We start from the raw sequence: 1,003,614 nt of genomic DNA on the forward strand, positions 1-1,003,614 counted from the left end.
GAGTTTTGAGTTGTTCAGAGTGAAGCACATGGTGCCATGGCTGCTCTTGATTGGACTGAGAAAGAGGAAAAGAATGAGGATCAACAGCAGCAAGAATGTGCATTGGAAGGAGCTGCATAGGGCCAGCAGAGAAGGGAAGAACAGAGTGATTGAGGTTGCAGAGAAGGGAAGAACAGAGTGGTTGAGGTTGCAGAGAAGGGAAGAACAGAGTGGTTGAGTTTGCAGAAGGCACTATTCACCTGACAGGGTCTGCAGAGACTCAGTTTCCTCAACCAGTGCTTCTGAAGACTAAGATTGTCACGTCAGGTGGTCAAAGACATCTGCAGCCTCCTAGAAGAAGCCCTGCTGTCTGCTGGCCCTGGTCGCTAAGCATTACCAGTGACTGTGAAAGTCAACACTGCCCTTAATTTTTTTGCTTCTGTCTCCTTTCAGGCCATTACCGGAAACATAGTCGGCTGCACATAAATGCATATGGCAAGTGAGGGACAGATTATATGCCAGGGCTGGGAGGAATATAAGCTGCCTTTGTGATGACAGTAGCCAGTATAAGCTGGCACTCGGATTTGCGTCTCTGGCTGGCTTCCCACAAGTGCAGAGTGCCATCAACTGCACTCATGTGACAATCCAAATACCGCCAGATCAACCCGGAGCATTCATCAACTGCAAGGGATTTTATTCAATTAATCTTCAGCTGGTGTGCAACCACAAGTAAAGGTTCATGCATGTCTGCGCCAGATTCCCATGGAGCTGCCATGATACTTTCATACTGCGGCAATCCAACATCTCCAACATGTTTAGACCTAGAAACAGCCTTAAATGGTGGCTGATAGGTGACAAAGAATGACCCTGTCAGACCCTGGCTGATGCTAACTCTGAGGAACCCCACCGATTAACACCAGGAGTGCTACACCGCGAGCCATATGACAACCAGGTATGTCATCGAGCAAGCCATCGTCATGCTGAAGTTGTGTTTCAGGTGCCTGCACAGGTCTGGAAGCGCCCTTCAGTACTCACCAGAGATGATCACGAGGATAATATGGTCTGCTGTGTGCTGCACAACATAGCACAGCAATTGGACTGGAGGTCCAGGAGAAAGACGGCACTCAGGACTCCTCATCTGATGAGGTTGACAATGGTGAGGAGAAAGTTGGGGGTCCCCAACGTAAGGCCAGCCAATCACATTGCTGGTTGAGGAGACAGGGATGCCCTGATAGCTCAAAGGTCCGATGTAGACTCTCCACAGCTGTCCCAGCCACCACTTGCTGCTTTTGTTCACTTGTGCTGTGCCAGTCACAAGATGATACCCAATCTAGTATAAAGAGTAGTTCAGAAATAGGAGGCATCAGACAGGGGAGAAATACAAGTTAGGCACTTTACAGTCTTCTGGACTCAACATCAAGTTCAACAATTTCAAATCATAACCTCTGCCCTATTGTTTTTCTTTGTTTCTGTTTTTGCTCTTTCTCACAGCAGCTGGTGATTCTGCCATCTCCATTTACACCCCAGCTAGACTCATCTTTTGTTTCTTAAATTGTCCCATTACCATCTCCTTTTGCCTTGCATCATCATCCATTTTGCCTTCCATCCTATCATAGAGCTTTTGTTCTTTCCTCCCATCCCCTTTCTCTGCTCCACACGTGCTTAAAAACCTGTTATATCTCTAACTTTTTACAGTTCTGACAAAGGGTCATCGACCTGAAATGTTACCTTGTTTCTCTCTCCACAGAGGCTGCCTGATCTGAGTATTTCCAGCACTTTCTGTTTTTATTTCAGATTCCAGCATCCGCAGTATTTTGATTTATGATATATTAAATTTTGTTGTTTAAAACCACCCATGCCAGAATCACGCAGAAGTTATTGTTGCAGGACTAACAACCTTTTGTTGCACCCGTATCTACAGGAAGAAATTCATTTTCATTGGCATCCTTGGGTGGGCACAAGTAGTATCAAGAGATTGACTGGTTCCGACCTGAGGAAGAGGGGGAATAATTTGTTGTGACCGAGTTATAAACGATAGCTAACTCCACAAGTAAAATAAATAAGAATCATGTGTGCACAGGGGAATTTATGTTTTACAATCCACACATAAGTGGAAAAATCATTAGGGTCATGCATCCCTTTGATTGAGGAAACAGAAAACCTAGAACAGCTAGGGGAGTTGGTTGATGACAAAGAAAAGCATTTAAAAAAGTAAAATTGGAACACTGTCGTTGTGCTCTGGTAAGGACAGCAAATTATAAAACTAAAGAAACAATTAGAAGCAAATAGCGATTGCATCAAAAATGTGAAAACCCAATTAGACCAAAAGACCCAAAGATCAAATGCATCAAAAATATGAAAAAGCAATTAGAACAAAAATCAAATAAAACATGACTTTAACCGTGTCAGTAGATTATCTTCAATCAACATAACAAAAAAACAGATTATCTGGTCGCATTGCTGTTTGTGGGAGCTTGCTTGTGCGCAAATTGGCTGCCACGTTTGCACATTACAACAGTGACTACACTCCAAAAGTATTTCATTGGTTGTAAAGCACTTTGAGACGTTCGGTGGTCGTGAAAGGCGATATATAAATTGAAGTCTTTCTTTTCTTCCTTTCAAGCTGAAGATGCAAGGATATCCAAAAAATGAGGAGCATGTAAAGCCGAGCAAAAAGAGCAGGAATAAAATATGGGAGAAAAAGGTAGATTAATTAACCAGTGCCTTTAGTGGGGTCCTTAAACAACAACAGGGGAGCCGACATAGCGCTGGAGACATGACAGACCATACACACTGTCAAAAGGAAATGTAGAAGCTGGAGGAAAGTTTAAAGCAAAAGAAAGAAATGATGCATGTCATAACTGCCAACCTCATTTACCTGCAAGATAGCGAGAGCAGTGATTCTTCATGGGAAGAGGTAAACGCTAGTAAATTAGCAGAGGCTGTTAGCCAGTCTGAAGACAACCGAGACAGGGAGCGGGAGGACCAGGATCCAGAACCAGTGCCTCCTGACATACACCAAACACCCGAAGTGGTGATGAGACCCATACAGATAATAAAAAAGGATGCAGCAAGCATTGACGTGGGGTTCCTTAACATTCTCTGGGCGTCCCAATGTGAAAGTGTGTGTGAATGTGCCATCATCATCATAGGCAGTCCCTCGAAGCAAGGATGACTTGATTCCACGCCGAAAACGGATGAGTTCATAGGTGTTTCAATGAAGAACCTAATATTCCGTATCCCGAGCTAGATCTTGAAGGGTGGAAGATGCCTGTGCGTGGATTTTTTTTAACGTGTGTTGGCCGTTGCACACCAGCCACCACACGGGCTTGACAGAGCTAGGTCTTGGTCCAGTGGCAAGGATTAACCAAGACGACTGGAGACCAGCTCTGCTGCACGGACCTAGTGCGCACACATATCGCAGTGTGGGCTGGCCCGTGCTGCCCCTGGGCCCTCGCCTCTTTTGGGCCCCGATCACATCCCTCTACGAACTCTTGTCGCTTCTTCGCCCCAACCTCGCCGCTCCTGCTGTACCTGCCCGCACTGCAGTCAGTCGTCGCCCTCCTGCAGCAGCACGTGCTGCTCCCTGCAGTGATATGTCGCCGCACGTTGCTCCCTCTAATGGCCCCGGCCTGCTGATGGTCTTGTAGGCCGGGACTGCGCCTATTTCCGAGCCGGGCCGCTGTATGTTGCTCCCTCTAATGGCTCCGGCCTGCTGATGGTTTTGCTGAGGGAGCAGCGTGTGAATGTGTAGAAGTTTACTGACCTGCAAAAGTTTAACAGAGCTGAAAGCAGTTTGTAATGTTGGTCTTTGTGTTGGAAATATTTTAAGCATTTTAATGTCTTTTCTACAAGCGTATGCTGTTTTAAGTTTGTTTGTTGTTTTCTCTGTGTATGTATATACATGTGTTTTGTTTTTGAGATACTTTGAGTCAAGTTTTTGATTTTGAACTGATTTGAACTATGTGAACGTTCCTTGGGCTCGCGACCAGGGAATATACATAAAAAATTGGCACTTTGAGTTCATAAACCATTATAGGGATTAATATTTTTAAGGTGCATTTAAGTGTGAATATGGTTATTGAGTATATTCATTTCAATTTAAGATTGTGCACCCAGAATTGGGGAAAACTTTGTGATTTACATTTTAAGTTAAAGATGCTGGTGTGGATTGATTTTGACTGAAGTTTACTTGTGCATCTATGAAAAGCAGAGGGAGTTTGTTTCTAAAAAAAATGTAAGATGCAGCCTTGAAGAACTACAAGTTACAGTTGCTGGTAGTAAATCAAGTTAAATATCTTCAAAGCAACTTGTTTTAATTGGATTACAGCTAAAAATTGTTATTGCTTTCTGCAGTTTAAATTAAAGACACGTGCTCCTGTTTTCAATCAATTTGACTATTTACAAAGCATTGTTTTTTTAATCTGGTTACTGCAAGTCTGAGATCTGCTATTCTGATTGACTCCTCCCCCAGCACCTAAGATTTTGACAAGAAGTAATGAGAAATTGTAAATTGGGTTGAGAGAAAAAACACTAAATTAATCTATGATGGAATAAAGAAGAAGAAAGGGAACAATTCTCTCCTTTTTCTACTATTACAAGCTGCAGGAGCTCTTTTGTTTTCAGTGTGCTCACTTCAAAATCCTGTGTGAATGTTTCAGAGCCCACAAGCTGTGGGAAACACACTGTTAACTCTTTTGTTTAAGAATGTTACAAAGATCTTGTTTAGATTGTGAAGACTAATATTTTCTTCAGTTATGTTCATATTTTGCAGTCATTTGGAAAGGCGCTTGAAGAAAGAACAAAAGGAAAGATGACCTAACTTACTACTTTTTTTGTAAGCATGTGCTATTTTGATAATTTTATCTCTTCTCTATTGTATTTATAAGATATTGGTCTGAATTAAATTGAAATTATTGAGGTTAACTAGCCTATTAAATTGTGAAAACTAGACTTACACTAGTGAGTTATTGTAATTATGTAGAGGTCTCTAATTCCAGACACGAGGCTGTCACATTTATAAAATTAGCAGTATTGAATTTCTTAAATGTTTAATGATTTGAAGTGGATAAGAAGTTAATGTTGAGTGTAATTGATGTGATTTGGTGCCTCCAAATGTTGGGACATTTGATGTGATTCTACTTGTTTAATAATCTTGGTTGTATTGGAATGTGATAGCTGTTAGTAAACTGACAGAACCCTGAGATCTTGTGATTGACTGTGGTCAGTAAAAACAGTGACCAAAGAAAAAGAATGATCTCCTGTTAGCTCTATGATAACAATCTTGAGGTTGCACACCTTTTAAAAAATGCTAAATGCTTTAAAAACAATTGGAGGTTGAAATTTGGAACCGCTGATTTTGAGGCAATGTCACCGGCTGAGAGCATTTTTAACAGGAGGCGTTAGGCACAGCCCCGAAACACGAAATTCAGTTTTGCCGCCTAAAAAGTGGATTGCAGCATAAAATCATGGCTTTGCTCACTTACCTGGAGGCACTTAGCGGCGTTGAGTGGGCCTTTAAGCGGGGCCTCAACATCCGGGTGTTAGGCAGCATTTGGAGCTGCACCACAGACATAATGGCACCACTTGGATTCCATTGGGGCATTGATTGGGTGCCTCAACACCTCGTGGTTATATTCACTTCCTACTCTCTCACTCTGACGATGGCAGATCTAGCAGCAGCAGCTCATCAGCATGACCATCGGTTCTTAGACACCGCCCTGGATACATTCTTTGATGTCCTGAAGAGGCGGCAGGTGTTGCTCAGGACAGAGGCTGGGAGGAGGCCACAACCGCCAACTCACAGGGCGATATGGAGGGAAATCTCAGAAGGAGTTTCTGTGAGTGACACAGTGGCCAGACAGCCATTCAACGTCGAAAAAGTGGAACGAGATGATGTGCCTGGTGAGGGTGAGTGTCTTATATGTGAAACGTCAACATGCTATGCTCTGAGTTCAATGTGCACTCTCTGTTCAATGTAGTGTTTCGAAATCTATGCTCTATGTGGGTGAGGCCAGATACAAGGTTCCCATTTGAAGCCTCACCAATTGCAAGGACCTGCATACACTGTTAACCTTGCTACTCGGTTATGCAGACCCACCCCTGATGTTGTTAACTCCTCAATCTTCATATGCGTCTCGAAGACGGTAGCCTCCCCGTTACTGTTAGATCCTGGCCCCCTAATTCAAGCATTGCCTGAAGGAGTGCTGTTAGCGGTACTGTGGAAGAAGTCAGCTGCTGGAATCAATGATTGCTGGTTGTTGTTGCTAAACTTCCAGAAGGAGTGCTGCATAGGTGCATGCAAAGTAAGGACTGTGTGTTTTGAAAAATCACTGAGTGTCAATTCAATACAGCAATGGAACAACGTCCACCAAAAATGAAGAATTTTTTGCATGAGGAAGTGGAGACACTAGTGAATGTCATTGAGCAGAGATGGCAGGAGCGGATACAAGCAACAGAGATCGCACAAAAGTGACATCCAAAGAAATGAAGAAATGCTGGAACCTAGTTGCAGAAGATTACTGCGCAGTGGTGCATACCAGGAAATCTGGAAGCCAGTGTAAAAAGAAATGGCACGACCTTGGTTAAATAGTTAGTGTAAGTAATATTTTCCTTTTTCAATGGAATCGCAATTGTAAATGTGACCATCTGTATATGTCCTACCCTGCAGAAAGACGCACTCTGTAAAAAGATATATTTTAATCTTTGCAAAATAAGTTGGCCCACAACAAAACGGAAAGTACTCAAACAGGAGGAGGTGTCCTGTTTATAAATACAATGTAACACCACTGTATTACTGTATATACTCAACTTAGATACACACCTTGACCACAGGGGGTGAACTTGTGGGAGACATAGAAACATAGAAACATAGAAAATAGGTGCAGGAGTAGGCCATTCGGCCCTTCGAGCCTGCACCGCCATTCAATGAGTTCATGGCTGAACATGCAACTTCAGTACCCCATTCATGTTTTCTCACCATACCCCTTGATTCCCCGAGTAGTAAGGACTACATCTAACTCCTTTTTGAATATATTTAGTGAATTGGCCTCAACAACTTTCTGTGGTAGAGAATTTCACAGGTTCACCACTCTCTGGGTGAAGAAGTTTCTCCTCATCTCGGTCCTAAATGGCTTACCCCTTATCCTTAGACTGTGACCCCTAGTTCTGGACTTCCCCAACATTGGGAACATTCTTCCTGCATCTAACCTGTCTAAACCCGTCAGAATTTTAAACGTTTCTATGAGATCCCCTCTCATTCTTCTGAACTCCAGTGAATACAAGCCCAGTTGATCCAGTCTTTCTTGATATGTCAGTCCCGTCATCCCGGGAATCAGTCTGGTGAACCTTCGCTGCACTCCCTCAATAGCAAGAATGTCCTTCCTCAAGTTAGGAGACCAAAACTGTACACTATACTCCAGATGTGGCCTCACCAAGGCCCTGTACAACTGTAGTAACACCTCCCTGCCCCTGTACTCAAATCCCCTCGCTATGAAGGCCAACATGCCATTTGCTTTCTTAACTGCCTGCTGTACCTGCATGCCAACCTTCAATGACTGATGTACCATGACACCCAGGTCTCGTTGCATATCCCCTTTTCCTAATCTGTCACCATTCAGATTATAGTCTGTCTCTCTGTTTTTACCACCAAAGTGGATAACCTCACATTTATCCACATTATACTTTATCTGCAATGCATTTGCCCACTCACCTAACCTATCCAAGTCATTCTACAGTTTCATAGCATCCTCCTCGCAGCTCACACTGCCATCCAACTTAGTATCATCCGCAAATTTGGAGATACTACATTTAATCCCCTCGTCTAAATCATTAATGTACAATGTAAACAGCTGGGGCCCCAGCACAGATCCTTGTGGTACCCCACTAGTCACATAAGAACATAAGAACATAAGAATTAGGAACAGGAGTAGGCCATCTAGCCCTTCGAGACTGCTCCGCCATTCAATAAGATCATGGCTGATCTGGTCGTGGACTCAGCTCCACTTACCCGCCCTCTCCCCATAACCCTTAATTCCCTTATTGGTTAAAAATCTATCTATCTTTGACTTGAAAACATTCAATGAGCTAGCCTCAACTGCTTCCTTGGGCAGAGAATTCCACAGATTCACAACCCTCTGGGAGAAGAAATTCCTTCTCAACTCGGTTTTAAATTGGCTCCTCCGTATTTTGAGGCTGTGCCCCCTAGTTCTAGTCTCCCCCACCAATGGAAACAACCTCTCTGTCTATCCCTTTCATGATTTTAAATGTTTCTATAAGATCACCCCTCATCCTTCTGAACTCCAAGGAGTAAAGACCCAGTCTACTCAATCTATCATCATAAGGTAACCCCTTCATTTCTCGAATCAGCCTAGTAGAAACATAGAAACATAGAAAATAGGTGCAGGAGTAGGCCATTCGGCCCTTCTAGCCTGCACCGCCATTCAATGAGTTCATGGCTGAACATTCAACTTCAGTACCCCATTCCTGCTTTCTCGCCATACCCCTTGATCCCCCTAGTATTAAGGACCTCATCTACAGTGAATCGTCTCTGTACCCCTTCCAAAGCTAGTATATCCTTCCTTAAGTAAGGTGACCAAAACTGCACGCAGTACTCCAGGTGCGGCCTTACCAATACCTTATATAGTTGCAGCAACACCTCCCTGCTTTTGTACTCCATCCCTTTCGCAATGAAGACCAACATTCCATTTGCCTTCCTGATTACCTGCTGCACCTGCAAACTAACCTTTTGGGATTCATGCACAAGGACCCCCAGGTCCCTCTGCACCACAGCATGTTGTAATTTCTCCCCATTCAAATAATATTCCCTTTTACTGTTTTTTTTCCCAAGGTGGATGACCTCACACTTTCCGACATTGTATTCCATCTGCCAAACCTTAGCCCATTCGCTTAATCTATCCAAATCTCCTTGCAGCCTCTCTGAGTCCTCTACACAACCCGCTTTCCCACTAATCTTAGTGTCATCTGCAAATTTTGTTGCACTACACTCTGTCCCCTCCTCTAGGTCATCTATGTATATTGTAAACAGTTGTGGTCCCAGCACTGATCCCTGTGGCACACCACTAACCACTGATTTCCAACCCGAAAAGGACACATTTATCCCGACTCTCTGCTTTCTGTTCGCCAGCCAATTCTCTATCCATGCTAATACATTTCCTCTGAATCTTTATCTTTATCTTCTGCAGTAACCTTTTGTGTGGCACCTTATCGAATACCTTTTGGAAATCTAAATACATCACATCCATCGGTACACCTCTATCCACCATGCTCGTTATATCCTCAAAGAATTCCAGTAAGTTAGTTAAACATGATTTCCCTTTCATGAATCCATGCTGCGTCTGCTTGATTGCACTAATCCTATCCAGATGTTCCGCTATTTCTTCCTTAATGATAGTTTCAAGCATTTTCCCCACTACAGATGTTAAACTAACCGGCCTATCGTTACCTGCCTTTTGCCTACCCCCTTTTTTAAACAGAGGCGTTACATTAGCTGCTTTCCAATCCGCTGGTACCTCCCCAGAGTCCAGAGAATTTTGGTAGATTATAACGAATGCATCTGCTATAACTTCCGCCATCTCTTTTAATACCCTGGGATGCATTTCATCAGGACCAGGGGACTAGTCTACCTTCAGTCCCATTAGTCTGTCCAGCACTACCTCCCTAGTGATAGTGATCATCTCAAGGTCCTCCCTTCCCACATTCCTATGACCAGCAATTTTTGGCATGGTTTTTGTGTCTTCCACTGTGAAGACGGAAGCAAAATAATTGTTTAAGGTCTCAGCCATTTCCACATTTCCCATTATTAAATCCCCCTTTTCATCTTCTAAGGGACCAACATTTACTTCAGTCACTCTTTTCCGTTTTATATATCTGTAAAAGCTTTTACTATCTGTTTTTATGTTTTGCGCAAGTTTACCTTCGTAATCTATCTTCCCTTTCTTTATTGCTTTTTTAGTCATTCTTTGCTGTTGCTTAAAATCTTCCCAATCCTCTAGTTTCCCACTAACCTTGGCCACCTTATACGCATTGGTCTTTGATTTGATACTTTCCTTTATTTCCTTAGTTATCTACGGCTGGTTATCTCTTCTCTTGCCGCCCTTCTTTTTCACTGGAATATATTTTTGTTGCGCATTATGAAAGAGCTCCTTAAAAGTCCTCCACTGTTCCTCAATTGTGCCACCGTTTAATCCTTGTTTCCAGTCTACTTTAGCCAACTCTGCCCTCATCCCACTGTAGTCCCCTTTGTTTAAGCATAGTACGCTCATTTCTGACACAACTTCCTCATCCTCAATCTGTATTACAAATGTAACCATATTGTGATCACTCATTCCAAGAGGATCTTTTATGAGGAGATCGTTTATTTTTCCTGTCTCGTTACACAGGACCAGATCCAAAATGGCTTGCTCCCTTGTAGGCTCTGTTACATACTGTTCTAAGAAACAATCCCATATGCATTCTATTAATTCCTCCTCCAGGCTACCCCCTGCGATTTGATTTGACCAATCGATATGTAGGTTAAAATCCCCCATAACTACTGCCGTTCCTTTTTCACATGCCTCCATTATTCCCTTGATTATTGCCCGCCCCACCATGAAATTATTATTTGGGGGCCTATAAACTACGCCGACCAGTGACTTTTTCCCCTTACTGTCTCTAATCTCCACCCACAATGATTCAACATTTTGTTCATTGGAGCCAATATCATCCCTCACAACTGCCCTGATATCATCCCTTATTAACAGAGCTACCCCACCTCCCTTCCCTTCCTGCCTATCTTTCCGAATCGTCAGATACCCCTGTACGTTTAATTCCCAGTCCTGGCCACCTTGCAACCATGTCTCTGTAATGGCCACCAAATCATACCCATTTATAATTTGTGCCGTCAACTCATTTACTTTATTTCTAATGCTGCGTGCATTTAGGTAGAGTGTTTTCATCCTAGTTTTTAAACCATGATTTTTAGTTTTTACCCCTCCTGCAGCCCTTTTATATTCAGTGGCCCTTTTTGTTTCTTGCCTTTGGTTTCTCTGCCCTCCACTTTTACTCATCTCTTTTCTGTCTTTTGTTTTTGTCTCCTTTTTGTTTCCCTCTGTCTCCCTGTATTGGTTCCCATCCCCCTGCCATATTAGTTTAACTCCTCACCAACAGCACTAGCAAACACTCCCCCTAGGACATTGGTTCCGTTCCTGCCCAAGTGCAGACCGTCCAGTTTGTACTGGTCCCACCTCCCCCAGAACCTGTTCCAATGCCCCATGAATTTGAATCCCTCCCTGCTGCACCACTGCTCAAGCCACGTATTCACCTGTGCTATCCTGCGATTCCTACTCTGACTAGCACGTGGCACTGGTAGCAATCCCGAGATTACTACTTTTGAGGTCCTACTTTTTAATTTACCTCCTAGCTCCTTAAATTCGTCTCATAGGACCTTATCCCTTTTTTTACCTATGTCGTTGGTACCAATGTGCACCACGACAACTGGCTGTTCTCCCTCCCTTTTCAGAATGTCCTGCACTCGCTCGGAGACATCCTTGACCTTTGCACCAGGGAGGCAACATACCATCCTGGAGTCTCGATTGTGGCCGCAGAAACGCCTATCTATTCCCCTTATGATTGAATCCCCTATCATTATCGCTCTCCCACTCTTTAAAAAAAAATTTTTTTATGCCCTCCTGTACAACAGAGCCAGCCACGGTGCCATGAACTTGGCTGCTGTTGCTCTCCCCTAATGAGTCATCTCCCTCAACAGCACTCAAAACAGTGTATCTGTTTTGCAGGGGGATGACCAGATGGGACCCCTGCACTACCTTCTTTGTACTATTCTTCCTTCTGGTCTTCCATTCCCTAGCTGGCTGTGGATCCTTCTCATGCGGTAAGACCAACTCACTACATGTGCCACTTATGTCATTCTCAGCATCGTGGATGCTCCAGAGTGAATCCACCCTCAGCTCCAATTCCGCAACGCGGTCCATCAGGAGATGGAGCTGGATACACTTCTTACACATGTAGTCGTAAGGGACACCGGAAGCGTTCCTGAATTCCCACATGGCACAGGAGGAGCATATCACGTGACCGATCTCTCCTGCCATGCCTTAACCCTTAGATACCCTTAAATTGGTAATAACAATGTTACAGTTTACTTACTGATATAAAAATAAAAAGAAAATCTACTCACCAATCACCAGCCAATCACTTACCCCATTGGCTGTGACGTCACCTTTTGATTCCTTTCTACTTCTTTTTTGCTTTCTCTCCCGCTGTAGCTGCACCGGTACGTCTTTCACTGCCTGCCAGTCTGAAAAGTACCCATTTACTCCTACTCTTTGCTTCCTGTCTGCCAACCAGTTCTCAATCCACGTCAGCACACTACCCCCAATCCCATGTGCTTTAACTTTGCACATTAATCTCTTGTGTGGGACCTTGTCGAAAGCCTTCTGAAAGTATAAATATACCACATCAACTGGTTCTCTCTTGTCCACTCTACTGGAAACATTCTCAAAAAATTCCAGAAGATTTGTCAAGCATGATTTCCCTTTCACAAATCCATGCTGACTTGAACCTATCATGTCACCTCTTTCCAAATGCGCTGCTATGACATCCTTAATAATTGATTCCATCATTTTACCCACTACCGATGTCAGGCTGACCGGCCTATAATTCCCTGTTTTCTCTCTCCCTCCTTTTTTAAAAAGTGGGGTTACATTGGCTACCCTCCACTCCATAGGAACTGATCCAGAGTCAATGGAATGTTGGAAAATGACTGTCAATGCATCCGCTATTTCCAAGGCCACCTCCTTAAGTACTCTGGGATGCAGTCCATCAGGCCCTGGGGATTTATCGGCCTTCAATCCCATCAATTTCCCCAACACAATTTCCCGACTAATAAGGATTTCCCTCAGTTCCTCCTTCTTACTAGACCCTCTGACCCCTTTCATATCCGGAAGGTTGTTTGTGTCCTCCTTAGTGAATACCGAACCAAAGTACTTGTTCAATTGGTCTGCCATTTCTTTGTTCCCCGTTATGACTTCCCCTGATTCTGACTGCATGGGACCTATGTTTGTCTTTGCTAACCTTTTTCTCTTGACATATCTATAGAAGCTTTTGCAGTCCGTCTTAATGTTCCCTGCAAGCTTCCTCTCGTACTCTATTTTCCCTGCCCTAATCAAACCCTTTGTCCTCCTCTGCTGAGTGCTAAATTTCTCCCAGTCCCCGGTTCGCTGCTATTTCTGACCAATTTGTATGCCACTTCCTTGGCTTTAATACTATCCCTGATTTCCCTTGATAGCCACGGTTGAGCCACCTTCCCTTTTTTATTTTTGCCCCAGACAGGGATGTACAATTGTTGTAGTTCACCCATGCGGTCTCTAAATGTCTGCCATTGCCCATCCACTGTCAACCCCTTAAGTATCATTCGCCAATCTATCCTAGCCAATTCACGCCTCATACCTTCAAAGTTACCCTTCTTTAAGTTCTGGACCATGGTCTCTGACTTAACTGTTTCATTCTCCATCCTAATGTATTATTGTCACTCTTCCCCAAGGGGCCTCGCACAACGAGATTGCTAATTAATCCTCTCTCATTACACAACACCCAATCTAAGATGGCCTCCTCCCTAGTTGGTTCCTCGACATATTGGTCTCGAAAACCATCCCTTATGCACTCCAGGAAATCCTCCTCACCGTATTGCTTCCAGTTTGGTTAGCCCAATCTATATGCATATTAAAGTCACCCATGATAACTGCTGCACCTTTATTGCATGCACCCCTAATTTCCTGTTTGATGCCCTCCCCAACATCACTACTACTGTTTGTAGGTCTGTGCACAACTCCCACTAACGTTTTTTGCCCTTTGGTGTTCTGCAGCTCTACCCATATAGATTCCACATCATCCAAGCTAATGTCCTTCCTAACTATTGCATTAATCTCCTCTTTAACCAGCAATGCTACCCCACCTCCTTTTCCTTTAATTCTATCCTTCCTGAATGTTGAATACCCTTAGATGTTGAGTTCCCAGCCCTGATCATCCTGGAGCCACGTCTCTGTAATCCCAATCACATCATATCTGTTAACATCTATTTGCACAGTTAATTCATCCACTTTATTACGGATATTCCTTGCATTAAGACACAAAGCCTTCAAGCTTGATTTTTTAACACCCTTTGTCCTTTTAGAATTATGATGTAGTGTGGCCCTTTTTGTTTCTTGCCTTTGTTTACTCGGCCTTCCACTATTGCTTTTTACCTTTCTACCATCTGTTTCTGACTCCATATTACTTCGCCCTGTCTCGCTGCATAGGTTCCTCCTTACCTGATCACACAGGTATATAAAGGGAGGTCCCACGCAGGGTCATCACTTCTGGAGTCCTGCAATAAAGAGTTAAGGTAACAGAGTGGCCTTGTCCCTGGAATGTGCCTCGTGTGGTTTCATGCTGTAGAGTAAGGACTTTACATTGGCGACGAGAAACGGGAATTCACGACCCACGAGAATGACCACCGGTAGCACAGAGGAACGGTACTGTGTTGGGAAAGACTGGGACGATTTTGTCGAGAGGCTTCAGCAAAGCTTCGTTACTAAAGACTGGCTGGGGGATGCAACGGCCGACAAGTGACGGGCTCATCTCCTGACCAGCTGCGGGCCAAAGACTTATGCGCTCATGAAGGACTTACTGGCACCCAAATAGCCGTCGGACAAAACCTTTGAAGAACTTAGCAAATTAATCGGGGAGCACCTCAAACCAGCAAGCAGCATACACATGGCTCGACACAGATTCTACACCCACTGGCGTTATGAAGGACAGAGCATACCGGACTTTGTAGCAGACCTCCGGCGTTTGGCCAGCCTCTATAAGTTCACAGACACCTGGGAGATGCTAAGGGACTTCTTTATCGAGGATATCGGTCATGCGGGAATTTTTTGCAAGTTAATTGAGACCAAGGACTTGACCTTGGAAGCGGCAGCGTTGTTAGCTCAAACTTTCATGGCGGGGGAGGGAGAGACGAAAATGATTTACGCGCGCAATTCTGCCTCTAACACGGCGATGGATCAGGGAGTGAACATCATCAATGCTACTCAGAGCTCTGCAGGCAGGCAGGGACAGTCTGACATTTACCAGGCAGCAATAGACCCCAGAGCAGGACCTCAACAGAGACAATGACAGGCTGAACAGACGTTCACGCCATCACAGTGGACAATGCGGCCCGGGATGGGGCCACTGACACCCACTAATAGGATACTTAAGAGCAGTCAAAGAGACAGTCAGTGCGGAATTCCTGGCCATAGTCCCTTTGTCCACAACAATGGAAACTTTAATTCATGCTGGAGGTGTGGGGGAAAACACTCAGCCAGATCTTGTAGATTCGAACAGTTTGTCTGCAGAAACAGCAATCTCAGTGGCCATTTAGCTCGAATGTGCAGAAAACCTGCAACCAGACTAATATATGAGGCAGATGGACCAGAAGAGGGTTCTGTGAGGCAGGATGACTTTTGGGGCAAATCGATGGACGCCGAGGTTCAGCGGGTCCATGTGGCGAATATTCACAGTTCATACACCAAAACGCCACCAATGATGATGAGGGTTTTGTTGAACGGTGTCCCAGTACGCATGGAGCTGGACACTGGGGCCAGCCAGTCACTCATGGGCGTTCAGCAATTTGAGAAGCTATGACCACTCAAAGCCAGTAGATCCAAATTAGAATGTATTGAGACACAATTAAGGACTTACACCAAAGAAGTCATTCTGGTGCTATGCAGTGCAATGATGGCTGTCACACACAATGGGTTAGTGAACCAGCTGCCACTCTGGATTGTCCCGGGCAATGGTCCCGCACTGTTGGGGAGGAGCTGGTTAGCCGAGATGAACTGGAAATGGGGGGATGTTCACGCAATGTCCTCGGTGGAGCGAAGTTCGTGCTCACAAGTCCTACAACAATTCGAGTCACTATTCCAACCTGGCGTCGGGACTTTCAAAGGCACTAAAATAGTGATACACATCACCCCTGGACGCCAGGCCAGTGCACCACAAAGCCAGAGCGGTGCCGTATGTAATGCGGGAAAAAATCGAGAGCGAATTGGACCGGCTGTTGCGAGAGGGCATCAATTCGCCTGTTGAATTCAGCGACTGGGCGAGCTCCATCGTTCCCGTTCTAAAAGCGGATGGCTCTGTCAGGATCTGTGGCGACTACAATGCCACCATCAATCAGGTGTCCCTACAAGACCAATACCCGCTCCCAAGAGCGGAGGACCTCTTCGCCACGCTGGCAAGTGACAAGCTGTTCACCAAGTTGGACCTCACTTCAGCCTATATGACCCAGGAACTGGCCAACGAATCTAAACTACTGACCACCATCACCATGCACAAGGGACTGTTTGCGTATAACAGGTGCCCATTTGGCATTCGATCAGCGGCCGCAATTTTTCAACGTAACGTGGAAAGCCTGCTTAAATCGTATTCCAGGACGACATCCTCATCACGGGTCGAGACACCGAGGAACACCTCCACAACCTGGAGGAGGTGCTACGCCGACTGGACCGGGTAGGCCTGTGACTCAAGAAGTCTAAATGCATGTTCTTAGCTCCTGAGGTTGAGTTTCTGGGCAGGAGGGTTGCTGCAGATGGGATTCGGCCCACTGTATCCAAAACAGAGGCGATTCAACGAGCACCCAGGCCCTGCAACACATTGGAGCTGCGTTCATTCCTTGGACTGTTGAACTATTTCGGGAACTTTTGCCGAACTTAAGCACGTTGTTGGAGCCGCTACACGTGCTCATGCGTAAGGGTTTCTATTGGTTTTGGGGGGACTGTCAGTAATGTGCTTTTTTGTTCAAACAAGTTGTTGACCCTGTACGACCCATGTAAATGTTTAGTTCTGACATGTGATGCATCGTCCTGTGGGGTTGGGTGCGTGTTACAGCAGGGTAATGCTGAGGGTCAGCTACAACCTATGGCTTATGCCTCCAGGTCACTCTCTCAAGCAGAACGGGGATATGGGATTGTCGAGAAGGAAGCGCTTGCATGTGTCTATGGTGTAAAAAAAATGCATCAGTACCTCTTCGGTAGGAAGTTTGAATTAGAGACGGATCACAAGTCACTCACATCCCTGTTGTCAGACAGCAAGGCTGTCAATGCCAACGCATCAGCTCACATACAGCGGTGGGCTCTCATGCTAGCTGCTTATGACTAATCCATCCGGCAACGGCCCGGCACTGAAAACTGCGCTGACGCACTCAGCAGGCTCCCACTGGCCACCACCGAGGGGACAGCTGAGAAAAGCGCTGAGATGGTCATGGCTGTCGATGCCTTTGACAGTGCAGGCTCCCCCGTCACAGCCTGCCAGATCAAAATCTGGACAAACAGAGATCCCCTCCTATCCTTGATTAAGAAATGTGTCCTGACTGGGGATTGGCCGCCTACGCACGGAGCATGCCCTGACGAGGTCAGACCGTTCCACAGACGGATGGATGAGCTCTCCATCCAAGCCGACTGCCTACTATGGGACAGCTGGGTAGTCATGCCCCAGAAGGGCAGGGAGGCATTCATCAGGGAACTCCACAGCGAGCACCCAGGCATTGTGATGATGAAGGCCATTGCCCGATCACACGTTTGGTGGCCTGGAATTGATTCAGACCTGGAACACTGTTCGCGGTTGTGCAACCTGTGCCCAGCTGGGTAATGCCCCCAGGGAGGCCCCGCTCAACCTGTGGCCCTGGCTCACCAAGCCATGGTCACGCATTCACGTTGACTATGCGGGCCCGTTCATGAGGAAGATGTTCTTCATTGTAGTAGATGCATACTCAAAATGGATTGAATGCATCATCCTGAATTCATGTACGTCATCCACCACCGTGGAAAGCCTACGTGCAATCTTTGCAATCCATGGCTTCACGAGCTATGAATTCCGGGAGTTTATGTCGGGCAATGGCATCAACCACGTCATGACTACGCCGTTCAAGCCGGCCTCCAATGGCCAGGCAGAACGGGCAGTCCAAATCATTAAGCAATGTATGCTCAGGATTCAAGGACCCTCCCTGCAATGCCGCCTATTGCGCCTCCTGCTGGTTTATAGATCCCGTCCGCACTCGCTCAGGGGGGGCCCGCAGAGCGACTCATGAAACGGACACTCAAAACTCGGTTGTCCCTCATCCACCCAGTCCTGACCGACATAGTTGAGGGCAAGCGCAAGTCACAAAACGAGTATCCTGACTGTAATTCAAGGGGGAGATGTATAGAAGTAAATGATCCTGTATTTATCCTCAATCACGCCATGGGGCCCAAATGGCTTGAGGGTACTGTAATTGGCAAAGAGGGGAATAGGGTCATCGTGGTAAAACTCAACAATGGCCAGATATGCCGTAAGCATCTGGACCAAGTAAAAAAAAGGTTCAGCATTGACACGGAGGAACCTGAAGAAGACCATGAGATGGAGCTCACAACACCGCCAGTGAACGAGCAACAAGAGCAATCAGAAGAATGCACAGTCCCTGCGGTCAGCCCGGACAGGCCGGAATCACCACAGGTGACAGACACTCACGTCAGTGTCCAACAACCAGAGCCCCAACTGCGGCGCTCCATGAGGGAGCATAGACCACCTGAAAGACTAAACCTATGATCCCAGTAGGGGAAGGTGATGTCATGTTTGTAACTACAATGTAATACCACTGTATTACTGTATACACTCAACCTAGATGCACACCTTGACCACAAGGGGTGAATTTGTGAGAGACACTCCTTACCTGATCACACAGGTACATAAAGGGAGGTCCCAAGCAGGGTCATCACTTCTGGGGTCCTGTAATAAAGAGTTAAGGTCACAGAGTGGCCTTGTCCCTGGAATGTGCCTCGTGTGGTTTCATGCTGTAGAGTAAGGACTTTACAGGAGGCGTGCCAAATCTGCATCCACTGACATCCTTGGAACAGAGGGTCGCTGCTTTGATGAGTCGTACCTGCAGAAAAACAATCAGTACAGCACAAGCTGGGCCCAAACGCGAGGAAGAGGGTAAGTCCTGAAAATGCATTGTGGCCCTTCAAATCAATCTGCTGCCTGGCCTGCTATGTGTGAGACTACTCATGCCACCCAACCTGCCCCCTCCTGTGCTACTAACCATTTGACTGTTCTGTTATATTTTGCAGAAGATGATGCCAATCCTGAAGATCCTGAAGATACAGAAAAAGAACCAGAAGAACCAGATGCGGATGATCCAGACCAAGGGTGGGTGCAGGAGTTCACTGAAATGTCTTCAGGGGAGACTTTTGAACTTAATATATATCAGTCCACATTAACGGACATCAGTTTTTCAAACAGTTGCATAGGTTCTGGTCCGACATTCGATGGTTTCACAGATTCCAAGGTTGTGGGTCCCAGTGGTGGTGGTGGTGTAATGCAGCATTTTACACCCAGTGCCCCACCGTCCCAGATTGCCCCTCCCACTGGAGTGGTGCCACGAGGCAGACCCAGGCCGAGCAGAAGGAGAATCGAAACAGGCTCTCCTGAGAAGCAGCGTGCAACAGATGTGGGTCAGATTGTGGCATTGGGTGTGGAGACCAACGGCCTTACCCGATCACTCGTGGGCAGCGTCAGTGCGGTGGGTGATGAGGTAACGGCACTGTCGGTAGAAATAGGAGTAATGACACGGAAAATGAGGGAGGGAATGTCAGAGGGAGTGCAAGTGACGGCACAGGCCCTCGTGGAGGTAGCTGCTGCAATAAGGGCACACAGCCTGGCCAATCAAATGACACCCCCATGAAGAAGTGAACATTCACTGAGATGTGGATGAGGGATGGTTGCAGCCTTTCTTTGCTGCTGTTGTTCTTGTTTTTGATGTTACTGTAGTAACTTTTTTCAAATTGAAATTGTTTTGTAAGTTTTGTAACTTTACAACTTATAAGTGATCTTAGAGTTTTTAAGTGATCTTAGCGTGTAAGATTGAAATTACTTTTTAACTTTTGTAATGTTACAAGTTTATAAGTGATCTTAAAGTTTTTAGGTGATCTTAAAGAGTCATATTAAAGTAAAGTTTGATACAACAATTATTTTATTACACTACGTGCAGTACATTGTGAACTTTTCAATAAAATATATTTACATTAAAACTGAATCATGTTCCATTAACACAACACAACATCGGAAGAACTCCAAAATATAAACATGTCCATGCGGAACAGTTGTCACTGGGCCCTCAGACATCAGTAATTGAATCGCTCACGGAGGAGCTGCTGGTGCAGAGCTCGAGCAATCATTAAAGGAGCATGATGGACGGCCCTCCTCCGACCTTGTGCTCCGGCATCAGGCACTTGCATGGTTTCCTGATCATCGTCATCATCCTGATCCTGCTCTTCCAAATTACTATCATCAGGCACTCTCACCTCATACTGGGTCTGCTTCTTCCACTACCAGCTGCTGGTACCTCATGATGGCTAAGTTATGCAGCATGCAGCACACAACAGTGAAGTAACCGACAATCTCAGGGGAGTATTGCAAGTGGCCTCCGGAATGGTCCAGGCATAGGAAACACTGTTTCAAGATGCCAATGGTCCTCTTTATGATGCTGCATGTCGCAATGTGCGCCATGTTGTATTGATGGTCAGCTTCCGTCCGGTTTACGCATAGGGGCATCATGAGCCAGGTGGCGAGGCCGTACCTTTGCCTCCCAGTAGCCAGCTCTGCCCTTCTGCCTGCTCCTCAAAAATGTCAGATATAATGCTGTCATGTAGGATCAACGCATCATAGGTGCTGCCAGGGTATCTTGCATCGACTGACATGATGAGCTGCATGTTGTCACACATGAGCTGCACATTAATGGAGTGGAAACCTTTTCTATTCCTGAATTGCTTGGCATCCTTCACAGGTGCTCGCAAGGCGATGTGGGTACAATCAATGCAGCCCTGTACCTTTGGGAAGCCAGCAATCTTTGAGAAGCCCACAGCCCTGTCATGCATTCTTGTCCAGTCATTGGGAACTTGATGAAGTCATTCCTCCACGCATACAGTGCAGCCGTGACCTGGTGAACGTAGGCATGTATTGCACATTGAGAGATGGCGCACACATCTCCAGTTGTAGCTTGAAATAATCCCGAGGCATAGAAGGAAAGTGCAGCTGTAACCTTCACTTCAACAGACAAGGCAGTCGGCGTTCTGCTTCTTGGCTATAAATCTGCTCTCAGCATATCACAGATCTCAACTTCTCTGGGGAAACGCAGCCTTTTGACACAATCAGCCTCGCTCATGACCAGGTATGAACGCCTGACTTGATATTGCCGACGTGGGTAAGGCATCCTGCCCATCAGCCTATGGGCTATGACGTTCCTGGTGCGGTGAGCTCTAATCAATTCTCTCCTATGTAGCGAATTGATGGAGAACCATTGCATAATCCGTGGCGTTGATAATGCAGCACCCATACTTGAAGTAAAAATTAAACTTTCAAAGGTGTATGCTGGCTGGCTGTCTGGCTCTCCCTCCCTCCTGGTGTTTTTCAGGCCTCCCCTGTCCCTTGGCCGAAAGATCGCAGCTCGGTTTGTTGCCTGCGTGCTGGGGCTCTGCTCTGTACACGGGCTCTGTGGATGTCTCCCTCTCTCCCCGTGTTTTTCAGGCCTCCCCTGGCTGAACGGCTAAAAGATCGCAGCTCACTTTTCTGCGGCCGGGCTCTGTGGATGTCGCCCTCCCTCCCGGTGATTTTCAGGCCGTCCCTATCCCCTGGCCGAACGGCCGAAAGATCGCAGCTCGGTTTGCTGCCTGTGTGCTGGGGCTCTGCTCTGTGGCCGGGCTCTTTAGACGTTGCCCTCCCTGTGTTTTTCAGGCCGCCCCTATCCTCTGACCAAATGGCCGAAAGATCGCAACTCGACGCCTGCTGCCGCTGCTTTGATGGAGAGATAGGAAAATTTAATTTTTTACTTATTGATTTATTTATAATTTATTATTGACGATGGCTCTTTATTGGTAAAATTGAAGTGTTTAATGCTTTGGAAAATCCCCTAACTTCCCTCCCCGTCGCCATCTCTGGCTACCTGCGCCTAATTCTAAAGTGTACACAAGGTTTTTCTGAGCATTCAAAAGTCGACACTCCGTTCTAAGTTAGCTTGGAGTAACTTTTCGCTGCCAAAACTTGCAAAACAGGCATAAGTGGCTGTTAATGTCCCCCTTTTTAAAAAAAACTGAACTGAAATGAAACTAAACTAACTCACTAGAACTGGAGCAAACTAAATGCCGAGAATTGCGATTTCTAAGATAGTCCAAACTAAACTAGTTGCTCCAAAAAAAAGGAGCAACTCCACCCGAAACTTGGGCCCATACTCTCTGCATTCAACTTGTCCAGCCCTCTCATTATCTTATATGTTTCGATAAGATCACCTCTCATTCTTCTGAACTCCAATGAGTATAGACCCAACCTATTTAACCCATTTTCATAAGTCAACCCCCTCATCTCCGGAATCAACTTAGTGAACCTTCTCTGAACAGCCTCCAATGCAAGTATATCCTTCCTTAAATACGGAGACCAAAACTGTATGCAGTACTCTAGGTGTGGCCTCACCAATACCCTGTATAGTTGGAGCAGAACTTCTCTGCTTTTATACTCCATCCCCCTTGCAATAAAGGCCAACATTCCATTTGCCTTCCTGATTACTTGCTGTACCTGTATACTAATTTTTTTGTTTCATGCACAATGACCCCAAGTCCCTCTGTACTGAAGCACTTTGCAATTTAAATTATAATCTGCTTTTCTATTTTTTCTGCCAAAGTGGATAACCTCACATTTTCCTACATTATACTCCATCTGTCAAATTTTTGCCCACTCACTTAGCCTGTCTATATCCCTTTGCAGATTTTTTGTCTCCTCCTCACAATTTGCTTTTCCACCCATCTTTGTATCATCAGCAAGCTTGGAGCAGATGAGAACTGGAGGAGGGACTTTGAATTCCAGGACCTGACTCCGTAGGAGGAACGCGTCTCGGCCATGATGGGCATTCAAGTTGGTTCCATGGTGGTGGGTGAGGCCGACCTCTTGGAGACAGCGACACTATGTTGAGTTCCTTTGCAGCATCTGGCAGGCCATTTAGGCCTGACACCACAATCCTTCAGCTCTTTGAGACTTTGAGAATGAGACTGCTATTCTCAAATGCCTTTGCTGATTCTGACCCTCCCCCCTGCAGGTAACCACTCTTTCTGGCTTTGTGATTTCAGATGATGACTTTCAGGGGGTGACGGTGGAGAGGATGAGAAGGCAGAGGATACATCTCTGGAGTCCTCACAGAGCGGGGCCAACATCTTTTTGTCGGAAGGCGTGGTCGGGGAGATAGAGGTGGGTGATGCTCCGGGATGCAGTGGCCTGCAGCAACTCCTCTGGGAAGGGGAGATCAGAGGGCCAGCTCCCCGGAGGGTCAGTGCATGCCAGAGTGATGCTCAGCAGCACACTGATGATGAGGCCGATTTAGAGGATCCCGCAAGACAGCCATTGCAAATGCACAGTGATCTGCTGGGTGTTTTGTCAAGGGTGCCTGAGAGTGTCGATGCACTTGCTTTGAGTGTGGTGGAGGCCGCCTCAATGATTGTATTTGTGTCTCAGCAGCCCATCGAGCCGATTCTTGATAGACACTGTTATATATGTGGACTTGTATTTACTCTGTACAGCCACCAGAGGGCTCATCCCCTGGAGTCCCAAGGGATCCCATAATCCCTTTGGAGCACAGGTATTTCAGGAGGCCTCACAGGTTGGAGAGGCACCCTGGAGACCTGCAATAAAAGACTATGGTCACACTTCACTTTGAGCTCACAGTGTTCAGTCTGACTCTTTCTCTATACAAAATAACCGGCGACAAAATACAGATAGCAAACGCAAGGATGCAGAGAACAGTGAGCATCCTGAGAAATTCTCGGAGGGAGATGATTGGGAAACTTTTGTGGATCAACTTGATCAATACTCCATGGCCAACGAGCTAGATGGGGAAGAGAGCGCTGCCAAACGAAGGGCGATCCTCCTCACCGTCTGTGGGGAACCAACGTATGGCCTCATGAAGAATCTGCTCACTCCACCGAAACCCACGGAGAAATCGTACGACGATTTGTGCACACTGGTCTGAGGCATTTGAACCTGAAGGAAAGCGTTCTGATGGCGAAGTACCGGTTCTACACCTACAAAAGGTCTGAAGGCCAGGAAGTGGCGAGTTATGTCGCCGAGCTAAGACTCCTTGCAGGACATTGCGAATTTGAAGGACATTTGGAGCACATGCTCAGAGACATTTTCGTACTTGGCATTGGCCACGAAACCATACTTCGCAAACTATTGACTGTAGAGAACCCAACCTTGAGTAAGGCCATAGCGATAGCCCAGGCGTTCATTGCCGCCAGTGACAATACGAAGCAAATCTCTCAGCACACAAGTGCTGCTACAAGTACTGTGAACAAAGTGATGTTGTTTTTAGAATTGTAACGTACAGGGCAGGTCACACATGCCTGCAGCTGCACGTCCGCAGATGACTCAGAGTCCACCATCAAGGGTGATGAATGCAAGGCCATTAACACCTTGTTGGCGCTGCGGGGGTGATCAACTTTTCCATTCATGCCAATTCAAAGAGTACGTTTGCAGGGGCTGTGGAATGGTGGGACACATCCAACGAGTGTGCAGGCGAGGTGAAAATCCTGTTAAACCTGCAAACCACCATGTTGCAGAGGAGGACAGATCCACGGAGGATCACGATGAACAAGAGCCACAGATAGAAGAGGCAGAGGTACATGGGGTGCACACATTCACCACGAATTGTCCCCCGATAAAGCTGAATGTTGAACTAAATGGACTCCCAGTGTCAATGGAGCTGGACACGGGCACGAGCCACTCCATTATGGGCAAAAAGACTTTCGAAAGGTTGTGGTGCAATAAGGCCTCAGGGCCAGTCTTAACTCCAGTTCGCACTTCACTAAGAACTTACACTAAAGAACTGATTCCTGTAATCGGCAGTGCTACCGTAAAGGTCTCCTACGATGGAGCGGTGCACAATCTACCACTCTGGGTGGTACCGGACGATGGTCCCACGCTGCTCGGCAGGAGCTGGCTGGGAAAGATAAGCTGGAACTGGGACGACGTCCGAGCGCTATCGCCTGCTGAAGTCACTTCATGTGCCCAGGGCTTAAACAAATTTCCTTCGCTGTTCGAACCAAGCATCGGGAAATTCCAAGATGCAAAAGTGCAGATCCACCTAATTCTGGGGGCGCGACCCATCCATCACAAGGCGAGAGCAGTACCGTACACGATGAGAGAAAGGGGAGAGATCAAGCTGGACCGGCTACAAAGAGAGGGCATCATTTCACCGATCAAGTTCAGCGAGTGGGTCAGTCCTATTGTCTCAGTCCTCAAGGGAGATGGCACCGTCAGAATCTGTGGCAATTACAAAGTAACTATCAATCGTTTCTCCCTGCAGGACCAATACCCACTACCAAAGGCCAATGACCTCTTTGCAATGCTGGCGGGAGGAAAGACGTTCATGAAGTTAGGGCTGACATCAGCCTACATGACACAGGAACTGGAGTTATCATTGAAGGCCCTCACCTGCATCAACACGCACAAAGGTCATTTTGTTTATAACAGGTGCCCATTTGGAATCCGATCAGCGGCGGTGATATTCCAGAGAAACATGGAAAGTTTACTGAAGTCAGTCCCGCACACCGCGGTCTTCCAGGACGACATCTTGGTCACAGGTCGGAACACAGTCGAGCACCTGCGGAACCTGGAGAAGGTTCTTAGTTGACTCACCCGCGTGGGGCTCAGGTTAAAACGCTCGAAGTGCGTTTTCCTGGCTCCTGAAATGGAGTTCTTGGGAAGGAGGATTGCGGCGGACAGCAACAGGCCCACCAACACAAAGACGGATGCAATCAAGAATGCATCAAGGCCACAGAATGTGACGGAGCTGCGGTCGTTTTTGAGACTCTTGAACTACTTTGGTAACTTCTTACCGGGTCTCAGTACCCTGCTAGAATCACTACATGTCTTACTACGAAAAGGGGGTGAATGGGTTTAAACATAGAAACATAGAAAATAGGTGCAGAAGTAGGCCATTCAGCCCTTTGCACCACCATTCAATAAGATCATGGCTGATCATCCACCTCAGTACCCCTTCCCTGCTTTCTCTCCCTACCCCTTGATCCCTTTAGCCATGAGGGCCATATCTAACTCCCTCTTGAATATATCCAATGAACTGGCATCAACAATTCTCTGCGGTTGGAAATTCCACAGGTTAACAACTCTCTGAGTGAAGAAGTTTCTCCTCATTTCAGTCCTAAATGGCTTACCCCTTTTCCTTAGTCTGTCTCCCCTTGTTCTGGACTTCCCCAACATCGGGAACATTCTTCCTGCATCTAATTTGTCCAGTCCTGTCAGAATTTTCTATGTTTCTATGAGATCCCCTCTCATCCTTCTAAACTCCAGTGAATAAAGGCCCAGTCGATCCAGTCTCTCCTCATGTCAGTCCAGCCAGCCCAGGAATCAGTCTGGTGAACCTGCGCTGCACTCCCTCAATAGCAAGAACGTCCTTCCTCAGATTAGGAGACCAAGATTGAACACAATATTCCAGGTGAGGCCTCACCAAGGCCCTATACAACTGCAGTAAGACCTCCTTGCTCCTATACTCAAAATCCCCTTGCTATGAAGGCCAACATACCATTTACCTTTTTCACCGCCCGCTGTACCTGCATGCCAACTTTCAATGACTGATGTACCATGACACCCAGGTCTCGTTGCACCTCCCCTTTTCCTAATCTGCCACCATTCAGATAATATTCTACCTTTGTATCCCAAAGTGGATAACCTCATATTTATCCATATTATACTGCATCTGCCATACATTTGCCCACTCACCTAACCTGTCCAAGTCACTCTGAAGCCTCTTAGCGTCCTCCTCACAGCTCACCCAGTTTAGTGTCATCTGCAAACTTGGAGATATTACACTCAATTCCGTCATCCAAATCATTAATGTATATTGTAAATATCTGGTGTCCCAGCACTGAGCCCTGTGGCACCCCACTAGTCACTGCCTGCCATTCTGAAAAGAACCCGTTTATCCCGACTCTCTGCTTCCTTTCTGCCAACCAGTTCTCTATCCACATCAATACATTACTCCCAATACCATGAGCTTTAATTTTGCACACCAATCTCTTATGTGGAAACTTGTGTGCAAAAGCCAAGAAAATGCCTTTGTAAAAGCGAGAAAGTTATTAAGCTCAAACAAATTGCTTGTGTTATATGATTCATGTAAGCGTTGGTACTAGCATGTGATGCATCGTCATATGGCGTCGGTGTGTATTGCAACAAGCTAATGATTTTGGGAAATTGCAACTGGTTGCTTATGCATCCAGGAGTCTGTCTAAGGCTGAGATAGCCTACAACATGATCGAAAAAGAAGTGTTAGCGTGTGTCTATGGTTAAAGAAAATGCATTAATACCAGTTTCGGCTAAAATTCGAATTGGAAACTGACCATAAGTCACTTATATCCCTGTGTTCCGACAGTAAAGGGATGAATACGAACGCATCGGCCCGCATCCAGAGATGGGCGCTCACGTTGTCCGCATACAACTACGCCATCCACCACAGGCCAGGCACAGAAAACTGCTCTCAGTAGGCTGCCATTGCCCACCACGGGGGTGGAAATGGCGCAGCCCGCAGATCTAGCCATGGTTATGGAAGCATTTGAGAGTGAGGAATCACCCATCACTGCCTGGCAGATCAAAACCTGGACAAGCCAGGACCCCTTATTATCTCTAGTTAAAAGCTGTGTGCTTCACGGGAGCTGGTCCAGTGTCCCAGTGGAAATGCAGGAAGTGATAAAGCCATTCCAGCAGCGCAAAGATGAAATGTCTATACAGGCAGACTGCCTACTGTGGGGTAATCGGGTAGTGGTCCCCAAGAAGGGCAGAGACACCTTCATCAATGACCTCCACAGTACCCACCCAGGCATTGTAATGATGAAAGCGATAGGCAGATCCCATGTGTGGTGGCCCGGTATCAATGCGTTCACAGATGTAATACATGCTCGCAGTTAAGCAATGTACCCAGGGAGGCGCCACTAAGTTTATGGTCTTGGCTCTCCAAACCGTGGTCTAGGGTACACGTCGACTATGCAGGCCTGTTCTTGGATAAAATGTTCCTTGTGGTTGTAGACACATACTCCAAGTGGATTGAATGTGAGAAAATGTCGGCGAGCACGTCCGCTGCCACTACTGAAAGCCTGCGGGCCATGTTTGCCACTCACGGCTTACCCGATGTCCTGGTGAGCGACAACGGGCCATGTTTTACTAGTGCTGAATTCAAAGAATTCATGACACGTAATGGGATCAAACATGTCACATCTGCCCCGTTTAAACCAGCGTCTAATGGTCAGGCAGAGAGAGCAGTGCAAACCATCAAGCAAGGCTTGAAGAGGGTAACTGAAGGCTCACTGCAGACTCGCCTATCCCGAGTCCTGCTTAGTTACCGCACGAGATCCCACTCACTCACTGGGATCCCAGCTGCTGAACTGCTCATGAAAAGAGCACTTAAGACAAGATTCTCGTTAGTTCACCCTGATCTACATGAACAGATAGCGAGCAGGCGGCTTCAACAAAGTGCATACCATGATTGCGCAAATGTGTCACGCAAGATTGAAATCAATGATCCTGTATTTGTATTAAATTATGGACAAAGTCCCAAGTAGCTTCCCGGCACTGTCATGGCCAAAGAGGGGAGCAGGGTGTTTTGGGTCAAGCTTTCAAATGGACTCATTCACCGGAAACACTTGGACCAAATCAAACTCAGATTCACGGTCTATCCTGAGCAACCCACCTTGGACCCAACCTTTTTTGATCCCCCAACATACACAGCAGTGGCAACCGACACCACGGTTGACCACGAAGCAGAACCCATCATCCACAGCAGCCCTGCAGGGCCCAACACACCAGGCAGCCCAGCAAGGCCAGCTGCACAACAGCCCAGCGAGGGCCCAACAAATGATTCAACAACACGAGCTTTCACACCGAGACGATCAACCAGGGCAAGAAGGGCCCCAGATCAATTCACATTGCAAATAGATACACTGTTGACTTTGCAGGGGTGTGTTGTTATTTATGTAGACTTGTATTTACTCTGTACAGCCACCAGAGGGCTCATCCCCTGGAGTCCCAAGGAATCCCATAATCCCTTGGGAGAACAGGTATTTAAGGAGGCTTCACAGGTTGGAGAGGCACTCTGGAGACCTGCAATAAAAGACTACGGTCACACTTCACTTTGAGCTCACAGTCTGATTCTTTCTCCATACCCAACAGATACCAATGGATGTTGGATGCTTCAAGTGAACATGGGGTCCCAGACATGTTAACATGGGCTATGGCTGACGTGGCAGTCGCCATTGAGCAGCAGACCGACACTATGGTAGGCCTGCAGACTGCCATGTCGTCAGTGCGTGGTGGCATCAATCAGCTCTGTAGTGTGCTGCAGTAGTAGGCTACCCTGATGCAGAGCTAACTTGAATCCGCGCAGGCACTGACTGCTGCCATCGTGTCTGGGGCCCCATCAGTTGCACGGGGAACTAACATTGGTGAAGCACTGCATCAATCTGTGCTCAGCCAGATAGCTCCAGATGCTGTGGCTCTGCCCCCGATGTCTGGCCTGTCAAAACATGATGTCCTCTCTCCGAACTATATCATTCTGCCCTTGCCCCTGCCATTCTCTGCAACCCATCCACCACAGAGTGCAGCTGCCCATGTTGAGGTGATGCAGTCCACAGCCGGGCCTTCCACAGTCTGAGCTGGTGTGGAATGTCCTGCTAGGTCATCAGCTGTGGCAGTGGCGTCAACACAACGACCTTCTACCAGCCTTGCTGCAGGCTCTGAGACCCCATTGAGGAGGAGCAGTAGGTCTGGGAGGGCGAGAAGGGAAGGGGTCAGAAAGCACTAAGAAAGAGCTGGTAAATATCTGTGTGCTAGTGGCGAGAAATGGTAACCTTGCACGAATATGAACTAATGTACATAGTTGCACTTGGATGAGCCAATAAAGAATTGTCAGATAGTGGCCAGAGATGGTTACCTTGTTCGAACATGAACTCATGTCAATAGTTTCACTTCATTGAGCCATTAAAGAATTGTGTGATTCTGGCCATAGATGCTGTCCTTGTTCCATTATGAAGTAATGTGAATAGTTGCACGTGAATGTGGGTGATAATGTTTCAAGGGATGTGGTTTCAATTATTTTTTGCTGTGGATGATGACGTCCTTTAGTGCTTCTTTACAGCACACTATGGTTTTGTTTGTAAATAAAAATTAATTTAATTTGTCACAATCGTGTCTTGCCATTTATATGCACAGAGGCTTGGAGGGTGGGGCGCGATGTCTTCAGCAGATGGCCAGGTAAATAGGCTGACCAGGTGAGGCGGGGCCCGCAATGTCACACGCGTACAATCAATGGCCCCCTGAACCATGGGGAAGCCCGCTATCCTGGCGAAGCCACGGGAGCGCTCATCCAGTCTTCCCTGGACATGCTGAACTTGATGTAATCCATTCATTTGCTATAGAAAGCTTCGGTAACCTGGCAAATGAAGCAATGTACTGCAAACTGCGAGATGCTGCATATATCGCCTACAGGAGACTGCAAGGAGCCGGTAGCATAGAACTTGAGGGTTACTGTCACTTTCACTGCCACTGACAGCGAGGTCCTGGTGCCGATGTCAGCTGCCAGGTATGTCAGCAGGAGGTGGCAGAGCTCCATCACCACCTCTTTGCGGAACCTCAGCCTTTTGAGGCATTGGTCCTCAAGACATCTCAAGGTAAGAATGATGCATATGGTAAACCCTGTGACTGTACGGCTTCCTGCCCTTCCTGTCTGGGGTCTCTCCTCTGGCGAGCATCTACATTTGGCACAAGCCGTCTCTGCAGCCGGCGCCTTTAAATTCCTTGCCGCCGGACGACATGGTGTGCAACCACTGCCCCTATAAGTTTGCAGATGTAAAAGCGATATGCTAGTTGCAAATGTATCTGACGTTGAACCCACCAATGTCTCCGAGATGCTGGTACTGAAGTTTAGGAGTCAGTAGCCACAGGACGCCAGCACCTTCGAACAGTGCGAGCAGCCAATGCAGCACGGATCGCGAGCTCTCTGGGCCAGCTGCAACTCCCTTTAAATAACGCCCCGGATTCGTTTCCCCACCTTGTGCATGCCAACCTTTTCAGGTGTCGTCGCCGCCAGCCGGCAAGTGAAGTGGCAAAAGTGAATTTGGCGAGACCAGTGCCAAGGAGGCATTGCACATGAGGTGATTATCATGATTTCCATGGCGTTAGTCTGTGGGACTTTAATTTTTATGCCCTTGAAAAAGGACAACTGAATTTCCCATCAGGTGGCACCCACACCTAATGCCACTGGCCAGCCATTCACACCCCATTGCTGTCTCACTCAGGTGGTATCAGCTGCCAGTAGCAAGCGAATTTCAACCCCTTGGAGTTTAAATTGGATAAAAAATGCTGTCTTCCCGAATGAGAATGTTTTATTTAAAGTTATTAATGATGCTACTAATGATTTTTGCTGGTTTAATGGATTTTCAATTCCTCTGGATGAAACAAAAGTTTTATAGCATCTTTGTGCAAGTTTCAAATGTACAAATTTGGCCTAGAAATTTGGTAGCACCACAAATTTTTGAAATGTTGAAAAGGTAGCAGCAGGAGCTAATGATTCTAAGCTTCCACTAAATTGGCTGTTAGCGCTCCAAGAAAGAACTCGAGTGCTAAATCAAGCACTAATAACCTCAGTAGGGCGCTACAGGGGCACTACCAGCAGAGCAATAAAGAATTTCAGGTGCAATGCAATCAGGAATGGTCCTTCACACTGGCTCCCACAAGCTCTTAAAGGGGAGGGTCCATTATTGTGCAGATCCTCATTATCAACATTGCTGGCTGTGAAGGTGATCTGTAAGCAACTGAATCTGTTAATTCTCATGGCTGATCCCAGTGAGAGAGCTCACCGTTTCAGTGACCGGGAAAGGCGGGCAGTGCTGTTCCCGGCCACTGGAAGGAGACACTTGCCCCAGGTCTTCAGAGCAATGTGGAGGGATGTGGCCCAGAATGTCTCGACCAATAGTGTGGTTGTGAGGAGTCTGACACAGTGCCACAAGAAATTCAAATACCTGACTTAGGTGGTCAGGGTGAGTAGATGTTTCAACAGGTCCTACATATCTGCATCTGAACCTCAGTCTGTACACAAACCACCATCGCCCCAGCACTCACCCACCCACATCTAACCTACCCCCTAACAGTAGCTAAGCTGTTGGATGGAGTATAAATCAAGAAATAGCGGAGGCTTGTAATAAAGGAACGGCAATAATCATGGGTGATTTTACCCTTCATATTGATTGGACAAAGCAAGTTGGCCAGGGCAGCTTTGAGGAGGAGTTCGTAGAGTGTATCTGGGATAGTTTCCTTGAACAGTAGCTTGTGGAGCCAACCAGGGAGCAGGCTATCTTAGATCCAGTACTGTGTAATGAGGCAGGATTAATAAATGATCTCGTAGTAAAAGATCCTCTAGGAATGAGTGATCATAATATGGTTGAATTTCAAATTCAGTTGGAGGGTGAGAAAGTTGGTTCTTAAACCAGGGTCCTAAGCTTAAATAAAGGAGACTACACAGGTATAAGGGCAGAGTTGGCTAAAGTGGACTGGGAAAATACACTAAAGTATGGGACGGTTGATGAGCAGTGACAGACATTTAAGGAGATATTTCATAACTCGCAACAAAAATATATCCCAATGAGAAGGAAAGACTGTAAGAGAAGGGAAAACCATCCGTGGCTAACTAAGTGGCTAACCAATAGTACAAAATAATGTTAAGATGTCTAATAATATTAAAAAGAAAAATTTAAAAGCATTGTATCTGAATGCACGAAGCATCTGTAATAAGGTAGATGAATTAACAGCACAAATAGATGTAAACGGATACTATATAGTTGCAATTACGGAGACATGGTTGCAGGTTGACCAGGGTTGGGAACTGAATATCCAAGGATATTTCATATTTAGGATGGACAGGCAAAAAGTAAGAGAGGGTGGTGTGGTGTTGTTAGTAAAGGATGAAATCAGAATAGTGAGAAAGGATATTGGCTCAGAAAATCAAGATGTAGAATCAGTCTGGGTGGAGCTAAGGAGCACCAAGGGGCAGAAAACATCGGTGGGCTTTGTCTATAGGCCTCCAAACAATAGTTGTAGTGTAGGGGACGGCATCAAACTAGAGAAATTAGAGATGCATGTAGCAAGGGTACTACAGTAATCATAGTGACTTTAATCTACATATAGACTGGCCAAACCAAATTAGTAATAATACTGTGGCAGATGAATTCCTAGAGTGTGTATGAGATGGTTTTTTAGACCACTTTGTTGAGGAGCCTACTAGGAAACAGGCTATCCGAGATTGGGTATTGTGTAATGAGAAGCGGTTAATTAAGAGTCTTGTTGTGCGGGGTCTTTTAGGGAAAAGACATGATTGAATTCTTTATTAAGATGGAAAGTGAAGTAGTCCAATCCAAAACTAGGGTCCTAAATCTAAACAAAGGGAACTACGAAGATATGAGGAATGAATTGGCTATGATAGATTGGGAAGATTCATTAAAAGGCATAACAGTGGATAGGCAATGGCTAATATTTAAGGAATGGATGCATGAATTGCAACAGTTATACATTCCTTTCTGGTGTAAAAGCACAAAAGGAAAAGTGGTCCAACCATGGCTAACAAAAGAAATTAAGGATAGTATTAGATCCAAAGAGGAGTTATACAAAGTTGCCAGAAAAAGTAGCAAACCTGAGGATTGGGAGCAGTTTAGAATTCAGCAAAAAAGGACCAAGAGATTGACTGAGGGGAAAAATAGAGTCTGAGCGTAAAGTTGCAAGGAACATAAAAAACGACTGCAAAAGTTTCTACAAGATCGTAAAAAGAAAAAGATTAGTGAAGACAAATGTGGGTCCTTTACAGACAGAAATGGGAGAATTTGTAATGGGGAACAAGGAAATGACAGAACAATTAAATAAATACTTCGGTTCTGTCTTCACGGAAGAGGACACAAATAACGTCCCAGAAATGCTAGGGAACCAAGGGTCGAGTGAGCAAGAAGAATTAAAGGAAATGATTATTAGTAAGAAAATAGTGCTGGAGAAACTAATGGGACTGAAGGCCGATAAATCCCCAGGGCCTGATGATCTGCATCCCAGAGTACTAAAAGAGGTAGCCATGGAAATAGTAGATGCATTGGTTGTCATCTTCCAAAATTATATAGATTATGGAACAGTTCCTGCGGATTGGAAGATGGTAAATGTAACCCCACTATTTAAAAAAGGAGGGAGAAAAAAATGGGGAACTACAGACCGGTTAGCCTAACATCAGTAATAGGGAAAATGCTAGAGTCTATTATAAAGGATGTGATAACGGCACACTTATCAATGGAATTAAACAAAGTCAATATGGATTTACGAAAGGAAAATCATGTTTGACAAACCTATTGGAGTTTTTTGAGGATGTAACTGATAGAATAGATAAGGGAGAACCAGTGGATGTAGTGTATTTGGATTTTCAGAAGGCCTTTGATAAAGTCCCACATAAGAGGTTAAAGCACATAGGATTGGGGGTAATGTATTGGCATGGATTGAAAATTGGTTAACTGACAGGAAACAGCGAGTAGGAATAAACGGGTCTTTTTTGGGGTGGCAGGCAGTAACTAGTGGGGTACCACAGGGATCAGTGCTTGGGCCCCAGCTATTCACAATATATATAAATGATTTGGATGAGGGAATCAAATGTAATATTCCCAAGTTTTCTGACGACACAAAACTAGGTGGGATTGTGAGTTGTGAGGAGGATGCAAAGAAGCTGCAAGGCGATTTAGATAGGTTGAGTGAGTGGGCAAACACATGGCAGATGCAGTATAATGTGGATAAATGTGAAGTTATCCACTTTGGTAGGAAATACGTAAGGACAAATTATTATTTAAATTGTGATGGCTTGGGAAGTGTCGATGTACAGAGAGACCTAAGTATCCTAATATACCAGTCATTGAAAGCAAACATGCAGGCGCAGCAAGCAGTTCGGAAGGCAAATGGTATGTTGGCCTTCATTGCAAGAGGATTTGAGTACAGGAGCAAGGATGTCTTACTACAGTTATACAGGGCCTTGGTGAGACCACATCTGGAGTATTGTGTGCAATTTTGGTCTCCTTACCTAAGAAAGGATATACTGGCAATAGAGGGAGTGCAGCAAAGGTTCATCAGTCTGGTTCCTGGGATGGCAGGACTGTTGTATGAGGAGAGATTGGGTCTGTATTCACTAGAGTTTCGAAGAATAAGAGGGGATCTCATTGAAACATATAAAATTCTGACTGGGTTAGATAGAATGGATGCAGGGAGGATGTTTCCCCTTGCTGGGAAGTCTAGAATAAGGGGTCACAGTCTCAGGGTACAGGGTAGGAAATTTAGCATCGAGATGAAGAGAAATGTTTTCACTCAGAGGGTGGTGAACCTGTGGAATTCTCTACCACAGAAGGCTGTGGAGGCCAAGTCACTGAATATATTTAAAAGGGTGATAGATAGATTTCTAGAAACAAAAGGCATCAAGGGGCATGAGGAAAAAAGTGGAAATATGGTGTTGAGATAGAGGATCAGCCATGATCATATTGAATGGTGATGCAGACTCGAAGGGCCGAATGTATACTACTGCTCCTATTTTCTATGTTTCTATGTTTCTAAGGAAATAAGGGAGAGTATCAAATTGAAAACAAAGGCATACAATGTGGCCAAGACTAGTGGGAGCTAGAGGATTAGGACATTTTTAAAAGCCAGCAGAGAACGACTAAAAAAATGATTGAGAGAGAAGATAGATTATGAAAGTAAACTAGCACAAAATACAAAAACAGATAGTAAGAGTTTCTAAGGTACATAAAAAGGAAAAGAGTGGCTAAAGTAAATATTGGTCCCCTGGACGATGAGACTGGGGAATTAATAATGGAGAACAGGGAAATGGCAGAGATGTTGAAGAAATATTTTGTATTGATCTTCACAGTAGAAGACACTAAAAATATCCCAATAGTGGATAATCAAGGGGCTATAGGTAGGGAGGAACTTAATACAATCACTATCACTAATGAAGTAGTACTAGGTAAAATAATGGAACTAAAGGCGAACATGTCCCCTGGATCTGATGCCTTACAACCTGGAGTCTTAAGAGAACTGGCTGCAGAGATAATGGATGCATTGGTTGTAATTTACCAAATTCCCTGGATTCTGGGACGGTCTCAGCAGATTCGAAAACCGCAAATGTAACACCTCTACTTAAAAAAGGAGGCAGACAAAAAGCAGGAAACTATAAACCAGTTAGCCTAACATCTGTGGTTGGGAAAATGCTGGAGTTCATTATTAAGGAAGCAGTAGCGGGACATTTGGAAAAGCATGATTCAATCAAGCAGAGTCAACATGGTTTTATGAAAGGGAAATCATGTTTGACAAATTTTCTGGAGTTCTTTGAGGATGTAACAAGCAGAGTGAGGAGGACAGAAAAAAGTAATCAGGAAGGCAAATGGAATGTTGGTTTTTTTTGCAAGGAGGATAGAGTATAAAAGCAGAGAAGTCCTGCTACAATTGTACAGGGTATTGATGAGGCCACACCTAGAGTACTGCGTGCAATTTTGGTCTCCGTATTTAAGTAAGGATATACTTGCATTGGAGGCTGTTCAGAGAAGGTTCACTAGGTTGATTCCGGAGATGCAGGGTTTGATTTATGAGGATAGGTTGAGTAGGTTGGGCCTATACACATTGGAGTTCAGAAGAATGGGAGGTGATCTTATTGAAACTTATAAGATAATGAGGGGGCTCGATAAGGTGGATGCAGAGAGGATATTTCCACTAATAGGGGAAACTAAAACTAGGGGACATAGCCTTAGAATAAGGGGCTGCCTATTTAATACTGAGATGAGGAGAAATTTCTTCTCTCAGAGGATTGTAAATCTATGGAATTCTCTGCCCTAGAGAGCTATGGAGGCTGGGTCATTGAATATATTTGAGGTGGAGATAGACAGATTTTTGAGCGATAAGGGAGTAAAGGGTTATGGGGAGCGGGCAGGGAAGTGGAGCTGAGTCCATGATCAGATCAGCCATGATCTTATTGAATGGCGGAACAGGCTCAAGAGACCAAATGGCCTACTCCTGTTCCTATTTCTTATGTTTTTATGTTCTTATATTCTTACGTACTCACATCTCATGCCTTGCCTACAATTATAGCTATTTAACTATGGCACGCACATCTCCCAAACAGAGAGCTGCACTCTCACTCACACACATTCGTTTCTCTTGCAGGCCAAGATGGCCCACAATAGGAGGGAGCAGCAGAGAGCAGCCGGGGGTAATGCGTAGCTCCAGCAGCTTACAGGAGCAAGTGCTGCGACTCATTGGGCACTAGCTGGTGGCCGCTGTGGCCAGTGGTGACATCGACACTCAGCTGAGTACTGAAGGGCTTCTCGCAAATGGTCAAGGCAGCGGAACCGTTGCTTGAGCACTCCTATGGTCTGCTCAATGATGTTCCTGGTGGCAGATGGCTGTCATTATATGAGCACTGGGCAGGAGTGTTGGGGTTGCAGAGCGGAGTTATGAGCCAGGTCGAGAGTAGATAGCCAACCGCAATCTTGATGTGGAGGCTGGAACAGAGCTGGCGCAGGATGAAGGCATCGTGGTTGCTGCCAGGGTAGCGGGCATTGACGGTGAGGATTCTGCATGTGTGGTCGCACACCAACTGCACATTAAGCGAGTTGGCTTTGAGGTTCGGGAATACTCAGGATTGTTATGCGGTGCCCGCAAAGCGACGTGGGTGCAGTGAATGGCACCCTGCACCATCATCATCATAGGCAGTCCCTCGAAATTGAGGAAGACTTGTTTCCACTCTAAAGGTGAGTTCTCAGGTGGCTGTACAGTCCAATGCGGGAATTACCGTCTCTGTAACAGGTGGGGCAGACAGTGGTTGAAGGAAAGGGTGGGTGGGGAGCCTGGTTTGCCGTACGCTCCTTCCGCTGTCTGCGCTTTGTTTCTGCATGCTCTCAGCAACGAGACTCGAGGTGTTCAGCGCCCTCCCGGATGCTCTTCCTCCACTTTGGGCGGTCCTGGGCCAGGGAGTCCCAGGTGTCGGTGGGGATATTACAATTTATCAAGGAGGCTTTGAGGGTGTGCTGGAAGTGTTTTCACTGTCCACCTGGGGTCGTTGCCGTGTAGGAGTTATGAGAAGAGCACTTGGGGAGTCTCGTGTCGGGCATGCGGACGATGTGACCCGCCCAATGGAGCTGGTTGTGTGGTCAGTGCTTTGAAGCTGGGAATGTTGGCCTTAACGGGAACACTGACGTTGGTGCGATTATCCTCTCAGTGGATTTGCAGGATCTTGCGGAGGCAGCGCTGGTGGTACTTCTCCAGCGCTTTGAGGGGTCTGCTGTATATGGTCCACGTCTCTGAGCAATATAGGAGGGCAGGTATCACTACTGCCTTGTAGACCATAATCTTGGTGCCAGATTTGAGGTCCTGGTCTTCAGGCGACTGAAGGTTGCGCTGACACACTGGAGTCTGTGTTGGACCTTGTCATCGATGTCTGCCCTTGTTGATAATAAACTCCCGATGTGTGTAAAATGGCACACGTTGTCCAAGGCCGAGCCGTGGATTTTGATGACCGGGGGGTGCAGTGCTGTGTGACGGGGTCAGGTTGGTGGAGGATCTCTGTCTTATGGATGTTTAGCATAAGGCCCATGCTTTCGTACACCTCAGTGAAGGTGTTGATGATGGCTTGGAGTTCGGCCTCTGAGTGTGCGCAGACGCAAGCGTCGGCTGTCATGTATCTCACACTACTGTATATAACTGTATCTTACCATGCTATACATGACTGTAACTAGATATGACCTGTCACCACAAGCATACTTTACCACCAGGGGTGCACTTGCAGGAGATACGGCATACCTGTCCCACACAGGTATATAAAGGCAGGCCTCAGACAAGTGTAGCACTCAAGAGCTGTGAAATAAAGGTGCAGGTCCAGAGTGACCTTGACTTCAGCATGTGCCTCGTGTAAGTCTGTACTGCAGGGTCAGGACTTTACAGTGGCGACGAGTTACGGGATCACAGAATCCACAGAATGGCTACCAACGGCTCAGACGAGAAATACAATGCTGGAGACAATTGGGAGGGCTTTATAGAAAGGCTCCAGCAAAGCTTTGTAACCAAAGACTGGTTGGGCGACGATATGGCAGACAAGAGAAGAGCCCACCTCTTGACCAGCTGTGGCTCGAAAACATACGCCTTAATGAAGGACCTGCTGGCACCCGAGAAACCAGCAAGCAAGTCGTTTGAGGAGTTGAGCACACTGGTGAGAGACCACCTGAAGCCAGCGAGCAGCCTACACATGGCCAGATGCAGGTTCTACAACTACAGATGCTGTGTGGGCCAGAGCATACCCAACTTTGTGGCAGAACTTCGGAGGCTGGCTAGTTTATGTGAGTTCTCCGATGAACTAAGGAGAGAAGTACTGAGAGACTTTTTTATTGAAGGAATAGACCACGCAGGCATATTCCGAAAGCGTATAGAGACCAAGAACTTGACCCTAGAGAAAGCAGCACTGGTCGCACAGACATTCTTGGCAGGAGAAGAAGAAACGAGGTTGATCTATACTGCGGGTACGACAACTAACGAAACATCGGAACAAGGGGTTCACAGCGTGAAACAAGCCGCTACCCCCATACACAGACAAAGGCAGGAGAGCAGGCCTTCAACAGCAGACCGTGGCGCCAGAAGCTATCAAGGGCCACATGAACGGCCGTTCACACCTCATCAACCCACAATGCGAGCAATCAACTACAAACTGAGAGAAGCTCAAGAGAGATCAGCCAGACGCAGCTCATCCTTCGGAAACAATGGAAGCGGTCTGTGCTGGAGATGCGGGGGAAGGCACTCAACAAGGAGGTGTCGAATTCAGCATGCTGTTTGCAGAAACTGCAACTATACAGGGCATCTGGCTCGCATGTGCAGAAAAACAGCAGTTCGGCTGGTATACGAATTGGAAGGGTCGGAAAGCGGACCAGAAGACGATGGGGACAGTGCCCGGGACGCCGAGGTACAGCGGGTCAAGACGATCAATGTCCGCTGTTCTTACAAGATGCCTCCAATAATGATGAGGGTCCTACTCAACGGGATATCCGTCAACATGGAACTGGACACGGGAGCTAGTCAATCTCTCATGAGTGTCCAACAATTTGAACAGCTGTGGTCGCACAAAAGCAACAGACCAAAACTCACAAGGATCGACACCAAACTAAGGACCTATACCAAAGAAATCGTCCCAGTCCTTGGCAGCGCCATGCTCTCAGTCACACACAAAGAGACGGTGAACCGACTTCCCCTGTGGATTGTCCCCGGAGATCTCCCAGCACTGTTGGGGAGAAGCTGGCTGGCAATACTAAATTGGAAATGGGATGATGTTCACGCCATGTCGTCAGAGGAATGGACCTCCTGCTCAACAGTTCTAAATCGTTTTGAACATCTCTTTCAGCCAGATGTGGGCAGCTTCAAAGGGGCTAAAGTTAAAATCTACATCACACAGGATGCCAGACCAGTCCATCACAAGGCTAGAGCTGTGCCTTATGTGATGAGGGAAAAGATTGAACACGAACTGGACTGGCTTCTGCGGGAAGGCATTATCTCACCGTGGAATTTAGCGACTGGGCAAGTCCCATCGTCCCCGTCATGAAGCCTGATGGATCCGTACGAATCTGTGGGGATCAGAAGTCTACCATAAACAGAGTCTCCCTACAGGACCAATACCTGCTGCCCAGAGCGGAGGACCTATTTGCCATGTTGGCTGGAGGAAAATTTTTCTCGAAACTAGATCTCACATCTGCGTATATGACGCAAGAACTGACCGAAGAGTCTAAGCCATTCACCACCATCGAGGCCTTTTTATGTACAATCGATGCCTATTCGGCATCAGGTTGGCAGCTGCTATATTCCAGCGCAACATGGAGAGTCTGCTCAAGTCCATTCCGGGGGCGGTTGTGTTTCAAGACGACATACTTATCACGGGCAGGGACACCGGCTCCCATCTCCGCAATTTGGAGGAACTACTAAGTCAATTGGATCGGGTAGGCCTAAGAGTTAAGAAATCCAAGTGTCTGTTTCTCGCGCCCGAGGTTGAAATTTTGGGCAGAAGGATTGCCGCTGATGGAATCCGCCCAACAGAATCCAAAACCGAAGCAATTCGTCTAGCACCCAGGCCCCGGAATTTCTCGGGCTACTCAATTACTTTGGGAACTTTATGCAGAACTTGAGCACGCTGCAGGAGCCCCTCCACGTGCTACTCAGAAAGGGGTGCGATTGGTTTTGGGGGGACGCCCAAGAACGCGCCTTCAATAAGGCACGCAACCTTCTATGTTCCAATAGTGTTTAGCCTTTTTTGACCCAGGTAAAAAGCTAGTTCTTACATGTGATGCGTCAGCCTATGGGATCGGGTGCATTTTACAGCATGTCAATGATGCGGGTAAATTACAACCCATTGCTTATGCCCCCAGGTCACTTACGCGGGCGGAGCACGGGTACAGTATGGTTGAGAAGGAGGCGCTCGCGTGCGTGTACGATGTCAAAAAGGTGCACCAATACTTTTTCAGGGCCAAGTTCTCGTTCGAAACCGACCACAAAGCCCTCACATCCCTGCTATCTGAGTGCAAGGCAATAAACGGCAACGCCTCGGCGCGCATTCAGCGGTGGGCACTCATGCTGGCGTCTTACGACTACACAATAAGGCACAGACAACTGTGCCGACGTGCTTAGCAGGCTACCCCTGACGACCATGGAAGGGTCCGACGAACAGGACTGTGAGATGGTCATGGCAATCAATGCCTTCGAATCCACAGGTTCACCCATGACGGCTCGCCAAATCAGAGCCTGGACGGCCAGCGAGCCCACATTATCCTTAGTCAAAAGATGTTTTTTAACTGGTGACTGGGCAGAGGCTCGCGATGCCTGCCCTGAGGAGATCAAACCTTTCCATAGGCGCATGCATGACCTATCACTACAGGCAGACTGTCTGATGTGGGGCAGCCAAGTAGCTATGCCCTTGCGAGGCAGAGAGGCGTTTGTCTGGGAGCTTCACCGCGAGCACCCGGGGATCGTCCTTATGAAGGCCATAGCCAGATCCCATGTCTAGTGGCCTGGCATTGACGCAGACTTGGAGCTCTGCGTCTGGCGGTGCACCATTTGTGCCCAAATCAGTAATTCCCCAAGGAGGCCCCCCTAAGCCCCTGGCCCTGGCCCACCAAACCGTGTTCGCGGGTGCATGTAGACTATGCAGGCCCATTCATGGGCAAAATGTTATCCTCGTAGTCGTCGATGCATTTTCAAAGTGGATCGAGTGCACCATTTTAAGCTCGAGCACCACCTCCACCACTGTGGAGAGCCTTAGAACCATGTTTGCAATGCACGGAATTCCTGACATATTGGTCAGTGATAATGGTCCGTGCTTCACCAGCGCAGAATTTCAAGATTTTATAGCTGACCACGGCATAAATCACGTTTAGACGGCACCGTTCAAGCCAGCCTCCAATGGCCAGGTGGAACGAGCAGTGCAAATCATTAAGCAAGGCAAGCTAAAAATCCAAGGTCCCACGCTGCAGAGCCACCTGTCGCGACTGCTGCTGGCATACAGATCTCGTCCGCATTCGTTGACTGGGGTTCCCCCCAATGCAACTATTGATGAAACGGACCTTAAAGACTCAGCTCTCGTTAATCCTCCCAGACATGCATGAAATTGTTGAGGCAAAGCACCGGAAGCTAACTGAGTACCATGACCGAAATTCGAGGGGGAGGTGGAATGAGATAGGGGACAAAGTGTTTGTGCTAAACTATGGCAGGGGTCCCAAATGGCTTGCAGGGACAGTAACAGGCAAAGAAGGAAACAGGCTACTAGTTGTACAAATGGACAATGGCCAAACCTGCCGGAGGCATGTAGACCAAGTAAAAAGTAGATTCACCAACAATACTGAGGAACCAGAGGCAGACTATAATGTGGAACTCACACCACACAGAGGGTGGACAGACAGAGGGAACAACCTGAGGAAAGGGCAGTCTCAGCAGACATCCCAGGCGAGATACCAGCAATCATACTGAATGAAACAGACAGCCCAGACGAGATACCAGCAATCACACCGAAAGAAAAACAGGCACCAAGGCAAACAACTGAACCACAACTAAGACGCTCCAAGCGAGAGCATAGACCACTTGAGAGACTGAATCTATAAAGACAATAAGACCTTGGGGAGGGTGATGTCATGTATCTCACACTACTGTATATAACTGTATCTTACCATGCTATACATGACTGTAACTAGATATGACCTGTAACCACAAGCATACTTTACCACCAGGGGTGCACTTGCAGGAGACACTGCATATCTGTCCCACATAGGTATATAAAGGCAGGTCTCAGGCAAGTGTAGCACTTGAGAGCTGTGAAATAAAGGTGCAGGTCCAGAGTGACCTTGACTTCAGCATGTGCCTCGTGTAAGTCTGTACTGCAGGGTCAGGACTTTACATTGACCGCATATTGTAGTTCGATGATAGAGGATGGAACGACCTTGGATCTAGCCTGGAGGCAGCGAAGGTTGAACAGATTCTCTGTGGTTCTATTGTTTAGTTCCACTCCAGCAGGGAGCTTGTTGATAGTGAGGAGGAGCATTGCAGCAAGGAAAATCGAGAAGAGCATTGGTGTGATGACGCAGCCCTGCTTGACCCAGGTCCCGAAGTGGATTTGGGTCTGTGGTGGATGCATTGTGCAGGATCACGACTTGCATGTCATCGTAGAGCAGGCGGAGGATGGTGACAAACGTTTGGGGTCAGCCAAAGCGGAGAAGGACGCTCCCTAGTCCCTCACAGTTGACAGTGTCAAAGGTCTTTGTGAGGTCAAAGAAGGCCATGTACAAGGGTTGGTGCTGTTCCCTGCATTTTTCTTGTAGTTGTCGCGCTGTGAAGATCATGTCCGTTGTACCCCTTAGTGGATGGAATCCGCATTGTGACTCTGGGAGGAGCTCTTCAGCCACAGGAAGAAGACGGTTGAGGAGGATTCTTGCGATGACTTTCCCAGTGGCCGACAGCAGGGAGATTCCTCTGTAGTTGCCGCAGTCGGACTTTCCCCTTTTTGAAGATAGTCACGATCCTGGCTCTCCTTCTTCCAGATAAGAGAGATGAGCCTGCACCATGGGGAAGCCCGCTATCCTGGCAAAGCCACATGCATGCTCATGCTGCTTCTGTCTGGTGATGGGTAAGGAAATATAGTCACTGCCCCTTCTGTAGAGAGCCTCTGTGACCTTGCGAATGGAGCAATGCACGGTGAACTGCGATATGTTAGATATGTCTCCTGTTGCAGACTGGAAAGATCCGCTGGCATAAAAATTGAGGGCAAGGGTGACCTTGACTGGCACTGAAAGAGCTGTGGTCACCCTGGTCTGAGGCTGGAGGTCTGGTTGCAGAAGATGGCAAAGCTCTGAGAATATGTCCTTAGTGAAGCGGAGCCTTCTAAGACTCTGTTCCTCAGTAAAATTGATGCAGGAGAAGTGCTCCCGGAATACCCTGGGAGGGGAAGGCTTCCTGTTGAGAGCCCTGTTGCCCTCTTCCCTCTGGCCATGTTAAGCAATCTTTATCTCTGACTCCGCTGCCTCTGACGTTGAAGCTGGAGGGCAAGGTCAAGTGTCAGTACAGCCTCATTATCGTAAGGAAATGTTGCACTTTTAAATCTCACCTGAATGATACTCAATAATTTTATGAGGTAGAAGACTCCTGAAACTGAAAAGACACTTAGGGGCCAAAATTTCCCTCCACCCGAAACGGGGTGCACGCACACCATTTCTACTGTTTTTACCACCATGGTGGTTGAAGTGGCCTTTGGCTTTATTTTTCAGGCAGACCGGAAGTCATTCTTAATGGGGGCGGAAGTGGGGTGGTGAATACACTAGAGGGGTGGAGGTTGGGGTAGTGGGGAGTAGCCGCCGCTGTCAGTCATCAGCGTAGCGCTGATAACGTCATCACGGCGCCGCATCACCATGGCTCGCCCTTCATTTAAGGGGAGAGCCTGCGCGATTTCTAAAGTTCGGTCAACTGGGCCACCAAGGAGGGTTTCGGCCAGTGGCCTGGCACCCAAGAGTGGGTGCTAGGCTGCCCGTTGGCAGCACGGCCAAACCCGGGGGCATAAGTGTCGGTCTGACATGGCAGTTGGCCGAAAAAAAACATGGTGGCAGCAGTAGTGCATCTGCCCCTTTAATGGGAGCCGCACCTCACTGCACCGTCGGGAAAAGCAGATTTTGGCACCATCCGGCGGGAAGAAGATTTTCACGGTGGAATTTCGCCATCAGGGGGCACATAGAAACATAGAAACATAGAAAATAGGTGTAGGAGTAGGCCATTCGGCCCTTCGAGCCTGCACCGCCATTCAATAAGATTATGGCTGATCATTCCCTCAGTACCCCTTTCCTGCTTTTTCTGCATACCCCTTGATCTCTTTAGCCGTAAGGGCCATATCTAATTCCCTCTTGAATATATCCAATGAACTGGCATCAACAACTCTCTGCGGTAGGGAATTCCACAGGTTAACAACTCTCTGAGTGAAGAAGTTTCTCCTCATCTCAGTCCTAAATGGCCTACCCCTTATCCTAAGACTATGTCCCCTGGTTCTGGACTTCCCCAACATCGGGAACATTCTTCTCGCATCTAACATGTCCAGTCCCGTCAGAATCTTACACGTTTCTATGAGATCCTCTCTCATCCTTCTAAACTCCAGTGAATAAAGGCCCAGTCGATCCAGTCTCTCCTCATATGTCAGTCCAGCCATCCCTGGAATCAGTCAGGTGAACCTTCGCTGCACTCCCTCAATAGCAAGAACATCCTTCCTCAGATTGGGAGACCAAAACTGAACATACTATTCCAGGTGAGGCCTCACCAAGGCCCTGTACAACTGCAGTAAGACCTCCCTGCTCCTATATTCAAGTCCCTAGCTATGAAGGCCAACATACTATTTGCTTCTTCACCGCCTGCTGTACCTGCATGCCAACTTTCAATGACTGATGAACTATGACACCCAAGTCTCGTTGCACTTCCCCTTTTCCTAATCTGCCACCATTCAGATAATATTCAGCCTTCGTGTTTTTGCCCCCAAAATGGATAACCTCACATTTATCCACATTATACTGCATCTGCCATGCATTTGCCCACGAACCTAACCTGTCCAAGTCACCCTGCAGCCTCTTAGCATCCTCCTCACAGCTCACACCACCACCCAGTTTACTGTCATCTGCAAAGTTGGAGATCTTACACTCAATTCCTTCATCTAAATCGTTAAATGTATATTGTAAAGAGCTGGGGTCCCAGCACTGAGCCCCGCGGCACTCCACTAGTCACTGCCTGCCATTCTGAAAAGGACCCATTTATCCCGACTCTCTGCTTCCTGTCTGCCAACCAGTTCTCTATCCACGTCAGTACATTACCCCCAATATCATGTGTTTGATTTTGCACACCAATCTCTTGTGCGGGACCTTGTCAAAAACCTTTTGAAAGTCCAAATACACCACATCCACTGGTTCTCCCTTGTCCACTCTGCTCGTTACATCCTCAAAAAATTCCAAAAGATTCGTCAAGCATGATTTCCCTTTCATAAATCCATGCTGACTTGAACCGAACCTGTCACTGCTTTCCAAATGCGCTGCTATTTCATCTTTAATGATTGATTCCAACATTTTCCCCACTATTGATGTCAGCCTAACTGGTCTACAATTACCCGTTTTCTCTCTCCCACCTTTTTTAAAAAGTGGTGTTATATTAGTTACCCTCCAGTCCATAGGAACTGATCCAGAGTCGATAGACTGTTGGAAAATGACCATCAATGCATCCACTATTTCTAGGGCCACTTCCTTAAGTACTCTGAGATGTAGACTATCAGGCCCCGGGAAATTATCAGCCTTCAATCCCATCGATTTCCGTAACACAATTTCCTGCCTAATAATGATACCCTTCAGTTCCTCCTTCTCACTTGACCCATTGACCCCCTAGTACATTCGGAAGGTTATTTGTGTCTTCCTTCGTGAAGACAGAACCGAAGTATTTGTTCAATTGGTCTGCCATTTCTTTGTTCCCCATTATAAATTCACCTGAATCCGACTGCAAGGGACCTACGTTTGTCTTCACTAATCTTTTTCTCTTCACATATTTATAGAAGTTTTTGTAGTCACTTTTTATGTTCCCTGCAAGCTTCCTCTCGTACTCTATTTCCCCCCTCTTAATTAAAACCTTAGTCCTCCTTTGTTGAATTCTAAATTTCTCCCAATCCTCAGGTTTGTTGCTTTTTCTAGCCAATTTATATGACTCTTCCTTGGTTTTAATATGATCCTTAATTTCCCTTGTTAGCCACGGTTGAGCCACCTTCCCTGTTTTATTTTTATTCCAGACAGGGATGTACAATTGCTGAAGTTCATTCATGTGATCTTTAAATGTTTGCCATTGCTTATCCACTGTCAACCCTTTAAGTATCCTTTGCCAGTCTAGTCTAGCCAATTCACACCTCATACCATCGAAGTTACCTTTCCTTAAGTTCAGGACCCTAATTTCCGAATTAACTGTGTCACTCTCCATCTTAATAAAGAATTCTACCATATTATGGTCACTCTTCACTCTTCCCCAAGGGGCCTCGCACGACCAGATTGCTCATTAGTCCCTTCTCATTACACATCACCCAGTCTAAGATGGCCAGCTCTCTAATTGGTTCCTTGACATATTGGTCTCGAAAACCATCCCTAACACACTCGAGGAAATCCTACTCCACCGCATTGCTGCTAGTTTGGTTAGCGCAATCAATATGTAGATTAACGTCGCCCTTGATTACTGCTGTACCTTTATTGCACATATCCTTTATTTCTTGTTTGTTGCTGTCCCCAACCTCACTACTACTGTTTGGTGGCCTGTACATAACTCCCACTAGCATTTTCTGCCCTTTGGTATTCCGTAGCTCCACCCATACCGACTCCACATCATCCAAGCTAATGTCCTTCCTTACAATTGCATTAATTTCCTCTTTAACCAGCAACGCCACCCCGCCTCCTTTTCTTTTCTGTCTATCCTTCCTAAATGCTGAATACCCATGGATGTTGAGTTCCCAGCCTTGGTCACCCTGGAGCCATGTCTCCGTGATGCCAATCACATATTATCTGTTAACTGCTATCTGCGCAGTTAATTCGTCCACCTTATTCCAAATACTCCTCACATTGAGGCACAGAGCCTTCAGGCTTCTCTTTTTTAACACACTTTGATCCTTTAGAATTTTGCTGTAAAGTGGCCCTTTTTGTTTTTTGCCTTAGGTTTCTCTGCCCTCCACTTTTACTACTCTTCTTTCTATCTTTTGCTTCTGCCTCCATTTTATTTCCCTCTGTCTCCCTGCATAGGTTCCCATCCCCCTGCCATGTTAGTTTAACTCCTCCCCAACAGCACTAGCAAACACTCCCCCTAGGACATTGGTTCCCATCCTGCCCAGGTGCAGACCGTCCAGTTTTTTACTGGTCCTACCTCCCCCAGAACCGGTTCCAATGTCCCAGGACTTTGAATCCCTCCCTGCTGCATCAGTCCTCAAGCCATGTATTCATCTGAGCTATCATGCGCTTCCTACTCTGACTCACACGTGGCACTGGTAGCAATCCTGAGATTACTACTTTTGAGGTCTTACTATTTAATTTAACTCCTAGCTCCCGAAATTAGTCCTGTAGGACCTCATCCCGTTTTTTACCTATATTGTTGGTACCTATATGCACCACGACAACTGGCTGTTCACCCTCCCTTTTCAGAATGTCCTGCACCCGCTCCGAGATATCCAGATTAGGAAAAGGGGAGATGCAACGAGACCTGGGTGTCATGGTACATCAGTCATTGAAGGTTGGCATGCAAGTACACCAGGCGGTTAACAAGGCAAATGACATGTTGGCCTTCATAGCGAGGGGATTTGAGTATAGGGGCAGGGATGTGTTACTCCAGTTGTACAGGGCCTTTGTGAGGCCACACCGGGAGTATTGTGTACAGTTTTGGTCTCCTAACTTGAGGAAGGACATTCTTGCTATTGAGGGAGTGCAGCGAAGGTTCACCAGACTGATTCCCGGGATGGCGGGACTGACATATCAAGAAAGACTGGATCAACTGGGCTTGTAGTCACTGGAGTTCAGAAGAATGAGAGGGAATCTCATAGAAAGGTTTAAAATTCTGACGGGTTTCGACAGGTTAGATGCAGGAAGAATGTTCCCAATGTTGGGGAGGTCCAGAACCAGGGGACACAGTCTAAGGATAAGGGGTAAGCCATTTAGGACCGAGATGAGGAGAAACTTCTTCACCCAGAGAGTGGTGAACCTGTGGAATTCTCTACCACAGAAAGTTGTTGAGGCCAATTCACTAAATATATTCAAAAAGGAGTTAGATGTAGTCCTTACTACTAGGGGGATCAAGGGGGATGGCAAGAAAGCAGGAATGGGGTACTGAAGTTGCACGTTCAGCCATGAACTCATTGAATGGCGGTGCAGGCTCGAAGGGCCGAATGGCCTACTCCTGCACCTATTTTCTATGTTTCTATGTTTCTATGTTGACCCTTGCACCAGGGAGGCAACATACCATCCTGGAGTCTCGGTTGTGGCCACAGAAAAACCTATCTAGTCCCCTTAAAAACGAATCCTCTATCACTATAGCTCTCCCACTCTTTTTCTTGCCCTCCTGTGCAGCAGAGTCACCCACGGTGCCATGAACCTGGCTGCTGCTGCTCTCCCCTGATGAGTCATCCCCCTCAACAGTATTCAAAGCAGTGTATCTGTTTTGCAGGGGGATGACTGCAGAGGACCGCAAGCGGATACAATTCCCGCACATGTAGTCGTCAGGGACACCGGAAGTGTCCCTGACTTCCCACATAAGTACAGGAGGAGCATAACACCTGTCCGAGCTCTCCTGCCATGACTTAACCCCTAGATAAACTTAAATTGGCAACAACAATGCTAAATGTTACTTAAGAGGCGGGAGTCGAGAGAGGCAGCGGCCTATAAAAGGCTCAGCAGTCCGGGGAGCGTCGAGAGAGGCGGGAGTCGAGAGAGGCAGCGGCCTATAAAAGGCTCAGCCGTCCGGGGAGCGTCGAGAGAGGCGGGAGTCGAGAGAGGCAGCGGCCTATAAAAGGCTCAGCAGTCCGGGGAGCGTCGAGAGAGGCAGGAGTCGAGAGAGGCAGCGGCCTATAAAAGGCTCAGCAGTCTGGGGAGCGTCGAGAGAGGCGGGAGTCGAGAGAGGCAGCGGCCTATAAAAGGCTCAGCAGTCCGGGGAGCGTCGAGAGAGGCGGGAGTCCAGAGAGGCAGCGGCCTATAAAAGGCTCAGCAGTCCGGGGAGCGTCGAGAGAGGCGGGAGTCCAGAGAGGCGTACTTGTGCAGCTCCAGCTGAGAGAAGTCAAAAAAGAAGTAGAAATAAATCAAAAGGTGACGTCACAGCCAACGTGGTAAGTGATTGGCTGCTGATTGGTGAGTAGTTTTTCTTTTTCTTTATTAGTCAGTAACTTTTAACATTGTTGTCGGCAATTTAAGTGTATCTAAGGGTTAAGTCATGGCAGGACAGCTCGGTCATGTGATATGCTCCTCCTGTACCATGTGGGAACACGGGGACAATACCAGTGTCCCTGACGACTACATGTGCGGGAAGTGTGTCCACCTCCGGCTACTGACGGTCCGCGTTGCGGAGTTGGAGCTGAAGGTGGATTCACTCTGGAGCATCCACGATGCTGAGAATGACGTGAGTATCACGTGTAGCGAGTTGGTCTTACCGCAGGAGAAGGGTCCACAGCCAGCGAGGGAATGGAAGACCAGCAGGAAGAGTAGTGCAAGGAAGGTAGTGCAGGGGTCCCCTGTGGTCATCCCACTGCAAAACAGATACACTGCTTTGAGTGCTGTTGAGGGGGATGACTCATCAGGAGCAGGCAGCAGCAGCCAAGTTCATGGCACCGTGGCTGGCTCTGTTGCACAGGAGGGCAGGAAAAAGAGTGGGCAAGCGATAGTGATAGGGGATTCAATTGTAAGGGGAATAGATAGGCGTTTCTGCGGCCGCAACCGAGACTCCAGGATGGTATGTTGCCTCCCTGGTGCAAGGGTCAAGGATGTCTCGGAGCGGGTGCAGGACATTCTAAAAAGGGAGGGAGAACAGCCAGTTGTCGTGGTGCACGTTGGTACCAATGACATAGTTAAAAATGGGATGAGTTCCTACGAAATGAATTTAAGGAGCTAGGAGCTAAATTAAAAAGTAGGACCTCAAAAGTAGTAATCTCGGGATTGCTACCAGTGCCACGTGCTAGTCAGAGTAGGAATCGCAGGATAGCTCAGATGAATACGTGGCTTGAGCAATGGTGCAGCAGGGAGGGATTCAAATTCCTGGGGCATTGGAACCGGTTCTGGGGGAGGTGGGACCAGTACAATCCGGACGGTCTGCACCTGGGCAGAATCGGAACCAATGTCCTCGGGGGAGTGTTTGCTAGTGCTGTTGGGGAGGAGTTAAACTAATATGGCAGGGGGATGGGAACCAATGCAGGGAGATAGAGGGAAACAAAAAGGAGGCAAAAACAAAAGACAGAAAGGAGATGAGGAAAAGTGGAGGGTAGAGAAACCCAAGGCAAAGAACAAAAAGGGCCATTGTACAGCAAAATTCTTAAAGGACAGAGGGTGTTAAAAAAACAAGCCTAAAGGCTTTGTGTCTTAATGCAAGGAGTATCCGCAATAAGGTGGATGAATTAACTGTGCAAATAGATGTTAACAAATATGATGTGATTGGGATTACGGAGACGTGGCTCCAGGATGAGCAGGGCTGGGAACTCAACATCCAGGGGTATTCAACATTCAGGAAGGATAGAATAAAAGGAAAAGGAGGTGGGGTAGCATTGCTGGTTAAGGAGGAGATTAAGGCAATAGTTAGGAAGGACATTAGCTTGGATGATGTGGAATCTATATGGGTAGAGCTGCAGAACACCAAAGGGCAAAAAACGTTAGTGGGAGTTGTGTACAGACCTCCAAACAGTAGTAGTGATGTTGGGGAGGGCATCAAACATGAAATTAGGGGTGCGTGCAATAAAGGTGCAGCAGTTATAATGGGTGACTTTAATATGCACATAGATTGGGCTAACCAAACTGGAAGCAATACGGTGGAGGAGGATTTTCTGGAGTGCATAAGGGATGGTTTTTTAGACCAATATGTCGAGGAACCAACTAGCGGGGAGGCCATCTTAGACTGGGTGTTATGTAATGAGAGAGGATTAATTAACAATCTCATTGTGCGAGGCCCCTTGGGGAAGAGTGACCATAATATGGTGGAATTCTGCATTGGGATGGAGAATGAAACAGTTAATTCAGAGACCATGGTCCAGAACTTAAAGAAGGCTAACTTTGAAGGTATGAGGCGTGAATTGGCTGGGATGGATTGGCAAATGATACTTAAGGGGTTGACTGTGGATGGGCAATGGCAGATATTTAGAGACCGCATGGATGAACTACAACAATTGTACATTCCTGTCTGGCATAAAAATAAAAAAGGGAAGGTGGCTCAACCGTGGCTATCAAGGGAAATCAGGGATAGTATTAAAGCCAAGGAAGTGGCATACAAATTGGCCAGAAATAGCAGCGAACCTGGGGACTGGGAGAAATTTAGAACTCAGCAGAGGAGGACAAAGGGTTTGATTAGGGCAGGGAAAATGGAGTATGAGAAGAAGCTTGCAGGGAACATTAAGACGGATTGCAAAAGTTTCTATAGATATGTAAAGAGAAAAAGGTTAGTAAAGACAAACGTAGGTCCCCTGCAGTCAGAATCAGGGGAAGTCATAACGGGGAACAAAGAAATGGCGGACCAATTGAACAAGTACTTTGGTTCGGTAGTCACGAAGGAGGACACGAACAACCTTCCGGTTATAAAAGGGGTCGGGGGGTCTAGTAAGGAGGAGGAACTGAGGGAAATCCTTATTAGCCGGGAAATTGTGTTGGGGAAATTGATGGGATTGAAGGCCGATAAATCCCCAGGGCCTGATGGACTGCATCCCAGAGTACTTAAGGAGGTGGCCTTGGAAATAGTGGATGCGTTGACAGTCATTTTCCAACATTCCATTGACTCTGGATCAGTTCCTATGGAGTGGAGGGTAGCCAATGTAACCCCACTTTTTAAAAAAGGAGGGAGAGAGAAAACAGGGAATTATAGACCGGTCAGCCTGACATCGGTAGTGGGTAAAATGATGGAATCAATTATTAAGGATGTCATAGCAGTGCATTTGGAAAGAGGTGACATGATAGGTCCAAGTCAGCATGGATTTGTGAAAGGGAAATCATGCTTGACAAATCTTCTGGAATTTTTTGAGGATGTTTCCAGTAGAGTGGATAAGGGAGAACCAGTTGATGTGGTATATTTGGACTTTCAGAAGGCGTTCGACAAGGTCCCACACAAGAGATTGATGTGCAAAGTTAGAGCACATGGGATTGGGGGTAGTGTACTGACATGGATTGAGAACTGGTTGTCAGACAGGAAGCAAAGAGTAGGAGTAAATGGGTACTTTTCAGAATGGCAGGCAGTGACTAGTGGGGTACCGCAAGGTTCTGTGCTGGGGCCCCAGCTGTTTACACTGTACATTAATGATTAAGATGAGGGGATTAAATGTAGTATCTCCAAATTTGCGGATGACACTAAGTTGGGTGGCATTGTGAGCTGCGAGGAGGATGCTGTGAGGCTGCAGAGCGACTTGGATAGGTTAGGTGAGTGGGCAAATGCATGGCAGATGAAGTATAATGTGGATAAATGTGAGGTTATCCACTTTGGTGGTAAAAACAGAGAGACAGACTATTATCTGAATGGTGACAGATTAGGAAAAGGGGAGGTGCAAAGAGACCTGGGTGTCATGGTACATCAGTCATTGAAGGTTGGCATGCAGGTGCAGCAGGCGGTTAAGAAAGCAAATGGCATGTTGGCCTTCATAGCAAGGGGATTTGAGTACAGGGACAGGGAGGTGTTGCTACAGTTGTACAGGGCATTGGTGAGGCCACACCTGGAGTATTGTGTACAGTTTTGGTCTCCTAACCTGAGGAAGGACATTCTTGCTATTGAGGGAGTACAGCGAAGGTTCACCAGACTGATTCTCGGGATGGCGGGACTGACCTATCAAGAAAGACTGGATCAACTGGGCTTGTATTCACTGGAGTTCAGAAGAATGAGAGGGGACCTCATAGAAACGTTTAAAATTCTGACGGGGTTAGACAGGTTAGATGCAGGAAGAATGTTCCCAATGTTGGGGAAGTCCAGAACCAGAGGTCACAGTCTAAGGATAAGGGGGAAGCCATTTAGGACCGAGATGTGGACGAACTTCTTCACCCAGAGAGTGGTGAACCTGTGGAATTCTCTACCACAGAAAGTTGTTGAGGCCAATTCACTAAATATATTCAAAAAGGAGTTAGATGAGGTCCTTACTACTAGGGGGATCAAGGGGTATGGCGAGAAAGCAGGAATGGGGTACTGAAGTTGAATGTTCAGCCATGAACTCATTGAATGGCGGTGCAGGCTAGAAGGGCCGAATGGCCTACTCCTGCACCTATTTTCTATGTTTCTATGTTTCTATGTTAATGATAAAGAAAAGAAGTAAGACAAACTACTCACCAATCACCAGCCAATCACTTACCCCCTTGGCTGTGACGTCACCTTTTGATTTCTTTCTACTTCTTTTTTGCCTGCTGCAGCTGCACCAGCTGGCCGCTTGTAGGCCTCCCGACTGATGGGCCGCTTGTAGGCCTCCCGACTGATGGGCCGCTTGTAGGCCTCCCGACTGATGGGCCGCTTGTAGGCCTCCCGACTGATGGGCCGCTTGTAGGCCTCCCGACTGATGGGCCGCTTGTAGGCCTCCCGACTGATGGGCCTCTTGTAGGCCTCCCGACTGATGGGCCTCTTGTAGGCCTCCCGACTGATGGGCCTCTTGTAGGCCTCCCGACTGATGGGCCGCTTGTAGGCCTCCCGACTGATGGGCCTCTTGTAGGCCCCCCGACTCTGCTGCTCCGCCTCTGCGACACGGCGGTTCTGTGATGATACACTTAGCATGGATCGGCAGCAGTGGAGCGGTGGGAGTGGGGGGGAGCGGGTCACTACCCGGGATACCGCAGGAGCGGAATTTTGATAATGATGGCCATTACACGAAAAGTTGGCAGCCATTGCAGTCTGCAGCATGGCTGCCGAATCCTGGTGTTAAGCAGCCTTAAGGGAAGGGGCAATTTCGGCCCCATAAATCGCTGAAAACAGCTGTTTGTCTATCTCACCCTGACAAGGCAGCATTCTTTGCCGACTACAAATAAATCAGATGTTGACGCCTTCAAATACCGCTCTTATAGCAGCCATCGGACTGCATATCACCTCCTCTTCCTACCGTTGTTGATGACAGGTGCTGAGGCAGGGGGCGAGGGGGAATTTCTGATCTGGGGCGGTCATGGGGCACTGCGCACCAGATGACATCACGATCAACTGGGCGCTAGAGACCGAGGTGGTATTTGTTAGCGTCAGCGCAAAATCTCATGGGGAGTTCGCGGGCGTCGGTGAATTTGCCATGCCCGCTCGGGATCACTTAATGTCCAGTTACCACCCCCAACAGGCGCTAACGGGAGGCGCAAACCAATTTTCCACTAATTTGCGCCCCATTTAGAGCCTCGGCAGGGCTGAAAAAGATGTTTCTGGGTGTCAAACGGGGCTTCCAAATTTAGTGCCTGGGTGGAAGTTTCGGCAATGGTTTTGCGGCGGTGCGAAAACATACTGCTCCGCCTTCTGTTTTGACCATCAGGGTGACTTCAAACGTTATGCAAGGCTGTGCTAGCACCCCGGGTGGAACCTTCGTTGATTACGCCTGCTTTTGCGTCCGCCCCGGGACCTGACCAATAAACCCAGGGTGCAGCGGGCGCAATTGGCGCCATATTTAAAGGGAAGCTGGAGAAGCTTATATCGCAGTTGTCAGTGACTGTCACGTCACCGCCATTTCCCTGTTCTCCATTATTAATTCCCCAGTCTCATCCTCCAGGTGACCAACATTTACTTTAGCCACTCTTTTCCATTTTATGTACCTGTTTCAGCTAATCCTATCTGGTGAATGTGAGCTCCTCCATGGTAGCTCAGAGATAATGCAACACATTGCTATTAAGAACTAGTTGATTTATTAACAAAGGTTTAACAATTACACTACACATTACCAGTTCATCCACTAGGCTCACAACTGCATACCTCATCATGGATAACCTAGACCCAACTGACTGGGGTTTTATTGAGTCTTGTGAACATCACGTGACTGGCTAAGCTCTCCAAACCTGTGAGCATACTTACAGGAGCATACATTACAATGTGAAGAGAAGTCATTTCTGGAGATGCTTGGAACCAAATGAATGGAATCTCACTGAGCTAGACAAAGGAAGAGAGGCTGGTGTGGTGGACCAGGTCAAAGGCTGCAGAGAGGTCAAGGAGATTAGGAAGGATAATGTGCCATGGTCAAAGTCATAGAAGATGTGATTTGTGTGGTGTATGAAATGATACAATGAACTCCGTACTGTGAGCCAGTGACTAGGTGTAATCTGGTCAGTCTTTAATGGCTTCCAGAAGTGAAGATACAAAGGTGAAGTTCAGGTTACCGGGCCCAGCACAAGTGTACCTATGACCCTAGGACCTCCGACGGTAGTGCCCCTGGTGGTGGGCATACATTAAGTACATACATTACATGTTGTTACTTTGGTTAGGGCTTTGGTACTATGATGGGGCGGGGGAAAGGAAGGGGGGGGGGAGGTGTAGTAGCACAGGCAGCTGAATGGATGGTCCCAATCTTGGAGAGAAAGAAGTCCATGAGTAACACACTTGTTGGAGGTGAGGGTGAAAGAGGCAGTGAAGAGGGGTTTAAAGAGACATTTGGTAGTGCAAAAAAGAGGCTGGGGATTAGTTTTGCTCTCCAGGATGATTCAAGTCAGTCAGATTCAAGTTCGTTACGGATAAGGACAAAGATAGGCCTGGAATAAAAGTCCCAAATTGGGGAAAAGCTAATTTTGCTAAGTTAAGGCGTGATTTGGCCACGGTGGACTGGAAACAGCTACTTGTGGGTAAATCAGTGTCGGAACAGTGGGAGGCATTCAAGGAGGAGATTCATAAGGCTCAGGCCAAATATGTACTCTAAAGAAAAAGGCTGGGAATAACAATTCTCAAGCCCCCTGGATGTCTAGGGACTTACAGGGGAGGATAAAGAAAAAAAGGGAAGCTTATGTCATCTACCAATGACTAAATACTAAAGAATCTTTGGCGGAATATAAAAAGTTAAGAGGTAAAATTAAAAGGATATTAGGAATGCTAAGAAAGAGCATGAAAAATTCTTGGCTAGTAAAATTAAGGAAAGCCCAAAGATGTTCTATGAATATATTAAGAGCAAGAGGGTAACTAAAGAAAGGGTAGGGCCTATTAGAGACCATGAGGGTAATCTTTGTGAGGAGGCGGAAGATGTTGGTAAGTTTCTTAACGAATACTTTGCGTATGTTTTCACAAAGGAAAGAGGCAATGCAGATACTGCTATCGAGGGGGAGTGTGAAATTCTGGATGAAATAAACATAGTCAGAGAGGAGGTATTAAGGGGTTTAGCAGCTTTGAAAGTAGATAAGTCCCAGGCCCGGATAAAATGCATCCCAGGCTGTTGAGTGAAGTAAAAGAGGAAATAGCAGAGGCCTTGACCATCATTTTCCAGTCCTCTTTGGATTTGGGCATGGTGCCGGAGGACTGCTAATGTGGTACCCTTGTTTAAGAAGGAAGAAAGGGATAGGCTGAGTAATTACAGGCCTGTCAGCCTAACCTCAGTGGTGGGAAAATTAGTGGAAAAAATCCTGAAAGACAGGATAAATCTACATTTGGAAGGACAAGGATTAATTAGAGACAGTTATCATGAATTTGTTAAGGGAAGATCATGTTTGACTAACCTGATTGAATTTTTCGAGGAGGTAACCAAGAGGGTCGATGAGGGTAGTGCGTACGATGTAGTGTATATGGATTTTAGCAAAGCTTTTGATAAGGTCCCACATGGTAGACTGGTCATGAAGGTTAAAGCCCATGGGATCCAGGGCAAAGTGGCAAGTTGGATCCAAAATTAGCTTGGAGGTAGGAAACAAAGGGTAATGGTTGATGGATGTTTTTGTGACTGGAAGGATGTTTCCAGTGGGGTTCTGCAGGGCTCAGTACTGGGTCCCTTGCTTTTTATGGTATATATCAATGATTTAGATTTGAATAAAGGGAGTATAATTAAGAAGTTTGCAGATGATACTAAAATTGGCTGTGTGGTTGATAATGAAGAAGAAATTCATGGACTGCAGGAGGAAATCAATCGACTGGTCAGGTGGGTAGAGCAATGGCAAATGGAATTTAAATCAGAGAAGTGTGAGGACTAATAAGGACAGGTGTAGGGTGTGGTCTCGGTGGTCAGGCTCACTTCTGACCTTCTGAGCGGTTCGAATCGCTCCCACTCCTTGGGTTCTAGACTTTGGATTTATTTGGGGATGTGACAAAGTGTAAGAGACAACTGATTTTGGTGCAAGAAACTTCGATTTTATTAACGTAAAGAAAGTACAATGTCAAAACATACAATCACTAGAATAAGGGACACTTTATCACATGTTCAAAAGGGGTTACAGAATATAATACACCTCCCATCTCCCAATGCTTAACTCTGACTAGGTTGAACTCCAGGGCAAACAGGGATTATGCTCACCAATCCTTTTATTGTCAGTTAACGATGGTTCGCAGTTTCGGGGTTCGCTGGATTCTGTAGGTTCTGCTTGCCGAACCTCGAACGTCATGGAAGACTTCTTACTGCGTAGTCTTCAGTTGGGTGGTGTCCACTGATGCGGGAGGGCGCATATTGGATTTTATGGGGTGAGTACCCACTTTCTTCTGTCAGCAGTAGGTTTTAAAGTTCTTTTAGGTAATGTTTCACCTGTTGGTAGCTAGGAACAGATTGTGGAGTGGAAACTTTCGAATCTTCGGTTTCTTCTTGAGGAGTTTCGATCTTAGAGTTTGTCGATCGTGGTGATTCGATGTTACCACGTTGACTGTGGTCAGTTGTGGCCGCGATGATGATGTCCGAAGTTACTGGGAACTGCTTTTCTCTGCCTTGGTGATATTCTTCCTTCTTCGGTAGCAGAGCAGTGTGGCCCAGGAGTGTCGTCGAGGCTGAAGATGTTGATGTTCAGAGAGCTGCGTAGAAGGCTGTGTAACAAACTCTCTGGAAGGCTCCTTAAAGCTGCGGTTCTTAAACCCGTAAAAACAGGGCCCAATTATACTTTGGGAGTCGTTCTAATCTGCGCGCCAAATCAACCCCGATTCTTTGCCTTAATTTTAGTGGGCTTGATATTTCTTTGTCATATTTTGGCAGGCTTGTTAATGATAATTCATTTCAGATGTGCCGATCGATTGGATTAGTTTTCGATTTGGGAGATTGAGTTTTGGTATTTACATTGTCTGCCTAGGCCTGGGTTTTCCATGCGGACTGGATGGGCTGTTAACATTATGCATGCGCTGGATGGGTTTCATGCTTAGAGCTATAGCTGGCTATCTCTGGGTCGATTGTTGCTATGTTAATGTCTCCTGGGGAGAAGGGTTTGAGTTTACACAATTCTCCAGACAATTTGTTTAGCTTCAATACCCCAAACAGCTTCAATACCCAAAAACTGGCTTTTATAGAGGCTAGTTGTCCCTCAGTTTTGCAGTCCTTTTCCACACGGACCCAATATTAACTTTAAAATCCCAAATTTGGTTAAAACTCATAAGTCTTTCCACATGCATTTTAGGATCCCAAACTTTCTGCTTGATAGCCCAAATCGAATTTCCTTTCCAATGAGTCCAAACACTGAGGGGGTTTTCCACGAATTTTGCAATCTTACAAAGGGTATACACATTAATCGGTAGGCCACTTAATAGTGTAGATGAACAAAGGGAATGCTTGTGCTCAGATCCCTGAAAGTAGCAGGCCAGGTGGATAAGGTGGTTAAAAAGGCATACAGAATGCTTTCCTTTATTGGCCAAGGCATAGAATGCAAGAGCAGGAGGTTATGCTTAAATTGTATAATACTTAGGCCACAGCTGGAGTACTGCATGCAGTTCTGGTCGCCTTATTATAAGAAGGACATGATTGCACTGGAGAGTGTGCAGAGGAGATTTACTAGGATGTTGTCTGGAATGGAGAATCTTAGCTATGAGGACAGATTGGATAGGCTGGGTTTGTTCTCATTGGAACAGAGGAGGTTGAGAGGAGACCACATTGAGGTGTTCAAAATTTTGAGGGGCCTGGATGTAGTAGATAGCAAGGGCATATTTCACTTAGTGGAGGGGTCTATTATGAGGGGGCATAGTTTTAAGGTGGTTGGTGGAAGGTTCAGAGGGGATTTGAGGGGGGCTTCTTCATGCAGAGGGTTGTAGGGGTTTGGAGCTCACTGCCTGGAAGGGTGGTGGATGCAGAAACACTCATCACATTTAAAAGGTGCTTGGATAGACAGTACACGGATGACGCTTGCATCTGCACATATACAGAGGCTGAACTCCAGGACATAGTCGACGTATTTACTGAGGCGTACGAAAGCATGGGCCTTACGCTAAGCATCCGTAAGACAAAGGTTCTCCACCAGCCTGTACTTGCCACACAGCACTGTCCCCCAGTCATCAAGATCCACGGCGCGGCCCTCGACAATATGGACCACTTCTCATACCTCATGAGCCTCTTATCAACAAGAGCAGACATTGATGACGAGATTCAACACCGCCTCCAATGCACCAGTGCAGCATTCAGCCTCCTGAGGAAAACAGCATTTGAAGACCAGGCCCTCAAAACTGCCACCAAGCTTATGGTCTACAGGGCTGTAGTAATACCCGCCCTCCTGTATGGCTCAGAGACATGGGCCATATACAGTAGACACCTCAAGTTGCTGGAGAAATACCACCAACGATGTCTCCGCAAGAACCTACTAATCCCCTGGGAGGACAGACACACCAACATTAGCGCCTCGACCAGGCTAACATCCCCAGCATTGAAGCACTGACCACACTTGATCAGCTCCACTGGGCAGGCCACATTGTTCGCATGCCAGACACGAGACTCCCAAAGCAAGCGCTCTACTCGGAACTCCTTCACGACAAATAAGCCAAGGCAGCGGAAATGTTACAAGGACACCCTCAAAGCCTCCCTGATAAAGTGCAACATCCCCACTGACGCCTGGGAATCCCTGGCCAAAGACTGCCCTGAGTGGAGGAAGTGCATCCAGGAGAGCGCTGAGCACCTCGAGTCTCATCGCCGAAAGCATACGGAAATCAGGCGCAGGCAGCGGAAGGAATGTGTGGCAAACCAGTCCCACCCACCCCTTCCCTCAACAACTATCTGTTCCACCTGTGACAGAGTCTGTGGTTCTCGTATTGGACTGTTCAGCCACCAAAGAACTAATTTTAAGAGTGGAAGCAAGTTTTCTTCGATTCCGAGGGACTGCCTATGATGATAATGATGAGGGAATGGGCACTTAAAGTGCCGTAACCTGCAGGGTTACTGACCTAGAGCTGGTAATTGGGATTAGACTGGATAACCTCTTGTTGGCTGGCGCAGATATGATGGTAAGTACTGCAGGGAATCGGATACGGCCAGGGTGATCTGCTGACTAGTTTTGATCGCCTGGATGGGTTGGAGAGGAATTTTCCAGATTTTCTTTCCCCAATTGGCCTGGGGTTTTATCTGTTTTTTGCCTCTCCCAGGAGATCACATGGCTCCAGTTGGGGTGGAGTGTAGAATGTTTCAGTATAAGAGGTTTCATAGTTGTGTGGGGTGGACTAATTGGGCTGAGTGCTCTTTACCTTTCCATCATTTTTCATAGGTTTATATGTAGCTTTCAGGGCTGCTGACCAAGGGCCGTGCGGCTCTTTGTCGGCCCGCACGGATACGATGGGCCGAAATGGCTGTAAATTTAGGGCTAGACTTTCCACTTCACATCGCCCACATATTGCCCATATATCGCCCAAAATGGCCGCCTATTGCCCATTTTGAGCAAAAAATAGAAAGTCAGGCTGGAAAATTAAGCCCCCAAGTTTCAGCTCATATCGCTGAGCTGATCGCTGAGGTGATCGCCCGCACATCGCCAAGTGGAACTTTCGACACATCGCCGGCACATCGCCGGGCTGATCGCTCGCCGAGAATGTCGCTGCATAATAGTTGCTTTTCCCAGGCCTTCCTCTCGGAACTGGACACTATTGATGCCATTTTAAATTTCGGAGGAGGCAGCAAAAAAACACAAGCTTATATATTGTGAGTTATTTAAGGGTCTTTGAAAGATCAATACACTCACATTTATAGTTATATTTAATTGTACTAATAATAGCTTAGCAGATTAGGCATTTTCTTTTACTAAAAGTGCATTTATAGCAACTGAAAATAATTATTGATAGTGATGCTTTCTCCGCCATTATTCGTAACTGTTCACACGCTGCTTTCTGAAAGGATGAATCGAAGAGATGGCAGAGTAATGCGGAGACAGAGGAGACAGAGGAGACAGAGGAGGCGAACGTACAACCAACGAAGGTACAACGAAAAGCAATCTTACCTCAACTTATCTGAAAACGCGTGTCTTAGGAGGATGTGCTTCCGGAAGGAAGTCATTGATGAGATTTGCTATCTCATCAAGGGGGAACCTGCAGGCTTCCAGCACCATCAGGACCGCACTTCCCATTGAGGTTAAGGTTACTGCGGCATTATCCTTCTACGCATCGGGCTCCTTTCAGGCTTCAGCTGGCGACAGCTGTGGTATCTCTCAGCACGCCACACACTGCTGCATTCGGCAGGTGACTGAAGCCCTTTATGTTCACAGGATGGACTTTATAAATTTCCCTATGACCAGGGAGGCACAGACCGCGAGAGCTCTGGGTTTCTTGACTTCCCCAAGGTGCAGGGAGCAATAGACTGCACGCACATCGTCCTGAAAGCCCCTTTACAGAACGCAGAGGTATTTCATAACAGAAAGGGATTCCACTCCCTGAATGTGCAGCTTGTTGTCGACCACAACCAAATAATTATGACAGTAAATGCTACATTTCCTGGCAGCATCCATTATGCGTACATCCTGCGTGAGAGTGCAATCCCTGACCTGTTTGTCAATCAGCCAGAAGGTCACGGTTGGATGTTGGGGGATAAAGGATTGGGCCTTGCCAGCTGGCTGATGACCCCACTGCGTAATCCCATCATTGAAGCCGATAAACGTTACAACGAAAGCCACATAGGTACACGCAACATCATCGAAAAGACAATTGGAGTCCTAAAGCAGTGCTTCAGATGCCTGGAGCACGCTGGTGGTGGGCTACAGTACCACCCTGACCAGCTCGCTGAGTTTATTGTGGTGTGTTGCAAGTTGCATAACCTAGCTATAAGGAGAGGACTACAAATGCCAGATGGGGTTGCAGGTCCACCTCCAGAAGGAGGGGAGACGGAAGAGCCAGATGGTGAGGAACAAGAGGAGGAGGAGGAGGAGGAAGAGGAGGCTGGTGAGGACCTCTGGGGGGACACTCAGCCTGGCAATGTAGCCATGGTCCCACCACCGCCCCCCGCCCATAGAAGACCAGTGTTTCGTGGGAGTTGCGTGGCTGCAAAGCTGTTGCGTCAGCAGCTCATAAATGAACGCTTTGCATGAGCTTACATTGGGGGCAGTCACAGTTACAGTTACGGTTAAACAAAAGTTACATTTGCGTTGAGTTATGTTTTAGCCTTGCCTGCACTGCCCTGGCCTGTCCATTGTTGTACAACATTTGCATTAATGCTTAGCTTAACTAAATTTAATAATGTTATTATAAGAATGCACAATAATTATTAAATTCAGTAAAAAATTTATTGCAAACAAAAGAATTATTAAAATTTCTTTGACAACACGTCCCGCCCCTCCCCCCCCCCACCCCCACAACTATGAACACACATTAACAGTAAAAATTTAACACTTTAACATTAACACTAAACATGAACAGAATAAAATAACATGCAAAAACACCCCTCTCTACCTGCGGCCACGTTTTCCTCCAGGTCCTGTACCCACCCCCGTGTCTTAGCACCACTCACCCGTCTTGTTCCCCGCAGACCAAGACGCGCCGGCGTGAAGCGGGCACCCGAAAGACTTCTTGCTGTGGTGGAGGTGTTGGAGTGGAAGACGCAGCTGGTGGTTTGTCTTCCGAGTCAGAAGGAAGTGTATCCTCCGTGCTAGCTTCAGTACTCGGGGTTATACTTGGATCCAACACGACACCTTGGGGTGCAGCGCCGTGTTCAGCTAGCAGTGCATGCCGAAGGGCATTTGTTGCAGCGGTCTGCTCACGCACCCCTTCCAGAGTCCGCCGTGCTATCCCCAGGGCTCGACTTGCACAGCAGATACCTGTGAAAAGTCACGCGCGAACTGAGTGAACCCCTGGAGAAGCTCGCGACCTATTGGGACTGTCTCCGAGCACAGGGAGATCAAGCTCTCCAACTGATCGTCCGAGGGAGGCGATTGCTGACCTCGCTGACCCGGCCTCCATGGGGTCAGTGTGCGCAATATAATGCGCCTTGGCGTTGCCGGCTGCACGCCGCTTGGTCCCGGTGCCTCTTCAGTCTCAAAGGAAATGACCGCCGGTACATCCCCCTCAACATTTTTCTTCTGCAGCTGCTGGTGCTCCTCCTCCTCCTCCTCCTCTTCCTCCTCGAGCTCAGTGGTGGTGGTGGTGGTGTCGTGCTCCTCCTCCTGTTCACCAGGTGCTGGTGCAGGTGGTGGTTGCAACTCGACCATCGTCTCAGGTTGACATTAAAAGCACATTTGAGCTTATTACAGAGCTTATTAGAACGGTGCACATTAACGAGAAACGTTACATATCAATACTTGGATTTCACTGCCCCAGAAAGCTGTAGCGGCTGCATCCCCTGCTCTTATTGCTTCTTATGCACAAAGGCTGCATGCATGACATGACATGACATGTTATCATTCGTATATTGCATATTGCATTATAATTACAGGACATTACATTATTTTTGATATGTCTTGGATAAGGAGTCAGACTAGATATTGCAAGCTCAAAGTAAGTGTGACCGGAGTCCTTTATTATAGATCTCAGAGTGCCTCTCCAGCCTGTGAGGCCTCTTTATATATAGGTGCTCCCAAGGGATTGTGGGATCTAGCTATTGCTTTCATCATTACAGTCCCTGGGTGGGTACTGTGGAGATCATTAATGAAAGTGTCCCTGCCATTTTTTGACACCACTACCCGATTACCCCATGGGAGGCAGTCTGCCTGTATAGACATTTCATCGTTGCGCCGCTGGTATGACTTTATTTCTTCCTGCATCTCTAACGGGACATGAGACCAAATCCCATGGAGCACACAGTTTTTTAATAAGACTGGCTTGTCCAGGTTCTAATCTGTCGGGCGGTAACAGGTGATTGCTCACTCTCGAATGCTTCCATTGCCATAACTAAATCTGCGGGCTGTGCCATCTCCACCCCTATGGTGGGCAATGGTAGCCTACTGGTAGCCAGTTTTCTGTGCCTGGCCTGTGGCGGATGGTGTAGTTGTATGCAGACAACGTGAGTGCCCATCTCTGGATGCGGGCCGATGCATTCGTATTTATCCCCTTATTTTCAGAAAAGAGGGATATCAGTGGCTTATGGTCGGTTTCCAATTCAAATTTGAGCCCGAACAGATATCGATGCCTTTTCTTTACCCCGTAAATACACGCTAATACTTCTTTTTTGATCATACTGTAGGCCCTCTTCACCTTCAACAGACTTCTGGATGCCTAAGCAACCGGTTGCAATTTCCCAAATTCATTAGCTTGTTGCAATACACACCGAACTCCGTATGACAACGCATCACATACTAGTACCAAACGCTTACATGGATCGTACAACACAAGCAATTTGTTTGAACATAACAGCTTCCTAGCTTTCTTAAAGGCATTTTCTTTGCTTTTACCCCATACCCATTCATTTCCTTTACGCAGTTAAGAGTGCAGGGGTTCTAAGAATGTGCTAAGACCCGGTAAGAAGTTACCAAAGTAGTTCAGGAGTCCTAGAAACGACCGCAGCTCCGTCACGTTCTGTGGTCTTGGTGCATTTTTGATTGCCTCCATCTTCGAATCGGTGGGCCTGATGCCGTCCGCCGCGATTCTTCTCCCCAGGAACTCCACTTCAGGTGCCAGGAAAACGCACTTCGAGCATTTTAGCCTGAGTCCCACACGATTAAGCCGACTAAGAACCTCCTCCAGGTTCTGCAGGTGCTCGACGGTGTCACGACCTGTAACCAAGATGTCGTCCTGGAAGACCACAGTGCGCGGGACCGACTTCAGCAAGCTTTCCATGTTCCTCTGGAATATCGCCGCGGCCGATTGAATCCCAAATGGGCATCTGTTGTAAACGAAAAGACCTTTGTGCGTGTTGATGCAGGTGAGGCCTTTTGAAGATTCCTCCAGCTCTTGCGTCACGTAGGCCGAGGGCAATCCAGCTTCGTGAACGTTTCCCCTCATGCCAGCTTCGCAAATAGGTCGTCTGCCTTTGGTAGTGGGTATTGATCCTACAGTGAGAAATGATTGATAGTTACTTTGTAATCACCACAGATTCTGACGGAGCCATCTCCCTTGAGGACTGAAACAATTGGACTGGCCCATTCATTGAATTCGATCGGCAAAATGATGCCCTCTCGTTGCAGCCTGTCCAGCTCGATCTCCACCCTCTCTCTCATCATGTAAGGTACCGCTCTCGCCTTGTGATGGATGGGTCACGCCTCCGGAATCAAATGGAGCTGCACTATTGCTCCTTAGAACTTCCCGTTGCCTGGTTTGAACAGCGAGGGGAACTTGCTTAGGACCTGGGCACATGAGTTGGCGTCGATGGACGAAAGCACTCGGACGTCATCCCAGTTCCAGCATATCTTTCCCAGCTAGCTCCTGCCAAACACCGTGGGACCATCGTCCGGTACCACCCAGAGTGGTAAATCATGCACCGCTCCATCGTAGGAGACCTTTACGGTAGCGCTGCCAATTACGGGAATCAGTTCCTTTGTGTACGTTCTAAGTTTGGTATGAATGGGAGTCAGGACTGGCCTTGAAGCCTTGTTGCACCACAACTTATCGAACGTCTTTTTAGTCATTATGGACTGACTTGCGCCCGTGTCCAGCTCCATGGACACCGGGAGTCCACTTAATTCAACCTTCAGCATTATCGGGGACACTTTGTGGTAAATCTGTGCACCCCATATACCTCTGCCTCCTCAGTCTGAGGCTCTGGTTCATCATGATCCACCGTGGATCTGTTCTCCTCTGCAACATGGTGGTTTGCAGGATTAGCAGCGTTTGCAGCTCACCTGCACATATGTTGGAGGTGTCCCATTGTTCCACAGCCCTTGCAAACGTATCCTTTGAAGCAGCATGAATGGAACTGATGATCACTCCCGCAGCGCCTACAAGGTGTTAATTGCCTTGTATTCACCACCCTTGATGGCGGACTCTGAGTCATCTGCGGACGTGCAGCTACAAGCATGTGAGTCCTGCCATGTACATTTCGATTCGAAAACAATGTTACTTTGTTCACAGTACTTGCAACAGCACTAGTGTGCTGGAAAATTTGTTTTGTATTGTAACTGGTGGTGATAAATGCCTGGGCTAGCGCTATGACTTTATTCAAGGTTGGGGTCTCTACAGTCAAAAGTATTATTTCATGGCCAATACCAAGTACAAAGAAGTCCCTGAGCATATGCTCCAAGTGTCCTTCAAATTCGCAATGTCCTGCAAGGCGCCTTAGCTCGGCAACGTAGCTCGCCACTTCCTGGCCTTCAGACTTCTTGTATGGGTAGAACCGATACCTCACCATCAGAACGCTTTCCTTCAGGTTTAGATGTTCCCGGCCCAGTGTGCACAACTCATTGTACGACTTGTCTGTGGGTTTTGCTGGAGCAAGCAGGTTTTTCATGAGGCCATACATTGGTGCCCTGAAAACGGTGAGGAGGATCGCCCTTTGTTTGGCAGCGTTCCCTTCTCCTTCCAGCTTGTTGGCCACGAAGTATTGGTCAAGTCGCTCCACGAAGGTTTCCCAATCATCTCCCTCCAAAAATTTCTCCAGGATGCCCACGGTTCTCTGCATTGTTGCATTGGAGCTCGTCATCTGTATCTCATCGCTAGTTGTTATGTCTTGGATAAGGAGTCAGACTAGATACTGCAAGCTCAAAGTAAGTGTGACCATAGTCCTTTATTACAAATCTCAGAGTGCCTCTCCAGCCTGTGAGGCCTCCTTATATACAGGTGCTCCCAAGGGATTGTGGGATCCTTTAGACTCCAGGGGATAAGCCCTCTGGTGGTTAGACATGGTAATTATGGGTTTACATATATAACAACTTTTTAATACTGTTTGACACATTACTCACGAAATGCATAGCTGGGCTCCGCCAGACCGCGGGTTGTGGCCAAACGGCTTTCATGGCCCACCATCGCAGCTGCACGCTCCTCGAGGTCCAACAAAGGTTGGAGCTGAGCAGAGTGCCCCCTGGTGCACCTCTGATCAGCACGATTGTTAGATATCTTCTTCTGCAAACGAGAAAAGAGCATAGCATAAGCTAATTGACTAGGTAGTATCATGGAGTCACAACAGTTTAAAACGTTACATGACGCATATACATCTCTCTATACTGCAGCAGCCAGAGAGACTTCCATCCTATCAAACACTCCCAGGACAGGTATAGCACAGGTTAAATACAGATTAAAGCTCCCTCTACACTGTCCCATCAAACACTCCCAGGGCAGGAACAGCACAGGTTAGATACAGAGTAAAGCTCCCTCCACACTGTCCCATCAAACACTCCCATGGCAGGTACAGCACGGGGTTAGATACAGAGTAAAGCTCCTTCTACATAGTCCCAGGTTCAGAGCCCTGTCCGGATCTTAACATGGAATTTATGTAATACATTTATGAATAACAAACTTAAATTCAATCCAGGAGATTCATTATTATAATTAAAATTTGCATCAGTACAATATAAAATGCAACTTACTCTTGCTGCAGCTACCAAGCTGTTTGAGCGTTTCCGGCACTGGTCCGACTCCCTCGCCTCATGGGATGCCAAGGACACCACGGCAGCGATCTCCGCCCAGATTTTCCGATACACACCGAGTAAATTGACCCCACCGGGAATGTACTTCATCGACGAGGGCCTCATTGGCCTCGTCACTAAAGGTTTTTGCCCTCTTCCTCTCCCCCTCAGCATCATGATGCATTTCAGACATTACTTTAAACTATTATAATATTTTATAAAGTTTAAATTGCCTGCTCTGTTCTCTTTTCTGCTCTTCTCTGTCTTCTCTGCCACACTGCCTTCTCAGTCTCTCCTCTCTCTCTCTCTCTTCCCCTCTCTGTGCCTTCTGCGCATGTGTGGATGACCCCTGACCTCCCGAAATGCGGGAAAACCAATCACCAAGAAAAAAGAAATCGCATGCGCAGAAGGACGTTGCTAGGGAAGCTTTTGCCTTCCACATCGCTGGCCGTTCAGTGGGCGCACGTCACATCGCTGACCTTTTGCATCGCCCATTTCACATCACTGGCCTATCGGCGAGAGGAAAATTGCCATCCAAAAAATGGGCGATATTCCAGCGATTGGTGAGGCTGAGACATGGAACATCACTGAAGTTGCTGAGTGCAGGTGGAAGGTGGAAGGATATTTCAGTGAGAAACTCGGGGTGTAGCTTGAGGGTGGTAGTCAATGAAGATCTTTTAAGATAAGGTGAAAGTCGTGGAACAAGGTGAGGTGCTCAAAGGAGGAGAAAGTAACAGAGCAGTAGGGGGAGAGACCAAGGTGTGACTTGGTGATATGGGACACACCACCACTGCAGTGTTTTGGGCGGAGCAGGTAGTGGAAAATATCAATGGCGGGCAAGCTTCATTAAAGCAGAAGGTGTCACCACCCATGGGCCAAGTTTCAGTCAAAGCCATGATATCAAATCAATCATCCACAAGTGCCTTGTTTGAGAGTGAACAGACATTCTGAAGGGAAATGCGGAGAAGTGGCGATGATTGTTGATTTGTTTCAGAATCTGAAAGGACAGTGGTGGGTGGGCAAGACAAGATGGAAGTTGACAAGGCTAGCCCCCAAGAGGCATACTGGGTGTGAAGATTCTCAAGAAAGAGGATGGGGCAGTTGGAGTCACTGCATTTAAGGAGGCAGTAATGAGTGAGAGGCACAGAGGGTAACCATGAACTTATCTGAAGGAAATTCAAGCCTGCGAAAGTGGTAGGAGAGTAGGAAGGCAGAGCAGTTGTGATGGGTTGGGGAGCAAAGTACCCAAGAGGAGAGAAACGAAAGGTGGCATGACTGGGTGACAGGAAAGGGAGGAGACAGGAGGTAAGAGCTCAAGAGGGGCCAAGAGACAAAAAAAGGAGATAGAAGTAATGGGCTCAGGTTATGAGTGGAAGCAAAATGCACATGTGAATGGGCACAGAGGTTACATTGGCATGGCAGAGAGTAGGAAAGACATGTCCTGGTCATAAATAGAGTAAGAGAGAGTCCACAGTAAGGTGCTGTGGTGGGATGACGTTGAATTGTAGACAGAGTAGAGAATCGATGAACCAATGTTAATGTTTGGAGATAGGGAGTGAATCCAGGATCTGTTTGAGGGGGACGCTGCTGAAGGTTATCCAGTGGAAAATAGCTGAGGAAGAGTGGAGAGGTGGCCATCAGCTAGCAGAAGGTGATCCAGGGGACCACTGGAGGTGTATAGTGACATCTGGTGTTAGCAGTGCGCACCAGCAATTCACATATATCAGCAGAAAGCAGAGGAGGAGCAGTGCATGTTAAACCCAAGGACCAAGAGCAGTGAAGTCCACAGAGCCAGGGGAAGGTGAAAGGTAGAACCAGTGTCAATTCAGACTGTTCGCAACCTTATTTGACCCCGAGATGAGCTTCCGACCACATATCCACACCATTGCTAAGACCGCCTATTTCCACGTCAGGAACATCGCCCGACTCTGCCCTTGCCTCAGCTCTTCTGTTGCTGAAACCCTCATCCACGCCTTTGTCGCCTCCAGACTTGACTATTCCAACGCACTCCTGGCTGGCCTCCCACGTTCTAACCTCCGTAAACTTGAGGTCATCCAAAACTATGCTACCCATATCCTAACTCACACCAAGTCCTGTTTATCCTTCACCCCTGTGATAACTGACCTACATTGGCTCCCGATTAAGCAATACCTTGATTTTAAAATTCTCATTCTTGTTTTCAAATCCCTCGATGGCCATGCCCCTCCCTATCTCTGTAATTTCATCCAGCCCCACACCCCTCCAAGATACCTGCGTTCCTCCAATCCTGGCCTCTTGAGCATCCCTGATTTTAATTGCTTCACCATTGGTGGCCGTGCCTTCAACTGCTAAGGCCCTAATCTCTGGAACTCCTTCCCTCTAACTCTCTTTCCTCCTTTAAGATGCTCCTTAAAACCTACCTCTTTGACCAGGTTTTTGATCATCTTCCCTAATATGTGGCTTGGTCTGAAATTTTGTTTTATAATACTTCTGTGAAGCATCTTGTGACATTTTACCATGTTAAAGGTGCTATATAAATGCATGTTGTTGTTGAGGGAACTGGTCCAAGGAACAGCGGTAAGGAGGTGACGATACACAAGATCAAGGCAGCAGTCACAGCTTGAGGAGTCGGTTCAGCCCAATCCAGTGAAGTGTGACGGGTGAGTGGAGTCAGCAACCACAGAAAACAGCAATCCAGAAATCATTCAAAAGCAAGAGAGTAGAATCCAGTGCAGGTTGGAAACCAGCATGAACTGAGCAGAACATAGCAGTCCTGAAGGCATAGGAATCCGGGAAATCAAATGTGAACGGAGTTCCAATCGTTGAATAGAGCAGAGTAAAAACACAGATACGTACCTATTGAAAGTTTTCACTGCAATGGAACTGAATATCAGGCGCTGTGCATAACAGGCAGCCGATCCTATAGTGCCTGTTTTGCGCCACCACCGAGATGAATTTCTAGGCCTATGAAATTGGTTTAAACCCATTTTGGGGCACAGAATGTCCATCCTCCCCTGAATAATTTAAATAGAATAGGTGGGCTGCCAGTGCTATTCGCGCTGTTTATTGGCAGCTCATCTAATGTGGGTGGGCATCAATATAGTGTGTTTCTGACACAATTTGAAGGCAGCCTGCACCTCTTAAAGGGAAGGTGCACTTTTGCTGCAGGCAACTATAACTGACAATTGCTGAAAATTGTAGGCAGTGGACAAGTTGCAAGCATCCCCCAGTTTTCTGACACTGCGTTGGAGGTATTGGTGGAGCAGGTTGTGAGGTGGTGAAACACCTTCTTTTCACAGGTAGCAGGAAGATATCCAGGCAAGTTTCCTGACATGAGTGGGCAAAGGTGGCAGAGCAGGTAAGCACCAGAATCATTGCCCCTAGGATACGGTTGCAATGCAGAAAAAAGTTCAATGCCCTCATAAGACTAGCTAGGTAAGCCTCCAAACTCATATTTTTCATTACTCTCTGCTTAGTCTTGCACCATTAGTTGCTCCAGCACTTACCACCCTTCCCTCCGCAATTCCCATCATTCTCCTCATTCACTGCAGCACTCTGCACGTATTACTCTCCTCACTGTTACTTTCCTCACCTATTGACATCTGCCACCTTCTATACATCAGCAACACTATTCTACTTTGACATGTGCATCCTGCGGAAGAGGAACTGTCACTCGACCTTACATGTGCAGACACCAGCTCAGTGATGGCCACCGGGTGTAGTTCGGAGGGTAGGCTAGTGGGGTCTGCACATGGAGATCCACCCAACATTAGTGCACAGGAGCAAGAGCAGGAATTAGGATAGCCCAGGAACTGCCTAAATCTGTTGCAGGGCAACCCCATACATAAGAAGACTGATGACAATCCATAGGGACCTTCTAAGTGCACTGGGCAGCCTGCGAGCAAGCTTGCACACAGTGTCAGAAAGCATGAACGAGTCTAGTTCCAACCTGGGTGCTGGCTTCGTACATGGCATGCAGACAATCATGGAGCCAGTGGTCAGCTCCATCGGACACTCTATTGAGCACTGCAGGGGGTTGACAATGATGGGGTCTCTGGTGACAGCTCTTACAGCTTCAATGGAAGTTCGGACTATTGCCATTTTGGCTCCAAGGTCCAACAACTCCTCTGGCTTACAAAGCAAGCAGCCTGCAGCCAAGTATTCAATGACCAGAGCTCCTCGAGGTCGCCCACCATAAACATCTGAAGTGCCCTGAGTGGAAGATCAGCTTCCTTTCATTCCCAAACATAGGCACCAGAGAACTATCTGGTAGGAGCACCAGAATAGGTACACAAGCACACAAGACAGGCACTAGGGGTTTGCACAAGGGTGATCTGTAGATTTACATGATCTATGTAGATAGTTGTCAAATCAAGACTGTACTATTTTGGAAAAGAAAAATACTGCAGATGCTGGACAACTGAAATAAAACAGAAAATGCTGGAAATTCGCAGCAGGTCAGGCAGCATCTGTGGAGAGAGAAAGGGGCTGAAATTGCCCCTTTCCTTAAGGCCTGTTAACAGCGGAAATCGGTGGCCACACTGCGGAGTGCAATGGCCGCCGAATTTTCGTGTAATGGCTGCCATAATCAAAATTCTGCTCCTGCGGTATCCCGGCGGTGAACCGCGCCCCACCCCCACCCCCACACTGCTCCGCTGCTGCCAATCTGTCCTAAGTGCGTTATCAGCGTGCATACCGCCAATGTTCCCCCCACTGACGGCGGAATTTCACCAAGAAAATCTTCCTCCCACTAGCCAGTGCCAAAAGCTGCTTTTTTCAGATGGTCCAATTTGAGGCTGTGGCCTACTAAAATGTCTGTGCGGCTCCCATTAAAGCGGAGGACGCACAGCCGCTGCCGCCATGTTTTTTATTGTCGGCCGACTGCCATGTCAGACTGACAATTATGCCCACGGGTTTAGCCGGGCTGCCAACAGGCCGCCTGGAACCCCCTCTTGGGTGCCAGGCCACTGGTCTGGCCGAAATCCTCCCTGGTGGCCCAGTGGACCGAACTTTAAAAATCGTTCAGGCTCTCCCCATTAAGTGAAGGGGAGAGCTGTGGTGACGCAGCGCCGTGATGATGTCATCAGCACTACGGGTATGCGGCGGTAAGAACACTACAGGGGCGGAAGTTCCGCCCCCATAGTATGCTTACCGCCGCATATCCGCCCCCATTATGACCAACTTCCGGTCCGTCGGAAAAAAAAAGCCAAAGAGTGGAATTTTGCTCAAGAGGCCATCTCATCCACTGCGCCGGTGAAAATACTAGAAACGGGGTGCTCGTGTCTCATTTCTAGTGGTGAGTAATTTCAGTTTTAATGTTTCAGGTCATTGACCTTTCATCATAAAAAGTTAGAGATGTAACAGGTTTTAAGCAAGAGCAGAGGCAGGAAAAGGGAGAGGGGAGAAACCATAGAAACATAGGCCCTAAGTTTCCACATGATTTGCTCCTGATTTTTAGGAGCAACTGGTGTAGAACGGAGTATCTTAGAAATCGGAATTCTCCACATTTAGTTTTCTGCAGTTCTAGTCAGGTAGAACAGTTTCACTTTGGAACAGAATTTTTTTTTCAAAAGGGGGCGTGTTCGGCCACTGACGCCTGATTTCAAAGTTTCCACAGTGAAAACGTACTCCAAACTAACTTAGAATGGAGTAAGTGAAGATTTTTGTACGCTTGAAAAAACCTTGTCTACACTTTAAAAAATCAGGCGCAGGTTACAAATTAGGCGTCGGGAACGAGGTGGGGGGGAGGGGAGGGGGTGGAAGGGAAGTCATTAAATTCTACAATCAATCCTTAGTTATACTTATAAAATATTATACAAATAAATCCAACCTGAATAAAAATTTATAAGCAAAGAAAAGATTAAATAAACCATGTTCCTACCTGTGTGAAAGTGCCTTTCAGGCAGCGGTGTGGCGTCAGTGTCTCGATGGCAGCGGCAGCAAGCAGCCTTCGAGCTGAGCTGCAGTGCTTGAGGCAGCGGTGTGGCATCAGTTTCTTGTCTCAACGGCAGCGGCAGGCAGCGAGCAGCCTTCGAGCTGAGCTGCGGTGCTTGAGGCAGGCCTTCATTCCCCGCGAAGATGCAGCACCCGGATGGACTTGAGGCCATTCGGCCATGGGATTGCAGCGGCGTCAGTGGCTGGCCGGGAGCCGAAGAATGAACACAGGACACACGCAGCTGCAGATTTAAAATTCTTTAGGCCGTTCGGCCACGCTTATGAGGCGGCATCAGTGGCTCGAAGGCAGCCGAAGAATCCGGAGCGGACGTGAGGCCATTCGGCCATGGGATTGCAGCGGCGTCAGTGGCTGGTCGGGAGCCGAAGAAAGAACAGCAGCAGCTTCGAGCTGTGAGGGGGACAGACTGAGGCCATTTGGACAGGGAGAGCCAGCCACATCGACATCTTTATATTTAAATTTGCAGAATGGGTGCTGCATTGTCAACACCACATATCATGCAATGGTTTGCTTCCTCATGCAATAAATTCTTTGTTCTTGGTGGACGTTGATCCATTGCAAAGTTGAATTGGCACTTTTATTTCTCCAAACACACAGTCCTTAATTTGCAGGCACCGGTTCTGCAAGTTTAGCAGTGAAAAACTGAACTCACTGATTTCAGCAGGTGATTTATTCAGCAGTGCTGCTAAAAACACTCCCTCACACACAGAAATATCAAGAAAATTAAAATACAAGCCTTTGCAGGGGTCCAAGAAACAAATCTTCACTTTTTCTGCAGTACTTTTAAAAATGGCCGAGTGCCAATGTTTACTTCAGACTGCGCAAACGCTCCAACGCGCACGCGCAGGGTTGCCGGCACCAAGAAGCCTTATTTCAATTGTACCCGCCCCCTCCTACTTACAAAATCGGCACGAGTGGTAGGCTCCGCCCCCTGTGCGCCGCACCAAGCAGACATCGAGCTCCAAGGAGCTCGAGAATACCGCACTTTTTATCCGGCGCCGTTTTCGGCGCGAGAAACAGGCGCTCAGCTCTGAGGTGCGCCTTTTTCGCTGCGTGTGGAAACTTGGGGCAATAGAAACATAGAAAATAGGTGCAGGAGTAGGCCACTCGGCCCTTCGAGCCTGCACCACCATTCAATATGATCATGGCTCATCATGCAACTTCAGTACCCCATTCCTGCTTTCTCTCCATACCCCTTGATCCCTCTAGCCATAAGAGCCAGATCTAACTCCCTTTTGAATATATCAAACAAATTGGCCTCAACAACTTTCTGTGGTAGAGAATTCCACAGGTTCACAATTCTCTGAGTGAAGAAGTTTCTCCTCATCTCGGTCCTAAATGGCTTACTCCTTATCCTTAGACTGTTACTCCTGGTTCTGGACTTCCCCAACACCGGGAACATTTTTCCTGCATCTAACCTGTCCAATCCCGTCAGAATTTTATATGTTTCAATGAGATCCCATCTCATTCTTCTAAACTCCAGTGAATATAAGCCTAGTCGATCCAGTCTTTCTTCATATGTCAGTCCTGCCATCCCGGGAATCAGTCTGGTGAACCTTCGCTGCACTGCCTCAATAGCAAGAACGTCCTTCCTCAGATTAGGAGACCAAAACTGTACATAATATTCAAAGTGTGGCCTCACCAAGGCCCTGTACAACTGCAGTAAGACCTCTCTGCTCCTAAACTCAAATCCCCTAGCTATGAAGGCCAACATGCCATTTGCCTTCTTCACCGCCTGCTGTAGCTGCATGTCAACTTTCAATGACTGATGTACCATGACACCAAGGTCTCATTGCAACTCCCCTTTTCCTAATCTGTCACCATTCAGATAATATTCCGTCTCCCTGTTTTTGCCACCAAAGTGGATAACCTCACATTTATCTACATTATACTGCATCTGCCATGCATTTGCCCACTCACCTAACCTGTCCAAGTCACCCTACAGCCTCTTAGTATCCTCCTCACAGTTGACACCGCCACCTAGCTTTTGTCATCTGCAAACTTGGAGATATTACATTCAATTCCTATGTCCAAATCATTAATGTATATTGTAAATAGCTGGGGTCCCAGCACTGAGCCCTCCGGCACTCCACTAGTCACTGCCTGCCATTCTGAAAAGGACCCGTTTATCCCGACTCTCTGCTTCCTGTCTGCCAACCAGTTCTCTATCCACGTCAGTACATTACCCCCAATACTATGCGCTTTGATTTTGCACACCAATCTCTTGTGTGGGACCTTGTGAAAAGCCTTTTGAAAGTCCAAATACACCACATCCACTGGTTCTCCCTTGTTCACTCTACTAGTAACATCCTCAAAAAATTCCAGAAGATTTGTCAAGCATGATTTCCCTTTCATAAATCCAGGTTGACTTGGACCGATCCTGTTACTGCTTTCCAAATGCGCTGCTATTTCATCTTTAATAATTGATTCCAATATTTTCCCCACTACTGATGTCAGGCTAACTGGTCTATAATTACCCGTTTTCTCTCTCCCTCCTTTTTAAAAAATTGGTGTTACATTAGCTACCCTCCAATCCATAGGAACTGATCCAGAGTCGATAGACTCTTGGAAAATGATCACAAATGCATCCACTATTTCTAGGGCCATTTCCTTAAGTACTCTGGGATGCAGACTATCATGAAAGGGGGATTTATCAGCCTTCAATCCCATCGATTTCCCTAACACAATTTCCTGACTAATAACGATTTCCTTCAGTTTCTCCTTCTCGCTAGACCCCCGGTCCCCTAGTATTTCCGGAAGATTATTTGCGTCTTCCTTCAAGAAGACAGAACCAAAGTATTTCTTCAATCGGTCTGCCATTTCTTTGTTCCCCATCATAAATTCACCTGATTCTGACTGCAAGGGACCTACGTTTGTCTTCACTAATCTTTTTTTCTTCACATATCTATAGAGGCTTTTGCGTCTGTTTTTATGTTCCCAGCAAGCTTCCTCTCATACTCTATTTTCCCCCTCCTAATTAAACCCTTTGTCCTCCTCTGCTGAATTCTAAATTTCTCCCAGTCCTCAGGTTTGCTGCTTTTTCTGGCCAATTTATATGTCTCTTCCTTGGATTTAACACTATCCCTAATTTCCCTTGTTAGCCACGGTTGAGCCACCTTCCCCTTTTTATTTTTATGCCAGACAGGGATGTACAATTGTTGTAGTTCATCCATGTGATCTTTAATTGACTGCCATTGCCTATCCACCGTCAGCCCTTTAAGTGTCATTCGCCAGTCTATCCGAGCCAATTCACGCCTCATACCATCGAAGTTACCTTTCCTTAAGTCCAGGACCCTAGTCTCTGAATTAACTGCGTCACTCCCCATCTTAATAAAGAATTCTATCATATTATGGTCACTCTTCCCAAGGGGCCTCGCACAACAAGATTGCTAATTATTCCTTTCTCGACGTTCAGAGGCTGCAGGGTGACTTGGACAGATTAGGTGAGTGGGGAAATGCATGGCAGATGCGGTATAATGTGGATAAATATGAGGTTATCCACTTTGGTGGCAAAAACACGAAGGAAGAATATTATCTGAATGGCGGCAGATTATGAAAAGTGGAGGTGCAACGAGACCTGGGTGTCATGGTTCATCAGTCATTGAAAGTTGGCATGCAGCTACAGCAGGTGGTGAAGAAGGCAAATGGTATGTTGGCCTTCATAGCTAGGAGATTTGAATATAGGAGCAGGGAGGTCTTACTGCAGTTGTACAGAGCCTTGGTGAGGCCTCACCTGGAATATTGTGTTCAGTTTTGGTCTCCTAATCTGAGGAAGGACATTCTTGCTATTGAGGGAGTGCAGCGAAGGTTCACCAGACTGATTCCCGGGATGGCTGGACTGACATATGAGGAAAGACTGGATCAACTGGGCCTTTATACACTGGAGTTTAGAAGGATGAGAGGGGATCTCATAGAAATATATAAGATTCTGATGGGACTGGACAGGTTAGATGCGGAAAGAATGTTCCCGATGTTGGGGCAGTCCAGAACCGGGGACAGAGTCTTAGGATAAGGGGTAGGCCATTTAGGACTGAGATGAGGAGAAACTTCTTCACTCAGAGAGTTGATAACCTGTGGAATTCCCTACTGCAGAGAGTTATTGATGCCAGTTCATTGGATATATTCAAGAGGGAGTTAGATATGGCCCTTACGGCTAAAGGGATCAAGGGGTATGGAGAGAAAGCAGGAAAGAGGTACTGAGGGAATGTTCAGCCATGATCTTATTGAATGGTGGTGCAGGCTCGAAGGGCCGAATTGCCTACTCCTGCACCTATTTTCTATGTTTCTGTGTTTCTATGTTACACATCACCCAGTATAGGATGGCCAGACCTCTAGTTGGTTCCTCATATTGGTCTAGAAAACCATCCTAATATACTCCAGGAAATCCTCCTCCGCCGTACTGCTACCAGTTTGGTTAGCCCAATCTATATCTAGATTACAGTCGCCCATGATAACTGCTGTACCTTTATTGCAAGCATCCCTAATTTCTTGTTTGATGCTGTCCCCAACCTCACTAGTACTGTTGGTGATCTGTACACAACTTCCACTAGCGTTTTCTACCCTTTGGTATTCCGCAGCTCTACCCATACAGATTCCACATCATCCAAACTAATGTCCTTCCTTACTATTGCGTTAATTTCCTCTTTAACCAGCAACGCCACCCCACCTCTTTTTCCTTTCTGTCTATCCTGAATGTTGAATACCCCTGGATGTTGAGTTCCCAGCCTTGGTCACCCTGGAGCCATGTCTCTATAATCCCAATTATATCATATTCGTTAATAGCTGCCTGCGTAGTTAATTCGTCCACCTTATTCTGAATACTCCTCGCATTGAGGCACAGAGCCTTCAGGCTTATCTTTTTAACACACTTTGTCCCTTTAGACTTTTGCTGTAGTGTGGCCCTTTTTGATTTTTGCCGTGGGTTTTTTTGCCCTCCACTTTTACTTTTCTTCTTTCTATCTTTTGCTTCTGCCCCCATTTTACTTCCCTCTGTCTCCCTGCATAGATTCCCATTCCCCTGCCATATTAGTTTAACCCCTCTCCAACAGCACTAGCAAACCCCTAGGACATTGGTTCTGGTCCTGCTGGGGGTGCAGACCATCCAGTTTGTACTGGTCCCACCTCCCCCAGAACTGGTTCCAATGTCCCAGGAATTTGAATCTCTCCCTCCTTCACCACTCCTCAAGCCACATATTCATCTGAGCTATCCTGTGATTCCTACTCTGACTAGCACGTGGCACTGGTAGCAATCCAGACAAATGGGATGATGGTGCAAGGCAAAAAGAAATGATTATGTGACAAGTAAAGGAACAAACGATGGGTCTAGAAAGGGTTAAATGGGAATAGCAAAATTATCACCAGCTGCATTCCGAGAAAATGGGGGGACTAATATGGAAAGAAGTGACATGATTTTGAAAAATGTAGATGAAAGAAGAAAGAAAAAATGTGTCTTTACACAGCACTTTTCACGACTCAGCACATCCCAAAGCGTTTACAGCCAATGAAGTACGTTTGGAAGTGTAGTCATTGTGTAATGTAGGGAAACACAGCAGCCAATTTGCACACAGAGATACGCAGAGTGACCTTGGTGTCCAGAGACACTACTCCTTAAAGGTGGCACGGCAAGTTGATAAGGTGGTTAAAAAAGCATATGGGTTACTGTGGATTATAAACAGAGGCAAAGAATACAAAGCAAAGAGATCATGCTCGAACTTTATAAATCACTGGTTAGGGCTCAGCTGGAGTATTGTGGACAGTTCTGGGCACCACACTTCAGGAAAGATGTGAAGGTACAGGTTTACCAGGATGTTACCAGGGATGAGGGAATTCAGTTATGAGGAGAGGTTGGAAAAGTTAGGACTGTTCTCCTTGGAACAGAGAAGGTTTAAGGTGACCTAATAGAGGTTTTCAAGATGATTAGGAGTTTTTATATAGTGGATCGAGAAAAGCTATTCCCTGTGAGAGTGGGTCAATGATGAGAGGTCACAGATTCAAAATCAATGGCAAAAGATTGAGGGGGGAGATGAGGAGAATTTGTTAACTCAGAGAGTTGTCGGGATCTGGCGTGCTCTACCTGAAAAGGTGAGGGAAGCTGATTCTGTAAATAATTTTAATAGGGAATTGGACAGGTACTTGAGGATGAGGAATTTACGGACAAAAAGTGGGGATGGGGACTAAGCATGACTGCTCTTTCAAAGAGCCAGCATAGCAACGATGGTCCAAATGACTGTATGTTTCGATGATTCTATGATTTTATGAAAGATGGCACCTCTGACAGAGCAGCACTCCCTCAGTACTGGACTGGAGTGTCAGCCTAGATTGAGAAGGAGCCAGAAGCATAAAGGTTTACAGCCATGTGACCTTAACTGCCACAGGCAGTGCATGCCCTGGTATTAAGCTCCAATTCTTGCTCCAAATGGTGGAATAGGAAAACCTTGCACACTGCTCCTGTGAGATGTTCTGTTCCTGAATACATGGATCATTTAATGCCTCCGTGCCCTTCCCTTCTTTGCCCTCTTCTTGTAGCTAGTGAAGGTCTTCACTTGCCTTCCTTGCTGCTGCTCCCCTCCTGATTTGGGAATCTCAAGGGTAAGACATTCCCATGTTATCATTTACTAACAAGCAAATCCTGAGAAAGGGTTCAGGAACTTCACAAACTCTCTCTTCCAAAGTATTTCACATCCAACTTGTAGCCTAAAGTTTGGCTTAAAAGTATAACAAAATCTAAGGGCTAGAAATTGCGTCGTGTCCCATTTGGGGTGATAACTTTTCAGGGAGTGCAAAAGTATCGGCGGGTGATAAAGATTTGATTCTGCTGGAACTTCTGGTTTAGCACTCCAAGAGGGAAGTGGAGCGCTAAATCAAGCACTACCACTTCCCTTAGAGCAGTAAAGGGAGTGAGGGGGGCAGTATGGGCAGAGCAGTGAGCAATGTTCGGGGTAGCGCTACAATCTTTACAGCCTCCTTCCCTCCCTTAAAGGGAAGGGCCAATGCTGCGTTGAATGAATCTTCAGGCTATGTTTGTTGGGCACTGGCATCTGCGCTACGCACATAGCAGTCCCAAGCACTCTATGGGCTCAAGTTTTGGACTCCCGCTAGAACAGCGCACATCGGAGAGGCCCGCCTAATTTGTCGAACAAAAATTGCGCCGAATACTTACCTCGCGATTCTCCGATATCTGTAGGCCCGTTTCCGGCTCGGCACGGCGAAGCAAGGGCTGATGGGGGCGGAGCTACACCCCTGCGCCAAAACCAGTGCTGGCAGCTGTGCGCGTGCGCAGTGGAGGCTGTGCGCGTGCGCAGTAGCTCCTGGACCTCCCAGTGCGTCCTGTCTCCGGGCGACGACCCTATCCCAGGCCAAAGGGACGTCGCCCCTATCTCGGGCCGAGTGGCCTGATAGCCCCTTACCTCGTTGGCGGTGGGGCTCACCCGGCATCCCCTGGAGGTGGGCCCTGCCCGAAGTCCTCAGCGGCGGCCCGGCTTCTCGGTGTGGGTGTCGGCCCATTCAGCCTCCCCCCACCTCCCTCCCGTTCAGCACCCCCTCCCCCGTTCAGCTCCCCCCTCCCCCTTCTCCACCCCCTCCCCCTCCTCCCCATTCCCTCCCCCTCCCCTTCCCGTTCAGCCCTTCCCCCACCTCCTGTTCAGCCTTTCCCCTCCTCCTCCCCCTCCTCTCCCCCCTCCTCCTCCTCCTACCCCTCCCCTCTCCTCTCCCCCTCCCTCCCTCTTCTCCACCCCCTCCCTACCCCTTCCTCCTCCTATCTCCCTCTCCTCTCCCTCCCTTCCTCCCCCTTCCTCTACCCACTCCTCTCTCCCCTCCTCCCCCTCCTCTCTCCTCCTTCCCCTCCACCCTCCTCTCCCCCTCCCCCTCTCCTCCCTCCCCCTCCTTTTCCCCCCTCCTCTCCCCCCTCACCCCTCCTCTCCCCCTCCCTCCTCCACCTCCTTCAACGCCTCCTTCCCCCTCCTTCCCTCTCCCTCTCTCCTCCCCTCCCCCCCCCTCTCTCTGACAGAAACACAGAGAGACACTGACAAAGACAGAGAGAGAGAGAGAGAGATACACTGGTGGGGGGTTGTGGGGGGGGCATCCCAGCACACTGTTGGAGAGCTCCCGGTGCTGCAGTAGGTGAGTAGAAACTTAGGGCTAGACTTTCCACTTCACATCGCCCATTTACGGCCCATATATGTCCCAAAACGGACCTCTATCGCCCATTTTGAGCAAAAAGTGGAAACTAGGCCCAAAATATCGCCCGAAAAATAGGTGCCTAAGTTTCTATTTTGATCGCCGAGAAGATCGCCGAAATTATAGCCCACACAAGGCCCATCCCAAGTTTCAGCATCTAGCATGCACTTCGCTGGGCCGATGCAAGGCCCAAAAGAGTGCTGAGAAATAGTTGCTTTTTCTGGGCCTAAGAGAAGGAAAACGGGCACTACGGATGCCATTTTGACTTCAATGAAAGGGTAGAGGATTAGTTGTGATTTAACTAGAGAGCAGTTGTACTCAGAATATTGGGACAGGGAAAATAATAGGTATTATTACATTATTTTTAGTAAATATAAAATAATTTATTATGTTTTATATATTGAATCTATTAAATAGCTTTTACATAGTGAAGTTATTTACTGATATCGTTGGGGCCTATCAAACTGACTGCTATACAGTATAGAGAGTACAGAGAGTGTAGAGTACAGTGATTAGATATTGTTGAGAGATTATTAAAATTAGACATCAGCACGCTATACACTGCTGCATTTGACAGGTGACTGACGCTCTTTATGCTCGTGGAGGGGCTTCATAAGCTTCACAATGACCAGGGAGGCACAGACCGAGAGTACTTTTCGGTTTCCATAGAATAGCAGACTTCCCCAAGGTGCAGGGAGCAATATATTGTACGCACATTACCCTCAAAGCACCCTTAAAGAACGCGGAGGTCTTTCGTAACAGAAAGGGGTTCCACTCGCTAAATGTGAACATTCAGATGTTGATTTACAGTTAGGGTTAATCAAAAGTTTCAATTGCGTGGGGTGTCCTTGTTGTCTTGCCTGCACTGGCCTATCATCAGAATTTATGCTTATTTTATCAAGTTTAGTGTTATTAAAGTGTTACTAAAGTACTCGTATATTAAAAGAATAAACAAATATGGAATAACATCTGTATAGTTGATAACTAATGTAACTAAGAGAGAAGACACACACGTTGAATTAAATAAAAAAATTTTTATTAACAAATACAAAAAAAAAATTTGGTAAACTATCCCTCCAACCCCCCGCCCCCCGCACCAACCCACCCTTCCCTCAAATACACAAAATCTTAACAATTAACAATTAACAATTAACCAATAACAACTAGCAAAACTAACAAAACAGGAATAAGAACAATTGAACAAGTGAACAAACTTTGTGAAAAAACGCCCCCCTCCCTACCTGCAGCCACTGTTCCCTCCAGGTCCAGCCCACCCTGTGTTCGCACCCCACTCGCCCATTTTGGTCTATGCAGACCGACACCAAGATGTTGTGCAGAGTGGGATGGCAAGACTTCCTGCCGTGGTGGAACTGACGGAGCGGAAGTGGAAGCCTGAAGCTCCACTTCCGAATCAGGAGGTACTGTGTCCTCCGTACTCACTTGCGTGCTCGGGGTCTCACTACAAGCAGATACGACACCTTGGGGTGCAGCGCCATGTCCAGCCAGCAACGCATGCCGTAGGGCATTAATTGCGGCTGTCTGCTGCCGAATGGCCTCCAAGATCTCCCTTGTAGTCTGTGCCTGCTCGGAAGTTCGTGCAGAACTCACTCCAGGATGCTGGAAACTGGCTCCAGTTCACGGAGAACTGGCTCCAGTTCGCAGAGAATCCCGCGAAACCTTTGATAAGGCCACGACCAATCGCGACCGTCCCCCTGTATAGGGATATCAAACTCTCTGTCTGGCCCTCCATGGTAGGCGATTGCTCACCAAGCTGACCGGACCTCCGTGGGGTTCGCATTTGCAAAATGACGTGCCTTGGCATCACCACCTGCACACCACTTGGTCCCGGTGCTTCTTCCATCTCAATCGCGATGGCCGCAGGTTAGAAACATAGAAAATAGGTGCAGGAGTAGGCCATTCGGCCCTTCTAGCCTGCACCGCCATTCAATGAGTTCATGGCTGAACATGCAACTTCAGTACCCCATTCCTGCTTTCTCACCATACACCTTGATTCCCCTAGTAGTAAGGACTTCATCTAACTCCTTTTTGAATATATTTAGTGAATTGGCCTCAACAACTTTCTGTGGTAGAGAATTCCACAGGTTCACCACTCACTGGGTGAAGAAATTCCTCCTCGTCTCGGTCCTAAATGGCTTCCCCCTTATCCTTAGACTGTGTCCCCTGGTTCTGGACTTCCCCAACATTGAGAACATTCTTCCTGCATCTAACCTGTCTAACCCCGTCAGAATTTTAAACGTTTCTATGAGGTCCCCTCTCATTCTTCTGAACTCCAGTGAATACAAGCCCAGTTGATCCAGTCTTTCTTGATAGGTCAGTCCCGCCATCCCGGGAATCAGTCTGGTGAACCTTTGCTGCACTCCCTCAATAGCAAGAATGTCCTTCCTCAGGTTAGGAGACCAAAACTGTACACAATACTCCAGGTGTGGCCTCACCAAGGCCCTGTACAATTGTAGCAACACCTCCCTGCCCTTGTACTCAAATCCCCTCGCTATGAAGGCCAACATGCCATTTGCTTTCTTAACCGCCTGCTGTACCTGCATGCCAACCTTCAATGACTGATGTACCATGACACCCAGGTCTCTTTGCACCTGCCCTTTTCCTAATCTGTCACCATTCAGATAATAGTCTGTCTCTCTGTTTTTACCACCAAAGTGGATAACCTCACATTTATCCACATTATACTTCATCTGCCATGCATTTGCCCACTCACCTAACCTATCCAGGTTGTTCCCCCTCCACAAAAAAAATCTCTTCCTCCTCCTCCTCTTCCTCCTGCAAACTGTTGGAGGGATCTAGATTTGCAGATGTCTCGGCTACCGAGCATTGCTCAACGGACACTTGACCTTAGAAAAATGAATGAAATTTCTAAACAACTCATAACAATACATATCAATATATATCAATATTTCAATATCAATATCAATATCAATATTTCAATAACCCAAAAAATTGCAATACTTTTGAAAACCACATATGCACAAGGGTTCATCAGGGTTAACATGGCCTCATTCATAGATCAAGACTACATCGAAATTATTGAATTGTAATTGCATAACATTACATGGGTAACTACGATATTTTTCGTATGTATTTAGTAATGTTTGACACATTGCACATTTCCCATTACTCACGAGACTCAAGGGTGGGCTCAGCCACACCACGGGTCGTGACCAAACAGCTTTTAAACCCCACCAAGGCCACCGCAAGCTCCTCGTATGCATTAAGAGTGTGGACCGTCGCGGAGTCACCACCCGTCCTCCTTTGCTCTGCACGGTTGATGCTTATCTTTTTCTGTAAATGATAATTTAACATTGCATGGCATAAGCTACTGTACTTGACAATAAACATTGAAGACTGACAGATTTCAATGTTCAATTATTACATAACATTGCAGTGCATATGAATAGTTTTTATTATTCTAATTATAAACAGCAAGTAAATAATGCATATGTATGATTTTAAATATGACCTTTAAATATGTTTTAAATATTAAGATGCAACTTACTCTGGTAGCTGCATATGAATAATTTTTAATACTATAACATGCAACTTACTATTAAAAAATCCCACACATGCGCACACTAGTGTTGCTAGGGAAGCTTTTTTTGACTTTGGTCTCACTTCGTCTTTTTTTGGGCGATCGTGAGATCGCCGAAAAATCAGATCGCCCAATTGACATCGCCGGGGTAAGGCTGAGTGGAAAATCGCAAAAAAAAATGGACCTTGTTCCAGTGAACAGCACGGACGTTACATCCCACATCACTAGTGTGCACATGTGTGGGATTTCTTTGGGGGTTGTTTTTTTTTGCCGCGTTTGGAGAGTTCATGGGTCATCGCACATGCTGAGAAGCATAGGGAGGGTCGGAGAGAGTGGGAGGCAGAGAGAGAAGAGAGGAGGAGAGAAGCAGTGAGGAAGAAATATTCGATAATTTGAGAAATTTATCAAAAATCTGTATTACATTTGATTGTATTGCTAGCTATTTTCGATTAGCTATCTGTTAACTTTGTTAAATCTGTTAATAATCATCAACGGAACCACAAAAAGCAAGGGAGATGGAGAGGCAAAGGGCAAAAACCTTTAGTGAGGAGGCCAACGAGGCCCTTGTAAACGTGGTCTCCACAAGATGGGATAAAGCCCATTTTTGGGGGCCTTAGCCACCTAGTGGAAAGTCTAGCCCTTAATTTTTTATTTATTGATTGATTTTTTTATTATTTTTTAAATTTTTAATTTTAATTTTTTTTGATTGATTTATTGGTTGATTTATTGATTAATTTATCATTTATTATTGATGATGGCTGTTTATTTGTAAAAGTGAAGTGTTTAATGTTTGTAAACCCCCCTTGCCCATCCCCTGCATCTCTCGTTCCATACGCCTGATTTATAAGTGTAGGCAAGGTTTTTCTGAGCTTACAAAAATCTACACTTACTCCATTCTAAGTTAGTTTGGAGTAACTTTTCACTACCTAAACTTGCAAAGCAGGCGTAAGTAGCTGGACACGCCCCCTTTTGAAAAAAAAATCTGTTCTACAATGAAACTATTCTAACTCACTAGAACTGGAGCAAACTAAATGTCGAGCATTGCAATTTCTAAGACGCTCCACTCTAAACTAGTTGCTTCAAAAAAATAGGAGTAACTCAGGCCGAAACCTGAGCCCTAAGAGTGTGTAGGGCTGAGCAATTGCAGGGGCAAAAGAAAGCAGGAGGCACCAGAATGGGGAGTTAAATAAATTTTGCCCTACCTGACCACCATTGCAGTGTCAGAAGGTGTGGGTTCAAGTCCCACTTCAGGGACTTGAGCACATAAATCTAGGCTGACACTCCAGTGCAGTACTGAGGGAGCGCTGTACTGTCAGAGGTACCATCTTTTGGATGAAACGTTAAACCGAGGTCCCATCTGCTCTCTCAGGTGGATGTAAAAGATCCCATGGCACTATTTCGAAGAAGAGTAGAGGAGTTATCCTCCGTGTCCTGGCCAATATTTATGCCTCAATCAACATAACAAAAACAGATTATCTGGTCATTATCACATTGCTGTTTGTGGGAGCTTGCTGTGCGCAGATTGGCTGCCGCGTTTCCCATATTATAACAGTGACTACACTCCAAAGGTACCTCATTGGCTGTAAAGCTCTTTGAGACTTCTGGTGGTCATGAAAGGCGCTATATAAATTCAAGTCTTTCTTTCTTTCTTTCACTGCCTTTAAATATCATTCCCAAGCGGCCTGCCAAGGTGCTAACGCCTCCTGCAGCTGCCGTTGTTGACGGCCGGCGATGCTGCAGGGGGCAGAAGCGAATATTACATCCAGGGTGGTAACAAGATGCTGTGCACCAGATGATGTCACGATCTACGGGGCGCAAGAGATCGAGGTGGTAAGTATTAGTGCCAGTGCTAACTCGCCAGGGAAGTTCGCGGGTGTCAGTGAATTTGCCGCGACGGGTCAGTAACCCCTGAGCACCCCGTTACCACTCCTCCCCCGTAGGCACTAACAGGAGTCTCCCCTTTCATGACTGACCAGAGACTTCCCTTAATGGGGGTAAAGGTCATTTAAAATAGCACTTGTGAAAGCTGCCCTGCTGTAATTTGCTGGGCAAGTCTAGGAAGTGACAACTCAGGTGCATATAGACACCACTTTTTCTAAAGTATCCTGATGTGAGCATATTGCAGGTTAAACCTCCCTTATCCAGGACTCCCTTACCCGGCACCATCGCTCGTCCGGCATGATTTTGGTGGCCAGGGGCGCATGCGCAGTACGCGGCCAACCTCCACCCCGATTTTGGGCCCGCCGACACTCAGCCGGCCGAGGGCCCAGTGACACTTCTGACCCGCCCGGAGCACCAAACTCCTCTCCCCCTCCCCGACCTCGGGCCGCCTCCCCCTACCTCCCACCCCTCCCCCTCTCTTCATGCCAATTTTTAGGCAATCCTATTTATAGATGTTTGTGTAACAGATGCTAAACATAATGGCCCAGATTTTGTGGTCCGCAGCAAATGATTGGTCCTCGCCACTCACTACATTTAGACTTTCTCATGGACTTTCTGGACTTGTGCGGAGGAAACCCGTAATTCAAGTGAGCGGGTCGGAATCTGCGTTCTCAACTCAATCGTGCCATTTAATTTTGACTTCCGAGTTTTGCGTCTTCACGCTGCGCAGCGGGTGTGATGTGTACCCGCATGACGCAATCGCAGGTGTATTTAAAGGGACAGTGCTCTAATGTAAATTGGAGGTGTTCAGGATGGATGGTGGACATAGAACAAGGGCACCACTCAGATTTATTGATGCCTCGCTGAAATTACTGGTGGGTGCAGTCAGGAGCAGGAGAGACATACTTTTCCCAAGAAATGAGAAGATGAAACTGCTGCTCTCACCAAGAAGGATTGGCTGGGAGTAGCTGAGGAGGTATAGCATCAGGAGCATTGTGCCCAGGTCATGGATGTAACGTGGAAAACGGTTTAATGACCTAACCAGGTCAGGAAAAGCGAGTATATTTTCTGATTTAAATACTTCCTGTGCTTTAAGCCCCTGCCCCCTTTCACTCTGTCCTGCTAAGTGGTCGCAATACATTGCTCCTCACACCCACTTAACTTTGAGCAGCACCCAGCCTTTACTTTCTATGCACTACATCACCTTCCCATTTATCCATCCACCTTGGACACTGTAAGATTATACATTTTACAGAAGGCACAGAAAGAGGCCACGATCTAAAACCGGATTAAAGTGAGTTAATGCAATCTTTTGGGAAGAACTGGACAAAGGGAGAAAAAGGGCACCAGCCTGGGGCAGGTGGTGACTCACCACCAATTAAGGACAATCTCTGCGGTCGAGAAACCAGACTGGGTTTGTGCATGAAAACAATGTGGTTGTTACATTTTAATAAAACTAACTGAAGAGGCCCTGAACTGATTGGCAAGAGGGGGGAAAACAAATCTCTCTGGAGACTCCAATTCTGCAAAGAACTAGAACAACAAAGGGACCCCACCAGGTGTACATTTTTGGAGAATGTGGTACTTAAGATGAGGAGTTATCTTTTGCTTTGTAGACTCTGTGTGCAAATTGGGGACAGCCAGGTCCATCATTGCAGTCAGTCAAACAAGATCACCACAAACATAGAAACATAGAAAATAGCTGCAGGAGTAGGCCATTCGGCCCTTCGAGCTTACACCACCATTCGATAAGATCATGGCTGATCATTTACCTCAGTACCCCTTTCCTGCTTTCTCTCTACCCCTTGATCCCCTTAACCATAATGGCCATATCTAACTCTCTCTTGAATATATCCAATGAACTGGCAACAACAAACAATGTATCAATCCAAACTCATTATCAGAAACCGCAGCGCAGTGTGGGATTATTCAGAACATGGATATAAATATGCAAGCTAGAAGCAGCTCAGAAGTGGATGGTACAGAAGCGAAGCGAAGTACGGAAAGGACACAGAAGGACCAGAACTGAAGAGGAAACAACCGGTCAAAGAACCATTGACCAAGAACCTACAATCCATGATTACAGCTACGAACTGGGCAAGTGATTGGCTCTGGTTGGGGTGGAGTGTAGAATGTTTCAGTATAAGAGGTGTCACAGTTGTGTGAGGCAGACTGGTTGGGCTGGGTGCTCTTTGCCTTTCCGTCATTGTTCATAGGTTTATATGTAAACTTTAGGGCTGCTGACCACAGGCCGTGCGGTTCTTTGTCGGCCAGCGTGGACACGATGGGCCGAAATGTCCTCCTCCTGTGCTGTAAATTTCTGTTTTTATGTATGTCTTCAGTCAATTCTCTCAGAAGTCTAGTTCTGTAGTTTTTAGTTCGTTTTTGCTTAATAAAACTGACAACTGGATTAAGCCTAAATGTTGTGCCATGTGTGGAATTCTCTGCCCAAGGAAGCATTTGAGGCTAGCTCATTGAATGTATTCAAGTCACAGATAGATAGATTTTTAACCAATAAAGGAATTAAGGGTTACGGGGAGCGGGCGGGTAAGTGGAGCTGAGTCCACGGCCAGATCAGCCATGATCTTGTTGAATGGCAGAGCAGGCTCGAAGGGCTAGATGGCCTACTCCTGTTCCTAATTCTTATGTTCTTATGTTCTTATGTTCAACTCTCTGAGGCACACTGCATTAGAAGGCTGCACTTCCGAAAAGAGATGGTCTCAGATATATGGCAGCTCATAGAAGCAGACTTACAGTCTACCAATGGCAACAGGACTGCACTGCCCATCGAGGTGAAGGTGACTGCGGCACTTGCTTTCTATGCCTCAGCTCCTTTCGGGCGTCAGCGGGGGACATATGCCCCATCTCACAGCACGCTACACATTGCAGCATTCGCCAGGTGACTACTACACTGTACGCACACAGGATGGACTTCATAAACTTCCCAATGACCAAGAAGGCACAGAATGAGAGGGCTATAGATTTTGGATGATTTGCTGGCTTCCCCAAGGTTCAGGGTTCCATTGACTATACACACATCGCCCTGCGAGCACCTTTACTCAATCCAGAGATTTACCGAAACCAAAAGGATTCCACTCTATGAACATACAGATCGTCTGCGACCATACTTAGCGCATCATGGCAGTCAATACCCAATATCCAGGGAGCATCCATAATGCTTTCATCTTGCATGAGAGCAGTGTCTCACTCATGTTCCAGCGTCAACCACAAGACCAGAGCTGGATGCTGGGGGAAAAAGGTAACGGCCTCGCCACCTAGCTCATGACCCCCTTCCGAAACCCTCGGACAGAAGCCGAGCATCACTATAATGAGCGCCATGCAGCCACACGCAACATCGTCGAACAGACAATTGGAGTGCTCAAGCAGCACTTCTGATGCCTGGACCACTCTGGAAGCTGCCCACAATACTCCCCTCAGCAGGTCTCTGAGTTCATTGTGGTGTGCTGCATGCTACACAACTTAGCCATCATGAGGGGACAGGATTTTCCAATGGGGACTGCAGGACCACCTCAGGAGAAAGGGGAGGAGGAGGAAGAGGAGGAAGGGGTCAAGGAGGAGGATGAGGAGGACGACGAGAAAAAGGAGCCTGGCGAGCAACCCATGCCACCAACACCCCCACCCCCACCACAGGGAAGGCCACGTTGGAGCTTTCGCCACTGCAAGAGCCTTACATCAGCAGCTCATAATTCAACACTTTGCTTGAAGAGTGAAAGGAACGTTTGACCATTGCCTGGCCACTCTATCCCACCATGTTGACTATTCCCACTCTTATTCTGTAAAATAGACACTACACAGGAATGGTCAAGGTGAACAAAATAATTTAATAAACATTGTAAACTTGTTAAACATGATTCTCAAACTTAAATAAAATGTTTTAAACATTGAACTTGAACTTGAACCGAATTTGTAAATTTTTAAAACTTTCATAAAATAACAACAAAACAACAACCTCTGCACCGACTGTGTTTTACCACCGGGTCTTCCCCACCCCCCCCCCCATCACCCTAACCCTTCTCCCTCACATCATGACCCTACCCAAGGTGGCGCCAAGAGTTCATGCAGCAAGGTGGCCAGAATCCTGCTGTATTGGGGTGAGAGACAATGGAGATACCATGTGGGGATCAACTGGAGAATCTCGGGGTATGGAAGGCGCAGCTTCTGAGTGGCGAGCCTCTTGCTTGGCGTTGCCAGTCACAGGTGATGTGGCTCTGGGTGTGACACTGGGGACTGCAGCTTCACTGATGGAGGCCATCAGTAGCACATAGGCATTCACAGCCTCGGTGGTTTGGCGGCTCGAACGGACAATCTGCGACCCGACCTCTGCGGTGGTCGCAGAGAGTGTCGCGATGCTTGCGGGAATCCTACCCAATACCTCGAGGAGTTGTCGGGTGAGCTGGACGCTCTTCCTGGACAGTCCCACCATGTCCAGTTGTGCGTCTGCCTGTCTGTCAGCAGTCCGACTTTGCTGACTCACCCTCCGGAGAGACGGCATTCAGGTTTCAACCCCGGAAGTGTGTTGCTGCACGCAACTAGTACTCGGGGCCTTGGATGGCTCAAAGCCCGGGAATATTTCATCCTTGACGAGATGTTGACCAGTGGAAAAAGTGGTGTCGAGTGCATTGGCACCCCCCCCGCCCCACTCCCAACCCCCGGAGTAGGCTGTTCCGTCCGCTCCTCTCCCTCAAGTTCCTGCTCCTTCTCCTCCTTCTCCTCCAACCCCACCTGAAGGCCTGAGGTGGAGGTTTCCAGTGAAGGATTTGGCATCTGCGACTGCTCATCTGGAAATAGAAAACAACAGATGAGTGGTTAGCAGCAGGGGAGGGGGCAGGGTGACATGAGTAAGGTCACATAGCACAGGCTTATTTGAAGGACCGCCGCTGCTCCATTATATGTAGGCCAGGGACACTGCATCACATTGCCCCAACCCTAGTCCACAGACACTACATCACATTGCCCCAACCCAGACTGGGGAGTGTGCAGGACTTATCCTCACTATCAAACAGTGGGTCAGCACCCCCATGGGCAGTTGCTCCCCCCGAGGCACCAATCAGACCTGCTACTCGCTCCTCGAGGTCTGTTAAGGTCATAAGAACATAAGAATTAGGAACAGGAGTAGGCCATCTAGCCCCTCGAGCCTGCTCCGCCATTCAACAAGATCATGGCTGATCTGGCCGTGGACTCAGCTCCACTTACCCGCCCGCTCCCCGTAACCCTTAATTCCTTTATTGGTTAAAAAATTCCCTTATTGGTCATGGTTCGGTGTGGACCACCACCTGTCCGCTGCCGCTCGCGGTGGTTGTGGGACTTCTTTCCCTGCAAAGATTAAATTGGGAATAGTTACCAGAGGGTCTATCTGCTCTTGTGGCTCACACAGATAGCCATCAAAGCAATTATACCATACTGTGTGCATGTAATGCAGTCCTCTGTTTAATGGTCCTGGAAGTTGCATGTAGTTCATGAGGAAGACCTCGAAGTACATAAACATCTTTTAAGATCTCAGAAAGCAATCTTAATAATGTGTAAAGATCATTCATGGCAAATAGGGTGCAACACAGCATGAGAACAAATACTGCGTCAGATTTAGAATTTAAGTAATGAAGGAGTGCATCAATAAAAAAATTGTACTTACTCTAACAACCCTGCAATGATCATTAAATCTCTTGCGGCACTGTGTAGGGGTCCTTCGGACAGTGTCGACAGAGGAGACCTCCTCAGCTATTCTGCTCCAAATGTTTCTAAAAACTGCTGGGAGGGGTCTATTTGCACCCCTCCTGTTCAATTCGGCCCATCTTCATTCTACTGCACTAACAAGGGCCTCGTTCCCCTCTGGGCTATACTTTCTGGCTCTCTGTCTACTATCATCAGCCTCCATTGTGAATCAAATTGTAAAATGGCTGATTCAGCCCTGGGTGTACTGCACATGCACGGGTGCTCCCTGCCTGCATTAGCATTTGCGATCGACAGCTGACTAGAAGCACGGGAAGAAGAAAAAAAAAAATTGTGCATGCACAGAAGATCCGATTTTTTTTTGGGGTCGCAACCTTCCAGCTCCGGCACAAATTCTGTTGCTAACACTAATGATCTTCACCATTTGCCGAAAGTTGCGCGCTCTGGCGAGCAACGGTAACCCAGCGGTTAAAAAAAATGTATCTCCGCAATTATCGCCCGAAAACGGGCAAAATCGCTAAAACCCGAAAATCCAGCCCTAGGTCTTTTATTGAAATCTTCATATTACACAAAAACCAGTATGAAAATGACTGAGGTACCCACACTAAACAAACCCAGTGCATGCTCTCTGCTTGTGTGAAACACAATCCAAAACTAGTGTCTCTCCTCAAACAGATTTCTCTCACATCTCTGATACAAAATTAGGCCTTTGAGCTCTATGTTCCATACATAGTATCAATGTTACATGCAAATAATTAACATACAGATGATGTAGACTAAACGACCATTGGCCTGAAATCACATCTAAATGCTTCATGAATTACTGTACACAAACTGGTGATCAGCAGGAGTTTCTTCGATTCCATGCATAGTATCACTGGCACATACTGCGTCAGATTTATAATTTAAGTAATGAAGGAGTGCATCAATAAAAATTGTACTTACTGTAACAACCCTCGCAGGTCGTGGCGGCCCTGACCTGCGAGAGACCATCAGCGGCAGGTCGGGGCCATAAAAGGAGTGGCGAGGTCCAGCCATGGGCAGCGTGGCGGCATACCACTTCAAGGTACAGCGCGAGCTGGTGCAGGAGGGCGACGGCAGCGAAGAGGGACATCATCAAGGTCCAAGTCAGTGATTGGAGCGTGGGCAGGTACAGCAGGAGCGGCGAGGTCGGGGCGAAGGAGCGGCGAGAGAATGTAGAGGGATGTGATCGGGGCCTGGGAGAGGCACGAGTTCGGGGCCAGAAGAGGCGAGGACCCAGGGGCAGCACGGACCAGCCCACACTGCGATATGTGTGCGCACTAGGTCCGTGTAGCAGGGCAGGTCTCCAGTCATCTTGGTTAATCCTTGCCACTGGGCCAAGACCTAGCTCTGTCAAGCCCGTGTGGTGGCTGGTGTGCAACGGTCACCACACGTTAAAAAAAATCCACGCACAGGCATCTTCCACCCTTCAAGATGTAGTTCGTGACCTGGAATATTAGGTCCTTCTCTGTCTACTACCATCAACTTCCATTGTGAATTAAATTGTAAAATGGCTGATTCATCCCTGGGTATGCTGCACATGCGCAGGCGCTCCCTGCCTGCATTAGCGTTTGCGATCGACAGCTGACCAGAAGCGCAGAAAGAAGAAAAAAAAATTATGCGTGCACAGAAGGTCGGATTTTTTTTTGAACTCATCCCTTTTTGGCGTGGAAGCAAGTTTCGAGGGACTGTCTATGACGACACATAATTAACATACAGATGATGTAGACTGAATGACCCATTGTCCTGAAATCAGGTCTCACTGCCACAATCCACCCTTGCCATGAAATACTGTAAACACACAAGTGATCAGATTGACACATTTGAATGGCTGAGTCCATATTGTCTAGCATCATGTGTTGTGAGACATCTCCTGCTTTGATCCAAACTTCAATCAGAAAGCTGCTTCAACATTTAACCCAGCATGTGTCATGTCCAGATTGCACTGAAAGTGAAGCATTTCAGAAATATGGGCTTTCACTCCCACAATTCACACCTCACAAGTGAGCACGAGCAGACACTGGTGGCAAGGACAGCTATGGAGAGCCCACGTCGGGTTGGCGGGGAGTGGGGGGGGCACAATCCTCTCCAAGCACTGCTCAGCTGGACACAGTTGCTGAACCCTGGGGGCCATTGTGCCAGAGGTGCATCAACAACTTAGCCAGGTACTGACAGACATGCCACGCGCACACTCTCTACAATAGCGGAGAGGATGGAGGAGTCCAACTCAATCACTAATGGATTGGTGGCGCAGGGAATTGCGAGAATGTCTGCCATGGATAGAGTGGCCATCTCCATGGAGCTTCAAGCACGGCTCTCAAATGAGTTCATGCAGGCCATGATCGTGGCTGTGCAGACTTTGGATACCAACTGTCTGCCGTCTTAAATAGGATGGCAGATAGTTTATCAATGGCCTTACAACACATCACTGATCTTCACAAATCTGATCTGCAGCAGAGTGGTAGGGGTGATATGGCACTGGCTCAGGAGTGGTATGTGGAAGTGGAAACTCCACTCAAAGCGCTCTCAATTCCCACCCAATGCCCCTTCCCAACCAATGCCCCCCAACCCCCCCCCCCACCACCACCCCACCCGCCCCCTCAGCGAGGTCTCCTTGTAATGCAGCACGGAGCTGATCGAGCATGGTCAGTGATTGCATGCTGGGGATGTTGGCCTGAGTGAGAACACTGATGTTGGTGCGTCTATCCTGCCAATGAATTTGCAGGATCTTGCAGAGGCAGCGTTGGTGGTACTTCTCCAGTGTTTTGAGGTGCCTCATGTATACAGTCCATGTCTCTGAGCTATATAGGAGGGCAGATAGCACCACTGCTCTTTAGACCATGAGCTTGATGCCGAGTTTGAGGTCCTGGTCTTCAAACACTCTCTTCCTCTGACGACCGAAGGCTGCGCTGGCGCACTGAAGGCGGTGTTGGACCTCGTCATCGATGTCTGCCCTTGTTGATAGTAGGCTCCCGTGGTATGGAAAATGGTCCACGTTGTCCAAGGCCATGTCGTGGATTTTGATAACATGAGGGCAGTGCTGTGTGGCGGGGGCAGGTTGGTAGAGGACCTTCGTGTTACGGATGTTTAGCGTAAGGCCCATGCTCTCGTACGCCTCGGTGAATGTGAAGGCTTGGAGTTTGGCATCCGAGTGAGCGCAGACGCATCGTCTGCACACTGTAATTCAATGACGGAGGATGGGACGACCTTGGATCTGGCCTGGAGGCGGCGGAGGTTGAACAGATTCCCGTTTGTTCTGTAGATTAGCTCCACTCCAGTGGGGTGCTTTGTGAAAGTGAGATGGAGCATTGCAGCAAGGACGATCGAGAAGAGCATTGGTGTGATGACACAGCCCTGCTTGACCCCGGTCTGAACGTGAAATGGGTCTGTGATGGATCCGTTGGTCAGAATCATGGCTTGCATGTCATCGTGGAGCAGGCGGAGGATGGCGGAGGGCATCCCTGGCACCCCAGGCAGCAAGGTAAGTGGCTGGTCTGGCAATGGTTGCCCATCTTCATCCTCCTTCTCTTCCTCCTGCTCCTCCATATACTCCTTGTCCTTCTTGTGGACGTCTCTCCTTTGCAGGTGCTGATCCCACTACAGCAAATCATTGCATGCTGTTGTGCTGTCAGACACAGCCAAGGTGCCTCCCGCCCTGATCTTGTCAATTAGAAATACTCAATAGTTGAAAAATGCTGTATCCACACATATTTTCCAGAGGTAATTTAGCCAGCATCTGTAATATGAGGTTTTATTCAGATGGGACAATGACAAGTTTAAGTACCCGCCTGAACAGCTGAGCAAACTTGCCTCCATTTGCCAGACCAGTTTCTCGGGCCCTGGAAAATCCATGCTGCTCAAGTTAAATTTGGAGCCAAGTTAAAAACAATTTTAAAATACCTCACTGACATCTCCAAAGGACATTAGGTATGCCAATAAGTACCCGCCCGCATCCAAGTATTAAATCCCTGACTTCAGCAAGTAGGTTTCTCGTTGGCATCCAAACGCACCTCTGTTAAACCCGCAAGTAGGTGCAGTGGAGCCGGGTTGTGCTCTCGCTCTACAAATCAATCATTTTTACCCCCCACCCGCTCCCAACCCAGCCAATCTTGGGGTTAAAACTCCCCCCACAGAGTCTAAACCAGGAAGTGTAAGTTATAATATTTAATTCAATGCCTAATCATAGAAACATAGAAACATTGAAATTTTCAGCGCAGAAGGAGGTCATTCCGGCCCATCATGTCCATGGCGGCCGACAAAGAGCCACACGGCCCTTGGTCAGCAGCCCTAAAGGTTACATATAAACCCATGAACAATGAACAATGACAGAAAAGCAAAGAGCACACAGCCTAACCAATCCGCCTCACCACAACTGCGACATCCCTTATACTAAAACATTCTGCACTCCACCCCAACCAGAGCCATGTGATCTCCAGGGAGAGGCAAAAACCAGATAAAAGCCCAGGCCAATTTATGGAGAAAAAATGTACAGAAAGCCAAATAAAGAGAGAGAAAGAAAGATGGCATTAAGAGTGAGAGACATAAAAGAGACAGAAAGAAAAAGTAAAAAACATTATTTACATTTTAAAATTTTTTTAAATCTCCAACAATAATTAAAATATGGAGGAATGAGACACCACACTTTTAAATGTAGATTTTCAGGGCCAGGTTGTTTGGCAGTAATTAAGACTTGTCACGGTGTTAAAAATTCACTTACACTTGGATGGACAAGTTCCAGTGAGTTTAGTGGGTATCTAGCGGGCAAATACAGAAAGTCCACGCCCTTCATGGGTTTCAATGTCAAGTTTCTTGGTGAGATACCGATAAAACGCAGCTTCTGGAGGAGGAGGGCAATTCGGACAGCAACTTCCTGATTTCTGCGTTTAACTGCGCATGTGCAGTCGCCAGAAGTTGCTGTCCAACTTACTCCTCAATAATGGTGGGCGCTGATAACCTCACCATTATTTTTACTGTAAAATATGGGCCAATATTTTCCCACTATTACAACTGCAAAAGGAATCTCAGGGAAGAAGTGAGAAGTGATGCCAAGAAGAAGAATGAACAGAAAAGAATAAAAATACCCAATCAAAATTTCCTGGAAATATTCAGCAGAAAAGAACATAGTACCATATTTTCTTAATTGCGAGAGACTAGGGACTATGGAGGAGCAAGGATCTCACACACAGCACTCCAGCTTTGAGCAGAGGATCAACACTGCAAGAGAGATCCTCTACCCACAGGAGCCACTGCCCAAAGAAGATTCATGGCCTCATATCAGTGGTCAAAAGCCAACTCCTACCAATTATACCATTAGCCTCACACACTTCTCAATGCACGACCCCCCCCCATCCCCCACCCCGTCCTTCAATCACTCACCTAATAACAATCTGTACCAAACACGAGGCACACCTCCCATTCCTAGTTTCACCTCACACCCTTGGAGGAGACAATGCTGGCCATTCTTGACAGGGTCATGGCTGAGCCCTTGGCCAGCGGTGGAGTTGAAAGAATACACGATGCTGGTATCCTCAAACATTATCTTCCTTCTCACATGCACCTGTTGCTTTCCCACAATCCCCTCACTACAATTCCACCCCTGTACCTCCTTCATTTCACACACCCAAGAAATGCAGCCTGCCCAGCCTATGGTATACCAAGAAGATGTGCTATGTGGGAACTCAGGGACGCTTCCAGTGTCCCTGACGACTACATATGCAGGAAGTGTTATGGCACTGGAGCTGCGCATGGATTCACTCTGGAGCATCCGTGATGTTGAGGATATTGTGAATAACACGTTTAGTGAGTTGGTTACACCACAGGCAAAGGTTACAAAGGCAGAGAGGGAATGGGTGCCCAGCAGGAAGAACAGTGGAAGGAAGGTAGTGCAGGGGCCCCCTGTGGTCATCCCCCTGCAAAACAGATACACCGTTTTGGATATTGTTGGGGGATAGAGGGGATGACTCATCAGGGGAGGGCAGCAGCAGCCAAGTTCATGGCACCATGCACAGGAGGGCAAGAAAAAAGAGTGGGAGAGCTATAGTGGTAGGGGATTCTATTGTAAGGGGAATAGATAGGCATTTCTGCAGTTGCAACCGGAACTCCAGGATGGTATGTTGCCTCACTGGTGCAAGGGTCAAGGATGTCTTGGAGCGGCTGCAGGACATTTTGGAGGGGGAGGGTGAATAGCCAGTTGTCGTGGTGCATAGAGGTACCAACGATATAGGTAAAAAACGGGATGAGATCCTACAAGCTGAATTTAGGGAGCTAGGAGTTAAATTAAAAAGCAGGACCTCAAAGGTAGTAATCTCAGGATTGCAACCAATGCCACGTGCCAGTCAGAGTAGAAATAGCAGGATAGCTCAGATGAATGTGTGGCTTGAGGAGTGGTGTAGGAGGGAGGGATTCAAATTCCTGGGAGATTGAAACTGGTTCTGGGGAGGTGGGACCAGTACAAACCAGATGGTTATAAAAACATTGATTAAAAATGTACATATTGCATAAGCTTATACAAATGTGTCTAAATACTCAGGTGCATAAATTGTGAAATAAGTTGGCCAGTAGCAAGTGCCAAGTTTGAGGTTTGAAACTTCCAACTAACACAACCCACTGGTGGAACAATGACTAACAAATGAGAATTATTAACCTGATTTTGATTTTTAAAATTACAGCAGTACTATTGTATTTCTGTGAATGAAGAATTTTATCAAAAGCACATCTAATATCAAATGATAAAACAACAAAAGGGCAGGACCAGAACCAATGTCCTAGGGGGAGTGTTTGCTAGTGCTGTTGGGGAGGAGTTAAACTAATACGACAGGGGGATGGGAACCTATGCAGGGAGACAGAGGGAAGTAAAATGGGGACAGAAGCAGAAGATAGAAAGAAGGAAAGTAAAAGTGGAGGGCAGAGAAACTCAAGGCAAAAATCAAAAAGGGCCACATTACAGCAAAATTCTAAAGGGACAAAGTGTGTTAAAAAGACACGCTTGAAGGCTCTGTGCCTCAATGCGAGGTGTATTCATAATAATTGCGCAGGCAGCTATTAACGAATATGATATAATTGGGGTTACGGAGACATGGCTTCAGGGTGACCAAGGCTGGGAACTCAACATCCCGGGGTATTCAACATTCAGGAAGGATAGACAGAAAGGAAAAGGAGGTGGGGTAGCGTTGCTGATTAAAGAGGAAATTAACACAATAGTAAGGAAGGACATTAGCTTGGATGATATGGAATCTGTATGGGTAGAGCTGCAGAATACCAAAGGGCAGAAAACGATAGTGGGAGTTGTGTACAGACCACCAAACAGTGGTAGTGAGGTTGGCGACAGCATCAAACAAGAAATTAGGGATGCGTGCAATAAAGGTATAGCAGTTATCATGGGCGACTTTAATCTACATATAGATTGAGCAAACCAAACTCATAGCAATACGGTGGAGGAGGATTTCCTGGAATGTATTGGGGATGGTTTTCTAGACCAATATGTCGAGAAACCAACTAGAGGGCTGGCCATCCTCGACTGCATGATGTGTAATGAGAAAGGACTAATTAGCAATCTTGTTATGCGAGGCCCCTTGGGGAAGAGTGACCATAATATGGTAGATTTTTTATTAAGATGGAGAGTGACACACATTAATTCAGAGACTAGGGTTCTGAACTTAAGGAAAGGTAACTTTGATGGTATGAGATGTGAATTGGCTAGAATAGATTGGCGAATGATACATAAAGGGTTGACGGTGGATAGGCAATGGCAGACATTTAAATATCACATGGATGAACTTCATCAATTGTACATTCCTGTCTGGAGCAAAAATAAAACGGGGAAGGTAGCTCAACCGTGGCTAACAAGGGAAATTAGGGATAGTGTTGAATCCAAGGAAGAGGCATATAAATTGGCCAGAAAAAGCAGCAAACCTGAGGACTGGGAGAAATTTAGAATCCAGCAGAGGAGGACAAAGTGTTTAATTAGGAGGGGGAAAATAGAGTATGCGAGGAAGCTTGCTGGGAACATAAAAACTGACTGCAAAAGCTTCTATAGATATGTGAAGAGAAAGAGATTAGTGACGACAAACGTAGGTCACTTGTGGTCAGAAACAGGTGAATTTACAATGGTGAACAGAGAAATGAGAGACCAATTGAACAAATACTTTGGTTCTGTCTTCATGAAGGAAGACACAAATAACCTTCCAGAAATACTAGGGTAGAGAGGATCTAGCGAGAAGGAAGAACTGAAGGAAATCCTTATTAGTCAGGAAATTGTGTTCGGTAAATTGATGGGAATGAAGGCCGAGATCCCCAGGGCCTGATAGTCTGCATCCCAGAGTATTTAAGGAAGTGGCCCAGGAAATAGTGGATGCATTGGTGATCATTTTGCAACATCTATCGACTCTGGATCAGGTCCTATGGACTGGAGGGTAGCTAATGTAACACCACTTTTTTAAAAAGGAGGGAGCGAGAAAACAGGGAATTATAGGCCGGTTGGCCTGACATCGGTAGTGAGGAAAATATTGGAATCAATTATTAAAGATGAAATAGCAGCATATTTGAAAAGCAGTGACAGTATCGGTCCAAGTCAGCATGGATTTATGAAGGGGAAATCATGTTTGACAAATCTTCTGGAATTTTTTGAGGATGTAACTAGTAGAGTGAACAAGGGAGAACCAGTGAATGTGGTGTATTTGGACTTTCAAAAGGCTTTTGACAAGGTCCCACACAAGAGATTGGTGTGCAAAATTAAAGTACATGGTATTGGGGGTAATGTATTGACATGGATAGAGAACTGGTTGGCAGACAGGAAGCAGAGTCGGGATAAACGGGTCCTTTACAGAATGGCAGGCAGTGATGTGGGGTGCTGCAGGGCTCAGTGCTGGGAGTCCAGCTATTTACAATATACATCAATGATTTAGATGAAGGAATTGAGTGTAATATCTCCAAGTTTGCAGATGACACTAAGCTGGGTGGTGGTGTGAGCTGCAAGGAGGATGATAAGAGGCTGATAAGAGGCTGCAGACTTGGACAGGTTAGGTGAGTGGGCAAATACACGGCAGATGCAGTATAATGTGGATAAATGTGAGGTTATCCACTTTCGTGGCAAAAACGTGAATGCAGAATATTATCTGACTGACAGCAGGTTAGGAAAAGGGGAGGTGCAACGAGACCTGGGTGTCATGGTACATCAGTCATTGAAAGTTGGCATGCAGGTACAGCAGGCGGTGAAGGCGGCAAATGGCATGTTGGCCTTCATAGCTAGGGGTTTTGAGTATAGGAGCAGGGAGGTCTTACTGCAGTTGTACAGGGCCTTGGTGAGGCCTCACCTGGAATATTGTGTTTAGCTTTGGTCTCCTAATCTGAGGAAGGACGTTCTTGCTATTGAGGGAGTGCAGTGAAGGTTCACCAGACTGATTCCCGAGATGGCAGGATTGACATATGAGGAGAGACTGCATCGACTGGGCCTGTATTCACTAAAATTTCTAAGAATGAGTGGGGATCTCATAGAAACATATACAATTCTGACGGGACTGGACAGTTTAGATGCAGAAAGAATGTTCCCGATGTTGGGTAAGTCCAGAACCAGGGGTCACAGTCTAAGGATAAGGAGTAGGCCATTAAGGACCGAGATGAGGAGGAACTTCTTCACTCAGAGAGTTGTGAACCTGTGGAATTCTCTACCGTAGAGAGTTGTTGATGCCAGTTTGTTAGATATATTCAAGAGGGAGTTAGATATGGCCCTTACGGCTAAAGCGATCAAAGGGTATGGAGAGAAAGCAGGAAAGGAGTACGGAAGTGAATGATCAGCCATGATCTTATCGAATGGTGGTGCAGGCTCGAAGGGCCGAATGGCCTGCTCCTGCACCTATTTTCTATGTTTCTATGTTTCTATGTAAGAGGGAGAGGAGAGTGAAGAGGAAGAAGAAGAAGAAACACCATCACTCAATTTCACACTCCCAGCGACCAGCTCCTCAAGGTCAACCAGCAAGGCCTTTTGCAGTGTCCCCCACTGAAAATCAACAGCCTTCCACTAGCCATGTGCTGCAGCCACTGGGGGAGCACTGTGTGACATCAGTAGGATCGGCAAAGACACACACAAGACAGTCAATAAGTCATAAGTGTGATGAGTTGATTTGTTGATGCCATATTGGATGGATAGATGTCAAAAGTCAGATTCTAAGGTTTGCTTTGTGTGGCTTTTATTTCAGCATTGTGGCCAAGAGGATGCTGTGATGTTCAGTAACAGAGGGAAGACAAGGTATGGGACAAATGTTGAAAGGGGAATTGGGGTTGTAGTCACTGGTACCACAGGGGGATGATTCCATCCCGCATATCCCAGCCAGAAAGGGGCTCTCTGGGTTGCATCTTACCTTCTGCATCTTACCTTCTGCATCTTCCTCTTCTGCATCTTCCTCTTCCCTCTGCGAGCAGACGCTGGAAATCTGAAATAAAAGCAGAAACTGCTAGAAACACTTAGTAGGGCAGGCAGCATCTCAACCGGAGAGTTTCAGTCTGTTTTTCTCTCTCCACGGATGCTGCCTGACCTGCTGAGTATTTCCAGCATTTTCTGTCTTCTCAGAGGCCTTCCGTTACCATCCGAGGACTTGCAAGTATCCAGCAGCATTCCTACATTCCCTGCATACTTAAGAAACTTTAAACGTATTGCACCAAGCCATTGCTTGAATAAAATTTTTAAAAATACAGTCCAAAATCTTAAATGAAAATCTACCTGAAAGATGTGTGTGCCCTTTAAGAAGTGCTGACAGCATCTCTGCTAGTCTGCTGAATGCTCAATTTTCAGAGCGGGTTTCGGACCCAGCGCTGAGCTTCGCGTTAAGGTCGAAGTTTGCAGATGCGATGTCAAGTCTGCATTGCACGCCGATTGATGTTATGCTGTCTTCATTTACTTCTCCAGGGCCAGTGCTGCTATCAGCACTAAGGCCCTCACCAAACTGGTGGCCACCGAGTCACACGCCAGAGAAAGGCGCTGGAGTGGCGGCTGCCGTTTTTCACCAGAATAGCACCGCAAACGGTGGCGGTAAGTAGCCCAATTTCTGGGCCACAGATATTTTCCAGTCGTTGAGGATTAAAGAACAAGGGGCCATAGATAAAAGATTACATGTAAGAGTTGTGCCTTTCTGATAGTTAAGCCTTTGTAAACTCATAGTATTAATTATACCAAAATCTCTTCTAGGGAACATTGGTACAAAACTCCCAATATTACAGGGATACTGGGTAGACCTTTGTCCTTATGTTTCATACAGTTGCTTTGTTAAAAATTTTAGCCAAATGTAATAAATGCCTGGTTCATATAGCCTCCTTCTGAAGTGTCCAAGCTCACAATCCATGTTACTGTGGGTGGTAATACAGGAGATGTATGCCATTTTGTATATTTAGGATGTGCTACAAGTGCAGAAAATAAATTGTTGAAAATACAGCAGCATTTCAGCAAACTAAAGAAGTGATTTCCTTTACTTTACAATAACATCAAAGATTTTGTTCAACTATATTGATAGAGTTAGATGATTATTGAGGTGTTTTGTCGTAGATTTTTTTCTCCAACACCAAGTGTAAATTAAAATTACATCAAAAAAAACTTTTATAAGTAATATGCTGCTGGACTGAACCAGAGTTATAAGTGGAATACCAGTACAGCCAGCTGGGGGAGACACCAGCCATCCATTTAAACTCAGGTCTTGCTTCATTGTCAATTACAATAAGTGTCCATATATCAGATTTGACAATGGTCATGCAGACCCCCCATCATACATCCTTCCACCTGGTATTTTTACCTCTATAATTTCTCCATAAACGTGTATAACCATAAACGCAAAGATAATGTACACAAACAGTATAGCTGGTTTCCAACTTTTTCTTTCGTTTTGTCCTTGCATGTACACAGGAAAAATTGTGATTTAAAGTTATTACAGAATATTTCTAATTTATCTATAACTTACTTATCATTTTACAACTGACAAGATTCAAATATCATTCCACAAAAAAGATCCAAGGGCCTCGGTATTAACGGGGAGACGGGATCGGAGCGGGGGGCTGATAATAGGGGGCGGTGAATGTGTGACATCGTGGAAAGTGTGGGAATGTCCGATTTCAACAGTGATGCTTCATTATAATTTAACTTCCAGACTTCGTGTCTCCACTGCATGTGAGTGGGTGTGATACAGACCTGCATGGTGCAATTTCACCTAGGCTATTTATAGGTCTAGTTCAGAGATAAAATGGAGGAGCAGGTTTGCAGGGTTTGATACAGAAAAATCAAAGATGAATTGAGAAATAACTGTGAGAAGAGAAAAGACGGCACTCAGATTCTCAAATGTGTCTCTGGATGTGCTGTTGGGGGCAGTAAGGAGCAGGAGGGAGGTGCTATTTCCACCAAGTGGTAAAAAGGCCTTGCTAGTGGTGCCAGAGGAAGTGAGCAGCAGGAGTGTCACATCTAGTTCATGGATTCAGTGCTGCAAACGGTTCAATGACCTGACCAGGAAAGGTAAGCATAAGGCTATACTCTCCCAGATCCTGCACTACAGCCCCTCTCACTCAAGTCTCGTCAGTCCTACTCCATTCACACTAATCCTCACCCGCACAACACTCTAATCACAACCAATCAGACAGACTCAATTCAACTCCTTTCACTCTCAATCCCTTGGCACGCTCATCTCCGGTCATTGCGAGTGACCACAATCCTTATATCATCACATACGACCCCAACCACTCCCATCACACGTCCTGCAATGGCATCATTAGCACAATCTTCAAAGTTATGCCTTTCATAGTCCTCATGCATGTGCCTGACTCTTACCTTCACCATTTGCAATGCATAAGCCGTATCCTAACTCGCATCAAGTCCCGTTCACCCATCACCCCTGTGCTCACTGACCTATATTGGTTCCCGGACAGCAAAGCATTAATTTTTAAAATGATCATCCTTGTTTACAAATCCGTCCATGGCCTCACCCCTCCCTATCTCTGTAACCTCTTCCAGCCCTAAAACTCTCTGAGATCTCTGCACTCCTCCAATTCTGGCGTCCTGTGCATCCCTGGTTTTAATCACTTCACCATTGGTGGCCGCGCCTTTAACTGTCTGGGCCCTAAGCTCTGGAATTCCTTCTCCAAACCTCTCCGCCTAGCTACCTCTCTCTCCTCCTTTAAGATGTTCCTTAAAACCTATCTCTTTGACCAAGCTATTGGTCACCTGTCCTAATACCTCCTTATATGGCTCAGTGTCAAATTTTATTTGATAACACTTCTGGAAGCACCTTGGGATGTTTTATTATGTTAAACATGCTATATAAATGCAAGTTTTTTGTTATTGTATTCCTCAGAAACACTATAGGTATGTCGTGCCACCCTTGCTGGAGAAGAGAGCACAACATGCCAGGGAGAGGGCAGGGACCAATGGAGGACCTCAAGAGATTGTTGTGATTTCACTGTGAAGGGTTAATAGTGTTAGTGCGAAATTGCTGTGCTTTAGAAAATGTACTGAATGACAGGATGAGATAAGCAATTGCGAAATTACATGCCAATGTAAGCGATGAAGAAAAGAAAGATTGGGGCACAAAATGAGGGAGCCAGGGTGACGACTTCGTATGGAGGAAAGATGGGAAGGTGATAGTCCCGGCTTGTATTTGACAAATGCTCATGGAACTACACCACGGCATCAGTCATGTCGGATGGAGCGTCATGATAACAAACATAACTGGGTATTGGTGGTGGCCAGGAATGGGACGGGACATAGCTAAGTACTGTCAGCAATGTGTCACGGTGTGTCCAGCACAACCCAGGAAAGGCCGTTAAGGTTAGAATGGCTCACCAACCATGACCAAGGGGGCCGTGGGAGTGTATACAGATAGACTTCACGGGACCTTTACCATCCTCAAGGGGCAAGAAATACAGTCTAGTAATAATAGATCAGTTTACGCGGTGGGTAGAAGCGTTCGCCACACGAAACTGCCCCGCAATCACGGTGGCCCGAATATTGGCAGAGGAAGTAATCCCACGATGGGGCGTCCCTATTCAAATCGATTCCGACCAGGGGACCCATTTTACTGAACAAATAATGAAGGAGGTGTGTGCTACGTTGGGTATTAGACAGAAGTTTCATATCCCCTACCACCCGCAAAGCTCTGGGATAGTAGAACGTATGAACAGGACACTTAAAACAGTCCTAGCAAAGGCCATCCAAGAGACGGGACAAGCTTGGGCGGATTTATTACCCACAATCTTGATGAGGCAAAGGGCAATTCCTAACCGAGTGACGGGATTAACTCCATATGAGTTGATGTCAGGCAGGGCGATGCGCCTGCCGGAAGGAATCATAACTGGGGGATCCGACGTAGGACCCCTGAGGGATCGGATTAGAAAGTACGTCTTGGAACTGAGTAAGCAACTTAAGGAATTGAGGAAGGAAGTAAGGGAACGGCAAGCAGGCAGGGATGAACAGAAGGAATTGGAGGACCAGGGAGAGGTCCCATAGGTAGGCGTAAAGGTAATGGTAAAATGTCTGCCAGGACGAACGGGGTTTGCTCCCTGTTGGTCTGGCCCATTTGAAGTCCTAATTAGTGGAGATACGTGCGCCTGCATAGATATGGGTGGGGTTGGCCGATGGAAACATTGGTCGCAGCTCAAAGAATATGAATCCAAATGAACAAAACAAATAACCCTGCCTTCATGCACATTCTAGGAAACTGAAAGCGGACGCATCAGCAGAAAGCGCCGGAAGAAATAAAGACGATCCAAGATGAATGTGTTATACAATTTTATGTGCAGTTTGCTTTTTTGTGTAATTGTAATATGTAGCCTAGGGAGGACTCAGGCCAGAGTACCCCCAAGGACCAAGAGAGAGTTACATGTGAACACCTTTTTGTACATGTCATATACCTATGCCAAGAAAGCCAACGTTACCAGCTGTTGGGTCTGTGCCCATGTACCCACATGCTCGGAGGAAGGAATCCCCCGACAATTTAGTGATAATGAGATGGCCAGCTGGATGTTGCAGTTCGAACAGGATCCACACACATTGGCTCTTATTCCATAGAGGCAGACGGCAGCACCATAATAAAACTTAAAAGTCATGGGTATAATCCAGAACAGTGTAGTGGGTGGAGACGGTCAACCTATAATGATTTCTATCTACCACCATTCCTGAGAACAAGGTGTAAGAAGGGATAGGGAGGGGGGCTATGTCTCACAAGGCAGGGACGACCTGAAGATCCTATTGTGGGGTACAGTAACTGCACATATAGCCTTACCTTACCTGCCAAAGTGGGTAGGGTGACACTCCTGTCCTTAAACGGAAATGGTGACTTTTCGGTCCAATGGGACCCCCCGGCGATAAATAAGTATACGCCCTACAACGGGACTCATTTTGTGTGCGGTCACAGGGCCTACCCCTGGTTGCCCCGAGAATGGACGGGTTCTTGTTATCTGGCTTATATCGTACCCTACATGTATCACCTGTGTTCTCTGAAGGACCTCCACCGGAGAGCCAGACGAGTCATCACGGAGACTGAAAGATTCTGGGCCATTGCGTTTCCCTGGTATGGAACGGGTAAATTGGCAAGGGAATCCATTAACATCCTGGAACAGGTGGCCAACGATACAGCTGAAGGCCTAGTTAAGGTTAATGCAGAGATGGAAGCCCTCCGCACAGTAGCTCTGCAAAATCAGATGGCCCTTGACTATGTGTTGGCAGAAAAAGGGGGAACCTGTGCGCTGATCGGGGCCGAATGTTGTACATACATCCCGGATAGCTCGGAAGAAATTACAAATCTGGCAGAACATATCCAAGAAGAGGTTAAAAAGCTTAAGCAATCGCCAGCCTCCATGTTGTGGACTGGTTCTCAGGGTGGTTAGGATCTATGGGAATGTCACTAATCCAAGGTCTGGTTACCTTTGTGGTGGTGGTAATAATGCTGTATTGCCTATGTATGTTACATAAATGTTGTATAAGCAATGTCATCTTTACTATCGAGCAGACCTGTAACCCAACCACCCTCAAACTACGAGAACCTGGCAGTGTCTCAGAAGGTGGCGTACACACGCCCAAAGCACCGATATGATGAGGTTTTATGAGCAGCAGAATGAGGTGCGACAGGAGATGGGAACCTGGACCCCGGAGTGGAGACCCCGGGACTCAGGAATCGGCACATCACATCACCAATTTCTGCATAAAGACTGGGTATACGTTGGCCTCGAATTATGTATATGAAAAATTTCAGCCAAATGAGGGATTGAAGGGTTAATAGTGTTAGTACGAAATTGCTGTGCTTTAGAAACTGTACTGAATGACAAGATGAGATTAACAATTGCGAAAAGTTCACGAGACACTGAGCAACATAGAAACCAACCACACACCAGACGCTGGCCGAAGATAAGGAAGTGAGCCGGACAAACACGACTGTAGAAATTGTTGTGTAGGTACCTTTTAAAATGCCAGAAGATCAGGTCATGTAGAAGCAGTGACATGTTACCTTTGCGGTTTAAATACTCATTTTGTGTAACCCCAAATTGAGTTGTTGCCTGGTTGAGGGACCTACATGCAACTCCCCTGGTACCTTGTATTAATAAACTGTGTGTGTTTTCAACTCTCTAACGTAGTCTCGGAGTAGATTTATTTCTACTTCGGGGTTTCCCCCAACAACTGGCAGAGAGGCTGACAACATTGTTTCATACCCACATCTCCCACAAAGCAACTTCACTATCAGTGGACCTCAGAATATTGGCAAATCTGATGAAGAGTTTCATATGCAGGTTAAAATTCTCAAAGTGCCATTATATTATATGATCCCTTGTTGCTCTCCTCCAGTGCCATGACGTAAAGATCAAGAGCGCCTAATGGGAGAGGACAAAAACTCCTCAGAGGAGCTGACACTTGCTGAGGGTCCACTGTCACAGAACACAAGTGTTGCAGGCACTAGCGCAGATCCGAGCAACTCGGTAGATCCACACTGCCCCTGCACAACTGCAGGAGGAGCAGTCAGTGGCAGCGATTGCACAGGCTCCAAAACCCAGAGGTCGTTGGCCAAGAGCATCTCAGGACACTGGCTTCCACCATCACTAGTGAAGCCACAGGGACAAGTGTTAGGCTTAAGAAGAGAAATAATCTATAGATCACAGAGGGTTAATACGTGGGTGTCACATTTATTTTTTGTTAAGGCAATTCATTTGATCACTATTAAAAAAATGTCACTCACACCAGTCCACCATCTCCCATGATTGAATGTAGACTTCACAGTGAGATTTTCATTTAATGGGTGTGGAAGATGGAGAATCTCACAAGTTGAGGGATGTTGGACTAGTGCATTGAGGGTTACAGGACTGCTTGTTTGAGGAGGTGTGGTTGGTGGGAGTTCAATGGTGCAGTTGACATTGGTCAAACTGAATCTATGTGATATTAAAGCATCCCTTACATCACAGGCAGCAAGATGTTCTGGTGGCCATGTGTCTGGGTTCCCATTTTCTATATTATCACAGTTCTCCTCATCCAATGAGGATACATGAGTGCCTTCTTCATCCTGAACCTCCAGACCTCTTGTCTGCGTTTTGTAGGACACAGCATGCAACAATGATCTGTGACGCCCTGGCTGGTGAATACTGTAGAGAACCTCTAGACCTGTCAACGCACCTGAATTTTAACTTCAGCATTCTATGGCTTGCTCGATAGCGCATCACGTGGTGATGGGGCTGGTGTTGGACCTCTCCGGCGGTTGAGTGGAAGGGATCCTCAGAGGTATCAGGAGCCATGGTTGAAGGAGGTATCCCTTGTCCCCAATCAGCCGTCCTGTCAGGTTAGTCCCAGGTATTCGACTGCCACAGTATGAAAGCATCATGGCAGCTCCCAGGGAATCGCGCGCAGACCTGCATGAAGCTCTTTTTATAGTTGTTTATGAGCTCAACGGTGATTGAATGAAATCCCTTGTGGTTCATAAATGTTCCGCTGGTCGGGGTGCTCTGATTGCCGTGTGCTTGCAATCTTTGGCACCCCGTAGTTGTGGGAAGCCTGCCGGAGATGCGAACCCCAGTGCTAGCTCTGTCTGACTGCTTTCATCACAGGGAAACATTATATATCTGTGGGCCCTGAAAAATAATCCATCCATCACCTGCATGATACATTTGCGAGCTGTCGACTGCAACATCCTTGATATTTCTCCTGTTGCAGCCAGAAGCAACAACAACAGCAACAACTTGTATTTATATAGTGCCTTTAATATAGTAAAACGTCCCAAGGTAGCTGAAGGCATAGCCACCAATGGTTGCACGATTAAAATCAGTGATGCTTCAGATGCATTAATTGGAGGAACGCAGATATCTTGGAGGGTTGTGAGGCTGGAGGAGATTACTGAGATAAGGAGGGATTTGAAAACAAGGATGAGAATTATAAAATTGAGGTATTGCCTAACCAGAAGCCAATGTAGCTCAGCAAGGACAGGGCCGATGGGTGAACGGGACTTGGTGCGAGTTAGGACATGGGCCGCAGAATTTTGGACACCTCAAGTTTAGAGGGTAGAGCATGGGAGAAATTCAGGGCGGTGATTGCTTTAACTGCCACTGGCATGGCATAGCCGCCAGATCCAGCTGGCAGGTGGTCATCCTCTAGGAGGCTTCAGTGGTCAGCGACCAACCGCCGTGTCATCCAAAGCTTCCTGAAGCACTGCTCCTCTGACAAGTCAAGGATTCAGAGCTCTGCCTGTACACCCTGGGTGGGTGTGGACATGTGCGAGCACGGGCCTTATTTTGTTGCTTTTCTGCTACCCACCTGCAGCTCCCTCCTCAGCTTGCTCAGAGGTACAAAGGTTTAGGGAGGGAATTCCAGAGCTTAGGGCCCAGGCAGCTCAAGGCACAGCCACCAAAGGTGGAGCGATTAAAATCAGGGTTGCATAAGAGGCCAGAATTGGAGGAGCAGAGAGATCTTGGTGAGTTGTAGGGCTGGAGGAGGTTACAGAGATAGGGAGGGGTGAGGCCACTGGGGGATTTTAAAACAAGTATCATCATTTTAAAATCAAGGTGTTGCCAGACCGGGAGCCAATGTAGGTCAGCAAGCGTAGTGGTGATGGTTGAACGGGACTTGGTGCAATTTAGAACATAAGAACATAAGAATTAGGAACAGGAGTAGGCCATCTTGCCCCTCGAGCCTGCTCCGCCATTCAACAAGATCATGGCTGATCTGGCTCAGCTCCACTTACCCGCCTGCTCCCGTAACCCTTAATTCCCTTATTGGTTAAAAATCTATCTATCTGTGACTTGAATACATTCAATGAGCTAGCCTCAACTGCTTCCTTGGGCAGAGAATTCCACAGATTCACAACCCTCTGGGAGAAGAAATTCCTTCTCAACTCGGTTTTAAATTGGCTCCCCCGTATTTTGAGGCTGTGCCCCCTAGTTCTAGTCTCCCCGACCAGTGGAAACAATCTCTCTGCCTCTATCTTGTCTATCCCTTTCATTATTTTAAATGTTTCTATAAGATCACCCCTCGTCCTTCTGAACTCCAACGAGTAAAGACCCAGTCTACTCAATCTATCATCATAAGGTAACCCCCTCATCTCCGGAATCAGCCTAGTGAATCGTCTCTGTACCCCCTCCAAAGCCAGTATATCCTTCCTTAAGTAAGGTGACCAAAACTGCACGCAGTACTCCAGGTGCGGCCTCACCAATACCCTATACAGTTGCAGCAGGACCTGCCTGCTTTTGTACTCCATCCCTCTCGCAATGAAGGCCAACATTCCATTCGCCTTCCTGATTACCTGCTGCACCTGCAAACTAACTTTTTGGGATTCATGCACAAGGACCCCCAGGTCCCTCTGCACCTCAGCATGTTGTAATTTCTCCCCATTCAAATAATATTCCCTTATACTGTTTTTTATTCCAAGGTGGATGACCTCACACTTTCCGACATTGTATTGCATTTGCCAAACCTTAGCCCATTCGCTTAACCTATCCAAATCTCTTTGTAGCCTCTCTGTGTCCTCTACACAACCCGCTTTCCCACTAATCTTTGTTTCGTCTGCAAATTTTGTTACACTACACTCTGTCCCCTCTTCCAGGTCATCTATGTATATTGTAAACAGTTGTGGTCCCAGCACCGATCCCTGTGGCACACCACTTACCACCGATTTCCAACCTGAAAAGGACCCATTTATCCCGACTCTCTGCTTTCTGTTCGCCAGCCAATTCTCTATCCATGCTAATAAGTTCCTCTGACTCCGCATACCTGTATCTGCTGCAGTAACCTTTTGTGTGGCACCTTATTGAATGCCTTTTGGAAATCTAAATACATCACATCCATCGGTACACCTCTATCCACCATGCTCGTTATATCCTCAAAGAATTCCAGTAAATTAGTTAAACATGATTTCCCCTTCATGAATCCATGTTGCGTCTGCTTGATTGCACTATTCCTATCTAGATGTCCCGCTATTTCTTCCTTAATGATAGTTTCAAGCATTTTCCCCACTACAGATGTTAAACTAACTGGCCTATAGTTACCTGCCTTTTGTCTGCCCCCTTTTTTAAACAGAGGCGTTACATTAGCTGCTTTCCAATCCGCTGGTACCTCCCCAGAGTCCAGAGAATTTTGGTAGATTATAACGAATGCATCTGCTATAACTTCCGCCATCTCTTTTAATACCCTGGGATGCATTTCATCAGGACCAGGGGACTTGTCTACCTTCAGTCCCATTAGCCTGTCCAGCACTACCCCCCTAGTGATAGTGATTGTCTCAAGGTCCTCCCTTCCCACATTCCTGTGACCAGCAATTTTTGGCATGGTTTTTGTGTCTTCCACTCTGAAGACCGAAGCAAAATAATTGTTTAAGGTCTCAGCCATTTCCACATTTCCCATTATTAAATCCCCCTTCTCATCTTCTAAGGGACCAACATTTACTTTCGTCACTCTTTTCTGTTTTATATATCTGTAAAAGCTTTTACTGTTTTTATGTTTTGCGCAAGTTTACTTTCATAATCTATCTTTCCTTTCTTTATTGCTTTTTTAGTCATTCTTTGCTGTTGTTTAAAATTTTCCCAATCTTCTAGTTTCCCACTAACCTTGGCCACCTTATATGCATTGGTCTTTAATTTGATACTCTCCTTTATTTCCTTGGTTATCCACGGCTGGTTATCGCTTCTCTTACCGCCCTTCTTTTTCACTGGAATATATTTTTGTTGCGCACTATGAAAGAGCTCCTTAAAAGTCCTCCACTGTTCCTCAATTGTGCCGCCGTTTAGTCTGTGTTTCCAGTCTACTTTAGCCAACTCTGCCCTCATCCCACTGTAGTCCCCTTTGTTTAAGCATAGTAAGCTCATTTCTGACACAACTTCCTCACCCTCAATCTGTATTACAAATTCAACCATACTGTGATCACTCATTCCGAGAGGATCTTTTACTTGGAGATCGTTTATTTTTCCTGTCTCATTACACAGGACCAGATCTAAGATAGCTTGCTCCCTTGTAGGTTCTGTAACATACTGTTCTAAGAAACAATCCCGTATGCATTCTATGAATTCCTCCTCCAGGCTACCCCGTGCGATTTGATTTGACCAATCGATATGTAGGTTAAAATCCCCCATGACTACTGCCGTTCCTTTTTCACATGCCTCCATTATTCCCTTGATTATTGCCCACCCCACCGCGAAGTTATTATTTGGGGGCCTATAAACTACGCCCACCAGTGACTTTTTCCCCTTACTATCTCTAATCTCCACCCACAATGATTCAACATTTTGTTCATTCGAGCCAATATCGTCTCTCACAACTGCCCTGATATCATCCTTTATTAATAGAGCTACCCCACCTCCTTTCCCTTCTTGTCTATCTTTCTGAATCATCAGATACCCCTGTATGTTTAATTCCCAGTCTTGGCCACCCTGCAACCACGTTTCTGTAATGGCCACCAAATCATACCCATTTGTAATGATTTGTGCTGTCAACTCATTTACTTTATTTCGAATGCTGCGTGCGTTTAGGTCGAGTGTTTTAATCCTAGTTTTTAAACCATGATTTTTAGTTTTGACCCCTCCTGCAGCCCCTTTATATTCAGTGGCCCTTTTTGTTTTTTGCCTTGGGTTTCTCTGCCCTCCACTTTTACTAATCTCCTTTCTGTCTTTTGCTTTTGTCTCCTTTTTGTTTCCCTCTGTCTCCCTGCATTGGTTCCCATCCCCCTGCCGTTTAAGTTTAACTCCTCCCCAACAGCACGAGCAAACACTCCCCTTTGGACAATGGTTCCGGTCCTGCCCAGGTGCAGACCGTCCGGTTTGTACTGGTCCCACCGCCCCCAGAACCGGTTCCAATGCCCCAGGAATTTGAATCCCTCCCTACTGCACCACTGCTCAAGCCACGTATTCATCTGAGCTATCCTGCAATTCCTACTCTGACTAGCACGTGGCACTAGAAGTAATCCCGAGATTACTACTTTTGAGGTCCTACGTTTTAATTTAGCTCCTAGCTCCTTAAATTCGTCTCGTAGGACCTCATTCCTTTTTTTACCTATATCGTTGGTACCAATGCGCACCACGACAACTGGCTGTTCACCCTCCCTTTTCAAAATGTCCTATACCCGCTCCGAGACATCCTTGACCCTTGCACCAGAGAGGCAACATACCATCCTGGAGTCTCGGTTGCGGCCGCAGAAACGCCTATCTATTCCCCTTACAATCGAATCCCCTATCACTATCACTCTCCCACTCTTTTTCCTGCCCTCCTGTGCAGCAGAGCCAGCCACGGTGCCATAAACTTGGCTGCTGCTGCCCTCCCCTGATGAGTCATCCCCCTCAACAGTACTCAAAACGGTGTATCTGTTTTGCAGGGGGATGACTGCAGGGGACCCCTGCACTACGTTCCTTGCACTGCTCTTCCTGCTTGTCTTCCATTCCCTAACTGGCTGTGGACTCTTCACCTGCGGTAAGACCAACTCGCTACACATGCTACTCACGTCATTCTCAGCATCGTGGATACGGTTAGCAGAGTATTGGATGGGTTCAACGTTATGGAGGGTGGAAGATGGGAGGTTGGCCAAGAGGGCATTGGAATAGTGAAGGTATCAAAGGCATGGATGAGGATTTCAGCAGCAGATGAGCTGAGGCAGAGGCGGAGATGGGTGATAGAAACATAGAAACATAGAAAATAGCAGTAGTATGCCATTCGGCCCTTTGAGTCTGCACCGCCATTCAATATGATCATGGCTGATCCTCTATTTCAACACCATATTCCCATTTTTTCTCCATATCCCTTGATGCCTTTTGTATCTAGAAATCTATCTATCTCCCTCTTAAATATATTCAGTGACTTGGCCTCTACAGCCTTCTGTGGTAGAGAATTCCACAGGTTCACCACCCTCTGAGTGAAAACATTTCTCCTCATCTCTGTCTTAAATTTCCTATCCAGTATCCTGAGACTGTGACCCCTTGTTCTACACTTTCCAGCCAGGGTAAACATCCTCCCCGCATCCAGTCTATCCAACCCAGTCAGAATTTTATAAGTTTCAATGAGATCCCTCTCATTCTTGTAAACTCTAGTGAATACAGGCCTAATCGACCCAATCTCTCCTCACACGACAGTCCTGCCATCCCAGGAATCAGTCTGGTGAACCTTCGCTACACTCCCTCTATGGCAAGTATATCCTTTCGTAGGTAAGGAGACCAAAACTGCACACAATACTCCAGGTGAAGTCTCACCAAGGCCCTGTATATCTGTAGTAAGACATCCTTGCTCCTGTACTCAAATCCTCTTGCAATGAAGGCCAACATACCATTTGCCTTCCTAACTGCTTGCTGCACCTGCATGTTTGCTTTCAATGCCAGGGACACCCAGGTCCCTCTGTACATCGACATTTCCCAAGCCATCACCATTTAAATAATACTTTGTCCTTATATTACGGAGGTGGAAGTAGGCGGTCTTGGTGATGGAGTGGATGTGTGATCGGAAGCTCATCTCAGGGTCAAATTATACGCCAAGGTTGCAAATGGTCTGGTTCAGCCTCCAACAATTGCCAGGGAGAAGGATGGAGTTGGTGGCTAAGGAAGAGCGTTTGTGGCGGGGTCTGAAGACAATTGCTTCGAGCTTTCCAATATTTATTTGGAGGAAATTGCTGTTCATTCAGGATGGATATCGGATAAGCAGTGTGAGAGATCTGAGACAGTGGTGGGATCAAGAGACGTGGTGGTGAGATAGAGCTGGATGTTGTTAGTGTACATGTGGAACCTGATATGTTTTCAGATGATGTTGCCAAGGGGAAACATGTAGATGAGAAATAGGAGGAGCCAAGGATACCTCCTTTGGGGAATCCAGAGGTAACGGTATGGAAGCGGGAAGAATCATAGAATTATATAAATTTACAGCACAGGAGGCGGCCATTTCGGCCCATCGTGTCCGCTCCGGCCGACCAAGAGCTATCCAGATTTCAGCTCTTGTTCCGTAGCCCTGTAGGTTACAGCACTTCAAGTGCACATCAGGTATTTTTCTGTCAGGGTTTCTGTTACTACCACCCTTTCAGTTCCAGACCCCCACTACCCACTGGGTGGAGAAATTTCCCCTCATATCTCCTCTAAACCTCGCCCCAATTACTTTAAATCTATGCCCCCTGGTTGTTGACCCCTCTGCCAAGAGAAACATGTCCTTCCTATCCACTCTACCAGGCCTGTCATAATTTTATACACCTCAATCACGTCTCCCCTCAGTCTCCTCTGTTCTAAAGAAAACAGACTTTCAATCTTCAATCTTTCCTCATCGACAAAATTCTCCAGTCCAGGCAATATTTTTGTAAATATCCTCTGCACCCTTTCCAGTGCAATCACATCTTTCCTGTAATGTGATGACCAGAACTGCACACAGTACTCCAGAGAAGCCATTCAGGTGACTGACTACGATTGAATAGTTCAGAATGGAGCGAAGCGAGGGCAGTCCCAACCAATTGGAGGATGGAGGAAAGGTGTCGGAGGAGGATGGTGTGGTCAACCTTGTCAAAGGCTGTAGATAGGTGGAGAAGATGAGGAGGGATAGCTTACTGTGGTCACAGTCACATAGGATGTCAGTTGTGACATTGATAAGGGCTGTTTCAGTACTGTGGTAGGAACAGAAACCTGATTGGAGAGGTTCAAACATGGAGGTGACAACACTATCTAGGACTTTGGAGAGGAAAGCGAGGTTTGAGATGGTGCCATACTTTGCAAAGACAGAGAGCTCAAGGTTGGGTTTTTTGAGGAAGGGGGTGATTGTTGTGTATCTGTAAAGCATGCACTCCCATATTCCGCCACCAGGGAGCTCATCCCCTGAAGTCCCAAGGGATCCCAGCATCCCTTGGGAGCACTGTATATAAGCCGGCCCCTAAGGCCTATTCCAGACTCTGGAGTGTCTTATTAAAGACTGAGGTTACTTTAACCTCCCTGTGTGCAGCCTCATCTGTGTTAGGAACACAATAACTGGCGATGAGAATACGAATCCAACGCAAAGATGCAGCAAACTGTGGGCATCCTGGAGAAGTTCTCGGAGGGTGAGGACTGGGAAGCCTATGTCGAATGGCTAGACCAGTACTTTGTAGCCAACGAGCTGGACGGAGAAGGAAGCGCTGAAAAAAGGAGAGCGGTCCTCCTCACAGCCTGCAGGGCACCGACCTACAGCCTCATGAAGAATCTTCTGGCTCTGGTGAAACCCACAGGTAAATTGTATGAGGAGCTGTGTACGCTGGTTCAGGAGCATTTTAACCCGAGGGAGAGCGTGCTGATGGCGAGGTATCGATTCTATATGTGCCAGCGATCTGAAGGTCAGGAAGTGGCGAGCTACATCACCGAGCAAAGGCGACTTGCAGGACAATGTGAGTTTGGTGGCTACCTGGAGCAAATGCTCAGAGACTTTTTTGTACAGGACATTGGCTACGAGACCATCCTTCGAAAACTTTTGACTGTAGAGACACCGACCCTCAGTAAGGCCATTGCGATAGCACAGGCGTTTATGTCCATCAGTGATACCACCAAACAAATCTCTCAGCACACAAGTGTTCTAGCAATGTTCATAAATTAACTGGAACTGTGTTTGCGAGCAGAAATGTACAGGGCAGAACCCATGAGTCTGCAACTGCCAGCAGGACCCAGGTGACCCAGATGAGTCAGAGTCCCCAACAAAAGATGAATGCAAGGCAATTCACACCTTGTTGGCGTTGTGGAGGCTTCCATTCAGCCTATTCATGCCGCTTCAAAGGGTATTTTGCAAGAGCTGTGGAACAATGGGGCACCTCCAATGAGCTTGCAAACGAGCTGCAAGCTCTGCAAAACCACGTGGCAGAGGAAGATCGGTCCATGGTTGATCAAAGCAATTTCGAGCCTTAGAGATAGGAGGCAGATGCTGAAGTACACGGGGTGCACACATTTTCGATAAAATGTCCATCTATAGTGCTAAACATAAAATTGAATGGCTTACCCGTAGCCATGGAACTGGACACTGGTGCTAGCCAATCCATCATGAGTAAAAAGATGTTTGAGAGATTGTGGTGCAACAAGGCATTCAGACCAGCCCTGAGCCCCATCCACATGAAACTGAGAACGTACATCAAAGAGCTTATCACTGTCCTGGGCAGCGCCATGGTCAAGGTCACCTACGAGGGCACGGTGCACGAACTGCCACTCTGGATTGTCCCAGGCGATGGCCCCACACAGCCTGGAAGGAGCTGGCTGGGCAAAATCCGCTGGAACTGGGATGACATCCGAGCGCTATCACATGTCGATGAGGTCTCATGTACCCAGGTTCTTAACAAATTTCCTTCCCTTTTTGAGCCAGGCATTGGAAACTTTTCCGGGGCGAAGATGCGGATCCACTTGGTCCCAGAGGCACAACCCATTCACCACAAGGCGCGAGCAGTACCTCATATGATGATGGAGAGAGTGGAACTCAAGCTGGACAGGCTGCAACATGAGGGCATCATCTTCCCAGTGGAATTCAGCGAGTGGGCTAGCCCGATTGTTCCATTACTCAAAAGTGATGGCATGGTCAGGATTTGCAGCGATTATAAAGTAACTATTAATCATTTCTCGCTACAGGACCAATACCCACTACCTAAGGCAGACGACCTATTTGCGACACTGGCAGGAGGCAAGACATTCACCAAGCTTGACCTGACTTCGGCCTACATGACGCAGGAGCTGGAGGAGTCTTCGAAGGGCCTCACCTGCATCAACACGAACAAGGGACTGTTCATCTACAACAGATGCCCGTTTGGAATTCGGTCGGCTGCAGCAATCTTCCAGAGAAACATGGAGAGCCTACTCAAGTCGGTACCACACACGGTGGTCTTTCAGGACAACATATTGGTCATGGGTCGGGACACCGCCGAGCACCTACAAAACCTGGAATAGGTCCTCCAGCGACTGGATCGCGTAGGGCTGCGGTTGAAGAGGTCGAAATGCGTCTTCATGGCAACAGAAGTGGAGTTTTTGGGGCGAAAGATCATGGCGGACGGCATTCAGCCCACAGATGCCAAACAGAGGCTATCAGGAATGCACCCAGGCCACAGAATGTCCCGGAGCTGCGGTCATTCCTGGGACTCCTCAACTATTTTGGTAACTTCCTACCGGGGTTAAGCACCCTTTTAGAGCCCCGACATGTGTTATTGCGCAAAGGTGAGAACTGGGTATGGGGAAAAAAACAAGTAATTGCTTTTGAGTGAGCCAGAAACATTTTACGCTCCAACAAACTGCTTGTACTGTACAACCCGTGTAAAAGACTTGTACTAGCATGTGACGCATCGTCGTATGGAGTCGGGTGTGTATTACAACAAGCTAACGTTGTGGGGAAGTTGCAACCTGTCACCTATGTTTCCAGGAGCTTGTCTAAGGCTGAGAGGGCCTACAGCATGATTGAGAAAGAGGCATTAGCATGTGTGTTCGGGGTAAAGAAAATGCATCAGTACCTGTTTGGTCTCAAATTTGAGCTGGAAACCGATCACAAGCCCCTCACATCCCTGTTTGCTGAAAACAAGAGGATAAATATTAATGCCTCAGCCCGCATGCAAAGGTAGGCACTCGCGCTATCAGCGTATAACTATACCATCCGCCACAGGCCAGGCACCGAGAACTGTGCAGATGCTCTCAGTCAGCTACCATTGCCCACAACGGGGATGGAAATGGGTGCAGCCTGCAAACTTGTTGATGGTGGCGCAGTCCACAGACTTGTTGATGTTCATGGAAGCGTTTGAAAATGATAAATCACCTGTCACAGCCTGCCAGATTGGGACTTGGACCAGCCACGATCCTCTGCTGTCCCTAGTAAAAAACTGTGTACTGCATAGGAGCTGGGCCAGCATCCCCGTTGAAATGCAAGAGCCAATCAAGCCGTTCCAGCGGCAAAAGGACGAGCTCTCCATTCAGGCAGATTGCCTGTTGTGGGGTAACTGCGTAGTGCTACCAAAAAAGGGCAGGGAGACGTTTCATCTCGGATCTCCACAGCACACACCCGGGTATAGTAATGATGAAAGCAATAGGCAGATCCCACATGTGGTGGCCCGGTATCGACTCTGTCTTAGAGTCCTGTGTACGGCAATGCAGCGTATGTGCTCAGTTGAGCAACGCGCCCAGAGAGGCACCACTAAGTTTGTGGTCCTGGCCCTCCAGACCATGGTCGAGGATCCATGTCGACTATGTGAGCCTGTTTCTCGGTAAAATGTTCCTGATGGTGTTGGATGCTTTTTCAAAATGGATTGAATGTGAAATAATGTCGGGAAGCACCGCCACTGCCACCATTGAAAGCCTGAGGGCCATGTTTGCCACCCACGGCCTGCCTGACATACTGGTCAGTGAAAATGGGCCATGTTTCACCAGTGCCGAATTTAAAGAATTCATGACCTGCAATGGGATCAAACATGTCACCTCGGCCCCGTTTAAACCAGCCTCCAATGGGCAGGCAGAGCGGGCAGTATAAACCATCAAACAGAGCCTTCAACGAGTCACAGAAGGCTCACTCCAAACCCGCCTGTCCTGAGTACTGCTCAGCTACCGCACGAGACCCCACTCGCTCACAGGGGTGCCCCCGGCTGAGCTACTCATGAAAAGGACACTTAAAATCAGACTCTCGCTGGTTCACCCCAACCTGCATGATCAGGTAGAGAGCAAGCGGCAGCAACAAAATGTAAACAATGGTCAACCACTGCGTCACGGGAAATTGATCTGAATGACCCTGTGTATGTGCTAAACTATGAACATGGTCCCAAGTGGATCGTGGGCACGGTGATAGCTAAAGAAGGGAATAGGGTGTTTGTAGTCAAACTAGACAATGGACAAATTTGCAGAAAGCACCTGGACCAAACGAGGCTGCGGTTCACAGACTGCCCTGAACAACCCACACCCAAAGGATCAACGACACTACGCCGGACCAGGAAATCAAACCCATCACGCCCAACAGCCCAGCAAGGCCAGGCTCACCTAGCAGCCCTGCAGGGCCAACAACACACCAGCCCAGCGAGGGCACAGCCAACGCAACAGAACAGACATTTGTACCGAGGCGGTCCACCAGGGAAAGAAAGGCTCCCGACCGCCTCACCTTGTAAATAGTTTTCACTTTGACTTTGGAGGGGGAGTGATGTTGTGTATCTGTAAAGTATGCACTCTCATGTTCCACCACCAGGGAGCTCATCCTCTGAAGTCCCAAGGGATCCCAGCATTCCTTGGGAGCAATGTATATAAGCCGGCCCCTAAGGCCTGTTCCTCACTCTGGAGTGTCTTATTAAAGACCGAGGTCACTGTTACTTTAACCTCCCTGTATGCAGCCTCATCTGTGTTAGGAACACAATAGTGATGATGACAGATTTGAAAGAGGGGGGAAAGTACCCGAGCAAAGTGAACCATTTACACATCAGCAAACACGGGGGCCAGGAAGGGAAGTTGGATGGTCAGCAGTTTGGTGGGAATAGGGTCAACGGAGGAGGAGGTGGGTCTCAGGGACAAGATGAGATCAGAGAAGACATAAAGGGAGATAGGAGAGAAACTAGAGAAAGATGCAAATTCAGGGCCAGGTAATGGGGAAGCATGGCTTGATGAGCGAGGGGGAGCGCAACAGCAGAGGCAGCTAAACGAATCTTAGTGATAAAGAAGTCCATGAGCTCCCCGCAATGCAGTAATGGCAGCACCCACAATGGAGGTCCCTTGACAACTCTAGTGTCTCCAAATTACTATCTGAAGCCAAGGACTGCAACCAAACTGTATCCCACAATGAACTGCGGAAGCACCTGTGAGGCAGCAGCTTTCACATGCAAAGTTACGTATCGCAATAAACAGCCTGCTAATCCCGTATCCATTTCCCTGGTGACTGTGTTAACGCATGACAAACTATGCGCTACTACTTAAAATGTATTTAGGGGTCCTTATTGCATCATCAGATCCTAATTTAAATATGCTGATCACTTTCCCGCCTCTCCATAGTGGGTAAACACGTCGGACCCGCTGTGAAAAATTGCGGCGCCGATTATCATATTTTAATACCTCCCCCAACCCTCTTCCAGCCATCAGGGGTTAATATAGAGGCAGTGGCCACTGCTGAGTTAACTGATCCCCATAAGGGGGGCTGGTGTTCTTGGGTTAGGCAGCAGAAAATCAGCCATGGTTCTTGCTCCAGATCACCATCTGGTTAGCCCTCTTGAAAGTGCACATGTGGAAATCAGATGAGAGCACGATCAGCTTTAGCAATAATACTCCCATGATAGATAATCCTGCTAACAATCACTGTCCAGACTCTCATTTGATAATAGCCATGTTTCAGAAAGGCTTCAGGAAAGGACGAGGACAGGGAGAAAACTGATGTATGAAGGAGGGCACAAAGCTGAGTGCGACTGGTGGAGTATGCTGGCCAGCCACACAATAGTGTCCGTGGGCACCAAATGGATACGCAATTCAGCTCGTGCAATATCAGGTCCTCCTAGCCACACAAAAATAATTTTAATGTTTACCTTCTGAGGCCTCTTCTGCTGTTCCACCAGGTTTTACTGAGCAGAATGTCCAAGGTGAAGCCTTCGCCCAGTAGGCAATTAAAATGGCACTGGGATCTTATGTTTATTATAGATTAAGGAGGCTTCTGCCTGATTCAGACAGGACCCTCGGCCATCCAGTGGAAGGCCCTGGAGAAAAGGACAGCGCTTTACTATGTCAAAGGCACTATATAAATGCAAGTTGCTGTTATAAGTCCACAGCTCCTTCTGAACTCTGCTACTGCCTTTTTACCACGGGGAGGAGCAAATTAAAATCTCACCCGTGCAATCCCCATCTGATTGGTTGTTTATAAAATTTGAGCCAATCAAATGGTCTGGTGCCTGAAGTGATGAGCAGGAAGTGCATGTATCGAGAGTAGAGTGACAGAGGCATATTAGACTCAAGTCCTTTTACTGTAGCAATTCTGCTTCATTGCCTTCTACTTAATGACAGTTATTCCCCATGCAAGTCCACAACTTTAAAACATTTTGGAATAAATAAAACTTTATTCACAAGATAAACAATCCATTATTACTTTACAAGTGCAAGTTTACATTAAAATACTTGGCTCAAGCCAAACATCCATTCTACCTGGCACTTTATGTAGTATTGCAGCTTGTATATACTGAACCAGGAAAGGTACTGTAAACTGCTAAACAACCTGAAGCATTTCTCAGAAAATCTAAAAGTCTAATTCACATGACACAATTGTCAAAAATATCCGCAAAATGAAAATAAACTGCTAACTGTTTTGGAGCAGTTCCTATGTTTTCAGTAGGTATATAATTAGGCATGTGCGACATTTTAGCAAGTGACTTGTTAACTGGCATGATAAGTCACAAACAAAAACTTGCACAGGTGAGCATTTATTGAAAGCTCCCTTCTGTCTGGGTCCAGGAAACAATTTATGGTCTGAGGAGGAATTGTTCCCTGTTGACTTTGAATGGAGGAGAGGACAAGTTCCAGCCATCACACACAGTAGCCATGGGGCCAACTTAATACCAACCAGATGGAGTTAATGTAAATACTGAAGTAGAATTAGAACCATTGGAGCCCCACCATCATGAGGCCTCGTGGTGATTAGCTCCTTCATGCTTAAAAGTGTAAAGTACTCAAAAAACAGTTCTGAAGGAAAGAAAGGTAACCTTTTAATAAACAATCAAAAACAGAGTAATTAGCATTGTTATAAATAAGCACAGAAACACTTGAGTAACTTTGTCCACTGCAGTCAATGGTTTAATTGGTACAAACAGCTTGACGCACTGTACCAGCATGTAGCATTATTATAAACACAGGCTATTCATTATGCTATGGCTTTGTGGAGCATGTCTGAGCTGTTGCAAGCCACATTTGAGTGAAAAACATCCTTTTGCGGACCAGAATCAAACACTTCATATCTTGCCAATTAACACTCTGACCACGTTTTCCTTATCCCAATGCTTTTGAAAATTTCCGCAAACACAGAAATAACAGACATTCAAAAAACTAGATATTCTTAGGTGACTGTCATCTAATTTGCCATGATTACTAAACCGCTGTCATCTTATTTTAACTGTAACATTGAAGGCATTTACATTTGTAAACCCAAGTTTTCCAATCATATTAAAAGGAGTTTTAGAAATCATCGTATTGCTTCTATATAGTATTTGCACTCTGCTTAAAACCGCCATTCAACTGTGTTGCTTGTAACATTCACAAAAGCACCAAGCTCATAGAAAAACATCATGTAAACCTTGAATCACTTGGCGTTTCTTATCTTCACAGTTCTAAGTCCTGCAAAAGCAAATGTAATGAAATAACTTCATCAGTAACTTTACAGTTCATCGCTCTCCATCACGTTGTGTTTGGTTGGGCACTGCGAGCTGTCCACTGATGGGAAGGCAGATTTAAAGTCAAGTCCTTGGCCAGTTAGAGCTGCATATCGACTGCTTGAAGGCCGAACTTTCTTTATTGGCTGTGTAACCTGCAGGTGCCACTGAGCTATAACAAAGAGAGTCAGTCTGAGGCTCTGCATTGTGATGGAGAACTTTGTGATGAGATGACATTCTAGATGGGGCTAGTTTATAACATGACCACAGATGAAACAAAAGCTTCAGCTAGCAATCAACATTGTTTAATGCAGAAATAAATATATTTTATATGTGTAGTAATTATTACCACTCATTTAGATGTATTATACAGCAGTAATTAAAATAGGACTTCAATTATCTTATTCTCTGGGTAGCTTCTAATGAACTGCTACTGAAGCCTCACCAGTAGAATGGTGCAGCATTAGTCACATCCCACATCCCAGCTCCAGAAATAGTGTGATTTAATGTAATAATATTTGCTTGATAAATTCACTGCAATTCACCAATTAGGCTTCTGAACCTTCTCTTTTATCACATAGATTTTTAATTACTGCTATTGTGCAAATCAAAGGCGTAAGGGATAATTTTACGAATGAACACTCCCAATGGGGAGGCCCACCTGCTGGCCATGTATATTGGGAAATCATGGGCATCATTCCTACAATTTCCCCTAAGTATGGCTGGTAGATGAAGCTCCCCACTGACAGTGGGCAATCATAAAATGGTCAGAGGTTATTCTGTTGCCAGTAGGGGTAATTGGGTCTGGGAGGAAAGCACATGGCTGCTAAAGGGGTTTGGAAAGAAGTTTATGAGAGATTGTCTTAGAGACACTGAAGGGAAACTTTTTGATTGTCTCAAGTTTCCCAGGAACCAATTAACATGTTTTGTCGGACAGGGAGTTATATATAATGAACAAGCATTATTAGGTGCAATACGTTTTTACATATACTAGCAGATCTGCATTGTCATTAATCAAAATGAGTTAAATACACTGTTTTATAATGATAGTCGTATTATAGCATGTAACGCACAATGTATTTCTCTGTTGCTAAAGTGGAAGCTTTGTTTAATGCAGCCTCTCTCTCTTCAGATGCAAAATCCAAATGGCTGAAGACAAGGATTTCCTGAGGCCAATTCTAAATTTGTGATTGGCTAATACTCCTTGCTCTGGGTCAGGAGAAACCAGCATGTGCATCTTTTAAAAATATTTTTGATATTTTGCATTTTAATTTCTGAAGTAGGCTGGACTCAAAAATTTTTTTTTATATGGATATTGATAGTGGATCCTTCATGGGAATACTTATGGACAAAAATGTTGAAATAAATAGATTAAATAAATCTCTCAACTCGCTGAAGGTAGATGAAGAAATAACAGTTATACAGTTACAGTTATACAGGATACAGTTAGCAACATCGGGCTAAAAATTCGGGTGTTTAGCAATAGACATTACTGGCATAAAATGGTGCCCGCCGCTCTTCCACCAGCTAATGGCGGATCTCGCGGCATGCGTCATTTTGCGAGGATTGGCAGCGCTCTGACAAAAGCATTGGCTCTGGAAATGTAAATGTGGAGAGGGTGATGTAACACACCGACATAACTTTACCTCAGTGAACTTGGACCTTAGCGCTGAGCTCAGCGCTGGGTTCTAAGCATGCTATGAAAACCCAGCATTCAGCAGACTGACAGGGGCTCTGTCAGCACCATTTAAAGGGACACACACATCTTTCAGGTAAGTTTGCATTTAAACTTTTGGACTTTTTTTTAGTTTATTGAAGTAGTGGCTTGTTATAATACATGTTAAAAGTGTTTTAAGTGTGTAGGGAGTGCTGCTGGACGCTTGCAAGCCCTAGGATGGTAAAGAAAGACCTTGGATGGTAAAGGAAGGCCTCTGAGAAAACATAAAATGCTGCAAGCACTCAATAGGTCAGGCAGCAATCGTGGAGAGAGAAACAGAGCTCACATCTCAGGTCAAGATGCTGCCTGATCTGCTGAATATTTTCAGTAATTTATGCTTTTATTTCAGATCTACAGCATCTGCTCACAGAGGGAAGAGGAAGTGGCTGAAGAGAAAAAGGCAGAAGAGGAGGAAGTAGAAAAGGAAAAAGTAGAAGAGGAAGAAACAGAAGGAAGGCTGCAACCCAGATGACCCCTTTCTGGCCAGGATATCCAGAATCAAATCATTTGCCTGCTGTACCAGTGACCACAACCCCAATTCCCGTTTCAACATTAGTCCCACACTCTGTTACTGACTATCACAGCGTCCTCTTGGCCACAATGCTGAAATAGACGCCACCAAAAAGCAAATGTTCCATTCCAACATTATACATCTATCCATCCAATATGGCATCAAGAAATCAACCATCACCCTCATGCATTCCCTTACTGTCTTTGTGTGTGCCTTTGCCTATCCTACTGATGTCACGCAGTGCTACCCCAGTGGCTGCAGCATGGCCGGGGGAAGGCTGCTGATTTTCAGTATGGAACATTGCAATCATCATCATCATAGGCAGTCCCTCAGAATCGAGGAAGACTTGCTTCCACTCTTAAAAATGAGTCCTTAGGTGGCTGAACAGTCCAATACGAGAACCACAGTCCCTGTCACAAATGGGACAGATAGTCACTGAGGGAAAGGGTGGGTGGGACAGGTTTGCTGCACGCTCTTTCCGCTGCCTGCACTTGATTTCTGCATGCTCTCGGCGATGGGACGCGAGGTGCTCAGTGCCCTCCCGGATGCACTTTCTCCTTCTTGGTAGGAAATGGCCTTGCTGGTCAACCTTGAGGAGCTGGTGGCTGGGAGTGTGAAATCGAGTGATGGTGTCTCTTCTTCTTCTTCTCTCCTCTCCCTCTTCTTGTTCAACCACTGGCTAGGCAGGCTGCATTTCTTGGGCGTGTAAAATGAGGAAGACACCAGGGTGGAGTTAAGGTGAGGAGAGGGCAGGAAAACAAGAGGTGCATGTGAGAGGGAAGATAATGTATGAGAATACCAGCATCTTATCTCCTTTCAGCACCGCTGTTGGCCAAGGGCTCAGCCATGCGCCGGCCAAGAATGGCTAGCACTGTCTCCTCCAATGGGGTACGGTGAAGCTAGGAATGGGAGGTGTGCCTCATCATTGGTGCAGATTGTTGGTATGTGAATGATGGGAGGGGGGCGGAGTCATGCATTGGGAACTGTGTGAGGCTTGTGATGCAGTTGGTAGGAGACGGCTTTTGAAGATGCATTCACTGATCTTGACCACTGGTCTGAGGTCATGAAGCTTCTTTGGGCACTGGAACCAGGTGGTGGGGCAACACCGTTGACAGTGATGACCTCAGTGATCTGGTCCCACATCATTCCTTCTTGAAGACCTCCTGGCCCTTGTGGGTAGAGGACATCTCTTAAAAGAAAAGAAAGAAAGACTTATATTTACATATTGCTTTTCGCGACCACCAGATGTCCCAAAGCGTTTTACAGCCAATGAAGTAATTTTGAAGTCTGGTCACTGTTGTAATGTAGGAATTGCTGTAATGTAGCAATTGCAGTTTGGACCCTCTGCACAAAGTGAGAGTGCTGCATGTGAAGTCCTGGGTGCCCCTTCCCTGGCTTGCTGAGCGATTTGTGTTAGTGCTGAGGCAGTTTGTCCATTTTTCTTTAGGTGCGAAAGAGTTTTACGAGCTGAAGAATCCCATGTTCTTGTAATAGAAGCATAGAACATAGAAACATAGAAATTTACACAACAGAAGGAGGCCATTTTAGCCCATCATGTCTGCACTGGCCGACCTGAACATTACATATAAACCTATGAACAATGAACAATGACGAACAGGTAAACAGCATCTGGCCTAACCAGTCCACCCTACACAACTGCGATATCCCATGTATCGCAACATTTTACACTCCACCCCACCCGGAGCCATGCGATCTCCTCGGAGAGGCAAAAAAATAGCTAAAAACCAGGCCAATTGGGGAAAAAATCTGGGAAGATTTCTCTCCGATACATCCAGGCAATCGAAACTAATCCAGGAGATCACTCTGACCGTATTAGATTCTCGGAATATTTACCATTATATCTGCACCAGCCAACAAGAGGTTATCCAGTCTAATCCTACTTACCAGCTCTCAGTTGATAACCCTGCAGTTACAGCACATCAAGTGCTCATCCAAGCACTCTTTAAATGTGGTGAGGGTTTCTGCATCCACCACCCTTCCAGGCAGTGAGTTCCAGACCCCCACAACCCTCTGCGTGAAGAAGAATCCGCTCAAATCCCCTCTAAACCTTCCACCAACCACCTTAAATCTATGCCCCCTCGTAATTGACCCCTCCACCAAGGGAAATAGGCCCTTGCTATCCACTATATCCAGGCCCCTCAAAATTTTAGTCACCTCAATGATATCTCCCCTCAGCCTCTGCTGTTCCAAGGAGAACAAACCCAGCCTATCCAATCTGTCCTCATAACTAAGATTCTCCACTCCAGGCAGCACCCTCATAAATCTCCTCTGCACCCTCTTCAGTGCAATCATCTCCTTCCTATAATACGGCGACCAGAACTGCATGCAGTACTCCAGCTGTGACCTAACCAGTGTTTTATACAATTTAAGCATAACCTCCCTGCTCTTATATTCTATGCCTCGGCCAATAAAGGCAAGCATTCCACCTTATCCACTTGGCCTGCTACTTTCAGGGACCTGTGGACAAGCATTCCAAGGTCCCGTTGTTCATCTACACTTCTAAGTGGCCTACTGTTTAATGTGTATACCCTTTCCTTATTAGTCCTCCCCGTGCATTACCTCACACTTCTCCGATTAAATTCCATTTGCCATTGTTCTGCCCACCTGACCAGTAGATTGATATCCTCCTGCAGTCCATGACTTTCCTCTTTATTGTCAACCACACAGCCAATTTTAGTGTCATCTGCAAACTTCTTAATCATACCACCTATATTCAAATGTATACCACAAAAAACAAGGGACCCAGTACTGAGCCCTGCGGAACCCCACTGAAAATATCCTTCCAGTCACAAAAACATCCATCAACCATTACCCTGTGCTTCCTACCTCTAAGCCAATTTTGGATCCAACTTGCCACTTTGCCTTGGATCCCATGGCTTTTACTGTCGTGACCAGTCTGCCATGTGGGTCCTTATCAAAAGCTTTGCTAAAGTCCATATACACTATATCGTACGCATTACCCTCAACGACCCTCCTGGTTACCTTCTCGAAAAATTAAATCCAGTTAGTCAAACGTGATCTTCCCTTAACCTATCCATGCTGGCTGTCCCTAATTGATCCTTGCCTTTCTAAATGTAGATTTATTGTGTCCTTCAGAACGTTTTCCAATAATTTACCTACCACTGAGATTAGGCTGACAGGCCTGTAATTACTCGGCCTACCCCTTTCTCACTTCTTAAACAAGGGTACCACATTAGCAGTCCTCCAGTCCTCCGGTACCATACCTAAATCCAAAGAGGACTGAAAAATGATGGTCAAGGCATTTCCTCTTTTGCTTCATTCAACAGCCTGGGATGCATTTCTTCCGGGCCTGGGAACTTATCCACTTTCAAAGCTGCTAATCCCCTTAATACCTCCTCTCTCACTATGTTTATTTCTTCCATAATTTCACACTCCTCCTCGATAGCAGTATCTGCATTGCCCCTTTCCTTTGTGAAAACAGACACAAAGTATTCATTGAGAACCATACCCACATTTTCTGACTCCACACACAGATTACCCTCATGGTCTTTAATAGGCCCTACCCTTTATTTAGTTATCCTCTTGATCTTAAGCAGCTCGAGCCTGGAGCTATTACTGGTCCTATCAAAAGGACAACATGAGAAATTAAAAAGTAATAAAACCATGACATCACAAGGATAGAGGATGGTGATTGGTTCTTCCATATTAATTGAATCACTGGACAGGGAATGAATCTTAAAGAAAGCTAAAAACTGATTAAATTTGATTCAATTGCTGATTTTCTAATTTTAACTTAATTTATAATTATGGTATATATTAGTTAATTTTGTTTAATTATAACTATTCTTTATTATACAGATTTTACTATTGTATACTCCTTATTGTATTGTTTACAATGTAATTTTAATTTTTTTTTTTAGTTTGTGTCTATCTGTATGCGCATTTTGGCTGCCACTTCAGACCCAAGCCTTTAACCTCTTTTTACACTTCCTTCTCATGCTTTTTCTCTCTTTCCCTCAATGGTCAATATCTAACATGTTGTAAAATTGTTCTGAAGTACATTAGGACTTTTACTACATTAAAGGCGGTATATGAAATAAGCTTCCCTTTATTTCTTTATCCTCCCTGTAAGTCCCTAGACATCCAGGGGCTCTAGAATTGTTATTCCCGCCCTTTTTCTTTAAGGGCACATGTTTGGCCTGAGCCCTCCGGATCTCCTCCTTGAATGCCTCCCACTGTTCCGACACTGATTTACCTTCAAGTAGCTGTTTCCAGTCCACTGTGGCCAACTTAGCAAAGTTTGCTTTTCCCCAAATTGGAACTTTGATTCCTGGTTTATCCTTATCCTTATCCATAACTACCTTGAATGTGACTGAATTATGGTCATTGGCACCCACTGATACCCCTTCCACCTGCCCAGCTTCATTCCCCAAAACTAAATCCAGAACCGCCCCCTCCCATGTTGGGCTTGTTACATACTGATTAAAAAAGTTCTCTTGAATGCACTTTAGGAATTCCACACCCTCTATAACCATCACACTATATTTTTCCCAATCAATATTAGGATAGTTGAAATCCCCTACTATTATTGCCCTATGGTTTTTGGACTTCACGGAAATGTGCTTACATATTTGCTCCTCTATCTCCCTCCCACGTTTGGGGGTCTATAATACACGCCCAGCAGTGCAATGTTAATTATTTTTCAGAAGGCAGTTAAGCAGTAAGTGCTGAAAACTGCATATTTTTACATCAATTTTATTTTTATCATTTATCATTTCAGAAGGCATTGCCCTTTTAAGAAAATGACAATGCATTGCCTTTTTAAGATCCCACAATACATTGCAAATGACAGCCTTGCTTTCAGAGGCTGTTGAAAGTTGCATTGGTGCTTGTGGATGCCACATTGGGGCCTGATGCCGGGACGAACACCACCAGGAGGGCATTACATGGTGAGTTTAGTGCTGGGCTAATAATCATTAGTCCCCTGCACCAATTTTTCAGTTCTACCAGCGCCACCATTTTCGGTGACTGTTAATCCGTTTTGATATTTTTGTAACCCCAATGATCCTGATAGTCCTCAGGTCTTTTACATTGTAGAACATAGAGGGTGCAAGGCTTAGAAAGTGTGGCCCCAATATTGGGCCATAAATTGCGGCCTCTCCAGGTGTGTATGATGTGCATGCACACCCGAAGAGGCCCTGCAAGTTCCAGGTTTAGGCGTGCACTGCACATGTGCCTATACCCAGCACTTGCGATCTGTCAAAATTTCTTTTGACAGATTGCATGAATCCCTGGGAGAAGGGCCTTCGCGATTTGGGCTATTTGCCCAACTCCTGCCCAGCGAATATCCTTAAAACTCTTACGCCTGGACGGATCTCAGAGAGCTTACTGTGACTGTTGCGGAGGTAGCGTCACAGATTGTCAATGTGACTCGGGAATCCAGTGAGGCCCATTGCCTACACACAGAGGCTGGTGACCTCGAGCAGCGACAGTGGCGTTCCAGAGTGGGTGGCGCGTGCACTTGATCATGTCGCAGACTCGGGTGCATCGCAGACACAAGCTATGCTTCAGCTTGGTCAAGTGATGCAGTCAATGTCTGCTACCATACTCTCTGCATTCCCCACTGTCCAACAGGGAAGGGATGGTGCTGAAGCAGACTAGCAGGTTGTGGAGACACATCGTGCTCCAGATGCTGAGCCCCATCGGAGTCAGAGGAAATGGGAGGTGCAGTCCTTCGCTTCCACTAATGAATTGCCAATCATGCACCATACACAGTTGGCACCCCAGCCACCAGTGACTGCTCCTGCCGATGATGAGGTGCAGCAGTCCACAATCGGGCTTTCCAGTCCAAGAGCTGGTCCAAGGCATCCTCTGACGCCGTCTGCATTGTCTGGCCCACCCAACACAGCAGCCCTCTAGCAGCCTTGCTGTAGGCACTGAGGCCTCATTGAAGAGGAGCAGCAGGCATGCGAGAGGGTTGAAAGAAAGCAGGAGGAAAAGTATGGCTAAAAGCCATTAAGGCCTGGCACAAGTTGGTGCTCATGGATGTATGTAGAATTGTAAAAATTGTACATAGTTGTCTGATAACAATTGACTCATCTTGAATTGTCTTGCTGCAGGAAGCAGTTTACTGTTTATTTACATTGTGTTCACTATAGAAAGCAGTTTTGTGTTTATTTAACCATTGTATAGTTTTTTGGGGGGAGGGAACATTGTTAATTATTCATGTCTATAACAATGTTTGTTTGATCTTTGCCATTGGTGTCTTGTGTCAAATTGCAGAATTATGTGTAGATTAGCTAGCATGGTGGCATAGAGAAGTGAGTCAATGTTGCAACCCCACCTTTCCCATTCAAGCAAACTGGTCAATGATGAGCTGCCGACGTAAGGCTTTTGCTGCGGCCACATCTCCACCCTGTCTCCCCTGTGGTTGTGGTCTCACTGCAATGGGTTCCTCGCCAGGCTCCTCTTCCTTGTCTTCCTCCTCCTCCTGAGGTGGTCCCCACTGGCAATGCCTGGCCCCTCATGATGGCTACGTTATGTAGCATGCAGCACATTACAATTAACTCGGAGTATTGAAAGCTGCCTCCAGAGCAGTCCAGGCATCAGAAGTGTCTGTTCAATGATGTTGCGGGTGGCTGCATGGCTCTCATTATAGCTCTGCTCGGCTTCTGTGGTGGGGTTCTGAAGGGGGTCATGAGCCAGGTGGCCAGGCTGTATCCTTTGTTCCCGATCAGCCAGTTCTGGCCTTGTCTTTGTTGCTGAAACATTCGTGAGACACTGCTTTCACACAAAATGAAAGCATCATGTGTGTTCCCTGGATAGTGGGCATTCACTGTGAGGATGCGGTGTGTGTGGTCGCAGACGAGCTGTACGTTTAGGGAGTGGTATCCCTTTTGGTTTCTGAAGACTTCTGTATTGTGTAATGGTGCTCGCAAGGTGATGTGTGTGCAGTCAATGGTATCTTGAGCCTTGGGGAAGCCAGCAAATCGTTCAAAGCCTAGAGCCCTCTCATTCTGGCTGTCCCTGCTCATTGGGAACTTTATGAAGTCCATTCTGCATGCATACAGTGCCCTTGTAACCTGGCGAATGCAGCAATGTGCAGCACGCTGAGAGATGCAGCATATGTCCCTTGCTGCTGCCTAGAAGGAGCTGGAGGCACAGTCACCTTCACCTCGACGGGCAGCACAGTCTTGTTGGCGCTGGTAGGCTGTAGATCTGCCTGTAGGATCGGGATATCTCTGTCAGCATTCCTTTTCTGAAGCGCAGCCTTCTAACACACTGTGCCTCAGAGATGTGGAGGTATGAGCGATGTTCCCTGTAAACCTGTGGAGGGTAGGGCCTCCTCCTCATACGTCTGCGACCTCTTCGAATCCATGGCCCAACATGGTCAAGAACCCTTCTTCCAGCTTGAAGCTGCCTGCCAATAGAAACCAGCATGATACACTGGCGAACTAATATTGCCCCCATTGAAATCTCACACTGACCAAGTAAGCAAAGTGTCCTGGCACATAAAACTGCCGTTCACAACTTGCAGCCTCACACAGCGTTCTGCACGCAACCGTAGCAGTCACTGACAACTGCAATATAAGATCCTCCCTTTAAATATGCCACCAGTAGTGTCTGCTGCATCCTGGGACTGCATGTTTTTTCAGGCTTTTTCTGGGTTAGTCGTTAAATAAGGCGTTAAGGCCGAAAGTTCCATCCAGGGTGCTAGTGCAGCCTTGCACGACAATTGATGTCATAGTCACGCTGAAAACGGAACGGAGGACGGTACGAAACAAAAAGCTGAATCTTCCAGCCTGGCACTAATTCCTGGACGTCCGGCATCACACCCAGAAATAGCATTTAACACCCCACCGGGGCGCTAAACGAGGTGCAAAATAGCCAACAATCCAGCCCATAAAGTTTTTTTTAAAATGTCTGAAACATTTAATTTCCATTCATTTTAAATAAGTATGATTTTTTTTTAATTTATGTATTATGTTTTATTTGTTTTTGGTGGTATTCCCATTCATAGTAATGGGAGCTCCGTGCAAACGGAACTCACCATAACTTATCAATGGGAATATTACATTTTCATTGGTGGTCCAGGCCCACATGATCACAGGGTGTGCATACGCTCCTGGGATGCATGGGCTTCTGCGCTGGGTTGCGCATCTAGGGGACGGAGCAGAAGTATTTGTTCCTCTGGGACCACCAGGTGTTTTCGTAATTTTATTTGTGGTCGGAGGCATCCGCCTGTGGGAAGCCTCTGACCGCATTTTCTGGCCCATTATCTCCAATGCGTATTCAGTGCAGGGAGGAGGAGTTATGGAAGGGAATCCGTAAGTATGGATTTCCCGAAACGTCTGCAGTTTTTAACTGCAGGACACCTTTAACTTTTTTCTGCAGCTATCCCGCCCGATAACCAGCCTAATTGTGGGGTTGATTGACAGGCTGTACTGGGGGGAGAGCCTGCAGCAGAAGGACGCAGCAGAGAAGCAGGTAGGGAGAGATCACTGTCAGGGGTTCAGTGGGGGGAAATTGGAAGAGATTGTGGGGAGAGTGGGGGAGATATGGTGGTCGAGGGGTCCGATTGCGGGGGATGGGGGGGGGAAAGCAGATGGTGGTTGGGTGGGTACAACGTGGTCGAGAAGGAGCAAGTGGTGGTCTGATCATGGGGGAGGGGGGAGATGGTGGTCGGGGGGAGCAGATGGTAATAGGGTGAGTTTACAGGTAGGCCTTTTGGGCCTGAAGGAAACACTCCTGCTCCTTCAGGGCCACAAGCAGTGCTGTGAAGGCACTTACCTCATGGATGCAGAACTGTTCGCCTCCTTTTACCTGCTGGGTTTCTCAAAGCCTGGGAAACCCAGTCGATGTGAGTTAAAAATAGAATGGAGACACTGTTAAAAGGTTTCAACGACCTGCCTCCATTAAAATTGGAAGTGAGGGGGTTCGAGCAGGTTGGGATGCTGTTTCAGATTTTTTAAATTTTTTAATCTCCTACTCGAAAAAAACCCACCCATTTTTGGAGGTTAAAATTACCCCCTGTAAGCCGGTCATGGTCAATAAATTGCTATCAATAACAAAAACTTGGTCAGTGTCTTATGCATCTCCCCAGTTTCAGCAATGTGTTGTACATTAGCGTACATTCTGAGGCTGAACTCCAGGATATAGTTGATGTATTCACCGAGGCATATGAAAGCATGGGCCTTACGCTTAACATCCGTAAGACAAAGGTCCTCCACCAGCCTGTCCTCAACGCACAGCACTGCCCCCCAGTCATCAAGATTCACGCCACGGCCCTCGACAACGTGGACCACTTCCCATACCTCGGGAGCCTTTTATCAACCAAGGCAGATATTGATGCAGAGATTCAACATCGCCTCCAGTGCAGCCTTTGGCCGCTGAGGAAGAGAGTGTTTGAAGACCAGGCCCTCAAATCTACCACCAAGCTCATGGTCTACAGGGCTGTAGTAATACCCGCTTTCCTGTATGGCTCAGAGACATGGACGATGTATAGAAGACACCTACGATGTCTCCGCAAGATTTTGCAAATACTTTGGGAGGATAGGCACACCAACATCAGTGTCCTCGCCCAGGCTAACATCCCCAGTATTGAAGCACTGACCACACTCGATCAGCTTCGCTGGGCAGGCTACATAGTTTGCATGCCAGACACGAGACTCCCAAAGCAAGCGCTCTACTCGGAACTCCTTCATAGCAAACGAGCCAAAGGTGGGCAGCGGAAACGTTACAAGGACACCCTCAAAGCCTCCCTGATAAAGTGTGACATCCCCACTGACACCTGGGAGTTCCTGGCCGAAAACCGCCCTAGGTGGAGAAAATGCATCCGGGAGGGCGTTGAGCTCTTCGAATCTTAACACTGCGAGCGTGAAGAGGTTAGGCGCAGGCAGCGGAAGGAGCGTGCGGCAAATCAGTCCCAGCACCCCCTTCCCCCAACAAATGTCTGTCCCACCTGTGACAGGGTCTGTTCAGCCACCAAAGCACTCACTTTGGGAGTGGAAGCAAGTCTTCCTCGATTCCGACAGACTGCCTATGATGATGATGATGAGACTCAGAAGATGCGCAAGCCTTAAATGCAGCTGAAATTTTTGCCCACAGAGTGACAATGGGCTGAATTTTAACTCTCAAAAACGGGTGGGTTAGGGTCGTGTCAGAGGTTAAAATGCAAAAAATTGTAAACAGGAACCCAACCCACCTCGAATGCACACACTTCCTGTTTAAACGGAGGCAGGGTGACAGGTGGGCGACCAATCCGCTCGGGAGAGGTGTATTGGTCATTTAAATACTGTAACGAGGCTGCGTGCCTTCATTTCAACATTCATTCTATTTTTAACTCATGTTGGCCGGGTTTATCAGGCCTCGGGAAACGTGGCAGGTAAAGGGAAGGACTGAATCCATGAGTTGAGTGTCTTTACAGCACTGCTTGAGTGCCAGGAGAAACAGGAGTGTTTCCACCCATCCCAACAAGTTACCCAGTAAACCCCATCCTGTGACCAGATCCCCAATCTGACCACCATCAAACCCCCCTCCCCCCCAGCACCATAGGAATCCCCCCGACCACCATCGAACCCCACCCCCTCCCCAGCACCATAGGAATTCCCCCAAACACCATCGAACCCCCCCTGCCCCAGCACCATAGGAATCCCCCCGACCACCATCGAACCCCCCCCCCCACAGCACCATAGGAATCCCCCCGACCACCATCGAACCCCCCCCTCTACAGCACCATAGGAATCCCCCCAAACACCATCGAACCCCCCCCTGCCCCAGCACCATAGGAATCCCCCCGACCACCATCGAACCCCCCCCACAGCACCATAGGAATCCCCCCGACCACCATCGAACCCCCGACTGATGGTCAGTGATAGAAAAAAAGGTAAGGAGTGATGGGACTGTTGGTGAGTGGGGAGGTGTGGTTGAGGTTACTTGTATCCGATCACGTAGGGACTGTCTACGTTGTAGCTTGCCTTCCTCTTCCTGTTCCTCTTCTTCCTGTTTCTCCATTTCCTGTTGCATTTCCTCCTCCTGCTCCACAACTTCTCACCCAATAGGCGGTGGCAAGTGCTAGTCCTTCAAAATGGCCAGGTAGTGCAGTATGCAGCATACTACCACAAATCTTGATAGCCGCTCAGCTGAGTACTGTAGGGCTCCTCCAGAGAGGTCCAGGCAGCGGATGGTGTGCTCCTATAACGTTCCTTGAACCAGCATGGCTCTCACTATAGGCCTGCTGTGCTCATGTGTGTGGGTTCCGGACTGGAGTCATGAGTCATATGAGTGGATAACTCGTCGTCCAGTAGCCAGCCTTTGGCTTGCTGTGGTGGGTCAAATACAGGTGGCACAGAGGACTGCCACAGAATAAAGAAATCATGAATGCTACCAGGGTAATGGACATTCACCTGCATGATGTGCTGCCTTTGGTCACACACCAGCTGCACATTGAGGGCGTGGAATCCCTTTCAGTTCAGGAAAATGGCAGAATTCACATGAGACACACGCAAAACAATATGCTTGCAGTCAATGACTCCCTGGGGAAGCCTGCAATCTGTGCAAACCCTCATACTCGCTCTGCCTGCTTGTCTCTGGCAAGAGGGAATGAGATTAAACTATCTCTCTGTGTATAGAGAACTTGAGTGATGTCCCTTACGCAGCAGTCACTGCAAACTGTGAGTTGTTGCTTATGTCTCCAGCAGCAGCCTGGAAGGAGCCAGATGCATAAAAGTTAAGAGCCACAGTCACCTTGATATCCACAAAAAAATGCAGTCCTTGTCCTGTTTTAAGGTTGAAGTTGTGGCTGCAGCAGTTGGCAGATTTCAGTCACTAAGATTGAGACCATCTGATCAGCTGCCTCTATTGCATACCTCCCTTCCCATAGCCCACCAATCCAAAATTCCCCAAGGTTCTCCCACTGCCCTAACCCTGGCCTCACATCTTTCTCTAGTTTCTCTCTTATCTCCCCTCATGCCCTCTCTGAGCTCACCTTGTCCCTTAGACTTATGTTCCACTCCCTCAACTCTATTCCCACTAAACTACTGACTACCCAACTTCCCTTCCTGCCCCCATATTAGCTGATATATTTAACAGTTCTCTCTCCCAGGTACTATCCCCCTCCCCTTCAAATCTGCCATCATCATCCCCTTCTCAAAAAAGACACACTTGACCCCTCTGAACTTGAAAACTACCATGCCATCATTAACTTTCTTTCCTCTCCAAAAACCTTGAACATGTTGTCACCTCCTAATGGCAACTGGTGGGTTTTACAAGGAGAATCCTGGTAAGCATTTTTTAGCATAGGATTGTGGCAGTAATCCACATAGCCCCAATTTACGGCACAAAACGGCCTGAAATGGACAATTTCTGTATGGAAAATGCAGCTTCCGAACATCCCAGAAGGTTCCTTACTGTGATCCTAGACTTAATATCCCTGTATCCCCGTACTAACTGGATTTTATCCAGTTTGTTTTTAAACCTGGTATGTCATTCTGTTCCACCACTCCCACTGGTAATCTGTTTCACAATTCTATCACCCTCTTATTAAGAAAAAGTTACTTACATTTCCTATTTTCCTTTGACACCTTTAACTATCCCGTGTTCCCTAGTCCTTGAAGCATGTGCCTGACAGAAGAACTATCCTGATCGAGTTTCTCTGTATCTCTTAAAAGTTTTAAATACCTCTATCAAGGTACCTCTGATCCTCTGCTTCTTATGAGAACAATGTCCCCGAGTGGATAATTTTTCCTCATAACTTAGCCCATCATGAAAGCCTTGGAGCCTTCCTCTGGTTTCCCTCCGTAAACTCTAGTTGTCTTTTTCAATCAGCAAACCGGTAGCGGCTTCACCGCTGCTATTTCAGGGCATACACATTTATGCCAGTGACTGTCTGGCATTTGGCATGTTCAGGGTACGTAATGGAATCCCTTAGGATATTCTCCAAGAACACCTTCAAGCCCCCATGAGTATCCTCAGAGATGAGGCCAATGATGGATTTATCATCCCCATGGTGAGCCAGGAGCAGATGGCAGGTTTGGTTATTCCTTATATTATCTTGGGGGATTTTACGGTGACTCAGCATGTACTTTGCCAAGACCCTTGCCTCCTTTACCTCTACTGGACATATTACCACAACAATCTGAGTTCTATAATGAACTCTACTTCTTTCTTGTAATATGACCAAACTGAACGCGGTATTCCAGATGCAGTTTTACCAAGGCCAACTACAACTTCAACATCATCTTCTTAGCTTTTAAGACATACCCTGAGTTATATATCCCAAAAATGTGATTTCTTGACTGCATTAATATTCTGGTCACCCAGTCACAGCATCAAGCACTCTTAGCTCAGCTGAAGCAAGAGCCAGATGCTCTAACAACATACCTTAGCCTCACCATAACATGGGTATCCTGACAGCACCAGCTATTGTCCACATGCCACAACAGTTGTACTGTTGTCCTGTTTTGGTGAGTCAGGCAACTAGTGTCAACTTGTGCAAATTTTGGGCATGGTTGTGATATGATATTCTCCAAGAAAACCTTCAAGACCCCATGAGTTTAATAGAAATGTGCAGTGCATTAATAAACATTGAAAAGGGACCTACAAAATATGGGAATGCCACCTTTACTTCCATTAGTTTCAGTGAGTATTCACACCTGACTTGAACCATTTTGAATGATAAAGGCATTGTCAGTGTTCTGCAAATAAGCCAATCACTCATTCTCTTGACATCATCGGACCTCAAGTTGAGTGTAGAAGATTAAGTGGTGATCTACTTGAGGTGGTTAAGATGATTAAGATGATTGAGTAGATGGAGAGAAACTATTTCCTCTGGTGGGGGAGTTCAGAACAAGGGACCGCAACCTTAAAATTAGAGCTAAGCCATTTGGGATGATGTCAGGAAGCACATTCTCACACAAAGAGAAATGTGGAACTCTCTCCCTCGAAAAGCTGTTGAGGTTGGGGGTCCATTGAAATTTTCAAGACTGAGCTTTATAGATTTTTATTAGGGGTTACGGAATGAAGGCGGGCTGATGGAGTTAAGGTACAGATTAGCCATGACCTAATTGAATGGCAGGATGGGCTCAAGGGGCTGAATGGCCTACTCCTGCTCCTATGTTCCTATACATATGAAAAGTGCCTATGCCTGGTTCTGGCCATCCAGCAGTAGGTCCTTCTGAAGTTGACGTTGAACAGATCAGGAGCAGGTTGGTAAAGTTTCCCCACCATTGTACGGGTGCTATTGCCCTGTTTCTGTCCAACAATGCCAATGGAAATCTACATCAATAATTGTTAAGCAATGAACACTCAGATACACACTAACCATATAAATCCAGTCTGGCTGTACAGGACACTATTCCTGCTTCGTTTTTTGCAGACACAGTATACCAACCAGCATCCTCCTTCTTGGTTGGCTGAATCAGGAGACAGATGTACCCTGTGGTATCTTGGTGCATGCTGGGTAAGACAAATGGCATAAATTTAATTAGGCACATATAAAAAGAAACTGGAAGACAAATAAGTGAATCATACTAGTATTCTTTGGCAATGTACTTCATGTTAAACAATTTAAATCCTCAAATAGGTAACTTAATTGTACTTTCAGCTGTAACATTAAGTTAATTATATCTTAGAATTTTTTTACCAAGATGCAAGGGTGTTACCAACTGAGCCACAGCTGACACTGTAGTATATTTAAAAGCACATTGCAACTAGTTTTGCCAAGACTGAATTTGAATTTTATTCACAGAAATACTTCAGTGCAACTGACGAATGCAACAATCTGAAACAAAGTGATATCCTACACAAGGTACCGCCTCAAACTTACTCCAGGAGAAGGAGATATTTCAGGCATTGACTTAGTTTGGGGTTATATGAGGCCACAGTTGGAAGCTCTGAATGATTTTTACAGAGTCTATGCTCTTCAGGTGTATTTACACCACAAGTTTAGTGATAGAGATTGCTTGGCTCTGGAGCAGAATGGAGAGAAATTCTTCGAGGGGGTAATCTCACACCGTTTTGGTTTGACAATGCATTGAGTGTATAACCATGGGATCCAAAGTGCTCAGGGGCTCCTTTGAACCTCCTGGACACTATTTAAATCTACCCTGTGAAATATTCTTACGACATCACTAAGAAGCACATTACACACAAGATGGCTCCACAGAAAACTGTCATCATGTGATCTTGCCACATGATCATTTATTATTTACATCAGTAGTTGCAGTACATCAGTAGTCCACTAGAAGTCCACGAGGGGGAGCTATATTACACTTCTCCCTCCTTATTGAAGAAGTAATCATAACAAAATAATCATCATACATAACTTGCATGGTATACACAACAAAAGATGGACTTATTTTTCCATATTTACAAATCAATTTAACCATTGTTTTGAAGAGATATCTTCGCCCTCGAACAGAACTTTCTAAACTTAGTGTCGAACTTAGATTCATTCTAGGCTGATCCTGAGGAAAATTTTCCTCCAAGGGATGAACTTTCTATAACTTCAGACTGTTTGTCTGCCTGACTCGGACTCAAGACATAAATTCTGACATTCTCTTGGACATGTTTCTAGTACATCTGATGTAGGATTTGCTACTGGTACTCTACTTGTAACAAGACTATCTGACTAATCAGAAATAATCGAATCCTTCCAACTTTCAACTCCTTCCATATCTGTGGGTAAAATATGATCAGTGTGACAAACCTAACCTGTCCATGATCAAACATCTTGACCAAATATGTGCTGGGGTCACATATCTTCGCTACTCTTCCTGGTAACCACTTTAACCATTTATGGTGATGGTTCTTCACTCTCACCTTCTGATTCAATTTCACACTTCTCTTTTGTACTCTAACTCTATCATGACTCTCTTTCTTTCTTAATTGTTTCTCTTCTACTGACTGTGCCAAGTTTGGCTTTAACAACCATAACCTGGTTCGTGGCTGTCGTTTGAGAAATAACTCTGCTGGTGTTCTACCAGTAGTTGTATGAGGAGTATTACGATAATTAATCAGAACATTTGCTAGTTTGTGCTTCAATAACAACTGCTGTTTCTTTGAACTTAAATCCAACCTTTGCTTGATGAGGGCACGTTTTACAATTTGTATTGTATGCTCTGCTGCACCATTTGAAGCAGGGTGGTATGGTGGAACTTTGGTATGTTTCACACCATTTTTGTTCATGAACTGTGCAAATTCCTCTGAACAAAATTGCGGCCCATTATCAGACACAACTTCTCAAATTGTTGAGTGTTTTACTTGTTGTTATTTTCTGCATTGGGAACACCTCTACCCTATTTGAATGACTATCAATCACAATGAACAATTGCTGTCCTTCGAGCTCAGCAAATCTACATGTAATCTTTGCCACAACCTGGGAGGCCATTTCCATGGCTGTAATGGTACTGTTGGCGGTTTCTTGCTCACCGATTGACATGTCACTGACTAATGATGTACTCTATGGAGACGAAATTCAGGGTCCGGATAAGGTCCTTACCGCCATATTGCGACGGCCATGCGGCGGAATCGAGTGGCCGCCACATTGCAGTCGATTGGCTGCCATGATCAAAATTCACCTCAAGGATTTTTAAGGCACTCCCCACTTCCGCCTCGCTGCTGCCGACTGCCGCAAACGCGTCATCAAAGCACGCACTGCTGATCTCCCGCAGCTCCAGCACCTTCCGCCCCAAATTTACCTGCAAAAGTCCTTGATCCGCCATGCGGTGTGGTGTCCCCGGCAGCTTTTTCTGTTGGTGCACCATGTTATGTGCAGCGGCAGCCCTTCAAGGTGAGGGCGCACTGCCGCGGCCACCATGTATTTTTTTTTGCCGGCCGACTTCCCTATCAGCCGGACAATTATGGCCCGGGGTTCGGTCCCCTCTTGGGTACCAGGCCGCTGGCCCAGCCGAAACCCTCCCTGGTGGCCCAGTGGCCGAATCTAAAAATTTGCTGCTTCTCTCCCCTTTGATGAACTGATGTCACCACCACTCCACCGCTGACTGACAGTGGCAAGCACTTGGTCCTGCCCCAACTTCCGCCCCTCACCAGCACTTACCGCCGCACACCAGCACTTACCGCCGCACTTCCGCCCCAATTATGACCGACTTCCGGTCTTCTCGAAAAAAAAGACAAAGACCTGAATATGGAGCAAGAGTCAACCTCTTCTGAGACAACAGTAAAAACACTTTAAAAATCTTAAGTACGCCAGCTTTCTGGCGGGCCTGAATTTTGGCCCCGATACCTTTATCTAAACCTGGCCACCTTAAGTAACTGCGTGCAAAACTCTTGGTCAAGCACATTCCCTGGTGCTGGTCATGAAGATCTCCAAACAATTTTGACTTGAACTTACTGGGAATAACTACTCTTGCACTCCACATGATACAATCTTTATCCACTGACAATTCATTCTTACGAACGAAGTATGGATGAATATCTTCCTCTGATACCGGGTTTGGCCAGCCATTTGCTATCTACTCATACACCTTTGACATAACTGGGTCATGTTTGGTTGCTCTGCCAATCTCTTCAGCTGTGACTGTACATTCATCAATGTATGAAAAATAGAACACTTCTTCCCTATTGGGTGTAACTTGTGATGGAGATAGCAACCTAAACATAGCATCAGCATTATTACATCTACCTTAGAGATAATGTTCTCAGTTTCTAGCCTATTGAATTCTTGCTCAACTTTCTCCTTGAATGCATATGGTACGGGATGTGGCTTGCAGTAAACTGCTCTTGCATCCTTCTGCACTCTGACACTCTCCTTGGATCGGACTGACTGTTTCGCAGAACACCTTCACCCACGGCATCGTCTCCGCAAACTTCCGGGTAATTTCCTGCGAGTCGGTAGCATCTCCCCTCCACTGGGTGAAAATTGTCTGCCGTTCCATTAGCGCCACCCAGAGGAGCTAACAGGGCTATAAAAAGGGGCACCATCGGAGCAGGCCAGGGAGTGGAAGGAACAGCGTGGCGGCCTGGCCCAGCAGTCTGCATGACCCCCGGTTTATGAACACCATTGGGGCAGGCTGGGGAGCAGAAGGAACAGCGTGGTGGCATACCACTCCAGGAAGCAGCACGTGCTGGAGCAGGAGAACAATGGCAGCGAAGAAGGCGACTAGATTGGACGTCACCAAGATCCAGGACGACGATTGGAGTATGGACATGTTCAGCAGGAGCGGCAAGGTCGGGGCGAAGGAGCGGCGAGAGATTGCAGAGAGATGTGATCGGGGCCCAGGAGAGGCGTGTGTTCGGGGCCTAGAAGAAGCGTGAGCCCAGGGGCAGCACGGGCCAGCCCACATTGCAATATGTGTGTGCACTAGGTCCGTGCAGCAGAGCTGGTCTCCAGTCGACCTGGAATATTAGGTCCTTCATTGTAACACCTGTGAATTTTTTGGCGTGGAAGCAGGTCATCCTCGATTCAAGGGACCGCCAATGATGAAAAACGGGCAATTTTGTCCCTTAAATTTCAAACTGTTTGGAGAGAGCTTTCTCTGAGCTTGCAGCCAGACAGGAGCCAAGTGATATAAGCAGGATTCTGCTTGCCTGGACCCTGAACTGCAGCTGCCAGTCTCAGGCTGACACCTGCAGTATAAATTTATCATAGGGAAATACAATAAGGATAACTTTCTAAGGCCTAGAAATTGGCCTTGTTAGCGCCTCCTGTTATCACCTCCAGGGGGCGATAACAGGGTGCTAATCGGATTGCGACCAGGCACGGTGATAACATCGACTCCTGCCCTATTCGCCGGGCGTTTTGTGGTGGCAGTATGGCATTGCGCCCGGATCTCCTTCACCTGGAGATCATGATGTCATCGCCGTGCGCATCGCCCCAGTAGTGCCCCGGACCCAAACTTGCGTTCCACCCCCTGCAGCATCGCTAGACAAAAACACCAGCAGCTGCAGGATGCGTCCATTGGGAGGCCGGGCGCTTCGGGGGCTATACTTAAAAGCAAGGTGGCCGAGAAAAGTAAAAAAAAAATTACCTTCTCTCTTGCAGGTTTTTTTGTGGGTTTCTGCCCACGATCGATCAGCCCGGCACTCTGCTTGATTGGGTGGAATCGCGGCTGCCGTCGTGCAGAAGGTGTTTTTTTCCCTTTGCAGAGCCTGCAGCAATGGCCTTTCCCTTTAAGGGAGGGAAGGAGCCTATCAACGTGGCAGCGCTGCATGGCATAGTGTGTAGCACTGCTGAACTCACCGACCCGCCTGCTGACCATTGCGCTACAAGAAGGAAGTGGAGCACCTGATTTAGTGCTCCACTTTCTTCCTGGAGCACGACCAGCGAATTTGTTAAAAGCTTGAAAACTTTAGTGCCTGGCGCTAATGTTTCAAACTTTTAGCAGGTGCTCCCGAATTTGACTTTAGGGACCTGAAGGGAAGTCATGTCCACTAGGACCTTATCAGAAATTCAGGTGGGACCAAAATGGTCATGAAATCATGTGCCACATATGCCCAAATTTACAACATGCAGTCCTGATAGGTATGGTTCCTCGTGGGAGTGCTAAGTCATATTTTTACCAAACAACAGCCTGTTACATTAATAGCAGTTATGGTCAGAATATACACTGTAGCCTGGACGCACCTTATTCTTTCCCTGTTGGAAGTGATCGTCTCATTGTCTTTCTTCCAGAAGATTATGGGAGGTGGCATGCCCATCACTCTGCACTCTATTCTTACTGGATGGCCCTCTGCCACTCCTGTGTTCTGCAGTTTCTCGATAAACACAGGTGCCTTCGTAATTTCTTTTGCTGCAACACGAAACCAAACAAATGGAAACAGAAGAATAAAACAAGTATTTTAGAACATTAGCTTTGACTGTTCTGTCTCCCCACCTTGTTTTTGCTGCAGAAACTAACTGCTGCCTCATGTTGTCATGGTTCTTCCTCACATGGACTAATGTTGTAATTTTTTTCAGTTGTGTTAACAAATTTAAATTTACCATATTTTAAAAATCAATTAAAACTAATAGAAAGAGGCTGTAGCACAAGTGACCAAAAGGAGGACTGCATGGGGACAGAGATATAACTTTTGAAATGGAAAACAGGCAACTAGTTAGAATCTATTGAATGTTTCAAGGGAGACTAGAATACCAGGAAAGTCAATTGGGGACATGCAATGTGTAAATAAAACAAGGAAAAATCTTTTACATTTGCAGTATCTGATATAATCATCGAATCATAGAAGTTTACAGCACGGTAGGAGGCCATTTTAGTCCATCGTGTCCTCGCCAGCCAACAAGAGGCTATCCAGCCTAATCCCACTTTCCAGCTCCAGGTCCGTAAGCCTGCAGGTCACGGCATTTCAAGTGCACATCCAAGAACTTTTTAAATGTGGTGAGGGTTTCTGCCTCTACCACCCTTTCAGGCAGTGAGTTCCAGACCCCCACAACCCTCCGCTAGAAGAAATTTCCCCTCAAATCCCCTCTAAATCTTCTACCAATTACTTTAAATTTATGCCCCCTGGTTGTTGACCCCTCTGCTAAGGGAAATAGGCCCTTTTTATCCACTATATCTATGCCCCTCATAAATTTATACACCTGAATGAGGTCTCCCCTCGGCCTCCTCTGTTCCAAGGAAAACAAACCCAGCCTATCCAAACTGTCCTCCTAACTAAGATTCTCCACTCCCAGCAACATCCTCGTAAATCTCTTCTGTACCCTCTCCAGCGCAATCACATCCTTCCTGTAATGTGGTGACCAGAATTGCACGCATTACTTCAACTGTGGCCTAACCAGTGTTTTATACAGTTCAAGCATAACCCATCTGCTCTTATATTCTATGCCTTGGCTAGTAAAGGCAAGTATTCCGTATGCCTTCTTAACCACCTTATCCATCTGGCTTGCTAGCTTCAGGGATCAATGGACATGCACTCCCAGGTCTCTTTGTTCCTCTACACTTCTCAATGTCCTACCATTTAATGTGTATTCCCTTTCCTTGTTAACCCTCTCCAAATGCATTACCTCACACTTCACTGAATTAAATTCCATTTGCCACTGTTCTGCCCACCTGACCAGTTGATTGATATCTTCCTGAAGTCCGCAGCTTTCTTCTTCATTATCAACCACACAGCCTATTTTAGTGTCATCTCCAACTTCTTAATCATATCCCTATATTCAAGTCTAGATCATTGATATATACCACAAAAAGCAAGGGACCTAGTACTGAGCCCTGCGGAACCCCACTGAAACATCCTTCCAGTCACAAAAACATCCATCAACTATTACCCTATGCTTCCTGCTTCTGAGCCAATTTTGGATCCAACTTGCCACTTTGCCCTGGATCCCATGGGCTTTTACTTTCGTGACCAGTCTGCCATGTGGGACCTTATCATAAGCTTTGCTAAAATCCATATACACTACATCATACACACTGCCCTCATCGACCCTCCTGCTAACCTCCTCGAAAAATTTAATCCTGTTAGTCAGACACGACCTTCCATTAACAAATCCGTACTGGTTGTCCCTGATTAATCCGTGTCTTTCTAAATATAGATTTATCCTGTCCTTCAGGAATTTTTCCAATAATGTTCCCACAACTGAGGTTAGGCTTACTAGCAGTTATGCTATGCTATTTTCTGTAGCTAGGAGGGAGTAGATTTGCAATGCAATATGTTAATCAACATAAAAATATTCTAAACTCAACAATTTTGTTGTTGGATCTGTGTTCATGAGCGAGGGACAGGTCTGACTAATAGAAAGCAATATTACACTACATAATACAAAGGCCCTGAAATTCCGGCCTCCCCGGATCCGTACGGAGTTTCTATGGACCCGGGAAGGCATCGGTAAAGCCAGTTTTCAGCGCACAGTGCGTATGCGCTGAAAACCGGCTTTCCCGATCTGTCAAGCTGGAGCTTGATAGACCCTCCATATCACTGGAGCGAGGACATTTGCACGGGCAAGATTGCGGGATTTACCCATATCTTGCCCAGCAAATGTCCTCAAAATTCTTGCGCCTAATAAAAGCAGGCGCATAGCCTACTTTTACAGGCATAAGAGTTTAAAAACATACAAAAATATAATTTAATTAAATTTAAAAAGCACATATTATTTTTTAAAACCCTGCCCACTATGATACATTTATTTTTAACCATAATTAAAAAAGATGTTTTAAAACTCGGAATTTTTTTTTTATTAACTTTAATTTTGATTATTTTTAATTATGTGAGGTGTGTTTTTTATTTTTTATTACATGTGTTTAGTGTCTTTGTTTTTTTTTTCTCATTAATAGCAATGAGAACTCGTAGATACGGAGTTCTCATTGCTATTAATGAGAAAGCTGTGGAATACAGCACCTGATTAGCTGAGCAGTCACACTTGACTGCACCTTCTGCGTCCGAACCTGGAGAACGGGAGCGCGCTTCACAGCACGGGAAGAGAAGGCCTCTCCAACGGAATCACAGGCTCCCCCCGGACCCACCAGGTAAATTCGTAGAAATATTTCAGGTCGGAGGCAATTACCCGCGGGAAGCCACCGGCCGCAATTTCAGGGCCATTATATAATAGGGCTGAAAACCGGCTTTTCCGATGTCTTCCTGGGTCTGTAGAAACTTCGTACAGACCCAGGGAGGCTGCGATTTCTGGGCCAATATAAAGCAGTATTACACTATATAATATAAAGCAATATTGCACGATATAATATAATATAAAGCAATATTATATATAGCATATCATCTATGTTTTTCTCATAATACATCAATAAAGCCCAAATTTATTAGGATTTCAGATTGCACAACAGAAAAAAACCTTCAAATCTGCTGGGTTGCACAAAGTTCCTTGAAAGCCTTCATGAGATTGATGGAGAACAGAACAGGGAGCTGGGCCAAACCCAAGATTCACATTCAATGGAAAATAACACCTACACTCAAAAATTACTAGATTTTGGAAAAGGTGGGTGTTTTATCCAGGTTTAGTGCTTTAAGGATGAATTAACCTTTTAATACAAAGGGAAAATTTCTACATTGGCAGGAATCCAGTGTCAAAGAGGAAGTCACTGAGTTACATTCCAATAAAGAAAACATAGGTATGACGAAAAGCAGGTTAAGAAAAGCTGATTTTTAAGGGGCTGGGAATAGAACTTGGAAAAATAAAATGGGAATCAATATTGGCAAACAACGATGTAGAACAACAATGGGAAACATTTAAAACGGTGTTCAACAGAGTGCAAGAAAAATATATTCCGTTAAAAGGAAAGAACAAACTAATACTAATGAGACTTGATGGATGAATAAAGACATAAGGCAACAATTGAGGGTAAGGAAAGAGGCATACATTAAGTAATAGACAGCAGGGGAGTGCAAGATTAAAAGAGAATACAAAGAGATTAGGAGAGAAGTCAAAAGAAATTTAGGAAGGCAAAGAGGAACAATGAAATTAAATTATCAAGGAACATAAAAAATAGTAAAATATTTTACAGGCACATAAATAAAAAAGGAAGGTTGGTTTGGGAATAGGGCCATTAAGGGGTAGACAGGATAATACCACAGGCAGTGATAAGAGATGGCAGAAATATTAAATCATTATTTTGCTTTGGTATTTACCAGGGAGATAGAACAGTGAACATGACATTGGATAATGAAATTAGTAATGAGATAAGTGCATATAAAATAAAAAAGGGGATATATTAAATAAACTAATCAAACTCAAAGAGGATAAAAACCCTTGATCCGAATGGATTGCATCCACGCATTTTAAAAGAATCTAGGGAAGAGGTAGCATATTTAATAATTTGTTAAGAAAAAGGTGTAATGCCAGAGGACTGGTGGTACCTAATGTAATACCTATATTTAAGACGGGGGATAGAACATGTCCAGGGAATTATAGACCAATCAGCTTAACATCGCTGGTAGGAAAAATAATGGAATCCCTACTAAAGGAAAGAATAGAACATCTAGAAACAAAAAATATAATGAATAGTGAGCATGGATTTCAAAAGGGAATGTCTTGCTTGACCAACCTTATTGAAATTTTTGAAGAGGTAACAGAGTATAGAATACTAATACAGTAGATGTAACTTATCTAGATTTTCAATGGCCTTCGATAAGGTATCCCATAATAAACTGATGAACAAGGTCAGAGAATGTGGAGTCAGGGGACAAATAGCAGAATGGATAGCTAGCTGGCTTCAAGATACAAAGCAGAGAGTGGGCGTAAAGGGTAACTATTCACTGCAGAAGGTGGGTAGTGGTGTTTCACAAGGATCAGTGCTGGGACCACTGTTGTTCACAATTTATATTAATGATTTAGACTTTAGAATCAAAGCACAATTTCTAAATTTGCGGATGACACAAATTGGGGGGGATAGTCAATACTGAGGAGGACTGCAACAAATTACAGGAGGACATTACTAAATTTGCAGAATGGTCAAATAATTGGCAAATGAAGATCAACACAGATAAATGTGAGATATTACATTTTGGTAGGAAGAATAGGGAGGTCACTTATTACTTGGAGAGTGCGAGTCTAGGTGGGGTAGAGGAACAAAGGAATCTCGGAGTACAAATACAACAATCACTAAAAGTTATGCAACAGGTTAGCAAGGCCATAAAAATAGCAAACCAAGCACTAGGGTTTATTTCTAGAGGTATAGAATTGAAAAGCAGGGAAGTTATGCTAAACCTGTATTGAACCTTGGATAGACAACACTTTAGAGTACTACGTACAGTTCTTGCACCATATTATAAAAATGATATAGAGACATTGGAGAGGATGCAAAGAAGATTTACAAGGATGATACCAGAAATGCAAGGGTATACATATCAGGAAAGGATAAACAGGCTGAGTCTCTCTTTTCTCTTGAAAAAAGAAGGCTGAGGGTAACCTTTAAAATTATGAAAAGTTTTGATAGAGTGGATACAGAGAGAATGTTTCCACTTGTGGGGACGAGAATAACTAGAGGCCATAAATATAAGATAGTTATTATGAAATCCAATAGGGAATTCAGAAGAAACTTCTTTACCCAAAGAATGGTGAGAATGTGGAACTCACTACCACAGGGAGTGGTTGAAGCGAATAGTATGGCTGCATTTAAAGGGAGGCTAGAGGGAATAGAGAGTTACACTGATAAATTTAGATGAGGAGAGACGGGAGGAGGCACGACTGCAGCATAAATGTCGGCATGGACTGGTTGGGCCAAATGGCCTGTTTCTGTGCCGTGTAACCTATGTAAAGTCATTCAAATTATTACAATATGAGCAGGTGAAAGCACACATCCTTGTGTCCAATTTGTGAAAGGGATTGAGGAGAACAATTTGCTTCTGAAGCTGCTTGCTGGGGTAATTTTCCAACTTTGAAGCGGGAGGTGTGTGTGGGGGTGAGGGGGCTGGTACCTTGTCTACTGGTAGCGTAAAATTGGAAAGTTACATCTTAGACTGGAAATAAACCCCAGGCATTACAATTGGTGCTGCTATTAACACATGTTGAATCCAATTTTCCTTCTCGTTTTGCCTAAGTGCAAATCTTATTTGTTGGCTCAGGAAATTACCAAGGCCCTGATATTCCCCGGTGCTATGTACCTCTTTGAAGAGGCTTATGCCCAAAAGCAGGGAGGAAAGTATACCACCACTGCAGGCCTCTCAATTGTAACAGTGGGGAGCTTCTAAGCTTTCTGGCTGCTGTCCAAAAACAGTCAGAAGGCCGCAAATCCTGATGATCCTCCTTGCTGGACCTGCAGAAAATAACTTTCCTTTTTGGTGGCAGGAGGATATTGTTAGCAGCCTTGTCTAATATCCTCTAACCTGAGGGAGCTATGCATAATTTGCAATGGGTGGTGCTGCATTTAATAAATGACAAATTAAAACGAACTGGAAAGATCAACTGAACATTCGGGCCTGCCCCAAACAGTCATAGTGGAACCAAAAGCCCTCCACTCATCAGCAACCACATAATCTCCCGGAAGAAGCAATAAACTCGATAAAAAAACATGGGCCATTTCAGGAAAAAAAATCTGGGAAATTCCTCTTTGACCCCCAAAGGCGATCAAAACAAGTTCCAAAAGATCAGTGACCTTGAGACATATTACCCAATGCCCGACCTACCTTTTGTTTGCAATGATATCAGCCTTAGTCAGGAACTCATCCAGCTCCCTTTAGAACACTTGCAGCAAATCCACACTCACTGCAAGAGACGGCAACTTGTTCCAAAGATCGAAGACCCTCTGCGAAGTGATAATCCTCCTGAATCTAACCTAGTCCTACGCTTACGTAATATATACAGAAATTCCCTATTCTCCTTAACGTATCTAGTTCAAATAGTCTATCCACATGGACACCGTCTAGACTCTTCATTATCTTAAAAACCTCATTCAAATCTCCCCGAAGACTATGTTTTAAAAAGACTCACCTCTCTAAGCCCCCACCAGGTGGAGTCCCAAGAAAATTAGGTGGGAGGTATAGTGATATGATTTCTGTCTCATTAGCATTATATTTGCATTCTTGCGTTCATTTCACACCGTCCACGGGGAAACCCACAGAAGTTTGCGTGAAGAACCAAAAGGCTGGGACTCAGTGTAATGGGTCTCCATTCCCGTTTGTCTCTGCTTTGTTCCCAGAAAATAAACATACATGGGCACAAGGCAAAGGAAAATCAGCCTGATTAAGCCTGAGTAATTGTATGGATGCTGTAGGACACACAATTTATCTGGCTTTATCCTATTCCCGGCATGAATTGGCAGGTCAGTATTCTGGTGCTGAATTCATGTGATAAGAGTTGTTTAATTTTTAAGTGCCAGATTAATTGCTATTTAAATTGAGTTTGCAAAGTCTTGCAGTGCTCTTAGCATGTATGTTGCAGTGAGAATACTGATTTGTGACCAGAGTTGCAGCAGTAGCTTTGAACTATTCTCCCACTCCCTCTATGCTCACCCTGGTAATGATTTCCAACATGGCCTCTTCAAATGGGGTAAGGGTTTTTTAAACTTTGTTTCCTCAAGCAGTGAATGGTCATTCATGTAGGTGTGCTATCTTGTGCTATAAGTAGAAGAGCAACTTTAATAAATGGAAGTGCATGGAGCTCTGAGAATATTGGGGAGTGGGCTCTCTTCCAATTATTCACTGTCTAAATTAACTTTTTCAATTGTTGATGATTGCAATCTTGCAGCAACCTACTCATTCACAACCAAACTTCTGCATCAACTTGTCTCAGTCACAGCACTCTCATCTATGTGTCAGAAAGTTGTAGGTTCAACACCTCCTATAGGCCTGAGCACATTGACCCAGAATGCCAACCCTACTGTCTTTCCACTTCAGGATCTAGCTGATTCTTAAATGAACCAGTGTCCTGGCCTCAGTCACCCTTCCTGCCATTCCATTCCAGCTGTTGATTGCCCTCTGTGTGTCGAAATACTTCTTGATGTCTGGTCCAAACTTGCCCTTCACAACCTAAACGTGGACCCTGGTGTATCTAACATTTTGTTCTAGGTTTACCTTTTAGTATTTCATATACTTCTATGAGGTCCCAGCAGAGATAGTTGAGTAGTGATCTAATTGAGGTGTTCAAAATGATAAAGAGATTTGATAAGCTAGATACAGAGAAACCACTTCCTCTGATTGGGAAATCCAGAACAACGGGGCACAATCTTATCATTAGAACTGGGTCATTTAGGAATTAAATCAGGAAACTTTTTTTCACACAAAGGGTAGTGGAAATCTAAAACTAGCTCCTCTAAAAGGCTGTGGATGCTGGGCCAAGTAACAATTTCAAGACTGAGATAAATAGATTATTCTAGGTAAGGGTAACAAGGCATATAGATCAAAATCAGCTAAATGGAATTGAAGCATAGAGCAGCCAAGAGTTAAAGTTGACCCTGTGCCATTAGATGCCTGAGGATTCAAGCACTGATGCAGCATTATTCATCAATACTGTGTCAACCTCTACTGAGAATTTGCAGTCCAAATCATAGGAGGTAACCACTTCTTGTCTACAGAGGCCTGGGGATTGGCTTGAAAAGACCTGGCTTGCAGGCTTCATGCTGTTTGCTGCCACAAAAATCCCTTGTCATTGGCAAAGGACAGCCAGTAGCATGGAGGAGAGACACATGGAACTTGACTTTTCAGGTTGATGTCCAATCCGTCCCTCCCAGCCAGCCATACAGATGACTGCAAAAGAGGCAGGTCCGGGACAGGAGCAGCCAGCCAGCACAGACACAGGGACATCGCAATGCCAGCAGAAACATGGCAATCATCACAGGTGAGTCACAAGGTCTCTACTGAGGTGCAACAGCTTGCCATCATACTTGTTTCTCCCACTGCGATGTCACATAGAAGGAGCACAAGATTAGAAAGTAGACAACACACCATACACTAATACCAAGAGCAACCATCTGTGAAGTAAACACTGATGGAGGGGTATACATGTAGAGGTAGGGAAATAAACTGGTTATACCTTTCCTGGAATATTTGATATTGTGAAAAGAAGGGTCATATGGCAGGGGGTTGGACACCTGGATGTAGTATTAGAAAGGAGAAACAAAAGGCACAAAGGATTGGGAGAAACGGATAGCACTAAAGCAAGAAATACTATGGTATTATATGGGGTCAGACTAAGAGAGAATACAGGATGGTCTAAGATTGTTTTACAGTGTATGTATGTGAACACACGAATCACAGTAAACAAGGTTGGTGAGCTGCAGGCACAAATAGCCACATGGGGATATGTTGTCATGACCATAATGGAGACCTGGCTCAAAAAAGGGCAAGATTGGGTATTATATTTTCTTGGATATAGGGTGTTCAGGAAAAATATGGAAGTAAAATAGGAGGTGGTGTGGCAGTATTGATTAAGGGGAATGTTACAGTGCTGGAGACAGAGGATGTCTTTGAGGGGTCAAGGACAGAATCTATTTGGTTAGGGTTAAGAAATAATAGAGATGCCAATACATTACTAGGTGTATTCTATAGGCCACCAACCAGTGCAAAAAATATAGAGGTGCAAATCTGCAGAAGAATTGCACAGAGATGCAAGAACTATAGAGTAGTAATAATGGGGGATTTCAACCATCCTAATATAGACTGGGATAATAATAGTGTAAAGGGCAGAGAGGGGGAAGATTTCATGAAGTGTGTTCAGGAGAACTTCCTTGATCAGTGTTTCCAGCCCAACAAGGAAGGAGGCATTGGTGGATCTGGTTCTGGGGAATGAGGTAGGTCAAGTGGAGCAAGTATCAGTAGGTCAACATTTAGGGAACAGTGATCACAGTATCATAAGGTTTAGATTATCTATGGAAAAGGACAGGGAGCAATCTAGAGTAAAAATGCTTGAAGGCAAATTTTAGTGTGATGAGAATGGACCTGGCCCAGGTAAATTGGAATCAAAGATTGGCAGGCACAACTGTATTAGAACAATGGGCTGCCTTTAAAGAGGGAATAGTTCAGGTACAGTCAAGGTACATTCCCACTAGAGGGAAAGGAAGGGCAACTAAAGTCAAAGCTCCCTGGATGACAAAAGAGATAAAGAGTAAGATGAAGCAGAAAAAGAGCGTGTATGACAGATGTCATGTCGAGAATACATCTGAGAATCAGGCTAAATATAGAAAGTTCAGAGGGGAAGTGAAAAAGGAAAGAAGAGGGGCAAAGAGAGGGTATGAGAATAAAATGACATCTAACATAAAAGATAATCCAAAAGTCTTCTATCGGCATATAAATAGTAAACGGGTAGTAAGAGGAGGGGTGGAGCCAATTAGGGACCAAAAAAGAGAACTACACATGGAGGCAGAGGGAATGGCTGAGGTACTAAATGAGTACTTTGCATCTGCCTTCACCAAGGAGGAAGATGCTGCCATAGACATAGTAAAGGAGGAGGTAGAGGAGATACTGGATGGGATAAGAATGAAGAAAGATGAGGTACTAGAAAAGCTCACTGTGCATAAAATAGAGAAGTCACCAGGACGGATGGGAGGCACCCTAAGACGCTGAGGGAAGTGAAGGAAGAAATCGCGGTGGTACTGGCCATAATCTTCCAATCCTCCTTAAAAATGGGGATGGTGCCAGAGGACTAGTGTGGATTAATTAAGGAAAGCCAGCACGGATTTGTGAAAGGCAAATCGTGTTTAACCAACTTGATCGATTTTTTTGATGAGGGAACAGAGAGGGTTGATGAGGGCAATGCAGTTGTTATGGTGTACATGGATTTCCAAAAGGTGTTCGACAAAATGCCACATAATAGGCATGCCAGCAAAGTTGAAGCCAATGGAATAAAAGGGACAGTGGCAGCGTAGATACGAAATTTGCTAAGTTTCAGGAAACAGAATAGTGGTGAATGGTTGTTTTTCAGACTGGAGGAAGGTATACAGTGGTATTCCCCAGGGGTCGGTACTAGGACCACTGCTTTTCTTGATAATATATTAATGACTAGGATATGGGTGTACAGGACACAATTTCAAAATTTGCAGGTGACGAAAAACTTGGAAGTGAGGACAATAGTGATAGACTTCAAGAGGACATAGACAGGCTGGTGGAATGGGTGGACACATGGCAGATGAAATTTAATGCAGAAAGAATGAGGAAAGGAAATATAAACTAAAGGGTACAATCCTAAAAGGGGTGCATGAACAGAGAGACCTAGGGGTATATGTGCACAAATCATTGAAGGTGGATGGCAGGTTGAGAAGGAAGTTATAAAAGCTTACGGGATCCTGGGCTTCATGAATAGAGGTATAGAGTACAAAAGAGTGGAAATGATGATGAACCTGTATAAAATACTGGTTTGGGCTCAACTGGAGTATTGTGTCCAATTCTGGGCACTGAACTTTAAGAAGGATGTGAAGGCCTTAGAGAGGGTGCAGAAAAGATTAACAAGAATGGTTCCAGGGATGAGGGACTTCAGTTACATGGTTATACTGGAGAAGCAAAGAGTAATGGTTGATGGGTGTTTTTGTGACTGGATGTTTTCAGTGGGGTTCCGCAGGGCTCAGTACTATGACCCTTGCATTTTGTGATATACATCAATGATCTAGACTGGAATATGGGAGTCTCGTGTCTGGCATGCGAACTGTGTGGCCTGCCCAGCAGAGCTGATCAAGTGTTGTCAATGCTTCAATGCTGGGGATGTTGGCTTGGTCGAGAACACTAATGTTGGTGCGTCTGTCCTCCCAGGGGATTTGTAGGATCTTGCGGAGACATCATGGTGGTATTTCTCCAGCGACTTGAGGTGTCTACTGTACATGGTCCATGTTTCTGAACCATACAGGAGGGCGGGTATTATTACAGTCCTGTAGGTCATGAGCTTGATGACAGTTTTGACGGCCTGGTCTTCAAACACTCTTTTCCTCAGGCGGAACTCCTTCACGGCAAATGAGCCAAAGCTGGGCAGCAGAAACGATACAAGGACAAACTCAAGGTCTCCCTGACACCTGGGAGTCCCTGGCCAAAGGCCGCCCTAAGTGGAGAAAGTGCCTCTGGGAGGGCACTGAGCACCTCGAGTCTCGTCGCCAAGAGCAGGCAGAAATCAAGTGCAGGCTGCGGAAAGAGCATGTGGCAAACCAGTCCCACCCACCCCTTCCCTCAACGACTATCTGTCCCACCTGTGGCAGAGACTGTGGTTCTTGTATTGGAATGTACAGCCACCTAAGAACTCATGTTAAGAGTGGAAGCAAGTCTTCCTCAATTCCGAGGGACTGCCTATGATGATGAGACTGGAATATAGGGGGTATGATTAAGAAGTTTGCAGATGATACTAAAATTAGCTGTGTGGTTGATAATGAAGAAGAAAGCTGCGGACTTCAGGAAGATGTCAATCAACTGGTCAAACGGGCAGAACAGTGGCAAATGGAATTTAATCCAGAGAAGTGTGAGGTAATGCATTTTGGGAGGGCCAACAAGGAAAGGGAATACACATTAAATGGTAGGACATTGAGAAGTGTAGAGGAACAAAGGGACCTTGGAGAACATGTCCACAGATCCTTGAAAGTAGCAGGCCAGGTAGATAAGGTGGTTACGAAGGCATACGGAAAGCTTGCCTTTGTTAGCCAAGGCATAGAATACAAGAGCAGAGGGCTTATGCTTGAACTGTATAAAACACTGGTTAGGCCACAGCTGGAGTACTGCGTGCAGTTCTGGTCACCACATTACAGGAAGGACGTGATTGCACTGGAGAGGGTACAGAGGAGATTTATGAGGATGTTGCTGGGAGTGGAGAATCTAAGCTATGAGGACAGATTGGATAGGCTAGATTTGTTTTCATTGGAACAGAGGAGGCTGAGGAGAGATGTCATTGAGGTGTATAAACTGAATATAGTGGATAGAAAGGGCCTATTTCCCTTAGCAGAGGGGTCAATAACCAAGGGGCATAAATTTAAAGTAATTGGTAGGTTTAAAGGGGATTTGGGGAAATTTCTTCATGCAGATGGTTCTGGGGGTCTGGAACTCACTGCCTGAAAAGATGAAAGAGGCAGAAACCACCACCACAATTTAAAAAGAACTTGGATGTGCACCTGAAGTGCCATAACCTGCAGGGTTACGGACCTAGAGCTGGAAAGTGGGATTAAGCTGGATAACCTCTTGTTGGCCGGCATGGACACGATGGGCTGAAATGGCCTCCTTCCATGCTGTAAATTTCTATGATTCTATGAATCTGGTGTTGTTTTGTCATATATCTTACATGGTTACTGCTTGTACTATTACAAGGTGTGCCACCAGAGGGCACAGCAGTGGGAGACTTGTAGGTTACCTGTATAGGTGTTCCAGGCCTAGTATAAAAGGCAGGACACCATGTGTGATCCTCACTCTGGAGTTACATTAAATGGACTAAGGTCACTACAGTTAAAGTACAACACATTGTTTCGTGGAGTCATTATCAGAGCATTTGAAGACATAACAATTGGCGACGAGATTAAGGATCTTCACACGAAAGTGGCTAACTTTGGTACGTTGCAGCAGTTCGCCAATGGTGATGATTGGGACGCCTTTGTGGAGAGACTCGACCGTTTCTTCACAGCAAAGGACCTGGCAGGCGACAATCCGGCCACACTGGCTGATAAGCGCAGAGCTATCCTGCTAACCAGTTGTGGGCCCACAGTCTATGGTTCGTCAGGGACTTGCTGGCACCAGCGAAGACAATGACCAAGACGTACGAGGAGCTTGTAACGCTGATCCAAGAACAATTCAAGCACAAACAGAGCATCCTCACAGCCAGACACTGGTTTTATACACACCGATGGGCCGAAGGCCAGGAAATCGCGAAATATGCTGCAGACCTGCGGAGGCTAACGGCACCGTGTGATTTCGGCGACCACCTCATCGAAGCGCTGTGGGATATCTTTGTCATCGGAATCAGCCATGAGGGCCTTCTTCATAAGCTACTATCACAGTCACACAGCAGAAGGCCATCTCTGTGAGCCAAGCATTCATGACCTCGACCCTGCGGCTCTAGGCGGATGACTCATCAGCAGGACTCAAAACCGGCAAGTACTGTGCACAGAGTGGCACCTTTTAGAGGCTGGACTGTAGAACGTGAATTTTCTCAGGGGAGAGAGAACAGGCCTCTGAGTCGCTTAACTTAGAGTCCGCCGAGGGGAGCTAATCGAGTAGCACCATGTTGGCGTTGCGGAGGGAATCACAGGGCTCACCAGTGTCATTTTAAAGACTATGTGTGTAAAGGCTGCAGCACAAAGGCCCACCTCTTGCGAATGTGTAAAATAAATATGACTCTGTGCTGATAAAGAGTCTGCAGATGGCCATGAATCCAGCGCGGATTATAAAGCGATGGTCAAAGAGGCAGCTTAGCTCCATGATGAGGTATATAGCATGTTTACCTGCACCACAGAATGTCCCCCTTGAGGATGGAAGTCGAGATAAATGGCATTCCAGTCTTCATGGAATTGGACACGAAGGCGAGCCAGTCAGTAATGAATCAAGAAGCCTTTGAGAGGCTATGGGACAATCAAGAATGACCCAAATTGGTCCCAGTTCAGGCAAAGCTGTGTACCTACACCAATGAACCTATCCCAGTCATTGGTGGTGCGGATGTAAAGGTACTCCATGATGGCGCGGTGCACAAGTTACTCCTGTGGATTGTTGCAGGTGATGGACCAACGCTACACGGAAGAAGGTGGATGGAGAAAATCCATTGGAGCTGGGAAGATTTCATCCCTCCAGCTATCGACGTCCTCCGCGCTCAGAGGCAAAACAAGCCCTCAACTGAGGTTGGATTGGCACCAGAGAACAGAACAGCACAACTTCCGAGGCACAGACCACTCAGCACGACTGCAGATCCATCGTCCAGCCCCTCTGACTGTATGGGGCCTCCTCTAAGAATGACAGAATTTTGCAGCACAGAGTAGAAAGAGATGTTTCTAGGAAAAGTAGAGCAGATCACCAACTGACCTGTCGAGATAGTGGAAGCGCTGCTTCAACATCTTGATTGTATGTTCCACTATAATTAAGGTGGCTACATGATCTTCATTGTACTTTCTCTCTGCCTTGCTCTCGGGGTTCCTGATTTGGCTCCCCAGCAGCCAAATCTCCAGTCTGCACCTACATTATCCTGCTGTGGTGGCTTGAGACCAACTAGATGTTGAGGGAATGGAATCTTTTGTAATTTTATATGCCATGGGATTATTGTTAGGCACCTTGATGGCTTAGTACATATACAATTCCAATTACTTGTTAGAAGCACTGGGCCATCTCCAAGGGAAAAGTGACATTTCTATTTCCATACAAATAAGGCTGCAGTGACTTGCTTGATGGATCTGACTAATCTAGCTCCAATTGGGATCGAAGTAACAACAACTTGCATTTGTATAGCACCTTTAACGTAGTAAAATGTCCCAAAGCACTTCATCGGAGAATTATCAGATAGAATTTAACACCAAGCAAAATGAGGGATTAGGACAGATGTTCAAAAGCTTCCCATAGACAGTGGCATAAAATCTGACTGTAGTGCTGACTTTCATCACCATAGGCAGGATGCAGTTTGTAGATCAGGTTCCAGTAGACAGCACAACTCAGTGATTGACTGGCTGCTGAAGCACAGGCGATCATTGCAGGTCTCTTAAGACATTCCCAAGTAGTTGTGCCTGGGTCGGAAACTGTAATCTCTGGACCGCCTGCGGATGGACACCTGTGGTGCAAGCACTCTCCGTCCTCAAATTCCAGAGCAGCCATTAGCAAGCCCAATGGAATTCCTGAGCACTGTGCTTTCAGCTGCCAACTAGAATGCTGCTGTTGAAGATAGAAACATAGAAAAATAGGTGCAGGAGTAGGCCATTCGGCCCTTCGAGCCTGCACCACCATTCAATAAGAGCATGGCTGATCATTCACCTCAGTACCCCTTTCCTGCTTTCTCTACATACCCCTTGATCCCTTTAGCCATAAGGACCATATCCAACTTCCTCTTGAATATATCCAACGAACTGACATCAACAACTCTCTGCGGAAGAGAATTCCACAGGTTAACAACTCTCTGAGTGAAGAAGTTTCTCCTCATCTCGGTCCTAAATGGCTTACCCCTTATCCTTAGACTATGATCTCTGGTTCTGGACTTCCCCAACATCGGGAAGATTCTTCCTGCCACTAATCGATCAAGTCCCGTCAGAATTTTATATGTTTCTATGAGATTCCCTCTCATTCTTCTAGACTCCAGTGAATACAGGCCCAGTCAATCCAGTCTCTCCTCATATGTCAGTCCTGCCATCCCGGGAATCAGTCTGGTGAACCTTCGCTGCACTCCCTCAATAGCAATAACATCCTTCCTCAGATTAGGAGACCAAAACTGAACGCAATATTCCAGGTGAGGCCTCACCAAGGCCCTGTACAGCTGCAGCAAGACTGCTCTGCTCCTATACTCAAACCCCCTAGCTATGAAGGCCAACATGCCATTTGCCTTCTTCACCGCCTGCTGCACCTGCATGCCAGCTTTCAATAACTGATGTACTCTGACACCTAGGTCTCGTTGCACCTCCCCTTTTCTTAATCTGCCGCCATTCAGATAATATTGTGTCTTCGCGTTTTTGCCTCCAAAGAGGATAACCTCACATTAATCCACATTATACTGCATCTGCCATACATTTGCCCACTCACCTAACCTGTCCAAGTCACCCTGCAGCCTCTTTGCGTCCTCCTCACAGCTCACATTTCCACCCAGCTTAGTGTCATCTGCAAACTTGGAGATATTATACTCAATTCCTTCATCTAAATCATTGATGTATATTGTAAATAGCTGTGGTTCCAGCACTGAGCTTTGCGGCACCCCACTAGTCACTGTCTGCCATTCTGAAAAGGACTCATTTATCCCAACTCTCTGCTTCCTGTCTGCCAACCAGTTCTCTATCCACGTCAATACATTACCCCCAATACCATGCGCTTTAATTTTGCACACCAATCTCTTGTGTGGGACCTTCTCAAAAGCCTTTTGAAAGTCCAAATACATCACATCCACTGGTTCTCCCTTGTCCACTCCACTAATTACATCCTCAAAAAATTCTAGAAGATTTGTCAAGCATGATTTCCCTTTCATAAATCCATGATGACTTGGACCGAACCTGTCACTGCGCTGCTATTTCATCTTTAATAATGGATTCCACATTTTCCCACTACTGATGTCAGGTTAACCAGTCTATAATTACCTGTTTTCTCTCTCCCTCCTTTTCTAAAAAGTGGTGTTACATTAGCTACATTCCAGTCCATAAGAACTGATCCAGAGTCGATAGACAGTTGCAAAATGATCACTAATGCATCCACTATTTCTAGGGCCACTTCCTTAAGTACTCTGGGATGCAGACTATCAGGCCCTGGGAATTTATCGGCCTTCAATCCCATCAATTTCCCTAACATAATTTCCTGACTAATAAGGATTTCCTTCAGTTCCTCCTTCTCGCTAGACCCTCGGTCCCCTAGTATTTCTGGAAGGTTATTTGTGTCTTCCTTCGTGAAGACAGAATCAAAGTATTTGTTCAACTGGTCTGCCATTTCTTTGTTCCCCATTATAACTTCACCTGATTCTGACTGCAAGGGACATACGTTTGTCTTCACTAATCTTTTTCTCTTCGCATATCAATAGAAGCTTTTGCAGTCCATTTTTATGTTCCCAGCAAGCTTACTCTCAATCTCTATTTTCCCCCTCCTAATTAAACCCTTTGTCCTCTTCTGCTGAATTATAAATTTCTCCCAGTCCTCAGGTTTGCTGCTTTTTCTGGCCAATTTATATGCCTCTTCCTTGGAATTAACACTATCCCTAATTTCCCTTGTTAGCCACGGTTGAGCCACCTTCCCCGTTTTATTTTTACTCCAGACAGAGATGTATAATTGTTGAAGTTCATCCATGTGATCTTTAAATATTTGCCATTGCCTATCCACCGTCAACCCTTTAAATATCATTCATCAGTCTATTCTAGCCAATTCACGTCTCATACCATCGAAGTTACCTTTCCTTAAGTTCAGGACCCTAGTCTCTGAATTAACTATGTCACTCTCCATCTTAATAAAGAATTCTACCATATTATGGTCACTCTTCCCCAAGGGGCCACGCACAACAAGATTGCTAATTAGTCCTTTCTCGTTATACATCACCCAGTCTAGGATGGCCAGCCCTCTAGTTGGTTCCTCGACATATTGGTTTAGAAAACCATTCCTAATACATGCCAGGAAATCCTCCTCCACTGTACTGCTATGAGTTTGGTTAGCCCAATCTATATGTAGATTAAAGTCGCCCATGATCGCTGCTGTAGCTTTATTGCACGCATCCCTAATTTCTTGTTTGATGCTGTCCCCAACCTCACGACTACTGTTTGGTGGTCTGTACACAACTCCCACTAACATTTTCTGCCCTTTGGTATTCCGCAGCTCTACCCATACAGATTCCACATCATCCAAGCTAATGTCTTTCCGTACTATAGCATAAATTTCTTCTCTAACCAGCAATGCTTCCCACCTCCTTTTTCTTTTTGTCTATCCTTCTTGAATGTTGAATGCTCCTGGATGTTGAGTTCCTAGCCTTGGTCACCCTGGAGCCATGTCTCCGTAATCCCAATTATATCATATTTGTTAATTAACTCTGCTAGTTAATTCATCCACCTTATTTCGAATACTCCTCGCATTGAGGCACGGAGCCTTTAGGCTTGTCTTTTTAACACACTTTGTCCCTTTAGACTTTTGCTGTAATGTGGCCCTTTTTGATTTTTGCCTTGGGTTTCTGTGCCCACCACTTTTACTTTTCTTCTTTCTATCTTTCACTTCTGCCCCCATTTTACTTCCCTCTATCTCCCTGCATAGGTTCCCATCTCCCTGCCATATTAGTTTAACCCCTCCTCAACAGCACTAGCAAACACTCCCCCTAGGACATTGGTTCCGGTCCTGCCCAGGTGCAGACCGATCGGTTTGTACTGGTCCCACCTCCCTCAGAACCTGTTCCAATGTCCCAGGAATTTAAATCCCTCGCTCCTGCACCACTCCTCAAGCCACGTATTCATCTGTGCTATCCTGCAATTCCTACTCTGACTAGCACGTGGCACTGGTAGCAATCCTGAGATTAGCACCTTTGAGGTCCTGCTTTTTAATTTAACTCCTAGCTCCCTAAATTCAGTTTGTCGAACCTCATCCCGTTTTTTACCTATATTGTTGGTACCTATATGCACCACGATAACTGGCTGTTCGCCTTCCCCCTCCAAAATGTTCCACAGCCGCTCCGAGACATCCTTGATCTTGCACCAGGGAGGCAACATATCATCCTGGAGTCTCGATTGCAGCTGCAGAAACGCCTATCTATTCCCCTTACAATAGAATCTCCTGCTACTATAGCTCTCCCACTCTTTTTCCTGCCCTCCTGTGCAGCAGAGCCACCCATGGTGGCATGAACTTGGCTCCTGCTGCCTTCCCCTGATGAGTCATCCCCCCCAACAGTTCCCAAAATGGTGTCTCTGTTTTGGAGGGGGATGACCACAGAGGACCCCTGCACTACCTTCGTTCCACTGCTCTTCCTGATGGTCACCCATTCCTTATCTGCCTTAGTAACCTTTGCCTGCGGTGTGACCAACTCACTAAATGTGCTATTCACGACATCCTCAGCATCGCGGATGCTCCAGAGTGAATCCATGCGCAGCTCCAGTATCTGTCAGGAACTGCAGCAGGATACACTTCCTGCACATGTGCATCAATGGAATACCAAATTAATTTTGTGGCACTAATGAGGCCTCTAGAACAGCCTCTAAATCATAAAAAAGTTCTCTGTGTAATCGGGAGTTCAGCGCTGGGCCTACATTCCTGATTTCATGGGACTCTCGCAATCTGAGTGGGGCAGTAACTTGACAAATGTGACATCAGAAAACCAGCTCTTAGGTGCCAAACTGAGCCTGAAGTGAACTCCAATCTCATTCCACTCCAGTATCAGGTCAGGCCTTAGGTCCAGGTGCAGGCAACATTTAAACTATAACTGTAGCATCAGTAGAAAGTGGTTTTGAATTGAGACTACAGCTGTAGCATGAATATCCTAAAATATAAATGAAATACAACAAAAAATTACTCTTCAAAAAATTTGGCATCGCACAACTATTGAACGTCTGCATACTAATACATTTTTATCATTTATAATGATACGGGTATAAATAAGACCAAAATAACAGATACCAGGAGTGATTGCAAGACACTTTGGGGGAGAAATTGCATAACCCTCAAAAATGGCCGTGGGGATTGCGGTACATGATTAACCCACGCCCGTTCACTGCATTGCAGGCAGCAAGATAAACTTGTGCTTCCTGCTGCCTTACATGGTTGCTACATGCAGCCAGTGCTACCAGCGCTGTTCATTGGCTGCATGCATCAGCAGGGGGATGACTTAAAGGCAGCCTGCACCTCTTAAAGGGGAGGTGCATTATGGATATAGGAAGTGGTCGGAGTCATTTCAAAACTGAATCTGTGCTCTGATACTTTGAGCAATGGCTGAACATGCGAGAGAGCGTGCATCAAGGTTTTCTGACACTGCACTGGAGGTCTTGGTGGAAAAGGCGGAAAGGTTTATCCACAACAGGATGGAAGACCCTCCAGATGTATGCATAGGTAGCAGTGGGAAGAAGTAGCATACAGGAAGAAGTTTGATGATCTCATATAAATTGTCAGGATCAGTGATTTCATCTTCAAATGGCATTTCCTACCAACTGCACCACTAGCCTCATTCACTGCTCAATTCACTACACTCACCCCCCTACCAACAATGTCTATCAATCAGAATACAACCCTACAATTCATATGATATACCTCATCCTCACACACTTAGCATTGTTGCAAGCCTCCCAAAACTCACAGCTCACACATACTGGCAGCTATTCAATCACAGCCACATCACCTAAATATATTACACGACACTCACTGACACACTTCCCTCTTTCTTGCATGAGAAGTTGGCGCATAACAGCAAGCAGCAGCAAAGTACTGGAAGAGGACAAGAGTGCCTGAAATTTTTAATGGAGGAGTCAGTGCTGGCCATCATGGGAAGGGGCATCACTGAGGCCATGGCCACTGATTGGGCTGAAGCGATCGATGATGAGGGTATCTGCATACCTAATTCTCCTTCTCTCATCCCACTTCTCCCTCATCCCGCAATCTCACCTGTCTTAGAAGCTGCAAATTGTGTAAGCACGCACTTCTAACTTTGTCCTCCGCCCTCACCACAACCCAACCTTTGTCCCATTTTCATTTCAAATTCCCAAGAACTGGAGCCTTCCCAGTCAGTGAAGGAAAAGTAAGATGAGAGTGAAGATGTAGAGACACCATCACTCGATCTTACAGTCACGAGCTCAGATACTGATACTGTGTATATTTTAGAGACTAGGACAGGGGAGAGATCTGCATGTGGTAAGACACCAGGCACAAGTGCGCAGGAAACAGGGCGGGGGGATAGGATAGTGCAGGTGCCAGCTTGCTGGAGAGCAAGCTCACCCAGTAGTTCTGCTGCAGATGACTCAGATCAGACCAGGCTAGAGAAGAAAGCTATGGGTGTAATAACCAAATGCTTGGTGAACTGGAAAGCCTCCCAGAAAGCTTGTGCTCAATGTCAAGGAGCATGGAGGATTCCACCACCAACTTGGCACAGGGCCTTGCGCAGAGCTTGGAGCCCATCCTTTCCAACATGGAAGGGGTGATCACCTCCATCAGCACACCTGTGGAACCCACCATGATGTATCACCTGATGGCCAATGTCACAGCTTCCATTGCAGCAGTGCACTGCAAAGTGCGAGACATTGCTTATATATCCAGAAGCTGCCTGGAAGAAACCAGATACATACAAGTTATAAAGCCACAGTCACATTGACAGCCACAGGCAATGGGGTCCTTGCCCCACTTTGAAGTTGCAGTTGTGGCTGCAGCAGTTGGCAGATTTGTCAAGACCTCGTTACTGAAACAAAGATGTCTCAAGCATTGGTCCTCGCTGAAATTGAGGTAAGAGAATTATTCCCAAAAGACCCTGTATAAAACTGTATAAAACACTGGTTAGGCCACAGCTGGAATACTGTGTGCAGTTCTGGTCACCACATTACAGGAAAGATGTGATTGCACTGGAAAGGATGCAAAGGAAATTTACAAGAATGTTGCATGGACTGGAGAATTTTGACTATGAGGAAAGACTTGAGATGCTGGGTCTGTTTTCTTTGGAACAGAGGAGGCTGAGGGGAGACCTGATTGAGGTGTATAAAATTATGAGGGGCCTGGATAGAGTGGCTAGGAAGGACCTGCTTCCCTTGGCAGAGGGGTCAACAATCAGGGGGCATAGTTTTAAAGTAAATGGGGGGAGGTTTAGAGGAGATATGAGGAGAAATTTCTTCACCCAGAGGGCGGTGGAGGTCTGGAACTCACTGCCTGAAAGGGTGATAGAGTCAGTAACCCTCACCACATTTAAAAAATACTTGGATGTGCACTTAAAGTTCAGTAACCTACAGGGCTACAAACCAAGAGCTGAAAAGTGGGATTAGGCTGGATAGCTCTAGTTCGGCAGGTACGGACATGATGGGTTGAAATGGCCTCCTTCTGTGCTGTAAATTTCTATGATTCTACGATCCTACGACCCTTGGCCTCTCACTGAAAGCTCTTCTCACCCTCCTCCCTCTTCTAGCAGCTTGTCCTTCTCTGCATAGCCTCTGTTCATTCTCCCAGTTATGCTCAATTCTAAGAGGAAGGCCTACCAGGGCAGCCATGTCTGGAGGTAACATGTTTCAGAACAAGCTTTTAACTCAACAAAAAAGTGCTTCAGCACCAGCCAGACCACTCCCTGAGGACTATTGAACTTTAGGTAGGTATAGGAAAGATCCAGAAATGCATATAATTGCACCAGCAGCGAGAACAAATAATCTAGCAACTAACCTGAAGGAGTTCATGATCCCTTTAGGTAGTGCTGATGGAGGTCCTTCATGCTGTTTAGCGCCCGTTCAGCTGTGGGAGGTTAAGACTGGAGCGTGACAGCACTGGCGCAAGTCATAATCTGCCTGCTCTACATGCTGCCGGTGGTCGTTAGTTTCGTGTGTGCAAACCCCTTTAGCAAGATGGAGTCCACCGCCCTTCCCATCAGAAGTGTGCATGGGCATCCCGGATGCAATTTTTGACCATTAGGAGGCTGCGCAGCATCTAAAATACGGGCCCCAACAGAGCCCGATTTCTTCCCCCCTATCATCACTAAATAATTGCTGGGCAGAAACTTCATAGGCAAGCTGGTTTATACAATAATTATAGATAACTTAGAAACTTTCCTTTTCGTCTCAGCTGTATCATAATGAAGAGGGATGCCTTACCTACAACAGACAGATCCAAACTAAATGAATTTTGTCCCGCTTTATTTGTTGCAATGCATGTGTAAGTCCCCGCGTCTTTTGCTGTAAGATGATCAATCAAGAGGGAGTGAATTCCATTTTCTCGCACCAGCATCTTGTGGTTACCATCTGGCGAGATACGTTTACCATTCAGTAGCCACATAAGGTCCGGGTTTGGCAGCCCACTCACCTGAAGAAAAAGGGAATGTGTTTAAAATAGTGAAAATCTCTTGAATGTAGAAATGCTGTGTCTGCGCAAAGTACAGAGAAACCCACCTCTAATTTTCTGACACACTAAGTTAAGCTTTTCAGATAGATATCCTTGCAATACACACACCTTGTAATGAATACTGGAATATATATTAGGAGCTCACATTCACCAGATAGGATTAGCCGAAACAGGTACATAAAACGGAAAAGAGTGGCTAAAGTAAATGTTGGTCCCCTGGAGGATGAGACTGGGGAATTAATAATGGAGAACAGGGAAATGGCAAAGATGTTGAAGAAATATTTTGTATCGGTCTTCACAGTAGAAGACACTAAAAACATCCCAATAGTGGATAATCAAGGGGCTCGAGGTGGGGAGGAACCACGATCACTAATGAAGTAGTACTAGGTAAAAGGCATACAAGTCCCCTGGATGTGATGGCTTATATTCTAGGATCTTAAGAGAAGTGGCTGCAGAGATAGCGGATGCATTGGTTGTAATCTACCAAAATTCCCTAGATTCTGAGGCGATCCCAGCAGATTAAAAAACCACAAATGTAAAGCCCCTATTTAAAAAAGGAGGCAGACAGAAAGCAGGAAACTATAGACCAGTTAGCCTAACATTTGTCATTGGGAAAATGCTGGAGTCCATTATTAAGGAAGCAGTAGCAGGACATTGAGAAAAGCATGATTCAATCAAGCAGACTCAGCATGGATTTATGAAAGGGAAAACATGTTTGACAAATTTGCTGGAGTTCTTTGAGGATGTAACGAGCAGGGTGGATAAGGTGGAACCAGTGGATGTGGTGTATTTGGATTTCCAGAAGGCATTCGATAAGGTGCCACATAAGAGGTTACTGCATAAGATAAAAGCTCACGGGGTTGGGGATAATATATTAGCATGGATAGAGAATTGGCTAACAGAAAATAGAGAGTCGGGATAAATGGGTCATTTTCCGGTTGGCAAACAGTGACTAGTGGGGTGCCGCAAGGATCGGTGCTGGGTCCTCAACTATTACAATCTATATTAATGACTTGGATGAAGGGACTGAGGGTAATGTAGCCAAGTTTGCTGATGATACAAAGATGGGTGGGAAAGCAAATTGTGAGGACACAAAAAAATCTGCAAAGGGATATAGACAGGCTAAGTGAGTGGGCAAAAATTTGGCAGATGGAGTATAATGTGGGAAAATGTGAGGTTATCCATTTTGGCAGAAATAATAAAAAAGCAAATTATAATTTAAATGGAGAAAAAGTGCTGCAGTATGGAGAGACCTGGGCCCTTGTGCATGAATCACAAAAAGTTAGTATGCAGATACAGCAAGTAATCCGAAGGCAAATGGAATGCTGGCCTTTATTGAAAGGGGGATAGAGGATAAAAGCAAAGATCATCATCATAGGCAGTTCCTCGGAATCAAGGAAGACTTGCTTCCACTCTTAGCATGAGTTTTTAGGTGGCTGTACAGTCCAATACGAGAACCACAGTCTCTGTCAAAGGTGGGACAGACAGTGGTTGAAGGAAAGGGTGGGCGGGAGTCTGGTTTGCCGCACACTCTGTCCGCTGCCTGCGCTTGATTTCTGCATGACGAGACTCGAGAAGTTCAGCGCCCTCCCGGATGCACTTCCTCCACTTGGGAGTCCCTGGCCCAAGACCGCCCTAAGTGTCAGTGGGGATGTTGCACTTTATCAGGGAGGCTTTGAGGGTGTTCTTGTAACGTTTCCACTGCCCACCTTTGGCTCGTTTGCCGTGGACAAATTCCGAGTAGAGCGCTTGCTTTGGGAGTCTCGTGTCTGGCATGCAAATTATGTTGCCTGCCCAGCGGAGCTGATCAAGTGTGGTCAGTGCTTCAATGCTGGGGATGTTGACCTGGTCGAGGACACTAATGTTGGTGCGTCTGTCCTCTCAGGGGATTTGTAGGATCTTGCGGAGACATCGTTGATGGTATTTCTCCAGCGACTTGAGGTGTCTACTATACATGGTCCACGTCTCTGAGCCATACAGGAGGATGGGTATTACTACTGCCCTGTAGACCATGAGCTTGGTGACAGTTTAGAGGGCCTGGTCTTCAAACACTCTTTTCCTCAGGCGGCCGAAGGCTGCACTGGCGCACTGGAGGCGGTGTTGGATCTCGTTGGCAATGCCTGCTCTTGTTGATAGGAGGCTCCGAGATAAGGGAAGTGGTCCACATTGATCAGGGCCACACCGTGGACCTTGATGACTGGGGGGGCAATGCTGTGCGGTGAGGATAGGCTTTAACTTACGGATGTTTAGCGTAAGGCCCATGCTTTCGTACGCCTCAGTAAATACATCGACTATGTCCTGGAGTTCAGCCTCTGTGTGTGCACAAACGCAGGCGTCGCCCGTGTACTGTAGCTCGACAACAGAGGTTGGGGTGGTCTTGCATCTGACCTGCAGAGAAGTCCTGCTCCAACTGTACAGGATATTGGTGAGGCCACACCTGGAATACTGCGTACAGTTTTAGTCTCCATATTTAAGGAAGTATATACTTGCATTAGAGGCTGTTCAGAGATGAGGGTGTTGACTTTTGAGGATAGGTTGAGTAGGTTGGGCCTATATACATTGGAGTTCAGAAGAATGAGAGGTGATCTTATTGAAACTTATAAGATAGCAAGGACCTATTTCCATTGGTGGAGGGGTCAATTACAAGGGGGCATAGTTTTAAGGTGGTTGGTGGAAGGTTCAGAGAGGATTTGAGGCGGTGGCTTCTTCACACAGAGGGTTGTAGGTGTCTGGAACTCACTGCCTGGAAGAGTGGTGGATGCAGAAACCCTCACCACATGTAAAAGGTGCTTGGATGGCACTTAAAGTGCCGTAACCTGCAGGGTTACGGACCTCGAGCTGGTAATTGGGATTAGACTGGATAACCTCTTGTTGGCTGGCACAGATGCGATGGTAATTACTGTAGGGAATAGAATACGGCCAGGGTGATCTCCTGGACTAGTTTCGATCAACTGGATGGGTCGGAGAGGAATTTTCCCAGGTTTTTTTTCCCTAAATTGGCCTGGGTTTTTATCTGTTTTTTGCCTCTCCCAGAGATCACATGGCTCCTGTTGGGGTGGAATGTACAATGTTTGTGTAAGGGGTGCCACAATTGAATGGGGCGGACTAGTTGCGCTGGGTGCTCTTTACCTTTCCGCCATTGTTCATTGTTTATAGGTTTATATGTAACCTTCAGGGCTGCTGACCGAGGGCCATGCGGCTCTTTGTCGGCCGGCGCAGCACGATGGGCCAAAATGGCCTCCTCCTGCGCTGTAAATTTCTATGTTTCTATAATGAGGGGGCTCAACAAGATGGATGCAGAGAAGATATTTCCACTCATAGGGGAAACAAAAAGTAGGGGACATAGTCTTAGATGAGTAGATGAGGAGAAATTTCTTCTCTCAGAGGGTTGTAAATCTGTGGAATTCTCTGCCCCAGAGAGCTGTGGAGGCTGAGTCATTGAATATGTTTAAGGCGGAGATTGACAGATTTTTGAGTGATAAGGGAGTAAAGCGTTAAGGGGAGCAGCAGGGAAGTGGAGCTGAGTCCATGATCAGATCAGCCATGATCTTATTGAATGACGGTGCAGGCTCGAGGGGCCAAATTGCCTACTCCTGCTGCTATTTCTTATGTTCTTATGAAACACATTACCATATTTGAGAGTCTCGAAATCAAACTACTGAGAAAGCTACATCCATCTGTAGGGTGTCAGTTTTCCCAAATGGATTGCAGTCTCTCATGGCTGTGCTGGTGGAACTTATCCAGCAAAAACATAGTTTACCAAAGCGCCTGACCCACCTGATACTGTTTTCCTCAATCTGACCCATCTGATACTGTTTTCCTCAATCTGACCCATCTGATACTGTGGTCCTCAATCTGACCCATCTGATACTGTGGTCCTCAATCTGACCCATCTGATACGGTGGTCCTCAATCTGACCCATCTGATACTGTGGTCCTCAATCTGATCCAGCTGACGTACAAAGTTTCCGCTATGGCCCTCGGGAGGGATCTGCCCTGAGAAATCTGGAGTGGTTCTACACTGCTAGAGCTCAAGAATACAATTTTCCTCTCAACCTTTTGGGAAAAATGCGGTCACAACACTGTAGTTAAAAGGGCCTTAGTACAACTGGAAACTGTTGTAGGAAATAGAAATATCCAGTGATATATCTTACGAAAATAAAATAATTTAAAAAAATCACAAAGAGAGGAGGTGGGTGGCAAGGAACATACTTCTGGCACCAGGGTATAATGATAGCTGAAGTCAGTAACTGAAAGTCTCCTCATTCTATTAATGTAAGGGTGCTATATGAAATACATTCAACCACTTCCTATTGGGTGGGGACTACAGCACAAGACATTTCAGTTTGCAAATAATTGCCACTAATTAGCTATCAAGAGATTATGGGGTAGAAATTCATCTCCGCCCAAAACAGGGCGCACCTACTGCTTTTTGTCGGTCATTACCACCGCCCCCATTGGATTGAAATTCAGCATTTTTGCTGAAAAAATGGAGCGGAGCGGTATTGTTTGGCGGGAATCGGCAGTTTGCAGCAGTGTGGGTGCACAGTGGCGTTTGGACCACGAAATTCATCTGCTGATTTTCTGCTAATGAGTCAGCTGCTCCCTGGCTTTCTTAAAGGGCAGGGTTTACAGCTAGGCCCTGAGCAGGGAAGCCATTTGACTGAAGTCCACGGCTAATGCACCAGTAGCAATGAAGGCCACCAGATTTTCCAACGCTGAACTGGAGACCCTCATGGAGGCTGTGGAGGGAAAGAGGTGCGTCCGATACAGGCAGACTGACTCGCGATGTGTTCACGAATGCCTGATGAGAGATTGCTGAGGAGGTCTCCAGGGCCTCCATTCATAACCGGACCGCGACCCAATGCCGCAAAAGGCGGAACGACTTCATACGCCTGTTGAAAGTGAATACATGTTCCCCAACTCCTGATCTTCCATCTGCAGGCCTCTCCTTCACCTTCTCTTATTTCCCACCTTCACTTTATAGTCACTGAAGCAGCATTTGATTGTTGAGACCTGTATTTCATAGAATCATAGAATCGTAGAGGTTTACAGCACGGAAGGAGGCCATTTCGGCCCATCGTGTCCACGCTAGCCAACAAGAGGCTATCCAGCCTAATCCCACTTTCCAGCTCTAGGTCCGGAACCCTGCAGGTTACGGCACTTCAGGTGCATATCCAAGTACTTTTTAAATGTGGTGAGAGTTTCTGCCTCTACCACCCTTTCAGGCAGTGAGTTCCAGACCCCCACAACTCTCTGTGCAAAGAAATTTCCCCTCAAATCCCCTCTAAACCTTCTACCAATTACTTTAAATTCATGCCCCCTCGTTGTTGAGTCTTCTGCTAAGGGAAATAGGTTCTTTCTTTCCACTATAATTTTGTACACCTCAATGAGGTCTCCCCTCAGCCTCCTCTGTTCCAATGAAAACAAACCCAGCCTATCCAATCTATCCTCATAACTTAGATTCTCCACTCCCGGCAACATCCTCATAAATCTCCTCTGTACCCTCTCCAGTGTAATCACATTCTTCCTGTAATGCTGTGACCAGAACTGCACGCTGTATTCTAGCTGTGGCCTAACCAGTGTTTTATACAGTTCAAGCATAATGTCCCTGGTCTTATATTTTATGCCTTGGCTAATAAAGGCAAGCATTCCGTATGCCTTCTTAACACCTTATCTACCTGGTCTGATACTTTCAAGGATCTGTGGACCTGCACTCCAAGGTCCCTTTGTTCCTCTACACTTCTCAGTATCCTATCATTAATGTGTATTCCCTTACCTTGTTAGCCCTCCCAAATGCATTATCTCACACTTCTCTGGATTAAATTCCATTTGCCACAGTTCTTCCCACTTGACCAGTTGATTGATATAATTCTGCAGTCTATAGCTTTCCTCTTCATTATCAACCACACAGCCAATTTTAGTATCATCTGCAAACCTCTTAATCATACCCCCTATATTCAAGACTAGATCATTGATGTATATCACAAAAAGCAAGGGCCCTAGTACTGAGCCTGTGGAACCCCACTGGAAACATCCTTCTAGTCACAAAAACACCCATCACTCTGAGCCAATTTTGGATCCAACTTGCCACTTTGCCCTGAATCCCATGAGTTTTTACTTTTATGACCAGTCTGCCATGTGGGACCTTATCAAAAGTTTTTCTAAAATCCATATATACTACATCATACACTTTGCCTTCATCGACCCTCCTGTTAACCTCCTCAAAAAATGTAATCAAGTTAGTCAGACACGACCTTCCCTTAACAAATCCGTGCTGACTGTCCTTGATTAATCTGTGTCTTTCTAAATGAAGATTTATCCTGCCATTCATGATTTTTCCAAAGATTTTCCCACCACTGAGGTTAGGATGACTGGCCTGTAATTACTCGGTCTTTCCCTTTCTCCCTTCTTAAACAAAGGTACCACACTAGCAGTCCTCCAGTCCTCTGGCATCACATCCGGCATGGCAACGCTCGATTCCCGCAATTTAGGAGGTCAAGGGTGATCATGACATGCGCAAAAGAGGAGACGGGGGAGAGGGAGCTCAGAGGCATTGAAAGCGTGTGTGGCTGTGGTGTGTGCTTATCTGGCTATTGTGGGAGGCACGAGGGACATTCACCAGCAGCAAAAAACATAGTTGGCACCAAGTTTTTGTCCAACAAATAAGATATAACATGGAAGAGATGGTGGAGGCCTTGGAGTTGGTAGCCAGGAACACTGGTGGCAGAGGGCTCCCAGTGGTCCCGGAGCGCGGCACTACACCCCAAGGTGCCACACCCCCATTGCCAACCACACGAGAGCCAGCAGCAACATCTTGATTCTGGCTCGGAGCATGTTCCCACCTCGGGACTGTCCTCTCCCGTATCCATCCAAGCAGCGGTTCGCGGGCCGTCACCACCTCCCACCGCACCCCCCACCCCCCCCCCCGCCCGCCGAATGAAGCATCGCCTGAGGAGCTCCTCGGCCAAGCGGCTTGGAGTCAGGAGGGGAAGGAGAAGGGGTAGAGGTGAGGATGAGAAGCGGAGGCGGGGCAGGGGTGGGGGGAAGGGTTTGTTTGTATAGAAATACTGATAATTTCAAACTAATGTTTGGTTTAAATGTTTTTTATTTAACAAAACCTTATAGCGCATTGGCTCACATAGCTGCACCATTACACGCTGGTGATTCCTTATCAAAGGGTATAATGACACTTCAATCAACTTAAACTTGAACTGCCCCCAGGTGATGCCCACCATTGATGTATCACCTGCACACCCAGCAGTGTGTCAGCCTTGTAAATAACATCAACGTTCTTTCAGACAAAGCGATCATTGATGAGCTGCTGAAGTAAGGCTCTTGCAGCTATCATCCGACCATGGGCCCTTTCATGCGGTCTACAGGGGGGGCGGGGGCATGGGTTCAGTGTCAGCCTGATTGTCTGGGCCGATGTCAGCGTCTGCTTCCTCGTCCTCCTCTTCCTCTCTCTGGTAGGTGGACTGTCAGACTCATCAGGCAATTCTTATCCCCTCCTGATAGCCAAGTTGTTCAGCATGGAGCACACCACCACAAATTGAGCTACCTGCTCAGGCTGGTATTGGAGCTCGCTTCCATCTAAAGTGTTGCTTCAGCACATCAATGGTTTTCTCCACGATATTGCGAGTTGCTCTGTGGCTCTCGTTGTGTCGCCTCTCGGCTTTGATGTGAGTGTCACGCAGGGGGTCATCAGCCAGGTGGCGAGGTCATATCCTTTGTCACCAAGCATTCAGCATTGACCTTGTGGCTGATTGTTAAACAAATCAGATAAAGTGCTCTCACGCAGGATGTGAGCATCATGGATGCTGCCCGGAAATTGAGCATTCACTGCCAGTATGATTTGCTGGTGGTCAACAACCAGTTGGACATTCAGGGAATGGAATCCCTTGCGGTTCCTGAAAATATCTGCATCCTGAAAAGGTGCTCGCATCGCGATATGCGTGCAGTCTATTGCTCCCTGCACCTTGGGGAAGTTTGCAATTCTGGAGAATCCTACAGCCCTCTCACTCTGTGCCTCCCTGGTCATAGGGAAGCTGATCAAGTCCCTCCTCCGTGCGTACAGGGCTTCAGTAACCTGCCTAATGCAGTGACGTGTGGCATGCTGAGACAGACCGCAAATGTTTCCAGATGTGGCCTGAAAAGAACCCGAGGCGTAGAACGACAGTGCCGCGGTGACTTTGACCTCGACGGACAGTGCAGTACTGATGGTGCTGGCAGGCTGCAGATCTGCCTTTATCAGCTGGCATACCTCAGTGATAACCTCTTTGTGGAATCGCAGTCTCCGAAGGCAGGTGGTGTCGGGCAAGTCGAGGTAAGAACGCTTCGCCTTGTACTTGTGGGGGGGTGTAAGGTCTGGTCCTCCTCATCAGTCTGTCATTTCTTACATTAGGCACATAATGCAGTGCAGCGTTCCTTCGGCGATGTCGAGTCTGCTGCATGTAATTGGTCACCAAGAGAGGGTGAGAAAGGACAGGCCCCATTGCAGCAGCTCTCTGTTTTCCACCGACTGGTCACAAACAAGTAATGTCCCGATGAAGACACCTCTTCAATTCCAATTGGTCACTGTACGGTCAAGTTGTTTTTAAGAGATGTTCACATCACCTCCAACGACCTGCAGAGTACATCCGAACTCCGCCGAGGTTGAAGCACAGCAGCCTTTTAAAGGATGTGACATGTGATCTACAACATGGCGTCCATAACGCTGTGATTAGTTCTGGTTAGTTCCACTGTTTGTGGGCAGTTTTTTGGGCGAGCGATATTGTGGGCGATATGTGTGGTGAAATTGATGCTGGGCAAGCTCATGGCTGCTAGTTTCAATAAATATGGTCTTGACGACAAAAAAAAAAGGGTGGGCGTTAATATTGAATCTAGGCATTAAATAAGTGCGGAAAGTAAAGCTGCACGATATTATGGGCGTTGATTTCACCCATTCTGCTGATTCTACCCAAAAAAATTGGGCGGGCGGTAATATTTTTTCCCGGCGTTAAGCACACAGGGAAAGTAACGCTCGGCGATAAGTTTCCTAAAAATGCCCGCCAGTTTCGATTTTGTGCCAAAATGGGTGATATCTGGGCGTTATTTGTCATTTCAGCAGTAAAATGGGTGTCAAGTGGGCGTTAAGCATGGGGGTTCTAGCCCATGGTCTCTAATAGGCCCTACCCTTTCTTTAGTTATCCTCTTATTCTTAATATACTTATAAAACATCTTTGTGACTTGCCAATAATTTGTTGTGTTCTCTCTTGCTTTCCTAATATCCTTTTTAATTTATATATATGTTTGCGTTCTTGCAATGGGGGCTCCCTTTCATGTCACAGTTACAGCTGCATGTCATGGACACACACTTCTGCCCTCATTGCTGAGGCCTCATGACTCTGCTACTCAGCATGCCTTCTTTGTTTTGCAGTCGAAGATTGCTCACAACCGAGTGGAGCAACAGAGGACTGAATGGTGATGAGGCAGATATACATACAGCAGCTCACTCCATTGGAAGGAAGGGTCCAGACGCTAGTGGGCCCACATGTTGCCTTCCCTATGGCCACCTGCCATGCCGATCCTGCTCGAGGCAGCATGGGTAAGTGAAGGCCTTCCTTTAATGCCATCTCTCCATGAAAGCGCCAGCGCCAGCGCCAACCGTGCGTTTGCTTATGATAGTGTGCAAGTTGCAGCCTGCATGAGTCAATGCCCTACCTCCCCCTCACAGCAGCTCTTGTGTCATTTATGCTTGCCGAATGTGAGCCAAGGCCAGGGACATAGTACTGATGCAAGTGGGATGGTAAACCAGGACGACAGCCTTGAGGGCACTGGCAGCTGAAGCCAGGGAGAGGCTCATGATGACATTGGGAGGCCAAGCCAGGAAGACAGGCTGGAGGGCAGTGACAGCCGTGGCCATTAAGAGGCTGATGATGATATTGGGAGCCAAATCCTGGACGAGAGCCAAGAGGGCACTGACAGCCATGGCCATGCTGACCCTAAAGACCACTGGGAGCGCTAGCCTGGACAACACTCTGGAGCCCAGTGCATATGTTGGCACAATGTCCAATGAGGCGGAGGAAGAGGGGGACACTGCTGGCAGCACCGTGTCACTGCTTTCTACAGTTATTCATGCCAGCTCAGATACCGGGAGTACACGTTTGGATCAGTTACAGATAGCAGAGGGGTCTGCACTGGGTGTTGCATGGGGCCTAGTGGGCTGCAGCATGGTGAGGGGCAAAGGGAACCTCGGGTGCCATCTCTCCGGGGGGGCGAATGCGCACGCAAGGTCTGCCGAAGAGGACTCAGATGAGCCCATCGATGTTGGGGCTTATGAAAGAAGGGTGGAAGCCATGCAGATCCAGATGTTGGGGGCAGTGGCAAGGGTGCCGAAGAGGCTGTCGGAAGTGGTCAGGAGCGTGGAGGAGTCCGCCTCCCGCATTGTGGACAGCTCTGCACACACTATGGAGCCCATCATTGCCAGTGTGCAGACGATGGTGGACTCCCAGAGTGACCGTGTGGATCCAGCTGTGGTGCCATGACTCCTTGGGGATGTGGCAGCTGTCATTACAGCACAGCTGCAAGGGAATGAGCGTATCGGTGCTGCTTTGGACAGGATGGCCGCGACCCTGTAAGCTCAGAATGTTCATGCACTCTAGGCAACAAGCCACGGAGCGTCTTACTGCTGTCCTCTCTGGTGGCTTCGGGACTGTATCTGCTCTCATGCAGTCTCAACTGAATGCCACGCGAGATCGGACTGTTGCCATCGTGGCTGGATCCACCACGGTCCCCGGGTGACCTTCCGGTGTCGCGCCACATCACCGATCTGTGCTCCCTCAGATTCGTGGTGATGGTGATGTGCTGCCCCCGGGTAATGGCGCAGGCTCCTCGGACCAGGATGATGATGATGTACTCTCTCAGGCTCACACCATCCCTGACTCCAGACCCTTCACTCTGCCATCGACTAGAAGCATGGACTCGCCCAAGCCAAGGCCGACTGAATGCACCGAGGGTGCTGACCAGTCTGCAGCAGGCCCTTTCAGGACCCAAGCTGGCCGAGGGCATGCAAGAAGGACATCAGCAGCTTCTACACATGAAATACAGCAGCTTTCCCAGACCCATGAGGCAGCCACAGGGGAGACACTGCGGCATAGTACCAGAATAGGCTTGCGTAAAAGGGTATTAAGGAGATGCGTAAGGGTGAGAAATGACTGTTATGTTTTTTGCACCTTTCTTTATTTTGTTATAAATCTTTATTTTGTGTTCCCATATTTGTGCAGGGGTATCATTTCACTGTGGGCAATGATGTGTGAAAGGGATCATTGGGATGGTCATGGAAATGCAAAGATGAAGGGTGAAGTGGCCATTAAATCTTTGGAAACGAGCAGTAATGAGACGGGTCTGCACTTCCCATTGCAGGGTTTGGATGGTCGATGACCCGCATCCTGGTCCTAGTCCTCCTACTGCGCCTCTTCCTGGTCCTTCTCCTCCTGGTCCGTCTCCTCCTACTGCGCCTCCTGCTCTGGTGCTATTGATGGCTCGTCCTCCAATGGTTGTGCCCTCATGATTGCCAGGTTGTGAAGCATGCCGCAGACGACCACGAATAGGGAGACCTGCTCAGGCGAGTACTGCAACACTCCACCAGAGCGGTCCAGGCAATGGAACCTCTGCTTAAAGATCCCGATGCAGCGCTCAATTAGGTACCTGATGGCTGAATGAATGTTGTTGTTGGCATGCTGCACAGCAGTCCTGGGGTTGCGAAGGAAAGTCAGCAGCCAAGTGCACAGTGGGTAGCCCTTGTCACCAAGCAGCCACCCACAATTTTGGTTTGGCCCAGCAAACACGCCGGTCACTCCGGTCTGCCGCAGGATGAAGGCATCGTGGCTGCTGCCAGTATACCTGGCATCCACTGTCGCACACCAGCTGCACGTTGAGGAAGTGGAATCCCTTTCGGTTGATGAACATCTCCGCATTGGTTTGTGGCGCCCTCAATGCGACGTGGGTGCAGTCTATGGCGCACTGAACCCTGGGGAAGCCCGCAATGCACACAAATCCGGTCTGCCACTCCATCTGCTCATCGGGAAAGAAATGTATTCGCCCTTTCTCTTATAGCGAGTAACTGTCATTTGACGGATGGAGCGATGGACGGAGAACTGAGAAGTGTTCGAAATGTCTGCAGTGGCAGATTGGAAAGAGCCAGTGGCATCGAACTTTAGTGCTATGGTCACTTTGGTTGCGATGATCAGAGCTATCCTCAGCCTTGTCTGAGGCTGCAGATCTGGCCACAGGAAATTGCACAGCTCCCTGGTGATGTCCTTCCAGAATCTAAGCCTGCGGAGACATTGGTCATCGTAAGGGCCATGAAGGAAAACTGCTGCCTGGGATAGGGGCGGGAAGCGGAGCGGAGCAGGAAGGCACTCGGGGCCAGGAGAGAGTCAGCGGGGGAGGGAGCAGACAGACCGGCAAGCCCTTCGGCCAGAGAGGTTGTTGTGCAGCAATTAAAACTTACCACACCGTTAAAAGGATACTTGACTATAATGGTCAAAATCCTAACATTTTGTGGTGAGTTTAATCTGCATCTACAATGTTAATACAGGAACTTCACGTTGTTCAATACAATTCAATAAGTGAGTTGCCATTTTTGGGATGCCTCTCCTGGCCCCGAGTGCCTTCCTGGTCCGCTCCGCTCCCCGCCCCTAGTCCAGGCCGAAGGACTTGCCAGTCAGTCTGCTCCCTCCCCCACCAACCTTCTCTTGGTCCCAAGTGCCTTCCCGGTCCGCCCTGCTTCCTGCCCCTAGACCAGGCCGAATGGCCTCCGATATACATACCTGGGGGAGGGAGCGCTTCTCTGTAAACCCTGTAGAATAGAAATTTTAAAATGCGCACTTACCTTAAGCCGCTGCACCCGCTTAAGATCCCGGTCCTGGTCTGGAGGCCTCTCGATTTTCAACTCGGAGCTGTACTGTGCATGCGTGTCCATTGCAGCGACGTCAAAACGTAAGTTTTTTTCCCCGCGCATGAGCAGAAAGCCCGGCTGCGTTTTTCGGTGCAGACAGCAGGCTCCACCCCTCGAGGCGACTGGCCATGCTCCGTGGCTCCGGATTGCAGTATAAAGATCGGGGAACGTTTGGACGTGTTTTTCTGGCGTATTTCTGTACCTAAAAACCCAGCGTAACTCTGGCAAAATGGCAGAAAACAAGCTTGGGCAAAATTGAGCACTATATTTTGGCTTTTTATTTACATCACATGATAGATTTTTCAGTGGTTATAAGCTCCTCAAGTTGGTTGACTGATGCCTGCTGCACTAAACTGCAATGTAAATATTAATGTTATGTTTTTTTACTGATCATCCATCTTTCACTCTCAGACAAACTCCTGAATTATACAAGACAGTTGAGAAATAGTTATCAAAAAATGATCAGAGCAAAACAAATTTAAATGTGAATCTCTTAAACTTGAAAAGAGCTGCCAATCACACATACATACAAGACCTATAAGATGCTTGTATTTTAATATTTGAAACAGGTTTTTAACCCACATGTGCTGAGAGAAAGAAACAAATATCACAATACATTGTAGACAAAAATGTTTCAATTTCTCATACTTCTGCAGTTTGTACCTTGCAATCCAATCGGCAGATTTGTCCTTCGTGAGCTATCATGTTACCAGGCGCCTGAAGAAAATGGGGGCAGAAAAACCGCTCCTGTACAGGTTCTTCACCTTCTGACACACGAGATCTTGTCCTGTTATTCAATATATTACAAACTGCATTACTGTGCACAATTAGACATTATTCACCTGATTTCTTATCAGTAAAATGCAAGCAGTGACATTTGCTGTCAAACTTAATAAATGCACTGATAGAATACTGGTCTAGTTCCAAAAAAATTTTTTGTCATAAGTAGTTATTTTTGAATTGCTAGGCTATTGTGAAATTGATTTAATAACTTAAATTAACTTGAACATTATCTATGTTTACTTCCTATTTATTGTTCATCCTTTCACCAATCTGAATTCTTCCTTGAATTATGTATCTCGGCTTCTAATTCTAACTAGTTATTCATCCAGACCAGCAGTGGGGTTAAAGGAGCGCCCGAATACAGCATGAGACCAGACCAGCAGCGGGGTTAAAGGAGCGCTCGAATACAGCATGAGACTAGACCAGCAGCGGGGTTAAAGGAGCGCCCGAAAACATCATGAGACCAGACCAGCAGTGGGGTTAAAGGAGCGCCCGAATACAGCATGAGACCAGACCAGCAGCGGGGTTAAAGGAGCGCTCGAAAACAGCATGAGACCAGACCAGCAGCGGGGTTAAAGGAGCGCCCGAAAACATCATCAGACCAGACCAGCAGTGGGGTTAAAGGAGCGCCCGAATACAGCATGAGACCAGACCAGCAGCGGGGTTAAAGGAGCGCTCGAAAACAGCATGAGACCAGACCAGCAGCGGGGTTAAAGGAGCGCCCGAATACAGCATGAGACCAGACCAGCAGTGGGGTTAAAGGAGCGCCCGAATACAGCATGAGACCAGACCAGCAGTGGGGTTAAAGGAGCGAGCTCAGAGCTGGGAGCAGCGCCAACGGACCTGTGAGGGGAGAGAAGTAAAAACAAATCAAAGTGTGATGTCACAGGAAAGCAGACAAGTGATTGGTTGGTCAGTATTTCTCTCTCTTTGTTTCTAAACTTGGACATTGGTTTAAATTAAGAGCCGAGATTAAATACTGAACATTCAAAACTTGAAAACTTAATTAATTAAATAAAATACTTTAGAGATGACAGGGCAGGTGCTGTGTTCCAGCTGCAGCATGTGGGAGCTGCTGGAGGACACCAGTGCAATCCACAGCGACCACATCTGCAGTAAGTGTTGGCGGTTCGAGTAACTTCAGCTCCGAGTTGATGAGCTGGAGTCCGAGCTTCAGACACTGTGATACATTAGGAAGGGGGAGAGTTACCTGGACGCTGTGTTCCAGGTGGCAGTCGCACCCCTTAGCTTAAATAATTCAAATTTGGTCCGTGGTCAGGAACATGAGGGTGTGACTATGAGTGAGGCAGATATGGAGACTCAGGATGTAGTGAACAAGGAGTCTCAGACCTTACTCTTGTCCAACAGATATGAGATTCTAACTCATTATGTGGACAAGAGCAGGGACTGCAAGGAGGATGAGAAAACTGACCACAGCACCGTGGTGCAGGGGCTATTCAAGTTAGGGGAATAAAAAGAAATGTGGTAATGATAGGGGATAGTATAGTTAGGAGGATAGATACTGTTCTCTGCAGCCGAGAGCGTGAGTCCCAAAAGCAGTGTTGTCAGGGTTAAGGACATCTCCTATGGGGTGGAGAACTTGGAGTGGGAGGGGAAAGATCCAGTTGTCGTAGTCCACGTACGTACCAATGAAATAGGTAGGACAAAGAAAGAGGTTCTGCTGAGGGATTATGAGCAGCTGGGGCTAAATGAAAAAGCAGAACCACAAAGGTAATAATCTCTGGATTACTAACGGAGCCATGACAAATTTGCATTGGGTAAATAAGATAAGAGAGAGAAACGTGAGGCTCAAAGATTGGCGTGGGAGAAATGGGTTTCAATTCATGCGGCATTAGTACCAGTACTGGGATAAGAGGGAGCTGTTCCGTCAAGAAGTAATATCAGTTTGGATGGAGATAAGAAATAATAAAGGAAAGAAGTCACTGGTGGAAGTAGTCTATAGGCCCCCTAACAGTAGTTACACTGCAGGACAGAGTATAAATCAAGAAATAATGGAGGTTTGTAAGACAGGTACTGCAATAATCATGGGCAAGTTTAATCTTCATATTGATTGGACAAATCAAATTGGCAAAGGTAGCCTTGAGGAAGAGTTCATAGAGTGTATTCGGGATGTTTTTTGGAACAATACGTTGTGGAACCAACCAGGGAGCAAACTATTTTAGATCAGGTAATGTGTAAAGAGTCTGGATTAATTAATAATCTCATAGTAAAGGATCCTCTTGGGAAGAGTGATCATAGCATGGTAGAATTTCAAATTCAGTTTGAGGGTGAGAAAGCTAGTTCTTAAACTAGTGTCCTGAATTTAAATAAGGGCAATTACAAAGGTATGAAGGCAGAGTTGGCTAAAGTGGACTGGGAAAATAGATTAAAGGGTAAGACAGTAGATAAGCAGTGGCAAACATTTAACGAGATATTCATAACTCTCAGCAAAGATATATTTCAGTGAGCAAGAAAGACTCTCAGAGAAGGATGAACCATCCATGGCTAACAAAGGAAGTAAAGGATGGTATCAAATCGAAAACGAAGGCACACAATGTTGCGAAGAATAGTGGAAGACCAGAGGATTGGGAAATGCTTAGAAACCAAAGGACGACTAAGAAAATAATAGAGAAGATAGCTTATGAGAGTAAACTAGTAAGAAATATAAATACATACAGTAAGCGTTTCTACAGGTATATAAAAAGGAAGAGAGTAGTTAGAAACCCTAAGAGGATTGAGACTGGGGAATTAATAATGGGAAACAAGGAAATGGCAGAGACTTTGAACAAATATTTTGTATCAGTCTTCACAGTGGAAGACACTAAAAGCATCCCAATAACTGATAATCAAGGGGTTATTGGGAGGGGGAGGAACTTAAAACAATCACTATCACTAGAGAAAAAATACTAGGCAAACTAATGGGACTAAAGGTGGACAAGTCCCTGGACCTGATGCCCTGCATTCTAGGGTCTTAAAAGAAGTGGCTGCAGAGATAGTGGATGCATTGGTTGTAATCTACCAAAATTCCCTGGCTTCTAGAGAGGTCCCAGAGGATTGGCACACCAAAAATGTAACGCCCCCATTTAAGAAAGGAGGGAGTCAGAAGACAGGAAAATGTAGACCAGTTAGCCGAACATCTATCATTGGGAAAATGCTGGAGTCCATTAAGAAGGAAGCAGCAGCAGGACATTTAGAAAATCCTAATAGTCAAGCAGAGTCAGCATGGTTTTATGAAAGGGAAATCATGTTTGACAAATTTGCTGGAGTTCTTTGAGGATGTAATGAGCAGGGTGGATAAAGCGGAAACAGTAGATGTCGTGTATTTGGATTTCCAGAAGGCATTCGATAAGGTGCCACATAAAAGGTTACTGCACAAGATAAGAGCTCATGGTATTGGGGTAATATATTGGCTAACTAACAGAAAACAGAGAGTCAGAATAAATGGGTCATTTGCAGGTTGGAAAACTAACTAATGGGGTGCCACAGGGATCAATGCTGAGGCCTCAACTATTTACAATTTATATTAATGACTTGGATGAAGGGACCAAGTGTAAGGTCACCATATTTGCTGATGATACAAAGATAGATGGGAAAGTAAGTTGTGAGGAGGATGCAAAGAATCTGCAAAGGGATATAAAAGCAATGTGAGTGGGTAAAAATGTGGCAGATGGAGTTTAATGTGGGAAAATGTGAGGTTATCCACTTTGGTAGGAACAATAAAAAAGCAAATTATTATTTAAATGGGGAGAGATTACAAAATGTTGAGGTGCAGAGTGATCTGGGGGTCCTTGTACATGAAACTCAAAAAGTTAACAAGCAGGTACAGCAAGTAATTAGGAAGGCAAATGGAATGTTGGCCTTTATTGCAAGGGGGATGGCGTATAAAAGTAGGGAAGTCCTGCTATAACTGTACAGGGTGTTGGTGAGATAACACCTGGAGTACTGTGTACAATTTTGATCTCCTTATTTAAGGAGGGATATTGGAGGCAGTTCAGACAAGGTTCAAGAGGTTGATTCCTGAGATGAAGGGGTTGGCTTATGAAGAAAGGTTGAGCAGGTTGGGCCTATACTCATTGGAGTTTAGAAGATTGAGAGGTGATCTTATTGAGACGTATCAGATTCTGAGGAGGCTGGACAGGGTAGATGCAGAGAGGATGTTTCCCCGCATGGGGAAATCTAGAACTATAGAGCATAGTTTCAGAATAAGGGGTCGCCCATTTAAAACGGAAATGAGGAGGAATTTCTTCTCTCAGGACGTCGTGAATCTTTAGAATTCTCTACCCCAGAGAGCTATGGAGGCCAGATCATTGATTTAAGGTGGAGATAAACAGATTTTTGAATGATAAGGGAGTCGAGGGTTATGAGGAGCGGGAAGGGAAGTGGAGTTGAGGCCAAGATCAGATCAGCCATGATCTTATTGAATGGCAGAGCAGGCTCGAGGGGCCAAATGGCCTTCTCCTGCTCCTATTTCTTATGTTCTTACGTTCTTTGTTGGTACTGTTCTATGAGAAGGTTTACCCATACCTTCACATAGAAACCTAGAAACATAGAAAATAGGTGCAGGAGTAGGCCATTCGGCCCTTTGAGCCTGCACCGCCATTCAATGAGTTCATGGCTGAACATGCAACTTCAGTATCCCATTCCTGCTTTCTCGGCATACCCCTTGATCCTCCAACTAGTAAGGACTACATCTGACTCCTTTTTGAATATATTTAGTGAATTGGCCTCAACAGCTTTCTGTGGTAGAGAATTCCACAGGTTCACAACTCTCTGGGTGAAGAAGTTTCTCCTCATCTCGGTCCTAAATGGCTTACCCCTTATCCTTAGACTGTGATCCCTTGTTCTGGACTTCCCCAACATTGGGAACATTCTTCCTGCATCTAACCTGTCTAAACCCATCAGAATTTTAAACGTTTCTATGAGGTCCCCTCTCATTCTTCTGAACTCCAGTGAATACAAGCCCAGTTGATCCAGTCTTTCTTGATATGTCAGTCCCGCCATCCCGGGAATCAGTCTGATCAACCTTCACTGCACTCCCTCAATAGCAAGAATGTCCTTCCTCAAGTTAGGAGACCAAAACTGTACACAATATTCCAGGTGTGGCCTCACCAAGGCCCTGTACAACTGTAGTAACACCTCCCTGCCCCTGTACTCAAATCCCCTCGCTATGAAGGCCAACATGCCATGTGCTTTCTTAACATCCTGCTGTACCTGCATGCCAACCTTCAATGACTGATGTACCATGACACCCAGGTCTCGTTGCACCTCCCCTTTTCCTAATCTGTCACCATTCAGATAATAGTCTGTCTCTATGTTTTTACCACCAAAGTGGATAACCTCACATTTATCCACATTATACTTCATCTGCTATGCATTTGCCCACTCACCTAACCTATCCAAGTCACTCTGCAGCCTCATAGCATCCTCCTCGCAGCTCACACTGCCACCCAACTTAGTGTCATCCGCAAATTTGGAGATACTACATTTAATCCCTTCGTCTAAATCATTAATGTACAATGTAACAGCTGGGGCCCCAGCAGAGAACCTTGCGGTACTCCACTAGTCACTGCCTGCCATTCTGAAAAGTACCCATTTACTCCTACTCTTTGCTTCCTATCTGCCAACCAGTTCTCAATCCACATCAGCACACTACCCCCAATCTCATGTGCTTTAACTTTGCACATTAATCTCTTGTATGGGACCTTGTCGAAAGCCTTCTGAAAGTCCAAATACACCACATCAACTGGTTCTCCCTTGTCCACTCTACTGGAAACATCCTCAAAAAATTCCAGAAGATTTGTCAAGCATGATTTCCCTTTCAGAAATCCATGCTGACTTGGACCTATCATGTCACCTCTTTCCAAATGTGCTGCTATGACATCCTTAATAATTGATTCCATCATTTTACCCACTAAAAATGTCAGGCTGACCAGTCTATAATTCCCTGTTTTCTCTCTCCCTCCTTTTTTAAAAAGTGGGGTTACATTGGCTACCCTCCACTCCATAGGAACTGATCCAAAGTCTATGGAATGTTGGAAAATGACTGTCAATGCATCCGCTATTTCCAAGGCCACCTCCTTACGTACTCTGGGATGCAGTCCATCAGGCCCTGGGGATTTATCGGCCTTCAATCCCATCAATTTCCCCAACACAATTTCCTGACTAATAAGGATTTCCATCAGTTCCTCCTTCTTACTAGACCCTCTGACCCCTTTTATATCCGGAAGATTGTTTGTGTCCTCCTTAGTGAATACCGAACCAAAGCACTTGTTCAATTGGTCTGCCATTTCTTTGTTCCCCGTTATGACTTCCCCTGATTCTGACTGCAGGGGACCTACGTTTGTCTTTTACTAACCTTTTTCTCTTGACATATCTATAGAAGCTTTTGCCTGCAAGCTTCCTCTCGTACTCTATTTTCCCTGCCCTAATCAAACCCTTTGTCCTCCTCTGCTGAGTTCTAAATTTCTCCCAGTCCCCGGGTTCACTGCTATTTCTGGCCAATTTGTATGCCACTTCCTTAGCTTTAATACTATCCCTGATTTCTCTTGATAGCCACGGTTGAGCCACATTCCCTTTTTTATTTTTACGCCAGACCAGGGATGTACAATTGTTGTAGTTCATCCATGCAGTCTCTAAATGCCTGCCATTGCCCATCCACTGTTAACCCCTTAAGTATCATTTGCCAATCTATCCTAGCCAATTCACGCCTCATACCTTCAAAGTTACCCTGCTTTAAGTTCTGGACCATGGTCTCTGAATTAACTGTTTCATTCTACATCCTAATGTAGAATTCCACCATATTATGGTCACTCTTCCCCAAGGGGCCTCGCACAACGAGATTGCAAATTAATCCTCTCTCATTACACAACACCCAGTCTAAGATGGCCTCCCCCCTCGATGGTTCCTCGACATATTGGTCTAGAAAACCATCCCTTATGCACTCCAGGAAATCCTCCTCCACCGTATTGCTTCCAGTTTGGTTAGCCCAATCTATATGCATATTAAAGTCACCCATGATAACTGCTGCACCTTTATTGCATGCACCCCTAATTTCCTGTTTGATGCCCTCCCCAACATCACTACTACAGTTTGGAGGTCTGTACACAACTCCCACCAACGTTTTTTGCCCTTTGGTGTTCTGCAGCTCTACCCATATAGATTCCACATCATCCAAGCTAATGTCCTTCCTAACTATTGCCTTAATCTCCTCCTTAACCAACAATGCTACCCCACCTCCTTTTCCTTTTATTCTATCCTTCCTGAATGTTGAATACCTTTGGATGTTGCGTTCCCAGCCCTGATCATCCTGGAGCCATGTGTCTGTAATCCCAATCACATCATATCTGTTAACATCATTTGCACAGTTAATTCATCCACCTTATTACGGATACTCCTTGCATTAAGACACAAAGCCTTCAGGCTTGTTTTTTTAACACCCTTTGAACTTTTAGAATTATGATGTAGTGTGGCCCTTTTTGCTTCTTGCCTTTGTTTACTCGGCCTTCCACTATTGCTTTTTACCTTTCTACCATCTGTTTCTGACTCCATATTACTTCACCCTGTCTCACTGCATAGGTTCCCATCCCCCTGTCATATTAGTTTAAACTCTCCCGAACTGCATTAGCAAATGTTACCCCCAGGACATCAGTTCCAGTCCTGCCCAAGTGCAGACCATCCCTTTTGTACAGGTCCCACTTCCCCCAGAACTGGTTCCAATGTCCCAGAAATTTGAATCCCTCCCTCTTGCACCACTGCTAGATTATTGATGTTATTCAGCAAGGGTAGAACCTGCATTAGAAAATAATTGTGGCAAGATCATTGGGGAAAAGAAACAAACATATTTAAAAACCTGAGATGAATGACTGAGGATAAAGGAGTTATAGTTTGACTTTAAGTGCCTTGCATTCACATATCTTCAGCACATTGACCAAATGAAAGCTTCTGCGTTTGATATAAGTCAGGGGATAGATTGTTACCGTATGTTTCTCCATGTCAATGCAGTTGATCACACTTGAGGAACGGAACAGTTTACTGCAAAAAATTGTTGCTATCTATCTAACTGATTCTCCAAAGTCCTTGAACATGTTGTCACCTCCCAAATCCGTGCCTATCTTTCCCAGAACTCCATGTTTGAATCCCTCCAATTAGGTTTGGGTCCCTGCCACAGTTCCGAAACGACTCTCCTCAAAGTCACAAATGACATCCTTTGTGACTGTGACAAAAGGAAAACTATCCCTCCTTGTCCTTCTCGACCTGTCTGCAGACTTTGACACGGTTGACCACCCCATCCTCCTCCAACGCCTCTCCACCGTCATCCAGCTGGGTGGAACTGCACTCGCCTGGTTCCATTCTTATCTATCTAATCAATTGATCTATAGTTCCCTGCACATGTTCTATCTCCTTTCTTAAATATATGTATTATGTCGGCTATCCACCAGTCCTCTGGCACCATACCTTTTTTTAATGAATTATTAAATATGTGTAGTAATGCCTCTGCTATCTCTTCCCTAGGTTCTTTTGAAGTTTGTCGATGTAAACCATCCAGACCAAGGTTTTTTTCCTCTTTGGGTTTGATTAGTTTATTTAGTATATCTCCTCTTTTCATTTTAAATGCTTTTATTTAATTACTGATCTCATGATCCAATGTCATACCCATCTGTAGTATCTCCCTGGTAAATACTGAAGCAAAGTAATTATTTAATATCTTTGCCACCTCTCTATCGCTGCCTGTGGCATTATCCTGTCCATTCCTTAGTGGCCCTATTCCCATATTTTATTTATGTGCCTGTAAAATATTTTACTATTTTGTTTTATGTTCCTTTATAATTTAATGTCATAGTTCTTCTTTGCCTTCCTAATTTTTTTTGACTTCTCTCCTAATCTCTTCATATTCTCCCTTATCATGCTCGCCCCTGCTGAACATTTACTTAATATATGCCTCTTTCCTTACCCTCAATTTTTCTCTTATGGCCTTATTCATCCATGGTGTTCCATTGATGCTTTTTTTTTGCAGAATATATTTTTCCTGCACTCTGTTGGACACCATTTTAAATGTTTCCCATTATTGTTCTATGTCATTGTTTGCCAATATTGATGCCCATTTTACTTTCCCAAGTTCTATTCTCAGCCCCTCAAAATCAGCTTTTCTCTAATCTATTACCCTGGTCTTTGTCATACTTATGTCCTTCTCAATTATTATCTTAAAGAGTATTATATTATGGTCACTATTGCCTGGATGTTCCCCTGCTTTAACTTCTCTTATTGCTCTTGTTCATTCCCCCATTCGTAGATCCAATAGTGAATCCTCCCTTTTTGGGCTTTTTACATATTGGGTTGGAAAGGAGTCCTGTACAAATTGTAGAAACTCCATTCCCTTGTCCCCTTTACCTATCTCTTCTGTCCAATTAATATTGGGGTGGTTGAAATTCACCATGATCATTATTCTATGTTTTTTACTCATTTCCCTCGTATGTTTGCATAGTTTGCTAGATTATGTGCAATGTTCATGTCAGCTTTGAGGTCAATCAAAAGCCAATAGTAACCTTGACTAGTTACTGACACCAGGGCTAAAAGGGTTAAATTAAGAGTGATGTTTGCATCAACTAGGCTTGTAATCACTTGAATATAAAATATTAAGCAGTGATCTAATTGAGGTGTTTAAGATAATTGAAGGAGTTCATAGAGTAGAAAGAGAGAAACGATGTCCTCTGGTGGGGAAGTCCAGAACAGGGGACGAGAACCTTAGAATTAGAACTAGGCTGTTCAGGGGTGATATCAGGAAGAACTTCTTCACACAAAGAGTAGTGAAAATCTGGATCTCTCCCCCACAAAAAACTATTCAGGTAGGTCAATTAAAAATTTCTAAATTGAGATTAACAGATTTTTGTTGAGTAAGGGTACTGAGGGATATGGAAACAAGGTAGGTAAATGGTGTTGGATACAGATCAATCATGATCTAATTGAATAGCTCAGGAGGCTGAATGGCCTACACCTGTTCCTGTGTTCCACCATGTGTGCATGTATTTACATTATTTGAAGGAGCTGCTCCTCAGATTTTGGTTAGAGCACGCGGTGTCCACCGGTACGCTCGCGGCCTTCCGCGAGAGGTGGGCGCCGGAGGGACTGGAGTGCATCATCACCCTCGGCAAACAATTTTTAATTTGATTTTATGTTTTAAAGTTTAATTTGTTTTAATTGCCCGTGTTTTTAGTGTCCCCCCTCCCCTTTTATAGGGGGCACTTGGAAAAAAAAATTTGATTTTAGTGCCCAAAAAAAACAACAACAAAAAAATACAAAAAAAAAAACAAAAAAAAAAAGGAAAAGAAGAGGGCAGTTATAAGTGTCTAGAGTGTCCCCCAGATCGGGGGGCACTTGATTTAACTGTTTAATTTGTTCTCCAATCAAAAGAGTTGTGCATGTATTTACATTATTTGAAGGAGCTGCTCTTCAAATTTTGGTTGGAGCACGCAGTGTCCACCGGTACGCTCGTGGCCTTCCACGAGAGGTGGGCGCCGGTGGGACTGGAGTACATCATCACCCTCAGCAACCAAATTCTAATTTGATTAAAGGTTTTCATTAAAGTTTTAAATTGTTAATTTGTGGGTTCTAGTGCCCTTGTCAAAATGGGGCATTTGATTTAAGTATCAACAAAATAGTTGTAGAATGGCGTACCACCTTGCGGTCCGGAGGAGGCGGGGGTCCCCAATGGAGGGCTCTCTAAGTGGGAATCCTCCCTTTATCTATTGGGAATTTGGCCTGGAGGGTGGTGCACGAGGCAATCCCATGTAATAGGTTTTTAAGTCGGTTCATGGACTCCCAGGCCACCTGCAATTTCTGCGGTCTGGAAGAGTCCGTGTTCCATGTTTATGTTGAATGTGCGAGGTTGCCGCCCCTGTTCCAATATTGGAAGGGGCTGCTCCTCAAATTCTGGTTGCACTTCAGTCCCATGCTCCTGATCTTTGGGCATCCTGTGCAGAGGGGAGTGGGCAGGTTGGAAGGCCTCCTCGTGGGACTGCTCCTTGGCATGGCGAAGGTGGCATTAACAAGTCCAGGCAGCGGGCGGTCGAGGGGGTCATTCAGCCCGACTGCCTGCCTCTCTTCCGTGGTTACGTTCGCGCCAGGGTGTCCCTGGAGATGGAGCACATGGTGTCCACTGGTAACCAAATTCGAATGTTATTTAAGGTTTTTCGTTAAAGTTTTACATTGTTAATTTGTTGGTTCCAGTGCCCTTACAAAAAGGTGGCATTTGACTTACATTTCAGCTAAAAATAGTTGTGGAGCTATTATTTGGAAATTTGTGGGTTCGAGTGTCCTTGCCAAAAGGGGGCTCTTGATTTAAAGTTCTACTTAAAATAGTTGTGCGTGTATTTGCATTATTTGAAGGGCTGCTCCTCAAATCTGATTGCACTTCAGTCTCACACTCCTGATCTTTGGGCATCCTGTGGGGAGGGGAGCGGGCAGGTCGGAAGGCCTCCTCGTAGGACTGCTCCTGGGCATGGCCAAGGTGACCATTAACCGGTCCAGGCTGCGGGCAACTGAGGTGGTTGTTCAGCCCGACTGCCTGCCTCTGTTCCGTGGTTAAGTTCGCGCCAGGGTGTCCCTGGAGATGGAGCACGCGGTGTCCACTGGTACACTCGCGGCCTTCCAGTAGAGGTGGGCGCCGGAGGGACTGGAGTGCATCATCACCCCCGGAACCAAATTTTAAATTGACCATAGATTTTTCGAAAGTTTAATTTGTCGGTTCTAGTGCGTTATTAAGGGGGGCACTTGATTTAAAGTTTACATTAAAATAGTTGTGCACGTATTTGCATATTCAAACTATAGTGCGGTTGAAGTTAACTGGATCCACCTTTAATGCCTTTATTGCTGTTTTTGTGAATACAGTAAGAAATTCTTGCCACAATATTAAAACCATGTTGAAAACTGAGGGCCATTGTCCAAACTGACTGCATTTGTCATTGCATGTAGCAGTCAGGATCCTAATGTTGGTAGATTATTGACAAGTTACCGATAGCGAAAAAGTGTCTCACTTTATGTGTAAGGAAATGTAAATCCCAAAGATTGGAAAACAACAGGCTCGACTCTAAGACAAACTTACCTTTGGCTCTGAACTGATGGTACTATACGTCCACGTATTGGAGTATTCTGTAGCATGAGATGACCAGACGAACTGATTCTTCCCTATGTAACAGAGAACATATTAATACATTCACAATAGGTTCTGGTCAGAGAATGATTTCATTAAAAATGAATTGAAACAAATGTGCAGTCCACACCGTAACATTCAGTGCAGAACACTATTTCACCCAGAATAGCCTGTAGCTATGTTCTAACCTGCAGCACTTTCCCTCACATTATGTGATGTACTGACTGACTACAGCATGGCTCTGAATTTCCAGAGTTCTCCCACTGTAGCATTGGTGGAAATCCTGGAGAAGTAGCATAAATGGACGATCTTAGTAGTTTACACTGTTTCTCAAGGGGTCCCACTGATCTCCCACTGGAGAAACGCCATGAAAGTTCTAAGCACACATCATGCGTCTCTTGGGCTGCTTTATCACTCAAAGATAGGAACATTGGGCCCAACATTGCCCAAGCTGTTTTTTTGGCCCACTGACCTGAAGCGCGCCAACTTTGCGCGCTGGAAAGGATGCCAGAAAAAAGGGGCCCCATCCTGGCTGCTCTTCGGAGTCCCCGGAGTCGTGGCGTGGCGTGCAGTCTATGGGGGGGGGGGAGGGAAAGGGGGCGGAGCAACAGGCCAGTGCAGAAAGCACTGTCGGCACATGCGCGCATGCTCAGTGAGGGCTGCACGCATGCTCCTGCCCTCCCAGCGCGTTCTGTGGGCTGTGAGCAGGACCCGATGCTCTCAGCCCCTATCCCCAGCCGAAGGGACACCCGATCTCGCTGCACCCTATCCCCGGCCGAGTGGCCTCCCGCACCGGCCAGCCGGCCCACTGAGTTCCTGGACAAGGTAGGACTTCGGTTCTATTTTTTATTTAGTGGCTGTGCTTGAGACTTTTGATTGGGGGGGAGGAGGAGGAGAGATTTTGGAGGGGGAGGGAAAGAGTGTATTGGGGGAGGGGAGAAAGAGTGTTTTGGGGTTGGCAGTGGGGGGGGCGGGGAGAGAAAAAATGTTTTGTATACCAGCATCTCTCTCTCCCTCTCTGGCTACCACCCCCTCCGCCCTCCCCCACCACCGCCCCCCCATCCCCCACCGCCCCACCTGCTAGCAGCTCGCATTTCTCCGATTGGATTTACTACATTTTTATTAGTATTTTAATTGTTTGAGCTTTTCCTTGCAATGTTTGGTGCTTGGTTATTGAGGTCCTCTCCAGTTCCCTTCCCTCCCCTATCCATAGTCTAATGTCTGCCAAATGTGCGCTGCTTTTTCTTCACTGCCCACAGGTTTTTCAGAGCTAGCCACATACACTGACCTAAGTCGATTTGGAGTAGGTTTTTGCTGGTTAAAGTGGCATATATGGCCGAAACTGGCGTAAGTGTCTGGGAACGACCCCTTTTGAAAAAAAAACTGACCTAAAAAAAAATCGTATCTAACTGACATATTCTGGAGCAATTTTTGGGGGGAAAATAGCATTTTTTAAACTTACGCCAGAAAAAACAACTTACTCCAAAAAAATTGATGCAAGTCATGGCCAAAATTGGGCCCATAGAAACAGGAGTAGGCCATTTAGCCCCTCGAGCCTGTTCCACCATTCAATGAAATCATGGCTGATCTGTGACATAACTTCATATACCTGCCTTTGCCTCATATCTCTTAATATCCCTGGTTAACAGATGTCTATCAATCTCAGATTTAAAATTAACAATTGACCCAGTATCCACTGCCGTTTGCAGAAGAGTTCCAAACTTCAACCACCCTTTGCCTGTAGAAGTATTTCCTAACTTTACTCCTGACTGGCCTAGCTTTAATTTTTGGCAATGTCCCCTTGTCCTAGATTCCCCAACCAGCGGATATAGTTTCTCTCTATCTATGCTATCAGTTCCCCTAATATCTTGAAAACTTTGATCAAATAACTCCTTAATCATGTAAATTCTAGGGAATACAGTTTGTGTAATCCTTGTAGTTTAACCCTTGCAGTTCAGATATCATTCTAGTAAACCTGTGCTGCATTTCCCCAAGGCCAATATATTCTTCCTAAAGTGTGGTGCCCAGAATTGAACACAGTACTCCAGGTGTGCCCTAACCAAGGCTTTGTAAAGCTGTACTATGACTTCTAACCCCTTCAATTCTAGTCCTCTATATATAAAGGCCAGCATTCCATTAATCTTTTCGATTATTTTTTGTACCTGTCCATAACATTTTAAGGATCTATGTACCTGGATCCCTAAGTCTCTCTGGATCTCCACTGTTTCTAGCTTTTCACGTTTAAAAAGTACTCTGATCTATCCTTTTTAGATCCAAAGTGGATGACCACTTGCCTATACTGTACTGAAATCTATTTGCCAAAGTTTTGCCCATTCACTTAATCTAGTAACATCTCTTAGTAATTTTATTCTTCTATCTACACTGCTTACAATGCTGCTTATCTTTGTGCTATTGGCAAACTTGGATATACGGCTCTGTATCCCGTCATCCAAGTTATTAATAAATACAATGAATAGTTGAGGCCCCAACACAGATCCCTTTTTGTAGCTCTTACTATCTTTATTGTAAACGTTTGCTGTTCTTCGTATCTCTCCCAGGATCTGTGCTGTTTTTGCATTCTTGTATGCTTTTTCTTTTAGTTTTTATGTTGTTTCTTACCTCCTTAGTCATCCATCTCTGTTTTTTTTGGCATGTAAAGCTCTTTTCCCTTAGGGGTATAAACTGGTTCAACATCACATTAATTTTTTTTTGCATACCCCCATTGATCTTCTGTCATTTTATCCAGTAACAGATTTGCCCAGTTTACTGTGGACAGTCTCTGTCTCATCCCATTGAAGTCAGCCTTACCTAAATCTAAAATCTTAGTTGTTGTTCCGCATTTCTCCCTTTCAAACATAACGTTGAACTCAATCATATTATGATCGCTATTAAATAAATGTTCATGCACCATTGGGCTGTTAACTAAATCTAGCTCATTATTAAATCTAATATGGCCAGCCCCCTTGTTATTTTGGGAAAGAATTGCACTTAAGCCTCAAAGTATTATTTGTTTATGACATACAGCATCAAGTAACAGAATCTTCAGCTACTGCCAGAGGAACTCCAGATATAAGAGTGTGTTTAAGAACAAACTATATGTTTAGTACATGTCAGAGCAGAATAACACTTCACTATCTCTCTCTCTCTTCTCTCTTTAGAGAACAGTCCAGGTCTTCCCCATCCCTCATCCCCAGCATGAGAGGAGCCACAACTGCACATTCTCATAGTTCAGTACCTCAGGAACATTACACAGCACAAGCACACTAAAAGGACAGTTTTGGAGTAGTTGGAATATTTCCATGATATTCCAACAGCATATCTGGGAACAGTTCTGAGGGCCAAATTGACCTGTCAGTTAAGCTGACATGGAAACTCATGAAACAAATTGATTGTACAGTAGTATGTAATAAAATGTAGCTTCCAGGACCTTTGTGAATTGTAACCAAACTATGCATCCCACTGAAAGGGATAGGCTGGAAAGCATTTACTGTCTATTGATCACATAAATGACAATAACAGAGATGGAAACATCCTGTTACTCTAAACACACTCTACAGTCACATCAGGGTCAGCAAATCACACAACCTCAGAGGTACAACTATACAAAGGGTACATGATAATGAGGGAACAGAAATATAGGACACCTCCCCCCACTCCCCCCCACCTGCTGTACTTTACTATTTGACCATGAACAATGCAAGATTTCTATTCCAAAAAACATATGTATCTTAGAATTCAAAACTGGCTTTCACTGATATAGATCGCAATGCAAACAGATGATGAGTTGAGAAATCATACATTCTAGTTGAAGATTTTGGTGCTCACCTGGGGATTTGCTGCCATAACTGTGTAGTTTCCGTCATCATCATTAGTGGTTGATTCAATGTACAACGAACACACACCATCACCTTCTCGCTTCATCTTAAAATGTTCATTCTTCTTGGAAATCTGATTACCATCTTTAAACCAGTATACCTCAGGTTATAAAGTATGAGAACTAGTTATTGTAACTGGTTGTGAATGGCTTTTTTGCAGAAAGTGTATATACACATAATATAAATGATGAAATATTTAGACAATAATGACTAACTGCAGCAAGCATTGTGGGAGCTGGATCCCACAATAATGATGATAACATTAAATATCACAGATAATGAACAGCTTACTTTTGGCACTGGTATCCCCACAAGTTTGCAGCTGATTGTTACTGGTGATCCTTCAACCACTCGGAAATGTTTGAGTTTCTTGTCAAAGATTGGTGCGATGCACTTCCCTGTAGGAATATCCTCATGTTCTATTTCGTCATCAGATTCATCCACAGGAGTTCTCTCCAAGCGAAATTCAATTTCATTCATAAGCCTTTGTTCAAAGCTGGACACCTTGTATTCCTAGAAACAGAGATTTCCTGTATACATTAACACCCTGAAACACTTATTATATGGATGCAAGTGAGGTATAAGGCAGAATTTTGGGATGAAGAACTGCAGTAAAATCCAGGCTGTTGGGAGAAAAGCAATAGGATTCGTGGTTAAGGCGCCAGAGCAAGAAAGATTGCATGCTAAGTGCTGAGGAGGCCGACACAGTAACAAACTGACCCCAATTTTAAAGGTACAAAGTAGAACTATGTGCAACGGAGAACCTAGAACAGCTGGTAGAGCAGAAACAGAAACTATATGCCAGGGCAGACATGGCAACTCCAGATAGGTATACACTGGTTACACAATAAATCTACTTATTGCCAGTGTATTCTTAATTCATGAAAACAATCTGTCAGTTATTTATATATTTAAGATAACTGAACATGTACCTTACAGCTTTTGCATAAATTTGTTACATATAAAAAATGAAATAAAATATTGGCATTAACTGACAAACTGAAATATAAGTTCAGATTTGCCAAGGATCTCGGTTGGCTGCTGTATCTTCTCTTTACTTTACAAATAAAAGGAAGCAAATGAAAAAGCAACTAAGAGACTAACAATGAACAACAAACAGCCAAACTCGCATTAAGCTGCAAATATTGAAAGCTTAAAGCATGCCATGCATATTCTATTATCTCTGTTCAGATGTTTGCAAAGAAGCACAGAATGTTGGCTGGAACTGCCTGACTGTGTTATTCATTGCAAAACCATAAAGTTAGATTTCAAATCATATGTCTGAGTTTCAAAAAAGTTCATACATGTAGACAACTTGGTCGAAATGAGTTATAAAGTAGAGTTTGAACATAAGAACATAAGAACATAAGAAATAGGAGCAGGAGTAGGCCATACGGCCCCTCGAGCCTGCTCTACCATTTAATACGATCATGGCTGATCTGATCATGGACTGAGGTCCACTTCCCTGCCCGCTCCCCATAACCCCTTATTCCCTTGTCGGTTAAGAAACTGTCTATCTCTGTCTTAAGTTTATTCAATGACCCAGCTTCCACAGCTCTTTGAGGCAGCGAATTCCACAGATTTACAACCCTCTGAGAGAAGAAATTCCTCCTCCTCTCTGTTTTAAATGGGCGGCCCCTTATTCTAAGATCATGCCCCCTAGTTCAAGTCTCCCCTATCAGTGGAAACATCCTCTCTGCATCCACCTTGTTAAGCCCCCCATAATCTTATACATTTCGATAAAATCACCTCTCATTCTTCTGAATTCCAATGAGTAGAGGCCCAACCTACTCAACCTTTCCTCCGAAGTCAACCCTCTCATCTCCGGAATCAACCTAAGTCAATCAAAGCAAGTATATCCTTTCTTAAATACTGTACGCAGTATTCCAGGTATGGCCTCACCAATACATTGTATAATTGTAGCAAGACTTCCCTGTTTTTATACTCCATCCGCTTTGCAATAAAGGCCAAAATTTCATTGGCCTTCCTGATCACTTGCTGTACCTGCATACTAACCCTTTGTGTTTCATGCACCAGGATCCCCAGATCCCGCTGTACTGCAGCATTTTGCAATTTTTCTCCATTTAAATAATAACTTGCATAACCTCATACTTTCCAACATTATACTCCATCTGCCAAATTTTTGCCCACTCACTTAGCCTGTCTATGTCCTTTTGCAGTTTTTTGTGTCCTCCTCACACATTGCTTTGTATCATCAGCAAACATGGCTACGTTACACTCGGTCCCTTCTTCCAAGTCATTAATATCGATTGTAAATAGTTGGGGTCCCAGCACTGATCCCTGCAGCACCCCACTAGTTACTGATTGCCAACCCAAGAATGAACCATTTATCCTGACTCTCTGTTTTCTGTTAGTTAGCCAATCCTCTATCCATGCTAATATATTACCCCCAACCTCGTGAACTTTTATCTTGTGCAGTAACCTTTTATGTGGCATCTTGTCAAATGCCTTCTGGAAGTCCAAATACACCACATTCACTGGTTTCCCTTTATCCACCCTGTTCATTACATCCTCAAAGAATTCCAGCAAATTTGTCAAACATGACTTCCCCTTCATAAATCCATGCTGACTCTGCCTGACTGAATTATGTTTTTCCAAATGTCCTGTTACTGCTTCTTTAATAATGGACTCCAACATTTTCCCAACCACAGATGTTAGGCTAACTGGTCTATACTTTCCTGCTTTTTGTCTGCCTCCTTTTTTAAATAGAGGCGTTACATTTGCAGTTTTCCAATCTGCTGGGATCTCCCCAGAATCCAGGGAATTTTGGTAAATTACAACCAATGCATCCACAATCCCTGCCACTACTTCTCTTAAGACCATAGGATGCAAGCCATCAGGTCCAGGGGATTTATCCGCCTTTAGTCCCATTATCTTACAGAGTACCACCTCCTTAGTGACTGTGATTGTGTTAAGTTCCTCCCACCCTATAGCCCCTTGACTATCCACTGTTGGGATATTTTTCATGTCCTCTACAGTAAAGACTGATACAAAATATTTGTTCACAGTTTCTGCTATCTCCATGTTCCCCATTACTAATTCCCTGGTCTCATCCTCTGAGTGACCAACATTTACTTTAGCCACTCTTTTCCTTTTTATATACCTATAGAAACTCTTGCTATCTGTTTTTATATTTTGTGCTGGTTTACTTTCATAAGGCTCTATCTTTGTTTTCTTAATCATGTTTTTAGTCATTCTTTGCTGGCTTTTAAAAGCTTCCCAATCTTCTGTCCTCCCACTAGTTTTGGCCACTTTATATGCCCTTGTTTTTAATTGGATACCATCCTTTATTTCTTTAGTTAGCCATGGATGGCTATCTTTTCTTTTACACCCTTTCCTCCTCACTGGAATATATTTTTTTTGAGAGTTGTGAAATAGCTCCTTAAATGTACACCACTGTTCATCAACCAATCTACACTTTAATCTATTTTCCTAGTCCACTTTTAGCCAATTCTGCCCTCATACCTTCATAGGCTCCTTTATTTAAGCTCAGTACGCTGGTTAGAAATCCAACTTTCTCACCCTCCATCTGAATTTGAAATTCAACCAGGAATTTCATGGTTGATTACCTTGATCACTCATTCCAAGGGGATCCTTTACTAGGAGATTGTTTATTAATCCTGTCTCATTACTAAGATAGCCTGCCCCCTGATTGGTTCCGTTACATACTGCTCAAGGAACCCGTCGCTTATGCACTCTATGAACTCTTCCTCAAGGCTACACTGACCAATTTGATTTGTCCAATCAATATGGAGGTTAAAATCACCCATGTTTATTGCTGTTCCCTTTTTACAAGCCCCCACTATTTCTTGGTTTATACTCCAACCAATAGAGTTGCTACTGTTAGGGGGCCTATAGACTACGCCCACCAGTGACTTTTTCCCCTTATTTTTCCTTATTTGCACCCAAACTGTTTCAACATCCTGATCATTTGAGCCAATGTCATTTCTCACTATTGCAGTGATTCCATCCTTTATCAACAGAGCTATCCCACCAAATAGTCACCAAGAAATCCAATAGGGAATTCAGAAGAAACTTCTTTACCCAGAGAGTGGTGAGAATGTGGAACTCGCTACCACAGGGAATGGTTGAAGTGAATAGTATAGATGCATTTAAGAGGCGGTTAAATAAGTATACGAGGGAGAAGTGAATATAGGGTTATGCTAATAGAGTTGGATGAGGAAAGACAGTAGGAGACTCGAGTGGAGCATAAATATCGGCATGGACTGGTTGCGCCAAATGGCCTGTTTCTATGCCGTATATCCTACGTAATTCTATGTAAAACATGATTTGCCCTTAACAAAGCCATGCTGGTTCTCCTTTATTAGTCCAAACTTGTTCAAGTGGCTGTTAATTTTCTCCCAGATTATTGTTTCTAAAACTTTCACCACCACTGGCATTAAACTGACTGTCTTGTAATTGCCAGGTTTATCCCTCTCCACTTTTTTGAAAAAGGGCGTAACATTTTGCAATCTTCTAGTCCTTTGGCACCACACCGTATCTAAGGAGGATTGGAATATTATGGCCAGCAGCTCCGTAATTTCTACCCTCATTTCCTTCAACCACCTCAACAATCTTGTCTGCGAAAGGCAGCAACACAAGAACCATTATGTTGAAAGATAAAAACTTACCTGCATGTTGTGATAGTGTTTTAATAATGCTTTTGCTTAACTGTTATATGATAAAAGTAACCAAAATGCGTATAAGCTTAGCTAACTATTTTTTAGCAAAGCATGATGGTAATCTGAGTCAATATTTTTAAGTGTGGAAACAGTTTGTTAGAGCTAGGCTCTCAAGGCCAGAATATTAATTAGACACGAAATAAAACTAAAGTCTACAACACATTTCTTATCGTGAAAGTTACAAACCAAAACTAAATAATACGAGATTGTCTGTGTAAAAGTTCTCAGAGAAAAAATGGTTCCTTCTGCAAAAGGGAGGATAGCAAGATAACGCTAAACTGTGCTATAGAAGGTCAAAGACGGCAGTCTTAGAATGAGATGTATTGTAAGGCTTAACACAGCTGCAGGCTCTCAGAGCATTTGAAGGGGAGGAAAAAGATATGAGAAGCAGCTATTGAATCCCAAAGGCAGCGAGAACACAGAGGAAGACTGGAGGAGAATTACATTCAACAGAACACAGCAAGAGACAGCGCCACAATCACTCAGTGGGCTTCCGTTGAGATCTCAAGGAACAGACTGTCTACCACCTTGTTAAGTATTATTTCTTTGTACTGGAAGTAAACCATTTAATAAAATCTTATGCTTATTTACAATATACCTGTACCCAGCATGTTTTTTTTTGTGGTCACAGACTTAAGTCTCTTCTGACAGTTCTTATAGATCTTATAATGTTCCATGGAATATTTGAGTATCTCAAACTTTGCTTGTTCCTTTCTCTACATCTGTTTCTTTTTCTTTCTTTTCCAACAATTCTAAAGGGTTTATTTGTCTTTCAGTTACCAGTTCTGACAAGTTTTACTTCAATGGCAAGCTGCTTACAGATCTGCTGTGCATTTCCAGAATTTTTTCTATCTCCAAAATTCTAATCCTGTTCCCGGACAGATATTTGTCCAGCTTAATTTTTGAAGGGTTTAATAAACGTTGGGGCAGAATTTGCAGTCAGTATGATGGTGCACTCTCATAATACAGCGTCATACCGCCTTTGAAATTGACCGCACGTCCACATGCGCATGCGCTAAATCCCAAACTTGCGATCTGTCAAGTTCCGACTCGACAGATCATCCGCTGTGACTGTCAAATCCTCATTTCTGGCAAGAGGTTGGGCTAATTGTCCACCAACTGTGCAGCTATTACACTGGAAAATGTTAAGACTGGTGCAAACAGGCATAGGAACCTGTTAGCACAGCATAAGGGGAGGGGGGATGAGAAAAATATACGATAATTAAAAACAAACACATTGAAGTACCGTGTATCAACCTTCCAGGCAGCTGTAAAGGCTCGGTTTGAGAGATGAGCTGTTTTAATCTTTTTTTAAATTTTGCAGAGTCTACCAGTAAATAAAGTATACCTTGTGCTTTTGCACTTGGCAAATAAATATTCACACCGTTTAATTTAACATTTGATTGATCAGAGATTTCTATTTCCTGATTGGCTAGTGAAAGGAGCACCGCCCCATGTGATCCCAAGTTCGCTTACGCACATCAGTGGACCACTATGCTACTCACAACTGAGCAGCATTTAAGAGCAAGTATTCGTTTGGGGCCTCGCACCAGGTAAGTGCGGATTTTATTCGGAGGTTGGCAGCATACTCCGTAGCTATGCCATCAACCACAATTTCAGAGCTAATGTATCCTTTATCTGTCCCACATGTAAGCTATTCTTGAAACCAAGCCAGCTCATCTCAAAATCTAATCTGAAATCTTGCTTGTGTTCGTCAAGTTTAAACTGTGTCCTCAAGTTCCCCAAGCGACTTCATAAAGAAGGAAAATGATAAATAGAGCATAAGTGGGAGAATAGGAGTGCTGCACAAAGCTATGATTAAATAGGTTGGTTTTGAAAAAGTGGTTAAATTTGGAGAAAGAGGAAGTGAGGTGGAGAGGCTTGAGGACAGTTACAGAGAGTAGGGCCTCTGCCATCAGTGGTGCAATGGAGGAAGTGGGGTGGATGCACAAGGGGCAGAAGTTAGAGGAACAAAAGGCCCTGGATGGGAAATAAGTGTGCATGAGGTCGCAGAGGTAGGGTGGCATAGGACTATGAAAGAAAAAAAAGATGGATGGATTAGATGGATGGGATTTGTAAATAAAAATGAGGATTTTGAAATCAATGTATTGGGGGCATAGAGAGCCAGTGTAGATTAGTGAAGCTTGAGATTAGGATGATAGGTAACTACAGTATTGTATTGTTTAATTTATCTGTTAGTGGTAGGATTATTATACTGGACAATTCTCTGGTTAGTGTTAGGATAAAACTTTCATGGTTCATTTAGAACTGATGTAAAGAAAAGGTTTTTTGGGAAAACAACAAGCAGTTCAGGAAACAGCCATCTAAATCTAGCAGGCATAAAGAAATTAAATAGCAAAAAAGCATGCAACATTTAACTAACGGCTGCTGAGGGGGCTCAGGCAAGCAACACTGCAATCTCAGGATTGAAGGCTCTCCAAAGATTTAATCTCCAAAAGACAGCTTCATTTTTCATGACCATGAACTGAAGCTTTACAGAGCTGGCATATTGATTCCTCATGCAATATGCCCTAACACCACATCTAGTAATATAAAACAGAAAAGAATGATGAGAAACGACGCTGAAACAAAGAAGAAATAGTAAAACGTGGCTTTAGACTTAACCTGTTGTTGACCAAGACTGTTGCGAGTTGATTCTATCAGATATTTAAAGTCCTGCAGGCGTAAAAAGAGTTTAATAAATGTCTGATTTTAAATGCTATGAATTTTAGTGAAATAAAGAAGCTAGCCCTTGGATCATGGGGAACCTTCATTCGGAATCTGTAGATAAGAAAGAACAATAGATGGATACACAGAAGGGGTGGATGGTAGATGGATAGAGTGTATTGGATAGATGAATAGATAGCTGTATGGAATGGAGGGATAGATGGATGTGGATGTACTGGATGCTAAATGGGTAAATTGGATGGATGGGTTGAAAGATTGGATAGATGGGTGGATAGATTAGATGGATTTGGGGGATAAATAGGTTGATGGATGGATGACAGGATTTGATGCATGGATGTATTGGATGGAAGGATGGACTATATGGATGGGGTAGGTGGATGGAAGGGTGGGATTGGATGGACTGAATGGATGGCTTAAATAGATGGGTGGATTGAATAGATGGGCATCATCCAAAGTTAACAATTACCCGGTCCCGATGGACATCACCCAAAGGGTGACTTGGATAGATAGCTTGAGAAGATGGACCAAAGGATGGATGGTGTCTTAGATAGATGGATTGATCGATGGATTTGAAGGATGGCTGTGATGGATAGATTGTATGGATGCCTTGAACAGATGGATGAATGGCTTGGATGGATTAATTGGATAGATGAATGGATGGCTATCATTTTATAAATTTATGGAAAGCATCCTATCATATTGTTATGTTCCAGATTAATAACCAAAAGATACTGTCTGGATGTATAGTGCACTGATCTAGTTAGATCCTTCCATGCTAAGCTTGAGCAATGTGATGCAAGTGATAGCTAATCATCATATATTCAGACTATATAATTTAAACAAAGCATTCAAAGACAACTTTCGAATAGAAACAAATCCAATATGTCTTAGATCTAGACTCCAACTTCACACTCAGGGTTATTAGAGGCTTTCTGTGGGATGCCCAACCTGTTAATGCCTAGTCATTTCATACAAAAAGCAGGTGGTTGTGTATGGCAATCTCTGTGCACACTGCATGGTGAGGTCAAACATTATGGTGCTTCATCTCATATGGTGCAGATTAGATTTGTATGCAATGAATAGATGTTAAATATTTTAATACACTCATGTCCATCTAATTAATTTAGTAGTTTGCTGATGATTTGTTAAATGTTAATTGCAGCAATTGAGTATTTTCAAATGGAATCAATTCAAATAATATTGATCAGCAAACAAAGGAGGGACAACGAAAGAAAAACTGAAAAGGGGTGTTGTACCTGTGAGGCTGCAATATCCTCTACCTCATCAAAATTAAAGATTGAAGGAGAATTAGGTCCAAGAAATCTGCGGGCCATTTTATCCTCAAAAGTTATTCGCTATCGAAGGGAAGCAGGTGATTAGACAATAGTTTTATAGCAATAAGCAGATCGCAGAATACTTGATCAGAATGAATGAAGTATCACTTCCAGAACATATCTTGAGTATTAGTGTAATCTTATGATGATCCTCGAAAGTGACAACTCCAAACACAGCAAACAATGTCAAATTGAACAACATCCTCTGCTGTAACTATTTTCTCATGGCAATAGGCCTATAGTAACCCACTATAGCAGTACTTAGTAGATCCTTGGAAGTAAATTCAGTGATGCTGAATTTCTTGTCTCACAGAATCACTTGATGGGGCTGCAAGGTGCAGAATGGGCCATATAATGTTGAAGCACACTGCCATTGAGCAAGACTCTGTTCCAGGAATGCAGCATCACTGAATTTACACTAATACTTCTTTAAAAATCAAAAAGTCACACCATCATGTTTGTGTTTTATGATGTAAGTAGGGAAGCAAAGGAATTACATTTGTAAATATTCCCTGGGGGTAACTTCTAATGTTGGGTAGTTAAGACATTACTCTGTTGGTGCAAAAGGATATTTCACAAAATATTAACGAAGCTGGGATTTTAATTATATTTTCAGTTTCAATGCAGCAAAAAATTCTTCAACGCTTTCTGCACAGAAAGCTCTTACCTGCTGGCCAGTCTGGAAAACATCATCTCTGAAGCGTAACTTCCTGTCTAAGTCATGTATTACAGCATCCTTGCTATCATGTATTTCATCGTTGGTGGATGTTCGAGGGGATTTGCGCACTTTTTTCAGGACACCTTGTGGAGGGCTGCATTATTAAATAAAAAGTGTCACTTTGTAACATTTGTACATTTAAATAGTCAATATTCTTTAATTTGTAACACACCTAGATATAATATATTCCAAGATAAATTATTAATTTGGTACCAGTTGGCAACAGGATGGTGCAGTCGGTCAACACATTGCTTCTGGAGCCTGAGTTCAATCCAGCCCAAGTGATAACCCATCTCTACCAATTGTTGGAAACCTATGTGAAATTAGTTTGGGTAATCTTAAGTGGTTTTAGGAAGGGTGTGAAGGCCTTAGAGAGGGTGCAGAAAAGATTTACAAGTTTGGTTCCAGGGAGAGGGACTTCAGCTACATGGATGGACTGGAGAAGCTGGGGTTGTTCTCATTCGAGCAGAGAAGGTTGAGAGGAGATCTGATAGAGGTGTTCAAAATCATGAGGGATCTAGACAGAGTAAATAGAGAGAAACTGTTCCCATTGGCAGAAGGGTCAAGAATGTTTTTACGCAGCAAGTAGTTATGATCTGGAATTCACTGCCTGAAAGGGCGGTAGAGGCAGATTCAATTGCGGCTTTCAAAAGGAGTTGGATAAGTACCTGAAGGAAAAAAAGTTGCAGTGCTAAGGGGAAAGGGCGGGTCAGTGGGACTAGCTGAAGAGCAGCGTTGGAGGTGCGTGGAGAGGCGTGAGTTCCGGGGTCGGCGAGAGGCCTATAAAGGCCCAACGCAGCGGCAGTCGGGAGCAGCGTCGGAGGTGCGTGGAGAGGCGTGAGTTCCGGGGTCGGCGAGAGGCCTATAAAGGCCCAACGCGGCGGCAGTCGGGAGCAGCATCGGAGGTGCGTGGAGAGGCATGAGTTCCGAGGTCGGCGAGAGGCCTATAAAGGCCCAACGCGGCGGCAGTCGGGAGCAGCGTGTGGAGGTGCGTGGAGAGGCTTGTGCAGTACAGGGAGAAGGCAGAAAAGAAGTAGAAAGAAACAGAAAGGTGACATCACAGCCAAGGGGGTAAGTGATTGGCTGATGATTGGTGAGTAGTTTTTCTTTTTTCTCTTCTATAACAGTGAGTAAACTTTAGCATTGTTGTTGCTTATCAAAGGGTTAAGTCATGGCAGGACAGCTCGGTCACGTGTTATGCTCCTCCTGTACCATGTGGGAACTCAGGGACGACTCCAGTGTCCCTGACGACTACGTGTGCGGGAAGTGTATCCGCCTCCAGCTCCTGACGGACCGCGTTGCGGAGTTGGAGCTGAGAGTGGATTCACTCTCGAGCATCCACGATGCTGAGAATGACGTGAGTAGCACGTGTAGCGAGTTGGTCGTACCGCAGGTAAAGGGTCCACAACGAGATAGGGAATGGAAGACCAGCAGGAAGAGCAGCGCAAGGAAGGTAGTGCAGGGGTCCCCTGTGGTCATCCCCCTGCAAAACAGATACACTGCTTTGGGTACTGTTGGGGGGGATGACTCATCAGGGGAGGGCAGCAGCAGCCAAGTTCATGGCACCGTGGCTGGCTCTGTTGCACAGGAGGGCAGGAAAAAGAGTGGGAGAGCGATAGTGATAGGGGATTCAATTGTAAGGGGAATAGATAGGCATTTCTGCTGCCGCAACCGAGACTCCAGGATGGTATGTTGCCTCCCTGGTGCAAGGGTCAAGGATGTCTCGGAGTGGGTGCAGGACATTCTAAAAAGGGAGGGAGAACAGCCAGTTGTCGTAGTGCACATTGGTACCAATGACATAGGTAAAAAAAGGGATGAGGTCCTACAAAATGAATTTAAGGAGCTCGGAGCTAAATTAAAAAGTAGGACCTCAAAAGTAGTAATCTCGGGATTGCAACCAGTGCCACGTGCTAGTCAGAGTAGGAATCGCAGGATAGCACAGATGAATACGTGGCTTGAGCAGTGGTACAGCAGGGAGGGATTCAAATTCCTGGGGCATTGGAACCGGTTCTGGGGGAGGTGGGACCAGTACAAACCGGACGGTCTGCACCTGGGCAGGACCGGAACCAATGTCCTAGGGGGAGTGTTTGCTAGTGCTGTTGGGGAGGAGTTAAACTAATATGGCAGGGGGATGGGAACCAATGCAGGGAGACAGAGGGAAACAAAAAGGAGACAAAAGCAAAAGACAGAAAGGAGATGAAGAAAAGTGGAGGGCAGAGAAACCCAAGGCAAAGAACAAAAAGGGCCACTGTACAGCAAAATTCTAAAAGGACAAAGGGTGTTAAAAAAACAAGCCTGAAGTCTTTGTGTCTTAATGCAAGGAGTATCCGTAATAAGCTGGATGAATTAACTGTGCAAATAGATGTTAACAAATATGATGTGATTGGGATTATAGAGACATGGCTCCAGGATGATCAGGGCTGGGAACTCAACATCCAGGGATATTCAACATTCAGGAAGGATAGAATAAAAGGAAAAGGAGGTGGGGTAGCATTGCTGGTTAAGGAGGAGATTAATGCAATAGTTCGGAAGGACATTAGCTTGGATGATGCGGAATCTATATGGGTAGAGCTGCAGAACACCAAAGGGCAAAAAACGTTAGTGGGAGTTGTGTACAGACCTCCAAACAGTAGTAGTGATGTTGGGGAGGGCATCAAACAGGAAATTAGGGGTGCATGTAATAAAGGTGCAGCAGTTATAATGGGTGACTTTAATATGCACATAGATTGGGCTAGCCAAACTGGAAGCAATACGGTGGAGGAGGATTTCCTGGAGTGCATAAGGGATGGTTTTCTATACCAATATGTCGAGGAACCAACTAGGGGGGAGGCCATCTTAGACTGGGTGTTGTGTAATGAGAGAGGATTAATTAGCAATCTCGTTGTGCAAGGCCCCTTGGGGAAGAGTGACCATAATATGGTGGAATTCTGTATTAGGATGGAGAATGAAACAGTTAATTCAGAGACCATGGTCCAGAATTTAAAGATGGGTAACTTTGAAGGTACGAGGCGTGAATTGGCTAGGATAGATTGGCGAATGATACTTAAGGGGTTGACTGTGGATGGGCAATGGCAGACATTTAGAGACCGCATGAATGAACTACAACAATTGTACATTCCTGTCTGGGGCAAAAATAAAAAAGGGAAGGTGGCTCAACCGTGGCTATCAAGGGAAATCAGGGATAGTATTAAAGCCAAGGAAGTGGCACACAAATTGGCCAGAAATAGCAGCGAACCCGGAGACTGGGAGAAATTTAGAACTCAGCAGAGGAGGACAAAGGGTTTGATTAAGGCAGGGAAAATGGAGTACGCGAAGAAGCTTGCAGGGAACATTAAGACGGATTGCAAAAGTTTCCATAGAAATGTCAAGAGAAAAAGGTTAGTAAAGACAAATGTAGGTCCCCTGCAGTCAGAATCAGGGGAAGTCATAACTGGGAACAAAGAAATGGCGGACCAATTCAACAAGTACTTTGGTTCGGTATTCACTAAGGAGGACACAAACAACCTTCCGGATATAAAAGTGATCAGAGGGAAAATTGATGGGATTGAAGGCCGATAAATCCCCAGGGCCTGATGGACTGCATCCCAGAGTACTTAAGGAGGTGGCCTTGGAAATAGCGGATGCATTGACAGTCATTTTCCAACATTCCATTGACTCTGGATCAGTTCCTATCGAGTGGAGGGTAGCCAATGTAATCCCACTTTTTAAAAAAGGAGGGAGAGAGAAAACAGGGAATTATAGACCGGTCAGCCTGACATCGGTAGTGGGTAAAATGATGGAATCAATTATTAAGGATGTCATAGCAGCGCATTTGGAAAGAGGTGACATGATAGGTCCAAGTCAGCATGGATTTCTGAAAGGGAAATCATGCTTGACAAATCTTCTGGAATTTTTTGAGGATGTTTCCAGTACAGTGGACAAGGGAGAACCAGTTGATGTGGTGTATTTGGACTTTCAGAAGGCTTTCGACAAGGTCCCACACAAGAGATTAATGTGCAAAGTTAAAGCACATGGGATTGGGGGTAAGTGTGCTGACATGGTTGTCAGACAGGAAGCAAAGAGTAGGAGTAAATAGGGACTTTTCAGAATGGCAGGCAGTGACTAGTGGGGTACCTCAAGGTTCTGTGCTGGGGCTCAAGCTGTTTTCACTGTACATTAATGATTTGGACGAGGGGATTAAATGTAGTATCTCCAAATTTGCGGATGACACTAAGTTGGGTGGCAGTGTGAGCTGCGAGGAGGATGCTATGAGGTTGCAGAGCGACTTGGATAGGTTACGTGAGTGGGCAAATGCATGGCAGATGCAGTATAATGTGGATAAATGTGAGGTTATTCACTTTGGTGGTAAAAACAGAGAGACAGACTATTATCTGAATGGTGACAGATTAGGAAAAGGGGAGGTGCAACGAGACCTGGGTGTCATGGTACATCAGTCATTGAAGGTTGGCATGCAGGTACAGCAGGCGGTTAAGAAAGCAAATGACATGTTGGCCTTCATAGCGAGAGGATTTGAGTACAGGAGCAGGGAGGTGTTGCTACAGTTTTACAGGGCCTTGGTGAGGCCACACCTGGAGGAAGGACATTCTTGCTATTGAGGGAGTGCAGCGAAGATTCACCAGGCTGATTCCCGGGATGGCGGGACCGACCTATCAAGAAAGACTGGATCAACTGGGCTTGTATTCACTGGAGTTCAGAAGAATGAGAGGGGACCTCATAGAAACGTTTAAAATTCTGATGGGTTTCGACAGGTTAGATGCAGGAAGAATGTTCCCAATGTTGGGGAAGTCCAGAACCAGGGGTCACAGTCTAAGGATAAGGGGTAAGCCATTTAGGACTGAGATGAGGAGAAACTTCTTCACCCAGAGAGTGGTGAACCTGTGGAATTCTCTGCCACAGAAAGTAGTTGAGGCCAATTCACTAAATATATTCAAAAAGGAGTTAGATGAAGTCCTTACTACTCGGAGGATCAAGGGGTATGGCGAGAAAGCAGGAAAGCAGGTACTGAAGCTGCATGTTCAGCCATGAACTCATTGAATGGCGGTGCAGGCTAGAAGGGCCGAATGGCCTATTCCTGCACCTATTTTCTATGTTTCTATGTAAGTGTTCTTGCAGAGAGCCGGCACAGGCTCGACCAGCCAAATGGCCTCCTTCTGCGCTGTCACCATTCTATGATTCTATGGTTCCCAGTGTATGTTGTCACTTCACGAAATTGCCCACAATTATCAAAGATTAGCAATCTTACTCAGAACGGCCATACTGATAGTTATATTGGCTGCAGAAAAGTCAACACTGATCCCACAGGATGTTGCTATTTTTTGGTTGAGGCCAGATAACTTTATTCTGCATCTAATCTGGAACTAGAAATTGGAATATTGTTTCACTCACCACCAATCACAAATCACTCACCACCTTGACACAGGCTTAGCACTTACCATTAAGCAGAATTTAGGTCTGTTCTAAACTATGTGATTCATTTCATTGGATTATTAATCTATAAATTTGCATCAATATAAAACAACAGTTAAACATGTTAGTGAAGGTATCTTTTATTAGATAGTGGATATACCTCACCCGCAACCTCTACCATCTAGAAGGACAAGGGCAGCAGGCGCATGGGAACACCACCACCTCCATGTTCCCCTCTAAGTCACACACCATCTGGACTTGGAAATATATCGTCGTCCCTTAATCGTCGTTGGGTCAAAATCCTGGAACTCCCTCCCTAACAGCAATGTGGGAGTACCTTCACCAAAAAGACTGCAGCAATTCAAGAAGGCGGTTCACCATCATCTTCTCAAGGGCAATTAGGGATGGGCAATAAATGCTGGCCTTGCCAGCAATGCGCACATCCCATGAACAAATTAAAAAAAAGTAACAGTAAAAGGTATCTATGATCTTACTTGGTAACCATTATATGTGGGTGTAATCAGACAATAAAGTCAAATACTCAAACATAATAAAATTGTTTTGTGGTTTATGGTATGATTAGTAACTTCGGAATCCTAGTACTTTGAGGGACAAATCTGGGATAGCGGGTGAGGAGGGGCAGGAATTCGGGGTGGAGCCCATTTCCTGGGTTTCTGTTCGTTCAGGCTGTCCACAAAGACAAATTCTGATTGGCGCGCCCCTCCCCCTCTGTCCTGATGTTGTGACATGCTCCCCACAACTAGCAGAATGTTGGGATCCCCCACAAATCTCCTGCACGGCCAGCAGTATTGTCTGCATGGAGCAGGCATGCAGGCGGTACGAAGCCGTAAGTAGGGCCCACCATTCTGTTTCCAAACAGTAATCGACCCAAGATCAGACAGGCAGAGCCACAAAGGGGGGCATTTTAATAAAATTTCTTTCACTTTAACCAGACTGGTTAGTGCTTCCCAGGGCCTGATAGTCTGCATCCCAGAGTACTTAAGGAAGTGGCCCTAGAAATAGTGGATGCATTGGTGATCATTTTCCAACAGTCTATCGACTCTGGATCAATTCCTATGGACTGCAGGGTAGCTAATGTAACATCACTTTTTAAAAAAGGAGGGAGAGAAAACAGGGAATTATAGACCGGTTAGCCTGACATCAGTAGTGGGGAAAATTCTTATTAAAGAAGAAATAGCAGCGCATTTGGAAAGCTGTGACAAGATTAGTCCAAGTCAGCATGGATTTATGAAAGGGAAATCATGCTTGACAAATCTTCTAGAATTTTTTGAGGATGTAACTAATAGAGTGGACAAGGGAGAAGCAGTGGATGTGGTGTATTTGGACTTTCAAAAAGGAGTTTTACAGGGCCTTGGTGAGGCCTCACCTGGAATATTGTGTTCATTTTGATCTCCTAATCAGAGGAAGTACGTTCTTGCTATTGAGGGAGTGCAGCAAAGGTTCATCAAACTGATTCCCGGGGTGGCAGGACTGACATATGAGAAGAGACTGGATCAACTGGGCCTGTATTCACTGGAGTTTAGAAGAATGAGAGGGGATCTCATGGAAACATATAAAATTCTGATTGGACTGGACAGTTTAGATGTAGGAAGAATGTTCCCGATGTTGGGGAAGTCCAGAACCAGGGGTCACAGTCTAATGATAAAGGGATAAGCCATTTAGGACTGAGATGAGGAGAAACTTTTTCTCTCAGAGTTGTTAACCTGTGGAATTCTCTACCACAGAGAGTTGTTGATGCCAGTTCATTAGATATATTCAAGAGGGAGTTAGATACAGCCCTTACGGCTAAAGGGATCAAGGGGTATGGAGAGAAAGCAGGAAAGGGGTACTGAGGTGAATGATCAGCCATGATCTTATTGAATGGTGGTGCAGGCTCGAAGGGCCGAATGGCCTACTCCTGCACCTATTTTCTATGTTTCTATTTTTCTATGTTTCCTTGACAAGGTGCCATTCCAAAATCCTGCTCGAACCCCGGGACAGGGACCCTACTAGCGCTGTCAATGGTGCAGCTCTTATGTTTAAATTATCCAAATCCTTGGGATTGGGGCAAAGCCAGTGAGGGCTCACTGGCCGGCTGAAGTCTCACCCCGCACATCACCAGGACGGGAATGTCCAGGCTAGTAACGCTCTTGAAAAATTCTTATGTTAATCATCAAAGTGTTGGAGGAACGTTAGTGCTGGGGAATAGAACTCTTCTCATTTCAGGCACCCAGTGTTACTATTAAGCACTGCCAGGTCAGGTACAGCATGGCCAGGTGCAGAGTAAAGCTCCTCCGGCTGCACAAGTGTGACAAGCTTCCTGTTTTCCCAGACCTGTCGCACCTTCAAGTGCATCAGCCAATTAGTTCTAGTTTCATGACGATTTGACTTCAATTGAAAAGGGTTCAAATCATTTCATGCAGAACTCTTACAGTCAGCAGACAGGTTATGTCCACCCCATCGGTCTGGGCTTGATTCAAACTTCGGACTCAGTGGAAAGAATTAGGCCTGGATTTTGAGGTGGGTGTATATTTGGTGGGGCAGAATGCCCCCCAGCCCCTTGACCCTGGTTAAATTTCTTGGCCTTGCAGTAATTTGATCGCAGAAGGTGACTATCGATCTCTGCTGAGGAGCTGCACCAGACTAGGGCGGAGACTTGCTGGAGCAGGCCTTGGGGGCAGAAGAAAAAATACAACCTCCAAACTGCCTAAAAAAAACTCCGTTTTTTTTTGTTGTCAAACTTTTTTCGTTGTTGTTGATGGGACATGCGCACAACTGTACTCAGAGTGCTTTCACAGGATCTGTATGTGAATCCCAAAAGCCCCTTCCACCGACCAGTGAAAACTGACCCTGGGCCCTAACAAGTGGCAGATGTTGGTGGGCATATTTTAGGCTGCTGGACTCATCCATTGAGAAAGCGAGGAAGGTAGGCGAGAGAATAACAGAGCACATCCTCAATCGGGTCTATGTCCACTCTCACGCCTGCCCCAGATTCACCAAAAAATCAGGGTGACAGGTGGAAAATCTACGGCCCAAAATTCAGTACCGCTGGAAACTGGTGCTCCCCCCACCTTTTTGTGGCCATTAGCGCCAACTTTTTTTCGTGGCTGGGCCACCCCATATTTAGCTGCAAAAGTGAACAAATGGGTTCCAGCCCTAAGGAACCCTTCCAAAGTGGATTTTTCAACGGTGTGGCTATCTTCATTTGAGCGTGATCACCACTGAGAAATTCAGCATGCAGGTAACGGTTTCTAATGAGTCAGCTGCTCCCTGGCCTTTTTAAAGGACAGGGTTTGCAGCAAAGCCCTGAGGGGGGAAGGAGGTTGGAAGGATGGCTGGTGTAAGAGGTGCAAGGAGAGCCAATAGGTTCACTGATATGGAGCTGGAGACACTGATAAACAGTGTGGAGGGCAGAAGAAGAATACTGTTTCCTGACGTGGGGAGACCTGACAGACAGGCAGTACATAATGCATGGAGGGAGATTGCAGGGGAGGTGTCCATAAATGTAAGGACGCACCCTCCCAGGAGGATGCTGGTCAGTCTGCACCCGTCCCTTCAGGGTGGTGATGGGTCGATGCCTCCTAGCTCTGGGGCGACGGGGATCCTCCTCCTCCTCCTGCACCTCCTCTTCCTCCTCCTCCTCAGGTGTTACTGCTGGCTCGACCTCCAGCGGCTGTCCCCTCATGATGGCCAGTTTGTGCAGCATGCAGCAGACCACGACGATTATGGAGACCCATTGAGGACAGTATTGCAAGGTACCGCCAGAACGGTCCAGGCACCGGAATCTCTGCTTAAGGATGCCTATATACTGCTCGGTGATGCACCTGGTGGCACAATGAGCATCATTGTATGCATGCTCTCCCCCCAGCAACCAAATTTTAATTTGATTTTGTATGTTTTAAAGTCTAATTTATTTTAAATGCCGGTTTTAGTGTCCCCCTCCCCTTTTATAGGGGGCACTTGAAAAATTATGATTTTAGTGCCCAAAAAAACCAAAACAAACCCCACAAAAATCACCAAAATAAACAAAAGAAAACAAAAAAAAGGGCATGTGAAAAGTGTTTGGAGTGTCCCCCAGATCGGGGGGCATTTGATTTAATGTTTAATTTTGTTAACCCCAAGAGTTGTATGCATGCTCTGGCGCTGTCCTGGGATACAGAGGAGTGAGCAGCAGAGGAGTGAGCAGCTAAGTGTACAGGGGATATCCCTTGTTCCTAAGCAGCCAACCACAATCCTGATTCGGGCCGGTGAAGACAGCGGGCACACTGGTCCGGCGCAGAATGAATGAATCATGGCTGCTGCCTCCCTTGCCCGCTGCCTGTCTGCATGGTGCTGACAGTGACGCTTTCTGTTGTGTGCCGCCCTGCTTCTGACCAGGTGTTGCCCTCCCAACACTCCTCCCATCCTCAGGGTAAATCCTGCGAAGCAGGTCTCTGCAGCCCACAGGACTCCACAAAAGAATCAGACCTGAAAGTTGTACAAAAGTACAGGGGTATGTGGAAACTTCTGAGCAGCACTCAGCAGGTTTAATGGAGCCAAAACAATTAATAAAACTATATCAAAAGATAAATACCGCGCTGCTGAAAAATGAAATAAAAACACTAATATTTAATAAAACTATATCAAAAGATAAATACTGTGGATGCATGCTGGAAAATGAAATAAAAACAATAATGAGTAATAAAACTTTTTACCTACCAAAGGGCCCCAGCGGTGTCGCGTTCGAGCACCGCATCGACAACCTCGCGGGAGCACCGCCGGGAAAAGTCCTACCTTATCCTCGGCTAATTTCGCTGTGGTAGTCCCTTTCCAGTAGCCCGCACGCTGCAGAGCTCACCGCTGGGAACCCTCCTTTACCGTGGCTTCACCGCACCGTTTCTGGCGGAAGTGAACACCGCTGAAATCCTCCCCGAGCTGAATATGGCTCGAGGAGGGAAAAGTACCCGACTGCGGTGGATCTGCCGCCCAAACCCGGCGGTAGCCGTCCCTTCGGGGACGGTGAATTTTGGGCCCCTAGCCTCCAGTGTCTAACCCATTGCACCACCTAGTTCCCTTTCATAGTAGGTTTAAAGGAAAGAGTTTTAATTTTCCATGCCGAAATCTCCCCACACCTCACTGCCACAGTAATGAAACATATTTTGTAACTGATACTTACATTGCTGGAGCACTCCTGGGAAGACCCATGGCATTGGTAGATGGTGCAGAAGGCAATGATGGTAATACAGAGCTGAGGAAAGCCACTGGGTTCTGAACTGGACTAGGACAGGAGCTGCCAGCATTAATGAAAGTTGGCGATACAACCCGAGGTTGAGAATTTGGTAGAGGAGAAACAGCGGAAGAAATGGCTCGTCCAATTGCACTTGTGGTGGGGTAACTGTGTGAGAGTGGGGATGGCAAACTCCTACTGGGATATATAACAGGGTACTGCAACGCTGATGTGAGTGGATATCCAAAGTAATTTTCTTCACCATATTGCTTCTCTGTCTTTTGAGACACTGTGCTCAGCATAGGCAGAGGAGAAAGTGAGGGGGAGTAACTTCTGACAGCAGCTGGCATAACATTCTGAGCAGCAATGAACTGCTTTGGCCGGGCATAATTAAATGCCTGGGGTAGGGTGTTTTTTGGTGTTGGTGACTTGCTAGATGGGGATGGCTCCACAGACAGATGAGGAGCAGAATTGACAACATTCATGGTGGATGGAGAGGCAGGCGGAAGGGAGGTGAGCAAGGATGAGGACTGCGATGGCGACTGCTGTAGGATCGATTCTTGCTGTTGTTCAAGTAGGACCTGGTTGTGTAGTTGTTGCAACTGGACGAGATCACTGCACATAGAACAGGAGAAAAAACAAACAAACATGCCAATGAGTTAATTCTAAGTACAAATAGCTGCAATGGATGAAGATGTGTAGATTAACAGGAAGCTTTAAGCATTTTGATCAAACTGAGTGATTGGATGTTACATAAACATTTGATCCACATGTCACAAAGACCCTTTTGAGAGATTGAAAGATAAATCAAATAGCCAGATTTAAGTTGACTTCGAACATGCTTCGTTAATTCCAACATAAACCAATTTATGATCACTCTAGGGCAATCTCTGACCCTGTTTTCGGACAGGACAGTAGCAGACTGAAAATCCAGGTACAGCACTTACTGCCTCGTTCACAATGACATCAAACCTGCTATGATTTTGTAGCAGTTGGGAATCAGGTAAGCAGTGCTCCCGCCAAAAACAGACACGAGCCGACTTAATTATGTAAATTGGGGCCCTATACCAGATGTAGGCCCCCAATGCAACCATGGCATTCCACTGAGCAGAGCATGCACTCCGAACCAGCAGTCCTTAAAGGGTCTGTCGCAGTCCACTTCAAAAATGGGGGGAAAAAAGCTGTGCCACTGATATCTGTAGGGCCAAGAGGAACACTCCACCCTGCCCGCAAAAATCTTCCCACTCATTAACGATCCCTCCATTCCACTCCGCTCCATCCCCCATCCTACCTCCCAGGATTTCCTCCTACCCCCCCTCACATTAACATCCCACTTCTGATTTGAAGCTACTGGATTTACCACTCACCCCACCGCCAGCCCCCCCTCCCCCCCGCCCTTCGCCCCCTGCACCCCCACTCCAAACTGGTCAGCTGCTGACAGCATCTTTCAGCACCAGCAGCTCACCGATATTACTGTAATGAGTGCCAACCATGAAAATGGTTTGAGAATCTCACGGGTGCTATCAGACAGGCAGTGCGATCACGACACTCAACACCTGACCAATGTGCATCCAAACCAAAACTCAAGTTCATTGTTTCACATCATTTGTGTTTACGGTGGTCCGCTTTCCATGCTTTGCAAACAGTTCGAGGTCCGTGGCAAAATTCTCACACTGTCTGAAGGTTGTTTCTGCTATGGCTGCAATGGTTTGTTTACTGAATTCTATCTGTTTATCTTCCCCAACCTCCTGGACAAAGACACCCAACAGTGTAGTGAACGGCAGCACGAAGCCTCTGGCTCTGAGCGGCCCGCTGCCCGTCCCGTAAACTTTGTGTTACTGCCAATATAACCAATGATTTCCACAGCCAGTCAACAACTCAACTAGATAGTTAGCAAGGTCTTGAAATGGCAACTGACAACTGTATACGATTCATGAATACATCACAACTCAGATTGAAGAGATTCAGAAAAGGAGAGAAAGGGTTGATGTTTCACATAACTGACAAAGGCTCTATGCCCAAAATGTTAACTGCCTCTTCACTTTGCAGGTACAGGCCGCTCCGCTGGGCAGGTCACATTGTCCGCATGCCAGACACCAGACTCCCAAAGCAAGCGCTCTACTCGGAACTCTTTCACGGCAAACGAGCCAAAGGTGGGCAGAAACGTTACAAGGACACCCTCAAAGCCTCCCTGATAAAGTGCGACATCCCCACTGACACCTGGGAGTCCCTGGCCAAAGACCGCCCTGAGTGGAGGAAGTGCATCCGGGAGGGCGCTGAGCACCTCAAGTCTCATCGTCGAGAGCATGCAGAAATCAAACGCAGGCAGCGGAAAGAGCGTGCGGCAAACCAATCCCACCCACCCCTTCCCTCAACAACTATCTGTCCCACCTGTGACAGGGACTGTGGTTCTCGTATTGGACTGTTCAGCCACCTAAGGACTCATTTTAAGAGTGGCAGCGTTTTCCTCGATTCCGAGGGACTGCCAATGATGAGGATGACTGGCCACTTGCACATCCCCAATTTTAAACATTCCACCAAGGCCCTAAATTCTGGAATTCCCTGTCTAAGATTCTCTGCCTCTCTACCTTCTCTCGTCCTTTAAGACTCTCCTTAAATACTACCTCTTTGACCAAGTTTTTGGTCATCTGTCCTAATTTCTCCTTCTGTGAAGCACCTTGGGTCGTTTTACCACATTAAAGGTGCTATATAAATACAAGTTGTTGTTATTGGCAAACCTTCTGTGTATTTCCAGCACTTTCTATCCAAGGTGTAGCTGCAATGTTCAATGGATGGCCAACTTCATTTAGTTGGAGAACCTCTGTGAAGAAAATATCTCCCTGCCTTGGCTATGTTACTCTCGAATATAACTGAACAAATGTTGAACATATCAAACGAAAGGACAAGTCCAGGATTTACCCTTCAATCAGTTACATTAATACAGCCTCACATAAAACAGATTCGAAGAAAAATAAACCACAGTTTGTAAACAAGAGTTTTCAATTAGGATTCAGTCCAAATATCTGACACCACACAATTTACACTGAACTAGTAAACTTAGTTCTTTCATTTTTATGACAGTGTCCAGATTCCAAAAGTCTCTGGGGTAGAAATTTCCCCCGCCCAATACGGGGCACACGCACCCCGTTTCAATGATTTTTACCGCAGCTGTGGTTAAGGTTGCCTCTTGAGCGAAATTCCGCTCTTTGTTGCTTTTTTAAAATTCGGATCCGGAACTCGCTCTTAACGGGGGTGGTGACTACACGAGAGGGGCAGACACGTGGCAGTGGTAACACCTGAGGGGTGGAAGTTGGGGGCAGTGCGGAGTGACCACCGCGATGATGTCATCACGGCGCTGCGTCACCACGGTTCTCACCTTCGCTTAAAGGGGAGAGCCTTCGCAATTTTAAAACTTCGGTCCACTGGGCCATGAGGGAGGGTTTCGCCCAAGAGGGGGTGCCAGACTGCCTGTTGGAGGCCTGACCGAATCTGGGGGCATAATTGTCGGGCCGACATGGCAGTCAGCCCACAAAAAAAAACATGGCCGCAGCAGCAGTGCGTCCTTTCCTTTAAGGAAAGCCACACCTTTGTTGCAGAATGTCGCAGCCTTATTGGACCACCAGGAAAAAACAGGTTTTGACACCGCCAAGTGGACCGAAGATTTATAACCAACTTGCTGGCCGATTTTTAAAAAAACGACAAAGAGCTGAATATCGACCAAGAGTCGACCTAATCCTATCCAGCAGTGAAAACACTTAGAAAACGGTAAGTGCGGCAGGTTTCTGGCGGGCCTCAATTTCGGTCCCAATGACTTTAATGTAGAAAACATCGCAAGGAGCTTCACAGAGACATAATCAAAAAAATAGAATTAGGTCTAGTTCAGATCTTACAAAGGTTTTATGGGGAAAAGAAGCAACTGGCAAAAATCAAGCAAAGGCAAACAAATGTGGGGGCAGGAAACAATGTTTGCGGGTAAGTAACAAATCCCCTGTTCAAAGTCAGGTGAAGTGGAGCCTTTTTTGCAAAAGGTGGGTGCAAAGAGGGTTAAAAACCCTGCCCATTACAGTAAATTTATTTAAAACCATAATTTAAAAAAAACATTTAAAAATCTAATTAATTTTTTTTAATGACATTAATAACTTTAATTTAAATTAATCTTAAATATGTAATGTATATTTTCAATTTTTTATTAGTGTTTTGGTGTTTGGGGGCTGCTTCTCAATCATAATAATGGGAACTCCTACTTACAGCGTTCCCATTATGATGAATGAGAAAATACTGTACCGTGATTGGTTGCCCAGAGCCAAGTGACTGCAGCTGCAACTTATGTCCGTTCAGACGTGCACGTGCTCCAATGCACATGGAGAGGACGCCTCAGGACCGGGATTTCTCGTGGGTGAAGCAGGAAGAAGTATGTGCGCATTTTTTTTCCCTTTTTCAGTCGTTCGCCCACGGGAGGACCTCAACCGGGATTTCTAGGCCATTGAAATCAATGTATAAAAAGCGAAACATAGAAACATAGAATATAGGTGTAGGAGTAGGCCATTCGGCCCTTCGAGCCTGCACCACCATTCAATAAGATCATGGCTGATCATTCCCTCAGTACCCCTTTCCTACTTTCTCTCCATACCCCTTGATCTCTTTAGCCGTAAGGGCCATATCTAACTCCCTCTTGAATATATGCATTGCACTGGCATCAACAATTCTCTGCGCCATGGATTTCCACAGGTTAACAACTCTCTGAGTGAAGAAGTTTCTCCTCATCTCAGTCCTAAATGGCCTACCCCTTATCCTAAGACTATGACCCCTGGTTCAGGACTTCCCCAACATCAGGAACATTCTTCCCGCATCTAACTTGTTCCGTCCTGTCAGAATCTTATACATTTCTGTGAGATCCCCGCTCATACTTCTAAACTCTAGTGAATAAAGGCCCAGTTGATCCAGTCTCTCCTCATACGTCAGTCCAGCCATCCCTGGAATCAGTCTGGTGAACCTTCACTGCATTCCCTCAATAGCAAGAATGTCCTTCCTCCGATTGGGAGACCAAAACTGAACACAATATTCCAGGTGAGGCCTCACCAAGACCTTGTACAACTGCAGTAAGACCTTCCTGCTCCTATACATAAATCCCCTAGCTATGAAGGTCAACAAACCATTTTTGCCTTCTTCACCACCTGCTGTACCTGCATGCCAACTTTCAATGACTGATGAACCATGACACCCAGGTCTCGTTGCACCTCCCCTTTTCATAATCTGCCGCCATTCAGATAATATTCTGCCTTCTTGTTTTTGTCCCCAAAATGGAGAACCTCACATTTATCCACATTATACTGCATCTGCCATGCATTTGCCCACTCACCTAACCTGTCCAAGTCACCCTGCAGTCTCTTAACGTCCTCCTCACAGCTCACACCGCCACCCAGTTTAGTGTCATCTGCAAACTTGGAGATATTACACTCAATTCCTTCATCTAAATCGTTAATGTATATTGTAAAGAGCTGGGGTCCCAGCACTGAGCCCTGCGGCACTCCACTAGTCACTGCCTGCCATTCTGAAAAGGGCCCGTTTATCCCGACTCTCTGCTTCTGTCTGCCAACCAGTTCTCTATCCACGTCAGTACATTACCCTCAATACCATATGCTTTCATTTTGCACACCAATCTCTTGTGCGGGACCTTGTCAAAAGCCTTTTGAAAGTTCAAATACACCACATCCACTGGTTCTCCCTTGTCCACTCTGCTAGTAACATCCTCAAAAAATTAGAGAAGATTTGTCAAGCATGATTTCCCTTTCATAAATCCATGCTGACTTGGACCAATCCTGTCACTGCTTTCCAAATGCGCTGCTAATTCATCCTTAATGATTGATTCCATTCCCCACTACTGATGTCCGGCTAACCGGTCTATAATTACCTGTTTTCTCTCTCCCTTCTTTTTTAAAAAGTGGTATTACATTAGCTACCCTCCAGTCCATAGGGACTGATCCAGAGTCGATAGAATGTTAGAAAATGATCACCAATGCATCCACTATTTCTAGGGCCACTTCCTTAAGTACTCTGAGATGCAGACTATCAGGCCCCAGGGATTTATCGGCCTTTAATCCCATCAATTTCCCTAACACAATTTCCCGCCTAATAAGGATATCCTTCAGTTCCTCCTTCTCATTAGACCCACTATCCCCTAGTACATTCGGAAGGTTATTTGTGTCTTCCTTTGTGAAGACAGAACCGAAATATTTGTTCAGTTGGTCTGCCATTTCTTTGTTCCCCATTATAAATTCACCTGAATCTGACTGCAAGGGACCTACGTTTGTCTTCACTAATCTTTTTCTCTTCACATATTTATAACGCTTTTGCAGTCAGTTTTTATGTTCCCTGCAAGCTTCCTCTCGTACTCTATTTTCCCCCTCTTAACTAAACCCTTAGTCCTCCTCTATTGAATTCTAAATTTCTCCCAATCCTCAGGTTTGTTGCTTTTTCTAGCCAATTTATATGCCTCTTCCTTAGTTTTAACACTATCCTTAATGTCCCTTGTTAGCCATGGTTGAGCCACCTTCCCCGTTTTATTTTTACTCCAGACAGGGATGTACAATTGCTGAAGTTCATCCATGTGATCTTTAAATGTTTGCCATTGCTTATCCACCGTCAACCCTTTAAGTGTCCTTTGCCAGTCTATTCTAGCCAATTCACACCTCATACCATCGAAGTTACCTTTCCTTAAGTTCAGGACCCTAGTTTCCGAATTAATTGTGACACTTTCCATCTTAATAAAGAATTCTACCATATTATGGTCACTCCTCCCCAAGGGGCCTCGCACAACAAGATTGCTAATTAGTCCTTTCTCATTACACATCACCCAGTCTAGGATGGCCAGCTCTCTAGTTGGTTCCTCGACATATTGGTCGAGAAAACCATCCCTAATACACTCCAGGAAATCCTCCTCTACCATAGTGCTACCAGTTTGGTTAGCACAATCTGTATGTAGATTAAAGTTGCCCATCATAACTGCTGTACCTTTATTGCACACATCCCTTATTTCTTGTTTGATGCTGTCCCCAACCTCACTACTACTGTTTGGTGGTCTGTACACATCTCCCACTAGCGTTTTCTGCCCTTTGGTATTCCGCAGCTCCACCCATACCGATTCCACATCATCCAGGCTAATGCCCCTCCTTACTATTGCATTAATTTCCTCTTTAATCAGCAACGCCACCCCGCCTCCTTTTCCTCTCTGTCTATCCTTCCTAAATATTGAATACCCCTTGATGTTGAGTTCCCAGCCTTGGTCACCCTGGAGCCATGTCTCCATGATGCCAATTACGTCATATCCGTTAACTGCTATCTGCGCAATTAATTCGTCCACCTTATCCCGAATACTCCTCGCATTGAGGCACAGAGCCTTCAGGCTTGTCTTTTTAACACTTTACCCCTTTAGAATTTTGTTGCAATGTGGCACTTTTTGTTTTTGATTGGGGTATACAGAGGGAGAAATGTATCATATATCAAAAACTTTAAAAAATATTATATTAAAAATCTGCAATTTTTAAATGTTCTTCTGCGGGAATGAGACTTCAGACTTATAAAATTAGTTTTTCAGGGTCAGAAAGGTTGTTCAGCAATAATTATGACTTTGTATGATGTTAAAAATTCAGTAATTCTTGATTGAACAAGGCTTAACATTTTCATTGGCTTTTACAGCGAGAATAGTGTGTAAATCATTAGAGTTTAAGACAAATCACTGATTCTGTGTTGACTGCATCTGTGAAGACTGCAGCAACTCATCCTGTGAAGCAACTGGGTCTCACTAACAGCAACTTTCAGATTTACGAGTATAATTGCGCATGTGAGGATGCCAGATGTTGCTGTCAGTTTTACACAGTAATGACGACGAACGCTGACAGTTTTGCCGTCATTACAACCACAAATTCAGGGCCACTGGCCATTGACCAAGTTTTTATGAAGAAAAGAAAACGTTCATAAAAATGTCAAAACAAAATTCTAACAAAAACGAGTAGCAAAAATATTTTGTAAAACTACAAATTAAAAAACAAGGTGTGATGGTGCTCTTAAAGAGCACCATCACACATGGAGTTTCATTTAACCTCATTCTAGATGGGCAATGGAAACATACAGCAGAATTCTTTAATTAGCAAGCAGGATATCATGTTCTGATTAATTTAAATGTATTAGAATATTTAAATGAAGTTATTGCATATTTTGGGCAGAAGTCACTTCAGGCAAAAAGCCCAAAGGTTGCACGCAGTGGAAAAGTGGGACAAATCTTGTGATAAGAACATCGGTGAGCATATCACAAGGTTTTTTTCAGCCCTGATAAGCCATTCTGCTCAACACCAGCAGACACGGAGACTGTTTAGTACTTAACAACACTTAATACCAAACAATAAATATGAGAATGTTAAAAATGCTTGACCTGCCAAATCTACAATACAGGAGAGGTCAGTAAATGAGAGTGATGAGTAATTGGTACTAAAGAGAGTGAGAAGGGATTAGTACTGTAGGGGGCTTGTGAATGAGAATGAGGAGTCATTATTACTGGAGGGGCCTGGTGAATGAGAGGGAGAAGGGATTAGTACTGCTGGATTCTGGTGAATGAGAGTGAGGAGGGATTAGTACTGCTGGGTTCTGGTGAATGACAGTAAGGAGGGATTAGTACTGGAGGGGCCTGGTGAATGAGAGTGAGGAATGTAGAAACATAGAAACATAGAAACATAGAAAATAGGTGCAGGAGTAGGCCATTCGGCCCTTCGAGCCTGCACCACCATTCAATAAGATCATGGCCCCTTTCCTGCTTTCTCTCCATACCCCTTGATCCCTAACTCCCTCTTGAATATATCCAATGAACTGGCATCAACAATTCTCTGCGACAGGGAATTCCACAGGTTAACAACTCTCTGAGTGAAGAAATTTCTCCTCATCTCAGTCCTAAATGGCCTACCCCTTAGCCCAAGACTGTGTCCCCTGGTTCTGGACTTCCCCAACATTGGGAACATTCTTCCCGTATCTAACCTGTCCCGTCCCGTCAGAATCTTAAACATTTCTGTGAGATCCCCTCTCATCCTTCTAAACTTCAGTGTATAAAGGCCCAGTTGATCCAGTCTCTCCTCATATGTCAGACCCGACATCCCTGGAATCAGTCTGGTGAACCTTCGCTGCACTCCCTCAATAGCAAGAACGTCCTTCCTCAGATTAGGAGACCAAAACTGAACACAATATTCCAGGTGAGGCCTCACCAACGCCCTGTACAACTGCAGTAAGACCTCCTGCTCCTATACTCAAATCCCCTAGCTATGAAGGCCAACATGCCATTTGCCTTCTTCACCGCCTGCTGTACCTGCATGCCAACCTTCAATGAGGAGGGATTAGTACTGGTGAGTTCTGGTGAATGAGAGTGAGAAGGGATTAGTACTGAAGGGTTCTGGCGAATGAGCGTGAGGAGGGATTTGTACTGGAGGGTTCTGGTGAATGAGAGTGAGAAGGGATTAGTACTGAAGGGTTCTGGCGAATGAGCGTGAGGAGGGATTCGTACTGGAGGTTCTGGTGAATGAGAGTGAGGAGGGAATATACTGGACGGGCCTGGTGAATGAGAATGAAGATGTATTAGTATTGGAGATGGCTGGTTGGTGGTAGAGTAATGATGCAAGACCATCAGATTCTTTCAATTAACAAATAACATGTTGATTTCCCCACAACCAGGTTACTTTAGTGATCAAAAGAGAAGATATATGACCTAAACAACAATGGCACTAGCCCTTTTAATATTGAGATTCATAATATCACAGGGTAAATTCTACAAATATTTCAGACATGTGCCTTGTCGGCCTAGAGTATGTGTAAGGGAATAATTGCCCCAAATGTTCCGTCCATTCTCAAAATATCCTCATTAGAATATCCCCAAAAATGGCCAGTATGTGCAAATCAAAAATCTCAGGTTAAAAATGTTAAATAAGGAAAGCAAAACACTCAATTTTGTTGTATTTTCAGCTTCTCAGACTCAGCCCCTTGTATTAAATAATTCAGCTAACGATGAGTGCAAAGAGCCGGTCATTTACAAAAGGGAAACAAAACTAACATCTGTCTTTTATATCACCTGTGAAAATACTGCTGCTGATCATGCTGTTTTCTTGAGTTCAATAAAAGAAATGCTAATCTTTACTGTGGATAACAGTTCAATGTTTGTGCTGATCAATCACTGAGACTGGAGTAGTTCTGTTGGGCAAATAGAAATATCAGAAAGCTCCAACTGAAACATCACCTGCTATTTTATGTTTTCACTGTTCTTCCAACTATACGCTTCCATTATTAATACTAGCTTACACAGCCCACCATACCTGCAGCTCAAATAATAAACAAGCCTAGATTTGCTGATGTTAATATCAGCGTAACTGGATTATTGCTGGTATTAAAGTAACCTAGGCCACAGACACATCTGGGTGTTGTGCCCTAACTGGATGGGAAGGTGGGGAAAGAGCACAATGCAATTAACAGTGTGGAATAGTCGTGACCTCAGGAAAATAAAACTCGGTGACAGAATTGCAAGTATAAATGTTCTAATAACAATGACTTATATGATTTAACAGTTACAAAATGATAGTCTTCATGTAAATATTGAATCCCTCTTTACTGAACTGATCTTGGCCACTCCAAGTAGAGCAGGCTATTTGGATTCAGGTCAACAAATTACATTTTCCCACTAAAGTTTAGCATAGTAAACATTATCGTATATCAGAAAACAAATATGCAAAGGTAAATATGTAATGAATTGTTATTTAAAATGTTTAGTAAAATATTATACCAAGTGATTTATGAATTTAAGAAATTGTTCATAGATTCTCCTCCTTCTCCCTCATGCTGTGTAAGAATCCCAATGTGCAATATCCAGTTAGTCCACTTTTGAGAACAATTGAGAACGACCAGAAAATGGGCTCAAAATTGGCCAGGAATTGCTCCGTTTTTTTTTTGAGCAACTTGATTTTTCTGGAGTATCTTCAAAATCCCCATTCTGCACATTCAATTTGCGCCAGTGTAAGTGAGTTAGTTAGGATTTTTTTTAGTTTAGTATTTTTTCAAAAGGGGGCGTTACCAGCAACTTATGCCTGTTTTGGCCATTTAGGCCACTTTGGACAACTAATAGTTGTTCCAAACTAACTTAGGCCAGCGCACACAGAAAACCCTTGCGGAGAGTTAAGGAATCAGCGCAGGTAGGTACATCTGAGACCATTTACATAGAAACATAGAAACATAGAAAATAGGTGCAGGAGTAGGCCATTCGGCCCTTCTAGCCTGCACCGCCATTCAATGAGTTCATGGCTGAACATTCAACTTCAGTACCCCATTCCTGCTTTCTCACCATACCCCTTGATCCCCCTAGCAGTAAGGACCTCATCCAACTCCTTTTTGAATATATTTAGTGAATTGGCCTCAACAACTTTCTGTGGTAGAGAATTCCACAGGTTCACCACTCTCTGGGTGAAGAAGTTCCTCCGCATCTCGGTCCTAAATGGCTTACCCCTTATCCTTAGACTGTGACCCCTGGTTCTGGACTTCCCCAACATTGGGAACATTCTTCCTGCATCTAACCTGTCTAACCCCGTCAGAATTTTATATGTTTCTATGAGGTCCCCTCTCATTCTTCTGAACTCCAGTGAATACAAGCCCAGTTGATCCAGTCTTTCTTGATAGGTCAGTCCCGCCATCCCGGGAATCAGTCTGGTGAACCTTCGCTGCACTCCCTCAATAGCAAGAATGTCCTTCCTCAGGTTAGGAGACCAAAACTGTACACAATACTCCAGGTGTGGCCTCACCAATGCCCTGTACAACTGTAGCAACACCTCCCTGCCCCTGTACTCAAATCCCCTTGCTATGAAGGCCAACATGCCATTTGCTTTCTTAACCGCCTGCTGCACCTGCATGCCAACCTTCAATGACTGATGTACCATGACACCCAGGTCTCTTTGCACCTCCCCTTTTCCTAATCTGTCACCATTCAGATAATAGTCTGTCTCTCTGTTTTTACCACCAAAGTGGATAACCTCACATTTATCCACATTATACTTCATTTGCCATGCATTTGCCCACTCACCTAACCTATCCAAGTCGCTCTGCAGCCTCACAGCATCCTCCTCGCAGCTCACACTGCCACCCAACTTAGTGTCATCCGCAAATTTGGAGATACTACATTTAATCCCCTCACCTCATCTAAATCATTTGGCCAGAGATGGGGTGGGAAGGGAAGCAGAGAGGACTTTGCAAAGCACTAAACAAAGCAACATTCAAGAAGCATAAAAACGGCAATTAGGGATGGGCAATAAATGCTGGCCTTTCCAGCGATGCCCACATCCTAGGAACGAATAAAAAAAAGTAGAAAAACTATGGTGGGTGTGGCCACAATTTCCTGATACCTGCCAATGGGCAAGGCTCATGGCTGGGAACACAATTTGTCTTGGTGTCTCGACAGATAACAACCAATCAATCCTGGAAAGAGGTGAGACAAGCAGTTTGAAGGTTGTGCTGTAAACTTGTTAATTTCCATTAAAAATAATGATATATTTAAAACAATTATGAAAAAATTGACTTTTTTAAGCAGTTTAGTACCATGTCCATTTTACAAAGAGAATACATTCTGGGAAATGTATTCAAGAAGAAATAAAAAATAAAACTATGTTCTACCTTCCTATCAAAACTCGGCCCAGGAAGTCAGCGGGCAGGCCGGTGCAGGAGGCTACTCGGTCGGGGATAGGTGTGGGACGACCGGGAGAGCACAGACCGCTGACATCCAAGCAGAAAATGATTTCTAAGATAAACTGCCAACCTGCCAAAGGAGACATGGAACCTCTAGTTCCACTGGGTATTTCACTGACTCTCTCTCTGACTGACTCTCTTACACTCTCTCTGACTCTCTGATGAACTCTCTCTCTCTCTCTCTCTCTGACTCTCTGACTGATTCTCTCTCTCTCTCTCTCTGACTCTCTGACTGACTCGCTCCGACTCGCGCTCTCTGACTCTCTCTCTGACTATTCCAGCGAACGTAGTTCTAGCCCAGCGCATGTCGTGAGGCCACTTGGCCTGGGATAGGGCGGCAGCACGCACACAAAGGCTGGGGGCAGGAGCTACTGCGCATGCGCGAAACCTCCAGTACACATGCGGAGAGCTGCCAGCACTGTTTTTTGTGCAGGGCCCTAGCTCCGCCCCTTAATCGACAGACCACGCTGCACCAAGCCATGGGAGAGGCCACAGAGCGGCCAGAATCCGGAGACATCTTTTCGGCGCCGCAAAGTCGGTGCATCTCTGGTGAATGCGCCAAAAAAATGGGTGGGCCAATTTTGAGCCCATTAACAGATGAGTTCTGGAATTCTCCTCACCACTACAATAAACTTACATTTCCCAGAATGTATTCTCTTTGTAAAATGGACATGGTACTAAACTGCTTAAAAAAGTCAATTTTTTCATAATTGTTTTAAATATATCATTATTTTTAATGGAAATTAACAAGTTTACAGCACAACCTTCAAACTGCTTGTCTCACCTCTTTCCAGGATTGATTGGTTGTTATCTGTCGAGACACCAAGACAAATTGTGTTCCCAGCCATGAGCCTTGCCCATTGGCAGGTATCAGGAAATTGTGGCCACACCCACCATAGTTTTTCTACTTTTTTTTATTCGTTCCTAGGATGTGGGCATCGCTGGAAAGGCCAGCATTTATTGCCCATCCCTAATTGCCGTTGAGAAGGTGGTGGTGAGCCGCCTTCTGAAACCGCTGCAGTCCTTGTGATAAAGGTACTCCCACAGTGATGTTACGGAGTGAGTTCCAGGATTTTGATCCAACGACAATGAAGGAATGACGATATATTTCTAAGTCAGGATTGTGTGTGACTTGGAGGGAAACTTGGAGGTGATGGTGCTCCCATGCGCTTGCTGCCCTTGTCCTTCTAGGTGGTCGAGGTCATGGGATTCTGAGGTGCTGTCGAAGAAGGCTTGGCGAGTTTCTGCAGTGCATCTTGTAGATGGTACATACTGCAGCCACGGTGCACCGGTGGTGGAGGGAGTTAATGTTTAAGGTGATGGAAAGAGTGCGATTCAAGTGGGCTGCTTTGTCCTGGATTGTCCCCGAGCTTCTTGAGTGATGTTGGAGCTGCACTCATTCAGGCAAGTGGAGAGTATTCCATCACACTCCTGACTTGTGCCTTGTAGATGGTGGAAAGGCTTTGGGGAATCAGGAGGTGAGACACTCGCCGCAGAATACCCGCTCTTATAGCCACAGTATTATGTGGCTGATCTAGTTAAGTTTCTGGTTAATGGTAACCCCCAGGATGTTGATGTTTCAGGAATTCAGTGATGGTAATGCCATTGAATTTCAAGGGGTGGTGATTAGACACTTTTTTGTTGGAGATAGTAACTGTCTGGCACTTGTGTGATGCAAATGTTACTTGCCAATTATCAGCCCCAGCCTGAGTGTCGTCCAGATGTTGCTCCGAGCGGGCATAGACTGCTGCATTATCTGAGGAGATGCAAATGGAACTGAACACTGTGCAATTATCAGCGTAAGACAACCTCCACCAACCTGACCCCGCCACACAGCACTGCCCCCGGTCATCAAAATCCATGGCGCAGCCTTGGGTAACGTGGACCATTTTCCATACCTTGGGAGCCTACTATCAGCAAGGGCAGACATCGATAACAAGGTCCAATACTGCCTCCAGTGCGCCAGCACAGCCTTAGGTTGCCGGAGGAAGAGAGTGTTTGAAGACCAGGACCTCAAATCTGGCATTAAGCTTATGGTCTACAGGGCAGTAGTGATACCCGTCCTCCTATACGGCTCAGAGACATGGACTATATACAGCAGACACCTCAAAGTGCTGGAGAAGTATCACCAACCTGCCTTCGCAAGATCCTGCAAATCCACTGGGAGGATAGATGCACCAACGTCAATGTTCTCGCTCAGGCCAACATCCCCAGCTTCGAAGCACTGACCACACTCGAGCAGCTCCATTGGGCGGGCTACATCGTCCACATGCCCGACACGAGACTCCCTAAGCAAGCGCTCTACTCGGAACTCTTACATGGCAAGTGAGCCCCAGGTGGGCAGAGAGAATGTTTCAAGGATACCGTCAAAGCCTCCTTGATAAAGAGCAACATCCCCACTGTCACCTGGGAATCCCTGGTCAAAGACCTCCCAAAGTGGAGGAAGAGCATCCGGGAGGGTGCTGAGCACCTCGTGTCTCGTCGGCGAGAACATGCAGAAATCAAGCGCAGGCAGCGGAAGGAGCTTGAGGCAAACCACGCTCCCCACCCACCCTTTCCTTCAACCACTGTCTGTCCCATCTGTGACTGAGACTGTAATTCCCGTACTGGACTTTACACCCACCTGAGAACTCACTTTTAGAATGGAAGCAGGTCTTCCTCGATTTCGAGGGACTGCCTATAATGAAGACATCCCCACTTCTGACCTTATGATGGAGGGAAGGTCATTGATGAAGCAGCTGAAGATGGTTGGGCCGAGGACACTGCCCTGAGCAACTCCTACAGCGATGTCCTGGGGCTGAGATGATTGGCCTCCAACAAACATAACCATGAATGGAATGGAATTTATTTCAATGGATAGAAAACGGCTGGGTATACATCCATGATTTCTCGATAGGCACTCCTAGCTGGGGAGACTGTCTGCCGGGCACATTTCTTGTAAAATCAGACCTGTGATGTTAAGTGATTGTTTTAGTCAAACTTCACTGAGCTAGTATTTTGATTTTGTGTCACAAGTCCATACAAATCTGAATATGTTGTAATACCTGCTACCGATTGCTGAATGGTATGAACCACCTGTTACCGTAGATTCTGTATGTCAGGCTGCATTAATACCATAAAAGAACTGAATAAGGCAGATATGTGATGGTAGTGAGAGAGAATAAATCTTACAGGAATCAGGCCTTTTTAAAATAATTGTTCACTGTTGCAATCTAAAAGATTTTGGTTAAACTAGACTCTGCGGCAATTAATAATAATAGGAATCATACATTTGAAACACAAATTTCATCAGGTTACAAAGAAAGGAAGCTGGAATATTAAACAATGTGATTCGCTCTTTGTAACATCTTTTTATCCGACAAGATTTATTAGTACAACTGCTGTAAAAATCAATGTACAATCTGATCAGTATACAATAACTTTACTAACCTCCGTGCACAATAATTGCAATCCTTAGTTTCAAAAGAAGCTGAGTTAAAAGTTGAAATCAACAAATAGACACAATTATTTAGAATCTCTCTAAACAGAACATTGAGCTTCCTTTCTTTGTAACCTGATGAAATTTGTGTTTCAAATGTATGGTTCCTATTATTATTAATTGCTGCAGAGTCTAGTTTAACCAAAACCTTTTAGATTGCAACAGTGAACAATTATTTTAAAAAGGCCAGATTCCTGTAAGATTTACCTAAATGCTACTCTATTTTGTAGCTGTCACTATTACAGCTTCAAATGAGTTGCTGACCTGTGTGTGTAACTGAAATACAATACTCTTCCCATATGGCCTTCTTTGTGTCAGACCATTAAGATCACTTTTAAATGGTTCTCCCAAGTACAAGTAAATAATTTCTCACTCCAAACAAAAATATTCTTTCTTTAAACTGATAGGCCACTAATTGACATTGCAGATCTGCATCCACAAGAATAATGCCCCGGAAATTGCGGTCGGAGGCTTCCTGCGGGCAATTGCCTCCGACCTGAAACATTTCTACGAATTTACCTGGTGATTCAGGAAAAACCTGCGATTCCATTGGGGAGGCCTTCTCTTCCCGCGCTGCGAAGCGCGCTCCCGTCCTCCAGGTTCCCACACAGAAGTGTGACTGCTCAGCCAATCAGGTACTGTATTCCACAGCCTTCCCATTAATAGCAATGAGAACTCCGTATCTACGAGTTCTCATTGCTACTAATGGAAAAAAAAACACTCTAAACACATATAATAAAAAATAAAAAACAGACCTCACATAATTAAAATTAATTGAAATTAAAGTTAATAAATGCCTCCAATTTTTTTTAAAGTTTTGTAATTCGGGTTAAAAATAAATTTACCTTAGTGGGCAGAGTTTTTAACACTAAAATGTTTATTTAATTTAATTATATTTGTGTATGCTTTTAAACACTTACTCCTGTAAAAGTAGGCTATGCGCCTGCTTTTTCAGGCGCAAGAATTTTGAGGGCATTTGCTGGGCAAGATATGGGTAAATACCGCAATCTTGCCCAAGCAAATATCCTCACTCCCGAGATCGTTGACCAAATGCCAGATGCCCCGCTGCCCAGTTATCAGCTCGCACTTGGTGAAAGACGGGACCAACAGTCTATCCTTAACCTACGAGATTTAAGGATAGAGAAGAAAATAAGATGAATTCTTGTCAAATCAGGTTCAGAAAGAGAAATGAAGAGGGGAAGAAAGATTGGATGAAGAGGGAGAGCGAACGGAGACAGAAAGGAAAAGTAAGAAAAACATTGAAAAAATTTAACTTTTAGACATATCTGCGAACAATTTACTCGCTGCAGGAATGGGACTCCACAGGTTCAGTTGTTTCCTTTCTGGGCTGGCGAGATTGGATGGCTTTTCAGGCACGTAAATCTTGTCATTAAAAGAGTCCTTTCTGTGGCAAGTTTCATTTGTTTCACAAGCGATTTCTTGAAACTCATGGGAAAGTGGACAGCAAGCTCCGGTTTTTGCGAGGCTAACAGCGGATCGGCGCAAATTTCCCAGCAATTTGTGGCGATTTACAACTCATGGTATATCTCTTCCTCATCACACATTTCTGGGTTATTTACACACCAATAATTTTCCGAGCAAATTCTGAGGCATAGACAGCACAAGAATGTAACCAAACAGCAGAACTCCTACTGCTTCTATTCTGGATATACAAAAAGTCCCCCAACGTATTTACATACATGAATTAAAATAAATTTCACATCAACAGATTATCAAGTACTTTGCAAGAATAGTGACAAAAAGAGTGAAGAATATGAAGGCTAATCTATATGAGAGATTGCTAGAGACTGAATCCTTCAGGGAAAGCTGTTTTTTCACCCAGTTCTATTTTTCAATCAATTTTTTGTTGATGAGTTAACACTATAATATGTCTGCAGTCAGCTGTAGTCCTATAACAACTAGCATTTATATAGTTCCCTAACATAGGCACTTTTCCCCTTACGCCTCTGTGAAGTGCTTACAGTGTTTCTATATGTTAAAGGCACTACATAACTACAAGTTGATGCTGTAGGAACACAGCTAACTGTAGATGTACATGCTCCACAGCATAAACAGCCCCAAGTTTCAGGAACCAGTGCTAGTGCATACCCATGAAAAAGGAGGCATATGGTTGTACTATCAGGATACGGCAGCGAGTTTTAGAAATATAAATACAGGGAGCTGGCTGTTGCATTTACTCCCTGTGGGTCTCCATATAAAAGCAAAGTTCTGCATGCCTACTGAGACATGCTGCAGTCTAAATACAAAACCGCATAGATCACAGTCCTGAAGCTGGCTGCAGTAGAAGCACAAAAGAGCCTTAAGACCATAGAAAATCTTGGTCATTCAACCAAGAAAACATGGCAGCCAATTTGCACACAGCAAGTTTCCACAAACAGCAATGTGATAATGACCAGATAATCTGTTTAGTGATGTTGATTGAGAGATAAATATTGGCCAGGACACCGGGGATAACTCCTCTGCTCTTCTTCAAAATAGTGACATGGGATCTTTAACATCCACTGAGAGAGAAGATGGGGCCTCGGTTTAACATCTCATCCGAAAGAGAGCACCTCCAACAGTGCAGTAGTGGGACTTGAACCCACAGCATTCTGACTCAAGAGGTGAGAGTGGTATCAACTGAGCCATGGCTGACAGAAACATTTCTCAGTGTACCACATCCCTCTAGTCCCAAACATTCTCAGTGTACCACATCCTTCTAGTACTCAAACTTTCACATTGATGCTCATCCTTCTAGTACCTGAACATTCCCATGTCAGCATCCAACTGTATTTTGACAGGCCTCAACGTTTTTGTTTCTTCTACCCTGTTGAGTGAGATTATTCGAATTAACATTCTAAGGTTACCTCATGACTGCTATTTAATATTTTCTACAGTTCAAGGAAGTGCCCCATTAACTGCCTTCTTTCTAAACTGTTGTGCATAAACTTACCTAATGTTTCCTCACAGCTCACCCTTTACCCTTGAATAAGACTTATTGCCCATTCCCAGTGCCTATATGTCTTTTTTGTGTAATGTTAAACCTTAGCATAGCTTACTCAAGTGTTACTCCCAATTGTTGGCTGTATAAGAATAATTTCACAAAAATCCACTGCTGGCATGGAGCCTTGCTGGCAGTGCCCAAAGGTCAGGACCTCAGAGCTACAGTGTTATAGTCCAACCTCAAACTCACAATCATATCCACTCCTCCATGGGATCCTCACAAAATTGTCCCGGTATTTCAGCAGTGTATTCACTTTCTTAATTGTTTAGCCACATTGTCTAGATATTAAAAGTGATCAGTCTACTGTCACTCCCAGATCCCCTTCCAGGTCTATTTATGTTAATTCAATTTCATTTGTTTATTGTATATTTGTAGTACACATTTGTTGATCAATGTGCATGACTCTACCGAGAAATTGCCTAAGAAGGACAATTTGTAGTGGCTTTTTTTAAGTTAAGTTATTTGCTATGCAGGTATTCCTTCAGCCTAACCTTTAAGAATAGTTTATCTTGTTTGACTTGTTACTGATTTTAGGCTAATGGGCTGCAGTTACCCAAGTTAGATTTGTCATCCTTTTTTAAAAGAGGCACTATATGTGCTGCAGAACCTTACTGAGAGTCCCACATTGCAACTATATTCCCACTGTAAAAGACAATCTTACAATAATGTCACACAACACAGTACTGTAGTCTGTATGAATGGTCCACACACCGTGTTAACATTTCTTCATGTTTGCTTATAAATATTGCCTCTTATGAAAAGAATGAACATAGATCAAGAAAATATTTCCAAATGCACTAATTATGCCCGCTCGTGAAATGCAATAATTCACGCGCGTGGTGATGTGCCCTAAGAAACAGAGAACTGTAAAAGTTCTTGACTGGCTGTTGCCATCTAGACACACAAAATGTTCTCTTATTTCCCAATGACTAATATTTGTCAATGACCCTGAGGATAACCTTCTGGAACACATTATCCTTTGTCAGCTGAAAGCCCAAAAGGTAATTCTTTGGTTTCTGGATCTGAGAATATAGTGTCCACTCTTTACATTAAAAATATACCCATTTACAAATGGACATTTGACTACCTTACAGAAAATCAAATAAATATTAAAGGCAAATACTTTTGGTCCATGAAGGAGTTTTAAAGTAAAAATCTAAACCTTTCCTTACATATCCTAACCAAAGGAAAGACACTTAATGACAGACAATTCTCACACATAATGTAATAAAAATTAATGAACAAGTTATTGAAACAACTCTTAACTACTCACCTTTCCTTTTGATAGCCCTTACAAAGAGATTTGAGCTAATCAGTGAAGTGATACACAACTATTTCATAACCTGGTGCTCAGTATAGGGTCAACGTATGAAAATACAAACAGTGTGAACCACTGCAAAAGCTGCTGAACTGAAAGATTCTGAACGGTGCCTCCACCGCTCCAGTACTGTTTTCTTAGCTGCTCTGCACCAATGTTGGGATCCGAGCAGTAACTTCAAAATAAAAGCACAGACGCCTACAATAAAAGTCCCAAAAGGAGCTCTTATTTTTCTTCTGTACAATTCTTATATACTATTATACACAGCAAGCAAACACCGTGTAACTCTATTGCAGAATTTATTAGAAACAACGTTTACCAGAAAAGTAATCTATTTGTTTGATAAAATTTGTAGGTATGTGAATTATTAGAACATTAAAGGGTTAATTCTGAAGGAATGTTTACTTTTTTAAGTGTCCAATATGCTGCTATTACTACAGAATGCTTTAGCTTGAGTTTTTAGATTTTGAAATTGAATATATCTCCAAGCATAAGTTTTGCTGACAATGAGGGTCATAAAAATTAAAGCTCAGAAAGAGGCCAGTTGTGCCTGTGTCCTTGCTAGCTTTGGAACTCTGCTATTTCCTCTAATTCCATTTTCACAGCGTTTCCTATATCCGCATATATTCTTCCCAAATACTTATCCAATCTCTTTTAAACAAAGTTAAAATCTCTGCATCAACAGATACTTATGGTAAAATATTCCATATCCTAATGATATTCTGAAAAAATCTTTCTAACTACTTTGTGCTTCAAGGCATAATTCGCAGTCTTGTTACCAATTCACCAAGTAGAAGTTATTTATACTCTCAAACTGTTTCATAATTTTGAAAAGAACCTAAGAACACAAGAAATAGGAACAGGAGTCGGCCATTTGGCCCCTTGAGCCTGCTCCGCCATTCAATAAGATCGTGGCTGATCTGATCTTGGCCTCAACTCCATTTCCCTGCAAGCTCTCCAAAACCTTTGACTCCCTTATAATTCAAAAATCTGTCTATCTCCACCTTAAATATATTTAATGACACAGCCTCCACAGCTCTTTGGGGTAGAGAATTCCAAAGATTCATGACCCTCTGAGAGAAGAAATTCCTCCTCATTTCCGTTTTAAATGGGCGACCTCTTATTCTGCAACTATGCCCCCTAGTTTTAGATTCCCCCACGAGGGGAAACATTCTCTCTGCATCTACCCTGTCAAGCCTCCTCAGAATTGTATATGTTTCAATAAGATCAACTCTCATTCTTCTAAATTCCAATGAGTCGAGGCCCAACCTTTCTTCATAAGATAACCCCTTTATCTCAGGAATCAACTTCGTGAACATTCTCTGAACTGCCTCCAATGCAAGTATATCCCTCCTTAAATAAGGAGACCAAAACTGTACACCGTGCTCCAAGTGTGGTCTCACCAATGCCCTGTACAGTTGTAGCAGGACTTCCCTACTTTTATACTCTATCCCCCTTGCAATAAAGGACAACATTCCATTTGCCTTCCTAAATACTTGCTGTACCTGCATGCTAACCTTTTGTGTTTCATGTATAAGGACCCCCAGATTCCTCTGTACCTCAGCATTTTGTAATCTCTCCCCATTTAAATAATAATTAGCTTTTTTATTTTTCCTAACAAAGTATATAACCTCACATTTTCCCACATTATATTCCATCTGCCAACTTTTTGCCCACTCACTTAGCCTATCTATAGTCCTTTTCAGATTCTTTGCGTCCTCCTCACAACTTGCTTTCCCACCTATCTTTGTATCATCAGCAAATTTGGCTACCTTACACTCGATCCCTTCATCCAAGTCATTAATATAGATTGTGAGGCCCCAGCACTGATCCCTGTGGCAGCCGACTAGTTACTGTTTGCCAACCTGAAAATGACCCATTTATCCCGATTCTCTGTTTTCTGTTAGTTAGCCAATCCTCTATCCATGCTAATATATTACCCCCAACCCCATGAGCTCTTATCTTGTGCAGTAACCTTTTATGTGGCACCTTATCAAATGCATTCTGGAAATCTAAACATATGACATCTACTGGTTCCCTTTTATCTTAAAACCTTTTATAGTTCTAACTTTTTCCAGTTCAGACAAAAGATCATCGACCTGAGACATTAACTCAGTTTCTCTCTCCACAGATGCTGCCTGATCTGCTGAATATTTCCAGAATATTTTGTTTTTATTTCAGATTTCCAGCATCCGCAGTATTTTGCTTTTGTGTAAATGATTTTGAAAGTAACTTTGCCACACAATTAAGGCAAAATCACATAAATTTAATGGAGGCCAAAAATAAAATTCAGTAGTGTGTTTAATTTGTTCTAATGTTTTAAGTGCTCTGCTTAATGCATTTGTGTAAATTCCTGCCTGTGCTACTTTAGTGCAGACGTTAATTCATTTATTTTAAATTGCTAATTAATGCCACTAAAATAGCACAGACAGGAATTTATGTAAGTGTGTCTAAAAATGTAACATTTGGGGGATCCCATGATCCAGCAGTCCCAGTAGCAATTTTCCTGTGAGCGCTGTTCCTTGCTGGGGGCACTGGATTGCGGAATCACCCCTATGTATATTTTGCTTCTTACACTAGCACCGAGTTTCATCTAAATAATCTAGTTTAGTGCTTTAGTGTTTCACATCCTGAGGCTCCTGCTAATACCCAGGATGGTCAGCTTCAAAGGTTTATTATTCAAATCTTTAATGCAATTTGCAGAAAAAATTCCCATTAACATTTATCCCAACTGATTTCTCTAAACCACAGTGCTAGGTATTAAATTGCGGCTCTGTATAAAACATTCCTTTCAGCAACTTCTTACCAAATTGCATCTAAAGCAATTGGGGAGTGGGGACAGAGAATAAAGGGAATGTCTTATATTAGATCCCCCTCTCGCCCAGTTCCACATCTCAGAATTGTCCCAATGATTCCTAATTGTTGATATATCTTTATGCCTATGAAGGCCTGTGTTTTACTTCAATAGCACATTTATATTTAGAGGCACCTGGGGACGGTTGATTAAAACTGTGAGTCTGTGACAGGCTAATTTGCTAAACTGATGGTTACCACATCTTTTCATGTTTTCTGGAAAAATTACACAAACTACTCTACTTTATATTTATGGCTCAAAGAGACCAATACAATACTTCATTGGATTACATACCTGGCTTGCTAATACTGAAACATCAGGCTATATGTTTATAATTTTTCATGTAGTAAATTAAGCAAGTGTAGATTAAAAGGCCACATGGGTGGCTGGCAGTGTGACAACGTGCATTGACGTGTCAAAACAATGGCTGTTCAATTCTGTTACCTAAACTGAAATCCAGCCCAAATAGAGGTTAACAATTGAAAATCATGATATTGTTAGGGCTGAATTTTAATGGGGAAGGCGGGTTGGGACGCGGTGGTGGGGTGGGGGAGATGGCTCCAATGTGGTCGGGAGAGCTGGGAGAACGGGTTTCCCGCAGGTCATGCTGAATTTAATGGCAGGCTCTGGTTTGCATGGGGGCCCTCCATTTCTGGCTCTGGGCGGGGAGGCCTGCGGCACTCGACAGCACAAATAAGGGAGGGAGGGCTTGCATGGGAGCCAGGGGTGGGCAGAGAAGCAAGGAATGGGTTGCGACCAGCACGGGGTTGGGACTGGGGGGGAGGACATCACTAAGGATGGGGGGGTGGGTGAGTGCGAGGATGTCGGTGGCCGGCGAAGGATCGGTGGGGGGCGGGGAGAGGAGTGCAAGAGGATCGGTGGCCGGGAGCAACATGATGGGACGGAGGTGGGGAATTGGAGATCCAAGAGGGGTGCTGAAGGCCTCATGGCGGGGGCGGGGGGGGGGGGTCTCCGATTACGGGGGTTGGGTTACTTTCAAAACGGAGGTTAAAGCAGTCTTCCAGCAAAATTAAAATAATTAAATCCACGACCCACCTCCTGGCACTGGAAGTGGGCAGATTGATGGCACGTTTAGGTCGGGATTCAATTTTTAACACTTTAACTACTCACATGCTCTCAACCCATTTGTTTTTTTAGGTTATAATTCTCCCCTTAGTGTTTCACTCCGAGATGTTACTGGCTGTTTTTTAAATATCAGGTCCACAACTCTCCAGGAAATGAGGCCCACTATAATGATTAGTCAGGCTGGCAACACAGTCTGCTATCTGTGAGCTTCCAGTTGCTGCCACTTCAATTTTCCTTCTCTCTCCAACTTCAGTACTGAATACTGGTGAGGTTAACTCTGGGGAGTACAGCCAGAGCCATGTCCACGAAACCACGGGTGGCTCAGCTATACGGGGAAAGGAGGAAGATTGGGAAAGCAATAGTGATAGGGGATTCAATAGTTAGGGGAACAGACAGGCGTTTCTGAGGTCGCAGACATGATTCCAGGATGGTATGTTGCCTCCCTGGTGCCAGGGTCAAGGATGTCACTGAGCGGCTGCAGAACATTCTGAGGGGGGAGGGCGATCAATAAGTGGTCGCATAGTGGTATCAACAACGTAGATAGAAAGAGGGATGAGGTCCCGCAGACAGATTTCAGGGAGCTAGGAAAGAGATTAAAAAGGAAGACCTCAAATGTCATATTCTCCAGATTACTCCCGGTGCCATGAGTGAATGAGTATAGAAATAGGAGAATAGAGCAGATGAATGCGTAGCTGGAGAAATGGTACAGGAGAGAGGGCTTTAGATTCCTGGGACATTGGGACGAGTTCTGGGGGAGGTGGGACCTGTACAGGGCGGATGGGTTGCACCTCAACAGAGCCGGGACCAGTATCCTCGTGGGGGTGGGGGGCCGCGGGGGGGGGGGGGGGGGGGTTGCAATTGCTGCGGGGGAGGGTTTAAACTCATTTGGCAGGGGCTGGGCACCAGGATGTAGCATTAGAATTAAGAAGCAAGGTACACAAAGGATTGGGAGAGACAGATAGTACATTGTAAGTATTAGGTGAGGTCAGACTAAGATAGAATACAAGAAGGTCTAAGATAGGTTTACAGTGCATGTGTGTAAAGGCACAACATGGTAAATAAGGTTGGTGAGTTGCAGGCACAAATAGCCACATGGGGTAACGGAGACCTGGCTCAAAAAGGGCAGGATTGGGTACTAAATACTCCTGGATATGGGTGTTCAGGAAAGATAGGGAAGGAAAGAAAGAAAGCAGATGGGATGGCAGTTTTGATTAAGGGGAATATCACAGTGCTAGAGACAGAGGATGTAAAGGACATAATCTATTTAGTTAGAGTTAAGAAACAATAGAGGCACCATTACACTACTAGGTGTGTTCCATTGGCCACCAACTAATGGGAAGGATATAGAGGAGCAAATTTGCAGGGAAGTTAGAGAGGTGCAAGAACTATAGAGTAGTGATAATGGAGGACTTTAATTATCCTAAGATAGACTGAGATAGTAATAGTATAAAGGGTAGAGAGGGGGAATAATTTCTGGTGTGTTCAGGAGAGCTTTCTTGATCGGTAGATTTTGGCCCAACGAGGAAGGAGGCATTGCTGGATCTGGTTCTGGGGAGTGTGATGGGTCAAGTGGAGCAAGTGTCAGTCAGAGAACATTTAGAGAACAGTGGTCATAGTATCATAAGGTTTAGATTAGCTATGGAAAAGGACAAGGAGCAATCTAGAGTAAAAATACCTAATTGGAGGAAGGCAAATTTCAGTGTGTTGAGAATGGACCTGGCCTGGGTAAATTGGAATCAAAGATTGGCAGACAAAACTGTAACTGAACAATGAGATGTTTTGGGTACAGTCGAGGTACATTGCCATGAGAGAAAAGGAAGGGCAACCAAAGCCAGAACTCTCTGAATAATGAAAGATATAGAGTAAGATGACGTAGAGAAAGGGGGAATATGACAGATGTCAGGTTGAGAATACAAGTGAGGTGATAGTGTAGATAAGTTCAAAGTAAACCTTAATGCACGTGATAGTTACATAGGGCCCAAGTTTCGGCCTCAGTTGCTCCTGATTTTTTGGAGCAACTGGTGTAGAACGGAGTATCTTAGAAATTCAAATTCTTGGCATTTAGTTTGCTCCAGTTCTAGTCAGTTAGAACAGTTTCACTTTGGAACAGAATTCTTTTTTCAAAAGGGGGCGGTCCGGCCACTTACGCCTGTTTTCAAAGTTTCAGCAGTGAAAACTTACTCCAAACTAACTTAGAATGGAGTAAGTGAAGATTTTTGTACGCTCGAAAAAACCTTGTCTACACTTTAGAAAATCAGGCGTGGGTTACAAATCAGGAGTAGGGAATGGTGGAGGGGGGGCGTTTAAAGGGAAGTTTACAAACATTAAACACTTCAATTTTACAAATAAAGAGCCATCATCAATAATAAATGATAAAAACATCAATAAATCAACCAATAAATCAATCAAAAAAAATTAATAAGAAATAATTTTTTTTTTAATCAATAAATAAACCATTTTCTACTTACCGACTGCAGCACCAGGAGCCCTCCAACAGCGTGCTGGGATGCCCCACCCAGTGTGTCTCTGTCAGTGTCTCTATCTCTCTGTCTGTCTGTCTGTGTGTGTCTCTCACTCTCTGTCTGTCAGTGTCTGTGTTTCTGACAGCGAGGGGAGGGGGAGGAGGGGGGTGGAGGCAGAGGGGGAGGGAGGGAAGGGGAAGAGGGGGAAGGAGATGGGAAGGGGGGGGAGGAGGAGAAGGGGACGAGGGGAGGAGAAGGGGAAGGGTGGGAGGAGATGGGGAAGAGGGGGCAGGAAAAGGGGAAGGGGGAAGAGGGGGCAGGAAAAGGGGAAGGGGGGAGGAGAAGGGGAAGGGGGGGAGGAGAAGGGGAAGGGGGGAGGAGAAGGGGAAGGGGGGAAGAGAAGGGGAAGGGGAGGAGAAGGGAAAGGGGAGGAGAAGGGGAAGGGGGAGGAGAAGGGGAAGGGGGGGAGGAGAAGGGGAAGGGGGGGGAAAGGAGAGGGGGCGGGAAAGGAGAAGGGGGCGGGAAAGGACAAGGGGGGGGAAGGACAAGGGGGGGGAAAGGAGAAGGGGGGGAAAGGAGAAGGGGGGGAAGGAGAAGAGGGGGGGAAGAAGAAGGGGGGGGAAGGGGAAGGAGAAGGGGGAGGGAGGCTGAACGGGCCGGGCCCAGCCGGGCCCAAGACTTCGGGCAGGGCCCGTCCCCAGCACCAGATTTACAGGTCGGTGGCATTGGGTCGGGTTGGATCCGGGGTCCGGGTCCGGGTCCGGGAGCGCGGGTCGGGCGGAGCGCGGGTCAGGGTCGGGAGCGCGGGTCAGGACGGGGGGGGGCAGAGGGAGGTCGGGTCGGGTCGGGTCTGGTCTGGGGGGGCGGTCGGGAGCACGGGTCGGGTCGGGTCGGGGGGGGGGAGGAGGGAGGTCGGGTTCGTTCGGGTAGGGGGGGAGGGACGGAGCACGGGTCAGGTCGGGTCGGTTCGGTTCGGGTCAGGGGGGCAGAGAGAGGTCGGGTCGGTTCGTGTCGGGGGCGGGGGGAGGGAGGTCAGGTTGGGTCCGGTCCGGGTGAGGGGGGGGGGGGGGGCGGTCGGGAGCGCGGGTCGGGTCAGGGGGGTGGTGGGAGGGAGGTCGGTTCGGTTCGGTTTGGGTCGGGGGGACGGAGAGGGAGGTCAGGTCGGGTGGGGGTTGGGGGAGCGCGGGTCGGGTCCAGTCCAGGGGTCGGGTCGGGTCTGGTCTGGGGGCAGGGAGCGGGAGTCGAGTCGGGTCGGGAGGAAGCAGGAGCTGGGCGTGGGAGGAGCCTTATGCATGCAGCCCCAGTGAGGCATTCGGCCAGGGCTAGGGGCTGCGTGCTTCGGGCTCCTCCCACACAGTTTTGGGCGCCTGGAGCTACTGCACATGCGCGCTGACTGTAGCGCGCATGTGCAGAGGTCCCGGCACTGTTTTCAGTGCAGGGACCTGGCTCCGCCCCGCACAGCTCGTGCTGCGCCGCGCCCGGCTCCAGAGGACCTGCAGGGAGCCGGAGAATCTGTAAGTTTTTTTTAGGCGCACTTTGTGGTGCAAAAAATGAGCGTCCAGGTCGGGACTGCGCCGTTCTAGGCGCGGCCCAAAACTTGGGTCCATAGATGCTAAACATGAAGATGAACTAGGTAGGAAGCAAACAAGAATTACAGGGCTAGATTTTCCGGTCCTTTGTGTTCCAGGTTTCTCCCCGGAGCGGCATGAAAGGCAGCGTTCAGGTCTCCTGCGCCCATTCACAATCCTCCGGTCCGTTTTTGTGGCAGCGGTCAGCAGCACTGCTTGGAAGAGCTGTGCCACATGTGCAATGCCTCTCATTGTGATACCATCCGAGTTTTGAGTCGAACCCAACCCGTACACCTGGAATCGTACCTCGCAATGACCGCCTGGGAAATCAGTATGGTCCAACCATGCCGACGACGGTGGCATGGGCAATGTTTTGGGAATGATTTTGTGCGATCTCTTTAAGATTTTCTCCCCCCTCCAAGGTCTCTCTAGGAGCGCTCATGGCCCGGCTCTTTAGTTTGTGAGTTTCCCATTTTTGCACCTCGAAAGGTGCACAATGCCTCACTTCGCGCTGCGCCCCCTGACGCAGGGCCCTGATGGCAAAAATTCCTTACCAAAGCACAGACTATTCCCGGCTGGTAACTTTCCCACCTCACCTCTGCTTCACACCGAAAACGGAAAAGCCTAAAATCCAGCCCAATAACTTTAAGAAATTAGATGGGCGACCTTTACATTGCTTTTATGTAAATGCAAGGAGTGTTAGAAGCAAATTGTAATTGAAATCCTCTGCAGTGTTGGTGAATTTAGACATATTGGCCCTGAAATTCCGGCCTCCCCGGGTCCGTACAGAGTTCCTACGGACCCGGGAAGACATCGGAAATGCTGGTTTCCAGAGCACAATGCGCATGCGCTGGAAACCAGCATTTTCGATCTGTCAAGTTTCTGGCTTGACAGATGGCCGCACCCCTGGGCTCGCTGACCGACATTGGCTTCTGGTTAAACAACGCCTCCATTTCAAAATTCTCAAAATTGTTTACAAATCCCTCCATGCCCTCGCCCCTCCGTATTTCTGTAATCTCTTTCAGCCTTACAACCCCACGAGATGCCTGCACTCCTCAAATTCTGCCCTCTTGAGCATCCCTGATTATAACTGCTCAGCCATTGGTGGCCGTGCCTTCAGCTGCCTGGGCCCTAAGCTCTGGAACTCCCTGCCTAAACCTCTCCGCCTCTCTACCTCTCTTTGCTCTTTTAAGACGCTCCTTAAAACCTACCTCCTTCACCAAACTTTTGGTCATCTGCTTTAATTTCTTCTTGTGTGGCTCTGTGTCACATTTATTTGTTTTGACTTATAACACTGCTGTGGAGCGTCTTGGGAAGTTTTACTACGTTAAAGCCGCTATATAAATAAAAGTTGTTGTTGTTGTAATTGTGTCCTTGTACAAGACCTTAGTCTGGCCGCACTTGGAATACTTTGTCCAGTTTTGGTTTCCTCACATCGTGGGCGATATTGAGGCTCTGGAAAGGGTGCAGAAGAGGACCACAAAACTAATTCCAAGTCTAAAGCATCTTAGTTATCAAGATAAGCTAAAAGAGTTGGGACTCTATACCTTAGAGCAGTGTAGACTTAGGGGAAATATGATTGTGGTTTATAGGCAGATAAATCCCCTGCACCTGATGGCTTGCATCCTAGGGTCTTAAGAGAAGTAGCTGCAGGGATTGTGGATGCATTGGTTGTAATTTACCAAAATTTCCTGGATTCTGGGGAGGTCCCAGCAGATTGGAAAACTGCAAATGTAACGCCTCTATGTAAAAAAGAAGGCAGACAAAAAGCAGGAAACTATAGACCAGTTAGCCTAACATCTATGGTTGGGAAAATGTTGGACTCCATTATTAAAGAAGCAGTAGCAGGACATTTGGAAAAGCATAATTTGGTCAGGCAGAGTCAGCGTGGATTTATGAAGGGGAAGTCATGTTTGACAAATTTGCTGGAGTTCTTTAAGGATGTAACGAACAGGGTGGATAAAGGCGAACCAGTGGATGTGGTGTATTTGGACTTACAGAAGGCATTTGAGAAGGTGCCACATAAAAAGTTACTGCACAAGATAAAAGTTCACAGGTTGGGGATAATATATTAGCATGAATAGAGGATTGGCTAACTAACAGAGAACAGAGAGTCGGGATAAATGGTTCATTCTCTGATTGGCAACCAGTAACTAGTGGGGTGTCGCAGGGATCAGTGCTGGGACCCCAACTATTTACAATCTATATTAATGACTTGGAAGAAGGGTCTGAGTGTAAGGTAGCCAAGTTTGCTGACGATACAAAGATGGGAGGAAAAGCAATGTGTGAGGAGGACACAAAAAATCTGCAAAAGGACATGGACAGGCTAAGTGAGTGGGCAAACATTTGGCAGATGGAGTATAATGTTGGAAACTTTGGCAGAAAAAAATCAAAGAGCAAGTTATTATTTAAATGGAGAAAGATTGCAAAGTGCCGTAGTACAGCAGGACCTGGGGGTACTTGTACATGAAACACAAAAGGATAGTATGGAATTACAGCAAGTGATCAGAAAGGCCAATAGTATCTTGGCCTTTATTGCAAAAGGGATGGAGTATAAAAGCAAGGAAGTCTTGCTACAGCTATACAGGTATTGGTGAGGCCACACCTGGAATACTGTGTGCAGTTTTGGTTTCCATATTTATGAAAGGATATACTTGCTTTGGAGGCAGTTCAGAGAAGGTTCATGATGTTGATTATGGATATGAGGGGTTTGACTTATGAGGAAAGGTTGAGTAGGTAGGGCCTCTACTCATTGGAATTCAGAAGAATGAGAGGTGATCTTATTGAAACATATAAGATTATAAGGGGGCTTGACAAGGTGGATTCAGAGAGGATGTTTCCACTGATGGAGGAGACTAGAACTAGAGGGCATGATCTTAGAATAATGGGCCGCCCATTTAAAACTGAGATGAGGAGGAATTTCTTCTATCAGAGGGTTGTAAATCTGTGGAATTCGCTGCCTCAGAGAACTGTGGAAGCTGGGACACTGAATAAATTTAAGACAGAGATAGACAGTTTCTTAAATGATAAGGGGATAATTGATTATGGGGAGCGGGCAGGGAAGTGGAGCTGAGTCCATGATCAGATCAGCCATGATCTTATTGAATGGCGGAGCAGGCTCGAGGGGCCGTATGGCCTACTCCTATTCCTATTTCTTATGTTCTTATAAGATAATGAAGGGAATAGACGGTGTTCCAGCTGACAGTTTATTTCAATTAAATAGTTTAGGCAGGAGCAGGGGTTATAAATTTGAGTTGTATAAGGCTAGATCTAGGTTAGATGTCAGATGTTAGATGTGGTTCTTTTCCAGAGAATAAAAGACCTCTGGAACAAGCTGCCGTTTCATGTGGTGGATGCTGATTCGCTGAATTCTTTCAAGTGAAAGCTGGATTTGTTTTTGGCTGTGCCAGAACTCACCTCTTACAGAAGTTAGGTACTGTAGGAAATTTAATGGCCAGAGTGATCTACTGGACTAGTTTTGACTACCTAGATGGGTCGTAGAGGAATTTCTAGATTTTTTTTTCCAAAATTGGCCTGGGTTTTTTAATCTGATTATTTGCCTTTCCCAGGAGATCACATGGTTTCGGGTGGGGTGGAGTGTATAAATTGTGATACACAAGGTATTGCAATTGTGTGGGACAGGCTCAATGGACCAGATGGTCTTTACCTGTCCGTCATTGTTCGTATGTTCGTAGAACCAGGCTGAAAATAGAAAGTTCAGAGGGGAAGTGAAATAGAATAAAGAGGGGCAAAGAGAATATATTGGCAAGTATTATAAAAGGGAATACAAAAGTCTTCTATAGGCATGTAGGGCCCAACATTGCCCAAGTTGTTTTTTCAGCACACTGACCTGAAGCGCGCTGACTTTGCACGCTGGAAAGAGAGCCAGAAAAAAGGGGCCCGACCCTGGCCGCTCTTCGGAGTCCCCGGAGTTTGTGGCATGGTGTGCAGTCTGAAGGGAGTGGGCAGAGCAACAGGCTAGTGCAGAAAGCACTGCCGGCACCTGCGCGCATGCTCAGTAAGGGCTGCGCGCATGCTCCTGCCCTCCCAGCACGTCCTGCACCCCAACCCCTGTGACATCGCGGCCAGCAGCTCGCATTTCTCCAGTTGGATTTACTTCATTTTTATTAGTATTTTAATTGTTTGAGCTTTTCCTTGCAATGTTTGGTGCTTGGTTGTTGAGGTCCTCCCCTGTTCCCTTCCCTCCCTTATACCTACCCTAATGTTTGCTGAATGTGCGTTGCTTTTTCTTCACTGCCCGCAAGGTTTTTCAGAGCTAGCCACATACACTGACCTATGTCGATTTGGAGTAAGTTTTTGCTGGCTAAAGTGGCATATATGGCCGAAACTGGCGTAAGTGTCTGGGAACGTCCCCTTTTGAAAAAAAAACTGACCTAAAAAAAATCGTACCTAACAGACTTGCTCTGGAGCAAATCTTGGGGGGAAAATAGCATTTTTTAACTTACGCCAGGAAAAACAACTTACTCCAAAAAAATTGATGCAAGTCATGGCCAGAATTGGGCCCATTAATAGTAAACAGGCAGTAAGAGGAGTGTGGGGCTGAACACGGACCAAAAAGGAGAGCTATGCATAGAGGCAGAGGGTATGGCTGAGATACCAAGGAAGAAGATGCTGCCAAACTCATAGTGATAGAGGAAGCAGAGATACTGGATGGTCTAAAAATTGATAAAGAGGAGGTACTAGAAAGGTTGACTGTAATTAAGTCACCAGAACCAGATGGGATGCATCCTAAGATACTGAAAGAAGAAAAGGTGGAAATTGTGGAGGTACTGGTCATAATCTTCTTATGCTCCTTAGATACAGGGAGTGGTGCCAGAGGACTGGAGAATGCAAATGTTATACCCTTGTTCAATAAAGGGTGTAAGGATAAACCCAGCAACTACAGGCCAGTCAGTTTAACCTCGGTGGTGGGAAGCTTTTAGAAACTATAATTCAGGAAAAAATTAACAGTCACTTGGACAAGTGTGAATTAATTAAGGAAAGCCAGCATGGATTTGTTAAAGGCAAATCGTGTTTAACTAACTTGATTGAATTTTTTGATGCGATAACAGAGAGGGTTGATGAGGGCAATGTGGTTGATGAGATGTACATTGACTTCCAAAAGGTGTTTGATAAAGTACCACATAATAGGCTTGCCAGCAAAGTTGAAGCCCATGGTGTCATGTATGCAAACTCTTTGTATTCACTATGTAACTATGTAACTATGTACGGTGTACCACCTGAGGGTACTGCTGTTGGAGGCCCCAGGTGTTACCTGCCCAGGTGTGCAGGGACATATAAAAGGCGGTCAGCCATGCTTCCCCTCACTTTACAGTCATATTAAATGGACTGAAGTCACACAGCTCTTACTCACAGTACCAAGCCTCGTGGAGTTATTCGATGGTAATTGCAGACATAACAACTGGCGACGAGTTACAGATCAGGAGCTTTTACGCAGTCATGGCTACCGTTGGTGTTTTAGAAAAGTATGCAGAGGGTGAAGATTGGGAAGCCTTTATCGAGCAGCTTGACCAGCACTTCATGGCCAACAACCTGGACGGCAAGGCACTGGAAGGAAAACGCAGGGCAATTCTTTTGACCAGCTGCGGGTCCACGGTCTACGGCCTCATCAGGGATCTGCTTGCGGCAGTGAAACCAACAGAGAAGTCATACGCAGAGCTGCACACGCTGATTCGGGAACACCCCAAACCAATGGAGAGCATCCTAACGGCCAGGTATCGCTTCTACACACACCGCCGCCCGGAGGGCCAGGACATGGTGAAGTATGTCGCCGACTTAAGACGCTCGCGGGACCGCGTGAATTCGCGGGATTTTTGAACGATGTGTTGCGAGACGCTTTTATGATGGGCATAGACCACGATGATATCCTTCGCAAGCTACTGGCTGTCGAAACCGTTGACCTGAAGAAGGCCATCACCATAAGCCAGGCGTTCATGTCCTCGAGTCGCGATACCATAAAGATGACTTCCTACGTAAAATAACGCCGATTGCAGGCAGAACTGTTGAACTAATAAGAACTGGTCAGAGCAGAGCCTACATGCCTGCTGCTGCTAGGCCACCAAAGGGTGTAAATGCAAAATCATTAACACAATGCTGGTGTTGCGGGGGTAATCATGGGGCCCATCAATGTCGATTTAAAGACTACGCGTGCAAAAGCTGCAGAACAAGGGGCTACCTCCAGCGAATGTGCAAACATACTGCGACTCACCACATAGCAGTAGAGTTGGCATAAGAGTCCCGATCCAGCTTGGATCACAAAGGACAAGCCATAGAGGCAACTCAGCTCGAGAGAGCAGTGTGCGGGGTGCACACCTTCTCCACAAAAAGTCCTCCCATGATGATAAAAGTCAAATTAAATGGCGATCCTGTATCCATGGAGCTGGACACGGGGGCGAGTCAGTCAATTATGAGCCAGAAGGCATTTAAAAGACTGTGGGGCAACAACAAAGCACAAAGACCCAAGCTGAGCCCGATTCAGATAAAGCTGCACACTTACACCAAGGAACTGATACCAGTTATTGGCAGACCAAGCGTCCCTTTGCAGGCACTGGTTATGAGGCCTGGAGTGCAGACCAAGCGCTGTGGGCATTCTGCGTCTCGGGGTCATCAAGGCACGCCAGCTTAGCAGTGATGCGCTGACCGTATAGGGCTCTTTTAGCTGGGTCTTTGATTTGGCCGGCATTGACTTTTTTTGCGACACTGCTTCTGCTACCGTCGCCGCTTTGGGGCTATGTTGATGTTGATAATGGAACGGATTAGGTGGTGGTCCGTCCAGCAGTCGTTGGCTCCTGTCATAGCGCAGGTGATGTGCACATCCTTGCGATCCCTGGCTCAGACAATGACATAGTCGAGCAGGTGCCAGTGTTTGGAGTGAGGGTGTTGCCACGATGCCTTGTACTTGTCCCTCTGGTGGAACAAGGTGTTGGTGATGACAAGGTCACGTCCTAGACATTTTGTCAGGAGCAGGGTACCGCTGGAATTGGTTTTCCCTATCCCTTCTCTGTCGATCTTGCCTCCCCAGAGGGCTGTTTTCTTGCTGACCCTGGCATTGAAGTCACCGAGGAGGATCAGTTTGTCGTCTGCAGGGACGCGGGACAGGTATTTTTCGAAGCTGGAGTAAAAACCCTCTGTCACATAGAAACATAGAAAATAGGTGTAGGAGTAGGCCTTCGAGACTGCACCACCATTCAGTAAGATCATGGCTGATCATTCCCTCAGTATCCCTTTCCTGCTTTCTCTCCATACCCCTTGATCCCCTTAGCTGTAAGGGCCATATCTAACTCCCTCTTGAATATATCCAATGAACTGGCATCAACAACTCTCTGCGGCAGGGAATTCCACAGGTTAACAACTCTCTGAGTGAAGAGGTTTCTCCTCATTTCAGTCCTAAATGGCCTACACCTTATCCTAAGACTGTGTCCCCTGGTTCTGGAATTCCCCAACATCGGGAACATTCTACCCGCATCTAACCTGTCCCTTCCCGTCAGAATCTTATATGTTTATATGAGATCCCCTGTCATCCTTCTAAACTCCAATGTATAAAGGCCCAGTTGATCCAGTCTCTCCTCATATGTCAGTCCTGCCATCCTGGGAATCAGTCTGGTGAACCTTCGCTGCACTCCCTCAATAGCAAGAATGTTCTTCCTCAGATTAGGAGACCAAAACTGAATACAATATTCCAGGTGAGGCCTCACCAAGGCCCTGTACAACTGCAGTAAGACTTCCCTGCTCCTATATTCAAATCCCCTAGCTTTGAAGGCCAATATGTCGAGGAACCAACAAGGGGGGAGGCCATCTTAGACTGGGTGTTGTGTAATGAGAGAGGATTAATTAGCAATCTCGTTGTGCGAGGCCCCTTGGGGAAGAGTGACCATAATATTGTGGAATTCTACATGAGGATAGAGAATGAAACAGTTAATTCAGAAACCATGGTCCAGAACTTAAAGAAGGATAAGTTTGAAGGTATGAGGCGTGAATTGGCTAGGATAGATTGGCGAATGATGCTTAAGGGGTTGACTGTGGATGGACAATGGCAGACATTTAGAAACCGCATAGATGCACTACAACAATTGTATATCCCTGTCTGGCGTAAAAATAAAAAAGGGAAGGTGGCTCAACCGTGGCTATCAAGGGAAATCAGGGATAGTATTAAAGCCAAGGAAGTGGCATACAAATTGACCAGAAATAGCAGTGAACCCGGGGACTGGGAGAAATTTAGAACTCAGAGGAGGACAAAGGATTTGATTAGGGCAGGGAAAATAGAGTACGAGAGGAAGCTTGCAGGGAACATTAAAATGGACTGCAAAAGCTTCTATAGATATGTAAAGAGAAAAAGGTTAGTAAAGACAAATGTAGGTCCCCTGCTGTCAGAATCAGGGGAAGTCATAATAGGGAACAAAGAAATGGCAGACCAATTAAACAAGTACTTTGGTTCGGTATTCACGAAAGAGGACACAAACAACCTTCCGGATATAAAAGGGGTCAGAGAGTCCAGTAAGAAGGAGGAACTGAGGGAAATCCTTATTTGTCGGGAAAAATGTGTTGGGGAAATTGATGGGATTGAAGGCCGATAAATCCCCAGGGCCTGATAGCCTGCATCCCAGAGTACTTAAGGAGGTGGCCTTGGAAATAGCAGGTGCATTGACAGTCATTTTCCAACATTCTATAGACTATGGATCAGTTCCTATGGAGTGGAGGGCAGCCAATGTAACCCCACTTTTTAAAAAACGAGGGAGAGAGAAAACGGAATTATAGACCGGTCAGCCTGACATCGGTAGTGGGTAAAATGATGGAATCAATTATTAAGGATGTCATAGCAGCGCATTTGGAAAGAGGTGAAAGGGAAATCAGGCTTGACAAATTTTCTGGAATTTTTTGAGGATGTTTCCAGTAGAGTGGACAAGGGAGAACCAGTTGATGTGGTGTATTTGGACTTTCAGAAGCCTTTCGACAAGGTCCCACACAAGAGATTAATGTGCAAAATTAAAGCACATGGGATTGGGGATAGTGTGCTGATGTGGATTGAGAACTGGTTGGCAGACAGGAAGCAAAGAGTAGGAGTAAATGGGTACTTTTCAGAATGGCAGGCAGTGACTAATGGGGTACCGCAAGGTTCTGTGCTGGGGCCCCAGCTGTTTACATTGTACATTAATGATTTAGACGAGTGGATTAAATGTAGTATCTCCAAATTTGCAGATGACACTAAGTTGGGTGGCAGTGTGAGCTGCGAGGAGGATGCTATGAGGCTGCAGAGTGACTTGGATAGGTTAGGTGAGTGGGCAAATGCATGGCAGATGAAGTATAATGTGGATAAATGTGAGGTTATCCACTTTGGTGGTAAAAACAGAGAGACAGACTATTATCTGAATGGTGACAGATTAGGAAAAGGGGATGTGCAACGAGACCTGGGTGTCATGGTACATCAGTCATTGAAGGTTGGCATACAGGTACAGCAGGCGGTTAAGAAAGCAAATGGCATGTTGGCCTTCATAGCGAGGGGATTTGAGTACAGGGACAGGGAGGTGTTGCGACAGTTGTACAGGGCCTTGGTGAGGCCACACCTGGAGTATTGTGTACAGTTTTGGTCTCGTAACTTGAGGAAGGACATTCTTGCTATTGAGGGAGTGCAGCAAAGGTTCACCAGACTGATTCCCTGGATGGCGGGACTGACATATCAAGAAAAACTGGATCAACTGGGCTTGTATTCACTGGAGTTCAGAAGAATGAGAGGGGATCTCATAGAAACGTTTAACATTCTGACGGGTTTAGATAGGTTAGATGCAGGAAGAATGTTCCCAATGTTGGGGAAGTCCAGAACCAGGGGTCACAGTATAAGGATAAGGGGTAAGCCATTTAGAACTGAGATGAGGAGAAACTTCTTCACCCAGAGAGTGGTGAACCTGTGGAATTCTCTACCACTGAAAGTTGTTGAGGCCAATTCACTAAATATATTCAAAAAGGAGTTAGATGTAGTCCTTACTACTAGGGGAATCAAGGGGTATGGCGAGAAAGCAGGAATGGGGTACTGAAGTTGCATGTTCAGCCATGAACTCATTGAATGGCGGTGCAGGCTGGAAGGGCCGAATGGCCTACTCCTGCACCTATTTTCTATGTTTCTATACCATTTGCTTTCTTCACCGCCTGCTGTACCTGTATGCCAACTTTCAATGACTGATGAACCATGACACCTAGGTCTCGTTGCACCTCCCCTTTTCTTAATCTGCCGCCATTCAGATAATATTGTGTCTTCGCGTTTTTGCCTCCAAAGAGGATAACCTCACATTTATCCACATTATACTGCATCTGCCATGCATTTGCCCACTCACCTAACCTGTCCAAGTCACCCTGCAGCCTCCTAGTGTCCCCCTCACAGCTCACACCGTCACCCAGTTTAGTGTCATCTGCAAACTTGGAGATATTACACTCAATTCCTTCATCCAAATCATTGATGTATATTGTAAATAGCTGGGGTCCCAGCACTGAGCCCTGCGGCACTCCACTAGTCACTGCCTGCCTTTCTGAAAAGGACCCATTTATCCCGACTTTCTGCTTCCTGCCTGCCAACCAGTTCTCTATCCACGTCAGTATATTATCCCCAATACCATGTGCTTTGATTTTGCACACCAATCTCTTGTGTGGGACCTTGTCAAAAGCCTTTTGAAAGTCCAAATACACCACATCCACTGGTTCTCCCTTGTCCTCTCTACTAATTACATCCTCAAAAAATCCCAGAAGATTTGTCAAGCATGATTTCCCTTTCATAAATCCATGCTGACTTGGACCGATCCTGTCACTGCTTTCTTAATGCGCTGCTATTTCATCTTTAATAATTGATTGCAACATTTTCCCCACTACTGATGTCAGGCTAACCGGTCTATAATTAGCCGCTTTCTCTCTCCCTCCCTTATTAAAAAGTGGTGTTACATTAGCTACCCTCCAGTCATTAGGTACTGATCCAGAGTCGATAGACTGTTGGAAAATGATCACCAATGAATCCACTATTTCTGGGGCCACTTCCTTAAGTACTCTGGGATGCAGACTATCAGGCCTGGGGATTTATCGGCCTTCAATCCCATCAATTTCCCTAACACAATTTCCCACCTAATAAGGATATCCTTCAGTTCCTCCTTCTCACTAGACTCTCGTACTTCCAGAAGGTTATTTGTGTCTTCCTTCATGAAGACAGAACCAAAGTATATGTTCAATTGGTCTGCCATTTCTTTGTTCCCCATTATAAATTCACCTGAATCCGACTGCAAGGGACCTACATTTGTCTTCACTAATCTTTTTTCTCTTCACATATCTATAGAAGTTTTTGCAGTCAATTTTTATATTTCCGGCAAGCTTCTTCTCATACTCTATTTTCCCCCTCTTAATTAAACCCTTTGTCTTCCTCTGCTGAATTCTAAATTTCTCCCAGTCCTCAGGTTTGTTGCTTTTTCTGGTCAATTTATATGCCTCTTCCTTGGATTTAACACTATCCTTAATTTCCCTTGTTATCCACGGTTGAGCCACCTTCCCCGTTTTATTTTTACTCCAGACAGTGATGTACAATTGCTGAAGTTCATCCATGTGATCTTTAAATGTTTGCCATTGCCTATCCACCATCAACCCTTTAAGTATCATTTGCCAGTCTATTCTAGCCAATTCACGCCTCAAACCATCAAAGTTACCTTTCTTTAAGTTCAGGACCCTAGTTTCTGAATTAACTGTGTCACTCTCCATCTTAATAAAGAATTCTACCACATCGAGTTTTGGGGCATACGCACTGATGACTGTGGCGCATTGATTCCTGGATAGGGTGAGTCGGAGAATCATGAGATGCTCGTTAACCCCACAGGGGGAGTCTTTGAGGTAGCTGAACAGCTCCAATTTGATGGCGAAACCGACTCTGTGGAGGCGACGTTCTTCCTCTGGTTTCCCTTTCCAGAAGAAGATGTAATCTCCACCTTGTTCCTTGAGCTGGCCTTCCCCTGCCCACTGGGTCTCGCATAGGGTGACAATGTCAACATCGAAGCGTCTAAGTTCCTGGGCAACTATGGCAGTACGGCATTCCGGCCTGTTGCTGTCGGAGTTGTCCATGAGGGTCCTGACGTTCCAGGTCCTGACCTTTATGTTAGAAGAGTGGAAGATGCCTGTGCGTGAGTTCTTTTAATGTGGGATGGACATTGCACACCGGCCACCACACGGGCTTAGCTGAGCAAGGTCTTGGTCCAGTGGTATGGGGGTCTGAGACGACTGGAGACCAGGCACTGTTGTGTGAGCCTCGTTGCTTATGGCGAGATGCAGGTCGTAAGTTCGGCGCTGAGTAATGCCCTTCGGTGAGATGGTAGGTGATCCGAAGTTTGACTGGGGGCAGGCATTGGGAAGGTCAATGGTCCATTTTTTGGGGTGAAGGTCAGGGTGTTCAGAGTGGAAGGAGATCAGAGTGGAACGTGGTCAACTCAGCTGCACCACCAGCGGCTATTGGGCCTCCTCCCCTCCAATGGCAACTGGGCCTCTTCTCCTCCATTGACGACCTGGCCTCTTCTCCTCAAGCACTGGGTATGACGTGCATATCTGCATCAAGCCCAACACGAAGTCTGTCTATTGTAAGGCAGGGCCAGTCCCCTATGCGTTGAGGAAGAGCAATTGGAGCTCAGAGAGAATGGAGTGCTAGTAAAAACTGACACTCGATTGTGGTGGTGCCCAAAGCAGACAAAGCTGTACACTTGTGTGGTGACTACACAGTCACTATCAACCACGCATGTTAACAATGAGTGCCCGTTGCCTATATCGCAAAGTTTGTATGCAGCACTTTCTGGGTCAAAGGTTTTCTTTAAGCTTGAACTGTCGCACTCTTACGCTCAGCTGAATGTTGACGAAGAGAATCAACAGTATCTCACCATCAACACACAGAAGGGACTGTACACCAAGCTGCTGTATGGTATAAAGTCCTCCCCCAAAATCTTCCAGGCTCCGATGGATAAGATTTTGCAAGGAATTCCAAAATGTTTATGCAATCAAGATGATGAGCTGATCGCAACAAGCAGTGAGAAAGAAAATCTAGACATGTTAGAGATAGTGCTTCAAAGGTCACAATGTCAAATTGAAAAGGAGTAAATCTGCTTTTGTGCAGCCCGAGATTGTGTACCTTAGTCTGAAAGTTGGTGCAAACGGCTTGCAACCAGTGAAGGAAAAGGTTATTGCTGCCATCAATGCTCCAAAGCCACAGAACGTGTCTGAGTTAAGATCTTTGTTCGGAATGGTTCAGTACTATGTATGTTTCTTAGCTGACTTAACGACCATGTTTGCTCCATTGCACGAGGTCCTCAAGAAGGATGTCCAGTGGAAGTGACCTAAAGTGCAACAGGAAGCTTAGGATGCTTGTAAGAGAAGTCTGTGATGCTTCCAGCTACGGTGTGGGAGCTGTCATAAGCCATGTAATGGATGACGGCCAAGAGAAACCAATCATGTTTGCATCGCGAACCCTCACAAAGAGCGAAATAAACTACATGCAAATTGAAAATGAAGCACTCGCCAGTGTTTGCAATCAAGAAATTCCAACATTTCCTGATCGGCAGAACGTTTACCCTTATAACCGATCACAAACCACTCCTAGCAATATTGGGGCCCAAATCTGCCATCTCTGCAATGGCCGCATCAAGAATGTGTTGTTGTCACAATATGACTACACGATTGAATATCGCACTTCAAAGCAAAACACAATCGCAGATGCCTTGTCCAGGTTGCCACATGAGGACTCGTGTGTTGGGATTGAAGGTGTGATTTTCATGCTAGGTGCAGTTAACAAAGACTTTCCCAGGAGTGCAACTGAGTGTGTAGATGAGACTCAAAAGGACTCAGTATTGAAAAAAGTGCATGAAAATGGGTGGATTGATCAGTATATGGACACTGAATTGAAGCCATCATCATCATAGGCGGTCCCTCGAAATGAGGATGACGTGCTTCCACGCCAAAAACGGATGAGTTCACAGGTGTTTCAATCATATTCCGGATCCCAAACTACATCTTGAAGGATGGAAGAAGCCTGTGCTGGGATTTTTTTTAACGTGTGGTGGCCGTTGCACACCAGCCGCCACACGGGCTTGACAGAGCTAGGTCTTGGTCCAGTGGCAAGGATTACCCAAGATGACTGGAGACTGGAGACCAGCTCTGCTGCACAGACCTAGTGCGCACACATATCGCAGCGTGGGCTGGTCCATGCTGCCCCTGGGCCCTCGACTCCCCTGGGCCCGAACTCATGCCTCTCCTGGGCCCTGATCGCATCCCTCTACAAACTCGCCACTCCTGCTGTACCTGCCCACACTGCAGACAGCTGTCGTCCTCCTGCAGCAGCACGCGCTGCCCCCTACAGTGGTATGCCGCCGCACACTGCTCCCTCTAATGGCCCCGGCCTGCTGATGGTCTTGCAGGCTGGGACCGTGCCGATTTCTGGGCCTCACTATTGCTACGGTCGATAAAAGAGCACAGATCGGGGTGGGGGGGTTGAAGTTAGGGCCTTTCTGCTCTGTGTGGCTCAGTACCTGGCAATACAGAGGTCAGGCGCTGCACGGGCTGCTGCAACACTGGCAGCATCAAATGCCAGCTTCTCGGATACATCACCGAAGTGTCAAGGTGGCAAAAGTGGAGTATATAAGGCGCAAACTCAGATTAAAGGAGGTGAGAGTGAGGTTAGAGGAGCACCTGGAGTGTTCGTGCACACTACTACAATCTAATTCAGAGTACAGAGAACATGAAGATGTGAGGTGAAAATAAGCTATGCAAGGACTTGCAATGGAGTGCATGGACATACATCTCTTTCATTTCATGCCAGAAACCTATTTGCCAAAGGTGCTTTTTTTTTGACTGTTATTTCCCTTTGCCCTCAAAACTGTTTTCCCAGCAAATTGAAAATGACAAAAAGACTGACTTAACTCTGAAGCAATAAAGAGGAACAGGGTGGAATGGGACTGCTCGGTGAACGGATGGGAGGCATCTTGTTTTTTTTTATAAATATATGTACATATAAAAAACATTTTTAAATAAAAAGGCATTGGAACGAGTGGGAAGAATTCCTGAAATGCTGCTGGGAAAACATGGTTCCAAGTAAATGGAGGATATATAATGAAGAACTTTTAAAATGGTGCTGTTTATTAATAGGCCATGTCTCCCCAAGGCCTCAGAAACTTAAACAAAGGAGAGGCACGGACCTTGCGAGAGGCCCCCGCTGGTACTTTCTTTTCCACAATTGAAGCCATTCCATAACTGTCATACTGAATTGTCTGGTTGAATCAGTGGGGAAACAGAGTGATAGTACCTATTTCTTTGAGAGATAGAAATCTGGACGAACTTCATACTGAACATCCAGAGATCGTCAATATGAAATTAATTGCAAGAAACTTTGTTAACTGGCCTAGATTAGATAGTGATCTTGAATCACTTGTCAGCAAAAGCAACGTTTGTCAAAATTGCAGAAACAAATCACCTAAATTTCCACTACAACCCTGGTCATGGCCAAATAAACATTTTCAAAGAGAACATGTAGACTTGTGTGAGAAAGCAAATTATTATTTCCTGGTACTTGTAGACAGTCACACAAAGTGGATTGAAATGAAACACAACTGAACATACCATACCATCACTGTTATATATGTATACTTGTATTTACTTTGTACAGCTACCAGAGGGCTCATCCCCTGGAGTCCCAAGGAATCCCATAATCCCTTGGGAGCACAGGTATTTAAGGAGGCTTCACAGGTTGGAGAGGCACTCTGGAGACCTGCAATAAAAGACTAAGGTCACACTTTACCTTGCGTTCACAGTGTTCAGCCTGACTCTTTCTCCATACACAACAACTGGCGACGAGATACAGATAGCGAACCCAAAGATGCAGACAACACTGGCCATCCTGGAGAAATTCTAGGAGGGAGATGATTGGGAAACGTTTGTGGAGCGACTTGACCAATACTTCGTGGCCAACGAGCTAGATGGGGAAGAGAGCGCTGCCAAACATAGAGTGATCCTCCTCACTGTCTGTGGGGCACCAACGTATGGCCTCATGAAGAATCTGTTCACTCCAGCGAAACCCACGGAGAAATCATACGACGATTTGTGTACACTGGTCCGAGAGCATTTGAAACCGAAGCAAAGCGTTCTGATAGTGAGGTGCCGGTTCTACACCTACAAAAGATCTGAAGGCCAGGAAATGGCGAGTTATGTTGCCGAGCTAAGACGCCTTGCAGGACATTGCGAATTTGAAGGACATTTGGAGCACATGCTCAGAGACTTTTTCGTACTTGGCATTGGCCACGAAACCATACTTCGCAAACTTTTGACTGTAGAGACCCCAACCTTGAGTCAGGCCATAGCGATAGCCCAGGCGTTCATTGCCACCAGTGACAATACAAAGCAAATCTCTCAGCACACAAGTGCTGCTACAAGTACTGTGAACAAAGTGATGTTGTTTTTGAAGCGCAACGTACAGGGTGGGTCACACATACCTGCAGCTGCACGTCCGCAGATGTCTTAGAGTCCACCATCAAGGGTGATGAATGCAAGGCCATTAACACCTTGTTGGCGCTGCGGAGGTGATCATCGTTTCCATTCATGTCGATTCAAAGAGTACATTTGCAAGGGCTGTGGAACAATGGGACACCTCCAACGAGTGTGCAGGCAAGCTGCAAAGCCTGTTAAACCTGCAAACCATCATGTTGCAGAGGAGGACAGATCCATGGAGGATCACGACGAACCAGAGCCTCAGATCGAGGAGACAGAGGTACATGGGGTGCACACATTCACCACGAATTGTCCCCCGATAATTCTGAATGTTGAACTAAATGGACTCCCGGTGTCAATGGAGCTGGACATGGGCGCGAGCCAGTCCATCATGGGCAAAAAGACTTTCAAAAAGTTGTGGTGCAACAAGGCCTCAAGGCCAGTCTTAACTCCAGTTCACACGAAACTAAGAACTTACACGAAAGAATAGATTCCTGTAATCGGCAGTGCTACCGTAAAGGTCTCCTACGATGGAGTGGTGCACAAGCTACCACTCTGGGTGATACCGGGCGATGGTCCCACGCTGCTCGGCAGGAGCTGGCTGGGAAAGATACGCTGGAACTGGGACGATGTCCGAGCACTATCGCCCGCTGATGACACTTCATGTGCCCAGGTCTTAAACAAATTTCCTTCGCTGTTCAAAACAGTCATCGGGAAATTCCAAGGAGTAAAAGTGCAGATCCACCTAATTCCGGGGGTGCGACCCATCCAGCACAAGGCAAGAGCAGTACCGTACATGATGAGAGAAAGGGTAGAGATTGAGCTAGACCTGCTGCAAAGAGAGGGCATCATTTCCCCAATCGAGTTCAGCAAGTGGGCCAGTCCTATCATCCCAATCCTCAAGGGAAACGGCACCATCCGAATCTGTGGCGATTACAAAGTAACTATCAGTCGTTTCTCCCTGCAGGACCAATACCCACTACCAAAGGCCGATGACCTCTTTGCAATGTTGGCGAAAGGAAAGACGTTCACGAAGCTGAATCTGACTTCAGCCTACATGACACAGGAACTGAAGAAATCATCGAAGGCCCTCACCTGCATCAACATGAACAAAGGTCTTTTTGTTTATAACGGATGCCAGTTTGGAATCCGATCAGCGGTGGCGATATTCCAGAGAAACATGGAAGGCTTACTGAAGTTGGTCCCACACACTGTGGTCTTCCAGGATGACATCTTGGTCACAGGTCGGAAGACAGTCGAGCATCTGCAGAACCTGGAGAAGGTTCTTAGTCGACTCAACTGCGTGGGGCTCAGGTTAAAACACTCGAAGTGCGTTTTCCTGGCACTTGAAGTAGAGTTCCTGGGAAGGAGGATTGCGGCAGACAGCATCTGGCCCACCAACGCGAAGACAGAGGCAATCAAGAACGCACTGAGGCACAGAACGTGACGGAGCTGCGGTCGTTTCTGGGACTCCTGAACTACTTTGGTCTCAGCACACTGTTAGAACCACTACATGTCTTACTACGAAAAGGGGACGAATGGGTTTGGGGCAAAAGCCAAGAAAATGCCTTTGTAAAAGCGAGAAAATTGTTATGCTCAAACAAATTGCTTGTGTTGTAGGTTCCATGTAAGCGTTTGGTACTAGCATGCGATGTGTCGTCATATGGCGTCGGGTATGTATTGCAACAAGCTAATGATTTCGGGAAACTGCAACCGGTTGCTTATGCAGCCAGGAGTCTGTCTACGGCTGAGAGAGCCTACAGCATGATTGAAAAAGAAGTGTTAGCATGTGTCTATGGGATAAAGAAAATGCATCAATACCTGTTTGGGCTAAAATTCGAATTGGAAACTGACCATAAGCCACTTATATCCCTGTTTTACGAGAGTAAAGGGATAAATACCAACGCATCGGCCCTCATCCAGAGATGGGCGCTCACATTGTCCGCATACAACTATGCCATCCGCCACAGGCCAGGCACAGAAAACTGCGCCGATGCTCTCAGTAGGCTGCCATTGCCCACCACGGGGGTGGAAATGTCGCAGCTCGCAGATCTAGCCATGGTTCTGGAAGCATTTGAGAGTGAGCAATCACCCGTCACTGCCTGGCAGATCAAAACCTGGACAAGCCAGGACCTCTTATTATCTCCAGTCAAAAGCAGTGGGCTTCATGGGAGCTAGTCCAGTGTCCCAGTGGAAATGCAGGAAGAGACAAAGCCGTTCCAGCAGCGCAAAGATGAAATGTCTATACAGGCAGACTGCCTTCTGTGGGGAAATCGAGTAGTGGTCCCCAAGAAGGGCAGAGACACCTTCACCTTCATCAATGACCTCCACAGTACCCACTTAGGCATCGTAATGATGAAAGCGATAGCCAGATCTCACCTGTGGTGGCCCGGTATTGATGCGGACTTAGAGTCCTGCGTTCACAGATGTAATACATGCTCGCAGTTATGTAATGTACCCAGGGAGGCGGCGCTTAAGTTTATGGTCTTGGCCCTCCAAACCGTGGTCTAGGGTACATGTCAACTATGCAGGCCCGTTCTTGGGTAAAATGTTCCTTGTGGTTGAAAACGCATAATCCAAGTGGATTGAATGTGAGAAAATGTCGGCTAGCACGTCCGTTGCCACCACTGAAAGCTTGCGGGCCATGTTTGTCACACACGGTCTACCCGATGTCCTGGTGAGCGACAATGGGCCATGTTTTACCAGTGCTGATTTCAAAGAATTCATGACCCGTAATGGGATCAAACATGTCACATCTGCCCCATTTAAACCAGCGTCCAATGGTCAGGCAGAGAGAGCAGTGCAAACCATCAAGCAAGGCTTGAACAGGGTAACTGAAGGCTCACTGCAGACTCGCCTATCCTGAGTCCTGCTTAGCTACCGCACGAGACCCCACTCACTCACTGGGATCCCACCTGCTGAACTGCTCATGAAAAGAGCATTTAAGACAAGGCTCTCGTTAGTTCACCCTGATCTACATGAACAAGGGCATACCATGATAGCGCAAGTGTGTCACGCGAGATTGAAATCAATGATCCTGTATCTGTATTAAATTATGGACAAGGTCCCAAGTGGCTTCCCGGCATTGTCGTGGCCAAAGAGGGGAGCAGGGTGTTTCAAGTCCAACTTTCAAATGGACTCATTTACCGGAAACATTTGGACCAAATCAAACTCAGATTCACGGTCTATCCTGAGCAACCCACCTTGGACCCGACCTTTTTTGATCCCCCAACATACACACCAGTGGCAACCGGCACCACGGTTGACCACGGAGCAGAACCCATCATCCACAGCAGCCCAGCAGGGCCCAACACACCAGGCAGCCCAGCAAGGCCAGCTGAACAGCAGCCCAGCGAGGACCCAACAAATGATTCAACAACACCAGCTTTCACACCAAGACGATCAACCAGGGCAAGAAGGGCCCCAGCTCGACTCACATTGTAAATAGTTACAGTATTGACTTTGGGGGGGGGGGTGGATTGTTGTTATATATGTATAATTATATTTCCTCTGTATAGCCACCAGAGGGCTCATCCCCTGGAGTCCCAAGGGATCCCATAATCCCTTGGGAGCACAGGTATTTAAGGAGGCTTCACAGGTTGGAGAGGCACTCTGGAGACCTGCAATAAAAGACTAAGGTCACACTTTACTTTCAGCTCACAGTGTTCAGTCTGACTCTTTCTCCATACACAACAATCATCATCATCATCATCATAGGCAGTCCCTCGGAATCGAGGAAAACTTGCTTCCACTCCCAAAGTGAGTTCTTTGATGGCTGAACAGTCCGATACGAGAGCCACAGACCCTGTTACAGGTGGGACAGACATTCGTCGGGGGAAGGGGTCGGTGGGGCTGGTTTGCCACGCATTCCTTCCGCTGCCTGCACTTGGCCTCTTCATGCTCTTTGCGTTGAGACTCGAAGAGCTCAACACCCTCCTGAATGTACTTTCTCCACCTCGGGCGGTCTTCGGCCAGGGTCTCCCAGGTGTCAGTGGTGATGTCGCACTTTACCAGGAAGGCTTTGATGGTGTCCTTATAATGTTTCCGCTGTCCTCCTTTGGCTCATTTACCATGAAGGAGCTCCACATAAAGCATTTGCTTAGGAAGTCTCGTATCTGGCATGCAAACTATGTGGCCTGCCCAGCAAAGCTGATCGAGTGTGGTCGGTGCTTCAATACTGGGGAGGTTAGCCTGGTCGAGGACACTGATGTTGGTGCGCCTGTCCTCCCAGGGGATTTGCAGGATCTTGCGGAGACGTCGTTTGGTGATATATCTCCAGCGACTTGAGGTGCCTTCTATATATACCATAGATGAGTTGAGGTCTATCTTTGCAACTCATGGCTTACCTGAAGAGTTTGTTTCTGACAATGGCCCTCAGTTCCATTCTGCACTAATCCAAGAATTCATGCAACGGAAAATATCAAACATACTCGCGTTCCACCATATCATCCAGCTTCAAACGGAGCAGCCGAAAGGTCAATCAGAATAGTGAAAGAAGCTCTCAAAAAGCAAGTGTTGCAGGGTTGTTCGAGACTCAGCAGGAAGCAACGTTTGGGAGATGTCTTGATGAAGTACACAACTATTCCACACACTACAATGGACATACCCCAGCAGAACTCTTGATGAAGAGGAAATTGAGAACACAATTGTTCAACTAAATGGCCTGAAGAGTTGAACAGAAAGGGGTAGAAATTGGGGTTGTTTGCACCTTTCATTAGCACCCTCCGACCTTTCTGCTGGGCACCATGCCGCAAACAACTCCCGCGAAATTCCACGGGAGTTTAGCAGTGGCGGTACCGGTAGAGCCCCCACCGCTGTAACACCGATGATGACGACATCACCGCGCAGCGACCCATTTTTGCCCCAGAGCAAAAACTCAGGATCGTCCCCAGAAGCTGCGCCGGCAATGCCAGCGACAGATTCGGGGGGTGCGTACGTGGCAGCCGGCCGCTTACGGCGCGCTAGTTAAAGGGAAGGTGGTGTGCGCATAAATAAAAAATCTGCCAACTTACCTGTCGCGGCCCTTTGCCTCCTTGAACGTAGGGTCCGTGCCGCGATCTGACAGCTCAGCACTCATAGAAACATAGAAACATAGAAAATAGGTGCAGGAGTAGGCCATTCAGCCCTTCTAGCCTGCACCGCCATTCAATGAGTTCATGGCTGAACATGAAACTTCAGTACCCCCTTCCTGCTTTCTCGCCATAACCCTTGATCCCCCGAGTAGTAAGGACTTCATCTAACTCCCTTTTGAATATATTTAGTGAATTGGCCTCAACTACTTTCTGTGGTAGAGAATTCCACAGGTTCACCACTCTCTGGGTGAAGAAGTTTCTCCTCATCTCGGTCCTAAATGGCTTACCCCTTATCCTCAGACTGTGACCCCTGGTTCTGGACTTCCCCAACATTGGGAACATTCTTCCTGCATCTAACCTGTCTAAACCCGTCAGAATTTTAAACGTTTCTATGAGGTCCCCTCTCATTCTTCTGAACTCCAGTGAATACAAGCCCAGTTGATCCAGTCTTTCTTGATAGGTCAGTCCCGCCATCCTGGGAATCAGTCTGGTGAATCTTCGCTGCACTCCCTCAATAGCAAGAATGTCCTTCCTCAAGTTAGGAGACCAAAACTGTACACAATACTCCAGGTGTGGCCTCACCAAGGCCCTGTACAACTGTAGCAACACCTCCCTGCCCCTGTACTCAAATCCCCTCGCTATGAAGGCCAACATGCCATTTGCTTTCTTAACCGTCTGCTGTACCTGCATGCTAACTCAGCTTGAGTGCTGGGCTGATAACATGGCATCCCACTCCCTGGTGCTCCAGGTAGGGTCCCTCAGAGTCTGCAGCTTGGCCCTCCCTTTTAATGAAGGGGAGGGACCCCTTCTACTTGTGTAGCGCTGCACCCCACTCCCTCTGCCTCCGCCTCCTTCGCGCCTCAGAGAGGAAGTGGAGCGCATTTTTTTGCACTCCATTACTCCACTTCCTCCCGGGGGTGGTAACCTCAATTTCACAAGCAGGGCGGGACTTCCACACCTAGCGCAGGAACTCCCACCTCGCAGATATTACTGCCCCCAAATGGGGCGCTACCTAATTTCCTGGCCAAATTGTTGAGTCAGAAATGTTATTATGACACCAATCAGAAAGATCGCAGTTTCAAACAAAACGAGTGTGTTCATGTTCTCAATCCCCCGGGCAATTCGAGATTACACAAATGGGATGTAGAAACCATTGTAGCAATTGGTGACAAAATCCTAAGTGTTCATGTCGATCAAATGATCTCTGCTACAGATGAACCAAGACATGATCGTGAACCACTTGATCAATAACACAAACTCAGTTTGACTCAGTTCAGACTTCAGTAACTGAAGTAACAGGTTCAAACAAGTCTGAGATAGAAACAGGGTCATCTTTGAGTTCAGAACCTAAACAAAACAGCCCAAAAATAGGTTCAACACCAAAACCTTCTGGAAGGAGTTCAGAAGGCTCTGCAAACCTGTTATTAAACTGGATTTGTAGTTCAATTAAAATAAAAAAGCCAAGAGTTTTTGTTATGTGGTACATGTAATGCTGGGAAAGGTGGGACCATAGTTATGTTGTATTTGAGAAGGGAATACATACATACATCGCGCCCTCGCATTCCTGTCATGGTAGTCGCATTGTGACTGACGCCTGCTCTCAACAATTTCTTTCATAGTGGGGTGTATAACGGATAATCTGATTTTGAGCGTCCTTTTCATTAGCAGCTCTGCGGGTGGAACCCCTGTGAGTGAGTGTGGTCGGGATCTATTGGCCAACAGGAGGCGTGATAAGCGGCTTTGTAGGGAACCCTCTTGGATTCTGAGCATTCCCTGTTTGATTATCTGCACTGCTCGTTCCGCCTGGCTGTTTGAGGCCGGCTTAAACGGTGCCGTTCTGACATGGTTGCTTCCATTGCCTGCCATGAAGTCCTGGAATTCAGTGCTTGTGAAGCACGGGCCATTGTCGTTGCCCAAGACATCCGGTAGACCATGGGCGGCGAACATTGCCCATAGACTTTCTACCTTGGCAGAGGATGTGCTTGAATTTAAAATGGCACACTCAATCCATTTGGAGTAGGCATCTACTACAACCAAAAATATTTTTCCCATGAAAGGACCTGCGTAGTCTGGGCTATCAGAGCCGCCGCTTCCAAGGTCAAGTCTTTGGTCTCAATCAGTTTCCTGAAAACCCCAGCATGCCCGATGCCCTCAATAAAAAAGTCTCACAGCATCTCCGCTCTGCATGCATCTGTGAACTTATATAGGCTCGCCAGTCGCCGGAGATCTGCCACAAAGTCAGGAACGCTTTGCCCTTCTTGCCGCCGGTGCGTGTAAAAGCTGTGTCTTGCCATGTGCATGCTGCTTGTCAGTTTAAGGTGTTCCCCAATCAACTTACTGAGCTCTTCGAATGTCTTGTCCACTGGCTTCGCTGGCGCTCGAAGGTCCTTCATCAGGGAGTATGTTCTGAATCCACAAACTGTCAGGAGATGAGACCTGCGTTTGTCGGCCGAATCCTGTCCCAATCATTCCTTAGTGACAAAACTTTGCTTTGTCTCTCAATAAAGTTGTCCCAATCATCACCAACACAGTACCTCTCTTCTGTGCTGCTAGTGGCAATGCTCACGTGGTTTAAATCCCAGTTTCTCGTCGCCAATAATATGTCCTTACTATACAGTATAAATGCACACGAGGCCCATACTTGAGAGAAGGTCACTCTGTGACCAGTTACCTTTATTACCAATACCTCAAGTGATGAAGATGGGTGGAGCTTCCCCTTTTATACCTGAAAGTCCAGGTTAGGAGTGTCTCCCACAAGTTCACTCCCTTATGGTCAATGTTCTCAAGGTGTACAACTTAGGTCAGCTTATACATGGGTTACAATGATAGTTGAATACATGACATCCTTCATTTGTTCTACCCACATATATTACACTGTCAATTAATGTTTTTATGACAGAACAGGTATGGGACAAAGACTGAACTGTAACAACCCCAGAGTGGATTTTTCCACAAATAAAATGGTTGATTTTGACAGTCTTTTTGTTTGTTTGCTAACATAAGATTGCAGACAATTTTTGACTTGCTATCCCCTACCACTAACCGCACCCCCCCCTCCCCGAACCCCTCCCACCTCACCCTACTCCCAGTTTACACACAAAATGGGCACTGGTGGAACCAAAATGAAATTACGGCTATTTGCGCCAACGTACCACTGTATTGATGTTCGTTCTGATTCTTGAGTGGACTTGCATCTTGTTGGCCAGAGCTCCAGTCTGAAATGGGGGGAGCCTCAAGTATTAATGTAAAATAGGGTTCGTGACATCGCTACGGCTTTGGCGCAGCATTCTACCTATGTGAGGACTGATAGTTCCTGCTCCCATCCACCAACCATGGTACAAGTTGGGAGTTGGACATTTCCAGTGATATTTAAGGGAATCCTAAAGTGCTCTTTTGGAGATATTTTTCTGACAGTTAATTGTGGGTTTTCCATCTTATTGAATTTGAAATAATATGTAGTTGCCGTTCTAGATTAAATGCCTCTTCCCCTTAAGGCTGCTGCCTTAGGGCCTTGACATGTAATCTCAACACCTAATTTTCCACCTCCAAATTGGTGAGCTGCCTATGGGGAGTTCCTTTCGCTCGACAATCGCATTAAAATAAGGCCAACCACAAAAATTGATGGTGTCCCGTGCCGATTCATCCAGACGGTGGCCGTGCTTGCCTCATTTACCCATTTACCCATTTACTGTTCACATGAAAACTATGTCCCTTTAAATATTTTTTATTATTGATATTACCAAGGATCAATACCACCAGGATGATCACTGTATGATGTCTCCTGCCTCTTTCCCCAGAGGTGTCTGACCACCATCTTGTATGTCTCCTCGGTAGGGATGAAGCATTAAACTCACAGATCTACTTCATCCTAATGCTTTTAATTTCTTAGTTATGTGGTGGGACTGGTGTGAACATTGAACATCTTCTCCAATTGTTTATTCATTTCAGTCTTAAAATAAACTGCTGCCTATCTAGTGCCAGGTCAGTACAACACAATGGCAGCAGAAGCCCCCAGATTCATGGCCCTAGTTTGACAGGGAAATGTTACAACACCATGTAAAAAAATTATATCTCGCAGAACTGTGGTAACTTTGATTTAGCTTACTTAATTCAGTATTATTGATGTATTTTTCATGCTGACCAGATTGGAACAAATTTACATTTTGAAAATGAAGAAATTCCAAGAGCAAAAATACTAAATTCTGAATCATTTTTGATGCCGCTTCATTCAGCCTATTTGCACCATTGGCTAAGGAAATGAGCAGGCTAGCTTCTCTCTGGACATTGTGTCCAGCTCGACAGACGTTAGAAAGTGTAGAAGGAGTTAATTTTCCCTCTTGGTGAGGCAGTATCCTGCATCTGCTCAGTATCTCCACTGGCTGAGACTGGGAGCTCACCACATGAGCAATCACAGCTCCTTGGTCCAGTAGTTTAATGCACCATGGACTGCCTGAAGGATATATAAACCATAACAAACTGTCCAAACAGTTTCAGTCGGTAATTCATTCACTGTCATACTTGTTAGCTCTATATGGTCACATCTCATTGTGCCAGATAATTGGGAAAACTATGTTTAGATCATTTCGTGCAGTCATGCCTCCGGCAAACCCCATTACACTTTTATATAGTGCAATATGTAAAAAAAAACCTTGGGGACAGAACAGATGTTTATGGACAAAATTTTACTCAGTGGTAGCACTCTGTCTTCTGAGGCAAAAGATTGTGAGTATGTCCTGCTCCAGGGACATAATCTAGTACTTAATGCAGTACTGAAGGAGTGCTGTACTGTTAGAGATGCCGTCTTTCAGACAAGACTTTAAATATCACAGGTTGAACTTAAAGATCCCACAGCACTTTTTGAAGAAAAGCAGCAGAGTTCTCTTAGGAACAGGAGTAGGGAATTCAGCCCCTCAAGCCTGCACCACCATTCAGTTAGATTCAGGTTGACCTGTACCTCAATTCCTTTTAACTCAACTCCTTTTACCTCAACTCCTTTTACCTGCCTTAGTTCCATATCCCTTGATAGCCTTATCTAACAAAAACTCGATTGATCTCAGTCTTGAAAGCTCCAATTATCTAAACATAGTGAGAGAGGAAATATCACAGGGGGTTTAGCATCTTTGAAAGTAGATAAATTACCAGGCCCGAATGAAATGTGTCCGATGCTGTTAAGAGAAGCAAGGAAGGAAATACCGGAGGCTCTGACCATCATTTTCCAATCCACTCTGGCTACAGATGTAGTGTCGGAAGACTGGAGGACTGCTAATGTTGTACCATTGTTTAAAAAGGGAGAAAGGGATAGATCAAGTAATTATAGGCCTAACCTTGGTAGTGGGCAAATTATTGGAAAAAATTCTGAGACAGAGTATAAATTGTCATTTAGAAAGGTACGGATTAATCAAGGACAGTCAGCATGGATTTGTTAATTGAAGGTCATGTCTGACTAACTTAACTGAATATTTTTGAAGAGGTAACAAGGAGGATCGATGAGGGTAGTGCATTTGATGTAGTCTATATGGATTTTAGCAAGGCGTTTGAGAAGGTCCCACATGGCAGACTAGTCAGAAAAGTAAAAAGCTAGCTCTACCTCACCACCACTTCTCTCAACCCCTCCACTGTCTCTACATTGTCAGACTGCTTATCTGATATCCAGTATTGGATGAGCAGAAATTTCCTCCAATTATATATTGGGAAGATCGAAGCCATTGTCTTCAGTCCCCGCCACAAATCCCATTCCCTAGCTACTGACTCCATCCCTGTCCAGAGCATCTGTCTGAGGCTGAACCAGACTGTTCGCAAACTTGGTGCCATATTTGCCCTGAAATGAGCTGTCGACCACATATCCGCACCTTAATTAAGATCGCCTATTTCCATTTCCGTAACATCGCCCATTTCAGCACCTGCCTCAGCTCGTTTGCTGCTGAAACACACATCCATGCCTTTGTTACTTCTAGACTTGGCTATTCCCATGCGCCAGGCTGGCTTCCCACGTTATACCCTACGTAAACTTGAGGTCATCTATAACTCTGCTGCCTGTGTCCTAACTCACACCAAGTCCCGTTCACCCCTGTGCTCGCTGACGTACATTGGCTGCCGATTAAGTAATGTGGCAATTTTTAAATTCTCATCCTTGCTTTAAAATCCCTCAATAAGAACATAAGAACATGAGAAATAGGAGCAGGAGTAGGCCATTTGGCCCCTTGTGCTTGCTCCATCATTCAGTAAGTCCACGGCTGATCTGATCTTGGCCTCAACTCCAATTCCCTGCCTGCTCCCGATAACCCTGGACTCCCTTATCATTCAAAAATCTGTCTATCTCCACCTTAAATATATTCAAAGACCCAGCCTCCACAGCTCTCTGAGGTAGAGAATTCCAAAGATTCACGACCTTCTCAGAGAAGAAATTCCTCCTCATTTCCGTTTTAAATGGGCAACCCCTTATTCTTAAACTATGCACCCTAGTTCTAGATTCCCCCACTCGGGAAAACATCCTCTCTGCATCTACCCTGTTAAGCTCCCTCAGAATCTTATACGTTTCAATAAGATCACCTCTCAGTCTTCTAAACTCCAATGAGTAAAGACCCAACCTGCTCAACCTTTCTTCACATGACAACCACTTCATCTCAGGAATCAACCTCATGTACATTCTCTGAACTGCCTCCAATGCAAGTAAATTCCTCCTTAAATAAGGAGGCCAAAACTGTACACAGTACTCCAGCTGTGGTCTTACCAATGCCACATATAGTTGTAGCAGGACTTCCCTACTTTATATTCCATCCCCCTTGCAATAAAGGCCAACACCCCATTTGCCTTCCTGATTACTTGCTGTACCTGCATGCTAACTTTTTGTGTTTCATGTACAAAGACCCCAAGATCCCTATGTACCACAGCATTGTATAATCTCTCCCCATTTAAGTAATAACTTGCTTTTTTATTTTTCCTACCAAAATGGATAACATCACATTTTCCCACATTATACTCTATCTGCCAAATTTTTGCCCATTCACTTAGCCTATCTATAGCCCTTTGTAGATTCTTTGCATCCTCCTTACAACTTGTTTTCCCACGTATCTTTGTATCATCAGAACATTTGGCTACATTACACTCGGTCCCTTCATCCAAGTCATTAATATAAAGTGTAAATAGTTGAGGCCCCAGTACTGATCCCTGTGACACCCCACTAGTTACAGCTTGCCAACCTGAAAATGACCCATTTATCCCAACTCTCTGCTTTCTGTTAGTTAGCCATTCCTCTATTCATGCTAATATATTACCTCCAACCCCGTGAGCTCTTCTCTTGTGCAGTAACCTTTTATGTGGCATCTTATCGAATGCTTTTTGGAAATCCAAATACATCACATCGACTGATTCCCCTTTATCCATCCTGCTCATTACATCCTCAAAGAACTCGAGCAAATTTGTCAAACATAATTGCCCTTTCATAAAACCAGGCTGACTCTGCTTGATTGCATTATGATTTTCTACATGCCCTGCTGCTACTTCCTTAATGATGAATTCCAGCATTTGCCCAATGACAGATGTTAGGCTAACTGGTTTATATTTTCCTGCTTTCTGTCTCCAGAATCCAGGGAATTACAAACAATGCATCCACTATCTCTGCAGCCACCTCTTTTAAGACACTAGGATTCAGGCCATCAGATCCAGAGGACTTGGCCACCTTTTGTCCCATTAATTTGCCTAGTACTTTTGCTCTAGTGATTTTGATTGTTTTAAGTCCCCACCACCAATAGCCCCTTGATTATCAATTATTGCTATGTTTTTAATGTCTTCTAAAGTGAAGAACGATACAAAATATTTGTTCAAAGTCTCCGCCATTTCCATGTTTCCCATTATTAATTCCCCAGTCTCATCGTCTAGGGGGCTAATGTTTACTTTAGCTACTCGCTTCCTTTTTATATACCTGTAGAAGCTTACTGTCTGTTGTTATATTTTTTGCTGATTTACTCTCATAAGCTATCTTCTCTCTCTATCATTTTTTTTAGACATTCTTTGCTGGTTTCTAAAAATGTTCCAATCCTCTGGCCTTCCACTGTTCTTCACAACATTGCATGCCTTTGTTTTCAATTTGAGACCATCCTTTACTTCCTCAGTTAGCAATGAATGGTTCATCCTTCTCTTAGAGTCTTTCTTTCTCACTGGAATATAAAGCTTTGCTGAGAGTTATGAAATAATTCCTTAAATGTTTGCCACTGCTTTTCTACAGTCTTATCCTTCAATATATTTTCCCAGTCCACTTTAACCAACAGTGCCTTTATACCTTTGTAATTACCTTTATTTAAGTTCAGGACTAGTTTGAGACCAAGCTTTCTCACCCTCAAACTGAATTTGAAATTCTATCATACTATGATAACTCTTTCAAGAGGATCCTTCACTATGAGATCATTCATTTATCCAACTCATTGCACATTACCAGATCTAAAATAGTCTGCTCCTGAGTTGGTTCCACAACGTATTGTTCCAAGAATTGTTCCATGTTCCCGATGATGGGGAAGTCCAGAACCAGGGACACAGTCTTAGGATAAGGGGTAGGCCGTTTAGGACTGAGATGAGGAGAAACTTCTTCACTCAGAGAGTTGTTAACCTGTGGAATTACCTACCGCAGAGAGTTGTTGATGCCAGTTCATTGGATATATTCAAGAGGGAGTTAGATATGACCCTTACGGCTAAAGGGATCAAGGGGTATGGAGAGAAAGCAGGAAAGGGGTACTGAGGGAATGATCAGCCATGATCTTATTGAATGATGGTGCAGACTCGAAGGGCCGAATGGCCTACTCCTGCACCTATTTTCTATGTTTCTATGTAAAATTTGACACCAAGCCCTATTAGGAGAAATTAGGGCAGCTGACCAAAAGCTTGGTCAAAGAGGTAGGCTTTAAAAAGCCTCTTAAAAAAGGAAAGAGAGGTAGAGAGACCAAAACTGAACACAATATTCCAGGTGAGGCCTCACTAAGGCCCTGTACAACTGCAGTAAGACCTCCCTGCTCCTATACTCAAATCCCCTAACTATGAAGGCCAACATACCATTTGCCTTCCTCACCGCCTGCTGTACCTGCATGCCAACTTTCAATGACTGAAATTTTATTTCATAATGCTCGTGCGAAGCGCTTTGGGACATTTTACTATGTTAAAGGCGCTATATAAAATGAGTTGTTGTTTTTGTTGATTCTAGGCATTCACTGATTTAATTATGGCCGTCGCAAGGGCACTACAACTGCCATAGGTGCTCCTGGGCTGGGGTAAGGGTAAACATCTGATCATTATTGAGTGTACATGTGTGAATGATGGATGAGGGCAGGATTTAACTGGGCTGTGATGCTCAACGACTGGATGGAAAATCGTGGGCTATCCATCTGTGAGTTTCTGAAAACATACTTCCGGCGGTTGATGGGAAAATTTACCCATTAGTCAAAATGAAAATCTAAAAAATGTTTTGTACAGTTCACAGTGCACTTGTCTGCTGCAGTACAAATTGTCCCAGTCATTTTTTTTCTGTTCAGAACTTGAAATCTTTTCTGACACAAGAGCTAAATGAGGTAAGATGCAAATGTGCAGGCAAAAAAATGAAGGGATAAGACATGAGACAAAGGTCCAAGCAAACTGTTTTTTCTTATGGTGGCATCTGGGCATAGTTTTAGAGCCTGAAAGTATTCATGGATATTCCAGAAGCTGCACCCGTATGAAAATTCCCAAATATGGTGATAATGGCGTGTGAAACTGAAGCAGCCTCCACGTCGTGTAATTAAAACATTGGATAATGAACCAAGCTCTGTAAGTAAATCCTGAATAAGTGGTGTTCACAGCATTGATGCTGTATTTCTGCATCCTTCTATGGAATGCATTAAGTCAGACAGCAGTTGGACTGATGCTCAAACCTTGCTTCTGTGGAAAAGCTTTTTATCACCGAAGTGTGTCTTCAATGGAGGAAGAATTCTGCTTTTAGTAAATATGTTTATAAAAAACGTGCTCTTAATTTCACTTTAAATAGCAAACAGCAGATACCAGTACAATTAAGGGTATACAGAGCATAATGTGCAATGGGTTATTTTTAAGAGTACACTGTTCTATGTTACAATTGTTGTTTAAGAGATCTTGAGCTTAATGAACTCTGAATACATTTTCAAGTCATTGCTCAGCTCCTCATTGTTTATCATTGATGGAACAAGATAAACTGCTGTGCTGAAACAGCTAACAGCTAGTTTAGATGCAGGGGCTGATTCTAAGACCCTCCCACAGTGGTTGATATGTATGTAATAACTCGATAGACTGAATACTGTAAACTAACACAGGTACAAACCTGGCTCTGCTTTATTAGGGCCCAAAGTGATTACATTACATGATGGCTTGCCTTTTATACCTGGGCTGCACACACATGCGTACAGCCCAACGACCTTCGACAGTCGCGCCACCTGGTGGCTAGTAATCCCAAGCATACATACATGACAATATCCCCCTTTAAGATATTAGTAACAGTCTTTTTACAAATTGAGATTCTCCGGGGCTTACTGCTCCTGAGTTAATCATCTCAGTTCAACTCCAGGCTTGGGTGAGTGTTCTGTGTCTGTCATGACTGGGGGCTGAGTAGCTGTGGATGTGCTGGATGATATGACTGTACACTCTATCCACTTAGAATATGCATCCACCACAACTAAAAACATCTTTCCCAGGAAGGGACCTACAAAGTCGATGTGGATACTGGACCATGGTTTAGATGGCAAGACCACAGGCTCAGCGACGATTCTGCTGGTGCTTTACTTAGCTGCATACAAGTGTTGCACTGATGCACACATGATTCCAGATCAGAGTCAATTCCAGACCACATTACATGAAACCTGGCAATGGCTTTCATCATGACAATACCGGGATGAATGCTATATAGGTCATGTACAAATTTCTCTCTGCCTTTCTTCGGCATAACAACACGATTACCCCTCAGTAAACAATCTGACTGAATGGATAGTTCGTCTTTGCGATGGTTGTAAGGTTCGGTCTCATCACCCATTTGCTTGGATATGGCAGACCAATCACCAATAAGGACCCAACGTTTCACAACCGATAATAACGGGTCCTGGCCGATGCAGGTCTTAACTTGTTGAGCCGTGACAGGGGTTCCTTCACTTTCAAAAGCATCCATGACCATCAGTAGGTCTGCACGTTGTGGCGTCTCCACTCTGGTTTGGGCAACGGCAGACGGCTCAGTGCATCGGCACAATTCTCGGTGCCAGGTCTATGGCAAATGACATAATCATAGGCAGATAATGTCAGCGCCCACCTCTGGATGCAGGACGATGCATTGGTATTGATACCTTTGTTTTCCGCAAACAATGAAATGAATGGCTTGTGATCTGTTTCCAGTTCAAACCAAAGACCAAACAGGTACTGGTACATCTTTTTAACCCCATACACACAGGCTAATGCTTTTTTTTCTACCATGCTGTAGGCTCTTTCCACCTTTGACAAACTTTTAGAGTCATACGCAACAGATTATAGTTTACCCGACTCATTAGCTTGTTGGAGTACGCAACCAACACCATATGACGAAGCATCACAGGCCAATACTAGATGTTTACATGGATCATAATGTATCAGCAGCTTGTTAGAGCAAAGCAGATTAGTAGCTTTCTCAAAAGCTCTGTCTTGAGACGCACCCCAAACCCAGTTGTTGCCTTTTCTTAGCAGCATGTGCAGTGGCTCTAATAAAGTTCTCAATCCAGGTAGGAAATTATCAAAGTAGTTGAGTAGACCAAGGAACGAACGCAGCTCCGTCACATTCTGAGGCTTGGATGCATTTTTGATGGTGGGCTGTACGCACGTGTGTGCAGCCCAGGTATAAAAGGCAAGCCATCATGAAATGTAATCACTTTGGGCCCTAATAAAGCAGAGCCAGGTTTGTACCTGTGTTAGTTTACAGATTTCAGTCTATCGAGTTATTATATACATAACAGTGGTGATGGGACAGCTGCTCCTCATCTGCAATGTGAACCATGAGGCACTGAGCTCTCCTTCCCCTAGTTCACAAAATTAGGTTATTTAATGATTAGAAAGTGACCCACACATATACATTATACGAGATGCAGGGATTGCACCAAATTGGGGGTGGGACACCTACAGGAAACAAGCCAAGTATGGAAGCACAAATTCTTCTGGCCTTTGGAAAGGTTGGAAAGAATTTCCTAAATATTCGCCTGCCTTTCCAAAAGCAAGTACCATGTAAAACAACAATTTGTATTTATATAGCACCTTTAATCCTAAGGTGGTTCACAGGAGTATTATGAGATAAAAAATTTGACCCTGGGCTGTATAAGTAGAAATTAGCACAGGTGATCAAAAGCTTGGTCAAAGAGGTATGTTTTAAGGAGTGTCTTGAAAGAGGAAAGAGAGATAGAGGGGGAGAGGGTTAGGCAGAGCTTGGGGCCTAGGCAACAGAAAGCACGCCCACCAATGGTTGAGCGATTATGATCAAGAATGCTCAAGGGCAGAATTGAGGAGCACAGACATCTCAAATGGTTGTGGGGCTGGAGGATATTACAGAAATAGAGAGGGGCGAGGCCATGGAGGGATTAGAAAATAAGGATGAGAATCTTGAAATCGAGGTGTTAGTTAACCAGAAGTCAACATAGGTCAGCGAGCACAGGTTCTTTGTTCTCTCTCCCCAAGGTCTGTATGGATGGACGTCCCCCCCACCCCCACCTCATTGCTATCTTGTGACTTCTCCCCTTCTCCCGCACCACCCCCCCCCCCCCGCCGCCCCCAACTCATTGCAGTCTTGTGACTTCTCCCTTTCTCCCCCCCACCCACTCATTGCAGTCTTGTGCCTAGTGCAGAAGCCTTCGGATTGCTACCTCCTTCCCCAGGCTCAGTGCAGAAGCCTTCCGATCGGCACCTCCCTCCCCCCCGCCCCCCGGGCTTGTTTTCCGCCGAGCCTCGAGCCTCTGTGTCTGGGCGAGGGGCCGATTCTAACGGCCGACGCTACAACCTCCCTCCAGCCCTGATCTTGGAAAATTGAGCTCATGGTCTGGTGCCTGCTGAGCACATCATGCCTCTTTTCATACCATAACACCTCAACCAGAAAATACTTTATTTGAAACACTTTAGAAAGAAATGTACATTAATGAGCAAAAAAATAACCCCCACATTTTTAGTTAAAGATATTAACAAAAACTTTAGAAATACAAAAAAAGTCTAATAAAAACAACACAAAGGTACAATTAACATAAAATAAATACAAAAAATGTTTCCATTTAAGAGCTTCTTCGCCCATGGAGTTTTCCTTGCTCTCATTCAAATGAGTGCACAAAGGAAAAAGAGCAAACCTAGTGCAAATCCTGTAGAATCGTGCTAAATTCACCTTCATCAAATTTGGGGTCTAAGGCTAAGGTACAAGATAGGTGCAAGCGCCCTAACATACAAAATATAGCAGGCCGCAGAATTACAGCCCAGAAAAAAGTTGACTCAGGGCCTGCTTTCCCAATTCTGTGATCCCCAGCTAACATTCTCCTTGCACACACAAGTATAAAATGTGCCTGATAGATTCCATCTGATGTACCCCGTAAACAAGTACATGTACCCTACTTTTAATTAGCATCAGTCACAGTGAAATCTGGGTGTTGTGCCTGAAAAAACAAGGGCTCTTTTAAAATAAAGCCTTCTTGTGTGGAAATAAGATTTCTTGATATTTTGAACAACTGAACCCATAAAACAAATGATGTTCAGAAGAGTACACAGCAGCGTTTGTAGTCTAATTATACTTTAAATGGGGCAAAGCTGAATGATGTGGAAAAGCAGCGGGATTTGGGGATTCTAGTTCATAAGACATTAAAAGCAGAACCTCGAGTGGATAAGGCCATTAAAAAAGCTAATGGAATTCTGGGTTTTATTGCAAGAGGTATAAAATATAAAAGTCAAGATGTAATGGTGAATCTATACAAAACTTTAGTAAAACTTCTATTGGAGTCTGTGCGTAGTTTTGGGCTCCAGGCCATGAGAAGAATGTTGAGGTAACAGATGTGTGCAGGACTCCTTCCTGACCCTGTGTGTAAAAAATCCAACAAGAGATGGTGCACTGCTGGATCTAGTAATGGAAAATGAACCAGAATAGATAAGACAAATAAGCATAGGGGTGCACCTAGGTAATAGCGATCACAACATAATAAGATTCAAGATGAAGATTGAGAAAGACATAAGTAAGACAAATACCAAAATAATAAATTAAAAAAATGCTGATTTTAAGGAGATAAGAAAGGAACTAGGAAAAATAAATAATAAAAATGTACTGACAAACAAAGAAACATAGAAATGTAGAAATATAGAAAATAGTTGCAGGAGTAGGCCATTTGGTCCTTCGAGCCTGCACCGCCATTCAATACAATCATGGCTGATCATGCATTTCAGTACCCCATTCCTGCTTTCTCTCCATACCCCTTGATCCCTTTAGCTGTGAGGACCACATCTAACTCCCTTTTGAATATATCTAAAGAATTGGCCGCAACAACTTTTTGTGGTAGAGAATTCCACATGCCCACAAAGAAATAGAACACCAGAGGGAAACATTTAAAACAATGATCAATATAGTCCAGGAAAATTGTAGCCCCACTAAAAAGCAAATACAAACTAACCAGTAATGACACACAATAAATGAATAAAGAAATAAGGGCAACATTGAAACTAAAGTAAAAGGCATACACAAAGTAGATAGACAACAAAGGAGAGGATGACATAACAGAATACAGAAAGGTTAGGAAAGAAGTCAAAAACCAATTAGGAAGGCAAAGAGAAACTATGACATTAAATTATAAGCAATATAAAAAATAAATGGTTAAGGATTCAACAGACACAAGTAACAGAAAAAAAATCAGGATAGGGGTGCACACGATAAACTCACGGGTAATGACAGCGAAATGCCAGAAATATTAAATAATTACTTAGCCTTGGTGTTTATCAGGGAGAATATCGCGTTAGGGATAGTGTTATGGTTAAAGTTTGATACAAGAATAATTTTATTTTAAGTGAACTGTTTGTTAAAGTTTTGAATAAAATATATTTAACATTAAATCTGAATAATTTTCATTATTTGTTCCATTATTAACACAGCAGGCAGGACAGGTTCTTTGTTCTCTCTCCCAGAGGTCTGTATGGATGGACTCCCCCCCACCCCCCCACCTACGCCACCTCCCCCCCACCCCCCACCCCGCCCTTGTCATAGGTAGAAAGAGGGATGAGGTCCTACAGGCAGAATTTAGGGAGCTAGGAGAAAAATTAAAGGGTAGGACCTCAAAGGTAGTAATCTCTGGGTTACTACTGGTGCCGTGTGCTAATGAGTACAAGAATAGAAGGGTAGAGAGGATGAACGCGTGGCTGGAGAGTTGGTGCAGGAGGGAGGGCTTTAAATTCCTGAGGCATTTGGGCCACTTCTAGGGGAGATGGGACCTGTACAAACCAGACGAGTTGTATCTCAACAGTGCCGGGACCAATATCCTTGCGGGGAATTTTGCTAGTGCTGTTGGGGAGAGTTTAAACTAGCTTGAAAGGGGGATGGTAACCTGAAAACAAATTCAATAGGGAAGGAAGTAAAGCTGAAATTGGATAGCAAGAATGTGGAAAGTGAATCTGTAAGACACAGGAAACAATGGTTAGTAAGTAGTAATCAAGGAGGTCTTCCTGTGCTAAATGGTATATACTTCAATGCAAGGAGTGTAGCAAATAAGGCGGATGAGCTGAGAGCACAGGTAGATACTTGGAGTATGACATTATAGCCATTACAGAGACATGGTTGAAAGAGGGGCAGGTTTGGCAGCTCAATATTCCTGGTTACAGGATTTTTAGACAGGACAGAGAGGGGGGTAAAAAGGGGGGGGGGGTATTGATTAAAATAAACTATTGAAGCTATGAGGAGGGATCATCAAATGAGGTCATATGGGTCGAACTGAAAAATAAAAAAGGGGTGATCATACTGTTGGGTGTGTATTATAGACCCCCAAACAGTGGGAGGGAGAGAGAAAAGCAAATATGTAGGCAAATTTCTGTGAAGTCTAAAAACCATAGAGTAGTAATAGTAGGGGATTTCAACGATCCTAATATTGATTGGGACAAATATAATGTGAAGGGTATAGAAAGTGCAGAATTCCTAAAATGCATTCAAGAGAATATTTTTCAGTCCGTATGTAACAAGCCCAACATGAGGGGGCGGTTCTTGATTTAGTTTTGGGGAATGCATCTGGGCAGGTGGAAGGGGTATCAATGGGAGAGCACTTGGGTGCTAGTGACCATAATTCAGTCAGATTCAAGGTAGTTATGGATAAGGACAAGGATAGACCAGGAATAAAAGTCCCAAATTGGGGAAAAGCTAACTTTGCTAAGTTGAGAAGTGATTTGGCCACAGTGGACTGGAAACAGCTACTTGAAGGTAAATCAGTGTTGGAACACTGGGAGATATTCAAGGATCCGGAGGGCTCAGGTCAAACATGTGCCCTTAAAGAGAAAGGGTGGGAATAACAATTCTAGAGTGCTCTGGATGTCTAGGGACTTACAAGGGAGGATAAAGAAAAAAAGAGAAGCTTAAGTCATATACCGACAGCTAAATACTATTGAATCTTTGGAGGTATATAGAAGGTTAAGAGGTGAAATGAAAAAGCATATTAGGAATGCTAAGAGAGAACATGAAAAATTCTTGGCAAGTAAAATTAAGGAGAACCCAAAGATGTTCTATGAATATATTAAGAGCAAGAGGATAACTAAAGAAAGGGTAGGGCCTATTAGAGACCATGAGGGTAATCTATGTGTGGAGGCAGAAGATGTGGATTAGGTTCTTAATGAATACTTTGCGCCTGTTTTCACAAAGGAAAGGGGCAATGCAGATACTGCTATCGAGGAGGAGTGTGAAATTCTAGATGAAATAAACATAGTGAGAGAGGAAGTATTAAGGGGTTTAGCAGCTTTGAAAATGGATGAGTCCCCATGCCCAGATGAAATACATCCCAGGCTGTTGACTGAAGCAAAACAGGAAATAGTAGAAGTCTTGCCCATCATTTTTCAGTCCTCTTTGGATTCAGGCATGGTGCCAGAGGATTGGAGGACTGCTAATGCGGCACCTTTGTTTAAGAAGGGAGTAAGGGATAGGCTGAGTAATTACAGGTCTGTCAGTCAACCTCAGTGGTGGGAAAATTATTGGAAAAAATCCTGAAGGACAGGATAAACCTACATTTAAAAAGGCAAGAATTAATCAGGGACAGTCAGCATGGATTTGTTAAGGGAAGATCGTGTTTGACTAAACTGATAGAAGTTTTCGAGGAGGTAACCAGGATGGTCTATGAGGGTAGTGTGTACGATGTAGTGTATATGGACTTTAGCAAAGTTTTTGATAAAGTCCCACATGGCAGACTGGTCATGACGTTTAAAGCCCATGGGAACCAGGGCAAAGTTGGATCCAATATTGGCTTAGAGGTAGGAAGCAAAGGTAATGGTTGATCGATGTTTTTGTGACTGGAAGGATGTTTTCAGTGGGGTTCCGCAGGGCTCAGTACTGAATCCCTTGCTTTTCTGGTATACATCAATGATCTAGAACTGAATATAGGGAGTATGATTAAGAAGTTTGCAGATGACACTAAAATTGGCTGTGTGGCTAATAATGAAGAGGAAAGTCATGGACTACAGGAGGATATCAATCTACTAGTCAGGTGGGCACAACAGTGGCAAATGGAATTCAATCCATATAAGTGCGAGCAGCAGGAGTCCAGGGACAGCGGAGCCTCCAGCTCCTGAACGACCGCATTGCGGAACTAGAGCTGCGGGTTCACTCTAGAGCATACACGATGCTGAGAATGATGTGAATAGCACACTTAGTGAGTGGATCTTACCGCAGGTAAAGGGTCCACAGCCAGATAGGGAATGGAAGACCAACAGGAAGAGCAGTGCAAGGAAGATAGTGCAGGGATCCTCTGCGGTCATCCCCCTGCAAAACAGATACACTGCCTTGGGTACTGTTGAGGGGGATGACTCATCAGGGGAGAGCAGCAGCAGCCAGGTTCATAGCACCGTGGCTGGCTCTGCTGCACAGGAGGGCAGGAAAATGTGTGGCAGAGCGATAGTAATAGGGGATTCGATTGGAAGCAGAATAGATAGGCGTTTCTACGGCTGCAACCGAGACTCCAGGATGGTATGTTGTCTCCCTGGTGCAAGGGTCAAGGATGTCTCGGAGCGGGTGCAGGACATTCTGAAAAGGGAGGGTGAACAGCCAGTTGTCATGGTGCATATAGGTACCAACGATATAGGTAAAAAACGGGTTGAGGTCCTACGAGACGAATTTAGGGAGCTAGGAGTTAAATTAAAAAGTAGGACCACAAAAGTAGTAATCTCGGGATTGCTACCAGTGCCACGTGCGAGTCAGAGTAGGAATCGCAGGATAGCTCAGATGAATACGTGGCTTGAGCAGTGGTGCAGAAGGGAGGAATTCAAATTCCTGGGGCATTGGAACCGGTTCTGGGGGAGGTGGGACGAGTACAAACCGGACGGTCGGCACCTGGGCAGGACCAGAACCAATGACCTAGGGGGAGTGTTTGCTAGTGCTGTTGGGGAGGAGTTAAACTAATATGGCAGGGGGATGGGAACCGATGCAGGGAGTCAGAGGGAAATAAAATGGAGGCAGAAGCAAAAGATAGAAAGGAGAATAGTAAAAGTGGAGGGCAGAGAAACCCAAGGCAAAAAACAAAAAGGGCCACATTACAGCAAAATTCTAAAGTGGCAAAGTGTGTTAAAAAGACAAGCCTGAAGGCTCTGTGCCTCAATGCGAGGAGTAATCAGAATAAGGTGGACGAATTAACTGCGCAGATGGCAGTTAACGGGTACGATGTAATTGGCATCACAGAGACATGGCTCCAGGGTGACCAAGGCTGGGAACTCAACATCCAGGAGTATTCAGCATTTAGGAAGGATAGACAGAAAGGAAAAGGAGGCGGAGTGGCGTTGCTGGTTAAAGAGGAAATTAATGCAATAGTAAGGAAGGACATTAGCCTGGATGATGTGGAATCGGTATGGGTAGAGCTGCGGAATTCCAAAGGCAGAAAACGCTAGTGGGAGTTGTGTACAGACCACCAAATAGTAGTAGTGAGGTTGGGGACAGCATCAAACAAGAAATAAAGGATGTGTGCAATAAAGGTACAGCAGTTATGATGGGCAACTTTAATCTACATATTGATTGGGCTAACCAAACTGGTAGCAATGCGGTGGAGGAGGATTTCCTGGAGTGTACTAGGGATGGTTTTCTAGACCAATATGTCGAGGAACCAACTGGAGAGCTGGCCATCCTAGACTGGGTGATGTGTAATGAGAAGGGGCTAATTAGCAATCTTGTTCTCCGAGGCCGCTTGGGGAAGAGTGACCATAATATGGTAGAATGTTTATTAAGATGGAGCGTGACACAGTTAATTCGAAAACTTAAGGAAAGGTAACTTCGACGGTATGAGGTGTGAATTGGCTAGAATAGACTGGCAAAGGATACTGAAAGGGTTGACAGTGGATAAGCAATGGTAAACATTTAAAGATCACATGGATGAACTTCAGCAATTGTACATCCCTGTCTGGAGTAAAAATAAAACGGGGAAGGTGGCTCAACCGTGGCTAATAAGGGAAATTAAGGATAGTGTTAAAGCCAAGGAAGAGGCATATAATTTGGCCAGAAAAAGCAGCAAACCTGAGGACTGGGAGAAATTTAGAATTCAACAGAGGAAGACTAAGGGTTTAATGAAGAGGGGGAAAATAGAGTACGAGAGGAAGCTTGCAGGGAACATAAAAACTGACTGCAAAAGCTTCTATAAATATGTGAAGAGAAAAAGATTAGTGAAGCCAAACGTAGGTCCCTTGCAGTCAGATTCAGGTGAATTTATAATGGGGAACAAAGAAATGTCAGACCAATTGAACAAATACTTCGGTTCTGCCTTCACGAAGGAAGACACAAATAACCTTCCGAATGTACTAGGGGTCAATGGGTCTAGTGAGAAGGAGGAACTGAAGGGTATCATTATTAGGTGGGAAATTGTGTTCGGGAAATTGATAGGATTGAAGGCCGATAAATCCTTGGGGCCTGATAGTCTGCATCCCAGAGTACTTGAGGAAGTGGCCCTAGAAATAGTGGATGCATTGGTGGTCATTTTCCAACAGTCTATCGACTCTGGATCAGTTCCTATGGACTGGAGGGTAGCTAATGTAACACCACTTTTTAAAAAAGGAGGGAGAGAGAAAGTGGGTAATTATAGAATGGTTAGCCTGACATCAGTAGTGGGGAAAATGTTGGAATCAATTATTAAGGATGAAATTGCAGCGTATTTGGAAAGCAGTGGCAGGATCGGACCAAGTCAGCATGGATTTATGAAAGGGAAGTCATGCTTGCCGAATCTTCTGGAATTTTTTGAGGATGTAACCAACAGAGAGGATAAGGGAGAACCAGTGGATGTGGTGTATTTGGACTTTCAAAAGGCTTTAGGCAAGGTCCCGCACAAGAGATTGGTGTGCAAAATCGAAGCGCATGGTATTGGGGGTAATGTACTGATGTGGATAGAGAACTAGTTGTCAGACAGGAAGCAGAGAGTCAGGATAAACGGGTCCTTTTCAGAATGGTAGGCAGTGACTAGTGGAGTGCCGCAGGGCTCAGTGCTGGGACCCCAGCTCTTTACAATATACATTAACGATTTAGATGAAGGAATTTAGATGTGGCCCTTACGGTTAAGGGGATCAAGGGGTATGGAGAGAAAGCAGGAAAGGAGTACTGAGGGAATGATCAGCCACGATCTTATTGAATGGCGGTGCAGGCTCGAAGGCAAGAATGGCCTACTCCTGCACCTATTTTCTATGTTTCTATGTTTCTAAGTGTGAGGTAATGCATTTGGGGAGGTCTAACAAGGCAAGGGAATACACATTAAATGGTAGGACACTGAAAAGTGAACAGTTTTTCAGAGCACAGATTGGACTTAAAGGGCTAAACTACCATTATTGTGCAAATCACCCAAAAATGAGCCTTATTTCCAGCGTTGGCGTTTATTATGGGTTTTGAGATCGCCCCAACCCCCTTCTCAATCTTCCTCGCTGCCATGCTCCATCTCATAGTCAACAAGCTCCCCGCTGGAGTGGAACTAAACTACAGAACCAGTGGCAACCTGTTCAACCTTCGCCATCTCCAGGCCAGGTCCTAGACCACCCCAACCTCTGTCGTTGAGCTACATTATGCAGATGACGCCTGCGTCTGCGCACATACAGAGGCTGAACTCCAGGACATAGTCGATGTATTTACTGAGGTGTATGAAAGCATGGGCCTTTCACTAAACATCAGTAAGACAAAGGTCCTCCACCAGCCTGTCCTCACTGCACAGCACTGACCCCCAGTTATCAAGATCCATGGCGCGGCCCTGGACAACGTGGACCACTTCCCTTATCTCGAGAGCCTATCAACAAGAGCAGGCATTGACGACGAGATCCAACACCGCCTCCAGTGCACCAGTGCAGCCTTCAGCCACCTGAGGAAAAGAATGTTTGAAGACCAGGCCCTCAAAACTGTCACCAAGCTCATGGTCTACAGGCTGTAGTAATACCCGCCCTCCTGTATGGTTCAGAAACATGGACCATGTACAGTAGACACCTCAAGTCGCTGGAGAAATACCATCAACGATGTCTCTGCAAGATCCTGCAAATCCCCTGGGAGGACAGACGCATCAACGTTAGCCTCCTCAATCAGGCCAAATCCCCAGCATTGAAGCACTGACCACACTTGATCAGCTCTGCTGGGCAGGCCACATAGTTCGCATGCCAGACATGAGACTCCCAAAGCAAGCCTTCTAATTGGAACTTCTTCACGGCAAACGAGCCAAGGGTCCGTAGCAGAAACGTTACAAGGACACCCTCAAAGCCTCCCTGATAAAGTGCAACATCCCCACTGACACCTGGGAGTCCCTGGCCAAAGACCGCCCTAAGTGGTGGAAGTGCATCTGGGAGGGCGTGGAGCACCTCGAGTCTCGTCGTAGAGAGCATGCAGAAATCAAGTGCAGGCTGCGGAAAGAGCATGTGGTAAACAAGTCCCACCTACCCTTTCCCTTAATGATTATCTGTCCCACCTGTGACAGAGACTGTGGTTCTTGTATTGGACTGTACAGCCACCTAAGAACTCATGTTTAGAGTGGAAGCAAGTCTTCCTCGATCCCGAGGGACTGCCTATTATGATATCACTGGATTGTCGCCCATTTTCAAACTCCCCCTCGTTTCCACTTTATAAAATGGGCGTTAGCAGGAGCGATGTGAAATGGGCGTTAGCGGTATTTTTTTTTCTTCTGTCGTAAAATGTCGACGTCCATAGCAACACCATAGCAACAATTAAGTATGGAAGAACTCCACAAGACTGAGTACTGTGAGCTAAAACTGATGTGACCTTAGTCTCTTTAATACAACTCCAGAGTGCTTATGCTGCATGGCAGACAACCTTTTATACTCCCTTGCATGAGGTGTACAGGTGACTCTTGGGTCTCAAACAGTTGCGCCCTCTGGTGGCAAGTCTTACACAGTTACAATGTTTATATACATAACATTACTGCCCCCCAAAGTCTTTGATACAAATTATTTACAAGTTGAGACGATCTGGGGCCCTACACTCCCTGGTTGATTGTCTGAGTTCAAACTCTGGTATGGGTGAGTTGGTCGGACCATTGCTGCACTGTGGCACAGCTGGTCTGACAGGACTGTTGGGAATGGTGGGTTCATCCTCTTGATTGACAGCGAGGTCGATTGCTGGTTGGGTGTGTGTTGGTGGATCGATGATGGTGATGTCTCTTCAGGTTGTTCTTGGTTGTCGGTGAACCGCAGTTTGATCTGATCCAAATGCTTTCTGCATGTTTGTCCATTCAATAGTTTGACTATAAACACTCTATTCCCCTCCTTGGCCAAGACAGTGCCAGTGACCCATTTAGGACCATGACCGTAATTAAGGACAAACACAGGGTCGTTAACATCAATGTCACGTGAAACAGCCGCGCGATCGTGGTACATATTTTGCCGGTGACGCCAGGTTTCCACATGATCATTTAGATCCGGGTGGACTAGGGAGAGCCTGATTTTGAATACTCTCCTTATTAACAATTCTGCAGGGGAAACCCCAATGAGCGAGTGGGGTCGCGTCCGGCAGCTGAGCAGAACCCGAGGTAAGTGGGTCTGCAAGGAGCCTGACGTCATACATTTCAAGCTTTGCTTGATAGTTTGGACTGCCTGTTCCGCTTGACCGTTGGCTTAAATGGGGCAGACCTGACATGCTTGATGCCATTGCGGGTCATAAACTTGTTGAATTCCGAGCTGGTGAAACACGGTCCATTGTCACTGACAAGGACTTTGGGCAAGCCATGGTGGTGAACATAGCCCGGAGGCTTTCAATGGTGGCAGTGGGTGTGCTAGATGACATTATTACACATTCAATCCATTTAAAGTAAGCGTCCACTACTACTAAATATTTCCGAGAAAGGGGCCAGCAAAATCTACGTGGATCCTGGACCACAGTTTGGAGAGCCATGACCACAGACTCAATGGAGCCTCCGTTGGTGCATTGCTCAATTGTGAGCACGTGTTGCATTGGTGTAATTCCGAGTCAATGCCGGGCCACTAAACATGCGACCTGGCTATAGCCTTCATCATGACTATGCCTGGGTAGGTATTGTGTAGGTCGTGTATAAACGTTGTCCTGCCTTTTTTTGGTAAAACCATGCAATTACCCCATAAGAAACAATCCGACTAGATGGACATTTCATCTTTGCGTCGGTGAAACGGCTTCATTTCATTTTGCATTTCCCCGGGAACAGCCGACCAGCTTCCATTGAGGACGCAACTTTTTACAAGTGGTAGCACAGGACCCTGGCTGGTCCAGGTCCTGATCTGGCGAGCAGTGATGGGTGACCCCTCGCTCTCAAAAGCATTCATGACCAGAAGTCTGCGGGCTGCGCCATTTCCACCCCAGTAGTGGACAATAGTAGCCTATTGATGGCATCAGCACAGTTCCCGTGCCTGGTCTGTGGCGGATAACATAGTTACAGGCGAACAATGTTAGTGCCCATCTTTGGATGCGGGACGAAGCATTGGTGTTTATACCTTTGCTTTCTGAAAACAGCGAAATGAGCGGTTTGTGGTCGGTTTCAAACCAAACCGAAGACCAAATAGGTATTGGTGCATTTTCTTAATCCCATATACACATGCTAACGCCTCTTTCTCGACCACACTGTAGGCTTTTTCAGCCTTAGACAGACTTCTAGATGCGTATGCAACCAGTTGAAGGTTGCCCGATACATTGGTTTGCTGTAACACACAGCCGACGCTGTACGAAGATTCATCATAAGCTAGCACTAATCGTTCACATGGATCATACAGTATAAGTAACTTATTAGAACAAAGTAGGTTTCTGGCCTAATCAAAGGCTGTCTCTTGAGATTTATCCCAAACCCAGTCGTCACCCTTACATAGCAACATGTGCAACGGTTCCAGCAAAGTGCTTAACCCGGGTAGAAAGTTACCAAAATAGTTGAGGAATCCCAGGAACGAACGCAGCTCCATCACATTCTATGGTCTGGGTGTATTCTTGATGGCCTCTGTCTTTGAGTCCATGGGTCTTATGTTGTCTGCCGCAATCATTCTCCCCCAAAATTCGACCTCTGGCGCCAGGGAATCATACTTGGAGCCTTTCAGCCTGAGTCCCACCCTGTCTAGTCAACTTAGAACCTCTTCCAGGCTGTGCAGGTGTTTGGTGGTGTCACGACCGGTGATCAGGATATCGTCTTGAAACACAACGCTGCGCGGAACCAATTTCAGCAGACTCTCCATGTTTCTCTGGAAAATGGCAGCAGCCGAGCGAATCCCAAAAGGGCACCTGTGGTATATAAACAGTCCTTTGTGCGTGTTGATGCACGTCAATCTTTTCGAGTATTCAGCCAGCTCCTGTGTCATGTTGGCGGAGATTAGGGTTAACTTGGTGAACGACTTTCTCCCGCCCGCTAATGTTGCAAACAGGTCATCTGCCTTGAGTAGCGGGTACTGGGCTTGTAACGAGACTCAGTTACTTTGTAGTCTCCACAGATTCTGACCGGGCCATCGCTTTTCAACACTGGAACAATCGGACTGGCCCACACGTTGAACTCGACTGGCGATATGATTCCCTCTCGTTGAAGTCTGTCCAGTTCGATTTCGACTTTCTCCCTTATTGTATGTGGAACCGCTCGAGCCTTGTGATGAACGGGCCTTACATCGGGGACTAGATGGATCTGCACCTTGGCACCTGTGAAGTTGCCAATGCCTGGTTCAAATAGCGACGGAAACTTGCTCAGCACTTGGGTGCTCGAGGCATCATCCACCGAAGATAGTGCTTTGATGTCGTCCCAGTTCCATCGAATCTTTCCCAGCCAGCTTCTGCCGAATAGTGTTAAGCCATCGCCTGGTACAATCCACAGTGATAAATCATGCAAAGCTCCATCGTACGATATCTTAACTGCCGCACTGCCAATGACTGGTATGAGTTCTTTGGTATAGGTGCGCAACTTTGTCTGAATCGGGCTCAATTTAAACCTTTGTGCCTTGTTGCCCCACAGTTTCTCAAAAGCCTTCTGGCTCATAATTGACTGACTCGTCCCCGTATTCAATTCCATTGATATTGGAATACCGTTCAATTTGACTTTCAGCATGATAGGAGGGCTCTTGGTGGTGAAGGTGTGTACCCCAAACACTTCTTCCTCAGGTTGAGTTGCCTCTCGTTTGTTTTGCGTGATCCGCGCCGGATCGATCATCCTCTGCCGACTCTGCCATGTGGTGAGTCGTAGCACTCTTACACATTCACTGGAGGTGCCCCATTGTTTCGCAGCCTTTGCACACGTAGTGCTTGAATCAACATTGATGGGCTCGATGATTACCCCCACAGCGCCAACATGGTGCTAATGGATTTGCATTCACGCCCGATGGCAGACTCTAAGTCATCCTAGGTCTTGCAGCTGCAGACGTGTAGGCCCTGCCATATGCAGTTCTGCCTGCTAGCAACGTTATTTTATGCACAGTACTTGCCGGTGAGCTTCAATGCTGGGAAGATATCTGTCTGGTATTATCGCTCATGGATATGAATGCCTGGGCTATCGTGATGGCCTTGCTTAGGTCGAGGGATTCGGCGGACAGCAGCTTGCGAAGAATGACCTCGTGGCCGATGTCAAGCACAAAATAGTCCCGCAGCATTTCCCCCAAAAATCCAGAAAATTCGCAAGTTCCCACAAGGTGTCTCAGGTCGGTGACATAACTCACCATGTCCTGGCCCTCGGAGCAGTGGTGCGTGTAGAAGCGATACCTGGCCATTAAGACGCTCTCCTTCGGCTTTAGATGGTTCTGAACCAGCGTATACAACTCTGTATATGTCGTCTCCACTGGTTTCTCCGGTGCTAGCAGATTCTTGATGAGGCCGTATATTGTGGACCCACACACGGTGAGGAGAATCGCCCTGCGCTTGATCGCTTTATCATCCCCATCCAGCTCATTGGCCACGAAGTACTGGTCGAGACGCTCAACGAAAGCTTCCCAATCATTATCCTCTACAAATCTCTCTAAAATACCAACGGCAGCCATGACCACGTGAAAGTTCGTAATCTGTTACTTGTCGCCAATTGTTAAGTATGGAAGAACTCCACAAAACTGAGTACTGTGAGCTAAAACTGATGTGACCTCAGTCTCTTTAATACAACTCCAGAGTGCCTAAGCAGCATGGCAGACAAGCTTTTATACTCCCTTACACGAGGTGTGCAGGTGACCCTTGGGCCTCCAACAGTTGTGCCCTCTGGTGGCAAGTCTTACACAGTTATAATGTTTACATACATAACAGCAACAGTCTTTTCCCACATTTTAGGTGGTCAGGGGTCATCAATGCATGTGCAGAAGAGGAGAGAGTGAGAGAGAGAGCAGTGAGGAAGAGAAAGCTTGTGTGGATTTGTTGAGCAGGTGTTTGTGGTTTGTTTGGCTGTTGTGGGAGTTTGGAACCATTTTTCTGAGGCGTAATCACAAAAAATTGTACTATTTAGTTTTGTGAGACAGAAATATCTGTCACAAAAAAAAAAATTAAAATGGAAGGCATGGAGGAGGCGAGAAAGCATGACGTGTTGGAGGAGGCTGGTGAGGGCGGTGAGGTTGGAGAGGAATTGGAGATGGGAGGACAAAAAAGAGTGAGAAGATTCTCGGACGAGGCAAATGCTGCCCTCCTGCAGGAGGTGGAGTCAGGTTGGGGTCAATTGACCCGGGGTAGGTGTCTACATAGAAACATAGAAACATAGAAAATACGTTCAGGAGTAGGCCATTCAACCCTTCGAGCCTGCACCACCATTCAATAAGATCATGGCTGATCATCACCTCAGTACCCCTTTCCTGCTTTCTCTCCATAGCCCTCGATCCCTTTAGCCATAAGAGCCATATCTAACTCCCTCTTGAATATATCCAACGAACTGGCATCAACAATAAAACCCCGAAGGTTTACCAGAAGATTTAGGCCGAGATCGCTGAGGTGGTCTCGTCGGTGACGCACGAGGTGCTTGAGGGAAACCAGTGCCACAAGCGCTGGAACGACCTTGTCGGCTCTAGCAGAGTAAGTATTACATTTATTTACATTTACTGATATATTTATATAATTGGAATTGCAAGTGTAATCAGTAAATAAATTCAGATCTGATGTATTGCAGTTAGACCGGTAATGTTTTACTCAAATCCTACATTTATGGTGTACATCTTTAGGTTAATAATGATAATAATAATAATTATAACATCTGTTGGTTATGTGTTGTATCAGTATCTGTGACAATAACTAGCAATGATGTTATGCCATGTCATGTTGTTGTTACCTTTTGCAGAAGAAGCTTTCGAAGAATAGGGTCGAGCAGCGGGGCACGGTTGGCGACCCACCAGCGATGTGTGAGCTGACCGACATTGAGGAGCGGGAACTGGTACTAGTGGGGAACCACACCCGGTCGGACACGCGTGCAGCAGCAGAATATGATGTTATGCCACGTGAGTAATGTATACACAATTGCATGATGTAAAGTCAATAGATGTCACACCCACTCATATCCGTACAATATATGATCGATGATTGATGAAAGTGTTATGTAATTAATGATGGGCACATGAAAATCATTGTAATGCAGAATTTGGTTATGTTCATTAAATGTGATGTCTGTGATTATTTTGATAGCGGGAGTGCTTTTGTCGTGCATATGCTGTGTGTGGCAGTTGAAATCACCCTGTGACGCTAGCACCCACTTCTCCTCTAATTGCCTCTTTTATGTTTTGTAGCTCAGCCAAGAGCGCAGTCACTGCCAAAAGCACCGAGGCGAGGTGATGATCCTGCGGCGGCGACTGCGGTGGATCGTGCTTCTGGTGCTGAGTAGCCCCAAATTTCGCCCGTTGAGCTGCAGATTGGCCTCTCCACTGACGACAGTGAAGAGTTGGAGGAGCCTGCAGCAACAAGCTCCATATCAAGCACACCTATTACATTTAGTGCTCCTGCGGCCATGTCCTCCTCCACCATGGAGGTAGCGGGCACCCCAAGTGTCTCCATGCTAGTGCCGACCCTGCGAAGGTTGGTTCAACGTAGCAGGACTGCTCCACGATCGGCAGATCTCAGCGGGGACATGGTACATTTGTCCAGGAGGAGTGTTAACATAGGTCAGCAGATCCTCCAGACAATGGGGGGCATATCCCAACAGCTGGTCACCATATGCACAAACATGACCGAGTACATGCCGCAGATGGCGGTGGCCCTGGAGATGATAGCCAGGAACTCTGGTGCCAGAGGGCTACCAGTGTTCCCCAAAGTGCCGCACCCCCATTGCCAATGACGCATGCAAGCCAGGAGGAAGCTGTTGCTTCTGGCTCGGAGGATGTTACCTCCTCGGGAACGTCCTCTCCAGCATCCGGCCAACCAGCGGATCTGCCGTCATCCTCTCCAATGAAGCAGCGTCTGAGACGCACTATGGCAAGGCGGCTTAGAGTCGGGAGAGGAAGGGGAAGGGGTAGAGGTGGGGAGAAGATGTGGAGCGGAAAGAAAAATGAGGTGCATGGCCACAGGGGTTGGAGTTGTGACAGTATTGTTCTTGCTTTTGTTGCTAGTTAATAAATGTTGGGAGGTTTGGAGGGAGGTACTTTGTTGTATTTACATTTGTGTTATTTGTGTTATTAGTTTTATTGGAAATCTTAAAAATTTAATAAATGTTATAAATGTTGTAAATTTGTTGTGGGTTGGGGTGTTTTTTAGAGTTATAATTATGAATTAATACAAATGTTATCAATAATTTTTTTTTCATTTAACATAACATTGGTGCGCATTTTCTCAGATAGCTGTAACGTTAAACACTGGTGATTCCTTAACATGAAAGAGGATAATGAAACGTTACTTGAATCAACTTTAACTTTAACTGTCACCAAGGTAGTGCACACCATTCATGTATGAGCTGCAGACACAGCAGTCTTGCAGCTTTGTAAATACCACCAATGTTATTTCAAGCAAAGCACTCATTTATGAGCTGCTGACGTAAGAGTCCTGCAGCTATGCAGCCACCACATGCCGTTTCCTGCAGTCTAGAGGGGAGTGGGGGCATGTTTTCATCATCAGCCTGATTGTCTGCCCCGAGGTCATCATCCATCTCCTCGTCCTCCTCTTCCTCAGTCTGCCACCTCTTTGATTGGGCACATAATGCTCTTCAATATACCTTCTGCCATCTCTAGTCTGCAGCATGTGCGCGGTCATCAAGACAGGCTGAGAAATTACAGGCCCCATTACAATAACTATCAGTATTAGACCTATTGTTCACAAATAATAAATTTACCTACTAAAACAAATAAAATATATTCAATTCGCCCACAGTATGATAAGATGTTTGTTCAGATTTTCAAATCACCTTAAAATAACTCCAGATTACATCAAAACGCCCCAAAGTTGAAGCAGCCTTTTATATGAAAAGTCCTCCGATTTACAAAATGGTGTCCATACCGCTGGGTTAAGGTCAGGTGAGTGCAGCTTTTTCTCAGCGTTTGTTTCGGCGAGTGATATTTTTGGCGATATGTGTGCCGAAAGTAAAGCTCGGCGATATTATGGGCGTTAGTTTCCATTTTTCTGACGTTTACAGCAAAAAAAAGGGCAGGCAGTATTATTTATTCTTGGCATTAACTATATGCTGAAAGTAACACTGGGCAATAATTGAGCGATACATGGGCGTAAGTTTCCATTTCTTTGCTAAATGGGCGCTATACCTCATCTCAGTGTTAAAATGGACATTAAGTGGGCAGTAGCAATGAAAAACTTATGGAACGTCTAGCCCAAAGAGTGGTTATTTTGGGAATTTGGAAAGAGTGGGAATACAGGAAAGGAGTTCAGCTTTTTGCCCACAATAGTTGTAGTGCTTTGTGTTACAGATAGATATTTAATTTCATTACCAATTACTTAATCCAGATCAATTAAGAAGTCAAGGAACTAAACTGTAAACGAACTTTCTTAAATTCAAATTTAATTACATTTAATTGAATAGAACATTTGAATATAGGGAGTATGATTAAGAAATTTGCAGATGACACTAAAATTGGTTGTGTGGTTGATAAGGATGAGGAAAGTCATGGGCTACAGGAGGATTTCAATCTACTGGTCAGGTGGGTAGAGCAGTGGCAAATGGAATTCAATTCAGAGAAGTGTGAGGTGATGAACTTTGGGAGGGCTAATAAGGAAAGGGTATACACATTAAACGGTAGGCAACTTAATAGTGTAGATGAACAAAGGGACCTTGGAATGCTTGTCCACATATCCCTGAAAGTATTAGGCCAGGTGGATAAGATGGTTAAGAAGGCATATGGAATGCTTGCCTTTATTGGCCGAGGCATAGAATATAAGGTCAGGGAGGTTATGCTTAAATTGTATAATACACTGGTTAGGCCACAGCTGGAGTACTACGTGCAGTTCTGGTCGCCTTATTATAGGAAGGACGTGATTGCACTGAAGAGGGTGCAAAGGAGATTCTTAGCTCGATGGATAATCTTAGCTATGAGGACAGATTGGATAGGCTTGGTTTGTTCTCATTGGATCAGAGGAGGTTGAGAGGAGACTTCATTGAGGTGTATAACATTTTGAGAGGCCTGGATGTAGTGGATAGCAAGGACCTATTTCCCTTGGTGGAGGGGTTAATTACGAGGGTGCATAGCTTTAAGGTGGTTGGTGGAAGGTGTAGAGGGGATTTGAGGGGAAGCCTCTTCATGCAGAGGGTTGTCGGGATCTGGAACTCGCTGCCTGGAAAGGTGGTAGAGGCAGAAACCCTCACCACATTTAAAAGGTGCTTGGATAGGCATTTGAAGTGCTGGCAATTGGGATTTTGTTGGCCGGTGCAGAGGGGTGAGTACTGCAGGGAATTGAACCAGTTTCGATTGCCTGGATGGGTCAGAGAAGAATTTTCCCAGATTTTTTTTTCCCTAAATTGGCCTGAGTTTTTAATCTGGTTTTTGCCTCTCCCAGGAAATTACATAGCTCTGATTGGGATGGAGTGTAGAATGTTTCAGAATAAGGGGTGTCGCAGTTGTGTGAGGTGGATTGGTTGGGCTGGGTGCTCTTTGCCTTTCCGCCATTTTTCATTGTTCATAGATTTATATGTAACCTTCAGGGCTGCTGACCGAGGGCCATGCAGCTCTTTGTCGGCCGGCGTGGACACGATGGGCCGAAATGGCCTCCTTCTGTGCTGTAGATGTCTATGTTTCTAACCTTGGTTAGACCACATTTGGAATACTGTGAATAGTTCTGTGGGCTGAAATTGCCCCGTGTTGGGTTTGGGGCGGTCAATTTGAATTAGATGGTTTTTTTGTGCCAGCGCAGGAAGCGCAGGCCCAGGCGCAGATTTGGCTTCTGAGGAAAAGAAATGTTGTTGCGCTAACAGAGCATTCGCGTGGCGCTCACGGGGCGCAACACGCAGCGCCGCGCTCGGTACATCAGCACGGCACTCTGCAGCCTCTTTAGTGGCACCCACTGGGCCACCAGGGAGGGTGACGACCGGGCCAGCGGCCTGCCACTCAAGAACGGGTGCCGGTCTGCATGTTGGTGGACCGGCCACACTAGTGGCTGCCATTGTCGGGCCGGCTCAAAAGTCGTCCAACAGAAAAAAGATGGCGGCCGCCACGCTACCACCTCCCCTTTAAGCTCAGCCGGGGCGCCACAGCCTCCACAGCTTCTCGCACTGAGAAGCTATCGATGACATTGCCCCATGCTGACCTCGCATCCTGCGGGGCAATAGCACCCGAAGGGCGCAAAGGAGTCGGAGTGGGGCAATAAGGGGCCATGCATGCGCTGCACCAGTGTGCTAATTGCGGGGTGCAGCTTAAACCACTTTTCACCGCCGGAACCCCGGAGACATTTCCAGGGAGGGGCTTAGATACAAGATTAAATGTATGAGATTTAGGACAGAGAGCAAGAGAAATGTTTTTACACAGAGGGCTGTAGAGCTGCGTATGCGCCACCATAGTTAGTGATTGAAGCAAAGTCCTTGCCAACATTTAAGAGTAAATTAGATAGTTAGTTGAAGGAAAATGGGGATAAAGAGATATGGGAACATAGTGAGCACATGAGATTAGTATACCGCTCATATGAAGGATGAACATCAACATGGAGTGGTTGGGCCAAATGTCTTGTAATTTCTACATAACTCTATGATGAATGAAATCAAATATTTCAACAGTGCTGGAAACCTCTCTCATGTATGGAGAAAAATCTCCCCTGCCATGTAATAAACCAGCAAAGCGTCTGGAGGAGCAGTGCATCTTGGACAGCAACTTCCAGCATCCGCACATGCGCAGTTAAATGCGGAAACCAGAAAGTTGCTGTCCAAGATGCACTGCTCCTCCAGACGCTTTGCTGCACCAGCACCTCGTCGAGAGACTCGGCATTGAAACACGTGAAGGGTTTAAAGTTGCTTATTCACTAGATACCCAGTGAACGCGCCAGAAAAAGTTGGAGCCTGTCCATTCAAGTGTAAGTGAATTCTTAATGGCATGATAAGTCTTAATTATTACCAAACAACCTCTCTGGCACTGAGCATTTACTTTTACAAGATTTTAATTATTGTTGGAGATTTTAAAAAATATTAAAAATATAAATAAAACATTTTTCATTTTACTTTTTCTTTCAGACTCTTTTATCTCTCTCTCTTAATTCCAAGCTTTCTTTCCTCTCTTTAGTTGGCTTTCTGTACATGATTCTACAATGAATGGCATATTCTAACCTACACTTCCTGGTTTAGACTCCGGGGGAATTTTCACACCAAAAAGCAGGTGGGCTGGGGTTGAGTGTGAAGTTAAAGTGTTAAAAATCTGAATCCCGACCAGAACCCGCCCACATGCGGTTTTAACGGAGGCGGGATGCGGTGGTGGGGGGGTGGTGAAGGCAGGTTACCAATTTAAATATTATAATGAGGCTGCCGCGCCTCAGATTTAACCTACATTTTTAAATTTAACTGTTGCTCATCGAGTTTCGCAGGCCTCGGGTAACTCGAGAGCTAATGGAAGGCGAGGTCTACTGGATCCAGGAGGTAAGTGTAAAGGCACCTACCCCCGCGATCGGAAACCCCCCATGAGGCCTCCGATCCTCCCCCCCCCGATCGCCTTCCCGTCCTCCCGCCAACCCCGCATCCTGATCTGGCTGGCTGTGAGTGGGAAACAGAGCTTTCAAATACAAATCAGCCCCTGCTGTTGAATTCGGCAGGACCTGCAGGAAACCCGTTCTCCCGGGTTTCCCGACCATATCCGAGCACCGCGCTCTCCCCCCCCCTCCCGCCCCCCCCGGGCTCTCCCAAACCACCTCCCAATTAAAATTCCAGCCTGCGTAGCTTAGTAAGGATTCTTCAATCTCGTTGGTTGAAGAGATACGCTGTTGCTTATCCTGTTCACACAGGTCCCAGATCCCCTGTAGAGGGCGCCACGCTGAAATGGCTCTCTAATTACTGTAAATTGATATGCAAAAGTCTGTGAGCAGCTGACTGCAAAATCCGGGCCATTGACTTCTATAAACTACACATTGACTTGGAAACAATGTCTCCAAACCAGAGGTGAACCTGGGCACCTCTCACTCTCAGTTCATTCAGTGCTGAGTAAATGCACCCTTGCAGCCGACCTCTAGGTAGAGGTATCAGTTAGAATACATTTACACACCAGTTTCGTTGTAATGCTAAAGTCGGTGTGTATACAAAGACTTTTCTAAGTGATATTGCTACGAATGAAACTGGAGTAGTGGAAGTGAATCCCCCAGTGAATTCACAGGGGAACTACAGACCCCAGACTCCCGTGTAAGCAAGAACTTCAGCAGTTCAGGTCAGAAGTGCAGAGCTGTGCTTGCCATTGTCTATGACATTTAACATTTTTACTAACTCAATTTCAAATCAATTTACAAGCTAGAATGCTGACAAATTAAAAATCTTATTTCACGAATATGTCAGTCAGTTACAAAAAATCTGAGGACGTGAGAAAGACAAAAGGATTAAAACTGATTCCGACACCAAGTACAGATCAGGTTTGCAAGATCCAGTAAGCTATTCAATGGTCCAACAATCCCAGCCGGAGCCTCACCAAACAGGGGCATGAGTTGGAGTACCTGTGGTGGAGTGGCATAGCCCTAACTCTGACCCACACTCACGCCAAGCGAAATGCTGTGCTGAGTATTGACATCGCTGAATTTATTCTAATGGAAATTGGCTCTCCAAACCTAAAGCCAACTCAGGAGCAATCACTCCCAGGTCACTTTGTGCAGTGTAAATGCATCTTTAAATTAATCCAAGATATAGAAAATGTGTAAAATATAACTTAAACAAAACTCAAGGGAGCCCTTCCCAGAAAATGTCAAGACAAAGCATCATCATCATAGACAGTCCCTCAAAATCGAGGAAGACTTGCTTCCACTCTAAAAGTGAGTTCTCAGGTGACTGTACAGTCCAATACAGGAATTACAGTCTCTGTCACAGGTGGGACAGACAGTGGTTGATAGAAAGTGTGGGTGGGTAGCCTGGTTTGCAGCACACTCCTTCCGCTGCTTGCGCTTGTTTTCTGCATGTTCTCGACAATGAGACTCGAGGTACTCAGTGCCCTCCCGGATGCTCTTCCTTCACTTAGGACAGTCTTTGTCCAGGAACTCCCAGGTGTCGGTGGGGATGTTGCACTTTATCAAGGGGGCTTTGAAGGTGTCCTTGAAATGTTTCCTCTGCTCACCTGGGGCTCGCTTGCTGTGTAGGAGTTCCGAGTAGACTGCTTGCTTTGGGAGTCTCATGTCAGGCATGCGGACAATGTGGCCCGCCCAACGGAGCTGGTCGAGTGTGGTCAGTGGCCGAATTCCAAGTCATGGTCAACATCTTAACGGAGGCGTACAAAAGCATGGGCCTTACACTAAAATTCCATAAGACAAAGGTCCTCCACCAAACTGGCCCCGCCTCACAACACTGCCCCCCGGTCATCATAATCCACGGCGCTGCCTTGGACAACATGGATCATTTTCCAAACCCGGGAGCCTACTATCAGCAAAGGCAGCTATCGATGACGAGATCCAACACTGCCTCCAGTGCGCCAGTGCAGCCTTCGGCCACCTGAGGAAAAGAGTGTTTGAAGACCAGACCTTCAAAATTGCCACCAAGCTCATGGTCTACAGGGCTGTAGTAATACCCGCCCTCCTGTATGGCTCAGAGTCATGGACCATGTACAGCAGACACCTCAAGTCGCTTGAGAGATACCACCAACGATGTCTCCACAAGATCCTACAAATCCCCTGGGAGGACAGACGCACCAACATCAGCGTCCTCGGCCAGGTCAACATCCCCAGCATTGAATCACTGACCACACTTGATCAGCTCCACTGGGGGCAGGCCACATTGTTCACATGCCTGACACAAGACTCCCAAAGCAAGCGCTCTATTCGGAACTCCTTCACGGCAAATGAGCCAAAGTTGGACAGAGGAAACGTTACAAGGAGACCCTCAAAGCCTCCCTGATAAAGTGCAACATCCCCACTGACACCTGGGAGTCCCTGGCCAAAGACTAAATGGAGGAAGTGCATCCGGGAGGGCGCTGAGCATCTCGGGTCTCATCGCCGAGAGCATGCAGAAATCAAGCGCAGACAATGGAAAGAGCGTGCAGCAAACCAGTCTCACCTACCCCTTCCCTCAACGACTATCTGCCTCCCCTGTGACAGGGACTGTGGTTCTTGTATTGGACAGTTCAGCCACCTAAGAACTCATTTTAAGAGTGGAAGCAAGTCCTCATTGATTCCGAGGGACTGTCTATGATGATGATGAGTGATACCCGCCTTCCTATATGGCTCAGAGACGTGGACCATATACAGTAGACATCTCAAAGCGTTGGAGAAGTACCACCAGCGCTGCCTCTGCGAGATCCTGCAAATCCACTGGGAGGATAGACACACCAACGTCAGTGTTCCCAATCAGGCCAACATCCCCAGCATCGAAGCACTCGACAAAGCACAGGAAAGTTAAGCCAATATAATTTGATTTTTGGCAGTCAACCAGCAAAGGAAGTCCAACGCACCTAGACCATGCTATACGTACATTAATCCATTCAACACAAATCACTTCAAGACAAACTAATCCCCATGAGGAATGTACATTGCTGAACTCTGTACAGTGGCTAATTGTTGTTTAGTACATTTTAATAGACTATTCAGTTGGGCTGTGGCAAAATTTTCTAAACTACTCAGGTTGTTCGGGCAATTTTGTATCGAAGATTTTGAATCCCAAATATGAGAGCTACTGCAAAGTAAAGATTTTATAAAAATTAGGGAAGTAAAAATTAATTCTATCACAAACAGATCAAATGCATGACATCCATAGAACGATGAAGGCATGGCCTTCTCAAATGAAGATGATTTCAATAACAGTCAAATGTAATATATTTGCATGGATAGAGGATTGGCTAACTAGCAGAAAACAGAGAGTCGGGATAAATGGTTCATTCTCAGGTTGGCAACCTGTAACTAGTGGGGTGCCGCAGGGATCAGTGCTGGGACCTCAATTATTTACAATCTATATTAACAACTTGGAAGAAGGGACTTGAGTGTAAAGTAGCCAAGTTTGCTGATGACACAAATATGGGATGAAAAGCAATGTGTGAGGAGGACACAAAAAATCTGCAAAAGGAATAGACAGGCTAAGTGAGTGGGCAACAATTTGGCAGATGGAGTATAATGTTGGAAAGTGTGAGGTCATGCACTTTGGCAGAAAAAATCAAAGTGCAAGTTATTATTTAAATGGAGAAAGATTGCAAAGTGCCGCAATACAGCGGGACCTGGGGGTACTTGTGCATGAAACACAAAAGGATAGTATACTATCCTTTTGTGATCAAGAAAGCCAATGGAATCTTGCCTTTATTGCAAAGGGATGGAGTATAAAAGTAGGGAAGTCTTGCTACAGCTGTACAGAGTATTGGTGAGACCACACATGTCGTTTTGGTTTCCATATTTACGAATGGTGGGCATTGGTGTCAGGATTGCAGGGGTCGGTGTCAGGATTGCAGGGGTCGGGATTGATCGGGTCTGGGGAGGGAATAGGTGGTGGGACCACTGAGAGGATGAAAGCTGATAACTGGAAGGCTCTGCAGTTTAGGCCTGAAAGGGTGGGCAGAGGCACAAGCCAAGGCACTGAATACAGGTTTAACCCCAAGTACAGAGGAGGATATTCAAGGGGGAAAGTTTTACAAAAAAAAGTAGTTCAAAGCAGCAGAAATTGAAGGCAAGTCCAGTGTGCATCCAAATCAGTGCATTTGTTTATTGGCTCTACTGCATGCACATCAAACATCCCAGATCCTGTTTGGTCCACATGATAGTTTCCTGCTGTATTTTAAAATTAATTTATTTCACTGAAAGAAAATCTCTGAAACAACTTAAAGTGAAATAAAGCTAAAAAAAAAATGAAAGAAATTAGATGCAATGAACCCAAAGTTATTACAACTTCCTCATGTGTGAAATAGATCTTCAATCGAGCTGATCCCATAACTGTGGCCACCATGATTCTTCTGGGTGAGCATAGGGGCAGTAATTGAGCTACAGCATGTGCGGAGGCCCAACACATATAATGGGGAAAGGCCAACTTAAAAACATTAAGCTCCAGGAAAATAATAAAGCTCAAGCCCCAGATCTCTGAGAGACAAAACTTATTTGGATGAATTTTATATAAACCATGGTTAGCTGTTTAAACTTATTTAAGATATAAAATTATTCATGTTTTTATGTGTTTGTTACATTAATATTTTTATTCTTCAGGTGTTTATATGTGCTGGATGAGGAACCAACATGATGACTGAATGAGTTAAATTATGCTTTTATTACATGGAATCCAACCAGCATTTTGGGGATCACATTCTGCAACTCGGTTTGTCTTGCTATGGAAATCCGCCTTGTCCTCAATATACCAAAGGGCTGTTAATCTCTAAAATCAGGGCCAGTGTTTAGTTAGGAGTCATGAGGATAGGAGCAGGGAGATACAAAGGGACTTAGACAGACTTAGTGAGGAGGCAAAACTACGCCAAAGTAAGTTCAATGTGGAATCATCCACTTTGGGTCAGAGAAAGACAAACCGGAATACTTTTTTTAATGGGGAAGGATTAGGAGCTGTAAAGGAACAAAGGGATTTAGGTGTACATGTGCACAGATCACTAAAATCTAGTCAACAGGTACAAAAAGTAATCAAAAAGGCTAATGGAATGTTGGTCTTTATCCCAAGTGGCTTGGATTACGCAGGGGAGCAGGTTATGCTTCAGTTATGCAGAACCTTAGTTAGACCCCATCTGGAGGATTGCATTTAGTTCTGGGCACCACATCACAGGAAGGATATAATGCTCTTGGAGGGGACACAGCACAGATTCACTAGAATAATACCAGGGCTTAAAGGGTTAAATTATGAGGACAGGTTGCATAAACTTGGATTGTGTTCGCTTCAGTTTAGAAGGGTGATCTAATCAAGATGTTTAAAATGATGAAAGGAGTCAATAAGGTAGATAGAGAGAAACTATTCCCTTTGATTGGGGAATCCAGAACAAGTGAGCAAAAATCTTAAAATCAGAGCTAGACCATTTAGGAGGGAAATCATGAAGCAAATTTTTTACACAAAAAGGCAGTGGAAATCTGGAACTCTCTCCCTTAAAAGACTGAATCTTAGGTCAATTGACATTTTTAAGACTGAGATCGATAGATTTTTTCTTAGAAACATAGAAACATAGAAAATAGGTGCAGGAGTAGGCCATTCAGCCCTTCGAGCCTGTACCGCCATTCAATGAGTTCATGGCTGAACATGTACTTCAGTATCCCATTCCTGCTTTCTCGCCATACCCCTTGATCCCCCTAGTAGTAAGGACTATATCTAACTCCTTTTTGAATATATTTAGTGAATTGGCCTCAACAACTTTCTGTGGTAGAGAATTCCACAGGTTCACCACTCTCTGGGTGAAGAAGTTTCTCCTCATCTCGGTCCTAAATGGCTTACCCCTTATCATTAGACTGTGACCCCTGGTTCTGGACTTCCCCCAACATTGGGAACATTCTTCCTGCATCTAACCTGTCTAAACCCATCAGAATTTTAAACGTTTCTATGAGATCCCCTCTCATTCTTCTGAACTCCAGTGAATACAAGCCCAGTTGATCCAGTCTTTCTTGATATGTCAGTCCCGCCATCCTGGGAATCAGTCTGGTGAACCTTCGCTGCACTCCCTCAATAGCAAGAATGTCCTTCCTCAAGTTAGGAGACCAAAACTGTACACAGTACTCCAGGTGTGGCCTCACCAAGGCCCTGTACAACTGTAGTAACACCTCCTTGCCCCTGTACTCAAATCCCCTCGCTATGAAGGCCAACATGCCATTTGCTTTCTTAACCACCTGCTGTACCTGCATGCCAACCTTCAATGACTGATGTACCATGACACCCAGGTCTTGTTGCACCTCCCCTTTTCCTAATCTGTCACCATTCAGATAATAGTCTGTCTCTGTTTTTAACCACCAAAGTGGATAACCTCACATTTATCCACATTATACTTCATCTGCTATGCATTTGCCCACTCACCTAACCTATCCAAGTCTCTCTGCAGCTTCATAGCATCCTCCTCACAGCTCACACTGCCACCCAACTTAGTGTCATCCGCAAACTTGGAGATACTACATTTAATCCCCTCGTCTAAATCATTAATGTACAATGTAAACAGCTGGGGCCCCAGCACAGAACCTTGCGGTACCCCACTAGTCACATCCTGCCATTCTGAAAAGTACCCATTTACTCCTACTCTTTACTTTCTGTCTACCAACCAGTTCTCAATCCACGTCAGCACACTACCCCCAATCCCATGTGCTTTAACTTTGCACATTAATCTCTTGTGTGGGACCTTGTCGAAAGCCTTCTGAAAGTCCAAATACACCACATCAACTGGTTCTCCCTTGTCCACTCTACTGGAAACATCCTCAAAATATTCCACAAGATTTGTCAAGCATGATTTTCCTTTCACAAATCCATGCTGACTTGAACCTATCATGTCACCTCTTTCCAAATGCGCTGCTGTGACATCCTTAATAATTGATTCCATCATTTTACCCACTACCGATGTCAGGCTGACCGGTCTATAATTCCCTGTTTTCTCTCTCCCTTCTTTTTTAAAAAGTGGGGTTACATTGGCTACTCTCCACTCCATAGGAACTGATCCAAAGTCTATGGAATGTTGGAAAATGACTGTCAATGCATCCGCTATTTCCAAGGCCACCTCCTTAAGTACTCTGGGATGCAGTCCATCAGGCCCTGGGGATTTATCGGCCTTCAATCCCATCAATTTCCCCAACACAATTTCCCGACTAATAAGGATTTCCCTCAGTTCCTCCTTCTTACTAGACCCTCTGACCCCTTTCATATCCAGAAGGTTGTTTGTGTCCTCCTTAGTGAATACCGAACCAAAGTACTTGTTCAATTGGTCTGCCATTTCTTTGTTCCCCGTTATGACTTCCCCTGATTCTGACTGCAGAGGACCTACGTTTGTCTTTACTAACCTTTTTCTCTTTATATATCTATAGAAACTTTTGCAGTCCGTCTTAATGTTCCCTGCAAGCTTCCTCTCGTACTCGTAGGTAAGGGTATCAAAAGATATGGAGCAAAGGTGGGTTGAGGTACAGATCAGTCATGTTCTAATTGAATGGTGGAACAGCCTGGAGAGGTTTAATGGCCTACTCCTGTTCCTATCTTCCTATGTTCCTATGTTTGTTCGCTCTGCTCAATTGGTAGTACTCTTGTTGTTGAGTCAGGAAGTTGTGGGTTCAAGCCAAATTTGAATACACAAATTAGGCAGGCACTTAAGTGTAGTAATGAGTGGGGCGCTGCACTGTCAGAGGTGCCGACCTTCCAATGAGCTGTTAAACGAAGAGATTGTCTACCTGTTTTGGATGTTAGAGATCCCATGGTAACACTTGAAGAAGTGCAAGAGATTTACCTTCGCCAGCATCCTCCTACAAACAATGTATCCAGAACGTAGCTTAACTGGTCATTCATCTCACTTGTGTTTGTGGGAGAGGCGCGAGTTCGGGACCCAGAAGAGGCGAGGGCCTGGGGCAACACGGGCCAGCCCACACTGTGATATGTGTGCGCACTAGGTCCGTGCAGCAGAGCTGGTCTCTAGTCGTCTTGGTTAATCCTTGCCACTGGACCAAGACCTAGCTCTGTCAAGCCCATGTGGTGGCTGGTGTGCAACGGCCACTATACGTTAAAAAAAATCCACGCACAGGCACCTTCCACCCTTGAAGGTTTAGTTCGGGACCTGGAATCTTAGGTCCTTCATTGAAACACCTGTGAACTTTTTGATGTGAAATTAAGTCATCCTTGATTTGAGGGACGGCCTATGATGATGATGGTTTGTGGGATCTTGCTATGTGCAAATTAGTTGCTGTGCATGTTAAGTAACAGTCCCTACAAATCAAATTCTTTGTCAGGTAATCCCTGGCACCCAGCAGTAAAACAATGTGAGTAGTGAGAATGGTGCACAGACAGGTCTGAAAAGTTGTAACCCTGATTTTCTGACTCGTGCTGCCTGGGAGCACATTCCCTAACAACTGGAACTGTGAAACTGACAATTGTATGTGAAATGCTTTGAGATTTAATTTTATGTAATATGATACGGCGCCATATATAAATACAAATCTTTCTTTAGACAATAATGAAATAAGGAACTGTATCTTCCTTTACAGTGTAAATACTGTATCCATTTCTAGGCAGATTATAATTTCACATAAAATGCAGTTGGTGAGTCATTGGGGACCTGTCATTGACAGATTTGAAATGATTTATTGCGAGGTTTTTGCTTAAATGAGCATGATGACCTGAGATGTGAACTACATAACAAAGCCCACATTATCGCAGCTTCACAACTTTTTCAAACAACTTCATTCTGAACCAGTTTGGGTGTATTTGAACTGAATGTCAGGTCACCTAGTTAATGTGACCCTAGAGGAACGGGTTTGGGAAGTTATGGCTATCCTTCAATGTGTAAGTTAAGCCACATTCCTTTGGATAACAAGCTCCAATGTTGGTGGAAAAAGAAACAGAAACACTACCAGCTATACAGCAGAACATTTCATATCATTACATATAAGGTACAGACGTTAATGATCACTGCTCAACCTCAAACAGTAGAAATTGTTTCCTCAACCGATGCTGAATCAGATGAATAAAGAAAACTGCAATTTCATCTTACATTGCCTGATGAATCTATAAAATACGCATATTATTAAATAACTTTCATTGCACTACCACAATCTATTTATTATTTTTTCTTCCCCTTAGATCCTCCCAGACCATGTACCAAAAGGGCCAGTGTATGATCTGTTCGCTGATGATTCAACTGAAACTGAGAAAGCAACATGGTGAACAACAGGTGAAAGATTACATCCTCCTGCTCCATGGTAACTGACAAACTATGCTATCTGGCTGCTATTCATGAAAGAACTTGAATGATTGAATCAATGAAACCTTCCAAGTTATAAAGACCTTTTTAAACCTGAACGAAAAAGTAGATAAATGAAACTACTACAGAGAGAGAATTTTACAAACACATGCTCTGGGCATAGACACCCACCCACCAGGAGTGTGTATCATGAATTTGTGGGCAGACTCCCCACACTCTTGCATCAACAGAAAACTGTGGGGACTCAGCCTGGAATTTGTGGATGTGTGCTCCCAGTAGGCAGGAGAAAGCCAGCTAAAATCCAACAAACTCATTTCAGAGTTATTGGACAGTACAAAGGATCAATGCAGCTCATTCAGTGTGTGCAAATCAATGAAATATTGAAAAGAAGAAACTTAACTCCTTTCAAGGGAGCTGTTTAAATTGGATCCTGCCGCTCAGGTTTAACTTTGACACTACGGGGGCAATTTTGAACCTCTGGCCAAAACAGGCGTGAAGTTGGTGAAGTGGCCGTGTTTGAAAGCTGAAGGTTCGGATGCTACCGGTGAGCTGATAGATGCTCTGGTGCAACTCGTCAATTGTGTGAGGGCCCAAAATCAGATGGCACTTGTGGTGACCTGACTGCTAGATCAAACCTGGAGAGCAGGAGAGCCAATCCTGAAGGGGGTTGAGCATGGGTGAGCAGCGGCCCACAGTATTTTTGTACAGCCAGGAGCAGCACTTCTGCTCCTCCTGCCCCCACAAACACACTCTCAAGAAATAATTTTGGCCCTTTTTTGAGTGGCCAGCAGTGGTCCTTTTAAAGACACATGCTCCACCTGTTTCTACCTGCCAATTGCAAACGAGGACCTAGAACAGCTTCCCATTAGAACCAGGTGATCATGCTGCACCCATTTACAGGTCCGCCTGAAAATTGCATCAGGCTGACCTTGGACATCAATGGGGGGGGGGGGGGGGCCGAGGTGCCCCCTTCACAATTTCCAACAGTCGGCTTCCTGTTTATTGGGTGCAAAACAAATGCTTGGCAGTTTAAAATCACCCACTATCTCTTATTAATTCTCCAATTCCAACTGATCACATCAGCAATTCAATGCAGCTTTATCAGCTGAGAGCTTGACTGATACTTTAATCCTATATATGACAGAATCATAGCCCCCTCAAGACTCAAAACAGGAATATTTATTAATTGTATTTGTTTTGAATATGGTTTTAGAATAGACAGAAAAATGTGCTTTAAAATTGACCAGATAGCTGTGGCTGAGACATAGGAGCCAATAATGTTGCCTAAATGCCTCAGCACTGGGGCTGTGCAGGTGTGACATACGTTTGTGCACAAATAAACTGATCTCACTGAACAATACAACATTGGCCTATTAGTGGTGCTTCAAATGCTTCATTTTTGTCACCTCATACCTGGGGTACCTTCCCCATGACAGACAACTGCCTAGTATGCAACGGGCATCCAGTAGCCAGTCTAGTCCTAGCTTGGTAGTGGTCCCTTTAACTCAGTCACAAGACATAAGAGGCCAGACTTTCCTCTTTTAGCACTATTACTGCCAGAATGCCTATTTAGACAATCTACATTTTCCTCTGACAATTTATGAGCATAACTTCAAGTGCAAGTTTGGACAGATCTAAGGAGTAGTAGGAGAGGAGAGGAAATTTGAATGCAAATGAAATTTAAAGAGATGAAGTCAATTTAAAGAGATGGAGTGACTGCCCTCTCAGGCACATTAAAAAAATACCATGGCACTATTTGAAGAGAAGTAAAGGAGTTCTTCCTGGTATCCTGGCCAATAATTAATTAAAAATAGATTGTCTGGTCATTTATTTCATTGCTGTTTGTGGGAGCTTGGAGGCAAATTGAGTGCCATGTTTCCTACATTACCTGTACTTCAAAGGTATTTAATTCACTGTAAAGGATTTGGGATGTCCTGAGGTTATGAAAGATGCTACATAAATGCAAGTTCTTCTTCTTTAATTAAACATCACCCACAAAAGGGAGACAAAATTCAGAAAGCCTTTGGAGAACTTCAGAATGTTGCACAATCCATTAACAGCCTTTTCTAAGACTGAAAGCACAGGAGACTAAGAAGACATGGCAAAAATGAAGGGTAAGGATGAACCTGGGTGCACACATGCATTTTTCAAACCAATGACAGAGTAGTGCAGCACCCAGCTCCCTGTTTGATGAAAGTCGGAATGTCTCTAACTAGCACTTCAGCTCAAGGACTCTGAGCTGGAGTGTCTCAATGCAGAGACATTTCCTGCAGATGTGGCAATCTGGGACAATCTCACTGTCCACATACTCCCAGAGTAGTCACACCTCAGAGGAAATCACAAGCCCAGAAAGGGGAGAATGTGACTGTCAGTGAACAGTACAGGAGGAACAAATAGGAGATAGAACAGGAGATAGACACTGGGCTTGTCCAACAAGTAACTGTGAGGATAATCATAGAGTCATAAAACAGTACAGTAAAGAAGAGGCCATTCAGCCCATCGAATATGCACTGGCTCTTTCGAAGAGCTATCTAGCTAGTCCTACTCCCCTGCTTTTACCCCATATCCTTCAAGTATTTATCCAATTCCCTTTTGAAGGCTACTACTGAATCTGTACCCACTACCCGATCAGGCAGTGCATTCCAAAACCTAACCACTCATTGCATAAAAAAGTTTCTCCTCATGTTGCCTCTGGTTCTTTTAACAATCACCTTAAATCTGTGCCCTCTGGTTATCAGCCCTTCAGCCATTGGAAACTCTTTGACCTAAAAATTGGGTACTGCCCCATTTAAACATAAGAACAGAAGGATTAGGAGCAGAAGTAGGCCATGCGGACCCTCGAAGCTGCTCTGCCATTGTGAGATTATGACTGATCTTCTATCTCAACTCCACTTTCCTGCACTATCCCCATATCCCTTGATTCCCTTAATATCCAAAAATCTATCGATCTCTGTCTTGAATATACTCAATGACTGAGTCTCCACAGCCCTCCGGGGTAGAGAATTCCAAAGATTCACCACCCTCTGAGTGAAGAAGTTTCTCCTCAACTCTGTCCTAAATGGCCAACCCCTTATTCTGAGACTGTGACCCCCTGGTTCTAGACTCCCCAGCCAGAGGAAACATCCTCCTTGCATCTACCCTGTGAAGCCCTGTAAGACTTTTGTCTGTTTCAATGAAATCATCTCATTCTTCTAAACTCTAGAGAATATAGGCCTAATCTACTCAATCTCTCCTCATAGAACAATCCCCCCATCCCAGAAATCAATTGTACTCCCTCAATAGCAAGTATATCCTTCCTGAGGAAAGGAGACCAAAATTGTACACAGTACTCTAGGTGCGGTCTCACCAGGCCCTATATAATTGCAGTAAGACGTCTTTACTCTTATACTCAAATCCTCTTGCAATAAAGAACATTCCATTTGCTTTCTTAATTGCTTGCTGTACCTGCATGTTAACTTTCAGTGATCCATTTACAAGGACACCCAGGTCCCTCTGAACACCAACATTTCCCAATCTCTCACCATTTAAAAAATACTCTGCTTTTCTATTTTTCCTACCAAAGTGGATAACTTCACATTTCTCCATATTATATTCCATTTGCCATGTTCTTGCCCACTCACTTACCCTGTCTATATCCCCTTGAAGTCTCTTTGCATCCTCCTCACAACTTACATTCCCACCTAGCTTTGTATCATCAGCAAACCTGGATATATTACATTTGGTCGCCTCATCCAAATTATTGATAAAGATTGTGAATAGCTGAGGCCCCAAGCACCGATCCTTGTTACTAGTTACACTTGTTACAGCCTGCCAACGTGAAAATGACCCTTTTATTCCAACGTTCTTTCCTGTTCATTAACCAATCCTCAATCCATGCTAGTATATTACTCCCAATCCCATGAGCCCTAATTTTGTTCAATAACCTCTTGTGTGGTACCTTATCAAATGCCTTCTGAAAATCCATATACACCACATCCACTGGTTTCCCCTTATCTATTCTGCTAGTTACAACCTCAAAAAACTCTCAAAGATTTGCCAAACATCATTTCCCTTTAAAAATCCGTGTTGACTCTGCCCAATCCTATTATTATTTTCTAAGTGCTCTAAGTTATCACGTCCTTAATAATAGATTCTAGCATTTTCTAGCATTTTCCCTACTACTGATTTCAGGCTAACTGGTCTGTAGTTCCCCGTTTTCTCTCTCCCTCCTTTCTTAAATAGCCTCCTTGAGGCTATGGTGGGACATGGACAAGGCTCACGTCCGCGTCTTCTGTCAAGAGTACGCGAGGGGGTCGACCAAGAGGCCGGTGGCCAGGGTCGGGCGCCTAGAAAAAGAGGTGCACGACCTGGAGTCCCGTCTCGGTCAAGTCGTCGAGGACCCGGCCCTGCAGACGGTGTACGAAGCGAAGAAGGCCGCGCTAAAGGACCTGCAGCTCGTCGGGTCCCAAGGCGTGTTCGTGAGGTCGCGGATCCGGTTCCTGCGGGATCTGGACCGCGGCTCCCCCTTCTTCTACTCGCTGGAAAAAAGACAGAGTGTCTGTAAGCAGCTCTTGACGCTGCTGAACGACAACGGCTCTCTCGTCTCGGATCCGGAGGGTGTCAACAACAGGGCTCATGAATATTATGGGGCTCTGTTCTCTCCGGAGCCATCCAGCGAGAAAGCGCGTAGAGTTTTGTGGGAGGACCTGCCGAAGGTCAGCCCAGAGGGCGCCGACCGTGGAGTTCCACAGGGCATTCTGGGACGTCCTGGGGGGCGACTACGCGCGGGTTCTGGGGGAAAGTCTGGCGACCGGGGAGATGCCCCTCTCTTGGCGCAGGGCAGTCATCATCCTGCTGCCTAAGAAGGGCGATCTCTGCCTCCTTAAGAACTGGAGCCCGGTCTCCCTCCTCAGCACGGACTACACATCTTCGCCAGGGCGATGTCTGCTCGCCTTGGCGCCGTGCTGGACCACATGATCCACCCCGACCAGTCCGACACGGTCCCGGGCCGGACAATCCACGATAACATCCATCTGGTCCGGGACCTCATCCATCATTCCCAGGAGGCTGGTCTGTCGGTCGCCTTCCTATCTCTCGACCAAGAGAAGGCATTCGACAGGGTGGATCATGACTATCTGTTCGGAACTCTGCGCACTTTCGGGTTCGGGACGCATTTCGTCGCCCGGATCCAACTTTTGTACGCTGCCACGGAGTATCTGATTAAGGTTAACGGGTCATTGACGGCGCCTCTTCGCTTTAGGAGAGGGGTGCGCCAGGGATGCCCCATGTCCGGCCAGTTATATACCATCTGCGTGGAGCCTTTCCTGTGCCTCCTGCGGACGAGGTTGACGGGACTGGCTCTGCAAGGGCCGGGCGTGGAGGTCGTCCTCTCGGCTTACGCCGATGACGTGCTCCTCGCGGTAGAGGATCCCGCTGACCTGCGGCGGATGCGTGAGTGCCAGGAGATTTACTCGGCCGCATCCTCTGCCAGGATCAACTGGGAGAAATGTTCCGGACTCCTGGTGGACTCCCTGCCGGAGGAGCTCAGGCCTTTTGCCTGGAACACGACCCATCTCCTCTATCTGGGAGTCTACCTTAGCCCCGACGAGGGAGCCTGGCCGGCGAACTGGCAGGAGCTGGAGGCCAAGGTCGCCGCTCGCCTAGGGCGCTGGAGAGGACTGCTCCGAGTGCTGTCCTACAGGGGTCGAGCGCTAGTCATAAACCAGCTGGTGGCCGCCATGTTGTGGTACCAGTTAGTCATTTTGACCCCTCCCCCTGCGTTTGTCACCAAGATACAGAAGAAGCTGGTGGACTTCTTCTGGAACAACAGGAAGCACTGGGTCTCTGCTGCGGTCTTCAGTCTCCCGCTTGGGGAGGGCGGTCAGTCGTTGGTGTGCGTCAGCGCCCAGCTTGCGACTTTCCGTCTTCAGACCCTGCAGAGATACCTTTACGTCGAGCCCCCTCCCAGGTGGCGTGTGCTGGCGACGTATTTCTTCCGCCAGCAGCACGACCTCAACTACGACACGCAGCTCCTGGGGGGGCGCCAGGACCGCCTTCCAGGAGCTGCCTGTCTTTTACAAGGAACTCATCAGGGTCTGGAACAAAGTCTCCACCAAGCGCAGCTCTCCACCGGCTGGAGTGGCGGCTGTCCTGCAGGAGCCGCTACTCAGGAATCCGTACCTCCACGACCGAGGTTTTAGATGGCGGTCGGATGAGAGGGCTGTGGCTGGTGAGGTGACCAGGGTCAGAGACCTGCTCGATGGCGGAGGAGCGGGCTGGATGGCGCCAGACACGCTGGCGCAGCGCCTAAATTCTGCCAACGTCCGGCGCGCAGCCAATGCGATCGAGTCGCTAAATACAGCTCTGGGCCCCGCCTCCATTAGCTGTGTCGAGGAGGCTCAAGCGCGTGGGGAAATCCCGTCCGAACTGACCCCCGTCCGGACGGAATTCCTCATCGGCGCCAAACCCCGGAACCTCCCTCGAGAGCCGGCGCCTCACAACTTGAGCCGCCTCAAGGAAATCCCCTCCGTGCCTTTCAATTCCGCACGGAGGGGTTTCCTGTACGGGCTGCTCCTGCACACCCTCAACTTTGCCATCCTCACCTGCCGTCCGGACACGCCATGGCGTACCATCTTGCCGTCCGGAGGAGGCGGGGGTCCCCGATGGAGGGCACTCTACGCGGGAGTCCTCCCACTATTTATTGGGGACTTGGCCTGGAGGGTGGTGCACGGAGCAGTGCCATGCAATAAATTTTTAAGCCGGTTCACGGGATCCCAGGCCGCCTGCAATTTCTGCGGTCTGGAAGAGTCCGTGTTCCATGTTTTTATTGAATGCACGAGGTTGCAGCCTCTGTTTTATTATTTAAAGGGGCTGCTCCAGAAATTCTGGCTGCACTTCAGTCCCACACTCCTGATCTTTGGGCACCCTGTGCGGAGGGGAGCGGGCAGGTCCGAGGGCCTCCTCGTAGGACTGCTCCTGGGCATGGCCAAGGGGGCCATCAGCTGGTCCAGGCAGTGGGTGGTCGAGGGGGTCGTTCAGCCTGACTGCCTGCCTCTCTTCCGCGCGTGCATCCGCGCCAGGGTGTCCTTGGAGATGGAGCACGCGGTGTCCACCGGTACGCTCACGGCCTTCCGCGAGAGGTGGGCATCGGAGGGACTGGAGTGCATCGTTACCCCCGGCAACCAAATTTTAATTTGATTTTATGTTTTAAAGTTTCATTTGTTTTAATTGCCGGTGTTTTTAGTGTCCCCCTCCCCTTTTATAGGGGGCACTTGGAGAAAAAAAATATGATTTTAGTGCCCAAAAAAAAACTAAAAAAAAAACACGCAAAAAACCCCCCAAAAAAACCCAAAAAAGGGCCTTGAAAATGTTTGGCGTGTCCCCCAGATCGGGGGGACACAATTTAATGATTTAATGTTTTAGTTTCCTCCCAAAAAGAGTTCTGTGGACAAGAGTGGAGCTGTTGGAGGCGTGGCCTGATCATTTGGAGCCTGGAGCAGTGAAGGAAGGAGCTCCCTGCTGTAGCTCCTGCCTGAAGGCCTGGAGAGAACCCTGAGACCAGCCCAGGAAGAGGAGGAAGGGGCTTACTTCATTACAATCCATCCAGAGGGAGAGGAGGAGAGCAGAAAATTCAACAACTTTATTACTTCTACAGAGAGTTGGAGAGAGGGAGAAAGAACAACAACCTGTGTGGAAGGAGGGAGACTCTACAACATTCTACAGGTGGGTGTACTGGTGCATTCCCCTAAAGACATTGTTTTATTTGTGGGGGGAGAAAAGAAGATTTCTTCGAGGCCCGGAACATCGCGGGGGGTGTGTGTGTGTGGAAGTGTGTGTGGGGGTCTTGCTTACAGCTAGGCCCCACACACCACTGAAGCACCCCTCCCCTTTGCCTAGCCTGGGATAGCTGGAGCTACCTGGCTGAAGACTTAGTAATCATCGTTGGGAGTGTGTGCCTGGGTGGCTTCAGCTGCCCCAGGTGAAGACATCTTCTCCCCCCACCCGAAGACCATCCTATAAGACTGTGTCTTGTTTTTCCATCATCTGGGGAGTGCACCCCAGAAAAACACCCACCCATCGCTGTGAGGGGAGACCTGCCCTCACAGTTTCCCTCTTTCCCACCCCCCCATCTCTCTCTCTCTCTCTCTGTCACTCTCTCTGTCTCTCCCCTCTCTCTCTGAGAACCCCTTTCCTGCTTAATCAAAATTAAATTAAGACAACTGAGCAGAGGGAGCAAGGCCCCTCCCCAATCGTTAACTAGGGGAGAGGTGTGCCCCACTAAGAGCTCCCTCTGCTCAAACACCAACGAGGCCAATTTAAGACCATTAAGGCCTGTGACTTTGGGGTGGGTGTAGCCCTTAAAGGGACCCCGTCATGGCGACCCCATGCACGCCGGTGGCAGGGCCAGTGAAGACGTACGCGCAGGTGGCGTCCACATCCACAGTGCCTCCTGCGCCTCCTGCTGCCCTGCCACCATTTAAACTAATTACAAAAAAACACGAGGTCAAGAGCTACACTCACCCCACAATGAGCATTGAGGAGTGCGTGCGGGCGATGGCTGGGGTAGTCGGCCCCTCGGCCATTTTCGCAGCCTCCAAAATGTCTGGGAAGGCGGTGTTCTTCCTGGGGTCGGAGCGGGCGGTATCCCTGGCCCTTGAAAAGGGGCTCACGGTGGGCGGGACGTTCCTGCTGGTGGACCCTCTCGAGGCCACCGCGCAGAGGGTCATCCTTTCCAATGTCCCGCCCTTTGTTCCCGCTGAGCTCCTCCTCCCTCACCTACACCAACTGGGGGAGGTAAGGTCAGGGATTAACCCCATACCACTTGGCCTCAGAGAGAACAGCCTGCGCCACGTGTTCTCCTTCCGGCTGGCGCGGGAGGAGACGTTCGCAAGAACTGCCCCGCCTCCAAGGCCGCCAAACCACCGAAGGCGTCCAAGGCTGGCGCCGCCGCCACCCCTCACCCTAGTTGCGTCCGCGTACCGGGAGCTGTAGGTGCGCGGGCATCGTCGGAGGCCTTTGTTTTCACGGCCTCCGGTGGGGGGGAGGGAGAGCGTCCGGTCGGAAAGAAGGCGCGGAGGAAAGCGAAACATCTCGAGGCAGGTCCCCTCAGTGCGCCAGACAGTCTGATCACCGCGCTCAGCCCAACCCTGTCACCGGCGAGCGCGGGGTGCCCTGAGCCCGTGCCCGAGCCCTTGACCAATACCGCAGAGGGGCTTGGACGCGGGCAAGAAAAGAAAAAGGGGGGAGTGGAGCGGGAGGCCTTGGCAGACATGGAGGTCTCCCTGCTTCCGCGCCCCCCCAGGAACAAAAGGAGGCACAGCTCCAATGAGGCGGAGGGGGAACAACATCCCTCCGCGGAAGAGTCGGTGCCCGCCGCGTGTCCCGCATCCCCCACCAGCGCCGTAGGCGAGAGGAATCTGTCCCCGGGGAGGGTGGGACAGTCGAGGCTGCCCAGACTCTGCCTCCCGGGGATGGCGTGGAAGATCTGCCTGTCATGGGGGGCGTGGGGCCAGAGGAAGAATGCGTTGCCGCCGGGTCGAGCGTCCCGGGGACTGAGGCGGGCGGGGCCGAAAAGGCCGAACCTGAGCCCGCCCAGCAATTAACCAACTTCCCCCGGGAGTCGCTCAGCCCGGAAGAAATACAAAGTGTAAACAATTTTAATGATTCTGTACACGCTGGGCCGGGGGGTGACGGTGGGGAGAGGGAAGAACACCAACCCTCGCCCCCTACTGGGGGACTTGGAGGACCTGGAGAATTTCTTTGACCAGGTCACTCCGGTTTCCCCGGTTCCTGGGGCGGAGGAGGAACCCCTTCCGCTGTCGCTTCCTGACCCAGCACCGCTTTTAAAAGAGCCCAGTGGGGACTCCTCTGCCGACGATCCTGGGGGTGGGATCGGGGCAGAGCCAGGGTCGGATGTAGCGGCCGGGCCGTTTGTCGTACCTCGTGCGGTCGACGGGCCGGCTGCTGGTGGCGACCTCCCGGAGGGGGACGGGGACTCGGTGGAGGACGGGGGAGAAGATCTAGAGTCCATCGCCAGTGAGGCGGTGGATCTCCTCGTGCCCGCCGTTGAGTCCCCCCTCATTCCTGTAAAGGAACTCCGGGACTTTTTGGTCCAGAGCCAGGGTCGCCGCAACCGAACCCATCTGGTCCTGGAAAAATGGTCCGAGCCGGGGCTGCTCATCGCGTCCGTCCGCGCCGCCGCTAAAACCATGGCCGCGGGCGGGCCCTTATCAAAGGAGCAAGGCCTTGAGCTGCGCCGGCTCAAAAGGTTCCTCGCTGTGCTGCTGAGGGAGTGGAGGTCAACAAACGACTCCACCCCCCCCCACAATAGGTTAGGTAGAGGTTGCACTATGCTTTTGTCATGAAGATAACCATAGCCAGCCTCAACATCAACGGCGGCAAAGAGGCACGCCCTAGATTTAACAATTTTTCGCTCCTGCGGGAGGGGAAATATGCGGTGTGCTTCCTGCAAGAAACCCACACCGTTCCGGGAGACGAAGCCACGTGGCTCCTGGAATGGCAAGGAGAGGTCCACATGAGGCACCTCACTGCCACTTCTTGTGGGGTGGCCATCTTGTTGGCCCCGCATTTTCAGCCGGAGATTTTGGGGGTCGAGGAGCCCGTGCCAGGCTGCTTGCTGCACGTCACGGTTCATCTGGGGGACGTGCCGCTCCATCGCGTGAACGTGTACGCCCCTCAGCCCGGCCCGCAGCAAACGCGCTTCATCGAAGAAGTGTCCGCTCTTCTTGGCTCCGTCGACGTCGGCGACAGCATTGTCCTCGGGGGGGTTTTTAACTGCACCCTCGAGGCGAGGGACCACTCCGGTGCCCCGCAGAGCATGACGGCGATCGAAAAGTTGAGGGACCTGGTCGGGTCCTTCGACTTGGTGGACGTCTGGCGAAATCTCCACCCCGACTCCAGCGCCTTTACTTGGGTGAGGCCTGGAGTAGGATGGTCCAGAATCGACCACCTTTACGTGTCTCGGGCGTACGTTTCCTGCGTCCCGGCGGCCTCCATGCGGCCGGTGCCGTGTTCGGACCACCACCTGGTGTGGGCGGAGCTCGCTTTGCTCCGCGCGGGGACGGGGTCCGCGTTCTGGCATTTTAACAACCTGCTGCTGGAGGACGTGCGGTTCCAGGACTCGTTCCGTCGATTCTGGTCCGACTGGAGAAGGAAGCAGGGGGGCTTCCCCTCCTTGAGGCTATGGTGGCACGTGGGCAAGGCTCATGTCCGCGTCTTCTGTCAAGAGTACGCGAGGGGGTCGACCAAGACGCGGGCGACCAGGGTCGGGCGCCTAGAAAAAGAGGTGCTCGACCTGGAGACCCGTCTCGGTCAAGTCGTCGAGGACCCGGCCCTGTGGACGGTGTACGAAGCGAAGAAGGCCGTGCTGAAGGACCTGCAGTTCATCGGGTCCCGAGGCGCATTCGTGAGGTCGCGGATCCGGTTCCTGCGGGATCTGGACTGCGGCTCCCCCTTCTTCTACTCGGTGGAAAAAAGACAGAGTGTTCGTAAGCAGCTCTTGACGCTGCTTGCCGACGACGGCTCTCTCGTCTCAGATCTGGAGGGCGTCAACAACAGGGCCCGTGAATATTACGGGGCTCTGTTCTCTCCGGAGCCGTCCAGCGAGGAAGCGTGTAGAGTTTTCTGGGAGGACCTGCCGAAGGTCAGCCCGGAGGGCGCCGAACATCTGGAAGATCCGTTAAGCCTGGCGGAGCTGACCGGTGCCCTCGACCGGCTCTCGAGGGGAAAAGCCCCGGGGCTGGACGGGCTGACCGTGGAGTTCCACAGGGCGTTCTGGGACGTCCTGGGAGGCGACTACGCGCGGGTCCTGGGGGAAAGTCTGGCGACCGGGGAGATGCCCCTCTCTTGGCGCAGGGCAGTCATCGTCCTGCTGCCTAAGAAGGGTGATCTCCGCCTCCTTAAGAACTGGCGCCCAGTCTCCCTCCTCAGCACGGACTACAAAATCTTCGCCAGGGCGATGTCTGCTCGCCTTGGCGCCGTGCTGGACCACATGATCCACCCCGACCAGTCCTACACGGTCCCGGGCCAGACAATCCACGATAACATCCATCTGATCCGGGACCTCATCCATCATTTCCAGGAGGCTGGTCTGTCGGTCGCCTTCCTATCTCTCGATCAAGAGAAGGCGTTCGACAGGGTGGATCACGACTATCTGTTCGGGACTCTGCGCGCTTTCGGGTTCGGGACTCATTTCGTCGCCCGGATCCGACTTTTGTACACCGCCGCGGAGTGTCTGATTAAGGTTAATGGGTCCTTGATGGCGCCCCTTCGCTTTGGGAGTGGGGTGCGCCAGGGATGCCCCATGTCCGGCCAGTTATATGCTGTTTGCGTGGAGCCTTTCCTGCGCCTCCTGCGGACGAGGTTGACGGGACTGGCTCTGCAAGGGCCGGGCTTGGAGGTCGTCCTCTCGGCTTACGCCGATGACGTGCTCCTCGCGGTAGAGGATCCCGCTGACCTGCGGAGGATGCGTGAGTGCCAGGAGATTTACTCGGCCGCATCCTCCGCCAGGATCAACTGGGAGAAATGTTCCGGACGCCTGGTGGGTCAGTGGCGGGTGGACTCCCTGCCGGAGGAGCTCAGGCCTTTTGCCTGGAGCACGACCCATCTCCTCTATCTGGGAGTCTACCTTAGCCCCGACGAGGAAGCCTGGCTGGCGAACTGGCAAGAGCTGGAGGCCAAGGTCGCCGCTCGCCTAGGGCGCTGGACAGGACTGCTCCAAGTGCTGTCCTACAGGGGACGAGCGCTAGTCATAAACCAGCTGGTGGCCGCCATGCTGTGGTACCTTGCTGGTCACTTTGACCCCTCCCCCTGCATTTGTCACCAAGATACAGAGGAAGCTGGTGAACTTCTTCTGGAACAACAGGAAGCACTGGGTCTCTGCCGCGGTCTTGAGTCTCCCGCTTGGGGAGGGCGGTCAGTCGTTGGTGTGCGTCAGCGCCCAGCTCGCGACTTTCCGTCTTCAGACCCTGCAGAGATACCTTTACGTCGAGCCCCCTCCTAGGTGGCGTGTCGGTGGCGACGTATTTCTTCTGCCAGCAGCACGGCCTCAACTACGACACGCAGCTCCTGTTTGTGAGTGTGGGGGGGCGTCAGGACCGCCGTCCAGGGGCTGCCTGTCTTTTACAAGGAACTCACCAGGGTCTGGAACAAAGTCTCCACCAAGCGCAGCTCTCCACCGGCTGGAGTGGCGGCTGTCCTGCAGGAGCCGCTGCTCGGGAATCCGTACCTCCACGACCGAGGTTTTAGGTGGCAGTCGGACGAGAGGGCTGTGGCTGGTGAGGTGACCAGGGTCAGGGACCTGCTCGATGGTGGAGGAGCGGGCTGGATGGCGCCAGACACGCTGGCGCGGCGCCTAAATACGGCCGACATCCGCCGCGCGGCCGATGCCATCGAGTAGCTAAAAACAGCTCTTGGCCCTGACTCCGTTTGGTGCATCGAGGAGGCTCAAGCATGTGGGGAGATCCCGTCTGAACTGACCCCCGTCCGGACGGAATTCCTCATCGGCGCCAAACCCCGGAACCTCCCTCGGGAGCCGGCGCCTCACAACTTGAGCGCCTCGGGGAAATCCCCTCCGTGCCTTTCAGTTCCGCACGGAGGGGTTTCCTGTACGGGCTGCTTCTGCACACTCTCAACTTTGCCATCCTCGTCTGCCGTCCGGACACGCCATGGCGTACCATCTTGCCGTCCGGAGGATGCAGGGGTCCCCGATGGAGGGCACTCTACACGGGAGTCCTCCCAATATTTATCGGGGACTTGGCCTGGAGGGTGGTGCACGGAGCAGTGCCGTGCAATAAATTTTTATGCCAGTTCACGGGCTCCCAGGCCGCCGACAATTTCTGCGGTCTGGAAGAGTCCGTGTTCCATGTTTTTACCGAATGCACGAGGTTGCAGCCCCTGTTTTATTATTTAAAGGGGCTGCTCCTGAAATTCTGGCTGCACTTCAGTCCCACACTCCTGATCTTTGGGCACCCTGTGCGGAGGGGAGTGCATAGGTCCGAGGGCCTCCTCGTAGGACTGCTCCTGGGCACGGCAAGAGCGCCATCAGCCGGTCCAGGGAGTGGGCGGTCGAGCGGGTCGTTCAGCCTGACTGCCTGCCTCTCTTCCGCGCGTACATCCATGCCAGGGTGTCCTTGGTGATGGAGCACGCGGTGTCCACCGGCATGCTCGCGGCCTTCCGCGAGAGGTGGGCACCGGAGGGACTGGAGTGCATCGTTACCCCCGGCAACCAAATTTTAATTTGATTTTATTTATTTTACAGTTTGATTTGTTTTAATTGCCAGTTTTAGTGTCCCCCCTCCCCTTTTATAGGGGGCACTTGTAGAATTAATGATTTTATGGCCCAACAACTTTTTTTTTTAAAAGTCAAAAAAAAAGTCCAAAAAAATCAAACAAAAAAACAAAAACAAAAGGGCAGTTTGAAAAATGTTTGGAGTGTCCCCCAGATTGGGGGGCATTTGATTTAATGTTTATTTCGTTGTCCAACCAAAAAGAGTTCTGTGGACAACCACTCCAACATCCCTTTGTTCATCTGCACTTCTAAGTGCCTACCACTTAATGTATATACCCTTTCCTTATTAGCCCTCCCCAAATTGCCTCACACTTCTCCAAATTAAATTCCATTTGCCCACCTGACCAATAGATTGACATGCACCTGCAGTGCATGACTTTCCTCATCATTATCAACAACACAGCCAATTTTAGTGTCATCTGCAAACTTCTTATTCATACTCCCTATATTCAAATGTTCTATTTAATTAAATGTAATTAAATTTAAATTTAAGTAAGTTTGATTGCAGTTTAGTTTCTTGACTTCTTAATTGATCTGGATTAAGTAATTGGGTAATGAAATTAAATATCTACCTGTAACACAAAGCACTACAAATAGCGTAGGAAAAAAGCTGAACTCCTTCTCTGTATTCCCACTTTTTCCAAATTCCCAAATAAGCCACTCTTTAAATCCAATCTGTGCTCTGAAAAACTGTTCACTTTTATAATCTTAAGAGCTACACCCAATTTACAAATGTTGGCTCAGCTCCCCTATTCCCTGTGATTAACACCTATTCAAGACTAACACTTACAGCTGACTGACAATTAACTGCCACTGGCAGGCAACTACTGTTAACTACAATTTAAAGTTCTAGATTTAAATCAAAATGTTATACTAAGTTTCACTTTTTACAGCTTCTAATTACCCAATACTTACCAGAAGTTCCCACAATTTCCAAATTCCCAAATAAACCACTCCATAAGGGCAGACCACTCTGTGCTCTGTGTTTGAGGGCGGTAACACTCGCAAGACACGAAACTTTGCACCGGGCGCAGAAGTCTCGACCCACGCGATAATTTGAGATTACTGCCCCCAAAAGGAAGTGGAGCACTAATCAAGTGCTCCAATTCCTTCCTTTCTGGGGAGGAGAAGGGCACACGGCTCAGCAGTGCCGCATAGCGCTGTCGCATACGAGGGGCTCTTTCCTGAATTAAAGGGAAGGGCCCAAGCTGCATACTCTGCATAATAGGAACCTGCCTACCTGGACCACTGGGGAGCAGGGGTGCCACGCGATCAGCCCGGTGCTCAAACAGAGTGCCGGGCTGACCAATCGCGCCCCCGACCCCGCGACCAAAGTGGCACCTGAGCGGGAAGTGAAACGGGAGTTTTTTTTTCAGAAGCAGCCAGCCACCTCCTCTTTCAATTTCTCCCTGGTAGTGGCCAGCAGCCGGGTATGCGTCCCCTGAAGCTGTCGCTGTTATTGCCCGGTGCAGCTTCAGGGGCGAAGCCCAATTTAGGTGCCGGGGCGCTAACGGGACGATATGTACGGCGATGACGTCACGATCTCCGGGCATACTGTACTGTTGCCGCTAAACTCCCGTAGAGTTTAGCATGAGTCATTAGCGGCGCCGCACCCAGCTGCCAAGTCATTTGCGCCTCGTTAGTGCCCACCCCCCCCCCCCCCACCCCCGGAGATTCAATAATGAGGGGGAGAGCTAGCTTCCTCTGCAATAACAATCAAGAGATCCAAAAGGTATGTTGCCACCCGGTGCCAGGTAAGAGAGATCTCAATGTGGCTGGAAATTAATTTGCAAAGGGAGGGTGAAGATACCAGTTGTCATTATCCATGTCGGCACGAAGGACACAGGGAGAAGGAAAGCTACAAAGCGAGGTGGGAAAGTAAGCTGTGAGGAGAGCGGAATCGGAGGCGGGTCAGCTGTCAAAATAGAAATAATTGACTGCGGGTCGGGAGCCCGTTGCCTCCACGCTAGTCTCCCATGTGTCAGACCTGTCAATACTTAACAAACCCAACACCAAGCGGTGGGGGAGGCAATTTAGAGGTTGCTAAAAGCCAATTAAACAGCATTTTGCCCTGTACTTACTATTTACCCAGCTTTTTCACGAGGTTCATGGAGTTCGGGGATCACGTTAGGTAAGTAGGTCAGATGTTCCATCAGTATCCATTCTTCTGAATAGCTGACAGCTGAAAATGTGGTATAAAAGCTACCATTTCACAGCTGTTCACTTTCCAATCTCAGAAGCTGGAGGCTCCAGGATTTGGAAGACACATTTGAGCTTTATGCAGGTTGGAATTGTTTGCAATGAACTCTCTATCCACTGTCACTTCATTGGAACAACCTCTCTCACCATTGACAGATCGCTTCTGTCATCTCAACCTCACCTGCCATTTATTCCATCAGCATCATTGAAAAAGTCTCAACTTGGTCCTCAGAATCCCACCACGATCAGCCCCAACACCAGCATCACCAGGCACACCAGCAGCACCAGGCACATCAGCAAAAACAAGCTTCTCTGTAATCAACTGATGCTGCACAGGACACAGGGCATCAGCACCTGACCACATTGCTGCCCGGGAGGCCAGGGATGGCCTCACCATGGCCAGATTTATTTCAGTTGACACTGTACACCCTGGCTGCCATATGATGTGCCAGGTTGGCACCATCCCACACCAGCTCCATAAATTATCCCTGAAATGCCCTAGTCATTCCTTTCACACTCATCACCATTGCGGGGGTACTGTTATGTCTCACCATTCACTGCCACTCACTAAGCCACTTCCAAAGGTGTTCACAGATCTGTCCAAGAAGGCAAAGTGTTGAAAATAAATATTTCAATGTTTGACAGCACATTAACAGAAACTTTACATGAACATTGCATAGAACACCCAAGTACCCTTGTGTGTTATTCGTTGGTATGCTTGCACTAGGATGAGGGTGAGTGTGAGGGGTGGCTAGTGAGATGGGGATGTGATAATGTAGATTGAGAGAGAGTGATGGATGGAGGTGCAAGGTAAGTTGGTGTGAGTAGGGATTTGCAGGAGTAGGATAGGGAAGACAGAGTGATGGGGATGTGCTGAGTGGCACAGCAGGATAAGGTTGAGTGTAGCTTTGCAATAATGCTTTATGATCTAATGAGATAATTGAAAGGTTTACACCACTTTAGCCAGGTCCTCCTGACATCCCTCTTGTGCCCTCCTGTGCAATGTTTGACCAGGCTGCTTTAGTCTCCTGGGAAGGTCCCTCCCACCCATTGCAAGGGAAAAGAAACTCCCTGTGTGCTGCGACTCCCTCCAGAAGCATATGGAGGGAGTCACAGGTGACCCTGGGTGCAGCCGTGCACATTTGTGCAGTGCTTGTCACTGTTTGCAGCACCTCAATGCTGTAGAACACTGACAGCGCAACTGTCAAAATCAATGTGGATATGGACCCTTTAAGGAAATTGGCTGATGACATAACATCAAATGACATCATCAGACCCACTTCTGTTTAATTGGCTGGGAACCTCGTTAGGCAAGCCCAATCAAGATAAAATCATTTGTAGAGACTGGGATCGAATTGGTCGAGCGGGCCAGGACCTTGCCCCAGACCTAGGCCACCTTGTTCCGGACCCAGTATCAAAAGAGTCTGCAAGGGAATATAGACCTGGTTATGTGAATGGGCAAGAAGGTGGCAGATGGAGTATAATGTGGGGAAATGTGAGGTTATTCTCTTTGGTAGGAAGAATAGAAAAACTGATTTTTTTTTTAAATGGTGAAAAACTATTAAATGTTGGTGTTCAGAGGGATTTGGGTGTCCTTGTACATGATGCACAGAAAGTTAACATGCAGGTACAGCAAACAATTAAGAAGGAAAATGGTATCTTGGCCTTTTATTGCAAGGGGGTTGGAGAACAAGGGTAAGGAAGTCTTGCTGCAATTGTACAGGAATTTGGTGAGAAAACACCTAGAGTACAGTGTACAGTTTTGGTCTCCGTACATAAGGAAGGATATACTTGCCTTAGACGGGGTGCAACAAAGGTTCACTAGGGTGATTCCTGGGTTGAGAGAATTGTCCTATGAGGAGAGATTGAGTAGAATGGACCTATTCTCCATAGTTTATAAGAATGAGAGGTGATTTAATTGAACCATATGGGTTTGACAGGATAGATATTGAGAGGCTGTTTCCAACGGCTGCACAGTCTAGAACTAGGGGATATAGTCTCAAGATAAGGGGTCGCCATTTAGGACTGAGTTCCCAATAGTGGATAATCAAGGGGCTATAGGTGAGGAGGAGCTTAATACAATCACTATCACTAATGAAGTAGTATTAGGCAAAATAATGGGACTAAAGGTAGACAAGTCCCCTGGACCTGATGCTTTACATCCTAAGATCTTGAGAAGTGGCTGCAGAGATAGTGGATGTATTGGTTGTAATCTACCAAAATTTCCTGGAATCTAGGGCGGTCACAGCAGATTGGAAAACCGCAAATGTAATGCCTCCATTTAACAAAGGAGGCAGATGAAAATCAGGAACTATAGATCAGTTAGCCTAACATCTGTCGTTGGGGAAAATGCTGGAGCCCATATTTAAGGAAGTAGTAGTGGGACATTTGGAAAAGCATAATTCAATCAAGCAGAGTCAGCATGGTTTTATGAAAGGGAAATCATGTTTAACAAATTTGCTGGAGTTCTTTGAGGATGTAACGAGCAGAGTGGATAGGGGGGAACCAGTGGATGTGATGTATTTAGATTTCCAGAAGGCATTCGATAAAGTGCCACATAAGAGGTTACTGCACAAGATAAAAGCTCACAGGGATAGGGATAATATATTAGCATGGATAGAGGATTGGTTAACTAAAAGAAACCAGAGAGTCGGGATAAATGGGTCATTTTCCAGTTGGCAAACAGTGCCTAATGGGGTGCCGCGGGGATCGGTGCTGGGTCCTCAACTATTTACAATCTATATTAATGACTTGGATGAATGGACTGAGTGTAATGTAGCCAAGTTTGCTGATGATACAAAGATGGGTAAGAAAGCAAATTGTGAGGAGGACACAAAAAATCTGCAAAGGGATATAGACAGGCTAAATGAGTGGGTAAAAATTTGGCAGATAGAGTATAATGTGGGAAAATGTGAGGTTATCCACTTTGGCAGAAATAATAGAAAATCAAATTATAACTTAAATGGAGAAAAATTGCAAAGTGCTACAGTTCAGAGAGACCTGGGGGTCCTTGTGCATGAAACACAAAAAGTTATTATGCAGGTACAGCAAGTAATCAGGAAGGCAAATGGAATGCTAGCCTTTATTGCAAGGAGGATAGAGTATAAAAACAGAGAAGTCCTGCTACAGGGTATTGGTGAGGCCACACCTGGAGTACTGTGTACAGTTTTGGTCTCCGTATTTAAGGAAGGATATATTTGCATTGGGGGCAGTTCAGAGAAGGTTCATTAGATTGATTCCGGAGATGAGGGGGTTGACTTATGAGGATAGGTTGAGCAGGTTGGGCCTATACACTTTGGAGTTCAGAAGAATGAGAGGTGATCGTATTGAAACGTTTAAGATAATGAGGGGGCTCGACAAGGTGGATGTAGAGAGGATATTTCCACTCATAGAGGAAACTAAACCTAGGGGACATCGTCTTGGAATAAGGGGCCGCCCATTTAAAACTGAGATGAGGAGAAATTTCTTCTCTCAGAGGGTTGTAAATCTATGGAATTCTCTGCCCCAGAGAGCTGTGGAGACTGGGACATTGAATATATTTAAGGCGGAGATAGTCAGATTTTTGAGCGATAAGGGAGTAAAGGGTTATGGGAAGCAGGCCGGGAAGTGGAGCTGAGTCCATGGTCAGATCAGCCATGATCTTATTGAATGGCGGAGCAGGCACGAGGGGCCAAATGGCCTACTCCTGCTCCTATTTCTTATGTTCTTATGAGATGAGGAGAAATATTTTCACTCAAAGGGTTGTGAATCTATGGAGTTCTCTATTCCAGAGGACTGTGGATGCTCAGTCATTGGGTATATTCAAAGCTGAGATCAACAGATTTTTGGACTCTAAGGGAATCAAGGGATATGGGGATTGGTGAGTAAAGTTGAGGTCAAAGCACAACCACGATCTTATTGAATGATGGAACAGGCTTGAAGGGCCATATGGCTTACTCCTGCTCCTATTTCTTATATTCTAAAAGGGAGGAGGCCCTGCTGAGGGAGTATCAGGAGTTATCAGCTAAATTAAAAAGCAGGACCTCAAGGCTGGTTATCTCAGGATTATTACCCGAGCTACATTCTAATTGGCATAGGGATTAACAGATCAAAAAGGTGAAAAAGTAGCTAATGGAGTGGTGTGGGAAGGAGGCGTCCCATTTCATGGGACACTGGCACCAGTACTGGGACAGAAGAAAGCTATACCATTTGCACCGTGAAAGGAATTGACGGTGTAGACAGAGAGAATTTTTTTCCGCTGCTGACAGAGCAGTGAGAGGCATTCAAGGAGGAGATTCTGAGGGTACAGAGCAAGTATGATGCCTTAAAAAAAGGGTGGGGCGAACAAATCTAGAGCCCCCTGTATGTCAAGGGACACACAGGGTAAGGTAAACCAAAAAAGGGAAGCTTATGACAGAGAACTCAACACTGCAGAGACTCTAGAAGAGTATAAGAAGTGCAGGGGTGCAATTAAAAAAGATATCAGGAAAGCAAAGAGAGAGCATGAAAAAAGATTAGCAAGTAAAATCAGGGAAAACCCAAAGATGTTTTATAAATATATTAAGAGCAAGAGGTTAACAAGAGAAAGTCTGGGGCCTATTAGAGATCACAAAGGAAATCTGTGTGTGGAGGCAGAAGATGTGGGTATGATTCTTAATGAATATTATGCACCTGTTTTCGCAAAGGAGAGGGATGAGATAGATTAGACGAGATAAACATAATGAGAGAGGAAGTATTAATGGGCTGCAGCTTTGAAAGTGGATAAATCCCCAGGCCCGGATGAAAGTATCCCAGGCTGTTAAGAGAAGCAAAAGAGGAAATAGCAGAGGCTCTGACTATAATTTTCCAGTCCTCTCTGGCTACACGTGTGGTGCCAGAGGATTGGAGGACTGCTAATGTTGTACCTTTGTTTATAAAGTGAGAAAGGGATAGACCAAGTAATTACAGGCCAGTCAGCCTAACCTCAGTGGTGGGAAAATTATTGGAAAAAGTCCTGTCGGACAGGATAAATCTTCATTTGGAAAGACATGGATTAATCAAGGACAGTCAGCATGGATTTGTTAAGGGAAGGTTGTGTCTGACTAACTTGATTGAATTTTTCTAGGAGGTAACCAGGAGAGTCGATGAGGGCAGTGCGTATGATATCGCGTATATGGATTTTAGCAAAGCTTTTGATAAGGTCCCGCATGGCAGACTTGTCACAAAAGTAAAGGCCCATGGGATCCAGAGCAAGTTGGCAAGTTGGATCCAAAATTGGCTCAGAGGCAGGAGGCAAAGGTAATAGCTGATGGGTGTTTTTGTGACTGGAAGACTGTATCCAGTGGGGTTCCGCAGGGCTCATTGCTGGGTCCCTTGCTTTTTGTGGTATATCAATGACTTGGACTTGAATGTTGGGGTTATGATTAAGAAGTTTGCAGATGACACTAAAATAGGCTGTGTGGTTGATAATGAAGAAGAAAGCTGTGGATTGTAGGAAGATATCAATGTACTGGTCAGGTGGCTGAACATTGGCAAATGGAATTCAATCCAGATAAGTGTGAGGTAATGCATTTGGGGACGTCTAACAAGGCAAGGGAATACACATTAAATGGTATGACACTGAAAAGTGTAGAGGAACAAAGGGACCTTGGAGTGCAGGTCCACTGATCCCTAAAGGTAGCAGGTCAGGTAGATAAGGTGGTTAAGAAGGCATATGGAATACTGGCCTTTATTAGTCAAGGCATGGTTTACAAGAGTAAGAAGATTATGCTTCAACTGTATAAAACACTGGTTAGCCGCAGCTGGAGTATTGTGTGCAGTTCTGGTCACCACATTACAGGAAAGATGTGATTGCGCTGGAAAGGGTGCAGAGGAAATTTACAAGAATGTTGCCTGGACTGGAGAATTTTGGTTATGAGGAAAGATTATAGATGCTGGATCTGTTTTCTTTGCAACAGAGGAGGCTGAGGGGAGACCTGATTGAGGTGTATAAAATTATGAGGGGCCGGGGTAGAGTGGATAGGAAGGACCTGCTTCCCTTGGCAGAGGGGTCAACAACCAGGGCATATAGATTTAAAGTAATTGGGGGAAGGTTTAGAGGAGATATGAGGACAAATGTCTTCACCCAGAGGGTAGTGGGGGTCAGGAATTCATTGCCTGAAATGGTGGTAGAAGCAGAAACCCTCATCACATTTAAAAAATACTTGGATATGCAGTTAAAGTGCCATAACCTACAGGGCTACAGACCCAGAGCTGGAAAGTGGGATTAGACTGGATAGCTCTTGGTCGGCCGGCGCGGACACGATGGGCCGAAATGGCCTCCTTCCGTGCTGTAAATCTCTATGATTCTATGATTCTACGGTAGAGGCTTCCCTCTTGGAGTGCTAAACCAGACGTTCCTGACAGCCACAAATCTTTTTCACCCGGCGATACATTTGTGCTCCCGCTAAAGTTATCGCCCCAAATGGGACACTACGCAATTTCGAGCCTTAGGTTCTGCCACTTCAGATTTCAGAGGGGACAACATCACTTCTGCTGACTTCTAAAAACTGGATGTTAAAAAAAGTAAAAACAAATGTCTTTATGATATGAGGCTTGTGGGCACATTGAAGTGTTATTATTTTAAAGTCTATCAAGAAAAAAAGAAAGAGAATCTGTGCAAGGGTAGGAGGATCATGATTTGAATAGCTGACCAATCTTTGTTCACAAGCTTATCATTTAATGTATTTATCAGCAAGGTTAGAAATTAGCTAATAAATCCCGTGCAAAAGTTCTGGAGTTCTCCAGACAGCTGGGCTCACACTAATGCGGAGATAGTCTATTGAAACAGTCGGGATAGTCTGACAAAGACTGAATACCATCCTTTCAGCAATAAACAAATAAATACGAATCGTTACTTAATTGCTGTATGAAAGTACATAATTAATCTGGGCATATGGCACAGTAAATGTCAAACAATAAAGGGTTCTTTTCAAATACGACAGCAGTCCTTCACGTAAATCCATTCATTCTAAACAACACAGGATAAATTTATCAAACAAATACAAAATGCACAATAATAAAACAGCTCATCAACTTATAACACTAATGAAAACAATATTGACAGTCATGTGCTGTAAAGGAGGTTTCTACTTCAGGTAACAAATGGTTCCTCTAGGTTAATCAAGGGGGCATAGACTCAGCAATATCAGAGCAGTGAAGGGAGAAGCTAGAAGGTTTTTTTTTTCCACACAAGGTTATTAGACCCCATGATGCTTTACCAAGTGGCTACTATGTGTCAGCTGTGGCTCAGTTGGATGCACCCTCACCTCTGAGTCAGAAGGTCGTAGGTTCGAGGGCTCAATTTTCCTTTTTGGCGCCCAGGATTAACAGCCGATTCTTTTGTGCTCGATTGTGCCGGAAAAAAAAGTTGCAACTTTCGACAAAGTCAAATTTCATTTTGACACCTCGGGACCCGAAGTTAAGTCTGGGGGTGGAGCTTCAAGTGCGCGCCCAAAAGTCTTTGAGCATGCACCGGGGAAAAAAAACATGTGTCTGCACATCCACAGTAAGCTTCCTGGTCTGGATCAAAGAGCTTGTGAAAACCCATTCGGATCGGAGCTGGATCTGGACATTTAAATTTTAGCTGCAAAAGATGGATCCAAGGGAAGGGGAAGGGGAAGGGGAAGGGGAAGGGGAAGGGGGACAGGCCAAGAGATTTCTAGCACAAGAAATTGAGCCCCTGGTAGATATAATTGAGAGGAGATGGGATGTGCTTAAGAACAAAGGGAAAATGGGACAAATTAAACTAAAACCCTCTCTACGAGCAAAACTTTGGGACCAAGTTGCAGAAGAGTTTAATGCAGTGGCCATGACCCCAAGAAGCAGCACACAGATCAAAAAGAAGTGGCAGGACCTTGGCCAAGCAGTTACTGTAAGTAATATTTTTATTTATGCACTGCAATTACATTTGTAAATATGACTAAAATGTGTGCGTGTGTGTGTGTGTGTGTGTGTGTGGCCACCACAGCAAGCAGAAAGACCCTCTCTTAAAAAGTTCTATTTTCACCTTTGCAGAGGAAGGTGTCACAGATCAGCCGAGAAAGGTCAAAAATTGGAGGAGGTGCGCCAAGTAGGCTGCAACTAACAGCCGTGGAACAGAGGATCACTGATATGATTAAATCTCGCAAGAGAAGATCAACCACCAATGTGGATGCTAGGCCCAGATTACCGAGAGAGGGTAAGCCCTGCAAATTGCACAGTCTGGGTTTGCTAAAAGTTAAATACTGTATGGGCTAGCTATGCTTCGATTAATGAGCTGTTTTCGGTCAGCTGCACTTCAATTTATCCAACGTGTCATCATCGTGGTCTTTGAAAAGAGCCTGCGCTGTGTGACCCGCGTACTCATGTCACCCTGCCCCTCCTCTGCTGCTAACCATTCATCTGCTCTGTTATCTCTTGCAGATGTTGCGCATCAGGGAGAGACAGAAGCTGAAGCAGAAAGAGAGGCAGTGCATGATCAGGAAGCCGTTAGTCCAGATATTCTTCATCAAGATCAGGACAAGAATGAGCTGGAGAATGAAGGGCAGCAGGAAGGCCAATACTGAGATGTTTACATTGGAATTGGACCCCTGAGGGCACCAATCCCTTTGCTGAGTGATACAATCGATGCGACATTTCATGGTGTACAGTCTGAGGCTGCGGGTCCCAGTGGGTTGCAACTAGCCACACCTGGGAGATAGCCGAGGAGGGTGGGAAGGAGAGCTCAACCTGAAATGCAGGATGCAGGGGACATAGGACAATTCATGGGAATGAGTGAGGAGAGCATTGAGCTAAAATATCGATCCTGGAGACCATGGGTGGGGTGAGGGGAGAACAGCGAGACTGTCAATAGAAGTAGCAACACTGTCTGGAGGAATGGGAGCACTGTCGGGACAGATGAGGGAGGGGATGTTGGAGATTAGGGAGGGAGTGTCGGAGGCAGCTGATGCACTGTCGAGACAAATGAGTGAGGGGATGTCGGAGATTAGGGAAGGAATGCCAGAGGTAGCTGCTGCAATAAGGGGATACACCTCAGGTGGTACGCCACAGGTTGATCCGCAGGCTGAGGGAGAATCCGAAGAGGAACCCAGGCCTTCCATAATGTGCTAGTCTGCTAGGTCTGTCCCTGTCCAACCCCACCAACAACAAATGTGCCTTCGCACAGAAAACAGAAAAAACCTTGGGGTCAGGAGGAGGAAGTAGAAGCCTGCGACGACGGGCACGGGTCGGGGTAGAGGAAACAATAGGGGCAAGATGGGCACACAGCGCTATGGTCTTTGAATAAGGAGGAGAGATGGCTGTAGCTAGAGTTTGTTTTTTTGTTTGTTTGTTGCTGCTACTTGTTGCTTTCTTCATTGAAAAGTTTAAAGTTTGATACAAATTTCTTTATTTTATAAACCTAATTCATTTTTAAATTTAACCAGAACCCTGTACATTATTTTTGAATTAAAGCAATATAAAGAAACACAACATTACATACATTATTATGTACATTGTTTTTTCACACTAACAGGTGCAAACAGTCAACACTGTCGAGCCGCTTAGCCTTAAGGCAGCAAAGCGATCACGGATTAGCCGCTGACGCAAGTCTCTAGCTATGGCTATAAGTGCACGAGGCCGCCTTCTCTGTCATCGTCCTACAGATTGAAGTGGTAGCATTGGTTCGTCCTCTTCCTCCTGCTGCTGATCCTCCTCCTCCTCCTCATCCTTATTGTCAGTGTCCTCCACCCTCATCCTCTTCTTCCCTCAGGAGGATCTTCAATGTCCAGTGCCTGTCCCGTCATGATGGCCAAGTTGTGAAGCATGCAGCACATGACAGTAAACTGACCGACCTGGTGAGGGGCATACTGCAGATAGCTTCCAGAGTAGTCCAGATGTCAGAAACGCTGCTTCAGTATGCCCATTGTCTGCTCTATGATGCTCTGTGTCGGTATGTGCGACATATTGTACGAACACTCTGGCTCAGTGTAGGGATTGTGTAGGTGGGGTCATAAGCCAGGTGGAGAGCCCATACCCTTTGTCCCCGAGCAACCAGCTGTGCCCTTCTGGCAGCTCCTGAAACATTGCAGATATTACGCTGCCATGTAAGATGAAAGCATCATGGATGTTTGCCATCCACTGCCATGATCCAATGCATATCGTCGCAGACGAGCTGGAATTTTAGGGAGTTGTCATGTACTAGCCACCAGAATGGCGCCACTTTTGGAGGTCATTGGGCTGTGCGCATGTGTATAAAAGGCCAGCCAGCTTGTAATGTGATCACTTTGGGCCCCAATAAAGTAGAGCCAGGTTGGTACCTGTTCGGAGTTTACAGTATTCAGTCTATTGAGTTATTGCATACACAATATTTGGTGACAAGGTAACAAGAAACTTCGCATGCAAAAATGAGCACAACTGGAATTCTGGAGCGATTCATGGAGGGAGAAGATTGGGCAGACTCTGTAGCCCGCTTGAACCAGTACTTCATTACCAACAAAATGGAGAAAGAGGCAGACGCAGTTCGGCACCAGGCGGTCCTCCTCACGGTTTGCGGTTCGAAAATCTATGGACACATAAAGAATCTCCTCTTGCCTGCAAGTCCAACGGACAAGGACTATGAAACATTGTGTGCTCTGGTACGTGACCATCTCAAACCAGATGAAGGCATCATCTCAAGATATCGATTCTATATGCACATTCATTCTGAGGGCCAGGATGTATCGGAATTCATTGCTGACCTAAGACATTTAGCTGGGCCGTGTAAGTTCGAAACTGCATTGACAGATATGCTGCGGAACTTCTTTGTAATCGGCATTAGCCACGAGTTGATCCTGCGTAAGCTACTGGTGGCAGAGACGCTTGATTTGAGCAAGGCCATCACGATTGCCCAATCATGCATGACGATAGACCAAAGCTTAAAGCAGATATCATAGAAAAAATCAAATGGAACTGAAACGAGATCAAATCGTTGTCGGAGGAGGAGGATACTCCATGTGCTCAAGTGCTAAGCAAGTTCCCCTCGCTGTTTGAATCAGGTATCGGCAATTTCACAGGAGCCAAGGTGCAGATCTACGTGGACTCGGATGCAAGATCCATCCATCATAAAGCTCGGGCGGCTCCGTACATGATGAGGGAGAAAGTCGAAATTGAACTGGACAGACTCCAGCGTGAAGGGATTGTATCACCGGTTGAATTTAAAGAATGGGCCAGCCCATTGTACCCCTGTTGAAAAGTGATGGCACTGTCAGGATTTGTGGAGACTACAAGATTACAATCAACCGAGTTTCGAAACAGGATCAATACCCGTTACCGAAGGCTGATGACCTGTTTGCAACGCTAGCCGGGGGGAGGTCGTTCACAAAACTGGATCTGACATCGGCCTACATGACACAGGAGCTGGTCGACATGTCGAAGAAAATTACGTGCATCAACACTCATAAAGGACTGTTTATTTACAACAGATGCCCTTTTGGAATTCGCTTGGCTGCAGCCATATTTCAGAGGAACATGGAGAGTCTACTGAAGTCCGTCCCCAGAACCGTCGTGTTCCAAGCTGACATACTGGTTGCAGGTCGTGACTCCACCGAACATCTGAACAACCTGGAAGAGGTTCTACATCGTCTGGACTCAGACTGAAACGCTCAAAGTGCGTCTTCATGGCACCGGATGTTGAATTCCTGGGGAGGAAAATTGTTGCTGACGGTATCAGGCCAACGGACTCAAAAACTAAGGCCATCAAAAATGCACCCAAACCTCAGAATGTGATGGAGCTGCATTCGTTCCTGGGTCTACTCAACTACTTCGGTAATTTCTTACCTAGATTGAGCACCTTATTAGAGCCACTGCACATGCTGCCAAGAAAAGGTGATACTGGGTTTGGGGTGCGTCTCAAGATAGAGCTTTTGAGAAAGCTACTAATCTGTTTTGCTCTAACAAGCTGCTGGTACATTATGATCCGTGTAGGCGTCTAGTATTGGCCTGTGATGCTTCGTCATATGGAGTTGGTTGCGTGCTCCAACAAGCTAATGAGTCAGGCAAATTACAACCTGTTGCATATGCTTCAAAAAGTTTGTCAAAGGTGGAAAGAGCCTACAGCATGGCAGAGAAAGAAGCATTAGCCTGTGTGTATGGAGTTAAAAAGATGCATCAGTACCTGTTTGGTCTTTGGTTTGAACTGGAAACAGATCACAAGCCATTCGTTTCATTGTTTTCAGAAAACCAATGCATCTTCCCGCATCCAGAGGTGGGCACTGACATTATCTGCCTATGGTTATGTCATTCGCCATAGACCTGGCACTGAGAATTGTGCCGATGCATTGAGCCGTCTGCCGTTGCCCACACCAGAGGTAGAAACGCCACAACCGGCAGACCTACTGTTAGTCATGGATACTTTTGAAAGTGAAGGAACCCCTGTCACGGCCCAACAAGTTAAGACCTGGATCAGCCAGGACCCGATAGTATCGGTTGTGAAATGTTGTATCCTTAGTGGTGATTGGTCTGTCATACCCAAGTAGACCAATCAAGGAGACCAAACCTTACATTGGTCGCAAAGACGAACTATCCATTCAACCAGATTGTATACTGTGGGGTAATCGTGTTGTTATGCCCAAGAAAGGCAGAGAGAAATTTGTGCATGATCTATATAGCATGCATCCCGGTAATTGACTCTTGTCTGGAATCATGTGTGCATCAGTGCAACACTTGCAGCCAGCTTAGTAAAGCACCAAGGGAATCGCCGCTGAGTCTGTGGTCGCGGATATCTAAACCATGGTCCAGGATCCACATCGACTTTGCAGGTCCCTTCCTGGGAAAGATGTTCTTAGTTGTGGTGGATGCTTATTCCAAGTGGATAGAGTGTACAATCATGTCATTAGCACATCCACAGCTACCATTGGGAACCTTTGTGTCATGGTCTGCCCGACATCATTGTAAGCGACAACGGATCTGGCTTCACCAGTATGGAGTTTCAAGAGTTCCTGAAACTCAATGGTATCGAACATGTGAGGTCAGCACCATTCAAACCCACATCCAATGGACAAGCAGAGCGTGCGGTCCAAACCATCAAGCAGAGTATGAAACGTGTAACTCAAGGTTCACTGCAAACTCGCTTGTCGCACATATTGCTTAGTTACAGGACAAGACCCCATACGCTTACCGGGGTCTCCCCTGCTGAACTATTGATGGAGAGGTCTCAAGGCCAGACTCTCTCTTGTCCACTCTGACTTGAATAATCGTGTCGAATACAGATGTCAAAGTCAGTAAAGGTATTATGATCGTGCTACTGTGTCATGTGACATTTCTATCAATAATCCTGTGTATGTATTGAATTATGGTCAAGGTCCCAAATGGATCGCCGGTACTGTTACGTCCAAGGAGGGTAACAGAGTGTTTATCGTTAATGGGCAGATATGCAGGAAACATGTCGATCAGATAAAGCTGCAGCACACGGATGAACTGCAACAGTCTGAGGAAGACACAATCAGTGACCAACCAACCTACCCTCAGTCATCAGAGGACTCCGCTGTCACCAATGAATCTGGACTTTCAATCACTGACCTGGTCAATGAATCTGGACTTTCAATCCCTGACGTGGTCATTGCCACTCCCATCAGATCGGCTACCCAGCCCCCAGTCATAACAGACTCAGAACGCTCGCCCAAGGCTGGAGTTGAACTGAAACGTTCAACTCGGGAGTGGAAAGCCCCGGACCATCTCAATTTGTAAAAGGACCGTTACTAATATCTTAAAGGGGGATACTGCCATGTATGTATGCTTGGGTTTACTAGCCACCAGGTGGCACCACTGTCAGAGGGCATTGGGCTGTGCGCACGTGTGTGTGGCCCAGGTATAAAAGGCCAGCCACTTTGGGCCCTAATAAAGTAGACCCAGGTTTGTACCTGTTCGGAGTTTACAGTATTCAGTCTATTGAGTTATTGCATACACAACAGGAGTGGAACCCTTTCCTGTTGCGATCAACCTCGAAGTCGTCCAAAGGTGCTCTCAAGGCAATGTGTGTACAGTCAATCGCATCCTGTACCTTGGGGAAGCCAGCAATTCTGGAGAACCCCACAGCCCTATCTCGCATTACCTGCATGGTCATAGGGAAATTGATGAACTGGTCCCTTTTGGCATACAGTGTAGCAGTCACCTGTCGAATGCAACAATGGGTGGCATGCTGCAAGATGCAACATATGTCTCTAGTTGATGCTTGACATGAGCCAGAAGCAGAGAAGGCAAGTGTTGCAGTGACCTGGACTTCCAGAGGTAGGGCGGTCCTCCTACCACTTTGTGGCTGTATGTCTGCCCTGATTAGCAGGCAGATTTCTGTGGTGACCTCCTTTCTAAATCGCAGCCTATGAATACAGTCTGCCTCACTCAGGTGTAAGTATGAGAACCTCTCCCTGTAGATTCAATCAAGGGATGGCATTCTCCCCATCAATCCCCGAGCTATCTGGTTTCTCCAATGTTGGCGTTGTATTATCCATCACCTCTGCATGGCATGCATGCAAAATGACCTTATGAAATGAGGCATAGTCAGAATTGCACCCATAATTATTGGGGTAGAAATTGCGATGTCCCGGGTCCATGCGAAGTTTCTACGGATCTGGGAAGGCATCGAAAAAGCCGGTTTTCAGCGCACAATGCGCATGTGCTGAAAAATGGCTTTTCCGATCTGTCAAGCTGGAGCTTGACAGATCATCTGCAGATCGGTAGCGAGAACATTTTTACGGGCAAGATTGCGGTATTTACCCATATCTTGTCCGGCAAATGTCCTCAAAACTCTTGTGCCTGATAGAAGCAGGCACATAGCCTACTTTTACAGGCGCAAGAGTTTAAAAACCCATCAAAAACATGATGAAAATAAAATTTAAAAAAACATATTTATGTTAAAACCCTGCCCACTCAGGTAATGTTATTTTAAACCCTAACCCTAACTTTTTTTTTAAATCGGCAATTTTTTTTCTTTAAAAAACATGTATAACAACTTTAATTTCTATTAGTGTATTGTGTGAGGTGTTTTTTTTAAAGTTTTATGTAGTGTTTGTGCGTTTTGGGGTTTTTCTCATTCATAGTAATACGAGATTCGTAACTTACGAATCTCTTATTACTATGAATGAGAAAATACTTACCTATGATTGGGTGTCCAGGCCCACGTGACTCCTGCGGACGTCCCGACATGAACGCGCTGCAACGCGCAGTCACAAGAAGCGTCCGGACCGGGATCTCGACCGGGCCTCGCAGCTTAAGATAAGTGCGCATTTTATTTCTATTCTACAGTGCTTTGCCCGCGGGAAATCCTCAAGAGGAATTTCTGGGCCATTATTGTTATTATTGTTATTATTGTTATTGTGAGACAGTTCTTACTGAAGCACTTACACCTTTGCTGGGTGACACCCTAGTAGAACGGACCACACCCTGGTCTGCGAATGCGCAATACTAGGCTCTGTCTCTATGGAGTCGCGACTCACAGTGATTTATAGCACTCTAATGATAACTTTGTGCGAAATGTGTATGTTTGCTGCTGTGCACAAAACTATAGTGCCAACTCCGATGCTCACTGGGCTCGAGGCACAGGTCGGAGTGCCGGCCGGCAGGATCGCTCCCTCGGCTGGCCAGAAACACAGGAGATCGCCGCTCAGCTTGGGGTGGGGGGGGGGGGGCGGTGGGGGTGGAATCCAAGCGCTGAGCTTGTATCTGGCCGAGGGAGCGATCCTGCCACCAACCAGCCAGCACTCCTCCGACCCGTGCCTGGAGCCCCGTGAGCAGAGATTCTGTGGTGGGGTGGAGTCATGATTTCTAACATTCTGTGGGAAAAATTGACTTTCCGAGTTATTTGTGTTTTACATTGTCTTCTTCACGCTCCAAAAATTCATAAATATGCTCAGCGCCGATTTGTTTAAGTTAACTCTGATGACATTCTGAAAAAATCTTTCTAACTTCTTTGTGCTTCTAGGGATAATTCACAGTTTTGTTACCAATTCACCAAGTAGCAGTTATTTGTCCTCTCAAAATGTTTCATAATTTTGAAAAGAACATAAAAACATAAGAACAAAAGAAATAGGAGCATGTTTAGGCCATTTGGCCCCTCGAGCCTGCTCCGCCATTCAACAAGATCATGGCTGATCTGATCCTGGCCTCATTCCACTTCCCTGCCTGCTCCCCATAACCCTTGACTCCCTTATAATTCAAACATCTGTATCTCCACCTTAAATATATTCAATGACCTAGCCTCCACAGCTCTCTGGGGCAGAGAATTCCGAAGTTTCACGACCCTCTGAGAGAAGAAATTCCTCTTCATTTCTGTTTTCAATGGGCATCCCCTTATTCTGAAACAATGCCCCCTAATTCTAGATTCCCCCACGAGGGGAAACATCCTCTCTGCATCTACCCTGTCAAGCCCCGTTAGAATCTTATATGTTTCAATAAGATCACCTCTCATTCTTCCAAACTCGAATGAGTATCGGCCCAACCTGCTCAACCTTTCTCAATAAGACAACCCCCTCATCTCAGGAATCAACCTCATGAACCCTCTCTGAACTGCCTCCAATGCAAGTATATCCCTCCTTAAATAAGGAGACCAAAACTGTACGCAGTACTCTAAGTGTGGTCTTACCAATGCCCTGTACAGTTGTAGCAGAACTTCCGACTTTTATACTTCATTCCCCTTACAATAAAGGCCAGCATTTGCCTTCCTGATTACTTGCTGTAGCTGCATGCTGACTTTTTGCGTTTCATGTACAAGAATCCCCAGATCCCTCTGTAGTACAGCATGTTCTAATAGCTCCCCATTTAAATAATAATTTGCTTTTTTATTTCTCCTACCAAAGTGGATAACCTCACATCTGCCAAATTATTTGCGTCCTCCTCACAACTTGCTTTCCCACCTATCTTTGTATCATCAGTAAACTTGGCTACATTACACTTGGTCCCTTCATCCAGTCATTAATATAAATTGTAAATAGTTGAGGCCCCAGCACTGATCCCTGTGGCACCCCACTAGTTACAGTTTGCCAGCCTGAAATGACCCATTTATCCTGACTCTCTGTTTTCTGTTATTTAGTCAATCCTCTGTCCATGCTAATATATTATCCCCAACCACGTGAGCTTCTTTCTTGTGCAGTAACCTTTTGTGTGGCATCTTATTGAATGCTTTCTGGAAATCCAAATATACGACATCAACTGGTTCTCCTTTATCCACTCTGACCTTGCTGTGCACACATTGGCTGCTGTGTTTTCCTACAACAGTGACTGCTCTTCAAAAAAGTACTTAATTGGCTTAATTAGATGGCAGATGGGACCTCGATTTAATGTCTCATCCTTAAGGCAGCATCTCCAACAGTGTTGTACTCCCTCAGTACTGCACTAGAGTGGGGCTTGAAACCTGAGCCTTGTGACTCAGGCAAGAGTGCTACCACTGAAACACAGTATACCCCTTCCCTGCATCCCACCATTGCTGTCAATCATTGAACTCCTACTCTTTGGAATTCTCTTCCTGAACCCCTCTGCCTTAAACCCGCTTTAAAAGCCTCCTCAAAATGCATTTCTTCATCCACGCTTTTAGTCACCCCTTCTAACATCTACCTTTCTGGTCCTTGATCAATTTCCTTATGCCTATATGTGAAGCCCTTTGGGACATTTTTATATTATAAGACCAAGAAAAATGCACGTTGCTATTTTTAAAAAGAGAATTGGATAAATATTTGTCAAGGAAGAATAGAAAAGAACACAGGGAAATGAGATTAGAGTGGATAACTACAGTTGAAGAGCTAGCACTGGACAGGCATTGGGCTGAATGGTCCCTTTTGTGCTAAAATTTGTATTACATAACTTTAATTTGACTGCCATTTCAAAGGATTGAATACTCTCTGAACCTCTGTTCTTGGAGATTTCAGGAAATGGGAGTCTCAACATGTCAAAGAATTCACTTCTTAAGCCTCTATGAAGTCCCCTGACCACGTTATACCCTTAAAAAGACAGTTAAACTATTATTACTGATGACAGAAGTACTTCTGTATTTTTTGAATGGGATACTGTTGTACAAAATGGTCCACGGATATTATCATTTCACCTCACAGTTCTGACTTCCTTACTTACTATGTGCCCTAACAAATTTTATAAAGGAAACTGTGTTTCTTCATACCATGCATCAGGCAAAGCATTTCAGCTGTGCTATCAGCTGAAATCACTCCCAGGGTAGGTATAAATACAGATATAAATATGTAACCATATGGTACAGTTTTATGATTTAAAATAACTATTTCAGTTGCTGTCACTAAATTTCTGAATATTTTCAATCAACCTGAAAAGTTTTTAACTAAGTTCCAAAGATTATTTTCTTATGCTTCAACTAGGCTATAAAAATAAAGCTTAAAAAAGCAAATTCTCTAATATGTAATAGAATATTTATCCCTTTCGAGGGAAGCATGCTAGATGAGAGTGCAGGTTTCTGGATCTGTCTGTGGATTACAGAGAGAGACATACATTTATATAACACCTTTCATGATCTCAGATCAAGTCAAAGCTTTTTACAGCTAATGAAGCACTTTTTGAAGCATAGTCACTGTTGTAATGTAGGAAACGTGGCAACTAATTTGCGCACTGCAAGGTCCCACAATCAGTAATGTGATAATGACCAGATAATCTGTTACAACCTTATCACAACCTCACAACTCCCATCTAGCGAGGCTCTATATTCTATATATAGCTCTATATATCCTATTCATTGCACATCACCGTACGGCTGAATTTAAAAATAAAGGACATATATATAATTATAAATATATAATTCTGTGATCTATTAATAGTGTTATATATTCCATTTTTATTACTGTGTTCCATTTCAAGCACTTTTAATTTTCAGTACTACATATTACATTGAAATTACATAGAATTTACAGCACAGAAACAAGCCACTCTAGGCCGGTGTTTATGCTCCACACGAACCTTCTCCCACCCGTCTTCATCTAACTCCATCAGCATATCATAGAAACATAGAAACATAGAAAATAGGTGCAGGAGTAGGCCATTCGGCCCTTCGAGCCTGCACCGCCATTCAATGAGTTCATGGCTGAACATGCAACTTCAGTACCCCATTCCTGCTTTCTCACCATACCCCTTGATCCCCCTAGTAGTAAGGACTTCATCTAACTCCTTTTTGAATATATTTAGTGAATTGGCCTCAACAACTTTCTGTGGTAGAGAATTCCACGGGTTCACCACTCTTTGGGTGTTCCTTTCCCCCTCATGTGCTTTTCTCGCTTCCCCTTAAATGCATCTATGCTATTCACCTCAACTACTCCTTGTGGGTGCGCGGGGCTACCTGCTCTCGGGAAATTGTCCAGGAGTTTGTAGCCCGGGCTGCTGCGCAACCGGCAATGACGTCATTGCCGTGCGCACCAACTCCTCAGTGCCCCGCAGGGGAAATTGCCCCGCAAGGCTGCTACCGCCATCCTATTTGTTGTGCCGACTCTCGGGTCGGCTCAAGCAACACATCACTAGCATGGTTCAGTCCACCATCGTGCAGCCCCACACTCTATTTTGGGTGCCGGGCTGCAGGCCCGGTCTCATGCTGCCCTGGTGGCCTAGTGGAGACCATCAGAGGCCTTGCAAAGTGCGCAGAGGCCCTCCCCTTTAAGCGAAGGGGAGGGGCGTTGATGCGCCTCAGTGCTACACGGAGCATCAGTGTAGCGCTGCAGTACTCGCCCCAGTAGCGCCTTGTAACCTGCCCCTAAAGGAAGTGGAGCGCGCGAGATTGTGCTCCACTTCCTTTGAGGGGCGGTAAGCCCAATTCAGCAGCAGATGCTGGATTTCAGCGCAGGGCACAGGAAGTCCCCGCCCCAGCAGGTTACCGCCCCCAGTCGGGGCACAGGGCAATTTCGTCCCTATTTTCTCAACGTTTACCCTAGCAAGCCCCTTCATAATTTTAAACAAATATATTAGGTGACCCCTCAGCCTTCCCTTTTCTACAGAAGAGTCCCAGCCTGTTCAGCTTGTTCTGATAAATATAAGCTCTCAGTTCACAGTCATAATTTGGGGCAAAAATATCAACTCCAAACCCAGGCTTTGGATACAGGTTGAGGTCTTCAAGTAAAAACTTCAATGAAGGCATTGAAAGACATAAAAGACAATTCAATGGATTAATTAAATCATGTTATTTTGAAAATGTATTTTTTTATTTTGCTGAAATCCTTATTTCAGGCATTAGGAGCTTCAGTTAGTAGGCATTAATAAAGGCATTTAAAACACAAAAGGAAATTGATAAATGTTGTATATATTATTGTGAATTAGGATGGGAACAGGGAAAGCGAATGGAGAGAGAGAGAGGAGAAATGGTGAAGGGGAGGGAGCAACAGAGGGAATGAAGGGGGTCAACGGCACTGGGCCAGTGGCCAGTGAGGGGAGGACAAAACAAGGAGGGGGGAAAGCGGTGACTGGAAGATGGTTGAGTAACGAGAGGGGAGGTGGATAGGAGGATCAGAAGGGAGGAGAGGAAGAGGAGGGAGATCGGCGAGGAGGAGAAGGGAAAATGGAAAGTGTGGGGTGGCTTTAGGCTAAAGTCAACTTTCCTCAGTGGGAAAAGGAAAGCTGAACTGGGACAGGTCCCAGTTCTATCTCTGTGAGATGGGAGGAGAGACGATATGAAGGGTGCATTTTTGGTTGAGGGTGCCAAGTTCAGAATTTGCTTCAAATTGCGTAGGGTTGAGTTGTTCTAAGTGGGAGTGGGGGAGGCAAGCTTTAGTTCAGGGGAAGGGGGTCAATATGTTCTTAGAGGGGGAAAAGGGAAGGCAGAGTTTGTGCTCAGTGGGGCTGGGGTAAGGCCAAACTTTTCTTTGGTGGTAGGCCATTCAGCCTCTCAAGCCTGTTCTGCCATTCAATTAGATCATCGCTGATCTGTATCTTAACTCCATCTTGGTTCTGTAATCCTTAATACCATTGCCTAACAAAATATATCAATCACAGTTTTGAAATATGCAATTGACCCTCAGTCTTAACAGCTTTTTGGGGAGGGAATTCCAGATCTACACTACTCTTTTGTGAAGAAGTGCTTCCTGACATCACCACTGAACAGCCAAGCTCTAATTTTAAAGTTATTCCCGTGTGCTGGACTTCCCTACCAGAGGAAATAGGTTCTCTCTATCTACACTATTAACTCCTTTAATCATCATAAACAACTCAATTATATTACCCTATAATCTTCTATACTCAAGCCTAGTTTATGCAATCTTCCTCATAATTAAACCCTTTTAAACAAGTACCATTCTGGTCAATCTGCGCTGCATTTCCTCCAAGGCCAATATATCCTTCCTGAGGTGTGGTGCCTAAAATTGAATGTAGTACTCTAACTGGGATCTAACCGGACACTTATATATCTGTAACATAACTTCATTCACATGAGTGTCAGCTTGAGCACAGCAATCTAGGCTGACTCCAGTGCAGTACTGAGGGAGCACTACACTGTTGAGGTGCCATCTTTCAGATGAGACGTTAAACCGAGGCCCCGTCTGTTCTCTCAGGTGGACGTAAGAGACCCAAGAGACTATTTTGAAGAAGAGCAGGGGAGTCCTCCCCGGTGTCCTGGCCAATAATTATCCTTCAATCAACATCAATAAAACAGATTTTCTGATCGTTATCACATTGCTGTTTGTGGGAGCTTGCTGTACACAAATTTGCTGCCGTGTTTCTTACATTACAGCAGTGACTACATTTCAAAAGTACTTCATTGGCTGTAAAGTGCTTTTGGAAGTCCAGTGGTCATAGAAGGCACTACATAAATGCACACTTTCTTCTTTCTTTCCTTTGTATTCCAGCCCCCTTTAGATAAAGGCCAAAAGTCCATTAGCCTTTTAAATAATTTTTTGGTACCTGTCCACTAGCTTTTAATGATTTTTGTAATTAGATCCCTAAATCTCTCTGTTCCACAGTTCCTAAATTCCCATCTTTAGAAAATATTTTGATTTACCTTTCTTGTGTCCAAAGTGGATGACCTCTCACTTCCCCACATTGAACGCTATCTGTCACAGTTTTGCCCACTCACTTAATCTATCAATGTCGCTTTGCATCTTTTTGCTCCCATCTACACTATTTACTAACTTGGTGTCATCAGCAAACTTGGATATACATCTCTCTATTACTTCGTCTAAGTTAGTTTTGAGTATAGTGAGAAGCTGAGGCCCCAGTACAGATCTTTGGGGACACCACTAGTCACATCAGTACATATCAATTATCCCTACTCTCTGTCACCTACTTCCTGACCAAATCCCGAGCCATATCAATAGATTGCCTCCAATCCCATGTGCTCTCATTGTTAACAGTCTCTTATGTCATCCTCATAGGCAGTCCCTTGGAATCGAGGAAGACTTGCTTCCACTCCCAAAGTGAGTTCTTTGGTGGCTGAACAGTGTGGAACTGTATTGAATGCCTTAATGGAATAGCATCCATATACACTCCCTTATTTACCATGTTAGTTACCTCTTCAGAATATTCAACTAGGTCAACAAGGGAAGTGAAAGGTAGTATAAAACGAAAAGATAAGGCTTACCCTTTACAAATCCATGCTGGCTCTCTGATCAGCTCATATTTGTCTAAGTGCTCAGTCACTCTGTCCCTACTAACAGATTCTAGTAACTTCCCACAACAGACATTAAACTAATAGGCCTATAATTTCCTTATTTATCACTTCTGCCCTTTTTAAATAATGGAGTGGCATTGGCAATTTTCCAATCCCACAGGACAATTCCTGAATCGAGAGAATTTTGGAAGATTATGACTGGAGCATCTACAATTTCCGCACCTACTTATTTTAATATCCTGGGGTGGAAACCATCAGGCCCTGGAGATTTATCTATCTTCAGTCTCAGTATTTTCCCCATTACCATTGTTTAACATATTATATCGAGTTAGTTCCTCCCCTTGATTTATTTGTATTTTTCTTGTATCTGGCATTTTATTCTCATCCTCTACTCTGAAGGCCAATGTAAAGTTATGTATTTAGCAAGTCGGCAATTTCCCGATTTTCAATTACAATCATCACCTGGGGCCCACATTGCTCTTAGTCATGCTCTTTCTCTTAATGTACTTATAAAAACCTTTAATGTTGTCCTTGATATTTCTCACAAGCTTTTTCTCGTATTCCCTTTTTGCAGCTCTTACTACTTCCTTTGTATCCGTTTTCTGTTCTTTATATCTCTTCCAGTCTGCAGGATCTTTTCTGTTATTTGCCTTCGTATAAGCCCTTTCTTTTAGTTTTATACTATCTCGCACTCTCTTGTTGACCAAGGTTGTTTCAAGTAGATCTCTTGCCCTTTAGGGGTATGTACAGGTCTTATATTTACAAACATACTTCTTTGAACACCTCCCACTGTTCATCCATAGTTTTATCCATTAATAGTTCTGTCCAGTCCACTGTGGTCAATTTCGGCCTCGTCCCTCTAAAGTCTGCCTTAACTAAATTTAAAACCTAGATTTGTGATTCACCCAATCCCTCTCAAACCTCGTATTGACTTCAATCATATTATGGTCACTGTTAGCTAGGTGTTCCCTTGCCGTTAGTTTATTGACTAATTCAGGCTCATTACTCATTACTAAATATAAGATGGCCTCTTCTCTTGTTGATTCAAGAAAACAGTCTAGTATACATATAAGAAATTCACTGCCTTTGGGACTTGAGCTGACGGGTGAGAAGCAAATGGAAAAATGAACTGATTGGAGTAACAAAGTCGGGACAAGTACTTGAGTAAAACAACTACTGCTGCAGTCAAATGACAATCAGCTATTACTGCCTACATTGCTCACACAAGCTCCAGCGCAGCCTAATCTGCTAATGGAAATCCGCACCTGCCCTGTGCGTATTGGCTTCTATTCCCACCTGTCAAAGCTCTGCCTCCTCTCATTGGTACACTAGTGCTGCCCATAATGCTACTTTGTATTTTCTCCCAGTTTGCTCGTAGCAGTGGCCGGGAGATCTATCCTTAATTCCGGGAGACTCCCGGACAATCCAGTAGGGATGTAAACACTATCAAGTAGTGCTGTAGAATCTGAAACCCCCACCTGATGGGACAGGCAGTGATTCAGTTTAACATCTCATTCAAAAGAGGGCATCTTCAATAGTACTGTGCTCCCTCAATCTTGCACTGGATTGTCAAGTAGGTATTCACATACTCTTTTTATCTCGTATATGCCTTTTAGTTCTTCAGTTTCTCTTACCATGGCTCCTATTGTCTTAAGCTACTATTACTTCTTCCACTTTAACCATCTCCTGTTGTCCACTTAAGTATTTTACAACTCATTCTATTTATTTACGTGTGTGTTTTTCCCTCCCACTTGCCTTGTGCTGTTCTATTTTAAGAGCTGTTCATCTGTCACATTTTCCAGTTCTGCCAGACCTGAAATATTGACCTGTCTGTTACCTTCACAGATGCTGCCTGACTTTCCAGCTGTATTTTGTTTTTGATCCAACAATAACAACAGCTTGCTTTTATATAGCACCTTTAACATAGATAAATGACCCAAGAAATTTCCACTTCACTAAGGCATAATCAAAAAAAATGGATGCAAGTCAAAGAAGGAGATATTAGGAAGGTGACCAAAAGGTTGGTCAAAGAGCTGGGTTGTAGGGCTGGAAGTTATAAAATAGGGAGGGGATGAAGGGATTTAAACATAAGGATATGAATTTTAAATTTGAAGCAGTGGAGAACTGGCAGTCAATGATAGTGAGTGAGGACATGGGTGATGGGTTAACGAGACTTGGTGTGAATTAGGATATGGTATCAGAGCTTTGAATGGACAGAAATTTACAGATGGTGGAAGATGGAGCCAGGAAAGCATTAGAATAGTCAAATCTAGAGATAACAATGGCATGGAAGATGATTTGAGCACTGGATGGATTGAGCTATAGGCAAATGGGGATGATGTTACTCTTAGTGATGGAGAGAATATGGGATCGGAAACTCAGCTCAGGCACAAATAGGCCAGCGAAGTTTTAAACAGTTTGGTTCAGTCTGAGACAGTGGCTGGGAAGGGGAATGGAATTGATGGCTAGTGTACGGAATTTGTGGTGGGGGTTGAAGACAATGGCTCATTCAGGGGTGCAGCGGAAGTATGTAGTGGCCTGGTTTGTTAGCAGTGTGTGTCAGCAATTCTGTTATACCAACAGAGGAGTGAGGAGCAATGCGAATTTAACCCAAGACAGAATGCAGTGAAGTCCATTCGGCCAGAGAAAGGTGAACGGTAAATCGAAGTGATCAATTCAGACAAGAGAGCTGGTCTGAGGAACAACTGTAGGGAGTTGAAGCGCACACAAAATTGAAAGCAGCAGCAGGCGCTTGAGGAACTGGTCCAACATAGTCCAGCAAACGGTGACAGATGAGCTTTGAAGGACAAGTGAAGCAGAGCAAAGTCAGCGGCCATGGGAAGCAAGCAGATAGCAGCAAAGCAGAGATCATTCAGCAACATGGGAGCAGAATCCAGAGCAGAATGGGAACCAATAGTATTCGCCACTGGCAGAACCATCTCTGCCCTGAAATTTGTATGAAGGCGATGAAGATATCTCCTCCTAAGACGTGTGTTTGGGTGAACACAGGTGACAAGGCTGCCTCAGGTGTTCTATGATCCTCCTCTTTATCCTCCAAAAGAAGAAAATAGACAGCTATGCTCAACAAGATGCCCATCTTCAGTGGTTGTGACAAGTTAATTTGTGACTGAAAAGCCACAGATGAAAAATAGGCATCTGCATCTCAATCCAAGAAATGCAAAACTTAGACCACACCTAAAAGCAGCTGCAAATGGCAGAAAAATATAATACAAAAAAGCCGAATTAACAATGTATTGCAGCAAAACAAGTTTCCACTGTTAATAGTCGCACTCTCTTTTAAGATTATAATGGCCAAAATGGCTGAAATTGTCTTCAAATGCAGCACCCGTTTTAAATCAGCACTAAATCACTTTAGCGCATTCCAGGTGTTAAACATGAAAAATTGAGCCAGGCGGCCACTAATATAATTTTTAAGTCCTTCAAAAGGAGACCACATGAAAAGTGCAATCACTCTGGGCAGTGGAAAGGCAGCCTGGCTGCTGAATGGCAGTCTGTGAATCAGATAAACAACAATCCTAAGGAATGCTCGTCTGATTTTGCAACCCTAACTCACTCAATCAGTCAACTATACCCTACACTCCAAATCGCATAATCAGCACTCAAGTCTCCAGCAATGGTAACTTTCATACTCTTTGTTGCTTTTCATGCAAAATGAATGTATTATTCAAACCAAACCACAAAGGAAATGCTCTTTACAAAGGACAATGGAGTTTATTTAGTAATCTTGCATTACTAGGAGGTGAGCCCAATGAGACAGGAGTGTAGATCAGAAAATTGGGTTACAATGCCACGCTCCAATTTCCAACTCATGTTGTCATCCAGCTCTTCAACTGGAGCTATTAATGCTAATATCACTGCCTTGCCCTTTCCCTATATCCTTTTTTATGATATGGGCCTCATTTGGGGGTCTGTGTCTGGATCATGGTAAATTGCTTTCAAATTGAGTTTAACTGCAGTCATCGTACAAAGGGGACGCATGGCGGCACTTTAACTTTTGTATGGGGGGGTCGTTGGGGACCTACTGCTCCCCAAACTGGCAGCAAGAATTCGGACAGAGCAACCTCTCCCTGACTGCCACATATTCCAACATATTATAACAGAAACAGCAGCAGAGATCACCAGTGTTTGTGATCCTGCTGTGAGTGCTGGGATTACTGAACCACAGGTCTTCAGGTCCAAATTCTGCAAGTGTGAATGGCTAGAATGTGGAATTCAGCTGTTGTCATTGCAGAGTCCATACATTTCTTTTTAAAGTGATTAGACAGTTAGTTGAAAAAGGGGAAGGCTAACGGATATGGGGACCAAGCAGGAGAGTCAAATTGTATGAGCTGGCTCATGTGGAGAAAAACACTGGTGCTAACTAATGGGCTGAATGTTCTATTTCTGTGCTGAAACATGCTTTGATTCTGAGTTTTATTAGTGGAACAAGACATTCCTTGCTCCAGTCCTCCTCCGCTGACAGCATGAATTCTGTCATGAGATTTATAACCTTAAAATATGCATCCCAATGTTTCAGCATTGTTGAGTGTTACAAGCTTGACAGAGCTAGGCTTTTATCCAGTGGCAAGGATTACCCAGGACGACTGGAGACCTGCTCTGCTGCACGGACCATATTGCGCACACATATCGCAGTGTGGGCAGGCCTGTGCTGCCCCTGGGCCCTCGGCTCTTCTGGGCCCCGTACCCCATTTGCCGCACCTCCGCCATGATCTCTCGCCGCTCCACCACCAAAACAAATTCGCCACACCTCCGCCACAATCTCTCACTGCTCCTCCGCCATGATCTCTCGCCGCGCCTCCGCCACAAAACATTCGCCACACCTCCTCCACGATCTCTCACCACACCTCACCAAACATTTGCCGCACCTCCGCCGCAATCACTCGCCAAATCTCAGCCACAATCCCTCACCGCTCCTCCACCCCGATCATTCGTCAAACCTTCGCCACGATCTCTTGCCGCTCATTAGATACAGAGCAAAGCTCCCCCTATACTGTCCCATCAAACTCTCCCAGGGCAGGTTCAACACGGGGTTAGATACAGAGTAAAGCTCCTTCTACACTGTCCCATCAACTACTCCCAGGGCAGATATAGCATGGGGTTAGATACAGAGTAAAGCTCCCTCGACACTGTCCCCATACATCAATCAGGGCACTGTCTGCCCTCAAACACACACACTGTTTTTGACTCCAGTCAAAACATCATAATAATTCTACAGGTCTGCCTTCGTTAATAAAGTACTCACAGTTTTGGTTTGGCAAATACTGGTGGGGGTTCCTTTGTGGGTGAAACTAGCCCCGTTGCCCAAGTATACTGTCCATTTGTTGTGTCATGTCCCTCCTCAAATAAAGGCTCACTTCCTGTGTCTTCTTCGGGCAATTTGAAATGCACTCGCAGCCCAGCTTTAGGCTTGTGATCGTGGTGGTTCACAAGAACGCCCTCCAGTTTGGGTTTTAAGTGGGCAGTGGGTCGTGATGGGGTTTTGTCCGGCTGGACGGGTTCATTAGCCTCAGTAGCCTCAACTGTCACAAAGCTTGAAGCATTCCGACTAGCAGCACTATTATCTTCAGTTCCTGTGAAAAGGTCATCAAACAGGATTGAGGAATTGCAGTCAGTTTACTGCATAAGAAATATTAATGCAGTTGTTTTTTTTACAGTTTGAGAGCCAAATTTTTAAAGTGTGCTTCTGGTCCTACCCACTAGGAGCGCATCACAGGAAATTATGGGCATGCTCCCTACAATTTTCCAATTGTGCATGGAAAATCACAAGGATCACGCCAGCAATATATGCTCCTGCAGGCAGGGTCACCATTAGGAATAGGATTTTTAAAAATCTGCTCTTAGGTATCATCTTAAATAATTTAACTAAGCATTAAATTTACAAAAAATAATAGAAATAATGTTAAAGAAAGAACTTTAACAGGTTTCAGCGACCCCCACTGACTAGGCCTGATCTCTTCCTGTTGTCGGGGTAGGAAGTGTACTGTAGCCAAATTTGCTGACGATACAAAGATAGGTGGGAAAGCAAGGTGTGAGGAGGACACAAAGGAGCCGAAATTGCCCCTTTCCTTAAGGCCTCTTACCACCGGAAATTGGTGGCCACACTGTGGAGTGCAATGGCCACAGATTTTTCGTGGAATGGCTGCCATTTTGAAAATTCCACTCCCCCCAATACTGCTCCACTGCTGCCAATCTGTCCTAATTACATCATCAGATCGCGCACCGCAGAAGTTCCTCCCCGATGGCACAATTCCGTCGAAAAATCTTTCTGCCGCCGCTCGGTGCCACCAACAACTTTTTCTGCCAGTGCACTGTGCTTGGAGTGTACTCAAAAAAGCGGTGCAGCTGCCATTAAAGGGGAGGACCTACTAGCGTGGCCGCCATATTTTTTTTGTCAGCCGACTGCCAGGTCAGGCTGACCATTATGCCCCTGGGTTCAGTCGGGCTGCCAACAGGCAGCCTGGCACCCCCGGTCTCTTGGGTACCAGGCCGCTGGCCCGGCTGAAACCCTCCCTGCTGGCCCAGTAGACTGAATTTAAATAATCGTACTGATCTCTCCTTTAAGTGAAGGGGAGAGACATGGTGATGTGGCACTGTAATGACTGACAGCGGCAGACATTCCGCTTGCCAGCCCCCCAACTTCCACCCCTCTAATGTGCGAAAGTCTGTTCATCACCGCCTCCATTGCAACCGACTTCCGGTCCACTGAAAAAAAAGGCCAAAGAGCGGATTTTCGCTCAAAAGGCCACCGCATCAACCGCGCCAGTAAAAACCGACGAAACACGGTAGGTACGTCCCGTTTCCAGCGGGGGCAATTTCGGACCCAAAGAGTCTGCAAAGGGATACAGAGAGGTTAAGTGAGTGAGCAAAAATTTGGCAGATGGAGTATAATGTGGGAAACTGTGAGGTTATCCACTTTGATAGGAAGTATAGAAAAGCAGAATGTTATTTAAACGGAGAGAGACTACAAAATGCTATGGTACAGAGGGATCTGGGTATCCTCGTACATGAAGCACAAAAAGTTAGCATGCAGGTACAGCGAGTAATTAGGAAGGCAAATGGAATGTTGGCCTTTATTTCAAGGGGGATGGAGTATAAAACTAAGGAAGTCTTACTACAACTGTACAAGGCATTGGTGAGACCACATCTAGAGTACTGCATGCAGTTTTGGTCTCCTTATTTAAGGAGGGATATACTTGGATTGGAAGCTGTTCAGAGAAGGTTCACTCGGTTGATTCCTGAGATGAAGGGGTTGTCTTATGAGGAAAGGTTGAGCAGGTTGGGCATGTACTCACTGGAGTTTAGAAGAATGAGAGGTGATCTTATTGAAACATATAAGATTCTGAGGGGGCTTGACAAGGCAGATGCTGAGAGGATGTTTCTCCTTGTGGGGGACTCTAGAACCTATGGGCATAGTTTCAGAATAAGGGGTCACCCATTTCAGACAGAAATGAGGAGGAATTTCTTCTCTCAGAGGGTTGTGAATCTTTGGAATTCTCTACCCCAGAGAGCTGTGGAGGCTGGGTCATTGAATATATTCAAGGCTGAGATAGACAGATTCTTGAACTATAGGGGTGTCAAGGGTTATGAAGAACAGGTAGGAAAGTGGGGTTGAGGTCAAGATCAGATCGCCATGATCGTATTGAATGGCGGAGCAGGCTCGAGAGGCTGTATGGCCGACTCCTGCTCCTAATTCTTATATTTCTTATCACTGTTGCCTAATCCCATGGGCCTGTGGCTTGTCCTGAAACAGTTTGAAAAAAATTAGTATCTTTATTTATTTTAATTTGAAGCACAAAAACAATAACATAGTAATGTAATGTTAAGTGAAGATTGAAGACCTACCGCAGACAGTGAGGTGAGCAGTGCTCGACATGGTGCCATACTTGTTGCTAGCTGTACAAGTAAATGTCCCAGAGTCTTCAGGGAAAGCCTCAGCAATTACCAGGGTGCAGATTTCCTCTAAAAAGATTCAAAGATACTTTACAGCCAATCCTCAAGTATGTATTCATATGACATGTCACAGTGAATCCCACCAGTCACGATGTTCTGCTTTGTACGGCCTCTTCCCAGAAATCATATTAGAATTAACCATGCTTCTTTTACACATTGAAATATGAACATCTAAATAGGCCATAGTCTGTGCTACATGTCAGTTCAGGTCAAGTGCAGGCACGTTTTTAAATAACTTATCATGTGGACTGCTATATCTAATGGAAGTAGTGGATAAATTGGAGTATTTTCTAAATGGTGAGAAACTATAAACTATGGAGGAGCAAATAGATTTGAAAGTCCAAGTAATCATTTGAAGCTAATGGAAAGGTACAAAAAGAAATCAAAAAGGCTAACGGAATGGTGGCCTTTATCTCAAGGGACTGGAATTCAAAGGGGTGAAATTTATGCTTCTGTTTCACAGTACCATGGTCAGACCTCATCTGGAGTATTGAGTTTAGCACTGGGAGAAACACCACAGGAAGAATGTATTTGTCTTGGAGCAGGTGCAGCGCAGATTCATTTGAATGATACACGGCTCAAAGAATTAAATTATGAGGACTGGATGCATAAACATGGGCCGTGATTTTGCTCACCTCAGCGGGTCCAGGGTGGGCAACATCAGTGGCGAAGTGCCGACCCGATTGCTGTCTCCATCCAGCTCTGTGAAATGAATATCCCCTGATGGGGCTTGTTAAGCCTGCCCAGCGCGTTTCCCGGACAATTCGAGGAAGCGGGTCTGCTGATGTCATTTGATGACATGTCATCAGCCGGTTTCCTAAAAGGGACCAACTTTCTTTTGACATGTGTGCTGTTGAGGTGCTGCAAACACTGACAAACACTGCACAAAGGTACAGGGCTGCACCCAGGTTCTCCCATGACTTCCTCCATATGCTTATGGAGGGAATCACAGCACACAGGGAGGTCCTCTCCCCTTCCCATGGGAGGAAGAGACCTCCCCAGGAGATCAACACAGCCTGGTTGAACATTGCAGAGGAGGGTACACGCAGTGATGTGGTCAGGAGGACCTGGATGCTGTGCCACAAACGTTCCAATGATCTCAGAAGATCATGAAATGTTAGTACTCAACCTCATTCTGCTGTGCCTCCCATCACTCTGCCTTAACTACCCTACTCCTGCACATACTTACTCACACCAACTTACTTTGCACCTGCACCCATTCCTCTCTATCTACATTATCACATCACCATCTCACTTGCCACCCCTTACATTCACCCTCATCCTAGTGCAATCATACCAACTAGCAATACACAAGGGCAGGCACTTGGGTGTTTTATGCAATGTTCATGTAAAGTTTCTGTTAATGTGCTGTCAAACTTTGAAACTTTTATTTTCAACACTTTGCCTTCTTGGACAGATTTGTGTGCACCTTTGAAAGTGCAGTGAATGGTGAAACATAACAGCAATGGTGATGTGTGTGAAAGGAATGGCTTTGGAATTGTAGGAATGCTTTATGTTGTTGGTGTGGGGTGGTACCAATCTGGCGCATCATGTGGCAGTCAGCATGTACAGCGCCAAGTAAAGTAAATCTGGCCATAGTGAGGCCATCCCTGGCCTTCCAGGCAGCAATGTGGTCAGGTGCTGATGCCCTCTGTCCTGTGCAGCATCAGTTGAAGGTCGGTGTTGTTGTTGGTGTTGCTGGTGTTGTAGCTTATCTTGGTGGGATTCTGAGGACCAAGGTGAGAAAGTATAAAGGGCACCCATGCTGATGGAATAAATGGCAGCTGAAGTAGAGATGACAGAAGCAATCTGTCAATGGTGAGAGAGGTAATGAAGTAAAACTGGATGGTGACATGTATAAAGACTTGCAGCATGGTGCATCTGTTGTGGAAATGCAGTGAGGAAGAGCTTGTGGCTGAGGGATGATATCTGTAAGGTGGGAGATTTTACTTTACATTTGAAGCTGTCAACTCAACAGCTGATTCAATGACCACTGAACTCCCTCCTCAGCTTGACAGACATGGTTCACGACCAGTGTGGACCCCATGGGGGAGCTATCAAATGCAAAAGGTAAGCTGAAAATCATTCTTATGTGACTCTAAACAAGCCACTAATTACCTGAATTGCGTCGCCCGCCGTTGCCTTTCCGGTCTGCTCAGTGCTGACAGACCCGACATCGGGAAAGGTTTGTTGGAGCGAGTTGGCAGCGGGTTCCCGACCCACTGTCAAAGATATCAAATTTCCCAACCAACCCGCCACCGATCCCGCCCGCTGACCACCACTCCCCCACCCCACCCCCCAACCCCCCACTCCCTGGAAAATTCTGGCCATGGTTTCTATTCCCTTGAGTATAGAAGATTCAGGGGTGATCTCATCAAAGTGGTTAAAATGTTAAAAGGATTTGCACAGGTAGATATGGAGAAACCATTTCCTCTGGTGGGAGAATTAAGAACGAGGGGACATAATCTTAAAATTAGGGCCAGGCCATTTAGGAGGGAAATCAGGAAGCACTTTTACACACACAGGGTAGTATGAATCTGGAATTCTCGGCTCCAAAAGGCTGTGGATGCTGGGATTATTTTTTAAATGCGGGTATCAAGGAATATGGAGCTAAGGCGGATAAATGGGGTTGAGGTGTAGATCAGCTATAATTGAGTTGAATGGTAGAGCAAGATCAAGGAGCTGAATGACCTACTCATCTTCCTCTATCCTTAAGGAACATGTGTGCTTGTTGACTATACATAGATAAATGAACATCTTAATTACACATCTCATTTATTGCCATTTGCTTCGTGACTGATAGTACAAAGTTGCATCCTAGTTTCTTCATATTTATCAACTAAAATAACGTAATCGGGTAATAAGCATTTGATACTAACAATTACATTTTTTGTGTTTAGTAATAAACAAACTAGGTAACACCCTGAAGGGCTGTTAGGGAATGTGATCATTCAGTTAATCCCTGAACTATATGTTTCTTCCAGATGTTTTAGTTATGTTACGACAGTCATAAACCATTTTATAAATCCTGTAATCTACAGGGACAGTACGTAATGTTCAGGGAGAATGTGTGATCGATTTGCAGTAAGCCATCATCACATTTGCAAAAAAGGTCACAATTCTTTGCCTCTGGAGTTTCCTATAAAGTACCCAGCTGAAGTTAGAATGCATTTGTGATAGTTTCTTTGGAGACACCTCTACTAAAATTAGAGGTGGTTAATTCTGCCCCTGCCCATGATTCAGCGGTTATATACACTGCATCCTGTGACACAGACCCACACAGATTAGGAAGGTTCCAAATTTGACTCCTGATCTGTTGGGTTGGTGGATGTCAGTTAGAATTGGCCTCAGAGTCCAGATCAAGACAAGCAAAACTTGGCAAGAGCTTCTGTTGCTGATCACTGTCCAGCAGGCTCTGGACCATAGATGAGTACAGTATGATGGCTCAAACGACATGCAGCGGCTGAAATTGTCCTGTTTTGCGTCTCCCGTTAGCCCCTCTGGGGGGCATTAATGGGGCGCGAAACTATTTTCGCCCAGGGGTGGGGGGTGGGGGCACTAACGGCTACCGTGAAATTGCGCAGGAGTTAGCGGAGGCGCTGCCACGACAGCACCGCACCCCGCCGGTAGTGCCCCGGGTCACCGCGCAACCGCCGATTACGTCATTGTTGTACACGGTGAGCCCTTTCGGCACGCGACATTGCGCTCCACTTCCTGTGAGGGCAGTAACTGGAATTCTGTGGCCTGGGAAGGACTTCCTGCGACTCGGTTACTGCCTCGAAACAGGACACTTGGGAATTTTGCTACCGCACTGTCCAGATCTACAATGTAAGCAAAGGATCCTTGAGAGGGCATGCACCACTTTGGGAACTGTAGCTCAGTGTAAGTCCTTGGCTTGAACAGAGGAATAAGGGAAGAAAATCCAACATGACAAAAGAGTCACAAATTATTTTTTCAGATTCAGGCATATTTTGAAAAAAAAGATAGCGTTTCAGCCATTTAGCCATTTCTCATTATTCAAAATATTAATCTGTTGTTATCTATCTACCACAGTTCAGCCCCACCAGTCATCAAAATCCATGACGCGGCCTTGGACAACGTGGACCATTTTCCATAACTCTGGAGTCGACTATCAGCAAGGGCAGACATCGATGACGAGGTCCAACACCACCTCCAGTGCGCCAGCGCAGCCTTCGGTCGGCTGAGGAAGAGAGTGTTCGAAGACCAGGACCACAAATCTGGCACCAAGCTTATAGTCTACAGGGCAGTTGTGATACCCGCCGTCCTATATGGCTCAGAGACGTGGACCATATACAGTAGACACCTCACAGTGCTGGAGAAGTACCACCAGCGTTGCCTCCGCAAGATCCTGCAAATCCACTGGGAGGATAGTCGCACCAACATCAGTATTCTCGCTAAGGGCAACATCCCCAGCATCGAAGCACTGACCACACTCAACCAGCTCCGTTGGGTGGGCCACATTGTCCGCATGCTTAACACGAGACTCCCAAAGCAAGTGCTCTACTCGGAACTCCTACACGGCAAGCGAGCCGCAGGTGGGGAGAGGAAACATTTCAAGGACACCGTCAAAGCCTCCTTGATAAAATGCAACATCTCTGCTGGCACCTGGGAATTCCTGGCCCAGGACCACCCTAAGTAAGGAGGAGCATCCGGGAGGGTGTTCAGACCTCGAGTCTCGTCGCCGAGAGCATACAGAAAACAAGCGCAGACAGTGGAAAGAGCGTGCAGCAAACCAGACTCCCCACCCACCCTTTTCTTCAGCCACTGTCTGTCCCACCTGTGACAGAGACTGTAACTCCCATATTGGACTATACAGTCACCTGAAATCTCGCTTTTAGAGAGGAAGCAAGTCTTCCTCAATTTCGTGGGACTGCCTATGATGATGATAACAGTTGAGCTAATGAAAATTTTATATTGTAAAGTCTAAGGGGTCAAAATTCGGTTGCTACCGCCAGCTGATGCCGTCTGAGTGAGGCAGCAATGGGGTATGAAAGGCTGACCGGTGGTGTTAGGCGTGGGTGCCACCTGATGGGAAATTCAGTTGTCCTTTTTCAAGAGCGTTAAAATTAAAAGTCTCACTGGTTAACGCCATGGAAATCATGACATCACCTTGTGTGCAATGCCTCCTTGGCACCGGTCTCGCCAAATTCATTTTTGCCAACTCACTTACCGGCTGGCGGCAATGACGCCTGAAAAAGTTGCCGTAGACAAGGCAGGGAAATGAATCTGGGGCGTTATTTAAAGGGAGTTACAGCCGGCCCAGAGTGCTCGAGGATTAATTAGCAATCTCGTTGTGCGAGGCCCCTTGGGGAAGAGTGACCATAATATGGTGGAATTCTGCATTAGGATGGAGAATGAAACAGTTAATTCAGAGACCATGGTCCAGAACTTAAAGAAGGGTAACTTTGAAGGTGTGAGGCTAGGATAGATTGGCGAATGATACTTAAGGGGTTGACAGTGGATGGGCAATGGCAGACATTTAGAGACCGCATGGATGAACTACAGCAATTGTACATCCCTGTCTGGCGTAAAAATAAAAAAGGCTCAACCGTGGCTATCAAGGGAAATCAGGGATAGTATTAAAGCCAAGAAAGTGGCATACAAATTGGCCAGAAATAGCAGCGAACCCGGGGACTGGGAAAAATTTAGAACTCAGCAGAGGAGGACAAAGGGTTTGATTAGGGCAGGGGAAATAGAGTACGAGAGGAAGCTTGCAGGGAACATTAAGATGGACTGCAAAAGCTTCTATAGATATGTAAAGAGAAAAAGGTTAGTAAAGACAAACGTAGGTCCCCTGCAGTCAGAATCAGGGGAAGTCATAACGGGGAACAAAGAAATGGCAGACCAATTGAACAAGTACTTTGGTTCGGTATTCACTAAGGAGGACACAAACAACCTTCCGGATATAAAAGGGGTCAGAGGGTGTGGTAAGAAGGAGGAACTGAGGGAAATCCTTATTAGTCGGGAAATTGTGTTGGGGAAATTGATGGGATTGAAGGCCAATAAATCCCCAGGGCCTGATGGACTGCATCCCAGAGTACTTAAGGAGGTGACCTTGGAAATAGCGGATGCATTGACAGTCATTTTCCAACATTCCATAGACTCTGGATCAGTTTCGATAGAGTGGAGGGTAGCCAATATAACCCCACTTTTAAAAAAAGGAGGGAGAGAGAAAACAGGGAATTATAGACCGGTCAGCCTGACATCGGTAGTGGGTAAAATGATGGAATCAATTATTAAGGATGTCATAGCAGCGCATTTGGAAAGAGGTGACATGATAAGTCCAAGTCAACATGGATTTGTGAAAGGGAAATCATGCTTGACAAATCTTGTGGAATTTTTTGAGGATGTTTCCAGTAGAGTGGACAAGGGAGAACCAGTTGATGTGGTGTATTTGGACTTTCAGAAGGCTTTTCCACACAAGAGAATAATGTGCAAAGTTAAAGCACATGGGATTGGGGGTAGTGTGCTGATGTGGATTGAGAACTGGTTGTCAGACAGGAAGCAAAGAGTAGGAGTAAATGGGTACTTTTCAGAATGGCAGGCAGTGACTAGTGGGGTACCGCAAGGTTCTGTGCTGGGGCCCCAGCTGTTTACATTGTACATTAATGATTTAGACGAGGGGATTAAATGTAGTATCTCCAAATTTGCGGATGACACTAAGTTGGGTGGCAGTGTGAGCTGCGAGGAGGATGCTATGAGGCTGCAGAGAGACTTGGATAGGTTAGGTGAATGGGCAAATGCATGGCAGATGAAGTATAATGTGGATAAATGTGAGGTTATCCACTTTGGTGGTAAAAACAGAGAGACAGACTATTATCTGAATGGTGACAGATTCGGAAAAGGGGAGGTGCAACGGGACGTGGGTGTCATGGTACATCAGTCATTGAAAGTTGGCATGCAGATACAGCAGGCAGTTAAGAAAGCAAGTGGCATGTTGGCCCTCATAGCGAGGGGATTTGAGTACAGGGGCAGGGAGGGTTACTACAGTTGTACAGGGCCTTGGTGAGGCCACACCTGGAGTATTGTGTACAGTTCTGATCCCCTAACTTGAGAAAGGATGTTGTTGCTATTGAGGGAGTGCAGCGAAGGTTCACCAGACTGATTCCCGGGATGGCAGGACTGACATATCAAGAAAGACTATATCAACTGGGCTTGTATTCACTGGAGTTCAGAAGAATGAGAGGGGATCTCATAGAAACGTTTAAAATTTTGACGGGTTTAGACAGGTTAGATGCAGGAAGAATGTTCCCAATGTTGGGGAAGTCCAGAACCAGGGGTCACAGTCTAATGATAAGGGGTAAGCCATTTAGGACCGAGATGAGGAGAAACTTCTTCACCCAGAGAGTGGTGAACCTGTGGAATTCTCTACCACAGAAAGTTGTTGAGGCCAATTCACTAAATATATTAAAAAATGAGTTAGATGTAGTCCTTACTACTAGGGGGATCAAGGGGTATGGCGAGAAAGCAGGAATGGGGTACTGAAGTTGCATGTTCAGCCATGAACTCATTGAATGGCGGTGCAGGCTCGAAGGGCCGAATGGCCTACTCCTGCACCTATTTTCTATGTTTCTATGTTTCTATGTGCTACGTTGGCTGCTCGCAAAGTTCAAAGGTGCTGGTGTCCTGTGGCTACTGACTGCTAAGCGGTATGGTGTCGCGTATATGGATTTTAACAAAGCTTTTGAGAAGGTCCCACATGGCAGACTGGTCACAAAAGTAAAAGCCCATGGAATCCAGGGCAAAGTGTCAAGTCGGATCCAAAATTGGCTCAGAGGCAGGAAGCAAAGGGTAATGGTTGATGGGTGTTTTTGTGACTGGATGTTTCCAGTGGAGTTCCGCAGGGCTCAGTACTAGATCCCTTGCTTTTTGTGATATACATCAATGATCTAAACTTGAATCTAGGGTTATGATTAAGAAGTTCGCAGATGATACTAAAATCGGCTGAGTGGTTGATAATGAAGAAAAAAGCTGCGGACTGCAGGAAGATATCAATCAACTGATCAGGTGGGCAGAACAGTGCAAATGGAATTTAATCCAGAGAAGTATGAGGTAATGTATTTTTGGAGGGTCAACAAGGAAAGGGAATACACATTGAATGGTAGGATACTGAGAAGTATAGAGGACCAAAGGGACCTTGGAGTGCTTGTCCACAGATCCCTGAATGTAACAGGCCAGGGAGATAAGGTGGTTAAGAAGGCATACGGAATGCTTGCCTTTATTAGCCGAGGCATAGAATACAAGAGTAGGGGGGTTATGCTTGAACTGTATAATACACTGGTTAGGCCACAGCTGGAGTACTGTGTGCAGTTCTGGTCACCGCATTACAGGAAGGACGTGATTGCACTGAAGCGGGTACAGAGGAGATTTACGAGGATGTTGCTGGGAGTGGAGAATCTAAGCTATGAGGACAGATTTGATGGGCTAGATTTGTTTTCATTGGAACAGAGGTGGCTGAGGGGAGACCTATTGAGGTGTATAAAATTATGAGGGGCCTCGATATAGTGGATAGAAAGGGTCTATTTCCTTTAACAGAGGAGCCAACAACTAGGAGGCATAAATTTAAAGTAATTGGTAGAAGGTTTAGAGGGGATTTGAGGGGAAATTTCTTCATGCAGAGGTTTGTGGGGGCCTGGAACTCGCTGCCTGAAAGGGTGGTAGAGGCAGAAACCCTCACCACATTTATAAAGTACTTGGATGTGCACCTGAAGTGCCGTAACCTGCAGGGTTCCGGACCTAGAGCTGGAAAGTGGGATTAGGCTGGATAGTCTCCTGTTGGCCAGCATGCACACGATGGGCCGACATGGCCTCCTGCCGTGCTGTAAACGTCTATGATTCTATGATTCTAAGATTCAGTACTAGCATCTCAGAGACATTGTTGCCTTCAACATCGGATACATTTGCAACTAACATATCGCTTTTACCTCTACAAGGCTATGGGGGCAGTGATTGCACACCATGTCGTCCCGTGGCAAGAAATTTAAAGGCGCCGGCTGCAGAGACGGCTTATGGCAAGTGTGGATGCTCACCAGAGGAGAGGCCCCAGATGGCTGGGCAGGAGGCCGTACAGTCACAGGGTTTGCCATACGCACTATCCTAAGAGGTGGTGATGGAGCTCTGCCAGCTCCTGCAGACATACCTGGCAGCTGACATCGGCATCAGGACCTCGCTGTCAGTGGCAGTGAAAGTGACAGTAACCCTCAAGTTCTATGCTACCGGCTGCTTCCAGTCTCCTGTAGGTGATATATGCAACATGTAGCAGTTTGCAGTACATTGCTGTATTCGTCAGGTTGTTGACACTCTCTACAGCAAATGAATGGACTACATCAAGTTCAGCATGTCCAGGGAAGACTGGATGAGCGCTCCCGTGGCTTCGTCAGGATAGCGGGCTTCCCCATGGTTCAGGGGGCCATTGATTGTACGCATGTGACATTGCGGGCCCCGCCTCACCTGGTCAGCCTATTTACCTGGCCATCTGCTGAAGACATCGCGCCCCACCCTCCAAGTCTCTGTGCAAATAAATGGCAAGACAAGATTGTGACAAATACAATTCATTTTTATTTACAAACAAAACCATAGTGTGCTGTAAAGAAGCACTAAAGGACATCAACATCCACAGCAAAAAATAATTGAAACAACACCCTTGCAACGTTATCTCCCACATCCACGTGCAACTATTCACATTACTTCATAATGGAACAAGGACAGCATCTCTGGACAGCATCACACAATTCTTTAATGGCTCATCCAACTGCAACTATTGACATGAGTTCATGTTCGAGCAAGGTAACCATCTCTGGCTACTATCAGACAATTCTTTCTTAGCTCATTCAAGTACAACTATGTACATTAGTTCATAATCAAACAAGATCACCATTTCTCGCCACTAGCACACATATATTTAGTGGCTCTTTCTCAGTGCTTTCCCACCCCTTCCCTTCTCGCCCTCCCAGACCTACCGCTCCTCCTCAATGGGGTCTCAGAGCCTGCAGCAAGGCTGGTAGAAGGTCACTGTGTTGGCGCCGCTGCCACAGCTGATGACCTAGCAGGACGTTCCGCACCAGCTCGGACTGTGGAAGGCCCGGCTGTGGACTGCATCACCTCAACATGGGCAGCTGCACTCTGTGGTGGATGGGTTGCAGAGAGCGACAGGGGCAAGGGCAGAATGATATCGTCCGGAGAGAGGACATCATGTTCCGACAGGCCCGGCACCTGGGGCAGTGGATCAGCATTTGGAGCTGTCTGGCTGAGCACAGATTGATGCAGTGCTTCGCCAAAGTTAGATCCCCGTGTAACTGATGGGGCCCCAGACACGATGGCAGCAGTCAGTGCCTGCGCGGATTCAAGTTAGCTCTGCATCAGGGTAGACTGCGACTGCAGCACACCACAGAGCTGATTGATGCCAGCACGCACTGATGACATGACAGATTGCAGGCCTACCATATCGTCGACCTCCTGCTCAATGGCGACAGCCATGTCAGCCATAGCCCGTGCCACCATGTATGGGACCCCATGGTCACTTGAAGCATCAACACCCATTGGTATCTATTAAGGATCGGCTCGATCGGCTGCTGAGACACAAATGTAATCATTGAGGCGGCCTCCACCACACTCAAAGCAAGTGCATCGACACTCTCAGGCACCCTTGACAAAACACCCAGCAGATCACTGTGCATCTGCAATGACTGTCTTGCGGGATCCTGTAAGTCGGCCTCATCGTCAGCGTGCTGCTGAGCATCACTCTAGCGCTCATTCACCCTCCGGGGAGCTGGCCCTCTGATCTCCCCTTCCCAGAGACGTTGCTGCAGGCCACTGTGTCCCGGAGCATCGCCCACCTACATCTCCCCAACCACGCCTTCTGACAAGAAGCTGCTGGCCCCGCTCTGTGAGGACGGTGGATCCTCTGTCACATCCAGAGAGGCCGTCTGAGTCATCATCTGAAAGCACAAAGCCAGAAAGAGTGGCTACTTGCAGGGGAGAGGGCCAGGATCAGAAAAGGCATTTGAGAATGACAGTCTCATGGAAAGAGCTGAAGGTTTGTGGTGTCAGGCCTAAGTGGCCTGCTGGATCCTGCAAAGGAACTCAATATACCGCCACTGTCCCGAGGAAGTCGGCCTCACCCAACACTATGGCACCAATTTGAACGCCCATCAGGGCCGAGACTCGTTCTTCCAACAGAGTCAGGTCCTGGAGTTCAGAGTCCCCTCCGCTAATCCTCATCTGCTCCCTACGGCTGTGGGCGAGTTTCTCCTGTAAGATTAAAGAGAACGTCTGAGTTAGAGCCCTTCTATCAGTGTGTCCCAAGTGCCTTACATAGTTCAGGAGATGTTACTGTATGAGAGTCTTCACAGCTTAGGGTAACTTGCATTCGCTGTGTGGACTTGCTGTGGCAATGCTTGAATTAGGGGGCCAGGACCTAACAGTAACGGGGAGGCTACCGGCTTTGAGACACATATGAAGATTGAGGAGTTAACAACATCAGGGGTGGGTCTGCATAACCGAGTAGCAAGGTTAACAGTGTATGCAGGTCCTTGCAATTGGTGAGGCTTCAAATGGGAACCTTGTATCTGGCCTCACCCACATAGAGCATGGATTCCGAAACACTACATTGAACAGAGAGTGCACATTGAACTCAGAGCATAGCATGTTGACGTTTCACATATAAGACACTCACCCTCACCAGGCATGTCATCTCGTTCCACTTTTTCGGCATTGAATGGCTGTCTGGCCACTGTGTCACTCACAGAAACTCCTCCTGAGATTTCCCTCCATATCGCCCTGTGAGTTGGCGGTTGTGGCCTCCTCCCAGCCTCTGTCCTGAGCAACACCTGCCGCCTCTTCAGGACATCAAAGAATGCATTCAGGGCGGTGTCTAAGAACCGATGGTCATGCTGATGAGCTGCTGCTGCTAGATCTGCCATCGTCAGAGTGAGAGAGTAGGAAGTGAATATAACCACGAGGTGTTGATGCGTTCAGTCATGGAATCCAGGTGGTGCCACTATGGCTGTGGTGCTAAATGCTGCCTAACACCCGGATGTTGAGGCCCCGCTTAACGGCCCGCTCAACGCCACTTACGCCTCCAGGTAAGTGAGCAATGCCATGATTTTATGCTGCAATCCACTTTTCAGGCGGCAAAACTGAATTTCGCATTTCACGGCTGCGCCTAAAGCCTGGCGGCAAAAATCCTTTCAGCTGGTGACACCGCCTCAAAATCGGTGGTACCGAATTTCAAACCCTAAGTTATTCTCTGTGGATTTTTTCGCTATGTACTTTGAATCAATGCCTCATTAAGCCTTAATAATTGCATTCCTAGGATGTGGGCGTCGCTGACACGGCCAGCATTTATTGCCCATTCCTAATTGCCCTCGAGAAGATGGTGGTGAGCTGCCATAATGTAAAATCCATTATGCACTTAACCAGCAATAGACTGTGCTACTGGAAAATTATTTTCCAAAATGATAGATTTGTTACTGAAAAATCTCGTGTAGTTTATCAGCAAAGTGGTTTGTATTATCGTCGACCTACGTCTCATTTGCTATTCCCACCGCTGCACCACTGGCGGGCATTCCTTCAGTCACTATTTTACCCTTCCTCAGGAATTTCATCCCTTAGCATCTCTGCCTTATCCACTTCCTCCCTTTAAGAGTCTCCAAAAGACCCTTCCCTTTGACTGCATTCACCCATCCATGGCCGCATGCTCCCTCTTACTTCATATCCATTTGCATTCCAAAAGTTCTCTTTGCACATGAAGTGTGTGACAGATAGAAATAGCTCAATCTTCCCCAGTTATTTGCGCCGTTTTCTTGACCTAAATTAAAATATCCAAAATACCCAAAGATTGTGCGCCAGTGTAACTCAGTTAGTTACGATTTTTTAGGTTAACTTTTTTTTACCTCAATGGGGGCGTAACTTGCCACCCGCGCCAATTCTGGCCATTTAAACAAGTTTGGCCAGCTCCATTTTACTCCAATTTTTCTTAGGACAGCATATGTAATTTCTGTGGAAAAACCTTCTGGGCAGTTAAGAAAATTGGTGCAGGTAAGGCATTCAGTACAGCAGATGCACTTCCACGGCCTGGACAGCAGCAGCAGAGAGGGAAGAGAGAGTAGGAGAGAGTGGAGGAGGCCTTTCAGCTAGAGTTAGGAGCAGGTACCTGCCTTGGTGGCCCTTCAGCCAGGGATAGTAGCGGGTACCGGGAGGGAGGAGGCCCTTCGGCCAGGGATAGTAGCAGGTATCAGCACCGGGAGGTCCTTCGGCCAGGGATAGTAGCAGGTACCAGCATCGGGAGACCTTTCGTTCGGGGCTAGTAGCAGATACCGGCACTGGCATTAGGGGGGTGGTGGGGAGGAGGGGGAGATAGACTTTGGTATAAACACTTTAATAATTTAATGGTGGTAAGTTGCTACAATGTGTAAGGTGCTTGTGCAGGTTGCTGTGAGGTGCCCAGAATGTGTTGTATGTGTCATTTTACAACCTCAGCCCGCAGTGTGTCCCTGGTTACCCTGGCAACCCAATCTTTTTGGCGCAGATCTTAAGCTCCACCCCCAAAGCTAAAGAACAGGCTAGGCGGCACCAAAATCAACAATTCAAACGGGGAAACTTGGATGATTTTCTTTGGCGTAGTTGGGCCCCAAAAAACGGGCGTAACTCTTCAAGTATGCCAAAAAACAGCTTTGGGGAAAATTGAGCCCATAATATGCATGCATGGTAGAAAAGGCATTTTTCAATAGTGAGCCCATAGCACTTCCGTTCGGAACAGTTTATCCAAATACACTACAATATAGCACAACCATGTGCACCAGCGGTATTTAAGAACAGAAGAAATTGACTCTCAGAATACAAATGGTATGGGGACATTTTGACATTAAGGAATTTTACATGGTACCCAAACATCTTTTGGTGCATTTCCTTTGCACTATGTTACATTTAGACCATTTTTAAGACCAACTACAAGTTATTTGCCAAAGAATATACAGTTTATTACTTTCACAGGACTATCATGCATATTTGTAGTTTGTAATCTGGTAAATTCGGTGAGACAAAGCTCGCAACATGGAGTCTCACTTGACGGGAGCATGGATCAGAGATTCGGGTGCAGAGGACAATGCCCTGATTTTTTAGTCATTAATTTTAATGACCGGGTATGTAGGAATTCAAGACCAGCAACTCAGCATCCGAGTCTCTTATCTGCAACTTCTTTTGCAGAGCCCAGAGCCTTCTCTCACAGAACCTGCCTTCATAAGTCAGAAAAAGCAGAAAAACCTCATACAGCCAAGCCATACTGGAGCCAGATGTGGTCATTTCTTTAACACATGGGTCTGAAAACTATTACCATAATGTGAGACATTTGGCTGTGCTCCAACATGTGAAATGAATTTTGCTAATGCAAACCTAATAGAATGGGATGTCTTTGAACTATAGACTGATTGTATGAGACATTTATTTCATCAGTTCATCAGGATAGAAAATTCAACAATGGCATCAATAAATTGGATGTTCCTTAAACTAGTCAGAGTTTTTGTGAATCAAATGAAATATTTAATTAGTAATCATTCTGAAAAGCGGAACACAAATAGGGGAACACAGCCAGTAGAATATGTTAACATAGTTTTAGTCCACTGCTACTCTGAATCTTTCTTTCCTATTCTTTCCTGAAATGCTTTAACAAAAATGGGCCAAAATCGCTTGTTAAGGCCTTGTCAAAGGTTGATCAAAGTCATACAGGGGAAAGAAACATGACAGAAAATGAAATTCTGAATTTCAAGTCAAATTTGTAAGTTAGCCTACAGTTATAATACATCAGAGTCTAGGATGGGTAGCTGTACAATGTCAAACACAGCTGGTAACACCCAAGTTATACTGCAGGACAGACTCGTGGCTGGGATTCTCACTTAGCTTGCTGAAAGAGAGAGCTCTACTTACAGCATGTGAGGAGTTCTGTTCCCTTGGTGAAAATTTTCTCAGAAGCACGGGCAGCACTGTTTGTTTTCTCATAACAAGAAAAAGACTTAGGAGTAAATTTTCCACTTGTGGTGTCCTTGTTGGAGCCTCACCTGCTGGGAACACACATCAGGAAATCGTGCCAGTCCAGCCCACAATTTCTAGATGGAGCTGTGTGTGTACAATTTCCTTACAAATACCCTTTAATTATAAGTTTATAAAGTACTTAGGATGTCAAACGAACCAACTGAGCACTTTTAAATCCAGCTATGTAACTGACCAGAGTTATATTGCAACTATGCTAAGCTAAACCAGTGTGAAACAGTCTCTCATTTGTCTTCAGTGTACTTGAGAATTAATCTGCACCTTTATACTGCCAGTTTTTGCATAAACATGCATCCAAAGCCAACACAGAAGTGGCAGTATAACTTGCAGCCTTAGTTATATAAAGAAAGCATCAGCACAGGTAGTACTAATTTTAAATGGTGTAATGGTGTACAATAACAATATAAAATGTACATAATTCAGATCTGTTACATAAAATTACACAGAACCAAAGTAATTTAATGGCAATACTTTATTACGCACATAGTTTTTTATCTGCAATACCTTGTAACGGTTCAATTCTCTAAAGGAAAGGACTAAATGAAGTAATTCCACCAAAGGTATCAGATTAGTGATAAAATGCAGCAATGTCATTGGGTATGGATTGATCGCACCAATGTGACAGCATTTCTAAACTCACAAGAACATAAGAAATAGGAGCTGGAGTAGGCCATTTGGCCCTCTAAGCCTGCTCCACCATTCAACAAGATCATGGCTGATCTTCTACCTCAACTCCACCTTCCCACACTATTCCCATATCCCTTCATTCCCTTAGCTCCCAAAAATTTATCGACCTTTATCTTGAATAATCTCAATGACTGAGTTCTCTAAGGTAAAGAATTCCAAAGATTCATGAACCTTTGGGTGAAGAAATTTCTCCTCACCTCAGTCCTAAATGGCCTAACCCTTATTCTGAGACTGTGACCCCTAGTTCTAGATTCCCCAGCCAGGTGGAAACATTTTCCCAGCATTAGCCCTGTCAAGCTGCATAAGAATTTTATGTTTCAATTAGATCACCTCATATTCTTCTAAACTCTAGGGAATGTAGGACTAGTCTACTCAATCTCTCCTCACAGGACAATCCACTCATCCCAGGAACCAGTCTAGTGAATCTTCGTTGCACTCCCTCTAAAGCAAGTATGTCTTTAGAATTCAGCAAAAAAGGACCAAGAGATTGATTAAGAGGGGAAAAATAGAGTATGAGAGTAAACTTGCAAGGAACATAAAAACCGACTGCAAAAGTTTCTACAAATACGTAAAAAGAAAAAGAGTAGTGAAGACAAATGTAGGTCCTTTACAGTCAGAAACGGGAGAATTTGTAATGGGGAATAAGGAAATGGCAGAACAATTAAATAAATACTTTGATTCTGTCTTCACGGAAGAGGACACAAATAACATCCCAGAAATGCTAGGGAACCAAGGGTCGAGTGAGCAAGAGGAAGGAAAGGAAATGATTATTAGTAAGAAAATAGTGCTGGAGAAACTAATGGAACTGAAGGCAGATAAATCCCCAGGGCCTGATGATCTGCATCCCAGAGTACTAAAAGAGATAGCCAAGGAAATAGTAGATGCATTGGTTGTCATCTTCCAAAATTTTACAGATTATGGAACAATTCCTGCAGATTGGAGGGTGGCAAATGTAACCCCACTATTTAAAAAAGGAGGGAGAGAGAAAACCGGGAACTACAGACTGGTTAGCCTGACATCAGTAGTAGGGAAAATGCTGGAGTCTATTATAAAGGATATGATAAAGGCATACTTAAATAATATCAACGGGATTAAACAAAGTCAACATGGATTTATGAAAGGAAAACCTACTGGAGTTTTTTGAGGATGTAACTGATAGGCTAGATAAGGTAGAACCAGTGGATGTAGTGTATTTGGATTTTCAGAAGGCCTTTGATAAAGTCCCACATAAGAGGTTAGTGTGCAAAATGAAAGCACATAGAATTGAGGGTGATGTATTGGCATGGATTGAAAATTGGTTAACTGACAGTAAACAGAGAGTAGGAATAAACAGGTCTTTTTTGGGGTGGCGGGCAGTGATTAGTGGAGTACCAAAGGGATCAGTGCTTGGGCCCCAGCTATTCACAATATATGTAAATGATTTGGATGAAGGAACCAAATGAAATATTTCCAAGTTTGCTGATGACACAAAACTAGGTGAGATTGTGAGTTGTGAGGAGGATGCAAAGATGCTGCAAGGCGATTTAGATAGGTTGAGTGAGTGGACAAACACATGGCAGATACAGTATAACGTGGATAAATGTGAAGTTATAGAAACATGGAAACATAAAATAGGTGCAGGCCCATCCAGCCTGCTCCACCATTCAATACTGATCATCACCTCAGTACACCTTTCCTGCTTTCTCTCCATACCCCTTGATCCCTTTAGCCGTAAGGGCCATATCTAACTCCCTCTTGAATATATCCAACGAACTGGCATCAACAACTCTCTGCGGTAGAGAATTCCACAGGTTAATAACTATTTGAGTGAAGAGGTTTCTCCTCATCTCGGTCCTAAATGGCTTACCCCTTATCCTTACACTGTGTCCCCTGGTTCTGGACTTGCCCAATATCGGGAACATTCTTCCTGCATCTAACCTGTCTAGTCCCATCAGTATTTTATGTTTCTATGAGATCCCCTCTCATCCTTCTAAACTCCAATGAATACAGGCCCAGTCGATCCAGTCTTTCTTCATATGTCAGTCCTGCCATCCCGGGAATCAGTCTGGTGAACCTTCGCTGCACTCCCTCAATAGCAAGAATGTCCTTCCTCAGATTAGGAGACCAAAACTGTACACAATATTCCAGATGAGGCCTCACCAAGTCCCTGTACAACTGCAGTAAGACCTCCCTGCTCCTATACTCAAATCGCCTAGCTATGATGGCCAATATGCCATTTGCCTTCTTCACGGCCTGCTGTACCTGCATGCCAACTTTCAATGACTGATGTACCATGACACCCAGATCATGTTGAACCTCCTCTTTTCCTAATCTTCCGCCATTCAGATAAGGAGCGGGAGTCAGGGGAGTCGGAGGCCTATAAATGGCCCGATATTCGAGGAGGCGGGAGATCGAGGAGTGGGAGTCCGGGAAGTCGGAAGCATATAAAAGGCCTGAGAGTTGAGGAGGCGGGAGATCGAGGAGCGAGAGTCCGGGGAGTCGGAAGCCTATAAAAGGCCCGAGAGTTGAGGAGACGGGAGATTGAGGAGCGCGAGTCCAGGGAGTCGGAGGCCTATAAAAGGCCCAAGAGACAAGGAGGTGAGATATCGAGGAACGGGAGTCCGGGGAGTCAGAGGCCGATAAAAGGCCCGAGAGTCAACAAGGCGGGAGATTGAGGAGTGGGATTGCGGGGAGTCGGAGGCCTATAAAAGGCCCGAGTGTCGTCAAGGAGCCAGCTGCAGCAGGGGCAGAAGGAAAACAAAGAAGTAGAAAAATATCTACAGGTGACGTCACAGCCAAGAGGGTAAGTGATTGGCTGGTGATTGGTGAGTAGTTTTTCTTTTTCTTTTCCTTTATCAGTAGGTAACCATTATCATTGTTGTTGCCAAGTTAAGTTAATCTCAGGGTTAAGTCATGGCAGGAGAGCTCAGACACGTGTCATGCTCCTCCTAAGCTATGTGCTAACTCAAGGACACTTCCAGTGTCCTGACAACTACATTTGCGGGAAGTGTATCCTGCTGCAGCTCCTGACAGACCACATTGTGGCACTGGAGCTGCGAGTGGATTCACTCTGGAGCATCCGTGATGCTGAGGATGTCATGGATAGCACATTCAGTGAGTTGGTCATACCGCAGGTAAAGGTTACACAGATAGATAGGGAATGGGTGACCAACAGGAAGCGCAGTGGAAGGAAGGTAGTGCAGGGGTCCCCTATGGGCATCCCCTCCAAAACAGATACACCGTTTTGGGTAATGTTGGGGGCGATGATTCATCAGGGAAGGGCAGCAGCCAAGTTCATGGCACCGTGGATGGCTCTGCTGCACAGGAGGGTAGGAAAAAGTGTGGGAGAGCTATAGTGGTAGGGGATTCTATCATAAGGGGAATAGATAGACATTTCTGCGGCCGCAATGGAGACTCCAGGATGGTATATTGAATCCCTGGTGCAAGGGTCAAGGATATCTCGGAGCGACTGCAGGACATTTTGGAGGGGGAGGGTGAACAGCCAGTTGTCGTGGTGCACATAGGTACCAACGATATACGTAACAAACGGGATGAGGTCCTACAAGCCGAATTTAGGGAGCTAGGAGTTAAATTAAAAAGGTAGTAATCTCAGGATTGTTACCAGTGCCACGTGCTAGTCAGAATAGGAATTACAGGGTAGCTCAGATGAATAGGTGGCTTGAGCCGTGGTGCAGAAGGGAGGGATTCAAATTCCTGGGACATTGGAACCGGTTCTGGGGGAGGTAGGACCAGTACAAACCGGACGGTCTGCACCTGGGCAGGACCGGAACCAATGTCCTAGGGGGAGTGTTTGCTCATGCTAATGGGGAGGGGTTAAACTAATATGGCAGGGGGATGGGAACCTATGCAGGGAGACAGAGGGAACTTGAATGGGGTCAGAAGCAAAAGATAGAAAGAAGAAAAGTAAAAGTGGAGGGCAGAGAAACCCAAGGCAAAAATCAAAAGGGGCCACATTACAGCCAAATTCTAAAGGGGCAAAGTGTGTTAAAAAGACAAGCCTGAAGGCTCTGTGCCTCAACGCGAGGAGGATTCGTAATAAGGTGGACGAATTAACTCCGCAGGCAGCAATTAATGAATATGATCTAATTGGCATCATTGAGACATGGCTCCAGGGTGACCAAGGCTGGGAACTCAACATCCAAGCGTATTCAATGTTCAGGAAGGATAGACAGAAAGGAAAAGGAGGTGGGGTAGCATTGCTGGTTAAAGAGGAAATTAATGCAATAGTAAGGAAGGACATTAGCTTGGATGATGTGGAATCTGTATGGGTGGAGCTGCGGAATGCCAAAGGGCAGAATACGCTAGTGGGAGTTGTGTACAGATCCCCAAACAGTAGTAGTGAGGTTGGGGACAGCATCAAACAAGAAATTGGGATGCGTGCAATAAAGGTACAACAGTTATCATGGGCGACTTTAATCTACATATAGATTGGGCTAACCAAACTGGTAGCAATATGGTGGAGGAGGAATTCCTGGAGTGTATTAGGGATGGTTTTCTAGACTAATATGTCGAGGAACCAACTAGAGAGCTGGCCATCCTAGACTGGGTGATGTGTAATGAGAAAGGACTAATTAGCAATCTTGTTGTGCGAGGCCCCTTGGGGAACAGTGACCATAATATGGTAGAATTAATCATTAAGATGGAGAGTGACACAGTTAATTCAGAGACCAGGGTCCTGAACTTAAGGAAAGGGAACTTCAGAGGTATGAGACGTGAATTGGCTAGAATAGACTGGCGAAACTTAAAAGGTTGATGGTGGATAGGCAATGGCAAACATTTAAAGATCACATAGATGAATTTCAACAATTGTACATCCCTGTCTGGAGTAAAAATAAAATGGGGAAGGTGGCTCAACCATGGCTAATAAGGGAAATTAAGGATAGTGTTAAATCCAAGGAAGAGGCATATAAATAGGCCAGGAAAAGCAGCAAACCCTAGGACTGGGAGAAAATTAGAATTCAGCAGAGGAGGACAAAGGGTTTAATTAGGAGGGAGAAAATAGAGTATGAGAGGAAGCTTGCTAGGAACATAAAAACTGACTGCAAAAGCTTCTATAGATATGTGAAGAGAAAAAGATTAGTGAAGACAAATGTAGGTCCCTTGCAGTCAGATTCAGGTGAATTTATAATGGGGAACAAAGAAATGGCAGACCAGTTGAACAAATACTTTGGTTCTGTCTTCACGAAGCAAGACACAAATAACCTTCCTCAAATACTAGGGGACCGAGGGTGTAGTGAGAAGGGGGAACTGAAGGAAATGCTTATTGGACAGGAAATTGTGTTGGGGAAGTTGATGGGATTGAAGGCCGATAAATCCCCGGGGATGGATAGTCTGCATCCCAGAGTACTTAAGGAAGTGCTCTAGAAATAGTGGATGTATTGGCGATCATTTTCCAACAATCTATCGACTCTGGATCAGTTCCTATAGACTGGAGGGTAGCTAATGTAACACTACTTTTAAACAAGGAGGGAGAGAGAAAATGGATAATTATAGACCAGTTAGCCTGACATCAGTAGTGGGGAAAATTTTGGAATCAATTATTAAAGATGAAATAGCAGCGCATTGGAAAGCAGTGACAGGATCGGTCCAAGTCAGCATGGATTTATGAAAGGGAAATCATGCTTGACAAATCTTCTGGAATTTTTTGAGGATGTAACTAGTAGAGTGGACAAGGGAGAACCAGTGACTGTGGTGTATTTGGACTTTCAAAAGGCTTTTGACAAGGTCCCATACAAGAGATTGGTGTGGAAAATTAAGGCACATGGTATTGGGGGTAATGTACTAACGTGGATAGAGAACTGGTTGGCAGACAGGAAGCAGAGAGTCGGGATAAACGGGTCCTTTTCAGAATGGCAGACAGTGACTAGTGGGATAGAAACATAGAAACATAGAAAATAGGTGCAGGAGTAGGCCATTCGGCCCTTCAAGCCTGCACCGTCATTCAATGAGTTCATGGCTGAACATGCAACTTCAGTACCCCATTCCTGCTTTCTCGCCATACCTCTTGATCCCCCTAGTAGTAAGGACTACATCTAACTCATTTTTGAATATATTTAGTGAATTGGCCTCAACAACTTTCTGTGGTAGAGAATTCCACAGGTTCACCACTCTCTGGGTGAAGAAGTTTCTCCTCATCTCGGTCCTAAATGGTTTACCCCTTATCCTTAGACTGTATCCCCTGGTTCTGGACTTCCCCAACATTGGGAACATTCTTCCTGCATCTAACCTGTCTAAACCCGTCAGAATTTTAAATGTTTCTATGAGATCCCCTCTCATTCTTCTGAACTCCAGTGAATACAAGCCCAGCTGATCCAGTCTTTCTTGATATGTCAGTCTTTCCATCCCGGGAATCAGTCTGGTGAACCTTCGCTGCACTTCCTCAATAGCAAGAATGTCCTTCCTCAAGTTAGGAGACCAGAACTGTACACAATACTCCAGGTGTGGCCTCACCAAGGCCCTGTACAACTGTAGCAACACCTCCCTGCCCCTGTACTCAAATCCCCTCGCTATGAAGGCCAACGTGCCATTTGCTTTCTTAACCGCCTGCTGTACCTGCATGCCAATCTTCAATGACTGATGTACCATGACACTCAGGTCTTGTTGCACCTCCACTTTTCCTAATCTGTCACCATTCAGATAATAATCTATCTCTCTGTTTTTACCACCAAAGTGGATAACCTCACATTTATCCACATTATACTTCATCTGCCATGCATTTGCCCACTCACCTAACCTATCCAAGTCACTCTGCAGCCTCATAGCATCCTCCTCGCATCTCACACTGCCACCCAACTTCGTGTCATCCACAAATTTGGAAATACTACATTTAATCCCCTCGTCTAAATCATTAATGTACAATGTAAACAGCTGGGGCCCCAGCACAGAATCTTGCGGTACCCCACTAGTCACTGCCTGCCATTCTGAAAAGTACCCATTTACTCCTACTCTTTGTTTCCTGTCTGCCAACCAGTTCTCAATCCACGTCAGCACACTACCCCCAATCCCATGTGCTTTAACTTTGCACATTAATCTCTTGTGTGGGACCTTGCCGCAGGGCTCAGTGCTGGGACCCCAGCTATTTACAGTATACGTCAATGATTTAGATTAAACAATTGAGTGTAATATCTCCAAGTTTGCAGATGACACTACATTGGGTCGCGGTGTGAGCTGTAAGGAGGACGCTAAAAGGATGCAGGGTGACTTGGACAGGTTAGGTGAGTGGGCAAACGCATGGCAGATGCAATATAATGTGGATAAATTTGGTGGCAAAAACACGAAGGCAGAATATTATCTGAATGGTGGCAGGTCAGGAAAAGGGGAGGTGCAACGAGACCTGGGTGTCATGGTACATCAGTCATTGAAAGTTGGCATGCAGGTACAGCAGGCTGTGAAGAAGGCAAATGGCATGTTGGCCTTCATAGCTCGGGGATTTGAGTATAGGAGCAGGAAGGTCTTACTGCAGTTGCACAGGGCCTTGGTGAGGCCTCATCTGGAATATTGTGTTCAGTTTTGGTCTCCTAATCTGAGGAAGGACGTTCTTGCTATGAGGGAGTGCAGCGAAGGTTCACCAGACTGATGATGGCAGAACTGACATATGAGGAGAGACTGGATCGACTGGGCTTGTATTCACTGGAGTTTAGAAGGATGAGAGGGGATCTCAGAGAAACATATAAAATTCTGACTGAACTGGACAGGTTAGATGCAGGAAGAATGTTCCCGATATTGGGGAAGTCCAGAACCAGGGGACACAATGTAAGGATAAGGGGTAAGCCATTTAGGACTGCGATGAGGAGAAACTTCTTCACTTAGAGAGTTGTTAACCTGTGGAATTCCCTACCGCAGAGAGTTGTTGATGTCAGTTCAAAAGGGAGTTAGATACGGCTAAAGGGATCAAGGGGTATGGAGAGAAAGCAGGAAAGGGGTACTGAGGTGAATGATCAGCCATGATCTTATTGAATGGTGGTGCAGGCTCGAAGGGCCGAATGGCCTACTCCTGCACCTATTTTCTATGTTTCTATATTTCTCTGTTTCTAATATTCTGCCCTTGTGTTTTTGCCACCAAAGTGGATAACCTCACATTTATCCACATTATACTGCATCTGCCATGCATTTGCCCACTCATCTTACCTTTCCAAATCATCCTGCATCCTCTTAGCATCTTCCTTTCAGCTCACACCGCCACCCAGCTTAGTGTCATCTGCAAACTTGAAGATATTACACTCAATTGTTTCATCTAAATCATTGACGTATTTGTAAATAGCTGGGGTCCCAGCACTGAGCCCTGCGACATCCCACTAGTCACTGCCTGCCATTCTGAAAAGGACCCGTTTATCCCAACTCTCTGCTTCCTGTCTGCCAACCAGTTCTCTATCCATGTTAGTACATTACCTCCAATACCATGTGCTTTAATTTTCCACACCAATCTCTTGTATGGGACATTGTCAAAAGCCTTTTGAAAGTCCAAATACACCATATCCACTGGTTCTCCCTTGTCCACTCTACTAGTTACATCCTCAAAAAATATGAGAAGATTTGTCAAGCATGATTTCCCTTTCATCAATCCATGCTGACTTGGACCGATCCTGTCACTGCTTTCCAAATGCGCTGCTATTTCATCTTTAATAATTGATTCCAACATTTTCCCCACTACTGATGTCAGGCTAACTGGTCTATAATTACCTGTTTTCTCTCTTCCTCCTTTTTTAAAAGTAGTGTTACATTAGCTACCCTCCAGCCCATAGGAACTGATCCCGAATCGATAGACTGTTGGAAAATGATCACCAATACATCCACTATTTCTAGGGCCACTTCCTTAAGTACTCTGGGATGCAGACTATCAGTCCCCAGGGATTTTTCGGCCTTCAATCCTATCAATTTCCCTAACACAAATTCCTGACTAATAAGGATTTCCTTCAGTTCCTCCTTCTCGCTAGACCCTCTGCCCCCTAATATTTCCGGAAGGTTATTTGTGTCTTCCTTAGTGAAGACTGAACCAAAGTATTTGTTCAATTGATCTGCCATTTCTTTGTTCCCCGTTATAAATTCATCTGATTCTGACTGCAAGGGACCTACATTTGTCTTCACTAATCTTTTTCTCTTCACATATCTATAGAAGCATTTGCAGTTAGTTTTTATGTTACCAGAAAGCTTCCTCTCATACTCTATTTTCTCCCTTCTAATTAAACCCTTTGTCCTCCTCTGCTGAATTATAAATTTCTCCCAGTCCTCAGGTTTGCTGCTTTTCCTGGCCAATTTATATCCCTCTTCCTTGGATTTAACACTATCCTTAATTTCCCTTGTTAGCCATGGTTGAGCCACCTTCCCCATTTTATTTTTACTCCAGACAGGGATGTACAATTGTTGAAGTTCATCCATGTGATCTTTAAATGTTTGCCATTGCCTATCCACCGTCAACCCTTTAAGTATCATTCGCCAGTCTATTCTAGCCAGTTCACCCCTCATACCATCAAAGTTACCTTTCCCTAAGTTCAGGACCCTAGTCTCTGAATTAACTGTTTCACTCTCCATCTTAATAAAGAACTCTATCATATTATGGTCACTCTTTCCCAAGGGGCCTCGCAAAACAAGATTGCTAATTAGTCCTTTCTCATTACACATCACCCAGTCTAGGATGGCCAGCCTTCTAGTTGGTTCCTCGACATATTGGTCGAGATAACCATCCCTAATAACCTCCAGGAAATCCTCCTCCATCGTATTGCTACCAGTTTGGTTTGCCCAATCTGTATGTAGTTTAAAGTCACCCATGATAACTGCTGTACCCTTATTGCATGCATCCCTAATTGCTTGTTTGATGCTGTCCCCAACCTCACTACTACTGTTTGGTGGTCTGTACACAACTCCCACTAACGTTTTCTGCCCTTTGCTATTCCGCAGCTCTACCCATACAGATTCCACATCATCCAGGCTAATGTCCTTCCTAACTATTGCGTTAATTTCCTCTTTAACCAGCAAAGCTACGCCTCCTACTTTTCCTTTCTGTCTTTCCATCCTGAATGTATCCACTTTGGTAGGAAAAACATAAGGACAAAGTATTATTTAAATGGTGATGGCTTGGGAAATGTCAATGTACAGAGGGACCTGGGTGTCCTTGTACATCAGTCATTGAAAGCAAACATGCAGATGCAGCAAGGAGTTAGAAAGGCAACTGGTATGTTGGCCTTCATTGCAAGAGGATTTGAGTACAGGAGCAAAGATGTCTTACTACAGTTATACAGGGCCTTGGTGAGATCGCACCTGGAAGTATTGGAATGTGCAGTTTTGTTCTCCTTACCTAAGAAAGGATATACTTGCCATAGAGGGAGTGCAGTGAAGGTTCACCCGACTGATTCCTGGGATGGCAGGACTGTTGTATGAGGAGAGATTGGGTCGACTAGGCCTATATTCACCAGAGTTTAGAAGAATGAGAGGGGATCGCATTGAAAAATATAACATTCTGACTGGGTTGGATAGACTGGATGTGGGGAGGATGTTTTCCCTGGCTGGGAAGTCTAGAACAAGGGGTCACAGTCTCAGGATACAGGGTGGGAAATTTAGGACCAAGATGAGGAAAATTTTTTTCACTCAGAGGGTGATGAACCTGTGGAATTCTCTACCACAGAAGGCTGTAGAGACCAAGTCACTGAATATATTTAATAGGGAGATAGATAGATTTCTAGAAATAAAAGGCACCAAGGGGTATGGGCTAAAAGCAGGAATATGGTGTTGAGATAGAGGATCAGCCATGATCATATTGAGTGGCGGTGCAGACTTGAAGGGCCAAATGGCCTACTATTGCGCCTATTTGCTATATTTCTATGTTTCTATGTTTCCTTAGGTAAGGAGACCAGGGGGCCGAAATTGCCCACTGCTGGAAATGGGGCGCACCTAACCCGCTTCTCGTGTTTATACTGGTGTGGTGGATACGGTGGCCTCTTGAGTGAAATTCCGCTCTTTGGCTTTTTTTTTCCGACGGACTGGAAGTCGGTCATAATGCGGGAGGAAGTGAGTAAACTAGATGGGCGGATGTTGAGGGCGGGCGGAGTGGCAGCCGCTGTCAGTCATTGGTCGTCACGGTGCCGTGTCACCACGGCTCTCCCCTTCACTTAAATGGGAGAGCCTGCACAATTGTTTAAGTTCGGTCACTGGGCCACCAGGAAGGGTTTCGGCCGGGCAGTGGCCTGGCATCCAAGAGGGGGTGCCAGGCTGCCTGTTGGCGGCCCGGCCGAACCCGTGGCCATAATTGTCGGCCCGACCTGGCAGTCAGCCGACAAAATAAAATGGCGGCAGCGGCAGTAGGTCTTCCCCTTTCATGGGAGCCGCACTTCCATTTTACAAAGGACTACAGCCTCACTGCACCGGCAGAAAAAAGAAGTTTTTCGCCATCGGGAGGGGACTTCGGTGGTGCGTGCTCTTATGACGCACTTCGGACGGATCGGCAGCAGCGGTGCAGTAGGGAGGGATCGGGTCACCGCCAGCATACCGCTGGAGTGGAATTTAAAAAATGGCGGCCATTACACTAAAAATCAGTAGCCATTGCATTCCGCGGTGTGGCAGGCGATTTCCGGCGGTAACAGGCCTTAAGGGAAGGGGCAGTTTCGACCCCCAGAATTGTACACAGTACTCCAGGTGTGGCCTCATCAATGACCCGTATAATTATAGTAAGACTTCGTGGAGCTGAAATTCAGCCTCCCGATAATGTCTCTTATTGCCGGAAAGCGGAGGCTACGCGGCCGAGTTGAATGGCTGCTGATTTGGAGTCAAATGGCCACCGCTCGCGAAATTCTCCTCGGTGCTTTTCCCGGCGGTCACCACTTCCGCCCTGCTGTTGCAGAACCCTCCTAAGCGTGTCAGCAAAGCACGCAACGCCGATCTCCCACACCTCAAGATAAATTCAGGGGAAAGACAGTTCTTTCTGTCGGTGCACTGTGTTTGCAGTGTATTCGACATGGCTGTGCAGCGGGCCATTCAAGGGGAGGGAGCACTGCCACGACCGCCATTTTATTTATTTTGTCGGTCGACTGTCTGGTCGGTCGGACTATTATGCCCCCCAGGTTTAGCTGGTGCCGCCAACAGGCAGCCTGGCACGCCCTCTTGGGTGCCAGGCCACTGGCCTGGCCGAAACCCTCTCTAGTGGCCCAGTGGACCTAACTAAAATAATCACAGCGCTCGCAGCGACTCTGAGACGTGGTGACACACAAACGTCATGACGTCATCGACGCCATACTGATGACTGACAGCGGCGGAGACTCTGTCCCGCCTCCACTTCCGCACCTCTTGTGATCGATCTTTTGCTCTCCATCCCACTCCCGCCCCCATTATGACTGACTTGCGCTCGGGAAAAAAAATGACAAAGAGCTGAATTTCGTGCAAGAGGCCACCCCATCTGCCGCGGCGGTGAAAACACAGCAAAAGCAGTCGGTGCGACCCGTTTCGGGCGGTGGTGAATTTCGACCCTCTTTACTTTTATAATCGAATCCCTTTGTAACGAAAGCTAACATACCATTTGCTTGCTGTACCTGCATGTTAACTTTCTGTGATTCATGTACAAGGACACCCAGGTTCCTCTGAATGCAAACATTTCCCAGTGTCTCCCCATTCAAAAAATATTCTGCTTCTTTGTTTTTCCTACCAAAGTGGATAACTTCGCACATTGTATTCCATTTGCAATGTTCTTGCCTACTCAGTCAACCTGTCTATATCTCTCTGCAGCCTCTTTGCATCCTCTTCACAGCTTAATTTCCCACCTAATTTTGTATCATCAGCAAATTTGGATATGTTGCACTCAGTCCCTTCATCGAAGTCATTAATATAGATTGCAAATAGCCGCGCGCACTGATCCTTGTGGACCCGCTGGTTACAGCATGCCAACCTGAAAAAGTCCCGTTTATTCCTACTCTCATCAACCAATCCTCAGTACATGCTAATATATTACCCCCAATCTCATAGGGCTGAAATTGCCCCTTCCCCTGTGGCATGTTTGAAAATTCCATTCCTGTGGTAGCCCAGCGGTGACCCGCTCCCCCCACTGCCGCTCCTCTGCTGCAATCTGTCCTAAGTGCGTCATCAGAGCGCGCGCCGCCAATGTCACCCCCGATGGCAAAATTCTGCCGAAAAAATCTTGCTCCCGCCATTCGGTGCCACCGGCAGCTTCTCCTGCTGATGCACGGAGGTTGGAGTCCTTCTAAAATGGCGGTGTGGCTCCCATTAATGGGGAGGGCCTACTGTCGCTGCTGCCGTGTTTTTATTGCATGCCGATTGCTGACAATTATGCCCCCGAGTTCGGCTGGGCTGCCAGAAGGCAGCCTGGTAACCTTTGTTGGGTGCCAGGCTACTGGCCCAGTCGAAGCCCTCCCTGGTGGCCCAGTGACTGAACTTAAAGAATCGCACGAGCGCTCCCCTTTAAGTGAAGGGGAGAGTCGTGGTGACACGGCACCATGATGACATCATCAGCAGTACGCTGATGACTGACAGCGGCGGCCACGGCACCCGTTCCCAACTTCCACCCCTCGAGACTACGAACTTCCGCTTACCGCCACACACCCGCCCCGATTATGATCAACTTACGGTCCGCTGAAAAAAAAGCTAAAGAGCAGAATTTTGCTCAAGAGGCCACCACATCCACCGCAATGTTAAAAACAACAGAAACAGGGAAGATGTGCCCTGTTTCCAGCGGTGGGCAATTTTGGCCCCGGTCCTAATTTTGTCTAATAACTTCTTGTGTGGCACCTTACCAAATGCTTTTTGAAAACCACACTACATCCACTGGTTCCCCCTTACCCATCCTGCTAGTTACATCTTCAAAAAACTCTAACAGATTTATCAAATACGATTTCCCTTTCATAAAACCATGTTGTCTCTGCCTAATCATATTACGATTTTCTAAGTGCTCTGTTACCATATCCCTAATAATAGCATGTTGCCTACTTCTGATGTCAGGCTAACTGGCCTATAGTTCCTCATTTTTTCTCCTCCTTTCTTAAATAGCGGGACAATTTTTGCTACCTTCTAATCCTTAGGTACTGTTCTAGAATCCAGGGAATTCTGGAAGATTAATACCAATGCATCCACTATCTCTGCAGCTACCTCTTTTAAAACCCTAGGTTGCAGGTCATCAGGTCCAGGGGATTTGTCGCCACTTAGTCCCATTAATTTCTCCAGTACTATGTCTTTACTTATACTAATTTCGTTAAGTTCCTCATTTTCACTAGACCCTTGGTTCCCCATTATTTCTGTAATTTTTTTGCGTCTTCTACTGTAAAGACAGAACAAAGTATTTATTTAATGTCCCTGCCATTTCCTTATTGTTTCCTCCTGTCTGTGGGGTAGAAATTGCCCCCGGTCATAATGGGGTGCTCCCATCCCTTTTCGATGGTTTTTACTGCAGCTGCGGTTCAGATCACCTCTTGAGCGACATTCGGCTCAATGGATTTTTTTGTTTTGATCCGGAATTCGGTCATAATGGGAGCGGTGAAACATAGAAACATAGAAACATAGAAAATAGGTGCAGAAGTAGACAATTCGGCCTTTCAAGCCTGCACCGCCAATCAATAAGCTTATGGCTGATCATTCCCTCAGTACCCCTTTCCTGTTTTCTCTCTGTAAAGTCCTGACCCTGCAGTACAGACTTACACAAGGCACATGCTGAAGTCAAGGTCACTCTGGACCTGCACCTTTATTTCACAGCTCTCGAGTGCCACACATGACTGAGACCTGCCTTTATATACCTGTGTGGTACAGGTATGCAGTGTGTAATGAGACAGGAATAATAAACGATCTCCTAGTAAAAGATCCTCTCAGAATGAGTGATCACAGTATGGTTGAATTTGTAATACAGACTGAGGGTGCGGAAGTAGTGTCTCAAACGAGCATACTATGCTTAAACAAAGGGGACTACAGTGGGATGAGGGCAGAGTTAGCTAAAGTAGACTGGGAACACAGACCAAGCGGTAGCACAATTGAGGAACAGTGGAGGACTTTTAAGGAGCTCTTTCATAATGCTCAACAAAAATATATTCCAGTGAAAAAGAATGGCGGTAAGAGAAGGGATAACCAGCCGTGGATAACCAAGGAAATAAAGGAGAGTATCAAATTAAAAACCAATGTGTATAAGGTGGCCAAGGTTAATGGGAAACTAGAAGATTGGGAAAATTTTAAACAACAGCAAAGAATGACTAAGAAAGCAATAAAGAAAGGAAAGATAGATTATGAACTTGCGCAAAACATAAAAACAGATAGTAAAAGCTTTTACCGATATATAAAACAGAAGAGAGTGAGTAAAGTAAATGTTGGTCCCTTAGAAGATGAGAAGGGGGATTTAATAATGGGAAATGTGGAAATGGCTGAGACCTTAAACAATTATTTTGCTTCGGTCTTCACAGTGGAAGACACAAAAACCATGCCAAAAATTGCTGGTCACGGGAATGTGGGAAGGGAAGACCTTGAGACAATCACTATCACTAGAGAGGTAGTGCTGGACAGGCTAATGGGACTCAAGGTAGACAAGTCCCCTGGTCCTGATGAAATGCATCCCAGGGTATTAAAAGAGATGGCGGAAGTTATAGCAGATGCATTCGTTATAATCTACCAAAATTCTCTGGACTCTGGGGAGGTACCATCGGATTGGAAAGCAGCTAATGTAATGCCTCTGTTTAAAAAAGGGGACAGACAAAAGGCAGGTAACTATAGGCCGGTTAGTTTAACATCTGTAGTGGGGAAAATGCTTGAAGCTATCATTAAGGAAGAAATAGCGGGACATCTAGATAAAAATAGTGCAATCAAGCAGATGCAACATGGATTCATGAAGGGGAAATCATGTTTAACTAATTTACTGAAATTCTTTGAGGATATAACGAGCATGGTGGATAGAGGTGTACCGATGGATGTGGTGTATTTAGATTTCCAAAAGGCATTCGATAAGGTGCCACACAAAAGGTTACTGCAGAAGATAAAGGTACGCGGAGTCAGAGGAAATGTATTAGCAGGGATAGAGAATTGGTTGGCTAACAGAAAGCAGAGATTCGGGATAAATGGGTCCTTTTCGGGTTGGAAATCGGTGGTTAGTGGTGTGCCACAGGGATCGGTGCTGGGACCACAACTGTTTACAATATACATAGATGACCTGGAAGAGGGGACAGAGTGTAGTGTAACAAAATTTGCAGATGACACAAAGATTAGTGGGAAAGCGGGTTGTGTAAAGGACACAGAGAGGCTGCAAAGAGATTTAGATAGGTTAAGCGAATGGGCTAAGGTTTGGCAGATGGAATACAATGTCGGAAAATGTGAGGTCATCCACCTTGGGGAAAAAAACAGTAAAAGGGAATATTATTTGAATGGGGAGAAATTACAACATGCTGCGGTGCAGAGGGACCTGGGGGTCCTTGTGCATGAATCCCAAAAAGTTTGCAGGTGCAGAAGGTGCAGCAGGTAATCAGGAAGGCAAATGGAATGTTGACCTTCATTGCGAGAGGGATGGAGTGCAAAAACAGGGAGGTCTTGCTGCAACTGTACAGGGTATTAGTGAGGCTGCACCTCGAGTAATGCGTGCAGTTTTGGTCACCTTACTTAAGGAAGGATATACTAGCCTTGGAGGGGTACAGAGACGATTCGCTAGGCTGATTCCGGAGATGAGGGGGTTACCTTATGATGATAGATTGAGTAGACTGGGTCTTTACTCATTGGAGTTCAGAAGGATGAGGGGTGATCTTATAGAAACATTTAAAATAATGAAAGGGATAGACAAGATAGAGGCGGAGAGGTTGTTTCCACTGGTCGGGGAGACTAGAACTAGGGGGCACAGCCTCAAAATACAGGGGAGCCAATTTAAAACCGAGTTGAGAAGGAATTTCTTCTCCCAGGGGGTTGTGAATCTGTGGAATTCTCTGCCCAAGGAAGCAGTTGAGGCTAGCTCATTGAATGTATTCAAATCACAGATAGATAGATTTTTAACCAATAAGGGAATTAAGGGTTATGGGGAGCGGGCGGGTAAATGGAGCTGAGTCCACGGCCAGATCAGCCATGATTTTTTTGAATGGCGGAGCAGGCTCGAGGGGCTAGATGGCTGACTCCTGTTCCTAATTCTTATGTTATGTTCTTATGTCTCCTGCAAGTGCACCCCTGGTGGTAAAGTATGCTTGTAGTTGCAAGTCATATCTAGTTACAGTCATGTATAGAATGGTAAGATATAGTTATGTACAGTAGTGTGAGATACATGACACTCTCCATACCCCTTGATCCCCTTAGCAGTAAGGGCCATATCTAACTCCCTCTTGAATATATCCAATGAACTGGCATCAACAACTCTCTGCAGCAGGAAATTCCACAGGTTAACAACTCTCTGAGTGAAGAAATTTCTCCTCATCTCAGTCCTAAATGGCCTACCCCTTATCCTAAGACTATATCCCCTGGTTCTGGACTTCCCTAACATCGGGAACATTCTTCCCACATCTAATCTGTCCAGTCCCATCAGAATCTTATACGTTTCTATGAGATCCCCTCTCATCCTTCTAAACTCCAGTGAATAAAGGCTCATATGTCAGTCAAGCCATCCCTGGAATCAGTCTAGTGAACCTTCACTGCACTCCCTCAATAGCAAGAACGTCCTTCCTCAGATTAGGAGACCAAAACTGAACACAATATTCCAGATGAGGCCTCACTAAGGCCCTGTACAACTGCAGTAAGACCTCCCTGCTCCTATACTCAAATCCCCTAGCTATGAAGGCCAACATACCATTTGCCTTCTTCACCGCCTGCTGTACCTGGGGCAAAGACGCAGCGGTGATAGCAACTGAGGGGCAGAAGTTGGGTGCGGAGCGGTGTGACCGCCGCCATGACATCATCATGGCATCACGTCACCATGGCCCTCTCCTTCACTTAAAGAGGAGAGCCTTCGTGATTTAAATACTTCCGACTCACTGGGCTACCAGGGAGGGTTTCGGCTGGGCCAGCGGCCTGGCACCCAAGAGGGGGTGCCAGGCTGCCTGTTGGCGGCCCAGCCGAACCCGGGGGCATAATTGTCGGGCTGATACGGCAGTCCGCCGACAAAAATAAACATAGCAGCAGTGGCAGTGCATCCTCTCCTTTAAGGGATACCACACTGCCGCTGCAGAAGGCCACAGCCTCACTGGACCACCGGGGAAAAGGTTGATTTGGCACCGTCGGGTGGGCCGAAGATTTTCGGAGGGGAATGTCACCGTCAGGGGGTTAGATCAGCAATGTGCACGGTGATGACGTGTTTAAGACAGATCGGTAACAACGGAGCGGTAAGGGGGTTCAGGGCATCGCCAAGAAAACTCGGGATGGCAATTGGGCTAGCAGTGGCCATTCCACCAAAAGTCGGTAGCCACCCCGCTCCGCTGAGTGGCCGCCGATTTGCGCTGGTCACAGGCCTTAAGGAAAGGGGCAACTTCAGCCCCTTCGTCTCCAATGGTCCAGTTTTTCACTAATCTCTTCCTATTTATATTCCTGTAGAAACATTTACAATCTGTTTTTATGACTCTTGCTAATTTACTCTTATATTCATTTTTTGCTTTCCTTATCAATTTCTTGGTCCCGCTTAGCTGAAGTCTAAAATTCTCCCAATCCTCAGGCTCACTACTCTTTTTGGCTACTTTATAAGCCTCTTCCTTTGATCTGATACTATCTTTAACTTCTCTTGTTAGCCACGGTTGGACCACTTTTCCTGTGGGGTTTTTGTGCCTTAAAGGAATATATATTTGTTGTAAATTATGTATTAATTCTTTAAATGCTAGCCATTGTTTGTCTACCATCATATCTTTTAATGTAGTTTCCCAATCTACCCTAGCCAACTCGCCCCCATACCTACGTAGTTTGTTTTGTTTCGATAAGACCAAGGGGTTGGATTTTCGGCCTGTTATTGCCTCTGTTTTCATCTCGGGGGTGGGGGGCGGGGGGGCAGCAATGCTGGCAGTAAGCTCTTTCGGTCAGGCGGCCAGCTTCCAGCGCCCTGCCAGGAGTTTCAGTGCTGGATTCGGCTGGGCGGGGAACATTACCGCCTGGAAGAGGAGAGCCGGTGTGCAACGCCACTGGTTGCGACACCAGCTCGATTTTTGGCGCCCACCCGATCTGTAGCACTCCGTAGAGCACCGTGCTGAAACCGCCTGTGAAAGCCGATGGTCCGAGCTGTACCGGCTGCAGTGAGATAAGTAATGTCGGCCTCAGATACGTGATTGTTTTGTTGATTTTTGCAATTTATGTTTTGTTGGCATGAGTTATTTATTGGGAATGTTTTTGGTGGGTTTTTTTCAGGTTTTTTTTCTCCCCTCACTCTCTGTCCCTCAATCTCTCTGTCTCTCTCGCTCTCTCTGTGACTGTCGCGCTCTCTCTGTCTCTCTCACTCTCTCTGTCTCTCTCACTCTCTCTGTCTCTCTCTCTGACTCTCACTCTCTCTCTGTCTCTCTCACTCACTCTGTCTCTCTCACTCTGTCTCTCTCTGTCTCTCTCTCTCACTCTCTGTCTCTCTCTCTCACTCTCTGTCTCTCTCTCTCACTCTCTGTCTTTCTCACTCACTCTCTAACTCGCTCACTCTCTCTGTCTCTCTCTCTCTGTCTGTCTCTCTCACTCTCTCTGTCTCTCTCACTCTCTCGCTCTCTCTTGCTCTCTCTCTGTCTCTCTCGCTCTCTTTGTCTCTCTCGCTCTCTCTCTCTCTGTCTCTCTTTCACTTTCTGTCTCTCTCAGTCTCTCTCACTCTCTCTGTCTCTCTCTTTTTTTTCATTTGGTTTTCAACCACCCCTTGAGGGAATGCATTCTGGATTGAGAGTTCACAATTTGATCAAGAAAGCCCATGAACCAAATTTAATAAGATATACAGCACAGAAACAGGCCATTCAGCCCAACCAGCCCATGTGGGTTGGTTGGGCCGAATGGCTTGTTTCTGTGCTCCACTCAAGCCTCCTCCCGTCTTTCCTCATCTAACTCTATCAGCATAACCCTCTATTCCCTTCTCCCTCATACATTTATCTAGCCTCCCCTTACCTGCATCTATACTATTTGCCTCAACCACTCACTGTGGTACCGAGTTGCACATTCTCACCACTCTCTGGGTAAAGAAGTTTCTTCTGAATTCCCTATTGGATTACTTGGTGACTATCTTATATTGATGGCCTTTAATTATGCTCTTTCCCACAAGTGGAAACACTCCCTCTGTATCTATGCTATCAAAACCTTTCATAATTTTAAATACCTCAATTAGGTCACCCCTCAGCCTTCTTTTTTAAAGCAAAAAGAGGCCCAGCCTGTTCATCCTTTCCTGATAGGTATACCCTCGCATTTCTGGTATCATCCTTGTCAATCTCTCTGCACCCTCTCCAAAGCCTCTGTATTCTTTTTATAATATGGCGACCAGAACTGTACGCATACTCGATGTGTGGTCTAACCAAGGTTCGATACAAGTTTAGCAGAACTTCACCACTTTTCAATTCTATCCCTATAGAAATAAACTCTAGTGCTTGGTTTGTTTTTTTATGACCTTATTAACCGGTGTCACTACTTTTAGTGATTTGTGTATTTGTGCTCCCAGATCCCTTTGCTCCTCTACCCCACCCAGACTCACTCCCTCCAAGTAATAAGTGACCTCCTTATTCTTCCTACCAAAATGTAATACCACACATTTATCTGTATTGAATTTAATTTGTCAATTATATGCCCATTCTGCAAGTTTATTAATGTCTTCCTGTAATTTGTTGCAGTCCTCCTCAGTATTAACTATTCGCCACAATTTGGTGTCAGCTGCAAATTTAGAAATTCTGTTTTTGATTCCAAAGTCTAAATCATTAATATAACTTGTGAACAACAAGGGTCCCAGCACTGATCCTTGTGGAACAGCACTACCCATATTCTGCCACTCTAAATAGGTACTCTTTACCCCTACTCTCTGCTTTCTGTCTTGAAGACAACTAGCTATCCATTCTGCTACTTGTCCCCTGACTCCGCATCCTCTGACCTTGTTCATCAGTCTATTATGGGGTACCTTATCAAAGGTATTTGAAAATCTAGATAAATTACATCTACTGTATTACTCATTTCTTTTCCCTCTGTTACCTCTTCAAAAAATTCAATGAGGTTGGTCAAGCAAGATCTTTTGAAATACAATGCTGATTATTCAATGCCGATTATACAATGCTGACTATTCATGATTATACTTTTGGTTTCTCGATGTTTTTCTATTTTCTCCTCTAGTAGGGATTCCATTATTTTTCCTGCCATATGGTTCCCTGGACACGTTCTACCTCCCTTCTTAAATATGGATGTTATGTTAGCTATCCGCCAGTCCTCTGGCATTGCACTTTTTTCCAATGAATTATTAAATATGTGTAGCTATTTCTTCCCCAGATTCTTTTAAAATGCATGGATGTAAACCATCCGGATCAGGGTTTTTTGAGTTTGATTAGTTTATTTAATATAGCTCCTCTTTTTATTTTAAATGCAGATATTTCATTACTAATGATCCAATGTCATGACCACCTGTTCTATCTAAATACTGAGGCAAAGTAATTATTTAATATTTCTGCCATCTCTCTATTACTGCCTGTGGAATTATCCTGCCCATCCCATAGTGGTCCTATTCCAATCCCAATGTTCTTTTTTTATCGATGTGCCTATAAAATATTTAACTATTTTGTTTTATGTTACTTGACAATTTAATTTCATAGTTCCTCTTTGCCTTCCCAAATGTTTTTTGGCTTCTCTCCTAATCGCTTCATATTTTCCCTTATCATGCTCTCCCCTGCTGTCCATGTACTTAATGTATGCCTCGTTCCTTATCCTCAATTTTTCCCTTATGGCTTCATTTATCCATGGTGTCTCATGAGTGTTTAGCTTGTTCTTGTTTTTTAGCAGAATATATTTTTCCTGCACTCTGTTGAACACCGTTTTAAATGTTTTCCATTGCTGTTCTATGTCATTGTTTGACGATGTTGTTGTCCATTTTATTTTCCCAAGTTCTAGTCTCAGCTCCTCAAAATCAGCTTTTCTCCAATCTATTACCCTGGTCTTTGTCATACTTGTGTCCTTCTCAATTATTATTTTAAAGCACATTATATTATGGTCCCTATTGCCCATATGGTTCCCTACTTTTACTTCTCTTACCTGCTCTGGTTCATTCCCTATTACTAGATCCAATAGCGAATCCTCCCTTGTTGGGCTTCTTACATACTGGGTTAGAAAGGAGTCCTGTACACATTGTAGGAAATCAATTCCCTTATCCCCTTTAACTACCTCTACTGTCCAGTTAATCATAGAATCATCGGAATTTATAGCACGGAAGGAGGCCATTTCGGCCCATCGTGTCCGCGCCGGCCGACCAAGAGCTATCCAGCCTAATCCCATTTTTCAGCTCGTAGCCCTGTAGGTTACGGCATTTTGAGTGCACATCCAAGTACTTTTTAAATGTGGTGAGAGTTTCTGCCTCTACCATCCTCTCAAGCAGTGAGTTTCAGACCCCCTACCAACCTCTGGGTGAAGAAATGTGCCCTCAAATCCCCTCCAAACCTCCTATCATTTAGTTTAAATCTATGCCCCCTGGTGGTTGACCCCTCTGCTAAGGGAAATAGGTCCGTCCGTCCATCTATCTAGGCCCCTCATAATTTTATACACCTCAATAAGGTCTCCCCTCAGCCTCCTCTGTTCCAAAGAAAACAAACCCAGCCTATCCAATCTTTCCTCATAGCTAAAATTCTCCAGTCCAGGCAACATCAGCGTAAATCTGCTCTGTTTTTGTTATATATGCAGACAATAGATATATTCTCTGTGTAGTCACTGTATAGTTGCATAGATGGAAACTTGTTACCTGATGTACTGTCAATAAGGTTTACACTGTGTATATACTATGTTGGCACCACTAGAGTGTGCAACTGGTGGAGGCCGGGGTTTCCTGCCCCTGTGGCAGAGGTTGGCCACTAGAGGGCACTGCAGTGAGAGACCTGAGGGTGATGTGCAGAGCCCAGTATAAATGGCTGCCCACCATGCTTGTGCCTCACTCTGGAGTTACAAATAAAGGACCAAGGTCACTACAGTTTGAGTCTAACACATTGCCTCGTGGAGTCATTCATAAGTGCATTACAGACATAACAGTTTTAATATTGGGGTAGTTGAAATCCTCCATGATTATTATTCTATGGGGGCAACAACTTTTGAAAGCTGGTTAACTTAGCACCAGGCACTACTGCTTCGTAGCTTTCAAAAAATTGGCTTTAGCATTTCAGGAAGGAAGTGGAGTGCGAAAAGCTAAAAACGCTCCACTTCCTTCTTGGAGCGCTAAAGCATACAGGCAGGGTGGAAATCTCAGCAGTGCTCACACTGGGCCGTGCAGTGCGGCCGTATTCAAAGGGCCCTTCGCTCCCTTAAAAGGAAGGGCCATCGCTGCACGCTCTGCAATTTACAAATCACCTACCTGGACTACCAAGGGACTGGCAGACCCACGTGATCAGCTTGGCACTCCAAGGTGGAGGAAGCTGGTTCCATAAGTAAGTTTAATAGGGAGTTGGACAGGTACTTGTAGATGAGGAACTTACAGGGTTACAGACAAAACGTGGGGCTGTGAGTCTAAGCACAACTGCTCTTTCAAAGAGCCAGCACAGGCATGACGGGCTGAATGGCCACTTCTGATACCTCCGATTGTCCTACCTATGCTCCCTCAAGTGAGACTTCCACCGGCCACCCTCGCACCCTGCCCCCAGAGTAGAAATTCACTCTATAATGTAGGGAGTCCAACGCCACTTCACGCAATTGTCAACTTGGGCACTGAATTTGGATTTAGGCTGCATTTACACTATTACTGTAGCATTGCTGTGCGCCATACACTAATACTTATCTCAGTGTATATGTGGTCTTGAAAACTATAGTGACTTGGCCATTAGTACCACAGTCTTCCTGAATTTCCAGAAAAAATCTCGAGGCTTGCTTATGGACCCTGTCCTTGTTACATTTGTTTCTAGTTTTAGTTGTTGCACAAGTGAATATACAAAAAAAAAGCACAGGAGAAAATGGTAATTCCCATCCCCGCGAAAATTTGCGTACTATTCTAGTTTTGGCTAGCTTCGCATAAGTATTCACTCAATGAAAGCAACTATGAATCACAAAATATGCAGACACTTACCTGAATCACTCATTGATCGTGGCTCTAAATAAATTCCAGACAAATAAAAAGGAAAAATCAAGCGAAAATTAGTCCATTAGGGTTTTTTCATTTGGACAACAATTTTTTTTACAAGAAACATTTAATAACAGTCAAGATTTACATAAATGTAGCTTTTTCAAATTAGATTCAGATTCACTCAAGATTTGGTAATGGCTTTAATGCTAGAAATTTGAAAATATTTAAAATGTGTTGTCAAAGCGACATGTTATAGAAACATAGAAACATAGAAAATAGGTGCAGGAGTAGGCCAGTCGGCCCTTCGAGCCTGCACCGCCATTCAATGAGTTCATGGCTGAACATGCAACTTCAGTATCCCATTCCTGCTTTCTCGCCATACCCCTTGGTCCCCTTGGTAGTAAGGACTACATCTAACTCCTTTTTGAATATATTTAGTGAATTGGTCTCAACAACTTTCTGTGGTAGAGAATTCCACAGGTTCACCACTCTCTGGGTGAAGAAGTTTCTTCTCATCTCAGTCCGAAATGGCTTACCCCTTATCCTTAGACTGTGACCCCTGGTTCTGGACTTTCCCAACATTGGGAACATTCTTCCTGCATCTAACCTGTCTAAACCCGTCAGAATTTTAAACGTTTCTATGAGATGCCCTCTCATTCTTCTGAACTACAGTGAATACAAGCACAGTTGATTCAGTCTTCCTTGATATGTCAGTCCCGCAATCCCGGGAATCAGTCTGGTGAACCTTCGCTGCACTCCCTCAATAGCAAGAATGTCCTTCCTCAAGTTAGGAGACCAAAACTGTACACAATACTCCAGGTGTGGCCTCACAAAGGCCCTGTACAACTGTAGTAACACCTCCCTGCCCCTGTACTCAAATCCCCTCGCTATGAAGGCCAACATGCCATTTGCTTTCTTAACCGCCTGCTGTACCTGCATGCCAACCTTCAATGACTGATGTACCATGACACTCAGGTCTCGTTGCACCTCCCCTTTTCCTAATCTGTCACCATTCAGATAATAGTCTGTCTCTCTGTTTTTACCACCAAAGTGAATAACCTCACATTTATCCACATTATACTTCATCTGCCATGCATTTGCCCACTCACCTAACCTATCCAAGTCACTCTGCAGCCTCATAGCATCCTCCTCGCAGCTCACACTGCCACCCAACTTAGTGTCATCCACAAATTTGGAAATACTACATTTAATCCCCTTGTCTAAATCATTAATGTACAATGTAAACAGCTGGGGCCCCAACACAGAACCTTGCGGTACCCCACTAGTCACTGCCTGCCATTCTGAAAAGTACCCATTTACTCCTACTCTTTGCTTCCTGTCTGCCAACCAGTTCTCAATCCACGTCAGCACACTACCCCCAATCCCATGTGCTTTAACTTTGCACATTAATCTCTTGTGTGGGACCTTGTCGAAAGCCTTCTGAAAGTCCAAATATACCACATCAACTGGTTCTCCCTTGTCCACTCGACTGGAAACACCCTCAAAAAATTCCAGAAGATTTGTCAAGCACAAATCCATGCTGACTTGGACCTATCATGTCACCTCTTTCCAAATATTTCAAATCACTGGACCTTCTATGGCCTAGTCAGCTGTCAAGTGATTGTTTTATAATAACCATACCGCACAATGTATTATTCTGTTGCTGAAGTGCAATTCTGCAAACCAGTTGTTCCTCTTTAAGGCAACAAATCTAATTTTAGAAAATAATAACAGCCTGAGGCCATCTGGAGTTAATTTCAGAATTGGAAAATTTGTAGATTTGTACTTGGTGCAGGTCATGAGAAACCAACATGAAATTAAAGGCCCAATTCCTTTCTTTATATCAATTTGACATTTTGAACTATAACTGCCTCAAATTATTTTAGAAAATAATTTGCAGCCATCTCATTTCTTGACCAGAGTATATAAATATATTTGCAGGTGAACCATACAATTATGCAAGAATATTATGATCCATCACTGTGTCTCAAAGACCACGGTAAGAGTGAATTTTAGGTAAAAATAAACTTAATTTACTCGGGGGAGAAGTTTTGATAGATGTTCCTGAAATCGAAAAAAAAGGTGAGACTTATAGTGGTACAATTTTTATTTGGTACTTTATTCACTGCTCAGTACTCTACATAATATTGATTCCGGAAGATTCAGCAGCAACAGTCTGCTCCCAGGCCTTACTACTATTGCTCTGCACCTTGGAACGTGACAGGACCAGTTGATAAGGCTGTTGAAAAAGCCTAGGGGATCCTTTCCTTTATAAACAGAAGAATTGAGTATAAAATCAAGGAGACTATACTAAACCTTTATAAACCACGGTTTAGGCTTCAACTGGAGTATTGTGTCCAGTTCTGGGCACCACACTTTAGGAAGGATGTCTTGGCCTTAGAGAAAGTGCAAATGAGATTTACTAGAATGATCTCAGAGATGAGGGACTTCAATTATGTGGAGGGACTAGAGTAATTGGGGTTGTTCTCTTCAGAACATAGAAAGTTATGGAGAGATTTAATAGAGGTGTTCAAAATTATGGGCAAATTTGATCATCATAGGCAATCCCTCAAATCGAGAATGACTCGCTTCCAAGTCAAAAAGTTCACAGGTGTTTCAATGAAGGACCTAAAATTCCAGGTCCCGAACTAAATCTTGAAGGGTGGAAGATGCCTGTGCGTGGATGTTTTTAACGTGTGGTGACCATTGCATACCAGCCACCACACGGGCTTGACAGAGCTAGGTCTTGGTCCAGTGGCAAGGATTAACCAAGACAAATGGAGACCAGCTCTGCTGCACGGACCTAGTGTGCACACATATCACAGTGTGAGCTGGCCCGTGCTGCCCCTGGGCCCTCGCCTCTTCGGGGCCCCGAACTCGCGCCTCTCCTGGGCCCCAATCACGTCCCTCTCCAATCTCTTGCCGCTCCTTCGCCTCGGCCTTGCCACGCCTCTGCTGTACCTGCCCACGTTCCAATCACCGACCTGGACCTTGATGACATCACTTTTCATTGCCGTTGCTCTCCTGCTCCAGCACATGCTGCTCCCTGGAGTGGTATGCTGCCACGCTGCTCCTTCCACTCTCCGGCCTGCTCCGATGGTGTTCGCAAGCCGAGGGCCGCTCAGCCTGCTGGGCTGGGCCACCATGCTACTCCTTCCGCTCCGGGCCTGCTCCTTATTTACTCTATTTCCATTGACGGGGGCAGGGGGGCGGGGGGTGCTCTATAACCAGAGGACACGGATTTAAGGTAATTCGCAAAAAAACCCAGAACTGAGATGATAATTTTTTATGCAGTGAGCTGTAATCTGGAATGCATTGCCTGAAGGGTTGGTGGAAGCAGGTTCAATATTGGGGCTAAATTTACAGTCGGAGGTTTCCCGCGGGCAGATGCTTCCAACTAGCAAAAAATCTACACATTTACCTTATGCCTCGGGATCCACGGAGACTTGCAGTCCCGGGCCTCTATGCATAGACCTGCGTAGAGGACCACGTATCCCAGGGGCGCATGTGGTTCGCAAGCACCCCTGAGATCACATGGGCTAGCCCAACCAAAGAAAGGAATCTGCATTCATGCTTATGGGGATTTGGTATGCATGGAATCTCCAAAAACATGAATGGGGATCACAAAAATAATACCTTTAACATAACAGATAAATACAAAATAAACATTTGTATTTAAATTAATTAAAATACAATATAATTAAACATATAAAACAAAAATATAATTTTTTGAAAATTAAATTTCAATATTTTAAAGGGGCTAAAAATAACCTTACTTTATTGTACATGTGTTTTAATGTTTAAATGAATGAAAAACAATTTTTAAATGTTTTTTAAAACTCTTACGCTGGTAAAAGCAGGCCATACACCAGCTTTTACCAGGCATAAGAATTTCACGGGCATTCGCTGGGCAGAAGTTGGGCAAATAGTCCAACTCTCTGCCCGCAGAGACCCAGTTACCGAGGATGCAGAGAATCTGTTAAGAGAATGCTTGACAGATTACGGCCCATTAACCTTCAAAAGGGAATTAGATACATAACAACTTTAATTTATATGGCGCCTTTAATGTAGTAAAACGTCCCAAGGCGCAGTGTTATAAGATAAAGCAAATAAATTTGACATCGAGCCACATAAGAAGAAATTACAGCAGATGACCAAATGCTTGGTCAAAGAGGTAGCTTTTAAGGAGCGTCTTAAAGGAAGAAAGAGAGGTAGAGAGGCGGAGAGGTTTCGGGAGGGAGTTCCAGAGCTTAGGGACCAAGCAGCTGAAGGCACGGCCATCGATGGTTGAGCAGTTATAATCAGGGATGCTCAAGAGGGCAGAATTTGAGGAACGCAGACATCTTGGGGGATTGTGAGGCTGAAAGAGATTACAGCGATAGGGAGGGGCGAGGCCATGGAGGGATTTGTAAACAAGGATGAGAATTTTAAAATCGAGGCGTTGCTTAACCAGGACCCAATGTAGGTCAGCGAGCACAGGGGTGCGAGTTAGGACACAGCCTGCCGAGTTTTGGATGATCTCAAGTTTACATAGGGTAGAATGTGGGAGGCAAGCCAGGAGTGCGTAGTAATAGTCAAGTATAGAGGTAACAATGACATGGATGAGGGATTCAGCAGCAGATGAGCTGAGGCAGGGGTGGAGGCAGGCAATGTTAAAGAGGTGGAAATAGGCGGTTTTAGTATATACTTGAAAAGGAAACATTTGCAGGACTACAGAGAAAGAGCAGGGGAGTGGGATTAATTGAATAGCTCTAAAGAAAAAGAGCCAGCACAGGCACGATGGGCAGAATGGCCTCCTTCTGTGCTGTATCATTCTATGACAAGTATTCAAAAAGAAATAATATATAAGGAAAGGGAAAATCGCATTAGAGAACATGGGGCCAAAATACAGGGACTCAGAGAGACCCGTTACTGTCCGTTTGTGGCGGCCATTCGGCAGAATCCCATAGCCACCGCTTTGGGGGTCAACTGACCAACCCGATCAAAATTCAGGTCGGGGGTTTTTCGGTCTGGACCCGATACCACCCGATTCTGATGACCGTCGCAAGCGCGTCATCAGAATGTGTACCACCGCTTTCTCTCACATTAAAAATGAGCCCACTGAAATTCCGGTCAAAAAACTGATCCCCCACCGCGCAGTGAACCTGTGTCAGTGCACCTTATCCCCAGTGAGTGCGGCCCAGCAGCATAGCGGCCCGTCAAGAGGAGGGCCCACTGCCGCGGCTGCCATGTATTTATTTTTGCCGGCCGACTTCCCAATTGGCCGGCAAAATAGTGCTCCCGGGTTCAGCCGGGCCGCCAATGGGCAGCCTGGCATCCCCTGTGTGGCCCAGTGGCCGAAGATATGAAATGACAGAATTTCTCCCCTTTAATGGAGGGGAGAGAGTGTGGTGACGCACACATGATTTGACGTCACCACTACTCCACCGGTGATTGACAGCAGCGGAGTCCCGGTCCGACCCATATTCAGCCCCTCAGCTTGCCTTTCAGTCTGTGACCCACCCCTACTATGACAGATTTCCTGTGGGACTTTGAAATTTCAAAGTCCTGAAAATTGCTCTTCTGATCGCATCATGGAACCGTGCGGTAAGTACCGAAAAATAATCATGGGTGCGCCAGCTTTCTTGCGCGACTGAATTTCGGCCCCCATAGCTCCAGTTGAACAGTCAGCAGCAACACAGGTAAGATGGGCTGAATGGCCTACTTCTGTGTTGTAACTTTTATAAATCACCAGAAATATGAAAGTCACAATTAATGTGAACAAAAGGGATTGATGTAGCCCAGTTTGCTGACGATACAAAGATGGGTGGAAAAGTAAATTGTGAGGAGGACACAAATAATCTGCAAAGGGATATAGACAGGCTAAGTGAGTGGGCAAAACATTGGCAGATGGAGTATAATGTGGGAAAATGTGAGGTTATCCACTTTGGCAGAAAAAATAGAAAGCAAATTATAATTTAAATGGAGAAAAATTGCAAAGTGCTGCAGTACAGAGAGACCTGGGGGTCCTTGTACATGAAACACAAAAAGTTAGTATGCAGGTACAGCAAGTAATCAGGAAGGCAAATGTAATGTTGGCCTTTATTGCAAGGGGGATAGAGTATAAAAGCAGAGAAGTCCTGCTACAACTGTACAGGGTGTTGGTGAGACCACACCTGGAGTACTGGGTACAGTTTTGGTCTCCGTTTTTAAGAAAGGATATACTTGCATTGGAGGCTGTTCAGAGAAGCTTCACTAGGTTGATTCCGGAGATGAGGGAGTTGACTTATGAGGATAGGTTGAGTAGGTTGGGCCTATACACATTGGAGTTCAGAAGAATGAGAGGTGATCTTATTAAGATAATGAGCGGGCTCGACAAGGTGGATGCAGAGAGGATATTTTAATTCATAGGGGAATCTAAGACTAGGGGACATAGTCTTAGAATAAGGAGCCGCCCATTTAAAACTGAGATGAGGAGGAATATCTTCTCTCAGAGGGTTGTAAGTCTATGGAATTCTCTGTCCCAAAGAGCTATGGAGGCTGAGTCATTGAATATATTTAAGGCAGAGATAGACAGATTTTTGAGTGATAAGGGAGTAAAGGGTCATGGGGAACAGGCAGGGAAGTGGAGCTGAGTCCATGATCAGATCAGCCATGATCTTATTGAATGGCGGAGCAGGCGCGAGGGGCCAAATGGCCTACTCCTGCTCCTATTTCTTATGTTCTTATTAATGTGAACAAAAGGGATTGATGCTATTCTCGATGCCATTTATATAATTATAGAATTATATAGCACAGGAGGCCATACAGGTTATCGTGCCTGTGCCAACTCTTTGAAAGAGCTATCCAATTCGTCCCGTGTTCTTTCCCCTCAGCCCTTCAAATATTTCCCCATCAAGTATTTATCCAATTCCCTTTTGAAATGTATTATTGAATCTGCTTCCATCGCCCTTTCATGCAGTACATTCCAGATCATCAGAACTCGCTGTGTAAAAATAATTCTCCTCATTTCAGTTCTGGTTCTTTGGTCAATTATCTTAAGTCTGTGTTCTTTGTTTACTGACCATTCTGCCACAGGAAACAGTTTCTCCTTATTTACTCTATCAAAACCTTTCATGATTTTGAACACCTCTATTAAATCTCCCCATAAACTTCTCTGCTCTAAGGAGAACAACCCCAGCTACTGGAGTCCTCCAAGTAACTGAAGTCCTACATCCCTAATACTATTCTAGTGAATCTTCTCTGCACCCTTTCTAAGGCCTGGACAAGCTTACAATAGTGTGGTGCCCAATTGGTCACAATACTCCAGATGGGGTCCAGCCAATGATATATAAAGGTTTGCCATAATTTCCTTACTTTTGTATTCTATCCCCGTTTATAAAGCCAAGGATCGTTTATGCTTTTTTAACTGCTTTCTCATCACCTTCAAACATTTGTGTATGTACACCCCCAGGTCTCTGTTCCTGCATCCCCTTTAAAATTGTACCATTTCGTTTATATTGCCTCTTCTCATTCTTGCTACCAAAATGCAACACTTCACACTTCTCTGGCTAAATTGCCATGTGTCTGCCCATTTCACCAGTCTGTCCATGTCGTCCTGAAGTCTATGACTATCCTCCTCATTGTTTACTACTTTTCCGAGTTTCATGACATCTGCAAACTTTGAAATCATGTCCTTTATACCCAAGTCCATGTCATTAATATATATTAAAAACAGTAGTGGTTCTAATACTGACACTTGTGGGTCAGTATACTTCCCTCCAGTCTGAAAAACAACCATTCACCACTACTCTTTGCCTTCTGCCTCTTAGCCAATTTCATTTCCATGCAGTCAATGTCCGTTTAATCCCTTGGTACTTCATCAAATGCCTTTTAAAAATCCATATACACATCAAATGCACTATCGTCATCAACCCTCAAAGAACTCAATCACTTTAGTCAAACACTATTTGCCTTTAACTAATCCATCATGCTGGCTGTCATTTATTAACTCATAATTTTCCAAGTAGCATTTAATTTTGTCTCAGATTATTGTCTCAAAGTTTCCCTACCACAGACATTAGGCTCACTGGCCTATAATTGCCAGGTTTATCCATCTCTCTTTTTTTGAACAGCAGTGTAACATTTGCAATCCTCAAGTCCTCTGGCATCACTGCCATTTCTAAGAAGGATTGAAAAATTGTGGTTGGGGCCTCTGCAATCTCCATCCTCACTTCCCTCAGCAACCTAGGATACATCCCATCCCAGGTGACATTTCTACTTTGAGTGCTGCCAACTTTTGATTATTTCCTCTTTATCTATTTTTATCCTATCCAATTTCTACCTCCTCCTCGTGTTTTAAAAAAGGCCTTAAAGTCAGATGTGAGCATAACCTTACATACGTTTTATTGGAGATGCTTCCATTTTGATCGTACTTACAATTTGCTGTTCCAGGCTCACTGTGCCTGGTTGTCCCATAGCAAGCATGCAGAATCCCTTCTGGCCAAATAAAAGGTACCCAAACAAAATTCCCAACTTGTTATCCAGAATACACTACCAATTGGATTTACAAACTTGCAAACATAGAACCTAGATGTACATTAATCCCTCCCTAGTGAACTTTCTATATAACCTTCTAATTGATGCAAAATGATTACAAAATGGGCAGAAACATTTGGATTTGCTGTGTTAATTAGTCACTGCTATAATAAACAATCCTTACTTTTTTGCAGGATTCGGAAATCAGGAGAATCTTCTATTAAAGTTTCCTCTCTGTACCATTCCATTTTCGGGAAAGGTACTCCTTTCATTCTGCATTCCAACACGACCAGCTGTCCCTCTACAGCTGTCACATCTTGCAGTGGCTGAAAATCATGTACGTGTTAATTTATCAGCCTGAATTTTTTTTCTTGGCCAAGTACTTACATTCTTGCTTTATAAAGGGGTCTAAATGTACCACAGGTGCTCTTTTCATATTTTAGTTCATAAAATATCTTCAAATTATTGTAATCATAAACAGCTGTTATCATCATTCTGCACTGATAGTATATGGGAAAGAATGAAAAATACAGGCAAAATTAATCCAATTTCTGTTTCAAGTAAACACATAGATTGGATGGATTAAAGGATAGACAGATAACAACAAACTAGATAGACAATGGATAGGAAATTGAGAGATCAATCAATACACAGATAAATAATAAATTGATTGTAGATATTTAGATAGATAAATAGACATGACATAAGGCTACTTTTTTTCACTTAATCCTCTCTTCAGTGTTTACTTAAGATCTTTTTCCCCTTGAAAAATTTGATCCACTGTAATAGAACTCCTGTAGTAGACAGACTACTGCTCCATCTAGTGGACTACGGTGGTAATGCAACTGCTGATGTAAATACAATAAAAGTATCATGTGACAAGCTCACATGACAAATTGTCTGCAGAGCCATCTTGTGTGTAATGTGCTTAGTGATGTCGTAAAGAATATATCACATTGGCGAATTAGGATAGGATTTTTGGATGCCCTAATTGTTTTGGTGGATGTTTCTGGCAATCAACAAAGAGACTTTAAGAGGTTCTTGGTCTGGCAGAACAGCAAAGAATCCAAGGTAAATTACAAGCACCATTGGCGGAACTGTCAGAGTCCAGATGGCCATGTGGAGCGGCTAGAAATGTTTTTCACTGCAAATAGCATCGTCAATGTGCCCAATGATGAAAACCGTAACCGGGTGGTTTTAGAAAGTAAAAAGGTCTATTTTCTTGACTGAAGCAGGCTCTGAGGTGTAGGAAACCCTGAAATATTTGCTTGTTCCTGTCAAGCCACTGATGGAGATTCTAACCAAGTTAGAACAGCACTACAGTCCTCAGAACCTGGAAATTGCTGAAAATTATCATTTTGAAATACAAGATCAATTAAATGACGAGATTATCAGTGAGTACATTGTAGTTTTAAAAAGCTATCTATTCACTGTCATTTCGGGAATTTTTGGGACTGAGCATTGCATGACCGCTTTATTTGTGGGATGAAAAATGAAGCAATCAATTGTTGACAACTCCTAACTTGTCTTTTGATTTAGCTTGTCAGACAGCTATGTCGATGGATCTGGCCAACCAATATTCCCGAGAATTTCGTGGCATTTCCAGTCATCAGACAACCAAGGTGAATCGCCTGCAGGTTAGAAGTAAAAGGCAGTTGAGCCCCAAGGCCTCAGCAACTGGCCAAAGTAACTACATTAAAGTCGTGCTATCGGTGTCCGGGGCAACACCTTGCTTAAAGCTGTCCATATGTGAAGGCAGAGTGTTTCTTCTGCAAGAAAACTGAGCATCTTGCAAAGGCATGCCGACTGAAGAGTTAACCAACTTTCAATGCTATAAATAGAAATTGCCAGAGACTGCATAGCCTTGCAGAGAAGCAACAGGACAAGGAGGTTCTGGAGATATACGTCATCAGGAGCACAAGTGTATCTAACAATGATTCGTGAAGTATCGTCATCCAAGTAGACATTGCAGGAACCCATCATTATCATAGGCAGTCCCTCGGAATCGAGGAACAGCACTACATGAGTACTTAGGTGGTTGAAAAGTCCAATACGAGAACCACAGTCCCTGCCACAGGTGGGGCAGATAGTCGTTGAGGAATTTAAAAAATTTAAAAATCTCAAACCCAACCATAAACCGCCTCCAACCTGCCCACTTCCGGGCTTAATGGAGACTGGTTGGCCATTGAACTATTGTAATAAAACTGAGTGCCTTGCATTTAACCTGTCTTCCAGCTGAGTTTCCCAGGCCTCGGGAAACCCGGCATCTCAATGGAGGCGCGAGCAGCATCAGGATAAATATAAGTGCCTTTATAGCACTGTTCGTGGGCCAGCAGGAATGCTTCCTCCCAGCCCACCAAGCTACCTTCTTCCCTGCCATCGGCGCCCCACCTCCTCCAAAGACCTTCCACTCCCAGATCGGGGATTGGAATCCACCCCCGGAATACAAACCCCCTCAGGGATCGGATCCCCGAGATCCCGATCCCACCACACACTCCCATTAACGCAGAAGCAGGTCCCTTCCCTGCTCCTGTAGCCTCCTCCAGAGTGTTCCCCACCTGACAGCGAGCCAAGCCAGTCAATCAGGCTGGGTCCGGCTGAGAAACCTATTGAATAAAATCTCACCTGACCCCAACCCACCTGATTTTGAGGGTTAGAATTACCACTGTGTCTCATAAACCTCTATTCAAAGTTTGACTACCCCATATCAATTTTGTCCCATTTCTCTGTGTTCCTTGCTATCTGGACTTTAATTCATCAGAAAGTCTCTCAATAAAATCAGCTATCTCGGGGTGCAGTAATAAATAGAATATCTCTTCCTGTTCTCAAAATGAATAGAGCCCATCCTAGCCAATAGGTCTGTGAAGAGACAAATTATGCTTATTGAAGGCGAGACATTCCGCAAACTGGTCCATCTGGCTTCAATGCACTTCTCAATGACTGTAGCCTGTGGGATTTTTTTTCAATCTGTGTGAATTCATGGTTTTAAAACACAACACATAAACATAACTCAATTCCAAAATCTTTTCTGTGAACAATAATAAAAAAATGTGACAGTTGTTGGATCTGAGACAGCAAAATCATTTTCTTAATGGCGAGATGAGGAAGTGTGGAGGAGCAAAGGGGTTCATGTGTCCAGCTGCACAAATCACTAAAACCTAGTGCAATGGTACAAAAGGTAATCAAAAAGGCCAATGGAATGTTGACCTTCAGCTCAAAGGAATTGGAATTCAAAAGTGCTTCAGTCATACAGGATCTTGGTCAGATCCCATCTGGAGTTCTGTGCTCAGTTTTTCGGCACTTAGAGGGGTTACAGCACAGATTCAACCAGAATGATACTGGGGCTTGGAGGTTAAAATTATGATGACAGCTTGCATAAATGTGTCTTGTATTCCTTTGAGTTTAGAAGATTGCCGGGTGATCTAATTGAGGTACTTAAAATGTTTAAGGGATTCGATAGGGTAAATACAGAGAAGTTATTTCCTCTGGTAGGGGAATCCAGAACAAGGCGGCACTTAATATTACAGCCAGGTCATTTAGGAGAGAAATCAGAAAGCACTTTTTCATATAAAGTGTAGTGGAAATCTGGCTTTTGTTTGGTAAGGATATCAAGGGATATGGAGCAAAGGCGGGTAATTGGAGTTGAGTACAGATCAGCCATGATTTAACTGAATGGCAAAACAGGTTCAAAGGGATGAATGGCCGACTCCTGCCCCTATGTTCCATATTACAAGAAGTGATAATAAATAGATTGTAATTGTTTGAAAATTGTATTCCATTTTTTAATATATTACATGAAAAATAAACCACTTTGTTTGCTTACAATTAATCTCACCAGACTGCTGGCCAATCTACCTTCCGGATGATAAAATAAATGAATCTGGTGGAAATGAAATCGCAGAATGCAATCCATACAATGAGGAGGGTTCTTTTACTTTCCAAATCTTGACCATACATTTACATAAGTATATATTAAATGCCGAGGAAAATCTCCTGAACAAAAGGGTGTGGAGTTTGTTTATGAGAGCGATCAACCTGGAGAAATCATAGCCTCTCTAATGAAGCGGAGGGGGCAAAGATAGGTCTCCTCTGACATGCCCAAGTAGGAGAGTTGAGGTCTATTAATTTGTGTCCTAGGATTCCTAAGGTCACATCTACATTTGGTGGCCCTTCACCAACTTACCTTTCTTATCTAAATCATGGATTGCTATAGGAACCCCGAAAGGAACTCCCATCCTCTGCACTTTGTTTGTTGCAACTTTGATTGCTTTGATTGCAAACAACAAAACTGGAGTTACAAAAATCTTAAGGTGAAGAAAGAGTGACCTCCATAGGAACAGAAACTAATGCAGGAAGCAAAATGCAACTAAACATGAATGTTTTTTGAAAATTCATCATTAACTTTTCCAGCACGAACCTAGCTTCAAGTATCTAACATCAGCAGGACAGGCCCTTGGATTTACCATGCAACCATTTTACATGGGGAGGTGAGCTAGTAACAAGCATCTGCAAGCTAGTGTGGGACCAATGAACAAAATTCTTGAGGCTATAATTAAGCTCGGGCTGACCGACAGCACTGTGTCCTGAAAGGTGGACAGTTTGTTCCACTGCAAAATTTGCCACACAGGTTGCAGCTCCATTCCCCAACCCCTTTAGACTCTCACAGAATCAGGACTGATAGGTCAGTTTATCAATCACATATCTGCAAAACAACAAATAATTTCTTTTAACTTACAATACCTTTGTAAAAACTGGAGCAGCCATGAGGGGTAGCCCATCCAATCCCTGCAGGAAATTTGTGGGGCTTTGTATCTAGTAGAATAATAATACAGGTTTACTCAGCTGCAGGAAAAATTGTCAACAGAGGTTAAAACAAAAAATTATACACCCTGGAGAAGCAAAGCAGATCTGACTGCACCTGAGAAGAGAACAGACAGGTTTGTGTTTCAGGTATAAGGGCAAATTTACCAATAATGTGGCCCCAAGCAGGGAGATACACTCTAAGGGAGCTCAGGAAAAAAAACGTGCTGTAGAGTTATAGCCCATCTCTGGCTCAGACTTGCGTTGAATGAGACTCATGTGATGACAAGTTCCTGTAGAGTCATCTTGTGTGTAGTGTGCGAAGTGAAGTCGTAAAGAATATATCACAGATAGATTGGTAGCCCTTGTAGAGTTCTGACAAAGAGCACACACCTGAAATGTTAACCTGTCCTTACTTTTTAACAGATGCTGACAGACCTGCTGTATACTTGCGACAGTTTCTGTTTTTTTTTTAAACAAGATTTTGTTTCATTTCACAAACTGTCATTGGTAACTTTACACAAACAGGAAAATGTACACCCGTGTCATCCACATTTAAAATTAACTCAGTAGTCAGAAAGAAACATTGTAAACTTGTCAACACAAACCTGAGAGGAAATTTGCCATCCCACTGCTCCTGCCGTGAAGCATCGTGAGACAATTTGGGAATTGGCTCTTTAGTACATAAGCTCAGTTCCCACTGAGCGAGGCGTTGCACCAGGAGTGGAGCTACCCTTAGGTTTGTATTGACAAGTTAAGTAACGACAATTGCATTACAGGTTTCAAAATCCAATCATATCAACTTGTTTTTAATTAGAAAAGGATTACCAATAACTTTATCTAGCAATATTTAAATTACCAAAATCGAAACTATCAATAATTCTCAAACAAGCTTATTATAATAAATTTATAGATAAAATTTTAAAAGGAATTAGACAAGTATTTAAGAAGGAAGAACATAAGAGAACAAGGGGAAAGGGCAAGGAAATTGAAGTAGTGTAGATAGCTCCAGTTGAAGAGCTAGCACTGGCACAGGTGTGATGGCATAAATGGCCTTCTTCTGTGCTTTAACCTCACAGGGCTAGAAATTTGTCTCGAGCAGCAGTGTAAAATGGGCGATATCGGATTGGCCACCCGTTGTACGCAGTGCTGATGTTTAGTTACATTGCAATCGATGGAACTAAATATGAGGCACTGCATATAATGGGCAGCCGATCCGATACCGCCTGTTTAGCGGCACCACCCGAGATGAATTTCTTGGTCTATAATTCTAGGTAACTACTAAAAAGACAGAACATCAAATTGATAATACCTGATGAATAGGTTGCACTAGAGGCTGTTCGACTGTGCAGTGTAACTGGTGGAGCTCTGAATGAACAGCTGCAGGATTGGAGGGAGGGGACGGAGCTGCAACAGCAATGGGAATCTTATCTTGAACCCTATATATGGAACACAATATTGATTAGACACAATGTCTGCCGGCATTTTGGTTTTCAGTTATTTTCAGTCTTACGCAATCTGAACTTTAAAACCAATTCAGTAAATAATGAAATCCACAAAGAATTTCACATATTACATATAAGTAATTGGAGCATTAACGTATGATACATTGTTTTGCCTGTAATAGACCAATACCGTGGAACCTGTACTTATGATTACCTTTATAAACCAAGCACTTGTCTGTAGTCAGCCGACATCCTGATCAACAGCTAAAACAACTCAAAAGATATCGGGGGAGAAATTGGGTTACTTTGCACCTCCCTTTAGCGCCCCCGCGACCGGGTGCGGCAAGAACAACGCCACTCGCTAAATTTGGCAGGGCTTTTGCGGCAGTAGTAACACGTAGCGCCCCACTCTGCTGCGCCCGGCAATGCTGACGTCATCACTGTGCGCAGTGCCCCGAAACAAAAATTGGCTCCTGCCCCCTGCTTTTGCGCCTGGCGTTGACAACAACAGCTTCGGGATTCAGTCGGATGTCAGCTGGCGGAGTGTTATTTAAAGGCGCCAGCATCCGGTTTATTTTTAGTCAGACAATAATGTTTCCTTCTTAGTTTCATATAAGCAGACAAGTGTTTTGACCGATTTGAGCGATTTGCAGTTGAAGGAGTGTTCTGGCTCATAAAGATCGTGGCTTTCATTGAGGGCAGATTTGAAAGTCCAACATATATATTGTTTCATGGGGGTTGTGCTGGCACTGTTGGAAACAACTGAGGCACTGAGAAAGGCAGTAAAATGTGGCCAGAGGGATGAGGACCTCCTTTTGCCACTTCCCTCCACATTACCCTTCCAGGGTATCCAGCAGCAGTTCTCACACATCAATTTCACTGATGAACAGTGTGTTCAAAGGCTGCGCTTCAGCAAGGACGTGGTCACAGAGTTTTGCCGCCTCCTGCAGCCAGACCTGAAGCCTCAGACCAGGGTGAGGATGGCTCTCTCAGTGACAGTCAAGCTCACCAATGTACTCAATTTCTATGCCAGTGGATCCTTCCAGTGTGCAACAGGCGACATCTCTAACATCTCCCAGTTTGCCGCCACTGTTGCGTCCGCAAGATCACAGATGCTCTCTACAGAAGGAGGAGAGACTACATTTCCTTCCCCTTGACTAGAGAGAAGCAGCACGAGTGTGCATGTGGCTTTGCCAGAATAGCGGGCTTCCCCACGGTACATCATCATCATAGGCAGTCCCTTGGAACCGAGGAAGACTTGTTTCCATTCTAAAATAAGTTGTTATTAGTTGTTGTGAATAGCAAAATAAAGTCTGTTGAGGAGATCTAAGGTATGATAGTATCTGATGGCCTAGAGTCTGGAAGAACAAGTAAAGAACAGAAACTAGCTTTGTCTAAGTGATTATCGTCTTCCTTGTTATATATGTAATAACTCAATAGACTGAATATTGTAAACTAACACAGGTACAAACCTGGCTCTGTTTTATTAGGGCCCAAAGTGATTACGTTACATGATGGCTTGCCTTTTATACCTGGGCTGCACACACGTGCGTACAGCCCAATGACCTCCGACAGTGGCACCACCTGGTGGCTAGTAACCCCAAGCATACATACATGACAATCCTCTCCTTCCATCTGTTTGCTGGCTCCCCTCTCATTCTTTTCTTTGACCTTTGCTTTCTTCTTATAATGGAAGATAGCTATAGGCAAGACAATAAATTGCATTGTTTGCATACATGTAGGGCCATGGTAACACACTGGCTTGATTCGGCATGTCTAGCTGTGCTTCACCTTAAAAAGGTCACTGACCACCACCAAAATCAAGGCCACATCTAACTTTTCAAGTAGATCCATTGCACTATTCCAAGAAGATTGGGGAGTTCTCCTGGTGTCCTCAACATTCATCCCTCAACCAACATTAGTAAAACTGATTAACTGGCCATTTACTAAGTCTCATTTGCTTTTGTGGAACTTGATGTGTACAAGTTAACTGCTGTATTTGCCTACAAAACAGGTAACTAAAAAAGTAATTAATTCCTTGCCTTAATTGAATGCAAAGTGCTTTGGGATGTGTTAAGTTCAGAATAACTCCATGAGACTGTGTTGTAAGCTCAAACCATTGTGACCTTGGTCTCTTTAATATAACTCCAAAGTGAGGCAGCAGCATGGTGGACTGCCTTTTATACCTGCTTGCTCCAGGGTACACAGGTGACCCGTAGGTCTCCCACAGGTGTACCCCCTAGTGGCAAGTCTTACACACAGGTGAGGTTCACATATATAACATCACTTCCCCCCAAAGTCTTGAGTACAAGTTATTTACAGGTTGACGCGATCTGGCGGTTTGCGTTCCTGGGTCGATCGCCTGAGTTGAAGTCCTGGCATGGGTCAGTTGGTCGGATCATTACTGCATGGCAGCTTGGCTGATCTGATCGGACTGTCGGGCATGGTGGGTTCATCCTCATGGTTGACAGCGAGGTCAATTGCTGGTTGGGTGTGTGTTGGTGGATCATAGATGGTCGGGTCGTCTTCAAACTGTTCTTGGTTGTCCGTGAATCGCAGTTTGGTCTGATCCAGGTGCTTTCTGCACGTTTGCCCATTCAACAATTTCACTACAAACACTCTATTCCCCTCCTTGGCTAAGACAGTGCCAGCAATCCACTTGGGACCATGACCGTAATTTAGAACAAACACCGGATCATTGACCTCAATGTCACACGAGGCCGCCGCGCAATCATGGAACACATTATGCCTGTGCCACCGGGTTTCTACGTGATCATTGCGGTCCGGGTGGACTAAGGAGAGCCTGGTTTTGAGTGCTCTCTTCATTAACAATTCTGCAGGGGGAACCCCGGTGAGCGAGTGGGGGCGCGTCCAGTAGCTGAGTAGGACCCGAGATAACCGGGTCTGCAAGGAGCCGTCTGATACGCGTCTCAAGCTTTGCTTGATGGTTTGGACTACTCGTTCCGCTTGACCATTGGATGCGGGCTTAAATCATGGAGACCTGACATGCTTAATGCCATTGCGGGTCATGAACTCGTTGAATTCAGACCTGGTGAAACATGGTCCATTGTCACTGACAAGGACGTTGGGCAAACCATGGGTGGAGAACATGGCCCAAAGGCTTTCAATGGTGGCAGTGGATATACATGATGACATTATTATACATTCAATCCATTTTGAGTAAGCGCCACTGCTACTAGAAACATCTTCCCTAGAAAGGGGCCAGCGAAATCTATGTGGACCCTGGACCACGATTTGGAGGGCCATGACCACAGGCTCAGTGGGGCCTCTCTGGGTGCGTTGCTCAGCTGTGAGCAAGTGTTACATTGGTGTACGCATGACTCTAATTCGGAGTCAATGCCGGGCCACCAGACCTGCGACCTGGCGATAGCCTTCATCGTGACTATGCCAGGGTGGGTACTGTGTAGGTCACGTATAAATGTTTCCCTGCCCTTTTTGGGCAAAATCACGCGATTCCCCCATAGGAGACAATCTGATTGGACTGACAGTTCGTCCTTGCGTTGGTGAAAAGGCTTAATTTCCTCTTGCATTTCCCCGGAGACCTCCGTCCAGCTCCCATTGAGGATGCAGCTTTTTACTGGTGATAACAAGGGGTCTTGGCTTGTCCAGGTCCTGATCTGGCAAGCCGTGATCGGTGACCCCTTGCTCTCTAAAGCATCCATTACCAGAAGCAAGTCTGCGGGTTGCGCCATTTCCACCCCGGTAGTGGGCAATGGCAGCCGACTGAGGGCATCAGCACAGTTCTCTGTGCCTGGTCTGATTAAATAGTCATATGCAGACAATGTTAGTGATCATCTTTGGATGTGGGATGAAGCATTGGTGTTTATACCTTTGCTTTCTGAGAGCAGTGAAGTAAGTGTTTTGTGGTCGGTTTCGAGCTCGAACCGGAGACCAAATAAATATTGGTGCATTTTCTTAACCCCGTATACACATGCTCATGCTTTTTTCTCAACAATACTGTAGGCTCTTTCAGCCTTGGATAAACTTCTGGACGCATATGCAACCGGTTGCAGTTTGCCTGACACATTGGCTTGCTGCAACACATAACCGACCCCGTACAACAACGCATCACAAGCTAGTATTAAGCGTTTATATGGGTCATACAATACAAGTAACTTGTTAGAACATAGCAGATTTCTGGCCTTATTAAAGGCTGTCTCTTGAGATTTACCCCAAACCCAGTCATCACCCTTGCGTAGCATATAATGCAAGGGTTCAAGCAAAATGCTCAACCCCAGTAGAAAGTTACCAAAGTAGTTGAGGAGTCCCAGGAACGAACGCAGCTCCATCACATTCTGTGGTCTGGGTGCATTCTTGGAGTCCCTGGGTCAGATGCCGTCCGCCGCAATCTTTCTCCCCAGAAATTTGACCTCGGGCGCCAGGAAAACACACTTGGAGCATTTCAGCCTGAGTCCCACTCTGTCCAATCGCTTTAGAACCTCTTCCAGGTTGTGCAAGTGTTCGGTGGTGTTGCGACCAGTGATCAAGATGTCGTCTTGGAACACCACGGTGCATGGAACCGATTTCAGCAGACTCTCCATGTTCCTCTGGAAGATGGCCGCAGCTGAACGAATCACAAAGGGGCATCTATGGTACACGAACAGTCCTTTGTGCGTGTTGATGCACGTCAGCTTCTTTGACGGTTCAGCCAGCTCCTGTGTCATGTAAGCGGAGGTTAGGTCTAGCTTGGTGAACGACTTCCCTCCTGCTAGTGTTGCAAATAAGTCCTCTGCTTTGGGTAGTGGGTACTGGTCCTGTTGCGAGACTCGGTTGATTGTCACCTTATAGTCCCCGCAGATTCTGATCGTCCCATCGCTCTTTAGTACCGGCATGATTGGATTGGCCCACTCGTTGAAATCGACTGGCGATATGATTCCCTCTCGCTGAAGTCTGTCCAGCTTGATTTCAACTTTCTCTCGCATCATATATGGGACTGCTCGGGCCTTGTGATGAATGGGCGGTGCCCCAGGAAGAAGATGGATCTGCACTTTGGCACCTGTGAAGTTGCCAATGCCTGACTCAAATAACGCTGGGAATTTGTTTAGCACCCTGGGCACACGGGGCGTCATCCACCGAGTACAGGGCTTTGATGTCGTCCCAGTTCCACTGGATTTTGCCTAGCCAGCTCCTGCTGAACAGCGTTGGGCCATCGCCTGGTACAATCCATAGTGGTAAGTCATGCACCATTCCGTCATACGATACTTTCACTGCTGCACTGCCGATAACAGGTATGAGTTCTTCGGTGTAAGTGCGCAGCGTTGTGTGAATCGGGCTCAGTTTTGGCCTCTGCGCCTTGTTACTCCACAGTTTCTCAAAAGCCTTCTGGCTCATAATCGATTGACTCGCCCCCATGTCCAATTCCACGGAGACTGGAATGCCATTAAGTTTAACTTTTTATGTATATATGTAGACTTTACCCAAATGTAAGACTTGCCACCAGGGGGCACACCTGTGGGAGACCTAAGGGTTACCTGTACATCCTGGGGCAAGCACCATGCTGCTTCCTCACTCTAGATTCTGAAATAAAGAGACCAAGGGCACACGAGTTTGAGCTTGCGATATAGTCCTGTGGATTTATTCTAAACATAACAAATTGGCGACGAGTAACTGATCGCGAACTTTCACGCGGAAATGGCTGCCATTGGTATTCTTGAGAGATTTGTTGAGGGTGATGATTGGGAAGCTTTCATTGGGCACCTCAACCAGTACTTTGTGGCCAATGAATTGGACAAGGTTGAGACGGAGACCAAGCGCAGGGCGATTCTCCTCACCATATGTGGGTCATCCGTATATGGCCTCCTAAAAAACTTGCTGGCACCGGTCAAAATAACAAACAAATCTTACGTAGAGCTGTGTACGCTGGCTAAGGAACATCTCAAGCCAAAGGAGAGCATCCTGATGGACAGAGACCCCTTTTACACGCACCGTTGGCCCGAGGGCCAGAACGTGGCGAGTTTTGTCGTCGACCTAAAACGCCTTGCAGGACAGTGCGACTTTGCAGGATCCTTGGGGAAAATGTTGTGGGAACTTTTTTGTGCTTGGAATTGGCCACGAGGTCATCCTTCGCAAACTGTTGTCTGCCGAATCCCTAGATCTGAGCAAGGCCACCACGATAGCCCAAGCTTTCATATCCACGAGCGATAACACGAAACAGATATCTTCACAGAATCAAAGCTCACAGGCGAGTACCATGCACAAATAATGTTTGCAGCAGGCAGAATGGCACAGGGCAGGGCCCACACGGTTGCAGAGGCCAGACCTAGGCCTAGAGTGACTCAAAGTCCACCGTGGGGCGTGAATGCATATCAATTAGCACCATGTTGGCGCTGCGGGGGCAGCCATAGAGCTCATCAATGTCGATTCAAGCCCTATGTGTGCAAGAGCTGTGGAACAATGGGCACCTCCAGCAAATGTGCAAGCAATCTCTGACTCACCACGTGGCAGAGTCAGGAGAGGACGACCGATCCAGCGAGGATCACGATGAACAAGCAGGAGAGGTAACTGAACCTGAGGATGAAGTATATGGGATACACACCTTCACCACCAAAAGCCCTCCGATAATGTTAAAAGTTGAACTTAAGGGCACTCCAGTCTCCATGGAACTAGACACGGGGGCGAGTCAATCATTCATGAGCCAGAAGGCTTTCGAGAAGCTGTGGAGCAACGAAGCACAGCGACCCGAGCTGATCCCAATTCAGGCAAAGCTGCGCACCTACACCAAGGAACTGATACCAGCTATTGGTAGTGCGGACATAAGAGTATTCCATGAGGGAGCAGTGCACGATTTATCACTGTGGATTGTTTCAGGTGATGGGCCAATGCTGCTTGGCAGGAGGTAGATGGGGAAGATTCGATGGAACTGGGAAGACCTCTGCGTACCCTCTCCGGCGAACAAGGCCTCCCTTTCCCAAAGGCCAAACAAACACCCTCTTCCGACTGAACCAGGCATCGAAGTGCAGATCCATTTGCAGATCCCCGAGGCACAGGTCGCTCATCACGACCACGAGGAGGTAAAGCTCAACTGAGCAGCGGTACAGGCACGGTACCCACCACCCAAAGCCGACGATGGAAGAAGCTCCAGGTATACATGCGGAGTGGGACTCTGGCCGAAACAATCCGAATGCGTCTTCCCGACGCCAGAGGCAAAATACCTGGGAGGAAGATCATGGCAGTCGGCATCACGGACACGGACGAGAGGACGTCCAGACCACGGGACGCAGGTGCGTCCAGACCACGGGACGAGAGTGCGTCCAGACCACGGACAAGAGAGCGTCCAGACTGATATGTCCTTACTATACAGTACAAATGCACACGAGGCCCATACTAGAGAGAAGGTCACTCTGTGACCAGTAACATTTATTAGCCAGCAGTGAAGTGGAAAAGATGGGTGGAGCTTCCCCTTGTATACCTGAAAGTCCAGGTTAGGAGTGTCTCCCACAAGTTCACCACTTAGTGGTCAGTGTTCTCACGGTGTACAACTTAGGTCAGTTTATACATGGATCACAATGACAGTTCAATACATGACATCACCTCCCCCTCAAAGTCTTATTGGAATCACAGGTTAAGTCTCTCTGGTGGTATACGCTCCCTTGTAGAGTTGGGGCTCCGATTGTTGGGCGCTGGCCTGAGTGTCTGCTGTTTGTGGTGCCTCAGGCCTGTCCGGACTGCCCACAGTGACTGGGCTCTCCTCCACTTGGTTCCGGTGTTCAGTCACCTGTGGTGAAGTGAACTCTACATCGTATTCTTCCTCTGCTTCTTCTATGGGGTTGCTGAACCTCCTTTTTGTTTGATTTACGTGTTTGCGGCAGATTTGTCCATTGGTAAGTTTAACCACCAGAATCCTATTCCCCTCTTTCGCAATCACAGTGCCTGCGAGCCATTTGGGCCCTGCAGCGTAGTTGAGGACAAAGACAGGGTCATTGACATCAATACATCACGTCCTCGCATTCTCGTCATGGCAGTCACATTGTGACCGGCGCCTGCTCTCAACAATTTCTTTCATGGTGGGGTGTATAAGGGATAACCTGGTTTTGAGCATCTTTTCATTAGCAGCTCTGCGGGTGGAACCCCTGTGAGCGAGTGTGGTCGGGATCTATTGGCCAACAGGAGGCACGATAAGTGGCTTTGTAGGGAACCCCCTTGGATTCTGAGCATCCCCTGTTTGATTATCTGCACTGCTCGTTCCACCTGGCTGTTTGAGGCCAGCTTGAATGGTGCCGTTCTGACATGGTTAATTCCATTGCCTGCCATGAAGTCCCGGAACTCAATGCTTGTAAAGCACGGGCCACTGTCGCTGACCAAGACGTCCGGTAGACCATGGGCGGCGAACATTGCCTGTAGACTTTCTACTGTGGCAGAGGAAGTGCTGGAATTGAGAATGTCACACTCGATCCATTTGGAGTAGGCATCTACTACAACCAAAAACCATTTTCCCATGAAAGGATCTGCGTATTCCACATGGATGCGTGACCATGGCTTGGTGGGCCAGGACCAGGGGCTAAGGGGGTCTTCCCTGGGTGCAATGCCCAGCTGGGCACACGTGTTGCACCTGCGAACACAAAGTTCCAAGTCTGCATCTATCCCTGGCCACCAAACGTGTTACCTGGCAATTGCCTTCATCATGACAATGCCCGGGTGCTCATTGTGGAGTTCTCGGATGAACGCCTCTCTGCCCATCTGGGGCATGACTACTTGGTTTCCCCATAGTAGGCAATCCTTGCGCCTGTGAAATGGTTTAAATTCCTCAGGGCATGCCCCGTACGTGGCTGCCCAGTCCCCATTCAGGACACATTTCTGGACTAAAGACAGTAGCGGTCTCTATTTGTCCAGACTTTGATCTGATGGGCTGTCACGGGTGAGCCTTCGCTTTCGAAAGCTTGAACAGCCATGACCATCTCAGCAACATGCTCGGTTGCCCTATCAGTGGTGGCTAGTGGGAGCCTGCTGATATGCATCGGCGCAGTTTTCAGTGCCCGGTCTGTGCCGAATTGTATAGTCATAGGCGGCTAACATGAGTGCCCACCTCTGTATGCGGGCCGATGCATTTGCATTTATGGCCTTGTTGTCGGCCAAAAGGGATGTTAGGGGTTTGTGATCTGTCTCCAGCTCAAATTTCCTGCCAAACAGGTACTGGTGCATTTTTTTTACTGCATATACACATGCTAGCACTTCCTTTTCTACCATCCCGTAGCCCCTTTCTGCCTGGGACAGACTTCTGGAGCTACCGGCTGTAACTGACCATTGGCATTCACATGCTATAACACACGCCCGACCCCATAGGACGACGCATCGCACGTTAAAACAAGTTTCTTACATGGGTCATATTGCGTTAACAGATTGTTGGAGCATAACAAATTGCGTGCTCTATCAAAATCCCTTTCCTGGCTGTCCCCCCAGACTCATTCATGACCTTTGCATAGGAGCACGTGTAGCGGCTCTAACAGTGTGCTCAATTTGGGAAGAAAGTTACCAAAATAGTTCAGGACCCCCAGGAACGAACGCAGCTCTATCGTGTTACGGGGTCTGGGTGCTCTCTGGATCGCTTCCGTTTTGGACGCAGTAGGTCTGATCCTGTCTGCTGCTACCCTCATCCCCAGAAATTCTACCTCTGGAGCGAGGAAGATGCACTTTGCCTTTTTCAGTCGCAGCCCCACCCGGTCCAGTCTGCATAGCACCTCCTCCAGGTTGTGGAGGTGTTCTTCAGTATCGCAACCTGTGACGAGGATGTTGTCCTGAAAAACCACCGTCCTTGGAATCGACTTGAGGAGACTTTCCATGTTTCGTTGAAAGATCGTGGCGGCCGAGCAAATCCTGAACAGACATCTGTTGTACTCAAACAACCCCTTGTGTGTCGTGATGGTGGTCAGCTTCTTCGACTCACTCGCCAGCTCCTGGGTCGTGTAAGCTGAGGTCAGGTCCAATTTTGAAAAAAGTTTGCCACCGGATAGCGTCGCAAAGAGGTCCTCCGCTCTTGGTAGCGGGTACTGGTCTTGGAGTGACACCCAATTGATGGTGGCCTTGTAATCACCACATATCCTGACCGACCCATCCGCCTTGAGCACCGGCACAATCGGGCTCGCCCAGTCACTGAATTCGACTGGCGAGATGATGCCTTCCCTCAGCAGGCAGTCTAATTCGCCTTCTATCTTTTCCCGCATCACGTATAGCACCACTCTGGCCTTGTGGTGTACTGGCCTGGCGTAAGGTTTATGTGAATCACTACCTTGGTCCCCATGAAAGTGCCAAAGCCGGGTTGAAATAATGAGTCAAATTTGTTCAGGACCTGTGAGCATGATATTCGCTCCATATAAGAAATTGCATTGACATCGCCCCATTTCCAGTTCATGACAGAAAGCCAACTCCTCCCCGGGACAATCCAGAGTGGCAATCTGTTCTCCGAATCTTTGTGGGTCACGACTACCGTGGCGCTGCCTAGCACCGAAATGATCTCCTTTGTATATGTCCGTTGCTGTGCGTCAATCAGCAATAATTTTGACCTCCTGGCCTTGGACGCCCACAACTTGTCGAACTGTTTGATACTCATCAGGGACTGGCTGGCCCCCGTGTCTAGCTCCATTGATACTGGGATGCAATTGAGGAGCACTTTCATCATTATCGGTGGCGTCCTGGTGTATGAACTGTATATGTGCTCCACATGCACTCGCTGAACTTCAGCTTCCAGCGATTTCCCCCAGTGTCCATTTGGCCTCGTAGGGCTTACATCGGGCCCGTCCTCCTCGCACATCAACCTGGCTGCAGGCTTCCTGCACATACGCGCCAAGTGACCGCTGACGTTGCAGTTTCTGCAGGTATATTGCTGATACCGGCAAGCTCTGGCTGTGTGTTTGCCTCCACACTTCCAACATGAGCCGTTGTTGGAAACAAAAGATCCATTCCCAGTCGATCATCTCTGACTGTCTCTGTAACTGTCCTTAAATGCTGCATTGACAGGTGTTGATGGCCCCATTACTGGCCACATTGTCCCTTGCGATGGCATGAATCGCCGTTCAGCTAGCCATTGTCTCTGTTGAATTCCCCCTTTGGGTTCGACTTCATGCTCGGGCATGTACGATTGCCCCTGCCTGCCTGGAGAACTGTGTGCCGCGTTAACAATGTTGACTCCCTGTCCATTTGCTGCATTTAAACCAAGATTTTTGTCAAACATCATTCTAGTCTCTTCCTCACCTGAGATAAATGTCTGGGCCATCAAAGCCACCGTTTCTAGGGTCAAATCTTTGGTCTCAATCAGTTTTCTGAAAACCCCAGCGTGCCCGATGCCCTCAATAAAAAAGTCTCGCAGCATCTCCGCTCTGCATGCATCTGGGAACTTACATAGGCTCGCCAGTCGCCAGAGGTCTGCCACGAAATCTGGAACGCTTTGCCCTTTTCACCGCTGGTGCGTGTAAAACTGGTGTCTCGCCATGTGCATGCTGCTCGCCGGTTTAAAGTGTTCCCCGATCAACTTACTGAGCTCTTTAAAAGTCTTGTCCACCGGCTTCTCTGGCGCTAGAAGGTCCTTCATCAGGGAGTACGTCCTGGATCCACAAACCGTCAGGAGATGAGTCCTGTGTTTGTCGGTCAAATCCTGTCCCAGCTATTCCTTAGTGACAAAACTTTGCTGTAGTCTCTCAATAAAATCGTCCCAATCATCACCAACACAGTACCTCTCGTCTGTGCTGCTAGTGGCCATGCTCGCGTGGTTTAAATCCCAGTTTCTCGGCGCCAATGATATGTCCTTACTATACAGTACAAATGCACACGAGGCCCATACTTGAGAGAAGGTCACTCTGACCAGTAATCTTTATTAGCCAGCACTGTAGTGGAGAAGATGAGTGGAGCTTCCTCTTTTATGCCTGAAAGTCCAGGGTGGAGTGTCTCCCACAAGTTCACCACCGAGTGGTCAGTGTTCTCACAGTGTACAACTTAGGTCAGTTTATACATGGATTACAATGACAGTTGAATACATGACACAGACTACGGGACGAGAGAGCGTCCAGACCATGGAAGGTCGCCGCAATGAAACGGAGAAATGTGTTGCCCAGCAAGGAAGACGACTGGGTTCGGGGCAAAGGTAAAGGGGCAGCCGCGATGAAGGCCAGGAACCCACCACGCTCAAATAAGCCAATGACGTACCATTATATGGGGTTGTGGTATCTTGCAACAAGCCAAAGTAGCGGGTGAACACCAACCGGTTGTATATCTATCTGACAAAGTACTTGTAACAAGCGATGTGTTACCGCATGGGGTCGGGAGTGTTGTGCAGCAAGCAAAAGTAGCGGGCGAGCCCCCAAACCATTGAACATGTGTCAAATAAGTTAAAGAAAGCAGCAGCCTGTGTTGACGGGACTAAAGAGACTTACCAAAGAGTGTCCCAATATGTGCTCGAGTCAGACAAGCTGCTCATCCCATAGGTTTGGGAGAGCAGACGCACCATTATCGATGCGTTGTTTCGAGGATGTCCAGCACTGTCTGTGTACTGTAACATGATCTGCCACGGGACAGGCACAGAGAGCAGCACCCACACTCCCAGTTGGCCATCGTTGCCCACCCCCGGGGTGGAAACGGCGCAGACTACAGACCCACTCACGGTCGTGGAAGTGCTAGAAAGTGAGGGGTCAACCGTAATGGCCCCCCAGCTTAGGACCTGGACCAGCCAGGATCCCATGTTACCGCCTGCCAACGGTGAACTGCTAGACAGGATGTGGCAACCTATCTTCCAAAAAGACGATAGATCCATTCCAACGTTGCAAAGCAAGGCAGGGCGGCTACACGCAGTCGGTTGTCCGGGTCCCCATACTACGGCCCAATGTCCACGGGGACCACTAGGCCTCCCGCCACAACCGAAAGTCTCAAAGCCATTGCGGCCATCCTGGGCTTGTCAGACCTCATGGTCAGCGCCCAAATCATTAAACCTAGCACCACGCGTGTCACAGTAGACTCCCTACAGACCCGGCTATCCTGGGTGTTACACAATCACCAGACTGAATCATTCAGAACCGAGCCTTCCGCAGGCCATCAGCAGAGAGTGCACCATAAGTGCACGGCCCCTCCACGCGACATCAGAATAAGTGATGTAGCCCATGTTCAGGGCCCCAGTCGGGCCGCTAGCACCACATTAGCCAAGGGGGGGAATGGAGTGTATAGGATGAAAACGGAACGTTTGATTGTGAAACCATGTACCGGGCTAACGAATTTAGCAGTGGGACGAGACCAAACTGTGAACGACAGATAACCAGGAACCACACCTTAAGGACCTGGCCCCCAGCAACACACCAGTACGATCAACTTCGCCATCAACCACAAGGACGAACCCACTATGACAATAATTTAACCCGGATGATCGACCCGGGGCGCAGGGCGCCAGATCGCCTCAACTTGCAAATAACTTGCACAATAAGACTTTATGGGGGAGTGATGTGTATGCCAAATATATGACTTGCCACCAGAAACACCTGTGGGAGACCTAAGGGTCACCTGTGCACCCTGGGGCAAGCAAGTTTAAAAGGTGATTCACCATGCTGCTTCCTCACTCTAGAGTCTGAAATAAAGAGACCAAGGTCACAACAGTTTGAGCTTGCGATATAGTCCTGTGGATTTATTCTGACCATAACATAACTTTTAACATTATCGGAGGGCTTTTGGTGGTGAAGGTGTGTACCCCATACACTTCCTCCTCATCCTCCAGTTGAGTTGCCTCTCCTGCTCGTTCAGCGTGATCCGCGCTGGATCAGTCGCTCTCTGTTGACTCTGCCACGTGGTGAGTCTGAGGTCGTTTGCACATTCGCTGGAGGTGCCCCATTGTTCCACAGCCCTTGTACACATAGTGCTTGAATCGACATTGATGGGCTCTGTGACTGCCCTCACAGCGCCAACATGGTGTTAATGGATTCACATTAACACTCCACAGCGGCCTCTGAGTCACCCTAGGCCTGGCCTCTGTGATCGTGTGGGCCCTACCATGTACAGTTCTGCCTTCTGAAGGCATTATTTTATGCACAGTACTTTCTGGTGAGCTTCGATTCTGTGAAGATATCTGTGTTGTGGTGTCGCTCGTGGATATGAAGGCCTGGGCTATCGTGATGGCCTTGCTCAGATCTAAGGATTCGGCAGACAGTAGTTTGCGGAGGATGGCCTTGTGGCTAATTCCGAGCACAAAAATGTCCCGCAACATTTCCCCAAAGATCCTGAAAATTCGCACTGTCCTACAAGGCGTCTTAGGTTGGCGACAAAGCTCGCCACGTTCTGGCCCTCAGAGCGATGGTGCGTGTAAAAGCAATACCTGGCCATTAAGATGTTCTCCTTTGGCTGGAGGTGTTCCCGAGCCAGCGCACACAGCTCTGTGTAAGTCTTGTCTGTTGGTTTGTCTGAGACCAGTAGATCTTTGAGGAAGCCATATACCGATAACCCGCATGCGCTGAGGAGAATCGCCCTGCGCTTGGTCTCCGTCTCAGCCGTGTCCAGCTCGTTGGCCACAAAGTACTGGTTGAGATGCTCAACGAAGGCTTCCCAATCATCACCCTCAACGAATCTCTCAAGAATACCAATGGCAGCCATTTCCGCGTGAAAGTTCATGATGTGTAACTCGTCGCCAGTTGTTAAGTTCAGAATAACTCCACGAGACTGCGTTGTAAGCTCAAACCATTGTGACCTTGGTCTCTTTAATATAACTCCAAAGTGAGGCAGCAGCGGGTTGGACTGCCTTTTATATCTGCTTGCTCTAAGGTACACAGGTGACCCATAGGTCTCCCACAGGTGTGCCCCCTAGTGGCAAATCTTACACACAGGTGAGGATCACATACATAACAGGATGTCCTAAGGATCTGAAAGGTGCTATACAAAGGTAAATTCATTTTGTCGTTCTTATATGAAGTGTACTATTTTATTTGTAAATATAAATTCATATTGTGTTTTCGTGCAAATAAAACCAATGAGATTACACTCTAGATTTCATACATCATGATAAATCCTCACAGCGGCACACAGAAATGTATGTGCCGGTGTGAAGTTTTGCACAGTGCCAGTTCATGTTGGGAGTCTGGGTATGGAGGTCCATGCCCACAAGATTTGTCTTCTTTGTTACCAACGGCTCTCTGGTACCTTACCCAGCTTCATGTATAAATCAAGATAGCGGATGTTGGCAGGCTATTTTATTGGGGAGGGGCAGTGAAGCCGAGCCTGGTTATTAATTTTAATGGACAGAAAATCTTCTGCAAATGAAAACTTGATACATGTTTACACCACACAAAATTCCACGCAAAAGTGCAAATTCGTAAAATAACCCATATATGGTTTTTGCTTGTCCAGTTAACAAACACCAGTGGTAGGGACTGGTGTATGGTCAAGATCAAGACCAACTATTCCCAAGACAGGTATAACAGGTTACATACAAAATAAAGACACCTTTACTCTGTCCCAACTGTGTACTTTTAGCCCACCATAAAGAACACTTTGAGGTGCAGCAGTGTAAATGTTTCCAGTCCTTTGATGAACAAAATATGTCAGAAGCTGCAGGATGTGAAATGTCTTGGTTATACTTACTGAGTCATATCTTCCTTTTCAGAGTCATGCTCAGATTCAGATGAAGAGAGTCCTGTGCAATATATAAAGGAGAAAGGTTGAAATGTCTGCTTTTAATAAATTGGCAAATATTTTCTAATAACAGGTGCCAGGCCCACATGTACTTTAGAAATAGGATATTGTACAATGAAACAAATAAATAAGAGCCATTAATCAATGATAGTCATGATCAAGCTTCCCAAAGAGACAAAAGGATAGAAATTCGTTAGCACCTCTAGACCAGTGTGAACTAGATTGCTGTGCTTGAACAGGTAGGCCTAAGGCTTGATCGCTAGTGATCCTCAGGCCTCATTTTAAGAACTGCTGACATCTACCACCGTTCTCCAAGCAGTTCGCCGGCGAAGTGGAGATTAATGTCAGGCCGCTGCAACATTGTCAGACGCCCACAGTTAAATACTGGGAATGGAAGGAGAATGGGAGAAGGGTGATGATTGTGTGCCAGCAGTGGCCCTCAGGTGGGATGTGGAGCAGGGAGGAGTTCTCCTGCTCCTCCTGGCTCGACATGAAGGTTTTTTAAATCCAGCCACTTGCTTGGCTGCATCTACTCCCGGAAATACAGGCCTGACACCTACTCCCCTCAGGGCAACCCAATTTCAGAAAGGGGCTCTTAAAGAGGCATTACACCCCTCATTGGCAAATGCAAGGGATCCAATGCCTGGCTTAAGCTGAGGCCAAGAACTCCCCGAGAGCGCCCAGCCCAAAATGGCACCAAACTTGTTTCTGATGCTGTTCGGAGATTGTACCCCTAAATTGGACTTCTGTGTCCCTGTTTCCACCCAGAAAACAGGCTCAATGAAGTCCAATTTCTACCCAACTTCCTTTACTTTCAAGGGCAAATTTAGTGTGGCTACGCTTCCAAGTGCAGAGACTCACTTATGGCAAGCAATGGTCAGATAGGGCTATCTCAATTATCTGATCCATGCTCACCAATAGCGAGGGTCTGCACCCAGAATTCAGCAATCCTGAATTTACCCTTTAAAGGATTACCTGAAAAGTATCTACAACCAAAACATTAACCACATATTTAATTTACAGATGTTCACTGACCCATTGTGCTTTTTTTCTTTTTTTCTTAAATGTATTATTGCTTGTTAGCTAACTTGTTCATCTTTGAGTCTAATTTTAACTCCTACAATAACATACGTTTATTTATGGTCCAACTGTTTTTCTAAACATCACTAATACGCCAAAAATGGTAAAACGATTAACCCCAAAGGCCACGACATTTGCAAAAATCTCTGCCTGCAGCACTTGGTCCTGTCTGCTTTTATATTTGTTTCAGTGGGATATCAATTCGGCAAATTTGTTTGGATGGCACCGGTCTATGTCATCCACGATGAGGTATGCAGTTGTGAGCCTAGTGGATGAACTGGTGATGTGTCGTGTGATTGTTAAACCTTTGTTAATAAGCCAACTAGTTCTTAATAGCAATGTGTTGCTATGAATTCTTAAGCAAAGAACCTCTGAAGCAAATACATTACAAATATTGCAAAAAAAATTCTGAAAAGAAAAAAACACTATCTAATCCTCCTATTAACAAAATGGGCTTGGCTCTGCGTTTCAGTCACTGATGGTACATTTACCCATTTCTGAATACTTCATTAAACTAGCATTTCTTAGTAAGGTTAAAGGTCAGATGTCTTTCCTCAGGGTAAAAGTTGATACATTACAAGTTTTGAGGTGTCCTCCCTAGCATCCCTACAGTTAAGGGAGGAAGTTTTAAAAGTTGTGCCGATGTGAAGGATGATATGAAATATGAAAAAATAGTAAAAAGTAACGTGATTGCTTTCCTTTCATTTAAATTTCCGCTAACTATCAGCATGTCAGTTGTTATTCCTTCTCACTTTTGGTTTCTGACTTAGGACCATTATTAGAAATAAGAACATAGAAAATGGCTGCCCAGTAACTGTATCAGAATGTTGGATTCCCTTGCTGAGAGCCTTTAATTACAATCATAACTCACCATCAAATTTCAAGTTCTGCTGATCTCAACTGGATAGATGGAGAATTCTAACGAAGCCAAATCCTTCACCAAAGGTGTACAAATATTAACATGTTGATGAATGCCATGAAGTCTCCATTCTGGAAAGGGCCTCCTTCCTTGTACTGGCCTGTCTCAACTTACCCAAGATGGTCCAATCATTAACATTTGCAACAATTAGTTCACTTGTCAGGAATTGTGCTTGCGTGATTCAGAAGGAATTTCTCCCTTCCTACCAACAACCTATCTTCTAAGAGAAACATGTGTATAAATGTCAGTCAGACTGATATTTGAATCTAGTCCTATGGTCAGTTAAGTGTTCATATGTAGTAATATTTAGGCCACACCATGCTGGCCAAATCTTAATTTATCACATGATAACACCATGTTGATTGCCATAGAATGGAATATACAACATCCGCCCCCCGCTTCCCCCCGCACCCCCCCTCATGCCAGAGCTTACAGAGGTTCACCAATACCTTTACCTTCTATGTAAAGTTCTGCAGACGTTGAGTCTGATCCATATATATTTGAAGCCAAGCAAGTGTAGCGTCCCGTATCCTCCTCAAAAGCCTCAGAAATAATCAGTGAGTACTGATTATCAACATAGGCAATCTGAATATCAGGTGAGTTCTTGAGCTCCTTTCCTTCACAGTACCACCTACAAAAATTAAATTAAATTAAATTCCACTGTTGAAACAGCTGCAAGACAAGACAGCAGAAAAAACAGATTGTTAAACCTCCAAAGGGACACCTTAGGCAAAGTGAATTCAACCCAAATAAAAAATGTAATTGTTACTGCCTAGAGGATATAATTTGGTTTATGAGTACAGTTTAGTTATGATATGCAACATAACATTAAAAATAGTATATGTCTTCCCAGATATGTCTGAGACTAATCCAAACATATTACATATTTTGCCAAAATTTCATTGCATGTATCTGTATCATGTTTTAGTTCACGAGCTGCACTAAATATAGTTGGTGGCCATGAAAGCGCTGATAAGATGATATATTACTTGGAGAAATTCCAATATAGGATCGACAAAATATGTTGACACATCCAGCAGGATTTTAATATTCTTGAGACAAGAAGGAGCACTTTACAGAAATCTCAGATTTTTGTCTTGCATTTCAAGAATACTGAGGGGAAATTCCTCTATATGTTACATTTATAGCAAGGACACAGTCAGGTACACAATACCCCTTTGCTGGTGGGTTCATATAAATTACAGAGAAATTGAAGAGCTAAGAGCCATGTGAGCAAGTTGTGTTCAAAGATCATGTATTAGAATGGTGGCACATTAAACAGACATGATCAGGGCCAAGTTTCCAAGCAGGCAGTAGGCCCACAATTTCACAACATGCAACGCCAGCTGTAACGGCTGCTATCATACTGCAGAAAAATAATTAAAAGGCAATAAAAATATATTTCATTGCAAGAGCTCATAAATTTGGAGTCTGAATGGCTACAATCTGTTTATCAACACAGTAAGTATGCAAAAAGACAGACAGGAAATAGAATAGAACAGGGACTAGAAAATTTATAAAGGCCAGTTTTGCCCCCGTTAGTCGGGTTCATTCATAAAACTGTCCTTTCGAGTCAGATCGGGACCATTTTAGTGTGATTCTCTAATATGTATTTTAGACCTCTTTAAAGTGGATATGTTGAAAAACAGCCTTAGCTTCATTTAAATATTGTAATGGGTTTAGATGAAGCCCAATTTGACCTTCTAGCTGCTTAAAATGGAATTGAAAGCTGTTCATCTCTAGCATCTTCCAGATCTGATGAAAGGTCATCAACCTGAAACTTTCGGGCCGAAATTCAGCTCCCCAAAAAGGCCTCATTCTACCAGAAAGCGGAGTCAAGCGGCCGCCGACTTCTGGTCAATGGCTGCCACCAGCGAAATTCAGCTCAGGGATTTTTCTGGTGGTCTCCACTCCCGCTCCGCTGCTGCCGACTGTCCTAGGTGCATCATCAAAGGCCGCACCGCCGATTTCCTGCACCTCCATCGCACTTTCAGCCAAACTCACCTGCAAAAATCTTTAATCCGCCACTCAGTGTCCCCGACAGCTTTTTCTGTCGTTGCATTTTGCTTTCAGTCTGTGAGCCATGGCAGTGCAGCGGCCCTTCAAGGGGAGGGCACACTGCCGTGGCCGCCATGGTTTTTTTTGTCGGCCGACTGCCAGGTCGGGCCGACAATTATGCCCACCAGGTTCGGCCGGGCCGTCAACAGGCAGCTTGGCAACCCCTCTTGGGTGCCAGACCGCTGGCCCAGCCAAAACCCTCCCTGGTGGCCCCGTGGACCAAAGTTTCAAACTGTCGAAGGCTCTCCCCTTTCAGCATGGTGACGCACACGCGTCATGACGTCATCTCTGCTCCGCTGCTGATTGACAGCGGCGGAGATTCTGTCCTGCCTCCACGTCCGTCCCTCTAGAGTACATACCGCCCCACGTCCACTCCTATTATGACCGACTTCAGGACCAATTAAAAAAAAAACGACCATGAGCTGAATTTATCGAAAGAGGCGACCTCATCCGAAGCGGTGGTAAAAACACTTCAGGAACAGAAGGTGCGACCAGTTTCAGGCGAAGGTAAATTTCTGCCCCATTAACTTTTGTCCCTCTCTCCGCAGGTGCTACCTGACATGTCCAGCATTTTCTGTTTTTATTTCAGATTTCCAGCAGCCACAGTATTTTGCTTTTGTAAGATGGAATTAGTGTTGGGTGCTCCATCACCAATCTAGAGTGAGTCTAAGGGAAGATCGATGAGGCTTTAAGCTTTTTTTCTGCTGTTATATGTATGTTTTTGGTACTGGTTTGCGTTATTAATTTTTGTAGGCATTTTTATGAAGTAAAATTTTTTAGGGATAATTTTATTTGTTCTTTCTCCTAACAGTACAAGCTAATGTGAAACTTAACATAGATGAATATTCTCTGCAAATTGACTGAAAAGTCAATGGTAATTCAAGTAGCTCAGCAGAAGAGTTGAAAAAAAGAGGGGATACGAAAAAGAACCCTTACAGTCCACACTTTGACGGGAAATCTGCGAGTGATAAGAAGTTTCAGTGAGGAGTCCCTCAGTGATCAGCAAATCAAATTACAATTAAGGATGGAGAACCACAGAAGCAGTATTTCATGGCTGAAGCAGTGCAAGATGCAAGCAGGCATGCCAGGAGAATCAGCGGGCATCAGAAGAAGACTGCTTAAACCCATCATTATGCCTTCAAACATATCTGCAGACCAGAGCACAGCTAGCTAGCAATGACCATGAGAAACTGACCTCATAAGCTGTGACCGAACAGAACAGATCTGTGTTGTTCCCTGCAAGGACACCTGTAGTAAATCTGGCCCAATAGGGAAGACACTGCAGTGACAGTGAATGTTACCTCCTTCCGCAATGTTTGTGCTGATGGCTCTACTTCCAGCCTGCCATAGGGTGCAACTGTAGTGTAAGCCAATGTGGTACCCACACTTGTATCATAGAATTCACTCTGGAGCATCCACGATGCTGAGAATGACGTGAGTAGCACGTGTAGTGAGTTGGTCTTACCGCAGGTGAAGGGTCCACAACCAGCTAGGGAATGGAAGACCAGCAGGAAGAGCAGTGCAAGGAAGGTAGTGCAGGGGTCCCCTGCGGTCATCCCCCTGCAGAACAGATACACCGTTTTGAGTACTGTTGAGGGGGATGGCTCATCAGGGGAGGGCAGCAGCAGCCAAGTTCATGACACCGTGGCTGGCTCTGCTGCACAGGAGGGCAGGAAAAAGAGTGGGAGAGCAATAGTGATAGGGGATTCAATTGTAAGGGGAATAGATAGGCATTTCTGCGGCCGCAACCGAGACTCCAGGATGGTATGTTGCCTCATTGGTGCAAGGGTCAAGGATGTCTCGGAGCGGGTATAGGACATTCTGAAAAGGAAGGGTGAACAGCCAGTTGTCGTGGTGCACATTGGTACCAGCGATATAGGTAAAAAAAGCGATGAGGTCCTACGAGACTAATTTAAGGAGCTAGGAGCGAAATTAAAACGTAGGACCTCAAAAGTAGTAATCTCGGGATTGCTACCAGTGCCACGTGCTAGTCAGAGTAGGAATCGCAGGATAGCTCAGATGAATACGTGGCTTGAGCAGTGGTGCAGCAGGGAGGGATTCAAATTCCTGGGGCATTGGAACCAGTTCTGGGGGAGGTGGGACCATTACAAACCGGACGGTCTGCACCTAGGCAGGACCGGAACCAATGTCCTAGGGGGAGTGTTTGCTAGTGCTGTTAGGGAGGAGTTAAACTAATATTGCAGGGGGATGGGAACCAATGCAGGGAGACAGAAGGAAACAAAAAGAAGACAAAAGCAAAAGACAGAAAGGAGATGAGTAAAAGTGGAGGGCAGAGAAACCCAAAGCAAAAAACAAAAAGGGCCACTGAATGTAAAGGGGCTGCAGGAGGGGACAAAACTAAAAATCATGGTTTAAAAACTAGGATTAAAACACTCTACCTAAACGCACGCAGCATTCGAAATAAAGTAAATGAGTTGACGGCACAAATCATTACAAATGGGTATGATTTGGTGGCCATTACAGAAACATGGTTGCAGAGTGGCCAAGACTGGGAATTAAACATACAGGGGTATCTGACGATTCGGAAAGATAAACAAGAAGGAAAAGGAGGTGGGGTATCTCTGTTAATAAAGGATGATATCAGAGCAGTTGTGAGAGACAATATTGGCTCGAATGAACAAAATGTTGAATCATTGTGGGTGGAGATTAGAGATAGTAAGGGGAAAAAGTCACTGGTGGGCGTAGTTTATAGGCTCCCAAATAATAACTTCACGGTGGGGCGGGCAATAATCAAGGGAATAATGGAGGCTTGTGAAAAAGAAACGGCAGTAGTCATGGGGGATTTTAACCTACATATCGATTGGTCAAATCAAATCGCACGGGGTAGCCTGGAGGAAGAATTCATAGAATGCATACGGGATTGTTTCTTAGAACAGTATGTTACAGAACCTACAAGGGAGCAAGCTATCTTAGATCTGGTCCTGTGTAATGAGACAGGAAAAATAAACGATCTCCTCGTAAAAGATCCTCTCGGAATGAGTGACCACAGTATGGTTGAATTTGTAATACAGATTGAGGGTGAGGAAGTTGTGTCAGAAACAAGCGTACTATGCTTAAACAAAGGGGACTACAGTGGGATGAGGGCAGAGTTGGCTGAAGTAGATTGGAAACACAGACTAAACGGTGGCACAATTGAGGAACAGTGGAGGACTTTTAAGGAGCTCTTTCATAGTGCGCAACAAAAATATATTCTGTGAAAAAGAAGGGCAGTAAGAGAAGGGATAACCAGCCGTGGATAACCAAGGAAATAAAGGAGAGTATCAAATTAAAGACCAATGCGTATAAGGTGGCCAAGATTAGTGGGAAACTAGAAGATTGGGAAAATTTTGAACAACAGCAAAGAATGACTAAAAAAGCAATAAAGAAAGGAAAGATAGATTACGAAGGTAAACTTGCGCAAAACATAAAAACAGATAGTAAAAGCTTTTACAGATATATAAAACGGAAAAGAGTGACCAATGTAAATGTTGGTCCCTTAGAAGATGAGAAGGGGGATTTAATAATGGGAAATGTGGAAATGGCTGAGACCTTAAACAATTATTTTGCTTCGGTCTTCACAGTGGAAGACACAAAAACCATGCCAAAAATTACTGGTCACAGGAATGTGGGAAGGGAGGACCTTGAGACAATCACTATCTCTAGCGGGGTAGTGCTGGACAGGCTAATGGGACTCAAGGTAGACAAGTCCCCTGGTCCTGATGAAATGCATACCAGGGTATTAAAAGAGATGGTGGAATTTATAGCAGATGCATTCGTTATAATCTACCAAAATTCTCTGGGCTCTGGGGAGGTACCAGCGGATTGGAAAGCAGCTAATGTAACGCCTCTGTTTAAAAAAGGGGGCAGAAAACAGGCAGGTAACTATAGGCCGGTTAGTTTAACATCTGTAGTGGGGAAAATGCTTGAAACTATCATTAAGGAAGAAATAGCAGATCATCTCGATAGGAATAGTGCAATCAAGCAGACGCAGCATGGGTTCAAGGAGGGGAAATCATGTTTAACTAATTTTCTGGAATTCTTTGAGGATATAATGAGCATGGTGGATAGAGGTGTACCGATGAATGTGGTGTATTTAGATTTCCAAAAGGTATTCGATAAGGTGCCACACAAAAGGTTACTGCAGAAGATAGAGGTACGCGGAGTCAGAGGAAATTAATTAGCATGGATAGAGAATTGGCTGGCGAACAGAAAGCAGAGAGTCGGGATAAATGGGTCCTAGTCGGGTTGTAAATCGGTGGTTCGTGGTGTGCCACAGGGATCGGTGCTGGGACCACAACTGTTTACAATATACATAGATGACCTGGAAGAGGGGACAGAGTGTAGTGTAACAAAATTTGCAGATGACACAAAGATTAGTGGGAAAGCGGGTTGTGTAGAGGACACAGAGAGGCTGCAAAGAGATTTAGATAGGTTAAGCGAATGGGCTAAGGTTTGGCAGATGGAATACAATGTCGGGAAATGTGAGGTCATCCACCTTCGAAAAAAAAATAGTAAAAGGGAATATTATTTGAATGGGGAGAAAATACAACATGCTGCGGTGTAGAGGGACCTGGGGGTCCTTGTGCATGAATCCCAAAAAGTTAGTTTGCAGGTGCAGCAGGTAATCAGGAAGGCGAATGGAATGTTGGCCTTCATTGGCGAGAGGGATGGAGTACAAAAGCAGGGAATTCCTGCTGCAACTGTATAGGCTATTGGTGAGGCCATACCTGGAGTACTGCGTGCAGTTTTGGTCACCTTACTTAAGGAAGGATTATACTGACTTTGGAGAGGGTACAGAGACGATTCACTCGGCTGATTCCGGAGATGAGGGGTGCTCTTATAGAAACATTTAAAATAATGAAAGGGATAGACAAGATAGAGGCAGAGAGGCTGTTTCCACTGGTCGGGGAGACTAGAACTAGGGGGTACAGCCTCAAAATACGGGGGAGCCAATTTAAAACCGAGTTGAGAAGGAATTTCTTCTCCCAGAGGGTTGTGAATCTGTGGAATTCTCTGCCCAAGGAAGCAGTTGAGGCTAGCTCATTGAATGTATTCAAGTCACAGAAAGATAGATTTTTAACCAATAAGGGAATTAAGGGTTACGGGGAGCGGGCGGGTAAGTGGAGCTGAGTCCACGGCCAAATCAGCCATGATCTTATTGAATGTCGGAGCAGGCTCGAGGGGCCTACTCCTGTTCCTAATTCTTATGTTCTTATGTTCTTATGAATCATTCAGCATAGAAGGAGGCCATTAAATCCATTGTGCCTGTGCTGGCTCTTTGCAAGAGCTTTTCAACTCTCCCACTTCCCTTCCTTTTCCCAATAGCCCTACAAATTTTTCCTTTTCAAGTAAATATCCAATTCCCTTTTGAAGGTTACTATTGAATCTGCTTCCATCACCCTTCCAGGCAGTGCATTTCAGATCACAATAACTCGCTGCGTAAAATAAATTCTCCTCATCTTCTCTATGGTTCTTTTCGCAATTACCTTAAATCTGTGCCTTTTGATTACTGATCCTCCTTCCAGAATCAAACAGGTGATCAATGTATCTAGTACTTTTTCACCTGGAAATCCGATCGTGCTTGGAATTAGATGCGAAGGGGGCAGGACACACACTGCATGCACCTGTTACTATTGATTCAGGCAGCCCGCAATATTTGTGCTACCTGATTATTTTAATCACCTACTCAGTGGTTTCACGCCTGTAAAGGGGGGTGGGGGGTGGGAGCGGATATTGCGCGTCTATGACACCATTAAGGTAGCCAGTACCTCTTAAAGGGAGTGCACTCTGGTGGTCAGGGGGAGCAGTTAGTGGTCTTGGGGGTCCAATAGTGGTCTGGGGAGATCAGATAATGGTTGGAGAGGGTCCGATGGTGGTCAGGGGCAGCAGATGGTGGTTGAGGGAGGGTCCGATGGTGGTCAGGGGCAGCAGATGGTGGTTGAGGGAGGGTCCGATGGTGGTCAGGGGCAGCAGATAGTGGTCGAGGGAGGGTCCGATGGTGGTCAGGGACAGCAGATAGTGGTCAGGTGCGGTGTGATAGTGGTCGGATGGGATCCAATGTTGGTTGGGAGGGTTTCAATGGTAGTTGGGGGATTCAATGGTTCTCGGGATGGTTCGCTGGTTTGGGGGGAGAAAGTAGACAGATCATGGGTCGGGGGGGGTTACTGGGTAGATTATTGGGCTGGGAGGAAACATTCCTGCTGCTCCTGGCCCAGAAGCAGTACTGTAAAGGCACTTACCTCATGCATTCTCGCCTCTTTTCACCTGCTGGGTTTTCGGTGACGACACCTTGAGGAGTGCAGTCTAAACCACATCCACGGCTCCGTGGGACAAATGACTGCATGGGGGGGCAGAGTGGGGTGCATAACAAATTGGAGAAATGCAGTGGTCATAGGGGAATTCCATAGTCAGGGAATAGATGGGAATTTTTGCAACTGCCGAAGTGTGTCTGCACATGCTCTGCTGCCTCCCTGGTGCCAGGGTGAAGGATATCACTGAGAGGATACAGAACATTTTGAGAGGGGAAGGGGAACAGACAGAAGTTGTGGTACATGTGGGAGCTGATGATATAGGAAGGAGAAGAGTTGCGATCCCACAGTCAAAGTTTTAGGAGTTAGGGAGGAAATCAAAGAGCAGGACATCAAAGGTAACAATCTCTGGATTACTCCCAGTGCCACACACTAGTGAGTATAGGAATAGTAGAGTAAGGCCCAGGAACGGTGCAGCATTTAACAGCAGCGGGGTCGGGGCCCAGGGGAGCTTGGTCTCCAGTCATCTTGGTCAATCCTCACCACTGGACCAAGACCTAGCTCGGTCAAGCCCATGTGGTAGCTGGTATGCAACGGTCACCACACGTTACAAAAAATCCATGCACAGACATCTTCCACCCTTTAAGATGTAGCTCATTGTAACACCTGTGAGCCCATCCATTTTTTGGTGCGAAGAGCATCATCCTCATCACAAGGGGTTGACTGTACGACTATACTACTAGTAGAGTAATACAGGTTAATGCTTTGCTGGAGAAAGAGTGCAAGAGTGAGGGCTTCAGATTCCTGGGCATTGGAACTAGTTCTGGGCAGGAGGGACCTGTACAAGATGGACGGTTTCGGCTACACCCCAGTATTTACAGAACAGTCCAAATCGACGTCAGTGTCAGCTGTGGCTCAGTTGGTAGCACACTCGCCTCTGAGACTGTAGGGTGTGGGTTCAAAGTCCCACTCCAGGGACTTGAGTACAAAAATCTAGGCTGACACTTCAGTGCAGTGCTGAGGGAGTGCTGTATTGTTAGAGGTACCATCTTTCGGATGAAATGTTAAACTGAGGTCTGCTCTCTCAGGTGGACGTAAAAGATCCCATAGCACTATTTGGAAGAAGAGCAGGGGAGTTATCCCTGGTGTCTTGGCCAATATTTATCCCTCAATCAACATAACAAAAAGAGATTATTTGGTCATTACCACATTACTGTTTGTGGGAGCTTGCTGTGCGCAACTTAGCTGCCATGTTTCCCACATTACAACAGTAACTATATTCCAAAATTACTTCATTGGCTGTAAAGCGCTTTGAGATGTCCTGTAGTCGTGAAAGGCGCTATCTAAATGCAAGTCTTTTTCTTTTGTTTTCTATGGGTGATGTATTACAGGAGCATTTGGTTGAATGCAATATTATATCATGAATATCATGTGGCTTCTGCAATACATTATAAGCTTGATAAACGAAACAGCTAATTTTGCAATGGAACATTGAAACAATCAGGAATACTTAATGATGAGATATAACTTAATGGGCCAGATTTTGCGGTCAGTCAGAGTACGCCATCATACCTCCTTTGAAATCCACCGCACGTTCATGATTTCCGCATGCGCTTGCAAAATCCAGAATTTGCGGTCTGTCAATGAATGCATTGACACGCCATCCGCACGGCTCACGAAGAGAGCAATTGATGGTACAGAGTTGGCTGACTGACCAGCAATTACTTTACGGTTAGGCACAGTTCCTGTTTACATCAGCATAAGGGGACACCTCAGGCATGATTTAAACATTTTCATCTTGGAAATGACATGCACACACTGTGTCAAATGAGTTTCTGCAAATATTCACCCGGATTAGAGTTTTAATGATGTCGATAGTTATCAAAAGTTACATTTTTAATGACATTGGTGGAATGAAGATAATTACGAATTAAATTCCAATCTTGTAAATTGTAATTAAATCTCACTATGGGATTCCCTTCGGTAATGATTAAAATCAAATTCTGTTTTGTGATTGGAGCACCAGGCCCATGTGATCCCAGGTATGCTTCCGCACTGCCTATGTCACTGGGATCCGTGGGCAATTACACTGCCAGCCGTCTCGCAGCGTCAGACCGCAAGTTTTCGTAGCAACACCGTCATCAGGTAGGTGCGTATTCCTTTCACAGGTCGGAGGTGTACTCCAGAGGTACACCTCCAACCACAACTTTTGGCCCAATATTCCTGGTGAACAATAGTGCACAGTAGCAGTAACATTTGTTTTCCTATTCTCCAGTCTTCAAGTGTTGCTAATTTACAAACTAAAATGATAACCATTACAGAGATGGCGGCCAAGGCTGGGATCTAAATATTCAGGGGTATTTGACAATTCGGAAGGACAAACAGAAAGACAGAAAGGAAAAGGAGGTGGGTAGCTCTGATAATAAAGGATGAGATCAGTGCGTTAGTGAGAAACGATATTGGCTTAGAAGATCAAGATGTTGAATCAGTTTGGGTGGAAATAACGAATAATAAGGGGAAAAAGTCGCTGGTGGGCATAGTCTTTAGGCCCCCTAACAGTAGCTATGCTGTTGGACGGAGTATAAATCAAGAAATAATGGAGGCTTGTAAAAAAGGAATGACAATAATCATGGGAGATTTTAACCTTCACATTGATTGGACAAAGCAAATTGGCCAGGGTAACACTAAAGCAGAGTTCATAGAATGTATCCGGGATAGTTTCCTTGAACAGTACGTTGCGGAACCAACCAGGGAGCAGGCTATCTTAGATTTGGTACTGTGTAATGAGACAGAATTAATAAACAATCTCCTAGTAAAGAATCCTCTAGGAATGAGTGACCATAACATGGTTGAATTTCAAATTCATTTGGAGAGTGAGAAAGTTGGATCTCCAGTGCTCTAAGCTTAAATAAAGGAGACTACAAAGGTATGAAGGCAGAGTTGGCTAAAGTGAACTGGGAAAATATATTACAGAGTGGGACAGTTAGTGAGCAGTGGCTGACATTTAAGGAGATATTACATAACTCTCAACAAAATATATCCCAATGAGAAGAAAAGGCGGTAAGAGCAGGGAGGTCTTACTGCAGTTGTACAGGGCCTTGGTGAGACCAGACCTTGAGCATTGTGCGCAGTTTTGGTCTTCTAATCTGAAGAAGGAGATTCTTGCTATTGAGGGAGTGCAGCGAAGGTTCACCAGACTGATTCCCGGCATGGCAGGACTAACATATGAAGAAAGACTGGATCGACTAGGCTTAAATTCACTGGAATTTAGAAGAATGAGAGGGGATCTCATAGAAAATATAAAATTCTGACGGGATTGGACAGGTTAGATGCAGGAAGAATGTTTCCGATGTTGGGGAAGTCCAGAACCAGGGCTCACAGTCTAAGGATAAGGGGTAAGCCATTTAGGACCGAGATGAGGAGAAACTTCTTCACTCAGAGAATTGTGAACCTGTGGAATTCTCTACCACAGAAAGTTGTTGAGGCCAGTTTGTTAGATATATTCAAAAGGGAGTTAGATGTGGCCCTTATGGCTAAAGGGATCAAGAGGTATGGAGAGAAAGCAGGAATGGGGTACTGAAGTTGCATGATCAGCCATGATCATATTGAATGGTGGTGCAGGCTCGAAAGCCCGAATGACCTACTCCTGCACCTATTTTCTATGTTTCTACGAGAAGAGATAACCATCTGTGCTAACTAAGGAAATAAGCAATGTATCAAATTGAAAACAAAGGCATACAATGTGGCCAAGAGTAGTGGGAGGCCAGAGTATTGGGAAACTTTTAAAAGCCAGCAAAGAACGAGTGAAAAAATAATAAAGAGAGGGAAGATAGGTTATCAAAGTAAACTAGCACAAAATATAAAAACAGATTATAAGAGTTTCTGTAGGTACATAAAAAGGAAAAGAGTGGCTAAAGTAAGTGTTGGTCCCCTAGAGGATGAGACTGGGGAATTAATAATGGGGAACAGGGAAATGGCAGAGACTTTGAACAAATATTTTGTATCGGTCATCACTAGAATACACTAAAAACATTCCAATAGGGGATAATCAAGGGACTATAGGGAGGGATCACTATCACTAAAAAATAGTACTCGGTAAAATAATGGGATTAAAAGCAGACAAGTCCCCTGGATCTGATGGCTTGCATCCTAGGTATTGTGTTCCTAACACAGATGAGGCTGCACACAGGGAGGTTAAAGTAACAGTGACCTCAGTCTTTAATAAGACACTCCAGAGTGAGGAACAGGCCTTAGGGGCCGGCTTATATACAGTGCTCCCAAGGAATGCTGGGATCCCTTGGGACTTCAGGGGATGAACTCACTGGTGGCGGAACATGGGAGTGCATGCTTTACAGATACACAACATCACTCCCCCCCGCAAAGTCAAAGTGAAAACTATTTACAAGGTGAGGCTGTTAGGAGCCTTTCTTTCCCTGGTGGACCGCTTCGGTACAAATGTCTGTTCTGGTGTGTTGGCTGTGCCCTCGCTGGGCTGGCGTGTTGTTGGCCCTGCAGGGCTGCTATGTGAGCCTGGCCTTGCTGGGCTGTTGGGCGTGATGGGTTCGATTTCCTGGTCTGGCGTGGTGTCGTTCATCCTTTAGGTGTGTGTTGTGGGCTCGGAAAAGGAGGTGTCTGCTGTGGGTTGTTCAGGGCAGTCTGTGAACCGCAGCCTCGTTTGGTCCAGGTGCTTTCTGCAAATTTGTCCATTGTCTAGTTTGACTACAAACACCCTATTCCCTTCTTTAGCTATCACCGTGCCCGTGATCCACTTGGGACCATGTCCATAGTTTAGCACATACACAGGGTCATTCAGATCAATTTCCCGTGAGACAGTGGCGCAACCATCGTTTACATTTTGTTGCTGCCGCCTGCTCTCTACCTGATCGTGCAGGTTGGGGTGAAACCACACGTGGGATCTGGCTATCGCTTTCATCATTATTATACCCAGGTGTGTGCTGTGGAGATCTGAGATGAACTTCTCCCTGCCCTTTTTGGGTAGCACTACGCAGTTACCCCACAACAGGCAGTCTGTCTGAATGAATAGCTCGTCCTTTCGCCGCTGGAATGGTTTGATTAGCTCTTGCATTTCAACGGGAATGCTGGCCCAGCTCCCATGCAGTACACAGTTTTTGTACTAGGGACAGCAGAGGATCTTGGCTGGTCCAAGTCCTAATCTGGCAGGCCGTGACAGGTGATTTATCATTTTCAAACATTTCCATGACCATCAACAAGTCTGTGGGCTGCGCCACCATCAACAAGTTTGCAGGCTGCGCCATTTCCACCCCCGTAGTGGGCAATGGTAGCCGACTGAGAGCATCCGCACAGTTCTCGGTGCCTGGCCTGTGGTGGATGGTATAGTTATACGCTGATAGCGCGAGTGCCCACCTTTGTATGTGGGCTGAGGCATTAGTATTTATTCCCTTATTTTCAGCGAGCAGGGATGTGAGGGGCTTGTGATCGGTTTCCAGCTCAAATTTGAGGCCAAACAGGTACTGATGCATTTTCTTTACCCCGAACACACACGCTAATGCCTCATTCTCAATCATGCTGTAGGCCCTCTCGGCCTTAGACAAGCTCCTGGAAGCATAGGCGACAGGTTGCAACTTCCCCGCAACGTTAGCTTGTTGTAATACACACCCGACTCCGTACGACGTCACATGCTAGCACAAGTCTTTTACACGGGTTGTACAATACAAGCAGCTTGTTGGAGCATAAAATGTTTCTGGTTTTCTCAAAAGCAATTACTTGGTTTTTTTCCCCATACCCAGTTCTCACCTTTGCGCAATAACACATGTAGGGGCTCTAAAAGGGTGCTTAACCCCGGTAGGAAGTTACCAAAATAGTTGAGGAGTCCCAGGAACGACCGCAGCTCCGTGACGTTCTGTGGTCTGGGCACATTCTGTCTTGGGGTCTGTGGGCCGAATGCCGGCCGAATGCCGTCGCTGCGATCTTTCTCCCCAAAAACTCCACTTCTGTTGCCATGAAGACGCATTTCGACCTCTTCAGCTGCAGCACTACGCGATCCAGTCGCTGGAGGACCTCCTCCAGGTTTTGTAGGTGCTCGGCGGTGTCCCGACCCGTGACCAATATGTCGTCCTGAAAGACCACCGTGTGTGGTACCAACTTGAGCAGGCTCTCCATGTTTCTCTGGAAGATCGCTGCAGCCGACCGAATTCCAAACGGGCAGCTGTTGTAGATGAACAGTCCCTTGTGCGTGTTGATGCAGGTGAGGCCATTCAAAGACTCCTCCAGTTCTGCGTTATGTAGGCCGAATTCAGGTCGAACTTGGTGAACGTCTTGCCTCCTGCCAGCGTCGTGAATAGGTCATCTGCCTTAGGTAGCGGGTATTGGTCCTGTAGTGAGAAACGATTAATAGTTATTTATAATCGCTGCAAATCCTGACTGTGCTATCACTTTTGAGTACTGGAACAATCGGGCTGGCCCACTCGCTGAATTCCACTGGGGAGATGATGCCCTCGCGTTGCAGCCTGTCCAGCTCGATTTCCACTCTCTCCCTCATCATGTGAGGTACCGCTCGCACCTTGTGGTGAATGGGTCGTGCCTCTAGGACCAAGTTGATCCGCACCTTTGGCCCGGAAAAGTTTCCAATGCCTGGCTCAAAAAGGGAAGGAAATTTGTTAAGAACCTGGGTACATGAGGCCTCATCGACATGTGATAGCACTCAGATGTCATCCCAGTTCCAGCGAATTTTGCCCAGCCAGCTCCTTCCAAGCAGTGTGGGGCCATCACCCGGGACAAGCCAGAGTGGTAGTTCGTGAACCGTGCCCTCGTAGGTGACTTTGCCCATGGCGCTGCCCAGAACAGTGATAAGCTCTTTGGTATACGCTCTCAGTTTTGTGTGGATGAGGCTCAGGGCTGGTCTGAATGTCTTGTTGCACCACAGTCTCTCAAACATCATTTTACTCATGATGGATTGGCTAGTACCAGTGTCCAGTTCCATGGCTATGGTTAAGCAATTTAATTTTACGTTTAACATTATAGGTGAACATTTCGTCGAAAATGTGTGCACCCCGTGTACTTCAGCATCTGCCTCCTCTCTTTGAGGCTCGAAATTGCTTTGATCCACCATGGACCGATCTTCCTCTGCCACTTGGTGGTTAACAGGTTTTGCAGAGCTTGCAGCTCGTTTGCAAGCTCGATGGAGGTGCCCCATTGTTCCACAGCTCTTGCAAACATACCCTTTGAAGCAGCATGAATAGGCTGAATGGAAGCCTCCACAACGCCAACAAGGTGTGAATTGCCTTGCATTCATCCTTTGTTGGGAACTCTGAGTCACCTGGGTCACCTGAGGCCTGCTCGCACTTGCAGACTTGTGGGTTCTGCCCTGTATATTTCTGCTCGCAAATACAGTTCCAGTTAATTTATGAACATTGCTAGCACTTGTGTGATGAGAGATTTGTTTGCTGTTATCACTGGTGGACATAAATGCTGTGCTTTTCGCAATGGCCTTACTGAGGGTCAGTGTCTCTACAGTCAAAAGTTTTTGTAGGATGGTCTCTTGGCCAATGCCCAGTACAAAAAAAGTCTCTGAGCATTTGCTCCAGGTAGCCATCAAACTCACATTGTCCTGCAAGTCGCCTTAGCTCGGCGATGTAGCTCGCCACTTCCTGACCTTCAGATCGCTGGCACGTGTAGAACTGATACCTCATCATCAGCACGCTCTCCTTCGGGTTAAGATGCTCCCGAACCAGTGTACACAGCTCCTCATACGACTTATCTGTGGGTTTCACTGGAGCCAGAAGATTCTTCATGAGGCTGTAGGTCGGTGCCCCCAGATGTGAGGAGGATAGCTCTCCTTTTAGCAGCGCTTCCTTCTCCGTCCAGCTCGTTGGCTACAAAGTACTGGTCAAGCCGTTCGACATAGGCTTCCCAGTCCTCACCCTCCGAGAACTTCTCCAGGATGCCCACAGTTTGCTGCATCTTTGCATTGGACTCGTATTCTCGTCACCAATTATTGTGTTCCTAATACAGATGAGGCTGCACACAGGGAGGTTAAAGTAACAGTGACCTCAGTCTTTAATAAGACACTCCAGAGTGAGGAACAGGCCTTAGGGGCCGGCTTCTATACAGTGCTCCCAAGGGCTGCTGGGATCCCTTGAGACTTCAGGAGATGAGCTCCCTAGTGGCGGAACATGGGAGTGCATGCTTTACAGATACACAATACTCGGGTCCTTAAAGAAGTGGCTGTAGAGATAGTAGATGCATCGATTGTAATGTACCAAAAATCCCTGCATTCTTTGGAGGTTCCAGCGGATTGGAAAACCGCAAATGTAGCGTCCCTTTAAAAAAAGAGGCAGACAGAAAGCAGGAAACTATAGACTGGTTAGCCTAACATTTGTCGTTGGGAAAATGCTGGAGTCCATTATTAAGGAAGCAGTAGCAGGACATTAGGAAAAGCATAATTCAATCAAATCGAGTCAGCATGGTTTTATGAAAGGGAAATCACGTTTGACAAATTTGCTGGAGTTCTTCGAGGATGTAACAAGCAGCGTGGATAAGGTGGAACCAGTGGATATGGTGTATTTTGATTTCCAGAAGGCATTCGATAAGATGCCACATAAAATGTTACTGCACAAGATAAAAGTTCACGGGGTTAGTTAGCCAATCCTCAATCCATGCTAATCCATATAATAGCATGGTTTGAGGATTGGCTAACTAACAGAAAACAGAGAGTCAGGATAAATGGGTAATTTTCCAGTTGGATAACAGTAACTAGTGGGGTGCCGCAGAGATCGGTGCTGGGACGTCAACTATTTACAATCTATATTAATGACTTGGATGAAACATAGAAACATAGAAACATAAAAAATAGGTGCAGGAGTGGGCCATTTGGCCTTTGAGTCTGCACCGCCATTCAATATGATCATGGCTGATCATGCAACTTCAGTACCCCATTCCTGCTTTCTCGCCATACCCCTTGACCCCTTTAGCCGTAAGGGCCACATCTAACTCCCTTTTGAATATATCTAACGAACTGGCCTCAACAACTTTCTGTAGTAGAGAATTTCACAGGTTCACAACTCTCTGAGTGAAGAAGTTTCTCCTCATCTCGGTCCTAAATGACTTACCCCTTATCCTTAGACTGTGAGCCCTGGTTCTGGATTTCCCCAACATCGGAAACATTTTTCCTGCATCTAACCTGTTCAATCCCGTCAGAATTTTACACGTTTCTATGAGAGCCGCTCTCATTCTTCTAAATTCCAGTGAACATAAGCCTAGCCGATCCAGTCTTTCTTCATATGTCAGTCCTGCCATCCCGGGAATCAGTCTGGTGAACCTCAATAGCAAGAATATCCTTACTCAGATTAGGAGACCAAAATTGTGCACAATACTCCCAGTGTGGCCTCATCAAGGCCCTGTACAACTGCAGTAAGACCTCCCTGATCCTATAGGCAAATCCCCTAGCTATGAAGGCCAACATGCCATTTGCCTTCTTCACTGCCTGCGGTACCTGCATGCCAACTTTCAATGACTGATGTACCATGACACCCAGGACTCATTGCACCTCCCCTTTTCCTAATCTGCCACCATTCAGATAATATACTGTCTTTATGTTTTTGCCACCAAAGTGGATAACCTCACATTTATCCACATTATACTGCATCTGCCATGCATTTGCCCACTCACCTAACCTATCCAAGTCACCCTGCAGCCTCTTAGCAGCCTCCTCACAGCTCACACTGCCACCCAGCTTAGTGTCATCTGCAAACTTGGAGATATTACATTCAATTCCTTCCTCCAAATCATTATGTATATTGTAAATAGCTGGAGTCCCAGCACTGAACCTTGCGGTACCCCACTAGTCACTGCCTGCCATTCTGAAAAGGACCCATTTATTCCTACTCTTTGCTTTCTGTCTGCCAACCAGTTCTCTATCCACGTCAATACATTACCCCCAATACCATGTGCTTAAATTTTGCACACTAATCTCTTGTGTGGGACCTTGTCAAAAGCCTTTTGAAAGTCCAAATACACCACATGCATTGGTTCTCCCTTGTCCACTCTACTAGTTACATCCTCAAAAAATTCCAGAAGATTTGTCAAGCATGATTTTCCTTTCATAAATCCATGCTGACTTGGACCGATCCTGTCACTGCTTTCCAAATGCGCTGCTATTGCATCTTTAATAATTGATTCCAACATTTTCCCCACTACTGATGTCAGGCTAACCAGTCTATGGGCCCAAGTTTCCACATGATTTGCGCCTGATTTTTAGGAGCAACTGGTGGAGAACGGACTATCTTAGAAATCACAATTCTCCACATTTTTTTTTCTGCAGTTCTAGTCAGGTAGAACAGTTCTACTTTGGAACAGAATTTTTTTTTCAAAAGGGGGCGTGTCCGGCCACTGACGCCTGATTTCAAAGTTTCCACAGTGAAAACGTACTCCAAACTAAGTTAGAATGGAGCAAGTGAAGATTTTTGTAGAACTGAAAAAACCTGTTCTACACATTAAAAAATCAGGCGCAGGTTACAAATTAGGCGTCCAGAACGAGGTGGGGGGGAGGGGGTGAAGGGAAGTCATTAAATTCTACAATAAATCCTTATTTATACTTCTACAAATATTATACAAATAAATCCAACCTGAATAAACATTTATAAGCCAAGAAAAGATTAAATAAACCATCTTCCTACCTGTGTGAAAGTGCTTCAGGCACGGAGAATGCTGCAGTCAGCCTGAGGCGCCCGTTCTTCCCGCGGGGAGGGGGGAGGAGGAGGCGCCCGTTCTTCCCGCGGGGGGGGGAGGAGGCGCCCGTTCTTCCGGCGGGAGGGGCGGGGGGGGGAGAGGAGGCGCCCGTTCTTTCCCGCGGGGGGGGAGGAGGCGCCCATTCTTCCCGCGGGGGGGGGTGGTGGAGAGGAGGCGCCTGTTCTTCCCGCGGGGGGGGGGAGGGCGGGAGGCGCCCGTTCTTTCCTGCGGGGGGGGGCAGGAGGCGCCCGTTCTTCCCGCGGGTGGAGAGGAGGCGCCTGTTCTTCCCGCGGTGGGGGGGGCGGGAGGCGCCCGTTCTTTCCTGCGGGGGGGGGGGGGGCAGGAGGCGCCCGTTCTTCCCGCAAGGGGGGGGGCGGTGAGGAGGCGCCCGTTCTTCCCGCGGGGGGGGAGGGGCGCCCGTTCTTCCTGTGGGGGGGTGGGGAAGGAGACAGTGAGAAGGCTGCAAGTGCTGATGTGCTGATGGCAATGTGCTTTTCTTAAAAAAATGTTCAAAAATTAAACAGCTACAAAGAACTACAAAAATGGCCGAGTGCCAATGTTTTTTTCACATTGCGCGTGCGCGAACGCTCCAACACGCACGCGCAGCGTTGCCGGCAGGAAAAAAACTAATTTAAATAGTACCCGCCCCCTCCCACTTACAAAATCGCCGCGAGTGTAGGCTCCGCCCCCCTGGGCCCGGCAGACAAGGAGCTGCAGAACGCTCCAGAAACGCGAGTTTTTTTTTAGGCGCCGTTTTAGGCGCGAAAAACGGGCGCCCAGCTCGGAGGGGCGCCCGTTTTTTATTGTGTGGAAGCTTGGGCCCAAAAATTCCGTGTTTTCTCTCTCCCTCCTTTTTTAAAAGTGGGGTTACATTAGCTACCCTCCAGTCCATAGGAACTGATCCAGAGTCCATAGAATGTTGGAAAATGATCCTCAATGCAGCCACTATTTCTAGGGCCACTTCCTTAAGTACTCTGGGATGCAGACTATCAGGCCCTGGGGATTTATCAGCCTTCAATCCCATTAATTTCCCTAACACAATTTCCTGATTAATAAGGATTTCGTTCAGTTCCTCCTTCTCGCTTGACCCTCGGTCCCCTAGTATTTTTGGGAGGTTAATTCGTTTCTTCCTTCGTGAAGACAGAACCAAAGTATTTGTTCAATTGGTCTGCCATTTCCTTGTTCCCCATTATGATTTCACCTGATTCTGACTGCAAGGGTCCTACGTTTGTCTTCACTAATGTTTTATCTCTTCACATACCTATCGAAGCTTTTGCAGTCAGTTTTTATGTTACCAGCAAGCTTACTCTCATACTCTATTTTCCCTCTCCTAATTAAACCATTATTCCTCCTCTGCTGGGTTCTAAATTTCTCCCAGTCCAAAGGTTTGCTGCTTTTTCTGGCCAATTTATATGTCTCTTCCTTGGATTTAACACTATCCCTAATTTCCCTTGTTAGCCACAGTTGAGCCACCTTCCCCTTTTTATTTTTATGCCAGACAGGGATGTACAATTGTTGTAGTTCATCCATGTGATCTTTAATTGACTGTCATTGCCTATCCACCGTCAGCCCTTTAAGTGTCATTCGCCAGTCTATCCTAGCCAATTCACGCCTCGTACCATCGAAGTTACCTTTCTTTAAGTTCAGGACCTTAGGTACTGAATTAACTGTGTCACTCTCCATCTTAATAAGAATTCTACCATATTATGGGCACTCTTCCCCAAGGGGCCTCGCACGACCAGATTGCTAATTAATCCTCTCTCATTACACAAGACCCAGTCTGGGATGGCCTGCTCTCTAGTTGGTTCCCCGACAAACTGGTCTAGAAAACCATCCCTTATTCACTCCAGGAAATCCTCCTCCACAGTGCTGCTACCAGTTTGGTTAGCCCAATCTATATGTAGATTAAAGTCACCCATAAAGGGTAGATAAAGGGTAACTGCTGTACCCTTATTGCATGCATCCCTAATGTCCTGTTTGATGTCATCCCCAACCTCACTACTACTGTTGGGTGGTCTGTACACAACTCCCACTAACATTTTCTGCCCTTTGGTGTTTTGCAGCTCTCCCCATATAGATTCCACATCATCCAAGCTAATGTCCTTCCTTACGATTGCGTTAATCCCCTCTTTAACCAGTAACGCTACCCTACCTCCTTTTCCTTCCTGTCTATCCTTCCTGAATATTGAATACCCCCGGATGTTGAGTTCCCAGCCTTGGTTACCCTGGATCCATGTCTCCGTAATCCCAATACAGCATATCCGTTAACAGCTATCTGCACAGTTAATTTGTCCGCCTTATTACGAATGCTCCTCGCATTGAGACTTAGAACCTTCGTGATCTTAACTCCAGTATTTAAAGACGGAATTTTCTGGAGTTTCTAGTTGGAAGCAACAGAGGAAAAGCTATCACTATGGAATCAAGACGCTCAAAGGCTGAGCCATGGTTCAATGATACCTCGCTTGATGTGCTGCTGGGGGCTGTGAGGAGTTGGAGGGAGATACTTGTTCCCAACAATGGGAAGAAGAAACATGTTGCTGCCAGCAAGAAGACTTGGCTGGAGGTGGCCCAGGAGGTTCGCAGCAGGAGTATGGTACCACACTCTGGGATTTAGTGCAGGAAGCGCTTTAATGACCTAACCAGATTTGGAAAGGTGAGTACAGTTGCACATTTATCTACATCCTGCTGTGCACATCAACTCACATCCTCACACTGCCTTGTCAAGCCTACTCCATCACAACACTCCTCATACTTGCAAGCTCACCCTTCCTTTTCTTTCTATGCACTTCCTCACATCCCTATGCAGCTGTGGCTCAGTGTGTCACACTCTTGCCTCTGGATCAGAAGGTTGTGGGTTCAAGACCCACTCCAAGGACTTGAGCATAAAAAAATCTAGGCTGACACTGCAGTGCTGAGAAATGAGATGTTAGACTGAAGCTCCATCTGCTCTCTCAAGTGGACGTAAAAGATCCCATGTCAAAGAAGAGCAGGGTAGTTATCCCTGGTGTCCTTACCAATATTTATCCCTCAATCAGCATCACAAAAAACAGATTATCTGGTCATTATTACATTGCTGTGTGTGGGAGCTTGCTGTGCACAAATTGGCTGCCGCGTTTCCTACATTACAACAGTGACTACACTTCAAAAGTACTTCATTGGTTGTAAAGTGCTTTGAGATATCCGATGGTCATGAAAGGCGCTATATAAATCCACGTTTTTCTTTCTTTTACCCATCCACCACTGTCACTCACCCTCATCCTTAAGCAATTTCATACTTCTCAGTGATGGTCACCTTCAACAAATCTACACCATGCATCGGGTGAACACATGCCATTACACTTTCTCATAGGTCTGTTCTTTCTCCCGTAGCAGGAGAAGAGAGCACAGAACACAAGGGAGAGGGTGAGAACCGGAGGTGGGCCTCCACATATCTCACAGCTGACAAGTGCAGAGGAGGAAACACTGGAGATCAGTGGTGTTTCGATGTCCCTGGCGTTAGATATGGGGAGACGGGGACACAATTAAATATCAGTGACCCACATGTCATACAACACTCAGTCATGTTGAAGCGAGTGAAATATGATCAGTTTCATAATGATCTGCTTCAACATACTTACTTTGTTAGTATTAATTCGTATTTATTCTCTCCAACAGGACCTTCAAGTGTGCAGCAGGAATCCATGGACCCTGTGGACGACGAAACTGATTCCTTTTGAGGATACACTGTCACACGACTCAAGCTTACCACACACCAGCTCAGATACTCGCACTTCGGTGGGACCAGTGAGACAGATAGTTGGGTTTTCACCTCGTGATTCACACTTCACAAGTAAATCAAGAGTAGATGGTGGAGACAGGGTCAGCAGTGGAAAGAGTCTGCGTCAGATGGGGTGTCGCCCTCTTTAAGCTCTGCTTAGCTGCACACTGGTGCTGGACCCCGGGGCCATCGATGAACAGGATAATCATTGAAGAGCAGCATATAATATGCGATATACTTACAGGCCTTCCAAGCGCACGAACCATGATTGTAGAGAGTCTGTCTCAAGCATGAGTGAGTTGATGTCATAGGGCATTGCGATGCTGTCTTCTTGCACCGATAGAGTGGCTAACTCCGTGGAACATCAAACGCAGCAATCAAATGAGTCCACGCACACCTTGATCATGGCCATGCACACTCTGGATGCCAACATGTTGTCCACCTTAAAAAAGATGACAGATACCTTAGCCTTGGCTTTACAGAGCTGCACTGATCTGCACCAATGTGCTCTCCAGCAGGTAACAGTGAAGTGCGAATGGTCCATGAGAAGGATGATGGGGAAAGGGGACATGGAAGTGGGAACTCCACTCAAAGCGCTTCCACTTCTCACCCGTTGCCCCACCCAACCCCCCTCAGCCAGTACCCGAGATGCTGCCTCATGTCCCGATGGCCGAGTCTGTCCCTGCACACGTGCAGGTGGAGTAATCTTTGGAGGGGCCCTCACAGACTCCAAAATCCAGAGGTCGGCAGCCAAGAGTATCTCAACAGTCAGAACAGGAATCTGAGCAGCTTGCCTCAACCTCTGCTGTAGCCACGGGGTTGCACTACGTAGGAACGATAGGAAAAGGAAGAGTAATGATTTGTACCATGGGGGCGGTCGGTGCAAAGGATAGTCATTGAAGAGCAGCAGAAAATGTGTAGTATTTTGCTTTTGTAGTAGTAAAGATTTGTAGTCGCACAAAGGTTTGCACATGGATATATGAGAAAATGCTACGTTGTGAACTTTCCGTTATTGAGTACAATCATATAAATTCTATTTGTTTGCACCACTTTCCCGTCTTGCCCATTCTTGGTTCCTGGGTGGCAGGACTTGCTTGATGGTGATTAGGAAGACATGAATAAACGGGGACCAGTGGAGTGATGTGCAAGGGATGGTTGGTTGTTTGCAGAACTGTTTTGTGTCAGTCGCATTGTGAGGATGCAGAAAGAGTGGCCATTGTGTTTCTGACATTGGTCGAGTGGTGCAACCCTAGTGAACCCTGCATTGATAAGGGCATCCCTGGCATTCTGGGCAGCAATATGAGCAACTGGGTGCTGCAATGCCCTCATCAGCTTCATCCTCCTTATCTTTCTGCTCCTCCTCCTCAGATTCGTATGCGGACGATGTGCGCTCTTTGCCTTGTTCCTCAAGCAGGTCCAGACTTCGCTGCTGCACAATGTTGTTCAGAGCATAGCACACCATGACCATTCTGAACACCCTGGCTGATGTGTACTGAAGGATGCCTCTAGATATTTTTAAGCTCCTGAAGCGCATCATCAGCATGCCGATGGCTTGTTCATTCACACATCTGGTGATCATATGCATTCATTGTAATGCTGTTAAGCTTCATTGGTCTGACGGGTTTCTGATGGGTGTCATCAGACAAGTTTGAAGTAGGTATCCCTTGTCTCTTAGCAGCTACCCCTTAAGTCTGCAGGTCCAAAGACATCAGGGAGCTTGGACTGCCACACGATGAAAGCATCATGGCAATTCCCAAGTAATCTTGCACACACCTGCATAAATATCTTTTTGTGCTTGCACACCAGTTACACATTGATGAAGTGGAAGCTTTTGCAGTTCACAAATATACCTGATTGATCCAGGATTGCGCAGATTGCCGCGTGTGTGCAATCGATGAGGCCCTGCACCTGCGAGAAGCCAGCTAGAGATGTAAATTGGAGTGCCCATGTATTCTGACTGGCATCATCGCAGGTGAAGTTGACTAAATTGCTGACCCTGCTAAACAACCCATTGGTCACCTGTCTTATGCATTTGTGGACTATCGATTGGGAGATACTCAATATTTCTCCAGCAGAGCGAGACATCATGAGAGAGGAAGTATTAAGGGATTTAGCATCTTTGAAAGTAAATAAATCATCAGGCCCAGATGAAATGTATCCTAGGCTTTTAAGAGAAGCAAAGGAGGAAATATGCGAGGCTCTGACCATCATTTTCCAATACTCTCTAGCTACATGTGTGGTGCCGGAGGACTGGAGGACTGCTAACATTGTACCGGAGAAAGGGATAGAGCGAGTAATTACAGGCCAGACAACCTAACCTCGGTGGTGGGAAAATTATTGGAAAAAATTTGGAGGGAAAGTATTAGATCATAAGATCATAAGAACATAAGAACATAAGAAATAGGAGCAGGAGTAGGCCATTTGGCTCCTCGAACCTGCTCTGCCATTTAATAAGATCATAGCTGATCTGATCTTTGGCTCAGCTCCACTTCCCTACCTGCTCCCCTTAACCCGTCACTCCCTTATCGTTCAAAAATCTCCACCTTAAACATATTCAATGACCCAGCCTCCACAGCTCTTCTGGGCAAAGAATTCCACAGATTTACGACCTTCTGAGAGAAGAAATTCCTCTTCATCTCAGTTCTAAATGGGCGGCCCTTTATTCTTAAACTATACCCCCTAGTTCTAGATTCCCCACAAGTGGAAACATCCTCTCTGCATCTACCTTGTCGCGCCCTCTCAGTATCTTATATGTTTCAATAAGATCACCTCTTTCTTCTAAACTCCAATGAGTATAGTCCCAACTTGCCCAACCTGCTCAACCTTTTTTCATAAGTCAACCCCATCATCTCAGGAATCAAGCCTGTGAACCTTCTCTGAACTGCCTCCAATGCAAGTATATCCTTCCTTAAATAAGGAGACCAAAACTGTATGCAGTACTCTAGGTGTGGTCTCACCAATACCATGGATTCCCCTGCTTTTATATTCTATTCCCCTTGCAAAAAAGCCCAACATTCCATTTGCCTTCCTGATTACTTGCTAAACCTGCATACTAACTTTTTGTGTTTCATACACAAGGACCCCCCAGGTCCCTCTGTATAGCAGCATTTTGTAATTTCTCTCCATTTAAATAATAATTTGATTTTTTATTTTTCCTGCCAAAATGGATAACCTCACACTTTCACACATTATACTCCATCTGCCAAATGTTTGTCCACTCACTTAGCCTGTCGATATCCTTTTACAGATTCTTTGTGTCCTCCTCACAACTTGCTTTCCCACCCATCTTTATATCATCAGCAAACTTGGCTACATTACACTCGGTCCTTTCATCCAAGTCATTAATATAGATTGTAAATAGTTGAGGGCCCAGCACCAATCCCTGTAGCACCCCACTAGATACCGTTTGCCAACTGGAAAATAACCATTTATCCCATCTCTCTGTTTTCTGTTAGTTAGCCAATCTTCTGTCCATGCTAATATATTACCCTCAACCCCATGAGTTCTTATCTTGTGCAGTAACCTTTTATGTGGCACCTTATCGAAGGCCTTCTTAAAATCCAAATACACTACATCCACTGGTTCCCCTTTATTCACCCTGCTCGTTACATCCTCAATTTGATACCATCCTTTACTTCCTCAGTTAGCCACAGATGGTTCTCCCTTCTCTTAAAGTCTTTCCTTCTCACTGGAATATATTAGAAAGGCATGGATTAATCAAGTACAGTAAGCATGGATTTGTTAAGAGAAGGTCGTGCCTGACTAACTTGATTGAATTTTTTAAGAAGATAACAAGGAGGGATGATGAGGGTAGTACTTTTATTTTAGTCTACATGAATTTTAGCAAGGCTTTTGAGAAGGTCCTACATGGCAGGTTGGTAAAAAAATAAAAACCCACGGGATCCAAGGGAAAGTGGCATTGGATCCAAAATTGCCTCAGTTGCAGGAAGCAAAGTGCAACTAATAATCGACACATGTTTTTGTGACTCGAGGGCTGTTTCCAGTGGGGTTCCACAGGGCTCAGCACTTAGTCCCTTGCTTTTTGTGGTATGCATCAATGATTTAGACTTCAATGTAGGGGGCATTATTAAGAAGTTTGCAGATGATACAAAAAATGGCCATGTGGTTGATAGCGAGGAAGAAAGCAGCAGACTTTAAGCTGCAAGTAAGAAAGATATCAGGAAAGCAAAGAGAGAGCATGAAAGAATATTGGCAAGTAAAATCAGGGAAAACCCAAAGATGTTTTATAAATACATTATGAACAAGAGGTTAACTAGAGAAAGAGTGGGGCCTATTAGAGACCATAAAGGAAATCTGTGTGTGGAGGCGGAAGACGTGGATAGGATTCTTAATGAATACTTTGCAACCATTTTCACAAAAGAGAGGGGTGATGCAGACTTTCCAATGAGTGAGGAAGAGTGTGAAATATAAGACGACATAAATAAAGAGGAAGTATTAAGGGGCTTAGCAGCTTTGAAAGTGGATAAATCCTCAGGCCTGGATGAAATGTATCCTAGGCTGTTAGGAGCCTGGAATTTAATCTGGAGAAGTGTGAGATAATACATTTGGGGAGAGCTAACAAAGAAAGGGAATACACATTAAATGGTAGATCACTGAGAAGTGTAAAGGAACAAAGGGACATTGGAGTGCATGTCCACAGATCCCTGAAGGTAGCAGGCCAGGTAGATAAGGTGGTTAAGAAGGCATACGGAACGCTTACCTTTATTAGCCGAGGCATAAAATAAAAGAGCAGGGTGGGGTTATGCTTGCACTGTATAAAACACTGGTTAGGTCACAGCTGGAGTACTGCATGCAGTTCTGGTCATTGCATTACAGGAAGGACGTGATTGCACTGGAGAGAGTACAGAGGAGATTTATGAGGATGTTGCCTGGAGTGGAGAATCTTACCTATGAGGTCAGATTGGATAGGCTGGGTTTGTTTTCCTTGGAACAGAGAAGGCTGAGGGGATACCTCATTGAGGTGTATAAAATTATGAGGGGCCTAGGTGTTGTGGATAGAAAGGGCCTACTTCCCTTAGCAGGGTGGTCAACAACCAGGGGGCATAAATTTAACATAATTGGTAGAAGGTTTAGAGGAGATTTGAGGGGAAATTTCTTCACGCAGAGGTTGTGGGGGTCTGAAACTCACTGCCTGAAAGGGTATTAGAGGCAGAAACCCTCACCATATTTTAAAAATACTTGGATGTGCACTTGAAGTTACAGATCTAGAGTTGGAAAGTGGGATTAAGCTGGATAGCCTCTTGTTGGCCGGCACGGACAGGATAGGCTGAAATGGCCTCCTTCCGTGCTGGAAACTTCTATGATTCTATGAAGAGAAGCAAAAGAGGAAACAGCAGAGGCTCTGACCATCATTTTCCAATCCTCTCTGGCTACAGGTGTGATGCCAAAGGACTGGAGGACTGCTAATGTTGTATCTTTGTTCAAAAAGGGAGAATGGGATAGACCGAGTAATTACAGGCCAGTTAACCTAACATCCGTCGTGGGAAAATTATTGGAAAAAATCCTGAGGGACAGGATCAATCTTCATTTGGAAAGACATGGATTAATCAAGGACAGTCCGCATGGATTTGTCAAGGGAAGGTCGTGTCTGACTAACTTGATTGAAGTTTTTGAGGAGGTAACCAGGAGGGTCGATGAGGGCAGTGCATATGATGTAGTGTATATGGATTTTAGCAAAGCTTTTGATAAGGTTCCGCATGGCCGACTGGTCACGAAAGTAATAACCCATGGGATCCAAAGAAAAGTGGCAAGTTGGATCCAAAATTAGCTTAGTGGCAGGAAGCAAAGGGTAATGGTTGATGGGTGTTTTTGTGATTGGAAGGCTGTATCTAGTTGGGTTCCGCAGGGCTCAGTGCTGGGTCCCTTGCTTTTTGTGGTATATACCAATGACTTGGACTTAAATGTTGGGTGTATGATTAAGAAGTTTGCAGATGATAGTAAAATCGGCTGTGTGGTTGATAATGAAGAAGAAAGCTGCGGACTGCAGGAAGATATTAATGTACTGGTCAGGTGGGCAGATCAATGGCAAATGGAATTCAATGCAAATAGTGTGAGGGAATTCATTTGGGGAGGTCTAACAATGCAAGGGAATACACATTAAATGGTATGACACTGAAAAGTGTAGAGGAACAAAGGGACCTTGGAGTGCAGGTCCACAGATCCCTGAAGGTAGCAGGACAGGTAGTTAAGGTGGTTAGGAAGGCATATAGAAACATAGCAATTTACAGTGCAGAAGGAGGCCATTCCAGCCCATCATGTCCGCGCCGGCTGACAAAGAGCCACACGGCCTTCGGTCAGCAGCCCTGAAGGTTACATATAAACCTATGAACAATGAACAATGGCGGAAAGGTAAAGAGCACCCAGCCCAACCAGTCCCCCCCACACAACTACGACACCCCTTACACTGAAACATTCTGCACTCCACCCCAACTGGAGCCATGTGATCTCCTGGGAGAGGCAAAAACCAGATAAAAACCCAGGCCAATTGGGGAAAAAGGAATCTGGGAAAATTCCTCTCCGACCCATCCAAGTGATTGAAACTAGTCCAGGAGATCACCCTGACCGTATTCGATTCCCTGCAGTACTTACCATCGTATCTGCGCCAACCAACAAGAGGTTATCCAGTCTAATCCGAATTACCAGCTCTAGGTCAGTAACCCTGCGGGTTGCAGCATTTTAAATGCCCATCCAAGCGCCTTTTAAATTTAGTGAGGGTTTCTGCATCCAACACCCTTCCAGTAAGTTCCAGACCCCCACAACCTTCTGCATAAAGAAGCCCCCGCTCAAATCAGATAGCAAGAGTTTCTATAGGTATATAAAAAGGAAAATAGTAGCTAAAGTAAATGTTGGTCCCTTAGAGGATGAGACCGGGGAATTAGTAATGGGGAACATGGAGATGGCAGAAATGGTGAACAAATATTTTGTATCAGTCTTTACGGTAAAGGACACCAACAATATTCCAAAGTGAATAGTCAAGGGGCTATAGGGGGGGAGGAACTTAACACAATCACAATCACTAAGGAAGTGGTACTCAGTAAGATAATGGGACTAAAGGCAGATAAATCCCGTGAACCTGAATGCTTGCATCCTAGGGTCTTAAGAGAAGTAGCGGCAGGGATAGTGGATGCATTGGTTGTAATTTACCAAAATTCCCTGGATTCTGGGGAGGTCCCAGCAGATTGGAAAACTGCAAATGTAACATCCCTATTTAAAAAAGGAGGCAGACAAAAAGCAGGAAACTAGACCTGTTAGCCTAACATCTGTGGTTGGGAAAATGTTGGAGTCCATTATTAAAGAAGCAGTAGCAGGACATTTGGAAAAGCAAAATTCGATCAGGCAGAATCAGCATGGATTTATGAAGAGGAAGTCATGTTTGACAAATTTGCTGGAATTCTTTGAGGATGTAACGCACAGGGTGGATAAAGGGGAACCAATGAATGTGGTGTCTTTGGACTTCTAGAAGGCATTTGACAAGGTGCCACATAAAAGGTTACTGCACAAGATAAAAGTTCACGGGGTTGGGGGTAATATATTAGCATGGATAGAGGATTGGCTAACTAACAGAGAACAGAGAGTCAGGATAAATGGTTCATTCTCTGGTTGGCAACCAGTAACTAGTGGGGTGCCGCAGGGATCAGTGCTGCGACCCCAACTATTTACAATCTACATTAACGACTTGGAAGAAGGGACTGAGTGTAACGTAGCCAAGTTTACTGATGATACAAAGATGGGAGGAAAAGCAATGTGTGAGGAGGACACAAAAAATCTGCAAAAGGACATAGACAGGCTAAGTGAGTGGGTAAAAATTTGGCAGATGGAGGATAATGTTGAAAAGTGTGAGGTCATGCACTTTGGCAGAAAAAATCAAAGAGCAAGTTATTATTTAAATGGAGAAAGATTACAAAACGTTGCAGTACAGTGGGACCTGGGGGTACTTGTGCATGAAACACAAAAGGATAGTATGCAGGTACAGCAATTGATCAGGAAGGCCAATAGAATCTTGGCCTATATTGCAAAGGGGATGGAGTATAAAAGCAGGGAAGTCTTGCTACAGCTATTGGTGAGGCCACACCTGGAATACTGCGTGCAATTTTGGTTTCCATATTTACGAAAGGATATACTTGCTTTGGAGGCAGTTCAGAGAAGGTTCACTAAGTTGATTCCGGGAATGAGGAGGTTGACTTATGAGGAAAGGTTGAGTAGGTTGGGTCTCTACTCATTGGAATTCAGAAGAATGAGAGATGATCTTACTGAAACATATAAGATTATGAGGGGGCTTGACAACGTGGATACAGAGAGGATGTTTCCACTGATGGGGGAGACTAGAACTAGAGAGCATGATCTTAGAATAAGGGGCCGCCCATTTAAAACTGAGATGAGGAGAAATTTCTTCTCTCAGAGGGTTGTAAATTTGTGGAATTCGCTACCTCGGAGAGCTGTGAAAGCCTGGCCATTGAATAAATTTAAGACAGAAACGATAAGGGGATAAGAGGTTATGGGGAGCGGGTAGGGAAGTGGAGCTGAGTCCATGATCAGATCAGCCATGATCTTATTGAATGACGGAGCAGGCTCGAAGGGCTGTATGGCGTATTCCTGTTCCTATTTCTTACGTAAATCCCCTCTGAACCTTCCACCAACCACCTTAAAACTCTGCTCCCTCGTAATTGACTCCTTCACCAATGGAAATAGGCCCTTGCTATCCACTATATCCAGGCCTCTCAAAATTTTGCACACCTCAATGAGGTCTCCTCTCAACCTCCTCTGTTCCAATGAGAACAAACCCAGCCTATCCAATCTGTCTTCATAGCTCAGATTCTCCATTCGAGGTAGCATCCTAATAAATCTCCTCTGCACACTCTCGAGTGCAATCACATCCTTCCTATAATATGGCGACCAGAACTGCATACAGTACTCCAGTTGTGGCCTAACCAGAGTATTATATAATTTAAGCAAAACCTCCCTGCTTTTGTATTCTATGCCTCAGCCAATAAAAGTAAGCATTCCGTATGCCTTCTTAACCACCTTATCCACCTGACCTGCTAATTTCAGGGATCTGTGGATAAGCACTCCAAGGTCCCTTTGTTCATCTACACTATTAAGTGGCCTACCGCTTAATGTGTATACCCTTTCCTTATTAGCCCTCCCAAAGTGCATTACCTCATACTTCTCCGAATTAAATTCCATTTGCCACTGCTCTGCTCACCGAACCAGTAGATTGATATCCTCCAGCAGTCCATGACTTTCCTCTTCTGGTAAGCCTGGGATTTATCTACTTTCAAAGCTGCTAAACCCCTAAATACCTCCTTTCTCACTATGTTTATTTCATCCAGAATTTCACACTCCTCGATAGCAATGTCTGCATTGCCCTTTCCTTTATGAAAACAGACGCAAATATTCATTAAGAACCATACCAACATCTTCTGTCTCCAAACAAAGATTACCCTCATGGATATGGGATACTTTCCTTTATTAGCCGAGGCATAGAATATAAGAGCAGGGAGGTTATGCTTGAACTGTATAAAACACTAGTTAGGCCTCAGCTTGAGCACTGTGTGGAGTTCTGGTCACCACATAACAGGAAAGATCTGATTGCACTGGAGAGGGTACAGAGGAGATTGATGAGGCTGTCGCCAGGACTGGAGAATTTTAGCTCTGAGGAAAGATTGGATAAGCTGGGGTTGTTTTCTTTGGAACAGAGGAGGCTGAGAAGAGACTTAATTGAGGTGTATAAAATTATGAGGGGCCTGGATAGACTGGATAGGAAGGATCTATTTCCCTCAGCAGAGTGGTCAATGACCAGGGGGCATAGATTGGTGATCTTATACAAACATTTAAAATAATGAAAGGGATAGACAAGATAGAGGCAGAGAGCTTGTTTCCACTGGTCGGGGAGACTAGAACTAGGGGCACAGCCTCAAAATACGGGGGAGCCAATTTAAAATCGAGTTGAGAAGGAATTTCTTCTCCCAGAGGGCTGTGAATCTGTGGAATTCTCTGCCCAAGGAAGCAGTTGAGGCTAGCTCATTGAATGTATTTTAATCACAGATAGATAGATTTTTAACCAATAAGGGAATTAAGGGTTATGGGGAGCGGGCGGGTAAGTGGAGCTGAGTCCACGGCCAGATCAGCCATGATCTTTTTGAACAGCGGAGCAGGCTCGAGGGACTAGATGGCCTACTCCTGTTCCTAATTCTTATGTTCTTATGTTCTTATGTTCTAAAGTGATTGGTGGGAGGATTAGAGGAGAGTTGAGGAGAACTGTTTTCACCCAGAGGATGGTGGGGGTCTGGAACTCACTGCCTGAAAGGGTGGTAGAGGCAGAAACCCTCACCACATTTAAAAAGTACTTGGATATGCACCTGAAGTGCCATAACCTATAAGGTTACAGACGAAAAGCTAGAAAATAGGATTTGGCTGCATAGCTCTTTTTTGACCAGCAGAGACACAATGGGTCAAATGGCCTCCTTCTGTACCGTAAATTTCTATGATTAAGAGCCATGGAAGAATCCGGAGGCAAAAAAGTCGAAGGTGGTGGTCACTTTGAGAGCCACGGATAATGTGAGGCCACCAGGTCCAGCAGGGAGCAGGTCTTCTTCTGAGAGACTGCTGATGTCAGCCACCACCTGATGTGACAACCTGATCCTCCTAAAGCACTGCTGTTATGACAAGGAAACACAGCCTCTGCCTGTACACCCTGTGTCGTGGGTAGAACCTCCTGCAAACTGCACCCCTCTGCTATTCCCCTCTCTGCTGTTCTGCTGCAAGACTCTCAACAGCAGGCTGCTGCTACTGCTGGTCATATTGTTCCTCATCCAATCTAAAGCAGCCAAGGTGCCACCTATCCAGATGTGATTTAGAAAATGTCCAAAGTGTAGAATGTAAACTCTCAACAAAAGTAATGTGAATAAATCCTTCCCCAGGTAAGAGAGCAGCTGTGGGTACAAAGTATTTATTACAGTATTTCCAGGAGTTCTAGTCAGCCGCCTCAATTGTCATTGCATTCTCGTGTTGCTTTCACTGGTGACTTTCAGGAAGTCGGAAAACACATGGATGCAACGTTAAATTTAAAAGTGTGTTTCGAAGATTGTTGAAATAGTGCTCAATTGAGCGATTAACATATGTTAATAGGTAAACGGTCTCTCTCAACAGGGTTGCGGCAAGCAGTTCAAGTTAACTGCAGAAGTCAGTGGGTTGGAGCCAGCTTCCCGCTGTGCTCGTGTTTATGCCGGTTTTAATCCCCACTGATCCCAAACCATCAGCTGCAACTTCCCCCCCAAGTTACACACCATCCTGACTTGGAAGTATATCACTGTTTCATAAGAACATAAGAACATAAGAATTAGGAACAGGAGTAGGCCATCTAGCCCCTCGAGCCTGCTCCACCATTCAACAAGATCATGGCTGATCTGGCCGTGGACTCAGCTCCACTTACCCGCCCTCTCCCCATAACCCTTAATTCCCTTATTGGTTAAAAATCTATCTGTCTGTGACTTGAATACATTCAATGAGCTAGCCTCAACTGCTTCCTTGGGCAGAGAATTCCACAGATTCACAACCCTCTGGGAGAAGAAATTCCTTCTCAACTCAGTTTTAAATTGGCTCCCCCGTATTTTGAGGCTGTGCCCCCTAGTTCTAGCCTCCCCGACCAGTGGAAACAACCTCTCTGCCTCTATCTTGTCTATCCCTTTCATTATTTTAAATGTTTCTATAAGATCACCCCTCATCCTTCTGAACTCCAACGAGTAAAGACCCAGTCTACTCAATCTATCATCATAAGAGCACCCCTCATCTCTGGAATCAGCCTAGTGAATCATCTCTGTACCCCCTCCAAAGCTAGTATATCCTTCCTTAAGTAAGGTGACCAAAACTGCACACAGTACTCCAGGTGCGGCCTCACCAATATCCTGTACAGTTGCAGCAGGACCTCCCTGCTTTTGTACTCCATCCCTCTCGCAATGAAGGCCAACATTCCATTCGCCTTCCTGATTACCTGCTGCACCTGCAAACTAACTTTTTGGGATTCATGCACAAGGACCCCCAGGTCCCTCTGCACCGCAGCATGTTGTAATTTCTCCCCATTCAAATAATATTCCCTTTTACTGTTTTTTTTCCCAAGGTGGATGACCTCACATTTTCCGACATTGTATTCCATCTGACAAACCTTAGCCCACTCGCTTAACCTATCTAAATCTCTTTGCAGCCTCTCTGTGTCCTCTACACAACCCGCTTTCTCACTAATCTTTGTGTCATCTGCAAATTTTGTTACACTACACTCTGTCCCCTCTTCCAGGTCATCTATGTGTATTGTAAACAGTTGTGGTCCCAGCACCGATCCCTGTGGCACACCACTAACCACCGATTGCCAACCTGAAAAGGACTCATTTATCCCGACTCTCTGCTTTCTATTAGTTAGCCAATTCTCTATCCATGCTAATACATTTCCTCTGACTCTGCGTACCTTTATCTTCTGCAGTAACCTTTTGTGTGGCACCTTATCGAATGTCTTTTGGAAATCCAAATACACCACATCCATCGGTACACCTCTATCCACCATGCTCGTGATATCCTCAAAGAATTCCAGTAAATTAGTTAAACATGATTTCCCCTTCATGAATCCATGTTGCGTCTGCTTGATTGTACTATTTCTATCTAGATGTCCCACTATTTCTTCCTTAATGACAGCTTCAAGCATTTTCCCCACTACAGATATTAAACTAACCGGCCTATGGTTATCTGCCTTTTGTCTGCACCCTTTTTTAAACAGAGGCGTTACATTAGCTGCTTTCCAATCCGCTGGTACCTCCCCAGAGTCCAGAGAATTTTGGTAGATTATAACGAATGCATCTGTTATAACTTCCGCCATCTCTTTTAATACCCTGGGATGCATTTCATCAGGACCAGGGGACTTGTATACCTTGAGTCCCATTAGCCTGTCCAGCACTACCCCCCTAGTGATAGTGACTGCCTCAAGGTCATCCCTTCTCACATTCCCGTGACCAGAAATTTTTGGCATGGTTTTTGTGACTCCCACTGTGAAGACCGAAGCAAAATAATTGTTTAAGGTCTCAGCCATTTCCACATTTCCCATTATTAAATCCCCTTCTCATCTTCTAAGGGACCAACATTTACTTTAGTCACTCTTTTCTGTTTTATATATCGGTAAAAGCTTTTACTATCTGTTTATATGTTTTGCGCAAGTTTACTTTCATAATCTATCTTTGCTTCATCAAAATCTTGGGACACCCTCCTTAACAGCACTGTGGGAGTACCTTCACCACATGGACTGCAGCGGTTCAAGAGTGTGGCCCACCACCACCTTCTCAAGGGCAATTAGTGATGGGCAATAAATGCCAGTCTTGCCAACGACACCCACATCCCAAGAACAAATTTTTCTCCAAGTTAAAATCCGCCCATAGAGTAGAACAGCAAGGATGTTATGCTAAACCTTTCTAAAACACTGGTTCGGCCCAGCTGGAGTCTTGTGTCTAATTCTGGGCACCAGACTTTAGGAAGGAAGTCAAGACCTTCTAAAGGGTGCAGAGGAGATTTACTAGAATTATACTCGGGATGAAACACTTCAGTTACGTGTAGAGATTGGAGAAACTGGGGTTATCCTCCCTAGAGCAGAGTAGGTTAAGGGGAGATTTGACAGAAGTGTTAAAAATCATGAAGGGTTTTTTTAATCATTTGTGGGATGTGGGTGTCGCTGTTTGTAGGATCTTTCTCCATGAAAATTGTCTGCCATGATTACCTACAAAACAACACAGATTACACTTCAAAAGTCATTCTTTAGCTGCAAAATACTATGGAACATCCTGAGGTGCAGGGCATTCTGCGGGGAGAGGGCGAACAGCTAGAGGTCGTGGTCCATATTGGTACCAATGACATAGGTAGGAAGAGGGATGAGGTCCTGCAGGCAGAGCTTAGGGAGCTAGGAGAGAGATTAAAAAGCAGATACCTCAAAGGTAGTAAGCTCCAGATTACTCCCAGTGCCACGAGCTAGTGAGAACAGAAATAGGAGGATAGAGCAGATGAATATGTGGCTGGAGAGATGGTGCAGGTGGGAGGCTTCAGATACCTGGGGCATTGGGCCGGTTCTGGGGGAGGTGGGACCTGTACAAGCCGGACGGGTTGCACCTCAACAGAGCCGGGACCAATATCCTCCCGGCGGGGTGGGGGGGGGTTGCTAGTGCTGCTGGGGAGGGTTTAAACTAGCTTGGCAGGGGGATGGAAACCTGAAAATAGATTCAGTAGGGAGGGGAGTAAAGCTGGAATTAGAAAGCAAAAATAAAGAAAGTGAGTTTAAAGGAGAGAAGAAACGAACAGGAAAAAAGGGTAAAAAAAAACTTAATGGCACTTTGTCTAAATGCACGTAGCATTTGTAACAAAATAGATGAGTTGATGGCACAAATTGAGACAAATGGGTATGATCTGATAGCCATTACAGAGACATGGTTGCAAGGTGACCAGGACTGGGAAAGAAATATTCAGGGGTATTTGACAATCCGAAAGAACAAACAGAAAGGTGGGGTAGCTCTATTGATAAAGGATGGAATTACTGCAATAGTAAGAAACGATATTGGCTCAAATGATAAGGGTGTTGAAACAGTTTGGGTGGAGATAAGGAACAATAAGGGGAATCACTGGTAGGCGTAGTCTATAGGCCCCCTAACAGTAGCAACTCTGTTGGTCGGAGCGTAAACCAGGAAATAGTGGGGGATTGTAAAAAGGGAACAGCAATAATCATGGGTGATTTTAACCTCTATATTGATTGGACAAATCAAATTGGTCAGGGTAGCCTTGAGGAGGAGTTCATAGAGGAGGGATGGGCTCCTTGAGCAGTGTATAACAGAACCAAACAGGGGGCAAGCTATCTTAGATCTGATCCTATGTAATGAGACAGGATTAATAAACAATTTCCTGGTAAATGATCCCCTCGGAATGAGTGATCATAGCATGACTGAATTTCAAATTCAGATGGAGGGCGAGAAAGTTGGATTTCTAACCAGCATTAAATAAAGGAGACTATGAAGGTATGACGGCAGAGTTGGGTAAAGTGGACTGGGAAAATAGATTAAAGTGTAGGATGGTTGATGAACAGTAGTGTACATTTAAGGAGATACTTCACAACTCTCAAGAAAAATATATTCCAGTGAGGAGGAAAGGGTGTAAGAGAAAAGATAGCCATCCGTGGCTAACTAAAGAATTAAAGGATGGTATCCAATTAAAAACAAGGACATACAAAGTGGGCAAAACTAGTGGGAGTACAGAAGACTGGGAAGCTTTTAAAAGCCAGCAAAGAACAGCTAAAAAAATGATTAAGAAAGAGAAGATAGACTATGAAAGTAAACTAGCACAAGATATAAAAACAGATAGCAAGAGTTTCTATAGGTATATAAAAAGGAAAAGGATGGTTAAAGTAAATATTGGTCCCTTAGAGGATGAGACCGGAGAATTAGTAATGGGGAACATGGAGATGGCAGAAATTCTGAACAAATATTTTGTACCAGTCTTTACGGTAGAGGACACTAACAATATTCCAACAGTGGATAGTCAAGGGGCTATAGGGGGGAAGGCACTTAACACAATCACAATCACTAAGGAGGTGGTACTCAGTAAGAAAATGGGACTAAAGGCAGATAAATCCCCTGGACCTGATGGCCTGCATCCTAGGGTCTTACGACAAGTAGCGACAGGGATTATGGATGCATTGGTTGTAATTTACCAAAATTCCCTGGATTCTAGGGAGGTCCCAGCAGATTGGAAAACTGCAAATGTAACGCCCCTATTTAAAAAAGGAGGCAGACAAAAAGCAGGAAACTATAGACCAATTAGCCTAACATCTGTGGTTGGGAAAATGTTGGAATCCATTATTATAGAAGCAGCAGCAGGACATTTGGAAAAGCAAAATTTGGTCAGGCAAAGGCAACATTGATTTATGAAAGGGAAATCATGTTTGACAAATTTACTGGAGTTCTTTGAGGATGTAACGAACAGGGTGGATAAAGGGGAACCAATGAATGTGGTGTATTTGGACTTTTAGAAGGCATTTAACAAGCTGCAACATAAAAGGTTACTGCACAAGATAAAAGTTCACGGGGGTTGGAGGTAATATATTAGCATGGATAGAGGACTGGCTAACTAACAGAGAACAGAGAGCCACGATAAATGGTTCATTCTCTGGTTGGCAACCAGTAACTAGTGGGGTGCCACAGGGATCAGTGCTGGGACCCCAACTATTTACAATCTACATTAACGACTTGGAAGAAGGGACTGAGTGTAATGTAGCCAAGTTTGCTGACGATAAAAATATGGGAGGAAAAGCAATGTGTGAGGAGGACACAAACAATACGCAAAAGGACATAGACAGGCTGAGTGAGTGGGCAAAAATTTGGCAGATGGAGTATAATGTTGGAAAGTGTGAGGTCATGCACTTTGGCAGAAAAAAATCAAAGAGCAAGTTATTATTTAAATGGAGAACGATTGCAAGGTGTTGCAGTACAACAGAACCTGAGGGTACTTGTGCTTGAAACACAAAAGGATAGTATGCAGGTACAGCAAGTGATCAGGAAGGCCAATGGTATCTTGACCTTTATTGCAAAGGGGATGGATTATAAAAGCAGGGAAGTCTTACTGCTGCTATATAAGGTACTAGTGAGGCCATACTTGGAATACTGTGTGCAGTTTTGGTTTCCATATTTACGAAAGGATATACTTGCTTTTGAGGTAGTTCAGAGAAAGTTCACTAGGTTGATTCCGGGGATGAGGGGGTTGACTTATGAGGAAAGGTTGAGTAGGTTGGGCCTCTACTCATTGGAATTCAGACGAATGAGAGGTGATCTTATCGAAACGTATAAGATTATGAGGGGGCTTGACAAGGTGGATGCTGAGAGGATGCTTCCATTGATGGGAGAGACTAGAACTAGTGGGCACGATCTTAGAATAAGAGGCCGCCCATTTAAAACTGAGATGAGGAGGAATTTCTTCTCTCAGAGGGTTGTAAATTTTTGGAATTCGCTGCCTCAGAGAGCTGTGGAAGCTGGGACATTGAATAAATTTAAGACCGAAATAGACAGTTTCTTAAATGATGAGGGGATAAGGGGTTATGGGGAGCGGGCAGAGAAGTGGAGCTGAGTCCACGATAAGATCAGCCATGATCTTATTGAATGGCGGAGCTGGTTTGAGGAGCCATATGGCCTACTCCTGTTCCTATTTCTTATGTTCTTATGTTCTTATGTACATTCTTTCTCCTTTCTTTCTTGTATCAGAACCATGTATGTATCACTTTATCCGGGAGCACTGTTTTTAACATTGCATTCCTTAATAATTTATGATTGCCTGTAAGAGGTTTTGGGTTCCTACACTAGATATTTTCTCAGATTCTCAGGGCCATGTGGCTCATTGTCAGCCAAGTGGGCATGATGGGCCAAAATGGCCTTTGTCTGCGCTGCAAATTTCTACGTTTCTATGTTTCTTATCAGCGTCATTGATTGCTCCCTTAAGCAGATCTCATGTTCTCTACGATCTGGAGTACACCTTTTCCTGTCCCATATATAGATTGATAGGGCTTGAAATAACAAACTCCTACTCCGTACATTAGAATTATGGAAATTTACAGCACGGAAGGAGACCATTTCGGACCATCGTGTCCGCGCTGGCCAAAGAAGAGCTATCCAGCCTAATCCCACTTTCCAGCTCTTGGTCCGTAGCCCTTGAGAACCCTTATTCCATACAGTAGATACTGGAATGCATCATAAGCCACTAAGTGAACTCTCTTGTCTTTATAAACAGCAGACTGGAGAATCACTCTACTGATTTGAGACACTGGCTTTGAAAAACAAATAGCTTTACTTGCATAAGTTAGATGAATGAACCATACACAGTATTCACAGTGAGGTGCAGCTTCCCTATAAGGTTGAACCTTCCTTATCCGGAACCCTTGGGACCTGGCCTGTTCTGGATAAGGGATTTTTCCGGACAAGGGGTGGTCATGTTACATTGGATGTTACAGGTACTCCGGAAGGGGAGAGCGGGACTGGCTGGCTTGGGGCTGGGAGTGCGGCAGAGAGATCATGCGGGGGGCGGTGGATCGTGGGGTCAGGCCAGCGTTTGCGGGAGTCGGCAGTGAGGAAGGAGTTCAAATTATTCAATTTGTTCATGTCGGAGTTCTGCGCATGCGCCACCCGGTGGCCGGGAATAGTTCTGGCGAAGGGTGGTTCTGGATAAGGGAGTTCTGGATAAGGGTGGTTCAACCTGTACTACTCAATATGTAAAGCAACCAACCTTTTCTGTAAATATAATCTCTGACCATAAGTCTATGATAGAGAATTCAAACAGGCTGCATTATCTAACAGTCTATTTACTATAACCTTATGATAAGCATGTTCCAAGGATTGTAATAGCTATGTTAAGTCTGTGAGATGAGCCGTTGCCCACTCAGCTGTCAATCATAGCTGTCAAATCAAGGTCTCTTTTCTTTCCAGAGGACACAGAAATAGCTATCAATCAAATTCATTGCCCTTGGTTGAGGGCCTACCCTTTGATAATTGACCAGAGGGCCTTCAACAGCCTGCCTTGCTGGGCCCCACATTGAATTGATTCGAACGGCATCTCAAACTAGCCAGATGTTACAATGGTGCACCTCTGGGACAATGGTGCCATCTCTAATAGATTGTATTACAATGGGATTGTAATTAATACTCACCCCCCCTTGGGATGATTAACGCATTTAAACTTCAAAACCCCAAAATCTGGGCCAATACAATTTATATCTTGAGGAAAGTTTAAAGTACTTCATTGGCTGCAAAGCACTTTGAGACATTCAGTGGTCATGAAAGGCACTATATAAATGCAAGTCTTTCCTTCTTTCTTCTTTCTAGACAAACAGACAAAAAAGGTTTTCTGCTGAAAGGAATACTGTGTGTTGCCTTGGGAGTTAACCCCAAGTGCGGATTCTACAATACAAATTAAAAATTCAACACAGGCAAATATTCGTTTTGTTACAGTGCCTAAGATCATATTTTTCATACTTACTACAGATACTAATTTGTAATCCAGGCATTGTACAGGTAACAAAAAACATTGAAGAAGAAAAAAGCACAGTAATTGTGATAAACCAGCATAAGTTACATGTGTATATCAAGAGCATAATACTTGGACAAAGAATATTAGTTCAGTATTAATAGTATTTTAATCATTCTGTGATTAGAAATTTTTAATGGGATTAAATGGAGAGCTTTTAGACAGCTGGCGTAGGAGCAATGGGTCAAGTGGCCTCTTTCTGTGTTATAAAATTCTAGGATTCCATGAAAATGTTTTAAAAAAGAATGAGTTAAATTGTGATACCTTTTTCATTGCGCGATAGGTTAAAATCTGTAATCCCTCATTTCACATTCAACATGAATTTGTTCAACAGAAATAATCGATGACTATACGCACATGCTTGTACATGACATCACAAGTACAATTCATTCATGACATTTTACTGAGTGCTCAGGCTCTGTTTGTAGTGCTTGAGTAGCGATGTGCTATTTACAGTACTATTCATACACCAAATATAATCCAGTATTTTTTTACTGTAACATAACTTTCCAGAACTGTCATTCCTACTTTCCCATTTAGCTGAGGTATACTATACCTCTCAAAATTTCTCAAAGTTCAATATAGCTGAAAACATTAGAATTGATTTTGAGCTCATTACATCAATTACTTATCTTTTTTTTTATTCATTTATGAGACGTGGGCATCGCAGGCAAGGCATGCATTTATTGACCATCCAGACTACCTGCTCCTCATACTGCTATAAAATTCTTCCCAGAAATCAAAGAATCTGACTAGAATGTTTGCTAAGTCAGCAACAACAACAATAACAACTTCTTGCATTTAAATAGTACCTTTAACATAGTAAAATGTCCCAAGGCACTTCACAGGAGCATTATCAGACAAAATTTGACAGTGGGCCATATAATAAGGAGATATTAGGACACCTGTCCAAAAGCTTGGCCAAAGAGGTAGGTTTAAGGAACATCTTAAAGAAGGGGAGATTTAGGGAGGAAATTCCAGAGCTTAGGGCCTAAACAGATGAAGGCATGGCTGCCAATGATGGGGTGAAGGAAATCAGGGATTCACAAAAGGCCAGAACTGGAGGAATGTAGAGTTTGCGGAGGGTTGTAGGGCTGGAGGAGGTTACAGAACTAACAACAACCACAAGAGATAGGAAGGGGCGAGGCCATGGAGGGATTTGAACATGAGGATGAGAATTTTAAACCTGAGTCGTTGCTGGAATGAGTTTTTGTCTGTATTTGGGGTAATTTTTGTGCTTCATGCTTCCAGAGGGGAGATTCATCTGCCAGCAGTGCATATCAGAAATGCAGGCAGATAGATTTCTGTTATAAACTGGCAGGGAACAGGCTCTCTGTCGAGAGTAAAGAGTTGGCAAATTATTCCTATTAAGTCGTCGTAGTTAAGTAGTTTATTCTACTTCTCCATTTCTCTGTATTTGAAGTGGAACATTCTATTACAAGGAACCACATAATATTTTCAAGTACGATGAGTTCATATCAAAACACAAGGGAGGTTAAATTGGTTAGCCTCCGGAAACGGGCCCAGGGATTGCGATACACGATGAACCCACACCCGTAGTTTGAGGTATCATCTTCATGCTGTCTGATATTAATATGATTTCTGCATGCAGCCAGCTGTTCATTGGCTGCACACATCAACAGGGGGCCCAAAATCATCACTTCTTACAGCTAACCTGCACTGCTTAAAGCTAGCCTGCACCTCTTAAAGGGAAGGTCCATTGTGGCTGGAGCAGCAGCAGTGGTGTAGAAAGTGAATCTGACTTGGGAAACAGTGAAGAATGGCACAACATGGGAGAGAGTGGGCTCGAAGGTTTTCCGCGTTGCCCTTATCCAACAGGTATGAGGCTTTTGCTGCCTGTGTGGATGAGGGAAAAGCCTGCAGGATGGATGAGCGGGCTGACCATGGCACCATGGTGCAAGAGGCCATTCAAGTAGGGGGAGTGAAACGGAACGTAGTTGTGGTGGGGGACAGTATAGTCAGAGGGATAGATACTGTTCTCTGCTGCCACGAACATGAATTTCGAAGATTATGTTGCCTGCCTGGTGCCAGCGTTAAAGACCTCCTCATGGCTGGAGAAGAACTTGGGAGTGAGAGGGTGAGGATCCAGTTGTCGTGGTCCACGTAGGAACCAATGACATAGGTAGAACTAGGAACTAGGTTCTGCTAAAAAAGAGTTTGAGGAATTCGGGTCCAAATTAAAAAGCAGAAACTCAAAGGTAATAATCTTTGGATTGTTACCTGAGCCATGCACCAATTGGTATAGGGATAAGCAGATTAAAAAGTTAAATGCGTAGCTCAAAGAGTGGTGTGGAAGTCAGGGGTTTTGCTTCATTGGGCACTGGCACCAGTACTGGGGAAAGAGGGAGCTGTTCCGTTGGGACAGGCTCCACTTGAACCGAGCTGGAACCAGTGTCCTGGCGAATCAAATAACTATGGCAGGGCTTTAAACTAATGAAGGTGGGGTGGGAGGATTCAGGAAAGAGTAAATTTAAAAGCAGCAAGAGAAATGTCACGGCTCTGAAGCAGAGCAGAGCTTTGTGTAATAATAAGCAGAGTGGGTCAGGAAGGGACAGAGAGAGTAATAGGGCATTACTGACTAAGGTGACATCAGGGAAAAATAGAAAAAGTCAAAGCTAAAGGCACTATATCTGAATGCGCAAAGCATTCGCAACAAAATAAATGAATTAATAGCGCAGATAGAAATGAATAGGTTTGATCTAATAGCCATTACGGAGACGTGGTTGCAAAGTGACCAAGGTTGGGAACTAAATATTCCAGGATACTTAACTTTTAGAAAAGATAGGCAAAATGGAAAAAGAGGAGGTGTAGCCCTGATAATAAAGGATGGGATAAAGACAGTAGAGAGAAAGAATCTCAGCTCGGAAAATCAAGAAGTAGAATCAGTTTGGGTGAAGCAAAGGAACAGCAAGGGGCAGAAAACATTGGTGGGAGTTGTTTATAGGCCCCCCCAAACACTAGTGGTAATGTAGGGCAGGGTATAAATCAGGAAATTAGAGGTGCGTGTAACAAAGGTAATGCAATAATCATGGAGACTTTAATCTACATATAGACTGGGCAAACCAAATTTGCAGTAATAGCGTGGAGGAGGAATTCATGGATTTGCATATAGGATGGATTTCTAGATCAGTATGTTGAGGAACCAACTAGAGAACAGGCTATTTTAGATCTTGTATTGTGCAATGAGAAAGGGTTAATTAATAACCTTGAAGTAAAGGGACCCTTTGGGAAGAGTGACCATAATATGATAGAACTTTACATTAAGTTTGAAAGGGATTTAGTTAAATAGGGTTTTAAATCTAAACAAAGCAAACTACGTAGGTATGAGGAGTGAGGTGGCTAAGGTAGATTGGGAAACTACATTACAAGGTACAATGGTCCTTTCCAGAAAAGGTACAATGGTAGACAAACAATGGCTCGCATTTAAAGAATTAATACATAATTTACAACAAACATATTCCTTTAAGGCACAAAAACCCCACAGGAAAAGTGGTCCAACCATGGCTAACAAGAGAAGTTAAAGATAATATTGGATCAAAGGAAGAGGCTTATAATGTTGCCAAAAAGAGCAATAAGCCTGAGGATTGGGAGGATTTTAGAATCCAGCAAAGGAGGACCAAGAAATTGATAAAGGGAAAATATAATATGATAGTAAACTAGCAAGAGAGATAAAAACAGACTGTAAAAGCTTCTATAGGTATGTAAAAAGGAAAATATTAGCAAAAGTAAATGTGGGTCCCTTACAGACTGAGACAGGAGAAATTATAATGGGGAATAAGGAAATGGCAGAGAAATTAAACATTAAATCTAAATTGTCCCCCGCTGGAAACGGGGCACACGCACCCTGATTCGGTTGTTTTCACCGCCGTGGTGGATAAGGTGGCCTCTTGAGCGAAATTCCGCACTTTGAATTTTTCTTTCAGGCAGACCGGAAGTCACTCATAATGGGGGCGGTAGTGCTGCAGTGACACGCTAGAGGGGCGGAAGATGAGGCGGGGCGTAGTGTACGTTGCTGTCAGTCATCAGCATAGCATTGATGAAGTCACCACAGCGCCACGTCATCACGGCTCTCCCCCTCACTTAAAGGAGAGAGCTTGCGCACTTGTAAAAGTTCGCTCCACTCCGCCACCAGGGAGGGGGTGCTAGGCTGCCTGTTGGCGGTGTGACCGAACCCGGGGGCATAATTGTCCGGCTGACCTGACAGTCGGCCGACAAAAAAAAAAACATGGCAGCAGCAGCACTGCGTCCACCCCTTTAATGGGAGCGGCACCACCGTTTTAGTAGGCCACCGCCTCGCTGGACCATCTCCAAAAAGTAGTTTTTGGCACCACCCGGCAGGAGGAAGATTTCTTTGATGGAATTTTGCCATTGGGGGTTGGACATCGGCAGTGCACACTGTGATGACGCAGTTAGGATGGCTCAGCAGCAGCAGAGCAGTAAGAGGGGAGCGGGTCACCGCTGGGATACCACAGGAGCGGAATTTAGATAATGGCAGCCATTACACGAAAAATCGGATGACATTGCATTCCGCAGCACAGCCGCCGATTTCCAGTGGTAACAGGACTTAAGGAAAGGGACAATTTCGGCCCCTTTGTGTCTGTCTTCATGGAAGAAGACACGAAAAACCTCCCGGAAATAATGGAGTATCAAAGGTCTAGCGACAATGAGGAACTGAAAGAAATTAGTATTAGTAAAAAAATGGTACTGGAGAAATTAATGGGACTGAAAGCCAATAAATCCCCTGGAGCTGATGGCCTACATCCTACATCCTTTGAAAGAGGTGGTCATAGAAATAGTGGATGCATTGGTTGATATCTTCCAAAATTCCATAGATTCTAGAATGGTTCCCGTGGATTGGAAGATAGCAAATGTAACCCCGCTATTTAAGAAAGGAGGGCGATCAGTGACATCAGTAGTAGGGAAAATGTTAGAATCTATTATTAATGAGGTGGTTACAGGGCACTTAGAAAATAATAATATGATTGGGCAGTCAACATGGATTTATGAAAGGGAAATCATGTTTGACAAATCTGTTGGAGATTTTTGAGGTTGTAAATGGCAGAATAGATAAAGGGGAACCAGTGGATGTGGTGTATTTGAATTTTCAGAAGGCTTTCAATAAGGTGCCACACAAGAGTGCCACATTGAACAAAATTAGGGCTCATGGGATTGGGAGTAATACATTATCATGGATTGAGGATTGGTTAACGGACAAAAAACAAAGATTAGGAATAAACAGGTCATTTTCAGGTTGGCAGGCTATAACTAGTGGGGTGCCGTAAGGATAGAGCTTGGGCCCCAGCTATTCACAATCTACATCAATGATTTAGATGAGAGAACCAAATGTAATATATCTAAGTTTGCTGATGATACAAAGCGAGATGGGAATGTAAGTTGTGAGGAGGATGCAAAGAAACTTCATGGGGATATCGACAGGGTAAGTGAGTGGGCAAGAACATGGCAAATGGAATATAATGTGGAGAAATGTGAAGTTATCCACTTTGGTAGGTAAAATAGAAAAGCAAAATATTTTTTAAATGGTGAAAGATTGGGAAATGTTGGTGTTCAGAGGGACCTGGGTGTCCTTGTACACAAATCACTGAAAGTTAACATGCAGGTACAGCAAACAGTTAAGAAAGAAAATGGTATGTTGGCCTTTGATACAAGAGGATTTGAGGATAAGAGTAAGGATGTTTTACTGCAATTATATAGGGCCCTGGTGAGACCACACCTGGAGTATTGTGTACAGTTTTGGTCTCCTTACCGAAGAAAGGATATACTTGCCATTGAGGGAGTACAACAGACTGATTCCTGGGATGGAGGGGACGGAATTGTCCTACGAGGAGAGATTGAGTAGACTCGGCCTATATTCTCTAGATTTTAGAAGAATGAGAGGTGATCTCATTGAAATATACAACATTCTTGCAGGGCTTGACAGGGTAGATGCAGGGAGGATGCTTCCTCTGGCTGGCGAGTCTAGAACCAGAGGTCACAGTCTCAGAATAAGTGGTCGGCCATTTAGGATTGAGATGAGGAGAAACTTCTTCACTCAGAGGGTGGAGAATCTTTGGAATTCTCTACCCCAGAGGGCTGTAGAGGGTCAGTCTTTGAGTATATTCAAACAGAGATTGATAGATTTTTGTACATTAAGGGAATTAAGGTAAAATTAAAAAGGATATTATGAATGCTGAGAGAGAGCATGAAAAATTTTTGGCTAGTAAAATTAAAGAAAACCCAAAGATGTCTATAAATATACTAAGAGCAAGAAGGTAACTAAAGAAAGGGACGGACCTATTCGAGACCATGAGGGTAATCTTTGTGTGGAGGCTGAAGATGTTGGTATGGTTCTTAATGAATACTTTGCGTTTGTTTTCATAAAGGAAAGGGGCAATGCAGATGCTGCTATCGAGGAGGAATGTGAAATTCTGGATGAAATAAACATAGTGAGAGAGGAGGTATTAAGGGGTTTAGCAGCTATGAAAGTAGATAAGACCCCAGGCCCGGATGAAATGCATTCCAGGCTGTTGAGCGAAGTAAAAGAGGAAATAGCAGAGGCCTTGACCATCATTTTCCAGTCCTCTTTAGATTTGGGCATGGTGCCAGAGGACTGCTAATGTGATACCCTTGTTTAAGAAGGGAGAAAGGGATAGGCCGAGTAATTACAGGTCTGTCAGCCTAACCTCAATCATCATCAAGCAAGTCCTATCACCCAGAAACCAAGAATGGGCAAGACAGAAAAGTGGTGCAAACAAATAAAATTTACGTGATTGAACTATATATCATCGAAGAAGACATGAATAGATAGGGACCAATGGAGGGATGTGCAAGGTGTGGTTGGTTATTGCATGTGGTTCTGATATCGATCCACTGGTGCTATGCACAACATTGCGCAGCAGTGAAAAACACGACACATAGCACACATCATCGGCGGTCTATTCTGAGGAGGAGGAAGATGAGGAGGAGGAAGGGGAAGACATGTTTGACAAATTTGCTGGAATTCTTTGAGGATGTAACAAACAGGGTGGATAAAGGGGAACCAGTGGATGTGGTGTATTTGGACTTCCAGAAGGTTACTGCATAAGATAAAAGTTCATGCGGTTGGGGGTAATATATTAGCATGGATAGAGGATTGGCTAACGAACAGAAAGCAGAGAGTCAAGATAAATGGTCCATTCTCGAGTTGGCAATCAGTAGCTAGTGGAGTGCCGCAGGGATCAGTGTTGGGACCCCAACTATTTACAATCTATATTAAAGACTTGGATGAAGGGACCAAGTATAATGTAGCCAAGTTGGCTGATGATACATAGATGGGAGGAAAAGCAATGTGTGAGGTGGACACAAAAAACCTGAAAAATGACATAGACAGGCTAGGTGAGTGGGCAATAATTTGGCAGATGGAGTATAATGTTGGAAAGTGTGAGGTTATGCACTTTGGCAGAAAAAAATTGATTATTAAAATAGAGAAAAATTGCAAAGTGCTGCAGTACAGCGGGACCTAGGCGTCCTGGTACATGAAACACAAAAGGTTAGTATGCAGATACAGCAAGTAATCAGGAAGGCCAATGGAATCTTGGCCTTTATTGCAAAGGGGATGGAGTATAAAAGCAGGGAAGTCTTGCTACAGCTAAACAGGGTATTGGTGAGGCCACACCTGAAATACTGCGTGCAGTTTTGGTCTCAATATTTAACAAAGGATATACTTGCTTTGGAGGCTGTTCAGAGAAGGTTCACTAGGTTGATTCCGGGGATGAGGGGGTTGACTTATGAGGAAAGGTTGAGTAGGTTGGGCCTCTACTCATTGGAATTAAGAAGAATGAGGTGATCTTATCGAAACGTATAAGATTATGAGAGGGTTTGACAAGGTGGACGCAGAGAGGATATTTTCACTGATAGGGGAAACTAGAACTAGAGGGCATAATCTTAGAATCAGGTACCACCCATTTAAAACTGAGATGAGGAGGAATTTCTTCTCTCAGAGGATTGTAAATCTGAGGAATTTGCTGCCTCAAAGAGCTGTGGAAGCTGGGTCATTGAATAAATTTAAAACAGAGATAGACAGTTTCTTATCCGATAAGGGATTAAGGGGTTGTGGGGAGTGGGCAGGGAAGTGGACCTGGGTCCATGATCGGATCAGCAATGATCGTATTAAATAGCAGAGCAGGCTCGAGGGGCCGTATGGCCTAATCCTGCTCCTATTTCTTATGTTCTTATGTAAAATGATAACAAGGTGGCTGTGTTAAAATGCCACTGACAGAAGCACTGAACTTACTGCTGGGTTTCCCACTTTATCATAGAATCATAGAATGGTTACAGCATAGAAGGAGGCCATTCAATCCATCGAGCCCGTGCCAGCTACATATGTCAGATCCCTGCTCCCAATGGGCCTCCAAGTTAATATCGAAGCAATTGACTTTGTTTTCTCAGCAATAAAACATTATTTCTTTACTCACTATTCAGTCTACCTCCATCAATCTGTAGTGATTCGATCACTTTTTATCTTTCAGATCGCAATCCTTCCCCTCAGTGACCCTTTTAGAAATTTCATGATAAGAAGATAAACAACAATTTATTGTTTCTCCTCTGTTTTGGTCGCCTCATGAATTTTCATATCTATTTGCACGGACCAAATAACAGCTAAGGGGTGAAATTTATACGTGTAACATTCCGAGGTATACTTATAACAGCGTTATTAACTAATTTCTGTGAACAAGTTCGTAATTTTGTTAAAGTAGCCCACATAGGAATTTCACTCAAGCACTAAAAATAGTGCTCAGTGGAACTTCAACCCTTAGAAGTAGATTCGATGATTCTATGAGAAATTGGCTATTAAAAAATCTTGGCCTGGGATTTCCGCTAGCTTGCGCTGTTTTTTCAGCGCAATTCGCCTGAAATCGGCCAAACCAACACAAAAGATTGCAAAATTTTAAGCACAAATTAGGTAGAGCACAATTAGAGTTTCTGCAATCTTTTGCGCTAGTTTAAAAAGTACCGCGCTGGAAGCCAGCCTCGCCCACAAAATTGGCCATACCCCCAGATTGAATTAATCACCATTTTGAGTTTCCGCTAATTGCACCAGTCGTGGCCTTCGAGGAGGTTCTTCAAATTAAACTGGTGATTTATTTAGGCGCAAAGACACCAATCATTATCCTAGGCTGTCCCTCGAAATCGAGGAAGACTTGTTTCCACTCCAAAAGTGAGTTCTCAGGTGGCTGCACAGTCCAATGTGGGAATTACAGTCTCTGTAACAAGTGGGGCAGACAGTGGTTGAAGGAAAGGGTGGTGAGGAGCCTGGTTTGCAGTACGCTCCTTCTGCTGTCTGCGCTTGATTTCTGCATGCTCTCAGCGACGAGATTCAAGGCGCTCAGTGCCCTCCCGGATACTCTTCCTCCACTATGGGCGGTCTTGGGCCAGGGATTTCCAGGTGCCGGTGGGGATGGTGCACTTTTTTAAGGAGGCTTTGAGGATGTCCTTGAATGTTTCCTCTGGGGCTCGCTTGTCACGTAGAAGTTCCGATTAGAGGGCTTGTTTTGGGAGTCTCGCGTCGGGCATGCGGATGATGTGGCCCGCCCAACGGAGCTGGTCGAGTGTGCTTCGATGCTGGGGATGTTGGCCTGAGCGAGAACACTGACGTTGGTGTGTCTATCCTCCCAGTGGATTTGCAGGATCTTGCGGAGGCAGTGCTGGTGGTACAGCTTCAGCGCTTTGAGATGTCTGCTGTATATAGTCCACGTCTCTGAGCCATATAGGAGGGCGGGTATCACTACTGCCCTGCAGTCCATAAACTTGGTGCCAGATTTAAGGTCCTGGCCTTCAGACACTTTCTTCCTCAGACGACCGAAGGCTTCATTGGCACACTGGAGACGGTGTTGGACCTCGTCATTGATGTCTGCCCTTGCTGATAGTAGGTTCCCGAGGTATGGAAAATGGTCCACGTTGTCCAAGACCGCACCATGGAATTTGATGACCGGGGGGCAGTGCTGTGAGGCGGGGTCAGTTTGGTGGAGGACCTATGTCTTACGACTGCGTCGTCTGCGTACTGTAGTTCGATGACAGAAGATGGGACGACCTTGGATGTAGCCTGGAGGTGGTGATGGTTGAACAGGTTCCCATTGGTTCTATAGTTTAGTTCCACTCCAGCGGGGAGCGTGTTGAGAGTGAGATGGAGCATTGCATCAAGGAAGATCGAGAAGAGAGTTGGTGCGATAATGCAGAACTGCTTGACCCCGGTCCAGACGTGGATTGGGTCTGTGGTGGATCCGTTGGTCAGGATCACGACTTGCATGTCATCATGGAGCAAGTGGAGGATGGTGACAAACTTTTGGGGGCAGCTGCAACGGAGGAGGACACTCCATAGTCCCTCACAGTGGCAAAGGCCTTTGTGAGGTCAAAGAAGGCCATGTACAAGAGTTGGTGCTGTTCCCTGCATTTCTCTTGTAGTTGTCGCACGGTGAAGATCATGTCCGTTGTACCCTTTAGTGGACGGAATCCGCATTGTGACTCTGGGAGGAACTCTTCAGCCACAGGGAGAAGGCGGTTGAGGAGGATTCTTGTGATGACTTTCCCAGTGGCCGACAGCAGGGAGATTCCACTGTAGTTGCCGCAGTCAGACGTCCTCTTTTTTGAAGATGGTCACGATTACGGCATCTCTGAGATCTCCTGGCATGCTCTCCTCCTTCCAGATAAGAGAGATGAGGTCATGCATTCATGCCAATAGTGTTACCATACTTTAGTGCCTCAGCGGGGATTCCATCTGCTCCTGATGACTTATTGTTCTTGAGCTGACGGATGGCCTTTTCTACTTCGTGCAGGGTTGGGGTTTTGCTCAGATGGTGGCGGGTAGCATGCTGTGGGATGGAGTCGAGGACACTCATATCGAAGGCAGAGTCTTGGTTAAGGAAATCTTTGAATTGCTCCTTCCAGCGGATCCTGACTGCCTCGGTGTCCTTAATGTGTGCCTCTCCATTCTTGGCCAGCAGTGGGATGGTGCCTTGGGTGCTTGGGCCATAGGTGGTCTTGATTTCACTGAATAATCCTCGTACATCGTGGTTGTCGGCCAGCTGCTGAATCTCCTGTGCTTTCTCCACCCATCATCTATTCTTTAGGTCACAGGTTTTTTGTTGGATCTCGGCCTTCAGCTGCCTGTCGAGCTGCTTTGCTGCTCCTGAATTGGGTTGTTGCTTTAAGTTCAGAAATGTCTTGCGTTTGCGGCCTGTTAGCTTCTGGATCTCCTGGCCATTCTCATCAAACCAGTCTTGGTGTTTCCTAGTTGAGTGACCGAGCGTCTTTTCGCAGGCACTGGTTATGGAGGCTGTCATGTATCTTACATTATTATATATAACTGTATCCTAACATGCTATACATGACTGTAATAAGATATGACCTGTAACCACCAGCATACCTTACCACCAGGGGTGCACTTGCAAGAGCCAGGTTTATAAGGACAGGTCTCAGGCAAGTGCAGAATTCCAGAGCTGTGAAATAAAGGTGCAGGTCCAGAGTGACCTTGACTTCACTACATGCCTCGTGTGAATCTGTACTGAGGGGACAGGACTTTACAGTGGCGACGAGTTACGGGATTACAGAATCCACAGAATGGCGAACAACGGATCAGATGAAAAGTACAATGCGGGAGACAATTGGGAGGACTTTATAGAAAGGCTCCAGCAAAGCTTTGTAACCAAAGACTGGTTAGGCGATGATAAGGCAGACAAGAGAAGAGCCCATCTCTTGACCAGCTGTGGCTCGAAAACATGCGCTTTAATGAAGGATCTGTTGGCACCCGAGAAACCAGCAAGCAAGTCGTTTGAAGAATTGAGCACACTGGTAAGAGACCACCTGAAGCCAGCGAGCAGCCTACACATGGCCAGACACAGGTTCTACAACTACAGACGCTATGTGGGCCAGAGCATACCCGACTTCGTGGCGGAACTTCGGAGGTTGGCTAGTTTATGTGAGTTCTCCGATGAACTAAGGAGAGAAATGCTGAGAGACTTTTTCATTGAAGGAATAGGCCACGCAGGCATATTCCGAAAGCTCATAGAGACCAAGAACCTGACCTTAGAGGCAGCAGCATTGGTTGCACAGACATTCTTGGTAGGGGAAGAAGAAACGAGGTTGATTTACAATGCAGGTACGACAACTAACGAAATATCGGAACAAGAAGTTCACAGCAGTAAACAAGCTGCTACCCCCACACACAGACAAAACCGGGAGAACAGGCTCTCAACAGCAGGCAGAAGCCATCAAGGGCCACAGGAATGGCCGTTCACACCTCATCAACCCACAATGCGAGCAATCAACTACAAACTGAGAGAAGCTCAAGAGAGATCAGCCAGACGCAGCTCATTCTTTGGAAAGTCTTTGAACAATGGAACAGGTCTGTGCTGGAGGTGTGGGGGTGGGCACTCGTCAAGGGGATGTCGATTTCAGCAGGCTGTTTGCAGAAATTGTGAATATACAGGGCATTTGGCCCGCATGTGCAAACAAATGGCAGCTCGGCTGGTATCCGAATCAGATGGGTCGGAAAGCGGAACAGAAGATGGTGGGGACAGTACCCGGGACACCGATGTACAGCGGGTCAACACGATCAATGGCCGCTGCTCCTACAACAGGACGCCTCCTATAATGATGAGGGTCCTATTCAACGGGATATCTGTCAACATGGAGCTGGATACGGGAGCGAGTCAATCTCTCATGGGCGCTCAACAATTTGAACAACTGTGGCCGCATAAAAGAGACAGACCAAAACTCACAAGGGTCGACACCAAACTAAGGACCTATACCAAAGAAATCGTACCAGTCCTCGACAGCGCCATGCTCTCTGTCACACACAAAGGGACAGTGAACCGACTTCCCCTGTGGATTGTCCCCGGAGACCCCCTAGCACTGCTGGGGAGAAGCTGGTTGGCAAAACTAAACTGGAAATGGGATGATATCCATGCCATGTCATTAGAGGAACGGACCTCCTGCTCAACAGTTGTAAAGCGATTTGAACATCTCTTTCAGCCAGGTGTGGGCACTTTCAAAGGGGCCAAAGTCAAATTCTACATCACACAGGATGCAAGACCGGTACATCACAAGGCCAGAGCTGTACCCTATGTGACGAGGGATAAGATTGAACACGAACTAGACATGCTTCTGCGGGAAGGCATTATATCACCTGTGGAATTTAGCGACTGGGCAAGTCCCATCGTCCCAGTCATGAAGCCTGATGGATCCGTACGAATCTGTGGGCACTACAAATCTACCATAAACAGAGTCTCCCTTCAGGACCAGTACCCGCTGCCCAGAGCGGAGGACTTATTTGCCACATTGGCTGGAGGTAAACTTTTCTCAAAATTAGACCTCACATCTACGTATATGATGCAAGAATTGACCGAGGAATCCAAGCTACTCACCACCATCAACACACATCCAGGCCTTTTCATGTACAATCGATGCCCATTCGGCATCAGGTTGGCAGCTGCCATATTGCAGCGCAACATGGAGAGTCTGCTCAAGTCCATCCCGGGGACGGTTGTATTTCAAGACGACATACTTATCACGGGCAGGGACACCGACTCCCATCTCCGTAATTTGGAGGAAGTACTAAAGTGGTTGGATCGGGTAGGCCTACGAGTCAAGAAAACCAAGTGCCTGTTTCTCACACCCAAGGTTGAATTTTTGGGCAGAAGGATTGCCGCTGATGGAATCTGCCCAACAGAGTCCAAAACAGAAGCAATTCACCTCGCACCCAGGCCCCGGAATGTCTCAGAACTGTGCGCCTTTCTCGGGCTACTCAATTACTTTGGGAACTTTATGTAGAACTTAAGCACACTGCTGGAGCCTCTCCATGTGCTACTCAGGAAGGGGTGCGATTGGTTTTGGGGGGACGCCCAGGAACGCGCCTTCAATAAGGCACGCAACCTTCTGTGTTCCAACAGTGTTTTGACTTTCTTTGGCCCAGGTAAAAAGCTAGTTCTCACATGCGATGCGTCAGTGTATGGGGTCGGGTGCGTTTTGCAACATGTCAATAGTGCGGGCAAATTACAACCCATAGCTTATGCCTCCAGGTCACTTTCGCGGGCGGAGCGCGGGTACGGAATGGTAGAGAAGGAGGTGCTCGCGTGCGTGTACTGTGTCAAAAAGATGCACCAATACCTTTTCGGGGACAAGTTCACGTTAGAAACCAACCACAAGCCGTCACGTCCCTCCTATCCGAGAGCAAGGCAATAAACGGCAACGTCTCGGCGTGAATTAAACAGTGGGCACTCACGCTAGCGTCCTACGACTATACCATAAGGCACAGACCAGGAACAGACAACTGTGCCGACGCGCTCAGCAGGCTACCCCTGGCGACCACGGAAGGGTCTGACGAACAGGACTGTGAGATAGTCATGGCAATCAATGCCTTTGAGTCCACAGGTTCGCCCATGATGGCTCACCAAATCAGAGCCTGGACGGCCAGCGACCCCACGATATCCTTAATAAAAAGATGTGTCCTAACCGGTGACTGGGCAGAGGCTCGCGATGCCTGCCCCGAGGAATTAAAACCCTTTCACAGGCGCATGCATGAGCTATCACTACTAGCAGACTGCCTGATGTGGGGCAGCCGAGTAGTCATGCCTCTGCGAGGCAGAGAGGCATTTGTCTGGGAGCTCCACCGTGAGCACCCGGGGATCGTTCTCATGAAGGCCATAGCCAGATCCCACGTCTGGTGGCCTGGTATTGATGCGGACTTGGAGCTCTGCATCCGAAGGTGCACAATTTGTGTCCAACTCAGCAATGCCCCCAGGGAGGCTCCACAGAGCCCCTGGCCCTGGCCTACCAAACTGTGGTCGCGGGTGCACGTAGACAATGCGGGCCCATTCATGGGCAAAATGTTCCTCGTAGTTGTAGATGCATTTTCAAAGTGGATCGAATGCACCATTTTAAACTCGAGCACAACCTCCACCACTGTGGAGAGCCTCGCAACCATGTTTGCAACGCACGGAATCCCTGACATATTAGTCAGTGACAATGGTCCGTGCTTCACCAGCGCAGAATTCCAAGACTTTATAATTGACCACGGCATAAATCACGTCAAGACGGCACCGTTCAAGCCGGCCTCCAACGGCCAGGCGGAGAGAGCAGTGCAAATCATTGAACAAGGCATACTTAAAATCCAAGATCCCACACTGCAGGGTCGCCTGTCGCGACTGCTGCTGGCATACAGAGCTCACTGACTGGGATCCCCCCCGCGCAACTGTTGATGAAAAGGACTTTAAAAACAAGGCTCTCATTAATCCTCCCAGACATGCACGAAATCGTTGAGGCAAAGCACCGTAAGCTGACTGAGTACCATGACAGAAATTCGAGGGGGAGATGGAATGAGATAGGGGACAAAGTGTTTGTACTAAACTATGGCAGGGGTCCAAAATGGCTTGCAGGGACAGTAACGGGCAAGGAAGGAAACAGGTAGTACAAATGGACAATGGCAAAACCTGCCGGAGGCATGTAGACCATGTCAAAAGCAGATTTACCAACAACACTGCGGAACCAGAGGCAGACTACGATGTGGAACTCGCACCACACCTGGTGGACAGACAGAGGGAACAACCTGAGGAAAGGGCAATCCCAACAGACAGCCCAGGCGAGTCAACAACAATCACACCAATCGAAACAGACAGCTCAGGCGAGATACCAGCAACCACACCCAAAGAAAAACAGACACCAAGGCAAACAACTGAACCACAACTCAGACGCGTGAGAGCGTAGATCACCTGAGAGACTGAACCTATAAAGACAATAAGACCTTGGGGGAGGGTGATGTCATGTATCTTACATTATTATATATAACTGTATCCTAACATGCTATATATGACTGTAATAAGATATGACCTGTAACCACCAGCATACCTTACCACCAGGGGTGCACTTGCAAGAGACCGGTATATGAGGGCAGGTCTCAGGCAAGTCCAGCATTCCAGAGCTGTGAAATAAAGGTGCAGGTCCAGAGTGACCTTGACTTCACTGCATGCCTCGTGTGAATCTGTACTGAGGGAACAGGACTTTACAGAGGCCTTGAGAGCAGATCAGGCGCTGTGGGCACTCTGCGTCTCAGGGTCATCAAGGGTCGCCAGATTGGCAGTGAGGCACTGGCTGTATAGGGCTTTCTTAACTGGGTCTTTGAGTGCACAGCAATGATTTTCCTGTGGCATTGTTTCTGCTGGCGTCGCTGCTTTGGGGCTAAATTGATGTTAATGATGGAGCACATTGGGCTGTTCCGTCCAGCAGTCGTTGGCTCCTGTCATGGTGTGGGTGATGCGCACGTCCTTGTGATTCCTCGCTCGGACGATGACGTGGTCAAGCAGATGGCAGTGCTTGGAGCGAGGGTGTTGCCATGATGCCTTGTACTTATTTCTCTGATGGAACAAGGTGTTGACGATGACAAGGTCATGTTCTAAGCATTTTGTCAGGAGCAGGGTACCATTGGAGTTGATTTTCCTTACCTCCTCTCTGCTGATCACGCGCCCCCAGAGGTCTGTGTCTTTACCTACTCTGGCGTTGAAGTCACCGATGAGGATCAGTTTGTCATCCGTAGGGACTCAGGACAGGGATTGTTTGAGGCTGGAGTAGAATTCCTCTTTGGTCTGTCTCATCTGTTGCTTTGAGTGTTGGGGCATACGCACTGATAACTGTGGTGCACTGGGTCCGAGCTAGGGTGAGCCAGAGTCATGAGACATTCACTTATCCTGCAGGGGGAGTCTCTGACAAGGTCCACCAGCTCATTCTTGATGGCAAAGCCAACTCCATGGAGGCAGCGTTTTTCTTCTGGTTTGCCTTTCCAGAAGAAGGTGTAACCACCAGCTTGTTCGTTGAGCTGACATTCCCCTGCCCACCGGGTCTCACTTAGAGCAGCGATGTCAACGTCGAACTGTCTGAGTTCCCAGGCAACGATAGCAGTGTGATGTTCCGGTCTGTCACTGTTGGGGTTGTCCATGAGGGTCCTGACGTTCCAGGTAGCGAACTTCATTTTGAAGGATGGAAGATGTCTGTGCGTAAGTTCTTTTAACGTGGAGTGGCCGTTGCACACCGGCTACCACACGGGCTGAGCAGAGCATGATCTTGGTCCAGTGGCAAGGGAATCCAAGATGACTGGAGACCAGGCTCTACTGTATGGGCCGAGTTGGCTATGGTGGGATACGAGCCGTAAGCTCGGCGCTGAGCAGCACCTTTCAGAGAGATGGTGAGAGATCTGAGGTGCGGAGAGTGGGAATGAGAGATTTTAGGTAATGCTTCCCTCTCCCAGGTATTAGCTGGTTGGAATGAGTGATCATAGCATGAATGAATTTCAAATTCAGATGGAGGGTGAGAAAGTTGGATCGCTAACCAGCGTACTAAGTTTAAATATGAAGGAATGAGGGCAGAGATGGCTAAAGTGGACTGGGAAAATAGATTAAAGTGTAAGACCGTTGATGAACAGTGGCGTACATTTAAGGAGATATTGCACAACTCTCAAGAAAAATATATTCCAGTGAGGAGGAAAGGGTATAAGAGAAAAGATAGCCATCCGTGGCTAACTAAAGAAATAAAAGACAGTATCCAATTAAAAACGAAGTGGACAATACTAGTGGGAGGACAGAAGATTTTAAAAGTCAGCAAAGAATGACTAAAAAAATGATTAAGAAAGGGAAGATAGATTATGAAAGTAAACGAGTACAAAATATAAAAACAGATCGCAAGAGTTTCTATAGGTATATAAAAAGGAAAAGAATGGCTAAAGTAAATGTTGGTCCCTTAGAGGACAAGACCGGAGAATTAGTAATGGGGAACATGGAGATGGCAGAAACTCTGAACTAATATTTTATATCAGTCTTCACAGTAGAGGACACTAATGATATCCCAACAGTGGATAGTCAAGGGGCTATAGGGGAGGAACTTAACACAATCACAATCACTAAGGAGGTGGTACTCAGTAAGATAATGGGACTAAAGGCAGATACATCCCCTGGACTTGATGGCTTGCATCCTAGGGTCTTAAGAGAAGTAGCAGCAGGGATAGTGGATGCACTGGTTGTAATTTACCAAAATTCCCTGGATTCTGGAGAGGTCCCAGCAGATTGGAAAACTAAAAAAGAAGGCAGACAAAAAGCAGGAAACTACAAACCAGTTAGCCTAACATCTGTGGTTGGGAAAATGTTGTTGTAATGTATGTACATAAGGTCTGCCCACCAGCAGGGGGCACTACCGTCGGAGGTCCAAGGGTCATAGGTACACTCGTGCTGGGCCTGGTATATAACTTGAACTTCACCTTTGTACCTTCACTTCTGGAAGCCATTAAAGACTGACCAGGCTTCACCTGGTCACTGGCTCACAGTACGGAGTTCATTGTATCATTTCATACACTACAACTGGCGACAAGGCAAATACGAACCCACGAAAAAGTATGGCGAGCACAGCACGATCGAGTACTGTTGGAATTCTCGAGAGACTCAATGAGGGAGAGGATTGGGGAGATTTCCCGGATCGTCTTGACCAGTATTTCGTGGCAAACGAACTAAACAAAGACGAGGATGTAGAGAAGCGCAGGGCAGTTCTTCTCACCGTCTGTGGCCCCACGATCAATGCACTCATCAAGAATCTGCTCTCACCCACTCTTCCTACAGAAAAGGATTACAAAGAACTGTGTGCTCGGGAACACCTTAAACCCATGGAAGGAATCCTCATATCTAGATATCGCTTCTATACGCACGTTCGTCCAGAAGGCCAGGACGTAGCGGCATTTATTGCCGATCTGAGACGTCTTGCAGGGCCTTGAAAATTTGCGCCTGCACTGGAAGACATGCTGCTTGACCTTTTCGTGATTGGGGTCAATCACGAGGCGAGCTTAAGTAAGCTGCTGGCTGCGGAAATGCCGGACCTCAGCAAGGTCATCACCATCGCCCAGGCTTGCAGGTCCACGCAGAATAGCATGAAGTAGATATTGCGACAAAACAGGAACTCCACGGCAAGTACTGTGTACAAAATTGTATCGACGGCCGGCAGAGCTGCACATGGCAGGGCCTACTCGACTGCGTCAGCAAGACTGGGAGCCATTCAAAGTTCGCCATCGAGGGCCCATTCAACTGCGTATGCTAGAACGGGAGCCGCTCAAAGCCTGCCATCGGGCTCAAATCTGAGCTCAACTTGTTGGCGTTGCGGGGGCAATCACCGACCCCATCAGTGCTGCTTCAGGCGGTACGTATGCAGAGGGTGTGCGAAGACGGGACATCAATACAGCAAAATTCTAAAGGGGCAACGTGTGCTAAAAAGACAAGCCTGAAGGCTCTGTGCCTCAATGCGAGGAGTATTTGGAATAAGGTGGTCGAATTAACTGCGCAGGCAGCTATTAACAAATATGATATAATTGGGATTACGGAGACATGGCTCCAGGGTGACCAAGGATGGGAACTCAACATCCAGGGGTATTCAACATTCAGGAAGGATAGACAGAAAGGAAAAGAAGGTGAGGTAGCATTGCTGGTTAAAGAGGAAATTAACGCAATAGTTAGGAAGGACATTAGCTTGGATGATGTGGAATCTGTATGGTAGAGCTGCGGAATACCAAAGGGCAGAAAACGCTAGTGGGAGTTGCGCACAGACCACCAAACAGTAGTAGTGAGGTTGGGGACAGCGTCAAACAAGAAATTAGGGATGCATGCAATAAGGGTACAGCAGTTATCATGGGTGACTTTAATCTACATATAGATTGGGCTAACCAAACTGGTAGCAATATGGTAGAGGAAGATTTCCTGGAGTGTATTAGGGATGGTTTTCTAGACCAATATGCTGGCCATCCTAGACTGGATGATGTGTAATGAGAAAGGACTAATTAGCAATCTTGTTGTGCGAGGCCCCTTTGGAAAGACTGACCATAATATGGTAGAATTCTTTATTAAGATGGAGAATGACACAGTTAATTCAGAGACTAGGGTCCTGAACTTAGGGAAAGGTAACTTCGATGGTATAAGACGTGAACTGGCTAGAATAGACTGGCGAATGACACTTAAACATGATCATCATAGGCAGTCCCTCCCAGACCACTCCCAAAGTGAATTCTTTGATGGCTGAACAGTCCGATGCGAGAGCCACAGACCCTGTTACAGGTGGGACAGACATTCATCGAGGGAAGGGGTCGGTGGGGCTGGTTTGCCGCACGGTCCTTCCGCTGCCCGCGCTCGGCCTCTTCACGTTCTTTGCGTTGAAACTCAAAGAGCTCAACGCCCTCCCGGATGGACATTCTCCACCTCGGGCGGTCTGCGGCCAGGGTCTCCCAGGTGTCAGTGGTGATGTCGCACTTTACCAGCGAGGCTTTGAGGGTGTCCTTATAACGTTTCCGCTGTCCTCCTTTGGCTCATTTACCATGAAGGAGCTCCGCATAAAGCATTTGCTTAGTGAGTCGTATCTGGCATGCGTACTATGTGGTTTGTCCAGCGAAGCTGATCGAGTGTGGTCAGTGCTTCAATACTGGGGATATTAGCCTGGTCGAGGACACTGATGTTGGTGCGTCTGTTCTCCCAGGGGATTTGCAGGATCTTGCAGAGACATCGGTGGTGATATATCTCCAGCGACTTGAGGTGCCTTCTATACATCGTCCATGCCTCAGGTCCATACAGGAGGGCGGGTATTATTACAGCCCTGTAGACTATGAGTTTGGTGGTAGATTTGAGGACCTGATCTTCAAACACTCTTTTCATCATACGGCCGAAGGCTGCGCTGGTGCACTGGAGGCGATGCTGAATCTCCGCATCAATGTCTGCCTTTGTTGATAAGAGGCTCCCGAGATATGGGAAATGGTCCACGTTGTCCAGGGCTGCGCCGTGGATCTTGGTGATTGGAGGGCAGTGCTGTGCGGCAGTGACAAGCTGGTGGAGGACCTTTGTCTTACGGACGTTAAGTGTAAGGCCCATGCTTACGGTGTTGACGTAAGTGTTGAAGATGGATAGGCAATGACAAACATTTAAAGATCACATGGATGAACTTCAACCATGCCAGTCTGGAGTAAAAATAAAAGAGGGAAGGTGACTCAGCCATGGCTAACAAGAGACATTAAATCCAAGGAAGAGGTATATAAATTGGCCAGAAAAAGCAGCAAACCTGAGGACTGGGAGAAATTTAGAATTCAGCAGAGGAGGACAAAGGGTTTAATTAGGAGGGGGAATATAGAATATGTAGGAAGCTTGCTGGGAACATAAAAACTGACTGAAAAAGCTTCTATAGATATGTGAAGAGAAAAAGATTAGTGAAGACAAACGTAGGTCCCTTGCTGTCAGATTCAGGTGAATTTATAATGGGGAACAAAGAAATGGCAGACCAATTGAACAAATACTTTGGTTCTGTCTTCACGAAGGAAGACACAAATAACGTTCTGGAAATACTACGGACAGAGGGTCTAGTGAAAAGGAGGAACTGAAGGAAATCCTTATTGTTCAGGAAATTGTGTTAGGGAAATTGATGGGATTGAAGGCCGAAAAAATGCCCAGTGCTTGATAGTCTGCATCTCAGAGTACTTAAGAAAGTGGCCATAGAAATAGTGGATGCATTGGTGATCAATTTCCAACAGTCTATTGACTCTGGATCAGTTCCTATGGACTGGAGGGTAGCTAATGTAACCACACTTTTTAAGAAAGGAGGAAGAGAGAAAATGAGGAATTATAGACCGATTAGCCTGACATCAGTGGTGGGGAAAATGTTGGAATCAATTATTAAAGATGTAATAGCAGCGCATTTGGAAAGCAGTGACAGGATCGGTCCAAGTCAGCATGGATTTATGAAAGGGAAATTATGCTTGACAATCTTCTAGAATTTTTTGAGGATGGAACTGGTAGAGTGGACAAGGGAGAACCAGTGCATGTGGTGTATTTGGACTTTCAAAAGGCTTTTGAAAAGGTCCCACACAAGAGATCGGTGTGCAAAATTAAAGCACATAGTATTGGGGGTAATGTGTTGACGTGGATAGAGAACTGGTTGGCAGACAGGAAGCAGAGAGTCGGGATAAACGGGTCCTTTTCAGAATGGCAGGCAGTGACTCGTGAGGTGCCGCAGGGCTCAGAGCTGGGACCACAGCTATTTACAATATACATCAATGATTTAGATGAAGGCATTGAGTGTAATATCTCCAAGTTTGCAGATGACACTAAGCTGGGTGGCGGTGTGAGCTGCGAGCAGGATGCTAAGAGGCTGTAGGGTGACTTGGACAGGTTAGGTGAGTGGGAAAATGCATGGCAGATGCAGTATAATGTGGATAAATGTGAGGTTATCGATTTTGGGGGCAAAAACACGAGGGCAAAATATTATCTGAACAGCGGTAGATTAGAAAAAGGTGAGGTGCAACGAGACCTGGATGTCATGGTACATCATTGGCATGCAGGTACAGCAGGCGGCGAAGAAGGCAAATGACATGTTGGCCTTCATAGCTAGGGGATTTGAGTATTGGAGCAGGGAGGTCTTACTGCAGTTGTACAGGGCCTCACCTGGAATATTGTGTTCAGTTTTGGTCTCCTAATCTGAGGAAGGACGTTCTTGCGATTGAGGGAGTACAGCGAAGGTTCACCAGACTGATTCCCGGGAGGGCAGGACTGACATATGAGGAGAGACTGGATCAACTGGGGCCTGTATTCACTGGAGTTTAGAAGAATGAGAGGGGATCTCATAGAAACATATAAAATACTGACGGGACTGGGCAAGTTCGATGCAGGAAGAATGTTCCCGATGTTGGGGAAGTCCAGGATCAGAGGACAAAGTCTAAGGGTAAGGGGTAAGCCATTTAGGACTGAGATGAGGAGAAACTTCTTCACCAAAGAGTTGTTAACCTGTGGAATTCTGCACCGCAGAGAGTTGTTGATGCCAGTTCATTGGATATATTCAAGAGAGAGTTAGATATGGCCCTTATGGCTAAGGGGATCAAGGGGTATGGAGAGAAAGCAGGAAAAGGGTACTGAGGGAATGATCAGCCATGATCTAATTGAATGGTGATGCAGGCTCGAAGGGCTGAATGGCCTACTCCTGTACCTATTTTCTATGTTTCTATGTTTCTATCTTCAGCGTACGTATCCGCAGCAGAGCATTCGAGCTGCGACACACCATGTGGATGATGATCAAATCAGTGTGGATCTGGCGATGCAGCCCAAGATATTTGAGAGCTCCGAGGAGGAAGTGTATAGCGTACGTGCGTTCCTAACAAAGAGCCAACCGATAATGATGGAGGTAAAACTAAACGGCCTGCCATGGAATTAGACACTGGTGCGAGTCAATCGCTAATGAGCCAGAGGACTTTCGAAAAGCTATGGGAGACCAAGGCAGAGAGATCCAAACTGAATCCGATAAATGCGAAGTTGCGTACCTACACCAAAGAGCTCATACCAGTGATCGGTAGTGCAGCAGTCAGAGTGTCGTACGAGGGAGCGTTTCGTGAATTACCATTATGGATTATCCCGGGCAATGGCCCATCGTTATTTGGCAGGAGTTGGCTCGAGAAAATAAAATGGAAATGGTACGATATCATCAGCGGATGCTGATTTGTGTGCTCAAGTGCTGAGGAAATTTTCCTCACTGTTTGAACCGGGAATTGACAGCTTCAAGGGAGCCAAGCTGCAGATTCACCGAGGCCCAGATGCAAGGCCCATCCATCCATCACATAGCCAAGGCGGTCCCACACATAATGAGAGAAAAGGTCGAGCTCAAATTGGACAGGCTACAATGCGAGGGGGTCATCTCACCGGTCAAATTTAATGAATGGGCCAGTCCCGTTGTTCCGGTGTTAAAGAGTGACGGCATGGTCAGAATTTGCGGAGACTACAAGGTCACGATCAACCGAGTTTCAAAACAAGATCAGTACCCACTACCGAAAGCTGATGACCTGTTTGCAACGCTAGCCGGAGGAAAATCGTTCACCAAATTGGATCTAAAGTCGGTCTACATGACACAGGAACTGGTTGAATCATCAAAGAAACTTACATGCATCAACACGCACAAAGGACTGTTTATTTACAACAGGTGTCCTTTTGGCATTCGTTCGGTGGCAGCCATATTTAAGAGAAACATGGAGAGCCTATTGAAATCCGTCCCCAGGACCGTGGTATTCCAAGACGACATCCTAGTCACAGGTCGTGACACCGCCGAGCACCTGCACAATCTGGAAGAGGTTCTGCGTTGTCTGGACAAAGTGGGACTCAGGCTGAAACGTTCGAAGTGCGTTTTTCATGGCACCAGAGGTCGAATTCCTTGGACGAATGATTGCTGCAGACGGAATCAGGCCTACAGACGCAAAAACAGAGGCCATCAAAAATGTGTTCAGGCCCCAGAATGTGATGGAGCTGCGTTCGTTCATGGGTCTTCTCAACTACTTCGGTAACTTCTTACCCAAATTGAGCACAGTATTAGAGCCTTTGCACAAGCTGCTCAGGAAAGGAGACGACTGGGTGTGGGGTGAACTTCAAGACAGAGCCTTTGAGAAGGCTAGAAATCTGTTGTGTTCCCACAAGCTACTGGTACTATATGACCCATGCTAGCGTCTAGTTTTGACCTGTGATGGGTCGTCCTATGGGGTCTGCTGCGTACTCCAGCAAGCCAATGAGTCAGGCAAACTACAACCAGTTGCATACGTGTCTCGAAGCCTGTCCAAGGTGGGAAGAGCCTACGGCATGGTGGAGAAAGAGGCTTTAGCATGTGTTTATGGGTTAAAAAAACTGCACCAGTACCTGTTTGGGCTTCGCTTCGAGCTGGAAACCGATCACAAGCCACTTATATCGTTGTTCTCGGAACATAAAGGTATCAATACCAATGTGTCGCCCGCATCCAGAGGCAGGTGCTGACATTATCTGCCTATGATTATGTCATTCGCCATAGACCAGGCACCGACAATTGCACTGATGCATTGAGCCGGTTACCATTGCCCACACCGGAGGTGGAAACACCAATGCCCACAGAGCTACTCATGGTAATGGAGGCCTTTGAGAGTGAAGGGTCGTCTGTCACTGCTCAACAAGTTAAGACATGGACCAGCCAGGACCCTATCGGTTGTAAAACATTGTGTTCTTAATGGGGACTGGTCGACCATCCCCAAGGAAATGGGTGATGAAACCAAACCGTACAGCCGTCGCAAAGATGAACTTTCCATCCAGTCCAACTGTTTACTGTGGGGTAATCATGTTGTAATGCCCAAGAAAGGCAGGGCGAGATTTGTACGAGAGTTACATAGTACGCATCCCGGTATTCTCATGATGAAGGCCATTGCCAGGTCCCATGTTTGATGGCCTGGCATTGGCTCGGACTTAGAGTCATGCGTGCATCAGTGCAGCACTTGCATGCAGTTAAGCAATGCCCAAAGGAAGCTCCGCTCAGTCTGTGGTCATGGCCATCCAAACCGTGGTCTAGAATCCACATCGACTTTGCGGGCCCCTTCCTTGGTAAAATGTTTTTTGTGGTGATGGATGCATACTCCAAGTGGATAGAATGTGTGATCATGTCATCCAGGACTTCCACTGCCACCATTGAGAACCTGAGAGCCATGCTTGCAACACATGGCCTGCCAGACATCGTTGTTTCACGGGCCTGGAGTTTCAAGAGTTCATGAAATGCAACGGCATAAAACGCATCAGGTCATCCCTGTTCAAACCTGCGGCCAATGGTCAAGCGGAGCGGGCAGTTCAAACCACCAAGCAGAGCCTGAAACGTGTAACTCACGGTTCCTTGCAGACACGCCTGCCATACATATTGCTCAGTTACAGGACAAGGCCACATACGCTCACTGGGGTCCCACCTGTGGAACTATTGATGAAGAGAGGCCTCAAAACCAGGCTCTCTCTCGTCCATCCTGACCTTAACGATCATGTCGAAACCCAACGTCAATGCCAGCAGTGGTATCACAACCACGCCGCAGTGTCACGCGACATATCTGTAAATGACCAAGTGTATGTACTTAGCCATGGTCAAGGGCCCAAGTGGCTCCCGGGCAATGTTACGGATAAGCAGATGTGCAGGAAACACATTGAACAAATCAAGCTAAGACCCACCGATGAACCGGAACAGTTGGAAGAAGACTTAGACGATTAACCAACTTACGTCCAGCCATCAGAAGAACCCACTGTGGTCAACATCCAACCCCAAGTCGTGAGAGACTCGGAAAGCACTGGGATTGTACTGAAACGATCAACCAGGGAGCGAAGGGCTCCAGACCGTCTGAACTTGTAATATGGACTTGTGCCAAGAACTGGGGGGGGAATGATATAATATATGTACATAAGGTCTGCCCACCACCAGGGGACTCTACTGTCAGAGGTCCTAGGGTCATAGATACACTTGTGCTGGGTCTGGTATATAACCTGAACTTCACCTTTGTATCTTCACTTTTGGAAGCCATTAAAGACTGACCAGGTTACACCTAGTCACTGGCTCACAGTGCGGAGTTCATTGTATCATTTCATACACCACAGTTGGAGTCCATTATTAAAGAAGCAGTAGCAGGACATTTGGAAAAGTATAATTCGGTCAGGCAGAGTCAGCATGGATTTATGAAAGGGATTTATGACAAATTTGCTGGAATTCTTTGAGGATGTAACTAACAGGGTCGATAAAGGGGAACCAGTGGATGTGGTGTATTTGGACTTCCAGAAGGCATTTGACAAGGTGCCACATAAAAGGTTACTGCACAGCATAAAAGTACATGGGATTGGGGGTAATATATTAGCATGGATAGAGGATTGGCTAACTAACTGAAAAGAGAGTACACAAGGTATTGGTGAGGCCACAACTGGAATACCTTGTGCAGTTTTGGTTTTCATATTTATGAAAGGATATACTTGCTTTGGAGGCAATTCAGAAAGGTTCACTAGGTTGATTCCAGAGATGAGGGGGTTGACTTATGAGGAAAGATTGAGTAGGTTGGGCCTCTACTCATTGGAATTCAGAAGAATGAGAGGTGATCTTATCGAAATATATAAGATTATGAGGGGGCTTGACAAGGTGGATGCAGAGAGGATGTTTCCACTGATGGGGGAGACTAGAACTAGAGGGCATGAACTTAGAATGAGGGGCCGTCTATTTAAAACAGAGATGAGGAGAAATTTGTTTTCTCAGAGGGTTGTAAATCTGTGGAATTCGCTACATCAGAGAGCTGTAGAAGCTGGGACATTGAATAAATTTAAGACAGAGATAGACAGTTTCTTAACCGATAAGGGAATAAAGGGTTATGGGGAGCAGGCGGGGAAGTGGACCTGAGTCTGTGATCGGATTAGCCAAGATCGTATAAAATGGTGGTGCAGGCTTGAGGGGACTATGGCCTACTCCTGCTCCCATTTCTTATGTTCATATGTCCTGGCTGAGGGCAGGCATTGGGATGGCCAGAGATCCACTTCGTGGGAGGAGGAGAGGTCAGAATGGCCACCGCCATTTCACGCACCACCTGCTCGACAGGGTCTCCGCAGTTATGTGGGACCAGTGGCCGGAAGGAGGCCAGAACGTCGCCAGAGCGAGGTCAGTACGTCGCCGGAGGGAGGTCAGAACATCGCCGGAGGGAGGTCAGAACGTCGCCGGAGGGAGGCCAGAACATCGCCGGAGGGAGGTCAGAACATCGCCGGAGGGAGGTCAGAACATCGCCGGAGGGAGGTCAGAATGTCGCCGGAGGGAGGTCAGAACATCGCCGGAGGGAGGTCAGAACATCGCCGGAGGGAGGTCAGAATGTCGCCGGAGGGAGGTCAGAACATCGCCGGAGGGAGGTCAGAACGTCGCCGGAGGGAGGTCAGAACGTCGCCGGAGGGAGGTCAGAACATCGCCGGAGGGAGGTCAGAACGTCGCCGGAGGGAGGTTAGAATGTCGCCGGAGGGAGGTCAGAACATCGCCGGAGGGAGGCCAGAACATCGCCGGAGGGAGGTCAGAACGTCGCCGGAGGGAGGTCAGAACGTCGCCGGAGGGAGGTCAGAACGTCGCCGGAGGGAGGCCAGAACGTCGCCGGAGGGAGGTCAGAACATCGCCGGAGGGAGGTCAGAACATCGTCGGAGGGAGGTCAGAATGTCGCCGGAGGGAGGTCAGAACATCGCCGGAGGGAGGTCAGAACATCGCCGGAGGGAGGTCAGAACATTGCCGGAGGGAGGCCAGAACGTCGCCGGAGGGAGGTTAGAACGTCGCCGGAGGGAGGTTAGAACGTCGCCGGAGGGAGGTCAGAACATCGCCGGAGGGAGGTCAGAACATCGCCGGAGGGAGGTCAGAACATCGCCGGAGGGAGGTTAGAACGTCGCCGGAGGGAGGTCAGAACGTCGCCGGAGGGAGGTCAGAACATCGCCGGAGGGAGGTTAGAATGTCGCCGGAAGGAGGTCAGGACATCGCCGGAGGGAGGTCAGAACGTCGCCGGAGGGAGGTTAGAACGTCGCTGGAGGGAGGTCAGAACATTGCCGGAGGGAGGTCAGAACGTTGCCAGAGGGAGGTCAGAATGTGAGGGCAGAGAGAGAAGGAAGGGCCCAACCCTGTAGTCGCAGCTGGTCGGAGGCTCACCGGATGCCGTCGGGGATCAAGTGGAGCAGCTGAGCCGGACACATCCAGTTGGGGAGCGAAAGGCCGAGTAGCAGGAAGATCCAGGTGAAAAGTCTTGGCAGCAGAAAGGTAAATCAGGCGCGAACAGATGGAGCGAAGGAGCAGGCATGGTTGGGGGATGAGCAGTGGGCTCAGGAGCTGCCCTTGCAGCACGGATTTCTTAATATCCTACTAAAGACTGCAGAAAAATCAAGAACTGTTCCTCTAACTTCATGCAAGCTTGCAAGAGAATTGTTCCATTTCTATTTCACAGATCTGAGTGGATCACAAATTGATCAATTTGCTCTGAAGCTAAATGGATTACTAGATCATGGCTTACTGTGAGTGAGATGTTAATTTACAGTTATTAAAGTCAAGCTTTGATCCTTTTTGAGGACAGATACAGAGGGGGCCACCGCATAGTACCAGCCAGTAGTGGCACTGTTCACGTTCTTTGTAGCTGAAGAGATTGCAAAGTCTCTGTTTAAAGAATGGACTCAGTTAAGAATATTTCGTGGACTTTATGGGATTTTTCTGAGAGTATTTTCCCTGTGATGGGATCACCCTGTGCAGAGAGACTGCATGGCAGATGGCTGTGATAAAAGAACTGTCAGTCATCCAGAATGTATGGGTTTGCCCGCCAGTCCGACCTAAAGGAAGGGGGCCATTTGCAAAAGCACTTCTCACTTCCATCTCAGAAGAGAAGCAGAACAATGAACCCATTAGCCTGGCCAGGAAAGAAGAGCCAGTTTTTTTTTCCCAACACAAAGACCGAGATATGTCCCAGACTCAGGGCCATTAGTCTAATACACATGGGTCTGATGGCCCATCACTAACTAAGCACCGGAGTGCTTTGAAACAAAAGGGTTTAAAAGATTGGTGGGAAAGATAGGGGTAGCAAGACTCCTATTCTTTTCCACCATTTCGCTACCCTTCTTTGGTGGATACCTCTCGCTCTCGACGTAGCAAGAAGTACCAGAAGAGGAAGTCGCAGTTCAGCAGAAGAAGCTGCTGAGACAGAGAACCGCATACATAAGAACATAAGAACATAAAAATTAGGAACAGGAGTAGGCCATCTAGCCCCTCGAGCCTGCTCCGCCATTCAAAAAGATCATGGCTGATCTGGCCGTGGACTCAGCTCCACTTACCCGCCCGCTCCCCGTAACCCTTAATTCCCTTATTGGTTAAAAATCTATCTATCTGTGATTTGAATACATTCAATGAGCTAGCCTCAACTGCTTCCTTGGGCAGAGAATTCCACAGATTCACAACCCTCTGGGAGAAGAAATTCCTTCTCAACTCGGTTTTAAATTGGCTCCCCCGTATTTTGAGGCTGTGCCCCCTAGTTCTAGTCTACCCGACCAGTGGAAACAACCTCTCTGCCTCTATCTTGTCTATCCCTTTCATTATTTTAAATGTTTCTATAAGATCACCCCTCATCCTTTTGAACTCCAACGAGTAAAGGCCCAGTCTACTCAATCTATCATCATAAGGTAACGCCCTCACCTCCGGAATCAACCGAGTGAATCGTCTCTGTACCCCCTCCAAGGCTAGTATATACTTCCTTAAGTAAGGTGACCAAACCTGCACGCAGTACTCCAGGTGCGGCCTTACCAATACCCTGTACAGTTGCAGCAGGACCTCCCTGCTTTTGTACTTCATCTCTCTCGCAATGAAGGCCAACATTCCATTCGTCTTCCTGATTACCTGCTGCACCTGCAAACTAACTTTTTGGGATTCATGCACAAGGACCAATTGGGGAGCTGTGGAGGCGTGTCCTGCTCAGTTGGAGCTGTGAGCAGTGAGGAGAGGAGCAAGCAACTTGTGCTCCTGCCTGTTGAGCCCTGAGACCAGCCCAGGAGGAGAAGGAAGGAAGGGGCTTCACCACCAACTTTTATCCAGAGGGAGAGGAGGAGAAAGCAGAGAACTTTGCAACATCTTTACCATTCTGCAAGGAGTTGGAGAGAGGGGGAAAGACCAACAACAAACCAGTGTGGAAGGAGGGAGACTCAACATTCTACAGGTGGGTGTGGGTGCATTTCCCCAAAAAGACTTTGTTGTTTCGGTGGGGGGAGGAAAGAAGACCACTGAGGGCCGGAACATCGCGGGGGGTGTGTGTGTGTGTGTGTGGTAGTGTGCGTGGGGGCCGTGCTTACAACTGGGCCCCCCCCCACAATTGGAACCCCCCCCACCCCCCACATTTGCCTAGCCTGGGATAGCTGGAGCTACCAGGCTGAAGATTGTCATCAATCACCCAATTAAAGATCGTTAGGAGTGCCTGGTGGCTCCAGCTACCCCAGGTGAAGACATCTTCTCCCCCCACCTGAAGACCACCCCAAAGACTTTTGTGTTTTGCCATCTGGGGAGTGCACCCACCCACAGCTGCGAGGGGAGACCTGCCCTCGCAGTCCCCCCCTTCCCACCCCCCCTCTCTCTTTCTCTGTTACTCTGTTTCTCCCCTCTCTCTCTGAGAACCCTTTCCTTCCAAATTAATAAAAAAAAACCCAATTAAGACAACTGAGCAGAGGGAGCAAGGCCTCTCCCCAATTGTCAACGAGGGGAGAGGTGCCTCGTTAAGGGCTCCTCTGCTCAGTTAACATAAGAGGCCATTAAAGACCATTAAGGCCTGTGACTTTGGGGTGGGTGTAGCCCTTAAAGGGACCCCGTGATGGCGACCCCATCCACGCCGGTGGCAGGGCCAGCAAGGACGTATGCGCAGGCGGTGTCCACATCCACGGCACCTCCTGCGCCACCCGCTGCCCTGCCACCATTCAGACTTATAACCAGGAAACACGGGGTCAAGAGCTACACTCACCCCACAATGAGCATTGAGGAGTGCGTGCGGGCGATGGCTGGGGTAGTCGGCCCCTCGGCCATTGTCGCAGCCTCCAAGATGTCTGGGAAGGCCGTGTTCTTCCTGGGGTCGGAGCGGGCGGTGTCCCTGGCCCTTGAAAAGGGGCTCACGGTGGGCGGGACGTTCCTGCCGGTGGACCCTCTCGAGGCCACCGCGCAGAGGGTCATCGTTTCAAACGTCCCGCCCTTTGTTTCCGCTGAGCTCCTCCTCCCTCACCTACAACAACTGGGGGAGGTAAGGTCAGGGATCAACCCCATACCGCTCGGCCTCAGGGAGAACAGCCTGCGCCACGTGTTCTCCTTCCGCCGCCAGCTCTTTGTCCGGCTGGCGCGGGAGGAGACGACGGAAGGTCATTTTAATGTGGTGCACGAGGGGACTGCCTACCGCGTCTTCTGGACGTCGGACGGCGTGCGGTGCCATGCCTGCAGGGAGGTGGGGCACGTTCGCAAGAACTGCCCCGCCTCCAAGGCCGCCAAACCACCGAAGGCGGCCAAGGCTGGCGCCGCCGCCACCCCTCCCCCTAGTTGCGTCCGCGTGCCGGGAGCCATGGGTGCGCGGGCATCGTCGGAGGCCTTTGTTTTCAGGGCCTCCGGCGGGGGGGAGGGAGAGCGTCCGAGCGGAAAGAAGGCGCGGAAGAAGGAGAAACATCTAGAGGCGGGTCCCCTCGGTGCGCCGGAAAGTCTGACCACCGCGCTCAGCCCAACCCAGTCACCGGCGAGCGCGGGGTGCCCCGAGCCCGTGCCCGGGCCCTTGAATACCACCACAGAGGGGCCCAGGCGCGGGCAAGAAAAGGAAAAGGGGGGGGCGGAGCGGGAGGCCTCGGCAGACATGGAGGTCTCCCTGACTCCGCGCGCCCCCAGGAACAAAAAGAGGCACCGCCCCAATGAGGCGGAGGGGGAACAACATCCCTCCGCGGAGGAGGCGGTGCCCGCCGCGTGTCCCGCGTCCCCCACCAGCGCCCCCAAATTGCGCTGCAGGCGCGAGGAGTCTTTCCCCGGGGAGGGTGAGACAGTTGAGGCTGCCCAGCCTCTGCCTCCCGGGGATGGAGTGGAAGATCTGCCTGTCGTGGGGGGCGTGGGGACCGCGGAGGAATGCGTAGCCGCCGGGCCGGGCGTCCCGGGGACTGAGGCGGGCGAGGCCGAAAAGGCCGAACCTGAGCCCGCCCAGCTATTATCCAACTTCCCCCGGGAGTCGCTCGACCCGGCAGAAAAAAAATTAAAAAATTATGACACTGTAGATGCTGGGCCGGGGGGTGGCAGCGGGGAGGGGGAGGAACACCCACCCTCGCCCCTTACTTTGGAGCTGGAGCACTTGGAGGGCCTGGGGATTTCCTATGGCCGGGTCTCTCCTTGTTCTCCGGTTCCTGGGGCGGAGGGGGAACCCCTTCCGCTGTCATTTCCCGACCCAGCACCATTTTTAAAAGAGCCCAGTGGGGACTCCTCTGCCGACGATCCTGGGGGTGGGATCGGGGCAGTGCCAGGGCCGGTTGGAGCGGCCGGTTCATTTGCCGTACCTTGTGCGGTCGATGGGCCGGCTGCTGGCGGCCACCTCCCGGAGGAGGACGGGGACTCGGTGGGGGACGCGGGTGAAGACCTAGAGACCACCGCCAGGGAGGCGGTGGATCTGCTCGCGGCCGCCGCTGAGGCCCTCCTCGTTCCTGCAAAGGAACTCCGGGACTTTTTGGCCCAGAGCCGGGGTCGCCGCGACCAAGCCCGACTGGCCCTGGAAAAATGGTCCGAGCCGGAGCTGATCAAGGGGTCCGTCCGCGCCGCCGTTAAAACCTTGGCCGCGGGCGGGCCCTTGACAAAGGAGCAGCACCTTGAGCTGCGCGAGCTCGAGGGACTCCTCGCTGGGCTGCGGAGGGAGCGGAGTTCAACAAAAGACTCCGCTCCCTCCCCCACAATAGGTTAAGGTAGAGGTTGCACTATGCTTTTGCCATGAAGATAACCATAGCCAGCCTCAACATCAACGGCGGCAGAGGGGCACGCCGTAGATTTGACAATTTTTCGCTCCTGCGGGAGGGGAAATATGCGGTGTGCTTCCTGCAAGAAACCCACACCGTTCCGGGAGACGAAGCCACGTGGCTCCTGGAATGGCAAGGAGAGGTCCGCATGAGCCACCTCACCGCCATTTCTAGTGGGGTGGCCATCTTGCTGGGCCCGCATTTTCAGCCGGAGATCTTGGGGGTCGAGGAGCCCGTGCCAGGCCGCTTGCTGCACGTAACGGTTCGCCTGGGGGACGTGCCGCTCCATCTCGTGAACGTGTACGCCCCTCATCCCGGCCCGCAGCAAACGCGCTTCTTTGAAGAGGTGTCCGCTCTTCTTGGCTCCGTCGACGTCGGCGACTGCATTGTCCTCGGGGGGGATTTTAACTGCACCCTCGAGGCGAGGGACCGCTCCGGTGCCCCGCAGTGCATGACGGCGATGGAGAAGTTGAGGGACCTGGTCGGGTCCTTCGACTTGGTGGACGTCTGGCGAAATCTCCACCCCGACTCCAGCGCCTTTACTTGGGTGAGGCCTGGAGTTGGATGGTCTAGAGTCGACCGCCTTTACGTGTCTCGGGCGTACGTTTCCTGCGTCCCGGCGGCCTCCATGCGGCCGGTGCCGTGTTCGGACCACCACCTGGTGTGGGCGGAGCTCGCTTCGCTCCGCGCGAGGACGGGGTCCGCGTACTGGCACTTTAACAACCGGCTGCTGGAGGACGTGCGGTTCCAGGACTCGTTCCGTCGATTCTGGTCCGACTGGAGAAGGAAGCAGGGGGGCTTCCCCTCCTTGAGGCTATGGTGGGACGTGGGCAAGGCTCACGTCCGCGTCTTCTGTCAAGAGTACGCGAGGGGGTCGACCAAGAGGCGGGCGGCCAGAGTCGGGCGCCTAGAAAAAGAGGTGCTCGACCTGGAAGCCCGTCTCGGTCAAGTCGTCCAGGACCCGGCCCTGCGGACGGTGTACGAAGCGAAGAAGGCCGCGCTGAAGGACCTGCAGCTCGTCGGGTCCCGAGGCGCGTTCGTGAGGTCGCGGATCCGGTTCCTGCGGGATCTGGACCGCGGCTCCCCCTTCTTCTACTCGCTGGAAAAAAGGCAGAGTGTCCGTAAGCAGCTCTTGACGCTGCTGGCCGACGACGGCTCTCTCGTCTCGGATCCGGAGGGCGTCAACAACAGGGTCCGTGAATATTACGGGGCTCTGTTCTCTCCGGATCCGTCCAGCGAGGAAGCGCGTAGAGTTTTGTGGGAGGACCTGCCGAAGGTCAGCCCGGAGGGCGCCGAAAATCTGGAAGCTCCGCTAAGCCTGGCGGAGCTGACCGGTGCCCTCGCCCGGCTCTCGAGGGGAAAATCCCCGGGGCTGGACGGGCTGACCGTGGAGTTCCACAGGGCGTTCTGGGACGTCCTGGGGAGCGACTACGCGCGGGTCCTGGGGGAAAGTCTGGCGACCGGGGAGATGCCCCTCTCTTGGCGCAGGGCAGTCATCGTCCTGCTGCCTAAGAAGGGCGATCTCCGCCTCCTTAAGAACTGGCGCCCGGTCTCCCTCCTCAGCACGGACTACAAAATCTTCGCCAGGGCGATGTCTGCTCGCCTTGGTGCCGTGCTGGACCACATGATCCACCCCGACCAGTCATACACGGTCCCGGGCCGGACAATCCACGATAACATCCATCTGGTCCGGGACCTCATCCATTGTTCCCAGGAGGCTGGTCTGTCGGTCGCCTTCCTATCCCTCGACCAAGAGAAGGCGTTCGACAGGGTGGATCACGACTATCTGCTCGGAACTCTGCGCGCTTTCGGGTTCGGGACGCATTTCGTCGCCCGGATCCGACTTTTGTACGCCGCCGCGGAGTGTCTGATTAAGGTTAACGGGTCCTTGACGGCGCCCCTTCGCTTTAGGAGAGGGGTGCGCCAGGGATGCCCCATGTCCGGCCAGTTATACGCCGTTTGCGTGGAGCCTTTCCTGCGCCTCTTGCGGACGAGGTTGACGGGACTGGCTCTGCAAGGGCCGGGCGTGGAGGTCGTCCTCTCGGCTTACGCCGATGACGTGCTCCTCGCGGTAGAGGATCCCGCTGACCTGCGGAGGATGCGTGAGTGCCAGGAGATTTACTCGGCCGCGTCCTCCGCCAGGATCAACTGGGAGAAATGTTCCGGACTCCTGGTGGGTCAGTGGCGGGTGGACTCCCTGCCGGAGGAGCTCAGGCCTTTTGCCTGGAGCACGACCCATCTCCTCTATCTGGGAGTCTACCTTAGCCCCGACGAGGAAGCCTGGCCGGCGAACTGGCAGGAGCTGGAGGCCAAGGTCGCCGCTCGCCTAGGGCGCTGGACAGGACTGCTCCGAGTGCTGTCCTACAGGGGTCGAGCGCTAGTCATAAACCAGCTGGTGGCCGCAATGCTGTGGTACCGGCTGGTCACTTTGACCCCTCCCCCTGCGTTTGTCGCCAAGATACAGAAGAAGCTGGTAGACTTCTTCTGGAACAACAGGAAGCACTGGGTCTCTGTCGCGGTCTTGAGTCTCCCGCTTGAGGAGGGCGGTCAGTCGTTGGTGTGCGTCAGCGCCCAGCTCGCGACTTTCCGTCTTCAGACCCTGCAGAGATACCTTTACGTCGAGCCCCCTCCTAGGTGGTGTGCTCTGGCGAGGTATTTCTTCCGCCAGCAGCTCGACCTCAATTATGACACGCAGCTCCTGTTTGTGAACTTGGGGGGTGCCAGGACCGCCCTCCGGGAGCTGCCTGTCTTTTACAGGGAACTCATCAGGGTCTGGAACAAAGTCTCCACCAAGCGCAGCTCTCCGCCGGCTGGAGTGGCGGCCGTCCTGCAGGAGCCGCTGCTCGGGAATCCGTACCTCCACGGCCGAGGCTTCATGTGGCGGTCGGAAGAGAGGGCTGTGGCTGGTGAGGTGACCAGGGTCAGGGACCTGCTCGATGGCGGAGGAGCGGGCTGGATGGCGCCAGTCACGCTGGCGCGGCGCCTAAATTCTGCCAACGTCCGCCGCGCGGCCGATGCCATCGAGTCGCTAAAAACAGCTCTGGGCCCTGACTCCGTTAGGTGTATCGAGGAGGCTCAAGCACGTGGGGAGATCCCGTCCGAACTGACCCCCGTCCGGACGGAATTCCTCATCGGCGCCAAACCCCGGAACCTCCCTCGGGGGCCGGCGCCTCACAACTTGAGCCGCCTCGGGGAAATCCCCTCCGTGCCTTTCAGTTCCGCGCGGAGGGGTTTCCTGTACGGGCTGCTCCTGCACACCCTCAACTTTGCCATCCTCGCCGGCCGTCCGGACACGCCATGGCGCACCATCTTGCCGTCCGGAGGAGGCGGGGGTCCCCGATGGAGGGCACTCTACGCAGGGGTCCTCCCACTATTCATCGGGGACTTGGCCTGGAGGGTGGTGCACGGAGCAGTGCCGTGCAACAAATTTTTAAGCCGGTTCACGGACTCCCAGGCCGCCTGCAATTTCTGCGGTCTGGAGGAGTCCGTGTTCCATGTTTTTATTGAGTGCACAAGGTTGCAGCCCCTGTTCCATTATTTGAAGGGGCTGCTCCTGAAATTCTGGCTGCACTTCAGTCCCACTCTCCTGATCTTTGGGCACCCTGTGCGGAGGGGAGCGGGTAGGTCCGAAGGCCTCCTCGTAGGACTGCTCCTGGGCACGGCCAAGGGTGCCATCAGCCGGTCCAGGCAGCGGGCGGTCGAGGGGGTCGTTCAACCTGACTGCCTGCCTCTCTTCCGCTCTTACATCCGGTCCAGGGTGTCCTTGGAGATGGAGCACGCGGTGTCCACCGGTACGCTCGCGGCCTTCCGCGAGAGGTGGGCACCGGAGGGACTGGAGTGCATCATCACGCCCGGCAACCAAATTTTAATTTGATTTTACGTTTTAAAGTTAATTTGTTTTAATTGCCGGTGCTTTTAGTGTCCCCTTCCCTTTTATAGGGGGCACTGGGGAAAAATTGTGATTTTAGTGCCCAAAAAAAAAAAAACAAAAAAAAAAAAGAAAAAACAAAAAAAAAAAACACAAAAAAGGGGGGAAAAAAAAAAAAATGGGCCTTGTAAATGTCTGGAGTGTCACCCAGGTCGGGTGGCACAGTTTAATGTTTATGTTTTCGCAGGTAGACTCTAAAAGAGTTTCATGCACAAGGACCAATTGGGGAGCTGTGGAGGCGTGTCCTGCTCAGTTGGAGCTGTGAGCAGTGAGGAGAGGAGCAAGCAACTTGTGCTCCTGCCTGTTGAGCCCTGAGACCAGCCCAGGAGGAGAAGGAAGGAAGGGGCTTCACCACCAACTTTTATCCAGAGGGAGAGGAGGAGAAAGCAGAGAACTTTGCAACATCTTTACCATTCTGCAAGGAGTTGGAGAGAGGGGGAAAGACCAACAACAAACCAGTGTGGAAGGAGGGAGACTCAACATTCTACAGGTGGGTGTGGGTGCATTTCCCCAAAAAGACTTTGTTGTTTCGGTGGGGGGAGGAAAGAAGACCACTGAGGGCCGGAACATCGCGGGGGGTGTGTGTGTGTGTGTGTGGTAGTGTGCGTGGGGGCCGTGCTTACAACTGGGCCCCCCCCCACAATTGGAACCCCCCCCACCCCCCACATTTGCCTAGCCTGGGATAGCTGGAGCTACCAGGCTGAAGATTGTCATCAATCACCCAATTAAAGATCGTTAGGAGTGCCTGGTGGCTCCAGCTACCCCAGGTGAAGACATCTTCTCCCCCCACCTGAAGACCACCCCAAAGACTTTTGTGTTTTGCCATCTGGGGAGTGCACCCACCCACAGCTGCGAGGGGAGACCTGCCCTCGCAGTCCCCCCCTTCCCACCCCCCCTCTCTCTTTCTCTGTTACTCTGTTTCTCCCCTCTCTCTCTGAGAACCCTTTCCTTCCAAATTAATAAAAAAAAACCCAATTAAGACAACTGAGCAGAGGGAGCAAGGCCTCTCCCCAATTGTCAACGAGGGGAGAGGTGCCTCGTTAAGGGCTCCTCTGCTCAGTTAACATAAGAGGCCATTAAAGACCATTAAGGCCTGTGACTTTGGGGTGGGTGTAGCCCTTAAAGGGACCCCGTGATGGCGACCCCATCCACGCCGGTGGCAGGGCCAGCAAGGACGTATGCGCAGGCGGTGTCCACATCCACGGCACCTCCTGCGCCACCCGCTGCCCTGCCACCATTCAGACTTATAACCAGGAAACACGGGGTCAAGAGCTACACTCACCCCACAATGAGCATTGAGGAGTGCGTGCGGGCGATGGCTGGGGTAGTCGGCCCCTCGGCCATTGTCGCAGCCTCCAAGATGTCTGGGAAGGCCGTGTTCTTCCTGGGGTCGGAGCGGGCGGTGTCCCTGGCCCTTGAAAAGGGGCTCACGGTGGGCGGGACGTTCCTGCCGGTGGACCCTCTCGAGGCCACCGCGCAGAGGGTCATCGTTTCAAACGTCCCGCCCTTTGTTTCCGCTGAGCTCCTCCTCCCTCACCTACAACAACTGGGGGAGGTAAGGTCAGGGATCAACCCCATACCGCTCGGCCTCAGGGAGAACAGCCTGCGCCACGTGTTCTCCTTCCGCCGCCAGCTCTTTGTCCGGCTGGCGCGGGAGGAGACGACGGAAGGTCATTTTAATGTGGTGCACGAGGGGACTGCCTACCGCGTCTTCTGGACGTCGGACGGCGTGCGGTGCCATGCCTGCAGGGAGGTGGGGCACGTTCGCAAGAACTGCCCCGCCTCCAAGGCCGCCAAACCACCGAAGGCGGCCAAGGCTGGCGCCGCCGCCACCCCTCCCCCTAGTTGCGTCCGCGTGCCGGGAGCCATGGGTGCGCGGGCATCGTCGGAGGCCTTTGTTTTCAGGGCCTCCGGCGGGGGGGAGGGAGAGCGTCCGAGCGGAAAGAAGGCGCGGAAGAAGGAGAAACATCTAGAGGCGGGTCCCCTCGGTGCGCCGGAAAGTCTGACCACCGCGCTCAGCCCAACCCAGTCACCGGCGAGCGCGGGGTGCCCCGAGCCCGTGCCCGGGCCCTTGAATACCACCACAGAGGGGCCCAGGCGCGGGCAAGAAAAGGAAAAGGGGGGGGCGGAGCGGGAGGCCTCGGCAGACATGGAGGTCTCCCTGACTCCGCGCGCCCCCAGGAACAAAAAGAGGCACCGCCCCAATGAGGCGGAGGGGGAACAACATCCCTCCGCGGAGGAGGCGGTGCCCGCCGCGTGTCCCGCGTCCCCCACCAGCGCCCCCAAATTGCGCTGCAGGCGCGAGGAGTCTTTCCCCGGGGAGGGTGAGACAGTTGAGGCTGCCCAGCCTCTGCCTCCCGGGGATGGAGTGGAAGATCTGCCTGTCGTGGGGGGCGTGGGGACCGCGGAGGAATGCGTAGCCGCCGGGCCGGGCGTCCCGGGGACTGAGGCGGGCGAGGCCGAAAAGGCCGAACCTGAGCCCGCCCAGCTATTATCCAACTTCCCCCGGGAGTCGCTCGACCCGGCAGAAAAAAAATTAAAAAATTATGACACTGTAGATGCTGGGCCGGGGGGTGGCAGCGGGGAGGGGGAGGAACACCCACCCTCGCCCCTTACTTTGGAGCTGGAGCACTTGGAGGGCCTGGGGATTTCCTATGGCCGGGTCTCTCCTTGTTCTCCGGTTCCTGGGGCGGAGGGGGAACCCCTTCCGCTGTCATTTCCCGACCCAGCACCATTTTTAAAAGAGCCCAGTGGGGACTCCTCTGCCGACGATCCTGGGGGTGGGATCGGGGCAGTGCCAGGGCCGGTTGGAGCGGCCGGTTCATTTGCCGTACCTTGTGCGGTCGATGGGCCGGCTGCTGGCGGCCACCTCCCGGAGGAGGACGGGGACTCGGTGGGGGACGCGGGTGAAGACCTAGAGACCACCGCCAGGGAGGCGGTGGATCTGCTCGCGGCCGCCGCTGAGGCCCTCCTCGTTCCTGCAAAGGAACTCCGGGACTTTTTGGCCCAGAGCCGGGGTCGCCGCGACCAAGCCCGACTGGCCCTGGAAAAATGGTCCGAGCCGGAGCTGATCAAGGGGTCCGTCCGCGCCGCCGTTAAAACCTTGGCCGCGGGCGGGCCCTTGACAAAGGAGCAGCACCTTGAGCTGCGCGAGCTCGAGGGACTCCTCGCTGGGCTGCGGAGGGAGCGGAGTTCAACAAAAGACTCCGCTCCCTCCCCCACAATAGGTTAAGGTAGAGGTTGCACTATGCTTTTGCCATGAAGATAACCATAGCCAGCCTCAACATCAACGGCGGCAGAGGGGCACGCCGTAGATTTGACAATTTTTCGCTCCTGCGGGAGGGGAAATATGCGGTGTGCTTCCTGCAAGAAACCCACACCGTTCCGGGAGACGAAGCCACGTGGCTCCTGGAATGGCAAGGAGAGGTCCGCATGAGCCACCTCACCGCCATTTCTAGTGGGGTGGCCATCTTGCTGGGCCCGCATTTTCAGCCGGAGATCTTGGGGGTCGAGGAGCCCGTGCCAGGCCGCTTGCTGCACGTAACGGTTCGCCTGGGGGACGTGCCGCTCCATCTCGTGAACGTGTACGCCCCTCATCCCGGCCCGCAGCAAACGCGCTTCTTTGAAGAGGTGTCCGCTCTTCTTGGCTCCGTCGACGTCGGCGACTGCATTGTCCTCGGGGGGGATTTTAACTGCACCCTCGAGGCGAGGGACCGCTCCGGTGCCCCGCAGTGCATGACGGCGATGGAGAAGTTGAGGGACCTGGTCGGGTCCTTCGACTTGGTGGACGTCTGGCGAAATCTCCACCCCGACTCCAGCGCCTTTACTTGGGTGAGGCCTGGAGTTGGATGGTCTAGAGTCGACCGCCTTTACGTGTCTCGGGCGTACGTTTCCTGCGTCCCGGCGGCCTCCATGCGGCCGGTGCCGTGTTCGGACCACCACCTGGTGTGGGCGGAGCTCGCTTCGCTCCGCGCGAGGACGGGGTCCGCGTACTGGCACTTTAACAACCGGCTGCTGGAGGACGTGCGGTTCCAGGACTCGTTCCGTCGATTCTGGTCCGACTGGAGAAGGAAGCAGGGGGGCTTCCCCTCCTTGAGGCTATGGTGGGACGTGGGCAAGGCTCACGTCCGCGTCTTCTGTCAAGAGTACGCGAGGGGGTCGACCAAGAGGCGGGCGGCCAGAGTCGGGCGCCTAGAAAAAGAGGTGCTCGACCTGGAAGCCCGTCTCGGTCAAGTCGTCCAGGACCCGGCCCTGCGGACGGTGTACGAAGCGAAGAAGGCCGCGCTGAAGGACCTGCAGCTCGTCGGGTCCCGAGGCGCGTTCGTGAGGTCGCGGATCCGGTTCCTGCGGGATCTGGACCGCGGCTCCCCCTTCTTCTACTCGCTGGAAAAAAGGCAGAGTGTCCGTAAGCAGCTCTTGACGCTGCTGGCCGACGACGGCTCTCTCGTCTCGGATCCGGAGGGCGTCAACAACAGGGTCCGTGAATATTACGGGGCCCTGTTCTCTCCGGATCCGTCCAGCGAGGAAGCGCGTAGAGTTTTGTGGGAGGACCTGCCGAAGGTCGGCCCGGAGGGCGCCGAAAATCTGGAAGCTCCGCTAAGCCTGGCGGAGCTGACCGGTGCCCTCGCCCGGCTCTCGAGGGGAAAATCCCCGGGGCTGGACGGGCTGACCGTGGAGTTCCACAGGGCGTTCTGGGACGTCCTGGGGAGCGACTACGCGCGGGTCCTGGGCGAAAGTCTGGCGACCGGGGAGATGCCCCTCTCTTGGCGCAGGGCAGTCATCGTCCTGCTGCCTAAGAAGGGCGATCTCCGCCTCCTTAAAAACTGGCGCCCGGTCTCCCTCCTCAGCACGGACTACAAAATCTTCGCCAGGGCGATGTCTGCTCGCCTTGGTGCCGTGCTGGACCACATGATCCACCCCGACCAGTCCTACACGGTCCCGGGCCGGACAATCCACGACAACATCCATCTGGTCCGGGACCTCATCCATTGTTCCCAGGAGGCTGGTCTGTCGGTCGCCTTCCTATCCCTCGACCAAGAGAAGGCGTTCGACAGGGTGGATCACGACTATCTGCTCGGAACTCTGCGCGCTTTCGGGTTCGGGACGCATTTCGTCGCCCGGATCCGACTTTTGTACGCCGCCGCGGAGTGTCTGATTAAGGTTAACGGGTCCTTGACGGCGCCCCTTCGCTTTAGGAGAGGGGTGCGCCAGGGATGCCCCATGTCCGGCCAGTTATACGCCGTTTGCGTGGAGCCTTTCCTGCGCCTCTTGCGGACGAGGTTGACGGGACTGGCTCTGCAAGGGCCGGGCGTGGAGGTCGTCCTCTCGGCTTACGCCGATGACGTGCTCCTCGCGGTAGAGGATCCCGCTGACCTGCGGAGGATGCGTGAGTGCCAGGAGATTTACTCGGCCGCGTCCTCCGCCAGGATCAACTGGGAGAAATGTTCCGGACTCCTGGTGGGTCAGTGGCGGGTGGACTCCCTGCCGGAGGAGCTCAGGCCTTTTGCCTGGAGCACGACCCATCTCCTCTATCTGGGAGTCTACCTTAGCCCCGACGAGGAAGCCTGGCCGGCGAACTGGCAGGAGCTGGAGGCCAAGGTCGCCGCTCGCCTAGGGCGCTGGACAGGACTGCTCCGAGTGCTGTCCTACAGGGGTCGAGCGCTAGTCATAAACCAGCTGGTGGCCGCAATGCTGTGGTACCGGCTGGTCACTTTGACCCCTCCCCCTGCGTTTGTCGCCAAGATACAGAAGAAGCTGGTGGACTTCTTCTGGAACAACAGGAAGCACTGGGTCTCTGTCGCGGTCTTGAGTCTCCCGCTTGAGGAGGGCGGTCAGTCGTTGGTGTGCGTCAGCGCCCAGCTCGCGACTTTCCGTCTTCAGACCCTGCAGAGATACCTTTACGTCGAGCCCCCTCCTAGGTGGTGTGCTCTGGCGAGGTATTTCTTCCGCCAGCAGCTCGACCTCAATTATGACACGCAGCTCCTGTTTGTGAACTTGGGGGGTGCCAGGACCGCCCTCCGGGAGCTGCCTGTCTTTTACAGGGAACTCATCAGGGTCTGGAACAAAGTCTCCACCAAGCGCAGCTCTCCGCCGGCTGGAGTGGCGGCCGTCCTGCAGGAGCCGCTGCTCGGGAATCCGTACCTCCACGGCCGAGGTTTTATGTGGCGGTCGGAAGAGAGGGCTGTGGCTGGTGAGGTGACCAGGGTCAGGGACCTGCTCGATGGCGGAGGAGCGGGCTGGATGGCGCCAGTCACGCTGGCGCGGCGCCTAAATTCTGCCAACGTCCGCCGCGCGGCCGATGCCATCGAGTCGCTAAAAACAGCTCTGGGCCCTGACTCCGTTAGGTGTATCGAGGAGGCTCAAGCACGTGGGGAGATCCCGTCCGAACTGACCCCCGTCCGGACGGAATTCCTCATCGGCGCCAAACCCCGGAACCTCCCTCGGGGGCCGGCGCCTCACAACTTGAGCCGCCTCGGGGAAATCCCCTCCGTGCCTTTCAGTTCCGCGCGGAGGGGTTTCCTGTACGGGCTGCTCCTGCACACCCTCAACTTTGCCATCCTCGCCGGCCGTCCGGACACGCCATGGCGTACCATCTTGCCGTCCGGAGGAGGCGGGGGTCCCCGATGGAGGGCACTCTACGCAGGGGTCCTCCCACTATTCATCGGGGACTTGGCCTGGAGGGTGGTGCACGGAGCAGTGCCGTGCAATAAATTTTTAAGCCGGTTCACGGACTCCCAGGCCGCCTGCAATTTCTGCGGTCTGGAGGAGTCCGTGTTCCATGTTTTTATTGAATGCACGAGGTTGCAGCCCCTGTTCCACTATTTGAAGGGGCTGCTCCTGAAATTCTGGCTGCACTTCAGTCCCACTCTCCTGATCTTTGGGCACCCTGTGCGGAGGGGAGCGGGTAGGTCCGAAGGCCTCCTCGTAGGACTGCTCCTGGGCACGGCCAAGGGTGCCATCAGCCGGTCCAGGCAGCGGGCGGTCGAGGGGGTCGTTCAACCTGACTGCCTGCCTCTCTTCCGCTCTTACATCCGGTCCAGGGTGTCCTTGGAGATGGAGCACGCGGTGTCCACCGGTACGCTCGCGGCCTTCCGCGAGAGGTGGGCACCGGAGGGACTGGAGTGCATCATCACGCCCGGCAACCAAATTTTAATTTGATTTTACGTTTTAAAGTTAATTTGTTTTAATTGCCGGTGCTTTTAGTGTCCCCTTCCCTTTTATAGGGGGCACGGGGAAAAATTGTGATTTTAGTGCCCAAAAAAAAAAACAAAAAAAAAAAAAGAAAAAACACAAAAAAAAAAACACAAAAAAGGGGGAAAAAAAAAAGGGCCTTGTAAATGTCTGGAGTGTCACCCAGGTCGGGTGGCACCGTTTAATGTTTTATGTTTTCACAGATAAACTCAAAAGAGTTTCATGCACAAGGACCAATTGGGGAGCTGTGGAGGCGTGTCCTGCTCAGTTGGAGCTGTGAGCAGTGAGGAGAGGAGCAAGCAACTTGTGCTCCTGCCTGTTGAGCCCTGAGACCAGCCCAGGAGGAGAAGGAAGGAAGGGGCTTCACCACCAACTTTTATCCAGAGGGAGAGGAGGAGAAAGCAGAGAACTTTGCAACATCTTTACCATTCTGCAAGGAGTTGGAGAGAGGGGGAAAAGACAAACAACATCCAGTGTGGAAGGAGGGAGACTCTACACTTTCTACAGGTGGGTGTGGGTGCATTTCCCCAAACAGACTTTGTTGTATCGGTGGGGGGAGGAAAGAAGACCACTGAGGGCCGGAACATCGCGGGGGGTGTGTGTGTGTGTGTGTGGTAGTGTGCGTGGGGGCTGTGCTTACAACTAGGCCCCCCCCACAATTGGAACCCCCCCCACCCCCCACATTTGCCTAGCCTGGGATAGCTGGAGCTACCAGGCTGAAGATTGTTATTAATCACCCAATTAAAGATCGTTAGGAGTGCCTGGTGGCTCCAGCTACCCCAGGTGAAGACATCTTCTCCCCCCACCTGAAGACTACCCCAAGGACTTTTGTGTTTTTGCCATCTGGGGAGTGCACCCACCCACAGCTGCGAGGGGAGACCTGCCCTCGCAGCCCCCCCCCCTTCCCACCCCCCTCTCTCTTTCTCTGCTACTCTGTTTCTCCCCTCTCTCTCTGAGAACCCTTTCCTTCCAAATTTAAAAAAAAAACCAATTAAGACAACTGAGCAGAGGGAGCAAGGCCTCTCCCCAATTGTCAACGAGGGGAGAGGTGCCTCGTTAAGGGCTCCTCTGCTCAGTGAACATAAGAGGCCATTAAAGACCATTAAGGCCTGTGACTTTGGGGTGGGTGTAGCCCTTAAAGGGACCCCGTGATGGCGACCCCATCCACGCCGGTGGCAGGGCCAGCAAGGACGTATGCGCAGGTGGCAACCGCTTCCACAGCACCTCCTGCGCCACCCGCTGCCCTGCCACCATTTAGATTAATTACTAGAAAACACGGGGTCAAGAGCTACACTCACCCCACAATGAGCATTGAGGAGTGCGTGCGGGCGATGGCTGGGGTAGTCGGCCCCTCGGCCATTGTCGCAGCCTCCAAGATGTCTGGGAAGGCTGTTTTCTTCCTGGGGTCGGAGCGGGCGGTGTCCCTGGCCCTCGAAAAGGGGCTCACGGTGGGCGGGACGTTCCTGCCGGTGGATCCTCTCGAGGCCACCGCGCAGAGGGTCATCGTGTCGAACGTCCCGCCCTTTGTTCCCGCTGAGCTCCTCCTCCCTCACCTACAACAACTGGGGGAGGTAAGGTCAGGGATCAACCCCATACCGCTCGGCCTCAGGGAGAACAGCCTGCGCCACGTGTTCTCCTTCCGCCGCCAGCTCTTTGTCCGGCTGGCGCGGGAGGACGTGACAGAAGGGCACTTTAATGTGGTGCACGAGGGGACTGCCTACCGCGTCTTCTGGACGTCGGACGGCGTGCGGTGCCATGCCTGCAGGGAGGTGGGGCATGTTCGTAAGAACTGCCCCGCCTCCAAGGCCGCCAAACCACCGAAGGCGGCCAAGGCTGGCGCTGCCGCCACCCCTCCCCCTAGTTGCGTCCGCGTGCCGGGAGCCATGGGTGCGCGGGCATCGTCGGAGGCCTTTGTTTTCAGGGCCTCCGGCGGGGGGGAGGGAGAGCGTCCGAGCGGAAAGAAGGCGCGGAAGAAGGAGAAACATCTAGAGGCGGGTCCCCTCGGTGCGCCGGAAAGTCTGACCACCGCGCTCAGCCCAACCCAGTCACCGGCGAGCGCGGGGTGCCCCGAGCCCGTGCCCGGGCCCTTGAATACCACCACAGAGGGGCCCAGGCGCGGGCAAGAAAAGGAAAAGGGGGGGGCGGAGCGGGAGGCCTCGGCAGACATGGAGGTCTCCCTGACTCCGCGCGCCCCCAGGAACAAAAAGAGGCACCGCCCCAATGAGGCGGAGGGGGAACAACATCCCTCCGCGGAGGAGGCGGTGCCCGCCGCGTGTCCCGCGTCCCCCACCAGCGCCCCCAAATTGCGCTGCAGGCGCGAGGAGTCTTTCCCCGGGGAGGGTGAGACAGTTGAGGCTGCCCAGCCTCTGCCTCCCGGGGATGGAGTGGAAGATCTGCCTGTCGTGGGGGGCGTGGGGACCGCGGAGGAATGCGTAGCCGCCGGGCCGGGCGTCCCGGGGACTGAGGCGGGCGGGACCGAAAAGGCCGAACCTGAGCCCGCCCAGCCAATACACAACTTACCCCGGGATTTGCTCGACCCGGCAGAGAATGAAACAATTGATTTTAATGATACTGTAGATGCTGGGCCGGGGGGTGGCAGCGGGGGGGGGGAGGAACACCCACCCTCGCCCCTTACTTTGGAGCTGGAGCACTTGGAGGGCCTGGGGATTTCCTATGGCCGGGTCTCTCCTTGTTCTCCGGTTCCTGGGGTGGAGGGGGAACCCCTTCCGCTGTCATTTCCCGACCCGGCACCATTTTTAAAAGAGCCCAGTGGGGACTCCTCTGCCGACGATCCTGGGGGTGGGATCGGGGCAGTGCCAGGGCCGGTTGGAGCGGCCGGTTCATTTGCCGTACCTTGTGCGGTCGATGGGCCGGCTGCTGGCGGCCACCTCCCGGAGGAGGACGGGGACTCGGTGGGGGACGCGGGTGAAGACCTAGAGACCACCGCCAGGGAGGCGGTGGATCTGCTCGCGGCCGCCGCTGAGGCCCTCCTCGTTCCTGCAAAGGAACTCCGGGACTTTTTGGCCCAGAGCCGGGGTCGCCGCGACCAAGCCCGACTGGCCCTGGAAAAATGGTCCGAGCCGGAGCTGATCAAGGGGTCCGTCCGCGCCGCCGTTAAAACCTTGGCCGCGGGCGGGCCCTTGACAAAGGAGCAGCACCTTGAGCTGCGCGAGCTCGAGGGACTCCTCGCTGGGCTGCGGAGGGAGCGGAGTTCAACAAAAGACTCCGCTCCCTCCCCCACAATAGGTTAAGGTAGAGGTTGCACTATGCTTTTGTCATGAAGATAACCATAGCCAGCCTCAACATCAACGGCGGCAGAGGGGCACGCCGTAGATTTGACAATTTTTCGCTCCTGCGGGAGGGGAAATATGCGGTGTGCTTCCTGCAAGAAACCCACACCGTTCCGGGAGACGAAGCCACGTGGCTCCTGGAATGGCAAGGAGAGGTCCGCATGAGCCACCTCACCGCCATTTCTAGTGGGGTGGCCATCTTGCTGGGCCCGCATTTTCAGCCGGAGATCTTGGGGGTCGAGGAGCCCGTGCCAGGCCGCTTGCTGCACGTAACGGTTCGCCTGGGGGACGTGCCGCTCCATCTCGTGAACGTGTACGCCCCTCATCCCGGCCCGCAGCAAACGCGCTTCTTTGAAGAGGTGTCCGCTCTTCTTGGCTCCGTCGACGTCGGCGACTGCATTGTCCTCGGGGGGGATTTTAACTGCACCCTCGAGGCGAGGGACCGCTCCGGTGCCCCGCAGTGCATGACGGCGATGGAGAAGTTGAGGGACCTGGTCGGGTCCTTCGACTTGGTGGACGTCTGGCGAAATCTCCACCCCGACTCCAGCGCCTTTACTTGGGTGAGGCCTGGAGTTGGATGGTCTAGAGTCGACCGCCTTTACGTGTCTCGGGCGTACGTTTCCTGCGTCCCGGCGGCCTCCATGCGGCCGGTGCCGTGTTCGGACCACCACCTGGTGTGGGCGGAGCTCGCTTCGCTCCGCGCGAGGACGGGGTCCGCGTACTGGCACTTTAACAACCGGCTGCTGGAGGACGTGCGGTTCCAGGACTCGTTCCGTCGATTCTGGTCCGACTGGAGAAGGAAGCAGGGGGGCTTCCCCTCCTTGAGGCTATGGTGGGACGTGGGCAAGGCTCACGTCCGCGTCTTCTGTCAAGAGTACGCGAGGGGGTCGACCAAGAGGCGGGCGGCCAGAGTCGGGCGCCTAGAAAAAGAGGTGCTCGACCTGGAAGCCCGTCTCGGTCAAGTCGTCCAGGACCCGGCCCTGCGGACGGTGTACGAAGCGAAGAAGGCCGCGCTGAAGGACCTGCAGCTCGTCGGGTCCCGAGGCGCGTTCGTGAGGTCGCGGATCCGGTTCCTGCGGGATCTGGACCGCGGCTCCCCCTTCTTCTACTCGCTGGAAAAAAGGCAGAGTGTCCGTAAGCAGCTCTTGACGCTGCTGGCCGACGACGGCTCTCTCGTCTCGGATCCGGAGGGCGTCAACAACAGGGTCCGTGAATATTACGGGGCTCTGTTCTCTCCGGATCCGTCCAGCGAGGAAGCGCGTAGAGTTTTGTGGGAGGACCTGCCGAAGGTCAGCCCGGAGGGCGCCGAAAATCTGGAAGCTCCGCTAAGCCTGGCGGAGCTGACCGGTGCCCTCGCCCGGCTCTCGAGGGGAAAATCCCCGGGGCTGGACGGGCTGACCGTGGAGTTCCACAGGGCGTTCTGGGACGTCCTGGGGAGCGACTACGCGCGGGTCCTGGGGGAAAGTCTGGCGACCGGGGAGATGCCCCTCTCTTGGCGCAGGGCAGTCATCGTCCTGCTGCCTAAGAAGGGCGATCTCCGCCTCCTTAAGAACTGGCGCCCGGTCTCCCTCCTCAGCACGGACTACAAAATCTTCGCCAGGGCGATGTCTGCTCGCCTTGGTGCCGTGCTGGACCACATGATCCACCCCGACCAGTCATACACGGTCCCGGGCCGGACGATCCACGACAACATCCATCTGGTCCGGGACCTCATCCATTGCTCCCAGGAGGCTGGTCTGTCGGTCGCCTTCCTATCCCTCGACCAAGAGAAGGCGTTCGACAGGGTGGATCACGACTATCTGCTCGGAACTCTGCGCGCTTTCGGGTTCGGGACGCATTTCGTCGCCCGGATCCGACTTTTGTACGCCGCCGCGGAGTGTCTGATTAAGGTTAACGGGTCCTTGACGGCGCCCCTTCGCTTTAGGAGAGGGGTGCGCCAGGGATGCCCCATGTCCGGCCAGTTATACGCCGTTTGCGTGGAGCCTTTCCTGCGCCTCTTGCGGACGAGGTTGACGGGACTGGCTCTGCAAGGGCCGGGCGTGGAGGTCGTCCTCTCGGCTTACGCCGATGACGTGCTCCTCGCGGTAGAGGATCCCGCTGACCTGCGGAGGATGCGTGAGTGCCAGGAGATTTACTCGGCCGCGTCCTCCGCCAGGATCAACTGGGAGAAATGTTCCGGACTCCTGGTGGGTCAGTGGCGGGTGGACTCCCTGCCGGAGGAGCTCAGGCCTTTTGCCTGGAGCACGACCCATCTCCTCTATCTGGGAGTCTACCTTAGCCCCGACGAGGAAGCCTGGCCGGCGAACTGGCAGGAGCTGGAGGCCAAGGTCGCCGCTCGCCTAGGGCGCTGGACAGGACTGCTCCGAGTGCTGTCCTACAGGGGTCGAGCGCTAGTCATAAACCAGCTGGTGGCCGCAATGCTGTGGTACCGGCTGGTCACTTTGACCCCTCCCCCTGCGTTTGTCGCCAAGATACAGAAGAAGCTGGTGGACTTCTTCTGGAACAACAGGAAGCACTGGGTCTCTGTCGCGGTCTTGAGTCTCCCGCTTGAGGAGGGCGGTCAGTCGTTGGTGTGCGTCAGCGCCCAGCTCGCGACTTTCCGTCTTCAGACCCTGCAGAGATACCTTTACGTCGAGCCCCCTCCTAGGTGGTGTGCTCTGGCGAGGTATTTCTTCCGCCAGCAGCTCGACCTCAATTATGACACGCAGCTCCTGTTTGTGAACTTGGGGGGTGCCAGGACCGCCCTCCGGGAGCTGCCTGTCTTTTACAGGGAACTCATCAGGGTCTGGAACAAAGTCTCCACCAAGCGCAGCTCTCCGCCGGCTGGAGTGGCGGCCGTCCTGCAGGAACCGCTGCTCGGGAATCCGTACCTCCACGGCCGAGGCTTCATGTGGCGGTCGGAAGAGAGGGCTGTGGCTGGTGAGGTGACCAGGGTCAGGGACCTGCTCGATGGCGGAGGAGCGGGCTGGATGGCGCCAGTCACGCTGGCGCGGCGCCTAAATTCTGCCAACGTCCGCCGCGCGGCCGATGCCATCGAGTCGCTAAAAACAGCTCTGGGCCCTGACTCCGTTAGGTGTATCGAGGAGGCTCAAGCACGTGGGGAGATCCCGTCCGAACTGACCCCCGTCCGGACGGAATTCCTCATCGGCGCCAAACCCCGGAACCTCCCTCGGGGGCCGGCGCCTCACAACTTGAGCCGCCTCGGGGAAATCCCCTCCGTGCCTTTCAGTTCCGCGCGGAGGGGTTTCCTGTACGGGCTGCTCCTGCACACCCTCAACTTTGCCATCCTCGCCGGCCGTCCGGACACGCCATGGCGTACCATCTTGCCGTCCGGAGGAGGCGGGGGTCCCCGATGGAGGGCACTCTACGCAGGGGTCCTCCCACTATTCATCGGGGACTTGGCCTGGAGGGTGGTGCACGGAGCAGTGCCGTGCAACAAATTTTTAAGCCGGTTCACGGACTCCCAGGCCGCCTGCAATTTCTGCGGTCTGGAGGAGTCCGTGTTCCATGTTTTTATTGAATGCACAAGGTTGCAGCCCCTGTTCCACTATTTGAAGGGGCTGCTCCTGAAATTCTGGCTGCACTTCAGTCCCACTCTCCTGATCTTTGGGCACCCTGTGCGGAGGGGAGCGGGTAGGTCCGAGGGCCTCCTCGTAGGACTGCTCCTGGGCACGGCCAAGGGTGCCATCAGCCGGTCCAGGCAGCGGGCGGTCGAGGGGGTCGTTCAACCTGACTGCCTGCCTCTCTTCCGCTCTTACATCCGGTCCAGGGTGTCCTTGGAGATGGAGCACGCGGTGTCCACCGGTACGCTCGCGGCCTTCCGCGAGAGGTGGGCACCGGAGGGACTGGAGTGCATCATCACGCCCGGCAACCAAATTTTAATTTGATTTTACGTTTTAAAGTTTAATTTGTTTTAATAGCCGGTGCTTTTAGTGTCCCCCTCTCCTTTTATAGGGGGCACTGGAAAAAGGAAAAATTTGATTTTAGTGCCCCAAAAAAAAAAAAACACAAAAAAATAAATAAAAAAGGGGCCTTGTAAATGTCTTGTGTGTGTCATCCAGGTCGGGTGGCACGGATACATGTTTTATGTTTTTGCAGGTGAACTCCAAAAAGAGTTTCATGCACAAGGACCAATTGGGGAGCTGTGGAGGCGTGTCCTGCTCAGTTGGAGCTGTGAGCAGTGAGGAGAGGAGCAAGCAACTTGTGCTCCTGCCTGTTGAGCCCTGAGACCAGCCCAGGAGGAGAAGGAAGGAAGGGGCTTCACCACCAACTTTTATCCAGAGGGAGAGGAGGAGAAAGCAGAGAACTTTGCAACATCTTTACCATTCTGCAAGGAGTTGGAGAGAGGGGGAAAGACCAACAACAAACCAGTGTGGAAGGAGGGAGACTCAACATTCTACAGGTGGGTGTGGGTGCATTTCCCCAAAAAGACTTTGTTGTTTCGGTGGGGGGAGGAAAGAAGACCACTGAGGGCCGGAACATCGCGGGGGGTGTGTGTGTGTGTGTGTGGTAGTGTGCGTGGGGGCCGTGCTTACAACTGGGCCCCCCCCCACAATTGGAACCCCCCCCACCCCCCACATTTGCCTAGCCTGGGATAGCTGGAGCTACCAGGCTGAAGATTGTCATCAATCACCCAATTAAAGATCGTTAGGAGTGCCTGGTGGCTCCAGCTACCCCAGGTGAAGACATCTTCTCCCCCCACCTGAAGACCACCCCAAAGACTTTTGTGTTTTGCCATCTGGGGAGTGCACCCACCCACAGCTGCGAGGGGAGACCTGCCCTCGCAGTCCCCCCCTTCCCACCCCCCCTCTCTCTTTCTCTGTTACTCTGTTTCTCCCCTCTCTCTCTGAGAACCCTTTCCTTCCAAATTAATAAAAAAAAACCCAATTAAGACAACTGAGCAGAGGGAGCAAGGCCTCTCCCCAATTGTCAACGAGGGGAGAGGTGCCTCGTTAAGGGCTCCTCTGCTCAGTTAACATAAGAGGCCATTAAAGACCATTAAGGCCTGTGACTTTGGGGTGGGTGTAGCCCTTAAAGGGACCCCGTGATGGCGACCCCATCCACGCCGGTGGCAGGGCCAGCAAGGACGTATGCGCAGGCGGTGTCCACATCCACGGCACCTCCTGCGCCACCCGCTGCCCTGCCACCATTCAGACTTATAACCAGGAAACACGGGGTCAAGAGCTACACTCACCCCACAATGAGCATTGAGGAGTGCGTGCGGGCGATGGCTGGGGTAGTCGGCCCCTCGGCCATTGTCGCAGCCTCCAAGATGTCTGGGAAGGCCGTGTTCTTCCTGGGGTCGGAGCGGGCGGTGTCCCTGGCCCTTGAAAAGGGGCTCACGGTGGGCGGGACGTTCCTGCCGGTGGACCCTCTCGAGGCCACCGCGCAGAGGGTCATCGTTTCAAACGTCCCGCCCTTTGTTTCCGCTGAGCTCCTCCTCCCTCACCTACAACAACTGGGGGAGGTAAGGTCAGGGATCAACCCCATACCGCTCGGCCTCAGGGAGAACAGCCTGCGCCACGTGTTCTCCTTCCGCCGCCAGCTCTTTGTCCGGCTGGCGCGGGAGGAGACGACGGAAGGTCATTTTAATGTGGTGCACGAGGGGACTGCCTACCGCGTCTTCTGGACGTCGGACGGCGTGCGGTGCCATGCCTGCAGGGAGGTGGGGCACGTTCGCAAGAACTGCCCCGCCTCCAAGGCCGCCAAACCACCGAAGGCGGCCAAGGCTGGCGCCGCCGCCACCCCTCCCCCTAGTTGCGTCCGCGTGCCGGGAGCCATGGGTGCGCGGGCATCGTCGGAGGCCTTTGTTTTCAGGGCCTCCGGCGGGGGGGAGGGAGAGCGTCCGAGCGGAAAGAAGGCGCGGAAGAAGGAGAAACATCTAGAGGCGGGTCCCCTCGGTGCGCCGGAAAGTCTGACCACCGCGCTCAGCCCAACCCAGTCACCGGCGAGCGCGGGGTGCCCCGAGCCCGTGCCCGGGCCCTTGAATACCACCACAGAGGGGCCCAGGCGCGGGCAAGAAAAGGAAAAGGGGGGGGCGGAGCGGGAGGCCTCGGCAGACATGGAGGTCTCCCTGACTCCGCGCGCCCCCAGGAACAAAAAGAGGCACCGCCCCAATGAGGCGGAGGGGGAACAACATCCCTCCGCGGAGGAGGCGGTGCCCGCCGCGTGTCCCGCGTCCCCCACCAGCGCCCCCAAATTGCGCTGCAGGCGCGAGGAGTCTTTCCCCGGGGAGGGTGAGACAGTTGAGGCTGCCCAGCCTCTGCCTCCCGGGGATGGAGTGGAAGATCTGCCTGTCGTGGGGGGCGTGGGGACCGCGGAGGAATGCGTAGCCGCCGGGCCGGGCGTCCCGGGGACTGAGGCGGGCGAGGCCGAAAAGGCCGAACCTGAGCCCGCCCAGCTATTATCCAACTTCCCCCGGGAGTCGCTCGACCCGGCAGAAAAAAAATTAAAAAATTATGACACTGTAGATGCTGGGCCGGGGGGTGGCAGCGGGGAGGGGGAGGAACACCCACCCTCGCCCCTTACTTTGGAGCTGGAGCACTTGGAGGGCCTGGGGATTTCCTATGGCCGGGTCTCTCCTTGTTCTCCGGTTCCTGGGGCGGAGGGGGAACCCCTTCCGCTGTCATTTCCCGACCCAGCACCATTTTTAAAAGAGCCCAGTGGGGACTCCTCTGCCGACGATCCTGGGGGTGGGATCGGGGCAGTGCCAGGGCCGGTTGGAGCGGCCGGTTCATTTGCCGTACCTTGTGCGGTCGATGGGCCGGCTGCTGGCGGCCACCTCCCGGAGGAGGACGGGGACTCGGTGGGGGACGCGGGTGAAGACCTAGAGACCACCGCCAGGGAGGCGGTGGATCTGCTCGCGGCCGCCGCTGAGGCCCTCCTCGTTCCTGCAAAGGAACTCCGGGACTTTTTGGCCCAGAGCCGGGGTCGCCGCGACCAAGCCCGACTGGCCCTGGAAAAATGGTCCGAGCCGGAGCTGATCAAGGGGTCCGTCCGCGCCGCCGTTAAAACCTTGGCCGCGGGCGGGCCCTTGACAAAGGAGCAGCACCTTGAGCTGCGCGAGCTCGAGGGACTCCTCGCTGGGCTGCGGAGGGAGCGGAGTTCAACAAAAGACTCCGCTCCCTCCCCCACAATAGGTTAAGGTAGAGGTTGCACTATGCTTTTGCCATGAAGATAACCATAGCCAGCCTCAACATCAACGGCGGCAGAGGGGCACGCCGTAGATTTGACAATTTTTCGCTCCTGCGGGAGGGGAAATATGCGGTGTGCTTCCTGCAAGAAACCCACACCGTTCCGGGAGACGAAGCCACGTGGCTCCTGGAATGGCAAGGAGAGGTCCGCATGAGCCACCTCACCGCCATTTCTAGTGGGGTGGCCATCTTGCTGGGCCCGCATTTTCAGCCGGAGATCTTGGGGGTCGAGGAGCCCGTGCCAGGCCGCTTGCTGCACGTAACGGTTCGCCTGGGGGACGTGCCGCTCCATCTCGTGAACGTGTACGCCCCTCATCCCGGCCCGCAGCAAACGCGCTTCTTTGAAGAGGTGTCCGCTCTTCTTGGCTCCGTCGACGTCGGCGACTGCATTGTCCTCGGGGGGGATTTTAACTGCACCCTCGAGGCGAGGGACCGCTCCGGTGCCCCGCAGTGCATGACGGCGATGGAGAAGTTGAGGGACCTGGTCGGGTCCTTCGACTTGGTGGACGTCTGGCGAAATCTCCACCCCGACTCCAGCGCCTTTACTTGGGTGAGGCCTGGAGTTGGATGGTCTAGAGTCGACCGCCTTTACGTGTCTCGGGCGTACGTTTCCTGCGTCCCGGCGGCCTCCATGCGGCCGGTGCCGTGTTCGGACCACCACCTGGTGTGGGCGGAGCTCGCTTCGCTCCGCGCGAGGACGGGGTCCGCGTACTGGCACTTTAACAACCGGCTGCTGGAGGACGTGCGGTTCCAGGACTCGTTCCGTCGATTCTGGTCCGACTGGAGAAGGAAGCAGGGGGGCTTCCCCTCCTTGAGGCTATGGTGGGACGTGGGCAAGGCTCACGTCCGCGTCTTCTGTCAAGAGTACGCGAGGGGGTCGACCAAGAGGCGGGCGGCCAGAGTCGGGCGCCTAGAAAAAGAGGTGCTCGACCTGGAAGCCCGTCTCGGTCAAGTCGTCCAGGACCCGGCCCTGCGGACGGTGTACGAAGCGAAGAAGGCCGCGCTGAAGGACCTGCAGCTCGTCGGGTCCCGAGGCGCGTTCGTGAGGTCGCGGATCCGGTTCCTGCGGGATCTGGACCGCGGCTCCCCCTTCTTCTACTCGCTGGAAAAAAGGCAGAGTGTCCGTAAGCAGCTCTTGACGCTGCTGGCCGACGACGGCTCTCTCGTCTCGGATCCGGAGGGCGTCAACAACAGGGTCCGTGAATATTACGGGGCCCTGTTCTCTCCGGATCCGTCCAGCGAGGAAGCGCGTAGAGTTTTGTGGGAGGACCTGCCGAAGGTCGGCCCGGAGGGCGCCGAAAATCTGGAAGCTCCGCTAAGCCTGGCGGAGCTGACCGGTGCCCTCGCCCGGCTCTCGAGGGGAAAATCCCCGGGGCTGGACGGGCTGACCGTGGAGTTCCACAGGGCGTTCTGGGACGTCCTGGGGAGCGACTACGCGCGGGTCCTGGGCGAAAGTCTGGCGACCGGGGAGATGCCCCTCTCTTGGCGCAGGGCAGTCATCGTCCTGCTGCCTAAGAAGGGCGATCTCCGCCTCCTTAAAAACTGGCGCCCGGTCTCCCTCCTCAGCACGGACTACAAAATCTTCGCCAGGGCGATGTCTGCTCGCCTTGGTGCCGTGCTGGACCACATGATCCACCCCGACCAGTCCTACACGGTCCCGGGCCGGACAATCCACGACAACATCCATCTGGTCCGGGACCTCATCCATTGTTCCCAGGAGGCTGGTCTGTCGGTCGCCTTCCTATCCCTCGACCAAGAGAAGGCGTTCGACAGGGTGGATCACGACTATCTGCTCGGAACTCTGCGCGCTTTCGGGTTCGGGACGCATTTCGTCGCCCGGATCCGACTTTTGTACGCCGCCGCGGAGTGTCTGATTAAGGTTAACGGGTCCTTGACGGCGCCCCTTCGCTTTAGGAGAGGGGTGCGCCAGGGATGCCCCATGTCCGGCCAGTTATACGCCGTTTGCGTGGAGCCTTTCCTGCGCCTCTTGCGGACGAGGTTGACGGGACTGGCTCTGCAAGGGCCGGGCGTGGAGGTCGTCCTCTCGGCTTACGCCGATGACGTGCTCCTCGCGGTAGAGGATCCCGCTGACCTGCGGAGGATGCGTGAGTGCCAGGAGATTTACTCGGCCGCGTCCTCCGCCAGGATCAACTGGGAGAAATGTTCCGGACTCCTGGTGGGTCAGTGGCGGGTGGACTCCCTGCCGGAGGAGCTCAGGCCTTTTGCCTGGAGCACGACCCATCTCCTCTATCTGGGAGTCTACCTTAGCCCCGACGAGGAAGCCTGGCCGGCGAACTGGCAGGAGCTGGAGGCCAAGGTCGCCGCTCGCCTAGGGCGCTGGACAGGACTGCTCCGAGTGCTGTCCTACAGGGGTCGAGCGCTAGTCATAAACCAGCTGGTGGCCGCAATGCTGTGGTACCGGCTGGTCACTTTGACCCCTCCCCCTGCGTTTGTCGCCAAGATACAGAAGAAGCTGGTGGACTTCTTCTGGAACAACAGGAAGCACTGGGTCTCTGTCGCGGTCTTGAGTCTCCCGCTTGAGGAGGGCGGTCAGTCGTTGGTGTGCGTCAGCGCCCAGCTCGCGACTTTCCGTCTTCAGACCCTGCAGAGATACCTTTACGTCGAGCCCCCTCCTAGGTGGTGTGCTCTGGCGAGGTATTTCTTCCGCCAGCAGCTCGACCTCAATTATGACACGCAGCTCCTGTTTGTGAACTTGGGGGGTGCCAGGACCGCCCTCCGGGAGCTGCCTGTCTTTTACAGGGAACTCATCAGGGTCTGGAACAAAGTCTCCACCAAGCGCAGCTCTCCGCCGGCTGGAGTGGCGGCCGTCCTGCAGGAGCCGCTGCTCGGGAATCCGTACCTCCACGGCCGAGGCTTCATGTGGCGGTCGGAAGAGAGGGCTGTGGCTGGTGAGGTGACCAGGGTCAGGGACCTGCTCGATGGCGGAGGAGCGGGCTGGATGGCGCCAGTCACGCTGGCGCGGCGCCTAAATTCTGCCAACGTCCGCCGCGCGGCCGATGCCATCGAGTCGCTAAAAACAGCTCTGGGCCCTGACTCCGTTAGGTGTATCGAGGAGGCTCAAGCACGTGGGGAGATCCCGTCCGAACTGACCCCCGTCCGGACGGAATTCCTCATCGGCGCCAAACCCCGGAACCTCCCTCGGGGGCCGGCGCCTCACAACTTGAGCCGCCTCGGGGAAATCCCCTCCGTGCCTTTCAGTTCCGCGCGGAGGGGTTTCCTGTACGGGCTGCTCCTGCACACCCTCAACTTTGCCATCCTCGCCGGCCGTCCGGACACGCCATGGCGTACCATCTTGCCGTCCGGAGGAGGCGGGGGTCCCCGATGGAGGGCACTCTACGCAGGGGTCCTCCCACTATTCATCGGGGACTTGGCCTGGAGGGTGGTGCACGGAGCAGTGCCGTGCAATAAATTTTTAAGCCGGTTCACGGACTCCCAGGCCGCCTGCAATTTCTGCGGTCTGGAGGAGTCCGTGTTCCATGTTTTTATTGAATGCACGAGGTTGCAGCCCCTGTTCCACTATTTGAAGGGGCTGCTCCTGAAATTCTGGCTGCACTTCAGTCCCACTCTCCTGATCTTTGGGCACCCTGTGCGGAGGGGAGCGGGTAGGTCCGAAGGCCTCCTCGTAGGACTGCTCCTGGGCACGGCCAAGGGTGCCATCAGCCGGTCCAGGCAGCGGGCGGTCGAGGGGGTCATTCAACCTGACTGCCTGCCTCTCTTCCGCTCTTACATCCGGTCCAGGGTGTCCTTGGAGATGGAGCACGCGGTGTCCACCGGTACGCTCGCGGCCTTCCGCGAGAGGTGGGCACCGGAGGGACTGGAGTGCATCATCACGCCCGGCAACCAAATTTTAATTTGATTTTACGTTTTAAAGTTAATTTGTTTTAATTGCCGGTGCTTTTAGTGTCCCCTTCCCTTTTATAGGGGGCACTGGGGAAAAATTGTGATTTTAGTGCCCAAAAAAAAAACAAAAAAAAGAAAAAACACAAAAAAAAAACACAAAAAAGGGGGGAAAAAAAAGGGCCTTGTAAATGTCTGGAGTGTCACCCAGGTCGGGTGGCACCATTTAATGTTTTATGTTTTCACAGATAAACTCAAAAGAGTTTCATGCACAAGGACCAATTGGGGAGCTGTGGAGGCGTGTCCTGCTCAGTTGGAGCTGTGAGCAGTGAGGAGAGGAGCAAGCAACTTGAGCTCCTGCCTGGAGAGCCCTGAGACCAGCCCAGGAGGAGAAGGAAGGAAGGGGCTTCACCACCAACTTTTATCCAGAGGGAGAGGAGGAAAAAGCAGAAAACTTTAAACAACCTTACCATTTCTGCAAAGAGTTGGAGAGAGGGGGAAAAACCACAACAACCATCCAGTGTGGAAGGAGGGAGACTCTACTATCTCTACAGGTGGGTGTGGGTGCATTTCCCCAAACAGACTTTGTTGTATCGGTGGGGGGAGGAAAGAAGACCACTGAGGGCCGGAACATCGCGGGGGGTGTGTGTGTGTGTGTGGTAGTGTGCGTGGGGGCTGTGCTTACAACTGGGCCCCCCCCACAATTGGAACCCCCCCCACCCCCCCCACATTTGCCTAGCCTGGGATAGCTGGAGCTACCAGGCTGAAGAGTCATTAATCACCCTATTGAGGATCGTTAGGAGTGCCTGGTGGCTCCAGCTACCCCAGGTGAAGACATCTTCTCCCCCCACCTGAAGACCACCCCAAAGACTTTTGTGTTTTGCCATCTGGGGAGTGCACCCACCCACAGCTGCGAGGGGAGACCTGCCCTCGCAGCCCCCCCCCCCTTCCCACCCCTCTCTCTCTTTCTCCGTTACCCTCTGTTTCTCCCCTCTCTCTCTGAGAACCCTTTCCTTCCAAATTTAAAAAAAAAACCAATTAAGACAACTGAGCAGAGGGAGCAAGGCCTCTCCCCAATTGTCAACGAGGGGAGAGGTACCTCGTTAAGAGCTCCTCTGCTTCAGTCTTTTAGATAAGAGGCCTAATTAAGACCATTAAGGCCTGTGACTTTGGGGTGGGTGTAGCCCTTAAAGGGACCCCGTGATGGCGACCCCATCCACGCCGGTGGCAGGGCCAGCAAGGACGTATGCGCAGGCGGTGTCTACATCCACGGCACCTCCTGCGCCACCTGCTGCCCTGCCACCATTCAAACTAATAACCAAGAAACACGGGGTCAAGAGCTACACTCACCCCACAATGACCATCGAGGAGTGCGTGCGGGCGATGGCTGGGGTAGTCGGCCCCTCGGCCATTGTCGCAGCCTCCAAGATGTCTGGGAAGGCCGTGTTCTTCCTGGGGTCGGAGCGGGCGGTGTCCCTGGCCCTTGAAAAGGGGCTCACGGTGGGCGGGACGTTCCTGCCGGTGGACCCTCTCGAGGCCACCGCGCAGAGGGTCATCATTTCAAACGTCCCGCCCTTTGTTTCCGCTGAGCTCCTCCTCCCTCACCTACAACAACTGGGGGAGGTAAGGTCAGGGATCAACCCCATACCGCTCGGCCTCAGGGAGAACAGCCTGCGCCACGTGTTCTCCTTCCGCCGCCAGCTCTTTGTCCGGCTGGCGCGGGAGGACGTGACAGAAGGGCACTTTAATGTGGTGCACGAGGGGACTGCCTACCGCGTCTTCTGGACGTCGGACGGCGTGCGGTGCCATGCCTGCAGGGAGGTGGGGCACGTTCGCAAGAACTGCCCCGCCTCCAAGGCCGCCAAACCACCGAAGGCGGCCATAGCTGGCGCCGCCGCCACCCCTCCCCCTAGTTGCGTCCGCGTGCCGGGAGCCATGGGTGCGCGGGCATCGTCGGAGGCCTTTGTTTTCAGGGCCTCCGGCGGGGGGGAGGGAGAGCGTCCGAGCGGAAAGAAGGCGCGGAAGAAGACAAAACATCAAGAGGTGGGTCCCCTCAGTGCGCCGGATAATTTGACCACCGCGCTCAGCCCAACCCCGTCACCGGCGAGCGCGGGGTGCCCCGAGCCCGTGCCCGAGCCCTTGAACAACACCACAGAGGGGCCCGGGCGCGGGCAAGAAAAGGAAAAGGGGGGGGCGGAGCGGGAGGCCTCGGCAGACATGGAGGTCTCCCTGACTCCGCGCGCCCCCAGGAACAAAAAGAGGCACCGCCCCAATGACGCGGAGGGGGAACAACATCCCTCCGCGGAGGAGTCGGTGCCCGCCGCGTGTCCCGCGTCCCCCACCAGCGCCCCCAAATTGCGCTGCAGGCGCGAGGAGTCTTTCCCCGGGGAGGGTGAGACAGTTGAGGCTGCCCAGCCTCTGCCTCCCGGGGATGGAGTGGAAGATCTGCCTGTCGTGGGGGGCGTGGGGACCGCGGAGGAATGCGTAGCCGCCGGGCCGGGCGTCCCGGGGACTGAGGCGGGCGAGGCCGAAAAGGCCGAACCTGAGCCCGCCCAGCTATTACCCAACTTCCCCCGGGAGTTGCTCGACCCGGCAGAAACACAAACAAATAATCATGACACTGTAGATGCTGGGCCGGGGGGTGGCAGCGGGGAGGGGGAGGAACACCCACCCTCGCCCCTTACTTTGGAACTGGTGCACTTGGAGGGCCTGGGGATTTCCTATGGCCGGGTCTCTCCTTGTTCCCCGGTTCCTGGGGCGGAGGGGGAACCCCTTCCGCTGTCATTTCCCGACCCAGCACCATTTTTAAAAGAGCCCAGTGGGGACTCCTCTGCCGATGATCCTGGGGGTGGGATCGGGGCAGTGCCAGGGCCGGTTGGAGCGGCCGGTTCATTTGCCGTACCTTGTGCGGTCGATGGGCCGGCTGCTGGCGGCCACCTCCCGGAGGAGGACGGGGACTCGGTGGGGGTCGCGGGAGAAGAACTAGAGACCACCGCCAGGGAGGCGGTGGATCTGCTCGCGGCCGCCGCTGAGGCCCTCCTCATTCCTGCAAAGGAACTCCGGGACTTTTTGGCCCAGAGCCGGGGTCGCCGCGACCAAGCCCGACTGGCCCTGGAAAAATGGTCCGAGCCGGAGCTGATCAAGGGGTCCGTCCGCGCCGCCGTTAAAACCTTGGCCGCGGGCGGGCCCTTGACAAAGGAGCAGCACCTTGAGCTGCGCGAGCTCGAGGGACTCCTCGCTGGGCTGCGGAGGGAGCGGAGTTCAACAAAAGACTCCGCTCCCTCCCCCACAATAGGTTAAGGTAGAGGTTGCACTATACTTTTGCCATGAAGATAACCATAGCCAGCCTCAACATCAACGGCGGCAGAGGGGCACGCCGTAGATTTGACAATTTTTCGCTCCTGCGGGAGGGGAAATATGCGGTGTGCTTCCTGCAAGAAACCCACACCGTTCCGGGAGACGAAGCCACGTGGCTCCTGGAATGGCAAGGAGAGGTCCGCATGAGCCACCTCACCGCCATTTCTAGTGGGGTGGCCATCTTGCTGGGCCCGCATTTTCAGCCGGAGATCTTGGGGGTCGAGGAGCCCGTGCCAGGCCGCTTGCTGCACGTAACGGTTCGCCTGGGGGACGTGCCGCTCCATCTCGTGAACGTGTACGCCCCTCATCCCGGCCCGCAGCAGACGCGCTTCTTTGAAGAGGTGTCCGCTCTTCTCGGCTCCGTCGACGTCGGCGACTGCATTGTCCTCGGGGGGGATTTTAACTGCACCCTCGAGGCGAGGGACCGCTCCGGTGCCCCGCAGTGCATGACGGCGATGGAGAAGTTGAGGGACCTGGTCGGGTCCTTCGACTTGGTGGACGTCTGGCGAAATCTCCACCCCGACTCCAGCGCCTTTACTTGGGTGAGGCCTGGAGTTGGATGGTCTAGAGTCGACCGCCTTTACGTGACTCGGGCGTACGTTTCCTGCGTCCCGGCGGCCTCCATGCGGCCGGTGCCGTGTTCGGACCACCACCTGGTGTGGGCGGAGCTCGCTTCGCTCCGCGCGAGGACGGGGTCCGCGTACTGGCACTTTAACAACCGGCTGCTGGAGGACGTGCGGTTCCAGGACTCGTTCCGTCGATTCTGGTCCGACTGGAGAAGGAAGCAGGGGGGCTTCCCCTCCTTGAGGCTATGGTGGGACGTGGGCAAGGCTCACGTCCGCGTCTTCTGTCAAGAGTACGCGAGGGGGTCGACCAAGAGGCGGGCGGCCAGAGTCGGGCGCCTAGAAAAAGAGGTGCTCGACCTGGAAGGCCGTCTCGGTCAAGTCGTCCAGGACCCGGCCCTGCGGACGGTGTACGAAGCGAAGAAGGCCGCGCTGAAGGACCTGCAGCTCGTCGGGTCCCGAGGCGCGTTCGTGAGGTCGCGGATCCGGTTCCTGCGGGATCTGGACCGCGGCTCCCCCTTCTTCTACTCGCTGGAAAAAAGGCAGAGTGTCCGTAAGCAGCTCTTGACGCTGCTGGCCGACGACGGCTCTCTCGTCTCGGATCCGGAGGGCGTCAACAACAGGGTCCGTGAATATTACGGGGCTCTGTTCTCTCCGGATCCGTCCAGCGAGGAAGCGTGTAGAGTTTTGTGGGAGGACCTGCCGAAGGTCGGCCCGGAGGGCGCCGAAAATCTGGAAGCTCCGCTAAGCCTGGCGGAGCTGACCGGTGCCCTCGCCCGGCTCTCGAGGGGAAAATCCCCGGGGCTGGACGGGCTGACCGTGGAGTTCCACAGGGCGTTCTGGGACGTCCTGGGGAGCGACTACGCGCGGGTCCTGGGGGAAAGTCTGGCGACCGGGGAGATGCCCCTCTCTTGGCGCAGGGCAGTCATCGTCCTGCTGCCTAAGAAGGGCGATCTCCGCCTCCTTAAGAACTGGCGCCCGGTCTCCCTCCTCAGCACGGACTACAAAATCTTCGCCAGGGCGATGTCTGCTCGCCTTGGTGCCGTGCTGGACCACATGATCCACCCCGACCAGTCATACACGGTCCCGGGCCGGACGATCCACGACAACATCCATCTGGTCCGGGACCTCATCCATTGCTCCCAGGAGGCTGGTCTGTCGGTCGCCTTCCTATCCCTCGACCAAGAGAAGGCGTTCGACAGGGTGGATCACGACTATCTGCTCGGAACTCTGCGCGCTTTCGGGTTCGGGACGCATTTCGTCGCCCGGATCCGACTTTTGTACGCCGCCGCGGAGTGTCTGATTAAGGTTAACGGGTCCTTGACGGCGCCCCTTCGCTTTAGGAGAGGGGTGCGCCAGGGATGCCCCATGTCCGGCCAGTTATACGCCGTTTGCGTGGAGCCTTTCCTGCGCCTCTTGCGGACGAGGTTGACGGGACTGGCTCTGCAAGGGCCGGGCGTGGAGGTCGTCCTCTCGGCTTACGCCGATGACGTGCTCCTCGCGGTAGAGGATCCCGCTGACCTGCGGAGGATGCGTGAGTGCCAGGAGATTTACTCGGCCGCGTCCTCCGCCAGGATCAACTGGGAGAAATGTTCCGGACTCCTGGTGGGTCAGTGGCGGGTGGACTCCCTGCCGGAGGAGCTCAGGCCTTTTGCCTGGAGCACGACCCATCTCCTCTATCTGGGAGTCTACCTTAGCCCCGACGAGGGAACCTGGCCGGCGAACTGGCAGGAGCTGGAGGCCAAGGTCGCCGCTCGCCTAGGGCGCTGGACAGGACTGCTCCGAGTGCTGTCCTACAGGGGTCGAGCGCTAGTCATAAACCAGCTGGTGGCCGCAATGCTGTGGTACCGGCTGGTCACTTTGACCCCTCCCCCTGCGTTTGTCGCCAAGATACAGAAGAAGCTGGTGGACTTCTTCTGGAACAACAGGAAGCACTGGGTCTCTGCCGCGGTCTTGAGTCTCCCGCTTGAGGAGGGCGGTCAGTCGTTGGTGTGCGTCAGCGCCCAGCTCGCGACTTTCCGTCTTCAGACCCTGCAGAGATACCTTTACGTCGAGCCCCCTCCTAGGTGGTGCGCTCTGGCGAGGTATTTCTTCCGCCAGCAGCTCGACCTCAATTATGACACGCAGCTCCTGTTTGTGAACTTGGGGGGTGCCAGGACCGCCCTCCGGGAGCTGCCTGTCTTTTACAGGGAACTCATCAGGGTCTGGAACAAAGTCTCCACCAAGCGCAGCTCTCCACCGGCTGGAGTGGCGGCCGTCCTGCAGGAGCCGCTGCTCGGGAATCCGTACCTCCACGGCCGAGGTTTTATGTGGCGGTCGGAAGAGAGGGCTGTGGCTGGTGAGGTGACCAGGGTCAGGGACCTGCTCGATGGCGGAGGAGCGGGCTGGATGGCGCCAGACACGCTGGCGCGGCGCCTAAATTCTGCCAACGTCCGCCACGCGGCCGATGCCATCGAGTCGCTAAAAACAGCTCTGGGCCCTGACTCCGTTAGGTGTATCGAGGAGGCTCAAGCACGTGGGGAGATCCCGTCCGAACTGACCCCCGTCCGGACGGAATTCCTCATCGGCGCCAAACCCCGGAACCTCCCTCGGGGGCCGGCGCCTCACAACTTGAGCCGCCTCGGGGAAATCCCCTCCGTGCCTTTCAGTTCCGCGCGGAGGGGTTTCCTGTACGGGCTGCTCCTGCACACCCTCAACTTTGCCATCCTCGCCGGCCGTCCGGACACGCCATGGCGTACCATCTTGCCGTCCGGAGGAGGCGGGGGTCCCCGATGGAGGGCACTCTACGCAGGGGTCCTCCCACTATTCATCGGGGACTTGGCCTGGAGGGTGGTGCACGGAGCAGTGCCGTGCAACAAATTTTTAAGCCGGTTCACGGACTCCCAGGCCGCCTGCAATTTCTGCGGTCTGGAGGAGTCCGTGTTCCATGTTTTTATTGAATGCACGAGGTTGCAGCCCCTGTTCCACTATTTGAAGGGGCTGCTCCTGAAATTCTGGCTGCACTTCAGTCCCACTCTCCTGATCTTTGGGCACCCTGTGCGGAGGGGAGCGGGTAGGTCCGAAGGCCTCCTCGTAGGACTGCTCCTGGGCACGGCCAAGGGTGCCATCAGCCGGTCCAGGCAGCGGGCGGTCGAGGGGGTCGTTCAACCTGACTGCCTGCCTCTCTTCCGCTCTTACATCCGGTCCAGGGTGTCCTTGGAGATGGAGCACGCGGTGTCCACCGGTACGCTCGCGGCCTTCCGCGAGAGGTGGGCACCGGAGGGACTGGAGTGCATCATCACGCCCGGCAACCAAATTTTAATTTGATTTTACGTTTTAAAGTTAATTTGTTTTAATTGCCGGTGATTTTAGTGTCCCCCTTCCCTTTTATAGGGGGCACTGGGGAAAAATTGTGATTTTAGTGCCCAAAAAAAAAACCAAAAAAAAGAAAAACACAAAAAAAAAACAAAAAAAGGGGGGGAAAAAAAGGGCCTTGTAAATGTCTGGAGTGTCACCCAGGTTGGGTGGCACCGTTATTGTTTTATGTTTTCACAGGTAGACTCTAAAAGAGTTTCATGCACAAGGATCCCCATGTCCCTCTGCACCGCAGGATGTTGTAATTTCTCCCCATTCAAATAATATTCCCTTTTACTGTTTTTTTTTCCAAGGTGGATGACCTCACATTTTCCGACATTGTATTCCATCTGCCAAACCTAGCCCATTCGCTTAACTGATCTAAATCTCTTTGCAGCCTCTCTGTGTCCTCTACACAACCTGCTTTCCCACTAATCTTTGTGTCATCTGCAAATTTTGTTACACTACACTCTGTCCCCTCTTCCAGGTCATCTATGTATATTGTAAACAGTTGTGGTCCCAGCACCGATCCCTGTGACACACCACTAACCACCGATTTCCAACCCGAAAAGGACCCAATTATCCCGACTCTCTGCTTTCTGTTAGCCAGCCAATTCTCTATCCATGCTAATACATTTCCTCTGACTCCTCGTACCTTTATCTTCTGCAGTAACCTTTTGTGTGGCACCTTATCGAATGCCTTTTGGAAATCCAAATACACCACATCCATCGGTATACCTCTATCCACCATGCTCGTTATATCATCAAAGAATTCCAGTCAATTAGTTGAACATTATTTCCCCTTCATGAATCCATGTTGCGTCTGCTTGATTGCACTATTCCTATCTAGATGTTCTGCTATTTCTTCCTTAATGATAGCTTCAAGCATTTTCCCCACTACAGATGTTAAACTAACCGGCCTATAGTTACCTGCCTTTTGTCTGTCCCCTTTTTTAAACAGAGGCGTTACATTAGCTGCTTTCCAATCCGCTAGTACCTCCCCAGAGTCCAGAGAATTTTGGTAGATTATAACGAATACATCTGCTATAACTTCCGCCATCTCTTTTAATACCCTGGGATGCATTTCATCAGGACCAAGGGACTTGTCTACCTTGAGTCCCATTAGCCTGTCCAGCACTACCTCTCGAGTGATAGTGATTGTCTCAAGGTCCTCCCTTCCCACATTCCCGTGACCAGAAATTTTTGGCATGGTTTTTGTGTCTTCCACTGTGAAGACCGAAGCAAAATAATTGTTTAAGGTCTCAGCCATTTCCACATTTCCCATTATTAAATCCCCCTTCTCATCTTCTAAGGGACCAACATTTACTTTCATCACTCTCTTCCGTTTTATATATCGGTAAAAGCTTTTACTATCTGTTTTTATGTTTTGCGCAAGTTTACTTTCGTAATCTATCTTTCCTTTCTTTATTGCTTTCTTAGTCATTCTCTTTGCTGTCGTTTAAAATTTTCCCAATCTTCTAGTTTCCCACTAGCCTTGGCCACCTTATACGCATTGGTTTTTAATTTGATACTCCCATTTATTTCCTTGGTTATCCGCGGCTGGTTATCCCTTCTCTTACCGCCCTTCTTTTTCACTGGAATATATTTTTGTTGCGCACTATGAAAGAGCTCCTTAAAAGTCCTCCACTGTTCCTCAATTGTGCCACCATTTAGTCTGTGTTCCCAGCCTACTTTAGCCAACTCTGCCCTCATCCCACTGTAGTCCCCTTTGTTTAAGCATAGTACGCTCATTTGAGACACTACTTCCTCACCCTCAATCTGTATTACAAATTCAACCATACTATGATCATTCATTCCGAGAGGATCTTTTACTAGGAGATCGTTTATTATTCCTGTCTCATTACACAGGACCAGATCTAAGATAGCTTGCTCCCTTGTAGGTTCTGTAACATACTGTTCTAAGAAACAATCCCGTATGCATTCTATGAATTCCTCCTCAAGGCTACCCCATGCGATTTGATTTGACCAATCGATATGTAGGTTAAAATCCCCCATGATTACTGCCATTCCTTTTTTACATGCCTCTATTATTCCCTTGATTAGTGTCCGTCCCACCATGAAGTTATTATTTGGGGGCCTATAAACTACGCCCACCAGTGACTTTTTCCCCTTACTATCTCGAATCTCCACCCACAATGATTCAACATTTTGTTCATTAGAGCCAATATCATCTCTCACAACTGCCCTGATATCATCCTTTATTAACAGGGCTACCCCACCTCCTTTCCCTTCTTGACTATCCTTCCGAATTGTCAGATACCCCTGTATGTTTAATTCCCAGTCTTGGCCACCCTGCAACCACGTTTCTGTAATGGCCACCAAATCATACCCATTTGTAATGATTCGCGCCGTCAACTCATTTACTTTATTTCGAATGCTGCATGCGTTTAGGTAAAGTGTTTTAATAGTTTTTAGACCATGATTTTTAGTTTTGACCCCTGCTGCAGCCCCTTTATATTCATACATATTGTCCCTTCCTATCACCTTGTGGTTTACACTTACCCCAGTGCTACTCTGCTCTGTTGCCTCCTGCCTTTTGCATTCTTTCTTGAGGTCCTGTTCATCTGAACTCTCACCCACTCTAACTAGCTCAGAGCCCTCTCCTGGGTTCCAAATACTCCTCGCATTGAGGCACCGAGCTTTCAGGCTTGCCTTTTTGTTACACTTTGACCCTTTAGAATTTTGCTGTACATTGGCCCTTTTTTGTTTTTTGCCTTGGGTTTCTCTGCCCTCCACTTTTACTCATCTCCTTTCTGTCTTTTGCTTCTGTCTCCATTTTGTTTCCCTCTGTCTCCCTGCATTGGTTCCCATCCCCCTGCCATATTAGTTTAACTCCTCCCCAACAGCACTGGCAAACACTCCCCCTAGGACATTGGCTCCGGTCCTGCCTAGGTGCAGACCGTCCGGTTTGTACTGGTCCCACCTCCCCCAGAACCGGTTCCAATGCCCCAGGAATTTGAATCCCTCCCTGCTGCACCACTGCTCAAGCCACGTATTCATCTGCGCTATCCTGCGATTCCTACTCTGACCAGCACGTGGCACTGGTCGCAAACCCTCACAGGGTATAGCCTCCAGGCAGTGACTTCGCACAACTGAGCTGAGCGATCGAGACCGACTGTGTGTTGTGTTGAGCATGGTCACGTGTGTCCCAAGCCGGTAACCAGATATCCCAGGCGAGCTGGGTGAGGTGTAAGGGCTGAGGGTTTTCTCAGAAGTGACGTTTTTCGGGGCTATTCTGGGGAGGAAACTTCGTTTGCTTTAGCCAGACGAAGGGGCTGTGACTGGGTAATTCATTGGTAGGGGTGGAGTTAGAATCCACCATAGCAACAAGGGAATTACTGTATGTTACCGGTCCTCAGTTCTGTGCTGTATGTATGTTGTTTGTAACCTGGATCATATTCTCCACAGAGACAGTGATTTAGTTTAGTAGTGCATGTTTTAGCCAGTTTATATTAAACTAAATAAATATCAGTACGATTTTTCACCGAAGCATTCCTGTCCGTGACTTATTCCATTTACACTCTGAATAATAATCCCTGGGTATAGAATTTTCATAAGGCGAGGGTGATTCGAACCGTCTGTCTAGCAATTGGGCTAAGATCAAAACCGCTTACAGCTCTTGGTGACCACGAAGGGACCTGGGTTAAAGGAGTGTAAATCAGTCATGGACAGTGCTTCTGGCGAAAAATCCCAACTGGAGGAAGGGATTTCTTCATATGTATTTAAGAAGGTTAACATCACTAAGAAATGGGTGCTAGGCTTGTTGCGTGCTGAGCATCCAGTGGACGCAGCGGCAGAATGGACGGAGGACAAGGAGCATAGGCGCAGGATTAAAAATCGATATGGGTCGTCTGCCTACAAAGACAAGTCCAACTGTTAGATGAGCAGGTTGGCAAGTTAGAGGCAGAGATCAGGGAGTTTGAGGCACAGTCAGACACAAGGGCTGTAGTAGGGAGCAGGTTATGCACGGAGCTAAGGGATGAGAAGCTGGGAAGAATAAGCCAGGTGAAAACCTTCCGTAACCATAAGGAGTTCCTGCAATGCCAGGTAACTGAGGCAAAGGGGAATGAGAGGGTGGTTAGGGAGGAGAACGCTCGCTTGTCGCGGGAGGGAAAGATGCTGGAAGAGCAGGTGAAAGATATTCAGGTGGCATACAGAGTCGCCAACACTGGAGGGGTTGATACGGGTAATCGTGGTCCTTGCCAGGAGCAGATCCAGAATTTGACCGATGCTTTCTCTAAGGCCAAAAGGATGGTCTGTTTGGTAGCTCCAGGAACGGCCCGGGTAGATAAGGAGGACTGTGAGGCAGAGGAGGGCACTCGACCACCAGGACCCATGTGCCCTGTCCGGCAGCGGAAATATGGTGCTCCCATAGGCGGTCAAGAGCAAGGACCACTGCAGAGTGACTTCGTGGTCCTGTATACGACCTCCCAGCTGTAGGCAAAGGTCTCTAACCTGACCAAACTGACCAGCAAAGGGGACCCATCTATGCATTTTATGGATGTGGAGCAGGTGGGGGGGATCAATAATTGTAACAAAGCTGAGGCAGCCAAATTACTTTTATTTTCCCTGGAAAGTAGATTGTACCAGTCGTTCTCAGCGGGTAGCAAGAGGGGGCAGGATACATTAGAGGGGATAAAGGATGACATCCTAGAGGCTATGAACCTCAATGATGGAAGTCCCGAGTAGAAAGGACACTGCAGTTAGCTGGGGAGGCTCCGCAGGCTTTCGCGGACAGGCTTTGGCTCGTTTACCGGAGTGCCTGTGCGGGGGTGCCCGACCGGGCGCAGCTACAGGGCAAGCCTAGGGCTCATTGACTGAGGACCCAGATGGCGAACAGCCTGCCCAGGCTCAAGGCCAAAGCAGAGGGGTGATTCAATTCCAGGGATGCCCAGACCACAGAAGAGGGGATGATCCGGCAGTTACCTCTCTCTTTTAAGAATGGTAGGGGTGAGGATGACAAACCAAAGGGCAGAGTGCACAAGTTAAAGCCTAGTGGAGGGAACGTTAGAAAAGCGTGGCACCAGGAACGGGGTAGCTCAGAGAAGAAGCAGGGTTGTTATGGGTGCGGGAGTAAAGGGCACTGGAGGAGAGACTGCCCAGTCCCTGACAAAGGGAGCGGGAAAGGGGAACCTCCAGCGCCAGTGCAGAAAGCCACAGCTCAGAAAGCTGGCAAGAAGCAGCACTGATCCGTTTGCGGTATTAGTGGCTGCTCTCCGCGCAGTCTTTCCGGCAGGGTAGGGTAGAGTGGACGTGGCAGCAGACAGCGTACTCCAATCTGCCCCAAACAATCCCGACCCATGACTAGGGGCTTCTCAGCTCATTTACCTGTGCCCACTATGTTATGATGCTGGGAAAAGACCGTGTGTGAAGATGGGGGTGGAGAAGGTGCAAGGGACCTATCTGCTGGAGACTGAAGCTTCAAGCACTATTGTCTATGCGGATAACCCGACCACATCACTTCTATTGAACGGGGTCCCATATAACTTAGTAGGGTTCACCGGGAATGAAGTAACTGGGTCTTTCTCCATCCCGCTAGCCATCGATCTGGGTCCACTCCATACGGAGTGGAAATGTGTCCTGATGCGGTGGGTGTGATGTATTGGCAGCCATGCTCTGTACCATGCACTATACCATGTAATTACATGTAATAGCCAACAGATGGGGAAAGCCTGGGAGGCACCTTGTGCTGCCTCCCTATATAAAGCAGGCTCCCCTGCAGGTTTCACTTTTGGAGTTTACATTAAACCTAAAAGTCACAAGGTGATCAGTTCCAGCAAATGGGCCACGTGTGATTTATTATAGTGATAAGCATATGTATCAACTGGCGACAAGGATGGGATACTAACATGCAGCTATGGCCACCGTTGACTACATTGAGCGATATTGTGTCGGGGAAGACTGGGATGACTTCATTGACCGGCTGGATCAATGTTTTGTCGCGAAAGACTTAGAGGGAGACGCGAATGCCAGCAAACGCAGGGCCGTCCTCCTCACGGTCTGCGGATCACCGGCATACGCATTGATCAAGGACCTACTGGCCCCGACGAAACCCGCTGAGAAAAGTTACGAAGAACTGTGCGAGCTAGTTCGAAATCACCTAAAGCCGAAACGCAGTGTGCTCATGGCGAACTAACGTTTCTACACCCACCCGCGTGGGGTAGGCCAAGACATGGCAACGTTCATCGCTGAGCTAAGGCATCTTGCTGGGCCATGCAAATTCGGGACAGTTCTTGAAGAAATGTTAAGAAACTTCTTTGTTTTGGAAATCGGGCAGCAAGGGATTTTCCACAAATTGCTAGCGGAGGACAACTTGGACTTCGCCAAAGCCACTCTGATTGCTCAGGCATACATGGCCAGCGAGGAAGAAAAAAAGCTACTCTACTCACAACTTCAGAATCACCCGGGGCCAAACACCGTGAATAAACTACATTCGTTGGCAGACAGGAGTGAACCCAGATCGATGGCTAGCGGGATGGAGAAAGACCCAGTTACTTCATTCCCGGTGAACCCTACTAAGTTATATGCGACCCCGTTCAATAGAAGTGATGTGGTCGGGTTATCCGCATAGACAATAGTGCTTGAAGCTCCAGTCTCCAGCTGGGCTAATGCGACCTCTGCTCGACCTGAGATGACTCACTCACCACAACAATGGACTAATGCGAAGAGATCAGTACCTGTGAATGCAAGTCCATCAGCAAGCTGTTGGCGCTGCGGAGGGGCTCATCGCGCAAACCAGTGCAGGTTCAAACAATATGTCTGCAAGACTTGCTCAATGATGAGGCACCGCCAACGAATGTGTAAACATGCTACAACTCAATACGTAGCGGAGGATGGGAGGTCAAGCGTAGATCCTGAGGATCGGGCAGAGATGACCGAGGAGGAAGAGGTACATGGAGTGCACATGCATGAAGTGCACACCTTTACCAACAAGAGTACCTCGATTATGATGAACGTTAAATTGAACGGCATACAATGGAAGTGGACACAGGTGCAAGTCAATCGATCATGAGCCAGAAGGCCTTCGAGAAGTTATGGGCAAACAAGGCACACAGGCCCAAGCTGACCCCGATCGACGCGAAGCTGCACATCTACACTCAAGAGATTATCCCGGTCCTCGGAAGTGCAATGGTTCAGGTGCTGTATGATGGTTCTGTACATAAATTGCCACTATGGATTGTTCCCGGTAACGGGCCCACGCTGCTTGGCAGAAGTTGGCTACGGAATTTTAACTGGAAATGGGGCGATGTAAAAGCATTATTGTCGGTGGAGAAAGCCACGTGCGTGCAGGGCTTAGACAAGTTTCCGTCACTGTTCCAGCCTGGCATCGGCAGCTTCACAGGGGCCAAGGTGACAATTCACCTCAGCCCAGACGTGAGACCCGTTCACCACAAGGTGGGAGAAGTAGAAGTTGAGCTAGATCGGCTTCAGCGCGAAGGCATTATATCACCAGTGGAATTTAATGACTGGGCCAGCCCCATTGTCGCCGTTCTTAAAAGTGATGGGACAATTAGAATCTGTGGGGATTATAAAATAACCATAAACTGAGTATCATTACAGGACCAGTACCCACTACCCAAGGCGGAGGATTTGTTTGTGACCCTGTAGGGCGGAAAGCAGTTTTCGAAATTGGACCTCACCTCGGCGTACATGACTGAGGAGCTGGTGGAATCGTCCAAGAAGCTGACATGCCGAAACACACACAAGGGGCTGTTCGTAGACAACCAGTGCTCTTTCGGGATCCTTCAGCGGCTGCGATCTTCCAACGAAATATGGAGAGCCTGCTGAAATCTGTCCCAGGAACGGTCGTCTTCCAAGATGACATCTTGATCACCGGACACGACACTGATGAACACCTCCATAACCTGGAAGAGGTGCTACGCCGACTAAATTGAGTAGGTCTAAGATTGAAACGCATCTTCTTGGCACCAAAGGTGGAATTCCTGGGAAGAAGAATCGCGGCAGATGGCATCAGACCCTCAGACTCCTAGACAGAGGCGATCCAGCAGGCCCTGTGACCACGCAACACGACGGAGCTGCGCTCGTTCCTAGGACTACTGAACTACTTTGGGAAATTTCTGCCTGGGCTGAGCACTTTGCTTGAACCATTACATGTACTGCTCCGTAAGGGTGATGACTGGGTCTGGGTAAAAATCAAGAAACTGCCTTCGAGAAGGCCAGAAACTTATTGTGCTCAAACACTACTGGTGCTGTATGATCCCTGTAGGCATCTTGTTTTAGCATGCGCTGCGTCATTCTACGGGATCGGGTGTGTGCTTCAGCAATAGAACATGTCGGGTAAGCTCCAACCTGTAGCGTATGCGTCCCGCAGCCTTTCCAAGGCTGAAAGAGGGTACAGCACGGTCGAAAGGGAGGCCCTAACTTGTGTGTACACGGTAAAAAAGATGCACCAGTACCTATTTGGCCAGCGGTTCGAACTAGAAACCGACCACAAACCGCTTACGTCGTTATTCTTAGAGCAAAGGTGTTAATGCCATCGCCTCAGCTGGCATTCAGAGGTGGGCATTAACGCTGTCCTTTTACGACTACACAATCCGCCACAGACCAGGCACTGATAACTACGCAGATACGCTTAGCCGGCTCCCACACGCAACCACCGAGGGTGAAGCAGAGCAGCCCGCGGAACTGGTCATGGCCATGGAAGTATTTGAGGGCGAAGGGTCACCCGTCACAGCGCGCCAGATAAGAATCTGGACCAGCCAAGACCCACTGCTGTCCCAGGTGAAAAACTGTATATTAAGTGGAAACTGGGCAACCACGTATGGAGAGATGCATGGCGATTTCAAGCCGTTTCAACGGTGCAAGGACGAGTTATCTGTCCAGTCCGACTGCATTTTGTGGGGAAATCGTGTAGTACTGCCCAAGAAGGGCAGAGATTTATTTGTCAAGGATCTCCATAGCACACACCCCGACATCGTAATGATGAAAGCCATTGCGAGATCGCACGTGTGGTGGCCCGGCATCGATGCAGACTTAGAGTCATGCGTACGCCAGTGCAACACGTGCGTGCAACTCAGCAACGCACCCAGGGAAGCTCCCTGAGTCTGTGGTCCTGGCCCTCCAAAACCTGGTCCTGTATCCACATAGACTGCGCGGGTCCCTTTCTAGGAAAAATGTTCCTGGTGGTAATTGATGCTTATTCTAAATGGATCGAATGTGTTATAATGTCATCCAGCACATCCACCGCAACAATAGAGAGCCTTCGGATAATGATCGCCACCCATGGCCTGCTCGACGTCCTTGTTAGTGACAATGGACCATGCTTTGCAAGTTCCGAATTTCGCGAATTTCTGTGCTGTAACGGCATAAAGCATGTCAGGTCGGCCCCGTTCAAACCAGCCTCCAATGGCCAAGCTGAACGGGCAATACAGATCATAAAGCAGGGCATGCAGCGAGTGACAGAAGGCCCCTTGCACACCTTTCTGTCTCGCGTGCTGCTTACATATCAGACGAGGGCCCACTCACTCACAGGGATGCTGCCTGCCGAACTCCTCATGAAGAGGACCCTCAAAACAATGTTGTCCCTCTTGCACCCGGTTTTAAGTGAGATTGTCGAAAACCGGCGTCTTTAAGCAATGTACATATCATGACCGCAATTCTAACGCATTGTATCAATGTCGATGACCCTTTTTTCGTGCTGAGCTTTGGTACAGGCCCCAAGTGGTTCGCAGGCATTGTCGTCGCTAAAGAGGGGAGTAGGGTATTCGTGGTAAGACTCACTAATGGCCAAACCTGTAAGAAGCACATCGATCAAACCAAATTGAGGTTCACCGATGATCCAGAACCGCTGGATGACTACAGTGACATCGACTTCCAACCTCAAGCAACAGAACCGGCGGTTCACCAAGAGACAGAACCCGTCGCACCGGACAGTCCGACCAGTGCCGCAGCACCGCAAGGCAGCGACACTCCGGTCAGGCCGCCCACACCCAGCGTCCAACTCAGACGCTCAACCAGAGAGTGCAGACCCCCGGTCAGGCTCGGTCTGTAAACCGCATTTAAGACTTGGTGGGGGGGGAGTGTTGTGATGTATTTGCAGCCATGCTCTATACCATGCATTGTACCATGTAATTACATGTAATAGCCAATAGATGGGGAAAGCCCAGGAGGCACACATTACTGCACCTTGTGCTGCCTCCCTCTATAAAGCAGACTCACTTTTGGAGTTTACATTAAACCTAAAGGTCACAAGGTGATCAGCTCCAGCAAATGGGCCACGTGTGATTTATTATAGTGATAAGCATATGTATCAGTGGGAGCAGGAGAGAATAGGCATTTTGGGGGCAGACTTCATACTGGCCCACAAGATATTGGTGGATTTCCGGAATCACGGGAAAGGAGAAGGAGGTGGTAGTTATACCAGGGAAGCAAGGCAAGGGAACCGTGTGTACAATGAAGCCCACGGGTAGTTAGGACCTCGAACTTTTGGTCACTTCTATCCCGGCCTAGTACAGTGCGGATGTGCGAGACAACCTCGCTGCATTGGCTACACACAAGCACGACTGCGGGAGGGTAGCAGGGGTGGAGGTCAGAATAGAAGGAGATCACTTGGACCTGCTTTCCCCAAGGGTTTCATAACAGTCCTTCTATTTTCCACCAATGTATGGCCAACTGTTTAAAAGGGTTCAGCAGACCGCAGCAGCTTGTGCAGTAAGTGGACGACCTGCTTTTGTTCTCCAACGAGGGGGAGGAGCATAGCCCACTGCTGGCTGAGCTGCTGAGTCTGTTGAAGGAAGCTGGGTTCAAGGTCAACCCCAGGAAAGCACAGATCGGCCAGCAGGAAGTAAAATTCCTCGGGCTGACCGTGCGTGCTGGGGAGAGGGCCATCGATGAGGTGAGGAGGAAGGTGGTACAGGAAGAGGAGCTACCTGCCCCGACCATGGTAACCGGGGTAAGATCCTTCCTGGGACTCACAGGGTACTGCAGGGATTTCATAGAGGACTATGCCTCTACGGCAGCCCCTCTAATCTGGCTCCTCCACAAGGGAGTGAGCTGGGAGTGAGATGAGGACAACATGGCAGCTTTTAGTCGTCTGAAGACAGATCTGCAGACCGCACCAGCTTTAAGAGTGATTGATGGGGGCGAGGAGTTCTTTTTGGAGATAGCTGCCGCAGGGGACAGTTTGAGTGCAGTGCTGCTCCAGGAGCAGCATGGCCAGCTGAGGTCTGCGGTACACTCATCAGATGTAGAGAGGGGGTACTCCAATTGTGAGAGGCACCGGCTTGCCACACATTGGGCCGTGAAGAGATCACAAATCTTCACAGGGGCATCCCCGATAACTCTCTTAACCCATCATACGCCCACTCAGATGCTTCTGGATGGGAGATAAAAAATGGCGCGCATTGCTCGCTGGACTTTATTGCTCTCTCAGACAAATTTGAGTATGAAAGGCCTCTGTGAGTCCAAGCTCACCGCAAATTTGATCTACCCAGGGGTGGCTCACACATGTTCTGTTGAAGGAGTATGGGACGTAGGCATAGGGTTTCGGGCTGGGATCCATCCCATGGGCCGCGAGATCTATGTAGATGGGTCCACTACAGTGGTGGCAGAGATTTTTGACCCAAAGGTAGGCATTGCCAAGGCCATTAAACTCCCGAGCACCATGAGCGCCCAGCACGCTGAACTGTCGGCGGTGGTGTATGTGGTTACCCACCCTGAAGAGTTCCCTACACCCTACACGATTTGCTCAGACAGCATGTTCACTTGCAATTTGTGTACAGAATATTTAGCCATTTGGTCTCGTCGCGGGTTCACATCTGCAGACGGGAAACCCCGAGCAACCAAGCCATTGTTGCAACAGATCATAACATCGATAGGAACCCAGGGGGTTTTCTATATCCACAAAGTCAAGGCCCATTCTAAGACAGAATCCCGTGTGAGGGCAATCAACAGGCCAACGTACTGGCCAAAGAAGGTGCTCAAACGGGCACGTTTTGGGATCCATATGGGTCGAGTCCGGTAGCAGCGATCAGGGACAGAGGTGGGACACAAGGAATGCAGGGATAGCATTGCCCCAGACCTAAAGATGGTCCAGGCACAGGATCCCATCCTAAAGACTGTTCTGGAGATGCTGGCTAAGGGAGTTAAGGTAGAGGGTCCATACGGAGTGGCAGGTATTACGGCAAAGGAAGGGATGGTTTTCAGAGGGGAACAGTGGGTAGTTCCGCAGCAGCACTGGAGAGAATTCCTTCAGTTGGCCGACGAGGGTCCCGGAGCGGGGCACCCCGGGCCGGAGACCACCTGGCAACGGGTGGAACAGGCAGGGTGGTGGCCGCAACTGAGGGAGGACATCCGTGACTTCTGCGCGGATTGCTTGGTGTGTGCTGCAAACAACCCTGACCCGCAAAAAAGGAAGGTAGCCATGGCACACACTAGGAGAGTGGAGGGACCATGGCAGTCCATACAGGTCGATTATATCGGACCCCGCTGCCCACCGCTCAGGGAGGTTACAGGTACTGCCTGGTCCTGGTAGGTGTGTTCTCTAAATGGGTAGAAGCCTTCCCATGCTGAACAGCCACATCTTTGGGGACCGCAAGGATTCTAGTGAGAGAAATGTTCTCTAGGTGGGGGCTACCACAGTATGTGGAGTCTGATCAGGGGAGTCACTTCTCAGGGGCAGTCATGCAGGCGACTCTGAAGATGCTAGGTGTAAAGGGTAAATGGTACGTTGCCCACAACCTGCAGTCATCGATTTCTGAACAGGACCATCAAGGAAAGGTTACGGAAAGAGACGGGACACTCGCCTAGAAAATGCTGTTAGTTCTGATGGGGGCCGAGCCAGCCCGTCTAGAAGTACAGGGTATTTCCCGCATGAGCTCGTGACTGGCAGGGTCATGAGAACGCCCAGCCATGTACCTGCACCGGTTCTCACGGATGGGCAGTTGAGAGAGGTGAACCAGGAAAGTTTTATTAAGAATCTGTTTGAGCATCTCAAACAGATCCATTGGCAGGCTGCCAGTAAAAAGGGGAAGCAACATAGTAGAAATCGTTCATTGTTTGAGCCTCAGAAGCACCACAAGTGAAAGGTTGGGGATCAAGTAATGAAGTAATGAAACTTCACCAGGGTAGGGACTTTTGAACCGCTATACATGGGACCGTATAGTATAGTGGATAAGGCAAGTCCGATGGTATGTGCGATCAAAATGCCCCGACGCACTAAGTGGTTCCATATCAATCAGTGCAAGCTTTTCAACCCTGGGGAAAGAGCTGATAAGAGGAGGAATCAGCAGGGAGTGGTGAGCTGCGCTACAGGTGTGGGTCTCCAGCCCATAATCTGGGACTGTGAGGAGCCCACAGAGGGACCAGCCATTCCGCCTGTGGGGGCAGGAGTGAGAAGGAGTGCTAGGATCCCATGGCCCAGGGCACTGTGGGTGCCACCTTACACACCGGTGAATGAAGGAAGGCGCAGTCGTAAGAGGCCCAGGGTCGAGGAGACCTAGTGTGGCCACCCGGAGACGGATGACGCGATACATAACTTCTTTCTCGCCTACCTGTTGCCTTAGCTTGTCTGTTTAGTTTGTGATTTACATCTATTCTGGTTACCAAAGGTAATCGTGTGTAGCTGCGTCTGAAAAGGTGAGGCATCACCCCAAGGAGAACGTTGCATTCTGTGTGTTTTCAGGGAATGCCTAAGAACAAGATGAAGTCAGCCATAGCAATCCTGATCTTCTTGATTGAAGCCAGCACGAGTTGCAGGGGCGACACCGAGGAATCGGTTGTCTTCAGCTACACCGGCAGAGATGGACTGACTGTGACCACCAGAGGTGGCTCGAAGGATGGGGCGAGCGTCTATCTCCATGAGGGAAGATGGCCGGGATGGCTGGGGTCGAATTCCACCCAGTATTCCAGCCATGACAAGTTCACCGATGGTGAAGCGTCCATCCCATGACCGAGAATAGGGGTCACCACCTCCCGGGTTAGGGTAACGGAGGGTAAACAGGTGTGCCTTAGCTGTAGGGGACACATTCCACTGGAAAACTGAGCACGGACAGCTGACTGGGAAAGACTAAGTAACGACACGTACCGGACGATCATGGGTTCTCAGGGAGGAGTGAATGTTTGTTGGGATAAGTGGTGGGAATCCGAGGAAGGGATTTATGTGTGTAAGTGGGGGTTGGAAAAGATCTGCCCAACTGGTGTGGCGATCACGTTTAGCAGGCGATGGCAGGACGCCGGGGGTGGGATCGGTTGAGATCGGAATATGGACTCCTGTGTGATCCCAAATCTCCCGAACACCATCAATGCCACAGAGCTCATCTCATACACCAGGAAGCCCCCGCCCAGAGCCTCGATGGTACAGACAACCGTAGATAGGTGTCCCACCATCACCAGGGGTCCGGGGAATGGGTTGGTGTTAATTCCCTACTGAGAAAGTTTTGTTTCAGAACGTGCACTACTCCGTGGCATCTGTGATCCTGAACGTGACTGAAGTCCACCTGCCTGTGTGGTGCCCGAAAAAGACGGAGAAGCTTTATGAAGCTCTGTTAAAAATGATGTTTCAGGAATTTTATGAACTGGACTATGGAAATGTAGATAAAGAACAGCTTTGTGATCTGAATATTGGGAATAGTGTGGGGACCGGGAGGCAGAGAAGAGGGACCTGGAACGCTGTAGCCACAGTGTTCAGTACAGGAACGGGTATTGTTAATAGTATGGATGATGTACAACTCCAGGTGCAGATCACTGGGTTAAAGAACCGACTGTGTAAGATTCTAGTGAAAGAGAACACAGTGGTGGGTTCAGAGCTTCATGATGACCAGGCAATGACCGTTCATTTAAAGGATGTCATTGCGGAGCTGGAGAGGCACGCTAAAACTGTTAATGATTTGATACGGGAGGACAGGAACGCCTCGGAGCAGGCTGCATGGAATGAGGTGTGTGTGCTGTATGGAGCATGGTTGCTGAGCGAGGGCCGCAGTAACCTGAAGCAATGTCGCGTCCCTTCATGGATAAGCAACAAGCATCTCGACGCGCTGCACCCATATTGTAATTCATTGAGCCCATGCCAGCTTTGTTTAGCCTCTGAAGCCTACCCTGTCCCTGTAGATTGTGGTCCAACCATACAGTAGTGGGAATTGTAGTGAGGATGCCGGTAATGGGCGGGTCATCTCGGCCAGCACGGTATACAGGGTTGAGAATATCGGGGTCATTCGTGGAGGAGTGCATGTTCATTTTAAAACGGTCCCGTCATATGTCATAAAATGGGAGCATGCTATGACATGCGGATGCCAGAGCCGGGGTGCACACGTAATACTGTGTCGCCAGCAGTTGACTGCTTTTGCTCGATCTGAATGTGGGTTTGCTTCTGCCGGCGTGGAACCTATCAATTTGCACCATGGAAGTGATGGCACAAGATCACGTACCTCCACATGTAGCATACGTGGGGAGTGGGACATACTGTGTCACCACAAGTGCGCTCCGCTACCGGTACAGCCAGGACATGTGGTGTCCGGTGAGTGACAGCAGCTTTTGTTTCAAACCCAAGGCTGAGGTTCAAGTGGCACAAGAGCGGATTACTCCCATCCCCGAACCCTCGAGCATTCACCTCACTGTGAACAACACCTTCACGCATCTCCAGGACTATGTGGAGCATTTCGGGTACCCGATTCCTTTTCTGCCGGAACACCTCACTGAGTTAATAAAGACCGTTGAGCTCTCCCAGAAATATTTTTACACTTTAGAGCAAAAGACAATAGAAGTGGGGAAGGAGATCAAGGGACATCGGTCTGAGTTTAGAGATTCCTCCCTGGATCCGCGTCTGTTCCCATGCATTAGTTATCATACAATTGTTGCTTGTAGGCTACTTGTTTTACACCAGCTTCAGGCGACAGAGCCAAATGCTCCGAGCGCGGTGGCAAGGGGTATTAGATCGACTCAGAGAGGTGTAATTGATGTATGTTGATGATGGTTTCTCCCTGCTAAAACTTGTAATGTACCAAAGTTCTGTAAGCAAGTGTATTATATTCTGGTTATTGTTTTACACTCTGTATTGCGCGATGTGCGCTGTTGTGATTTTTGTAATGTGTTACCACCTGTCAATGCTGTACTGTGTGATGTGCGCGGTGACTTTTTGGTAACGTCTTGTGGATTAGTCCAAGCCATTTGAATGTGTGAAGAAGCCGTTTTCGCTGATGTTTCAGCTCTGTAGAAGGGAACTGTAACACGCAGTAAGGGGTACAGTTCCGGGGTTTTAAAGCATAAAATCAGGGGAACAGCTTCACTTGTGGGAGACTTTGGCCTTTGCTCTCTCGTCGAGTGATTTTTTATGGAAAGAAAAAGCATCAACCGGGAGACTAAAGAGATTGCAAAGTCTCCGTTTAAAGAATGGACTCAGTCAAGAATATTTCGTGGAGCTTATGGGATTTTTCTGAGGGTATTATTCCCAGTGATGGGATCACCCTGTGCAGAGAGACCATATGGCAGTTGGCTGTGATAAAAGAACTGTCAGTCATCCAGAATGTTCGTGTTCCCCCGCCAGTCCTAGCTAAAGGAAGGGGGCCATATGCAAAAGCACTTCACACTTCCATCTCAGAAGAGAAGCAGAACAATGAACCCATTAGCCTGGCCAGCCAAAGAGGAGCCAGATTTTTTTTTTTCCCAACACAAAGACCGAGATATGTCCCAGACTCAGGGCCATTGGTCCAATACACATGGGTCTGATGGCCCATCACTGACTAAGCACCGGAGTGCTTAGAAACAAAAGGGTTTTAAAGATTGGTGGGAAAGATAGGGGTAGCAAGACTCCTATAAAGATATACTCTTTTCCATAATTTCTCTACCCTTCTCCCTCTCGCTCCCGACATAACAAGAAGTGCCAGAGGAGGAAGCCGCAGTTCCGCAGAAGAAGTTGCTGAGACAGAGAACCACATACTCCTCACATGTTATGGTCTCCAGGCAGTGACTTCCCACAACTGAGCTGAGCGATCGAGACCGACTGTGTGTTGTGTTGAGCATGGTCACGTGTGTCCCAAGCCGGTAACCAGATATCCCAGGCGAGCTGGGTGAGGTGTAAGGGCTCAGGGTTTTCTCAGAAGTGACGTTTTTCGGAGCTATTCTGGGAAGGAAGCTTCGTTTGGTTTAGCCAGGCGAAGGGGCTGTGACTGGGTAATTCATTGGTAGGGGTGGAGTTAGAATCCACCATAGCAACAAGGGAATTACTGCATGTTACAGGTCCTCAGTTTTGTACTGTATGTATGTTGTTTGTAACCTGGATCATATTCTCCACAGAGACAGTGATTTCATTTAGTAATGCATGCTTTAGCCAGTGTATGTTAGACTAAATAAATATCAGTACGATTTTTCAGCGAAGTATTCCTGTCCGTGACTTATTCCATTTACACTCTGAATAATAATCCCTGGGTATAGAATGTTCGTAAGGTGGGGGTGATTCGAACCGTCCGTCTAGCAATTGGGCTAGGATCAAAACCGCTTACATAGCCTCTGCATGAATAAGTCAACCTTGCACGATAATGTGGTCAGATCATTGGAATACTTATTTGGTATTCTGGGAGCATCACTCATCATGTGCCGGGAGTGCACAGGGTGGAATTTCAGCTGCTACCAGTCCGTCAAGTGCTGTTGGCTGCCCAATCGATGTGAGTATGATTTTCTGGCATGCGACAGCGGTGCAAGTTGGGATGGGATGGAAGCATTGGGTAGGATTAGCAGATAAGCTGAGAGAGCACAGCGGGTACTTGGTAGGCTATTTTTTTTTTTAAATTGAGTCTCACCTTCAGCACCCATTCGAAAGGGACATTGTGTGTGACTGGAGCACTGCTTAGGTGGTTCTTGGTACAAAGGTAGCTTGCTTGTTGCTTTTAGTTGTTTAGTTTTTCCTATCCACCAAGGTATTTCCCCTTTTTAGCTAGTACTGAAATACATTAAACTTAGGTTGTGGGCCATGGCCAATGTTTTGACAGCTTAGATGGGGTGTGATATTCTGCTACACATGGTATAGAATCATAGAATCATAGAAATTTACAGCATGGAAGGAGGCCATTTCGGCCCATCATGTCCGCGCCGACCGACCAAGAGCTATCCAGCCTAAACCCACTTTCCAGCTCTTGGTCCGTAGCCCTCTACAGCACTTTAAGTGCACATCCAAGTATCTTTTAAATGTGGTGAGGGTTTCTGTCTCTACCACCCTTTCAGGCAGTGAGTTCCAGACCCCCACCACCCTATGGGTGAAGAAATGTCCCCTCATATTTTTTCTATACCCCCTCCCCCCCCCAGTTACTTTAAATCTATGCCACCTGGTTGTTGACCCCTCTGCCAAGAGAAACAAGTCCTTCCTATTCAATCTATCCAGGCCCCTCATAATTTTATACACCTCAATAAGGTCTCCCCTTAACCTCCTCTGTTCCAAAGAAAACAGACCCAGCAGCTACAAACTTTCCTCATAGCCAAAATTCTCCAGTCCAGGCAACATTCTTATAAATCTCCTCTGCACCCTTTCCAGTGCAATCACATCTTTCCTGTAATGTGGTGACCAGAACTGCACACGTACTCCAGCTGTGGCCTAACCAGTATTTTATACAGTTCAAGCATAACCTTTTTGCTCTTGTATTCCATGCCTCGACTTATAAAGGCAAGTATTAAGTATTCCATATGTCTTTTTAACCACCTTATCTACCTGGCCTGCTACCTTCAGGGATCTGTGGACCTTCACTCCAAGGTCACCTCGTTCTTCTACACTTTTCAGTGTCGTATCATTTAATGTGTATTCCCTTGCCTTGGTAGGCCTCACCAAATGCATTACCTCACACTTATCCGGATTGAATTTCATTTGCCTCTGTTCTGCCCCCCTGACCAGTAAATTGATATCTTCCTGCAGTCCGCAGCTTTCTTCTTCATTATCAACCACACAGCCTATTTTAGTGTCATCTGCAAACTTCTTAATCATACTCCCAACATTCAAGTCCACATCATTGATATATACCACAAAAAGCAAGGGACCCAGCACTGAGCCCTGCGCAACCCCATTGGATACAGCCTTCCAGTCACAAAAACATCCATCAACCATTACACTTTGCTTCCTGCCTCTGAGCCAATTTTGGATCCAACTTGCCACTTTGCCCTGGATTCCATGCGCTATTACTTTTGTGACCAGTCTGCCATGTGGGACCTTATCAAAAGCTTTGCTAAAATCCATATACACTACATCATACGCACTGCCCTCATCAACCCTCCTGGTCACCTCCTCAAAAAATGCAATCAAGTTGGTCAGACTCAACCTTCCCTGAACAAATCCATGCACACAAATTGGCCAGAAATAACAGAAAACCCAGGGACTGGGAGAAATTTAGAACTCAGCAGAGGAGGACAAAGGGTTTGATTCGGGCAGGGAAAATAGAGTACGAGAAGAAGCTTGCAGGGAACATTAAGAAGGACTGCAAAAACTTCTATAGATATGTAAAGAGAAAAAGGTTAGTAAAGACAAATATAGGTCCCTTGCAGTCAGAATCAGGAGAAGTCATAACGGGGAACAAAGAAATGGCAGACCAATTGAACAAGTACTTTGGTTCAGTATTCACTACGGAGGACACAAACAACCTTCCGGATATAAAAGGGGTCAGAGGGTCTAGTAAGAAGGAGGAACTGAGGGAAATCCTTATTAGTCAGGAAATTGTGTTGGGGAAATTGATGGGATTGAAGGCCAATAAATCCTCAGGGCCTGATGGTCTGCATCCCAGAGTACTTAAGGAGGTGACCTTGGAAATAGCGGATGCATTGACAGTCACTTTCCAACATTACATAGACTCTGGATCAGTTCCTATGGAGTTGAGGGTAGCCAATGTAACCCCACTTTTTAAAAAAGGAGGGAGAGAGAAAACAGGGAACTATAGACCGGTCAGCCTGACATCGGTCGTGGGTAAAATGATGGAATCAATTATTAAGGATGTCATAGCAGCGCATTTGGAAAGAGGTGACATGATAGGTCCAAGTCTGCATGGATTTGTGAAAGGGAAATCATGCTTGACAAATCTTGTGGAATTTTTTGAGGATGTTTCCAGAAGAGTGGACAAGGGAGAACCAGTTGATGTGGTGTATTTGGACTTTCAGAAGGCTTTCGACAAGGTCCCACACAAGAGAATAATGTGCAAAGTTAAAGCACATGGATTGGGGGTAGTGTGCTGACATGGATTGAGAACTGGTTGTCAGACAGGAAGCAAAGAGTAGGAGTAAATGGGTACTTTTCAGAATGGCAGGCAGTGACTAGTGGGGTACCGCAAGGTTCTGTGCTGGGGCCCCAGCTGTTTACACTGTACATTAATGATTTGGACGAGGGTTTTAAATGTAGTATCTCCACATTTGCGGATGACACTAAGTTGGGTGGCAGTGTGAGCTGCGAGGAGGATGCTTTGAGGCTGCAGAGTGACTTGAATAGGTTAGGTGAGTGGACAAATGCATGGCAGATGAAGTATAATGTGGATAAATGTGAGGTTATCCACTTTGGTGGTAAAAACAGAGAGACAGACTATTATCTGAATGGTGACAGATTAGGAAAAGGGGAGGTGCAACGAGACCTGGGTGTCATGGTACATCAGTCATTGAAGGTTGGCATGCAGGTACAGCAGGCGGTTAAGAAAGCAAATGGCATGTTGGCCTTCATAGCAAGGGGATTTGAGTACAGGGGCAGGGAGGTGTTACTACAGTTGTACAGGGCCTTGGTGAGGCCACACCTGGAGTATTGTGTACAGTTTTGGTCTCCTAACTTGAGGAAGAACATTCTTGCTATTGAGGGAGTGCAGCGAAGGTTCACCAGACTGATTCCCGGGATGGCGGGACTGACATATCAAGAAAGACTGGATCAACTGGGCTTGTATTCACTGGAGTTCAGAAGAATGAGAGGAGATCTCATAGAAACATTTAAAATTCTGACGGGTTTAGACAGGTTAGATGCAGGAAGAATGTTCCCAATGTTGGGGAAGTCCAGAACCAGGGGTCACAGTCTAAGGATAAGGGGTAAGCCATTTAGGACCGAGATGAGGAGAAACTTCTTCACCCAGAGAGTGGTGAACATGTGGAATTCTCTACCACAGAAAGTTGTTGAGGCCAATTCACTAAATATATTCAAAAAGGAGTTAGATGTAGTCCTTACTACTAGGGGGATCAAGGGGTATGGCGAGAAAGCAGGAATGGGGTACTGAAGTTGCGTGTTCAGCCATGAACTCATTGAATGGTGGTGCAGGCTCGAAGGGCCGAATGACCTACTCCTGCACCTATTTTCTATGTTTCTATGTTTCTATTAGATCTATTTAGCATAAATAAGGTGATAATACCTATTTATATTCGCTGTCCCAAATTTCTGAGTACAATTGGCTTCAATTTTACTCTCTAAATAACTCAGAACAATTCTCCACCCTTCCTCAGAGGCTAAAAATGGTGTCCATAGTGCCCATTTCCCTGTCTAAGGCCCTGAAAAAGCAACTATTTTTGAGCACTCTTTTGGGCCTTGCATCGGCCCAGCGAAGTGCATGCGAAGTGCTGAAACTTGGGATGGGCCTTGTGTGGCCGATCATTTGGGCGATCACCTCAGCGATCAAAGTGGAAACTTAGGGGCCTATTTTTCCAGCAATATTTTGGGCCTGGTTTCCACTTTTTGATCAAAATGGGCAATAGAGGTCCGTTTTGGGCCATAGATGGGCCTTAGATTGGCGATGTGAAGTGGAAAGTCTAGCCCTTAGTCTCTATGAGCTAGAGGACATTCGACAGGCTGTGGAATACCAAGGCTGTGAGGCCTAAGCTAGTCCAGTCAATGCCAAGTTGTGTACGTACACTAAAGAACTCATAACGGTGATTGGCAGTTCAACAATCAAGGTGTCGTATGATGGTACGGTTCACGATTTACCATTATGGGTTCCAGGCAATGGTCCAAATCTGTTCGGCAGGAACAGGTTAGAAAAAAATCAAATGGAACTGGAATGAGATCAAAGCATTGTCGTCGGAGGAGGATATTCCATCTGCTCAAGTGCTGAGCAAGTTCCCCTCGCTGTTTGAACCAGGCATCGGCAATTTCACGGGAGCCAAGGTGCAGATCCATGTGGACTCGGATGCAAGACCTGTCCATCATAAAGCTTGGACAGTTCTGTACATGACGAGGGAGAAAGTCGAAATCGAGCTGGACAGACTCCAGTGTGAAGGGATCGTATCACTGGTCAAATTTAAAGAATGGGCCAGCCCCATTGTTCCCCTGTTGAAAAATGATGGCACTGTCAGGATTTGTGGAGGCTACAAGATTACAATCAACCGAGTTTCGAAACAAGATCAATACCCGTTACCGAAGGCTGATGACCTGTTTGCAACACTAACCGGGGGGAAGTCGTTCACAAAACTGGATCTAACGTTGGCCTACATGACACAGGAGCTGGTCGAGACATTGAAGAAACTTTCGTGCATCAACACTCATAAAGGATTATCTATAACAGGTGCCCTTTTGGAATTCGCTCGGCTGCAGCCATATTTCAGATGAATATGGAGTGTCTACTGAAGTCCGTCCCCAGAACCGTCGTGTTCCAAGATGACATACTGGTCACAGGTCCTGACTCCGCCGAACATCTGAACAACCTGGAAGGGGTTCTATATCGTCTGTACAAAGTGGGACTCAGACTGAAACGCTCGAAGTGCGTCTTCATGGCACCGGAAGTCGAATTTCTGAGGAGGAAAATTGCTGCTGACTATATCAGGCCTTCAGACTCGAAAACCAAGGCCATCAAAAATGCACCCAAGCATCAGAATATGATGGAGCTGCGTTCGTTCCTTGGTCTACTCAACTACTTTGGTAATTTCGTACCTAGATTGAGCACTTCATGAGAGCCTATGCTGCCAAGAAAAGGCGACAACTGGGTTTGAGGTGCGTCTCAAGATAGAGCTTTTGAGAAAGCTACTAATCTGCTTTGCTCTAACAAGCTGCTGGTACATTATGATCCATGTAAGCGTCTAGTATTAGCTTGTGATGCTTCGTCATATGGAGTTGGTTGCGTGCTCCAACAAGCTAATGAGTCGGGCAAATTACAACCTGTTGCATATGCTTCAAAAAGTTTGTCAAAGACGGAAAGAGCCTACAGCATGGTGGAGAAAGAAGCACTAGCCTGTGTGTATGGGGTTAAAAAGATGCATCAGTACCTGTTTGGTCTTCGGTTTGAACTGAAAGCAGATCACAAGCCACTCATTTCATTGTTTTCGGAAAACAAAGGTATCAATACCAATGCATCGTCCCACATCCAGAGATGGGCACTGACATTATCTGCCGATGATTATGTCATTCGTCATAGACCTGGCACTGAGAATTGTGCCAATGCATTGAGCCGTCTGCTGTTGCCCCACTGGAGGTGGAAACGCCACAACCGGCAGACCTACTGTTAGTCATGGATGCTTTTGAAAGTGAAGGAACCCCTGTCACGGCCCAACAAGTGAAGACCTGGATCAGCCAGGACCCGATATTATCGGTTGTGAAACGTTGTATCCTTCGTGGTGATTGGTCTGCCATACCCAAGCAAATGTGTGAGGAGACCAAACCTCACATCCGTCGCAAAGACAAACTATCCATTCAATAAGATTGTATACTGTGGGGTAATTGTGTTGTTATTCCCAAGAAAGGCAGAGAGAAAATTGTGCATGATCTACATAGCACGCATCCCAGTGTTGTCATGATGAAAGCCATTGCCAGGTCTCATGTATGGTGGCCTGGAATTGATTCTGATCTGGAATCATGTGTGCATCAGTGCAACACTTGCATGCAGCTTAGTAAAGCACCAGCAGAATTGTCGCTGAGTCTGTGGTCGTGGTCATCTAAACCATGGTCTAGGATCCACATTGACTTTGCAGGTCCTTTCTTGGGAAAGAAGTTTTTAGTTGTGGTAGATGCTTATTCCAAGTGGATAGAGTGTACAATCATGTCATCCAGCACATCCACAGCTACCATTGAGAACCTTCGTGTCATGTTTGTTACACATGGTCTGCCTGACATTGTTGTAAGTGACAACGGATCTTACTTCACCAGTATGGAGTTTCAAGAGTTCATGAAACTCAATGGTATCAAACATGTGAGGTCAGCACCATTCAAACTCGCATCCAATGGACAAGCAGAGCGTGCTGTCCAAACCATCAAGCAGAGTATGAAATGTATAACTCAAGGTGCAAACTCGCTTGTCACACATGTTGCTTAGATACAGGGCAAGACCCCATACGCTTACCGGGGTCTCCCCTGCTGAACTATTGATGAAGAGAGGTCTCAAGACCAGGCTCTCTCTTGTCCACCCTGACTTGAATAATCATGTCGAATACAGACATCAAAGTCAGCAAGGGTATCATGATCGCGCTACTGTGTCACGTGACATTTCTATCAATGATCCTGTGTATGTACTGAATTATGGTCAAAGTCCCAAATGGATCGCCGGTACTGTTATGGCCAAGAAGGGTAACAGGGTGTTTATGGTTAAGCTCAAGAATGGGCAGACATACAGGAAACATGTTGATCAGATAAAGCTGCGGCACACGGATGAACCAGAACAGTCTGAGGAAGACACAATCAGTGACCAACCAACCTACCCTCAGTCATCAGAGGACTCCGCTGTCACCAATGAATCTGGACTTTCAATCACTGACATGGCCAATTAATCTGGACTTTCAATCCCTAACGTGGTCATTGCCCTCCCATCAGATCGGCTACCCAGCCCCCAGTCATAACAGACTCACAATGCTCGCCCAAGGCTAGAGTTGAACTGAGACGTTCAACTCGGGAGTGGAAAGCCCCGGACCGTCTCAATTTGTAAAAAGACCGTTACTAATATCTTAAAGGGGGATATTGTCATATATGTATGCTTGGGCTTACTAGTCACCAGGTGGCGCCACTGTCAGAGGTCATTGGGCTGTGCGCACGTGTGTGCGGCCCAGGTATAAAAGGCCAGCCATCTCGTAATGTAATCACTTTGGGCGCTAATAAAGTAGAGCCAGGTTTGTACCTATTTGGAGTTTACAGTATTCAGCCGGGGGCATACACAACAACTTCATTGCAAGGAGTATAGGAAATAAGGCAGATGAGCTGAGAGCACACATTGGCACGGGAGTACGATATTATAGCTTTTACTGAGACATGGCTGAAAGAAGGTCAGGTATGGCAGCTCAACGGGATAGAGGGGGAGGGTAAAAAAAAGGGCGGGGGTTGCAGTATTGATTAAAGAAAGTATTACAGCTGTGAAAAGGGATGATATGTTAGAGGGGTCATCAAACAAGGCTATATGGGTTGAATTAAAGAACAAAAAAGGGGCGATCACACTACTGAGAGTGTACTACAGACCCCAAGCAGTCAGAGGGAGATAGAAGAACAAATATATAGGCAAAATGTTGTGAAGTGCAAAAACTATAGAGCTGTAATAGTGGAGGAATTCAACTACCCTAATATTAACTGGGAAAAATGATACATGACATGTACCATTCACACTACTGTACATACTTACCATGGCAGTAACTGGATATGACCTGTAACAATAAGCATATCTTACCACCAGGGGTGCACTTGCAGGAGACACTCCATACCTGTCCCACTGTGGTATATAATGGGAGGTCACAGGCAAGTGCGAGACTGGGGAGCTGGAATTAAAGGTGCAGGTCCCTGAGTGACCTTGACTTCAGCATCTGTCTCATGTAAGTCAGTACATTAGAGTCAGGACTTAACAGTGGCGACGAGTTACGGGATCACAGAATCAACAGAATGGCTACCAACAGCTCAGATGAGAAATACAATGCTGGAGACAATTGGGATGACTTTATAGAAAGGCTCCAGCAAAGCTTTGTGACCAAAGACTGGCTGGGCGACGATAAGGCAGACAAGAGAAGAGCCCACCTCTTGACCAGCTGTGGCTCGAAAACATATGCTTTAATGAAAGACCTGCTGGCGCCCGAGAAACCAGCAAGCAAGTCATTTGAGGAGTTGAGCACACTGGTAAGAGACCACCTGAAGCCAGTGAGCAGCCTACACATGGCCAGACACAGGTTCTACAACTACAGACGCTGTGTGGGCCAGAGCATACCCGACTTTGTGGCGGAACTTCGGAGGCTGGCTAGTTCATGTGAGTTCCCCGATGAACTAAGGAGAGAAGTACTGAGAGACTTTTTTATTGAAGGAATAGGCCACGTAGGCATATTCCGAAAGCTTATAGCAACTAAGAACTTGACTCTAGAGGCAGCAGCACTGGTCACACAGATGTTCTTGGCAGGCGAAGAAGAAACGAGGCTGATCTATACTTCGGGTACGACAACCAACGAGGCATCGGAACAAGGGGTTCACATTGTGAAACAAACCGCTACCCCCACACACAGATAAAGGCAGGAGAGCAGGCCTTCAACAGCAGACAGTGGTGCCAGAAGCCATCAAAATCAAGGGCCACATGAACGGCCGATCACACCTCATCAAGCCACAATGCGAGCAATCAACAACAGATTGAGAGAAGCTCAAGGGAGATCAGCCAGACGCAGGTCATCCTTTAGAAACAATGGAAACAGTCTGTGTTGGAGATGTGGGGGAAGGCACTCAACCAGGGTGTGTCGATTTCAGCATGCCATTTGCAGAAACTGCAACTACACAGGGCATCTGGCTCGCATGTGCAGAAAAACAGCAGCTCAGCTGGTGTACGAATCGGAAGGGTCGGAAAGTGAACCAGAAGACGGTTGGAACAGTGCACGGGACGCCGAGGTACAGCGGGTTAACATGATCAATGTCCACTGTTCTTACACCAAGACGCCTCCAATTATGATGAGGGTTCTACTCAACGGGATACCCATCAACATGGAACTGGACACAGGGGGCAGTCAATCACTCATGAGCGTTCAACAATTTGAACAGCTGTGGCTGCACAAAAGCAACAGACCAAAACTCACAAAGATCGACACCAAACTAAGGACCTATACTAAAGAAATCGTCCCAGTCCTTGGCAGCGCCATGCTCTCAGTCACACACAAAGGGACGGTGCACCGACTTTCCCTGCGGATTGTCCCCGGGGATCTCCCAGCCCTGTTGGGGAGAAGCTGGCTAGCAGAACTTAATTGGAAATGGGATGATGTTCACGCCATGTCATCAGAGGAACAGACCTCCTGCTCAACAGTTCTAAGCCATTTTGAACATCTCTTTCAGCCAGGTATGGGCACCTTCAAAGGGGCTAAAGTTAGAATCTGCATCACACAGAATGTCAGACTGGTCCATCACAAGGTTAGAGCTGTGCCTTATGTGATGAGGGAAAAGATTGAAAATGAACTGGACCGGCTTCTGAGGGAAGGCATAATTTCTCCCGCGGAATTCAGCGACTGGGCAAGCCCCATCGTCCCCGTCATGAAGCCTGATGGATCCGTGCGAATCTGTGGGGATTACAAGTATACCATAAACAGAGTCTCCCTACAGGACCAATACCCGCTGCCCAGAGCGGAGGACCTATTTGCCACGTTGGCTGGAGGAAAACTTTTCTCGAAACTTGACCTCACATCTGCGTATATGACGCAAGAACTGACTGAAGAGTCTAAGCTACTCACCACCATCAACACACATCGAGGCCTTTTTGTGTACAATCGATGCCCATTCAGCATCAGGTCGGCAGCTGCTATATTCCAGCGCAACATGGAGAGTCTGCTCAAGTCCATCCCGGGGACGATTGTGTTTCAAGATGACATACTCATCACGGGCAGGGACACCGACTCTCATCTTCACAATCTTGAGGAAGTACTAAGTCGATTGGATCGGGTAGGCCTAAGAGTTAAGAAATCCAAGTGTCTGTTTCTCGCGCCTGAGGTTGAATTTTTGGGCAGAAGGATTGCCGCTGATGGAATCCGCCCAACCGAATCCAAAACCGAAGCGATTCGCCTGGCCACCCAGGCCCCGGAATGTCTCGGAACTGCGCGCCTTTCTCGGGCTACTCAATTACTTTGGGAACTTTATGCAGAACTTGAGCACGCTGCTGGAGCCTCTCCACATGCTATTCAGAAAAGGGTGTGATTGGTTTTGGGGGGACGCCCAAGAACGCGCCTTCAATAAGGCACGCAACCTTCCATGTTCCATGAGTGTTTTAGCCTTTTTTGACCCAGGTAAAAAGTTAGTCCTTACGTGTGATGCGTCAGCGTACGGGGTCGGGTACGTTTTACAGCACATCAATGATGCGGGTAAATTGCAGCCCGTTGCTTATGCCTCCAGGTCACTTTCGCGGGCGGAGCGCGGGTACGGTGTAGTTGAGAAGGAGGCGCTCGCGGGCGTGTACGGTGTCAAAAAGATGCACCAATACCTTTTCGGGGCCAAGTTTGCGTTAGAAACCGACCACAAACCCCTCACGTCCCTCCTATCCGAGTGCAAGGCAATCAATGACAACGCCTCGCCGCACAATCAACGGTGGGCACTCATGCTGGCGGCTTACGACTACACGATAAGGCACAGACCAGGCACAGACAACTGTGCCGACGCGCTTAGCAGGCTACCCCTGGCGACCACAGAAGGGTCCGACGAACAGGACTGTGAGATGGTCATGGCAATCAATGCCTTTGAATCCACAGGTTCGCCCATGACGGCTCGCCATATCAGAGCCTGGACGACCAGCGACCCCACGCTATCTCTAGTTAAAAGATGCATTTTAACCGGTGACTGGGCAGAGGCTCGCAATGCCTGCCCCGAGGAGGTTAAACCCTTCCATAGGCGCATGGATGAACTCTCACTACAGGCAGACTGCCTGATGTGGGGATGCCGAGTAGTTATGCCCTTGCGAGGCAGAGAGGCTTTTGTCTGAGAGCTCCATCGCAAGCACCCGGGGATCGTCCTTATGAAGGCCATAGCCAGATCTTATGTCTGGTGGCCTGGCATTGACGCGGACTTGGAGCTCTGCGTCCGTCGGTGCACCATTTGTGCCCAACTCAGTAATGCGCCCAGGGAGGACCCCTAAGCCCCTGGCCCTGGCCTACCAAACCATGGTCGCGGGTGCATGTAGACTATGCGGGCCCATTCATGGGCAAAATGTTCCTCGTAGTTGTTGATGCATTTTCAAAATGGATCAAGTGCACCATTTTCAACTCGAGCACCACCTCCACCACTGTGGAGAGCCTTAGAGCCATGTTTGCAATGCACGGCATTCCTGACATATTGGTCAGTGATAATGGTCCGTGCTTCACCAGCGCAGAATTTCACGATTTTATAGTTGACCACGGCATAAATCACGTTAAGACGGCACCTTTCAAGCCGGCCTCCAATGGCCAGACGGAGCGAGCAGTGCAGATCATTAAACAAGGCATGCTCAGAATCCAAGGTCCCACGCTGCAGAGCTGCCTTCCGCGACTGCTGCTGACATACAGATCTCATCCGCATTCGTTGACTGGGTTCCCTCCGTGCAACTATTGATGAAACAAACCTTAAAGACCAGGCTCTCGTTAATCCTCCCGGACATGCATGAAATTGTTGAGGCTGAGCGTCAAAAACTAACTCAGTACCACGACCGAAATTCGAGGGGGAGGTGGAATGAGATAGGGGACAAAGTGTTTGTGCTAAACTATGGCCGGGGTCCCATATGGCTTGCAGGGACAGTCACAGACAAAGTGGGAAACAGGCTACTGGTTGTACAAATGGACAATGGCCAAACTTGCCGGAGGCATGTAGACCAAGTAAAAAGTAGATTCACTGATAACACTGAAGAACCAGAGGCAGACTACAATGTGGAACTCACACCACACCTGGTGGACAGACAGGTGGAACAACCTGAGGAAAAAGCAGTCTCAACAGACAGCCCAGGCGAGATACCAGCAATCACACCGAACGAAAAACAGGCACCAAGGCAAACAACTGAACCACAACTAAGACGCTCCACGTGAGAGCGCAGACCAACTGAGAGACTGAATCTATAAAGGCAATAAGACCTTGGGGGAGGGTGATGTCATGTATCTCACATTACTGTATATAACTGTATCTTACCATGCTATACATGACTGTAACTGGATATGACCTGTAATAATAAGCATGCCTTACCACCAGGGGTGCACTTGCAGGAGACACTCCATACCTATTCCACTGTGGTATATAAAGGGAGGTCTCAGGCAAGTGCAGCACTGGAGAGCTGGAATTAAATGTGCAGCTCCTGAGTGACCTTGACTTCAGCGTGTGTCTCGTGTAAGTCAGTACATTAGAGTCAGGACTTAACAGTACAGAGGGTGCAGAATTCCTAAAATGCAGTCAGGAGAACTTCTTTAGCGAGTATGTAACAAGCCCAACAAGGGAGGGGGCGGTTCTGGACTTGGTTTTGGGGAATGAAGAGGGGTAGGTGGAAGGGGTATCAGTGGGAGAGCATCTTGGTGCTCGTGATCATATTTCATTAAGATTTAGGGCAGTTATGGAAAAGTACAAAGGGGAACCAGAAATAAAAGTTCTCAACTGGGGTAAAGCCAATTTTGCTGAGCTGAGATGGGCTTCGGCCAAAGTGGACTGGAAACGGCTACTTGATGGTAAACCAGTGTCAGAGCAGTGGGAGGCATTCAAGGAGGAGATCCTGAGGGTACAAAGCAAGTATGTTCCCTTAATAAAAAAAATGGTGGGCTAACAAATCTAGACCCCCCTGGATGTCAAGCGATATACAGGGTAAGATAAAGAAAAAAAGGGAAGCTTATGACAGATACTGGGAACTCAATACTTCAGAAACTCTAGAGGAGTATAAGAAATGCAGGGGTACAATTAAAAAAGATATCAGGAAAGCAAAGAGAGAGCATGAAAGAATGTTGGCAAGTAAAATCAGGGAAAGCCCAAAGATGTTTTATTTATACATTAAGAACAAGAGGATAACTAGAGAAAGAGTGGGACCTATTAGAGACCATAAAAGAAATCTGTGCGTGAAGGCGGAAGATGTGGGGAGGATTCCTAATGAATACTTTGCATCCGTTTTCACAAAAGGGAGGGGCGATGCAGACTTTGTAATGAGGAAGGAGGAGTGTGAAATATTAGACAAGATAAATATAGTGAGAGAGGAAGTATTAAGGGGCTTAGCAGCTTTGAAAATGGATAAATTCCCAGGCTCTGATGAAATGTATCCCAGGCTGTTAACAAAACAAATAGGAAATAGCAGAGGCTCTGACCATCATTTTCCAGTCCTCTCTAGCTACAGGTGTGGTGCCAGAGGACTGGAGGACTGCAAATGTTATACCTTTGTTTAAAAAATGAAAAAGGGATAGACCGAGTAATTACAGGTCAGTCAGCCTTACTTCGGGGGTGGGAAAATTATTGGAAAAAGTCATGAGGAACAGAATAAATCTTTATTTGGAAAGACATGGATTAATCAAGGACAGTCAGCATGGATTTGTTAAGGGAAGGTTGTGTCTGACCAACTTGATTGAATTTTTTGAGGCGGTAACCAGGAGGGTTGATGAGGGCAGTGCGTATGATGTAGTGTATATGGATTTTAGCAAAGCTTTTGATAAGGTCCCACATGGCAAACTGGTCACGAAAATAATAGCCCATGAGATCCAGGGCAAAGTGGCAAGTTGGAGCCAAAATTGGCTCAGAGGCAGGAAGCAAAGGGTAATAGCTGATGGGTGTTTTTGTGACTGGAAGGCTGAATCCAGTGGGGTTTCGCAGGGCTCAGTGCTGGGTCCCTTGCTTTTTGTGGTATATATCAATGACTTGGACTTAAATGTTGAGGGCACGATTAAGAAGTTTGCAGATGACACTAAAATAGGCTGTGTGGTTGATAATGAAGAAGAAATCTGCAGACTGCAGGAAGATATCAATGTACTGGTCAGGTGGGCAGAACAGTGGCAAATGGAATTCAATCCGGATAAGTGTGAGGTAATGCATTTGGGGAGGTATAACAGGCAAGGGAATACACATTAAATGGCGCGACACTGAAAAGTATAGAAGAACGAAGGGACCTTGGAGTGCAGGCCCACAGATTCCTGAAGGTAGCAGGTCAGGTAGATAAAGTGGTTAAGAAGACATATGGAATACTTGCCTTTATAAGTCGAGGCATGGAGTACAAGAGCAAGGAGGTTGTGCTTGAACTGCATAAAACACTGGTTAGGCTGCAGCTGCAGTACTGTGTGCAGTTCTGGTCACCACATTACAGGAAAGATGTGATTGCACTGGAGTGCAGAGGAGATTTACAAGAATGTTGCCTGGACTGGAGAATTTTGGCTATGAGGAAAGATTGGAGATGCTGGGTCTGTTTTCTTTGGAACAGAGGAGGCTGAGGGGAGACCTGATTGAGGTGTATAAAATTATGAGGGGCCTGGATAGAGTGGCTAGGAAGGACCTGTTTCCCTTGGCAGAGGGGTCAACCAGGGGGCATCGATTTAAAGTAATTGGGCGGGGGGTTTAGAGGAGACATGAGAGGACATTTCTTCACCCAGAGGGTGGCGGGGGCTGGAACTCACTGCCTGAAAGGGTGGTAGAGACAGAAACCCTCACCACCTTTTAAAAACTACTTGGATGTGCATTTAAAGTGCCATAACCTACAGGGCTATGGACAAAGAGCTTGAAAGTGGGATTAGGCTGGATAGCTCTTGGTTGGCCAGCATGGACACAATGGGCCAAAATGGCCTCCTTCCGTGCTGTAAATTTCTACGATTCTATGATTCTAACTTCAGCTCCTCCTGCATTTTGAGGGCTCTGCTGCTGCTGTAGTTGCTTCCTTTCATCTTCTTACTCTTCCTCCACCCAGTAGAGTGCAGCTAGAGCATTACCCATCCAAAGTGTCAAGTCACTCTGACTCCAAAAAGCTCAGTAATGTAGATCTGAGTGCCTGCAGCTCATGGCCCCTTTAAATCCTGCAGCCTAATCCCAACCAGTTTTCCCCTAATCAGCTTACTGATGGGTGGCACTTCCAATTTTTTTTAAACTTGCATTGAGGTCCTAATTACCTCATCGGACCCCGATTTATGTGGCTTTCATGAAGCTTGCGCCTCGTGGCAGCCTCGGATGACCTCAAGGTGCACAAAGACGAAATGGCGCTGGGCAGGAACGGGGCCAGTATGTCCACGAGCCCAACTTTAGTCCCTCCCACACAACGTTCCCTCCCAGTGAGGGTTTAAAAATGACCCAGGATTTCTATGAATGGAGCTGGTTTTTAATCCCCTAATGTACCATGGAAGCATTAAATAAAACAATACTAAATCTTAGACAAAATTGTTTCATAATTGTCACTACAGCATTTAATTTTGTCATAAAATGCATTTTTGTCTTTATTGCCAGAGGGAGATTTTTTAAATTTTATCTGTGATGCTAGATTCAACTAAGATGTTAACTCACAAGGCTGCACACAGTATATATGTCAGTAGCCTGGAACCACTCTGGTTATAATAGTGATTGCAAATGTTAATTAGCTATCCAGTTGTGAGAATATGGCTCCATGCGAAATCTCATGGTAACATTCCATTCAGTGTTGTCATTCCATTTTATGGTGTCATTCCATTCAATGGTATCATCTGGTAATTTAATTTAAAATTTTATTTAAACTGCACAGTTCTGAAGATGCTGCCACATTTGTCTACATAATAATAACTGCACTTCAAAGTAACTGGGCGTAAATTCATGACACGGTTTTAGAAAAGTTCTATTCTTTCTGTCACTTATTCCACTCAACCAGTAATTTCAATGACCCATGTACTATTTCCGTTATTTATGTAGCGCATTTAATTTCTCAAGGAAGCAAATAACCACATAAATTTCCAAGAAGACAAAAGTCTACAAAGATTCCTCTCTGATTCCCTTCCCTACACCAATGGTATTTAAAGTCCAGGATACCAATATAACATTACTAATTATATGGTGTAACCCTAGCCACTTCCATAAAACACAGACATTGCTCCGTTGTCCCAGCAGCCATATACCGGCCGAGAAATTCGGGGATGCCCATTTTTGGGCACCGAAATGGTAAGGCCTGAGGCGCCCTTGATAATGGGCTTCGGGTCTCATTTCCATGGAGCTGGCGAGCTGCTCAGAGTAGCAGGTGAAGCATCATTGAAGATCAGTCCACTGCAATGGTAGCAGCAGTGGGGAATTGAGGAAGGGTCGTGAGGTAGTGGTGGCTGGGAACAGGGTGATCGGTGGCTAGTGGAACCAGTGGCCAGGGTGGATGTAGTGGTGGCGATTGGTTGGGGAGAGAGTTGCAGAGGCCCACGTTCTGTTAATGTATGGTTGAGAGGAGCAATCAAGCTTCTCCCAGCTCCACATTCAGGTAAGTATATTTTAAAAACTTACCTTGTTGGTTGCGGACCGCCTGTTAGGCCACATGTAGGCCTGTATTTCCTGAGTGTAGCCAGTGCAAACCAATCTTGCAGTGAGGTCCCCAAACAGGCATGAGACCCCTTATTTGCATGTGCAAAAAAAAGGCTTGATGCCTGTTTTAGGCATGGGTACAGCACAACAGTTTTTTGGCCTTTACCAATATGGCAGGTGGTGCACTTCTGATTTCCAATAAGTGTGCGCTTCCTGCCTGCTTTATTGGAGGCTTAAGATGCCCTTTCGTGCCCGTAAAACAAGAACTGTGTGGCTCAAATTCTCGGCCAGTGTTAGATATCGTATTTGATCATCTATTCTCGTGACCTTCAATCCCATTCTTAAACAGTCATCCAGCTCTTTTTATAAAGAATTACTCAGCATAGCTTTAACTACCATTTGAGGAGAGTTTAATCCATTTATTTACAACCCTACAGTAAAATATTCTTATCTCTTGCACTGTTTAAAGATTGTTAGCTCTGTGTTCAGATATTTTCCTTCCACAATCACAGTTTATGAAAAAATAACACATTTATATTACATGTTCCATTCTTTTCAGTATTTTAATAACCTCCATTGTGTACCCCTTTTTCCCAAATGAAATTTATCTTGGATTTTTTAATTTATGCTCCTAATTTAAATTGTTCTAACTACCAGAATCATCTAGTTGCTACTCCCTGAACAACAACAACTTTTATTTATATAGCGCCTTTAACATAGTAAAAAGTCCCACGGCACTTCAGAGAAGTGTTATAAAACAAAATTTGACACCAAGTCATATAAGGAGATATTAGGGCAGATGACCAAAAACTTGGTCAATGAGGTAGGTTTTAAGGAGCATCTTAAAGGAGGAAGAGAGGTAGAGAGGGGAAGAGGTTCAGGGAAGGAATTCCAAAGCTTAGGACCTTGGCAGCTGAAGGCACAGCTACCAATAGTGGAGCGATTGAAATTGGGGATGCTTCAGAGGTCAGAATTAGAGGAGAGCAGATATCTCGGAGTTTTATGGGGCTGCAGGAGATTACAGAAATAAGGAGTGGCGAAGCCATAAAGGGATTTGAAAACAAGGATGAGAATTTTAAAATCGATACCAGGAGTAGGTCAGTGAGCACAGGGGTGATGGGTGAACGGGACTTGGTGCAAGTTAGGACATCGGCAGCAGAGTTTTGGATGACCTCAAGTTTATGGAGGGTAGAACGTGGGAGGCTAGCCAGGAGTGCATTGAAATAGTCAAGTCTGGAGATAAGAAAGGCATGGATGAGGGTCCAGCAATAGAAGAGCTAAGTCAGGGACAGAGTCAGGCAATGTTACAGAGGTGGAAATAGGCGGCCTTAGTGATGGCGCGGATATATGGACAAAAGCTAATTTCAAGGTCAAATATGACACCAAGATTGCGAACAGTCTGAATTAGCCTCAGACAGTTGCCAGGGAGAGGGATGAAGTCGGTGACTAAGGAACTGTAGGGTGTTTGTGGTGGGTCCAAAGACAATGGCTTTGGTCTTCCCAATATTTAGTTGGAAAAAATTTCTGCTCATCCAGTACAGGATGTCGGAAAAGCAGACTGACATTTAGATACATTGGAAGGGTTGACAGAGATGGGATTGAGGTAGAGCTGGGTGTCGCCAGTGTACATGTGGAAACTGGTGCTGTGGTTTCTGATGATGTGGCCGAGGGGCAGCATGTACATGATAAATAGGAGAGGGCCATCGATAGATCCCCAGAAACCATTGCAGGTGATTCTATGGCTACGATTAGATAGATAAGAATGGAACCAGGCAAGTGCAGTCCCACCCGGCTGGACAACAGTGGAGAGTCGTTGGAGAAGGATGGTGTGGGCAGCCATATCAAAAGCCACAGACAGGTCGAGAAGGACAAGAAGGGATAGTTTACCTTTGTCACAAACATATAGGATGTAATTTGTGACTTTGATAAGAACCGTTTCAGTACTGTGGTACCACGGAAATCTGATTGGAGGGATTCAAACATCGAGTTCCGAGAAAGGAGGGCACAGATTTGGGAGGCAGCAACACACTCAAGGACTTTGGAGAGGAAAGGCAGGTTGGAGTTGGAATGGTAGTTTGCAAGGACAGAGGGGTCAAGGGATGGTTTTTTGAGGAGGGGAGTAATGATGGCAGATTTGAAGGAATGAGGGACAGTACCTGCGGAAAAAGAACCATTAACCATATCAGCTACCATGCTAGCCAGGAAGGGAAGTTGTGGGGTCAGCAGTTTAGTGGAAATAGGGTTGAAGGAGCAGGAAGTGGGTCTCATAGGCAAAATAAGCTTGGAGAGAGCATACGCGGAGATAGGAGAGAAACTAGAAAAATATGCAAGTTCAGGATGAGGTCAGGGAGGGAACCGTAGAGGAAGTTTGGCTCATTGAGCTAGGGGATGGGAGGGAAGTGGCAGAGGCAGCTGATAGTATGGTCTTAATCTTTGTGACAAAGATGTCCATGAGCTCCTCACATTTGTTGTTGGAGGTGAGGGTGGTGGAGATTTGGAGAGGGGAACACGGTTTGCTGAACAGAAAAGAAGCTGGGGGTCATCTTTGTATTCCAGGATGATCCTGAAATAGTGAGCAGTTTTGGCAGGGGAATGCAGTACCCGATACTGTTTTATGTGGTCCAGCCAGATCTGACGGTGAATGGGTAATCCAGTTGTTCACCATATCCGTTCAAGCCTGCATCCATTGGACTTAAGGGAGTGGTGATGAGGGCCGTATCAGAGAGAATGGGCAGGGTGAGAGAGAGTAATGGTTTAATGGGGCTAGGGCACCAAAGGTGGAGGTGACGGTGTAGTTGAGCAGATTAGTAGCTGCAGATATGTTGTGGTGAATGGATGGCAAAAGACTGGATAGCTGGAAATTTGAAATTGCAGTTATAAGTGAATTGGGAGAGTTTTTTTTCCAGGGACTGACACAGAAGGAAGTAGGGCTGGGAAGGGGAAGGGTGATGTTGGTAGAGAGCGATACAAGGAAGTAATCAGAGATGGCTTTATCTGCGATTGACACAATGGGGTTAGCGAATCCACGTGAGATGGCAAGGTCAAGATGGTGGCCGCGAATATGGGTAGGGAAGCTTACAACAAGGGAGAGATTAAGAGATGATAGGAAGCCAGTGAACTCAGAGGAGAGAGGACATGATGAATTGGGATGGAGGTTGAAATCACCAAAGATGATGCAGAGGTTGAAGGAGGAAAGTAGTGAAGATATCTCAGTAAGAAAATGTTTATAGTACTTGGGTGGGTGGTAGAGAATGAGGATATTAAATGAGAGGTGAGATGCTCAAAAGAGGAGAAAGTGCCAGCGGAGTAGTAAAACAGACCAAGGTGTGATTTGGTAATAAGAGCCACACCGCCACCATGATGGTCTGGGTAGGACAAGTGGTAGCAAGGCGGGAGACTTCCTTTTGGTGGAAGCTGCCATCACCCCTCAGCCAGGTTTCCGTCAAGGCCATGATGCCGATGCAATCATCATGAACCCTCTGCAATGTATCTGTATTCATTTTTGAGCTTGCAATAATAACAGGAAAGCGTTAATTTGCTGAACACTTGGGACATCATTCCATTATCATAGAATGTTTCCCAAATTCCAAGTTTTTCAGCTTTTAAACTTGATCGACAAAAGCTGAATAAATGTTCTAGTCATCACAGAATGAATTGAATGCTATAATCTGCTGACCAGAATTTTTAAATCGAGTTTGAAATTTCTAAAGTTTTGAATGATTAGTTAAAAGTTAAAACTTTGGGTTATTTTGGTCTAATGTTATTGTATATATGTATACAATGATGATACTATTGCCGGGGGTAGTTATTACATTTTTTGGGGTGTTAATATTGTGACCCGAGATCATTTCAGCTCGTGTATCTGAGAACACTCTTATGGGTGAGACCCAACTTCTTATATCTTCAACATCTTCTTCAACACCTCTCTACTAATGTCCAGCTGGGTGGGACTGCACTCGCCTGGTTCCATTCTTATCTATCTAATCATAGCCAGAGAATCACCTGCAACAGCTTCTCTTCCCATCCCCACATTGTTATCTTTGGTGTTCCCCAAGGATCTATCTTTGGCCCCCTCCTATTTCTCATCTACATGTTACCCCTTGGTGACATCATCTGAAAACACAGCCTCAGTTTCCACATGTACGCTGATGACACCCAGTTGTACCTCACTACCACTTCTCTCGACCCTTCCATGGTCTCTAAATTGTCAGACTGCTTGTCCAACATCCAATTCTAGATGAGCAAAAATTTTCTCCAATTGAATATTGGGAAGATTGATGCCATTGTTTTCGGATTTCAACCACAAACTCCGTTCCCTAGCCACTGACTCCATCCCTCTCCCCAACTTCTGTCTGAGGCTGAACTAGATTGTTCGCAACCTTGGTGTCATATTTGACCCTGAAATGAGCTTTTGACCACATATCCGTAGCATAACTAAGACCGCCTATTTCCACCTCTCTAACATCGCCCATCTCCGACCTTACCTCAGTTCATAGAAACATAGAAAATGGGTGCAGGAGTAGGCCATTCGACCCTTCGAGCCTGCACCACCATTCAATAAGATCATGGCTGATCATTCCCTCAGTATCCCTTTCCTGCTTTCTCTCCATACCCCTTGATTCCCTTAGCCGTAAGGGCCATATCTAACTCCCTCTTGAATATATCCAATGAACTGGCATCAACAACTCTCTGCGGAAGGGAATTCCACAGGCTAACAACTCTCTGAGTGAAGAAGTTTCTCCTCATCTCAGTCCTAAGTGGCCTACCCCTTATCCTAAGACTATGTCCCCTGGTTCTGGACTTCCCCAACATCGGGAACATTCTTCCCGCATCTAACCTGTCCAGTCCCGTCAGAATCTTATACGTTTCTACGAGATCCCCTCTCATCCTTCTAAACTCCAGTGAACAAAGGCCCAGTTGATCCAGTCTCTCCTCATATGACAATCCAGCCATCCCTGGAATCAGTCTGGTGAACCTTTGCTGCACTCTCTCAATAGCAAGAACATCCTTCCTCAGATTAGGAGACCAAAACTGAACACAATATTCCAGGTGAGGCCTCACTAAGGCCCTGTACAACTGCAGTAAGACCTCCCTGCTCCTATACTCAAATCCCCTAGCTATAAAGGCCATCATACCATTTGCCTTCTTCACCGCCTGCTGTACCTGCATGCCAACCTTCAATGACTGATGAACCATGACACCCAGGTCTCGTTGCACCTCCCCTTTTCCTAATCTGCCGCCATTCAGATAATATTCTGCCTTTGTGCTGCTTGAGCCCTCATCCATGCCTTTGTTACCTCTAGACTTGACTATTTCAATGCACTTCTGGCTGGCCTCCCATATTCTACCCTATGTAAACTAGAGGTGATCCATAACTCAGCTGCCCATGAACTAACTCGCACCAAGTCCACTCACCCATCACGCCTGTGCTCACTGACCTACATTGGCTTCCGGTTAAGCAACGACTCGATTTCAAAATTCTCATCCTTATTTTCAAATCCCTCCATACCTCGCCTCCTCCCGCCCTCACCCCCCACCCCCCCTCCCACCCCTGCCATCTCTGTAATCTCCTCCAACCCCACAACCTCCCGAGATGTCTGCGCTCCTCTAATTCTGACCTCCTGAGCATCCCGGATTATAATTGCTCAACCATTGGTGGCTGTGCCTTCTGTTGCCTAGGCCCTAAGCTCTGGAACTCCCTGCCTAAACCTCTCCACCTCTCTACCTCTCTTTCCTCCTTCAAGATGCTCCTTAAAACATACCTCTTTGACCAAGCTTTTGGTCACCTGCGCTAACTTCTACTTATGCAGCTCGGTGTCAAATTTTTATCACATAATACTCCTGTGAAGCGCCTTGGAATGTTTCACTACATTAAAGGTGCTATATAAATACAAGTTGTTGTTGTTGTTGTTTCAAGAATGCCATCCTCACCTTGAGATCTAGGTAAGCTTGCAGTGATGACCAAGGAAAACAAACACAATGCTGCTTGATAATTGCTATCTTATGCCTCAATAAGACCTCACTTTAGTCTTTGAAAGTGGTTCAGCAAGACAGCAGGCCCAATATTTTAAGTTGATATCAATCGAATTTATTAAATAAAACAAAGACTTGCATTTTTAACTTGAATTTAGTAGCACCTTTCATGACCTTAGGACGCCCAAAGTGCTTCACAGCCAATTAAGTACATTTTTTTGAAGTGTTGCAATATAGGAAACGCAGCAGTGCACAGCAAGTTCCCAAAAACAGCAATGTGATGATGACCAGATAATCTGTGTTAGTAATGTTGGTTGAGGGACGATGTTCCTTCCAAGGAGCATGCGTCCACGGCCACACAACAAGCTGGAATGTAACGCGCACTGAAATAAACAGGCCGCTCACAACTTTTGTCAGTTGATAACTGTGCTTTAAATGTAAACTGTCCACAAACAAAAAAGTAGTGCTCAGAGGAGTTTGTAGCTCACCCAGTGCAAAGAAAATTTAGAGGGAACATTGTTGATCGGTAAATATAAGCCAGGACACCAAAAATGACTGCCCTGCTCTTCTTTGAAATAATGCCATGGAGTCTTTTAGCCTAGCAATTCAACAAAGCCCGAAAATGGGTGGTGCCACGGTAAAACGAGCAGAAGCAGCATTGTTATTTTGGTATTGCCTGCTGATTTAAATGAGTGCAGTGCAGAACCTCCCATGCACCATGCTCTTTTAGGCGTAAGATCAGCAGGAGGACAAAAATCTGGTCGAATCTATCTGTTTTCTCAGGAAATCACGATTTATTAAAGTGAAGTGCAATGTTTCCGGTTATATTTCTGGGGTTTTGTAGGTTGACAGAAAGGGTATGCAAGATAAATCAAAGCCTAAAAATGAACTAATCTGCCATATTTTAAAGAATGCAACCAATATTTATGAATCTACTCCCTAAAATACAAATAAAAGCAATCTATTCTTTTAATACACATACATAGTGAATAAGCTTTGTTATTACAGAGGCTTTTCACTGCAAGTCTTTTTTGGAGTATATCTCTCTAGAAAGTACCCAGGTAAGTTTTTTGAAAGGGCAATGGTGTACTGGAATTGGGAGATGTCAGAGCCGGCATAGGTGATCCATGATTCCTCCCTAAATAGACCAAGAGATGTGAAAAGTTTACTGGATACCCTGAACACCTGAATATCAATACGAGTAAATGCACGTGTCCTTCAGAAACAAAAAAAGTCGTTTGTTCTCCTTTCACTGAAAATGGAATAAGCACACACCTGTTACTTCAGAGGAACAGAATGCATACTCAATATGGACATTTGTAACAATAATAGTAAGCATTTACAAAGCCGAAATATCAATTCATTTCCAGTTTACTGACACAAATGTAAGCGCTTATTAATAAGATTTGAAAATTGTTACACAACTGATCAACAGTAATGGATCAGGCCTTTAGATGCATTACAAGTCCCCCAGATTATTTGTAACCATATGCTGTTCTGTACACATTACGAACCAGAACTCACTGACCTGCTCCGGTTGAGTGCTGGCATGTGTATAGCATGTGATGTGTTTTTGCAGCAATGACCATGAGCCATCTCACTGGACTGGACATAATCTGCATTGTTATTGAAGACTTTGGCGGAGATCTATAGATCTCGGCAGCTTTCTCCCAGTCTATGCGTTGGCAATGGCTGCATGCGCGGGGGTACTTTGGAGAGGGTGGTAAAAGGAGCGGAAACATCCAAAGTCGATCGACGTGTGTCAATTCAGCGTTGCACGCTGATTGATGTCACACTCTTGATCATTAAAATACTTGATGTACGCAGGCAATGGTAGAGCTGCCAACCTACCCAATATGGCCGCCACCGTGTTCCATGCCAGAAATGGCCGGAAGCGAGACAGCCGCCATTTGTTCTTCAAAACCAGGGATAAAGATTCCAATTTATAGGCTTTTATGTCCATCTGAGAGAGCAGATAACGTCTTAACCGAAAGATGGGGCCTCTGATAGTGCAGCACTCCCTCAGTACTGCACTGGAGTATCCACTAAATTTTTGCGTTCAAGTTTCTGGAGTGAGACTTGAAACCTCAGCTTTATGACTCAGATGCAAGTGTGCTACCCACTGAGCCACAGCTGATACTTCACAATAAACAAGCGAATCATCTAACAGATATAAAAGTTATAGGGTAGAGCTTCCGCTTTGGATGCAATCAGGAAATTGCGCCCAAAATGCGCTCCAAACTGCACCAGTTAGGTTACAGTTCAAGTGTCTGATAAAAATCATTTGCATAATCACAAACGTAAAAACTTCTATGAACCAGCGCAATTGGGCAGCATTTTGGAACATAATCGTTTTTTTTTCTTTCCATTGAAAAGCATTCATTGATGTACTTAAGAGTGGTAACTTTTATTAATACAGCTGAAAATGAGTTTATCACAAAAATAAGCATTTTTAATAGTCCTTCACCTGTGAGTAACCTGATTTAAAATCATTGAAAATGACTTTGAAAAACTATACTGAATCATTTACTACTTTCATTGATGTACATTAGTCAGTTTCTTAGTAAATTAAATATTTTTTGATATGGAAAAAAAAGCCGAGTAGTGCCTGTGCGCCTAAGAAAATTAACGCAATCAGTTTATGTCCACCTGAGAGAGCATTCAACTCGATGAACATCTCCATCCACTTAAATTATTTTTACCAGTTGCCATGGCTTGTTTAGATTTTTTGTAACTGATAGTCAGATTCAAAATAATTATCTGTCGTGCATTTAATTGAACAAATCACGTGTCTGTATTTTTTCATAGTTAGCTTGGTTCCACCTCAAGCCTATAATTTGAAAGTCAGTTTGAACCAACCTTGCAATATTTGTGTCAAAGTAAACTTGGTACAGAGACCTGAACTGCTGTATTTCTTTAACTGCTAATGTATAGTAACTGGATTTAAAGAGACAGCCACTAACTGGACAAAAATAATTATTGTCACGATACTCAAATCAGCTTTGCGATCCAGAAATGGGTACTGGAGCTTTGTCAATACCAAGCAATTTTATTTTCTGCTATTTCTCTGTAACATCATGCTGAGGTCAAACAAATGTAAAGAAATAGTTCCACGAGATAACTACTGGTCTCTCATACTTCTAAATTAATTACATAATTGATTGTGGCACCAGCTTAGCTCCCTCGCCTAATATGTGTATCAAGATCCCATAGCGACATTAAAAAAATACTATAACAGAAATGTCCTTTGTCCCACACAATACAAGAAACTTAGAAACACCAGGCAATAATTAGTTAAGAAAGGAGCAACAAGATTGTGCAAATAAGTCAAACTAAAACCTCTCCATTGTGAATTGTCTTCTACATATGAATTACAATCTTCTATAATGTTTCAGCTGATATTTCTGACTATCCAATCTATATTTCAGTCATGCTGCAGACTTACCAATTAAAGAGTTGCAGCTGTCCAGCTCATCAGAGCCTCATTAGTCATCATCACGTTTTTCAAATGTTCATGATTAATATCGAAGAAACAACGTTCAAGAACTCAGAAAAGAAGACTTAAACAAAAACGATTTGTTTGTTGGAACTTTTAAGAAGCAATTTAGATGACTGACATTTAAGAACTTGTTGTCCATACAGTACTGCCGGCCTCACCACAGTTCCAACTGAGATTGCTGTTGGCATCTCTCCTGAGACCTGGACTCAGACTGGTAAGGAGCTCATGCTGAAGGTCAGATTTCCTGACTGCTCCAGCTACTTTTCTCCTGTTTTAGCTTCTCAGACTCATAGCTCTCTGACGCCTACCCACCAAAAACAAGCTAAAAAGGATATCTTAACTGGTGTGGGCCAACAGGATAGAGCAAGGGGCTGTATAACTCCTCTGAAAATATAATTAATATAGTTTGTCGAGTGATGATTTAATCTCAGCTGATTTTGTTTTTTCCCTCTCACCACTTTCCTCCCCATCTTGCTGGAGCATGATGCCATTAATGGCAGGTTCCCTCGAGTACTTTGCTGGCATATGATGCCATGGATGCCAAATACCTTCTAGTACTTTGCTGACATAAGGTGCCATTAATTTCAGGTGCTCTCCAGTACTTTGCTGGAGTATGGTGCCATGGATGACATACCCTCTTGTACCTTTCTGGAGTATAGTTCTACGGATGTCAAATGCCCTCTCGTACCTTGCTGGTGTAGGGTTCCATGGATGCAAGCTTCTCTCTAGTATCTTGCCGGTGTATAGTGCCGTTAATACCCGATGCCCTCTAGTACCTTTCTGGAACATAATGTCACAAGATGCCAGGCTCTCTCTCGTACTTTGCTGGAGTATGGTACCATGTGTTAATGGAGGGGTGTTCTTACTTATCTTTTTCTCCCAAAACAATAGTGTTTACAACATTGCATGTCAGATGTCACAGATTTATTAAGCACACATTAATTAAACATACACTTAACAGCAGCACTTAAGACAAAACCTTTTGCATCACAGAATTAACCTGCTAGATACTGCTAGATCAATCCTATTTGTGTTAATGATAAGCAAACGTACTCCATTTAAAATATTCAACCCAGTTTGATACGACCTGATTCAAGCCCAAGAACCGAAAAGCCCTTATTGTTAAAAGGGAACATCAAAGATGCACCGGGAGTATCAGACTGTGATGGTCACTAATGTAGTAACAATGGGCCCAAGTTTCCACACGATAAAAAACAGGCGCCCCTCCGAGCTGGGCGCCCGTTTTTCACGCCACAAAGTGCGCCTAAAAAAACCCTCCATATTCTCCACCTCCCTGCAGGTCCTCTGGCCTGCGGTGCGGTGCAGCAGGAGCTGTAGGGGGCGGAGCTAGGACCCTGTGCCGAAAACAGTGCCGGGAGCTCTGCACATGCGCGCTACAGTGGGCACGCAAGTGCAGTAGCTCCAGGCGCCCGAAACTGTGTGGGAGGGGCCCGAAGCACGCAGCCCCTAGCCCTGGCCGAATGGCCTCACTGGGGCTGCGTGAATAAGGCTCCTCCCACGGCCAGCTCCTGCTTCCTCCCGACTCCCGCTCCTGCTTTCCCCCCCGCCCCCCCCCCCGACCGGACCGGACCCGACTCGACCCACCTGTTGCTGCCGCTCCTGCTTCCCCGCCGTTCCTGCTTCCGCCCTCCCCCCCCCCCCCCGACCGGACCGGACCCGACCCAACCTGACCCGACTCAACCCGTCTGCGTCTGCAGCTGCCGCTGCCGCTCCTGCTCCCACCCGACTCGACCCGACTCTACTCTCGCCCCCGGACTGGATCCGACCTGACCTCCCCCTCCCCGACCTGACCTCCCCAACCTGACCTCCCTCCCTCCCTCCCTCCCTCTCTCCCTCTCTCCCTCTCTCCCTCCCTCTCTCCCTCCCTCCCTCTCTCCCTCTCTCCCTCCCTCCCCCTCCCTCTCTCCCTCCTTCCCCCTCCCCCCCGACCCGAACCGAACATCTCTCCCCGACCCGACCCAACGCCACCTACCTCTGGTGCTGGGGACAGGCCCTGCCCGAAGTCTCGGGCCCGGCCCGTTCAGCCTTCGGTCCCGACGGCAAACCGCTTCCTAAAGGCCTGCCTGAAGAACTTTCACACAGGTAGGAACATGGTTTATTTAATCTTTTCTTTGCTTATAAATGTTTATTCAGGTTGGATTTATTTGTATAATATTTGTAGAAGTATAAATAAGGATTTATTGTAGAATTTAATGACTTCCCTTCCCCCCCTCCCCCTCCTCGTTCCCTACTTTGTAACCTGCGCCTGATTTTTTAATGTGTAGAACAGGTTTTTTCAGTTCTACAAAAATCTTCACTTGCTCCATTCTAAGTTAGTTTGGAGTACGTTTTCACTGTGGAAACTTTCAAATCAGGCGTCAGTGGCCGGACATGCCCCCTTTTGAAGAAAAAATTCTGTTCCAAAGTAGAACTGTTCTACCTGACTAGAACTGCAGAAAAAAAAATGTGGAGAATTGCGATTTCTAAGATAGTCCGTTCTCCATCAGTTGCTCCTAAAAATCAGGCGCAAATCATGTGGAAACTTGGGCCCATAGTAATTAAAATATAAATAATACATGTAAAACATTCAAACATAAAATGATTGTAAAATCAGTGTAGATTACCATTTTCACCACCTTTTTTTCTATATTGTTTCATGAGATATAGGACAGAGGTGATTGAAAGAACATTCTTTGATAACCATATGGATTGTGAAACATATCCAATATTAAGTCTAATTATATGCAATTTAATTTTTGCATCAGAGACCCTAACAACATATAATAATAACTGTAATCTCTTGGGGTATTAAACACAGTTCCATCCCCAAATCAAAGTAATGGCCACAATTTTGCCTACCAAGGCGGGTTCGCTGTACCCGGGGTCGTAGCAAGGCCCCAGCCCGCTCTGTTGAAGTGATTTTATGATGATTGAGCTTGTTAAGCCCGCTCAGCACAATTTCCGGCCAATTGAAAGGAAGCGGGTTTGATGATGTAATTTGATGATGCGTCATCAGCCGGTTTCCTTAAAGGGACCATGTTCACATTGATCTTGACAGTTATAGAATTGAGGTGCTGCAAACACTGACAAGCATGGCACAAAGGTGCACATCTGCACCCAGGCTCTTCCATGACTCCCTCCATATGCTTCTGGAGGGGGTCACAGCATACAGGGAGGTTTTCTTCCCTTCCAATGGGTAGAAGAGACCTCCCCAGGAGACCAACACAGCCTGGTTGCACATTACACAGGAGGACAAAAGCAGGGATGTGGTCAGGAGGACCTGGCTGCAGTGGCGCAAACCTTTCAATGATCTCAGGAGATCACAAAATGTTACTGCAAAGCCACACTCAACCTTATCCTGCTGTGCCACTCATCGCATCCCCATCACTCTGCCTTCCCTATCCTACTCCTGCACATCCTTACTCACACCAACTTACCTTGCACCTCCACCTATCCCTCTCTCACTATCTACATTATCACATCCCCATCTCACTAGCCACCCCTCACACTCACCCTCATCCGAGTGCAAGCATACCAATTAACAACTCACAAAGGTAGGTACTTAGGTGTTTTAGCCAATGTTCATGTAAAATTTCTGTTAACGTGCTGTCAAACATTGAAACCTTTATTTTCAACACTTTCTGTTCTTGGACAGATTTGCGTGAGCATTTGGAAGTGGCTTAGTGAGGCGAAGTGAATGGTGAGATATAACAGTACCCCCCACCATGATGACGATTGTGAAAGGAATGGCTCGGGCAATGCAGGAATGCATCATGGTGTTGGTGTGGGGTGGTGACTACCTGGTGCATCATGTGGCAGCCAGGGTGTACAGCGTCAAGTGAAGTAAATCTGACCATAGTGAGGCCATCCCTGGCGCCTCGGGCAGCAATGTAGTCGGGTGCTGATGCCCTCTGTCCTGTGCAGCATCAGTTGATTGCGGAGAAGGTTGGTGTTGTTGTTGGTGCTGCTGGTGTGGTTGGTGATGCTGATGTTGGGGCTGATCGTGGTGGGATTCTGAGGACCAAGGTGAGATTTTTACAAGGGCACCGAAGCTGATGGAATAGATGGTAGGTGAGATTGAGATGTCAGAAGCGATCTGTCAATGGTGAGAGAGGTTGTTCCAATGTGATGACACTGGATAGAGAGTTTCCTCCAAACACTTGCAAGCTGCATAAAGCTCAATCTGTCTTCCAAATGCAGTAGACAACAGCTTGTAACTTTGGAAAGTGAACACCTATCAAACGGGAGCTTTATAGACCATTTGCAGCTGTCAAGTTAAGAAACCATCCCATGCTGACACAACATCTGACCTCCTTACCTGACGTGATCCCCGAGCAGTGGGAAAGCCATTGGCAAACTCTTAAAATCTAAAGATGAGCTTAAAATAGTTTGTAACTGCCTGTTAACAAGCTCTTAATAATCTAAATTGCCTCCCCCACCATATGATTTCATGTCTGTTCAACGCTGACAGACCCGACACCTGGAAGACTGGCATTGAGGTGGGTTTACAGAGGGGTCCCGACAAATTTCACAGCTGACCCGTCTCCAATCCTGTTCTCTCAGCGCTGGTAAAATTCTGGCCAATATCTCGGTTTTCAACATCTACCCTAACAGAAATAAGGGGCTAAGGACTAAGATCAGGCCTATAATATCTTTATTAAGAAGAATGAGAGGGGACCTCATAGAAACGTTTAAAATTCTGACGGGTTTAGACAGGTTAGATGCAGAAAGAATGTTCCCAATGTTGGGGAAGTCCAGAACCAGGGGTCACAGTCTGAGGATAAGGGGTAAGCCATTTAGGACCGAGATGAGGAGAAACTTCTTCACCCAGAGAGTGGTGAACCTGTGGAATTCTCTACCACAGAAAGTAGTTGAGGCCAATTCACTAAATATATTCAAAAGGGAGTTAGATGAAGTCCTTACTACTCGGGGGATCAAGGGTTATGGCGAGAAAGCAGGAAGGGGGTACTGAAGTTTCATGTTCAGCCATGAACTCATTGAATGGCGGTGCAGGCTAGAAGGGCTGAATGGCCTGCTCCTGCACCTATTTTCTATGTTTCTATGTTTCTATGTTAACATTGCTTATGAAACAGGGTCACCAATGACCAGTTTTAAAGCTGGTCATTAAGGTCAAAATTTATCCCAGGGTATCTGTAAAGTTTTAAAGAGAAATGACCCATACTAATAACAAAAATCTCCCATCTGAATTATTCAATTTGGAAAATTGCAATTTAACTATTGAACAGAAAATGACAACTTGCATTTATACAGTGTCTTTACCAGGATAAAACATCACAAGGTGCTTCACAGGAACATTATCAGACAAAATTTGGCACCGAGTCACATAAAGAGATATTAGGACAGATGATCAAAAGTTTGGCCAAAGAGGTAGGTTTTAAAGAGCATTTTAAAGGAGGAAAGAGAGGTAGAGAGGTGAAGAGATTTATGGAAGGGAATTCAAGAGTTTAGGGCCTTGGCAGCTGAAGGCATGGCCGCCAATGGTGGAGTGATGAAAATTTGAGATGTGCAAGAGGCCAGAATTGGAGGACCACAAAGGTCTTGGAGGGCTGAAGGCCGGAGGAGGTTACAGAGATGGGAAGGGGTGAGGCCATGGAGGGATGAGAATGTTAAAATCGAGGCACAGCTGTACCGGGAGCCAATGTAGGTTAGTGAACACAGAGGTGATGGGTGAAAGGGACTGTCATGTGTTCAACCAGCATTGTAACCCATGTATAATCTGACCTAAATTGCACACTCTCTGGTTGAATACATGACAGGGACCTGGTGCGAATTAGGTGCCCCTGACAGAAAAAGCTGTTGGGGGCACCGATCGGCAGCCGGAAGACTTTTGGAGGTGAATTTCCCTCCCGGGGCGGTTCCGTTGCTGTGCGTGCTCTGATGAAGACATTAACAATGCATCAGCAGGAGCGGGGCGGAAGTAGGGGGAGCGGGGCAGATCCCCACATCGCAGCAAAAAGCCCTGAGCTGAACTTCGCTAATGACGGCCATTCCATTGCAGATCGGCAGCCATTCCGCACCACCCCATGGTTGCCGCTTTCTGGCGACCAGAGGCCTTATCGGTAGGCCAAATTTTGGCCACAACAAAAACGGTACATGCAACCTGCAAGGGTGAATTTTGGCCTCTTGGAGTTTGTCAACAATCAGCATTCACCCAGCTTTAAATGTAAGTAATAATAGATATGGCTGATGATGGTTTAATGTTAATATTACCAAAAATAGGGAGGGTGTGGGGTAAAGAGATCGCTGCTGTTGAACTGAGCCGAGAGAGGAAATTAACAGTTATGCATTGGCGAACTGAGCTGAAAAGAAAATTAACATTTCATTTTGAATTGTTTCCATCAAATTATGTTGAATTTCAATCGGCTTATGTTGAATTGGTGTTTCTATTGGATTAATGAAAGTTATGAACGTAGAAACATAGAGACGTAGAGAATAGGTGCAGGAGTAGGCCATCCGGCCCTTCAAGCCTGCACCACCATTCAATATGATCATGGCTGATCATTCCCTTCAGTACCCCGTTCCAGCTTTCTCTCCATACCCCTTGATCCCTTTAGCCGCAAGGGCCATATCTAACTCCTTCTTGAATATATCCAATAAACTGGCATCAACAACTCTCTACAGTAGGGAATTCCACAGGTTAACAACTCTCTGAGTGAGGAAGTTCCTCCTCATCTCAGTCCTAAATGGCTTACCCCTTATCCTTAGACTTTGTCCCCTGGTTCTGGACTTCCCCAACATCGGGAACATTCTTCCTGCATCTAACCTATCCAGTCCCGTCAGAATTTTATATGTTTCTATGAGATCCCCTCTCATCCTTCTAAACTCCAGTGAATACAGGCCCAGTCGAATCCAGTCTCTCCTCATATGTCAGTCCTGCCATCCCAGGAATCAGTCTGGTGAACCTTCGCTTAACTCCCTCAATAGCAAGAACGTCCTTCCTCAGATTAGGATACCAAAACTCAACACAATATTCCAGATGGGGCCTCACCAAGGCCCTGTACAACTGCAGTAAGACTTCCCTGCTCCTATACTCAAATCCCCTTGCTATGAAGGCCAACATACCATTTGCCTTCTTCACCGCTTGCTGTACCTGCATGCCAATCTTCAATGACTGATGAATCATGACACCCAGGTCTCGCTGCACCTCCCCTTTTCCTAATCTTCCGCCATTCAGATAATATTCTGCCTTTGTGTTTTTGCCCCCAAAGTGGATAACCTCACATTTATCCACATTATACTGCATCTGCCATGTATTTGCCCACTCGCCTAACCTGTCCAAATCATCCTGCAGCCTCTTAGCGTCCTCCTCACTGCTCACACCGCCACCCAGTTTAGTGTCATCTGCAAATTTGGAGATATTACACTCAATTCCATCATCCAAATCATTAATGTACAATGTAAACAGCTGGGGCCCCAGCACAGAACCTTGCGGTACCCCACTAGTCACTGCCTGCCATTCTGAAAAGTACCCATTTACTCCTATTCTTTTCTTCCCGTCTGACAACCAGTTCTCAATCCACGTCAGTACACTACCCCCAATCCCATGTGCTTTAACTTTGCACGTTAATCTCTTGGGTGGGACCTTGTCGAACGCCTTATGAAAGTCCAAATACACCACATCAACTGGTTCTCCCTTGTCCACTCTACTGGAAACATCCTCAAAAAATTCCAGAAAATTTGTCAAGCATGATTTCCCTTTCACAAATCCACGCTGACTTGGACCTGTCATGTCACCTCTTTCCAAATGCGCTGCTATGACATCCTTAATAATTGATTCCATCATTTTACCCACTACCGATGTCAGGCTGACCGGTCTATAATTCCCTGTTTTCTCTCTCCCTCCTTTTTTAAAAAGTGGGGTTACGTTGGCTACCCTCCACTCCATAGGAACTGATCCAGAGTCTATGGAATGTTGGAAAATGACTGTCAATGCAGCCGGTATTTCCAAGGCCACCTCCTTAAGTACTCTGGGATGCAGACCATCAGGCCCTGGGGATTTATCGGCCTTCAATCCCATCAATTTCCCCAACACAATTTCCCGACTAATAAGGATTTCCCTCAGTTCCTCCTTCTTACTAGACCCTCTGACCCCCTTTTATATCCGGAAGGTTGTTTGTGTCCTCCTTAGTGAATACCGAACCAAAGTACTTGTTCAATTGGTCTGCCATTTCTTTGTTCCCAGTTATGACTTCCCCTGATTCTGACTGCAGGGGATCTACATTTGTCTTTACTAACCTTTTTCTCTTTACATATCTATAGAAGCTTTTGCACTCCGTCTTAATGTTCCCTGCAAGCTTCCTCTCGTACTCCATTTTCCCTGCCCTAATCAAACCCTTTGTCCTCCTCTGCTGAGTTCTAAATTTCTCCCAGTCCCCGGGTTCGCTGCTATTTCTGGCCAATTTGTATGCGACTTCCTTGGTTTTACTACTATCCCTGATTTCCCTTGATAGCCACGGTTGAGCCACCTTCCCTTTTTTATTTTTACGCCAGACAGTGATGTACAATTGTTGTAGTTCATCCATGCGGTCTCTAAACGTCTGCCATTGCCCATCCACAGTCAACCCCTTAAGTATCATTCGCCAATCTATCCTAGCCAATTCACGGCTCATACCTTCAAAGTTACCCTTCTTTAAGTTCTGGACCATGGTCTCTGAATTAACTGTTTCATTCTCCATCCTAATTCATATTATGGTCACTCTTCCCCAAGGGACCTCGCACAACGAGATTGCTAATTAATCCTCTCTCATTACACAATGCCCAGTCTAAGATGGCCTCTGCCCTAGTTAGTTCCTCGACATATTGATCTAGAAAACCATCCCTTATGCACTCCAGGAAAGCCTCCTCCACTGTATTGTTTCCAGTTTGGTTAGCCCAATCTATATCCATATTAAAGTCACCCATGATAACTGCTGCACCTTTATTGCATGCACCCCTAATTTCCTGTTTGATGCCCTCCCCAACATCACTGCTACTGTTTGGAGGTCTGTACACAACTATGGATGTTCTAGGAAATATGATAGCACTCATCTGTAAGCCTACTCAGTTTAGTGGATCCATACAATGCCCAAGCCATGCCTTTTACACACATCACCATTACGGGGGTACTGTTATTATGTCTCACCATTCACTGCAACTCACTAAGCCACTTCCAAAAGTGCACACAAATCTGTCCAAGAACTCAAAGTGTTGAAAATAAAATTTCAATGTTTGACAACACATTAACAGAATCTTTACATGAAAATTGGTGGAAAAAACCAAGTGCCTACCCTTGTGTGTTGTTAGTTGGTATGCTTGCACTAGGACGAGGGTGAGTGTGAGGCGTGGCTAGTGAGACGGGGATGTGATAATGTTGATAGAGAGAGAGGGTTGGGTGGAGGTACAAGTTAAGTTGGTGTGAGTAAGGATGTGCAGGAGTAAGGTAGGGAAGGCAGAGTTATGGGGATGTGATGCATACACAGCAGGATGAGGTTGAGTGTGGCTTTGCAGTAGCGTTTCGTGATCTACTGAGATCATTGAAAGGTTTGCGCCACTGCAGCCAGGTCCTCCTGATCACATCCGTGCTTGTGTTCTCCTTGACAATGTGCAACCAGGCTGTGTTGGTCTCCTGGGGAGATCTCTTCCGCCCATTGGAAGGGAAGAGAACTTCCTTGCATGCTGTGACTCCCTCCATAAGCATAAGCATATGGAGGGAGTCATAGGAGAGCCTGTGTGCAACCCAGCACCTCTGTGCAGCCCAGCACCTCTGTGCAGTGCTTGTCAGTATTTGCAGCACCTCAGTCAAAATTAATTTGTGCATGGTCCCTTTAAGGAAACTGGCTGATAACGCATCATCAAGTGACGTCATTAGACCCGCTTTCTTTTAATTAGCTGGGAACCTCGTTGGGCGGGCTTAACAAGCCCACTCAGAAGAAAGACTTGCGGGTAGCAGAGGTGGAGACAGCAGCGGTGTTAGGACGCGCCACCGATGTCGCCCACCCCCAGGGCAAAACTGCGGCCTATGTTATGTACAAAATTAGAATGTGCCCCCAATAAATAGAATACCAATATACCTCAAACAAGCCTTCTTCTGTTGATGGTCTGAATTCCACCTAAAGTATCAAGGATTATATGTTAGCATAATTTGTACAAGATTACCTTTTGACTGATCATGATGTCCTTCTATAATGTCATGATCTAATGGTTCTTCCCTTCCCAATTGTCCTTTTTGGAGGAATATGCATTGTAAAACGAACATATTGTGACAAAGATATCAAAATTACAAAGACATTTCTTCTATGCTAACTCCCAACATAAAATTGGCCCTGGAAACATGGACACACAATTTTTATGTGGCAAAATATTAATTATGGACCCCAATAGCTTCAAACGGTCTGCTGACAGGGAGGAAGGAAGGCAGCTTCAGATAAACCATTCAAAATCCTTTGAAGAATCAACAGAACAATATGGGCCGGATTTTCGGCTTTTGGGGTTTTTCGGCGAAAACGGTAGCGATACGTGAAACTTACCATTTTCACCGCGCTACCGTTTTTAGGCTGAACCTTCAGCCTTTACGTCGGTGCCAGGGGCACATCGGTGAGGGAGGCATTGCACAAGCATTCCACAAGCATTCACGGCGCAAAATGCGAGTTTCGGCAACTTTAGTCCAGGGCTGGGAGTGCTGCGAGAGAGGCCTTGGGAGGAGAAAAACAAATTCCAAAAATCATTCCAAAAGCATTTACAAGACCCTTAACTATCTAATCGCTGCAAAAAAAAATGTAAAAAATAAAAACTTTAACTTACCTTTTTTTGCAGGTTTTCATACTTACCGCTGCTGGCAGGGCTGCACCGACAGGTTTGACCTGTCGCTGTTTTGGGCGCGGCGAATGGGTCGGGAGAGTGCCGAAACTCAGTCGCAAACACCATCCGAGTCATTGCACATCAGTGAACCTCTCCCCAGCGGTACTTGGAAACACTGTCGCAAACAGGTACCCAAGGATCCCACCCGGGCTTTGCGACCAGGTTTTCGCCGCGGAGGGTCAAACCTCTCGAAAACCCATCCCTAAAGATTGCGGGGGTGAAATTACCCCTTTTTATAGCCGTTTCACGCAATGACGTTTTTGCCCGGGCGCAACCACCTCCCGGGAAATTGCTCCGGAGGTTTGAGGGGCCCTGTCCCGGCAGTGCCATGCCCCGGGTCGGCACACAGCTGGTAATGACGTCATCATCGTGCACGCTGAACCCTCACCGCCCCACACCAACCCCCTAATGCCCAGCGGGCTGCCAGGCTGGCATGGGCGGATGTCAACGCCAGCTTCGCGGATCGTGAAGCTGGCAGGCATCCACCACTGGGGTGCCCCTTAAAGGGGAAGCCTTTAGCGCGCCCTATTTTTCGGCCGACTCTTGGGTCAGTCCGATAATGGCGGCCCTCGCGTTGACCAGGCTGCCATCATGTGGCCTGGCACTTCATTTTGGGTGCCGGCTGCTGGCCCTGTCGACCGCCTCCCTGGTGGCCCAGTGGTGGCCACCAAAGGGCCTGCAGAGTGCGCAGTGGCCCCCCTCTTTAAATGAAGGCCGACTCAGTGCTGCTCTACCACCCCACGAGAGCCCCTCAAAGGAAATGGAGCACCAGAGACAGCGCTCCGCTTCCTTTGATGAACATACGGCCAAATTCCGCGTCAGGGGCAGGACTCTGGGCCGAGCGCAGGAAGTCCCGGCCCCAGAAGTTTACCACCCCCAATCCGGACGAAGGTCAATTTCTAGCCCGTATTAGTTGCTCATTTGAATTGAATGGAATGGCTTGACTTATTGATCTCTGCCAAACACTGCAAGTGACCTGACCCGTTTGAGGTCCCTATCCAAGTAGAATGATAGAAAACAAACCATGCATATCAATGCCTACCTGAACTATACTCATTATTGATTCTTGCTGAGGTGTGAATGGGATCCAGACTGTAATGTATACTCTATGCAACTTTATGAAGCAGTGTGTGGTAAATGACTTTAACCATGTAATCAAAATAGAAAATGCTGGAAATACTCAGCGGGTCAGGCAGCATCTGTGGAGAGAGAAACAGAGTTAACGTTTCAAGTCGATGACCTTTCGTCAGAACTGGAAAAAATAGAGATGTAACAGATTTTAAATAATGGCAGTGGCATGGAAAGGGGAGAAGGGAGGAAAGAATGAAGTGGAAGGTCTGTGGTAAGGTGAAAGGCAGGAGAGATTAAAAGACAAAAGGGATGATGGTGCAAGTTGAAAGGAGATGTTAATGGGACAAGTTGAAAAACACAAGATGATTCTGGATGATGCCTCATGCACTGCTCCAACGAATCTCAACATAAGCCTGAGGAACAGCACCTCATCTTTCAATTAGTCACTTTGCAGCCTTCTGGATTCAGCATCGAGTTCAACAATTTCAGACCATGACTTCTGCCCCTATTTTTTCACGTGACAGGTGTTGATGATTCTGCCATTCCCATTTACACCTCATCTCGACCCATGTTTTGTTTCTTAACTTGTCCCATTACTATTTCCTTTTGCTTTTCACCATCATCTCTTATGTCTTTTAATCTCTCCTGCCTAACACAGACCTCCCCTTTTGTTCTTTCCTCCCCTCCCCCTATCCCTGCCCCTGCACTTACTTAAAATCTGTTAGCTCTAACCTTTTATAGTTCTATAAGAACATAAGAACATAAGAATTAGGAACAGGAGTAGGCCATCTAGCCCCTCAAGCCTGCTCCGCCATTCAACAAGATCATGGCTGATCTGGCCGTGGACTCAGCTCCACTTACCCGCCCGCTCCCCATAACCCTTAATTCCCTTATTGGTTAAAAATATATCTATCTGTGATTTGAATACATTCAATGAGCTAGCCTCAACTGCTTCCTTGGGCAGAGAATTCCACAGATTCACAACCCTCTGGGAGAAGAAATTCCTTCTCAACTCGGTTTTAAATTGGCTCCCCCGTATTTTGAGGCTGTGCCCCCTAGTTCTAGTCTCCCCGACCAGTGGAAACAACCTCTCTGCCTCTATCTTGTCTATCCCTTTCATTATTTTAAATGTTTCTATAAGATCACCCCTTATCCTTCTGAACTCCAACGAATAAAGACCCAGTCTACTCAATCTATCATCATAAGGTAACCCCCTCATCTCCGGAATCAGCCTCGTGAATCGTCTCTGTACCCCCTCCAAAGCTAGTATATCCTTCCTTAAGTAAGGTGACCAAAACTGCACGCAGTACTCCAGATGCGGCCTCACCAATACTCTATACAGTTGCAGAAGGACCTCCCTGCTTTTGTACTCCATCCCTCTCGCAATGAAGGGCAACATTCCATTCGCCTTCCTGATTACCTGCTGCACCTGCAAACTGACTTTTTGGGACCCCCAAATAATATTCCCTTTTACCGTTTTTTTTCCCAAGGTGGATGACCTCACACTTTCCGATATTGTATTCCATCTGCCAAACCTTAGCCCATTCGCTTAACCTATCTAAATCTCTTTGCAGCCTCTCTGTGTCCTCTACACAACCCGCTTTCCCACTAATCTTTGTGTCATCTGCAAATTTTGTTACACTACACTCTGTCCCCTCTTCCAGGTCATCTATGTATATTGTAAACAGTTGTGGTCCCAGCACCGATCCCTGTGGCACACCACTAACCACCGATTTCCAACCCGAAAAGGACCCATTTATCCCGACTCTCTGCTTTCTGTTCGCCAGCCAATTCTCGATCCATGCTAATACATTTCCTCTGACTCCACGTACCTTTATCTTCTGCAGTAACCTTTTGTGTGGCACCTTATCGAATGCCTTTTGAAAATCTAAATACACCATATCTATCGGTACACCTCTATCCACCATGCTCGTTATATTCTCAAAGAATTCCAGTAAATTAGTTAAACATGATTTCCCCTTCATGAATCCATGCTGCGTCTGCTTGATTGCACTATTGCTATCTAGATGTCCCGCTATTTCTTCCTTAATGATAGTTTCAAGCATTTTCTCCACTACAGATGTTAAACTACAGTTCTGACCAAGGCCCATCAACCTGAAACGTTAACTAGGTTTCTCTCTCCACAGATGCTGAGTACTTCCAACATTTTCTGTTTTTATTACATGGTTCAAGTCATTTACCACACTCTGCTTCAGAAAGTTGCATAGAGTATACATTACAGGGTGGATCTCATTCACACCTCAGCAAGAAGCAGTGATGTGTGTTCAGGAAGGCCTTCATATGCATGGTAGTCTATGCATGGATTGTTTTCTATCATTCTACTTGGATAGGGACCTCAAACAGATCAGGTCACTTGAAGTGTTTGGAAGAGATCAATGAGTCCAGCCATTCCATTCAATTTAAATGAGCAGCTGATATAGTTATAATAGGTGCAGTCTTTAATGTTTGTTCTACTGATTCTTCAAAGGGTTTTGAATGGTGTATCTGAAGCTGACTTCCTCCCAGTCAGCAGAAAGGCTGAAGCTATTTGGGATCTATAATTAATATTTTGCTCCATAAGAATTGAGTGAACATGTTTCCAGGGCTAAGTTTATGTTGAGAGTTAACACAGAAGAAAAGTCTGTAATTTTAACATTTTGAAGAGAAAAGTAACATTTTTAATTTCTGTCAATACACTAGTTATACTGCCTACTGTTCAATTTTCGGTGTAATGTTAAATAAATTTGTCTCATAATTCATAGCCAAAGTCTCCATCTGATAGAGCGTGTTTTTCTTTGGCTTCCAGGAGATTACTTGGCAGCAAGTGATATGATTCATTGGCCTGAGTACAGTGGCAAGAGTTCTCTGTTCAACCCCTCAGTATCACTACATCTACCTGGATGCAGGACAGGTAAAGACACAATTTGGGTGCTTATGAGAATAACCAGTGGCACTGAACCCAAGGAGTGTATCTGGCATAAAAACCCCAAAACATAATTGTGTTGTCCATTTGGAGCAATTGAGTATCACTCAGAGCTAAAAGGATATTCAAGTATTTTAAATTAAAAGTAAACTGAACAGTAGCAAACAGTAGTGTGTAAAAATGACTACTATGGCTCAGAAAGCCTTAGTTCAATAGTTTCAGTTAGCCCATGTGCCCGCAGAGGAAAAAGGCAAGGAGCAAGTGTACCAGAAGTGTTGAAATGCGAAGGTGGAATCGGAAGATGTAAGGGGATAAAAGATGGTCACTAAAGTGGATACTGAAGGTAGTGAATTACAGGGGTTATCAGTATTAGGAGGTTCTGAGGAATCGGGAGTTCCTCTGTCTTACGGTAGGGATTGTAATTGACCGATGGAAACTTACATATTCAGTACGGAACAAGGACAATAAAATGTTTGGGAACATAGATTATAGCAGTATGGGAACAGGATGGTATTGACTGGTAGTTTTGACTAGAGTTCTTGGGTGAGGGATAAGGAGGCACCACCCTGGAAAACAAAGTTAATCAACACGTCATGAGGAACTGAGGCAAAGTTGACACCACTGAATAACACATTCCAGGAGTGTGACATGTGATGGGAGATGGACAGGTGGGGAAGAACCACTCAGAGCCAGTCTGACAAGGGTCAACAAATCAATGTAACTTCGCTGATAGCAGTAGGCCAATCGATGGTTTTGTAGGAGGGTCGCACACCTCGAAAAATGTACATCTGTAATTGTACAACCTTTGTTCTAAGAAGTGTTTATCGGAATCCTTCCCTAGCATGCTTGAATAAAAACCAGTTGAAGTGAAGTTTTCATCTGAGTGATTCCGTGGTCGCTATACGAGGCCAGGTGTTGATTCCTTATATCAGGGAGTCCACCTTGAGGAAGAGAAGTCTCTTTTTACCCCAATATTCGGCACTGCGAGCAGGGTATGGACATTCTGACCCAGATGATGTGGCAGCTAGCTATTGCAGTGAGTATGTTTCTTGTACCACCTGCAGAGATAGGGAAGGAGGTAATCTGTATGAAGAACTGAGAGGGGGTAATCCGTATAACTAAGTTATAGCGAAGCATGAAAGGACGAAAACCAAGGTAGGATAGGTGTATGTCCTGAAGCGTGACGGGTGACATGGTAATAACAGAGAGAAGACTGTATTGGTTGTGCACAGTGCAAACAAGAAGGAATACAACCTAAAGGGGTGGTGGGTGCCCAGGATCGTTAGGAAAAACTGGCCAGTGGGATGGAATGAAGACCAAGGGGGGGTCTCTGAGATATAGACCAGAAGGGTCTCGAGTATAAATGCTAGCAGGAAAAGAATGAGAAAATAATCAAAAATCTTACAAGTTAAAACCGACACAGAATCTGCAGCTTTTGTGCCGAGAAAGAGAAATCAAAAATGTTTAACGATGGACTGGAGGAAGGCCATCATTATTAAGTTAGGATTCAAAGGGAGGGGACGATTTACGAAAAATGAAAGGCACAAAGGACGGGTTGTTTATCAAAAGATAAAACCTTCAACCTTGAAACTAGAGTTGCTAAAAGAAAAACAAATGTTTGTTAGATACAAAAGCTATTTCAGTATTTTTACAGTTAATTGGAAAGACATTTGAAAAAAGGAGAAAATGGAAAATGATGTAACTTACTTTATATTGGCTATGAAAAAGATATTGGTTTAATTGGATTATTGAGGATAATTAACCAATGAAAACCGGACTTCCATCGAAGTCACCTAATGATGTCAGGCCTTCTTACAAACCTGCAAAGGAGTTAACCCTTTCCACTAACAGCTCTTTTATTTAGTTCACCAAAGAACTTTAGCATCGCGACATGGAATTAAAAAAAAATACTGGACATTATTAATTTGGGTTTCTTAATTGGAAGTGAATGTTTTCCCACGTGCCAGAAGGAAAATAAAATTGTAATGGTTATAAAGAATTTTTTAAAATTGTGTAATCTTTAATATGGAAAGAGTGAAGTAACATATCTAGAATACATCATAACACAAAGGGAAAAGACAAATGCCCAAGGTCAGAAAGGAGGCTATTAGATCGATACCAAAGCCAGGGACCATGAAAGGGGTCAGGCAGGTACTAGGGCTATTCAACTACTGCCAAAATGTTATTCCCGAACATGCCGAGATGGCCCAATCTATACAGGACCTGGTCAAAGGGGGGAAACCCTCCCAAGAGCCAGTAAACTGGGGCCCTGATCAGGAAATGGTGTTTGTAAAGTTAAAACAAGCTCTCACAAGTGCTCCAGCCCTGGGATTACCCGAGCAGAATATACCCTTCCACATCTATACGTACCATAGTAAAGATTATAACATGGTGGTGACTCAATTACATGGGGGCAGGCATAGGCCAGTGGCATAGTAATGTCGGAACATGTTATCCTACATACCCAGCATACCTTAGTAGAAGTGCTTAACACAGGAAGGCTAAAAACGGTATCCGACGTACGAAGGGCTAGGTGGGAAGCAATGCTCTTACCCCCCCAACAAGACGGTAACAATAAAAGACAACTGTAACAACCCTGCAGGGTGGATCATTACGCAGAGAGAGGAGCATCAATGTAGCCCGACTGGAGAAGACAAGGGAAGTAGTCAGGCTTGAGGAGGCAGACATGGATCTATATGTAGATGGGTCCCGGCGCTATATCAACGGGACACCACGGACAATGGGCCGTGATAGATAGCAGCGGACAGGTTAGGAAGGAAGGACAGCTAGAAGGGGGTTTATCAGCTGAAGTGGCTGAATTGGTGGCCCTCACCGAGGCTCTGAGGATGGCTAAGGGAAGAAGAGTAAACATCTATACAGACAGTCAGTATGCTTTTGGAGCAGTGCATGATGATAGCCTGGAGTAGACAGGGATACATGACTTCAGGAGGAGGGCCAATGTACAATCGGGCCTGAAGAAGGAAATATGCTTAAGGTACAGGGAGAAGCCACTCCACAGGAAAAGGAAGGGTGGAAGCAGAGAGGAGCCCAACAAGGGACCGATTGGATATGGAGGAAAGATGGGAATTTAAACCACCGGTATGTCCATACAGGTAGAACCAACATGATAAGCTCAATGTCCAAATGGGACATCAGCCCCGACAGACAGGACCCTGGGAAAACTTACAGATAGATTTTACTGGACCGTTACCCAGCAACAAGGGGAAGACATACTGCCTAGTTATAATATCCCGATGGGGAATGTCACTACAGTTGGACTCAGATCAAGGTACACACTTCACAGGGAAGGTAATTAAACAGATCTGCGCTTTACTAGGGATCAGGCAAAAATATCCCATACCATCCGGAATCTTCCGAATTGGTGGAACAAATAATAAGACCTTAAAAGCGGCCCTAGCCAAGGCAATTGAAGAGACTGGAAAGGGACAGCTAGGCAGGTTACCCCAAGTACTGATGAAACTCAGAGCAACCCCTAGTCGAATGACAGGACTAACACCCTTTGAACTAATGACCGAAAGGGTTATGAGATTGACAGAAGTCTTGGTTACAGGAAGCAAGGACGTAGGACCTTATAAAGACAGGATGACTTAAAAACACAGGCTAGAGACCAACAAGTAATCAAGGACTTAGAGAATGACACTAAGGAACAGAAGGTCCAATTACTCCAAATAGGCAGTCAGGTGATGGTGAGGATTAACCCAGAGAGGTCCGGGCTCGCACTAAAGTGGACTGGACCCCATCAGGTAATGGTAAGGGACACGTGCGCCTGCTTAGTTATAAGGGGTATCGACAAGTGGAAACACTGGACCCAGTTGAAAAACATAGTCACTAACTAACCGGTGACGACCGGGAAATATTGTTTTTGCAGGATTTTGGTGCTCATGGGAACAATGTGGGGTAACTCATCCTCATATCAAGGACAACAGACTGTGGGACGGCAAGGCCTGTATTACAGGGACTCGGGCGACATTAGTTGTGATAAAGAATCAAAAATGCTGACAGTGACGGACGGAGCAATAGTGGACTTAAATTGCAGTTTCGGAATGACTGGAGCATAAAACAACATAACGAGGAAACGACATTGGGGATGGGCCAGTAATACGGGACCAATAATGAGTGTGAATAAGACCGCAGTGTATTTTATAACCAGAAGTGGGAGGACAAAGATACTGCACCCAGGGGAAGGGGGTACAGATTTCACTCAATGTGCTGACATTTATGAATGGTGTTGGAGGGTTATCTCCCGAGATAAACCCACCACCACGGCCCCACCCACTACTTTAGCAACAGTGAGCACTATCAGGGCCCCGATCATCACACCCCCAGTGCCACCAACGTGTCCAACTATGAATGCTGGGGAAAAAGGGGGATTGATAAGGCAGACCAAGGATAAGATACACTTCGGGGTACGTCAGTGAATAATTTAACAGGCTTAACCATCCCCAGCTTCTGCGGGTAAAGCTAGAAGCCTGTTTTAAAAACCTGACCCTGCGAGCACTTGAAGGCCCTGAATCAAAAACTATGAAGTTTAATGTGGAAAGAGGGTCAGGTAAAAAGTGGGACTGGGAAAAGAGGGGTACTAGAAATGGTAGGCATGGGATGCACGGCGGGAGTTGCGACGGTAAACACTATAGACCTGCACACGGTAGATGATCGGGTCAACGCCCTAACCCGAACCTTACAGGGATTGTTGGAGAGGGAATTGTCGTATGTTGCAAGGCCATGCCAGAACTAGAGCGGAAGGAAACTTGAGCAGAACCATACAGACAGAAATAGTTTGCGCAGGGTACGGAACATGGTCACTCAGTGGTATACAACATGACCTAGAGCAACATCAAAATGGAAAGGTGCCGGATTGGACAACAATTGATAATAGGTTTTGTACTATCAATAACACAGTATGACACTACAAAGGGAGACCCCCTATATCAAACAAATAAGATAGAGGATATAAGAAATCAAACTCGCATGCGGTACCACGACATTCCAGATATGTAATTGAAGAGAGCAACAGTACTAAGAGTCTCAGCATAGATGATTGTTATAAAAATAACCTGTTTGTTTTATGTCGCGATCCACTACGAATGATCAAAGACGACTATGGATATTGATGGGTGCACCTTGAGTATCACCCCTCCCAGCACAGGACAACGTAACTACCACTGTTCCACGAGGAAATGGGAAATGGTGTGTGAGCACCACGGTGACTGAGATGACGGTCACAAAGAAGGGAGGAGATACCTCATGGGACAATGAATACTGACTTCTGCTTTATCCCGTACATTTAAAGGGATACATTATAAACCCTGAACTAAAGGAAGAAATCTTCAATTGGACAATGATAGACACTATCCGAGAAGGGTATGAGAAGGCCAACATGCCGCAAGGAAAACCAATACCCGAATTCAATGAGGAACAAACTCGACCGGAGCAGTGAATTGAACACAACGAAAGAGAATATCAGAAGCAACATAATTCGAATAATGAGAAAATGTTGGCGAGATAGCCTTGGTACACGAACTATTGGGAAATGGCCTATCTTGGGCATATAGCCAAGGGCCATTAGGGGGGATTGAAAAGGGATAAAAAATGGTCACTAAAGTGGATACTGAAGGTAGTAAATTATAGGGCTTAACAGTATTAGGAGGTACTGAGGAATAGAGGGTTCCTCTGTCTTACAGTAGGGATTGCAATTGACTGATGGAAATTTACATATTCAGTACGGAACAAGGACAGTAAAATGTTTGGGAACATAGATTATAGCAGCATGGGAACAGGATGGTATTGACTGGTAGTTTTGACTAGAGTTCTTGGGTGAGGGATAAGGAAGCACCACCCTGGAAAACAAAGTTAATCAACACCTCATGAGGAACTGAGGCAAAGTTGACACCACTGAATAATACATTCTGCGAGGGTGACATGTGATGGGAGATGGACTGGTGGGGAAGAACCACTCAGAGCCAGTCTGATAAGGGTCAACAAATCAATATAACTTCGCTGATAGCAATAGGCCAATCGGCGGTTTTGTAGAAGGGTCGCACACCTCGAAAAATTTAATTGTACTGTAATTGTACAACCTTTGTTCCAAGAAGTGTTCATCGGAATCCTTCCATAGCATGCTTGAATAAAAACCGGTTGAAGCGAAGTTTTCGTCTGAGTGATTCCGTGGTCACTAAACGGGCGGGCTGGTGGCGATTCCTTATATCAGGGAGTCCATCTTGAGGAAGAGAAGTCTCTTTTTTTACCGCAATAGAGGAGGAGAAAGGATAATGAAAAAAGAATGACAGATGGAGGTGAATGAATGCCAGAAACTCAAAACTGATAAGAAGGAGTGCCCACTTGTATATGAGATGAGGAACAGCAGAGACAGTGACAACAAATAAAGGCTCGATGCAAAGTTGAGGCAGAAGAAAAGGAGCAGGGTCACCAACATGCATCTAAACTTGTGGACTTTGGGGGGAGCTCTTCAGCCACACTCGACCAGCTCCGGTGAGCGGGCCACATCGTCCGCATGCCCGACATGAGACTCCCAAAGCAAGTGCTCTATTTGAAACTCCTACATGGCAAGCGAGCCCCAGGTGGGCAGAGGAAACATTTCATAGACACCCTCAAAGCCTCTTTGATAAAGTGCAACATCCCCACCAGCACCTGGGAGTCCCTGGCCATAGACCACCCTAAGCAGAGGAAGAGCAACCGGGAGGGCGCTGAGCACCTCGAGTCTCATCGCCGAGAGCATGCAGAAAACAAGCGCAGGCAGCGGAAAGAGAGTGCGGCAAACCAGTCCCACCCACCCTTTTCTTCAACCACTGTCTGTCCCACCTGTGACAGAGATTGTAATTCCCGTATTGGACTGTACAGTCACCTGAGTGGAAACAAGTCTTCCTTGATTTTGAGGGACTGCCTATGATGATGATGATGAAACTTGTGGAGAAAGGCATGTCATCAATGAGGCTGGTAAATTAGGGTAAAGTTGATTTAGCCTAAAGCTTTGCATGGAAATGTTGCTAAATCGAATCTAATACCAAATTTTAGGTGGATTTTATTGTGTTCCTAACACAGATGAGGCTGCACACAGGGAGGTTAAAGTAACAGTGACCTCAGTCTTTATTAAGACACTCGAGTGATGAAAGGCCTTAGGGGCCGGCTTATATACAGTGCTCCCAAGGGATGCTGGGATCCCTTGGGACTTCGGGGGGTGCACTCCCTGGTGGCGGAACATGAGAGTGCATGCTTTACAGATACCCAACAGATTTTTGCAGGTGTTTGAATTATGAACAATCCACTAAGTGGAACAAAGAAGTTTGGACAGAACAGCTTGTACTATCATACTGGTAAAACAGTATTTTAATATGTGAATCCAATAAACAGTACAGAGTGTCACATTGTAAATTGTGCTATTCTTACTGTTTGTCAGCCTAGGCTCAGTGGTAGCATTCTTACCTCTGAGGCAGACGGTCGTGGGTTCAAGTCCCACTCCAGAGACTTGCACATATAATCTAGGCTGGCACTTAAGTGCAGTACTGAGAGAGTGCTGCATTGTTGAAGATGTCATCTTTGAGATGAGATGTTAAACTGAGGTTCCATCTGCCCTCTTAGGTGGACGTAAAACATCCCGTGGCATTTTTCGAAGAAGAAAAGGAGGGTGTTCCCTAGTGTCCTGACCAATATTTATCCCTCAACCAACATCACTACAAACTATTTGGTTATTGTCTCATTGCTGTTTGTGAGATCTTGTTGTGTTTTCAATTGGCTTCTAAATTTGCTCCATTACAACATTGACTACACTTCAAAAAATGATTCATTAGTTGTAAAGTTCATTGGGAGTCCTCAGGTCATGAAAGGCACAAGTTCTTTTTTCTTTGCATGTGGCTTAATGTCGGAAGAGTAGAGCAAAAATTTAGGAGCTATGGAAAGTCCCATGTGGGGATATCTGAAAATTATAGATGGGTGGGTGAAATTAAACTGATTTAAGGGCCTATGCAAATTAATGTTAAAAGATCAGTTTCTACAAATATTTGAGAGTTTAGTTGTTTGATCATGAATACAAGACATTCAAGCAGTTAGATGAATATACTGATCATTATGTGGCCTCACCAGTGTCTGAGAACCATTGTGCCCCATATATGCCTGTTTATGGGGGATAATTGAGCATAATATTTGACAGTGATCCATTCTGCTAAATTGGCATAGAGAATGCATTCCCAGGTGTGAAAATATCATTAGGAGCTTCATAGTTATGTTTAAAGGAAGACTTGATGCATTACACACAGTGCTCTTCACAACTATATATAATGGACATCCGTGGATGCTGCGTACTGAGCTATGTATGAATATAATTTTAAAGAATCTAATAAGAAGATATGTGTGGTCAATCTTTACGTTATTTCTGCAGTGTTTTTATTCAATAAATCTCATGAATCAGCTTTTTGGAAGGAACGAAGGGGACGGCCTATCGGAGGGTTGCTAGGCAGGGCAAACTGCACTCGAGGTATCCTGTGCCCACATGGCTGCACCTCACTTGCACATCTATAGACCAAGATGTACATACCTCACTTTAGCAGAGGAGTACTGCATGTGGAGGCATCAAACCCTAAGTAAAGCCTTGACAACAGACCCAATGGCACATGTATGATATGTGAATATCTAGCTAACCATTATGCAGGCTGATTCTTCTGATGCTTCCCACTCACTATTTGTCCTTCTTTCAGTGACATTATAGAAGGCAAGCCAGGGTGAACAGTAAGGCATAGCCTAAATGCATTAGCATCCACCAAAGTGCCATAACCATACCTGGAGAGACCAGCACACCTACTTAGCAATGGTCATGGGGAACAGTTTTCACAGGCTACGTATCAGCAAATACTCAGATACAAGGACATAAGAACATAAGAACATATGAAATAGAAGCAGGAGTAGGCCATACGGCCCCTCAAGCCTGCTCCGCCATTTAATATGATCATGGCTGATCTGATCATGGACTTAGGTCCAATTCCCTGCCTGCTCTCCATAACCCCCTAATCCCTTATCAGTTAAGAAACTGTCTACCTCTGCCTTAAATGTATTCAATGTCCCAGCTTCCACAGCTCTCTGAGGCAGGAAATTCCACAGATCCACAACCCTCTGAGAGAAGAAATTCCTCCTCATCTCAGTTTTAAATGGGCGGCCCATTATTCTAAGATTATGCCCTCTCATTCTAGTCTCCCCCATCAGTGGAAACATCCTCTCCACCTTATCAAGCCCCCTCATAATCTTATACGTTTCGATAAGATAACCTCTCACTCTTCTGAATTCTAATGAGTAGAGGCCCAACATCCTCAACCTTTCCTCATAAGTCAACCTCCTCATCTCCAGAATCAACCTAGGGAAACTTCTCTGAACTGCCTCCAAAGCAAGTATATCCTTTCGTAAAAATGGGAACCAAAACTGCACGCAGTATTCCAGGTGTGGCCTCACCAATACCCTGTATAACTGTAGCAAGACTTCCCTGCTTTTATACTCCATCCCCTTTGCAATAAAGGCCAAGATTCCATTGGCCTTCCTGATCACTTGCTGTACCTGCATAGTAACCTTTTGTGTTTCATGCACAAATACCCCCAGGTCCCGCTATACTGCAGCACTTTGCAATCTTTCTCTATTTAAATAATAACTTACTCTTTGATTTTTTTCTGCCAAAGTGCATGACCTCACACTTTCCAACATTATACTCCATCTGCCAAATTTTTGCCCACTCACTTAGCCTGTTTATGTCCTTTTGCAGATTTTTTGTGTAATCCTCACACATTGCTTTTCCTCCCATCTTTGTATCGTCAGCAAACTTGGCTACGTTACACTCAGTCCCTTCTTCCGAGTCGTTAAAATAGATTGTAAATAGTTGGGGTCCCAGCACTGATTCCTGCGGCACTCCACTAGTTACTGATTGGCAACTCGAGAATGAACCATTTATCCAGACTCTCTGTTTTCTGTTAGTTAGCCAATCCTCTATCCATACTAATATATTACCCCTAACCCTGTGAACTTTTATCTTGTGCAGTAACCTTTTATGTGGCACCTTGTTAAATGCCTTCTAGAAGTCCAAATACACCACATCCACTGGTTCCCCTCTATCCACCCTGTTCGTTACATCCTCAAAGAACTCCAGCAAATTTGTCAAACATGACTTCCCCTTCATAAATCCATGCTGACTCTGCCTGACCAAATTATGCTTTTCCAAATGTCCTGCTACTGCTTCTTTAATAATGGATTCCAACATTTTCCGAACCACAGATGTTAGGCTAACTGGTCTATAGTTTCCTGCTTTTTGTCTGTCTCCTTTTTTAATTTACTTGCATCTTAGGGCTGGCACAGCCAGTGACAGTTTCAGTCACCTGCAGCCTCAAATCTATTTCCACATACTTTCAGGCATGCTACAATTATGACCTATGGGATTGGGTATTGAGAGACAAACAAGGCCTCCTCACAGCTAGTTCATGCAGCACCATTTTCGTTTCAGCAGCCATCTTATAGGGGGTCAGGTGTTGGGCTGTAGACTTGTGCCTCACCTTGTGTTTCCTTCCCTTTCATTTTTCACTCCTTAGGCCTCTTCCCCTCCAGACTTGACAATGGCTTCAGATTGGTTTAAAAGCTTTTTGAGCCTTTCCAAAGGCTACATTGATTATTGTCCCCCTATTCTGCCACTTCCCGACAAGTTTCACCTAAATGCAATTTTCCAGTCCTACCACTGGGCTACCTACCTTCTTGCACATGTCCAAAATTGCAAGGAAGAACAAGGAATTATACAAATGACCTGTTACCAGGTAATTGTATGATACTAGTGCATTACCATTCTGGCAAGAATTACACCAGTTCTCAACCATTCAGAACTGAATGACACCAGTAAATGAAAACCAACCCTGCAGAGTCTTTCTGAAGGGAGTGCGAGCACTGACCTGGCTGGTTGCAATGGAAAACAGCAGAAAAAGAGAGTGGGTCTATAGAGGAGGAAATGTGGAGAGACACCTTTCCTAGTGACATAAACCTATTTACAAATAGACGTATATAGCACAGAGAAGAAATTATGCCTAAGAATTTACGTACACAAAAGATTCAAAAACAGGCTTAATGATTAACGCGATCCAAAAGGTAAAGATCTGAGAAAAATTATTGCCATGTTTAATATCACGTAAGTGTGATACAGAAGAGTTCATCTCTGACAGTACAAGCTTTGCCACTACTTAAATCTGCACCTATGTTCTTTACATTTCAATGCAACATCAGCTAAACTGTATTCCAGATGTTTAATACTCTCCATAAACTGAAATTTTAAGTTCTTCTGTTTGTTATTCAGAGCTGTAGAGACACGTAGTGGAGAGAAGTGTGAAATACACATTGCAGAAGCTGCAACATGAAACTGTAAATTTATATTTATGTACAGATGCTGCAAACATCGACAGAAGGTAAATTACAATACTAAAATTTGACCACAAGCAAAAATGGCTAATTTGTGTGCAACACTAAAGAAGGCTTATGTTGTGTTAATTTCACAGCTTCGCAGGAAGCTAAATGAGACTTTTGGGATAAAAGAAGACAATGAGAAGAATTGAGAGCATCCAAAAATAGTACAGTCTCCTCCTGTGCAACAGCAAGGTCTGTGGAATAAGTTGATAAAAATATGACTGGAGCAAGGGGGGATTTGGTCAGATCTCAGCCATTGGATCAAAATCTTAATTCAGGATCAAACTTAATGGACAGAACAGGTATGGACAGAACAGGTATGTCCAGTCCACAAAAATCAGGACAAATCTAATCCGGCCAATTACCGCCCCATCAGTATACTCTTATTCCTCAGTAAAGCGATGGAAGGTGTCGCCGATAGTGCTATCAAGCGGCACTTACTCACTGCTCACTGATGCTCAGTTTGTGTTCTGCCAGGACCACTTGGCTTCAGACCTCATTACAGTCTTGGTCCAAACACGGAGAAAAGAGCTGAATTCCAGAGGTACGGTGAGAGTGACTGCCCTTGATATCAAGGCTGCATTTGACCAAGGAGCCCTAGTAAAATTGAAGTCAATGGGAATCAGGGGGGAAACTCTCCACTGGCTGGAGTCATACCTAGCACAAAGGAAGACTATTGTGGTTGTTTGAGGTCAATCATCTCAACTCCAGGATATTGCTGCAGGAGTTCCTCAGGGCAATGGTCTGGGCCCAACCATCTTCAGCTGCTTCATTTATGACCTTCCCTTCATCATAAGGTCATAAGTGGGGATGTTCGCTGATGATTGCACAGTCTTCAGTTCCATTTGCAACTCCTCAGATAATGAAGCAGTCCATACCCGCATGCAGCAAGACCTGGGCAACATTCAGGCTTGGGCTGATAAGTGGCAAGTAACATTCACGCCACAAAAGTGGCAGGCAATAACTACCTCCAACAAGTGAGAGTTTAACCACTGTCCCATGACATTAAAACGCATTATCATCACTGAATCCCCCACCATCAACATCCTAGGGGTCACCACAACACTCAAGAAGCTCGACACCATCCAGGACAAAGCAACCGCTTGATTGGCACTCCATCCACCACCGTAAACATTCATTCCCTCCACCACCAGGGCACCGTGGCTGCAGTATGTACCATGATGCAGCAATTTGCCAAGGCTTTTTTGACAGTACCTCCCAAACCCGCAACTTCTACCACCTAGAATGACAAGGGCAACAGGCGCATGGGAACACCATCACTTGCAACACACCATCCTGACTTGGAAATATATCATCGCTCCTTCATCATCACTGGGTCAAAATCCTGGAACTCCCTCGCTAACAGCACTATGGGAGCACCTTCACCACACGGACTGCAGCGATTCAAGAAGACGGCTCATCGCCACCTTCTCAAGGGCAATTAGGGATCGGCAATAAATGATGGCCTTGCCAGTGATGCCCACATCCCAGGAACGAATAAAAAAAAAATCTGTGACTTTGTGAGGATTATATCTGCCAGCAGAGGCAAAAAAACTATGAGAGAAAAATTCGGGTCATTTGCACCTCCTGTTAGCGCCCCCCAAGGGTAAACGACTTCCAAATGCCCCCTCACGGTCTTTACCTGTCTGTCATTGTTCGTATGTTAATATGTTTGTATGATAGATCCTTGGGGGACTCCGGAGGTAATAGTGCAAGAAGCAACACCATTGCTGGAGATGCTCGGACTGTGGTTTGATAGGTCAGAGTGGAATCTGTTAAGTCCTGACTCTAATGTACTGACTTACACGAGACACATGCTGAAGTCAAGGTCACCCAGGACCTGCACCTTTAATTCCAGCTCTCCAGTGCTGCACTTGCCTGAGACCTCCCTTTATATACCACAGTGGGACAGGTATGGAGTGTTTCCTGCAAGTGCACCCCTGGTGGTAAGGTATGCTTGTTATTACAGGTCATATCCAGTTACAGTCATGTATAGCATGGTAAGATACAGTTATATACAGTAATGTGAGATACATGACAGAATCAAACGAGGACAATTCCACTGAACGAGACAATAGAGGAGAGGCGTTGATTGTAACATATTTTATTATTAGAAGAACTGTCATTTGTATCATTAGAAGAACTTTGCATAAATGTTACAGTGACATGAGCTTCTTGAAATAACAATGATTGATGTCTTTAATGAATTAATGTACATCTGGTGAGCAAAATTCAGGTTGAACTGTGAGCAGATCGAAAGTCAGTATTCAATGGTTCATACTCACTTGAGGAGAGACTGACCGATTCTGAATTTGTTTTCGACATGGACTTTGATGACTGCTAGTATGAACAGCAAAGGAAGAACGCAGAATTGTCAGCTTGTCCAAAATCAGAGTGCATGATGGTCCTTGCTTACTGTCAAGGTCATTTGGTCAGAAAATAATGTGTAAGCAAGTCTGGCAGAAGCCTTTTGAGCCCCAAAGCCGGAACTTGCTAAAAATGCTGACAGTTGTAGAGATAAGGAACAAGGACCAAGGCACTGATAAGAAAATTCCTGAACTGCTTGATTTGAAAAAGAGGTCCCTATATGGAATTCTGCTCAGTAACAGACCTGGAGAAGTAAGGGTATAAAACATACAAGCTTGCAAGGATTTTCAGGGATACCATGTGCAATATTTGTGGAAGACCATGTCGGAGAGGAAACTTCCTTTCTCCCAGGACAAGGACTTGATCACTCCTTCGTTCCTGAGTTGTGCCCACCAGAATAAGTTTGTATAAGAAGCTACTGTCTTCTTTTTGGTAAAACTGTAGAGTTTGAATATAAAACCAAATTCCTTTGAGCTAGTAAATAACTATAGTGTCTCCTTGACCTTCCGTACACTAAAGAGAGAATCCTACAGAGGAGGTGTGCTAGAGCATGTGAAGGACTACAGACAATGTCAAGGAGGAAAAGGAGGGACAAATCATCATGGTCAGTCACAAAGGATAACTTGTGACTTTGGTTAGGGTTGTTTCAGTTCTGTGGTAGGGATGGAAATCTGATTGGAGAGGGTCAAACATGGAGTTGTGGGAGAGGTGGGCACAGAATTGGTAGGTGACAACACATTCAAGCACTTTTTAGAGGAATGAAAGAACATAAGAACATAAGAAATAGGAGCAGGAGGAGGCCGTTTGGCCCCTCAAGCCTGCTCCGCCATTTAATAAGATCATGGCTGATCTGATCATGGACTCAGCTCCACTTCCCTGCCCGCTCCCCATAACCCTTTACTCCCTTATCGCTCAAAAATCTGTTTATCTCAGCCTTAAATATATTCAATGGCCCAACCTCCACAGCTCTCTGGGGCAGAGAATGCCATAGATTAACAACCCTCTGAGAGAAGAAATTTCTCCTCATCTCAGTTTTAAATGGGCAGCCCCTTATTCTAAGACTATGTCCCCTAGTTTTAGTTTCCCCTATGAGTGGAAATATCCTCTCTGCGTACACCTTATCGAGCCCCCTCATTATCTTATAAGTTTCAATAAGATCAGCTCTCATTCTCCTAAACTCCAATGCGTATAGGCCCAACCTACACAACCTATCCTCATAAGTAAAGCCCCTCATCTCTGGAATCAACCTAGTGAACCTTTTCTGAACAGCCTCCAATGCAAGTATATCCCTCCTTAAATACGGAGACCAAAACTGTACACAGTTCTCCAGGTGTGGTCTCATCAATACACTGTACAGTTATAGCAGGACTTCTCTGCTTTTATACTCTATCCCCCTTGCAATAAAGGCCAACATTCCATTTGCCTTCCTGATTACTTGCATACTAACTTTTTGTGTTTCATGCACAAGGAGCCCCCAGGTCTCTCTGTACTGCAGCACTTTGCAATTTTTCTCCATTTAAATTATAATTTGCTTTTCTATTATTTCTACCAGTGGATAACCTCACATTTTCCCACATTATACTCCGTCTGCCAAACTTTTGCCCACTCACTTAGTCTGTCTATATCTCTTTGCAGATTTTTTGTGTCCTCCTCACAATTTTCTTTCCCATCCATCTTTGTATCATCAGAAAACTTAGCTACATTATACTGGGTCCCTTTATCCAAGTCATTAATATAGATTGTAAATAGTTGAGGGCCCAGCTCCGATCCCTGCGGCACCCCACTAGTCACTGTTATCCCGACTCTCTGTTTTCTGTTAGTTAACCAATCCTCTATCCATGCTAATATATTACCCCCAACCCCGTGAGCTTTTCTCTTGTGCAATAATCTCTTATGTGGCACCTTATCGAATGCCTTCTGGAAATCCAAATACACCACATGCACTGGTTCCCCCTTATCCACCCTGCTCGTTACATCCTCAAAGAACTCCAGCAAATTTGTCAAACATGATTTCCCTTTCATAAAACCATGCTAACTGTTTGATTGAATCATGCTTTTCCAAATATCCCGCTACTGCTTCCTTAATAATAGACAGTATTTTCCCAATGACAGATGTTAGGTCTATAGTTTCCTGCTTTTTATCGGTCTTCTTTGTTAAATTACATTTGCGGTTTTCCAATCTGTTGGGACCGCCCCAGAATCCAGGGAATTTTGGTAGATTACAACCAATGCATCCACTATCTCTGCAGCCATAACTCTTAAGACCCTAGGATGTAAGGCATCAGGTCCAGGAGACATGTCCACCTTTAGTCCCATTATTTTATCTTGTACTACTTCATTAGTGATAGTGACTACCTGTAGCCCCTTGGTTGGAGATGGGGTTGATAGTTTGCAAAGACAGAGAGGTCAAGAGTGGGCTTTTGGAGAAGGGAGTGATAATGGCAGATTTGAAAGGGAGGAAGACAGTACCTGAGGAGAGGGTTTCATTTACAATGTAAATGATCTTGGGGGTCATGAAGGAAAGTTGGGTGGTCAACAGTTTAGTGGGAATGGGGTCAAGAGAGCAGGAGGTGGCTCCCATGGACAAGATGAGCTCAGAGAGACTATGAGGGGAGATGAAAGAGAAACTAGAGGACGCGATATCAGGGTTAGGGCAGGGGAGAGGTTTGGATTGGTGGCAAAGGAAAGATGGGAGGAACATAGGCAGCTGAATGGATAGTTTCAATCTCAGTGACAAAGAAATCCACGAGCACCTCACACTTGGAGGTGGTGGGTGTCAGAAGGAGGGGTTTAAGGAAACGGTTGGTAGTGGAGAAACAAAGCTAGAAGTTATTATTGCTCTCCAGGATAATCTTGGAATAGTCCAAAAGTATTTAATTGGTTTCTCCTAATCTTGGGCTTACATAGCTTGTCTTACAATTGGCTCCACTATTCCAGCCATTTCCCAGCTCTCCCCAGCCTCTTCTAAGCCCCGATTATTCATTGCTCTTTCCAGACTCCAGCCATGCTCAGTTCTACCCTCTCCTCCAGTATTACCAAGTCCCAGACTGCACGCTGTGTTTTGAAACACCACTCCATTCAGTCAGCCAGAACTCTAATCCCAAACTAATAGTCTCCTTCTTATTCGCACATGTTTCCTCAGTTCCAGGGCATCTCACAAAGGACCATATTTGAGAGCCATATAGAGTTGAGCAGCATATAGAAGAGAGAAAGGATACAGAGAAAGAAAACATTACAACAAAGTGAGAAAAAAGATTGAATACCTTAGGGAAAATGATAGCTCTTGCGCTGTGGGGAACATAAAAATGTAATCTACAGAATGCAACTGGTAAGAGTAGGATTTTGTAGGTTCCAATTTTCTCTCATTATTATCTTATAATAGCAATCAGTTTAAGAATAATTTACACTTACTGGTAAGCATTAATTAAGGGTTATTCTGTTGATGAAACAATGAACTCCCAGTTAATTCAATCTGTCGTTTATTTTGTCACTGGCAAATTTTTGGTCTGATTACCCAATCAGGTGCACTTGGCAAGAAGTAGCACTCATAGGGAACATTAATCAGGAAATTACAGACCCACTGAGCCTGATTTTCACCCATTTAAAGTGAACTGCAGTCTGGAATCTTTAGTTTAGATGTGAAACCATCTCCAATGTGACCTGCTACAAGATCCCTGGCATCAATCTTTATTTACACACCAACACTGGCTTTGCAGCAAAGTGGTTTCCAAATCACCGCAAGACCAAAGCTGCTGTGTAAATGCACACTTTAGAACTTAAACATTCACAGATTTCTACAAAATTATAACATCTAGTTTGACTACTCAATGAAAAATATGAGTACATGCAAAAACTCAGATTAATCCCATCCTTGGAGCTGTATCAATGAAAGAGTTAACCCAGAGGGAAATAAATTGATTCATAATAACTTGATCCAAATTAAAATTCTCAACTATTTTGCCCTGGTTATGCTTACAACAGGCAAGATTCCAACCTGCATTGGATTTCACTGCAACACACACAGTGTGCAGGAAAGTTGTATTCCAGTATATAAACAAGAGAGGTGTAATTCAACTCTGGTTTGGCTTCAGAGTGTGCTACATCAGATTGTTTGCAAATATAATTTGTAAGTAAACAAGTCTGGAGCCAAACTGGAATAGAAGACTTAGCAGAAATAGATTCTGCTCGGCATGTGAAATGCTGAAATAATTGGAAATTCCTAAGTTGATACTTTTCACATATTTCAAGTTACATCATGAATGATAAATTCAACCCAATATGAATAATTTCATTAGCTGTATGGTACATGGTTCTGTTAAGGTAAATAGTGTTAAATTGTTTCCACTATCTGGTGCAACAAGGGGGGCCATAATTAAGATAAACACACAAAAATTTAAAGGAGAGGTTAACTAAAATTTTTACACAGAGAGTGGTTAGAAAATGAAATTTTCTGCCACATCACATTGTTGAAGCAGAGTCCATAAATTATTTTAAAGTGGAATTAGTTGCTTTAAAAAACAGGACTATTAAAGGACATATTGAAAGATGGTACAGGATGCCTCAAAGGTCTGTACAGCCAATGAATTACTTTGAACTGTTGTTATGTGGGCAAACACAGCACACAGTTTGCACACAGCAAGTCCCACAAACAGCACTGAGACAAATAATTGGTTAATTTGCTTTTGCGATGTTGGGTGAGAGATAAATGTTTGGCCAGGACAACTCCTTTTCTTCAAATACCAACATAAGATCTTTTACATCCACATTAACAGGGCCTCAGTTGAATGCCTCACTTAAAAGTGGGCTGGATTTTGGGCTTTTTGGATTTCGGGGCATTAATCGCAGCCGCGGATTAAGTTAGCATCTGAAAATAGTTTGCGCCTTCGACTGCAAGTTTTGGCAAAAAAGTAAGTTGGAGGAACGCTGGCATAAAGGCAGGTGTTGCACAACAGGCTTTGTGCGCCCGAGCCAAAACTTAAAGGAGGCGGTCATTTTGGCAATGCACAAATTGTTTTTCTTTCTTTTTTTCCCCAGTAGTAAACGCTCATGCAGGGCACGGCAAATTCCTGCGCGCATGCGCATATAAACCACCCCACTTCAGTCACTTCTGCAGAGATGGAGGAACAGGAGGGAAGGCAGTGTGCCAGGCGCTTCACCTATGAGGCGAGTGAGGCATGAGTGAGAGCGGCGGAGAGGAGATGGTCCTCACTCCATCTCAATGGGGGACCCAGACCACTGCCACCTGTTTTTAAAAGAATAAGGAAGGAGGTGTCTGCTTCAGGCACTGTGGCCAGAACTGCCACACAGTGTCATAAAAAGTTCAACCACCTTACCAGACTTAAGTACCATTTGCATTTATGTATGCCTCCATGACATCTAACATGAATCTCACACACACTATATGAAGTTTTTAATGCATGGTCCCTCTCAAGAGTCTGTGGGGTGGCTTTCTCAATGCAAAGGCTTACTTCTGGACCCTTTGGCTTCTAATGATCGATGCACATAAACTCAATCATTTACATCCCTCCTCACAATGCCTTCCCACTGCTGCTATGCCTTTCAGAAAGATCACCTACAACCCCCACGTTACATCCCTCTAACCTCCTAACAATTCCTCACAAAGCTCATGCAACAGCCAAACAGATTGCACGGAAGCCACGAGAACATTCACACAATATCACCTATTGTACTATGGTAGGCATATGTGCCACAAGAGCAGAGAAACCCTTTCTGAACCCTTCCTATTTTTACCTTTGCAGTCTAAGCACTCCCACAATAGGAGGGAGGAGCTGTGTATAGGCGGAGGGCTGCCCAATTATTGCCACTAAATGATGTCGAGGAACGGGTGTCGGCCCTCATTGGTGAACCAGCTCGGATAGTTGCCGGGTTGATGCTGAGCCCCATTCGGGTATGTAAATGGATAGAACGAATGAAGAGACTGCATTGAGACATACAATGAAGTGGCGGCAGGCCTTCAAATGAACATGTGCAATGCCACCTTCCTCGTGTCACCCTGCCTCCTCCCCTGCTGTCAACCACACATCTGTTGTTTTTGGCTTGCAGATGACTAGCCACAAGCTCAGCATCCTTCAAGGGAGCCCTCCACATCTGGCCCTGGGGGAGACGATGAGGGAGGGGAAGAGAGGCTTCTGCCAAAGCAACAGAGCCCACTAGTATCCCCGTCTAGACTCACTACATTTTGGGACGAGGCGGATTTCCCGGGATTTGAGGAATCGGAGGCTCCTGACCCCAGTCACGTACAGCAACACAGTGAGAGGGGAATCTCGCAGGACACTCTCCGGAGGGTGAGTCGGCAAAGTCGGTCTGCTCAACGACAGGCAGACATGGAACTGGACTTGGTGGAAATGTCCAGGAAACCACAGGAATGCACCATGAGCTTATGGATGCATTGGGACGGATCCCAGAAAGCGTTGACAAGCTAACTGCGACTGTTACAGAGGCAGTGTCGCAGATTGTCAGTGCGACTTGGGAGTCCAGCGAGGCCATCATTGCCCACACACAGAGGCTGGTGGCCTTGAGTAGCGACAGTGGCATTTCAGACTGTGTGGCACGTGCCCTTGATCAGGTTGCAGACTCGGACGCATCACAAGCTATGCTTCAGCTTGGTCAAGTGACATAGTCGATGTCTGCTACCATACTCTTTGCATTACTCACTGCGCAATGGGGAAGGGACGGTGCCAAAGCAGACCAGCAAGGTGTGGAGACACATCATGCTCCGGATGTTGAGATCCAGTCCTGTCAGAGAGTCAGTGGCTCCAGGAAATGGAAAATGCTGTCCTTCCTCAGGATGACAGCATTCTGGCTCCCACCACAGACTCGCCAATCATGTACCATACACGTTTCACACACAAGCTACCAGTGACTGCTCCCACTGCTAGTCAGACGCAGCAATCCGCAGCCGGGCCTTCCAGGCCAAGGGCTGGTACAGTGTGTCCTCAGACGCCATCGGCATTGTCTGGCCCCTCCAACACAGCAGCCCTCTAGCAGCCTTGCTGTGTGCACTGAGGCCTCATTGAGGAGGAAGAGCAGGCATGGGAGGGGGTTGAAAGGAAGGGGGGGAGGACAAAGTGTGGATAAGTGCAATTCAGGACTGGCATAAGTTGGAACTCATGGCTCTATATAGCATTGTCAAAAATGTTTAAAGTTGTTTGATATGTTGAATAGTCTTGCTGCAGGAAGCAGTTTATAGTCTCTTTACAGTTTGTTCACTGCAGGAAGCAGTTTTGCCTTTCTTTACTCTTACTTTAGCCATTGTACAGTTTTGGTTTATTGGGAGGGGGAACATTCTTAATAATTCATATGTATAAAAATGTTTGTTTCACCTTTGCCATTGGTGTCTTGTGTCTCATTGCAGAATTAAACGTAGATTAGCCGGCATGGTGGCATACAGTAGAGTCATCACTGCAACCCCACCTTCTCTATTCAAGAAAACCAGTCAATGATGAGCTGCCAACGTAAGGCTCATGTTGCAGCCAAGGGCTCAAGGGCAGCATGGCCGGCCAGCCCACACTGCAATATGTGTGCGCACTCAGTCCATGCAGCAGAGCAGGTCTTCAGTCGTCCTGGTTTACCCTTGCCACTGGATAAAGGCCTAGCTCTGTCAAGCCCGTGTGGTGGCTGATGTGCAACGGTCACCACACGTTAAAAAAATCCACGTGCAGACAGTTTCCACCCCTGGAGTTCAGGACTGGAATATCAGGTCCTCCATTGAAACATCTATGAAATCATCCCTTTTGGTGTGGAAGCCAGTCATCCTCGTTCGAAGCCTATGATGATGATGATGTTGCAGCCACATCTCCAAGCTGCCTCCCCTATGGTTGTGGTCTAACCGAAATGGCTTCCTTGCCAAGCTCCTCTTCCTCGTCCTCCTCCTCCTCCTGAAGTAGTCCTGCAATCCCCACTGGCAATGCCTGGCCCCTCATGATGGCTAAGTTGTGCAGCATGTAGCACGCGACAATGAACCTGTTGAGGGGAGTATTGAAGGCTTACTCCAGAGTGGTCCAGTCATCGGAAGTGCTGCTTGAGCATGCCAATTGTCTGTTCAATGATGTTCCGGGTAACTGGATGGCTCTCATTGTAACTATGCTCGGCTTCTGTGACAGGGTTCCGGAGGGGGGTCATGAGCCAGGTGGCCGGGCTGTAACCTTTGTCTCCGATCAACCAGCTCTGGCATTGTCTTTGTCGCTGAAACATTCGTGAGACACTGCTCTCACACAAGATGAAAGCATCATGTGCGCTCTCTGGATAGCGGGTATTCACTGTGAGGATGCACTGTGTGCGGTCGCAGACCAGCTGTATGTTTAGGAAGTGGTATCCTTGAATCATGGGGAAGCCTGAAAATCGTCTAAACCCTAGAGCCCTCTCATTCTGGCTGTCCCTGCTCATTGGAAACTTTATGAAGTCCACTCTGCGTGCGTACAGCGCTCTTATAACCTGGCAAATACAGCAATGTGCAGCACGCTGAGAGATGCTGCAGATGTCCCCTGCTGCTGCCTGGAAGGAGCCGGAGGCATCGAAGGCCATCGCCACAGTGACCTTTACCTCGATGGACAGTGCAGTCCTGTTGGTGCTGTTAGGCTGTAAGTCTGCCTGTATGAGCTGGCATATCTCTGTCGGTACTTCTTTTCTGAAGCGCAGCCTTCTAACGCACTGCGCCTCCGAGATGTGGTGGTGTGAGCGATGTTCCCTGTAAGCCCGTGGGGGATAAGGCCTCCTCCCCAAATGTCTGTGACCACTTCGAATCCCTGGCCCAACATGGCCAAGAATCCTTCTTCCAGCTTGAAGCCGCCTGCCAATAGCAACCAGCATGATACACTGGTGAATTAATATTGCCCCCATTGAAATCTCACACTGACCAAGTAAGCAAAGTTCCTGGCACATAAAACTGCCGTTCACAACTCGCAGCCTCACACAGCGTTCTGCACGCAACCATAGCAGTCACTGACAACTGCGATATAAGATCCTCCAGCCTCCCTTTAAATATGCCGGCAGTTGTGCCTGCTGCACCCTGGGACTGCCTGTTTTTATCAAGCATTTTGTGGGGTGGTCGTTAAATGAGGCGTTAAGGCCGAAAGTTCCATCCGGGGCGCTAGCGCAATCTTGCACGACTATTGATGTCATAATCACGTTGAAAACGGAGGACAGGGCGGTAAGTTTTTGCTCCAGCACAAACCAAAAGCCGAATCTTCCGACCGGGCGCTAAATCCTGGGCACAAGGCATCCCGCCCAGAAACCGCATTTAACGCCCTGCCGGGCTACTAAACGAGGTGCAAAATAGATGAAAATCTGACCCAGCATGTCCAACAATGCAGCACTCCCTCCGTACTGCAGCAATCAGCCGAGACTAGGTGCTGAAATTCTATAGTGGGACTTGAACCCACAAACTTATGACTCAGATCAAAAATATTACCACTGAGCCAAACTGACACAGATCAGGAGAAAATTACTGGCACAGACTATGTTGGAATATTTTATGGTGTTCAGAATAGCCTCTTCCTTTAAAAATAAAACTAAGGGGCAGAAAATGTCTGCTTATGCGCACACATACCTAATATTTGTACATTGCTGTTCTAGCTGTTGGAGGTTAAGCGGTAGCTAACTATAATGGGAACTATTGAATTAGATATTTCTTTTTGTAAGTAAGTTAAAAAAAGAAAAGAAAAAATGCCAAACAATTGACATTCATAAGGTATTCATAAAATAGCTTAGGGAATGTAATGTGCAATTAATTCATGTATTAATCATCTCCCAGAATATTACACACTGAGAATCAAGACCATAGTGACATCTTCAGGTAAAGCAGGGTTACAGGGCAAGGATAATTGAACCAAGCACTCTTACATAATTCAGTCCTCGCTTATAATCATACATCTCTGTCCTCATTTTGTATAATATTTTATATGTTAATTTATAGTTAAATAGAAAAACTTACAACATTTCGGGAAGTAAAATATTAGACTTGGTTGGAGCACAGCAGTTTCTCTGCAGTACAAGCTGAAGAACCGAGAGATGTGAAACTAAGGTACTACAGCGACACCACAGGCAGGGGTGTATTTACAACAACAAAAACAACAACTTGTATTTATATAGCACCTTTATTGTAGTAAAATGTCCTAAGGTGCTTCACAGGAGTATTATAAGACAAAAGAATTGACACCGAACCACATAAAGAGAATTAAGGGCAGATGATCAAAAGCTTGATCAAAGAGGTAAGTTTTAAGGAGCATCTTAAAGGAGGAAAGAGAGGTAAAGAAAGAGAGGTTTAGGCAGGGAATTCCAGAGATTAGGACCTAGACAACAGAAGGCACGGCCACCAATGGTTAAGCGATTATAATCAAGGATGCTCAAGACGGCAGAATTAGAGAAGCGCAGATATCTCAGGGGCTTATGGGGCTGGAGGAGATTACAGACATAGGGAGGGGGCGAGGTCATGGAGGGATTTGAAAATAAGGATGAGAATTTTGAAATTGAGCCGTTGCTTAACCGGGAGCCAATGTAGGTCAGCGAGCACAGGGGTGATGGGTGAATGGGACTTGGTGCGAGTTAGGACATGGGGAGCCGAGTTTTGGATGACCTCAAGTTTACATAGGGTAGAATGTGGAAGGCCAGCCAGGAGTGCATTGGAATAGAGGTACCAAAGGAAAGGATATGAGGGTTTCAGCAGCGGATGAGCTGAGGCAGGGGTGGAGACAGGTGATGTTACATTGGTGGAAATGGCTGGTCTTAGTTATTCCATAGGTATGTGGTAAGAAGCTAATTTCAGGGTCAAATATGACACCAAGGTTGCAAACAGTATAGTATAGTTTCAGACAGATGTTAGGCAGAGGGATGGAGTCAGTAGCCAGGGAATGGAGTTTGTGTCAGAGACCGAAAACAATGGCTTAAATCTTCCCAATATTGAACTGGAGAAAATATCTGCTCATCCATAATTGGATGTCGGACAAGCAGTCTGACAATTTAGAGATCGTGGAGGGGTGAAGAGAAGTGGTGGTGAGGGAGAGCTGGGTGTCATCAGCGTACATGTGGAAACTGATGCGGTGTTTTTGGATGATGTCGCCAAGGGGCAGCATGTAGATGAGAAATAGGAGGGGGCGAAGGATAGATCCTTGGGGGACACCAGATGTAACGATGCGGGGGCGGGAAGATAAGTTGTTGCAGGTGATTCTCTGGCTACGATTAGATAGATAAGAATGGAACCAGGCGAGTGCAGTCCCACCCAGCTGGACGACAGTGGAGAGGCGTTGGAGAGGGATAGAGTGGTCAACCGTGTCAAAGGCTGCAGACAAGTCAAGAAGGACAAGGAAGGATAGTTTACCTTTGTCACAGTCACTAAGGATGTCATTTGTGACTTTGAAGAGATTTACAGCTTGACAGATTTATATCAGCAGTATCCATTATAAATATCGACATAGGAATTTATAATGGGGAATGTCCTGAATTTTCAACAGGGACCAGCTGTGCCAGGTTCCTGCTGATTCTGGAATTCCATCATTGACCCTGTAACAGGCAGAATCTCCACCAACCCATTACAAGGCCAATGATGAGGAGCAGCCTGGGCCACTGAAGAGAGGTTAACTTTAAAAAGACGTTCCGCCGAATACTGAGTGATCTTGTTCCACCCGCATTACTGGATGCTTATTTTGTGCCTGAAAAATGATCACACGCCATCGAATTTCTAGGCCCAGATATTTATTTATTAGTTTTTTTTTAAGGTATCCAATTTTCTTTATTCATTTTAAAGCAAGTTACTGTGTATATTGCTGCAAACACTGAACAGCATATATAAACCAGTTAGCAAAATATGGTTAACCAGTTATTTGTCATATTTCATTTGAAAATTTTAGAGATTTAGAATTTCTTAGTGATGAAGTAAAATTCAGGAGTAGTCCACCGATGAAATGTCAACACACCTCTTGATGCTGTCATGACCTGTCATCACTTAACAAGCATAACATCTGTGGTGTGGCTTCATATTACTGCTCCATGCGCCACTGTTTGGTATCCAGTACAGCATTGGTGTGGAGCCTCTCCCACTGGCTGCGGTGCATCATAGCATCACCCTGGACTGCAGCTACCACCGCAGCGACAATATCTGCATCTAAAAGAAGTTGATATCCTCTCTGACACCATTGCCTCGATATTAACCCCCCACCTCCGCCCCCCATCACCCCCACCTGAACCCCACGACAGGCAGGAGAGGGTCCGGGACGGGGTCAATGACTTAACTAAGGGGAACGTATGCCCAACACACGGCGCGCACGCCCAGCACATTTTTTACTGCAGCAGATCTTAGGGTCACTTAATTAACAAATTGAAATCGGGCTCCAGGCAGTAAAACCGACTGCTGACCTCACCCCACTGTTCCGTTTACTGATCTTGCCCCCACCCTGGCCTTTCTGTTAGTGAGAAAGGAAGCATTAAGGGGCTTAGCAGCTTTGAAAGTGGATAAATCCCCAGACCAGATGAAATGTATTCCAGACAGTTGAGAAGAAAAAGAGGAAATAGCACAGACTCTGACTATCATTTTCCAATCCTCTCTGGCTACAGGTGCAGTGCCAGAGGACTGGAGCACTGCTAATCTTGTACCTTTGTTTAAAAAGGGAGAAAGGGATAGATCAGGCAGCCTCAGCTCAGTGGTGGGAAAATGATTGCAAAAAATCCTGAGGGACAGGATAAATCTTCATTTGGAAAGACATGGATTAATCAAGGACAGTCAGCACGGATTTGTCAAGGGAAGGTCGTGTCTGACGAACTTGATTGAATTTTTTGAGTCGGTAACCAGGAGGGTCGATGAGGGCAGTGCATATGATGTAGTGTATATGGATTTTAGCAAAGCTTTTGATAAGGTTCCACATAGCAGATTGATCACGAAGGTAATAGCCCTTGGGATCCAAGACAAAGTGGCAAGTTGGATCCAAAATTGGCTCAGAGGCAGGAAGCAAAGGGTAATAGCTGATGGGTGTTTTGTGACTGTAAGGCTGTATTCAGTGGGGTTCCACAAGGCTCAATGCTGGGCCCCTTGCTTTTTGTGGAATATATCAATGAATTGGACTTAAATGTTGGTGGTATGATTAAGAAGTTTGCAGATGACACTAAAATAGGCTGTGTGGTGAATAATGAAGAAAGCTGCGGATTGCAGGAAGATATCAATGTACTGGTCAGGTGGGCGGAACAGTGGCAAATGGAATTCAATCTGGATAAGTGTGGGGTAATGCATTTGGGGAGGTCTAACAAGGAAAGGGAATACACATTAACTGGTACGACACTGAAAAGTGTAGAGGAACAAAGGGACCTTGGAGTGCAGGTCCACAGATCCCTGAAGGTAGCAGGCCAGATAGATAAGGTGGTTAAGAAGGCATATGGAATACTTGCCTTTATAAGTCGAGGGATGGAATACAAGAGCAAGGAGGTTATGCTTGAATTGTATCATCATAGGTAGTCCCATGAAATCGAGGAAGACTTGCTTCCATTTTAAAAGTGAGTTCTCAGGTGACTGTACAATCCAATATGGGAATTACAGTCTCTGTCACAGGTCGTTGAAGGAAAGGGTGGGTGGGAAGTCTGGTTTGCCGCATGCTCCTTCCGCTGCCTGTACTTGTTTTCTGCATCATCTCAGCGATGAGACTCGAGTTGCTCAGCGCCCTCCCGGATGCTCTTCCTCCACTTAGGGCGGACTTTGGCCAGGGATTCCCAGGTGTCGGTGGGGATGTTGTACTTTATCAAGGAGGCTTTGAGGGCATCCTTGAAACGGTTCCTCTGCCCACCTGAGGTTCGCTTGACGTGTAGGAGTTCTGAGTAGAGCGCTTACTTTGGGAGTCTTGTGTCAGGCATGCAGACAATATGGCCCGCCCAACATAGCTGGTCGAGTGTGGTCAGTGCTTCAATGCTTGGGATGTTGGCCTGATCGAGAACACTGATGTTGGTGCGTCTATCCTCCCAGGAGATTTGAGGTATCTGCTGTATATGATCCATACAGGAGGGCAGGTATCACTGCAGCCCTGTAGACCATAAGCTTGGTGCCATATTTGAAGGCCTGACCCTTGAACATTCTTTTCCTCAGGCGACAGAAAGCTGTGCTGGCGTACTGGAGGCGGTGTTGGACCTCGTCATCGATGTCTGCCCTTGCTGATAGTAGGCTCCCGATGTATGGAAAGTGGTCCATGTTGTCCAAGGCCGCGCCATGGATTTTGATGACCGGGGGCAGTGCTGTGTGGCAGGGTCAGGTTGGTGGAGGACCTTTGCCTTACGGATGATTAGTGTAAGGCCCATGTTTTCATATGCCTCGGTGAAGATGTTGATGATGGCTTGGAGTTTGGCCTCTGAATGTGCGCAGATGCATGCGTCGTCCGTATACTGTAGTTCGACGACGGAAGATGGGACGGTCTTGGATCTATACAGGAGATGACGAAGGTTGAACAGGTTCCCACTGGTTCTGTGGTTTAGTTCCACTCCAGCAGACAGCTTGTTGAGTGTGAGATGGAGCATTGCAGCGAGGAAGATCAAGAATAGGGTTGGTGCAATGACACAGCCATGCTTGACCCTGGTCCGGACATGGAATGGCTCTGTGTGGGATACAGTAATCAGGATCACCGCTTGCATGTCATCGTGGAGCAGACGGAGGATGGTGATAAACTTTTGGGGGCAGCTAAAATGGAGAAGGACGCTCCATAGTCCCTCATGGTTGACAGTGTCAAAGGCCTTTGTGAGATCAAAGAAGGCCATGTACATGGGTTAGTGCTGTTCCCTGCATTTCTCTTGCAGTTGTCGCGCCATGAAGATCATGTCCGTTGTACCCCGTAGCAGACGGAATCCGCATTGTGACTCCGGGTGGAACTTCTCAGCCACAGGGAGAAGATGGTTGAGGAGGATTCTAGCAATGACTTTCCCAGGGAGATTCCTCTGTAGTTGCGGCAGTCAGATTGTCCCCTTTTTTAAAGATAGTTACAATGACGGCATCTCTGAGATCTCCAGGCATGCACTCCTCCTTCCAGATGAGAGAGATGAGGTCATGCATTCGAGCCAATAGTGCCTTCCCGCCATACTTTAGCGGGGATTCCATCTGCTCCTGATGCCTTGTTGTTTTTGACGGATGGCCTTTTCTACCTCGTGCAGGGCTGGGGTTTTGTTGAGGTGGTGGTGGGTAGCATGCTGCGGGATGGAGTCGAGGACACTCGTGTCAAAGGCAGAGTCTCAATGAAGGAGATCTTTGAAATGCTCCTTCCAGCAGGCCCTGACCGCCTCTGTGTCCTTGATGAGTGTCTCCCCATTCTTGGCCAGCAGTGGGGTGGGGCCTTGGGTGCTTGGGCTGTAGGTGGACTTGACTGTGGTGAAGAATCCTTGCAGGTCATGGCTGTTGGCCAGCTGCTGAATCTCCTGCGCTTTCTCCATCCACCATCTATTCTTTAGATCCCAGGTTTTTCTTAGATCTCGGCCTTCAGCCTTCAGCTGCTTTGCTGTTCCCAAGTTGGGTTGTTGCTTTAAGTTCAGAAATGCCCTGCGCTTGCGGTTTATTAGCTCTTGGATCTCCTGGTCATTCTCATCAAACCAGTCCTGGTATTTCCTGGTTGAGTGACCGAGCATCTCTTCGCAGGCACTGGTTATGGAGGCCTGGAGGGCAGACCAAGCGCTGTGGGCATTCTGCATCTCGAGGTCATCGAGGGTCGCCAGGTTGGCAGTGAGGCGCTGGCTGTATAGGGATCTCTTAGCTAGGTCTTTGAGTGCCCCACATTGATTCGTGTGCAAAATTAATGCACATGGGATTGTGGGTAATGTATTGACGTGGATAGAGAACTAGTTGGCAGACAGGAAGCAAAGGGTGGGAATAAATGGGTCCTTTTCAGAATGGCAGGCAATGACTAGTGGGGTACCGCAAGGTTCAGTGCTGGGACCCCAGCTATTTACAATATACATTAATGATTTAGACGAAGGAATTGAAAGTAATATCTCCAAGTTTGCAGATGACACTAAGCTGGGTGGCAGTGTGAGCTGTGAGGAGGATGCTAAGAGGCTGCAGGGTGACTTGGACAGGTTAGGTGAGTGGGCAAATGCATGGCAGATGCAGTATAATGTAAATAAATGTGAGGTTATCATTTTGGTGGCAAAAACAGGAAGGCAGAATATTATCTGAATGGTGACAGATTAGGAAAAGGGGTAGTGCAACGAGACCTGGGTGTCATGGTACATCAGTCATTGAAAGTTGGCATACAGGTACAGCAGGCGGTGAAGAAGGCAAATGGCATGTTGGCCTTCATAGCCAAAGGATTTGAGTATAGGAGCAGGGAGGTCTTACTGCAGTTGTACAGGGCCATGGTGAGGCCACGCCTTGAAAACTGTGTTCAGTTTTGGTCTCCTAATCTGAGGAAGGACATTCTTATTATTGAGGGAGTGCAGTGAAGGTTCACCAGACTGATTCCTGGGATGGCAGGACTGACGAAAGACTGGATCTACTAGGCTTATATTCACTAGAATTTAGAAGAATGAGAGGGGATCTCATAGAAACATATAAAATTCTGACGGGATTGGACAGGTTAGATGCAGGAAGAATGTTCCCGATGTTGGGGAAGTCTAGAACCAGGGGACATAGTCTAAGGATAAGGGGTAAGCCATTTAGGACCGAGATGAGGAGAAACTTCTTCATCAGAGAATTGTGAACCTGCGGAATTCTCTACCACAGAAAGTTGTTGAGGCTAGTTCGTTAGATATATTCAAAAGGGAGTTAGATCTGGCTCTTACAGCTAAAGGGATCAAGGGGTATGGAGAGAAAGCAGGAATGGGGTACTAAAGTTGCATGATCAGCCTTGATCATATTGAATGGTGGTGCAGGCTCAAAGGTGCAAGCATAAAAGTGTTTATTAATGATTAAAAATTGATTACGTGTATTATAAATGTTAACGGTGTAGATTATACGGAACAGCCTGTTTGTGTTGAAACAGAATGGAAGCCCATAGATTGCCAGCATGGGCTAAGTTTTGTAAGAAACAAAATGAAAGCCCCCACAGAGATGCCACATGGCTTTTGTGTATTGGCCTCCAGACAGCCACAAGTGTGAGAAGAGCCAATAAGAAGCAGCCCTAGAACCAAAGTCCAATCGGGAAGCTTTCTGAGGACAATGGCCTTGAGGAATATAAAAAACGCAAGCCAGGAACTTTTTCTCTTCTCTTCTCTCCCTGCTGGACACGCGGCAAAAAACCTCCTGTTGGAGACCAGCCAAATCAGCATGCCGTGTGTTCAAACCAGCCAGCAAAAGGGGCGTAACGTATATCACTTTTTATTATAACCTCATTGTATCTCTGTTGTAACTAAGGTCGATCTATAGGATATTTGACGACTGCTGTTAAATGCATGTGTGTGTTTTTAATAAGCTGTGCCAATTGTTCTGAAAGAATCGTCTCACTGTCAAATGTAAGCCCAGAGAGATTCAGAAAGCCTACAAAATTGGTGGAGATTGCGGGCAACTGGCGTGACAGCTTTTTGATGATTATTTTGAACAATTGGAAATCTCGGGTGTTGCGATTCATAGAAACAAAGAAACATAGAAAATAGGTGCAGGAGTCGGCCATTCAGGCCTTCGAGCCTGCACCGCCATTCAATGAGTTCATGGCTGAACATGCAACTTCAGTACCCCATTCCTGCTTTCTCGCCATACCCCTTGATCCCCCTAGTAGTAAGGACTACATCTAACTCCTTTTTGAATATATTTAGTGAATTGGCTTCAACAACTTTCTGTGGTAGAGAATTCCACAGGTCCACCACTCTCTGGGTGAAGAAGTTTCTTCTCATCTCGGTCCTAACTGGCTTACCCCTTATCCTTAGACTGTGTCCCCTGGTTCTGGAATTCCCCAACATTGGGAACATTCTTCCTGCATCTAACCTGTCTAAACCCATCAGAATTTTAAATGTTTCTGTGAGATTCCCTCTCATTCTTCTGAACTCCAGTGAATACAAGCCCAGTTGATCCAGTCTTTCTTGATAGGTCAGTCCCGCCATCCAGGGAATCTGGTGAACCTTCGCTGCACTCCCTCAATAGCAAGAATGTCCTTCCTCAAGTTAGGAGACCAAAACTGTACACAATACTCCAGGTGTGGCCTCACCAAGGCCCTGTACAACTGTAGTAACACCTCCCTGCCCCTGTACTCAAATCCCCTCGCTATGAAGGCCAACATGGGTTGCGATTATAATTGAAACAATTAAACAGATCGGGAGTTGCGTCTTAGGGGAGCAGTCATCTCGATAGTTGTAACTGTTTAAGTGGGGACCCACCAGTAGTTATATTCAAAAGACACAGGATGAAGGGATCGGTCATGGACAGAAAGCCAACAATAAAAAGTAATGTTGAGCTAGTTTATCAGGAGAGGTTGTCCAAAAAGCTCCCGATACAGGACGCAGATGAGTTAAAGGCACAGGCACAGCACGAGGGTGGACCTGCCTCATTTGGGGAGATGGTGAAAATTATCCAGGAGAGAGTCGATAGGGGAGAACTGAGATCAAAACGGGCAAACAGTCTCGTGGCGTTTAGCGCTTTTTATTGTGCCAGGAGAGACGAGGAATTAATGAGGCAAGACGCCAAAGTGATACAAGATTTGAAAGAATTGCAAGTAAAAGAGATTCAGTTAAAAGAGAGATTGAAGATATAAAACGACAAAAGGAAGAAGGCCTCCAACTTGTGAAGCAGTTAAAAGAGGGAGCAATACAGCATTTAAGACAAGAAATTGGTCACTTAAACCACAGTATTAAGCAATTAGAAACAGGTAGCTTCACTGCTACAGCAACAAAGTCTCTCAAACTTAAATGCCATCGCAGTCGTTGTTGAAGCAAAGGAAAACAAATTAGAGTTAAAAAAATATAAATTGGAAAACTTGAGGCTCCAGTAAGAGATAGAAGATATTGAGCTGCATTAAGAGAAGTCATTAAGAAGCCACATAAGGAAGCATCACTCCCAGTGCCAACTAGAAATAGCGCGGCTAAAAAGTAAGTTAGGGGAGCAGCAGGCCCTGGTATCCGCAGTTACACAGGGAGCCATAACAGAGACAGCAGAAGGAGACAAGGGGGGGACAGATTGGGAAGAGGAAGGCAGTCAGTATAATCCCCAGGAGAGTGGTGTAGAATGGGATATCTTGGAGACGCAAGAGCCAATCGTAGCCATATTAACCACTTCATCACGACGTAATGCACGCGGCAACATCACCAATAACCATACCGACTCATAACCCATATCTGGCGCTGACGCCACGGCGTGTAGCCACGAGTTGGGGCCCATTAATGATGGGGACGACCCACTGGAAGTTAATAGGAGGTGGGCAAATTTCAGGAGTTGGAAGAGAGAGACTTAACATGAGTCCTCCTCTTGGCCTGTTCCACTTCCCTAAAAGATAATCTGCCAGAAGCAGTCCTCCAGCCCCGCACAGCGGCCGATGTACTCATATCTGAGATCCTAAACCATTTAGGGATGCGAAACTTGAACTTAGCGGCTCTGCTTAATCAGACCAAGCAGCGCCTAGAAGAGCCCAGAGCCTTCAATAATTGCCTGTATGATATCTATCAACATAGACAGAACCAGGCACCTGCAAATGCTACAGTAGAAAGAATCAGGAACAATTTAAATCGATGTTCCCGACCCAACTCCACTCTTTAGTTAAAACCACCCTGGGGATAGCCATGAGGCCCACCAATCAGTGGACAGATATAGAGACCAACGCTCAAATAGCCTGGAAGATGGTAAAAGATCAGTTAAAGGGGAAGTCACCACCAACTGCAAATAAGCCAGTGTCAATGGTGGAGGGATATCGAAACTACCCGTTTAAGGGACAGTGCTTTAATTGTAAGAAGGTAGGCCACCTAGCAAAAGACTGCAACAGACACAGACCAGCGCCGAACCATGATGCAACGCATAGATACCTCCCGAGGGATGAATCCACGCCCTCTGGGACAGATCAAAGATTGGATAAATTGATAACCCTTATACAAACCCAAATTTCCACGGGGAGGATGCAAAATTATTTACCGGTGCACGCAATCGACAATGCACACTCATTAGAGAGATCCATTCAAGGATCGACCCTATGACAGGGTTCGGTCCCCAAAGATTGGTCGGAAGTGGGGTTCTGACGTGATGGTAGCGGGAGACCAGTGGTCCTTGTTGTCTTAAAAAGGGGCAGGCAGCAGATTATGCTTATTGATATTGGCTCAGCCGTTACCATCATCCACACTCCATACCCTGAGGGCCATCCAGCGGCGGGCAAGGGTTATATGACCCTTAAAGGGTTTAATGGTGATACAACCACCGCGTATATAGGGAAGGCCATTGAACTTCAGTTGAGAGGCCTCACCTGTACAGTCCCAGCACCTATGCTGATGACCACCCACGACAGAAGGGGAATTTTAGCTACTGATGTGTTGGATCAGTATGGCGTGGTGATAGATTATAATCAGGACTGTGTTTGGATGGGATTGGGAGATAAGGCAGGAATGATACAAATTTCAGATGCTCACTCGGTTTTTGCTATCAACAAGCCATCTGAGTATGACACTTCAGGGGGCGAAAATGAAGCTGATGCGAAATTAATTCGAGAACACCTAACAGTGTTTGCCACATGCAAGCATGACTGTGGAAAAATGGCAGGCAAGGAATCTATTGAGGGACCCTCCCACTCATTCACTAAACAGTACCCCATCCCAAGGGAGAGTTACCCTTACATCCGAGACACCATAAAATCCCTAGTCGAGCAGGGTGCTCTTAAGACAGACTCTTTCACAACCAATTCACCCGCATGGCCGATTAAAAAGTCTGATAGCAGCTAGCGACTGATTATTGATTACAGAAAGTTAAATTCTGTAACACCAACCTGCTCACCGGTAGTAAGAGAAACTCCTACCATATTATCTCAAATTCCTGCTGGTTCCAAGTACTTCTTGACCCTCGACATCGCCAATGGATTCTGGAGTATCCCTGTTAAAGGGGAAGACCAGTACAAATTTGCTTTCACATTTGAGGACCAGAGCTACACCTGGACATGCTTGTCTCAGGGGTTCCACAATGCCCTCACGATATTCCACAAAAGAATGGCTGCAATTTTAAAAGACTTTTCCCGCCCTACCTGCTTGCTGCAGTATGTAGACAACCTACTGCTGGCAACCAACACATGGAGGAGCATCTGTCCCTTTTGCACGAACTTTTGACATTGTTGGCTCAGGCGGGATTAAAGGTAAATCCCCGTAAGGCTCAATTAGTAAAAGAATGGGTCACCTTTCTAGGAGTGTCCATTTCTCCAGACAAATCATCCCCCGACACTCACAAGATGGAGATAATACAGCGACTGCTATTACCCACTTCCAAAACAGCCCTACGATCATTCTTGGGTTTGGTGGGGTACCAAAGGAACACTATCCCAGGCTTTGCAGAGTGTACAAAGCCCTTGTATGATTTAATAAAATTGCAGGGTGATGATATATGCCCGGCATGGACTGATGCTCACACCCAGTCTGTGGCTAAATTAAAAACTGCAATGATACAGGCCACATGTTTGATCCCTCCTGACCCCACACAGCCCTTCCATTTGGAGGTCGGGACCACAGAACAAAGCCTCACTGCAATTCTGTGCCAAATGCGAGCTGATCGACTACAGCCCATGGCAAATGCGTCTCGAATCCTGCTGGGGGCAGAAAAGATGTATTCCGCATGCGAGCGCCACCTACTGGCCATCTTCTGCTCGGTACATCACTTTACCTTTATTACTGGGTTACAGGCAACAATCCTGCACAGCGAACACACACCTCTGAAACTACTGATGAAACCTGGAGATTCGCTAGTTTCCTCGCAGCACCTCAGCAAATGGATATTAGAATTTATGGAAAGAGATATTGATACCATTTTCAAACCCACCACCTTGTTGCCACAATTTCTGATCTATGTGGGGGACCCGCATGAATGTCCGTTACCCCTGATTAACTTTGAGACCCATCCTGTGCAGAAAGAGCCCATACAGGGTGCCCCAGATGTCTATATCGATGGGTCCTCACATCACATCGAGGGATCCCCTCACACTGAGTATGCCGTGGCATTGCCAGAAAGAACCATCCAGCGAAAATGCAAGAGACAGTCTTCACAATATGCAGAAATCGCCACACTTCTAACTGTTTAAAGGAAACCTCAGATAGACCCGTGAATATTTGGTCTGATAGTGCCTATACTATAAACACCATGCTGTCCTTGCCCCTATACCTCAAAAATGACTATCGTACGATAGACGGTAAGGCCCTGGTCCATGGGCCCTGGTTACGCCTGATCTGGTCATACCTTAAACAGCGATCTCAAACCTGCTTCATAGGAAAGGTAGCAGCCCATAGAAAAGGGGGTCCACATAGTGAGAGAAATTCCAGAGCATACAGAGCAACCAAGGATGCTGCGATTGATGGGGAGATAGAGGATATAGTTGTTGAGCCCTGCAATGCTGTTAGCAAGGCCTGCCCAATAGATCACCTAGATTTAAAATCCATGCAGCAGCAATACTGGTCATATGCTGTAGTAAGCACCTGGCACGAGGAAGGCAGACCCCTTCCTCAACCAACAACCTGGGCTCCCAATACCATACTAGCCACTGCCCCTGACTCGGATGAGCAGTTGCTGATGCTCAAAAGAGAGCCAAACACCTGCCAGGTGGTGTGTGTTCCACCAGAGGTGGGTCAGGAACTGCTCTCCCTCTTTCACTCTCACCCCACAGCAGGGCACTATTCGGCCTTGGTGACCTTCTACAAAGTAGCATTCACAGCTTGGTGGCCTTCCATGAGGGAAACAATCAACCAATATATGGTACGATGCCTACTGTGCCTGCAACACAATCCTCCCGCATGCACTAACCGAGCCTTGCTTCAAAGTGCACCCCCACCTCAAGGGCCATGGACTCACCTCCAGATAGACTTCATTGGGCCGCTTCCACAGGCACAAGGCAATTTTCAGCATGTGGTGGATCAATTCACTAAATGGATCGAAGCGTTCCCCTGCCGCTCCAACACCAAAATCACAGCAGCCAAAACACTATTGAATCATGTGTTTTGTAGGTGTGGAGTACCAGTACGAGTTGACAGCGATCAAGGTTCACACTTTACCGGTAACATTTTTACCCACCTGCAGGAAATGTTGGGGATTAAACACAAATTACATATTGCTCACCACCCCCCTGTCATCCAGAGGGATCGAAAGGGGGAACAGGACCCGTAAGTTAATGTGAAGAAATTGTGCGCGGACCACCCCACTCAATGGGCTAACATGCTGCCAATGTGCTTAATGGCAATGAGATCCACACCTCATAGAACAACAGGGGTCTCTCCATATCAGGCCATGATGGGGAGGCCAGCTAACACTAACAGGGATGAGTCCCCTGACAATAAAAACATGTAGTTCCAAGTGGCTGGAACAAATGATAGATCACACCGATCAGATCAATCGATTTGTGGCCACCAAATTGGGGAAGTCAAAAAGACAAATTAAAAGGTACTTTGACAAGAAAGTACGTCCCTTTGAATACAAGGTGGGAGACTCAGTAGTGATTCCAAATTATGGGAAGAAGAAGCTGCCTTTGAGCCCAGGTGGTGGGGACCACATACGATTATAGACCGATTGAACCACGCGGTTTATTTGATTCAGTTACTGGGGAAGCAGGGGGTTAAGTACAAGAAGTGTTTCACATTAATCAGTTAAAAACTGCCAAAGAGTAAATACTGCACTGATCTTGTTTCTAACAGACCATGTTACGGATCCTCACGATTGTCGCGACGACACTGGCCAAGACCGAAGCCGAGGGAAGAAAGAGAAACGGGAGCTGCAGCATGACTCACGAACATCAATCCATCATCAATGTGCCTTGAGAAGCGACAGTGCACTGAAGATACGGGAAGGGGAGAGTCTCCACTGGAGATGTTATTGGACTACAATAAATCCCCTACGTGGCCTATACCTTACGAGGTGGGGACCAAGACAAGCCATCCACTTTTCTTTCTCTCCCTCTCAATATGAGGGTTCAATAAGGATATTTCCCTCTCAAGGTGGGGAGTTTGTAAGAATAAAAGTGTTTATCAATGATTAAAAATTGATTATGTGTATGTATAAATGTTAACGGTGTAGATTATACGAAACGGCCTGTTTGTGTTGAAACAGAATGGAAGCCCATAGATTGCCAGCATGGGCTAAGTTTTGTAAGAAACAAAATGAAAGCCCCCACAGAGATGCCACATGGCTTTTGTGTATTGGCCTCCAGACAGCCACAAGTGTGAGAAGAGCCAATAAGAAGCAGCCCTAGAACCAAAGTCCAATCGGGAGGCTTTCTGAGGACAATGGCCTTGAGGAATATAAAAAACGCAAGCCAGGAACTTTTTCTCTTCTCTTCTCTCCCTGCTGGACACGCGGCAAAAAATCTCCTGTTGGAGACCAGCCAAATTAGCATGCCGTGTGTTCAAACCAGCCAGCAAAAGGGGCGTAACTTATATCGCTTTTTATTATAACCTCATTGTTTCTCTGTTGTAACGAAGGTAGATCTATAGGATATTTGACGACTACGGTTAAATGCATGTGTGTGTTTTTAATAAGCTGTGCCAATTGTTCTGAAATCGTCTCACTGTCAAATGTAAGCCCAGAGAGATTCAGAAAGCCTACAAAGGGCCGAATGGCCTATCCCTGCACTTATTTTCTATGTTTCTATGTCCAAAAAATGGGTGTGCTCGAATAGTGCTACTATTTGTAAATGGAGATCACATACAATGCTATCAATCATCTGTCCTGCTAATATTGTCAATTTTACCTTAAATAAAATCAAAATAATGGAATATGTCCAATCCCAACAAGGATAATATTTGAATTATATTCAAAATTTTAAGTTTCACTGAACTACAGAATCATCATCTCACTGATGCAGACATACAGTAACTATCATAGGACTGGATATATCTTGCATTGCTGATTCTTTTAATTCTAATAAGTTGTAGAGAAGCTGTGATTCTATTTTTTAAGCTCTATTTTTGATAAGGCTCCTGAGTATCACTGCAAGGAATAGGTCTTATGTACTGTCATAGCCCTCTTTCTTTGAACAGAGGGCTTTAAGTTTGTTCCAATTTGGCCATATGCATTGATCAATGGAGACGATTGCAATACTGCAGTAAATTAGTACCTGTACTTCAACCGTTCCCTGACTGGGCGGTGCAACCGGAAAGTGACTTGTAATCCTCCCTTGAATGAGATGGGAAAGGTCCTTGCTGGATATTTTTGAGAGCAGTGCCTCCTAATGTATGTTTTTTTGTTTTGGTGATCATCTATCCTTATTCAGTGATCATGTTGTACGCTTCTCCAAATTCCTGGTGTAGATACTACCTTGGTCGATGTACGACAGCTCTATCAACCATTGAGTACTAAATATTCCTGGATTTAAGGTGTTCAGGAAAGATAGGGAAGGAAAGAAAGGTGGGAGGGCAGTATTATTAACAAGAATATTACAGTGTTGGGGAGAGAGAGGATGTCCTGGGGGGGTTAAGGACAGAACCTATTTGGTTAGAGTTAAGAAACAATGGTGGTCCCATTACACTGCTAAGTATATTCCAACTAGTGACCAACTCATGGGAAGGGAATATAGAGAAGCAAATTTGCAGGAAAATTACAGAGAGGTGCAAGAACTATAGAGCAGTGATAATGGGGGACTTCAACTTTCCTAATATTGACTGGTATAGTAATAGTGTGAAGGGCAAGGAGGAGGAAGAATTTCTGAAGTGTGCTCAAGAGAACTTTCTTGATCAGTACAGTTTCTGGCCCAACGAGGAAGGAGGCATTGCTGGATCTAATTCTGGGTAATGAGGTGGGTCAACTGGAGAATGAGTCAGGAGGGGTACATTTAGGGAACAGTGATCATAGTATCATAAGGTTTAGATTAGCTATGGAAAAGGACAGGGAGCAATTTAGAGTAAAAATACTTAATTGGAGGAAGGCCACTTTCAGTGGGTTAAGAATGGATCTGGCCCAGGTAAATTGGAGACAAAGATTGGCAGACAAAACTGTAATCAAACAATGGGTTGTCTTTCAAGACATGATAGTTCGGGTACAGTCAAGGTACATTCCCATGAGGGGGAAAGGTAGGGCAACGAAAGACAGCACTCCCTGGAACGACGAAAGAGATAGAGAGTAAGATGAAGCAGAAAAAGGGGTATCGGTTGAGAATACATGAGAACCAGGCTGAATATAGAAAGTTCAGAGGGGAAATGAAAAAGGAAATAAGAGGGGCAAAGAGAGAGTATGAGAACAGATTGGCAGCTAACATAAAAGCGAATCCAAAAGTCTGCTATAGGCATATAAATGGTAAACGGGTAGTAAGAGGAGGGGTGAGGCAGATTAAGGACCAAAAAGGACTTCTCGCAGAGAGGGTTGATGAGTGCACTGTGGTTGATGTGGTGTACATGGACTTCCAAAAGGCATGCCAGCAAAGTTGAACCCATGGAATAAAAGGGACAGTGGCAGCATGCATACGAAATTGGCTCCCAGGTGCTGGTGGGGATGTTGCACTTTATCAAGGAGGCTTTGAGGGTATCCTTTAAACATTTCCTCTGCCCACCTTGGGCTTACTTACTGTGTAGAAGTTCCGAGTAAAGCGCTTGCTTTGGGAGTCTCGTGGCAGACGATGTGGTCCGCCCAACAGAGCTGGTCGAGTGAGGTCAGTGCTTCGATGCTGGGGATGTTGGCCTAATCGTGAACACTGACGTTGGTGCATCTATCCTCCCAGTGGATTTGCAGGATCTTGCGGAGGCAGCGCTGATGGTACTTCTCCAGCGCTTTGAGGTGCCTACTGTATATGGTCCATGTATATGAGCCTTATAGGAGGGCCCAACCCACCCTAAGTGGAGGAAGAACATCAGGGAGGGCGCTGAGTACCTCGAGTCTCGTCGCCGAGAGCATGCAGAAATCAAACGCAGACAGCGGAAAGAGCATGCAGCAAACCAAACTCCCCACCCACCCTTTCCTTCAGTCACTGTCTGTCCCACCTGTGACAGAGACTGTAATTCGTGTAGTGGAAGCAAATCTTCCTCGATTTCAAGGGATTGCCTATGATAGTATGATGATGACGAAATTGGCTAAATGATAGGAAACAGAGAGTAATGGTGAATGGCTGTTTTTCAGACTGGAGGAAGGTACACAGTGGACCACTGCTTTTCTTGATATATATTAATGACTTGGACTTGGGTAGACAGGGCACAATTTTAAAATTTGCAGATGACGTAAAACTTGGAAGAATAGTGAATAGTGAGGAAGATAGTGATAGACTTCAAGAAGACATAGACAGGCAGGTGGAATAGCAGACACATGGCAGATGAAATTTAACGCAGAAATGTGCGAAGTGATACATTTTGGTAGGAAGAACCAGGAGGTGCAATATAAACGAAGGGGATGCGTGAACAGAGAGACCTGGGGGATATATGTGCACAAATCATTGAAGGTGGCAGGGCAGGTTGAGAAAGCGGTTAAAAAAGCATATGGGATCCTGGCCTTCATAAATAGAGGCATAGAGCACAAAAGCAAGGAAGTTATGATGAACATTGGTCCAACCCCTGGAGTATTGTGTCCAATTCTGGGCACCACACTTTAGGAAAGATGTGAAGGCCTTAGAGAGGGTGCAGAAAAGATTTACAAGAATGGTTCCAGGGATGAGGGACTTCAGTTACATGGATAGACTGGAGAAGCTGGGGTTTTTCTCCTTAGAGCAAAGAACGTTGAGAAGAGATTTGATAGAGATGTTCAAAATCATGAGGGGTCTGGACAGAGCAGAGAGAGAAACTGTTCCCATTGGCGGAAGAGTCGAGAGCCAGATTTAAGATAATTGGGAGGAGAACCAAAGGCGACATAAGGAAAAAGTTCAGCCAATATTAGAAAATGTATTTGCAGCTCTTACAATGTATAGCATCCTACAAACTCTATAGCCTTGTAACTCTCTATCTAAATCAGTAGAGTACAAGAGCAACCTCCAACAACCTGGAACCACTTTTACTGCCAAACTTATTTGGCTTTGCATAATCTAGAAGGGTTTGTCTTGTCAGTAATCTGTTATTACTTTTACAAGTACTTTCATCTGCATTCTCTTACATGATCAACATCTTGATATAAGCACTCAAGATTGCATCAGCCACAAAAATCTCGACTTTTATCAAGATTACATTTTTTCAGCATATGCAGATAATGTTCTTTAGTTCTGTGTATTTTTATATTTATACCTGTAATAGAATCATACAATGTTACAGCAAAGAAGGAGGCCATTGTGCCTGTGCCAGCTCTCCGAAAGACCTATCCAATTAGTCCCACTCTTCTGCTCTTTTCTCACAGCCCCGCAACTGTTTCTTACTCAATTACCATAATTATAAGTGCTGGAAATGTTTGATGCTGGACTAGGACCAGAGTGCCCTGAGATTCGATCCCAGCCTTTCATTCTTTAAATTAAATAGCACATTTTAGGATTTGGAGGGAGAGCAGGGACTGAGTGCAATAAGCGTTGCACAGTCACTAATATTGTCTTTGGACATGCCCGGCCTTCAGCAATAAAAACAGAGATCAGCACTGTTGGTGAAAAATTAAGTATCTCTCTTATTTGTAATATTTATATTAGAAATCAATAATAAATAACTTAAATAGTTATAGTACAATAGAAAAGAAACATGTTGTGCAATGTATTAAAATCCAATCTTAACCAAAGGCTTAAAAAAGAAATAGCAATTAAGAACCACATTAGTGTGCTTACTCCCAGCTGTAGGGGTGCAGTTGAAGCTCTACCTTAATATTTCAAATATGATTTAATTATTCCCTCAGCACCCATGTAAGGGAGTTTCTTTGAAAACCTATTTTAGCAAATGTTCAAAACCAGAAACTGCTGATTTGAAAAAACTGAATTAAAATAATTTCTGCTTGTGAAGTTTCCCCCAGACAAAAACTGATTAGTAACACCAATTATTTAAACAGTGGCTAACAACCAATACTCACTATCAGGTACATACTATTGTTCTATAGCCATTGTTGATCACCAGTATTTTTACTTTGTTTCATTAGCAAAGTTTTAAAAAACTGATTTGTATTACCTTTGCTTGATTGTTCATTCTCAGCAGTTTTTCAAAAAACAATATAAATTAACTTTAATAGGAATAAGTCCATTCATTTTTTCATGTCACGGTTCTTTTTAAAATTATTTTCTACATTTCCTACATTACAACAGTGCCTACACTCGAAAAGTACTTCATTGGCTGTAAAGCGCTTTGTGACGTCCTGTGGTCATAAAGGTGCTATATTAATTCAAGCCTTTCTTTCTTTATTATTTTGGTGAATTTGTCATTAGTCACGGGAAGTTGGCACCATTGGCATTATTGAACACTGTTCCATTTCAGTCACCCAGTGTCATCATCAATCAATCAATCTTAGTTTATACATGATATCAGCAAAATGAATAGTAAAATTCACTATTCTATGCCCACACAAGGTGCATTAATCCGCATCGCAAAATGGCATCACAGACTATTTCAGTGTGACATTTTCACTACACCAGCCACTGTTGCAGCCAAGTTAGGAGTAGTGCCCAGCTCACCCTGGTATCCCTCTCCCCAGTTCATAATGGTGCTTCTCTCCCCACTCCCTAGTTCACCCAGGTACTCCTATCCCCCATGTTCTGTTCATAATGGTACTCTGACCCTCCCTCCCCAGGTCACCCTGGTACTAATCTTCCCCCTCCCCATTCACCCAGGTACTCCTATCCCCCATGTTCTGTTCATAATGGTACTCTGACCCTCCCTCCCCAGGTCACCCTGGTACTAATCTTCCCCCTCCCCATTCACCCAGGTACTCCTCTTCCCCATTTTCTGTTCATAATGATACTCTGACCCTCCATCCCCTGTATACCCTGGTACTCCGTTCCCTCTTCTCAGCTTACCCTGGTATCCCTCTCCCCTTCCCCAGCTCATAATGGTACTCCTCTCCACCCCTCCCCAGTTCACCCAGGTACATAAGAACATAAACATAAGAATTAGGAACAGGAGTAGGCCATCTAGCCCCTCGAGCCTGCTCCGCCATTCAAAAAGATTATGGCTGATCTGGCCATGGACTCAGCTCCACTTACCCGCCCGCTCCCCATAACCCTTAATTCCCTTATTGGTTAAAAATCTATCTGTGATTTGAATACATTCAATGAGCTCGCCTTAACTGCTTCCTTGGGCAGAGAATTCCACAGATTCACAACCCTCTGGGAGAAGAAATTCCCTCTCAACTCGGTTTTAAATTGGCTCCCCCGTATTTTGAGGCTGTGCTCCCTAGTTCTCGTCTCCCCGACCAGTGGAAACAACCTCTCTGCCTCTATCTTGTTTATCCCTTTCATTATTTCAAATGTTTCTATAAGATCACCCCATATCCTTCAGAACTCCAACGAGTAAAGACTCAGTCTACTCAATCTATCATCATAAGGTAACCCCCTCATCTCCGGAATCAGCCTAGTGAATCGTCTCTGTACCCCCTCGAAGGCTAGTATATCCTTCCTTAAGTAAGGTGACCAAAACTGCACTCAGTACTCCAGGTGCGGCCTCACCAATACCCTGTACAGTTGCAGCAGGACCTCCCTGCTTTTGTACTCCATCCCTCTCGCAATGAAGGCCAACATTCCATTCGCCTTCCTGATTACCTGCTGCACCTGCAAACTAACTTTTTGGGATTCATGCACAAGGACCCCCAGGTCCCTCTGCACCGCAGCATGTTGTAATTTCTCCCCATTCAAATAATATTCCCTTTTTCTGTTTTTTTCCCAAGGTGGATGACCTCACATTTTCCGACATTGTATTCCATCTGCCAAACCTTAGCCCATTCGCTTAACCTATCTAAATCTCTTTGCAGCCTCTCTGTGTCCTCTACACAACCTGCTTTCCCACTAATCTTTGTGTCATCTGCAAATTTTGTTACACGACACTCTGTCCCCTCTTCCAGGTCATCTATGTATATTGTAAACAGTTGTGGTCCCAGCACCGATCCCTGTGGCACACCACTAACCACCGATTTCCAACCCGAAAAGGACCCATTTATCCCGACTCTCTGCTTTCTGTTAGCCAGCCAATTCTCGATCCATGCTAGGGTACGCTGCCCCCGCTCCCCCCAATCAAAATGTTACTCCTCTCCTCCCCTCCCCAGTTCACCCAGGTACTCCGCCCCATCCCTCCCCCTGTTCAAAATGTTACTCCTCTGCCCCTTCCTAGTTCATGCTGGAACTCTTGCCCCTCTTCAGTTCACACTGGTACCCTGCCTCTCTCTCACCTGTTCACACTGGTTCCCTGCCTCTCCCTCACCTGTTCACACTGGTACCCTGCCTCTCCCTCACCTGTTCACACTGGTACCCCACTCCTCCCTCACCTGTTCACACTGGTACCCTGCCTCTCCCTCACCTGTTCACACTGGTTCCCTGCCTCTCCCTCACCTGTTCACACTGGTACCCTGCCTCTTTCTCACCTGTTCACACTGGTACCCTGTCCCTCCCTCACCTGTTCACACTGGTAGCCTGCCTCTCTCTCACCTGTTCACACTGGTTCCCTGCCTCTCCCTCACCTGTTCACACTGGTTCCCTGCCTCTCCCTCACCTGTTCACACTGGTACCCTGTCCCTCCCTCACCTGTTCACACTGGTACCCCACTCCTCCCTCACCTGTTCACACTGGTTCCCTACCTCTCCCTCACCTATTCACACTGGTTCCCTGCCTCTCCCTCACCTGTTCACACTGGTACCCTGTCCCTCCCTCACCTGTTCACACTGGTACCCTTCCTCTCTATCACCTGTTCACACTGGTACCCCACTCCTCCCTCACCTGTTCACATTGGTACCCTGTCCCTCCTTCACCTGTTCACACTGGTACCCCACTCCTCCCTCACCTGTTCACACTGGTTCCCTGCCTCTCCCTCACCTGTTCACACTGGTACCCTGTCCCTCCCTCACCTGTTCACACTGGTACCCTGTCCCTCCCTCACCTGTTCACACTGGTACCCTGTCCATCCCTCACCTGTTCACACTGGTACCCTGCCTCTCCCTCACCTGTTCACACTGGTACCCTGCCTCTCCCTCACCTGTTCACACTGGTACCCTGCCTCTCCCTCACCTGTTCACACTGGTACCCTGTCCCTCCCTCACCTGTTCACACTGGTACCCCACTCCTCCCTCACCTGTTCACACTGGTACCCTGTCCCTCCCTCACCTGTTCACACTGGTACCCTGCCTCTCCCTCACCTGTTCACACTGGTACCCTGCCTCTCCCTCACCTGTTCACACTGGTACCCTGCCTCTCCCTCACCTGTTCACACTGGTACCCTGTCCCTCCCTCACCTGTTCACACTGGTACCCTGCCCCTCCCTCACCTGTTCACACTGGTACCCCACTCCTCCCTCACCTGTTCACACTGGTACCCTGCCTCTCCCTCACCTGTTCACACTGGTACCCTGCCTCTCCCTCACCTGTTCACACTGGTACCCTGTCCCTCCCTCACCTGTTCACACTAGTACCCCACTCCTCCCTCACCTGTTCACACTGGTACCCTGTCCCTCCCTCACCTGTTCACACTGGTACCCCACTCCTCCCTCACCTGTTCTCACTGGTTCCCTGCCCCTCCCTCACCTGTTCACACTGGTACCCCACTCCTCCCTCACCTGTTCACACTGGTACCCTGCCCCTCCCTCACCTGTTCACACTGGTACCCTGTCCCTCTCTCACCTGTTCACACTGGTACCCCACTCCTCCCTCACCTGTTCACACTGGTACCCTGCCCCTCCCTCACCTGTTCACACTGGTACCCTGTCCCTCTCTCACCTGTTCACACTGGTACCCCACTCCTCCCTCACCTGTTCACACTGGTACCCTGCCCCTCCCTCACCTGTTCACACTGGTACCCTGTCCCTCTCTCACCTGTTCACACTGGTACCCCACTCCTCCCTCACCTGTTCACACTGGTACCCTGTCCCTCCCTCACCTGTTCACACTGGTACCCTGCCTCTCCCTCACCTGTTCACACTGGTACCCTGTCCCTCCCTCACCTGTTCACACTGGTACCCTGTCCCTCCCTCACCTGTTCACACTGGTACCCTGTCCCTCCCTCACCTGTTCACACTGGTACCCTGTCCCTCCCTCACCTGTTCACACTGGTTCCCTGCCTCTCCCTCACCTGTTCACACTGGTTCCCTGCCTCTCCCTCACCTGTTCACACTGGTACCCTGCCCCTCCCTCACCTGTTCACACTGGTACCCCACTCCTCCCTCACCTGTTCACACTGGTACCCTGCCCCTCCCTCACCTGTTCACACTGGTACCCTGCCTCTCCCTCACCTGTTCACACTGGTACCCTGTCCCTCCCTCACCTGTTCACACTGGTATCCTGCCTCTCCCTCACCTGTTCACACTGGCACCCTGTCCCTCCCTCACCTGTTCACACTGGTACCCTGCCTCTCCCTCACCTGTTCACACTGGTACCCTGTCCCTCCCTCACCTGTTCACACTGGTACCCTGCCTCTCCCTCACCTGTTCACACTGGTACCCTGTCCCTCCCTCACCTGTTCACACTGGTACCCTGCCTCTCCCTCACCTGTTCACACTGGTACCCTGTCCCTCCCTCACCTGTTCACACTGGTACCCTGCCTCTCCCTCACCTGTTCACACTGGTACCCTGTCCCTCCCTCACCTGTTCACACTGGTACCCTGCCCCTCCCTCACCTGTTCACACTGGTACCCCACTCCTCCCTCACCTGTTCACACTGGTACCCTGCCCCTCCCTCACCTGTTCACACTGGTACCCTGCCTCTCCCTCACCTGTTCACACTGGTACCCTGTCCCTCCCTCACCTGTTCACACTGGTACCCTGCCTCTCCCTCACCTGTTCACACTGGTACCCTGTCCCTCCCTCACTTGTTCACACTGGTACCCTGTCCCTCCCTCACCTGTTCACACTGGTACCCTGATTCTCCCTCACCTGTTCACACTGGTACCCTGTCCCTCCCTCACCTGTTCACACTGGTACCCTGCCCCTCCCTCACCTGTTCACACTGGTACCCTGCCTCTCCCTCACCTGTTCACACTGGTACCCCACTCCTCCCTCACCTGTTCACACTGGTACCCTGTCCCTCCCTCACCTGTTCACACTGGTACCCTGCCTCTCCCTCACCTGTTCACACTGGTACCCTGTCCCTCCCTCACCTGTTCACACTGGTACCCCACTCCTCCCTCACCTCACACTGGTACCCTGCCCCTCCCTCACCTCGAACTGGTACCCCACTCCTCCCTCACCTGTTCACACTGGTACCCTGCCCCTCCCTCATCTGTTCACACTGGTTCCCTGCCCCTCCCTCACTTGTTCACACTGGTTCCCTGCCCCTCCCTCACCTCTTCACACTGGTTCCCTGCCCCTCCCTCATCTGTTCACACTGGTACCCCACTCCTCCCTCACCTGTTCACACTGGTACCCCACTCCTCCCTCACCTGTTCACACTGGTATTCTTCTGCGCCCCCCCTCCCCGCTGCCCTTCCCTAGTTCACTCTGGTACACTTCTCTCCCTCCCCCCTCCTCTGTTTACTCTGATATTCCTCTTCCCCCATCTTCAGCTCACGCTGCTACTCTTTTTCTCCCTCGCCTATGGATTCTGGCACACATCGCCATTAGAATAGCGCAGTGAGAGATAGCACCAGGAATAGCAGTGAAGAATAGAACCAGCATAGCAGTGAAGAATGGAGATAGGAATAGCAGCGAACGATATTAAATAGGGATAGCAACAAGGAATAGAGCCAGAAGGTGCAGTGTATAATAGAGCCAGGAGAAACAGTAAAAGGTTTAATCAGGAGTTACACTGAGGAATAAAGCCATGGGTAGCCAATAGGAGTAGAGCCAGGAACTGCAGTGAAAGGTTGAGCCTGGAATAGCAGTGATGCCTAGAGGAAAGAGTAGCAATGGCAAGGTAGAGGTGGGAACAAACGTAAATTTTGTTACTAATGCAGAGAAGTAGACAGTGAGTCTGAAATACTGACCACGTAAAATCCAGTTTGTAAGAATGTGGTTCATCGGTGACACATTTTTGAGATTGGCCATAAGGAACCACATAGTTGAATAGCCTTATGACACTCACTGTCAAGGTTTACACAGGAAAAAAGTCACAAGTGAGGTACTAGCTAATGATCATTGTTTATTGAATTGAGTCCAACAGGAGTCAATTCCTTTGTGAGAAGATTAGGAACACAGGAACAGGAGTAGGTCAATTAGCCCCTCGAGCCTGTTCTGCCATTCAATGAGATCATGGCTGACCTGTGACCTAACTCCATATATCGCCTTTGCCCCATATTCCTCAATGACTTTGGTGAACAAAAATCTATCAATCTCAAATTTAAAATTAACAATTGATCCAGCATCAATAGCTATTTGCAAAAGAGTTCCAAACCTCTACCACCCTTTGTGTGTAGAAGTGTTTCCTAACTTCATTCCTGAAAGGCCTGACTTTAATTTTTAGACGAAGGGCTAGAACCTCTACTTTTGTGCTTATCGCCCAAAAATAGGCATTATTTCTGGCGTGGGCGGTAAAAAAGGGTTTTCAGATTGCCGGCTTCTCGCCCATTCTCAAAACACCTAGTTTATATTTTGAAAATGGGGGATATCAAATGAGCGGTAGTGCTAAATTTTTTTGACCTTTTTGACCTGCTCCTGGCATGCTTTTCTACACTCCTCATTGAACCAGGGTTGGTCCCCTGGCTTGATGGTAATGGTAGTGTGAGGGAGATGCCGGGCCATGAGGTTACAGATTGTGGTGGAATACAATTCTGCTGCTGCTGATGGCCCACAGCGCCTCATGGATGCCCAGTTTTGAGCTGCTAGATCTGTTCTGAATCGATCCCATTTAGCACAGTGGTAGTGCCACACAATCCGATGGATGGTGTCCTCAGTGTGAAGATAAAACTTTGTCTCCACAAGGACTGTGCGGTGGTCACTGCTATCAATGATACCATGGGCAGATGCATCTGTGACAGGTAGATTGGTGAGGACAAGGTCAAGTCGGATTTTCCCTTCAATTCCATGAGCTTCAACTTTAGCTAACAGTCTCTTATGAGGAACTTTATCAAGTGCCTTCTCGAAGTCCACTACTTTAGCCACCTCTTCAAAAAATTCAATCAGGTTTGACAGACATGAACTACCCTTTACAAATCCATGCTGGCTCTCTCTGATCAGCTGAAAATTTTCATGGTAGAGGAACAAAGGGATCTCGGAGTACAAATACACAAAAGTTGCGACACAGGTTAGCAAGGCCGTAAAAAAAAAAATCCAAGCAATAGGGTTTATTTCTGGAGGTATAGAATTGGCAAAATAGGGAAGGTAGCCTAAGCCTGCATCGAACCTTGGTTAGACCATACTTTGGGACCAAAATTGATGAGCTTACCGCCCACTGCCGCCGACTGCTGCCGACATTCCTCTGCTCGAACCACCCACTGCCACTTTCGACAGGCCTGGGAGGGGAGAGCCGCCGGGAAGCGTCGGCCCACGTCAGCAGACAGCCGATGCGCGCAAGTAGACTCGCGCCCACCGAGATGCCAGATTGATGCGGGCGGGAGTCGGCGGCAGGACGAAGGTGGACTGCTGCGTGGAGGCTGCTCTATCCTGAATGGTGAGTGTCAAGGTACTGTAAAAAAGGTAAGTGGAATGTTTTTAAATTATTTCTTTACAGGTACGTACCTGGATGGGATCTCCTGAAGGTCGTCAAGTGGTTTTTTTTGTTGGTGATGATTTTTATTTTTACCTATTTGACCTTCCGTGGGCCTGACTCTATCGTCGGCGGCACTTGCACGGCAAGTGGTTCTGTCGCCGAGAATGAGAGCTCTCGCCTGCTGCCACCCAGATTGGTGGCATACATCATTGATTTGCTGCCAGCCAACCTTCAAGGGACCTCAGCGATGAAAACCTCGCCGAAAGTACCATCCGGTACCTCGCCACCAGCAGCGGCACTTTGTGTGGCAGATGGGCGGGCAGAGGTCTTGACCAAGTTCAACCCCTTAGAGTACTGTGTCATCATCATCATCATAGGCAGTCCCTCGGAATCGAGGAAGACTTGCTTCCACTCTTAACATGAGTTCTTAGGTGGCTGAACAATCCAATACGAGAATCACAGTCTCTGTCACAGGTAGGGCAGATAGTCGTTGAGGGAAGGGGAGGGTGGGACAGATTTGCCGCACGCTCTTTCCGCTGCCTGCGCTTGTTTTCTGCATGCTCTCGTCGATGAGACTCGAGGTGCTCAGCGCCCTCCCGGATGCGCTTCCTCCACTTAGGGTGGTCTTTGGCCAGGGTCTCCCAGGTGTCAGTGGGGATGTTGCACTTTATGAGGGAGGCTTTGAGGGTGTCCTTGTAATGTTTCCGCTGCCCACCTTTGGCTCATTTGCCGTGTACAGTGTACAGTTCTGGTCGCCATATTATAAAAAAGATATAGAGGCACTGAGAGGGTGCAGAGAAGATTTACAAGGATGATACCAGAAATGCGACGATATACATATCAGGAAAGGATGAACAGGCTGGGTCTCTTTTCTCTTGAAAAAAGAAGGCTGAGGGTGACCTAATAGATGTCTTTAAAATTATGAAAGGTTTTGATAGAGTGGAGACAGAGAGAGCATAACTAGAGGCCATCAATATAAGTGGCTGAAGCGAATAGTATAGATGCATTTAAGGGGAGGCTAGACAAGCACATGAGGGAGAAGGGAATAGAGGGTTATGCTGATAGATTTAGATGAGGAAAGACGGAGGAGGCTCAAGTGGAGCATAAACACCGACATGGACTGGTTGGGCCCAATGGCCTGTTTCTGTGCCGTATATCCTATGCAATCCTATGTAAAGATGTTCAGTCACTATCCTTAATTATAGTAATTTCCCAACAATAGATGTTAAGCTAACTGATATTTAATTCCCTCGTTTTCCTCTCTCACATTTCTTAAATAGCGGAGTGACGTGTGCTATTTTCCAATCTAAAGGAACAGGTCCTGAATTGAGAGAACTTTGGAAGATTGTAGGGCTCAATTTTGGCCCACCCCTTTTTTCGGCGCACTTACTGGAGATGTGCCGCTTTTCTCCGTTCATAAGTGCACCGAAAAAAAATCGCTCCCCACTTTGGCTGTTGTCTGGCCTCTCCTTGGTCGTTGCACAGCGTGGCCAGTCGAGTCGGGGGTGGAGCCAGCGTCCTGCGCTGAAAACAGTTCCGGGATGTCTGCACATGTGCAGTGGAGTGTCCGCACATGCGCAGTAGCTCCTGGTCTCCAGCCTCTCTGTGTGCGCTGCAGCCGGTGTGTGTGTGGGACCCGATGCCCACCCCTAGCCCTGGCCAAGTGCCTCCCAGTGCGATCGATCTCAGGTTTAAAATTTTATGAACTGTAGCTATTTTTGAACTTTCTTAATGGCTTGTCATTTTCCTGGGGCAAGAAACCTCCACTTTTGTGGTTATGGGTGATATTTCCAGCATGGGCGGTAAAAATGGGGTTTTCAGATTGCCAGCTTCTCGCCCATTCTCAAACCACCTAGTCTCCATTTTGAAAATGAGCGTTACTGCGAGCAATATAAAATGGGCGGTAACGTTAAATTTTTCTGACCTTCTGTCGTAAAGTGTGGCCGTCCTTAGCAACGGCATTGCAACGCTCGATTCCCGCGATTCTGAAGGTCAAGGGTCACCATGACATGCGCAGAAGAGAAGACAGAGAGAGAGGAGCTCAGAGGGACTGAAGGCGTGGTTGGGTGTGGTGTGGCTACTTTTGGAGGAAGGAGGGAGACTTTAGAGCTTCACAGCAAGTAGGCAAACAAAAAGTAGATGTTACCAGCCACATATTTGACTGAACTTGGCCTATAATGGAGAGAGAGGAGGAGGCATCACAGCACGCTGTGGAGACTGACGCTGGAGAGAGCAGTGAGGTGGGAGAGGAGCACATTGGAGGGGGCAAAAGACCAGGACGTTCTCGGACGAGGCAAATGCCTCCCTCCTGTAGGAGATCGAGTTACGCTGGGGTGATTTGAGACAGGGAGGAAATAGGAAGCCCATCCCAAAGGCCTACCAGAGGATATGGATCGAGATAGCAGAGGTGGTCTCGTCTACGACTAACGAGGGATCCACAAGAGTAAGTATTACATTAATTTACATGTACTTATGTATTTATATAATTTGATTTGTAACAGTCATGAGTGACTATCAGCAGATGTGAGGTCTTGCACTTTTACCGGGAATGTTTTACTCAAAACCTGCGGTCACGATGTACGTCTTTAGGTAAAGAATGATAACAATCATAATAATGATGATTACATCTGTCGGTTATGTGTTGTATCAGTCTCTGTGACAGTACCTAGCAATGATATCACACAATGATCTCATGCCATGTCGTCCTGTCACCTTTTACAGAAGAAGCTATCGACGATGAGGTCCATACAGAGGCGAACAGGTGGGGGGCCAGCAGTCCTCAGCAACATCACTGACATGGAGCAGCGAGTGCTCGCACTCGTGGGGAAGCACCTCCGGACAGCCACGGATCCATCTGCAGACCCTGAAGTGATGCCACGTGAGTAAAGCTTACACCATTGCATGATGTAAAGTCAATAGATGTCACACCAACTCATATCCGAACAATCATATATGATAGATAATTTCTAAAAGTGTTGTAGAAATAATGCTGGCCTAATGAAAATCATTGCAATGCACAATGTGTTGATGGTCATGAAATGTGATGTCTGCGGTGATTTTGAGAGCTGTGGTGCTTTTGTCGTGCATATGCTGTGTGTAGCGCTGGACTCACCTTGTGACCCTAGCACCCTCTTCTCCTCCAATAACCTCATTTGTGTTTTGCAGCTCAGCCAGCAGCGCGGCCCCAGGCAAGGCCACAGAGGCCAGAAGGTGGGGGCGCGGGGCAGGAGTCGGCAGGCGATCCTACTACATCTGATGCCGAGGAGCTCCGATTGTCGCCTGTCAATCCGCTGGGTCTGTTCTCGACGGATGAGAGTGCGGACTTCGAGGAGCCTGCATCGCCACGCTCCAGAAGCCATTCCACCCCAAGGCCATCTAGTGGTCCTCTGGCCATTGCCGCCTCCACTGTGGAGGTGCCGACCCCAAGCATCTCTCCACAGGACACCCCATTTGTCCCCAGGATGGCGCCGACCCCGCGGAGGCCTCGTGGACGCGGCATGTCTGTTCCACGAGCGCGACATGACAGCGGAGAGATGGTACAGTTGTCCAGGAGGAATGTAGACATTGGTGACCAGCTCATTGAAGCTTTGGGGGGCATAACCAGAAACCTGCCCACCATGACCGAGTATATTCCGCGCACGGCGGAGTACTTGGATGCGATAGCCAGGAACACTGCTGCCACAGGCCTCCCAGTGGTCCCCGAGCGCAGCTCTCCCCTAGTTTCCACACCACCACTGCGAACGACAGATGAGAGCAAGGACCAGATGCATCAGAGAACATTGTCCCCTCGGCAACCCCCGCTTCCGCACCCGTGCAACCAACGCATCTGCCTTCATCCCCCCCAATGAGGCACCGCCTGAAGAGCTCCTTGGCCAGGTGCCAAGGAGCAAGGAGGGAAAGGGGTGGAGGTGGGGAGAAGGAGAGGGGGGAAGGAAAAGTGAGGTGCATGTCTGCAGGTGATGGCGGTGTTATATCTCCATCTGGGTGAATGCAATTTGTTGCAATGTATGGGGGTTGAGGACCACGCTCATGCTTTGCCTTTGTATTCTGTGTTGCTGGACATGTTGAACATGTGATTTATGTCAATGGTGGAAAAAGTGGGGTGTGGGCTGGGATTGGGTGTTATTGGCTGTTATACTTATGATTTCAGACCAATGTTGGTATTAAACTTTTGTTATTGAACATAACCTTGTTGCGCATTGTCTCAGATAGCTGGACCATTACACACTGGTGATTCTCCTTATCATGAAAAGGTTAAATACAACTTAACATCAATCAACGTAAACTTTAACTGGTACCAAGGTGATGGGCACCATTGATGTCTGAGCTGCACACACACAGCAGTGTGTCAGCATTGTCACTCACATCAGGACTCTTTCAGGCAAATCTTTCCGATATCAGCTCCTCACGTAAGAGTGGGATTTAACAAATGCCAGCCACACCGCTGGCATTCGTCCCGGTTAGTTCCACTTTTTGTGGGCGGTTTTTGAACAAGTGATATTGTGGGTGATATGTGTGCGAGGTAGTGAAATTGAAGATGGACGATCTCCATGGTCGCTAGTTTGGATAAATATGCTCTTTACGACAAAAAACAGTGGACGGACGTTAATATTGAATCTTGGCGTTAATTCCGTGCGCAAAGTAATGCTGCTGCAGGAGGGCAATGGCTATGAAGCCAGGTCGCTGATTGCAGTGCGGGCAGGCACAGCAGGATGGATGAAGGAGAGACAAGAGTCCGTAGAGGGAAGTGACCGGGGCCCAGGAGAGGTGCGAAACTGGAACCCAGAAGAGGCGAGGGCCCAGGGGCAGCACGGGCCAGCCCACACTGCGATATGTGCGCGCGCTCGGTCTGTGCAGCAGAGTTGGTCTCCAGTTAGTCTTGGGTAATCCTTGCCACTGGACCAAGACTTAACTCTGTCAAGCCCGTGTGGTGTGCAACGGACACCACACGTTAAAAAAAATCCAAGCACAGGCACACCCTTCATGATGTAGTTCGGGATCTGGAATATTAGGTCCTTCATTGAAACACCTGTGAACTCATCCTTTTTGGCGTGGAAGCAAGTCATCCTCACTTCGAGGGACTGTCTATGATGATGATATTTTCTTCATTACTGTTATTTTGCTTATGTTAATTTTGATGAGTCTCATCTCTGATTCAATATTAGTGTCCATGGGATAGCCGGCATGCTATCCTCTTCCTCTGCTGTAAATACTGACGCAAAGTAATTATTCAGCATGTCCGGCCATTTAATTATTTTTTGACAAGTGGAGCTCTTGCCCCTTAGGGGTATAAATTGTTTTTGTATCACATTAAATTCATTTTGGACACCCCCCACTGATCTTCTGTCATTTAACATGATAACACATTTGCCCAGTTAGTTTACTGTGGACCATCTGTCAATTTTCAAAGGAAATAAATATTATAGATATTTAAAAGGTACACTTATCATCAAGTAATTGGTTTGGGGACATAGTTGAAGTTGTGGCTGTGGTTATGGCTAGTTTATGGGCAGGGGAGTTCTCCCCTATGTCCTGGACAACATTTATCCCTCAACCCCTAAAACAAATTATTTGGTCATTATCTCATTGTTGTTTTTGGAACTTTGCTGTGTGCAAATTGGCTACAATGACTACACTTCAAAAGTACTTCATTGGTGGAATAGCAATATGGGATGTTCTGAGGGTGTGAAAGACACTATATAAATGCAAGATTTTTATTTATTTTTCCTGATTCCACTGTAGGCCAAGGAGATCATGGCTAATTCCACTAGTGTCCACTTTCTGGCTGATGTTCCTGTAAGATTTTTTGTTCTATGGCAGTAATAATCTCTTGGGTTCAACCTGCACTCTGGTCTTATAGCCCGAGAGGATTTTGCTGCCTTCTGCTTGGGTCTGGTTTTGAGTTCATTATAGCTCTTTCTGAGCTTATGGAAGAATAACACCTGGAGCAGCCCTTGATACATGTGCATATGATGTGAAGCGCTTTGCCGAGGTACATTGTGGGGTGACCCCTGCATGGCATGGGAATTTAACATTTTGTGCTGATTATTGTCAGTAAACACAGACAAAGGGACAACAGGCCCAAAATACTGATGGCTGGTATGTTTGTGGCACGATTTGAAGTGTAGCAGGGAGTTCTCCCAGGGTTCGAAATTCACCGTCCCCGAAGGGACGGCTACCACGGAGTTTGGGCAGTCGACCGAAAAAATCGATCGGCCGCCGCAGTCAGGTACTTTTCCCTCCCCAAGCCATATTCAGCGCGGGGAGGCTTTCAGTGGTGTTCACATCCGCTGGAAACGGCGTGGTGAAGCTGCTGTAAAGGAGGATTTTCAATGGTGAGCTCTACAGCGTGTGGGGCGCTGGACAGGGACTGCCACAGTGAAATTCACCGAAGGAAAGGTAGGACTTTTCCCGGCAGTGCCCTCGCGAGTTTTTCGATGCGATGCTCGAACGCGACACAGCTGGGGCCCTTTGGTAGGTAAAAAGTTTTATTACTTATTATTTTGTATCAGTCTTTACGGTAGAGGACACTAACAATATTCCAATAGTGTATAGTCAAGGGGCTATAGGGGGAGAGGATCTTAACACAATCACAACCACTAAGGAGGTGATACGCAGTAAGATAATGCAGATAATTGCAAGATTTTTCCCCAAGATAAATCCCCTGGACCTGAATGCTTGCATCCTAGGGTGTTAAGAGAAGTAGCGACAGGGATTGTGGATGCATTGGTTGTAATTTACGAAAACTCCCTGGATTCTGGGGAGGTCCCAGCAGATTGGAAGACTGCGAATGTTAACGCTCCTATTTAAAAAAGGAGGCAGACAAAAAGCAGGAAACTATAGACCAGTTAGCCTAACATCTGTGGTTGGGAAAATGTTGGAGTTCATTAAAGAAGCAGTAGCAGGACCTTTGAATAAGCAAAATTCAGTCAGACAGAGTCAGCATGGCTTTATGAAGGGGAAGTCATGTTTGACAAATTTGATGGAATTCTTTGAGGATGTAACGAACAGGGTGGACCAAAGGGAACTAGTGGATATGGTGTATTTGGACTTTCAGAAGGCATTTGACAAGGTGCCACATAAAAGGTTACTGCACAAGATAAAAGTTCACGGGGTTGGGGGTAATATATTAGCATGGATAGAGGATTGGCTAACGAACAGAGAACAGAGAGTCGGGATAAATGGTTCATTCTCGGGTTGGCAATCAGTAACTAGTGGGGTGCCGCAGGGATCAGTGCTGGGACCCCAACTATTTACAATCTATATTAACGACTTGGAAGAAGGGACTGAGTGTAACATCACCAAGTTTGCTGATGATACAAAGGTGGGAGCAAAAGCAATGTGTGAGGAGGACCAAAAAAAATCTGCAAAAGGACATAGACAGGCTAAGTGAGTGGGCAAAAATTTGGCGGATGGAGTATAATGTTGGAAAGTGTGAGGTCATGCACTTTGGCAGAAAAAAAATCAAAGAGCAAGTTATTATTTAAATGGAGAAAGATTGCAAAGTGCTGCAGTACAGCGGGACCTGGGGGTGCATGAAACACAAAAGGATAGTGTTATATATGTAAACTTGTTTTTACTCCATACAGCCACCAGAGGGTTCATTCCCCGGAGTCCCAAGAGATTCCATAATCCTTTGGGAGCACAGGTATAAGAAGACTTCACAGGTGGGAGAGGCACTCTGGAGACCTGCAATAAAAGACTAAGGTCACACTTTACTTTGAGCTCACAGTGTTCAGTCTGACTCTTTCTCCATACACAACAACTGGCGATGAGATACAGATAGCGAACCCAAAGATGCAGACAACAGGGCATCCTGGAGACATTTTCGGAGGGAGATGATTGGGAAACTTTTGTGGAGCGACTCGACCAATACTTCGTGGCCAACGAGCTAGATGGAGAAGAGAGCGCTGCCAAACGTAGAGCGATCCTCCTCACCGTCTGTGGGGCACCAACGTATGGCCTCATGAAGAATCTGCTCACTCCAGCGAAACCCACAAAGAAATCGAACGACGATTTGTGCACACTGGTCCTAGAGCATTTGAACCCAAAGGAAAGCGCTCTGATGGCAAGGTACCAGTTCTACACCGACAAAAGGTCTGAAGGCCAGGAAGTGGCAAGTTCTGTCGCCGAGCTAAGACGCCTTGCAGGACATTGCGAATTTGAAGGATATTTGGAGCACATGCTCAGAGACTTTTTCGTACTTGGCATTGGCCACGAAACCATACTTCGCAAACTTTTGACTGTAGAGACCCCAACCTTGAGTAAGGCCATTGCGATAGCCCAGGCGTTCATTGCCACCAGTGACAATACAAAGCAAATCTCTCAGCACACAAGTGTTGCTACAAGTACTGTGAACAAAGTGATGTTGTTTTCAAATTGTAACGTACAGGGCAGGTCACACGTACATGCAGCTATACGTTCGCAGATGTCTCAGAGTCCACCATCAAGGGTGAGGAATGCAAGGCCATTAACACCTTGTTGGCGCTGCGGGGGTGATCATCGTTTCCATTCATGTCGATTCAAAGGATACGTTTGCAAGGGCTGTGGAACAATGGGACACCTCCAATGAGTGTGCAGACGAGCTGCTAAGCCTGTTAAACCTGCAAACCACCAGGTTGCAGAGGAGGTTCACAATGAAACAGAGCCTCAGATAGAGGAGGCAGAGGTACATGGGGTACACACATTCACTACGAATTGTCCCGCGATAATGCTGAATGTTGAACTAAATGGACTCCCGGTGTCAATGGAGCGGGACACGGGCCCGAGCCGGTCCATCATGGGCAAAAAGACTTTCGAAAGGTTGTGGTGCAACAAGGCCTCAAGGCCAGTCTTAACTCCAGTTCGCACAAAACTAAGAACTTACACAAAAGAACTGATTCCTGTAATCGGCAGTGCTACCGTAACGGTCTCCTACGATGGAGCGGTGCACAAACTACCACTCTGGGTGATACCGGGTGATGGTCCCATGCTGCTCGGCAGGAGCTGGCTGGGAAAGATACGCTGGAACTGGGACGATGTCCGAGCGCTATCGCCCGCTGATGACACTTCGTGTGCCCAGGTCTTAAACAAATATCCTTCGCTGTTCGAACCAGGTATCGGGAAATTCCAAGGAGCAAAAGTGCAAATCCACCTAATTTTGGGGGCGCGACCCATCCATCACAAGGCAAGAGCAGTACTGTACATGATGAGAGAAAGGGTAGAGATCGAGCTGGACGGGCTGCAACGAGAGGCATCATTTCACTGATCGAGTTCGGCGAGTGGGCCACTCCTATTGTCCCAGTCCTCAAGGGAGACAGCACCGTCAGAATCTGTGGTGATTACAAAGTAACAATCAATCGTTTCTCCCTGCAGGACCAAAACCCATTACCAAAAGCCGGCGACCTTTTTACAATGTTGACGGGAGGAAAGACATTCACGAAGCTGGATCTGACTTCAGCCTACATGACGCAGGAACTGGAGGAATCATCGAAGGCCCTCACCTGCATCAACACGCACAAAGGTCTTTTTGTTTATAACAGATGCCCGTTTGGAATCCGATCAGCGGCGGCGATATTCCAGAGAAATATTGAAAGTTTACTCAAGTTGGTCCCGCACACCGTGGTCTTCCAGGACAACATCTTGGTCATAGGTCGGAACACAGTCAAGCATCTGCAGAACCTGGAGGAGGTTCTTAGTCGACTCAATCGCATGGGGCTCAGGTTAAAACGCTCAAAGTGCGTTTTCCTGGCGCCTGAAATGGAGTTTCTGGGAAGGAGGATTGCGGTGGACGGCATCAGGCCCATCAACGCGAAGATGGAGGCAATAGAGAACGCACCGAGGCCACAGAACGTGATGGAGCTGCGGTCATTTCTGGGACTGTTGAACTACTTTGGTAACTTCTTACCGGGTCTCAGCACACTGCTAGAACCACTACATGTCTTACTATGAAAAGGGGGCGAATGGGTTTGGGGCAAAAGCCAAGGAAATGGCTTTGTAAAAGCGAGAAAATTGTTATTCTCATAAATATTGCTTGTGTTGTTTGATCCATGTAAGCGTTTGGTACTAGCATGTGATGCGTCGTCATATGGCGTCGGGTGTGTATTGCAACAAGCTAATGATTTCGGGAAACTGCAACCGGTTGCTTATACAACCAGGAGTGTCTAAGGCTGAGAGAGCCTACAGCATGATTGAAAAAGAAGTGTTAGCATGTGTCTATGGGATAAAGAAAATGCATCAATACCTGTTTGGGCTAAAATTCGAATTGGAAACTGACCATAAGCCACTTATATCCCTGTTTTACGAGAGTAAAGGGATAAATACCAACACATCGACCCATATCCAGAGATGGGCGCTCACGTTGTCCACATACAACTACACCATCCGCCACAGGCCAAGCACAGAAAACTGCGCCGATGCTCTCAGTAGGCTGCCATTGCCCACCACGGGGGTGGAAATGGCGCAGCCCGCAGGTCTAGCCATGGTTATGGAAGAATTTGAGAGTGAGCAATCACCAGTCACTGCCCAGCAGATCAAAACCTGGACAAGCCAGGACCCCTTATTATCGCTAGTCAAAAACTGTGTGCTTCACGGGAGCTGGTCCAGTGTCCCAGTGGAAATGCAGGAAGGGATAAAGCCGTTCCAGCGGCGCAAAGATGAAATGTCTATACAGGCAGACTGCCTCCTGTGGGGCAATCGGGTAGTGATCCCCAAGAAGGGCAGAGACACCTTCATCAATGATCTCCACAGTACCCACCCAGGCATCGTAATGATGAAAGCGATAGCCAGATCCCACCTGTTGGCTTAGAGTCCTGTGTTCACAGATGTAATACATGCTCGCAGTTAAGCAATGTACCCAGGGAGGCGCCGCTAAGTTTATGGTCTTGGCCCTCCAAACCGTGCTCTAGGGCACACGTTGACTATGCAGGCCCGTTCTTGGGTAAAATTTTCCTTGTGGTTGTAGACGCGTACTCCAAGTGGATTGAATGTGAGATAATGTCGGCTAGCATGTCCACTGCCACTACCGAAAGCCTGCGGGCCATGTTTGCCACACACGGCTTACCCGATGTCCTGGTGAGCGACAACGGGCCATGTTTTACCAGTGCTGAGTTCAAAAAATTCATGAACCGTAACGAGATCAAACATGTCACATCTGCCCCACTTAAACCAGCGTCCAATGGTCAGGCAGAGAGAGCAGTGCAAACCATCAAGCAAGGCTTGAAGAGGGTAACTGAAGGCTCACTGCAGACTCGCCTATCCCAAGTCCTGCTTAGCTATCGCATGATACCCCACTCACTCACTGGGATCCCACTGCTGAACTGCTCATGAAAAGAGCACTTAAGACAAGACTCTCGTTAGTTCACCCTGATCTACATGAACAGGTAGAGAGCAGGCGGCTTCAACAAAGTGCAAATGTGTCACGCGAGATTGAAATCAATGATCCTGTATTTGTTTTAAATTATGGACAAGGTCCCAAGTGGCTTCCCGGCACTGTTGTGGCCAAAGAGGGGAGCAGGATGTTTCGGGTCAAACTTTCAAATGGACTCATTCATCGGAAACACTTGGACCAAATCAAACTCAGATTCACAGACTACCCTGAGCAACCCAACCTGGACCCTACCTGTTTTGATACCCCACACACACACCAGTGGCAACCGGCATCACCGTTGACCACGAAGCAGAACCCAACATCCACAGCAGCCCTGCAGGGCCCAACACAACAGGCAGCCCAGCAAGGCCAGCTGCACAGCAGCCTAGCGAGGGCCCAACAAATGATTCAACAACATCAGCTTTCACACCGAGACGATCAACAAGGGCAAGAAGGGCCCAGATCGACTCACATTATAAATAGTTACACTATTGACTTTGCGGGGGAATGTTGTTATATATGTGGACTTGTATTTACTCTGTGCAGCCACCAGAGGGCTCACTCCCCGGAATCCCAAGGGATTCCATAATCCTTTGGGAGCAGAGGTATTTAAGAAGTCTTCACAGGTTGGAGATGCACTCTGGAGACCTGCAATAAAAGACTAAGGTCACACGTTACATTGAGCTCACAGTATTCAGTCTGACTCTTTCTCCATACACAACAGATAGTATGCAGGTACAGCAAGTGATCAGGAAGGTCAAAGGTATCTTGGCCTTTATTGCAAAGGGGATGGAGTATAAAAGCAGGGAAGTCTTGCTACAGCTATACAGGGTATTGGTGAGGCCACACCTGTAGTTTTGGTTTCCATATTTACGAAAGGATATACTTGCTTTGGAGGCAGTTCAGAGAAGGTTCACCTAGGTTGATTCTGGGGATGAGGGGGTTGACTTATGAGGAAAGGTTGAGTAGGTTGGGCCTCTACTCATTGGAATTCAGAAAAATGAGAGGTGATCTTATCGAAACGTATAAAATTATGAGGGGGCTTGACGCGGTGGATGCAGAGAGGATGTTTTCACTGATAGGGGAGACTAGAACTAGAGGGCATAATCTTAGAATAAGGGCCCTCCCTACATTTAAAACTGAGATGAAGAGAAATTTCTTCTCTCAGAGGGTTGTGGATCTGTGGGATTCGCTGCCTCAGAGAGCTGCGGAAGCTGGGGCATTGAATAAATTTAAGAGAAATTGTTTCTTAAACGATAAGGGAATAAGGGGTTCTGGAGAACGGGCAGGGAAGTGGATCTGAGTCCATGATTGGATCAGCCATGATCATGTTAAATGGCGGAGCAGGCTCGAGGGGCTGGTTGGCCTACTCCTGCTCCTATTTCTTATGTTCTTATGTAACTTCATTTATGTTTTGCAGCTCAGCCAGCAGCGCGGCCCTATGCAAGAACATCGAGCCCAGAAAGTGGGGGCACGAGAACAGAGTCGCCGGACGATCCTCCTTCTGGTGCTGAGGAGCCCCAATTCTCGCCCGTAGATTTGCTGGGTCCCTTCTCAATGGGTGACAGTGCCAACTTTGAGGAGCCTGCATCACCAAGCTCCATAATTCATTCGACACTGATGACATCTAGTGCTCCTGTGGCCATTCCCACCTCCACCGTGGAGATACCGGGCCTAAGCACCTTGCCACAGGGCACCCCAGATGTCTCCAGGACGGCGCCGACCAAGCGGAGGTTGGTTCAACGCGACAGGTCTGCTCCATGAGTGGCAGATCTGAACGGGGTCATGGGACACTTGTCCAGGTAGAGTGTTGACAGGTCAACAGATCCTACAGACAATGGGGGCATATCACACCAGCTGGCCAGCATGTCCGCCACCATGACGGAGTACGTGCCGTGGATGCCGGAGGTCGTGGAGCTGATAGTCAGGAACATTGGTGGCAGAGGCCTTCCAATGGTCCCGGAGCATGGCACTGCACCCCAAGGTGCCGCACCCACATTGCCAACGCCACATGAGAACCTGGAGGAAGATCTTGCTTCTGGCTCGGAGCACATTCCCACCTCGGGACCATCCTCTCCCGTATCCGTCCAAGCAGCGGTTCTGCCGTCATCCCCCTCAGTGAAGCAACGCCTGAGGAGCTCCTCGGCCAGGCGGCTTGGAGTCAGGAGGGGAAGGGGAAGGGGTAGAGGTGGGGAGGAGAAGCAGGGGGGCAGGGGAAAGGAAAGTGAGGTGCATGGCCGCAGGTGCGGTCTTGGGCATATTTTTATGTTGTTGGTGCTATTTTGTTGGGAGGGTTGCGGGAAGGGGCAAGGGGGGCTACCTTGTTGGTTTGCATTTGTGTTCTGTGTTGCTAGAAATGTTGACCATTTGAATGATGTAAATGTGATCAATTTGTTGTGGGATGGAGTGGGGGTGGGGTAGGATGTTTTGTACAGTTATAATTATGATTTCACACAAATGGTCGGATTAAATGTTTTTTATTTAACATAACCGTGTTGCACATTGTCTCAGATAGCTGCGCCGTAACACACTGGTGATTCCTTCACATGAAAGGGTATAATTAAACTTAACTTGAATCAACTTCAACTTTAACTGACAGCAAGGTGATGCACACCATTGATGTATGAGCTGCACACCCAGCAGTGTTGCAGCTTTGTAAATAACAACAATGTTCTTTCAAGCAAAGCGCTCAATTATGAGCTGCTGACATAAGAGTCTTGCAGCTGTGTAGCCACCATGGACCCTTTCCTGCGGTCTAGAGGGGGATGGGGGCATGGTTTCAGCATCAGCCTGATTGTCTGGCCCGAGGTCAGCGTCCACCTCCTCGTCCTCCTCTTCCTCTCTCTCCTTAGGTGGACCGGCAGTCCTTTCTGGCAATTCTTGTCCCCTCCTGATAGCCAAGTTGTGTAGCATGGAGCACACCACCACGAATTGAGCTACCTGCTCAGGGTGGTATTGGAGCTCGCCTCCTGAGTGGTCCAGGCATCTAAAGTGCTGCTTAAGCACTCCAATGGTTTTCTCAACGATATTGCGTGTGGCTATGTGGCTCTCATTGTGTCGCTTTTTGGCTTCAGTGTGAGTTTCATGTAGGGGGACATCAGCCAAGTGGCGAAGCCATATCCTTTGTCACCAAGCATCCAGCATTAATCTTTTGGCTGACTGGTAAACATGTCAGATACGGCGCTCTCAAGCAGGATGTGAGCATCGTGGATGCTGCCCCGAAATTTGGCATTCACTGCCATAATAATTTGCTGGTTGTCTACAACGAGTTTCACATTCAGGGAGTGGATTCCCTTGCGGTTCCGAAAAACCTCTGCATCACGCAAAAGTGCCCTCATGGCAATGTGCGTACAGTCTATTGCTCCCTGCACCTTGGGGAAGTTAGCTATTCGGTAGAATCCTAAAGCCCTCTCATCCTGAGCCTCCCTGGTCATAGGGAAGTGATCAAGTCCATCCTGCATGCATAAAGGGCTTCAGTAACCTGTTGAATGCAGCAATGTGTGGCATGCTGAGATATAGCGCAAATGTCGCCAGCTGGATGCTTGGTGAGGCTTGAAAGGAACCCGACGTGTAGAACGAAAGTGCCGCGGTGATCTTGACCTCGACGGACAGTGCGGTCCTGAAGTGCTGGCAGGCTGCAGATCTCCCCTGATGATCTGGCATATCTCACTGATAACCTCTTTGTGAAAGCGCAGTCTCCTAAGGCAGGTGTTATCGGACAAGTGGAGGTAAGACCGCTTCTCCCTGTAAATACGGGGGGTGTAAGGTCTCGTCCTCCTCATCAGTCTGGCACGTCTTAGATTGGACAGATAATGCTGTCGAATATACCTTCTTCCGTCTCTAGTCTGCAGCTGCACGTACTCATCAAGACAGGCTGAGAAATGACAGGCTCCATTCCAATAAGTATCAGTATTACACCTATTGTTCACAAACAATAAATGTCCCCACTAAGATGTCATGTATGTAGACCATGTATACTAACTTATAGTCACATAAGGTGTGACACCAGAGGGGACTGCGGTGGGAGACCTGAGGGTCACCTGCATAGGTGTGCAGGACCCAGTATCAAAGGCCGCCCACAATGTCTGTGCCTTACTCTGGAGTTACAATAAATGGGACTAAGATCACAACAGCTCAAGTGCAATACTAGACCTCGTGGAGTCATAAGAGTATTAAAGACATAACAACTGGCGACGAGATTACGAACTTTCACGCAAAAATGACGAACGTTGGTGCATTAGAAAAGTTCTCAGAGGGAGAAGATTGGGAAGCCTTTACGGAGCGGCTTGATCAATATTTCGAAGCAAACGACCTGGTAGGCGATGATCCGGCCACACTGGCAGATAAACGCAGAGCTATCCTGTTGACCAGTTGTGGGACCGTGGTCTACGGCCTCGTCAGGGACTTGCTTGCACCAGAGAAAACAACGACCAAGTCATACGAGGAGCTGAAAGAGCTAATTCAAGACCAACTCAAACCGAAGGATGGCATCCTCGTGGCCAGGCATCAATTTTATACCCACCGCCGCCTCGAGGGCCAGAAAATCGCGAAGTACGCTGCCGATCTCAGGAGGCTGGCAGGACCGTGTGAATTCGGCGCATCCCTCGCTGATGCGTTGCGGGCGTCTTCAAAATTGGAATCGGTCATGAGGCCCTTCTTCACAGGCTACTGCCTGCCAAAACCACCGTCACTCTGCAGAAGGTCATCAGCATCAGCCAGGCATTTATGACCTCAAGCTGCATCTCCAAGTAGATGATAACTCACTCTCAGGACTCAAACCCGGAAAATACTGTAAATAGAATGGCGCCTTTCACAGGCAGAACTGTTGAGCATGAATCTGCCCAGGGCAGAGCATACAAGCCTTCGAGTCCTTTAATTCAGAGTCCGCCGAGGGGTGCAAACCTCGGGATGGTGGGACTGACATATCAAGAAAGACTGGATCGACTGGACTTGTATTCACTGGAGTTCAGAAGAATGAGAGGGGATCTCATAGAAACGTTTGAAATTCTGATGGGTTTAGACAGGTTAGATGCAAGAAGAATGTTCCCAATGTTGGGGAAGTCCAGAACCAGGAGTCACAGTCTAAGGATAAGGGGTGAACCATTTAGGACTGAGATGAGGAGAAACTTCTTCACCCAGAGAATGGTGAACCTGTGGAATTCTCTACCACAGAAAGTTGTTGAGGCCAATTCACTAAATATATTCAAAAAGGAGTTAGATGAGGTCCTTACTACTAGGGGGATCAAGGGGTATGGCGAGAAAGCAGGAATGGGGTACTGAAGTTGCATGTTCAGCCATGAACTCATTGAATGGCGGTGCAGGCTCGAAGGGCCGAATGGCCTACTCCTGCACCTATTTTCTATGTTTCAATGGCCCCAAGTTTCCGCACGGGGCAAAACAGGCGCCCCCTCCAATCTGGGCGCCCGTTTTTCGCACCGAAAACGGCGCCTGAAAAAAAACGCGCTATTCTCGAGCACTTTGCAGCTCGATGTCAGCTTGGCGCGGCGCCCAGGGGGCGGAGCCTACCACTCGCGCCGATTTTGTAAGTAGGAGGGGGCGGGTACCATTTAAATGAGTTTTTTTCGTGCCGGCAACTTTGCGCGTGCGCGTTGGAGTGTTCGCGCACGCGCAGTGTGAAGGAAACATTGGCACTCGGCCATTTTTGTAGTTCTTTGTAGCTGTTCAATTCTTAACATTTTTTAATTAAAACCACATTGCCCTTCCATGATCAGCACGGAGGCTTCTTGCAGCAGTGAGAAGGCTGCAGGAAGCCTCAGAAGTTGAGGCAGCCGTTTCCCGATGGGCCGACCGACAGCGGGGGGGGGCCTCCCCCGCCCCCTGCCGTTGGGAATGGCTGCCTCAACTTCTGAGGCTTCCTGCAGCCTTCTCACTGCCTCCCCCCCACTCCTGCCGTCGGGAAAGGCTGCCTCCTCCCTGCCTCTCCCCCGCTGCCGTCGGTCGGGCCCTTACTGCCTCCACCCTCCTGCCGTCGGTCGGGCCCTTACTGCCTCTCCCCCCCCTGCCGTCGGTCGGGCCCTTACTGCCTTCCCTCCCCTGCCGTCGGTCGGGCCCTTACTGCCTCCACCCTCCTGCCGTCGGTCGGGCCCTTACTGCCTCTCCACCCTCCTGCCGTCGGTCGGGCCCTTACTGCCTCTCCCCCCCCTTGCCGTCGGTCGGGCCCTTACTGCCTTCCCTCCCCTGCCGTCGGTCGGGCCCTTACTGCCTCTCCACCCTCCTGCCGTCGGTCGGGCCCTTACTGCCTCTCCACCCTCCTGCCGTCGGTCGGGCCCTTACTGCCTCTCCACCCTCCTGCCGTCGGTCGGGCCCTTACTGCCTCTCCACCCTCCTGCCGTCGGTCGGGCCCTTACTGCCTCTCCCCCCCCTTGCCGTCGGTCGGGCCCTTACTGCCTTCCCTCCCCTGCCGTCGGTCGGGCCCTTACTGCCTCTCCCCCCCCTTGCCGTCGGTCGGGCCCTTACTGCCTTCCCTCCCCTGCCGTCGGTCGGGCCCTTACTGCCTCTCCCCCCCCCTGCCGTCGGTCGGGCCCTTACTGCCTCTCCCCCCCCCTGCCGTCGGTCGGGCCCTTACTGCCTTCCCTCCCCTGCCGTCGGTCGGGCCCTTACTGCCTCTCCCCCCCCCTGCCGTCGGTCGGGCCCTTACTGCCTTCCCTCCCCTGCCGTCGGTCGGGCCCTTACTGCCTTCCCTCCCCTGCCGTCGGTCGGGCCCTTACTGCCTTCCCTCCCCTGCCGTCGGTCGGGCCCTTACTGCCTTCCCTCCCCTGCGGTCGGGAACGGCTGCCTCAACTTGTGAGGCTTCCTGCAGCCTTCTCCCTGCCTGAAGCACTTTCACACAGGTAGGAACATGATTTATTTAATCTTTTCTTTGCTTATAAATTTTTATTCAGGTTGGAATTATTTGTATAATATTTGTATAAGTATAACTAAGGATGTATTGTAGAATGTAATGATTTCCCTTCCCCCCCCCCCCCCCACCTCGTTCCGGACGCCTAATTTGTAACCTGCGCCTGATTTTTTAATGTGTAGACAAGGTTTTTTTAGGCCTACAAAAATCTTCACTTGCTCCATTCTAAGTTAGTTTGGAGTACATTTTCACTGTGGAAACTTTCAAATCAGGCGTCAGTGGCCGGACACGCCCCCTTTTGAAAAAAACATTCTGTTCAAAAGTGAAACTGTTCTAACTGACTAGAACTGCAGAAAACTTAAATGTGGAGAATTGCGATTTCTAAGAAACTCTGTTCTCCACCAGTTGCTCCTAAAAATCAGGAGCAAATCATGTGGGAACTTGGGGCCTATGTTTCTATGTAAGTCGAGTAGCACCATGCTGGCGTTGCGGAGGTAATCACAGGGCTCATCAGTGTCGGTTCAGAGACTATGTGTGCAAAGGCTGCAGCACAAAGGGCCATGTGCAAAAGAGCTGAGACTCACCACGTGGAAGAGGAGTCAGCAGATGGCTGTGAATCCAGCGCAGATTACGAGGAGATGGTTAGAGAGGCAGCTCAGTCCCAGGACGAAGTGTATGGAGTATATACCTGCACCACAGATTGTCCTCCAGTGATAATGGAAGTCGAGATAAATGGTATTCTAGTCTTCATATAAGTGGACATGGGGGTGAGTCAGTCAGTAATGAGCCAGGAAGCCTTTGAGAGGCTATGGTACGATCAAGCTGAACGATCCAAGCTGGTCCCAGTTCAGGCAAAGCTGCGCACCTACACCAAGGAACTGATATCAGTTGTTGGTAGTGCGGATGTAAGTGTATCCCATGATGGCGTGGTGCACAATTTACCATTGTGGATTGTTTCAGGTGATGGACCAACGCTACTTGGAAGAAGATGGATGGGGAAGATTCATTGGGACGGGGAAGACTTCATCCCTCCAGCCATCGACGTGCCCTGTGCTCAGAGGCAGTGCAAGCCCCCACCTTCAGTTGGACCAGGTACAGGAGAGCAGATCTGCGCAGCCCCCAAGGCACAGACCGCTCATCACGACAGCATGGCGATGATCCGGCCGAGATGACCCGAACACACCCTCCCGGTTTCAGTGGCAGGACTCCTGGGGAGGAAGATTGGATCTGAGGGCATCGTCCCAGCTTCAGTGGCAGAATCCCTGGGAAAGACGATCGCGGCAGGACATCATGGACAGGGAAAAGATGGCATCCAGCTCCATATCAGTGAACCTGTTGGATCTCCTTGCACCTCTTACACCAGCCATCCTTCCAACCTCCTTCCCCCCCCCCCCCCCCCTCAGGGCCTTGCTGCAAACCCTGGCCTTTAAAAAGGCCAGGTAGCAGCTGACTCATTAGAAACCCTTACCTGCATGCTGATTCTCTCAGTGGTGATAACGCTCAAATTAAGAAAAATCCACTTTGGAAGGGTTCATTAGCGTTGGAACCCATTTGTTCGCTTTTGGAGCTAAATATGGGGTGGCCCAGCCACAAAATCATTTTGGCGCTAATGGCCACAAAAAGGTGGGGGGAGTACCAGCTTCCCAGCGGTACTGAATTTTGGGCCCCCAGTGCCCCACATTCTCCCATCGATGAACATCATCAAATGAAAAAAGGTAGGTAAACTGGTCATTTATTTAATTTGCTCTTTGCAGGTACTGGCAGTGTGTGAATTTGCTGTTTAGATTTACCACTACGTGTTTATGCTGTGCGAGATATCTCGCCATGATCCATGGGAAATTTACTTATAACTTTGGAAAATGTATTTTCAATAACAGTAGATTTCTGCTTCAAAATGATGTTCAAATCTGAACACAGTAACTGCAAATCAATTCCAATTCAATCAGACTTTAGTAAGCATTTCTGGACATTACTGGTAATGATAAGAAGATATGGTTTTGCACACCATCTGACTTTGGCATTCATGTTTAATAATTGGTCCTGCCAGCATGTGTGTTACTCTGCTTGTCAGCAGTGTACATAGATACATCCCACTGAATAATCAGTTGTCAAAGGCACATGCTCTGCTACTAGACCAGATGGGATCAGATTTCCCCACTTCACTGAAGCACCAGAAAAAAAGTGCATATATATGCATGACCTACCTATCTATAAAGAGGAAGTGTATTCTGTAGAACTCTCACCTAATGCTACATTTTTATAAAAAGGTGCATTTGGTTAGATCTGGAGCAAGAGCAAAAGACATGCAAAATGTCGAGCAAGGGTGATAAGACCCTCGAAACGTTGACAGGGAGGGAAAACAACCAGTTGGAATTGGGCTTTATGGGAATTTTTCACTTACGGTAAAGAAAGAAAGACTTGGATTTATATAGCACCTTTCACGACCACCAAACATCTCAAAGCGCTTTACAGCCAATTAAATACTTTTGGAGTGCAGTCACTATTGTAATGTGGGAAACGCGGCAGCACATTTGCGCACAAACAAGCTCCCACAAACAGCAATGTGATAATGACCAGATAATCTGTTTTTTTGTTATGTTGATTGAGGGATAAATATTGGCCAGGACACCAGGGATAACTCCCCTATTCTTCTTCGAAATAGTGCCATGGGATTTTTTAATCCACTTGAGAGAGCAGACAGGGCCTCATCCGAAAGACAGCACCTCTGACAGTGCAGTACTCCCTCAATACTACACTGGAGTGCCAACTTAGATTTTTTGTGCTCAAGTCCCTGAAGTGGGACTTAAATCTACAACCGTCTATCTCAGAGGCAAGAGTGCTACTCACTGAGCCACAGCTGACACTGGAAGAGAAAGAGTGCCAATATGCTTCGTATTTATGCAGAGCTTCTGACAAAAAAAATTGGAACATTATCCAAAGCTCATTCACTTGCTCCAGATCCTACCAAAGACAGATTTCTATCAATGTTCTTACAGCTGAGTGCTGAAGTCTGTGGTCCCAATCTTTATACTGGGAAGCTATATGTAAACACATGTAAGTAAGATGTCACATTATATGCTGCAAGTTCTGCTAAGTCAGTAATAAGTTAGTAATTTCCCTACTAATGATGTACTGATGAAATATCGGACATTGCCGGTCTAAATGAGTATCCAGGAAATGCTTAAATCATATCTCGTCCAGGCCAACATTTCCATTATTGAAGCACTGACCACACTTGATCAGCTCTGCCAGTTCGCATGCCAGACACGAGACTCCCAAAGCAAGCGCTCTACTTGGAACTCCTTCACGGCAAACGAGCCAAAGGTGGGCAGCAGAAACGCTACAAGGACACCCTCAAAGCCTCCCTGATACAGTGCAACATCCCCACTGACACCTGGGAGTCCCTGGCCAAAGACAGCCCTAAGTGGAGGAAGTGCATCCGGGAGGGCGCTGAGCACTTCAAGTCTCGTCGTCGAGAGCATGCAGAAATCAAGCGCAGGCAGCGGAAAGAGCGTGCGGCAAACCAGTCCCACCCACCCCTTCCCTCGACGACTGTTTGTCCCACCTGTGACAGAGACTGTGTTCTCGTATTGGACTGTACAGCCACCTAAGAACTCATGCTAAGAGTGGAAGCAAGTCTTCCTCGATTCCGAGGGACTGCCTATGATGATGATGATGATGAAATCATATGTTATAGGTAAGCAGTGATTTTTTTTCAAGTACCTGTATAACAGAACAAAGGGTTATTCCCCTTTGCTTTAAACATGCACAAAAATAACAATTATTATGTCAAGAAAACGAACTAAATTTTATTGTTATGAGTCATATTAAGGATCAACAAATAGCTGAAATATAACAAGTAGAGTTCAAAGCCAATGATTCATATTTTTTGTGGAAAAATATGAACCACAAAACACCAGTAAAAATCCAAGATTCCCACATAACAAAATGGAATTTTACTTAGTAACACTTAGTCTGCCAATGATAGCTCTTAAACCAAAGTTATCAAAATGAGTCTTGTTGAAACTAGCCCGGAATATGTGCATTAATACACACCAAATACCTCTAAATGATCAGCACAAGTGCTGTACACCAAATAAATCATCTGCTTTCCTCGAACTTCAATAGTTTTTGTTGATATTACATTTCATTCACACTTCGTAAATCCAGGAGAACGTTATTCCCAGATCAGAGAAGGATACTTTCATTACAATAAATACGAATATATTATCACTTAGAATCAATCAATCCTTGAAGCCAGTGGCTCAACAAATTAGTGACAACAACACATTGCATCTCAGAGGAGGAGCATATGGTTTTCATGTCTATGATTATGCTATGTTGAGTTCTAAATCTCAGGTCGTTGATTAGCTGGAGGAGCTGAGAGAAGACCAGGCTCAACCCGACAAGAAGGGAGGGTAAATCAGTGGGTAAGTTACCTGGAGTTCCTCTCAGATAGTCCTTGTTGGCCAGTCACAGAGTAACTTTAACAAACCAGTGGGAGCAGTTTACCCTCTTGGCCAGGCAATTTTACTTGATATTAAAAGAAGGGAAAAAGGCTTAAAAGTGGAAGGGAGAATGTAAATAACTAAATAATGGCAATAATTTATTTACCACAGATTTTTGAGTATAATAATGTTCCATGAAAACGCCGTTATAATAAAGATAAATACAAAATTAGAGATACTTAGCAGGGTTTTTACAATGTTATAGAAACACTTCACAAGCCACAAGGGTGAATTCACTTTCCTTAATTATCATCGTATAACAAAACTTTTGAATATGATATTCTTCAAAGTCCGCATTTTTCAACCTCACGCTACTGATGTGGCATCTCCCCACCTGTAGGCCAGATTGGAAATTTGGGCACAACTGCACAATTATCCAAACATTTAAAATCATTGTTAGAAAATCATGCGAGGGCACACCCGAATTTCTTGACATGCGATACCAGCCAGCAAGACTACCTACTGACAGGGCAAGGCCCGAAAATTAACCCCAAAGTCTGTTTAATTATCTCAAACCAAGTTTGCAAACTTTAAACTCTTCTCAAAAATATGGGACATTTACCTCACTTCTGGTGTTGGTAGTCCTGTCACAATGCATTCAAGCTGGACTCTGCTTCCCTCTGCTGCTTCCCTGCTCTTCAGTCGCTGGATGAATCGCGGTGGATTCCCTTTGGTATCTTCAATATAAAAAGGTCTTGACTGAGCTTCAGTTGTTTCAGCTTCTGCTGTTATTGTCTCACTACCTGCTGATAGAGTCGGAGCCTGTGTTATTTCTTCAGATTCCTCCTTAGATATGGTTTCGTCATATGCTGATGCAGAAAATGGTATGTGTGTCCTCTCCCTCTCATCGACAGACCAAGATGAATGTTGAGTTTGTGAGCGAGACTTTGCCTGTGCCCTGCTTCGAGAGTTTTTACATGTTCTAGGTTTAATCCGTTTTGAACTGGTTGTTTTAAAGAGTGAAGATAACTCCTCAATAAAATCCGCAGCTTTACTTAAGTAATCCTTTTTAGCCTCTACTTCAGTACTGTAAGGGGTGTTGCTTGACTGCTTAGTTAGTTCTTTGTAACTTTCTTTCGAGCTGCTGGGACCTTTGTTGTAATGCTCATGATGATACGATTGATTGTTGTGTTTCTCTGGGAAGCCTGAGGAACCTGCAGGTTCCAAAACTTTTCTATTCCCAGAAGGTTCCAAAGTGTCATACAAATCTTTGGTGGGGCAGCTTACATTGATCTGCTTTTCATCTTTCTTCACTTCATGAGAACACTGAGCAATGGCTTGCTGAGCTAAGTTTACACTTTTGTCTAATTCCTCCTGGCTCAAAAATGCAGACAAATCGGGGGAATCATCCTGACCATCTAAATCCTGGGAAACCCCAGATTTACTGCCATAATAGAAATGTTGTGAGGTAGCTTCTGACCTGCTTTTCTCACCGTGCTCTTGGTGTAATCGAACTTCAGCTAAATAGCTCTCCCTTAGAAGCTGAGATATGGATGTAGAAGCTTCAAAGCTGTCTTCTTGCATTCTGTCATGAATAAGAAAAATCCAGGTTACAGCTTCAGTTTGTGCCTTAATAACTGAACCCAAAATCCATTCATTCAGTTTCGTATCATCTTTGTAATTGAACACATAGCATGTTCTCATTAGAGTTGTACCAGTCATCTCTGGCCCTCAATCATCAATCTAAGGGTGCACTTACACACTAACTTTAGTGTTGCAGTGAAGCAGAATATAGCTAGGCAATCTTGCTCTGGATTTCACTGAAGCAGCGGAAGTGAAAGCCTCAGCAGCTGGTCTCACACATGGGCTGCAGATTGCAGACTACAGTGTGAATGCAGACCTCCATAGTCCACAGAAGCGCAGAGTCGTAGGTGTAGCTAACATTTCCTATTGAACATGTGGTAGAAATCTCAAACTGTCAAACCAGTTCACCATTTGTAATGATGGCAAATGAAACTCCAGAGTGAAATTCCAGGAGTTCTCATCACCTGTGCAAATGTAATGGAGCGGAACTCCAAGCTACCCATACAGAGGGCCATAGACTCTGCCCCTAATTGTGTGGACGGAGTCATTCCCTAATTGTGTGGACAGAGTCATTAGTGTGTTTGGGTAGGGCAGCCACATCTGTAAGGGCGAATCAGAGGTAAAACTCCTTGTGAGGCCTTTCAATGCTTGGTATAACTGCTTGTGTGAAGCAAACAGTTTTCTTTTTGTAGCTAGGCCCGTGAAGTCCTCATTGCTGACCTGAGCAGGACCTTGCCCTTCAGCGAGCTGTCTCTTGGGCTATCCCTGCCAGCAGGTACCTGTTGCTTACTAGTGCTGTAAGAATAAAAGTGTTCAGTAATGACAACATTGATTCTGTATATATATAAATGTTAAAAATGAGATTATATGAAAAGACAGTTTTGAAAGAGACAAAATGGACGCTCACAGATTTCCAGCATGTTCTGTGTGTATATTGTCTTCTGGCTGGACAGAGCTTAAAGATGTGTATTGGAAAGCCATTGACCCCTAATCAAGGAATGCCACCAGCCCTCCAGACAGACACATGTGTGAGGAGAGCCAATAAGGAACTGCCCTGGAACCAAGATCCAATCCTGAAGCTTCCGGAGAAACAATGATGTTGAGAGATATAAAAACTCAAGGCACAGTTTGCTCTATCTCTTTTCTTAAGCACACGGCAAGGACAGGACCTCGCTCTACGAACAAAGGAGCAGAGTGTGTGCTTTGTCAGAGGGAAGTGACATATACCTTTTTATACCTTTTTATAAATCAATATTGTAACATCATTGTATCTCTGTTGTAACTAGATAGATCCGTAGAATAGCTGACCACTGCTGATAGATGTACATGTATGTGTGTTTAATAAACTATTCCAAATTGTTTAAAAAAAAATCAGTCTTGCTGTCAATTTAATGCCAGAGATTTAGAAATCTTACAAATTGGGGGCTCGTCCGCGATCTGGTGAGACATCTTTTGATGATTCTTTTGAACAATTGGAAATTTCAGGAGTTGCGATTCTAACCTGTATTGTGAAGTATAAACTATAAATGGTTAAACAGATCGGGAGAGTTGCGTTTTAAGGAGCGGTCGTCTTGATAGTTGGAGCTGTTTAAGTGGGGACCTACCAGTAGTTATATTTAAAAGACACAGATGAAGGGATCGGTCATGAACAGAAAGCCAACAATAAAAGAAATGTTGAACTAGTTTATCAGGAGAAGTTGTCCAAAAAGGTACCGATAAAGGACATAAAGAGTTACAGGCACAGCAAGGTACCTGCTTAAGGGCCAACATGCCTCCTTTGGGGAGCTAGTGTCATTTATCCAGGAGAAAGTAGATAAAAGAGAGCTAAGGCCAAAACAAGCAAACGGTCTCATGGCATTCAGCGCATTTTATTGTGCCCAGAGAGATGAGGAATTAATGAGGAAGGAGGCCAAAGTGATACAGGATTTAAAAGAATTGCAAGTAAAAGAGATTCAACTGAAAGAAAGAGTGATTGATGGTATAAAACAACAAAAGGAAGAAGGCCTCCAACTTGTGAAGCAGTTAAAAGAGGGAGAAATACAGCATTTAAGACCAGAAATTGGTCAATTAAACCACAGTATTAGGCAATTAGAAAGAGGGGCCGAACAGGCAGCTTCGTTGCTACAACAACAAAGCCTCTCAAATTTAAATGCCACAGCAGCCATCGTTGAAGCAAATGAAAACAACTTAGAGTTAAAAAAATATAAATTGGAAAACTTGGGGCTCCAGCAAGAGATAGAAGATGCTAGGGGTGCATTAAGGGAAGTAATTAAGGAGCCACATCAGGAGGCAGATCACTCCCAGTGCCAACTAGAAATAGCAAGGCTAAAAAGTAAATTAGGGGAGCAGCAGGTCCTGGTATCCGCAGTAACACAGGGAGCCATAACAGAAACAGCAGAAGGGGATGAAGAGGAGACAGAGTGGGAAGAGGAAGGCAGTCAGTATAATCCCCAGGGTAGTGGTGTAGGATGGGATATCTTGGAGACACAAGAGCCAATCTTAGCCGTCATAACCACTTCTTTACGAAGTAATATGCACATCACCAGTGACCATACCGACTCACGGCCCATATCTGGTGCTGATGCCACAGCGTGTAGCCACGAGCTGGGGCCCATTAATGATGGGATGAACCACTGGAAGTTAATAGGAGGTGGGCAAATGTCAGGAGGGGTCACCCCGAGTTGGAAGAGAGAGACTTAACACGAGTCCTCCTCTTGGCATGTTCCACTTCCCAAAAAGTAATCTGCCAGACGCAGTCCTCCAGCCTGACACAGCGGCCAATGCACTCATGACCGAGATCCTAAACCATTTAGGGATCCAAAACTTGAACTTCGTGGCTCTGCTTAATCAGACCAAGCAGTGCCCAGAAGAGACCCCTAGAGCTTTCAATAATCACCTGTACGATATCTATCAACGTACCCAGAATCAGGCACCTGCAAATGCTGCAGTAGGAAAGAATCAGGAACAATTTGAATCGATGTTCCTGACCCAACTACACTCTTTAGTTAAAACCACTCTGGGCATAGCCATGAGGCCCACCAATCAGTGGACAGATAGAGAAACCAGCGCTCAAATAGCCTGGGAGATGGTAAAAGACCAGTTAAAGGGGAAGTCACCACCCACTGTGAATAAACCAGTGTCAATGGTGGAGAGATTTTGAAACTACCTCTTTAAGGGACAGTGCTTAAATTGTAAGAAGGTCGGCCACCTAGCAAAAGACTGCAGCAGACCCAGACCAGCACCGAACCATGATGGAACACGTAGATACCTCCCGAGGGACAAATCCAAGCCCTCTGGGACAGATCAACGATTGGACCAGTTGATAACCCTCATACAAACCCAAATTGCCACGGGGAGATGCAAAATTATTTACCAGTGCACGTAATCGACAATGAACACCCATTAGAGAGATCCCTTCAAGGATCCACCCTATGACAGGGTTCGGCCCCCAAAGATTGGTCGGAAGTGGGGTTCCGACGTGATTGTAGCAGGAGACCAGTAGTTCTTGTTGTCTTAAAAGGGGGCAGGCAGCAGATTATGCTTATCGATATTGGCTCAGCCGTTACCATCATCCACACCCCATACCCTGAATGCGATTTGGCTGCGGGCAACAGTTGTATGACCCTTAAAGGGTTTAATGGTGATACAACTACCGCATATACAGGGAAGGCCACTGAACTTCAATTGGGGGGCCTCACCTGTAAGGTCCCAACGCCGATGCTGATGACCACCCCCGACGGAAGGGGAATTGTAGGGACTGATGTGTTGGATCAGTATGGCGCAGTGATAGATTATAATCAGGACTGTGTTGGATGGGATTGGGAGATAAGGCAGGAGTGATAGAAATTTCAGATGCTCACTTGGTTTTTGCTATTAAAAAGCCATCTGAGTATGACCCTCCGGGGAGCGAAAATGAAGCTGTGGCAAAACTAATTCAGGAACACCTAGCAGTGTTCACCACTTGCTGCATGACTGTGGAAAAATGGCAGGCGAAGAGTCTATTGAGCGACCCCCCCACCCCCGACTCCTTCACTAAACAGTACCCCATCCCAGAGGAGAGTTACCCTTACATCCGAGACTCCCTAGTCGAGCAGGGTGTTCTTAAGATAGGCACTTTCACGACCAATTCACCCACATGGCCGGTTAAAAAGCCTGATAGCAGCTGGCGACTGACTATTGATTACAGAAAGTTAAATTCCGTAACACCAGCCTGCTCACCGGTAGTAAGAGAAACTCCCACCAAATTCCTGCTGGTTCCAAGTACTTCTCGACCCTCAACATCGCCAATGGATTCTGGAGTAGCCCCAGATGTCTATATCGATGGGTCCTCATATCACATTGAAGGATCCCCTCACACTGAGTATGCTGTGGTATTGCCAGCAAGAACCATCCAGCGAAAATGCAACAGACAGTCTTCACAATATGCAGAAATCGGCACACTTCTAACTGTTGTGAACCTCAGCCAGAGCCGTGAATATTTGGTTCGCTTTGAAACAAGGCTTGGTTAGTGCATGTGGGAGGATTGTGGCAGGCACGGTAGGCATCGTGTCATATATTGTTTGATTGTTTCCCTCATGGAAGGCCACCAAACTGCGGATGCTACCTTGTAGAAGGTTACCAGGGCCGAATAGTGCCCTGCTGTGGGGTGGGAGTGAAAAAGGGAGAGCAGTTTCTGACCCACCTCTGGTGGAACACACACCACCGGGCAGGCATTTGGCTTTCTTCTGAACATCAACAACTGCTCATCTGAATATAAATCAATATTGTAACATCATTGTATCTCTGTTGTAACTAGGTAGATCCGTAGGATAGCTGACCACTGCTGATAGATGTACATGTGTGTGTGTTTAATAAACTATTCCAAATTGTTTTAAAAGAATCAGTCTTGCTGTCAATTTAATGCAAGAGATTTAGAAATCTTACAGTGCTGGGTGTTTCATGACATGCAGACCCTATACCTCTTGTTGCACTGTGAGTCGCTTAGCCAGTCACATGATGTTCACAAGACTCAATAAAACCCCAGTTAATCGAGTTCAGTTTCACCCCGATGAGGTGTGCAGTTGCTCGCCTAGTGGATGAACTGGTAATGTGTAATGTGATTGTCTGAGAGGAGGAAGTGTGTGGAGTGTGAAGTGAGGAAAGAGCCACTTACGCTTGCTACACTTGAGAGGTCATTGAAGCACTTCCTGCACTGGATCCAGGTACTGGGGGCTGATGCTCCTGGAGCTGACAACCTCAGCTATCTCTTTCCATGTCTGGTAGACTTGGTTTTCCAGGATCCTCCTGGTACTGACTGAGAAAAGAACTTCCCTCCTCGCCCTGGCCTCTTCCAGCAGGACCTCCAGCTAGGCCTCAGATCACCTGGGGACTTTCCTGTGACTCATACTGACTATTTTTTTGTTGCACCAGTCCACCAGCGAAATCTTGCAGAATGGATATGCAGCCTCACTTTGTGTTAGAAGGTTGTGGGTTCAAGTCCCTGCTTCAAATAGACCTCTGGCTGACTAGCCGGAAATTGCATTCTGGAAGGCAGAGGCATCGGAGTCCTGCTTTAAATATGGAGATCAGGCCCCAATGACATAATCGGGACCCAACTGCAATTTTAGACTGAGGCCTGGGCGGGCAACCAGTACATATCCCTACAATTTTTTCTCCTTCAAGTAATTATCCAATTCCCATTTAAAGGTTCTATTGAATCTGTATCCACCACCCTATCAGGCAGCCTATTCCAAATCCTAACCACTTATTGCGTAAAAAAAATGATAAAGAGCGGGAAGATAGATTATGAAAGTAAACTAGCAGTCGCTAATCCTTAAAGCTCAATTGCCTTCTGCAAAAAAAAAACATTAACAATCATTCCAAACTAGGCAGTCTTCAGCTTTTAAAGCTGAACTGCCTTCTGCATGTAAAAAAAATGGAAAAAGGAGGCTTCTCTCCTTCAAGGTGGACTAACTGATAGAGTTAATCGACACCTCCCCCGTCTTCCACTGTATATTGACCACGGAAGTAAACAAACAAAATCCCAGGTTCAACCGGCTTTTATTTCGAGCAATTGCAAGGGAAAGTTCAGTCGTGAAACCTCCAAAATACAAGAGTTTTCAAGTACAATTTATACAGGTTTCGCAGAGGAGCAATCCTCCTCCAAAATTATCGATAGGGTCTATTGTTATCAGCAAAATTACATTGATTTGTCGATTCTTATCCGACGGGATCTGAGTGGTACATGCAACTGTCCATCTCTCATCATTGTTTTGTTCCATTTTGCCCTCTACCCCAGTCTATCCGACGCCTAGTGTGGTTGTACTGGCTTCTTTATCTCTTCCTCAGGGACTTCTAAACAAAACTGCTGACTTCGGCTGTTTAAGTGTTACTAAGGTTAAGCTATAGTTTAATGTGAATAAGTGTGCTATACCTATACAAGAAAGTGTTACATACATTGGCACTTTATAAGTTCGCTACCTTCAGCATAATTCTGACCCCCAATTTGCAACCTTACAATTTATCCCTTACAAGTACTAATGCAAATGGCACTACAGGCCAGGGAAAGGGCACCCAGGGTCTTGCATGTAGCACTCCAGCTTTGTGCAGGGGGTCAAAAGTTAAGAGAGGTCCTCTACCCATAGGGGCCCAGGACGTCCGCCAGAAAGAAGGATGTGGGGCCAGATCACCGAGGTCGGCACTGCCAGCAGTATTGCTCCCATGACTTGACTCCAGTGCCCAAAGAAGTTTCATGACCTCAGACAAGTGGTCAAGGTCAGTGAATGCATCTTCAAAAGCCATCTCCTACCAACTGCAACAGTAACCTCACAAGCTGCTCAATGCACGACCCCCCCCACCCCCATCACTCACCTGCCAAACACAAGATGCATCTCACATACCTAGCTTCATCTCACCCCCATGGAGGAGACGGTGCTGGCCATTCTTGGCAGGGTGGCAGAGCATGGTTGAGCCCTTGGCCAGCGACGGAGCTGAAAGGATATAAAATGCTGGTATCCTCATACGTAATCCTCCTTCTGACATTTCGCTTCGCCCTCATCCCACAATCTCTTCTGGTGTTCAAGCTTTTGCTTTCCCGCCCTCCCCCCACCACAAACCTATCCCTGTGCCTTCCTCATTTCAGACACCCAAGAAATCCAGCCTGCCCAGCCAGTGGGTGACCAGGAAGACAGAGAGGAGAGTAAAGAAGAAGAAGAAGAAACATCGTCACTCAATGTGACACCAGCCATTCTGCAGACACTGGGGTAGCACTGCGTGACATCACTAGAATAGGCAAAGGCACATGCAAGAGTCACTAAGGGAATGCACAAGGGTGATTAGTTGATTTTTTGACGTCATATTGAATACATATTTGGGTAACGTTGGTTTGGAAAGTTTACTTTTTGGTGGCTTTTATTTCAACATTGTGGCCAAGAGGACGCTGTGATGGTCAGTAACAGAGGGAAGGTAAGGTGTGGGACAAATGTTGAAAGGGGAATTGGGTTGTGGTCATTGGTACCGCAGCCGGATGATTTATCCCGGATATCCCGGTCAGAAAGGGATTGTCTAGGATGCCTCCTTCCTTCCGCTTCCTCATTTTCCGTTTCTTCCTCTTCTGCATCTTCCTCTTCCCTCTGTGAGCAGCTTATCCCCTTTGCTGCCTCTGCTTCATCTCCATGTGCCCTCCGGGACAATGAGCAAATGGTTTTCTCAGAGGCCTTCCTTTAAAATCCCAGGCCTTACAAGCATCCAGCAGCACACATTAACAATTTTTATTAATGTATTGCACCAAGCCACTACTTCAATAAAATATTTTAAAAACTTCAAAAGCTGAAATCGAAATGTATCTCTTCAAGAAGCGCTGACAGTGCCTGTGTGAGTCTGCTGTACACATGTTCTTCCATACATGGTTTGGCAAGGACGATATGGCATGCGCCGATGTCCAAAGTCACAGTCGTGTGTCAAATCATTGCACGCCGATTACCGTCATGATTTGCACATTTGCATTGGAGAGGCGAGCGCTGGCAATGGCAGCATTATCGACCTCTCCAAAATGGCGGTCGTCATGTCCCGTATTGGAAGCAAGGCGGCCGCTATTTTTTCCAAGAAAACCGGCATTAACGCTCGACGCTAAGGGAGGAAATTTCTAGGCCAATGTCTCTATTTATAAAGCCCAGGATCCCGTATGCTTTATGAACTGCTTTGTTAACCTGTCCTGCCACCTTCAAAGATTTTGGCACAAACACCCCAGGTCTCTGTTCTTGTACCCCTTTAAAATTGTACCATTTAGTATGTATGGTCTCGCCTCATTCTTCCTACCAAAATGCATTGAACTTCATCTGCCATGTTTTCGCCCATTCCACCTGTCTATGTCTTCTTGAAGTCTATTACTAGCTTCCTCACTGTTTACTACACTTCCAAGTTTCATGTCATCTACAACTTTCAAAATTGTGCTGTGTACCCTCATTTATGTTTCCTATAAATTTCAGTTTTAGTTAGTTGTTTTTAAATTTGCAAAAAGATGATCCATTCACAAAGCAATATTTTAGTTTTGAAAGATACTGCGCAGTGACATGTGCACCATTATCAGACATTCTTCAAATAATCTTTTCAGTCTGCTTTTTAAATTCTGGTAGCTTCTATCTGCTGACTTAGTGTAGTGTATATCCAATGCTTTGAAGGAAATCTACATGAAGGCCATCTCAGTGAGGTTTGTTCCTATATGCCTAAAAAAATAAACATTATATACATAAAAACTAAGAGGATGAAGGTTGGTGACACTAGATCTGTTATTAGACTACCAGTCAATGTTACTGATGCATTGATTGCTCTGGGCTGACCACATGTTACTGACATTCAAACCTCAGAGAACAGCAGAGGGAACATTGCCCTTCCCGCAGAGTTCATTCTGCAGCTGTTGTGTACGTTAATTCTGGGTGCAGATCCTCTAAGCACTAATCTAATTATAGTCTATGATATCATTTTACTACACAAAATTCAAAGCAGGCCCTGAGTCATCTTAATTTTGCTTTAAACAGTGATAAACAATAACCTACTTTGTAATGATACTGAATTTTAGAAATGGACCTCACAATAGACTGGAGATGAGATCATGCTACAAGAAGCCATGATGTAACTTGAATATCTAAGGCATGTGTGGCAGAACAGCAAACAGCGTGAGCTTCAGTCGCTTAACAAGATAAAAATACACCATCCAACAAGTCCTGAGCTCGAGTTCAAGCAAAACCCAATGACGACATTTAAATAAGATTCTCATCACTGAAATCCAGCATTTGTGTCTGTTAAACAGAAGCACAGTGGCCTGGCAAGTGTTTATTCTTTATGTGAGCAATAATTCAAAGAGCATGCTACTTTTAATTCTACATTCACCTCTAGAAACCATTCAAGCCATTAACACTGCATTAAACTAATAAAACAATACCTTCTGACTGGCCCAGTGGATGGTGTGATGTGAAAATCTAGCAGTGGCAGTTACCCAGTAGAAGTTGGAGATGAGAAGTGGGACAGCACTGCAATCCTGCAGGCCCTTGGGACAAGAGCAACTAGCAGCCCGAGGGTTGGTTGAGAGTTAACCTTGACAGTGGTGAGATAGCGGTAAGAAGCAATGGGCAACCTGTCACAACGGTACCAGTAACATTTGTCAGCATACTGGGTCTGAAGTTATTTTAGGCAGTACAAACCATGTGCCTAGGAAATGCTCCACCTCATTGGATGGGAGGGTATGAGTAAAGTATAGCAGCACCTAAGACACAAAGCCTAGCCTATAATATTTCTCTAATAGATATTCTAGAAATCTTCACTGATTAATCAGCATTGAACCTAAATGGGGACTATTGTACAGAGCATTGATTTTGCATTATTTCATTAATTCCCTGTAAGATCTAAAAATTAGAATTAATGTTAATTTCAGAATGAAAATATGTATATACACTGAGGCATTTTTCATTATATTCCCCACTGACTGGTTAACAGGTGGGCTGCTGCTAAAAATAGAAGCTACGTGTCAGTTGCCTTTGTTGCAAAGAACCATACACTGATTTAATGTTCAAAGAAACCTGTTTGTACTAGATAAATGACCTTTGAAAAAATTCTAAATTTAAGAAAACAGAACAAATATTTAAGAAGTTCTTTGTACTTATACTTTGTAAGAATAAAAGTGTTTAGTAATGATAAAATTGATTCTGTATATATATACAAATATTGAAAGTGTAGATTATATGGAAAGGCTGCAGATTGAACAGACAAAACTGATACCTTCCCCAAGTCCATGTGTTGCAGAGCCCAAGGAACAAAGGCTTTGAAACTCATCAAACTAGAAAAGGTCTTAATTGGAAAGCCATTAACCTAATCAAGGAATGGCACTGGTCCTCCAGATAGACACATGTATGAGGAGAAGTCAATAAGGAACTGCCCTGGAACTAAGACCCAATCCTGGGGCTTTCTGAGAAACAATGGACTTAAGGGATATAAAAACTCAAGCAAAAAGCTTGCTAGCTATCTTGTTCCTTCCACTGACCACACGGCAAAGCAGGAAACCTTCCTCTACACAACACCAGACCAAGAAGTAGGCCGTGTGCTTTGCCAGAGGGAAGTAAAGTATACGTATTTATAAATCTGTAACTCATTATTGTAACATTATTGTATCGGTTGTAACTAAGTAGATCCATAGGATAGCTGACGACTGCTGTTTCTCTGATAGACGTATATGTGTGTCTGTTTAATAAAATTATTCCAAATTGTTTTAAAAGAATCGGTCTTGCTGTCAATTTAATGCCAACGATTTAGAAATCTTACAAAATTGGGGATTGGTCTGGGATCTGGCAAGACAGCTTTTGATTATTCTTTTAAAAAATTGGAAGTCTCGGTAGTTGCGATTCTAACCTGTGCTGCAAAGTTTAAACTATAAACTGTTAAACGGGAGTTGCGTCTTAAGGAGCAGTCATCTCGATAGTTGGAACTGTTTAAGTAGGGACCCACCAGTAATTAAATTCAAAACATAAGGATGATGGGATCGGTCATGTACAGAAATCCAGCAGAGATGCAGAGATAGCCTATCAAGAGAAAATATCTGAAAAGATGTCCATAAACTACGCACAGGAGTTATAGGCACAGGCACAGTACTTCCGTAAGGGCTAACATGCGTCCTTTGGGGAGCTCTTGGCATTTATCCAGGAGAAAGTAGATCAAGGAAAGCTAAGGCCAAAACGGGCATTTAGCACACATTATTGCACTCGGAGAAATGAGGAATTAATGAGGCAGGATGTAAAAGCGATTCAAAATTTAAGGGACATGATACAAGATTTAAAAGACCTTCATTTTCCAGTCCTCTTTGGATTTGGGCATGGTGCCGGAGGATTGGAGGACTGCTAATGTAGTACCCTTATTTAAGGAGGGAAATAGAGTAATTACAGGCCTGTCAGCCTAACCTCAGTGGTGGGAAAATTATTGAAAAAAATCCTGAAAGACAGGATAAATCCACATTTGGAAAGGCAAGGATTAATTAGTGACAGTCAGCACAGATTTGTTAAGGGAAGATCATGTTTGACTAAACCGATTGAATTTTTTGAGGAGGTAACCAAGAGGGTCAATGAGGGTAGTGCGTACGATGTAGTGTATATAGACTTTAGCAAAGCTTTTGATAAGGTCCCACATGGTAACCTGGTCACGAAGGTTAAAGCCCATGGGATCCAGGGCAAAGTGGCAAGTTGGATCCAAAATTGGCTTGGAGATAGGAAACAAAGAGTAATGGATGTTTTTGTGACTGGAAGGATATTTCCAGTGGGGTTCCGCAGGGCTCATTAGATTAAGAAGTTTGCAGACGACACTAAAATTGGCTGTGTGGTTGATAATGAAGAGGAAAATCATGGGCTGCAGGAGGATATCAATCTACTGGTCAGGTGGGCAGATCAATGGCAAATGGAATTTAATTCCGAGAAGTGTGAGGTAATGCACTTTGGGAGGGCTAATAAGGAAAGGGTATACACATTAAGTGGTAGGCCACTTAATAGTATAGATGCCAAAGGGACCTTGGAGTGCTTGTCCACAGATCCCTGAAAGTTGCAGGCCAGGTGGATAAGGTGGTTAAGAAGGCATAAAGAATGCTTGCCTTTATTAGCCGAGGCATAGAATATAAGAGCAGAGAGGTTATGCTTAAATTATATAATACTTTGGTTAGGCCACAGCTGGAGTACTGCGTGCAGTTCTGGTTGACGTTTTATAGGAAGGACATGATTGCACAAGAGAGAGTGCAAAGGAGATTTACTAGGATGCTGCCTGGAATGGAGAATCTTAGTTATGAGGACAGATTGGATAGGCTGGGTATGTCATCTGGAACAGAGGAGGTTGAGAGGAGACCTCATTGAGGTGTACAAAATATTGAGGGGCCTGGACATAGTGGATAGTAAGGGCCTATTTCCATTGGTAGAGCGATCTATTATGAGGGGGCACAGTTTTAAGGTGGTTGGTGGAAGGTTTAGAGGGGATTTGAGGGGAGGCTTCTTTAAGCAGAAGATTGTGAGGATCTAGAACTCACTACCTGGAAGAGTGGTGGATGCAGAAACCCTCACCACATTTAAGAGATGGTTTGATGGGCACTAGAGCTGGTAATTGGGATTAGACTGGATAACCTTTTGTTGGCCAGCACAGATATAATGGTAAGTACTACAGGGAATCGAATACGGCCAGGGTGATCTCCTGGACTAGTTTCGATCACCTGGATGGGTCGGAGAGGAATCTTCCCAGATTTTTTTCTCCCTAAATTGGCCTGGGTTTTTATCTGGTTTTTGCATTTCCCAGGAGACCACATGGCTGCGGTTGGGCTGGAGTGTAGAATGTTTCAGTGTAAGGGGTGTCACAGTTGTGTGAGGCGGACTGGTTGGTCTGGGTGCTCTTTGCATTTCCGCCATTGTTCATTGTTCGTAGGTTTATATGTAACCTTCAAGGCTGCTGACCGAGGGCCATGCGGCTCTTTGTCGGCCGGCGTGGACGCAATGGGCCGAAATGGCCTCCTTCTGCGATATAAATTTCTATGTTTCTATGTTTCTAACTACAAGTAAAAGAGATTCAAAATATCAAAGAACAAAGGGCAAAAGAGATACAAGATTTAAAAGAATTGCAAGTAAAAGAGGTTCGACTAAAAGAAAAAGTATTCAAAATATAGAAGAACAAAAGGAAGAACGCGTCCAACTTGTCCGGCAGTTAAAGGAGGGAGAAATGTAGCATTTGAGACAAGAAATTGATCGATTAAACCACAATATTAGGCAATTAGAAAAAGGGGCCGAACAGGCAGCTTCGTTGCTACAGCAACAAAGCCTCTCAAATTTAAATGCTACAGCAGCCGTCGTTGAAGCAAATGGAAACAAATTAGAGTTAAAAAAATCTAAATGAGAAAACTTGGGGCTCCAGCAAGAGATAGAAGATGCTAGGGGTGCATTAAGGGAAACAATTAAGAGGCCACATAGGGAGGCAGACTAGAAATAGCGAGGCTAAAGAGTAAGTTAGGGGAGCAACAGGCTCTGATATCCACAGTAACAGAGACAGCAGAAGGGGACAAGAGGGAGAGAGATTGGGAACAGGAAGGCAATCAGTATAATCCCCAGGTGAAGGATGGGATACTTTGGAGACAAAAGAGCAATCATAGCCATAGTAACCACTTCTTTACGATGTATGGCCACATCACCAGTAACCATACCGACATATCTGGCACTGACGCACGGCGGGTAGTCATGAGATGGGGCCCATTAATGATGGGGACAACCCACTGGGAGTTAATAGGAGGTGGGCAAATTTCAGGAGGAGTCACTCTGAATTAGAAGAGAGATTTAACATGAGTCCTCCTCTTGGCCTGTTCCACTTCCCTAAAAGATAATCTGCCAGGCGCAGTCCTCTAGCATGGCACAGCAGCCAATGCACTCATGATCGAGATCCTAAACCATTTAAGGATCCAAAACTAAAACTTAGTGGCTCTGCTTAATCAGATCAAGCAGCGCCCAGAAGAGACCGCTAGAGCCTTCAGTAATCACCTGTACGATATCTATCAATGTACCTAGAACCAGGCACCCGCAAATGCTGCAGCAGGAAAGAATCAGGAACAACTTAAATCGATGTTCCTGACCCAACTCCATTCTTTAGTTAAAATGACTGGACATGGACAGATATAGAGACCTGTGCTCAAAGAGCCTTGGAGATGGTAAAAGACCAGTTAAAGGTGAAGTCACCACCCACCGCAAAGAAACCAGTGTCAGCGGTGGAGGGATCTCGTTACTACCCCTTTAAGGGACAGTGCTTTAATTGTAAGAAGGTAGGCCACCTAGCAAAAGACTGCAGGACCACAGTGCAACGCATAGATACCTCCCGAGGGATGAATCCAAGCCCTCTGGGACGGATAAACGATTCGACCAATCGATTACTCTCATACAAACCCAAACTGTCATGGGGGGGGGATGGAAAATCATTTACGCAATCGCCGATGCTCACACAAATTTGCATAGGGTAAATAAGATCAGAGAGTTAAACAGTAACTCAAAGACTGGTGTGGGAGAAATGGGTTTTGGTTCGTGGGACACTGGCATCAGTACTGGGGTAAGAGGGAGCTGTTCCGTTCAGACGGGTTGCATTTAGACCGTGCTGGGACTAGGGTTCTGGCGAATCAAATAACTTGGGCTGTAGAGAGGGCTTTAAACTAATTAGTGGGGGGTGAGCAAAAATTTAAAAAGCCAAAAAATGAGGAGAAGGCAATAGATCAGGGTAGCACTGGGGGAAATGAAAACCAGAGTGTGCCAGGAAGGGACAGAGTGTATAAACATAAAGGTGATTCAGAAAGTGGGGTCAAAGCAGAAAAAAATAGTTAAAAAAAACAAATTTAAAAGACCAGTAGTCCTTGTTGCCTTAAAAGGGGGCAGGCAGCAGATAATGCTTATCGATACTGGCTCAGCCATTACCATCATCCACACCCTATATCCTGAGGGCCATGCAGCGGCGGACAAGAGTTGTATGGCCCTTAAAGGGTTGAATGGTGATACAACCACCGCATATACAGGGAAGGCCACTGAACCTCGGTTGAGAGGCCTCACCTGTATGGCCCCAGCACCAATGCTGATGACCACCCCCGACGTAAGGGGAATTGTAGGGACTGATATGTTGGATCAGTATGGCGCGATAATAGATTACAACGGGGCTGTGTTTGGATGGGATTAAGAGATAATGCAAGAGTGATAGAAATTTCAGATGCTCACTTGGTTTTTGCTATTAAAAAGCCATCTGAGTATGACCCTCCGGGGAGCGAAAATGAAGCTGTGGCAAAACTAATTCAGGAACACCTAGCGGTGTTCACCACTTGCAAGCATGACTGTGGAAAAATGGCAGGCGAAGAATCTATTGAGAGACCCTCCCCCCCCCGACTCCTTCACTAAACAGTACCCCATCCCAAGGGAGAGTCACTGTTACATTCAAGACACCATAAAATCCCTAGTCGAGCAGAGTGTTGTTAGGATAGGCACTTTCATTACCAATTCACCCACATGGCCGGTTAAAAAGTCTGATAGCAGCAGGCGACTGACTATTGATTACAGAAAGTTAAGTTCTGTAACACCAGCCTGCTCACTGGTAGTAAGAGAAACTCCCACCGTATCATCTCAAATTCCTGCTCGTTCCAAGTACTTCTCGACCTTCGACATCGTCAATGGATTCTGGAATATCCCTGTTAAAAGGGAAGACCAGTACAAATTCGTGTTCACATTTGAGGACCAGAGCTACACCTGGACATGCCTGGCTCAGGGGCTCCACAATGCCCCCACGATATTCCACAAAAGAATGGCTGCAATTTTAAAAGACTTTTCCCGCCCTACCTGCTTGCTGCAGTACATAGACAACCTACTGCTGGCAACCGACAGCATGGAGAAGCATCTATTCCTTTTGCATGAACTTTTGATATTGTTGGCTCAGGCGAGACTAAAGATGAATCCTCATAAGGCTCAATTAGTAAAAGAATGGGTCACCTTTCTAGGAGTGTCCATTTCTCCAGAGGGATTGTCCCCTGACTCTCACAAGGTGGCGATAATACATCGACTGCCATTACCCACTTCCAAAAATAGCCCTACAATCATTCTTGGGTTTGGTAGGGTACCAAAGGAACTTTATCCCAGGCTTTGCAGAGTGCACAAAAAGCCCTTGTATGATTTGATAAAACTGCAGGGTGATGGCATATGCCCGACATGGACTGATGCTCATACCCAGTCCATGGCTAAATTAAAAACTATAGTGATACAGGCTGCATGTCTCATTCCTCCTGATCCCACGCAGCCCTTCCATTTGGAGGTCGGGGCCACAGAACAAAGCCTCACTACAGTTCTGTGCCAAACGCGAGCTGATTGACTGCAGCCAATTGCAAATGCGTCTTGAATCCTGCAGGGGATAGAAATGACGTATACCACATGCGAGCACCACTTACTGGCCGTCTTCTGGTCAGTACATCACTTTACCTTTATTACTGGGTTACAGGCTACAATCCGGCACAGTGAACACACATCTCTGAAACTACTGATGAAACCAGGAGATTTGCTAGTTTCCTCGCAGCGCCTCAACAGATGGACATTGGAATTTATGGAAAGAGACATTGATACCATTTCCAAACCCGCCACATTGCTACCACAATTTCTGATCTATGAGGGGGACCCGCATGAATGTCCGTTACCCCTGATTAACTTTGACATCCATCCTGTGCAGAAAGGGCCCATACAGGGTGCCCCAGATGTCTACATCGATGGGTCCTCTTATCACATCGAGGGATCCCCCCACACCGGATATGCTGTGGTATTGCCAGAAAGAACCACCCAGCGAAAATGCAACAGTCTTCACAATATGCAGAAATTGCCACACTTCTAACCGCTATGAAGGAAACCGCAGATAGATCCATGAATATTTGGTCCAATAGTGTCTATGCTATAAACACCATGTTCTCCTTTCCACTGTACCACAAAAATGACTATCGTACGATAGATGGTAAGGCCCTGGTCCTGGGCCCAGGTTACAGCTGATCTGGTCATACCTTAAATAGCGATCCCAGCCCTACTTCATAGGAAAGGTAGCAGCCCATAGAAAAGGGGGTCCACATAGTGAGAGAAATTCCAGAGCACACAGAGCAGCCAAGGATGCTGCGATTGATGGGGAGATAGAGGATATAGTTGTTGAGTGCTACAATGCTGTTAGCAAGGCCTGCCCAACAGACCACCTAGATTTAAAATCCCTGCTGCAGCAATACTGGTCATATGCTGTTTTAAGCGCCTGGCACGAGGAAGGCAGACCCCTTCCTCAACCGACAGCCTGGGCTCCCAATACCATACTAGCCACTGCCCCTGACTCAGATGAGCAGCTGCTGATGTTCAAAAGAAAGCCAAACACCTGCCCGGTGGTGTGTGTTCCACCAGAGGTGGGTCAGGTACTCCTCTCCTTCTTTCACTCCCACCCCACAGCAGGGCACTATTCAGCCCTGGTAACCTTCTATAAGGTAGCATCCACAGCTTGGTGGCCTTCCATGAGGGAAACAATCAACCAATACGTGGCACGATGCCTACCATGCCTGCAGCACAATCCTCCCACATGCACTAACCGAGCCTTGCTTCAAAGCACACCCCCACTCAAGGGCCATGGACTCACCTCCAGATAGACTTCATTGGGCCACTTCCACAGGCACAAGGCAATTTTCAGCATGTGGTGGATCAATTCACTAAATAGATCAAAGCAATCCCCTGCTGCTCCAACACCACAATCACAGCAGCCAAAACACTATTGAATCATGTGTTTTGTAGGTGGGGAGTACCAGTACGAGTTGACAGCGATCAAGGTTCATACTTTACTGGTAAAATTTTTACCCACCTGCAGGAAATGTTGGGGTTAAAACACAAATTACATATTGCTCACCCCCCCCCCCACCCCCGCACCCCCCCCCCCCTGTCATCCAGAGGGGTCAAAAGGGAGAACAGGACCCGCAAGTTAATGTTTAAAAAATTGTGCGCGGACAATGGGCTAACATGTTGCCAATGTGCTTAATGGCAATGAGGTCCACACCTCTAGAACAACAGGGGTCTCCCCATATCAGGCCATGACGGGGAGGCTCATGAGAACACCAGGCCAGCTAACACTAACAGGGATGAGTCCCCCGACAATGAAACCATGTAGTTCCAAGTGGCTGGAACAAGTGGTAGATCACACCGATCAGATCAATCGATTTGTGACCACCAAATTGGGGAAGTCAAAAAGACAAATTAAAGGTACTTTGAGAAGAAAGTACGTCCCTTTGTATACCAGGTGGGGGTCTCAGTAATGATTCCAAATTATAGGAAAAAGAAGCTGCCTTTGAGCCCAGATGGTGGGGACTGTATACAATCATAGACCGATTGAACCACGCGGTTTATTTGATTCAGTTACCGGGGAAAAGGGTGTTAAGTACAAGAAGTGTTTCACATTAATCAGTTAAAATCTGCCGAAGAGTAAATACTGCACTGATCTTGTTTCTCACAGACCATGTTACGGATCCTCACGATTTTCAGGACGACACTGGCCACGACCAAAGCCGAGGGAAGAAGGAGAAACGGGAGCTGCAGCATGACTCACGAACATCAATCCATCATCAATGTGCCTTGAGAAGCCACAGTGCACTGAAGATACGGGAAGGGGAGAATCTCCACTGGAGATGTTATTGGACTATAGTAAATCCCCTACGTGTGGCATACACCTTACGAGGTGGGGACCAAGTCAGGCCATCCACTTTTCTCTCTCTCTCTAAGTTTAAAACCCATTCTACAGCAGTCATCCACCTCACAGAAACATAAACAGCAGAGCTATCAGAACCCTCTCAATGTTTATAATATGCGAGCCCTGAGGAGATAAACCATATGAGGAGTCAATAAGGATATTTCCCCCTCAAGGTGGGGAGTCTGTAAGAAGATAAGTGTTTAGTAATGATAAAATTGATTCTGTATATATATATACAAATGTTGAAAGTGTAGATTATATGGAAAGGCTGCAGATTGAAGAGAGGAAATGGATACCTTCCCCAGCTCCAGGTGTTCTCTGGCTGGGCAGAGCCCAAGGAACAAAGGAAACATGGCTTTGAAACTCACCAAATTAGAAAAGATGTTAATTGGAAAGCCATTATCATCATCATCATCATAGGCAGTCCCTTGGAATCGAGGAAGACTTCCTTCTGCTCTTAACATGAGTTCTTTGGTGGCTGAACAGTCCAATACGCGAACTACAGTCTCTGTCACAGGTGGGACAGATAGTCGTTGAGGGAAAGGGTGGGTGGGACTGGTTTGCCGCACGCTCTTTCCGCTGCCTGCGCTTGATCTCTGCACGCTCTCGGCGATGAGACTCGAGGTGGATGAGGTGGTTAAGAAGACATACGGAATGCTTGCCTTTATTGGCCGAGGCATAGAATACAAGAACAGGGAGGTTATGCTTAAATTGTATAATACTCTGGTTAAGCTACAGCTGGAATACTGCGTGCAGTTCTGGTCACCATATTATAGGAAGGATGTGATTACACTGGAGAGGGTGCAGAGGAGATTTACTAGGATGCTGCCCGGAATGGAGAATCTTAACTATGAGGACAGATTGGATAGGCTGGGTTTGTTCTCCTTGGAACAGAGGAGGCTGAGGGGAGACCTCATTGAGGTGTATAAAATTTTGAGGGGCCTGGATATAATGGATAGTAAGGGCCTATTTCCCTTGGTGGAGGGGTCAATTACGAAGGGGCATAGGATTAAGGTGGTTGGTGGAAGGTTCAGAGGGGATTTGAGGGGAAGCTTCTTCATGCAGAGGGTTGTGTGGGTCTGGAACTCACTGCCTGGAAGGGTGGTGGATGCAGAAACCCTTAACACATTTAAAATGTGCTTGGATAGGCACTTGAAGTGCCATAACCTGCAGGGTTACTGACCTAGAGCTGGTAAGTGGGATTAGACTGGATAACCTATTGTTGGCTGGCGCGGATACGATGGTAAGTACTGCAGGGAATCAAATACGGCCAGATTAATCTCCTGGACTAGTTTTGATCGCCTGGATGGGTCGGAGAGAAATTTTGCCAGATTTTCTTTCCCCAATTGTCCTGGATTTTTATCTTTTCTTGCCTCTCCCAGGAGATCACATGGCTCCGGTTGGGGTGGAGTGTAGAATGTTTAAGTGTAAGGGGTGTCGCAGTTGTGTGGGGCGGACTGGTTGGACTGGGGGCTCTTTATCTTTCCACCATTGTTCATAGGTTCATATGTAATCTTCAGGGCTGCTGACCGAGTACCGTGTGGTTCTTTGTTGGCCGGCGCGGACACAATAGGCCGAAATGGCCTCCTTCTGCACTGTAAATTTCTAGGTTTCTCCCGGATGTGCTTCCTCCACTGAGGACGGTCTTTGGCCAGGGTCTCCCAGGTGTCAGTGGGGATGTTGCATTTTATCAGGGAGGTTTTGAGGGTGTCCTTATAACGTTTCCGCAGTGCACCTTTGGCTTCTTTGCCATGAAGGAGTTCCGAGTAGAGTACTTGCTTTGGGAGTCTCGTGTCTGGCATGCGAACTATGTAGCCTGCCCAGCGGAGTTGATCAAGTGTGGTCAGTGCTTCAATGTTGGGGATGTTGGCCTGGTCGAGGACGCTAATGTTGTTGCACCTGTCCTCCCAGGGGACTTGTAGCATCTTGCGGAGACAGCTTTGGTGGTATTTCTCCAGCAACTTGAGGTGACTACAGTACATGGTCCATGTATCTGAGCCATACAGGAGGGTGGGTATTACTACAGCCCTGTAGACCATGAGCTTGGTGGCAGTTTTGAGGGCCTGGTCTTCAAACACTCTTTTCCTCAGGCGGCCAAAGGCTGCACTGGCGCACTGGAGGCGGTGTTGGATCTCGTCGTCAATGCCTGCTCTTGTTGATAGGAGGCTCCCGAGATAAGGGAAGTGGTCCACATTGTCCAGGGCCGTGCCGTGGATCTTGATCACTAGGGGACAGTGCTCTGCGGTAAGGACAGGCTGGTGGAGGACCTTTGTCTTGCTGATGTTTAGCATAAGGCCCATGCTTTCGTATGCCTCAGTAAATACATCGACTATGTCCTGGAGTTCAGCCTCTGTATGTGCACAGACGCAGGCGTCGTCCGCGTACTGTAGCTCAACGACAGAGGTTGGGGTGGTCTTGGTCCTGGCCTGGAGACGGCGAAGGTTAAACAGCTTCCCATTGGTTCTGTAGTTTAGTTCCACTCCAGCGGGGAGCTTGTTGACATTGAGGTGGAGCATGGCAGTGAGGAAGATTGAGAAGAAGGTTGGAGTGATGATGCAGCTCTGTTTGACCCTGGTCCGGACGTGGATTCGGTCTGTAATGGATCCGTTGATAAGGATCACGGCTTGCATGCCATCATGGAGCAGGCGGAGGATGGTGAAGAACTTTTGGGTGCATCCGAAACGGAGGAGGATGTTCCATAGACCCTCGCGGTTGACAGTGTCAAAGGTCTTTGTAAGGTCGAAGAAGGCCATGTATAAGGGCTGGTGCTGTTCCCTGCATTTTTCCTGCAGCTGTTGCACTGCAAAAATCATGTCCGTTGTGCTCCGTAGGAGACCAAATCAGCACTGTGACTCTGGGAGGAGCTCCTCAGCCACAGGGAGAAGACGGTTGAGGAGGATTCTAGCGACAACTTTCCCACTGGCTTATAGCAAGGAGATTCACCTGTAGTTACCGCAGTCGGACTTGTCCCCTTTTTTAAAGATGGTCACGATCACTCCATCTTTGAGAACTCCCGGCATGCTCTCCTCCCTCCATGCATTCGCGCCTCTCCGCCATACTTCAGTGCCTCAGCAGGGATTCCATCCACTCCGGAAGCCTTGTTGTTCTTAAGAACATAAGAACATAAGAATTAGGAACAGGAGTAGGCCATCTAGCCTCTCGAGCCTGCTCCGCCATTCAACAAGATCATGGCTGGTCTGGCCGTGGACTCAGCTCCACTTACCCGCCCGCTCCCCATAACCCTTAATTCCCTTATTGGTTAAAAATCTATCTATCTGTGATTTGAATACATTCAATGAGCTAGCCTCAACTGCTTCCTTGGGCAGAGAATTCCACAGATTCACAACCCTCTGGGAGAAGAAATTCCTTCTCAACTCGGTTTTAAATTGGCTCCCCCGTATTTTGAGGCTGTGCCCCCTAGTTCTAGTCTCCCTTACCAGTGGAAACAACTTCTCTGCCTCTATCTTGTCTATCCCTTTAATTATTTTAAATGTTTCTGTAAGATCACCCCTCATCCTTCTGAACTCCAACGAGTAAAGACCCAGTCTACTCAATCTATCATCATAAGGTAACCCCCTCATCTCCAGAATCAGCCTAGTGAATCGTCTCTGTACCCCTCCAAGGCTAGTATATCTTTCCTTAAGTAAGGTGACCAAAACTGCACGCAGTACTCCAGGTGCGGCCTTACCAATACCCTGTACAGTTGCAGCAGGACCTCCCTGCTTTTGTACTCCATCCCTCTCGCAATGAAGGCCAACATTCCATTCGCCTTCCTGATTACCTGCTGCACCTGCAAACTAACTTTTTGGGATTCATGCACAAGGACCCCCAGGTCCCTCTGCACCGCAGCATGTTGTAATTTCTCCCCATTCAAATAATATTCCCTTTTACTGTTTTTTTTTCCCAAGGTGGATGACCTCACATTTTCCGACATTGTATTCCATCTGCAAACCTTAGCCCATTCGCTTAACCTATCTAAATCTCTTTGCAGCCTCTCTGTGTCCTCTACACAACCCGCTTTCCCACTAATCTTTGTGTCATCTGCAAATTTTGTTACACTACACTCTGTCCCCTCTTCCAGGTCATCTATGTATATTGTAAACAGTTGTGGTCCCAGCACCGATCCCTGTGGCACACCACTAACCACCGATTTCCAACCTGAAAAGGACCCATTTATCCTGACTCTCTGCTTTCTGTTAGCCAGCCAATTCTCGATCCATGCTAATACATTTCCTCTGACTCCACGTACCTTTATCTTCTGCAGTAACCTTTTGTGTGGCACCTTATCAAATGCCTTTTGGAAATCTAAATACACCACATCCATCGGTACACCTCTATCCACTATACTCGTTATATCCTCAAAGAATTCTAGTAAATTAGTTAAACATGATTTCCCCTTCATGAATCCATGTTGCGTCTGCTTGATTGCACTATTCCTATCTAGATGTCCCGCTATTTCTTCCTTAATGATAGCTTCAAGCATTTTCCCCACTACAGATGTTAAACTAACCAGCCTGTAGTTACCTGCCTTTTGTCTGCCTCCTTTTTTAAACAGAGGCGTTACATTAGCTGCTTTCCAATCCATTGGTACCTACCCAGAGTCCAGTTAATTTAGGTAGATTATAACGAATGCATCTGCTATAACTTCCGCCATCTCTTTTAATACCCTGGGATGCATTTCATCAGGACCAGGGGACTTGTCTACCTTGAGTCCCATTAGCCTGTCCAGCCTGTCCCATTACCCCCCTAGTGATAGTGATTATCTCAAGGTTCTCCCTTCCCACATTCCCGTGACCAGCAATTTTTGGCATGGTTTTTGTGCCTTCCACTGTGAAGACTGAAGCAAAATAATTGTTTAAGATCTCAGCCATTTCCACATTTCCCATTATTAAATCCCCCTTCTCATCGTCTAAGGGACCAACATTTACTTTAGTCACTCTTTTCCGTTTTATATATCGGTAAAAGCTTTTACTATCTGTTTTTATGTTTTGCGCAAGTTTACTTTCGTAATCTATCTTTCTTTTCTTTATTGCTTTCTTAGTCATTCTTTGCTGTCATTTAAAATTTTCCCAATCTTCTAGTTTCCCACTAACCTTGACCACCTTATACGCATTGGTTTTTAATTTGATACTCTCCTTTATTTCCTTGGTTATCCACGGCTCATTATCCCTTCTCTTACCCCCTTCTTTTTCACTGGAATATATTTTTGTTGAGCACTATGAAAGAGCTCCTTAAAAGTCCTCCACTGTTCCTCAATTGTGCCACCGTTTAGTCTGTGTTCCCAGTCTACTTTAGCCAACTCTGTCCTCATCCCACTGTAGTCCCCTTTGTTTAAGAATAGTATGCTCGTTTGAGACACTACTTCCTCACCCCCAATCTGTATTACAAATTCAACCAATACTGTGATCACTCATTCCGAGAGGATCTTTTACTAGGAGATTGTTTATTATTCCTGTCTCATTACACAGGACCAGATCTAAGATAGCTTGCTCCCTTGTAGGTTCTGTAACATATGTTCTAAGAAACAATCCCATATGCATTCCATGAATTCCTCCTCCAGGCTACCCAGTGCGATTTGATTTGACCAATCGATATGTAGTTTAAAATCCCCCATGATTACTGCCGTTCCTTTTTCACATGCCTCCATTATTCCCTTGATTATTGTCCGCCCCACCGTGAAGTTATTATTTGGGGGCCTATAAACTACGCCCACCAGTGACTTTTTCCCCTTACTATCTCTAATCTCCACCCACAATGATTCAACATTTTGTTCATTAGAGCCAATATCATCTCTCACAACTGCCCTGATATCATCCTTTATGAACAGAGCTACCCCACCTCCTTTCCCTTCTTGTCTATCTTTCCAAATTGTCAGATACCTCTGTATGTTTAATTCCCAGTCTTGGCCACCCTGCAACCACGTTTCTGTAATGGCCACCAAATCATACCCATTTGTAATGATTTGTGCCGTCAACTCATTTACTTTATTTTGAATGCTGCGTGCGTTTAGGTAGAGTGTTTTAATACTAGTTTTTAAACCATGCTTTTTAGTTTTGACCCCTCCTGCAGCCCCTTTACATTAAGCTGCCTTATGGCTTTTCCTACCTCATGCAGTGTTGGGGTTTTACTGAGGTGTGGCGGGTAGCATGCTGCAGGATGGAGTCGAGAACTCTCCAGTCAAATGCAGAGTCTCAGTTGAGGAGATCTTCGAAGTGCTCCTTCCAGCGGGCCCTGACAGCCTCGGTGTCCTTGATGAGTGTTTCCCCGATCTTGGCCAGCAGTGGGGTGGGGCCTTGGGTGCTTGGGTCGTAGGTGGGCTTGACTGCAATGAAGAATCCTTGCACATCATGACTGTCGGCCAGTTGTTGTATCTCCTGTGCTTTCTCCATCCACCACCTGTTCTTTAGGTCCCGGTTTTTGTTGGACCTCAGCCTTGAGCCGTCTGTAATGCTGTTTTGCTGCTCCTGAGTTGGGTTGTTATTTGAGGCTCACAAATGCCCTGCACTTGCAATCTATTAGCTCTTGGATCTCCTGATCATTCTCATCGAACCAGTCCTGGTGTTTCCTGGTTGTGTAACCGTCTCTTCGCAGGCACTGGTTATGGAGGCTTGGAGGGCAGACCAAGCGCTGTGGGCATTCTGAATCTCAGGGTCATCAAGGCATGTCAGGTTAGCTGTGAGGCGCTGACTGTATAGGGCTCTCTTAGCTGGGTCCTTAAGTGCCCCGGCATTGACTTTTTTGCAGCACTGTTTCTGCTGCCCCCTCCGCTTTGGGGCTATGTTGATGTCAATGATGGATCGGATTAGGTGGTGGTCCATCCAGCAGTCGTCAGCTCCTGTCATGGCGCGGGTAATATGCACATTCTTGCGATCCCTGGCTTGGACGATGATATTAACCTAAGCCATTAACCTAATCAAGGAATAGCACCGGTCCTCCAGACAGACACATGTGTAAGAAGCCAATAAGGAACTGCCCTGGAACTAAGACCCAATCCTGGGGATTTCTGAGAAACAATGGACTTAAGGGATATAAAAACACAAGCAAAAAGCTTGCTAGCTCTCTTGTCCCTTCTACTGACCACACAGCAAAGCAGGAAACCTTCCTCTACACATGACCAGACCAAGGAGCAGGCCGTGTGCTTTGCCAGAGAGAAGTAAAGTATACGTATTTAGAAATCTGTAACTCATATTGTAACATCATTGTATCCGTTATAACTAAGTAGATCCGTAGCGTAGCTGACGACTGCTGTTTCTCTGATAGATGTGGATGTGTGTGTGTTTAATAAACGTATTCCAAATTGTTTTTGAAAGAATCGGTCTTGCTGTCAATTTAATACAAGAGCTTTAGAAATCTTACAACTTGAATTACAAAACTGAAGCACTTTTAAAGTTTGACTCAGTCAGTAGCACTTTTGTTCCTGGATCAGAGGATTGTTAGTTCAAGCACCCACAAGAGGACCTAGGTATATGGGGCTAGAACCTTCACTATGTTTGCCTGCTTAACATCCACTTAATGCCCATTTTACTGCTGAAATGACGTATAACGCCCATATATCGTCCATTTCGGCACAAAATGGAAACTGACGGGCTTTTTTAGGAGACTTATCACTGAGCGTTACTTTCCCCATGTGCTTAACGGCGAGAAAAAATATTACTGCCCTCCCATTTTTTGGGGGCGGAATCAGCAGGATGGGCGAATTCAACACCCATAATATCGGCCAGTGTTACTTTCCGCACAGAATTACTGCCCGCCGACTGTTTTTTGTCGTAAAGAGCATTTTTACCCAAATAGCGACCCTGGAGATCACCCATCGTCAATTTCACTACCTCGCACATATATCACCCACAATATCGCTCGCTCAAAAAACCGCCCACAAAAAGTGGAACTAACCTGGACGAATCACAGCATTATAGATGTCATGTTGTAGATCACATGTCGCGTCCTTTAAAAGGATGCTGTGCTTCAACCTGGGCGGAGTTCGGATGTACTCTGCAGGTCATTGGAGTTGATGTGAACATCTGTAAAAACATCTTGACCATAATGTGACCGATTGGAATTGAAGAGGTATGCTCATCGGGACATTCCTTGCTTGTGTGCAATCGGTGGCAAACAAACAGAGAGCTACTGCAATGGGGCCTGTCCTTTCTCACCCTCTCAGTGATCAAATACATACAGCAGAATCGACATCGCCGAAGGAACGCTGCACTGCATTATGTGCCCAATGTACAAAGTGACAGACCGATGAGGAGGACCAGATGTTACGCCCCCCGCAAGTACAAGGAGAAGCATCCTTACCTCGACTTGCCTGACACCACCTGCCTTCGGAGACTGCGATTCCACAAAGAGGTTCTCACTGAGGTATGCCAGCTGATAAGGGCAGACCTGCAGCCTGCCAGCACCATCAGAACAGCACTGTCCATCGAAGTCAAAGTCACCCCGGCACTGTGCCTCGAGTTCTTTTGGCGATATTTGCGGTCTTTCTCAGCATGCCACACATCGCTGCATTAGACACGTCACTGAACCCCTATACGCACGCAGGAGGGACTTGATTAGCTTCCCTATGACAAAGTAGGCACAGAGTGAGAGGACTAGGTTTCTCCAGAATTGCAAACTTGCCCAAGGTGCAGGGAGCAATAGACTGTACTCATCGCGATACGGGCACCTTTTCAGGATGCTGAGGTTTTCAGGAACCGCAAGGGATTCCACTCCCTGAATGTCCAGCTGGATGTCGACCACCAGCAAATTATACTGGCAGTGAATGCTCAATTTCCGGGCAGCATCAATGATGTGCACATCCTGCGTGAGAGCACTGTATCTGACTTGTTTACCAACAGCCACAAGGTCAAAGCTGGATACTTGGAACAAAGGATATGGCCTTGCCACCTGGCTGATGACCCCCCTGCGTGACACCCACACCGAGGCCGAGAGACGATACAACGAGAGCCACAGAGCAACTTGCAATATCGTGGAGAAAACCATTGGAGTACTAAAGATGCCCGGACCACTCAGGAGGCGAGCTCCAATACCACGTTGAGCAGGTAGCTCAATTCGTGGTGGTCTGCTCCATGCTACATAATTTGGCGATCAAGAGGGGACAAGATTTGCCTGATGAGTCTGACAGTCCACCTCACCAGAGAAAGAAAGAGGAGGAAGAGGATGCGGATGCTGACATCGGGCCAGAAAATCAGGCTGACACTGAAGCCATTCCCCCGCCCCCCCCTGTAGACAGCATGAAAGGGCCCATGGTGGCATCATAACTGCAAGAGCCTTATGTCAGGAGCTCATCAATGATCGCTTTGCCTAAAAGAACGTTGGTGTTATTTCCAAGGCTGACACACTTCTGGGTGTGCAGGTCATACATCAATGGTGGGCATCACCTTGGTGACATTTAAAGTTTACGCTGATTGAAGTTAAGTGTGATTATACCCATTGATGTTAAGGAATCACCAGCATTTAATGGTGCAGCTATCTGAGCCAATGTGCTGCAAGGTTTTGTTAAATTTAAAACATTTAAACCGAAAATTAGTCTGAAATCATCAGTATTTCTGTACAAACCAACCCTCCCTCACCCCCCTTCTCCTCCATACCTCAGTCCCTTCCCCTTCCCCTCCTGACTCCAAGCCGCCTGGCCAAGGAGATCCTCAGGCAATGTTTCATTGCGGGGGGGGCGGGGGGGGGGGCGGGGAGGTGACGGCCGAAGCGCTGCTTGGATGGATACAGGAGGGGACGGTCCCGAGGTGGGAACATGCTCAAAGCCATAAGCAAGATGTTGCTGCTGGTTCTGGTGTGGTTGGCAATGGGGGTGCGTCACATTGGGGTGCATTGTGGCGATCCGGGACCACTGAGAGCCCTCTGCCACCAATGTTCCTGGCTACCAGCTCCAGGGTCTCCTCCGTCCCTTCCATTTTATGTTATTTGTTGGACAAAAACTCGATGCCAACTATGTTCTTGGTGCATAGTAGGCTTTTTGCTGCTGGTGAATCTCCGTCGTTCCTCCCACAACAGCCAAACAAGCAAACACCACAGACACACACTTTTTCAGTCCCTCTCAGCTCTCTCTCTCTCTGTCTCCTCTTCTGCGCATGTCATGATGACCCTTGACCTCCTGAAACGCGGGAATCAAACGTTGCCATGCCATTGCTAAGGACGGCCACACTTTATGGCAGAAGGTCAGAAACATTTAACGCTACCACCCATTTGATATCGCTCGCGGCAACGCCCATTTTCAAAAATGTAAACTAGGTGTTTTGAGAATGGGCGAGAATCCGGCTGTTATGTATGCAACACCTTGTAACCAGCATGCTACCACCACCAGAGGGTGCATCTGTTGGAGTCCCAAGGGATCCCAGCAACCCTTGGGAGCACTGCATATAAGCAAGCCTCCCAAGCTGTGCCAGCACTCTGGGGTCAGAATAAAGAGACTAAGGTCACACTTACTCAAGTCTACAGTACTCAGTCACATTGCTTTATTTGAGACATAACAACTTGCAACGAGTAATAGATAACGAACCATTACGCGAAAATGCAGAGAACTGTTGGTATATGGAAAAATTTTCAGAAGGTGACGATTGGGAAGCCTTCGTGGAGCGACTCGACTAATACTTCATGGCCAACAAGCTGGCAGGGAATGAGAACGCTGCCAAACAAAAGGTGATCCTCATCACAGTCTGCGGGGCAACAACCTATGGCCTCATGAAGAATCTTCTTGCGCCGGTGAAACCAACAACCAAATCATATGAAGAACTGTGTACGCTGCTCCGGGAGCACCTAAATCTGAAGGAGAGTGTTCTGATGGCAAGGTATCGATTTTATACATGTCAACGGTCTGAAGGCCAGGAAGTGGCGAGCTACGTCGCCGAACTAAGGCGCCTTGCAGGACATCGTAAATTCGGTGGATTCCTGGAGCAACTGCTGTTGTGTATCTGTAAAGCATGCACTCCCATGTTCCGCCACCAGGGAGTGCATCCCCTGAAGTCCCAAGGGATCCCAGCATCCCTTAGGAGTACTGTATATAAGCCGGCCCCTAAGGCCTGTTCCTCACTCTGGAGTGTCTTAATAAAGACTGAGGTCACTGTTACTTTAACCTCCATGTGTGCAGTCTCATCTGTGTTAGGAACACAATAACTGGCGACGAGTATACGAATCCAACGCAAAGATGCAGCAAACTGTGGGCATCCTGGAGAAGTTCTCGGAGGGTGAGGACTGGGAAGCCTATGTCGAATGGCTAGACCAGTACTTTGTAGCCAACGAGCTGGATGGAGAAGGAAGTGCTGCAAAAAGGAGAGCGGTCCTCCTCACGGTCTGCGGGGCACCGACCTACAGCCTCATGAAGAGTCTTCTGGCTCCGGTGAAACCTACAGATAAGTCATATGAGGAGCTGTGTACACTGGTTTGGGAGCATCTTAACCCGAGGGAGAGCATGCTGATGGCGAGGTATCGGTTCTACACGTACCAGCGATCTGAAGGTCAGGAAGTGGCGAGCTACGTCGCCGAGCTAAGGCGACTTGCAGGACAATGTGAGTTTGATGGCTATCTGGAGCAGATGCTCAGAGACTTTTTGTGCTGGGCATTGGCCACGAGACCATCCTACGAAAACTTTTGACTATAGAGACACCAACCCTCAGCCAGGCCATTGCGATAGTACAGGCGTTTATGTCCACCAGTGATAACACCAAACAAGTCTCTTAGCACACAAGTGCTAGCAATGTTCATAAATTAACTGTAACTGTGTTTGCGAGCAGAAATGTACAGGGCAGAAACCACGAGTCTGCAACTGCCAGCAGGCCTCAGGTGACCCAGATGACTCAGAGTCCGCAACAAAGGATGAATGCAAGGCAATTCACATCTTGTTGGTGTTGTGGAGGCTTCCATTCAGCCTAGTCATGCCACTTCAAAGGGTGTGTTTGCAAGAGCTGTGGAACAACGGGGCACCTCCAATGAGCGTGCAGACGAGCTGCAAGCTCTGCAAAACCTGTTAACCACCACGTGGCAGAGGAAGATCGGTCCATGGTGGATCAAAGCAATTTTGAGCCTTAGAGCAAGGAGGCAGATGCTGAAGTAGCACACATTTTTGATGAAATGTCCACCTATAATGCTAAATGTAAAATTGAATGACTGACCCATAGCCATGGAACTGGACACTGGCGCTAGCCAATCCATCATGAGTAAAAAGATGTTTGAGAGACTGTGGTGCAATAAGGCACTCAGACCAGCCCTGAGCCCCATCCACACGAAACTGAGAACGTACACCAAAGAGCTCATCACTGTCCTGAGCAGCGCCATGGTCATGGTCACCTACGAGGGCACGGTGCACGAACTGCCACTCTGGATTGTCCCGGGCGATGGCCCTTCACTGCTTGGAAGGAGCTGGCTGGGCAAAATCCGCTAGAACTGGGATGACATCCGAGCGCTATCACATGTCGATGAGGTCTCATGTACCCAGGTTCTTAACAAATTTCCTTCCCTTTTTGAGCCAGGCATTGGAAACTTTTCCGGGGCACAGGTGCGGATCCACTTGATCCCAGAGGTACGAAGCATTCACCACAAGGCGCGAGTGGTACCTCATATGATGAGGGAGAGGGTAGAAATCGAGCTGGACAGGCTGCAACACGAGGGCATCATCTCCTCAGTGGAATTCAGCGAGTGGGCCAGCCTGATTGTTCCAGTACTCAAAAGTGATGGCACGGTCAGGATTTGCAGCGATTATAAAGTAACTATTAATCGTTTCTCGCTACAGGACCAATACCCGCTACCTAAGGCAGACGACCTATTTGCGACGCTGGCAGGAGGCAAGACGTTCACCAAGCTCGACCTTACTTCGGCCTACATGACGCAGGAGCTGGAGGAGTCTTCGAATGGCCTCACCTGCATCAACACGCACAAGGGACTGTTCATCTACAATTCGGTCGGCTGCAGCGATCTTCCAGAGAAACATGGAGAGCCTACTCAAGTCGGTACCACGCACGGTGGTTTTTCAGGACGATATATTGGTCACGGGTCGGGACACCATCAAGCACCTACAATATCTGGAGGAGGTCCTCCAGCGACTGGATCCTATAGGGCTGCGGCTGAAGAGGTCAAAATGCGTCTTCGTGGCAACAGAAGTGGAGTTTTTGGAGAGAAAGATCGCGGCGGAAGGCATTCGGCCCACAGACGCCAAGACAAAGGCTATCATGAATGCGCCCAGGCCACAGAATGTCACGGAGCTGCGGTTGTTCCTGGGACTCCTCAACTATTTTGGTAACTTCCTCCCGGAGTTAAGCACCCTTTTAGAGCCCCGACATGTGTTATTGCGTAAAGGTGAGAAATTGGTGTGGGGAAAAATCCAAGCAATTGCTTTTGAGAAAGCCAGAAACATTTTATGCTCCAACAAGCTGCATAACCCGTGTAAAAGACTTGTGCTAGCATGTGATGCATTGTCGTACTGAGTCGGGTGTGTATTACAATAAGCTAACGTTGCAGAGAAGTTGCAACCTGTAGCCTATGCCTCCAGGAGCTTGTCTAAGGCCGAGAATGCCTACAGCATGATTGAGAAAGAGGCATTAGCGTGTGTGTTCAGGGTAAAGAAAATGCATCAGTACCTGTTTGGCCTCAAATTTGAGCTGGAAACCGATCACAAGCCCCTCATATTCCTGTTCGCTGAAAACAAGGGGATAAATACTAATGCCTCAGTTCATATACAAAGGTGGGCACTCGCGCGATCAGCGTATAACTATACCATCCGCCACAGGCCAGGCACCGAGAACTGTACGGATGCTCTCAGTCGGCTACCATTGCCCACCACAGGGGTGGAAATGGCGCAGCCTGCAAATTTGTTGCTGGTGACGCAGCCCGCAGACTTGTCGATGGTCATGGAAGCGTTTGAAAATGATAAATCACCTGTCACGGCCCGCCAGATTAGGACTTGGACCAGCCAAGATCCTCTGCTGTCCCTAGTAAAAAACTGTGTACTTCATGGGAGCTGGGCCAGCATCGCGGTTGAAATGCAAGAGCCAATCAAGCCGTTCCAGCGGCGAAAGGACGAGCTGTCCATTCAGGCAGACTGCCTGTTGTGGGGTAACCGCGTAGTGCTACCCAAAAGGGCAGGGAGATGTTCATCTCGGATCTCCACAGCACACACCCGGGTGATGAAAGCGATAGCCAGATCCCACGTTTGGTGGCCCGGTATCGACTCTGACTTAGAGTCCTGTGTGCGGCAATGCAGCGTATGTGCTCAGTTGAGCAACGCATCCAGAGAGGCACCACTAAGTTTGTGGTCCTGGCCCTCCAGACCATGGTCGAGGATCCATGTTGACTATGCGGGCCCATTTCTCGGTAAAATGTTCCTGGTGGTGGTGGATGCTTTTTCAAAATGGATTGAATGTGAAATAATGTCGGGAAGCACCGCCATCACCACCATTGAAAGCCTGAGGGCCATGTTTGCCACCCACAGCCTGCCTGACACACTGGTCAGTGACAACGGGCCATGTTTCATCAGTGCCGAATTTAAAGAATTCATGACCCGCAATGGGATCAAACATGTCACCTCGGCACTGTTTAAACCAGTCTCCAATGGGCAGGCAGAGCAGGCAGTACAAACCATCAAACAGAGCCTTAAACGAGTCTCAGAAGGCTCACTCCAAACCTGCCTGTCCCGAGTACTGCTCAGTTACCGCACAGTTATGTAGATTAATCAGAGGGGCCGGGGCCATTTGGCGGTTCAGGTTCAGCTGGTGGGTAATTGAATTGTGGTAAATGATTAAAAGGGGTATGCAGCAGAATGGTTCCATTTCCATATGGTAATTATAGTTTCTAATATTATCAGTATAGCTGGATAATATTAGAAACTAATATTATCCAGCTGAGCTACTCATGAAAAGGACACTTAAAACCAGACTCTCGTTGGTTCACCCCAACCTGCATGATCAGGTAAAGAGCAGACGGCAGCAACAAAATGTAAATGATGGTCGTGCCACTGTGTCATGGGAAATTGATCTGAATGACACTGTGTATGTGCTAAACTATTGTAGAATTTACCAATATCTCGCAAAGATTCCAGGTACCTTTCCCCTACAGAGGAGAAGAATCCCTTTCTGGGCTTTTAAAATGAGTTTAAAGGGGCAGAGGAAGCCTACGGGGGATAAAAGGGGATGCATTCATGGAGACCCCCCCCCCCCAGTGTTTGGACTCATAGGAAAGGGAATTCAAAATGGACCTAAATTACAGAAGCTTGAGATCCCCTAAACATCTATGGGAAGGAGCATATCAATTTTAAGATTCTACAACATTTTGGCTGCAAAAAAGAATGAGTTACCAAATACAGGAGGTGGGGCCAAATTTGTGTATTAAAGACCCCAGACTGTCTGGGGGAACTATTCACCCTCTAAGAGATAATCGAATTACCCAATCAAGCACAATGGAAATCATGGTCAAGAAACTGGACAATTCTAAAACAATGCAAAACCAGTGATAGCACATTTTCACACCCTAATCGAGTTACTGCTGACAAAGGAGACATTTGAAAATCAGTGGACAGAACAGTTCAAACAGAGCCCAAGAGATTTGATGGGAGATAACGGAGCCTTTTTTTTTGGAATATATCTATCCCCCAGTTTTTACAAGGAAAGACCAGCAAGGAGCAGCACACAGAAACTAGCAGAAGACAGGAGAGAAGCAGAACACAGGCTGGAACACAGACACAGACACAAGCAGCCGGAGCTGGGGAGTGAAGAAATGGAGCAGTGAAGGAAACAACTAGAAATCGTCAAGGACCGACCGAGCACGAGGCCCACGAAACGGAAGGTTGTCAGCAACCAAATTGACAACCCAGGCCACCACAACCAGCGAAACGACCAACCAAAACCAACTCAGCAAAAACCAAAGAATCGACACTTATTTCCACTTTACAATCTACTTCGGAACGACCAACGGGTGAGAAATTACCAAAAGGGACTAACTAAATTATTCCTAACCAAAGAAAGTGGGTACTTACCCCATACATCCAAAACACAACTTACCGCATCAACGGACGCACCCAACCGAAGACTACGCAGTCCAAAGTCCTCTCCTCCGACCGGGGTACGGCTCGCCTAGAAGACCAAGTGCAGCGAACCCCGAAACCACGATTCACCGGCAACTGTCAAAAGGGATTGGTGAGCATAGCCCCTGAACCCCACAGAGCTATAACTTCGTTAGTTAGGGGAATTGGGAGGAGGGAGGCTGGGATAACTTGTGTAAATGTATCTGCATTCTCCTCTTTACCCCATTTAGAGTTTAAGCTGTATTCTTTTCCCCACAGGCTGCAATTTGACATTTTATTCAATGTGTTGTACCCCTCAGTGTGTATTGGCCTGTGTGTGTTATTAAAGGTGTGCCTTTTACTTCTTTTTAAACACAATAAAGCCATACCTGCTTCCTACCTTGAAACCGATTGTCTGTCCAAGTCTGTCACAGTCCCTTCATAATTCCAGTGTCTAGAACCAAGGGTGTGGGAGCGATTCAGAACCGCTCATATAAGGTCAGAAGGGAAAGCTGACCCCCTGCAAACCACCACCCCTTACACTATGGACATGGTCCCAAGTGGATTGTGGGCACGATGATAGCTAAAGAAGGGAGCAGGGTATTTGTAGTCAAACTAGACAATGAACAAATTTGCAGAAAGCATCTGGACCAAACGAGGCTGCGGTTCACAGACTGCCCTGAACAACCCACACCAGACACCATCTTTTTTGAGCCCACAACACACACCCAAAGGATCAACACCACCACGCCGGACCAGGAAATCGAACCCATCACGCCCAACAGCCTAGCAAGGATAGGCTCACCCAGCAGCCCTGCAGGGCCAACAACATGCCAGCCCAGCGAGTGCACAGCCAACACACCAGAACAGACAATTGTACTGAGGCGGTCCACCAGGGAAAGAAAGGCTCCCGACCGCCTCACCTTGTAAATAGTTTTCACTTTGATTTTGGGGGGGGGGGGGGAGTGATGTTGTGTATCTGTAAAGCATGCACTCTCATGTTCCGCCACCAGGGAGCGCATCCCCTTGAAGTTCCAAGGGATCCCAGCATCCCTTGGGAGCACTGTATATAAGCCGGCCCCTAAGGCCTGTTCCTCACTCTGGTGAGGACTTAATAAAGACTGAGGTCACTGTTACTTTAACCTCCCTGTGTGCAGTTTCATCTGTGTTACCTATCATAGAGTGTCATCCTAAGTGAACAAAATTCATGATTCCCGAGAGCCAAACTTCTCCTGTAATTTACATAGCTAAACCCAAACGTACATTCCCCTTTGAAATGTATTACTGTTTACAGGTAAACAAAGAAACATAGAAACATAGAAAATAGGTGCAGGAGTAGGCCATTCGGCCCTTCGAGCCTGCTCCGCCATGCAATAAGATCATGGCTGATCATTCCCTCAGTACCCAATTCCTGCTTTCTCTCCATACCCCTTGATCCCCTTAGTCGCAAGGGCCATATCTAACTCCCTCTTAAATATATCCAATGAACTGGCATCAACAACTCTCTGCGGCAGGGAATTCCACAGGTTAACAACTCTCTGAGTGAAGAAGTTTCTCCTCATCTCAGTCCTAAATGGCCTACCCCTTATCCTAAGACTATGTCCCCTGGTTCTGGACATCCCCAACATCGGGAACATTCTTCCCGCATCTAACCTGTCCAGTCCCGTCAGATTCTTTTACGTTTCTATGAGATCCACTCTATTCCTTCTAAACTCCAGTGAATAAAGGCCCAGTTGATCCAGTCTCTCCTGATATGACAGTCCTACCATCCCTGGAATCAGTCTGGTGAACCTTCGCTGCACTCCCTCAATAGCAAGAACATCCTTCCTCAGATTAGGAGACCAAAACTGAACACAATATTCACTGTACAACTGCAGTAAGACCTCCCTGCTCCCATACTCAAATCCCGTAGCTATGAAGGCCAACATACCATTTGCCTTCTTCACCGCCTGCTGTACCTGCATGCCAACTTTCAATGACTGATGAACCATGACACCCAGGTCTCGTTGCACCTCCCCTTTTCCTAATCTGCCGCCATTCAGATAATATTCTGCCTTCATGTTTTGGCCCCCAAAATGGATAATCTCACATTTATCCACATTATACTGCATCTGCCATGCATTTGCCCACTCACCTAACCTGTCCAAGTCACCCTGCAGCCTCTTCGCATCCTCCTCGCAGCTCACACCGCCACCCAGTTTAGTGTCATCTGCAAACTTGGAAATATTACACTCAATTCCTTCATCTAAATCGTTAATGTATATTGTAAAGAGCTGGGGTCCCAGCACTGAGCCCTGCGGCACTCCACTCGTCACTGCCTGCCATTCTGAAAAGGACCCATTTATCCCGACTCTCTGCTTCCTGTCTGCCAACCAGTTCTCTATCCACGTCAATACATTACCCCAATACCATGCGCTTTGATTTTGCAATCTCTTGTGCGGGACTTGTCAAAAGTCTTTTGAAAGTCCAAATACACCACATCCACTGGTTCTTCATTGTCCACTCTGCTCGTTACATCCTCAAAAAATTCCAGAAGATTCGTCAAGATTCGTCATGATTTCCCTTTCATAAATCCATGCTGACTTGGACCGATCCTGTCACTGCTTTCCAAATAATTGATTCCAACATTTTCCCGACTACGGGTGTCAGGTCTATAATTATCGTTTTCTCTCTCCCTCCTTTTTTAAAATGTGGTGTTACATTAGCAACCCTCCAGTCCATAGGAACTGATCCAGAGTCGATAGACTGTTGGAAAATGATCACCAAAGCATCCACTATTTCTCGGGCCACTTCCTTAAGTACTCTGGGATGCAGATTATCAGGCCCCGGAGATTTATCGGCCTTCAATCCCACAATTTTCCGCCTAATAAGGATATCCTTCAGTTCCTCCTTCGCACTAGACCCACTGTCCCCTAGTATTTCCGGAAGGTTATTTGTGTCTTCCTTCGTGAAGACAGAACCGAAGTATTTGTTCAATTGGTCTGCCCTTTCTTTGTTCCCCATTATAAATTCATCTGAATCCGACTGCAAGGGACCTACGTTTGTCTTCACTAATCTTTTCTCTTCACATATTTCTAGAAACTTTTGTAGTCAGTTTTTAAGCTTCCTCTCGTACTCTATTTTCCCCCTCTTAATTAAACCCTTAGTCCTCTTCTGTTGAATTCTAAATTTCTCCCAGTCCTCAGGTTTGTTGCTTTTTCTAGCCAATTTATATGCTTCTTCCTTGGTTTTAACACTATCCTTAATTTCTCTTCTTAGCCACGGTTAAACCACCTTCCCCATTTTATTTTTACTCCAGACAGGGATGTACAATTGCTGAAGTTCATCCATGTGATCTTTAAATATTTGCCATTGCTTATCTACTGTCAACCCTTTAAGTATCCTTTGCCAGTCTATTCTAGCCAATTCACGCCTCATACCATCGAAGTTACCTTTCCTTAAGTTCAGGTCCCTCGTTTCCGAATTAACTGTGTCACTCTCCATTTTAATAAAGAATTCTAACATATTATGGTCACTCTTCCCCAAGGGGCCTCGCACGACCAGATTGTTAATTAGTCCCTTCTCATTACACATCACCCAGTCTAGGATGGCCAGCTCTCTTGTTGGTTCCTCGATATATTGGTCTAGAAAACCATCCCTAATACACTCCAGCAAATCCTCCTCCACCGCATTGCTACCAGTTTGGTTAGCCCAATCAATATGTAGATTAAAGTCGCCCATGACAACTGCTGTACCTTTATTGCACACATTCATTATTTCTTGTTTGATGCTGTCCCCAACCTCACTACTACTGTTTGGTGGTCTGTACACAACTCCCACTAGCATTTTCTGCCCTTTGGTATTCCGCAGCTCCACCCATACCGATTCTACATTGTCCAGGCTAATGTCCCTCCTTACTGTTGCATTAATTTCCTCTTTAACCAGCAATGCCACCCGCCTCCTTTTCCTTTCTGCCTATCCTTCCTAAATGTTGAATATCCCTGGATGTTGAGTTCCCAGCCTTGGTCACCCTGGAGGCATGTCTCCGTGATGCCAATTACATCATAGCTGTTAACTGCTATCTGCGCAGTTAATTTGTCCACCTTATTCCGAATACTCCTTGCATTGAGGCACAGAGCCTTCAGGCTTGTCTTTTTAGAATTTTGCTGAATTGTGGCCCTTTTTGTTTTTAGCCTTGGGTTTCTCTGCCCTCCACTTTTACTATTCTCCTTTCTATCTTTTGCTTCTGCCTCCATTTTATTTCCCTCTGTCTCCCTGCATAGGTTCCCATCCCCCTGCCATGTTAGTTTAATACCTCCACAACAGCACTTGCAAACACTCCCCCTAGGACATTGTTTCCGGTCCTGCCCAGGTATAGACCGTCCGGTTTGTACTGGTCCCACCTCCCCCAGAACCGGTTCCAATGTCCCAGGGATTTGAATCCCTCCCTGCTGCACCACTGCTCAAGCCACGTATTCATCTGAGCTATCCTGCGATTCCTACTCTGACTACCACGTGGCACTGGTAGCAATCCTGAGATTACTACTTTTGAGGTCCTACTTTTTAAATTTAGCTCCTAGCTCCCTAAATTCGTCTCGGAGGACCTCATCCCGTTTTTTATCTATATCGTTGGTACTATATGCACCATGACAACTGGCTGTTCACCCTCCCTTTTCAGAATGTCCTGCACACGCTCTGAGACATCCTTGACCCTTGCACCAGGGAGGCAACATACCATCCTGGAGTCTCGGTTGCAGCCGCAGAAACGCCTATCTATCCTCCTTACAATCGAATCCCCTATCACTATCGCTCTCCCACTCTATTTCCTGCCCTCCTGTGCAGCAGACCCACCCACGGTGCCATGAACTTGGCTGCTGCTGCTCTCCCCTGATGAGTCATCCCCCTCAACAGTACCCAAAGCGCCGTTTCTGTTTTGCAGGGGGATGACCGCAGGGGATCCCTGCACTACCTTCCTTGCACTGCTCTTCCTTTGGTCACCCATTCCCTATCTGACTGTGTACCCTTTACCTGCGGGAAGACCAACTCACTAAATGTGCTATTCACGTCATTCTCAGCATTGTGGATACTCCAGAGTTCATCCACCCGCAGCTGCAGTGCCGTAATGCGGTCCGTCAGGAGCTGCAGGCGGATGCACTTCCCGCACACGTAGTCATCAGGGACACCGGAAGCGTCCCTAACTTCCCACATAGTACAGGAGGAGCATAACACATGTCCGAGCTATCCTGCCATGACTTAACCCCTAGATAAACTTAATTTGGCAACAACAATGCTGAAGGTTACTTACTGATAAAAAAAAAGAAAAAACAGAAAAGCTACTCACTAATCACCAGCCAATCACTTACCCCCTTGGCTGTGACCTCACCTTTCGATTTCTTTCTACTTCTTTGTTCCTTCTCTCCCCGCTGCAGCTGCACCGGCTGGCCTCACAAACTCCTGCCTCCCGACTGCCAGCTCCCTCCTCGAACTGTTGGGCCTTTATAGGCCGCTCGCTTCACGAACTCCTGCCTCCCGACTGCCGGCTCCCTCCTCGAACTGTTGGGCCTTTATAGGCTGCTCACCTCACGAACTCCCGCCTCCCGACAGTCTTAAGTTACGTTACATTACGCCCCTCCATTACTCCAGTTTCACAAAAATACACAGTAAAACACACATAGTAAAACTTTTTAACACTTGACCTCGACGTTTTTACAGCAGGTGGAATCTAAACCGGACCTCACGGGGTGCCTGCGAATTTTCTGCAGTGTCCTATCATATTTTGTGTTTTCCTCCCTGATACAACCCTTAAGTTCAGCTAGGGCTCATCCAGCACCCTCTGGTGCTGGGACCGACGACCTCTGCCTCTCACCCTGCAGGTAGTACACCATAGATAACGAATAATTGCGAGCTGACAGACAACCAAAACGTGGGAAGCTATTCTGATCCCAGCAGGGACCTCTATATTTCTGAAAATATACCACCAGGGTGGAACTGTGATCTCCGAAATTTCGCCCCCTATCTCAATTGTTTTCTGTTCTAGAGTTTAGAAATATTTCTGGGAGATTACTACAGCTTTCAGTAGAGCGGTAAGATGTTCGGGTAGAGGGGGGATTTCGTAGCCGAAATGTGCAACATAATCTTGCAGGTTTGTGATGTTTTCACTTACAGTGAGGTGAACAGTGGAGGGTTCAGGAAATGGGGACAATCCGTTCCTGGGCCACTTGAACTTCTGCCTCGGGTTTAAAACAGAAATTGCTTCCACTCACCGGACACCAGATATGTTGTCCATGTTGGCAGTGGGGCGCACTGGTGGTGACACAATATGTCCCACCCCCTATGTATGCTACCTGTGGAGGGACATGGTCCTGTGCCATTACCTCCATGGTGCAGTTGATTGGCTGTGCGCCAGCAGCTTTAAACCCACACTGTGATCTAGAATAGGCGTTCAAGTGCTCTATTATGTGTGCACCCTGGCTCCGGCACCCAGAGAGGTCAGTACCTGTCATAGCATGCTCCCACTTTATGACATAATATGGGACCGCTGTGAAATGAACTTGTGCACCCCCTTGAATGACTCCAATGTCCTCCACCCTCTATACCGGTGCGGGTCGGGCTGTCCCATTCATGACCGGCACCCTCACTACTATTCCCAAGATAGTGTGATTGGAACGCCCGCAATCCACTGGGACAGGGTAGGCTTCAGAAGCAAGATGGAGCTGACACGGGCTTAGCAAATTACTAAACGGGTGGAGGGCTGCGAGGTGCTTGTTGCTGATCCAGGAGGGGACTAAACCTTGCTTTAAATCCTCCAGGTTGTTACGGCCCTCGCCCAACAACCATGCCCCGTACAGCACACACACATCATTCTTTGCAGCCTGGTCCGAACCATTCCTATCTTCCCGTATGAGTGCATTTACTGTTTTTGCGTGTCTTTCCAGCTCAGCAATAATTTGTTTTAAATGGACCGTCATAGCCTGGTCCTCATGTAGCTCTGAGCCTACCACTTAGGATCTCTTCCCTTAGGATCTTCCGTAGTTGGTTTTTTAGATCATTTATTTGCATTTGCAGTTCCATATCGTCTATGCTATTTATCACAGAGGATGCTGTATTATATGCAGTAAAAATGTCATTGCAGGTTCCCCTCCTTTGTCTCCCCATGCCCATAGTGGTATAGCTGCTCCGTTTCCCTCGGGTACCATGCAGTTAAGTGTACTTCTGTAAGGTTTCCTCGATGTCACCTCTGTGACCCGTACTCACCCCTATTAGGGCGAGCAGGAGCAAGGCTCCTCTCATCATTCAGTTCCTTCCCTGTAGGGACACAAAATAGATAGCCTTGCCCTTGAGAGAAACAGCTCTCTGGCTTGGCAAAGATGATCCAGTTCTACAATCTTAAACTTACTTCTAATAATTAAAATTCTAAAATTGAAACTACCAAAAATCTTAAAACACACAGAAACGCTATGTACATTCGCCACCCGTCTCCGAGTGGCCAGGCTAAATCCTGTTCTGCTCCTTCTTTTTGCGGCCTCTGGGCAGCTTGTATGGCTGGATGTAAGGTGGTCTGTATCGCAGGACCTGGAGAGTTCTAACCAGGGGTTTCCCTCAGTCCCATATGATCGGGGGAATTGCCTCTCCTCTACTACAGCACACTACCCCCTTCTGTGTAGCTGCTGGTGAGTCCGCTACTTCTTCATAGAAACATAGAAATTAGGTGCAGGAGCAGGCCGTTCGACCCTTCGAACCTGCACCGCCATTCAATAAGATCATGGCTGATCATTCCCTCAGTACCTCTTTCCTGCTTTCTCTCCATACCCCTTGATCCCTTTAGCCGTAAGGGCCATATCTAACTCCCTCTCGAATATATCTAACGAACGGGCCTCAACAACTTTCTGCAGTAGAGAATTCCACAGGTTAACCACTCGCTGAGTGAAGAAGTTTCTCCTCATCTCGGTCCTAAATGGTTTACCCCTTATTCTTAGACTGTGACCCCTGGTTCCGGAACTCCCCAGCAACTGGAACATTCTTCCTGCGTCTAACCTGTCCAATCCCGTCAGAATTTTATATGTTTCTATGAGATCCCCACTCATTCTTCTAAACTCCAGTGGATATAAACCCAGTTGATCCAGTCTTTCCTCATATGTCAGTCCTGCCATCCCGGGAATCAGTCTGATGAGCCTTCGCTGTACTCCCTCAATAGCAAGAACATCCTTCCTCAGATTAGGAGACAAAACTGAACACAATATTCTAGGTGTGGCCTCACCAAGGCTCTGTATAACTGCAGTAAGACCTTCCTGCTCCTATACTCAAATCCTCTAGCTATGAAGGCCAACATGCCATTTGCCTTCTTCACCACCTGCTGTACCTGCATGCCAACCTTCAATGACTGATATACCATGAAACTCAGGTCTCGTTGTACCTCCCCTTTTCCTAATCTGTCACCATTCAGATAATATTTTGTTTTCCTGTTTTTGCCACCAAAGTGGATAACCTCACATTTATCCACATTATACTGCATCTGCCATGCATTTTCCCACTCACCTAACCTGTCCAAATCACCCTGCAGCCTTTTAGCATCCTCCTCACAGCTCACACCGCCACCCAGCTTAATATCATCTGCAAACTTGGAGATATTACATTCAATTCCTTCATCCAAATTATTGATGTATATTGTAAATAGCTGGGGTCCCAGCACTGAACCCTGCGCCACCCCACTGGTCACTGCCTGTCATTCTGAAAAGGACCCGTTTATTCCGACTCTCTGCTTCCTGTCTGCCAACCAGTTCTCTATCCACGTCAATACATTACCCCCAATACCATGTGCTTTAATTTTGCACACTAATCTCTTGTGTGGGACCTTCTCAAAAGCCTTGGAATGTCCAAATACACCACATCCACTGGTTCTCCCTTGTCCACTTTACTAGTTACATCCTCAAAAAATTCTAGAAGATTTGTCAAGCATGATTTCCCTTTCATAAATCCATGCTGACTTGGACTGATCCTGTCACTGCTTTCCAAAAGCGCTGCTATTTCATCTTTAATAATTGATTCCAACATTTTCCCCATCACCGATGTCAGGCTAACCAGTCTATAATTCCCTGTTTTCTCTCTCCCTCCTTTTTTAAAAAGTAGTGTTACATTAGCTACCCTCCAGTCCATAGGAACTGATCCAGAGTCAATAGAATGTTGGCAAATGATCACCAATGCATCCACTATTTCTAGGGCCACTTCCTTGAGTACTCTGGGATGCAGCCTATCAGGCCCTGGGGATTTATCGGCTTTCAATCCCTTCAATTTCCCTAACACAATTTCCTGACTAATAAGGATTTCCTTCAGTTCCTCCTTTTCGCTAGACCCTCAAATCCCTAGTGTTTCCGGAAGGTTATTTGTGTCTTCCTTAGTGAAGACAGATTCAAAGTATTTGTTCAATTGGTCTGCCATTTCTTTGTTCCCCATTATAAATTCACCTGATTCTGACTGCAAAGGACCTACGTTGGTCTTCATTAATCTTTTTCTCGTCACATATCAATTGAAGCTTTTGCAGTCAGTTTTTATGTTCCCTGCAAGCTTCCTCTCATACTCTATTTTCCCCCTCCTAAGTTGACCCTTTGTCCTCCTCTACTGAATTCTAAATTTCTCACATTCCTCAGGTTTGCTGCTTTTTCTGGCCAAGTTATCTGCCTCTTCCTTGGATTTAACACGATCCCTAATTTCCCTTGTTAGCCATGGTTGAGCTACCTTCCCCTTTTTATTTTTACTCCAGGCAGGGATGTACAATTTTTGAAGTTCACCCATGTGATCTATAAATGTCTGCCATTGCCTATCCACTGTCAACCCTTTCATTTGCCAGTCTATCCTAGCCAATTCACGTCTCATACCATCGAAGTTACCTTTCCTTAAGTTCAGGACCCTAGCCTCTGAATTAACACTGTCACTTTCCATCTTAATAAAGAATTCTACCTTATTATAGTCAATCTTCCCAGAGGGCCTCGCACAACAAGATTGCTAATTAGTCCTCTCTCATTACACAATACCCAGTCTAGGATGGCCAGCTCTCTAGTTGGTTCCTTGACATATTGGTCGAGAAAGCCATCCCTAATACACTCCAGGAAATCCTCCTCTATTGCAATGCTACCAGCTTGGTTAGCCCAATCTATATGTAGATTAAAGTCGCCCATGATAACTGCCGTACCTTCATTGCACGCATCCCTAATTTCTTGTTTGATGCCATACCCAACCTCACTACTACTGTTTGGTGGTCTGTACACAACTCCCACTAACATGCAGGTGCAGCAGGCGGTTAAGAAAGCAAATGGCATGTTGGCCTTCATAGCAAGGGGATTTGAGTACAGGGGCAGGGAGGTGTTGCTACAGTTGTACAGGGCATTGGTGAGGCCACACCTGGAGTATTGTGTACAGTTTTGGTCTCCTAACCTGAGGAAGGACATTCTTGCTATTGAGGGAGTGCAGCGAAGGTTCACCAGACTGATTCCCGGGATGGCGGGACTGACCTATCAAGAAAGACTGGATCAACTGGGCTTGTATTCACTGGAGTTCAGAAGAATGAGAGGGGACCTCATAGAAACATATAAAATTCTGACGGGGTTAGACAGGTTAGATGCAGTAAGAATGTTCCCAATGTTGGGGAAGTCCAGAACCAGGGGTCACAGTCTAAGGATAAGGGGTAAGCCATTTAGGACCGAGATGCGGAGGAACTTCTTCACCCAGAGAGTGGTGAACCTGTGGAATTCTCTACCACAGAAAGTTGTTGAGGCCAATTCACTAAATATATTCAAAAAGGAGTTAGATGAGGTCCTTACTGCTAGGGGGATCAAGGGGTATGGCGAGAAAGCAGGAATGGGGTACTGAAGTTGAATGTTCAGCCATGAACTCATTGAATGGCGGTGCAGGCTAGAAGGGCCGAATGGCCTACTCCTGCACCTATTTTCTATGTTTCTATGTTTCTATTTTCTGCCCCTTGGTATTCCGCAGCTCCACCCATACAGATTCCACATCATCCAAGCTAATGTCCTTTCTTACTATTGCGTAAATTTCCTCTTTAACCAACAATGCTACCCCACCTCCTTTTCCTTTCTGTCTATCCTTATTGAATGTTGAATAACCCTGGATGTTGAGTTCCCAGCCTTGGTCAGCCTGGAGCCATGTCTCCGTAATCCCAATTATATCATAATCCCAATTATATCGGTGGGTTCCGCACAGCCGGAGGCTGCCGGCTGGGGGCCCTCATTTGGTGGCTGGTCCACCACTACCTCCCCTGTGAGTCCCTCGCCATTGAAGGCTGCAGACTGGGGATCCCTATCCCTAAAATGATCCTTGACCTTGGGCATTCTTTTACGGGCTGTAACCCTCCCAGGGCTGAATCACTGAAACTGGGGTGCTGGTGACCCTTTGGCCATGGTGTACGGGGAGTCCTTCTTAGCGCTCCGACTACTGGGGGTGCATCCGAGTCCCAAACAATTGGTTCGATAGCCCCTCCAGTAATACAATTCACCGTCCACATCTGTAAGGTCTGTGAGCCTGCAACGTCCCATGTGGGCCTTCTACAGTCGGAGGCTGCTGGCTGAGGATCCCTGTCCTGAGGACGGTTCACTGCCTCCAATGGTAGCGGGATGGAGAATGATCCAGCCTGCTCGTTCCCTGTGAAACCCACTAGACTGTACGGGACCCCGTTAGATAGAGGTGAGGCGGCTGGGTTATCTGCGTATACAATAGTGCTTGAAGCTCCAGTATCTAGCAGAGAGATTCCTGTCACCTTCTCCACCTCCTTCATAATGCACGGTATTATGTATCTGGATGTGAATATACTCTGTACAGCCACCAGAGGGCTCATTCCCCAGAGTCCCAAGGGATCTCATAATCACTTGGGAGCACAGGTATTTAAAAGTGCTTCATAAGTTGGAGAGGCACTCTGGAGACCTGCAATAAAAGACTATGGTCACACTTTACTTTGAGCTCACAGTGTTCAGTCTGACTCTTTCTCCATTCAAGACAATTGGCGACGAGATACAGATAGCAAACCCAAAGATGCAGACAACAGTGGGCATCCTGGAGAAATTCTCGGAGGGAGATGATTGAGAAACTTGACTTGACTAATATTTCGTGTCCAACGAGCTAGATGGGGAAGAGAGCGTTGTCAAAGGTAGAGCGATCCTCCTCACCGTCTGTGGGGCACCAACGTATGGCCTCATGAAGAATCTGCTCACTCCAGTGAAACCCACTGAGAAATCGTACGACGATTTGTGCACACTGGTCCGAGAGCATTTGAACCAGAAGGAAAGCGTGCAGATAGCAAGGTACCGGTTCCACACCTACAAAAGATCTGAAGGCCAGGAAGTGACGAGTTATGTCGCCGAGCTAAGACGTCTTGCAGGACATTGCGAATTTGAAGGACATTTGGAGCACATGCTCAGAGACCTTTTTGTACATGGCATTGGCCACGAAACCATACTTCGCAAACTTTTGACTGTAGAGACCCCAACCTTGAGTAAGGCCATAGTGATAGCCCAGGTGTTCATTGCCACCAGTGACAATACTAAGCAAATCTCTCAGCACACAAGTGCTGCTACAAGTACTGTGAACAAAGTGATGTTGTTTTCGAATCGCAACAGACAGGGTAGGTCACACATACCTGCAGCTACACGTCCGCAGATGTCTCAGAGTCCACCATCAAGGCCATTAACACCTTGTTGGCGCTGCGGGGGTGATCATCGTTTCCATTCATGCCGATTCAAAGGATACATTTGCAAGGACTGTGGAACAATGGGACACCTCCAACGAGTGTGCAGGCGAGCTGCTAGGCCTGCTAAACCTGAAAACCACCACGTTGCAGAGGAGGACAGATCCACGGAGGATCACGATGAAACAGAACCTCTGATAGAGGAGGCAGAGGTATATGGGGTGCACACATTCACCACGAATTATCCCCCGATAATGCTGAATGTTGAACTGAATGGGCTCCCGGTGTCAATGGAGCTGGACATGGGCGTGAGCCAGTCCATCATGGGCAAAAAGACTTTCGAAAGGTTGTGGTGCAACAAGGCCTCAAGGCCAGTATTAACTCCAATTCGCACGAAACTAAGAACTTACACGAAAGAACTGATTCCTGTAATTGGCAGTGCTACCGTAAAGGTCTCCTACGATGGAGCACAAGCTACCGCTCTGGCTGGTACCGGGCGATGGTCCCACACTGCTCGGCAGGAGCAGTCTGGGAAAGATACGCTCGAACTGGCACGACATCCGAGCGCTATCGCCCACTGACGACACTTCATGTGCACAAGTCTTAAACAAATTTCCTTCGCTGTTCGAACCAGGCATCGGGAAATTCCAAGGAGCAAAAGTGCAGATCTACCTAATTCCGGGGGCGTGACCCATCCATCACAAGGCGCGAGCAGTATCGTATATGATGAGAGAAAGGGTAGAAATCGAGCTCGACCGGCTACAAAGAGAGGGCATCATCTCACCAATCGAGTTCAATGAGTGGGCCAGTTCTATTGCCCCAGTCCTCAAGGGAGACGGCACCATCAGAATCTGTGGTGATTACAAAGTAACCAATTGTTTCTCCCTGTAGGACCAATACCCACTTCCAAAAGCCGATGACCTCTTTGCAACGCTGGCGGGAGGAAAGATGTTCACGAAGCTGGATCTGACTTCAGCCTACACGACGCAGGAACTGGAGGAATCATCGAAGGCCCTCACCTGCATCAACATGCACAAAGGTCTTTTTGTTTATAACAGATGCCCGTTTGGAAACCGATCAGTGGCGGCGATATTCCAGAGAAATATGGAATGCTTACTGAAGTCGGTCCCGCACACCGTGGTCTTCCAGGACAACATCTTGGTCACAGGTCGGAACACAGTTGAGCATCTGCAGAACCTGGAGGAGGTTCTTAGTCGACTCAACCGCGTGGGGCTCAGGTTAAAATGCTCAAAGTGCGTTTTCCTGGTGCCTGAAGTGGAGTTCTTGGGAAGGAGGATTGCGGCGGACGGCATCAGGCCCATCAACGCGAAGACGGAGACAATCGAGAACCCACCGAGCCCACAGAATGTGATGGAGCTGCGGTCGTTTCTGGGATTTTGCACACGGCTAGAACCACTGTATGTATTACTATGAAAAGGGGCGAATAGGTTTGGGGCAAAAGTCAAGAAAATGCCTTTGTAAAAGCGAGAAAATTGTTATGCTCAAACAAATTGCTTGTTTTGTACGAACCATGTAAGCGTTTGGTACCAGCATGTGATGTGTCGTCATATGGTGTCGGATGTGTATTGCAGCAAGCTAATGATTTTGGGAAACTGCAACTGGTTGCTTATGCATCCAGGAGTCTGTCTAAGGCCAAGAGAGCCTACAGCATGATTGAAAAAGAAGCATTCGCATGTGCCTATCGGGTAAAGAAAATGCATCAATACCTGTTTGGGCTAAAATTCAAATTGGAAACTAACCATAAGCCACTTATATCCCTGTTTTCCGAGAACAAAGGGATAAATACCAATGCATCGGCCCACATCCAGAGATGGGCGCTCACGTTGTCCGCATACAACTATGCCATCCGCCACAGGCCAGGCACAGAAAACTGCACCGATGCTCTCAGTAGGCTGCCACGGGGGTGGAAATGGTGCAGCCCGCAAATCTAGCCATGGTTATGGAAGCATTTGAGAGTGAGCAATCACCCATCAATGCCCGACAGATCAAAACCTGGACAAGCCAGGACCCCTTTTTATCTTAGTCAAAAGCTGTGTGCCTCACTGGAGCTGGTCCACTGTCCCAGTGAAAATGCAGGAAGAGATAAAGCCGTTCCAGTGACGCAAAGATGGAATGTCTATACAGGCAGACTGCCTTCTGTGGGGCAATAGAGTAGTGGTCCCCAAGAAGGACAGAGACACCTTCATCAATGACCTCCACAGTACCCACCCAGGCATCGTAATGATGAAAGCGATAGCCAGATCCCATGTGTGGTGACCCGGCATCGACGCGGACTTAGAGTCCTGCGTTCACAGATGTAATACATGCTCGCAATTAAGCAATGTACCCAGGAAGGCGCCGCTATGTTTATGGTCTTGGCCCTCCAAACCATGGTCTAGGGTACAGGTCGACTATGCAGGTCTGTTCTTGGGTAAAATGTTCCTTGTGGTTGTAGACGCATACTCCAATGGATTGAATGTGAGATAATGTCGGCTAGCTCGTCCACTGCCACCACTGAAAGCCTGCGGGCCATGTTTGCCACGCATGGCTTACCCGATGTCCTGGTGAGCGACAGTGGGCCATGTTTTACCAGTGCTGAGTTCAAAGAATTTATGACCCATAACGGGATCAAACATGCCACATCTGCCCCATTTAAACCAGCGTCCAATGGTCAGGCAGAAAGAGCAGTGCAAACCATCAAGCAAGGCTTGAAGAGGGTAACTGAAGGCTCACTGCAGACTCTCCTATCCCGAGTCCTGCTTAGCTACCGCACGAGACCACACTCACTCACTGGGATCCCACCTGCTGAACTGCTCATGAAAAGAGCACTTAAGACAAGGCTCTCGGTAGTTCACCCTGATCTACATGAACAGGTAGAGAGCAGGCGTCTTCAACAAAGTGCATACTATGATAGCGTAAATGTGTCACGTGAGATTGAAATCAATGATCCTGTATTTGTATTAAATTATGGACAAGGTCCCAAGTTGCTTCCCGGCACAGTCGTGGCCAAAGAGGGGAGCAGAGTGTTTTGGGTCAAACTTTCAAATGGACTCATTCACCGGAAACACTTGGACCAAATCAAACTCAGATTCACGGACTACCCTGAGCAACCCACCTTGGACCCTACCTTTTTTGACCCCCCAACACACACACCAGTGGCAACCGGCACCACGGTTGACCACGAAGCAGAACCCATCATCCACAGCAGCCCTGCAGGGCTCAACACACCAGGCAGCCCAGCAAGGCCAGCTGCACAGCAGCCCAGCGAGGGCCCAACAAATGATTCAACAACACCAGCTTTCACACCGAGACGATCAACCAGGGCAAGAAAGCTCCCAGATCGACTCACATTGTAAATAGTTATACTATTGACTTTGCGGGGGAATGTTGTTATGTGTCTGGACTTGTATTTACTCTATACAAACCAGCCAGTATTGATCTCACAGGACACTCAGCTCAGCATTAACATTTCAAATCCACTCCCTGGGATCAGTCTCAATAAAAGAAGATTTTCAATAGAATGATAGAAAATACACAGTTGAAGGCCATTCAAGCCCTGGTCCTGGAGCTCTCTCCTGTAACACCAGTCCCAATCCTCCAGATTCTTTTGTATTGCTCCTTCTTTACCATTTATCCCGTTCCCTTTTAAACTATGGTCTAGTTTGACTCAATAGCCACCTGGTGAAGCATCCTATGAAATAATAGACCTGCATTCAAGATCCTTCCATCTTCCTTTCCCCTTGGTTCTTCCAGTGGGAATCCCCAGTCTCCATCCCTAGTTATCCACAGTAAGTTCCCAGGTTTCCCTCAACCCTTTACTGGCTGCTCCTCTCAAACCACAGCTCTCACTCACCACGTTGCTGTTACTGTTCCCAGCTATGCAGAAAATATTGATCCCACATCCAATTTATTCCCAGTCTCCCTCTCTCTGAAAGAGATACCGCACATACGCAGCAAATTTAAAGGACCCGTGCAAGGAAAACATTTTAGAGGGAACATTGGTTTTCAGCAGTTGAGGAGTCTGGAACAAGTGGGCATAGAGAGGAGAAACTTCTTTACACACAGAGTTGAGGATGTGGAATTTACTTCCAGGGTTAGTAGTTGAGGCAGAAACTGCATCAACATTCAAGATTAGATTGGATAAGTGGATGAAGGAAAAAGGTTGAAGCAATATGAAAACCAGGTGGGTAAATATGATTAGAACTATTTCTTCACGTGGAGGGTAGTGGATGCATTGACAGTCATTTTCCAACATTCCATTGACTCTGGATCAGTTCCTATGGAGTGGAGGGTAGCCAATGTAACCCCACTTTTTAAAAAAGGAGGGAGAGAGAAAACAGGGAATTACAGACCGGTCAGCCTGACATCGGTAGTGGGTAAAATGATGGAATCAATTATTAAGGATGTCATAGCAGTGCATTTAGAAAGAGGTAATATGATAGGTCCAAGTCAGCATGGATTTGTGAAAGGGAAATCATGCTTGACAAATCTTCTGGAATTTTTTGAGGATGTTTCCAGTAGAGTGGACAAGGGAGAACCAGTTGATGTGGTATATTTGGACTTTCAGAAGGCTTTCGACAAGGTCCCACACAAGAGATTAATGTGCAAAGTTAAAGCACATGGGATTGGGGGTAGTATGCTGACATGGGTTCAGAACTGGTTGTCAGACAGGAAGCAAAGAGTAGGAGTAAATGGGGACTTTTCAGAATGGCAGGCAGTGACTAGTGGGGTACCGCAAGGTTCTGTGCTGGGGCCCCAGCTGTTTACACTGTACATTAATGATTTAGACGAGGGGATTAAATGTAGTATCTCCAAATTTGCGGATGACACTAAGTTGGGTGGCAGTGTGAGCTGCAAGGAGGATTCTATGAGGCTGCAGAGCGACTTGGATAGGTTAGGTGAGTGGGCAAATGCATGGCAGATGAAGTATAATGTGGATAAATGTGAGGTTATCCGCTTTGGTGGTAAAAACAGAGAGACAGACTATTATCTGAATGGTGACAGATTAGGAAAAGGGGAGGTGCAAAGAGACCTGGGTGTCATGGTACATCAGTCATTGAAGGTTGGCATGCAGGTACAGCAGGCGGTTAAGAAAGCAAATGGCATGTTGGCCTTCATAGCGAGGGGATTTGAGTACAAGGGCAGGGAGGTGTTGCTACAATTGTACAGGGCCTTGGTGAGGCCACACCTGGAGTATTGTGTACAGTTTTGGTCTCCTAACCTGAGGAAGGACATTCTTGCTATTGAGGGAGTGCAGCGAAGGTTCACCAGACTGATTCCCGGGATGGCGGGACTGACCTATCAAGAAAGACTGGATCAACTGGGCTTGTATTCACTGGAGTTCAGAAGAATGAGAGGGGACCTCATAGAAACGTTTAAAATTCTGACGGGGTTAGACAGGTTAGATGCAGGAAGAATGTTCCCAATGTTGGGGAAGTCCAGAACCAGGGGACACAGTCTAAGGATAAGGGGGAAGCCATTTAGGACCGAGATGAGGAGGAATTTCTTCACCCAGAGAGTGGTGAACCTGTGGAATTCTCTACCACAGAAAGTTGTTGAGGCCAATTCACTAAATATATTCAAAAAGGAGTTAGATGAAGTCCTTACTACTAGGGGAATCAAGGGGTATGGTGAGAAAGCAGGAATGAGGTACTGAAGTTGCATGTTCAGCCATGAACTCATTGAATGGCGGTGCAGGCTAGAAGGGCCGAATGGCCTACTCCTGCACCTATTTTCTATGTTTCTCTATGTTTCTATGTAAACACCAACATGGACTGGTTGGGCCGAAGGACCTGTTTCGATGTTACAACTATGTATTCAAAGTAATACCCTCTCCGGTATCACATGGCACCATGTTCTTTGCCCCAGAAGCACTGTAACCTGGCATCACTCATGCCAATTGTCGCACACCCTGTAATGTCTGCTAGAACATTGGAATCTCGCATTTAAGTGAATTCCTTCCTTCTACCTATTATTACCTTTCCTTTCATGAATTCTGAATGATTGTGCCTGCAGGATCTGGATACTGCTACAGCCAATGAACACAATGCCTTCCTTCCGCGGGAGAAGGAAGGCACTTAATGCCAGGATACAGCATCTCCACTCTCAGTCATTCTGAAGAGTAAACATTGTCAATCAGTGGAACGAACTCTGGACAAGCAATTGAGAATGGAGATGGGTTGATTTATGGTCATACCTTTTCAGACATTTTTCTGTGAATACTTCAAACTTTCCACCAGCTAACTGTTTCCTCCTAAGAAATCCACAAAGTAGCTGTGTTACAAAAGCATACTGAAGATAACAGTATTTTCTTTTCCTCCAGAAGCTAAAAGTCAGTAAACAGAAGATAAGAACATAAGAAATAGGAACAGGAGTAGGTCATATGGCCCCTCGAGCCTGCTCCACCATTCAATAAGATCATGGCTGATCTGATCATGGACTCAGCTCCACTTCCCCACCTGCTCCCCATAACCCCTTATCCCCTTATCGATTAAGAAACCGTCTATTTCTGTCTTAAATTTATTCAATGTCCCAGCTTCCACAGCTCTCTGAGGCAGCGAATTCCACAGATTCACAACCCTCTGAGAGAAGAAACCTCTCTTCATCTCTGTTATAAATGGGCGACCCCTTATTCTAAGATCGTGCCCTCTAGTTCTAGTCTCCCCCATCAGTGGAAACATCCTCTCTGCATCCACCCTGTCAAGTCCCCTCATAAGCTTATACATTTCGATAAGATCACCTCTCATTCTTCTGAATTCCAATGAGTAGAGGCCCAACCTACTCAACCTTTCCTCATAAATCAACCCCCTCATCCCCGGAATCAACCTAGTGAACCTTCTCTGAACTACCTCCAACGCAAATATATCCTTTCGTAAATATGGAAATCAAAACTGCACGCAGTATTCCAGGAGTGGCCTCACCAATACTTTATATAGATGTAGTAAGACTTCCCTGCTTTTATATTCCATCCCTTTTGCAATAAAGGCCAAGATACCAGTGGCCTTCCTGATCACTTGCTGTACCTGCATATTATCCTTTAGTGTTTCATGCACAAGTACTCCCAGGTCCCACTGTACTGCGGCACTATGCAATCTTTCTCCATTTAAATAATAACTTGCTCTTTGATTTTTCTGCCAAAGTGCATGACCTCACTAATACGTCCTTACTATACAGTATAAATGCACACGAGGCCCACACTTGAGAGAAGGTCACTCTGTGACCAGTAACATTTATTAGCCAATACTGAAGTGATGAAGGTGGGTGGAGCTTCCCCTTTTATACCTGAAAGTCCAGGTTAGGAGTGTCTTCCACAAGTTCATCACCTAGTGGTCAATGTTCTCACGGTGTGCAACATAGGTCAGTTTATACATGGATTACAATGACAGTTAAATACATGACATCACCTCCCCACCACAAAGTCTTATTGGGATCACAGGTTAAGTCTCTCTGGTGGTTTACGCTCCCTTGTAGAGCGCTTGAGTTGGGGCTCCGGTTGTTGGGCATTGGCCTGAGTGTCTACTGTCTACAGTGACTGGGCTCTCCTCCACTTGATTCCGGTGTGGAGGAATGAACTCTACATCGTGTTCTTCCTCTGCTTCTTCTATGGTGTTGCTGAACCTCCTTTTTGTTTGATCTACATGTTTGCGGCAGATTTGTCCATTGGTAAGTTTAATGACCAGAATCCTATTCCCCTCTTTAGCAATCACAGTGCCTGCGAGCCATTTAGGCCCTGCAGCATAGTTGAGGACAAAGACAGGGTCATTGACGTCAATACATCGTGCCCTCACATTCCCATCATGGTACTCACATTGTGACTGGCGCCTGCTCTCAACAATTTCTTTCATGGTGGGGTGTATAAGGGATAACCTGGTTTTGAGCATCCTTTTCATTAGCAGCTCTGCGTGGGACCCCTGTGAGCGAGTGTGGTCGGGATCTATTGACCAACAGGAGGCGTGATAAGCGGCTTTGTAGGGAACTCCCTTGGATCCTGAGCATCCCCTGTTTGATTATCTGCACTGCTCGTACCGTCTGGCCATTTGAGGCCGGCTTGAACGGTGCCATTCTGACATGGTTGATACCATTTCCTGCCATGAAGTCCTGGAATTCAATGCTTGTAAAACACGGGCGATTGTCGCTGACCAAGACGTCCGGTAGACCATGGACAGCGAACATTGCCCATAGACTTTCTACCATGGCAGAGGATGTGCTTGAATTGAGAATGTCATACTCGATCCATTTGGAATAGGCATCTACTACAACCAAAAACATTTTTCCCATGAAAGGACCTGCGTAGTCCACATGGATGCGTGACCATGGCTTGGTGGGATAGGGCCAGGGGCTAAGGGGGGCTTCCCTGGGTGCATTGCCCAGCTGGGCACACATGTTGCACCTGCGAACACAAAGTTCCAGGTCTGCATCTATCCCTGGCCACCAAACGTGTGACCTGGCAATTGCCTTCATCATGACAATGCCCGGGTGCTCATTGTGGAGTTCTCTGATGAACATCTCTCTGCCCACCTAGGGCATGACTACTCGGTTTCCCCATAGTAGGCAATCGGCCTGAATCGAGAGTTCATCCTTGCGCCTGTGAAATGGTTTGAATTCCTCAGGGCATGCCCCATACGTGACTGCCCAGTCCCCATTCAGACACATTTCTTGACTAAAGACAGTAGCGGGTCTCTATTTGTCCAGACTTTAATTTGACGGGCTGTCACGGGTGAGCTTTCGCTTTCGAAAGCTTCAACAGCCATAACCATCTCAGCAGCATGCTCGGTTGCCCCCTTGGTGGTGGCTAGTGGGAGCCTGCTGAGTGCATCGGCGCAGTTTTCAGTGCCCGTTCTGTGCCGAACAGTATAGTCATAGGTGGCTAACATGAGTGCCCACCTCTGTATGCGGGCCAATGCATTTGCATTTATGGCCTTGTTGTCGGCCAAAAGGGACGTTAGGGGTTTGTGATCTGTCTCCAGCTCAAATTTCCTGCCAAACAGGTACTGGTTCATTTTGTTTACTGCATATACACATGCGAGCACTTCCTTTTCTACCATCCCGTAGCCCGTTCTGCCTGGGACAGACTTCTGGAGGCATAAGCTACCAGCTGTAACTGACCCTTGGCATTAACATGCTGCAACACACACCCGATACCATAGGACGACGCGTCGCACGTAAAACAAGTTTCTTACATGGGTCATATAGCGTTAACAGATTGTTGGAGCATAACCAATTGCGTGCTCTATCAAAAGCCCTTTCCTGGCTGTCCCCCCCAGACCCATTCATGACCTTTGCATAGGAGCATGTGTAACGGCTCCAACAGCATGCTCAATTTGGGAAGAAAGTTACCAAAATAGTTCAGGAGCCCCAGGAACGAATGCAGCTCCATCATGTTATGGAGTCTGGGTGCTCTCTGGATCGCTTCTGTTTTGGACGCAGTAGGTCTGATCCCGTCTGCTGCTACCTTCATCCCCAGGAATTCTACCTCTGGAGCTAGGAAGACACACTTCGTCTTTTTCAGTCACAGGCCTACCCGGTCCAGTCTGCGTAGCACCTTTTCCACGTTGCGGAGGTGTTCTTCAGTATCACAACCCGTGATGGGGATGTCGTCTTGAAAAACCACTGTCCTTGGAATCGACTTGAGGAGGCTTTCCATATTTCGTTGAAAGATCACGGCGGCCGAGCGAATCCCAAACGGACATCTGTTGTACTCAAACAACCCTTTGTGTGTCGTGATGGTGGTCAGCTTCTTCGACTCACTCGCCAGTTCCTGGGTCATGTAAGCTGAGGTCAGGTCCAATTTTGAAAAAAGTTTCCCACCGGATAGTGTCGCAAAGAGGTCCTCCGCTCTCGGTAGCGGGTACTGGTCTTGGAGTGACACCCGATTGATGGTGGCCTTGTAAATGCCACATATCCTGACCGACCCATCCGCCTTGAGCACGGGCACAATCGTGCTCGCCCAGTCACTGAATTCGACTGGCGAGGTGATGCCTTCTCTCAGCAGGCAGTCCAATTTGCCTTCTATCTTTTACATATGAACATAAGAACATAAGAATTAGGAACAGGAGTAGGCCATCTAGCAACTCGAGCCTGCTCCGCCACTCAACAAGATCATGGCTGATCTGGCCGTGGACTCAGCTCCACTTACCCGCCCGCTCCCCTGATTGGTTAAAAATCTATCTATCTGTGATTTGAATACATTCAATGAGCTCGCCTCAACTGCTTCCCTGGGGAGAGGATTCCACAGATTCACAACCCTCTGGGAGAAGAAATTCCTTCTCAACTCGGTTTTAAATTGGCTCCCCCGTATTTTGAGGCTGTTTCCCCTAGTTCTAGTCTCCCCGACCAGTGGAAACAACCTCTCTGCCTCTATCTTGTCGATCCCTTTCATTATTTTAAATGTTTCTATAAGATCACCCCTCATCCTTCTGAACTCCAACGAGTAAAGACCCAGTCTACTCAATCTATCATCATAAGGTAACCCCCTCATCTCTGGAATTAGCCTAATGAATCGTCTCTGTATCCCCTCTTAAGCCTTAAGTAAGGTGACCAAAACTGCACGCAGTACTCCAGGTGCGGCCTCACCAATACCCTATAGAGTTGCAGCAGGACCTCCCTGCTTTTGTACTCCATCCCTCTCGCAATGAAGGCCAACATTCCATTCACCTTCCTGATTAGCTGCTGCACCTGGGCCAATTGTGGAGCAGTGGAGGCGTGGCCTAAACAGTTGGAGCTGTGAGCAGTGAGAGAAGGAGCTGCTGCTTTTGCTCCTGGCTGGGCCTGTGAATCAGCCCAGGAAGAGAAGGAAGGAAGGAAGGGGCTTCACCACCAACTTTCACCCAGAGGGAGAGGAGGAAAAAGCAGAAAACTTGAACAACTTCACCATTTCTACAAAGAGTTGGAGAGAGGGGGAAAGACCAACAACAACATCCAGTGTGGAAGGAGGGAGACTCTACCATTCTACAGGTGGGTGTATTGGTGCAGTCCCTAAAAGACTTTGCTGTATCGGTGGGGGGGAGGAAAGAAGACCAGTCGGGGGCCGGAACATCGCGGGGGGTGTGTGTGTGTGGAAGTGTGTGTGGGGGCCTTGCTTACAACTAGGCCCCACACACCTTTGAAGCACCCCTCCCCCATTGCCTAGCCTGGGATAGCTGGAGCTACCAGGCTGAAGAAACAATTAATCCACCCTAATTAACATCGTTGGGAGTGTGTGCCTGTGTGGCTCCAGCTGCACCAGGTGAAGACATCTTCTCCCCTCACCCGAAGACCACCCCAAAGACTATTTTTGTTTGCCATCTGGGGATTGCACCCACCCACAGCTGCGAGGGGAGACCTGCCCTCGCAGTTTCCCCCCTTCCCACCCCCCTCTCTCTTTCTCTGTTACTCTCTGTCTCTCCCCTCTCTCTCTGAGAGCCCTTTTCCTCCCAAATTGATTGGAAAAATATAAAACAATTAAGACAACTGAGCAGAGGGAGCAAGGCCCCTCTCCAATTGTCAACTAGGGGAGAGGTGTGCCTCGTTAAGAGCTCCTCTGCTCAGTCTATTAAACTAGGCCATTTAAAGACCATTAAGGCCTGTGACTTTGGGGTGGGTGTAGCCCTTAAAGGGACCCCGTGATGGCGACCCCATCTACGCTGGTGGCAGGGCCAGCTAGGACTTATGCGCAGGCGGCATCCACATCCACGGCACCTCCTGCGCCACCTGCTGCCCTGCCACCATTCAGACTTATAACTACGAAACACGGGGTCAAGAGCTACACTCACCCCACAATGAGCATTGAGGAGTGCGTGCGGGCGATGGCTGGGGTAGTCGGCCCCTCGGCCATTGTCGCAGCCTCCAAGATGTCTGAGAAGGCCGTGTTCTTCCTGGGGTCGGAGCGGGCGGTGTCCCTGGCCATTGAAAAGGGGCTCACGGTGGGCGGGGCGTTCCTGCCGGTGGACCCTCTCGAGGCCACCGCGCAGAGGGTCATTCTATCAAACGTCCCGCCCTTTGTTCCCGCTGAGCTCCTCCTCCCTCACCTACACCAACTGGGGGAGGTAAGGTCGGGGATCAACCCCATACCGCTCGGCCTCAGGGAGAACAGCCTGCGCCATGTGTTCTCCTTCCGCCGCCAGCTCTTTGTCCGGCTGGCGTGGGAAGAGACGACAGAGGGCAGTTTTAATGTGGTGCACGAGGGGACTACCTACCACGTCTTTTGGACGTCGGACGGCGTGCGGTGCCATGCCTGCAGGGAAGTGGGGCACGTTCGCAAGAACTGCCCCGCCTCCAAAGCCGCCAAACCACCGAGGGCGGCCAAGGCTGGCGCCGCCGCCACCCCTCCCCCTAATAGCGTCCGTGTTCCATGTTTTTATGGAATGCACGAGGTTGCAGCCCCTGTTTTATTATTTAAAGGGGCTGCTCCTGAAATTCTGGCTGCACTTCAGTCCCACTCTCCTGATCTTTGGGCACCCTGTGCGGAGGGGAGCGGGTAGGTCCGAGGGCCTCCTCGTAGGACTGCTCCTGGGCACGGCCAAGGGTGCCATCAGCCGGTCCAGGCAGCGGGCGGTCGAGGGGGTCGTTCAACCTGACTGCCTGCCTCTCTTCCGCGCGTACATCCGCGCCAGGGTGTCCTTGGAGATGGAGCACGCGGTGTCCACCGGTACGCTCGCGGCCTTCCGCGAGAGGTGGGCACCGGAGGGACTGGAGTGCATCATCACGCCCGGCAACCAAATTTTAATTTGATTTTATGTTTTAAAGTTTAATTTGTTTTAATTGCCGGTAATTTTAGTGTCCCCCTCCCCTTTTATAGGGGGCACTGAAAAAAATGTGATTTTAGTGCCCAAAAAAAAAAGAAAGAAAAAAAAACAAAAAAAGAAAAAAAGGTCCTTGTAAATGTCTGGTGTGTCATCCAGGGCGGGTGGCATGGTTTAATGTTTTATGTTTTTCAGATAAAGTCCAAAAAGAGTTTCATGCACGAGGACCCCCAGGTCCCTCTGCACCACAGCATGTTGTAATTTCTTCCCATTCAAATAATATTCCCTTTTATTGTTTTTTCCCCAAGGTGGATGACCTCACATTTTCTGACATTGTATTCCATCTGCCAAACCTTAGCCCATTTGCTTAACCTATCTGAATCTCTTTGCAGCCTCTCTGTGTCCTCTACACAACCCGCTTTCCCACTAACCTTTGTGTCATCTGCAAATTTTGTTACACTACACTCTGTCCCCTCTTCCAGGTCATCTATGTAAACAGTTGTGGTCCCAGCACCGATCCCTTTGGCACACCACTAACCAACCCGAAAAGGACCCATTTATCCCAACTCTCTGCTTTCTGTTAGCCAGCCAATTCTCGATCCATGCTAATACATTTCCTCGGACTCCACGTACCTTTATCTTCTGCAGTAACCTTTTGTGTGGCACCTTATCGAATGCCTTTTGGAAATCTAAATACACCACATCCATCGGTACACCTATATCCACCATACTCATTATATCCTCAAAGAATTCCAGTAAATTAGTTAAACATGATTTCCCCTTCATGAATCCATGTTGCGTCTGCTTGATTGCACTATTCCTATCTAGATGTCCCGCTATTTCTTCCTTAATGATAGTTTCAAGCATTTTCCCCACTACAGATGTTAAACTAACCGGCCTATAGTTGCCTGCCTTTTGCCTGCCCCCTTTTTTTAAACAGAGGCATTACATTAGCTGCTTTCCAATCCGCTGGTACCTCCCCAGAGTCCAGAGAATTTTGGTAGATTATAACGAATCCATCTGCTATAACTTTCACCATCTCTTTTAATACCCTGGGATGCATTTCATCAGGAACAGGGGACTTGTCTACCTTGAGTCCCATTAGCCTGTCCAGCACTACCTCTCTAGTGATAGTGATTGTCTCACAGTCCTCCCTTCCCACATTCCCGTGACCAGCAATTTTTAGCATGGTTTTTGTGTCTTCCACTCTGAAGACCGAAACAAAATAATTGTTTAAGGTCTCAGCCATTTCCACATTTCCCATTATTAAATCCCCCTTCTCTTCTTCTGAGGGATCAACATTTGCTTTTGTCACTCTTTTCCGTTTTATATATCGGTAAAAGCTTTTACTATCTGTTTTTATGTTTTGCGCAAGTTTACTTTCGTAATCTATCTTTCCTTTCTTTATTGCTTCCTTAGTCATTCTTTGCTGTTGTTTAAAATGTTCCCAATCTTCTAGTTTCCCACTAACCTTGGCCACCTTATACGCATTGGTTTTTAATTTGATACTCTCCTTTATTTCCTTGGTTATCCACGGCTGGTTATCGCTTCTCTTACCGCCCTTCTTTTTCACTGGAATATATTTTTGTTGAGCACTATGAAAGAGCTCCTTAAAAGTCCTCCACTGTTCCTCAATTGTGCCACCGTTTAGTCTGTGTTCCCAGTCTACTTTAGCCAACTCTGCCCTCATCCCACTGTAGTCCCCTTTGTTTAAGCATAGTATGCTCGTTTGAGACACTACTTCCTCACCCTCAATCTGTATTACAAATTCAATCATACTGTGATCACTCATTCCGAGAGGATCTTTTAGTAGGAGATCGTTTATTATTCCTGTCTCATTACACAGGACCAGATCTAAGACACCTTGCTTCCTTGTAGGTTCTGTAACATACTATTCTAAGAAACAATCCCGTATGCATTCTATGAATTCCTCCTCAAGGCTACCCCGTGCGATTTGATTTGACCAATCGATATGTTGGTTAAAATCCCCCATGATTACTGCCGTTCCTTTTTCACATGCCTCCATTATTCCCTTGATTATTGTCCGCCCCACCGTGAAGTTATTATTTGGGGGCCTGTAAACTACGCCCAGCAGTGACTTTTTCCCCTTACTATCTCTAATCTCCACCCACAATGATTCAACATTTTGTTCATTAGAGCCAATATCATCTCACACAACTGCCCTGATATCATCCTTTATTAACAGAGCTACCCCACCTCCTTTCCCTTCTTGTCTATCTTTCCAAATTGCCAGATACCACTATATGTTTAATTCCCAGTCTTGGCCACCCTGCAACCACGTTTCTGTAATGGCCACCAAATCATACCCATTTGTAATGATTTGTGCCATCAACTCATTTACTTTGTTTCGAATGCTATGTGCGTTTAGGTAAAGTGTTTTAATACTAGTTTTTGAACAATGATTTTTACTTTTAAACCCCTCCTGCAGCCCCTTTATATTCATACATATTGTCCCTTCCTATCACCTTGTGGTTTACACTTACCCCAGTGCTATTCTGCTCTGTTGCCTCCTGCCTTTTGCATCCTTTCTTGGGGTTCTGCTCATGTGAGCTCTCACCCACTCAGTTCTCCAGGCAGGCAGGGGCAATCGGACATGCCCGAGCATGTAGTCGAATCCAAAGGGGGATTTCCCACATCACGTATGGCACCGCTCTGGCCTTGTGGTGTACAGGCCTGGCATTCGGGTTTATGCGAATCATTACCTTGGTCCCCATCCTACTCGTACATCAACCTGGCTGCAGGCTTCCTGCACATATGCGCCAAGTGACTGCTGACATTGCAGTTTCTGCAGGTATATTGCTGATACCGGCAAGCTCTGGCTGTGTGTTTGCCTCCACACCTCCAACATGAGCCGTTGTTGGAAACAAAAGGTCCATTATCAGTCGATCGTCTCTGACTGTCTCTGTAACTGTCCTTAAGCGCACCATTGACACGTGTTGATGGCCCCATTACTGGCCGCATTGTCCCTTGCGATGGCATGAATCACCGTTCAGCTAGCCATTGTCTCTGTTGAATTCCCCCTTTGGGTTCGACTACATGCTGGGGCATGTACGATTGCCCCTGCCTGCCTGGAGAACTGTGTGCCGCGTTAACAATGTTGACTCCCTGTCCATTTGCTGCATTTAAACCAAGATTTTTGTCAAACATCATTCTGGTCGCTTCCTCCCCTGAGATAAATGCCTGGGCTAGCAAAGCCGCCATTTCCAGGGTCAAGTCTTTGGTCTCAATCAGTTTCCTGAAAACCCCAGCGTGCCCGATGCCCTCAATAAAAAAGTCACGCAGCATCTCCGCTCTGCATGCATCTGAGAACTTACATAGGCTCGCCAGCCGCCGGAGGCCTGCCACAAAGTCGAGAATGCTTTTCCCTTCTCACCGCCGGTGCATGTAAAACCGGTGTCTCGCCATGTGCATGCTGCTCGCCGCTTTAAAGTGTTCCCCGATCAACTTACTGAGCTGTTCAAAAGTTTTGTCCGCCGGCTTTTCTGGCGCTAGAAGGTCCTTCATCAGGGAGTACGTCCTGGATCCACAAATCGTCAGGCGAAGAGTCCTGTGTTTGTCGGCCGAATCCTGTCCCAGCCATTCCTTAGTGACGAAACTTTGCTGTAGTCTCTCAATAAAATCGTCCCAATCATCACCAACACAATACCTCTCGTCTGTGCTGCTAGTGGCCATGCTCGTGTGGTTTAAATTTCCTGAAACTGCGTAGTTTCTCGTCGCCAATAATATGTCCTTACTATACAGTACAAATGCACACGAGGCCCATACTTGAGAGAAGGTCACTCTGTGACCAGTAACCTTTATTAGCCAGCACTGAAGTGATGAAGGTGGGTGGAGCTTCCCCTTATATACCTGAAGGTCCAGGTTAGGAATGTCTCCCACAAGTTCACCACCTAGTGGTCAATGATCTCACGGTGTACAACTTAGGTCAGTTTATACATGGGTTACAATGACAGTTGAATACATGACATAAAGATGACCAATTTTTGAAGGCAAAAGCAGTACAGGAACAGAATTGAAACAGCAACAGAAGGCAGCATGTCTTCGGGACACAAGCTGCAATCAAGAAAAGGACCTACAGTCAACCTCAGAAGGCAGCCGAGGAATTGGTGATTGTATGTTTGTTCCAGCCAAATCATAGAAGGGTTTTGTGATTGGGTCTGGGAAACTTCATATGTAACAGTCAAATCACGGACAGGTTTACCTGTGTCATATTGTGCGATGCAAATGATCCTTTCGTAAGGGTTTGTATTTTGGGGTTCGTTAATCCAATATGAATTGTAGGGATTTATACTGGAGAGGTAATTGTGTGTATGTTCAATAAAACAAACGAATCTTGGTTGAGCCAAAACCCAGTGCCGTGTGTATTTTGTTCTTATAAATTCTGACGTCAAAGACCTGTGAGTAACGGAGGAATAGATATCTCGGAACCTCTTACATTGCCCCTGCTGTTGGAATAGAGCTGGCACACTTGTCTGGCAAAAATATAAAAGGATCATGACAGCTTCCAGCGTGAATTAATGCGCATGTGAAGGTCTCACAAATAACCTGCACAATTAGGGAATCAAAGCGTTTTTGGTTGATTATTGGTGCAATCAATAGCTCCCATGACCCTGGAGAATACAGCAATTGTTAAAAGAATACCTTGTAATCACCTATCTGAGACCGCTGTTAAAGTGTACACACTGAGCTCCCCGGTAAAGTGGGTAACGTGCCTCATGCATGAATGTACAGTGAATTGGCGGATCTGGCCAAACATCTCCGTAAAGTAAAAAATCAGAGCTGTGGGGGATCATTTTAACTCCAAAAAACGGGTGGGTTGGGGTCAGGTGGGAGGTTAAAAAAATGGAATTCCAAGCCCAACCTGTCCACTAACCTGTGTTAAGGGAGGCTGGATGTGGATGTGGGTGGCCGGGGGGGCGGGCGGAGGTGGGCGGGCAACCAACCCGCTCCAAGGAGGTGGGTCGGTGCTTTAAATATTATAATGAGGCTAGCGGCCTCAAGATGATTCACCACTTCAAATTTAACTCTTGCTGGCCAGGTTTCCTCAACTTCAGGGAACTTTCCAGTTAAAGAGAGGTAAGGAATGCTGGATCTAGGAGGTAAGTGCCTTTACACTTACCTGCTGGATCCAGTGTCCTTGCCTCGCCAAACCCTGCAATCGGACACCCCCCGACTCTTCCTTTCTGCCTACCCGAGGCCTCCAATCTGCCCCCTGACCTCCCTCCCGAGACCTCCAACCTCCCCAGGAGGCCCCAACCACACCTCCAGCCCCAATTCTCCCTTTTTCCCCCCTCCAGCCCTGATCCTCCTCTGGCCTAATCCTCCGGCCTCCGACCACCATCCTCCTCCCCCACCTCTCTCTGCGGCCTGGTGCTACAGGCCTACCCACCAGACAGCTAGCCAGCCTCTCCATCCGGCTGGCTGCAGGCGGGACACAGATTAAAATAGCTAACTAGGCCCTGCTGTTAAATTCGGCAGGACCTGCAGGAGACCCATTCTCCTGTGTTTCCCAATCGCTTTCTAGAAGTCCCACTCCCTACCTGTCTCCAAATTAAAATGGTTTCTTTCTCTGCTATAGACAGACAATACATGCTGTAGACCTGGGTTGCAGCAACAGAGTTCGTTCAAAGCATTATGACTGAAGACCAGCCTTCTGATACACAGCTCCTGCAAAAGATCTTGGAAAGATTGCCTGGGTTGATATATTCTGCTGGTTGAGTAGCCCTAGGGTGGCCTGCTTCTCCTCTAGTGCTGCTTGATTAGTCTGCCTTCACTTACAGTCTACTGTTGCTCTTCCTCCTCCAGCATGTAAATCATGTAAAGTGTGATTCCCATTAAGTGCAAGCTTCTCCATGGGTAATGAAGAACAAAGATGAAGGCTTTCTGACTTAAATGGTGCAAAGATTTAACAGATACCTGCAGTCAATACCAAGAAATGGCAAAAAGTCTACAAAAGCAATCTTACACTCAACAGCTTTTTTTTAAATAACCACATCCGCCTTGATGATCAGATCCCAGCAACTGTGCCTGATATATAGTACGCACAATCAGAAGGGTTCTTGTGAAGATGAAAGTTATGGAATTTAAGACAGATGACATCACCTCTTTCTAAATCCGGTGATTTATATATGTCTGCCACTGAGAGGGGGGATGCTTCTTTAGCCTATCCTGACACCAACTTGAATTTATGATGGAGCCGAAACCCAGTGGATCTAGGGCCTGCCCTACGTCCTGCCCCCGCACAGGCACAAGTGCTGACCCCAGTTCAGGAATTCCATGGCCTTGAATAATCATAATGGTACAGCAGTGTAGTGATTATGTTACTGGACAAGTAATCCAAAGGCCTGGGCTAATAATCCAGAGATCTGAGTTCAAAATCTATAGCAGTTTATGAATTTGAACTCAGTTTAAGAAAGAACAATTAAATAATAAATCTGGAATAAAAAGCTGGTATCAGTAATGGTGACTGTGAAGCTATCGGATTGTCATAAAATCCCAACTGGTTCACTAATGTCCTTTAGGGAAGGGAATCTTACCTGGTCTGGCCTATATGTAACTCCAGGCTCAAAATGTCCTATAAAGCCACTCTGTTGTAGCAAACTGCTACAAAGAAGTAGAATAAGAAATAAAAGCAGATAGGTCGAAGCCGCATGGCCTAGGCATTGGTTTCGGACACAACAAATGCACACCCAGCTCAGTTGAGCCTGCAAAGACCTCCTCACTAACATCTAAGGAATTGTGCCAAAGTTGGGAGAGCTGTCCCACAGACTAGTCAAGGAACAGCCTCACAGAATCATACCTTACAGCCAAGCTTCCTCCATCATCATCTCTGGGTCTGTCCTCTCCCGCCGGCAGGACAGACCCACCAGAGGTGGTGGCACAGTGGCATACAGTCGGAAGGGAGTGGCCCTGGGAGTCCTCAACATTAATTCCGGACCCCATGACGTCTCAGAGCACCAGGTCAAACATGGGCAAGGAAAACTCCTTCTGGTTACCACCTACCATCCTCCCTCAGCTGCTGAATCAGTACTTGGAAGAAGCAATGAGTGGAGCAAGGGCACAGAATGTACTCTGTGTCGTGGACTTCAATTTCTATCACTAGGAGTGGCTCGGTAGCACCACTACTGATTGAGCTGGCCCAGTCATTAAGGGCATAGGTGCCAGATGGGATGGTTAAAGAACCAATCCGAGGGAAAAACCAACTTGACCTCGGCCTCACCAACTACCTGTCGCAGTGCTGGACAGTATTGGTAGGAGCAACCACCGCACAATCTTTGTGGAGACAAAGTCCCGTCTTCACACGGAGGGCACCCTAATGCAAGGTAAAAAGATTTAATACTTGTACAATGCAGAGCAGAAACTCTGTACCATGCCTAGAAAAATACACAGCATATAACATGCTGAATCAATTCACCACCTATCATGTGTAGAACTGCAAATCCTAGCTCAACAACGCTAGCCTTCTCTCTTTCTTTCATGAAACTGAGAACATTTGTTTTTAACTTTTCAGGTCCAATTTTTATTTTCTTTTTCTATTCAGCCCCAATGCCTTCAGAGTTTGGCCTGTATCATTTTTGAACCTGACATGTACACAAGAGCAGTGTGTAGTAATATGACCCCTGATTTTTGCTAGATGGGAAAGTATTCGGGGCCACTACCTGGTGATAAATACAAGGTCAAGAACTTGCTGTGTGAAGAGCCACTAGCCTACATTTTACCAGTGCTTGGAGGACCAACATACTGGATTTCACAACTTAAGATTTGGATGGTCAGCAAAATAAAATGATACATTGAAAATGGCAATAATGTTTATTTTAAAAAGATGGCAACCATGGATCTCAAAGAGCTAATTTTATAAAGTGCATACATTTATCTGATATTCAATGCCACTGCAGTCCATTGACAACGCGTGAAATCAAATCCACTTTTAGATTTTTTTTAAATTAATTCTCTGGATGTGGGCGCCGCTGGCAAGTATTTACTGCCCTTCTCTAGTTGCCCTTGAGAAGATGGTGGTGGGCCTTCTTCTTGAACTGCTGCAGTCCATGTGGTGAAGGTACTCCCACAGTGCTGTTAGGTAGGGAGTTCTGGCATTTTGACCCAGCAATGGTGAAGGAACGGCAATATATGTCCAAGTCAGGATGGTGTGTGAAAGGAGGGGAACTTGGAGGTGATGGTGTTCCCATGCATCTGCTGCCCTTAACCTTCTAAGTGGTGCAACCACAGTTTTGGCAAGTGCTATCGAAGAAGTCTTGGCAAGTTGCTGCAGTGCACCCTGTAAAGGATAGTGCATACTGCAGTGCCAATCTAATGACCGAAGGTAGTAAACATTTAAGCGAGTGGATAGGGGTACGATCAAGCTGACTGCTTTGTCCTGGATGGTGTTGAGCTTCTAGAGTGTTGTTGCAGCTCCACCCATCCAAGCAACTGGAGGGTATTCTATCACTCTCCAAAATTGCACCTTCTAGGTGGAGAGGCGAGGGGGGTCAGATGGTGAGCCACTGGTCTGCTCTCGTATTATGTGGCAGGTCCAATTTATGGTCAATGGTGATGCCCAGATGTTGATGGTGGGGGGATTTGGCGATGGTATTACCACTGAATGTCAAGAGGAGGGAGTTATGTTCTCTCGTTAGAGATGTGGCGCAAATGTTACTTGTCATTTATCAGGCCAAGCATGGATATTGTCAGTGACTTGCTGCATGCAGCCATGGACTGCTTCATTCTTTGAGGAATTGTGAATGGAGCTGAATCACTCTTCTAATCTTCTGATGGAGGGAAGGTCTTTGGTGAAGCAGATGAAGACAGTTGGGCCTAGTACACTGCCCTGAGGAACTCTTGCAGTGATGTCCTGTGCCCGAGATGATTGATATCAAACAACCACAAACACCTTCCTTTGTAGCAGGTATGACTCCATACCCTCGTAGGTGATTTTCTTGGGTGTACCGAAAATGCACCTCCTACTACAAGTTCTGGACGATAGGGATTATATGGACAGATCAGACTTGGACACACGTTTTTCAGGCTCAACCGTATTGTGTTTAATAAGATTAACAACACCACTCATAAACAGTGCAAAACAGTACAACCCTGGCTTATCCAATAAGCCCTGCCATGCTAAGTTACCACGGCTTAATAAAAGAACCCTCCCGTGAAATAAACTAACACAGGACCCCTCCCCGCACTAAACCCCTTGGGTTTGGTTGGGACTTACAATCACCCCCTCACACAGCTAAGTGGTCTTGCGGATGTGTAGGTGCAGGCAATATGCTTACCCTGATTGCCTGTTGTCTTGCTTGCAGCTTCTTCCTGTACGTCTCGCTCCTGGTTCCGTATCGCCGACGCAGTATCCAAGTTCCAGTTTGAGTCGAGGTCAATTGGTAAGGATTGAAGAACATCGCTCAGCTTCTGGCGGTGTTTTGTTGAAATGAAGAGAGCTTCGAACTTGAGCTTGAACTTTAGCTTGCCAGAGTTTCCGCTTGAGCTTTTTCCTGAGCTGGAGCTTGTTGCAAAACGGCTCCTTATATCTTCAAAGCCCATCACCTTTCTTCCTGCCAATACTGACCGATGGATTGACTCAGGTGAACTGTCTGGATGCCCCACCCCCGTGACCTGGATTGGCTTGTAGCCTTTGAAATCTTTGTGAAAAATGATATTTCGTTTTCCCGCTCCCAGGCCTTGCATCTGGAGAGACACTGGGTGCTGATTACTGGAGGTCTGTCGTTTCCTGAGTTGATGGCCCCCATTAGCAGGTAATGGGTTTCGATCTCAAACCGATCTTGCTTAACTGGCTTATCTCCTGGAAGACAATGGCCCGGCCATTTCCTGCCTTGCACCAGTTTTGGTTGGGACTGAGTCGTCATTGTGCTTTAATAATGCGAAGGCACAGTATCTCTGAGTTACCTCTCGGGGTATTGTTCCCAGTAATCACTTTAGATGGTGATGACATCAATCAGCCTGCATTCCCTTCCACCCAGCCTATCAGTGTGAAATGACCATTTGTATATGAATGTACCTTAGTGCCACCTCCAAAAGCATGCCAAGCAGTTCAGTTCTTTCTTGGGGATTTGGATTTAAGGATTTAAAGTATTGTTCATAAAAATGGCCAGAAAGCTGGTGCTACATTCCCCCCTTTGATATTTCATCACCAAAACCAGAAATATCACGAATTTCGCCATCTTCTGCGGATCTCAACCAAACCATAGATTACTTATCAATTACACCCGGGGTCCCATTTCTTATACCATACAAACAATTCAAGTCAACATACTTGCAGACAGTAAAACTCCTGGTTACCCTTTCATTAAGGCCTCCCAACAATTTTGGAGTACTTTCCTTCCCTTTTTGCAGGATAATTTTAACAGATACAACACCATGATTAGTTGTACTATTAATATTGTGTGTGAAACTATTCGGATCCATGGAGGGATCTCGACATTCAGACCAAAGTCCCGCCAGAGCGGGGAAGCCATTTCCTTTATTTCTTCCCCCGCTTCCCTGTTCCATTGATCGAGGATGTAGACGTGTTTTTGAGAGAGTTCAACTTTCCTTATTAGTTTTGAGGCAGAGGAGGAATTTCATACCCGAACCGTGTTACGTATTGCTGCAGGTCCTGTGCCATGTCGTTCACCGTGAGGTGTACCGTGGTGAAATCTGAAATGGGGATGATGCGCTTTTGCGCCACCTGAACCTTGGGGTTTGAAGCAGAAAGTTTTGTCAGCGACAGGGCACCAAGTATCATTATGTACCCGATACTGGTCCATGTTCGTCGTGACGCAGTACGTCCCGTTGCTCACGTATGCTACCTGATGTGGAACGGACAGATCCGTTCCGACCCCCACACACACATGTAAATGCCCTGCTCCTCCTTCCACCACGTGTTCCAGCACACTTCCACACCCCCCTGCGTCCCCGTAATCTGTCGGTACGTGTCGTTTCCCAGTCCGCGGATCTGTTACCCTTAGCCTGGTCCAACTTTCTCAACCACCACCACCGTCCCAAGGAATGTTTCCCTCACATTTTAAGCAAACGCGCTTTCCCCTCAGTTACCCTAACCCGTGTGGCTGTGATCTGCAGCTTGGTACATGGTATGGATGCTTCCCCATATGTGACTGGAGTGTCTCGTCGAATTCAACCTCAACCACCCCGGCCACCTTCCCTCGTGGAAGTAAGCAGCCATCCTGTCCGTGTCCCCTGTTCTACTCCCCTGCGTCACAATGGGTCCATTTCCTCCTGTGCAGCCGTAGGGGAAGGTCACCTCAGTTTCTCCTCTTTCCATGTGTCCCATTTCGACCAGAATTATGAGCATGCTCAGTCTTAGGGTTCTCTCCATCCCTGAACTGAGCTTCTGTGAGGACCGGCGCCAACACATGGGTTGGGGTGTGCATAATCCTCCCGGTCATGAGCTCATGTGGGGAGTACCCTGTGCTTCTGGAGGGGGTGGCCCAGATGCCCATTAAAACTAGAGGCAAGACCTCGTCCCATCTCTGCAGGAACGGGTTTATCTCCTTCCTCAGTGTTTCTTTCAGTGTTCAGTTCATGCGTTCTAAAATCCACGATGATTGGGGGTTGTGAGCCACATGTCACTTCCCTTGTATTCCCAGAAGTTTTAAGGTGGCCTGCAACACCTGCCCCGTGAAATGGCTCCCATTGGTTGGACTCCACGGCCTGTGGCAATCCCCATCGGGAGAACACTTCCCTCACTAGGATCCTAGCTGTCGCTAGTGCCGTGGCTGCTCGGCATGGGAAGGCCTCCACTCCACCCAGGACTAAGCAGTACTTGTTAACTGCTTTAGTGGTGGGTAGTGGTCTGATGAAATCGACCTGCAGGGACCGCCACAGTCCCGCTACCCTGGTGTATCCTATGGGGGCTTTTCTGCGCTGGGGATCAGGGTTGTTAGCTGCACACACGAAACAATTCGCACAAAATTCTTGGACTTCCTTCCTGAGATGGGACCATCACTTCGCCTCCTCTACCCTTTGCCAGGTAGTTTCCGGCCCTGGGTGTCCCGCTCCCGGGCCCCCGTGGGCCAACTGGAGGAACTCCTCACAGTGCTGTGCTGGAACTATCCAACGATCCCCCATCACTTCCTTAACCATGATATCCGCTTCCCCGAATGGACCCTCTACCGGTTCACCGTTCTCCCTTTTTACAAGGACGGCCTTAAGTACGGGATCCTGCGCTTGGACTTGCTTTAAGTCCGGGGCCAAAGCTACCCCCTGTGAGCATCCCTTGTCCAGGATTACTGCTACCGGACCTGCTCTGTACGGATCCCAGAATACTCCTTCCTTGGCCCCCTGTTTGGCCAGCTCGTCTGCCTTTTGGTTGCCCTCCGCCTTGGGCTCTGTCTTTGAATGGGCTTTAACCTTGTGTATGTAGTAATCTCCCCGGGTGCCCATGACTTCTAAAATTCTCCCTAGCAACGGTGCTGTTACTAGGGGCTTCCCATCTGCGGTTTTGAAACCGCGCCTGGCCCAAATGGCCAAGTACTCTGTGCACGAATTACAGGTGAACATGGAACCCAAGCAGATGGTATCGGGGGTGGGGGATTCGTCGGGGTGGGTAACCACGTACGCCACTGCCGACAGTTCGGCATGCTGAGCGCTCGGGGTGCTGGGGAGTTTAATGGCCTTCGCTACCTTAGCTGTGGGGTGATAAATCCCACACCCAGTGAGACGCTCCCCATTCACCATTGAATTCTCAACCACAGAAAGTTGTTGAGGCCAATTCACTAAATATATTCAAAAAGGAGTTAGATGTAGTCCTTACTACTAGGGGGATCAAGGGATTTGGCGAGAAATCAGCCATGAACTCATTGAATGGCGGTGCAGGCTCAAAGGGCCGAATGGTCCACTCCTGCACCTATTTTCTATGTTTTTATGTTTCTATGAACTGGACCCGTCTACGTAGATGTCCCGGCCTGTCGAGTGTGTCCCGGCCTGGAATTCCACATCTACATCCCACACCCCTTCTACAGTACATGCATGGGCCATCCATGGGTAGATTAACTTCACAGCCAGCTTTGGCTCTTGTCAACCCCTGCACTCTCAGATTCATTTGCAAGAGCAATAAAATCCGGAGAGCAGTATGGGCATTGCTCACTGTTCCGTCCTTTATCCTCCCACCTAACAACATCTGAGTGGGGGTGTGGTGAGTTAATAAAGTTATCAGGGATGATCCCTGAAAGAACTGGGAACTACAGCCCTGTGCGTAGCTAGGAGATGCCTCTCACGTTGGAGTATTCCCTTTCTCCTTCAGTGAGAACCTTTAAGGAGTAGACCATGGGTTGTAGCTTGCGTGCCACTCCTGGAGCAACACCGCGCTCAAGCTATCCCCGCTGACGGCTACCTCCAAAAGAATTCCTCACTGCTGTTAATGGCTCCCAATGTGGGTGCCGTCTGTAAATTCTCCTTGGGCCGAATTTACTGGCAGTTCTGGTCCCACTCCTACCCGACTCCCTTGCGGAGGAGCCAAAGCAGAGGGGCTGCCGTAGCCGCATAACCTTCTATAAAGTCCCTGCAATACCCTGAGTGTCCCAGAAAGGATCTGACCCCGGTTACATCCTTGGGGGCTGGTAACTCCTGTTCTGCCTTTTTGCCTCATCTATCGCTCGCTCAGCAGCCTTTACCGTCAGCCTGAGGAATTTGGCTTCCTCCCGACCGATCTGGGCTTTCTTTGGGTCCACTTTAAACCCTGTCTCCCGCAACAACTTCAACAGCTCGTTCAGCATGGCCTGTGCTCCTCCCTCTCCATGAAGAACAAAAGCAATTCATCCACATTCTGGATTAGCTGGTTGGGTCAGCTGAAGCCTTTGAGTGCATCTGCCATACACTGGTGAAATATGGAGGTGCTGTTGTGAAACCCCTGGAGAAGGCATGTCCAGGTATACTGTTGCCCTTTAAATGTAAAGGCAAATTTGTACTGGTTTAAGGGGAATCGACCTAAACCCATTGGAGATATCCAGGACCGTGAAAGTGGTTGCGGCCGTTGGCATGCTCCCTATGAGGTCAGCAGCAGCCACAACAGTGGGCGCGCAGGCTGGGATATTTTTATTGAGCACACGTTAGTTCACGGTGGCTCTCCATGACTGGTCGGGCTTCTTAACCGGCCAAAGTGGTGAGTTTACGTGGGTGACTATGGGCCTCAACACCTCCTGTTCTACGAGGGATCCCAATGCCATCTCTAAGTCGGCTTCTGCCTCTCTAGGGAAACTACTGTTTCTGTGGCCGTGACATGGAGTCCCCTTGCACCCTGACTTCTACTCCTGTCACCCTGCCACAGTCGTGCTTGTGAGTGGCGAATGCGGTGAGCTTGTCCCATATGTTCGCTGGGGTATTACAGATATTTGGCTCCGGTATTACAGACCAGCTGCCCGAGGTCGTAATTCCCCTTGGGCTCCATATTACACACACTACCCCTTCCTTCCCTATCTCTTGGGATCACTATCACCTCCTCAGCTTTATCTGAAATCCACAATCACTCAGTTGGCTAACATAAAGTCAGCCCCGAGGACTCCCGATCCTGGCTGTTCCCGTTGTTTCACGATGCACCCCCAAGTGGTATGGAGGGATCCTAGTTCTATGGCCAGGGGTTTTGAGATTACCCCAGCCTGCTCATTCCTTGTGAACCCCATGAGGTTCAATGGGACCCTGCTAGACCAGGGTGAATTGGTCGGGTTTTTTGAATGGGCCACCGTGCTGGAAGCCCCAGTGTCCACCAAATATTTCCCTTGCACCGTCTCCACCCCCATCTTTACACAGGGCCTGCCCCATTCATCGTACGTGAGCAGACACAGGTATTCAGGCTGGGCGCGTTCTAGTCAGGGTGGGGGACATACGAGTGCGGTAGGCGTTTCACTGCTCGCGGCAGTGTCTAACTTGCCTTTGTTCTCCCCCATAACCTTCCGTAGGGCGGCCACCAGAAGCTCGAACGACTCGTCGGTCGTCCCCTCCACCTCTGTAACATGTGGCTTTTGCACTGGAGGACCCCCTCGAACTGGCCCCCCTCCCCCTTTTGGGAACGAGCAGTCTCACCTCCAGTGTCCCAGCTTCTCACACCTGAAACAAGTTCTGGACTTGTTGGTACTAACCCCTTCCTGTCGCCATTCCTTCCTATTACCCTCACTGGCTTTCATTTCATGGACCCTTCCCTTTGGTTTGACCTCCTCCCTGGAATCGGCCTTAAAGGCTAGACTCAGCTTTCTGAGCACCTGCCTTCATATTCGCGAGGTCCTCTGGGTCAAACCACACTTCTGCCATGGCCCTGATCCTTGGCAAGCTGTTCGCCACAAGGACCCTGAACCAGTGATTCCTGGGGGCCCCTATCAACTGCGCGCAGTCGCGCATCCCGCTAGTTGCCTTTACGTACACAGGCCACAGCCTGTAAACGAATGCCTCTGGTGCCTCACCGGCCAGCTGCCTGGTCCGTTCTACTTGTAAGAACGGGCTACCCTGGGTATGCCCCATGGCCCTCAGGATCTCACTTTTCAACCCCTCTGTGGTGCCTCCTCCTCGCTTTGTGGCTGCAGATAAGCCCTGATACAATCTCCCGTCAAGGGAGGACAGCATCAGCCTGTTGATCTCGCCCTCACTACATCCGTTGATCCCCCCCTACCTGTTCTACTTCCATAAAGTGAACTGAGGAGTTCCCTCCCTGTTGAGCTTGGGCGGCCCTGCTAGCATGGCTTGCGGCTTGAGGGGTCATGTATGGGACCATGGTATCGCTCTGCAGCGGGCCCTGGTCACCGTTTTGTGCAGGTGGACCAAACTTCTGCTGCCGCAGAGGACACATTGGTCTCCGTGGCGCTTCGGGTGCCGGTCAGACTTCCCTGTCCTGAGCCCTATCAGGCTCCTGACCCTTCTTGTCCCAGTCTACCCTGGTGACATTAAACAAGCCATACCTCTGGCTCCGGTCAAGGCTTGGGTCAATTTTTGGATCCTCTCCTTACAGGGTTCGTGATTTGCTTCCTCATAGCCTCTACTCCTGGCTACTTTATTAGCTACCTTTTTATCCCTTAGCTGACCCTCCAAGCTATCAGCTCTCGCTATTAGCCTCGCATTCTCCTCGGGTAGGGTCTGCTCATTTACCTTGGCCTCTGTAACCTGACACTGTAGGTATTCAACCATGTTACGGGAGGTCTCTTGCGCATGTCTTTCCTGCCCTTCCCCGTGCAGTTCCTCTAATAGTCTGCTCCCGACTATCTCCCTCGCGTCTGACCTATCCTCACACTCATTAAGCTCGTTCCCTAGCTTTTCAACCTGCTCCCTGATCAGTTGAACTTGCTTCTGCAGACACAGGAGTCAAATCGCTTTCTCCTTTGACTTCCTGTGATCCCTGCTATCTGTCCACTCAGCAGCTCTATCCTGGGGACTCTGGGGCGCAGCATCTCCAGCACCCATGGCTGAGACACGTTAATCTTATTGAACACATCGAAGGAAATCCTATCCTCCATTCCGGGTCTCTTGCCCTCAAAACTATCTATGATCTGACACAAAACCTATCATCCTGCCGCCAGTCGCCAATATCTGTCGGTGGTTTTCTCGGGTATACCGAAACGCACCTCCTACTACAAGTTCTGGACGATAGGGATTATATGGACAGATCAGACTCGGACACGTGTTTTTCAGGCTCAACCGTATTGTGTTTAATAAGATTAACACCAGTCATAAGCAGTGCAAAACAGTTTAACCCTGGCTTATCCAATAAGCCCTGCTGTGCTAAGTTACCACGGCTTAATAAAAGAACCCTCCCATGAAATAAACTAACACAGGACCCCTCCCCGCACTAAACCCCTTGGGTTGGGTTGGGACTTACAATCACCCCCTCACACAGCTAAGTGGTCGTGCGGATGTGTAGGTGCAGGCAATATGCTTACCCTGATTGCCCGTTGTTGTCTTGCTTGCAGCTTCTTCCTGTACGTCTCGCTCCAGGTTCCATATCACCGACGCAGTATCCAAGTTCCAGTTTGAGTCGAGGTCCATTGGTGAGGATTGAAGAACATCGCTCAGCTTCTGGCGGTATTTTGTTGAAATGAAGAGAACTTCAAACTTGAGCTTGAACTTTAGCTTACCAGAGTTTCCGCTGGAGCTTTCTCCTGAGCTGGAGCTTGTTGCAAAACGGCTCCTTATATCCTCAAAACCCATCACCTTTCTTCCCGTCAATACTGACCGATCGATTGACTCAGGTGATCCGTCTGGACACGCGTAGCCCACCCCCCACCATGACCTGGATTGGCTTGTAGCCTTTGAAATCTTTGTGAAAAATGATATTTCATTTTCCCGCTCCCAGGCCTTGCATCTGGAGAGACAATTGGTGCTGATTATTGAATGTCTGTCATTTCCTGAGTTATTGGCCCCCATTATCAGGTAATGGGTTTCGATCTCAAACTGACCTTGCTTAACTGGCTTAACTCCTGGAAGACAATGGCCCGGCCATTTCCTGCCTTGCACCAGTTTTGGTTGGGACTGAGTCGTCACTATGTTTTAATAATGCGAAGGCACAATATCTCTGAGTTACCTCTCGGGGTATTGTTCCCAGTTATCACTTTAGTCATCATAGGCAGTCCCTCGAATCGAGGATGACTTGCTTCCATGTCAAAAAGTTCACAGGTGTTTCAATGAAGACCTAAAATTCCAGGTCCGAACTGTTATCTATGGAGAAAGAGTCAGACTGAACACTGTGAGCTCAAAGTAAAGTATGACAGTGGAAGGCCTTTCGAAGATTCCTCCAGCTCATGTAGGCCGAGGTCAAATCCAGCTTCGTGAACATTTTCCCTCCAGCCAGCATCGCAAATAGGTCGTCTGCCTTTGGTAGTGGGTATTGATCCTGCAGTGAGAAACAATTGATAATTACTTTGTAATCACCACAGATTCTGACGGTGCCATCTCCCTTGAGGACTAGAACAATTGGACTGGCCCACTCATTGAATTCGATCGTCGAAATGATGCCCTCTCGTTGCAGCCTGTCCAGCTCGATCTCCACCCTCTCTCTCATCATATAAGGTACCGCTCTCACCTTGTGATGGATGGGTCACGCCCCCGGAATCAAATGGATATGCACTTTTGCTCCTTGGAACTTCCCGATGCCTGATTCAAACAGCGTGGGGAACTTGCTTAGAACCTGGGCACATGAGGTGTCGTCGACGGACAAAAGCGCTCGGACGTCATCCCAGTTCCAGCGTATCTTTCCCAGCCAGCTCCTGCCGAACAGCGTGGGGCCATCGCCCGGTACCTCCCAGAGTGCCAAATCGTGCACCGCTCCATCATAGGAGACCTTTACGGTAGCACTGCCAATTACAGGAATCATTTCCTTTGTGTACATTCTAAGTTTGTTACGAATGGGAGTCAGGACTGGCCTTGAAGCCTTGTTGCACCACAACTTATCGAAAGTCTTTTTACTCATTATGGACTGGCTTGCGCCGGTGTCCAGCTCCATTGACACCGGGAGTCCATTTAATTCAACCTGCAGTATTATCGGGGGACCCTTTGTGGTAAATGTGTGCATCCTATATATCTCTGAGCTCCTCGATCTGAGGCTCTGGTTCATCATGATCCACCATGGATCTGTCCTTCTCTGCAACATGGTGGTTTGCAGGATTAGCAGGATTTGCAGCTCGCCTGCACATACGTTGGAGGTGTCCCATTGTTCCACAGCCCCTGCAAACGTATCCGTTGAAGCGACATGAATGGAATCGATGATCACCCCCGCAGCACCAACAAGGTGTTAATGGCCTTGTATTCACCATCCTTGATGGCGGACTCTGCGGACGTTCAGCTACAGGTGTGCAAGTCCCTGAGCATATGCTCCAAGTGTCCTTCAAATTCGCAATGTCCTGCAAAGTGCCTTAGCTCGGCGATGTAGCTCACCATTTCCTGACCTTCAGACCTCTTGTACGTGTAGAACCGATACCTCGCCATCAGAACGCTTTCCTTTGGGTTTAAATGCTCCCGGACCAGTGTGCACAACTCAGCGTACAACTTGTCTGTGGATTTTGCTGGAGCGAGCAGGTTTTTCATGAGGCCATATGTTGGTGCCCCGCAAACGGTGAGGAGGATCGCCTTGCGTTTGGCAGCATTCCCTTCTCCTTCCAGCTCGTTGGCCACAAAGTATTGGTCAAGGCGCTCCACAAAGGTTTCCCAATCATCTCCCTCTGAAAATTTCTCCAGGATGCCCACAGTTCTCTGCATTATTGCATTGCGGATCGTCATCTGTATCTCGTCGCCAGTTGTTATGTCTTGGATAAGGAGTCAGACTAGATACTGCAAGCTCAAAGTAAGTGTGACCATAGTCCTTTATTACAGATCTCAGAGTGCCTCTCCAGCCTGTGAGGCCTCCTTATATACATTGTGGGATCCCTTGGGACTCCAGGGGATAAGCCCTCTGGTGGTTAGACATGATAATTACAGGTTTACATACATAACAGTATGTTAGCCTTTATTGCAATGGGGTTGCAGTATAAGAGTAAGGAAATCTTGCTGCAATTGTACAGGCCCTTAGTGAGACCACACTTGGAATACTGTGCACAGTTTTTGTCTCCGTACCCAAGGAAGGATATACTTGCCTTAGAGGGGGTGCAACAAAGGTTCACTGGATTGATTCCTGGGATGAGAGGGCTTTCCTATGAGGATAGATTTTGTAGACTGAAGTCAGGCCTACTAGGCCCAGAGCTCAAGGTCGGCCTGCAAGCCATCTGCAGTCTCCCCCACTGAAAGTCAGCAGCCTTCCACAAGCCATGCTGCTGCCACTGCGGCTAGCATTGTATAGAAGCACAAGGGCAAACGCACACACAAGACAGGCACTAAGGGAGTGCACAATGGTGATTTGTAGATTTTTTGATGCAATACTGGATGCATAAATGTATAAAATTAGATTTGAATGTTTGCTTTTATTTCAACATTGTGGCCAAGAGGATGCTGTGATGGTCAGTAACAGAGGAGTGGTAAAGTCTGGTATTAATTTTGATTGGGGAATTGAGTTTGCGTTCACCAGTGCCACAAGCAGATGATTTAATCCCAGCCAAAAATTGGGTGTCTGGGTTACTGCTTCCTCCTCCTCCTCTTCCATTTCCTCCTCTTCCGCTTCCTCCTGCTCCTGAGCTGTTGGCCATACACCTGATGGCAAGGACTGTGCCCTCATGATAGCCGGTTTGTGGAGGACAGAACAGACCATTACAAATCGGGACACACACTCTGGTGAGTACTGCTGGGCTTCTCCAGAGCAATCCAGGCAGCGGAACCATTGCTTCAGCAACCCAATGGTCTGCTCTATGATGTTGGCAGCGTGGTTCTCATTGTACACATGCTGGCCAAGTGTAGTTGGATTGTGGAGCGGACTCATGAGCCTGGTGATCAAGCCATTGTCGCCCAGTAGCCCCCCTCTGGTTTGTCTTTATGGCTCAAACACTGAGGGAACAGTGGACTGGTGCAGAATAAAAGCATCATACCTACTGCCAGGATACTGAGCATTCACCATCATGTTGTGCTGATCATGGTCGCATACCAAGTGCACATCCTGCAAGTGGAAACCTTTGCTGTTGCGGTACATTTTAGCATTTAGAAGCAAGTGTCCGTAGAGCCACGTGCACGCAGTCAGTGGTGCCCTGTAACATGGGGAAGCCCACTATCCTGGCAACGCCATGTGCATGCTCTGCCTGCTTCACTCTGTTCAGAGAGAAGACAAATGAAGTCCCTCTCCTGGTATAAAGAGCTTCTATCACCTCTCTTATGTAGCAGTGGACGGAAAACTGTGAGATGTTACAGATATTGCCTGGAAGGATCCCCACATGAAGAAATTCAGGGCCACAGTCACATTCACAGCCATTGGCAGCACTGTCCTTGCGCTGGTGTGAAACTGGAGGTCTGGTTACAATGTGGACCACTTCCCATACCTTGGGAGCCTGCTATCAGCAAGGACAGACATCGATGATGAAGTCCAACACTGCCTTCAGTGTGCCTTCGGCTACCTGAGGAAAAGAATGTTCGAAGACCAGGATCTCAAACTCAGCACCAAGCTCACGGTCTACTGAGCAGTAGTGATACCTGTCTCCTATATGCTTCAGACACATGGAGCATGTATATTAGGCACCTCAAAGCCCTGGAGAAGTACCACCAATGCTGCCTTCACAAAATCCTGCAAATTCATTGGCAGAATAGGCACACCAACATCAATGTTCTCTCTCAGGCCAACATCCCCAGCATCGAAGCATTGACCATACTCAATGGACAGGCCACATTGTCCGCATGCCCGATACTAGACTCCCGAAACAAGCACTCTACTCTGAACTACGTCATGGCAGGCGAGTCCCAGGAGGGCAGAGAAAATGCTTCAAGGACACCCTTAAAGCCTCCTTGAAAAAATGTAACATCCTCCCCGACTTTTGTGAAACCCTGGCCCATGACCGCTCAAAGTGAAGGAGAAGCATCAGAGAAGGCACCGAACACCTCGAGTCTCTTCGCCGGAAGCACACGGAAGCCAAGTATAAACAGTGGAAGGAGTGTACGACAAGTTAAGCACCCTACCCACCCGTCCCTCCAAATACGATCTGCCCCACCTGTGACAGAGACTGTGGATCCCGCATTGGTCTCATCAGTCACCTTAGAACTCATTTTAGTGTGGAAGCAAGTCATCCTCAACTCCGGGGGCTGCCTAAGAAGAAAGAAGAAGGTTGAAAGAGGTGAGAGAGTTTTGTGAGCACCTCCTCCGTAAAGCGCAGGTGCTTCACACACACTGCTCCTGGTTCAGGTTGAAGTAAAAGAATTGCTCTCAGAGAATTGTGTCAGCTGTGGTTCAGTGGGTAGCACACCTGCCTCTGAGACAGAAGGTTGTGGGTTCAAGTCCCACTCCAGAGACCTAAGCACAAAAATCTAGGCTGCTGTTCCAGTGCAGTGCTGAGGGACTGCTGCACTGTTAGAGGTGATGTCTTTCAGGTGAGATGTTAAACCAACGCCCCATCTGTTCTCTCAGGTGATGTAAAAGATCCTATGGCACTATTCCTGGCTAATATTTGTCCCTCAATTAACAAAAACAGATTATCTGGTCATTATCACATTGCTGTTTGTGGGAGCTTGCTGTGTGCAAATTGGCTGCTGTGTTTCCCACAATACAACAGTGACGACACTCCAAAAGTACATCATAGACTGTAAAGCACTTTGTGATGTCTGGTGGTCATGAAAGGTGTTATATAAATATTTTTTTTTCAGAAGACCATAGGTCAGTCAGGCCTGCTGAGAGCCCTTCTTCCCCCTCCTCCTCCTCCACTCTCTGCGAGCAGCTTGTCCTCTTCTTTGGTGCCTCTGCTCTACCCCCCTGTCATGCAGCAGGCCAAGGGGGATGACAACTAGAGCCCCCATGACTGGGAGCAAGTGATCTGACCAAAAGCCTTGAAGTCCGAAGCAAGGACTTCTCCATCTGCAGTATCACTCTCTGACACCTCACCAACTTTAAACAACTCTAGAAAGCTGCAAACACCTCCACAAACCTACATAGAGCTAGTAGAAATGAATCATCATCATAGGCAATCCCTCAACATTGAGGAAGACTTGCTTCCACTCTAAAAGTGAGTTCTTAGGTGACTGAACAGTGCAATACAGGAATTATTGTGCCTGGCACAGGTGGGACAGACAGTGATTGAAGGAAAGGGTGGGTGGGACTGGTTTGCCACACACTCCTTCCACTGCCTGCACTTGTTTTCTGCATGATCTCAGCGACGAGACTCGAGGCGCTCACTTTCCATACCTCGGGAGCCTATTATCAGCAAGGGCAGACATCGACGACGAATTTCAACACCGCCCCCAGTGCGCCAGCACAGCCTTCGGCCGGCTGAGGAAAAGAGTGTTCAAAGATCAGGGCCTCAAATCTGCTACCAAGCTCATGGTCTACAGGGCTGTAGTGATACCCACCCTCCAGTATGGCTCAGAGTCGTGGACCATATACAGTAGATACCTCAAATCGCTGGAGAAATACCACCAACAATGTCTCTGCAAGATCCTGCAAATCCCTGGGAGGACAGACGTACCAACATTAGCGTCCTCGACCAGGCCAACATCCCCAGCATTGAAGCACTGACCACACTCGACCAGCTCCATTGGGCGGGTCACATTGTTTGCATGCCCGACACAAGACTCCCAAAGCAAGTGCTCTACTCGGAACTCCTACATGGCAAGCGAGCCCAAGGTGGCAGAGGAAACATTTCAAGGACACCCTCAAAGCCTCCTTGATAAAATGCAACATCCCCACCGACACCTGGGAGTCCCTGGCCAAAAACATGCCCTAAGTGGAGGAAGTGCATTCGGGAGGGCGCTGAGCACCTCGAGTCTTGTTGCCGAGAGCATGCAGAAAACAAGCGCAGGCAACAGAAGGAGCGTACGGCAAACCAGTCCCACCCACCCTTTCCTTCAACGACTGTCTGTCCCACCTGTGACAGAGACTGTAATTCCCATATTGGACTGTTCAGTCACCTAAGAACTCACTTTTAGAGTGGAAGCAAATCTTCCTCGATTTCGAGGGACTGCCTATAATGATGATGATGATCTATTCTTTAGATCGCGGGTTTTTTGTTGGACCTCAACCTTAAGCTGTCTCTAGAGCTGTTTTGCTGCTCCTGAGTTGGGTTGTTATTTTAGGTTCAGAAATGCCCTGAGCTTGCGATCTATTCGCTCTTGGATCTCCTGGTCATTCTCATCAAACCAGTCCTGGTGTTTCCAGGTTGAGTGACCGAGCATCTCTTCACAGGCACGGGTTATGATGGCCTGGAGGGCAGACCAAGCGCTATGGGAATTCTGCATCTCGGAGCCATTAAGGGTCACCAGGTTAGCAGTGAGGCGCTGGCTCTATAGGGTTCTCTTAGCTGGGTCTTTGAGTGCCCCGGCATTGACTTTTTTGCGACACTGCTTCTGCTACCGCTGCCGTTTTGGGGCTGAAATGAATCATCAACTGACCTGAGAGGAGTTAAATATTGCCGATAGGGTGTCCTTGCTGCTGCTGAAAGCATGTACAGTTTTGTGGCGTTAACACAGGGTATTACTTCCAGCGTTGAGGACAAAATGGCAGCGCTATCATGAAATCAGTGTTACACACTGATTGACATCGCGATCTGCCTATATTTCTGCCACACACCTCCACGCCATGCTACCACCCTCACCAAGATGGTATCTCACCAGAATTGTGTGTGCGCTGCTGAGACACCATTATTGAACCAAAATGGCACCTGTAGCGTCCAAACACTGGGCACTACTCAATCAAATTGCTAGGCCTATATATTCAGAACAACCTGGTACAATTTCATCATTAAACTGTCCAGAGTATACCAAGTCAGCAAAGAATATAATGGTTTTCATATAACAACTGGAGTTCTCGCACTGTAGTACCTCAAAAGCTGATGTACCACTGAACATTATCCTATTACATAGATTCACATTGTCAGAGTAAGTTAAATCAAATTGAAAGTCACTCACCTATCACATTGTGAAGCACCCTAGTTCTATAGCAACAACTACTTATCCTGTTTCTATTCATCCCTCAACCAACACTCAAAATTTACATGATATGCAGCACACATTTCTGAAGAACGCAGCTTTATGTTTTGAAGGACAGTATCAGCTGTGCTTTTCCAATAACTCTGGTCTGTAATTAACAATATCAAGAAAGCCACCAACTTCAGTACATAAAGGCATGGGAGGTATGTCAGTGAGCAAAAGTTAAAGCTCATAAAAATAATTAAACATTGATTAATCGGAGTAATCAAATAGTACAGCACTGCAAACAGGAAAAGTTATTAATAATTTTAAGATTTCTACATGGAGCTTATCAACTTTTTTGTAATTAACTCTGGGTTTGTGTCTAAGCATCATAGTCAAAATAATGTTCAAAGGAAATCTTATTTCAAGCAAAATCAAAATTTAAAACATTGTCTGAATGTTGGCTCCAACTTATTCAGCAAAACACTACTGGAATGTTACACCATTCAGCCAGGTTGTCTGGTTAATAGCTTAAGTCTGAAGCTGATGAAAGGCAGATATACTTTTAGAATCTGGCTCCAACATAGTTATTTAGCTTTACTGTTCTCCAATCCAAATGCAAAGTTAATTCAAAGAGTGGCTGCACCACAAGTACTATATGACAAAGAACTGAACTAATATTCTACAAAAAACACTTAAACACATTCCAGAAATGCACATAGTTACCCATATAAACTTGACTAATGAAGCACAAACATTGTGAAACTATGCCCAAAAATGAATTACTAGATTTAATTCTATTTCATTGAACAAGCTTCTAAATACCTTTGTTTTTCTTTGATGTTATAAGTAAATTGACAGCCTCAATAAGCCAACTGTGGCAAATTAGGTAAAAGCTTACCATAAACAAATGTTAATCGCTGGTTAAAGTAACACACTGCGTTCAGTCACTTTGGTTCTTTTTCTGAGGACATGCCATTCAGGTTAGGTCTTTTATGGCTATCATTGCAAATCAGTAAGAAAGCTAATTTTAGGCAGCGTCATCATCAGGCAGTAGAAGGCTAATGCCAGACCTTGTAATAGAGCACCACTTGGAGCTGCAATGTCCTGAACAACTGCTGCTTATCATACACAAATGAACTACAAACAGACCAATGAACAGAGTAGCAGAAAGCAGGTGTGAAAATGCGTGAAGTCATGATTTAAAAACAAGGAATCACTCATTTGAACAAGTTTGGATGACAGTGTCACTGTCTTACTGCTTACATATACTTTCAGATGTAAAAATAACTTCTATACTTGTTTTCAATACAATTTGTATAATTATTGCAGTGTTTTGTGTAAATATTTAGTCATATTTCCCAGCTCTTCGTCTCTTATCATTTAAGCTTTCATACATGTAAGGGGAAATTTTAACCCCCCAAAATTAAAAAATGGGAAACCTGACCCCAACCTGCCTCCAATGCACCTATTTCCATTTGGGGGGGCGGGCAACTAACCTATTCCCCAGAGGTCCGTCATTTAAATATTTTAATAACGCTGTGTGCCTCAGATTTTAGCTGTGTTTTAAATTTAATAGTTGCGGCCAGGATTCCCAGGACTCGAGAAACCTGAGGCAAGAACGGTCGGATCCAACAGGTAAGTGCCTTTACAGGACACGTGTGGGCCAGGAAAAGCAGAAGTCCTTTGCCCCAGCTCTCCAAGCAAACCTGTTTCCCCACCCCCCCACAGCCCCCCTCCCCTGCAGCTGCACGTCCGCAGATGTCTCAGAGTCCATGTCAAGGGTGATGAATGCAAGGCCATTAACACCTTGTTGGCGCTGCGGGGTGATCATCGTTTGCATTCATGTCGATTCAAAGGATACGTTTGCTGTGGAACAATGGGACACCTCAAACGAATGTGCAGGCGAGCTGCAAAGCTTGTTAAACCTGCAAACCACCATGTTGCAGAGGAGGACAGATCCACGGAGCCAGAGCCTCAGACCGAGGAGGCAGAGGTACATGGGGTGCACACATTCACCACGAATTGTCCCCTGATAATGCTGAATGTTAAACTAAATGGACTCCCGGTGTCAATGGAGCTGGACACGGGCGCGAGCCAGTCCATCATGGGCAAAAAGACTTTTGAAAGGATGTGGCGCAACAAGGCCTCAAGGCCAGTCTCAACTCCAGTTCGCACGAAACTAAGAACTTACACAAAAGAATTGATTCCCGTAATCGGCAGTGCTACCGTAAAGGTCACCTACGATGAACGGTGCACAAGCTATCACTCTGGGTGGTACCGGGCGATGGTCCCACGCTGCTCAGCAGGAGCTGGCTGGGAAAGATACGCTAGAACTGGGACGACGACCGAGCGCTATCGCCCGCTGATGACATTCGTGTGCCCAGGTCTTTCCTTCGCTGTTCAAACCAGGCATCGGGAAATTCCAAGGAGCAAAAGTGCAGATCCACCTAATTCTGGGGGCGCGACCCATTTATCACGAGGCAAGAGCAGTACCGTACATGATGAGAGAAAGGGTAGAGATCGAGCTAGACCGGCTGCAAAGAGAGGGCATCATTTCACCGATCGAGTTCAACGAGTGGGCCAGTTCGATCGTTCCTGTCCTCAAGGCAGACGGCACCGTCAGAATCTGTGGCGATTACAAAGTAACTATCAACCGTTTCTCCCTACAGGACCAATACCCACTTCCAAAAGCCGATGACCTCTTTGCAACGCTGGCGGGAGGAAAGACGTTCACGAAGCTGGATCTGACTTCAGCCTACATGATGCAGGAACTAGAGGAATCATCAAAGGCCCTCACCTGCATTAACACGCACAAATGTATTTTTTGTTTATAATAGATTCCCGTTTGGAATCCGATCAGTGGCAGCGATATTCCAGAGAAACATGGAAAGCTTACTGAAGTCATTCCCGCACACCGTGGTCTTCCAGGACGACAACTTGGTCACAGGTCGGAACACAGTCGAGCATCTGCAGCAACTGAAGGAGGTTCTTAGTCGACTCGACCGCATGGGGCTCAGGTTAAAATGCTCGAAGTGCGTTTTCCTGGCGCCTGAAGTGGAGTTCTTGGGAAGGAGGATTGCGGCGGACGGCATCAGGCCCACCAATGCGAAGATGGAGGCAATCGGGAACGCACCGAGGCCACAGAATGTGACGGAGCTGCGGTCGTTTCTGAGACTCCTGAACTACTTTGGTAACTTCTTACCGGGTCTCAGCACACTGTTAGAACCACTGCATGTCTTACTATGAAAAGGGGACGAATGGTTTTGGGGCAAAAGTCAAGAAAATGCCTTTGTAATAGCGAGAAAATTGTTATGCTCAAACAAATTGCTTGTGTTGTACGATCCATGTAAGCGTTTGGTACTAGCATGTGATGCGTCGTCATATGGCGTCGGGTGTGTATTGCAACAAGCTAATGATTTCGGGAAACTGCAACCGGTTGCTTATGCATCCAGGAGTCTGTCGAAGGCTGAGAGAGCCTACAGCATGATTGAGAAAGAAGTGTTAGCGTGTGTCTATGGGTAAAGAAAATTCATCAATACCTGTTTGGTCTAAAATTCGAATTGGAAACTGGCCAATTTTTCCGAGAATAGAGACATAAATACCAACGCATCGGCCCACATCCAGAGATGGGCGCTCATGTTGTCGGCATACATCTATGCCATCCGCCACAAGCCAGGCACAGAAAACTGCACCGATGCTCTCAGTAGGCTGCCATTGCCCACCACTGGGGTGGAAATGGCGCAGCCCGCAGATTTAGCCATGGTTATGGAAGCATTTGAGAGTGAGCAATCACCCGTCACTGCCCGGCAGATCAAAACCTGGACAAGCCAGGACCCCTTATTATCTCCAGTCAAAAGCTGTCTGCTTCATGAGAGTTGGTCCAGTGTCCCAGTGGAAATGCAGGAAGAGACAAAACTGTTCCAGCAGCATAAAGATGAAATGTCTATACAGGCAGACTGCCTCCTGTGGGGAAATCGAGTAATGGTCCCCAAGAAGGGCAGAGACACCTTCAGCAATGATCTCCACAATACCCACCCAGGCATCGTAATGATGAAAGCGATAGCCAGATCCCACATGTGGTGGCCCTGTATCGATGCGGACTTGCGTTCACAGATGTGATACATGCTCGCAGTTAAGCAATGTACCCAGGGAGGCGCTGCTAAGTTTACGGTCTTGGCCCTCCAAACCGTGGTCTAGGGTACACGTCGACTATGCAGGCCCATTCTTGGGCAAAATGTTCCTTCGACGCGTTGTAGACGCGTACTCCAAGTGGATTGAATGTGAGATAATGTCGGCTAGCGTGACCGCTGCCACTACTGAAAGCCTGCGGGCCATGTTTGCCACTCACGGCTTACCCGATGTCCTTGTGAGTGACAACGGGCCATGTTTTACCAGTGCTGAGTTCAAACGGGATCAAACATATCACATCTGCCCCATTTAAACCAGCGTCCAATGGTCAGGCAGAGAGAGCAGTGCAAACCATCAAGCAAGGCTTGAAGATGGTAACTGAAGGCTCACTGCAGACTCGCCTATCCCGAGTCCTGCTTAGCTACCGCACGAGACCCCACTCGCTCACTGGGATTCCACCTGCTGAACTGCTCATGAAAAGAGCACTTAAGACAAGGCTCTCATTAGATCACCCTGATCTACATGAACAGGTAGAGAGCAGGTATCTTCAACAAAGTGCATACCATGATAGCGCAAATGTGTCAAACGAGATTGAAATCAATGATCCTGTATTTGTAATGAATTATGGACAAAGTCCCAAGTGGCTTCCCGGCACTGTCGTGGCCAAAGAGGGGAGCAAGGTGTTTCGGGTCAAACTTTCAAATGGGCTCATTCACGGGAAACACTTGGACCAAATCAAACTCAGATTCACGGATTATCCTGAGCAACCCACCTTGGACCCTACCTTTTTTGATCCCCCAACATACACACCAGTGGCAACTGGCACCACGGTTGACCACGAAGCAGAACCCATCATCCACAGCAGCCCAGCAGGGCCCAACACACCAGGCAGCCCAGCAAGGCCAGCTGCACAGCAGCCCAGCAGGGCCCAACACACCAGGCAGCCCAGCAAGGCCAGCTGCACAGCAGCCCAGCGAGGGCCCAACAAATGATTCAACAACACCAGCTTTCACACCGAGATGATCAACCAGGGCAAGAAGGGCCCCAGATCGACTCACATTGTTAATAGTTACACTATTGACTTGGGGGAGGGGGGAGTGTTGTTATATATGTAAGCTTGTATTTACTCTGTACAGCCACTAGAGGGCTCATCTCCTGGAGTCCTAAGGGATCCCATAATCCCTTGGGAGCACATGTATTTATGGAGGCCTCATAGGTTGGAGAGGCACTCTGGAGACCTGCAATAAAAGACGAAAGTCACACTTTCCTTTAAGCTCACAGTGTTCAGTCTGACTCTTTCTCCATTCATAACAGCTGATCTGCTATCTCAATACCATATTCCTGTTTTTTCCTCATACCCCTTGGTGCCCTTTGTTTCTAGAAATCTATCTATCACCCTTTTAAATATATTCAGCCTTCTGTGGTAGAGAATTTCACAGGTTCACCACCCTCTGAGTGAAAACATTTCTCCTCATCTCTGTCCTAAATTTCCCATCCCATATCCTGAGACTGTGACCCCTTGTTCTACACTTCCCAGCCAGGGGAAACATTCTCTCCGCATCCTGTCTATCCAACCCAGTCAGAATTTTAAATGTTTCAATTAGATCCCCTCTCATTCTTCTAAACTCTAGTGAATACAGGCCTAGTCGACCCAATGTCTCCTCATACAACAGTCCTGCCATCCCATGAATCAGTCTGGTGAACCTTCGCTGCACTCCCTCGATGGCAAGTATATCCTTTCTTAGGTAAGAAGACCAAAACTGCATACAATACTCCAGGTACAGTCTCACCAAGACCCTGTATAATGGTAGTGAGACATCCTTGCTCTTGTATTAAAATCCTCTTGCAATGAAGGCCAACATACCATTTGCCTTCCAACTGCTTGCTGCACCTGCATGTTTGCTTTCAATGACTGGTATAAGGACACCCAAGTCCCTCTGTACATCAACACTTCCCAAGCCATCACCATTTAAATAATACTTTGTCCTTATGTTTTTCCTACCAAAGTGGATAACTTCACACTTATCCACATTATACTGCATCTGCCATGTGTTTGCCCACTCACTCAACCTATCTAAATCGCCTTGCAGCGTCTTTGCATCCTCCTCACAACTCACAATCCCACCTAGTTTTGTGTCATCAGCAAACTTGGAAATATTACATTTGGTTCCCTTATCCAAATCATTTATATATATTGTGAATAGCTGGGGCCCAAGCACTGATCCCTATGGTACCCCACTAGTCACTGTCCGCCACCCCAAAAAAGACTCGTTTATTCCTACTCTCTGTTTCCTGTCAGTTAACCAATTTTCAATCCATGCCAATACATTACCCCCAATCCTATGTGCTTTAATTTTGCATACTAACCTCTTAGGTGGGACTTTATCAAAGGCCTTCTGAAAATCCAAATACACGACATCCACTGGTTCTCCCTTATCTATTCTATCAGTTACATCCTCAAAAAACTCCAGTAGGTTTGTCAAACATGATTTTCCTTTTATAAATCCATGTTGACTTTGTTTAATTCCGTTGATATTATTTAAGTGTGCCATTATCACATCCTTTATAATACATAAGAACATAAGAACATAAGAATTAGGAACAGGAGTAGGCCATCTAGCCCCTCGAGCCTGCTCTGCCATTCAACAAGATCATGGCTGATCTGGCCGTGGACTCAGCTCCACTTACCCGCCCGCTCCCCGTAACCCTAAATTCCCTTATTGGTTAAAAATCTATCTATCTGTGACTTGAATACATTCAATGAGCTCGCCTCAACTGCTTCCTTGGGCAGAGAATTCCACAGATTCACAACCCTCTGGGAGAAGAAATTCCTTTTCAACTCGGTTTTAAATTGGCTGCCCCGTATTTTGAGGTTGTGCCCCCTAGTTCTAGCCTCCCCGACCAGTGGAAACAACCTCTCTGCCTCTACCTTCTGATAGACTCCAGCATTTTCCGTACTACTGATGTTTGGTTCACCAGTCTGTAGTTCCCCATTTTCTCTCTCCCTCCTTTTTTAAATAGTGGGGTTACATTTGCCACCCTCCAATCTGCAGGAATTGTTCCATAATATATAGAATTTTGGAAGATGGCAACCAATGCATCTACTATTTCCATGGCTACCTCTTTTAGTACTCTGGGATGCAGATCATCAGGCCCTGGGGATTTATCTGCCTTCAGTCCCGTTAGTTTTTCCAGCACTATTTTCTTATTAATAATCATTTCCTTTAATTCCTCTTGCTCACTAGACCCTTGATTCCCTAGCATTTCTGGGACATTATTTGTGTCCTCTTCTATGAAGACAAAACCGAAGTATTTATTTAATTGTTCTGCCATTTCCTTATTCCCCATTACAAATTCACCCGTTTCTGTCTGTAAAGGACCTAAATTTGTCGTCACTAATCTTTTTCTTTTTACGTACTTGCAGCAACTTTTGCAGTCGGTCTTTATGTTCCTTGCAAGTTTACTCTCATACTTTATTTTTCCCTTCTTAATCAATCTCTTGGTTCTTTTTTGCTGAATTCTGAACTACTCCCAATCCTCAGGCTTACTACTTTTTCTGGCAACTTTGTATCACTCCTCTTTGGATCTAATACTATCCTTAATTTCTTTTGTTAGCCATGGTTGGGCCACTTTTCCTTTTGTGTTTTTATGCCAGAAAGGAACTTCGAGCGGCGAGTTCGTGAGGCGGCCTATAAAAGGCCCAACATCGGAGAGGCAGCGGGACTTCAAGCAGGGAGTTCGTGAGGCGGCCTATAAAAGGCCCGACATCAGAGAGGCAACGGGATTTCGAGCAGCGAGTTCATGAGGCCAGCCGGTGCAGCTGCAGCAGGGTGAGAAGGCAAAAAACAAGTAAAAAGAAATCGAAAGGTGAGGCCACAGCCAAGATTGGTGAGTAGTTTTTCTTTTCCTTTCTTTATCAGAAGGTAACTTTTATCATTGTTGTTGCCAAATTAAGTTAATCTAAGGGTTAAGTCATGGCAGGAGAGCTCGGACACATGTTATGCTCCTCCTGCATTATGTGGGAAGTCAGGGATGCTTCCAGTGTCCCTGACGACTACATGTGCGGGAAGTGCATCTGCCTGCATCACCTAACAGACCGCATTGCGGCACTGCAGCTGCGGGTGGATGAACTCTGGAGCATCCACGATGCTGAGAATGACGTGAATAGCACGTTTAGTGAGTTGGCCACACCACAGGTAAAGGGTACACAGCCAGATAGGGTATGGGTGACCAACAGGAAGAGCAGTGGAAGGAAGGTAGTGCAGGGATCCCCTGCAGTCATCCCCCTGCAAAACAGATTTGGGTACTGTTGAGGGGGATGACTCATCAGAGGAGAGCAGCAGCAGCCAAGTTCATGGCACCGTGGGTGGCTCTGCTGCACAGGAGGGCAGGAAAAAGAGTGGGAGAGCTATAGTGGTAGAGGATTCTATTGTAAGGGGAATAGACAGACGTTTCTGCGGCCGCAACCGAGACTCCAGGATGGTATGTTGCCTCCCTGGTGCAAGGGTCAAGGATGTCTCGGAGCGGGTGCAGGACATTTTGAAGAGGGAGGGTGACAGCCAGTTGTTGTGGTGCATATAGATACAAACGATATCGATAAAAAACAGAATGAGGTCCCACAAGACGAATTTAGGGAGCTAGGAGCTAAATTAATAAGTAGGACCTCAAAAGTAGTAATCTCAGGACTGCTACCAGTGCCACGTGCTAGTCAGAGTAGGAATCGCAGGATAGCTCAGATGAATATGTGGCTTGAGGAGTGGTGCAGAAGGGAGGGATTCAAATTCCTGGGACATTGGAACCAGTTTTGGGGGAGGTGGGACCAGTACAAACCGGACAGTCTGCACCTCAGCAGGACCGGAACCAATGTCCTAGGGGGAGTGTTTGCTGGTGCTATTGGGGAGGGGTTAAACTAATACAACAGGGGGAAGAGAACCTATGCAGGGAGACAGAGGGAAGTAGAATGGGGGCAGAAGCAAAAGATAGAAAGAAGAAAAGTAAAAGTGGAGGGCAGAGAAACCCAAGGTAAAAATCAAAAAGGGCCACATTACAGCAAAATTCTAAAGGGGAAAAGGGTGTTAATAAGACAAGCCAGAAAGCTCTGTGCTTCAATGCAAGGAGTATTCGGAATAAGGTGGACAAATTAATTGCACAGAAAGCAGTTGAAGGATATGATGTAATTGGCATAACGGAGACATGGCTCCAGGGTGACCAAGGCTGGGAACTCAACATACAGGGGTATTCATCATTTATGAAGGACAGACAGAAAAGAAAAGGAGGCGAGGTGGCGTTGCTGGTTAAAGAAGAAATTAATGAAATAGTAAGGAAGGACATTAGCTTGGATGATGTGGAATCGGTATGGGTGGAGCTACGGAATACCAAATGGCAGAAAATGCTAGTGGGAGTTGTGTACAGACCACCAAACAGTAGTAGTGAGGTTGGGGACAGCATCAAACAAGAAATTAGGGATGTGTGCAATAAAGGTACAGCAGTTATCATGGACGACTTTAATCTACATATTGATTGGGCTAACCAAACTAGTAGCAATGCGGTGGAGGAGGATTTCCTGGAGTGTATTGGGGATGGTTTCCTAGACCAATATTTCACAGAACCAACTAGAGGGCTGGCCATCCTAGACTGGGAGATGTGTAATGAGAAAGGACTAATTAACAATCTTGTTGTGCGAGGCCCCTTGGGGAAGAGTGACCATAATATGGTAGAATTCTTTATTAAGATGGAGAGTGACACAGTTCATTCGGAAACTAGGGTCCTGAACTTAAGGAAAGGTAACTTTGATAGTATGAGATGTGGATTGGCTAGAATAGACTGGCGAGTGATACTTAAAGGGTTGATGGTGGATAGGCAATGGCAAACATTCAAAGATCACATGGATGAACTTCAACAATTGTAAATCCCTGTCTGAAGTAAAAATAAAACGGGGAAGGTGGCTCAACCGTGGTTAACAAGGGAAATTAAGGATAGTGTTAAAGCCAAGGAAAAGACATATAAATTGGTCAGAAAAAGCAGCAAACCTGAGGACTAGGAGAATTTTGTAATACAGCAGAGGAGGACAAAGGGTTTAATTAGGAGGGGGAAAATAGAGTATGAGAGGAAGCTTGCTGGCAACATAAAAACTGACTGCAAAAGCTTCTCTCGATGTGTGAAGAGAAAAAGATTAGTGAAAACAAACATAGGTCCCTTGCAGTCAGATTCAGGTGAATTTATAATGGGGAACAAAGAAATGGCGGACCAGTTAAACAAATACTTTGGTTCTGTCTTCACGAAGGAAGACACGAATAACCTTCTGGAAATACTAGGGGACCAAGGGTCCAGTGGGAAGGAAGAACTGAAGGAAATCCTGATTAGGCGGGAAATTGTGTTCGGGAAATTGATGGGATTGAAGGCCGATAAATCCCCAGGGCCTGATAGTCTGCATCCCAGAGTACTTAAGGAAGTAGCCCTAGAAATAGTGGATGCATTGGTGATCATTTTCCAACAGTCTTTTGACTCTGGATCGGTTCCTATGGACTGGAGGGTAGCTAATGTAACACCACTTTTTAAGAAAGGAGGGAGAGAGAAAACTGGTAATTATAGACCGGTTAGCCTGACATCAGTAGTGGGGAAAATGTTTGAATCAATTATTAAAGATAAAATAGCAGCATATTTGGAAAGCAGTGACGGAATCAGTCCAAGTCACCATAGATTTATGAAATGGAAATCCTGCTTGACAAATCTTCTAGAATTTTTTGAGGATGGAACTGGTAGATCGGACAAGGGAGAACCAATGGATGTGGTGTATTTGGACTTTCAAAAGGTTTTTGACAAGGTCCCACACAAGAGATTGGTGTGCAAAATTAAAGCATATGGTATTGGGGGTAATGTACTGATGTGGCTAGAGAACTGGTTGGCAGACAGGAAGCAGAGAGTCGGGATAAATGGGTCCTTTTCAGAATGGCAGGCAGTGACTAGTGGGGTGCCGCAGGGCTCAGTGCTGGGACCCCAGCTATTTACACGATCTATTAATGATTTGAATGAGGGAATTGAGTGTAATACCTCCCAAGTTTGCAGATGACACTAAGCTGGGTGGCGGTGTGAGCTGTGAGGAGGACGCTAAAAGGCTGCAGTGTGACTTGGACAGATTAGGTGAGTGGGCAAACGCGTGACAGATGCACTGTAATGTGGATAAATGTGAGGTTATCCACTTTGGTGGCAAAAACACGAAGGCAGAATATTATCTGAATGGCGGCAGACTAGGAAAAGGTGAGGTGCAACGAGACCTGGATGTCATGGTACATCATTCAATGAAGGTTGGCATGCAGGTACAGCAAGTGGTGAAGAAGGCAAATGGTATGTTGGCCTTCATAGCTAGGAGATTTTGAGTATAGGAGCAGGGAGGTCTTACTGCAGTTGTACAGGGCCTTTGTGAGGCCTCACCTGGTGTTCAGTTTGGTCTCCTAATCTGAGGAAGGACGTTCTTGCTATTGAGGGAGTGTTGAGGGAACCAGACTGATTCCCGGGATGGTGGGACTGACATATGAGGAGACACTGGATCGACTGGGCCTGTATTCACTGGAGTTTAGAAGAATGAGAGGAGATCTCATAGAAACATATACAATTCTGACAGGACTGGACAGGTTAGATGCAGGAAGAATGTTCCCGATGTTGGGGAAGTCCAGGACCAGGGGACATAGTGTAAGGATAAGGGGTAGGCCATTTAGGACTGAGATGAGGAGAAACTTCTTCACTCAGAGGGTTGTTAACCTGTGGAATTCCCTACTGCAGAGAGTTGTTGATGCCAGTACATTGGATATATTCAAGAGGGAGTTAGATATGTCCCTTACGACTAAAGGGATCAAGGAGTATGGAAAGAAAGCAGGAAAGGGGTACTGAGGTGAGTGATCAGCCATGTTCTTATTGACTGGTGGTGCAGGCTCGAAGGGCCGAATAGCCTACTCCTGCACCTATTTCCTATGTTTCTATTAGAGTTGCAATTCATGTATTCGTTCCTTAAATATTAGTCATTGCCTATCCAACGTCAAGCCTTTTAATGAATCTTCACAATCTATCATTGCTAATTCATTCCTCATACCTTCATAGTTTCCTTTGTTTAGATTTGGGACCCTAGTTTCGGATTGGACTACTTCACTTTCCATCCTAATGAAGAATTCAATCATGTTATGGTTACTCTTCCCTAAAAGACCCCGCACAACAAGACTGTTAATTAACTCCTTCTCATTACACAATACCCAATCTCGGATAGCCTGTTCCCGAGTAGGTTCCTCAACATACTGGTCTAAAAAACCATCTCGTACACACTCCAGGAATTCATCTGCAACAGTATTATTACTAATTTGGTTTGGCCAGTCTATATGTAGATTAAAGTCACCTACGATTATTGTAGTACACTTGCTAAATGCATCTCTAAGTTCCTGTGTGGGCAGAGGTGGGATGATCCAGTGAAAGACGGAGGGTTAGTGGGTGATGTATTTGTGAAAGAATGGAACAAAGACAGAGCATCAAATATAAGAAAGTACGTTTATTTAAGTATTTGGATATCTTGCAATGAGGTGCTATATTCAACCCCTAGTTCTGAAGAACTCTAGTCCCAAAAAATTTAAATATTTTCATAGATGCTAATTAAGCTACTTGTTTCTGTTTCAAATTTCTATCCTATGTAGATATACAGGTATTCAAATCTTATCTCATTAATATTTACAGTCCACAGGTTCACTTTTTAGGCCCTTTAGTCTTTGTTTTCAGCTTGTGTTCAGTTCTTCTTCTTAGTAATCCCTCGGAGTCGAGGATGACTTGTGTGCAGTGATACTGAAATAAACGTAATCAACAGTTTCGTGGGAATGCGGTCGAGGGAGCTGGGAAGTGGGTCTCATTCAAATAGAGCAGGAGGTAAGGGAGAAAGTAGAGAAAAACATGGTTTCAGGGTTCAGACACAGGGGAGCCTCGGGAGAGGTTTTGCATGGTGGGCAGGTGGATTAGTGGGTGTGGCAGAGGCAGATGAACCGATGGTCTTAAACTTTGTGACAAGCAAGTCTGTGAGCTCCTTCCATGTGTTGTTTGTGAGAACGTTTGAATTTCCATAACACATACATTGGAGAAAATTTTGTAAGCTGAAAACCTTCCTCTATAGAAGGGAAGGTGGGCTGAAGCAGGAGCAGAGATGAGCAATATTACAAAAGTGGAAGTGGGCGGCCTTTGTGATGGAGAGGAAAGTTCAGTTCAGGGAACCTGCGGTGGCAAACCATTTGGTTCAACCTGAGATAATGGCCAGGGAACAGAGAAGGAATCGTTGGTCAAGGAACAGAGTTTGTGGCTGTAATGTATGCACCTGTGAGTATGCTCACAGGTTTGTACTAAAATAGTAGATTTCAGCCATGGCTCAGTGAGCAGCACTCTTGCCTCTGAGTCTAGAAGGTTCTGGGTTCAAATACCAGTCCAGACACTTGATCACATAGTCCAAGTTGACACTTCATCGCAGTACTGAGAGACTGCTGCACTGTCGGAAGTGCTGCCTTTCAGGCGAGATGTTAAATTGACTGCCTGTCTGCCCTCTCTGGTGGATGTAATGAACCCCATGGTACTATACAAAGAAGTGCAGGAGAGTTCTTTCGGCCTCCTCGTAGGACTGCTCCTGGGCACGGCCAAGGGTGCCATCAGCCGGTCCAGGCAGCGGGCGGTCGAGGGGGTCGTTCAACCTGACTACCTGCCTCTCTTCCGCGCCTACATCCGGGCCAGGGTGTCCTTAGAGATGGAGCACGCGGTGTCCACCGGTACGCTCGCGGCCTTCCGCGAGAGGTGGGCGCCGGAGGGACTGGAGTGCATTATCACCCCCGGCAACCAAATTTTAATTTGATTTTATATGTTTTAAAGTTTAATTTGTTTTAATTGCCAGGTTCTTAGTGTCCCCCTCCCCTTTTATATGGGGCACTTGTAAAATATATGGTTTTAATGCCCCCAAAAAAAAATCACAAAAGAAAATATATATATTTATTAGAAAAAGGGGCATTCAAGTGTCTGGAGTGTCCCCCAGATCGGGGGGCACTTGATCTAATGTTTATTTTGTTCCCCCCCCCAAAAGAGTTGTACTAAAATAGTTGTAGAGCTGTTGCTGGCACGGCGCCTCACCTGGACCAACATCCGGCTCGCGGCCAATGCCATCGAGTCGCTAAAAATGGCACTGGGCCCTGGCTCCACTGGTTCAAGCACGTTGCGCGATCCCGTCCAAACTGACCCCTGTCCGGACAGAATTCCTCATTGGTGCCAAGGCCCGAATCCTCCCTCGGGAGCCGGTGCCTCACAACTTGAGTCGCCTCCGGGAAATCCCCTCTGTGCCTTTCATTTCTGTGCGAAGGGAATTCCTGTACAGGCTGCTTTTGCACACCCTTCATTTTGCCATCCTCATCTACCATCCGGACACGCCATGGCACAAGATCTTGCCATCCAGAGGAGGCGGTGATCCAATGGAGGGCACTCTGCGCGGGAATCCTTCCTTTATTTATTGGGGCTGCTCCTCGATTTTTGGCTGCACTTCAGTCCCATGCTCCTAATCTTTAGGCATCCAGTGCAGAGAGCCTCCTCGTAGGACTGCTCCTCGGCCTGGCCAAGGTGGCCATTAACAAGTCCAGGCAGAGGGTGGTTGAGGGGGTTGTTCAGCCCGACTGCCTGTCTCTCTTCCACGGCTACGTTTGCACCAGGGTTTTTCTGGAGATAGAGCACATGGTGTCCACCGGTATGTTCGCGGCCTTCCGTGACAGGTGAGCCGGAGGGACTGGAGTGCATCATCACCCCTGGCAACCAAATTTTAATTTAATTTAATTCTCCGCTAAAGTTTTATTTGTTAATTTGTCGGTTCTAGTGCCCCTTTAATAAGTGATTTAAAAGTTTTACACAAAATAGTTGTTGAACTGTTGCATTGTGAGTGGCTTAGCCAGTCTCCTGATGTTCACAAGACTCAATAAAACCCCAGTCAGTTGAGTCTAGGTCATCCACGATGAAGCATGTGGTTGTGAGCCCAGTGGATGAACTGGTAATGTGTAGTGTGATTGTTAAATCTTTGTTAATAAACCAACTAGTTCTTAATAGCAATGTGTTGCTATGAATGCTTAAGCAAACAACCCATGAAGCAAATACATTACAGTGGTAGGGCTGAAAACAAAGCTTAGATGTTCCTAATGTTTAACTGGAGGAATTTTTATCTCACTCAGGATTGGGTGCCAGACGAGCAATGTGGCAATACAAAGGCAGCAGAAGTGTTGAGAGAGGCGGTGGAGAGGTAGAGGAGCGTGTTAGTCAGTGTACAGAAAGCTTGGTACTAATGGGTGGATGCTGCTTGGTTGTACTTTGTGATCATCAGTGTGCAATCTAATGACAGGAACATGGGCAAACCATCAGAGACTAGTGATGGTTGATAGAGGTTCATCTCTACACCTATTCCACTAGCAGAGGCAACAAAGTCGTCATGCCGGTTTTTGTTAAAAATGGAGGTAGCTCAGTAATCATAAATAAACCTGTGAAAAGTAAATGACATGGGCAGTGATATGAAGAAAGATTTTCTGAATAGGCCGTATATACAGTGGGCAGGAAAAACTGACGTTCCTGAGCAGTGTTATTGTATTATTTACAAACTGTGTCTGAATGCACTTCAATAGTTTGACGTCACATCCTCGGTAATTATATGCACATGTGTTTTGCATTTGCAGTGTATATGTGCAACTGTTAAAATATAGGATGCTAAAATACCTGTATTTTGCCTCGCTCCTCTGTGCAACCTATCTTTTTTGTCCTGGCTACTTTGCTGTGCTCCCATCCTGTGTGTCCCCAGATTTAATTTAGAAAATATGATCACCCTACTATCATTTATTTAAGAGAACAAGTGGGTAGGGTCCATAGAATATTATAGTAGATTGTATATGATCTTTAGAGGAATTGCATTCATTCTTATGCTTTTTTGTAATCAGATTTAACATTTCATACAAATATAGATTAATATTATCATATCGAGGTATTAAAAATATTTACACCAATCAGCTGGCATCATAACTTATGAAATCTAGAGATAATTGTTGAAACTATTTTATTTCAGATAGAAGTTTTTTTAAAAGGATGGTATAGGATGAATACTTCACTGCCAAACTATTTGAATGTAGAATTAAGTCACCTGTTGTAGTTTTGATCTATGGGAAATTGTTCGCTCTAAAACCAATAAATTAGCACCACCAAAAAGGATGGACTTTGTTTGCCCGTTTTCGTATAAGCATTTATCTCCACAAAACTTTCTTGTGGATCTAAGACAGGTTATCACAACTTTTGATACTAATTTTGTCCTGTAGTCTGCCTGAGTCTGTCTGATAGGCTCCTGAGGTATGGAAAATGGTCCACATTGTCCAAGGCTGAGTCGTGGATTTTGATGACCGGGGGGCAGTGCTGCATGGCGGGGTCAGTTTGGTGGAGGACCTTTGTCTTACGGATGTTTAGCATAAGGCCCGTGCTTTCGTACGCCTCCATGAAGGTGTTGACGATGGCTTGTGAGTGTGCACAGACGCAAGCATCGTCCGCGTACTGTACTTCGATGACAGAGGATGGGATGACTTTGGATCTAGCCTGGAGGCGACGTAGGTTGAACAGTTTCCCATTGGTTCTATAGTTTAGTTTCACTCCAGCAGGGGGCTTGTTGATAGTCAGATGGAGCATTTCAGCAAGGAAGATCAAGAAGAGCGAAGACATCGACGACGAGGTCAAACACCGCCTCCAGTGTACCAGTGCAAACTTCAGTCGCCTGAGGAAGAGAGTGTCTGAAGACCAGGACCTCAAATCTGGTACCAAGTTTATGGTCTACAGGGCAGTAGTGATATCTTCTCTCCTATATGGCTCAGAGATGTGGACTATATACATCAGACACATCAAAGCGATGGAGAAGTACCACCAGCGCTGCCTCCACAAGATCCTGCAAATTCCCTGGGAGGATAGTCGCAACAACATCAGTGTTCTCGCTCAGGCCAACATCCCCAGCATTGAAGCATTGACCACACTCGACCAGCTCCGTTGGGCGGGCCCCATCGTTTGTATGCCCGACATGAGACTCCCGAAGCAACTGCTCTACTCGGAACTCCTACATGGCAAGCGAGCCCCAGGTAGGCAGAGGAAATGCTTCAAGGGCACCCTCAATGCCTCCTTGATAAAGTGTAACATCCCCACTGGCACCTGGGAATCCCTGGCCCAAGACCGCCAAGTGGAGGAAGAGCATCCGGGAGAGCGCTGAGCACCTCGAGTCTCATCGCCAAGAGCATGCAGAAACCAAGCGCAGGCAGCGGAAGGAGCGTGCGGCAAACCCAGCTCCCCACCCACCCTTTCCTTCATCCACTGTCTGCCCCACCTGTTACAGAGACTGCAGTTCCCACATTGGACTGTACATCATCATCATCATATCATAGGCAGTCCCTCAAAATCGAGGAAGACTTGCTTCCACTCTCAGGTGACTGTACAGTCCAATACGGGAATTACAGTCTTTGTCACAGATGGGGCAGACAGTTGTTGAAGGAAAGGTTGGGTGGGGAGTCTGGTTTGCCGCATGCTCCTTCCACGGCCTGCACTTGTTTTCCACATGCTCTCGGCGACGAGATTCGAGGTGCTCAGCGCCCTCCCGGATGCACTTCCTCCACTTAGGGCGGTCTTTGATCAGGGACTCCCAGGTGTTGATGGGGATGTTGCATTTTATCAAGGAGACTTTGAGGGTGTCCTTGTAACATTTCCTCTGCCCATCTGGGGCTCGTTTGCCGTATAGGAGTTCCGAGTAGAGCGCTTGCTTTGGGAGTCTTGTGTCAGGCATGCAAACAATATAGCCCGCCCAATGGAGCTGGTCGAGTGTGGTCAGTGCTTCAATGCAGGGGATGTTGGCTTGCTCAAGGACACTAACGTTGGTGCGTCTGTCCTCCCAGGGGATTTGCAGGATCTTGCAGAGACATCGTTGCTGATATTTCTCCAGCAATTTGAGGTGTCTACTGTATATGGTCCACATCTCTGAGCCATACAGGAGGGCGGGTATCAATACAGCCCTGTAGACCATAAGCTTGGTGCCAGATTTGAGGGCCCGATCTTCGAACACGCTCTTCATCAGGCGACCGAAGGCTGCGCTGGCACACTGGAGGCGGTGTTGAACTTCGTCGCTGATGTCTGCCCTTGCTGATAATAGGCTCCCAAGGTATGGAAAGTGGTCCACGTTGTCCAGGGCCACGCCGTGGATCTTGATGACTGGGGGGCAGTGCTGTGTAGCGGGGTCAGGTTGGTGAAGGACATTTGTCTTATGGATGTTTAGTGTAAGGCCCATGCTTTCATACTCCTCAGTAAATACGTTGACTATGACTTGGAGTTCTGCCTCTGAATGTGCGCAGACGCAAACGTTGTCCGTGTACTGTAGCTCGACGACAAAGGATGGGACGGTCTTGGATCTGGCCTGGAGACGATGAAGGTTGAACAGGTTCCCACTGGATTTGTAGTTTACATCCACTACAGCCACCTGAGAACTCACTTTTAGAGTGGAAACAAGTCTTCCTCAATTTCAAGGGACTGCCTATGATGATGATGATGTCCTGTAGATGGAACTGTAACTGATTAAACTGTCTAGCAACTAAATCGCAAAATGCATTGCCATCATTTTTATAATGCTAAATGCTCATTTGTCTTTATGCATGCAGCATTACTAGATACCTGTCAATATAAATATTCCTAGGGCAAAGAGGAATAAGCACACTGACTTGATTTGAAATTACTTGAATTGGCACAGTTCAGGTTAATGTGACAAGTTACCCAATTCAGACAAATCAGGTAATTATCTTGCCATTCACACCCTACCTGGACATATCTTTTTCTAACTTCTGCCATTACCATCTCAAGTGGGCCCATCATCCCTTTAGTCTCTCAAATCTCTCCTGTCTTCCACCCTATCACAGACCTTCCTTTTTGTTCTTTCCTCCCCTCCCCCTTTCAGTGCTCCTTAAGAATCTGGTAATTTCAAACTTTCACCAGTTCTGACGAAAGGTCATCGACCTGAAATACTAAATCTGTCTCTCCACAGGTGCTGCCTAACCCGCTGAGATTTCCAGCATTTTCTGTTTTTATTTCAGATTCCAGCAATATTTTCCTTTTGTATTAGATGCACCTGTCCTGTTTAAAAATGCAGTGCCATCACCTTTGCACATCTTGTCATTAATCATTCACCATCCTGCCAGTTCTCGAGGACACAGCTGCTGATTGTGTCTGGAACAACAGCTGAAAGTAATTTTTTTCAAGTCTTACTTTGTTGAGAATGGTAATGTTTGATTCCTGAGGGATAAGTGGTTGAATATTTACCTGCACTCCCTTTTTATTAAACAAATGTATCGGAAGATACATAAACTTCACCCTTGGAGGTATATTAAGACACATTGTATTCTGGATCATCCAGTCCTCAAAATGCAAAGAAAGCTCCTGAACTTCAGGTTCTCAAATATCCCAAAGCTGTGCGTTTTATTTCTGGACTCCTCGTAGCAAGTATCCATACTCTATAAGTAACCTGGGGAGGATCTACTTGTAGACTGCATTTAGTAGAGTTTAGCTTGATGTAGATCCAAACTTAAGGGTGCCAAAGTTGAAATCTGAATTCTCATCCATGTGAAACGTGTGGCCTCCCAACTGAGATATCAATACAAACTTCAGGATAACACTCTGCTGCTGTTTATGTACCTGGTTATTTACTGATTCGGATGGCTGCGGGTGAAGATGGTCAGCGGAGCTCCGTAGGGAGCTGCCGTCCCGGGCGCCATATTGGTTGCTCAGAGAGTGGTGAGAACGTGGACCATTTTCCATACCTCGGGAGCCTACTATCAGCAAGGGCAGACATCAATGACGAGGTCCAATACTGCCTCCAGTGTGCCAGCGCAGCCTTCGGTCGCCTGAGGAAGACCAGGACCTCAAATCTGGCACTAAGCTTATGGTCTACAGGGCAGTAGTGATACCTGCCCTCCTATATGGCTCAGAGACGTGGACTATATACAGCAGACACCTCAAAGCGCTGGAGAAGTACTACCAGTGCTGCTTCAGCAAGATCCTGCAAATGCACTGGGAGGACAGACGCACCAACATCAGTGTTCTTGCTCAGGCCAACATCCCCAGCATCGAATCACTGACCACACTCGACCAGCTCCGTTGGGTGGGCTACATCGTCCGCATGCATGACACAAGACTCCCTAAGCAAGTGCTCTCCTCGGAACTCCTACACAGCAAAGGAGCCCCAGGTGGGCAAAGGAAACGTTTCAAGGACACCCTCACAGCCACCTTGATAAAGTGTAACATCTCTACCGGCACCTGGGAATCCCTGGGACTGCCCAAAGTGGAGGAAGTGCATCCGGGAGGGCGCTGAGCACCTCGAGTCTCGTCGCTGAGAGCATGCAGAAAGCAAGCGCTGATATCGGAAGGAGCGTGCGGCAAACCAGGCTCCCCACCCACTTTTTCCTTTTACCACTGTCTGCCCCATCTGTTACAGAAACTGTAATTCCCGCATTGGACTGTACAGCCACCTGAGAACTCACTTTTAGAGTGGAAGCAAGTCTTCCTCGATTTCGAGGGACTGCCTATGATGATGATGACTTACTGATTAAAAACTGTAATTTACTCTTTTATAAAATTAAGAAAGTTTCTAAGTTATGTTATTTTTTTGTTTATTAACTCATTTGTCTATTCTTACCGTACAAACCTGATAACAAAAGTGAAATGACAGTTTCCCATTCAGCAGGCCGTACAGCTCATTGCTGAATGAGAAACCATCAGATACCACTCTTTTGATTCGCTTATCACAGCAGGTGATTGTGGAAGGGGAATCAATGTTAACCTTCAATTTTGCTTCTAATTCCTTCTCTTATTGCCACAAACCAGGATCATTTCTTCAATCTTCTATGGTTTTTTAATGGGGTGCTCCAAGATGGCTCCTTGGGTGGAAGCTCCTTTCTAACCTGCTCAACTGTATCCATGATCATCCATGGCCATCCTCTGCCCTTCTTCCCCAAATCTCCTTTCTTCCATTCCTTGGGGTGGCGCAGCCCCGTGAGCCATGCCTGATTTCTGTGCTCAAAACCGCGCTGAAAACTTACCTCGGTATTCTCCACTCCCTCAGGTCGATCCAGGCCCTCGGAGCGGCGCAGCACGAGCTGTGGGGGGCGGAGCCAGGTCTCTGCGCTGAAATCAGTGCCGGGACCTCTGCACATGCGCACTACAGTGGGCGCGCATGTGCAGTAGCTCCAGACGCCCGAAACTGTTTGGGAGGGGCCCGAAGCACGCCGCCCCTAGCCCTGGCCGAATGGGCTCACTGGAGCGGCGAAGATCACGCTGCACCTCCCTCGTCCAGCTCCTGCTCTGGCTGTGAGCTCCAGCTTCCTCCCCTGCTCAGCTCACGCTCCCTCTGGCTCTCTCAACAGCCCCCCCCCCCTCCGCCCCCCCATCTCCCGCTCCGCTGCCCGCTCTCACCCCCCAGCTCCCGCTCCATTCCGCTCCCCCCTAGCTCCCGCTCCGTTCCGCTCCCCCTCAGCTCTTGCTCCACTCCGGCTCCCCCGGCCACCTACCTTCAACTCCGGTCCACTCCCTCATCCTTCAGCGGGGCCCGCCCGCCCGGCATCTTGCTGGAGGCGGGCCCCGCTCGAAGTCTTGGGCCCAGCTTTACGTCGGACAGGCCCATTCAGCCTCCTCCCTCTCCTCTCCCCCTCCCTCCCTCTCCTCTCCCTTCCCTCCCTCTCCTTTCCCTCCCTCTCCTCTCCCCCTCCCTCTCCTCTCCCTCCCTTTCCTCTCCCCTTCCCTCCCTCCCTCCCTCTCCCTTCCTTCCCCTCCTCTCCCTTCCCTCCCTCTCCTCTCCCTTCCCTCCCTCTCCTCTCCCTGCCCTCCCTCTCCTTTCCCTCTCCTCTCTCCCTCCCCTCTCCTCTCCCTTCCCTCCCTCTCCTTTCCCTCTCCTCTCTCCCTCCCCTCTCCTTTCCCCTCCCTTCCTCTCCTCTCCCTCTTCCCCCTCCTCCTACCCCCCCCTCCTGCCCCCCTCCTCCTCCTCCTCCCCCTCCCCTCGCTGTCAGAGACACTGACAGACAGAGAGAGAGAGACTCTGAAAGACAGAGAGAGAGTGAGAGAGACACTGACAGACAGAGAGAGAGAGAGACACTGACACTGAAAGACAGAGAGAGAGAGAGAGAGAGACACTGACAGACAGAGAGAGAGAGAGACACTGACACTGATAGACAGAGAGAGAGAGACACTGAAAGACAGAGAGAGAGAGACACCGACACTGACAGACAGAGAGAGAGAGACAATCTGACAGACAGAGAGAGAGAGAGAGAGAGACTGACAGACAGAGAGAGAGAGAGAGACACTGACACTGACAGAGAGAGAGAGAGAGAGACTGATAGACAGAGAGAGAGAGAGAGAGACACTGACAGACAGAGAGAGAGAGACACTGAAAGACAGAGAGAGAGAAACACCGACACTGACAGACAGAGAGAGAGAGACACACACTGACAGACAGAGAGAGAGAGAGAGAGAGACTGACAGACAGAGAGAGAGAGAGAGAGACACTGACACTGACAGAGAGAGAGAGAGACACTGATAGACAGAGAGAGAGAGAGAGAGACACTGACAGACAGAGAGAGAGAGACATTGACAGACAGAGAGAGAGAGAGAGAGACACTGACAGACAGAGAGAGAGAGAGACACTGACACTGACAGAGAGAGAGAGAGAGACACTGACAGACAGACAGAGAGAGAGACACTGACACTGACAGAGAGAGAGAGACACTGACAGACAGAGAGAGAGAGAGAGAGACACTGACAGACAGACAGAGAGAGAGACACTGACACTGACAGAGAGAGAGAGACACTGACAGACAGAGAGAGAGAGAGAGAGACACTGACAGACAGAGAGAGAGAGAGAGACACTGACAGACAGACAGAGAGAGAGACACTGACACTGACAGAGAGAGAGAGACACTGACAGACAGAGAGAGAGAGAGAGAGACACTGACAGACAGAGAGAGAGAGAGACACTGACAGAGACAGAGAGAGACACACTGGGGCGGGGGGGGCTGTCCCAGCATGCTGTTGGAGGGCTCCCGGTGCTGCAGTCGGTAAGTAGAAATTCAATTTTTTACGCATTGATTTTTTTATTTTTTTTATTTTTTATTAATTTTATTTTGATTGATTTATTGGTTGATTTATTGATGTATTTATCATTTATTATTGATGATGGCTCTTTATTTGTAAAACTGAAGTGTTTAATGTTTGTAAACTTCCCTTTCCCCCCGCCTCCCCCGTTCCCTAGGCCTGATTTGTAACCTACGCTTGATTTCCAAGTGTAGACAAGGTTTTTCTGAGCGTACAAAAATCTACACTTACTCCATTCTAAGTTAGTTTGGAGTAAGTTTTCACTGCCTAGACTTTCAAGATGGGCGTAAGTGGCCAGACACGCCCCCTTTTGAAAAAAAAAATCTGTTCCAAACTGAAACTGTTCCAACTGACTAGAACTGGAGCAAACTAAATGCTGAGAATTGCAATTTCTAAGATACTCCATTCTAAACCAGTTGCTCCAAAAAAATAGGAGCAACTCAGGCTGAAACTTGACCCCCTTATGTTATCCTGACTCTGATAGTGAAGGCATTTCAGCCCAAACTGTAAATTCACCCTGCAAGTTTAAAGCTACAAGCTCCAAGTTCAAAGCCTGCAGGGCCCATTGCCCATCCGCGGTGTGCCTTTGTTTTATATCTCATAGCTTGCACCGGCTGGATCTCTGAAGAAACTTGATTTCCTTCACTCACAAACAGGGCTTTGTTTCACCACCGACTACACTGTTTGACTCAACGGCTGTGGCTTTGCTCTGTTTTCAGTCTTTGCTCTGAATTTTTTTGTCAAATTGGTTTCCGATCCCCTGGACTTCGTTGGACATCGCTAGACTACGTTTCTGCTTTGAACTACACTGGATTATACTGCTGTGTTGCTGCACTGGACTACACTGGATTATCGTAAGACTACCTTCTCCATCTCTGCTGCTAAAGTTTATTTTTCCTTTTAACTGTGGCTGTGTCTCTGCTAACTGGTCCTACTGATTTTTCAGCTCTGCTGGTTTCTTGCGAGCAGTTGCTATTTCACTCGTCCTACTGGTTTTCAACTTTGCTGGCTGTTGTTTTACGGCGATCTACCACGATCCACAAACTTGTGACAATGTCGCCATTATCATTCTGCATCGCTACCGACTCTCCCTCTGACAGCACATCCTCGAACTCTCTACACTTCAAATAGCTTTCTGGACTCCACTCGCCTGCTCGTATCTGATGCTCCATGTTGGTTCCATCCTGTTCATGTCGACTTTGTCCTTCCATGGGACCTCTGACTTTGACCCTGCTCTCCCTACTGTTGTATCCCATTAACTACTACATTTAAACAGGCCAATGTAACCTGAGCTTTTCCAGGGTCCATTCGTGTGCACTTTGGCTGCCGTTCTGGACCCGAGCCATTCAAACTTTCCACTTTTCCCCCTCTTTCCTTTTCTCTTGATCCCTCCCTGACCGTTCTCTCCTGTTGTCAGGCCTCCTTTCATCTCTCCGGTCTCGGACACTCTGCCCTCCCAAATCCCTATCCTTCATTACTATTTTACCTTCCTACTCTCCTGCCCCTGTCCCAGGCTTGACTCCCTCCTAGATAAGCCTACAGCTTCCCTTTGTGCCTCTCTTGGCATCCTACAAAGGGCCCATCGAGGCACTCATCGAGTAGTAACCCCAACTGTCCCATCCTACTCTCTCACCCACCTTCCCACCCATTGCACCCACTTGGGGCTAATCTTGCCAATCTCTTCCCCATCCAACTCACCCCCCCCCGCCCCCCCCCGCCGCTGACCCTGTGGACTCTGGCAGTGGGGCAGCCATCACTGACCCATTCCGCATCTCCTTCCAGAACGTCCGTTCGCTTGCAAACAAGGCCCTTCCCATCCATGAGCTTATCGTGAACAATGGCATCAACATCATAGCCCTGACGGAAATCTGGTTGAGGGGCGATGACACCTTTCCCTTAAATGAAGCCTCCCCCTCCTGGCTATACCTCCCACTGCTTGCCCCACTCAGATCGCCATGGTGACGGTGTGGCTCTCATCAGCCAATCACACCTTGCTCTGTCCCCCTACCCCTCCGGTACTTTCCTCTCCTTTGAGCATTTCACCTTATTCTACCCCTCCCACCTCTCACTTAAAATTCTCGTTCTTTACCGCCCACCCAAGTACCATAAACATTTTATTACCGATATTTCTTCCTTGTTTTCCTCCCTCTGCACCGAACGACTTCATATCCTCGGTGATTTCAACCTCCATCTCAATTCAGCATGCTCTCTTTCCTCTAAGTGCACCAGCCGCCTATCCTCCCTTAATCTCTCCCTCCGTATAAACTCCCTAACTCATATTCACAGCCATCCCCTCGACTTTGCCACCTCTCATGGCCTCGCTAATCTGATCGTGTCAATCACAGACAAGGCCATCTCCGACCACTTCCTCGTATCGCTCTCCACTCCCATCCCCCTTCCCTACCTCCTTCTGTGTCCACCCCTGGAAAAAACTCTCTCCCGACTCTCTTACAACTGCACTTATGAACTCCCAACTGTCCAGCCTTTGGCCATCTATTCACTATAACATTTCTGTAGCTATCGATCTGCTCAATCACACCCTCACCACCACCTTTGATGCCCTAGTCTCTGTTAAAACAATTACTCTCTCTCACCCTGGCCATTCCCCCTGGTACAGCCCTGATCTTCACTCCCTTAAGTCCAAGAGACGCAGACTTGAACGATATGACGGACAACTGGTTTAGCCATTCACTACATTATTGGGTCCTGCTCTCGTCGGCCAAAATTTCTCACTATTCCAGAATCATTCTGGAATGCAAAGATAACCCAAGGCTTCTATTCTCTACTGCTAACCATGTTTTTAAACACGTCTCCTGTGGACATTTACTTTTAAAGTTACATTTTCTGTTAAATGTACCCTTTTGTAATAAAACAAAATGGAGTCTCAATTCTCCCAGAAGCCCATGCAGAAACAGGCTGTCTGCTGCAGGAACATAGTAACCTTGGCTGATAGCTAATTAAAGAAAGGCAGAAGCCATCTGTGTGAGCGAGGGAACCTTGAATTTACCCTCCCTAATAGAAAGAATGTCCTGTTAGAATTATACTCCCCATTAGAAACTGTCGCTGTGCTAAACCTTAGAAGCATTAGATAAAGGCTGTATAGATAAGTAGGGAATTAATACAAGGATGTAATGTTAATTAAGTGATTGAAGAACTCCTTATCTGTATTTGCTGACCGCAAGGGCAGAACTGATACATGTGATGGAACCATAATTTCTTTGTTTGTTCTTCTGTATAAAGATAATGTAATCTCGTACAACTGTAGAAGTCTTCACAGAGCCTTTGACTCAGTGAGACTTTTCCTTGTAGCAAGTAAAACTTATTAAAGGAACATCTACCGAGCTGTTAATGTCAGAGTTTCATTTTTTTTAGTTAAATTGAGAGTCGAGATTTCGACACTCCCCAGTCTCCACCCTCACCAACAATAAGTGTGAGGAGTTTGTGGACTTCTATCCATTTGGCTGTCTCTGCCTTTTCCCTTCCTTTCCCTAGCCTACCAGGCTAAACTTCCTCTAAGGAACCCCCTTGCCCTAGCCCTGACTTCACATCTTTCTCTAGTTTCGCTCCAATCTCCCCTCATGACCTTTCCGAGCTCATCCTAACCATGAGACCCACTTCCTGATCCCTTGACCCTATTCTCACCAAATTGCTGATCACCCAACTTCTTTTTCTGGCTCTCATGTTAGCTGACATTGTTAACATATGAATATGAATATACGAGCAATGGCGGACAGGTAAAGACCTTCTGGTTCATCGAGCCTGTCCCACACAATTGCGATATCTTTTGTATCACAACTTATACACGCCACCCCACCTGAAACCAGGTGATTAAATTCCCTGCAGTACCTACCTTCTGCAAGAGTTAATCTCTGCCGCAGTCAGAAACAAATCCAGCTTTTGCCTGAAGGAGTTCAGTGATTCTGTATCCACCACATGAGAGGGCAGCTTGTTGCAGAGATCTACTATTCTCTGTGAAAAGAACCACTTCCTGACATCTAACCTAGATCTAGCCTTATACAACTTAAATTTGCGCCCCCTGGTCCTGCCTAGCCTACTTAGTTGAAATAAACGGTCAGCTGGAACAGTCTATTCCCTTCATTATCTTATAGAAACATAGAAATTTACAGCGCAGAAAGAGGCCATTTCGGCCGATCGTGTCCGCGCCGGCCAACAAAGAGCTGCACGGCCCTCGGTCAGCAGCCCTGAAGGTTACATATAAACCTATGAACAGTGAACAATGGCGGAAAGGCAAAGAGCACCCAGCCCAACCAGACCGCCCCACACACTGCGGCACCCCTTGTACTGAAACATTCTACACTCCATTCCAACCGGAGCCATGTGATCTCCTGGAGAGGCAAAAACTAGATAAAAACCCAGGCCAATTTAGGGGAAAAAAATCTGGGAAAATTCCTCTACGACCCATCCAGGCAATCGAAACTAGTCCAGGAGATCACCCTGGCCATATTCTATTCCCTGCAGTACTTAACATTATATCTGCGCCGGCCATCAAAAGGTCATCCAGTCTAATCCCAATTACCAGCTCTGGGTCCGTAACCCTGCAGGTTACGGCACTTTAAGTGCCCATCCAAACATCTCTTAAAAGTGGTGAGGGTTTCTGCATCCACCACTCTTCCAAGCAGTGACTTCCAGATCCCCACAACCCTCTGCGTGAAGAAGCCCCCCACCTCAAATCCCCTCTAAACCTTCCTGGCGTCCGTCCCAAAACTTGCCCCTCGCGGCCTTGACCCTGTATTCGCTTGTCTCATTGCCTTGGAGGTACACCAGCGACTGCCGGAAATGGCAGCTTCCTGCCTTACAACTGGTCCTCTCCACCCCCACCCTCCCCCTGTACAGGAATAGGGAAGGAGTGGAGACGGCAAAACACCTGATGGGGAGGCCCAGCTTTGCGACCATCAGTAAGGCTAGGCACGGCGACTGTTGAGGGCAAACCTCAAATGGGAAGTTGCTTGAACACTGAATGCTGGCAGTTCCAGTGGAGATTCACGTCGCAAAACCTATATTTATAGGGAGTTATCCCCAGTGTCCTGGGACACTCCGTCCTGTTTTACACACACACAGTCAGTGCTGGGATATTTATTGTAAAAAAAGTCAGCTTTCGCAATGCGAGTCTGAAACAAACTAATAAATTCACTCCCGCATCAGATCACCTTATTATGTATCTTCAACCATTAAAACAAATGTTTAAATTAATATGTCTACGCTTCTCATCTTTCTTCCCTCCACTTTCCCCTTCTCTATTTCAATTCTATTTTTAAATCTAATCCCGTAACTAATACACCCTATTCTAACCCTGTTCTAAAGGTTCTATTTAACGCAATTTCCTTGACCCGAATTTTCTTTCGTTTCTTGGGTTCGAGTCTCCAATTTGGAGGCGAGACGCACATCTTTGAAGCCCGCTTCCGATCGATTGAGCCGAGCTCTAAAGATTGGCGGTCTCGCCGGTGACAACATGTCAAGGTGCGGCAAGCCGGCAGATGCCAATAACCGGGCCCAGAGGGATAACCACCACCTCACGCCACAGGCTCACATGCTCTGGCCTTCCCTTAAAAAACAAAGAGAGCGCTTCAATCTCAGTATTGGCCATCTTATTGGGGGGGAGGGAGGGGAAATGGGGGGGGGGGAGGGAGCGGAGGGAAATGGGGGGGAGGGAGGGAGGGAGGGGAAATGGGGGGGGAGGGAGGGAAACCTCAATCATATCTCCCCTCAGTCTACGTCGCTCTAAGGTAAAGAGTTCCAACTTTTTTAACCTATCTTGATAACTAAGATGCTTTCGACTTGGAATTATTCTAGTGGCCCTCTTCTGCATCCTTTCCAGAGCCTCAATATCACCCACCATGTTAGGAGACCAAAACTGGACACAGTATTCCAAGTCCTGCACAAGGACAAAACAGTACGCCTCATCTTATACTCAATTGTCCGATGGATACACACCAACATCCTATTTGCTCTAGCTATCGCTGCACGGCATTGCTCATGTACCTTTAAGGATGTATGCACTAGAATGCACAAATCTCTTTCTATCACCACCATCTTTAATGCCTTTCCCTGGAGGGCATGTGAATGTTGAGCATTTGCCCTGCCCACATGCATAACACTGTACTTATCTAAGTTATACATCATTTTCCAGTCATGAGCCCAGTCCCCCAACATTTTAAGATCTGCTTGAATCAGACAAGCCTCTTCTACAGTTCTAGCACTCACACAGATCTTGGTATCATCTGCAAATTTGCAAATTGTGCCTCCAACCCCTGAATCCAAATCATTATTAAAAATAGTAAAAAGCAATGGTCCCAACACTGTTCCCTGCGGGACACCACTTGTTACTGGTCTCTGTCGTGTATCTTACATTATTATATATAACTGTATCCCAACATGCTATACATGACTGTAATAAGATATGACCTGTAACCACCAGCATACCTTACCACCAGGGGTGCACTTGCAAGAGACAGGTATATAAGCACAGGTCTCAGGCAAGTGCAGCATTCCAGAGCTGTGAAATAAAGGTGCAGGTCCAGAGTACCCTTGACTTCACTACATGCCTCATGTGAATCTGTACTGAGGGGACAGGACTTTACAGTGGCGACAGGTTACGGGATTACAGAATCCACAGAATAGCAAACAACGGATCAGATGAAAAGTACAATGCGGGAGACAATTGGGAGGACTTTATAGAAAAGCTCCAGCAAAGTTTTGTAACCAAAGACTGGTTAGGCGACGATAAGGCAGACAAGAGAAGAGCCCATCTCTTGACCAACTGTGGCTCGAAAACATACGCTTTAATGAAGGATCTGTTGGCACCCGAGAAACCAGCAAGCAAGTCGTTTGAAGAATTGAGCACACTGGTAAGAGACCACCTGAAGCCAGCGAGCAGCCTACACATGGCCAGACACAGGTTCTACAACTACAGACGCTGTGTGGGCCAGAGCATACCCGACTTCGTGGCGGAACTTCGGAGGTTGGCGAGTTTATGTGAGTTCTCCGATGAACTGAGGAGAGAAATGCTGAGAGACTTTTTCATTGAAGGAATAGGCCACGCAGGCATATTCCGAAAGCTCATAAAGACCAAGAACCTGACCTTAGAGGCAGCAGCACTGGTTGCACAGACATTCTTGGTAGGGGAAGAAGAAACAAAGTTGATTTACAATGCAGGTACGACAACGAACGGAATATTGGAACAAGAAGTTCACAGCACTAAACAAGCTGCTACCCCCACACACAGACAAAACCAGGAGAACAGGCTTTCGACAGCAGGCAGAAGCCATCAAGGGCCACAGGAACGGCCGTTCACACCTCATCAACCCACAATGCGAGCAATCAACTACAAACTGAGAGAAGCTCAAGAGAGATCAGCCAGACGCAGCTCATTCTTTGGGAACTCTTTGAACAATGGAACAGGTCTGTGCTGGAGGTGTGGGGGTGGGCACTCGTCAAGGGAATGTCGATTTCAGCAGGCAGTTTGCAGAAATTGTGAATATACAGGGCATTTGGCCCGCATGTGCAAAAAAATGGCAGCTCGGCTGGTATAAGAATCGGATGGGTCGGAAAGCGGACAAGAAGATGGTGGGGACAGTACCCGGGACACCGGTGTACAGCGGGTCAACACGATCAATGGCCGCTGCTCCTACAACAGGACGCCTCTGATAATGATGAGGGTCCTACTCAACGGGATATCTGTCAACATGGAGCTGGATACGGGAGCGAGTCAATCTCTCATGGGGGCTCAACAATTTGAACAACTGTGGCCGCATAAAAGAGACAGACCAATACTCACAAGGGTCGACACCAAACTAAGGACCTATACCAAAGAAATCGTACCAGTCCTCGGCAGCGCCATGCTCTCTGTCACACACAAAGGGACAGTGAACCAACTTCCCCTGTGGATTGTCCCCGGAGACCCCCCAGCACTGCTGGGAAGAAGCTGGCTGGCAAAACTAAACTGGAAATGGGATGATGCCCATGCCATGTCATTAGAGGAATGGACCTCCTGCTCAACAGTTATAAAGCGATTTGAACATCTCTTTCAGCCAGGTGTGGGCACTTTCAAAGGGGCCAAAGTCAAAATCTACATCACACAGGATGCTAGACCGGTCCATCACAAGGCCAGAGCTGTACCCTATGTGATGAGGGAGAAGATTGAACACGAACTAGACAGGCTTCTGCGAGAAGGCATTATATCACCTGTGAAATTTAGCGACTGGGCAAGTCCCATCATCCCAGTCATGAAGTCTGATGGATCCGTATGAATCTGTGGGGACGAAAAAGCTACCAGAAACAGAGTCTCCCTACAGGACCAGTACCCGCTGCCCAGAGCAGAGGACTTATTTGCCACATTGGCTGGAGGTAAACTTTTCTCAAAATTAGACCTCACATCTGCATATATGACGCAAGAATTGACCGAGGAATCCAAGCTACTCACCACCATCAACACACATCGAGGCCTTTTCATGTACAATCGATGCCCATTCGGCATCAGGTCGGCAGCTGCCATATTCCAGCGCGACATGGAGAGTCTGCCCAAGTCCATCCCGGGGACGGTTGTATTTCAAGACGACATACTTATCACGGGCAGGGACACCGACTCCCATCTCCGTAATTTGGAGGAAGTACTAAAGCGGTTGGATCGGGTAGGCCTACGAGTCAAGAAATCCAAGTGCCTGTTTCTCGCACCCGAGGTTGAATTTTTGGGCAGAAGGATTGCCGCTGATGGAATCCGTCCAACAGAGTCCAAAACAGAAGCAATTCGCCTGGCACCCAGGCCCCAGAATGTCTCAGAACTGCGCGCCTTTCTCGGGCTACTCAATTACTTTGGGAACTTTATGCAGAACTTAAGCACGCTGCTGGAGCCTCTCCACGTGCAACTCAGGAAGGGGTGCGATTGGTTTTGGGGACACACCCAGGAACGCGCCTTCAATACGGCACGCAACCTTCTGTATTCCAACAGTGTTTTGACTTTCTTTGACCCAGGTAAAAAGCTAGTTCTCACATGTGATGCGTTAGCATATGGGGTCGGATGCGTTTTGCAACATGTCAATAGTGCGGGCAAATTACAACCCATAGCTTATGCCTCCAGGTCACTTTCGCGGGCGGAGCGCAGGTACGGAATGGTAGAGAAGGAGGCGCTCGCATGCGTGTACGGTGTCAAAAAGATGCACCAATACCTTTTCGGGGCCGAGTTCGCGTTAGAAGCTGACCACAAGCCCCTCGTGTCCCTCCTATCCGAGAGCAAGGCAATAAATGCCAACGCCTCGGCGCGAATTCAACGGTGGGCACTCATGCTGGCGTCCTATACCATAAGGCACAGACCAGGCACAGACAACTATGCCGACGCAATCAGCAGGCTACCCCTGGCGACCACGGAAGGGTCTGACGAACAGCACTGTGAGATAGTCATGGCAATCAATGCCTTTGAGTCCACAGGTTCGCCCATGACGGCTCGCCAAATCAGAGCCTGGACGGCCAGCGACCCCACGTTATCCTTAGTAAAAAGATGTGTCCTAACCGGTGACTGGGCAGAGGCTCGCGATGCCTGCCCCGAGGAATTAAAACCCTTTCACAGGCGCATGCATGAGCTATCACTACAAGCAGACTGCCTGATGTGGGGCAGCCGAGTAGTCATGCCTCTGCGAGGCAGAGAGGCATTTGTCCGGGAGCTCCACCGCGAGTTCTCATGAAGGCCATAGCCAGATTCCACGTCTGGTGGCCTGGTATTGACGCGGACTTGGAGCTCTGCGTCCGAAGGTGCACCATTTGTGCCCAACTCAGCAAAGTCTCCAGCGAGGCTCCACTTAGCCCCTGGCCCTGGCCTACCAAACCGTGGTTGCGGGTGCACGTAGACTATGCGGGCCCATTCATGGGCAAAATGTTCCTCGTAGTTGTAGATGCATTTTCAAAGTGGATCGAATGCACCATTTTAAACTCGAGCACAACCTCCACCACTGTGGAGAGCCTCGCAACCATATTTGCAACGCACGGAATCCCTGACATATTGGTCAGTGACAATGGTCCGTGCTTCACCAGCGCAGAATTCCAAGACCTTATAATTGACCACGGCATAAATCACATCAAGGCGGCACCGTTCAAGCCGGCCTCCAACGGCCAGGCGGAGAGAGCAATGTAAATCATTAAACAAGGCATGCTTAAAATCCAAGGTCCCACGCTGCAGGGTCGCCTGTCGCGACTGCTGCTGGCATACAGATCTCGTCCGCACTCACTGACTGGGATCCCCCCCCGCGCAACTGTTGATGAAAAGGACTTTAAAAACAAGGCTCTCATTAATCCTCCCAGACATGCACGAAATCGTTGAGGCAAAGCGCCGTAAGCTGACTGAGTACCATGACAGAAATTCGAGGGGGAGATGGAATGAGATAGGGGACAAAGTATTTGTACTAAATTATGGCAGGGGTCCCAAATGGCTTGCAGGGACAGTAACGGGCAAGGAAGGAAACAGGCTACTGGTAGTACAAATGGACAATGGCAAAACCTGCCGGAGGCATTTAGACCAAGTCAAAAGCAGATTTACCCACAACACTGCGGAACCAGAGGCAGACTACAATGTGGAACTCGCACCACACCTGGTGGACAGACAGACGGAACAACCTGAGGAAAGGACAATCCCAACAGACAGCCCAGGCGAGTCAACAACAATCACACCAATCAAAACAGACAGCCAAGGCGAGATACCAGCAACCACACCCAAAGAAAAACAGACACCAAGGCAAACAACTGAACCACAACTCAGACGCTCCACGCGAGAGTGTAGACCACCTGAGAGACTGAACCTATAAAGACAATAAGACCTTGGGGGAGGGTGATGTCATGTATCTTACATTATTATATATAACTGTATCCCAACATGCTATACATGACTGTAATAAGATATGACCTGTAACCACCAGCATACCTTACCACCAGGGGTGCACTTGCAAGAGACAGGTATAAAAGGACAGGTCTCAAGCAAGTGCAGCATTCCAGAGCTGTGAAATAAAGGTGCAGGTCCAGAGTGACCTTGACTTCACTACATGCCTCGTGTGAATCTGTACTGAGGGGACAGGACTTTACAGTCTCCAAACAGATCCAAATCCATCTATAATTACTCTTTGCCTGCATCCCGCCAGCCAGTTCTGTATCCAGCTCAACATATTTCCACTAATACCAGAGGCTCCGATCTTATAGAGAAGCTACTTATGCGTTACCTTGTCAAAAGCTTTTTGGAAATCTAAGTAGACAATGTTTACTGGGCTTCCGTCATCCACCAACTTTGTAACTTTTTCAAGAAATACAATTAGATTTGTGAGACATGATCTTTTTTTTTATTAAGCGATGTTGGATGTCCCTAGTATGTCCCTCCCTTTCCAAGTATTCACATATTGCATCCCTTATGATTCTTTCAAGCATCTTACCTATTACTGATGTTAAACTGATGGGCCTATAGTTACCCGGGTCTGCTTTATCACCTTTTTTAAAAATGGGGACTACGTTATCCTCCTTCCAATCTGTAGGAACCATTCCAGAGTGCAGTGAGGTATTAAAAATACAGGCCAGGGGCTCGCACAGCACATGTCCCATCTCCCGGAGGACCCTCAGATGGACACCATCCGGCCCTACTGCTCTATCTATTTCTAAGTTCTTAATTCTTTCTAAAACAATGGGTTCAATTTTCCACGTTCATTTGCACCATTCTTTTGGCGCACTGCGTTTTTTTTGGCGCATTTATTTTTTTCAAAGTTTCCCGCTGTGATCTTCGCCGGCATAACTGACTTAGTTATGATTTTTCTAGGCCAGTTTTTTTTTAACGTCATGGAGGCATTCCCTCATGTCTGCGCTGCTTTTTTCAATTGTTCGCAGTCTGGTCAACATTTTTTCTTTTAGGTCGGTGTATCTGGCCACTCCCGAAAAACCTTCTGGTGAGTTAAGAAAACCAGTGCACATTGACAAATCTGCACTGAAAGATGTCATTGTTTTTAAATCGAAGATTTTGGAGGGAGTCAAGAACACTGTCAAAATCAATAATAAAGTTAAATTTTTTTTTACCTGTCAACGTAGAAGTGTAAATTTGTTGGATTTCAGAAGTTCTCTCTCATTTTTTAACACACTCACATGCCACCACTGAACATCTTGAAGCAGAGCTGGAGGGCCGTAGGTTTGGCCGGCAGAATTGGCCCCGCACCCGGACAAAGGGGCTCGGGGCTCGGCTACAAAACAAGCTGTGGGGGCTGGTGAGGAGGAGGAGCGAGGGAGAGCGAGGTGCCGATCGGAAGGCTTGGAGCCCGGGGAGGGGTAGGAGAGAGAGAGAAGTCACAATACTCTAATTAATAAAGGGGGGGGAGGGGAGAGCGAGGAGGTCACATGACCTTTGGGTATGGCCTATCCATACAGGCCTGGAGAGATACAACTGCAAACCTGTGCTGCCTGCTTTCCTGCCATTTTGAGCTTCTTTCAAAGGTTAAATTTAAGTATGGGGATAATACTGACAATGCCATACCTTGTGCATTCTGCATCATGGTGCTACATAGGAGACAATTGATTCGTCTTCATCGCATCAGGAACATCAGAGCCCGTAGGGTGGTGGGCAGGAGGCCTTGCCCACCTCGGGTATAAAGAGATAGACGTTCGTATCTCCAGCTGAGTGTTGCAGACTGTGTCAGAAGGCTGCATTTCCATAAAGAGGTTGTAAGTGAGATCTGTGAGTTGGTCAAAGCAGACCTGCAACCTAGAAGCATCAGGAGGACTGTTTTGTCAGTTAAAGTGAAGGTTACAGCTGCACTTTCATTCTATGCCTCCGGATCGTTTCAAGCTACAATTGGGGATGTGTGCGGCAACTCTCAACATGCAACACATATCTCCATGGCTGCACTGCAAGTAGGAATGCCTTCATAACGTTCCCCATGACAGCCCATGACAAGGCTGTGGGCTTCTCCAGGATAGCTGGCTTCCCAAAGGTACAGGCCTGCATTGATTGTACCCACATCACCTTGCGGGCATCTTTAAAGGATTCCGAGATGTACAGGAACAGAAAAGGCTTCCATTCCATTAATGTGCAGCTCATGTGTGACGACATGCATCATATCATGTCAGTCGATGTAAGATACCCTGGCAGCACCCGTGATGCGTTCATCCTATGCGACAGCGCTATATCTGCCATGTTTCAGCAGCAGCAGCTAGAAGGGCAGAGCTGGCTACTGGGAGACAAAGGGTACAGCCTCGCCACCTGGCTCATGATACCCCTACGCATAACCCAGACGGAAGCTGACCGTGAATACAACATGTCACACTTTGCCGCGCGCAACATCATTGAGAGGATCATTGGCATATTGAAATAGCATTTCCGATGCCTGGACCATTGTGGAGGCTACTTGCTGTATTCCCCTGAGATTGTCGGTCAGTTCACTGTTGTGTGCTGCATGCTGCATAACTTAGCCATCATGAGGCAGCAGCACCTGGTAGTGGAAGACCCACCTGCGGTGAGAGTGGCTGATGATAATGATGTGGAAGTTGCAGATGATGAGCAGGAGGAGGAGGAGGAGGAGGAGGAGGAGGAGGAGGAGGAGGAGGAGGAGGAGGAGGAGGAGGAGGACAACGAGGATGAGGAAGCCATGCAAGTGCCTTAGGCCGGAGCACGACGGCAGAGGAGGGTGGACAATCGTGCCCCTTTAACAATTCCTCAAGCCTTGTGCCAGCAATTCATCCGTCAACGCTTTACTGATGCCTGAGGGCTCAGCGACAACTATTCCACATGGACATGTTTACTGTTTGGAGCTGTTCCGTAATGTTGTGTTTTGTTGATGGAACATAATTCACTCTTAATATAAAATATATTTTATTCAAAAGTTTACAATGTACTAAACTTAATTTTAATAAATTATTCTTAAATCAAACTTTACTTTAATATCACTCTTTAAGATCACTTAAAACCTTTAAGATCACTTTTAATTTGAGAACAATTACAACAGTAACAAAATTAATAACAATAGCAGCAGCAGCAAAGAAAGGCTGCACCCATCTTTCCTCGCCCTTAGTCTAAGACCACCTTCTGCGCTTGGTCTTGTACTCTCCATCACCCCTGCCCGCAGTGGGTGGCACAGTGTTTCTGGGCTTGATACCAAGCTTATTCTTTCTAACATCTCGGGTACTGCGTACCTCTTGAGGGTAGGGAGCATCGGCGTCAGGCGGCAAGTTGGAGTGCCCAGGCAGCGAGTTAGAGGGTCCGGCTTTGGGCTCTTTAGTGGAGTGGGAGTGACAGTTGATTCTGTCAATGGATGCGGAGTCTGGGCGTGCTCCCTATTGCAGCAGCTAACTCCAACATGCCGTCCCTCATGCGCCCTGACAGTGTCATGTTGAGCAAAACTGTCTGAACTACCTGCAACATTCCCTTCCTCATGGTCAGTGACGTGGTTTGCACTACCTCTGACGCTCCCTCCCTCATGGCCACTATTCCCTCACTGATGGTCCCGGATAGCATTCCCATTTCACGTGTCATTGCTGTTACTTCTCCCGACAGTCCCGTTACCTCATCATTCACCCGCACGCAATTACATCATCTGAACCACATCTGTTAGATCCTGCACCTCAGGAGAGCACGGTCGAGCTCTCCTTCCCCTCCTCCCCACGGGTGTGGCTCGCACCCCAACACTGGGACCCACAGCCTGGGACAGTGGGGCCCTGGGTGTGCTTCGTTGCACCTCACCACTGGGACCCGCAACCTCGGAATTTGTGAAACCATGGAATGTCCCACCAACACTCAAACGACTTGTCACGGAAGGGGCTGTCACCTCTATGAGTGGCACCTCCTCCAAAGTCAGTACAACAGTGGGAGCTTCATCCAGCTCCATCCCCTTCCCCTCACCCCCATGTTCTTGGTCTGGAGGGTTGGATTGGAAAATATTCTCCTCTTCAGGCTCATCCTCGTCTGAATCTTCTTCTGCATTGTCAGGGTTGGCCTCAAGTTCTGCAAAATATAACAGAACAGTCAAATGGTTAGCAGCAGAGCAGGGGGCAGAGTGGGTGGCATGAGTAGGCTCACATATCGCAGGCCAGGCAGCAGGCTGATTTGAAGGACCATGATGAATTTGCAGGACTTACCCTCTCCCTCGAGTGTGGGCTCAGCTTGTGCAGCGGTGGTTGCTTTTTTCCAGGCAGGACCCATCAAAGCAGCGACCCTCCCTTCCAAGGGTGTCAGTGGGTGCAGATTTGCCGGGCCTCCTCCTCTTCAAGTTCTTTCCCATTTATCATGTGCCACCTTCCTCTGCAAAGATGAAAATGCAACTTTTTAGAGAGGGTGTCTTTCTGCTGAGTGGGACATACAGATGGTCACATTTATGATTGCAATTGCATTGAAAAATGAAAATATTACTTACACTAACTACTTGACCAAGGTCCTGCCACTTCTTTTTACACTGGCCTCCAGATCCCATGGTGATCACCAGTGCGCAGTAATCTTCTGCAACTTGGCTCCAGCGTTTCTTCATTTCTTGGATGGAACTTTTATGTGACGTCTGCTGGTGTCCAGCTCCTGCCGTCTGTTCTCAATCACAGTAACTAGTGCCTCCACTTCTTCCTGTAAGAAATTCTTGGTCCTTGCACTGCGTTGCATCTTGTACTGCTCCAGCTGCGATTTTCACAATGCTCTCACACAGCACTCAACGTTCTCTCACACACAACTGGCTCTTTAACAATGCCGAATTGCCAAATCCGACCTGTGCTGAGCATCTATTGGAACAACATCAGAAACGTAACTTTTTTTTCTGCGCATGCGCAGAAGGTGCGGATTAGTTTTTCAGCGCAGAGAGCAGGCTCCACCCCCCAAGGTGACTGGACATGCTGCGTGGTGCCAAATTCGAATTATACATCAAAGAATATTTGGCAAAATATTTTTGGTGCATTTCTGGCCTAGAAAAACAGGCGTAACTTTGGCAAAACACCAGAGGGAGTGCAGCGAAGGTTCACCACACTGATTCCAGGGATGGCAGGACTGACATACGAGGAGAGACTGGATCAACTGGGCCTTTATACACTGGAGTTTAGAAGGATGAGAGGGGATCTCATTGAAACTTGCAAGATTCTGACGGGACTGGACAGGTTAGATGCGGGAAGAATGTTCCCGATGACGGGGAAGTCCAGAACCAGGGGACACAGTCTTAGGATAAGGGGTCGGCCATTTAGGACTGAGATGAGGAGAAACTTCTTCACTCAGAGAGTTGTTAACCTGTAGAATTTCCTACCGCAGAGAGTTGTTGATGCCAGTTCATTGGATATATTCAAGAGGGAGTTAGATATGGCCCTTACGGCTAAAGGGATCAAGGGGTATGGAGAGAAAGCAGGAAAGGGGTACTGAGGGAATGATCAGCCATGTTCTTATTGAATGGTGGTGCAGGCTCAGAGGGTCGAATGGCCTACTCCTGCACTTATTTTCTATGTTTCTATGTTTCTAAAACAGGCTTGGGGAAAATTGTGTCCATTATTTTTATCTATGTTAATGTTACTAGTAGTAAAACCAGTATTATTAAATTCTAATATTTGAGCATCATCTTCAAGGGTGAATACTGATGCAAAGTACACCTGTACTCATTTTATATTTCTGCCATACTCAGAGTCATTTGTAACCTCTCCTTGAACTCCCTTCAGAGGCCCAATACAGTCTTTGATAGTTCTCTGACGCTTCACATAACTAAAAATGCTCTTCCCATTACTGCCACAGTTGTCCACAATCCTTTTTTCCATTAGCCTTTTTTGTTGATCTAATTGCAGCCTTTATTTTCTTTCGTTGTTCTTTATATTCAACCCTATTTATTTGAGTGTTAACTTTCATTAATTTACAGAAATATTTCTGTTTACATCTTATTTGTCTTTGTATATAACCAGTCAACTACCATGGCTTTTTCTTATCACATTTCCTTCTTTTGATTTTGGGTACCACATTTTTAATCTGATTCTTAAAAACTTTCTATTTACATCCAACATTGGTCACATCACCACCAAGGAGGGTTAGCCAATTTACCTGTTCCAAATTATCTGCCATTTTGGAGAAGTTTGCCCTTCTGAAATCCGGTACAAGTTACAGATTCTCAGTACCTTTAGATCTACGAGCCAATTGGAACCGTATAATATTGTGATCACTGTTGCCCAGATGTTACCCCACATGGAGGCCTGATAAGAGGTCAGATTCACTACTAAACACCAAGTCCAACATATGATTTTCCCCAGTTACTTCATTTACATATTGAGTCAGGTAACAGTCCTGTATATTTTCAAAAATAATTTCAGCTGCACTTCCCACCACAACAATAGGTAAACCATCATGTCACTGAATGTCAGGAAAATTAAAATCACCCACCAAACAAAGGTGGCATTTTATATTAAAATCATCAGTGATCTGTTTCCATAATAACTCATCACATTCAAGTGTCTGACCCGGGGGCCTATAACAATTATCAATAATTAATCCCTGCCCGTGAGCTTGGTCCACTTGAACCCAGATAGCTTCAGCAGAGCCTGATAAGGAAAAATCAAGTCTCTCTCTAGCTGTTGGAGTCTCACATAAAAATAGCAACCCCACCTCCCCTTTGACCTACCCTATCCTTTCTGAAACCCTTGTAGCCCTTTAGGTGAATTTCTGTGCCATCATTGTCATCTTCCTATGTCTCATGGGGCCGAAATTCAGTGCTGACAGAAAGCTGGTGCACTTCGTGCCTTTTTCCTGCGATTATTGCCGCTATGGTTGTGGCGGCCAATGAAGAGATATTCACCTTTTTTGGGGACAAATGTCCTCCAGCGCTAATTGCCCTTCCGAGTTGACACTTTGCAACAGTGTGGTTGCATTGATCGTGGCGCTATTGACACGGGGAAATTCACTCTTATGGTGATTTGCAGCCAATGAGCCAGCTGCTCCCTGACCTTTTTAAAGGCCAGAGTTTTCAGCTTGGCCCTGCGGAGGGAAGGCCTTTCAGTGAAGGTCATGGCTGGTGCTGGTGCTGCTATGGGAGGGAGGGCAAGGTGATTTTCTGATGTGGAGCTGGAGACCCTCATCCAGGGTGTTGAGGGAAGGAGGCGAGTCCTTTATCCGGACTCAGGGAGACCAACTCGCCAAGTGTTCAGTAATGCCTGGAGAGAGATTGTAATAGAGGTGTCGGGGACCACAATCTATAATCATACGATGACCCAATGCAGGAAAAGACTGAGTGACGTAATTCATTTGATGAAAGTGAGTACCTGTTGCACCAACTGCTTACCTTCCATCTGCGAGCCTCCCCTTCATCCTTCTCTTATTTCCCACATTCACTTTTTAGTCATGGAAGCAGCATTTCATTGCTGACACCTCTATAAATATGTGTGTGTCTGTGTGTCTGCTCGCAATTAAGGCCTTCTCATCTCACATTGACAGCTGCATGTCAGGGACACACAATTGTGCTCTTATTTCTGATGCGTCATCACGGTGCTACAAACCAACTATTCTTTGTCTTGCAGGCCAAACTAGCTCATCATCGCATGGAGTTAAGAAGGACAAGGCCCACATTCAAATCCTCACACTATTGGAGGCGAGTGTGGAGGTGCTCGTCGGCGGACATAACACAAGAACACAAGAAATAGGAGCAGGAGTAGACCGTTTGATCCCTCGAGCCTGCTCCGCCATTTAATAAGATCATGGACTCAGTTCCACTTCCCTGCCCACTCCCCATAAACCCTTTATTCCCTTATCGTTCAAAAATCTGTCTATCTCCACCTTAAATATATTCAATGACCCAGCCTCCACCGTTCTCGGGGGCAGAGAATTCCACAGATTTACAACCCTCTGAGAGAAGAAATTCCTCCTCATCTCAGTTTTAAATGGGTGACCCCTTATTCTGAGACTATGTCCCCTAGTTTTAGTTTCCCCTCTGAGTGGAAATATAGGGCCCAAGTGTTGACCGACCCGTAGAACAGCGCACCTCCAAGAGGTCTGCCGACTTTCTAGAATAGATTTTCTATTTCCCTCGGTATTCTCCAACATGATCAGGCCTGCTTTGTCTCGGCGCAGCGGGGGGCGGAGCTACAGTCCGACGCCAAAAAAAGTGCCGGCAGCTGCGCGTGTGTGTAGTGGAGTCTGCGTGCGTGCGCAGTAGCTCCTGGCCCCCAGTGCGTCCTGTCTCCGGGCAACCATATCCCTGGCCAAAGAGACGACGCGATGTTCGCAGCCCCTATCCCGGGCCGAGTGCCCTGCCGCACAGGCTGGCCGCTGGCTTCCCGTGCTCCCCGAACAGTTCCCATGGCAACATGGCAGTATGGAACGTGTACACAGGGAGATTTAGGCCACTTTGTTTGCAGTGCTAAGGAAATAATGTTGGTAGTCTATATAATATACTCCAGTACATAAATTTAGTTACTTTGAGCATGCATATATGACATATTTACCAAGCACTCTTTTCAGGAGGCAGGACCCTTTGTTCTTGGATTAGCAGCCCTGCCAGAACTTACCCTTTTGATGTCTATGTATCTCAAATAGTATCAGCATTTTACACGATGACTAAGTATGCTGCAGTAGGTGAGGTAGGAACTTTTAATTTTTTATTTATTGATTTATTGATTTTTTTTTATTGATTGAGTGATTGATTGATTTACCATTTATTATTGATGGTGGTTGTTTATTTTTAACAGTGAAGTGTTTAGTGCTTTGGAAAATCCCTTAACTTCCCTCTAAATTCCCTTCCCCCACCCCCCATCTCTGGCAACCTGCGCCAAATTTCTAAAGTGTACGCAAGGTTTTTCTGAGCGTACAAAAGTCGACGCTTACTCCATTCTAAGTTAGTTCGGGGTAACTTTTCACTGTCTAAACTTGCAAAACAGGCGTAAGTGGCTGGTAACGCCCCCTTTTGGAAAAAAACTGAACTAAAACGAAACTAAACTAACTCACTAAAACTGGAGCAAACTAAATGCTGAGAATTGTGATTTCTAAGATACTCCAAACTAAACTAGTTGCTCCAAAAAAATAGGAGCAACTCCAGCCGAAACTTGGGCCCATACTCTTTGCATCCAACTTGTCGAGCCCTCTCATTAACTTATATGTTTCGATAAGATCATCTCTCATTCTTCTGAACTCCAATGATTATAGCCCTAACCTACTCAACCTATCTTCAACCCCCTCATCTCTGGAATCAACCTAGTGAACTTTCTCTGAACAGCTTCCAATACAAGTATATTCCTCCTTAAATATGGAGACCAAAACTACATGCAGTACTCTAGTTTTGGCCTCACCAATACCCTGTACAGTTGTAACAGGACTTCTCTGCTTTTATAAAGGCCAACATTCCATTTACCTTCCTGATTACTTGCTGTACCTGCATACTAACTTTCTTTGTTTCATGCGCAAGGACTCCCAGGTCTCTCTGTATTGCAGCACTTTGCAATTTTTCTCCATTTAAATTATAATTGACTTTTCTATTTTTTCTACCAAAGTGGATAACCTCACATTTTCCCACATTATATTCCATATGCCAAGTTTTTGTCCACTCACTTAGCCTGTCTATATCCCTTTGCAAATTTTTAATGTCCTGCTCACAAGTTGCTTTCCCACTCATCTCTGTATCATCAGCAAGCTTGGCTATATGATATTCGGTCTCTTCATCCAAGTCATTAATATAGATTGTAAATAGTTGAGGCCCCAGCACCGATCCCTGTGGCACCCCACTACTTACTGTTTGCCAACTGGAAAATGACTCGCTTATCCAGACTCTGTTTTCTGTTTGTTAGCCAATCCTCTATCCATGCTAATATATTACCCCCACCCCCTTGAAGTAACCTTTTATGTGTCACCTTATCGAATGCCTTCTGAAAATCCAAATACACCACATCCACTGGTCCCCCGTTATCCACCCTGCTCGTTACATCCTCAAAGTACGCCAGTAAATTTGACAAACATGATTTCCCTTTCATAAAACCATGCTGACTCTGCTTGATTCAATTATGCTTTTCCAAATGTCCTACTACTGCTTCCTTAATAATGGATTCCAGCATTTTCCCAACGACAGACGTTAGGCTAACTGGTCTATAGTTTCCTGCTTTCTGTCTGCCTCCTTTTTTAAAGAGGGGCATTATATTTTCGATATTCCAATCAGCTGGGACCTTCCCAGAGTCCAGGGAATGCAATCACTATCTCTGCAGCCACTTCTTTTAGGACCCTAGGATGCAAGACATCAGATCTCGGGGACTTGTTCGCCTTTAGTCCCGTTATTTTACCAAGTACTACTTCTTCAGTGATATTGATTGTATTAAGTTCCTCCCTACCTATAGCCCCATGATTATCCACTATTGGGATATTTTTAGTGTCTCCTACTGTGAAGACCGATATAAAATATTTATTCAAAGTCTCTGCCATTTCCCTGTGACCCATTATTAATTCCCCAGTCTCATCCTCTAGGGGACCAACATTTACTTTAGACACTCTTTTCCTTTTTATGTACCTGTAGAAACTATCTGTTTTTATATTTCGTGCCAGTTTACTTTCATAATCTATCTCCCTCTCTTTATTATTTTTTTAGTCATTCTTTGCTGGCTTTTAATAGTTTCCCAATCCTCTGGCATACCACTACTCTTGGCCACATTGTACGCCCTTGTTTTCAATTTGATGCCATCCCATATTTCCTTAGTTAACCACGCTACAAACACTGGCACCTGCTCGACTATGCCATCGTCCGAGCCAGGGATCGCAAGGATGTGTGCATCACCCACGCCATGACAGGAGCTGACGACTGCTGGACAGACCATCGCCTAATCCGATCCATCATCAACATTAACATAGCCCCAAAGTGGAGGGGACAGCAGAGACAGTGTTGCAAAAAAGTCAATGCCGGGGCACTTAAAGACCCAGCTAAGAGAGCCCTATACAGCCAGTGCCTCACAGCTAACCTGACATGCTTTGATGACCCTGAGATGCTGAATGCCCACAGCGCTTGGTCTGCCCTCCAGGCCTCCATAACCAGTGCCTGCGAAGAGAAACTTGGTAACTCAACCAGAAAACACCAGGACTGATTTGATGAGAATGATCAGGAGGTCCAAGAACTAATAGATCACAAGCGCAGAGCATTTCTGAGCCTCAAGCAACAACCCAACTCGGGAGCAGCAAAGCAGCACCACAGGCAGCTCAAGGCTGAGGGCCAACAAAAAACCCAGGATAAAGAACAGGTGGTGGATGGAGAAAGCACAGGAGATACAACAACTGGCTGACAGCGATGATGTGTGAGGATTCTTCATCGCAGTCAAGGCCACCTATGGTCCAAACACCCAAGGCCCCACCCCACTCCTGGTCAAGGACGGGGAAACACTCATCAAGGACACCGAGGCAGTCAGGGCCCACTGGAGGAGCACCTTGAAGATCTCCTCAATCGAGACTCTGCCTTTGACTCGAGTGTTCACAATTCCATCCCGCAGCATGCGACCCACCACCACTCAGTGAAACCCCAACGTTGCACGAGGTAGGAAAAGCCATAAGACAGCTCAAGAACAACAAGGCTACGGGAACGGATGGAATCCCTGCTGAGGCGCTAAAGTATGGCGGAGAGGCGCTGTTGACGTGGATACATGACCTCATCTCTCTCATCTGGAGGGAGGAGAGCATGCTGGGAGATCTCAGAGATGCAGTGATCGTGACCATCTTTAAAAAAGGGGACAAGTCTGACTGCAGCAATTTCAGGGGAATCTCCCTGCTATCAGCCACAGGGGAAAGCTGTCGCTAGAGACCTCCTCAACTGTCTTCTCTTTGTGGCCGAGGAGCTCCTCCCAGAGTCACAGTGCGGATTTGGTCTCCTACGGAGCACAACGGACATGATCTTTGCAGCACGACAGCTGTAGGAAAAATGCAGGGAGCAGCGCCAGCCCTTATACTTGGCCTTTTTCGACCTTACAAAGGCCTTTGACACTGTCAACCGTGAGGGTCTATGGAGCGTCCTCCTCCGTTTCGGATGCGCCTAAAAGTTTGTCAACATCCTCCGCCTGCTCCACGACGACATGCAGGCCGTGATCCTTACCAACAGATCCATTACAGACCCAATCCATCTCCGGACCGGGGTCAAACAGGGCTGCGTCATCGCTCCAACCCTCTTCTCAAACTTCCTCGCTGCCATGCTACATAGAAACATAGAAACATAGAAACATAGAAAATAGGTGCAGAAGTAGGCCATTCAGCCCTTCGTGCCTGCACCACCATTCAATAAGATAATGGCTGATCATTCATCTCAGAACCCCTTTCCTGCTTTCTCTCCATACCCCTTGATCGCTTTAGCCGTAAGGGCCATATCTAACTCCCTCTTGAATATATCCAATGACCTGGCATCAACAACTCTGCGGCAGGGAATTCCACAGGTTAACAACTCTCTGAGTGAAGAAGTTTCTCCTCATCTCAGTCCTAAATGGGTTACCCCTATTCCTTAGACTATGTCCCCTGGTTCTGGACTTACCCAAAATCGGGAACATTCTTCCAGAATTTTATATGTTTTATGTTTCTATGAGATCCCCTCTCATCCTTCTAAATTCCAGTGAATACAGGCCCAGTCGATCCAGTCTCTCCTCATATGTCAGTCCTGCCATCCCGGGAATCAGTCTGGTGAACCTTCGCTGCACTCCCTCAATAGCAAGAACGTCCTTCCTCAGATTATGAGACCAAAACTTAACACAATATTCCAGATGAAGCCTCACCAAGGCCCTGTACAACTGCAGTAAGACCTCCCTGCTCCTATACTCAAATCTCCTAGCTATGAAGGCCAACATAGCATTTGCCTTCTTCACCGCCTGCTGTACTTGCATTCCAACTTTCAATGACTGATGTACCATGACACCTACGTTTCGTTGCATCTCCTCTTTTCCTAATCTGCCGCTATTCAGATAATATTCTGCCTTTGTGTTTTTGCCACCAAAGTGGATAACCTCACATTTATCCACATTATACTGGTTCTGCCATGCATTTGCCCACTCACCTTGTCATGTATTTAACTGTCATTGTAACCCATGTGTAAACTGACCTAAGTTGTACATCGTGAGAACATTGACCACTAGGTGGTGAACTTGTGGGAGACACTCCTAACCTGGACTTTCAGGTATAAAAGGGGAAGCTCCACCCACCTTCATGACTTCAGTGCTGGCTAATAAAGGTTATTGGTCACATAGTGACCTTCTCTCAAGTATGGGCCACGTGTGCATTTATACTGTATAGTAAGGACATATTATTGGCGACGAGAAACTGGGATTTAAACCACGCGAACATGGCCACTAGCAGCACAGATGAGAGGTACTGTGTTGGTGATGATTGGGACGATTTTATTGAGAGACTACAGCAAAGTTCATTACTAAGGAATGGCTGGGACAGGATTCGGCCAACAAACACAGGACTCATCTCCTGACGGTTTGTGGATCCAGGATGTACTCCCTGATGAAGGACCTTCTAGCGCCAGAGAAGCCGGCGGACAAGACTTTTGAAGAGCTCAGTAAGTTGATCAGGGAACACTTTAAACCGGCGAGCAGCATGCACATGGTGAGACACCGGTTTTATACGCACCGGCGGCGAGAAGGGCAAAGCGTTCCAGACTTCGTGGCAGACCTCCGGTGACTGGCGAGCCTATGTAAGTTCCCAGATGCATGCAGAGCGGAGATGCTGCGAGACTTTTTTATTGAGGGCATCGGGCACGCTAGGGTTTTCAGGAAACTGATTGAGACCAAAGACTTGACCCTAGAAACGGCAGCTTTGATGGCCCAGACATTTATCTCAGGGGAGGAAGAGACCAGAATGATGTTTGACAAAAATCTTGGTTTAAATGCAGCAAATGGACAGGGAGTCAACATTGTTAACACGGCACACAGTTCTCGAGGCAGACAGGGGCAATCGGACATGCCCAAGCATGTAGTCGAACCCAAAGGGAGAATTCAACAGAGACAATAGCTAGCTGAACGGCGATTCATGCCATCGCAAGGGACAATGCAGCCAGTAATAGGGCCATCAACACCTGTCAATGGTGCGCTTAAGGACAGTTACACAGACAGTCAGAGACGATCAACTGGTAATGGACCTTTTGTTTCCAACAGCGGCTCATGTTGGAGGTGTGGAGGCAAACACACAGTCAAAGCTTGCAGGTATCAGCAATATACTTGGCGCGTATGTGCAGGAAGCCTGCAGCCAGGTTGATGTACGAGGAGGACGGAGACGATGTAAGTCCTACGAGGCCAAATGGACACTGGGGCAAATCGCTGGAAGCTGAAGTTCAGCAAGTTCATGTGGAGCACATATACAGTTCATACACCAGGACGCCACCGATAACGATGAAAGTGCTCCTCAATGGCATCCCAATATTAATGGAGCTAGAAACAGGGGCCAGACAGTCCCTGATGAGTATCAAACATTTCGACAAGTTGTGGGCGTCCAAGGCCAGGAGGCCAAAATTATTGCCAATTGGCGCACAGCTACGGACATATAGAAAGGAGATCATTCCGGTGCTAGGCAGCACCACGGTAGTCATGACCCACAAAGATTCGGAGAACAGGTTGCCACTCTGGATTATCCCAGGGGACGGTCCCGCACTGCTGGGGAGGAGTTGGTTGGCTGTCATGAACTGGAAATGGGGCGATATCAATGTAATTTCTTCTGTGGAGCGAATATCATGCTCACAGATCCTGGACAAATTTGACTCATTATTTCAACCCGGCATTGGCACTTTCATGGGGACCAAGGCAGTGATTCGCATAAACCCGGACGCCAGGCCAGTACACCACAAGGCCAGAGCGGTGCCGTACGTGATAGAAGGCGAATTGGACCGCCTGCTGAGGGAAGGCACCATCTCGCCAGTCGAATTCAGTGACTGGGCGAGCCCGATTGTGCCGGTGCTCAAGGCGGATGGGTCGGTCAGGATATGTGGCGATTACAAGGCCACCATCAATCGGGTGTCACTTCAAGATCCCCCCGAGTGAGTCGAAGAAGCTGACCACCATCACGACACACAAGGGGTTGTTTGAGTAAACAGATGTCCGTTCGGGATTCGCTCGGCCGCCGCGATCTTTCAACGAAATATGGAAAGCCTCCTCAAGTCGATTCCAAGGACAGTGGTTTTTCAAGACGACATCCTCATCACGGTTGTGATACTGAAGAATACCTCTGCGACCTGGAAGAGGTGCTACGCAGACTGGACCGGGTAGGTCTGCGACTGAAAAAGGCGAAGTGCGTCTTCCTAGCTCCAGAGGTAGAATTCCTGGGGATGAGGGTAGCAGCAGACGGGATCAGACCTACTGTGTCCAAAACAGAAGCGATCCAGAGAACACCCAGACCCCGTAACCCGATGGAGCTGCATTCGTTCCTGGGGCTCCTGAACTATTTTGGTAACTTCCTTCCAAAATTGAGCACGCTGTTAGAGCCGCTACACGTGCTCCTACGCAAAGGTCGCGAATGGGTCTGAGGGGACAGCCAGGAAAGGGCTTTTGATAGAGCATGAAATTTGTTATGTTCCAACAATCTGTTAACGCTATATGACCCATGTAAGAAACTTGTTTTAACATGCGACGTGTCGTCCTATGGGGTCGGGTGTGTGTTGCAGCATGTTAATGCCAAGGGTCAGTTACAGCCGGTAGCTTATGCCTCCAGAAGTCTATCCCAGGCAGAACGGTGCTATGGGATGGTAGAAAAGGAAGCACTTGCATGTGTATATGCAGTAAAAAAAATGCACCTGTACCTGTTTGGCAGGAAATTTGAGCTGGAGACAGATCACAAACCCCAAACGTCTCTTTTGGCTGATAACAAGGCCATAAGTGCAAATGCATCGGCCCGCATACAGAGGTGGGCACTCACGTTAGCCGCCTATGACTATACAATTTGGCACAGACCGGGCACTGAAAACTGCGCCGATGCACTCAGCAGGCTTCCACTAGCCACCACCGAGGGGTCAACCGAGCATGCTGCTGAGATGGTCATGGCTGTTGAAGCTTTCGAAAGCGAAGGCTCACCAGTGACAGCCCATCAGATTAAAGTCTGGACAAATAGAGACCCGCTACTGTCTTTAGTCAAGAAATGTGTCCTGAATGGGGACTGGACAGCCATGTACGGGGCACGCCCTGAGGAATTCAAACCATTTCACAGGCGCAAGGATGAACTCTCGATTCAGGCCGATTGCCTACTATGGGGAAACCAAGTAGTCATGCCCCAGGTGGGCAGAGAGATGTTCATCAGAGAACGCCACAATGAGCACCCGGGCATTGTCATGATGAAGGCAATTGCCAGGTCACACATTTGGTGGCCAGGGATAGATGCAGATCTGGAACTTTGTGTTCGCAGGTTCAACACGTGTGCCCAGCTGGGCAATGCACCCAGGGAAGCCCCCCTTAGCCCCTGGTCCTGGCCTGCCAAGCCATGGTCACGTATCCATGTGGACTACGCAGGTCCTTTCATGGGAAAAATGTTTTTGGTTGTAGTAGACGCCTACTCCAAATGGATCGAGTGTGACATTCTCAATTTAAGCTCATCCTCTGCCACGGTAGAAAGTCTACGGGCAATGTTCACCGCCCATGGTCTATCGGACATCTTGGTCAGCGGCAATGGCCCGTGCTTTACAAGCATTGAATTCCAGGACTTCATGGCAGGAAATAGTATCAAGCATGTCAGAACGGCATCGTTCAAGCCGGCCTCAAACGGCCGGGCGGAACAAGCAGTGCAGATAATCAAACAGGGGATGCTTAGAATCCAAGGGGGTTCCCTACAGTGCCACTTATCATGCCTCCTGTTGGCCAATAGATCCAGACCACACTCGCTCACAAGGGTCCCACCTGCAGAGCTGCTAATGAAAAGGACGCTCAAATCCATTTTATCCCTTGTACACCCCATCATGAAAGAAATTGTTGAGAGCAGGCGCCAGTCACAATGTGACTACCATGACGGGAATGCGAGGGGGCGAGGTATTGATGTAAATGACCCTGTTTTTGTCCTCAACTACGCTGCAGGGCCTAAACTGTTCACAGGCACTGTGATTGCCAAAGAGGGGAATAGGATTCTGGTAGTTAAACTTACCAATGGACAAATCTGCCACAAACACGAGGATCAAACAAAAAGGAGGTTCAGCAACCCCATAGAAGAAGCAGAGGAAGAACACGATGTAGAGTTCACTCCTCCACAGGTGACCGAACACCGGAACCAAGCGGAGGAGAGCCCAGTCACTGTGGGCAGTCCGGACAGGCCTGAGGCACCGCAAACAGTAGACACTCAGGCCAGCGCCCAACAACCGGAGCCCCAACTCAGGCGCTTTACAAGGGAGCGTGAACCACCAGAGAGACTTAACCTGTGATCCCAATAAGACTTTGGCGGGGAGGTGATGTCATGTATTTAACTGTCATTGTAACCCATGTATAAACAGACCTAAGTTGTACACCATGAGAACATTGACCACTAGGTGGTGAACTTGTGGGAGACACTCCTAACCTGGACTTTCAGGTATAAAAGGGGAAGCTCCACCCACCTTCATGACTTCAGTGCTGGCTAATAAAGGTTATTGATCACATAGTGACCTTCTCTCAAGTATGGGCCTCGTGTGCATTTATACTGTATAGTGAGGACATATTACACCTCACCTGTCCAGGTCACCCTGCAGCCTCTTAGCGTCCTCCTCATAGCTCACACCGCCACCCAGCTTAGAGTCATCCGCAAACTTATTGCACTCAATTCCTTCATCTAAATCATTAATGTATAGTCAACAAGCTCCCCGCTGGAGTGGAACTAAACGACAGAACCAGTGGGAAGCTGTTTAACCTTTGCCGCTTCCAGGCCAGGTCCAAGATCACCCCACCCTCTATCGTTGAGCTACAGTACGCGGAAGACGCCTGCGTCTATGCATATTCTGAGGCTGAACTCCAGGATATAATCAACGTATTTACTGAGGCATACGAAAGCATGAGCCTTACACTAAACATCCATAAGACTAAGGTCCTCCACCAGCCTGTCCTCGCCGCACAGCACTGCCCCCCAGTCATCAAGATCCATGGTGTGGCCCTCGACAACATGGACCATTTCCCATACCTCGGGAGCCTCTTATCAACAAAAGCAGACATTGATGAGGAGATTCAACACCGCCTTCGGCTGCCTGAGGAAAAGAGTGTTCAAAGACCAGGCCCTCAAATCTACCACCAAGCTCATGCTCTACAGGGCTGAAGTAATACCCGCCCTCCTGAATGGATCACAGGCATGGACGATGTACAGAAGACACCTCAAGTCGCTGGAGATATATCACCAACGATGTCTCCGCAAGATCCTCAAATCCCCTGGGAGGACAGGCGCACCAACATCAGTGTCCTCGTCCAGGCTAACATCCCCAGCATTGAAGCACTGACCACACTCGATCAGCTTCACTGGGTAGGCCACATAGTTTGCATGCCAGACACGAGGCTCCCTAAGCAGTTGCTCTATCCGCTGCCCACCTTTGGCAAATGAGCCAAAGGTGGGCAGCGGAACCATTACAAAGTTATGTATGTAAACAATACCAATGTGTAAGACTTGCCATCAGGGGGCGCATCTGTGAGAGACCCAAGGGTCACCTGCATACCCTGGGCAAGCAGGTATAAAAGGCAGACTACCATGCTGCATCCTCACTCTGGAGTTACAATAAAGTGACCAAAGTCCCAACAGTTTGAGCTTAAGATATACAGTATTGTGGAGTCATTCTAAACATAACAATTGGCAATGAGTAACAGATCATGAACTTTCACGCAGTTATGGCTGCCATTGGTATTCTTGAGAGATTTGTTGAGGGTGATGATTGGGAAGCCTTCGTTGAGAGTCTTGACCAGTACTTCGTGGCCAACAAGCTGGAAAAGGAAGAAACCGCAGTCAAGCGCAGGGCAATTCTCCTCACCGTTTGCGGGTCCACGATATATGGCCTCATCAAAAATCTGCTAGCACCGACGAAACCAATGGAGAAGACACATGAAGAGCTGTGCACGCTGGTTCGGGAACATCTCAAGCTGAAGGAGAGCATCTTGATGGCCAGGTATCACTTTTATACCCACCACCGCTCCGAGGGCCAGGACGTGGCGAGCTATGTCGCCGACTAAGACACCTTGCGGGTCCGTGCGTATTGGCTGGATTTTTGGGGGAAGTGTTGTGGGATTTTTTTCGTGCTTGGAATCGACCACGAGGTCCTTCTTCGCAAACTGCTATCTGCTGAATTCCTAGATCTGAACAAGGCCATCACGATAGCCCAGGCTTTTATGTCCACGAACGATAACACTACACAGATATCATTGCAGCATCGGAACTCACCGGCAAGTACTGTGCATAAAATAACGCTTTCGGCAGGCAGAACTGTACATGGCAGGGCCTATACGCTTGCAGAGGCCAGACCTAGGATGACTCACAGCCCACCGTGGGGCATGAATGCAAATCCATTAGCACCATGTTGGTGCTGCGGGGTAATCACCGAGCCCATCAATGTCGATTCAAGCAATATGTGTGCAAGGGCTGTAGAACAATGGGGCACCTCCAGAGAATGTGCAGACGTGCTGCAACTCACCACATGGCAGAGTCGGCAGAAGATGATCGATCCAGCGCAGATCACGTTGAACGAGTAAGAGAGGCAACTTAACCCGAGGCTGAAGAGGAAGTGTATGGGGTACACACCTTCACCACCAAAAGCCCTCCGATAATGTTAAAAGTCAAATTAAACAGCATTCAAGTTTCCATGGAATTGGACATGGGGGCGAGTCAGTCAATTATGAGCCAGAAGGCTTTTGAGAAACTGTGGGGCAACAAGGCACAGAGCCCAAAAAACTAAACCCGATCCACACCAAGCTGTGCACTTACACCAAAGAGCTCATACCAGTCATTGGCAGTGTGGCAGTGAAGGTATCGTACGATAGAGCTGTGCATGATTTACCACTGGATTGTGCCAGGCGATGGCCCAACGCTGTTTGGCAGAAGCTGGCTAGGTAAGATCCGATGGAACTGGGACGACATCAAAGCATTGTCTTCAGAGGATGACGCCTCGTGCGCCCAAGTGCCAAACAAATTCCCGTCGTTATTCGAGCCAGGCATCGGCAACTTCACAGGCTCCAAAGTGCAGATCCATCTAGTCCCTGATGCACAAGGCCTGAGCGGTTCCATACATGATGTGAGAGAAAGGCGAGATCGAGCTGGACAGACTTCAACAAGAGAGGATCATATCGCCAGTCGAGTTCAACGAGTGGGCCAGTCCAATTGTGCCGGTGTTGAAGAGTGATGGGACGGTCAGAATCTGCGGGGACTACAAGGCAACGATCAACCGAGTCTCATTACAGGACCAGTACCCACTACCCAAAGCAGATGACCTGATTGCAACACTAGCAGGGTGCAAGTTGTTCACCAAGCTGGATCTAACCTCTGCTTACATGACTCAGTTGCTGGCTGAACCTTCGAAAAAATTGACGTGCATCAACACGCAAAGAGAAAATAAGAAAATAAGAAGATAAGAATTAGGAACAGGAGTAGGCCATCGAGCCCCTCAAGCCTGCTCTGCCACTCAACAAGATCATGGCTGATCTGGCCGTGGACTCAGCTCCACTTACCCACCCGCTCCCCATAACCCTTAATTCCCTTATTGGTTAAAAATCTACCTATGTGTGACTTGAAAACATTCAATGAGCTAGCCTCAACTGCTTCCTTGGGCAGAGAATTCCACAGATTCACAACCCTCTGGGAGAAGAAATTCCTTCTCAACTCGGTTTTAAATTGGCTCCCCCGTATTTTGAGGCTGTGCCCCCTAGTTCTAGTCTCCCCTACCAGTGGAAACAACATCTCTGCCTCTATCTTGTCTATCCCTTTCATTATTTTAAATGTTTCTATATCCTTCTGAACTCCAACGAGTAAAGACCCAGTCTACTCAATCTATCATCATAAGGTAACCCTCTCATCTCCGGAATCAGCCTAGTGAATCGTCTCTGTATCCCCTCCAAAGCCAGTATATCCTTCCTTAAGTGAGGTGACCAAAACTGCACACAGTACTCCAGGTGCGGCCTCACCAAGACCCTATACAGTTGCAGCAGGACCTCCCTGCTTTTGTACTCCATCCCTCTCGCAATGGCGGCCAACATTCCATTCGCCTTCCTGATTACCTGCTGCACCTGCAAACTAACTTTTTGGGATTCATGCACAAAGACCCCCAGGTCCCTCTGCACCTCAGCATGTTGTAATTTCTCCCCATTCAAATAATATTCCCTTTTACTGTTTTTTTTCCCAAGGTGGATGCCCTCACACTTTCCGACATTGTATTCCATCTGCCAAACCTTAGCCCATTCGCTTAACCTATCTAAATCTCTTTGCAGCCTCTCTGTGTCATCTACACAACCCGCTTTCCCACTAATCGTTGTGTCATCTGCAAATTTTGTTACACTACACTCTGTCCCCTCTTCCAGGTCATCTATGTATATTGTAAACAGTTGTGGTCCCAGCACCGATCCCTGTGGCACACCACTAACCACCGATTTCCAACCCGAAAAGGACCCATTTATCCCGACTCTCTGCTTTCGGTTAGCCAGCCAATTCTCTATCCATGCTAATACATTTCCACTGACCCCGCGTACCTCTATCTTTTGCAGTAACCTTTTGTGTGGCACCTTATCGAATGCCTTTTGAAAATCTAAATACACCACATCCATCGGTACACCTCTATCCACCATGCTCGTTATATCCTCAAAGAATTCCAGTAAATTAGTTAAACATGATTTCCCCTTCATGAATCCATGCTGCGTCTGCTTGATTGCACTATTCCTATCGAGATGTCCCGCTATTTCTTCCTTAATGATAGTTTCAAGCATTTTCCCCACTACAGATGTTAAACTAACCGGCCTATAGTTACCTGCCTTTTGTCTGCCCCCTTTTTTAAACAGAGGTGTTATATTAGCTGCTTTCCAATCCGCTGGTACCTCCCCAGAGTCCAGAGAATTTTGGTAGATTATAACGAATGCATCTGCTATAACTTCCGCCATCTCTTTTAATACCCTGGGATGCATTTCATCAGGACCAGGGAACTTGTCTACCTTGAGTCCCATTAGCCTGTCCAGCACTACCCCACTAGTGATAGTGATTGTCTCAAGGTCCTCCCTTCCCACATTCCCATGACCAGCAATTTTTGGCATGGTTTTTGTGTCTTCCACTGTGAAGACCAAAGCAAAATAATTGTTTAAGGTCTCAGCCATTTCCACATTTCCCATTATTAAATCCCCCTTCTCATCTTCTAAGGGACTAACATTTACTTCAGTCACTCTTTTCCGTTTTATGTATCTGTAAAAGCTTTTACTATCTGTTTTTGTGTTTTGCGCAAGTTTACCTTCGTAATCTATCTTTCCTTTCTTTATTGCTTTCTTAGTCATTCTTTGCTGTTGTTTAAAATTTTCCCAATCTTTTAGTTTCCCACTAACCTCGGCCACTTTATACAAAGGACTGTTCATATACCACAGATGCCCCTTTGGGATTCACTCGGCTGCGGCCATCTTCCAGAGGAACATGGAGAGTCTGCTGAAATCGGTTCCATGCACCGTGGTGTTCCAAGACGACATCTTGATCACTGGCCGCAACACCACCGAACACTTGCACAACCTGAAAGATGTTCTCACGTGACTAGACAGAGTGGGACTCAGGCTGAAATGCTTCAAGTGTGTTTTCCTGGCGCCAGAGGTCGAATTTCTGGGGTGAAAGATTGCGGCGGACGGCATCCGACCCACGGACTCCAAGACGGAGGTCATCAAGAATGCACTCAGACCACAGAATGTGACGGAGCTGCATTCGTTCCTGGGACTCGTCAACTATTTTGGTAACTTTCTACCGGGGTTGAACACTTTGCTGGAACCATTGCACTTATTGCTATGCAAGGGTGATGACTGGGTTTGGGGTCAATCTCAAGAGACAGCCTTTAACAAGGCCAGAAACTTGCTATGTTCTAACAAGTTACTTGTATTGTATGACCCATGTAAACATTTAGTACTAGCTTGTGCTGCATCTTCATATGGGGTTGGTTGTGTGTTACAGCAAGCCAATGGGTGAGGCAAACTGCAACCGGTTGCATATACATCCAGAAGCTTATCTAAGGCTGAAAGAGCCTCATCATCATAGGCAGTCCCTCGGAATTGAGGAAGACTTGAAGTGAGTTCTTTGGTGGCTGAACAGTCCAATACGAGAGCCGCAGACTCTGTCACAGGTGGGACAGATAGATGTTGAGGGAAGGGGTGAGTGGGATGGTTCACCGCACGCTCATTCCGCTGTCTGCGCTTGATTTCTGTATGCTCTCGTTGATGAGACTCGAGGTGTTCAGCGCCCTCTCGGATGCACTTCCTCCACTTAGGGCGGTCTTGGGCCAGGGACTCCCAGGTGTCAGTGGGGATGTCGCACTTTATCAGGGAGGCTTTGAGGGTGTTCTTGTTGCATTTCCGCTGCCCACCTTTGGCTCGTTTGCCATGAAGGAGTTCCGAGTAGAGCACTTGCTTTGGGAGTCTCGTGTCCAGCATGCGGACTATGTGGCCTGCCCAGCGGAGCTGATCGAGTGTGGTCAGTGCTTCATTGCTGGGGATGTTAGCCTGAGTGAGGACGCTGATTGTCATGTATCTTACATTATTATATATAACTGTATCCCAACATGCTATACATGACTGTAATAAGATATGACCTGTAACCACCAGCATACCTAACCACCGGGGGTGCACTTGCAAGAGACAGGTATATAAGCACAGGTCTCAGGCAAGTGCAGCATTCCAGAGTGACCTTGACTTCACTACATGCCTCGTGTGAATCTGTACTGAGGGGACAGGACTTTACAGTGGCGACGGGTTACGGGATTACAGAATCCAAAGAATGGCGAACAACGGATCAGATGAAAAGTACAATGCGGGAGACAATTGGGAGGACTTTATAGAAAGGCTCCAGCAAAGCTTTGTAACCAAAGACTGGTTAGGCGACGATACAGCAGACAAGAGAAGAGCCCATCTCTTGACCAACTGTGGCTCGAAAACATACGCTTTAATGAAGGATCTGCTGGCACCCGAGAAACCAGCAAGCAAGTCGTTTGAAGAATTGAGCACACTGGTAAGAGACCACCTGAAGCCAGCGAGCAGCCTACACATGGCCAGACACAGGTTCTACAACTACAGATGCTGTGTGGGCCAGAGCATACCCGACTTCGTGGCGGAACTTCGGAGGTTGGCTAGTTTATGGAGTTCTCCGATGAACTGAGGAGAGAAATGCTGAGTGACTTTTTCATTGAAGGAATAGGCCACGCAGGCATATTCCAAAAGCTCATAGAGACCAAGAACCTGACCTTAGAGGCAGCAGTAGTGGTTGCACAGACATTCTTGGTAGGGGAAGAAGAAACAAAGTTGATTTACAATGCAGGTACGACAACTAACGAAATAATGGAACAAGGAGTTCACAGCATTAGAAAAGCTGCTACCCCCACACACAGACAAAACCGTCAGAACAGGCTTTCGACAGCAAGCAGTGGCAACAGAAGCCATCAAGGGCCACAGGAACGGCTGTTCACACCTCATCAACCCACAATGCGAGCAATCAACTACAAACTGAGAGAAGCTCAAGAGAGATCAGCCAGATACAGCTCATTCTTTGGGAAATCTTTGAATAATGGAACAGGACTGTGCTGGAGGTGTGGGGGTGGGCACTCGTCAAGGGAATGTCGATTTCAGCAGGCTGTTTGCAGGAACTGTGAATATACAGGGCATTTGGCCCGCATGTGCAAAAAAACAGCAGCTCGGCTGGTATACGAATCGGATGGGTCGGAAAGCGGACAAGAAGATGGTGGGGACAGTACCCGGGACACCGATGTACAGCGGGTCAACATGATCAATGGCCGCTGCTCCTACGACAGGACGCCTCCTATAATGATGAGGGTCCTACTCAACGGGATATCTGTCAACATGGAGCTGGATACAGGAGTGAGTCAATCTCTCATGGGTGCTCAACAATTTGAACAACTGTGACCGCATAAAAGAGACAGACCAAAACTCACAAGGGTCGACACCAAACTAAGGACCTATACCAAAGAAATCGTACCAGTCCTCGGCAGCGCCATGCTCTCTGTCACACACAAAGGGACAGTGAACCGACTTCCCCTATGGATTGTCCCTGGAGACCTCCCAGCACTGCTGGGGAGAAGCTGGCTGGCAAAACTAAACTGGAAATGGGATGATGTCCATGCCATGTCAATGGAGGGACGGACCTCCTGCTCAACAGTTAGAAAGCGATTTGAATATCTCTTTCAGCCAGGTGTGGGCACTTTCAAAGGGGCCAAAGTCAAAATCTACATCACACAGGATGCTAGACCAGTCCATCACAAGGCCAGAGCTGTACCCTATGTGATGAGGGAAAAGATTGAACACGAACTACACAGGCTTCTGCGGGAAGGCATTATATCACCTGTGAAATTTAGCGACCGGGCAAGTCCCATCGTCCCAGTCATGAAGCCTGATGGATCCGTACGAATCTGTGGGGACTACAAATCTACCATAAACTGAGTCTCCCTACAGGACCAGTACCCGCTGCCCAGAGCGGAGGACTTATTTGCCACATTGGCTGGAGGTAAATTTTTCTCAAAATTAGACCTCACATTGCGTATATGATGCAAGAATTGACCGAGGGATCCAAGCTACTCACCACCATCAACACACATCGAGGCTTTTTCATGTACAATCGATGCCCATTCGGCATCAGGTCGGCAGCTGCCATATTCCAGCGCAACATGGAGAGTCTGCTCAAGTCCATCCCGGGGACGGCTGTATTTCAAGATCACATACTTATCACGGGCAGGGATACCAACTCCCATCTCCATAATTTGGAGGAAGTACTAAAGCGGTTGGATCGGGTAGGCCTACGAGTCAAGAAATCCAAGTGCCTGTTTCTCGCACCCGAGGTTGAATTTTTGGGCAGAAGGATTGCCACTGATGGAATCCGCCCAACAGAGTCCAAAACAGAAGCAATTCGCCTGGCATCCAGGCCCCGGAATGTCTCAGAACTGCACGCCTTTCTCGGGCTACTCAATTACTTTGGGAACTTTATCCAGAACTTAAGCACGCTGCTGGAGCCTCTCCACGTGCTACTCAGGAAGGGGTGCGATTGGTTTTGGGGGGACGCCCAGGAACGCGCCTTGAATAAGGCACGCAACCTTCTGTGTTCCAACAGTGTATTGACTTTCTTTGACCCAGGTAAAAAGCTAGTTCTCACATGCGATGCGTCAGCGTATGGGGTCGGGTGCGTTTTGCAACATGTCAATAGTGCGGGCAAATTACAACCCATAGCTTATGCTTTCGCGGGTGGAGCGCTGGTACGGAATGGTAGAGAAGGAGGCGCTCGCGTGCGTGTACGGTGTCAAAAAGATGCACCAATACCTTTTCGGGGCCAAGTTCGCGTTAGAAACCAACCACAAGCCCCTCACGTCCCTCCTATCTGAGAGCAAGGCAATAAACGCCAACGCCTCGGCGTGAATTCAACGGTGGGCACTCATGCTGGCGTCCTACGACTATAACATAAGGCACAGACCAGGCACAGACAACTGTGGCGACGCACTCAGCAGGCTACCCCTGGCGACCACGGAAGGGTCTGACGAACAAGACTGTGAGATAGTCATGGCATTCAATGCCTTTGAGTCCACAGGTTCGGCCATGACGGCTCGCCAAATCAGAGCCTGGACGCCCAGAGACCCCACGTTATCCTTAGTAAAAAGATGTGTCCTAACCGGTGACTGGGCAGATGCCTGCCCCGAGGAATTAAAACCCTTTCACAGGCGCATGCATGAGCTATCACTACAAGCAGACTGCCTGATGTGGGGCAGCTGAGTAGTCATGCCTCTGCGAGGCAGAGAGGCATTTGTCCAGGAGCTCCAGCGCGAGCACCCGGGGATCATTCTCATGAAGGCCGTAGCCAGATCCCACGTCTGGTGGCCTGGTATTGATGCGGACTTGGAGCTCTGCGTCCGAAGGTGCACCATTTATGCCCAACTCAGCAATGCCCCTAGGGAGGCTCCACTGAGCCCCTGGCCCTGGCCTACCAAACCGTGGTCGCGGGTGCACGTAGACTATGCGGGCCCATTCATGGGCAAAATGTTCCTCGTAGTTGTAGATGCATTTTCAAAGTGGATTGAATGCACCATTTTAAACTCGAGCACAACCTCCACCACTGTGGAGAGCCTCGCAACCATGTTTGCAACGCACGGAATCCCTGACATATTAGTCAGTGACAATGGTCCGTGCTTCACCAGCGCAGAATTCCAAGACTTTATAATTGACCACGGCATAAATCACGTCAAGACGGCACCGTTCAAGCCAGCCTCCAACGGCCAGGTGGAGAGAGCAGTGCAAATCATTAAACAAGGCATGCTTAAAATCCAAGGTCCCACGCTGCAGGGTCACCTGTCGCGACTGCTGTTGGCATACAGATCTCGTCCGCACTCACTTACTGGGATCCCCCCCGCGTGACTGTTGATGAAAAGGACTTTAAAAACAAGGCTCTCATTAATCCTCCCAGACATGCACGAAATTGTTGAGGCAAAGCGCCGTAAGCTAACTGAGTACCATGACAGAAATTCGAGGGGGAGATGGAATGAGATAGGGGACAAAGTGTTTGTACTAAATTATGGCAGGGGTCCCAAATGGCTTGCAGGGACAGTAATGGGCAAGGAAGGAAACAGGCTACTGGTAGTACAAATGGACAATGGCAAAACCTGCCAGAGGCATTTAGACCAAGTCAAAAGCAGATTTACCAACAGCACTGCGGAACCAGAGGCAGACTACAATGTGGAACTCGCACCACACCTGGTGGACAGACAGAGGGAACAACCTGAGGAAAGGGCAATCCCAACAGACAGCCCAGGCGAGTCAACAACAATCACACCAATCGAAACAGACAGCACAGGCGAGATACCAGCAACCACACCCAAAGAAAAACAACACTAAAGGCAAACAACTGAACCACAACTCAGACGCTCCACGTGAGAACGTAGACCACCTGAGAGACTGAACTTCTAAAGACAATAAGACCTTGGGGGAGGGTGATGTCATGTATCTTACATTATTATATATAACTGTATCCCAACATGCTATACATGACTGTAATAAGATATGACCTGTAACCACCAGCATACCTTACCACCGGGGGTGCACTTGCAAGAGACAGGTAAATAAGGACAGGTCTCAGGCAAGTGCAGCATTCCAGAGCTGTGAAATAAAAGGTGCAGGTCCAGAGTGACCTTGACTTCACTACATGCCTCGTGTGAATCTGTACTGAGGGGACAGGACTTTACACTGATGTTGGTGCGCCTGTCCTCCCAGGGGATTTGTAGGATCTTGCGGAGACATCTTTGGTGATATTTCTCCAGCAATTTGAGGTATCTACTGTACATGGTCCATGTTTCTGAGCCATACAGGAGGGCAGGTATTACTACAGCCCTGTAGACCATGAGCTTGGTGGCAGTTTGGAGGGCCTGGTCTTCAAACACTCTTTTCCTCAGGCCCGAAGGCTGCACTGGCGCACTGGAGGCGGTGTTGGATCTCGTCGTTGATGCCTGCTCTTGTTGATAGGAGGCTCCCGAGATATGGGAAGTGGTCCACGGTATCCAGGGCCATGCTGTGGATCTTGATGACTGGGGAGCAGTGCTGTGTGGTGAGGACAGGCTGGTGGAGTACCTTTGTCTTACGGATGTTTAGCGTTAGGGCCATACTTTCGTACGCCTCAGTAAATACGTCGACTATGTCCTGGAATGTGTCCCCTGTATATGTGCAGACGCTGGCGTCGTCCACGTACTGTAGCTCAATGAAAGAGGTCAGGGTGGTCTTGGATCTGGCCTGGAGACGGCGCAGGTTGAACAGGTTTCCACTGGTTCTGTAGTTTAGCTCCACTCCAGCGGGGAGCTTGTTGACTGTGAGGTGGAGCATGGCGGCGAGAAAGATTGAGAAGAGGGTTGGGGCGATGACACAGCCCTGTTTGACCCCGGTCCGGACATGGATTGGGTCTGTGATGGATCCGTTGGTAAGGATCACGGCCTGCATGTCATCGTGAGCAGGCGGAGGATGGTGACGAACTTTTGGGGGCATCCAAAACGGATGAGGATTCTCCATAGACCCTCGCTGTTGACAGTGTCAAAGGCCTTTGTAAGGTCGAAGAAGGCCATGTATAAGGGCTGGCGCTGTTCGCTGTGTTTTTCCTGCAGCTGTCGCGCTGCAAAAACCATGTCCGTTGTGCCCCGTAGGGGACGAAATCCGCACTGTGACTCCGGGAGGAGCTCCTCGGCCACAGGGAGAAGACGGTTGAGGAGGACTCTAGCGACGACTTTCCCAGTGGCTGATAACAGGGAGATTCCTCTGTAGTTGCCGCGGTCAGACTTGTCCCCTTTTTTAAAGGTGGTCACAATCACTGCATCGCTGAGATCTCCCGGAATGCTCTCCTCCCTCCAGATGAGAGAGATGAAGTTGTGTATTCATGCCAGCGGTGCCTCTCTGCCATTCTTCAATGCCTCAGCGGGGATTCCGTCCGCACCCGTAGTCTTGTTGTGGAAGGAGCACTTCGAAGATTTCCTCAGGCAAGACTCTGCCTTTGACTCGAGTGTCCTCGACTCCATCCCGCGGCATGCTACCTGCCACCACCTCAGTGAGACCCCAACACTGCAGGAGGTAGAAAAATCCATAAGATAGCTCAAGAGCCTACAGTATGGTTGAGAAAGAAGCATTAGCAAGAAAATGCACCAATACCTATTTCGGCTCCGATTCGAGCTCGAAACCGACCACAAGCCGCTCATTTCGTTGTTCTCAGAAAGCAAAGGTATTAACACCAATGCTTCATCACGCATCCAAAGATGGGCATGAACATTATCTGCGTATGATTATGTAATCCGCCACAGACCAGGCACTGAGAACTATGCGGATGCCCTCCATTACCCACCACTGGGGTGGAAATGGCTCAACCCACAGACTTGCTCCTTGTAATGGATGCTTTTGAGAGCAAGGGGTCACCTGTCACAGCTCGCCAGAGTAGGACCTGGACTAACCAGGATCCGGTGCTATCACTAGTAAAAAGCTGCGTCCTCAATAGGATATGGTCGGCGGTCCCAGAGGAAATTCAAGACGAAATTAAGCCGTTCCACCGACGCAAGGACGAAATGTCCAACCATTCGGACTGCCTCCTATGGGGGAATCATGTAATTTTGCCCAAAAAAGGCAGGGAAACGTTTATACGTGACCTTCACAGTACCCAACCTGGCATAGACATGATGAAGGCTATCGCCAGGTCGCACGTTTGGTGGCCCGGCATTGACTCGGAATTGAAGTCATGCATACACCAATGTAACACTTGCTCACAGTTGAGCAACGCACCAAGGGAGGCCCCACTGAGTCTGTGGGCATGGCCCTCCAAACCATGGTCAAGGGTCCACGTAAATTTCGCTGGCCCCTTTCTGGAAAAGATGTTCCTAGTAGCAGTGGATGCTTACTCTAAATGGGTTGAATGTATAATAATGTCATCATGTACATCCAATGCCACCATTGAAAGCCTCAGGGCCATGTTCACCACCCATGGTTTGCCCGACGTCCTTGTTAGTGACAATGGACCATGTTTCACCAGCTCGGAATTCAACGAGTTCATGACCCGCAATGGCATCAAGCATGTCAGGTCTGCGCCGTTTAAGCCTACATCTAATGGTCAAGCGGAACGGGCAGTCCAAACCATCAAGTAGAGCTTAAAACATGTGATGGATGGTTCCCTACAGACCCGGTTATCTTGGATTCTGCTCAGCTATCGCTTGCGACCCCACTCGCTTACCGGGGTTCCCGCTGCAGAATTGCTAATGAAGAAAGCACTCAAAACCAGGCTCTCCTTAGTCCACCCGGATCTCAATGATCATGTAGAAACCCCGCGTCACCAGCATAACATGTACCACGATCGCGCGGCTGTATCATGCGACATTGACGTCAATGACCCTGTGTTTGTTCTTAATTACGGTCATGGTCCCAAATGGGTTGCTGGCACTGTGTTCGCCAAGGAGGGGTATAGGGTGTTTGTTGTCAAACTTTTGAATGGACAAACGTGCAGAAATCACTTGGATCAGACCAAACTGCGGTTCACTGACAACCAAGAACAGTCTGAAGAGGACATTACCATCATTGATCCATCCACACACCCAACCAGCAATCGACCTCGCGGTCAACCACAAGGATGAACCCACCATGCCCGACAGTCCGATCAGACCAGCCGCACTGCTGTGCAGCAATGATCCGACCGACTCACCCTTGCCAGGACTTCAACTCGGGCGATCAACCCGGGAACGCAGAGCGCTAGATCGCCTCAACTTGTAAATAACTTGTACATAAGATTTTGGGGGGAATGATGTTATGTATGTAAACATTACCAATGTGTAAGAATTGCCACCAGGGTCACCTGCACACCCTGGGCAAGCAGGTATAAAAGGCAGACTACCATGCAGCTTCTTCACTCTAGAGTTACAATAAAGAGACCAAAGTCCCAACAGTTTGAGCTCAAGATGTACAGTCTTGTGGAGTTATTCTAAACATAACAACAAGGACACCCTCAAAGCCTCCCCAATAAAGTACAACATCACCATTGACACCTGGTAGTCCCTGGCCGAAGACCACCCTAGGTGGAGAAAGTGCATCCGGGAGCACATTGAGCTCTTTGAAGCTCAACACCGAGAGCGTGAAGAGGTCAAGCTCAAGCAGCGGAAGGAGCGTGCGGCAAACCAGTCCCACCCACCCATTCCCTCGACGAATGTCTGTCTCACCTGTGACAGAGTCTGTGGCTCTCATATTGGATTGTTCAGCCACCAAAGAACTCACTTCAGGAGTGGAAGCAAGTCTTCCTTGATTCCGAGGGACTGTCTATGATGATGAGTTAGCCACGGATGGTTATCCCTTCTCTTACAGCCTTTCCTTCTCATTGGGATATATTTTTGTTGAGAGTTATGAAATATCTCCTTAAATGGTGCCTTCCCTGTGGCCCACGGCACTGGCAATGCCAATGAGGGTAAGTGAAGGCACTTCTTTAATGCTATCTCTCCCTGTATGCTCCAGCTCTTACTGTGCCTTTCCCTCTGAAAGTGAGCTAGTTGCAGCCTCCATGCGTAAATTCCCTACCTCCCCCTCATGGCAGCCCTCCTCCCATTTATGCTTGCAGATGAGCAACCCCTGCCCCCTCTGTGACCTTCGGTACTGGCGATGCCAATATGGGCAGCATGGGTAAGTGACGGCCTTCCTTTAATGTTATCTCTCCCTGAAAGCAACAGCGCACACAGAGCCTTTCCTTCTGTAAATGTGCTAGTTGCAGGCCTGATGCGTAAATCCCCTACCACGCCCTCACGGCAGCCCTTCTCCCATTGATGCTTGCAGATGAGAGGCTGAGTGACAGCCGAGGCGAGGAAATCACTGTCGCGAGGCCTGGAGGGGATCGCTGTGAGCAGTGGCAGTCGAGGTGAGGGAGAGGCTGCTCCTGAATCACTGTCGCGAGGCCTGGAGGGGACCCTTGCTGGCACTGGTATACACCTACATACTGGCAGCATTGATGAGACTGAGGGATCCAACATTGCTGACACTCTGGATCGCAATCCTTCTTTTGGGGACCTGCTCCGTGAGGAGGAGGAAACTGCTGACAGCACCACATCACTGCTTCCACCCACACACCCCAGCTCAGATACTGGGAGTACGCGGTACGATCTAGTTAACATAGTATGGGGTCTGCACTGGGTGTTGCACCGGGGCCTAGCGGGCTGCAGCATGGTGACGGGGCTAGGCAACCTCAGGTTCCATTTCTCCGGGGGGGTAAGTTCGCACCGGAGTCCTGCTGAGGAGGACTCAGACGAGCTCATCGATGTTGCGGCTTATGAGAGAAGTGTGGAGGCCATGCATTCCCAGATGTTGGGGTCACTGGCAAGGGTACCAGAGAGCCTGTCGGAACTGGGAAACAGCATGGAGGAGTCCACCTCCTGCATTGTTGGCAGCTCTGCGCACTCCATGAAGCCCATCATTGCCAGTCTGCAGGCGATGGTGGACTCCCAGAGAGACTGTGCGGATCCAGCTGTGAAGCCGCAATTCGCAGATGATGTGGCAGCTACCACTGCGGCATAGGCGCAAGAGAACGAGCGTATCAGTGCTGCTTTGGAGAGGATGGCAGCAGCCCTGTAAGCTCAGAATGATCTTGTGCACTCTGCGTAACAGGCCACGGAGCGTATAAGTGCTGTCATATCTGGTGGCTTTGAGACTGTGGCTGCTCTCACGCAGTCTCAGCTCGATGCCACCCAAAACCTCAGTGTTGCCTTCGCGGCTGGGTCCACCACGAGCCATGGGGGACCTTCCGGTGTGGCACCACAGCAGCAACCTGAGCTCTCTCAGATTGGTGGTGGTGGTAATGTGCCACCCCCAGTGAGTGACTCAGGCTCCTTGGGCCAGGATACAGATGCATTTGTTAGCCAAGGCATAGAATACAAGATCAGAGGGGGTTATGCTTGAACTGTATAAAACACTAGTTGGGCCACAGCTGGAGTACTGCATGCAGTTCTGGTCACCGCATTAAAGGAAGGATGTGATTGCACTGGAGAGGAGATTTACGAGCATGTTGCCGGGAGTGGAAAATCTAAGCTATGAGGACAGATTGGATAGGCTGGCTTTGTTTTCCTTGCAACAGAGGAGGCTGAGGGGAGACCTCATTGAGGTGTATAAAATTATTAGGGGCCTAAATATCGTGGATAGAAAGGACCTATTTCCCTTAGCAGAGGGGTCAAAAACCAGGGGGCATGAATTTAAAGTAATTGGTAGAAGATCGGGTGAATCGGGTGTTATGCTCCTCCTGTACCATGTGGGAACTCAGGGACGACACCAGTGTCCCTGACGACTATATTTGCAGGAAGTGTGTCCACCTCAAGCTCCTGACGGTCCGCGTTGCGGAGTTGGAGCTGAGGGTGGATTCACTCTGGAGCATCCACGATGCTGAGAATGACGTGAGTATCACGTGTAGCGAGTTGGTCGTACCGCAGGGAAAGGGTCCACAGCCAGATAGGGAATGGAAGACCAACAGGAAGAGCAGTGCAAGGAAGGTAGTGCAGGGGTCCCCTGTGGTCATCCCCCTGCAAAACAGATACACTGCTTTGGGTACTGTTGAGGGGGATGACTCATCAGGGGAGGGCAGCAGCAGCCAAGTTCATGGCACCATGGCTGGCTCTGCTGCACAGGAGGGCAGGAAAAAGAGTGGGAGAGTAATAGTGATTGGGGATTCAATGGTGAGGGGAATAGATAGGCGTTTCTGCGGCCGCAACCGAGACTCCAGGGTGGTATGTTGCCTCCCTGGTGCAAGGGTCAAGGATGTCTCGGAGCGGGTGCAGGACATTCTAAAAAGGGAGGGAGAACAGCCAGTTGTCGTGGTGCACATTGGTACCAACGATACAGGTAAAAAAAGGGATGAGGTCCTACGAAAAGAATTTAAGGAGCTAGGAGCTCAATTAAAAAGTAGGACCTCAAAAGTAGTAATCTCGGGATTGCTACCAGTGCCACATGATAGTCAGAGTAGGAATCGCAGGATAGCGCAGATGAATATGTGGCTTGAGCAGTGGTGCAACAGGGAGGGATTCAAATTCGTGGGGCATTGGAACCGGTTCTGGGGGAGGTGGGACCAGTACAAACCGGACGGTCTGCACCTGGGCAGGACCGGAACCAATGTCCTAGGGGGAGTGTTTGCTAGTGCTGTTGGGGAGGATTTAAACTGATATGGCAGGGGGATGGGAACCAATGCAGGGAGACAGAGGGAAACAAAAAGGAGGCAAAAGCAAAAGACAGAAAGGAGATGAGGAAAGGTGGAGGGCAGAGAAACCCAAGGCAAAGAACAAAAAGGGCCACTGTACAGCAAAATTCTAAAAGGACAAAGGGTGTTAAAAGAACAAGCCTGAAGGCTTTGTGTCTTAATGCAAGGAGTATCCGCAATAAAGTGGATGAATTAACTGTGCAAATAGATGTTAACAAATATGATGTGATTGGGATTACGGAGATCAGGGCTGGGAACTCAACATCCAGGGGTATTCAACATTCAGGAAAGATAGAATAAAAGGAAAAGGAGGTGGGGTAGCATTGCTGGTTAAGGAGCAAATTAAGGCAATAGTTCGGAAGGACATTAGCTTGGATGATGTGGAATCTATATGGGTAGAACTGCAGAATACCAAAGGACAAAAAACGTTAGTGGGAGTTGTGTACAGACCTCCAAACAGTAGTAGTGATGTTGGGGAGGGCATCAAACATGAAATTAGGGGTGCGTGCAATAAAGGTGCAGCAGTTATAATGGGTGACTTTAATATGCACATAGATTGGGTTAACCAAACTGGAAGCAATACGGTAGAGGAGGATTTCCTGGAGTGCATAAGGGATGGTTTTTTAGACCAATATGTCGAGGAACCAACTAGGGGGGAGGCCATCTTAGACTGGGTGTTGTGTAATGAGAGAGGATTAATCTCGTTGTGCGAGGCCCCTTGGGGAAGAGTGACCATAATATGGTGGAATTCTGCATTAGGATGGAGAATGAAACAGTTAATTCAGAGACCATGCTCCAGAACTTAAAGAAGGCTAACTTTGAAGGTATGAGGCGTGAATTGGCTAGGATAGATTGGCGAATGATACTGAAGGGGTTGACTGTGGATGGGCAATGGCAGACATTTAGAGACCGCATGGATGAACTACAACAATTGTACATTCCTGTCTGTCGTAAAAATAAAAAAGGGAAGGTGGCTCAACCGTGGCTATCAAGGGAAATCAGGGATAGCATTAAAGCCAAGGAAGTGGCATACGAATTGGCCAGAAATAGCAGCGAACCCGGGGACTGGGAGAAATTTAGAACTCAGCAGAGGAGGACAAAGGGTTTGATTAGGGCAGGGAAAATGGAGTACGAGAATAAGCTTGCAGGGAACATTAAGACGGATTGCAAAAGTTTCGATAGATATGTAAAGAGAAAAAGGTTAGTAAAGACAAACGTAGGTCCCCTGCAGTCAGAATCAGGGGAAGTCATAACGGGGAACAAAGAAATGGCGGACCAATTGAACAAGTACTTTGGTTCGGTATTCACTGAGGAGGACACAAACAACCTTCCGGATATAAAAGGGGTCGGAGGGTCTAGTAAGGAGGAGGAACCGAGGGAAATCCTTATTAGTCGGGAAATTGTGTTGGGGAAATTGATGGGATTGAAGGCCGATAAATCCCCAGGGCCTGATGGACTGCATCCCAGAGTACTTAAGGAGGTGGCCTTGGAAATAGTGGATGCATTGACAGTCATTTTCCAACATTCCATTGACTCTGGATCAGTTCCTATGGAGTGGAGGGTAGCCAATGTAACCCCACTTTTTAAAAAAGGAGGGAGAGAGAAAACAGGGAATTACAGACCGGTCAGCCTGACATCGGTAGTGGGTAAAATGATGGAATCAATTATTAAGGATGTCATAGCAGTGCATTTGGAAAGAGGTAATATGATAGGTCCAAGTCAGCATGGATTTGTGAAAGGGAAATCATGCTTGACAAATCTTCTGGAATTTCTTGAGGATGTTTCCAGTAGAGTGGACAAGGGAGAACCAGTTGATGTGGTATATTTGGACTTTCAGAAGGCTTTCGACAAGGTCCCACACAAGAGATTAATGTGCAAAGTTAAAGCACATGGGATTGGGGGTAGTGTGCTGACGTGGATTGAGAACTGGTTGTCAGACAGGAAGCAAAGAGTAGGAGTAAATGGGGACTTTTCAGAATGGCAGGCAGTGACTAGTGGGGTACCGCAAGGTTCTGTGCTGGGGCCCCAGCTGTTTACACTGTACATTAATGATTTAGACGAGGGGATTAAATGTAGTATCTCCAAATTTGCGGATGACACTAAGTTGGGTGGCAGTGTGAGCTGCAAGGAGGATTCTATGAGGCTGCAGAGCGACTTGGATAGGTTAGGTGAGTGGGCAAATGCATGGCAGATGAAGTATAATGTGGATAAATGTGAGGTTATCCACTTTGGTGGTAAAAACAGAGAGACAGACTATTATCTGAATGGTGACAGATTAGGAAAATGGGAGGTGCAAAGAGACCTGGGTGTCATGGTACATCAGTCATTGAAGGTTGGCATGCAGGTACAGCAGGCGGTTAAGAAAGCAAATGGCATGTTGGCCTTCATAGCGAGGGGATTTGAGTACAAGGGCAGGGAGGTGTTGCTACAATTGTACAGGGCCTTGGTGAGGCCACACCTGGAGTATTGTGTACAGTTTTGGTCTCCTAACTTGAGGAAGGACATTCTTGCTATTGAGGGAGTGCAGCGAAGGTTCACCAGACTGATTCCCGGGATGGCGGGACTGACCTATCAAGAAGGACTGGATCAACTGGGCTTGTATTCACTGGAGTTCAGAAGAATGAGAGGGGACCTCATAGAAACGTTTAAAATTCTGACGGGGTTAGATAGGTTAGATGCAGGAAGAATGTTCCCAATGTTGGGGAAGTCCAGAACCAGGGGACACAGTCTAAGGATAAGGGGGAAGCCATTTAGGACCGAGATGAGGAGGAATTTCTTCACCCAGAGAGTGGTGAACCTGTGGAATTCTCTACCACAGAAAGTTGTTGAGGCCAATTCACTAAATATATTCAAAAAGGAGTTAGATGAAGTCCTTACTACTAGGGGAATCAAGGGGTATGGTGAGAAAGCAGGAATGGGGTACTGAAGTTGCATGTTCAGCCATGAACTCATTGAATGGCGGTGCAGGCTAGAAGGGCCGAATGGCCTACTCCTGCACCTATTTTCTATGTTTCTATGTTTCTAAGATTTAGAGGGGATTTGAGGGGAAATTTCTTTATGTAGAGGGTTGTGGGGGTCTGGAACTCACTGCCTGAAAGGGTGGTAGAGGCAGAAACCCTCACCACATTTAAAAAGTACTTGGATGTGCACTTAAAGTGCCGTAACCTGCAGGGCTACGGACCTAGAGCTGGAAAGTGGGTTTAGGCTGAATAGCCTCTTGCTGGCCGGCACGGACACGATGGGCCGAAATGGCCTCCATCCGTGCTGTAAACTTCTATGATTCTATGGGCCCGAACTCGGTGAAAGCCAAGGCTTGCCTAAGTGCCGCCCAAAGAACCGCCGAGACAAAGGGCGGTACTTTGGCAGGAAGATTCCTCTAAAGATCTGCCCGTACCGCCCGGCGGCAAAATACCGACTTAAGCCCTGAATCTGGGCGGCAGCAGGCAGAAGCTCCAAATCTCGGTAACAAATGCCATCCTCGCCAAAGTGCCGCCATGGATTGAGTCGGGCCCAGGGAGGGGGAAACACACAAAAATAAAAATTACCAAAAAAAAAACACTTGAACACCCTCAGGGGACCCCATCCTCCTGATTCGTTGGGAAAAAAATTGCAAAATTTACTAGCTTTTTTTTTTGCAGGTCTTCATACTTACGGCCCTTCCCCCTGCTGCCACTGATTCCCGCCCACACCAATATGGCAGCTCAGCGGGCGGGAGGTCACTTACGTGACTTGCTCACCAGCAGCCGTCAGCGGCCGTTCCCAGCAGTACTCCCCTCCCGCCGACAGGAGACATCCATGAAAATGGCATCGAAGGCCCAGAAAACCCGGCGGTAGTGGGCGGTCAGGCCACCAAGTTCAGGCCTTATGATTTATTGATGTGCTCCCCCAGGATCGCAGCATTCCAGGCCCTAGACCTGTCACTCTGCCAGTGCCTCCACACATGGCCTCGCCAGAGCCAAGCCAGACTGAATCTTCCCACGAGGGTGCATCCAGGTCCAAAGCTGCTCGAGTGGCGTCCTAGAAGGACATCAGCAGCTTCCACAGAGGGAAGACAGCAGCCTTCCCACACCCATGAGGCAGCCACAGTGGAGACATTGAGTAACAGTAGCAGGGTAGGGACGGGTAACATAAGCACATAAGTGTTATGTATGTAAACATTGTAACTGTAAAACTTGCCACCAGAGGGCGCAACTGCTGGAGGTCCAAGGGTCACCTGCACACCTCGTGCAAGGGAGTATAAAAGGTTGTCTGCCATGCCGCTTAGGCACTCTGGAGTTGTATTAAAGAGACTAAGGTCACATCAGTTTTAGCTCACAGTACTCAGTCTTGTGGAGTTCTTCCATACTTAACAATTGGCGACAAGTAACAGATTACGAACTTTCACGCGGTCAAGGCTGCTGTTGGTATTTTAGAGAGATTTGTAGAGCTTGATGATTGGGAAGCCTTCGTTGAGCATCTCGACCAATACTTCGTGGCCAATGAGCTGGATGGGGACGATAAAGTGATCAAGTGCAGGGTGATTCTCCTCACCGTGTGTGGGTCCACAATATACGGCCTCATCAAGAATCTGCTAGCATCAGAGAAACCAGCGGAGAAGACATATACAGAGTTGTGTACGCTGGTTCGGAACCACCTCAAGCCGAAGGATTGCATCTTAATGGCCAGGTATCGCTTCTACACGCACCACTGCTCTGAGGGCCAGAACGTGGCGACTTATGTCGCCGACCTGAGACGCCTTGTGGGAACTTGCGAATTTGCTGGATTTTTTGGGGAAATACTGTGGGACTTTTTTGTGCTTGACATGGGCCACAAGATTATTCTTCGCAAGCTGCTGTCCGCCGAATCCCTAGACCTGAGCAAGGCCATCACGATAGCCCAGGCATTCATATCCACGAGCGATAATACCAGACAGATATCTTCCCAGCATCGAAGCTTACCGGCAGGTACTGTGCATAAAATAACGTCGCTAGCAGGCAGAACTGCATATGGCAGGGCCTACACGTCTGCAGCTGCAAGACCTAGGATGACTCAGAGTCCGCCGTCAGGTGTGAATGCAAATCCATTAGCACCATGTTGGCGCTGCGGGGGTAATCATCGAGCCCATCAATGTCGATTCAAGCACTACGTGTGCAAAGACTGTGAAACAATGGGGCACCTCCAGTGAATGTGCAAGAGTGCTATGACTCACCACGTGGCAGAATTGGCAGAGGATGATCGATCCGGCGCGGATCACGCAGAACAAACAAGAGAGGCAACTCAACCCGAGGAAGAAGTGTATGGGGTACACACCTTCACCACCAAGAGCCCTCCTATCATGCTGAAAGTCAAATTGAACGGTATTCCACTATCAATGGAGTTGGACACAGGGGCGAGTCAGTCAATTATGAGCCAGAAGGCTTTTGAGAAACTGCGGGGCAACAAGGCACAGAGGCCCAAGCTGAGCCCGATTCAGACAAAGCTGCACACCTACACCAAAGAGCTCATACCAGTCATTGGCAGTGCAGCAGTTAAGGTATCGTACGATGGAGCTGTGCATGATTTATCACTGTGGATTGTACCAAGCGATGGCCCAACGCTATTTGGCAGAAGTTGGCTGGGAAAGATTCGATGGAACTGGGACTACATCAAAGCACTATCTTCAGTGGATGATGCCTCGTGCGCCCAAGTGCTGAGCAAGTTTCTGTCGCTATTTGAACCAGACATCGGCAACTTCACAGGGGCCAAGGTGCAGATCCATCTAGTCCCTGATGCAAGGCCCATTCATCACAAGGCTTGAGCGGTTCCATATATGATGAGGGAGAAAGTCGAGATCGAACTGGACAGACTTCAACGAGAGGGAATAATATCGCCAGTCGAGTTCAACGAGTGGGCCAGTCCGATTGTTCCGGTGTTGAAAAGCAATGGCATGGTCAGGATCGGCGGAGACTACAAGGTAACGATCAACCGAGTCTCGTTACAAGACCAGTACCCGCTACCCAAGGCAGATGACTTGTCTGCAACGTTAGCAGGGGGTAAATCGTTCACCAAGTTGGACTTAACCTCCGCCTACAAGACACAGGAGCTGGCTGAATCTTCGAAAAGATTGATGTGCATCAACACACACAAAAGAATGTTTATATACCACAGGTGCCCTTTTGGGATTCGCTCGGCTGCTGCCATCTTCCAGAGGAACATGGAGAGTCTGCTGAAATCGGTTCCGCGCACCGTTGTGTTTCAAGACGACATCCTGATCACCGGTCGTGACACCACCGAACACCTGCACAACCTGGAAGAGGTTCTCAGTCGACTAGACAGGGTGGGACTCGGGCTAAAATGCTCCAAGTGTGTTTTCCTGGCGCCAGAGGTCGAGTTCTTAGGGAAAAAGATTGCGGCAGACGGTATCAGACCCAAGGACTCAAAGACAGAGGCCATCAAGAATACACCCAGACCACAGAATGTGACGGAGCTGCGTTCGTTCCTGGGACTCCTCAACTATTTTGGTAACTTTCTACCCGGGTTAAGCACTTTGCTGGAACCGTTGCACATGTTGCTACTTAAGGTTGACGACTGGGTTTGGGGTAAATCTCAAGAGACAGCCTTTGAGAAGGCCAGAAATCTACTTTGTTCTAATAGGTTACTTGTACTGTATGACACGTGTAAACGTTTAGTGCTAGCTTGTGATGCATCTTCGTACGGGGCCGGCTGTGTGTTACAGCAAACCAATGTATCGGGCAAACTTCAACCGGTTGCATAAGCATCTAGAAGTCTGTCTAAGGCTGAAAGAGCCTACAGTATGATCGAGAAAGAGGCGTTAGCATGTGTATATGGGGTTAAGAAAATGCACCAATACCTATTTGGACTTCGGTTTGAGCTTGAAACCGACCAGAAACCACTCATTTTGCTGTTTTCAGAAAGCAAAGGTTTCGTCCCGCATCCAAAGATGGGCACTAACATTGTCCACTTATGACTATGTTATCCATCACAGACCAGGCATGGAGAACTGTGCTGATGCCCTCAGCCGACTACCATTGCCCACTACTGGGGTGGAAATGGCGCAGCCCGCATACTCGCTACTGGTCATGGATGCTTTTGAGAGCGAGGGCTCACCCGTCACTGCTTGCCAGATCAGGACTTGGACCAGCCAGGATCCTGTGCTATCACTTGTAAAAAGTTGCGTCCTTAATGGAAGCTGGTCGGCTGTTCCCGGGGAAATTAAGCCGTTTCACCGACGCAAAGATGAAATGTCCATCCAGTCGGATTGTCTCTTATGGGGTAATCGCGTGGTTTTGCCAAAAAAAGGCACGGAAATGTTTATACGCGACCTACACAATACCCACCCAGACATAGTCATGATGAAGGCTATAGCCAGGTTGCATGTTTGGTGGCCTGGCATTGACTCGGACTTAGAGTCATGGGTACACCAGTGCAACATGTGCTCACAACTGAGGAATGCACCAAGGGAGGCTCCATTAAGTCTGTGGTCATGGCCCTTCAAACCGTGGTCCAGGGTCCACGTAGATTTTGCTGGTCTCTTTCTCGGAAAGATGTTTTTAGTTGTAGTGGACGCTTACTCTAAATGGATTGAATGCGTAATCATGTCATCCAGCACATCCACTGCCACCATTGAAAGCCTCCGGGCTATGTTCACCACCCATGGCTTGCCCGACGACCTTGTCAGTGACAATGGATCATGTTTCACCAGCTCGGAATTCAACCAATTTATGACCCACAATGGCATCAAGCATGTCAGGTCTGCCCCGTTTAAGCCCGCATCCAACGGACAAGCAGAACGGGCAGTCCAAACTATCAAGCAGAGCTTGAAACGCGTGACGGAAGGCTCCTTGCAGACCCGCTTACCTCGGGTTCTGCTCAGCTACCGGACGCAACCCAACTCATTGACTGGGGTTCCCCTGAAGAATTGTTAATGAAGAGAGCATTCAAAACCAGGCTCTCCCTAGCCCACCCGGATCTAAATGATCATGTGGAAACCCGGCGTCACCAGCAAAACATGTACTACGGCTGTATCACGTGACATTAATGTTAACGACCCTGTGTTTGTCTTTAATTACGGTCATGGTCCTAAATGGGTTGCTGGCACTGTCTTGGCCAAGGAGGGGAATAGAGTGTTTACAGTCAAACTATTGAATGGACAAACATGCAGAAAGCATTTGGATCAGACCAAACTGCAATTCACCGACAACCAGGAACAACCTGAAGAGGACATCACCATCATCGATCCGCCAACACACACCCAACCAGCAATCGACCTCACTGTCAATCAAGAGGATGAACCCACCATTCCCAACAGTCCTGTCAGACCAGCCGCGCCGCAGTGCATCAATGGTCCGACCAACTCACCCATACCAGAGTTTGAACTCAGACAATCAACCAGGGAGTGTAGGGCCCCAGATCGTCTCAACTTGTAAATAATTTGTATCAAAGACTTTGGAGGGGGGGAGTGATGTTATGTATGTAAACATTGTAATTGTATAAGACTTGCCACCAGAGGGCGCAACTGTTGGAGGCCCAAGGGTCATCTGCACACCTCGTGCAAGGGAGTATAAAAGGTTGTCTGCCATGCTGCTTAGGCACTCTGGAGTTGTATTAAAGAGACTAAAGTCACATCAGTTTTAGCTCACAGTACTCAGTCATGTGGAGTTCTTCCATACTTAACAATAAGAAAATAAGAAATAGGAGCAGGAGTAGGCCATACAGCCCCTCGAGCCTGCTCTGCCATTTAATACGATCATAGCTGATCCAATCATGGACTCAGCTCCACTTCCCTGCCTGCTCCCCATAACCCCTTATCCCCTTATCGTTTAAGAAACTGTCTATTTCTGTCTTAAATTTATTCAATGTCCCGGCTTCCACAGCTCTCTGAGGCAGCGAATTCTACAGATTCACAACCCTCTGAGAGAAGAAATTTCTCCTCATCTCAGTTTTAAATGGGTGGTCCCTTATTCTAAGAGTATGCTCCCTAATTCTAGTCTCCCCTATCAGTGGAAATATCCTCTCTGCATCCACCTTGTCAAGCCCCCTCATAATCTTAACATTTCGATAAGATCACCTCTCATTCTTCTGAATTCAGCGGGGTAAGAGGGGTTATAAGGAGATGCACAAGGTTGAGAAATGATGTATAGGTGTTACTTTCCTGCACTGTTTTTTGTTGTGAGATGTTTGGACTGATTTTGCTAATGTATTGAATCTTTATTTTTTTGCACCTCTATCTGGGCAGGTGTATAATATGACGGTGGGCAATTATGCATGAAGGCACTCATTGGGATGGCCATGGAAAGTAGAAGCTGAAGGATCATGTGGGAACGAAGTTATCTGAATCTAGCAGCAATCAGACATGTCTGTACGCCCCTTGCAGGGTTGGGAAGGTGATGATGTCTCCTGGGTGCCTTGCCCCGTGCATCCTGGTCCTCCTCCTCTTGCGCCTCTTCCTGCTGCTGTGCCTCCTCCTGCGGTGGTACTGCTGGATCAACCTCCAGCTGCTGTCCCTTCATGACAGCCATATTATGCAGCACTGACCACTACAAAGATGGAGACCCGTTTAGGCAAGTACTGCAATGCGCCACCAGAGTGGTCCAGGCAATGCAACCTTTGTTTCAGTATGCTAATGCAGTGCTCAATGATGCACCTGGTGCCAGAATGAGCGTCGTTATAGGCATGCTCGGCCGCAGTCCTGGGATTGCAAAGAGGAGTGAGCAACCAAGTGGACAGGGGATATCCCTTATCCCCATGCAGCCATCCACAATCCTGGCTTGGCCCGGTGAAGAGGGCGGGTACATTGCTCTGGTGCGGAATGAAGGCATCATGGCTGTTGTCTGGATACTTGGCATCAATTGCCAGAGCCCTTTGCTGGTGGTCGCACACCAGCTGCACATTGAGGGAGTGGGATCCCTTTCGCTTGATAAATAGTTCTGGATGGTGCTGTGGTGCCCTCAGTCCAATATATGTGCAGTCGATGGCCCCCTGCATCCTGGGGAACCCTGCAATCTGGACAAATCTGGCCTGGCACTCCAACTGTTTCTCCCTGGTCATGGGGCAGGAGATATATTGGAGTCGTTTCTTGTATAGCGCATTGGTGACCTGCCAGATGGAGTGATGGGCGGAGAATTGGGAGATATTGGAGATGTCTGCACTTGCAGACTGGAACAAGCCCGTAGCGTAAAAGTTCAGAGCTATTGTCACTTTTGTTTCTCGGCTGAGAGCTGTCCTCAGCCTTGTGTGAGGCTCCAGATCTGGCCGCAGGACATTGCACAGCTCGGTCACGATGTCCTGTGTGAATCGCAGCCTTCTCACACATTGCTCGTTGCTGAGCTGTAGGAAGGAGAACTGACACCGATAGACCCTTGGATGGTGGGACCTCCTTGCCAGAGGTACGTGCTGGGCTTCTCCTTCTTCCTGCTGATGCTGCGGAGCCTCTGCAGACTGCTGCTGGCAAGGCTCCTCGCCCACTATCTGGTGGGGTGGGGGGAGGGGTGGGGGTAGTCAGCGTACCTGACCCTCATCCTCAGTCCATCTCCCACCTGGCCAGCCTCTTGACATTGAGGTCTGTGACCTTCTACAGGCCCTTCTACATGTTGGGCAGCCATGGCTGTTGCCTCCCTTGCCCGCTGCCTCAATGTGCAGCAGCCGTTCCCCTGCCAAAACTGATCCCATTATGGCTGTAGGCTCCATCCTCACCTGGTGGCCTCTGTGGAGCAGAGAATTACAGCCACCGGTGACAACTAATGAGAGGGAGGGGAAAAGGTTTGCTCACTCAGCAAAAGTTCCCACAAGGCTGCTGCCGTTTTTTCACAGTTGCACAAAAATCCACGGACAACAACCAGAACACAATCTGGCTGTCTCCAACCGTGCACTGACCCAAAAAGATGGTGGGGCCACTGTCACTAACCAGCCAGCCTTTTTATGGCTGAAAATAGGTTCGGGGGCATGCACGGCAGCGGTGAGCACTTTGACTGCATCATCATTGCCGCAAGCCCCATACTGCCATGGAAATCGGCCGATCAGGGCGGAAGTGGACAATGCCACAAAAATTCCCAAGGTTAATTTCGCTGAAAAAACAGATGCCCAAGTTTCGGCTCACTTTGCCGAAATGATCGGCGAACTGATCGCCCACACAAGGCCCATCCCAAGTTTTGGCTCACTTTGCCGAAATGATCGGCGAACTGATCGCCCACACAAGGCCCATCCCAAGTTTTGGCTCACTTTGCCGAAATGATCGGCGAACTGATCGCCCACACAAGGCCCATCCCAAGTTTTGGCTCACTTTGCCGAAATGATCGGCGAACTGATCGCCCACACAAGGCCCATTCCAAGTTTCGGCACCTAGCATGCACTTCGCTGGGCTAATGCAAGGCCCAAAAGATCACTGAGAAATAGTTGCTTTTCCTGGGCTTAACTGAAGGAAATGGGCACTACAGATGCCATTTTGAAGATCGGAGGAAGGGTGGAGGCAACAAAAAAGAAGGAGCTAAATAGTTGTGAGTTATTTAGAGAGTTATTTAAAGATAATTCAACTCAGAATATTAGATTAGGGTATATTAGGTATTGTATCGGCATTTTCTTTTTGAAAAGTGCTTTTATATATAGTGAAATTAATAACTGATATTGTTGGGGTCTATTAGACTGACTGGTATACAGTGTAGAGAGTGTAGAGAGTACAGAGAGTACAGTGATTAGAGAGTAGAGAGATTAGTTTAATTTAGTGAAAGTAATTATTGATAGTGATGGGGCCTATGCTTTCCCTGCCATTACTTGTAACTGCTCACACACTGGTTACTGAAAGGATCAATCGAAGAGGTGGCAAAGTAATGCATAGACAGAGACGAAGACAGAGGAGGTGACAGTACAGCCAATGAAGGTACTTGGAAAAGCAATCTTATCTGCACTTGTCCGAAAACGCTTGTCTTCGGAGGCTGCGATTCCGGAAGGAGGTCATCGATGAGATATGCTAACTCGTCACGGGTGATCTGCAGCCTTCCAGCACCATCAGAACCGCACTGTCCATTGAGGTGAAGGTTACAGCTGCCCTAGCCTTCTACACATCGGGATCTTTTCAGGCTTTAGCTGGTGACATCTGCCATATCTCTCAGCACGCTACACATTGCTGCATTCGACAGGTGACTGAAGCCCTTTACGCTTGCAGGATGGACTTCATAAGCTTCACAATGATCAGGGAGGCACAGACTGAGAGGGCTTTGGTTTTCTACAGGATATCACACTACCCCAAGGTACAGGGAGCAATAGACTGCATGCACATTGCCCTGAAAGCACCCTTAAAGAATGCGGAGGTGTTTCGTAACAGAAAGGGGTTCCACTCCCTAAATGTGCACAACCAAACAATCATGACAGTAAATTCTACATTTCCTGGCAGCATTCATGATGCGCACATCCTACGTGAGAGAGCTATCCCTGACCTGTTTGTCAATCAGCCAGAAGATCACGGTTGGATGCTGGGGGATAAAGGGGGATAAAGTTGGCTCATGACCCCTCTGCGTAATCCCGTCACAGAAGCTGAGTCAGATAACAACACGCAACATCGATCGTTGAAAAGACAATTGGAGTCCTAAAGCAACGCTTCAGATGCCTGGATCATTCTGGAGACAGCCTACAGTACCACCCTGACCAGGTCGCTGAGCTTATTGTGGTGTGTTGCAAGCTGCATAAAACCTAGCTATAAGGAGAAGACAAGTAATGCCAGATCGGGCTGCAGGTCCACCTCCAGATGGAGGGGAGACAGAAGAGCCAGCCGGCGAGGATGAAGAGGAGGAAGAGGCGGAAGAGGATGTAGGCGAGGACCTAGGGGAGCGCAGTCAGCCTGGCGATCTGGCACCGGGACCACCACCCCACTCCCGAAGACCAGTACCCAGTGGCAGTTACACGGCCGCTAAGCTGTTGCATCAGCAGCTCATTAATGAACGCTTTGCATGAACTATCAATGTGGATATTCAAATGTTCATTTACAGTTAGGGTTAATCAAAAGTTTCATTTGCGTGGGGTTTCATTTTTGTCTTGCCTGCACTGGCCTGGCATCGGCATTAATGCTTACTTTAAGTCAAGTTTAAGTAAAGTACGGCTATAATAAAAGATTGAACAAATAATGACGAACAACTGTAAATATGTTATATGAAAAAGTTATCTTTAATGTAACTAATGTAACTAAGAGAGAAGGCGCAACAATTGTTGAATTAAAGAATTTTTTTTTATTAACACAAGGAACTAATGAATTTTTAAAAATGTAATTAACAACACCCTCCCTTCCTACCCCACCCCCCGCCCCACCAACGCCCCCTGCCAACCCAAACCCCAAACAACCATGAACAAAACGTTAACAATTTTCAAACAACCATGAACAAAACACAATTTAACAATGAAAACACACCACCTCCCTACCTGCGGCCACGTTTCCCTCCAGGTCCTTTCCCACCCCATGTTCTTACCCCACCCGCCCATTTTGGTCTACGCACGAACGCGTTGTGCAGTGTGGGATGGCAAGACTTCCTGCCGTGGTGGAGGTGAAGGAGTGGAAGCAGAAGCCTGAGGCTCCACTTCCGAGTCAGGAGGAACTGTGTCCTCCATACTCGCTTGCATGCTCGGGGTCTCGCTGCGAGCCGACACGACACCTTGGGATGCCGAAGGGCATTGGTTGCGGCGGTCTGCTCACGTATTGCCTCCAACGTCTCCCGTGCTATCTGGGTTTGCACGGAAGACCAGTTGGAGAAGTTCGTGCTGAACTCGCTCGAGGTTGTTGGAAACTAGCTCCAGTTTGTGGAGAAACTCTCGAACCCCTGGATAAGGTCGCGATCGATTGCGACCGTCTCCCTGCACAGGGATATCAAGCACTCCGTCTGCCCCTCCGAGGTAGGTGATTATTCACCTCGCTGACCTGATCTCCGTGGGGTCGACGTGTGCAAAATTTCGTGCCTTGGCGTCGCCACCTGCGCACCACTTGGTCCCGGTGCCTCATCCAATCTCAATAGAGATGGTCGCAGGTTGTTTCCCCCCCTTGCCCCACAAAAATGTTTATTTCCTCCTTTTCCTCCTCCTCCTCCTCCTCCTGCTCTTCCTCCACACTAACTCTTGCCTCATGTTCCTCCTCTTCCTCCTCTGAGGTAGTTGATGCTGCAAATGGTGCAGGAGGATGGCTCCACTGACACAACCTTATCATTTCTAAACAACTTATTAGCAAATTAACGGTGCTCATTAATAGTAAACATACATATCAATATTTTTCAATAACTCATAACATAACAATACTTTTCAATACCCCATATGTTCAAGGGTTCACCAGGGCTGCCATGATATTATTCGTACATCAAGAGTACATCAAAAGTATATTGCATTATACTTGCAGGACATTACATGCGTAACTAAGATAGATTTTTAAAATGTCTTTAATAATGTTTGACACATTGCACAGTTCCCATTACTCACGAGACTCAAAGGTGGGTTCGGCCACACCATGGGTCGTGACCGAACGGGTGTCAGATCCCACTAAAGCGACCGCAAGCTCCTCATATTCTGACAGCGGCTGTAGACGAGCAGAGCCGCCGCCCGTCCTCCTCTGCTCTGCGTGATTGATAGATATCTTCTTCTGTAAATGAGAAGAGAACATGGCATGGATAAGCTAATGGACTTGGTAATAAACATTTAAGAATTACAGATATAAATGTTCGATTAGAAATTTGCATTGCATTGCATATGAACATTATTCATAATATAAAATTCAACTTACTGTTAGGATGCATAAATTACTTCATAATTTAATTAATTAATACTATAAAGAAATGACATTCAAGATTCCAATTAAAATTTGCATGCATCATTAAAATATTACATATGTAACATTTAAAATATAACATGCAACTTACTTTGGCTGCTGCCAACAAGCTGTTCCACCTTTTCCTGCACTGGTCAGGTGTCGTATTTCATTTGATGTCGATGTAACGACATCGGCAATCTCCATCCATATGTTGCAGTACGCGCGGGGTGGAGGTTTCCCATGCCCACCCTGTGTCAAGTCGTCCCACCTGCCCCTTACAATATTCACCAGGGCCTCGTTGGCCTCCTCGCTGAAGGGTTTCGCCCTCTTCCTCTCACTATCACCCTCCATTTTAAATAATAAGTATATAGTACAATATTTGAATTTCAGAAATATTTTCACTAATTTATGTTCAATAAAACACTGTAAAGTAATATAAGATTAATTATTTTTTACTACAAAGAATCGCAACATTCCAATCATCCCAACAAATCTCCTCTTCCTCTTTTCCTTCCTTCACTCGTCTGTCTGCACTCTCTCTCTCTCGTTCTCTGACCTTCCCTGTGCCTCTGAGCATGTGTGATGACCCCTGACCTCTCAAAACGCGGCAAAGAAATTCAACCAAAAAAAAATCCTACACATGCGCAGAATAGCATTGCTAGGGAAGCTTTTTTTTTTACTTCCATTTTCGGTGGGCGATCGTGAGATCACCGAAAAATCACATCGCCCATTTGACATCGCCGGAGTAAGGCCGAGTGGAAAATCGGCCAAAAAATGGGCCTTGTGCGGCGATCAGCAAGGCCAAGATGTCCCACATCGCTGGAACAAGGCCCATTTTTTGGGGCCTTAGCCACCTAGTGGAAAGTCTAGTCCAATTCTTATTTGCTTCCTACCTGGTTCATCTTCATGCTTAGCATCTATGTAGTTATCAGTAACTTTGAACTGATCTGCACTATCCCAGTTTTGACTTCATTTAAATGCTTTCAGAAAGCATGCTCAACACCCTCTGCCAGCCTTTTTGCTCCCACAAAGTTAAGATGGAGGCCTTCCCTTCTAACCAACTTACCTTTTCCAGTGAACACTTCCCAATTATCGATGAAGTGAAGCTTCTTCTTTTTGCAGAGGTCCCGAAGCCAGATGTTGAATCCCATAATTCGGCTATTCCTCTTCATCGATCAGGACATGACTGGTAATAGCCCGGAGACTACAACCTTTGCACCCATTTGCTGAAGAGCATCAATGAGGCTTTTGTAGGTCTCCTGCAAAACAAATGGTCTCCTCAGGTACTGTCCCCGCCTCCCTGAAATCTGCTGTCATCACACCTCTCTTCAAAAAACAACCCTCCCTCCTTGCAAACTACCACCCCATCTCCGAACTCCCTTTCTTCTCCAAAGTCCTTGAACATGTTGTCGCCTCTCAAATCCGTGCCCATCTTTCCCTCAATTCCATGTTTGAATCCCTCCAATCCAGTTTCCGCGCCTGCCACAGTACCGAAACAGCTCTTATCAACGTCACAAATTCATCATTATCATAGGCAGTCCCTCGGAATTGATGAAGACTTGCTTCCATTCTAAAAGTGAGTTCTTAGGTGACTGCACAGTCCAATATGGGAATTACAGTCTCTGTCACAGGTGGGACAGACAGTCGTTGAAGAAAAGGGTGGGTGGGACTGGTTTGCTGCACGCTCCTTCCGCTGCCTGCGCTTGATTTCTGCATGCTCTCGGCGACAAGACTCGAGGTGCTCAGTGCCCTCCCGGATGCACTTCCTCCACTTAGGGCATGTTTTTGGCCAGGGAATCCCAGGTGTCAGTGGGGATGTTGCATTTTATCAAGGAGGCTTTGAGGGTGTCCCTGAAACGTTTCCCCTGCTCACCTTGGGCTCGTCTGCCATGTAGGAGTTCGGAGTAGAGCGCTTGCTTTGGGAGTCTTATGTCAGGCATATGAACAATGTGGCCTGCCCACCGGGGCTGGTCGAGTGTGGTCAGTGCTTCGATGCTGGGGATGTTGGCCTGATCGAGGGCGCTAACATTGGTGCATCTGTCCTCCATGGGGCTTTGCAGGATCTTGCAGCCAAAACGGAGGAGGACGCTCCATAGTCCCTCGTGGTTGACAGTGTCAAAGGTCTTAGTAAGGTCAAAGAAGTCCATGTACAAGGGTTGGTGCTGTTCTCTGCATTTTTCTTGCAGCTGTCGTGCTGTAAAAATCATGTCCGTTGTACCCCGTAGAGGACAAAATCCGCACTGTGACTCCGGGAGGAGCTTCTTAGCCACAAGGAGAAGACGGCTGAGGAGGATTCTAGCGACAACTTTCCCAGTGGCTGATAACAGGGAGATTCCTCTGCAGTTGCCTCAGTCGAACTTATCCCCTTTTTTAAAGATGGTCACGATTACTGCATCTCTGAGATCTCTCGGCATGCTCTCCTCTTTCCAGATGAGAGAGATGAGGTCATGCATTCGTGCCAATAGTGCCTCTCCACCATACTTTAGTGCCTCAGCGGGGATTCCATCCGCTCCCATTGCCTTGTTGTTCTTGAGCTGGCGGATGGCCTTTTCTACCTCATGCAGCGTTGGGTTTTGCTGAGATGGTGGTGGGTAGCATGCTGCGGGATGGGATCGAGGACACTCGAGTCAAAGGCAGAGTCTCGGTTAAGGAGATCTTCGAAGTGCTCCTTCCAACAGGTCCTGACTGCCTCGGTGTCCTTGATGAGTGTCTCCCCGTTCTCGGCCAGCAGTGGGGTGGAACCTTGGGTGCTTGGGCTGTAGGTGGCCTTGACTGCGGTGAAGAACCCTCGCACATCATGGCTGTCAGCCAGCTACTGAATCTCCTGTGCTTTCTCCACTCACCATCGATTTTTTAGATCGCGGGTTTTTTGTTGGACCTCGGCCTTAAGCTTTTGTTCTTTGTGTCTGTGACAAAGGCAAACTATCCCCTCTTGTCCTTCTTGACTTGTCTGCAGCCTTTGACACGGTTGACCATTTTTATCCTTCTCCAAAGCCTCTCCACCGTCGTCCAGCTGGGTAGGACTGCACTCGCCTGGTTCCATTCTTATCTATCTAATCATAGCCAGAGAATCACCTGCAACAGCTTCTCTTGCCGCCTCCGCATCGTTACCTCTGGTGTCCCCCTTGGCCCCCTCCTATTTCTAATCTACATGCTGCCCCTTGGCGACATCATTCAAGAACACCATGTCAGTTTCCGCATGTACACTGATGATACCCAGCTCTACCTCACTACCACATCTCTCAACCCCTTCTTGGTCTCTAAATTGTCAGACTGGTTGTCCGACATCCAGTTCTGGATGAGCAGAAATTTTCTCCAATTGAATATTGGAAAGACCAAAGCCATTGTTTCAGTCCCCGCCACAAACTCCGCTCCCCAGTCACTGACTCCACCCCTTTCCCCAACTTCTGTCTGAGACTGAACCAGACTGTTCACAACCTTGGTGTCATATTTGACCCTGAAATTAGCTTTCAACCACCTATCTGCAGCATAACTAAGACCGGCTATTCCACATCCGTAACTGTCATGTATGTAACCACAATGTAACACCACTGTATTACTGTATACACTCAACCTAGATGCACACCTTGACCACAAGGGGTGAACTTGTGGGAGACACTCCTTACCTGATCACACAGGTATAAAAGGGGAGGTCCCACGCAGGGTCATTGTCTTTGGAGTCCTGTGAATAAAGAGTTAAGGTGATACAGAAACATAGAAACATAGAAAATAGGTGCAGGAGTAGGCCATTCGGCCCTTCGAGCCTGCACTGCCATTCAATAAGATAATGACTGATCATCCCTTCAGTACTCCTTTCCTGCTTTCTCTCCATACCCCTTGATCCCCTTAACCATAAGGGCCATATCTAACTCCCTCTTGAATATATCCAGTGAACTGGCATCAACAACTCTCTGCGGCAGGGAATTCCACAGGTTAACAACTCTCTGAGTGAAGAAGTTTCTCCTCATCTCAGTCCTAAATGGCCTACCCATTATCCTAAAACTATGTCCCATGGTTCTGGACTGGTCCAACATCGGGAACATTCTTCCCGCATCTATCCTGTCCAGAATCTTATATGTTTCTATGAGATCCCCTCTCATCCTTCTAAACTCCAGTGAATAAAGGCCCAGTTGATCCAGTCTCTCCTCATATGACAGCCCAGCCATCCCTGGAATCAGTCTGGTGAACCTTTGCTGCACTCCCTCAATAGCAAGAGCGTCCTTCCTCAGACTAGGAGACCAAAACTGAACACAATATTCCAGGTGAGGCCTCACCAAGGCCCTCCCTGCTTCTATATTCAAATCCCCTAGCTATGAAGGCCAACATACCATTTGCCTTCTTCACCGCCTGCTGTACCTGCATGCCCACTTTCAATGACTGATGAACCATGACACCCAGGTCTCGTTGCACCTTCCCTTTTCCTAGTCTGCCGCCATTCAGATAATATTCTGCCTTCGTGTTTTTGCCACCAAAATGGATAACCTCACATTTATCGACATTGTACTGCATCTGTCATGTATTTGCCCACTCACCTAACCTGTCCAAGTCACCATGCAGCCTCTTAGTATCCTACTCACAGCTCACACCGCCACCCAGTTTAGTGTCATCTGCAAACTTGGAGATATTACATTCAATTCCTTCATCTAATCGTTAATGTACATTGTAAAGAGCTGGGGTCCCAGCACTGAGCCCTGGTCACTGCCTGCCATTCTGATAAGGACCCATTTATCCCGACTCTCTGCTTCCTGTCTGCCAACCAGTTCTCTATCCACGTCAGTATATTACCCTCAATACCATGTGCTTTGATTTTACACACCAATCTCTTGTACGGGACCTTGTCAAAAGCCTTTTGAAAGTCCAAATACACCACATCCACTGGTTCTCCCTCGTCCACTCTGCTAGTTACCTCCTCAAAAAATTCCAGAAGATTCGTCAAGCATGATTTCCCTTTCATAAATCCATGCTGACTTGATCCGATCCTGTCACTGCTTTCCAAATGCGCTGCTATTTCATCCATAATGATTGATTCCAACATTTTCCCCACTACTGATGTCAGACAGAGTGACCTTATCCCCAGAATATGCCTCGTATGGTTTCATACTGTAGAGTAAGGACTTTACTTTGGCGACGAGAAACGGGAATTCACGACCCACGAGAATGACCACCGGTAGCACAGCAAAACGGTACTGTGTTGGGGAAGACTGGGACAATTTTGTCGAGAGGCTTCAGCAAAGCTTCGTTACGAAAGAATGGCTGGGGGATGCAGCGGCCGACAAACGAAGGGCTCATCATTTGACCAGCTGCAGACCATGAAGGACTTACTAGCACCCGAAAAGCCGGCGGACAAAACCTTTGAAGAACTTAGCAAATTGATCGGGGAGCACCTCAAACCGGTGAGCAGCATACACATGGCCCGACACAGATTCTACACCCACCGATGTCGTGAAGGACAGAGCATACCGGACTTCGTAGCAGACCTCCAGCGTTTGGCCAGCTTCTGTAAGTTCACAGACGCCTGCAGGGGGGAGATGCTAATTGACTTCTTTATCGAGGGCATCGGTCATGCGGGAATTTTCCGCAAATTAATTGAGACCAAGGATTTGACCTTGGAAACGGCGGCATTGATAGCTCAAACTTTCATGACGGGGGAGGAAGAGACGAAAATAATATACGCACGCAATTCTGCCTCTAACGCGGCGATGGATCAGAGAGTCAACATCATCAATGCGACTCAGAGCCCCGCAGGCAGGTAGGGGCAGTCCGACACTCCACAGGCAGCAATACTCCCCAGAGTAGGACTTCAACAAAGACAATGGCAGGCTGAACGGACATTCATGCCATCACAGTGGACAATGCGACCCGGGATGGGGCCATTGACACCCACCAATAGGGTACTTAAGAGCAGTCAAAGGGACAGTCAGCGCGGAATGCCTGGCCATAGTCCCTTTGTTCCCAACAATGGAAACTTTAACTCATGCTGGAGGTGTGGGGGAAAACACTCAGCTCGATCTTGCAGATTTCAACAGTTTGTCTGCAGGAAATGCAATCTCAGTGCCCACTTAGCTCGAATGTGCAGGAAGTCTGCAACCAGACTAATATATGAGGTGGATGGACCAGAAGAGGGTTCTTTGAGGCAGGATGACTTTTGGGGCAAATCGATGGACGCCGAGGTTCAGCGGGTCCATGTGGCGAATATTCACAGTTCATACACCAAAACGCCACCAATGATGATGAGGGTTTTATTAAATGGTATCCCAGTACACATGGAGCTGGATGCTGGGACCAGCCAGTCACTCATGGGCGTTCAGCAATTTGAGAACCTATGACCACTTAAAGCCAGTAGACCCAAATTAGCACGTTTTGAGACACAATTACGGACTTACACAAAATAAATCATTCCGGTGCTAGGCAGTGCAATGTTGGCTGCCGCTCTGGATTGTCCTGGGCAATGGTCCCGCACTGATAGAGAATTCAAACAGGCTGCATTTAGACAGGTTGAGAAAACACAGACTCCTATGTCTACGTGCGACTGAGCACATTGCATTAAGTCATCAATCAACTTGACATTTTAGGACCTTTGGGTAGCGAGCCAATTAAAGATTAAAAGACTATCAAATGAGCCAATAAGGTCAAAGAAGGCAAGTTCTTTTCTGTAAATTGCACCAGGTATAAGTACAGCCATTTTGACCATGTGGTCTCAGAAGGACAAAGGCCTGGCTTAAAGCCAAGAGCTTGTTGCTGCTGCCAAAATAAAGTTACATTAAAACTATACTCGGAGTTCGTATTTCATTGGAAATTAAGAGATCTAACAATTTTGGCGTCACAAACACAATCGCTGAGGAAAGAAACTGAATTTTAGACATCGGACCTACATACTGAGGTAAGGACTCCTCTTTATAAAAGTCTTCGGTCAAAAGTCTAAATTCGCCTCTCCTTCTACGCGATTCCGAAAGCCTCCGGTTTGCGAACCCTCCGGTCGGTACTCGGCTCGAGGTCCCATAGACGTCTACCTTCGACGATGTGTTAGTTAATTAATCACCGACCCACTGATCGGCTGGAAAGCCTACGACTCGAGACCCCAGTAAAGAAATCAGTATTATGGAGATAAGAGCAAAGAATTGCCTACAACTGTTAAGGGTGGGCAAGCACCATCTGAGGTTTTGATAGATGAAGTCCTCGAACAGTTGAAAGAATACATAGAGCAACAATTCAACTTATCTAAAACCTGTATTAAGATTGAACAAAAGTACGGAACCTCCAAAGGACAATGGTCCTTGGATGAGATTAAAAGGGTCTGGGGAAAAATGACCTGTATGAAAAATAAAGAGCGAACTAGATGGTCCCTAGCGGTTATGGGCCAGATCCGAAAGCGGAATGAAATTATAATGCGTTTCCAACATGATCGAGAACTGACCAGTACAAAGGATCAATTGCAAGCTGTTTGTGAACAGCTGCGACAGAAAAAACTTGAACTTGAACAGTCGGAAGCGGAAGTTAAAGTTCTTAAAGGTGAAATTAAAGAATGGAAAACATCATTAGGTCAAGAGACAGTAATAGGAAAAGGAAAATGTATTGATCAATTCCCAGGGTACCCATGTTTGGATAAATTAAAAGTGCAAACTCGAAGACACGACCGAGGAATAGATACGGATTCTGAATCCTCCGACGATACAGGGTTGGAGGATGAAGAATTAGGGGTGTGCTTTGCCCCGTTTAAAAAAAGACAAGTTGTAGTCAAATCAGAAGAGACTGCGGATGAGGGCAGAACCAAAAAAACGAGGAAAAGGGTGTATGCAGAATACTTAGTTCATGATCCGGCAGACCCAGGGAAAATTGATAAATGGTCCAAGGAATTGCCCAATCCAAAGAAAGGGGGAATAAAAACGTGGGACCAATTGGATCGCTTAAGAAATATATATCAACTTCATCCCTGGGACGGAGTGCAAATTTTGACCATAATGGTGGCAAAAACACAGGGAAGAAAATTGCACGACAAGATAGAAGAAGCTTTGGGGCAGGATGAGCTAGAATTAAACGCAGGCGATTAAACACTGTCTGCAAGCCTTCAGTCCAGCTAAGACAGACTGGGGAAAAATTGCAGCCTGCCAACAGAAAGGAACAGAGGAGGTCCTGGAGTATGATGAGTGGTTTAGATGCATGTGGCTAGAACATTCGGGTATGAATAATACGGATGAGGAAATGGATGAACAAGTGTTTGGACCCCTGAAAGCAGCTTTCGTGGCAGGTCTAAAGCCAGAACTGTCCAAAATGCTTAAGGTAGTGTTACCGGACTGGGAAGGTAGAGGAACTACCTTTGCAGCATTGGTATTTCGATGTAACCAATTAGATTGGGATATGGGAGCTAAAGTCTGAGCTGTACACGCTATGGGATGGAAATCCCAGGATTCCGATAAGCAGTTATTAGGAAAATTACCCGGAAAATGTCATTATTGTGGGAAAGAAGGTCACTGGGCCAAGACGTGCAGGGCAAAACAGAAAGGTCGTGGCTGGGGAAGAGGACGCAGCCAGGGATACAATTCAGCCAACAAGCCAGGCTTGTCACAAGATACCGACCTCATAGAAGCATTTAAGCAACTGACAATACAACAACTGAAGGAGTTACTTGGGATAGCAAAAAACGATTAGAGCCCACCCTGGTCCACCTCCTTGCACTAATGCAACAAAGGGGAGATGGGCTATATATAACTGTGAGGGTGGGCGATAAGGATGTGGACTGTCTTTTAGACACAGGGGCGGAATTAACATGCTTACCCCTACAATATGGAGACTTTATGCCGTTGGATGGTAGGGCACGTACAGCCTATGGAGTTGGGGGCCATAAAATGGAAATTAAAAGGACAACACCGGTACTTAAAGGGCTGGGTCCACTTGAACTAACCACACCGGTCTGGATAGGCCCAGTAGATCAACCCCTTTTGGGAATGGACGTTCTAATCCAAGTAGATTCATCGTTGCATTTCGAGGATGGTCGGGTGACATGGTCAATCAGAACTTTGAAGAAAGAAGAATTGAAGGAACACCCGATATGGGCTAAAGATAAGAACGATTGTGGCCTACTCCAGATGGAGCCTGCGGCATTTACCGGGACCAAGCCTCCATGCACTAAACAGTATCCCATCAGTCCAACTGCCATCGCGGGAATCGTAACGGTTCTTCAGCAATTGGAGAAACAAGGGGTGCTTATTAAAACGCTTAGCTCCTCCAATAGCCCCATGTGGCCGGTACAGAAATCTAATGAGACTTGGCGTTTGACTGTTGATTATAGGAAAGCTAACCAGTGTATTGATCAAAAAGCTCCTTTGGTCGCAGATCCCTCCACCATTTTTAATGTCCTCAAACCGGAACATAAATATTTCTCGGTTATAGATATGGCCAATGGATTTTGGTCGGTGCCTCTGGCACCGGAGGTTTGACAGTGGTTTGCTTTCACGGTCCAAGGACAACAGTATACTTGGACCCGGTTACCGCAGGGTTTCCACAACAGCCCTACGGTATTCCACATGGCTTTACAAAGCCATTTGTGAGAATTACCTCCCCTGTCATCCACAGTCATCCAATATGTAGATGATATCCTGCTAGCTTCAAACACGGGAGAACAGCATGAACAAGATTTACGAACTTTGCTGGACCACCTTTGGCTGAAAGGACATAAAGCCAGCATCGACAAAGCACAAATATCCCAAGAAGAGGTTATATACCTGGGACAAAAGATTTCACAAGGAAAGAGAGAACTTACCCAGGATAGAACTGCAGCCATTCGGGCTGCTAAAAAACCCACCACTATTCAGGAACTAAGGACTTTTTTGGGATTGTGTAGCTTTAACAGAAATTGGATTGACTCCTTCACACAACTTGCTCAACCATTGAATGATATCTTAAAGGGGAAACGTGCCTCTAAAGAAGCCATCACCCTCACTAAGGAACAGCAAGAGGCCTTCCTGAGTTTGAAAAAGGCTTTGTGTTCGGCACCGGCTCTGGGAATCCCCGACAGTGGTAAGCCATTTACCCTGTTTGTCCATGAGAAAGAAGGATATATGACAGCTATACTGACACAAGAACATGGGGATCGGCAAAGACCTATTGGCTATTATTCGGCAAAACTGGATGCGGTAGCCCTCGGATGGGGAAGTTGCCTAAGGGCCATGGAAGCTACATGTCGAGCGGTAATGACCACTGCGGGTCTAGTCCTCGACCAAAAGCTGATGGTCAAGTGTCCCCACAACGTACATGCTTTGCTGTCTATGAATAGAATGTCTCAGGTGACAGCAGCACGATGGACCCGCTGGACAGCAGTTTTGGAAGCTCCTAATCTCCATATCGTCCGGGCCAGCCCGGTTAATCCCGCAACTATGTTCCCAATGTCAGAATCGAGGGAGCAAGAGGGGGTAGAATGTGAAGAGCATGACTGCATGGAGATTTTAAAAGAAATAGAAGAAGCAGCCAAAGCAGCAGAGGAGCCTCTGCACAACCCAGACCTCATCCTGTTTACAGATGGTTCCTCCTTTGTTGACATTGGTACCAGAAAAGCTGGATGGGCAGTTACAACCTTATATGAGGTGGTGGCAAAAGGATGTTTACCCTCAGGAACATCAGCACAACAGGCCCAGTTACGGGCCCTGTCAGAAGCATGTCGAATAGCAGAAGGACAGACAGCTAATGTCTACACAGATTTGCGTTATGCTTTTGGAGTCGCTCACGACTTTGGTCTGTTGTGGCAGAAATGAGGGTTCCTCACTGCTGCTGGTACACCTATCCGAAATGGAAAAGAAGTCCGAGACTTACTAGAGGCCATACAATTACCTCAGGAAGTGACCTATCAAAAGCCCAACGGGAGATCGAGAGCCAGCGGCAGTTGGTGAGAGGGGAGCGACCTATCAAAAGCCCAGCGGGAGATCGAGAGCCAGCGGCAGTTGGTGAGAGGGGAGCGACCTATCAAAAGCCCAGCGGGAGATCGAGAGCCAGGGGCAGTTGGTGAGAGGGGAGCGACCTATCAAAAGCCCAGCGGGAGATCGAGAGCCAGCGGCAGTTGGTGAGAGGGGAGCGACCTATCAAAAGCCCAGCGGGAGATCGAGAGGCAGCGGCAGTTGGTGAGAGGCGGGAGTGGCCTATAAAAGATGTACCGGTGCAGCTACAGCGGGAGAGAAAGCAAAATAGAAGTAGAAAGGAATCAAAAAGTGACGTCACAGCCAATGGGGTAAGTGATTGGCTGGTGATTGGTGAGTAGCTTTTCTTTTATTTTTTATATCAGTAAGTGAACTTTAGCATTGTTATTACCAATTTAAGGGTATCTAAGGTTAAGGCATGGCAGGAGAGCTCGGTCAAGTGATATGCTCCTCCTGTACCATGTGGGAACTCGGGGACACTTCCAGTGTCCCTGGGGGCTACGTGTGTGGGAAGTGTACCGGCCTCGAGCTCTTGACGGTCCGCGTTGCGGAATTGGAGCTGAGGGTGGATTCACTCTGGAGCATCCACGATGCTGAGAATGACGTGAGTATCATGTGTAGTGAGTTGGTCCTACCGCAGGAGAAGGGTCCACAGCCATATAGGGAATGGAACACCAGCAGGAAGAGCAGTGCAAGAAAGATAGTGCAGGGATCCCCTGTGGTCATCCCCCTGCAAAACAGATACACCGCTTTGAGTACTGTTGGGGGGGATGACTCATCAGGGGAGGGCAGCAGCAGCCAAGTTCATGGCACCGTGGCTGGCTCTGCTGCACAGGAGGGCAGGAAAAAGAGTGGGAGCGCGATAGTGATAGGGGATTCGATGGTGAGGGGAATAGATAGGCGTTTCTGCGGCCGCAACCGAGACTCCAGGATGGTATGTTGCCTCCCTGGTGCAAGGGTCAAGGATGTCTCAGAGCAGGTGCAGGACATTCTGAAATGGGAGGGAGAACAGCCAGTTGTCGTGGTGCACATTGGTACCAACGACATAGGTTAAAAAATGGATGAGGTCCTACGAAAAGAATTTAAGAAGCTAGGAGCTAAATTAAAAAGTAGGACCTCAAAAGTAGTAATCTCGGGATTGCTACCAGTGCCACATGCTAGTCAGAGTAGGAATTGCAGGATAGTGCAGATGAATACGTGGCTTGAGCAGTGGTGCAGCAGGGAGGGATTCAAATTCCTGGGGCATTGGAACTGGTTCTGGGGGAGGTGGGACCAGTACAAACCGGACAGTCTGCACCTGGGCAGGACCAGAACCAATGTCCTAGGGGGAGTGTTTGCTAGTGCTGTTGGGGAGGAGTTAAACTAATATGGCAGGGGGATGGGAACCTATGCAGGGAGACAGAGGGAGACAAAAAGGAGGCAAAAGCAAAAGACAGAAAGGAGATGAAGAAAAGTGGAGGGCAGAGAAACCCAAGGCAAAGAACAAAAAGGGCCACTGTACAGCAAAATTCTAAAAGGACAAAGGGTGTTAAACAAACAAGCCTGAGGGCTTTGTGTCTTAATGCAAGGAGTAGCCGCAATAAGGTGGATGCATTAACTGTGCAAATAGATGTTAACAAATATGATGTGATTGGGATTACGGAGACGTGGCTCCAGGATGATCAGGGCTGGGAACTCAACATCCAGGGGTATTCAACATTCAGGAAGGATAGAATAAAAGGAAAAGGAGGTGGGGTAGCATTGCTGGTTAAAGAGGAGATTAATGCAATAGTTAGGAAAGACATTAGCTTAGATGATGTGGAATCTATATGGGTAGAGCTGCAGAACACTAAAGGGCAAAAAACGTTAGTGGGAGTTGTGTACAGACCTCCAAACAGTAGTAGTGATGTTGGGGAGGGCATCAAACAGGAAATTAGGAGTGCATGCAATAAAGGTGCAACAGTTATAATGGGTGACTTTAATATGCACATAGATTGGGCTAGCCAAACTGGAAGCAATACGGTGGAGGAGGATTTCCTGGAGTGCATAAGGGATGGTTTTCTAGACCAATATGTCAAGGAACCAACTAGGGGGGAGGCCATCTTAGACAGGGTGTTGTGTAATGAGAGAGGATTAATTAGCAATCTCATTGTGCGAGGCCCCTTGGGGAAGAGTGACCATAATATGGTGGAATTCTGCATTAGGATGGAGAATGAAACAGTTAATTCAGAGACCATGGTCCAGAACTTAAAGAAGGGTAACTTTGAAGGTATGAGGCATGAATTGGCTAAGATAGATTGGCGAATGATACTTAAGGGGTTGACTGTGGATGGGCAATGGCAGACATTTAGAGACCGCATGGATGAATTACAACAATTGTACATTCCTGTCTGGCGTAAAAATAAAAAAGGGAAGGTGGCTCAACCGTGGTTATCTTGGGAAATCAGGGATAGTATTAAAGCCAAGGAAGTGGCATACAAATTGGCCAGAAATAGCAGCGAACCTGGGGACTGGGAGAAATTTAGAACTCAGCAGAGGAGGACAAAGGGTTTGATTAGGGCAGGAAAAATGGAGTACGAGAAGAAGCTTGCAGGGAACATTAAGGCGGATTGCAAAAGTTTCTATAGGTATGTAAAGAGAAAAATGTCAGTAAAGACAAACGTAGGTCCCCTGCAGTCAGAATCAGGGGAAGTCATAACGGGGAACAAAGAAATGGCAGACCAATTGAACAAGTACTTTGGTTCAGTATTCACTAAGGAGGACACAAACGACCTTCCGGATATAAAAGGGGTCAGAGGGTCTAGTAAGGAGGAGGAACTGAGGGAAATCTTTATTAGTCGGGAAATTGTGTTGGGGAAATTGATGGGATTGAAGACTGATAAATCCCCAGGGCTTGATGGACTGCATCCCAGAGTACTTAAGGAGGTGGCCTTGGAAATAGCGGATGCATTGACAGTCATTTTCCAACATTCCATTGACTCTGGATCAGTTCCTATCGAGTGGAGGGTAGCCAATGTAACCCCACTTTTTAAAAAAGGAGGGAGAGAGAAAGCAGGGAATTTTCGACCGGTCAGCCTGACCTCAGTAGTGGGTAAAATGATGGAATCAATTATTAAGGATGTCATAGCAGCGCATTTGGAAAATGGTGACATGATAGGTCCAAGTCAGCATGGATTTGTGAAAGGGAAATCATGCTTGACAAATCTTCTGGAATTTTTTAAGGATGTTTCCAGTAAAGTGGACAAAGGAGAACCAGTTGATGTGGTATATTTGGACTTTCAGAAGGCTTTCGACAAGGTCCCACACAGGAGATTAATGTGCAAAGTTAGAGCACATGGGATTGGGGGTAGTGTGCTGACGTGGATTGAGAACTGGTTGTCAGACAGGAAGCAAAGAGTAGGAGTAAATGGGTACTTTTCAGAATGGCAGGCAGGCAATGGCAGGTAGTGGGGTACCGCAGGGTTCTGTGCTGGGGCCCCAGCTGTTTACATTGTACATTAATGATTTAGACGAGGGGATTAAATGTAGTATCTCCAAATTTGCGGATGACACTAAGTTGGGTGGCAGTGTGAGCTGCGAGGAGGATGCTATGAGGTTGCAGAGTGACTTGGATAGGTTAGGTGAGTGGGCAAATGCGTGGCAGATGAAGTATAATGTGGATAAATGTGAGGTTATCCACTTTGGTGGTAAAAACAGAGAGACAGACTATTATCTGAATGGTGACAGATTAGGAAAAGGGGAGGTGCAACGAGACCTGGGTGTCATGGTACATCAGTCATTGAAGGTTGGCATGCAGGTACAGCAGGCAGTTAAGAAAGCAAATGGCATGTTGGCCTTCATAGCAAGGGGATTTGAGTACAGGGGCAGGGAGGTGTTGCTACAGTTGTACAGGGCCTTGGTGAGGCCACACTTGGAGTATTGTGTACAGTTTTGGTCTCCTAACTTGAGGAAGGACATTCTTGCTATTGAGGGAGTGCAGCGAAGATTCACCAGACTGATTCCCGGGATGGTGGGACGGACCTATCAAGAAAGACTGGATCAACTGGGCTTGTATTCACTGGAGTTCAGAAGAGTGAGAGGGGACCTCATAGAAACGTTTAAAATTCTGACGGGTTTGGACAGGTTGGATGCAGGAAGAATGTTTCCAATGTTGGGGAAGTCCAGAACCAGGGGTCACAGTCTAAGGATAAGGGGTAAGCCATTTAGGACCGAGATGAGGAGAAACTTCTTCACCCAGAGAGTGGTGAACCTGTGGAATTCTCTACCACAGAAAGTAGTTGAGGCCAATTCACTAAATATATTCAAAAGGGAGTTAGATGAAGTCCTTACTACTCGGGGGATCAAGGGTTATGGCGAGAAAGCAGGAAGAGGGTACTGAAGTTTCATGTTCAGCCATGAACTCATTGAATGGCGGTGCAGGCTAGAAGGGCTGAATGGCCTGCTCCTGCATCTATTTTCTATGTTTCTATGTCCATCCTGAAGTGTAAGGCCCATACCAAGGAAAATACCACAGAAGCACAGGGAAATGTCCTAGCCGACCAGGCAGCTAAAGATGCCGCCTCACAGGGCGTTCCCCCAGAAGAACCAACACAGATGTGCAGATTGAAAGCACTCAGGACTCTGACACGAGACCTTCAAACAATGCAAGGCGAGTGCTCCCGAGAGGAAAAATGGACATGGATTGAGGCAGGAATTAAGCTATGTGAAGATGGTGTCTGGAGAACAAGAGTTACCGACAAGCCAGTCGCGCCGCAAGTGCTTATGCCTTTTTTAGCCCAACAGATCCACTCGTGGGGACACTTGGCCTCACAACAGATGATGGCACGGTTCCAGAAAAGCTGGTGGGGTCGGGGATTTAAAAAACATGCCCAGCTGGTAGTAGACCGCTGTGTGGTCTGCCAGAAAAATAATTCTGGTCCCATCACGGTAATGCCCCAACTGAGGCCCCCTGCCCCTGTCGGACCATTCCAGCATCTGCAGGTTGATTATATATCTCTTCCTTCATGCCAAGGATACACTAACATTCTTGTCATGATCGACAGATTTTCTAGATGGGTGGAAGCTATCCCAACTAAAAGAGCCACAGCCAATCACACTGCAAAGGTCTTGTGTAAGGATTACATTCCCCGATGGGGAGTCCCGAGTAGCATTGACTCAGATCAGGGAACACACTTCACAGGTGCTGTCTGCCAAGAAGTCTGTAGGTTACTGAACATTACGTGGGATTTACATTGTCCTTATCATCCACAATCATCAGGAGAAGTAGAGCGAATGAATCGAACTCTGAAACAACAGCTTGCCAAATATCACCAAGAAGGAACACCATGGCCCCAGGTACTACCAATAGTGCTATGGAGCATTAGGGCAACCCCGAACAGAACTACAGGTCTAAGCCCATTTGAAATTATAACAGGAAGACCCATGTCGCTGATGTTCACTTAATGAGTGACACTTTGTTATCATACTGTCAGAACCTAACCAATGCTATTAGTTCTGTTTCCCGACAGGTATCGGCAGCTTGGGGTAATTCACCCGAAGGAGGACACGACATCATCCCGGGAGTCTGGATGTATGTGAAAAAGTTGCATAAAGAACCTTTGGGTGCCAAGTGGGAGGGACCTTATCAAGTGTTATTGACCACCCAGGCAGCTGTTAAAGTCCAAGGAAAGAAAGCCTGGATCCACGCTTCACACGTTAAACGAGCACCCGTAACTGAAGCTGAAATCTAATAAGGACAATTACTTTTTGCCAAAATGTATAAATTTACTGTATTACTGATTGTAGGTATTCTAGGCATAGGCCTACTTTTTACTAGCCAACCCGCTGCACCAAAGGGAAATAGTAGGGTAGCAAGGGAATTACATGTAAATATCTTTTTATATATGTCATACATTTATGCCAAACAGGTAACATTTCCAGTTGTTGGGTGTGTGCGCATATTCCTATTCACTCAAAGGGAGGGATTCCCTTGAGGCCAGTTCCCTTGAATATCTCGGAAATGGCTGAGTGGATAATTAATCAAAACAAAACAGACAAGGCATTTCAGGATATGGAAGTCAGCAGGTTACAATCTGACTACCTTTGAAGGGGGATACCAACCATGCTACAATAATTCCAAACGGCCCCCATTTTTTGTTATCACTAATACAACGGGAATAGGAAGACCGGGGGAATCGGTCTGTCTGATTAGAAACATCAAAGGAGGCCAAAATATGGGGTATAGTAACTGCTCCCAGAATTATAATATAATCAAGCCACGGAACCGTCCAAACTGGGCCGATGTGGGAGTTTTTAACGCAACAGGGATTCCGAATAAAACAGATGGAAAAGCTTGGACAGGCCCCGGAGTGTTGCTGACAAATAAACAGTTAACCTTCATTGCCTATAATGGCACCTATTGGGTGTGTGTCCACAAGGCCTACCCTTGGCTGCCCCAGAATTGGACGGGATCCTGCTATTTAGCCTACATTGTGCCTTATATGTATCATATAAAGTCACTGTCGGAACATTTACACTGTCCTAAGAGAGCTATCACAGAAACAGAGAGGTTCTTTGCCATTCTGATCCTCAGGTATGGGACCGCCAGACTGGCAAGGGAATCCATTAACATAGTATCCGTTGTGGAACGGGTAGCCAATGATACCTCAGAGGCCCTAGTTAAAATCAATGCAGAAATGGTAGCAATCCGCACAGTAGCCCTACAGAATACACTGGCCCTTGATTACATCCTGGCTGAAAAGGGAGGTACTTGCGCCCTACTCGGAACTGAGTGTTGCACATATATCCCAGATAGCTCCGAAGAAATTACCCACTTAGCGGAGCATATCCAAAAGGAGGTAGAAAAACTTAAGCAACCCCCATCATTCACTTTGTGGAGCGGAGCCACTGAATGGCTAGGTTCAATAGGAACTTCATTGGTGGAAGATTTCATTCTATTTGTTGTAATTATTTTACTTTTATATTGTTTGTTCATGTTGATTAAATGTTGTTGCAACCAGGCGGCTGTAGCTGCTATCCCGCAGGTGAGACACCTTGCAGGTCCCAGCAGACCGTCTGTACGTGGCACAGGGGTATGTTATGCTTAAGCGAAGGTGGTTTACTGGTTGAATTAAGATATTGATTTGGATTAAATTGGAATAAGGTTAATTAACCTACTAAAACCAGACTTCCATTGTGGCCACGATGGAACTCGGATTGGTGTAAATTTGTGTGGAAGCTACTAGTCCGGATATGTGGCGAAACACATCAACAAATTTTAGAAGGAAACTCTATTAACATGTATGAAATTATTTTGTAGAATGTTTAACCAGTGATACCTGATATTTTATGATTCAGTTTGTGAAAGAATCAAAGGGGGGATTGATAGAGAATTCAAACAGGCTATATTAAGACAGGTCGAGAAAACACGGACTCCCATGTCTACGTGTGACTGAGCACATTGCATTAAGTCATCAATCAACTTGACATTTTAGGACCTTTGGGTAGCGAGCCAAGGTTAAAAGACTATCAAATGAGCCAATAAGGTCAAAGAAGGCGAGTTCTTTTCTGTAAATTGCACCAGGTATAAGTACTACCATTTTGACCATGTGGTCTCAGAAGGACAAGGGCCTGGCTTAAAGCCAAGAGCTTGTTGCTGCTGCCAAAATAAAGTTACATTAAAACTACAATCAGAGTTCGTATTTCATTGGAAATTAAGAGATCTAACACGCACTGTTGGGGAGGAGCTGGTTAGCCGAGATGAACTGGAAATGGGGGGATGTTCACGCAATGTCATCTGTGGAGCGAAGTTCGTGTTCACAAGTCCTACAACAATTCGATTCACTATTTCAACCTGGTGTCGGGACTTTCAAAGGCACTAAAGTAGTGATACACATCACCCCAGACGCCAGGCCAGTGCACCACAAAGCCAGAGCGATGCCGTATGTGATGCGGGAATAGATCAAGAGTGAATTGGACCGGCTGTTGAGAGAGGGCATCATCTCGACTGTTGAATTCAGCGACTGGGCGAGCCCCATCGTTCCCGTCCTAAAAGCGGATGGCTCTGTCAGGATCTGTGGCGACTATAAGGCCACCATCAATCAGGTGTTCCTACAAGATCAATACCAGATCCCGAGAGCGGAGGACCTCTTCGCCACGCTAGCAGGCAGCAAGCTGTTCACCAAGTTGGACCTCACTTCAGCCTATATGACCCAGGAACTGGCCGACGAATCTAAACTACTGACCACCATCACCACGCACAAGGGACTGTTCGTTTATAACAGGTGCCCATTTGGCATTCGATCAGCAGCCGCGATTTTTCAACGAAACATGGAAAGCCTGCTTAAATCCATTCCTGGAACGATCATATTCCAGGACGACATCCTCATCACGGGTCAAGACACCGAGGAACACCTACACAACCTGGAGGCACCGACTGGACCGGGTAGGCCTGCGACTCAAGAAGTCTAAATGTGTGTTCTTAGCTCCTGAGGTTGAGTTTCTGGGCAGGAGGGTTGCTGCAGATGGGATTCGGCCCACCGAATCCAAAACAGAGGCGATTCGACGAGCACCCAGGCCCTGCAACACATCGGAGTTGCGTTCATTCCTTGGACTGTTGAACTATTTCGGGAACTTTCTGCCGAACTTGAGCACGTTGTTGGAGCCGCTACATATGCTCCTGCGAAAGGGTTGCGATTGGTTTTGTGGGGACTGTCAGGAACGGGCTTTTGATCGGGTGCGAAACCTACTTTGTTCAAACAAGTTGTTGACCCTGTACGACCCCAGTAAAAAATTGGTTCTGACATGTGATGCATCGTCCTATGGGGTTGGGTGCGTATTACAGCAGGGCAATGCTGAGGGTCAACTACAACCTGTGGCTTATGCCTCCAGGTCGCTCTCTCAAGCAGAACGGGGATATGGGATGGTTGAGAAGGAAGCGCTTGCATGTGTCTATGGTGTAAAGAAAATGCATCAGTACCTCTTTGGTAAGAAGTTTGAATTAGGAACGACCACAAGCCATTAACATCCCTGTTGTCAGACAGCAAGGCTATCAATGCCAATGCATCAGCTCGCATACAGCGATGGGCTCTCACGCTGGCTGCTTATGACTACACCATACGGCATCGGCCTGGCACTGAAAATTGCGCTGACACGCTCAGCAGGCTTCCACTGGCCGCCACTGAGGGGGCAGCGGAGCAAAGCGCCGAGATGGTCATGGCTGTTGATGCCTTTGACAGCACAGGCTCCCCCATCACAGCCCACCAGATCAAAATCTGGACAAACAGAGATCCCCTCTTATCCCTGATTAAGAAATGTGCCCTGACTGGGGATTGGGCACCCACACACGGAGTATGCCCTGAGGAGGTCAGACCGTTTCACAAACGGATAGATGAGCTTTCCATCCAAGCCGTCTGCCTACTATGGGGCAGCTGGGTAGTTATGCCCCAGAAGGGGAGGGAGGCATTCATCAGGGAACTCCACAGCGAGCACCCAGGCACTGTGCTGATGATGGCCATTGCCCGGTCACACGTTTGGTGGCCTGGAATTGATTCAGACCTGGAACACTGTGTTCGCAGGTACACGACATGTGCCCAGCTGGGTAATGCCCCCAGGGAGGCCCTGCTCAGCCCGTGGCCCTGGCCCACCAGGCCATGGTCACACATTCATGTTGACTACATGGGCCCGTTCATGGGTAAGATGTTCCTTATTGTGGTAGATGTTTACTCGAAATGGATCGAGTGCATCATTCTGAATTCATGCACGTCATCCACCACCGTGGAAAGCCTACGTGCGATCTTTGCAACCCATGGCTTGCCGGACATTCTGGTTAGTGATAACGGCCCATGTTTCACAAGCTACGAATTTCGAGAGTTTATGTCGGGCAATTGCATCAACCATGTCAGGACTGCGCCGTTCAAGCCGGCCTCCAATGGCCAGGTGGAATGTGCGGTCCAAATCATTAAGCAAGGTATGCTCAGGATTCAAGGACCCTCCCTACAATGCCGCCTATCGCACCTCCTGCTGGTCTATAGATCCCGACCGCACTCGCTCACGGGGGTCCCGCCCGCAGAGCTACTAATAAAACGGACACTCAAAACTCTGTTGTCCCTCATTCACCCAGTCCTGACCGACAAATCTGTTGAGGGCAAGCGCAAGTCACAAAACGAGTACCATGACCGTAATTCGAGGGGAGATGCATAGAAATAAATGATCCTGTATTAGTCTTCAATCATGCCATGGGGCCCAAATGGCTTGAGGGCGCTGTAATTGACAAAGAGGGGAATAGGGTCATCGTGGTAAAACCCAACAATGGTCAGATATGCCGTAAGCATCTGGACCAAGTAAAAAAAGGGTTCAGCATCGACACAGAGGAACCTGAAGAAGACCATGAGATGGAGATCACAACACCGCCAGTGAACGAGCAGCAAGAGCAATCAGAAGAATGCACAGTCCCTGCGGTCAGCCCGGACAGGCCGGAATCACCACAGGTGACAGACACTCATGTCAGTGTCCAACAACCAGAGCCCCAACTGCGGCGCTCCACGAGGGAGCGTAGACCACCTGAAAGACTAAACCTATGATCCCAATAAGACTTTGGTGGGGGCGGGGGGGGAGGTGATGTCATGTATGTAACCACAATGTAACACCACTGTATTACTGTATACACTCAACCTAGATGCACACCTTGACCACAAGGGGTGAACTTGTGGGAGACACTCCTTACCTGATCACACAGTATAAAAAGGGAGGTCCCACGCAGGGTCATCGTCTTTGGAGTCCTGTGAATAAAGAGTTAAGGTGACAGAGTGACCTTGTTCCCTGAATGTGCCTCGTCTGGTTTCATACTGTAGAGTAAGGATTTTACAGTAACATCGCCCATCTCTGCCCTTGACTCAGCTCATCCGCTGCTGAAGCCCTCATCCATGCCTTTGTTACCTCAAGACTTGACTATTCCAACGCACACATGGCTGGCCTCCTACATTCTACCCTATGTAAATTGAGGTGATCCAAAACTCGGCTGCCCGTGTCCTAACTCGCACCAAGTCCCGCTCACCCATCACCCCTGTGCTCACTGAACTACATTGGCTCCCAGTTAAGTAACGCCTCAATTTCAAAAGTCTCATCCTTATTTTCAAATCCCTCCATGGCCTCGCCCATCCCTATCTCTGTAATCTCCTCTAATTTTGCCCTCTTGAGCATCCCTAATTATAATCGCTCAATGATTGGTGGCCGTGCCTTCTGTTGCCTAAGTCCTAAATTCTGGAGCTCCCTTCTTAAACCTCTCCACCTCTCTACCTCTCTTTCCTCTTTCAAGACGCTCCTTCAAACCTACCTCTTTGACCAAGCTTTTAGTCACCTGCCCTAATTTCTCCTTATGTGGCTCCATCAATTTTTTTGTCTCATAATACTCCTGTGAAGTGCCTTTGAACTTTTCACTACGTTAAAGGCACGATATAAATACAAGTTGTTGTTGTTATTGGTCCTCTGTTACGATGCTAGACTGTTTAGCGGACTTAGCTCAATAGCTGTCGATGCTTCAATATCTTCAGCGTATATACACTGATTGTTCTATCCCATGGGATCTGTAGTTAATAAGATGCATTAGACTCCTTATATTTATCCCATATTCTTGCACCTCTCTGAAGGGCAAAACAATGAATCTCAGGAGGCACTAATAGGTTATGAACAAAAATAGATGAGAGATGCTATCAGTGCCTGTTCCCAATTAATCGCTCTCAAGAAGCGTTTGTTATATATGTATGTAGACCTTACCCAAATGTAAGACGTGCCACTAGGGGGCACACTTGTGGGAGACCTAAGGGTCACCTGTGCACCCAGGGGTAAGCAGGTATAAAAGGTGATTCACCATGCTGCTTCCTCACTGTAGAGTCTGAAATAAAGAGACCAAGGTCACAACAGTTTGATCTTGCAATATAGTCCTGTGGATTTATTCTGAACATAACAAATTGGCGATGAGTAACGGATCTAAGGATAAGGGGTAAGCCATTTAGGACTGAGATGGGGGGAAATGTCTTCACTCAGAGAGTTGTTAACCTGTGGAATTCCCTACCGCAGAGTTGTTGGTGCCAGTTCATTGGATATATATTCAAGAGGGAGTTAGATATGGCCCTTACAGCTAAAGGGATCAAGGGGTATGGAGAGAAAGCAGGAAAGGGGTACTGAGGTGAATGATCAGCCATGATCTTATTGAATGGTGGTGCAGCCTCGAAGGGCCGAATGGACTACTCCTGCACCTATTTTCTATGTTTCTATGTTTCTATCAGGAACTTTCACGCAGTAATGGCTGCCATTGGTATTCTTGAGAGATTTGTTGAGGGTGATGATTGGGAAGCCTTCATTGAGTGCCTCGACCAGTACTTTGTGGCTAACGAATTGGACAAGGCTGAGATGGAGGCCAAGCGCAGGGCGATTCTCCTCACCGTATGTGGGTCATCGGTATACGGCCTCCTAAAAAACTTGCTGGCGCCGGTCAAAATAACAGACAAATCTTACGTAGAGCTGTGTACGCTGCCTAAGGAGCATTTCAAGCCAGGTGCCAGGTACAGCTTTAACATGCACTGTCGCTCCGAGGGCCAGAACGTGGCGAGTTTTGTCGCCGACCTAAGATGCCTTGCGGGGCAGCGCGACTTTGCAGGATCCTTTGGGGAAATGTTGCGGGACATGTTCGTGCTTGGAATTGGCCACGAGGTTGTTCTTCGCAAACTGCTGTCTGCCGAATCCCTAGATCTGAGCAAGGCCATCACGATAACCCAAGCCTTCATTTCCACGAGTGATAACACGAAACAGATATCTTCACAGAATCGAAGCTCACCGGCAAGCACCGTGCACAGAATAATGTTTGCAGCAAGCAGAATAGCACAGGGCAGGGTCCACCTGATTGCAGAGGTCAGACCTTGGCCTACAGTGACTCAGAGTCCGTCGTGGGGCAGGAATGCATATCAATTAGCACCAGGTTGGCACCGCGGGGGCAGCCATAGAGCTCATCAATGTTGATTCAAGCCCTATGTATACAAGGGCTGTGGAACAAAGGGACACCTCCAGCGAATGTGAAAACTGTTGTGTTTGGAGAAAGAGTCAGACTGAACACTCTGAGCTCAAAGTAAATTGTGACCTTAGTCTTTTTTTTCAGGTCTCCAGAGTGCCTCTCCAACCTGTGAAGCCTCCTTAAATACATGTGCTCCCAAGGGATTATGGGATCCATTGGGAGTCCAGGGGTGAGCCCTCTGATGGCTGTACAGAGTAAATTTACATATAAAACAACACTCCCGCCCCCCCCGCCAAAGTCAATAGTGTAATTATTTACAATGTGAGTCAATCTGGGGCCCTTCTTGCCCTGGTTGATCGTCTCGGTGTGAAAGCTCGTGTTGTTGAGTCATTTGTTGGGCCCTCGCTAGGCTGCTGTGCAGCTGGCCTTGCTGGGCTGCCTGGTGTGTTGGGCCCTGCTGGGCTGCTGTGGATGATGGGTTCTGCTTCATGGTCAACCGTGGTGCCAGTTGCCACTGGTGTGTATGTTGGAGTATCAAAAAAGGTAGGGTCCAAGGTGGGTTGGTCAGGATAGTCCGTGAATCTGAGTTTGATTTGGTCCAAGTGTTTCCGGTGAATGAGTCCATTTGAAAGTTTGACCAGAAACACCCTGCTACCCTCTTTGGCCACGACAGTGCCGGGAAGCCACTTGGGACCTTGTCCATAATTGAATACAAATACAGGATCATTGATTTTAATCTCGCGTGACACATTTGCACTATCATGGTATGCACTTTGTTGAAGCCACCTGCTCTCTACCTGTTCATGTAGATCAGGGTGAACTAATGAGAGTCTTGTCTTAAGTGTTCTTTTCATGAGCAGTTCAGCAGGTGGGATCTCAGTGAGTGAGTGGGGTCTCATGCGGTAGCTAAGCAGGACTCGAGATTGGCGAGTCTGCAGTGAGCCTTCAGTTACCCTCTTCAAGCCTTGCTTGATGGTTTGTACTGCTCTCTCTGCCTGACCATTGGACGCTGGTTTAAATGGGGCAGATGTGACATGTTTGATACCGTTACAGGTCAAGAATTCTTTGAACTCAGCACTGGTAAAACATGGCCAGTTGTCACTCACCAGCACATTGGATAAGCCCTGTGTGGCAAACATGGCCCGCAGGCTTTCACTAGTGGCAGCGGACGTGCTAGCCGACATTATCTCACATTCAATCCACTTGGAGTACGCGTCTACAACCACGAGGAACATTTTACCCAAGAACGGCCTGCATGGTCAACATGTACCCTATAACACAGTTTGGAGGGCCAAGACCATAAACTTAGCGGCATCTCCCTGGGTACATTGCTTAACTGCGAACATGTATTGCATCGGTGAACGCAGGACTCTAAGTCCGCATCGATACCGGGCCACCACACGTTGGATCTGGCTATCGCTTTCATCATTACGATACTGTGGAGGTCGTTGATGAAGGTGTCTCTGCCTTTCTTGGGGACCACTAATCGATTGCCCCACAGAAGGCTGTCTGCCTGTATAGACATTTCACCTTTGCGCCACTAGAACGGCTTTATCTCTTCCTGCATTTCCACTGGGACACTGGACCAGCTCCCGTGAAGCATACAGCTTTTGACTAGAGATAATAAGGGGCCCTGACTTGTCCAGGTTTTGATCTGCTGGGCAGTGACGGGTGATTGCTCACTCTCAAATGCTTCCATGTCCATGGCTAGATCTGTGGGCTGCGCCATTTCCACCAACATGGTGGGCAATGGCAGCCTACTGAGAGCATTGGCGCAGTTTTCTGTGGCGGATGGCGTGGTTGTATGTGGAAAACATGAGCACCCATCTCTGGATGTAGGCCGATGCGTTGGTATTTATCCCTTTACTCTCGGAGAACAGGGATATAAGTGGCTTATGGTCAGTTTCCAATTCGAATTTTAGCCCAAACAGGTTATTGATGCATTTTCTTTACCCCATAAACACACGCTAACGCTTCTTTCCCAATCATGCTGTAGGCTCTTTCAGGCTTAGACAGACTCCTGGATGCATAAGCAACCAGTTGCAGTTTCCTGAAATCATTAGCTTGTTGCAATACACACCTGACGCAATATGATGACGCATCACATAGAAAACATAGAAAACATAGAAAATAGGTGCTGGAGCAGGCCATTCAGCCCTTCTAGCCTGCACCGCCATTCAATGAGTTCATGGCTGAACATGAAACTTCAGTACCCACTTCCTGCTTTCACGCCATACCCCTTGATCCCCCGAGTAGTAAGGACTTCATCTAACTCCCTTTTGAATATATTTGGTGAATTGGCCTCAACTACTTCCTGTGGTAGAGAATTCCACAGGTTCACCACTCTCTGGGTGAAGAGGTTTCTCCTTATCTCGGTCCTAAATGGCTTACCCCTTATCCTTAGACTGTGACCCCTGGTTCTGGACTTCCCCAACATTGGGAACATTCTTCCTGCATCCAACCTGTCCAAACCCGTCAGAATTTTAAACGTTTCTATGAGGTCCCCTCTCACTCTTCTGAACTCCAGTGAATACAAGCCCAGTTGATCCAGTCTTTCTTGATAGGTCAGTCCCACCATCCCGGGAATCAGTCTGGTGAATCTTCGCTGCACTCCCTCAATAGCAAGAATGTCCTTCCTCAAGTTAGGAGACCAAAACTGTACACAATACTCCAGGTGTGGCCTCACCAAGGCCCTGTACAACTGTAGCAACACCTCCCTGCCCCTGTACTCAAATCCCCTCGCTATGAAGGCCAACATGCCATTTGCTTTCTTAACCGCCTGCTGTACCTGCATGCCAACCTTCAATGACTGATGTACCATGACACCCAGGTCTCGTTGCACCTTCCCTTTTCCTAATCTGTCACCATTCAGATAATAGTCTGTCTCTCTGTTTTTACCACCAAAGTGGATAACCTCACATTTATCCACATTATACTTCATCTGCCACGCATTTGCCCACTCACCTAACCTATCCAAGTCACTCTGTAGCCTCATAGCATCCTCCTCGCAGCTCACACTGCCACCCAACTTAGTGTCATCCGCAAATTTGGAGATACTACATTTAATCCCCTCGTCTAAATCATTAATGTACAATGTAAACAGCTGGGGCCCCAGCACAGAACCCTGCGGTACCCCACTAGTCACTGCCTGCCATTCCGAAAAGTACCCATTTACTCCTACTCTTTGCTTCCTGTCTGACAACCAGTTCTCAATCCACGTCAGCACACTACCCCCAATCCCATGTGCTTTAACTTTGCACATTAATCTCCTGTGTGGGACCTTGTCGAAAGCCTTCTGAAAGTCCAAATATACCACATCAACTGGTACTCCTTTGTCCACTTTATTGGAAACATCCTCAAAAAATTCCAGAAGATTTGTCAAGCATGATCTCCCTTTCACAAATCCATGCTGACTTGGACCTATCATGTCACCATTTTCCAAATGCGCTGCTATGACATCCTTAATAATTGATTCCATCATTTTATCCACTACTGAGGTCAGGCTGACCGGTCTATAATTCCCTGCTTTCTCTCTCCCTCCTTTTTTAAAAAGTGGGGTTACATTGGCTACCCTCCACTCGATAGGAACTGATCCAGAGTCAATGGAATGTTGGAAAATGACTGTCAATGCATCCGCTATTTCCAAGGCCACCTCCTTAAGTACTCTGGGATGCAGTCCATCAGGCCCTGGGGATTTATCGGCCTTCAATCCCATCAATTTCCCCAACACAATTTCCCGACTAATAAAGATTTCCCTCAGTTCCTCCTCCTTACTAGACCCTCTGACCACTTTTATATCCGGAAGGTTGTTTGTGTCCTCCTTAGTGAATACTGAACCAAAGTACTTGTTCAATTGGTCTGCCATTTCTTTGTTCCCCGTTATGACTTCCCCTGATTCTGACTGCAGGGGACCTACGTTTGTCTTTACTAACCTTTTTCTCTTTACATACCTTTCGAAACTTTTGCAATCCGCCTTAATGTTCCCTGCAAGCTTCTTCTCGTACTCCATTTTCCCTGCCCTAATCAAACCCTTTGTCCTCCTCTGCTGAGTTCTAAATTTCTCCCAGTCCCCAGGTTCACTGCTATTTCTGGCCAATTTGTATGCCATTTCCTTGGCTTTAATACTATCCCTGATTTCCCTAGATAGCCACGGTTGAGCCACCTTCCCTTTTTTATTTTTACACCAGACAGGAATGTACAATTGTTGTAATTCATCCATGCGGTCTCTAAATGTCTGCCATTGCCCATCCACAGTCAACCCCTTAAGTATCATTAGCCAATCTATCTTAGCCAATTCATGCCTCATAAATTCAAAGTTACCCTTCTTTAAGTTCTGGACCATGGTCTCTGAATTAACTGTTTCATTCTCCATCCTAATGCAGAATTCCACCATATTATGGTCACTCTTCCCCAAGGTGCCTCGCACAATGAGATTGCTAATTAATCCTCTCTCATTACACAACACCCAGTCTAAGATGGCCTCCCCCCTAGTTGGTTCCTCGACATATTGGTCTAGAAAACCATCCCTTATGCATTCCAGGAAATCCTCCTCCACCGTATTGCTTCCAGTTTGGCTAGCCCAATCTATGTGCATATTAAAGTCACCCATTATAACTGCTGCACCTTTATTGCATCCACTCCTAATTTCCTGTTTGATGCCCTCCCCAACATCACTACTACTGTTTGGAGGTCTGTACACAACTCCCACTGACGATTTTTGCCCTTTAGTGTTCTGCAGCTCTACCCATATAGATTCCACATCATCCAAGCTAATGTCTTTCCTAACTATTGCATTAATCTCCTCTTTAACCAGCAATGCTACCCCACCTCCTTTTCCTTTTATTCTATCCTTCCTGAATGTTGAATACCCCTGGATGTTGAGTTCCCAGCCCTGATCATCCTGGAGCCACGTCTCCGTAATTCCAATCACATCATATTTGTTAACATCTATTTGCACAGTTAATTCATCCACCTTATTGCGGATACTCCTTGCATTAAGACACAAAGCCTTCAGGCTTGCTTTTTTAACACCCTTTGTCCTTCTAGAATTTTGCTGTACAGTGGCCCTTTTTGTTCTTTGCCTTGGGTTTCTCTGCCCTCCACTTTTCCTCATCTCCTTTCTGTCTTTTGCTTTTGCCTCATTTTTGTCTCCCTCTGTCTCCCTGCATAGGTTCCCATCCCCCTGCAATATTAGTTTAACTCCTCCCCAACAGCACTAGCAAACACTCCCCCTAGGACATTGGTTCCGGACCTGCCCAGGTGCAGACTGTCCGGTTTGTACTGGTCCCACCTCCCCCAGAACCGGTTCCAATGCCCCAAGAATTTGAATCCCTTCCTGCTGCACCACTGCTCAAGCCATGTATTCATCTGCGCTATCCTGCGATTCCTACTCTGACTAGCACGTGGCACTGGTAGCAATCCCGAGATTACTACTTTTGAGGTCCTACTTTTTAATTTAGCTCCGAGCTCCTTAAATTCTTTTCGTAGGACCTCATCCCTTTTTTTACCTATGTCGTTGGTACCAATGTGCACCACGACAACTGGCTGTTCTCCCTCCCATTTCAGAATGTCCTGCACCCGCTCCGAGACATCCTTGACCCTTGCACCAGGGAGGCAACATACCATCCTGGAGTCTCGGTTGCGTCCGCAGAAACGCCTATCCTAACGCTTACATGGATCATACAACACAAGCAATTTGTTTGAGCACAACAATTTTCTCGCTTTTACAAAGGCATTTTCTTGGCTTTTGCCCCAAACCCATTCGTCCCCTTTTCACATGCAGTGGTCCTAACAGTGTTCTGAGACCCGGTAAGAAATTACCAAAGTAGTTCAGGAGTCCCAGAAACGTTTGCAGCTCCATCACGTTCTGTGGCCTCGGTGCGTTCTCAATTGCCTCCCTCTTCACGTTGGTGGGCCTGATGCCGTCCGCCGCAATCCTCCTTCCCAGAAACTCCACTTCAGGTGCCAGGAAAATGCACTTCGAGCGTTTTAACCTGAGCCCTACGCGGTTGAGTCGACTAAAAACCTGCTCCAAGTTCTGCAGGTGCTCGACTGTGTTCCGATCCGTGACCAAGATGTCGACCTGGAAGACCACAGAGTGCGGGACTGACTTTAGTAAGCTTTCCATGTTTCTTTGGAATATCGCCGCCGTCGATCGGATTCCAAACGGACATCTGTTATAAACAAAAATACCTTGCTGCATGTTGATGCAGGTGAGGGCCTTCGATGATTCCTCCAGTTCTTGCATCATGTCGGCTGAAGTCAGATCCAGCTTCGTGAACGTCTTTCCTCCCACCAGCGTTGCAAAGAGGTCATCGGCCTTTGGTAGTGGGTATTGGTCCTGCAGGGAGAAACGATTGATAGTTACTTTGTAATCACCACAGATTCTGACGGTGCCGTCTCCCTTGACAACTGGAATGATAGGACTGGCCCACTCATTGAACTCGCTCGGGGAAATGATGACCTCTCTTTGCAGCCGGTCTAGCTCGAACTCTACCCTTTCTCTCATCATGTACAGTACTGCTCTCGCCTTGTGATGGATGGGTCGCGCACCCGGAATTAGATGGATCTGCACTTTTGTTCCTTGGAATTTCCCGATGCCTGGTACGAACAGCGAAGGAAATTTGTTTAAGACCTGGGCACATGAAGTGTCGTCAGCGGGCGATAGTGCCGTGATGCCGTCCCAGTTCCAGCATATCTTTCCCAGCCAGCTCCTGCCGAGCAGCGTGGGACCATCGCCTGCTACCACCCAGAGTGGTAGCTTGTGCACCGCTCCATCGTAGGAGACCTTTACGGTAGCACTGCCGATTACAGGAATCAGTTCTTTCGTGTAAGTTCTTAGTTTCGTGCGAACTGGAATTAAGACTGGCCTTGAGACCATGTTGCACCACAACCTTTCAAAAGTCTTTTTGCCCGTGATGGACTGGCTCGCGCCCATGTCTAGCTCCATTGACACCGGGAGTCCATTTAGTTCAACATTCAGCATTATCGTGGGACAATTCGTGGTGAATGTGTGCATCCCATTAACCTCTGCCTCCTCGATCTGAGGCTCTGGTTCATCGTGATACTCCGTAGATCTGTCCTCCTCTGCAATGTGGTGATTTGCAGGTTTAACAGGCTTTGCAGCTCGCCTGCATACTCATTGGAGGTGTCCCATTGTTCCACAGCCCTTGCAAATGTACTCTTTGAATCGGCATGAATGGAAACGATGATCACCCCCGCAGCGCCAACAAGGTGTTAATGACCTTGCATTCATCACCCTTGATGGTGGACTCTGAGACATCTGTGGACGTGTAGCCGAAGGTATGTGTGACCTGCCCTGTATGTTACTATTCGAAAACAACATCACTTTGTTCACAGTACTTGTAGCAGCACTTGTGTGCTGAGAGATTTGCTTCGTATTGTCACTGGTGGCAATGAACGTGTGGGCTATCACTATGGCCTTACTCAAGGTTAGGGTCTCTACAGTCAAAAGATTGCGAAGTATGGTTTCGTGGCCAATGCCAAGTACGAAAAAGTCTCTGAGCATGTGCTCCAAATGTCCTTCAAATTCGCAATGTCCTGCAAGAAGTCTTAGCTCGGCGACATAGCTCGCCACTTCCTGACCTTCAGACCTTTTGTAGGTGTAGAACCGGTACCTCGCCATCAGAACACTTTCCTTCGGGTTCAAATGATCTCAGACCAGTGTGCACAAATCGTCGTACGATTTCCCCGTGGGTTTCGCTGGAGTGAACAGATTCTTCATGAGGCCATACGTTGGTGCCCCACAGACGGACCATGTTTTACCAGTGCTGAGTTCCAAAAATTCATGACCCGTAATGGGATCAAACATGTCACATCTGCCCCATTTAAACCAGCGTCCAATGGTCAGGCAGAGAGAGCAGTGCAAACCATCAAGCAAGGCTTGAAGAGGGTAACTGAAGGCTCACGGCAGACTTGCCTATCCTGAGTCCTGCTTAGCTACCGCATGAGACCCCACTCACTCACTGGGATCCCACCTGCTGAACTGCTCATGAAAAGAGCACTTAAGACAAAGCTCTCGTTAGTTCACCCTGATTTACATGAACAGTTAGAGAGCAGGCGGCTTCAACAAAGTGTATACCATGATAGCGCAAATGTGTCACGCGAGATTGAAATCAATGATCCTGTATTTGTATTAAGTTATGGACAAGGTCCCAAGTGGCTTCCCGGCACTGTTGTGGCCAAAGAGGGGAGCAGGGTGTTTCGGGTCAAACTTTCAAATGGACTCATTCACTGGAAACACTTGGACCAAATCAAACTCAGATTCACGGAATACCCTGAGCAACCCACCTTGGACCCGACCTTTTTTGATCACCCAACACACACACCAGTGGCAACTGACACCACGGTTGACCACGAAACATCATCCACAGCAGCCCTGCAGGGCCCAACACACAAGGCAGCCCAGCAAGGCCAGCTGCACAGCAGCTCAGCGAGGGCCCAACAAATGATTCAACAACACCAACTCGATCAACCAGGGCATGAAGGGCCTCAGATCGACTCACATTGTAAATAGTTACACTATTGACTTTGGGGGTAATGTTGTTATATATGTGGACTTGTATTTACTCTGTACAGCCACCAGAGGGCTCATTCCCCGGAGTCCAAAGGGATCCCATAATCACTTGGGAGCACAGGTATTTAAGAAGGCTTCACAGGTTGGAGAGGCACTCTGGAGATCTGCAATAAAAGACTAAGGTCACACTTCTTTGAGCTCACAGTGTTCAGTTTGACTCTTTCTCATACACAACATAGACCATGTTCAGGGCCCCAGTCAGGCCGTTAGCACCACATTAGCCAAGGGGTGGAATGGAGTGTATGTGATGAAAACGGAGTGTTTGATTGTGAAACCATGTACCGGGCTAACGAATAAAGCAGTGGTACGAGATCAAACGGTGAACAACAGATAACCAGGAACCACACTGTAAGAACCTGGCCTCCAGCGACCCACCAACACGATCAACTTCGCCACCAACCACAAGGACGAGCCCACCATGTCAAGACTTCAACCCAGGCAATCGGCCCAGGGGCGCGGGGCGCCAGATCATCTCAACTTGCATAAAACTTGCACAATAAGACTTGGGCGGGAGTGATGTTATGTTTGTAGACCTTACCTAAATGTAAGACTTGCCACCAGGGGGCACACCTGTGGGAGACCTAAGGGTCACCTGTGCACCCTGGGGCAAGCAGGTATAAAAGGTGACTCACCATGCTGCTTCCTCATTCTAGAGTCTGAGATAAAAAAAACAAGGTCACAACAGCTTGAGCTTGCAATGTAGTCCTGTGGATTTATTCTGAACATAACAGAGTTTATAAAATTGAATTAAATTTAATTGGTTATGTTATGTTAGTTATGTTACTACATAAGTAATGCAGAAGCCAGAGTTACCAATCCAGAATTATTATTTTTTTGTCCGTGTGCAGATAATCAAGCAGAGATAAATAACAGGTAATTTGTAAATAAAAAAATCCTTCCTATTATTACAAATAATGTAATTTAATAACACTGGCACCCAGAAACTCAAGCCTTACTACATGTAATGTTACATTACAGTTTTCATTTTGATCAAAATTATATTAATTTTTGTTTCAGGTTTTACCTAATGAGTTTCCATTTTCAGAAAAATAAATACATTGCAGAAAGCACCTGGTGTAGAAAGATCAGCAAAAAAATACTATGCTACAAATCTGGCACAACAGGTTCTCTCTAATCAGTCATGTGTTGACAGCATTGTAGCAATTTGGCCTGTTCTCAGCATTGGCCCTACATAATATACTTTTAATCTCTTTAGTTGAACATGTTTCGAGAACTGCATTCTAATGGAACATTCAATTCTTGCTGTTCATGTTAAAAAAAACAGATCAACAATAGTTTTTCAATGAGATGTACAATAATAATCTGCCATATTCAGCCACTAGTCAATGAGATCACTTAAGACTTATGTCATAGTTGCATAGGTAGACTATTGGCAGCACATCATTATAATGTGCAGTACAACTGGATCGTTTAGAAATTTAAATTTATTCTTAAAATTATGAACATCTTATCCTCATGGTCCTTCCAAAAATGTCTTGTCTCGTTGGTGGCAAATTTCTAAAATTTGCAGCTAGTTTTAAAATGGAATGACTAATTTTAAGGGTAAAGTTAGTATTTTTCTTTCAGAATTATCTTCTAAGCACTCTCGATTCAGGAATTGTGCCTTTGGATTGGAAAATTGCAAATGTCTCTCCATTGTTTAAGAAGGGAAGAACAACCACCTGCTAATTTATCATCAGTTATCGGGAAGTTACTGAAATTTATCATCAGAGACGAAGTGAGTATCAGTTTTGATACGTCCTTACTACACAGTATAAATGCACACAAGGCCCATGCTTGAGAGAAGGTCAGTCTGTGACCTGTCCTTTATTCCTTAGCACTCAAGTGATGAAGGTGGGTGGAGCTTCCCCTTTTATACCTGAAGGTCCAGGTTAGGAGTGTCTCCCACCTAGTGGTCAGTGTTCTCACGATGTACAACTTAGGTCAGTTTATACATGGGTTACAATGCTGGTTGAATACATGACATCACCTCCCCCCCGCAAAGTCTTATTGGGATCACAGGTTGAGTCTCTCTGGTGGTTTACGCTTCCTTGTAGAGCGCCTGAGTTGGGGCTCCGGTTGTTGGGCGCTGGCCTGAGTGTCTGCTGTTTGCAGTGCCTCAGGCCTGTCCGGACTGCCCACAGTGACTGGGCTCTCCTCCCTTTGGTTCCGGTGTTCGGTCACCTGTGGTGGAGTGAACTCTATATCGTGTTCTTCCTCTGCTTCTTCTATGGGGTTGCTGAACCTCCTTTTTGTTTGATCCACATGTTTGTGGCAGATTTGTCCATTGGTAACTTTAACTACCAGAATCCTATTTCCCTCTTTGGCAACCACAGTGCCTGTGAGCCATTTGGGCCCTGCAGCGTAGTTGAGGACAAAAACAGGATCATTTACATCAATACATCGCGCCCTCGCATTCCTGTCATGGTAGTGATATTGTGACTGGCGCCTGCTCTCGACAATTTCTTTCATGGTGGGGTGTATAAGGGATAATTGGGTTTTGAGCGTCCTTTTCATTAGTATCTCTGCGGGTGGAACCCCTGTGAGCGAGTGTGGTCGGGATCTATAGGCCAACAGGAGGCGTGATAAGCGGGTTTGTAGGGAACCCCCTTGGAATCTGAGCATCCCCTGTTTGATTATCTGCACTGCTCGTTCTGCCTGGCCGTTTGAGGCCGGCTTGAACGGTGCCATTCTAACATGGTTAATTCCATTGCCTGCCATGACGTCCTGGAATTCAGTGCTTGTGAAGCACGGGCCATTGTCGCTGTCCAAGATGTCCGGTAGACCGTGGGCGGCGAACATTGCCCGTAGACTTTCTACCATGGCAGAGGATGTGCTTGAATTTAAAATGTCACACTCGATCCATTTGGAGTAGGCGTCTACTACAACCAAAAACATTTTCCCCATGAAAGGACCTGCGTAGTCCACATGGATGCGTGACCAAGGCTTGGCGGGCCATGGCCAGGGGCTAAGGGGGGCTTCCCTGGGCGCATGGCCCAGCTGGGCACATGTGTTGCACCTGCGAACACAAAGTTCCAGATCTGCGTCTATCCCTGGCCACCATACGTGTGACATGGCAATTGCCTTCATCGTGACAATGCCCGGGTGCCCATTGTGGAGTTCTCTGATGAACACCTCTCTGCCCATCTGGGGCATGACTACGCGGTTTCCCCACAGTAGGGAATCGGCCTGAATTGAGAGTTCATCCTTGCGCCTGTGAAATGGTTTAAATTTCTCAGGGCATGCCCTGTACGTGGCTGCCCAGTCCCCATTCAGGACAAATTTCTTGACTAGAGACAATAGCGGGTCTCTATTTGTCCAGACTTTAATCTGACGGGCTGTCACGGGTGAGCCTTCGCTTCCGAAAGCTTCAACAGCCATGACCATCTCAGCACCATGCTCGGTAGCCCCCTCAGTGGTGGCTAGTGGGAGCCTGCTGAGTGCATCGGCGCAGTTTTCGGTGCCCAGTCTGTGCCGAATTATGTCGTCATAGGCAGCTAACGTGAGTGCCAATCTGTATGCGGGCCGATGCGTTTGCATTTATGGCCTTGTTGTTGGCCAAAAGGGACGTTAGGGGTTTGTGATCTGTCTCCAGCTCAAATTACCTGCCAAACAGGTACAGGTGCATTTTCTTTACCGCATATATGCATGCGAGCGCCTCCTTTTCTACCATCCCGTAGCCCCTTTCTGCCTGGGACAGACTCCTGGAGGCATAAGCTACCAGCTGTAACTGACCCTTGGCATTGACATGCTGCAACACACAACCGACACCATAGGACGACGCATCGCACGTTAACACAAGTTTCTTACATGGGTCATATAGCGTTAACAGATTGTTGGAACATAACAAATTGTGTGCTCTATTAAAAGCCCATTCGCGACCTTTGAGTAGGAGCACGTGTAGCGGCTCTAGCAGCGTGCTCAATTTGGGAAGAAAGTTACCAAAATAGTTCAGGAGCCCCAGGAACGAACGCAGCTCCGTCGTGTTACGGGGTCTGGGTGCTCTCTGGATCGCTTCTGTCTTGGATGCAGTCGGGCTGATCCCGTCTGCTGCTACCCTCATCCCCAGGAATTCTACCTCTGGAGCTTTGAAGACGCACTTCGCCTTTTTCGGTCGCAGACCTACCCGGTCCAGTCTGCGTAGCACCTCCTCCAGGTTGTGGAGGTGTTCTTCAGTATCGTAACCCGTAATGAGAATGTCGTCCTGAAAAACCACCATCCCTGGAATCGACTTGAGGAGGCTTTCCATATTTCGTTGGAAGATCGCGGCGGCCGAGCGAATCCCGAACGGACTCAAACAACCCCTTGTGTGTCGTGATGGTGGTCAGCTTCTTCGACTCACTCGCCAGCTCCTGGGTCATGTAAGCTGAGGTCAGGTCCAATTTTGAAAAAAGTTTGCCACCGGATAGCGTCGCAAAGAGGTCCTCCGCTCTCGGTAGTGGGTATTGGTCTTGGAGTGACACCCAATTGATGGTGGCCTTGTAATCGCCACATATCCTGACCGACCCATCCACCTTGAGCACCGGCACAATCAGGCTCGCCCAGTCACTGAATTCGACTGGCGAGATGATGCCTTTCCTCAACAGGAGGTCCAATTCGCCTTCTATCTTTTCCCGCATCACGTACGACACCGCTCTGGCCTTGTGGTGTACTGGTCTGGCGTCCGGGTTTATGTGAATCACTACCTTGGCCCCCATGAAAGTGCCAATGCCGGGTTGAAATAATGAGTCAAATTTGTCCAGGACCTGTGAGCATGATACTCGCTCCACAGAGGAAATTGCAGTGACATCGCCCCACTTCAAGTTCATGACAGCAAGCCAACTCCTCCCCAGTAGTGCGGGACCGTCCCCTGGGACAATCCAGAGTGGCAACCTGTTCTCTGAATCTTTGTGGGTCACGACTACCGTGGCGCTGCCTAGCACCGGAATGATCTCCTTTGTGTATGTCCGTAGCTGTGCATCAATCGTCAATAATTTTGGCCTCCTGGCCTTGGATGCCCACAACTTTTCGAACTGTTTGATACCCATCAGGGACTGGCTGGCACCCGTGTCTAACTCCATTGATACTGGGATGCCATTGAGGAGCACTTTCATCATTATCGGTGGCGTCCTGGTGTATGAACTGTATACGTGCTCCACATGAACTCGCTGAACTTCAGCTTCCAGCGATTTCCCCCAGTGTCCATTTCTGCAATTTCTGCAGGTATTTTGCTCATCTCTGCAAACTCCAGCTGAATGTATGCCTCCACGCCTCCAGCATGAGTTGCGGTTTGAAACAAAAGGTCCCTTGCCAGTCGATCGTCCCTGACTGCTCCTGTTATTGTCCTTGAGTGCACCATTAACAGGTGTTGATGGCCCCATTACTGGCCGCATTGTCCCTTGCAATGGCGTGAATCGCTGTTCAGCTTGCCATTGTCTCTGTCGAACTCCCCCTCTGGGTTCGACTACATGTTGGGGCATGCCTGACTGCCCTTGTCTGCCTGGAGAACTGTGTGCTGCTTTACAATGTTGAATCTCTGTCCCAACCATTCCTTAACACTGTACCTCTCGTCTGTTCTGCTAGTGGCCATGCTCGCGTGGTTTAAATCCCAGTTTCTTGTCGCCATTGATACGTCCTTACTACACAGTATAAATGCACACAAGGCCCATGCTTGAGAGAAGGTCAGTCTGCGACCTGTCCTTTATTCCTTAGCACTCAAGTGATGAAGGTGGGTGGAGCTTCCCCTTTTATACCTGAAGGTCCAGGTTAGGAGCATCTCCCACCTAGTGGTCAGTGTTCTCACGGTGTACAACTTAGGTCAGTTTATACATGGGTTACAATGCTGGTTGAATACATGACAAGTTTATCCAAGAGAGTCAGCATGGATTTGTGAAGGAGTTCATATCTGACTAATCTAGTTGAATTTTGGAGTAAGTCACTTGCATGGTGGATAGGGGAGTGACTATGGATACTGTCTACAGGGACTTTCAGAAAGCTTTTGATAAAGTTCAGCATAAGAGATTATTGGCAAAAATAAAAGCAAACTTAATAGTATATAACATTGTGACATGGTTTGGTAATTGATTCGGAGGTAGGAGATAGAGAGTAGGGATAAAGGTTTCATTCCCTGATTGGTGGGATAAGACAAGTGGTGTTTTCCCAGGGATATGTGCTGGGCCTGAGCTTTTCACCAGATATATATATCAATGACTTGGATGAAGGAATGGACCTGTTTATCTATGTTTGCTGATGACATTAAGTTAGGCAGCACAGTATATTGTGTTGTTGGGAGCAGCAAGTTACAAAAGGGACATAGACCAATGAGTTAATGACTGAGATGCAGAGATTTTGGTCAGGTAAGAGAACTGGAGAAAAGATGGAGGTACCGATCAGCCATGATTTAGAAACATAGAAACATAGAAATTAGGTGCAGGAGCAGGCCATTCAGCCCTTCAAGCCTGCACTGCCATTCAATAAGATCATGGCTGATCATTCAACCTTAGTACCCCTTTCCTGCTTTCTCTCCATACACCTTGATCCCTTTGGCCGTAAGGGCCATATCTAACTCCCTTTTGAATATATCGAACGAACTGGCCTCAACAACTTTCTGCAGTAGAGAATGCCGCAGGTTAACCACTCTCTGAGTGAAGAAGTTTCTCCTCATCTCGGTCCTAAATGGCTTACCCCTTATTCTTAGACTGTGACCCCTGGTTCTGGAACTCCCCAACAACGGGAACATTCTTCCTGCCTCTAACCTGTTCAATCCTGTCAGAATTTTATATGTTTCTATGAGAGCCCCTCTCATTCTTCTAAACTCCAGTGGATACAAACTCAGTTGATCCAGTCTCTCCTCATATGTCAGTCCTGCCATCCCGGGAATCAGTCTGGTGAACCTTCCCTATACTCCCTCAATAGCAAGAACGTCCTTCCTCAGATTAGGAGACCAAAACTGAACACAATATTCTAGGAGTGGCCTCATCAAGGTTCTGTACAACTGCAGTAAGACCTCCCTGCTCCTATACTCAAATCCTCTAGCTATGAAGGCCAACATGCCATTTGCCTTCTTCACCGCCTGCTGTACCTGCATGCCATCCTTCAATGATTGATGTACCATGACACCCATGTCTCGTTGCAACTCCCCTTTTCCTAATCTGTCACCATTCAGATAATATTCTGTCTTCCTGTTTTTGCCACCAAAGTGGATAACCTCACATTTATGCACATTATATTGCAGCTGCCATGCATTTGCCCACTCACCTAACCTGTCCAAGTCACCCTGCAGCCTCTTAGCATCCTCCTCACAGCTCACACTGCTGTGGGAACTTGGGAGATATTACATTCAATTCCTTCATCGAAATCATTAATGTATATTGTAAATAGCTGGGGTCCCAGCACTGAACTCTGCGGCACCCTACTGGTCACTGCCTGCCATTCTGAAAAGAATCCGTTTATTCTGACTCTCTGCTTCCTGTCTGCCAACCAGTTCTCTATCCACATCAATACATTACCCCCAGTAACATGTGCTTTAATTTTGCACACTAATCTCTTGTTTGCGGCCTTGTCAAAAGCCTTTTGAAAGTCCAAATACACCACATCCACTGGTTCTCCCTTGTCCACTCTACTAGTTACATCCTCAAAAAATTCTAGAAAATTTGTCAAGCATGATTTCCCTTTCATAAATCCATGCTGACTTGGACCGATCCTGTCACTGCTTTCCAAATGCGCTGCTATTTCATCTTTAATAACTGATTCCAACATTTTCCCCACTACTGATGTCAGGCTAACCGATCGATAATTCCGTTTTCTCTCTCCCTCCTTTTTTAAAAAGTGGTGTTACATTAGCTACCCTCCAGTCCATAGGAACTGATCCAGAGTCAATAGAATGTTGGAAAATGATCACCAATGCATCCACTATTTCTAGGGCCACTTCCTTAAGTACTCTGGGATGCAGACTATCAGGCCCTGGAGATTTATCGGCCTTCAATCCCATCAATTTCCCTAACACAATTTCCTGACTAATAAGGATTTCCTTCAGTTCCTTCTTTTCGCTAGACCCTTGAACCCCTAGTATTTCCGGAAGGTTATTTGTGTCTTCCTTAGTGAAGACAGATCCAAAGTATTTGTTCAATTGGTCTGCCATTTCTTTGTTTCCCATTATAAATTCACCTGATTCTGACTGCAAAGGACCTACGTTGGTCTTCACTAATCTTTTTCTCTTCACATATCTATAGAAGCTTTTGCAGTCAGTTTTTATGCTACCTGCAGCTTCCTCTCATACTCTATTATGCCCCTCCTAATTAAACCCTCCGTCCTCCTCTGCTGAATTCTAAATTTCTCCCAGTCCTCAGGTTTGCTGCTTTTTCTGGCCAATTTATATGCCTCTTCCTTGGATTTAACACTATCCCTAATTTCCCTTGTTAGCCAAGGTTGAGCTACCTTCCCCATTTTATTTTTACTCCAGACAGGGATGTACAATTGTTGAAGTTCATCCATGTGATCTTTAAATGTCTGCCATTGCTTATCCACTGTCAACCCTTTAAGTATCACTCGCCAGTCTATTCTAGTCAATTCATGTCTCATACCATCGAAGTTACCTTTCTTTAAGTTCAGGACCCTAGTCTCTGAATTAACTGTGTCACTCTCCATCTTAATAAAGAATTCTACCATATTATGGTCACTCTTCCCCAGGGGGCCTTGCACAACAAGATTGCTAACTAGTCCTTTCTCATTACACAACACCCAGTCTAGGATTTAATTGAATAGCAGAACTGCCTCAACAGACCTACTCCAGTTCCTATCTTCCAAGTTGTGGCTTATCCATGTCCTTGAATAAGTAATCTGACAGCACAGATGCAGCCGAAGGGGTCAAGAGGAAGGAGGGCGAGATAAAGTTGGGTTTCATCAGCATACATATGGAACTGATCTCTTGACAGTAGATCATGTCACCAAGGAGTTACATATAGATACGAACACACACATCCTTGCTGCAATGCTCCATCTCACCCTCAGCAAGCTCCCTGCTGGAGTAGAGCAAAATTACAGAACAAACAGGAACCTGTTCAACCTCCGCCGCCTCCAGGCCAGATCTAAGGGCATCTCAGCCACTGAGATCGAACTACAATACGCAAACGACGCTTGCGTCAGCGCACACTCGGAGACCGAGTTCCAAGCCATCGTCAACACCTTCACCGAGACATACGAGAGCATGGGTCTTACACTAAACATCCGCGCAGCCTTGCCAACCATGTGTGCAAGAGGTGTCTCCAGCTTCAACTGTTCGAGCTCCGCGTTTCGGAGCTGGAGCAGCGGGTGGCATCAATAAGGTGCATCGCGAGGCTGAGAGCTACGTGGATAGCACGTTTCAGGAGGTGGTCACCCCACAGGTAGAGGGGAAGTGGGTGACCACCAGACGTAATAAGTGTGCTAGGCAGGTAGCGCCGGTGTCTCCCCATGAGTCAATTTCGCTTTCAGACCAATATTCACTCTGAGTATCGGTAAGGATGATGGTGCCCCTGGGGAGTGCAGCCAGAGCAAATTCCAAGGCACCACGGGTGGCTCAGCGGGGAGAGACGAAGAACAAAAGAGGCCTAGTGATAGGGGATTCTATAGTTAGGGGAACAGCTAGGTGTTTTTGCGGCTGTAGACGTGACTCCCGAATGGTTTTGTGCCTCCCTGGTGCCAGGGTCAAGGATGTCACAGAGCAAACGCAGAGCATCCTGGGGGCGAAGGGTAAACAGCTAGAGGTTGTGATCCATAGCAGGACCAATGACATCGGTAAAATAAGGGATGAGGTCCTACAGGAAGAATTCAGGCAACTAGGAAGAAAATTAAAGGGTAGGAGCTCAAAGGTAGTAATCTCCAGGTTATTACCGGTGCCACATGCTAATGAGAATAAGAATAGAAGGATAGAGAGGATGAACCCGTGGCTGAAAAGTTGGTGTGTGGGGCGGGGGGGGGGGCTTTAAATTCTTGAGGCATTGGGACCGCTTCTGGGGGAGATGGGACCTGTACAAACCGGACAGGTTGCACCTCAACAGCGCCGGGACCAATATCCTCGCGGGGAGTTTTGTTAGTGGTGCTGGGGAGAGTTTAAACTAGCTTGGCAGGGGGATAGGAACCGGTGAACGAATTCAAAAGGGAAGGAAGTAAAGCAAAAATTGGATAGTAAGAATCTAGAAAGTGTATCTTTAAGACAGAAGAAACAGGGTTTAGTACGTAGTAAGCAAGGAGATCTTCCTGTGCTGAATGGTATATACTTTATTGCAAGGAGTGTAGCGAATAAGGCGGATGAGCTAAGAGCACAGGTAGACACTTGGGAGTATGACATTATAGCTATTACAGAAACATAGCTGAAAGAGGGGCAGGTTTGACAGATCAATATTCCTGGCTACAGGATTTTTTGACAAGATAGAGAGGGGGGTAAAAAGGGCGGGGGGGTTTGCGGTTCTGATGAAAGAAAATATTACAGCGGTGAGGGGGGATGATATGTTAGAGGGATCATCAAATGAGGCCATACGGGTCGAATTGAAAAATAAAAAAGGGGTGATCACACTGCTGGGCGTGTATTATACACCCCCAAACAGTGGGAGTGAGATAGAGGAGCAAATATGTAGGCAAATTGCTGTGAAGTCCAAAAACCATAGGGTAGTAATAGTAGGGGATTTTAACTATCCAAATATTGATTGGGACAAATTTAGTGTGAAGGGTATAGAGAAGGCGGAATTCTTGAAATGCATTCAAGAGAACTTTTTTAGTCAGTATGTAGCAAGCCCAACACGAGAGGGGGCGGTCTTGGATTTAGTTTTGGGGAATGAAGCTGGGCAGGTTGAAGGGGTATTAGTGGGAGAGCACTTGGGTGCCAGTGACCATAATTCAGTCAGATTCGAGTTGGTTATGGATAAGGACAAGAGTAGGCCTGGAATAAAAGTTCTGAATTGGGGAAAAGCTAATTTTGCTAACTTAAGGAGTGAGTTGGCCATGGTGGACTGGAAACAGCTACTTGTGGATCAATCAATGTCGGAACAGTGGGAGGCATTTAAGCAGGAGATCTGGAAATATTAGGCCAAACATGTGCCCTTAAAGAAAAAGGCTGGGAAAAATAATTCGAGAGCCTCCTGGATGTCTGTGGACTTACAGGGGAAGATTAAGAAAAAAAGGGACGCTTATGTCATATATCAACGGTTAATTACTATAGAACTTTTAGAGGAATATAGAAAGTTAAGAAGCAAAATTAAAAAGGATATTAGGAATGCTAAGAGAGTGCATGAGAAATTCTTGGCCAATAAAATTAAGGAAAACCCTAAGATGTTCGATAAATATATTAAGAGTAAGAGGGTAACTAAAGAAAGGGTAGGATCTATTAGAGACCATGAGGGTAATCTTTGTGTGGAGGTGGAAGATGTTGGGGGGGTTCTTAACGAATACTTTGCATCTGTCTTCACAAAGGAAAGGGGCAATGCAGATACTGCTATCAAGGGAGAATGTGATATTCTGGATGAAATAAATATAGTAGAGAGGAAGTATTAAGGGGTTTAGCAGCTTTGAAAGTAGATAATTCCCCAGGCCCGGATGAAATGCATCCCAGGCTGTTGAGCGAAGTAAAAGAGGAAATAGCAGAGGCCTTGACCATCATTTTCCAGTCCTCTTTGGATTTGAGCATGGTGCCGGAGGATTGGAGGACTGCTAATGTAGTGCCCTTGTTTGAGAAGGGAGAAAGGGATAGGTCGAGTAATTACAGGCCTGTCAGCCTAACCTCAAATAGTGAAAATTATTGGAAAAAATCCTGAAAGACAGGATAAATCTGCATTTGGAAAGGCAAGAATTAATTCAGGACAGTCAGCACGGATTTGTTAAGGGAAGATCGTGTTTAACTAACCTGATTGAATTTTTTGAGGCAGTAACCAAGAGGGTCGATGAGGGTAGTGCGTACGATGTAGTATATATGGACTTTAGCAAAGCTTTTGATAAGGTCCCACATGGTAGACTGGTCATGAAGGTTAAAGCCCATGGGATACAGGGCAAAGTGTCAAGTTGGATCCAAAATTGACTTGGAGGTAGGAAGCAAAGGGTAATGATTGATGGATGTTTTTGTGACTGGAAGGATGTTTCCAGTGGGGTTCCACAGGGCTCAGTATTGGGACCCTTGCTTTTTGTGGTATATATAACGATATAGATTTGAATATAGAGAGTATGATTAAGAAGTTTGCAGACGACACTAAAATTGGTTGTGTGGTTGATAATGATGAGGAAAGCCATGGGCTGCAGTAGGATATCAATCTACTGGTCCGGTGGGCAGAGCAGTGGCAAATGGAATTTAATCAGAGAAGTGTGAGGTGATGCACTTTGGGAGGGCTAATAAGGAAAGGGTATACACATTAAGCAGTATGCCAGTTAATAGTGTAGATGAACAAAGGGACCTTGGAGTGCTTGTCCACAGATCTTTGAAAGTAGCAGGCCAGGTAGATAAGATGGTTAAGAAGGCATACGGAATGCTTGCCTTTATTGGCCGAGGCATACAATATAAGAGCAGGGAGGTTGTGCTTAAATTGTATAATAATTTGGTTCAGCCACATATGGAGTATTGCGTGCAGTTCTGGTCGTTGTATTATAGGAAGGACGTGTTTGCGCTAGAAAGGGTGCAGAGGAGATTTACTAGGATGCTGCCTGGAATGGAGAATCTTAGTTATGAGGACAGAGTGGATAGGCTGGGTTTGTTCTCATTGGAACAGAGGAGGTTGAGAGGAGACCTCATTGAGGTGTACAAAATATTGAGGGGCCTGGACATAGTGGATAGCAAAGGTCTATTTCCATTGGCGGAGGGGTCTATTATGAGGGCTCATAGTTTTAAGGTGATTGGTGGATGGTTTAGAGGGGATTTGTGGGAGGGGGGGGTGCTTCTTTACGCAGAGGGTTGTGGGGATCTGGAACTCACTGGCTGGAAGAGTGGTGGATGCAGAAACCCTCACCACTTTTAAGAGATGGTTGGATGAGCACTTAAAGTGCGGTAACCTGCAGGGTTACGGACCTAGAGCTGGTAATTGGGATTAGACTGGATGACCTTTTGTTGGACGGAGCAGTAAGTACTGCAGGGAATAGAATACGACCAGGTGATCTCCTGGACTAGTTTCGATCGCCTAGATGGGTCAGAGAGGAATTTTCCCAGTTTTTTTCTCCCTAAATTGGCCTGGGTTTTTATCTGGTTTTTGCCTCTCCCAGGAGATCACATGGCTCCGGTTGGGTTGGAGTGTAGAATGTTTTAGTATAAGGGATGTCGCAGTTGTGGTGAGGCGGATTGGTTTTCCTTTCCTCTCTTTGCCTTTCCGTCATTGTTCATAGGTTTATATGTAACCTTTAGGGCTGCTGACCGAGGGCTGTGTGGCTCTTTGTCGGCCGGCGCAGACACGATAAACCGGAATGGCCTCCTTCTGCGCTGTAAATTTCTATGTTTCTATGTTTCTATGTTTCTATGTAAGACAACCTGCCCCTGACACCCCCCGGTTATAAAATCCATGATAATGCTTTGGACAACGTGGACCATTTTCCATACCTCGGGGGCCTACTGTCACCAAGAGCAGACATCGACAATGAGGTCCAATGTGCCAGTGCAGCCTTCGGTCACCTGAGGAAGAGAGTGTTTGAAAACCAAGACCTCAAACCCGGCACCAAGCTCATGGTCTAGAGAGCAATGGTGATACCCACCCTACTATATGGCTCAGAGACGTGGACTATGTACAGCAAGCACCTCAAAACACTAAGGAAGTACCACCAGCGCTGCCGCAGCAAGATCCTGCAAATCACTGGCAGGATAGGCGCACCACCATCATCATTCTCACTCAGGCCAACATCCTCAGCATCGAAGCATTGACCACGCTCGATCAGCTCCGATGGACGGGCCACATCGTCTGCATGCCTGACATGAGACTCCCGAAACAAGCGCTCTACTTAGAGCTACGACATGGCAAGAGAGCACCAGATGGGCAGAGGAAGCGCTTCAAGGACACCCTCAAAATCTCCTTAAAAAGTGCCACATCCCCACTGACGCCTGGGAATCCCTGGCCCAAGACTGCCCAAAGTGGAGGGAAGGCGCTGAGTACCTCGATTCTCATCGACTGCGCAGAGAGCGCGTGGCAACCCAGGCACCCCACTCACCCGTTCCTCCAACCACCGTCTGCTGCCCACCTGTGACAGAGACTGTAGGTCCCACATTGGGCTCTTCACTCACCTGAGAACTCATTTTTAGCGTGGAAGCAAGTCATCATCGACTCCGAGGGATTGCCTAAGAAGAAGAAGACATATAGATAAGGCAGGTGATAACTTAAGGTATATTCAACATTTGATCACCTTTATTGTCGGAGAAAAATCCTAAAGTACAGCAGCGCTGCCTCAGCAGTTTGCAGCAATGATGAATTTAAAATGACTGAAGTGGGTTTGTGAGTACTGACAGTGATTTATTTTCTGGGGTAATTGTGAGCATCCCTTCCCCTCTCACCCACATGCCATGGAGAGTTTTTGATTATTTATTTTGTGCATTTGCTGCCATGTTTGAAGCCTATTATAATTCTGCCTTTCAAAGCTAAAATAGTTTTGCCCAGAAAGGTTTACTAATATTTAACACATGAGATTAAATGTAGTCAGAATAAAATTTAAATAAAATGGTTAAGGATCTTCCATTAAAAATAATGTTAAGTGATCACCCACTACTTTCACTGACGGTAATTTCAAGCCTATATTGTTCTTTTGCACCCGTCAGAGGTTTATTTTATTTTCTTCTAATCATTACACAATGCAATTATTTAAAAAAATAAACTGTTGCATTTGACTAACTGATTTCAGTTGCTTCAGTCAGTACTACCAATTCAAAAGATCGAAATAAATGTTTTGCACATGATATAGTATCAAACAAAATTGGAACAAAACAACAAACAGAGCTTTGAAAGAGGCACTGTTTTTATTGCTAGCGGTTAAAGAATAGCAATGATATTTCCACAGTGTACTTTGATACATTAATCCCTTTATATTGTGTTTTGAAAACAAATGAAAATTGACTGGCCTGGTACCTTTCTATAAAGAGGATATCCCTGGACGACTCTGTATGCTTAAGCAACTTGAACAGATTTTTACACATTTCTTCAGTGTGCGTTCCAAGCCTCTTAACTGTGTGCCAGGGATGTCTTCTCAACATTCACTTCACAACATTCTTTTCAGCTTCTAATTTAACTATTTTCTCTGTCCTTACCACTCATTCCTAGAGTTCTTTCTCTGGTTTTTGATGTTTGAATATAAAATTTCCATTTGGATCCCCACCCTGGAACAAAAAAGAAAAGCATGTTATTTTTTCCAAGTATTCTTATCCAGACAATGCAAAACAGAAAATCAAAGGTTAATGTCTGTCGTGACATTGCCACTGGCCAGTATCCTACCCAATATTGAGGAACTCATCGGTCAACAGCTGCATCCAGTGAATTGTTTGCTTTCCCTTGGCACACAGCATAGGTCAGATTATAAATTAAAATAACTCTCCAGTCTACACCTCATGAGCAGGATGAACTGAAGTCTATTTCCGAACATGGATTGCTATTAGGTCATCTTTCATCCCGATTCTAACTCACTGATTATTTTTAAGGTACTGACAAATTGAAATGTTTTTTATATCTTTGTTATTTTGCAGGAACAATATCAAAACAGCAACAGACAGCAGTGTGTCTTCGAGACTCAAGCTGCAACCAAGATCAGGGCCTACAGTTAACCTCAGCAGACAGCCGAGGAATTGATGATTGACCATCGGAGCAGGCCGGGGAGCGGAAGGAGCAGCGTGGCTGCATACCACTCCAGGGAGCAGCACGTGCTGGAGCAGGAGAGCAACAGCAGTAAAGAGTGACATCATCAAGGTCCAGGTACTGCAGGAGCGGTGAGGTCGGGACGAAGGAGCAGCGAGAGATTGTAGAGGGATGTGATCGGGGCCCAGGAGAGGCGCAAGTTCGGGGCCCAGAAGAGGCGAGGGCCCAGGGGCAGCACGGGCCAGCCTGCGATATGTGTGTGCACTAGGTCCGTGCAGCAGAGCAGGTCTCCAATCGGCTTGGTTAATCCTTACTACTGGACCAAGACCTAGCTCTGTCAAGCCCGTGTGGTGGCTGGTGTGCAACGGTCACCACATGTTAAAAAAATCCACACGCAGGCATCTTCCACCCTTCAAGATTTAGTTTGGACCTGGAATTTTAGGTCCATCATTGAAACACCTGTGAACTTTTTGACGTGGAAGCAAGTCATCCTCGATACGAGGGACTGTCTATGATGATGATTTTGCAGGAGAAACGGCTGAAGAGAAATTTCAACAGCTTCTTAGGGGAACTGGAAGATACTGGGTGAGAAATTGGGATCGGTAGTGCCTGTTTTGTGGGCGCTGCAAGTGCCCTTAGTGCTGCAAAATTGCGTCCACAGCTCGCGCACACACTTGTGATACATGGCACACCAGATGCCATCTTAGTGCAGGCGTCAGCACGCACGCAGAGAACATTTGCAGAGCAAGCAGATTATGATGTCAATCAGCATGCAATGCTGATTTGATGCCAGCACTGCCATTTTGGAGCCATCTCTTTAGGCCGCACAGCTGAACACATGTTAAGCAGCAGGAGGGACCCCTCTCCAGTGCTGTTTAAAGGGAACATCAATTACTTACAGGTTAGTCGCTGGTTGATTTCTTCTGACTTTTGCTACAATTCTACAAGTTTTTGGTGCTTTCCACGGTTGTTTCAAGTTTCAAAAGTCTACAGGAAGTGGTGTGGCAGGTGCTGAAGGACTTTTTGCTGCGTTGAAGGCTTCCTCACAAATGAGTTGCTCACTTGGTGACTGGAGGGGTGCCGCAGAGTTCAGTGCTGGGACCCCAGCTATTTACAATATATATTAATGATTTAGACGAAGGAATTGAATGTAATATCTCCAAGTTTACAGATGAAACTAAGCTGGGTGGCAGTGCGAGCTGCGAGGAGGATGCTAAGAGGCTGCAGGGAGACTTCGACAGGTTAGGTGAATGGGCAAATGCATGGCAGATGCAGTATAATGTGGATAAATGCGAGATTGAATGATCAGCCATGATCATATTGAATGGCGGTGCAGGCTCAAAGAGCCGAATGGCCTGCTCCTGCACTATTTTCTATGTTTCTATGTTTATGTATTAGAGCATGACTGGGAGAACAAGCAGAGGCCACGCAGACAAGCTGCTGGAAGAGGAAGGAGGAGGAGGGGGAGAAGGGCTCTCAGCAGGAGGCCGTATCTGCCCAGGGTATTCAGGGAGCAATTCTTCTACCAGAACCTCAGTAAGGAACAATGTGTGAGACGTCTGTCTTCACTAATGAAGTCCTCACTGAAAGCTGCCAACTGCTGCAGTCACAACTGCAACCACAGTGGTTGTAAAAGTGACTGTGGCAATGAACTTTTATGCATTTGGCTTCTTCCATGCTGGAGCTGGAGATATTAGCAACAGCTCGCAGTTTGTCGTCCACTGTTGCAAAGAGAGCTAACTTCATTTCATTTTCTCTTGCCAGAGGCAAGCAGGTGGAGCGAGCACAAGGGTTTGCTAGGATTTCAGATTTTCCCATGGTGCAAGGTGGCATTAACTGCATGCACATTGCTTTGCAGGCATCGCATGTCAACTCTGCCATGTACTGGAACCAAAAGGGATTTCAATCCCTCAACGTGCAGCTGATGTGTGACCATAGGCAGCGCATCATACAGGTCAATGCCAGGTATCCTGGCACCAGTCATGATGCCTTCATTCTGCAGTCTGTTGTGCCAGCTGCATTTCAGCCACCATAGCAAACCAAAGGGTGGCTACTTGGCGACAAGGACTATCCACTGACAACATGGCCCATGACTCCAGTTCACAACCCACGCACGCAGCATGCGATACAATGAGAGCCATAAGAAATGTAACAGAGCAATCCAGTGGCAAGCTGAAGCAATGATTCTGCTGCCTGGATCGCACTGGATGAGGTCTGCAGTACTTGCCTGAGCGGGTCTCAAGATTCGTGGTGATATGCTGCATGCTGCACAACCTTGCCATCATGAGGGGACAGCCCTTGCCACCAGCTATCAGGTGAGAAACTGAGGAGCAGGAGTACAAGGAGGAGGAGCATGAAGAGGAGAAGATGAAAGAGGAGGAACGGGAAGGTAGGCGGCAACCTAGACAGCCCCTTCCTGCCTGGGCTGTATGTGATACCAGCGATCACAAAATCAATTCCCCATTCACAAAAAGGTTGGCTACTGGAAAACAAGGACTATCCGCTGACACTCCTTACCTTCTCTCTGTCACTGGCCATCACATTGTCCACTTGGCCACAAATGCAAAAATAAAAGACAGCTCAAAATAAAGATTCCAAACCAAATTTATAAATGAAATCATGCCATTTTGAATACGCACGTAAACTAATCACCCTTGTGCATTCACGTCGTGCCTATCTTCTGTGTGTCTTTGCCTGTCCCAGTGCTCCTATGCAGTGCTACCCCAGTGGCTGTAGTATGGCTAGTGGACGGCTGCTGACTTTCAATGGGTGAGACTGCGGTTAGCCTTGGAGAATGAAGATCCGGCTGTGGACTGGATCATCTCGGCATGGGCGGCACCAATCTGGGCTGGCGGCCTGACTGGCAACAGCAAGTGCACTGGCGGGGAGGCAGTGGTAAATAGCCAAAAGCTGCCATCCTGAGATTTGGCAGCAGGCTCATGCGCCATGGAGGACAGATTGCTGGACTGCTGTGACACCCTGCAAGACCCTTTGAACACTTGTATCCACAGCCATGATGGCAGCAGTCTGAATTTGTATGGCAGCAAGCTGAGCTTGCATGAAAGCAGTCTAAGCTTCCACTGCAGCACTCAGACTTTGATGGAAGCTGCTTGTTCTGCAATGGAAGCTGAGACATTGGCCATCAGATACTGAATCATGGGTGTGTCCACAAGTGTGTGAATGGAGTTGGCCACCACTTCCATGCTGGAAAGGATGGGCTCTAAGCTCTGCGCAAAGCCCTGTGCCAAGTTGGTGCTGGGCCCCTCCATGGGTCCTTGACATTGAACACAGGCTTTCTGGCAGGCTTCCCAATGCACCAAGCATATTGTTGTGTATACCCATCAGCCTTCTTTTGTAGCCTGGCCCATTGAAATCTTCATCTGAGTCCTCTGTAACAGAACTCATGTGCGAACTTGCCCTATGGCGAGCTGGACCTGTGCTATTCTTGCCCCCTGCTCTGGCTGGAGCACACTCATGCCACATGCAGATCCCGCCTCGAATCTATCCTCTAAGACACCCGCAGTGTCAGTATCTGAGCTGGTGGCTGTGAGTGTGAAATCAGGTGACGGTGTATTGTCCTCACTCTCTTCTTGGTGTTCCTCCATTGCCTGGTCAGATTACACTTCTTAGGTATCTGGAAGGAAAAAGGCACAGGAGTAAAGCTGTGGTGAGGGAAGTGGGGTGGGGGGTCGGGGGGAGCGGGGAAAGTAAGAGGCGCAAGCTTACACCATCTGCAGCTTGTAAGTCAGAAGAGATTGTGGGTCGAGGGGGAAGTGGGACGTGAGAAGGAGAAGTAGGTATGAGGATACCGTCATTTTCAATGGTTTCAGCCCAGCCGCTGGCCACAGCCTCAGCAATGGCCATTTCAATAATGGCCAGCACCATCTCCTCCATGGGGGTTAGAGCTTCCAGGCACACCTCTCCCCCTCCAGTTAGCTCCTGCTGCCTTCGGTTGTATGCCATCTTCTCCTGCAAGAGAGCGGGAAGTGTGCGAATGAGTGTCATGCAATATGTTTGGGTGATGTGGACTTCATGGTTGAATAACTGAGTGTGTACAAGCTGTGAGATGTGGATGTGAGGCTTGCAGCAGTGCTAAGTGTGTAAGGTCAGGGCCGCCGTGCTGACTTTACACACTTAGCAAGGACCATCAGCAGGTCAGGGCCTTCAAAGGAGCAGCATGCGGCCCAACCCGGCAATTGGCGAGGCGGCCCCGAGCTGCAAGGACCATCAGCAAGTCGGGGCCTTCAAAGCAGCAGCATGCAGCCCGACCCGGCATAGTGTGTGCTGGAGAGCGGCGGCTGTGAAGAGGGCGACTGGATTGGACATCACCAAAATCCAGTTTGCCAATTGGAGCGTGGGCAAGTACAACAGGAGAGGCGAGGTTGGGGCGCAGCAGCGGCGAGAGATCGTGGAGCAATGTGATCAGGGCCTAGGAGAGGCATAAGTTCAGGGCCCAAAAGAGGCGAGGGCCCAGGGGCAGCATGGGCCAGCCCACACTGCAATATGTGTGTGCACTAGGTCCGTGCAGCAGAGCAGGTCTCCAGTTAGTCTTGGGTAATCCTTGCCACTGGACCAAGACCTAGCTCTGTCAAGCCCGTGTGGTGACTGGTGTGCAACGGTCAACACACGTTAAAAAAAATCCACGCACAGGCATCTTCCACCCTTCAATATGTAGTTCGGGACCTGGAATATTAACTCCTTCATTGAAACACCTGTGAACTCATCCCTTCTTGGCGTGGAAGCAAGTCATCCTCGATCCGAAGGACCGCCTATGATGAAGATAAATATGTACGGGTGAGGTGAAGCTATGAATGTTAGGTATGAGTCCTGATTGATAGAGATTGTTGGTAGGTGAGTGGTGTGGGTGTGGTCCATTGATCAGTGGCTGAGGCTAATGGTGCATTTGAAGATACATTCACTGACCTTGACCACTCTTCTTGCACCACTGCATCCAGGTCCTCGGGGCTACATTCCTGGCATTGACATCCACAGCTATCTGCTCCCACTGACTTTTGACCATGTGTCTGGATGGTCTTCTGGCTCCCAGTGGCTACTCCTCCACCAAGACCTCCAATGCAGCATCAGAAAACCTGGGTGCCTGCTCGCTCCCATGTTCAGCCATTCTTCTGTCTTTCCCAGGTCAGATTCAGCTCCCACAGAACTCGCACCACCTGCTCCAGCACCACCCATTTTAGAGGTGCAGGTTAGCTCTAAGCAGTAGGGAAATGGTAGCACAGTGGTTAGGTTACGGGACTAGTAATCCAGAAGCCTGGACTAATAATCCTTGAGGGAAGGAAATCTGCTGTCCTTACCTGGTCTGGCCTTATGTGTGACTGCAGACCCACAGCAAAGTGGTTGACTCTTAACTGCCCTCTGAAACGGCCTGGCAAGCCATTCAGTTGTACACAAGTGCTACGGAAAACAATAATAAGAATAAAACTGGACAGACCATCCAGCATTGACCTCGGCAACAGATACCGACACGACAACGGCACACCCAGTCCAGTCGACCCTGCAAAGTCCTTCTCACTAATATCTGGGGACTTGTACCAAAATTGGGAGAGCTGTCCCACAGACTAGTCAAGCAACATTATTATCATCATAGGCAGTCCCTCGAAATCAAGGAAGACTTGCTTCCATTCCAAAAGTGAGTTCTCAGGTGATTGAACAGTCTAATACGGGAATTATTGTCTCTTGTCACAGGTGGGACAGTCGTTGGAGGAAAGGGTGGGTGGGACTGGTTTGCCGCACGCTCCTTCCCCTGCCTGCGTTTGTTTTCTGCATGCTCTCAGCAACAAGACTCGAGGTGCTCAGCGCCCTTCCGGATGCTCTTCCTTCACTTAGGGCGGTCTTTGGCCAGGAACTCCCAGGTGTTGGTGGGGATGTTGCACTTTATCAAGGAGGCTTTTGAGGGTGTCCTTGAAACGTTTCCTCTGCCCACCTGGGGCTGGCTTGCCATGTAGGAGTTCTGAGTAGAGCGCTTGCTTTGGGAGTCTTGTATCGGGTATGCAAACAATCAAGCATCAGCCTGACATAGTCATACTCACACAAGCATACCTTTCAGCAAATGTCCCAGACTCCTCCATCACAATCCCTGGGTATTTCCTGTCCACCAGCAGCAGCGGGTTATAGACAAGGCTAAACGATCCCATAATCAATGGATCTAATTAAAGCTCTATAGTCCTGCAACATCCAGTCGTGAATGATGGTGGACCATTAAACAACTAACAGGAGGAGGAGGCTCCATGAATATACCCATCCTCAATGATGGCGGAGCCCAACACGTGAGTGCAAAAGACAAGGCTGAAGCATTTACAACCATCTTCAGCCAGAAGTGCCGAGTGGGTGATCCATATCGACCTCCTCCTGAGGTTCCCACCATCACAGAAGCCAGTCTTCAGCCAATTCGATACACTCCATGACGTGATATCAAGAACAGGCTGAGCGCACTGGATACAGCAAAGGCTGTGGGCCCCAACAACATCCCGGCTGTCGTGCTCCAAAACTAGCCGTGTGTTTAGCCAAGCTGTTCCGGTCCAGCTACAATACTGGCATCTATCCAACAATGTGGAAAACTTTCCAAGTATGTTCCTTCCACAAAAAGCAGGACAAACCCAATCCAGCCAATTATCATCCTACCAGCCTACTCTCAAAGTGATGGAAGGTGTCATTGACAGTGCTATCCAACGGCACCTACTCACCAATAACCTGATCACCGATGCCCAGTTTGGGTTCCGTCAGGACCACTCAGCTTCAGACCTCATTACAGCCTTGGTCCAAACATGGACAAAAGAGCTGAATTCCAGAGGTGAGGTGAGAGTGACTGCCTTTGATATCAAGGCAGCATTTGATCAAGTGTGGCATCAAGGAGCCCTAGTAAAACTGAAGTCACTGGGAATCAAGGGAAAACTCTCCACTGTCTGGAGTCATACCTAGCACAAAGGAAGATGGTTGTGGTGGTTGGAGGTCAATCATCACAGCCCTAGGACATCACTGCAGGAGTTCCTCAGGGCCGTGTCCTAGGCCCAACCATCTTCAGCTGCTTCATCAATGACCTTCCCTCCATCATAAGGTCAGAAGTGGGGATGTTTGTTAATAACTGCACAGTGTTCAGTGCCATTTGCAATTCCTCAGATAATGGAGCAGTCCATGCCAGCATGCAGCAAGACCTGGAAGACATTCAGGCTTAGGCTGATAAGTGACAAGTAACATTCGCGCCACACAAGTGCCAGGCAATGACTATCTCCAACAAGCGAGAGTCTAACCACCATCCCTTGACATTCAACGGCATTACCATCGCCGAATCCCCCACCATCAACATTCTGGGGGTCACCATTGACCAGAAACTTAACTGGACTGGCCACATAAATATTGTGGCAGCAAGAGCAGGTCAGAAGCTGGGTATTCTGCGGTGGGTGTCTCGCCTCCTGCCTCCCCAAAGCCTTTCCACCATCTACAAGGCACAAGTCAGGAGTGTGATGGAATACTCTCCACTTGCCTGGATGAGTGCAGCTCCAACAACACTCAAGAAGCTCGACACCATCCAGGACAAAGCAGCCCGCTTAATTGGCAGCCCATCCACCACCTTAAACACTCACTCCCTCCATCACCGATGTAGCATGGCTGCAGTTTGTACCATCTACAAGATTTACTGCAGCAATTCACCAAGGCTTCTTCGTAGCACCTCACAAACCCGTGATCTATACCACCTAAAAGAACAGGCGCATGGGAACACCACCAATTTCCCCTCCAAGTCACACACCATCCTGAGTTGAAAGTATATCACCATTCCTTCATCGTCGCTGGGTGAAAATCTTGGAACTCCCTCCCTAACAGCACTGTGGGAGTACCTTCACCACACGGACTGCAGCGGTTCAAGAAGGCAGCTCAACAACACCTTCTCAAGGGCAATTAGGGATGGGCAATAAATGCTGGCCTTGCCAACGATGTCCACATCCCAGGAATGAATTTTTTTAAAGTGCAGACTAGCTTTAAGTCGTGCTAGAAGGTATTGATTTTGGATACCCTGGTGATGCGTGTAGCCAATGAACAGCGCATTTAGCACTGGCTGCACGCAGAAATCATGTAAATGAGCAGGCAGTGCATCCAACGAGCATGGATTAATCATGATCCTCACGCCCCTTTTCAGGGGGAAATCCAAGTTAGCCACCCCTATTTTTAATAACAGGTATTGATTGTGCATATAATAATCAGATGATTGATACGAAATCAAAAACGAAACATCTAAATTGCGTAATGATTAAGTTACACTTTCAAAAGCATATATAATTTATCGATGTATTATATTAATAAACTTCTGCATATATACGTACACCCCATCCACAAACTTAATTTCCTGTTGTCACGATTTTTGCCATATTTTTATGTCAACATTTAACATTGAAAATCCCCACATATTCATTTATAATGAATATTCCTATATAAACAGATTTCACTATTCGTTGATGAACTTCTTGAAAAAAATGTAACCACTATTTTTTCCAATAACTGAAACTTGCAGGCCTAGGTGTTATGTTGAGAATAATGGTGAGGCTAACTTCGCTCACTATTATTATGGAGTAAATTGGACAGCAACTTCTGGAATTCATACATGTGCAGTTAAACACAGAAATCCGGAGGTTGCTGTCCAAGATACACTGCTCTTCCATAAGCTGCACTATACCGGTATCTCACCAAAACACTTAGCATTGAAATCCATCTAAGGGCGTGAAGTTATAGTACTTACACACTGGTTACCCACTAAACACAGCAGAAAAAGTTGCACTTGGATGTAAGTAAATTTTTTGTGACGTCATAAGTCATAATTAGTGCCCAACAATCTCTCTGGAACTGAAAATTTACTTTTACAAGCATGGAGTCTCATTACTTCAGAATTTAATTAGTGTTGGAGATCTTAAAAATATTTTTTTTAATTTTAAACTTTTTCTTTCTGACTCTTTAATCTCTCTCTCTTAATTCCATCTTTTGTTCTCTATCTTTATTTCGCCATCTGTACATGTTTAAATCTAATTTATACTTCCTGGTTTATACTCTGCGTGGCTCAGTGAGGATTCTTCAATCTGGTTGGTTGAAAATCATGCTGTTGCTTGTCTTGCTCACACCCACCACAGATCCCCTGTAGACGACACCATGCTGGGTCAGATGCCCGATGACAGCAGGTTGCCACTCAAAAGCTAGCAGAAAATCTGTGGGCAGCTGTCAGCATAATGAACGGTGAGCACCGTTCCTTCGCCGCAGACCATGAAATCCGGATCAATATGTTGAAAATGAGATTTAAGTCAAATTGTTTTGAAAATAATGTAAGTGGTTTTGCCCTTGGTGCTTTTGAATCACCCCCCTTACAACAGTTCTAGACCCGGGAATAATAGTAGTGAACAGAATACTCAGTTATAGACAGATCTTTTGGTCTCAACCATCACAATGCTTTTATTTAAGTTAAAGCACACCTGCTTCCAGTAAAGCACATCCTGGTGGCGTAAAACAAACACAGTACATAGAAACATAGAAAATAGGAGCAGTAGTAGGCTATTCGGCCCTTCAAGTCTACACCGTCATTCAATATGATCATGGCTGATCCTCTATCTCAACACCATATTTCTGCTTTTTCCCTATACCCCTTGATGCCCTTTTTGTCTAGAAATCTATCTATCTCCCTCATAAATATATTCAGTGACTTGGCCTCCACAGCCTTCTGTAGTAGAGAATTCCACAGGTTCACCAACTTCTGAGTGAAAACATTTCTCCTCATTGCAGTCCTAAATTTCCTACCCTGTACCCTGAGACTGATCCCTTGTTCTCGACTTCCCAGCCAGGGGAGACATCCTCCCAGCATCCAGTCTATCCAACCCATTCAGAAATGTATATGTTTCAGTGAGATCCCTCTCATTCTTCTAAACTCTAGTGAATACAGGTCTAGTCGACCCAATCTTTCCTCCTACAACAGTCCTGCCATCCCAAGAATCAGTCTGGTGAACCTTTACTGCACTCCCTCTATGGCAAGTATATCCTTTCTTAGGTAAGGAGACCAAAACTGCACACAATACTCCAGGTGAAGTCTCACTAAGGCCCTGTATAACTGTAGTAAGACATCCTTGCTCCTGTACTCAAATCCTCTTGCAATGAAGGCCAACATACCATTTGCCCTCCTAACTGCTTGCTGCATCTGCATGTTTGCTTTCAATGACTGGTGTACAAGGACACTCAGGTCCCTCTGTACATCAACACTTCCCAAGCCATCACCATTTAAATAATACTTTGTCCTTATGTTTTTCCTACCAAAGTGGATAACTTCACATTTATCCACGTTATACTGCATCTGCCATGTGTTTGCCCACTCACATAGAAACATAGACACATAGAAATTAGGTGCAGGAACAGGCTATTCGGCTCTTCGAGCCTGCACCGCCATTCAATAAGATCACGGCTGATCATTCAACCCTAACCCTAACCCTAACCCACACTCAACCTATCTAAATCGCCTTGCAGTGTCTTTGCATCCTCCTCACAATTCACAATCCCACCTAGTTTTGTGTCATCAGCAAACTTGGAAATATTACATTTGGTTCCTTCATCCAAATCATTTATTTTTATTGTGAATAGCTGGGGCCCAAGCACTGATGATCCCTGTGGTACATCACTAGTCACTGCCCGCCACCCTGAAATAGACCCATTTATTCCTACTCTCTGTTTCCTGTCAGTTAACCAATTTTCAATCCAGCCAATACATTACCCCCAATCCTATGTGCTTTAATTTTGTATACTAACCTCTTATGTGGGACTTTATCAAAGGCCTTCTGAAAATCCAAATACATTACATCCACTGGTTCTCCCTTATCTAATCGATCAGCTACATCCTCAAAAAACTCCAGTATGTTTGTCAAACATGATTTTCCTTTCATAAATCCATGCTGACTTTGTTTAATCCCATTGATATTATCGAAGTATGCCGTTATCACATCCTTTATAATAGACTCTGGCATTTTTCCTACTACTGAAGTCAGGCTAACATCAGTTTTCTCTCTCCCTCCTTTTTTAAATAGTGGGGTTACATTTGCCACCCTCCAATTTGCAGGAATTGTTCCATAATCTATTGAATTTTGGAAGATGACAACCAATGCATCTAGTATTTCCATGGCTACCTCTTTTAGTACTCTGGGATGTAGATCATCAGGAGACCCTGGGGATTTATCGGCCTTCAGTCCCATTAGTTTCTCCAGCACTATTTCCTTCCTAATAATCATTTGCTTTAATTCTTCTTGTTCACTAGACCCTTGGTTCCCTAGAATTTCTGGGACGTTATTTGTATCCTCTTCCTTGAAGACAGAACCGAAGTCTTTATTTAATTGTTCTGCCATTTCCTTGCTCCCCATTACAAATTCTCCCACTTCTGACTGTAAAGGACCTACATTTGTCTTCACTAATCTTTTTCTTTTTACATACTTGTAGAAACTTTTGCAGTCGGTTTTTATGTTCCTTGCAATTTTACGCTCAGACTCTATTTTTCCCCTCAATCAATCTCTTGGTCCTTTTTTGCTGAATTCTAAACTGCTCACAATCCTCAGGCTTGCTACTTTTTCTGGCAACTTTGTATAACTCCTTTTTGAATCTAATACGATCCCTAATTTCTTTTGTTAGCCATGATTAGGCCACTTTTCCTTTTGAGTTTTTACGCCAGAAAGGAATGTATAACTGTTGCAATTCATGCAATCGTTCCTTAAATGTTAGCCATTGCCTATCCACCATCATGCCTTTTAATGAATCTTCCCAATCTATCATAGCCAATTCATTCCTCATACCTTCGTAGTTTCCTTTGTTTAGATTTAGAACCCTAGTTTTGAATTGGACTACTTCACTTTCCATCTTAATAAAGAATTTAATCATGTTGTGGTCACTCTTTCCTAAATGACGCTGCACAACAAGATTGTTAATTAACCCCTTCTCATTACACAATACCCAATCTAGGATAGCCTGTTTGCTAGTAGGCTCCTCAACATACTGGTCTAAAAAACCATCTCATACACACTCCAGGAATTTATGTGCCACAGTATTATTATTAATTTGGTTTGGTCAGTCTATATGTAGATTAAAGTCACCTACGATTACTGTAGTACCCTTGTTACATGAATCTCTATTTTCCTGTTTGATGCCATCCCCTACACTACCACTACTATTTGGAGGCCTATAGACGATGCCCACTGATGTTTTCTGTCCCTTGGTGCTCCTTAGCTCTACCCAGACTGATTCTACATCTTGATTTTCTGAGCCAATATCCTTTCTCACAATTGTTCTGATTTCATCCTTTACTAACAACGCCACTACACCCCCTCTTCCTTTTTGCCTGTCCATCATAAATATCAAATATCCTTGGATATTCAGTTCCCAACCCTGGTCACCTTACAACCATGTCTCCGTAATTGCAACTATGTCGTATCCGTTTGCATCTATTTGCGCTGTTAATTCGTCTAACATTACAGAAGCTTCGTGCATTCAGATACAATGCTTTTAAATTTGTCTTTTTAACATAATTAGACATCTTAACATTATTTTGTACTATAGCCTTATTTGTCGTATCGCTATTTTTTCTTACCTGGACCCTATTTGTTAGTGCACTCTTTTGTTTGTATGTTCTGTCCCTTCCTGACATAATCCGGTTATCCTTGCCACACCCCTCCTTATTTAGTTTAAAGCCCTGTCTACCTCCCTAGTTATTCGGTTCACTAGAACTCTGGTCCCAGCATAGTTCAGGTGTAGTTCATCCCCACGGGACAGCTCTCTCTTTACCGAGTATTGGTGCCAGTGCCCCACGAATCGAAACCCACTTCTCCCACACCAACCTCTGAGCCACGCATTCATCTCCCTGATTCTATTAACCCAGTGCCAATTTGCTCATGACTCAGGTAATAATGCAGAGATTATTACCTTTGTGGTTCTGCTTTTCAATTTAGTCAGCAGAACCTCTTTCTTAGTCCTACCTATGTCATTGGTACCTACATGTACCACGACAACTGGATTCTCCCCCTCCCACTCCAAGTTCTTCTCCAGCCCGGAGGAGATGGTCTTTTACCCTGGCACCGGGTAGCCAACACAGCCTTCGAACGCACGCTCTTGACTGCAGAGAACCCTATCTATCAACCTAACTATACTGTCCCCTACTACAACCACTCCTTTACTCCTCCCATTTGAATGGCTTTCTGCACCACGGTGCCTTGGTCAGTCTATTCATCCACCCCGCAAGGGTTGCAAGAATCTATTGGACAAGTGCAGGGACTGAGGCTCCTGCAATATTACCTCCTAGATCCCCTTACCTACTTCACTCGCAGTCACATCCTCCTGTCCCTGACCACGTGTCAATTCTAAAGTATTTAATCTAGGGGTGTGTGGCTGCCTCCTGGAGCAAAAGGTCCAGGTAACTTTCTCCCTCCCTGATGTCTAGCAATGTCTGCAGCTCGGACTCCATCTGCTCAACTTGGAGCCGATGTTCATCGAGCTGCAGACATTTATCGCAGATGTAGATGCCTTGGACCAAAATGTCCAGAAGCTCCCACATATTGCAGCAACAACACAACTCCTGTTTTCCCAGTATATTATCTAATTAATTAGTTAAGCTTTAATCAAGTATTTACCCTATATAGTTTATTAAATTAGCTAAACAAATAAAGGATTATTTTTAGTATTTAATTATATGCTATATATTAATTTAAAATAAAAACTTAGCCTACAATCACTACCAATCACCTGTGATGTCACACAACAGAGTTCTCCTCACCTGGAGTCTACAACACACAACACTGGCCTGTCTGAACAGGCCCCTATCGCGAAGTACCCACGACTAAAACACCCCTGCTTGGATCAATAGTGCACCATCGAGCCTGTCCAACAGACTGTGCGTATGCCTATGATCCGCACAGAACCTCCCCACTAAACCCCTAAGGCTTGGTTGGAACACACGACACCCCTTCACACTATGCGGTGGTCTAAAGGAGGTGTGGGCTGGGACATTGCTCACCTGTTACCCCTTTGGCTTACTCACTGCTTCTCCCGATGACGCGCATCTTCTGGTTCCGTCCCAATCTGTGGTTTCCAAGTCCCAGTCTCAAGGTTTCTTCCCAGTCAAAATAGCGAGGCTCTTTTTGCTCATAGATGATGGGTTCTTCTCTACGTCCCAGACAGAGTGCTCGGTCCTTGAATGCGTTGAACGAAGCAAGCAAGCGTAGAAAAGGAGAGAGCGAGAGATGGCAGAAAATTGCCGTCTCTTATACCTGAAAAAATGCTTGCTGAATCCTCGCGCCAAAAACCAGTCCTTTGCCTAAGGCAGTCCAACTAAAGAGTATGAAATCACATCTCCGGACTGTGCCTTTGTTACCAGGCTTTTCCTGGGGATAAAGGCTCCAACGAGTCTGGGTGGCCAATAGATTCCTTTGTCCTGAGGTTCCTGCGCTCCGGGGCTATCGCCAGTCATTTCGATGGCTTGAGCACTGACCAGTTTACCTGATCTCTCATTGACGGGTCCCCATTACATGACAAAAGGGTCCTCCATCAGCCTGCTATGAGGTTCCTGCTCTCAGCCATTGACTCATCCTAGACTATCTCCGCGCACCTGATGTGTATTCCTGTGGAACAAGCCTGTACCTGTCCCAGTCATGCTGTCAGCTCTTCTGCAGTAAATGAAATATGGAAAAGCAATGTCCAAAACTTAAAGTCCAAAATCCTGAAGTCTGTGTTGATATTTACGCCGATGCTTAGAATAAAGACAATAAATATTTCACAATAGCGTGATTAAATTTAGCCATTGAATTGCATTTTTTGCCTTGTAATATTTTCATTAAAGTTTCTTACTTCAAGGCATCGGCCTCTCTCAAAAATTTAAACTTCAGCAAGATATTCTTCCCTCACAGGAGCAAGATATTCTTCCCTCACAGGAGCTTTAAACCATATCTGTGTATTCTAAGTACATACAGTTTGCATAATTTCCCAATGTACAATCTGCATTTTTAACAGAAGGGGTTAACATTTATCCCTCAGGCAATGTACATTTCAATCTCTGGGATATTGTGAATTTAAAACAAAAACATAGCATGTGCAGAAATCACTCAAAAGAACTGATAATCATAAGAAGAAGGCCATTCGGCCCGTTGAACCTGTGCTGGTTCTCTGCAAAAGCACTTCAGCTGGTCACACTCCATTGCCCTTTCCCCATAGGTAGCCTTGCAATTTTTTTTCCTTCAGGTACTTATCCAATTCCCGTTTGAAAGCCACGATTGAAGCTGCCTCTACCACACTCTCAGGCAGTGAATTCCAGATCCTAGCCACTCGCTGCATATAAAAGTTTTCCCTCATGTCACCTTTGGTTCTTCTGCCAATCACCTTAAATCTGTGTCCTCTGGTTCTCGACTCTTCTGCCAATTGGAACAGTTTCTCTCTATCTGCTCTGTCCAGATCTCTTGTGATTTTGAACACCTCGATCAAATCTCTCAATGTTCTCTGCTCTAAGGAGAACAACCCCAGCTTCTCCAGTCTATTCACAGAACTGAAATCCCTCATCCCTGGAACCATTCTTGTAAATCCTTTCTGCACCCTCTCTAAGGCCTTCACATCCTTCCTAAAGTGTGGTGGCCAGAATTGGACACAATATTCCAGTTGAGACTGAACCAGTGTTTTATACAGGTTCATCATAACTCCCTGCTATTGTTCACTATGCCTCTATTTAGGAAGCTCAGGATCCCATGGGCTGGATTTTCGGTTTTTAGGATTTCTGAGCGCAATTCGCAAAGGAGCACAAAAGTTGCCGCTGGGATAACATTAGCGACACAGCGAGGAAGTTTCGCCAAGACAGAGCTCCGGAGAAGCATTGGTGTTAAGTCTGGCATTGCACAACAGAGTCTGTGCGCCAGAACCGAAACTTCCAGTGGTGAAAGAGGCAGCCATTTTGCACATGCGCTTTTTTTTCCACCTACTGGTTTGTTTCCTGTCGCAAGCAGTAATGCAGGGTGTGGCTACTTCCTGCACGAATGCGCATTTAAACCGGCCCACTTCAGCCACTTCTGCTGCGATGGAGGAGGAGGCGGAGGAGGGAAGGCAACGTGCCAGCTGCTTCACGCATGAGGCCAATGAAGCTTTGGCGGCCGTGGTGGAGAGGAAGTGGGCGGCATTGTATCGTCGTGGGGGATCCAGACCTCTGCCTGCCATTTTTAAACAGATCTGGAGGGAGATAGCTGAGGAGGTCTCCGCCTCAGACACTGTGCCCAGGATTGGCACACAGTGCCGAAAAAAGTTGAACGACTTCACCAGAGTCATCAGGGTGAGTAAAATTTTCATCTATTCACTCCTCCATAACTTCAAGGATAAATCTGACAGACTGTGTGATTGTTCTCATGTTTTTTGTGCCTCGCAACACTCTGTGGGTTAGAAACATAGAAACATAGAAAATAGGTGCATGAGCAGGCCATTCAGCCCTTCTAGCCTGCACCGCCATTCAATGAGTTCATGGCTGAACATGAAACTTCAGTACCCCCTTCCTGTTTCACGCCATACCCCTTGATCCCCCGAGTAGTAAGGACTTCATCTAACTCCCTTTTGAATATATTTAGTGAATTGGCCTCAACTACTTTCTGTGGTAGAGAATTCCACAGGTTCACCACTCTCTGGGTGAAGGAGTTTCTCCTCATCTCGGTCCTAAATGGCTTACCCCTTATCCTCAGACTGTGACCCCTGGTTCTGGACTTCCCCAACATTGGGAACATTCTTCCTGCATCCAACCTGTCCAAACCCGTCAAAATTTTAAACGTTTCTATGAGGTCCCCTCTCACTCTTTTGAACTCCAGTGAATACAAGCCCAGTTGATCCAGTCTTTCTTGATAGGTCAGTCCCACCATCCCGGGAATCAGTCTGGTGAATCTTCGCTGCACTCCCTCAATAGCAAGAATGTCCTTCCTCAAGTTAGGAGACCAAAACTGTACACAATACTCCAGGTGTGGCCTCACCAAGGCCCTGTACAACTGTAGCAACACCTCCCTGCCCCTGTACTCAAATCCCCTCGCTATGAAGGCCAACATGCCATTTGCTTTCTTAACCGCCTGCTGTACCTGCATACCAACCTTCAATGACTGATGTACCATGACACCCAGGTCTCGTTGCACCTTCCCTTTTCCTAATCTGTCACCATTCAGATAATAGTCTGTCTCTCTGTTTTTACCACCAAAGTGAATAACCTCACATTTATCCACATTATACTTCATCTGCCACGCATTTGCCCACTCACCTAACCTATCCAAGTCACTCTGCAGCCTCATAGCATCCTCCTCGCAGCTCACACTGCCACCCAACTTAGTGTCATCCGCAAATTTGGAGATACTACATTTAATCCCCTTGTCTAAATCATTAATGTACAATGTAAACAGCTGGGGCCCCAGCACAGAACCCTGCGGTACCCCACTAGTCACTGCCTGCCATTCCGAAAAGTACCCATTTACTCCTACTCTTTGCTTCCTGTCTGACAACCAGTTCTCAATCCACGTCAGCACACTACCCCCAATCCCATGTGCTTTAACTTTGCACATTAATCTCCTGTGTGGGACCTTGTCGAAAGCCTTCTGAAAGTCCAAATATACCACATCAACTGGTACTCCTTTGTCCACTTTATTGGAAACATCCTCAAAAAATTCCAGAAGATTTGTCAAGCATGATCTCCCTTTCACAAATCCATGCTGACTTGGACCTATCATGTCACCATTTTCTAAATGCGCTGCTATGACATCCTTAATAATTGATTCCATCATTTTACCCACTACTGAGGTCAGGCTGACCGGTCTATAATTCCCTGCTTTCTCTCTCCCTCCTTTTTTAAAAAGTGGGGTTACATTGGCTACCCTCCACTCGATAGGAACTGATCCAGAGTCAATGGAATGTTGGAAAATGACTGTCAATGCATCCGCTATTTCCAAGGCCACCTCCTTAAGTACTCTGGGATGCAGTCCATCAGGCCCTGGAGATTTATCGGCCTTCAATCCCATCAATTTCCCCAACACGATTTCCCGACTAATAAAGATTTCCCTCAGTTCCTCCTCCTTACTAGACCCTCTGACCACTTTTATATCCGGAAGGTTGTTTGTATCCTCCTTAGTGAATACTGAACCAAAGTACTTGTTCAATTGGTCTGCCATTTCTTTGTTCCCCGTTATGACTTCCCCTGATTCTGACTGCAGGGGACCTACGTTTGTCTTTACTAACCTTTTTCTCTTTACATACCTATAGAAACTTTTGCAATCCGCCTTAATGTTCCCTGCAAGCTTCTTCTCGTACTCCATTTTCCCTGCCCTAATCAAACCCTTTGTCCTCCTCTGCTGAGTTCTAAATTTCTCCCAGTCCCCAGGTTCGCTGCTATTTCTGGCCAATTTGTATGCCATTTCCTTGGCTTTAATACTATCCCTGATTTCCCTTGATAGCCACGGTTGAGCCACCTTCCCTTTTTTATTTTTACGCCAGACAGGAATGTACAATTGTTGTAATTCATCCATGCGGTCTCTAAATGTCTGCCATTGCCCATCCACAGTCAACCCCTTAAGTATCATTAGCCAATCTATCTTAGCCAATTCATGCCTCATACCTTCAAAGTTACCCTTCTTTAAGTTCTGGACCATGGTCTCTGAATTAACTGTTTCATTCTCCATCCTAATGCAGAATTCCACCATATTATGGTCACTCTTCCCCAAGGGGCCTCGCACAATGAGATTGCTAATTAATCCTCTCTCATTACACAACACCCAGTCTAAGATGGCCTCCCCCCTTAGTTCCTCGACATATTGGTCTAGAAAACCATCCCTTATGCACTCCAGGAAATCCTCCTCCACCGTATTGCTTCCAGTTTGGCTGGCCCAATCTATGTGCATATTAAAGTCACCCATTATAACTGCTGCACCTTTATTGCATGCACTCCTAATTTCCTGTTTGATGCCCTCCCCAACATCACTACTACTGTTTGGAGGTCTGTACACAACTCCCACTAACGTTTTTTGCCCTTTAGTGTTCTGCAGCTCTACCCATATAGATTCCACATCATCCAAGCTAATGTCTTTCCTAACTATTGCATTAATCTCCTCTTTAACCAGCAATGCTACCCCACCTCCTTTTCCTTTTATTCTATCCTTCCTGAATGTTGAATAACCCTGGATGTTGAGTTCCCAGCCCTGATCATCCTGGAGCCACGTCTCCGTAATCCCAATCACATCATATTTGTTAACATCTATTTGCACAGTTAATTCATCCACCTTATTGCGGATACTCCTTGCATTAAGACACAAAGCCTTCAGGCTTGCTTTTTTAACACCCTTTGTCCTTCTAGAATGTTGCTGTACAGTGGCCCTTTTTGTTCTTTGCCTTGGGTTTCTCTGCCCTCCACTTTTCCTCATCTCCTTTCTGTCTTTTGCTTTTGCCTCATTTTTGTCTTCCTCTGTCTCCCTGCATAGGTTCCCATCCCCCTGCAATATTAGTTTAACTCCTCCCCAACAGCACTAGTAAACACTCCCCCTAGGACATTGGTTCCGGTCCTGCCCAGGTGCAGACCGCCCGGTTTGTACTGGTCCCACCTCCCCCAGAACCGGTTCCAATGCCCCAGGAATTTGAATCCCTCCCTGCTGCACCACTACTGCACCACGTATTCATCTGCGCTATCCTGCGATTCCTACTCTGACTAGCACGTGGCACTGGTAGCAATCCCGAGATTACTACTTTTGAGGTCCTACTTTTTAATTTAGCTCCTAGCTCCTTAAATTCTTTTCATAGGACCTCATCCATTTTTTTACCTATGTCGTTGGTACCAATGTGCACCACGACAACTGGCTGTTCTCCCTCCCATTTCAGAATGTCCTGCACCCGCTCCGAGACATCCTTGACCCTTGCACCAGGGAGGCAACATACCATCCTGGAGTCTCGGTTGCGTCCGCAGAAACGCCTATCTATTCCCCTCACCATTGAATCCCCTATCACTATCGCGCTCCCAATCTTTTTCCTGCCCTCCTTTGCAGCAGAGCCACCTACGGTGCCATGAACTTGGCTGCTGCTGCCCTCCCCCGATGAGTCATCCTCCCCAACAGTACTCAAAGCAGTGTATCTGTTTTGCAGGGGGATGACCACAGGGGACCCCTGCACTATCTTTCTTGCACTGCTCTTCCTGCTGGTCTTCCATTCCCTATCTGGCTGTGGACCCTTCTCCTGCGGTAAGACCAACTCACTACACGTGATACTCACATCATTCTCAGCATCATGGATGCTCCAGAGTGAATCCACCCTCAGCTCCAATTCCGCAACGCGGACCGTCAGGAGCTCGAGGCGGATACACTTCCCATACACGTAGTCGTCAGGGACACCGGAAGTGTCCCCGAGTTCCCACATGGTACAGGAGGAGCATATCACGTGACCGAGCTGTCCTGTCATGTCTTAACCTTAGATACCCTTAAATTGGTAATAACAATGCTAAAGTTCACTTACTGATATAAAAAATAAAAAGGTTGCCACCTACAATGTACAAAACAAAGGAAGGCTTACTTCGTCTCCCTATTTGCGTTGAATTATCGATGCACATAATTAACATCGTTCATGGCAATGCACTGCAACTGCTCCTATCGCTTTCTGAAAGTTCTCTTACACCCCTCAACTTAGATGCCTGTAGACTTCGATAACCTGAAGCAGCAAGCGCATTAAACAGAGGCCCCTAGAACATTCATGTAGTATGGGCCAAACTACTTTGGTGGCCATATGTGCCACAACAGCAGATGGACCCTTGTGTAACCATTCCCATTTTCATCTCTTCAATCGAAACATTCCCACAATCACAGGGAACAACTGCAGACAGGTGGGGGTCCACCACAGGCACTGCGACTCATGGATGTGGATGAGCGAGTGGCAGCCCTCATCGGCGCCACAGGTCAGACAGCTGCCGGTGGGGTTGTTGAGCCCCACTCGGATGCTGAGGGTACGTAAGTGGATCGTGCGACTCAAAACACTACATTGAGATATGTAATGGACGAGCGGCAGTCCTTCAAATGAACCTGTGGTATGCGACCTTTCTCATTTCGCCCTGCCCCCTCCCCTGCTGCTAACTACTTCCAGATGACCAGCCAGAGGCACCACATCTCTCGAGGGAGTTTTCCACATCACGCCATCGTCTGGAGGAGGAGGAGATGGATGACACCGCTCTGGCAGAGCATCCCAGCCCACCTGATGACCCATCTGGACTCAGCTCATCTGGGGAGGAGGCTGGGTTCCCAAGATTTGAGGACTTGGATGCTCCTGGGTCCAGTGGCATGCAGCAATGCAGTGCTGGGGTGGAATCCCACAGGCCAGCTCACCGGAGGGTGAGTCAGCAAAGTCAGTCTGCTAGCAGACAGGCAGACCTAGAACTGGACTTGGTGGCAATGTCCAGGGCAACCACAGAGATGCACCATGAGATAATTGGTGCATTGGGACGGATCCCTGCGAGCATCAACAAGCTCACTGCGATAGTTATGGAGGTAGGGTCGCAGATTGTCACTGCGAGCCATGAATCCAGCGAGGCCATCATTGCCCACACACAGAGGCTGGTGTCTGTGAGGTTACTAAGCTTCAGAAAAGCACAGAAGGAGACCATGAACTAAAAATTGATTAATCCAAGCTTTTGGAATTAAGTGGGACAATTAAGGACATTCTGTGGTCAGGAACCAAAACTGACTTCATGCATAACAACAATGGAGTTGTTATGTGAGGCCCTGAACTTGATTGACCAGGGTGGGGAAAAACAAACCCACTGGAGACACCAAGTCTGTAAAAACACCGGACAACAAAGGAACCACACCAGGTGCACATTTTCTGGGAGCGAGGTGTTAAGATGAGAAATCAACTTGAGCCTTGCAGACTCAATGTGCAAATGGAAAAACAGACAAGTCCATTATTGCAGTCAATCAACCAAGGGGACCATAAAACAATGTATCGATGCAAACACTTTATCAAAACCACAGTGGCGGGAGGTCAGTCAAAACCTGGATATAAATATGCGAGCTAGAAGCAGCTCAGCAGAAAATGGAAGAAGGACAGGAACAGATGGAAGAAGAAGCACACAGAAGAAGTAGAAGGACACGTGTACAGATGGACACAGGTCAAGAAAACGAATAGACAAACGGACGGAAGGACATGTAGTATTGAACGTACACAAAAGGAACAGTACTGCAAAGAAGAAGAACCAACCGGTCACGGAACCAATGACCACGAACCTACAATAGCTACAGCCAGAAAGGGTGATTGTATGTTTTCAGTCAATTTCTCTCAGAAGTCTAGTCCTGTAATTTTAGTCATTTTTTTGCGCGTAATAAAACTGACACTGGGTTAAGCCTAAATTTTGTGCGACATGTTGTCCTTTCCCGCTATATGTTCCGAGATCTAAGAATCAGAGTAAAACATAAAAACAGATAGTAAAAGCTTTTACAGATATATAAAACAGAAAAGAGTGACTAAAGTAAATGTTGGTCCCTTAGAAGATGAAAAGGGGGATTTAATAATGGGAAATGTGGAAATGGCTGAGACCTTAAACAATTATTTTGCTTCCGTCTTCACAGTGGAAGACACAAAAACCATGCCAAAATTTGCAGGCCACAGGAATGTGGGAAAGGAGGACCTTGAGACAATCATAGAAACATAGAAACATAGAAAATAGGTGCAGGAGCAAGCCATTCAGCCCTTCTAGCCTGCACCGCCATTCAATGAGTTCATGGCTGAACATGAAACTTCAGTACCCCCTTCCTGCTTTCTCGCCATACCCTTTGATCCCCCGAGTAGTAAGGACTTCATCTAACTCCCTTTTGAATATATTTAGCGAATTGGCCTCAACTACTTTCTGTGGTAGAGAATTCCACAGGTTCACCACTCTCTGGGTGAAGAAGTTTCTCCTCATCTCGGTCCTAAATGGCTTACCCCTTATCCTTAGACTGTGACCCCTGGTTCTGGACATCCCCAACATTGGGAACATTCTTCCTGCATCCAACCTGTCCAAACCCGTCAGAATTTTAAACGTTTCTATGAGGTCCCCTCTCACTCTTCTGAACTCCAGTGAATACAAGCCCAGTTGATCCAGTCTTTCTTGATAGGTCAGTCCCACCATCCTGGGAATCAGTCTGGTGAATCTTCGCTGCACTCCCTCAATAGCAAGAATGTCCTTCCTCAAGTTAGGAGACCAAAACTGTACACAATACTCCAGGTGTGGCCTCACCAAGGCCCTGTACAACTGTAGCAACACCTCCCTGCCCCTGTACTCAAATCCCCTCGCTATGAAGGCCAACATGCCATTTGCTTACTTAACTGCCTGCTGTACCTGCATGCCAACCTTCAGTGACTGATGTACCATGACACCCAGGTCTCGTTGCACCTCCCCTTTTCCTAATCTGTCACCATTCAGATAATATTCTGTCTCTCTGTTTTTACCACCAAAGTGGATAACCTCACATTTATCCACATTATACTTCATCTGCCACGCGTTTGCCCACTCACCTAACCTATCCAAGTCGCTCTGCAGCCTCATAGCATCCTCCTTGCAGCTCACACTGCCACCCAACTTAGTGTCATCCGCAAATTTGGCGATACTACATTTAATCCCCTCGTCTAAATCATTAATGTACAATGTAAACAGCTGGGGCCCCAGCACAGAACCCTGCGGTACCCCACTAGTCACTGCCTGCCATTCTGAAAAGTACCCATTTACTCCTACTCTTTGCTTCCTGTCTGACAACCAGTTCTCAATCCACGTCAGCACACTACCCCCAATCCCATGTGCTCTAACTTTGCACATTAATCTCCTGTGTGGGATCTTGTCGAAAGCCTTCTGAAAGTCCACTATCACTAGGAGGGTAGTGCTGGACAGGCTAATGGGACTGAAGGTAGACAAGTCCCCTGGTCCTGATGAAATGCATCCCAGGGTATTAAAAGAGATGGCGGAAGTTATAGCAGATGCATTCGTTATAATCTACCAAAATTCTCTGGACTCTGTGGAGGTACCAACGGATTGGAAAGCAGCTAATGTAACGCCTCTGTTTAAAAAAGGGGGCAGGCAAAAGGCAGGTAACTATAGGCCGGTTAGTTTAACATCTGTAGTGGGGAAAATGCTTGAAACTATCATTAAGGAAGAAATAGCGGGACATCTGGATAGGAATAGTGCAATCAAGCAGACGCAGCATGGATTCATGAAAGGGAAATCATGTTTAACTAATTTACTGGAATTCTTTGAGGATATAACGAGCATGGTGGATAGAGGTGTACCGATGGATGTGGTGTATTTAGATTTCCAAAAGGCATTCGATAAGGTGCCACACAAAAGGTTACTGCAGAAGATAAAGGTACGCGGAGTCAGAGGAAATGTATTAGCATGGATAGAGAATTGGCTGGCGAACAGAAAGCAGAGAGTCGGGATAAATGGGTCCTTTTCCGGTTGGAAATCAGTGGTTAGTGGTGTGCCACAGGGATCAGTGCTGGGACCACAACTGTTTACAATATACATAGATGACCTAGAAGAGGGGACAGAGTGTAGTGCAACAAAATTTGCAGATGACACTAAGATTAGTGGGAAAGCGGGTTGTGTAGAGGACTCAGAGAGGCTGCAAAGAGATTTGGATAGGTTAAGCAAATGGGCTAAGGTTTGGCAGATGGAATACAATGTCGGAAAGTGTGAGGTTATCCACCTTGGGAAAAAAACCAGTAAAAGGGAATATTATTTGAATGGGGAGAAATTACAACATGCTGTGGTGCAGAGGGACCTGGGGGTCCTTGTGCATGAATCCCAAAAGGTTAGTTTGCAGGTGCAGCAGGTAATCAGGAAGGCAAATGGAATGTTGGCCTTCATTGCGAAAGGGATAGAGTACAAAAGCAGGGAGGTCCTGCTGCAACTGTATAGGGTATTGGTGAGGCCGCACCTGGAGTACTGCGTGCAGTTTTGGTCACCTTACTTAAGGAAGGATATACTAGCTTTGGAAGGGGTACAGAGATGATTCACTAGGCTGATTCCAGAAATGAGGGGGTTACCTTATGATGATAGATTGAGTAGACTGGGTCTTTACTCGTTGGAGTTCAGAAGGATGAGGGGTGATCTTATAGAAACATTTAAAATCATGAAAGGGATAGACAAGATAGAGGCAGAGAGGTTGTTTCCATTGGTGGGGGAGACTAGAACTAGGGGGCACAGCCTCAAAATACGGAGGAGCCAATTTAAAACCGATTTGAGAAAGAATTTCTTCTCCCAGAGGGTTGTGAATCTGTGGAATTCTCTGCCCAAGGAAGCAGTTGAGGCTGGCTCATTGAATGTTTTCAAGTCAAAGATAGATAGATTTTTAACCAATAAGGGAATTAAGGGTTACGGGGAGAGGGCGGGAAAGTGGAGCTGAGTCCACGACCAGATCAGCCATGATCTTATTGAATGGCGGAGCAGGCTCGAGGGGCTAGATGGCCTACTCCTGTTCCTAATTCTTATGTTCTTCTTATGTTATGAGTCGAGTGAAAAACAAACACCCTACAGAAATTGGTGACCGGCGGCAGGACCTCGGCATTGGGAATAGGATCACAGACACAAAACCAGAGCAAAAATCCAGAGAGAGGCTTGGTTAAGTCTAAGGTCGGGTAAGGTAGTTGAAAGTTATCTTCACAAGGGCGGCGAGGGCGACCAGGAGTGAAACAGTCTCTGACAGGCAGGAGTAGTCTCAAGTCGACTAAGGTAGCCACCGAGAAAAGAAGTCGCAGGTAGTCTGCGCAGAGGTTTGAGACAGACCAAAAGTTATCTTCTCAGGGGCAGCTAGGGCAACCAAGAGAGACAGTCTTGGGTAGCCTGGAGTAATCACGGGTTGACTAGAGTGGCCACCGAGAAAGCCGCAGGTAGTTTGCGAAGGGGTCTCAGGGAGATCCAAGTCCTCCCAAAGGCGACATGGGTAGTCGAAGAGCTCTGGCTGACTAGGGCAGTCACCGGGAGAAGTAGTCGCTGGTAGTCTGCGAAAGAAAAAGGGTCTCAGGGAGGTCAAGGGTGATCTCAAGGGCGACTAGGGGACCAGGAGAGAAACAGTCTCTGACAGGCCAGAGTAGTCTCGGGTTGAATAGGGTAGCCACAGAGAGAAGCCTGAGTAACGGGAACCACAGGTCACTGCGAGGTGGTCTCAGGGGAGACCAAGGTAGTCAGGGAGACTTTCTCAGCCAGAGGCACTGGAAATGGACTCACTGCAGCAAAACGCGGTAGAGCCAGCGGCTAAGAACAGTCATAGAAAGTCCACTGAGGCTAAGGTAGCTGCATAAAAATGCAACAAATTGAACATTTCAGAGCCATGGGCACGGGAAATGCTGCACTCTGGGGATCCGCAGGAAATAGCCACAGAGTGGACAGTCAGTAGTAACCACAAAGGGTCAAAAGAGAAGGCGATTTGGCTCAAAGCAGGCACAACTGTTAAGAGAAAGGGTAGGAAAGTTGGAGGAGGAGAATAAAAAGTTAAAAGGCGAGGTAGCCAGTTTCGAGAAAGAAAGACAGGATCAAGGAATGAGGGAAGAAATAAATGGCGCGGAATCACTTAGAGTATTTACAATGCCAAGTGACCGAGTGCAAAAAGCAGCAGCAGACCCACAATGAGCAAAGTGAAAGGCACTTAGAGCCAAAGAGGCAGAGGAACAGCTCAGGAGAATCAAGATAGCCTTTCAGGTAGCACAGAAACAGTGTTACGAGAGGGCAGATCACGGACCTTGTAAGGAAAAGATCCGCCAGCTAACGGCAGAGTTAGACGGGGCCAAAGGGATGGTTTGTCTCATGGCACCCGGAACAGGTGAGGAAGGTCGGGATCCAGAGGGGAAAGAGTCAGACAATGGGCCCCAATATAGCGAGCATTGGCCGGCTCCCAAGGCACCGGGGCCCCTGAAGCCGATGTGTTCTTTGAGAAAGCAGAAATTCGGTCCACCCCCACCAAATGGTGGTCCGGCTCAATTACGAGTGACTATGTGATCCCATACACGCCGCTTCAGCTGCAGGAGATGCTGACGGATGAAGTAAAGTTAAAGCAAGGAGGAAATGCCTCCGTTCATTTCGCTAATTTCGAGCAGATAGGGGGTATAAATAACTGCAGCGAGGAGGAGAAAGTGAAGTTTACACTGCTCTCGCTGGAGGGGAAGCTTTATCAGAGTTTGTCAACAACCACCAAGTTAGGTGGAGGAACCCCACAGGGTTTAAAGGAGGAAATCATGGCAGTATTAGGGTACAGTCAGGGTAGTCCGTGCTGGTAGGTAGAACAGACTAGGCAGCAAGTAAATGAATCACCCGATACGTTTGCAGATAGACTGTGGCCGACTTATTTAAGGGCCATTGGAGGAAATCTAGTATGGGCAGAGTTAATAGGGAAACCCAGAAACTATTTGCTGAGAACCGTAATGGCTAACAGTTTACCACGGCTCAGAGCAAAGAGCCAGAAGAAGGTAGCCGACTGTTATGTATGAATAAAGAGTCTGACTGGATACTGTGAGCTCAAAGTAAAAAGTATGACCTTAGTCTTTTATTGCAGGTCTCCAGAGTGCCTCTCCAGCCTGTAAGGCCTCCTTAACTACCTGTGCTCCCAAGGGATTGTGGGATCCCTTGGGACTCCAGGGGGTGAGCCCTCTGGTGGCTACACAAGGTATATACAGGTTTATATTTATAACAACACTAACCCACCCCCATCCCCGCCCCCCCGTCCCCCACAAACCCCCGCACCAAAGTCAACAGTGTAACTATTTACAAGGTGAGTCGATCTGGAGCCTTTCTTTCCCTGGTTGATCGTCTCAGTGCAAATGCTGGTTTTGGTGAGTCATTTGTTGGGCCCTCGCTGAGCTGCTGTGCAGTTGGCCTTGCTGGGCTGCCTGGTGTGGTGAGTCCTGCTGGGCTGCTGCGGGTGATGGGTTCTGCTTCATGGTCAACCGCGGTGTCGGTAGCCACTGTTGTGTATGTTGGGGGGTCAAAGAAGGTAGGGTCCAAAGTGGGTGTAAAGTCCTGTCCCCTCAGTACAGATTCACACGAGGCATGTAGTGAAGTCAAGATCACTCTGGACCTGCACCTTTATTTCACAGCTCTGGAATGCTGCACTTGCCTGAGACCTGCCCTTATATACCTGTCTCTTGCAAGTGCACCCCTGGTGGTAAGGTATGCTGGTGGTTACAGGTCATATCTTATTACAGTCATGTATAGCATGTTAGGATACAGTTATATATAATAATGTAAGATACATGACAGTGGGTTGCTCAGGGTAGTCCGTGAATCTGAGTTTGATTTGGTCCAAGTGTTTCTGGTGAATGAGTCCATTTGAAAGTTTGACCCGTGATAGAGAATTCAAGCTCTGCAGCCCGGCTGCAGTTTTGAAAAAAACACAGACCACATTGCATTAAGTTATCAATCAACTTGACATTTTCGGACCTTGGGTAGCGAGCCAATTAAAAGGTTAACAAACTATCAATTGAGCCAATTAGGGCAAAGAAGGCAAGTTCTTTTCTGTAAATTGAACCAGGTATAAGTACAGCCATTTTGGCAATGTGGTCTCAGAAGGACAAAGGCCTGGCTTAAAGCCAGAAGCTTGTTGCTGCTGCCAGAATAAAGTTACATTAAAACTACAATCGGAGTTCGTATTTCATTGGAAATTAAGAGATCTAACAATATTGGCGTCACGAACACAATCGCTGAGGAAAGAAACTGAATTTTGGACATCGGACCTACATACTGAGGTAAGGTCTCCTCTTTATAAAAGTCCTCGGTCAAAAGTCTAAATTCGCCTCTCCTTCTACGCGATTCCGAAAGCCTCCGGTTTGCGAACCCGCCGGTTGGTAGTCGGCTCGAGGTCCCATAGACGTCTAAACTTCGGCGGTGTGTTAGTTAATTAATCACCGACCCACTGATCGGCTGGAAAGCCTACGACTCGAGACCCCAGTAAAGAAATCAGTAAAGAATTGCCTACAACTGTTAAAGGCGGGCGGGCACCACCTCAGGTTTCGATAGATGAAATCCTCCAACAGTTGAAAGAATACATAGAGCAACAATTCAACTTATCTAAAACCTGTATTAAGATCGAACAAAAGTACGGAACCTCCAAAGGACAATGGTCCTTGGACGAGATTAAAAGGGTCTGGGGAAAAACGACCCGTATGAAAAATAAAGAGCGAACTAGATGGTCCTGAGCCATTATGGGACAGATCCGAAAGCGGAATGAAATTATAATGCGTTCCCAACATGATCGGGAACTGACCAGTACAAAGTAACAATTGCAAGCTGTTTGTGCACAGCTGCGACAGAAAAGATTTGAACTTGAAAAGTCGGAAGCGGAAGTTAAAGATCTTAAAGGTGAAATTAAAGAATGGAAAACATCATTAGGTCAAGAGGCAGTAATAGGAAAATGTATCAGTCAATTCCCAGAGTACCCATGTTTGGATAAATTAAAAGCGCAAACCCGAAGACACGACCGAGGAATAGATACGGATTCTGAATCCTCCGATGATACAGGGTCGGAGGATGAAGAATTAGGGGTGCGCTTTGCCCCGTTTAAAAAAAGACGAGTTGTAATCAATTCAGAAGAGACTGCGGATGAGGGCGAAACCAAAAAAACGAGGAAAAGGTGTATGCAGAATACTTATTTCATGATCCGGCAGACCCAGAGAAAATTGATAAATGGTCCAAGGAGTTGCCCAATCAAAAGAAAGGGGGAGTGAAAATGTGGGACCAATTGGACCGCTTAAGAAATATATATCAACTTCATCCCTGGGACGGAATGCAAATTTTGACCATAATGGTGCCAAAAACACAGGGAAGAAAATTGCACGACAAGGTAGAAGAAGCTTTGGGGCAGGATGAGCAAGAATTAAACGCAGGATGGGAGGCGATTAAACACTGGCTGTAAGCCTTCAGTCCAGCTAAGACAGACTGGGGAAAAATTGCAGCCTGCCAACAGAAAGGAACAGAGGAGGTCCTGGAGTATGACGAGCGGTTTAGATGCACGTGGCTAGAACATTCGGGTATGGATAATACGGATGAGGAAATGGATGAACAAGTGTTTGGACCCCTGAAAGCAGCTTTCGTGGCAGGTCTAAAGCCAGAACTGTCCAAAATGCTTAAGGTAGTGTTACCGGACTGGGAAGGTAGAGGAACTATCTTTGCAGCATTGGTGGATCGATGTAACCAATTAGATCGGGATATGGGAGCTAAAGTCCGAGCTGTACAGGCTGTGGGACGGAAATCCCAGGATTCCGATAAACAGTTATTAGGAAAATTACCCGGAAAATGTCATTATTGTGGGAAAGAAGGTCACTGGGCCAAGACGTGCAGGGCAAAACAGCAAGGTCGCGGCCGGGGAAGAGGACGCAGCCAGGGATACAATTCAGCCAACAAACCAGGCTTGTCACAAGATAACGACCTCATAGAAGCATTTAAGCGACTGACAATACAACAACAGAAGGAGTTATTTGGGATAGCAAAAAACGATTAGAGCTCACCCTGGCCCCACTCCTCGCACTAATGCAACAAAGGAGAGATGGGCTATATATAACTGTGAGGGTGGGCGATAAGGATGTGGACTGTCTTTTAGACACAGGGGCGGAATTAACATGCTTACCCCTACAATATGGAGACTTTTTGCCGTTGGATGGTAGGGCACGTACAGCCTATGTAGTTGGGGGCCATAAAATGGAAATTAAAAGGACAACACCGGTACTTATAGGGTTGGGTCCACATGAACTAACCACGCCGGTCTGGATAGGCCCAGTAGATTAACCCCTTTTGGGAATGGACATTCTAATCCAAGTAGATTCATCGTTGCATTTCGAGGATGGTCGGGTGACATGGTCAATTAGAACTTTGAAGAAAGAAGAATTGAAGGAACACCCGATATGGGCTAAAGATAAGAACGATTGTGGCCTACTCCAGATGGAGCCTGCGTCATTTACCGGGACCAAGCCTCCATGCACTAAACAGTATCCCATCAGTCCAACTGCCATTGCGGGAATCTTACCGGTTATTCAGCAATTGGAGAAACAAGGGGTGCTTATTAAAACGCATAGCTCCTCCAATAGCCCCGTGTGGCCGGTACAGAAATCTAATGAGACTTGGCGTTTGACTGTCGATTATTGGAAAGCTAACCAGTGTATTGATCAAAAAGCTCCTTTGGTCGCAGATCCCTCCACCATTTTTAATGCCCTCAAACCGGAACATAAATATTTCTCGGTTATAGATATGGCCAACGGATTTTGGTCGGTGCCTCTGGCACCGGAGGTTCGACAGTGGTTTGCTTTCACGGTCCAAGGACAACAGTATACTTGGATCCGGTTACCGCAGGGTTTCCACAACAGCCCTACGGTATTCCACATGGCTTTACAAAGCCATTTGCGAGAATTAGCTCCTCTGTCATCCACAGTCATCCAATATGTAGACGATATCCTGCTAGCTTCAAACACGGAAGAACAGCATGAACAAGATTTATGAGTTTTGCTGGATCACCTTTGGCTGAAAGGACATAAAGCCAGCATCGACAAAGCACAAATATCCCAAAAAGAGGTTGTATACCTGGGACAAAAGATTTCACAAGGAAATAGAGAACTTACCCAGGATAGAACTGCAGCCATTCAGACTGCTAAAAAACCCACCACTATCCAGGAACGAAGGTCTTTTTTGGGATTGTGTAACTTTAACAGAAATTGGATTGACTCCTTCACACAGCTTGCTCAGCCATTGAATGATATCTTAAAGAGGAAACGTGCCTCTAAAGAAGCCATCACCCTCACTAAGGAACAGCAAGAGGCCTTCCTGAGTTTGAAAAAGGCTTTGTGTTCAGCACCGGCTCTGGGAATCCCCGACAGTGGTAAGCCACTTACCCTGTTTGTCCATGAGAAAGAAGGATATATGACAGCTATACTGACACAAGAACATGGGGATCGGCAAAGACCTATTGGCTATTATTCGGCAAAACTGGATGCGGTAGCCCTCGGATGGGGAAGTTGCCTAAGGGCCATGGAAGCTACATGTCGAGCGGTAATGATCACTGCGGGTCTAGTCCTCGACCAAAAGCTGATTGTCAAGTGTCCCCACACCGTGCACGCTTTGCTGTCTATGAATAGAATGTCTCAGGTGACGGCAGCTAGATGGACCCGCTGGACAGCAGTTTTGGAAGCTCCTAATCTCCATATCGTCCGGGTCAGCCCGGTTAATCCCAAAACTATGCTCTCGATGTCAGAATCGAGGGAGCAAGAGGGGGGAGAATGTGAAGAGCATGACTGCGTGGAGATTTTTAAAGAAACAGAAGAAGCAGCCTTAGCAGCAGAGGAGCCTCTGCACAACCCAGACCTCATCCTGTTTACAGATGGTTCCTCCTTTGTTGACAATGGTACCAGAAAAGCAGGATGGGCAGTTACAACCTTATATGAGGTGGTGGCAAAAGGATGTTTACCCTCAGGAACGTCAGCACAACAGACCGAGTTACGGGCCCTGTCAGAAGCATGTCGAATAGCAGAAGGACAGACAGCCAATGTCTACACAGATTTGCGTTATGCTTTTGGAGTCGCTCACGACTTTGATCTGTTATGGCGGAAAAGGGAATTCCTCACTGCTACTGGTACACCTATCCGAGACTTACTGGAGGCCATACGATTACTTCAGGAAGTGTCCATCCTGAAGTGTAAGGCCCATACCAAAGAAAATACCACAGAAGCAGAGGGAAATGCCCTAGCCGACCAGGCAGCTAAAGATGCTGCCTCACAGGGCATTCCCCCAGAAGAACCAACACATATGTGCAGATTGAAAGCACTCAAGAATCTGACACGAGACGGTCAAACAATGCAAGGCGAGTGCTCCCGAGAGGAAAAATGGACATGGATTGAGGCAGGAATTAAGCTATTTGAAGATGGTGTCTGGAGACAAAGAATTACCGACAAGCCAGTCGCACCACAAGCGCTTATGCGTTTTTTAGCCCAACAGATCCACTCGTGGGGACACTTGGCCTCACAACAGATGACGGCATGGTTCCAGAAAAGCTGGTGGGGTCGGGGATTTAAAAAACATGCCCAGCTGGTAGCAGACCGCTGTGTGGTCTGCCAGAAAAATAATTCTGGACCCATCACGGTAATGCCCCAACTGAGGCCCCCTGCTCCTGTCGGACCATTCCAGCATCTGCAGCTTGATTATATATCTCTTCCTTCATGCCAAGGATACACTAAAATTTTTGTCATGGTCGACAGATTCTCTAGATGGGTAGAAGCTGTCCCAACTAAAAGAGCCACAGCCAATCACACTGCAAAGGTCTTGTGTAAGGATTGCATTCCCTGATGGGGAGTCCCGAGTAGCATTGACTCAGATCAGGGAACACACTTCACAGGTGCTGTCTGCCAAGAAGTCTGCAGGTTACTGAACATTACGTGGGATTTACACTGTCCTTATCATCCACAATCATCAGGAAAAGTAGAGCGAATGAATCGAAACAACAGCTTGCCAAATATCACCAAGAAGAAACACCATGGTCCCAGGCACTACCAATAGTGCTATGTAGCATTAGGGCAACCCCAAACAGAACTACTGGTCTAAGCCCATATGAAATTATAACAGGAAGACCCATGTCGCTGCCAGGAACTATCGATTTAAGGAAATCAAGCAGACGCAGCATGGATTCATGAATGGGAAATCATGTTTAACTAATTTACGAGAATCCTTTGAGAATATAACGAGCATGGTGGATAGACGTGCACCGATGGATGTGGTGTATTTAGATTTCCAAAAGGCATTCGATAAGGTGCCACACAAAAGGTTACTGCAGAAGATAGAGGTACGTAGAGTCAGAGGAAATGTATTAGCATGGATAGAGAATTGGCTGTCGAACAGAAAGCAGAGAGTCGGGATAAATGGGTCCTTTTCGGGTTGGAAATCGGTGGTTAGTGGTGTGTCACAGGGATCGGTGCTGGGACCACAACTGTTTACAATATACATAGATGACCTGGAAGAGGGGACAGAGTGTAGTGTAACAAAATTTGCAGATGACACAAAGATTAGTGGGAAAGCGAGTTGTGTAGAGGACACAGAGAGGCTGCAAAGAGATTTGGATAGGTTAAGCGAATGGGCAAAGGTTTGGCAGATGGAATACAATGTCGGAAACTGTGAGGTCATCCACCTTGGGGAAAAAAACAGTAAAAGGGAATATTATTTGAATGGGGAGAATTACAACATGCTGTGGTGCAGAGGGACCTGGGGGTCCTTGTGCATGAATCCCAAAAAGTTAGTTTGCAGGTACAGCAGGTAATCAGGAAGGCGAATGGAATGTTGGCCTTCATTGCGAGAGGGATGGAGTACAAAAGCAGGGAGGTCCTGCTGCAACTGTATAGGGTATTGGTAAGGCCGCACCTGGAGTACTGCATGCAGTTTTGGTCACCTTACTTAAGGAAGGATATACTGGCTTTGGAGGGGGTACAGAGATGATTCACTCGGCTGATTCCGGAGATGAGGGGGTTACCTTATGATGATAGATTGAGTAGACTGGTTCTTTACTCGTTGGAGTTCATAAGGATGAGGGGTGATCTTATAGAAACATTTAAAATCATGAAAGGGATAAACAGGATAGAGGCAGAGAGGTTGTTTCCACTGGTAGGGGAGGCTCGAATCAGGGGGCACAGCCTCAAAATACGGGGGAGCCAATTTAAAACCGAGTTGAGAAGGAATTTCTTCTCCCAGAGGGTTGTGAATCTGTGGAATTCTCTGCTCAAGGAAGCAGTTGAGGCTGGCTCATTGAATGTATTCAAGTCACAGATAGATAGATTTTTAACCAATCAAGGAATTAATGGTTATGGGGAGAGGGCGGGTAAGTGGAGCTGAGTCCACGGCCAGATCAGCCATGATGTTATTGAATGGCGGAGCAGGCTCGAGGGGCTAGATGGCCTACTCCTGTTCCTAATTCTTATGTTCTTATGAAAGCTGATGTTCACTTAATGAGTGACACTTTGTTATAATACTGTCAGAACCTAACCAATGCTATTAGTTCTGTTTCCCGACAGGCATCGGCAGCTTGGGGTAATTCACCCGAAGGAGGACACGACATCATCCCGGAAGTCTGAGTGTATGTGAAAAAGTTGCATAAAGAACCCTTGGCTGCCAAGTTGGAGGGACCTTATCAAGTGTTATTGACCACCCAGGCAGCTGTTAAAGTCCAAGGAAAGAAAGCCTGGATCCATGCTTCACACGTTAAACGAGCACCCGTAACTGAAGCTGAAATTTAATAAGGACAATTACTTTTTGCCAAAATGTATAAATTTACTGTATTATTGATTGTTGGTATTCTAGGCATAGGCCTACTTCTTACTAGCCGACCCTCTGCACCAAAGGGAAATAGTAGGGTAGCAAGGGAATTACATGTAAGTACTTTTTTATATATGTCATACATTTATGCCAAACAAGTTAACATTTCTAGTTGTTGGGTGTGTGCGCATATTCCTATTCACTCAAAGGGAGGGATTCCCTTGAGGCCAGTTCCCTTGAATATCTCGGAAATGGCTGAGTGGATAATTAATCAAAACAAAACAGGCAAGGCATTTCAGGATACGGAAAACTGGGCACGTAAATGGAAGTCAGCAGGTTACAATCTGACTACCTTTGAAGGGGGATACCAACCGTGCCACAATAATTCCAAATGGCCCCCATTTTTTGTTATCACTAATACAATGGGAATAGGAAGACCGGGGGAATCGGTCTGTCTGATTAGAAACATCAAAGGAGGCCAAAATTATAATATAATCAAGCCACGGAACCGTCCAAACTGGGCCGATGTGGGAGTTTTTAACATAACGGGGATTCTGAATGAAACAGATGGAAAAGCCTAGACAGGCCCCGGAGTGTTGCTGACAAAGAAACAGCTTACCTTCATTGCCTATAATGGCACCTATTGGGTGTGTGGCCACAAAGCCTACCCTTGGCTGCCCCAGAATTGGACGGGATCCTGCTATTTAGCCTACATTGTGCCTTATATGTATCATATAAAGTCACTGTCGGAACATTTACACCGTCCTAAGAGAGCTATTACAGAAACAGAGAAGTTCTTTGCCATTCTGATCCCCAGATATGGGACCGCCAGACTGGCAAGGGAATCGATTAACATGGCATCCGTTGTGGAACGGGTAGCCAATGATACCTCAGAGGCCCAAGATAAAATCAATGCAGAAATGGTAGCAATCCGCACAGTAGCCCTACAGAATAGACTGGCCCTTGATTACATCCTGGCTGAAAAGGGAGGTACTTGCGCCCTACTCGGAACTGAGTGTTGCACATATATCCCAGATAGCTCCAAAGAAATTACCCACTTATCCAAAAGGAGGTAGAAAAACTTAAGCAACCCCCATCATTCACATTGTGGAGCGGAGCCACTGAATGGATAGGTTCAATAGGAACTTCATTGGTGGAAGGTTTAATTCTATTTGTTGTAATTATTTTACTTTTATATTGTTTGTTTATGTTGATTAAATGTTGTTGCAACCAGGCGGCTGTAGCTGCTGTCCCGCAGGTGAGACACCTTGCAGGTCCCAGCAGTCCGTCTGTACGTGGCACAGGGGTATGTTATGCTTAAGGGAAGGTAGTTCACTAGTTGACTTAAGATATTGATTTGGATTAAATTGGAATAAGGTTAATTAACCTACTAAAACCAGACTTCCATTGTGGTGACGATGGAACTCGGGTTGGTGTAAATTTGTGTGGAAGCTACTAGTCCGGACATGTGGCGAAACACATCAACAAATTTTAGAAGGAAACTCGATTAATATGTATGAAATTATTTTGTAGAATGTTTAACCAGTGATAGCTGATGTTTTATGATTCAGTTTGTGAAAGAATCAAAGGGGGGATTGATAGAGAATTCAAGTTCTGCAGAGTGGCTGCAGTTTTGAAAAAACACAGACCACATTGCATTAAGTCATCAATCAACTTGACATTTTAGGACCTTGGGTAGCGAGCCAAATAAAAGGTTAACAGACTATCACTTGAGCCAATAAGGTCAAAGAAGGCGAGTTCTTTTCTGTAAATTTGACCAGGTATAAGTACAGCCATTTTGGCCATGTGGTCTCAGAAGGACAAAGGCCTGGCTTAAAGCCAAGAGCTTGTTGCTGCTGCCAGAATAAAGTTACATTAAAACTACAATCGGAGTTGATATTTCATTGGAAATTAAGAGATCTAACAACCCCTCTTTGGCCACAATAGTGCCGGGAAGCCACTTGGGACCTTGTCCATAGTTCTACACAAATACAGGATCATTGATTTCAATTTTGCGTGACACATTAGCGTTATCAAGATATGTACTTTGTTGAAGCCGCCTGCTCTCTACCTGTTCATGTAGATCAGGGTGAGCTAATGAGAGCCTTGTCTTAAGTGCCCTTTTCATGAGCAGTTCAGAAGGTGCTTTCCCAGTGAGTGAGTGGGGTCTCGTGCGGTAGCTAAGCAGGACTCGGGATAGGCGAGTTTGCAGTGAGCCTTCAGTTACCTTCTTCAAACCCTGTTTGATTGTTTGAACTGTTCATTCTGCCGGACCATTAGACACTGGCTTAAACGGGGCATAAGAACATAAGAACATAAGAATTAGGAACAGGAGTAGGCCATTTAGCCCCTCAAGCCTGCTCCGCCATTCAATAAGATCATGGCTGATCTGGCCGTGGACTCAGCTCCACTTACCCGCCCGCTCCCTGTAACCCTTAATTCCCTTATTGGTTAAAAATCTATCTATCTGTGACTTGAATACATTCAATGAGCTAGCCTCAACTGTTTCCTTGGGCAGAGAATTCGACAGATTCACAACCCTCTGGGAGAAGAAATTCCTTCTCAACTCGGTTTTAAATTGGCTCCCCCGTATTTTGAGGCTGTGCCCCCAAGTTCTAGTCTCCCCTACCAGTGGAAACAACCTCTCTGCCTCGATCTCATCTATCCCTTTCATTATTTTAAATGTTTCTACACGATCACCCCTCATCCTTCTGAACTCCAACGAGTAAAGACCCAGTCTACTCAATCTATCATCATAAGGTAACCCCCTCATCTCTGGAATCAGCCGAGTGAATCGTCTCTGTACCCCCTCCAAAGCCAGGATATCCTTCCTTAAGTCAGGTGACCAAAACTGCATGCAGTAATCCAGGTGCGGCCTTACCAATATTCTATACAGTTGCAGCAGGACCTCTCTACTTTTGTACTCCATCCCTCTCGCAATGAAGGCCAACATTCTATACGCCTTCCTGATTACCTGCTGCACCTGCAAACTAACTTTTTGGGATTCATGCACAAGGACCCCCAGGTCCCTCTGCAACGCAGCATGTTGTAATTTTTTCCCATTCAAATAATATTCCCTTTTACTGTTTTTTTTCCCAAGGTGGATAACCTCACACTTTCCAACATTGTATTCCTTCTGCCAAACCGTAGCCCATTTGCTTAACCTATCCAAATCTCTTTGCTGCCTCTCTGTGTCCTCTACACAACCCGCTTTCCCACTAATATTTGTGTCATCTGCAAATTTTGTTACACTACACTCTGTCCCCTCTTCCAGGTCATCTATGTATATTGTAAATAGTTGTGGTCCCAGCACCGATCCCTGTGGCACACCACTAACCACCGATTTCCAACCCGAAAAGGACCCATTTATCCCGACTCTCTGCTTTCTGTTCGCCAGCCAATTCTCTATCCATGCTAATACATTTCCTCTCACTCCGCGTACCTTTATCTTCTGCAGTAACCTTTTGTGTGGCATCTTATCGAATGCCTTTTGGAAATCTAAATACACCACATCCATCGGTGCACCTCTATCCACCATGCTCGTTATATCTTCAAAGAATTCCAGTAAATTAGTTAAACATGATTTCCCCTTCATGAATCCATGCTGCGTCTGCTTGATTGCCCTATTCCTATCTAGATGTCCCGCTATTTCTTCCTTAATGATAGTTTCAAGCATTTTCCCCACTACAGATGTTAAACTAACCGGCCTATAGTTACCTGCCTTTTGTCTGCCCCCTTTTTTAAACAGAGGCGTTACATTAGCTGCTTTCCAATACGCTGGTACCTCCCGAGAGTCCAGAGAATTCTGGTAGATTATAACGAATGCATCTACTATAACTTCTGCCATCTCTTTTAATACCCTCGGATGCATTTCATCAGGACCAGGGGACTTGTCTACCTTGAGTCCCATTAGCCTGTCCAGCACTACCCCACTAGTGATAGTGATTGCCTCAAGGTCCTCCCTTCCCACATTCCTGTGACCAGCAATTTTTGGCATGGTTTTTGTGTCTTCCACTGTGAAGACCGAAGCAAAATAATTGTTTAAGGTCTCAGCCATTTCCACATTTGCCATTATTAAATCCCCCTTCTCATCTTCTAAGGGACCAACATTTACTTTAGTCACTCTTTTCCGTTTTATATATCTGTAAAAGCTTTTACTATCTGGTTTTATGTTTTGCGCAAGTTTACCTTCGTAATCTATCTTTCCTTTCTTTATTGCTTTCTTAGTCATTCTTTGCTGTTGTTTCAAATTTTCCCAATCCTCTAATTTCCCACTAACCTCGGCCACCTTATACGCATTGGTCTTTGATTTGATACTCTCCTTTATTTCCTTGGTTATCCACGGCTGATTATCCCTTCTCTTACCGCCCTTCTTTTTCACTGGAATATATTTTTGTTGCGCACTACGTAAGAGCTCCTTAAAACTCCTCCACTGTTCCTCAATTGTGCCACCGTTTAGTCTGTGTTTCCAGTCTACTTTAGCCAACTCTGCCCTCATCCCATTGTAGTCCCCTTTGTTTAAGCATAGTACGCTCGTTTCTGACACAACTTCCTCACCCTCAATCTGTATTACAAATTCAACCATACTGTGATCACTCATTCCGAGAGGATCTTTTACTTGCAGATCGTTTATTTTTCCTGTCTCATTACACAGGACCAGATCTAAGATAACTTGCTCCCTTGTAGGTTCTGTTACATACTGTTCTAAGAAACAATCCCGTATGCATTCTATGAATTCCTCCTCCAGGCTACCCCGTGCGATTTGAGTTGACCAATCGATATGTACGATAAAATCCCCCATGACTACTGCCGTTCCTTTTTCACATGCCTCCATTATTCTCTTGATTATTGCCCACCCCACCGTGAAGTTATTATTTGGAGGCCTATAAACTGTGCCCACCAGTGACTTTTTCCCCTTACTATCTCTAATCTCCACCCACAATGATTCAACATTTTGTTCATTAGAGTCAATATCGTCTCTCACAACTGCCCTGATATCATCCTTTATTAACAGAGCTACCCCACCTCCTTTCCCTTCTTGTCTATCTTTCCGAATCATCAGATACCCCTGTATGTTTAATTCCCAGTTTTGACCACCCTGCAACCATGTTTCTGTAATGGCCACCAAATCATACCCATTTGTAATGACTTGTGCCGTCAACTCATTTATTTTATTTCGAATGCTGCGTGCATTTAGGTAGAGTGTTTTTATCCTAGTTTTTAAACCATGATTTTTAGTTTTGACCCCTCCTGCAGCCCCTTTATATTCAGTGGCCCTTTTTGTTTTTTGCCTTGGGTTTCTCTGCCCTCCACTTTTACTCATCTCCTTTCTGTCTTTTGCTTTTGTCTCTTTTTTTTTTCCCTCTGTCTCCCTGCATTGGTTCCCATCCCCCTGCCATATTAGTTTAACTCCTCCCCAACAGCACTAGCAAACACTCCCCCTAGGACATTGGTTCCGGTCCTGCCCAGGTGCAGACCGTCCGGTTTGTACTGGTCCCACCTCCCCCAGAACCTGTTCCAATGCCCCAGGAATTTGAATCCCTCCCTGCTGCACCACTGCTCAAGCCACATATTCATCTGCACTATCCTGCAATTCCTACTCTGACTAGCACATGGCACTGGTAGCAATCCCGAGATTACTACTTTTGAGGTCCTACTTTTTAATTTAGCTCCTAGCTCCTTAAATTCGTCTCATAGGACCTCATCCCTTTTTTTACCTATGTCGTTGGTACCAATGTGCACCACGACAACTGGCTGTTCTCCCTCCCTTTTTAGAATGTCCTGCACCCGCTCCGAGACCTCCTTGTCCCTTGCACCAGGGAGGCAACATACCATCCTGGAGTCTCAATTACGGCCGCAGACCCGCCTATCTATTCCCCTTACAATTGAATCCCCTATCACTATCGCTCTCCTACTCTTTTTCCTGCCCTCCTGTGCAACAGAGCCCGCCATGGTGCCATGAACTTGACTGCTGCTGCCCTCCCCTGATGAGTCATCCCCCTCAAGAGTACTCAAAGCAGTGTATCTGTTTTGCAGGGGGATGACCGCAGGGGACCCCTGCACTACCTTCCTTGCACTGCTCTTCCTGCTGGTCTTCCATTCCCTAGCTGGCTGTGGACCCTTCTCCTGTGGTAAGACCAACTCGCTACACGTGCTACTCACGTCATTCTCAGCATCGTGGATGCTCCAGAGTGAATCCACCCTCAGCTCCAATTCCGCAACGCGGTCCGTCAGGAGCTGGAGGCGGATACACTTCCCGCACACGTAGTCGTCAGGGACATCGGAAGTGTCCCTGAGTTCCCACATGGTACAGGAGGAGCATATCACGTGACCGAGCTCTCCTGCTATGACTTAACCCTTAGATACCCTTGAATTGGCAACAACAATGTTAAAAGCTTACTTACTGATATAAAAAAGAAAAAGAAAAGCTACTCACCAATCACCAGCCAATCAATCACTTACCCCCTTGGCTGTGACGTCAACTTTTGATTTCTTTTTAATTCTTTTTTGCCTTCTCTCCCCGCTGCAGCTGCACAAGTCCGCTGCCTCTGGGCCTTTTATAGGCCTCACCAACCACGAACTCCCACCTCTTGGACTGCAGCCGCCTCTCGCTGCCGCTGGGCAGATGCAGCATATTTGATCCCATTACGGGTCATGAACATTTTGAATTCGGCACTGGTGAAACATGGCCCGTTGTTGCTCACAAGGACATCAGGCAGTCCGTGCATGGCAAACATGGCCCGCAGGCTTTCAGTGGTGGCCGCAGACGTGCTTGCCGACATTATCTCACATTCAATCCATTTGGAATGCGCATCTACAGCCACAAGGAACATTTTACCCAAAAACGGGCCTGCACAGTCGACATGGATCCTGGACCACAGTTTGGAGCATCAAGACTATAAACTTAGTGGCGCCTCCCTGGGTGCATTGCTTAACTGCGAGCATGTGTTACATTTGTGCACGCAGGACTCTAAGTCCACATCGATACTGGGCCACCAGATGTCGGATCTAGCTATCGCCTTCATCATTACGATGCCTGAGTGAGTACTGTGGAGATCACTGATGAAAGTATCCCTGCCCTTCTTGGGGACCACTACCCGATTACCCCACAGTAGGCAGTCTGCCTGTATAGACATTTCATTTTTGCGCCGCTGGTACGGATTTATCTCTTCCTGCATTTCCACTGGGACACTGGACCAGCTCCCGTGAAGCACACAATTTTTTACTGGGGACAGTAAGGGGTCCTGGCTCATCCAGGTTCTAATCTGTCGGGCTGTGACGGGTGATTGCTCACTCTCGAATGCTTCCCTAACCATGACTAAATCTGCGGGCTGTGCCATTTCCACCCCCGTGATGGGCAATTGGCAGCCTATTGAGAGCATCGGGACAGTTTTCTGTGCCTGGCCTGTGGCTGATGGCATATTTGTATGCGGACAACGTGAGCGTCCATCTCTGGATGCGGGCCGGTGCATTCGTATTTATCCCCTTACTTTCGGAAAAAAGGGATATCAGTGGCTCATGGTCATTTTCCAATTCAAATTTGAGCCCAAACAGATATTGATGCATTTTCTTTACCCCATAAACACACACTAACGCTTCCTTTTCAATCATGCTGTCGGCTCTCTCAACCTTAGACAGACTTCTGGATGCATAAGCAACCGGTTGCAGTTTCCCGATTCATTAGCTTGTTGCAATACACACCCGACGCCATATGACGACGCATCACATGCTAATACCAAACGCTTCTATGGATCATACAACACAAGCAATTTGTTTCAGCATAACAATTTTCTCGCTTTTACAAAGGCATTTTCTTAGCTTTTGCCCCAAACCCATTCGCCCCCTTTACGCAGTAAGACATGCAGTGGTTCTAACAGTGTGCTGAGACCCGGTAAGAAGTTACCAAAGTAGTTCAGGAGTCCTAGAAACGACCGTAGCTCCGTCACGTTCCGTGGCCTCGGTGCGTTCTCAATTGCCTCCGTCTTCGAATCGGTGTGCCTGATGCCGTCCGCTGCGATTCTTCTCCCCAGGAACTCCACTTCAGGCGCCAGGAAAACGCACTTCAAGCATTTTAACCTGAGCCCCACGCAGTTGAGTCGACTAAGAACCTCCTCCAGGTTCTGCAGATGCTCGACTGTGTCCTGACCTGTAACCAAGATGTCGTCCTGGAAGACCACCGTGCGGGGGACTGACTTCAGTAAGCTTTCCATGTTCCTCTGGAATATCGCCACGGCTGATCAAATTCCAAATGGGCATCTGTTGTAGATGAAGAGATCTTTGTGCGTGTTGATGCAGTTGAGGCCCTTCGATGATTCCTCCAGTTCCTGCGTCATGTAGGCCAAGGTCAAGTCCAGCTTCGTGAACATCTTTCCTCTCGCCAGCATAGCAAAAAGGTCGTCAGCCTTTGGTAATGGGTATTGGTCCTGCAGGGAGAAACGATTGATAGTTACTTTGTAATCACCACAGATTCTGACAGTGCCATCTCCCTTTAGGACTGGAACAATTGGACTGGCCCACTCATTGAATTCAATCGGTGAAATGATGCCCTCTCGTTGCAGCCAGTCTAGCTCGATCTCTACCCTTTCTCTCATCATGTACGGTACTGCTCTCACCTTGTGATGGATGGGTCACGCCCTCGGAATTAGGTGGATCTGTACTTTTGCTCCTTGGAACTTCCCGATGCCTGGTTCGAACAGCGAAGAGAACTTGTTTAAGACCTGGGCACACGAAGTGTCGTCAGCAGACGAGAGCGCTCGGACGTCATCCCAGTTCCAACGTATCTTTCCCAGCCAGTTCCTTCCGAGCAGCATGGGACCATCGCCCGGTACCACACAGAGTGGTAGCTTGTGCACCGCTCCATCGTAGGAGACCTTTACAATAGCACTGCCGATTACAGGAATCAGTTCCTTTGCATAAGTTCTCAGTTTCGTGCAAATGGGAGTCAAGACTGCCTTGAGGCCTTGCTGCACCACAATTTATTGAAAGTCTTTTTGCTCATAATGAACTGGCTTGTGCCCGTGTCCAGCTCCATCGACACTGGGAGTCCATTTAATTTAACCTTCAGCATTATTGGGGGACACTTTGTGATAAATGTGTGCACCCCATATACCTCTGCCTCCTCAGTCTGAGGCTCTGGTTCACATGATCCGCCGTGGATCTGTCCTCCTCTGCAACATGGTGGTTTGCAGGATTAACAGGATTTGCAGCTCACCTGCACATACGTTGGAGGTGTCCCATTGTTCCCATGCAAATGTGCCCTTTGAAGAGGCATGAATAGAAACAATGATCACCCCCGCAGAGCCAACAATGTGTTAATGGCCTTGCATTCATCACCCTTGATGGTGGACTCTGAGACATCTGTGGATGTGCAGCTGCAGGCATGTGGGGCCTGCCCTGTATGTTGCGATTTGAAAACAACATCACTTTGTTCGCAATACTTGTAGCAGCACTCCTGTGCTGAGATATTTGCTTAGTATTGTCACTGATGGCACTGAACGCCTGGGTATCGCTGTGGCTTTACTCAAGGTTGGGGTCTCTACAGTCAAAAGCTGGAGAAGTATGGTTTCGTGGCCAATGCCAAGTATGAAAAAGTCTCTGAGCATGTGCTCCAAATATCCTTCAAATTCGCAATGTCCTGCAAGGAGTCTTAGCTTGGCAACATAACTTGCCACTTCCTGGCCTGCAGACCTTTTATAGGTGTAGAACTGGTACCTTGCCATCAGAACGCTTTCTTTCAGATTCAGATGTTCCAGGACCAGTGTGCACAAATCATCGTACGATTTCTCTGTTAGTTTCGCTGGAGCAAGCAGATTCTTCATGAGGCCATACGTTGGTGCCCCGCAGATGGTGAGGAGAATGGCCCTTCATTTGGCAGCGTTCGCTTCTCCTTCCAGCTCGTTGGCCGCGAAGTATTGGTCGAGTCGTTCCACGAAGGTTTCCCAATCATCGCCCTCCGAGAATTAATCCGGAATGCCCACTGTTCTCTGCATCGTTGGGTTCATCATCTGTATCTCATCGCCAGTTGTTATGTATGAATAAAGAGTCTGACTGGATGCTGTGAGCTCAAAGTAAAGTGTGACCTTTTATTGCAGGTCTCCATTGTGGGATCCCTTGGGACTCCAGGGGATGAGCCCTCTGGTGGCTATACAAGGTATATACAGGTTTACATATATAACACCGACGATCCAGTTCAGATTTTAGTGGCCGCATTACAGCAGGTTATGGGCACGGGTGGAGGAAAGCTGGACACAGCAGTGAGAGAAAAAGGACCCGATGTGTCGGCACCCCTGCTTTGACGTTGTGCCCAGCCAGAATACCTGTGTTCGCTCATATATGATGAGAGGGGTAGGCCATGTGTGGATGTGAAGGTGGAAACAGTTCGTGGAAGATATTTAGTAGATACAGGAACCTCTAGCACGGTTGTCCACTCACCGAATCCGACTACTTCCCTGTGGTCGAGCGGAGTCCCATTTACACTGATAGGTTTTATGGGTAATGAGCAGGCTGGGGCAGTGTCGAAACCCTTAACCATAGAGTTAGCACCTAACATAACGAAATGGGAGTGCATTTTAATGAAGTGAGAACAGCCCGATTCGGGAGTTCTCAGGACCGACTACATGCTGGCATACCACGCCATAGTGGATATGAAAAACATTTGTCTATGGGGGGCAGTTGATGCAGATAGGATGGGAGAGATGGTAGTGATTCCCAGGGACAATACAGACAAAGGCAGCACCTGCACGATGAAGCCGAAAGGGAGTTATGACTTAGAAGGTATTACGCTCATACTAAAGGATGAAACTGAGTACTGTAAGCAATGAGTAAGTGTGAACTTAGCTCCTTTAATTAGACTCCAGAGAGCAGGTACCATGAGGGTGGCCTGCTTATATACCGTGCTCCCAAGGGATGCTGGGATCCCTTGGGACTCCAACAGCTAGACCCTCTGGTGGTGGTGTGATACAGGTTGCCAAGGATTAAATACATAACATCACTCCCTCATAAAGTCAATAGTACACTATGAGACAATCTGGGGCTTTTTGCTCCCTTGTTGATCATCTCGGTACAAAAGCAGGCGTGGGTGAGTTGGTTGGTTCTTCACTGGTCTGCTGGGCAGCTGGCCTTGCCGGGCTGCTGGGAATGGTGAGTTCGGCTTCGTGGTGAACCATCATGTCAGTTGCCACTTATATATATGTTGGAGGGTTGAAGTTGGTGGTGTCCTCTTCGGGTTGCTCGTAGTTGTTAGTGAACCGCAATTTGGTTTGGTCCAAATGCTTTCTGCACGTTAGTCCATTGGCCAATTTGACCTGAAACACCCTACTTACTTCTTTGAATATGACCGTGCCAGCGAGCCATTTGGGACCATGTCCATAATTGAGTACAAACACAAGGTCATTGACCTCAATATCACGTGACAAGTTTGTGCGATCATGGTACATGCTTTGTTGATGCCGCCTGCCCTCGACGTGATCATGGAGATCAGGGTGGATAAGAGAGAGCCTTGTTTTGAGCGCCCTTTTCATGAGCCACTCAGCTGGGGGAACCCCGGTGAGTGAGTGGGATCTGGTGCTGTATCTGAGCAGAACTCGGGACAATCGGGTCTGCAGGGAGCCTTCCGACACGCGTTTTAAGCTTTACTTGATGATTTGAACTGCCCGTTCTGACTGGCCGTTGGATGCGGGCTTGAACGGAGCAGATGTGACGTGCTTGATCCCATTGCGGGTCATGAATTCCTTGAATTCAGCACTGGTGAAACACGGCTCATTTTCGCTGACTAGGACATCAGGCAGGCCGCGTGTGGCAAACATGGATCATAGGCTTTCGATGGTGGCGGTGGATGTGCTTACAGACATTCTTACACATTCAATGCATTTTGAATAAGCATCCACAACTATCAAGAACATTTTGCTTAGAAATGGGCCCGCATAGTCAACGTAGATCCTAGACCACGGTTTGGAGGGCCATGACCACAAACTTAGCGGTGCCTCTCTGGGTGCATTGCTCAGTTGCAAGCAAGTGTTAGACTGGTGCACGCAATACTCTAATTCTGAGTCGATGCTGGGCCACCACACATGGGATCTGGCTATGGCTTTCATCATTACAATGCCTGGGTGGGTGCTGTGTAGGTCACGTATGATTGTTTCTCTGCCTTTCTTGGGCAAGACCACGCGATTACCCCATAAAAGACAGTCCGCCTATAAGGACATTTCGTATTTGCGCCTGTGGAATGGCTTAATCTCTTCCTGCATCTCCGCTGGGATGCTGGACCAGCTCCCCTGGAGGACACAGTTTTTTACCACAGTAAGGGACAGTAAAGGATCCTGGCTGGTCCAGGTCCTGATCTGGCGGGCCGTAACGGGTGATTTTTCGCTTTCGAATGCATCCATCAACATGAGCAAGTCTGCAGGCTGTGCCATTTCCACCCCGGTGGTGGGCATTGGTAACCGATTGACAGCATCAGCACAGTTCTCTGTGCCCGGTTTGTGGCGGATTACATAGTTGTATGCCGACAGCATAAGTGCCCATCTTTGGATGCGGGCAGAGGCATTGGTGTTAATCCCTTTGCTCTCTGAGAATAGTGATATGAGTGGCTTATGGTCAGTTTCAAGCTCAAACTTGAGACTAAACAAATACTGGTGCATTTTTTTCACCCCTTAAATGCACGCCAGTGCTTCTTTTTCAACCATGCTGTAGGCCTTTTTGGCTTTGGACAGACTTCTGGATGCATTAGCGACCGGTTGCAAAATCCCCGATTCGTTAGCCTGTTGTAACACACACCCGACCCCGTAAGACGACACATCGCAAGCTAGCATTAATCGTTTACATGGGTTATACAGAACAAGCAGTTTGTTTGAACATAACAGATTTCTGGCTTTTTCAAAGGCAGTCTCTTGTGAATACCCCCATAACCAGTCGCCTCCGTTACACAGTAGCACATGTAGGGGTTCTAGCAAGGTGCTTAACCCGGGTAGGAAATTACCAAAATAGTTAAGGAGTCCCAGGAACGACCGCAGCTCCATCACATTCTGTGGTCTCGGCGCGTTCTTGATGGCCTCCGTCTTGGCGTCGGTATGTCTGATGCCGTCTGCTGCCATTCTTCTTCCGAAGAACTCGACCTCTGGCGCCAGGAAAACACACTTCGAGCGTTTCAACCTGAGTCCCACGCGATCGAGCTGACTTAGAACCTCTTCCAGATTCTTCAAGTGTTCGATGGTGTCCCAACCTGTGACCAGTATGTCGTCCTAAAAAACCACGGTGCATGGAACCGACTTTAGCAGGCTTTCCATGTTCCGTTGTAAAATTGCTGCGGCCGAACGAATCCCAAACAGGCATCTGTTATAGATGAACAGACCTTTGTGCGTGTTGATGCAGGTGAGGCCTTTCGAAGATTCCTCCAGCTCCTGCGTCATGTAGGCCAAGATCAGCTCCAATTTGGTGAACGTCTTTCCTCCAGCCAGGTCTGCCTTGGGTAGCGGGTACAGGTCTTGTAGTGAAAAACAGTTAATCGTTACTTTATAGTCCCCACAAATTCTGACTGTGCCGTCACCTTTGAGTACCGGGACTGGACTACTCGTTGAATTCCACTGGCGTGATGATGCCTTCTTGCTGCAGTCTGTCCAACTCAATTTCCACTTTCTCTCGCATCATGTATGGTACCACCCGTGCCTTGTGGTGGATGGGCCGTGTACCGGGAACCAAGTGGATCTGCACTTTCGCCCCCGAGAATCTTCCAATGCCTGGCTCGAACAGCAATGGAAATCTGCTGGGTACATGAGGCATTGTCGACGGACGAAGGCACTCAGATGTCATCCCTGTTCCAGCGGATTTTTCCCAGTCAGTTTCTGCCGAACAGTGTGGGGTCATCCCCTGGCATGATCCATAGTGGGAGTTCGTGCACTGCTCCATCATAGGAGACTTTTACTTCTGCACTGCCAACTACACGGATCAGTTCTTTGAAGTTAGATCTGAGTTTGGTATGAATGGGGCTGAGCTTGGGCCTGGGTGCCTTGTTGCACCACAGCCTGTCGAAGGCCTTTTTGCTCATTATGGGCTGACTTGCATCCATGTCCAGTTCCATGGATACTGGAATTCCATTCAGTTCAACTTTTAACATTATTGGCGGATGTTTCGTGATGAAGGTGTGTACCCCATACACTTCTGCCTCCTCGGTTCGAGTCTCTAGTTCAGCCTGATCCACCGTGGATCGATCTTCCTCTGCAACGTGGTGGTTTGCAGGGTTTGCAGCTCGTCTGCACATTCGCTGGAGGTGTCCCATTGTTCTGCAGCCGTTGCACACATAGTGCTTGAAGCGGCATTGATGGGCCGATGATCACCTCCACAACGCCAACAAGGTGTTAACTGCCTCGCATTAACGATTGATGGCGGATTCTGGGTCATCTGAGGTCGTACAGCATCCAGCGTGTACGTTCTGCCATGTATATTCCTGCTTGAAAACGACGTTACTTTGTGTACAGTACTGGCCGAAACCTCTTTATGCTGCAAAATTTGTTTGGTGTTATCGCTGGTTGCCATAAATGCCTGGGCTATTGTTATGGCTTTGCTCAGATTCGGAGTTTCAACAGTCAGTAGTTTGTGAAGGATAACCTCATGGCCAATACCAAGCACAAAAAAGTCTCTCAGCATTTGTTCAAGGAATCCATCAAATTCGCAATGTCCTGCAAGGCGCCTTAGTTCGGCGATGAAGCTCGCCACTTCCTGGCCCTCTGACCGTTGACACGTGTAGAACTGATACCTCGCCATCAAAATGCTTTCCTTAGGATTTAGGTGCTCCCGGACCAGCGTACACAATTCTTCATAGGACTTGGTTGTTGGTTTTACCGGAGCTAGAAGATTCTTCATGAGGCCATAGATTGTTGCCCCACAGATGGTGAGGAGGATCGCCCTTCATTTGGCAGCGTTCTCGTCCCCTTCCAGCTCGTTGGCCACGAAGTATTGGTCGAGTCTCTCCATGAAGGCCTCCCAATCATCCCCTTCTGAGAACTTCTCCAGGATACCAACAGTTCTTTGCATTTTCATGCGATTGTTCGTTACCTCATCGTCAATTATTACACTCATAATAAAGGATGAAACTGAGTACTGTAAGCAATGAGTAAGTGTGACCTTAGCTCCTTTAATAAGACTCCAGAGTGCAGTTACCGCGTGGGAGGCCTGCTTATATACCGTGCTCCCAAGGGATGCTGGAATCCCTTGGGACTCCAATAGGTAGGCCCTCTGGTGGTGGTGTGATACAGGTTGCCAAGGGTTAAATATATAACAGAAGGATGAGTCGGTAACATTCCGGCCCAGTATCAAGGGTATGTACGGGAGAATATGGATGCATTTGCCACGCACAAACATGATTGCGGGAGAGTAACTGGGGTAGAGGTGAAGATAGATGGGATCCGATGACACGGCCCCAGAAACAGTATAATTCTCCCCAGGAAGCAGAAAGGGATTTGGAAACTGCTATAAATTCCCTGATGGATCAAGGTGTGTTGAGGACCATAGCCACTCATGTAAACTCACCCCTATGGTCAGTAAAGAAGCCCAATAACTTATGGTAAATTACTGAGTCCTGAATAAAAATATTCCAGCCTGTGCACCCACGGTAGCGGTGGTAGCAGATTTGATCCTGCGTGCGCTACAACTTTCACCGTGCTGGACATTTCAAACGGGTTTTGGTCCATTCGCCTGAGACGGGAGGATTGGTATAAATTTGCCTTTACCTTTAAGAATCAGCAGTACACGTGGACATGTCTTCCACAAGGGTTTTACAATAGTCCCTTGATTTTTCGCCAAAGTATGGCCGAGGCATTAAAAGGTTTTAGTCAGCCAGATCAGTTGGTCCAATATGTGGACGACCTGTTGTTATTCTCCGAAAGTGCGGAGGACCATTGGTCATTATTGCATTTGTTGAAGGAAGCAGGTTATAAAGTAAATCCCAAGAAAGCACAAATAGGCAAAGAGGAGGTGGAGTTTCTAGATTTGACCATTAGGGCAGGAGAGAGAGCCATAGATGGAGCTAAGAGAAAGACAGATCAGGAACTACCTGATCCTAAGGACGTGTCTGGAGTAAGGTCTTTCCTGGGAATAATGGGTTACTGCAGGGAATTCATAGGGGGATATGCAGCCATGGCAGCTACTTTGTTGAGGGCTTCTTAGGAAAGGAGTAGAGTGGGAATGGAGTGAGAGTTGTCAAGAAATGTTCGTTCGGTTACAGACAGCACCAGCGTTGGGAGCAGTAAATGGGGACCAGGACTTTAGTCTGGAGGTAGCAGCTACTGGGGACAGTTACAGTGCAGTGTTACTCCAGGAGCGACACGGCAAGCTGAGACCGGTGGCCTACGCCTCCCGGGTTCTCGCTGAAGTAGAAAAGAGCTTTACAAACTGCGAACGACATCTGTTAGCAACTTTTTGGGCAGTAAAGCATTTTCGGTCACTCACAGGGTTAGCTACAGTAACTTTACTGACCTGTCACACCCCGACACAAATGTTACTGGACGGTAGGATGAAAGATGGGACAGTGAGCAGGAATAGGATTGCTCGCTGGACATTGTTGCTTACTCAGTTAGACCTGAAGGCCGAGAGCCTAAGAGAACCAAAGCTAGCCCCGAACCTGGTTTATCCGGGAGCAGCTCACATGTGTTCTGTGGAAGGAGTGTGGGATGTAGATGTGGGATTCCGAGCAGGGGAACACCCGACAGGCAGGGACATCTATGTCGATGGGTCTAGTTCAGTAATAAAAGGAGAGAGAAAAACAGGACTAGAGAAAGCCGTAAAACTCCCCAACACTTTAAGTGTGCAGCAGGCCGAGCTAACAGTTGTAGCGTACGTAGTCACACACCCGATCAAATTCCCAACTCCCTATATGCTATGTTCAGACTCCATGTTTATTTGTAACTCCTGTACAGAGTATTTAGCCATATGGGCGAGGCGAGGGTTTAAGTCCTCAGACGGAAAATGGTTGGTGACGGCTCCGTTATTAAAAGTCACTTTGGACGTCACGGGTAGAGACCAGAAGGACAACTACATCCAAAGGTCAAAGCACACTCTAAGACAGAAACCAAGTGGAAAGGGAATGAAAAAGCAGACACACTGGCCAAACAGGGGCAGGAGAAGGAACACCTTGGGATCCATATCACTGTGGACAGATTATGGCTGTAACAGGCAGAAAGGAGCCCAAAGAAGTCCCATTCCTGCCTGATTGAAAACAGGCTCAGCTACAGGATGCAGATCTTAGAGCAGCGATTAGGGACAAGATAGATGGGAAGTCTGTACCGGGACCTTTCGGAGCTGCAGACAATAGCAGTAAAGCAGGGAATGTTGTTTAAGGGAGATAGTTGGATCGTGCCAGGGCAGTGCAGGGAAGAATTCTTGGAACTAGCGCATGGGGGTCCAGCAGCTGGACATCCAGGGCCAGAAACAACATGGAATAAAGTCGAAGCCATGGTATGGTGGGCCCAGGCTTCGAAGTGATGTAAGGGATTATTGTCAGAATTGTCCAGTATGTGCCGCAAACAATCCAGACCCCCAACGGAGGAAGGCTCCGTTGGGACACACGGGGAGGGTAGAGGGGCCATGGCAGTCTATACAGACAGATTTCATTTGGCCATTGCCCACCTCAGGCAGAGGCAATAAATATTGCCTGGTGTTAATAGATCTCTTTACAAAATGGGTAGAAGCTTTTCCTTGTAGTGCGGCCACCGTAGTAGTCACTGAAAAGATTCTGGTGCGAGAAATATTTTCTCGATGGGGACTGCCCCTGATAGTGGAATCAGATCAAGGGAGTCATTTTACCAGAGCAGTAATGCAGGCCACCCTAAAGCTGTTAGGGATACAGGGGAAATGGCATGTGGCGTATAACCCCCAATCGTTGGGTCCAGTAGAGAGGACAAACTGGACCTTAAAAGAGAGGCTTAGAAAGGAGATAGGAAATACCCCAAACAAATGGGATGAGATCCTACCCCTAATACTGATGAGCCACCGAGCCAGTCTTTCTAAGAGACGGGACACTCCCCACATGGACTGATGACACGGAGACTTATAGGACCCTGACCCATATCCAAGCACCAGTCCTGACTGAAAAGCAGGTTAAAGAGGTCAAAGAGATCTGCATGATACTCTGAAGGGGCTGCATTGGGAAGCAGCTCACAATATGGGCAGCCAGCATCAGCAAAATAAACTGCTGCTAGAACCCCGGGTTACACAGGAATGGAAGGTAGGGGATCAGGTAATGGTCAGGAATTATGCCAGAATAGGGGCACTTGAACCATTGTACAAAGGACCATATAGCATTGTAAACAAGGCAAGCCCTATGGCATACACGATCCAGCTGCCAAAACATATAAAATGGTTCCATATAACCAGTGTAAACTGTACAAACACGGAGAGAAAAGTAAAAAGCGGGCGAATGCCCAAGGAACAATAATGAGTTTGATCAGTGTAAGCCTTCCACCCATGCTGTGGGATGATGATGATGGAGAAGTAAGGGACAGAGTAGTAAGACGGAGTGGTCGGGTACTGCGACCTCGGGTGTCCTGGACGCCTTCTTCGTCTCCACCCCCGAGACTCCGAAAGCCCAAGCATCGGGATGAAAGGAGAGGGAAGCAGTGATCGTAACAAGGTGTTATGTACATATGTGAATAACTGAAGAAGGACCTGTGAGGGGGAGGCCCCCACAGAGCAAAAGTATTTCTTTCATTTTTGTCTTCATGGGAGCGAATCGAACCAGGGATACAAAATGAGGTGAACGTTGTGGATAGGCCGGTGGATGGCCCTTATTATTAAAGGATGGGGAGATCGGGGATTCACCGAGACATTCCTTACATACGGGTGTATGGGAGGAACCAGCCCCACTGTAACTCAAGGGGGGAGCCATACGGAGCAACAAGGGCATAAATACCTATGCTCACACTGGGAGTTGGCCAGGGTGGTTATGGTCAAATTCGACCAAGTACTCCAGACAAACCGAGAATAAACTTGGGGAGGTGTCAGTATCCTGCCCCAGGCTAAACTTCACGACCAGGAAGTTACGGGGGAAAGAGGGTAGACAAGTTTGTCTGGAATGTAAAGGGATTATCCCCATGGGAGGGTGGTGGTGATTACGGAAAACAGACAGGGGAAAAGTTAATGCATCCACAGAGTGGGAGAAACTGGATAATAGCTCAAACAGGCGGACCACAGGAACTAAAGAAGGGGCGAAATTGTGTTGGGAAAAGTGGTGGAAGGAGAAACAAGGGATTTATCTGTGTGGTTGGATCTAGCCACAAGTGCAGGGGAGGTGTGGGGATTGTCTTTAAAAGGCAATGACAGGATTCTGGGTCAGGAATGAATTGGACGCAGGGTTTTGATTCCTGTGTGACCTTGAACCCTCCAAAAACAGTCAATGCAACCGAGCTGATCGCGAGCAAATTAAATCCTCTCCTTAAAATGCTGGAGATTCCAAACCAAGAAATTCCATGTCCTGTCATAAAACCCGGGCCTAAGAACGGGCTGACGTTAATCCCAACAGCGAAAATGTTGTATATTATGAAGTAGCGTCGGTTATTCTAAATTTAACAGAGTTACAATTACCCCGGTGGTGCCCGGCGAAACGGAAAAGTTATAAGAAAAACTGTTAGGGGAAATGTTTAAACAATTCTATCAAAAAAATTATAGGGATGAGAATCAGGGGGAAGTGTATAAACCGAGACAGAAAAGGGGGCTAGTGAGTGATGTAGCTACAGCATTTAATACTGGGACCTCACTGGTAAATAATGTGGACAACGCGCAGTTGCAAGTCCAAATTAATATCTTAAGGGACCAGTTAAAGAAAATACTGGAGGAGTGTAGTGACATAGAGGGTAATGAACTACAGGAGGTCCAGGCAATGGCAATTCATTTGAAAGAGATGGTAGCTGAGATGGAAACACATGCTCAGACCATCAACGCTTTAATCAAGGAGGGTAGAAACGCGTCAGATCAAGCTGCTCAGAATGACATGTGTGTCGTGTACGGAGCTTGGTTGGTAACTTAGAGGATTTAAAACAAGGACACGTACTGTCGTGGGTCAGTAGCAAGCATCTAAAGGCATTGAGCGTTTATAATAACCTCCTGAATTCATGCCAGCTACGGTCAGTCTCCGAAGCATATCCAGTCCCGGTCAACTGTGGTCAGATAAACAATCTATAATGGGGATAGTACTTCGAATGCCGGTGATGGACCTGTACTGGTATACCAGGTGGAAAACATTGGGGTAATTCGGAACGGGGTACATGTGAAGCATCATAAAACCCCGCAGTATGTGGTGAAGTTGGGAGACTCAATAACCGGTGCTAGTCTGGAGGGATGCCAGAGAGGAGGTACACACGTGATATTGTGCCCCTATCATCTGAATCATTTCGACCGGCCGGTATGTGGGTTCAAGTACGAGGACGGGCAGCCTATAAGCTGTATCATGGAAGTGATGGCTCACGAACATGTCCCGCCGCAGGTTGCATACAAGGGAAACAGGACATACTGTGTCACCACCAGCGAAAGTCAGTACAGAGTACACCAGAACACTTGGTGTCCAGTGACAGATTCCACCTTTTGTTTCACACCCCAGGTAGAGACACTCATATCACAAGAAAGGATAATTCCTATCTCAACCACAAACACATAAGTATCACAGTTAACAGTACTATACTGAACCTCCAGAAATACATATCGCGTTTTGGATACAATATCCCGTCGTTACCCGAACATTTGACCAAGTTATTAAAGGACATCGAGCTATCCCACTATTACACATTAGAGGGGAAAAATTAATCAGAGGGAACTTAATTAAGTAAAGTTAAAATCATAAGCAAGGCTGAAAGTAAAAACAGAAAAGACACGTGCTACTGAGTACAGGGAAACTACTGAACTAGACATTCTGAGACTTAGCAAGGGTCGTGGCTGAGGTCAAAAGAACTCTCAAGAAGATAAAGCAGCTTATCGCAGAAAAAACAGACAGTTGGGCTAGGTTGGAGACATTAGTTAATGAAAAATAAACTGCAAGGCTAAGTTAGGTGTCACATGGAGTGATAGGACATAACGGGAAACAAAGGATAAATGAGAACATCCCAGCTGGTCAAGGGCAGATAGGCCGTGGCGGGCGAGGGGAAGAGTTCACAGACATGAAAATGATGCGGCACGTAACTAATCAGATAAAGGGCACACAGGGGGATGCAATAAAACTTTCTGTCATTATAATTGTATTAACCAATATAATCATAGTAGGTAGGCGAAGACCTGTGACGCATCAGGGAAACAACAAATGGAAAACTTCTGCGCGGAACTTCATGATTTTGTATGTATTTTGACTGTATAAAGACAGTGACCCGTCGATTGTTCAGAGAGAGTGGTGGAGGTTGTATCCAGTTACGGGACTGGTGCGAACCATTTCTCCCTTGATCGATCGAGTGAAATAAACAACTCTTTTCTCCATATACAGACTCCACAATAACACCAAACAAATGAAAAAGTAAGAGATGAAATCGAGGAAATGATGGTCCCTCCCGATGGGATTTGGGATTCAATATTGAGATTCCCCCCTGGATTTGAATCATTTCACATGCACTAGTCATTGTACAGTTGGTGATAGTGGTGTACCTATTTATCTTATCCTGTAAGTTAAAACAGAAAACGAAGGTAGGGAATCTTGAAGTATTGTTAAGGTGAACCAAGGCCAAAGGTGTTTGTATATAAAACTGAAGTCAGATCAAGGCCGAACATTTTTGTTGTAAAAAGCGTTGGTTTGTCGGGAAAAAGTATTGTTTTTCATTGTAAAAGGGAATGTAATCTGGAGTTTTTGACTGAGACTGCAATACACCCAAAAAAGGGCTCATGGAAAAAGAAGAAACCCACGCGTAATATCTCTAGTTTTATGTTAATCGAGATATTAAAGGAGGGAATGTAAGGTTACTAATCTTTAGAAAAGCACAGAAGGAGACCATGAACTAAAAATTGATTAATCCAAGCTTTTGGTATTTAATACAAGCTTTTGGAATTAAGGACATTCTGTGGTCAGGAACCAAAACTGACTTCATGCATAACAACAATGGAGTTGTTATGTGAGGCCCTGAACTTGATTGACCAGAGTGGAGAAAAACAAACCCACTGGAGACACCAAGTCTGTAAAAAGACCGAACAACAAAGGAACCACACGAGATGCACATTTTCTGAGAACGAGGTGTTAAGATGAGAAATCAACTTGAGCCTTGCAGACTCAATGTGCAAATGGGAAAACAGACGAGTCCATTATTGCAGCCAATCAACCCAAGGGGACCATAAAACAATGTATCGATGCAAACACTTTATCAGAAACCGCAGTGGGTGGAGATCAGTCAAAACCTGGATATAAATATGCGAGCTAGAAGCAGCTCAGCAGAACATGGAAGAAGGATAGGAACGGACGAAAGAAGAAGCACACAGAAGAAGTAGAAGGACACAGATGGACACAGGTCGAAAGAACAAATAGACGAACGGACAGAAGGACATGTAGTACGGAATGTACACAAAAGGAAGAGCACTGCAGACAATGACCAGAAGAAGAACCAACCGGTCACGGAATCAATGACCACGAACCTACATTAGCTACAGCGAAGAAGGGTGATTGTATGTTTTCAATCGATTTCTCTCAGAAGTCGAGTCCCGTAGTTTTAGTCATTTTTGTGCGTAATAAAACTGACTCTGGGTTAAGCCTAAATTTTGTGCCACATGTTGTCCTTTCCCACTATATGTTCCGATCTAAGAATCAGAGTAGAGTGAAAAACAAACACCCTACATGTCCTCGAGCAGTGATAATGAAGTTCCAGAGAGTGCGGCGCATGCCCTTGAATACGTTGCAGACTCGGGCACATCACAGGCACAAGCTCAATGACTGTTGACACCCAAACCACCTGTGAGTGGCAACGCCAAGGAAGAAGAGCGCCAGTCGGAAGCCGGGCCTTCCAGGCCAAAGCTGCTAGAGGTGCATCTTCAGATGCCATCTCCATTGTCTCAGCCCTCACCTCAAGACGGCAGCCCTCTAGCACCCTTACTGCATGCCCTAGTGCCCCATTGAGGAGCAGCAGGCATGGAAGGAGGATGAAGGGAAGGGAGGAAAACACACTAGTCCTAAGCAGTAGAGCATTCCAACAATGTAGACCACTGCTGTTATGTATTTAACCCCTTGTAACCTATATTACACCTGACCACCAGAGGGCCTGCCTGTTAGAGTCTCAAGGGATCCCAGCGTCCTTTGTGAGCACAGTATATAAGCAGGCCACGCATGAAGTACCTGCACTCTGGAACTACAATAAAGGAGCTAAGGTCACACTTGCTCATTACACACAGTACTCAGTCTGACCATTTATTATGAGTGTAAAAATTGGCGACGAGGTAACAAACAACTGCGCAAAAATGCAAAGAACAGTCGGCATCCTGGAGAAGTTCTCAGAGGAGGACGACTGGGAGGCCTTCGTGGAGAGACTCGACCAATACTTCATGATCAAGGAGCTGGAAGGGGACGAGAATGTGACCAAACGAAGGGCGATCCTCCTAACTGTCTGTGGGGCAACAACCTATGGCCTCATGAAGAATCTCCTGGCCCCGGCAAAACCAACAGAGACATCCTACGAAGAACTGTGTACGCTGGTCCGGGAGCACCTAAATCCTAAGGAAAGCGTTTTGATGGCGAGATATCGGTTCTACACGTGTCAACGATCGGAGGCCCAGGAAGTGGCGAGCTACGTTGCCAAACTAAGGCGCCTTGCAGGACGTTGTGATTTTGAGGGATTCCGAGAACAAATGCTCAGAGACTTTTTGTACTGGGCATCAGACATGAGACAATCCTTCCCAAAATGTTGACCATAGAAACTCCGAATCAGAGGAAAGCCATAATGATAGCCCAGGCATTTATGTCCACCAGCGACAACACCAAGCAGATTTCACAGAACAAAGATATTTCTGCCAGTACTGTGCATAAAGTAACGTCGGTTTTGAGCAGAAATGTACAGGACAGAACGTACACACCGGCTGCTGTGGCCCAACCTCAATTGACCTAGAATCCACCATCATCTGTTAATGCGAGGCACTCTGTTGGCGCTGCAGAGATGATCATCGGCCCCATCAATGCTGCTTTAAGCACTATGCGTGCAATGGCTGCAGATCAATGGGACACCTCCAATGAATGTGCAGGCGAGCTGCAAACCCTGCAAACCACCACATTGCAGAGGAAGATCGATTCACAGCGGATCAGATGTAATTGGAAAATCGCAGGGAGGAGGCAGAGGTGTACAGGGTACACACGTTCATGACAAAATGCCCACCAATAATGTTGAAAGGTGAACTGAATGGTATTCCAGTGTCTATGGAGCTGGACACGGGGGCAAGTCGGTCCATAATGAGTAAAACGGTCTTCGACAGGCTGTGGGGAAAGAAGGCACACAGGCCCAAGCTCAGCCCCATTCACACCAAACTAAGGACTTACACAAAGGAACTAATCCCTGTAATTGGCAGTGCTCAAGTCAAAGTTTCCTATGATGGAGCAGTACACAAACTCCCTCTGTGGATTGTGCCAGGGGATGGCGACACGTTGTTTGGCAGAAGCTGGCTGGGGAAAATCCGCTAGAACTGGGACGACATCCGAGCGCTTTTGTCCGTCGACGACACCGCATGTACTCAGGTTCTAAGCAAGTTTCCCTTCGTTATTCGAGCCAGGCATTGGAAGCTTTTCGGGGGCGAAAGTGTAGATCCATTTGGTTCCCAGTACACGACCCATCCACCACAAGGCTCAGGCGGTACCGTACATGATGCATGAAAAAGTGTAAATCGAGCTGGACAGGCTGCAATGTGAAGGCATCATCGCGTTGGTAGAATTCAACGACTGGGCCAGTCCGATTGTTCCGGTACTCAAGGAGGACGATACGGTTAGAATTTGCAAAGACTATAAAGTAACAATTAACCGTTTTTCGCTGCGGGACCAGTACCCGCTACCTAAGGCAGATGACCTATTTGCGACCCTGGCTAGAGGAAAGACATTCACCAAGCTGGACCTGACCTCAGCCTTCATGACGCAGGAGCTGGAGGAGTCTTCAAAAGGCCTCACCTGCATCAACACGCACAAAGGTCTGTTTATCTACAACCGGTGCCCATTCGGGATTCGCAGCGATTCCGCAGCGATCTTCCAGCAGAACATGGAACGCCTGCTAAAGTCGGTTCCTTGCACAGTGGTCTTCCAGGACGATATATTGGTTACAGGTCGGGAGCACTTGAAGAATCTGGAGGAGGTTCTTGGTCAGTTGGATCGTGTGGGTCTCAGGTTGAAACGCTCGAAGTGTGTTTTCCTGGCACAGGAAGTCGAATTCTTAGGAAGGAGAATCGCAGTAGATGGCATCAGACCCACCGACGCCAAGACGGAGGCCATCAAGAACGCGCCGCGACCACAGAACGTGACGGAGCTGCGGTCATTCCTGGGACTCCTTAACTACTTTGGTAATTTCCTACCTGGTTTAAGCACCCTGCTCGAACCCTTACATGCGCTACTGCGCAAGGGAGATGACTAGGTATGGGGGAATTCACAAGAGGCTGCCTTTAAGAAAGCCAGAAACTTATTGTGTTCTAACAAACTGCTTGTCCTGTATAACCCATGTAAACGATTGGTGTTAGCTTGCGATGCGTCATCATACGGGATCGGGTATGTGTTACAACAGGCTAATGAATCGGGAATTTTGCAACCAGTTGCATATGCATCTAGGAGTTTGTCCAAGGCCGAAAGGGCCTACAGCATAGTTGAAAAAGAGGCTCTGGTGTGCGTTTACGGGGTAAAATAAATTCACCAGTACTTATTTGGTCTCAAGTTCAATCTTGAAACTGACCACAAGCCGCTCATATCGCTATTCTCGGAGAGCAAAGGGATTAATACCAATGCCTCTGCCCGCATCCAAAGATGGGCGCTCACGCTGTCGGCATACAACTATGTAATCTGCCACAAACCGGGCATAGAGAACTGCGCTGATGCTCTCAGTTGGCTACCATTGCCCACCATCGGGGGTGGAAATGGCACAACCAGCGGACTTGCTCATGGTCATGGAGGCATTTGAGAACGAGAAATCCCCCATTACGGCCCGCCAGATCAGGACCTGACCAGCCGGGATCCTTTACTGTCCTTGGTAAAAAACTGTGTCCTCCATGGGAGCTGGTCCAGTGTTCCAGCGGAGATGCAGGAAGTGATTAAGCCGTTCCACAGACGCAAAGACGAGTTGTCCCTGCAGGCGGACTGTCTTTTGTGGGGCAATCGCCTCGTCTTGCCCAAGAAAGGCAGAGATACATTTATTTGCGAACTGCTCAACACCCACCCAGGCATCGTAATGATGAAAGCCATAGCCAGATCCCACGTGTGGTGGCCTGGGATCGACTCAGATTTAGAGTCATGTGTGCACCAGTAAAATGCTTGCTCTCAGTTGAGCAATGAACCCAGAGAGATACCGCTAAGTTTGTGGTCCTGGCCATCCAAACCGTGGTCGAAGATCCATGTAGACTATGCGGCCCATTCCTAGGCAAAATGTTTTTGGTTGTCGTGGCCGCTTACTCAAAGTGGATTGAATGTGCAATAATGTCTGTAAGCACATCCACGGCCGCCATTAAAAGCCTACGAGCCATGTTTGCCATGCACGGCTTGCTTGATGTCCTAGTCAATGACAATGGGCCGTGTTTCACCAGTGCTGAATTCAAAGAATTCATGACCCGCAACGGGATCAAACATGTCACATCTGCTCCGTTCAAGCCCGCATCCAACGGCCAGGCAGAACATGCAGTTCAGACCATCAAGCAAAGCTTGAAACGCATGTCGGAAGGCTCCCTGCAGACCCGGTTGTACCGAGTACTGCTCAGCTACTGCACCAGACCCCACTCACTCACCGGGATTCCCCCAGCTGAGCTGCTCATGAAAAGGGCGCTTAAAACAAGGCTCTCTCTTATCCACCCTGATCTCCATGATCACGTGGAGGACAAGCAGCATCAACAAAGTGTGTACCATGACCGCACAAATTTGTCACGCGATATTGAGATCAATGATCCTGTGTTTGTGTTCAATTATGGACATGGTCCCAAATGGTTCGCTGGCACGGTCACAGCCAAAGTGGGGAGTGAGGTATTTCAGGTCAAGCTGACCAATGGACAAAAGCACAGAAAACACTTGGACCAAATCAAATTGCAGTTCACCAACAGCTACGAACAACCCGAAGAGGACACCACCAACTTTGACCCTCCAACACACACACACAAGTGGCAACTGACATCCCAGTTGACCACGAAACCGAATTCATCATCCCCAGCAGCCCGGCAAGGCTGGCTGCCCAACAGCCCAGTGAAGAACTGACCAACCCACCCACACCAGCATTTGTACCGAGACGATCGACAAGGGAGCGCAAAGCCCCAGATCGTCTCACCCTGTAAATAAATGTACTGTTGACTTCACGGGGGAGTGATGTTATGTATTTAACCTCTTGTAACCTGAATCACATCTGACCACCAGAGGGCCTACCTGTTGGAGTCCCAAGGGATCCCAGCATCCCTTGGGAGCACAGTATATAAGCAGGCCACCCACGAGGTACCTACACTCTGGAACCTTAATAAAGGAGCTAAGGTCACACTTGCTCATTACACACAGCACTCAATGTGACCATTTATTATGAGTGTAACAACTGCAGTATGGCTTGTTCATCAATGCTGCACATTGTACACTGCAGGATGCAGATTTCATTTTTATCTTTATGTTATTGACTGCAGGATGCAGATGTTATTTTTCTCTATGTGTCTCCATTCAATTATTGTGGGCTTTGTTGGGGGTGGGGTTAAGACTGTTACATTTTTGATTAACTATTTTGTTCACCTTAACCATTGCTGTCTAGTGTCTCATCACATTTGCAGAGTAAGTGGGGGAATAGCCATCATGGTGTCACAGAGTGGCGAGGCAATGCTCAAACCTCCCACTCCCTGTTCAATGATGAGTTGCTGACATAAGGCTCTTGCAGTGGCCACATCTCCACGCTGCTCCCCTGTGGTTGTGGTGGTTGCGGGATGGATTCCTTGCCAGGCTCCTCTTCTTTGTCTTCCTCCTCCTCCTCCTCCTGAGGTTGTCCTGCAATCCCCATTGGCAATGGCTGTCCCCTCATGATGGCCAACTTGTGCAACATGCAGCACATGATAATGAACCTGCTGAGAGGAGTATTGAAGGCTGCCTCCAGAGCGGTCCAGGCATCGGAAGCGCTGCTTCAGCATGCCAATTGTCTGCTCAATGATGTTGCAGGTGCTTGCATGGCTGTCATTGTAGCGGTGCTCGGTGTCTGCAGCAGGGTTCCGGACGGGAGGTCATGAGCCAGGTGGCCAGGCCCTGATCAGCCAGCTCTGAACTTGTGCTTGTTGCTGAAACATGCGTGAGACACTGCTCTCACGCAAAATGAAAACATCATGTGTGCTCCCTGGATAGGGGTATCGACTGTGAGGATGTGTTGAGTGTGGTCGCAGAACAGCTGATCATTTAGGGAGCAGTATCCCTTTCTGTTTCAGAAGACCTCTGCATTCTGCGTTGGTGCTCACTGGGTGATGTGCATACAGTCAATGGCACCCTGAACCTTGGGAAAGCCTACAAATTGTCCAAAACCTATAGCCCTCTCATTCTGGCTCTCCCTGCTCATTGGGAACGTAATGAAATCCATTCTGTGTATGTACAGTGCCCTTGTCACCTGGCGAATGCAGCAATGTGCAAGATGCAGCATATGTCCTCTGCTGCTGCCTGGAAGGAGCCAGAGGCATAGAAGGCCAGCGCCACATTCACCTTCACCTCGACGGGCAGTGCAGTCGTGTTGCCGTTAGTAGGCTGTAGGTCTGCCTATAGGAGCTGGCATATCTCTGTCAGCACTTATTTTCTGAAGCGCAGCCTTCGAATGCACTGCGCATCAGAAATGTGTAGTTATGAGTGATGTTCCCTGTAAACCCGAGGGGGCTAAGGCCTCCTCCCCAAATGTCTGTGACCTCTTCGATTCCATTGCAAACCATGGACAAGAAGCCTTCTTCCAGCTTGAAGCCGCCTGCCAATAGCAACCAGCATGATTTGCTGTCGACCTAGCATTGCCCCATTGAACTCTCTTAGTGACCTTGAAAACAAGGGGCTAAATCACATAAAAGTACCACTTTAAAGTGAGCACTCACGCAACGTTCTGCGAGCAACCGTGGCAGTCACTGACAACTGCAATATAAGATTCTCCAGCATCCCTTTAAATATGGTGCTAATTGCGAACTCTGCACCCTGGGACCGCATGGTTTTTTTGGTCAGGTCCTGCCTGGGGCAGATGCAAAATCAGGCGTAATCGCCGAAAGTTCCACCCGGGGCGCTAGCGCTGCCTTGCACGACGATTGACATCACCCTGACAGTCAAAACGGAAGGCGGGGCGGTAAGTTTTTGTACCGTCGCAAAACTATTGCCTAAACTTCCACCCGAGCGCTAAATCTTGGACGCCCCATTTGACACCCAGAAACACCTTTTTCTGTCCTGCCGAGTAGCTAAATGGGGCGCAAATTAGTGGAAAATTCAGCCCAACATGTTTTTTTAACCGCTTTCTCAACTTGTCCTGCCACTTTCAAAGATTTGTGCACATATACCTCTAGGTCTCTCTGTTCATGCACCCTCTTTAGAATCATACCTTTAAGTTTATATTGCCTCTCCTCGTTTTACCTACCAAAATGTACCACTTCACACTTTTCTGCATTAAATTTCATCTGCCACGTGTCCACCCATTCCAACAGCCTGACTATGTCTTCCTGAAGTCTATCACTATTCTCCTCACGGTTCACTATACTTCGAAGTTTTGTGTCATCTGCAAATTTTGAAATTGTGCCCTGTACACCCAACTCAAAGTCATTAATATCTGTCAAGAAAAGCAGTGGTCCTAGTACCGACCCCTGGGGAACACCACTGTATACCTTCGTCCAGTCTGAAAAACAACCGTTCACCACTATGGTTTCTTGTCACTTAGCCAAGTTTGTATCCATGCTGCCACTGTCCCTTTTATTCCACAGGCTTCAACTTTGCTGGAAAGCCTATTATGTGGCAATTTATCAAACGCGTTTTGGAAGTCCAAGTACACCACATCAACCGCATTGCCCTTATCAACCCTCTCTGTTACCTTGTCAAAAAACTCAATCAAGTTAGTTAAACACGATTCGCCTTTAACAAATCCGTGTTGCCTTTCCTTAATTAATCTATACTTGTCCAAGTGTCTGTTAATTTTGTCCCTGATTATCGTTTCTAAAAGCTTCACCGCTACCTTTAGTTCCCTCAGCATCCTAGGGGATGCTTCCCCTCCAATCCTGGTGACTTGTCTACTTTAAGTACAGTCAGTGTTTCTAGTACCTCCTCCTTATCAATTTTTATCCCATCCAGTATCTCAACGACCTCCTTTTTCACTGTGAGTTTGGCAGCATCTTCTTCCTTGGGAAAGACAGAGGGGGAGAAATCTGGGCGCTAACTTTTAAAAGTTGAAAAAATTAGCGGCAGGCGTTAATGTCTTTCAACTTTTTTTAAATTCGGGGTTTACGCTCCAGGAAGGAAGTGGAGCGCTAAATCAAGCGTTCCACTTCCTTCCTGGAGTGCAACAGGCAGCAGGCGGGGTGATAGGTGTTCAGCACTGCTGCGTTGAAAGGTCCTTCAATCCGTTAAAGGGAGGAGTCATCGCTGCAGCTCTGCAAGGGAAAAACTTACCTGGTCCTCGAAGGCAGCCGCAATCCGGCCCGCTCAACCCGATGCACTGCAGCAGAGTGCCGGCTGATCAATCGCTGATGAAGACAAATGTAAAAAAAAGAGAAAGGGCAAATAAAAAATGTTTTTCCTTACCTCAGCCACCTTGCCTTTAAGTATCACCCCCAAAGTACCACACCTCTCGTTAAGCGCCTCCTGCAGCTGCTGGTGTTTTCGCCCGGCGATGCAGCAGGGGGCGGAACCGAATTTCGGGTCCAGGGCACTACTGGGGCCATGCGCACATCAATGACGTCACGGTCTCCGGGCGAAGGAGATCGGGGCGCAACGTTCTACCGATGCCACAAACCTCCCACCAAATTCAGCGGGAGTTGATCGTCTCGGCATACCTGGTCGGCAAGTGCTTAGCATCTCGTTATCGCCCCCCCGGAGGCAATAACGGGAGGCGCAAAGGAAGCCAATTTCTAAGCCAGGTGCAATGTACTCATTTAGTACCTCAGCCATGCCCTCTGCCTCCATGCTAAGGTGTCCATTTTGGTCCCTGATCGGCCCCATCCCTCCTCTTACTACCCGTTTACTATTTATATGCCTACAGAAGACTTTTGGATTCCCTTTTATGTTAGCTGCCAATCGGTTCTCATATTCTCTCTTTGCCACTCTTATTTCCTTTTAAACTTCCCCTCTGAACTTTCTATATTCAGCCTGGTTCTCACTTGTATTCTCAACCTGACACCTGTCATACACCCCCTTTTTCTGCTTCATCTTACTCTCTATCTCTTTTGTCATCCAGGGAGCTCTGGCTTTGGTTGTCCTATGTTTCTCCCTCTTGGGAATTCATCTCAACTGCACTTGAACCATCTCCTCTTTAAAGGCAGCCCTAAGCACAATAATAGCACAAATGTAAACTTAAAACCATCCTTGATTAAAAGCTGCTGACATTAGAAATCATTGGGAAGGGCAAAACATGTCTATATGAAGCAAGACATCATGATGGCTGCAATGATGAATTTGGATCTGTTTGAATGGCCACAATTTGCACCTCGTTAACTGTTGCTTCCACCACTTGACTGTGCACAGAATCAGCAGGGCCAAAGATAACTCTTTATCTTTTATGCCTCGCTATCCAAAAATGCACGCCTTGTGGAATCCTTTGTAGTCCTGGATTTTCGCAGACTTGTAGTCTCCATAGGGAACTGTTTTTCCCCTCTGGCCATGGGCTTCTCTGCTTGATTTTATCAAAACCCTTTGTCTCGATGTTAATCGGGTCTCGTTCCTGACCGCCGAAATTGCATTCATCAGTTATGAGTCACCACCTGCCTCAGGCTGCCGCTCTTTCTCCCACCCAACAGTCCCACAGGTTTTTGTTTTAAACCATTTCAGTCCGTGGCCTCTTGCTGTGCCTTGATCATGAAATGTGTAAACTCTTATACTTGCCCCTTTAATGTCTCTTGTTATAAACTCAGAAACATTACTCTAGGTAGCTTCTTCTTCTTCCTTCCCTGAGTCTTTTTGGATGTATTGCAGTCTTCAGTCAAATCTCCACATTACATACCTTTTACAACAAAACAACGTTTGGCCTTAATCCATCTGACTTCAGTTTATACTTTTACAAACACTTTGGCCTTGGTTCATTTTAATAACCCTTCAAGATTGCTTTTCCTCGTCTTTTGCTTTAATTTACAGGACAAGATGAATAGATACAACACTATTACTAACTGTACAATTACTAACAAGTGTGATACGATTCAGGGGGAATCTCAATATTGAGTCCCACATCCCAACATGGAGGGGCAATCATTTCCTTGATTTCCTCCCTTACTTTTTCATTCTTTTGGTGTAACGTGCAATAATGTGTGTGGGACAGCCCCATGTTCTTTGTGTGACATCACAGCAAGAGGGTAAGTGATTGGCTGGTTGATTGGTGAGTAGTTTTTCTTTTTTCCTTATCTTGTCAGTAAGAGCCCTTTGGCATTGTTGCCAAATTAGGTTACTTTAAGGGTTACGTCATGGCAGGAGGGCCCAGACCCGTGTCATGCTCCTCCTGTGCCATGTGGGAAATCAGAGATGCTTCCAGTGTCCCTGACGACTATGTGTGCAGGAGGTGTAACCAGCTGCAGCTCCTGTTAGACCGCATGATGACACTGGAGCTGCAGATGGATTCACTCTGGAGCATGCACGATGCTGAGGATGCCATGGATAGCACGTTCAGTGAGTTGGTCACACCGCAGGTGAAGGTTACAAAGTCACATAGGGGATGGGTGACCATCAGGCAGAGCAGGATAGGAAGGTATTGCAGGAGTCCCCTGCGGTCATCTTCCTCCAAAACAGATATACCGCTTTGGATATTGTTGGGGGAGATGGCTCACCAGGGGAAGGCAGCAGCAGCCAAGTTCATGGCACCGTGGGTGGCTCTGCTACACAGGAGGGCAGGAAAAAGAGTGGAAGAGCTATAGTGGATAGGGGATTCTATTGTAAGGGAGATAGCTAGGCGTTTCTGCGGTCGCAACCAAGACTCCAGGATGGTATGTTGCCTCCCTGGTGCATGGGTCAAGGAAGTCTCGGAGCGGCTGAAGGGCATTCTGAAGGGGGAGGGTGAACAGCCAGTTGCCGTGGTGCATATAGGTACCAACGATATAGGTAAAAAGCGGGATAAGGTCCTACAAGCAGAATTTAGGGAGTTAGGAGTTAAATTAAAAAGTAGGACCTCAAAGGTAGTAATCTCAGGATTGCTACCAGTGCCACGTGCTAGTCAGAGTAGGAATCGCAGGATAGCTCAGATAAATACGTGGCTTGAGGAGTGGTGCAAGAGGGAGGGATTCAAATTCCTGGGACATTGGAACCAGTTCTGTAGGAGGTGGGACCAGTACAAACCGGACGGTCTACACCTGGGCAGGACCGGAACCAATGTCCTAGGCGGAGTGTTTGCAAGTGCTGTTGGGGAGGGGTTAAACTAATATGGCAGGGGGATGGGAACCTATGCAGGGAGAGAGAGGAAAATAAAATGGGGGCAGAAGCAAAAGATAGAAAGGAGAATAGTAAAAGTAGAGGGCAGAGAAACCCAAGGCAAAAATTCTAAAGGGACAAAGAGTGTTAAAAAGACAAGCCTGAAGGCTCTGTGCCTCAATGCGGGGAGTATTCGTAATAAGGTGGATGAATTAACTGCGCAGGCAGCTATTAACGATTATGATATAATTGGTATTACGGAGACATGGCTCCAGGGTGACCAAGGCTGGGAACTCAACATCCAGGGGTATACAACATTCAGGAAGGATAGACAGAAAGGAAAGGTGAGGTAGCGTTGCTGGTTAAAGAGGAAATTAATGCAATAGTAAGAAAGGACATTAGCTTGGATGATGTGGAATCTGTATGGGTAGAGCTGCGGAATACCAAAGGGCAGAAAACGCTAGTGGGAGTTGTGTACAGACCACCAGGTTGGAGATGGCATCAAACAAGAAATTAGGGATGCGTGCAATAAAGGTACAGCTGTTATCATGGGCGACTTTAATCTACATATAGATTGGGTTAACCAAGTTGGTAGCAATGTGGTGGAGGAGGATTTCCTGGAGTGTATTAGGGATGGCTTTCCAGACCAATATGTCGAGGAACCAACTAGAGAGCTGGCCATCCTATACTGGGTGTTGTGTAATGAGAGAGGATTAATTAGCAATCTTGTTGTGCGAGACCCCCTGGGGAAGAGTGACCATAATATGGTAGAATACTTTATTAAGATGGACAGTGTTAATTCAGAGACTAGGGTCCTGAACTTAAGGAAAGGTAACTTTGATGGTGAGTTGGCTAGGATAGACTGGCAAATGATACTTAAAGGGTTGATGGTGGATAGACATTTATAGATTACATGGATGAACTTCAACAATTGTATATCCCTGTCTGGAGTAAAAATAAAACGGGGAAGGTGGCTCAACCGTGGCTAACAAGGGAAATTAGGGATAGTGTTAAATCCAAGGAAGAGGCATATAAATTGGCCAGAAAAAGCAGCAAACCTGAGGACTGGGAGAAATTTAGAATTCAGCAGAGGAGGACGAAGGGTCAAATTAGGAGGGGGGAAATAAAGTATGAGAGGAAGCTTGCAGGGAACATAAAAACTGACTGCAAAAGCTTTTATAGATATGTGAAGAGTAAAAGATTAGTGAAGACCATCGTAGGTCCTTTGCAGACAGAATCAGGTGAATTTATAATGGGGAACAAAGAAATGGCAGACCAACTGAACAAATACTTTGGATCTGTCCCCAACTGAACAAATACTTTGGATCTGTCTTCACTAACCTTCTGGAAACACTAGGGGCCAGAGGGTCTAGCGAAAAGAAGGAACTGAAGGAAATCCTTATTAGTCAGGAAATTGTGTTAGGGAAATTGATGGGATTGAAGGCCGATAAATCCCCAGGGCCTGATAGGCTGCATCCCAGAGTACTTAAGGAAGTTGCCCTAGAAATAGTGGATGCATTAGTGATCATTTTCCAGCATTCTATTGACTCTGGATCAGTTCCTATGGACTGGAGGGTAGCTAATGTAACACCACTTTTTAAAAAAGGAGGGAGAGAGAAAACGGGGAATTATAGACCGGTTAGCCTGACATCGGTGGTGGGGAAAATGTTGGAATCAATTATTAAAGATGAAATAGCAGTGCATTTGGAAAGCAGTGACAGGATCGGTCCAAGTCAGCATGGATTTATGAAAGGGAAATCATGCTTGACAAATCTTCTAGAATTTTTTGAGGATGTAACTAGTAGAGTGGACAAGGGAGAACCAGTGGATGTGGTGTATTTGGACTTTCAAAAGGCTTTTGACAAGGTCCCACACAAGTGATTAGTGTGCAAAATTAAAGCACATGGTATTGGGGGTAATGTATTGACGTGGATAGAGAACTGGTTGGCAGACAGGAAGCAGAGAGTCGGAATAAATGGGTCCTTTTCAGAATGGCAGGCAGTGACCAGTAGGGTGCCGCAGGGTTCAGTGCTGGGACCCCAGCTATTTACAATATACATCAATGATTTTGATGAAGGAATTGAATGTAATTTCTACAAGTTTGCAGATGACACTAAGCTGGGTGGCGGTGTGAGCTGTGAGGAGGATGCTAAGAGACTGCAGGGTGACTTGGACAGGTTATTTGAATGGGCAAATGCATGGCAGATGCAGTATAATGTGGATAAATGTGAGGTTATCCACTTTGTTGGCAAAAACAGGAAGACAGAATATTATCTGAATGGTGACAGATTAGGAAAAGGGGAGGTGCAACGAGACCTAGGTGTCATGGTACATCAGTCTTTGAAGTTTGGCATGCAGGTACAGTAGGTGGTGAAGAAGGCAAATGGCATGTTGGCCAAGTAGCTAGAGTATTTGAGTGTAGGAGCAGGGAGGTCTTGCTGCAGTTGTACAAAGCCTTGGTGAGGCCACAGCTGGAATATTGTGTTCAGTTTGGGTCCCCTAATCTGAGGAAGGATGTTCTTGCTATTGAGGGAGTACAGCGAAGATTCACCAGATTGATTCCTGGGATGGCAAGACTGACATATGAGGAGAGACTGCATTAGCTGGGCTTGTATCCACTGGAGTTTCGAAGAATGAGATGGGATCTCTTAGAAACATATAAATTTTGACGGGATTGGTCAGGGCAGAGGCAGGAAAAATGTCCCCGTTGCTGGGGAGTTCCAGAACCTGGGGTCACAGTCTAAGAATAAGGGGTAAGCTATTTAGAACCAAGATGAGGAGAAACTTCTTCACTCAGGGAGTGGTTAACCTGTAGAATTCTCTACCGCAGAAAGTTGTTGAGGCCAGTTCGTTAGATATCTTCAAAAGGAAGTTAGATATGGCCCTTACGGCCAAAGGGATCAAGGGGTATGGAGAGAAAGCAGGAAAGGGGTACTGAGGTTGAATGATCAGCCATGATCTTATTGAATGGCGGTGAAGGCCCGAAGGGCCGAATGGCCTGCTCCTGTATCTAATTTCTATGTTTCTATGTTTCATTTATAGTTCTGTCAAATGTTCGGGTAACGGCGGGATATTGTATCCAAAACGCGATATGTATCCCTGGAGGTTCGATAAAGTATCGTTGACTGTAATACTGATATGTTTGTGGTCTGAGATAGGAATTATCCTCTCTTGTGCTATGAGTGTGTCTACCTGGGGTTTAAAACAAAAGGTAGAATCTTTCACTGGGCACCAAGTGTCATGGTGTACTCTATACCGGATTCGCTGGTGGTGACACCGTATGTCCCATTCCCCTTGTACGCAACCTGGGGCGGGACATGGTTGTCAGCCATCACTTTTATGATGTAGCTTATAGGCTGCCCGTCCCTGTACTTGAACTCACATACCGACCAGTTGAAAGGATTCAGATGATAGGGGCACAATACCACATGTGTACCTCCTCTCTGACATTCCTCCAGACTAGCACCGGTTATTGAGTCTCCCAATTTCACCACATACTGACGGGTTTTATGATGTTTCACATGTACCCCGTTCCGCATTACCCCAATGTTTTCCACCCGGTATACTGGGATAGGTCATTGTGACTGATCTATCACCGGTATTCTAAGCAGTAGCCCCATTATAGACTGTTTACTATGACCACAGTTGACCGGGACTAGGTACGTTTCGGAGGTTGACCATAGCTGGCTTGAATTCAGGAGGTTATTGTGACACTTAAAGCTTTTAGGTGCTTGTTACTGACCCACGATGGTACGTGGCCTTGTTTTAAATCCTCCAAATTACTGCGTCCTTCATTTAACAACCAAGCCCTGTACATGACACACACGTCATTCTGACGTGTTTCTACCCTTCTTTATTAAAGCATTGATGGTCTAAGCGTGTGTCACCACCTCAGCTATCATCTCCCTTAAATGGATTGTCATTACTTGATCTTCCTGTAGTTCATGACCCTCTATGTCACTACCCTCTCCCAGTATATTCTTTAACTGGTCCCTTAAGGTATTTACATGGACTTGCAATTGCATGTTGTCTACACTATTGACCAGTGATGTTCCTGTATTAAACATCGTAGCCACATCATTCATCAATCCCCTTTTGTGTCTCCCTGGCTGTTGCTTATCGGTGTGTATGCTTCCCCCTGACTTTCGTCCCCGTAATTCTTCTGATAGAATTGCTTAAACATTTCTCTTAACAATCGCTCATATAATTTTTCCATTTATGGTGGGCACCACCGAAGTAATTGTAACTCTGCTACTTCATAATACAACATTTTCCCTGTTGCGATTAACACCAGTCCATTCTTAGATCCGGGTGTGAGAACAGGACATGGAATTTCTTGGTTTGGAATCTCCAGCATTTTAGGGAGAGGTTTTAATTTGCTCGCGATCAGCTCGGTTGCATTGACTGCTTTTGGAGGGTTCAAGATCACACAAGAATCAAAACCCTGCGTCCAATTCATACCCAACCCGAAATCCTGCCATTGCCTTTTCAAGACAATTGCCACACCTCTCCTGCACTTGTGGCTTGATCCAACCACACAGACATAAATCCCTTGTTCCTCCTTCCACCATTTCTCCCAACACAACTTTGCCCCTTCTTTTGTTCCTGTGGTCCGCCTGTTTGAGCTATTACCCAATTTCTTCCATTCTGTGGATGCATTGATTTTCCTTCTGTCTGTTTTCCATAACCAGCACCACCACCCTCCCATGGGGGTACTTCCTTTACATTCCAGACAAACTCGTCTAGCCTCTTTCCCCCATATCTTTCTTGTCATGATGTTTACCCTTGGGCAGGACACTGATATCTCCCCAAGTTTACCCTCGGTTTGTCTGGAGTACTTGGTCAAATTTGACCCTAACCACCCTGGCCAACTCCCAGTGTGTGAATAGGTGTTTGTGCTCTTGTTGCTCCATATTGCTCCCCCTTGAGTTACGGTGGGGCCGGTTCCTCCCATACAGTCGTATATAAGGAATGTCTCAGTGTCTCCCTGATCTCCCCATCCTGCTATAATCAGGGCCATCCACATGCTTATCCACAACGTCCACTCATCTCGTATCCTTGGCTCGATTAGCTTCTATAAAGACAAAATGAGAGAAATAACCCTGCTCTGTGAGGGGTCTCCCCCTCACAGGTCCTCCTTTAGTTATACATATATGTACATTTACATGATTTAGATCACTGCTTTCCTCTTCCTTTATCCCGATGCTTTTGGAAACTCGGGGGTGGAGATGGAGGAGGCGTCCAGGGCACCCTAAGTCGTGGCACCCGACCACTCCATCTTATTGCTCCGTCCCTTACGTCTCCATCATCATCATCCCACAGCATGGGTGGAAGGCTTACATTAATCAAACTCATCACAGTTCCTTGGGCCTTGGCCAGCTTTTTGCTTTTCTCTCCGGGGTTGTACAGCTTACATTGGATTATGTGAATCCACTTTATTCGTTTTGGCAGTTTAAGCGCATAGTCCATAGGGCTTACCTTGTCTACTATGTTATATGGTCATATTTCAGATCTCAGGTCACTAAGCAGAATTCTCCACAAGAAACGTATAGAAACATAGAAAATAGGTGCAGGAGTAGGCCATTCGGCCCTTCGAGCCTGCACCGCTATTCAATATGACCATGGCTGATCATGCAACTTCAATCACCCATTCCTGCTTTCTCTCCATACCCCTTGATCCCTTTAGCTGTAAGGGCCACATCTAACTCCCTTTTGAATATATCTAACGAACTGGCCTCAACAACTTTCTGTGGTAGAGAATTCCACAATTTCACAATTCTCTGAGTGAAGAAGTTTCTCCTCATCTCGGTCCTAAATGGCTGACCCCTTATCCTTAGACTGTGACCCCTGGTTCTGGACTTCCCCAACATCGGGAACATCCTTCCTGCATCTAACCTGTCTAATCCCATCAGAATTTTATATGTTTCTATAAGAGCTCCTCTCATTCTTCTAAATTCCAGTGAATATAAGTCTAGTCGATCCAGTCTTTCTTCATATGTCTGTTATATATGTAAACCTGTAAATACCATGTTTAACCACCAGAGGGCTCATCCCCTGGAGTCCCAAGGGATCCCATAATCCCTTGGGAGCATCTGTACATAAGGAGGCCTCACAGGCTGGAGAGGCACTCTAAGACCTGTAATAAAGGACTACGGTCACACCTTACTTTAAACTTGCAGTATCTGGTCTGACTCTTTATTCAAGACATAACAACTGGCAACAAGATACAGATGACGAACCCCACCGCAACAATGCAGAGAACCGTGGGCATCCTGGAGAAATTTTCGGAGAGAGATGATTGGGAAACCATCGTGGAGCGACTTGACCAATACTTCGTGGCCAACGAGCTGGAAGGAAAAGCGAATGCTGCCAAATGAAGGGCGATCCTCCTTACCGTTTGCGGGGCACCAACGTATGGCCTCATGAAAAATCTGCTCGCTCCAGCGAAACCCACAGAGAAGTCATACAATGATTTGTGCACACTGGTCCGGGAACATCTAAACCCAAAGGAAAGCATTCTGATGGCGAGGCATCGATTCTACAAGTACAAGAGGTCTGAAGGCCAGGAAATGGCGAGCTACATTGCTGAGCTAAGACGCCTTGCAGGACGTTGAAGGACACTTGGAGCACATGCTCAGGGACTTCTTTGTACTTGGCATTGGCCATGACAAACTTTTGACTGTAGAGACCATAACCTTGAGTAAAGCCATAGCGATAGCCCAGGCGTTCATTGCCACCAGTGACAATACCAAACAAATCTCTCAGCACACAAGTGCTGCTGCAAGTACAGTGAACAAAGTAATGTTGTTTTCGAATCGTAATTACAGAGCAGGACTTACATGCCTGCAGCTGCACGTCCGCAGGTGACTCAGAGTACACCATCAAGGGTGGTGAATGCAAGGCCATTAACACCTTGTTGGTGCTGCGGGGGTGATCATCGTTTCTATTCATGCCGCTTCAAAGGATACATTTGCAAGGGCTGTGGAACAATGGGACACCTCCAATGTATGTGCAGGCGAGCTGCAAACTCTGCTAATCCTGCAAACCACCATGTTGCAGAGGAGGACAGGTCCATGGTGGATCACGATGAACCAGAGCCTCAGACTGAGGAGGCAGAGGTATATGGGGTGCACACATTTACCACAAAGTGTCCCCCGATAATGCTGAAGGTTGAATTAAATGGACTCCCGGTGTCAATGGAACTGGACATGGGCGCAAGCTAGTCCATAATGAGCAAAAGGACTTTTGATAAATTGTGGTGCAGCAAGGCCTCAAGGCCAGTCCTGACCCCCATTCATACTAAACTGAGAATGTACACAAAGGAACTGATTCCCGTAATCGGCAGTGCTACCGAAAAGGTCACCTACAATGGAGCGGTGCACAATTTACCACTCTGGGTGGTACCGGGTGATGGCCCCACACTGTTTGGCAGGAGCTGGCTGGGAAAGATACGCTGGAACTGGGACGACGTCCGAGCGCTCTCGTCTGTCGACAACACTTCATGTGCCCAGGTTCTAAACAAGTTCCCCTCGCTGATCGAACCGGGCATTGGGAAGTTCCAAGGAGCAAAAGTGCAGATTCACTTGATTCCGGGGCGCAACTCATCCATCACAAGGCGAGAGTAGTACCGTACATGATGAGGGAGAGGGTGGAGATCGAGCTGGACAGGCTGCAACGAGAGGGCACCATTTCGCCGATCGAATTCAACGAGTGGGCCAGTCCGATTGTTCCAGTCCTCAAGGAAGATGGCACTGTCAGAATCTGTGGTGATTACAAAGTAACTATCAATCATTTCTCTCTGCAGGATCAATACCCGCTACCAAAGGCAGATGACCTATTTGCGACGCTGAATGGAGGAAAAACGTTCACGAAGCTGGACTTGACCTCAGCCTACATGACACAGGAGCTGGAGGGATCATCGAAGGGCCTCACCTGCATCAACACACACAAAGGTCTCTTCATTTACAGGTGCCCGCTTGGGATTCGATCGGTTGTGGTGATATTCCAGAGAAACATGGAAAGCATGCTGAAGTCAGTCCAGGACGACATCTTGGTTACAGGTCAGGACACCATCGAGCACCTGCAGAACCTGAAGGAGGTTCTTAGTTGGCTTAATCGTGTGGGGCTCAGGTTAAAACATTAGAAGTGCGTTTTCCTGGCACCTGAAGTGGAGTTCCTGGGGAGAAGAATCATGGTGGACGGCATCAGGCCCACCGATTCAAAGACGGAGGCAATCGAGAACGCACCGAGACCACAGAACATGACGGAGCAATGGTCGTTTCTAGGACTCCTAAACTACTTTGGTAACTTCTTACCGGGTCTTAGCACTCTTTACTGCATAAAGGAGATGAATGGGTATGGGGTAAAAGCCAAGAAAATGCCTTTGAGAAAGCTAGGAAACTGTTATGTTCAAACAAATTGCTTGTGTTGTACGATCCATGTAAGCGTTTGGTACTAGCATGTGATACGTCGTCATAAGGTGTCAGGTGTGTAGTGCAACAAGCTAATGAATTTGGGAAATTGCAACCATTGCTTATGCATCCAGGAGTTTGTCTAAGGCTGAGAGGGCCTACAGCATGATCGAAAAGGACGCGTTAGCATGTGTTTATGAGGTAAAGAAAATGCATCAATATCTGTTTGGGCTCAAATTTGAATTGGAAACCGACCATAAGCCACTGATATCCCTCTTTTCTGAAAGTAAAGGGATAAATACGAATGCATCGGCCCGCATCCAGAGATGGGCGCTCATGTTGTCTGCATACAACTACGCCATCCGCCACAGGCCAGGCACAGAAAACTGTGCCGATGCTCTCAGTAGGCTGCCATTGCCCACCACAGGGGTGGAGATGGCACAGCCCGCAGATTTAGTTATGGTAATGGAAGCATTCGAGAGTGAGCAATCACCTGTTACCGCCCAACAGATTAGAACCTGGACAAGCCAGGACCCCTTACTGTCTTTCGTAAAAAACTATGTGCTCCACGGGAGTTGGTCTAGTGTCCCGTTAGAGATGCAGGAAATGTCTATACAGGCAGACTGTTTCCTATGAGGTAATCGAGTAGTGGTGCCACAAAAGGGCAGGAACACCTTCATTAGTGACCTCCACAGCACCCACCCAGGCATCGTAATGATGAAAGCGATAGCCAGATTCCACGTGTGGTGGCCCGGTATCGTTGCAGACTTGGAGTCCTGCGTGCACAAATGTAATACATGTTCATAGTTAAGCAATGCACACAGGGAGGCGCCACTAAGTTTATGGTCCTGGCCCTCCAAACCGTGGTTCAGGGTCCATGTCGACTATGCAGGCCCATTCTTGGGAAAAATGTTCCTAGTGGTTGTAGATGTGTACTCCAAATGGATTGAATGTGTGATAATGTTGGCAAGCACGTCCGCTACCGCCATTGAAAGCCTACGGGCCATGTTTGCCATGCACAGCCTGCCTGACGTCCTTGTGAGTGACAATGGGCCGTGCTTCACCAGTGCTGAGTTCAAAGAGTTCATGACCCGCAATGGGATCAAACGTGTCACATCTGCCCCGTTTAAACTAGCGTCCAACGGTCAGTCAGAGCGAGCAGTGCAAACAATCAAGCAGAGCTTGAAGAGGGTAACTGAAGGCTTACTGCAGATTCGCCTATCCCGAGTCCTGCTTAGTTACCGCACAAGACCCCACTTGCTCACTGGGGTTCCCCCTGCTGAACTGCTCATGAAAAGGGCACTTAAGACAAAGCTCTCGTTAGTCCACCCTGATCTACACAAACAGGTAGAGAGCAGGCGGCTTCAACAGAATACATATCATGATCGCGCAAATGTGTCACGCGAAATCAAGATTAATGATCCTGTATTTGTATTGAACTATGGACAAGTTCCCAAGTGGCTTCCTGGCACTGTTTTGGCCAAAGAGTGTTTCAGGTCAAACTTTCAAATGGACTCACCTGCAGGAAACACTTGGACCAAACCAAACTCAGATTCACAGCCTATCCAGAACAGCCCACAATAGACTCTACCTTTTTTGACCCTCCAACACACACACACAAGTGGCAATCGACCCAGCAGTTGACCACAAAGCAGAACCCATCACCCCCAGCAGCCCAGCAGGACTCACCATGCCTAGCAGCCCAGCAAGGCCAGCTGTGCAGCAGCCCAGCGAGGGCCGATCAAACGACTCACCAAAACCAGCATTTGCACTGAGACGATCAAACAGGGAAAGGAAGGCCCCAGATCGAGTCACATTGTAAATAGTTACTTTGGAGGGGAGGGGGGCGGGGGGGGGGGGGGAGAGTGTTGTTATATATGCAAACCTGTAAATACCATGTTTACCCACCAGAGGGCTCATCCCCTGGAGTCCCAAGGGATCCCACAATCCCTTGGGAGCACTTGTACATAAGGAGGCCTCACAGGCTGGAGAGGCACTCTGAGATCTGTAATAAAGGACTACGGTCACACCTTACTTTGAGCTTGCAGTATCTAGTCTGACTCTTTATTCAAGACATAACAAAGTCAGTCCTGCCATCCTGGGGATCAGTCTGGTGAACCTTCTCTGCACTCCCTCAATAGCAAGAATGTCCTTCCTCAGGTTAGGAGACCAAAACTGCACACAATACTCAAGTTGTGGTCTCACTAAAGACCTGTACAGCTGCAGTAAGACCTCCTTGCTCCCATACTCAAATCCCCTCGCTATGAAGGCCAGCATGTAATTGGCTTTCTTTACTGCCTGCTGTACCTGCATGCCTACCTTCAATGACTGATGTACCATGACACCCAGGTCTAGTTGCACCTCATCTTATAATAATCTGTCACCATTCAGATAATAATCTGCCTTCTGTTTTTGCCACCAAAGTGGATAACTTCACACTTATACTGCATCTGCCATGCATTTGCCCATTCACCTAATCTGTCCAAGTCCAGCTGCAGCCTCCTAACATCCTCCTCACAGCTCGCACTGCCATTCAGCTTAGTGTCATCTGCAAACTTTGAGATATTACGTTCAATTCATTCTCTAAATCATTAATGTATATTGTAAATAGCTGGGGTCCCAGCACTGAACCCTGCGGCACCCCACTAGTCACTGTCTGCCATTCTGAAAATGACCTGTTTATTCCCACTCTTTGCTTCCTGTCTGCCAACCAGTTCTCTATCCACTTCAATGCATTACCCCCAATACCATGTGCCTTAATTTTGCACACTAATCTCGTGTGGGACCTTGTCAAAAGCCTTTTGAAAGTCCAAATACACTACATCCACTGGTTCTCCCTTGTCTACTCTACCATTTACATCCTCAAAAAATTCAAGAAGATTTGTCAAGCATGATTTCCCTTTCAGAAATCCATGTTGACTTGGACCGATCCTGTCCCTGACTTCCAAATGCGCTGCTATTACATCTTTAATCATTGATTCCAGCATTTTCCCCACCACCGATGTCAGGCTAACCGATCTAGAATTCCCTGTTTTCTCTCTCCCTCATTTTTTAAAAAGTGGGGTTCATTAGCTGCCCTCCAAGCCATAGGAACTGAACCAGAGTCCATGGAATGTTGGAAAATGATCACCAATGCATCTACTATTTCTAGGGCCACTTCCTTAAGTACTCTGGGATGTAGACTATCAGACCCCGGGGATTTATCGGCCTTCAGTCGCTTCAATTTCCCTAACACCATTTCCTGACTAATAAGGATTTCCCTCAGTTCCCCCTTCTCGCTAGACCCTCGGTCCCCTAATATTTTCGGGAGGTTATTCGTGTCTTCCTTAGTGAAGACAGAACCAAAGTATTTGTTCTGCCATTTCCTTGTTCCCCATTGTGAATTCACTTGATTCTGACTGCAAGGGACCTACATTAGTCTTCACTAATCTTTTTCTCTTCACATATCTATAGAAGTTTTAGCAGTCAGTTTTTATGTTCCCTGCAAGCTTACTCTCATACTCTATTTTCTTCCTCCTAATTAAACCCTTAGTCCTCCTCTGCTGAATTCTAAATTTCTCCCAGTCCTCAGGTTTGCTGCTTTTTCTGGCCAATTTATATGCCTCTTCTTTGCATTTAACACTTTCCCTAATTTCCCTTGTTAGCCACAGTTGAGTCACCATCCCTTTTTTATTCTTACGCCACACGGGATGTACAATTGTTGTAGTTCATCCATGTGATCTTTAAATGTCTGCCATTGCCTATCCGCCGTCAACCCTTTAATTATCATTCTCCAGTCTATTCCAGCCAATTCACGTCTCATACCATCGAAGTTTCCTTTCTTTAAGTTCAGGACCCTAGTCTCTGAATTAACTGTGTCACTCTTCATCTTAATGTAGAATTCTACCATATTATGGTCACTCTTCCCCAAAGGCCCCGTACGACCAGATTGCTAATTAATCCTCTCTCGTTACACAAGACCCAGTCTAGGATGGTCTGATCTCTAATTGGTTCCTCGACATATTGGTCTAGAAAACCATCCCTTATACACTCCAGGAAATCCTCCTCCACAGTATTGCTATCAGTTTGGTTAGCCCAATCAATATGTAGATTAAAGTCACCCATGATAACAGCTGTACCCTTATTGCACGTGTCCCTAATTTCCTGTTTGATGCCATCCCCAACCTTCCTACTACTGTTTGGTGGTCTGTACACAACTCCCACTAACATTTTCTGCCCTTTGGTGTTTCACAGCTCTACCCATATAGATTCCACATCATCCAAGCTAATGTCCTTCCTAAATATTTGCATTAATCTCCTCTTTAACCAGTAACGCTACCCAACCTCCTTTTCCTTTCTGTCTGTCTTTCCTGAATATTGAATACCCCTGGATGTTGAGTTCCCAGTCTAGGTTACCTTGGAGCCATGTCTCCGTAATCCCAATTACATCTTATCTGTTAACAACTATCTGCGCAGACAATTCACCCACCTCATTACAATACTCCTCGTATTAAGACTCAGCCTTCAGGCTTGTTTTTTTAACACTCTTTGTCCTTTTAGAATTATGTTGTAATGTGGCCCTTTTTGATTTTTGCCCTTGATTTCTCTGCCCTCCACTCTTGCTTTTTTCCTTCCTACCTTTTGCTTCTGCCCCGTTTTTACTTCCCTCTGCTGCTCTGTATAGATTCCCATCCCCCTGCCATTTTAGTTTAAACCCTCCCCAACAGCACTAGCAAACACTCCGCCTAGGACATCAATTCCGGTCCTGCCCAGGTGCAGACTGTCCGGTTTGTACTGGTCTCACCTCCCCAGAACCAGTTCCAATGTCCCAAGAATTTGAATCCCCTCCCCTTGCTCCATTCCTCAAGCCACATATTCATCTGAGCTATCCTGCAATTCCTACTCTGACTAGCACGTGGCACTGGTAGCAATCCTGAGATCACTTCCTTTGAGGTCCTACTTTTTAATTTAACTCCTAGCTCCCTAAATTCAGCTTGTAGGACCTCATCCTGTTTTTTACCTATATCATTGGTACCTATATGTACCATGACAGCTGGCTGTTCACCCTCCCCCTCCAGAATGCGCTGCAGCCACTCCGAGACATTCTTGACCCTTGCACCAGGGAGGCAACATACCATCCTGGAGTCTCGTTTGCGGCCGCAGAATCGCCTATCTATTCCCCTTATAATAGAATCCCCTATCACTATAGCACTCCCATTCTTTTTCCTGCCCTCCTGTGCTGCAGAGCCACTCCTGGTGTCATGGACTTGGCTGCTGCTGCCTTCCCCTGGTGAGCCATCTCCCCCAACAATATCCAAAATGGTGTATCTGTTTTGGAGGGAGATGTCCGCAGGGGACCCCTGCACTACCTTCCTTCCACTGCACTGCCTGATGGTCACTGATTCCCTATCTGGCTGTGAAACCTTTACTTGCAGTGTGACCAACTCACTAAACGTGCTATTCATGACATCCTCAGCATCACGGATGGTCCACAGTGAATCCGTCCGCAGCTCCAGTGCCACAATGCGGTCTGTCAGGAGCTGCAGCTGGACACACTTCCTGCACATGTAGTTGTCAGGGACACTGGAAGCATCCCTGACTTCCCACATAGCACAGGAGGAGCATGACACAGTTCTGGGCTCTCCTGCCATGAATTAATCCTTAAATTAACCTAATTGGTAACAACGGCAAAGGTTTCTTACTGATAAGAAAAGAAAAAGAAAAAGAAGTTCAAGATGTTAAACTGTTTTCAAACATTCAGGCAATGTGAGACAAGAATTGGCAGGTAAGAAAAGTCTTGAAAGGACTCCAATATTTACATTATTATTCTGTCAAATTATTGCCAAATCCCCAATTTCAATTTAGGATCACAACAATCAGTACAAGGTATAATCCTTTGATCAGTTCACAAAATACATATCAGTTGTTGCTGCACATTCAGAATCTACTGATGCTTAAGGTGACTGGTTCACCTCTGTTGGACATGTTGGATATTTAAGAGTTAATAATTAAATGGAACTGTATAAACCATAACTGATCGATGGTACAGTAGGCTGCCTAGGGATAAAAGGAGAGAAGGACAGCAGGGTGCCTAGGGATAAAAGGAAAGATGGGACAACGACGACAATTTGCATTTATATAGTGCCTATAACATAGTAAATTGTCCTAAAATGCTTCACAAGAGCATTATTGAAAAACATTTGACACCGAGCCTCAGAAGGAGATATCAGGACTGATGACCAAAAGCTTGGTCAAAGAGGTAGGTTTTAAAGAGCATCTTAAAGGAGGAGAGGTAGAGAGGTGGAGAGGTTTACGGAGGGGAATTACATAGCTAGGGCTCTTCAGCAGCTGGTCGAGCGACGAAAATCGGAGATGCACAAGTGGCCAAAATTGGAGCAGTGCAGAAATCTCAAAGACTTGCAGGGCTCAAGGAGGTAACAGAGATAGGGAGGTGCGAGGCCATGGAGTTATTTGAAAACAAGCATGAGAATTTTGAAAGTGAGGTATTGTCGGAACAGGAGCCAACATGGATCAGCAAGCACAGGGATGATGGGTGAACGGGACTTAACGTTAGTTAGGATACGGACAGCATTTTTGGATGAGCTCCAGTTTATATAGGGTGGAAGATGAAAGGCCGGTGAGGAGAGCATTGGAATAGTCAAGTCTAGAGGTAACAAAAGTATGGAATGAGGGTTTCAGCAGCAAATGAGCTGAGACAGGAGCAGAGTCAGGCGATGTTACAGAGGTGAAAGTAGGTAGTTTTGGTGATGATACCAAGGTTGCAAATGGTCTGGTTCAGCCCCAGACAGTTGCCAGGGAGAGGGATGGAGTCGGTGGCTAGAGAACGGAGTGTGTGGTGGGGACCGAAGACAATGGCTTCAAGCTTCCCAATATTTAATCAATCATGAAGGAACTCAAAGTTGAAACGTTTACTTTTCTATGAAATGTACATTTGAAGTAAACAACTAGGATACACAAGAAGGGTTTCCAGCATTAGGTAGCTGGAGAAAGAGGAATCCAATCCTACACTAATACTTGTGAGGACTGATCACTTATATTGTATCAATAAAGTCTGCTCCGTATGCTCAAGTGTCTTGGGCTCAGGACTGTTGCAAGAACCACAGCAGGAAAGAGGTCGACTAACAGGCTCCATGCAATAATTCTGTTCATAGAAACATAGAAAATAGGTGCGGAGTAGGCCATTCAGCCCCTAGAGCCTGCACCACCATTTAATAAAATCATGGCTGATCATTCACCTCAGTACCCCTTTCCTGCTTTCTCTCCATACCCCTTGATCTCTTCAGCCCTAAGGACCATATCGAACTCCCCCTTGAATATATCCAATAAACTGGCACCAACAACTCTCTGCGGTAGGGAATTCCGCAGGTTAACAACTCTCTGAGTGAAGAGGTTTCTCCTCATCTTGGTCCTAAATGGCTTACCCCTTATCCTTAGACTGTGTCCTCTGGTTCTGGACTTCCCCAACATCGGGAACATTCTCCCTGCATCTAACCTGTCCAGTCCCGTCAGAATTTTATATGTTTCTATGAGATCCCCTCTCATCCTTCGAAACGCCAGTGAATGCAGGTCCAGACTATCCAGTCTCTCCTCGTATGTCAGTCCTGCCATCCTGTGAATCAGTCTGGTGAACCTGCGCTGAACTCCCTCAATAGCAAGAACGTCCTTCCTCAGATTAGGAGACGAAAACTGAATACAATGTTCCAGGTGAGACCTCACCAAGGCCCTGTACAACTGCTGTTCCTATATTCAAATCCCCTAGCTATGAAAGCCAACATACCATTTGCCTTCTTTACTGCCTGCTGTACCTGCATGCCAACTTTCAATGACTGATGTACCATGACACCCGGGTCTCGTTGCACCTCCCCTTTTCCTAATTTGCCGCCATTCAGATAATATTCTGCCTTCATGTTTTTGCCACCAAAGTGGATAACCTCACATTTATCCACATTATACTGCATCTGCCATGCATTTGCCCACTCCCCTAACCTGTCCAAGTCACCCTGCAGCCTCTTAGCGTCCTCCTCACAGCTCACACCACCACCCAGCTTAGTGTCATCTGCAAACTTGGAGATATTATACTCAATTCCTTCATCTAAATCATTAATGTATATTGTAAATAGCTGGGGTCCCAGCACTGAGCCCTGCGGCACCCAACTAGTCACTGCCTGCCATTCATAGAAACATAGAAACATAGAAAATAGGTGCAGGATTAGGCCATTCGGCCCTTCAAGCCTGCACCGCCATTCAATGAGTTCATGGCTGAACATGCAACTTCAGTACCCCATTCCTGCTTTCTCACCATACCCCTTGATCCCCCTAGTAGTAAGGACTACAGCTAACTCCTTTTTGAATATATTTAGTGAATTGGCCTCAACAACTTTCTGTGGTAGCGAATTCCACAGGTTCACCACTCTCTGGGTGAAGAAGTTTCCCCTCATCTCGGTCCTAAATGGCTTACCCCTTATCCTTGGACTGTGACCCCTGGTTGTAGACTTTCCCAACATTGGGAACAATCTTCCTGCATCTAACCTGTCTAAACCCATCAGAATTTTAAACGTTTCTATGAGATCCCCTCTCATTCTTCTGAACTCCAGTGAATACAAGCCCAGTTGATCCAGCCTTTCTTGATATGTCAGTCCGCCATCCCGGGAATCAGTCTGGTGAACCTTCGCTGCACTCCCTCAATAGCAAGAATGTCCTTCCTCAAGTTAGGAGACCAGAACTGTACACAGTACTCCAGGTGTGGCCTCACCAAGGCCCTGTACAACTGTAGTAACACCTCCCTGCCCCTGTACTCAAATCCCCTCGCTATGAAGGCTAACATGCCATTTGCTTTCTTAACCGCCTGCTGTACCTGCATGCCAACCTTCAATGACTGATGTACCATGACACCCAGGTCTCGTTGCACCTCCACATTTCCTAATCTGTCACCATTCAGATAATAGTCTGTCTCTCTGTTTTTACCACCAAAGTGGATAACCTCACATTTATCCACATTATACTTCATCTGCCGTGCATTTGCCCACTCACCTAACCTATCCAAGTCACTCTGCAGCCTCATAGCATCCTCCTCGCAGCTCACACTGCCACCCAACTTAGTGTCATCCGCAAATTTGGAGATACTACATTTAATCCCCGCGTCTAAATCATTAATGTACAATGTAAACAGCTGGGGCTCCAGCACAGAACCTTGCAGTACCCAACTAGTCACTGCCTGCCATTCTGAAAAGTACCCATTTACTCCTACTCTTTGCTTCCTGTCTGCCAACCAGTTCTCAATTTCCCCAACACAATTTCCCGACTAATAAGGATTTCCCTCAGTTCCTCCTTCTTACTAGATCCTCTGACCCCTTTTATATCCGGAAGATTGTTTGTGTCCTCCTCAGTGAATACCGAACCAAAGTACTTGTTCAATTGGTCTGCCATTTCTTTGTTCCCCGTTATGACTTCCCCCGATTCTGACTGCAGGGGACCTACGTTTGTCTTTACTAACCTTTTTCTCTTTACATATCTATAGAAGCTTTTGCAGTCCGGTTTAATGTTCCCTGCAAGTTTCCCCTCGTACTCTATTTTCCCTGCCCTAATCAAACCTTTTGTCCTCCTCTGCTGAGTTCTAAATTTCTCCCAGTCCCCGGGTTCGCTGCTATTTCTGGCCAATTTGTATGCCACTTCCTTGGCTTTAATACTATCCCTGATTTCCCTTGATAGCCACGGTTGAGCCACTTTCCCCTTTTTTATTTTTACGCCAGACAGGGATGTACAATTGTTGTAGTTCATCCATGCGGTCTCTAAAAGTCTGCCATTGCCATCCACTGTCAATCCCTTAAGTATCATTCACCAATCTATCCTAGCCAATTCACGCCTCATACCTTCAAAGTTACCCTTCTTTAAGTTCTGGACCATGGTCTCTGAATTAACTGTTTCATTCTCCATCTAATATAGAACTCCACCATATTATGGTCACTCTTCCCCAAGGGGCCTCGCACGAGATTGCTAATTAATCCTCTCTCATTACACAACACCCAGTCTAAGATGGCCTCCCCCCTAGTTGGTTCCTCAACATATTGGTCTAGAAAACCATCCCTTGTGCACTCCAGGAAATCCTCCTCCACCGTATTGCTTCCAGTTTGGTTAGCCCAATCTATATGCATATTAAAGTCACCCATGATAACTGCTGCACCTTTATTGCATGCACCCCTAATTTCCTGTTTGATGCCCTCCCCAACATCACTACTACTGTTTGGAGGTCTGTACACAACTCCCACTAGTGTTTTCTGCCCTTTGGTATTCCGTAGCTCCACCCATACCGATTCCACATCATCCAAGCTAATGACTTTTCTTACAATTGCATTAATTTCCTCTTTAACCAGCAATGCCACCCCGCCTCCTTTTCCTTTCTGTCTATCCTTCCTAAATGTTGAATACCCTTGGATGTTGAGTTCCCAGCCTTGGTCACCCTGGAGCCATGTCTCCGTGATGCCAACCACATCGTATCCGTTAACTGCTCTCTGCACAGTTAATTCATCCACCTTATTCCGAATACTCTGCCAACCAGTTCTCTATCCACATCAATATATTACCCCCAATACCATGTGCTTTAATTTTGCACACCAATCTTTTGTGTGGGACCTTGTCAAAAGCCTTTTGAAAGTTCAAATACACCACATCCACTGGTTCTTCCTTGTCCACTCTACCAGTTACATCCTTAAAAAATTCCAGAAGATTTGTCAAGCATGATTTCCCTTTCATAAATCCATGCTGACTTGGACCGATCCTGTCACTGCTTTGCAAATGCGCTGCTGTTTCATCTTTAATAATTGATTCCAACATTTTCCCCAACTACTGATGTCAGGCTAGCCGGTCTACAATTAACCATTTTCTCTCTTCCTCCTTTCTTAAAAAGTGGTGTTACATTAGCTACCCTCCAGTCCATAGGAACTGATCCAGAGTCAAAAGACTGTTGGAAAATGATCACCAATGCATCCACTATTTCTAGGGCAACTTTCTTAAGTGCTCTGGGATGCAGACTATCAGGCCCTGGGGATTTATCGGCGTTCGATCCCATCAATTCCCTAACACAATTTCCCGCCTAATCAGGATTTCCTTCAGTTCCTCCTTCTCACTAGCCCCTCGGTCCCCTAGTATTTCCGGAAGGTTATTTGTGTCTTCCTTTGTGAAGACAGAACCAAAGTATTTGTTTAACTGCTCTGCCACTTCTTTGTTCCCCATCATAAATTCACCTGAATCTGACTGCAAGGGACCCAAATTTGTCTTCACATATCTATAGAAGCTTTTCAGTCAGTTTTTATGTTCCCAGCAAGCTTCCTCTCATACTCTATTTTCCCCCTCCTAATTAAACCCTTTGTCCTCCTCTGCTGAATTCTAAATTTCTCCCAGTCCTCAGGTTTTCTGTTTTTTCTGCCTCTTTTATATGCCTCTTCCTTGGATTTAACACTATTCTTAATTTCCATTGTTAGCCACGGTTGAGCCACCTGCCCCGTTTTATTTTTACTCCAGACAGGGATGTACAATTATTGAAGTTCATCCATGTGATCTTTAAATGTTTGATATTGCCTATCCACCGTCAACCCTTTAAGTATCACTCGCCAGTCTATTCTAGCCAATTCAAGTCTCATACCATCTAAGTTACCTTTCCTTGAGTTCAGGACCTATTAAGGACCCTCTGAATTAACTGTGTCACTCTCCATCTTAATAAAGAATTTTACCATATTATGGTCACTCTTCCCTGAGGGTCCTCGCACAACAAGATTGCTAATTAGTCCTTTCTCATTACACATCACCCAGTCTAGGATGGCCAGCCCTCTAGTTGGTTCCTCGACATATTGGTCTAGAAAACCATCCCTAATACACTCCAGGAAATCCTCCTCCACCGCATTGATACTAGTTTGGTTAGCCCAATCAATATGTAGATTAAAGTCGCCTATGATAACAGCTGTACCTTTATTTCATGGATCCCTAATTTCTTTTTTGATTCTGTCCCCAACCTCACTACTACTGTTTGGTGGTCTGTACACAACTCCCACTAGCGTTTTCTGCCCTTTAGTATTCCGTAGCTGCACCCATACCGATTACACATCATCCAAGCTCATATCCTTCTTTACTATTGTGTTAATTTCCGCTTTCACCAACCATGCCACCCCACCTCCATTTCCTTTTGGTCTATCCTTCCTGAATGTTGAATACCCTGGATGTTGAGTTCCCAGCCTTGGTCACACTGGAGCCATGTCTCCATGATGTCAAATATATCATATCCGTTAACAGCTATCTGTGCAGTTAATTCGTCCACCTTATTACGAATCAGATGGCTATCAGCCAAATACTCACTTACTTCTAGGAGCTTGGTTTTACTTATTTATCAACCATGAGATATTCCAGTGTGAACTATTGTAGGAGCTGACATGCGTGCCCAGTAGCAGTTCACCAGCTTCTGGCCTGCAAAGATCAGGCAGCCCAGAGAGCATCCAGCTGGCACTCAGGTAAGTTGCCCGAGAGAAGAAATAAAGGGCAGCAGACTATGTTTTCTTTGTGGGGCCCAGCGGAGCACACCTCCTCCTCCTCCTGGCCCACAAAAACTTACCCAACTGGGTGTCCCCTGGGTGTCCAACAGCTTCTATTGGTCGAAGCGTCCACTCCACCTAGGACGGTTTATTGGTCTTGGGATCCTATTGTAGTGGTAGAACCCTGAATATCATGTAGGCAAGTACAGAGGTTTTGAATCGATTATATCTTCCAGACAGATAAAAGGGGATTTTAATTCCCTCGAGTGGGCGGGAGTTAATTTTCCAGTGGTATACTTACCACTCTGCTGCCCCGTCCCCAGCTATTAAAGCTGGGTTCCTGAGGCATACGCCTAACCCATGTTTGATGGGCTGTGTGGCCTATTCCACACCTGGAGTACTGTGAGCAGTTCTCAGCACCACACCTGAGGAAGGATATGTTGGCCTTGAAGGGAGTGCCACATAGATTTATCAGAATGACACGTGGACTGCAAGGTTTAAATTACAAGGAGAGATTATACAAATTAGTGTTGTATTCCCTGGAATTTAGACAGTTAAGGGGTGATTTGATCAAAGTTTAAAAATAATAAGGGAAACTGATAGGGTAGAGCGAAACCATTTCTGCTGGTTGGGGAGTCTAGGACTAGAGGGCATAGTCTAAAAATTAGAGCCAGTCCTTTCAGGAACAAAGTTAGGAAACACTTCTGCACACAAAGGGTGATGGACGTTTGGAACTCTCTTCCACAAATGACAATTGATGATAGGTCAATTGTTAATTTTAAAGTAAAGATTGATAGATGTTTGTTAACCAAAGGTATTAAGGAATATGAAGCAAATGTTGGTATATGGAGTTAGGTCACAGATCAGACATGTTCTCACTGAATGGCAGAACAGGCTCAAGGGACTAAATGGCCTACTCCTGCTCCTAGATGGTCTGAATAGTAACCATGGCAAGTTACTGCTCAAGTCCATGAGGCTTATCAATCAGCTTGACCTTCATTGAAGTTACATGTATTCTTGTGGACATATTCATCTGTTCTCCTGTGATGTATGCATATGTTTGGTAGCTCATTGACTTCCATGTAAAACTGTGCATAATAAGAGACATATCTCAGCTTTCCATGAACCACTTGCTCCAAACTTATTAGGAGGTTGTCCTTTAATCTCATGCTTCATGTGTGGATTTGAAAATTATCTTCCAGTTATGATCTTATAATTTGTTTTCAAGCTTAATGAATTCTCCTTTTGGGTCCCTCAGCATATGTCATCTCAAAATGTCTTACTTGGAAAACCTGACAGTTTTTTTCCAGATTGGTGGATAAGTGAGATCCAAACATCAGTGGTTGATTAGTACTATTTGATAAGACACTCTGATTGTGTGTCAACATCGAAACTGTCAAAGTTTTTCCCAATTCCAACTGAATCAGGAAATCATTATTGTGAACTTCCATCCATTTCCTAACCACTGGATTCTGCTGTTTCAGCAAACATGTCCTTTACAAATCCAATCAACTTTTTGTTTCACACAAAACTATTACATTAGTAAATTAGAAGCTAAGTTACAACCTTCCTTGTGACTTCTGGGATGCGTTATGCTATCACCTCGCAGACAAAAACCTTTGAGTCCATGAAGGGCCAGTCTACTTTCTGCAGTGTGGGCTCTTTGCAGCATTGATGGTATTTGCTATTTAGCTATATGAATGTAGTGGAAAAGTTTGCAAATCATTAAATATTATAGGTGCAGGGACTGTCATAGTTCTCATCTATTAGTCCTATTTATTGGGACTAATATGCTTGATAGATCTTCTCCCTGTCTTTAATTTTGCAATATTTGTTTAGATTCCAGTGGTGAATGGAGATCGCAACTATGAAATTTCTGTCTTTATTTCATAACTTTGAAATTGCTGAAGTTAAAATAGATGATGTCTTCCCTTACCAAATACAAGAATGAAAGGTACAAGACAAATTGTCTATAGGGCCAGGTTGACTAACCTGGTAACTGGTGAGACTACAATGGCTTTATTCTAGATACAAATTAAATTGAGAAGCGCTTTGAACTCAGCATTTTGTGCAATAATTTCTACTATTTCGTATTTTTTCATGGATGATTGACAGTTGTGACTTCTGAAATTCCCTCACAATCTTAATTTCTGGCAGACAATCTGAACTCTGTGGAAGAACGGAGATTCAACCAAGAGATAAGATTGATTGTTTTCCCCAAAAGTCTTGCTTCTTATATGATTCTGTAAATATGTTCCAAGAATAGTATTGTAACCACTTTTAGATTGATTCTCATTTCACATTTCATATAAGTGTTATGTTGATGCAACTGCTTGATGTATATTTAATCTATAAATAAATCTCCACACTAGTGTTAGCCTGTACATATTCATATGTTAGCATGCCAGTTTGCTTATGGAAACCACCTTTTTGATAAAAAAGCAAAAATGTTGGGGAAAGGCATAACCGTAACAGAGAGATTGACTACCTTGATCTTTCTTCAAACAAGCATTCTTCACATACCAATGTGCTGCCCATCATTGTTTTTGGTTCTTGTTAAGATATTTATGCATCTGATATCCTGATCATCAATCAAGCTGACAGTTGAGATGGGGCAACCCAATTAATAGCGTGCACAATGGGATGGATTTGTTCCTGCTGGTTCCCATTCTGCTCTGGATTCTATCCATTGCTGTCAAATGACCTTTGCTTTGTTCTATAGTAACATCTCTGATGTCACACAGACGTTAAAGGAAGGCATCTGTCATTTTTTCCACATTAACATGTTTGATCTCAGATCATTGCAATGATGTGGGGAGAGCGCTTTTTAAAGAAAACTAAAGAAAGTTGATAAAGTAGAGATAAGATGACTCCTGGGCTGGCAGCTCCTTAATGAGCTCCTGTTTTTTCAACTCTATCCATGGCCATTCATTGTCCTATTTCCCTCTCCCCTCCCCATCACCACGCCATCTCCTTGCCTCCACTGCTTAAGATCTCCTGGCCCTGTGGATACATTTTAGTTAAGCCACATGTTTAAAGCTACCTGCATAGAACACTGCCCAGACCTGCATTTTTATTGTGCTCCTTTCAACGGATGGAACTCTGCTGAAATTTAACTACCTGGACTCCTCTTGCATCAGGACTTTGATACTCTGCTGGACTACAGTCGCCACAACAGCTACTTAGTCACTTGAAGTATTAAGGGAATCTTTTTCTAGCATACAACCCATTCCCCACTTGGTGCGGTTATTATTCGAGTACCTGGTCTGTTCTTGTGCCTCAGTATTCTGTTCCTTTATTGGGAATTTCCACTTGAAGTTGAGCTAGCTCCAATCTGTTTCTGCTGGGTCTCACCCTTCTTTGGATTATGCTTCATTGCTGTTGAATGACCTTTGCTTTGCTGCTTTCCATTTGTTGACAGTCGCCACTGACTCCTCATCCTTCAGAACTCCTCCATCATTCTTCCCTAAGTTGGACGGGTTCCTTAAGCCCCTACTGCTGCTCCCAATCTTGTGTGTTCCACACCTCCTTCCAGCTATTCCCCAGACCAGATCCCTGTTCTGCACTGATCATTTGGATTTACCTTTCAGGTTCCTGGCTCCCTGAGCTTTACTGCTCTCGATCCTTGGGTTTCACTACCACTGCCCCAAGCTCCTCTGCTGCTATAATGAATATGCTGGTGTGCACTAAGACTAAGGCTGCCCATATCCTATCTTTCACCAAGTTTCACTCACCCATCATCTAGGTGATCACTGACCTACATTGGCTCCCAGTCCCCCAACATTTCAAACTTAAAATTCTCATTCTCATGTTCAAATACCTTTTGAATTTTCATCCTCGCCCCTTTCTATCTCTGTAACCATGCTCCAGCCCTACAATCTTCCAAGAACTCTGCGTTCCTCCAACTCTGGCCCCTTGTGCATTACCCATATTCTTCATCCCACCATTTGCGGCAGTGGCTTCAGCCGTCTAGGCCCTAACTTCTAGAATTATTTCCTGAAATCTCTTTGCCCCACTTTCCTTCTTTAAGATACTCCTTAAAACTCATCTCTGCGACTCATTTTTTTTGGCGCGGTATCCATTTTTTTTATCGACACCCACTTCTACAGCACCTTGAAACATTTTTCTATCTTACAGGTGCTACATAAATGAAAGTTTCTATAATCCTTTCTGCAATATAAATAATAAGATTTATTGCAGCATTACCAGAAATCATAGAATCATTGAAATTTACAGCACGGAAGGAGGCCATTTCGGCCCATCGGGTCTGCGCCGGCCGACCAAGAGCTATCCAGCCTAATCCCACTTTCCAGCTTAGTCTGTAGCCCTGTAGCTTTAAGTGCACATCTAAGTATTTTTAAAATGTGGTGAGGGTTTCTGCCTCTACCATCTTTTCAGGCAATGAGTTCCAGACCCCCACTACCCTCTGGGTGAAGAAATTTCCCCTCATATCTCCTCTAAGCTTCCTCCCAATTACTTTAAATCTATGTCCCCTGGTTGTTGACCCCTCTGCCAAGGGAAACAGGTCCTTCCTATCCACTCTATCCAGGCCCCTCATCATTTTATATACCTCAATCAGGTCTCCCCTTAGCCTCCTCTGTTCCAAAGAAAACAGACCCAGCATCTCCAATCTTTCCTCATAGCCAAAATTCTCCAGTCCAGGCAACATTCTTGTAAATCTCCTCTGCACCCTTTTCAGTGTAATGTGGTGACCAGAACTGCACACAGTACTCCAGCTGCGGCCGAACCAGTGTTTTATACAGTTCAAGCATAACCTCTGCTCTTGTATTCCATGCCTCGATTAAAAGGCAAGTATTCCATATGCCTTCTTAACCACCTTATCTATCTTTAGGGATCTGTGGACCTGCACTCCAAGGTCCCTTTGTTCCTCTACACTTTTCAGTATCCTACCATTTAATGTGTATTCCCTTGTCAGACCTCCCCAAATGCATTACCTCACACTTATCCATTTGACACTGTTCTGCCCACCTGACCAGTACATTGATATCTTCCTGCAATCTGTAGCTTTCTTCTTTATTATCAACCACACAGCCTATTTTAGTGTAATCTGCAAACTTCTTAATCATACTAATCGGACTAAGGGTGGGACAGGTCCCTGGACCTGATGGCCTGCATCCTTGGGTCTTAAAAGAAGTGGCTGCAGAGATAGTGGTTGTAATCTACCAAAATTCCCTGGATTCTGGAGAGGTCCCAGCAGACTGGAAAACCGCAAATGTAATGCCCCTATTTAAAAAGGGAGACAGAAAGCAGGAATCTGTAGACCAGTTAGCCTAACATCTGTCTTTGGGAAAATGCTGGATTCCATTATTAAGGAAGTAGTAGCAGGACATTTAGAAAATCATAATGCAGTCAAGCAGAGTCAGCGTGGTTTTATGAAAGGGAAATCATGTTTGACAAATTTGGAGTTTTTTGAGGATGTAACGAGCAGGGTGGATAAAGGGGAACTAGTGGATATCATGTATTTGGATTTCCAGAAAGCATTCGAAAAGGTGCCACATAATAGGTTCCTGCACACGATAAGAGCTCACAGGATTAGGGGTAATATATTAGATAGAGGATTGGCTAACTAACAGAAAACAGAGAGTCGGGATAAATGGGTCATTTTCAGGTTGGCAAACTGTAACTAGTGGGGTGCCACAGGGATCAGTGCTGGGGCCTCAACTATTTACAATCTATATAAATGACTTGGATGAAGGGACCGAGTGTAATGTAGCCAAATTTGCTAATGATACAAAGATAGGTGGGAAAGCAAGTTGTGAGGAGAACATGAGAACATAAGAAATAGGAGCAGGCTTAGGCCATACGTCCCCTCGAGCCTGCTCCGCCATTTAATACGATCATGGCTGATCTGATCATGGACTCAGGTTCACTTCCCTGCCCACTCCCCATAACCCCTTATTCCCTTATCAGTTAAGAAACTGTCTATCTCTGTCTTAAATTTATTCAATGAGCCAGCTTCCATAGCTCTCTGAGGCAGCGAGTTCCACAGATTTACAACCCTTTTGAGAGAAGCAATTCCTCCTCGTCTCAGTTTTAAATGGGCGGCCCCTTATTCTAAGATTATGTCCTCTAGTTCTATCAGTTGAAATATCCTCTCTGCATCCACCTTGTCAAGCCTCCTCATAATCGTATACGTTTTGATAAGATCACCTCTCATTCTTCTGAATTCCAATGAGTAGAGGCGCAACTTTTCCTCATAAGTCAATCCCCTCATCTCCGGAATCAACTTAGTGAACCTCCTCTGAACTGCCTCCAAAGCAAGTATATCCTTTCTTAAATATGGAAACCAAAACTGTACGCAGTATTCCAGGTGTGGCCTCACCAATACCCTGCATAACTGTAGCAAGACTTCCCTGCTTTTATATTCCATCCCCTTTGCAATAAAGGCCAAGATTCAATTGGCCTTCCTGATCACTTGCTGTACCTGCATACTATCCTTTTGTGTTTCATGCACCAGGACCCCCAGATCCCACTGTACTGCAGCACTTTGCAATTTTTCTTCATTAAAATAATAATTTGCTCTTCGATTTTTTCTGCCAAAGTGTATAACCTCACACTTTCCAACATTATATTCCATCTGCCAAATTTTTGCCCACTCATTTAGCCTGTCTATGTCCTTTTGCAGGTTTTTTTGTCCTCCTCACACATTGCTTTTCCTCCCATCTTTGTATCGTCAGCAAAATTAGCTACGTTACACTCGGCCCCTTCATCTAAGTCGTTAATATAGATTGTAAATAGTTGGCGTCCCAGCACTGATCCCTGCGGCACCCCACTAGTTACTGTTGCCAACCCGAGGAGGTGGCAAGGAATCTGCAATGGGATATAGATAGGCTAAGGGAATGGGCAAAAATTTGGCAGATGGAGTATAATGTTGGAATATGTGAGGTTATCTACTTTGGTAGGAAAAATAAAAAAGCAAATTATTATTTAACTGGGGAATGATTACAAAATGCTGCGATACAGAGGGTACAGAGGGTTCTTGTACATGAAACTCAAAAAGTTATCGTGCAGGTACAGCAAGTAATTAGGAAAGAAAATGGAATGTTGGCCTTTATTGTAAGGGGGATGGAGTATAAAAGTAAGGAAGTCCTGCTGCAACTGCACAGGGCGATGGTGAGACCACACCTGGAATACTGCATACAGTATTGGTCTCCTTATTTAAGGAGGGATATACTTGCATTGGAGGCAGTTCAGACAAGGTTTGCGAGGTTGTTTCCTGATATGAACGGGTTGTCATATGAAGAAAGGTTGAGCAGATTAACCCTATACTCATCGGAGTTCAGAAGAAGGAGAGGTGATCGTATTGAAACGTATAAGATTCTGAGCGGCCTTGACTGGTTGGATGCAGAGAGGATGTTTCCTCTCGTGGGGGAATCTATAACTAGGGGGCATGGTCTCAGAATAAGGGGTTGCCCATTTAAAATGGAAGTAAGGAAGAATTTCTGCTCTCAGAGGGTCTTCAATCTTCAGAATTCTCTACCCCAGAGAGTTGTGGAGGCTGGGTCATTGAATGATTTTAAGGTGTAGATAGATTTTTGAAGGATAAGGGAGTCAAGGGTTATGGGGAGAGGGCAGGGAAGTACAGTTGATCTTATTGAATGGTGGAGCAGGCTCGAGGGGCCAGATGGCCTACTCTTGTTCCTATTTCTTATGTTCTTATGTATATAGTAAACGAGTAGTAAGAGGAGGGGTGGGTCTATTCGGGACCAAAAAAAAGAGACCTACGCATGGAGGCAGAGGGCATAGCTGAGGTACTAAATGTGTACATTGCATCTGTCTTCACCAAGGAAGAAGATGCTGCCAAAGTCATAATGAAAGAGGAGGTAGTCGAGATATTGGATGGGCTAAAAAATGATAAAGAGGTACTGGAAAGGCTGTCTGTACTTAAAATAGATAAGTCACCAGGACCAGATGGGATGCATCCTAGGATGCTAACATGCAAATTGTGGAAGTACTGGCCCTAATCTTCCAATCCTCCTTAGATACGGGGGTGGTGCCAGAAGACTGCCAGCAAAGTTGAAGCCCATGGAATAAAAGGGCAGCATGGATATGAAATCAGCTAAGTGACAGGGACAGAGAGTAGTGGTGAATAGTTGTTTTTCAGACTGGAGTAAAGTATACGGTGGTGTTCCCCAGTGGTCGGTACTGCGACCACTACTTTTATTGACTTTGATTGGCAGAAGAACCATAGGAGACATGATGATAAAAACATTTACTAAGCATGTTGTTAGGATCTCGAATGCACTGCCTGAAAGGGTGGTGAAGGTAGATTCAATTGTGGCTTTCAAAAGAGAATTGGATAAGTACCTGAAGGATAAAAAAAAAATTGCAGGGCTACAGGGAAAGGTGGGGGAGTGGGACTAGCTGAAGTGCTCTTGCAGAGACCCTGTACAGGCTCGATGGGCTGAATTGCCTCCTTTTGTGCTGTAACCATTCTATGCTTAAATATTGACCAAATTAACTTTACCATAATGCAGTTTGATAATTTCATTCAAACCCTCTTTCTTTCTATTAAAGAAAGCATCTTAACCCAATCCTCGATAAAGTGTTTCACAATCAATGAATGATTTTAAGTGCTGTTGGTTTGTAGGAAGATGGGCCAATGTGTGCAAAGCAAGATGTTATAAGCAGTAATTGAGATGAATGACCAGTTAATCTGTTTTTGGGAGCATTGGTTGAGGGAAAGATGTTTGCAGGAGAACTTCCTGCTCTTCTTCAAACATTGACAGAAGATCTTTTACATCCAACTTGAACAGACACATCGGTTGCAAATCTTTAGTTCAAAATCTAGCACTTTGCAGCAGCAGCACCCTCTTGGTACTGCACTTGGGAGTGTCAGTTTAGATTAGGTCAGTGAATTCGGGAGGCCCCAGAGGTCGGTGAGGTGAGTTGGTAAGAAGATCTCTTTTCTCTATTTCTTTTTAATTAGATTTTAAACTAGATAAGGCTAACTAGAGGGATGGCAGTGCAGCTCAGTCCCGTGGAGTGCACATCCTGCGGCATGTGGGAAGTCCTGGACGCTTCGCGCAGCCTAGACAACCACGTGTGCAGGAGGCGTCTCCAGCTTCAACTGTTCGAGCTCCGTGTTTTGGAGCTGGAGCAGCGGGTGGAGTCAATAATGTGTATCCGCGAGGCTGAGAGCTACATGGATAGCACGTTTCAGAAGGTGGTCACCCTGCAGCTTAAAGGCATGCAGGTAGAGTGGAAGTGGGTGACCACCAGACGTAGTAAGTGTGCTAGGCAGGTAACGCAAGAGCCCCCACCCCATGAGTCCATCTTGCTTGCAAACCGATATTCACTTCTGAGTATCGGTAAGGACGATGGTGCTTCTGCGGATTGCAGCCGGAGCCAATCCCAAGGCACCACGGGTGGCTCAGCTGCACAGGAGGGATGGACGAAGAGGCCTAGTGATAGGAGATTCTATAGTTAGGGGAACAGACAGGCGTTTCTGCAGCCATAGACGTGACTCCCGAATGGTTTTATGCCTTCCTGGTGCCAGGGTCAAGGATGTCACAAAGCGGACGCAGGACATCCTGGCGGGGCGGGGGGGGGGGTAAACAGCTAGAGGTCATGGTCCATATCGGAACCAATAACATAGGTAATATGAGGGATGAGGTACTACAGGAAGAATTCAGGGAGCTAGGAAGAAAATTAATGGGTAAGACCTCAAAGGTAGTAATCTCCAGGTTACAGCTGGTGCCACATGCTAATGAGAATAAGAATAGAAGGATGAACACGTGGCTGGAAAGTTGGTGTAGGAGGGAGGGATTTAAATTCTTGAGGCATTGGGACCGCTTCTGGGGCAGATGGGACCTGTACAAACCGGACGGGTTGCACCTCAACAGCGCCGGGACCAATATCCTCGCGGGGAGTTTTGCGAGTGATGTTGGGGAGAGTTTAAACTAGCTTGGTAGGGGGATGGGAACCTGAGAACGAATTCAAAAGGGAAGGAAGTAAAGCAGCAATTGGATAGTAAGAATCTAGAAAGAAAATCTGTAAGACAGAGGAATCAGGGCTTAGTATGTAGTAAACAAGGAGGTCTTCCTGTGCTGAATGGTACATACTTTAATGCAAGGAGTATAGCGAATAAGAGGATGAGCTAAGAGCACAGGTAGACACTTGGGAGTATGACATTATAGCCATTACAGAAACATTGCTAAAAGAGGGGCAGGTTTGGCAGATCAATATTCCTGACTATAGGAATTTTAGGCAAGATAGAGAGGGGGGTAAAAAGGGCGGGGGGGGGGGTGCGGTTGCAGTTCTGATTAAATAAACTATTACAGCGGTGAGGAGGGATGATAAGTTAGAGGGATCATCAAATGAGGCCATATAGGTCGAATTGAAAAATAAAAAAGGGGCTATCACACTGCTGGGTGTGTATTATAGACCCTCAAACAGTGGGAGGGAAATAGAGGAGCAAATATGTAGGCAAATTGCTGTGAAGTCCAAAAACCATAGGGTTGTAATAGTCGGGGGTTTTATCTATCCAAATATTGATTGGGACAAATTTAGTGTGAAGGGTATAGAGAGGGTGGAATTCTTGAAATGCATTCAAGAGAACTTTTTTAGTCAGAATGTAGCAAGCCCAACACGAGAGGGGGCGGTCTTGGATTTAGTTTTGGGGAATGAAGCTGGGTAGGTTGAAGGGGTATTAATGGGAGAGCACTTGGGTGCCAGTGACTATAATTCAGTCAGATTCAAGTTGGTTATGGATAAGGACAAGAGTAGGCCTGGAATAAAAGTTCCGAATTGGAGAAAAGCTAATTTTGCTAAGTTAAGGAGTGATTTGGCCATTGTGGACTGGAAAGAACTACTTGTGGGTAAATCAGTGTCGGAACAGTGGGAGGTATTCAAGGAGGAGTTCCCAGGCCAAACATGTGCCCTTAAAGAAAATGGCTGGGAAAAATAATTCGAGAGCCCCCTGGATGTCTAGGGACTACAGGGGAGGATTAAGAAAAAAAGGGACGCTTATGTCATATGCCAACGGCTAAATACTATAGAATCTTTAAAGGAATATAGAAAGTTAAGAGGCAAAATTAAGAAGAATATTAGGAATGCTAAGAGAGAGCACGAGAAATTCTTGGCCAGTAAAATTAAAGAAAACCCTAAGATGTTCTATGAATAGATTAAGAGTAAGAGGGTAACTAGGATCTATTAGAGACCATGAGGGTAATCTTTGTGTGGAGGCGGAAGATGTTGGTAGGGTTCTTAACGAATACTTTGCATCTGTTTTCACAACGGAAAGGGGCAATGCAGATACTGCTATTGAGGAGGAGTGTGATATTCTGGATGAAATAAATATAGTGAGAGAGGAAGTATTAAGGAGTTTAGCAGCTTTGTAAGCAGATAAGTCCCCAGACCCGGATGAAATGCATCCCAGGCTGTTGAGCGAAGTAAAAGAGGAAATAGCAGAGGACTTGAACATCATTTTCCAGTCCTCTTTGGATCTGGGCACGGTGCCGGAGGATTGGAGGACTGCTAATGTAGTAACCTTGTTTAAGAAGGGAGAAAGGAATAGGCCGAGTAATTACAGGCCTGTCAGCCTAACCTCAGTGATGGGAAAATTATTGGAAAAAATCCTGAAAGCATTTGGAAAGGCAAGAATTAATTAGGGACAGTCAACGGATTTGTTAAGGGAAGATCGTGTTTGATGAACCTGATTCAATTTTTTTAGGAGGTAACCAAAAGGGTTGATGAGGGTAATGCGTACGCTGTAATATATAAGAACATAAGAACATAAGAATTAGGAACAGAAGTAGGCCATCTAGCCCCTCGAGCCTGCTCCGCCATATATGGACTTTAGCAAGGCTTTTGGTAAGGTTAAAGCCCATGGGATACAGGGCAAAGTGGGAAGTTGGATCTGTCATGTATTCAACCTTCATACAACTGTAACCCTCATGTAACTGTAACCTTCATGCAACCACACTGTACACTGTATATATGTCCTGGAAATGCACACCTTGACCACAGGGGGTGAACTTGTGGGAGACACTCCTCACCTGGGCACTCAGGTATTTAAAGGGAGGTTCCATGCACGGTCATCACTTCTTGGTCCTGGGAATAAAGAAAGGTCACGCAGTGACCGTGCCTGCAGTACATGCCTCATGTGATTCAGTAGCAAGGTGCAGGGACACCACATTTGGCGATGAGAAACGGGAATCACCGAACCACGAGGATGGCCACCGGTAGCACAGTGGAACGTTACTGTGTGGGTGAGGACTGGGACGACTTCATTGAGAGACTCCAGCAGAGTTTCGTCATGAAGGACTGGCTGGGAGCGGCAGCGGCTGACAAGCGGAGGGCGCATCTACTGACCAGCTGCAGACCACAGACATATGCGCTGATGAAAGACCTGCTCGCACCCGAAAAGCCGGCGGACAAGTCCTTCAAAGAGCTCAGCCAGCTGATCAGTGAGTATCTCAAACCGGCGAGTAGCATACACATGGCCCGGCACTGGTTCTACACACTGGCGTCAGGAGGGACAAAACATCTCGGACTTCGTTGCGGATCTGCAGCGCTTGGCCAGTCTCTGTAAGTTCACAGATGCCTGCAGGAGGGAGATGTTAAGGGATTTCTTCATTAAGGGCATTAGTCATGCCGGGATTTTCAGGAAACTCAGAGACCAAGGACTTGACTTTAGAAGGGGCGGCGTTGATAGCTCAGACCTTCATGGCAGGGGAAGAGGAGACCAAGCTAATTTACGCGCGCAGCTCTGGTTCCAACGTGGCGATGGACCAGGGAGTTAACATTGTGAATGCGGCTCAGGACCCCGCAGGCAGGCAAGGGCATTTTGAAACAGGCCAGGCAGCAACAGACGCTAGGGTGGGCCCGCAACAGAGACAATGGAAAGGGGATTGGCAATTTACGCCATCTCAAGGGACAATGCGTCCCATGATGGGACCATTAACACCCACCATCAGAGCGCTTAAAAATAACCAGAGGGACAATCAGAGAGGAATGCCTGGTAATAGTCCTTTTGTTAACAACAACCTCAGCTCATGCTGGAGGTGTGGGGGTAGACATATTGCGAAAAGCTGCAGGTTCCAGCAATTTATCTGTAGGAATTGCAACACCAGTGGACACTTGACCAGAATGTGCAGAAAGGCTGTAGCGAGGCTAATCTACGAGACAGAGGAACCAGATGAGGGGTCTGCAATGCAGAATGATGCTTGGGGCAAAGCCATGGATGCTGAAGTTCAGCGGGTTCATGTGGCTGACGTCCACAGCTCATATACCAAAATGCCACCCATGATGATGAAAGTTTTATTGAATGGCATCCCGGTGCGCATGGAGCTGGACACAGGATCCAGCCAGTCCCTTATGAGCGCCCAACAATTTGAGAGAATATGGCCACACAGAGCTAGCAGGCCAAAACTGGAACACATTGACACGCTGCTATGGACGTACACCAAAGAGATCATTCCAGTGCTAGGCAGTGCAAACTGGGTGGTAACACATAATGGATCAGAGAACCGGCTGCCACTCTGGATTGTCCCGGGAAATGGCCCCGCACTTTTGGGGAGGAGCTGGCTAGCCGAAATGAACTGGAAATGGGGGGATGTGCACGCTATTTCATCTGTGGAGCGAAGCTCATGCCCACAGGTCCTACAGAAATTCGGGGCACTGTTTCAACCTGGTGTCGGGACTTTCAAGGGCACCAAAGTAGTGATACGCATCACCCCGGACGCCAGACCAGTGCACCACAAAGCCAGAACGGTGCCGTATGTGATGTGTGAGAAAATTGAAAGTGAATTGGACAGGCTGCTCAGAGAGGGCATAATTTCGGCCGTTGAATTCAGTGACTGGGCAAGCCCCTTCGTTCCTGTTCTCAAAGTGGATGGCTCGGTCAAGATTTGTGGCGACTACAAGGCCACCATCAAGCGAGTGACACTGCAGGACCAATACCGCTTCCGAGAGCGGAGGATCTTTTTGCCATGCTGGCAGGTGGCAAGCTGTTCACCAAGTTGGACCTCACTTCGGCCTACATGACTCAGGAACTGGCTGAAGAATCCAAGCTTCTGACCACCATCACGACGCACAAGGGGCTATTTACCTACAACAGGTGTCCATTTGGCATTCGTTCGGCGGCCGCCATCTTTCAGAGGAACATGGAAAGCTTGCTTAAACCCATTCCTGGAACGATCGTATTCCAAGACGACATCCTAATAACGGGTCGAGACACCGAGGAACACCTCCAAAACCTGGGGGAGGTGCTACGCCGACTGGACCGGGTAGGCTTGCGGTTGAAAAAGTCCAAGTGTGTGTTTTTGGCCCCAGAGGTCGAGTTTTTGGGCAGGAGGGTTGCCGCAGACGGGATCCGGCTTACCGAATCCAAAACGGAGGCGATTCGCCGGGCGCCCAGGCCCGGCAACATATCGGAGTTGCAATCATTCCTGGGACTTTTGAACTATTTCGGGAACTTTCTGCCGAACTTAAGCACATTGTTGGAGCCGTTACACGTGCTCTTGCGTAAAGATTGTGAATGGTTTTGGGGGGATGGTCAAGAACGGGCTTTCAATAGGGTGCGGAACCTGCTTTGTTCTAACAAGCTGTTGACCTTGTACGACCCCTGTAAAGAACTGGTTTTAACGTGTGATGCATCATTCTATGGGGTTGGGTGCGTGTTGCAGTAGAGTAATGATGACGGCCGACTCCAACCGGCGGCTTATGCCTCCAGGTCACTCTCCCAGGCAGAGCACGGCATGGTCGAAAAGGAAGCACTCGCATGTGTTTATGGGGTGAAAAAGATGCACCAGTATCTTTTTGGTAGGCGGTTCGAGCTAGTAACGGACCACAAGCCGTTAACATCCCTGTAGTCCGACAGCAAGGCTGTCAGTGCCAATGCGTCAGCTCGCATACAGCGATGGGCTCTCACGCTGGCTGCGTATGACTACACCATACGGCACCAAGAATTGTGCTGACGCACTCAGCAAGCTTCCACTGGCCACCACTGAGGGGGCGTCGGAGCAAAGTGCTGAGATGGTCATGGCCGTTGAGGCTTTTGACACCGCAGGCTCCCCCATCACAGCCCGCCAGATCAAAATCTGGACCAACAGAGACCCCCTCCTGTCCATGATAAAGAAATGTGTTCTGACTGGGGATTGGGCGCCCGCACACGGAGCGTGCCCCGAGGAGGTCAGACCGTTTCACAGACGGATGGATGAGCTCTCCATCCAAGCCGACTGCCTGCTATGGGGCAGCCGGGTAGTCATGCCGCAGAAAGGAAGGGAAGCATTCATCAGGGAACTCCACAGCGAGCACCCTGGCATCGTGCTAATGAAGGCCATTGCCCGGTCACATGTATGGTGGCCGGGGATTGACTCAGACCTGGAACACTGGGTTCGCAGGTGCACGACGTGTGCCCAGTTGGGCAATGCACCCAGGGAGGCCCCACTCAGTCCGTGGCCCTGGCCCACCAGGCCATGGTCACGTGTTCACATAGACTACGCGGGCCTGTTCATTGGAAAAATGTTCCTGATCATTGTCGATGCATACTCGAAATGGATCGAGTGCATATTAAACACGTGCACGACATCCATCACAGTGGAGAGTCTGCGTACGGTTTTTGCGACCCACGGCTTGCCGGACATTCTGGTCAGCGACAATGGCCCGTGCTTCACCAGCCATGAATTCCAGGAGTTTATTTCGGGTAATGACATCAAACACATCTGGACAGCGCCTTTCAAGCCGGCTTCTAATGGCCAGGCGGAACGTGCGGTCCAAGTTATAAAACAGGGCATGCTCCGTATCCACGGACCCTCCCTTCAGTACCGCCTATCGCGCCTCCTGCTGGCCTACAGGTCCCGCCCTCATTCGCTCACGGGAGTTCCGCCAGCGGAACTACTCATGAAACGCACGCTTAAAACGCGGCTGTCCTCGTTCATCCAGTCCTGTCAGACATTGTTGAGGGCAAGCGCCAGTCCCAAACCGAGTGCCATGATCGAAATGCAAGGGAGAAATTGATGACCCGGTATTTGTTCTTAACCATGCTTTGGGACCCTAGTGATTTGAGGGCACCGTAATTGGCAAAGAGGGGAAGAGGGTCATAGTGGTCAGACTCAACAATGGGCAGATATGCCGCAAACACTTGGACCAAGTAAAGAAAAGGTTCAGCATAGACACTGAGGAACCTGAGGAAGAGCATGAGATTTACCCACACCACTGCCAGTGGACGAGCAACAAGGACATTCACCAACATGCACAGTCCCCCCAGCCAGCCCGGACAGGCCGGAATCACCTCAGGTGACAGAGACGCATGCCAAGGTTCAGCCACCAGAGCCCCAACTGCGGCGCTCACCGAGAGAGTGTCGACCACCTGAAAGACTTAACCTTTGACACAAAAAGACGTGAGGGGGCGGTGATGTCATGTATGCAACCTTCATACAACTGTAACCCTCATGTAACTGTAACCTTTATGCAACCACACTGTACACTGTATATATGTCCTGGGAATGCACACCTTGACCACAGGGGTGAACTTGTGGGAGACACTCCTCACCTGGACACTCAGATATTTAAAGGGAGGTCCCACGCAAGGTCATCACTTCTTGGTCCTGGGAATAAAGAAAGGTCACGCAGTGACTGTGTCTGCAGTACATGCCTCGTGTGATTCAGTAGCAAGTTGCAGGGACACCACAGGATCCAAAATTGGCTTGCAGATAGGAAGCAAAGGGTAATGATTGATGGATATTTTTGTGACTGGAAGGATGTTTCCTGTGGGGTTCCACAGGGCTCAGTACTGGGTCCCTTGCTTTTAGTGATATATATCAATGATTTAGATTTGAATACAGGGAGTATGATTAAGAAGTTTGCAGACAACACTAAAATTGGCTGTGTGGTTGATAATGATGAGGAAAGTCATGGGCTGCAGGAGGCTATCAATCGACTGGTCAGGTGGGCAGAGCAGTGGCAAATGGAATTAAATTCAGGGAAGTGTCAGGCGATGCACTTTGGGAGGGATAATAAGGAAAGGTTATATACATTAAGCGGTAGGCCACTTAATAGTGTAGATGAAGAAAGGGACCTTAAAAGTGCTTGTCCACAGAACTCTTTTTGGTTGGATAACGAAATAAACATTAAATCAAATGCCCCCCAATCTGGGGGACACTCCAAACATTTTTCAAACTGCCCTTTTTTGGTTTTTTTTTTTACTTTTTAAAAAAAACGTTTTTTTCAATTATTTTGGGCCATAAAATCATTAATTCTACAAGTGCCCCCTATCAAAGGGGAGGGGGAAACTAAAACCGGCAATTAAAACAAATCAAACTGTAAAATAACTAAAATCAAATAAAAATTTGGTTGCCGTGGGTAACGATGCACTCCAGTCCCTCCGGCGCCCACCTCTCGCGGAAGGCCGCGAGCGTACCGGTGGACACCGCGTGCTCCATCTGCAAGGACACCCTGACGCGGATGTACGCGTGGAAGAGAGGCAGGCAGTCAGGCTGAACGACCCCCTCGACCGCCCGCTGCCTGGACCGGCTGATGGCACCCTTGGCCGTGCCCAGGAGCAGTCCTACGAGGAGGCCCTCGGACCTACCCGCTCCCCTCCGCACAGGGTGCCCAAAGATCAGGAGTGTGGGACTGAAGTGCAGCCAGAATTTCAGGAGCAGCCCCTTTAAATAATAAAACAGGGGCTGCAACCTCGTGCATTCAGTAAAAACATGGAACACGGACTCTTCCAGACCGCAGAAATTGCAGGAGGCCTGGGAGCCCGTGAACCGGCTTAAAAATTTATTGCACGGCACTGCTCCGTGCACCACCCTCCAGGCCAAGTCCCCGATAAATAGTGGGAGGACTCCCGCGTAGAGTGCCCTCCATCGGGGACCCCCGCCTCCTCCGGATGGCAAGATGGTACGCCATGGGCGTGTCCGGACGGCAGGCGAGGATGGCAAAGTTGAGAGTGTGCAGGAGCAGCCCGTACAGGAAACCCCTCCGCGCGGAACTGAAAGGCACGGGGGGATTTCCCCGAGGCGGCTCAAGTTGTGAGGCGCCGGCTCCCGAGGGAGGTTTCGGGGTTTGGCGCCGATGAGGAATTCCGTCCGGACGGGGGTCAGTTCGGACGGGATCTCCCCACGTTCTTGAGCCTCCTCGATGCACCTAATGGAGTCAGGGCCCAGAGCTGTTTTTAGCGACTCGATGGCATCGGCCGCGCGGCGGACGTCGGCCGAATTTAGGCGCCGCGCCAGCGTGTCTGGCGCCATCCAGCCCGCTCTTCCGCCATCGAGCAGGTCCCTGACCCTGGTCACCTCACCAGCCACAGCCCTCTCGTGCGACTGCCACCCAAAACCTCAGTCGTGGAGGTACGGATTCCCGAGCAGCGGTTCCTGCAGGACAGCCGCCACTCCAGCCGGTGGAGAGCTGCGCTTGGTGGAGACTTTGTTCCAGACCCTGGTGAGTGCCTTGTAAAAGACAGGCAGCTCCTGGACGGCGGTCCTGACGCCCCCCAAGCTCACAAACAGGAGCTGCGTGTCGTAGTTGAGGCCGTGCTGCTGGCGGAAGAAATACGTTGCCAGAGCACGCCACCTAGGAGGGGGCTCGACGTAAAGGTATCTCTGCAGGGTCTGAAGACGGAAAGTCGCGAGCTGGGCGCTGACGCACACCAACGACTGACTGTCCTCCCCAAGCGGGAGACTCAAGACCGCGGCAGAGACCCAGTGCTTCCTGTTGTTCCAGAAGAAGTCCACCAGCTTCTTCTGTATCTTGGTGACAAACACAGGGGGAGGGGTCAAAGTGACCAGCCGGTACCACAGCATGGCGGCCACCAGCTGGTTTATGACTAGCGCTCGACCCCTGTAGGACAGCATTTGGAGCAGTCCTGTCCAGCGCCCTAGGCGAGCGGCGACCTTGGCCTCCAGCTCTTGCCAGTTCGCCGGCCAGGCTTCCTCGTCGGGGCTAAGGTAGACTCCCAGATAAAGGAGATGGGTCGTGCTCCAGGCAAAAGGCCTGAGCTCCTCCGGCAGGGAGTCCACCCGCCATTGACCCATCAGGAGTCCGGAACATTTCTCCCAGTTGATCCTGGCGGAGGATGCGGCCGAGTAAATCTCCTGGCACTCACGCATCCTCCGCAGGTCAGCGGGATCCTCTACCGCGAGGAGTACGTCATCGGCGTAAGCCGAGAGGACGACCACCACGCCCGGCCCTTGCAGAGCCAGTCTCGTCAACCTCGTCCGCAGGAGGCGCAGGAAAGGCTCCAGGCAGATGGCATATAACTGGCTGGACATGGGGCATCCCTGGCGCACCCCTCTCCCAAAGTGAAGGGGCGCCGTCAAGGACCCGTTAACCTTAATCAGACACTCCGCCTTAATCAGACACTCCGCCGCAGCGTACAAAAGTCGGATCCGGGCGACGAAATGCGTCCCGAACCCGAAAGCGCGCAGAGTCCCGAACAGATAGTCGTGATCCACCCTGTTGAACGCCTTCTCTTGGTCGAGAGATAGGAAGGCGACCGACAGACCAGCCTCCTGGGAATGATGGATGAGGTCCCGGACCAGATGGATGTTATCGTGGATTGTCCGGCCCAGGACCGTGTAGGACTGGTCGGGGTGGATCATGTGGTCCAGCACGGCGCCAAGGCGAGCAGACATCGCCCTGGTGAAGATTTTGTAGTCCGTGCTGAGGGGGGAGACCGGGCTCCAGTTCTTAAGGAGGCGGAGATCGCCCTTCTTAGGCAGCAGGACGATGACTGCTCTGTGCCAAGAGAGGGGCATCCCCCCGGTCGCCAGACTTTCCCCCAGGACCCGCGCGTAGTCGCCCCCCCAGGACGTCCCAGAATGCCCTGTGGAACTCCACAGTCAGCCCGTCCAGCCCCGGGGCTTTTCCCCTCGAGAGCCGGTCGAGGGCGCCGGTCCGCTCCGCCAGGCTTAGCGGAGCTCCCAGATTTTCGGCGCCCTCCGGGCTGACCTTCGGCAGGTCCTCCCACAAAACTCTACGCGCTTCCTCGCTGGACGGCTCCGGAGAGAACAGAGCCCCGTAATATTCACGGGCCCTGTTGTTGACGCCCTCCGGATCCGAGACGAGAGCCGTCGTTGGCAAGCAGCGTCAAGAGCTGCTTACGGACACTCTGTCTTTTTTCCAGCGAGTAGAGGAAGGGGGAGCCGCGGTCCAGATCCCGCAGTAACCGGATCCGCGACCTCACGAACGCGCCTCGGGACCCGACGAACTGCAGGTCCTTCGGCGCGGCCTTCTTCGCTTCGTACACCGTCCGCAGGGCCGGGTCCTCGACGACTTGACCGAGACGGGTCTCCAGGTCGAGCACCTCTTTTTCTAGGCGCCCGACCCTGGCCGCCCGCGTCTTGGTCGACCCCCTCGCGTACTCTTGACAGAAGATGCGGATGTGAGCCTTGCCCACGTCCCACCATAGCCTCAAGGAGGGGAAGCCCCCCTGCTTCCTTCTCCAGTCGGCCCAGAAACGACGGAACGAGTCCTGGAACCGCTCGTCCTCCAGCAGCTGGTTGCTAAAATGCCAGAACGCGGACCCCGTCCTCGCGCGGAGCGAAGCGAGCTCCGCCCACACCAGGTGGTGGTCCGAACACGGCACCAGCCGCATGGAGGCCGCCGGGACGCAGGAAACGTACGCCCGAGACACGTAAAGGCGGTCGATTCTGGACCATCCTACTCCAGGCCTCACCCGACCAGGTCCCTCAACTTCTCGATCGCCATCATGCTCTGCGGGGCACCGGAGCGGTCCCTCGCCTCGAGGGTGCAGTTAAAATCCCCCCCGAGGACAATGCAGTCGCCGACGTCGACAGAGCCAAGAAGAGCGGACACTTCTTCGAAGAAGCGCGTTTGCTGCGGGCCGGGCTGAGGGGCGTACACGTTCACGAGATGGAGCGGCACGTCCCCCAGGCGAACCGTGACGTGCAGCAAGCGGCCTGGCACGGGCTCCTCGACCCCCAAGATCTCCGGCTGAAAATGCGGGGCCAGCAAGATGGCCACCCCACAAGAAGTGGCGGTGAGGTGGCTCATGCGGACCTCTCCTTGCCATTCCAGGAGCCACGTGGCTTCGTCTCCCGGAACGGTGTGGGTTTCTTGCAGGAAGCACACCGCATATTTCCCCTCCCACTGGAGCGAAAAATTGTTAAATCTACGGCGTGCCTCTCTGCCGCCGTTGATGTTGAGGCTGGCTATGGTTATCTTCATGACAAAAGCATAGTGCAACCTCTACCTAACCTATTGTGGGGGGGGGGTGGAGTCGTTTGTTGATCTCCACTCCCTCAGCAGCACAGCGAGGAATCTTTTGAGCTGGCGCAGCTCAAGGCCTTGCGCCTTTGATAAGAGCCTGCCCGCGGCCATGGTTTTAGCGGCGGCGCGGACGGACGCGATGAGCAGCATCGGCTCAGACCATTTTTCCAGGGCCAGATGGGTTCGGTTGCGGCGACCCTGGCTCTGGACCAAAAAGTCCCGGGGTTCCTTTACAGGAATGAGGGG

The 1,003,614-nt window shown here is 47.0% G+C and overlaps 3 protein-coding genes across 14 annotated transcripts; 1 reads left to right on the forward strand and 2 right to left on the reverse strand.

Moving 5' to 3' along the window:
* Nucleotides 1-125,815: 125,815 nt before the first annotated feature.
* LOC139260132 (myopalladin-like) lies at nt 125,816-761,329 on the reverse strand. Of its 11 annotated transcripts, none has more exons than XM_070876331.1 (22): nt 761,145-761,329; nt 674,678-675,640; nt 596,090-596,128; nt 434,817-434,992; nt 432,312-432,363; nt 416,621-416,747; nt 415,249-415,320; nt 410,693-410,834; nt 402,016-402,039; nt 362,046-362,162; nt 359,446-359,773; nt 222,042-222,707; nt 211,430-211,574; nt 209,366-209,416; nt 202,329-202,550; nt 201,988-202,137; nt 198,115-198,197; nt 185,898-186,021; nt 172,049-172,256; nt 148,930-149,095; nt 143,668-143,801; nt 125,816-127,102 (listed from the first exon to the last, which is right to left on the reverse strand). In XM_070876331.1, exons 2-22 carry the CDS (start codon nt 675,637-675,639, stop codon nt 127,068-127,070), a joined length of 4,023 nt encoding a protein of 1,340 aa, XP_070732432.1. In that variant the 5' UTR covers nt 675,640; nt 761,145-761,329; the 3' UTR covers nt 125,816-127,067. The 11 variants fall into 11 exon arrangements, with proteins under 11 accessions (XP_070732432.1, XP_070732425.1, XP_070732433.1 ...); XM_070876324.1 differs by having other exon boundaries at nt 125,816-127,309; nt 761,145-761,328; XM_070876332.1 differs by lacking the exon at nt 674,678-675,640 and adding an exon at nt 601,674-601,928 and having other exon boundaries at nt 125,816-127,309; nt 761,145-761,323.
* Nucleotides 601,701-639,579, forward strand: LOC139260134 (protein NYNRIN-like). Of its 2 annotated transcripts, none has more exons than XM_070876336.1 (2): nt 601,701-601,906; nt 631,641-639,579. In XM_070876336.1, the coding sequence occupies exon 2, from the start codon at nt 636,791-636,793 to the stop codon at nt 637,919-637,921; it is 1,131 nt and encodes a 376-aa protein (XP_070732437.1). In that variant the 5' UTR covers nt 601,701-601,906; nt 631,641-636,790; the 3' UTR covers nt 637,922-639,579. The 2 variants fall into 2 exon arrangements, with proteins under 2 accessions (XP_070732437.1, XP_070732438.1); XM_070876337.1 differs by having other exon boundaries at nt 631,741-639,579.
* Nucleotides 761,330-838,814: 77,485 nt separating the features above from the next.
* On the reverse strand, nt 838,815-845,219 carry LOC139255312 (putative nuclease HARBI1). Its single transcript, XM_070873898.1, has 3 exons — nt 845,135-845,219; nt 843,833-843,900; nt 838,815-839,762 (listed from the first exon to the last, which is right to left on the reverse strand). Exons 1-3 carry the CDS (start codon nt 845,217-845,219, stop codon nt 838,815-838,817), a joined length of 1,101 nt encoding a protein of 366 aa, XP_070729999.1.
* Between the last annotated feature and the right edge of the window lie 158,395 nt (nt 845,220-1,003,614).

The sequence above is a fragment of the Pristiophorus japonicus genome, chromosome 3 (assembly GCF_044704955.1).
Source record: "Pristiophorus japonicus isolate sPriJap1 chromosome 3, sPriJap1.hap1, whole genome shotgun sequence".
Taxonomy (NCBI): domain Eukaryota; kingdom Metazoa; phylum Chordata; class Chondrichthyes; family Pristiophoridae; genus Pristiophorus; species Pristiophorus japonicus.

Coding starts and splice junctions, on each gene's coding strand:
- LOC139260134 (XM_070876336.1), top strand. CDS start 636,791: ATGCAAGAGACAGTCTTCACAATATGCAGAAATCGCCACACTTCTAAC.
- LOC139260132 (XM_070876324.1), bottom strand. CDS start 675,639: ATGCAAGAAGACAGCTTTGAAGCTTCTACATCCATATCTCAGCTTCTA. Junction 416,748..432,311: donor GAAAAGGAAGATATGACTCA/GTAAGTATAACC, acceptor TTCCATATATAG/GGTTCAAGATAAGATTCCCA. Junction 222,708..359,445: donor GTATTTGCCAAACCAAAACT/GTGAGTACTTTA, acceptor TTCTATGTGCAG/TGATCTCGTCCAGTTGCAAC.
- LOC139255312 (XM_070873898.1), bottom strand. CDS start 845,219: ATGGGATTCAACATCTGGCTTCGGGACCTCTGCAAAAAGAAGAAGCTT. Junction 843,901..845,134: donor GGAAGTGTTCACTGGAAAAG/GTAAGTTGGTTA, acceptor TCTCATTTACAG/AAGAAGATATCTATCAATCA. Junction 839,763..843,832: donor TCTGCTCGTCTACAGCCGCT/GTCAGAATATGA, acceptor CCACCCCACCAG/ATAGTGGGCGAGGAGCCTTG.